Below are 1,073,504 nucleotides of genomic sequence, written 5' to 3'. Positions count from 1 at the left end.
CAAATAAAAGATAAATATAAGTGTAACCGTATTTGTTTAATGCTTGTAGTTTTAAATGTTTTTATTACAATATATGACAAATTGTGCAAACATTTTATGAGATAATTAAAAGGGTTGGTATATAAAATTGTATAAAAAATATAAAAATAATAAATATGCGTGATAATTTAATATTTTTGAAAAAATATGTATTTTTTTATTATTATTATTTTTTTTGTTAAAATCACACACTCAGTTATTAATGATATTTTATATGTTTTAATTAAATTTTGCGTGTATATTACATATTATATATTGATAATTTATTTTAAAATTTGTATTAGAGTAAAACATTAATAAACAATACATTTTGGGATTGAATTCTAATAATAATAATAATAATAATAAATTTGAAAAGCCAGGTATAATTAATTTTATAAGCATTCTTATCACAATCTATAAATTAGATTTAACTGTATTCAATCAAACACGATCTAACATATTATAGCAAAATTAATTATATTTTTCTTTTAATAAATTTGCTTATTTTTATGCGTTTATTTAAGATGGTTTATTATTATTTTTTAAAATAAAAAAAAAAAAATCTTACACTTTATATAATATTTACAAAAAATGTATTACGAATTCAACTATAACTTATAAGTATATTTTTTACTATAAAATGTATCAAGTGTTCTATATTAATGTAATACAAATGCTAATACAATATAGTACAGTATATAATTGAATTCAATACAATACAACTATATGCTATTATTTAGCACATAGTAATATATTGTATTAAAAAAAAAAAAAAACCAACTATATTGAATTTATGCTTCATATGGTAAATGAAAAAAATTCATACAATGTTAATTTTTCATTCAGCATTGTAAGCGGACCAAAATCATATATATATTTCTTTCGTTATCTAAAATTATGTTCATTTGATCGAACATGAGTTTTAAAAAAAATAGATAATTTTTTTTTCTTTTATAGTAAAATAAAACTAAAAAAAATGAGATTTTTTTATTGTTTTTTTATAATAATAATAATAATAATAATAAAATAAATAAATAAATAAAAAGTGGATAAAAATTTGGATGAAAAAGAGTATAATACAAGGACATCTATATATCCAATCTAACAAGAATATTTATTTTATTGAAATTTTTATATAGCAAACTTATCTCATATTTAAAACATCTATTTATACCACCATATAAATATCACATTATCTATCTTTCACCGAACCAAACAGATACAAAATAATAATAATAATAATAATAACACTCCAAACAAAACCCATAAAAACCTTTTTTCCAAGTCAAACTTACAAATTAATTTCTTCGTAATCTTGTAATATTATCCAAAGTACCAAAATATTTCTTTCATATTTCAACATTTATATATATAAAGTAAAGTAAACTAAAATAAAAATAAAAATATGAACTTTAGTAGAAAAGCAATATTAAATAATTAGTTGTGTAGAACAACATATCCCTCGGAATTTCACTCTATAAATACCCAAACAATGGCGCGTGCTCTCCACACTCACATTCCTACTTACCAACACTAAATGGCTTCCCACCAACAAAACTCCGACCTCAAATTAACAGTGCCGGCGGCGGCGGCGCCGGAATCCGGCAAGCAATATGACTACTCCAAGCGTTCCCAGTGGCTGCGCGCCGCCGTCCTCGGCGCCAATGACGGCCTCGTCTCGACAGCATCGCTACTCATGGGCATCGGCTCAGTCAAAACCGATGTCAAAGCGATGATCTTGACCGGCTTTGCCGGCCTCGTCGCCGGAGCCTGCTCGATGGCGATCGGAGAATTCGTCTCCGTCTATTCGCAGCTCGACATCGAAGTGGCCCAGCTGCGTCGGGACAAGAAGGCTGCGGCAGCCGCCGGAGAAATCGACGACGGCAGCAGCAAGGAGGATCTCCCGAATCCCGTCCAGGCTGCCGCCGCGTCAGCCCTGACTTTTTCCGTCGGAGCGATGGTCCCGCTCCTCGCCGCCTCATTCATCACCGACTACCGGGCCAGGATCGCGTCGATCGTGGCTTCCGCCACCGCCGCCCTGCTGGCATTCGGGTGGCTCGGCGCTGCGCTCGGGAAGGCCCCCGTCGTCAGGTCGTCCGCCCGGGTTTTAATCGGGGGGTGGATGGCGATGGGGATTACCTTCGGGTTGACGAAGCTGATCGGATCGAAAAGCCTGTAAGAAAGAAATATAACCGTGCATATATAGCACGGATACTATGCTAGTATATATATATAAAAAATTAGCGATGCTCGGTTCATCTGGACCGTTCGTTGAATGTATATCATCCAACGGCTGTGATTACTATAGACAAAGTTTCAATTGCATCTATGGATTGAACATATATGATCAAACATTGCTGATGTCTTTTCATATTATTACCAATTCATTTAGTTGCAACGGACTTCCAAATTCGAATCGATCGAATCTTTACAATGCTTGTTTTTACTTCTTCCCTTCGGCCTCGTACAATGCTTTGATCTCCTCGACGTCGTCGAAGCTGCCGAGGAATATTGGGGACCGTTCGTGGATCTTCGTCGGGACCAAATCGAGCGCCTGATGCAGTACGAAATGGGTTACGCAATATACCGTCAATTTAATCGCGATTTCGAAATTAAAACGAGGGAAAATCGGAGGGTAACTTACCCGTTGATTCCCGGTGAATGCTTGTCCTCCGGCTTGCTCCATCAAGAACGACATCGGGAACACTTCGTAGAGAACCCTGATGGTCGAATCGATCGGAATTTTATCAATACATATGTTTGCGTGGAGTAATCGAGACTCGTTTCGACTTAAATTACCTCAGCTTCCCGTTCGGGCTTTTCTTATCGGCTGGGTACAAAAAGATGCCGCCGTAGAGAAATGTGCGATGAACATCGGCAACCATGCTGAAGAAATACGAATGATGACGACGTTTCTTCGATAACAAATCGAAATGATGAAGTCGCGGGTTTTCTTTCTTACCTTCCGACATATCGAAGAGACTTCGCCGGCGACCCGTCTTTTGGGAACTTGCAATTTTCGACATACCTGGGGAATCGATCGAAACAATAATACGAGGTGGATGATAAACGTGCAAGATTAATGTGCATACATACTTAGTTGTCGGCCCATCCCAATTCTTGGCATTCCCTTCGTTAACCGAATAGATATTCCCTTTCTTTGGTACCTATTCGAACAAAATTCGACACCGATAAATTACGTAAAAGGATGTATCGAAAGAACCTTTTACGATAATGTAGTAAAAAGAATTAAGAACAATATTAAAGATTCGACCTTGATGTCCGGATGAGTCAGGATGAATTCGCCGAGTGAGGGATCGAGTGTGAACCCGTTAACCCCACCTCCGGTGCTCAAAACAAGCTGTCAACATATTGGACAAACGGAAACTAAGAATTTTACCATGAATAAATGTAAGAAACAAATTTCGAACGCACCATGCAAGAGCTTCCGTACATACAATACCCCGCAGCTACCATATCTTTCCCGGGCTGCAACACGTCTTCGAGTTTTGGATCGTTCGCGTGTTTTATGTAATAGATCCCAAAGATCTAGACACAAAGCCAATTTCATTACAACATCGGAGATGCGCATAATTCAAGAACTATTTATACCAATCTAGACACGTACTGTCCCGATAGAGACACCACAATCGATGTTAGACGATCCATCCAGCGGGTCGAACACAACACAATACCTACATATCGACAAGATCTACATTCCAAAACTGACTATAATACAAAAGGCATTCGATAGAGTAAGGATCATACTTTCCCCGGAGAGGAGGCTCCACGATCGTCGCCTCTTCATCTTCTTCGGACACAAGAATGCACTGTCAGTGATTAACAATTTCATAGTTAATAACCGAATTATCGTCCAATCTCCATGTTTGAAATGAAAAAACATTTAACAGCATACGGTTCGGCCGCTGCTGACCAACGCCTTGATGAAAACCTCATTCGACAACACATCTAGCTTCTTCTGCTCCTCACCCTTCCACGAAAAAATTGCCGAAAAAATAATTGTTCTAACATCATTACAACATCAAAGCATAGAAGATTACCAATGGCTTGTACGCATAAGAATGCTAATGAGGATTTACCTGCACATTGGTCTCTCCAGCAAGACCGATGAGTTTGGCTAAACCAGCCTGCAAATTACAGAGTTCAATCGCCATGGAGAAACAAACGTTCGCGTGTTCAACCAAGGAAGAAGATGAACATAACCAGATAATACTAAGAACTGTAAAGATTGAAATTCCACTGAATTATGGAACAATTTGCAACAATCCCGCTTAAAACGAAGACATGCGTTCAATATGTTCTGTTCTTAATTTGTACAACTCGATCGATTTGGCGAAGAATCAATCCATCGGATCAAAAAACGTAATCGAAGAATGCAATTCCATGTTTCTCGCAGTTAATTTGAGCGAAACGTGCAAATCCCCAAATTACACCTCTTAAACCCTAGAACAGTTTCTCGAATCCAATAAAACATCAAATTAAACCCTAGCCATACCTTGTTAACCGCAGAGCAAACGAACTTGCAGCCGAGGACGATGTGATTGAGCAGGATGGTGAAATCCCCGCGCGATTCCGGATGCTTCGATTGTTCATTCAGCACGTACCTCGTTATGGTCATCAAATCCGTCCGGTGCGCGTCCGCCGCGTGATCCATTTCCTTAAACCGAAATTCAGAAATTCAACACGAATTGTATGTTATCTTCCAAAGTGGAAGAAAGCTTTAAGCGCACGGTCCAATACTCATTTATGGGGGACGACTCCGCAAAATTACAGACAGAGTGAGCTGACTTTATCGTCAGGTTTGTTGAACGTGATTCGAGGAAGACATTGCTGACCCAGAACTTAGGCTGATAGAGATGGGGATTAGGTTGTAGTGGAGGGGAAAAGGGCCTATCTCCATGACTTATCCTTTGGGCTGAGCCGACACGTGGAGGGCGGCCATGGCCTGAAAAGCTCAAACTCATCGGAAAAAAAATAAAATTGATTCCATCCCAGAAAAAAATAAAAAAATAAATTATTAATTATAGTTACAATAAATATATATATATATATATATATAAACTAATCAATTTAAGATTCACAGGATAGCATCTATACTATAAATCTTCAACGAAGCCTGAAAATTTTTTTACAATATATATTTATTTTTACATTATCGTATGATGTTTGTCCCTATATATTTATTTTTATATATTGTGTTGTATATACCTGCATCATATCTTATGATTGTATTATATTAATATAATTCATTACTCGCATAGTATTTGTACTTTTAAGAAATGATTATAGTGTCGAATTTGGATAATCAGCACCTTGCTGATTTTTTAAATTAATACTCGTAAAATATCGATATTATATATATTGCTTATTAGCAGTTCAACTCTACGTTCAGCACTCTGAAATGATTATAGTGTCGAATTTGGATAATCAGCACCTTGCTGATTTTTTAAATCAATACTCGTAAAATATCGATATTATATATATTGCTTAATTTTTTAAATCAATACTCGTAAAATATCGATATTATATATATTGCTTATTAGCTGTTCAACTCTACGTTCAGCACTCTAGTCGCTGCCGTATTGATATTATATGTTGTTTAGATTATACTAAATTTGGTATATATTTTAATAAATAGTTAATTAATTACTTAAAAACGCTGGCCCAGCCCAGGTATTGTATTTAATGGGCCACCAAATCGGGTCATTATATCAAATTTTGGATCCGATCCATTTTAGTACTGATAAGCCCATTAAATTAGTTTCCATTTAATGGGCTGAATTTTGACTTTTACTATTTTTTGAATTCAAATATAATATAAACAGCTGATCTATTTATATTTTAATTATTAATTATATAAATATTGTATTCAATATTCACTTATATACACTGATTGTTATACAAATTTATATTTATTTTTCTCTTTATAATGTTATAAAAAATATTTTATTTATTTACAATAAAATATCATACTACTGTTTACCTTGTTTCTATTACAAAAGAAGAAAAAAAAAAATGCATACATTAAAATACATGTTCAAAGTATGAACACATAATTGAATAACGAAAACAGTATAAATATTATATTCAATAACTAACTATCTTCATAAAATAAAATAAAATAAAAAAAGAACCCAAATAAACAAATACTTCAAGACTTAAAATATTAATATATCCAATATTTAAATTAAAAAAATGCCTCATAAATAATAAAATGTTAGAAATAAAAATACATATATTTTATTTTTATGTCTTGCGATGTATTTAAAATGAATTGGTAATTATAAGTTGAATTAGAAAAATAAAAAATAAAAAATCCAAAGAAAAATAATGGGACGTTGTTGTTAAATATATAGAAATGTCACAGTCCATAATAAATGTATTTAAATGGCGTAATAGACTTGTTACACTTATATGTATAATATATGTATATTTATATATATATATATATTTAATCATGTATAACCGCATGTGATGGTCAGAATCTTTACATTCACAAATTCTCCCAAAGTGGGCTCTCAAAATAAATAAATAATGTGACAATAATAAATTCCCTTTACGACTTTTATTTTTTTTTATTAGTTAAAGTAATTAATTATAAGTTGAATAATCCAGACTAGTAGTTAGATAGATTCTAAAAGTAATAAAAACCAAAAATTTATTACCTTTTTTCCCCCCTATTATGGATTATTGACATTTTTCTATAAACACATACTTATTAATTTGTACTATAATATAATATATTATTCATTCTATTATATTAACTTCAATAGATATTATGCATTAAGCTTTCAATAAACTTACTACAATACATGTTATATTTATTTATTTATTTATTTCTAAAAAAAAAAACAATTATGAATAAAAATAAATTTTTTAACATAAATAGTAGATGTAAGATTTTCATTTAGATACATAGAGGAAAGAATTTTCTTTGTAAGGATATATTCTAATTTACCACGTGCGAGTGCACGTGATTTGTGTCTGTGACTGTATGCACATGGCCACCATGTTCGATTTAATTCTTTCTGTACAAGTAAATTTTGTACACACACTATTATAAAAATATTACATCTAAATAAATAATCTTATCTATATAATTAATTAATTAATTTGCATGGCTTTCATAATCAGCAGCCAAAAACTATACATATATAGAAAAGAGATTATTTCATAATGTGCACACGTGTAAAGTAATTAAATACTCCATCCGTCCCAAATACCATGTCCACGTTGCCGTTTCTGTCCGTCTCACATACCATATCACTTTCATTTTTTTTTTGAAAAATAATTGCACACTTTAATCTCTTTTTAAATTTTTAAATTTTATTCTTTTTATTTTAATTAAACTAATTACTTATCTTAATCTTAATTTATAATTATTTATATTATAGGATAATTATTTTTACTAATACATTCTTAATTATTTACTAATTACACCCCTCCTAAAATACCGTGTCTACAGTGTAGCAGACACGGGGAAGGAGCGAATATTAAATAGATATATAATTACATAGCCCTATTTTTTATTTATTTTTTATTTATGTGGATGTAATAGTTAAATAATATATATATATATATATATATACTTTGTGGGAATATTTATGGAATTTTGAAAAGGAAAGGTCCCTTTTTTAAAAGACTATGTCATATGCCTATTTGGGAAAAATATATACCTACCACAAATTTCCACAAATTATTAAATTTCTACATTCTATTCATACCACAATAGTTACTGTGTTGATTAAAATTAATTAGTATTATATCAATTAGTGTTAATCAACAAATGAAAAATAATATATACATTATATATTATAAATAATTGATTTCAGTATAAAAATATATATATCAATATTATATAATACAGACAATATATGATAATAGTTTACACAATATATATAATGATTAATTTTAAGCACCAACCATATGTTAACACATCATATTGGTTATTCTAAATTAAATATAAATATAATTTAATATTTGTGTGATAACTATATTTATTAAATTAAAAGATAAATAAAATAAGTATATATATAGTTGATAATAGAAATACCACTGATTAATATAGTTAAATTGATCGATATGGAATAATAAACTATTAGAGCCCTCAAATTTTACATTAATATTAGAACATCCCAAGCCAACATATATTATTATAATATTTGCACGATATTATGATTGCATTAATTTGAAAATTTTCGAATAGGCTATATATATATATATAGTTAATATGTAGAATTAAAAATTTAGTACAATTGTAATAGAATAATATATTACATAAATAATGGTTTGCCACGCAAAAAAATTATCAAAAATTTTAGTACAATTGTAATAGAATAATATATTACATAAATAATGGTTTGCCACGCAAAAAAATTATCAATAATGGTGGGCCGATTCTGAAAGATTTTAATCGATGGGATCAAATGACTTTGGCCGACGCAATATAATTTTGTTAACATCAAGTTCAAGCATTCAATCGGGTCTATCAATGGTAGATAATATTAGCGGTGACTCAAAAAAATTATCTTATTTTCTTTATATATATATATATATATATTTTTTTTGTGTGTTTTTTCTTCTTTTATTTTTAAAAAGTAATTTTGAATCGATCTCGAATCAATGCAATTCGTTTCCACCGTCTTTCTTCAATTATTCTTGTGTTATTTGTTCTTAAATTATCACATACTACCAAGAATTCGCATCGAATTTTCCGAAAATCAACCAATGCTTTCGACGAAAAATTTAAGTCAAAAGTATTTTTCAGGCCAACAATAACATATAGTATAACAAAATTCTCTTACACACTTCTACTGATCAATAAAATATTATTATTTTTTAATTTATTTCAAAATTCTAAAAAACCTCTTAAATTATATATATATATATATATATATAAACACCCTACATATTTTTTTTTTATCATTTTCTTTTAATCATGAATTTGTGGTTAGTAATTAGTGATTTCTAGGTTTGTTTTATTCTGTGTCTTATCCCTTCAAGTCCCTACTACATTAACATACACACGTGTATGTATTTTTATGTATGTATATATACCTATACGTATATGTGTACATATATTAATTATAAGGATATTTGTATTTGTATATATAGTGGAAAAAGCATCTGTAACAGCTAGACAAGCCCACAGCCAGCGAAATAAAACAAGTACAGCAAAGTTTCAACAAAAATAAATAAATAAAAATAAAGGCTTTAAATTTATTTCTATTCACGAATTGTTACGTACAAAAAATAATAATAATGATAATGGTAGCAGGATCTTAAAGAAGATCGGACGAAGGAAGATGAGACGAACGATACGGAGGTTGGACCAAATGAGGTCGGTCGAAAGAGGAAGTCGGGCGAAGAAAGACGTCTGATACGGAGGTTGGACCAAATGAGGTCGGGTGAAGAAGATTGAGACTACCAATACGGAGGTCGGGCCAAATGAGGTTGGGCGAAGAACGATAAGACGACCGATACGGAGGTCGGGCCAAATGAGGTCGGACAAAGACGGATGAGACGGCCGATACGGAGGTCGGACCAAATGAGGTCGGACAAAGAAGGATAAGACAGCCCATATGGAGGTCGGGCCAAATTAGGTCGGGTTAAGGCGGTTAAGACACTTGTCAATGGAAGAGGATTTAATGGGCGGTTGATAGCGGTTACTGTAATCGAACAGGCGACGGTTCCGAATCGTTTCTTTAGGGAATATTTAAATAGGGAATTCGCAAGATCTTCGATCTTCAATCGACATCAAATTCACTGGAATTTTTTTTGGAGATCAACATTTACTTTTTCTGTTTGTTGTAGTAGTTATTTTTCCTATTCTATTTATGTATTGTACGGTGTCTAGGATTCTTAATCTCATACATTTATTTTATGAAATTCGAAGATAATCTCTATTTTCGAATTTTACTTTGTTTTGTTGAAAATTTACATCAACCCTAATATTTTATTTTATTTTTTAAAATATCATATCAAATATATATTTAATAAAACATTGTAAAATATAAAAATAGCATACTTCCACATATGTGATATATCTTAATTATTTAAGCAAATAATATAAAGATACAACACGTTATTAATAAAAAATAATAATAATAATAATAATAAAATTATAGTGTTACAATAGCTGAAATAACAAATAAAAATTTTTAAAAATATATAATAAAAATACAATATTTAACGTAAAAGAATTTAATAAGTTAATAACGGTAAATTATTATATTATTTTATTATTTTTATATTAATAGCATTGTTGATATTTTTAAAATAATTAACATACGTTAGTAAAAGAAATTTTAAATATATATTTAAATATTTTAAAAATTACTTTCAATAATATGAATATTATTTTATAAACAATAAATTTATATAATACAAACAAATAAATAAATATATATTTATTTATGATTAATATAAACTAATTTTATAAAAAATGAAGAATTTTAAATATAGATAAAAATATTTATTTATTAAATAAAAATATTTTGAATGGATACTATGTACAAGATGTTAGGAATTTAAGTTAATTAATTTGTATTTGTTGATTATGTTTCAAATTGATAAATTTATTAAAAATATAAACATGTCAATTTGTTATAAAATAAATTAAAATAAAAAATATATAAATTGTTATATGATATATTTTTGGGACGGGAAAATATAAAATAGAATCCCTGAACTTAAAAGTTGTAGTCCCTCGTTCTACCATATTTTTAGTTCATTTGGGCTTGATAATTAAAAAAATTAAATATTTTATCGAAAAGACAAAAAGATAAGTTTGAGATATTTTTAAAAATTTAATTAGTAATTAAAAAGAACGAAAAGATAATATAATAAAGTTGGTTGTATTTACTGTAAATAATTGTTGAAAGAAAATGTAATAATTAAATATTAACCTTTCGACTTTTCAGAATAAATTTGGCGGATGAAAGAAGTATTATATATAAAACAATGAGTTTCAAATTTGTTTGTTTAAAAAGTTTGAATTTAAATTAAAATTTAAAAATAGTAAAATTTTGAATTTAAATACTACCTCCGTCCCACATTAGTTGTTTAGTCACTGTAGACACGAGAATTTATGATAAATATAATTAGTAAATAATTAAGAATGTATTAGTAAAAATAATTAATCTATAATATAAATCATTATAAATTAAGATTAAAATAACTAATTAGTTTAATTAAAATTATAAAAAAAATTAGAAAATTTAAAATAAGATTAAAGATGGGTAATCATTTTTCAAAAAAAGAAAGTGACATGAGACGTGGGACGGACAGAAAACAACAACATAGACATGGTAAATAGGACGGAGGGAGTAATATTTTATACGATTTTTTTAATAGAATTTATTTATCTATATATCACATAAAAATAAGTATTCAGTTGAATAATTCTAAAATAATTAAAAAATAAAATCGATGAATTGTATTAGTTACCCGCTATTTTACTCAATAATCACGAGTTCACCTTTACATCATCAGTACATCAATTACGGACAAGCCAACCTTATTTTCGATCGATCGATTGATCGGGTTGATCCACACCACCGATTGTATCAAGTCCAAAAACGAACGGTGGCGATTGATCGTGTGTTTGAGATCATATATAGATCCCTACTTGTAGACAAAGCGTCCATTGTGTGCACCCTTGATGTTTACCTTACTTGTCCGCCCCTCAATTCACCTGTGAATTTACCATTAAGCCCTTGGCAACTTTTTCCTTTGTCTAAATTGTGCACGCAATGACAACAGTCTCAATGCGGTTTCATTCATGCATATAATGTGTGATGATTTCTTTATCGTACGGGTTTGTTTAAATAGATAATATATATTTTTAATTAATATAATATTATGTAAAAAAATGCTTCAATGTGAAATGAAATGTGCACAAATGAGCGATAATTAGAGTACTGAATAATATTATATATTCAATATTATAGTAATAATATACTTAAGACTGTATTTACTAAGTAAAATTATAGTGGATAATATTATTTTATTTTATTTAATATTATATTTAATTTAATGGATTCAAACCCAGTATAATAAAAGATGTGATACAATAATACTAATTTGTAAGAATATTACAATCTAACCCTAATAAAATACATTAACTATTTATTATATATTGCATGTATATATTATTAGCATTATTTATATTGAAATACATATCACATTTAACATAACATATATACAATACACCATTAATATTAATATAATATAATGCAAGATATTATGTGACAGTACATACAATAATTCACACAACACAGCATCACTATTAATATTTCAAATATTAAGTGTATATTTCAAATATTAATACACTACAATGTATAATATATAAATTGATAGTCCATACTAATGATACATAATATTTCACAGTCTCAATTCAAAATATTATTTTACTATTTTTATATATCTCACTTCAAAGTTTATTTTTTTTAAAAAAAAAAATTATATACTAATATCACTGTTAACTTTTATTTAATTGCAAAGATATTAATCATTATATATAAAATTACTTGATACTTAAAGTTAAAATCAAAGACAAAAATATTAAAAATTCTTTACACTTTCACTCACTAAATAATAAAATATTATTATTTCTTAATCTATTGCAAACCCCAAAACCAGTTTGATTAGAAATAGAGGAAGTATATGTTGCCCCAACTAACAATAATGTATTATATATCATTACAATATACTAATTTGAGCTAGTTTCAATCATCACTATAATCAACTCATAATTATAAATGCACAAACAACAATATCATTCAAAAACATAAATGTAATATATTCCATAATTTTTTAATTGCATATTATTAATAATAAAATTAAATAAATATATACATATAAACGTAATATTATTAAATAAAATCAAATAATAACAATATTGAGCAGTTTAAATAACAGAAACTTAATATAAATTATAAATCAAAATATCTCAAATATATTTAAAATATCTCAAAAATAAAACATACTAATATTACCCAAAAAAAAAAAAAAAAAAAAAAGAGAAATAAATAAATTGTGATGCAAAGATGAATGAGTGGTAGGTTGGGAGGTAACAGAAATTGGGTACAGTTCACTTCAATTCAATAAATGAATTTTGCCCACATCACCACACACTCACAAATATTTATTTATTAAATAAATCCAAAAAATTGATGATGAAATACTATGGATCCCACCTTTTAAAAAAATATTACTAATTAAATAATTTATCAGGAAAATATATTTGTTGTAAAATATGTATTTATCTTTAAAATAAATAAATTCCTGATCTAAAATAATGGCATCCACCACTCCACGTGGCGCAACAGGCGCCGTAGATCTCTCGGCCATGATTAACCTTATGCAATCCAGTTTAGACAAGGAAATCGCCGATCATGATTTTAATGATTTGATCTATATTTAGAAAAAGGTCAATGGATTTACATGTTAGGGGCACTTTGGTAATTTCAATTCCTAAAGGCTCTGCAAAAATGACCTACATCCTGCATGGGCCTTTCTTTTTAAACTATATTTAGCTGTCCAGACAAAACAAACTTTCACAAAAATAATTAAGAAAAAATTATATGTATTTTAATATAAATATACATATATACAACAATGGATAAAAATTTTATATCCTATAAAGTTTCTGGTGGGCTATAGGAATTTTGGGCATATTATTTTGGCTTGTTACCCTATACTCTGCAATATTTTATAGTTTGGTATATATTATATATTTTGTAATAATTTTTTTAATAAAAAATAAGTCTACTATATTTTATCTCATCTAATCACTAAAATAAAATATAAATATACATTTTCACAATTAAAAATATATTAGTGAAAATAATAATAATTTAATAAAATTAATTATAAATTAAAATTAAAATAACTAAATAATTTAATTGAAATTTAAAACAAATGTAAATAAATTTTAAAATGTGATTAAAGTGTATACTTATACTTTTTTTAAAAATAAATAAATTAAGACGAAAATAGAAAGATGACACAAATTGAGTGGGACGGAGGGAGTAAAATAAATAATTTAATAATAATTTTACATTTTCTAATAATTGATGCTAATTAAGAAATCCTAATATTTACCTAAAGTATTTCAGGTATATTTTAATATATGTTTTCTATACAATTATATAAATGTTTTTTTTAAGCGAAACTAGGGCCCAAACGACCAAAATTTCTAACAAATACTTCCTCCACCTCCGAGCAATATATATATATTTTTTTTTACGAAAAGATTAAAGAATAATAATATTTAAATAATAATTGATGATACTTTAGGTAAAGACTTTTGTATCATTTGTGTTTTAATTGAAAGTAATAATATTATTATCTACATACATAAATGTTACTTATAAAAGTATTTATAATATAAAATATTTTTAAATTTACTAAAAATTTAAAAGGGCAAATAAAAATGATAAAATGTATAGTAGGGACGAAAAGGAGTATTATTTCTTAAAAACACTTTATCATGTTTATCAAATAATAATATCATCCTAGCCGATCAAATAATAATAATAATAATAATAATAATATCATCCCCACGTTTATTTATAATTATTGATACTCAAGACAATTTAATTAATTAGTTAAACTTTGTTTTCCTTGACTTAACATTCAACGCAATTATTCACAAAACCAATATTATTGCTGATATATAATTTTTAGTGTTTAGAAATGAACTAGTAACATAATTCGACATTTAATAAAAAAATTTTTTTATACATCTATTATATAATAACAAATGTAGTACAGCAAATAACATTATACTTATATTATTGCCATTTATTGTAATCACAATTAGATTCAAATTTAATTACCAGGAACCCTAATCACAATTAGGTTTACAAATGTGGGAAGCAAAAGAAATTGCAAAAAGATTCCTTTGTGGGATAGGAACAATTTTAAAAATATTAAAATAAATAAATAAATAAAAAGGAAAGGGAAATATAACTCCCCTTCAGCAGGCGATCCCACCGAATTAAATTAAATAAAATATAAATAAATTTCACCACAACCCCTATCTGTCTATCATCATCAAAAACCCATTTATTCATATTTCACCAACAAATATATATATAAATATATATATACATATATTTTATTTCAGCTGGTAATTAGTGTGACCCTCAGGAAAACCTGTAATTACAGATGCTAGGGGTATCAGCAGAAGTGATGGCCGCCGCCGGCGACGGCGACGGAGACGGCGGAGGCGGTGGCAGCAGCAGCGCTGAAATTGGTGGCCCTAGCTCCGGTCCCGGCGGCGGCGGCGGGAGAGGAAATCGGTGGCCGAGGGACGAAACATTGGCTTTGATCAAAATTAGGTCTGAAATGGATTCTGCTTTTAGAGACTCGACTCTTAAAGGCCCATTGTGGGAAGAAGTTTCCAGGTGAGAGATTAATTATTGATTTGATTTGATTTCATTTAATTTAATTTCTTTGATTTTGCGTGGATAAATATGTTCAACTTGAAATTGAATTTCTTGAATTTCATCTGTAAAGTTTGGATCTTGATCATGATTTAGTTTATTGAATTTTTTGGAGGTTTAATTTTCGATGAAAAAAGGGTTTTCATTTCATTAATTTCCGCGAGAATTCCGCAGCTTTCGTGGAAATTAATGTAATTATTTTCCGGGTTTTCGCACATCTGCTAATCTGATTCTGTTTCATAATACAAGAAAATGAAATTATTGAAATCTTAATTGAATCGAAAATGTTTCTGGGACTTTAGGGATTAAAGTTCTTGTTTTTATCTCTTTGTATGGTTCTTACAATCAATAACTGCTGTCAATTAATTTTTTAACCTGAATCATAATTTTATGCTTGGAATAATTTCATTAAATTTTTGTTCCAGGAAATTATCGAGTTTGGGATTCCAAAGAAGTGCAAAGAAATGCAAGGAGAAATTCGAGAACGTTTACAAATACCACAAGCGAACCAAAGGCGGCCGCGTCGCCAAATCCGACGGCAAAACCTACCGATTTTTCGATCAATTGGCGGCGCTGGAGAACCCGCCGCCGCCGCACTCCGCCGCGGCTGATGCTACTGTTTCATCAATTAGTCCAACTCCTTTGAGTGTAATCCACCCCAACACCACCACCGCCACCGCCGCCGCCGCAGCCACCGCTGCGATTCCGCCGGAGATACTACAATCAGATTCAAACTCCTCCTCCTCCTCCTCCTCGACGTCTTCCGACGAGGACATTCAGCGGCGGCGCAAGCGGCGGAAATGGGCGGACTACATCGGGCGGTTCATCAAGGAGGCGGCGGAGAAACAGGAGGCGCTGCACCGGAAGTTTCTAGAAACCCTGGAAAACCGGGAGCGCGATCGGACGGTCAGGGAAGAAGCGCGGCGCGCGCAGGAGACGGCCAGGATTAATCGGGAGCACGAGCTCCTGGTCCGGGACCGATCCATCGCTGCCGCCAAAGACGCCGCCCTGATTTCCTTCCTACAAAAGGCCACCGCCGCCGCCGATCCGCCACCGCCACCGCCGCCGCCGCCGCCGCAGCAGCAAAAACCGGTTCCAGAACCTTCCAAAACCGACAATGGCGACAACAACAACAACCATTCATCATTACCCTCTACATCGACTCCGGCATCGTCAAGATGGCCGAAAGCGGAGGTCCAGGCCCTGATAGACCTCCGGAAGAGCCTGGATCTAAAATACCAGTCGGACCAGGGTGCAAAGGGCCCGTTGTGGGAGGAGATGTCGGCAGCCATGGCCAAACTTGGGTACACCAGGAGTGCCAAGAGGTGCAAAGAGAAGTGGGAAAACATCAACAAATACTACAAAAAGGTGAAGGAGGCCAACAAGAAGAGGTCCCAAGACTCCAAGACCTGCCCCTACTTCCACCAGCTGGAGGCCCTGTACAACCAGCGGGCCGGGCTTTCTCCAATTACCCCTTCGGCCCAGCCCGAGCAGCCATGGCCGCACCAGCAGCAGCAGATAAGAAATGAGGAGGAAGAAGAAGAAGTAGAAGAAGAAGATGGTGGGGAATTCGAATTAATTCCAAACAAGGAAGCATCCATGGCAGAATAATTAATAAATTGGATTGGCAGAGGAGAAGAATATGGAGAGGAGACATGGAATGATCATAATCGATGTTCAAGAATAGGTAGAGCTGTTTGTTTGTTGTACTATAATTTAATTTATCTAAGTTTTTTCTTTTTTCCCCAAACATTATGATTTATTTATTAATTGGTTTGGAAAATAAAAAATAAAGGGGTGTATTTTTATTTAGTTCCTGAATATTTACTATGTATTTATTTAGAAAATAAATAATTTTTTATAAATATTTATATATTGTTTTGTATCGTATCATTTTGTAGTGAAACCGTTGTAAAATATTTATTTTGATTAATGTAGGGAAAATTATAAAATATTATTTTATAAAATTATATAGGACAATTGGGTGTAATAAAAGCAAGGGGCGTTAGATCCAATGAAATGAAATTAAAAAAGGGTTTATGTATGTATTGATATTGTTTTGTGTGTGTTACTGTTAATTTATTTGTTTATAAATATATATTTTTAAAATTCAAATAGAGGGTTAAATATAATAAATAATAATAATGTCATTATTGTAAAAAGATTGCATTCATTTAGCACTTATTAAAAATGAGATGTATTATTATCATCATTGTAAATATTTACTTATAAAATGGTAAATAAAAAAAAATAATAATGAACACATCATTATACATAAAATTAATTATTGCCTCTAACTATCTGAAATTTTATTTTCTTCAAAGTTTCAATTATATAATCTAAAAATATACTATTTTATCCTACAAAATATGAAATATAAACCTAATTATTTAAGCTAAAAATTAGTAAAGTAGACACATCCTTTAATTAATTATTTTATATGTATGTATATATTTTCTATCTTACAAATTCATCTGACACTACCTCAGAAAAACACTATGCTATATTTAATAAAATTGCATGTAATATTAATACTATGTCAATTGCAATAAATATTTTTAAACTAGTACTACAATTTTTGCCCATGTGAAGTGTCTGAAATGAATTCCGTACGCACTCAGATCCATTTTATTCAATTTTTATTAGTTACCGTGGCATATAATTTATCTCTATTTTTTATTTTCGTCTCTTTCATCTAATTTGTTCTTTCTGTTTTTTAAAATATAATTATACATTTTAATCATATTTCAAATTTTAAATATTATAATTCTTTTAATTTTAATTAAACTATTTAGTTATATTAATCTTAATTTATAATTATTTTTAATATATAATAATTATTTTTACAGATGTATTTCTTAATTACTTACTAATTATACTTTACCTAAATTAGCGTGTCTACGGTAACACGCACATATTAAGATTAGAAAATAGAAAGGCTAAAAATAAGAGCAAATTTTATTTGTAACTTTTTTAATTGAATAATTGCACATGAAGTAGGGATTGGAAATGGGGTCGAATTCAATTAATTAAAATCGATTTAAATTATTCATGCATTATTTATAATAAAATGGCCTACAAATTAGTGATAATACAAAATCAATATACTCAAATAATAATAATTTAGTCTAATAGAAATAATAAATAATAATAACTTAATTTAACTAACAACATATAATTTAAACTATAAATTAAATGTTTCAAGTATTAATTATTTAGTTACTTAGTATTCAATAAATTATATATACATTTTTTCGACTATGGAATACAAATATTTATTTGTAGTTGAATAAATTAATTTATATATAAAATATTCTTTATTTATATCTCATTTATAATTATACAAATATATGAAATATTTATGTTATAATAAAAATGATGGGTATATTTCTTTTAATAAGATGTCTCAACTATTATTATTTGAATTCTTTGTTTTTTTAAGAAAATATAAAAAAGTCTCTCATAAATTCAACATAATATTGATATCGTGTGGAATATGAATTAACCAATTTAGTACTACCTACGTCTGGTTCTAAGGGTTTTATTTATTTTTTGTGTGTTGATCTTTAAATATTAATTATTATATCAAAACGTGTATAAATTAAGAAAATTTTCAAAAATGCTTCAATTAGTATCTTGTAATACTAATAGAAGGATATTTGTACAAAAAAAATCATATAAATATAAAAATATTTTGAATATTAAGTGTAATGACGCAAAAGTTAAATGTGACCTTTAAAAGGCAGTATAAATTAATAAGATAGCATAAAAACAAAATATCAAAAATATATTTCAGATAATATGATGGTCCACTAATTGTGTGGTCTAAATATTTGATTAATATATGAAATTTAAAATATATATATGTGTAATATCACGTACTTTCTCCATCCTTCAAATTTATTATCATTTTTTTTAGTTCGTTTACTAAATTTATCTCATTACTAATTTTGACAAAATCAACAAATCAATATCTAATTATTACTCTCCATTCAACACTTATTTACAATAAATACGACTAACTTTATTACATTCTATTTCTTCATTTACTTTACTTTTTAATTAAATTTCCAAAAATATCCTCAATTACTTATCACTTTTTTAATCAAATATTTATTTATTTTTTTTAATTTCTGTACCGTGTCTAAATAGATTAATTTTAAACTTGTAATAGGGAAGGTAGATATATATAATTTAAAAAGTGTGTGAGTGTGTTGGGAAAAAAATGTCGTGTCACTATCATAACATTTGCCATATTTGGTCCACTTGTGGTGGGAATAGTCAAATTATAATTTTAGCATATTCCTACGTTTATTTAGTACTACTAATTTACTCCCTCTGTTCCAAATACCGTGTTACACTGTAGACACAGTATTTTAGGAGGGGTGCAACTAGTAGATAATTAAGAACGTATTAGTGAAAATAATTATTTTATAATATTATTAATTATAAATTAAGATAACTAATTAGTTTAATTAAAATTTAAAAATTCAAAATGAGATTAAATTGTATAATCATTTTAAAAAAGAAAAAATAACATATTATATAGGAGGGACACAAACGGCAACGTGGACATGATAGTATTAAATTTTCAATTATGGTTATTTATTGACTGACATAGTAAAAATGAATACTATTTATTTATGTAACGGTTTCTAATCAGGTAGTGCACTTGCAGGCAGCATTGGAAAGTGTACTAGGATGATTTTTATTTCTTTAATAATAATACTCCCTATGTCCATTAAATACGTATTTAATTAGTTATTTTTTGCACTTAGATATTTTAATAATATAATATATGTATATATATATATACAATTTAAAAAAATAAAATAAAATCAAATCAAAACTATAAATTATATACGATATGATATGTGTTGTTTATTCAATAAATTGGGTCCTATAGGCTATACGTATATTTTTGGATATGAAGAGGCCCAATAAGGCCCATTTGTATTTTTTAAAAAAAATAGAACTAGAATATATTGGGTATGAATTTGTTTAGGAGATGCCTCACAACTTATTTATTTTTATGGATATGAAGAGGCCCAATAAGGCCCATTTGTCATTTTATTAGTTCAAAAATAAAGTGTAGATATTTTTAAATTCGTACTTATTTAAATAAAATTAAAATACAATGATAAAAAAATCTTTATTTACAAATAATATATACCACAACTGCTATTTGAATACCACTATTATTTATTAATTTCTACACAGAAATCGAATATATACTTATATGACATTTTGTAAAAAATATACTATATGAGTTTGTTTGGTTGCCATTGAATTTGAATTTTTATTTTGTCTTTTATTTTAAATAATATTTTAATATAATATATTTGTCTACCTTTGTATATAAATTTCAAAATATTAATATTTTATATGTATATAGTAACATAGATTACTGAATGGACAATTGTACATTAATAACATTGTTGTAATAATATGTAAAATATAAAATTTATTAATTAATGTAAAAAAAAATATACAATTACTAAAAATAAAAACAAATAAATTTATTTTGAACAAATTAAATAAATCAATTTTGAACAGAAGGAATATTGTTATTACAAATATATATATATATTGTGGAAGGTGGTGCCATGCAATTGCTCGCGTGACATATTAATTAATAATTATATAATTGAGATAATAAGATAAACTAAAAAAATAAATAGAATAAAGGTTGAAAATTCGGTCAGGTTGATCTGACGGGTAGAATGGAATCACTTAATTTGGACGGTGGATCTGAAAGATGCAGCCCCTACCGTTAAATAGGCATGTGCGGTAAGAATGAGCACAAGGCTAGATGATAAAAGATAAAATTTAATTCATTAAAAATATAGTATATATATATATATATGTCGGCCTGCAATATGGAGTATATCCTTAAATTACACACAGTTTTTATATTTAATTAATTAAATATAATTATATGCTTTTTGCTTAGTATATTTGTGCTAATACTGTTTTTTAAAAAAAAAAAAAATAGTAAAAGGGTTAACGAATAGAATAAAAATGGATTCGTGACTAGAAATGTCAGGACAATAAACTAATCAAGATTGTCCCTTACGTGGCTGTCGAGGCCATTTTGTAGAAGGTGCAGGGAGTTCAGGACCAAAGGATATATAGTTCAAATTTCAAGCTTACTCATGGGCGTCTTTGGTTAGTAATTTAATTATTGTCGATAATGTAAAAAATATATTTTTTTCGTCTAATAATTACATATCTGTTTGTTTTTTTTACAAAATTTTAAAAATATTAATATTATATTGAAATGTAGTATGAATAAAGTAGAAATGACTAAAATAATCTTATTAGTATTGTGTGAGATAAAAGTAATGTCATTTGTGTAATATATTGTAAGTTAGAAGAATATTTGTAATGTTAGATAGATAGTACAGTTACTAAAAAAAGAAGTTGATACTTTATTATGGAACAGACTAAAATGAAAAAATGAATACTTTGTTATGGGACGGAGAGAGTATATATCTTTTTATGACATTAACTTCTTATAAAAGAATGTAATATATACTCCTATTATATATATATATATATATTGAGAATTGTATCAAATAAAATTTTGATTGAACAAATAAATTTTATATATCTTAAAGTTGTCACATTTTTTTTTTAATAGTATATAAATTTTTTCTAAAGTGATTAGACTTTACAGGAGATTTCGAATTAAACAATGCCCTGATATTTATATATTCCCACCCTATAATTATACTAGTAATTTAAGGCATAAATCATTATAGGTGGAATCCATTCTTTTTTCTTTCTCAGTGGTGATGATGATAATATATACCTCCTCTCTATATATACAAATTCAAATTCAGATACACATGCATATATATATATATATATATATACATATTGTTGGCCAAATTAAATAAAATCAATTAGAATGAATGATAAGGGATCATCATCTTCATCTTCATCATTTTGTTGTGTGTTGAGAATGGGGATAATGAAAAAGCACATGCCCCTTACTGCAATGGTGGTTTGCCAGCTCATATTCACGGCCATGTTTCTCCTCTCGAAAGCGGCCATTTCCTCCGGGATGAAGCCCTCCATCTTTGTCGCCTATCGACAGGCTGTCGCCACTCTCTTCTTGGCTCCTTTCGCCTACTTCTCTCATAGGTTCATTTATATTACGATCAATCATGACACATGTTATTATCATATGAACTATTATCCTATGTTGCTAGTTTATACTTCATATGTTAATTTATAAATGCCGTCATGTGTGTATATATATATACACACGGTGTAGGAAGACGTCTCCTCGACTTACACTCCCTTTGCTTTGCAAGATTTTCATTGTTTCCTCTTGTGGGTAAGTTTCCTAATAATTCGATGCTCTAAATTCTCTTTGTTTTTCAAAAAAAATAAATAAATATTTTTTTTCACTGGGAAATTTTCTTAAAAGAAACATACCCTCAGTTTCTTTGCTACTTACTATGCATACATATAGATATAAGCATTGTGGTGACACGTGTACGGCAGGATGGGGCTATCGCTGAATCTACAATACGCCGGGTTGAAGTACGTCTCCCCCACTTTCACTACAGTTGCCAACAATACAGTTCCTGGAATGGTCTTCATCATTGCTCTCTGCTTAAGGTATATATATTAATTAATATATATAAATAACTATATATATATACATATATTTATATTAATATTATTATTATTATTATTATTATCTTAATTATATATATTGTAGAATGGAGAGAGTGTCGATGAGTGAGAAACAAGGGCTGGCCAAACTGATGGGATCCATTCTGTGCCTATCGGGAGCTATGATTTTCACTCTCTACAAAGGCCCTGAATTGTACACACCAAATGCAAATGCAAATGCAAATTCACATTCAAATGCATATGCAAATGAAGATCCCTCATTCTCACTTTCATACACTAAACAACAGTCCATTATAGGCTCTGTCCTGGTGCTTTGTGCTTTCTTCATTTGGGCAGTTTGGCTCATCATTCAGGTCTGTTTCATTCTTCTTGTCCGTACACAAACATCCATCTTCATTTCAATTTAATTTAATATTTTAATTTAATTTGTGTGATTAATTAATTTCGTTAAATTTGTCGTGTAGTAGACTCCGATTTTGAAAGAATATCCGGCCGCCCTGCGCCTGACCACTCTGCAATGCGGCTTCAGCTGCGTCACCTCCGCCGCCTACGCCGCCGCCGTGGAGAGGCACGCGCCGTCGTGGAAGCTCGCCTGGAACCTCAATCTGTTCACCCTCATCTACTGTGTACGTTAACTAAATTTGCGTTTTTCATACATTGAAGTAATAAAGAATTAAGTAATTAATTGTTAATTAAAAATTGAAATAGGGAATTCTTGTGACGGGAGTGACGTATTCATTACAAGTGTGGGTGGTGGAGACGCGTGGCCCTGTCTTTACAGCCATCTTCAGCCCTCTCTCACTCATCTTGACTGCCATTTTCTCTGCCCTCATCTTCCATGAATCTCTTCACTGGGGAAGGTCTGCATATATATATATATTTTGTATATATATCTATATTGGGAAATCACTAAATTAATTTATTATATATGGTGCAGTGTATTGGGAGGTATGCTGTTGGTTTGTGGGCTGTACGGTTTCCTTTGGGGGAAATACAGAGAGGGACAAACTGAGGTGGCACCATCGACGGATGGGGTTCGTTTGGAGTCCGTCGTGGTTACATCTCAGCCGTCGGATCATATTCTCCACCAGAAGAACGCTTCCAGGGCTTGATGGGCTTAATAATAATAAGTTATTCTTTAATTAAAATTTGTAGTGGTGAGTTGGCCTATGTAAACCAGACCAATTTGGGCCGAATCTGCCTTGGCATGGATTGAAAATTTATTGGGCCAGGCCGATATGGAAGAAATTATACCGGCCCAAAATTGTCACTCTTGCTATAAAATTTGATAGTTTCCTCAAATGAGTGGCCTAGCTCAACTTTAGAGAGAACTGGGCCTGGGCCCAAAGTTTCACAAGTAACACGGCCCATGAGTGGCACTTACTCAAAATTCTAACTTAAAGTTATATCAATATTATGAATTAAATGTGATTATTTTATTTCAAGTAAAATAAGATTAACGCTTTGGAATCCATCGCTGCTTCCCAGCCGTCCGATGATAATCGGCGGCAATGGGAGGTGAGGGATGCTCTCAATATTTCATAATTAATTAAAAGTATTATTAGATGTATAAATTATACATTTATTTTTTTCGCGTTAATCTTTAAATATTAATTATTATATCAAAATATACTATAAATTAAAAAAATATTTTAATTAGTATTTTATAATATTAATAGAAATATATATATATAAAAAATTATGCAAATATAAAAATATTTTTAATATTAAATATAATAACGCAAAACGTAAATATATCCTTAAAGGCAAACAGATAAAGTAATAATTATTAAATGAATAAATATAGTATAAATTAAAAAAAATATAAAAATATTTTAATTAGTATTTTATAATATTAATAAAAATATATATATATAAAATTATACAAATATAAAAATATTTTTAATATTAAATATAATATCGCAAAAAGTAAATAAGCAAACAGATAAAGTAATTATTATTATTATATACTTTATGGACATTAAATAAAATTTCTCCCTTAAGACTCTACAATAAATTAAGTAATATTTACTGACCTTTCAATCTCAGTTTCACCTAATCCATTTATACAGTACTTAAATTGAGAAATTTATTGCGTATAAATAAATAATAATAACAACAAAAAAATTCTATACATTTTGGGGTTAAATTAGTTCACTTGTACATATATAGTTTGCTTCCAATTTTTATTATTTAGTTTACTATTATTATTATTTAAAAAATATAATTGATAAATATTTTTATTTCAAACAATATATAGATATTTATCCAAATATATGTATAATTTTTATATATTTTTTAATTGATTTTGTTCCTAATAAATTAAATTGTTATTTTAACATTAAATCATTTTAGTTATAGTACATATTTTATTTCAAATTTTAATATTAAATTATTTTGGTTATATTGCATATTTTATTCCAAATATATAATGTAAATCATAATTTATATTACATATTTCTTTTCGAAAAAGTTTGTGTTCGAACTGTCGTGGCTTATGTGGGTATTTGCATGGGTGGACTGATGCCGGCTCTATTTGAGTTTGGCGAGAATTAGTGGATGATGGTAGATGATGATGATGTTTTTAGTTCGAACTTACAGAAAATCCGGCGGCACAGATGATGTATTAAAATTGTTGTTATGAGTAAAGAAGATTTTGTTTGTTTTTCCTTTTGTTTTTTAAGCAGTAGAATGAAAAATTTATTTTGTAGAGTATTGTTGAATTATATATTTTTATTTCTTAATTTATTGTATGATATTTAGTGGAAATAGAACGGTTGTGTAGATTCTTGATATATTTTTTATTAATTAATATTTAATATATTTGTATTTAAAATTATAAAATAAATTTAAAATAAATGCATAGTACTATTCAAAAATAAATGCATTTATTTTACTAATTTTTTAAATAATTATATAAACACATATATATGTTTAAAAAAAAACATAGACTTAGGTTATAAATTTATTCTAGAATTACAATGTATATATTGATAAATAATTTTTATTTGTAATTACAATTATAAAGAAAATATAAAAAGTAATACTATTATATTATAATTTTATATTTAATTAAAAAATAAAAATAAAATACTATAAAATTTAATATTTATGGAGATAATATAATTTATTAATATTATTTTATTTTTTTATATTGATTAAAAATATATATATAATATATATATAAAGAAATTATTGTTAAATAAAAAATATATAATTATAATTTTTTTCGTTGATCTCACTGTCCATAGCACTGGTATTCCGCTGGTTGATTTAAATAAAAGAATTAAGGCAGCATGTTCCACCCTGAATTGTACTCAATCTACAAGTCAAATGTAGTCTGAATTTAGGGCCGTAGGCACAGTGCATAACAGTTATTGCCTTTAATTGATTGTATACATATTTCAATTATTATTATAAAAAAATGTCACAAAAGTCTAATCCAAATTAAATATTAAATTCAAATTAGAGGTCACTTTCTCAAACAACCTGGAAATTTTTGTCCATTAAATTAAGTGGCCAGCAAATTTCACAAAATTTCATCAGAATTATTTAAATTATTATTTTTATACTGAGATCTTTGTTGTGAATAAATTTAAATTCAAATTAAATTTAAATATGATGATTAGGCAAGTGGATCCTAATTTAAGTTTTCATTTTATTATTTTTATGTATTGTTAAATAGGATAAATGACATTTGTCCTCATTGTGATCTCATACCCTCTCTCATAGTATCCTTTTTATTTTATTTTATATTTTTAAATTTATTGGACTTAGGGAAATAAAATAAAATTTCTAGCTTACCTAACAAGCAAAATATTGTCTGTTTACTTCTTTTGTATTCTTATAAAATTTTATTGCAATTAATTTCATTGTTTATATGTGGGATTAAATTAATTTCGAAATCCGAGAGCCTAGCAAGACAAGCAGCAAGTTCAAAAAGTACAACATGACATTTTTGGGACAATATATTTTAATTTATATTTGTGTGTGTTTTTTAGACGATGAGATATTTTAAATATTCAGTTTTAGATTTAGTAGATTTATATTTAGATTTGATTTTATTCATAGATTAGATTACTTATATTTGAGTCTATCGAGTCTATTTTGTATTGCCTATATATATAGCTCTTTATTATCAATAAGACAATTTTATTATTGTTGATGTAATTTTTCAACAAAAATAAAGTAAAATTCAAAGATATTAAAAATATCCTTAAACTTGAGTAATTAGTGCCTGAGATTAGGAATCTCACTGTAACGTACAGAAAATAAACTGGAAAATAAAATACTGAAATTTAAAGTGGTGATCCCCAAATCTGACTTTGCTTTGTTGAAGTTGATTGAAGATACCTTGCCAAATGATGATCCAAATCCTTAAATATTCCCTGGGAAACCGTACTGAAAACCGTCACCCGAACGGTTACAACGTCTCCTTCTCAACCGTCTTCCCACCTTTCTCATGCTGACACGTGTCCCCAGCAGACCAAAATTCCCTATATTTCACTCCTTGAGCCGACCACAGACCTTCCGCTCTTTTGGCCCGACTTCGTCCTTCGTCCGACCTACTTCTTCGCCCGACCCCACTTGGGCCGACCTCCATATCAACCGCCCCCTGTCTTTGATCAAAGGCCTCCGCGTTTGTCCGACTCCTCCTTCTATCCGACCTACAGTTTACCCGACCTGCGGATATCCCATCTCGACGACTTTTCGTCTCGAGGACCTCCCGACTTGAAAACCTTCCGACTCATCGTCTTTCCGTCTTGCGGACCTCCCGCCCTGAAGACCTTCCGACTTGAGGTCTTTCCGTCTTGCGGACCTCCCGACCTGAAGACCTTCCGACTTGAGGTCTTTCCATCTTGCGGACCTCCCGACCTGAAGACCTTCCGACTTGAAGTCTTTCCGTCTTGCGGACCTCCCGACCTGAAGACCTTCCGACTTGAGGTCTTTCCGTCTTGCGGACCTTCCGACCTGAAGACCTTCCGACTTGAAGACCTTCCGACTTGAGGTCTTTCCATCTTGCGGACCTCCCGACCTGAAGACCTTCCGACCTGTATTTTCCTTAGAAATAAATAAATAAATTTATTTTCCTTGATTTCCTCACGGTGTCCTTCAGCCAGTTCAATCAACCCTATTGCCAGGCCCATTCTTCTTTTTACCTTGGGCTTTTAACCTAATTCTAAATTTCGTACGTAACAACTTGCCCGCCGCCAAGGGACTTTCAAACGCCATTTAACAATCAATGTTTGGAAGTTCATAAAGCACTACCTCCTTAGCAACTACACCAGTTACTGCAACACTCCTGGTTAACTTCCTTCTTCGCAATACAAGCCTGTGTGAATCACAATCCCAAAACATTCTAACTATGGCGAATCAATACATTCCTGCCCTTCCTTTCGACGGAACCCTTCCAGAAGGTCCATTTTTAGCCTCGAAAGTACTAACTCCGACGATCCGTCCATATTGCACTACTCCTGAAGATTCAAATCGGATGAGAGAAGTTTTGGAATCTCGCAACTCCTTGGCTATCAACAATCCCAACTACCAAGCAGTTCGCATCCGAGACAGCATCAAGACCCATCTCACAGACCCAAAAGATCTGTATCGTGCTTGGTATCGACGAGTAGCAGAACACTTCCAGACCCAATGGCGATCCCAAAAGATCGACCAAGCAATACTACTGTCCACCATGCCTATCAACCTGCATGAGAAGGTGCTGTTGGCCATGTCCGCCTTCTGGAATGCGGAAAATGGGACTTTCCTTTTGCCATCGGCCCCCTTTGGCCCAACTCTTATGGACGTGGCCATGATCGCACATCTCCCAGTCGTGGGTGAAGACCCTGTAATGGGAGCCCTAGATGGGCAGGAGCCATCAGAAGACCATCCGGGATGGTCTTTACAAGGTGTGAAGGAATGGGGTTGGACAAAGTTCGCAACCGACCAGCAAGGGGCTCCAGGGACTCCTGTAACCGACCGGGAGCATACTGCCTTTATCCTGTTCTGGCTTTGTAGGTACGTCATTGTTTCCCCTTCCAAAAGTGTTCTCCTTCTCACCTCGACCTGGCCATTCATATTGCGTCAGGTCGGTTCTTCTCCCTTGGTACTCTATTTTTAGCCAATCTGTTTGAAGGACTCACCAGGGTTAGCCTTCGTTTAACAGATAACGATAATAGGAAATTAGACACTGCCGCGTCGGGTCCTTTTTGGTTTTTAGAACTTTGGTTCCGTCTTTACTTCCCCAACGCGTTTAACTTAGGATCTCCGCCCCCTATGCCAACATCTGAAAAACATTTAGGATTAGTCCTCAACCGACTCTGCTCAGGACGCAATAAACTCCAATCTTCCGATCCCATAATAACCGCCATTTTAACAGATACCCGCAGTAACTCTCGATTTTCTATGTATAAAAAGTATGCGGGTTATGCTCCCGACCATTTTTGGCCCTTTCCAGTACCAAACCCGCTTCCGACTCCTGAGCCTTGTCCTCATCCCACCTATCCTTTCGCCTGGGACGTCGCCCTCAAACCCAGGTCTCTTTTTAGTAGCAAGAAACTTGATAAAAAAGGGCAGAAAACTTTTTACACTTTTAACTATGAACCTCAATTCATGGCGCGCCAGTTCGGCTGTTGCCAAGGTATCCCTGGACCCGTCGCGTGTCCCCAAATAATTTTTCAAAGTCCCGACCGACGAGTCCTTCCTAATTCAATCCCTTCTTATATCTCCCAGCTCACCACGTATATAATTTCCAATTCTTATATTCCTTTCCGCTCCAACCCTGAGATCGTAGATACTTTCAATGAATGGTGGTCGGTTGTATGGTCCCTGATATCCCCTGATGAGGGTCGGTTGCTGAACATACTCCTTCCCCCCCAAGGATTGGTTCTAGGGGCGGCGAGACATACTAGCACCCAACAACAAACAACCGCCCCGGGAATCGGATCTGGTGGTCCCACGCGCAAAAGAAAAACTTCCCAGCTGCAAACACCCCCGACCTCGGAGACCGACCAGCAAACACTAGCAGACCTTGGAATAAATAGGACGTCAGCAAGGACCCGACCCCGAATTGGTAATGTTTCTTAACACCGTGAACCAATTCACTATATCGTAACTTTGATTTTACTCATTTCATTCCCCAGAACCGACCTTGGTGACATCGACCATGCAACCGACGCCAGCACCAACCGACCATTCAATCGGGCCTTTGGTCCAGACCAATTTGCCAATGAGCAGTCGGGCGGAGGACCCGACGCGGAGGCAAACTCTTCCTCCCGTACCGAGGAGTGGTCGGGCCAGGCCCCCGACCAGGAGACAATCTTTACCAGCAGTGCCTATAGAACCAGTAAGTTCCTTTATCAGCAAGACTTAGGATTCGGATGATCAACCTTAATATATTTAACAACAAACATCTTCATGATTTTTCCACAGACACCTTCACCCATCCCATCAGCAGCAGGGGTCTCTTCTGACAGCGAGGGGACTACTTCCCAGATGGGTCGGCCGCCATACATGGCATCAGACTCATCTATGTCAAAGGAAGAACCAGCCGCCCTCGCCGAAGCTGACCCTCAAAACGACATCCCTGATGCTGCTGATCCCGAAATCGAAGGTGCCCCAGAGATCCTGGCTGCAGTGGCTCTAGAGGTAGCCGTCCAACCTGCAGCCGCCCTACCAGCAGCGGCGCTCCCTCTAGCCATCGAATGGCAGGCAGAAGAACCACCTGTGGCAGCCCAACCTCCAGAAATGGAAGAAATGTCTTCATCCGATTCGGAGACTTCTGTGAATTTGGTAAGATTAGACCAATCCATGCCATAACTTTTCTTTCGAAAAACACTAACTGTTTCAAATACTACTTTCCATAGGGACCCAGGTCGGCACCTCAGCGACCATTCGCAGCAGCCGACGAGTCGGCTGCTGTTATACCAGCTGTCTGCCCAACTCGACCGACCTCATTGCTGCCCCCCTCACTGACAGCAGTCCGCCCAGAGGTACCACATATTTTCTCCGAACAAATTTGCAACTCCCTTGGAATATTTATTGACATTGTAGGACTTGCAGGGGCCTTCGGACTTAGCTGTCCTATCGACTGTTCCGGTTCCAGCGGAGGCCCAGACTGTGTTCACTGAGGCCATTAACCGTCCCCTGTCCGAATTAAGGTCCGACTTATTGGACAAGCTCATTCAGACGGTTGGTGGCCTTCTTTATTACACTCCAACGGAATCACCAGCCGTCCCCATTCTGCATCGGCTGATGGAAAGACTTACAGAGCTCAAGACTGAAGTATTAGTCATTGGACTCCTGTCAGCCGAAACCCCCCAGCCCGACTTCGATCAAACAGCGCTGGAGAATTCTTTGGCTAAGACCCGAGAATCCCTCCAGCAGACTACTGGAAGGCTGGGTGGTCTCCTTAACACGAAAGCTCAAGTTGATGAAGCTATTCAGAAAAAGGAGGCAGAATTGCGGGAGCTGAGGAAAGAACAGTCTACCCTGGATAAGCAAATTATCAATGAGCAGCGTCTGATTGAGCAGTACACCAAGAATGAAGCTGAATTGGATCAAGAGCTGAAAACCCAAGCCCGATCCCAATTCATCATAAGATATCAGACGGCTGCCAATACCAGAAGGCTATCCAGGGATGAAATCAAATGGACCCATATAAAAACTGCCCTAGGGGCACTGTTGTAATACTTCCCCCTTTGTAACAACAATTGACTTAGTAATCCATTTTTTCTTTCTTCTCTCAAAACAAGGATCACCTTTCAATTCCCAGCTTTATAAGAAACGAAACAAACTCCTTCTTTAAAAGAACACTGTTTCTCACATTTTAAGAAACACATTCTAAGGCATATTCGAAAAATCAAAACACCTGACGTATTAACAAACATGGCGAGTGACCGACCTCATGTTCCATCAAGCAACTGGGAAGGTGTTCTCCAACCCTTCTTTGTGGGTAATCACCCTATTGGAGGCCATGCAGAAGACTTGTTATATATACTCAAGCAACTAGACTTCAAATTCCGATTCTCCCAACGAGGTAGAAGAACTATTCATCGCGTCATCCGCCTGATGGAAAAAATCATTGAGGGATATGAACCTCTTCGTGACATCCTCAGCCGCATTCCTGATCTCCATCATCACATGGAAATGATAGAAAATCACGCAGCAACTATACTTCCAGATCTTGGTTGGGATAACATCTTTTCCAATCAACGAAAAGTCTTCTCAAGATTACGGACCATTGTTGATCGTGAACATCAAGCCATAACAGACATGCAAGCACGTACCCATCAAGATTTAGATGAAATGCAAAGCCAATGGGAAAGGTACCGACCAGATTTGGAAGATCTTATTGAAGAAGAACCAGAGCTAATATCCACTCACTGGGATGAAAAGTCTGATTCAGAGGCAGAAAATTTCTCACAACTACACGATGACTAACAGAAATGAACCTTTCCGTAGGTTCGAACCCCATAAATGGGTTCTGAATAATATTTTGTTTCAGGCAGTCTTGTTATCTGAAAAGGCAGGATAATACCTCTTCAGATATTTAGCATTAATACAATCATGTACTCTTCTACCTTCATGATTTACAATAATGAACGCGCCATTTCCAATATCTTTTTGAACAATGTATGGTCCTTCCCAATTCGGTGACCACTTTCCCAATTGATCAGTTTTCTTATATGTAGGAAGAATGGTCTTCCAGACTAGGTCTCCTTTTTGGAATGTCCTGTGAAGAACTTTCTTTCCGTAACTCCTTGCTCTGATTTCACTCTGTTTCACACTTCGATCTATTGCATGGAGACGGTTAACATCCAAATCTTCTAACTGCTGCAACATAAGTTGTTGGTATTCCTTTGTAAGATCACTATCAGTAAATTCTGTTCGGCCAGATGATACTCGAATTTCGGCTGGTAAAACAGCATCTTGGCCAAACGTAAGTTGGTAAGGTGAGAACCCTGTGGCCGTATTTCTGGTATTTCTATGTGCCCATAAAGCCTGAGACAATAACAAATGCCACTTTCTTGGGTTCCCTTCAATCATCTTCTTTATAATCCCAATGATAATCTTATTTGCTGCTTCCGCCTGTCCATTGGCTTGGGGATAATAAGGTGAAGAATGATGTAACCGAACACCGAATTCTGCCAAGAAATTAGAGAACTTTTCCCCTGTAAAGACCAAGCCTTGGTCGGTTGTTATAGACTGAGGAATACCATATCTGTAAATAATTTGGTTCAAAACGAAGTCTATCACTTCTTTCTGATCCACATTTTTCAAAGCAACTGCTTCCACCCATTTGGTAAAGTAATCAGTCGCGACCAATATGAAACAATGATGTTTCGATGAAGCAGGATGTATCTTACCAATAATATCCATAGCCCACGATTTAAAAGGCCATGGTTTTGCCAAAAATTGCAATTCGGTTACTGGCAAATGGTTTAAGTTTCCATGTCTTTGACATTCCTGACAGCCCTTGGCAAATTGTATGCAATCTTCAAAAATCTTTGGCCAGAAAAACCCCAAACGATGAATGGCCCATCTCATATTCAGACCTGCTCGATGAGCTCCACATATCCCACCATGTACTTCTGTCATCACTTCTAGAGCTTCTTTAGATCCCAAGCATTTCAAAAGTAAACCTTCAAATGATCTCTTGTACAAAATTCCATTTATCAATTGAAAACGTAAAGCCTTCAATCGTGTCGCAATTGAAACACTCGCACCAGGATTCTGTAAATACAGGATAAGCTCTGTTCTCCAATCGGGCACTGTTTCGCCATCGGACTTCTGTCCGATAATAACTTCGCAATCGGGCTCCTGACCGACCGTCTCCTGCCCGACAGGCTCGCAGTCGGGCTCCTGTCCGACACTCTCCTGCCCGATCATAACTTCACAATCGGGCTCCTGACCGACAGCCTCTTGCTCGACCGTAACTTCGCAGTCGGGCTCCTGTCCAATATCCTCTTGCCCGATCGTAACTTCGCAGTCGGGCTCCTGTCCAATATCCTCTTGCCCGACCGTAACCTCGCAGTCGGACTCCTGACCGATATCCTCTTGCCCGACCGTAACTTCGCAGTCGGACTCCTGACCGATATCCTCTTGCCCGACCGTAACTTCGCAGTCGGGGTCCTGTCCGATAGTCTCCTGCCCGACCGTAACTTCGCAGTCGGACTCCAGACCGATATCCTCTTGCCCGACCGTAACTTCGCAGTCGGGGTCCTGTCCGATAGTCTCCTGCCCGACCGTAACTTCGCAGTCGGACTCCAGACCGATATCCTCTTGCCCGACCGTAACTTCGCAGTCGGGGTCATGTCCGATAGTCTCCTGCCCGACCATAACTTCGCAGATCGGGTCTGTCTTTCCTTCTATGCCCGACTTGACCTCCGACCACATATCCTCCAGAATTCCTTTACATGCCCTTTGAGCCAATTCATCAGCACGTTGGTTTTCTTTCCTCGGAATGAACTCAATTATTACTTCTGAGATTTTTGTCAGTAACCGACTCACAATGTCCCTGTATCTGCGAAGATGAGGGTAATTGCAAACATATTGATTGTTTACCTGGTTGACTACTAATTGAGAATCCCCCCTTATGATTACAGACTGGACCTTCCTGGCAATTAAAGCCTCCAAACCCAAAATTAAAGCTTCATATTCTGCCGAATTATGGGTCATGGATTCCAATCGTAGTTGTAAGTTGATCTTTTGACCATCAGGTCCTTGCAAAAAGACCCCTGCCCCGATTTGTTTCCAGAGGTAGAACCATCAAAGAACATCAACCATGTTCTGGTACTTATATAAGGCACACATCCGACCTGTAGATTATCCAGATATGATGAACAACTAAATGGTCGGACACTATCACAAAGAGAATACCCGACTTGTGAGAATTCTGCCAAGAAGTCGGCTACTGCTTGTCCCTTAATTGCCCTCAGCGGGGAATGTTGAAGATCGAAAGGAGCCAATTTGATGGCCCATTTCATGAGTCTGCCCTTCATAGTAGGTCTCTGTAAAATCAATTTGATGAGATCCACCTTTGATATGACCTCAACTCTTCTGGGCAGCAAATAATGCTCGAGTTTAGTGCAAGCGAAGACCAATGAATAACACATTTTTTCTGGCATAGTGTAATTCAGTTCTGGTCCTGTAAGGGTTTTACTGAGATAGTAAATTGCCCTTTCCTTCCCGTCATCACCATCCTGCGCCAATAAACAACTAACCACTTCATATGTATTTGCCAAATAAAGTTTGAGTGGCCGACCTTGTTTAGGAGGCATCAAGACTGGAGGGTGAACCAATGCCTGCTTGATAGCATCTAAAGCCGTTTGTTGGTCGGGACCCCATTCAAAGGCAATTTTTCCAGCTTTCAACAATTTAGTAATGGGTCTGACCTTGCCAGCAGCATTAGAAATGAAACGCCTCAAATAATTCACCTTACCCAACAGACTTTGGATTTCTTTAACCGTCTTGGGTGGCCGACTATCAAGAATGGCTTTAGCCTTATTGGCATCAATTTCAATTCCTCTCTCATGAACTAAGAATCCTAGAAAGCTCCCGGCTGATATTCCAAAAGCACATTTGGTTGGATTCATCTTCAACTTGTACTTCTTCATTCTTTCAAATGCCTCTTCAAGATCTCTCAAATGTTCGTCAAAACTGGCAGATTTAACTATAACATCATCAATATACACTTCCATAGATCTGCCAATTAAATCATGAAAGATTGAATTCATGGCTCTTTGGTAAGTTGCCCCTGCATTCTTTAACCCGAATGGCATGACTGTCCATTCATAAATACCCAAAGCCCCTGGGCATCTGAATGCTGTCTTAGGAATGTCTTCTTCTGCCAAGAATATTTGGTTATAACCTGCATAGCCATCCATCAGACTAAGGATTTTATGCCCTGCTGCTGCATCTATCAGCATGTCGGCCATAGGCATCACATATTCGTCCTTAGGGGTAGCTAGATTCAAATCCCTGAAGTCGATGCATATCCTTATCTTACCATTTTTCTTGACCACTGGCACAATATTAGCCAGCCACTCCGCATAACGGCAAGGTTGAATGAAACCCACTTTGAGAAGTTTTTGGATTTCTTCCTTGATTTGAGGCATCAGATCTGGACTCATTCGCCTTGGAGGTTGTTTGTAAGGTTTACAACCTTCTTTGATGGGCAATCGATGCTCTATTAGACTTCTTGTCAAACCAGGCATCTCTGAATAATCCCACGCTAAACAATCAATGTTGTTTCTAATAACTTCAAGCATCATTGTTTGTTGCTCTTTAGACAAATAACCACTTAACCTGATCACTTTTGGAACCAATTCGGTTCCTAAATTAAACTCCAATAACGGGTCTTGTGATGAAGCTGTTGGTTCTGTTTTTTCTAATAAGTCGGGCCAACGAAATTGTTCATCTTCTTGGAGGTGAACATCCAGAATCTCTTTATTATTTTCTACTTTATGTAATAACTGTTTTAAATAGAACTTATTAATAAGAGAACTACATACTTCTAAAGTTGTATCTTCCATAACAAACAACTTATACGGAAATGGGTGTGGCTTTATCATGAGCCATACAATAAAGGTGTTCTTTTAATAGAACATCGAGTTCTGGCCAGTGACTTTATAACCCTTGTTTGGGTATTCCCTGGCCATATACAACTGAGACATCGGAGCCAAATGACTAGAATAAAACACTGACTCTTCCACTTGTTCTGTTACGTCGAATGGGTTGTCATTCGCTTCCATTTTAAAGACCTGATTTCCTTCCCAGAACATTAACTGTTGATGCAAGGTTGATGGCACACATTGAGAGGCATGAATCCAATCTCGTCCCAGCAAAAGAGAGTATGTAGTATCTGCGTCCACAATAAAGAAAACAGTGGAAATTTTCTTTGGTCCGACCTCAATTGTGGCAACCATCATACCTTCAGGCTTGGTCGGCTGCCCTGTAAAACTTGTCATTTCGAATTCCACAGGGGACAGATCATGAATTCCTTTCCCTAGCTTCTTGAGAGTCTTCAATGGCATAACATTAAAGACTGCTCCATTATCCACGAAAACCTTTGTGATTGGTTTCCCACAAATGTGAGCATTAACATACAGAGGTTTCAAATGGGAGTTCGCACCCTCTGGAATAGGAGGAAACACAATTGAAGGTGCTTCCGACTGAGGCTCAGAATCTGTAATCTTTGCCCACTCTGTTTCCTCTAATTCGTCATCTGCCAAGAATGCCCATAAAGGTTCGTCCATAGTATCATCTACCAGACTCGCCCACGTCGGTTCATCACTCATCTGGTTAATCTCTGTCATTCGACAAGGGATTCGTGGTCCCAGACGAGATTTAACAGATCTTGAATTTTCCTCTGTAGGTACCACTTCTTCCTTTGTCTTATCCCGAGATCGAGATTGAACCGTCAAAGATTCGATACGGAATTCTTCAAGAGATGGATTGATGTTGATTCGTTCACAATGTTGGCATCTAAAACCTTTAATTATTTCATCTGCCACACCTTTACCTTTCCCCAGTCCCGACGAACTTCTTTTGGTATGGTCGGAAGCGCCTAATCCGTCATTCGGTTGCTTTCCTGACCAGACCCGACTGGACCGACCAACTGGAGACTGAATGGTTACTCCCTGCTCGTTGGTCGTTTGTTCTGTAAAGATCCGAATGGACTGATCTCCTGCCAAGTGGTCGGCTGCTTTTTGTTCGTCGGTTAGTTGTTTTGCTGAAGGACCTCTTTTCCCATACTTTGCAGCATACCTGCGTTTGGCATTGCGAATCTGTGTACGATTCATACCCGGGAAACGAGGGTCTATATCAACTGGTAAAGGCTTTTTATTTCGAGCCCAATTGCTCCCGACCGACCCTGTTTTTCTGGTCGGGTGATCACGTATCAAAACCTTTTCTTTCACCTCCACATTAAAAGAACCATCTGGATGGTCCCACTTTTCAGCAACTGGCTTCTCACAAATTTTGAGTCGTTCTTCCGGTCGGCTGCTGTTTGGCCGACTTCCTTTTTTTGTTTCGGGGCTTGGCTGGTTTCGTTCCCCTTTTTGTCCATCGTTGGCCGAACTTTTCCTTGTTTCCGAACTTGGTTGGATGTCAACCATTGCCGTTGTTACATTCGGAAACAGTTGCTGGTCTACACCTAGAGTGATGTATTTGAGCCGACCTGTCTTGATGGCCTTTTGAATTTCCTTCCTAAAATGAGTACACTGACTCGTAGTGTGTGTGAAAGAATTATGCCACTTACAATATGGTCTCCCTTTGATTTCTTCTTTAGTGGCAAGTCTTTGGCCCTTTGGAATACGGATCTGCCCATCAGTCAGTAGGATATCAATGATTTCATCAGCTTTCGAACTATCAAAGGTCGGTTGCTCTTTTCCTTCAGATCCTGGTACTGGCTTCAATTTAGGACATACATACGGTTTTCCAGAAAGGATTTCGGCTGCCATCTCTTCTGACTGATTAAAATCAAAGTCGCATGTTTCTGTTCCCATACTCGCCATATGTTGGCCTCTATTACGCCTGTTATGCTGATCTTCCTCTCTGAACAAAGACTCTAGACGTCCTGCCTTGGATGCAAGACTTGCCAAATCCTCAACATCCAGGGCAGTGAGTGCCTTTCTTAAACGATTATGCATATTCCGGACCACTAAATTGGTCATCTCTTTCTCACTGATTACCGTAGGACATCGTCCCTTCATCAATCGCACCCTTTCTATAAACTGTGAAGCAGTTTCTTCTGGATACTGTCTCAATTCAAGTAAATCAGTTAAAGAAACAACTGGTAAAAGATTAAAGAATCTAGCGTGAAATGCCATCTCCAGTCCTTCCCATGTCTGAATTTGTCCTGGAGGCAAACTTACAAACCACGAAAACGCCGTTCTAGTAAGAGATAAACCAAACAGCTGTAACTTATAAAAAGGGTTATTGCCAACTTCTCCTAATTGTGCTGTGAACCGACCAACATGTTCTATGGTGGAAGATCCGTCCTCCCCTGAGAATGCATGAAAGTCGGGTGGTCGAAAATTCCTTGGGAAAGGGTGTTCATTAATGATCCTTTCTGGGAAAGGTCTCTGATATGCAGGGCGGTTAGCCATCTGAGGAGTTAATCCATACTGATCCCTTAATATATGTGCAATCTCGTCAGGATCTACATGAAAGCGTTGATGATCAGGAACTTGGAACGGATCCTGCACAGGAATATGAATAGGATCATGTATATATCCTTCAGGCCTGTCCTCCCTTGTATTGCTCGGCTGCGGATTGGTAACCCTTGGTCCCAGTGGAACATTGTTGGGAAAAGTCAAAGGAGATTTTCCCCTATCCATTCGGTTGGGATTTGTGGCACTTGGGAATGTACTATCCACGAATGATGGCCCTGCGAAATTTGCCTGTGGTCTGGACGGTGACACTCCTGGTGGCGTTTGAGTGGGTTGAAGACTAACCCTTGACAGTGCTTGATCTATCATGTTCTGCAACTGACTCTGTTGCTCACGCAACATGTTCGTTTGTTGCTCATGCAACATATTCTGCATAACCAAGGTATGCTGGTTGTTCATTTGTTGAACATAAGACCACCAATCAGTTGGTGGTTGTGGGATTTCCCCGGCATTTGGCACAATGGGTGGTGGAACGGATTCTCCCACCGGTGTCGAAGATGATTGCGGTTGTGAACCTGCCATAACCCTTCCGATGATTCGGCCGGATCTAAGACGTATGAAATTATCGCCGGAATTGGAATGAGCAATTTTGTCTTGCTCCCACTGTGGTCGCCAATTTGTTGATGTAATTTTTCAACAAAAATAAAGTAAAATTCAAAGATATTAAAAATATCCTTAAACTTGAGTAATTAGTGCCTGAGATTAGGAATCTCTAAACACTGTAACGTACAGAAAATAAACTGGAAAATAAAAGACTGAAATTTAAAGTGGTGATCCCCAAATCTGACTTTGCTTTGTTGAAGTTGATTGAAGATACCTTGCCAAATGATGATCCAAATCCTTAAATATTCCCTGGGAAACCGTACTGAAAACCGTCACCCGAACGGTTACAACGTCTCCTTCTCAACCGTCTTCCCACCTTTCTCATGCTGACACGTGTCCCCAGCAGACCAAAATTCCCTATATTTCACTCCTTGAGCCGACCACAAACCTTCCGCTCTTTTGGCCCGACTTCGTCCTTCGTCCGACCTACTTCTTCGCCCGACCCCACTTGGGCCGACCTCCATATCAACCGCCCCCTGTCTTTGATCAAAGGCCTCCGCGTTTGTCCGACTCCTCCTTCTATCCGACCTACAGTTTACCCGACCTGCGGATATCCCATCTCGACGACTTTTCGTCTCGAGGACCTCCCGACTTGAAAACCTTCCGACTCATCGTCTTTCCGTCTTGCGGACCTCCCGCCCTGAAGACCTTCCGACTTGAGGTCTTTCCGTCTTGCGGACCTCCCGACCTGAAGACCTTCCGACTTGAGGTCTTTCCATCTTGCGGACCTCCCGACCTGAAGACCTTCCGACTTGAAGTCTTTCCGTCTTGCGGACCTCCCGACCTGAAGACCTTCCGACTTGAGGTCTTTCCGTCTTGCGGACCTCCCGACCTGAAGACCTTCCGACTTGAAGACCTTCCGACTTGAGGTCTTTCCATCTTGCGGACCTCCCGACCTGAAGACCTTCCGACCTGTATTTTCCTTAGAAATAAATAAATAAATTTATTTTTCCTTGATTTCCTCACGGTGTCCTTCAGCCAGTTCAATCAACCCTATTGCCAGGCACATTCTTCTTTTTACCTTGGGCTTTTAACCTAATTCTAAATTTCGTACGTAACAATTATTATTCCCCCAAAATCTCTAACAATAAGTTGTTTTCAGATATTAATAATACCTAATTTTCAATTTGGATCAATTAATTTATATAAAATATTTATTTCATCAGTTAAAATAATATTACTATATATTTAGTTATTGTCCGTTAAACTTATGGATGATTCATTATAGTAGAAAAAATTATGATCACAAAATTTTATTACAATTACTTTAACAAATAATAATTAATTTATCTTTATATTTACCTATCTTTGTTTAATATTAAAATATTATTGTTTTTAATCTCCATATTTAAATAAAATTTACATAGTTTTAATGAACCGAAGATGTATAGATAAATTAATTTGTTTACTTTTACAAATACCACAAAATCATAGTTGGAAATAGTAAAATTATCATTGGCCTTTTTTTTTAATATATATAATTTTATTGCAAATTTAAACATGTATGATCATATAAATTTTTATACACTAAATTATAATTTGCCTTTTGCACCCAATAAAATTCCATAAGATTATCAATAGTTGATATGATAACACAACTATTAAATATAAATAAAATTACATTAATATCTCCATTTCCTAATTATTAAAAAATTTAAAATATTGTAAATAAAATACAATTATTTATGCCCTTTTGTGGTTATTAATGTATGAGTATCGTTAATTGTATAAAAATAATAGACACGTGGAATAAGATGTAGTAATGGATGTTCCTATCATTAGGTGAGTTAGATATATCCTTTTACTTTAAGAAAAATGGTAATAATATTATATAATTCCACAATAATCAAACATTTGTGTGTTACGAGACAATATATATATATATATTTACAAAATATCATAAAAAAAAAATCACTCAAATAAAAATATAAAAATTAAACTAAAATGCATAATCTTATATATATATATATATATATTCATATTTTGAAGTGTGTGTTTTTTATATATAGTTTTGATTTTTGTAGGTAGGAATGTTAAATGTAATAGTTTGATATAAAAACTGATTACATGTAATATTTTTGGAAAAAGGGAAAATAGTGAATAAAAAAAAAATGTTTTTAACTATATATTAAATAAATATTTTTATCTTAAAAAATATAAAAATTAACAATACAAAGTGAGAATAAAAATATAAGTGATCAGTTAAAAAAATCATCTCAGTCTCTCTCCCTCTTTTTAAACATATATAGATCAAAATTAATTATTCATTCGAAATTAATTATTTAAAAATATAAAAATATTATATATTAATTTAATTTTTTTCATTATTTTTAATGATAATTTCAATTTCTTAACCCTGATTTTTTTGACATGATTTTCAATAAATATTAATAAAAATTTAATAAGAGTTTATAAATACATTTACATAATATAAATAATTAATAAATTATATTCTCTTAAAAAATAATACTTTAAAATATTATATTATTTTTTATATTATCAAAAAAATTCTTTATATCTTATATAAAAAATATTTAAAATTAAAAGACTAAACAAGCATATTTTCAAAATTTATCTACATTGAAGTTTGAAAGTAAACCATGAATAGCAATTATTATTATTATTTTTTTGATATTTAAATATAGTGTTTAATTTTATATTTTTTATATAAAAAATAGTTTACTTTTATATCACAATAAAAGAAAAAAAAAAAGAAAAAGCTAAAACTGCCCCGTTAACTCAAAAAACAAAATAAATAAATTAAAATGATCTTCTAAGTTGTAGTCCGTTGACTTGAGATTTGGCCCTTAAAGAGCCCAAAAAAATACTTAAATTAATTAATAATTTCCTCTTACGCATCCATCAGGATTGAACTGTGATCTTATTTTCAAGCGAGGGATATCACATCGCTTGATTTATAAGGGTTTGACATTTGTTTGTTTTAATGTCTCATTTGTATGTTTGATTTTAAGTAAATTAAAAAATAATAATACTAATATTTTATTAATTATTAAAAATGTTTATAATCTTAAATGAAATAAATATTTGTAAAAGAATTAATAATATTTTAATATTAATATATAGTTATTTTTTTATAATTTAAAATTAATACTTTTAAATTAAAAGAATAAAATATATTTAATTGAGATAAATAAAATATTTTTTCTTCAAAGTATTATTTTTATTCGTTCTACTCAAGAATATTCATTTAATATTTTAGTAAAATTAATTATATACTATTACTAATATATTATCATATGTACTATTACTTTATAACTGTATATATAACTAAAAAAAAAAAATCAATAATTTTAATATATTTTTACTAATTAATAAAATAGCAGTATTATTTTTAAATTTATTACAAAAATTTCAAATAAAATTTTAAATATGAGTGATAAAGTATTACAAAATACAAAAGACATTTTGAATTTGGATTCCGATAAATAAAGTTATACTACATCAAACCAGATTACGGCATTTATTACACTGGGAGAAAAGGTAATAAAATAAGGAAAAAAAAAAAGAAAAAAGAAAAATTACACTGTAAGCATAAATAAATAGGTCAGTACGGATAACAATAACATCAAAATTAATAATTATAGCGAACGAGGGCGGCGTGCAGCGAAGCGGATTCCGACCGAACCCCAACGGCGGACTTCTAGAGAGAGAGAGAGAGAGACACAGAGCGAGAGAGAGAGAGAGGGGAGGCAAAGATCCAGAAAATCGAAGGAAGGAAGAGCCGTCAGACCGACCTGCAAGGCAACGGTCGCCATCGTTGTCCGTCGACGCGAACTCCGAGGTGAGACACAAACCGCCTCCGCCTTTTCCTACTTTTGTTAATTGCTTCGTTCTTGCATCCTGGGTGTTCGATTGTAGCTACGTTCCCTGTTTTAGGATGTTCTTACGGTGGCTTGTTTGCAATTGCGTGTTCGGTGGAATAATGTGAGGTGTTGATTTCGATTTTTTTATTTTTTTTTCCCCTTTTTTTTCACTGTTCATCTGAAAATTTTCGAGTCTGTGCAGTAGGTTTGAGATTGGCTCGATTTGTTGGTTGTTCAATTATTACCGAGCGATTCTGCGATGGATCTCCCGATTTTTCTTAGGTTTGAAATTATTACATTATTAATAACAGATGCGGAATTCATGGTTTTAGAATAATTGAACATATCTGATTGTAAGCGGGAAACTGGTAGAGTATTTTATTAAAGTATGTCGTTTTGATTTGCTTTGTGTGCTCCATGTGGGGAGGGAAGTCTTCTTTTGGAGGAATCTTCTTTTCTTCTTTGCTGCTTTTCCTTTGCTCTTAAGGTATTTAAAAGTGTTCTTTCTGCTGAACACCACTTGTGATCCATGGATTCAAAACTTGATTTCAATTTAGTACATCATTGTTCCTCCATGTAATAACAATAACATTAACAATAATAATAGTTTGTTGTGGATGTGCAGACAAGCTCCATTGTTTGTGAGGACCTTGTAAGGAATCACTGGATACATATATACATATATATAATTTGAGCTAGCTAGATGTCGTTCCGGAGCCTCGCTCGGGATTTGAGGGATAGTATTGGAAGTTTGTCGAGACGGCGCGGCGGAAAGTCTCACGGCGCTGTTCATGAGTCGCACGATCGTCCCGAAGTCGTTCAGAGCAGCTGTTGGGCGGGTCTTCCGCCAGAGTTGCTTCGGGATGTGATTAAGAGGTTGGAGGAGAGTGAAACTACGTGGCCTGCACGAAAGAATGTTGTTGCCTGCGCAGGCGTTTGCCGGTCGTGGCGAGAGATGTGTAAGGAAATTGTACAGTCTCCGGAGTCTTCCGGAAAGTTGACGTTCCCGATATCGCTCAAGCAGGTTGGATTTGATTGTCTGAAGTTAGCCTATGATTGTGTATTGAAGTTTTTTTGCTCACTAATGTCTTAAACTTGTCGAACTGCAGCCGGGATTTCGAGACGGAACCGTTCAGTGCTTCATTAAGAGAGACAAGTCGAAATTGAAGTACCAGTTGTTTCTTTGTCTGAGCCCAGGCAAGTTCTTATTCCCGTCTTTTTATCAATTAATGTATTGTGTAGGTTTATTGCAGTAGTTGTCAGATACTCTCGATGATTTGTTGTTTCTATTTTGGCTGTCGATTTCTCATTTGCGAATGCTGATGTCTGCGGTGTTCTTGCAGCCCTGTTAGTTGAGAACGGTAAATTTCTTCTTTCTGCAAAAAGACGACGCCGTACAACCTGTACTGAGTATGTAATATCGATGGGCGCTGACAAGATTTCGAAATCGAGCGGCACTTACATCGGAAAAGTGAGGTTAGTGTATATATATACACGTGTATATATCTATCTTACGAAAGCTCATTCAGTTACGCGACTTTTATCGAACTTTTTGAGATTCCGATAACTAATCCTCGATTTGTCAAAAACAAGGTCAAACTTCCTCGGAACTAAGTTCGTCATATACGACACTCAACCTCCTTACAATATTTCGGCCCTCGGCAATGCCAGCCAACGTTTCACGTCAAAAAAGGTCTCTCCGAGAGTCCCGACCGGATGTTATAACATCGCACAGGTTGCTTACGAGCTTAATGTGCTTGGAACGCGGGGCCCGCGTAGGATGCGGTGTGTCATGCACTCGATCCCGACGTCGTCCGTCGAACCGGGCGGCACAGTCCCGGGACAACCCGAGCTCCTTCCCCGCTCCCTTGAGGATTCGTTCCGGAGCATTTCCTTTTCCAAATCGATCGACGGCTTGTCTGAGTTCAGCAGCGCCAGATTTTCAGACATCGCGGGTCCTCGGGATAGCGAGGATGGTCTGAAAGACGGGCCTTTGGTCCTGAAAAACAAGGCCCCGAGATGGCACGAGCAGCTCCAGTGTTGGTGCCTAAATTTCCGAGGACGAGTGACGGTCGCCTCCGTTAAAAACTTCCAGCTCATCGCCGCGGGTAGTACGACTCCGGCGCCGGCGCCGCAACCGTCGAGCCAGTCGGATCAGGACAAGATCATCTTGCAGTTTGGTAAGGTCGGTAAGGACATGTTCACCATGGATTATCGGTATCCCTTGTCTGCGTTTCAGGCGTTCGCCATTTGTCTGAGCAGCTTCGACACGAAGCTGGCGTGCGAATAGCAGAACGGGAACGGCGACAAAGACGAACTGGGTTTCTTTCGAGACAGAAAAATGTCGATTCGATTTCGATTTCTGGTATGGTGTGTCTGTTTAAATTCGAACAATGTGTTGTTTTTGGTGTTTTTGTCTGAGCTTCTGATCTTGAGTCGAATCGAATGAAACAATCTGCTGTTAAGTTGTTGTATGGTTGTGGTTACAAAACAATGCCTTGGTGGTTTTATTTTCATTACATTCTTGAAGGGATTTTTCATAAATTTGAATTTTTATTTTTTATTTTTTTTTATATTGTTCATATGGAAAATAGATTGACGGCTACTTAGTTTATATGTTTGTTCTTTTGGGACCATAATTTTTGAGTTTCTGATTATATATTTTGTGTTGTATTGATTGATTCCTTTGGGACCATGTTAGATGTGTTGGTGCTGACACGGCTGCTTCATCAACAAAAAAAAAGAAGTTTCTTTAGTTGAATTAAAGCACAATTTTGACTATATTTATTTTAATATAATACTAATAATTGACATATTCTATTAAATCAAATATTTGTTAGTATATCTATTTTATATAGGCTGAATTAGAGATTTTTCTCATCCTCAGTCACTACTTTAACCATCATTTTCTTTTAAGTTTGATTTTGATATAAGTGTGTATTAAAGCTCCGTAACAAATTATTCATTTTTCTATTTTAATCCGTTTCATAACAAAATATTAATTTTATTTTTTAAGTAACTGTACTATCTATTTAACATTACAACTACTTTTACAATTTACAATGTATTACACAAATGTCATTACCTTTATATCACACGTATTAATAAGGTTATTTTAATCATTTTTACTTTATTCTTATTATATCCCAATATAATACTAAAATTACGTGCAAAAAGCAAATAAATATTTACTTATGGGACGGAGAGAGTATTTATAAACTACACATTTATCTCCTACACAAGATTATTTATACCTTATATGAAAAAAATTCTTAATATTTTTACAAAACAAACACACCTTAAGGCGTGTATTATGGAATTGGTGAATTAAATATTTATTTATTTTTTAAAAATAAAAATATTTTAACTGTAATGTAAAGACTATTATGTCATTACCCCTTAATATCTATATCTATCATATTGGAGTAACATACTGATAAATATGTAAAGAAAATAAACATGTTTGTGTTGAATGGTGGGTTCTATATATTAAAAATATATCTATTTTATATATAAATAAAAATATCTATCTTATTATAAAATAGTCGAAAATGGAAAAATATATATTGCTATAGAGGAATATATTATATAATTTTTTTTTAATAAAAATATTATATTATATATTTATTTATATTAAGTAATTTCAATTATTTATTTAACTTATTTTCAAACTAAAGTTTTGAATCCATTGGTTCGCTTTACTAATTTCTTTTTCTTTTTCAAATATTTTGGACTCATTTAAAACATGATAGTTTTATTTCATTTATCATTAGACAAATATTTTATAAAATAATATTTTATGCTAAATATAAATATTTTAATAAAAATAAAATGTAAATTGTATCAGAAAAAAAAAATATTTTAGTGAACAAAATCAGTATTTTAAATTTACTACAGTCATACATATAAGTATAATATAAATTAAATATCATTAAAAAAATCTCAGATCATTTCCGTTTCTAGTTAAACACAGTTCCAATCACAATTACAAAGCCTAGGAGAGTGTTTGGTTGATATTTTTCATTTTTAATTTAAATTTTTATCTAAATGTAATTTTTTGTAAAGAAAAAAAAATATATTCTTGAAAAAAAGGAAAAATTTAATAAAAATTATCCAAAGCAAACTCATGTTTCTTGATTCTTTAACCAATGTGGGGTAATTAGATTTTATTTTGGATTCTTGGAACTTGAGAAGGTATGGCCTATCTATTGTCGATATTATACATAAACAATCTATTTAACTATACATTATTCCAAATATTCCTATAATATCTTATTTTGATTTTATTTATTATTATATTTTTTTATTTATTTCATATTATATCAAAATTTTTATTTTATATTTATTGAAATATAACATAAATACCTTTTTTTATATATATATTATACCACCAAACATTTCAATTCAAAATTTTACTATTCTAAAAATCTACAACAAACACACCCTCTATGATATTGAAATTATTCAACAACATGAAAATATAACTTCCCCTCTTAATTTAAAAAGTGTAGCAATGCAATGGGTATATCTTAATTGGCTAAAAGAAACAATACAAAAAAAAAAAAAAAAAAAACCCTAAAGAAATGGCTATTTTTTTTTTATATATATTTTTAACTTTAGAAATGGCTATTTCTTACATTTATTATGTTTAATTTTTGGCTTCATTTTTAACAAGGAGCATATACTAAACTTCCCTCAATGATTCTATATAGCCTTTTGATCATCATACATCTTGGAATAGACAACTTACAAAATCATGTTTATTCTTAAATTAATCCCCAAATGTCATCAAGAAGAAAAGAAAACTGATAAGCACAGCCAAACCCTAATTCTAAAAGTGAAGCTTCCATTGCCAACAAAAAAAAAGGCTTATATATATATATATAGCCTTAGGAACTTTTATACATCAAGAAATTCAACTGAGAGTATCCAGAGATAGAGATAGAGAGAGAGAGAGAGAAAGAAAAAAAAAAAAAAGAAGCAAAAAACCTACCAGAGAAGACAACCTCAGCATCCTCGAAAACAAAGTTCATTTCAACAGCCGCAGAAGAATTATATATAGATATAGATATAGATATAGATATGTATATATATATATGATTCTCCAAAGAAAATTAAGCTTCATGGAAGATCTCCATGGAAATATATATATATATATATAATTATGACAGATAGTGACGAGTGAGCACAGTGGTACCGACAAGAAACCCCAATTCTCCTACGACTAAACAACCACCAGATACATACATATACATATATACATACATATATATATCTAATGATTCAGCAGCAGCAGCACATTATCCCTCCATCTCTGTCACAAAAACAAAACCAAACCCTAAAAATTAATATATAAACAAAAAAAAAAAAGAAAAAAAAAAGAAAAGAAAACCCTAAGAATGGTGAAGTGATTGGGACAAGCAATAGAGCTAGTGACTGCACACACACACATATATATATATATATATAAGTCACCTTTAAGTTTTTTCCTAGTTGTCCTGAAGCTGGTTGGCCAATTGTCATCCCAATAATAAAAAAACAACAAATGGGAACAACAAGAACACCACATCATCAATTTATAATAATAATAATATGTATTTATGTATAATCATCATATCACTGGAATCTCATCGATGAACAATATATATATATATGTATGTATATCTTCCTTTTGCTTTATTGGGATTTGATATCTTTCTCACTCCTCACTTATGATTATTATTATTATTAGGTGAGTGTTCTTTAATTTTCATTTATAGTGCAGTAACATGGCAGCCTGCACACTACTTTAATTTTAATCAATGAACAAGTTTTTATTTTGGTTGGAGAATTGAAGGAGAAAGCTACCTATGCACCTTTAATTAAATTAATAATTCAAGAACCTATTCAATTATTAATTTTTTTTGGAATTTATACATACAATACATATATATATATGTGTATATAGGTGTTTGAAAATTTGGGGGGAGCTCAACCCACCCACCCACCCTCATTCATTCAATTCTGTACCCACTTAAATTAATGATCAAACTTCACTTTCTTGATTTTCTGAATTTAAGAATAATATAAATTTTGTGTATATATTTGATAGAATTTTCTTTCCATGAATAGTGTTAAAAGTTTTAAAACTTATATGCGACTAAGTAACATTAATAAATGTGACATTGTAGGTCATTTTCATGTACGAGTTCAAACTTATAAGCATTGTCGATCCCGCTTAAATTTAATATTTGAATCGAATTTTTGATCATGTAATAAATATTGCATTACATTATAATGTCTTGGAAAATTTAAGGGCCCTATTGTTGAAATCTTGCAAATCATGCTTTAATAATGATACATCTTTGTTTGTTCAAAAAGCTAGTAAAACAAATATTCTTTTGAGGAGATAAGAATTTTTTAAGAAATTATTCAATTTATAGGGGTTTGTTTGAATAGCTTTGAAAGATGTGGCTATGGTGAATAATTTTAAGACTTTTGAGGACTTTTTAGCAATATTTTCAGACGCTTTTTCCCTTTTTACTTTTTTTTTTTAAAAAAATAAATAAATAATAGAATTAATTATATCTCATTCTCTCTGCTAAAACTCAATTATTATAATCCCAGAGTGAGAATCAGTAGGGGAAAAGGGGGTAAAAAAAACTTCAATTTGGTCTCAAACTGAGGGCTGAGATCGAATTTTCAATTGGAGTGTTTGAAGGTAATCTTGATTCTTGGTTTTCTTGCGGCGGGATTTGTTTGTCGTTTGATATTTCGAGTTGGGAACTAATGCTGAAAACCTAAAGCTGTTGGAAAACCTACAATTCGTTCTTGTAGTCTTCAATTCCTTTTTGCTTATGGAGCGTAGGTGAAGAATGAGGTTTTTTCTGATGCATTTTTGTGTTGTTATAGTTTTCTGTATCTCTGGGACATTTGAAATTTTACTTGCAATGGGTGAGGGTAATAAATTGAGGTATTTAGGGTTTGCCGTTTATGCCGCTCTGATGAACACAGATGTGGTAAACTATTCATGCGTAAGTTTGTTTTATTATTTTTACTTGTGTTGGGTGAGTAAACTTAGGTTTGAGGTTGTGAGGAATTATCTATTCGATTGCCCTATTAGAGAATTGGGTGCTGGTTAGGGATATGTGTAACTCATGCAATATTCGTTTGAAGTTTTCTAGTTGCGGACTTATTGATACTGAGTCATTTCCATGGATGGAAGTCTCAAGAAATACAGAGACAAGTATAGAGGAAGGGGGGAGAGGGGCGGGGGGGGGGGGGGGGGGGGGCGGGGGTTGGATTAATTTAACGTATTGTTCTTATAACAATATGCAATGTGTTCTAAATTTGATGACTAATATTGTAGTTGTATCCAAGTATCCATTTAAGTGAAGATGCCTTTATGTGCTGAGTGATGCTGATATCTTGCGAATCAACTTGATGCAATTCATTTATGTGAGTTACATCTCACAAATGGTGAAGTGAACATCTCGCTCGTTCTAGTTAGATATAGAAGAAAGTACTCTTTCTGGATATTACGATCAAATTAACTGAATGTATTTTTCCTAACTGGTATTGAACTCAGCTATGATGCCCACCTTTTAAAATGTTGATTTCGCCTCTGTGGTTTGTAAGACGCCTATTCACTGTCCACCGTCAAGGCGTCTTTGTAAGATACACTGTTATGCATGATTTATCTTGGAAACATATATGTGTACCCAACTGAATCTTATACATACATATATATATATATATATTTAATAATAAGCAGTTCAAAAAAGCCCAGGTTTTAACAAACAAAAACTATGATTAGCAGTTAGATGAACGGAGAAATTGATGTAAGCAAAGTTGTCCTGTTGGTTCCTTAAATAGTGAATACAACAATGGATGGCCAACAACATAATGCGACCTATGACTTCAGTGCACCTGTCCAACCTGTAGCTGTGGCATCATGGAGGTATTATGAACTTTCCCACTGTGTAGCTTTGGTTATATATTTACTGAGGATGTTCTTTTTCTCCAAGCAATTTGGATCTACTGTCACGGCATTATACCTGATTTAGCTTGGCTAACGGCTTTTTGTTAATGGAGCAGGGGGGCGTTTAATATCCCTAATAAGAATGTGGATATAAGTGTAGTTGCTCATGTGTCGAACAAAGCATGCATGAAAGTGCTGGAGGTAGCTAATATAATGCCTGAGTCATTACGCCTGGAAATGGTTTCACGTCTTGATGTATGGCCAGCATTATTTAGGAGCTCACCACCGACTGAACATAGCATGGCGCTCTTCTTCTTTCCGGACGGAAGGTGGGGAAAGCAAAATTGAATATAAGTCTTGTTATCATTCATTCATTTATTATTGTTAACTGCAAAGTACTTTCACAGGGATGGAGAACTTCTTGATAGTGTTATCGCTGAGGCAGTCTATTCAGACTTTGCCTTTCGAGCAATGATTGGGGAAACTGAACTCTTGATATTTACATCTGTCCAACTGCCAAAGAAGCTACACAGTGAGTCCTAGTATCATAATTATACACAGAAGCATTGTCATATGCTTTTTTGTTTTCAGTGAAGTGATTTGCCTTGTGAATTCATAGGACTCCTTGGAAAACATTATCTGTGGGGAGTTTTCAGGGGACAACCAGCTGCTCCTTCGCATCAATCTGATTACCATGTTCATATTCAAAATCCTAGAATGAAGCAGGAAACATATATGAATTCTGGCAACCACCGGAGCTTTGAGGGATGCAGTCCAGTAAATTTTTCTATTGAGCAGAGTCCGTGTAAGTGATCATCGTTCTTCCTATAAACCCCTTGTTTCTGATAATCTTCTTGGCTTTTCTTGATTTTAAAGGAATTATAAGTATCGCCTTGTCATTTCAGCTCTTGTTTGTATATCTTCTCCACGAGCATTTTACATTACGAAAATTTGACTGATATTTCTCCTTAAGAACGATGAAAGAAGACTTTATTTTGTTTGTCATTATTATGCTACTTTTGTTTTTTAGTTTCTCAGATATCTGTAGTAACCTATTATGATGTTGATGCACTTGAGTGGCTGCCAGACAGTTTGACACCCTTTCTCTGTGCTTTTTCTCCTTTATTTTTACTTTTGGAAAATTAGCAAGTTATGCTGCTAAATCTGATAAAAGAGGGAGACATTTGGATGATGCTTGGATACATGCCAAACCATTGGATGAGTTAAGACAGAAGTCGGAGTGCAGGTATTGTGGTTTTGTTTCTTCACATGGGGGAATATCACGACTTAAGGCACATTTGGGTGGTGGTATTGCTACTATTCATTTACCTGGCTGCCATAAGGTGTCACCAGAAATAAAAAGAGTTATGGCTGACTGGTTCAATGAATGGGTGAAAACCACAAAAGCTGTTTGGGCAAAGGGCCTTAGAGGTATGCTCTATTTGACGTGATAGGGTGATGCAATAAGAAAGTCTTCTTACTTTGGTGTAGAGGCTAACATTCCCCATTAAAATTATATTATGCTGTTTTTCTCTGTGAGCTTGAATCTGCATAATTTTAATAGTGTTCACTGACGTCGTATGGCACCCTATCTACACTGGTTTGCATGGGCGATATCTGATAGAAGACATAAAATAAATGCATTAACAGTATATAAATGCACGTCGGTCGTGCTTTGCAGCTACTAGATTCTGAACTTACTAGTTCCCACCAAGGTTATGTGAAAATTTGACAAATCACTTGTAATATACCACCCATACTCCCTATGTTAATTAGTTCTTACTATGGATGTCAAAATTATGGATCATATGTCTTTTAATGTTCAAGAAAGCCTCAATCGTATTGTGTTTTGCTTTTCCTTTTATGCCATTGTTCTTGGATTGATCGTGGGCATTGACTGCAGCTGAATCGTCAGCACATGATGATAGAAGGGAAAATCTGCATGGTTTTACTTGGGAACAACACGCCAAGCCAGTAGAATTAGCCGGGAAAAATAGGACAGAAAGCAAGTATTTTGGCTTCGTTTCTTTTGATGGTGGAGTTTCACATTATAAGTTAAACTTGGGTGTAAGAGACCAAAAGATGCACATGGATACTTGGCCTAATGCATCTCCTGAAGTAAAAGGCAATCTACCTCAGAAGGTAAAAAAGTCCAAGGCTTCTAAGCCACGCGAAATGAAAGGCTTAATGTCAGAATGGGTGAATGACATGGATAATTCCAAAACAAAGAAGCCAGAAGGTATACAAAGGTTTTACCGTCTCGATCCTTTTGTTTGATTTTGAATTGCACAGTTGACTTTTGTTTGTTTGTTGCGCACTCCCTATTAATTTTCAATAAAGGAAAAGAAAACTGAGAATATTAATTGTTATTTCCTGATTGAGAAAATGCTTCTTGTTATTTTAAATTTAACATTTTTTAATTTTGGGATTGGAAATGTTTGTTTGCTGCAGCTGATTCACAGGTTGAAAGGAGAGGAAGGCCATTAGATGATGCCTGGAAACATGCGAAGGCATTAGATGCAGCCCGACAAAAAACACAATGCAAACACTGTGGTTTTGTTTCTTCATACGGTGGAATCTCTCGCCTAAAGGCACATCTTGGTGGTGGATGTCCTCAAATGCAATTGCAGGGTTGCTCTCAGGTGCCACCAGAAGTTAAACAAGTTATGGAACAGTGGTTCACCGAATGGTCAAAAACCTCATCTGCTGCTTGGACCAAGAACTCTGGTAAGCCTTTGATTTCGTAAAAACTTAGTGATTCATCTCTTCCTAAATTTTAAACTACTATTCGATGGCAGCTCCGGCTAAATCATGTAAGAGAGGAAACCCGGCAGATGAAGATATGTGGGAACATGCTATACCACTGGATGAACTGGGACAGACCACAAGATGCAAGTATTGTGGTTTTGTTTCGAAATGTGGAGGAATTGATCGATTGAAAGCGCACTTGTGTGGTGGCGATCCTGCAATGCAGTTGGAAGGGTGCCCAAATGTGCCTACCACACTCCTCCGAGCTTTCATGACAGAAAAAAACAAGAAACACAAAAAAAAATCGAAGGGTGTATCCATGGAACAACCTGTAAGTGACGTATTTCAAGGTACGCCCTTGAAGCTGCGCTATTCTTAAATTCTTAATCAAAAGAAACAAACTCCTAATGCTCCGCTCTGCTGTTCATTTTCTGATCACAGTAAACGAGAGGGCAGCGGGCAACAGCCAGTGGTACGAAAAGCGCCACCATGTTCTTCAAGAAACAATGGATGAGATCACGAATTCGAGCCTCAAGGGGAGTCTCCAGAAGCTAATATACAATAAAAACGCCAAGGTACAAAGAATGCACTTCGAACTTCAATCGTTGGAGAATCACTTAGCTTCGATCCCTTAGAAAAATTTGATGTCAAAAGGCAGTAGAACTTGTGGCTAATCTTACTATTAATATGCCGGAGGCAGTCGAGGCTCGACTACGACCACCACCAGTGTCCGGTCGTCGTCGTCGAATTCGCCTCGAGCTGCTGCTTGGCCTGAGCATTTGGTACTCAGTTGCATTATGTCAAATATTCTAAAACCAGTTTCTTTTGGAATGTTTTGTGAATGTAGCTCTTGAAAATATATTTAATTTATTAAATTGGGCTGGGCCAGGTACGGCCTGATCTTATTGGGCTTGAGAATGGCCCAGTTCGCTTGCGTGCTGGCCAGACATGGCTTAAAAATTTTTTGGATTTTTTTAAGAGTTCAAGCACAGTTTGTTTTTTTCGTGTCGGGTTCGCAACGAATTTCCCGACTCTGTATTTTTGTCTGACTTGAATTCATTTGAAATTTGTTATTATTGGTATATAGGCTCAATCAAGTTCGAACTCGGCTCCTAAGGTAAGTTTGTTTTAAATTTTACAGGTACTCTATATGTTAATAGATAAATTAAATACAAAAAATTTTATAAAAATTTATGCACGCCCTATTAATATATAAAATAAAATAAATATATATTTCACGAGCAGTTGATTAAAGCTATCCACAAGCCAACGTTTATACTTTTAAATGGACCGAGTGGGCCGGACCAGTTAGGTAACAAAATAATTGTGCTGACTTCTGTGCCGACCGTTTTATGTGGCCCATAAGAACTTACAGACTTCAGTATAGGCACTCCGCCGCACGTTCTTGCAACTATCATTCAAATTTTCAAATTTTACTGATTTGGTATAATTATTGTTTTAAAATTATACAATTAATCATATATGACAAATTATAAAATTTTGACTTTGGTAGGATATTTTTCTATGTTGGCCTTTAGAACACAACTGTGAGAAAATCATTTGATCTTTTTTTGACTATCTACAAAATTTTGCAATTGGATAAAGTCTTTTGACTTTGCTTGTAAGTCGGGTTTTCCATTCTCTGTTACATATATATACTCACACATATATATAAAATATTCAATACTTTAAATATTTGACTATTAGAAAGAAATGAGTTAAATATAATTAATGTCACAACTTACGTAGCTAAACAAACCATTATAAGGATTTAGACAGCCGTCGGTTGATTTATTTATTTGTATTAAAAATTAATTATCAATAGTAATGACAACTACACGTCTCCGTGTATTAGGTGGACGGGTGCATATAATATATATATATATATATATAGGCATATATGCTTTTTATTTATTTATTTATTTATCATGGGAGCAATTTTTAAAAGAGGAATTGATGTTCAACAATATTAACAATTCAAATCTACTTTCGTACCACTAAACTATCTCTTGACACTCCATAAATATCAAAATAAATCTTATGTACAAAAATAATATATATAAAAAATATATATATAATAAGTCCCTATTTGTATTGGATCACGAGCGGCCCTTTTATCCGAGTCCAAAACCGGTCTGTATATACTATTATTGATCTCAACACAAAAGGTTTATAGGTTAATACACCGGATTTGTAAAATACAAAACGACAACATATTATAATAATTTATACAATATATATATATATTGTATTAATTCAAATTATGTCCGGACAGATTATATATTTTTTGTTTGTTGTTAGTATAATGATGATCGGATTGTTGAATACTATAATGATCAAATGAATTAATATGGGGCAGATTTGAACCTATATTAATAATTCATTAGTAGGTCTTTACTTTTATTAATAATAATAATAATAATAATATTTAAACTTAGAAAAAGGGCTTAAAATTGTTGGGATTGAGGATACAAAAACTTCATCGTATATTATAACATATAATATTAAATTGATTAATGGTTCTATCCATCTATGATAGTTGAGTTTCATGGCATCATAAATTTAAAATTTGACGTTTGTCACAATTTGATCAATTCAATTTTTAAAGTTGCAGTCGGATTTATTATATTGAATTATATATTATTGAGTATAAAAGTGAGACTATATAAAATTAAAACCTATGTTTAGATTAATTTAAAAAGTGAAATAAACATCTTAACTGCATGGTTCATGTACTGACTTTTATTAGTCTTATCAATTCAAATGACCTAATCCAAATAAATAAATAGATTAAGAATAGTAAATTGTGAATTATGATTAATATGAAGTTTAAAGTAACCTAATTAATTAATCTAATAAACTCGTATACACATAGTTGACAATAATTCAATCCAATATATATATATATATAATTTATACATAATTCTTTTTATAGAGGGATTAGGCTACCAAGAAAATAAAGACAAGACACAAAACCCTAATTTGGAATAGTGATAAGAAAAAAAAACAAAACCCTAATCCCATGATTGCAAGTTTGACTGAGTAAAAAACACTGCAGGCTGAAAATTATATGATGAACATGAATTAATTTAATTAATAATTTTTTTAAATGATTATAACAAAGCCAAAAAGACAGATCTTTGAGCCAAAAACAATGTATGTATATATATTTGTGTGTCTATATATATATATGATCTATTTATCTTTAATGGCCCCCACAAAATTAAATTTTCAACTGCAAAACTAATAAAGCAGAAACAAAAAGAAAAGGAGAAAACTAATTGAATTGAATACACCTACTGAGTGGAGGCTTCGTGCCTTCGTCTTCCTTGAGACACAGTCCATTTGAATTTCCAATTCTGCCCCTCAATTCCCATTTCGATTCCTCTCCATTGATGAAGAAGATGATGATGAATCAGCACTGCTGTATAAGAACAAATTATTTAATCTGTTGTTGTTTTGGGGGCGGGTTTGAATTTAATCCGATCCCTCTGCCTGATTTTCTACAAGTCAAATAAGCTATGGAAAAGATCTATGGTGTTTGGAGAAGGCATGTTGATGTTCGGCAATGGAGAAATAAATGCTGTCGGGGATGGACTCGGCAGCAAGAAATTGGCGGTGTCTGTGAAATTAATCCGGCTGCTGTTCTGAACCGGGCTCAAATCTGGAAAATAGCTCAGAGGATTAATGTTCTCCGATGGCGGGGAGAAGAATTTCGGCGGAATCGGCGGCAGAGAATTAGGGTTTGGGGAAAGGATTCCGGGGAATTGGCCGGTACGGTGGACGTCGCCGGCGAATTCGATTCCTTCTGGAAACCCTAGATTTTGGGGGTCAGGCAGGAGAGGTTTATTTCGACCGCCCGGGGACCGGGTTTTTTCAATGGAGGCGAACCGGGCCGCCGGGGAGACCGACCCGCCGGCGTCGTGGAAGGCGGCGGCGGAGGCGGCGGAGGAGGAGGTGGAGGAGGAGGCGGAGTTGGGGCCGGTGAGGCGTTGGACCAGCGACATGAATTCGTTAGGGTTTGCATGAATGATTTTGGGGGAGACGGTGTATATGATGACCGGTGGCCGCGGCGGCGCGTGGGGCGGCGGTTGTAGATGGCCGGCCGTCGGCGGCGCTACCGGTGGCTTTCTGATTTTGTGGGAATCTTTCCGGACTTTGAGCGGCGTGGGGCGAGGTCCCTGGAGCTCCCTCCTCGGCGACCGGCCTGATGAGAACTCCGGCAAGTCCATGGCGGCGGCGGTTGTGTGGAAGCGGTGGGGTTTGGATGATGTGTATGTATATTTTTGTGGTATGTGTGATTATGTAATACAAAATTCAAAATTGGGTGTTCAATAGGGGTACAAATATTTGTGCAATATATAATATATATGGTCAATTGAGTGTGAGTTTATGCCTATATATGTGTGTATATATATATATATATGTATGTATGTATTTGTGTGTACATTGGCTAGTGGGGTGGGGTGGGGGGGTTGAGGTATATTGCTTATGCAGGTTACGTATGAGGATTGGGACAGTTTTCTTGATGTAATGAATGTTTGAAATTGTCAAAAATGTATTTTGGGATGAATAGGTTTTTGTTAAAAAAAAAAAGTAAAAATAAAATATTGAATTGTTAGTATATACCTAGCTCTGTCTTGTAATTAAAATAATAGTTAATAAAAGAAAATTATGAATCTAAGTAGCAGCCTACATATTATTTGTAACATATAAAAGTAGTCACTATTATGCAATGATCATAATTATTTGAAGACCTTAATTAATTAATTCATTAATAAAACTTGCTTTACTTGCTATTAGTTTTTGGTAACATTTTCACTCCAATTCTTTGTTGAGACAAACGTGTTGTTCTTTTAATTTTAAAATGGTTTTGTATAAATGAAAATAAGTAGTAAAAATTAAAAAAAAAAAAAAAAAAATGAATGAAGAAGAAGTGAGTTAATGTTAAATATGTATATATATAGAATTAGGAAAGATCAAGAACGGTTTTTTATTTCAAGTAATATCATTTGCAATACAAAGAGTTTTTATCCTTATAAAAGTTTTAGAAAATAATATAAATAAAAAAATATACTCCCTCCGTCGCAAGAAGGTGGCGTTTGCTTTTTGCACGTAGATTTTTTAATATTAGTATTATATTGGATTGTAGTAAAAAAGATAAAAATACTCCTATTAGTATGGTGTAATATAAAAGTAATGCCATTTGTGTAATATATCGTAAGTTGAAAGGATATTTATTACGTGAAGTAGGTAGTATAATTACTAAATTAGGAAATGGTAACCTTGTTTTCGGACGGACGAAAATGGAAAATGGTAACCTTTCAATGGGATGGAGGGAGTATTAATAATTTTTAATAAGTAACAAAAAAAAAATCGTAAACAATGTAAAAAGACTATATACTAAATCATATTCGAACATAAAAGGGAGTGGATAGTAATACATTATTTAATTTGTGATTTTTTTTTTCTGAATGACGTGGGAACCCGCAATTGCTACCCGAAAGTGCGTACTGGATACCGAACCTAATACCTTGCAAACCAGGCCCGACGGAAAAGTCACACTAAGTATTTGTAGTTATTTTATTAGCATTCAATCTGCTGTATGGTCTTTGTCCAAATGTACGTGTGATCTAATACTTATTTAGAAACTACTACTAATGTGTTTTGTTTGGTTCGTTTACTTTTGATACGGTTTTTCAGATGGTATCATATTACTATTATTTTATATATATTTTCTATACTAAAATATTGTTTTGTTTATACGAAGTATCTAATAAAAATATATTATTTCATATAATAGAATATTACAATTTTTTTTTTCATTTCAAGTATTCTTTTTATTTATTTCATTCAAAAATATATTTTTTTAGCTTTATTTAAATTATAAAATATTATTACACATACAATTAATTTATATACAAAATTAAAATGTCAAAATATCAAAAACCTCTTATATACTTTTTATTTATCAATAAAGTACTGTAACTTTTTTAATTTATTATAAATGATACTTTAGAGAATGACAGAAGAGATATTATATTAAAATACTACTTAAATCAAAACCGAGCAACTATTCCTCTATTCTTCTTTATTATTATACAAAGATAAAAATTTCAATACTTTTAATTTTTACGAGTGAAGGGTTTGAGAGTGTACGTATTTCCTTCGTCCTATTTATAATTTTTATTAAATTAATTAGTTATTGTAATCTTAATATATAATTATTTATATTGTATTATAATTAATTTTAATAATACATTTTTATTATTTAATAATTATATTTCTCATAAATTTCCTTATAAACAACAACACACATTATATAGAGAAGGAGAGAATATTATTTATGATCTATGTGCTAAATTTGATTGTTAAGCTGGTCATATTTTTTAGTGATCATAATATTTGTGTTATTCAAATTATATAATAAATCTTGGATCAGTTGATTTATTTTTTATAAGAATTTACTTTTTTTAAAGTTTTAAGCAATTTTCTGTTATTTAAATTTATTTATTTATTTATGTAATCGCTATGTTATCTAAATATTACTTTCTAATTACAATTCTTAAAAATAATATAAACTCTGTTATTGAAACATTCTTTCTTTTAAGTATTTTCATTTTCTTTCTTTGTAATGCCCAAATCACCCTAAAGGTCCAAACTCCAACAAAACAATTTTCCATTTTTTTTTAATTTTTTATTTTACTATTTTGACCCATTTTGGTTTAATTCAATTTTTTGTCCATTTGGCAATTAGTATATTATATTATTACATTAATGAAAAATAAAATATGTTTTATTCAGTGCAAGTTTATTTTGACACGATGTTCTAGACAAATTTTAATAATTTTTCTTATACCAGTGTTTTATATATTTTTAGAAAATGCAAATAAATAAAAATGTGGTAAATATTTTAGAATAAGAAAGAGAAATTTTCCAATTTAATTAATTTTGCAATATCAATTTGGGTGTCTTAAAATATAGTTATAACTTTTTTAATTAAAACATATACTATTTTGTATGTTATGTTTTAATTTTATTCTTTTAAAAGGTATTTGATCAAATATTTTGAATCTTCATCATTTATACTTCATCTTCTCTCACTCTCTCTCTCTTTTGAAATGATTTTATCTATTACATTTATAAAGATAAAAAAATATATTTATATTTATATAAATATTTGAAAAAAATTCAAATTAAAAATAATACTAAAACATATTAGTACCGAGTTAGTATTAGCAAGTTCCTGAAATGTGGGTATGAAGCTTAGTTGCCGGGGTTGACCCATGACCCTCAACTGGGTCAAACCCCGACCCAATCAGATTGACGGGATCTATTCGGGTTGGCCCATATCATAGTAGTAGTATAAATAATAAAATAATAAATAGCGGATAAAGCGATATAGGTTAATAAGTCAAGTGAAGTTCCGGTCAAGGTCCTCTGCATTGAATTGATGGTCGAAACGTTACCAGACCAAGTCATTTGGGAATTAGGCCGTGTTTGGATTCAATTTTTTAATTTTTTTTACTAATCATTAATTACTACTCCCCGTCCCACGTAATTTGTCCATATTTTCTATTTTCGTCCGTTTCACATAACTTGTCATTTTTATTTTTAGAAATATAATTATGCAACTTTAATCGTATTTTAAATTTTAAATTTTATAATTTTCTTAATTTTAATTAAACTATTTACTTGTCTTAATCTTAATCTATATAAAAATAATTATTATTTTTACTAATACACTTCTTAGTTACTTACTAATTATACTTTACCTACGTTCTCGTGTTTACAGTAATACACTCATGTTACATGGGACAGAGAGGGAGTAGTATTTTTAAAAATTTTATTAAAATTAAATATTTTTTTATATATTATGTTATATTAAAAAGTGATTTTATATTTTACATTAACAATTATCTATATTGTATTAAATAACTATTTAAAATACAAATTCTAAAAAGTTGCTATTATTATTATATGAAATTGCAGTTAAGATTATGTTAGAATTTCCCTGAAGACAAAATGATTTCTTATTAAATAAGACCCGTAGGAATTTAGATATTAGAATATTCCCACATTTTCGTCGAGGTTAATTTCAAGGTGTTTAAAAATGATTTATTAATAGTATATAGTATTTTGTTAAGAATTTAGATTGGGTTTTTGACTATTTAATTATTCAATTGGTCAAGACTCAAGACATCCAATTCAGCATTAATTTTGACTTTGATTAAATTGACCTCTATTTCACTTTGTCAAACATTTAATTGATATTTAATTGGTTTTAATATATGTATATATAAGGCCACATTTAATGATTAACTATTATATTAATTTAAAATAATTAATATTTTATTATAAAACATATAACTTGTGTTATATAAAAATATACGGTTGTAACAAAATAGGGATCGCTGTATAAAACACAATTTCATCTATTTCACGTCACAACCAAACAATTTCTTTATGATTATAAGAAGTTACTATATTATAATAATATATTTAATTTTATAGTAAATTTTTAATTTTTTAAAATGATTCAAAAGTTAAATGATGATTATTGTATAGAAGGTATAAATCCCTTTAAGAGGACCCAAATCTTTTGTTTATTTTTAAGGCCCAAGTATAAACAGGCCCAAACGTTTAGATGCAAAGCCCAATAGAAAATAAATATAAATAAAAATTATTGCGGTGAGCGTGGATCGAACACGCGACCTTCAGATCTTCAGTCTGACGCTCTCCCAACTGAGCTATCCCCGCATTTGTTAACTAATTTAATATTACTAAATATATTCTTTATTTTAGTTTAGATTTTAATTATTTAATTTTTTTTGAGTGAGGTGCTCACACAATAAATGAGTTTCAAATTACTTTAATTGCTATAATTATATATATTCTATTTAAATTTCATGTCAGGCAACTTAGTAAATATATGTGTGTGTGGATTCATATTAAATAAATATATATTTTTAAATGAGACTCGATTTATGTTGGTGCACGTTAATGTAAATTCACAATATGCCTAACAAATATATAATTTTTATGACAATATATGTTTAATGTACTACTCAAATTAATTAGTGTAATTCAACATTCTATACTATTCAAATAATATCAAATGATATATACCAAGATTAATTGTATTCTTACCATAAAGAAAGTGTAAACATTTATCTCAAACAAATGACATTCAATATCTTGTGATTTTTTTATTGTTTAACTCAAATATAATATTTTATAAAAAAATATAATCAAAGTTGACAGAGCGTTAACATATAACAAAAATAAAATAAAATAAATAAAACGATGCATGTATATCGTCATATATAGAGAAAATGACAAGGTGGGAGTCGACGCGAGCAAGTTTCTTTCGAACAGCATGACGACGACATCGACATCGACGGGTGTTGACGTGGACAAGGGCTTGCAAGCCAAATTTAGACAAGCAAAAGAACATGAGATGCAAGAAAGGTCACATTCCTTAGCTAAGCACGAATGGATATACATATATGATATATATATATATACATATATATATATAAATAAATAAATAAATAACACACATTGAACATGCATTGCATGCACATATACATATATATATATGGGTCTAATTAATAAAAATCTAAAATGTAAATAAAATAAAATAGAATGGGGTATAGGGAATGTGACATGATGTAAGAAAAATAGGTAATTGTTTGAGTCGTGGAAGGTATTAATTAATTTATTGTAGAGATCAGAGTGAGTGTGATATTGATATATATATATATATATATATATTATACTAGCGTGTAAACCCGTGCGATACGCGATTTGTATAAATTATTGAAATAATATTAAATAAATAATAAATTATACTGACAAATATTTTGTAAAATGATACAAATATTTTTAAAACTAATCAATAATTAATACTAAATTTACTATGTAACGAATTTTTTTATTATGCCCATCAAAATATAATTAATATAATATGGTTAATTAATTAATTAATTGATTTTGATTTAAGACATGATAGATAAGGACCCAAAACACCCACATGACTTTGTGTTCCTTCAATTCTCTTGCCTCCTACAATCCAAGAATTATATAAGTCTCCGTTTATACAAAAGTTTATTAATTGTACTTTTTGAAAATAAATAAATAAATATAATAATAAAGTGATAAAATGTTGAATATTTAATGTCATATTCTATAAAAATAAATAGATATTTGATATTATATTTTAAAAAAAAATATATATATATATATAATATTAGAATTATCAGCACAAAATTAAAGAAAGATTAATCACTAGTTTATCTTCAATGCTACAGAGTTGATCTTTTATATTCCTTTCATTCACCTCTAAAGGTTACATTTATTTTTTGTGTCATTGTACTTAACATTAAAAATATCATTATATTTGCATAATTTTTCTTGTATAAATGTCCTTCTATTAATATTATAAAACAATAATGAAAATATTTTTGTAATTTTTTTTTAATTTGTACTACGTTTTATATAATAATTAATATTCAAATATCATCATACAAAAAGTAACGAGACCTTAGACACCCGAATGGAGGTAGTATATTTTATTAAAATGATCACATTTGATCTCGAATTAAAAATATTAATTAGCTAGACTAAAGATATTGTTACATTCTTTTCTAATTTTAATTTTAATTTCAATTTTTTACTATACAACTACTACACATTTTTTATAAAAAATTATATACTTTTATAAAATATTACATATAAATTATTATTCAAATTAAAAATAAAAAATAAACAAAGTCAAAACTAATATTGAGAAAAATACCTCCTAAATAGTCCCCTTTTTTTTTTCTTTCTTTCTTTCTTGTTCTTACATGCAATGGAAATATGGAATATATCACATTATATATAATATTATTTTATATTTAAAATATTTTATTAGATATATATCTATCACATCAAAAAATTACTTTTTTATCTTTTACAAATTTCAAAACACCTAGAGTGTGTTTGTTTTTTATTTTAAACAAAAATCAATACTATTTAAGTACTACGATTTTTGATAAAAATATATTTCCATTTTTTTTCATAATATATTATATTAAAATATTTTTTAAATCAAAATTCAAATAAAAATTCAACCTGAAATCAAAACTAAACAAACCCCAACAAATCACAAGACAAAACTCATGTTTTGTTATCTCTTAACTAATCATATAAAGGTAATTGATACATTAGTTATTATATAGTTTTCAAGTCATTTGAATACAACTTTTAACTGATCATTTGATGTATATATATACATACATATATATATATATATCAACAATGTAGAGAGATCATAGCAAGTTAATTCAAAATGATTTTTATCAAGAAAAGAATAATTGCAATAAAATGGTGACAATATAAAAATCTAAAAATAAAAATAAGTAAAAACATGTTGCTATATGAATTGTGATGGTGTAAGAGAAAAATGAATAAAAAAATAATTGCGTGTAAGAAATGGTAGGTTTAGGATAATCGATATTAGATTTGGGTGTTGAATTTTTTGAATTTTAAATTGCAACAATTGTTTGATACGATACTATAATATATATTCTCTCTGTCCCACATAATTTTTTATTTTCTTTTAATTTTGGAAATACGATTACATATTTTAAATTTTATAATTTTTTTAATCTTAATTAAATTATTTAGTTATTTTAATCTTAATTTATAATTATTTTTACTAATATCCATCGTAATTACTTACTAATTATATTTTACTTAAATTCTCGTATCTACGGTAATATGCCCAAAATATATGGGACGAGTATTTGTTAGATTTTTTGAGTGTAAACCTTAATTCTTAGAGTATTATAAATAAATGAAAAAATAAATATTTAAATTTATATTTTTTAGTAAAAAAAATCATGAATAATAAATTGAACTAAAATATATAAATAAACACGAAGGGAGTGTTTGAATATATTTAATGGTATAATTTTTATAAATAAGAAATTTAAATATAAAATAAAATAAAATATAATATAAATAGATAGTGGATGCAATGGATATTTAATGTAAAAAATAAATTATATTTTTAATAAAAATAAATATTGAATTACAAAATAATCTAAGAAATAGTATCAAAATTAAATTAAAAACATATGAAACCAGAACCTTAATTAATTGTAAAAGTGTAGTGTGGATGTGGTGGTGTTTAGTGGGCTAAGTGTTTATGTCACATATCTTGAACTATTATATATCAAATCCTAAGCACCCCACCCTACTCTAAACTAATATTATTTTCACATTCTTTTTTTTAATAATATTATTATTTTCACATTCTAATAATATTCATAATAATAATAATAATAATAATACTCTTGCGTTGTTAGGTTTGCATAAATTATTTAAATAATATTAAATAAATAATTGATTATATTAGTAAATATCTTATAAAAATATACAAATATTTTTAAGATTAATCAACAATTAATATCTTATATATTTTAGGCAAATATATAAGCACAATCAAAATGTCAAAATAAATGGGTGTATTTGGTTTTGATTTGATATTTGATTTAAATAGTATTTTGATTTAATATTTTTATAATATAAAATAATACATTTTTAATGAAAATCATTCAAATTAAATAATGTAGATTTTATTTTGAAATTTTAAACAAATAAACCCAATGCTAATAGTATGTTTACTTTTGGTTTGAGTTTACATTATTTTATTTGAGATTTGATTAAATAATAATACATTAACGTAATGTTATGTAATATATATATATATATATAAATTTACTAATAGTAATTTTGTTTTTGAAATAAAATTAAACACACCAATGTAGTCGAAGGTTCATACGAGAAATTGACCCATAAATAAGGGAGGCAAATTAGCAAGTGTGCATTGGGCTTTGACTATTTATAATATTGTATTTTTCGAATGAATAGGTTGACTTTTACAGAGAATATTTATATATATATAATAAAATTTTAATCGGGAATGACGTGTAATGGCGACAACCAATCGGAGAAATAACAAGTGACAGATATCTCATTAACAAGTTAATTAATGTAATTAAATAGCAATTAAGAAAATCAGGTCCCATAAAGTCCCGCCACGTGGACCGCACCGTACATCGTCCGACGTTCACAAATTTTTGGTTCCCAATAAAATAAAATCGAAATTAAAAAACCAAAAAATAAACAGATCGCAGAGTGAATAAAATAAGTGATAGAAAAAAAAAAAATAAAAAAATTAATTTCGAAAAATGGAGAATGGGGACGCGGAGGGATGTGATTGGTTGGCATCAATCACGCTTACAGGCGCCCAATTAAGAAACGCCACATTAGCCGAAACGTAAACGCTTTTGCTGTAATTATGAAACTTGAAAACGCGATTTTGCAGCACATGCATGCGCTTCTTCCTTTGTCCTGACGCCTCGCTAACGCAACCGCCCACGGTGTGGGCAGTGTGAATTCCCTATTTGGCCCCCGCCACTACCAACAACCCTCCTGTATATATATATTACTCACGTTGGTACTGACTACTGTATCTATAAATTCCAGTCCTCTCTCTCTCTCTCTCTCTCTCTCTCTCTACTCTCTCTCTCTCTCTCTCTCTCTATATATATATATATATATGTCTCGACTGTAAATCGATTTGAATTTTGTGTTTCTGAGAGATTTGAATTTTTAATTTGAGGAATTAGGTACTCGATAATGGAGTGTCCGATGGTGATGGAGAGGTCGACGGGGAAATGGCGGTGCAGCAACGTGGAATCGGCGCCGAATTGTCCGAGGTGCGCTTCTTCGAACACGAAATTCTGCTACTACAACAACTACAGCCTGTCTCAGCCGCGGTACTTCTGCAAGGGCTGCCGGAGGTACTGGACCAAAGGCGGATCCCTGCGGAACGTACCAGTCGGAGGCGGTTGCCGGAAGAGCCGCCGCGCCAGGGGCGGCGCGAGGCAAGGCGGATCTTCGAACTATCCGTCTCACGGCCAGGGATGCGCCGGCGAGTCAGGCGGCGGCGGCGCCGCCGCCGACATCGACCTGGCGGCGGTGTTCGCCAGGTATGTCAGCCAGAACATTAGGGAAAATGAGGAGTCTAGTAGTCCCGGCGGAAGCAGCGGCTCATCGGAAAATATTCCGGCGGGGATGCCGGAATGCTTGGACGATGTGACGACGTGTCAGTATCAGAAGCCGTTGGATTTGACCAACGGCGGAGATGATCGGGATGAGTTGCGGCAGGTTATGGCTGACATCTCCTCCATTGATGGGGAAATCAACGGCCAGGATTTCATCTACCAGGGCTACAATGGGTATGATCTGCAGGAGCAGTGTGTTCTTGGTGATGATTTGGGGTTATTGTGGTCAAATGAAAGCACAAATTTGCCTAATTTTGAATGGCAGCTGGAAGAATTGGAGAATTTTTCACAAGATGATCAGTTCAGAGTGTCTGAAAATCTGTCACTTGAGAATTGGGGATTATTCGAATTATCTGCCCACGACTATTTTTCAAGACCTTGATAAATTTAGGACATGGGTTTTATTTTATTTTTGCCTTGGGGGAAATTGTTGGGATTCATCTGTCACAGGGGTTCTTGTCATGAACACTGTGGCGAGACATAATTATATTTATACGTGTATTTATACATGAGGAAATAATAACAAATCTAATAAGATTAGTGAAATTTTGTATGTTGTGTTGTGTCAAATTTTCGTATCCAGATCCAAACGTGGCCTGATTTAAAAAATTAACCAATATTAAAAACAGAACACACACACACTAAAACTTAAATTACACATACACTAAGGTGTGTTTGTTTTGGGGATTGAATTTCCAATCTATTGTTAGTTCCAATTTTTTTTTTCTAAAAAATATCAAATCAAATATCTATTTTTTATTTTTTATATTATACTAAAAATTAATATTACATTCAAAATATCGAATCAACGCCTATTTATATCACTCCCGAACAAACCCACTTGATCATAACTCATACATCAATTAAAGTACACATTCTTGATTAAGTTGGTCACTATTTAATGCATATACTGTGTTGCCATCTAATTATTACATCACTAGGGAGTAGGGAGTTATTCTATGCCTTAGGATGAGCCGTCCTATACTCCTAAGTTACATAAATGTACTGTAATAATATAGGCAAAGACAGGCATATATACACATGACATACAGATACATATAGTTCTATATATCACATATTAAAATAAAAAAATAAAAAATAGTAGTAGTAAAGTTACCAACTTATCATGTAAATTGTATACTACCTCTTGTTTTTATTACAAATTCACAAAATATTTGGCATTTTATTTATTGTATAAAATTCTTGTATGTTAAATAAAAGTATTCTATTTGCCTAAAATTGATATTGGTAACGCCTTATTATGCAAATGTTACACACATTAAAAAAATAAACTAGTATTTTAAATAGTCTTTTTGAAATGAAATAATCGAATAAAAAAAATATATAATTAATTAACCTTTTATTCCATGGGTTTTTGTAAAAATTAAATCATCACTCATCTGAAAAACTATAATGAAGTTTGATCATTTATTTATTTTATTAAAAAGAAAACTATTTAAAACACTTTATCCATCTATTTATATAAACTTACATAATTACTTACATGTGTACGATCAACATCTACTTTGGATGAAAAATGTGATTTATGCCAACTTTAATTTAATTAGAGCCGACAAAGAGTCGATTTGTGTCGGATTCGTGTCGGGTTGAATATTTTAAACGGGTTAAATTACTCAACCCTAACCCGACCCTTTTATTGTCGTGTAGGTTCGTGTTGACCCGTTTATTATCGTGTCGGGTTCGGATTGACTCGTGTTGACCCGTATACATAATTAAGTCTAATTTCTTGATTCAAATTAAATAATTTGAGCCTAAATTATGTTAATTATTTAAAATTGCACTTAGTTTAAATTATTTTATGAGAAAATTACTAAATCATAATTATTTTACATATATAATAAATATATTAATCAATATTAATATATTATAATCGGGTTGTCGTGTCGGGTTCGAGTTGAGAGCCTCAACCCTAACCCGACCCGTTTATTATCGTGTCGGATTTGTATCAACCCATATACATAATCAAGTTGAAATCTTTGACCCAAACTCAATTATTTCGTATCGGATTGTCGTTCCGGGTCAGTTTCTACCAGCTCTAAATTTAATACAAATGAATTGAGTATTTTTTGCATTTATAATCAAACAAAAGGGGATCTGATGCAATTTAGCCTAACTTATCATACACCTATTTTGTTTTCATATCTTGTTTTCACATAGCACAATTATATAATAGTATCAAATAAATACTTGAAATTTGAAATTTATACTTGATATTTATATATTTACAGAGCAAATAAATATCTTTTCCAAGAGAAGGGTGAGCTCAGTAAGTCAAATAATATAAAAACAGCCAGCCTATGAATTCATTTATTCATCATAATTAGCTGCTAGAAATGGCAGTAGTTTCTACAACCTATACCTAAGCATGCAGAACAAATTTGTTGGAGAAGATGGCAAGAATATGGAATGTTTTTGGAGTAAAGGTACTGTGCAAGAACCAATCAAGGACCACAAAATACAGTTCATAATTACTGTTTCCTTAATAGTAAAACACATAGGGTGGGTGGGTGGGGGTGATCAATTGGATAATTGCATCCATTATCAATGAAATTCTCATGCAACTTGCTGCTGTAGGCTACTGAGGTATAAGTGTAATTAAATTGACACCAAACCCTAAATCAAATTGATCTTCAGTAAGGCTTAAATGATGAGTAAATTAAATGGCAGAGTAGGATGAAGTGAACTTACCTCATAAGAAAGGGTTCATACAGTGGAGTGGTGGCAATGGATGATGGTTTTGATCTGGCCTTAAGGATGCCACTTGATGCTGCATCCCACGCTATCAACGTAACATGGAAAAGATGGTTTTAGATTTGTGTATGATCTTGGATGAAAGGCGATGTAGATGGGAATACCTGGGCTTTTGAATCGATGAAACTGGTTGTCCACTCAAAACACGGTCGATGGCCAAACTCAAATCCCTGATAAGTATCAGAAATGTGAAATAGAAGGTCACAAATATGAGTAGATTATAAGTAATATGATTGTTTAAGCTAAAAAAAAAACAACCTTCCTGTGATGGGTACATTGCTACTTGGGCGCGAATCATCAAATTGTCCGTGATAGACTAACTCGAATGGCCTACGGCCATCCTGGACCGACACATTCACATCAAGAAATAGAATATATAACAATAAATTGAATTAAATGGCTACATGAACTAAAATATCATCTCAAGTGAATGCAGCATGAACAAGCAAGATATGTTTGAAAGATTTCATACCCTTTTAAACAAAAAAAACTCTGGTGTGCAAACAGCTCCAAAGCTTCTAGCAACATCTTGGGTCTGCGCGAACATTCATGTATTTTCGATTAATAAAGCATCTTAGAGGACATCATAGATGAAATTATGACATACTTCAACATCAACAGCCAAAATTCTTGATGCGGAAGTAGAAAGTGGAAAGCAATGAAACTTACTGAACTAGCATTGTGCTAATATACATGCCATTAGAGCCATAATTGGCAACATTACGAAAATGAAAGGTGAGTAGGAACTAAGTAGTTGCTGAAAGAAATGAATGCTTGCCTCATCATATAGATATGGAAAGGGAAACTTAAAAGTCTTAGCTTCCTCTGCCATGAACTCAGGTCCATCCTGTGAGGAATACATTAATGGTGGACGGATGATTCAATAGCCTCAACATTGGTCAAAATTGAAGATTTAGGAGGGTCAGCCGAAACCTGTGGATGAGTGGTTACAGAGTTTGAAGAAATTGCTATCACTCCGAGCCCTTTCTGCCACAGATAATTAATTCCCACATGAACATTTGAAGTCATATAATCCGACTGGGGGCGGCATAAGTGACAACAAAAATGACTGAAAATGAACAAGATATTAGCCTACCTTCATGTAGAAATTTGAAAGCTTAACTAAATCTTTTCTCAAATGTTTCACAAATGGGCAATGATTGCAGATGAACATTACCTGTGCCACAACAATGTTCAGATTAATAATCAGCCATCGTTAATAATGAGAAATGACAGTCGGGACGAACATAGTTTCTAGCATGAATGCAACCTTCATCCTTTTTCTATTATGACATTTTATTCAACTATAGAATGAAAATATGTTTCAACTTATCATTTCTCAAGTGCTTAAACTCTTATCAGATGAATTTTGGAAATGAACAGAATAGAAAGTAATGTGATAATTAAAATACAGGCTGGATTGAAGGTCTCTCAACATTATATGTTCAAGTATCTCTTACAAATCATATATGTCCAACATTAACATTATCCTTAACAAAAACAGACATAGTTAATTTGAGCTCAATGTTACCCTTTGAGTGATGCACAATACACACAAAATACTCAGTTTCGTACTGATTTTAGAGCATAAGATTACCAGCAACGCTGGGTAAGCTTCGAAGTCGTCCAGTTTCCAAACTTTTCCAGTGAGAGGTTCCGGAAGCTGAAAGCTAAAAATTCAAAAATGAGAAACAATGCCTTCCACCATCCATTTCCATCAATTAAGTCACCAGCACATAAAATTACGCAGAATACACCAACAAACCTCGAAATCAGGTGCTCTGGAGCCAAGAGAGGCCCCTTTGGACTCGGTTCTGGCGGCTCGAATCACGAGCTTTCTCGAACGCAGCACAGTTGTCCTGCGCTGCAGAGGATTCCAACTCATGCTCGAGTAGCACCTACACGATGAGAGAGAAGTCCAAAACGATTTAGCCACCGACGCTGAGCTCGGTAGCTCGAGCACACGACCACAAACGCCGGCGACCGTTGCAACAACCGCCATCCCGGAAGGAATCGATCCTCACGTCAACAGGTCCGCCATGGCCATTCTCAGCTTATCCCAAAGTAAGGGCATTGTTGTCATTTCACTTCACTAAATGGGCTTCATCTGAATTTGGCCCACATTTTAGCCATCTAATTTTTTTTTATCCAAATAAGAGCCCAATTATAAATTACATTTAAGTAATTTTTTTATTACGTGTCATGGGAATCTAACGCATTCACACCTGGGGTATTTAATAGTTATTTTATTATATTCAGTAATTATTTTATTATAAAATATTAATTTAAAAACTGAAAAACCTCAAATAATAATAATAATAATAAATAAATAAAAGCCTCTTGATTTCACTTATATTAGATATTAATCTAATATATATATATATGTGTAATTTTGCAATAATTATAAATTTCTTGTATCAAATTTAGACAATATCATATTGATAAGATACGTGTTTATCTATATTTTGAAACCTTTTAATAAAAAATGAATGCTGATTCAATATTTCAAATTAAAATTGAGTATTGAGTAATGTTATGATTGTTAGAAAAATAAAATAAATAAATTATATATATATATATAACGTATCCTAATTAGTTGAGTATTTGCGTCATGCATGACATACTTATTGATATAAAAATTAGTTAATAATAATAATAATAATTAATTATGAAGTATTTTAATTAATTTAAATTTGCAATTTGATGATAGAGTAATTTTGGGCATATGATGCAATCTAATATTCCTTCTTCATTGATTGAAGAAAATGATGATAATATTTTTAAATGCGGATAAATTGAAATTGCAAGTTTAATGTATATATTAATTATTTAATTTCTAATTGAGTTAAATGATAAGACTAATTATATAGCTTATATTCTTTGGACATCATTAAGAAAAAATAATTTCAACGATAATGTCTTCATCAGACTTATCGAATATTTTCTTACATAAACATAGCCGCGTTGTTTGGATTTTAAGACCAACAAAGTCAAGCTGCGTTGACAAATAAATTTAGTGTAAATAAAAAAATACAATAATATGGTTGTATTTTGGTATTTTTGTAATAATAATTTCTAGTTGAAATATGTTTTAATACAATATAAATATCCAATCAAATGTATTATATATATATATATATTGAAAATTAATAATATTTTATTAGTTTGTTTGAATATTTAATTTTTTTAAATATTTTTGTAATTTATATTTTTATATATAAATTAATTAAATGTGTAACAATATATTTATGATTTATATAAAAAATTAAAAAATAATAGATGCATCTCAATTGTTTCACATTTTTTTTTTTACATTCTCATAACGATTATAAAATTTATAAGAATACATATTAATATATCTCTTATGACTACTAGTGACCAAAATAATAATAATTATTATTATTAGCATATTTTTATATATTTGGGGCTATATATATATATATATATTGAAATTCTCTTTTTATATCAATATACAATTTTTATTTGTCACAAATATTTAAATAATAATAATAATTATTTTATTATTATTATTATAATCTATGGATACTTGCGCTGCAAAAAAATAATATATTTGTAACGGAATTTCGTCCCTAAAGTTCACGTAGCTAAAGTAATTTCTTTCTTAATTCCGTCTCTAATGTTATTAATAACGGAAAAAATAGATTTAGAGACAAAAACATTTTATTACAAAAATAATTTTTTCTTATAATGTTATAAATTTAAATATATTTCAGTAGCATTTGTTTCTTCCTTCAATTTAAATATTTCCAATGGCTTTTCGTCTAAAATCATTTTAAGGGTGTGTTTGTTTTGCATTTTAAATCCAACCCTATACTATTTAGTTTTTATGATTCTTAATAAAAATATTATTATTTTTATATAATATTACATAAAAATAATATTTAAATCAAGATATAAATAGTAAAATCTAATTTCAAACTCAAACCAAAAAAATTCAATTGTTTCTTTTTTAGTATTTTATAATTTATGGGAATTTATTTTAATTATTAAGAATTATAAAAATATTTTGAAAAATTATGATATTGTTTAAACAACAAGATAATAAAAATAACTTAAATATTTTATTAGTAAAAATAATACTATATCTTATTAAAAATATATAAGTAAAAATATATATATTGAAAGTAATACACAAATAAAATAATAAATACTATTAATTAGGTGTGGATATATTGAAGATTCCGTCAACTTGGAGAATGTTTTGTGGTTATGATTTTTGAATTAATCTGCAGGCGTGACTTGTGACAACATATACATATGTATATATATGCATCATAATAACAAATTATTTATTATTAATATTATTATCCAATTACAGGCCCTAATTACATATTTAATTTTTAAAAGTTTTGATACTATTATCGGTACTATATTTTTTTCTTACACAATTTCACAAGAAGATATTTAAAATATTTACCATTTTATTATGTCTGCAATTTTATTATGTCTGCTACACTGTAGACGGTATTTTAGGAGGGATGTAATTAGTAGATAATTAAGAATGTATTAGTGAAAATAATTATCCAATAATATAAATAATTATAAATTAAGATTAAGATAACTAATTAGTTTAATTAAAATTTTTTTAAAAAAATAAAATTAAAAAGTTTAGAATGAGATTAAAGTGCGTAATTATTTTCCAAGAAAAAGAAAAGTGACAAGGTATATGGGACGGACAAAAACGGCAACGTGGACATGATATGTGAGACGGAGTGAGTATTATTTAAATGGAATCTAAATTTATTATAACAAGTCTAAAAAATATGAGAAGATAATTAAGATGTATTTGGAAGATCATTGGGTGAGTTTCACTTTGTGTATATAATCAAGTTAGCTGCCACATCAAAAGAAACGTTTACGTTAACAATTTCTATTAATTTTTTAATGATAAGACCAAAATTGATTGAAATTATTTATAATGAGACTAAAATTGATAAATTTTTGTTATACTGAGATCAAAATTAATTAAATTTTTTTCTATTTTTTAATGTTAAGTTTACATGTAATATAAAAATAAAATATTTTGTGTGAATTATTAATTTTTATTTATAAAATATGTATTCTATATTATGTTAATATATATGTATATTGTTATTTTATAATATTTGTAGAAAATCATGTCATACAAAAAATAAAAAATAAAAATATTGAGCAATAAAACCCGATTCATGTTCAAATAATAATTTAAATCAAAACAAAAGATGAGAGAAGACAAACTAACAAATTTTTTAATTTAAATATATACGATTTTAAAAACAATTCAAAATAACAAAATTCATTAAAAGGTACAGCTAAGCAAATTAAACCCAAATTTGTTATTAGCACTTGACTCCTTAGATTCTCTTAAAATTTAAATCTGGTAACATGTCGGCAGTCGACTGTCGTATAAATTTGTGTAGGAATTAAAAAATGAAACATATATAGACATAGTCGTCTACAATCTACATATTTAAATTAATTAATTAATACCATCCCCAAGAGGATAACAATGTCACAATCGAACTATAATTAATAAAACATACAAGCAACCAATAAATTAAAATTATTAGAGCTTAATTAGCTGTTGTCGTGACAAACATAGAAGAAATTGAGACCGCAGTTGTTTAGACAGAGGTTTTTGAAATTTTGAAAATTTTTAAAAAATAAAATAAAATAAAAAATTAGTATTTGATTTGATATTTTATAAGAAAAAAAAATCTATTCTCTCCATCCCTTACTATTTATCTATTTTTTTTGTCCGTGTCATAACAAAATATCAATTTATATTATATACTTAAAATTACAAATATCATTTCAATTTACAATATATTATACAAATGTCATTATTTTTGTATCATACAATACTAATAATAAAGCTAATTTAATTTTTTAACATTTATTTATACTATATCCTATAATAATACTAATATTCTAAAAACTCCCCAAAAAGTAAAACTATTTGATGTGAATGATTGAAAGTGTATTGGATAAATAAACACAAATTTTAAACTAATTTAAAAAAATAATCTAATCCCCAATTTATATAATAATTAAATAAAAATAAAATAAAATAATTCAATTCAATTGCACTTGTGACAGTGACAGATAATAAGACCATACATTACACACATATATATATATGTATATGTATATATACATATGTCTGTGTCTTAATTCAGACCATATATGCGGTGAGAATTCAAACACAAAATTAGTTTAACTATGAAGCGGCAGAGATCAGAGGCGGCGGCGGAGATGGCGGCGACGTCGGAGATCAGGTCGGCGATTGAAGAACTGTCTCTGATGGCGGTTAATTGCGGCGGCGATGTTCAAAAACAGACAAGCGGTCGTGTTCCTCTCAAGCCTTTTCTGTCGATCTGCAATTTGCTCATACAAGTTTTAGGTTAGTTGATCGATTTGATTTTTTATGTTACCTGCGATCAAAATTGTAGTAATTAATTCTCTGTTTATATATATATATTTGAATGGATTAATGATTTCGATGATTATATATATTTATGTTTATGTATGTGGTGTGGTGTGGTGTGTGTGCAGATAAGATAGGGCCGACGATGGCTGTGCTGCGACAAGACATGCATCAAAACATCGAGGTAATTAATTAATTATTAATTAAGATTGTGAAAAATTCAGTCGAATCAATGGTAGACGTTAAAATGCAGAGTTTGTTAGTTTGTGAATGAATGAGGAAGACGTAGGTGTGCTTGTTTGGGGATTAGATTCGATTTATACGATTCATCCAATTTTTTTTCCCAAAAAATATCAAATTAAATACCTATTTTTTATTTTTTATATTATACTAAAAATCAATCTTACATTCAAAACATCACATCAACACCTATCACGTTATACAACTATTCAAATTCAAGATTTTTACTATTTAAATCCAAATTCAAAATTCAAATCCCCGAACAATCCCACCCTAAGAAGCAGACAACCTGCCTGCCTGTCTTGTTGACTTCCATGTCAATTCACCATTTTGCCCTTCCCGCCTTTTCCATCTTCTTTTGAAAGGGCACTGCTAATTACTCTCTTTTTATAAAATACTCCGTACTCAATTCTTTTGGCATGAGAATTCAGTCAATTTTTTTTAATATTCATTTTATCTTTGAAAAAGAAAAAAATAAAATAAAATGATAAATTATGATTTGAATAAATTAAAATGACAAATAAAAAATTTACTAACAAATAAAGTATTATTTTTATACTTTTAACAATGATAGAATTGAGATTTTATAGAATTGTTAATAGAACTTTTAAATTAAAATAGAATTAGTGTAAAAAATAGATAGGATCATCAATGATAATAATTGTACAAATGGCAAAAACATTGGATAAAAATTTAATAAGAACAATATTTTTTAGTATAAACATATTTTATGTAGACAAATTAAAACGATAAAATAAATGCACTTTTATTCCTAATTTAATTTTGGCTCAATTTACTAAGGGTGTGTTTGTTCGGGGGATTGGATTAAATTTCCACTATTTATTCTATTTTTTCTCCTAAAAAATATCAAATCAAACACCTATTTATCATTTTTTATATTATACTAAAAATAAATTTTACATTCAAAACATCACATCAACACCTATTTATATCACATCATACAACTATTCAAATTCAAAATTTTTACTATTCAAATTCCAACTTAAAATCCAAACCCCCAAACAAACACACCCTAAGAAATGTAATTTTGATGTAATTTTGATGGTTGTTTGATCATTTTAGTCTTCTTTTTTTGTTTAAAATAATTTCACAAATTTTATTAGAAATGGAAAAAAAAATAAAAATTGTAAACACTTCAGGACATCCTAAATAAAAAATAATAAGAAAATATATATTTGAGATCAAGATAATAACTTTTTTGTTCAGGAAAGTATATATGCATGCCTTATTTTAAAAATTGGTTCAAATATCTTAGTCACTATTATATTATATTTTCTATTCGAATAATTTGAGATTTAATTCATTACTATAATAAACAAGTTAAGTTCAACTCGAAATCTAACAAATATTTTGTACCATAATAGTTGAATAAATTAATCTATTAACTAGGAATCTCCTCCAAATATGAGAGCTCCCTGGAGTCCAACACCCGAATAATCTCCGCGGGTAGGTCCATCATCCATGCTTGTGAGATGATTCCGGCGTAAGCACACCAGGGAGCTCCCAACAATAACTGCTTTGTCATAACCAATAGCGCGCGGATAAGCTCATAGAAAAAGTCAAAAAATCAAATCAGAGGGGCATTCTTGACAATTCACCAATATTTTTAAACTCAGGGTGATAAATGTTGTGAATTCTTGCGTTATTTTAAAAAGAAAAAATTAGTACCAATAATTTATTCATTATTAATTAATTTTCCTTCTCCGAAATAATTATAGGACTTTTTACTAATTATTTTATTTTATTCTTTTATGAACTTTAGAGATTAGAGAGGTTCCATGATTCAGATCCTTCAGCGTACTGCGACGTGGTGGAGATTTTGAAGAAAGAGGTTAGTGAAGGCAGAGCCAAAAAGGGCCCAACTTGCAGTAAATCCTTCGTTTGGCTCACTAGGTAATAATAATAATAATAATAATAATAATAATAATAAGAAATACCCATTATTAATAATGATATTTGCATTGGAGGTCCCTGGACTTCAGCCTGAGTTTGGTCCAGCTGCTGCTGGTGGATTTGGGAAGAAACATGGACGAAGCTGTGGAGGAATCTTACACAGCCACTTTAAAGCCATGGCATGGATGGATATCTTCTGCTGCATATAAAGTTCTTACAACCATTTTAAACACACATTTATATTATCTCTATTCTATTCGGTTCTAGGGGTTAATATATATAATATAAAATAAATATATATATATATGTTTCTAGCTTTGGTCAAACGGCGTTGACTTCCTCCTTCTTGTTTTGTTTGTCAGGTGGCGCTGAAACTCCTGCCGGACAGTCAAACGCTGGTCAACATACTGAAAGTCAAAGACCAAGACCATGAGAAGCTGAAGGAAGAAATGCAGAGCCTCATCGCTTTACTCACACCCGTTTTGGAACAGAACAAAGAGATCCTGGTCAGCCTCGTTTATTTATTTATTTAATTTCTTTTAAAATTTTATAATACAAGAAAATTGAAATTAAATTCAATGATGGAATTGTGCAGAAAATTTATGGTTTAGACAAGCTCAAGTCAACCTGAAGATCAAAGAAGAAGACAACTCAAAAATTAGAAAAAAGCGATAGTCTGAGTGTGTTGTACAGAGAGATTTGGTGGGCACGGGATCACTGGCCCCCTCCTCCTCGCCTCCATTGTTATATATATATATACACTCTGTATTAGAGATGACTGAAGGAGCTACGCCGAGAGGGGGCCGATGATCCCATGCTGATTTAGTGTTGCTATTTTCTTTTTCTAATACGACTTCTTTTATACATATATAAAAAGATATTAGTAGATAATTAAAAATATATTAGTGAAAATAATTATCTTATAAAATAAATAATTATAAATTAAGATTAAGATAACTCATTAGTTTAATTAAAATTAAAAAAAATAAAATTTAAAAATTTAAAATGAGATTAAATTAAAAAATTTAAAAGGAAAGTAACATGGTACGTGAGACGGACAGAAACGGCAATGTGGACATGCTATTTGAGACGGAGGAGTAGTATTTAAACAATGAGGGACAACTTTCCACTTTCATTAGTTAATTATTTAAATAATTTACCTAATTCCTTATAATTAAATTTCATTTTCTATTTAAATCAATTTCTTCAACAAATGCATTGTAGTTTTAGCAAATTTCTATGCCTTGGAATATATAATAGTGACAATAAGATTGTCACTATATTCTATTCGATCACAATGAAATAATTAGTTTTGAAAAAGATAAAATTACAAGAAGACTAATATTATCACCTCAAGTGCACATTTTGGTACAATCCCATTTTATCTATCCCTAATGTAGCACCGTCATCCGAATCCGATGAGTTTTTCGCCGCCGGCGGATCGTGGAGCGCGACGAGCGCCGAGACCAAGCCGGCGTTGCTCGAGATGCTCGGCTGTGTGAACCATGGCCGGTTCCGATCATCTAAGAACACATCATTTTTGTCTGGCCCTCCCACCATTGCTCCCACCAAATCATTCGGATTTTTATATTTTGAATTTAAGTATTGACCACCTTCTGAGCACGAGCGCTTTTTTTCGTCCCACGGTATTGATGCACCCCGATGGTGCGCGAAGCCCGGATAACGGTCGCCGTATCCGACTAAATAACTCATCTTCTTAGGATTGTCTCCGAGAATGTAGTTCACCTGACCACATAGTATAATGCACTTAAAGATAAAACATACAAGCTTACGATTCAACTAGTTTTGTGTTATATTAATATAAATTGTGTGTTATTTGTCCTCATATTGTGTGTACTGTGTATTGTCTAATGTTATACTCCATGTTCATTATGTAAATTTTTTTTTCATTTGATAGAACAATTTTAAAAAAGTGGATAAAAAAAAAAGAATTATAATAATAAAAAAAAAAAGAAGAAAGAAAAATGGTACTCCCGTCCAACATTTTTCATCAACTATATTTAAAAAATATAATTATATATTTTAACTATATTTTAAATTTCATAACTCATAATCGTTTTAATTTAATTATATTATTTAGTTATCTTAATATATGATTAATTTTATTACACACTAATTAATTTTATTAATACATTTCTTAATTTTTTAAAAATTATATCTCATATCTACAGTAAATCGGACACAAGATGAGACAGGCGGACCAAGTTTTTTTTTTTGCTATAAAGGAAATAAAAAATATCTTTGACAAAAAAAAAAATAAAAAAAAAATTGAATGACAAATGAGGATCTCATTACAAAGCCATACTTTCTTCATTAATTTTCTGGAATCCTTAATTTAGTGAAACTTCTAGAAACATAGAATACCTGCGAGAGGGAGAAGTCTTGCAACATTTGGACAGAAAACACAGAACCTCCACAACTACCACTTGTCCTCTTCAAGAGCTGAATATAGTCTCCGTACAATTTGCTAAGGAATGCAGCCGTGGCTGCATACTGCAGCGGCGCGCCGCCGCCGTCCGGAGTCAGGACAATCAATCCACCTAAGCATCGACAACCATGAGAAACAACCTCGGAAAAAACAATGCTGCTCGAATCATACAAAACAAACGCTTCCTACCGTTGGTCGCTCCGCGCTTTCGATTCAACGAAAGATACGAGCACACGAGCAAGTCAGTCCTGTTCGTCGACAAAGCATCCTCGTACGGATACCCGAGATCGATGAAGTATCGGATCCTCGTCATCAGAAGCTGCAAGAAAATGGAAAACTTTGTAACAACAGGGTGTGTTGGTTTGTGGGTTTAAACTTTTAATAGTAAAAAATTAAATTTGAATAGTTATTTCATATCATAATTTTAGAGAAAAAAAAAAAAATTGAATAGTAAAAACTACCCTACAACCCACGTAATAACCCAAATCTAAAACTATTGTCCTAATACGCACTGCGTTCGCCGTAAGTTTGTTGTTCCAATAGAATATCCCTTCTTCCGACGGCAGCTCCTCTTCCTCGGCGAAAACAAAGTTATCTGTGGCGTATTTAAGATAATCGGTTTTCCCCGTCGCAAAGAACAGCCACGTCGCTCCCCAAACCAATTCGTCGATATAACCAGTCGAGTTGTAATAAGCGCGAGCTCTGCCTCCACAGGCTTCGTTTTCGGTGTACTTTCCGAGCTTTTTGTCGGGGCTAATTACCAAACCGAAGAACGCCTCAGCGGCGTCGATCAATCGACGAGCATAGGTTTTGTCTCCCGCGAAAACTAACGAAGCCGCCGACATTGCGGCGACGATTTCCCCGGCCAAATCTGCCGCAGTTTCGTCGCACACCGAAACCGGCCTCGGATACTTCATGTCCTCCGGTCTTTGCCAACATGTCGCGTCGTTTTCGCGATCGCTCCTATTTCCGTCGCCAACCTTAAACACCCAGAAACAAGAAATCGACAGTTATTACATATGTGAAATGATCGTATCACCTAAAGGCTTAAGTTATTACGAAAATATCACCTGAGAGTACAAAATCACCGACGAATCCGAGGCCGGATTCGAAGGAGGAACGAAAAGCTTGAGCAAGTAATCGCTCCCCCATTTTATGACATCCTTAACGTGGTCGAGCTCACCGACATCCTCGTACTTCCGGTGATATTCGACGACTGTCCAGCTCAGAAGCGTTACCGTATAAGCTGTCGTGAAGCTGAACTTAATGTTGTTCCCCGAGTCGTAAAATCCTCCGACAAGATCGGCATTCATGTCCCCGTCTTTCCCGTCGTCCAGTCCCGAATCCCCGCGAAACCGGATCGGAAAATTCTCCGGGAGATCTCCGGCTGCCGGAGACCAAATGAAAACAATCAGACAAAAACAACATAAATATGTATTAATTAGACCATCATAGGTGTAACTTGAAAGAATTGCGCCAATGGAACAGTACACTTTTGTGCATCAAAGAAGAGCAGAGCTTGTCGCAAAGCCAATGTAAGATCCTTAGAGGCTGCACCATTCTGCTGCTTATGATTCAAGAAATGCAGCAGGAGAATCGACGCGACGACGACGAAAACGAGAATTATCGCAACGTAAATGAACCGTTTGAAGCCGTGTTTATCTGCGATTGAGAGATGGAAGTCGACGGACTTGGGGAATCTCGAAGGCAAGGAGTCGAGACCGTCAAATGCCGAGAGGCCGAAATCGAGTTCGGTTGAAGTCCAACGGGAGCGGAGGAGACGGCTTGAGTCGGACGCAGTTTGGACAAGCCGGATTTCAGAATCGGAGGTTTCCGACATGGCGAGAATAGAGAAACGAAGAGAAATGAATGTATTTGTTACGTGCGAAGTTTATGGAACTAATCAGAATTCGAAATGAATGATTTAACGAACAATCTTTGGTCATGATTTTGCAATGATAAGAAAGTGTAGTTTTTGCTTCTGCCAACGTTGTAAGGTCCGTTAATTATTGCCAGTTTTTATCATTATGAGCTGCCATTGTAGTAATCTGAAGACAATGATCACAACGGTCATTTCGAGGTAAACCATAATTTATTAACTTGTGTTGCAATAACGTCAGAATCCTTTCTAACCAGTGTTCTTAAGAACCGGGCAAGAGCTTCTGGAAACGTCGACGTCGACACCGCCGTCGATCTTGTCGCCCTTCACGAGAGCTCCGAGCAGCTCGCCGCGATCATAGAAGAATTCCACCTTCACGACCTTCGAATTCTCGTCCAACTGCATCGGCAGCCAATTTCGCAAACCATAACTACCAAGATCATAACAGAAACGAGGTTGTCGTTGGGACAAGGTTAGGTAGAGATTACCTCGAATACAGACATCCCGAAAAACTCGACCATTTCTCCGGTAGGCGGGTGTCCCTTGAAGCTGCCCTCCATGAAACCCCAGTGCCGGAACTTGTAAACAATCACCGGCGGCCCTGAGTAGACACGAATAACCTCGAGCGCAAACCCTCTCGGAAATGCGGTCGTGAAAGCACGGTGGGACGAATCGACGGTCTCTTCGTCGGGATCGAAGCACCTGAATTTCTCAGGTAAGGATGTCTGAAGCAAAGAATTGTATCCTCCCCCGAGCTTCCTTTTCTCGACAAGCGACAGCGCTTCTCTCCCTGAGGATATCAATTCGGAAGTAATTTGATGTAATAACTACACATCAAGAGAATTTGTCCGAATACAAAACAAGAATACCATTTAGGCTGAATCTATACTTGTCGGGATCAACTACTTTGTAGTCTTCGGGGTTCACTTTGTGGAACATCTCCATTTCCCATGTCTTCACGATGTTCTCGACCTTCTCTTCCAGCGAACCCGGCGGCCATACCTGCAAGAAAAACACAACCCAAATCCAAATCCGACAATACTATTGAAGCAAATTACAAAATGGTAATGAAGAAGTAATACGGACATGAGTTCTTCCTTCTTCGAAGAGCTTGTCGACAGCTTCATAGTTGGGACGGGAACCAAATCGCCATTCTATGTTCTTTTCCTCATCATCTTCAATCATGTAAGTTCTGTATTTCCCTGCAATGTTTTCTCGAGAAGCCATTTTCAAGGCAGTGATGGAATGAACATGGATGTCTTATTTCAAGAACTTAATAATTCTAACAGCAGCCTAACCTGAATAATCTTGCAATAATTCAGAAATTTTTGTCCAGTCATATAATGTAAGGACGAAGTGATAAGAAAATTACACAGACAATTCCAAACCAAAAGATACAAATAGATATCATTATCATGATGCTGACTATTCAAATTAATAGAGGGAAAAAAAAAAAAAAAACCCAAGAACTGGTCCCGGCATTGAAGTTCAAGCCATGAAAGGGCAGCCCGGCACGGAAGTTTCAGTCGATGCCCCTCCCTTGACGAGTCCAGCGAGCAATTCTCCACGGTCGTGGAAGAACTCAATTTTCACAATCTTAGAATTCCCATCCAACTGCTCCACAACAAATCAAACCAATTACAATGAATTGATATCGATGCCACATATTTAAAGGCGTGTATTTTGTACCTCAAAAATGGCGGTGCCGAACATTTCGACCAACTCCCCTGTAGGTGGATGTCCTTTGAAAGGCCCCTCCATGTAGCCCCAATGCCTATACTTGTATGCAATCACGGGAGGTCCTGAAAAAACCTGTAGAATTTCGACGGCAAATCCGCGGGGAAAAATCTTGGTGAATGCAGTTTGGGATGAGGTGTAGGATTCTTCATCAGGGTTGTATAGCCTCAAAGGCGCCGGTAAGGAAGTTTGGAGGAATAGGTTGTAGCTTCCGCCGATGTTTCTTATGTCCTCCAAGGTGAAGAACTTTTTGCCTGAGGTTTTCACATTTCACAAAATGTATTCACTTCAACAGATTATCATGTTGTCCTAATAACCATTAAAATAAGAACTTAATCACAGGCATAATTACATATATACCATTGATGCCAATAACCAATTTTTTTGAATCAACTGTTTTGTGCTCATTTGGATCAGCCTTGTGGACGATCTCCATCTCCCATGTCTTGACAAGGTTCTGCACCTTCTCTTCGAGCGATCCAGCCGGCCATATCTGCCACACAGAAAACATTAAATCCTGTCTCAATTATTATGGTAAAAAACACTGCATACATTGGTTCTGCCTTCTTCAAACAGCTTGTTAACAACATCATAATTAGGAGGGCCATTATTCCATTTTGTAGTTTTAAGCTCTTCTGCACTCAAGTAAGATCTATACTTGTCTCCATCTACACCAGAAGTTGCCATTTCTTTGCCCAAACTACTTTTCTGTTTAATGACAAATAGGTATTCCTCTGCAGATTCTTTATATAGAGATCAGATCATCTGCCCCTACTGTTAAATTGCAAAAACTGTCCAATTAACGAACAAATTTTCATACAACCACCATAGAAGAATCCAAATTTGTGTAATATTTTGACATAGTAAAAGATTCTTCAGCCACAGATTCAATGAATGACTTGTCCTTGGATCAGAAACTCAATAAATTAACTAGCAAACAAGCATCAATATCATTTCACTAAATTAATAATATCCAGCAGTCATCAATAGAGAAAAGCATGTGGCTGCTCAGAATAAATATGAGCAACAAATACTTGGGATGATCAAACACGGCAACAGTATAATATACATATTCCAGCAGCCATTTCTTCCAGTAGATGCCACACTTTGATCGAAATATTCAACAAAGTTTCAGTATTTTATTTAACATAATCAATTAACATTTATATAGAGTCCCATCACCGGTGGGACCAAATAAAAAATATCTTTTGCATACCAATTTTATAGAAAATGATCGATCATCTCCACCTCCATATTTATTGAAAGTGTCAATTAGGTGTTAAATCCCATCAAAGTGAAATTAGATAAATTAATCAAGATTCTACTACAAAATTTTCCGCAATCACTCTTCTTCCAATTCCTCCACACAAAATTGAAGCAATATATCAAAGCACAGTCTCCTCGCCATTTTATCTAAAATCCAGTTTCTTGTTTTGACAATCCAATGCATTAAAAACCAATGCGCAAATAATCTTGAAAAGAGTAACCATCAGAGACCAAAGTGTATCCCCATAAGCATTAAGCTATTGTACGGTCCGCATCATGGTTTGAACTTTCTTCTAAAAGAAAATTCACATCACTTGGCTCCTCTCACCAAGATCAATTAACAAATAAAATAAAATAAAATAAAAAATCAACAAATAATTAAGGAAATCCGGAAACAAATCTGCAACAAGAAAACAATGGGGCTCAGAAAATTTATGGGTAAAGAATCTTTCATCACACGATTAAGATCAGCGTGGTGCATGACTTTCAAATGATTCTCATCACCGCCCTTCTCGACATAACCAAATCACGATATCACAACAAAAATGCACAAATCCAATAAACACTAATTACAAATGGGGGAAATATGAACGCCGTTGAATATATATATCTACAGACTGGGAAGATGAAAGACGGAAAGAGGACTACTATAAACCCTAATTTATTATAAAATTACATTTTTAACCCTTAAGATAGACCTATTATTACGGCCCAATTATCATTATGTCAAATGGAGACCCAATTAAAATCGGCCCATTAATGGGGTTTCCTTCTTACACTTTTAACCATAAGTTAGGCCTTCTATTACGGCCCAATTATCATTATGTCAATTGGCGACGGCCCAATTAAAATCGGCCCATTATTGGGATTGCCTTCTTACAATCAATGTTTATTTTTCGTATATACTCATTGCCTAATTAACCCATTTACCCTACTACGAAACTGCACTGACCAACAGCTGGCCGCAGAGTCAAATTCTCTCTTCAGAGGTTTGCTTGCAAAACCTAGCTTCTCTTCGCCGAGTCATTAGTTGCCGGCGCGGATACAGAGGTTAGTCTTTTGTTGAAATCATTTTATTTCTGCAGGTCTTTAATTTTCCGAGCATGCTTCTTGAATTGAGGGACGTTTGGGAATTAATTATAAGTTCGAAGGGTTTTTAGTGTCCTGGAATTTGCGCTAGGGTTTTAAAGCAGTTGGTGGTGGAAAGACTGATGTTTTTTTTTTTTTTGTTTCCTTTTGTGCCTTTTTGTGTTATTGATTGCGCACTTGTTTATTCTTAAAATCTGCCTTCTGTATACTCTTTGTGAATGAGTGTCAAATATAATATTTAGGTAATCTTTGAATAACAAGGTGTGACGAATTTATATTGTAGATCTAACTATTAGTAGTGAAACCTACTAGATGTATGGTGTATTAAGTAATCGTAACCCTAAAAATGCCACTTTTTATGGCGGACGTTTCTATGTGCTGAGGGTTTTAGTTGGAATTCGGACCTCAGCATGAAGTTGTGATTAGAAATTAAATATATGATAGAGCTAATGTCTCACAATCTGTAAATGTTTCTGTGAATCATCTTAAATAGTAAGGGCTAGCTGTAAGCATTGAAGCTCAAGGGTTTGGGGACTTGGTTAAGAATATTCTTTAGTACACCAAATACTGTAACCATAAAATTTTTACACATTCCTTTTGACCCTGAAGTAACTATGTGAAGCTTGATGCTGAGTTATGGTAAAATGAAGACATCCATGAGTAGAAATTTCTACTTGCTGAAATGTAATATTGTTTCTAGTATGGATTGGAGTTACATGTTTGCAATTATCTTTTTCTGGTTAGTGGTTACACTTAAACTTGCATATTATATATGAGACACTATAATTAGTTCTTATGTGGTAGATAATTTTATAATTTTGTTCTACTAGCAAGTGGTAATAAACTCAAGCCTATGCATTTATTTAGGAGGAATTGGTGTGCTACTACGCGGGTGCTTGCACATAAGTATTAACTTAATGCTTGCTGTATGGATCTTGTAAATAGATGCAGGAATGTTTCATAGATTTTATATCAACTCATTTGTAGCTGGGGTAGTCTTTTGATCCAGATTTCTTGTCTTTTTACCCATGTAGATGGCTGCTTCATCAGAAACATGTCGCTCAAATGTTGCCATGTTATCTACAAACTACAAACAAAATATTGGTCCAATTACCATAAACCTCTTTTATGATTGGCTTGTCAAGTTGACATGGAAAGCTTGGTGCTAGCGCCCACATGTTTAAGCCTGAATTTATATATAGAAGCGGCATGAGCATTTAAAGATTGGACTTTGGTATATAAGAAAAGAATTCTATCTGTTCCTATGGTCAGTTGCTCATTCTTCTATATGATCAGCAGCCAATAAAAACTGGCTGATTGACTCCTACCTTGGCCCCATTCATCATGCACTGACTAGTGATCTATACCACTCTGCATTGTTGCTTGGTTGGGCGTGATGTGGTACAAAAATGCAAGTACTTGACTTCGTTATGCAATAAAGCGTGCCAGATCCCAGGAAATCATATTTTTCTTAATGATTTTCAGCAGTACAAGCACCCTTAAAAGTAGCAAATTAGTCTCTGGTATGCACTTATTTGGATGAAGTACGTCAACTCGAGCAACTTAAGCATGTTATGTTAAAGTATTGTTGCAGGAGATAGGACTAATTATCAACCCTCTGGCATAGATTATAGTCTGGTCAAATGTGAAGAATGAAGTTATTGCAGAAACAGTATCCTCACTGGAGACATTGACTGTCATATGTACTTTTGAACTCAACTGCAAGTAAAGTGAGGTATGCTGAGCATAGTGTATACGATCGACACAGATAACCTGAATAAGCAGTCTCATCCGCCTGGTTGGAGTGAGAACAACTGGATAAGTGTGTGATAGTGAGTATGTTAGCTTCAGGCCAACTTCAGGATTCAAATCAAGAGTGAGAGACCCAATATAACTAGTTTCTTAACTAATTTCTTCCACTTAGATATTTTTCTTGTGTAGTGGCAGGAATGGGTAAGACAAGCATTAAACTTTTGCTCTACAGCCAATTTTTCCTAAGTAAGAGCAGTGTAAGATTTGGGGTATAATTCATGTTGAGCCCCTGATCTTTATCTCCATACCTCATGATCGATCTGAAGAACTGAAACATTCGTTGGGGTTTGGATCAATGGATTGCCAGAGTGTGCTGCATAACTGCGAGTCAAAGTGACTATATTTTAGATAATCTCAGCTGGATGCAATCAATAAACTTTGTTGGGAGATCCTCCTTTCTATAACCCAAAACATTATCTTAGCAGCTGCATGTCTAGAGTGAAAATTATTTTTTCTACTCAGTTTTTTGGAGATGGAACGGTTGTTATTGGTGAAGATAATGAGCTTAATGGGTGTGGTGGTGTTACTGGGAAAATAGAATCAGAAGCCACAATTACAAACTTCTTACCTAAGCACACTGTTTTGGCTGGAAAGCAGCATCGCTATGTTTGGGAAGTAGGAAAAAGTGATGTCTGACAATATATATATATATATATATTGCTGGGAAGTGGTACAATGAGAAGAGAGACTAGTTATGAAAGAATTTTGGCTCAAAATGTTATGTGAAATAATCAACTCTTTTACAAGCATTGTTATGAAAATTTCTCAAATTTCAATAAATCTATAATATTTAATTCCTCCTAGAAAATTATTGAATGAGGTGATTTTATGTTCTGCATACATAGAACATTTACCCTGTTCTAATTTATCCATCTTCATTTGCTAATGGAATTCCCCAAATGAAAATTAAATGTTTATCAGTTAGATATGTTTTGAGCTATTAACTGAATACATATGATTGTTAGTTGTTTGCTTCAAAGTCATTTCATCACAGTGTTTCTTTTTATATGAGATAGCTGCATTGAACAAATAATATACGAGTAAAATGACCGTGACTCTGTTTTCATTAATTTTGGCAGGTTATTGTTTCATGAAAAGGATAAATATTGCTAGTACTCACTAGCCAAAGCTCTCCATGGGTGAAAGAAGAAAACGCAAGTCACTGTGGGATCTTGAAGAAGAGACCAGGCATTTGTCTGGAGGTAGTGGACATAATTCTTGGATGGAGAAGGATCGCCATTCTAGTCATGATGGTGGGCGCTATCAAGAGTTTTCTGATTCTAGAATCCCTATTGCACGGAAATCAAGGGATCGTTCTGGATATCCATCTTGGGAATCAATTGAAGAAGATGATATTTCACTGATGAATGGCAGCTTCAAAAACACTCATGATGAAAAGGAAATAGGTTCAGGGAATAGATATTACAGGGACATGCCTCCAGATTATGATGACAGGGACATGCATGGTTATATCCATTCTCACGACTATGATCAAACCCATTTACAAAGGTTTGTGATTCATAAGTTTGCCCATAATAAATGTGGTCTTGTAACACCATTATCCTGCAAAGTTACATCTGAATATTGTGAGCAATTGCAATACCTTTTACTTGCAATTGTTCTTTTGTAACCAAAACATGGTTTTATAAAATTCCACCAACTTTGAATCTACAATGGTCTCTTATTTCATTCCCATTTCTTTAAAAAATTTGAATCTTATGCATTGTTGTCTTTTAATTCACTTAACTAACTCTTTGTTCTTTCACTGCAGGTACTCGGGAAGGGGCAGAAGTAGGAGTCGCAGTAGAAGCAAGACTAGGGGCAGGAGTCCAACCAAGAGTTACAGCAGAGGCGGTGGTCGAGAAAGGGGAAGGGGTTTTAGTAGGAGCAGGAGTAGAAGTTATGACGATGCAAGGGGTTACTCAAGAAGTCGTAGTCCCATGGGAAATTATAGGCGCCAGGCTTATGGGTGGAGTGACAAAAGAGATAGCTCAGAAAAACCACCTCAGATTTGTAGAGAATTTACTTCAGGAGGCTGTAGGAGAGGCAGCCAGTGCAGATTTTTCCATCCTGATGGTACAAGCCGTAGGGATGGGGACCCAATAGAACATGACAGGGCTGAAGATTGGAGAAGTAGAGAGGATCTTAGCCGCATTCCGAAACATTCTCACAGAAGAGGTTCTGGAATTGAATCATTGAATGACATATCTGATCCTTATCATGGTGAGGACCAGAGATTGCCAAACAAAAACAGTACTGTTGTTTGCAAGGACTTTGTGAGAGGTAATTGTCGTTGGGGTGACACGTGCAGATTTTCTCACCATTCTGCTTCTGATGGTAGTTTTGGCCAAGGTACTAGAAATGCATCCTTTGACAAATATGGTGAACGACCTCTCTGTAAGTTTTTTGCAGCTGGGAAGTGTGACAGAAAGAATTGCAGATTTTCTCATGAGAATCCAAATCTGAATGATCAAGAAACCCAGCCTGGTGATATCACTGCTAATGCCAGTTCTTCTGAGATGAGTAAGAGTAAATGGTGGAATGGTAAAACTTGGGATGATTCAAAGAGATTCTCTAATCCTCAGAAGTCCATTGGATGGGGTGATGCTGGTACAAGCTCAGCTGGTACAGGTGATGCTAATGGTGAACAGAATATACAAGGCCAGAATTTGGAGAACAATGAGAAAATTTTGGGAAAATCGGAACATACAAGCAGTCCTGTTAACAAGGAACAACAGCTTCCTCTTACTGATAAAAGCAGCCATTATGTTGGAGGCTCATACCCAACTGAGTCTGTATCTAAACAGAATAAAGCTAACAATCAAGAAACTCAGAGTCCATGGTTGCAAAGTCAAGTGGGTGTTACAGATATTAGTGGACATGGTGGATTGCAGGAAAGCCAGAATATCTTTAGTGAACCTCCGAAACAAAATCTCTATCCAGCTACTCAAGAGCAGCTTTGCAGAACAACAGAAACCAAGGTAATGAGTTCAGCTGGTTCCGATGGTCTTCGAGATATGAAAGAAACTAGTTATCTCAGCAACCAACAGCTTTTCTCCAGACAGAGTTTAGATCTAAACAGTGGTAGCATGTTTCAAGGGAATTCATCAACCTCTAACCAAATTGATGGACTGCAGAATACTCTTTTTCCTAATCCATCAATTGGATTCAGCACTGATTTGAATGTTGCACCAGAGGCGCAGGTGCACACAGTTGATCATTTGAATATGCAGACACACAACAATCAGAAAACTGTTACCTCACAGGAGCTTTTGGAAGCAAACGTCCCACGCATTTTGACCGATCTGTTAACCAGCAAGCACTCAGCCCAACTGATCAACTCTCTAGTTAATACTGAAAGACAGTTTTCTCCGGTTAAAAATCCAATTTCTTTGCCTCAGCCAAATGCAAGCTTGGATGTTTCAAGTTCCAGGAGGATGGTACCTCCTTTCTCTGATAACTCCGGGTGTGCTAACCTTGGGAACACAAGCAATGCTCAAGGGTATCCAGGTGCTGTTTCTCTTGATCTGCTTAGTTCCATGGGAATTGGAAAACACGGTGCTGAGCAAGTAAATACTGAGTTTGGCAATCAATATTCAGCACAGGCAATGGTACAGAACATGGAACTGGAGCACTCACATCCGATACCTGTTTTTGATATGGAGGTTGAAAAAAGCCCAATGCCAACACAAGTAGGACTTACAAACTCAGAATTAGCTGAAGGCAGTAAAGTGATCGATGAAGGAATCAAGGATGCGCAGGAAGATAAGCAAGCTGGATTGCTGGATGGTCATACTAAAGTTCAAGAAGGGGGGAGTGGAAATAAAGATGACAAAGGTGCACGATTGTTCAAAAATTCTCTTGTGGAATTTGTAAAGGAGATTCTGAAGCCAAAATGGAAGGAAGGTAAAATGAGCAGAGAGGTTCACAAAGAAGTTGTGAAGAAAGTGGTCGATAAAATTTCCAGTTCAATCCAACCAGAGCACGTCCCAAAGACTCACGATAAAGTTGATCAGTACTTGTCACATTCCAAACCTAAAATTACCAAACTTGTTCAGGTATTTTCGGTGTTTTTTACACGCTCGTTGTCACACACATCACTGTTCTATCACTGACACTTTCCTCCATTCGCAGGCGTATGTTGATCGTTGTCAAAAGGCAGAATCTTGATCGCGACATGGAATCTATGCATGCCAGCACCAAAAGTTCATTTCTTTTCTAAGCATAAACGCAGGAAGATTGTGCATGTGCTTTTTTGACAAGAATATTACATGAAACTATTGTTGCTGGACTGTATTTCTCTTTAGATGACAGCAGATCATTACTTTCTTTTACCTTCTTCACTTCCCCAAAGCTGAAGGAGGCGACTCTGTTCTTGACCTCATTTGCTGTAATGTACCATCCTTTCATTACCTATGCTTTCCCTCATCTCTCTGTCTATTCTATCCTGTGGTTGAAGGGATTTTATTACAGGAAAATATCATATAACCCTCTAATTTTCTATCTTTTGTAGATACGATCGACTCTGGTATCATATGGATTAGAAAAAAAACATTACATACATGTATCACTGTTTGGGCAGTGCCAAAAAATGGCCATTGCTACAACTTTTCTTCCTTGAGTCTAGAGCTGTTAAACGAATCGAGTTGTTCGTGAATTCAGCTCGGTTAAAGTTCATTTGCGAACGTTAACGAGTCGAGCCGAACAATATAAAAAAACTCGTTTCGTTAATGAATGAGCTCAAACTTCGTTGGGAGCTCCGGGAGTAGAAGTCCCGGACTTCCCAAGAATCACTCTTTTATTACAGACAACTGGTGATGAGATATAATAGTGAAATAATATTATTAGCCGACATTAGTTAAAGTCTCCCACTAAAGGATCATCTTCTCCAAGTAGCTCAGATTTCATTCTCCAACTAACCTATCTCTGTATCACCAGAATGTTTTCATTTTTTCACCTTCTTCTTCCTCACCATTCTCAACCTGATTTCTTCACTGCAGATGTTTATCGGGCTTTGTTCATCTGCATCAGATGAATAACAACTGTAAGTTTTTTTTTACTTCCCTTTCAAAATATAGTTAGCAGAAACTAAAGTTCTTTTCTTGATGATGGCAGCTAGGGTTTGTACGAGGAAGGTGATTGCAGTGATGGGTAGATCAACCAGAGGTTTCGAGGACCATTTGAAGGCTGGCCCCAAGAAAGCTCTCAGATTTGGCACTGGAAACTATGTCAGAATTTCGACTTTACATTTCTTCACTGCATTATTCATTATTGGTTCATTGCTCTGTTTTTTCATCATAGTAGGCTGCAGCTATACTTACATTTCTCCATTTTCTGAAACGTTAATTGTGAATAACCTCGTTAGGGCTAATAGGAATAGCCACAATATTAGGGCTACTGATTCTTTGAGCAATGGATGTAATATGTTTGATGGGAGATGGGTTAAGGATGAAAGGAACCCTTTGTACAATGCATCACAGTGTCCATTCTTGGAGCCCGGGTTCGATTGTTTGGCCAATGGTAGGAAGGATGAGGAGTATCTCAAATGGCGATGGAAGCCAAGGGACTGTCAGGTCCCTAGATTTGATGTTCTTGCAGTGTTGGAGTTCCTCCGGGGCAAGAGGGTTGTTTTTGTCGGAGACTCTTTGGGTAGAACTCAGTGGGAGTCGATGGTTTGCATGCTGATGAGCGGTGTTAAGGATAAAAATAGTGTGTATGAAGTCAATGGGAATGCGATCACCAAGCAGATTAGGCATTTGGTGGTTCGATTTAGTGGCTTCAACCTTTCTCTTGAGTTTTATCGCTTGGTTTTTCTAGTACGGCCTGGTGTGAGTCCCAAGCTTTCACCGAAGAGAGTGAAGAAGGTTGTAAAGCTAGACAGGATGGATGGGATTAGTCGGGAATGGATCGATTCTGATATTCTTGTTTTCAATTCAGGACATTGGTGGACGCCGACTAAACTCTTTGATATGTAAGTCGTTACATTTATGATTTATTTGTGAGATGCAACAATTCGATATTCTTGGCATTGTGCGTATGGATTGATTTGGTTGATTCGAGCTTTCTTTAGGTCTAATATGGATTTTTAGACAGGGGTAGGTACTTTGAGTTCGCAGGAAAGATAAAGCTTGGAATGACCATAGACGATGCATTCAAGATTGCGTTATCGACCTGGCAATTGTGGATAGAGAAGGCCGTGAATCCCAACAGGACACGGATCTTCTTCCGGACATTTGAGTCCACTCATTGGAGGTGTGTAACGATATCCGGTAATTTGCTGGCTTGGCATTCTCTACTATTTCTCCAATTTGTCGGAAACTCGATCTTATTTCTTCCTTGATTTCATCAGCACGGGATCCCGTCAGAACTGTAAAGTGACGAGGCTCCCCTCGCCCGAACTCAAAGACAAAAAGAGCAGTGCGATATCGGATGCTATAATCCACACTGTTTATAACACATCGATTCCTATACAACTCTTGCACGTCACACCGATGGGCGCATTCAGAAGCGATGCCCATGTCGGTTCTTGGAGCGACAATCCGTCTGTTCCCGACTGCAGCCATTGGTGCTTGCCAGGAGTCCCCGACATGTGGAACGAGCTCCTCTTCTCGTTTCTGCTCTCCTGACTTCCTAACATGTGAGTTCTTTCCTCCTTCGCCGACTTTTAACCGATTTTTGTTTTCCCTTTTTACCCTCTTGAAGTAGATACTGTTTTTAGAATTGCTGATTTTGATCTGTGGAAACCTTTAGGTTAGTTTAGTTTAGTTTAATGTGGAAAGAGTGTATTCAACTGCAAGAGAAGATGTATTATGTACACCAACACATTTCTTAACATTAGAGTTCAAGTCTTGGTATTCTTACAAGACATTGCAATATATATTCTTTCATGTTAGAAAATACTTACATATATACATGTATGTATATATAAAGGGACAGGACAGGACATTCCTCATTAGATACTTGACCTAATTCTAACCTTTAGTCATTTATCACGATGGACTCTTTGCCATATTTCCCATCCCCTGAAAACCCCACTAGCCACCACCCATTTCCGCCGCCTCCGACGGTGTCTCCACCTCCTCCATTCCACCCAATTCACCCGCCGTCTCCGTCTCCGCCGCCTCCATTCCACCCAATTCACCCGCCGCCGTCTCCCTTCCACCCTATTCCTCCGCCACCATCTGCTCCCGACAACGGCCCGACTGTCATAATAGTGGTGGTCGTTTCGTTCGGGTGTGTTCTCTTCCTCGCCTTGTGTTTCTTTGCTTTATGGTGTGTGATAAAGAGGAGGAAGGAGTGTGTTGAGGAAACGGATGTTATACGGACTGATAAACATGTCCGGGTTAAGGAGGAGATTGTCGAGGGTCCGTGTGGACCGGAGGTGGTCGTGCTCTCCGTGGAAAAGGATGAGCACACCGAAGAAGAGATCGTGAGGAGCAACAAAGTTAAAGTTGGGGGAAAACATTTGCATGAAAAACCCGATCTTGAGACCGGACAATCTTCTACTCCGGTGGCCTCTGAGGACACCTTCGACTGTAAATACTGATAAATTGAAATCAAAATAAGTGATTTGAAGGTGTACATGACTTGTACAGTGGCAGTTTGGTGTACTGATTAAACCAAAATTGAGCTGTAATAACAGCAGTATGAATAACTGGCGATTCATTTCCAGAAAGTGTGAGTACGAGAATCACCAATTCTTTAACATTTATGCTGCTTTGTACATTATAATGATAATTATTGTGCACGTTTCATATAATGCATAATAGCAATGCTCTCTAGAATTCAACCATATTGTGATTGGAGTACAAGAAATATTCTACATTAGGGATACATACATATACATATTATATACTTCCTTTCGGCCCACTTAAATAAAGTTCAAAATAAATTTGTAGTAAATTAATGACTTTACATTATATTGCTCAACTAATCTGTACCGGACGATGATATCAAGTACCCAGGTCAAAAGTGTGTAATGTAAATAGATGATAGAGGTAAACTTTTTTGGTGGCATATCAGATAAAGGGATTCTACAATATTTGTATATTTTATTTGTCTCAATTATAGTCAAATAAGAAGCCATTCAACCAAAGAGAAGTTCAGGACTACAGACAATGAAATATATATATAACTGGAGTTCGCTCAACAGGGGGAGGGGAAAATCCAAATAACTTGCATCTATATTATGCAGCAGCAATTCATTTGTACAAAAACCATGTATCATTCATACAAAAACAAAAAAGCTACCTGCGACAACATACATATAGATATCTGCACATCAGAAAACAAGATTTCAACAAGAAAAAATTACACATACCGACAACATATATATATCAAAACTGACATGCAATTGCAGACAAATAAAACAATATTATTTGAAACAACTAAAATTACGATCTCAATGATTTAAAACACTGCAGTTTCGTCATACAAAATTATCCATCTTTCTAAGCAAGCAGAGGTTCAGGTCACAGGAGGGGAGAGGTGAGACAATGATACGCCAACCTAGTGTACATATCAATCGACAACAAACCCTATTTAAATGCGCAGGACGACTTTATAACTACCTTAGTCAGGCTTATAAATATACAAACTATATTGGTACGTAAAGTAGGCAGCAGTGTTATCGATTCAAAAAAAAAAATAGCCACCAGGCCCCCTTATTCACTTCTCCGCTCCAATGATTCAAGCACACATTACAAATTAAATGGAATGGTACAGGGCTTTACCTTCAATTCCTTGGCTTGGCAACGAGACTAATCCGAAGTATATATGTGGAGAGGAGAGGCCTTGTAAGTTCTTACTGGTGCTTCGAAGGTTACTCCACCAACTGTTATAGAAAAACTGCAACTTATGATGCTTTTATGCGGAAAGATTGCGCCCAGAGGGGATTGATTAAAGGGACAGTGGTCACGTCATGTTTGAACCAGCTTCGCCAATATGTTCATATCCAAGATTTTGACATCTAGTGTGTCATCAATTTTCACAATGCCATCTGTACCGTCAACACCTATGAGTTTCCCAGTAGCACCACGGTGACCCCCACCCATGATCTTAATTTTATCTGTCTTCCTCGGAACCACCACCTCAACTTCACCGGGAAGAGCGGTGACAATTTCACCATTCCCGCTCGATCCAAGAGCAACCTTACATGTGCCATCCTAAAAGATAACAGCACGGATAGTCAGTAGCTCTTCCTATTGACATGGTATACATGCATAATTGGGCCAACAAAAACAAAGTACTGTTCCCATAAAAAGATGATGCCTAGCAAATATAAGAAATTTCTATCATGGTTGATAAGTTAAAGAGAGCAGAAAGTTTTTAACAATATATATTTTAATTATTGGAAGATGCAAGCCATTTTTATAGATTTAAAAAGAAAAGTGTAATCCTCAGAAAATTTACCCATATCAATCAATTTAATATATGACATGAATAGGCCAGCTTCCTGAAGATCCTAATAATGTTTACTCATTTTTAAAGTACTATAAAAGGAGCAGATGTATCAAAAAGATACATACCGGAAGGACTTCTCTTACTACTCCCACAGAATCTTCACCAGGCTTATGCAGATTGACCAATACATCGGGGAGTAACCAAGGTCCTTCATTGTCTGAACCTCCAAAAAAAAAAAAGGCAGCCGTCAGATAACACCATGTTAAAACAACTTTGTGCATATACTCAAATGTAGAGAATCATTGACAGGCATGAAACAAAAAACATTATGCACAAACAGTATGACTGACCGACAACAGGTGACATCATATCCAAACCGCCACTTCCAGGTGTCATAGGTTGCCCACCAGGTGTACCAGGTAAATAAGCTGAACTTGGAGTCATCGGTGGCTGTCCACCAGGTGTGGATGGCAGATAAGGGCTCGGGGCATTTGCTGACAAGGGCGGAAAATGAAAGAGAAGGTTCTATGTTAGAACCGCAATATATAAGCAAAGGTGTGCTCTGATTAGACAACACAAATATAAAATCCAATCACCATAGGTTGCATTATTCTCCCTTGGCGTGCCTGCCTCATTATAATTGCCACTCGGAGTATTTGTCCAACCAGAACCAGGTGTAGGTGCTTCATATGCTCTTGATGGAGGACTTCCTGGCTGGAAAATAACAAGATTTATTGGCAAGAAAAAAATAGGACAGCATCGTATTGAAAACCTAGACCACTCAAAATTACCTGATATTGGGGACTAGTTCCCCACGAACCAGGATTGCCATCCTCCCAGTTGTCCCTGGCATTCACAATAGGACAGTATTCCAAATAAGCATAAAAGAGTACCAAATGAGAACCTTGAAATCCAGAGCAATGATTTATAAGGTAAAATGACGATGGCATTGCCAAGGGTACTTTGGATTTGGACATCAGACAAATTTTGGATCAGATACAGAACTTTAAAAGAAAAATGCTTCCGATGCAAAAGCTAATAATTACCTTGGGGGGCTCATTGGTGTGTATGGATTCCATGCTCGGTCTCGCATGGGCGTCCTCATGCCATCATGAATAGGTGTTGCTGTATAATAGTTATTAGAAGTGCGTGACGCATGATTGGAATGCATACAAAAATTGGCTTGCAACAAGGTAATACATTATTGAAGGTGATAACATACTTGCAGAATCTCTCATAGGAGTCATATACGGATGAAGTGGAGTCCGAGAGGGATGCATTGGGGTTTCACTTCCCATTCCATATCTAGATGTTTCCCTGGCATGATGATATCAGGTTAGAAGCTTTGAAAGAAACTAAAAGATTTAGTAGATAAAAGAAGAAAAACTTAAATACTGACCTAAATGGTGTAGAAACATTGACATTGTCTGAAATATGACTTCGATCAACTGCACAAAAAGCATATGCTGAAATATTAAACTAGAAAACAATAAAATAAAAAAGACTTCACACTATCAGAGAAAGAGGCCTTGCCTGTAACCACCTTCATTTGTGATTCCAACTCAACTCGAACCATGTTACCCTTAACACCTACTACACGGCCCTTGCATCCCTTGTAATGCCCCATGCGAATCTTAACAGAAGCCCTATTTAAAGAATCGTGGCCTCTTCCACCACCATGCCTGCCTCCATTTCTTCCACCGACTGAAAATCCATGTTAATAAATAAGCAAGTCCGAAATAAATACAATCATCCTGAGCTAACATCTAAAATTAATCAATAAAGAACAATTCAAAGCATGATACAGATGACCAGAAAATGCTTTCCCGGGTATGCCAACCCATAAATGAGAAAATTAACTAGAACCTAGTCAGATGACTTACAATTCATAGAGCCACCTCTGTGTGACCTCATGGGAGACTGGGGTATGCGTGGAGAAGTTTTAAGATGAGCAAAGCTCGAGGTCAGTGCATTACCCTGCAGAAATAAAATTAGATGCATGCACTGAAGCAAATTTGGTAAGGAAATTGCACAGGAACATTGAACTCAATTCATACATTTCTATCACCATTTGCTAGCGACCCACCAACCATCAAGCAACTCTCAGCTTTTACACATATAAAACCAGCATGTTCAAGGTGATGACGATCATAAATGAACAGAACTCCTTTGTAGATATGCTCAACAGGTCCTTGCTTTCCCTGTTTAGTGGCACATTCTTAAATATATCAGCAACTGTAACAGACCAGAAACTCATGCTATATCTCAAAACTTCAACAATTAAATTCTAGAGTCAAAATTTGAGACGTAGAACCACACCTTACAAGGACCCTCAACAACTTTTACAATATCTTTCACTGACAAGACGTTCTTGTGTTGATCCTTCGCAGCAATCCTCTTCTCAATCTTGTATTTTATCTCCCTCAACCTTACAAGGGCAACATCAGGTCTCTCAGGAACCCCTTTCAAGACCTGATATCCAATGAAACAGTTTCAGAAGGGCAAGCCAAACAAAAGAGCTAATAAATTCGAATGCTCACCTGGAAAGCTTCGCTCTCCACTCGAATGATCACACCAAAACTATTATCACTGCACATAGATAATTGTATCTTTATTATGATAACATGGAGTAAGAATAAGAAAACTGAAGGTTGAAAACCAAAATAAGAATAAACAAACTTACTCAAGTTGCACAAGATCATGGAGCTCATAATCACCAATACGAGTAATTCCTGATGTCACTTCAGAGCTTTCCACAACATTGTCAGCAAAAACTCGAAGCTGAATTTATCAAATATAGCAACAAAATCAACAGTAGCTCAGTCACATGCACTTCCAAAGTAATTAAGGCAATTGACATACAAGTTCCTTTGTCGTGTCTGAAACTATGTTCACCACATGACCTTCAACAGAAACAACCATTCCAGTTGCACCTTCAGTAGCACCAGACACAACCTTTACATGGTTTCCAGGTTCAAAGTATTTGCAGAGTTCTTTGTCACTGATTGCAAGTGTTTTCTGGCAATTAACAAGTGAAATAAGTTAACTCAGGTTGTCTATTCAGTCAGAAATTCAAATATCATTGTTACTCACAGGAAGGCCTTTTTCACTTGGCTTAATATGCACAGTATCTTCCTCAACCTTTTCCACCCATCCCTTCAAGTTTCTAAGATCACCCTTCACAACTATAACACGATCTCCCTTCATGAAATGGCCTTTCTTTCTGTTTGCAAAAAGTGTAGATAAACTTGACATGTCACCATCCCCTGTTTCACCAGGATGTCTAAACTTTTCAAGTTCATCAAAAGTTGGTTGCACATTCTGTGTAGTGAGTGACTTCAATGAAACATTTTTGAACAAGAAACCATCCTTGAACATCATGCCCTCAATTTTTTCATAATAATCTCCAGTGGCTGGATCTCGCCTGCGCTCTACTCGAATGTGCAGCTCTCTGGATTAAATAAAAGAATGGAGATCACATCACCAAGTGAATCAACATAAGTTTGCAAGAAAAGAAAAAAGGTAACCAGCCACATTACCTAGCCTCATCAATATTCATAAACCGTGCAGGGGGTGTAAATGCCTTCTTCTTTGGAACTTCTCTTCCTTCCTATAACAAAGCCAATGCAACTTGTCACAATAAAAGTCGCATCTTAAAATCATGTGTTATTAACAGTCAGTTTTGTAGTGTACAATTATTCGCTGAAGGATTTCGAGCAACATCAAAACAAAAGTTTTAAGAGCTCCTTAACAGAAATTCAATTTTCTGTTGATTGTTTTCGAGCAAGGAGAAATTCATAAAAGAAGAGAAAATGTTTAGTAGAATCCCAGGAAGGTTATAGATACAAACCAACTTGTTAGCCAGCGCCTGCAAGTCGATCCTTGGAATTAATTTCACAGTTGCTCGCTGTCGCACATTATCAACATCAACGACCTTGCATTGACAAAAAATAACAGGTTAATATGCAGAGAGCTAAATTCCAAAATAAAGGATGAGAGATGAAAATCCTTAGGTACCTTAGCAAGATCTCCTTTATATGTACCAATCTTCATTCTAACCCAGGTATCCCTAGAAATATCAATTGCTTTGCTTTCAACAGAAAGAACATCTGTCATCTCCTTGATTGGAACAAGCATTACTTTGGCTGAAAATATGTTGCGCATGCCCTTAATAGCCTGCAGATAAACCAAAACACACACATTTATTACAAATGAATGGGATAAATTGATTTACATAAAACCTAAAACCTTACAGGAACTAAAGGAGAAAAGCAAAAAAACAAGTAATCAACGCATACCTCTCTAACATGGGCTTCTCTATCTGCTTCGATGTAGACATATCCCTTGAGATGATCGAGGGTAACGACAGAATAAATGTGGATAAGCCCTTTATCAAGGTACTTTTGCATGAGGCAAACTGCAACTTCCCTTTCACGGCCAATCTAAGAATCATAACCACCAAGTCATAATAAGTTTGAATTAGAACTTATAGCATAGGCCCCTTAAATTTTTTTCATACAAGTTCCATGTACTCAAGCATACCGGACATTTCACCATCCACAATTTGGGATCCCGAACAGATGGCAAAAGTGCTTGCTGTTCAACATCTGTTGCCTCATCATCATACTCAAAATTATTGCTCCTCGCTGAATATCTCTCCTGAATCCTTCTCTGCAACTCATCAACATCTTCTTGCTCATCCTCACGAGGAAGTAATGGACGGCGATGAATTCGTCTATCATCCTCATCAGGTATATCAGCCCCAGTGTCAATGAAATCTATATTGATCCAAATAGGACCAGTAGGTTATATTTCAGATACATATACAAACTCAAAACTGCCATAGGGATTGCGCACTGGTAAAACAAAATTGTGCAAAACAAACAAGAACGCAGAAGTAACATTCACTACATGACCTGCTTAATTGCTGCTATTTATGACTTTTAGAATTCTAAAAACTACTAATAAACATTTTGGATACATAATTCTTCTCATAGCCACGCAAGACAACCCCTTACTCAGGACCCAACAATTTACTATTGAATCATGGTTTTTTGTTTTTTTTTTCTGTAATACACAACTGGCATGCAACATATACAAGTTAATTCATTACTAAAACCTACAGCCACATACATTCCATATCAAAACACGAAAAACAGTGAATATAAATGCAGGTAAATGGTATAAAAGAGAGACATAAATTTTACATAAATTGCAAAATGTAATTGATGACATACAATAAAGCCATCCATGTGAACAGAAATTTAATACTAGTAACTTCTCAAAAGGTTACGCATCTCCCTATCTTCTATCAACTTCAACCGTATAATATAAGCCCTCGCCTATCTTAATTTAAAGTTTCCAAAAACAAGATATGAAATCCTAGCACAAAGTTCCTGAAACTCTAGTCATCTGAAAAGAATTATCCATTGGTAAGTTCTTAAAATCTATGAAATGAGTAAGAGCAGAGGCCGAACACCCTGTATGCTCAAGATAACTTCTCTCCTAAGAAAGTAACGCGTACCCTTCTTCCCATCTTCCAGATTTGCGATAACAGTAAGCCGAATAATCTCGAGACTCGAAACCACATAAATCACATAGCGATCATAATTATTAAGTTCAATAAAGAAAATCCCAAAGAAAGCGAACAAATACGACAAAATTATCGCTACGCAAGAGAAAGATCGATAGAACCCTAACCGTCTTCGCCTTCCTCTTCTTCCTCCTCTTCATCGCTATCCACAGCTGCCTCCTCATCAAAGAATTCCGAGGCGGCCTTCCTATGCCGTTTCCCTGTGGCGCGCCCGCCTCCACCCCCACCTCCGTACTCCTCATCATCGTCATCCTCCTCTTCATCATCTTCCTCTGCATAATCATCTATAAAATCCGATCTACTCCTCTTGCGCTTGGTCTTTCCCCCGTCGTCATAGTCATCCTCATCCTCCTCATCGACGCCGTCGTACTCCTCATCCTGGTCCAAGTCGTCCTCCTCGTAGTCACCCCCCCGCCGCGGCATCGCGATTCAGACAGAATTGCTAGGTTTTACTCCCCAAGCGGCGCCCTCCAATCCAAATGCCTCAAGAATTCGCTTGGGAGACCTGCGATTGTGAGAGTGCCGATTGCACTGTTGGTAACAATGAAAGCCCTAGCGGAGGATTTGAGAACGAAAGGGAAATGAACGATATTGAAGAGAGATCGAGGTTTTAACGGCGTTATCGGTGACGGTGACGGGCGACATTCGGCGATATGAGATTGGGCCATGGGCCTAATAATTGGGCCTTAACATTTAACAGAGCCGAATAATTGGGCCTGACGGTCCATTTGCCATTATGCCTAAAAGACGACGTCATTTCGTCCTTCTTCCCTACCGCCCAACTACCGGCGAGATGAGATTGGGCCGTGGGCCTAATAATTGGACCTTAACATTTAACAGAGCCGAATAATTGGACCTGAGGGTCAATTTCTCGTTATGCCTAGAAAAAAAACGATGTCGTTTCGGCCTTCTTCCCTCCCGCCCAACAAGCGGGGAAATGAGGTTGGGCCATGGGCCTAATAATTGGGCCTTAACATTTAACAGAGCCGACTAATTGGGCCTGAGGCTCAATTTTGCCATTATGCCTCGATAAACGACGTCGTTTGGTGGCCCTCCTTCCCACCCGCCCAACTACCGGCGAGATGAGATTTGGTCATGGGCCTAAAAAGTGGACATAATATTTAACGAAACCAATAATTGGGCCTGAGGCCTAATTTCCAGTAGGTCTCGATAAAACGACGCCGTTGTGCCAACCTTTCCTCCTGCCCAAGTACCGGCGAGATGAGATTTGGTCATGGGCCTAATAATAATATTTTTAAAAAGCGAATAATTGGGCCTCAGGCCCAATTAACCATTGTGCTTAATACGACGTCGTTGCGTCTTCCTTCCATCCCGCCCAAGTACCGGCGAGCGTCGCTTCTCACTGGGGCTTTCCACGGTTACCGACGGCGAGCATGAACTCCGGCGGAAAAAGCACTAGATATTTCTCCGCGCATCACCAGAACAACGCCACCTGCACCCGTACACACCAGATCATTGCCCTCGCGTTAATCGTCGTCACTTTCTTTCTCACCAGATTATTTGATCACTCCGTCAGCCCGTGCTCTTCATCCTACCGCAATTCTTTCTCCGATTCGGAGCAATTCAATGGAGCCGGTGGCATTGTTCGTTTTGGGGGCTCCGGCGGGTATGGAACCGAGCTGAGCTTGAAGATCTACGTATATGATAAGGATGAGATTCCGGATTTGAAGCTGCTGATGTACGGACGTGAGGGGAAGATCACTGCAGAGGCTTGCGTGAAAGGCCAGTGGGGAACTCAGGTATTTTTCTTTTTCAACTTCATAAGCTGGGGAGTACTGTGGAATGAAACTGTGGTGGGCTGGTGGCAAGTTGCTTGGTGGTTTGGAATGTAGGAGAAAGTGATATCACATTGAGATTATGATTGTCTGCAAATCGTACTGAAGCTTAAATTGCAAAATGAGTGTACTCGTATAGGAAGACATTTTATATATTTTCCTAATTCAGGTATGGTTTGGAACCCAACTGAACGAATATGCTGGTAGTAAAAGAGGGCAATTTTGAGTTGGGGAAGAAGAAATTAGTGATGAGATGATAACAGCTTGCTATGAGTATCGGTTTAGAACTAACGAGTTTCTTATAATCAAATTGCTAAGGAGTTGCAATCCATGAAACTTGAATTTTAAAGCAGATTTTTGGAAACCAGGAAAAGTGTCTTGTTGAACTGTTTATTGGCTTAGCACAATGTAATGCAAAATTTAAATGGCGAATATGCCTACAAAAATGTTCATGCTGTTGCATATAATAATGGTAATGGCTTGTGTGCCACCTGAATTTCATATGGAGAGTGCCTCCACACACACACCCAGCTCCAACTTTATGAAGAGAGAATATTACATGGTGATTGAGATATAGAATTGGGTTTGTGAAGCATCATCTATTGTTGTGATGAAGAGTCAAGAGACACCGTAATTTCTTTTGAACTGAAAAAGTGGAAGTAATTTAGATCTCTTGGACCTTAGAAACATTCTTAAGAATGTATTGGAAAATTGTGCTCTATAACCTTATAATATACAGGCGTTGTTAGATATCCAATGACAGATGGACCCTGAGTATAGTCTATTGGTCAACGTATCCATTACCTTTTTAGAGGTTGAACTTTCAATCTTGATAATGCATAGTGTTCTGTAACTCAGAACAGTGGTATCAAGCGACAGTTGTACGCTTTTCATTTCATTTTACAACCTGGTATATTTTGTTTGTTACCTGAGGTACCTCATTTTTCGTCCCATGTAGGTTAAAATTCATCAGTTGCTCTTACAATCAACATTTCGAACTCAAAAGAAAGAAGAAGCAGACCTTTTTTTTGTGCCATCTTATGTCAAATGTGTGCGAATGATGGGTGGATTGAATGATAAAGAAATCAACCAAACTTATGTCAAGGTAGTGTATTTTTTATTCAATTTGTGTTTATGGAAGTGGTTTTATCAATACAGTTTCAATTTAAATTAGCACTGTATGGTTTCAGGTTCTGAGTCAAATGCCATATTTTCGATTATCTGGTGGCCGAAACCATATTTTTGTCTTTCCAAGGTATGATGATCTGGATTAGGTTCTTGTCCGTTCCTTGTAGAATACAGTTTGAAAGTGGTTCGCATCACTTAATGGCACTAGCACCATCTTCCAGGCTTAATAATGCATTCATATCATTTATTCACCTTTTTCACTTGGAAACATAAAAACTCTGGTGAACAAGTTCTTTGTTATATAACTTTCTCCGTATCCTGGAACATAATAAGACTGAAAGCTCAAGGCTCTAAACCCTAAAAGAAAATACAACTTATTACTTGCTAGGTTTCTGATTCATATCATCAGTGTGATAAACCAAGGTGAAATCAATTACTTATCTTGGACTAGTGCATTGCAGTGGTGCTGGAGCACATTTGTTCAAGTCATGGGCAACATTTATAAATCGTTCTATAATACTGACTCCTGAGGTATGTTTTCTTCAAAGATGGTTTTGCATTTGATTCTGATGTATAGCAGCACTCAAGCTTTGGGCTTTATTTCTCTATGTTTTGTTCTAGTACATATACATTACAAATCATTAGATTACAGGCTTATGCCTGTTTAAATGCTACATTGCTAAAGCCATACTGCTGATCATGTTAATTCATTCCCGACTGTAAGGATTTCCTGTTATTTATGGCAGTCACGACATTCCACTAGGATTTGATTTGTTTTTTAGCATTTTCAATAATCGTGTGCTCTGTCACCAAACCCAATACTTTCACTTTGTTGTCATCTCAACTACACATTTTCCTGATAATGTTTTTATGTGAACAATATCTGGGTTTGTTTACTACTGTCTTGTTTTTTCATGGAAAATAAGTGTTATGATGTGTGATTTTTTTCTTAAGAAATGCAGAATTGAATAGTATAAATGGGAAAAAATCACAGTAAACAAACCTTATGTTTTTTAATAACAAAATGTAGGGGGACCGGACGGATAAACGAGACACCAGTGCCTTTAATACATGGAAAGACATCATCATACCCGGCCATGTTGATGATGGGATGACCATGCACAAGCCTAGCTTTGTTGATCCTTTGCCTTTATCAAGGAGGAAACATTTGGCTAATTATCTGGGTCGAGCGCAAGGAAAAGCTGGCCGGCTGCAACTGATAGATCTCGCCAAAAAATTCCCGGATAAGGTACATCGTTCGTTTCTCAATAGCAATATGCATTTTAGGTTCAAAACTTTCAAAGAGGATAATAGCTTGAAATTTTAGTATTTTATTTTAACAGGAGGGACGAAAATTCCTTCCATAAGGAAATTAGTTGCAGATACAATATTATATTGAATTTCACAATCCGCGGAAACCAGAACCTCAAAAGAATTGTGAAGAACAAAATTCAGTTTGTTTAGTATCAAACTTCGAATATAGTTGACTAAGCATCGGCACACTTACCTTAATTGGCCTGCATTTCTGATTTAGAATTTTAGTGATCAGTGGACAATCCCATGTATCATCTTACTTGTGAAAATGGGAAGAAGGCAGTTTTGTTACCTCCAAATCTTTCATAATTTCAGATTGTGATTGTAATCCGTCAGGCTCTGTTATTAGAATGATGCGTGCCAACAACATGAGTACGGAACCATATGTACATGCAATTTTATATAGTTGGCATAACCAATTTCTGTGTTCTTGGCCTATGTAACAATCTCCTCCAAAAGATGTGCATGTTGATTCTGTTTACAGTTGGAATGTCCAGAGTTGAAATTCAGTGGCTCTGAGAAACTTGGGAGGAAAGAATATTTTCAGCATCTTCGCAATGCTAAATTCTGCCTGGCACCACGCGGGGAGTCCTCATGGACACTTCGCTTTTATGAAGCATTCTTTGTGGTCTGTTTGTTTCCTGTAGCTCTGTTGTTTATATGATCTTTTGAAAATAAAATGAAAAATGCAACTACAATCCACTGATCAATTCACTTTTGTTTCCCTTTGCTGAGCAGGAATGTGTTCCGGTTGTTTTGTCGGATCAAGTGGAGTTGCCATTTCAGGATGTTGTCGACTACACCCAAGTTTCAATCAAATGGCCATCCTCTCGGATAGGCACACAACTTCTAGATTACTTAGAATCCATTCCAGGTCATACGAGCTGACTCGTTCATCCAAATCTTTTCTTCATTATCATGGTCAAGGGTTGAACAATTTTTGCCTTTTCTCACAGATAAATCCATAGAGGAGATGATCGCCAAGGGTAGGCAAGTGAGGTGCTTGTGGGTGTACTCTCCCGAGTCTGAACCCTGCTCTGCTTTCCGAGGAATTTTGTGGGAACTTCAGAAGAAAGTGAGGCGATTCCATCAATCAGCGGAGACATTCTGGCTGCATAATGGATCAATTGTGAACCGTGATTTGATAGAGTTCAGCAAATGGAAACCACCCATGCCTCTACCTTAGCATCGCCTGGCCACATTACCTCCGGTTCGTGTTTCCTCTTCTTTACACATTACTAACATTCGTTTTCCATTTTGCAATTTTCGAGTTCTCATTGAGCTTTATGTCATACTTATTTTATTGAAAAAAAAAAATGATAGAGAAGTGAAATGACCTCTAAAACTGTATGCTTTTGTATATATAGTAAATCAAAATGTTCAATTCCTCTTCTGCTTTTTTTATCAAATTCTGCTTCATATATAATGTGTATATGTAAATGGTGATGCTATTATTTGTCGTCTCATATTTCTTACTTCTTTCTTACACTCAACTCCAATTAAACAAATAAGATTATGGGATCTATCTTACACTAGTGTAAAATATTGTTCTTGCTTCATGTTTCTTATATTCATCATTAAATAACAACAAAAGGCATCAGGCTAACCTTGTCTGCACTCCTTATCGTGACTGCATTAAAGCCGCGTTTGGTTCTTTTTCAACTTTACTGCGCATGATTAATAACTAACATGTTTTGATGCCAAACAGCCCCTTAACACTGATCTTTAATCCAATGAAGGAGCACGCACCTACACATAGAAGCATGACAATGAAACTGCATTGTCATTTTCAATCAACAAGAAAAAAAAAAAAAAAAGAAAAGAAAGAAGAGTGACAGATTGGGCAAAGGCTCTTTACGTGATTAAATATTTGATTGGCTTTGTAGTGAAAATGGTAATTTTGACTCACTTCCCAGTTGGTGTACATTGCTGTTGATCTTGACTGACAATAGCAATCTTCATTCCCCCTTTTCCTAATTCTGCTTAGGTAATCATCATGTTGCTGATAGAGATGTTGTATTTCATTAGAGCCCTTGATGGATTAATCACAAGTTAATAATATCCAATTGCTTAATATGTTGGAACACATCCAACTCGCTGCAGCGGGACGGATACTTTTTGAATCTAATGTTGGCCTCTTATATCCCCACAGCACATTTGATCTAACATGATTTGCACATTAGAAAAACTTCCTAAATGGCCACACATCCTAAAATCGATATTGAACAAATACACTTGACCTAAAACTTGCTATTTAAAACTTACATGTGTGTGTGTGCACGCGCACTTTTCGTTGGGTACCAATCTATTGAATCTCTTCGAGAAGGTAGAACCTCATGATCTAAAGGATTGTAGAATAGTAGATAGCTATTGAGTAAAGGACTTGGAGATTAGATTGTAGAATACGGTAATATAGGCTCTCCTTAGATAAGACTTCAGAGTTTTAGAAATAGTAAAATGTTGAGTATATGATGTGATATAAATACGTATTGGATATGATATTTTCTTGATAGAAAATAGATTATTTAATATAATATTTGAAATCAAAATACGTATTTGAGAATCAAAGTTTCTAAAAGTGTGTGTAAATAGAACCATGATATTTATGAGGCTGGGGAGTATCTTGAGGAAAGTTAGGATATATAATCTTCGATACTTCAGATAAACTTGAACTAAATAGTATTATGAATAGACACCTAAATCATTGTAAGATGTTACGCAGTAGAATGTATGTGTGTGTATATGCATGTGGTGAGAAATGAGTATGTGTTAAAGATGATGTTGGATGAAAATGCAGTGCACATTGAGAGGGATTAGTGAAAGCCCCTTTCGTTTTCAAAATCTGAAAACTGCACTTAATGTGGGAAAAGGGTAGGAGAGTTGGGGAGGGGGGGTGGGGGGGTTCCCCAATAGTAGAGGGTTGGGTTGGGTTGGGTGGCTTTCTTGTTCCATTTTAGGACAAGTTCAAGGCATGCCATGGCTGCTCTCTATCCTCTGCCTCACATTTCTAAGCTCTCCTTGCGACAACACTGAAAAGGGTGATAGGATCACATATACGTATTTGTTTATATTTGTATATAATTATGATGCACCAAATTTTGTCTAATTCTTAGCTACTGTTGTTGTTGTGGTGCATGTACTTGTTTTGTAATAATACACTCCAGTGCAACTAATGGTTTGGAAGCCATTGTCTTTTCTTTTCTTTTTTCTTTTTCCTTTTTTTTTTATAATAGCATGGGAATTCGCAGCCCCTACCCGAAAGTGCGCACCGGATAAACTCCGGCCAAACCTAATACCCTGCAAATCGACTGGAAAGTAACACTAGACGAACTATGTGTGGTAGGTGACTGCGAAAGAATATTCTTTGCTTGAAAAGAGATAATATTCTTGTTAGATGTTGTAATGTTTTTTGTGATTGTGAGTTAATGTTTTTATTTGGATAAAGAATATAGATTTTAGATTTGGGTTACGGGCAACGAGGCACAATCGACTTATAGCTGGACAAGGGTGACAACTGCTTAGGATTTATAACTAAAAAAAACTATATTTTAGAATATTAGTATATTATTATTATATTTTATTTTTAGTTTATTTTTTTTTTTCATAATTATCTAATTTTAAAATTAAATTTTAAATTTTAATCATATATTTTTCTTATTTCTTCTTTTTAATTATGTTACACTCTATCTTTTTAAATTCAACCGATCCTACACTTCCTCCCTTGGTGCCTTGTCGCCTACATACTCACCCACCTAGACCATCGTCCACATTTCATCTTTTTCTTTTAAATCGATACCATAAAATCGTTGTCTTCAATTTCTTATTCAGTCGACACCAATGTTGTGATATTATTTTTAAAATACATTTTTATAGGATCTACAATTTATTTTTGTTCATGGCTTCGAAAAAATTCGAAATGACCCTGTTAAGAGGAATAGTATGTCAGAATGAACAATTGTTAAATCCAGTAAAATCAGCACGATGCTTATCCTAATTAAAACTATTTTTATTTATTATGCTACGTTTAATCTTGTGTTTAAGTATTAGTATAGTATGTATTTTTATCATGTGCTAATTAGGGAATGTTATTTTGGGTATATTATTCGCATGCAATGAAATTATTATGTAAAAAATATATTTTATGCCTATTTTTAACTATTCAAAAAATGGTCTAGAATATTTAGAATATAACATATTATATAGACGTATTTATAAATATGTTTTATCGTTACTTGTAGACTTTGTCGTTACTTTTTGTATAAGAAGCACTATAAAAATATATTTTGAATATATTATTGATATTTTATTGTTATTATGGTTACATATCATAAAGGTGTCATTGAGTTTGTTTGATTAATTTTAAATAAAGTGTTTGTTTGAATTTATATTTAAATATATCTTCTCATAATACTTTATAAAAAATATATATATATATATTGAAAATCAATTTGAAAAATTTAAGAATAAATAAATAAATGGAGATCATTATTAAATTTGGTGAATTTAAGGTCCAACCTATGCAATTAATTTCCCTACAATAATATAGGCTTTGCTTTCAGTTAAACATTCAATACTTATACCGTCCTCAATTTTTAAATGAAAATGCTTCCTTATTCGCAATTATTCAATTAATTTATATATTCTAATTGCATACATTTTGTTATTTTATGTCTTTAAAATATATCGCATCATGTTACTTCATTCTATTATTTTTATTTATTTAATTTTAAATTATATATATTCATTTATTTTTATTTTTTGAATTTTTAATCATTTGGTAAAATGCCACTACTGTGTCGTCTCGCCACAGAGGATAAGTCGCAAAGACGGAACTGGGCCGGTGCAGTAACAAAAAGCGACTTTAAAACAAAATCGCTAACAGCCAACAGCGACTTTGCATGTAATTGTATCGGGAGAAGTTCCCCGCCATAGTACCTGAGCCAAGAGTAACTTCTCTAAGCAGACCCCTCCTCGGACTCCAACTCCAAACAAATCAAAACCGTCTATTTCAAGGGGCCCACTTCATCAACGGCACAAATTCATCTGCCCCAAGCCAGCCGGGACCCACTCCCACAAACGCATTCATTACACACCAGCAAGCAGAACGTCATCCTGAGATTTTAACCCACAGACAATTAAACCCAATACTTACATATACATACATACATAAATATATATATATATATAGAGAGAGAGAGAGAGAGAGAGGAAAGGACACAGTTTTCATTACCCATGAAGCTGATGAAGATAAGGACGTAATCTGCTTCATTGATTACCGAATAAATGTATACATACATTACATATATCTATATATATAAATAATTTATTTTTATGTATTTTATTTTTATTTTTGGAGGGTTCTTTATAAAGCAGGCATCACCAACACCGCTTTCTCATCTTCATCTTCTTCTTCCTCATTTTCTGTAATTTATTGCTGTTGCAGATTAGGGTTTTCTTCAATACCTCAGGCAGCCATGAGTAAAGGAAGGATCTTGCACATAGTTTTCGGAGTTTTTGGTGTGTATACTTTTAATTAATTAATTAATCAATTCTACAGCTTCTTCTTCTTCTCCTTCTTCTTCTTCTTCTTCATCAATCAATTCTTCATTTTTCTGCAGGCAATGCTACTGGTCTGTTCCTCTTCCTCTCTCCAGCGTAAGCTCTTCAAACCCTTAATTATAATTCCTAGAGAGAGAGAGTGTGTGTGTGTGTGTGTGAGGAGAGAGAAACTAACATCTTTTTGGATAATAGGGTGACATTCAAGAGAATCCTCAGCAAAAAATCGACTGAGCAATTCTCAGGGATACCCTACGTGATGACTTTGCTCAACTGCCTCCTCTCCACCTGGTAGAAAAAAAAATCATGAATAAAAATCGAATCTTTAATTTTAAGTTACTTTAATGGCGACATATATGTATATGTATGTATAGGTATGGTCTGCCATTCATATCGCCAAACAACTACCTGGTTTCGATTATCAATGGAATAGGGTCTGGGATCGAAGCAGTTTATGTAATGATATTTCTGATTTACGCCCCGAAGAAGGAGAAGGCGAAGATCTTCGCCCTTCTGGTTCTGATCCTCACCATATTCAGCGCCATAGCTTTGATCTCAATGCTCGTCTTCCATGGCAGCCCTAAGAAGAAGCAGTCCATTTGTGGCTACGCCGCCATGATCTTCTCCATTTTGATGTACGCCTCTCCTCTCTCCATCATGGTAAGAAATATTTAAGAAGAATCAATCGATTTCGGATTATCGAAAGAATCGAAATTTGTCAAAAAAATTGAAATCTGAGTTGCAGAGAATGGTGATAAAGACGAAGAGTGTGGAGTACATGCCATTTCTGCTGTCACTGTTCGTGTTCCTCTGTGGAACTTCTTGGTTCATCTATGGCCTCATTGGCATGGACAAGTTCCTCTACGTACGACGTCGTTTTAGTCTCTTTCTTACCCCTTTTTCTCACTCTAGATTTGACTGTGAATTAATTTATTGATAACTGATTCTCAGATCAACAATGGATTCGGGTGTTTTCTGGGGATGATGCAGCTCATTCTCTACGCAATTTACTGCAAGAAAGATGGCGATGATTTTAAGAAAAAAGGTGTGGAGGTAGAAGACGACGACGTTAATGGCGATGGAGATGGGTCTGCAACCGCCATGGAAATGGGCACTGCAACTAAGCCCATTCACAGTAACATAAAGTAGATTGGCTTTTTTTATTTTTATTTTTATTTTTATTTTTTTAATGGAAATTTTCTACTGTTGATTCTTGCTATTGCAATTTGCAAGTGTAAATTAAATTATCAGGGCCCATCTTTTACAGTTTCCTTAAATAATTCTGATGATGGGCCTTAGGCCCAAATTATTGCTTTTCTTAGCACCCAACTTGTGGAAGTAAATCCGATCCGATTCCGCCCCGTTTGATTTTAAGTTAAATAGATAATCGTTATGTTGTAGTAGATTGGATCGGATCGAATCGGCTAGGCCCGGATCAATTATATTCGAAGTTGTCTCGATAGGCTTTTGGCCCGCTATTGTGGTGGGCCAATGGCTATGTTATATTTTTTCATTTTCGATCGAAATTTTTGAAATTTTTATTTTTATTTTTAAATAAATAAGATATTTTTATAAAAAAATAAATATTTAATTTAATATTTTTTTTAAATGACGAATAATATCAAAAAATTGAAAAATATTAAATATACCCAAACTGCATGTGATTGGATATTTATATATGTGTGTAAACATATATTCGCAATGAATTGTGATTATTATGTAATAAATATATACTTTCAAGTTGTGTCACGCCTAACAAATATATATATATATATATATATTCATAAATGGTTTTAGAAGACGTTTTCAACAACTATTAATTAAATATAAGAATATATTTATATATTTTTTATTTAAATAATTAAAATGATAAATAATACTCCCTCTGTCCCACATAATTTGTCCCTATTTTCTATTTTCGTCCGTCCCACATAACTTGTCCTTTCTATTTTTTGAAAATATAATTATGTATTTAATCGCATTTTAAATTTTAAATTTTATAATTTTCTTAATTTTAATTAAACTATTTACTTATCTTAATCTTAATCTATAATTATTTTTATTAATACACATTTTAATTACTTACTAATTATATTTTACATAAATTCTCGTGTCTACAGTAATACACCTATATTACATGGGACGGAGGGAGTATCACATACAAGACTAAATATATATTCATTCATAAATGGTTTTAGAAGTTATCATACTTATTTTATTTTATTTTTGTAAAAAAAGGCATTATAATGATAGAATCTAGACGATGGCTTGTGTTAATTGTGTGTACATATATTATCATTACTAATCCCGAATTATCTATTGAATGTATCCTTTTATGATTCTATTTTATTTTATTTTTCTATTCAAATATCCATTTAAAACTAATCAAATTTAATAAATACTCCCTCCATTTTCTAATTACCGGACATAAAAATTTAAGATAAATATAATTAGTAAATAATTAAAAATATTAGAAAAATTTTTTATTGTCTAATACAAATAATTATAAAATTAAAATTAAGATAACTAAATAATTCTATTAAAATTAAAAATTATGAATTATGAAATTTTAAATATGACTAAAGTATATAATTATTTTTAAAAAATAGACAAATAATATGAAACCGGCGAAAAAAAATATATTTTATATAAAATCGACGAAAATAAATAAAAAATAAATAAATATTTTATGTAAAACGAACAGAAGTATATTCATACATAATACTCCTTCCGTCCCACCTACCATGTCCACATTGTCATTTATGTCCGTCCCTCGTCCCATGTTATTTTCTTTTTTTAAAAATGATTATACACTTTAATCTCATTTTAAATTTTTTAATTTTAATCAAACTAATTAATTATTTTAACCTTAATATATAATTATTTATATTATAAGATAATTATTTTTACTAATACATACATTCTTAATTATTTATTAATTATATTTGTCATAAATTCTCGTATCTATAGTGACTCAGACATCCAACGTGGGACGGAGGAAATATTACATTTGACGACCACGTGCTAAATACTTTAAAATAAATTGTAACAAAAGTGAATATACCTTATTAAAAATATACCTATCGTCAAGATTTGTCTCACCGCTGCAATAAATTTATATAACAACTTTTTATAATATAATATACTCAGATAATAATAATAGTTGTAGTAGTATTTTAATTTTAATTATTACCTGGTGCTCATGGCACTTCACTGTCTTATCAAACGCACATCACCTTAACCTTATCGTGTATTAATATTAACTTTGCAATTGGCAGTGATTAAAATATTATACTTGTTCCGTCCGATGATCCTTTTGTTAGGGAGACAGTATTTTAAATAGTGTAGGTTATTAAGTTATTAATAATAAGTTACGATAATATTTTATTATTTTTTATATGTGTAGTGTTATTTGTATTTTAAATATTTTTAAAATTATATTTCAATAAAATATATGCAATATAGATATCATTTTGTAGACAATAAAATTTTATATAATACAAATGAATAAATATATATATATATATATTTATTATTACCATAATTAGTTTTATAAAAAATGAGGAATTTTAAAGGTAGATAAAAATATTTGAATGGGTCCTACGTGTAAGATGTTAGAAGTTTAATTAAATTGATTTATATTTTTTAAGTATGTTTAAAATTGATAAATTTACCAAGAATAAAAAGGGATCATCTTTTGTGGGACATACCAAAAAGAAAATAGGGTCATCTGTGGCGGAACGGATGAAGTATTATATTGATATCTATTTATTTGTGCATGTATATAATTTAATAATTTTATACATATATATATATATTTAAAAAGATCATATTTAATATTTGTTTTTATTTAAAACACCATATTTAATTATTATTTCATTTCAAAACTAATAAAATCAAATAAATAAAGAATAAATAAAACAAGCTTGAGTAAACAAAGTAACAAACCCTAGCTAAATTATCAAAAGCATGCCATGCATGCACATGACTTTACACGTGATATCAACCTAATCTATTACACATCACTTCTCAGACTTAGTACGCAAATTATTAAATTTGACCAAAAATTTATTCAAAATACATTCGAAAAGTAGCAATTATGAATTTTCATATTATCAATATATATTTTTTCATATCAGATGGTCGTGCTAATTGCAATAATACTATCAAAATAACATGTTATATCATATCTCGAATAATCATCTTCGCCCAAGTAAAAAAATGGTAAGAAAACTAAAGCGCAATAAATGCGCGCGCCGTAGAACCCTTGTCATGAGGGCAATGCAATGCATGCAAGTTTGACACTCACTCGGCCGAAGCTACCTTCAATGCTTCTATTAATTCCTTTGTTCTTTCTCGATTGCGATTGCACACACAATTGTGTATATATATATATATATATATATTACTATATTTTCATGCTTGAGAGATCGTTGAAGTTGTAGCGACGAATATTATGCAATCGACAAGTTGGTTACGTATATTTCAATGCTTGGTTGAAATTTTGTTTTCAATAAATTCGAAAACATGCGGTGGATAATAATTATATCTTTTGACTAATTAAATTGATTACTTATAAGAAAGGACTCCTAGTACTCGCTCGACTTCTAGGTTTTGCGCGATTTTTGGACCCGAATAATAATAGTAATAATGATCATATGATTGAAACAAAGCAATAAAGATAGATAATAATTTCTAAAATTAATCAAATGCAAAATGAACCATTCTTGGATGGCTACAAATATTTTAAATTATGGGAAAGTTTAATTTGGTAAATTAATAATCAATGAAAGTAGCCATATCTTAATATATATATATATATATATTCCAACATGGGACAATTTTTATTTTTTGCATAATATTATAACTTCTTTAAAAAAATTTTTAAAAAAAACCTACAATATAAAATAATTACGTAAATTACATCTTTGTTCAAGGAAAATATTTTAAATTTTTATTTTATATATTTAAGTTAAAACGCAAGGGTGCAAAACCATGTGGGGATTTGTGGCAGATGCTCCCAACCCCAAATTTTTATTTATTTATTTTTTATAGTAAAATTAAAATTTTATGTAATTATATTTAATTGTCCCCGTTCTCAACTTTTTTTTTTTTTTTTTTTTTATGTAAACTTAATAAATATATGTACATATATAGTTATTACTCTCTCCGTCTCACCTACTATGTCTACATTTCCGTTTCAGTCCGTCCCATGTCCTATGTAACTTTCATTTTCTGAAAAAATTGATTATATACTTTAATGTCATTTTAAATTTTCTAATGTAATTTTTTTTTATTTTAATTAAACTAATTAGTTATCTTAATTTTAATTTATAATTATTTATATTATAAGATAGTTATTTTCACTAATACATTCTTAATTATCTACTAATTATACTTATCCTAAATTCTTGTGTCTACAGTGACCCAGACATCCAACGTGGGATGGAGGGAGTATTTATTATCTCAACCTCTACCTCTACCTCTATTCCTTTCCTTCTCCTTCACGGCTTGCATTGTGTCAAAGTCGAATAGAATAAAATAGTGTCGAATCAATAAAAGTAAACTAACATTTTGTCCCAAAGAGTCTAAAAGTTGGTTCCATATCTGAACATTAAGAATGTATAAGAATTAAAAACGATCAAGTAAACTAAATCTATGTTTGGTAAGTTAATTTATCAACCATCGCTTCGATTTAGCTAAAATTGATACTTAAATTATTTAGATTTGCTATATAATATAGATATCCTTCCAACAGAATATAATAATACAATAAACAACTTATATTATGACGGTACGTGATAATATAATACTATATTACAATATATTCTTAATTATCAGCAAAATAAATATAATATATATGCAATACAATACAATAAAATAAATTATACAACAAGTGTTTCGATGTAGTACAATATATAAAATCATACATTAATCTTTTATTTAAATTACAAATATATAATTACTTGATACATAAAATCAAAAAAACAAAAATATCAAAAATTCTTACACACTTTCATTAACTAATAAAATATTATTATTTTTTAATTTACTATAAAACTGAAAATGCTGCTTTGATTTGGAACGGAAGAAATATATAATAGTTTGGCATTCATCGAAAAAAATGCATTCAATTCTATCAAACTATTTTGGGTATGTTTACTTTAATAATTATAACACGACAATTAATTCATTCATGGAAACAAACATATTATTTCTACATTACAATTACATGTTTTTTTTTTTTTTTTTTACTTAATGATGGTGTCTATTACTTAATTTGTGTTCTTTTTGTCAAAAATATCAAATACATCTCTAAAAAAATTAAGGCATTACATATATTTATTATTTCTATATGATTTATAATTTTTTTATAATTCACATAAAAAAAAAAATCTTTCAAATAAATACACAAATAAGCATAAGCTAGTGTTAAATCCTAATTAATTATATTAGATTCAACATTATAAGTCTCGTAAGGAATGACCGAGTGGTGTCGGAGTTAAATTTGTGACCGTGAGATCATAAAAAAAAAAAAAACAGTAAAGATTAGAGTATAACATATGTATGTTTATAAGATTTGAGTTTTGATTTAAATTATCAATAATAAGTGTGTGCCTAAATCATTACTATTCATCCGCATTGCTCTAATAAAAATATATATTTTTTATTCAATTAAAAAGTATATAGTTATTTTTCTTCATTATACTTAATATTAAAAATATTTTTATAATTTATTATATTTGTATTATAAGATGCTACTAAAGATATTTTGTCATTTTTTTTATTTATTTGTATTATATTTTGATATAATATTCAAATATCAACATTAAAAAAATAACCATGTACTTTTTGGCCGAACAAAATAAGTAGTAGTCACTCTGTCCCTTAACAATTTATTAATTTTTTTATTTTGGTTTGTCCCATAATAAAATACTATTTATCTAACGTTACAAATAGTCTTTTATTTTACAATATATTATACAAATATTATTACTTTTATATTATACAATAATAGTAAGGTTAATCTAGTCTTTTTACATTTATTTTTATACCAAGTCTTGATATAATATTAATATTTCTAAAATTTCGTCCAAAAAATAAATGAATACATAGATTTGTAAGGGATGGAGTATTATTTTATCTTACAATGTCATATCAAATTATCATTTAAATTAAATTCAAACCAAACCAAACCAAACAAACTCAACAAAATTTTAAAATTATAATAATTGTGTGATAAAAATTTTAAAATTATAATAATTGTGTGGTTGTATATTCTAATGTCATTGCTACCGAAAACAATTGAACTTAGATACATATATCTACAAAACAAAATTTACCATTTGCTTGTCAATAACTCAAACCTCAACCAGAATGTAATGAACAAAACAACAATAAATAAATGCACATGGAAGGAGGACTCGAGAGATCAATTTAAATTCGAATTTTTTTTTTTTTTTTTTAATGACAGAAGAAGATATGATGATGGAAGCAATCAGAGCCTTTACTGCAGTAAAAAAGAAATTACCTTTACGTCTCTTTCCTCGTAAACAAACTTCCCTCTCTCTCTCATTCTCTCTCTATATATGTAGCACATAGTGCAGGCACAAACCATTGTTAAAACAGAAGAATCGTGAAGAAAAGGAAGAAGGGGGAAAATATAGAAGTTTTGGAATTCCTCCTTTATTCTGATTTAGGGTTTTTTTTAGTTTTGTTTTCTTGAAGTCGATTTTAACTGCTGCTGTGTTTTTGAGGAAATGGAGAATACTCTACACTTCGTCTTCGGAATTTTTGGTGAGCTTTATTTTATTCTCTTTTGTTATTTTAAAAAATTATCGTCTGGTTTCTTGCTTCATTGTTTACATTCTGTTGTTGTTTACAGGAAATGTTTCTGCTCTGTTTCTTTTCTTGGCGCCAGTGTAAGTTCTTCTATTTATTTTCAAGAAATGCTATTATATATATATATATTTGGAAATTTGATGATGAATGATGGCTATGGCTGTATTGAGAAAGAAGACGACATTCCTTTTCTTCCATGTGGCTTTGAACATTCTTGAAAAGGAATGGATCAAATCAAATCGATCTTTTCTTGAAATTAACCATTTTCTTGGTTTGTTTTTAATTGAAATTGAAATTGAATTGATTGTAGGATTACTTTCAAAAGAATTGTGATGAACAGATCGACAGAACAGTTCTCTGGAATCCCATATGTCATGACTTTGCTCAACTGCTTGTTGTCTGCTTGGTCAGTGATTCATTGATCTGTTCTTCCAATTTTGTAATACATCTCTCTTCTTGTTCTTGTTCTTGTCTGATTTTATGTTTTTTTTTTTTTTTTTTTCTTTTCCTGTTTGGTTGTAGGTATGGAATGCCTTTTGTGTCACCGAATAATGTCCTTGTGTCGACAATTAATGGGACTGGAGCTGCGATTGAGATCATCTACGTGATGATCTTTCTCGTGTTTGCGCCAAGGAAGGAGAAGGGGAAGATTCTCGGACTGCTAAGTCTTGTTCTTGCTGTTTTCGCCATTGTTGTATTCGTTTCCCTCTTCGCCCTCCATGGAAATGGCCGCAAGTTTTTCTGCGGCCTTGCTGCAACCATCTTCTCCATTGTTATGTACGGCTCGCCTTTGACAATCATTGTGCGTTTACTATCCTTTTCCATGGAAATTAGAGTTGTTTGTGTTTTGGTTTGTTGATTTTGTCTAACATTGTTGAGCGCTTGCAGAGGACGGTGATCAAAACAAAGAGCGTCGAATTCATGCCATTTTTCTTGTCCTTGTTCGTGTTCTTCTGCGGCACGTCGTGGTTTATCTTTGGCCTACTTGGGAAGGACCCTTTTGTTGCCGTAAGTATATGTGTAAAATTGCGATCTTTTTGCTCGATTGGCTATGGATTTAGTAACTCGACATAAGTATAAAATTGAGATCTTTTATGGCTTTTTGCATCTTGATATAAGCACAAATTTGTGATCTTTAGTTTTACGACGCGATGGTTATGACTTTTATAGCTCAATATAAGTATAAAATTTAGATCTTTAGTTTCGTCACGCAATGGCTATGGCTTTAGTAACTCGATATGCGTATAAAAAATTGCGATCTTTTATTTTGCGTGTGACGGATATGGCTTTTGTAAATTGGTATAAATACAAATATGCTATCTTTAGTGTTACGACGCGATGATTATGGCTTTTATAGCTCGATATAAGTATAAAATTGCTATTTTTAGTTTTGTCGCGCAATGGCTATGGTTTTTTGTAACTCAATTTAAGTATAAAAAATTGCGATCTTTTAAATTGCACGCGATGTCTATGGCTTTTGTAACTTGATATAAGTACAAATTTGTGATCTTTAGTATTACGACGCGATGGTTATGACTTTTATAGCTCAATATAAGTATAAAAATGCGATCTTTAGTTTTGCGCAATGGGCTATGGCTTTTGTAACTTGATTTAAATTTCGATGGTTTGTTGAATTAGATTCCAAATGGATTTGGATGCGGATTAGGCACGGTGCAGCTGATACTATACGCGATATACCACAAGAACAAGGGACAAGCGAAGAAATCGTCGCCGGACGAGTCGATGGAGATCGAGGCGAGCAATGGGAAGTCTCATCAAGACAAGCTATCCATGCAAGACGAGCAAGTCTAGTTGAGACAGTGGCGATGACGACGACGGCGGCGACGAGGCTTTGGATATGCTGTCTCTATATAGAGTTCCTACTTATTAGGAATGGTGTCTTGTTTCTTATAATCATCCTTTGTTTTTTTTTTTTTGTTTTCTGTATGTCGATGAATTCTCAATGTATTGGTTTTGGCTTGTCATGAAGATCGTGGCTTGTTTGATCGATGATTATATGGTTTTTTGTTTGTTTGTTTTGTTGCGAAGATGAGGCCAATTTGTGGTGTCGATTAGTGCTGTTGAGGAACTGAATTTGTCGTCGTCGTCTTCCATGGCTGTCGGCTTCTGCCGGCGTCGGAATTAGTGTTTTTCCTGGGAAATTGTGGTCTGCATTTGATATTTTAAATTGTGGAGGGAAATTGAGGGGAAGGGAGAATCTGAAATGGGGATTTGGTGGTGTGGAAGATAGGATTTTTTGAGCGAGTATGAATATCCGTCCGCCATTGTTGGTTGAGCAGAGCTGCTGTTTCATTGGGACGACGTCGTTTCGATGTGGTGAATTGGGGCTGAAACTTTGTCGCCTTCTAGGGTTTGTTATATGTGAAATAACTATTTTAAACTAAAATTAATATTCTTTTTTTTATTTGGAATTATTGTCTTCTTTTTATTTTTATACATAAAATTTACTCTTTTATCCATACTTTATTTATTTTTTATTTTTTATACACAAGATTAAGGACAAATTTCTTATTTTATAACAAAAATTCTAATTATCTAAAAATACGTGTAAATATCAAATAGGACATTAAAAAATGAACGAGAAAAGTATTTTTTAATTTTTACAAACAAAAAGTCTCGTTCTAATTATTTATATAGTGTATTTTTATATTAATATTCTTACGATTGTTATTACTTGTTAGTTATTATACTGAAAGATGTGTAAGTTGAATAAACATTCAATTGGGCTGGGCCATATTTATGTGTATAAATAATTAGGGTCTTTTAGGGTTTTTTTTTTTTTTTTTTTTTTTTTTTTTAAAAAAATTTCATTTATATATATATTTTTATTTTTTCATATGAAAAATAGATGGATATACTTTTATTTTATTTTATTTTTTTAAGAAAATACTATTTGTTGCTGAAATTTTAATTAGAGTCACTAACAAGGATATATAGTATAAGATAAATAATCAAGAATATACAGAATTGAAAGTAGAAATATCAAAATTTGAAACTGTTGGTTATTCCTTCTATTAACAAAATACATATATATGCATACATACATTACACATTATATTCCTCTGTTGTAATAAAATCCCATGCATATGTTTTTATATGGTTAGGTTCTGGCCAATTTTAGCCAAACACTAGAACCAATATTATGTCAAATCCCGGTTTTGCCCCTCATATTCGAAACACATTCATCGTATATTAAAAAAATTAATACATAAAATATATGAATAATACAAATATATATTTGATATATATCATACCACACAATATGCTTTTTCCAATGTTTAATATATTATTTAACATTTTATATTTTAATTTTGATGTATTTCAAATAAAATAATTTTAAGATATAATATTTCATATAAAAAAAAAAAAAGTTTAATAGGACTCTCTATAAAGGAAATAATAATAAAAAAAATAATATCATTAAAGATTAATAAAGTTTCGAACAAAAATAAGCTGGTTGAGAATCGAACCCCAACCTAACGGTCAAGGTATTGGGGGCGTTGCTATTAAATTACACTCCCATCCCCTAATCATGAATAAAATTGAAATTAAGTACATTTTTTTTTCTTTATATCATAATTGTTAAGTATTTAGTAAATTAAAAATATGAAATTTTATACAAAAAGTTATATTCTTTCGTCTATCTGATAAATATATATTTTGTCATTTTTAATTGTCCAAATACAAATTATTATTTTTTCACTATATATTATAAATACATTTATATATATTTATATCAATATTTTTACATTAATTTTAGGCTTAATATAGATACGATAGTTTTACATATCAAATTATCCATAATTATTATTAAAATATAATATTATTTAGATTCATTTGTAGAAAATAAATATATACTTTTAACGGGATGAAAGGTGTATAATAAATATGTCTATATTGAAATGGGCCAAAATTAGTATTTAAACAAATGACAGTGGCATTTGAGTAATTAAACGCGTTTTCATAAAAACAATACATACATACATACATGCGCATCCATCCACAACTCATGACCAGACATCATGGTGCATATACATACACACAAATGTATCTATCCATCGTAATCATAAAGACAAGAAGCGAAGAAGAAGATTTGACTTCGACTAGAGAGAGAAAGAGAGAAAAAAAGTTGAAGAGAGAGAAGAATGGACGCGAACAAGAGAGAGAGAGGCGGACAGAAAGACAAACAATGAGCGGATTCAATCCGATCTAATGCAAATTTGACGTCCGCAATAAAAACCCTCCAGAGTGTACCCGCATTCTATCTCTCCCCCCCCCCCCCTCTCTACTCCCTGCTCATCTTTCTCCCTCTAAAAAGGTCGTGCGCCTTCGATTCCGAGGTGACTTTTCCCGCATCCACTGATACTTACACACTCGACCGTGCCTGTATCTGTACTTGCCTGTTAAATTTTGGGGGAAGGGTTTTGTAATTTTGTTGGGTAGGAAGTTATTTCGATTAATTGATGGTCGAAGAGGAGGAAGGGATAGTGGAGATTGAAGTGGCTTTTAACTTCAGTATCGCGGGTTTGACGGATTTCGTTGTCGAAATCCTACTCAGGTAGGTTTCGAGGTGTTATGTTTGAATGTGAGTTTCCAAATTTCGATTTTGTTTTTGAAGTTCTTTCTTTTTATTTTTCCTTTTTCCTTTCCCTTTAGCCCTCGCAATCACATGTTTCCAGCGTGTGATTCAGTGCTCCCTTCTGTAACTGAAGATTTAGGTAGCAACGATTGAAATTTTCGACTCTGGATCGAGTAATTTACTTCGTTTCTTGCTACAAGATTTAGGGTTCGATCCTTTTCTAACTAATTACACGTCAAGTCTCCACTTCACTAATTTTTCGCGTCTGATAGATTACTTTCTTGAACTGAAAAAGAGTCTTTTGTGGTTATAATCTTGTCCCTTAAGCTAGTGTCTTTTTGCCCTTAATTCTTCTTGTTTTTACTTGGATTGTCTCTCGTTATCAGATTTGTTCGTTTACTTGATTTCTTGGAATGAAGATTAGAAATCTAACTTGAATTGACTGATTGGTGCAGGGATTGATAGGACAGGGTGTGAAAGATTTTGACTTGGATAGACGAATACCTCGTTGGATGTTGAGAGAAAAAAGTTAGTTAATCTGATACGATAAATTCTTATTTTCTCAACTTGATGCCATACTCACCCATCACATGTTACATTTGACCTTTTAAGGATCCTAAGATTCGATGATTGTGTGTATAATTTTATTAGCAGACTTATCAGTTTACTTTTGAGTTTGTAGGGTTTGTGTACACTTTTCAGGTGAGTTTTTCAGTTTTCCCTTTAGGTATTGCATCCCATGGTGTACTAGGTGTCTTGTAATATAGAGTGTGTTGATTTCAGAAAAGATGGTTGCGCAAGGGCCTCCTACACCGCACGGTGGAGGCCACTCTGTTCCGCCTTCTTTATTGAGGTCAAATTCGGGTCTGTTGGGTGGTCAAGGGGTTGGAATGCCTTCACAGAATTCGTTTCCTTCTTTGGTGTCTCCTCGCAATCAGTTTAGTAATATGAACATGCTCAGCAATGTGCCGAATGTTTCATCCCTGCTTCATCAGTCATATGGTAATGGGGGCTCGGGTTCTGGAACCTCCCAGCGAGGGATTAATGATGGTGGGGCGGAACAAGATCCACTCTCTGGCGTTGGAACTGGTATGGGGTTTAATCATCCTTCGTCCTCTTTCATGTCTTCCCCAGTGACAGCCAATCCACATTCATCCGGTGAAGTTCAAGGGCAGCAGCAATTCTCGAACACTTCTGCCAACCATATGTTGACAAACCAGCAGCAATCTCAGCAACTTGATCCTCAGAATTTTGAACACAATCAGCAGCAGTTGCAGCAGTTTTCGGTCCCGAGCAATCCCCAGCAACAGCAACAATCACAACAGCAGCAGTTTCAAGCGATGCAGTCTGGACTGGGAGGTGTCGGTCAAATTAAGTTGGAGTCTGGAACTAATGAGCAAGCAACACAGCAGCTGCAATCTTTGCGGAATCTTGGTTCGATGAAATTGGAGCCTCAGCAGCTGCAAAGCATACGAAACTTGGGCTCGGTGAAAATGGAACCCCAACATTCGGACTCTTCTTTGTTCTTGCATCAACAGCAACAGCAGCAGCAGCAACAGCTCCTTCTCTCACGGCAGTCACCTCAAGCTGCTGCTGCCGCACAGATTTTTCATCAACAGAGGCTAATGCAATTTCAACAACAGCAGCAACTCTTGAAATCTATGCCTCAACAAAGGTCTTCACTGCAACCACAGTTCCAACAACAGAATTTGCCTCTGAGGTCTCCTGTAAAACCAATTTACGAGCCTGGAATGTGTGCCAGAAGGCTGACACATTATATGTATCAGCAGCAACATAGACCTGAAGTAAGATATAATGCAAAAGCAGCTTAGTTATTTGTACTGACTGAAGTTTTTAGTATGCAGCGGTGTCCTAATGAATGTGGCTTGCATTCATTTTTTTTATTTTGTAGGACAATAACATTGAGTTTTGGAGAAAATTTGTTGCTGAGTACTTTGCTCCTAATGCCAAGAAGAAGTGGTGTGTCTCGATGTATGGAAGTGGTCGCCAAACTACTGGTGTATTCCCTCAGGTCTGTTGTATTACAAATTAAATAATCGATGCACTTCTGCCTGGCTGCCCTGGCTTACATTGTGTTGTATTTGTATTTTGTCGTTTACGCTTGATTTTAGGCTACCAAAATCTGTTTGTGGGCTAAAGATTCTATGCTAATATGTACAAAATTTGTTGCGTGTTTATTTCCAGTTTGCTATGCGACAGTTACAATATTGTTGAACATCTGATGCAGCATTTATATTTCGCAACTAATTTGGAAGTTTCGTACATTTACGTCAGAGCATGTATTGTTTCATTTATATAATCTGAATATCTTTTATGGGACCGTGTAATATTTGGGAATTTATATTCAGGTTTATGTGGTATATGTTTTTCACACTTTAGATTCCTTTCTTGTATGGAAAGTTTGACCATTTTTGTTATATATGCAGGATGTGTGGCACTGTGAAATCTGCAACCGCAGGCCTGGTCGTGGATTTGGTGTGTATGCTTTTAAGCTTTGCATCACTATTTTTGTCGATATCTTGTTGCCTGCAGTCTATGTAGTGACACGTTTCTCTTTTATTGTTCAGTTTCTTTTCCTTTTTTGTTTCCCTGCGTCATTACTCTGGGTTCAGGGATAAAATATGGGGTAGTAACCACTCAACAAATGAGGGGTTTCTTTTGATTTTTAGGAAGATAAAATATGGAATCTTGGCCTAGTTGATTTTATGGGTTCATTTGTCTTTGAAGTCATTATTAGAATTGCATACACAGATGATCTTTAAACCAGATTATCTTTTCTCTTATATAATACATTTTAATACATACAGTATTTTTGTGTTTCCATGCCAAAGTTTAGAAGGTGAAAAATGATTATTAAATATTTGTATATAAAATTATAAACAAATAGTAAACACACCCTAAGGTTTTTAAGTTGTTAATTATGACCTTTTTGTAGAATGTCCACAATGATAATGAGAAAGATTTCTCCATATGGTACTCACGTTGGTTATTCTTTCTTTAGTGTTTCTTCTATAGTGCGCCTTTAAATGCCAGATCTCACTGACCTGCTGAAATCTGACATCAATTGTATGCTTTTTTCAGAGGCAACTGCTGAGGTTCTTCCCAGACTGTTCAAAATAAAATATGAAAGTGGTACTTTGGAAGAATTGCTCTATGTTGATATGCCTCGTGAGTATCAGAATTCTTCTGGTCAAATAGTTCTGGATTATGCAAAAGCCATACAGGAGAGCGTTTTTGAGCAACTTCGTGTAGTTCGTGATGGCCAGCTTCGAATTGTCTTCTCTCCGGACCTTAAGGTTGTGCAAAAGCTTACAATATTTGATGTACTCTTATGGCATCTGCTTACTCGGTTTTCTCTGATTAAATGATCAGATCTGTTCTTGGGAGTTTTGTGCTCGACGCCATGAAGAGCTTATTCCTAGGAGATTGCTGATACCCCAGGTTAGTTGCTGAAAGTTAAATATATAAAATGTCACCCTTTGTTATGTTTTTTAGTTGAGGCAAGTGTTTTTAGGACACAAACTTTTTTGGTTGGCTGCTTACGGCATATTCTGTTAAAGAGAATGTGAATTGGTGACTGAATTTAGTTGATTATGAATTGTAGGTTAGCCAACTTGGTAATGCTGCCCAAAAATGTCAGACTTCAACCCAGAATGCATCGACAAATATCACTGCTTCCGAGCTACAAAGTAACTGCAATATGTGAGTGACAGCTCCTTGCTTAGTAAATGAATTTTGATAATATTTTATTTTTATTTTTGTTTTTTTAACTTATGTAGTCCAATGTATCGATCACCATGTGGTCATTTGGTCCTGCATTTTCTTTTGTTTGTAAGTTCTATACAAATACGATGGCCCTGCAGTTTATTCAGTTGGAGTTTTCTATAGGATATGATTGAATCAAAGAGTTTGAGGGGGAAGATAAAATTTTGCTAGGGAGAAACTTGAATTGTTTTGGTTCTAGTTATAAACAAAATTTTCAAGGAATGAAAAAATATAAAACAATTGCTCTAATATTAAGTAGAAAATGAAAAAGAAACTAGTTTGGGTCTCTCAATTGAACTTTCACATTTGAGTTATTCATCTTAATTGTGTGTTTTTTCTTGTTAACATCATTAACCAGGATATGAGATTCTTGATGTATATGATCTGCATTTGTTGAAGCATTTTATTAATTAAATTTATAACCAAATGTAAGACAATTAATTCAATGAAAAGCTATGTAATATTGATTTTTATGTCAAGATTGCTAAATTTTAGCTAGTAGTTACTTATTTTTCGTAGCTAGGTTAAGTGTAATAAATAGCATAAACATTAACTTTGTCAATAACACATCATGAATGTGTTGTTTAAAGTTAATTTGATGGGGTCATTATACACATGCTTAAATAATAATATACAGGAGCATAAAAGCGAACATGGTATAAACCTGTGATTGAAGCTATATGTTGTCACCCCTTTTGTGTCGTCAATCTTGGTTCATTTGTCCCATCACTACTAATAAAAACATGGACCTCTGAGTCTTATATTATGAATGTAGCCAGATAACTAACTACACATTTTGAAATAAGTAACGAGCAGAACAATAATGAATTTTGAAAATCATGCAATGATGTGGTGTTATTGTAAATTGTTTCCTTTTTGAACGGTCTTTCATACTGTGAATACTGTTTTTTTAATAGGGCTTCTCTATATCATTATAAATATTTCCATAGCTCACACTTCAAAGAAAATCAGATGAAGTATTTTGGGTACATATGGAAATTTATCCTTAAGCTTCAACTTAGTGCTGCACTTAACATACAGTTTCTAAAAGAGGAAGTAAAATTAATCCTTGTTTATGCGTTGGTTCTTAGTATGAAATGGGCTGCGTCAAATATGTTTATTACTTCGGCCCAAAATACGAACTGCATAGCCTTGCTTATACACACCAAACTAGTTCTACTTTATATGCAAGTCATAAAAACCCTATTCTCATCCCCCAAATCTTACAATTGTATCTACATTCAAAGTCTAAAGAGCACAAAAAATCTATGGTTCTTAAGAAATCCACACTAGCCATTCAAAATAATATACTTGGTTATCATGTAGTAGACACAATAATCTGTTCGCTGAATACAGGGTAGTGTGTGTGAATGCCTGGACAAAAGAAACAGATTCTATTCTCAAGTTGAAGCCCCACAAATATCATAACAAACCCATTATGACATCATAAATTACTTTATCTTAAATATCACACTCATCATAAATGTCACACATACTATGTTTATGGTGTAACATACATGTGAACGTAATAATATTCGTATCATAATGTTATTTCCTTTTCAACCTTCCTTTTTATGCGCACGTGTATGTGTAGTTGTATATGGCCTTTATATGATGCATGCCAAATGCAAAATTGGATAATTGACTTCTTAAATAATGTTATGACATGAAGAACCTCAGATCAAAAGCCTAGGTTTTGATAGAGACACAACAGAACATTGTACTTTTTAGATGATGCATATCACTATTGGGAGGCCATGGGCATTAGTGATGACTAGAAGACTCTCAAGTTCTTGATAAAATATCTGCACTAAGGAATATTTCTTGATCCCTTGATGTATAACATTATCCTAGATATTACCAAAACTCTTAAATTGCATTAATTTACATGGAATACAGGAGTGTGTTTATTTCATATGATTGATTAATATTCCTAGGGTTAATTAATATATAACAATTATATAATCATGTGAAGCAAACACACTAAGAAATTATATCAAACTCCTAGTTTGGATGGAAGGAAAACCTAAGAAAAGAAATTACTTGATATATACATATATATTATATTTTCTTGTTTGGGTACTTACATTATGTTGGAAAAGAAAGAAATGAACGGATTTAGTTTTTCAGGTTTTTCTGAAAGTTTTCCGTTCACTTATGGGCAGTAAGTGAAGGAAAATGTGTATATAACTTGAATGTCTCGAGATTAAACTAAATTCCGTTTACTTATTTGTGTTATTTTTAAGCAAATTAATTCTATTTATTGTCTACTTCTTCTTGAACACAACTGGAAAATATATCTTTATCTTTCTTGCTCCTCTTCTTTTCTTATATGAAAACAAACAAATTCCTATTATTTATACCCAAGTTCTTTAAACAATAATAAAAATTAAGCAACTTCTATCGTAATTATTACTTCAAAATTTAAACCTTTAGAACTTTACTTTCTATCTATATTCAATGATAGCAGCGAAGCTGTCCAATCTTATGAAAGACATTGCATTCAATGAGATGATTATATCAGCATGTGTTTTATATGATTCCATCTCATTCGTCTAAGCTATCTATGCGTATTACAACTCGATAGAAGTATGACAGATTATAAGTAAAGAGACAATTAAATGGCTGAATTTGTAACATTTACTGGTTATCTTTGGATGAGAATGGTGTTGTTTTTGAACTTGTGTTTTTTTGAATATCTTAAAACCCCTATGTACGTGGATGGAATGCTACCAGTTCTAACTTGACCAAACTGATTTTGGTGTATGCTTTTTGTCCTTTTCTTTGGTTTATGCCTTTTTCGGTTGTTGTTATGCATTTATACATAATTATGAAGTAGCTGGGGGGAAATTATATATATGTTGTAATTCATTCATTCATTCGGTATTATCAAGAACTGATTTTCTGCAAATAACTCTAAAATATTCAACATATAAAATTTGACAACTCATATTCAAATTCCTTTTAACAATTTACAATTGTATTGGGTATTTCGAAGTTGACTTCTTTGCGAACTAGTTAGTTTCATGCTGACAATGACGTGGTAACTAAATTTGATACATGATTCACACATTTCTAAATACACAATAAATATAAATAGGCCTTCTCATATAAATATACAAACAATTATCTTTTTTAAAAGAAGTTATTTTGTTATGACCTCATTGTTGGGATTGTGAATATAGATTTACCTATTTCATATCTTTTGCCTTTTCAGGTTTGTATCTTCAGCTCGTCAACTGGCGAAGGCATTGGAAGTTCCGTTGGTAAATGATTTGGGCTATACAAAGAGATATGTGCGGTGCCTTCAGGTAATTTTCCCTTTTACACCTTTTCTTGAAACCCAAGATTGAGCTATTCCATCTGTGATCTTGACCTGGAGTGTTAGTATTGAAACGCATCTGAAGCTACTGATTTTTATGCACAATGAAATTGAAGATTCACCTTTTTTTCTTCCTAGTTTTAAATTTTTGTTTCTTTTTTGGTTGAGGAAATGAGGTTTCGTCATTGAAGTGCATTTATTCAGCATTCAATTGTTTGCATTCTTACCTTAATATTTACTGTTAAATTACACGAGGTGAAACCAACAAAAACAAAAAAAATGTAACTGATTCTGGGATTTTGTTCCGTATGTCAACTCTTTTGAGTCTGTTCTTCCAGAATATGATTACAATATATAGTTTATATCCTGCCCGTTTATGCTGTGCTGTTGTGTAAGATTCTGTTTACGGATGTGATTGAGGACAATTTTATATCATTCAATCTTGTGGCTTTTAAAACATAATCGATTTCCTTCGCCTAAAAGTAGTCCTCTCTCGTGATACCTATTAATGCATAGACAATTCCCTAATGGTTTGCATCGTGCTGTTCAACTTGCAGATATCAGAAGTTGTTAATAGCATGAAAGATCTTATCGATTATAGTCGTGAAACTGGAAAAGGCCCTATGGGTAAGCATATCTCTCTTTAAGGCTAACATAGCCTCATTAACATCATTCTGTGTAATTATTTTCGGGTTATTCATGTCTTTTGCAGAGAGCCTAACCAAATTTCCTCGAAGAACTGCCTCGCCCGCATCCCGAGTTCAATCTCAACAACCCGAGAGTCAGGTCCAGCATCAGTCACAATCAATGGGTCAAAGTCAGGTCCCGAACCAGCAGCAGCCGCAATCGATGGGTCAAAGTCAGGTCCCGAATCAGCCGCAGGCGCAGTCGATGGGACAAAACGGTCAGAACTCGAAACTCAATAACCCGATCCAGCCTGCCTCTATGCAACCCTCGAGTAATGGTCCCTCGAGCGGCGGTAGCAACGTGAACGTGGCTACGACGTCGTCTGCTGCTACCATTCCTGTGATGCTACATCAAAATTCGATGAAATCCCGGCAGCAAAACCCTTCGCCGGCGAATACTCGTTACGGAAATGCCGTTCAGATGCCCCCCTCAAGCCCCCTGCCACAGACTCAACCGACTCCGCCCCCTATGCAGTCCCCGAACCCGACACCAGCTAATATCCGGCCGCCGTCGCACGGAAATCTGCCGGGAACTCATGCGGCTTCACCAAATGTTGCGATGCAGCAACAGTCTCTGTCCGGTGACGCTGACGCAAACGACTCTCAGAGCTCGGTCCAGAAAATCTTACATGACATGATGTCCTCGCACCTCAACCGCGGCGGGCTGATGGGGAGCAACGTGAAGAACGTGAACGGGAACGTTCTCGTCGGAAACGGAGTGGCGAATATCAATCCGAGCTCAAACTTTGGAACTGTCCCGAACGGATTTGGCCATGCCGCTGGGGTTAATGGGTCTAATTTGGATCACGGCAACGACTCGTCCATTAATGGCCGAGTTGGAATGCCGATCAATCAGCAGCAGGATTCGAGCAATCAGCTACTCAGCAGCCTCGGAGCCGTGAACGGGTTCGATGACCTTCAGTTCGACTGGAAGGCGTCGCCATAATCGTTCGCCTGTTTTTTTTTCTATTTTTCTTAATTCCGGTGTCGTCCGTTTATTTAGATCTTATATCGTTTCCGGTGACTTATGGAAGTGCGTATACTTGAGACATGTAAGTAGTGCATTGCTTGCTTCCAGTTGTGGTAAAAATCGAAGGGAATCGAAAGCTGTGGTTTACATCTTTGTGGCGCCCCGAAAGCTCGTCGCAAAGGAGCCTTCCGGAACCTTCTAGAAGACGGCGGACGAGCTGGGGCGACCTTCGGCGAGCATGTAAACTACTCTTGCTTTCTATAGTTGATAGTTGTCGTCTATTTCCTCCTTAGCCTGCGAGTGTATAGTCGGGTTTTAATCGTTGCGAGATTTGATTGATTGTTACTCTCTAGATTCCTATACTCATCTTTTGTCGCAGAAATGTGCCAATTTTATGCTGAGTTCAATCATAGAATTTTGTCAAAGGTACACGAAGTAATGAACAAACTCGATTCGCAATCAGAAAGAATAGTCTTTCAAGTCGGATTTGGTGTCGCCAAGCTCCAAATCGGCCAAGCATTCGTCAGCGGTGAGCGGCGGGAGTTGCCGGGTCTTTCTTCGAAGGTTGTGCTTGTGCCAATCGCTCTTGAAGTGCTCTCGGTACTGTTTCGCGTCGCCGAAAAATGCATCGCAAGTGCTGCACTTTTGCTGCTTCCTGTCTCCCTGTGAGCTTCCGGCTCTGGACGAAATGTCTTGACTCTGCAGCTTCTCACTCAGGTGGGATACGTTGTCGGGAAAATCTTTCTGTACGGGCTCGGGCTCGTTTTCCATATCATCGTAATTGTCGACGTGGGTGTCGGTGTCTAAATGCACATTCACTGCCAGGATATCGAGTCGTCCCTGCAGATTTCGCACCAGAGCATCGCAGTCGCGGAATAGGCTTGGCTCCAATTCACAGACCTGCAGTTTAAACGGCAAAATATAATCGACGGGGCAAATTCTAGTTATATATATCGTAGTGTTGTTATATTGTTGTTTTTGCTTGACTTACAATGGAGAACTGATTTCCCGATTCATCTCTTGAGGCGACGGTGGAATTCCAGGAATCGATCTTTTCCATGAGAGAGGATTTATTCGGCTGAGGGATAGTCAGTCGCAATCTCATGGGAGCACGTTTGATGGGAAAATGCTTTTGAAGCTCGCGAATCACTTCTAGTGCCTAAAAGAACATTTCTTACCATTTTCAGCAATCGAACAAGTAACATCAAATATAGAATATAAAGAAACATATCAAAATTGGATGGAAAAGTATTCTATAAGACATAGAGCAGATCCATTTTTCCAAAAACAAAATTATTCAATACATGCCGGGAATTAACGAAGTAAAGTTTGAAAGACATCAACCTGTTTCTTAGAGCTGCTGCCTGGATCGACGGCAAAATGTATCTCATGCATTAGTCGCTCAATCATGCTGATCGTATAAGGTCGCTGAGTTTCAGGATTAACAGTCTTTTGCATAACAATAGTAGCAATATCCCTAAATTGGCTCGATAATTGCGACTCTCTTTCCTTCCCAGCAACTTGAAGTTCTCCTTTTTCCAAAATCTGCCTTAGAAAAGCATGTCGTGAATCCTTAACCCAATGGAGTAATTAACTGTAACTTAAAGTCCCTTTCAGAACTGAATATCATTAGTGAACAAAATAACAATAAAATGGACGAAACCAGATTTCTACCATACTTACGAATGGATCAAGCTATGCCAACTTTCTGATTTTTCAAGAGTAGTTCCACATAAAAATTTACGAAGCAGATAGGAATAGGCGTAAAAAAACAGGAGTGATCGACACATTCAAAGATCAACTTGGCCAAAATAACAATAACTAGCTACAATGTTTAAATAGATTCAAGAATCAAGATCTTTAAATACAGCTCCATTTCATCCTATTCTGTCAGATTCGAAAAATCTAAGTTGATCACATATTTCATTAGACTTCTATGCCTCTTAGTATCCTATCCTATCCTATCCTATTTAATCCCTTTGAATTACATAATCCGCATTCAAAGAACAAAACCAAAACAATTTAACACAATATAAGCCATGAACACACCTCTTTGCAATTTGGTATGATAAATAGTGCACATTTGTATAAAATTTAATCATCTAGGCAGTAGCACACAAAACAATAATGCAAATGAACAGCAGAATCTACAAACCTCCAAACATATATCAGTTTGATTGTCTGTCCCAAACGCTGCCACTAAATCTTTTGACTTAGCAAGAACACCTTTCGAAACATTTGAATAAACAGTATGAGATTGCAACACTTCGTCCAAATCTTTCTCTCTGCAGTCAAAGAACTATGAATGATCAATCTTAATTTTGAAACATAAATCCAAATCAGAAACATCTTCATAGCCTTCTCCAATGACATAGCTAATCATACTGTTCACCTTAACACCTCAATTGTGTAAAAGCATAAACAAATAAAATCATAGCATCATCAGCATCTCTCAAGGCCTATTATATTCAGTCAACAACCAAACTATTACAAAAAAACCAAAAAACTTACACGCGAGAGCGCCAAGACAGGACTTTGTTCTTGTAGCACGCGATTTCGAATCGGCTGCCGTGTTTCTTGAGGCGAACCACTGCTACGTTCGTCAGCCTCTTCTGACCTACTGGTTGCACCAGTGTCTTCGACATGTCTTCGCCTCGACGCGGCGGCGGCGGCTATCGATGTTCGCGGCGGCGGCGGCTATCGATGTTCGCGGCGGCGAAATGGTTCTAGAACAACCAGACCGTCCGTTGAGAAAATTTACAATTTATAAATCTATCGTGAATCCGCTAGAAGATCATAATTTGGGCCTTTATTCTGATTGGGTAGGCCCAATTATGATGACCCATTTACTTCAACGAAAAAATAATGTACAGAAGAACATTGATCAACAAATCGCAAACCCTAGAATTCTAGATTGACGTACAATATACAATATTTGGGAGATGAAAGTTTGGGATTTTGCAAGAAATCGGACGGACTTGCGTAAGAAGCACGAGCTCTATTGATTTTATTGTGTTAAGGATGAGTTCTGTTGGTGATGAAATTGAAGCGCCCGATGAAGAGAATTCTAACGCCAGCGCCAATGCGAAGCCCTTCTTTGATGTTTACGGTCCCGAGGTTTGGTTCTTAATTATTTCAACGTCTTTTCTTCATTGTTCTTCGACATTTTTAAACTGTATGTTTATTGTGCTGTGATTCTTTCTACTACTTCAAAAATATTACAGCAGGGAATTAATTGTTGGGAGGATCTTTGTTTTTATTTATGCATTTTTTTTGGCATATGTTTTTCATAGGTTTTTTAGACTGCTAATTTCCTATGTTGGCTTCCAAAACATTACATACATATTCTTGATTATGTTTGAGCTTCTTGTTGTATGTCTCTGTGTAACAGCCGATGAAATTCAAATATTGGGTATTTTGTTGCAGGCAACAGCTGATATTGAGTTTAAGCAGCCAGAAGCAAATTCAACCTTGAATCTTCACGTATGTGTTGAATTTTTGCTCTTATAAATTCTTGTTAAAATCGGCAGAGTTCTTGGAAATCATGTGTCGATGTTATAGGATGTTCAAGGACTAGCAACTTGGGTGCTTGCTGACGGGTTCATGCCGTCATGGGTTTTTATTAAGGTAAAAGTTCATTTATACTAACTTAATTGTGTCGAATAAGCATACATGCACAATGAACTTTGCTTGTAGTTATTTAGTCATGATTTTAACTCTATTTTGATTGTTATGTTTATGTGCAGAACAAGCCTCTAATTCCCAAAGTTGTCATGCTTTATGTTCCCGGGCTTGATGCGTCGCTTTATTTGTCACAGTCTAAATTGTTAAAAGGTTTTAAAGAATGCTGTGGAAATCCCCGGGCGGTTTTAGCTCTCAGGTAGTTAGGGTACTGCTGTATTGAAGACTTTTGTTATCGTAATTTTTTCAAGGACTAATTTGACAATTGTGGTTCCTTTTCTTGCTTTACGCTAGCTGTGTATCAGATGGATTGCAGACTGTGGATGCACTCCTTACATGTAAAGTTAAACGAAAAAGGGATGAAGTCGAAAATATTCAAAAGAAAGCAGTCCGGACATCTTATCAAGGTCTGACGGTCTTCTATAAAGTAACACTCCTGTTAATTAATCGTTTTCTGCTGGATGTATTTGTGCTTCTCTTTGTTCTCTTTATTCGAATGTTTAGTCAGTATTGAACATTTTTAGAATAATCTATGCAGAAAACAGAATTAAGGAAGAAAGGTTTCTTGATCTTGATTTTCCGCATTCTATATAACATGGATTTATGCTAGCTGATTGAAATTATTTTGTGGATCATATCTGAAGACTATTGCCAAGTATAAATTTAGAAATTCTGGATCTTTCAGGTAATCATGCATCTGGTACTGACTTAACAAAAAACTTGCCATTCCCAATTACCCACTACACATTATCCGCCAAGGAACTGGATGACAATGGATATATTTGTAAAAATCAAGGTAATTCCGTGACCTCTTATATAAAGGGGTTTTCTTGTTCTCCTTTTATTTTTATATTTTTGAAATAGCTGTCTTCATATAGTTATGTACCTGTTTGACTTCCAGAATTTATTTCAACGAGTCCTGCACCTTCTGGAACTCCGTTGCATGAAATGCTGGCAATTGACTGTGAGATGGTATGCTTATTCTTTGTTGGCTACTTTTCACAAATTATCATTGTGTTATACACGAACAAGCTTCATAAAATCTAGAATACTATAGCTTCATGGTGTATACTGATAGTAAAGAGTTACGCTAATAATAATGATGTTGTACACTTTTGCTGACGCCATGTTTTAGCCTTGATTGACTTGCTATTGTTACATTGTGTTAAATGTGACGAAATACAATTTATTTGGTACTGCATATTGAATTTTCTTTTATTGTGTGCTGTTAAATATGCTTTGCCAGTGTATTACAAGCCAGGGTTTTGAGCTTACAAGAGTCACGGTGGTTGATATTGCAGGAAAGGTACACTTTTAGCATTGATATCATATTTATTTTTTCGATTAATGGCTATGGCTTTTGATTTCTTTAGGTATTGTGTATGTATAGGTATTGTTAGATAAACTGGTCAAACCAGCAAATGCCATCACTGATTACAACACAAGGTAGCTTTTCTTTGAACTTTTGGGACCTGGGTAAATGTGCTTGAATGATTCATTACCATACATCAACTTGTCAAATACTTCGGCAAATTGTTTATTTGAATTGGAATAGAGAGTAGTATCCTAATTAATACGAAATCGAGCTCAGTTCATCGTTGAACAAGAATCTTGCCTACAGTTGTATATGTGAATAATATATATTTTCAACTAGAATTCGACCTCTACATTGTCCTCCAGGAATTGTTCGGTGATCTATTAAAGAACTCATGGTTCATGGTACTTATAATATTGCAGATACAGTGGAATTACAAAGGAGATGTTGGAAGAAGTAACAACAACCCTCGAAGACGTTCAGGTATATTCTGTTTCATTATAACTTATTTTCGAAAATGGTATCGATTATGGCATACCATTTTGCTGTTAGCCTCATTTAAGTGTTTCTTTCATTCATTCCAATTGTCGGTTCTTTTTTCAGGAAAATATTCTTCAGCTGGTTCACAAAGAGACCATCCTTGTTGGGCATTCGTTAGAAAATGATTTGTTAGCTTTGAAGATTCATCATGAACTGGTGATTGATACAGCCATCTTGTATAAACACCCTCGCGGCGGATCTTACAAAACAGCTTTACGAGTGTTGACTAGGAAATTCCTTTCCAGGGAGATACAGGATTCCGGAAAGGGTCATGACAGCGTCGAAGATGCAAGAGCTACAATGGAGCTTGCACTGCTAAAAATTAAAAACGGTATTTACCTTGAATTGACACATTATTCGCCTCTATACTCATCTATGTTTTAGTTTTTTTCATTAATCTAAGCTTATTTCATAAACAGGTCCTAGTTTTGGGATGCCCTCATCGCTCATACGGAAGAAACTCCTCACCGTGTTAAGTGAGTCTGGGAAAACCTCATCCTTGATCGATCATGTTGCTGTAGTAAAAAGATACGCCTCCGAGGCATCTAATTCCATCCCGGTGTCCTCTGATGATGAAGCCCTTACAAAAGCCAAGAAAGAGGTAACCTCTTAAAGTTTCGGTTAAGAATGCTCGCAAATTTCACGGCCCTACGACTAATGTTTCATTTAATTATCAGGTCAAAAATAAAAAAGTTCAATTTATTTGGACCCAGTTTTCCGAATTATTCTCCTATTTCAAAAAACAAGCAGATTGCGACGAGAATCTGAATGCAAAGATAGCGGAGATGATTTCGCTGGTTACGTGCAGCAAGTCCGGTAAGAAACAGAGTGTTTGCAAAGTGACTACAGAATTGAAGGAGATTCTCAGACGGGTCGATGACAAAGTCAGAAGCCTGTACTCATGTTTGCCCCGCAATGCCATGCTCATTGTTTGCACCGGCCATGGAAATACAGCTATTGTACAAAAGTAAGTCATTAAAATCGAATAATTTACCGTGCAGTTACTTTCAACTCCCGTAGCTTGTTGAGTCAGTAAACTGAGTTGTTTTTTATGAAGATTACGTAAACTGCTTACGGAGCAGACAGAAACTTCAATATCCCGGGAAAAGATTGTGGAAGTGCTGAAAGAGCTTCAAGCGCAAGCCGAAGTTGGCCTGTGTTTTCTCGGCATTAAACACTGATACAAGAATGGTGCGACTGAGATCATTTATGTAGTAATTAGTTCATATTTCGGAAAATTTTGATGTGGAAACGCCCAGTCGAGAATTGTGGTTATAATTGCTGTACTATTCGAGCATCATAGCTAGTTGAAAAGATCATCTTCCTATCCGAAATGGAGGGCTCGGTTTCTTCTTTGATCCTGTATCGATTCGAGCAAGTCTTTTACGATTTCCTGGATTTGATTCCCGACATATTTTTGGCTAACAGGGCAGGGCTGGAAATCTGCCATGGTCATTCTTGCTCTCCATTTCCCGACTACTATGTAGCGTTCGATTCTGTCCTCGTCCACGCCGTGTTAGTGTTCATCCTGTTCGACATGCTCCTGCCCGGCAATGATCGACGGCGGGATTGTCCTAACCGGATGTGTGGATGATTTCCGGCGAGCCGGGCGAGCGATCGATCTGCCCTGATTGAGAAATCGACAGCCGGCCAGATTTACGATTCGAAAATTCGATCCCAACCTGTTTGAGCAACAATTACTCAAAAAAAATACACCATTTATAAAATATCATTGGTGATTTCTTTAGCAACCTCAATATATATATATATATATTTTATATCATTCAAGTATTAAAATTATTTTGTAGGATTTATGTTATTTTATTCTTTTTAATTTAATTTTACTAAAAGAAACTGAGCGAGAGATTCAACCAAAAAAGATGTTGGCATAATTCAATATACGGATAAGCAATGTATGTCTGTATACGTTGATTATTCTTGTTTGCAATTAAGTGAGTTATTATTAGTATTAAATTTGACAAAAGTCTATTTGGAATTTATTGTGGTAGGTAAGATGTACGAAGCCAATTCTTTAACTTCCATTTTATTTTTTATTTTTATTTTTTTTTTAAATTTCCAATATATATTAATTATTTATCATGATAATGTATAATTAATTCTCCGGCAGCCTATTAGCATTAACCAACTAACAACTTTTGATTTGATATTGCAATTATTATGTATTATGACCACTCTATTCTTTTGATTTTTTATTTATTTTTATTTTTTTATGTATTTATTAAATTCAACAATTTATATACTTATATTATTATTTCAGTATTTCCTATATATGTATTCTATGTATTGCATGATTGTGATAATAATTATATAATAACAATATATTAATTAGTATTAAAAAACAGTATATAAATATATCAATTTACATATAACATACATGCAAAAGTAATATGAACAATTACCCATTAATAGTTCCTTTTTTTAAAAAAATTTATTGAAATAATTAATTTTATATAATCTAACATACAAATAGATTTTGAATCAATCTTTCACACACACACATATATATATATCTTATAACAATATTGTGATAGTCTTGAATCGAAACTAGTGTTACGTTATTATTATTATTTTCTACAAAACAAGTTTCATCTCAAATGAATTTATACAAATTTTATTCTTATTATTATTGTGTTTTTTGAAATACATATTAAGATACATATTATGGGTAAAAATTTTCATCGAATTTAATAGATGTCGGAGATTTGAATTCATGATCTCATAGTCACAAATTTATTTTATGCTATCAGACCATTTCTTATAGGATATATATATATATATATATTTTCAATAAATTGAGTGTGTAAATAGTTAATATATTTATAAATAAATGTAATATTGAAGAGTATAAATTAAAGAATGTGTAATATTTTGTTTTTTTATTATTTTATTTTTTGTTATAAATGAGAAATCCATATTTATTGTAAATAGTTGATATGTTTGTAATATCCATTAAATTTGTAGGAATTAATTTGAGATTGGACTAATTTCGAGCTGACCAACCTATCTAAGCAGAAATATATAACATATAACCACTACAAAAAAAAATAATATATTTGTAACGGAATTCCGTCCCTGAAGTTCACGTAGCTAACGTAATTCCATTCCTAATTCCGTCTCTAATGTCATTAGTAACGGAAAAAGTAAATTTAGAGACAAAAAAGTTTTATTACAAAATTGATTTTTTCTTGTATCGACTCTTATAGTGTAATAACAATTATTTTCAAATTAAAACCATCGATTTAAGTAAGATGTCTAAATTATTTTATTTTTAACATAATATTATTATGTTGTTATCATGAATAAGGAGTAATATTCAAAATATATATAAAGTTAGCTAATCAGTCACTCTCCAATTACACACACACACATATATATATATATATATGTTCATAATAAGATTATAATAATTTTATTATTTAAAACTAATGGTTTAGTATATACGATTAATTCATTTCAAAATTCAAATCCTCATTTATCTTCTTAATTTATTTTCATCAATTTCTTATAATTAATTATAATTCCAATTCATACCTCACAATGTGATGGAATTTACACATAAAATATTAATATACTTAATTTTTTAAATAAAATATTATTTTACATGAAAAAAAAAAAATCTGAATATTTCGGATAATAAATTAAATAGTTAAAAGAAAAATTTCGTACTACATACTCTTATAATATTACATAAGGTGAATAGAAAATGAGTTGCAATCTCATGAAATGATAGACAAAAAAATGCCAACTAACATATAATTAATTAATTAGGGTTTGGCAGTAACAAAATTAGTGCAAGAAATGTCTAATCCACACAAATTAAAACCACATTCTTATGGCACACTTCAACACTCATATTTTATTCTATTTTAAATAAATAAATAAATAAATCTTCGTACTTACGTGTGAATTAATTTAATTAAATTAGACAAATGAATTAAACACATTGGTTTATGTGGAATTGATCAACAATGTACTTGTTGATTTTTTTTTATTATTATTTTTTTATTTTTCTATAGTAAATTCAGTAAATATAAAATTAATAAAATAATAAAAAGTTAAATAATTTAATTTCATTTAGAGGGTTGGGAGGGTATGTGTTTGTTGAGAGTTCATCAATCACGTACTGTTCTTTCTTAATTGTATTACTTGAAATAAAGCATATATGAGGTACGTGCAAAATAGGGATTAATTTGTTTACTTGTATATGTCATTTATTATTTATTTTTAATAGATATATTTTTAAAAAGATACAATAAACATTCATTTTTATTTACAAATACTATTAAAATATACGTATAAATAAAAAAGAACAAATCAAGACATTTTTTTTAAAAAAAAACTTTATAGAGAGAAATATAGATAATCAATATAAATATATTTGTAAATTAAGTTTATAATTAATTAATTAATAATAATAAGGGAATTGATTAATATAAATTAAGAAAATTACAAAATATCAAATTAAAATACTATTTAATCAAAAAATTCAAACCAATACTACATTTCAATATTATTATTATTGTTGTTTTTTAAGTTTTAGTTCGAGTAGTATTTTGATGCAATATTTTTTTATAGAAATAGAAAACAAATATTCTTATTAAAAATTGTAAGAATTTTAATAATAAAAAAAATTACATTAAACTATATATTATTTAAATATGAATTACAAATCGAAAGCACCATTTGGGTTTGTGTGATTTAAATTGGGACTTGTGATGTTAATGGATAAACAAATATATATATATTTATTTATTTATTAATATATAAAATTTCCAGAATATAATTAATACAAGTTTTAAACATATATATATATATATAAAATAATGTGTCACTAATTTCGTGGGGTATGAGAAAAATGAGTCAGTTAAGAAATCAATTTTATTGTTATTATTGTTGTTATCATTATTATTAGTGCATATTGTTTTTGACTTGCTATCTTCATGAAAGTGCATGCATTGAACCACCACTAATTAATTAATTAATTAATTATATATATATAAAATCACTTTTCTCTAATTAATTAATTAATTATTCACTGCCTTAAATAGGGTATCATAAAATTTACTAAATATATAAAATGACCACATGTTTTTATTTATTTTTACATAAATTCCAACTATATATATATTTCTAAATTTTATTAACTTGGCTCGATTTATATTTATACTATGTCATACCTAAAATGAAACTAAATCCAGCCATTAAATGAAAATTGGCAGTTAGATCTTGACAACTATTGATTTTTATTTTTACTATATAAATATATCTTAAAGTAGAAAATAAAGTGTGTTAGGGTTTCTTTGCCCATATTTATATATATTATTGATATAATATATATTTTATCATTTAAAAAAAAAAGAGAGAGTCAATATTCAACAAAGAAATATTATTTTTTATATACTGATATCATTTTCTATATTTTAAATAAAAAACTATTCAAATCAAAATACTAAACAAATAGATACAATATTCAGTATTAATTGAAATTAAATCATGTGTTGTCGTAGACTATATAATATACTTGTGTTATATTAGCATTTATTTTGTGATATTTATGTTATATTAATATTTAGTTTGTGCTATGCGAATTATTATTATGTGATATTATTTCATATGTTGTATTTTTTTATATTAAGATATACTATATTGTATTTTCAATTTATTATATGGAGTATTAAATCAATAGTAACATATATATTGTATGGAATATTAATATGCACATAATGTTATATATATTATATCAACATTTATTATGTAATTTTATATTAAAAGCAATTATGATATACATCGTGTATACTTTTACCGTATAATGTCGCGTGATGCTTATTCGTAACCGACGCCAAAATTATGATGCAAAATTGTTATATGATAATTTAATTTATACTAGGATGTATGTTGTTTACCAAAAACCAAAATAGATTAAAATTTATTGGATCTTCTTACATCAAAGAACTTGGAAATTAATGAATTATTTGCTTATTGATCATCAAATTATATAAATTTACTTAAAAATAAAAACATGTTCAAAGAAACATATATATATATATATACATGCATATAAATATATAATCGGAAATTTAAATATTTTCTTGTTAGTATGTGTATTAATATATATATCTCTTAAAATAATCGGTTCTATTTTGAGATTAAATATAATAATTGTATATATATATATATTTATCCCTCTAATAGTTTAGCTTTGTAAGATCACTAATGAAGTTTTGTGGGTAGTCATAAATGACATAATGAAATTATACAACTTAAATGATCAAATGAAATAAAAAGATAAAAATGATAATTACAATTATAGTAACAGTAGAAAATTAAATTTTAATTTCAATAATTTCTTGTTACATGCTCAAATCCGAATAATCCAATAATATTAAAAAAAAAAAAATCACATTTATATATATATATGTATATGATGGTGAGAAGATGGAAAGGTCACCAACCAAATCAAATAATTGAATAAGAAGCTTTTTATTCCATATTTGAGCTTCCAACCTTAGATCATCATCTTTTAAAACCTCCCAATTATATATTTAATCTCTTCAATAAAATCTCTCAATTAATCTTTATAAAACCACTTCATCCTCGATATCGATATCGATCTCAACTCTTCGTCTGGGTTTTGTTACCCTCTTCTTTCCAGGTAAGAATTATTTGATTCTGTATACCATTTTTTTGAGAATTAATTCATATAACTTTGCTATTTCAGAATTTATTTATTATTTTTTTTTAAAGTGAAATCTGATTTCTGCAATTTTTTTTTTTTGTAAAGCATTATAACGATATAATCTTCTTATTTGTTCCGCATAGATTTGGTTGTTAATTTTATTATATCACTATAAGAAAAAATAATTTTTGTAACAAAACTTTTTTGTCTCTAAATCTACTTTTTCCGTTACTAATGACATTAGGAACGGAATTCCAATGCAAATATATATATTTTTTTTTTGTAGTGTATCACTTCAATGTTTGATCATATATAATTTAAATTATGATAGTTTTACAGTTTTAATTTTGTAACTTATTATACGAGCTTTCGAATAATCCGAAATTAAACTGATATATCTAGTTGATGAAAAGAAGAAAAAAAAAAGAAAAAAAAAAAGAATTCGAATGTGTTTAAATTCAATAAACTTAATTCTTAAATTTATTAACAAAAAATAAAAAAATCTGTTGATGATAGATATAGTTTGTCCAGGTGGTTGAAAAATTGCATATCTGATCTACTTAGATGATGATACGTCAATTATCGGGACATTTAATTGGACTGTCTGTCTCTGTCTCCATTGTGTTAATTAATTAATCAATTTTTATTGCAACAATAATAACTATTATAATGTATTTATTTAATTAGAGCATGTGTCAATCATCTTGTTTACCAGTTACTTTCCCAATAGGCCAACAGTAAATACTCCAATAATTACAGGTAGCTAATTTTGACAAGTACACCAAAATTCTATAATACACAACACTATTTTCAAATGACCATTTAATTTAAGTATTGCTTTTAATCTTCTCTACTTTGTTAAAGGAAAAAAAAAAAAAAAAAAAAAAAAAAAGGTCTATTTTGTGGTGCAAAACCATTTGATTTTCTTGTTCATTCATCTCATCATTGTGTTAAGGACTTTTAAATTTTCAATTTTTTTTACCATAGTCATGAATCATGATCAATATAATTCAGATAATTAAAAAGATCTATCTATATATGTATGTATAGAATTTAATTAAATAGATAATTTGGAAACAGAGAATTTATTCTGTGAAAATGGACGAAAGCTCAGCTTGTGAAGGTTCAGGCGACATGGATCAAAGAACATGTCCAAGAGGGCACTGGAGGCCAGCAGAGGACGAAAAACTTCGTCGTCTTGTCGAGCAATCCGGGCCCCAAAACTGGAATTCCATAGCTGAAAAGCTTCAAGGGAGATCAGGTGAGTTCATCTCAATTCAATTCATGTATATTCATCGGGTTTCAAAATTAGGGTTTCTCAAATTAGGGTTTTTTAAATTAGTGTTTATTCAAATTCTGATCTTTTATCCCCAAAATTTAATCAAAACATAATCAAATTCCAGATTGATTTTTACCCAAGAACACCTAATTAAAAATAATGATTAAAATTTTTTGAGTTGATTATCATGAAGGGAAGAGTTGCAGGCTGAGATGGTTCAACCAGCTCGATCCAAGGATCAATCGAAGGCCATTTTCAGAGGAGGAAGAAGAAAGGCTTCTTGCAGCTCACAGAATCCATGGCAATAAATGGGCCCTAATTTCCAGGCTGTTCCCAGGAAGAACTGATAATGCTGTGAAGAATCATTGGCATGTCATCATGGCAAGAAGGAAAAGGGAAAGATCTAAGCTATCAGGAAAAAGAACAAGCCAAGAACTTGATAATGTCATCGCCGAATCTCCTGGTAACTACATTTTCCATCGATCCAAGAACCCAACAATCCAGGAAGATTTCGCTTCGAGAATCAGCTTTGATAAGAATACTAGTGTTTTCTTCGATCACCATGGCCAAAACAAAGAAAATTATTGGAATGCATCTTTGTGGCCTAATCGAAGTTTCTTCGCAAGAAAAACTCGGCCGTGCAGTACAGCATCGATTACGGGTTTGAATAGTTATAGTAGAAATTTTTCGGTCTTTAGTGGCTACGGTGGTGGTCGTGAGGCATTTGCAGCCTTCGACATTTTAAGTAGCAAAGGTAGCGTATCGAAACCCTTGAGAAGTTATTTTGAATACGGGATGGGGATGGGGATGGCGAATGCGGATTCGGACAATAGAAAGGGCAAAAAAAATAGTTTGTCTTTTGGCAAGACAAGGATAATTAGCACTGAGAAAGAGGTAGAAGATCATAAACCAACTCACAAGAATGATGTCCCCTTTATAGATTTTCTTGGGGTGGGATTGTCCTCTTGATCATGGTTAATTATATATATATATATATATTGGTCTGGTTAGCTTAAAAAAATAGTAATAATTACACAATATATTTCATAATTAATTTCAGCATACAAAGTGCATGTTAACATAACAGAAATATACGAAACAAACTGACGAGGTATGATAGTAGTTCATATGGCACCAGGTGCATTTTAACGTAGTACAAATGCGTATAAACTCCTTTATGTGTGTATATATATCCTTTATGTTTTTTTTACTCCTAAACATTATTGTTGTTGTTGTCTTAGGGTGTGTTTGAAACACTTTTGTTGGTTCGATGATGTGTGTGTGTTTTTTTTTTGTCAAAACAATCAAACATATTTTTATTTTTATTTTTTTAAATAATATATTATATATACTTATTATTTATGAAATTTATAGGTTTATTTTTCTTGTAAGTTAAATATGATAGAATAGAGTTCTTAGATTAGTTTGGGTGAAAGATTTAGGGGTTTGTTTCGGATGTGCTTAAATGTTTGTGTTTTTAATTTTTTTATTTTTTTCTCTCTAAAAAATACTATTCTTTTTGTTCCAAAACTATAGTCTGTTGTATTCGACACGAGATTTAAGAAATATTGATATTACATAGCTAAAAAGTATAGGTAAAAGACTTTTTTGCCGTTATTAGTGTATTAATGTAACAATTGTGTAATAATAAAAAAAAAAAAAAAAAAGTAAAGGTAGTTTTATAGTGATATGGTCATTTATGAAAATAAGACTATTATTTTGGGATGGACAAAAATAGTAAACAGACTATTGTATTGGGACGGAAAATATTACATTCAACAAAATATTTTATATTTTAGAATTTGATTTCCATGACCCCAAAATACAAAATATAAAACTTTTTCTTTCTCAAAAAGGATTCTATCAACTTGCATGTTTATATACACATACATATATATGTATGTGTGTATAAATTGTTAGGAACAGTGTGATTTTAGCTACGGATGTAACTTTACTTATTATTTCTTTGAAATCTATTGAAAATTTATTTTGCTGTTAGTTTGATTTTCTTATTTTAATTTTCTGATACTATGTAAGGTTACTTAAGTTGCATAATACTATGTTACCACTAAAAAAAAAAAAAAAAAAATCTATGTCGGCAAGCCACGAATGTTCTTGTAATGTTGTACCATTTGACAAGATGTGAAGTTTGATAAGAAATTCAAAATATTGAACAAAATTTATCTTGTCTATGCCATCCGAATAGATATGTTTAGGACGATTGCAGACCTCAAAATTTCGATCATATTTTTGTTTGATTGTAATTTAAAATTAATTTAGAATGAATAATATTTTGATTTGAATTTTATTTCAATAATATTTTGCACTTTAATAATTATGTATTTAAACATCACAATTCAAACATTAAGGGTATGTTTCTTTAGCAATATTTTCCCAAATTTTATTATTTGAGCTCTGCGTTTCTCGAAAAAAAAATTATATTTTTTTCTCTCACAAAATATTCCATCAAACATTATTTCGTATCAAATTCAAATCAATTTTTTTCCAAACTCATCAACTATTATATATTGGTTTGTACCACTTCTATTGCACTTAATTTGTTAAATAAGTAGGAAGTTATTTCTCGATTTTCTTTTTATCTATAAATTAAATTAAATTTTGAGATAGATGAAGATAAAATAAAAAAAAGTAAAAAATTCTAGGATGTACCTTGCCGGCCGTTTGTCGATGATTCCTAGGTAAAATTAACACCAACGTTATTTTTAACGAAACATAATCAATTAATTAATCAAACCTTAATTAATCATGTCCAAATTAAATGATCGATCAAATTACCCAATTGCAAATTGAATTCAAATCAAACGATGATGATCATGGACAGAGATGAACAAGAGCTCAAATCCATGGGTCTTTTAGGAATCTACAAAGAATCTTACAGACTAATCTTCAGATTCCCAAAAATCTTCACCCAAATAACCCTAACCCTCATCCTCCCACTCTCCATCATCTTCCTCTCCCACAATCAAGTCTCCAACATCCTCCACCGTCGGATCATCCACGTCAGCACCACGGCCGACGACGTCGTTTCATCCCCGCTGACGGTGTACATACTCATCAAGGCAACTTACTTCACATTCCTCCTCGTCTTCTCCCTCCTCGCCACGTCAGCAGTCGTCTACACCGTCGCCTGCATCTACACCTCCGGCGACGTCGCCGCCGTAGCTTTCAGAGCCGTCGTGACGGCCGTCGTCCCGACTGTCTGGAAGAGGCTAATAATCACATTTCTCTGCACTTTCTTCGTCTTCTGCACCTACAATTTCGTCTTCCTCGTAACCCTGTTCTCAGTTTTCTTATTCTTCGCGACCTTCTCCGACAACTTCCTCGTCGGACAGGCCGTGGTCTACCTCGTACTGGCGGCGTACGGATTCGGTTTCGTGTACATGAGCGTCGTCTGGCAAGTCGCCGGCGTCGTGACGGTGCTGGAGGAATCGTACGGATTCGCGGCGATGGTTAGGAGCAAGGGACTGATTAACGCCGGCGGGATGACGGCGAGTTTGACCGTTATATTTCTGACATTGAATGCGCCGTTGGCCGTTATCGGCGGTTTTTTTAAAGAGTTCGTGGAGGACGAGGATTATTATTATTTCGGTGTCGTGACGAGAATTGGGATTGGGGCTCTGTGTTTGGTGGCGTTGATGAAGGTGATTCTTTTGGGGCTGGTCGTTCAGACCGTCGTGTACTTTGTCTGTAAGGCGAAGGCGGCGGCGGCCGGTCATAATGGCGGCGGCGCCGCCTTCGGTAATTTGGATTTGGCGGATCGGTTGGAGGGATATTTGGGGGAGTACTATGTTCCTCTCAAGGCCAAAGATGTTGTCTTGGAGGAGTTTCGTGTTTGATATATTAATGTTGTTTTGTTTTGTGTTATATTTTTTTTTTATATATAACGTAATAATTTGCAGGCTCTGAGCTTCGGTAACTTCTTTTCTATCTTTGATTGATGAGAAATAGAAACTATATGAAAATTTTTTTATATGACCCTCTATCTCACGGACCCCACTCTAATTTTTTGATAATATGGAAAGTATAATTGTAATTATAATTATACCTTTATTAGTATTATTAATTTATCACGTTGATAACTGCACTTTCATTCAATAATAAAAATTCATATAATTAGATTATTTATGTTGGATAGACATATTTGATCTCAAATTCAACAATGATGTTTAAACTCATGACTCCACCCCACATCATCAAATCATTTCTTACGGAACTTAGATATATTAATATTGTTCTAAATCGTTGTCGTCGTTCTAATTTTATTGTTCCCTTTTATGGAAACCTTTGTAATAGAATTATTCCCGTATCCAAGTATCAAACTCCTCCCGCTTCAAGTTTATTTTCTTTTTCTTTTTTTTTAAAAAAAAATTTAATCAAATATGAAACAGTCAATCTTAATTATATTATTAGCACAATAATCATAGTCATCTTCAAAAATATGAATTTAATCAAATATGAAACAGTCAATCTTAATTATCCTAAACAATGCTGACGTGTCGCCATTAAAAGAATTAATTAAGCCGTCTAATTTTCTACGGCGGCTAAAGTAATTAACCCGATCAAAATTATTAAATAAATTACATATAGGAATTAGAATAAGCACATTTGCTTCGTGTCTAAAAAATATTACCATAACAATAATAATAATAATAATAATAATAATAATCCAACAAAATCCTTAGCCTCCAAGAACACGACTTGAATTAAATTGAATTTAATTTAATTTAACTAATTCATTCTTAATCTTAATTTCAACGTTGAATTGCTCAACCCTAATTTTTGTTGTGTGTACGCTAAGCTTGGTTGAAAGTACCAAGAACTTTCCAACTCCCTTGTTACAATCTTCCATTGTTTGTTCCTTTATATATACACATGCAAGAATATAGTATGTTCGAATTTCATTTATTTCTTTAGTTATGTCATCGAAAGCACGATTCATAATGTCATCGTTTGCAAGATTAACGAGACACCCGTTCAATCCGGTTCGCGCCCTTCCGTTGAGTAGGGCTCAAGAGTTGAGACACCGGAGAATTTATACACCTACACGTGGATTCGAACATCGTGGCTACTCGCAAAATTATAACAATATTGGTATAAGGTTAGACATGTATATATATATATATATATTAATGTATATTATATATGATCGAATGTTGTCCTTATATATAATTCATTAAAACTATGTGTGTTTGATATTTTTAGAAGCTTTTATGTGTACGGCTCAACTCCAGGGACTTCATTGCCTTCTGTACCTCCATCTTCGTCTCCATTGTAAGTAATTTCTTTTAAAAAATTTATTATGTATATATATATATTTTTTATATTATACAATTTTACGATTCATTATAAAAATACAATATATATTCATATACAATATAATATCAAACTAGTATTTTAAATACAAATCAAACAGACACTTTGTCTTTATTATTACAAATATATATATATATATATATTTTTGAATTAAATAAATCCCTAATATGCATAGAATTTAACTTACGGGATTTATGGAACATAAATATTCTTGCAGCAGAAATTGGATTCTTGGAATAATTTTGTCAATAATTCTACCCTTCTTTGGCATCAAAATGGGACCGTTACTACAATTCAAAAGTAAGTACTCTACCATACATATCTCTTCACAATAAATTAATTATTTTTTTAATTTAAATTCAAATTCAAATTCAAATTAATCTAAATTATCGGTATCTATATATATATATAGGGGAAGTTGATACAGCGGTGAAGACGGTAGAAGAAGTAGTAGAGGTGGTTGAAAAGGTGGCGGAGGTGGTTGACAAGGTGGCAGAGGATGTCTCCGACCACCTTCCGGAAGGTGGAAAGCTTAAGAAAGTGGCGGAGGCCGTCGAGGTGGCGGCGGAGGAAACAGCCAAGGATGCTTATGTTGTCGGAAATGCCATTGACAAGGTCAATTTTATTTTTTATTTTAAGTTATATTTAGGGTGACGGGTGTGTTTCTTTAGCCATTAAATTTCTATTATTTGAATTTTATATTTTTTAAAAAAAATATATATAATAATTAATAATACATTTCATCAATATAAAATTTAAACCAAAATTTTCAAACTAAATCAAAATAAACGTACCCTTAAATTCAATGACAAGGTAATTAATATATATATATATATAGATATACACGACGTATATACTTGACTAAATTAAATCCAAGTATTAATATCAGTTGTATTAATTAAATTGTTGCATTACATGTTTTATGTTATTCAATACTAAAATTTCGTTTTCAACATAGAACTTTTACATTGCCAAGATCAAGACTTTGCTTAGATAAAAGATTTAGAAATCTTGAATTTTTTTGATAATTCCGAGAATAATAAGATAAAACATTGACTATTTAATTCGATGTTTTGCTTTAAAAATATATAATTATTTGATATAATAATTTTTTATTTTTTTTTAATTACTGTCAATAAATAGTATAAAAAAAATTAATATATATATATATATATATATATATATATAATCAGATCTAGTCTAAATCATTTATAAGATAGATTTTAATTTAATGTTTCAGTTCCAAGAAGTGGAAGAGAAGGTCGAAAACTTGGTCGGAACCATGGAGGATCATCAAGACAAAGTATCTCAAAATTCCCAAAGAACAAATGATAGTCTTCAACACTAAAGGATCAAACATGTATTTGGATCGTTACTTAGTTCCAGCAAGATGTAATAATTATGTATAAATCACAAATTAAATGAATACATAATCCTAACCACATAGTTAGTTAGTTACTGATTATTCTTTCATTATATAAACTTAAATGTGTATTATGTGCCATTTTTTAAGGACAGTTTGTTGTAATTAGAAACAAATTTTTTGCAACATATTATTGCCTATAAAATATACAGTTTATATATACAATTTTTTTAAAGTGCAGCACTATTCATAAGTAATACATAGGTAATGGGTCGGGTTCAGCTGGACCCGGACCCGACCCGACAAAGTACATATTGTTGGACTCGAAACTCGCCTTGGATTAGATTATACCGGGCCAGTCTTAATTATATTCAATAAGATACGATAGATCCGACATATTTGAAATACTTCCATAATTTTTAAATATTTAACTTAAAATTAAATTCAAATTCGGACATGGACTCAGATCCGCCGTATATTAAATTTATGTTTTTTATTAAAAAATTTATAATAAATAAATAAATAAAATTAAAAAATATTTTTAACATAATTATATTGCTAGAAATTATTATTATTTTTTTCATATACACGTTTGAAGGATTTTGGTGGATTTCCACTATTCATCCAATTTTTTTTCCCCAAAAACATCAAATCAAACACCTATTTTTCATTTTTTATATTATACAAAAAATCAATTTTACATTCAAAACATCACATCAAACCCTATTTATATCACATCATACAACTATTCAAATTCAAAATTTTTACTATTTAAATCCCAACTCAAAATCCAAACCCCCAAACAAACACACCCTATTGGTATATCGTTAATATATTAGCCAGATTTGAGTCCCATTAGAGTACACAATATTTGACGTATATTCAGTCTGGTACTTGAATAATTAGACATGATCTTAAATAAAAGGATTATTGAATTTTTTTAGGTATACTCAAATCTATTGTGATCTAACAAATTATTTTAAATTTTAAATGTGTAATTCTTAAAAAAGTATTTTAATTTTAAGTATATTATTAATTTGAATATAAAAATAATTTTTTCAATATAATATGAAATATAAAATAAAAATTTTTAATTTGATATTTAAAATATATATATGAATAGTAAAAATATGAGAAACGGTCGGAATGCACCCTTGAATCGATTTACAATGAAGCAATTTATTCTCTTGTTCCATGAAGGCAGAGGCAATGATAGACACACACCATAGTACACCATCAATACATGGGTTAGTTTTGAGTTTTGGTTTTGAATTTTTGAAGTTTTGAAATTGTATCGATCGATTCAATTTCGGAACTTCTCCAGCAAGCTTCCGAAGAAAAAGCTCGTCTTTGCCCATCCTCCGCCGCCGTCTGCCGCTGCCGCCTTCGCATCTGTCGCCGTTGCTGTCGGGTCCTTCTTTACGCTCAGCCGCATCCGGTGCCCGATCTCTTTGCGTAATTCTTCAATGATTTTGGAGTCCACCGCTCTCCCCGACGCATCGCTCACGTAGAACACATGCGTCGATTGCTCCCCGACCGTCGTGATTCCCGCTCTCGTCACCGATAACCCGTTCTCCCGGAGGATTCTCGTCACTTCCGATAGAAGACCTACCCGGTCCTTCGCGCATAGCTCCAAGCTCAAACCCTGAACGTGTTCGATTTCGAACTGTTAAATGACCATCTCAACTAAAAGCTTTACGATTGATTATACGTCGAGAACGATTTCGATGTTCGTTACCTCGCTCACTCTTCGCCTGATAGCCGCTTCGATACACTTGATGACCTTCGATTTCTCCTCCTCCGAGTCGAGAGTGCAACCGTCCATATGGCGAATGTAATATTCCTACATTCGGAGTCGAACGACGTAAATATTTCGACATTCGATTAGAATTAGTCGATCGTAAAAGTGCGATACCTGCGAGGCGTAAGGGCCGTCGGAGGAAATCGAGGCGTGGAAAACAACGTACTGCAAATCGGTGAGGGTGCACACAATGTCGAACATGAGCTTCGATCGATCCTTGCACGCGACAGTTACGACCGAGTAATCTTTCTCCTCGCATCTTTCGATCGTGACCTTCGGTTTGATGGGGCAACCCGGCTCGGTCGCGGAGAACGTGCCTTCATAATCTCGATCGGAAAATAGCAGCTGGTGGAGCCGTCGATCGACGTGGGTCGGAGCCATTGCAAAACTAGTGTGAGCCACATTGTCGCCGCACCCGCCGAGGATGTTCTTTAGCTGCTCCTCGATCGCCGAAAGTCGCGACGGATCGTCCGTCGCAGGGTTCATCGTATCGTTGTTGACGTAAAGAACGCACGCGATGCGTCGGTTGTGTGTCCAAACCTCGGCGGCAATGACGTTGATGTGGAGATTGGCAAGAACCGCCGATATTTCAGACAAGAGTCCCGGACGGTCCCTCCCAATGAGCTCGATAGCCGTGTAATCGATCGTCGAGTTGATCCCGACTTTCTCCCGGGAATTCTTCGACACGCCTAAGGTTTGCCCTTTCGGACCCAAAGCCTGTCATTGATCAAAAGATTCGATCACATCAAAACGTCAAAAAATTCAGACAACCTTCGCCAGTCTGAATCAAGACACTACCTTTTCGATGTATTCGATTGTTCTCCGGTCGCTAATTTTCTCCCCTTGCTGATCCGTGACATGAAAAACTGCAGACGACAAACACAAACAAGATCCGTAAACAAACATACGAAGGATCTTTTTCAGACAAAAACGAAAAGGGCGCGCACCATCCATGAACCATCCCCCGTCCGACGAAATATAAGCTTTGGTAATAATAAGGTCGAGGTCTGTAAGAATTTGCACAACCTCGAGCAAAATCCCCGGCTTGTTCATGCTATCGACCTAAACCATACAAAAAAACATCGGTACATCCCATCATTTATCAAAATTAACATATTTAACCACGTTCAAAACATCGCATCGATACCTTAACGAGAGTACAATCCTTGCAACTCGAATTATCCACAGACACCCTACAACAACAACATGATCCAAAACTCTCATTCAGACAATCAAGATTCATCCTATAAACAATTTGATCAATTCAACAGATGCAAGAACATCATAATGTGTTCGAGAAAAGGCGCGAAACCGAACTGCGGCGGGTTAATTCGGATGCTCAAGGTCTCATACTCTGGATCAAAGTATGCCCAAGAACCCATAGCCAATCCCCTGCATCAAACACGATTAAATTAAGCAACGATCGGGGCGACGGCATTCGAGCAATACAGATTAGGCCAAATAAGCAAATTGTGCAATACAATATAATCACTTTTTCTTCAGACAACAGAGCACCAAAACATCACAAAAACATTGCCCTAACAAGGAAAGATGAACAACATAGTTAACTAAAAAGTGCTTGTCCTAGAACAGGCAAGATAAGCAGATTAATGGTGATTGAGATCATCGATTGAATCTAAGCCACAGAATTAATATTCAATCTAATCTAATCCAATCGATAAAGAACATTACAGAAATTATTCCCCTGTCGAGTCGATTACCTTGGATGAGAGAAAAGTTCTTCGACTATTTCTTCAGCCCCTTCAATTCCAAGCCCACCATTCTTGAATTAAAAGGTCTTTACATTGTAATAACAACTTCATATCAGAAACAGAAGATCAAATCAGTATTAGAAAATTAAAAGAGAGAGAGAGAGTTAGAGAGAGAGAGAGAGGAGATGCATTCACCTTCGAGCTTTCGGAGAAGTGAGTGAAGAACTTCGCGGCTTTTTGTAGTTACCAAATTAAATAAAATTTCTCTAAATTTTAATAAATAAATGACGTTTGAATTTGAAGAAAAATAAAATAAATAAATAATGGCGACTTTCGACGTAGGAAGAGCACTACTCTCCACTATTATTGAAGCACAGTGAGTTCTGTTTTAGCGTCCGTACGATTCGGGTAAAGCGAGAGAAGGAAAGCGATTTGGAGGTGAAGACGAAAAGGGTATAATTTTTAAATTTTTAATTTTTATTTATTTAATTTTAAGGTGGCGTGAATGTGCAACGGCCAATTCTCCACTAGGGTGGGGTGGGGGTGGGGTAGGGTGTAAAAAATGTAATGAACGGACAGAGTGCGGCGGCGATGGAAGAACAGTGGAGAAGGTACTGTGGAGAGACAGTGACGCGGCGCGACAGAACAGTGGATTCCTGCCACTGTTCGCCTCACGCTCCTTGAGGCGCGTGCTGTTCACCCTTTGACTTGTTATATTTGCGTTTGACGGCGGGGGGAATTTACACTTTTGACCCCATGTTTTTGGACAACTCGGTTTTTGGACAACTCCAGTTTTGGTCCACATAATTATTCCAAGTCCCCATCACATTTTGTCTCCAACTTTCTTTCTATCACTGTAGGCATTTCTTTTTTAATTTTTTAATTTTTTTTTTATGATAAGAATAAATAAATATATATATATATATATGGTCGATTACGTAAGCAGAAGGAACATAATTAGTGGCAAACCTCAAGTATGGAGAAGCATGATTCATTTGTCCACTGGGCAGAATTAGAATATATAATCAAATTATTATCATTAGCAATTAATTAATCATCCTAATCATTGCCCATTAATCGTGCTTTATTATTATTATTATTATTATTATTAATTAGTTAAAGAAGTTAATTAAATAAAATAAAAAGGGAATCTCATTCCCTAGCTATCCCTCCTTTCTTAATCACCGCCACAACTGAATTCTTGATTTAAGAATTTTTATTTTTTATTTTTTTTAAAAAAAAGGTATTAAAGTTTGGATAGATCGATCTATCAGATGATATATGATCGATTTTGATTCATTCATTGGGAAATATATATATATATATGTATGTATATATTTATGTGCTAAGCCAATTAAATTATATTCTCCACTAACACCCATAATCTATACATACATAATATACACATACAATTATTGATCATGATGTACCTATAAAAAATCTCAGATATATATGCTTCTAAAAAATTTATTTAAAATTATATATATATATAGATTGACTACTATTGATCATTGTGTGAGAAGGGTTTGTCTGGTCCCAGAAATACTAACAGATGATGTTTTAGTGGACACATTTACTGTTGGTTCCTCTGTCTCTTCTTTACTTGATAATCTAATTTGTTTATTTTGGCTTTATAATACTTTAGTTTTGTATAGGTATAGGTATACTATGTCTAAATCACAAGTGAATGTGAGATTTTGTTTTAAAGATTAAAATATATATATTTAATAGTAAAGAAATTGAACAAAAGCAATTTTGTATTTTCTTTTTGTTTCAAATCTTTAAACATAATGTTTTGTGTGAATAATGTTGAATGCAATTTATTTATTTTTTTTCAAAAGAAATTAGAATTTATTCATGAATTTTGAATAAATATATATATGTTAAAATTGTTGAATATTATAGTTGTGTTTTTATATATAACACTATAAGAAAAAATCATTTTTGTAACAAAATTTTATTTTTTTTTTTTGTTTCTAAATCTATTTTTTCCGTTACTAATGACATTAGAGAGATGATGAAATTACGTTAACTAGTGTAAGGATTTGTTTTACTTGAATTATTTCTTTTTCTAGTTTTGTATTATTCAATATTTCAATTTCTCTTCAAAATATATTATATACAGAATTACTTTTCATTCAAAATACAACATAAAAATCCAAAAAAAAAAAAAACTACTAAATCTGAGCAAACATTTTATTAATGAACAGACAATATTACATATAGGTTGCAAGAATTTAAGGTTACCACCATTGATGTTTCTGTATAATTAGAAACAACAAAATGTGGAGTGAATTCCTTAATAGTAAAAGTAATTAATTTCAATTGCTGTAATGTGGTATGAACTGCTCCGTCAGGTGCTGAAAATGATCGTTATCGCCCTCCAGGAACCGCAGCACCTGCATTAATTACTTAATTAATTAATTCTTCGCGATATTCTCTCTGTCATCTAAATTTAACAATATTAAATCAAATGACTCACCTCAGCCATCGATGGCCGCATCTCGGGGCTGGGCTGGACACATAAATACGCTGTCCGAGCCATGTTGTACATTTGATACGTATTGTACGATTCGCCCAGCCGAGGATCCACCAGCTCGTGCAGCGCAAGTGTCTCGATCAGAGGCACCGCCTTAATTACATTAAAAGGAACCGGTTACGGTGCTGACTAAAACAAACCAGCCAGACATGGTATGATATAAACAATTATTTCGGTTACTGCTACATGTTCATATTCAAAATGTGTGTTTTATAGAAGTATGTCATATGTTTTATAAAAATGTGTCGTGTACTCTTAGTTTTTGTGTTGTATATGTATTATATTAACATAAATTGTGTGATTCTTGTAGTAGCATCGCGTGCTATCTCATACCACGATGTCTATTCAGTACAGTGCTGAATTCATCACCTATAAATCGTATCGATTGTGTATATCATTACCATGCGTTGTCTGTATGTTGTCTATCTATGGTCTAACACAATAAGTACAGATCAGTAGTTGATATACAATGTGTCGACTAATGACATATATTATCAGTTCATATGTTATATTTATATTATATTAATATAAAATGTGTTGTTTGTCCATTTGTTAAATGTTGCCTTGCTATGCTATAGTTTAGGTCTTGTCAATCAACATGCTGACTGTAACTTAAAAATATACTATTAAAGTTTTGTAGTTATTAAGAAATAATAGTATTGTAGTAGTTAGCAGAAGTGTGTAAGAATTTTTTGACATTTTGGTCTTTAATATTTAGTGTAATGATATATTTGTAATTTAAGTAAAAATTAATATATAATTACTTTTTCTAAAATTAAAAATAGATACTTTAAAGTGTGATAGATGAAAATAGTAAAAATAATACTTTGAATAGATACTATGGGAATCATATTACATACCCATTGTCTGAGAGACGGTTGTTGGCCACCTTTCGACGAATCCACAGCCTTACGCCCCGATATCAATTGTATCAAAACTATACCGAATGAATACACGTCAGTTAGCACCGAGACAATGCCATTCTCGGCATACTCGGGCGCAAGGTACCTGAACAAGAGCAAAGAGTCTTAAGACAACAACGTACGAGGAGCCGATAAGGACTAGGTTGATAAAACATCAATCGAATCTCACCCGAGCGTGCCTAGGATTCTCGTCTGTACGTCATCCTCGCTCATTTTCCATTTCGCAAGGCCGAAGTCTCCCAACTACATTCGACACACGAGTTAGAAACCAGAACAGAGTAGGCCAGAGTGTCCTTAAGACAAGAGCTGTAAGAAGCAACCATCGGTACAAAGTCGTGTGTCAGCAATATATTGCTCGGCCTCATGTCCCGATGAATGATCGGACTTCCTCGACACTCCTCGTGCAGAAACCGCAGCCCTTTTGCCGTCCCGACAGCAATTGCTTGCCGTCTGTGCCAGTCGAGGACGTGATTGGAATTATCTGTCAAAAAGTATAAACAAGCGAAAGAAGAACAACAATAATCAATTGAACGCCTCGAACAATCCTCCTTCGTGTAATAAACTCACTCACCGAATAAATGCCATTCGAGTGACTTATTGCAGATGTACTCGTACACCAAAATGTTGAGATTTTCCTTGCAGCAATACCCGAGAAGCATCACGATGTTCTTGTGTCGAGCGAAGTTTAGGACATAAACCTCGGATTGGAACTCGGAAAATCCTTGCGTGCTCGCTTCCTTTCGAATTTTCGCAGCGATAAGTTGCCCGTCCTTAAGCTCGCCTTTGTAAACGAAGCCGTAGCCGCCTTCGCCGAGTAAGTTTTCCGACGAGAAATCGTCGGTCGCCATCTGGATTTCGGAATAGCTATATCTTTTCGAGTCGAGCTCCGTCTTCATTCCGCAAGCAATGCAAAGGACTGGTACGTCCGACGAGGATCGACGCTGACTAGACTTTCTTCGCAGCTTCGACGTCTTCGGAGACGGAGCGTAGTACTGAGCTTCTGTTTTCGCATAATTACCTGCGAATGTTGTCCGTGTTAAGACAAAAGGGAGCCCAGAGAAAAATTGCAAAAAATATCGTCATGTATACCCCATTATTACTTTTGTCATGTATTTATCTCGCTAGCAAAATATATCTTATATGCTTGCAAAAGTCGCTATTTCTATCTTTTGGCGGTCAAATGATATAAATAGCGACTTTTGCAAACATATGAGATATATTTTTCCAGCGTACCGAACAAAAGTAATAATAAGGTATAGATGACATTTTTTGCAGTTTTCCCCGGGAGCACATATGTTGTAATATGTAATAACCTTTCTAACCTGAATCTTCTTTCTTGAGATTCCTTGGTAACCCGTTTTGCGAGGGAACGGTGTGGTCCTTGGCTTGGTAGGTGAAGGATGTCGGGAAGTTGCTATCGATGGAAACCATCGGCGCATTGTAGCTGACCGAGATGCTCGATTGTTCCTTGTTCTCGTTGTCGCTGACCGGCTGCGGCGGGACGGATTTGGACAACGAGTAATACACCTTATCTTCGATGTAATCGATTTCCTTGTTTGTATTGGAAGATCGCAGAATCTCGAGCGTGAGGTTGTCGAGGACCAGCGCGACCTTACATCGGATGTGTTTAATGTAGTACCTCAGTTCTCGCCGCAAATGCCTGCCAGTTGTAAGGGAAAATGTTGTGTAAGAAGACAAGAGAAACATTTGATTTTTTACGGACATCATCGATGTCGAAAACAGACTACCTTACCTGTCGAGTATTACCCACGCTGCGCTCGACGAAGCGACTTCTTGCACCACTACCTTCCTCAAAGGCGTCCCGGCCGTGATCTTAACTTCGATGTCGACCTACATTATACAATTGCGGAAAATAAGGTAGTTATAATATAACAAGACATAATCCAATGTAAGTATCTTTTTATAAAAACATTAACGATTGAGTAGTTTGAATATAATAATACCTCTATCCGACTCTAAGGGTTGTATTTACTTTTTGATGTGTTGATCTTTGAATATTAATTATTATATTAAAATGTAGTATAAATCAAAGGAAAATGACAAAAATAGTTATGGTATTAATATAATGACATTTGTAGAAAAAAGAATTATACAAATATAAAAGATATTTTTAATATTAAGTACAATGACGGTAAATGTAATCCATAGAGGCAGACAACGGGAATATTTTGTGAGATGAAATAGTATGCTAACTTAAACGCCACTTTCATACAATCGCTAAAAATAAGGTTGCTATAATATAACAAGACATGATCCAATAGTAGTTTGGATATAATATTTTGTGACATGAAATAGTATATTTTTAAAGAAAATCGCGACGATTGCACAGTAAACAAATTGAAACCAAACTCCAAGTAAACTAAAGAAGTCGAGCAAGTATTTTACCCCGACTTCGTCGCATTCCTCGGCGCTCGACTGGAGCATTTGAAGGTACATATCAACCTTCTTCGACACATCTTCTTCCATGGCACGTATGTGTGTCGTGCCGAGGAAATTCTCCGGCGCCAGCCCCATTTGGTAGCCCACTACAACAACAACATCGAATAAATTAAGAATTCATCCGAGGATCGATGCAATTAGAACAGTAGAAACTAGTAAAATCTTTACTAGGATGTAAGACTTTATGCAGCACTCCTAAGACGACAACAGTGTCGCCGGGATTAAGGATGCCGCCGCGCTTGCGAATATTACTGATAGTATGAACAAACTCATGGTGATTCCTATCCTTAGTTGCATCACAAACAAAGATAATCTGTGCAGGAATCAAAGAACTATCCCTATAGCTATTGCTATTGCTATGATGATGATCGTTAGCGCTGCTTCCCATCCCTAATTCAGACAGAATTGGACAGGATAGGATAATCTACTAAGATGTAAGAAGGTTAGAAACTTAGAATTATAATCTCAAAATGCGAAGGAGCGAGCAGTATATGAAGCAGTTCAAGAAATTGAAATTAGGGCTGAGAGTGAGAGCTCATCCAATCAAAATTAAATCAAAAAAGTGGTTGAAGAAATATGACTGAGCAGTACCGTTAATTCCACCGATGTTTCTGTCTCAACCCTTCCAACTGTTTCTGCGTTTCGAGATCGATTTGGGGAATAATTCTGTAGGATCTTTCGGAAATTCGAGAATATTCGAAGCAGCGAGCATGAGAAAGGGAGATGAATTCGAGGCGTTCCAGGACAAGGTCGAACTCATCCATTTTGGCGTTTGTCTGAAATCCTTCTTCGTCTCGCAGATATAGCCTTCTTGGATTTCTCCGAACCTTCGGGGTTTTGGGCGTCCGTACACCCTGCCCGGTTTGCTCCTCGAGCTTTTCTTTCCCCTTCGGCTATGGCTATCCCACTAATTTGATTTTGGGCTACTTTGAGAAACCCCTTTTCAAAAATTTATGCAATTAATTGGGTAATTGCTGATTAATAATAATTTATGTTTTGTAATGAACCTCGATTCTTGATCTTGAATTCTTGATGATGTTTGAGAATTCCCTTTTGAAATAGGTGCAATAATCCTCACAATAATACTTGTTAATCATTAATGAACTCCAGATATAGACTTTTCATTCACGCTATAAAATATATATATATATATATACTCGAACCAAAATATCCTTATTACACAACAAATCTCCCAAACAACAAATATTTATGTACACAAATGATCATTTCTAAAACACCAAAGCAAGCCACAAACAATCAATCAAACACACGACTTGGTTGTTAAGGTTCCCATAACGTCCGAACTGAAAAGAAAATACTTTCTTACAAAGCATAACAACATTTTAAATCTTCCAAGAAGTTCAAATCTCTCTTGTGAAGATCAAGACAACAGGGTTGTTTGAACAGGGGACGTCCGCCGCGACTTTCGATGGAATCATCGTCCGAACAAGGGAGTCACGGCTGAACAACGAGTGTCTGATGACAACAAACGGGAGAGATGAGACAGACAATCTCGTACAGTTAATGTAATAACTGAAAAGCATTAGATCTTGGTATCGTAACGTAGTTCTGACCTGAAGCAAGGCTGCTCTCGGCACATTGCTAAAATCCGGCTTGAATTGATCCCGCAGGTAGTTTAGATGATTGCTTTTCCCCTCAAGATACGGCAATGCCTAGACAAGCAAGGTTTGCGCGAAAATGCAGAATTAATGTTCAATTAGTACATTCTTGTCCGATACAAATGCACAAAACACACGCAGATGATGAATTACCTCTCCTATGGTCGGGCGCAGAGCAGGTTTACTTTGAACACACGAGTACGCCAATTGGGACATTTGGTACAGCTCGTACGTGCTGTAAGAATCCCCAAGTCGAGGATCAACAAGCTCGTCTAATGCGAGCGTTTGAATTAAAGGCGTGGCCTGAAGTACCAAAACAGACGTCGGGAGATCGATCCTCACTAAACTTCAATGTAAGAAAACCAGAAAACATACCCATTGTCGAATCGATTTGTGGCTGTCGTCGCTCGTTGGATTCGTCGCCTTGCGCCCTGAGATTAATTGTATCAGCACAATCCCAAAGGCAAAGACGTCGGTTTTCGCTGAACAAATGCCATTTTCTGCATACTCAGGCGCGTGATACCTGAAAAAGACAAAGCCCGTTTCGACAAAAATATTTCTTTCGAGCCAATGTAGTAAAACCACGAGGCGCGATTACTCACTCAAGAATTTTCGAGTGTTCGCCGAGCTTGTTTGTCGTCCACGTAGAAAGACCACAGTCTCCCAGCTGCCAAAATTTACTGACATTCAATCGCGTAAAAGGCTCGAAGAAATTCAACGAAGAAAGACCAAGATTTTACCATGGGAACAAATTCATGCGTGAGAAATACATTGCTCGGCCGCAGATCTCGATGCACGATGGGACTTCCCCGACACTCTTCATGCAGAAAACGCAGCCCTTTTGCAATTCCAACAGCAATGGCATGTCTTTGGTGCCATTCAAGAACATCTTCGGTATTATCTGCCGCGCAAAAAAAAGTTCTAAAAGCATACTCACAATTCGCTTCTTCGTCGAGTAAATTTGCTTGCTTACCAAATAAATGCCATTCCAATGTTCTGTTGCAGAGATATTCGTACATCAAGATGCTTCGGTTTCCTTCGAGACAATAGCCGAGAAGCATCACGATATTCTTGTGACACGCCATGCTTAGGACAAGTACTTCAGAAAGAAACTCCGAATCCGCTTGTCTATCTGCTTCCTTCTGCACTTTCGCGACTATCAGCTCCCCGCCCCTAAGCCGACCTTTATACACAGCCCCGTATTCACCTTCTCCTAGCAAATTCTCGCGCGAAAAATTGTCTGTTGCAGACTGAACCTCGGAATAACTACATTGGATCCGAGCAATTCCTGTTTTCATCTCCTCGGGCTCACGATGTTCATCAGAGACCTTATCCAGGCCGCTCGGATTTTGCATTTCTGCGCTCGAATCATCAGGTTCACTTTTAACTTCTCGATCAGCATCTGCACATAATTCGCTCAAAATTTTAAAAACGTCGAAGCGGGTATCAGGATATTTAGGATGACGGCATCCCCTTACCTTGTCTTGGTAAATAATCAGGCATAGCAATCTGTTCGCCGTCATTAATGAAGTCTATCAAATCCCGGACGAAATTCGCCTCAGTAGCAGCAGAATTAACAGATGCATAAGAAGAATTCGGCGCGCTCTGTTCTTTCAAATCTGTAGGAGGAGCAGAGCTACCACAATTAGCTTCGACTTCACCATGGATACCTGTTTAAATAGCCATCATCAAGCGGGGATCGATCGTTACTTCAGACAGTGAAGGTAGCTAAATCGAGACATAATGAAATTGAATTCTAACATGATCGATATTTTATAACCTGCAATCTCCGGCTGAGGATTTCGGTTGGATTCCTCCGGAGGCAATATGTTCTGCTCCATTACAATAGGTGTGAGTGTTGACGTAATGCAGCTTTGTTCAGTATCAGAGCTTTCCTGGGAGCAGATGGATCGCAAGCTCGGAGATACGAGTTGCTGCTCGTTATCCACAGTAAACGGCGAGACAACCTTACATTGTGTGTACAAAACTTTCTGCTCGATGTTTGCAGTCGCCTTGTCAGAATAATAAGACCTCAGAATCTCTAATGAAGAGTTATCGAGAACCATCGCCATTTTACAGGGTATGTGTCCGAGATAGAATCTTAATTCTTTTTTTAAATGCCTGCCGAAGAAAATTGTATTATTATTGACAAAATCGTAAAAGACAGACGAAAGGAAAGAGTTCATACCTATTAAGAACAACCCAAGTTGCATTCGAAGTTACAGCTTCTTGCACGACAACATTCTTTAGCGCCGCTCCGACAACAATCTTAACTTCAATGGCGACCTATGAAAAATGTATATCCACAAACATGATTTAAGGTTAATCTAGAGAAGTAGAATGTAAGAAACTACATACCCCATCGGCATCACATTCTTCAGCGCTATGATGTAGCATCCGTACGAATATGTCAACCATTCTTGCAACTTCTTCTTTTATTGCTTGGAGGCGTGCCCCGATGAAAGATGAAGGTCCTATTTGCATTTGGAAACCCACTTTGTAGAAGAAAACATATATCTATATCAGTAATAGACCGCTACCATAGAATACCATAATTCGATGTGTTTGATCAAGCGAGCCATTTAAACAACTTAATAAGTAAAAATCAAGAATAGTGCCTAGAATTCTTGATTAACTCTGTGTTTCTTTTCGGTCTCTAGGCAATTTTATACTATCTGGACTCTAAGTTGTTTGAAAAGAATATGATCGAGTAGAAATCAAAAAACAACTCGTAAGAGATTCCAACAAACAAGATCATCAATCATCTACAAACATTTCAGGCAAGAAAACAAACAAATCCATACATTCGAAATTAAAACATACCTTGAGATATCCACAACAAACTCTGTCACTAATTCAATATCCTAATCCTAAAAGCGACTTATTCATAGTACATTGCTCAAAAGACTCGAACTATTTCCAGCAATCACACTATATCCCACGAGAAAATCGAACCAAGAAGCCATAGCTAAAGACTGTAATCATAAGTGCACCGAGAAACACAACTAGATCACAAATTCTTACTGGGATGAAGCACTTTATGCAAGACACCGAGCACGGTGATCGTGTCTACTTCCTGAATCATAGCCTTTCGAGCCTTTATTTTTGCGACGATGTCCTTTAATTCGTGAGCATAGTGGCTCTTAGTAGCATCACAAGCAATCACAATGCGCCCTGGCATTAGTAAAGTATTAGTACTCCTGCTGCTGCTGCTGCCGCTCCTTGCACTTGGAGACGCCATTGTTTATGACCTCTACACTTACAAGAACAGGATAATGACTTGAACAAGCAATACCCAAAACCCAATTCAATAAATTAGGGCAACACAGAGGGGAAAAAAGGGGGATTTGAGTTTGGCAATGCACCAGGAAAATACTTTAGTTCTGCTTAATGTAAATTTACAATTTCTATTGCTAACAATCCTAGTAATGTACAATTGTTAATGACGACGAAAGAAAAAGGACAGCAAATTCCAGATTTCTAGAACAAGAAAAAACCTTTCTTTTTCTTTTTTTACCTTCTCTTAGTCCGCCATGGCTTTCTGTCCCTTTGAGGTGATGATAAATGGAATCCTCGAAAAGACCCATTGGCTGTGGCGGAAATAATCGAAACCGTCCATGTGATTAGAGAAGCTTCTCTTGTCCTGGGACAAACCAAACAATTCTTTCTAGGTTTCCCCGAAACCTTGTTTTGAGTCCCAGACTTCTTGGATTCTCAAATTTATATACATAAATAAAAATGTAGAAGAAATAAAGACAAACGTGGAAACGCAATAATCTGTCCATTTATAAAAAACAAATTTACCACAATATATGGTATGGATTAATGATTTATGATCCCTTTTCAATTATTGTTAAATTCTTCATCAGATTTATGTGCATTTGGTGAATCAAGAATCTACAGAGGCACATCAGTAGGGAATTCCTGGGGATGTCTTCTGACAGCATCCCTGACTGCTTTTTCTTGTTCTTGGAGATTTTCGGGAACCTGATCATATACATCAGTGAACAAATCTTCCAGTGATGGTTTCTCCATTTTATCAGCTGTCTGAATTGCTTTCAACACCTATACATTACAAAAAACAAAAAAACAAAGACAATAACGAACAGAACAACACAACACAACTTCTTATTACCATCACAAATTTGCTTTAATGTGTATGTATATAGCAAAAAGAAAACCTGCTTCCTTGTGCTTGCACGAAGCTCAGTCTCCTCATCGTGGCTCCACCAGCCGTTCCTCTCGACGAATTTCCTGAACCGTGTCACCGGGCTGCGACTAGTCCTCCATTGCTCAATCTCGTCTGGTGATCTGTATTTTGTCGAGTCATCCGATGTTGAATGATGTCCAACTCTGTATGTCATAGCCTGAACATGGATCGATCAATGGTTTATGATATGCCAATAAAACAAAAAAAAAAAACTGGTTTTTCGATCCTTAGCTTTAGTTTGATCACCTCTATAAGTATTGGCTTCTGCTCGCGCACCACCATCTCTCGCGCCGCATGAACTGTGGCGTGAACAGCAAGTGCGTCGTTTCCATCTACACGAATGCTGGGAATCCCATACGCCTGTCCCTTAACTACGACACCATCGCCTGGAATAGCCAAAAGAACAGAGGAATCAATGAATCATCTATCTTTACAATATGATAAAAAAAACCCATCCATATTTTGTTGTGTTTTAAAGTGTCGTATGTAGCTAAAGTTTTTACTTCTGAACTGCTCGGACAACGGCGTGCTTATTGCCCATCCGTTGTTTCTGCACACAAACAAAACCGGGGCGTCCATCACTGCCGCAAAATTCAAAGCAGCATGAAAGTCTCCCTGCCAATAATTATCTCAACATTTCAGAATTCATCGAACATAGAAGAACTAAATCAAAGTATATATGCCATTATAGTGATATATATATATATATACTTCGCTCGTCGCTCCATCGCCTACGAAGGCCACGGCGCAAGCATTCTTTCCATCCATCTTCAGAGAGTACGCGACGCCGACTGCCTGAGGCAGCTGAGTCCTGTCACACACGCACATATATATATATAACATATGATATAGTCTCACTTAATATATTCTATAATTAAACATTGTGATATATTGTAAAGTATACTAACGTTAGAGGCGATGAAACGGTGATGTAGTTATGATCCTTGGAGCCATAATGAATCGGCATTTGGCGGCCTTTGCCGGGATCGTTCTTCGTCCCGAAGCACTGGTTAGCGAATTCTTGCAGTGTGTATCCGCGCCACAATAAGATTCCTGCCTCCCGATACTGAGGCAGCACAATGTCGTCCGACGATAGGGCGGCGGCTGTCCCAATGTTGACAGCCTCCTCTCCCCCTGCCGTCATGTAGAACGATATCCTCCCCTGACGCTGCGCTTCGTACAAAATGGTGTCCATTGTTTGCAGAGTCACCATGCTTCTGTACATTCTCACTGCAATCTCTTTGTCCACCTGCAATTCTCAAATTACCTCTTCGAAACCTCCAGGGAGCTAAGAGCTTCGTGAATGTATTTATGTATGTATGAATAAACTTACTTCCTCGTACAGGCCGCCTTCGATTGGATAGCCATCGTCGTCCAGCACGCGGTAGCAGGGAACCCTATCGTTCGAAGATTCTGGAATGAACCTCATCTGAGGAGTAAATGGAACTCTGCCGCCGGGAAATTCGACGCCCTAGATTCAAATCGGAAACTTTTGTTTAGCGCTTTTATAAATCGCGCCAGCTTAGAACACGTAACAGTGTTGGAATGTTTTGTAAATAATGTCACCAAGTCCCTCGGTTCGAGCTACGGTGTCACTTTAGGTGGGGTATAATTATTCTAGTATTTTTATATTAAAATTAATATAAAAATTAATTTAATTAAAATTAGAAAAATATATAAATTTAAAAATTAAAATGAAATTAAAATATACAGTTGTTTTTAAGTGATAGATAAAAATAAAAAATAGAACGTAAGTAAATGGAAGGAAAGGGTAACATTTTATATAATAAATAATAATAATAAAGTGGAATTTTTATTGTTTCAATTAAATGAAATTAGTTGATCCTTGAGCTAATTAATCTTCATTCTCTTATTAATTACTCACGTCGTGAAAATAAATGCTGCCGGGAAAGTAAGGCAACAAAACAAATTAAATTAACTCATAAAATTGTATTTATATAATATGCTATTCGATTAAAAAATAATAATAATAATAATAATAATAATAATAATAATAATAATAATAATTGAATCTCTGTTAGAACTAATAAGTATACAATGTTTTAAATAAAAACATTTTTTTTAATAATAATGATTAATTAAAATTAAATAAAAGGATGAGATGAGATGAGATGAGATGAAACATAACACATGGTTTGCTAACGTTACCTGTCTGTCACTTCCGTCGTCGTCTTCATCGGTCTCCGCCACGATCGGCTGCCCTGCGGCCGCCGATTCAAACCGGCGGGAAGCGAACGGCGGTTCATTACATAATCCGTACGGTTTTCCGGCAAAATCACCGGTCGCCGCCGGCGAGCGCCTGTACCGACGGTAGCGATGAAATTGAAGAGCAGTGAACTGATCAGACAGAGAAACTGTTGCTGTTGTCCTGACCAAATTTGTAATTGCTCGTGATCTCCTCAGCAACGCAGCTGCCATTGCCGTTGAAGGAATTCAGGCAATATATACCTTCTGCAGAATATATATATATATATATGTGTGTGTGTGTGTTGGGAAGAACAGATGAGGAATTGAGAGGATCAGATGGTTGGTTCTAGAAGATCGAATACATATATATGTGTGTGTATGTATAGTTTGGTTTGTAAGAACAAATTTACATCAATGCATAATAGGCTTAGGCAGCCCGACGAGATAAGAGGTGGGACTCATGAAAATCATTAACTAATAAGAGAATTTAATTTTTTTTCTATAACTTGAAAATTTTTGATTCCTACTGGACGGACGAGTGCATTCCGACGTAAATTTTCGATAGAACCTAATACCTTACAAATTAGATCTAGTAAAAAAAATCATATTAGCAACAGATCATCTTTTACCGAACTAATAGAAGACTTTTTTGTATATATATATATATATTGTTTTTATAGAGCAATTTTCATAAATATTATAAAAATATAATATTCCTTATATTAGTGTTTATTTTTTACATTTTTTAATATTAGTATTATATGGAGTTGTAGTGAAAAAATAAAAATACTCTTATTGGTATTGTATAATATAAAAGTAACGATATTTGTGTAATACAATGTAAATTGTAAACGGTATTTATTATATTATATAGGTAATATAAATACTAAATTAAAAAATAGTAACGGAAATACAAAATATTATTCTTTTCACTTATTGTGTACAAAATGTTTTTTTTTTTTTTTTTTTTATTGTAAGCTCTTCGAAAAACATTTACGTACACATATTTACGCACGTGTATTTACTTATCAGGCAACTTATTATTCTAAATAAATCAATCAATCAATCAAATAGAGGTGGAATCTTTTTTTATTATTAATATTATATAATATTATCCCATGTAACGAAAACTTACAAAATTGATTCAACCAAACAAAGGTTGTCCAGCATATCCAAACACTTATTTTTTGATATGTGTAGTGGATAATTTTTCAATTTTATTTTTTGAAGATACATAAATAATATATATATATATATAATTTTTAAGGGATGGGAGGAATTCAAGTTCCGCACGTATTGTTGAATTATTCCAAATAAATTGTCCCAAGAAAGCACCAGTAGTGTCTGAATTCACGACAAGATAACATAAAAACACATGGTCGGAAACCCAAGCGTCTTAACTTATCTGTCACATGGTTCGCCTAACGTGTCTTATCTGTTGAATTTAATTTGTAGGGTATTAGGTTCAATAAAAAATTTACCAGTGCGCACTTTCGGGTAGCAGCTGCGGATTTTCACGTCATAAAAATAAAAATAAAAATAAAAATAAAAATAAAAATAAATATATATTGGCGGAAATTGCTTTAAATAGAAAATCTGATTATTTATAGTTTGGTTTAAATTTAAATAAAGGACATTTGATCTAATAAATAAATAATTATTGTAAAAGAGATAGATGAAATTAATGACGTGGAAATAATTCACTTATTTTTGGAATGATGATTATTAATAAATGAGTTAAAGCTTGTAAGAATTATTGAATGTGTATTTTAATTTGATTTTTCTTTTTATTTTTTTGTTATGTTAATTTCTTATAATAATATGCCATTTTTGTCTTCAAATTATTAAATAAAATATTTATTTTAACATAAAATACAAATATAAATACACAACCAAAGTAAATAAAGTCTAATTGGAAAAAAAAAAAAAAAACTAGAGAAATGATGAAAAAAATGTTGTATTTTATTTATTATTTAAAAAAAAATTACATTTAATATATATTTAGCGTGTTTCACTTTATTTTTACTTATAGTTTTCTAATTAATTATTTTTGTAAAAGCACAATAAGTTTTATATTTAAAAATATCACATTTATTTATTTTTATTTAAAGTATTATATAAAAAAATTAAATTTCTATTTAAAATATTATATTCAATATGTATTTATATTAAATTGATTATTAATTTTATATTCAATTTTTTATTTACAAATCAATTCAAAACTTTAAATTAATACAAAAAAATAAAATAAAAATCTTTTAATATTTGGTCAATTTTCATATTATACGAATATCGTAAAAGTTTTTATAAAAATATATTATTTTTTATCTTAAAATATCAAATTCAAACAAATATTTAAATAATTTTTTTATCTTTTTATTTAGAGTGATAAAGATGATGGGTAGGCAATAAAGAGTTTGGAGAGATGGAAAGATAACGACAAAGAGATAGGGATATACTTGTAGGGTTATGCCTATTATCCCTTAGCCTTGCCACGTGTCCCTCTTATCTTTTGTCCTAACTCAAAACACTCTAATCACACTTTAATGTAGGATATACTTTCGTGTCCGTAAGAATTTATTATTATTTTTATTTTCATTAATTGTTATTATGAAATTTTATCAAAATTTGATTGGTAAGATATAATATAAATGGAGTTTATTACGAATTAAATGTTTGTGGGCTATGTTTTAATTCGAGATCTTTTCTTTGGTAAGTGCATATTCCATTTCACCAATTTTCATTTATATTTTTGTGTACTCTTCAAAAGTTCAGATATAATCGAAAATATATTTTATATAGAATATAAAATACACTACATCCGTCCGACTATAAAGTTTTATTTACTTTTTGTGTATTATATTTGAATATTAATTATTATATTTCATCTGTCTCGGAATTATAGTATTAGTTGTGTTGGACACGAGATTTAAGAAATATTGATATTATATTGATAGTGGGTAAAAAATATATGTAAAAGACATTTTTCTCCTTGTGAGTGTATTAATGTAAAAGATAGTGGCAATTTTGTAATAATAATGAAATAGTAAGAATAGTTATATAGTGATATGGTTATTTATGAAAATAAGACTATTGTTTTGGAACGGACAAAAATAGTAAATAAGACCTTTGTATTGGGATGGAAATAGTATTAAAATATGTTACAAATTAAAAAAGAAAATTATAAAGATATTTCAATTAGTGTATTATAATACTAATAGAAGAATATTTGTACAAAAAAAATAATTATACAAATATAAAAATATTTTTAATATTAAATACAATATCGCAAAATAATAAAAAATAAAAATCAGTACAGTACTACTGTCAGGAAGTGATTATTATGACAAATATTTTTAAAATACAAAAAGAAAAATGAATGTTCTATTATGTTCTTATTAATTTTAAGATTATTACGAAAATATATATGATATATTATTTTTTTCAAAAAAAAAAATCACGTGTTAAAAATAGAACTTACCCTTAGATCCAATGTGAAAATTAAATATACATAAATTAATATTGAATAGTATAGGTTTGGCGCCGAATGTTTAATTTATTGCAAAATTCACTCCAATTCCATTTCCACCATAGGTGTGTTTGTTCCGCGATTTGAATTTTAAGTTGGGATTTGAATGGTAAAAATTTTAAATTTGAATAGTTGTATGATGTGATATAAATAGGTGTTAACGTGATATTTTGAATGTAAAATTGATTTCTAATATAATATAAAAAATAAAAAATAGGTGTTTGATTTGATGTTTTTGGAGAAAAATTTTGAATAAATAATAGAATTTTGTCTAAATCCTACAAACAAACACACCAGCTCATTGCTACCACTACTAGTATAACTAGGTTACAGGTGTAATTAAATTTGGTAATACGAGTATTTTTTATTGGATAAATTTTATTAATTTCTATATCATAATTTATTAGTTGAATCCATTACAATCTCTTCCATCAATTAATCTTTCCATTGTTTCAAGTGTACAATTCGACCAAAATTTGAACATATTTATGAGAAATATTCACTATTAATACACAAAAATCAATAAATTATCCTTTGTCAAAATAAAATAATTTTACCATTATTCAGTCCTCATTTTCCTTCAAATACCACACCAGCTCCGGCCGGCGGTTTTTCCGGCGACATTTTGTTCGCGCATCGCCCGCCGGACCATTTCCGACTCCGTCCACTCTCCGGCGGACGCCATTGCGCGCGAAAACTGAATTAGGGCACCCGAGTTTTCTCCGTCGACCTCCGTAATTCTCTCGGCAACCTTCTTCGATAGCGCGTGGTCGCCGTACTCCGCGCACCCCCGAAGAACCGCGGACCACATGTTTGAATTCGCCCCCGGGGGGACCTCGTCGATCAGCCCGATAGCTTCTTGAAGTCGACCCGCCCTCGCCAAAAGATCGATCATGCACGAGTAGTGTTCTTTCTCCGGATCGATATCGTAGTCGCGCTTCATCCGGAGAAACCACTCCATCCCGTCGTCCACGAGCCCGCAATGATCGCACGCGGATAGAACCGCCGTGAACGTGATTTTCGACGGCGTCGCGCCGTTACGCGTCATTTCACGAAACAGCGCCAAGACGTCGTGTCCGTATCCGTTCGTCGCGTATCCCATCAGCATCGAGTTCCACGAGACCTCGTCCGGGTTCGTCATTTGGTCGAACACTTTTCGAGCGAGCTCGATCGAGCCAATCTTGCAGTAGAAGTCGATGATCGACGTCGCCACGACGCGATTCGTATTCAAGCCAACCGCGATGGACCGGGCGAAAATTTGTTCGCCGAACTCCGGCAACGGGACGCTCGCGCACGCGGCGACGGCGGCGGCGAGGCTGAATTTGTCCATTCTCAAGCCGTTCACGTTCATCTCGTGAAAAAACGTCAACGCTTCCATCGGGTAACCGTTCTGATTCAGAGCGACGATCATAGCATTCCACGAGATCAAGCTTTTTGATTTCATGCCACCGAACACGCGCTTCGCCTCGTTGATTCTGCCACAGTTCGAATAAACCGTGATCATCAAGTTTAGTAGAATCGTATCGAAAGATTTGACGTCGCTGAACAAGACGCAAGCATCGGTTGAACTCCCGCACTTCGCATACGCGTCAATTAACGCGCTCGTGACGCCAATGTCGTTTAAAATCCCGAGCTTATAAGCAAAACTGTGCAGGCGAATGCAGTTTCGAATAACACCGACGTCGCTGCAAGCGTTCAGAACGCTAGAAAACGTCGAGCAATCGCCCACGACTCCTCGACTGTTCATTTCGCCAAATAAAATCAGCGCCTCCGCCGGATCATCGTTAGCGACGTATCCCGAAATTAAACTATTCCATAATCCAACACAAGGATTAGATTTAAGCCCAAAAATTCTCTTAGCATCATCCATTCTGCCGAAGCTCGTGTAGCTCGATATCAACGACGACAGAGAGTAATCATCCGGATCCTCCATCGCGCTCAAAACTCGTGCCGCCGAGTCCAAATCGCCACACTTCCCATACATATTCGTGAGGGCACTTCGCAAAACACAATCAAATTCGACACGATCGATTATCATCCGAGCATGAACTTGCTTCCCGATATCCAATCCTCCCGTATCCGAACAAGCTCCGACAACAGTCGCCAAAATAAACGGATCCCATCCGAAAACTCCGACGCTGCCTCCAAATTCCCACTTCAAAAACTCCTTGAACAACCTTAAAGCCATCCACGACCCACCATTCTTCGCATAACCATGAATCATCGTGTTCCAGGCAATGCAAGTCTTCCTCGGCATTTCATCGAACACCTTCCGTGCACCATCCAAGTCGCCGTCCCTGACCAGGCCAGACACCACTGTGTTCCACGAGACTTCGTCCCTGATCGGCATTGACATAAAAAGGTCCAACAGACCGCCATTACTGCTCCCTGACTTGGCGTAGCCTTCGAGAAGTGCGTTCCAAGTGAAGCAGTTTTTTTGAGGCATTTCGTCGAACAGGTTCCGGGCGTCCCCCATTCTACCACACCTTGCGTACATCTGCACGAGACGATTACCAATCGAAAGCGCAGATAGAACGCCCTTTTTGAGGAGAACTAAGTGGAGCTGCTTCCCTTGCAAAATCGAACCTGGATTTTTCAATGTGTTGAGCCACCGTGCATACGACTGCAAATCTCGGAATTCCATTTCCTGCACTAACTTCCGATCATTTCAACAAAATGTTGACAAAAATTCTACTAGATCAAACATGAATAATTGATTTTTTTTCTGAAAAAATGTATCGACCAAAAATAACGTCTTGGCCATTCAAACATTCTATTCTATTCCATAGGCTAGGGTTTTGTTTGACAAGAGTTTTTATTTATTAATTTATTTATTTTTAAAAATAAAGAGTTTGTTTTATTTTATTTGCCCACACGGCGGCAATAATTAAAAAATCTTTAAATTGTAATAATTAGACTCCCAACTTTCTCGTTATTTTTTTAACCTCATAAAGTTTGAGCCCAATAAATAACATGAAATAAGTCCTATAGAAAAGTAATAATGCAACAGACTAATACAATTCTCCCTATATAAATATTTTTCAAATTTTTGATACTATATCTTCTTTAAATTTACAAAGAGATGGGAAGAAAATTGGTAGATGGAAATATATATTTTTTAAATTCCAACCAAAGGTTTTTTTTTTTTTTTTTTCCATGAAAATTATAGTATTAAACATCCAAATTTTACCATCATTATTTTTTTTAAAAAATAAAAATAAAAAGAATTTATTTGATTTTAATTTTAAGTTCTTATTTTTTATTTTAAATTTGAAATAACTTTTTGGTGATCCAATCAAGATGAACATCTCCTCAAAACCCTTGAACTAAATATTTAAAACTAAAAATTTAAATGGTTAAAAATACGCATATTTATTTATTCACAGATAAGAGTCCACCAACAATAATAAAATATTAATTATTTCAACTTAATAAATTAATTACTTTCGAATTAATGTACTAATAATTTGTACTAATAATTTGAGGTGTGTGTTTGAGGAATGAATTTTCAATTTACTATTCATCCTATTTTTTCTTCTAAAAATATAAAATTAAATATTTATTTTTTATTTTTTATACTTTCTTCGTCCCATACGAAAGTATCCATTTTTCAATTTTAGTCAGTCCCATAACAAAATTCCATAACAAAATATCATTTTTTTCAGTAACTGTACTATCTACATAATATTACAAATATCATTACAACTTACAATATATTACACAAATGTCATTACTTTTATATCACACGTACTAATAAAGTTATTTTAATCATTTCTACTTTTTTTTATACTATATTCCAATATAATACTAATATGTTTAAGTGCAAAAAGTAAATTGATACTTTTTTATGGGACAGAGGAATATTACACTAAAAATCAATTTTTCATTCAAAACATCAGATCAACACCTATTTACATCATATCATACAACCATTCAATTCAAAACTTTTACTATTTAAATCTCAACTCAAAATCCAAAACCACAAATAAACACACCTCCCCGCCGACTTGAAACAAACCATATACAAAACTATTCTTTTTTTTTTTTAAAAGCCTAAATTTCAGGTGATAAATACGGCCCACGACCGCCCATCTATAAACCACTACCCTTTTCTTCCATCCACCGTACCTCAAAAATCAACGGTGCAGATCTATTTTCCGTTGCGCTCCCGGACCTCGCAAAATCGGAAAACTCCCATATTTATTACACTGCCACCACAGCTCCCAAACCTATACCTTCACGGATCCCATTTCCATGGCGCACTTCCAATTTTCCCCAATTCAAGAAACGATGTTCGATTCAATTAACAATTTGGGCAATTGGGAGGATCGAGATTTCCTCCAAATTAGTGCTATAAATTACTCCGGCGAAGAAATTGGCGGCGGCAGCGGCGGCGACAATTCCGGCGAGGTTCCTCCTCCTCTTTGGAAACCCCGCCGGAGCCCATCCCGGCCGCTCCTCCGCCGCATGTCTCCGCCGTCGCCGAATTCCAGGCGGGAGGCCATCGCCAGGGGCCGGTGGGAGCTCATGGAAATGGTGAACAACATGCCGGAATCCTATTACGAGCTGTCGCTGAAAGACATTGTCGAGCGCCGCCCCCCCGCCGCCGCCGTCGATCATCCACGGACGGCGGCCGGAGAAGCGAAATTGGCGGCGGTGAGGAAACAGGAAAGCAAGAAATTAAGTGCCATGAAATTCGATTATAATAAGGATAAGGGTTTTCTACTGAATGTGGGGTTCCAATTTTCGAGTTCGGGGAAGTCGAGGAAGAGAGACAAACGTAATAATAGTTCCGGCGGCAGCGACGGCGGCGCCGACAAATATGGCCGCGGCAGGTAATAAAGCCTTAATTGTTAATTAATTTGAATTTTTCTGAGAAATTAAGGATTTTTTTTGACCGTTGCAGCGGAAAACGGGAGGGGGGGCTGTCAGGGTGCTGGCCGCCATATTTGCAGTGGAGGAAAGTGATGATGAGAAATTAACCAGACCTGTAGAGTAAAGCAAAATATTGGCGCAAGTTTTTACATGAAGCCATGCACTGTGTATCTATATTTGTGTGTACATCTATCTTTGTGGGTATTATATTATGTGAGTGTATTTACTTCCTCGTCTATTCACTCTCTATTTCTCGACGGAACAGTTATTCATAAATATTATTAAAAATATATAAATATACACATAAATTAATATAATATATACATTTATTTATAAAAAATCAACATAAAATATTAATTTTTATATTATCAATACAATTTTTCGTACTGTACGTCGAAAAATTAATTTATCTTAAATATATTGATTGAACAACTAAGTACAACTTATATTTTAATATAATACAATATAATATATAAACTAACGTTACATCTTATGGTCTGATACAACACATATAATAATTGCATATATATATATATATGTATTTATAACTACATGTTTATTACACAAAATATGCTTTGTTTAATAAAGTTGTAGGTTGTTTATATATATTATGGGTGTTAATGAAAAAATTTAACAGCACAGCTGATTTTTAACCGTTACACATTTCAATAGTCTATACAAATTTCCAACACAAAATACACAAAGTATAAAATACATCATTAATTTTCATTTTAATATATATATATATATATTGATAATAACTTAAAACATCCAAAATAATGCTTAACACATGACTCGTGTAGATTGGAATGAATTGTTGCTTATAATTTGTCAAATATGAAAGAATAATAATAATATTATATTTAAACGGTGAACAAATTTATCACGTAAACACATAATAAATTTCATTGAATATTTATTGAAATTCTACATATATCTCGTAAATTTAATTATTTTCTGGCCAGCCCAATAAATGAAATTCATTCCAAATTGTCTTATTATTATAGAAGGTTTAAAATAACTAAAGTGGCATTATGGACTAATCATTTGATCGAATTTAAGAAAATTTCAGAACCAAATCATTCCAATGTAATGATGTATTTATCATCATTGCTTGCAGTTGCATGTGGGGATTTTTATATTGCATTTTCTTTTAACTATATAAAAGTAGAAACAAAAGTAATAAGAACATTAATCAAATAAATAAATAATCGGATCAGATAAGAACTATCAGAATCGTATCTAAATTTGAAATTAATGTATCAGGAATTAATTCATCAAATGTTGAAAAAATAAATGAATAATAAATCGTGCTGGAAAATAAATATAAAAACGTGTAAGTCGTAAAAACGCGCTTTTAGTGTAGAATTTTTGCCCAAGAAATTAAAACGTCAAAACAAAAAAGGACCGTAGGTACAGCTACCGTCAAAACCGGTCAACCGCTTCAGCCAGCAAATCCTATTGGTCTGTCTTTTACGTGTAAGCGTCACCGCCGGTGAGATTAGCAAAGCGAAAAGGAAAAATGCAAGGACGTGTCTGAAGGGGACAGGTTTTGTATTTAGAATTATTGAATTACAGAGGACTTGAAAAGAGGTCATCCAAACAAGGCCTTAAATTAGAAATTCGCAAATCGGAAAAAGGTTGAACCTTGGACGTGGACGTTAAAACCGGAGGAAGATCGCTGAATCTCATTATTCTTCAGTCTTCACGCGCGACCACCATTCCGAATAGTTTCTTCCTTCTACAGAGCAGGGGGATATCATTAGAGCGTCGTCAATTTAGGTTGCTCTCTCCGTGGACTGGAGGAGACTTGGAAGGCATCTGGCGGGTAATTTTATTAATCTTCTTAAGATCCTGATTTTGTAGGCGATTGCGACTCTATTGATTTGATCCGATGTTTTATGATTTGATGTTTCTTTTGCACATCAAGATTGGGCAATTTTAGATTTCTTAAGAACAGCGTGAATTTGTAGGTTTTTCATATCCAGATTGTGCCCATTTTGTTCTTTGGTTGCTGATTGCATTTCAATTAGTTGTCTGGTGTGTTTTGCGCACTGAATTTTAATGATCTTGATTGCTTTCGGGATTGATTCTATATGAATTTAAATGAATTGAATTGGTATGGCATTGGATTTGATTTATATACATTTGGTTGTCTTTATTTGAAGGCTATGAATTCATCACATTTTGTTGCAATGCTATGTTCAATAGATGTTAATTTACTAAGATGATGTTCAATAGACTATGAATTGTATTCGAAGAATCAAATGTAGAGGCTGTGATCTTCGATTTTGTGTTTGCTTAAGTGCTCTGCATTGAATCGATGATGTGATGTGGTGTGGTGTGATTTTTTTTAGTGTTAGGAATTGAGGTCACGGTGAATCTACCGATATGGAAAATGCAGCTACTATTGCCGAGAGGGCTACCAGCGATATGCTGATCGGTCCGGACTGGGCAGCAAACATAGAGCTGTGTGACTTAATAAACATGGATCCCGGGTATTTCATTCTACTTTCAAAGGCGGATTTTGACTTAGAATACCATTTCTGCAGCTGAGGTATAGTTTTACAATGTCATTCATCAATTTCAAATTGCAGGCAAGCAAAGGAGGCACTGAAGATACTCAAGAAAAAACTTGGGAATAAAAACTCGAAAGTACAGATACTTGCACTATTTGTAAGTGTGTTTTCGAATTTGTTCATTTTGTTAATGTCAACATGAGTTCCATTTTGTATATTACTGTGAATCTCATTTCTTAGGTTGCTGGTTTACATCTTTTATATTATTTCACAAAATGAACATATATGAGTGGTGTTCGAGTGAAATTTGCGAATCTTGAACATTTTCCGTAAGCTAACATTTAGTAACACATTAGCCTTGTTTACATACATATGTTCGAGGTGTTGTAGCTCTTGAAATTACAAATGAAAGGCATTTAGTTCGCAATTTAGGACTATGAGTGACCCTTTTTTGTAAAACATATCTTTATTGCTACTAATTAAGATGAATATGATATCTGTTTTAACTCAAATTCCTACAATAAAGTCCTTTTCTAACACTAGCGTGATATCCTTAACCTAACAATCACGAATGCAAGTATTTACATGGAATTGGATCTTAGGGTTCTTGAGGAGCAAGTTCCTCAAACTCGAGATTGCGAGGTTTGGATGTCCTCTCCTCCTTGCAAAGAAAAATATGCATTTTCTAATACAATGTGGTTCAGGTGCTAGAGACTCTTAGCAAAAATTGTGGGGAGAATGTTTTTCAGCAGATTGCGGAGCGGGATATTTTGCATGACATGGTCAAAATCGTCAAGAAAAAGGTAATGATGGTGTACTCCTTTGAATTCCTTTTTATGAAACAGTACAATGTAAGAAATCTATACCTTATCAATGTTTGCATATGCAGCCCGATTTAAGTGTGAAGGAGAAGATTCTTGAGTTGATAGATTCTTGGCAAGAAGCTCTCGGGGGACCTAGGAGAAAGTTTCCGCAATATCATGCTGCTTATAACGAACTAAAGGTGATTAAAATCCCTTTGCTTCTTGATCCAGATGTCGGGAGAATGCTGATCACACTCTCTATATTGCATTCGAAGGACTTTTAGTTGAAAGAGCTCGTTGCTCTTAAGTTTTTATTTGAAATCTGTCTTGTCGCATAATTTATTTGGTTTTTAATTGTATGGATTTGACAGTCAGCTGGGATAGATTTTCCTCCTCGAGTCGAAAACAATGTACCACTGTTCACTCCACCACAAACACATCCGATAGTTCGCCCTGCTTCTCCATATGAGGATGCTGCTGTTCAAGCTTCTCTTGAATCTGACACTTCTGGACTCAGGTTTATGCTCCGTTTCGTATAATATTTGTAGAATTTGCACCATCACGGCACAAATTAACTGATGACTTTCGTTATATGCAGCTTGCCGGAGATTCAAAATGCTGACGGGATTGCAGATGTTCTAATGGAAATGTTGACAGCCTTGGATCCACATAACCCTCAGGTTGAATTTTCACTTCAACTGATGAATGGCGTAACTCGATAGTGTAGCTATAGGATTGCGGAATTTAAATCGATGAACTCGATAGTGTAGCTGTGTGTGATCAAATTTTTTTCGGTATCTGATTTAACAGGGTGTGAAGGATGAAATCATTGTCGATTTGGTCGAACAGTGTCGTTCATACCAAGAGCGCGTCATGAATCTCGTGAATAGCACCTCGTAAGTGTATCTGTTATTTTCGTTATAATTAAACTTCCTCTCGAATAACTGCCGTCTAACTATGGCAGAGACGAGAGCCTTCTGTGCAAGGGGTTGGCGCTAAACGATAATTTGCAGCGTGTCCTTAGCAAGCACGACGACATAGCCAATGGTAAACCAACATCTTCTTCCTCCTCCGTGAATCGAGAACCTCTGCCGGTTGCGCCTCTTATGAATGTGAACCACGAGGACTACGAGTCCGAGGACGATTTTTCTCAGCTAGCGCGCAGGTACTCCGCACGATATTCTTCTCGTATCATCATCTTCCTACGTATCTATTATAATTCTAAGCGTGCTAAAAATGGCGAAAAAACACAGATCTTCGAGGGATACATCACAACGACAATCCCAAACTTCTGCCAAGAGTCCTTTGCCGATAAGCCCGATTCTTCCTCCTCCCCCGTCCTCGAGAAAACCGATCGGCATAGGCTCCAGCAGCATCGATTATCTCAGCGGCGATGTCTACGAGACGGAAAGGTCGTCGAGAACATCGGGTTCGACTACCACTGCCGTCCCGACTAATTCAAGGGACCGAAGCTCCGTTCCTCCAAGGCAGACGGTGTCTTCGTCGTCGGACGACTTCATAAATCCGACAGCGTCAATGTTCGCTCGAAAACCGACACCCGACACTCCAGTAGCTTCGGACACTCCTGCAGCTGGCAATCTACCCCCTCCCCCATCCCGTCACAGTCAGAGACAGCAGTATTTCGAGCAATATCCCGTTACCGGACCCTCTCATTCGGGCATCGAGTCTGGGTCTTCGCTCGACAGCTTAGCTGTGCAGACACAGAATATGTCGATCAAGTCGTCGAAGGAGGAAAAATCCGAAGATGCCCTATTCAGAGACTTGCTCGATTTCGCCAAGGCCAAGTCATCGGCTCCCCACTCTAACAGGTTGTCGTAAATGTTGCATCGATGTCGCCGGAGCTGGATTTCCGGCCACCGGTTTTCGACGTAGGTGTGATCATTCGTTTCTCGTACAAACGCTATTGATATTGTCCTAAAATTAGGATTACATCGATCGATTTGAAGCCGTGTCGTAGCAGATTGGTTACTTTATAATAGAACATAAGTTTTTTTCACTATTTGTCGTTGCTCAGACAACGTAAAACTCTTCGAGCTCTTTATTGCTCTTACATTCTTTTCCGATGATGCGTTGACAGCGCCGGAGTCGGTTCTTCGGAAGCTGTCTAATGTCATCCTCGACGCACCGGGGGCTAAAAACTTGTGCTTCGTCGAATGACTCTTTGAACGGCTGTATTCGTGCTCGAGTTTCTAAAGATGGCCGGCGAGCTTGAATCCCGGCTTATTACATGCTAGAGGGAGATTGCTGCATCTTTCATAGTCGGCCTGTCGACAGACGAATCGGATAAGCAGTTGCAGGTCTGTTCGATGTTACGGTTACCGACCATTCGGATTAGTTCAATGTTAAGACTGTAATAAATCTTACATTAAAAAAAAAAATGATCAATCTCACTTAAAAACTTAAGTTATGCTTCTAACAATTATGTAGATCAGGACAACAAAGATATCATCGAAACAAATCAAACAATCGATAGAGACAATCGAAGAAAAAGAGACACAAACAAACATTCTAAACACAGCCAACACAATCTGATCTTTGTACTAAAGAAAGATCAAAGGAATATGAAGCAATCCAAAGCAATGAGAGGATTGGTAATGTCTTCGACTACGGCATTGCTCGTTCGTTGTCCGAACTTGATCTCTCCGATCGAAGCGCCATCATCGATGTTTGTACTAATCCTTCGTGAAAAGATATGATCTTTTTTCTTCGAAGGATCAAAGTGATAATTTGGACATTCCATAGGTCCATTACCACAATTGGACAGGACATGTCGCCTCCCCGGGCTTTCGTGCGTCGGGACACTTTTGGCGTTGATAAATCTTCGGCTCGGAGAAGGTGACCGGAGGGCTCGACTAGGCATCGAGTGTGTAATAACATTTTGATCTCTTCGAAAGCTCTTTTGCCTCACTATCGTCGGCGAGTTTGCTCGCGACCGTTTCCTAGGCGGCGTGGAAGCCTTCATTTCTTGAAGTTTCGACGCGGTCGAGGTAGCGAAGTACGAGGTGGGATCAAAGGTTTGGGGATGGATTTTGTGTGGTTTTTCAAGCATCATCTTCGAATTGATTGTCGGATTATTGATTTTTCCAATGACGTGAGGATTCTCCTTTGCACACGACCAAAGGAATTCGTTCGAAAACGCCTTATCCTTAACGGACAAGTACGAGGACGAGGATGATGATGACGATGAGCATAAGGATAAAGACGAGGATGTGCATTTGGTGTTGTTCGAAGAAGCTTTCGAAGGGGGTGGGGAAGGAGGTTTTTCAGAGGGTATTTTGGGGATTTCGATCACGAGCTTATCTTGGACGACGACATGCCTATCTTCTTGATGATCATAACCGCGGCCGCCATGGTCGTCTTCTTCCTTGAGCTTCTTCTTCCTCGGCGGCCTGCAACATTTGCTTATGCAAGAACCCATTTTTTTTTATCTGAATTAATTCTTCGAAAGCTTCACAAGAATTTTAATGGATAGACTGAATTAATTCCGTTGGCGATTTGGAAATTGATTGGCCAAGCTAAAGGGCTGAATTAAAAAGGCAATGTGAGAGCTTTTTTTTACCTTTTACTTTTTCAGATTATTTGAATTCTTTTGCCGGGTTTTGACTCGTTGGGGTTTAACGGCTATGCCCTTTTTTTAATTTCTTGGATTAAAAATAATCATTATGATTATTGTTGTGCTAATCAAATTTGGTTAAAGTTAAGACACTTTTTTTTTTTTGCTAAAAAAATTATTAAAAAAGTTGATTGGGAATAAAGTAAATATTTGTCCACATTATTTTAAAAATAAAATTGCTATATGTCATATATAATTAATTACATCGAGTAGAAAATTATCCAAATAGGAATATCATAAGGCTCGTTTGGATTTGGATTGTCCAGTATGATATGGCTAAATTTGGAGGCCCATTGGATCATTCACCAACCAAACAGGCCCTTAAATCAGGTAAAATGCAAAACCCTAATCCCCAATTACTGCAATTCTCAATATGATAAAACAGTGATCGGAAGTTCTTTTAATCCCCCGTTTTTCAAGCTTTTGTGTGTATCGTTAAGTTGGGTTTTCTAACTCGACACGGTTTTTCATTACGAGTTTGGGTTCCAAATCGGCGCTTTGGACTTCGAGGGTTTAAGAGAGGTTCTAGGAGGAGCGCCGCCGGAAACGCCGTCCCTCCGCCGTATCAAGGGCTGAGCTTGGGTAATTTTTTGCTTTTCCTTATGATGCTTGGCCGCTGGTTGGATTGATTTCGATAGTAATGGACCCTATGTTTCGCAGTTGTTTCGTTTGTAAGATTTGTGCAAAATTTTACTATTCATCCAATTTTTTCCCCCAAAAAACATCAAATCAAACACCTATTTTTTATTTTTTATATTATACTAAAAATTAATTTTACGTTCAAAACATCACATCAAATTCAAAATTTTTACTATTCAAATTCCACTTCAAAATCCAAACCCCTAAACAAACACACCCTAATGTTCTTTGGAGTGTAGAGGTAGGTTTTTAACACTCTGTTCAATGGTTTTTTTTTTTTTTTAAAAAAAATGCAGGAATCATGGGGAAGAAGAGTAAATCTTCGAAGAGGAAACAGAGGGAGAGTGAAGTAGCTACAGAGGTTTTTCCTGACAAGAGTAAGTTTAATAATGAATGCTTTGGCACATTGTTTGATTGTGTCTGAATTTCTATAGCTGAGAGTTATCTGTTGTAGAAATAGAATTGGGATTAATTGAAAACCTTCTCTGTAAAATGTGAATGATGTTGGACCTTACAGCGCAGTAATGTTGCTCACAATCAATGGCTGGATTGCTATTTATGGATTTCTTTTTCTTGTTTATTTGTATTGGTGTTGCCTACTTACCTTTCAGTTTTAGGTTTTTGGTTCGATTGGACATATTTTAGGGTATTTGGATTTGTCTACTTTGTGTCAGTGCTTTGTATTTAAACAGTAGTTGAATGTGATGTTTTGTGAGAAGAACTAGTAAATATTCATATGAAATTGGAAAAAAAAAAACTCATCGGAGCTTGGTGTCTTGTGAGTACTGAGTAGTAAAAATTTGAAATGAAGTAAGCTTTTAATATGATGTAAATAGGTATTTGATATAAGTTCTGAATCTAATGTTGTAAATGGGAAATAGGTGTTTGGGGCGATGTTTTTAAGAGAAAAATATGATGACCGGCATGAGACTAGATGCCAAAAGACACATAGTTTACATACTTCGATAACATTTTGTGAAAATTTGTTGTCAACTATTTCAAAATTGTGGACTTTGAAGGTATTGTAGATAAAGATGGAACAGGCGTGGTGGATGACTTGAGTGAACCGACAATGGGTGAAAAACTTGCGACCCTCAAGCTGGAAGAAAGCGAAAAAGCTCCGAATGAAGAAAATGTAGAACCGACACATGATGTGAAGCCCCCAAGTGCAGACTCTGTGCACATCTTACTTAAGCAAGCGCTCCGTGCAGATGACCGTGCGCTTCTTCTTGATTGCATATCTCGGCAAGATGAAAAGGTTCTAAATAGTTGCATTCTTATAGTTAACTTTTTCGTCGCATTTTCTGACAATAACTTGTTCGATATTTATACTTCAGGTGATTGCAAATTCACTGTCGCTGCTGAATCCTTCTGATGTTCTCAAGTTTCTGCAAGCTCTCGTGCCGATAGTCGACTTGAGGTAATTGAAATAAATTCTTGTGAAAAATTTCCCCATTCATGTAATAAAAAATGACCTCAGATAATCTTTATCTGATCTGGAACTATATAATAATTCATTCTATGTTGGCACAACTTCATTCTTAGAAATCAATTTTTTCTGTCTTGACTTCGAATAAGTTCATGAGGTTATGCCCTGTGTTGCATTTCGACCTCTAATTCATGAAGTGTATAATCTATTTTTTTAAAGCTTGTTGAAGCTCTTAATAATCGAGTTCTTGAAATTCACATAATTTCCAGGGGCGCCGTCTTGGCCTGTGCTCTTCCATGGCTTAAAACTTTACTTCTTCAGCACGCAGGCAGTATAATCTCCCAAGAACAATCATTGGCTGCGCTGAATTCACTATATCAGGTTTGAGAAGGATTCGGCAAAAAAGTATTTTTGATAACATTCATAGTGCAATCTAATTAGGCTCGGTTTAGATAGAAGTTTGGGCTTGTTTGGTTTTCGTTTGAAATTGAGTGTTTGATTTGAGTTTTAATTTAAATAGTATTTTGCTATAATGTTTTGTGAGAGAAAATAGTGTATTTTTATTAGCAATTGTACAGATTAAATAGATCCAAACCAAACACAAGTTTTGAAAAAATTCGAAAATAGTAAAAATTGGATTTTGAATAGATCATTTTTTTTTTTGAAAAATTTACTATTGGTGAATAGTGCCAAATTTTCGAAAAGTGTATATAAACAGAGCTTTCGATCTTTGCAGCTCATCGAGGCTAGAGTCTCGACCTTCAGCGATGTTCTTCAATTATCGTGTAGCTTGGATTTGCTCTATGCCGAAGTGAGTACATTGCCGATTTTGTTTCTGTTCTTCCTTTACACTTGGAATGAAATCTAAACTTGGGATTCGCTATGCAGAGCATGGATGATGGAGTGGAGGAGAATGAAACCACGACAGTGCCTTTCATATACGAGGATGACGATGACAGTGACGACGAGGGATCCATGGACTCCATGGAAGTCGAAACTGTCGAAGACGGTGAAGAGCCGCGTAAGTTAGGCGACGACAGCGATGATGAAGACAACGGCGAAATTAGTGACTAAAAATATGGTAAGAACTTGTGCTGTCTGAGATGCTTATAGGAAAAATGGGATCTTAAGTTCCCCGAGCACGACGTATAGATGAATCGAAATCTTCTTTTGTCATCTTTGTAAAAGATTATGTGTTAACAAGAGATGAAATTCTATTCATTTTCTTGATGTTTTGGATTCTGTGTTAGGAAAAAAAAATTTATATTGACTGTTAGAATTCTGTGTTAACAAGAGATGAAATTCTAATTCATAGAATCGGAATAATTGCATGGTAATAAAATTGAAAAAAAAGAAAAGAAAAAAAGAACCCAATTAAAGTCGGCATTGGTTTTAAAATTTTATTAATTTCTAATGCGAAATAAAATTAAAATAGGTTTGTTTGTCCATTTTTATCTTTTTTCTAATTTTTAATGTATATTTTATTTTTTATAATATTCAGCTGTCAATATAAAATATTATTATTTTTTTTTATATTAAATCGGATTAAACAAAAGACTTTAAATCAAAACAATAAATAAATATGAATTTACATATAAGCCAGGCTATTGATTTAATAGTATAAGTTTGGGCCTATGCCTTTTTTGCAGGGTCAGTAATTGGGCCTGAATTAAACGACCGTCGTTTAACAGCCCCAATACAAAAGAAACGGATAAAAGGGTAGTGTCGGCCCAGCGATTCTTACTTTTAAATCGTGTTTAGAAATTCAAAGAATCGTGTGTTTTACTACTACGATTTCTGAGAAGGCATAGGATGGAACTGTAGGATAAGGTACCGCAGACAAGTCTGTCTCTATATATATATATATATACACACATATATGCATCGAAATGAGTAGGAGTTGGTCGGCCATGGAGTTCGAGGTGAGAGTAGTAAGGGGAATTGAGAATTGCTTTGTGTCCCTACCTCTTCAGGTCATCCAAACCCTTCAGAGCGGTTACCTGCCTCCAATTCTTGCGGTGGAGCTCCGGTCAGGCGCTCGTCTCTGGCACGTGGCTTGGTGCGGCTCAGCCTCGTCCTCCCCGTCCTCGATTGAGGTACAGTGCTAAGGTTGCGAAAAATATAACTGGTTTTACTTGGGATATGATGTTTTCGTCGAGTGAAATTTTGGGTTGGATTTTTAGATTGCTCCTCAATATGCTGATTGCATTGGATTGGATGACCATACTTCGGTTATAATCCGGGTCGTTAGCAATTTACCGAAAGCTTCATTGGTGGCGGTCGAGCCGGCTACGGTGGATGATTGGGAGATTCTGGAGCTGAATTCGGAGATTGCTGAAAATGTTATCTTAGCTCAGGTGATGTCTTGAGTTTATACAATGCAATTTTAAGAGACTTAAGAGTGTTAGGTGTTGCTGTTGAGAAGTTCTGAATTGAGTTAGAGAATGTTAATGTTTATATCCAAAGATCACATTAATGTTTGAGGTTTGACTGTGTGCAGGTTGGAATTGCACATGAAGGAATGAGATTTCCATTGTGGTTGCACGGACAAACTGTCGTCACGTTTCTTGTCAAGTCAACTGTTCCCCAGAATCCAGTAGGTAACGGCGGACTTCTGGTTTCAGTATCATCCCTATGTCATCATAATCATTGCAGTTATTCTAATTTAGTCATTGAATACTTGCAACATATCTTCAGCGTACTGGAAATATTTGGTCCATGTTCCCCAAAGATTCTTGATGAATTTAACTTATCTTGTGCTGAATTTATGAGATTTTGATAAAGTTATTTGACCATGGGATTGTTTCCAGTCCAACTTGTGCCAGATACTCAAGTTGCAGTTGCTCCAAAAAGGCGGAACAATCCATCTTCGGAACAGGGTCGTACAATTCCTAAAGCACAGCTACGAGTCCAAGATTTAGACAGTAGATTCATTTATAAATGCCAGGAGAATGGTGTTGATATTGATGTGGTGTTCACTTCTGGTGTTTTCATCCATCCAGAAACAGCTGAAAATTTTTCTTTCAGCACTCACCAGTTTGTGACTATATCTCCAAGATTACTGCCGAAAAAGAGCATGAGAAAGATGCAAACTAAAAATACTGTAACTGATCAAGAAGCCAGCAAAGATGGTCTAAATATTAAGCAGGATGATCGTCATGTTGTTCCTATATTATTGTCCGAATTTGTGGCAAAAGGACACATTATGCTGTCTCAATCTCTTCGTTTCTATTTGGGAGCAAGGCTACACTCTTGTAAGTTGATTCTTGGAAGAGTTTAATGGAAGTCATGTACCGATTAATTTGAGCCATCTTTACTTCTAACATTACTTAATTGATATGTGTTTTTCCTAGTTGCCTTTGGCTGTGTCTATATTTCCTGCTCAAGTTACATTTGCAGTATTCAGTTGCCTGTTGTTTCTTCAGGGGTACATGTGCAAAGTTGCAACGTAACCGTGAAGAAGGACGTTCCTGCAGTGTCAATTTCACCTTACCATTTCAAGATTTATCAAAATGATGAGATGGTTGAGAATGGCCCTGAAGAAGTAAAGAACCAAGAGAATTTTAAAGGACAAGATGCACTTCAAAGAATCAACACAACTTCTGAAATGGGTATTAGCAATTGGTCTCTACATGATAAGCTAGCGGCAGCTCTCTCAAGTAGATCTTCCCCTGATGGGGTTGAAAACATTACTGAGACTGGAGTAAACCAGACTAAGGTTGGGCATCCAAATGGTTTACAATCTCTTTTACATGTGTGGTTTCAAGCTCAGTGTCATATCGATATCTCAAATTCTGCTGAGAACTTGAGTTCATTGGTTGTAGGAAGCAAGACATTGCTTCACTTAAAAGTCAAAATTGACCAATTGCCTAGATATGGGAAGGTTCTAGCATCAAGTAACAAATTGCCCCCAAACAAAAAGCTAGCTGAAAAACCATCAGTTGATGTCATTTATATTTTATCCTTCTCGGAAGAATCAATGCATGTTGAAGACATTGTTGTATACGATCTAGCATTTGAAAAGAGTACCATTGACAATTGTATTTCAGAAGAGTTAAACGAGAGGCTTGGAAAGCTGCAATTGGGTGATCTTTTATTCTCTCATGCAGCCAGTGAATCAATCCATGACAACTTCCTTAGCGCTGGAGTTTCTTCATTGGATTGGATGGGTACAGCACAGTCTGATGTAAATTACAGTAGGTATTTTCTATCTTTTCTTTGTTTTTAAATTCTATGACTGATAAGCCTTTTCTTTTCTTTATAGAGCTAAACATGAAATTTCAGTGATGAGCAACTCCTTGTTGCTGACTGGTGTTCTTAATACCCTATAAGGCTTCAGGGGCGTGCTATCCTTAAAAAAAGATCTTCTCGGAAAAAGTATTTAAGTTAGCACTTGTAGTTAGGATCACTCTAGATTGAAGTATACCAGCTGATGGATATGAAAATTTCCCATTCCAATTTCAGCATTTCAGGACTAACAGTTTATATTTATGTTTTCCATCCTGAGTTCTTGTCAGTATAACACTAGTAAAATATTGCCATTTAGTTAATTTTTCTCCTAAACTGATACTTGGCCTGCAGGATTAACAGCTTTACTGGCCCCTTCTTCTGGAATTTTGTTCAGCAACTACAATCTTCCATTGCCTGGACATATCCTTATCTGTGGACCTTCAGTAAGTCCCGTCTAAACCAGATTATGCATCTGCTATTTAACTTGTCCTTGCCTTTTTTGTGCTACTTGTTGTAGGGAGTTATGAAGAATTTGAGCAATTAGTATATCCTAATCAGTTTGAAGCCTTAGCATATTTTTCGAAAAATGAAATCAAAATGTGATAGCATTATCTGATATTACTATATGAGTATTCTGTTCTGAATAGGGTTCTGGAAAAACGTTATTGGCCAAAGTCTCTGCCAAGTCCATTGAAGGATGTAAAGATATACTGGCTCATATGTAAGATTTTTTTCTTGTTTGAGAATCCCAGTTATAGTTGTATACCATGGCACAACTATGCATGAAATATCACAATTTTTTCTTGTTCATGGCTCCCTTAGTTTGCGAGTGATTACTTAGTTGATGATGCTATCCTCCTGCAGAGTTTTCATATCTTGCTCTAGGCTCACTTTGGAGAAGCCTTCAAGTATCCGTCAAACCCTTTCTGTTCGTATTTCTGAAGCTTTAGATCATGCTCCATCCATTGTTATCTTGGATGATCTTGATAGTCTCATTGCACCATCCTCGGATTTGGAGGGGTCTCAACTTTCATCATCTTCTACTGCACTTGTTGAGTTTCTTGCTGATATTTTAGATGAATATGGGGTAAATTTCTGCCTGTTTTTGTTTCATCTTTGTGAGATTGTGATGGTGATATCTCCTGTGGGACAAACATTTGTCGCTGAATGAATGATTAAAGAAAGCTTAACTGTTTCATTTAACAAATGTTACGAGAAGGTTATTCACTTTTATCCTCTTTGTGTCGATGTTGGATCTGCGTGCGCTTAAATCTATGTCTGATCTTTCCAATCTTTATGAATTTTCAATCTGTTGGCAATTGCTTTCCAGAACATATTCAGTAAATTTTTTGATCACTTTCTCCTTAAGTTCTTTATATACAATTTTTATCTTTTTAACAAGGTGAAATTATTTTTCCATTTTTAAAAAGGGTTTCTTTTATTATGTGTTGGTTCCCACAGGAAAATAGAAGGAATTTGTGTGGAATCGGTCCGATAGCATTCATAGCTACATCACAATCCTTGAATAGTTTTCCCACTACCTTGAGTTCTTCTGGTTAGTATCCCTTCCTCTCTCCATTGAAATGCATCACTTATTGTACTCTGTTTAGATGACCTGACCCTAAACCCTATAACCTATAAATTATATGAATGCAGGAAGATTTGATTTTCATGTGAATCTTCCGGCACCTGCTGCAGCAGAACGTTCTGCCATATTGAGGCAAGAGATTCAGAAGCGATCACTGCAGTGTTCTGATGATCTGCTGTTAGATATAGCATCGAAATGTGATGGTTATGATGCTTATGATCTGGTATGTTAATGAAGCAATTCGGTAGATTGCCTACTAGATTTAACTCATATTTGGCTATTTATGTGTTTTGGGTCTCAATTTGACATCTAATTCGACCTAGTTTGTGTGTGTGCAATCATTCTACCTTAGGAAATACTGACCGACAGATCAGTGCACGCTGCCATTGGTCGCTCATTATCACTGTCTAGCAAGTCTGACTCTGGGGAAAATGAGGATCTAACTTTGGTAAGGGAAGACTTTCTGCAAGCAATGCAGAATTTCCTCCCTGTGGCAATGCGTGACATTACTAAACCAGTTACAGAAGATGGTCGCTCTGGTTGGGAGGATGTTGGAGGTCTTACTGACATTCAAAATTCTATTAAGGAGGTAAGTTTCTTGTACTGGTGGTCCGGAACAGTTCAGTTATGATTTTCTTTGTGAATTTACAGTGCATTAATAGTTAAAGGGTTGTGTTTTTCTGTCATTCATGTTTTTACTTGAAAAAGGTTTAAGGTTTGATCTTGTGTTCTTCTCGTATATTTTGTAAAAAAAAATTTATCATGCCTGTGGAACTTTAACTGGATTAATCTTTTGTCTGATATGTTACACATGAACTGGAGGGAAGAAAAATTGACTTTTTGCATGAATGCTTGCTTGCAAGGGAGTGTTAAGTTGAAGATTTTGCTAACATTATTGGAGTATATGCTGTGTTTTTAGAGAATTAATACTTACAAACCACTGATAAGTTCTGGTGGCTCTGTGCAATTAAATTGGTAATCCGCAGAAAATCATGCTGATGTTGTTCCGTAGTAAAATGAACAGAGTTTATTATTCACCATTTTTAGTTCATACTGGATACTTGCTTTTGGACATTCTGACTAGGTTTTGTTATGTTTAGGCATTAATTTTACATTGAATTTATTGCATATTAATTGTTTTCTGCCGTGACTTTTGGTGGCAGATGATTGAGTTGCCTTCGAAATTTCCTAACATCTTTGCTCAAGCTCCACTGAGATTGCGTTCCAACATTCTCTTATATGGACCCCCTGGTTGTGGAAAAACACATATTGTGGGTGCTGCTGCTGCAGCCTGTTCATTGCGCTTCATCTCTGTGAAAGGCCCTGAGTTACTTAATAAATATATCGGTGCTTCTGAACAAGCTGTAAGATACTATTTACTTGTATAGTTTTCATTCAAATATTTTATGATGCTTTGTTATTTGTTTTTCCTAGTGTTGTACTCTTGTCACTACTACTCACCAAGTGACAAGAAGTTCCCAATTTTTCATTATGGTTTCCAACACAAGCTTAATCGCCCTTGAGGTGTGTGCTCTATTGCATGTGTCCTTTGGACATTGTGAATGTTTAGAAATCATTCTGGGCTCGATACAGGATCCATAAAACTGAACATGGAATATAATACTTCCCTGTACTCAAAGTGAATTGTCTAAGTGCTCTTCTTTCTCTCATTGTCTATCTCGTAATAATTCGATTCTCAATTCAAGCTAGCTCCTACAAGGGAAGTCTGTATACTTATTTTCGTACTGTGGTGAGAATTGTTATCATTAGACGATAGTATATAACAAGCATCTTTTAAACACCTCTGAAATATGACAATTGATTCTGGATTGAGACTTGTCTTATTTCAGTGGTTGGATAGACATCTCTATAAACGTTGTGTATTTATGATTGCCTGCTTACGAGTAGTGGGGAATTGTGCACATCACATTGTATACAGTCAATTATCTTATTTAAATGAGCCAATGCAGGTTCGGGATATTTTCTTGAAAGCTACGGCAGCAGCTCCATGCCTTCTGTTTTTCGATGAATTTGATTCTATTGCTCCAAAGAGAGGGCACGATAATACTGGTGTGACAGATAGAGTTGTCAATCAAGTTAGTTCTTTTCTAAGCTGCTTCTTCCCATAGTGTTCTTATTCTCATCTTCAGTAGCTTTCAGTCTTTATTGCTTACACCTTCATATTTCTACCAGTTTTTGACAGAATTAGACGGTGTTGAAGTCTTAACTGGTGTATTCGTTTTTGCTGCTACAAGGTAGGCTGCTTCTTATATCAGAGTCCGAATTAGAGATATTATTTTCCTTATAAGTTTCTAACACGTGGCCCATTTGAAAATTGAATAGTCGTCCAGATTTGCTTGATGCTGCACTTTTACGGCCTGGTAGGCTGGACAAACTTTTGTTTTGTGATTTTCCATCACAGCAGGAGAGACTGGAGATTCTAAACGTCCTTTCAAGAAAGGTCAGCACCTTAATTTGTTATACACTATAATTTTAATCATCCTTGGACCCGAGTTTTCACAACACAGTTGTTTCCACTTCAGTTGCCAATGGCCAGTGATGTCGACATGGAAGGAATTGCATGTTCAACTGAAGGATTCAGCGGTGCAGATCTTCAAGCTTTACTTTCTGATGCACAGCTTGAAGCTGTCCACCAGCTTTTGGATGGCAAAGACAGCAGCAGCACTGGACAGAAGCCTTTGATCAGCAATGCAGTTTTGGAGACCATTGCTTCCAACGCCAAACCATCAGTTTCAGAAGCTGAGAAGCGAAGATTGTATGATATCTACAACCAATTTCTCGATTCAAAGCGATCTTTGTCGGCTAAGGTCTCCTCTCTCTGCCCACCTCTCTCTATTGACACTTGCACACATTTTTATGTTATATCTTATCATATGTGTTGGCAGCTTGTTTAATATAATATTCTGTATTTGGTGCAGTCGAGAGACGTTAAAGGCAAAAGGGCAACCCTTGCTTAACTACTCATGTCTGATATACATACAGGTGTGCTATCTCAGCCACCATCAGCTACACTCAAACTATCTCTAATTGTTTAAACAAGCAGTGTATCTTCGGGCAATGTAGTTTCAAGCTGATTGTGCATGTTCTATTGCCCCCCAATCTCATATTTAGCTTTTGAAATAGCACGGTGATTCATGAGTTGGAAGCATTTACATACTGAAGTTAATCACATTGTTTCTTTGGTGATGTAGGAACATTGTGATAGTTTTGTAACAGAGGATTCTATGTTGCATAAAGATTATATATTTCCATACAGTATGGCCTCACTTTGTATACCTCACATCTCAACAGTCGTATATCGACACTTTTCATCTCTTACATGTGTTGTCAACTGTGAGCACTTACAGTCAAGTTGCATCATAATTTCATGGCAAGAGGCATTTAATTCATATCATGACAAGAGGAAACCTTCCTTGGATTTTCAATCATAAATTCACTTGTGAAAGATACAGCCATCTTCAAATTCTGTCGGTTGATTGGTTGACTCATATCTCTTCAAAGTCTTTGCAGGAAATTGATGAAATGAGAACCACAATATGATTAGCACATCCATGGACCACATGTAAGAAAGTTGAAGATTACAGAGCTACGAAAAGGAATTCTATATACATTTTTAATTTAATTACCCTGAACTAGGATTAGTATCAAAACCATGTTCTGTATCATCTGTACTCTGATTTAATTTACTATCTTAAGCATATTTTAATGAGATCCATTGCAGGAACAGGGAAGACACTTTTTAGCTGCAATCTATTCAAAGAAAGCACCAGCCTTGCCAGATGTACAGATTCAGAATAATACCGTTGACTTTGTAAGATCAGACAATCATGGAGGACTTTAAAAAGTCTTAATTTATTATTGATTTTTTTATTTCGAAACCATGGGTCAAGTTGCCTGAAGACGCTTTCCATATCTATTCCCTTTCTAAGAAACTCTGTTCTTCATAGAGCCATTGTTTTTAACAGCTTAGCTCATCCGATTTTGCAGGCAGTAACAATGGCGGGAACAGAAGATCCTGTGTCCGTTCGTATTGATGGCATACTTCGTGGCATGCCTTCATCGCCCTTCACACCTTCAATCTTTAGAATTGATGATTACATGAATAGAGTTAATGAGAATATGCATGCCCCGAAATTAGTGTCGATTGGACCTCTTCATCATGGAAAACGCGAACTCCAAAAGATGGAGCAGCACAAATATAGGTACGTTCTAATTATTGTTGGAATTGATGTATTTTCTGTATGTATCTTTTTAAAATTAATTTGGACCATCATTCATTAGTAACCTGTATTGGTTTTCAAAGCAAGGTACCTAAAGTTGTTGCTTGAACGGAAAAATGAGTCTAGCGTTCACAAGTATGTTACCGTGATGCGATCACTACAAGAACAAGCGCGCAGATGCTATGCCGATCCTGTTGATCTTGAATCAGATTCATTTGTGGAAATGCTGCTTCTCGATAGCTTCTTCATCGTGGAGTTGACAAGGAAATACAGATTCCCATGGATAAGGGAAACCGACGATCCCATTTTTAAACATGATTACTATATTGTGGAGCTGATTTGTGATCTTATGCTCATCGAAAATCAGGTCCCTTTCTTCGTTCTCAATCATCTCTTTCACATGACAAAGTCTGACGATCTGGAGGACGATCTTATACCTCAAATCCAACTTCTTTTCGGAGAAAGGTACCTATGGCACCCGGGCGGTGATGTGGTAAGAACACCAGTGAAGAATGTGGATCACCTGCTCGACCTAATGTACAAGACATGGTGTTCTTCATTTTCTGAGATGTTCGTGGGGCCGAGGAATCTTACAGGTCTTGACATAAGATGTGCTACTGAACTACAAGAAGCTGGAATCGAGTTTGAGGAGGGCCAGTCGGGTAAGATTTTGGACATTAAGTTCGACAAAGGGGTCCTTAAAATTCCAAGCTTTATTGTTTCGGATGGCATGGAGCCGGTCCTTAGGAATCTAATTTTGTACGAGCACTTGTTCAATGACAGTGCGCATCCGCAGTATGTCACGGATTATGCCTTCTTCTTACAGTGTCTTATCAATTCCCCAAAGGATGTCGAGATCTTGCGCCTCCGAGGAATTATGACCAATTTGCTCGGAAATGACATGGTGCATCAGATGTTCAGACGTTTGGGCAGGAACACGTTCGTGTCGAAGGTTTTCTGCTATGGCGATGTATTTGAGAAAGTGAATATACATTGTGGGCTTCACCGGAACGTCTTGATGGCGAATTTAAGGCGCAACTATTTCAACAGTCCTTGGGCGTATATATCCTTTGGAGCTGCCGCCGTCTTGCTTATTCTTACCTTCATACAGACCATGTTTTCGGGCCTTTCCTATGCGGTAAGTCGTAAGTGAAGAAACTCGTATTTTTCGGACATCCATTGTTGCGAAGCTTTGTGTGTATGAGTACGAAGTGTGCATATAGAGCTGTTAAATGAATCAGATAGCTTGCAAGCTAAGTTCGATACGGCTCGTTAACCGCTCTGACTCGACGATTATGGAGTTCATGGAGTATTGATCAAAGAGTGTGTACACACTCTGCAAGAAATAATATGGACGAAAATAATTGTTAATCCAGTTCGATTATATGCTAAATTGTTACAAGAGATGATCTAGCAAAATTTCTCAAGGAATCTTTTTCACCATCTTTTGTTCACACGCATGGAGGACCAAGTCATATTTTTAATATGGGCTTGGATAAATAATTTGTATATGGGCTTTCTTTGATTTTGATTCCGGATTTACGAACACAACTCGAGCTTAAAATTGAGCTAAATTTAAACCATCATTTTAGTTTGAATTCCAAATAAATCATGTTAAATCAGTATCAATTCGCAGCCGTTATTCGCAAATCTGCACTGGATAAACCTTCGGCTGAACCTAATAACTTACAAATTAGGCCCGACAAAGTAAATTACATTAGGCGAACCTTAGATCCGACAAGACAAATTACACTAGACGAACCATATGTAGCAGATGAATTTGAATGTGTCCCATAACCTTACTATCACAAGTTCACTATAAGGACCTCGGACGTCAAGCTTGAAGATACTAATATTAAGAATCTACACATTAACCTCTCTTAGCTATTGTACTTAAAAAAAAAAGAGTCAATGCTGACCAACTTGCGTAATTCAGCTGTAATTTCGATGTGGGACTAAATCATCAATCCCTGTTGATTTTTCGGCTTCTAATGAAGAAAAGCACCTTCGTAACATTCTACGAGATAACTTCCAAAAATAAAACTCCCCAAATATATATATATATATATATATACACATGCATACATACATATACATTCAGCACAACTCTATAATCTTGCAATGGACCTAATTGCAAGTACCAAAATTTCCACGTACATATACATATGATCATCATCATTTTCCCAATCTCATATTAATGCATGATATGTTTTCAGTCAGCCCTAACGATCTCCACAGAATGTTCGAGAAACTGGATAAGCGCGGCGACGGCCGGGTGGCCGTCGGGCAGCTCCACGATCTGCTCCGACAGATCGGAATCGACGCGCCGCCCCCGGAGGATATCGAGAGATTTGTCGGCGCATCGACCCTCGACTACTTCGATTTCGTGTTCTTCTACCACGCATTAACATCGGTCGAGTCCGCGACGCGGGAACAAGACGCGCGCGACGACGACGATCTTGTCGAGGCGTTCAAATTGTTCGATTTAAACGGCGACGGATTTATATCGAGCGATGAGCTACAAAACGTGTTGTCGAGATTGGGCCTTTGGGACGCCGCGACCGGACCCGATTGCGGCGACATGATCCGCGCCTACGATCAAAATTCCGATGGGTTTTTGGATTTTTGCGAGTTCGAGAAAATGATGACGATGCCTATCGACCGTTGATCGATCAATTTGTACTGTTTCGGTGGTCTAATTCTGTGCTTATTTTGTATTTACAGAGGGAATCGGCTTAGAATTGGACGAGAGAGGGAGTATTTAGATTATCAATTTTGTCATATTATTTTTTTGTGATTGTATTTTGATCTTGTAAGTTGCAATAATTTGCTATTTTGGTCATATGAATTCACGTGATTCTCACGTGAAATATTATTAATCCGTGGCTAAAATAGGAATTTTTTGTTACTTAGATGAACAAAATACTATTATACATGAAATAATTTAACAAAATTGATAATCAATTATATATAAATTAAAGAAAACTAATTTTACATATATATATATATATATGTGAATGTGAATGTACATTTGTTTGTGTTATGTTAATAGTAGAATTGTTTTTACAATATATTGTTACGACAATTGATGGATTTTTTTACTTTCGTGCAAATATATATATATATTAATGTTACGGAAATTCCAGGAAATCAAAACGAGACAACAAAGACAAAAGAACACAAGAATTTGGTAATCCAGTTCGATCACGATGATCTACGTTTGGGGGCGCTGCCAAGCCAGAAATTTTACTACGCAGGCACATATTAAAGTGAGAATACATGATATTTATATCATAAGCCTTGACAATAATATCCAAATCATATCTCTAAAATCTAAACTATAATATCCAAATCATATCCCTACATTTTAGAATATAATTAGGCTTCATATCCCAACAATTAATAATATGAAATTTTGCGGTCATTATTCGAATAGTGCGTTCTGAGTAAATTTTCGATAGAATCCAATAACTTGCAAATTAGATTTCATAAAACAAGTTAAACTAGGCGAACTGCCGGGATAACAAATATTTAATAGGTTTGAATTATTGTAATAATTTATTTTTAAAATATATTGTTAAATTCCGGAGGATAAAATAGATTTATTGACCTATATATATATTGAATCAATATAGTATTCAGTATATATTATATACAATTATAGCATATTTATGATATAACATATGTTATATTAGCATATAATATTCTTATAGCTGATTACTTTTATATGATAAGCTTACTCGATCAAATCAATATGCTGATTTGATCCGCACCTTATCTGTTATTTTTTAGGATTATATTTTTATATTTTGATTTTGATCTAAACACTAATTAAATATAAAATTTTATGATCTAAAATATTTTTATAAATAATTATATAATATTGATGTAATTAAATTTGAAAAAAATATATAAAATCAAAGAAAACAAACGCCCTATATATAAAAATAATAATAAGTATTGCAACGGAGACTTATATGTATGAATATATGAAAGGTGGCGGGAATGATTCGTTACTTATAGAGGAAAAGTGAGGCAGCCACACGAGAGTCTGTTTATTTAATTATTTTTTTATTAGATTTTCTATTATTAAATTTGTTGATTTTAGTTAGAAAAGGAAAAAAATAAAGTTTAACAGGTACGAGGTGCATTTTCGAGGTAATTTACAAGAGCAGCTATTCTTGAAACTTCTGGACACAGCTTTACAGGTTCTGAATCTTTTTTGGATAATCGTCTTTGTTGTATTAATTGGTTGACCATATTCGGTCCAATAATAAGGTTTCAGGGGTTGTTTAATTTGTGTTTTAGATTAAAATTATTTTTTAATTAAATATTATTTTGTAAAATAAAAATAAAATACTTTGAAAATTATAAAAAAAAAATAATAATACTCTAGTATTATAATGGATTGTATAGTAAAGGACGAAAATACCCCTACTAGTATTGTGTAATATAAAAGTAATGATATTTGTGTAATATAGTGTAAGTTAGAAGGGTATTTATTATGTTAGGTAGGTAGTACAATTACTAAATTAGGAAACGGTAACCTTGTTTTGGGACGGACGAAAATGGAAAATAACAACCTTTCAAATGGAACAGAAAGAGTATTTTAATTGTAGTATATAAATAGAGTATTTTTTAAATAATTATTTTATAATCTACAAACCAAAATAAAAATATTTATAGTTTATGAGCGGACAAATTGAATAATAATAATAATAATAAGTAATTTGAAATCGAAACAAAACAAGTATTATTTTTTAAAAAATTCCTTTTGTTCGTTATAATCATATCAAATTGTGTATTAAATTTATGCACAATTCAACAAGTCTATCCATTTTAACAAATAAAACTAGTTTATCATTATTTTTTTACTTATTGCATTTACATTTATCAATTTTTTAATAATTTTCTTATAATATTTCATACTTGACTTTCTTTATTTTTATATTAAAATATTATTTTTTAAAATTTATGTGCCTAAATAAAATGGCATAATTTAGCCATATGAAAGGAATATATATTAGCACAGTAATATATATTTTTTTCCGTCTAACAAACTTATGTAAGTCTATTCAAACAAACACAAATATTAAAAAATAATAGTATTTTAATACTAAAATAAAATAAGTAAAAAATAAAAATAAAGAATATCATGAAAGAAATTATTAAAAAATTGGCTTATATCATGTACTACTTGTCGTTATATAATACTCCTTCCGTCTCATAACAAAATATCTATTTTTTTCATTTTTGTCCGTCCCATAACAAAGTATCTATTTCATTTTTTTTTAAGTAACTGTACTATCTACCTAACATTATAAATATTTTTACAACTTACAATATATTACACAAATGTCATTACATTTATATCACACACTAATAAAGTTATTTTAGCCATTTCTACTTTATTCCTACTATATTCCAATATAATACTAATGTTTTTAAAACTACGTATAAAAAACAACAAATGAATATCTAGTTATGAGACGGAGGAAGTATATTAAATATTGTTGTTATATAATATATTAAATTCATCAAAGTAACTAGTTATCTTGTGTGGTTTATACTTCTTAAAAATGAAATTTGTTACTTTGTATAACTAACAACCGAAAATGATAAAATAAATTTATCTTTCGAAAAGAGTAAAGAGAGCATAAATAGTGTGAGATTCCTCCTCATGTGAAGTGGATAGAGACAAAGTCGATGAAAGTTCGACGAAATTTCCGAATCCAATATATATATAGTAATAAATAAATAAATAAATAATACTCCTCCGTATGGTATCAATGATCAAACCAAACAAAACATTAATCCCTACCGACCTTCTTGATTGCTTTTATTTATCAAAATTGCATCTCATCTAAAAAAACAACGTACCACTCGACAGACAAATCTTAATGTATAAATTTGCCTTCAGATCTTCCACGAAGCTTCCTGCAGCCTGCGAGCTCGATCGACCATATAATAATGTCGCGAGAGCCAACCCGAAGAGGTAGCTAGCTAGCTTTGAGCTCCAAATGGCAACGGCCAGAGCTCGATCGATAACTTGACGGGATTGGTGTCTGCCACTCACTTTTTTCGTCCTAACAACTTCCGCGACTCACACAAGATATCATATCAAATAACTTTTTACTATTCTCAAATATTTAAAAATTTCACTTCTTTCAAAATTTTTATCTAAACAAAATATAAGTTTGTTTGGTTATTTGAATTTTTTAATTTGAATTTAAATACATTTTAATAGTTTTATATTTTATATAAAAAAACATAATACTCCCACCGTCCCCTACCATGCCCCACCTACATGCCGTTGTCACTTTTTTAAAAATAATTCATACACTTTAATCTTATTTTAAAAATTTTAATTTTTTTTTATTTTAATTAAACTAATTAATAACTTTAATATATAATTATTTATATTATAAAATAATTATTTTCACCGATACATTTTTAATTGACAGAGAAAGTAGTATATTTTTATCAAAAAGTATCGTAACATTCTAACATAAAATATTATTTTTTATATTAGTGACACAATTTTATGTACCCACATAAAAGAAAAATTCAAATCAAAACACTTAACAAACAAAGCCTAACCCTCTATAAATTAAATGCTAGTATTTTTTGTTTGAAACAAACAAACCATATTATTAAAGATATTTTTTTCTAGACCCGTAACTAATGGTATAATGGTGTGGAACTAGACCCGTGATCAAGAGGTCATTTGTTATATTTTTTTTCCTATTCAAATTATTGCATCAAATGTATATTTTCAATTAAAAACATCTATTAGTATACCCAAAATACCAAAATCATGTCATAAAAAAATAAATAAAATACCAAAATCACTTTCCAAACACATACCCACCCACAAATAATGCACTGATATTGTATTGTACACCCAATTATTGCGACATGACGACAACAGATTTCCGTGCTCACATGTCTTCCTCTTAAATGAATCCTTCCCAAAATCACCTTGATGCAGACATATATATATATATATATAAATCACCTTGATGCAGACATATATATATATATATATAAATCACATTCTGTTACATCCTTCTAATTCTAACAGTTCAATATCATGTAAAAAAGCATCATATAATTTCCAAACAATTCTCTTAGATTTGAGCATGCTCTCGTCCTCTATAATCCTAACCAAGAACTTATTAGTGTGTCTATACTTGAGCTTCGATTTGTCGTAAAATGGATGACCTTTAAAGAAATTAACCGAATCGAGCTAGCTCATAACAACCGTAAAAACAACAACATCAAGTCGATTTCCTAGAGAATATTCGAAAAGGATATCTATTTACCCTAAATCATACGTAAACATCCACAAATTGTTGCATACTTAGCAAGTTGGGTGTCAGCATCCTAAACAATGGTACAGTAAATCTTTTTACCACACATTTGAATCTAAGCCATATATGCAAAGCTACTTCAAAATTTTCCACTTACTATAAAACGTCACCTACGAGCATTTCATCCAGAAAAATTAGCACAATATCTAGCAGGGTAAGTTAATTATGAACTAAATCATGTCCTAGCCTCATGTTGACGTAATCCCATAATGCAACAGTGGTCCATTTTAAAGTCGACATGAACCACACACATGATCAACTGGGGAATGGAGACAAAAGTAACAAGTTCACAGAAGCTTCCACCGTCGATGTCAATGATTTAAATGAGTCGATATCAATGATTTAAATGAGCATCACACATATCTATAGAAAGCAATTTTGTGGATGAAATGATTAGCAAGAGCTTACATTGTTTCGCTTCTCTTCCAGGAAGCTTCCTGCAATGTCCACCTGTGTACATCAAGGAGATGTGTCAGCATTCGATTGGATTATAATTTTGTACGTGCAAGTACAATTAAGGAGAAAATCATAGATTAGCAAGAATGTTGGCTGCCTATATATAGGTGCTCGTATGGAAGACTAACCACCAAGAATGATCCATAAGCAACATACTTCGATGGTAGAAACTTCCTTCGGTTTTATGTACCCTTTTTTCCTGTTCCGAAAAAAATGTCTCCCCTCAGCACACTTCACCTGCACGCAATCTTCAACCAGTTAGACAAGAATGGCGATGGCCTCGTGAGCTTGGAAGAGCTCATGTGGCTTCTTGAGAAGATCGGCGTTTGTGCCACTCGAAATGAGCTCAAGCTCTTGATAGGCAAGGATACCCTCGACCCCCTCGACTTCCTGTTCTTCTATCAGACTCTGGTGATTGATGGAAACAATGGCAAATGTGAAATAGAAGAGAAAGATGGAATCTTGGAGGGGGATCTCAGAAAGGCTTTCCGGGTCTTCGACCTCAATGATGATGGATTCATTTCCAGTGAAGAACTCCAAGCGGCACTCTCCAAGTTGGGCCTGTGGGATGAATCCTGTGGGAGGGACTGCAAGAGTATGATTGGCATGTACGATGTCAATTCAGATGGACTGCTTGATTTCGAAGAGTTCAAGAATATGATGTCAGCTTGAACACTTGTTATAACTGCACTATGCTATGTTTTCCTATGTTTGTTGTTTCAGTAATATTCCCATGCAATTAAATAATAACTATGTTTTCAACTACCTTTTCGTCCTATTCTTCAAAATAACTAGCTCTAAGAAGCTTCGCATTCAAAACCAATTATTCGTATAAAGTATCACGTAAAAATACATATTATTAGTTCAAAAACATCACATTCAACACCCATGTTCATCACATCCAACACTTTTTATTAAATTTTTTGCTGCTCACTAAACACTAAATCACTTCTAAAATATATCTAAACATATAAAGTTTATACACAGGTAAGAATCATAATTCAAACTCGTCAAACTTTAGCTGAAACAGATAAAAACACATACTGCAAAACACATATTACTGCATTGAATATCATTCACTTAAAAACACATGTAACTGCAACGGATATCATTTGACTTAGACTACATAAAACTGCATCAAATATCATTAACTTACAAGAAGAGTCTTCTGATTTGGCATCTCTTCCAGAAACATCCTGCAACCTTCATGTGTAGACCTCAACCTCCGATGCCTCCTCTGCATTAGTGTATAATCTGTAAAGATTTGTAAAAGTTAAAAGCAATGACAATCCTCACCTGTGCCTGGTATAAATTCAATACCTGGCAAGAATCATCTATAAGCAAATAACAAGACAGTTCAACCCCCATTCACGCCGTGCTCTCACTGTCCCTTCTTTCCTGTGCCAAAGTGCATGTTACCAAGCCCTGATGATCAATGGGGAAGGACAGGAAATTAATATTTCTGAATGAACAACAATGGATTCGTCTCTTGTGAAGAAATCCAGATTGCCTTGTCCAAATTAGGGTTGTGGGAGAGAATGCAAGAGGATAATTAAACTAATATGAAACTAAAGCACATACTTTTAAGTGCCAGTGAAATTGGAGAGAACTGGCAAACTAAAATGATGCATAGGATCTCAAGCAAATCTTAAGTAATGGAATTATTTCATTCTGATGTTAACCACTTCAACAGCAAGCTTAGTCAGAAACCAGGGAGGCCGATCTTAGTGTACAACCTTAACAACCAACTGATAATGAATATATCCCTCTATCCTGACGGGAGAAGGTATTTAGATAACAGGTCATTTCTCAAGTATCTCAAGTAAACATTTTCCCAGGTAACAGACAAGAGTGCTGCTACAATTCCTCGGCGAAGAACCGATCATACAAAGGGTAAACTCAGTAGCCAAGTAATTTTCATGGTCAGACACCATGGATTAGTTCAATGCACTTTTAAAAGGCAAAGGAGCAGTCTCAAGAACACAAAGTTGCATCAAGCACTTAACCAAGAATCTCTTAAAAGCTGCCTATACTAACAGAGACTCATTCACATCCAAACTAAGATATCTTATTAATAAGACACAAACCCACATGACTCCACCCTTGCATTCCTTGTTCTACGTCTTTGCAACTGGATCCTTACTTGCAGCAGTGTTCACCTGCTTTGCAAGATAAGCTTCATAAATCTCTACCACCACACGAGGATCCTTCTCCACAAGCTCCATGTATTCCTCCCGCTTACTGAGCTTGTCCATGTTGTCCATGATCAATGACAAGGCTGCATCTAGTAAACTTTTCGCACCGTGCTGATGAGCAAATGCGTAGTATGGGAGCGAATTCTCCCAATTCAGTTTAGACATCAGATACTTCTCACAGTAAGTTTTGAGATGCTTCACTTGGTATTTCTCTGCCAAAACTAGAAGATCACAAGCCATGTGCTCGTCTAGGGAGGCCTCTGCAGTATACAAATAGTTGACAAATGCTCTAAGGGCATCATACGATACATCACTGATCTTGATCGTTCCACTGATGCTTTCTTCCATCTCATTTTCGAGCATCGCCCTGAACACCGGGGATCGACTTATCTATTTGTTAATCATGATTAAAAATCTCGGAATTAGCACATTATCAAGAAATCATAAACTACACTTTATATGTCAAATGACTATGATTCGAAAAGGAAATTGCTATTCTAAGAGTGCCATACTTGTAATCGAATTGAAACTAGGGTTTACGATACCAGAACAGCGCGATGTGCTGGGATTGAAGGCGAATTGCACTGCAAATCAGTCAAATCAGAAGAACCAGAAGCCACCAAAACGACGTCAGAAAAGCAAGGCGTGCTCGGCTTGGTAGCGATATTCTGCCCCACGCAAAGCAGTCGAAGAAAGTTGACTTTCGCCTTGAGTTCATCGATCTCCCGTTTGAGCTCCTCCTCCGTCTCCCCTGCCTCCTCGTAGCACTCGCGGCACGTCCCGGCGTCGACGTCGCCGTAATCCTCTTTGCACGACAGACACTTCATTTTCCCACGCCGCCGCCGCGCCGCAGAAGGCTCATCCTCCAGGTCGTCCTCCAAGTCGTCGTCGTCGTCCTCGAAATCCACGTCGGAATCCGACGAGAACCGCCGCCTGTGCTGCTGGCTCCGCCGCATTGTCCCTGTCGGCAGTCTTTATACCCTTCTCTCTCTCTCTCTCTCTCTCTCTCTCTCTCTCTCTCTCTCTCCGGTGCCTTGCGATGCTTTTCGTTAAGTTTTTCCTTTCACGAACACCGCTGACGTAGCACACCCACTCCTTTTTCCTTCTTAAGTGCAACTTTGACGCATAAAGCGTTACTTTCAGTTGAATAATTTTTTGCGACTTCAGTTGAAATTGTAGAGAATATACTTATATACAGTCCCACACCTTGACGCTTTTTATATTACCTCCCACGCGTGCGATATAGAAAAGGTACGGCCTATGCATAATATATTCAATAAAATATTTTAGGTATTGTTTTTTTATTATTTCCAACCAAAATCGATAATATTCATTTAATACCGTTGTGTATAATAAAAATATATAATCTTTTTATTTCGACCCACATATTATTATTTTTTTTTTAAATATATTTAACAAATATAATTAATTTAATAAAATTTTAACATTTTAATTAACAAATATTTTTATTTTTTTAAAATTAATTTACATTATTTATTTTTAAAATTCTTTATTTTTTTAAAATTAATTTACATTAATTAAATAAATATATTTTTTTTATTCATTTGTAGTATATAAAAATATATACATATATTTTACTAAGATATAATTATTAAAATATTTAAAATTCTATCAACATCACTCATATAAAATATTATTAATAATTTATTAATCTATACTAACTAAAATAAAAATATTATGTTCTTAACAAAATGAATCACTATCGGGAGAGAGTATTAATTTGTTTTATAAAATATTATATCATTTTATTATTTAAAATAAAATTTAAACTAAAATCAAATAAATCACTATTAAATGTATATAATTATTAGTAAAAATTATTATTTATTCCGTAAATATATAATATGAAAATATTACTATATTTAAATAAAAATTTAAATTAATATTATATTTCAAATTAATTTCAAATCATTATTATATATTCTTAAATTTCAGACAAAACTTGTATGTAACAACAAATTTTGTTTTAAGAATAATATTCAAATTTTTTATAAAAATTGTGCTTGTTTGATTTCATGGGCAAAATTTTAAAAATTAAGGCATGTAAAAATAAATTGAAAAGAAATATATATATTAAATAATTAATAAAAATATAATACTATGATAAGTATAGGAATAATAAATATATAAATTATAAAATTGTTTATGAATAAAAAGGTTGTTTGTCACAAAAATAATGTATACGAAATTGATTCCCAATAAATATTATAAAAATATATATATATATTTAAAATAATAACAAATTCTACCTAAAATATTATTTTTATATTCACCAAATATTTTTTTTACCTTCTACCATAAAACAATATTTTCTCATACTAAAAACAACTGCAACTAACTAAATAAACACAATTTTGTAAAGGGAAATTTGAATAAAAATTTGGAATAATTTTACATTTTTGTTTGGTCTTAAAAATTAAATATATATATTTTTTTCGCTTCTCTCACAAATATATATACCCTAGAGAATTAAAAATTAAAATTCTATTTATTTTACAATTTCTTTTATTATTATGTTTGTTACTTTAACTATTTAACTTTTTCAAATATATATATATATTATACACATTTTAATCACAACTCAAATAAAATATCAAATCCAAATAAAATAAAATAAAATAAATTCACTAATTAAAAATATCAATACTTATATATTAAACTACTCCAATTCACTATATTCTTTATCAATTATTTTGCTAATACACTGTTTGTTCAAGGGATGTTGACAAAAATTTATTATTCATTCAAAAAATTTTCTTAAAAAATATCATATCAAATACTTATTTTTTTAATTTTTTATATATTAGTATGAAAATCAATTTTATATTCAAAATATTTTATATCACATCATATACAACTTTTATTTTATTCAAATCACGACTCAAAATCCAAACTTCCAAAGAAATACACCCTAAATAGATTCTTCGGACATATATCTACATGAATTTTATGTTTTAGTGATAAGAAAAATCAATTTGTTACCATTTCTCTTTAATTTAATTTTATGAAAATAAAGCATCCCCAAAATTTGTATTATATAAATTTAGTGAAACAATTAAAATAAAAAATGGAATAATAATTACTTATATTAACAGATTAGTATATTTATTGAATTAATACAAACTCATGGTAAAATATCGAATCAATAAGAATCCGCCACGTGTCGTGTCATAAGAAATTCTAAAAATAAAATTAAATAAAGAATAGAAAAGAAGGAAAACCCCTCTCAGTTTTGAAAATTTTCAAAAGCCCCTCTTCTTGCAACCCCCACCGGACTCTCCTCTAACTAGGGTTTCAAATTTGAACAGGTAAGATTCTTTACCAAATTGCTGCAGTTCGTGTATGATTACCTTCAAGTATGTAGTCTTTTTGGTTTTCCTTGAGGAAAGTTTCGGTTCTTAATTTGGTGGACTCTTATTTTTGTATGCATTTGATAATTGGGAGTTAATTTGATAGCTGGATACGTATTGGTGCGATTTTAGGTCGCGGTAGTGGTGTTAAATTCTTCGGTGTGCTGAATTGAAGTATAGGAATGAGCGGGGAAGATAAGGAAACCGATGCTTTTGGCGGTGGAAGTTATGTGAGGAGCGGAGTTGTGATGTCCATCTCTGATGCTGCAAAGGAAAATGGCAATATGGATGTAGAAACTGGTTCCTCGAAGTTCGGAGATTCTATGCTTACATACAAGAGGCGGAAGAATTGTAAGGCTGAGAAAGTTGAGGAAGATGGAATGGTTTCAGATGGTACTGCGACAAAACCTATCAAAAAGGTACGGTGATTTATTGTATGGAAATGCACAGTTTTCAATAATTATTGCTTGTCGATGTCTGTCAAATGGGAAGATGAATTCATCTGCATTGAACAACTCATGTTTAGTTATCAGTTGTTTCTATAGAACTGTAGGTTAGACTAGAGACTGCAGTTTGCAGAACACAGTGATTTTTGTGTTGGGCAAATGAGTTTTTTGATGATTTCTTAACAAAAAGAGAAGAGTTATCTGGAATATATCATAGACTGTCACATACAGAAATTATTGCACATTGGGTAGTGTAGTGGGTGTGTGGGATATTTAAAGTCAAATTTTGTGAGTTCAACCGACGAATGTGCAAACCATTGCATTAGGTTACTTTTCCCTGCTCAAATAAAATGTTACATATCAGAATCTGGTGAAATATAAGGTTACTGCTTGGTAGGCGATCTAAACATATCCGGCAAAAGACCTTTGCTAGCTTTAGTTTGCTAAGGTGGTGGAGAAGTGCTTTGTTTTAATTTTCTTATTGTTTTTTTCCCGTAATTTAAGCAGCAGATAAAAGCATGAACCTCAACAAGACAAAAAATTACTGCCAAGCTCCTGCTGCCTTTGTAAGCAATAGTTTTGAATATATGTATGTCAATATGAGGGGAGAATGATAATACACTGACATATGATTCTATTGTAATTTTACCTTCTTGTGATTGATTTATGTCCCACAGCATGTAATCATGCATACCCTTCTGCCCTATGGTCAATCTTTGAAATCTTAGTTCGTACATTTTATTAAGCTCATGTTTGTACTTTTTTACAATAAGTAGCACTTTGTGGTGTTATTCACACCCTATTAATCAATCTCAACATCCTCAATATGATAATTAAAACCTGAGGTGCCTCTGGTGAAGTTAAAAGGACAATACTTCAATACTTGAAACAGCTATATGATGCATTCATTGTTTGGTATTACGCATTACCCAAAGTTATTTGTGCATATCTTTAGTTTTAGTGATGGGCTGATGGCTATATGAGAAAAGTGGGTAGTGTAGAGGGTGGTTAGATCTTGAACATGAATGACAATCTTTTCTTTCGTGTTGAATTGTAACATTTCTAGGATATAGTGAATGTCTGCAGTTGGTGCCAGATAGTGATGAAATTTTTTGTAGTAAGTTGTATAGCATCACTTTTTTCCCTTTTTTAAACTACAGAACTTTCGAACGTATTCAATTTTAAGCATTGATTTTAAGCTAAAGACTCGAGTATTCAATTTTTTTTGGGTTTTAACATATGTGTCCATAACCTGTTAGATGTGAATTGTAATCACTATTACACTGTTGGCTGTTTCATATTGATTAGTCGTTTATATTCATTTCAAACTTACTTCTTGTTATATTCCTCCATCTCTAGCTATGGTTTCTTGTTATACTCTCTCACTTAAAAGACTTGCTTATTTGACACTGCCTTTAACTAGATCAGTTGTTGTATTTTCTGAGTTCGAAATTTTGGAATCCGAAACTGTTCAGATTCTTTGGTAGGCCAATTTTTATGATGCCATTTCAATCCATGCCTGTTTCTGACTTCCTGTAGATAGTATGTGTCTCACACGATGTTACCTAAAGATCTTGGAAATATTTTTCTGGAATCTGCTTGATTTTATTCGCTTTTTGTTTCTTTTGAGTTTTAAATCTGATTGCCGGTGACTGTATTGACACTGCATTATTTGATTTTGTAGTCAACGAAGAACTCATCTGATCAAGCTAACAAGAAAATGCTACATTGTCATACAAACTCTTCTGATGATTGTTCGCTCAAGAGCCAAAGAAATGTTGTTCTGGAGCAAATATGTCAATCGATTGAAATTGAATGTAGTTTGAAAAAACGGATCCAAGACGCCCTCGCATTTCATCCAGGAAGCAGTAGCGGACCTATTGCCAAAGTATGTATTATAGATCATTTATGAGTAGCATCAACCTTCGCTTTCTTCTTGTCTTGTTCGAGTTAATATCACCATCAATCGTATCTCTGCCTTTCTGCAACCTGCATTATCATTCTGAACTTAGTCGATATTTAAATCAATAATATGGCTTTTCCTACACAGGAATCTGATCTTGCTTGTGAAGCTGGAAGCAAAGGCACCATCGATAACGGGTCTCTATGTAATGGTCTCGAAAATTCCAACAATTGCAGTAGGGGTGTCCATATGAATCACGAGACAATCACAGAACTCTGTCAGGGAACCTTTCTCGAGATTATTATGTCCGAAAATTTTGCCAGATTATGTAGTTTACTTCTTGGAAATGGAATCAAGGCTGATAAGCTACTGGATTTGAGTTGCATTAATTCAAGAATGAAGGAGAAAGCCTACGAAAATTCGCCTATGCAATTTTATTCAGATATGCAAGAGGTACTTTTCTTCTTCGTGCATTTGTTCTTCGGAAGCCATAATTTGTTGAGAGTGTGGTTTACTTCTAATCGATACTCCTTTCACAGATATGGACAAGGCTTCGAGAAGTCGGCACTGATATGATATCCCTCTCAAAATGCCTGTCGGATAAAACGATGTCTTCTTTTCGCGGACAGGTAATGAATTGCCTTAAAAAATACGATTATCTGCGGCTATTGTCTTCTTAAACCTTATTTGCTCGGGTCTATGCAGTTAGAGAGCACGGGACATGTCGTTTTTGAGGATGTTAGAAATGAGGTAACCTTTTTTCCTACTCGGTCGTAACTTTTAACCTGCAATATGATGCGACTATTTCTAATTACAGTGCTATTCGCGAGAATCTGACATTCAGACGGCAGACTTAATCGAGGACAACGAACTCGGCGAAGTTCATACGTGCAGGCAGTGCGGGGAGAAATCAGACGGCGGAAACGGTCTAGTGTGCGATTCCTGCGAGGAGATGTACCATATCTCCTGTATCGAGCCTGCTGTTAAAGAAATCCCGACGAGAAGCTGGTTCTGCGCAAACTGCACTGCAAAGGGAATCGGATCGCCACACGAAAACTGCGTACCTTGCGAGAGATTGAACGCTTCTGAATCCCACCACGACGGCACACGAGAAGACGAACCTATGAACGGCGAAGTCCCAGTAGACGAGAGTTCGAAAGATTTAGCCAATAGCGAAGGCGACGACGAAAGGTTTCAGCATTGCAAGATTTGTCGAACTCTGGTTGGGAACAACGAGGACTACATGATATGCGGCCATTCCTTCTGCCTTCACAAGTTCTACCATGTGAAATGCTTGACGAGTAAAGAGCTGCAATCGCACGCGCATTGCTGGTACTGTCCGTCTTGTCTGTGTAGGACTTGCCTCTACGACAGAGACGACGAGCACATTGTTCTATGCGACGGCTGCGACCATGCCTACCATATCTACTGTATGCAGCCGGCGCAGCTTGAAGTGCCTAAAGGGAAATGGTTTTGCAGGAAATGCGACGCCGCAATCAAGCGCATTAGAAAAGCGAAGCATTCGTATGAGATTATGCAGAATAGGTATAAAAGGAGAGGCGCAGAAGGGAAGGTGAAAACAGACGACGCCCTGGACAAATCTGGCGGCGTCGACATGCTTTTGAATGCGGCGAAAACACTTAATTACGAAGAGAATCTCGCCGCGATGGGAATGAACTAGCGTAAGGGGAGGAAGACTAACCTCGGATTTTTCGGTTTCGGCTTTGATTTTGATTTCGCCATTTCGGCAGAGGAGCCAATTCTGCTTCTGCTGTTAGAGCCCACCTGATCACTTCAAACAGGTAATATTCTGAAAACTGTTAGAATTTGTATGCATATCTTTATATGTTTTTGTTGTAAAATGAGACATTACAGCAAATGCCTGAATTAAGTCAATAGCATTTCTTGTTTTCTAGGAATGGCCAACGTACACTGACCTGTGGTTTTTTGTGTATTATCCTTTCTGTCACTATATTTGGCCAACAAGTTTCTTACCTGTTTATAAATATTTCCACACTGTAGCTAGAAGTAGAAATGTCGACAAACACAGCATCGTCATCGTTAAACATTGAGCTTTTTTTAGCCTTTATTGCCAACGGTAAAACGGCTTTCGTTTGAACTCAAACCTGTCGAGTGCAGCTGTTTTCGCCTCTTCACTAGCTGTACGGCGCTCAGCCGGTCATCCTTCGCCTCCACAGAATCTGGCTGAAAACGACAACGAATAATACGTGATTAATGATGCAAATGTATAAGGCAAACAATGAAAAGTACTTAGTCTAGGGTTGCTGCTACCTACCTTAATGGCTAATGCTTTGTCGAAACTTTCGACTGCAATGTCGGGCTCCCCAAAGTTTAACTGAGCTCTACCAAGCGTAATCCAGGCCTATATATACGTCAGAATCGCACGCAACATATTTGGACAAAGTTGAAAATTTTCAAACACCATACAACAATTTTCTTAGCAATCTATGGACTCCTACTCTGAATTCTACTCGAGGAATTGCAACATATGTGGATTTAAATCAAATACTCGTCGTCAAGCAAGCAAATGATGAAAAGATAACAATGCCTTCATTGCAATTTAGGAAAAGAATACTCCGAAAGGGCAGATTCATACAGCAAGGAAAAACTCTAAACATAAATACCTCAGCCCATGTCGGTTCCAATTCAGTAGCTCCTACGAAGATAGAACACAGAACAAGTTTAACATTTCAAGAAATACAAAAAAGGAATCAATCATGAAATGATAATGTGTAAGAGATGAACTCCAGCAGATTACGAAAACATGATAAAACAATTCTGCGTCTTGTAGGCAATAAAAGAACAGGAAAAGAGGACTCACGAGTCGCAGACTTCAAAGCACTCCAGGCTTCGCCAAGCTCGAGTAAAACCTGGGCTTTTTGTTCGTGCAATACAGCTCGTTCGGGCATCAAAGTGGCCGCGCTCTCCCACTTCCCTAGCGCCTCCCGGTATTTTCCCTCCTTCAGAAAAGAAGATCCAAATGAATAACTAACACAACTAATCTAAACTCCATCACCATACACAAAGGTTCCGTTTACCTACACATTTTTTATACTTCTTACACTATTCATTAGCATTAATTTTTTCAAACAAATATCATATCAAAATACCAGATTACGATTTTGAAAACCCTGAAAAACCTCTACGTAAACTGAGAGGAAATTTCTTGACACATGCATTTATGCAAGCAACAATCAACTCTACTAATTATCTCAACCTACAAAAGATTTTCACCAGAAATTATTCAAGCAATAGATATTTAATACAATCTTCCCTACCAAGTTTGGCAGTGTTTCTTCAAGAAATTCATAAATATGTATGTTTAGTGCAATCTTCCCTAAATGTTTAGCAGAGTAGGATCAAGAAATTGCAGTGTCGAACTGACCCCAAAGATCACTTCCTAACACATTCGATGAATTTCTGTAAATGGAGTAATCTCACTATACATCATCATCATCATCACCAAACCACAGTACAGCAGAAAAACCCTAATCCTTCGCCATAAACACCACCAAGAAGATCGAAAAAGAAAAAAAACAAAAAGAATTAAAAAACGTACCTCAGCGAGGCTATTGCCTTGAGCTTCAAAGTCTAGAGCAAGAGCCTTCATTTCTTCATCGTCAGAAATCATCACCGAGGGTTTCTTCTCGACGTCGTCTTCTCCAAGCGACTCTGCTGCAGCGCTACTACTCGTCTCGGATTTCGAATTCGAAATCGAATTAGGATCTTCGAAGGGAAGGCTAGGATTAAACGCGATGGGGCGTTTCTTCGTCTTGCTTTTGCTGTCGTTAGGGGTCTTCTTCCATGTCATCTTCATCTTGTCAAATTCTTCGAGGATTGCTTCGTTTCGGTTGCGGCTTACACAGAGCTTTCTCCTCTCCTCCCCTCCGATTTTTCCCTACAAATTGCTTCGGAGCTGTAAATATCAAATTTATAGTCAATTATTTTTCCGTAGTCAGTCAAATTGCCTTCGCTAATCACTATTAACACATGAACTGGTCTGGTCTGTGTTGGATCTGTGGCTAAATTAATCAATTTGGGGAAGGCGAAATCGAAGGAAACAGAATACATAGATCGACATAATTAGCTATAGATTCTTTGGATTGGCTATAAGATAATCTTCTTCTTCTTCTTTTTTCTGTGTGTTGTTACTGAATATGAAACTGGTCCAGTAACTAGAAGACAGACATAGTAGCCACGAAAAAGAGAACTCAAGAAAGAGGATAATATATGTACATATGTGAAGAACACGAGGAGCTCAAATCAAATCAAATGATCAATTAGTTTAATTTGTTTGCCTCCTCTCCCCTCCTCATCATAATCATCTTGTTCTAATTGACAGTGACATAAACTAGGGCAATTGGAGGAAGACGTAGACGAAGAATTTCTTCACGAATACATCACAGGTGTAGAGATAGAAATACGTAAATATATACACATAAATATATGTACGTATGTATGTATTGATCCATCAGCGACGCCATTGATGCACGGCAAGTGATCTCAACCTGATGCTCGCCCGAAACATACATATCTCTTTGTTTGTGTTAATCTTCTAATCTCTCCTCGAATTCAATCCATGTTATTTTGCATCTTGAAGCTCTCCTCTCCATCGTAGTTGAATCCGAATCCGACTCGAGGTTTTCCCATGCTGAAATTGAGCACCCTCGCATCCATGTTGTACTTAATCTCTCCTTCATACAATAGCTTCCTTATATAGTGTTCCAAATCCGAACCAATCAGCCGCAGTGTGTACTCCGTGAGCGGTGCACCCTACCAACCAACCAACAAATACAATATGACAATTATCGACACAACACATAAAAATTTAGCTGATTTTCGAACCTCATAATGATCGACGAGTTCTTGGAAACAAGAGAAAACTTTGGTGCAGGTCTCGTCCGTCCACACAAACTCATCCGTCGGGTCGAGGATGAGTGTCAGCTTATCCATCTGCGTCTGGTCGAATTCGCACGTCTCCGGATCAACGTAGGCTGCGAATATCCTCACGTGACGTGTGGTGCTGCTCAGCCACTGCCCGCCGTATTCCCGCTCCATGTTCTTGCTCTTCACATTCGTCTGCTTTTCCACCGGCCTCGGCGTCTTCAGCTGCTGTTCGTTCCGTTTCCTCTTTTCATTCCTGATTTCCTCCTCGATCACTTCCTTCACATCCTCTTCGACTTCCGGCTGCTGCGCAGAAACAAAAAGCACAGTTCTTTTACCCAATCGCTTCTTCTCCGGCGTCCGTACCAGTATCGAGAAGTAGGTTGAAGTTGCAGCAGCAGTAGCCATGGCGGATTACAGATTTTCCCTTCTCTGTAAAGCTTTTCTTCTTTGTAATCAAATAAATGGCTAGAGAATTTCAGGCCTCAAGTTTCTTGTGGATAAGAATTCTTCAGCCCTTATCACATACTAATTAAAATCGTCGAAAAAATAGCAGAAAACTAAGATCAATGGAGAAGAAACAACCCATATAAAAAACTGTTAAATTTCTGCAACTCAAATTGAGTTTTTACAGCTCCTAAAACTAACTATGACCTACCTAACCTAACAACCTACCTACACAGTCAAGGTTCTTAACAATGCACATCGTCAAATAACACAAAAATCGAAGGAATTCTTACCTTCGAAGCGGCAATCTTTGCTACGATAGAACTAACTATCTCTATGCATGATTATGATCTGTTTCCTTAAGTTCTACCGTATGTGCATCGGGATGAGTATTCATTTCATCGTCACTGACTTCTAAGCTAATGTAGTCAGGGAATTTCCCGTCATGCCAAACTATGTCGTTTGTACCTTTGGTGGAGAGCTCTTCAACTGGGGGGAAGCTGCAGTCGCCGACGAGGCCGCCGTCAAAGTATCTGCCGCGCACGACCTTCTGCTCGGGAGTGGGTTTCTTGTCCGGCTTCTTCTTAGGATGGTGAAGCTTGCACGTCGACACTTGGGGGCACATTCCCGTGGCTTCGTATGCAGGACAGACATAGGTGTGCTTCTTCGGACACTGCAAGTTCGGAGATATGATCCATGCACGATAGGTGAGACAACGTGGGGTAGTGTGCGCGTGTGTGAAGTTGGGGGCAAAAGGCGTGGCGTCAAGAAATCAGCTTATAACGGCTGGCCTGTCCTCGATCAGATAACCCCATTATAGATCCAAAAAAATGTGGACAAGACGGTAATAAAGGCGAGACAAGAAATCAATACCTCGTTCCCATCAGTGCAGTAGCCTCTGAGAAAACTTTCGCAAACAGCCGAGTCAGGATTCAGCTTTACATGTCTATAAGGGCAGTTCTCATTCGAGCACAACCCTAGAAAAAATAAAAAGATTAGATGCTCGTTCCGTAGAATCACCAATTAACGTGCTCCCTACCTTTTAGAAAGTAGGAACAATCTTGCATTCTCTCCGGGATAACCTGCAAGATGAATAGGATCTTTGTAACGGCGAATCTTGGATGTTTGGCACCATCAAATACGAATCACCTAATATTATATTATATATATATATATATACCTTGTGAGTCAATTTGCAGTCGGGGGTGGAGCAGGAACTGTTAAGAAATTTAGTGCAGACTGCGATTTTAGAGGGGTCGTGAATGTAGGGGCACTTTCCATCATCCTTATTGCATTTTCCAAATCTTGTGAAAAACTGGCAGTATTTTCTCTTTCTAGCCATGCGCAATCTGGCAGTTCGCAAACTCCATCGAACCTTCTCACTGGCCAGATAACGGGTCAATTTCTTTGGGTCTCTAACCAGCTTATTACCATTTCCGATTCGAACATATCTACACAGTAGCAGGCATTAATAAATGGTCGATATATCCCTTGCTTAAAATTTGACATAGCCACCAACGGAACGTACTCGTCGTTGTCGATGAATAATCTCCTAGGAACATAAGACCTCTTGGCATCTTTTGCAGGTTTTTCCACCACTGACGATGATTCTGTCTCTGCTAGAAACAAGACAATAAAAAGAGGTTCCAACATCAAACTTCTAGATTTGCTGTCAATAACGCCACACAAATACAATTAATTAACAATGCAATGGCTTTTATGGCTCTAAATCATGTTATATCTAGAGAACCATTGCTACAACTACCACTCAGCATCAACAAATGCAACATGCACATTTGTAAGTTGTAGCACAAGATGCAACATGAAAATTTAATGAAATTTAGAAAGCTAAGCAAACCGTCTGTAATTCTGTGAAGAGTTCTCCTTGTTGGGTCCATTCTGTAACGCTCTGAACCAATACGAAATATTCGTTCTCCTGTTCATGTAAAACGAAAATAAAGAATACAAGAAGTTATGTACTAAGAACTGATAGATGGGAAGATACGATATACAAATTAAAAGCTAAAGATCCACATATATTAATAGTATATTGATAGTTTAGATACATATATCGATGAAAAGTTAACTAAACCAAATAAATTTCACAATTAAAACATTCATGAAATGATAGGCTACACCAGGATTGCAGAGCGGCGTACCTGGTCGCAGCTAATCAATAAGTACCAACTTACTAGAAACAATAGTTCGGGTCTTCGATGCAACTGGAGCAGCTTCCTTTTCCTCTTTTTTCCTCTTCTCAGCTGCGGCGACAGCCCGTGTAGCTTCCTGTTGATAACCATGCCACACATATGAATACACATTCAAAATTTCATAAAACAATCCCTCACAAGATTTTCCATAACTATCATTAAGTGCAACGAACAACCTCATTGGTTTTCTTCGAATTTCTCTCCATTGATTTTGACCACTTTAAACTAGCACCACCGACGCTTAAAATTTTGGATATCCTAACTGAATATCCACGTGCTGATCTTTTGTAAATGGCGCCTCTTTTTCTTGACAGCAGCAATTTTGAGCTACACCACAGAAGTCAGAAACAACAGAGCAGATTCTAACCTAGAACCATCACATTCAAGCAACAAACACGAGAAAAATTTATATATATATACAGTAATAATCATACCTGGGTATGGAATATGAACTGCCATTTACTCTTGTCCCTAAAGCATGGATAAAACTTCTCCAGGGTGCAACTTTTTTCCATGTAAACATCTGAGGCCATGCTTTTCGAGGTCCTAACACTTTCTTACGTTTCTCCGAAGATGTGTCATGCAGTTTCCACACAAGTGAAAACTTTGAAGACCTACAATCCTTGGGAATACCAGATTGTCGCCTTCTAGAAGTTCGATTAAGAATGGAGTAAGAATCAGGAATGCTTGGGTTCACATTTGCATCCTTTCTTCTCTCATGATCTTCAGGCGATGCTCTGACAAGCTGATATTTCTTACTCTTGAAGTAGCTATCAGATGGTGGGTGTGCTTGGGGTTTATCTACACCCGACGTGGATGTATCACTAGAACAAGAAGAGGCAATCAATTGATTTGACCTCCTCTTAACATATATTATCCTCTTTCTTGAATTCTCGTCTACATGAGCACTATGGCTGTCCGAGTTGTTCACTGGACCAATTTCATATTCAGTAACAACAGACGTATTTACAGCCTCATCCAAAGACTCTGATGATTTAGGACAGACATAATTAGGACTATGCGAGTTTCTCAAAGGAAAAGACTCTCCAAGGTTACAACCAGTGCTGGTCAATACTTTGCTATCATGACTTGGGGGCAACTCCACGGATGTTCGACACATATTTACTGGTTCTATTCTCAATTGTGTCGGAGCACCAGTATCAACAGTCTTGCTATTGGATACCTCGGTATTCTTTAAATTCACTATACAAGGAGTTAATTTATAAACCGAAGAATTTGAGACAATGCTGCATCCAGGCACAGTGACACGGGATGGAGAAGGCTTCCGCACAAGGCTATTACCCTTTCTGATGTATGAACTCCCTATAGCTCCAGTAGTCTTTGTTCCATGACTGGGAGGAAGAGAACCAGGCTTTACTTTTGGCTCTGTTACTGCAGCATTAGAATTACCTGTACGATGCCATGTCCTTGATTTTGTAACATGCGGAGAATGTAAAATCCTTGATCTCGCAGAACTTATAGGCTGACGACTAGGAAAAAGTTTAGGAGCAGCAGACGTCAGCTGGTTCTTGTTAGAAATCAGTTTCCCACATAAAATATTTGATTTCTCCATCACTTTCACTTCATCGCCCTCAGTAGAGGTTGCTGCATACTGAGAATTAGTCGATAGATTCTCAGAAACAGCCTTTCCTATTGACTTCCCAAGAGAGAAGAATCTGGGAGCAGCAGTCCTAGGACCACAGTTTCTTGAAAATCCTGTGTAAGAAGGCATCCCTTCAGGAGAACTCATGCAGGATCGCATTTCAAAACTAGATTCCAGCAGTTCATTATCTGAATTTGATGCAGAGTGGCCTTTTCTATCAGCACATAAAGATATATTGTTGGCAAAGGTAAACAGATCATCTTTAACCCGCGATTTGTCAGCATCATCAAGAATTTCATCTGAGACTGAAACCTCCGCGGTCCCATTGCCAATTCTGCACTCCACATCCATAGGACCACATTCATTGACGACTTCAGATGCAGATAAAGGGCCTTCATTTGGTGCAGCTCCCTGTTCAGCTAACTTGGTTGACGATTCCTGACCAAGCACAGAATAGTCACTTGCAACGCCATCAGCAATTGTATCATCATCTGAAAGAGATGACAGTTTTGGTCTTGGGGTTGCTAGTTTTATGTTCTTCCAATGGCCATGGAGTGAACCATCAGGACCAAAGTTGATCTCTGGAGTCGAATACTCTATTCTACAAGGCACTTGGTTCAAGCAGGACTCCTCCTTAATGTAGTCTTTCTCACCAACAAGGCAACCTTCCGCAGCAGGAACAGGATTCTTCTTTAAACATCCTTCGACTTCACCACCTATAGGCCCAAAGGTATCAACAACTAAATTAGTTTCCGGCTCAGCAAGACCCATCTGAGCAACAGTGGCTTTCATGTTCCCAAGAATCACAGATGGGCAATTAGGAGATAAACAGGTCATAGCAGCCCATGATTCTTCTCGTGATTCTTCAATGTTATCATCTCCATCAGAAGACAGTTTCTTTCTCTCGCCATCAAGAGAAGAAACAACATATTTGGTTACGTTTGCCTTATCACCGACCAAAGGAGAGTCTAAACTCGGTGAAACATCTATACTAACATTCAAAAAATCTGTACCATCAGTGCCATCCAAACTTCTGATGTCCATCACATTATCCCCCCCAACTTGGAGTGTATTATCCTGTGCTTCCGAAACCTCATTACAATCAGCATCCCCCGAGCTCTCATCCAATATGATAACATTACCAGGCTTTTGAATCAATGAACTGTCTGCTTCAGGAGATGAACTCAATTTATGGCTTACAGGGAAACATTTATCTTCCTGGAGCTCCAGAGTATTGGATTCAGGAGTTTTCGACATGCCATCGCCTTCAATGGAAACTTCAACTTCAGAAGGTCCCGGAGCAAGATAATTTTCAGACATCACCAACCCATCCTCGCACGAATGTACACCTGTATCATCAATCTTATCAGAGCACATTCTAGAATTACAATTGGAATTCTCGGCAGTGCCAGGTGGCACCATTATGGCCTTGCCAATTAGTGCATTCGACTTGAATGAAATAGCAAGGTCCATTACATCCTGCACCTCTTCGGCTTTCTCTTCAATTCCTTTCTGCGTCTGCTCAGATCCTTCTTCGTCCTTCACCTTGACGCTACCGTTGCTCGACTTCCTCTGACCATGTTGCCACTTGTAGCCTCTGCTATGAGAAGTATTCTTGTTCTGCAGTCTCCTCTTCTTAGACCTTATAAATTCTTCTTGACCAACAGTTCTTTCCAACCTGCCGCTAAATCTGCCAAAATGCAAATCATCCTCCAAGCATCCAAGCTGTCGATTTTCTTTTGCAAATGGAGCCCCCTCACTGCCAACATATTTCCATCTACGCTCATCTATGAACCCCTCCCTATACAAGTCGCGACCAGCATTATAATCCCTCCCACTGCACATGGCATGATCTTGATTGATAATATCCCTGTTCCTCATACAATCATCACAAGCCCTCTCGCTGCCCTGCGCATGATCCCAATGACTAGTACCATTATTCCACCTACCTTGATCACCATCCCGATCAAAGATTCTACTGCCCCATCTTCTCTCATCATAACCCCTCTCTCTGCATAAAGAAAGACTCGGATCTCTATTATCACAATCCCATCTCCTGCCCCAATCATCATTTCTATCATCCCCACGCATATTGACATCTTCCCTCTTCTTGATCATCTCACTACTATAGCAATGGCTATCCCGGTACCTCTCATGATTTCCTATATCAAGAACCCTACCACGACGTTCTATCGCATCCCGATAGAAATCTTGACCGCAACTTGGGGGTAAATCTCTCACATGATGATCTCTAGAACCCCCAAATAAAACTTCATTTCTCAAGATTGGGTTTCTTTCGGAATACTCCCCCATAAACCGCGAAGGAGTATCTTCCCACCGCGGAATAGGCGGGGGAGGAGCCAGAGGATAGTCATCGCGATTGAGATAGGGTTCCGGACGAAGACCGAATTCGAAGCGATCGCCCCTTCCAACAATCGGTCTGTACGGTGAAGAAAAATTGACCGGAGGAGAAATAGGCTGCCTCTCAATGTAACCACCCGGCGGCGGCGGCGGTGGAGGCAGTGTTGGCGACGGAGGGAGAGGATAACGGAAAATCGGAGGACAAAACTGTGGAGGCGGAAGGGGGGCGCCTAAGGGTATAGGGGCGAAATCGGGGGGTTGAAGAAGGTTACGGTACCTGAGATGATCGCGGTCCGGGTAATGGAATGGCGGCGGCGGCGGCGGCGGCGGCGGTTGCCACAGATCCATTGCGCGGCGGCGCTTCTTGGAACCCTCTGCGAAAGCGTATTGGAAGAACGATTCCTTGCCTCTTCTCTGGAGAGAATTTTCAACTATGGTCGGCGGAGAATGGAAATTGTTTCGAGTTTTTCCCAGTATAGGTAGGGAAATTGCATCCACGTACCCCAAGCAAAATTATAATAATAAAAATTATATTATTATCAAAATTTATGCTATAAACTAAATTTAAAATATTTTTAAAAATGTATTTGTTTCGTTTTAATTCAAAATATTTATTTTTTAATAAAATTAATTATATATTAATATTTAAATATTTTTAATTTTTATTTAAATTTAAAATATAATATCTATTTAACTTACAAATATAATTATTTTATAAAAAATTTAAGACGAAAATATCAATTTTTTTAAAGAGATATAAAATTAAAAAATAACTATATATTACATATATTAAAAAATAAAAAATAAAAAAGAGTTAGCTCCACCCTAAGGATTGCTACCGTCGGAAAAAATGAAGAAGAAAAAAAAGAAGACAAATCTTCCACTCCACTTGGATAAGACAAAGGCAAAGTTCAAAGAAGATGAAGTCGAAAGTGAAAAAAAAAAACGAAGACAAAATGCACCCAAATATGAAGACGGAGAATAAAAAGTACAATAGAGAAATGAAAAGAAAAAAAATCAACAAGAAAGAAGAATAAGGGAAAAAAAAAAAAAAAAAGATGACAAAAAAAAATATCTGGAAAATAAAAAGAAAAAAAAATCGATGAACAAAAAACGAAAAGAAGAGAAGAAAGAAGAAAAAAAAAAAAGATCGAGAAAGAAAGAAGAATAAAAAAAAGATATAAATAATTAGAATGATGAAAGAAAAAAAAAAAGATCGAGAAAAAAAAGAATAAGAGAAGATATAAAAAATTTGAAAAATGAAAGAAAAAAAAAGAGATCGAGAAAGAAAGAGAACGAGAGAAAGTATAAATAAGAGGAAGAAGAAAGACAATAAGAAGAAAAAAGAAAAAGATCAACAAAGAAAGAAAAATGAGAAAAAATATAAATAAGAGGAAGAAAGAAAGAAAAAAAAGAATGAACAAGAGATAGAGAAAGATAGAAAGAAGAAAGAGAGAAAATATAAACAAGAGGAAGAAAAAAGAGAAGAGAAAAAAAAAGAGACAGAGAAAAAAAAAAGAACAAAAGGAAGGAGAAGAGGAAAAAAACAAAAAGAGATTGAAGAAAACGAAGATGAAAGAAAATTTAAACAAGAGGGAAAAAAAAAAAAAAAAGAGATGGAAAAAAAGCAACAACAAAAATAAAATAAATAGTACGAGAAGAATAATGAGAAATTGGGCTTTGATTTTAAATTGGGATTTGAGTAGTAAAAATTTTGAATTTGAATAGTAATAATGAAAAAATATATATAAATAAGTATTGATATAATGTTTTGAATGTAAAATTTATTTTTAATATAATATAAAAAATAAAAAATAGATATTTGATTTGATTTTTTGGGTGATTTGATTTTTTGGGGGAAAAAAATTGAATGAATAGTGTAAATCCAATCCAATCCCCCAAACCAACACACCCATAGTGTACGTGTATATATATATATATATATATTATATGTGCATGTATATGTTTGCATGTACGGGTGTGCATGTATATATGCACATAAACATACACATATAATATATAGATTTTGTTTTTACTTTTGTGATTATTTATAGAGTATGCTCTATAATCGGGCTTTGATTTTTTTTTTTTTAATAAAATTTTTAGCTTGATTTTAATTTGAAGTAATGAATATCCGCGGGAACAATAGATCATTGGTGAGAAGAGTTAACGATTTAATTTAATTTAAATTTGAGATTGTGCTCGGAAACTGTATTAATTAGGTAAAAAGGTCAATGAATCAATAAATTGTAGTCTTTATTTAAAAATTTAGATCAAGTTGCCGTATCTTGATAATTCGATCATAAAAAAAAACCACATTACTAGAAATTTAAGTAATACAAATTTGTTAAATCAATAATGAATTTAATAAAGTAGTAATTGATACGATAAAGTATCTTAAATCAGTTAAATCGATAATGAATTGATTATTGTATTGACTCCATTTGATACGACAAAGTATCTTAAATTTATAATAAGTGGAGTATAAATAAATAAACAAACAAGTGTTTCTCATCTCCTAAAACAAATACCGCTCCGTCCATTCACAAAATTTATTTGAATTATCAAATTACAAAGTAATCATTTAAAAAATATTCATATTTTATTACAATATCATTACTTTTATATTACTTTTAACTACTTATTATAATTAAAATATTAATATTAGTATTTAAATTAGGTTTCAAAAGTAAATATATATTTTTTAATTTAATAAATGAAGTATATTTTTAAAATGAAAAAACGAAAAATACAACCATGAAGTAAATGTATAGCCAAAGTGACCATTTTCAAAAGTAATACTAGTAATTTTTTAAAACACTCACAATTAATCTTTGAAAATTTTCAAAATATTGTATCCCAAAAATGTCTAAACGACCTAATGAATGGTCGACTCAAATACATGCATAAAAATCATAACAAATTTGGCCAAAATTCTTCCTTTTAACAACCCCCAACAAAATCAAATGTCACACAAGACATAATAACAATTAAAAAATTAAATTAAATTAAACCTGTGATGCAAATGCCACTTTGTTCTTTTTTTCTGCTTTAAATACACTTAGTCGAGTAGCAATAAGGGGAGGGGAGGGCACCAGGCACACCATTGCTGCAAAACAACCTCACATCCAACCCACATATCATTTCTTCTGTAAACTACAAAACAAAAAGACACACAACAAATGCATATAATATAAATGATCGACGAAATTATATTCATATTGTAATCTTGTTACCGATTTCCCATTGCAGAAATGGTTATTTGGTTCAGTCAGTCAGTCAGTCGATGCTGGAGGATCGGCTCCATCGCCCCCGGAGATAGTCTTCCAGCGAAACGCTATGCTCGATGCTGCTTAGAGACATGGAGTCTTCGTCGACCCCGAGCAGTGCGAGGTTGAGGTGGGATTGTAGATTTTGCTGTGGGAATGCTTCGTCGTCCAATGGATCGAGTGTGTTAGCACCTTCTTCCGTCGTCCCCGATGCGTTCACCTGCATTCGTGCCCATTTCACCGCCTCGTCGTTGCCTTGGAGAAGCTTGAGAATCTGAAATGGAGAAATAGTGTGTGATATAATCGGAATTGCATTGAAGTTCATCAAGAAATTCGTTAGGACATACGAGGCTCATATGGGGGCGAGCTCGCGGCGCGCGTCTGATGCAGAGGGAAGCTGCTAGAGCCATACGCTCGACTTGGTCGTGATTTTGGCTGCTGCCCATGTCAGGATCTAGCAGCCGAGAAAACTTGTCCGAATGCAGAATCGGCCTTGCCTAGACGAGCGGAAATATTTCGGTATTTATGTAGTTAAAGGATATATGGCGTCGGTTGAATTACAACTCGAAAACTTACCCACATAATAAGGCTCTCTTCGCCTTTCGGGCAGTTGTTGTTTATCGGCTTTCTGCCCGACAGAAGCTCGAGAAGAACTACCCCGTAGGCATATACGTCGATCTTTTCGTTCACCTTGCCATACATGAAGTATTCGGGAGCCAAGTACCTGATCGAAAATCCAACACTGATCTGTTGATTGCTCGTTTTTTTTTTTAATCCAAGAATGCTTTGGTTAGATGAGATCTACTGACCCAAAAGTCCCGGCAACATCGCTGCAGGTTATGTGAGTTGAAGTAGCCGATGCCCATGTGGCAAGACCGAAGTCAGAAAGCTGTAAAATAGTCGAACAGTATTGTGAATCGACGCTTTATACGAATGAAATGATAAAATGGCATATACATTAAGATTATAGCTCAACCTGTGGCTCAAAATCGTCGGATAGTAGTATGTTTGACGACTTAACATCCCTGTGGATTACGGGTTGGCCTTCTTTGCTATGAAGATAATCCAATGCATCAGCTATGCCGATAGCAATTTTGTATCGCTCGTTCCACCCGATTGGCAGTGCCTCCTTTTTGCTGCCTGTTCATCATATTCGACAATTTATAGCCAACAATAAGATCATTTTTGTAATGTATGAATAGCTAGGAATCGTTTCATACCATGAAGATTCTCTTCGAGGCTTCCTCTCGACACAAAATCGTACACCAAGAGGAGGTGATTGCTCTCAAAACAGAATCCGAACAGCGTGATAATGTTTTTGTGATGTAAAGATGAAAGGATCTCGATTTCAAGGACAAACTCCTTCGCAGCTTGTTCGGATGGATTTAGAATCTTCACGGCAATCTCCGTGCCGTCGGGAAGGCGGCCTCTGTAAACCTGACTGCTGCCTCCTTTGCCTATGATATTCCCTGTATTTCCACAATTTCAACAATCAATTTATCTTTTTGAACCATCAGACGATGTTCGAAACTATTTGATCATGATAATATATACCTGCTGTGAAATTGGAAGTTGCTGATGCAAGTTCCTGGAACTTGAACTCCCGGCAGGAGGCGGAGAACTTTCGATGGAGGCCTTTCAGTTCATCTGGTATGGTTTCGGAGATGCAGTCCGGAGATGATGGAACGGATATGTTATTACCATTTTCATGGTCTCCACCGCAGTCAGATTCGCTGTCATTCTCAATTAAGTCCTCAGCAAGCGTCGAGCATATATATGAACCTATAGGGCTTGGCAAGATTTCTTGACGAAGAAGAGGCCAGCCGAGCTTAATTTTAGACGATTCTTTAGAAATCGAACTAGAAGCATCTTCCAGTTTCTGCGCCGGCACGACAGCCTTTGGATTTTCTTTATTGTCATCGTCAAGATGCTTATCGGAAAATCGAGCACATGAACTATTCAATGGTGCTGAATCAGGTGAACATACTGAACAATTCCATTCTAATTTCTGTGCCACCAAATCTGCTTCCCTGTTCAACAATGGCTTCGATGAATGGCCATCGTTCACCTCTTTATTCTTACTAAAAGAACCCCACAGAGCATTTACTAAACCATTTCGACATTGATGCTCCGTTTCTGCTCAAATAAAAACCGACTATTTTGATATCACAGAATTATAGCATGAGCAAAAGGTAATTGAGAGCAATTTTTACCTGTTGTTCTAATGTGCAGACCTAAAGTGGATTCGCGACAGAACACAATTTTCCCATTGCTAAGAGCTAACACGGAGCAATCCTTGGACAGTTTTCTAGCACAGTATTTGGCAACTGAGGCAGATGAACGAATTTTATGGTGAGTTTGAGAAATTCCTAGGGCGACGACGGTAGCGTGGTTAGATTTGGCTTCGCGGACGAGAACTTTCCGGAGTGATGAACCTTTGCAGAGCTTTAGTTTGAGATCCACCTGCAGCATCAGCCATGAATTTACCATTGAATTGCTTCCAACTTCATTCACCTTATGATTTTGTATAACTAAACGCTGAATTCCTAGATGTTTTCTACGACTCACTAGTGTTCGATGATTTTCCTCGACGGAGATTTAACCACACAATTCATACATTTAGAAATTAGACGCAGAACAGTACAGACGCACAATACAGAACTGAGAATTTTTTACCTGTTTCAGATTGCAGAAACCCTCGTAAACTTCTAGAATTGAATCGAAGGCTTTAACCAGAGAAAACAGAGGCGATTTCCCGTCGCGATCCACATTTTCTGCACAAATTCATCCTCCCTGAATCAATTCACTTTGCAGCAAAAAAATAATCCCCGCACATACACACACAAATATATATATATATACATAAGCTATATACTCACCGTCGTTGAGAACGTGAAGTGCAATGACACGATCACCGCTCCGAGCGACCTTCATGAGAGTCCACGTAAGCAATTCCCGGCTCGGCGAGTCCAGCTTCACTCCTACCACCACCGTCCGTCCTCCAGAGCTCTCCTTCCCATCTCCGGCGACAATATGAGTCATTTCGAAGCCGAATTTTCCAGCAACAGACCTCCTCCAAATCAATTCCTCATCCGCCCGGCCGAAACCGCCGATTTCCGACCAGCTATTCCACCGCAAAACCAGACAACCGGCGATTGAATTCACAGCACCGATCGAGCAGGTTCCTGATTGCTTTCTAGATGCGAGCAGACCTTCAGGTGTCAGAGCAGCGCCTGGTTTCTTCCCCCTCTCTGCCTACCAGCAATTGTAGGTGGAGAATGGCTGCTCCGCCGCTTTGATTTTACTACTTACCGGACGACTCTCGGGACTACCGAACCAGATCGATCTGACGGTCGTTAATGTGGGTTCATAGATTGTGACGGTCTGGATTAATCCGGTTCCGTAGTCCCGGACTTGTTACACAAATACTTGGTCATCACGTCGACTTCGCTATGGTCCTCGGGTACCATTCTGGGCCCCACACATATCACTGCCCTTTTTAATTAAAATTAATTATAATTTTTTTTTATTATAAATTACCATCTATTTCTCGCTAATAAATAAGTGTGTTTAAAAAATAAAAATAAAAATCAATTCTTTAAACTAAATATTAAATGTATGTATGTATGTATGTATGTATATTTATTTTCAAAATTGTACTAGTTTGACTAATACATTTTTTATAATATAGTAATAAAAAAATCAGGACAACAGACAAAATAAATTACTGCAACTAATTTAGTGGATAATTCTTTGTGATTTTTTATTACACGTTTGAAATTAACACTGTTATTATACCTCGTTATCCATATTTTATGGGTAAATAAACTGTGGGAATAATTGTCAGTTCAGTTTTAAAATATATATTTGTAATTTAATTTGATTTAAATTGTGCAATTCACATGCGGTCTTCATGGGCCATATTTTCAATATTTAATTTATAAGTTACATCAATTGTGATTTTTTTTTTAACAAATTATATATATATACATCATTTTATTGTAATGAATAATTCTTTTGTCTAAATGCTTAATTATTTGTAAGAAAAGTAATAAAAATTATTATCATAAATATATATATATATATATATATAAAATTGTATAAGAGTAGTCATTTATAAAGGAAGTAGCTTTAGGCAACCGATTCTATACGTACGGCTCACGTGAGCCAACCAATCAAACAATGACACGTGTTTGAACTAGCAATAGTGTCGGTGACCAATTTTAGTCAATGATGGATTTAATAGAGCGGAAATAAGTGATGCACAAAGTACAACTCTGTAAAGCATAACAATGAATCTTCTAAAAATACCAAAGGATAATTATTCAAAACACATTAATAATTTAAAATAAAATTAATTGTATAGAATAATAATACAAATACATTTACTTATTTAATAACAATTCAATGGAATTAATTCTTGATATTTTTCAATAGTGAATTCTGTAATTTTGGGCCAAGTGTATTAATTGTGTCTTCAAAATGGGTCCACAAAAATGTAATAAAAAGGCCTGTGGCCCACTTATGGGGAGCCCAGTATTTTAATAAAGTATAAATTGGCCCACTAATGTTTTAAATAAAGAACATGGCAAGTTTTGTCCATATATTATTTAATTAAAATGGGACCATAAAAATATATTCTATTCACAACAAATATCTTATATATGTCATGTTCAATAATTAACCACATTATAATTGTGCTTGCAATATGATTAGTGATCATTTCTATTTTCTAAAATATTGAGAAAATGGAGCTTGAAAATCAGTAGCAATTGAAAATTTAAAAGGTGTGACAATATATATATATATATATTATGATGAAATTGTGACAATTTTTTATATTGTCATTATTAATCAGCTTTAGAATGGGCCTTATAATAAATCACACAAAATATTACACTATTGGGCCTAATGATGTGTAATGTAAGTCGGCCCATAAAATTGGGCTTAGCACATAATTTATTTATGGACAAAAGTATTGTATAATCTAACTGAAGAACACAATATATGTTTGTTTGGTTCGTACATTGTTTCTTTATTATTTTTGTTTGGGCTAATTCAAAATATCATTTTCAGAAATTTTTGTACTAAAATTAATTTTTTTTTTATTTCAGAAAAAAATAATTCTACATTAATGCCAAAATATCATTAACTTTTACTTAAAATACAAATGAAATATTACACTAGAATTATTTATACATAAAGTCAAGTGATAAAAATATAAAAAAAATTGATTAATAAAATACTATTATTTTTTAGTATACAAAATTTCCAAAGACCTCTTTAATTTGGAACAAATGAAGTATTTTATTTTTTGTGTGAGATATGAAAATTGTATTGTTAATAAATATATAACGGCATGGATTCCATAAAAATAAATAAATAAAATAATAAATGAATAAATCTCATGTTGTAGCGCTGTCTAGACAGAGATTTAGGAAGACTAGTTGAGCTGTACAAGTGAGATCATTTTATGCAGTGGTGGTAGGGAAAGGGAACTATTTATTATTATTATTATTAACAAGAAGAAGAATCAATCAACCGATCAAAGCAAAAAAAATCTCATTCTTTTTTTAAAAAAAATTTCAACCTTCACTCACTCACTCACTCCTCCAATCTATTTTTATTTTTCTATTGCAATAATACAAAATTCCTAAAGCCAACCCAACATCCAAAAACCAAACTTGGTTATTCTTCTTCCGAAACCCCTTTTTTCCTTTAATCTTTCAATCCTTTATTTCCTCCCTGGTGATCTGCCCTTTTTGTGTTTCTGCAAACCCCTTTAAGGGTTTTTGGCAAGTGCCCACATCAAAAGGGTATCTTTTTTTTTTCTTTTTTTTTTTTTTTAATGTTTTTTAATTTTTATTATTTATTATTATGATGATGATCATGTGCAGCCATGTCTGTATGAACCCTAAATTTTGGGGGATTCACTCTCTTCAATTCCTCTCTGTCATCTGCAGTTTCTTTCTTCTTCCCTTTGGATTTGAGTTTGCAGCAGATCTTTCTCTGGTTGTTGTTCTTATTGATTGCTAATACTGTGTAATAATTTGTGTTGCTTCTGTTCATCATTATTTTTATTATCATTATCTTGTCCGAATTTTCAATTTTGGATTGAATTCCCATGTCTGTTGATGAAATTTCACCCACTTGTTTTAGATCATCTGGGATTTCATTGTCTTGCCTTAATTACATCATTTTGTTCACATTATTCCTACATTTTGATGCCATGTTTCTTATCACAAAATTCTGTGCTCAAGTGAAAGAACTACCACAAAAAAAAACTTGTTTGTTTCATACACATATATTAATTTGTTGTCTTTAGGATTTTCAAAGAAGAACAAGGCTATGATCAATGCTTGATGTTGAGTTCTATGGGTAGTTTTGCAATGGTTTTCTGTTAGTAAATTTACGCGGCGGCGACGTGTCGAGTACAGGTCGAAGGCGCGATCAATAGATGTTGGCGGCGCAATGCAGCTATATCACCACCCGTATTCGATTGACAGCCAAAAAGTGAGGCTCGCGTTAGAAGAGAAGAACATCGACTACACATCGTTCCACGTCAATCCGATAACGGGAAAGAATTTCGATTCCAGCTTCTTCCGGAGGAACCCGAGCGCGAAGCTCCCGGTCTTCCAGAATGGCTCGCATATTCTATTCGATACCGTCGAGATCATCAAGTATGTCTCTATTGCCTTGCATCGATTCTTGGCGTCGAACGAACGATTTCTAAAACCCGGGTTCTTGCAGGTACATCGAGAGGATTGCGATGGTCTCGGCAGGCGGCGACGAATCGAGCCTGAGCGGCGGGGAAGTGATCGAATGGATTCGAAAGATCCAGCAATGGAACCCGAAATACTTCACCCTCGCCCACATCCCTCCGAAGCATCGTCTCGCCGTAACAAAGTTCCTACGGCGCGTGATCATCGCGAGGATGGCGGAATGTCCCGACCTAGCCAGCGCGTACCACCGTAAGCTGAAGGAAGCGTACGATACGGAGGAGAAACTAAGTGACCCGCAAGTCCTGCGACGAAGCGAGGCACATCTTGAGCAAATTCTCGACGAAGCGGAGAACAGATTAAGAGAGACGGCGTACCTTGTCGGTGAAGAGTTCAGCTTAGCCGACATGGCCTTCGTGCCGCTCCTGAGCAGACTGTCGTTGTTGAAGCTGGAGGAGACGTACATCGTCGAGAAGAGACCGAACCTGGCTAAGTACTGGAAGAAGGTGCAGAAGAGGCCAAGCTACAGAAAAGTTATTGGAAGAAACTTCCATGGATGGAGGAGACACAGAATGGTGATGAAAACCTGGTTCTATGTGCAGATCAGGACTTTGCTGAAACACTACTAGTGTGTGTGAATTGATGCATTAAAATTCTTGTTCAATTGTACATCATCTGTCTATTTATGTCCATGTTTCTTTGCATAATCACTAGTAAGGGAAGAAAATAAAGTCTTGTTTACGATTTACTCTCAAAATATCACATCAAAATTATTACATAAAATCGCAAAATCAAATCCCAAGTAAACAAACAAGCTGTCAAGTTAGTGATTTCGAACTAAAGAATCCGACACTTATTTTCTATTTAAAACATCGCATAAAACCAACGGCATAAACAAAACCTAAACATAGGTAAACACAGGTAACATAAAATTCAAGAAACCACAAAATCCCATTTCATAGAACATAAAAGACACCTCTGTAAGTCAAGAAAGCCAAAGTAGTGAAGGCAAGAAAATATGAACACTGTATAACAACATTCGACATGCATTTCAATCAGAATTTATGACTAACATAAGCTAAATCAGGATCAATGTTACTACAACAACTGAGTGAATCTGCCCAACAATCCCCAAATGTAAGATGCACACAAGCTAGAGGAGGATAGTAGAGAATGGTTGGGTACCTGCTATGAGATATAGAATCGTCAGCAGCAGCAGGCGCCGAATATAAAGCTGAAGAAAAAGAATATTCCAATAATCAAGGATGACTGTGCAGTAAAGAATTGTAAAACAATAACAGGAGCATCATTAAGTTTTCTAACAGCTCCTCAGAATTTCCAATAAATTGAAGCCAACTTCTTGTAACAAATGATTATGAATTTAATGTTTTAGAGGTTATCCTCTCCAATTAGTCTCTTGCCAGCTGTATAAATTCCTGATTCCATTTGTTCCATTTCCAAGACCCGCTCCTGAGGAATTATTCAGTGCATTGCTGCCAGCATATCCCCAGTTGTTCCTCATTCGAACCCATGGAGGTGCCATCTTCGAATGATTCCACTTCTGTTGCCTAAAATATTTCCTTCCCAAGCCATTAGAAGTCCCCTGCTGAATATTGGGCTGACCATTTGGAGCCGACGGGTTGTCATCAGGTGGATCCATGGTGTAAGTCCTTGGACGTTTCTGAGCAGCCTGATATTCGACTAAAGCACCATCATGTTGTTGTTCTGGCTTGAAAGGATCACTTACTGATGCACATTTAGCCACTGCAGAGGCGGGACGATCTCTACTGCCACAGGGATGAGGAGGCAATGGAGGGAAGGGAAGGAATGGCACTCCAGGAGCTATTGTGCAACAGTTAGAAGATTCCGATTGCAGTACCTCAAATTGCTGCATCAATGATCTGGATATTCCGTAGGAGACAGGCATACGTGCGTTAAACCTTGGAGGTGGAACACCCAATACAACATTACCAGGATGCTTCCGTTTCTGCATCCTTATTTCTTCTTGATGAACAGCACTCGAAGGTGTATCAGATGGCACCACACGGCCGTTACAAGGAGATGAAAAACCGGGAGGGAGATCGTCATCAATGCTGAGCTGTTTATTACCAGTCAATTTGGGACTAATCCTTGGGGTTTCTGCCGGGTGATCCCATCGACTCTTGCGCTTACGCACTTTTGTACCATTGGCTCCAGAGGCAGAGGGGTCTAGGGTTGAAGTTTCACCTGTACTAGGTGCAGAATGCAGCTGTTTTTCGCCACAGTTTATTGCTTCGGAAGGTTTTCTATCTCTATCACTCCAATTATTGTTTGCTGTCGGCAGCAGATCATGGCTTGAAGGCTGATTAATCTCACTCCTTCCAATATCCATTTCGATGCAGCAACTTTTTCTGAGGGATCTGGGAATCCACCTATCCCGGAAGCTTCGTGCAATTTGATGAACCTGAGAACAGAAAATAAGGCAAAATTCAATATTTAGCATGTGACCATTCGATTCTTGTGAGCTAAGCTTCAATATGGGGGAAAACAGTCATATTTGAAAAATGGAGGCAAATACATTTGTCAGACAAGAGTGCAGTTGCATTAAATGACAGCAATACAAATTTGCATATGATTTTATGAAGTTTGAAACTCTCATGCTGCATCTTTCTGTTAAACTGCCCTCATGTCTACCATTTTTCTCATGAGAGCCGAAACATGATTCTTGTGACAGATGACTCTAAACACCATTAGTGACATAAGCCAAATTGATAACATGAAGCAAATTTACTATGTATTACCTGTTTGTCAGCATGCTCTGCAAGAGTCAATATTGAATCTTTAAAGCTGCAAACAAATATCATAACCAAATTAGCATATGATAGGAAACAGAGAAATGCAAAAATAAATTAGGATGGAATGATGTTGCTCGTTGCAGTGGGTGAATGAAAAAAAAAACAAAACAAAACAAAATTCTGTCTGGATTGACAAGATTTTTTTTTTCACATGAGGCCTGCTGTGTGGTTCAAAGTAAGATAAATAAATTATACGTAAAAATAAATTGATAAATTAGAACTAAGCATAACAAGTAAAAACAAAAAATAACACCAGAAGTGTGGTGCAAAGGTGTTTCAAAGATTCATCAAATTAAATATCTTCATGTGTTTCAAAGATTAAAAAAGTAATCCAAAACACTGTAAATAATTGGCGCAGAATGATATGAAATATATTCACATGATAATCATTACCTCTCCACCCCCGGACGAGGTGGACCTCCAGTTATGTGCTCCAAAGTAAGAATATGCCGCAGTGCCAGATGCTCCAGGACCTATGCAACAATAGCAAGCAAGATTATTCAATAACTGTTGCATATCAATAAAAGATATTTGGTTAACACACCCCTAACATTATCCTACAAAATTCGTCAACTTGAACCAGACCCTATGAATCAAATACATCAGTATGTGTAAGTTCATAATTTCACAATATGTTTCAGATTCAGAAATTTACAAATTTGGCAGGGTGTAAATTCAATTGGGACCTCTCTCAGCAGAGCTTCCCCCAATGTAGAAACCATTTGTTTTCACCAGTGATTGAATGATTGAATTAGTAATCTAACAAATAACCACGGGCTCAACAGTTGCTAGATGCATGAAGATGATTTTATTTAGCAGGTTTTTTGGATTTATTGTTGGTTCAGATAGTCCATATCAGTGCCTAGAAAATTAGAAGCTCTGCAAAGTTGCCTTATATCCTTGGGGATGAAATTGCAACTATCACTAATTTAAACTAGTCTAGCTTCCAGCACGGATGTGAGACTAGGGTATGTAGAATTAATAATGTTCACAAACAAACTCCAGTAAGTACAGAGAAATATAAGAATCTCATTAGGTGGATAGTTTGTATTTTGTACGCGAACAGATGCACTGGACATTAGCCACTTATTTTACACATCTGCAGGTACACAGGCAGACAGACGTGCAGAACATTGTTCGTTAGCATATTGAGGAATAAATCAGATGGATACTAAAAATTATTTGGGTAAAATTTAGTAACTATGAGCAGGTGAAGTTCTAAGCTTGACTCAAACTCAAGGACTCTTTATATGCAATTAAAAGCTACAATGATATGATAAACTGATAAAGTCACCTTAAGAAGTTTGCGCAGAATTGGTGTTTTGATGAATTCTCTTCTATAGCGCTTCAGTATGTTGTGTAACATCTGCAAGCCTATAAAAGAAAATTGGTCAATGGAGGGCAGTAATATTCAATATCAAAACAAATAATCAATAGCACAACAAAACTTCTTTTTGGTAAGGACATGGGGATCACTACCATTCTTATTGATTATATCAACCAGAACACTTCGAGATTTTGTCTTTAAGAGTGCATCCAAAATCATTGAAAGATCCCGATTACTGCAAAAGAGGAGAAAAGAACATCTCTGAGATTTATTATCCAAATGAACTGACAAAATAAATCTCACAAGGTTACAAAAAAGATGCAGCTCCAACAATTTTAATTAATATTATCATTAATATTTAAGAAGAAGAAAGAAAGAAAGAAACCTTTGAATAGCTTCGCCATGCCCATTACTCCCTGAGGCAGCAGTTAGGAAAAGAAGCTTCAAGTAGCCCCTCGATGAATCCTATTCAATCATAGGAATAAGACATGGAAACTAACATTTTATATAGAACAGGAAACAAACAATAACACTGAGTCTCTGAGACTTATAGAAATAAGAAACCAGGACTTCTTGGGGGTGTTTATTTGCTGGGTTGAGTTTGAGTTTTGAATAGTAAAATTTTGAATTAAAATAGTTATTTGATGTAATATAAATATATTTGATAAGATGTTTTAATATAAAATTAAATTTTAATATAATATAATAAATATCACATAAATGTTTGATTTAATATTTTTGAGATAAAAAATTGGAAATAGTAAAACCCACCCAAAACCCCACAAATAAACACACCCCTTGTTTCCCGAACACAAGAAAAGTATAATGGCACAAAAAAGGAACTTACTTTCTTCTTGCTTATTCCCCCATCAAGATCCAGCAGTTCATTCAATTTCGCCTCAACTGCAAGCGGAAAAATTTATTTCAACTAGTAAGTGAAAAAATCAATAAGCCAAAAACCACAGTGTGTAGATGATTCCTAAGTACCTGCTTCAAAATGATTAGTTATTGGAAGTCCTGGTGACTTTTTAGATTTATGTAGTGTGCCAGTCAGCCTATCAGTGTCTGGACTTCCTTTGTCATTCGTAGCACCTGCTTTAGGTTTTCCCTTCTTAACTGAACCAGTTGAACGCTTAGTCTTAGAAATTGAATTGGGTTTTGGCGGTTCATCCTTTCCTCCCATACTAGCATATTTCACCTTCCTTCTAGATACTACAATCGTACTAGTCAATGCTTTGCTAGGTGATACAGTATCAACCAAATCGTGAGCAGAAGTTAGTTCTTTTTCCGGAGTATCACTTTTCTGTAACGAATCAACGAGGTAAGAGGAAAGCATCTGGGGTTGAAGATCCTCAGATTTAGACTTTATATTGGCTAATACAGATTCATCATTGGAATCATCATGATTCTGTTTGGTACTTTCCAATGGCTCCACCAAACCTTCGCCAGAAGAGTTGCAGACTCTGACAGGAGTTCCAGCAGCCTGTGTAATGTTGATACCTTCAACCTTTTCAGTTACAGAATCTGAAGTTTGTGGATCTGGAATGCTCTCGCTAACAGCACCAAGAATATTCTCCACATTATATTCATTTTCAGTAGGTTCATGAGTGATTTCATTTTCTTTGTCATGCAACGAACTAGAAATGATTTCATTCCATTCTTCGTTCATATCTCTTTCTTCGCAGACCATAACAGGCTCAGAAAACTCATCATCTGAATCATCCTGAACAATTACTTCAGAATTTGTTGGATCACCACCAATATACCCCCGGCAGTTTGGTGAACTGCATACACATTTTTTTGCAGCAGCCCCAAATACACGAACATAGTTGTAATCAAACGTAATCTCTTCACCCTGGCATGCAAATTGTTTGAATATTAGGCATGTGTAATGTTCAACAAAAAGGTAAAAGTGCTACCACAAGAGACATGGAAACATTATGTTATAATTATACAGCATTACAGCATGTCAACCCTCGCCCATCCACTTATATATATATATATAGAACAATAAGTAAATAAAAGGAATGCAACTTCACTAACAAGAAAATTATTTGACATATGGTTAGCCAAAGGGAATTTACCTTCTTAATATCCCTTAAAGAAAATAGGCCAATGCAAACTTCTCCATCCACCATCCACTGTAAAGTACACAAAAAAACTTAAAAGATTTAAATTTCTGCATCAAAGTCAAACTTCATTTTCTTTTAGAATACAAAAAATGAGAAAAATGATAGGCAGACACATTGTACACAGATACTTCTATCCAAATCTGATTTATTCAGATAGAAAATTCTGCAACCAATCCAAATCCGATTTATTCAGATAGAAAATTCTGCAACCATGACAACTTATTTGATGAGAAAATGAGCTCTTAAATATGCAGCAATTTATCCATCCAATTATTTGTTGATAATATAGAGATGCAAATAACAAAAGAAAGTAAGCAAGAGATGAAGAGTAAATTCAGACACCCAAAGTATAACATCAACTAAGCAGAAATGTGATTATTCCTGCTGTATTTGCTTCTCCTGATGGTCAAAGGTACCACCAACGTATCAATACAATTTATAGATAATGAAAAATGGAGAGTAGAAAAAAAAAAATCAAGTTGCAGAGCACTACACATGAAGTTTGTATAAGTACAAAGGGTTGAGTTGCGGTAGTACCTTTTCTGTGCGGCAGTTAGGGTCACAACTATGATTTATAAACCGACCCAAATTTCCCTTAGCGCATGCATCAATTACCTGGACAGAGATAAATTGCAATTTGCAACAGAACAAATATATTAACAAGGTAAATGCCATCAAACACAGGAACATAAATACATAGCAATAAGGAATATTTTGATCCTCAGGAGAATGCACATGTTCATATAAGTATAAAACAATTCTAGTTTTTCATATTCACAGTGCAAAAGCTCATGCCCACCCCTATGAAGTTGATGCCATGCATCAGCTTTAAATCTAAGATTAATGAAACCCCCATTCCTTAAACACTAAGCTTAGTGCCATCTATGCACTGAACATTCATCATGGCACAAGAGATGGATTTCTATAATTCATCAGCGAAACATGGCATAAGAGGCAATAAACACGTGAACTATGTAGTTGGTACATCCTTGAAATTGAGTCACCAGAAAAAATATATATATTTATATATATATATATAATCAGGTAAAGTTGAATTACTGCAAACTTAGATACAATATACAAGTATCTAGAGTAATCATGAAACAATTTATGATAACAAACCTCACTGCCATTCAGTGTCATGAAGTAAAAATGTTTATGGCCATTCAAAGCATACTCTGCTTGCCTTGCCTCATAAGCACGCACATCAAGCACCTACAAAAGTCATTAACCACCATAAGTACATAGAAACTTAAGATGCAAGCTCATCCCAAACATTTGGTATCGTCTATGCAAAATAAGTACAACATGATCATTTCATTAGTCTTGTCTCATTGCAAAATTGACACAAAAGCCAAGGCCCCTTCAACACAAAAAACTAGGGCTCTGAAAATACTCTGCAGACAAGTATACAATTAAACTCCTGCGAAGTCTTATTGCTTTATCAAGAGTAAATATAATTCTAAGCATCTTATTAAGGAATGGCTTTGTTGCTATATTCAGAACCAAATATAAGTTAGTTTTGCTCATGAAATGGAGGGCATTCTGAAAGCATGTGGCTTTAACATGTAGATAGTGGAAGAATCCCAAAGGAAGCTGGTACCAAAGCTGATAAACCCTAAGAGAACACTCCCAAGATATTTTCTAGGTAAAACAAGTATGGAAATAATCAACACATGATACTTTCACTTTCCAAAGTGCATCTTATCCTACAATCAAATTTTTCATGATAGATTGAAGAAGATACATCTCAATGAAAAATAGCAAGGTTTTACCGCACAATATCTCAACATCAGTATAGAATTTTTCAAAATGCATAAGCTTTTGGCGTCACTCATCAGTATCAATTTTCAAATAAGCAATGCAAAACCACATCCTCACAATACCAGAAAATGGAGAACAGTCGCCAAACAGTTGTGAGATATGAGAAAGAGAAAGGGTTACCAAAACAGTCGACAAACAGTTGTGTGTCTATATATATTTAACTAGAAAATTGCTCAAAATGTGACAATTCATTCAAGATGCAACTAGTCCCTACTCCAATTAATAGTAAATCTAACAAAACAGAATATACACACACAACTCCACTGTTTTCATGAAATTAATAGCCATACTGAAACTACATCCATGCCCATATTTCCAGTCTAGCTAGAAGATTATTGACAGTCATGATGTAATAAAGGAATACAGTTTACCTCCCCAACATATTCTATAAGGAACTGCCCATTGGAGATATCCTCAAGTGCCTGAAGGCCATAGCCCTTCTTTCCACACTTAAACCATTTCAACTTAGCATAATTACGCTTTTGAAACTGCAATTAGAATGAATATTGTTAGTATTATACGTATTATACGTAACAGGAATGTGAATAATCATCAACTTAGAATGCACAGCAAGAATCTTGCACCTGTTGATTTGAACAAAGTTCACCACATGGACAAGTTCCTTGAACACACTCAATGTTAAGCATCCGGTTCAAACACTCAGCTCCACAACTCATTCCTCCATCCGCTGGAGGTTTGCAATGGCAAACCATTACCTGTTGCAACAAAATAAATATTAATAAATATTGAACATAGTAAGGTGAGCCAACTAAAAAATGAAGATCAGATGCCTTCTTCTGTATACAATCAGAACACAGGGCTCAAATGGAATAGCCTCACAGATATACATGCAAGAAGCAACCAACCAACACAAACTTGCAGCATATGACTTCATGTAGAGCTGCAGTGCAGGTGCACAGAGGATAAAAGCTCAAGTATTATAGCATGGATCTCACAAATGCAACCACTTATAAATCAACCTTCAGACTCACATCACACATTCGTGTGATATGGAAAATCACAAAAAACACATTTTCATCAATGATTCATATATACAAGAATTTCTGGCATGGTTTAATTAACAGTTTTAGATGATGAAAATATGTGTGCTTTATGCAATAGTATAAAAAAAATAAGTTTGCAAATTTATCTCTCTCTCTCTCTCTCTCTCTCTCTCTCTCTCTCTCTCTCTATATATATATATATATATATACAAGTCTTTTGTATAAATATCTATATGATACAATAAATAAAGGTATGAAGTGATTGAAAAATCAATAGAAAAAATTATCATATGTTGAATAAGTCAATCTATGAAGAGCAGATCAGTACTGAAGTTTGTTTTTCCAGGGGTAAAATAATATATTTCAAGGTATAGTACAAGCATTTGTCCTAGCAAATCACTGAAATTTCAAGCAACATAGCATGCACAAAAAGCTTCTATACAACTATGAATCCAGGCATAACACTAAATGTGGTCTAAATAAGCATTTACCTCATCAATGGTCTGTCTTTTTCGGCTTCTATGCAGAAACAAATTTGATTTAATTAATGACCAGGACGACGGTTGAGTAACTATAAATTTAACAATGGTAAAGTTAGATGAATCTAAATGTTAAGGAAGACAAAACAGAGTGCAGCAAGAAATACCCTTTGTTTGGTTTTCAGTCTTCAAAGTACCATCAGGATCTTCCTCAGAAGGTTCAGATATTCCAAGCTCCCGATTGATTTCTTCATCTGTTATCTCTTGAGGAATTGAACAGTCGGCAAAGTTACTATCGGCGTTCTCTTTGCAAGTCCTTAATTCATAAAATAAATTACATTAAGGCAACATCTTCAAAAGAAGGTAGTAATCAACTTCATAATTATTATTATTATTTAACTATTTCGAATAAAAATACATCAACTTCTTAAAGTTGGATACAAAGTATACCAAGACAAGAAAAATCTACTTGAACATCAAAATATGTATCCAGGTTTTCCAGTGTAAACTAAAGGCGGAAGGTGGTTATCATATTGTTAAATCAGGTCATCTTGATGACACAACCAGCCAGGGAACCAAAGTCAGCACCCAAATTACACATCAAAATTGCTTCAGAAACATGAACATTCAATCACAAAAGAGGCAAAATCGTTCAGCATATTATACAGTATTTATTAAGCAGTTAACATTAGACCATGACAAATATCTATACTTCAATGCAAGATGACCTCATAGCAACAATTATTTACCATCTATGGTCAGGTTCAATTTTATTAGCAAGAGCACCAGGTATTCTCCGCCATTTTGCACACTCGTCACAAAGAACCCATCCATACTTTGAATGATTCTGCTGTTCTACCACTCCATCAGATGAAAATTTCATGCTGTTTAATGGAGCATTTGAATCATTACTCTGTTCTTCAATATCTCCGGGAATGGTTCGGTTATGATTTCCTAAGAAATTATTTAGAATAGACAAATTAGTTTCAAAATCAGACACGTATCACATGAGGCAGGGATAAGTCTCAAAAATGAAGTATAATAATGCAATCAGACATATTTAGGATGGGAAATTTAAACATGTGAATGATGTATAAAACATTACACACTTAAGGGTACCTGTTTCAGGGTGACTTTCCACTTTGCTGAGGACAATATCAACACCAACCTTTTCGTGCCTACCACCAGCTTTCTTTTTGTTGTTTTTCCTTTTAGAGGGTTTATTTTTCTTGCGGGAGGATTCAGAGATTTTAGACCTACACTTGCTCCCTCCTTTTGCTCTAGAGCATTTAGAGGATTTTCTTCCACTGCTGCACGGAGTCGTGTCACAGACTTGTGTCTTTTTCTCAGATTCAGCGAGCTCAGGATAAGTAGTAGTTTCAGTACAGTTTAAAATTTGTTTATGGTCCACTTCATGAGTAGTAGGTGCTTCAGTGTCATCCGTTGTCTTGGCGACAATCTGCTTGCTTTTCAGACTACATTCAGCTGTCTCATGGGGCTTATTTTTCTTCTTTACTTTCCTAAGTTCTGTTTGTGGCAGGCGCATAGTTGATACATTTCCTATGCAAAGTTGTTCTTTAGCATTGTTTGAGGACTCTGTACCAGTTAGCTTTTCCAAAGTTTGATCATCTTGCTGATGGAGCTTATCTTTACCTTTGCCTTTACCTTTCCCTTTCTTGGATTTCTTTGGTGATAATATTAAACTTGAGGTATCACTTGGAGATACACATGAATTGGATATGACAGGGCTATTTTGTATATCTTGTAAACCTTTTCCACAAAGTGTAGGATCAGGAACTGTGTTTATAACTTCTGAATCAGGTGAAGTTCCTACATCTGAACAAATGTGATCAGCAGAAACTGCCAGATTATCTCCTTCTTCCGAGCTTATCATGTTATGGATGTCACTTGAAGGACTGAAAGAAGAAATATCAAAAGCAACTTTTACATCACGAGGTTTGCTCAAAGCAGAGGCATAAGAAGAAACCTTCTCCACATTTCTTTCATGCAGTGTTGGTATAGCTCCTGGCACTTTCTCTTCAAACACATTTTCTACTGTACCTACTGAGTCAGTACTGTCTTTCCCTGATGAACTACAATTCTCAGTAGCATTTCCCAAGCTACAGAGTTTGTTGCCAATTTTAATCTTCAAGGAAATTCGCCCAGTTGGAGGGCACTTTTTCCCAATTGATTCTTGGTGGATCTTCACCTTAGAAGGATTTTGTTTCCCTCTACCTTTTCGCACCTTTTTTTCCTTTTTAAGAGAGGCGCTTTCTTTAGAATCAGATATAGCATTCCCAAGATAGCCCCAAACAGATGATCGGGGCCGCTTGGAAAATGTACTTCGAGTTTTCCTCAATATTTGCAAAGAATTTAAATCTACTGTTGTTTTTTTTGGTGCCATCCTTCCACGTTCTCCAGATTTCTCCTGTGACATATTGTTCTGATCTACTTTGAGGCTGTGCCGATGCCTTCGAGAAGATTTGCGTAAAATTTGAGGACAAATCGCGTTACTTGTATTGTTGATCTCAGCAAAAACCACAGCATCAGCAGCCCCTAGAGCAGATGGCTCAACAGCAGTGACCAAGTCAGTAGGACCCAAATTATTAGTATCTTTTCCATCCATATGTTTTTGTCCAGAGGGTTCAGAATGGCCAATGGAATCCGGCACACCAGCATTGAAACTATCTGTCGTGCAACATTCCATTGTCTTGATTGGCTTAGCAATGCTGATCAAATCAAAAGCTGAAAGACGACAATCAGCATCTGGAACATCTGACTTCACCATGCCAGTAGATGAACCATCAGTTTCCCCAAAAGAAGAATCATATGGTGTTGTAGAAACGGATAAATTCCCAACGCCTGAATCAATTACAGATAACTGTTCCTTGATTTCACCCATAATATCTCCAGACATCTCAGCAAGTGCATCCCCAGGTTGACTGAGATCCATCAGCATCAATTATGGATAAAATCAAAGTTCCAAGGTCATGCAACTAATAACATTTGCCTGAGATTCCAGCAGACACACTTAGGCATTACATGGATGCTCAGTAATTAACCAAAACAATATCCACATTTGAAATATCAAATGCACCCGGTTAAAGAAACAAGAATTAAACAAATATAGTCTTCTAAATCCATCCTAGATGAAATGGAAATTTCGTTCATTTAACCAACTGAAACTCTCGGCAAAACAATTCAAAAGAACCTTAAACTATTCCAGCAAGTGTGAAGCGTGGTATAGAATCAACGGTAAATTCAATCCATTTGAATTGAATAAAACGTTTAAAACAATGAAACTAGTCTGGGTAGCATTTATTTTCAACTTCTATCAAAAAACATGAATGGCAAAAATTACCTCAACACCAAATACCCTCAGTGCCACTCATATGCTTACCAAGAATGCACGGACAGGGACAGCGATAAACACCGGCATAAGCAGGTTCAAACAACTTTTCATCTACAATCAACGGCTACAACTATACGCCTAAGGCAATTGTAAGAAGTCTGGTATAAAAGTTAAAAGCTATGCCCGTCCAACGATACCCAATAAAGATAAATAAACAAATAAACGAAACAGAAAGCAGATAACTTTATTTCGCATCAATGCAGGTAGAGAGATTGAGCACGGGCAAACACATCCTCAATCTCAAGAAAACTGGTCAAAAACCCTAATTCCTAACGCAAATAAACAAAACCCTAATTTAAAAAGCCAAATCGTCAATGCCGAACCGCGCAAGCCCGTAAACACGCGCAAATTAGACTGCGCAGAGACGCAAAGCAGGACCGTACCTGGAGAAAAATCAACATACGGGAATTGATTAATCAGCTCAACGAATAGAACCCAAAAATATGCATTCTTGCGGTATTCATCTATGACGAAGGGATTCCAATCGACGCCTCCGCTCGTGTGTTCGCGAGGGAAAAATCAACCCCTCGTCGGTGTCAGCAGGCGGTTTTCAAGGGGCGGGAGAAAATGGGGATTATACAGAAAAAGGGTAGAGAGAGAGAGGGAGGAGGGGCCTCCGAACAACCTCTTTGTGGGGAGCTTTTATTCGCGTACCCCGTTCACACATGGAGAACCTGTACAACCCATGAAGGGTAAAGTACAAGTCATTACAGCACAGTAGCGGGCTTTTGACGCGTGGCAAATTAGGGCATAAAGGGGTTCAATGTCCATTATTGGATAAAATTTTCATTTTATACTTTTCCAACACTTTTTTCTTTTTTATAATTTTTAATAAAAATTAATATAAAATTTTTATATGCCCCACATAAAAATATTTATTTTTTTATTTTTTATATTTTATCTAATTTATTTATTTTTGTTTAAATATTCTCTCGGTCCAATGTTACATTTACTTTTTTGTGTCTTTTTACTTAATATTAAAAATATATAATATTTTTTTTACAAATATTTTTCTATTAGTATTATAAGATAAATATTTTTGTAATTTTTTTATACGATTTTTTGATATAATAATTAATATTTAAATATCAAAAAAAAAATAAATAGAACTCTTAGAGCCGGATGAAGGTAATATAATTTTACACTTTAATTATATTTTAAATTTCATAATTTATAATTTTAAAATTTTAATTAAACTATTTAGTTATTTTAAATTTAATTTTTAATTATATTTATTATATAATAATTATTTTACTAATACACTTATTAATTAATTACTAATTATACTTTATCTAAATTATCACGTTTAAAGTAATTTTTAACACTTTAACTAAGGCACAGAGTATATATATATATTTTTTTTCCATCAAACTTCTATAAGTATTTTTGTTTTATGTACATTCAACTTATATACGTTATATTTGAAATGTTACTCCCTCCGTCCTACTTATAATGTCCATATTGCCGTTTTTGTCCTTCCCACATTTTATATCACTTTTTTTTTTGAAAAATGATTACCTATTTTAATCTTCTTTTGAATTTTTTATTTTTTATTTTTTTAAATTTTAATTAAATTAATTAGTTATTTTAATATTAATTTATAATAATTTATATTATAGATTAATTATTTTTACTGATATATCCTTAATTATCTACTAATTATACTAAAACATCCATTACGGGACGAATGTAGTATTATTTTTATTTTAATATACAAATAACGATTTTACTATTCTAAAATATTTTCAAGTAATCATCCCTTAGGCATGTTGGCAAATAAATAAAAGTATAAATTCTGAGAAATGCTTGATGATAAAAAGCATGGCCAATTGTGAACGGAAAAAGTGTGTTAACTTATACTTACTCAAAAGTGTTCGTATTATCGTAAATACAAAAATTTACTTAAAATATAATTAATAAATAATTAAAAATATATTTATTAATAAAAATAATTATAATTTAAGTTTAATTAATTAAATAGTTTAATTAAAATTATAAAAAAATCAATTATGAAATATAAAATATAATTTAAATATATAATTATTTATAAAAATAAAATAAAATAACAAATATGTGAAATGAACCGGATAATATTTCACTCATAGTTTTACTATTTTAATAGTTTTTTTAAAAAAACATATCAAATAAATCTTACAAATACATGGAGATGTGTTGACTCTATATTTTGAATGAATATATTTTTTTGTATTAAATATAAAAAAAATTGTAACGTTAATATTAAAAAATAATATTTTGTGTTAAATTATTATTTTTTCATAAATAAAAAATATATATTATATTGCATTAAAATAATATTGTCTTATAATAACATTATATAATTATATTGTACTCACTCCGTCCGGGTAAATCGTACGGGTAAAAGACTTTTTTATCCTTGTGATCATATTAGTGTAAAAAGTAGTAGCAATCGTGTAATAATAATGAAAAAATAAGAATAATTTTACAGTAATATAATTATTTATGAAAAATAAACTATCAGACTAAAAATAAACAACAGTTAGTAAATACTCCATTTATTTAAAAAACAAATATATATCTTCAACTACTAATCCAATGTTGTTATAATATAAAGAAATTTAAAAATTCGATTTTTTATCGACACGCATAACTTTACTCCAGATTATCTGCTTATTAATGTTGATAATGCATGTTGATGCGAGATTATTTTTTTTTATTATTATTATTATTTTTTTATTGGTAGTTGTAATTCAAATCAAAAGTTTTCTTATATAGCTGGTAAACTAATCAAATGGAACTGAACTTGTCACCTTTTGAATTCTGATTTTAGGTCATCTCTAATCGAACAATCCAGCGCCATTTGGCGCCAACAGACACCGGAAAAATGGCATTGCTCCATTTTTTCTTTTTTTTTTTAATTTATTTTTTATTTTTCTAATTTTTCAGAAAAATTATTTTAAATTAAAAAATAAAAAATTGTTTAAACTAATAAAAAAAATTAAATATTTAAATTAACAAAATTACTATTTCATAATTTAATAATTGAACTACGTATTTAACATAATAAATATCATTTTAACTTACAATATATTATACAAATATTATTATTTTTATATTACATAATAAATATTTTTTTCTTTTTTTTTACTACAATTCAATATAATACTAATATTAAAAAATCTATATGAAAAAAACGCCAACTTTCCGGACGGAGGGAGTATTTTAAATTGAGAGGGAGTGATTTGACGTGTCAGGCCTTGTATGCAGATGATTAGGTCTAGTACACTGTTCAACCGGAAATTTGGTTTACCCGTTACGGCGATTCCAGCGTTATAAAAGAAAAGAAAAAAAAAAAAAAAAAAATTCGAACATAACACTACTTCATTTATAAAAAATAAAAAATAAAATCACGATTAAAACAAATACACACAATAAAATGAAAATTTACTAATACTACATGTTTATTAATTTATGCAACAGATACTCCTTTGTCAAAGAAGGCAACTTCACAACGAAAATTATGATATGTAAAAAAAAAATGGAGGCTCAGATCTGAAAAAGAAGCAAGGCACAGAAGATGCAGCTCCGCCATGGCTGCAGGCACCGACAGCACAGGATCCGAATCTGATGTGCCGCCCGGGCCGCCACGCCAAGATACGGACTGCGGAACTCCCTGCCGACTAGCTCAGAAAACAAAAGAGACCGAAACGAAGACAGAAAATTTCATCACAGCCTCCTTCCCGCATCAATACCGACACTACAATTTTACGAATACCTTCCTCAAACTCAAACCAAACAAACCCTTAGTTACTCGCAGCAGCACAGAGTTGCGGCAATTGCCTGTATAAATGTATGTGTGTGCGTATGTACGTACGATAACGCTTCTGCTTAAGCTGCGCTTTAATCGAAAGGCTGTTGGCTTCTTCCCCGACGAATCATCGGCCAAGAGAATAGGAGCAACCGCCTTCGAAGAAAACCCTAATCTCGAAGCCTCATCCAATTCCACCTTTCGTTTTCTGAGCTAGCGAGAGAATGAAAACGACGGAGGCGGTATTATATAGTCCTCAGAATTCCCGTTTTACCCATATAAGGATCCGTTATTATTTTTGGGCGATGTGCTGGAGAATTAGGGGTACTATAGTCATTTTGGCCTCGGCCGACTAGCGGGTCAGTGGGACCGGATTGGATGGCCTGGATTGGATCCGGTTTTTGGTCCCGGGAGCTCGCAAGCAAGAGACGGGACCTGCGATTCTGGTAGGTACCAAATCTCAATCTTCACTTCAGAACCACAATGTCCGTAATTGTTCAAAACCCTTGGCACATTGATTACCTAATTTCGGGAATTCCTTACGTTTTCTGAAATAGTTTTTGTTCCCTAATGGGAATCTAAGTCAAGGAGGCGACGGACACTGGGTATCTGAATTTTTTTTGGCGTCGATCGGATGGAATAATTGAGGAACGGTTTTGTGACGACTGCAGCGGAACTGAGAATTTTTCTTTTTTGGTTTCTGTTGAATCTGACTGATGCGAATGCCGTCATTGGGCATGGATTGCGCTCGTTCGTCCTCGTAAATCGGGTGTTACGACAGCTCAGTTGTGATCTGTTGATTATAGGTTGTGTGGCTTTTTCTTGCTGTATATGGAGGTCTTTCATTGATTTTGAGGTTATGTACTCATGCTGTTATCTGCCTCCTTCCATCGGTGAGCAATCCTATCTGTTCATGCACTTATTTATGGTCTTTGTTTCTGTTATATATCTAGATTTTGTTAATAGGGTTGGGTGTTCATTTAAACTCGTTGCATTGTTTTGGTGTGTTTTATACTGCAGTTTCTTTGGAGCAGTTTAATGTGGTTATGGTTTTGATATGCAGATTGATAGGGTAGGGGACTGGTAAACAATATGGCTTGGTCTGAAAGGATAAGAATGAAGTCGAAAATAAAATGGGCTGCACTTGGAGGACTAGTGTTGTCATTTGCTTCCATTGCTGTGCATATGTTTCTTGCGAAGTCGAGTGCAGGACTTGTGCAGTACATGGCAGTCACGGCTTTTTCTGATGATTTAAATATCATCGACAGGTTCAGTGGAAAGGTAAAAACAAGCTATGACATGAACTTTTCATGTAATGATGATAATTTGAATGGTGGAGTACATGATGATTATACAATGTTTTATGAATGCTGCTAAAGGGTGCTGGGTATAGAAGGTTGTGGGCAAAGGTGGACACCTTGGAGCCATTGCAGCCATATGCAAACCCAAGAAGTACGCCATATCCAGGTAACGTGCATTGGGATTCTGTGCATTTTCTACTGTTATTGTGATATAGTTAGGTTTGTAAGATCGCTCATAAGTAGTTGAATGGTGTGCTTTTCTACCCAAGGTTTCCTGTTTTTAAAACTTTTGTCGATGCGTTGATGATGTATCCTTTGGTTTATGAGGTTCATAGATCTATATATAGGTGATGCTCCATAATAGGATGGAGCTTTAGATGTTGATGGTGATTTTGGTCTCAATGGTGCTTACTGCATTTTGAAATGTGTTTAATTGAGGTGTTTTAAATTGTTGACAAAGTGTTGTTAAGATAAAAAATTATCAAACTCTGATTGATACTCTAATAGCCTTGATAAAACAATTAGGAACTAACTACTTTTACTTACATAGCTAGATTTCCCTAATTTGTAATTGAGTTGAATATAGTAGATATTGCCTGAGTTTAGCTGTTCCTCTGATGATTGGAAAAATTATTTAACTTTGTTCATATTGGAATATTTGTTGATATATCCATGATGACCCAAGTTGTAATATCATCTGAGGATTTTCGTCTTCTCAAGCTATAGTTTGTTGATGTGGAGTTGATTCATTAAGTAATGATCTCTTTCTGTGATGTGCACGTCTGTGAATATCACCAATTCACCATTCACCACCCTGACAATGATGAGATCCTTCTTTTCAGTTCCAAATGAACGGAACAATGGGTTCATTTATGCAAAGATTCATGGCGGCTTTGAGAAGATCAGAACCTCGGTACACTCATCTATCTTTTTCTAAAATATGTTCTCTCTCACAATATTTATAACAAGCTTTAAATTTGATAGATCCCTGACCTGGTTGCTGTGGCAAGGCTTCTAAATGCTACCCTTGTTATACCCGAGATTGTTGACAGCACTCAGTCCAAAGGCATAAGGTTTTTGTACCTTCTGTGAGAAAAGCAATGTAAAACTTAAACCACTATTTGGATTTTTCATCGTGATTATATTGAATGAATTGCAGTTCCAGGTTTAGGAGTTTTTCTTATCTATATGATGAGAAACAATTTATGGCAGCTCTAGCAAGTGATGTGATTATTGTAAGGAACCTGCCACCAAATCTGCTTGAGGGAAGAAAAAAGAAATTATATCCTGTTTTCAAACCCAAAAGTTCTTCATCTACCAAATTTTATTTGCAAGAAGTTCTTCCAAAACTGAAGAATGCAAAGGTCATCGGCTTAGTTGTTGCTGATGGAGGGTGCTTGCAGGTATATAAATACGCTTGGTTTTTAACATTAACTTCTTTAATGTGAGATGTTAAAGTACCCAATTTTTCATGAATGATCTACATCAGCTTCTGAATGGTTTGTGCAACTCATTGAGTTTCCAATCTTCAATGCTTGAAAGTAACATCTATTGAGTATTTTGTCAGCTAATTTGGCTGCCTCCTTTTATTTTCTTTATTTTCAGTCAACCCTTCCCTCAACTTTGGTTGAGTACCAGCGGCTAAGGTGCCGAGTTGCATTTCATGCTCTACATTTCCGTGCAGAAATCATTGAACTTGGTCATCGAATAATAGAAAGGCAAGTGATCTAAATGATTTCGGGCATTAATTTTCATAGACATTGATTGGGACATGAGTAGCATTTTGTAGAGCTGGATCATATTTTTCTGTTTAATCTTCATTTAACTTGTCCCAGGTTTTCAGACAAAGATTTATCCAAAACATGAAAGCACCTCAGTATTTATCTGTCTTTGCATGTAGATTAGGTGATGCTCTTACAATTTATTGTCTATTCTATAGGTTGCGTGGCCCTGGTCACCCATATCTTGCTTATAATCCAGGATTAAAAAGAGACACTCTTGCATATCATGGATGTGCAGAACTTTTTCAGGTTTGCTTCTGAACTCATGTTCCCATCCACCGGCCATACTTTGGCCTGGAAAGGTCTCACTGGAGCATGATTTTCACATCACACATTTAAGTTGTTCGTTTATTCAACTGGGAATCGTGTTTTGTACAGATATTTATATCTTCTTTTAGGATTAAGTGGAGCATACCGTCGTTTCATTGAAATTCTCAACTTGTATCGATTAACCTCGTAGCTTTTAGTTATCATGTTAGTTTCCATATCTGTTATATTTGCCTCTATAAATCCCTCAATATTCTTAGTGGGTAAAATTTCAAATGATTGTACAGATGAATCATGAACTTTAAACTTGTCTAGTTCATATAATTGTCAAATTGTGCACTCTAAGCAATTATTTTGCGGAAAAATTACCTGGCATGTGCAACTAGTTCTTATTCGTCATTTATTGCTCACATTCTTAAATCGAGCTAAGGCATAGGTATAGTTGTTGGCAACTCGCTTACCCTTACACCTTACTCCTGCTTGGCATCTGGATCTCCTTCCATTGTTTATTTATATAATGCAGATTTAACCTACAAAGTACAGTAGTGAGTCAGTTTGACTTCTACTGTTGTATGCTAATCCCTTGAAATTAATTAATTTGTATAGGATTTACACACAGAACTCATACAATACCGTCGAGGTCAGATGATCAAACAGGGAATAGTAAAAGATGAACTAAGTGTAGATTCGTATACCCGAAAAAGGAATGGATCATGCCCTCTGATGCCAGAAGAGGTATCTTCAATTCTTATGCTCTCTTTCGGAACTCCTTTTTGCTCAGGTTTGCTTCAGTTTGTCATTTGTAAGTTATAGTTTGGAGTCATGAGCCGTTTATTCTATCATCTCAGCTTTATTGCTTTGTGTATGGAAGTCCATTTATGTCTCTTTTCCCGGGGAAGTTGAGCATTAAGTTGAAACAGCAGTTGTCGGTGTGAAAATGGCCGTGAATATTGAGTTAATACTTGTGACTCCATTGCTTCTGCTTTACACATATCCTGAATTGACGCAATACCACTTTTATTGCGTGTCTAAACATTGTAGGTTGGAATTCTCCTTCGAGCATTGGGTTTCCCTGCAAGAACAAGAATATATGTCGCGGGTTCTGAAACCTTTGGTGGCCAAAGAATTCTGATCCCTTTCCGAGCAATGTACCCTAACTCAGTGGATCGAACTTCTTTATGCAGTAAAGATGAACTGGTCAATATCATCGGTCCGGAAACCACTCTTCCCATTGATGCATTTAAATTCCCACCTCCAAAGAGTGAAAAGCAACAGAAGGAAGAATGGGACAAGGCCGGCCCTCGTCCTAGGCCACTTCCTCCACCTCCTGACCGACCTATTTATCAACACGAGAAAGAAGGTTGGTATGCATGGATTGGTGAAAAGGATTCCGAACCAGATCCTTCACCAATCGAATTCAGGGAACACGCACACCGTATGCTATGGGATGCTGTTGACTATATCGTTTCTTTGGAAGCTGATGCATTCTTTCCCGGATTCGACAATGATGGTAGTGGATGGCCCGATTTTTCCAGCTTAGTAATGGGACATCGGTTGTACAAAGTTGCCTCGAGTAGAACATATCGCCCCGACAGGTGAATTGCTGCAAACTGAAACTCCGAATATTGAATTTCGCTTCTTTCACTATGTGTTTTTTTTTTTTTTTTTTTTTTCGTTCCCTGATAATTTCTCTGCGCTATGATCCACAGGAAATATCTTGTCGAACTGTTCAATACTACGCGAGAACATCTCTACCATCCTCCCCGCAACTGGACTCTCGCAATTCGAGAACATCTCAACAAGAGCATGGCGGAAGCTGGAATCGTGCAAGAGCTTCAACACTCAAAGACAAAGTCATTTCTTTCCCACCCCCTGCCGGAATGTTCCTGTACTCTGAAAATGCCCGATTCCATCAAGAAAGGCAGCAATCTGGAAGCTCTCTACCGGAAACAAGACAAATGCCCGCCCTCTTTTGAACAAAGCCTCAAATCTATCGCCAAATCTCAAGACACCACTGCTACAGAAGATACTGAAACTCAAGAAGACGAAAGTGATGCAGAACTAATAGAATCAGACGAAAACAGTCAGGTCGACGTTCCTTCTGGAGAGCAGGACGACGAAATGGACCCTGACGATTAGCATCACTGTACAGACAGAGACTCAGCAGCAGACAGACTATCTCAGGTTCAGAATTCACATGTACATCGAATCTTTCCTTTGGCTTTATAATCTCGTCTCGTTTGTCAGTTTTGCAGCGCGCCCGACTCTTTCCAACAGGTGCGCTGCAGTTTTTGTAGGCTTGGTTTACCGGAATCAATCATATACTGTTTCTTCAGCCGAGCACTCGGCTCTCTTACAGCAAGGATAATTATAAAGGCGGCTTCTTTCGCGGTGACTGCTTCGATCCAGTTATACTTCAGTTTAGCCAAATTTTCCTATAGCAATTTTTTCATCCCTTCCGTTGAAACAAACAGGAATTGTGAATGCACATATATATATTTTTCTGTTACATTTTGTTGATTTTTTTTGAGCTTCATTAGTGCCATTTTTGCTTAATTAAGGTTTTGTCTATTTCAGTTGCAGAGTATATATTTGAAGGTCTAGTTGAGACAAGCTCGAATGGATATTTTCAATTTTATTATACAAATTTATAATATTAATGGTATGCAGAAAAAAAATAAAAAAATGTAACACTGTTTTCAAATTTAAAACGAAATAGAAAGTGATTAAAGACGGTCTTTAAAATATTTAACTTTTAATTTTTTAAAAAATTCTTATCTAAAAAAAGTATATGAATAAATAGGAAGGGTGGTTTCGCCCAATTAATTTTATCATATGGAATTAATATTATAAAAAAATATATTATATATATTCTTATAAAATAAGTATATATATTTATAAAAATTAATAATTTAATATAAAATATTTATAATATTACTTAAACACTTCTAAATACTAATATTAAGAAAAAATTTAAATTAAAAAGACAAAACAAACACGATATATACTTTTTACTGTAATTTGTTTGGAGGATTGGATTTTAAATTCAGTATTCATCTCAATTTTTTTTTTTTTAAAAACGTCACATCAAACAACTATTTTTTATTTTTTATATTATACTAAAAATCAATTTTATATTCAAAACATCACGTCAACACCTATTTATATCACATCATACATCATAGAACTATTCAAATTCAAAATTTTTACTATTCAAATCCCAACTCAAAATCAAAACCTCAAACAAACACACCCTAAAAGTATTTAAGTGTGTGTTTACTTGTGAAACTTTTGATTTTACTATTTCAATAATTTATTTCTTCTAAAATATCAAATCAAATACCAATTATTCATTTATTATATCTTAAATTTAATTTTACATTCAAAATATCACATCAATATGTATTTCAATTCAAAATTTTATTATTCAAAATTAAAACTCAAAATCAAACGTTTTGCTTACTCAATACACTTTCACTCATTTAATGCTATTATTTTTTCAAAAAAAATCACTCCAAATACACTTATTCTCTCACAAAACATCGAATTAAATACTAAATTTTTACGTGTTCCAAACTTTCAAATTTCCAAAATTTTCCAAAACCTCCTATCTAAACAAACCCAAAAATCTCACAAATAAACACAAAACCTGTACATAATTTTCATTAATGACCAGATTTATATCTCATACTTATTTACTATTGTAATTCAAAATTTACATTAGTAATCCCTATAAAAACCAAAACTGTTAAAAGTACTATTGGGAGTATACTTTTATTATGCAAAATAATGAATAAAAGTAAATTAGGAAATTAATACTTGCCCCTCTTCGTCAACCCCAATCTAGGGTTTTTTTTTTGCAACAAATTTTCCGCTCGGTTTCTTCAAATCCCCAAAGGCTAATTAAATCAATTCGCCGAATAATCTGCTCAATTAATGGTGGAAGGGGGTAGGTGTGGCGGACCCGACGCCGCGGTGGCGGCGGAGGCAGATTCCGGGTCGAAGCCCGCGTCGTCGTTCGAACGTACTGGCGACCGCATGCGGTTAACGGTGGAACTGCGGCCTGACGAGACGACTATTGTTTCGTGGAAGAAGCTCGTGAAGGAAGCCACTTCGAGGAAGGCTAATGTGCCTGACCCATCAGCTTCTTTGCCCAATTTGGAAGTCAATCAACTGCCCGTTTCTCAGCCTCTGCCTTCGCCTCCCGTCGTTGCGACTTCGAAGCAACCGGCAGAGAATGGTCCGAAGAGTTCCGAAGCGCAGCCCGGGTCAAACCGTTTGGCTAGCGTGATTGAGAAAATCGAGAGATTGTATGCGGTATGTTTGTGTTGGGTGCAGTGAGTTTACTGTCAATTTATCGATTTCGTTTTATATTCGTAAGTTCGTGTATGCATCTGTTTAATGATTCTGCTTTTACGAGTATCCAATTGGTCCTGTCCTCGAGTTGGATTTGCAGCAGCATTAATAAAGTCTGTGTACTATGATAATCCTTATTTTCAATCTTGTTTCGGGATATTATGTGGTGCAATATGAGCGATGAGATGACAAGATTGTCAGTTTCACTCCATTATCACTGTTGTCAATGTTGGTTTGATATGTATTGTCATTTATCATGTTGTGGGTTAGTGGATTAGTTAGTGATCACACCTACCCACTTGACAAAATTTTATTAAGCACATAGAAGGGTTTCAAAGACAAATTACTTGCAGATTCGGAATTGGTAGCTGCAGGGTTTAAGAGTTTTGTTTATGTTACTGTGTTGCATTTCAGGGCAATGGAAGCAGCGATGATGAAGATGTTGTTTTAGATGATGTGCCGGATGATGATGAGTACGACACGGAGGATTCGTTCATTGATGATGCTGAGTTGGTGGGCTACACTTTGAGTGCTGCATTGCCTTGTGTCACTTTATTCTTTGTGTTTGTATCTATATATTCATTAGTAGCTATTGAATGATTTTTGACATCTGTGCAGGATGATTATTTCAAGATCGATAAATCAACTTTAAAACATGATGGATTTTTTGTGAATCGCGGAAAGCTGGAGCGTATGTAAGTTCTCTTAATCTAGACCCTATGCTTTTGAATGCTAACTTTCTCCTCTACAAATATGCATCATTATGCTCTCATCCAGTTGCTTTATTTTAGTTTGCCATCAATATCAGTTGTAGAAAATTGACATGGCACTCTTTTATGTTGCTTTTAATCTATTCATACCTGGATGCTTCCTTGAAGTCAATTCTTCACCAATTTTCTTACGTAGTTATTGTACGGAAATGTGAGGTGAAGGCTACTCATTATGCTTTATATTTTTCCTATTTTGCAGCATCTCATGTGATTAGATGAGGTTATGTTGATAATAGATTCAGAGGAAAATGCTATTGATTCCTTATTCTATTTGGATGTGTATTCTATATCACAAGCACTGACAGAAATGTTATACTCTAATACAGTATCAGATGAAAGAATTTGGAACTGCTAACATGCACAGGGGGTGGATCAACCTAAAGAAACAATATGGACTTTTAGAATGTAGAATTACACTGTGTAGCATATATATTATTACTCAATTGGTGCCGAAGAGGAAATTCTTTTGAGTTGTCTCAGCTAACTAGAAACAATGTTTTCACTGTCTCAGGATGTGTTGATTTCATTTTTCTTTATCAGTTAATTTGTTGTTATGTCTGGACAAGGACTGACAAAGACTTCTTGTATAGCGAACCTACCATGTCGACCGACCAGCTACCTAAGAAAAGGAGACGTAAAGATGGAATGGGAGGCCAAGGTGGTGAGGATGGGCATCGCTCAAATAAACTTATGAAAACGGGGAATAAAAGTAGAAAAGCACCATCTTTAATTGAAAGAAACTCAAAAAGTCAGTTGCCTAGTGTGGCTGCATCTAGCGTACACAGTGCCAATCTGCTGTCTGAGAATTATTTAGCAAATGCTGCTGAGGTTTCAGGAAAGAAGAAAACCACAGATACCCAAATTGCTTCTGTTTCTGTAGAACTACCAAATTCTGATGCCATCATGCATGGTAAGGGTGATGACCATCAGAGAAATAAAGTTCTTTCATTGCTGAACCATAACAATAAACAGAAAGAGAGTAGCGAACTTCGAGAGTCTTCAGCTCAGAGGTCAAATGATAGAAACTTACATGGAACCAAATCTCAATCTGGAAAGCAACGAAATAATGCTGATGAGCAGGATCAATCTGTTCAAGGCAAAACAAAAGTTGAACATGCTGGCAGATATGACCTCCATGTGCCTGCTATGAGGGACTCCCAAACTCAGGTATTTTTATTTCATGTTTTTTTTTTTTTTTTTTGTGGTCCTTTGTGACTGTTAGTTGTGTTCTTGGTTACTTTCTTCTACTAGATATTGTGATAATCATGCTTGAGCATAATTTTCATGTATTCTTGTAGCCAGTATTCCTTGAATTGTCACATTGTTGCATAGGCTTCTTTAAACTCTATTCTAAAATATATGTGTTCTCAACCAAACTTGTAATATGTTAGGTTGTTGAGTTATTTATTTGCTTCAGTTTGTGTAATTCATATATTTTGAAGAGTAATGTGCTTTTGTCATCTAGAGACATGGTGAAATGAAGTAGGTTTGAGCACTCTAATCTTCAATGCAGGTTTTCCGGAATTATAATATGATTTGTTATCTTTATTATTTTTATTTTTTGAAATGATTGATGGTGGAGGATACAATGAGGTATAGGTGTTTTGCTAGTAGCATGCTTTTACCTACACAAAGGTTTGTAACTCATCTGCATGCATGTTTTCCAACCTGGTTTATATAAATGTCTGTCATCAGCGGAGTGACTCTTCAATTTGCTCTTAGTATATGTTCTTATTATTTATAATTATTATTGCGCTCTTGCCTTGCATTTTTTCATTGCTATCTACTTGAAGTTATTCTGTGCAGAGTCCTCATCTCTCCAGTGTATTTTCTTTTTCTTTCAGAAGATTATGCCTGTGGTAAGAAAAGAAGGATCTAACGTGAGATCAAGAATTACAATGCTAGAGAAGGCCATTAGAGACTTGGAGAAGATAGTTGCAGAATGTACTGCACTATTCCTGTTATGATTTTCATCTTGTTTCTCCTTTTTCCATGACTTGTCTTTGATTGTTTAAAGTTCTCATGTGTTGCAAAACCAACAGCAAGGCCACCATCAACAGAGGTTCAGGAGAATGATAATTCTTCTCAGGGTGTCAAAAGGAGATTGCCAGCAGATATAAAACAGAAACTAGCTAAAGTTGCTAGACTAGCGGTACTTAAGATCTTATAAATGTTTTTAGTTTGTTGTCATAACCAGTAATGCAGTCCTATGGGCTTTTCAGAAGTTGATATCTTGTCTGTTTGGAATGATGCAGCACGACAGTTATGGAAAAGTATCAAAGGATGTGATCAATCGTCTGATGAGCATTGTTGGCCACTTGATGCAACTTAGGACACTGAAGGTATCTTTTCATTCAGATCAGGAACTGGCATGTGTGGATTTTGACTATTTTGTTTTTCTTAACCTTTTAAATGTTCTACCAATGCTCTCTCCTTTCTTGTTTAACATATCTTTTGATTATGGCTTTTGATGTTTTGTTGTCAATACAGCTTAACTATAACCTGCAATAAAGTTTATGACCCTATCACAACTAATCAATTGTGGTTTTATCAGAGAAATCTTAAAGTCATGGCCAATTTGGGAATGTCAGCTAAACAAGCAAAGGACGACCAACTACATAAGATTAAACAAGAAGTTGCTGAGATGGTCAGGCATCGGATCTCGTATGTTGACTCTAAAGTATGGGTTTTTATCTTTGAACTATTTCATTTACAATGTTGTTACCGGTTCCCTACTCATGTCATGACAGAGAAGAAGAGAAACAGTTTCCACATAAAGTGACCTTATCAGTTCACTCTTTACATAATTAATTTATCCCTTTTTGGCTTTCTCTTGTCTCCCACAACCAATTGAGATGTGTGATTTAAGAGGATCAACTTGTTACCTGATTAGCAAAACCGTTCATTGCAGGTGGAGGAACAAAATACTAATTCAGATGATTTCCAAGAAGCTAGTCCAGAAGATAAAGAAATTTTGAAACGAAAACGCAGAATGGATGATGCATTGGAAAATAAGATCTGTGACTTGTATGACCTTTATGTCGAGGTAGTACATTGGATTTTCCTATTTTCACTGTGAAGTTTTCCCATCAGATGGGATATTATTCTGATATACCTTACTTCCTATATAATTTACATTCCAGAGGCTTGAAGAGCATTCCGGCCCTCCAGTTAAAAGGCTCTATGAAGAGGTAATTTGCACATGATTAGTGTTCCTTATTTATTACTAATGGACACAAATCTACTGAGTAATAGTGTTTTATTGAACTGGATACCCGTACACAATGCATGCTCTCTTATCTTAACTAAGGCGCACACATGTATATATACAAATGTAATTGAAGCTTTCATTAAAATGATTTAATAAGATATAGCTATGTACATCGTATTATTAAAATCGGTAGAGAATTAGAAACAAGGAATCACATTCTCCACTGTCCTTGAAGTCAATATCTCCGAAAAATTCTCAATCTTTCCTAATCCAGCTTGCAGCACTGTGGCCTACTGGAGTCATGGATGTCGAAGGAATAAAACGTGCAATATATAAAGGGAAATTTAGGAGGAAGGCAATATCTACCCGGCGGAAGGTATTTTGTTTGTTTATCTTAGTTGCATTCTACTTTTATATGTTTTTTAATTTCAAAGAGAAACTGAAGGCCTTTACTTAATGTTATCTAAGATAAGGAGGGATGAATCCGGTAAGGGGCTCTGCCCTCTCTGAATGTCGATATATGACTGAAAACCATGGCAATGTTTTTGGTGTCTACAACACTATTATGCTTCCATTTTTTTTTTTTAATGTGCGGTATGGTGGCATCTCAAACTTGAAAGATCAAAAGCATATAATATATCTGTAAAGCCTTTTCAATTGCTGCTGTCATTATGAATATGTCAATGTTGTGAATTCACTGCCTATCTTTCCCTAGCCATTTTCCTTCGTAATCATACTTGCTAAAAGATGGAAACTAACAAACCTATGTTTATAAATTTGAAAACTAGTACCTTACCTTCCAGTTTAACAGTGAATTAACTTTGGCATGCTGTGGAATCATGCTGTTTACTCTTTTACCTTAAATCGCGATTTAGAATTGTAGATTCTTGCTTGACGAATTCGAAGTGTTAATTTATTTATTTATTTTTTTTCAGTATCTCTATGAATTCATATTGCCTCTTTACTTCACACGATCACTTTCTTTTCCCTTTTCCCTTTTAGGATCAAGAGAAGAACAAGAAGAAGCTTTTGGCATCTTCAAAACCCGCGAATAGTGTCCAAGGGGAAGCTATTAATCTTAATCAGTCCTCGCATACTCTTGAAAAAATATCACTGAGTGACAACACATCTCGCAATCCAGCTTCGACTGCTGCTGCTGCTCGTCTCCTCACTCCTACAGGCGACTCAAGCGCAGACAAGCAGAAACAAGAAAGAGTTAGAAGTAGCTCCAACTGCAATCCCTCCGATGCCGAATCAATGGCCAAGAAGAAAGTGAAAAGGAAGCCGAACCCGGAAAAGTTAGAAGCCGAGCCCTGTATGGACAAACCGACGGCTTCACAGTCGGAGGAAAAGCAGAAGAACCATAAGAAACATGCCCCTGCTCCAGCAGCTAAACCAAATCTTAAGCCCAACACCTCCGAAGACCCGAGCTGAACTCGGCGGCTCGATCAGGTTCGAAACTACACATTTTTTTTTTTACAATACAAGTGCAGATCGTCGGGATTATCTCTCCCCTGATCCGAACCTATTGTTGAAGATTAGTAAATTTTTGTAATTATTTTCCCTACCATTAAAGCCTGAAGAAGATCTCTCTAATGCTGAACTGTTTAACAGGGGAGGCAGACATAGAGCGAGTAGTTGTACCTTTTGTTTTACTTGATGTACATTGCAATTTCAGATATTTCAACGTGGGTTTTTGGGGTGGGGTAGGATGGGTTCGTCTGTGTATGTTTTTATCTTTTGAATATTGAACTTGGGTTGGGATTTGAGTATGAATTTATTTTCAAAATATTATAAATAAAATGAATTTATGATTTTTTAAATTAAATTTATTTTGGATTTGAATATTGAGTTAAGAATTTTTCTAACATAAAATGAATGTGAAAAAAGGTTGTCGACGTGGTAGCTGTTAATTGGCGAAGGCTTGGGCCGACAGGCGGCCACGTTTACCTCTTTCACAATTTTTATAATATTATTCTGTTTATATATAATATATATATTCAGTTAAGTGGTTTGGTCAAATATTTTTATAATGGCTGTTAAGGTTAAGTAATTTTGACGTTTTCTAATCAACTTTTACCTTCAGTTATGATAATAATAAAGAAAAACAAGCATTTCTATTTACTCGAGTCAAATGTTTGGAGTAAATATTGTAGATCAGGTGTAATGAATTAATAAATCCTCGTTTCGTTCTAACTAAAATATTTTTTACTACTATTTTTTGTCTCATTAAAAAATATTATTTTTAATATAGTAAAATAATTATATATTATTACTAAAATATATATATATTTTTTAATTTTTTTATATACCGTACCAAGGATGAAAATCAATGATAAAATTATGTTATACACTCGTACTAAATGCTATATTTCTTAATCTACTATAAAATTTTTTTTTTAAAAAAAAAAAATTAAGTTAGACTATTATTTCTTAATTTAATACCAAAAAATCAAAAAGGTATATTGAAGTTGAAGGGACTGAGTAATAAGGATTTCTATACATATATTTTTAAAAGTTTAATATTTCTTAAGTCCCGTCAAATTTAATTTAATTTTTTAGTTCATCTGTTAATTTACCTTATTACTAATTTTACCAACATATATTTTAACAACACGGTGTATCATTTCGCGTAGCATAATATATTATTGGTAAATATATGTATATAGTACACACAAATATAAAACTTCATGATATGCTTCTATAGGATACAATATATAACAAATTGTTCTTTACTTCCACTGTATGCTAATTTAACTTAATCAGCACTTCGACTACATAATTATGTTACATACAGCTTTTATTATCTTTAAAATCTAAAAACTTTAAAATTAAATATATATATATATATTTAAACTGAGCCTAAGTAAACTTGGAAATTGATTGATTGATTAATTAATTAATTTTGATGGACTCTTTAAATTAGCTGAACAACACAGCCTAACGTGTGTCTGGGCATATTTGATAGTATTTGTCTTTGTAATAATTAAATTTGGTTAGTAATTTATTCTAAATATATAAGTTTTATTTAAATATAAATATAAATATATAGAGAGAAGTTGAAAAAGAAAGAAATGTCGGGTTGAGAGTAACAGCACTGAGTCAGCATACATGTGCGTTTAAGTTAAAATAAAATTTCTTGATATTAAAGGAATTGACAAATAAATAAACTCTACTTATTATTTATTAGGATGTTGGATGCATGAATGAATAGTATTAACCAACCATCCAACATTCATGTGCATAATATTACTTTTTTAAAAAAAATTAAAAAAAAATAAAATATATATATATATAATATTTTGTTACACAAATTTTGAGGCTGGCAGATATAATTCAACTCTAAACTGATGGACAATTAGTAATTGCACATATTTTTTATAGCATTATTGTAATTTATTTGATGGAAATTTAATGAAAATCTATTTGAGTGATATATATAAAATTAAACTTCCTTATTTTTTATTTTTTTTGGGATGACGTGGGAATTTGGAGCCGCTACTCGAAAGTGCGTACTGAGTAAACCCCCGGCTGAACCTAATACCCTGCAAATCAAGCCCGACGGGAAAATCACACTAGACGAACTATGTATGACAGGTGACCTGAGGCGTCGGGGGTTTGAACCTATGATCTCACGGTCACATATCCAAAAAATTGTTTGTCCAATTACTATAAATGGAATCTCCGAAGCCATTTGAAATACAATGTACATGAATTTAATGGTCTCGAAAATTCCAAAACCATTTGAAATGCAATGTTCTATTAACATGAGCTTAAATAACCTTGAAATTTCCGAAACTATTTAAAATATATTACAGCTCGTGAGTTTAATGACCTCAGAACTTCTGAGGCCATCAAACACACTAACCCTGCTCGCATCATTCTTTAATTCCGAAATAGGATCGAAAATTATGAAGTTATACTAAACTACTTTGGAATTTCCGAAGCCACATAAATGACAACGAGTTTTTCCCTTCGAGTAATGATCCCGAGACAAATTTCGAAGCCAAAATTAATTTTTCTTGAAACTCTTTTGAATTCCGAGGCAATTTTTTCGGGACCATTTAAAAAAATTATAGTAGTGAAAATTAATACTCCATTCACCTCGAATAATTATGGCATGCTAAATTTATGCATAATTAATGTATAATAAATAATTTATCTATTTATATTTTTATTATTTCTATTTTGAATAAATAATTTCATTTGTCATTACTTTTTTTTCCTTATTCAATCCCATTTTTATTATTTTTAATAAATTTTCTTAAAAAAAAAAAAACTACTTAAACAACATACTTCCTCCATCCCATATACCGTGTCCAGACTGTACACGAGAGAATTTAAGATAAATATAATTAGTAGATAATTAAAAATGTATTAGAAAAAATAATTATTCTATAATATAAATAATTATAGATTAAGATTAAGATAACTAATCAGTCTAATTAAAATTTAGAAAATTATAAAATAAAAAAATTTAAAATGAAATTAAAGTGTATAATCATTTTTTAAAAAAAAGAAAGTAACATCAGATATGAAACAAAAAAAAGTAAAATAAACGGCAATATGGACAAGAGTAGTATAATTATTCCAGATGGAGAATAATATACAATCTCCAATTATATATATAAACTATTATTATTATTATTATTAAGATGATTGGAGTAGAGGTGTAAGATGGTGATAGTTAATTAGTTAAGTTAATTGGAGTGAACGATAATATAAATAAATAAATTAGAATTAAAAAAAAGTGAAGAAGTCAACTAGGCAGAGTGCAGACACGTATGGATGTACCTTTACGTGCATGCTCCCCTCCCCTCCCTGCCAACTACATCATTATTATTAAATACTATTAACTAATTATTCGAAATTTATGGCTAAATAATTGGATCAGTAGAAAGAAAGTACCTGGCCAGTACAAATCAATCAATCAACATATTATTATTATTATTATTATTATTATTATTAATAAAATAGTGTTGATGATTAAATATGTTGTTAATTGGGACAGCAGAATTACCTGTAACAGCAAAATTAATTAGTACCTATCCTATCTTACTCTCATTTTCTGCCAATAAATAAACAAATAAATACTAACTGTAACAGCTCACTTTTATTGGAATATCCATCTATTACATAATTCTTTTATTTTTTGTTTTTTTAAATTTCTCAGCATTATTAATTAGTAGTAGTAAATAACACCTAATCACCTTAAATTTCAAACTATTCACTTAACTTTAATACCTTTTATTTCACATTCATTCCCTCTATTTGGTAAGTATATGTTTCCTCATTTTTTTATTGTCCAAATATTCATTTTTTTTCTTCTTTTTAGTACATATGGACTTCTCTATATATTACAAATACCTTCTTATTTATACTTATTTATTTTAATTTTATATGTTATAAAGATAAATAATCTTTACATATCAATGGAGGGAGGGAGGATTATACTATGTCTACTTGGTGCCATATTCAAAATAATAGATAATGGAACCTCATTTTACTATTATTAATATTATTATATTATGTGAACCTTTGTACGCAAAAATTTAAATTTTTATTATTTGAATTTTGCGTTTTTCAAAAAATATATATATATTTTTTTTCATAAAATATTTTATTGTATATTATTTTAATACCAAATTCAAATTAATTTCTTTTCCAAACCTTATCGAAAGAAACATATCCTATTCATTCCATCCCAATCATATGATCACATCACATTAAGGATGTTTAGCTATAAGTGTTATGTGAATTGAGCCTTAAGTAGACTTTAATCAGAAAAACAAACAAACAAACATCATAATAATTCTCTAAGAGCTCAAAGTCGATAAAAACTTTTAAGTTAAAAGTAAAATTCTCAACTAGATTCTAACATCTCCTTCTTTCTTCTTCTTCTTCTTCTTTTTTTTTTTTTTTTTTTTTAATTGAAAAAAAAAAAAGTTCGTTCCTACAAGCTTGAAGTTTGGAGAATTGGAGATAAGATCATGAAATCATTATGATATAGTAATTTTTTTTACTATGATTTAATATTATAATATTAATTTTAATTTTGAATTTGTTAACTAGATTATTTTAATACACATATGTTATGAGGGGGATTAAATAAGATAATCCCACCGTCCTTTGCATGACTTCCAACGGCTGTCAAACTCATGCCCCTCTAATCAAATTATTCAATATATATATATATATATATAACCATGGTTAAGGTGGTGTGTATTCCAATAACCCCGGTATACAACACAACCATTAACCATAGTTAACCATAGTTAACCAATTAACTCACTACTATAAATAGAGATCACCATCCCCAACACTCCGTACCACTCATCATCATCATCAACAGCACTTAAACCCTCAAAAGCTTCAGAAGCAGAGCATCCATGGCAATTCCAGTCATTGATTTCTCCAAACTCCATGGACCCGAAAGACCCAACACTTTAGCCCTCATCGCCCATTGCTGCCAGCATTGGGGATTCTTTCAGGTAAGTTCTTCATTTTTCGATCAAAATCGCTCGATCGCGATCTAATCGTCGTTTTCTTTTGATTCATCAATGGCAGCTGATCAACCACGGGATAAATAAGGAGCTGCTGGAGAAGGTAAAGAAAGTAGCATCACATTGCTACAAACAGCACCGGGAGCCGGCCTTCTTCCGTGACTCCGCCCCCGTCAAACTCCTCGACGACTTGCTACGCACCAAGAACGACGTCGACCGCATCGACAATGTCGATTGGGAGGACGTTTTCCTCCTCTCCGACGACAATATCCATCAATGGCCGTCCGAAACCCCTGCTTTCGAGTAAGGATCGATCTTCTTCTAAAATCTTTTTCCCCCTAACTATCGGTTCTAATTTCGTAATCTTCGATAAATAAAAAATAAAAAAACGACGATGACAGGGAGACGATGAAGGAGTATCGAGCGGAGCTCAAGAAACTCGCGATCAAAGTCATGGAAGTAATGGACGAGAACCTCGGGCTTCCGCGAGGCTACATCAACAACGCCTTCACCGCCGGGAAGGGCGATGACGGCGCCTTTTTCGGGACTAAGGTCAGCCACTACCCGCCCTGCCCCCGCCCTGACAAGGTCAGCGGGCTCCGCGCCCACACCGACGCCGGCGGCGTCATCCTACTCTTCCAAGACGACGAGGTCAGCGGCCTCCAAATCTTGAAAGACGGGGTGTGGATCGATGTCCAGCCTCTCAAGAACGCTATCGTCGTCAACACCGGCGATCAGATCGAGGTGTTGAGCAACGGGAGGTACAAGAGCGTCTGGCATCGGGTCTTGGCCTCGCCCGACGCCACTAGGAGGTCGATCGCCTCGTTCTACAATCCGTCGTTCGACGCAATGATCGAGCCCGCGCCCATCGTTGTCGCCGAAAAAGAGGAAGAGGAGGAGGAGAATCAGACAAAGTACCCCAAGTTTGTTTTTGGGGATTATATGTCTGTCTATGCTGAGCAAAAATTCCTCCCTAAAGAGCCAAGATTCCAAGCTGTTAAAGCAATGTAATCTTTAAGGTGTTTTTCTACAGCGCTACTCTAAAATGTGTACTATATAGTCATAAAGGTTCGATCTTTATTTTTATTTTTTCCTATTTATTTATTATTGGAGTTTTGGTTTGTTGAATCAATCCCCAAAGCAAAATTGCTTTGTTGGGCTTATGTTTCTCCTAGTCTTCTTCTGTCTATCGAACAACTATTTCACCTAAAAGAAAGTGCGCAACAACCTTAAGATGATCGACTTTTCTAAGGGTATATAAGCTTTTAGTTACGCCGATCATCCGAGAATTTTTAAGGTGGTTCGAAAAGCTATCATGAATGTACAGATTATTATTACAGCTAGTTCTCATGTGAGCAGCTATGTAAACTGTACAGTGATGTGTATATATATATATATGTATGTATGAATGAAGGGGAAGTATACGTATCTCTCGATCAGTGCGTGGCGATTGAGCCAGCGATCAAAGGGCCTTCTGCTCGAGCCTTTCGTTCCAATTCAAGCAACGAACAAGGCTTCGAAACCAGTCGCCGGTTTGATCAGCCTTGTTGACAGTCGGGAGCGGGTGTTGGCTCATGCATATTCGGACAGAGTCTCCCCGCGAGAGCTGCTGCCGCCGCTTCCCGTCAAAGGAGACCCAGGCGTTGCTCCGCGCATCCTCCGGGATCTGCCCGGTCGAATACAATGTCAGAACAATGTACAAGCACACAATGCTGGAAACTTTCGACGGATTCCGAGCAGAACGTATTAGTTACCTTCAATTCGAGACGAGCAGAGTCTGGAAGGATGACAGGCCTAAACGAGAGCGAGTGCGGGCAGATCGGCGTGAAGAGCATACACGGAACATTAGGATGGACCTGCATATGAAAGCAGCTACTTTTTCATAATATTGACTGTTTTTCGATAGGACGAGCTCGGATTAAAGATTGAGCGTGAAGGGCAATCCGAACTTCACACAGACAATCCTATATTATGCTAGCATTGGCCCCGGAAATTTAATGAATACAGAATCTTACCATCGAACCTCCCGCTGCGGTGGAATAGGCTGTACTTCCAGTTGGGGTGGCGACAATAACTCCATCACCTTGAACCTTTCGACAAAAAACGAAACAAAAATTATTCAGGTATAACGAATGTTTAATCGAAAATTTTCGTTGGTGAACCACCGTACCTTGGTTATGAGGCGATCGTGTTCATAGCATTCAATTTTCGAAAGATACGGATTGGAACCACGATCAACTACGATTTCGTTGAGAACATCGAATATCTTGCCGGGCATGGCTTTACCGTTTCTGAATATTTCGCAGTGGAGCCGCATTCTCAAAGTAATGTAGACTCCATCAATGGTGTTGTTCCCGTGGATCACTTGTCGTAAATCGTTCTTGTAATCGTTGAACTGAAAGTAGCAAGACGGGATTCAGGGAGAGATCTTTTCTACAAGCTCGAATAATGATCATCACAGGTTGAGGAAAAAGAACGTACGGTATGCGAAGTGAGGAACCCTAGGGATCCAAGATTAAATGAAACAACAGGAGGAACGGCACCTTTGAATAAATTTGAAGCGTGGAGGATAACGCCGTCTCCTCCCAAGCAAGCTACAAGATCAACCCTCTCATGGAGGTCGCTGCAATACGGATCGAATTAGTACTTCCCTCACCTAAAAAAGCTTCGACAAAGAAATAAAAAACTCAAAAGCCGAAAGCTCGATCACCTCGTATCTTGATTATAGAACGTTTGTACAAATCCAAAACCCGGAATCCTAGCAAAAAGATCATGAACATCAGGCTCAACTAGAACATTCATTTTCTCTTGGTGATGCAAGAACGTCGCAACCTGTGTAACCGTATAAACAACATTCAAAGAGTTTACACATCCAAAAGCACACTCCATTTCGACAACTATTGAGTATTGACCATAAGATAAACACATAATGAACATAAGGGAAAGTTCTAACAAAGTTCTAACATATTTCAAAGAATGGCGCACCTCTTTCGCTTCTTCGATGAGTTCTTTGCCGAGCTTCTTTAACAACAACACAGTCTTTGGCGTCGATTTCCACAGAAGCATCTGCTGCTGAGTGCTGGGATGAGTGAACGCCAGAGACGACTCCCTAACTTTTTCTCTAGTGCACGAAAATCCGTCAGTTCTTACCAAGAACATCTCTGCTTTCTTCCTCGACTGAACTCTCACAACACCAGTTGCCGAAGCACACATATCCCCCTCGATAATGTCCAAGTTCTCATCATCCGAAGAGGTGTACCTCTTGCCATTCTGTCCAGCAGCAGCATTTCGATTCATAGGGCTAAAAAGAATGGAAGGATCCTGATACAATCCATTCGTGCCGATAGGGGCAACCTCGACAATCTTTTCCTCAACATCGGAGACAGATTCTTTCTTCAAGACAGATCTATTATCCTTGTACCGTAAATCGGATAACATGTCCAATCTTTTCCGTTCATAAGTGAAGAATGTCGCGGGCGAAACTTTCTTATTCTTTACAAAATCCGACATTTCCTTTCTGGAGAAAACATCAAGAGGAGGCAGTTGCGAATCCAGGGGCTTCAAATTGTAATCGTAATCAAAATTCGACTCAACTCCTTCATTAGCAGAAGCCATCTTATCATCTTCATCGTCCGCTATGGCATCGCCCCCTTCATCAACACCTCGCGTCGAACTAAACGACTTATCGGATTCTTGGGATACTGATCCATTCACATACTCCGATGATTTACCTTCGTCGAAGTTCTTACTAAAATCAGAATCTCTTCTATCCAACGCCGCGCGCTCCATGTATTGCCTCCACCTAGATATCATCGAAGCAGTCCTCTTTTTTCCTTCTTTGCTGTGTACGTATATCGGCTTTCTCCTCGGATCCGCAACCAATGCAGCAAACTGCACGACCTGCGCCATTGACGGAACCGTCCCAACTTCAATCGGAAGCTTAACTACTTCTATGTTACCGCAAGAAACAGCTTCATTCAAAGCAGTTTCGTAAAAGTTATCCTTCACAGTTTCTGCTCTAAGATCGATCACTGTTCGGAAGCCTTTCGACAGAAGCCACGCCAAGCTTTCCTCCGTCACCTGTCCGCCCTTCCAAAACACAACCTCCATGTTTTCCGGTGGAGCTCCTTCGTAAACGGCGTTCCAATTCGCCAACAGCGTTTGGCAGGGCTGACCTTCGCCGCGAGGAAATCCGGAATCATAACACACATTCTTCAATCTCTGCAGCTTTCTCCAAACGTTCAAGCTTCGATCGTCGCCGGGGAGCAGATAATTCTCGAGTGCAACGTGCAAGCTCTCGCAGTAACTCTTCATCTCGGATCTGAAATTTGCGAGCGGAGGGAGGGAATCATCCATGGCGGATTTATCTAAGTCGCGAAACAAATGCATTATCGAGGAACGCCCTAACAGGATGTCCTCCCGACCTTTGTTGAGAAGGCAAACCATGCAGCCGAGAACGGAGACGATTTTGTCCTCCAGCATAGGTTTATCCTCCGACGGAACATCGTACGTGACGCTGCACTCTCCGGTGACCGGATTGCAGAGCGCATCCATCAACGAATTGTGGAACCGCTCTGCCGCCCGGAATATTCTGCAGTAAGCCTCGAGCTCAGCAATGTCCCCCGGCAGAGGTCCGGCCGACGGCCAATTGGACGTATCGTTGGAATAAACACTCTTCGAATAAACAAACAAGCCAAATTTAGGGCTACGGATTCAATCGAATTTACCAATCCAACTGCAATCGGAAAAATCGACAGAGAAATTGATATTAACCTGAGAATCCAAGCCGATGTTGACCGACAAGGAGCTGGAGAGCTGAGCAGCGACGACAAGCCTGAAACGACGTCGTCCCCGGTTCCCCTTCCATTTCTGCAACAAAAACCCTAAACCATGGCCGGAAACCTCCACGCAACTCAACAGACGACAAAAGGAAGGCGCACAGAGCGCTCGATTCGTCTGAAAGTGACACAAGCAATGATAATTGCTCGAAACACACCGCGCCGCCGCCGCCATGCCGCCGCAGACGCAACCATCAAATTAACCGCCGGCGCCCTGCTCCAACTACTAATCGCCCAAATCCTAATCCACAAACAGAATCCCCAATTTGTTGCATACGGTCAGTTTATATATTCCCCACAAATTAATTTTTTTTTTATAAATAAAATAAAATTCATATCTTCTGGATAAATCGAACCAAGAAATTCATTTGTGTGGACACAATCAAATCGGACAAAACACGATGGGGCAGGGTCGGGATTGACAATTCTTGCAAGAAAATTAAAAACAACTTCTTCATGACTGCATATTTCCATGGACACAATCTTGGTGCTTGTCAAATTTATCCAAAAGTTTTCGAAAATCTTGAAAACCCGATCAATGGAACAGTAATTTTCAATCCCTATCAGAAAACAAGCTGTTACAAGACTCCATGTTCATTACATTATAAGAAAGCGGCAATAGCCGGTCCGGCAACGGCGGGATTTCGGCGATGGTCGGCCGGAGGGCGACCATCACGTGAGCGCAGAGGATCCCCACGTGCACGAAGCGTGCCATGACTGCTTTAGGTCCATCCTCCCTGATCGACTCATGGAAGACATCCTCAACTCTTCCCGACTTGATCAAGCCCCAAACTCGATCCGCGAGCAGAATTTTCGACGGCTCAGATGGCTCGAGAGCTCAACTCCGAAGCTGTACACGTCACTCTTCTCAGTCAGTTGCCCATAAAGAGCATATTCCGGAGCGAGATATCCATGCGTTCCGGCGACGCGCGTCGGTAGGTGCGATAGCCCATCGGCATAATTGTCGATTTGCTTCACCAACCCGAAATCGGCGGCTTTTGCATTCATGTTGGCGTCAAGGAGTATGTTCGTAGCCTTTTTACGTTGCGGTGGTATATTGCCGGCTTGATCCCGTAATGTAGGTAGCTTAGCCCGTTGGCGACGTCGAGGATTATGCTCTTACGCTGCGGCCACGTTAAACGGTGTCCGAAAATGTGTTTGTCGAGGCTGCCGTTCGACATGTAGTCGTAGATGAGGTATCTCCGGCGGCTGTTGGAATTGAGATGATCTCCGCCTCCTTGTTGGCGAAATCGGGGCCGTTCATTTCGAGATGATCTCTGGCGAAATCAGAGCCGTTCGTTTTGGAGATGATCTCCGGTGACGGCGTTTCTCTTCTCCTTACAATGTCTGTAAATTAACAGGAGGATTAGGATTGTTTGAATTGAAGCTAATGAGCTGAAAGTGAGGGAGAAAATGAGGCGGCGTTTGTAGGTGGTGGTGCCGCCGGAGGGTTTGTTGACCACCGGCAGGCCTAATATGCAGGCGGCGGATCGGACGTCTTGTGGGCCGAAATCGTCGGCAATGGCGGCGGCGTAGGATGCCTGGCCGGAGAGGTCGCCATTGCAGGAGGATTTAATTGGGATTGATTTGGGGACGCGGCGGTGACAATCGGTGTGGGAGAGGATTCCGGCGAATTCGGCGGTGTCGTTGAAGCAAGTGGGGAAGACGGCGGCGGCGGGGGTGGAAATCGCGGCGAGCTTGTGGCAGAATCCGGCGAGGCAGGAGGAGGAAGTGGCGGCGTCGGGGAGGTAGAATTGGGAGGTCCGGCGGAGGCGGTCGGCGAGGCCCATGCCGAAGAGGCTGCGGAGAGTCTGGCAGCAGCTGCGCTGCGGCGGCGCGAGGCAGAGGGCGGTGGGCCATGCGAAGGAGGAGACGTAGGCGAAGTCGATCGGACATGGCGGATTGGGATCGGAAAATTCATTTTCGGTGGAACGGTGGAAGAAGAAGAGGAAAATTAGGGTTTTGGAAATGGCCATTTCTGCGACGATCAGAGAAGGATGGGTGAGGGTTGAGGAATTGAATTGGGGACTCCATTGAAGATCAATTTTGGCAGCTCGGAGTGCGCCATTGCCCTTAAGGTTTTGACAGTTTGAAGTAAAATGGGCTGTTTGGGCTCTAGAAATAAATGGGCCGAATGATGGCCTTTTTGTTATTGGGCCTTTAGGGTCTATCTTAAAAGCCCATTTTAAAATGTGGTAAATTATTGGAAACTATTCCACGTCATTTTCAATTAAGGCCATGCTTGTGTAATGTCGCCGGCGAAACCTTCATATTCGACTGTTTCGTTTGTGTTTTTATTTGAAATTTTTTTTATGCGAAGCTATAAAAAATCGTATTTAATTTAAAAATAATATTTTATATTGAATATTAATTTTAAAATATATATGTTCAAAATCGAATTGAAAAAAAAAAAAAAACTTTAGCATACAAACTCAATTTTATAAATGGTAAAAGGTTCGAGAATACACCACTAATTGCATTGTTTTGATAACCATTTATTTTGGATAATGGTTGGAAAATAATAATAAGAATAATCCAAAACAAGGCGCACAATGAGTCATGATATTGGTGGGTCCCGGCGCACAAGGCCGGATATGATCCACACCGTTGGTTAATTTAAGAAACAAAATTGAAAATATTTATTTAATATTATATATTTACATAATTACTATTATTGTTAGTGAATAATCCAAAAATATTCCAAAGAACACAATAAACAAAACATCAGCATTTGACTTAGTTATGGTTTTAATTGACTTAAAATATATATTTATTTAAATTTTTTTTAAAAAATATTTTAATTAATATTTTATGAAAATAATTAATACTGTATATTTTTAAAATAATAATTTTCAGATTTAAAAAAAAAAAAATCCAAGGAACGCACTCCAAGGTTCCAGTCAAAATATCGCCACTCCTTGCTACCTCACTCTCTATAAACCCCAAATTGATTCCACCAAAAAAGCCCCAATTTTTTTTTTTTTTTTTCATCATCTCGTCTATCAGCAGGATGAAATCCATTCAAATTACCTGTTTCATCATCTTCAATTTCCTAATTCCATCGCTTTCACTTTCCGAGGCTGCCGCCGGCGACGGTGGAGCCTCCATAGCCTTCGCCACAGTGGGAAGAACAAGCTACGCCTTCGACATCTACGCTCTCTCTACTTCCGGAAATTCGAAGGAAATCCGCCTCACCGATGGTAAGTCTGTCAATTTCAATGGCTACTTTCCGTCGCCGTCGTCGGTCTCGATGCTTCCTACCCTACCGGACCGATCCGACGCCGCGGCGTACCTTGTCTACGTCACGGAGCGCAACGGAGGATCGGAGATATTCCTTGACGCGCTCTACGGCGCGTTACCTCGCCTCGGGAGGTCGAGGTCTATGCTGGAAGTTGAAACTGGATCAGCTAGGGTTCAGACGCTAATCGCCGGCGACGAAGTCTCCGGCGGCCAGGTATCGATGAAGGATAAGCCGAGTCTGGTTGGGAATCATTTAATTTACGTCTCGACTCACGAGAATTCCGGCAAGCCAAGGACGAGTTGGACTGCGGTATACTCGACTCACCTGCCGACTAGATCGACACGGAGGCTGACGCCGCGAGGGGCGGCGGATTTCAGCCCCGCCGTGTCGCCGTCGGGAGTCTGGACGGCGGTCGCTTCGTACGGGGAGACCGGTTGGACCGGCGACGTGGCGGAACTCGGAACGGATATTTATGTGTTCCTGACTCGGGACGGTTCGAACCGGGTTAAAATAGTCGAGCACGGCGGGTGGCCGAGTTGGGGGGACGATTCCACACTGTATTTCCACAGAAAATGCGACGACGGTTGGTGGAGCGTTTTCCGAGCGACTATAGACACCGGACTCGGTGTCGACTCGGTAGTGACTCAGCGAGTCACTCCGCCGGGTATTCACGCGTTCACACCAGAAGCTTCCGCACTTAATAAGAGCTTCATCGCGGTAGCGACCCGACGACCCGGATCCGAATACCGCCATATTGAATTATACGACGTCGTATCGAAAAGGTTTACTCCACTGACCCAATCTGTTAACCCAAACGCCCACCATTACAACCCGTTTCTCTCACCCGACTCCACCTGGGTCGGGTACCACCGGTGCCGGGGCGCCTCCGGCGACGCGAACGGCAGTAAGTTAGTCTTAGAGAATATCCGTAGTCCGTTGCCGCACACTTCCTTATTCCGGATCGACGGATCGTACCCGTCTTACTCGCCGGACGGCAGCCGGATCGCCTTCGTTAAGTCCCCGGGTCTGTTCGTGATGAACAGTGACGGGTCGGGCGTGCGGGAGATTTTCAGCCAAACCGCCTTCGCCACCGCCTGGGACTGGAAACGAAACGGCGTCGTTTACACAAGCACCGGCCCGACCTTCGCCGCCGAGAGCACGGAGGTCGACGTAATTTCCATCAACGTCGACGACGACCACCCCTCCCCAAAGCAGCTCAGCCGCGGCGGCGCAAACAACGCATTCCCCTCGCCGTCGCCGGACGGCAAGTGTATCGTGTTCCGGTCGGGCCGCTCGGGGCACAAAAACCTCTACATCATGGACGCATTGGAGGGCGAGCCGGCCGGTCTGCACCGGCTCACGAACGGTCCATGGACCGACACAATGTGCAACTGGTCACCGGACGGCGACTGGATCGCATTCGCCTCCGATAGAGAGAACCCCGGCGGCGGGAGCTTCGAATTGTTCAAGATCCACCCGAACGGTACGGGACTCCGGAAGGTGCTCCAGAGCGGGCTAGCTGGTCGGACCAACCACCCGTGGTTCAGCCACGACAGCAAGTACATTGTACTCACATCAGACTACGCCGGGGTATCCGCGGAGCCGATTTCGTACCCGCACCAATACCAGCCGTACGGGGACATATTCGTCATAAAAGCTGACGGGTCGGGTATTCGGAGGCTGACCCATAATTCGTACGAGGATGGGACGCCTAGCTGGAGCCCAAAGTACACAATCCCTGATGACGTGGAGTGGCCTGAGAGAGTGTCCAAATGCTCGTTCGACGATTGCCATTGGCTGCAGATAAGCAACGGTAATAACGAGCATAAACTGGTTCAGTGTGGGCACATACAAAAACACAAACACTAGTTTTATGGCTATGTAATTTGGGCACACACTGCACTTATTATGTTGTCCGTTTATAGAGATGCAATAAATGTGGTCCTTTTGTAAAATCGCAAGAAACGCTGTACATATAAAACTGGTGTTAGGTCTAAATTGAGGGAACCGGACGGTACATGACTGTAGGGGAAACAAGAGTGTGTGTGTCAATGTGCTAAATCAAGAACTAAACAGAGGTGAACTGAGGTTGAAATCTTTCCCCTAAAATGCCTGAGTTTGGGCATGAATCCTTGTTCAATATCGTCGTCGTCGTCATCGGTCTAATCCTTGATGTTGTTATAAAGACATCGAGAAATGGAGGACTAGATGGAAGTGTTATGGAAGTATTCTATCGGTATGGACGCAGGGCAAAACTTCTTTGCCACGAATTTATACTGATGCACGAAAAAAACAAACTAGCGTTAGAGATCAAACTACCTCGGCAGATAACAAACGACACATTATATATTAACATGTCCTGTGCACCTTATGCTGGCTATACTTCTCCCTAATTGCTGGCAAGCTCGATTTGCCGCTACTGCAGCAGAGCCCGTGTAGTGCGAAAACGCACTCGCGGAGATCGCAGGGCTGGTAGAGAGTGTAATGTCTCAGGGTGGAATTCTGCATTAAACAGAGTGTTAATATATGACTAATAAGATGATTCCTAAGTTTCTTGATTGCAAATATATACATACCCAAGGCTTCTTGGAAGGGAGGAGAATAAATTTGGCTAAGAAGATGGAAGAAGCTGCAATTAATGATGGTGCAAAGCAGAGCATGTTATACTCGAGGAGCGAAAGTTCTGCAATATAGTTGGCCAAGCATTCCAATTGCAACATCGGAGCCTGCAAGGAGGAGCGAAATCGATAAGTTTTTTTATTGACAAAGTAAAGAACAAATATCAGTTCAACGTGATGTCGTAGAGACGAGGATGGTACCTCGTTGACGCCTTGCGCAGCACGGAAAAACCTCCTGCAAAAGTAGTTTAAACACAACAGAGATTAAGACACCTTGTATGGAAGAAGAATACCAGCAGAGATAATATGCAGTGAATGGTTGGTTACCTCAGGAAGCATTTAGTTGTAGGAGCAGTCATTTCAAATTTCAGGTAATTTAAAACATCGGATTCCATTTGAAGAACCTGTTGAGTTCAAAGCTTCTTAAAATGTGTTGCGAAAAGCAATTAAAAGTGGTGCAACAATTTCACAAAAAGTTTACCTCTTCCCGAAAGTATGTGTTATCTGTTATGTAGCAAAACTCTTCCACTTGGGGGGCACAAATTTCTTCATATTTTCTGCAAAGACGCATCAAGTCATACAATAATGTATATGGAGCTGCAAGATCATATAAAATGATAGGAATGTAGAGATAGCAAATCTTACGATGCGATCATCATACAGGCCACACCAAGCAACTGCAATCTTTGCCTATCCATGGCATTTCCAGAAAGATATCGATCTATATAGTTAACTGTCAGGTATAATGTGTCAGGTACAAGTCTGTATTCCTCAGCAACCTGTGGATAAAAATTGTTAAGACAGACAATTCTTTATTGACAAATATGTTAAGGGAATTTTTTAGAAATGTGTAAAAATATGCAGTAGTTACCTCAACAAGCCAATCAATGAGAATTGCCCGCATGCTGGAATTTATGTCTGTTTGTATCTTTTCCATAAAATTCGTCGATGGCCTTTTCTTTGCCTGAAGTTACATTGGAAGGGCAGAAATTAGTAAATGATAAATGTCTTTGCAAAACTAATACTAACAGAGAAGTTCTCTTTTTAGAACAAACCTCAGATGCTCTCAAGTGCTTGTAAATGTCACAAGCAATGGTTGCACATAGCTGAGGATTGTCCATATCAGTGTCGACATCTACAGTCTTGTCAGCAGATTCGATTACTGCAAGCACATCTCGCTTGCATGTATTACCTGCAAGAATCATAACTTCGGTTAAACAAGTGAAAGGAGAGTGGCTTCTGTCCGATTGAATGAGTGAGGGGTAACAATGTACAAACCTGGAATTTCCATATTATCTGAAATGTGGAGCAGGTTTGATGCCTTCCGTTCGATTGAATTCACATCTGCAATGTCGTTGCTATCCATGTACTCAACTTCTGGACTCTTCAACGAATCGCAAGTGGACATAGACTCGTCCATGGAAACAGATAATGAGTCTGATTTAACAGGAGAGACATCGACGTTGATGCAGGGGATGGGTGCAGCTATAGTCTTGGGAAGCTTTGCATCACTTTTGGGAAATGATGTAGCTCTACTCGCAAGAGCCGTGCTCTGTTTAACCAAGGAGGTTGGTGGCAGAGTAGGACCTGGGAGGCTTGCATTTGTGGAAGCTGAAGGTCCCTTCTTGATGCTCACGATTTTAGCAGAGCATGGTGCCTGGTGAATTCAATTGAGGCCAACAACATAGCTATAATAACCCAAATAAATGCCATAGAGAAAAGCAATTAAGCATTCCATAATGATTTAGCGAATTTCTGTTTTGGCACAGGCATCATTTGCAGCATATATGTTTCATAGGCTCAAATATTCCGAATAAACCAATCTTCAAACATTTTGTAGTCTACATTTCTTTGAGTCATTAATCACTAGCTGCATTCCATTGCTACATTATAATAATTTAATTCATGCAGTGCTTTTTGTTTTTCCTTTATTAAAGAAAGCAATGCAAAAAGAATGAGTAGTTATATTAAAAACTGGCAGTTTTTAAGGCGGCCAACAAATTCAACATTGCTGGTATCTTTGCCGAAACCAATTATAACGAGAAAAAGTAGAAAGAATCAAAGAACAGGTCTACCTGGAAAAACGAGATAAAGTGCACAATAGTGTTCCATTTCAAAATAACGAATCCGTACATGATTACTTCAATCCAAATGACGGAAACGGAAATGAACTTAATATAGGAAGACCTTCGACAAAAAAACTATATAACATTGATCAAGAAGAACGTAGAACATTTGGTACAACTTCCAACAGGGAGAAGAACAGGTTAAAATTACCAAAAATGGAATACTCAAATCACGAATAGTGTTTCCACAAAACTGGTAATTCCAAAAACGACTTCGCTACTCATAAAACTAATTAAACATTCAGCAGTTGTTTAGATTCCAAATAAGCGTAAACATGCGTGATCCATGGGGTTCCGAAACTAAAAACAAAAAAGCGAAGAGGACAATCGTTCTACACGTACCATTTTCGACGATTCAGGCATAGACGTCCGAACGGAAGTCGCAGAAGCAAATCCATGCCTCTGGTTGGTAATATTAGCAAGCGCCGGGCGCTTCTTCGCCGCGGCGGCCGTCGACGCCGCTTTTCCAAAATTTTCCGACGCAGACGCATGGCGCTTCGCCAAAGACGACGACGTCGCCGCCGCTGCCGACGATCTCCTTGCCCCTGTAGCACTCGCCATTGACGCTAAGCAACGGCAAGAAATTTCAAATTTCGAATCAAGGAAAGATTATACAGAAAAAAATCTTCAGAGAGAATTGAAGAAACTGAGAGAGGCGGAAAAGTGATATTTAATAACGCCTAACGGTAGCTTTCGAAGCGGGCAAAATCGAGCGATGCGGTTTGAATTCCGGATTGATCTGAGCCGTCCGATCTGACATGGATATTCGTTAGGAGCGCTCAGTGCGGGCCCCACAAGGGAGCTGTCCTTTCCACATTCTTTCGCCGAGCGGTGACAGTAACTTATGACACGGACCAATGAATAACAGGCTACGTGGCATGTGATTGGCTGTGAAGATGACGGCTCAGTGAGGTTAGCCCACAGGGTTAATTTTTGAATTCGAATTTGAATTACACCTTGGGAAAGCAGTTTTAAATTTGTCCAAACATGGCCTCCGACTTACTATGCAGCATAAAATCATTTTTAACACTGACCATATCTTATGCGCTTGGGAGTATGGTCTGAACTTAAGGACGTGTTTGGTTACTAATTTCATTTCAAATTTGAAATTTGAATTTCCACTTCACTGTGTCTCTACACAGAAAATTACAAAAATAAAATCGGACACTTATGGTAATTGGACTAAATTATGTTATAAATTTTGGAATATTGTAAAAGATACTTTGGATTCAATACTAAATTGATTCAATGATTTTAATCAATAATTAGGGGTGTGTTTTGTTTGTATGTTTTAGGCTCATTTAGATAGATTTTTTGGAATTTTTGAATTTAAAATTGAGTATTTAATGTGACATTTTAATAATGTCAAATTTTCCAAAAATGTGTATGTAACAAATATAACGTTAACATTTAAATGTTTGTGTTTTTTAAATGTCCTTAGATATATAGGATTAGAAGGATTATTTATGGTATTTAATGGAATTGATTATGGTTTTTTAAAGGATATTTAATATGAAGTTTATTTATTTATTTTTATTTTTTATTTCATATTGAAATCAACATTTTCTTCACCATTTACAATTTCAACAGAAATATATTGGTATTTTATCTCACAAAATATTAAATTAAAATATTTTTTAAACAAAAATTTAAATTAATATTTCATTTCAAATCACAATCAAACAGACCCCAAAGGTTTAGCTTTTTAAATTGAATAGATATGGTAAAATCATAGAGTACTCCTGAAAATCTCGACCAAATAAAAATAAAATTATAGTATGATTCTGTTATTTTTAAAAGTTTTTTCTATTTTATTAAATGCTATTGAAAGTATATATTGTTTTCAAACAAAAATCATTCTGTTGGAAAATTATTTATAATTGAATCAAAATTAATAAATTTTTTTTATTGAAATAAAAAAAAAAAAAACAATTGTTTTGTATTTTAATGGATCCATCTTCTTTTCTTTTTTTTCCATATAAATTCTTAATTATAAGAGAGATACAGATATATACGAGAATTTGATTAATGTGTATAATTAGCAATGTATGAAGAGTGACTAACAAAAATTAAGTAGGTTAAAAAAAATATTCTCTCCATCTCATAACAAAGTATCCATTTTTCTATTTTAGTTTGTCCTATAACAAAGTATCTATTTCTTTTTTAGTAAGTGTACTATATACCTAACATTACAAATACCCTTACAACTTACAATATATTACACAAATGTCGTTACCTTTATATCACACATATTAATAAGGTTATTTTAGTCATTTTTTCTTTATTCCTACTACATTCAAATATAATACTAATATTTCTAAAACTACGTGCAAAAAATAAATGGATATTTAGTTATGGAACGGATGGAGTATTAGATCTTATTTATTTGGAATTCGATTTTAATTTCTTATCATACAAAGAAAATACTATTTGCTTTACAAAAATAATCATTTAAAATATAATTCAAACACTTAGGTTTGTCTGTCACACATGATTTGTTGAATGTAATATGCTTTGCTTAGGCCTAATTTGCAAATTATTAGGTTCGATTAAAAATTTACCTATAATGCATCTATGAGTAGCGGTCGCAAATTCTCACATTATAAAATATATATATATAATTCAAATCAAAATCTAAAGTCAAAAGGTATAAAATAAAATCTCAATGAGCAAACGCTAATTACCAAATCAAATTAAGTAAATGTTATTTAAATCAATCAATACGGAAATGTGCATATTTTTATATAGCATAATATATAGATGTGGTATTTCAAAAATTTTGTACTATGTTACAAATACATCAAATAAAACACATCATAATAAAAACAAGACAATGATTTTAACATATTACATATATTCATACAATATATACATACTTTTATTTAATATTTAATGTGATAATTTTATTTTATAATATAAAAATTCGCAGTAACTATTTAAAAAACGATTTAGTCAAAACAAAATTAAAACTAAGAAAAACAAAATCAAACTAAAAAACACACACATATATATAGAAAGGGTAAGTCATAGAATTTTTTAGCTTTATTATATACTTCGTCATATATATATATATACACACACGAGAATTAAAGTGAAATATAATTTATAAGTAATTAAAAAATACTATTTTCATCCCATCGAAATTGAATTATTTGATTAGAGATACGATTTATTTAAGGTGAAGATGTTTAATTAGTTAATAATAATTAATTATGATATTATTTTTTGTATAATTAATAATATTTATAATTTTAAAGTAAATTTAATATATATAATTAAAAAAAATAAAATATATGTTTAAATATTTAAAAATTATATAACAATTAAAAAAATATATGAATTATGAATATCATTGTAGAGAATAAAATTTTCAAATAAAAAATATTTTTGTTTATTTATAATTAACATAAATCGATTTATAAAAGATGTCTAGTTAATATAGATAAAAATATTTATTATTTTAGGAGAGAGTGGTAGAAATAAAGGTATTTTGATTGAGTTCTACCTACGTCATTTAATAATTTTTACCAAAAATAAAAAGATATCAATTGTTAAGAGACCGACGAAAATAAAAATGGTGTTAATTGTGGTGGAACGAAATGAGTATATTATTAAGAATAATTATAAATTAAAATTAAAATAAATTATAAAAAAAATATGATTAAAATATATATGAGAAATAAAAAATAATGTGAGACAAATTAAAATTAAAGTAAAATATATAAATATTTTATGTGAAAATATCAAGTACAGTAGTTATTTCAAACTACAAGACTCAAAATAATACTAATACCATAGTAAAATTTAGCAAAAGTTATGGGTTGATGCAGTAATAGTACACTCAATTAAGTTCAAACTTAAGGGGTTGTCAATAAATTTCAAAAAATGTGTCCACCGAAAGAAATAGGAGCATACAACAATTTAATTGATTCTTAGGGACTGATTGAAAATAAACCAAAGCGTAAAATCTTCTTCAGTTCCAATCACCAAAAAGCGGGAAAGAAGCCCTTTGCTTGGGGAAGGAAAACCTCGATTCATCCTCGACGATGGCGCCAGTGCCGCCGAGTTCTCAGCCGTGGGTCGAGAAATAGTAACTCCTCCACATCCCTATTCATTGGTAGATCCTCTTCATGTATTTGTTGGTGCAATTTTCATTTGATTGGTTGAATTGGCAGCCGTCCTAAGCAAGTGAAGGACGTTGCTCACCAAGACGAGGTTGTTCGAGTGCTCACCAACACTCTCGAAACTACGAACGTAACGTTCTTTGCTTTATCTTTTTGTTGCCGTTTTGTTTTTCGCTTGGTGTTCTTAATTACTACGTGTTTTCTTCCCCTGTTGAAATCGCAGTGCCCTCACATGCTATTCTATGGGCCTCCTGGCACCGGGAAAACAACTACAGCTCTTGCTATTGCTCATCAGCTCTTTGGGTAATCTTTAGTAATGATTTTTTGTTTTGGAAGTTTGGATTTGTATTGTTGTTTCACTTTGCAACTTGTGATTGATGTCAATCTGTGTTTCACTGTAAATTTAATAGTTGTATTGGGTAAGCTATCAACAGTTAATATTAATTGCAATTATGATGATAGGAGGAGGTTGAAAATTCTAAATTTTAGATTCCACTGATGGAGTTGTGCTTGATGTAATGTTGATTGCCCATTATACAGTGGTTGTTTGGATTATTTATGAAGTTTAGTTTGATTGACTGAAGCAAATTCCTTCTGTAGACCTGAGTTATATAAGTCCAGAGTTCTTGAGCTGAATGCTAGTGATGATCGAGGGATCAATGTTGTTCGCACAAAAATTAAAAACTTCGCTGCTGTTGCTGTTGGTTCGTCTCGGCAGGGGTATACTCTTTTTTTTTTTTTTTTTTTTTTTTTTTTTCTAATAGTATTTTTGTATATATCTTGCTGTGCTGATCCTTTCTCTTTCATGCTTCAAATGAATTCTCTTCCCGAAATGTAGGGGTTATCCTTGCCCACCGTATAAGATCATTATTCTTGATGAGGCTGATTCGATGACAGAAGATGCTCAGGTAAAGTTCCACCTTTCTTTCACCTAGGTTTTATGTTGGTTTCTGCATTAGTTGATTACTTTTTCACATCTTAACAGAATTTAACGTCTATCTTTGCAGAATGCGCTGCGGCGCACCATGGAGACATACTCGAAGGTTACAAGGTTTTTCTTCATTTGTAACTATATAAGCAGGTAGGATTAGACCTCCTCTCACACTATCAAAAGTTTAGTTATTTTAGGGAAATATTCCAGGTTGAGATACTTGGGTCAATATTCACTTTGTAAGATAATATGTTACATGCTATGCAATAACAAATAATCGTAAATATGTTGCCCATGGGTACCAGCCCCTGTTTAGAGGTTAACATTGGAGAAATGCCTATAATTTGAATATCTATATTTTACCGAGTTATTTTACTGGACTTTATTTACTATATATATGAATTTGCATTTCGTAGTTGCATGTATTTTGTAGAGTTTATGCTTATACTTTTCATGAGATTTGACTTTAGGAAACTATCTGTTTGGTGTAGAATCATAGAGCCTCTTGCATCTAGGTGTGCGAAATTCCGATTCAAACCACTCACCGAAGAAATTATGACTAGTCGCATATTGTATATCTGCAAGGAAGAAGGAGTACAATTTGAGTCACAGGTAGAGATTGATATGCTCAGGTTTCATGCTTGTAGAGTATATTTGTTTGTGCATGTGTGAATTCATCTTTGTTCTCTATCGAAGTTAAATTTTTGATATGGCTTCTTTTAACTGTAGGCTCTGTCAACCTTGAGTGCTATTTCTCAAGGTGATCTTCGCCGTGCTATAACATATCTGCAGGTATATATTCATCGCATTCTTTGGTCGATGTAGGGGCTTTGTGCCCCATTTACAATAGCTAGTAGATGCATATTCTAAGTTATACTAATTCATCCTGTGTGTATCACTCTTATATTCCGACTTCAATCCTAAATTATACATTGCCATAAAACTAGAAAATTGGTTAATCGGGTCACCCTACCAAGTGTTTGCATGCATTTAGGATATAATAGATTGTAGTTGGTGTGTCTTATTGCTGCTCAAGCTTGAAGCAATTGAACATCCGTTCTTCTTATTAAACTAAACATTCTCATTTATTTCAGGGTGCTGCTCGCTTATATGGATCTTCAATATCATCGAAGGACTTGATTAATGTGTCTGGTGTAAGTTCTTCCTCTTTAACATTTCTGAAACAAAATCTGATCATCAGATGATTTCATATTCTAAGATCAGAAAGCTCTTACCTTCAAATTTATTCAGGTGTATGTTCATCTGTTGATCATTGTTTTAACATTACTTGTCCCTCACATCACATTATTCCATGTCTTTAATTTGGTTTTTTCCTATATACAAACCCATATTTACAGACCTTGAACATGTCAAACTAATTCGATAGAGATTGTTGTCATTCCCAGGTCATCCCCGATGAGATTGTCCAGGCTCTCTTTTCTGCTTGCAGAAGCGGTAATTTTGACATGACAGACAAAGAAGTGAAAAATGTAGTCGCCGAAGGATACCCGGTTTCTCAGATGCTTTCTCAGGTCCAGTTGATGTTGGTCCTATTATATTTCTTGCTTCCTTTCGACTAAGTGCTGATCCAGCTCCTATTCCAGTTGTATGATATAATTGTTGAATCAGAAGATATATCAGACGAACAGAAAGCAAGAATATGCAAGAAGTTTGCCGAGGTAGATAAGGTAACAATGATGATTACGCACCATATACATTAAAAATGACTGCAGAAGCTACACTACTATCAAATTTCCATTAGATCAGATATTTATCCTCATTGCTGTGGCCTTTGTTTGCAGTGCCTTACTGATGGAGCCGACGAGTATCTGCAACTGTTGGACGCAGCTAGCAACGCGCAGCGTGCGCTGTGTAACATGCCTCAAGAATACTCCTTCGCGAGTTAGGCATCCGCGACGTCCACTCAGCATGCTGTCGAAACATCGGTCAGTATCTTAATCGCTTCTGGAAGATCTAATTAAAGTTTCATGTTTAAGAATGAAATCTTTTGCACGTCTCTTACATTATCTTAAGCATAAAAGTCTTGGAATTTAGCTTAAACTGTTGTCATTTGGTGCCATGGATAGAAATGTCACCATGCCTGATCTTGACATGGTTTTGAATTTCACCCCTCCCCCCACCCACCCCGCCAATAAATAATAGGGTTGAATCATAGTGCCCCACCCCCCCATTGTCTTCTTGCATGACTCTTTATACTCTAACAGAACTTGTCCCCACCAGCTCCCACTTCCCTCGCCTTTAATCAAGCCTAGATGGATAAATAGATAGATATGTAGGTGGATAGACAGATAGATAGATGATTAGATAGATTACTCACCCACCCCATCTGCCAATATATATATATATCTGTTTCTATATATACGTATAGATGCCCTGTCTTTGTGGTGTTCTTTCTTGTCAGTGATATAAACCCACCCTCTTAAGATGCCAGTAGATGAGTCGTATAGGAAACCGGGTGCTGTGCCCTTCAAGTGGGAGATCCGACCCGGTGTCCCGAAGCTCCACGACCCGCTCCCTTCTCTGGACAATTACCAATTTGAATTCAAGCTCCGGAATCACCACCACAAACGGTTGTCTGCAACTGTATCCCCTTCCCCAGAAACTCCATCTAGGCTGAAACCGCCGCCGGCTGGATTATCCATCCGGTCACCTTCTAACCGGGTTGGGCAAGCCCGACCCGACGTGGTTTCCTCTGCTGGGTGTTTCCCATCCCCTGTGGTGAAGCTTAGAGCTTTGAAGACGGGCGGGTCTGGATCCGGATCTGATCCAGGATACTACTCGGATCTTGAGAACGGATCATCCCGCAGGTGGTCGTTTTCCGGTAGGAAGTCTGTGCCGGTTTCGCCGGTGTGTCATTCCTACCGCTGGCCCGGCGGCGATGCAGATTGGGCCGGGTTCGGCTTATTTTAAAAACACACCATATATTAACATATATATATATATATATATATATATAAACGTGTGCATGTACATGTGTGCTGCATAGTGGAAGAAAAAATCCAAAGTAATTGTTTGCCTTTTTAATTAGTTTTGAAAATTTAAATTTAAATTTAAATTAATATGGGAATGGATGTATTTTCAGGGTTTGCTTTAATTATGCTATCACTGTCCACTCCAAGAAATAAAGAAAACCAAGGAAGGAAAAGGTCAATAAAAAGGTTAATTAATAATACAAAATAAACATACAATCGATGAACTGAATTCAGGCCTTAACATGAATCAAGCTGCGGTTGAATAAATGTTTTAGATCATCATGTGAAGATCTTGGCAGAATTGATGCCAAAGCCAAATCAATCCTCTCTAGGTAAAGAAAAATTAGAAAAAAATGTATTTTTTTACTTAAACAAAACGATAATAAATTTAAATGAAAAAAAAAGAGTAAAATAAATTTGAATTATATGATTTATTATAATAAGTAATATAAATACATTCATACAATAAGATATATTAATACAATACAACTAAAATAGAATTATTACTACTAAAAAATGAGTTAACTGTTTCCTTCATAGAGTTAACTTAATTGTGACACATAAAAAACCCTCGACGGCGAAATGTTAGTTAATAAGCTTATTTAGAGATAAATTGAATTTATAGTGACCAAATATTAAGATTAATATATTATTTTTTATTTTAAAAGGTGGCAAGGAAGAGGTTGGGTTGGAAATGAGTGAATAGAGCCTCCGCAGAGGTCAGAGAGGACTGACTACTAAACGGGTAAACAATACGTGAGTGAGTCGCGTGCGGGAGTGTGCTGTGTCTCAGGTGCTTATTTAACGGAACGAAAACGACGTCGTTTCGGTCACGACACTGACGTCTTTAAATTGTTCTTTCCCGAAACGGCGTGTTCCATCCTTTCCACTATTTTCTAATCTTCGATAAATTCCATTTCCATATCACCTGTAAAAATTAATTCATGTATACAAAAATTATTTACGGAATATATGTATTATATATAGAGAGAGAGGGAGTGTTTTCCTGAGGCAGTTAAGGTTACGTTCAGTATCACAGTATAAATAAACCTCAGCTGAGACCGATTATAGACTACAACTCTTACTCTATCCATCGAATCATCATCGACGGCTCTTTGAAATTAATCCAATTTTAATGTTGGACCAAGGCGGCGGCGGTCTTGATAGCGGCCACCGTGTGGTCGCAATGCCGGAGATGACGACGGAAGGCGCCACTTGGCCGGAGAACAAAGAGTTGGATCAGGTAGTGCGTGTGTGTGAATTTTTATGTGAATGAAATAGTCCTGTGTTAGTGTTTATTGAGCTTTGTATTCGGATGTGTACTACACAGAAACCTGGTTGGAAGAAATTTTTAGCGTATGTTGGCCCTGGATTTTTGGTCTCTTTGGCATACCTCGATCCTGGAAACAGTGAGTGATTTTCTAGGTGTTATACTGTGATGAATACGTTTGTTTCCTTGTGTTTCTCGTGTTTGCTATCTATCATCTGTTGAAATTGAAACTGTTGTGGTGGTTTTATTGGAGAAGTATATACTAATGTTTGTAAGTACCTCTGAATTTGAAGTGGAAACTGATCTTCAAGCTGGAGCAAGCTACGGATACGAAGTATGTACATATATAATCGTGAAAACAAATGAAATGCTTATCGATTAGTTTAATTATATGTATTGTACCAATTTGCAGCTGCTGTGGGTAATCCTTATCGGATTAATCTTTGCGCTGATAATCCAATCACTCGCAGCAAATCTCGGAGTCTGCACGGGTATATTGATGAACACACACACGAAAACATATTGTCAGTTGGCCTTTAGACTTGAATCCTATTTGATAAAATTCGATGTATAGGTAAACATTTGGCAGAGGTGTGTAGAGCAGAGTATCCAATACTGGTGAGATACTGCCTCTGGATTCTGGCAGAGGTCGCCGTCATTGCTGCCGACATTCCTGAAGGTAAAAAAGCAGATAGATCATAGATACCTTATTTTGTTACTGAATCACTAGAGATTTTGGAATCAGATCATTTGATGATTACATGTATTGGTCCATTGTATTGTGTATAGTGATAGGGACAGCCTTTGCACTCAACATACTGTTCCATATTCCGGTGTGGGTTGGGGTTCTTTGCACCGGGTTCAGTACTCTCCTCTTGCTCGGCCTCCAGCGCTATGGCGTATGGCACACAATGCAATATACATATATATATATATATATATTCATGCTCTTCATAGATGCTTTCTTTGGTAGTTATTGAAGAATTATTGATTGTTAATTTTGTGCGTGCATAGGTGAGGAAATTGGAGCTGTTGATAGCAGTATTAGTGTTCATAATGGCGGGGTGTTTTTTTGGGGAATTAGGCTTTGTCAGCCCTCCGGCGTCCGATGTCTTGAAAGGAATGTTCATCCCTAAACTGAGTGGCCATGGCGCCACCGGCAGTGCCATCGCCCTCATCGGCGCCCTCGTCATGCCGTAGGACACACAATTCCATCATCTCTTTATGTGTTTCTTCTCAATTCACTGAAAATTTATCTTTCTAACATATACATATATGTATGAAATGTGTATACACAGGCATAACCTTTTTCTTCATTCTGCTCTGGTGCTTTCGAGGAAGACGCCCACTTCAGTCCGTGGTATCAATGTATGAAAATCCCATCCAATCTCCATTAAAGAAACACATTGTGCAATACTACATATATATATATATATATCTTTACACACTGTGCTGATGCCTGATTGGTGTTAATATTACTGTTAGTTTGCGCTACAGATTACTGTCATGCACTGAAAATACATAGGCAACATATGAAATAGAATATAAAATGCTATCACTCATGTCAGTTCTATTATATATATATATATGCTGTCTTAGTAGACTTTTGTGTGTTTGCATTATACAAACGATTATCTTTGTATTGTTACATTTATATATAATGTGTTGTCGGTATATATTAACTGTGCTATTAGTACTCTGTAATTAGTATAATAACAGCCGTCATATATACATATGACTTTGGGAAACTAACGAGTTGGATGAATTTGATCAGAATGCGTGTAAATACTTCTTGATGGAGAGTGGATTTGCATTATTCGTCGCGTTCTTGATAAACGTGGCAATGGTGTCTGTGTCGGGCTCCGTCTGCTCAGCCAAAAATCTGTCTGAAGAAAACGCAGCAAATTGCAACAATTTGACACTCAACTCTGCTTCTTTCCTCCTCAAGGTAACCACTGATAATCAAATACCACATTAATCAAATCTTTCCATTTGCTTAATAAGAGTCTTATTCTGATTGCAGAATGTATTGGGGAAATCAAGTTCTATAGTGTATGCAATAGCACTGCTGGCCTCAGGGCAAAGCTCAGCCATTACTGGCACTTATGCTGGCCAGTTCATCATGCAGGCAACTAACGAATTAATTATCTATCCAACTTATTAACTACTTACTAAATAGGGAGTATAATCATTTCAATTATTAAACTTTTGGTTGGTGTTAATCAGGGCTTTCTTGAGCTGAGGATGAAGAGATGGGTAAGAAATTTGATGACTAGGTGTATTGCCATCACACCAAGTTTGATAGTGTCGATAATTGGAGGCCCTTCTGGAGCTGGCAGACTCATCATCATTGCTTCGGTTCGTCAATACTTCTCTCTCACACACACATCATATATATATATATATAATACTATGTGAACATTTTGTGCTATATTAACAGAAAATTTCAAGTGCATTCATATATTTGTTGGATTAAAAAAGGGTGAATTTTGTTGGTGCAGATGATTCTGTCATTTGAACTTCCATTTGCTCTCCTCCCACTACTCAAATTCAGCAGCAGCTCTCCCAAGATGGGGCCTCACAAAAACTCCATTTCGGTAACTCCCAACACACCCACACTAAATCTTCATCTTACATAAGGCAGCCGTTATTTTACTACAAGGGACAATACTCAATTTACATAGAAGTTTTTTAAATTTTGAAAATAAGAAAAAAAAAAATTACACAGACTTTTGAAACTTTTAACTCTATTTATATTTTTTTATCACAAAATATCATATTAAATACTAACTTTTTAATATTTTCAAAATTTTTCAAAACATTAAATTTCTGTCTAAAGGTAATGTATTGGATATAATATTCAATCAGAGAAAAATAAATATTTGATCTTATATATATATATATTTAAAAAATATATTAATTTTAATGAATAATATAAAAAATTTCAAAAAAGTTTCTATGTAAACAAAACTATCTATCTAACTATGAGAATTAATTAGTCCCTTGTAGTAAACATGCCCCGCCATTGCAAAATAATTGATTGCAAATGGAATATGAATGGCAGATCATAGTGTTCTCATGGATTCTTGGGCTGGGGATCATAGGCATCAATATATACTACCTTGTGACAGCCTTCGTCGATTGGCTGCTTCACAACAGCCTCCCAAAAATAGGGAACATCTTTATAGGGATTGTGGTGTTCCCGCTAATGGCTATGTATGTAATATCTGTCCTATACCTCATGTTCCGAAAAGACAAGGCGAAAACGTTCATCGACACTGCCCCGGCTAAGGACAACGATGATCATCAGCCTTATAGAGAGGACCTCGCCGATATCCCCTTGCCACAGTAGTAGTGTGCTTATAGCCTAACTCTTCTTGAAATCTCACCATCTTTTTGCGGAAAAAAAAAAAAAAAAAAGAAAAAAACTCAATTTTGCAACCATAATTACTACTTTTAAAACAAAAGAAAAAAAAAATTATTATGAACGTGTCTGTGTGTGTGCTTATATTAAGAAAAGGATGGCGTAAGTGATTACTTCAGTTCCGTATTATTGAATAGAAGTAATTAAAAGCTTTGGATAAATTTGTGACCACTTTGATGGAATATATTGGGATGAGAATATGTGTTACATATTTATAGAATTGAACTTAGATTGGCATCAAGAAAAGAAACTGCGAAGAGGAATATGTTCTTTTCCTTGAATATGCGACTGCAAAAACATTAAAAAGAATGGTGGCAAATAGATTTGAGTGTGATTGCTTCCATTTTATTTTATTTTTAATAAATTAGTAACACAATTGAAAACATAAACCAACTTAGCCTTACGCAATTATCTTATTTAATAATAATAGTACAATTATTGAACTACTAAAAACCACATCATTTAAAACTTTTTTTCATAAGTCAATAACCTTATTTAATGTATATGATTAAATATATATTTTTTATATTAATAAACAATTTTCCCTTAGGATGGAAGCTTAAGCTAATTAGATATTGATTTTCACCACAATAAATATATTTATACAGTACACTTCTATATATATATTATATATATATATAAATATGAACGGTACAACATATACTTTTATTTAACATTGCAGTTAGAAATTATCTTATTATTTTCTCTTATAAATAAAATCCAAATGTATTCAAATAAGAATTGTAAATTTACCTTTTTTGAATCTGTAGAATTAGATCACTTCTAGACAATGCTAGGATCTTCTTGTTGATGAAAATCCTAAAAATGGATAAGAATTGTACCGGTTGCATAACTTTTTTAGGTACACAGTGCCTATGGATATGCCGAGAGGATTGCCCATTTCTTCCTCGAACAACACCAACATGTTGCCCCTCGGTTTCAGGAACGACCGAGGTATATGTAACCTACACATTATATAGTTTGTGAGGTTGTCAAAATGCTACATGTTAAAAGTGAATCAACATTCAGATACAAAATAAAAATGAAAAAATAAAAAAAGATCGATCTTACCATGTTTGTGAAGGCATTCCATCAGGTTTGGGAAAGGAAATCCAATATCGGCCAATACCTTGGCCGTTGATCCATACTTGGCCTTTTCTCATAGAGTTAAGATTTATTGCGACAGGATCAGAACCTCCGGGCGCATCAAATATGGCCTGGCAGGGCGTCGAAAAACTCATAACTTTACGATCATAAGCACACATTGATGCAAATGTGGGAACAAAACTATTGGAGAGATTCTAACCTTATACCATGTGAGCTGGTTGGGACTGATGGTGTACTTGCTCCATGGCACCTTGCTCGATCCATTCATCGAGTAAATCTGTACCCTCTCGCCCACTAATCCGACCTTATATGAAGATGGAAAATTGAAATCAAGTTTGTATTTGGCAAGCTCAATAATCAAGAGTGATGACTACGAATAGTTAGTTAGTTAGTTATACCTGATAACCCCACGGATATTTGTCCGTTAAATTTTTGCTACCTTGATTTCCTAGAACGTTTACATTTACCAATCCGGCAGCTCTACTCTCAAGATAAGCACCTGAATCCTAGAGTTTGTAGATCGATTTTTATTAGTATCAAACATTGCAGGGCAGGCAGACAACATGTAATCGGTATTCAAATTTAAAATTAGGGATCGATACATTGTTGAACTCTACATATATATATTAGCAAATCAAGTGTTTTACACCTAAAAGTGGCCTAAAATGAATAATGCGCAATGTCGAATAAAAAAGGAAAAGGCGAAAGAAGGGACAATACCGGCATTCCAACCATAATGCTCAGCAAAGATATGGTGTTCACTCCACGGTGAAACAGAACGGTAGTGTCCAAAGTAAAGCTGAAATTTCTGAAGTAGCCATGGGCGGATCCTACCAAGGTAAAGCACAATCAAGTTAGCATAACACCATGGAAGATTCCTTGTTGCAGAAAACTATTATGAGAAGAAAGATTGAGAAGAATTTTGCATTAATGGAGAAAAACCATATGATTCAAATGAAAAAGGTCACATAAGCTGAGAATTATCATACCTACAAGGCGTCCATTGATGTAGGCACGCAGCACATGTCCACGCGAACCTATCTTGATCTCGGCTTTTGCGTCTGCCGGCACCTCATATCTGCAACAAGTTTGCTCTCATAAACCACAAGTACATTGATCTAATCGAAATGCATCAAATTTTAAAGCGTAGAAACTTACTCAGCAGTGTACCACAGATAATCAGATGTATCTTTGGTAGTGTTCATCTGTTCTAACAATAAATTTGATCTCAATGTCGTACTGTCAAATACTGGTATAACTTCTCGCCATTCTTGCCATAACATTGGAGAATCAAACTTCATAGTTGGTACTCTTATTCTTTCAGTGCATTTGGCAGCAACCTATCGAGGATGAAAAATAATAATAATAAATAACAAAACAAAACCAAAAAGAATAGTTAGACATGTTCCTGCTTTCTGTTTTCATCCTTTTCAAAGACATAAGTTTGAGGTTCATATACAAGATACTGTAAATACCTTGGCTGTGTTAAAGGACACAATATTGCAATCTGGCAAGATGCTAATAGATTCGGCCGGAAGCCTATATGTTCTATTCTGAAATTTGATGTCGGTATTGTTTCGATCAGCATTTACAAGAAAGGCAGCACATTTTCGCTCATCCCCGGAATACACATAGGCCTGGCTTAAGAAGAAAGCCAAACAATCAATAGTATCTTTTGTTAATTCTAATCTATCGAATGCCATGTAGGTGATAAAATTCATATATAAACTTCGACATCCTTACCCTCTGCAGGGGACCCAAAGAATAATTGGTTTGTTGTCCATAAAGTAGCGTATCGGAGCAATTCTGTACCGCTGCATGCAGCTCCCTTAGATGACCCCATAACGGCTCATTGATCAAACCTGCATGTTTTCAGCAGGTTCTTAATAATTTAAATACAATCAAGAAAAAAATAGCCATTGAGATTCAGTTGAATTACCATACTCATCGAGGGGGGCAGGATCATAATAACTGGTTAATGTGAATGCTGAAGTAGTCCTCCCAAAATTGGTCCCTCCATGATACTGTTAAGATAAAAAAATATGCTCCTTTAGTGAAATATACATACATATATATATACATGGGGTGTTGTAGTAAAACTTGGAACTTTTATTCCCGGGAATTCTTTTGGATCGGAAATGGGCTTACCATGTAATAGTTTATGAAACTTCCATTCAACTTGGCTATGAATAGGGCAACCTGGTAAGCAATGTACTCTGGCTTATAGATTCTTGTAGCATTGCCATATAGATCATACCTTCAAAATCGAAAAGCCGAGAGTCACTTAAACAATAAGCATCAAAATGCACGAAAATAGCCACCTAGAGACAACAAACATTGCAAGCCTTCTTTTAGCCAGGGTAGCTTACAGGTGTGTCCAATTTTCTGTCCAAATTGCTGGCTTATTCGGCGAATTCGGTCCTACAAATGTTTCTGCACAGCTCCTCCCATTGCAAGCATTGATCTTCATTCCAAAGCAATACCACATAATTTCAATATAAGCTTATTTGAAGACCTTAAGAATCAAAATTCAAGGAGATAATCAGAAATGGTGCTCTTACCACAGGATCGGGAGCATCATCTTGCTTACACATCACCCATGGCACACCAGTGTTAAGGCCTACAGCCATCTTTGCTGCCCAAAGGACATACCGTGCACCTGCTTCGTTAAAAGCCTTCTCCACATTCTGGTACTCATTCTCAATCTGATCATGTTTACATTAAATCCATTCGATTATGCACGTTATACTTATAGAATAAACATATAACCACAAACACAAACGAACAAATTTGTGTGCATATAACACCAGCAAAAGTAGAATAATAAACTCTCGAACCTGCGATAGTACTATAGGACCTCCCTGTGAAGCAAATAGCTTCTCCGACTTCATCAAATCCACGATTTTCGTCGTGAAATTTTGCATGTAAAACTGTTTCGAAACCAATGCAAATCATTCATGTTCTATACATACTCCATACTGTACTCTATATCAAATCTCGAAAATCAAAATACCTTATACGGTTCATTATCCGTCCGGAAAACAATGCCGGGGACTTCACGGAGCCAGAACGGCAAGCCTCTGCAGCAGCCACAACACAGCTTATTAACCGCTCAGAGATAATCAGAAGTTGCTAATTCGATCGATTGTATTACCCGTAAGTCCACTCGGCCTGAATGAAAGGACCAATCCGAAGGATTGTATAGAGTCCTTGAGCCTGAATTTCCTTGATGAATCTCACTATATCCGCTCTTCCACTGAAATCATACTGCCATTTCCGCTTGCTAATCAGCTCAATTCATCTCCGAAATTCATTAGTGAAGGGAATTGGGGATTAGGGTTCGAGAATGAGAAGAAGAACCTGGCCAGGCTGAGGTTCGTGAACGTTCCAGAAGACATACGTATCAATAGTGTTCAGTCCACCTTCTTTTGCTTTTGCTATCAACGACGTCCACATCTTTTACCCATAATAATATAACAATTTATTTATTTTTAATAAATCACGTAATTTAATTATTTTTAATAAAAATATATTATTTAAATAAAAATTTTAATTTTAATTTTAAATTCAAATCAAAATTAAACAAACCTGTTGTTTCTTTATATAGATATTGATTTTTTCAGTTGAAATATAATGTTAATAAAATAGTAGTTTATTATTGTATGACAAAAAAAAAAAAAGATTAAAATTAATTTTAAAAAACAATTCTTTTATTTTAATAACATCAATTACTTTTATCTACAAAATATCAAATTCAATTGTTATTTTACTTAAATGACAAAAATAATATATATATATATATATATATTATAATACAGGCCAAACATATCCAGTGTAATTTTTCTATCTTCTCCACATATATAAAACATTATATTGAAATTTTCTATTTATATACAAACAATAAAGTTAAGATTTTGTAGATATTTTTAATTAATATAGAAATTTTCCATATAATAAATGTATTCAATGAATAAAGGATTTCATTGTTTATATTAAAATAAATATATTTTAATATATATATTTATTCTAACAATACATAATTAATACTCCCTAGCCTATTTCATGTATCACACTAAAATTGAAATAAATATGGTTATATATACATATATACTTCTACAAGTGTTGATATTATAAGCCATCAATCATTTTTTTAAAATATATATATATATAACATCAATTAAATGCCAAATATTTTACTATTTATAAAATTCTAAACTTCTCCAAGTATCCAGTTGCTACACTAATTTTACTCAAACTATAACTCAATTTTTCATTATTATTCTTTAAATATTCAATTTTTCCTATTATTTTAAATAAATTTTTATTTTTATAATTTAGAATAATTTTAATAATCAAAAAAATCAAAAAAATCAAAAAATAAAAATAATAAAGCAATGCCATTTTTTTATATTGTTACGGTGCAACACCAAAATTAGCTTTGCACACTGTATGAACAAAATCTAAGGCTACATTCGCTTATAGAGTTTTCACTAGATTTTTGCTATTTATAATTTTTATTCTTTTAATATATTACATCAAATATTTATTTATTATTTTTATATTATATTAAAATTTATTTATATATAAAAAATATTATATTAATACATATTTATATTGACATAAACAATTATTTCAATTTAAATTTTTTATATTCGGAACTCATCCCAACACACCCATAACAAAGAATTTGTTTGTGATTATCTAGTTGTCAATGAATGATGATGTCAGTTTCTTGTATATTGAAATAAAACAATTTTAGCTTTTTAAATTTAGTAAATACAAGGCTTTTCTTCACCTCTTTATGCTGTCTAAATTATACTGCATAATAAAATTTCCTTTCTGATAAAAAAATAAATAAATAAATATAATTTTTTATTCAAAATTTTATATAAATATATCATTAGAAAAACAATTATAAGCATGCTAAATTTCTTAATTTAACATGGTTTAAATCAATCAATGTCCTTATAATCTAAATTAATTAAATAATTTTTATTTAATTAAGATTATTAAATGGCCAGAATCAGCACATCATGATCCGAACTCTATCTTCAATCTTTTTTAAGAAAAGAGCAATTATTTCTTTTCCATTTTTTGGCAATCTAATTTTCATGTAAATTAATTAAATTTAGCAAAGATTTAATTTTTTATTTCTCAAATTCAACCATGTTTCCATTGATTTCTTCAAACAAAAATCCAAACTATGCCAACCAAGTGACAAAGAATCAACAAGAAGAAAAATATATAAATAAATAAATGATATAGTAAAAAAGAATTTTTTTTTAATAAAAGCCAAACAAACAAAATTAAGAATAAGTAATTTTGCAAGATCCCTGGATGAAGGCATCGGATTCATCACCGCCGTTAACGCCCAACTCATCAACGGCGAGGATACATCCGGCATTGTACTCCCGGGACCGTTCAAAAGAAAAAATCCTTACATCGGGTGTACTTCTCGGGTAATGTATAGACCCAGAGAACAGCAGTTTCCGGCGGCCGGCGATGATCAGAGACCGGCGGTCGTAGGTCACTCCGCCGTCGCGTCTGACAGCGGAGGAGGCGGCGGCGACGGCTCCTCCGGCCACCGCAATCAGCAGCAGCAGCAGCCACTTCAGGCACATGTTTCTGGAACTATACATAAATTTTAATTTATATTTATGTATGAAAGAAAAAAAAATAAAAAAACATGTTTGGTGTGTCTGAAGAAAAAAGGGATTTATAGATAATCCATTGTTTTCAATTTTTGGTGTAATTTAGAAAGTGTACTCAGTTCAGCCGTAGAAGCAACGATGATGTAAGTGTATTATGTATATATCGATGTAATAAAATTATACTGCAGGGGTATTCTAGGAAATTCACCCAAATATTGAAAATTTTAATATATTACAAGAATTTATCGATAACATAAAATTATAAACAGATAATACATAAAAATAATTCACGTAATATATAAATAATTGATTTTCGATACATTGTAAATTATAAATTAACATGCTAAAAATCTTTATATTGTCTAAATTATTAGCTTTATATCTATATATATTGAGCTCTGTATTTTAGGTTTTTTAAGTGGATAAATATGATATTTTATAAAAATAAAAAATATATTTTTTATATAAAATCATGGTATTTAAAAAAAATAAAAATAAAAGTGGACAAATAGACTTTATTTATATAAAACTATCATATTTAATGTTTTTTTTTTTTATATACAAATCTTTATATTTAATATTTATTTTTAATAGTACAAAATAAAAACAATAATAGTGAAGAATATAACCTTTATGCACATGTGTCTGTATATTTGTGAATAATTAATTAGAAGGAAAAACATTGTTATATAAGGGAAATTTTTACAAATGCTCTTGTTTAGACAAGAATATTGAGTAATTTATTTGTGAAATTTTAGTTTTTTATTTTGATTTTAAATATTAAAATTTTGAATTGAAATATTTATTTGATTTGATATTTTGAACATAAAAATAAATTTTAATATAATATGATAAATACAAATTAAGTATTTGATTTGATAATTTATTTTAGAGAAAAAAAAAGTATAAAATGGTAAAAAATGTAATGAAAATCACACAAGTAAACGCATGTTTTTCCAATTTAATATTTATTGTCTTTTAAAATTTTATTAACTTCAAATATATATATATATATATAATAAAGAAGCAATAAAAGTCTTCTAAATTATTTTAATTTTAAATATGGGCCCCAATTAATTTCCAACGTGTAATTTAATTTCAATGCAATATTTCTAAATCATATAAAACATGGTACGTTTCATTTTGTATTAATGGGTAGATGTGAAATTAAGGAATTATTTATTTGAAATTTAATTCTTATTTTTATTTTTTTGATTTTTGATTGTAAATTGTAATTTGGATGCAATATTTTACTAGAAAAATATGATAAAAACATTTAAACCAAATTAACATAAGATAAATAGAGTCGAAAATTCTCTATATTTTTGGTTATATATAATTACAAATAAAATAACTTTTATTACCAATTTACAAATTTACTAAAAAGTAAGGCAATCTTTTAAATTGGGGGCAATATTTCTTTCCAAAAACATATACTGTAAAATTTATTATAACTCTTTAATACTCATGAACGAAAATTAATGTATTATATTATTTTTGACTACATTTAATGATTTATTTTAATTAAACAAAGGGGATATTTTATTATTAATAGCCACAAACTAAATAAGGCTGATATTTAAAAGGTCAAGTATAATTCTCAAATTAAAAAATAAGGCAAATGAAAAAATATAGGCAGTTATATAATTTTTATTTCCAATTTTACAACAAAATGAATTAGGCGTTTTGTGCATGCGTTACTTACCGCAGGGAAATGCCATTTATGCTGTAATAATAAACTACAACATATATATATATATATATGAATAAATTAAAAATAATACAGTATTTAGACAGATTTTAGAAATTATTTTGACATATTAAAAAATTGTAAAAATAATAAATAAATATAATATAGATTTATAATTAATATTTTATATAAAAATAATAATATTTTAATTTACATACTTTAAAAAAAAATGCTTAGTGGGTGGTCTGTTTAAACAGATTTTTTTAAAAAAAAAATTGAAAAACAATAAAAATTCATATTTTCATATAATATTTAATAAAAAAAAATATATTTAATATATTAATTTTATAAAAAATGAATAATATCAAAAAGACCAAAAATATTGTGTAAATAGAGTTTTAGGGCCAAAATAATTTGAAATGATAAGCAAACAAAGTCCAATTGAATTTGGTACGCATGTTGGGCTGGAAATTAACCCGATCCAAATAACCAAACCCGGACAAATCCGGGTTGCTTGATTCGAATTGTCCCCTCCTTCAAGAAAGAAGTCATGAAAATTGAAAACTAAAATGGCTCCAACCTCTCTCTCGCTGATGCGAAGGCACGCAGCTGCAGAAGCTTTGGTATTCGTCTGATTACTCAACCAGTAGAGTTTTTTCAGTCGGAATGTCGGTGAGTATTATTGAGCTCGTATGAAGTTCTTGTTTCCGCACGTTTATCGTTAATATTTTGCATTTCGTGTGCTTTTTTTGCTGAATTCATTGTGGGAATCAAACTTACAGATCTTTGAGTATAATGGAAGTGCACTGGTGGCAATGGTGGGGAAGAATTGCTTCGCGATCGCGAGCGACCGGCGGCTTGGCGTGCAGCTGCAGACCATCGCCACTGACTTTCAGAAGATTTACAGGATACACGATAAGCTCTTCATCGGTCTAGCTGGCCTCGCCACCGACGCACAGACTCTGTAACATAAATTTTCTCTTTGTTGTTTTCGATAGTGCTCTTGCTTGGAGAGTGGAAAGGATTTAGAATTTTCTTAAATTTAATCTCCTTAACGTGGTGGTGCTTACTCATTTTCATGCTCTGATTATGCTTAAATTGTACCTGGAAACATGTGAATCTTGAAAGTTGAAATTACAGGTAGCTTGTGTCTTTCAATTCAATTTGTATAGATGCATTGGATGGAGTTGAGAGCATGATCCAATTAGCTTTTACATAGATTGGCTTCATTTGTTTGGCTATGTTTGTTTAACTGTTCCTTAAGTTACTAATTTCGAGGCTTAGTTTTGGTTCGATTCAATTTGTGTCGATGCATCGAAAGGAAACACAGCATGATCCAGTTCATTTGTTTGGTTAATTGTGTTCATCTGTTCACTTTTTAATAATTTCGAAGTTCATTCTTTTAGTGGTTTTGGTTTAAATCGGCAATAGGTATCAAAGGCTAGTTTTCCGACACAAACTGTATCATCTAAGGGAAGAAAGAGATATGAAACCCGAAACTTTTGGCAGCCTTGTATCTGCTGTTCTCTACGAGAAAAGGTCGGTAAAACTATTTACAATGTATGTATATTTGTGAACTTATGCTTATGTGGTTGAAACTATTCACTTCGTTACTAATTTTTTTTCTCGTTTTCGTGCTTCATCGTAGTTTCTCTCTTTATTGTTTAGGTTCGGTCCATATTTCTGCCAACCCGTCATTGCCGGATTGGGTGATGAAGATAAACCATTCATTTGCACTATGGACTCTATCGGGGCAAAGTACGTCTTGCTCATACATGTTATCATTTCTTTCTGTCTAAATGAATCATTGGAAAAGAAAAGAAATCGCCTAACGAAACATTTTGGTTTCGACTTGTTCTGTATTAGCAATTATTCGATTTCAATGCTGCAAATATTCTACTTTTGCCTTGTTGTTGATCCTTTATCTATAATTCAATTTAGCTAAGAACGAAGGTGTGATTAGTATACTTGTTATTATGTCCTATTGGTCATACATTAGATTCTTTTTTGGTCATTAATGCAGTCTCGGTATCTTCATTTGTATAATTCATTTGTATTATACGAATGCATAAATTGATTTGAACCCGATTATACTGTGCCATATTAAGTAAAGCCAGTTCTTGTAATTTCTCTACTGAGCTGTCGAGTCTTTTGCTTTACGAAGTAACTTTTTTCATGGTGTGAATGTAGGGAACTTGCCAAAGATTTCGTCGTTGCTGGAACTGCATCGGAATCCCTCTACGGTGCCTGTGAATCGATGTTCAAGCCTGACATGGTTCGTGATTCTACTCAACATTGCCTTTTATCTTTTTCAAAAAACAGCAAGATCTTTAAACAACACTGCCCTTTTATGACATTGCTTTTACATCTATTTTCGCAATGTCCCTGCATCTTCGTTTAATTAACAAACTTTTCATACCAAATATTCAGGAACCTGAGGAGTTGTTTGAGACTATCTCACAGGCACTGCTATCATCAGTCGACCGAGATTGTTTAAGTGGTTGGGGAGGACATGTTTACGTCGTGTAAGTGGTTTTCCAATTCCTTCGATTCTTTTTCCGAGTTCCTTCCTCTTTGCCAAAATGTGCATTATTCTTCGGCTAATGTTGCAGCACACCTACTGAAGTGACGGAGAGAATCCTGAAGGGAAGGATGGATTGATCGATCGGGCGCTAACAAGAACTCGACGACGGTCTCGTTGTCGACATTGAGCTGCGCTGGGAGTTGCCATTCCTTGAACTTCCCCCATTGCAGCTGTATTTAGTAATCCAAGCTTTGCAGCATTGCTCAAAAAAGTTATGTTTGATTGTGTTGTTAAATTTGCCTCAGATAATTTGGTATGGAATAGATAAAAGCTGTTTGAACTTTCCCTTTTATATGGGTGGGAGGTAGGAATGGCAATGGATCCCGGATCAGAGCCATTTATTTGGGTCGGATCCAATTACTTAGACCCTATTTGGGCCGGGCCGGGTCTAAGTTTAATAATAGACCCTATTAGACCCGAGTCCAACTATTCTCAGTTGAGATATAGTTTGATATTATTATTAGGGTCGTTGATGGTGTCAGTATAATTGAAAATTTGTATTTATTATATTTATTTAATTTTTTTATAAAATAAATAGATATTCTTTTAGACAGTAAGGAAGGTTCAGATACATTTGAAGGTCCAGTAACATATATTTGGATAGGGTATAGGGTCCGAATTATATCCTATCTATACTCTATCCATTATCGTCCCTCATTTGCAAGTTAGATTTAGAATTGACATTATTTTTTAAATTTTATTTTATTTTATTTTTTAATCTCTAATTTATTTTTTTTTTAAAAGATGTGATTTAATTTAATTTTTTTTATTTCTCTTTTAAATAATAGTAAAATATATTTATATACAGTTTCTGGGTGTTACAACGGGAACCGCTTGTTCGAATTTTGATTTTTGGTGCAAAATTACCTTTCGAATTTCAGTCGGGTTTTTATTTAATTAGGATTAGGGGGGGCTAAAATAGGAAAAAAATCCAAACGGTACGATCTTTTTTCTTACTTAATCTTTTAATATAACAGTTATATTTCTTCCCGCCCATTCTTCCTTCACGTGTTCCGTTTCTTCCCCGAAAAGTGAGCGTTGGTCGGAACATTTCTCCTCTTCAACTCAAAATCGTTTTTGATTTCGGGTATTTGATCATCTTGTGTGTACGATGTGCAACTGGCGTGCGGAAATCGGCGACAGAAGCTAGACAGCGACGTTGACGGGATCGACAATGAGGAGAATCCGTAATCGTTCAGCGTCCATTACTTTTTCATCAGGTTTGTTACTTCGATTGCGTTCATTAGCGGTGGTTAGGTTTGTAGGTGTTTTCCGGGGAAGATATTACGGTTTGATTTTGTTGGCAGAATTTGAATAAGTTTTTTTTTGTGTTGGGTAGAATGCATGGAAATTTGAGTCTGAAAATGCATTTTCGTGAGTTTTTTAATCATTTCGGATAAATGATCTTGAACAGAGCTCTGATTTGTTTTTAAATTAGCAGTTTCGCGAATTCTACCAAATTTGCTTCTATTCCGACGGTTTTACTTCGGTGAATTTTAGCCTTGAAAGCCAATCGACATATTGTCTCATCAGAAGCATAAGACAGTACAGTGAAGACGAAAAGAGTTTGCAGTAATCCATTTCAACGTATAATAGCTACCGTTGGAACTAGAGTTAATTGGCGCTTCGATTTCAGGATTTTTCTGACTCCTAAGCCCTCAAGCCACCTGCTGTTGAAGAACACCTCAGTAAGATCTATCATAGCCTTAAAGCACTTGAACTGTAACGAACTGAGATGTTAATATTTTTTTGTTATATTGTGCTTATACTGAATAAGAAGAATAGGAAAGCTCATCTGCAGTTGTATCTTCTCATGAATAATTTGGACTCTGTTCTTAATTAAATCTATGTGCGTACCTTTATTGATTGCAGAAAGTTACTAAAAATTTATTAGCCTTCATCAATGGGGAATGTAGTTAGTTCTGTTTCCTCTGGATTTGGTCAACTCATCGACAAGATCCTCGGTCATCCTCTTGATTTCCTATCTGGAAAAAATTGCAAGTAAATATTCTCATCTTTTGAAATATATATATATATGTTTTATATTGTCTATGTTGTAGTGCTGATCCATATTGGGAAAAACTTCAAAAAACATTGCCCAATTTCGATAACTAATTAGTTAATGTCCACCAATTCTGCAGATCTGTATGTGCTCCAACATGGGATTTTATATGTTATGTCGAGAACTTCTGCGTTTCTCAATTGCTCAAGCTCATCATGGTTGCATCACTGGTTTACTTCTGTGAGTGAATGTCTGCACACTTCAATCTCTTTGTTGGCCATGTTTGGTTGAAATGATTTTAAGCTAAACTATAAATTCCTCAAATTTATTATTGCTGTTTGGGTTTTTCATAACATTTCACATCATGTATTTCACACAACATTCTGCAAGTCTTATTTTGATGGTTTAAACTTACATTCATTCACATGTATTTCAAGACTTTCTTCAACTTCAATATGATCCAAACGATGGATTTCAAATTCAACATACTTCAAAGTTACTAATATTAGAATTCATATTCAAATCCAAATACTTCAATGTTATAGTTAATGATGTTTTCATTTGACAACATTTGCAGTGCTCTTATTCTTATTTCTGTTGTACAAATTGGGCGTCTGCCAATGCATTTGCCACATTATCTGTGGAACCATTTGGGGCTGTTTTGCCACTTGCTTCTCATCATTAGAATTCTGCTGCACCTATTGTTGCTCCAAGCTTCAAAATGTCAAAAGAAATAACAGACGACGAAGAAGAAGAAGAGACATCGAGGAGTTTACTCCACCTATCATCACAAGTGAAGAAGAAGAAGAACACAACTTGGGATCCCGAAAACATAAGAGATCCCACGAGAGGCGAAGCCACATACACGAGCATCTAAGGAGATCCTTGAGGCCTGTGAATCATGTCACACACTTGGAACTCTCCAGCAGATCGATTGATCATCCACGCAGGAAATTGGTTCTAGACGATGCAGGGGATCCCGCGAGCCATGTTCATCACCATGTTCGCATCGCTAGAAGTTCGAGGTTCTCGCATAAGGGATCGAGCCATAGGACAAGAAAGCATCACCCAAGAAGGTAAGATTTCTTACAATACCATGCCATTTTATATAGTTTGCTTTCATCTAATGAAATTGCTGCATGATGAAAAGGTGTGTGAATAGTGTCATTGTTTTTTACACATTTTGATTTGAATTTGGAATCCTAAATTGTTCTTATTATAAAAAATCCCTTTATAGTGTAGAGCCGAGCTCAAGCTTGAAATCGAGCCTAATATGCCGAACTAGCTCAAATTTTAAATAAGTTTGAGTCGAGCATGTCCTAATAACATATATACTCAAGTTCTAAATCGATTCGTTTAATATCTCTATATACAAAGTTGACTTAGATTTCACGTATGTTTAGACTCTTGAGTAGATGTAGAATTTACAAGAACATACACACATAATCATGCTAATCTATTGCTGAGCTCACACTAAAGTAGAATTTGTTTAGTGGGTGGAACTAATTATTACAATTTACAGGCACTACCGACAATGCTAAAGTAATGATTAGTTACTTTTAAATTAAACAATCTAATTGGCGGTGACATGATCTTCACCTAGACAACATAATTGCTCTTAATATTAACTGTTTGAATCGCCTGATAAATATATTTTTATAACTGTGTAATTATATAAGACCTTGTATTCTATACTTTTTGAACTATTTAATCATAATAAAAATATATTAATTATTTATACTATAAATTTGTTAAATATTTATAATTTTATTTATTTATTTATAATATGTACCTTTTAGGCCCACTGTCTAGATGCTTTATTCAGTATACCACAGTAGTGTTTGCCTACCCACATTGTCATAAATTGCTGCCATAGATTATACTACTAGGATTAGTGGTGGAATTGTTTATTACTACATATCATTTGATTCGATGACATTCTTAAAGTCAATACTTTGTCAACCCTTAATCAATCAATATTAATGGTTGAATTTATTTATTTATTTAATTAGGACACTCTTACTAGGAACACTTGTTTAACCAGTGGCTGCAATTTTACATTCCTTAAGTGGAATTAAGTCCTTTCCTGGTGTTCTTATTATAGTAAAAAAAAAGTCTTCCCTGGCGTTTCTTTGTGAATGTTTCTCTTCCTGTTTAGTTAATCATATTTGGACCAGAGTTTTATACGAAAGTAGGTCAATTATTATTTATTACAGTATTTTTTAAAATAAATAAATAAATAAATAAATCTATAATTGCATATTTCGTAGTCTAATTAAATTAAAATTATATACAATAGAGAGTCCTTTCTAACGTATAGGTATAGTACATAGGTTTTTCCAGGCGATGGAGACCTTTCATATTTTAAATGATGGCCAAATTTTAGAAGTTAGTGTGTGTCCAGAAATTCTGCATGTATGTACAGCTATTTAAAAAATAAATTATAAATTATTTAATCAATTTATTCGTAAATAAGGAGATACTTTTAAGTAAAATTGTAGAGGTATTATTATTATTATTATTATTTTTTTATGACATAGGAATTCGCAGCTCACTACTTGAAAATACGCACATAGTAAAAATAAATAAATATTTTTATTTTTAATTATTATTTTTAATTTATTTTTGATCAAATGAGCACGGACTTAGACAATATATTTAATTGTTCCATAGGCAATGTCATCGCTTATTAATAATACTATGTATAGATATGTGTATAATATATATATACACACAACATGCTAACGTGGCCAGCCCATCTCAGCAGTGGGTGTTCTTGGTTGTCTTTACGCACGTGGCCCATCCAAAAAAGACAAAGACACGCACGTGACAAACGTCTGCGTAACATAGGTGTGTCCGAGATGCGTCTATAAATACAATTTTCAATTGTAAGTATAATTATAATATATCTTAGGAGCTTATTTTTATTTATTTGCTTATATTGAATTGACATTAGTAAACTTTAATCGGAAATAATAATTATAAAAATAATAATAATAATAATAGATTGGGACATATCAAATCACAAAGGCGGCTGCAATTGGAATTTGGTCGGCTCGGAATTAAATTAAATATTAAATAATGACCTATGGAATTTTACCATTTAACAATAGGAATATTCTAATAGTTGTTGGTATTTAAAACTAATATTATACTGTTAAATAGGAAGTATATGAAATAAAATTTTAATCATAAAGTGGAATAGAAAGTTTGTTGGCCCACAGTTTGGCTACTTTTGTCTTTTTCTGTCTCTGTACTATAAATGAAAATTTAATTAATTAATTTATTTATTTTTTAAAATAAATCAATTAACCGATCGTCCTTATCTGCACCGATTAGTAATTAGTTTTCTTCTATAATGTAAATTCTCTTTTACTTAGAAATTGTTTTGTTATTAATAGTATGTTCATCCAACGTTTTTATAAGATTTTCAAATGAATATTATAAAAAATATAATATGCTAAACTTATGTAATTTACATTCGGTAGAAAAAATAATTTTTTTTAATATTTAAGTAAAGTAGATAAATAAAATAATATTAAAATATTATTTTAAAAAGATTAAATAATTAATAGAAATTTGAAGAAATTGTAGGAAAAATATAAAAACATTATTATTATAATTAAAGTATAAATAATAAAATTATGAATAAGTAAAATATACTATAAATAATTTGTACATAAATTTAGTGGATAGAAAAAAAAAATAATAACATAATTTAAAATAAAAAGAAAATATATCTGATAATAAAAATGAGCAAGTCCCAAGAATCATTTCCTAAAGTATATTTTCAATTCGTAGTACATTACAAATAGAAAGGCATATAAATTGGGTATGTTTGTTTCTTAAGATTGTTGGAAAGAATTTTTTTTATACGGGATAAATGTGCAGTGAATATAAAAATAATAAATACGCGAAGTTGTGTAAAATAAATAAATAAATAAATAACAAAGCAAAAAATACAGGGTGTGTTTATTTTGTAATTTGAATTATAAGATGTTTTTTTTTTTATGTTAAATATGAAAATAGTATAAATACTAATACTTTATTTTGAATAATTGATTATTTGAAATGATAGAGTGTATATATTACTAGTCTCACTTAATTTGTCTGATTTTTCTATACGTAATTTGTGATTTTTTAAAAATATAATTATATACTTTAATTACATTTTAAAATTTAAAATTTAAAATTTTTATTTAAATTAAATTATTTATTAATTTTAATCTTAATATATAATTATTTTTATTAAGTTATATTTATTTCATTAGGGCACTTTTTATTTACTTATTTACTAATTACACAGTATCTAAAATTTCGTGTCTAAACTAAATTGAATAGTTTAACTGGACGGGCAGAGTATAAATTTTGCGTAAATACATATATATTGTATGTTTAATAACCATTGTTATGTAAAAAAAAAGTTGATTAGGTGAATAAATTTATAAATACTGTATTAAAAATATATATATTCACCACTTTGTGATGTACTCTATCTATTACAGAAAAGAAATATATATATATATATTTTGTCATAAAAAATATATTTGTCATTTTTAGTAAAAAAAAATATGTTTAATAATATATTATTAGTCAGTAAAAGTATATAAGATAATTTTATTTTTTTTTTAAATTTTATGTGTAATGATATATTTGTAATTTACATACAAGTGAAAATATATAAAATAATTTTAATTTTTTTTAATTTTATGTGTAATGATATATTTGTAATTTACATACAAATTAAATGATATTTTAATACTTTGTATAATTACCTATGAGTGAAACATACCAGAATTATAAAAATAGTAATTTTAATTGGAATAGAGAGAGTGAGTATCATTTTTTTACTCTTGTATACTATTTTTTTTTATATAAAAAAATATTATTTCATTTGTATGTACTCTTTTGAGATTTTAATAGTATATTAGAAAACAATATTATTATATTATATAATAGAATTGTGAAAAAATTTTGATATTTTTGCCGTTTGACTTTATGTATAAAATAATTGTATATATAATGATATATTTAAAATTTTAAGTAAAAATTAAAAATATTTTAATATTAATATATAATTATTAAGATACGATAGAAATAATTTTAACTTAAAACTATACAAATGAAATTTAAAATTGCGACGTAAAGAATGTAAAATAATAAAAATATACAATAACAAGTTTAAAAAATAAATGAGTCTATCTTTTTTTAATGACGAAGTATTATAATATTTTTATTAAATTCCGAGTCCACCGTTTGCATGTTGATCCTACGTGTCAACGACGGCTGCTATACAATGTCCACGTCCGCATCCCTCCAAAACCGCTGACGTAAGCAATGACAGTATGCTCGTCCGCGCTCCTCCTTCAGCCACGTGTCACTCAACAAACACCTTATCGCCCACGTGTCTTCTAGAAGGTCCTATATATACCCCATCTTCCCCTGCGGTTTAACTTTCACAAAACCCTCACTCCTCTCCCCCGATACCACCGACCTTCACTCACTCACTTCTCCCCAACCCTACCATGGCCGCCGCCGGAGATCTCCATCTGCCGCCGGGATTTCGCTTCCACCCTACCGACGAGGAGCTCGTCATGCACTACCTCTGCCGGAAATGCTCTGCGCAGTCGATTGCCGTTCCGATTGTGGCCGAAATCGACCTCTACAAGTACGATCCGTGGGAACTTCCAGGTACGTACGGATTAGCGATTGCCTCTGTTTCAGATGCGATTAGGTTAGTTGGAAACTGAATTTTGGTTAATCGTGATTGCGTTTGTGATCGATTTCAGGTTTGGCTTTGTACGGCGAGAAAGAGTGGTATTTCTTCTCTCCGAGAGACCGGAAGTACCCTAACGGTTCGAGACCTAACCGCGCCGCCGGTAGCGGTTACTGGAAGGCCACCGGAGCTGATAAACCGATCGGACATCCGAAGCCTGTTGGTATTAAGAAAGCTTTGGTGTTTTACTCCGGCAAGGCGCCGAAAGGCGAAAAGACGAATTGGATTATGCACGAGTATCGCCTCGCCGACGTCGACCGCTCCGCCCGCCGGAAGGACCGCAGCCTCAGGGTTGGTAACGCTAATTTTCGCCGGTTTTCTGTTGTTGTGGTTGAATCGTTGAAATTGCAGGGAAATTAGGGTTTTGTTGATTTGAGTGATAAAATCAATTTGGGGGAAATGATGAGTAATGCTTTCTGATTGATGAAATTAGGTTTCCGATCAATCTAACGGCTGTGGTTAATCTGTGTGTATATATATAGCTGGATGAGTGGGTGCTTTGCCGGATATACAACAAGAAGGGATCAATCGAGAAGCCGCCGGCGACGGCGCCGCCGCAGAGGGAAGCGACGCCGGCGGAGGAAACAAAGCCAGCCGTGATGAAGACGGTGGCCGACGCGTCGCCGATGGTGTACGACGAGTTTATGTATCTTGACCCGTCGGAATCCATGGGGTCCGAGCACGTGCTGTCGCCGGAGGTGGAGAGCACGCCGAAGCTGACGGAGTGGGAGAAATCCACCCTCGGCTATCCATTCAACTACCTCGGCGGCGGGCCGCCATTGTCGGCGGCGGCGGCGGCGGCGCAGTTTCAGGGTGGTAACTTTCCGGTGGAGGCGGCAATGCCGGATTTGTTAGCCTTTATTACAAAGCAGTGCTGAGGTGAACCAATGAGGGGCGTCCACGTGGCATAGGAGACTTGCAGAATGACGAGTCTATGAGAGTGCCGCCGCCGGAGGAATATGAATGAAAGATTTGTGGATTTGTAATTTGTAGTTTAAAATATATATATATATATATTATATTAATTATAATTATTATGACAATTAGTTTTAGAAATTTGTAGTATAAGGATATGTGGCGCCGCCATAAGTTTGATAGTGTAGATACATTATTTATATTTAATTATTATTAATTAATGATTAATTTTTTTAATGCGGTAGTTTGTGGTCATTAATTAATTAGTAGTGTAGTGAATGATATGTCCGTCCGTCAGTCGGTCCTTTTCAGCCAACTATAAAGGTTGGGTTGGAAAGCGCGCACACAGCGATAAATCTTTTCTTATTTGTATTTATTATTTTCTCCCTCTCATATAAATTCATATTTATATAAATTGTTCATATATTTTTTATGTCACATATAATTTGATTTTTTTAAAAAAAAATAAATATATAGTATACATTTTTTATTATATTTTCAATTTTATAATTTATTATTTTTTTAAAAAAATTAATTATATTATTTAATTATTTTAATTTTAATTTATAATTATTTTTATTAATATACATCTTAATTATACATTAATTATATTTTACTTAAATTATAGTAGATAATTTATGTGAGACTGAAAAGAATATATTTATCAGATAAAATTAGAGAAAATATTTTTAAAATTTCATATTATTTTAAGATCATAAATGAATTTTATAAAAAATTATCCTACAATTAATTAATTTATGCATAAATGGTTTTTTGTCACTATTTATTTCTACATAAATGATTCTCGTCATTAGAGTTGGAATCGACACGTTCTTGATAATGAGGTTCGTTGGTGCTTATTTAGTATTGACGTGTCTAATTTATTAGTTCGCTGGTGATGATGATGTTCGCTGGTGCTGATTTAGCATTGACGTGTCTAATTTATTAGCTCGTTGGTGTTGGTTTGGCGTTGATGTGTTTAATTTATTAGCTCATTTGTGTTGATTTGACGTCGATGTGTTTAATTTGTTAGCTCTTGGTGTTGTTTGGCGTTGATGAGTTTAATTTACTAGCATCATGTGGGTGATATATGCACTTTTTTATTTTTTAAAAAATTTATTATTAATTTTTAATGTAAAAAAATAAAAAAAATCACTTGTTCTTATTTTTAAAAGTTTATTGTTAATTTTTTATGTAAAAAAATATTAAAAATCACTTGCCCACAGCGCCAAATTAGCACCGGCAAATCATATTATCGACCACCTATTAATTCGATTTTTATTTTATACATTATAGTACTTTAAAAAAATAAATACATAATCTCTATCTTGTTTTATAGGACCTCTTTTAAGAAAAGTAACAAACCCACTCTAATCAGAATAATTTTGTAATTTAAATTTTATTGTTCTAGGTTTAAAATTTTGTAGCTTAATTAAGTGATACAACAGGAGAGCAAACGTAACATAGTCAACGAACAGATGTAGCCAACGTACTTTGAAAATTTCCTCTTAAATTAAAACAGAAACACATTTTATTAAAAGAAGAAGTAAGAATAGTTCAAAATCTATATTAAGTATAAATAATGTGAACCATAATTGACATTTTCACCTACTTGGGCCACCAGCTTTATTAAGGCTTTGTATACTTTAGCTTTGGGATGTGAAATATGGCAAAATAAAGACAATAATATTTGGCCCATCCTGTGGCAAGAAATCTCACTAAAATATCTATTTATTACGAACCTTCTTCAAATGTTGAAAAGTTTTTCTAAGGAAAACAAACATGCAGTAGTTGTAGTTTTAGGAGATCTTACAGTCCGAAAATGGCACGAAGAATGCGAATTATGTTGCCGCTCAATATAGCTTTGAGAAGGTTGAGCTTCCGAGTGGTGTATGGTGGATATCTAGCCGATATGTCGCCTTTGAAACTCCGTACCAAAACTGCCTTTTTGTGGCTGAAAGCGTCAAACGAGAACTTCCCGTGGTATGCTCCCATCCCACTTTCGCCTACACCTCCAAATGGCAATCCATGCTCCGCAAGCTGCACCAAAATCTTTGCTTAGTTAGTTAACTCCGACTAATTATGTATATGTATATATATATATATAGACATACAACACACAATATCATTACAGATAACACATAAATTATTAAATATTAATAAAATTAAAATGATACTATTGATTACATTCGGGGCATCGGTAAGTATCAACTGACAATACATGTTTTTATTTAATACAGTATAGACTGTGTTAAATAATTGTATTGCTAGGTTATGATTAAATAAGTTGCAAGGGATTCTAGAGCTATTATCCGTGCTTCCTCTTAATGTCTAGTAGCTCGGGGAGAAAAGGCTTACGTGCAGAGTTGTGTCGTTGATGGTCATGCCTCCAGCCGAGACGCCTGTAATGAATTTCTCCTCGAGCTTTTTGTCACTCGAGAATAAATATGCAGCGAGAGGCTTTTCTTTGGCGTTGATAAAAGGGATACTATCCTCGACTTTGTTGACCTTTCACATTTGTAAGAACAAAAGGTTATTAAGTCGAAACAATTAGAAGAAAGGAAATGTGTCTTGCATCAAATATGCCATCCAAGAACTGTGTTCGAAAGTTTATTGAATTGTACCGTGATAATGGGGAGCAAAGGTCCGAAAATCTCTTCGCCCATGACTAGAGAGTCTCCCGGGGCATCCAATATAATCGTGGGAGAAATCTTGCTGCAAGAAAAAGACACATAATATGCATATATCCGGACTGTTAATTCAGCCGAAAAGGCGAATACCAAGTTCAGGAACTCACAGATTGGTTTTATCTCGTTGGCCTCCGAACACAATCTTATCAGAAATCTTCTCATCGTCCAATAAGTTAGCAACGCGCTGAAAGTGGCGAGCGTTGATGATTCTTGCCAAATCATTCGATTGCAAGGGATCTTTTCCGTAGAATTTCTCAACTTCAGATGAAATAGCATTTATCTGCGTAGTTTATTATCAAGCAACGATGAGATCAAATGCATTTTTATCGATAAGCATAATTCAGTACATACCAATTTTGGCGCAAACTCATTTGAAGTCAAGACATAGTCGGGCGAAACACAGGTTTGCCCACTGTTGCAAAACTTGCCTGCAGCTAGTCGTCTGGCTGCAACCTTTTAACAACAGAAACAAAAGTTACATGGGATAATCAATCGAACAAGAAAGAAAGCACGGCAATTTAACACATTGGATTCGAAGAAAGGGTTGCCCAGATTGGGATATATAAAAAGGCTTACTTTTAGGTCGACATTCGAATCAACCACAGCCGGACATTTCCCACCAAGCTCCAAAACCACAGGCGTAAGATGCTTTGCGGCAGCAGTCATTACAATGCGGCCAATCTTGCTATTCCCTGTAAGATCGCTTTGTTATTACAACAAGAACGGCATAAATCAAGATGATTGGTTTTGTTATTACCTGTGTAGAATATTTTATCCCAATTTTGCTCCAGCAAGGTAGTAGTTTCAGGCACACCTCCTTCGACAACTTTCACAGCAGATGTATCCATATATTGTCCAAGAAGCTTTGCAAGTGCCGAAGATGTAGCCGGGGCAATTTCTGATGGCTTCAACACGACAGCATTACCAGCTGCAATAGCTCCAATAACTGGGTCTAGAGACAACACTGTTTGGGGATACAAGATCAGAATCGGACAAGAAGAAGACAACACACACAAGCAGTAATCTAGTAAAATATAGCATCAAGTAAGGAATCATCGATAAAATAATACAGTTTACATCAATTAAACAAAGTATGCACTTGAAGAATAAAATTAACTTACAGACGGGATAGTTCCACGCTGATATTATCAATACAGCACCTAAAGGTTCCGACACAATTTCGCCTGATGATGGGAAAGTGGTCATTGATGTTTTCACCTGCAATGAAAAACGGCAGCCCGTGAAAATTGTATCCATAAATAAATACCAAACCATAACATTTGCATTGGTCTTGAATTTACCTTTTCTGGCTTCATCCATCGACGCAATTCCTTCAACGCAAACTTACAAGCCTTTGCCACTCCCGCAATCTATATGATTTACAAAAAATGTCGGCAACGTTAATGAAAATAATTTGTTAGTTCAGCTGGAGCACATGAAATGAATTCACACATAGAAGAATTACAGAGGAATTCATTGTACATCATAGGATTCTATTGATCCTCCCATGTGCACACAGAGATAAAATTATTTTACTCAAGTTCATCAACTCTGCCTATCGAAGAATTTCAAATACCACATCCTTCTGTAGTTTCATCCAAAATCATTTTAGAACATAAATTAAACAAATACTGATACTGGCATCTCTCTGTTTCCCTTGATTGTTTTCAGAAATACCACAAAATTGTGCCATGGTTTTCCATATAATTTGATTCAAGAAGATCTCACACCGTATCCAAAGTCGCAGCACGTCTCACATACGATATCTTAATATCAAAATCAAAATCAAAATCAAAACCAGAACAAGAACAACTCCAGTTCTAATGATCTTCAGAAAGAGTACCAAACAGCCATGGATCTTCTATCATGACAAGTTCACCTACCACATAAACCAAACGTGTTGTAATCCAATCGATAGATTTTTCTGGAGGTAATTTCAAGCCTCATACATGTTCATTTAAGAAATTCATCAAAACTCGATGCACAATAGAAGTATGTAACAATTGCTACATCAACCACAAAAGACCAGTAGAGAAAAGGTGAAGCAGCTGTCAATTTCCCCCTCTTTAGGCTAGAATCAGAATTTAATTTTAGCCTTTTTGCAGCGACGTAGGTGGAATCAAACAATATCATTCCATCATCAGCTATGGTATTCGATTTTTGTCATGTGTCGCAAGTCAAACTAACTCAAAGGATGAACCCTAGAATCTCCACCATTAATACCTCCACCCCCAACGCCATAAATGCTACTCAGAAAACGACAAAAAAAGAAAAGGAAAAAGAAATCCTGAGCATCCATTCAATTCAAGGAATTATAAACAAAACACCTATGAACAGCCAACACACAATCCCGATGCGCGCAGGAATTCCAGAACAAAATTTCCACCAGTCCCCCAAAAAACTCGCACGAACGGAATCCAATCCAACAAGTCAGACGCATGCAATCGCGAGTCAAATCACACAGGAAAACTCACCTCGAACACGAACGCTTCATGCTCCGGCTTCCTGAGGTCGGAATACAGAGCTTCCGCCAACTCCTTGTCATGGCAGGTCGCTACCTTCTCAAGCGCCTTCAACTGCGACGCTCGCCACTCGTAACTCCTCGTCTTCCCCGTTGAGAACACCGCCCTCAAATCCTCCGCCACCGTCGCCACGCCAACCGCCATGCCGCAGAGAATATTATTCTTAGAAACCCCCAAAACTCCGGTATTGCTAACGTAACCGTGCTGTGACCTCTGGCCTCACTCACTGCCCTACATACACATATATATCTATATATATGTATGTGGCGGTGTTGTTATCTTCGTGACAGACGGTGAGCTTAGCAGATATCAGCCACCGCTGCGAATTGCGATTGAAAGGCCGTTGAGGTTCCAATTTTGGGAGAGCTTAGTTATATCCGTCACGTATAATATTATTATTATTTTTTTTTTGTTACCATTAAAAATAAATATAAATAATCGAATATTATTGCGTGTGAATCCATTTATTAATTAAATATTTGCATTAGATTTCTTATTTTCTAAAATGGAAAAAGTCTTACAACAATGTATTATCTAACATTTCTTTTGGATTTATAATATTGTATATATTCAATGTATTAAAAGTTGTTATTATATAATTTATTATTATTTAAAATAAAATAATTATTCAAGAGCGACCTTAATTAATGGGATTATAAGTCTAAATTATGATACAATTAAAAGGAGAATTTATGGTGCGTTTATTTTTATTGTTATTATTATTTTCGTCCCCATAACTTTTTATTATTTTAGTTTCTTCAACTTCATAATATTTATTTGTAAAAATAATTATACACTAATATCAAAATAATTTTAATATAACATTTTATTAGAAAATTAATGTTTTTCTTTTTGAACAATATAAATAATTAATAAAAAGAAAAGTTCGCAAGTATTAGATTCGGCCGGGGGTTTATCCAATACGCATTTTCGATATATATATATATATATTTTATTCATACACAGTAACTAATAATTTTATAAAATATTATTATTTTTATATTCTCGATATAATTAAAAAATAATAATAATAAAATCATATCAATTAAAAATGATATTTGTAAATTACTCCACTTAAAATAATGATACTCCACTTTTAATTGGTTTTAAGTTACTCATAAGTAGCTTACCAAATAAGTTGTTTCTTTGACCAGCTTTGGAGAAAAATTATATGATACTAATATATTTAAATGGTAACATTTTAATTGAGCAATAAAGTACATTTAAAAAATATATAGAATAATAACACTCCAATCTCATTAAATTTTGATATATTATTCATTTAAAAATTGTTCTAGTTATAATATTTTAATTACTGTATGTTTGATTTTTATTTATATTTATATTTTTTAAAAAAATGATTTAACATAACATTATATATATAATATGAACTTTATAGAAATTTCTTTTAAAAAATATTAATAAAGAAGAAAAGATAGAAGGAACCAATACGTTAGACTTTAATTGTGTATTTGGTATAGATAAATGCAGAAAAACATTGATTAATTGTGTATTTCTTTTATTTAATTTTTTTTTTTTTTTAAAGTTACATATATTTGATTAATTATACATAATAATTAATTTGTTATTTACATTATTTAATAAAACCGATTCGAGTAAGACATATTTGATTAATTATAGTATTTGGTTTCATTGAAACTAAATTAACAATTTTTATTACAGAAAAATCAATGAATATAATTTAGGTAAAAAGAGACAACTTATACCGGCCGCACGATATGTCAAGATTCAACAATATCGAACTTTCCAAAATTAGAGGGTCCCACAAAAGGACAAATTTTTATGTCTCAAACTTATCACTAAATTAAAATATAAATAAAATAAAATAAAATAAATTTATTCTTATCTACACCGAATAGCGTGTCTCACTTTTTTTGGAGTCTGGATTTTAAGTTAAAATTTAAATAATAAAAATTATAAATTTGAATAGTCGTACGATGTGATGTGATGTGATGTTTTTAATGTAAAATTGATTTTTAATATAATATAAAAAATAAAAAATAATTGTTTGATTTGATATTTTTGGAAAAAAAATTTTGAATTAAAGTGAGATTTTGTCAAAATCATTGAAACGAACATTAATAGAAAGTGAATTCATTAATTAATTTTAAGGATTCAATTATTCCGACCAATAAATCAGAAGGAGATTTTCTTATTCAATCAACTGATGTTTCTTAGACCCGGGACTTCAGTAGCGGATCAATCCACGCCATTCAGAGGTGAAAGCGGACGGTCCGGATCCGTCGGGTGCCGGAGTCCCTGGAATGGGCAAGAATTACAACCAAGAAGTTTGTTGAATTAGGCCATCTTATTATTGTTATTACTATATAAAATTTTTAAAAAAATTAATAAATTAAAAATGCAAATTTCGATCCGACCAACTTTTAGTTGGAAAAAAAATTCAAAAGGGTTTTCTTATTCGTAGTATGACAATAGATTTCGTGTTGGAAACTGCAATGAAATGAGATATGTGCTTGTTGTATACTTCTTGGCAAGAAATTATTTCACAATCATATGACTCAATTTGTGGATTTGCCAATTTTGTAGAACAAAATCAGTATATTTTACGTTAGGACAAGTACGAGGGCATTTTGGTCATAAATTTGTTGGGAATTCCTAGAGCTTATAGGATTCATCATCGATTCGCAGTCATTAATCTTATATCTGCAAACATAAGTTTCCAAATGCGACTCTAATACCATTTTGAATACTTAATGATCGTCTCATCTAAAAGCTCGAATTGTTAAGCAAACGCAGCCATTAATCATATATCTATAAACGGGAGTCCCCAATATCACGAAACCTGGTGTCACAAAATTGTGACAAATATTTTTATATTTTTAAAATTGCATTAGATTTTTCATTGCATTTTGTGTCTAATTTTTTTCGATCGTTCCTTATTTAACAGTTAGATCTGTATGTACATAAGTTGCGAATAAATTTCTAAATTTTTAGAATTACAAATTATGAAATTTATTCGTAATTTGAGCACAACAGATAAACACTATTAAATGATAGCACAAAGAGCAAACACTTTTAAATAACCATAATCAAGAAATGAATTTGAACTAAAAATTTTGAATAATAAATTAGTGTTTATTATAATATAAAAAATAAATATTTAATTTAATGTATTTAAAAAAATACATTAAGATAATCAAAATCTCATATCCAAAACACATGTTTGCTTGATTGTAGGTGTTGAAATGAATAGTAAAATTTTAAAATAAACTAATTTTTTTGATGTAATAGAAATAAATAAAAAGTAACAAAAAGAAGTATATCATATTAAAATGCATATAAAAGATATTTAACCAAATTTTTTATAACGAAAAAAGTAATATATATTCAGGTCGTATGTTGGTCCTGTAGGTTCAATATTTAAAAAATGAGTAAAAACTGAGTCCATTTAAGTTGGGCCATCTAATTGGCCCATTTAAGGCCCATAAGGAATTTATTATTTAAAGCCCATAATAAGTTGAGCCGAATATTTTCACGACCATATATAATATAAATATATATCAAAATTAAAATACAGCCCAATCCGTTTTCCAGTTTAACTCATTTCTGCCCGAACCGACCTACGGTACTGCGGTTTCCAGCTCCTGTCGTCGTCGGCAAGAAATCGCTGGAGATTGGCGTTGTTGATCTGCGAAACGGTTTGTTTTTTGCTTCTTTATTCTTTGCGTTCGGGTAAATTATTTGTGTAAAGCGTGGGTAGTTCGGATCCGGATCTTTTCAGAGGGTTCCCCGCCGTTGATTGTGCTAGATCGGAGGAGATTTTACGGTTTTTTGGAGCATCGTTAGATTTTTAGCTCAAGCTGATTGTGATTGGAAAATCTTTGTTATAATTTTTTATGATGTTAAGAAAGAAATGATGATGTAATTTTTGCGAGATAAATGTGAGTGTGGAGAATATGTGTGTGGATGTGCTTGTACTAGGGGATAATAATTTGTATGTGGATATAGATTTAAGTTAGATATCCACATTGCTTGGATTCTTAGTTTAGTAATTCAACTTTTTATGCAATACATCAATTCTTTAAAAGATTGAATTTAAATCGTTGAAAGCTCTAGTACTCATCTACTTGATGTGTCCATTGTTTATAGATGTTTGTTATTATATGTATATGTTGAATAGGTTTTATTCATGTTAATGCATCAATGAATGTATATGTTTACATAGGATTGATGGTACCTACTAGGAGAATCAACTACATCTCTGTTTCGATCCTGTTCAAGTGATCTCATAATGATCTTTTTCCCCTACATCTTTGCTATTATTTATGCAGATATTTCCTAATTTTTGAAGAAATGTATGATAATCTTGGTGCACAACCTGGAATACCCAGACAAGCACCTAATGCACAGCCAAATCCTTTTGGCAATGCATTTTATGGTGCGAGTTCCGGTTTCATTAAAGGTGGGCTGGGTGCCTATGGGGAGAAAATCTTAGGTTCTAGCTCTGAATATGTGCAAAGCAATGTAAGTTGTTTGTATGTCCTGTGAACAGATTTACTTCAATTTAGTCCATACTTGACCAGGTCATTTAGATTGTTGATACAACACTTTTTTATAGCTTATATTTTTTGTTTTTACCTTGGATTTGCAAGCAGATCAGCAGGTACTTTTCCGACCCTCAATACTATTTCCAAGTAAACGACCATTATGTGAAGAATAAGTTAAAGGTCGTCCTTTTCCCCTTTTTGCACAGGGTAAGATTTAGTATATATCAATTCCAAATCATCTTCCATGCTTCTATTTTTGTTGTCTTGCTGTAATTTTATCACTTCTAGAGAACCGTTTTCAGTTATTTTATTCTGTTTCAGGGCCATTGGACAAGAATCACAGAACCCGTTGGCGGGAGGCTCTCTTACAAGCCCCCTATCTACGACATAAATGCTCCAGACTTGTACATTCCCTTCATGGCATTCGGCACCTACATAGTTCTTGCTGGCTTATCATTAGGTCTTCATGGAAAGTAAGTTTATAAAGTGTTCTTTTCTACTTCTTTTGTCTGTTTTATTAGTTTCTAGGCATGCTTTAGTATGAATTATCTGTGTCCCTCGATTAAATTACCCAAATACAATTACCCTAAAATACATTTATATAAAAATCATTATCCAAAACATTTTATTTAGGTTGATAATCCCATCCAACAAAATAAACATTGCCCCCTCCTTGTGTTGCTAGGTTTAGCCCCGAGGCTCTCAACTGGCTCTTTGTCAAGGGAGTTGTCGGCTGGACCTTCCAAGTGGCTCTGTTGAAGATGACATTGTTCTCGTTGGGCAGTGGTGAGGCTCCTCTACTCGACATTGTGTCATACGCCGGATATACCTTCACGGGATTATCTTTAGCTGTTCTGGGGAAATTAGTATGGGGTTATTCGTACTATTTTCTTCTGCCGTGGACGTGCCTATGCATGGGAATATTCCTCGTGAAGACTATGAAAAGAGTTCTGTTCGCAGAAGTGAGGAGCTACGACTCCAGCAGGCATCATTACCTTCTCCTCTTCATCGCATTGGCTCAGTTCCCGTTGCTCATCTGGCTCGGCAACGTCAGCCTGAATTGGCTGTTTTAAACTCGCGGCATTTCGATGAGAAGTGAAGGTCAGTGTTAATATGAGCAAATTTAACAGTATGTTTTGTGGCCAGTCAGGGCTTTGTTTCTTGTTGTTGGTTTGGTGTATTGATATTTTCTTCATATATTATTACATCTTCTTTCTTAGCTCCACTAATGTTGAATAGATTTGTGATTTTGTCAGATTTATGTATCCAAACAGAGCCCAAGGTCCCCCCCCCCCCTCCCCCCCCGTCCCCTTGCATAAGAAGTCAGTGATTCACAGCCTTGTTTTATTTGTCAATCAGTTATGCAATTTTATGGAAAATATAGATTTTGATTTGAAATTCTAGTTTAAATAGTATTTTGATGAGATGTATTGTAAAAGAAATTTAAATAGTTTTTTGATGAGATGTATTGTAAAATAAAATATTGTATTTTATCAGGAATTGAGCAATGGTTTATTTTGTATTTTGGTTTGAAGAGATATGTATATATATATATATTTTAAGTTGAGGTATAAAAATAATTAATATGTATAATATATTATATTTTTAAGGAAATTTGTAAGAATTTTCACAAAAAGAACTTTGGGTTTTTGAAATTTTTAAAGAAAGGTGGGCTTGTTTCGGTTTTTATTTGAATTTGAATTTATATATTATTTTTATGTTATATTTTATTAATAATGGTATTGTTTATTTGAAATAAAAACAAATTCTGATATAATATTTTGAATAAATAAAATATATTTGATGTTATATATTATTTTTATGTTATATTTTATTAATAATGGTATTGTTTATTTGAAATAAAAACAAATTCTGATATAATATTTTAAATAAATAAAATATATTTGATGTGATATGCTTTAAAAGTTACTGTTAGTAAATTATAATAAAAAAATTAAAAATATTTGTGTAAAGTGAGCATATTCAAAATATTTTGTTTTTCAAAAAATTAAATTAAAAATAAAAAATAAAAATACACTAATATAATTGGTCCAATGGGTCAAAACAAAAGGCCAATAACAATTCGGACTCTTCACAATATGCATTAAAAAAGATTCCATTCAAACATAATCCAAACGCGTTTTACCTATAAAAAGCAAAGAATTGGAGGAAACCGAACCGTAGACATTCGGCCCAGGTGACGAGCCTCCACGCGCACACCACAATCCCAACAAAAAGCAACGACATTTCATGGCGGATCTTTTGACAAATACTGCAGTACCAATGACCGCCGCCGCCGCCTCCCGCCTCCTCCCGGCAATCGGTGCATCGGCTTCCAGATTGTCCTTTCGCACTTCTCTCTCCGTCACCTCTCTCCGATCGCCTGCTTTCGGTTCTCGCTTAGTACTTCCGCCGCAGGTATCTTACGCATTTGTTCGTGAATTTGTGCACTGTTCTCAGTTCTTACCTAACTTTGTATAATGCTCTTTGTTAATAATCTAGAAGTGCTGTGCGCGACGAATTTTGTGCGAGAGAGTCGGTTATTCGACGGCGTCGTCGCCGAAAGGCGTAGCATCGGACGCCGGGCAGCTGAAGAGTGCTCGTGAAGATATAAAAGACCTTCTGAAGACGAAGTTCTGTAACCCTATCCTGGTATACTCTGCTGCTTCTGGAATATTACTATATATATATATATTTGTAACATAGCCACCCAGGGGATTTGATTTTGAGGATTCTATGTAGTTTATAAGCTTAATATGCAGGTGCTCTGAAATTGCTGGAGTCGTTAGATCTTGTTGAGAAATGATAATTTAATGGAACTGCGTATTAATTTATAGCCTTTTAGGTAGCTTTGAACGTTTTTAGCTTCTATTCAATTTACGCCTAGTTGGTGACTTGGTGGTTTGTTTAAGTGAATTCTGCCTGTCTAATACAATGTTAGCTGAGTGTTATCCTGTTGTCATTAAATCATTTAAAAAATTACTAACTGAACATCACATCCCTTCATGTGTTGTTATTCATGTGAGAAATGAATGAACACACATAGGTAAGTTTACTCACGTTTGATTTGTTTGATTTGTTTGAGTGTTTTGAGTTGGTTTTTATTTGATTTATTTATTATTTTATACTTGATCGTAATTATTGGATATGATATTTTGAATGAAGCATAGGTTTTAGATATGATGTTTTTAAATAGAAAATAGGGCTTTAGATATAATATTTTGAATGAGAAATAGACATTGGATGTGATGTCTTTACACAATAAAATCAATTTAATGGTGGATTACCTTGTGCAAAAATTACACAAAACACAAGGGTTTGGCTTGAAATTGGGGGTTTGATTTGAATTTTGGTTTATATAGTATTTGATGTGATATTTTGTGAGAATAAATAGTTTATTTTTATTGGAAATCGTGTGGATTAAAATTATTGTTCAAATAGAACCAAACACACTCAAGTGAACACATTCATCATGTTGTTTGATTCCTTTTTGTTGTGATCTTTGTTATTTTCATGATTCATGTTCCTACAGACACCGTTGCTTCACATACTCTGTTATCATAAGTTTTGTTACTATTTAGGTTCGGTTGGGTTGGCATGACGCTGGTACATATAACAAGAACATTGAGGAGTGGCCGAAAAGGGGTGGTGCTAATGGAAGTTTAAGATTCGAAATTGAACTAAAACATGGAGCAAATGCTGGTTAGCTTTGATTATTTAATCATGTTTACTTATAGATGGTTATGTTGTTTATCAATATGTATGGGCTGTACAGGGCTTGTCAACGCACTCAAACTTCTGCAACCCATTAAGGATAAGTACTCTAGTGTGACATATGCAGACTTATTCCAATTGGCTAGTGCCACTGCCATAGAGGTCATTCTGAATTGCATTTGTCGATGGAATTGAGACAATTTGGTTCGTACTGATTTCGCAAGCTTGATTGATCTGTTATAGGAAGCTGGGGGACCCAAAATTCCCATGAAGTATGGAAGAGTAGATGTGTCTGGACCGGAACAATGTCCAGAGGAAGGAAGGCTTCCTGGTAAAGTAACTGCAGTACTTACAAAACTGTTTATAGTTTTGATAGAAGTGTTTTAAGACATTAACAATATGAAGATTTGGTGATTGAAATGCCTTTTAGAAGCTCTATCCCATGAAACATAACCGAGTAATTTATTAGATTATTTCTCTGCATCTGTTCGATACACTTCTTGGAGTAGCTGATATATAGATATTAAGGATTGTAAAATGAAAAATATGAATGAATTGCTACATAGAGCTTGAAGCACAAATGACAATCGTCTTAACTCTTTTATAGCAGCAGAAATAGTTGGATGGTTTTACGATGACACAAAACACTAATTGTTATGTAGAGCTGGAAGCATAAAAAAAAAACATTTGCAACGATTTATGCTGGAGTAGATACAAGCTCTAAAATATATAAATACATAAAATTTGGGTAGTCAAAAGTAACAATTCAATTTCATCATTCATAAGAGCAGGCTTCTGTTATGCTGCGTCATTCAAATGTGTTCCCATATGTTTTCCTGAGTCCCGCTCTAAATATTATTTGTTGTAATTAGATGCTGGCCCCCCTTCCCCGGCTGATCATTTACGCGAGGTCTTCTACAGGATGGGGCTTAATGATAAGGTACTTTGCCCCTCAGATTTTTGTTTATTATAGTTTATTATAGTATCCAATTAGGTTACACTTAATGACAGATGTGCTTCCTAATGGCCAGGAAATAGTTGCTCTCTCTGGTGCACACACTCTTGGACGGTCGAGGCCAGATCGCAGTGGATGGGGCAAACCAGAAACCAAATACACGGTACCATAAAACTCTCTTTGCTTCTACAGCAGCACAGAATATATATACATATATATATATATATGATCATCTGTGAATGAAGAATGAGGGATTTGATGACTATATGATACGGGCTCGCAAAATATGACCTTTATAATTTGAACATATATAACACTTAAGAATACATTTTTCTGTGATAATGAATTCGCATTCTTGGTTGTGTTTCTTCACGTGGCAGAAAGAAGGACCTGGAGCGCCTGGAGGACAATCATGGACTACACAATGGCTAAAATTCGACAATTCCTACTTCAAGGTGATATATATATAATATATAATGGTTTTCGCATCTCACAGTACAAGTTTTCACGTCCAAAAAGTAACTCAAACTCTGTGATCTTTACTATCCAAATTTCAGGATATCAAAGAAAGAAGGGACGAGGAGCTCCTAGTTCTACCTACAGATGCTGTTCTATTCGACGATCCTTCTTTCAAGGTGAAATAACCAATTCCCTATTCTCAAAACGCTTTCCTATATGCTATAAAATCGCTTCTAAGAACTTACGAGGAGTGGTTACACACATATGTATGTATAGGTTTACGCCGAGAAGTATGCTGAAGATGAGGATGCATTTTTTAAAGACTATGCTGAAGCTCATGCCAAGCTTAGCAATCTTGGAGCCAAATTCGACCCTCCTGAGGTATTAATATATATATATATATATATACATACTCCTATCATTCAAATTTATTTTCAATTTTCTTTTTAGTAAAAAATTTATTTTTTTTTACTTTTTCTTTATTATAAAAAAATTAAAATTATATTTTTTTATCTATTTATTTGTGGCTCAAAACTTTTTCATTCCTGAAATGTCATGCAATAAAATGGCATCAAATTGTTTCTTCAAATAATAATAATAATAATAATAATAATAATAATAATGTGTATTGTTGTTCTCAGGGCTTCTCGTTAGATTGAAGTGGCGCTTTTGGTTTAGTGATGAAAGAAGAGGGAGAAATAACGCCAACTTATTATTTCTTGCTGGTTTGAACTGCAGAGAGCGAACTTATTCGATTTGTCTCTTTATTAGCGTTTCATATTTTTGATGCACCTATGTTTGAATTACTAATAACGATCAGAGAGTAGTTTGGGATTTGTAAAAGTATGAAAAAGAAAAGAAAAGAAAAAATTATATAAAGATTGTTCTAATGAAGTTATTTGAGCTTGCCTGTAACACCCTGGTCTGGTAAGCGTGAACTTAGGAAATTAAATTTAAGTAATTGATTGAATTATTCGTGTAAATAGTTAAGAATATCCACATTTATTTTTTTGGAGCCCACAAAAAACTCATTAGATATTAATATTAATTTTTTCCTAAGGAAAATTTGCGAAATTATCTGCGCAATTATTTACCTACGGGAGTCCTAACTAAAACTGCTAGGGGCAAAATCGTAACTGTATAACGAGCTATAAAAAGCAGCCAGCGAGGGCTTTTCTACCCCGGTCATTTGGTCGGTGGGCGATATCGGGTTTGAAGATATTTCTGAGGACTGGGATTTAGGGAAGTGATCAATGGCGCTATACGAGGTTTTGACTTGCGTATTCCTCACTGTCTTTGTGGCTTTTGAATCGATCTCCGGCAATGTTTTGGCGGCGGCGGAAGAGTCGGAATCGAAGGAATTTGTCGTGACTTTAGATCAGTCAAATTTCACTGAGTTCGTTGCGAAGCACAAGTTCATAGTCGTTGAATTTTACGCACCTTGGTGATTCTTATGCTCTTTGCTGTCTGGTATTTGTTTCATATTTTAAACCATGGATCGGACTTGGCTCCCTTTTTCTAATAACTTGCGATGTCAATGAACGTTTCGGGTTGATTTTTGGTTAGAGATACGTGCTCATTGTTGTTAAATAGTTAACATTTTCGTTCTCACGACGTGAATTATCGGGTAAATGCTACGGAGTGTGTTTACTTGTTGCCGTGTGGTCATTGTGCTTCTTTGTTAGATCTGATTGTTGAGAAATTTTGGATTATCATTCAAGGATTCGAACTTTGAAGTGTCGAAATGGATGTCTGTATTCATAATATAACAAATCTTGAATTGGTTTATGTCTTCAACTGAAATATTGCTATCTTGTGACAGGTGTGGTCACTGCAAGAAACTTGCTCCAGAGGTATTAATTTCTTGCTAATTTGATTGACCTGAAGCAATTTGCTTGTACTACAAAATGTTCGATGTGTGCATTTGTTCTAAGTTGTTTCACTTGCATTTGCAGTATGAGAAGGCTGCTTCCATTCTAAGTACAAGTGATCCTCCAGTTGTTTTAGCAAAGATTGATGCTAATGAAGAGAAAAATAAAGCTCTTGCCCGTGAGTACGAGATTAGCGGATTTCCCACACTTAAAATACTGAGGTATGGAGGTAGTTTTGTTCAGGATTACAAAGGACCCAGAGAGGCTGATGGTATTGTCGAGTATTTGATGAAACAAAGTGGACCTGCATCCATTGAAATTAAATCTGCTGAGGACGCTAGTTCTATAGTTGACAGCAATAAGATTCTTGTTGTGAGTTCTCTTTGTCCGGGCACTCTTGTGTGTTTGCTAAACTATTTTAGTGTCATATAATTTGGTAATTTTAGGAATATTTACTTATATTTTAATTTCATAGGTTGGGGTATTCCCAGAATTTTCTGGGGATAAGTTTGAGAATTTCACAACTTTGGCTGAGAGACTGCGGGCTGACTATGAGTTTGGTCATACTTTGGATGCCAAACTTCTTCCTCGCGGCGACTCATCTGTTTCAGGGCCTCTTGTTAGGTTGCTTAAACCTTTTGATGAACTCTTTGCTGATTTCCAGGTATACTGCAATGGCTTACCAACCATGGTATTTGTGTCTTTCCTAGAACAAGACTCTTGTGCAGTGTATCTACTAACTTGTAATATATTTGCAGGAATTTAATGTGGAAGCTCTAGTGAAGTTTGTTGAAGAAACAAGCACCCCTATTGTGACGGTGTTTGACAAGGATCCAAAACATCATCCTTTTGTTATTAAATTTTTTAACAGCCCCAGTGCCAAGGTCTGCCAATATTCCTTTGTTACTCTCAGCAAACCTGTTTTGATATCTATCTAATAAATGGAAAAGTAAAACTCTTGTATAAATACGTATGCATTCTTCAACTAAACATGTCGTTTAATTTATTTGGGTCACTCTTGGTGTTGTACTTGTCATTCTTAGTTGCTGCAAATAAGTTTGTTAATAGGTCAGGAAAGTACTTCTTTGGATGGTCTCATACTTGGTGTTATTTTTGAAGTTTCTATGCCGCAGTTGGAAAATCATGATGTTAATTGTCTCGTGATTTCTTTGCCACTCTTTGCTAGTTTAGTACAGCTCTCACTTTAAGCTGCATCTGCTTCTTTTCTTGATTTCAATTGTTGGTACATTTGATTCTCAGATAGTAGTGGATATATATCGCAGTTTAGAGCTTGACTGCTCATGTTGAAAATGATGTAATTCTTGATATCATAGTGCTCTGTTAGCTTGTTTCTTTCCATTTTAAGGTGTTTATCTGTCTTTTGCAGGCAATGTTGTTTGTGAACTTTGGTAGCGAGCAGTTTGATACGTTGAAATCAAAGTATCACGAGGTTTCTCTGCTTTACAAGGGCAAAGACCTGATTTTTCTGATTGGTGATGTTGAAGCCAGTCAAGGTGCCTTTCAGGTTCACATCTAACTGCACACTGTACTTCAGCTTTCACTAATGCAATGACATAACAAACCTGATTATCAACGCTGTTGCTTTTCAGTATTTCGGGCTAAAGGAAGAGCAAGTCCCTCTAATTATTATCCAGACCAATGATGGGGAGAAATATCTCAAGCCAAACGTTGAGCCCGATCAGATTGAATCCTGGGTGAAGGAATTTAAGGTGACGGTTACTCAAATTTTGGTTTTGGTCATTTGAGTCAACAAATAGTATTTTCAACTAATGGCTTGATAATGTTCATTTGAAGGATGGGAATGTAAAACCTTTCAAGAAATCCGAGCCCATCCCTAAAGAAAACAATGAACCAGTAAAGGTGGTGGTGGCGGACAATCTGCAGGATATGGTTTTTAAATCTAACAAAAATGGTCCGTAGATATATTTTCTTTCTCTTTCTCTTTCTCTCTCTTTCTTTTCCCATTGTTCCCATGTTCCATCCATTTACTTCGTTTTTCCCCCTTTCAATGTTAAATTTTTTTTCTTGATTTAGATTTAAGCTTCTCTCAGTTACACTCTCTTTGTGTTGTGGTTATAATATACCTGTTACTATTCCTAATTTGAACTTCGAAACCACTCTGAATTTCACCTCGAATGTTACTATTACTTTCCGTGCAGTACTATTGGAATTCTATGCACCGTGGTGTGGGCACTGCAAAAAGTTGGCACCAATTTTGGATGAAGTAGCCGACTCATTCAAAAACGATGCTGATGTGTTAATTGCAAAAATTGTAAGCCCTAAATTCAGTTTCATTAATGCATTTCAGTCGACCATAATTCTTCCACTTGTGTACTAGTGCATCTCGAATTTTCTTGGATGTTGGCCTTCTGTTTCGTTAACCATTTTTGTAATCCACACATTATCTTTATTACTGATCTGCCCCATTTTTTCTTTGTTCGGTTCCGCCTTGCAGGACTCGACTGCGAATGATATCCCACAGGACACTTTCGATGTGAAAGGCTACCCAACTTTATATTTCAGGTCTTCAACCGGAAACCTGTTGAAATACGACGGGGACAGGACCAAGGAAAGCATAATCGACTTCATTAACAAAAACCGATCCACAGTCGAAAACCAGGCACCCGGACACGATGAACTCTAGAGAAGAAGGTAATAATTACACACACTCACAGTGTACGAACATAGGTTGTCTTAATGAAATGGCTTATCAATCTGATGATGAGATTTTTGGATAATTTGCTCTATTGTTTAGCTTTTTTAAAGACAGTGTTTTCGACTTTTGGAAATATATATATATATATATATGTTAGACTGTATTGCTGAAGTTAATTTTTAGCCCATGAATTGGAAATCTATAGAACTGCCATTGATAGTATGTAAATTTTAAGATTATATGCTCTGTTCAATGCCATGGAAGTGATTGATATCTCAGAATTTTATTTATGTTCATATAATAGTTTGTTTTAAATAAATAGTTATGTTTGGCTTTGTGTTTGAAGTTTGTTTTTTAAATAATAAGATTTAAATGAAAATAGGGTTTTATAGTAATTTTTTAGAATTGAATAGCCAAATTTTTGCTGCTAAAATAAATAAACCGACATACCCCTTGGCGGCCGCGCATATTCAATTTCGCTGATAGTCAAATTTATACCCATTTATTTTTTAAGAATTATCGTTAAGAAAAATATATATATTCATGTGTCTTTTTTAATAAAAAAAATACTATAAAAAAGTTATTATTATTACCTACTCTTATTAAAATTTATATCCAATTATAGGTATCTTTTTCGATGAAGGATGCAGTATTATTTAGTATTTTAGTGACAAGACATAAATCAGGATATGTCAATTATATATAAAAAAAAAATGCTATTTCAACAACTGCGGTTAATAGCCAGACAAGATCAGACATTAATTATGAAATATGTTGTTGATTTAATTTATTAATAAATCTATAATATTTTTTTTTTAAAAAAAAGAATTTAATGTGTTTAATGGTGCTTAATGGAATAGCAGTTTTAATTAAGATCATCTAAATATTTATAAATATAAAAAATGTAATATACTCTCGTTTGATTCAATGTGTCCTTTAAATATTAATAGTGTCATGTCCCAACGGGATTAAAAAAACTGTGGTCAAATTTGCTGGGCAGAAAGACCAAACCTAACTACCCCAACCACGACTTCCCTGCAGTTCCTGCCTCTACAGTTCAATACAATTACACCTAAAGTCGCCAACGCGCACTCCTTTAGAAAAAGAAAACCGGGTTTAATTAGTTTGTTGGAATCTATCGAATCATCTTCAACGCTTATCTTCTCTTCCCATCCTTCCTTGTCTGCAGATTTTCGCATCATAAATCCCACCCAAATCCGACCCCCAGCCCCTTCCTCTGCTCTTCAGATTGTCCAACGCGCGGTGAGTACTTCGCTGTCAGAGAATCTTTAATTTATTTTTTTTCTCGTTGTATGCTGAATTTCTGATGAATTGTTGGCAATAATCGCGTTAAACCATGTCATGAGTAATTTGATCTTGTTTTTCGCCATTTTTTCCTTCTGAAACTTAATGTGCTCGATGTTTCGATTGTATCCTCTGTGGAAGCTTATAATCGAGTTTTCTGTGTTTTAATTAGCTGTCTTGAATTTTGCAGTACATTGTTATATTAGGAAGCTGTTATGGCTTCGTTGATGCTCAATTCAGTGAATTGTAATGCTGGTAGAGCTCTTAAATTCGAGTACGTGGGTCTTAGGCCAGTGAAAGTGCATCACAACATTGTTGGTGCAAACCTGAATTCGATTAAAATCGCGCCTCTAAAGCTCACAATAAGAGCTGCGGACGATGGTGCGCGTAAGAAGATTGGATTAAGTGATGAGGAATGTGAGGCTGCAGTGGTTGCTGGTAATGTTCCGGAGGCGCCTCTGGTGCCTCCAAAACCTCTTGCACCGGCCGGAACACCTGTTGTTTCTCCCCTTGTAAGAAAAGTTTTCCAGACATCAAATTAATGTAGACTAAGAATAGGCTTAGATGTCTTCCATGGCTTGATAATATGAGACAGTGCTTGTTTTATCGATCATCTTGCTTTTTCAGTATGTTGAAATTACTGAAAAGTTACATATATATGTAAAGGTTTTCGTTTATTTTTAGCTTAATCTTTTTTTAAAAATGGCACTCAATTACGGCTAGGAAAATGAATTGTGCAATGCAAGGCTCTATTCTGTAATGTTGAGCTTTCCGTGAGGCTAGCTACTATCTTTATTTCTTGCTCATTATCTTACTGCTTCTGCTCGTATAACTTTGAAATAGGAACTTGCTGTTGTAGGATGTGATTAGATTCGGTGTGGTATCTGCTTGTGGCATTGATTTGTAGTGTTTTTTACAGCCACTTAAGAGGAGACCGCGTCGAAACCGTAGGACGCCTGCATTGAGAGGGGCGTTCCAAGAAACGAATATAAGCCCTGCAAACTTGGTTTATCCACTTTTCATTCATGAAGGTGAGCGCAACTTCAAAAGTTTTTCATAACCAATATTTATTTGATTTGATGTTTTGTGAGACTTCTAGAATTTTGGAAAATGTAAAATATTAATGTTTTGGTTTGATGTTTTGTGAGACTTCTAGAATTTTGGAAAATGTAAAATATTAATGTTTTGATTTGATCTTTTGTGAGAGAAAAAGTGTTCGTATGATGTTTTTCTAGTGTCAAATAAGTGAAAATTAGTTATGTGAAGGAGCCCTTATCTTGCAAGATGTGCAGGTGAAGAGGATACTCCAATAGGAGCAATGCCCGGATGCTATAGGCTCGGGTGGAGACATGGACTTGTGGAAGAGGTAGTCACCTCCTTGCTGTCTTTTACGATTGAAACCATGCTGTGGGATGTGTGAGGAGTTAATTATATGTGTTCATGCTTAGTTAATCTCCGTAAAATATGTTTGTCAGAGATGTGTTTCGACTTAATACATGTAAATGGTGTAAACAACTTCCTGAAAAGCTTTGGGCCGGCTTTTGAGTATGTTTGTGAAATGCAGGTTGCTAGGGCTCGGGATGTTGGTGTTAACAGCATCGTGCTATTTCCAAAAGTTCCTGATGCTTTAAAGGTACATTATTCATTGAGATATTTGTAGGCTACTAAACAAAAACGAACCGAGTAGCTTGTGAGCCATGTTCGACTCGACTTGTCTATAGAAATAAACAAACCAAGTTCGAGATCAAGAATTATTATTTTTGTAAATGAGTTTGAGCTCAAGCTCGGCTCGCAGACAACTTGATTGAATTCGTTAGTAATAATATCTTTATATTATTCTATATGTTAATATAGTTTATATAAAAAAATTTTATGTCAATTTACTTTTATTAATAAAATTGAAATATTCTTTAATTGAAATTTGAGTCGAGCTCGAGCTCGACCCACTATTTTAGCTCGAATTCTAAACCAGTCAAGTCGAGCTTGAAGCTTATAACAAAAATGAGTGCTAGTTGGTTACTGTAGAATACTTCAATTCTTCTGTGTTATAGGCTAATGTATTTGTTTCCTACTCTAGACTTCTACTGGAGATGAAGCTTATAACAAAAATGGATTAGTGCCTCGAGCCATACGGCTTCTTAAAGACAAGTATCCTGATCTGGTATGGCAATATTCCCATCAGTCCAATTTTGTTGCTCCGAGCAAACACAATTTTATCAATCTATCTAGTAAATTGTATTATATTTACCATTTGTGGCATTTTCCGATCAACGCAGATCATTTACACGGATGTTGCCTTGGATCCTTATTCCAGCGACGGCCATGATGGCATTGTCAGAGAAGACGGTGAGAACATCAGAGATTAGTGTACAAGTAAAAACACTTCGATAATTTTTCTATCCTAAAATTTCCGAAATGTTCACAGGTGTTATAATGAATGATGAAACCGTGCATCAGTTGTGCAAACAGGCTGTAGCCCAGGTGATTTTGCATTAAGTATCATTGCTCTCGATTACACTGCTACGGAAAATTAATGTACAAAGAACTAAAATTCGAAAATGGATTTTGATTCCGGCTGACATTTCATTTGTAGGCTCAAGCAGGAGCAGACGTCGTTAGTCCCAGTGATATGATGGATGGCCGTGTAGGGGCTATCCGAGCTGCCCTTGATGCTGAAGGCTTCGAGCATGTCTCCATTATGTCTTACACTGCCAAGTAACTTCTTTTTTTCTTGTTTCTATTATCTTCGGTCGACTTATAATGTTCCTATTTGTGATCTTTTGGTTGATTTTTAAATTGGATTGAAAACACTTCAGGTATGCTAGTTCATTCTATGGTCCTTTCCGGGAGGCATTAGACTCGAATCCACGTTTTGGCGACAAGAAAACGTATCTCTCGATCAACCTAATCTTAAGCTCGTTCTATATGAATATTATTGAACGTCATTTAAGCATGGATATACTACAAATAGGTATCAGATGAACCCTGCAAATTATCGGGAGGCTCTGATTGAAACCCGTGAGGACGAGGCAGAAGGCGCCGATATTCTTCTGGTCGGTATATATATATATATATTCCTATTCGATGATCACTTCTTCCTGGCGTCAACTGAAACCTTGATTTTCTTGATGTGATCTTTTGTTCGAATATTAGGTGAAACCGGGATTACCTTACTTGGACGTAATAAGGCTTCTCCGGGATAGCTCCCCGTTGCCCATCGCTGCATATCAGGTCGGTACATTACATTAAGAATGTTATAAAATCATTAATATCGTGCTTATTATGTGGTCTATGATACATCGTTGTATAGGTATCGGGTGAATACTCGATGATTAAAGCCGGAGGCGTTCTTAAAATGATCGATGAAGAGAGGGTCATGATGGAGTCCTTGATGTGTCTCCGACGAGCTGGCGCAGACATCATCCTCACATATTTCGCCTTGCAGGCTGGTCGAGTCTTATGCGGCGAGAAAAGGTAAAAACTTGATTTGTAGAATTTTCAATTGGTCTTACATATTCCGTCTGTCGACTTTAATCGATTATCGTCGCGTTTCGATGAATTATATGGTGATTATGAGAGTAGGGGAGATTCCATGTAGAAACAAATGAATAGTAGAATACTTACATTGAAGCTACAGTATGGCTTTCGACTCGAAAACTACCGATTTTCGTGGTCTATTATGTATATCAACATGAACCCCCCCGGCCCCAAAAAGAACAAAAAAATCGAGCTTCCGATGTTTCTAATGCCGGCTCAGAAAGGGGATAGAACTTGTAACCCTCTTTTCTGATTACCTGTTTTACTATGTTTCGTGAAAATTCAGCTGTGCATTGTTTCAGTCTTGACGAATTGTGTCGAGTGGCGTAGATAATTGGCGCTCGTGTAGATATCTCTCGGCAATCGCAGCATGTGTTGCAGCGCCTGCAGGGAGGGCGTCTTCGTCGATGGTGAAGTGAGGAGAATGAGGTGAGTGAACGGACCCGAGCTTTTCGTTCTTGATTCCTATGAAGAAGAACGTTGACGGGATCACTTCTGAGTAGAACGAGAAGTCCTCCGATCCCATCAACGGTTGGATCACCTCAAAATTCGCGTCGCCTCCCAAATCGACGACAGCCTTCTTCATGTGTTGGTAAGCCCCGGCGTCGTTCACTGTTGGCGGATATATCGTGTCCTTATCTCTAAAGGAGTCGACGGTTGCCGAGCATTTGTATACCTTAGCTTGCGCGACGATCACCTGTTTCCCGGCGCGAAAGGTTCAGTTTCTCAACAAGGTATGAATGTTTGTTGTGTATCTATATATATGAGTCGAATAACGAGTGACTAACCTCTTCGATTCGGTTGAGGAGTTGGTAGAAGCTCGAGCTCGAGAAAGCCCTCAACGTGCCACCGAATTCGACCCTCCTCGGCGTCGAATCCAGACCATCTTCGCTGTTCAAGAAAGTTACCGAAAGTACCTGAGAGTCCAAAGGATTGGACTCCCGCGATACGATTCCCTGTAAACTGATCACTGCTGCCGAGGCAGCCAAAACGGGGTCACCGCGCTGAGTGTTCCCGGAGAGTTCGCCGGTAATTACAGCTTTGAAGAAGCCACATCCCGCGAGCAAAGGACCGGGCCTCGATCCAATCACGCCGGTAGGAAGTAAGTGCGAAACGTGCACTGCGTATATAGCTTCGACGTCTTGAATCGCCCCGTCTTCGATCATCCGCTTCGCGCCATTCCCGGCTTCCTCGGCGGGCTGGAAAAGAAGCACTACTGTACCCTGTAATTAAGTTCAATGTCACCATCAGAGGTTAAAAAAAAGAAAACCAAAAGGGAGAGGATAAAACAAGAAATCGACATAAGTTGTTCGATCACATGGGGATTGGTACACACAAGTTGGGCAGACAAGGTAATTATCTAAAGCTTTCTGTAGATTGTGAAACCAACGATTCTCCTGTCACTACTAAAAAAGAAAACTACGGATTCTCCATTGATGACAAAAAAGGAGGTCCAGTCCATCTCGTACCTTAAAGTCACCAAAAAATGAAACGTAGGAAATTCTTCCCCAGTCACAATCAACAATGGAGGTATCTATATCATATCACCACATATCATCTCTATTCTCTCTAACCAGTATGTATTCAATTCAATTCTATTCATATACGGTGCAGCAGGTAAACAAACACCTTTTCGAATTGAGGGAGGACGTGAAAGTGAAATCCTAAATGTCCCAGCTAAGCTAACCATGATGTTTTTAAAGGGTCCCTACCAGGTTGTTGCTTGTCCTTGTCTACAAGTTTAAAATGCATATACAGGTTTGGGGAATTGGATTTTACCCAACACCCACCCCTAGAACAAATCACAAGTACACTATATCATTATTATTATTATTATTATTTGGATCTCATCTGTCAGGATAGGATAATGTTTCTAATTGATCATGCTTACTGTTACAGGGAGCTCTTTTGAATCTTAAGACTTAAGCCATGGGTATTAATTGGAAGAGACAAGATGTAAAGGGGGGGAAAAAACGTGGATCAGCTATACCTAAAATCCCCAATTGAATTAATGTCTTTTAGGTCAAGGAACAGGGAAGATGGTAGTAAATGCTCTGTTTGTTGGTATCTAAATTATTCTTTGAATAAATTAAATACTCCATTAATGGAGTCTAGAATCGTGGTGTAGTGAGGTGAAATCGATTAGGAACAGTGCGGATTTGTGAATCTAGATTCGGAAAACAAGCACATGCCATTATTGGTTTTGACTGACCTTCAAATGGTGTTCTCGGGCTTTCAGGATCTGTGCGGCGCCGAGGAGCATAGCCACATGGGCGTCGTGCCCGCAGGCGTGCATCTTCCCGGTGTTCCTGCTCTTGTGCTCCCATTCCACCGCTTCCTGCAACCAATTAGGTCATTTCGTCAGATTTTTTTGGAGCGAGCTTCAGACTTGGGAGAAAAGCAATGTCAAATCTGATTCAGGACCACTTAATTGGAGAGAGAGTGAGAGAGAGAACGGTTACAGCCTTACAGGCTATGAACAATAGGTGACCACAGCGTCGAAAGCGTGATACGCAAAAATTCATAACGGTCCCTCGCGCACATGATTTGCAGTCTACGAACGTGCAGGAACTCATGGAGGAGGAAATCGGAATGGAAATCGGAAGTAGTGAATGAGGTGAAGAAGAAGAAGGAGAGAGGACCTGAATCGGAAGAGCGTCCATATCGGCTCTAATGGCGACGAACGGAGGTTTTCCGGTACCGATCGTCGCTCTGATTCCGGTCGTCGCGAGCGGGAAGAGATAATTGACGTCAAGCTCGTCCAATTTCCGGCGGATAATCCTGCTCGTCTCGTGCTCCTCGAACGCCAGCTCCGGATTCTCGTGTATCCGCCGCCGGACGGATTTTATCCACCGCACGTTCTCCGGTTCCGTCGCGATCTTCCAGATTTCCTCAGCTTGATCTCTGCTCCATCCGCCGGCGCCGGAATCAGCTTCCTGCAGACCGGAGGACACCAGATGATTCGTGGAGCGGTTGCTTGACCTCATCGCCGGCGCGATCAGCGCAGAAAACGCCGATCTCAGGTACGAAAAATAATCATCGTCGGTGGATTCCTGGAAAACCTCCGGCTGAGTAGTGGTGGTGATGATGCAGGTAACCGTAAACAAAATGGATATGATCAGCTGGAATAATGGTGAGTTCTTATTGTTGATTATCTTCACCATGTTTGATTTCTGGTTAGGGTTTCTGCTGAGAACTCACTCCTTCTGGTTACCGTTTTAGTTCTGAGGAATTTATCGAAGAGGCCGGAGAGAGAGAGAGTGGGGGTGGGGGTGGGGGTGGGGTGGGTGGAATATCAACACGTGGGGATAAAGAGGGTAAGAGAATTGAATACATAAATAGATCACGTGCAAAAAATTCGTGCATTGATTTCACTAAGAATCTGTGGGGCCTACCGCCCGGGCGGGACCACATTGTTACTCCCAAATTGGTAATTTTTTATTTAATATTTTAAAAAAAAATTGAAAAAAACAAACATGAAATGCGTATTATTCCCTTCTATCACCTGCTATGTCCACTTTAATTAATTTTTTTATACGTCTTATCTCATTTTATTTTTTATTTGCAAACTATTTACACATTTTAATTTCATTTAAATATTTTTTATTTTATTTAATTATTTTAATTTATAATTATATATATCCTAAATTATTGTGTCAGGTCCTAAATCAAAGAAATTAATATTTAGAAAATAGCTGATTTAAGACCTTTTACATTATTTAATACTCCCTCCGTCCCAGATAATTTGTCCTATTTTCTATTTTTCGTATGTCTCACATAACTTGTCCTTTTTGTTTTTGAAAATATAATTATACACTTTAATCGCATTTTAAAATTTAAATTTTATAATTTTTTTAATTTTAATTAAACTATTTACTTATCTTAATTTTAATCTATAATTATTTTTATTAATACACTTTTTAATTACTTACTAATTATACTTTACCTAAGTTTCCGTGTCTACGATAATACACTCATATTACATGGGACAGAGGGAGAAGGAGTAACTTTCAAACAGCTAATCTAGAATTATTTGAAAATTCTATATCTAATATGTCGGACTTTCCTTTTAATTTTAAATTAATTTTTACTATTAATTTTTTTCATAAAAAATGATATTTTAATTTCTTTTTTATGTACAAATATTATATTAAATAATTAATTTTATCTTAAAGGTAGAAATAAAAACACAGTCTGAAATATGTTTTATACAAAATATTGATGAATTTAACCTATATTTCATTTTTTAAAAAATCGATTTTAGTCCAAAATTATATTATTTTTTATTGTAAAAATTATTATAAATTATTTTTATTAAATTTTGTACTCAAATTTTTAACATAATTTTAAATAAGAGTAAGTATCAAGTAACCGAACTTCATATATTTTTAATTTGTCATTTTCTTATAAGTTTAATTTTCTAAATCAGATTACATAAAATATATTTATAATATATATATATTAAATATAATTCAATAGTTGCCTTTTATTTAAATATTATTAGTAGAATTTAGGAATTTTCTCTGTACTTTTGCTCTTTTAAGTATATATATATATATATATTTTTTATTATTATTATAAAATTTTATTATTTTTATACAAAGTTGATAATAAGACAAACACATTAATTACTGCCACCCTACTTACTATACTCAAACATCTTCTTTTCCCTAAAAAGGTTGCAATTATTTATTTCCCACGGGTCTCAAACCAATAATCCAATATTATCATTATTTTTTAATTTAAAAATTGTACTACATAATTAAGATAATAAATATATTATACAAATTTTATTATTTTTATATTATGCATATTTTTATTTTTTTACTAAATTTAATATAATATTAACATTAAAAAATTTATGTACAAAAAATAAATGACAATATTTATATGAAACGGAGAGAGAATATATTAATTTGTTTTTATTTTAAATTTTTATAATTTGAATTTCATAGTACTTTAATCATCCAATATTATTTTTATTTTTTTAAAAAGAAAAAACAAGTAATTTATTTCCTTATAACACAATCTCAGTTCATACACAATTTTCACTAAGCATTTGCAATCTGATTCCTAATCATCCAAATTTTATTTTATGTTTTTTATAGTTAAAAGTAAATATATCTTGTCATATTTATACTTTTTTTAAATATAAAAACTATTAGTTTTAGTTACTGAAATTGAAATATGTGTCTAAAATTATAAATATATTTCTTATTAAAAAAAAATAGATTTTTTATTACTATTACAGAAATCATACTACTAAATTATACTCCCTCTGTCCCAAATACCGTGTCTGTTACACTGTAGACACGGTATTTTACGAGGGAGATAATTAGTAGATAATTAAGAATGTATCAGTGAAAATAATTATTCTATAATATAAATAATTATAAATTAAGATAAATAATTAGTTTAATTAAAATAAAAAAAAATTAAAATGAGATTAAAGTGTGTAATCATTTTTCAAAAAAGAAAAGTGACATGGTATGTGGAACGGACAAAAACGGCAACGTGAACATGGTATCTAGGACGGAGAAAGTATAAATTATTCAAATATCAAATTCAATCCAAACCTCTTAGATTAGCATACATATTTTTGTAATTATTACTATTTATCAATAATATTTTTTAAAATATTATATTAAATATATTTTTTAAGTTAAATACTAAAGAAAATTGAAAAGAAAAAAAATATATAGAAAGAGAGACTGTATTGTATTATGCGGGTCCGTTTGGTTGTGATTTTAATTTAAAATTATAATTATTTACTTTATACAACTCATAATAAAATAAGTATATTATTTTTCTTTATAACATATTGTATCAAATATTATTTAACAAAAATTAAAATTAATATTATATTTTAAATTAATTTTAAATCACATTTAAGCAAATCTATATCTTGTTTTTCTCACATGATGTTTTATTTTTCGAATATATATTTAAAAAAATATGTTTAGAAAACACAAGAATAAACAACTATTATGATTTGCTCTTTTGTGATTTTAAATTGAAATTAAATTATTTATTCTGTATAATTTTTAATAAAAATATAATATTTTTTCACAAATCATCATATTATAATCATATTTGAATAAAAATTCAAATCAACATTACATTTCAAATCAATTTTTTTAAAAAAATATATAAATAAATAAAACTCTAATAGTTGGTTTTGTGTGTGCATAAGATAAATAAATTAGTTGAATTTCCAAACAAGGTTCAAATTAAATTATTGTGTTAGATATTTAAATATTTATTATTTTGTAAAAAATTTAAATTATTCAAAATTCATGAATTTATTGGGTTTGTATCTATATATATATATTAATTTTAATTCACTATATTATTTTTATTGATAATTATACAAATTCAAAAAAAAAAAAGAGTTTAAAGAGCCAAACAAAAAACAGCCGTAATATATTTAAATAGAAACATATAGTGGCGGTGGGCAGAGTCGGCAAAATTAATGGGCTTTGGCATATAAAATTTATTATTGCACGTGTAACGAAGACTACAAAATCAATGCAAAAAATATTAAATGTAGACAACATTACAATCTGATCACATTATGTAATATATTAATCTGATGGTAATTAATTTATGTAATACACATATATTACACTGAATTTAGATAAAATATAATTAATAAATAATTAAAAAGTATATAAATAAAAATAATTATATAATTTAATTAAAATTAAAAAAATTATAAATAAAAAATTTAAAATGTGAATAATTACATTTCTAAAATTAGAATGATAAATAACAGAGAATTGACAAAAATAAAAAATAAAGACGAATTATGTGTTTCTTTTACATTAAATTTTTTAAATTTTATTATGCAAAGGTGTTATTTTTTGTTAATAACAAAATAATTTATTTTTTTTTAACAATCTAAAAGAAAAAATAAACATAAATTTAATTGTGGAAAGTAATAAGCAAACAAAGCCCTTTGCCATGCTTGTTTTCAAGTATTTTAGTTTTGATCAACTAGTCTTGAAAATTTTGATAATTGATTAGGGTATTTTTAGTTTGAAATTCGAATATATATATATATATATATTAATGTAATAACTACATATGTTTACAAAAATATAGTACTCCTTATGTCCACACACAAAATAAATATTTACTTTTGCCCTTACTTTTGTGTAAAAGTAACGATGTGATGTAAAGTAATAGTACTTGTAAAAAAAAAAAAGTGAGATATTTAATAAAATATTTACTTTATAATTGAATATCCCAGAATATAAATATATATATTTTATAGCGGGATTGAGAGAGGCTTATTGTATATAATGTAACATAAAATGACATCCAAATTACTGTCAAAACTACAACACCATTAAAACTAAAATAAACTCCAGATAAATGATTTTATGATACAATTTAGCACAAATTTTATGGTTTGACATTTTTTTTCCTCATAAATCGACAAATTTGCAATAGTAAATTTCAATATTATTATTATTATTTAAATTCTAATTTCAAAACACAAATTCATAGTAAAAAGACATTGTATTTTCTAATAAAATAAAACTCAAAATTAAATAAAATTTTTAACTCAAACTAAAAACAAACAAATCATATACTCCCCTCCGGCGAGAAGAGCACCATTTATTTTTTGCACATAAATTTTTTAATATTAGTATTATATTAGTTTGTAATAAAAAAAATCAGTATGGTGTGTTATAAAAATGATGACATTTGTGTAATATATTAAAAATTATAAAGCCTTTATTATATTAGATATGTAGTATAGTTACTAAATTAAAAAATAGTATCATTGTTTTGGGACATAAAAAATATAATATTATCAATTTTAATTACATTTTAAATTATAAAATTTACCAATAAATAAATTTAAAAAAAAAACACATTAAAATATAATAGTAGTATAATTCATAATTACTCGAAATTAGAGATGTCATAAATGCATCACGTGCTTCGAGCGTGCCCATGCTTGCCGTCGTAATTAGACAGTACAAGTGTCGACGAAACGAAATTGCTTAAAACGGCGTCGTTTCTTTGTTTAATACTCCTTCAGTCCAATGTAATATGGGTGTATTACCGTAGACACGAGAATTTAGGTAAAATATAATTAATAAGTAATTAAAAAAATGTATTAGTAAAAATAATTATAAATTAAGATTAAAATAACTAAATATTTTAATTAAGATTAAAAAAAATTAAATTTAAAATTTTAAAATATAATTAAAGTGTATAATTAATTTTTTAAAAAATAAAAAGACAAATTATGTGGGACAGACAAATAATAAAAAATAAGAATAAATTATGTGGGACGGAGGGAGTACCGTACAGATTTAATTCACCATTTCATTATCGCGACCGTATTATGAAGCCTCAATTAATTTATTCTGTCCTTTTCTGTTCACATTTGACAATTTTTCAATGCTATCATTATCTATAAGATCATGTCTTTTCTCAATTTAATTGTTTTCCTTAATTACTTAGACATATACATTTTTATTTCTTTATTTTTAGAAATATTTATCAATAATAACTTTGCATATTTGTTCATTTTTCATTAATATTTTTTATTCTAATTTTTTAAAAATGAACTATTTGCATATTATGTTCTTAACACAGGTCATTATTAAATAAAACTTACTTAAAATGATGCGTGTCATCTAAATTGAATTCAATAATAATAATAAGATTTTATTTATTTGAAATTTAATATAAATTATGTAAAAAATACATTATTTATTGTAATAAAGTATCTTATAAAAGTATTATTAATTCAAAATTTAAAAACAGCTTTCAAGTAAACAAATTATATGCATCATTTTAGAGCTTGTTTGGATTTAATTTAAAACTTATTTTTTTTATTTGAGTTATGATTCAAATGATATTTTGATATGATACTTAACTAAATAAAATAATAATTTTTTTTACCGAGAACGTATAAATTGATTTGTGTTTATTTGTAAATTGAGAGAAAAATAAAATAAAATAAAATAAAACATCTCATTTTTGTATATTAGAATTAAATTATTATCCACTCCCCGGGTAATATTATTTGGAGTATTTTTAAAATTTAGATAATAATTGAAGAGAATAAAAAGGTAAAATATTAATAAACGTCCATATAAAAAATATATTTATAGTATTAATTTTTAATACAAAGATAAAGTAAAATTTTATTTTAATAATATTTTGTGGTATTTTTTATATGTAAATAATATTTTTACACACAAAAAATATTTTTGATTTGATTATTTTTTAAAAAACAAATTGCGTATACTGAAAAATAATAAAATCACCCAAATAGTTAGATTAAAAAATATAATTAAATACACTTCTTCTTTCTTGTATAATTATATCCTATATTTATTTATTATTATTATTTGTTAAACTTACTCATAATATATTTATAATATATAATTTTATTAGATAATTTTATTTTTATTTTAACAAATAATAATTAATTTTTCATTGTCCTCTCTACTCATCACATCATATTTTGATTAATTTTTTATAATTTTTATTTAATACTTTCATTTATATAATATCATTATTTTCTAATATATGTGCGTAGACTTTTTAAACAAATTGAGTAGCTCACGAGCTAAGATCCATCCGACTCGTTAATAGTATTGACTCGACCTATTTATAAAGATAAATAAATTGAACTTAAGCTCGAAAATCATTTTTTTTTATATAAAATTGAGTTCAATTCGCAAGTAAGTCAATTCAAATTCGTTGGTGATAATATATTAATATTATTTATAATTTAATATAATGTATATATAATTTTTTAAATCAAAATCCATATTTTAATAAAATTCAAATATTTTATTATAATAAATTATGAATAAAATTAAATATATTTAATTTATATATTAAAAATAATATACTCCCTCCGTCCCTAATCTATCTATCTATTTGTTTTTTATACGAAATTTTAGAAATATTAGTATTATATTGAGATAAAGTAGAAATAAAGGTAAAATGACTAAATTAACCATATTAGTATTGTATGATATAAAAGTAATGACATTTGTGTAATATATTATAAATTAAAAGGGTATTTGTAATGTTAGGTAGATAGTACAATTACTAAAAAAAAAAGAAACGGATACTTTGTTATAGGACGGACCAAAATGAAAAAATGGATAGATTGTTAAGGGACGGATAGAGTAATATTTATAAAATTTAATTTGTACTCAAACTCAAGTTGGACTTTGATTTTACAAGCCGAACTCAAATTTGAATTTGATCTTTTCGAAACGAGCTCGAGCCATTATTTTGACTCGAAATCTAATTAACAAGTAAAATCTAAATTTATACCATTAACAAATTCGAGTCGATCTCGAACAACGATATCCAAACTCGCTCAATTCATTTACAACTCTAAACATACCAGTGGAATAACACAATTTGTCCCGAATTAAAAAAAAATATATATTTTTTATATATTATCTCCGTCCCACATACCGTGTCCGTTACACTGTAGACAATGTATTTTAGGAGGGGTATAATTAGTAGATAATTAAGAATATATTAATGAAAACAATTATCCTATAACATAAATAATTATAAATTAAGATTAAGATAACTAATTAGTTTAATTAAAATTAAAAAAATAAAATTAAAAATTTTAAAATGAGATTAAAGTGTATAATTATTTTTTTTTAAAAAAATGACATGATATGTGAGATGAACAGAAATGGCAACGTAGACATGATATGTGAGACTGAGTGAATATAAAAAAAAACTATATATATACATTTAACGACATAAATAGTACATTTGATGGTAAAAATTGATGGAATTTGTGGTCACATTTGATGATTGAAAATAAGCGACGTCTCTATCTATCTATCTATAGGTATAGTTAATTAAATTACTCCAAACCACTAAAAATCGACACGTATACATTTCTGCATGCTTTGAATAAGACAGGTGGCAGAATTGCCAAAACGGAGATTATCACAACACTACGTCCATGACACACTATTGGCATCAACTCCTCTCTATCCAATTTTCTATATTCCTTCTGTTCCCTCCAATGAAATAGAACCACAGAGAGAAAATAATAATAAAATTTATGTATTTTTTTTAACTATAATTTTTTCTTCAAAAAAAAAAATATTTTTAATAAAATTTTATTCATTATTTTTGTATCTTAATTTTTATTATATTTGTATTTTACCATAAACATATATTACTATATTTTAAAAATATAATATTCAAATACTATTTAAACACAATTTTATAATAATTTTTTATACTAAATTTTATAAAAATATATTAAAATTTATGATTTAGACATTTTTTTAAAAAAATAATTATTATTTAAACATAAAATATTATTTCCAAAATAAAAATCAATACCAAATTTAAATAATTTTTTTAAAATATTATGTAAATATTTAATCTAAATAGTAAGTGATACCTTGAGAGAAATAATAATTTTTACAAAAAAATAATATAATAAAAATTGAGATTGAATATAAATTTTATTTTATTTTAAAAAATTAGGAAGTAAATAAAACAATAACAAAAAAACATAGATAACTTCTCTATCTCTCACTACATGTGGAACTTTTTATTGGATGGAGCAGAGAGAATATGGAAAATGAGAATAAAGAATTTGATGCTCACACTATTATACCTATTTATTTATTTATTTTATTATTTGGATGACTATGAAATTATTATTACTATTATTTTATTGTTATTTTACGTGAAAATCCGTAACAGCTTATCTTAGGTAAAAACTCTTTCGGTCGAATTTAATAATTTATAAATTAGATTGGTAATTAAGACATTAGTCACGTCGGCAAATAATATTTAAATACGTTGAAAATTTTAGTTTATAATTTGACTGTCTTTATTTAATAATGATGAAAATAAATATTTAATATAATATTATATTAAAAAAATAGATAGTAAAAATAAGTTACAAGTATGCAAATTATAAAGCTGATGTTACAGTGTTAGACGCAATATTTAAAATGCACACACAACCTATATATCATAAGCGAGTAGTACTCCCTTCTTCCCATGTAATATGGGTGTATTACCGTAGACACGGAAATTTATGTAAAGTATAATTAGTAAATAATTAAAAAGTATATTAGTAAAAATAATTATTATTTAGTAAAAATAATTATAGATTAATATTAAGATAAGTAAATAGTTTAATTAAAATTAAGAAAATTATAAAATTTAAAATTTAAAATGTGATTAAAATGCATAATTATATTTCCAAAATTAGAAATGACAAGTTATGTGGGACGGACGAAAATAAAAAATAGAGATAAATTATATGGGACGGACGGAGTATAATATAAATACTAGAAATAAACTATCAGTATGTAATATTATTGATTTAACCAAATAAAATATGTTACTACAATATAACTGTTAGCATGTGATTTTTATTAAAATAATATATATTGTGTTAGTTTAAAGATGTATATAGATTAAATTAATTATTATGAAATCGGAGAGATTTTACATATTTGGTTTTAAATTTATTTACGTAGCTTTGTTTAATCATATAGGTTTTATTTATTTGTGGGGTTTTAATTAAAATTTTACTATTTATTAAAAAATCAAATCAAAATTTTATATATAAGTATTTTTTATTTATGTATATATAAGATATTATGTATCTTTCTATTTTTCAATACATAATTATTATAGTATATAATATGTTGAGAGCAAAGAACCATTAAGGGTGTATTGTTTTTTATTTAAAATAAAATATATAAATTATTTAGTTTATACAATTTTTTATATAGACATAGTATTATTATTTTTTCTTTTTTATAAATATTTATTAAAATATTATATAAATTCAAATTATATCAAACAAATGAAAAGAATACAAGTGGGCAAGCCCATAGAACACTTGATTTTTTATTTTTATTTTTTTATTATACAATCATTTGTTACTAATAATGTGTATATATATAATATTAAATAACTATTTTATATATGAAAAATAATAAGAATCACAAAATCCATAAATAGGAAAATAATACTACAATGGTGTAATATATATTGCATTCATTATCTTATTAATATAAATATTTAATAAAATATTAAATTGTCCATTGGATAGAAAATTTGAAAATATTGTTCTTTTTGTTTGTTTCATAAAATTCAAATCTCCAATCTTTCTTACATTAAGATAAGGAAGAAAAGAGACATCCAAACTCCCTAGTCACTACTGAATATATTTAATAATTTAAATATTTAATACAGACAGGTGACATTTAATAATTAAAGGTGTCTTTGTTTATATTTACTTTATTTTTTTGTTGGGATTATTTTTTGTATGTTACTATTATAATATATATTTTTTTTATTTTTTAGATTTCAATTACATATTTCTTCAAATCACATTTTTTGGATTATTATCAATATCATTTAAAAATATATTAAATTAAATATTATTTTTATCTGTTTAGTTTTGATTTTTGTAAATTCAAAAATAATTATTAGAGTCAATATTTTATATAAGTGTTAAACATTGAAAGTAAAATGTTATTATTATTTTTTTATTATTATTATAAATCATATAGATATACTTGTAATAGAGCCCAAAACATTTAATACAGAACACTGTAGAAACAAAGCACATGGACATCTACTGCTGACACGTCACTAATAAGACCTTTCATTTAATGTTTTGTTTTTTCTTTTTAATTTTATAAGGAAAGTCGCAGTCATTATCCAAAAGTATATTCTGGATAAATTTATACTCTGAATAAATTTTTGATCGAATCTTTCATTTAATATTTTGAAAACATGGATGCTGATTGAATTATTTTTTAATATTTACTGAAATAAATTTTAATATTTTAAGAAAAGAATAATAATTTGATTTAACATTGATATTGAATTGTGTTTCTATCATGTGATTGAATAAAGTTAAAAATATACAAAATTTACACTAAAAAATAAATAAATTAATAACTTATAAAATAAATTTAATACATGCGCGAATACTAACAAATACTATAACCCCATGTAAATAATTTATATAAAATTTATTATGCTAATCTAAATTCACGTGCAAGAAAAACAAGGGCGTGTTTGTTTGAGGGTTTGGATTTTGAATTGGGATTTGAATAGTAAAAATTTTGAATTTGAATAGTTGTATGATGTGATATAAATAGGTGTTGATGTGATGTTTTGAATGTAAAGTTGATTTTTAGTATAATATAAAAAATGAAAAATAGGTGTTTGATTTGATGTTTTTGGGAGGAAAAAATAGGAAGAATAGTGGAAATCCAAACAACTCTCTCAAACAAACACACCCCAAATTCATTATATCGACTTAAATTCTATGTTTGTAGTTTCTAATCAAGATTTTTACTGTTAATAGATTTTTATAAAAATATCAAATCAAATAATTATTATTTTATTTTTATACTATAATATAAGATAATTTTATATTAAAAAATATGTTAAAATTATTTATATCTGTTGATGCAATTTTTTAACAATAAAAAGTAAAATTCGAAAATAGAAAATTATCTTCGAATTAGATATAATTAGTGTTTGAGATTAGGAATCTTTAAACACAGTAGGATACATAAATAAAATAGGAAAATAAAACTACAAACTGGAAAATAAAGTGGTGATCCCCAAAGACAATTCTTTCGAATTTTATGTCGATTGAAGATGATTTTTCAAAACATACCCGAATTCTTAAATAACACTTTAAGAAACGGTTTGAACCGTCGTCTGGTCGGTTACAGCAACTGCTGTCAACCACCCACTAGGTCCTCATTTGATGACACGTGTGTTAACCGACTCATCAACCGCTCGCGCGCCAGTTACAGCACTCAAATGGCTCGGCCGACCGTCTCTGAAAACTTCACGGCCTTAAATGGGCGGCTGGTCCCGACCGACTACTCAACCGCCCAACAATAACCTCTGGCTTCTTAGACGGACCGTAGACCAACCGACTGAACCTACCGAATAACCCAACGATTGACCAACCGGCCAATTGAAAGACTAACTGGTCGCTAAACCAAACGACTCATCGGCCGCCCCATCAAGCAACCACCATCTGATTTCTCCAATCGGCTGAACAATGAATCGACGATTCAATTGTCGCCCCAACCAAGCGACTGAACTACTGTTTACTTAAGTAGGCGACCAATTAACAGACCTTTTTTCGACCGACCTCCGTATCAGCCGTCCTTCTTCGCCCGACTTCCTTTTTCGACCAACCTCCGTATCAGCCGTCCTTCTTCGCCCGACTTCCTCTTTCGACTGACTTCCGTATCGGCCATCCTTCTTCGCCCGACTTCCTTTTTTGACCGACCTTCGTATCAGCCGTCCTTCTTCGCCCGACTTTTTCTTTCAACCGACCTCCGTGTCTGATCTTATCTTGTCCGACCTCTGAGCCCGACCTGATCACGTCCGACCTCAGTGCCCGACATTATCAGGTCCGACTTCCGTGTCCGATCTTATCACGTCCAATCTCCGTGCCCGACCTTATTTTGTCTGATCTCCGTGCCCGACCTTAACATGTCCGACCTCAGTGCCCGACCTTATCATGTCCGACCTCAGAGCCCGACTTTATCTCACCGACCTGAGTACGTATTGCTTTTCCTTTATTTGTCCTGACCGACTTCCGCGTCTGCCATCTCATCTTTCTTCGCCCGACTTTAGTCTTGACCGACCTCATCTTGCCCGACATTCGTATCGGCCGTCACCTTTCCTTGTCCGACTTTCATTTGCCCGACTTCTTGGCCGTTTGAGTTATATTCAGAACCATCCAAAATCCTCCATTATTTTTTAGTATTAGCTCAACAATATGATATAATTATTTCAATTTAAAATTTAAATACAAAACTCAAATTCCACAAACAATCCAACCATGGTTATTCACATAATTTTTTAGTGTGGTTTCTTGTTTTGATATTTTTGAATAAATTAATTATTAAATGTAATATATTTTATATAAAAAATTGATGTTAGATGGAATATACATTCAAAAATAAAAATCAATTAAATCGACATTGAAAAGTAAGAGATAATACAGGAAACCAAATTAAATTTAAAAATAATAGTAATAATAAAATATTCAATGCTGTATTTTTAGAATAAAATTCATAACGATGCATGCATCCACCCTAGCTACCATCCAATAATATATATATGTTAAACAATATATAACAATTTCGTTTCATTTTTATTTTTTTTATCTTTCTTAAAAATGAGATTAAAATTGCGAGGAGCCGAAAAAGTATAATAGTATTATATATATTTATTTATATATGTATAAAAATATATAATATTAAAAATATTTTTAAATTTGTATAATTTATTTCACAATTATATTTGTATTATAATAGATTAATATAAATATTTTTATCATTTTTATTAATAGAATTATATTTTAATATAATAATTTATATTCAAATATTAATATAAACAAACAACGTTATATACTGTTGTTGGACGGAAATAATATTATATATTTTATTTTAGTAAGGGTTTTTACCCTTCAATTCTATTTATAATTTTACATTTATGTATATAATTATTAAGATTTTATTTGGATTGACGTTTTAGAGAAACTTATGGCTTATATTTAAACAAATATATTTTTTTCGTCTTATGAAAATAAAATCATTTATTTTTCAATGTTGATTTTAATATATTAATATTTTATAAGTAATAATATAATAAAAAATAAAAAAATAATTTTGTCTGTAAAATTATTTACTTTTTAATAGTTTTTTTTTTTTTTTTGTATTACTAGATAAATTGTAGAGATATTTTTTATTAAATTTAAAAGTATTTTTACTAAAATATTTTATTGCGATATAATTTATTAAATATTAAAATACATACTTTAATTTTTTTAGTTATATATATGAAAATTATCAATATTATTAATTATATAAAATAATATAATAATTTACTATTATTAACTATTTAATAATTATTTTCTTAAATATTATATCACTGCAAAAAATCATCAATTATGAAAAAAGTTTATAATAATAAGGATTTGTTTATTTAATTTCAAACTTTAAATTTTTACTATTTCGATTCTGTATTTTTTTAAAAAATATATTTTTAATATAACAAAATATCTTATTATACATTAAAAAAAAATTAAAATTATATCAAAAAAAAAAAAAAAACCCTAAATTTGATTCATAAATTTGAAAATTAAAATAATTACAATATCCGATTTTATATAAATTGCAAAATTCCTTAGATATGCCTATATGTGTAAATTGCAATAATATCTAAAAGGAAATATACGGACAGTGTCACTGTAGACTTAACGTGTGATGTGACCTACCATGTGCTATTTCTGATTCCCCCTAGATTTTTATTCATTTAATCTAAAAGAATAAATAATTAAATTAAATTAAATTCTCGCTTATTGGTCACGTATATATCTTTGTCTTTGTTTTTTTTTTTAAATATATTAATAAAATAATTAAATAATTTAATTAAAATAAAATTTTAAAAAATAAAAAAAATAGACAAATTAAATGAAATACTAAATTTTTCCATATATCTGTTTTTTCTAATAAAAATTATTTCGCTCGAACTTATCTCGGGAGTGGAAATATATATATATATGTATAGCATTCATAACTTTTATTAATTACAATGAAATGCATATATGCATGGTGGTAGAACAAGAATAAAAATTGGATAAAATGAGGGTTAATTCTAAAAATAAATTATACATAAAAAGGATATATATCTTTGAGTTGTCATAGTTTTATTGTTGAGTTAATATGTTTAAAAATAATATTTGTTAAATAATTATTTCATAGAAAAACTTAAATTTAAAAAAGATAGGTAAGATTTATTTATTTGTTACAAAATCAACTAATAACATAAGTACTACAAAATAGCGAACTACAAGGACATAAACTATATATTATTTGAATATTCAACTTTTTTATATTTAAAATCGATTAATACTACAATTTTTCATTAGATAAATAATTTTATTCTTAAAAAAGCCATTTGAAAATTTTAGCATTTTTTTTTCAATTATTTTTTTAGGATAAACTGTCTTTTTAGTCCAGTAACTCGACTCCCTTATCATTTTTAGGGTAAACCGGCTAAAACAGCAAAAAATTTTCACTTGTGGAACTAGTTTGCGACAGGCTCCACTTTGGGACTTAAATGATAAGGGGTCCAGTTACGAGACTAAAAAAAACAGTTTACCCTATTTTTTATAATACTTATTCCTTAACAAAATTAGATAGTCATTTATTTTTTGCATTTAAAATCTTAAATATTAATATTATATTATATATAGTATAAATTAATAAAAAAAAATTCAAATACATCTATTACTATTGTTTAAGATAAAGATAACAATATTGTATAATATATTTATATTATAAATTTTTTTATAATATTAAATAAATAATACAATTACCAAATAAAAAAATAATAATTTTATTTTGATTAAAAAAAAAAGAATAATTTATTTTTTTAATGTAATAAAGAGAGTATATATATATATATTTATTTAAAATTGAGTGGCCAAGGACAGATGGAAGAAGGAGCCCACCCTTGTCACCGAGCTACGTCACTGTATGAATATGTTTTTGTTTATTTATATTTTATACTCCCTCCGTCACAGATACATGTCCACGTTGCCGTTTCTGTCCGTCCCACATACCATGTCATTTTTCTTTTTTGAAAAATGATTACACACTTTAATCTTATTTTAAATTTTTAATTTTTTTAATTTTAATTAAACTAATTAGTTATCTTAATCTTAATTTATAATTATTTATATTATAGGATAATTATTTTCACTAATACATTCTTAATTATCTACTAATTATACCCCTCCTAAAATACCTTGTCTACAGTGCAGCAGACACGGTATCTGGGATGAAGGGAGTATTGAATTATTTATTTATTCTAAATTTAAAATCTATATAAATTATATATATATATATTGTATTTATAAAAAAAAAAATCATTTATTTTAAAATTAAGAGCAACTCCAACCTGTCTCTATTTTTGGAGCAATTTTTGTTAAACCGTTGCTATGTCCATTTATGTGTTTTTATTTGTATATTTTACTTTATAAGTAGTGGAAACAAATAAATAATGACAATTACAGAAAATAAAATTCATATAAACAACATCAATTCCAAAACAAATAAAATGTACCATTATTATTACTACATCATCGATCTCTCCTATATATCATGTTATACATTCCATTTTCGTATACATATAATGTCATTTTATTTTTTAAAAAAGTATTTTATAGTTAATAATTTTTTAATTTTTTTATTAAGTTATTAATTATTTTTATATTATATTATAATTAATTTTACTAATATATTTTAAAATATTTATTCATTATATCATCCTAAATTCATCTGTACACATTATTTGTGACACAATGTTAGAGACAGAAAGAAAATTATTATTATTATTATTATTATTATTATTATTACTACTACGACGACGAGGAGATGTTGGACCTCTTGTATTGTTTACCTATTTAGATAGAATATTTTAAATGTAATAGTAATTATTATACTTATCTCCGTTTCATAACAAAATATTTATTTATTTTTTTTAATTCGTTCCATAACAAAGTATCTATTTCATTTTTTTAGTAACTGTACTATCTACCTAACATTACAAATACCCTTATAACTTACAATATATTACACAAATGTCATTATTTTTATATCACACATACTAATAAGGTTATTTTAGTAATTTACACTTTATTCCTACTATATCTCAATATAATACTAATATTTCTAAAATTACGTGCAAAAAGTAAATGGATATTTAATTCCGGGACAGAGGGAGTATTATCATATATCAAATTTACGAATTAAAAATTGAAACTCAGTAGATAATTTAAAATAGAAATGTACGTAAATCATTTATTTATAGATCTATTTAAAGATATTATACGGAATAATTAAAAACAAAAATAATTACGTCCACGAGGAGGAAGGGGGCTGATTAATTAGGACCATCTAAATTAGGACCATTGAGCGAGAGTGTAGTAATTCAATTTTAACAATATTAGTTGATGTATGAGTGTCACGTTTTATTGCACTAAGTTGACCGACAATTATTGTTGTTGTTGTTATTATTATTATTATTATTATTATTGTCTGAACACACAGCAATAGCCAATAGGCCGTAGAAGTACAATTTCAGAATGTATTGTTGTTGCCGCATATATTTTGTCAGTATCTGCCCCATTTTCTTTAAAGAAAAATAAATCAATCAATAAATGGCTAGCTTTTAGAGTTTGATTTTTCTTTTTATTACATAAGTATCGTGTTTGTTTATAATTGTTTTTTTTATTGAATTATTATATTATTATTCATATAAAAAAGTGAAATCAAGTTTAGAAAAAATAAATAAATAAAAAAACACCTATATTTTTCTAGGTTTTATATTTTATATTTTGTTGTTTTTAAAGTAAGAATGATTAAAATGTTGAATTGGAGTTGATAAACCCATGCTTATTACTTTGTTCAGTATATGAAAGGATAACGTATAATATATATATATATATATTTTTTTTTATTTAATAAGATCAATTTTAATATATATGATGTGTGAATTATTCTAATTTATTTTCGAATTATTTATTGTATTTGTATTATATGAACATAAATTTTTGTGTTGTCAATACATTATGTATTGTTAGTATAGATTATGAGTATATTTACTCTGTAAAATTGAATTATAATTTATAATATTATTTTAATTGATTATATAATTACGAGACCAATTAATCTTATATTTATCTATTTAGATAGAATGAATTATTTTCGAATAATGTATTACATTTGATTTTAATTAATATTGTATTTTAATATGTTAAATTAAATAAGTAATTAAACCATATAAAAATAATACTCCTATTATTTATTCTAAAAACTTAAAGTAGTCACATTTTATATGTACCTTTAGCTCTGTATATATTGAGTATTATATAGTTATCAATATTTCTTACATTAGTTCAATATCTGTTTACTTTTTTTTTTTTTTTTTCTTGTTCTTAATGTGTAGTTTATACTTATTTTAAAATAAATATTTTTTTCTGAAAAAAAAATACTAAATTCAAATAATGAGCTAAAGAAAAACTTAAAAGAATAATATGTTACAAAATTTATTTTAATATATATATTTTATTTTCAGGAAAAAAAAATAAAAAAAATCATTGGGACAGCGGCGCAAGCAAGCATAGTTTGTGGATAACAATAAACGTCTAAACTGGCAAGGGCAATTTCGTAATTTTGTGGACTGGCATGTGTCGCAGTGCAATGTCAATCAAGCAGTTATATTTCATCTTTTTATATATGGATTAGGTTGATGTTATATGATACTCACTCAAAAATGAAATTTAAAATTACTATTATTAAATTATTTTGATTATAATGTCGTGTCTTCATTCAGACACTAAAAAAGCGGCTTTATTATTATTATTATTATTATTATTATTATTATTATTATTTTATTACTACAGTTATTAATAATTTAATTCAATAATTAGTATATTTAGTTCAACCATATGGCAACAACGGCGCACGCTTCATATAATAAGACGGTGTGTTTGGCGTTTGGCGAGTCCCTGGACCACCGCACCCAATACCATGTCTATCAACGAGTTGAAATAGGGTTTAGAGTAGACTCGAGTACTTTATAGGATTCGTTTGTTTGGAGAATTTTTAAAGACTTTAATTATTCATTTAATTTTTTTCTTTTAAAAATGTCAAATGAAATATTTATTTTTTATTTTTATATTATATTAAAAATTAATTTTACATTCAAAATATTGTATCAATACTTTTATATAACATCATACATAATTATTTCAATTCAAATTTTTACTATTCAAATTTCAACTCAAAATTCAAATCCTCAAACAAACACATATTTATTTTTAATTATTGAGCTCAATATAATATTCAAAATTCAAATGTTTGACTCAAATTTGATGTAATTATTATTGTTTTTTAAAATCAAATTTATCTCATCTGGGTGGCGGGACCTGAGCTCCCTGGCCCGCTGGACATCAGGAGAATGACGCGACGACGACGTTTCGGCGTCTGAACAAACAGTCCTTCAAATTCCAGTTGGATCAGATCAGACCATCTCTGGCACGGAAGCTGAGCTGATTTTAATTTATTTTAAATCTTAAAGTTTTTTATTTTTAAATATGTATATACTTTTTATTTATTTATTTGAAATTAAATCTAAAAAAATAATTGAGTTTGGAACATTGGAAGGCTGCAGCTACACGTAATTTAATAATCTCACCCACTTTTTGGCACACATTTATTATGCTCATTTATTTAGTCAAAAATAAATTCAGCCCTAAATATTTTAGAGATTTTGTTAGCACCTAATGTCAATGCTAAACTTATAAATTTATTTCTTTTAAGACGCATGCGTTTTCTTTTTATTTTATTCTTATATTATATTTTGTCAACTAATACCCAATTTAAAAATGAATTAGGTCAAAATAGTATAATTTATAATGTAATATAAATGGTACAATATTTCCAATACTACTATTTATTTTATGAATTTTATTTTTTATTGTGGAGTGCATTTAAAGGATCAATTAATCAGATTAAGTTAAACTAAGGCTATTAGATTGGACCAGAGTTTATTTAGTATCCACTCGAAAAGTAATAATGCAAATTTTCATGTATAAAAATATAAATAATAAAAAATATTGTTAGAATTAGAGAGCTCTTCTTGACTTCTAAAACATTCTAATAATTATTATTATTATTATTATTCTATTTTAATTAAAGAAACCCATAAGTACACTAATAAATTTATAGAACTATTCTTCGTTGACTATTTATAAGATATTTATTTCCCGATTACACATCAATGTTTTGAATTGAATTGACGTGTGATGATCATAAACGTGACAGTCACTAATTAATTCGAATTAGTATATCATATAATTAAAGAGCAATGACCCTGTTTAGATAGAGATTTGTAAAAGACTTTCGAAATTTTTAATTTTTTTAAAAAAATTAATATATTAATATTGATTTGATATTTTGTAAAAAAAATATACAATTGATATGAATTTTTTTTTTTTTTTAAATATTACCAAATTAATAAAAGTTGATTATATAAATAAATGGAGCCAAAACCGAAGGTTTCTTGCAACGTCATTTATTTTTTTTATTCTACATCAACAAAAAATAAAAGCACTATGTAAATAATACTACCGACATACTGTGTCTGCTATACTGTAAACACGGTATTCTAAGGAGTATAATTAGTAGATAATTAAGAATGTATTAGCGAAAATAATTATTCTATAATATAAATAATTTTAAATTAAGATTAAGATAACTAATTAGTTTAATTAAAATTTAAAAAAAAAAAAAATTAAAAAATTTTAAATGAAATTAAAGTGTATAATCATTTTCCAAAAAAGAAAAGTGACATGATATGTGGGACGGACAGAAACGGCAACGTGGACATGGTATGTGAGACGGAGGGAGTAGTAAAATTTTATATAATAAAAAAAATCTAAAATAAATATAATAAGTAATAATTATATTAAAAAAATGAATTGTTCCTGAGTTTCTCTCTACGAAGAAACTAGGGGTGTGTTTGTTTGAAGGATTTTGAAGGATTTCTACTATTCATCCAATTTTTTTTCCCCAAAAACATCACATCAAACACCTATTTTCCATTTTTTATATTATACTAAAAATCAATTTTACATTCAAAACATCACATCAAACCCTATTTATATCACATCATACAACTATTCAAATTCAAAATTTTTACTATTCAAATCCCAATCCAAAATCCAAACTCCCAAACAAACACACCCTAGGAGTACTTTAACTTTCTCTAGATATAAATATATAAAAAACATTTTTACGTAAAGTATATTATTATATAATTTATATTTATTTTGGCAAATAATATGTACAAATTGTCATTATTATATAGTAAAGATTTTGTTTACCAAAACTTTATATATTTTTATTTTGTGTTCAAATAATAATTGTACATGATATTGTGAGGGGTTTTATTAAAAAATGGTAACAATTGTAGAATAAAAAATTTAATAAAATTCAAATGAATAGAACCACAGATATTTTATGCATTAATTTTATTAGAACTTGTACAACTTATTCAATAAATATTAACAATAACTTTCACATTTCTATATTAAAATACATGTCTCGTAAACTTAAATAAATATATATAAATAAATGTATGACAAAAATAGAACATATATAAAGAAAAAAAAAAAAAAAAGGGAAAATAATTTTATTATATTTTAAATATTTACTACGGCTGCAGAATTGACCCAACATGGTTACGTTTGGACAAAGATTGTCAGTATGTCGCCATTAATTTGCAATATTTACCAACGTGACTAAAATAAATACCTTCTCCAAAAATAGAATAAATTTATCATTTCCAAATATACGCATAAATAAATATCACTACTATATATATATATATATGTCTTTGAATTAATAATTTTCTTTAATTTTCGAATATCGAAATAAGACATTTCAAATATATATTATTCATATCTGTAAGAAATAGCCGAATTGATTTAAGGTCACTTATTTGAAACTTATCGGCATGGCTATAAATACTTATCGTATTTTGAGGGGACATGAAAATAAAATTTAATTTAATTTCCAATATATAAAGCAAATGTGACATGAAATGTGTACTGTTTTTGGTAATAAAGTCAACAAATAAGTCCAAATTCAATTTTAATTGGCGTTTTTCTCGAAAGGATAGGATTTGAACCATGTGACTAAAAACGTCTTTTCAAAATATAGTCGTGACAACCAGAAACACGCTATTGGTTTTGGGTCAGTCAATTGTCCAGAAACACGACTCTAACTAAAGTCGTGATTTCACAATATAGCGTTTCTAGAAGAAAAGCGATACCAAATATTTCATAAGCACGTTTTTAAATTTAATTCCGGCAGAAGTTTAAGGATTTTTTTGGATCACTTTATTATTATTATTATTATTATTATTATTTGTTTGATTAATTTAAGAATTAAAATGATTTGAATTGGCACTAAGTTGCTGCTCTCAGTGCTCCACTTAATAAAATTTGTATGGCTAAGAGTTGAATTTCATATTCCCACTCGACAAAAATTAGTCTAAAGAATCCATTGAGTATTTTTTTTAATAATGTCCATACATTTTATTTCCCTTTTTTTTTTATATTATTTTAATTTATATTTATTATTTCAAGCTTTATCTTCTCTAATTAAATTTCACATACACTATATTATATTCACTGTACTGAAATGGGCTACGGCCCAAATTGTTGGGTTTGGCCCAATTCATATGCCTTTATTCGGGTCGAAGAAATTGTGGGCCGTATTCGCATGTGTTTATAAAATTGACAATAGAATACTAACAAAAACAATAGCTCGATAAAATTTTAATATTTTTGATAAAACATTCATCTTATTATTCAATATATATATATATACTTTTATTTTATTAATCAAGACACCAATTAGATTTTAATGTGTGATAACGAACCAAATAAAGCAAAAGGCAACAATTTAGTGATCATGAGACATTTGTTTTCTTAAAAACATTATATTTAATAAATATATTATATTTTTAAAAAAATAACACATTCAACAAATCAGATATGCTTACTTATGTATTTTTTTATATCGAATTTTATTATTAAAATTATCATTCTTTTCTAAAATGCATCAAAAGGAGGCATTTGGTGTAATTGTTTGTGATATTTATAAATATATATTATTTTTTATTAAAATATATATCATATTCAAATATTGTTGAATAAAAGAATACAAAAACAAAATGTATATTTATTTATTATTTATGTATTGTGAAGTATATGAAATTGTAGAAATATTATATTAAACAGTATTTTGTGTTTTTTTTTTTATATTTATATATTGTATTTTTTTTTTTAAATAATAATTTTGAAAAATTATACATGTATAAAACAAAAGTGAATATAGTGAAAAGTAAACAAAGTCTGCAATTGGAAGACCTTATCCCCAACAACAATTAGTGAGTCAGTCAGCACACTACCATACCATTCTAATTGTTGCAACTCTTCCTTTCACAATCCTACTCACAATGTGCATTCAATCATGTTATGATTCAATGCGAGCGAATTAATTAATTAATTAATTAATAATAATAATAATAATAATAATAATAATAATAATCAAGTTTAAAAGATGTAGTATTGAATGTCATTGTTTAAGTTTTTGAATTACTTCTCATATTATTTACCATCAACACATATTTTAAAGTATTATAATTCAAATATATTTGTATTAAAAATATTATATAAAAAAATTTAATTTAAAATATCATATTTAACTTTTATTTATATTAGATTCAATTTTTATTATTATCAAATTTTGATTATTTCAAAAATGCTTTGGCACCCGGGCTTTGTTTATATAACATTTCTGGAATTTTTCTACTATTCATTTTTTATTTTTTAAAATCACATTAAATATATATTTTTTGTAACATAATATTATATTATAAAATACCAACTATTTACTATTATCAAAATTTTAGAATTTTTTTTAAATCTTTGAAATTTTAAAATTCCAAAAATTTATTGTTTAAACGGAGCCTATAGTATATTGGAAGAATGGCCAATAATGGTGGAATAAGGGGAGGGATTGTTGAAAGACCAATAATGGTGAATGCACTAAAAAATAGCCACTGAATAAATAAATCCACTACTATTTTATTCTTCCCTTCACATAGAGTTTGTTTGGTTTGTGTGTAATAAATTTTGAGTGTTGTTATTTTTTTTATAGAATAATATTTAAATGTTGTTCATAAATTAATATATTTTTATTAAAATGTATAGTAATTAGTAAGATAAGGAATTCTTCTCTTACAAGAATACACTCTCATCAACCCAACTGGTTAATGGGTCAAACAACAACTGACAATGTCTATCTTTCTAAATAAATATTTTTTTTTTTTATGGTGAATTAACTGAAGTAAGTGGCGATAAGTCAAGATTTCTATATATATATCTGTGTTTATATATGTATTTAGAATGTGTAACAAATTCAAAGTGGGCATCTCTGTAAGAAATGCTTGTGTTGCACATTATATACGCATATACAACAAATTCAAAGTGGGCATATCTTTTCATAGGTTTGAAAAAATTTTTGTTTGATTTAAAAAAAAATATATTCTTTTAAAATATTATTTTAGTTATTTCTACCTCATTCCTACTACAAAAATACAAAATATCTCGATGAATATCCAGATTATTTATTAATCACTACAAAAATAGAACATAGAAAATAAAAATAATCTGGCCGAACAAATCAATATTATGCTAAATTTAGGAAACTTGTCACATACTCATTAATATAATTTACGTATTGTATAAATCTATTTTCTTGTGATATTTTTCATTTTAGGTACATTGCTCTACTTCTTGGAATGTATAAATACAGACAAAAGGAGCAAGTAGATGAACAAATTTAACGCCGACTGCCGACAACGGAGGACAAACCAATCATATAACAGACACAGTACCGGATCCGACGACCCTACCCGAATCCGACCATGTCCGCCATTGCTGCTGCTCTTCTAGCTCCTGCTTCTCTGTCGCGTTCCAAAAACATAACTCAGAAAAGGGTATTTTCTTTAACTATATATGTCTTTCAACGTCGGGATTTGCCTACATTGGTGTCCTAATTAATACATACATGCATATGCATGGATGTAAGAATAAGTATCGAATAATCGTCTCCAGGTCCGCGAAGGGTTACGGGTCGTCGCAATAGTCGGGGAAGAAGGGCAGCCTAAAGCCCCTTTGGAGGGGCGACGGAACAAATGTCCCGATTGGAATCGAATTTTGGAGATCACGCGATCTGACGTTCAGTATTGCATTAAGAAAGCTCGACAAGATGTTCTTACAATCGCGCTTATCCACAATAAGGTTGCCCGTTTCCTCCCTTACCATTTCCCGGCTATCCGGGATTCTCAAATCGAACATTCATTGCACGCAGGTCGTGGAAGTGGTGAGCCCCCGATTGAAGTCGAACTGGGCAGCCAGGAAAGATCCCGAAGGCTTACAGGTATGTAAGAATCTCGAACTATGTCCGAATCTTACATGGATTTCCGCAGCGCTAACTAACGATAAAATACTACAACACAAGAATGCGGCGAAAGCTAACCTGTCGCTCCCCGTTACAACGGACTCCGAGAGAAAGATCGAGACATTGCGCAAGGGGCTCAATGTGTCCGGTCCCGTTCAGCCTTACGACGCCTGTCTGAAGAATTTCTGGTACCCTGTAGCTTTCTCTGCAGACCTCAAGGATAACACCATGGTTAGCGAGCCTATCTATATATGTCCGTACCCTTACCTTCTCCGGCGGCTGTAATAACTCAATTTTGATCCTCAGGTCCCCATAGATTGCTTCGAAGAATCTTGGGTTCTCTTCCGCGGAGATGACGGGAGGCCCGGGTGCATACACAACACTTGCGCTCACAGGGCGTGCCCGTTGGAGCTCGGCTCGGTTCGAGGGGGTCGGGTACAGTGTCCTTACCATGGTAAAGTTACGAGAACCTTGCCGGGGTTGTTTAAACTAATCAAGAAGAATCACTGATTATCTTCCGATCAAATCTGGACCGCAGGATGGGAATATTCTACAGACGGTAAATGCACGAAAATGCCGTCAACGAGACTACTACTTAATGTAAAGATCAGGGCTTTACCGTGCTCGGAGAAAGACGGTATGATCTGGATTTGGCCCGGCAGCGATCCTCCGTCGCTGAATCTTCCTTCATTGTCGCCGCCGTCGGAGTTTCAAATCCATGCTGAGGTAACCATAAGCTATTTCAGTTAAAAACGAGAAAAGAAGATTGATTGTACCGATGATTTCTGATGTTTTTCGTTAGAGCAGATGGTCATGGAAGTCCCCGTCGAGCACGGCTTGCTTCTGGACAACCTTTTGGATCTTGCGCACGCGCCGTTCACCCATACCTCGACTTTTGCTAAGGGGTGGAGCGTTCCCAGGTTTGTCGAAGGCATCAGACGCTTCATTACAACTTAGTCTCGAATGAAATGGCATCTGTATCTCTAACGCTTGTCGTTGTCTTAATCTCAGCTTGGTGAAGTTCTTAACACCAGTCTCGGGGCTGCAAGGATACTGGGAACCGTACCCTATCGACCTGGAATTCCGACCTCCTTGTATGGCGCTGTCGACCATCGGAATCTCAAAGTCCGGGAAACTACAAGGGCAGAGCACGAAGGATTGCGCGACACATCTACACCAGCTCCATGTCTGCTTGCCATCTTCTCGACAGACGACGAGGTTGATGTACAGATTGTCGCTCGACTTCGCTCCTATACTCAAGCACATCCCGTTTATCCAACACCTGTGGAGACATTTCGCGGAAAAGGTTAAGAGTCCTAATTCTTAGCTGTATTAAGTTTCTATGTTCTGCTTCTAACCATTCAAAGTTTGTCTGCAAACTGCAAACAGGTATTGAATGAGGATCTACGGCTTGTGATCGGACAACAGAAACGGATGCTAAACGGTGCCAATGTATGGAACTCGCCAGTGCCATACGACAAGCTGGGAATACGGTATCGGCTGTGGAGAGATTCAATCGAGCGAAGAACATAACGCAAGTTCCTAAGCAGATGATAGAGCTTAGTATGAACTATAGTGTTAGAACAGATTGATCAAAGTCAGTGACAGATAATAACAGAGAAATTCTGTCATATTTCATCAAATGTAGAAAGAAAATGCAGGTTAGGATTATCCTTTTTACAGTTGAAAGCGTCAATAGCTAAGATCTTAGGTGTGATTCATGAACAATAGTAAAAAGTAAAAGTTGTCCTCACGGCTTATATATAAAGGCAGACTGATGCGTCGTCATCCATTTAGACTTTAGAGGAGAGGATAGGGCAAAGCAACAATGGCGGATGGGAAGAATAAAATAGTGTGGAATGAAAAGGACAGGAAATTCGAGACGGAGGACAAGGAAGCGTACCTGGAGTACGAGATGAGAGGCGACGGCGGCAAAGTCATGGACATAACACACACCTACGTGCCTCCGAGCAAGCGCGGCCTCGGCCTCGCCGCGCATCTCTGCGTCGCCGCCTTTACGCACGCTCGGAATCACTCCTGCTCCGTCGTCCCCACTTGCTCCTACGTCTCCGTGAGTTTTCCTGCCCTAATTTTTCATCTCCTTCAATTCTCCACGAGGAACACGAAAGAGGAATTAGGGCTTTTTTTTCTAAAAATAAAAATTAAAAAATTCAGCATCAGAATATATCAATTCCCTCCACGAATTCTCTGCAGGACACATTTCTTCCACGGAATCCAGATTGGAACTCCATTGTGCACAAGGAAGACGGTGGATCATCATCCACCATTTGAATGTATTCCAAGAAAGGCCATGTTTGGCTGCCTGTAATTTTTCATACTGCACTCTATTACCTGCTGTCTTTGAATATCAAATGTTTCCTTAATATAACAAAGACCTGTTTCCGACTATCCAAACATGACTCATCCATGAACACAACAAACAACAAGCAGCTTTTATTCCATAGTCACATTCAAGCAAAGCAGAACGGTCACATAAACAAGCAATACACAACAAGCTATGTTTTGTATATACAGAGACAGCTGGGAAGGAGGATCTCAACCGGTGACGAAGTAATCCATCTTGTCTACGGGCAGATTCAGCACCGATGTTTCGACCTGTAACAATGCGTTGAGGATCATTATTTGCTCGTAGTACGATCGATGGGAGGAAGGGAATAAATGTGTGGGTACCTCATCGAACTGGACGAAGACGAAGGGTGTCAAACCTCTCTTGTGGGAGATTGCAGGGACGTCGGGGTTATGTGTTTCATCTTCTTGCCAGCCTTCGACTACGCCAAGAATGTCGTCGGCGGGACCACTGGCCTCGGCATCGTTCACGCCGCTTGTAACGAGGGAGATGAGATCCATTCTATTGTTGGCGCCGGGCATCGTCCCTCTCAACCTATCAATAACAAACATTACAACTATTATGTATAACTTAGGTAAATTTTCTAACTATTGAATATTTGGGGCGTTATCGTTGAATTATACAAAATGAGGTCTCTTGGTAATACCTCAATCGAAGTCTCAACACAGTTGGGCGCAAGCCGGGATACAGGAGAGCACCTTCAACCTGAAAGAGGTATGATCGAATCGTATCACATTTTTCCAGTCTTAAAGATCGTTTGCGAAAAATAAGATTGGAAAAAAAGACCATGGGGGTAATGTTAGAATCCAACCTTATCTTCAGAGAGAGTGTATTGCCCGGCGAAGACACAATCAGTTTTTGCGGATCGGAAGTTCAGAAATTTCACCACGTCTTTAACCTTTTGGGATGAATTCTGCCACAGTGAAATTGTAGCATTAAAACATCCTCCGGATATACGGTTTCAAATGCTACATGTTAGAAAAACTAGTCGACAATTATTACCTTGTACAGAAATCTACCGGAAGGAAAAAACCGCAAGTACCGGAAATAGCAAACCTGCAGCACAAAAGAAGTACATTACAAGAGCCAGAGCGTTTATCCTAATTTGCATTTTTATTTCAGCCTAACAGAACACATACAAGATTGTAAATTTCATTTTTCGGACGTAGCTTAAGTATATTCGATAACATTGTATTCACAGAAAGCTATAGTGTGCATATGAATTAAGACAAAGTACGCACAATATGAACAGGGTTGGTAATCTTCCATTCTGCCACTCCGGCGCGAATATAGGTGTTCCGGCTCACATAAAGGCCTAGAAATTAAAAGCACAAGTTTAGCATCCGAACAACACCGGCAATCTCAAACAGAAGATACAAGGTATATTGTAATTAATTTTACACTTCACGGAGCTCAAACAAAATGGCAATAATACTAGGAGAAAGATCTTATTGAATTATCGCAAACTGCAACCCAGTAACCATTAACACAGCCGAGAAGAAAACTACAAAGAAAGTACTAGTACTAAATAATTCCCCCGGAGCTGTAAAAGAACATTCTGAACGAAGGCACAAATTTTCGACTCAGGTGTGTTTGTTTGGGGGATTTTGGAGAATTTTTACTATTCCTCCAAAATTTCCCCCCCAAAACATATCATATCAAACACCTGTTAATTTTTCATTAAAAATGTTACATTACCACTTATTTACATTGCATCAAACAATTATTCTAATTCAAAATTTTATTATTCAAAACACAAACTCAAAATCCAAACCCCCAAACAAAGAACTAACTATCAAATGCCGGGAGTAAACAATCAAGCAACAGGTAATATGATGCAAACAAGCAAGAACAATCTTACCATCAGTTCGAATTCGCGGCCTTAAAAGCCACATTTTTCTCCACGACCCGTCATATATTGATTGCAAGATCTTATAATTTTCTGCCACGCCGTTTATCTACAGGGAAGCCTTTAAATTTCAGAAAAGAAACTGCACACAGAAACAATAGAGAGGCATTATAGTGTCGACCTGCCAAGCCCTTAGGCAAGCATTGCGCCAAAACACCGGATTACGAATAGTGTATCTCCATTTCCGACAAACACAAGCTGCCCTCCCCAGAGTGTATGGAGACATTTTCGAGAATATCTACAAAAACCTAAATCAGAACAACAATTTCCACATTCATGCCAACAAGAAATGATACATACACTAACATACGGTACCTCGAAAAGTAACTCATCTGGCAAGCAACGATGTATAAGAGCAGTGTCGACAAGCTGCTTGCTGCGCAAACTACTGAAGGGAGCAACAGGCCTCACATTAACCCCGTAAAGATCTGGATAAAATGCAACAGAAAAGCATATTACAGAATTAAGGTGTAACTTGAATTGTGAATTGTAAGATGAACTGATAACAATTAATTACCAAGCCATGGCCTCTGCGTCACAAAATATTGAGTAGCTCTCAGCCGCGAAGCTGATTCAAGCTCCGCTGCAATATTCAATCCATAATCTGACAATCATGAACAACCAAGCCAACCTAAACTTAGCTATATCCGTAAAGCAAAATTAATTCTAGGGCAACTTCGAACATTAGACAAAATCTATAAACACGTATATATACGCACAATTCAGCATTGGTCCATGATAAATTGGGTTAAATTTCCAGATTTCTCAGTAAATCCCCAAAAAATTACATAAAACTAAGGCGGTTATGTATCTCTTCTGTTCAGCGATACATCTACCTCTTTACTTACAAAACCACTCAAAATTAACACAAATGATAAGAATCTTCACGCAAAGCGAATCGAAAAAACTGCGTGATTGAAAGAAGTGACGATGCGTAATTTTTCGATTATCTCAAATCAAGGTCATTCCTATTTCTTCGCAAAGAAGCCGAATCATACAAAAATGAGGGTTCATTCCTATTTCTTCGCAAAGAAGCTGAATCATACAAAAATGAGGGGAAATTCTTCTCACCTGACGTCATCCAAGAAGGTCTACAGGATTTCCGCTTCCGTATCCTCAGGTACAACAGAGCCGCGAATTCGTCGGAGATTGGTAAAAGGACAGACAAAAAAGGAGGCGGCGATGAATCGATCTTCCTGCGGTCTGAAAATCCGCTGGGAAACGTAGACCGATGAGATGATTAGAATGGGTTGGGGCCCACTTTGTAGCCCGATCCATTTTCAACGGGTCATCCGTTTCTTTAAAAGGGTAACCCGCATAGTCCACGGGCCATGGCTCCCGCTCACCCCGCTTCCTCTCCGGTTATCAACCCTGCAGTTCGCCTTTTTAATGCTGTAAAGAATTCGGCTCTGAAACGCTTTTAGGTCAAAAGTTTCACCAGACACTACGCAAAAATGGAAGCTAAAGTTGAAATGATGGATGCATGTTAAAATTGCTCATTTGGGGATTTGAAAATTATTTGCATCGAAAACTTGGACTGCACGAGGGAGAAATGTACATTTACAAGTTCAAAATTGTGCCATCGAATAAAGAAAGCTGTAAAATCGGACCGATTGAAGGTAATTGAAAATTCGAGTGAAAGAAGTTGAAAAAAGGACCGATTGAACGGAAAATGGAAAACGAAAACCCTAGAAGATGATTAGGAACAGGAACATACTTCTAATGGCGGCCGACGGGGTAGACGAAACAGAATATCTTCTTCCCTCTTCTCTCTCGTCGGCTCTCTCTCCTCTTCTCTTCTCTCCATCTCTGGCTCTGTCTCCCTTTCTTTCATTCTTTCTTTTCGTCCAATCCAATTATCCATCAAGCTATGTATACAACGGAGAGATGAGTCGGTGATCAGATTTTAAATCTAAAACTGTTTGTGACCGTTAAACATAGTTTGTATCTACGAAATCAAATTGTGCTTAGATCCTTTAAAATACCGTTAAGCATATAGTATATGATTTGTATTTATTTTTTAGAATGAGTTTAAATTTCTTATAATTAGAAATATTAATATTTATAATATTATAATACTAACAAATGTATTAAAAAAAAATTGTTATTATCAAAAATATTATTTAGAAAAATATATAATAATTCTTATATTGGGATTTAAAGTACTTCTTTGATTTTTTATTTTTTTATTTTGTAATAGATTAAAAGGTATTAGTATTTTATTAATTTGTATAAAATAATTGTGAGAATTTTACTCTCACAAGTATAGAAGACAATTAATACTATTGTAAAATTTAAAAATATTCTGATATTTAAGTATAAATAAAATAAAAATTAGGGACTCTTCCACCTACATGTTTGATAAATATATGTTAGATTGATCAAATCACCACCCTAATCGAAATAAAATTAATAATACTATTTTTGTCCAACCCTAATAATCTCATTTACTTTCTTGCAAGTTGATATTTGAATATTAATTATTATATTAAAATATAGTACAAATTAAAAAATATTGCAAAAATACAAAAGGTAAATGTGACAAAATGTAGTACACATTATTATATCGAAATATTAGTATTTGTAATACTAATATAAAGATATTTGTAAAAAAAATAAAAATAAAATTATACAAATATAAAAATATTTTTAATGTTAAACGATAAATGTGACCTAAAAAATAACTAATAAATATAGTAGTTTTTATCAATAGATTTTATATTATTTTTATCATTTTTTTGTCCGTCCACGTAACTTAGCACTTTAATCACATTTTAAATTTTATATATATATTTTAATTTTAATTAAACTATTTATTTATCTTTATCTTAATCTATAATTATTTTTATTAAATAATAATTATTTTTACTAATATACTTTTTAATTACTTATTAATTATATTTTACCTAAATTATTTGGAACAAAGGAATATTATATATATATATATATATATACCGAAAATTATATAGATAAAAAATTTGTAGTAATAATAACAAAGCATGAATAGCAGCAAGGCACTGAATCAGTTAGCTAAAGATCAGATATAATCATCAAGGGGCAGAACAAAGGAAGAACACCATTGCAGGTTAGGTTACCGAAGAAAAGGCAAATGTAAGAAAATCTTGAAGAAAAACCTACGAGAAAGACAGCCAAGAGTGCGAGTATTCAGCAATGATGTTATTCCCACAAATATACATACTGTTGTATAGAAAGAATCCACAGATCATTCAGCAATCCCTTCTCAGCTGCTGCTCGAATCCGGTCTTCGATCCTCCCCATCCTCAGGGTTCGGCGCTGCGCCTCCAGAGAACATTCCCATCATCGACCTAAAAGCTCCCGACAACTCCTGAGGCAGATCGTTGACGTTGAGGTTTATGTTGGCGCCAAATGGGCTGCCCCCGGGATCGCTGGGTTCATTTGGTTCTCCTGATCCATTTTGAAATGGCTGCTGTCCGTGGAAGGCGTTGCCGGACATGTTCGCCAGAAAGCTGCTGATATCGGGAGAAAGTGCGTTGATGTTGAAAGGGAGGGTGTTGAGCGGGGGAGGTGCTGCAAAAGTGCCGCCTCCAAATTGGTGGTTGAATTGACCGTGACTGGTGGATGTCGAACTCTGGTAATGCAAGAACCAAAACAGTGTAAGAGTCTGGTTAAAGAAATGGCGACGAAATTAGAGCACTGTCGAGCTGCGATGTTCAAAGAGTTAATGATGATAAGAACAACCAAAAATCCTCATCTTGCTGTAAAATGGAAAAATACTCAGCAAATTTAGTTTCAAATTTTGACGGTGAATGGAAACGGTTATTATGTCGTAAGAGATAGTAAAGATTACCTGACCGGTTGCTTCCCTTTGTTGCTCTTCTCTCAGTTTCTGTTCAGCCACCTGAGGAGTACCAAAAGATAGTTACGTATAAATTCCAAATAGCACCGGTAAGACTTTCAAAGATTAAGATTGATAGAGGAACCTGTATATTTTCTTTCACTGATGCATTATTAGGGTCCAGCTGCAAGGCTGTAAAAAATACAATAAATTTACTAATTACAATGATTAGTGATGCTAACAGATTCAGCTTTCATTTGTTAGCTCAAGTGATATAATATTCATATTTTTTTATGAACATAGCGGCATGAATGAAAACGAACCAACAATTTCCTAACTATTTAGGGTTTAGTAGTAGTTCAAATTTCTGATTCTCTACACACAGGATACGACAGCTGACATTGTTGTTAGCCCAAGATCAGATGTCAGAAAAATCTCAATGGAGTTATTGTCACATTGCCTAATAAATACTTATGTTGCGGCACCAACTTGACATGAATCATGAATCCTCGTCAGGAAAATGCAAAAAACACCAACCTTTTATAAATCCTTTATCGATTGCATCCCTGTACCTCCCTTGTGCATAGTAAGCAAATCCCAAGCGACTATATGCCTTGCTGTAATTTGGATTGATCTCTATGGATTTGAGGCAATCTTTAATTGCTTCATCATATTGGTGAATTTGCGTGTATGCAGCTGCTCTGTCAAATTCAAGCAAAATGTAAAATATACCAACTCGAATATATATTATATATATATGGTGAAATTTCATGTATTCTTTCTTGGCTTTGTCCTGAGGACATATGCCATAAAAACTGAACAAACTTTTAATAAGGATTTCATGAAGAGTTTTAAGGTATTGAAATATAAAATGACAAACACCATAAAATAGTATCAACATGTTGCAGACCTGTTGCAATAGTAGACAGCATTGTGCTCGGATAAAGCAATGGCAAATGTGTACAGCTCAATTGCCTCTAGATAGTGTTTAGATTGCATGGCCTTGTTACCTGCCAAAAGAATGAAGATGAAGCATGGATTTAGGAAAGTTTCAAAGTACTGGAGATTTCAAAATTAACAATCTATGATCATATTTCTATATAAGAATTAAAAAAAAAAAGAAGAGGGTTGGAGGGAAACTTTCTTGTGCTCAACAAATTACACATAAACCAAAGAAATAAGGCACAGCTTCAAGTTAGAAAAAGATACCTTGTGATTTGAAGTTCTCTGCCAGGGTTTTCGGGTCGAATGTTTGACAACCTGACATTTGCATTTCCTGTTACCATTGTTTTACAGTTCATAAATACGAAAACATAAAAACACAATTTGTATATAAGTAAAACAAACAATATCCAATCTGGTAAAATAAAAAAGTCAATAGTTATGCTTCACCACTGAATATTAATATCCAGCAAATATCCCCTTTTACTTCAGATAAGAAATCCATCACAATTATTGGATAAAGAAACAGGGGCAAATCATATTTACTTTAGTGGATGAGGTTGAATTATTTTAGTTCAGATTTATGTAACAAGAAATTACACAAGATATATGTGCAAGTTACCCATGCTCATTAGAAAGATATGCTTCGTACCTCAACAGCTTTATGAAACAAAGATGATGCTCTATCAAGTTGGGTTTGATCATCAGATCCATCAGGCATTCTTCTGAAATAATGAATCCTTTCAAGACCACCAAAAAAATTCCCAAAAAGTTCATCTTCCCCTGTTAATGTACGAGTTAAGACAATGTTAAACCTTTCAACAATAAGATACATAACACAGAATATTAATGGGTTGCTATTATTAGCCTTTTCAAATACTCGTTGAGCCAAGATCTAATCAGCTGAAAAATATAATAGGAAACTCATGTGAAAAAAGACAATTTCCATTACTCTCACCGCCCCCCAACCTTTCATAAAAACCAGCAAGTCATGGTTGAATTGGTAAGGTTTTGAGTATTGAAGACGAAAGTTTCTCTTAGCTTTCAGTTTCAGACTCGATAAATATTATGTTTCTAATTTGGCTAGTCATTTGCTCTATAATGGTTAGAATTGATATATGATATTCAGCATGTTTCCCATCTCCTCTGGAAAAACAAGTGGGCTATTTCTTCGCAAAAGTATGCTCAATTTGCAAAACTGTGCTCAATTTCATATGTGGCAATTTTGCTAAGATCTTTTCATTACTCCAAAGGAATGAATTTGAAAAAATCGATTTATTAGTTTATATATATAATAACAAGGTTAATATTCAGCTTTCCAGGAAACTTCCCCAAGTCCAGGAATTATACTTTTCTTTGATAATGTTTTCAACTGGATAAGTTTGGCTATTCAATACTGCTATAAAAGATGGAGGCGGTAATTCAGGACCAAGTTATAGACTAACTGCAAAGAAATGCTGCTGAAAGAAGCAAGGAATATATCCAATATATTATAGAGAAGTGTTCTTTAAAGTAAAGATCTGCAGATAGATTCATAGTTACTACAGTGGAGGAACTAATAAAGCATAATAATTCTTTGCAAATAAGAACAATAAGAGAAGGGCTCAAATCCCTTTCAATGAACCCAAACAAGAACACGTCGGAAAAGTTTATATCCTCACCTGGCAAATGAAGCTCTCTCTTCCTGTCCTTGCCCTGATACAGATCAGTATAATGTACTTAATCCCATCAACGGGCAAGAATACACAACAACAACATAGAAACCCCTCAAATCATTCCAGCCACGCGTCAGTCAGAAGGGAAGAAATATATATTTAAATAATAATGCCTTAAAACCATAATAACGCCTCTTCTGCTATATTCTTTTGGAGTTTGGTTTCGGTTTTTTTACTTTGATGTCCCCACACTCCTCCATAAAAACACATTATTCCAATCTTACAAAACATTATATCCAAACTACTATTCAAGTCAAAAACCGAAAACCAGACTCCAAAAAGAAATACAGACCAGTCAAAAGGTTTAAAATTACCAATAATATGGGAAACAAGGAAAGATAATCAACTTGGGATACCTCCATAACTTGGGATAATCAACAAGAAATAATGGTAAGAGCAATAAGGGGCGGAAGAAAAGGGGATACCTCCATAACTTGGGGATTCTTTCCAGAAGATGAACTCGGTGCATCCAAACCTCCCTCATTACCACTCGAAATTGCCTCACGAGAGGTAAACATATCAACTAACGATTCACAATTCGACTGACTACCAATTGAAGAACGATCAACCTTAAAAACCTCTGCCAAACATTCCTTGGCAACCTCAAGCGCTTCACTATCAACGCCAGCGGAAGGTTCGACTGCACGCAGACAATATAAAAAATAAAAATCATTCAATCAATCTTCCTGCAGGTATAATGCGTCACAACACCGCAAGAATTAATCAAATTTGCCAGTGAATTTGAAAACCCTAAGTATCGCCCATAGTGCTTTTTTACCAATGCGGCAGTGAGTAGGGGATTCGATTGAAAAGCAGAACAAGTATAAACAGAGGATCGGAAAGAAAGATTACCGGAATCGAGGAATTGGAGGAAAGAAGTGGCGATGCGGCGGGAGAGAGGGGAGTCTGTTCTGAGATTGGCCATGGATAGGATTTGCTGCTAACTGCTCTACTGCTGGAGTCGGAGTCAAATGACTTGTGTTGAGTGCAGCCTGCAAATTCCCCTAATATACACATGTTTCTTGTATTACTGGAAAATTGAAGTACGGACTATATGTATATTAATAAAATAATTTTTTATATTTTTATATTATTAATACGAATTTGGAAAAAACATATATTTCAAACCATACAAAATCCTACTTTTATATTGTCTATAAGCCCAACTTTAGAATTGGGCTTGTTAGGAGTATAATACATGAAGCCCAATATCTTAATATTGGGCCCATAAAGGACCACATATAGTCAGCCCACAGCCCGCACTATACATAGTCGCCGCCGCCCGCTGGTTGTCGATTTAGGTGTTAGGGTTTCATTTCCTTCGTGCACTTTGCCTCCGCTCCGCTGTTCGGCATCCGCGGCGATAGTGAGGTAGGTTTTCTCTTTTACGTTTTTTTTTAATCGATTTGTGATGTGAATTGCAGAATCGTTTTTTTTTTTATTTATTTATTTACGCTCTAGATTTCTCTTCTATGAATTTTGATGAAAGTTTGTCCATTCGGATTGGAATTTTAGGCTTTTAGGTCCGGCTCGGTAGGGTATGCTTTCTTTCTATCTGAAAGTTATTGTTTTTATTGATTGGGTGCAGATTTGATCTTCGGGAGGCTGTAGAGTTCTTTGACGTATCGGAAACAATGGCATCGAGATTCTGGACTCAGGTTAGTTTGAAGTCTGGTCGTCCAGATTCACACAACGTTCTAAAAAGAGCTAATGAGATTATGAATTATTCGTAGTAGTTCTCCGACAATCGAATGGATTATGTATTGTACTGGTTACGCGAAATTGTTTATTTTGTTAGAATCTGGTTTGTGAAGTTTTCTGCTCATTCATACAATATATGGTAACACAATTGCAGCCTGTGTTAATAGTGTAAAAACGTTGTCGTTATGATTGTTATTTTTGCACTTGAGTTTGATTTTGTGTTTTGAGTTTTGGTTTAAACATTATTTTGATTTAATGTTTTGAAAGGATGTATTGTCTTGTTATTAACACCGGTGGTAAAAGAATTGAAATGAAGTGCATAGAGAATTTTGACTGAAATCTTATAGAAGCTAAGCTATGCATTAGGCTTTCTCTTCACAGTCTTAACACTTCATCCTACAAATGGATTCATGGAGTAAAAGGCATTTTTTGTTTGCTTCTACTGCCGTAAAGCTATATATTGTATTTTACTTGTAACTAAGGAAAAATTGATTGTGGCAGGGTGACAGTGATACCGAGGAGGAAGAGAGTGATTATGGCGAGGAGGAGGAAGAGAGCGTTCAGGTTGAAACAGCTGCAGCCACTGCTGCTAGCAGATACTATTCTGCAAATGCGAGCGACAGTGATGACTCTGACGGGCAGAAGCGTGTCGTCCGTCGCATCAAGGACAAACGGTTTGATGAGATGGCTGCTACTGTTGATCAGATGAAAAATGCAATGAAAATCAATGACTGGGTCAGTTTGCAGGAGAATTTTGAAAAGATTAACAAGCAGTTGGGAAAGGTCATGAGGGTTACAGAATCCGATAAACCTCCAAATCTTTACATAAAGGCTCTCGTGATGTTGGAAGATTTCTTGAACCAGGCCTTGGCCAATAAGGAGGCCAAAAAGAAAATGAGTAGTAGCAATGCGAAAGCACTGAACTCGATGAAGCAGAAAGTAAAGAAGAACAATAAAGAGTATGAGGAAATGATTAACCAGTGCAGGGAGAAGCCCGAGCTCTTCGAAGAGAAGGCAGAAGATGAGGATGAAGCTGAGGATGATGATGAGGAAGAAGATGAGGATGATGATTTTGATGAGGATCCCGAAACTCTCGAATCTGAGGGAAGCGAGGATGAGGAAGAGGCAGGGAATGATGCTGCTGAGAGTGGCGGACCTGGCTGGGAGAAGATGTTGAGCAAGAAAGACAAGATGATGGATAAGCAGTTCAAGGATCCTAGCCAAATCACTTGGGATACCGTCAACAAGAAGTTTAGGGAAATTGTTGCTGCTAGAGGCAGGAAGGGGACGGGCAGAATGGAATTAGTCGAGCAGCTGACTTTCTTGACGAGGGTTGCCAAGACTCCTGCTCAGAGGCTGGAGATTCTTTTCAGCGTCGTCTCAGCCCAGTTTGATGTTAATACAAGTCTGAGCGGTCACATGCCGATCAACGTGTGGAAGCAATGCGTGCAGAATTTGCTCACGATCCTCGACATATTAACACAATACTCAAATATCGTGGTTGATGACAGTGGGGAGGTTGAAGAGAACGAAACCCAAAAAGGGGCCGACTACACTGGTACCATTCGGATTTGGGGAAATTTAGGCGCATTTGTCGAACGAGTGGACGTTGAGTTCTTCAAGAGCCTTCAGGTTATCGATCCCCACACCCGTGAGTACGTCGAGCGGCTTAGAGACGAGCCCATGCTTTCAGTTCTCTCACAGAATGTCCAGGAATATTTGGACAAGATGGGCGATAACAGGGGCTCTGCAAAGGTTGCTCTTAGACGGGTCGAGCTCATTTATTACAAGCCTCAAGAGGTATATGATGCAATGAAGAAATTAGCCGAGCAGGAAGCAGAATCTGGGGAAGAAGCAGAAGTTAAAGCGCCAGCGGCATTTGTGTCGGTCCCTGAACTGGTGCCCCGGAAACCTTCTTTCCCGGAGAGCAGCCGAGCATTGATGGACACCCTGGTTTCCCACATTTACAAGAACGGCGACGAAAGGACAAAGGCTCGAGCAATGCTTTGCGACATATACCATCACGCTATTCTCGACCAGTTTTCGACGTCCCGCGATTTGTTGCTCATGAGTCGTCTCCAGGACAATATTCACCACATGGATATTTCTACTCAGATTCTTTTCAACCGAGCTATGGCGCAACTTGGCCTGTGCGCATTCCGGTCGGGACATGTCCCCGAAAGCCATGGTTGCCTTTCTGAACTCTACACTGCTGGCCGAGTGAAAGAACTGCTGGCGCAGGGCGTCTCCCAAAGTCGATATCACGACAAGACACCCGAACAGGTCGCTGTTTAACTTAATTAGAGTTTCTATTGGTCATCGGTTCTAACGGGCTTTTAAATTATTCGAATTTTTTGCAGGAACGCCTCGAGAGACGGCGGCAGATGCCCTACCACATGCACATAAATCTCGAGCTTCTCGAGGCTGTACATCTGATCTGCGCCATGCTGCTAGAGGTCCCGAACATGGCAGCCAACGTCCACGACGCTAGACGAAAGGTCATTAGCAAAAATTTCCGGAGGCTTCTGGAAGCCAGCGAACGACAGACGTTCATCGGCCCTCCCGAAAATGTCCGCGACCATGTGATGGCCGCCACTCGAGCCCTCCGGCAGGGCGACCACGAGAAAGCATTTGCCGTCGTCAACTCCCTCGACGTATGGCGCCTTCTTCGCAACAAAGACAGCGTTCTCGGAATGGTGAGAGCTAAAATCAAGGAAGAGGCTTTAAGAACCTACCTTTTCACGTATTCGTCGTCGTACGAATCCGTGAGCCTCGACCACCTGTCGAAAATGTTTGACCTCTCCGACGGCCAGACCCACAGCATCGTCAGCCGTATGATGATCAACGAGGAGCTCGACGCCAGCTGGGACCAGCCGACCCAATGCATCGTCTTCCACGATGTCGCGCATACCCGGCTCCAGGCTCTTGCATTCCAGCTGGCGGATAAAGTGTCGATCCTCGCCGAATCTAACGAAAGAGCTATAGAAGCGCGGATTGGCGGTGGTGGCCTCGACGGCCTCCCGCTCAGGCGGAAAGACGGGCAGGATTATGCGGCTGCCGCCGCTTCTGGCGGCGGCGGCAGGTGGCAGGACTTCTCCGGTCAGGGTCGACAAGGCAGCAGCGGTGGTAGGGGTGGATATGGCGGCGGCGGAAGGGCGTCGGGATTCAACAGGGACCGGTCAGGGCAGTCGGGAGGTTATCGTGCCTTTCCGACGGGATCGTCGGGCCGGGGCGGGCAGGCGGATGGGTCGACCCGGATGGTCAGCCTCAACCGGGGAATTCGTGGTTAGTCAAAATTTTTTTATTTTCAGTTGAATGAATACTTGTGAACTTTTTTGGTTGGTACTGAATTATTGTTGAAAGTTTTGACAGCATGATTCTGTTGTTCTTTCTGAACTTCATTTTGATTTTATCTTATTTCTGAACTTAATCGATGTGATTTTTTTTATTTATTTGAGATTTATTATTATTATTATTATTATTATTATTTTAACTATACAATTCTAATACACTATATCTTGTTGTAAAATGTCACATTCAATTCATCATTTAAGCAAAAATTAAAAATTTATGAAGATGGATAAATGGAAAAGGAAGATGAATAGTAATTTTGGAACACATAGATACATTGATTGCTTAAAGGCGATGCCATACAAAAAGCAGCTTGCTTCAACAATGCCAAAATGCAAGCTTTCTTGCATCAACAAAAGTTTATACTTGAAAAACCAAAGCAAAATACATACAAGAACAATGAAGGGAAAACCCGACACCTTAAGCTCGGAAAATTTGCATTTTCACAGCAAGGCAAAAAACCAAAAAAATAGGAGAAAATTTAGACAGATTTGATCCCTCTATTGTTCTGCTCAACTCTCTCCAAGATTTTCGATTCTAGCAGCAAACGGGCGTACTCCCGCTGCGCTCCTTTTACTTCTTCTGTTAGTCGTGTTACCTGGACGAACATGAGAAACAATTATAATTAACATGGGATACAAAATCAGATGTTGTCGACGGACTCCTACTGTTATTGAATGTCATCACAGCCCCTTCCCCGGCAATTTTCACATGTAATGTAAATTGCTGAGAGCCGAGGGAAAGGACTTGAAATACCTTCTGATTGAGCTCTTCGTCTTGTTTCTCGTACTCTTCGCATCTGAATAAAAATATAATAGAATTCAAATATCTTTGGTTGTGTTTTTTGGAATAGTAGAAGTTTTGAATTAAAAATGTGCTTGACGTTGTAGATGTTTTGAATGAAAACTAAATTTTGGGTGTAATATATTAAATAAAAAATACATAGTATATCATGAGATGATCGAATGCAATGGAAAAGAGAGGTGATGAAGTAAGACTTACTGAGCCTTGAGCCTTTTGTTTTCTTGAATTATGGCAGCCGCGTCTTGATTTACAGTACCAACCACCTGCTCCATCAAAGGGGGAATATCAGTAATGGGAGTGCATCGAAGAATCCATCAATGAATGGTCGAATTCCAAAAAGAACAAAACGAAGAAAATATTGAAATTAGAACAGCAGTTTTCTTGTATAATCAATCACCTCTACAACTCCACCATCAGAATTATTGGCTGGAGTCGCCGTAGTTTCAGTCCTTCTAATTTTCTTGGGTTCAGCACTCTGGGCATGCGCTTTTCGCTTTGAAGGTGGCCCTGCAAGAAGAAATGCAAAAGGAAATCTATAAGTTTTAAGGATTTGAAAGCTCAAGGAAGATTTTGAAAGTGTATACCGTCTGCACGGTTCCCAATAAAAAAAATGTTATTTTCTCTAATAAAACATCGCGTCAAAATACTATTTAAATTAAAATTGATATGAATAGGATCAAATTCATATCAAAACCAAACAAAATCCTAATCGCTTTAAGTACTTATCACCTCAACAGAGACTGAGGTTTAATCCCGCATTATTACGGACAAGTGTTGTAATTGAAACAAAAATCAATTTCTTACCCTCTAAAAATTGTTCAATAAGTGCCCCCATTGGGTTACTGTATTCTTTGGTGGCCTGATTTGATCGTACTTGATGTCGACTGGAACTGACTGCAGAAGGTGCTTTAGCACCAACAACATGGTCGGACGGATTTTTAGTCAGCACAACAGGCTTGAATATACTATTTGGCTGCTTGGATGGGGCCGGAATTTGAGCATTTGATTGCCTGGATGGGGCCGGAATTTGAGCATTTGGTTGCCTGGATGGAGCCGGAATTTGAGCATAAGAGGTTGTGTTCGGTCGAGGATTTTTTGTAACCTGATAACCAATAAGTCCACAATGGTAATCCCTGCCAAATTTATGAATCAGTTTTCAAAATGACATCAATTCCTCGGCACAAACAACCAGAATTCACTGTAAATATACATTTGCTACAAATTATTGAGAAGTATTTGGTTTGATCTATATTTGTCGAGGAATCACAAACCAGTATTCGAGTGTCATTTCTTTGAGCCGGGCTGCAAGCTTCAGAAAAACTGGAGTTTTTTCGAAATCTTGCTTGTTATGTGTTGGCTGAATAAAATTAGCTTCTAAAACCCCTGCGCAACAATGGCCCACGACTTATATAAATCAGGGAAAAGATACATAGATTATTGGAGATACACCAGAAACTGAAAATCTTACCCACAACGCCTCTACCTCGGTTTGTTGAGTAGGCTACGACGTGCCAAAATGGCTGCAGAAAGAAGAGAGGACAGACATGGTTGTATGATAAAGATCAGTAACGAGATAAAAGGGAAGTAACACATTTTATCCTTACTCTTCAAGGTGTACGTAATTATCTTAATATAAAAAGATATCTTTTGCCATTAGGACCAAACTAAAATAGAATGTCCGTACGTTGCTGGCAAGATAATGATAATCTTCTAACTAATTCGTACTTAGTATTACAAACCCATACATCGGAACATGTGAATATGGCTTTCCCAATCCCAATAGGTGGTTCTGATAATTTTGAAATTAGTTAAGAGAAATGTTACAGTTATCAAGAGCTTAAGTGACTTTTGAACACAACTATACACTTTGGTATCAAATCTACCATCAAAATCACTTGCATAAATACGTAATCCGCCAACAATAACTTCAGTTAAGATAATTCTGACATAATATAAGAAAATCAAAAGTGCAAAAATTTCAGTGAATGAAAATCTTTGTCCAGTATCCAAATTCATTTATAATTTTCACACAAAAATTTTCTAATCCACACCCAAAATCTAGCCATTGCTCATTTACTCTATCGCATCATACAATTGACACATTTTGTATACAAGAAATTACAAAAGAAAAATCAATTCCAGTTATTACCATTCAATCTCACCACATTCGCATACTATTTATCATGACTAATCCAAACAAAACCGTAACAATTTAAAACAATGAATAATATAGATGCATATAGATGAAGTAGAAGTACTCACCAGTATTAATCTATTCTTGTGGTAGACATTAAAACCATGCACGTTGACATCTGGAGCTTCCTTAACAAACCCAATGGTTGTGAGTATTTGACCCTGCAATCAACAAAGGGAGTAGCAAAATAAATGTCCAAGAGAATGGTCCGACAAGCAACTGAAAACCATAAGAGAAGATCTTTATAGTAAGAACACATATAGATTTATAATCATATATTCACTAAATTTAGAGCAGATTCACAAAGTATACAAAGATGTGAATTTAAGTCATCTATCCGCCGGACCAATGCAAATTGAAGTATTAAGACTAATTTTTGAGGTTTGAATTTATTCAAAAACAGTTTATTCCTGTGAGAACAGTATATCATTAGGTGCGCTTTCTCAATTACTACATTCAATATCAATCCACTTGAGCAATATTTATGCATGCATTTAAGTATGCGCATCAGCATTTGACATGTGTTTTTATCTATCTATTGTGTGTTTGTAGGAATTTGAATAAACAAATCCTCACCTCGGCATTATGTGGCCGGTACAAAATGAATTCAGGGAATTTGAGATCATTAGCTATGCTATGAAACTCAACAACTTGTCCACGCAATATTATGCAGAAGTTGTCCTCAATTTTCAAGTAAAGAATAGACAAATATGCCTGCACAAATGTGAAGACTAGACATTACTATGATATATAGCAGAATGATTTTTATCCAATGATTTAACATATATGGCACAAACTTACACGAAGTGAATAGTGAATGCGGAAAGCAAGATGTTCAGTTGTTTCCTTCTTGGAAGAAACTTTCTGATTATTGTTTCCCTTGGATATACAGATATCCTGATACAAAATTTTATATGCGGATGCTAGTCAGATCTCTACCTAGGAAAAAATAAATCATTGCAGTGAAAATCAGTGGTCGTGGATATAATAAACAAATCCATACCCCAGGATCTGATTCGAAATCAAGTTCCAACTTTCCTACATCATCATGCCATAAATTATAGATGATTATCCTTGTACCATGATCACGGGTTTCATCACACTGCATTATCAAACATAAAGGATAAATTAAGTATGAAAGCTGACATTATCAGTTGTAAGAAAAAAAAAAATGCAATTATTGGCCCGGAAGTTATACACACTTGTTTCAGAAGTTCAGCAGTTGTAGCAAATGGAGACCATTGTAACAAGATGGACAGATTGCTATTGTGTTGTTCTTCACTGTGTATTGGAGTCCATTTGCCACTGTGTGAATCAAACTGGTAATCAACCTGTGTAAACACAAAGTAAAAATCTTTCAAGGAAAGCTCAGCATATACCAAAATTGAATTCACGAATACCAACATGCACTGCATCACAACAAAGTTAATTGGTCATGAGAAGAGAGTTCAAAGAAACAGAGAGAGCACTCATACATCAGATCAGTAAGTATAAAAATTAGGCAAAATGTCACTGTCTACAATAAGAAAATCCTGAAAATACAAATGAGGGAATTCTTAAGCATTAATAAAACATTAATATGTAGATGCATGTTCCATTCACCTTTGAGGCTAAAGAACACAATATGATAACCCTCGTAGACTTCTCTACTTAGCGCTTTCATATGAAAATCAAGAAGCTGAAGTCAGAGATCCACAAGAATCTCATAATAGTTTATGGCAATGATGTCTTTGAAGAACAATAGTCATTAATGGATAGTGTTTTAGCATTGCAACAACAATTAGAACCAAGAAAATGAAGTTCCTCGGTGACATAGAGTTCGCAATTTTCATTTTTTTACAACAAGCCACACTCATTTAATCACCTTATCCCTTCAATTGGATATAAAATTAGACCAGAACAAGAAACTGACCATTGGAACCAATATTCTATCCTGTCTTGTTTGCATTAAAAATGTATAAGATAGTAGACCGACACTTTGGGTCGACTTCCTGATTAAGAGAAAAAAGAATAGTAAAACATGTTAGAAAGGTGAGATAATGTGGTTTCAATTTTTTTATCACTACATCCAAAAACAAAATGCACAAAAAGGGGCCAACTCATATCATCAAACCGACCTTATTCAATATATAACGAGCACCTTGACTAGAGTGATAATAAGGAAGATATTTGTTACAATTTTATAATATTCTGACTGAATATTCTAGTCATTTTAGCCATGGTAATATCAAGTATGTATTATTGACACTCCCATCAAGTTACCATAGAGATAAGCAATGTAACAAAGATGTAAGCTTGCATCTACAAATTTAATGCCCCAAAAATGCAACTCTTCATTAATCTCACTTAATTGGATAAAAGACTGGACACATAACAAATTAATGGATATAAGTAGGGAAACATCAGTTACGATATCATCAAATTATTATCATCAATGAGATAACTATCTAGGGATCTATCAAGCCCTGATTCTTCGAACAAATGAATAAGGCATATGATAGGAAAAAAAAAATAAAAAAATGAGTACACTAAAATGTGTGCAAAAGGTATTCCAGGTTCTTCTACCATATTTTTCTTTACAATCCTTAACTATTATCTACAATGTTGATATAACTTCTAATCAATAATCTGCCCAAAGAACATTCATGAGCAGAAGGCAAAAAGGAGCACAAAGCATACAGATCACCAAAGCTTCGGAAGAAGGTATACATTAACAACTCTCCTTTTTCTGGCAGCACAGTTACTTAAACTAAACAATGCCTATGCTCTTTCTTGAGCAAAAAGCATAAGACAGATTACATCTAGATACAAATAATGAATAAAATAAAAATAGTTGAAATAAAAAGATTTTCAGTTACATTAAATACAAAGGATTTTTTTTTCCTGAGTGAGGGATTAAGGGGCACCCAAAATGTATCCAAACATGGCCACCGTGTTTCAAGAGAAGAGTGTTTCCTCAGTCATTAAAGGAGTTTGTGTTTCAATTTTAGGTTTTTAGAGAAACGTAAATGCAACAATATATAAAATGTGTTAGGCAAGGAAGCAAATCGTAACACAATCTACCCAAAAATAACAACCAAACTTAAGAGGGTAGCCGAGTAGACTTCCACAAACAAAGAAAGTAAGGTAACCTGTTCCTCTTGCTACGGCTGAAGACAATGACATCAGCCCCAAGTCTCATAGAGCTGGTCTTGAAGCCATTTCCATCTGAAATGCAGCAAGTTAGAAATACAAAGTTTCCTATAACAAAACATTACCCTTGTTTGTTAATGTTTTCTTACTTACATTGCCCTATTGCATTTTTTGACTTCTTATCAGAAAACCCGAAACTAAGGCAGCACCGCATAGCTTCAGGAGTCATTCCACCACCATCATCTTATAGAAGACAGTAAAGAGAACACTTATAAACTTTCGAGTGTATGAAGGATAAAAGCCAAGAAATTTATACTTGTCATTGTAAGCCAAAAAAAGTTAAATACCTTGAATTAACAGAGCAGTATTTCCATCCCTGGGATTTGCAGTTTTATCTACATTAACAAAGGTGGCAGCTCCATTTCGTATCTACTAATTAAATAGATATTAAATACAAATATAATGAACTACTCATTTATGGATCTAAAGTGCACACTTTCTGTATTTTCATTTACAATAATTTGCGCATAATCGTAAAACTTTTGCTAAAATAGAAGAAGATCATAAGAGGAAAGAAAAACATGCACCAAAGCTATTGGTACCTTGTCTGATTTGAAAACAGATAATACTTGTTGAAAGGAAATACGAAAATGAATCACATTGTACTATTGTAGTATATGATGTAACCAGTTAAAAATGAGAGATTAAAGTAACTCCAAGGCCAGGGTCAAAACTTTACATACTCAGCACAAGCAACCAATAAAAAATATAAATAAACAAAAAAAACAAAAAAAAAAAAAACCAAGCATAATAAGAAGCTGTCTAGTTGTTGATGGCATCATGATCAAAATATGAACTAACAAAAATGAGAAATTGATTGCAAGAACAATTACCTCATCAACAGCATTATCAACCAGTTCTGCTATGGCTGCAACAACAGTGAGGAGATGTGAGATGAGAATGCATTAAGTACCGGCATCTAATACAATATACCCAAGTTGAAACATGAAACTCCATTCAACATCACATACCGCCGAAGGCCCATTTATGTGAAGTGGCATTGGAATGAAGAAATTTGGGATGGATATGAACATGACCTGTGCCATCTGCCAATCAAACAGGCAAACATTAAGAATCAAATCAGATAAATCTGGCACTGAAAACATGGAGCAACAGATGTAAGCAAATAAACTCTTCCATAACATGAAACTTGATTTTTCAGAAAGTTTAGATAATGTCTTAACGAGATAGTCTTTGACTATCAGAGAGCATTACTTAGGCTGGGTGGCTTAGAAATGAGCCTGTCATTGTAATTCCCAGCTTTCCAAAACTGACGACAAATGGGGGCAGGAGATATTGATGATGTAGAACAAAGGGTAGAATTATCAACTGAAGGCCCGCCTCGATTTGCAACACTTGCACCAATGTTTGGCACATTTAAAGAGGCAGACATATTTTCCTCAATGCAATGCCCCCTAGAAAGGGATTTGGATTCTTCAGACCTAGAAAAATAGATTTGGGGGTACACATTTTGTTGTGATCCTCTGACGAAATGTTGCTCCAACTTTACAGCCTTTGTACCAAGCTCTTGAAGACCATGGTTGCTACTTAAGTTGTTAAAACTCATCTTAACGACTGGAAAAGTAGAACATAAGATATTAGCCACTAAATAAATAATGAGAACTGTAATCTCACTTTGAATAGACAAAACAGGGTTCAGACACAAAATAGAAAAGCAAACCATAAAACTTCTAATATGGTATGAAACTTAATTTCTATCAGTAAACGAAATAAGTCAACGAACTAAAGTGGTAACCTTGTCCCAAGCTGAAAGCCAAAATAGAAACTGTTTTCTAGATATGAGAATGAAATTCTGACAAGTATTAATAAATAATGATAACTTACCTTAAAGGACTACTACCAAGCATGGAAACCTAACTCCAAAGATATCTTTAGCCATTTAGAATATTACAAATCTTCGACTTTTTTCTCCTAGTAATGTGCTTCATAACAACTTACAAGGCCAAAATGAGGAATTAAAGCAGCTAAGTTGGTCATCCCCATCCAATGTTGTTACCTCCTTGTCAACAGACCCATGTTCTAATGAATCAAATGTATTGTCCTCCACATCCTAAGGTTCTCTATCCAAAGGGCAAGCCTTCAACCATTAATATTGAACATAAATTTTTGTTCAGACACTCATGAAGGGGGTGGTAGGGTTATCTAGCTATAGAACACAATACTTACGGCAGCAAGACATATGAAGAAGATAAATGATCACCTAATAAGATGAAAATCATAAAAAGAAAAAAAAAAAAAAGAAAAGAAAAAGATGGCAATGAATGACAGAAGCAAGGCAGCAACACATGATATCTAACTAATTAATTTAACTTTCTAACCTAACACTACTATTTTACCCTTGAAAAAATGTAGTTGTAGCGGGAAAGGCGAACAGGGAAGATGCTTGTGTGGGGGTGATTCAGCTTTCAACCGTTCAACAAACCTATCACAATAAATTAGGGCCACCAGGCTGCTTCGCCCCACCCCACTACACCTAAAAGAAAGGTAGGGATATCCAATTTTCATCACATTATAAATTCCTAAGTGGGTTGGCCTAAGTCCAAACATATAGGCTCTATTTACTTACGTACTTTTGTAGATTTTAACACTATTCATCAACAGTAGCTTTTTCAAAAAACATAACATCACATATCTATTTCATCTGCATAACCTCACATCAAATATCGAATTTTTTACAATTTCTAAATTTTTTTAAAACTCTAAAAACTTCTATTTAAACAGAGCTATAAATTCTAATTTAATAAAACCACATCCAATTCTCTTCTTGTAAAATGCTACTTCTTCTTTAGCTTCAACTCGGGTTCTTTGACTTTGACTTCATCTTTTATTGACTAGACGTTGACCAAAAAGTTACAAATATAAAGGGTTTTTTTGTTTTGTGTTTCGCTTTGAAGGGTAAATTTTTTATATGAAATATAGGAAATTGTGTAGATAATATAAAAATAATGAGTGTGTAATATAATAATTTTTTGGGAACACGAAAAGGAACACACCCAAAATTATTCGTTTATTTTGCTAATAGTTAAACTCTTTTGTTTCTTATGTCTAAGCATAACTCTCTCATTCTTCTTTGGTAGTCTAGTCATTAAAAATCGACACCTTTTGAGTTGTATATATTACAATTTTTAAAGTCCACAACTTCAACATTTGTTACTACATGTTAGACTATTAATTTGACCTATAGAACATATTGGTTAATATCTAAAAGTAAGATAATGATAATTTCAATAATTTTTGTATATAGAACCAAAAAAAAAAAAAAAAAAAAAAAAAAAAAAAAGCCTGAAACCAACATATGTTAGCCTACTCAAACCCATAAATGGTGGGATGTGAGCTAACTTGGCACATTGGTTAACTTTGATGGCTCTTTTAACTTCTACATGGTCATTTCTTAGATGTATACGTCATCCATTGATAGCCATCAAAACGACCTTATGGTCATTGACCTAGATGATGAAGAAGTTTGTGATTTGATACTATATGTTAGATTTTAAGGCAACTATTGGTTCTTCTATATGTGTATATATATATATATATTACGATGCTTGATTTTTTTCCCGTCATTAAACGATGTGTCAACTACTAATATGGGTTTATTATTTACTATAATCTTAAGAATTATTTTATCCCATATATTAGATTGGATATGGTAACATAGTTAAGTATATTATGAACCAAATATATTATTATAATAGAGAAAATGCCTCTATCAACCATTGGTTTGGATTTCAAATCCAAATCAACACTATTCAACTAGCACGGTTTCTAATAAAAATATACTAATTTTTTCACAAAGCTATCATACCAAGATATTTAAACTAACATTTTCAAATCAAAATCCCAAACTCAAATCAAAACCAAACAAGCCCCATAATCTCTCGTTCTAAACACCCTTCAAAATGTGTTACATTGATGGCATATACATGGTTTGTTTACTTGTATATTTCCTATGATGTTTTTCTATTCAATATTCTGATTTTTCTCTAAAAATATCATACTCCTCTTGTCTTCTAAAATTATGCTTAGTTCTTTTTGTCCATTTTCTAAAAATGTTTTTATTTTCTTATTTAATAAACAATTATACAAACTTTTTGTACTTTCTATGTTCCACAAACGTATCGTATCCACGTTTCCGTTTCTGCACGTTCTACATTTAATGTCACATTTCTTTTTAAAAAAAAAATTACAAACTTTAATCACATTTTAAATTTTCTAATTTATAATTTTAATTAAACTAATTAGTTATCTTAATTTTAATCTATTATTTATATTGTATTTTAATTACTTTTACTAATACATTTTTAATTATTTACTAGTTATAACTCTCATTAATTTTCGTGTCTACAATAACCATGATACCATATCTAAGACAAAAAGAGTACTTTTGCTATAAAAAACAAAAAATAACTGAAAGTACACACTCACACTAAAACCCATAATAAAAAGTATGAGCATATTTTTCAAGTCGGAAAGAGTATTTAATATCAAGTTTCTATTCAAACTATCACATCCCCTAGTTATTCTAACACAAAATTAACCCCTACATCAAATTTAAGGAAAAAATAAAAAATCAACCCCAAAACACAAAAACTAAGGGGGTATTGTGTTTTGTAATTAAACATAATATGAATGTGATGTTTTATAAATAAATAAATAAAAATTAAAAAAATATCTTAGTTATATGGAACTCTAGAAATTGCATAGTAAAATTTTTTTGGAAAATATAATAAGTATTGAAGATAACAAAGCCTAAGCCGTAAGGTGTGTTTACTTGGCATGTTTTCATTTTTTTTTTTTACAACAACACTTGTGTTTTAATAAAATGCACAAAAAAACTTGTATTTTATTTATTGTGTGAAACCCATTGTGTTAAATTAAAGTGTGCACAAAACACCTTTTTTCGTCCAAAACTGATGAATGTAAATACAAAGTTAATTATGCAAATTTTATAAAGATAAAAGAGGTAAATATATTAAATAGTCTTTTTCTAATAAAATAAATAAATAAATAATTGATTAATCTTTCATTTTATAATTTTTTTTAGATAAACTGTTATCTCGATTTTGCAAAAACTATAAAAATAAGGGATCAATCAATTTTTTATTTATTTATTTAATTAAAAAAAAAAGGACTATTTAAGATATTTTACCTCTTTTATTTGTATAAAACTTGCATAATTAGATTTGATTTTACACTCAAACATCAACTTTGGACGAAAAGGGTTTTTTGTGCAAAATTTAAAACACAAGGGGATTTCACGCAATAAATAAATACGAGGTGTTTTGTGTATTTTTACTAAAACACAAGAAAGTGTTGTATAATTTACCCTTCAATATATTTGAATATGATATCCATATCCAATAACTATTTTACATTTTAAAAATGAATAAACAAACCATACATTCATGTCAAGTAAATTCCCCTTGAATCACATCATACATTCACTTATTATTAAAATACATCCAACTAATTTGAAATTCAAAACACCTAAAGAATGTGTTGGATGTGGTGTAAGAAGTTAAGCACTAAAACTTTTGAGTTATATATAACATGTACTTTGCCCACACACAATAATTAACAATTCAACACAAAATATCATTTTTTATATCATCTACGTGTTTCCTCAAACTTAACACCAAAAACTAAAAACAATTATGATTTGAAATAAAGTTTTGATTTGAGTTTTTATTTAAATAGTATTTTGTGAATAGTATTGATTTTGGATTGAAATGGTAAAAGAACATATATGTTTGTTTAGGGTTTTGGTTTTGTATTGAATTTTGGATAGTAAATTTTATTTTTGAATAATTGTTTCATGCGATATAAATACATATCGGTGTGTTGTTTTTAATATAATAGTGATTAGTAAGGTAATATAAAAAAATAAAAATATATATTAGATTTAATATATTTAGGGAAAAAATAATGAATAGTAAAAAATTTTCAAAAAAATCCTAACGGACCAAACTAAGAACACCCTAAAAGTGTTTATTGTAACACTCTCTCCATTCGGAATAATTATACCAGTTTTTCTTTTTTATTGTCTACTATGAACTTATGCATAATCAATTTATAGTACAAAGTTAAATCTACTCACCGTTTTATCAACCCTATTTTAACAAATAATAACAATTTTGTCACTATTTTTTCTATTCACCTCACTATTTTTTTAACAAATTCTTAGTAAATTTTCAATAATACGGGACTTCACTTTTTACCACTTTATTTTTATATTAGAATATATCCAATAAAAATGGGATAAGTATCCCGTACATAAGGGCATTAAAAAATTAGTAAGATTGGAGTCAAAAACACTTTTTCTTACATCCCATGTAAAAAAAGACGGGGGGTATTAGAAAATAGTAATGTTGGGAGTAAAAAACACCCCATACAACATCCCATGTAAAAAAAGAAACTCGTCCCTGTCCCGTAAGGGATGGACTGATGTTGTGGGAATGGACTTGTGATCGAGAGGTCATGGATTCAAACTACAACGCCTTCACATCTTGTCTGTCACGTATAATTTGGTTAGTATGACTGGCCTTGCCGGGCCTAGTTTGCAGGTTAATAAGTTCGGCCAAAATTATTAATGACATGTGGGGCGAACTCATAGCTAAAAAATAGTGAGGTTGGAGTCAAAAACACCCCTACAACATCCCATGTACAAACGAAACCATAGCGTGAATCCACAACCATAAAGTCATGGATTGAAATTCCGGAAGATTGTCAGCTAATTCACCTTATCAAATCAAACAATTATTCTAAGATCTAAAGCATTTAAACAAAATCAAATCACAAGAAAACCAACACATAAATGTTCAGATCTAAAGCATTTAAACCAACAAAAACACAAGATAACCAAACACATAACTTTTATTTTCTTTCTCTTTTTTCCAAAAGTAACTTTCTCTCTCCTACACATTACTTTCTCTCTCCTACAGATCAAATATTACCAAACTAAGACTAGAAGAAGATCCCACTTATCTTGTGAATAAACAACTAAACTAAAGTAAAAAGATAACTATGAAAAGCTATCAAAATAGAAATAAATGAACAAAACAATCTCAACCTCAAATAAATACACAATGTGTCCACCTTACTATCTTTGAATCTGCTCAACACAGAACTGCTGTTCTGTTCATAACAAAAAACCATAAAAATAAAAAAGAAAGACACAATATATATATATCTTTTCTTCTTTAAATTCTGGTTTCTGAAATTCAAGCAAACACAAACCCTAACCCAGCAACCCATGCGCTAAGCTTCAACCATACCTGTGTATTGATCTTCGCAAATTCAGTGAGCGGTAGGCTTCCAATAATCCAATTTCTTCTCCAACTGAAACCCTAAAACTGTTCATAGGTTTTGGCTTTGGAAATTGATAGTGATGGAAAACTGAGCATTAAATAGGATGAATTAAAAATTTTGATAAAAGATAAATTTTTGATAAGTGAAAATACAAATGTAACCTTAATAATAAAAATAATCATAAATCTACACCATTCAACTAAGGATAAAAGAGGGAGGAAAAGATCAGTGGGCCCAGAATAATTGATTCTGTGGAAGACAGCTGTACAGAAACTCTAGAATTTATAAAAAGTAGTTGGGATGAGCTTGATTTTTTATTTTAAATTCAAATTATTATTCAAGATTATATATGCTCTATATAAAGAATTATATTGATAATATAAAAAATAATACTATCTTCATTCTATAATAAAATATTTATTTTTTATTTTAATTTGTCTCATAATAAAGTATTTATTTTATTTTTTAATAATTGTATTATCTGCCTAACATTACAAATACCCTTATAATTTACAATATATTATACAAATGTCATTACATTTATATCACACGTGCCAATAAAGTTATTTTAGTCATTTCTATTTTATTCATACTATATTTCAATATAATACTAATATTTCTAAAATTACGTGCAATAAACAAATATATTTACTTATGAAACGGGAGGAGTATTTTATATTAAATTATTATTTTTTTAGTAGATAAAGTGTAATACTTTTTTCGTTTCGTCACAGATGATCCTATTCTTTTATTGGTACAAAGATGATTTTTTTTAATTTTTGGTAAATTTATCAATTTTAAATATATTTAACAAATATAAATCAATTTAATTAAACTTCTAATATTTTACATGTAGGACCACTTAAAATCCCTTTATTTCTATCTCTCTTCTCAATTAACAAATATTTTTATTTATCTTTAAAACTTCTCATTTTTTATAAAATTAATTTATGGTAAGAATAAATAAATATATATTTTTTTTATTCATTTGTATTATATAAAATTTTATTGTCTACAAAATGATAACCGTATTGCATATATTTTATTGAAATATAATTCTAAAAATATTGAAAATACCAACAATACTACACATATAAAAAGTAATAAATATTATCAAAATTAAAATATTTATACATATATATATATATATTGTACAAAATTTCTCTTTCTATAAATTCTTACAATTTTAAAATATATGTATATCTTATTATCAATGTATATAAAAGTGTCATGTTTAATATATATACAAAAATATATATCTATTGTTCATGTTTATGATTTGACAATAGCATATTTATTTTACTTTTTGTATTGTACCTACTTTTTTTCTTTAATACATTTATTAATCTTATACTTATATTTACTAACTATGTTTTTTCAATTTTCAAATTTATAGTATTTGTAACATCAACAAAGGAAATAATAAACTTGTATATTAAATAAAAATTTGTTATTATTGAAATTATTTTAAAATATATAATTTAATAATTGAACGAAAGATAATTTAAAATTTTATCTTTTATGAGATTTGTGAGTCATTGGCCATGTAAAAATGTGTCAATATCCATGATTTAACGCACATACAATGATAATAGATCAAAAAAGTTTTGTTACACACGTGTATTCAACGTGTTTCACCTCATTCAATCCTATTTTTACTCCATTTGATGAATCATCCACAATGGGTCATCTCATTTATCTTTTATCAAACTTTTTTTTTCCAATCAGATTGCAGTGATGGAGCTTGAATAATAGTTTAAAAATAATTAAATGCAAAACCGAGTGATGAGAAACGTCAATAGCTATTTATTACATAGCAAAATTGCTCGATTGAATGCCGATATTGATGGTTGGTGGAGAGCAAAGTGAAGTGGTTTTTCATTATAAATCTGCATAAATTATTTTTTGAAAAATGTCGATTTAGAAAGAAAGCAAAGAAAGAGTGAAATCCTTTTGGTAAGTGCAAACAATGTCGATCCAAATGAGTTTATGGAGGTTGAGAGATAAGAGGTTGAGATAAGGAATAAATAAGAATAAAAAGTGATTTGATGCGGCATCTTTTGCACCAAGGCTTTTCCAAGTTGAATCAAAATATTAGCATACACTACAAAAAAATAATATATTTGTAACGGAATTTCGTTCCTAAAGTTCACGTAGCTAACGTAATTCCATCTCAAATTTCGTCTCTAATATCATTAGTAACGGAAAAAATAGATTTAACAACGAAAAAATCTTGTTACAAAATGAATATTTTTTTGTAGTGATAGAAGCGCAGGGAATATGGTATAGATACCGGGGGAAGTCGGCTAAACAAAAACCGATGTAGCTACTCTTATGTACGGTATAAACTTCGAAAGGGTTGGAACTCTTGATTACTCACAAATTTATTTCAACATCAACAGGTCAATTTATAGGACTTACAATTATGGTGTATTTGTTTGGGAGTTTGAATTTTAAGTTGAAACTTGAATAGTAAAAATTTTGAATTAAAATGGTTGTATAATGTGATATAAATAGGTGTTGATTTGATATTGTGAATGTAAAATTAATTTTTAGTATAACATAAATGTATGTATTTTATTTGATATTTTTTTGAAAAAAAAAATACTCCCTCCGTCCCAAAAGTATAGTCTTATTGTGTTGTACACATGATTTAAGGAATATTGATATTATATTGGTAGTCGGTAAAAAGTATGGACAAATGACTTTTTTGCCATTGTGAGTATATTACTGTAAAAAGTAGTGACAATTTTGTAATAATAATAAAAAAATAGGGATAGTTTTATGGTGATATGATTATTTATGAAAATGAGACTATTGTTTTTTTACGGACAAAAATGATAAATAAGACTATTGTATTGGAATGAAGAGACTAATAAATAATAGAAATCCTAATAAATCTGTCAAACAAACGTACTATTAGCATATCATCTTATGAAATAAATATGTGATAAATTTTTTCCATTGCCCCTCTTATTATCTTATGATTATAATTGTATTACGCTCAACTCAATCAATGTATATTTATAAAGAAAATAATATATATTTCCTCTGACTTTTAACAATTTATTCATTTTTTTTATTTTCGTCTGTTCCATAACAAAGTATTCATTTTTTTTAGTAACTGTACTATCTACTTAATATTACAAATACTCTTCCAATTTACAATATATTACATGAATGTCATTACCTTTATATCATACAATACTAATAAGGGTAATTTAGTCTTTTTACATTTACTTATACTACATTCCAATATAATACTAATAATCCTAAAATTCCGTGCATAAAGTAAATTGATATATAGATATGAGACGGAGAGGGTATAATATATTTTAATAGTACATTATAGAATTACATATAGTAATATTATGACTATATCACAATATATTATGATTTCAACGTAACAAATCAATTATACTAACACAATAGAATATATCAGTCACACAATAAATGTTAATATGATATATTATATCCGTCCCAAAAGAGTTTTTTTGTTTTCTATTTTCGTATATCTCAAAACAATTGTCATATTTCTTTATTTAGTAATCATAATCTCCACTGTACAACAAAACTATCTTTGTTTTTATACAATATTTACACAAATATCAATATGATTACCACTTTAATCTAATATTTACACAAATATCAATATGATTACCACTTTAACCTATTTTTTCAACTCTTCGTAAAGTAAAAGCATTTTGGTCATTTACATTCTATTTTATAATAAATTTCAATTTAATATTCTCTTCGTCCCTTAACAATCTATTTATTTTTTCATTTTCGCCAGTCCCATAACAAAGTATCTATTTCCTTTTTTTAGTAATTGTACCATCTACCTAACATTACAAATACCCTTCCAATTTACAATATATTACACAAATGTCATTACCTTTATATCATACAATAATAATATGGGTAATTTAGTCTTTTTATCTTTATTTCTAATGTATCTCAATATAATACTAATAATTCTAAAATTCTATGTAAAAAAAAAAAGATATATAAATATGAGACGAATGGAGTACTATTATTACTTAAATTCGTGTCTACTCCCAATAAGACATATCTTTTAGGACAGAGAAAATATAATATAATACATTATATAATTCAATGTAAAACAATATATTAATTTCAGTCAAATATATAACTCACATAACATATATTTCTATATAACTCAATAAATGAAAAAATACTAATTGCTTCACGTGCTAAATTGACAATATGTTATATATTTTATAATAAAGTGCTAATTGCTTCAAATTAGAGTGCTAATTTGATAAAATCAACATAGTGTTGATTCGACCCCATCTGCATTTTAACCGCCATCTGCTGCTCGCCTCGAATCTTATATGAAAACTGTCCCTCGCATAAAAGGTCCTTCGGCACCGAATTCGACATATTGTGCAAATATCGCGCACACCTACTGACACTTTATTTTATATTTTCCGTCCCATTGAAAGGTTATAATTTTTCATTTTCGTCAATCCCAAACAAAGTTATAATTTTCTAATTTAATAATTGTACTACCTACCTAATAGAATAAATACCCTTTACAACTTATACTATATTACAGAAATACCATTACTTTTATATTACACAATACTAATAGGGATATTTTCGTCCTTTTCACTATAACTTACTATAATACTAAAATTTAAAAATCTATATGAAAAAGTAAAAAAAGTAAATGACAACTTTGCACCTGAGCGGAGGGAGTATTATTATTATTAACAATTAAAATTCTACTTATTAAAATATTTACTTATTTTAATTATAAGTTATAATTATTTTAATTATATAATAATAATTTTTATTTATTAATTATATTTTAACCAAATACTCGTATTCATATTAATGCACTCAAATTATCTAAAAGTTAAGTAAAATTTCTTATTTGGACCAAAAGTCAAAATCATACAAACCCACCTCCTCCAACTCCTTTTAAACGTACGCGCCTGAGGTCGGTCGTCGCGTGGCAAGGCGCGGTGCGAGGAAATGAGCCACAATTGACTGTCTGGTTTTTTTTTTTTTCGCCCAATTTCGTAATTGTTTTGCAGTTTGAATGATGTGGATTCTCCATTTCTTTCTTAGGGTTTCGAGACGAGAAGGCGAGGAATGAGTTTTTACCGATAGGATAGGATAGGATAGAGCAGTTTTTGAAGGCTGATGGATCTAAGTCAGAAGAGAATGTGATGAAGACGGATTGGCGCCGGATCGGAGCAGATGATGACCTCTATCGGCGCCGCCTGCATTAAGAAGACGAACAAGGATTATTTTGACTTTTGGTCAAAATATTGTGAAATACATAGTCTAATTTTAATTCTAAAATAATAATTGCTTTATCTCAATTTAAAGATTTTTTTTTGAAATTTTATACTAAATTAAAAAGTAATATTATTTTATTAATTGTGTAAAATAATTGCCTATCTTTGATTTTTGTAATACTCCTACTATATTTTATTGATGGAGCAATTTTTAGACAAAAGTTTTTGAAAATTTTTATAATTTTGAAAATTTGAAATAAAAAACAAACAAAAAAATTGATTTGAGATTTTATGAAAAGAAAATATAAATATATATATATATATATGTGAAATGAGTGAAATTTAGTTGTTTATACAAATCATAGAAAGTTGATTAAAAAATAACTAGATCCCTAACACCAATTGTTTCGAACAAATTTTATTGAGGTATCGGAATATTTGTCCACCCAAACTAAATCGAATCGCCAATTTTATTTTATTTTTTTTTAATAGTGAATGAATGCCATTGCCAAGCAATATAGTGCACCAAATGAAACTAAGTGAGGTAAGATTGTTTACCGGTATTTACCTCAAGCAGAGTACATGAATAAGCTGTTTCGAGCAGCGCCGGCAATCAGATTGGTTGTCGGATGCCAGGCAAGGTGCAGCAGCTTGGAATTGAGATCACAGGAGAGTTCATTACCACCGGGGCTGTGATTGTCACGTCCTGAAGCTACAAATGGAGCCGAGGACGGGAAGTCAATCACATGAAGAGAAACAATGAGGGAAGTCGAAAATACGACAACCTTGTCTGTAAAATCCCCTAGCCAGATTGCTCAAAGATGACCGTCGTGATCTTGGTGTCAGCTGGCTATGTTGCTTCCTAGAATCGAATGTTGGCAACAACAGGAAGTAGAGAGTAAGTAGAAGCCGAGATAGTATGCGGAAGTTACTGTGCCGGGATATAAAATTCAGCACAATAATTGCAACACACAATGTAACAACATATAATACACGATAAAGAGACATAGAATTATACATTAGGCAGCATATAAACTGTCAACATATACGCTCACAGTTTGTTTGAAGGATTTTGGTGGATTTCCACTATTCATCCAATTTTTTCCCCCCAAAAACATCAAATCAAACACCTATTTTTTATTTTTTATATTATACTAAAAATCAATTTTACATTCAAAACATCACATCAAACCTTATTTATATCACATCATACAACTATTCAAATTTAAAATTTTTACTATTCAAATTCCAACTCAAAATCCAAACCCCCAAACAAACACACCCATAATATACGCTCACAAGTACATACTACAATTGATATCAACACAATTATATGTTTTTTTTTTTTTTTTCTTTTTGATGTAGGAACCCGCAGTCGTTACCCGAAAGTGCGCATTGGGTAAACCTCCAGTCAAATCTAATACCCTGCAAACTAGGCCCGACAGACAAGTCACACTACGCGAACCATGTGTGGCAGGTAACCTGAGGCGTCGGGGGTTTGAACCGGTGACCTCACGGTCACACGTCCAATCCACAATTATATGTTTTTATTTGACAGCATGTGCTTTGTAATGTGTTGGAAAAAATTGCAAAAAATATCTCACATATATATCAATTATCACTTTTGTCATGTATTTATTTTATTGACAAAATATATCCAACATGTTTGCAAATGTCGTTATTTTTATCATTTGGCCGTCGCATGATCGTGCGTGGTGTGAAAGTCATGGCCAAATGACAGAAATAGCGATTTTTGCAAACATATAAAATATACTTTGACAGAAATAAATACAGGACAAAAGTGATAATACGGTATACCGTGAGAATAATTTTTGCAATTTTTTTGTTGAACTATTTTATAGTATGATATATTAACTAAAAGTTAGTGCATAAGTAAGATGATCTTTCGAACTAAAAAGGAAAAACATAAGCACTTGTAGGCGACCATTTGATCAAATAGCAGACTATACATGTACAAGGACTTATAGACAATTGAAGTTAATAAAATTAATGGTTACCTGTTTGAATTTCCGCAGGCTTCGATGGTTACTGGATCTTCACTCCCACTTCCATAAGAAAATACAGTGAAGAGATTGCTGATGGAAGAAGCATAGGATAACTAATTAAGTGTGACAGGAAGACAAAAGGCGTGAACAAATAATTCCACTGATGCGACTAACTTGTAAGAGCCTGTTGCAAAACTAAGGCGATCTTTGGCAAGGCAGCATTCAAACTTGTCAAATATTGCATCGTTGTTGTACAAATCACACAACTGGTGCAGTATAAAGTAGGGTGTTAGCCATGTGTATTGTATTGTTGTGATAATAATGCTGGTCTGAATCTTGTGGCAATCGGCATTCTCACCTTAGGCCGTAGATTTTCATGAATCCTAAAAGTTGCAACAGGATGTGAATCCATATGCATATCCCAAAGCTGAGAAACAAAAGAATACAATTCAATAAAATATAGATCGATGACAAATGTTGGGATATATATGCAACCCGAATAAAAATAACAAGTTAGGTAGCGACGTGAAAGCTACAATTTAAGCATTTCAACTTGATCAAGTGAGTCAATACTAAATATTGAAAGGCAGAGTGTTGGAAAATTAGGCTTCTGATGAGAAAAGGAGGAACTTATGTATAAGTGTGAAACAGAATTGCCCTTAGTGTTCAATCTAGACTACGAGGAATGAGGCAAAAGAAGCCAATATGCATAATCAAAGGCCCGACTGAGGAACATACTTATTTGAAATGATAAAAGAGTGGCTGATAGACCTTCAAATTCATATAATCACGGCTTAATATATGTCTTCCATCATTTGCAAACTTCATATCAGTTATTGACGAAATGATCTCAGAGAAGAATGATTTTGGTCCATGTGATCCCTCATCTTTTAATCTGTATATTAAATCTTACTGATGTCATGAAAATGGACGTGTAAACATGAGAAAAGAGAGGAATTTAAAATTAAGGTGGAAAAAAGAGCTAACATACATCCTTGCATTGTGATCACACAAAGCTGATTGCCTCATGTCCACGAGCCGAATATATCCCATTGAACTGCTGTAGCCCAGCAAGTTACAATTAAATGGATGAAATTCTGCGGCTGTAATCACTTCTGAACAAATTTCATAGACTTTCAGTCATTTATTTTATTTTCATTGGGAAAATGATGGCAGAATGCTAGGGTAATATTACTACATATGACTCCTCCCAGTGCATTTTTCACAAGTACTTTAGTTATGGTGTCTGTGTGTGTTAGAGAAAGGAAGCAATTTCCGACCCATAGTCATTGCAACAAGTACTGAATACTGGTGCAGAATGTGAATTTATTTGGCATGACAATGAACTTGCACATAAAAAATATGCAAAAGAAAATACCTATAAGATCTTCCATATTTTCAGGCTTCATGTCAATGATATTAAAACATTGATCACTGACTTCAAGATTCCACAAATTTATTCTTAGGTCATCTCCAGAAAGAAATGTCTCACAGTCACTGCAAACAAATTCTATAAAATCTAAGATAAATAGTTTAAATGCATTTAATTATCGAGTTCCTCAATGAAACTTTGTAACAAAATTTGATTGATGAAAATCTGGGAAAAAGAGCTATTATGTGTACATCAGAATGCTAATGTCACTAGTTCTTATAAGATTTTATAAAAGTTCAGGATTTAACGAGAGAACACTCCAATCGCATCAATAAAACCAGCTTCAACTTATATATAAGTACTCAATTCAACTAATGATAGAACCAGGAGAAAAGCCCCCAACACTGCACCTGTTAATTGAGATGGAATTGATAGTGAAATCATGAGCACGTGCATAGATCCTTCGACATTTTGCAGAAGTAGAATCTTCAAAATCCGTCATCTGGAAAAAATGAAAAGAAAAAAAAAAAAAAGGGAATATTTAATTAAATGCACAGGCAATTGAGGTGCATGCCTCCTTGCTAAAGATTTAAGATGGTAAAAACTTCATATACCGTGTTGTGTCTTCCCCTATAGTATGATACTCCATTTTCGAACGAATGACCATTGGCAGTATATAATCCTTGCCCACCAACAAAACTCCTTTCCCCTAATAAAGAATTCTCTGAAAATACCAACTGGCCTATAGCCATTTCCACGACTTTCTTAACTTTATGGTCCTTAATCTGCAATCATCGCTTGTTACTATTATGGTGTAGAACAATACAAGTACTGCAGTTTAACCATAACTCTAGACCTAACTATCAAGAGAAATCAAATTTGAAACATAGGAATTATATATATAAACATTCAAAAGTTAATCACTTATCACAAGTCCACATATACAAAATATAATGAAAATAGCAGACAAAATCTACAATCTCTTTCATCACTGTGTATCAAAACAAAAAATATGCTAACAGTTCTTTTACCTTCCACAATTTCACAGTCCTATCATTTGCTGAGAGAATGAGCAATGACCCGTTTGGTTTAGCACACCATCTGATTTTATTCACCTTCTCTCCAATTTCAATGCTCTTCAGATAATCAAACTGTGAAAATTTGGGGGGAAATGAAGAAATGCACTATCAACACTCTAATACTACAACAATTTCTTGATAAGATCCTCCACATGTATCAATACTTTCAAATATATATATGAAAAAGCTACAAACTAGAGAGCATACCTCAGGCTCATGGCTTTGGAACTCAGTTTTGTATCGAAACTTCGGATGCTTCGAAACAACACTATCAAGTCTCTCCAACTCACTTCGGGACACGAAATCATCCAAGTCCTACAAAAGATGCTTATGAACTAATTATCATCAATCAACACAACCAACAATAAAATCCCCTAAAAGCAACCAAATTAAACTCCACAACTATACAGTTCGTTAGCATTAACCACCAATTCACTGATAGAAATTCAAACGAGAAATAATAAATAAATAAATAAAGGAAAGACGCAATTCCGCACATCTTTACCACCATCGCTCGAGAAAATGACGACGCGGCCACCTCTATCGCCTACAGCCAAATGATCGCCAGTCTTATCGAATTCTATTGCGGAAATAATGTCAACTGCATGCACGAAAAAGGCCATATAAAATTCAATCAGTGTCGATCCTAAACTGCACCACTTTAGCTAAGATAAAACAAAATTACCGTCCTGAACATCTTCTCCGGGGAGCTTATCGCCGAAGACTTGCGAGAATTGCCACTCCATGGCGGCGGAAGAAGCGGAAAGTCTGAAGGCAAGGCTCGAAAACGACGTGGTTGGGCGTCAGAGGAAGTTTGTTTGCTTAGTTGTGTGGTTTCTTTTTCTCATGTCCGGTGGCTTTCCGTTATCCACTTATACTTCCGCTCGCCCTTTTCGTCTATACTAAAACTATTATAATTATATGTGAAATTATATTAAAAATATATGTTTTTGGAGTCCACAATTTAGTTTATATTTATATGTGAAATAATATATATGTATATATAAAATCATTATTTTTAATATTTTTATAATATTTTCAAAATTTTTTTAAATAATAATATAAATGATATCACCAGAATAATTATAAATTTTGTCTTTATTTAAATTTAGCAAAATATAAATATTAATTTTAAAAATCGGATCAGGCCAGGCCGACGAACTGGCGCAAAACGGGCCTGACCTTTATGAGTCCATACGACAGTTCATTAGCATACTGGGCCAATTACGGCCCAAAAATTTTGAAACATAGTTTTAGAGACCCAAAGATTTTTGGACCCAAATGTTTCGTCGTGGAAGAATTAGATGATAAGTAAAGTTCACACATGTAATCCAATCCTATTCCAAGATCAATGAGCACAAAAACAAAATTCCTTCTTACATGATTTTATAACCATTCAAAGAACAAAGACAAATTCCAACAAATCTACCCCCAAAACATGACAAGAACAGACATTACAATCCCTTTTCAACATTTAAGTTATCTCAGGCATGTAGTTCCTACAGCCGGCGATATCATAAATATTCGATTCGATCTACTTACAATTAGTCGAGACAAGACGACGGGGCGCACGGCCGTCGAAACGGAAACTACGATTGGAGAACCGGAACCTCATTAGCAGCTGCTGATTTCGCTTTCTGAAAAATGCACAACTGCAAACAATTAACCTCGCCGAAAAAATAACAATAATCATTAATAAATAAATAAATATTACCGATTGGCTTCTTATCTCCTTACATTAGATTTTTCGATCCACAAATCAAGTGTCTTGAGAGCTTTGCCCGACTGATGAATGGCGCGGGCAAGATTCACTCCCTCGGCAAGTTTGCTTACACGGCCGCTGACCAAAAGGGCGGCTGCTGCATTCAGCACCTAAGGTGGAATAATGCATTTTATCCAATAATGTAATGAACTCGTCTCTTTTCTTAGGATAATCAAAATTTTACGCATCCTAAGATGAAGGTAGCGAATCGAAGTTTTGGTTCGAAAGAAATGCAGATTAATTACCAAGGAATCAGCAATTGACCCCTTTTCTCCAGCCAGTACACGTCTAAGTGCATCCGCATTGTGCTTTGGATCTCCGCCGCACAAATCCTCAACAGTGCACCGAGGGATCCCAAAGTCCACTGCAAAAAGAAGCAATAAATAGAAATGAAAGAAGCTTATTCGACAAATATATATACATACATATATATATTGTTAAGGTAGTAGAAAGCTGCTTACGCGGATCAAATGCGAACTTTTCTATCTTATCTGGAGTGACATCGAGGACTAATCCAGGCCCTGTTTAAGTGATTGAAAGTTTTGATTAAAATTCGATGGAATGAATAGGATATGCAAGAAAAAGTGAGATTTGATGCGATATAATACTAATTTCTGCTCGTAAAATGTAAGATGCACCTTACCAAGAGGACTCATCTCGTCCAATCCCTCGGAATGGACAATCAATGCTCTTTTCATGCCGAACCTTTGAAGAGCACTCGCCATTTTATGCACCTAGCAAAAGTTACAATTGTTACAAATTATATTGGGTAACTTCTTCGACAAACTTATCAGAAAGTGTCCAATCTTTCTCGCAGTTAACATTCAAAAGTAGAAGCAGGGCTTAAGAAAACATAAACATTGGCAGTCGACGTACCAGCTCCTCATGGTATACTCCAACAACAGCGAAAGGAACTCGTGCCGGATTCAGCATGGGGCCCAAGATATTGAACACGGTCTTTATTTTAAGCTTTTTCCTAACTGGCCTAACAATTTGCATTGCTGGATGATAAATTGGAGACAGCATGAAGCCAATTCCCACTTCGTTTATGCACTCTGCAATCCCCTATGCAATAATAATCGTTAAAATTTAGTTAGTGATGCGAATATATAAATACATATATATACCCACAAAAGTTAATCGTCGTCATGGGCCAAAGCATACACATAGATTTTATATAACTGGCTGTCACAGTTTTCTGAAGAATAGAACTTTAGAAAGAGAAGGGAAAGAAATCCTCGAAAGATTCTACGAAAGGACAGGGATTGTGGTAGAAGCAATCACCTCTCGAACAAACAAAAGGCATATGGGAAGTAAACAGCATGAGAGAAAACAACTAAAGCTAAAAATAGATCTATAATCCATCTCTCTCAAAATCAAGCATTATTCCGAATATACACATTCTTAATTTCTACAGTATGATCATGAATGTCAATGTTTAAGTGATCCATGTTACGGGTTACTAATTAATTAGCAACTCACTCTTTACTTCAATTTGTATTCAGAGTATCTATAAGTGCCTGGCTATGGCTTTAATCAGCAGAAAACTATTCATCGAAGGGGATTGCAGAGAATATGTACATCAAATTCGATAGAACAAAACAAAGATACCATTAACTGCTCATACCTCTGGTCCCAAGTTAATTTCAACTCCCAATTGTTCGAGAACATCAGCACTACCACAAGCAGATGAACTCGACCGATTCCCTTGCTGTATAGCAATCGTCAATTTGAAAATCAGTTTAAACAAACAGTGAAAACCTAATGAATTGGAAAGAAAATTACCATCTGAAAAGTATGAATAACAGCTCACCTTAGCAACTTTTGCCCCACAAGCTGCTGCTAGAATTGAAGCCCCTGTAGAAATGTTCACTGTATTTGCACCATCCCCACCTGTCCCGACAATATCGACTGCATCAGTCACTCCCTCGACTTTCCTGCAGTGCAGTAGCATTGCTCTTGCCAGCCCAGCTACCTATTTAATATTCAGCAGCATTTATTCCACTTGTTTCTAACAATTATGAGCCTCAGTACCTCACCAATTCTGAATAAATACACCAATTTCACTGTCTTCCAACAATTTGAATTCAAATTCGAATTTGAATTCCATTTTTCATTTTGATTTATCTAATTTTGGGTGAGTGCCATACTGATTGATTTTCCAACAATTATGAGCCTCACTCCTCACCAATTTCACTTTCTTCGAATTCCATTTTTTTTTTGATTTTCCTAATTTTTTGATAGTGCCATACTGATTGATTACATGGATGAAAACGACAACAAGATAATCGCCAAAGCAATATCAAATGCTACCATATGAGTTGTGTAAATGCTCTCAGATGGTAGGTAGAATTCAAACTACCAAATTTAGGAAAACACGTACAGAATAAAATATTTGCACATTTTCTATTCTTCGTTATATGTAAATTCACTTACTTCTTCATCAGTTTCTCCTTTAGCTCTCAAAAGCACCAAAAAAGCGCTGATCAAAGCCTCATCAGCGCCATCCAACAAGAAATCGAGAGAAGCCTCAGCTTCAGCTTCCGATAAATTTTTCCCGCTTATCAAAGCCTCAAGCAACTGCAACTCATCAAAAAACAGAAAACAAAAATCTTAGCACAATCAAACCTCGAAGACGAATTGATTTATCTGAATATAAAAAATAATAATAAAATAAAAAATAAATCATGAAAATAAACCTGCACATCATTTATTTCACCTGATTAAAAGAAGACGTAGAGAATCCGTCGCCGCTCGAATTCGGCAAAGCGAACGGCAGCAAATTCGAAACCTTGACTTCGACAGATGCGTGAAATTTTCCATTCTTCGTCGCGCATCTCGGCAGCAAATTTCTGAATTGATTTCCGCCAAGCGACGAATACCGAGACCGCGGCGGAGGAACGTAGAGCGGATTGTGGTGAATAATCGACATTTCTGCAACAAATTCCAGAGCGGAAGCGAAGAATCGGACGAACCAATGCACAGTCCCTCAGCCAAATGTGCGTGCGAACCGACTCTCGATTGACTTTTATCGCTAAGTAGGAGATCATGACGTAATTAGAAATATAATCCTTAATTATTACATAGGGTGTGTTCGTTGCGTTTGGTCGGGGTTTTGATAGTCAAATTTTAAATTCAAATAATTGTTAATAAATAGTCATTAATGTAACATTTTTAATATAAAATAATTCTTTTTATATAATATATATACTTTTAACTTAAACTTAAATTTTATTATTTGTATTTTATTCTTTATACATAGGCAGTAGTTAATATTAACATAGAAGGATAAAAAGACAATTTTATCTTCAAATCCATCTACTTTTTAATAGCATTGTTTCTAAATATTATGTAAAATACAGGAATTTTTTTCAAAAATATTTTATTTTACTATCACATTATTATTTTTATAAAAAAAATAATAACAAAATTATCTTAACATCTATTATTTCTTAGATTATGCCAAAAGTAAACATATATTTTCAAATTGTACATAAATGTATTGTATTGATTGATTGATTGTAGTAAAAATAAAATATCTTAAAAGATTTTTATTTTTTATTTTTTGATAGAAATTGAATGCAAAAGTGATTCTCCCATTTGTAAATAAATATATAGTGGGTTTGTTTGAAATTTTGGTTTTGAGTTTTCATTTGAATAGTTGTCATTAATATTTTGTTTTGAATTTGATATTCAAATATAATATAAAAAATAAAAAAATAAATTTTTAATTTGATATTTTTTAAAAAAAATTAATTATAAATTATAAAAATTAAATAAAATTGTCAAAACAAACACACTCCGTAATATTAAAAGGTACATGCTAAAAATATGTATTAATTTTTTTTTGTTATAAATAGAAATAAATTATTTTATATTAAAAAATAAAAATAATACTTATATATTTGATCGAAGAAAATATTACTTAATTAGTTTATTTGTCTTATGGTAAGTGTTCTCCACACTGGGGAATAATAATTATGTTAGGAAAGTAATTAATTTAAATAACGTGGGTATTTATTACATCATTAATTAGATCTGACTTAAATGATTGGCTATAAATGTAACAACGTAAATGATAAAAATTACTTCAAATTGTATTGTTGGTTTTCATCACGTGATGCATTTTGAGCGTGGGCTTGCTTTGTTTGTACTCGATAGTAAAGGTTTTTATTTAATTTTAGATTTAAATAATATTTAAATAATACCCCTTCTATCCCAAACGTGTGCTAACATTTATTTTTGCTAAAGTATTAAATATAATAATTTATAAATTAAATGATATAATAATATTAAAATTATAAAAAAATAAATAAAAAAATTTCAAATGAGATTAAAATGTGTAATTATTTTCTAAATTATTTTTTATTTGAAAATTATGATAAAATAAAATATAAAATAAGAATTAAATATATTTCTAATTATTTTTTATTTTAAAAATATTACCGAATAATTAAAATAGATAAAAAAATATATTATTTTTTATATTTCTTCATTTCTATTAATAAACACAAATATTAATTTTACTGGAGGGGCAACTTCACCTTCTTTATAATAGTAATCACAAACATACATATATATATATATATATACCAAATCACAATATACCTGCTGCAATGAAGAATAACATCACTTTTCTGAATAATAGTGATCACACATGCTCACAGACATTACATTACTTTTTGTCTCCGAGTCCTCCGGGCCACCTGAAAAAAGAAAAACATTTGCATGAATACAGCCAACAAAAGAACTCAATACATTGCAGTAAATTTTGTAATTTAAAAGTTTTCTACACTTCAATACACTCTTACACGATCGTCACTGAGATTAGTGACGGCCGATGTGGGTGTGTCGATAGCAGCAACATCTTCCCCTCCCTTTGTCCTCATCCTCTTCTTTGCTGCTCCGAGAAAAAAATAAATAAATAAACTCTTTAAATATAGGTAATGAAGCTTATAACTTTTACCAGCTTGAGTGTTCTTTCTGACGCCGGTGGTTCTTTGCACTTGAACTTCTTCCTTGGAACTACTTGAAACAGTTTCTTGTTGATATAATGATGGTGGTATTGTTCCATTTTCATCATCTACTTTGGGTCCATTTTCAGCAGAAGAGTTTTCATGAAGTACAACTGAACCAAAGTTCGATGATTTCGCCTCATTACGTTGTCTGCTAACATCACTCACACTGATGGAAGGATCTAGCTGCTCCATTTCTTTTGCATGGAGATCATCAGTCCGATTCTTAGTTTTGTTCTTTGATGAATCATTTTTATTTGTATGGCCCGATTTTGATTTTGATCTGGCATGCCTTGTGCCACTTGTTCGTAACGAATTTTCAACACATTGTTGGCCGAGTTCAATGCCAGTGCCATTAATCTGAAGGACAAAAAATAAAATTTACTATACCAAAATATTGAATAGGCATCTTGAAAAAAGAAGTAACGCAAACACACACCCTTGAAACTTCAGCTTTGAGCTGAGATACCAAGTTCTTAAGAAAGTTTGCATCTTCTATACAAGCATTAGCCTGTAAAAGAAATAACAGCGATTACCATGTCGGAGAGATGGAACAAATGACATTGTGCAGTAAAAGATTGTAGCAGAGAAGGAACTTGCCTTTTTCATTTCAGAAGCAATACTTTTATAGAGCGACGATGGGAGCAGAATTACCCCGGGAGTATGTGAGACTCCAGTTTTGATGGTATTTAGAGAATCTAAAATTGAAATCCCAACTTCGGCCAAAAAGTGTAGCTTCTACAATTTTAGTAACAAGAGAAAATATAGGAGGTTAGGTAGCATAAAATAGATTTGGTGCTAATGTCTCTAAGAATCTCTAATATAAAAGTATTGGCATCTTTAATTTAAATCTTACTGGAGTCATCTGAGAATCAACAGCATCCTCTGCCTTTTTTATAGCATTGAATATGCATCGCAAGTAAGCAGAAGAATTAGATATTTGACTTGAATTTGCATCAACTAAACTTTTGTTTACTAATGTCTGCACCATGACAAAAAGTGGACTGCACAGAGAATAAGAACTGGGAATTAGAAGGAAAGAAGTATAAAGATTGTCACAAATAAATGAAGATGGTCAACTTGGTGAAAATATGAGTTATGAGGACCGGAAGTTACTATATAACCAATAAAGGAAATAATACCTCAGAAACTGAGCAAACAGCTTTTCATCTCGACTATCAAGAGCAGGAAAATTTTGGTCATGTGCAAGAACATGGATCAAGAACACAGTTATATATACAGGGTGATTTGTTGGTCCTTGTATAATCATGGTTTCCTGTGTTTGAGCTCCTCTGTCATATTCTCGAATGAAGTCCTCCAAGTATTTCAGTGCCTGAAAGTTTTTGTTCAGAAACCAAATACTTAGTGCTGCAGAAAATTAGAATACGGAAAAATGATAGTAATAAAAATAAAGAAATAAACCTACATCAATCCGCTGATCTTTGATAGAATCTAGAGCAGCAAATGCAAATGCACATGCATATCTACTGGGCAAGGTGTAATTACGCAACAACTTGTGTATTTTCCTGGCAAATGATTTACGAACCTCAGGAGAATGATCCTGGAAAAATCAAAGATATGAAAGTTTATTATGTAAAACCTGTATACATAATCCCTTGCAAATCAACAAACTATCCCCATAATGGATCTTGATAACTGCTTAAATTCAACCTTACTAGTGCTTGCTAAGAGTCTATAGCACAGCCAGGTGTGTGATATGGATACAGACAAGGATGCATGTATAACCAACTATAATTCTTCTTCCAGATAAACGGAAGAGCCTCTGAGAAAGTTCATGGACACCATCCCAAAGATGGGGAAAGTGATCTCATTAATATCCTATATTAATAGGTGTTCCAATTTGGGCTCATACTGCAATAAAAACTGGTGAAAACTATCACTCACCATAACCCAGAATTAATCTACTAACCCTCCTATGGATATATTATCAAGTAAAAATCAATCATTAATGTATACAATATACACTAATAACAATCTGCCAGTGCAGGCTTTCATCATAAAACATAATCAAGTAAACCCAACCTTTGCAGTTAAGATTGTTAAGCGGAATATCTCTGGAGAAATATGCAAATCCCATTTTCTTGAAACCCTTAGGATGGACTTAGCTGCAGCTAATCGAATGAATGCATCATCTTCACTGAAAAAAGAAAAGCAAATGACATATTTAGCGTACTTAAGTACTTAACAAAGAACTTGAACGTGAAATTTTATTTAAAAATTGGTTGCATCACGTTTCACGTATTCAGTCCAAATAGCCAGAGATATTATATATATTGTATAATTTGTAGAAAATTTTTCATGGTACAAATATCCTAACAAAATAATGTGACCTATCAACTGCAGGATCCAGAAGCAAAGAGATGCTGATGGCTCTCAAGGTAATTCCCTTACAGTGACCAATAATAATTCCCAATAGGAGAAAAAGAAATGACTGGCCTATTACCTATAGCTCTCTATCCCATGTATATGGTAAATGATAGTTAATCAAATTTAATAGCAAACATATTATTGAAGAATGAGAAATATAAGATTTAACGAAGAATCTGCTTGTTTAAAAAATAAAGGTGGATTCAAACGGGTAACACTTAATAGTTTCACCTTTTCAAATTTCAGGCATCTAATGGAAAGGAAAATACAAATGTTGTATCTATGTGTTAATAATGCTTTATAAAAGGACAGCACAAAAAGATGCTGAGGAGGTAAAAAAGCTTGAGTGTAGTGATGGTTGTTACAAAGTTGCTTATAGGCCAATGTAATTAAACCCATCCCCAAATATCTAATGCTCAAGAAGGAACCAACTTGTCAAAAAATTTACAGCCTGAGCAATATAATAAAGCAATTTGCTAAAGCACCTAGATAAATTCCTAAGCAATTAGAATCTCCTTACCATTGCCTGTTACCAGAAGAAAACACATGATGTTGTAGCATCTGATGAACAATATCCAGCAGAAACTTAATTGGATGACTGAGAGGTCGCTGTTTATGTGGCAAGAAGCTTCTGACTAGAGCTTTAAGTGCAAATATCTGCACAGAATTATTGAACAAAATGAATTCTATTGTGGCAAAAGTCAGAAGAGAGCAAAACAATGAGATTAAGAGAAAATTTCATTAAATTAATGTGAAAAGGTATTTTAGTGATTTTCAAGCTACATAATGAGTTATCCTTGAGAAGAGAGAACATGATCCTTACCAGAAACAACCACACCATACACAACATCATTTGTGAAGGAGTTTAACCATGGAAAGTAGCTAGTTCGACACCAATTAATTTATGATGGCAGAATAAGGGCTAATTCAATATAACCAATCATGGTCAAATTCTTCCAATAACTTCTGTAGATGAACTCTTGAAAAACATTCTAACCTTTAGTTTACAGGAAGAGCAACAGTCAGAAGCCTCATCAGACAAATCAAAATCCCTTGAAGCAGGAACCTAGTCACAAAACCTCCACGAGTTAAGAACTTGAAGAACCAAATAAAATCAACAGGGTTCCATGATAAGTTTAGGGTAAAGTGAGAAGGGATAAAAGATGGTAGAAAATCACATCATTTTGATGAATCATTTCCTCAACAATGTAATCTCTAATTGCTTTTTCTTGGGCTTCAAATGCAGGAATGGAGTGCTGTGCCATACAGCCTATGGACTGCAACACAGTTGGAATATTGCATCCATTGTGTAGAGATTCCATCAGTGCCTAGTTAAACAAGCATGAAATTGAAAGATGAATATTCATTCAAGAGATAAGAGGCGAATTAAGCATAACAAAAAGTGAGTGGTCCAGAGAACTCCACTAAATACATTGTGATGAGTAAATTACCAACTAAAATCAAGATTGAATGAAGGAGAAAAATAAGTGGAGCTGAATTCTGTCTAGGGTTTTATCTTTATCATGGACTAACCCTATGAGCTGCTCCTTATATTAGTTGGTTAAGGATTATTAGGTTTCTCATGCTTTTGCAGAATATTTTGAGCATTAGGCAGTTGGCAGGATATCCTGTTATTCCTTTTCCCTTTCCTATCTTCTTCTTTTTCTCATTTTTTCTTTTTTCTTTTTTAAGTAATATGTCCCCACAAAGGGTTAGTTTCGTCAATCATTAGAGCCAAGTTCAGTCAGTAACAAGACAATCTAAAATTTAACCCTATAAATATAAAATCTAAATATTTGTAACAAATCCATTTCAGTCAACATAAATCTTTGGAATGAAAAGTAGTGCTTCACAGCATACATGCACACAAATACACATAGTAAGTAAATAACCTCACAAAGCTGTGGAAAAACGAGCTGCTCAGAGGTATCAGCTAATGAAGCAATTGCAGAGATAGCAATTTTTGACTGCACACGAGTTCCTTCCAAACATATTTTCTCCAGGAATGAGTAAACATCACTGCACATAAAAGATTAGACAGTAATAACTTAGCACATTGACGGACAGAGAATAAAATAGAAGTTTTAATCAATCTACATCCTTAAAAGACACTATGATACCAGGTTAATATTACATGCAATAGTTTCTGTCTCATATATTTTTCTCATAATTCAAGTTTCCTATTGAATCTTTAATAGCCATTAACCCATTCAAAGATGTAAAAAGTAGGTGATGCCCAATGATCACTTTCCAAACATGAAGTTTACTTCATCTGTTCACCTGAGTTTAATAGCCATATTCCGTCCCTCCCGAGCTAAAATCTCAATCAACGGCTCATTAATAGGAATCTTCCTTTCAAATAACAAAAGCTGGAACTTCTTCTCTGAGCCTCTAAGGAGCGAGGGAAAGATACTAATAATAGTCTGAAGGAGACAAATAATTAAACAGAAACATTATGAATGAAAAAGAAAAGATACAGAGGAGGTGTCTTAAATAGATTCATACATAGCTATACAAGAGATGAACAAAGAATAAGAATGATTTGGCAAATTTAACCTTTAGAGACGCATCTCTTACCAGAAAAAGTTGCACTTGATAATCTTTCAGGTGCTGTTCTGAAGCTTCATCACTAGAAAGACGACCAAGAATATATTGGACGTGCTCAGAGCCAAATATATTAAAAGAGCATTTTCCAGAAAGTTGCTCGAGGAAATGAAGAAGTAATCTATGATCACCAAGTTCTCTTTTACACAGATCCTGATCAAAGGAAGCAACAGAGAGTTAGTAAATTGACCCTGCATAAACTTAAAGATAATGGAAAGTCAAAGAGATGGTCACTTCAAAATTTAATATATCCGAGTAGAAAGTAATCCCCTGCTTTGAATAAATCATCACAAGAAGTCACAATTTACACAGTAAGCACATATTATCGGTACATGTTTACATGAACTAGGATAGCTCAAGACTTTGTTAATTGATCTGTTATTTGCATATTGGCATGTGAATTTAAAATTCAATACATTGTGGTGAAAATATATATACTTCTCATATGCCTATATGCAAGGACCCAGGATATATAGAAGATCAGATGGAGTTATTTACATGATAATATATTAACTCATTACAGAATATGTGGTAACATTAACATAATTAAGGTGATTGAAACTTTAAAACTTACCTTAATGGTCTCATAATCAAGTTCTATCTCTTCACTTAAGTTCCTCTGTAGAAGTCTCACTATTTCACTATCTTTTACTTCATTTAATCTCTGAAAGCAATCTTTCGCTTTAGCGGGATCGGGAAAGCATAAAGACATTTTACCAATTAATGCTGACAATTCTGTTTCTCCTTCTCTATATCCATTTGTCTGCAACAGAAGGAAAGAAACATAGACCTATCACCATCATATATTGCAGGCAAGCTCCACTATTATTGCTCCTTTGAAAGAATAGCATCTCCATCATAACATTGAGGCAAATTATTATTGAGTAATGCAGAATAGTTTAGGGTGTGATTCATAGATTGCTGGAAGCATTTTCGCAATTCTTTGATATGCAAAGCATGTATACTTCTTAACAAAGCACAGTTGCATGATACATGATAAAGATAACTTCCATTGAAATTGTTCTGGTGAATAAAAGAAAACACACAAATGTAAATACTGCAAACTAGTTTATATAGAAAAACATATGACCTCTAGATAAGAACAAAGAGCACCATCCTATTATTTCAGTAAAACAAATACATATCTACACGCCATCAACATAAAAGAATAGCTGAGTGTAAGCACTCCACAGTAATCCCATGTGTTTGGTGGCTTGCTGAAAAAATCACTAGAAACAGCGTTCCAAATGATTCTGGAATCAGCACATCCCAAACCACAAAAACCAGATGATGTTCAATGTTTTGAGGGCAAATATTTAAACTCAGCCAAAGTGCTCTATTCACAAAGCTATACAAATTACCAACATGTCTCAAATAACAAAAGCATCATTTCTAAAACAAAAGAAGGGAAAAGACCGAAAAAGGACTGTTGTCTCAGCCATACATGCACTCTAGTGAGGAGATCCAAGTATTCTTTAAGCCCGTCTCGCAGCCTGCAACCAAACCAAACAGTTCAAACAGATATTGACTAAAGTAAAGCGATAAACAGTTCAACAAGCTAACCTCCTTTTTTGAAACAAAATAGTTTTCAGTGCCTTAATATGAGGTGGTTTGAAAAGAGAAAACATAAATTCCCAGTGCTTCATCCTTTCTTCAATTGATAGAACAGCAGGGAATAAATCAGCTAGGACAAGCTCCAAGCTCTGAGGCCTGGAAATCAAATGAAATCACCATATTATATTGCATGCAAATGCGACACTCAATTGATGAAACTTTTTTTTTTTTCTTTTTTTGAGTTGCCAAAAATATACCTAAACTCTGGACAGTCCTTCTCATAACAAAGCATCAAAACTTTGCATGGGATCTCCTCAACACTATCATTGTGCAAAGTGATGTCTGCTGCACACCTTGTACAGTAGTCATGGTATAGGTCTAACAACTTTTTTAAGGCTTTTGAACGGACTGAAGCCTGAAATTTTGATGTAAATGACATGAGGCTTGGAAGGGCAAACGAAAATTGTAGAGCTCAATGAGATAGAAATAATGAACCTTCTTATCACGGAGCCTTTCAGCTGCTAGAGTAACTAAATCAGAGGATTCAACATTTAAGTTAGTCTTTGATAAATCACAAACCGCATTAACTGCTTCAACTCTTACTTTATCATCGTGGTCTAACAGTCGGCCCTGAATGGCAGCTGGAAGCTCACAAATCACATACAAAATATAAGAACATGGATGAGAGAACGCCAATGTTGGAGAAACTAACAGAACTAAGCAATGGTTCAGATACATATGAACACTATTAACAGCTTACAGAGGATCACATGTGATTCTTGCCCTGATGGATTAGTCATGTAGAGAGTTTTAGCACAAGAAAGAACAACAAGTCTCACTTCAGCAGACTTGTCTGAGAATCTATTGAGCAACTCGACAAATATGAGCGTATATTCTCGTACAACATGCAGGCCTCGCAATGCTATCAGCTTTTTAATTAAATTAAGAGCTTTAATTCGGACATCAACCTGATCAGTCTGCAAGTTCCATAAAACTTCAAATTACCCCAAGAAGCCAGAATAAAAATAACAAGACAACCTAAACATGAAAGATGGATATAGCATTATAGAACAGAAACAATAGTTATCTTTGAAAAGAAGTATCAAGATTAATCTCCAAAGTTGGAATTACAGAGCAGGATTACATAAGCAAGGTAAGAATGTATAGCAAGGAGATTACAAACCAGTAGCTCATTGATCAAATTAGGTATGGCGGAAAGAAGCATTTGAGGAGCTATTTCAAATAATTTATGTATAATTTCATGGTAAGATTCTTTGATTGCACTCTCAACAGAATCTCTATTCAAAATACAAGATGTCAGGAACTGGCTTATACGGTGCTCCAGATTAACACCACAATTTTTTATGACCGAAACAGCTACTTTGGAAGAAGCATTGCCTACACCCTGGAAAGCATAAGAGTAGAAAAACAGTTAGTGCAGAAGATTCAATTTTATCGGAAGATAACTAGTCCTAAAAATGTTAGTCAATTATTATGTTGATGTTTATAAGCAAAGATTTTAGTTACAAAAGAAGCTACTTCTTGTTTTTCATAACACAAATTAAATCTGGAACTTTCCAGTACACCACCTCTCTCTCGTTAATAAGATTCTGGAATATCAAATCTAAAAGCGGCTGGGAAGTACTCTGCTCCAGTATGCTTGCTATTATTGATGCAATAGAATTAGTTAAACACTGAGGATGATCATCCCTACAAATGAAAAAACATTCAAGTCAAACCAGCTTCTTTGTGAGACCTAAAAATAAATGTCAGCAAAAGAAAAGTTCTTGCAACAAAATGTAACTAAACAATGCACTATACATCTTATGTACCCATAAATTAGTTATAAAAATGCTCTAACATTTAATCAAATTTGGATCTTCCAAAAAGGTTACCTCATGGGATATAAATCAGTACATGAAGTGCTGATTGGTCAAAGATATAATAGTTAAAACTTCATGGAATGTTGTGTATCATTTCTATAAAGCTAGAAGCCTATGGCAGATTCTGAGTTGCCTCTGGAAGCAATAACTGGGTGTGTTATTTAAAATACCACAAGTGACTGGGGAGAGCTGATAGTGAGACGGAAATTTTATTAGTAACTATGCACCATAGTCAAGCTACATTATCACTTTCGGCAGTTCTTAAGCAAATAGCAAGAACCAGAACTATGGTAACTCATACATCATACTTCAGATAAAATTTCTTTTTCAGGATATATGTTGCATTTGTTAGTTTCTATGCATGTATCGCACTATAACTTGTTTTTTAAATTATCACTAAAGGAGCAATTAAGAACAGGAAAGGAGTTCATGAAAGAGAAAGTAAGAAAACTTATATAGGCTGAGACATAAGAAAATCTAAAGAGAGTAAACCTTGCAACATTGAAGAAGATTTTGAACATTTTGAGAACCAAATCATGTCCAATGTCTAGCATAACCACACAAAAATTCAGTCTAGCAATAGTCTCCAACAGTTTGACCTTCCTCGAGAAGTATGGGTTTGCAGTGTCATCTAGCTCCCCAACAATACTTAAAAGAAATTTAAAAATGCCCTGTACAAAAGTAGTATTAACTTAACATAGAGAGTGCCAGAAGGCTGTATCTGTAAAATGCCAACATTATTGACAAAAACAATAGCTAAACAGAGCTGATAAACAAAGCAATTTACCTTTAATTCTGAATTTCTGAAATCAGGATTTGATGCCAGGATCCTTATCAATTCGCAGAGACAGGAACCAACCAAGATCCTCACGTCTTTATCTTTATGATCAAGTAAGCCATGCCTAAAAAGAGAATTTCTCAACGGCTTGACTGAAGCTTTTAGTTCTTCCGACTGATCTAAAACTGGGAGAGCATTCGTAGCTTGCTGCGCAGTATATTAGAATTATAACCCAAAATTCGAATATGTCGATACAAGCATTAAGAACGGATGAAAGAAAGCATAGAACTAAAATAAATCAATAAGCCAACACTAAGCACGAAATTGAATAAAAAATTAGGTTATGAATCGGCGAAGCTTGAAGTAAAATCAAACAGATCTTGTTTTCTTGTTTACCTTGAGTAATTTAATTAGAGTGTCTTTGTTTGGGCAAGTTTTGAAAGCGGATAACTCTTTGCCGATTTGTGCAACCGTTCGCTCGGCCTCCTCCTCCTCCGGCTGCTTCTTCCTGGATTCCGCCATGTCCACTACTTTCTTTTCCCTTTGCTACTACTACCCACACAGTCTCATGTGTTTTTCCTCTGGGAGAAAATTGCGTGAGTTCGTTCGTCTGTCTGAGAGGCATTAAAGGGAAGAGAGTGAGGATTGTATGATATTCCAAGAAGGCGTATTCCCGCCTGCAAGATTTTGCCAGAGGCGGTTGGACGAAAAGATGAAGGGTACATTGGTAACTTCGCATCAACAATAGTTATTTTGGATTTTAATGACCTGTACGGGATTTAGATTTTGAGTTGTAAAATTTTTGAATTTAAATTGTTGTATGATTAGATATAAATATGTTGATGTGATGTTTTAAATGTAAAATTAATTTTTAGTATAATATAAAAAGATATATATATTTTATTTAATTTTTTTGAAAAAAAATTAAATGAATAATGTATTTAAGAAAAAATCTCCAAACAAACACACCCTTTGTATATAGATATGGGCATATCGGGAATCATGTAACAATATAGGCTATGTTTTTTTTTTTTTATGAATTAAAAATTTTAGTTTTGAGTTGATATTAAAATAATATATAATAATAATATTTTGTGAAAAAAAATTTTTAATGTGAATTCAAAGCAAAAGAAACAAACCTTATCTCTTTGCTCTAATTAGAGAAAGTAATATATTTATTTATTTATAATTAATCTAAATTAATTTTATCAAATAAATATAATTTTAAATATATAAAAAGTTTTGAATGAATTTTAATCTATACCGTAATATGTTATGTATAATTAATAAATTAATTTATATATTTTAAATATATATTAATTTAGCAATTTTGACGGATAAAAAAATATGTCAATTAAAATGCGAAGAAATGAATATTTTTTATTGAAAAAAAATGATATACTTTATTTGAAATATAAATTATATTGTGTTTGTTTGGGTTTTATTCTTAAGATTTCTACCAATAATCCGTTTAAATTGGCTTTTACCAAAACTTTTGGCTCTTGTCAAGAAGAAAAGTAGGGATGTGTTTGTTTGGGGGGATTCTATTAGATTTTCACTATTCATCCCTTTTTTTTTTTTCAAAAATATCAAATCAAACATCTATTTTTTATTTTTTATATTATACTAAAAATTAATTTTATATTCAAAACATCATAACAACACTTATTTATATCACATCATACAACTATTCAAATTCAAAATTTTTACTGTTCAAATCCAAACTCAAAATCCAAATCCCCAAACAAACACATCATAGTTTCTTTATATAAGTAAAATAAATAAATAAATAATATTACTCCCTATGTTCCGATTATTATTTATAAAAGAATAATTAATAAATTATATATAAAAATAAATAAATAATTAATTTAATATAAATTATAAATTATAAAATTTAAAATATAATTAAAATATAAAATATTTTTAAAAATTAAAAGATGACGTAAAATATGTGACATCGACGAAAATGGAAATAGAAGCTCATGAGTATCTTTGATTCGTTGGAAAAAAATGAAAACTGCGGTTCAAGGTATGGCGGTTCCGGTTTGCAACCAGCGAACCGGTTGGGCGATCGTCGTGTCCTTTCACACAAAATCCACAGTAAAAAAATTCCACAGCAGAGAAAGGGAAGGGAAGGGCAGTTGCATTGGGAAATCGGAGGAAATGGAACAAGTCATCGGCGCGCTGAACCGAGTGGCGAACAGCAACGCCGTCCTCAACACGCTGCTAATCGGGGCGTTCGGAGCCCTCGCGGCGAGGTCGCTGGTGCAGGAGCATACAATCAAGGCGCTGGAAGTGGAGAAAGACTCGCTGCTCAAAACAAACAAGGGTCTTAAACGAACCATTTGGGAATCCAAGCAGACGCTCTACGCAGAGGCGGAAGCCAATCCGCAGGAAGCACTTGTTCCCCTTGCCAACCTCAGGTCTATTTACGGCGAAGTTGCCGCTGCTACAGCTAAACCGCCTTCTGTTTCCGGTAATTTCGCTTCTTTTTTGTGTGTGAATTAAAGAAGTCAATTGAGGAGACCGACCGAAGCAATTTGTTTTTATATGGACTTTGCAGTAGGACTCAAATATTAAGAAACCATTGGTATCTGCAGATATGTATGTATAGTGGCGAATACATGATTTTGAAATCTGGATTGTAGTTGGGAACCTTTCCATTGCTAATTTCATGTCGCTAGGTATGTTCATGTAATGATGACCACCCAAATCAAATGTCTTTATTTTACAACGTAGTCTACATCAAAGTGGTGGGAAACCTTTATTAGGATTTGGTGTTTGAAGAATTGAATCAGTCTTTCAAAATTGTGTGGCTCTGCTGAATATTTCTTATTTTTATCACATTTAGTTTCCAATGTCATTTACTACGGAAATGGTGATACTGCGTTCCTATCTGATCAAGTGAGCATATGACAATGCCTTAGCTCTGTGTAAATCCATACAAATGTAATTTTCTTAAGGTTTTTTTCTTGTATTTCTTTTCTGTAGCGATTTACTTCCCTTTTGTTGTCACCTGGGTAAGCATTAGTATCTGAATCTCTGTGCTGTTTCAATATTGGTTATTTAACCTACCTGTTAAGCCCTTCTAAGGTCTATTATTATTTTCTACACATTTAAAATGAGAGAGGCATAGACTTACATCCTTTGTTTGTTGCTGTTGTATTTACACTTCCAAATTCTTATCTTTGAGCTGTTAAACCAAAGCTGGTAGGAAACTCCTACGTCCTGCATTATGTTAACCTTAATCCCACAAGCTTTGTGATTATGCATTTTTTTTTATGACAGTTTGCAGTGTACAGTGTAACCTAAATGTTAAACACATCACATATTCGTTTGGATTGTATAGTTGGATTCTCAGGAGCTCTTCTTAAGGGCTTCGTCAGCTTGCAAGATGGAGGCATATAAAAATAAAAAGAACTCATAATCTTGTTACTTAGGTTGCATCTTGTACTCCAAAAATATTATGTGAACAGCTACTTATTAGTTTATCTTGCCAGTATTGACGGACCGGTTGCCTTTTTATGCTGCTCCCAATGTTTACAAACACGCATATATTCAATATTTCTATTGCTATTCATGATGTAGCTCTGGAGCTGACCATGTTATTAAAAGTTGTGATTGAATACTTGTCTACTCACCTGTTTAAGATGAGGGCAATGCCGTTTAACAAACTAGATAAGTTGCCTTGTGCATATCCTTTCAAGATGATTTTCTTTTGACCAAAAAAAAGGTACATCTTCATAGGCTATTTGAAGCCTTATGTTTCCAACTTACCGCTAAAACTTTTATTTTGTGCTGCAGGCAACGATGCTAAGCAAGATGGGAAACCGCTCGTGATCCTGTGATCCACAAAACAGTTCATTCCTGGCTTCCCAAGTATTCAACTAAAATATCACAATTGGCTTCAAACTTGGGAGAAAGCGTCACAAAAGCGAGTAGGCCCTTCTATCCTCTTACCATATATGCGAAACAATTAGCATAATTCATCTTCTTTTGAATAGTTGTCCAGACTCATTGCTGCTGGCTGTTACCTCTTGCCTTCTTAGGTCCTTACATATTTTTAAATGCTGACTATCCTTCACAATAACAATGGTGAACAATAATATTAAGGACAAATGTGCACCTAATCCTATGGGAATCTTAGGCATTACTTTGGTTAATATGAAGGTAATCTTTCAATTCTAAATACGTACTGTAGACATGTTTTTTCTTTTCTTTTTTTTTTCTGATAATAAATAGATAGATCTGAACAAGCTCATTACTTTGGTTAATATGAAGGTAATATTTCAATTCTAAATACGTACTGTAGACATGTTTTTTCTTTTTCTTTTTTCTGATAATAAATAGATAGATCTGAACAAGCTTGGCTGGTCCATGTATTTGGCAACATGTGCCTTTTAACCCCACAGTATTTGCTGATTCTTTTCCGGTTGCTTCACCTTGACTCCAATAATATCTTTTACATACTTGACCAAACTGCAATTTGCAGACTAAACTAAGTCGTGTTTCCCGAAGTGCGATTTATTCAAAGTCGCGTACCCTGCAAGTTTATTGGTTGGGGATTGAATTTTAAATTCAATGTTCTATCTCATTTTTTTCCCAAAAAATATCAAATCAAATACTTATTTTTTATTTTTTATATTATAATAACAATCAATTTTACATTCAAAATATCACATCAACATCTATTTATATTGTGGTCATACAACTATTCAAATTCAAACTTTTTACTATTTAGATCCGAATTCAAAATCCAAACTTCAAAATGAACACACAAATTTACTTCAATAATTCAGAGTTATGAAGACGTTTGCCAGCTTGATCCATAGTTGTTTAAATTAAATGTACATAATTCATTCAACTTTATAATATGTTGTATTATTGTGATTCCACAGTTCATTACTGGTGATTGAACTACTAGCCCAGACAAAAAATCGATTATATATATATATATAATATATATATATAATATATATTTATTTATTTATTTTTAATAGGGCTGATAGATAATCCCTTGTACAGGTATCATCTGTAGCACGTAACCATGTGGCCCGGCCACTTTGCTTAGAGGATTATCTAGGGCAAAAGGACTTTGAAATTTTCAATGGCATCTTTCAGGAATATATTACGCGTGATCTAAATTACAGGTATTGCCATTTTAATTTAAATAATTGCTTCATTTTCAGTGATGATTTTGGGCACCAGAGTTATTTTTGGCTTTAAGAAAAAAATAAAAATAAAATAGTGATATTAAATTTAATATATATATATATATATATAGAATGTACAATTGCTATTTGTCAATGTCTTGTGTCACTGTATAAAACAAATTATTGCCATTTGGTTAAGTGGCAAATACTTTAATGCTTTGTATGTGCAAACAAATTTTTATTTATTTAGCATTATTCATTTTTTTTAAAATATTACATCAAATATTTTTTTTTTTTACAAAATATTAAATTAAATATTAGTTTTTTATTTTTATTTTTTCATATTTTCATAATGCCAAAAATCGCAAAAAAAAAAAAAAAAAAAACTCTGGTATAAACGAGCCTAAATTGATAAGTTTTATTTTGTACAACAAATATAATAAAAACAGTAAAAAGATAAATAGAGTTTGGGGACCGAGTCTGCAAAATATTAATGTTGATTTGAATTAAAATTGGTAACTGTCTGTGCATTAATTTTGACCTAAAAGAATCTGACGAATATTGACCCTTTATATGCAAATTCTTCCTATAGGGCCCACAGTCGTATTTTCCAAAATTGATATTTTAGACCTTAGATAAAAATTTGATACTATTATTTAATTTTTGTCAGTAAGTAATTGTCACATCCAATTTTTTAGCAAAAAGAATCATAAGAAAATAAAATCAGAAAAATGCAATGCAATACCAATTTCGACACAAAAAATTGCCGATTACTTTTTTATATGGTAACATGTCTATTTCATTGTTAAAATACTTCAACCCAGCAATAAATATAATTTCCACTTTATTAATAATAATTTCAAACTGTAATAAATTTATAATTGGAATTATGATTTAATTATGGCAAAGTAGATAAACCACACGACAATAGCCCCTCATTTATTTACTTTTAAAAATCAAATAAAGCCCTGTCCTAAAATCCAAAATACGTAGTACGCGATGTAATGGAAACAACTTATACGTATTTTTATACGCGTATAATAATACGTAATACCTACCCCAAACCAACCAGGCGTACTGTATGTGTGTGTGTGTATATATATATGTATATCTACTTTCATAGCTCATGTATTGCATTTGAGACCTAAATTGCAGGAATTCGAATCGAAAGAAAACAAAAGAGACAGAAAGCTCCTGCCTTTTTCATTTCCGATAATAAATTAAAAATCAGCTCGAAGCGCATATGGGGGAATTCTGACAGACAGCACAGGCTATCCACACCCTGCCTCGCCGCGGCGCCATAGCTGGTGGAATTTCTCGGCGGTGCCTTTTCTTTTTCGCCCTAGATTGTTTGTTTTAGGGTTGGATTCGGGTGCTCTGTTTCGCGGCAAGTTTGGGGATTTTGATTTTAATACTTGTGTTGTTAATTTTGGTTGATCTATGGAGGAGAGTTTTTTGTGCCAGTGGAGTACAATTCGATCTGTGCTGGCTATAATCCAGTGGTGGGGTTTCAATGTCACTGTTATCATCATGAACAAATGGATCTTTCAGGTTGGGATTGTTGTGCTCAGAAATGTATATTTTAGATGGAATTGGCGTTTCTGAGAGTGTTCTTCCTGTTTTATTGATTTGTTTTTGTTTTTGGAGTGTTCCTTGTAGGGCTTTTCGATATTGAATTGTGTTCGATGTTGATTTTTGCTTTGAATTTTGTTTTATTTGATTGTGGATAATGATGCTAATTTCTGTATTTGGAAAATCTAGGGTTTATGGCGATTGATTTAGTGCTGTTTGCCCTTTTTTGTGCTTTGCTTCAAAGTGTTCTTCAACATTTCTGTGCTCAGATAATTTGATTATCAATTATCATTGCCACTTTGAATCCTAATAATAATAATAAGAATCAAACTGGTTCTTGTTGTGTGCTTAATTGTTCTTGAATTTTCAGATTTCTTTTTTTCTTACAGGACTTATAGATTAGTTTTTCATATGTATACTTCTGTATATATAAGCCCCCTGTTATCATTCTAAGTTCTGTAGATCTTGTTGCATTATTAGACTGTAGTTGTTTTTGAACATTCGAGTTCATCAAACGATACTGCCATTTCAATGGTGCTTTGGTTCCGTAGAAAATTTTTCTAGGGAATTTGATTATTGCTCACGTTTAGCTGATTTTCCCTTGGCAGAAACTGGATTTCAAGTTCCCGCTATCAGTTTCTTGTATTCATTTCATTTCGTCGTCCATTGGTGCTTATTTAGCGATTAAGGTGCTGAAAGTGAAGCCTCTTATTCACGTCGATCCTGAAGATCGCTGGCGCCGGATTTTCCCCATGTCGTTTATATTCTGTTTGAACATAGTTTTGGGAAATGTTAGCCTCCGGTACATTCCTGTTTCCTTTATGCAAACCATTAAGTCTTTCACCCCTGCGACGACTGGTGAGTTTCTTGCCTTAATTTTTTCAGTTTATGAATAAGATCCTATCGAAGAAAATGTGACACTGAACCTCTTGTGTTTGCTCTCGGAAAAAAGTTTTCTTGCAGTGGCTGATCTGGAAAAAGTATTTCGACTGGCGAATTTGGGCTTCTCTGGTGCCAATTGTTGGCGGCATTCTGCTCACGTCCGTCACGGAGCTTAGTTTCAACCTGCTCGGGTTCTGCGCTGCCTTGTTTGGCTGTCTTGCAACTTCGACTAAAACCATTTTAGCCGAGTCTTTGTTGCACGGTTACAAATTCGACAGGTAATGCTGTCCTTACTTGTTATGTTTGTTTATTGTGAGATCGAACATCAGTTAAACATGATCGATAGCCCTTTTAGATTTGCAAGAATTCATTGATGATAAGTTACAATTAATTTTGATGTGTTGCAGCATAAACACGGTGTTCTACATGGCGCCGTTTGCGACGATGATTTTGGCAGTACCGGCGTTGCTGCTCGAGGGGCCGGGAGTCGTGGCGTGGATTTACACATGCCCGTCGCTTTTTTCGTCCCTCGTAATCATCTTCGGGTCGGGGGTGCTCGCCTTTTGTCTCAACTTCTCTATCTTCTACGTCATCCACTCCACAACAGCGGTGACCTTCAATGTCGCAGGAAATCTCAAGGTTTGAACTTGACATTCTATTCTTAAAATCTACGAACTCTTAATGTAAATCGCTAATTGTCCGAACTCTTTTATCGCGCCTCAGGTTGCAGTCGCGGTGACGTGCTCGTGGCTCATCTTCCGCAACCCGATCTCGATAATGAATGCGTTCGGATGCTCGGTAACCCTCGTAGGGTGCACGTTCTACGGATACATCCGGCACATGCTGTCGAATCAAATGCCGGGCACACCACGAACCCCTCGTGGCGTGACGATGGAGTCAATCCCGCTGGTGAACGATAAACTCGACGACAAAGTCTAGCCAAAGCCAAAAAGTCGTGTAAATCATTACAAAGACAAAAATTTCTTCTAGCCTTTGTCTCTCTCGAATGCAATATTATTACTGCAATGAATCTCTATTCTATTCTTCCTAGTGTATGAAAATATGAGAAAAAGTGTAGGAACATATATGAGTAAAAATCCAATTGGGAAATGGCAAACATGTTTTGGGGCTTCTGCCCATATATATATATATATATATATATCTTTTCAAAGTTTGATTCTTTTGCTGAACTGATTTATGTTGTTGAGTTATGACAGTGAAGAAATAGGCACTTACTACTACTACTACTTAGGAAGATCTGAAGTATCATTACAAGATATGAATTTGGATTTTATTAAAATAAAGACAGGAGAGAGAGAGAGATTAGGCCAAGAGCCAGAAGTTCTTGTGCCATCTGGTAGTGATGAGATAGCCACCAACACCATTGCTCTGTTTTCTCACCCCAATGGTCAAACAACACTCCAGGCTGCTAATACACTCATCTACAAGTTCTTCACTGCTGCCTTTCACACACAGGCTGATAGAGAGAGAGAGAGAGAGAGAGAGAGAGAGAGAGAGAGAGAGAGAGAGAGAGATTTAATGGAAATTAAATTAAATTAATAATAGGGTTGTTGAATTTTAGTAGTATTATGTATGTGGATATACTGACCAGAAGTTGTTGAGGAATGGGGAGGGCTTCTTCTGACCTAAAACTAAGACAGAGACCTCAAGCTTCTTCACCTGGCTCATCACTGTCGCCATTTTAGGACCTTGAATCACCAGTGCTTCCACTTCAACCTGACCCACAATCCCATCAACAACAATAATCAATAATTTAATTAAAGGAAGGTCAACAAGTGAATTAGTTAGAACATCTTGGCAATGGCGGCTGCAGATCTGTTTGTGAAGAAGAAGAAGAAGAGAGAGAGAGATTTAATATATATACATACGTGTATATAATATTGTATACCTCAGGCTTGCAGGCTTTGCAGAGAGAGGCAAGTGAGGAAGCAAGGCAAGAAGAAGAATCTTGAGAGTGAGAGTTAGAGTGAGAAGGGAGGATGTGGAGGAGGGTTAGGATATCCCCTTTGTTGGTGACATGAGTGAGAGCCCACATCATGGCATGTTTAGAGTGAGAGGATTGATCCACAACCACCATTACCCTCTTCTTCATCACAAACATTCCTCCATTGCCATTCATCATCATCCCCTCCATTTGCTGCTTCAAGCTGCTGCTGCTGCTGCCATTGTTGCCCATACCCCATCTTCTTGATGCTGATTTCCATCCTTCTTTGCTGCTCAGCTGCCTCAGAAATGACTCTGATGATAATGATGATGAAGATGAACCTGCCATTGCCAATGCTGTTTATTTCTCCACTGGAGATTGGAGAAGGAAGATTGAAGATGCCCCCTCTTTGAGTTCTTGATGTAGAATATTATTTTCTCTCTCATACACACACTACTCTGTTTCTCTCTCTCTCTCTCCTTTTATTTTGTGTATGACGACATTTAGTTGCAGTGTTGTGCATTTAAGCGATTCACACTATCTCTGTGTGAGAGAGAGAGAAATTATTGTTATTGTGGGAAAGGACAAAACTTGAATGGTGGAATACAGATTTTAAAATATATATATATATGTAAATTACAATGCAGTATATATATATAAATAAATATATCTCTACAATATGGAATATATTCATCCATTTTTCAAAAGGTCACAAGAAAGAAATCAAGAACATTTATATATAATAAAAAATTCAATGTTATGAGTCAGATCAGATTTGCTTTGCCACTCTCTTTTGATTCTTAGATTGTACATTCATACACCCATAGCCCCTCTCTCTCTTCTCTCTCTCTAAACTTATTTATTTGTACTGACTGGCATGGGATGATGATTGATGGTGGGCAGAATTGTTTGTTCATGATTATTAATCTCAAATTTAAATTTTATTAAAAAGCCTCTGATAATATGTCACGGAATGGATCACCAGATTCTGTTGAATATATATATATACACATAGGTATGTATGTATACTGCAGAAGTTGCAGAAGAAGAGTTCACAAGATAAAGATGGGATGGGATAGGACAAGGGGCCACTGTTATTGTTACATTTTTTATTTCACCAATAATTATTGTCATTCCTCATCAGAATCATTCATTCATATTTTTGGCAACAATTTATTTATTTATTCATTTATTAAAATTAAATACTTTACACGAAATAGACAGTGAGAGGGAAGTGAAAGAGTGGAGCTACAGAGGGTAAAAATGAAGAGGCAGGCAATGAAGGAGGGGTAGTATTGTATTTTCGGATGGCTACAGAAATTGATGATGGTGAAGAGTGAAGGAAAGGGCAAAAATGTCAGGAATCAGAAAAAGGGCGTCGGAAGTTGGGCCGCTCATTTTGGAATTTTGTAGTCAGACTGAAAACGGTGCGGTCATCCGAATTATTGCTCCCGTTTAATTCGCTGAATCTGAGCCCTTTCTTAAATTACACTTTTGCCCCTGCCGCTCCAAATTTTAATTTAATGTTTAAATGTATCGATCCTTCCTATGTTTTTATACGAATAATTTCACTTGTCCTCTAAATTTAAATCACTTATTTTTATTTATAATGCTATATTTCGTATTTAATTGACAATATATGTTTATCTCCTGTTTTTGTTTATTTAAATATTGTAACACATTTTAATCTTGATTCCACTAAATCAAAGGCCACTTATGTGTTTGTTTGCTAATTTATTAATTTACATTATTCACATTTTTTTTTCAAAAAACATTAAATAAATATTTTTACTGTCTAAATACAAATTATTTATTTGTTTAGTTTGGATAAATCTCACCACATATTTGAATTCATCCAATATCTATTAAATTACATACATAAAATAAATAATAATTTTTTAAATAAGCAAAGATAATATTCATTTTTATTTTTTTTATTATATTATAAATTAATTTTAAATTTAAAATATCACATTAATTTTTACTTATATTTCATCCGACAACTATTTAAAAAACATTTTATAAAATAGTAACCTAAGTTGACAATAGTAACGACGAAATAATATTTAGTGCTAAGCACCACTTGGCATATAACTCAGTTACAATCAGATAAATACAGAAATAGGTTATATATGTGCCTTTGGAAATTGAGAATGGATCAACATAAGGTTTTTTTTCGTTCTATTTATTAAATATTTTTAATTATATTTTTTATTTTAAAATTATATATCTCCTTATCTAACTACTCTTTTTTAATTTAAAAAATATGATTAGAAAAAAAAAAAAAAAAAAAAAAAAAACTATGCACTTACATTACAGCCAAAAAAACACAAACAAAAACAAAAATTTGATGCATAGCGCGCACACACACACAACATAATGCTACCATTTCTATTATAGAACACACTTGTAACTTACCATTGACCCGTCTCAAAGAAAATCTCCGGGCTATCTGCTGTGCCGAAAAATCGGATCGAATCGAATAAAAAAGGGACGAGCAAGTTCCCCGAAATGCCTTAGAAGTAATAGTAATCCGAGGGCGAGGTAGAGTTCTGCGATTCCCAGAGGCACCGGCATTCCGGCAAAGGGTTCAAATATATCGAGCCTTTTCGGGTCGACTTCTTCACTCTCGGCACCATTATACTTTTCCGGTCGCTTTCAATCAGCATCGACTCCATCTCATCCTTGAACGAACTCCAACTGCACAACAACAATGTGAAATCATGTGTCGTAATTGTTTAGAGAAAATACAGTTCGACCAAAATAATAACAACTTAATTTAATAGATATGCGGTTCGATTACCTTATGTTTTTATCGTGCAACAACACTACAAGCTTGGTTTTGTCGGGGATGATGGTCTTGGCGTGCCCGTTGTATAGAAATCTTCGATGTCCCATAAGAAAGTGAGGGAAGTTCCCGCCTTGTGTCGTCACGAATACTTCGCTATACAAGCACACCATGTAGTCCAAGGCAGCTTGTCTCGACGAAAATCCCTGTAAATCGAAAGGATATGCGGAAACAACATCCGATCAGTTACGAATTGTAGCTGTATTTTTGTAATGTAGAGTATACCTGGATCGGAGCAAGTTCATCCTCGGTAGCGAGCGATTCCTTGGTATATAAAAACGGGAACATCTTCTGAAGAGGCTCTAAGTATCGTTCCTCCTTGTAAATCTTGCCCGACGCCAAATAAATGGCCGTGTCGTTGGAGAATCCCATACCTCTTAGCATCATACCAACCTATGCTGACAGAGAAGTATCAAGACAGAAACGAAGCGTTACTGCCTGCAAAACGGCTACGAGCATTTTTTTTTTTTTTTTTCAAACATCGATGGATTTTAACAGAAATATGAAATCGAATTGCAGAGTGTTGTTGGATGGCAGCTCAGAAAACTAACCTCCACAGGGGTCATTGGACATCTCCCGTTTACTCGATTAAGTCCAGCAGCAGTGACGCGACTTTTGTGAGTGAACTTCTTTCCCCAACCCTTTAGGCGCATTTCGTTCATTTCTGATGTTTCCGTCTTGTCTCCATCGTATACACAGCAAGAGAATGCCACCATATCCTGCAGAGGAAGACATAACCGAGCTGTGAAAAGTAAGTAATAACATGATGCATACATTAATGGTACTCGGGGAAAATATTTACCTCTTCAAATCGAAGATGAACTGCAATGTACTTCCCACCAGAATTCAAGCTCTTACGAACCATTCGGCTGACGATCATTTTCGCAAGATTCATTATTGGTGAAGAGAACTTGAGTGCTTTATAGTTGGCTAGACATCTTAAAAATTGAATGTGTGGAGGAATGCTCGTCGCCAATCTATTTGCAAAGGGAGACACACGAATAACCCTATACGAAAATGTAAAGACAATAAGAGGTTCAGGTTATGGTAAGAATGATAACTGAAAGAGAAATAGGTCGTTACCGTGTACCTTGTTTCTTGCAAAATCGGATAAACCTCGTCCAGGTAATAACGAGCAGAGGCCCAAGCATGGATTCTAATGCTGGGAATGTTGCTGATGCTATGATTATAGCTCTCCATCAATTCATTAGGCAGGTCATGGACCACCGTAACATAATCTTTAAGGGAGGATATAAAATGATCCTCGTCGTATATATCAGCAAACTCGCTGCAAGGTACCACATGAGGTGTAAGTTAAACAATAAATTCAGAAGTAACCTGAAATCTGGACTTTTAATCTAATATTTGAGCATAATCGAATAGCCCCAGCCCATAGAAGAAACAAGTTTACCGATGCATTATGCTCCGAGTAAAATAATTATGCATAAAAAATGAATTCATCAAGTTCTCTTGTTTCCTTGCAGTTGTATATGATGGATGCCATAGAAGTAACCAAGTGGCATAAAGTCGATACGATAGTGATTTACTCATTTAGCAGCTCTATGATTTTTAACTATTTACAAAAAGTGGACTGATGAATACGGAGCTTGCCTTGGGTCCTTCCAAACGTTGTGAAGATCAAATCGAGGGATGACGAGGGTAGCATTCAACAGGCCAGCCACAGCCACAGCGTTGCATATCTGCACGTGCAGTAACACTGAATAAATCAGGCTGGTAGAAATCTTCAGTAACTCCACAGACTCCAATGATTCAGAACAAAACTGATGCTATGGCTTGGGAATAATGTTTATCCTTTTCGAAAATTCCAATTTCAACTAATGAAGGTTCATGTTTAGAATGAACATGCTCTAGATAATCTAATCATGCATATCAACAATCATAATTAGGAGCTGATTAGATCAAGTCTGAATTGCATACCGAGGATCGTTGTTGGTTTAGACCGCCATTAGCCTCTACAATTAGGTAGCGCTGAAACCTTTGGGAGACTGAAAATGTAAAGACAAAAGTTGAGACAGCTCAATTACATGAACACATAAGGAATTATGGTTCAGGCAACACAACAGACCAAGCATACGAAACAAAATGCTCGTACCGGGTTGCAGATAAGCATTAGCATTCAAACAAGAACGTATCTCTTTCAGCTTTCTTCTGTATCTCCAGACATTACCCAACTACAGCACAGAGTTTTCCATTATTAAAGCAATTTTATACCAATAATACAAGAATGATTCTACAAAGAATGATTATGACACAACATTAAATATTAAAGTTGAGAATTGAGGATGTCAGGCTATCAATGTTCTCAAATTATTATCCCAAGTCCTAACAATGTGCATCTCAGCTGATTCTCTACTGCCAAATTTGAAAAAACTAAAGCAAAGATAGCAGATCTTGAGAAGAAACTCCTATGGATCAAGCTTTTAGAATTGATCAAGCAGAAACTGCAAGACTGTCACCAACAAAGTGAAAAGTGAAAACAATTCAAGGGAAATCAAAGAAAACAAATCTTGACCAAGTTAAAAAAATCAGAACATTAAATTCCTAGAAGTTTCAAGAGAAGAAAACCCAAGTGGAAACCTCAGCAGTGGAAGCATTATCCGCCTGAATTTCAGGCCACAGCTCCACAAACACCTCCTGGCTGCGGTAGAATGATCCCGGCGGCGGCGGAGGCGGCGGGTGCAGGATGGTCAACAAGGGTCCTGCACAGGTGATCAAGCCCCCAATATAGAGGACAGTCAAGAAAAAAAGGTACCTCTTCTGTAGTACACCAGTAAATAAATAGATGACCCCACGCCGCCGGTGCTTGCAATGGAGGTGAAGCCTCCGCCGTAGAGTGGCGGCGGTGGGGGTCGGCTCAGTGGCGTACGTCATGACCATGCAAGATTAACTCAGTCCCAGCAACTGTGATCCCAAAGACTGAATTTTTCTCAAGGAATGCAGCAATGTGGCTATCTCTCTGCCTGATCTTTTGGAGAAAAAGGGTTGGGTTGAGATGTTAGAGATGATTCGGTGTCGTTTGGGAATTGGGGAGAGGAAACAGGGCAGGCCTGGTGCGACCTCCAGGAGCCAAGAAGCAGTACAGAGATGGAAGGAGGAAAGTGGGGAACAATGATATTTCTTTAGATTTTCTGATTTTTCATTTTCTTGTCCTTTTTTAGGATAGGAAAGAGATATTTAGGCATATGATATCAAATGCACATTGGAGGGAGCACAGTAATTGAAGGTTACCACTACTTGCACTTTTATACCTCAGCACTGATGACAAAGAAACTATAAAGTCTCACTCTTGGGAGCTCCCTGGACTTCAACTCGCTGAAACTGGAAATTATTTGGCACATAATAAAGGTTTATTCTTTCCATGTGGGGGCTTCCACTTAGTGGCGGAATCCACGGCGGGAGGGAGAGTTAGATCTTACCTGTCACAAAGCAGCAGAGAAAGCACCTCATATCAGCAAATATTTAAACCTTTGTATCAAAATTTAGCTACTCCACGACATGTTGTCTTTTAGCTTAACATTATTCTATTTCTATAGGAGATGTTCCATGGTTTGACTGCCTCTTTTTTTAAATGGAGACCCTAAAAAAGCCAAAGCCAGCTGCTAGAAGAAAGTGATCACAATTAATTTCTCATCAACCCTTTTAAAAGTAACGAGTCCCCACATACTGTAAGAAAACTAAATCAAAACACTCAGCTCCACATTCTGAGAATTAATAAATAAATAAGGATACTTAGTCCCACGTCTTTGGTGCCCTTTGGAACCACTGTGCAAGTGATTAAAAGATCTTTAGGGTGTTTGGTGTGTATTTATGTATATATACATATATGATGTTTCCACTTTTTGGTATTCAATGGGGACTGGACCATTGTAACCAATCATTAATTCATATATTACACAAGAGGTCTGTGAATGTGTTCGTGTGATTTTTGTGTGCTGCAACTAAGTTGTGTTACAAAAATAAGCTAATATAAAAACACCTTGCAATTTTCTATACTAAAACTGTGGTTTTCCACGGCCAAGTTGTAATCCATTCAATATTGATATAGTATATTCAAAGAACAATACCTTCAAGCTACCTTAACTATATCCAAGCAATGGCAAAACACGTGGTGCAGAAATGAGATCTAGAAGCTGTAAAAAGCATTGAAGTGCTGAGATAAGAAGGCAGAGAGAGATTTAAATCTGAAAGCAACTGTCATACCTTATTGATACCAACCGACACGTAGTGGTTGTGGAGCCTAGAGAGTGGACCTTCACCTCACTGATCATCTTTCAATGGCTTTAAATAAGCTATTCGTTGGGGTTTTAAACACCCCACAAACTTTGTCCCATGCTCCATCCTCCAAGAACCCTTCTCAACTGGACACATAAAAGATCCTACCATAGCCTGTTTGGCACCATAGTTCTTAGTATAATAGTGCCATACATAGAATACTCCCTTAAAGCCACACGGCGCATGGCGCTAACTAAGTTTGGATTTAAGTTATCCTGTAGATAACATAGGAATGATCGACGCTAGACCTGAATAGAGCAGTGGCGAACATCACAGACAACACTAGTGACTGAATGATTTTCTTCCAGCAAGATCATATGGAAAAATGGCTTTAGCAAACACTATATGACAAAATGGGAAAAAATCAAGCTCCTGGAGAATACATAGTACAACACATGCAAGGAGGCAGCCTACATAAATGTCCATAACTTAAATAATAATGTGGCCAGTGGCTAAACAGAAAATTTAAGTTTCTAATCAGTTAAGGAAAAGTCCAAGCAAGGAAATCTCAAACCACAAGTTCATCCACACACCACAAATTTAGATTAATACCACAGTAGTACAGAAGACACTAAATAGAGGTTTGTCAGTTGAGTTGATGCATCAGAGGCTTTCACTTCTGCTGAGGTCAATTCAGTTTGGATTAACTTTAGGGAACCAACAGATATGCAAATATGAAGAGATTGCAAATGGAGAAGATACACAGTTAAAAAAGAAATAAGAATAATAAAATTAAGACAACAGTTCAAGTTCTTGCATTGAAAATGAGTCAAGAACTTTCATCTTTACTAATCAAAGATAAATTCACTACAACAGCATTTCTTGCTATTTATTTTCAGATAAAGTTTATCACAGAGCCATCAGGTCGCAGAACTAATCCAAGGTTTTTTTAGCATATTGCATATGTAGGTGGGGAAATCCATCTATGAATCTGATATTAGGTTGACATCGAAGCACCAACTCTGTCCCGAGGAATCAAGCGCAGTTCTGAACCATGTTTAAGAAAGACATTCCCTGAAAACCATTAAATTCATTCATGTTAAATCTGAAATCGGACAGGCATAATAATCAAAATGAACAAAGGACGTTGCATTTCAGCTTCTAAAGGAATGGAAGTGCATTAACATTTGAAAACAATGCACCATATAACAGGACCACTTATTAAATAATAAACATGCCCAATAGTTTTTTTTTTTTATCTCAGCTTAAACATCCAAATATTCGAAAACTGTTAATAGGATACAAAGCAAGGAAATTCCTCATTTCAGAGTACTTGCATATGTAGAAAAACAAACCCAACCTTAATCCAGAAAACAAAAAATAGCTAGCTAGTTTAGATTCAAAATAGGTAAAATTACAACCTACAGGGTCAATATTGATAGCTAGCAGATCTGAATTGATCATGTTCGGTAGGTTGAGCTTTATTGGTTTTAAAAAGGGATAGTGGGGGGCGCAATCAAGAATGGAAGAGTAGAAATTCCTGTAGCAATTGCTTATACTTACACCCATGTGATCAATGGCAAAACAGGAGGTGAAAAAGCATCATGGAAGCAAACAAAGTAGACCTAGAGCCGTAAATGGTATGAAATTGTCTTCATTTGAATCGTGAAAAAGGAAAAAAAGAAGTTTGTTTCTCACAAAGGGGGAAAAATGGTATCTAGGAAAGGACAACGAAGAAAAGGTGAAGTATTAACACTACAATCAGCATCGATCTTAATATAATTTTAAGATGAAATAAAACCCTCAAAAGACTTCTCCCACATCAACAGAGAGCAAAACAATTCAGCAAGAAATAAGAAAAGAAATTCAAAGAGCAATTAAGTACGTAGAATTAAGATACCTGCACTCTGCTGCGGATTAATTCCTACTCCATCTGCATAAACAGATGATCGAACTCGAGTCAAATAAAGTAAATATTTACACTTCATAGAATTCAAAGAAGCAAGACAAAACCCTAAACGAGTATATTTGATACAAAACACATATTAGTGATCCTAATTACAATCTGGTTAATATGCTTCAACAAAATAAAGAATTAAAAAAAAAAAAGAAAAAAAGAAAAAAGAAAAAAGAAAGGTGTACACATTTAACAAATATCAAGTTTCAAACTTAAAAGGGCATTGATCGCAAATAGTAACTCTATCTGCGGGGAAAAAAGCTTCCGTGAATTTGACAATAGCCAAAACGAAAACCTACCGTTCGTGATGATGGCACTGGTTTGGGGAGGCACTTTGAATTCCTCCGCTGCAAATTTCAGAACTGCGGTGAACGGGGCTGCCTCTGGAACGCTAAATCTGTTTTCCAATCATCACCAACAATAAGCATATATAAATCAAACCACTCTTCACCGGACACAGACAGACGAATAGTTCAGAAAATCCGTACACTTTGAAAGGAAGTTTTGGATCGGAAGTAAGCGTGACTTTGAACGACACCTTTCCACCACCGCCGCCGCCGCCGCCGCCGCTCGCCATTGCAGTCCGATACAATTTTTACCAGCTTTATTTTTCCTTTTATTCAGTATTTCATTTTATTAATAGAAACAAAAATCCGGCAGATTTCGTATATGAACACGAAATAGCGTAATCAGTACGCACGCCTCCCTAGCCAATTATATTTGGCCACGTGTAATGAACGTTCAGGGGTAATTTTGTAATAAAAATTTGCGATTTTAAAATGACAAAATTACTCCTAGTCCGATTGTTTGAAAATTTAAAAACTATTTTAAAAAGATGTAGCACATAATAATTTTTAAGTTTTTCTATGCAATAATTTTGAAAATACCAAAAAATCTTAGCCCTATTTATATTTTTCTAAAACAACTGTACAATATTTTTGAAATTCAAAAAAAATCTCATACAGTTTTCACAAAGATAAATAACAAATTTTGCCTAAAAAACAACAAATTTGTTTAGCTTTTTATGTTCAATCTACTAATTTATTATTTACTGTCTGTAATATTAGGGAAAAAATAAATTATTTCACTAAATTTTAGTGAACTACATTACTATTTTCGTGAGGATCATTCGCTACCATGCTTCTCCAAAGAATTGAAAACCAAACTTTGCAAAATATGGAAAAATATCACAAGAACACTACAGCTTCCAAATTGTCGAAAAACAACACATCAAATATTACAAAAGGGAGACATAAACCGATGAACGCAACAAACCTGTTGCACAAACAATATCAGCTCAGAGGCCTTTCTGCGGTAGAGTTTCGAACGCCGACACAGTATTCTCAAACTTGATCCGATGCAATGGCGCGCCGCTCTGCTTTATAGCGCAGGCCTGCTTGTCCTCCAAGGGGCACCGTGCTTTCAGCATCGAGAAGACGTGGTTGTTCAGCCTCCGGGCTTTCTTCATGGCCTCCAGCAGGATTTCCGAGCCCTGTGTGTTCGATCACTGGTTTAGAAATGGGAAGGAAGAGTAATGGAGCTGCAAGGAATTTTGTTTGTTCGATATTTTATTTCACCTGAGATAATTGGGAATTCCGGTGGGCTGATGAGTTTGCGGCAGCTTCAACCTCCGCAATGTTGAGGACCTGATGGGAGAAGTCGAACAGTTCGAAATGCAATTGCTGGCCGAGTAAATATATGATTGTGCAGGCGCCCCAAGCAATGGAGTCTCCCGGTGCGCCGTGGTGGCTTGCCTGTGACTGAACCGATTCCTGTAGATATTCCTGCAGTTGAAGAAACAAAAATGAAATCGGAATGAAAGCCGGTAGAAAGATAAATGAAGTGTACTTTTCGGATATGTAGAGCTGTTACTCAGCCAAGACAAACTTTCCACTTTGAAACTCGACTTGAATCTTTATCAAGCCAAGCTTGAGTTCAACTTGATAAACAAATCATTTGCTCGATCCAAATTTCTATATCAAATGAGGTTAAACAAAAAACCTTCAATCAAATAAGGTTTCACAAGTTGCTCAGTTAGTTTCACTATGATAAATTAACAACCGAGTTTTTCAAGATTAGGTTGACTTGTTTAATGTAATTAATAAGCAATTCAACTCGATCTGTTTCCATAAAGGGTATTATAGAGAGATCAAGCAAAGAAACCTGATTCAGCTGCTCTTGAAAAATGAATAATAATAATAATAATAATAATAATAATAATCAGTTACTTACGATTTGGAGGCCACTATATATCCTGTAGAAATCCTTGGAGGTTGTGATGTCGACAAACCCTGTCTTGGGAATCACGCTCCATTTGCTACAATATTTATCCATCGCAGCACTTGTGAAGGCTAGTGAGTATTCGAGGACGCTTCCAGCATTGATGTTTGACTTGTACAGCAGATCTGAAAACAAAATTGGCACAAAAATGTAGAATAAAGTGAAAATGTAGGAATTGGGAGACCAGATGAGGTGTAGCATAGTCCACCCATAGATATTTTTGGGCAAATTCTCTTCACAGCAGGTAACAGTTGATGATGACAAAGAAATAAATACCAGCAGCTTCTGCCTGCCTTGACAAGACGCGGAATGATAATGGATTTGAGATGCCTGGATTTGATGCAATGGCGGCAGCTACAGATTTGAATAGACTGATGATGGGGCTGTCTTCCCCGTCCTGGTATTGCACAATTTGTCCGTCGCCACCGGGAATTAGGCCTAGCCAAGGGGCAGTTTGCATGAATTGGCTAGTGTCGACTTCTCTCTGCCAATCGAAAGTTCATATATATGACAATCAACATTGATAAATTCATCCTAACCACCAAAAAGAACAATATAAACCAAGATTGACTTTCTCTACTGTTTCATCTTTCAATCTTCAAAAACATATTTCAGCAAACTTGAAAGTAAAAATCGGCAAAATCATGCTTCAGTAACATAATTCTGCTTGGTCATTAAACAAGGAGGGAGATCAGGATTTCGCTTCAGCTCCTCAAATTTCCAAAACTAGTTGTGCTTTGGTTTGATTTGTTTTTAGAATTGTTAAATTTTGAATAAAAATAGTTATTTAATATGATATTCTGACTGGCCATAATATTTTATATGTAACATTTTAAATGAAAATGAGGTGTTTGATGTGATGTTTTTTTAGTATGGTTAAAAATAAGTTACTGATGAATATATATTATGATTCCAGTTCAGTGTTGTGGTCTACTAAAATCATGGAAAGATATCATAATTTTGCTTCAGCTCCTCAAATCCAAAAAGACTAAAATTAAAAATCCCGAAGAGCTTTAGATCTTGGACATATACTATATCTAGAGGCCAATGTGCAAGAGTATGAGAACAAGACATCATTTTATGCCTTAACATATTTGATTTTCATGAGTTACTACACCCATCAGCTTGTACTTGCTCTTCCTAATTTCTTAAAACTATCTACCATGTTTGATAAAGCAAGAACGAAAGTTCGACACTCACCAAAACAATATCAAGCAAACTCATCCAGTATAGAATGCTTCCAATTTCCTTTATTCCTCGGAGAGCCTCAATTTTCACGTCCAATTTTGACTGCCAGCAGTTAAGATGTTCCTGGACGACCCTTACACAACCTATGCACATGAAAATTTAAAATAATAGGTCATAAATGATTTATTGTTTTAAAGAACAAATAAAAAAGAAAAGAAAAGAAAAGTCTGTTCTTCCAGAAACCTAAATATGTAATGAATGCACTTAGAAGGAAACTTTCACACTGACTAGTTGGACATCAGTACCTGACACGCCTCCATCGAAAGGAAGCAATCCAATAGATTTGGGTAAAGCCTCTTGCAGTGCTGTGATCAATGGTTCAAGGGTTGTAATCTGAAACAGTGATAGGAAGATATGAAACATGCAATTATGAAACAGCAGAAAACTGTAACATAAATCCCATGATGCAGACTTCAAAATCTAGCATAAAATCAATACAGTTAACTATAATCATATGATACAGGTAAGCTAATGCAGCAGCACTAACTTTGTAAAAAGGCTACCATGAATAATCCTAATTTATGTTGCATTGGCATTTTACTAAGAAAAAGTGACAAAATAAAAATACATACTGCAAATGAGAACAAAAAGGTAAAGATCTTCTATCAACCTTGTGTACGTATGAACGGGAATAATGAATGCTTATAACCTATTTATGTCTAGAAAACAAACATAGATGAAAAATATACCTTGTTTGATAAATGATCTAATAGAGCTCGAATGAGCCATGGCAATGATCTGGAACCCAGAAGTCTCACAATGGAGTACATGTGAGGAATACCAAAAAATGCACTGTGTAATCTGGCGAAGCTCTGGTATGCAGAATTCAGTTCCTACATTCATAGGCAGTCGAGGAAGTGGAAATTAAGTGGTTGAAACATAAAGGAATATATAGCTTCAGTCATTTATCAAATTCTCAATTCATTTAAGATATAAATTGATCATAACATCCAGGAAAATATATATAAATCTTCAATAGATGATATAAAACCAAGAAAATATTAAAATTTACTATTGCATGTCAAGATACAAAAATAGTTCATATCCCACTTGATATTTTATTGACTTCAGTTTGCTAGTCCTCTTCTTGTTATTCAGCCTATCCTAGGGCCTTCAATAGTAACTAAGAATCCTCCTGTGCTTATGTTACCATAGCTTAGAAGGCAAGGTGCTGGCATTTGACTGAATATTATCAGTTACAACATTGTATGACACATTCAAGCTTCTTAACTCTCATCAGTTCGAGGAAACAACTGAATAAATAAGTCAAGATAAAACTACAGAACCAATTCTGTTGGCTGATATTGTATGACTCTACAGTATATTAATGCCGACCACCCTAGTATGTATGAAAAATCACACAGTTATGCTGATATGAAAATTTACGCTAGTGTGTACAAGCAATTCTCTAAGTTTGACTGAATTCCATCATAACTATATGTGACATTGGTTGAGGGTGGTTATAAATTAGGTGTTCCAATTGGTTGGCATAGAACGAGGTGATTCTTACTTGGGTACCACAATAGAAGTTTGGCTTTGCATGTGGAACTGATGGCTTCTGAAGAGGTACAGGAGGCACTCTTGATGATCTAACAAATCGCTGAGTTGTATTACACAGGATAAAATTAGGCAAAAAGTCATTTTGCATCTCTGTCCAAATCTGCAAAATTTAAGATTAAGAACTTAATCAAACACTGGGCAGACAGCTTCAAGAGATATTGTGTATTAATATGTAAAGGAAAAGAATCAATAACCCAGAAATCACACTGTAAACAATGATGCATTAACATAAATTCTAAGCTGCATATAGGTACACTTGTAGAGATTGTAGTATTCTTGTACATCTTAATTTTTGCTTCCATTGCCTCCCTGATCTATAATTGTACAGCAAAAAAATTAAGTTACCTGAGAAGCAAGTCTGCTAGAATATGAAACAAGTGACACATTCTCTTGCATTTCACTCAACATGAGGCTAAATGAATCAAGGTTCAACTCTTTGGATAGTAATTCATGCGCAAGCCGCAGAATTTCAAGAAGCTTTTCTAGTTCCTGAAATTAAATTTGTTATTAGGAAAGGAAGAACTGAGATAAGACAACTGTAAACTGCTGCAAAGTAACTTACCACAATAGAACATAGATCCTGAGATTCAAATCGATCAAACAAAAATTCAATGTTCTCCCGGCATACTTTATTTATCCTCTCAGATATCAAACTTCTCAAGTTGATAGACCGCCCAAGTAACTACAGGCCAAAAACTGTTCATTAGATTTCCAATGAAATTTTGATAAAGATGACCGAACAGGATTATCTAAGGGGAATACACATATTATAACAATGGAAAGACTAATTGCATAAGAATTTTTTACATGGATACGCACATATATGTATCTTATATCTTAACTTTTAATTTGTGTTTCACCAAACAACTTATACAACAAAAAGTATTACACAAGTCAACATGTGGAACAAAAAATACTCAATTCATGATTTTACATCCAAATTACTTGTGCATCCTCTTCTAGAAGTTGCAAGATATCTGTTAATGTAAAACAGATTATTAACAACTAAGCATGGAGAACCATCTACCTTATATACATATGGGCCATCTGCATGCCAATTGTAGAAAGGTGGGTCTTTGGAAAAGTACACTCTAGAAAAAAGTCATCTGGTGGGAATGATTATACATGTTCATATAAAAATTTTTACCGCATGCATATGCACATGATCATTTCCTTAGGTATGTCCTAGCCCTATATTACTATCACTTTTAATTGAACTTTTATAATTAAATTGCCCTTAATTTCTATTTTTAGCAAACTCTAGATGCATAGAATTGACTGATTACGGACTTGATAATATTACGCAAACTTATTTAAATTAGTAGAATTAAAAATATTATCACTCTTGGGAATTAAATCACTAATGTTTGTATGCATAAACAGAAAAAGGTTCCTTTGAAGGAAACAAAGACCACACTGATGGATCGTTAAAAAGAAAAAGGGGTTACATAATAACGAAGAAAATGGAAAGTTCTTACCTTCACTCTTGTCAGCTTAAATAGTGTAGTGAATCTCTTTGGTTTGACCGAAAACTTCTCGCCAATGTCTAAGGCAAAGAGGAACGATGGATCCAATAATTCACTGAGGAGTTGGACAAGTTGAGAATACATTTAAGAATTTCTCAAAGTGGATTATTCAGAATGATGTTGGAATTAAGTATAAAAACACTTTTAAGGAGCATACCTTGCTGCCCAGCTCTTGTAGTATGTGAAAATAGTATCACATAATTTTGATATAAATATGTCAAAACAATTGTCTGCCTGAAACAGATACACATATATTCTTCTTTAGCATAAATATTAAGAGAACAAACAAGTACTATGATCTAAAAGGAGTTGAAATGGCATCTCCAAGTTGCTATTAGCATCTCTAGGCAGCATCAAATAACTTTAAAATAGATACTTGGGGACTTCACACAGTCACCACAGTACGTCTGTGTAGAAATATTTGCAATGGCAATTTTATAGGTTAGAGACTAATTACCTCTGCTTCAACTTCATCATAAAGGAATCGCTGCTTATACACCACCAGGGCCTGTTGAGCAGCATCGTTATAGATGTCAAAGGGCATCAAGACACTCTCAAGAAGGCCTGCATTTTGAGATTCTAACACATGGTCCACTAGAATCCACGGAAGTGAGCACTCAATAGGAAACTGTAGGCAAGGAGAGACAAGGATGCTGTTAACATTAGAGAGGGTAGGAAACAAGGGAGCCATAGAAAATATAATAATGATGATGAAGTAATTTGAGACAAAATTCTGTAGTTTCTACACAAACCAGATGATAAAGATACTCATTCTAATGGGGCATATCATACTTCAAGCTTGATGCGAAGACAACATATAGGCATTTATCAAACTTCCTCAAGATGACTAGCATTATGTCAATACCTGTATTACTCGAGAAGATTCCAAGTAAAACTCTCTGAACCATAAGAAACCAAGATCTGTCAAATTCGCAACTGTGGCTGCACAAAGTATAATGGCACGGTAATATCAACTACAGAAAAGTTGCATTAGGTAGACACATACTATACATGTATATCTTTCAAAAGGCCAGAATAGGATGGTTTGTAAACTGGAGTATTAGTACTAAAAAAATTATTTATAAACTGACCAGGTTGATTGTGTCATGTGCCTTAAACTCCCTCCAAAGTAAATAGCAATAATTTTAGCTACATATTCCTGATTATATTAGCATAGTCTTGTTTATGATTTGAATAAAAAAGTAATACAAGAATGAACTCTTCCAATACAATTTGAATTGACATAGAGGCTTGTTTACTTGTCTATTGTTCAATCTACCAATACTCTCCAGAAACATCAAATTCAACACCTATTTTCCATTCAACATATCACATATAATGACTATTTCACCTTTAAAAGAAAAGGACAAAAAAAAACAGAAACAAAAGTAAACAAACCCTAGGCCTCTGATGTTATGTAAATAGGTTTGTGAGGTGTTGGATGAAAAAAAAAAAATGTAAGAATGAAAAATAGGTGTTTGATGTGAGGGTATTAGGGGAAGAAATATGATGCATAGTGCGAAGAAACCCATTGAGGCTCCAAACAAATAAACCCATATTCTTATATGGAGAAGCTCAGAAAGCAGTTAAAGGAAATCTTTGTCAAACCTGTATAATCCAGTACATTTAAGAAAAATCCAAGCTTGTAGAAGAAGATTTCCAGCTGTTTCAAATCATTGACTGGAATGTCAGATCCAGTATTGCCAAAAAGGCCACCAGGCTTCCTCATGTTGCCTCCAGAAACCACCTCATAAATCAAAAATTGCAGGCAATGGACCTAAGCAAAAAAGCAGTTAGGTTCAAATGAGAAAAGTTTTATGTGTGGCACTGTTTCCAATTAATAAAGCTAAAGCTGGCATTCAGAAGGTATAGATTGCTAGGAAATGCAAAGCAACTTAAGCCCGTGGAATAAGACCAGCTACAGGGGTTTGGCTGTATGGGTTAACAACCTTAGTTTTATGCATGGAACTAAATTCACCTTTCTCATTTATTTCCTCTAACACAAACATTTTGTCTGGTGCAATCTAGGGTACAATTTTCAAAAACTACAATTTAAATTGTTAAACAATAAATGTTTTTCCAGTCTTTTATATCAGATGGAGAACACTTAACACCAGCAAGGTCACTAAGCAAGTGTGTGAATCATTTAAGAGGAACTTCTCCTCATTTATTTAAAATACATGAGTAGAGTATTACACAATTTTCATGAGAACAGTGGGTTACAAGGGAAAAGGTAGATGGGTGCCAACATGAACAAGAAAATAGTTGATAGAAGTAGTAGTATTTGGTATTGAAGGGACCAAAAAAGAAAGCTTGAGATAAGCAGATAAAACTGACAAGATTTCTGCAAACAAATAATCACAAGAGAGTGAGAGACTAACCTGAGCGGCTGTTGGAGCTACTGCTCTTGGATAAAAGAAGTTCCCTCTATTTTCTTCACCTCCTTGCGGAAATGACTGCATTTCAGAATCAGGCCTGCTTGTATTTGCCATCCAATCTGCTGAAAGTGTCCGCATATCAGACAGAATCCTGCAAATAGCAAATTGATGGGCTCAACAAACAATGAAAGTTGCTTTGGGGATAATAAAACCAGGGTTTATGGTATACGGAAAATTATAAAATGAAATAAACAATTTCATCAAAGTAAAAGTGAATTGCAGCAAACTTAATACAGGAGAGCTGAGACTAAAAGTAGAGCAAATACTGGGTGGTTTGGCCTATTGGTTTATTTGATATGATTGCAGCATTTAGCAATACCTGGTCATCTCTAAAACCTATTTTTTAGCTTGCTTTGTATCAGATTATTGTGTAAAATCACTGTTCACATGGTCAGCTCTACATCCAAGCATCAGTTAAGTTCTTACGAAGTCATAAATAGAGCTTTCAAAAACTCATTAGTTAATCGGATAAAAAAATGTACTATGCACCACAGCACCAGGTGACCATTGTTTTAACAGGCTATTGCTGAATCTAAGAAAATCACAAGTGAAGAATATCAGGCCAAGACAGTCACATATAATGAATCAAAACTTTAGTCAAACATCAAGTAAGATACTGGGATTCTGAATTTTATATAATGTGTGCACAACTAAACATTATTATCTACCTCGAAAGGTCTTTCTTCTTTCGGAAGGTTGTTCTCAGCATAGTAGCCAGTATATTTTGTACAAAATCTTGGACCTCCGCATGAACAGTCTCCCACAAGGCATCTGCCACCAATGTATCTGATTTTTGCATTAAAGTTCCGATTCCTTTGATGTAGCTTACAAGTTCTACCAAGGCTTTTCTTTCCTCAGCACTGTAATTATATCGTACCACCTGCAGCATAATTTAGAGGTTCTATAATAGCTCATTATCAGATAATAGAGAAGAATTACGTTCCACCCAGAATTCTGCAAACAAGAAATATAAGTCTATATATGGTAAATCCAGAAGATTCATAGCATCAGGTATCTGCAAAAGCTATGAACTAGGATGTATGCAGATAACTAGACACTGGCATCATCCAGATAAATAATGAAAATAAAAAGTTAACAAGACCTTCTCATAGTCTGAGTATGTCGCTGTTGTTTCAGTTGACTCTGTAGAAATGGGATCTTTGCATGGGCGTGAAAATTTCCATGCACATTGCTCCCATACACGTGTAGTCCATCTACTTAAAAGCTGCAAGCCCTCAACAACCATATCATAGACGTTTCCTTTGACTTCCTTTGCCCACTCCAAATCTGCACTTTCCATTGACCTCAATAGTCCAAGCTGAAAAAAAATATTAAATAGTAGTTGTCTCAGCAAGTCAACAAACCACAAATAAAATTAACTATTGATGTCAGGGACAGACCACTGTAAACACTAAATAAATAAGCATGGCAATTACACTCCCTCTGTATTCTCACATCAGAATAAATTAAATTAATAGCGTAGAATAGACTGCCAGTAAGTTGCTATAGCTTGTCAAAATACAAGCATATGAACATAGACAACAGGACGAAATCATGAAGAGTGTGCTTAGAGATAGGGAGAGAGGGAATACCTGATTCATGGCAGAAGCAAAGCGAATTGAGAAGTCATCATGTTCAGCACGAATTGCCCCAATGTGATTGACAATCAAATAATGACGCTGATAAGTAAACAAAATCAAGGTAACAAATGATAATAGTTTAGTGCATTTACTTTCTCTAAGTAGGTTAAAAATATGAATGAATGTTAATCAACGTTTTATATGAATTCATCCATCAATGCATCCTGAATGTAAGGCTGAATGAAAAGATCTCATAGATGAAAATAAAATAGACCAATATTGAATAGATAACTGAAAAAAGAAACAATCATATATGAATGTAAACAATTCAAGGATATTCTTGTGCCTCCCGAGGTGGCAACTCATGTGGTGAAGGAAGACCAAGTAGACGAGTTTGTGCAGAAAATTTTGGAAAGTATGATGATAGCTCTTTCAGTATTGCCGCAGGAGAAAGGTGAAGGTCTGGAAATGCAGGGATGACAGGATCATTCTGCACAGGTACAATTAAATCACTATAAGTTACATTAAATATACAAAGGAACTAGGAACCTTGTTTGGAGGATCCCACATTTACAGACTCAATAGGCACCTGTAATGTACCTTAAATATATTAATCAATCTGTGAATTTTTACTCGCTTGTACAGCGATTCGCTATCTTTCTCTGATGAAGCTGCCAAGACAACAAGAACAGGCAAAACACGAAGAAGAATGTGGCGCTCGGAGAAGAGAAGAGCAAAATTTAACTCCAGGGACTCAACAGCAAACACTATGAGAACTTGGAGAATGTCTTCAACACTTTTGAATGTTAAGGAGTTTAAATGCTATATCATATAGAATCAATATATAATAAATGAACAAAAAAATATAGAAGTAAAGTTTTATTGAGTGTTGACAGGCACTAGATAATAAATTAACATTTAATACTATTTCATATACAGTAGAAGTTTAAATCAAGATGGTTAAGCTTTTGAACAAAGAAACAGCAAAATCTTCATTTCCTCATCTTCATTTATATACGCGTTTTCGAAAAGATAATATAATACTTATTAAATATGAAGATTCAAATTTTTTTAGAATATCAAATGGAAAAATGAAGAAAATTGTGACAATAGAACTGTATATAGAGCTGCAAACATCTATTCCCCTTTTCTCCATTTTAGAGATGATTTTGAAATAGAATAAGGCACTAATTGACCAATTCATTCATGATGTTTTCGTATTTGTTTCAATGATACTTTACATTAAATTTAGTTGTAACCCATGTCAAAACCTTAGATACTAGATAAACTAGAAAAAGTACTTCCTTATACCACATGAATTCAAGAATCTGTATGAAGGTTTACTGCTGATTCTTGTATATTATCTTTAAATGGAAAAAAGAGTCTACTTTAATCCCCTAATCGCAATTTTCAGTGCCCTCAAAGACCATACTGTCACATACATACTGAAACAGAGTTTAAGCTAGACAATAATAATGATAAGTTTAAGGTAATGAGCAGTATGCTTATAGAAACACCATTCGGCATGAAGGATACTTGTTGAACCGAAACATTTCCACATGCAAATTCAACAAAATAGCCCACCTTGTGCTCAAAAAGATCTGTCAAGATGGACAACGATGTAACATTCAAGTGAAATAGAAAATTTTTAACTGAAAGCGGTCATCCACAGATATTCCACAATCGATATAATGATTCAGAAGATAGATATATATATATATATATATAAAGAGTGCCTTTTGACCTGCAAATCATCTAGTTCTTCTCTCATTGAATCAGTATCTTGCCACTGAACACTGACTTGTGTAAATGTCCTGGTTATTACATAATTTACAGGTTAAGATGCTACTGAGTCTTATGAAAGATTTGAAGCTATAGATAAGCACATGAAAAGAGCTATGACAAGTGAGTGATAGAACATTATGAAAGAACTTCATATAAGATAAAGTGAGAGTCAAAGCTAAAGCTATCATCAGAAATGTAGTACATATTACATTTGATCCTCAGTAGAGCCATATAAGATCCATCTCTCCCCCCCCCCCCACCCCCCATCTTTTTGGGGAGGGGCATCACCTCAGGTTGTATTATATTATGATAACTAAATTGGCTCCAAGACAGATGATAAAGATCTCTGATGCACATAGAACTATCTGATAACAGAATGAGATGCATATCACAAACAAGTTGTATAAGGTACTGCATCTAAAAGTTGATGTACAAAGTTGCATCCTAATCACCTTTGCAGCCATTGTTTTAACTTACAAGAACTACATGATAATTGCAACAAAATGATGTGCTTAAAAGTCTCTGCAATCATTACATGATAAAACTTGAGTTATAATCACATCTTAACTTAATTATCATTAGCTAGAGTACTGCAAGAGAATCTAATTCATGAGTCAGACAGGATAAGACCCCTCATTGTCATTAGCATAGGTTGCACCAAGACAAGAAACAAAACAGAACATCAACAAATCATTACAGCAATTTTACAAGCAGTTCATTATAATGAGTACCATACATACCGTTTGTACCAAGAAAAATCATTAGGAATGCTAGCCTTGGCATTTTTTAGATGATCAAGCTGTACTAATACATCTAGCAACTTCAACATGGACCTGAAATAAATTGTGCAAAGCATAACCTTTTCAGATAAGAGCTTAACTATCATTCACATTTTAACAGTTGAAAAGCTAAATTTTAATTCTGTAACAGATCTACAGTAGCCTTCAACTTTACTACAACCATATAGTAAACCAAGCTCAAAACTTAAGAACAAAGAGAAGGTGATAGCAGTAGACCATAGATGTGTTATAGTAGGACCATTGATGCGCCGCTCTGGCCTCGAAAACCGCTGCATATCAGCTGCTAGCTGTACTAGGTAATCATCCCCCTGGTCAGAACAGAACTGGATAATATATATAGTTAAAAAAATGAGGAGGCAACTCATACTTTCGATGCAGCTGATGCTTGCCACCGCTGGATTTCCCGCAAGCGACTCATCTCTAGGTCTAAAACTTGGTAAGTTTCTAGATACAAGTCTGCCTGACTTTGTTTCATAGAATCTGGAAGCTGCAGTGAGACAGGCATTGCGATTTCATTTAAACAACTAACTAAAACATATGCACTTTTTGTTTCTCCAAGAGGAAATGAACCCATTCTCTAACACCTGAGGAAGTGCTTTAACGCAACTCCTATATGTGTAGAGCACTGAACCCATTTCCTTGCCCTCTCGTATAAGCAGATTCTGCAACAACATTTGAATATTTCCTATCAGTATGTCCACTTGTATTCATTCAAAATGAACAGAAAAATGAGACCAGATCAAAATGAGGAACTATAGAAAAAATAAATTAAAAAAATTGTGGATTAATACTTTTAAGTGATGGGATTATACCAGTTGATTTATGGATTTTGTGTCCTCGGACAAAGATAATCGGTAGGCAGCCACATCACTATACTCTGCAATAACAAAAAAAAAAAAAGAAACCAATGAAACAGAAATTTGATTGACAAATGTTCAAAGCTCTGTATAAATTGCAGAAGCATGAGAAGACCTGATACTGCAAAAAACATTGTTTTATAAGAGAACTCAAAGCCTTTGTTGAAGCACACAATTATTGAAATATCCCTCTGGGCTCTACTTTTTAACGTATATGAACATATTTCTGCTTTTGATAGCATTATACCCATTAAAAGGCCAAAAAATACCTTAAAACTTAATCACAAAAAATAAAATAAAATAAAATAAAATAAAAAAACAGTTAAGCAAAACCCCCCAAGCATAAGTTGTTATGTATGGAATTTTGTTATGATTACAATAAGAAAAAACAATAAGGAAAAATGCAATATACCCAAACTAATTATTATTCACAGTGTAGACTGTCTAAATGAATTATAATTTTATTTCTCGACACCGTACATCAAATGTTCCATTGAGCATCCTTTTGCTGGATTCTTACAGATTCATCAATTAATGACTCCATTCTTAGTTCTTACTTGCTGTATGGCTCCTGTGGAACTCCGAAGCGAACTCGTATTTCTTTGGAACTTAAAATAGGAAATAAACTCAAAGATTTCACTGAATCCACAATTATTTGGAGCTCAAACCAAAAGATTTAATCAATTCTGAAATTATGTGGAACTTCAGCCAATAACATAAATTAATGATATATTTCAAAACCCGTAAGAAGTTCTTAAAATTCTACCAACACCAGAGTAGAAATGGAAGTCGAAATGAATGCAACTCCATGGAAGAAAAAAAAACCTCAGACTAATTGAATGTGCATAAAGATCATAAATAAAATTTAACGATTGAAAACACTTGCCGATGGGGCTCGTCGTCGCGCCTCTTTCAGCTGAAACCCAAAACCCTGGCCCCTGAATTTCTGGTTGATCATCCTAAAAAACCATTCCATGTCAATATCGCCTTACATCTCACTGAATTAAGTCAAGATTAATTGAACTGAACTCTTATAAACCAATTGCGCAAAATCACCTCCAACGAAAATGTGGACAGCGCCGCAATGGCTTCCTCCACTGGAACGGCCATGGAAGATCTGAATTCGCGCACCTAAACCACCGCTCCGAATATGAGGCCAGCAATTCGGCTTCAACTTCAACTTTCACCTCTCACCACCATTGGCCAGACGACGCCGGAGATCTTAAAAAAACGCGTGTTTTAACGGCGAGGGTGCTGCGCCGCTGAATTTCTCCGGTTACCACCAGTCCGTACAGCAGTATAGTCGCAATAGCGATTTTTTAGCGAGGAGTAAAACACGTTTTTAGACTTCGCTGAGACGACAAGCCGTTATTATTAGCCCGCCACCACCATTATCGTTTGTCTTGATTTCAAAGCAATTCTAATAGTGACACAAATTTCTTAATTATAACATACTTTTTGGAATTGTTTGATTTATATTTAAAATTGAATTTTTTTTTTATTTTATTTTTTTGCTCTATTTACATAAAAAAAAAAGATAAAATAAAATAAAAGTTTTATATTATTTATTTATTAATAATTTTTTTAAAAAAATATTACATAACATATTAACTTTTCTCACAAAATATAATATTAAATTCTAAATTTTTATGTGTTGGTTCAATAAAATTGTTTTTTATTAAAAAATAAAAACAAACAAAAGTAATCTTTTATTTTTCAAAATAAAAAATGTCCTAAATATTTCTCAGCATACAATATAAATAAATAAAATTATACAAATATAATCTATTTTATACTCTCTCCCTCCCACATCTAGTGTCCACCTTTTCATTTCTGAATTATAAAATTTAAAAAAGAATTATATAAAATTATATACTTTGATCTTATTTTAAAAAAATTAGTTTATAAAATTTTTTATTTTAATTATACTAATAAATTATCTTAACTTAATCTTAATCTATAATTATTTTTATTATACAATAATTATTTTCACTAATATATTTTTAATTATTTACTAATTATATCTCTCCTAAATTCTCGTGTCTACGGTGAAGCGGACAAAATATTCGGGACGGAGTGAATAGTAAAAAATAAATTGCATAAAACATATTTATTTTTAATACAAATATATAGAATATCTTGCAGCTTATTTATTTATTATTATCAAAAAAAATTGTGTTACATTTAAATATGCATAAAACAAGTTTTTCCTTCTAAATTAACGTTAAGATGGTAAATACATACTTACTTAATTCTGCTTGTAAGTATTATACAAATAAAATATTTAAAATATCTTAAATATTTTTATTTAAATAAAATAAATAAATAAATTGTATTTTATATATATATATTTTTTAAATTAAGTATACTTCATAAAAAAAAACTATTATAACAAATAAGTATTATATATTTTATTTGATAATAAATATCAAATATTAATAATGAAATTATTAAGCATTATATAAATATATGTTTTGGAGGACTATTAAAGGTCTGGTTAATGGGCCATCTTGGCTCAGCCCATTGAAACTAACGCTATAATAATTTTGGGCTCGGATTGAGCTCCATTAATTATTTATGTATTTATTTATTCGTGGTTCTTTAAATACTCATTTGTTGAGGTTCCAAGAATGCACTATTGTTGTCCCATAAGGGACGGGACAATGACAGTAAGGTTATGGATTCAAATTTTGGACGCCTCAGGTGATGGGTTCAAACCTCGATGGCTTGGGTCACCTGCTCTATATGATTCACCTACAGGGCATTTGAAGCAGTCAACAGATAAAAGAAGAATATGAAAATGAAGGTGATTGGAATTGTTGAGAATAATTATGAATAATATCTTATCCAAACATGATTCAAAATAAACAAATAAATAGAGCATATCGAATAGAAATTTAACTCCAATTTAATTTTCAGCTTCGTTCTTGTTTATTTTACCTTCTTTTTTCATCAATTTTTCGGTTATCGCGAGATAGCTCGTATCCTTTCTTGAAGAGGCCGGGGAATCCTACAATTAAATCAATTCCAATAGGCTTTTTCGATTAAGCCGTCGGTGGCGATTTTTTTACAACAACACAGTATATTATAAAAAAGATTAATTAAGTCGAAAAATATTACAATATATTTATATATAATGATGATGCTAGCTAGCAAAAGAATATTTCAATTTACAAATGGTAAGTGTGAACCAATTTATGGATAAACAAATTATTATAACTACTCTACAATGAAAGTTAAAATGTTGGAAATATATATATATATATATATATATATATTATTAAAACAATAAAATAATTACTCATATTTAGGTTTGTCTATAGATTCAACCATATTTTGCTTAGGTTTATTAGCTATAGACTCAACCACGTCTTCCACATTTTCCACATCTTCCTGAACCTGCATTATAAAAATAAAATTTTATTATAATTATTTCAGTAATGATTAATGCATTAAAAAAATAAAAAAATAATAATACATAGGCTCTATATAATTTATCAATTATTAATTGAATGTAGCCAATAGCTAAAAGTCAAGCTGTACATGGTTGAGTAAATTAATTTTAATTAATTATTTAATAAGTATCCATGAAGCTTCAAGGATGATCACATGCATGCCTACCAACTTGCATAAGTTTATACACATAATTATTTATTTATTTAGCTATATGATTTCACACAGTTAGGCCATTTGTATTATTTTTTCAAGCAATTGTATTTTTATTTTATTTTTTATAACTAGTCTCTTTTTTTTTTTTTTTTTTTAAAGTACATAATTCTTGTGATATTCAATAAAAAATGATAATTTTTTTTTCTTTGATAAACATGCTATAAAATTTCAAGAAAAAAAAAAATTGAAATAGAAGATTGTTAAGAAATTAAATTAATACCTTATCGATGACATTGTCGAGGCAATCGGCAGTCTTTGCCGTTTTCTCGGCCACATGTTCGACCATCTCGACAAGATCTCTCAGCTTGCCCTGTGGGAGATCTTCGGCGATATCTTCTGCAATCTTGTCGACTTCTTCCGCCACTTTTTCGACCGCCTCTACAATATTTTCGACAGTTTGAACTGCATTTTCGATCCTATCTGCAAAAATGTTATTGAATAAATAATCAATCAATTAATTAATTAATTAGGCTAATTTAATTTTAATTAAATGGAGAGATAGCTAGGGTTCTTGATTTCTTGAATTAGGGTTTGATGTCTTACTTTTGACAACCCACAGTGGACCCCATTTGTTGGTGAAAAATGGGAGGATGATTGACACCACAAATCCAAGAACCCAACTCCTATAACACAAAATTAAAAATGATTAGAATTTTTAGTAAGATCGATTAAATAATAATCGATTTATTTAAAAGTTTAAAGTGCGAAAAAAAATATATATATATACTCACATGGGATTATTACAAGAAGGTGGTCCAGAAGGCATCGGAGGCGCCGGCACTGGAGCTCCGGGAACAACATTAGCGTTTACGACGAACAAGTTTCTGAATTAACAAGACAAGAAATATTGTCATCATTCTTCATGCATATTATCGAATCACAATTTAATTTTTTCCACTTTATTCTACAATTCAATTAATTTATTTTTCTATAAAAGTATATTAACTTTCCTTATATTGAAACCAAAAACTAAAATTAAAAAGAAAATCACCTAACTAAACAACCCAAAAATTTTATTTTCTCTAAAAAAAATTATCGAATTCATTTACTTTCAGAAATTTCAAAATATATCCAAAACCCGAACATACATCTATATATATATATATATATATAGAGAGAGAGAGAGAGAGAGGGGGGGGTGTATGTATGCATATATAGAGAGATACATATTAGGGCTATATACATACCTTTTTAGGGTTTTGGGATGAGTATGAACCCTAATTTTGGAATTACTACTGTTCCAATTACTTCCAATTACATTGATGCTCTGGTTTGATCTGCCGAGACTTGCAATAGGGTTCCAATTCAGAGGCTCAGATCTCCTGGTCGCGTGAATCAGACCTGAGCTTTGCAGAGCAACAATGGAGTTTTCCATTGATCAGAGAGATAGAGAATGAAGAATTTTTATTTGATTTGATGATATCTGTTTATACAAGTACATATATAGCTATATATATATGTATATCTGCAGTGTATGTATTGATTTAGATTGTCCAGTTGGGAATTATTTAAAGTAAAAAAAGAGTTTTCGTAGGAAAGTTAGCAGACGCGCAGTCGGATTGTCAAAGATAGGTTAAAGGAAGAAGATGGAGTTGTTATATTTATTTAATCACAATTAAATAATAAAAATAATACGGGAGCAATTGTATCACGTGACTTGCAGAGATCAACGGTCAATTCAATTTATTACTATTATCTGTTTGTAATATTGAATTAAAAAATAACAGTAATATTTTATTAATTAATAAAAATATATAAAATATTTTTGTTTTTATAGGTACAAAGAAAAATAGTAATATTAATTTAAAATTAAAATTGTTATTTATATATATATATACACGTCAAATTTGTTAAATTATTGATAAAAAGTGGTGGAATGGATAGAAATATCAGTGATAAATTGATTATCTTTTGGAAAAATATAAATAATAAAATTGTTTATTTCAAATAAATTATAAATAATTTGACACAAAAGTAAATAATAATAATAAAATAATTTTGACCAAATATAGAGAATATTATTTTTTAAAGATTTGTTAAAAATATATAAATACACATAATACAAATAGTATATTTGTGCGTGACACATGAGATGGAGCTGTAAATTTATAATTGAACAATATATGTTCCATACTTCATTATTCTATTAATTTGCACGACAAATATAAATTAGTTACAGCCCACACTGCAATTTGCAATATTTTTATTTATTTATTTTACTATATTTTTGCAAGATTGGATCAGTCAAAGAAATTTATTGTCTAAATTTCAAGTCAGCCGCCGTGACGAACATTTTAACGTACAGTAAAAAATATATATATATACATATAAAAATATTTAGGTACACCTAATCTCTAGCATTTTAAAATAATTAAAATAAAACAAAAAGAAAATTAATATTATCTATCGATCGTCAATTCATGTTACATATGAGCGTTATATGATTTTATTTCACTCAATCAATCAGCATATATATATAATTAAATTAAGCATATTATGTTATAAATACATTATATTGTGTATATATATATATATATATTTGTTTCATTTGGTTGCTCAAATTTATATTGACTTATAAATAATTCAAATTGAAGTAAATGAAAATTATCTCAATACAAAAACTAAAAAGATGTGTTTATTTAAGCGCATTTTGATATATTAAGTAATCCAAATTCAAACGAAAGAGTTATGAAAAAAAATAGCAGTCAAATGTCTGTTGTGTACACAAAATATTTTTTAAAAATATCATAGCGATTTTAACTCGACTTTTGAATATAAAATTTCACTTTTTCATTTATATTTTACCTTCATTTCATCCTCCAAATATCCGTGTAAAACCCTAGCCGCAACTCATCCCCTCCTACTCAAGTTTGAGGTGATTTTGAAGTAAGTTTTCATATAATTCTTTTTTTTTTTTTTCTTGAAATTCGATTTCATAACTTGTATACATTATCTTAAGCTATTTCGGTTATTTAAATCATTGAATTACTGTTTTTAAAGCATATTTTGATTGGATTTTATACGATTTTCTAAAATTAGACACTCTCTTTCTCGATAGAAAAATACTACAGTGTAATCGATACATTTTTTTGTAATATTTGGGTGTATTCATTGGTCCAGTTCGCCAAAAACAACTATTACATCTACAAATTATGATGGATTAATACATTAATGACACAAAATATATTGATTTAAAATCAACAATAATTCGATATTAACCATAACTAATTAATTGGGTTTATAATAGAGAAAGCAATTAATTAAAGATCTACTGGGGAATTTTGTTGAGCTTGCAATAAGCATAGTCCTCAAATTTCTTGGTCTTATACTTGGCCGGATTGTCGTTGCCGACGAGCTTCGGGTGTGGGCCCACTTCGAGCTCCGGCGGCGGCTCCATGAACACCGGCCACGATATTCTTGTCTTTTCGCTATTCACAACTGACCTATGCAAAACTGCTTTGTACTCACCGTTGCTCACTATCTGATCGAAAGTTAACATATCAGTTAAACGATCAAATTTTGAATAGCTAAAAATATTCACCAAATATAGAATATATATTACTTATTATTTTAAATAATTGAATAATCATGATCTGGTGTGTTTACTTGTAAAATTTTTATATTTTGTTTTGATTTTGAATAGTAAAATTTTGAATTGAAATAATTGTTTGATGTGAATTTTGAATATAAAATTACATTTTAGGTAAAATAATAAATAAAAAAATGAGTGTTTGATATGAATCTTTTGAAGAAAAAAAAAATTAAAATAGTAAAATCAGGTAAAAAATTGTATTTATGGTTACTATTATTAAGGCATAAATGTTAAAGCTTTATTTACACAAATAATTTTGAAAATTTTGATGATATTCATTTATAGTAATCTAATATATATATATACACTTTATCACAAAGCAAAATTTTTCGAAATTTCAAAAGTTAATGTCTAAAGGGCCTAATTAAATTTTAACACAATTAGTTCATTAACATTAATTATATCAAAATTAAATATATAATAAAAATAAATAAGATTATACAGATTAATTAATAATACCTCAATTTGATCACCGATGTGGATGATCAAGGCATCGGGAACGTAGGCCACGTCGTACCAGTAATCCTCTTTATGGACCTGGAGGCCCTGGACCTCGTTGGGGACGAGAATTGTAAGGGCGGAGAGATCGGTGTGGGCCGGGACCCCGAGGACCAGGTCCGGCTGAGGACACGGCGGATAGTAATTGATCTTAAGATTGTACACGAGGTCCTCGCCGCCGACCGCCGCCTTCAGGTCGCCGTCCGGCAGGCCGAGCCCCGCCGAGAGGAGCGCCAGCAACTTGCTCTCCACCACATGCAGCTGCTTCCCGTACGCCTCCGTCACTTCCCGGTAGTCCGACGGAGTTTTCGGCCAGAAGCGGTGGTCGACCACCGCCGGCGGCCAGATCTTGTTGAAGAGGTGGTCGACCCACCCGTTTCGCAGGCGGGACCCGTACCCGTCGAGGCTCTTGCTATTCGGATCCTTCGCATAGGCTTTCTTCTCCTCCGCCGGCAGGTTGAAGAATTCCCGGCCGACGCGCTGCAGATCGGAGATTGCGACGGCCGGAATTCCGTGGTTAACCACCTGTTTTTATTATATTTTAACAGAATTTCTAAAATAATAATAAATAAATAATAAATATAGGTAAATATATAATGAGGACCTGGAAGATTCCCCAGGCGGCGGCGGCGTCGTGAACGGCTTTTACGAGATCGGCGTTGGTCGTCGCCGCCATGTCGATGACCGGAACCTCGGCGGCGCCGCCCTTGAATGTGGTGTAGCGCGGCTGCTCGTTTTCCGGCCTGATGAATTCCGGCGGGAGTTCCGGGAGGTCGGAGGCTGCCATTGCTGCTACGGAATTCATCCTATTTCTGTTTTATATATATATATTTATTTATTTTTTTAATTTTTTAATATTGTTGTGAAAAACTGTAGAATGGCGAAAGTGCTTTATTTAACTATTTGTGGCGTTCAAGGCAAGAACGAGCGTACACGTGGCAGGGTTTGTTCTGCCACACAATTCATGGTGACCAAAATCGACGAGTAACTGACCAACAACCTGCATAAAGACTACTATATTTTTTTATTATTCTATCTATCCTGCATTCTCAAACTTTATTTTATTTTTTTTTACAGTTTTTATATTTGAGTGACTATCATAGTTGGGAAACTATTTTTTCGTCTTTTTTATGCGTTAGTGACTATACACAGATTTTAAATTTATGTAATTTTTAATTTTGTTAGATAAATTTATATAAGTTACATTTTCTTTTACTTTTATATATCAAAGTGAAAACAAAAATAAATATGCGGTTTTATCAATATGTATAAATTATTTTTGTTGCCTGTTTTTTAGGGATGTTTTTCTATGGTACGAAAATAATATTTGATTGGATGTGAGAGAAAAATATATATATATATATTTTAAAAAAATTGTAAAGTTCAAATAATAAAATTTGAAAAAATATATATATATACCCTTAATCTAAGGATAAACAGTTTTTCAAACAATATTTCTCTTTTTTTTTTAAATTATTTTTTCAATAATATTTTTTTATTTCTTTTTTATTTGTTTCCTATTTTAAGTAATAGTTATTTTTAATATAATAAAAAATACATACTTTAAAAGAAAAGGAACTTGATTCTATACCCCTTTGTCAAAAATAGTAAAATGAATATATGAGTTGACAGAGGAAAGAAAAATAATATCATAATGTAAGATCATCAATTTATTAAATTATATTTTCTTAGATACGTATCATTGACCAAATACATTAATTGTTTCGAATGAAAATATTAATTTTTCCAAATATATATTAGAAAACACCAATCAAATTAAGGAACAAACAATCCATGAGGCAAAATTTTCATGAATTGGCATACGTACACGCACAACCAAATTTAATTAACTCCCAACTTTGTTCCAACAAATACATATACATACATATATATATATACATACCTTTCCTTAATTCATTCACATATATAAAAATAAAATAAAATAAAATAAAAAGAAGAAATCGTCGGCGATGCATCACAGAGTATTACTGGCGGCGCTCCTCCTCCTTATGGCGGAGATTATTGCAATGCCGCCACTGGCACCACCTCCGGTGGCCGGGAATTGGGCCAAATATTGCTCGGAAAATTGCAACCGGCGGTGCGCCAAAGCAAGAAAGCACGAACGATGCTTAGAATATTGCGGCCTATGCTGTGACAAGTGCCATTGTGTGCCACCCGGGACTTACGATAATTGGAATACCTGTCCGTGCTATCGAGATCTAAAGACATCGAAGGGTGGGCATAAGTGTCCGTAATTTTTTATTTATTTTTAAATGTCATCTCAATGCACTTTGTAATATACAAGACTGAATAATATTAATTATGCAGAATGATTATTTTACCTAAAAGCTCGAACCGTTAGAAATGCAACACTAATGAAACACTTTTTATCATTTTTTATTTTATTTTTAGATAAGATACAAATTTAATTCATCTGTTGTGATGTTGATTTGATTTTAATCTTATATTCAACTTGTTGATCCAAATTTCTGAGTTTTTATTTTTCTTAAAAAAAAAAATGCTAATTTTTTTATTATTATTATTATTATTTTTACTTCAAACTCAAACTCAAATCAATATTATTATTATTTTACTAAGGTATTTACCATTAAACTATATTGTAATTGTGATATTTATTTAAAATATTAATATGTATGTATATATATATATAATTTTTTTAAAATTTAAATATTAATTTAAAAAATTGGGCCGGGCACACTCTGATCTTCATGAGTTTGGACACAGCCCAATTCATTAGCGTGTCGGGACAGACACTGTCTGAAAATTATGGTAAGCGATTTCGCTTCATCGGAGGATATTCGTCTGAAAATCATCAGACATATTTTTTAGACCCAAATACAATTTTTTTGTGTTGCGGTCGAACTGGACGTTTGGACAATATATATTTTGTTTTACTAATTTTTTAAAAATTCAAAATTACTCATCACGCTCATATCCAACACATCCTAATTAATGTGTAACAACTCACATACAGTTGTAACAATAACGTTGTTACCCATTATATGATCGTGCCCAAAACCTTACACACTATATATATATATATATATATATACACACCTATACAATATAAAGACACACCTATACATATAATAGAAGATGCATAAACAGGCAGCGGCGGCGGCGGCGGCAGTGGTGTGTCTCCTCCTCACGGCGGCGGCGGCAGTGGATGAGTTTGACGAGTGGGAGGCTATGACTATGGCTCCGGCGCAACCGCCGGTGATGGATTGGTCGAAATATTGTGTCGAGAATTGTGATCGGCGATGCAGCAATGCCGGATATCGGGAGCGGTGCCTTCAGTATTGCGGGATCTGTTGCGACAAGTGTCATTGCGTGCCGCCGGGGACCTTCGGGAATAAGGATGCTTGCCCTTGTTATCGGGATTTCAAGAACTCGAAGGGCGGCCCTAAATGCCCTTAGAAATTATTAAGGAGTCGAGATTTTGGATTTATTTTTTATTTATTAGTTGGTGATTATTATTTGATTTTGTTCTATTGATTCATTTATTAGGATCTATATATGGAGGTTATATTCACGATACTAGTTGTGTTTTATTTATTACGTGAAAATATTATTTTATAAATTAAAATATGCACAAAATATTTTATTTATCTAAAATTAATCTTTCATTGTAACACATTTAATAATACACATTTTATACAAAAATAATAATAATAAATAAAATATCTTTGAATAGAATAAATAAATATTTTAATTTGTTTTTTTTTAAAAAAAATATGTAGTAGCTAGTCTAAAAAACTATTAAATTGGTAAATTATTTATTTATTTATTTTATTAAAAAATACTATTTAATATATTTTTATCATTTTTATTTGTATGAAATTTGGGATATGCATACTTTTAATTTAATAAAATAAAGTATTTTGTACATTATTATTATTAAAACAAAAAAGAGTATTATACTACTCTCTTCATCTCAAAATTATAGTTTGTGTTGCGTTTAACACTAGATTGAAGAAATATTGATATTATATTTGTAGTAGATAAAAGGTACTGGTAAAAGATTTTTTGCCCTTGTAAATGTATTAGTGTAAAAAACAGTGACAATTGTGTAATAATAATAAAAAAGTAAAATAGTTTCACAGTGATATGATTATATGATTATTTATGAAAACGATACTATTGTTTTGAGACGGACAAAAATGATACACAAGACTATTGTATTGGGACTGAGGGAATATATTTTATCCATATTTATTTGAGATTACAATTTTTAATCTTGTTTGATTTGTGGTTTTAAAATAAATAAGAGCAAGTAACTATAATCCAAATTTATCATATTCCAAATTAATAGGAATAATTAGCTAATCTAAACTATACAAACAAATCCAATCCACAATACTTACCCTAAAGTTAAACACTCAAAGGCTGCTGCCAGAAAAATATTAATGTCATGCCACACATACTTTGCCTAGTGCGACTTGTTTTATCAACCTAATTTGTAGATTACTAGGTTCGGCTGAAAGTTTACCCAATACGCACTCAACGACCGCCAAAAAGATATTAATGTCATGCCACACATAGTTTGCCTAATTTGACTTATTTTATCGTACCTAATTTGTAGATTATTAGGTTCGATTGAAAGTTTATCTAATACCAATAACAGCAGCAAAAAAATATATATATATAATTATACATTAAAGTTACAAATTTAAATTTTCAATACCTTCAGATGTTTCAACGCTACACGAGGCTCTGCAGAGTGGGCAACGATTATTGAGTATGAGCCATCGTATTATGCAATCGACATGGTACGCGTGTCCGCAGCCAAGCTCTCCAATCTCCAAAGTCTCGTCTTTTTTCCAAAGAACATCTCGACACACAACGCATATTTGGACTTGTTCATTCTCGATTTCCGGCAAGAAACCTCTTGTATTTACATATAACTTTATAGTTTCATCGGACAAACCAACATCATTGTGGCCGCCAAGATAGGCCACTATATTTATTTCGGATGCTACATTCGCATTCCGGAGAAGAGGGAGCTGGCGATCCAATTGTTGCATGACTACGGCGATGTTGAATCCGTCGGTTTCGATCAACGACGACGATCGATTTGTCAAAGAATTTGGAGGAGCATCCATGATATATTGTGTTATGCTTTGTATATATTTATATATATATTGATCAAAGCTATACAAAAACTTCAAGAAAAATATGTAGAATATATATATAGAGAGAGAGAGAGAGAGAAAAAGAGAGGTTTGGGTTGGGCGGGAGAAAGCGATGTTTAAGTTTTGCAAGGAAATAAATTTTGTTTAATTAATTATTTTTAGATTATTAAATCTCAATGTCAAAACAGAATATCTTATACTCTATATGACAAGTGGGTTTTATAATTTTTTAGCCCTAGATTTAAGGGATATTTAATATTATATTATTAGTGGGTATACAATATTGGTTAGACGATTTTATTTTATTATTATTATTTTTTTTTTTGTTATGGCAAAAGTATTTTAATTTAAATATAAAAAATAGTATTATTTGTGTAATAATAATAATAATAGAAATATTTATACAATGATATTATTACTTATGGTAATAATATTATTAGGTTTATTTGGTTGTGAAAATTGCCTTTTGTGTCTGATTTAAATAAAAAATGTCAATAAAAATATAGTATATTATTTTTATAAAAATATTATAGTAAAATACTATGTATTTAAAAATTCAAAAAAAAAAAGTCACTTAAAATTCTTTTAAGGCCATGATAGTGGTATAATATTGAATATGATATTTTTAGAAAAAATAAAATAAAAAATAAAAAAATGAAAAAGCTACGGTTAAATCTTAAAAATGAATTTAATTAATGCGATATTCTTTATATATAAACTATATATATGGTGACAAAATCAATAAATTAGAATTAAGTCATAGCATAAATGCACTTGCTAACATTATATATATAGCCCACAATGATTATTATTGCTATATAAAAAATAAAATAAATGTTCTCTAAAATTTTTAAAGAAATTTTTTATTTTAAGTGTGTTACTTGTCAGATTTTACACTTGATTTTACTATTCTGTTCAAAAATATCAAATCAAATGCCTAATTTTTATTTATTTTATTACACCAAAATTTAATTTTACATTCAAAACATCACATCAACACATATTTATATCACATCAAACAATTATTTTAATTCAAAATTTTACTATTTAAAATCAAAACCCAAAACTAAAACCTCAGGAGTAAACACTTCTATTATGATGGGTTTTTTTAAATAATTTGGTAAACTATACACTTATAAAGGTAACAAAAGAAAATTCATATATAAATAAATAAAACTACAATTATTTCTTTTAAGAAAATTCCAAATTAGAACTAAATGCAAATTTTGGATGAAGATATTATTTCTCTATAAATATACAAACACTACACGCCAATACATACAAGATTCATACATACGTATATAGTACGAAGAAATAAACAGAGTACGATGAAGACGTCGGTTGTCATAATGTGTCTCGGATTGGTGGCGCTTTTGGTGGTAGTGCTGGCGGCGGCGGAAGAAGATTGGGGCCAATTTTGCTCGGAGAATTGCGACAGTCGATGCTCGTTAGCACGGGAGCACCAAACTTGCCTAGAATTGTGTAATAAGTGTTGTGCTAAGTGCCACTGTGTCCCGCCGGGGACTTACGGGAACAAAGATTCTTGCCCGTGTTATAGGGATTGGAAGACTGAGGAGGGCGGCCCTAAATGTCCATAGTTCTGAATCGGTTTTTGAGTTAATGAAAATAACTGATTGATTATTATGTTTTATGACATCTTTAACCTGCATATTTCGTTTATCTTTTTATAAATATGTAGTGTAATAAAATAATATAATCTCTATTTTATTTTTGAAAAATAGTGTGAAAAGTAAAAATAAAAGTATTTTGATATTTAATTAATTTGATGCTATTTTTACTTTAAAAAAAAAAAAGAAATTTTGATTTGAAACGACTAAAATGAACAAATAAAAAATCTATTATTGAATAATAAAAAATACATTATTTTGAATAATTTTTATATTTTTAATATATATCCAACTGTTGATATTAATTACATACTTATTATTGTGGCTTAATAATAAACTTATCATATAAATAAATAAATATTTATTATTCCATAAGATTTTAAAGTTAAAAACAATAACATAATATTAATTTGTATATAATGTTAATTTAAAAGACATATTATAAACCTAGTCGAATCTAATATAGCCTGTAAATTAATTAGGACCGACAAAGCAAGTCAAACTATTTGACCGGGAAGCATGGGAGTGTGAATTCATGATCTTACGGTCACAAGCTCATCTCCACATCATTAAACCATCCTTTACAGAACTATAATGAATTATTTTTTAGTCGCGTAGATAATCTCTTTATGTGTCTAAATGGATCTTATATAGAAATGATCCTCCGACTTTGCTCTTTTCACACAAATGGTCTTCTGTCATCATATTTGTTGATGCAGCTGACATGTTAACGTCAACTCAGCATTAGTTAGCCAGCGTGGCGAATCCCGTGACAGATGACCATTTGTATGAAAGAAATTTAGTTGGAGAATCATTTTCATATAGAATTTATTTAAAATTTTAAAATGATAATGTATTAACTGTGAGAGTAAATAAACAATTTACTCTAAAAGATTTATATTGTTTAATATATAATGTATTTCTTGTATATATTTGATATGTTATCAAACTTATTATTATAATACAATAGCCGATTATATATAACTAAATAAAATTACAAAAATGATATATACACAAATAACATTACAAATATTTTGAAACAATACTCCCATCTAAAATTAAAGACAACATATGAGATATAAACGTATTATTTATCTATAAATATACGAACACTACACCACAAATACATATAATATTCATACATACAAATATAGTACGAGGATTCTATAAATATATATATATATATATATATAGTACGAGGAATTAAACAGAATATGATGAAGACGTCGTTCGTGGTAATGTGTCTTAGATTGGCAGTGATGCCGGCGGCAGCACAAGATTGAGGCAAATTCTGCCCGGAAAATTGAACCCGTCGATGGTTGAAGGCTCGGGAATACCAAACTTGCTAAGAGTTATGCAATATGTGTTGTAACAAATGCCATTGAGTGCCGCTGGAGACTTTCGGGGGCAGAGACACTTGCCCGTGTTACCGGGACCGGAAGACTAAGGAGGGTGGCTCTAAATGTCTTTAATTTCAAGTTGATTTTCGTGTTGATGATAATTATTGATTGATTGTTACTATATTTTGAATTTCATTGATTTGATGTCTTATGTATCAAAATGAAATCGAGGAAATAAAATAATATATGTTAAATTGCTGGGATGACCAACTCAATACTAGTTCAGCATAAATTTGTTTTTTTAAGTTTAAATAAAAATTCATTTGGAACTTATAAGGTGTCCAACTTTCCAAAAGTAGGACTGAGTTTGCACTCCAACATAAATTTTGTTTGTTTTAAGAAAAAAGAAAATAGTTTAATTTTATAAAAAATTATCAAAAATTTTAAAGAATTTTTTTTTTTTAAAAAAAACACTTGATTTTGAAAAAGGCTTAGTTTTGTGAATAAAAATAATTACATAAAATAATTAATTTTTTACAATTATAAATTATATAATTTAAAATATAACTAAATATATACTAATAATTTATTTAATAAAATAGAACCTGAAATAAAAATACGAACAGTTTAGGTGCTACGGAAATGGTATATTTGTTGTTTAAATATTTACACGAACGCGCCAAAGCCCTAATTTTGAAGTCGGTCCGCGGTCGAAGCTCCGGAACTATGGCGGCAACGATCGGATGGTACGGACCTCTAATTGATCTCTGCAGAGCATCTTCTCACATTGGAGATTACGTGCAGCTTCTCGTCTTCGTCCATAGATCCACTCCCGTACAGGTTTTTGGTCAATTTTCTCCCTGCCTTCAAATTATTGAATCTAATCAGTCGATTACTCGCGGTCAGTGATGGTTCATTTGTTCAAAGCTACTTAAATGATTGGTGCAGTATAAAATATTCAAAAATGGAGGAGAGGTTGTGAGAATGGACATTATGGTGGGGGATGAAACGCGGTCGTACTTTCCGGTGACCATTTGGGAGAAGCAAATGAGTACCCAAGTTTTGGCCGGCCATGTTTTTCTCCTCCAGAGTATGCTGCTTGTATCTTTTGTTGATGTGTGTCTGTGCGTGTTTCTCAATTACTATCTTTGTTGCTATAATGATCATTATCAAAGCATTGTGAGTGTTCTTCTGCTATTTCTCCGTGGGTTGTTCTCACACAAATGGTTTATCATCATAAGCAGATCTTAAGATTTCGAGATTTGGAGATGTGGTTGAGGCCAGGGCTCTCCATTGTTCATCTTTTCAATGTTTACTTCATCCAAATGACTTTGTTTCCTCCAAGGGTAACCTCTCTGTCCCTCCACCAACACTCAAATTGAATGATGCAGTTCACAAACGCCACATATTTTATGATTTTATTCTTATTGGACGTTCTGGAGTTTTGAGATAGTAAAAGTGTGAGAAAGAACAGCTTATTGTTATTTCTGTATTGTTTTTCCTTCTTCATCTAGTGAAATCCACTATTGAGTCTTGGCCTCTTCCCAGTTGGGTGTGTTTGGTTGTATTTGGATTTGGGAGTTGAAACTTTTTGGAAGAAAAATAAGTTTTCGACATTTTTATTGAAAATAGATTTTGCATCTACATTTTGAATTGAAAATAGCTATTGGATTTGATATTTTAAATGGGGTAAAATATTTTGATGTAGATTGTATAATGCAAAATAAGTTTGAAATCACAAAGACCCCTGTGAGTTTGTTTTCCTTTACTGTTTCATTTGTTTTCATTATCAATTTAATGTTGTGCAAACTTTATTGGTTGAGCTTTCAATTCTTTATTCTTAAGGGCTAAGTTCATCCTGATAATCTTTGAATTCCCACAACATATGACTTATAGCTACGGTTGGAGCCTCATTTCAGTTTTACTTCCTATTTAGGTCTAGATGACTCTATTGGGAAGTGTCGCTTGGGGACTGCAGCAAGGGAGAAGCTTCAGAAAGTTGTGGGATGGTTGAATCGAGCTAGACTTGCTCACTGTGGCAGTGTATTGAATTACTATGAAGTAAGCTTTCCATCACATTTTCTATTGTATGAAGACTACTTGCCATTGCCAATAGTTATTATCTTTGTGTACAATATTTGTTGCAACTGATTTAATACATTTCCCTCAGCACATGAGCCAAGTACAAGTTAATTGGAGAATGCCTGAGGAGATTCTTACTCAAGATTGCTCCTCACTGTCCGATGTAAGCGAATGTAGGAACTCTTGCAAGGCAACCTTTCATGCTTCCATTGGTGAAATCTTTCTACCAATCACTTGGACGAATCTTCGGGAGGCTGAGAATGAAAGAATGTTTATCAGCAGGAGGCTACATATGCAAGGTGGGAATAGTCTGATTGATGATTTCATCACCACCGGTTGTCGGATATGTGGCACTCCTGTGAATGCTGGACTTGGGTAGGGATAAGAATTCAGTCTTGTCCTGCTTTACCTTGTTGATTCCTAAAGCTTGTTCGACAACAATCCTTATCCTTGCAGGTCTAGCATGGAGAAAAACTCAATCCCTTTGTACTGTGAGAAAAGCTCAAACCGCCTCCACGCAGTTGGATCCATATACCGGCCCTTCTTGGTAAAAAAATTACTCTCTACATAAGTTTTATCCATCTCACCTTCGACTTTAAGTTGTTTGATTATATATTCTGTGTAGCTATACGTGTGGGATGACATGAAATATGTCCCAGTATTGGTCGACAACAATGCTGCCGAAGTGTTGTTTGGAAATGTATCTGCTGAGAAGGTGTATTCCTCGTACAAAATCCAGAAGAATCATGGTCCCTTGTCGAGCATTGACGGCAAGAATCTCGGAATTATGGACAAAAGGAGAGGAAGTAGTGAGCCGAATTATTACATAATTTGGTTGATTCTGTTGAAATTGTTGTTTAAGCATGGAAAGAACAGCCCCTTGAAATTTAAAGTATGGGTTGATGCACGTAGAGATTGGGAATGTGGGAGGCTGCAAATGCTGTCTGTCTCATTCCCTGCATTCAGACGAATTGCATGAGAGATCTTTGTTAGTATATCTTCCTTTTAAGCATCAAGAATTGGAATATGTATTGCATCGTGTAGACTTGCAAAATCGATCAACAGGAGTGGACCAGATGGTAATTTAAAGTGGGTTTTTAATTTTATTTGTGGGTTTGTAATAATTGAGGGAAAAGCGTTGGCTTTGGTTATGCGACTTTAAAAAGCGCTGTATCTGCTGCGAAGACGACGGACGCTGAAGAAGAAAGATACGAGTATATGGCGGATACGGTGTACAATTTCGATTTTTGAATACTTAGCCCGGTAAAGATGATGAGGGGAGTTGGGGGGCCGTTGCTGTGCATCAGCGATTTGCTAAGCGACGTCGGAGAAGACAATAATGGTGTGGGTGATGATCGCGGGCTGCCTCCAGGAGCTGCTGGAGTTTCCGATTTGCCGGCGAGTGAATTGCCCCGGCTATTCCAGGTAACTTATCTTAAACAATGGATTTTCCCGACGCTGATCGATAATTGATTGCTGAATATTCTGTTTGTAGGATTTTATTCTGGATTTTGAATGTTAGTTTTCGATCTAGGGTTCTGAGTGAAATGCTGAATTGGTCGATTCAATTTACCTGCTTGGTGAAGACAGTTTATTGTTTCAGACTTTGATGATTGAATTTGTTGTGTTTCTTGTTCAATCTTTGTTCAATCTTTGGGAGACATCATTAGATTGTGATCGATGATCTTTGGAAACAACTGCCTAGTTTTGAATTCTCTTTCACTAATGAAATTCATCAATGTTAATTCTGTGGCTCAGTTATCTACTGAATTTGTTGTCTCTGTGTCTAATTTCTCATTCTGTTTTGTATTCCAATTCATTACACTTATTGCTGCTTGCATGTTTTAGCAAAACTTTGATGAACTGAAAAGGGCACTCGACGGCGCAGATCCCTGTTGGACAGCTCTTACACTTAAAGTAAGTTGATGTATATATGTATTTGCTCTTTTTTGGCTATTGTGTTTTTGTTATTGTTCATGAGCTTTGAGGATCAGTTGAGTTGTTGAACATAGAGAATATCTTCACTAATCATCTCTGAATTGGACAGCAGATTAAACTGATGATGCTTTTGATGATGCAATGTACCCCAGCTTTGTTCAGCGCTGGAAACTGCGAACAAATTGGTCGACTCAGCCAATTCCCGAGCAGCCTCTTTGTCCGAGCAGGTTCAGGAGCTTGACAAAGTCGTTGACAGGAGAGTTACCGCGGTTGCAGCTGTGGAAGAAGCCATCCAAGGTTCCTTTTAATTTTAAGATGCATTTGTAGCTTTGATGATAAGAGTTTACTTTCTTCTGGATTGTGAATTTTTAATATGAAAAATAGGTTTGGAGCTTGATGATAGATAAAATGGTTTTGAATGAACATTAAGATGAATTTATATTAGATTATATGGTTTTATAACGAGGATGATAGCACGACCGAATGCACCAATATGATGTCTTACGGTTTCTGAAATTAATGAAATTTATTATCGTTTGAACAACTTTGTGACAATTGGATGTTTTTTGGTTTGTGGATTTGTTATATATATATATTAGAATATTAACTATAGGTTGGTTCACTGTGTTTTTTAGTGGATGGATTTTCTACGTTATGTATGAAAATTTGTGTTTGTGTTGGTATTATAAAAAGTTAATATTATATGTTAGAATTATTTATTTTGTGTGTAAATTTTATTTTTTCTAATAATATTCATAAGGAATCATTGCAGCAAAAAATGTTAAAAGTGAACAAACCCGGGCATGTATTTTTGATAAATTCTAGTATTTAAAATTATACTCCTTTCGTCTCCATACAATAGTTTTGTTTACCAGTTTTGTCTGTTCCAAAACAATAGTCTTATTTTCATAAATAATGGGAGTATTATTTATAAGATTGACATATATATTGTATATATTTTATTAAATTAAAATTATATAATAATCAAATATTCTCTGTGTCCTAGTTAAAATGTTTTTTTTTAATTTAAGCACAGAATTTTATGTATTGTGTAATTAGTAATTAATTAAAATTATATTAAATAAAAATAATTATATATTAAAATTAAAATGAATAAATAGTTTACCTACAATTAAAATAATTATAAAAGAAAGAAATGGTTAAAATGCAGCATGCAGCTTAGGTCGGCAGAAGGGGTTTGGTAAGAAATTACTGTGTACAGTAACTGTACAGTAATTTTCGCCAATTAAAGTCATCATAATTACGGAGCAATGGGCGGCCCAATTAGTCAAGAACATATTTCAACCGTCGGATCAAACTTAACAAAATCAACGGCCAAATCGTATGTCAATTTCCGTTCACACCATTCTCAAGATTCCACATTCCCCGACCTACTTTCGTCCCCAAATCAATTCCCATCCAAATAGACTCGTGCCCTAATTTCGACAAATTATGCTCCGGCCCACCATTAATGCCCAATGCACCTGGACGTCATCGCCATCAACTGAAACGCTCGCTCCAACTTACGTCCCCAAATCCCTGAGATTCATTCGAGCCATTTCCGAAAGTAGCTACGGAAGATTTGGCAGTGTTACTGGAATCAGCACTAGGTTTTCATCGACCATGGCCTCATCTCCTGCGTCCAGCGCCTTGGAGACTCAGCGTCAGTCTGTTCCGGCTAAGGACGAGGCATCTCAGAATAGCTCCGCTCCTCCACCTGTTCAGGTATGCCCTGTGGTTTTTACTGGATTCAGCTGAATTAATTTTACATTTCATCTTCCTTTTTTTTAAACTTTGGATTCTGTTGTATTGATGAAAAACAAAAATCGTTGGAATGGTGTTTTGGTGGTAACGAGATCGAAACCGATTGATTTGTGTAACTGTTTTAACGTTCGGGATAATTGGAGGAGTCTTCATTTTCGAATCCATTAGTTGGGAAGTTTAATTTTGGGAGGATTCAACTAACGCATCTGAAATTACACCAAACAGCTTTTCTACTATGAATTATTTATGCAAGAACATGTACTCATTGCTGGATCTATTGCAAACTATCTCCATTGATCTTGAACGTTCTCTATATTGATTGATTAGAGACTGCTGTTTTTGAGCTATCGATTAAAAGTTCAACATCCATTTTCAGGTTGCAAAGAGGTTGGAGAAGTTCAAAACTACAATATTCACACAAATGAGCAGCCTTGCTATCAAGCATGGAGCAATTAACCTCGGCCAGGGCTTTCCGAACTTCGATGGACCAGAGTTCGTCAAAGAAGCTGCGATCAAAGGCATCAAAGAAGGTAAAAATCAGTATGCTCGTGGATACGGAGTTCCTGACCTGAACACAGCTGTGGCTGATCGATTCAAGAAAGACACTGGTCTTGTGGTTGATCCCGAAAAGGAAGTCACAGTCACTTCTGGCTGCACTGAAGCAATTGCTGCAACAATGTTAGGGCTAATAAACCCGGGTGACGAAGTAGTTGTCTTCGCCCCATTCTACGACTCCTACGAAGCTACACTTTCCATGGCCGGGGCTAAAATAAGGTCTGTCACATTGCGCCCCCCAGATTTCGCCATTCCCATAGATGAACTGAAACCAATTGTCTCTGACAACACGCGGGCGATCCTAATGAACACTCCACACAATCCAACGGGGAAGATGTTCACCCGGGAAGAACTTGAAGCCATAGCGGAGCTATGCATCAAGCACGACGTACTGGTATTCTCTGACGAAGTCTATGACAAATTATCTTTTGAAATGGATCACATCTCCATTGCTTCACTCCCCGGCATGTATGATCGGACAGTGACCATGAATTCTCTCGGGAAGACATTCTCCCTGACGGGGTGGAAGATCGGGTGGGCTATAGCTCCCCCACACTTGACATGGGGTGTCAGGCAGGCGCACTCATTCCTCACCTTCGCCACATCCACTCCAATGCAGTATGCAGCTGCAACAGCTCTTAATGCGCCAGATTCTTACTACGACGAGCTTAGAAAGGATTATGCCGCGAAGAAGAGTATACTGGTGGAGGGTTTGAAGTCTGTGGGATTCACAGTGTTTCCGTCAAGCGGGACTTACTTCGTGGTTGTCGATCACACCCCTTTCGGGCAGCCAAACGATGTCGCCTTCTGCGAGTATTTGATCAAGGAAGTCGGGGTCGTGGCGATCCCGACGAGCGTGTTCTATTTGAACCCTGAAGATGGTAAGAATCTTGTGAGGTTTACATTTTGTAAAGATGAAGGGACTCTGAGAAGTGCAGTTGAAAGGATGAAGAAGCAGCTGTTGAAGAAGTGAAGAGAGGTTTATTCTTCTGTGTTATTGGGCCGGCCCATTTATAAAAATGCTTATATTAAAATTGGGCTCCCAGTGGACTTTGCCTGAGCCCATATTATTTTTCTATCAATTTAATAAATTAATGGGCAGTGAAATTACATTGGCGATGGGCGGTTTTATTTGTAATTTATTTATTGTGCTGCTAATTGTGGAAAAGAGCGTTACATTAAAGAATGTAGGCAGAAATGAGAAGACCTATTTTATAAATGCTTTAGGGCTGATAATCTCTTTTCTTAGCTGGGGTGTGGGCAATAAATTGGTCTTAATTATTTTATATTAAGGGTACTACTAAAATCTGTTTTTTTTTTTTATTATTTTTATTTTATTAGTGGTAAATATAATTAAATTTTGATTTGTTATTTATTGATGTGGTTTCTGTTCAAAATAACGGTTTCTGAAACAGGGGAGATATTTGTCAGATCGGACGACCGTACTTTTCCGTCAACGGCCGCATCCGACGGACGAGAAGAGCGGAGCGGTGTGGATCGTGGGATGAGAGATGGACGGTGGAGATGAAGTGGAGGTGGTCCCGAGACGGTGGGCTTTTCCAACATATAAATTGCAGAGCAGTTCTCTTCCCCACAACAAACTCGCTCCACTCTCAACAATTCTGAAACTGTTTCTCTCTCTCCTTTCCTTCTTTCTCTTTCTCTCTCTGTCTTTCTCTCTCACACAGACGCACACACTCATTTGCTTTTTTGTCCTCGTAATTCTGGAATTCAATTCAAACCTGGGCGCTTGGTTGATTGGTTGGTTTGTTGACGCGAGCGTCGCTGCCGGAGATGAAACCAGCGTCGGAGCACATGATAAGGCTCTCTAGGTATAGAAATTTGGGGCGGTGCTGCTGCTGTTGCGGGTGCTAGCCGGAGGGGGGGTGGGGGTGGGGGAAGGATTGAAGACAGCGTTGCGTTGGTTGGAATTGGAGAGGCTGAGTGTTGGAGATGGACGGTCAGAAAAGCCAGGGGAAGCTAACAAGGACGCAATCGTCGCTCCTCCGTTCTTCGCCCACCATTCGCTCGTCGATTCATAGTTTGTCTTCCGTCAGCGAGATCGCGCCTGATCACGAAGCGGCAAGCGATATCGAGGAGCAGAAGCCGCATAGGCGGCGCGTTCCCGAGCCGGTTAGATCCCGTTCGTCGCGTTTGGCGCCGGTTATTGCAATCCTGCTGCTCTCGGTGTACACGCTCTTTGCCTTTTTCAACAGGGACGATGTATCCACCTCGGAGAATTTCCTTTTAGTTCTAATTTTCGTAGCGGTTTTGCTTTTCTTCGTATCCAAAAACAAGGCGTTAGTGAATCGCAATTTCTACCTGTGTAAGCAAGTGTGTGATGTGTACGCGAAGAAATTAGGCCTTCTTTGTTTGAACTCCAAAACTCATTCAAAGCCTGTGGAATGGTTCATTGGGGAGTCCAATTTAGACAAAACAGATAGAAAAGACCATACCGGGAAGGAATGCAGAGCTAAAAAGATCATAAGGGAGGGTGTGGAGTTTTACAGCAATGGCGATTTCTACGAAGGTGAGTTTCACAAGGGGAGGTGCAATGGCAGTGGAGTGTACAATTACTTTGGGAATGGAAGGTATGAAGGGGATTGGATTGATGGGAGATATGATGGTTATGGGATTGAGAGTTGGGCTAGAGGGAGCAGATATAGAGGGCAGTATAGGCAGGGCTTGAGGCATGGGTATGGAGTTTACAAGTTTTATACAGGGGATACTTATGCTGGAGAGTGGTGTAATGGGCAAAGTCATGGCATAGGAGTGCAGACCTGCGCTGATGGAAGCTGTTGCATTGGAGAGTTCAAATGTGGAGTCAAACATGGCCTTGGATGCTACCATTTCAGGTGAGTGATGAATTGATTTTTAGTGAACTTCTAAGAATTTGATGCTAATTTTGAGTATGAGTTTGGTCTGTTGGAGAATCATTTAGTACTTGAGTCTGAATCTGAATCTGTGGGTTTATTATACAGATTATGTGAGAGTTTCAAACTAGTTTAGATCTGAACAATCAAATGCTATTTTTATTCATGATTTGGTGTGGTTCTTGATTTGTTGATTGTTGACTAGTAAAATATCTGGATTTTGAAAACGATTCCAAAAAGTGTAATCTTTTGTAATTGCTCTTTCGTGTGTTGAATTATGGAGTTGAATGTATGCAGTCACTCTTACCTGCCACCTAATTCACTATTATCTGCCCATTAAGTCATTTTTGCAATGCTGATGCAATTCTGTGGCGTAAATAGGAATGGAGACAGATACGCCGGTGAGTATTTTGGAGATAAAATCCATGGTTTTGGTGTCTACCACTTCGCCAACGGCCATTACTACGAAGGGTCTTGGCACGAGGGGCGCAGGCAAGGCTGTGGCATGTACACTTTCCGTAATGGCGAGACCAGATGTGGCGAATGGGACGGTGGAAGCCTCAAGACCCGCCTCCTGCCTAATTCTGATGCAGTCCTTCAAGCTGTGCAGGTAATTAACTCAAAACATCACATATATATATATATATATATTGATTCAAATCTTACCAAAATGCTCACCTTATTCAGGCAGCTCGGAAAACAGCTGAAAAAGCGATCAACCTTTCGCGGGTAGATGAACAAGTGAACAAGGCAGTGGCTGCCGCCAACAGGGCTGCCACTGCAGCCAGAGTCGCGGCTGTCAAAGCTGTTCAGAATCGAATTGATGGCAAATTTTGCGATACTAACAGTTAAGCTAACATCCATTGCTGGTAATTGTAAATTTTTTTACTTAGCCCTGACCCCAATGAACAAAAAGGGGAAAGGGACTTGTGGGAGTGCTCGGGCACTCCCGACAAGATCATGTTATTTTAGCAGAGTAAGCTGAGAGGTTATAAACCAGAGATAGAAGTAAGCTGTACATACACTGCTAGCTAGCTCTATGTATGTATTATGAAATCAGTTGAGAGAAATTCAATTTTCAGCAAAGGCTAAATAGATAGAGAGAAGATCAAATCAACCCTTCTCTTTTCTTTTCTTAATTGGCTCCATTAATTAATTATTGATTTCGATTTGATTTGCTTATCTGCTACCAATGAATGATCCATCGATTCTTTTACTTGTCTTTATTTAATTTATTTATTTATTGTACTGATGAATGAATGAATGCTAATTAGCTTCAAGAAGCAGCAAAAATGATTATGATCTGAAGCCTATGGTGCTATTGTTTGTTTGCCCTTTTTTGTAATTAGTGTGTTAGATTTGTCTATGCTTTTCAAATTTGGGGAAAATACACATTTTGCCAATTTCATAATATGTCCCAAATTCAACCCATTTTATTATATATCTCTTTCTCATGCACATCAAATTAAATTCCTCTTTTGGGTATTGAAGGCAGTTGAATACATATCAAAATATTGTAATTTTGACAAAGACATTTTAATGAGCAAGAAAGAGTTTGGTAATATATCATTATTAATCTTGAATTCTCAATTGTTGGATCAGGTATTATATATCTGGATGGCATCCCATGCAATTGATTCAATTTATCAGGATCAGGTAGTGCATCATCATGCCTTTTCAATTTCATCCCCAAGTGGGGTGATATGTATATATATAGAGAGAGAGAGAGAGATTGATAATGGTAATGATCAAAATGTTCAATAATATTGCAATAGAAACACAGTGCACATGCAGTGGTTGTGTGGTGGGGTTTTCTTACAAAAAATTTCCCCAACTTTTTCAGCATTGTTCATTGCATGCTTCATCCACAATCTCTCTCTCTCTCTCTGCAATCACACTAATTTAATTTGTTATGTTTTTTTAAGGGTTTTTATATATGTAATTAGTGAAGGACTTATAAAATGGCAAATTATTAATTTTATATTCAAAGCCTGTCTAGATTGTCTTGTTCTTTTCTTACACTAGAATTGCTTTTTATCCAAAAACCCTAGATTCAATTAAGCTGCTAAATTATATTTTATTTCATACAGATCACAAATCTCACATGCATGATGCTCATACTAATGCATGCACACACCTAAAGCACTGTTCACTAATATTATTTTACTGTATATTTTAATATATATATATATATATTTATTTATTTAAGTTAACCTTTTTAATTTTTTTGGATTATTTATTCTGCATGTTTTGACCATTGATCGCTGATTCAAAAGTATGGCAGTGAGTGAATTATATAACATATTGGCACTCTTTTTATTATTATTAATTTTTATTAAAGAAACCATTTATTAAGGTTTTTTTTTTTTTTTTTTTTCTTCCCTAAATGCAATTAATAGAATTGCTATTAAGGAAAGTTGGTGAAGAACTTTTCTATATGTATATAAATGTCATTGTAATTAAAACTCATAAATTGATGGTATCTATCACAAACTTTTCTATTAAATTTTCACACATTGTATTAATATTACATTTGTCCTTTTAACATAAAAATTGAATTTATTCAAGGGTATGTTATATATGTGTACTATTTTTGTAATAAAAAAAAAAAAATTTAAGTTCGAACTTATTTACTTAATCAATCACATTAAAGGATCCCAACTCAATTATACATCGATCGAGTTAAATAATAATGATAAAAAAATATATATAAATTTGATTTGGATAACAACTCTAGCTGAAATCTTTGCATGCATCAATAATTGATGTTTTGTAGTTAAGGGAAGAAATATATATATACATATATATTATATCAAATATATAAAAATATAATATGATGAAAACCCTAGCTAATAAGACATCCTATAGACAAAAGGCATATTAAACAACAGTGTATATTATGTGTATTGTTTTTGTGTGTAGTGTAGTGTATGTCGTGTAGCACGTCTCATTATAATGTTCGAACAATATTTTATTTAATAATTAATTAATTTTATGATGTTTTAAAAAATAATAAAATGCAAAAGTGATAAATATATATATATATATCATCAAGATCTCAAAAGTCACACTATGCCTCTAGATAAGATTTTCAAATATTTTTGAAATTATAATTTTTAATCATTCTAATTAAAATGACCATACATTTTCCACTTATTTCAATTCAAACTGTTTTAGTAGTCAATTTTCGACATATTCCAATTATGGGTTTTTTTTTTTTTTTCCTTCTAAAATTAAAAAAATAAAAATAAAATCTAGACCTCAAAATTCAAGAGTTGAATAATTAATCTGCATCAATTAATATAATGTACATATATAATATTTAGGCAATTTTTATTTTTATTTTTTCAATATATGTGGAGACACATTAATTAAATTCATTTCTAATTCCGAGGTACCCAATATATTTGTGACTAATTAAAAAAATTAATTTAATGCATCTCCAACTTAGAGTTTCAGTACATACTTATAATATATAATTATAATTGTTAATATATTTTTGATATTATATATATTTAAAAATCTTTTTGGATTTTTGTATTCAGCACCATATGAAATAATAATTAAACATATCATCATTGGCCGTTTAATATATATATATGTATGTTATATTTAATATTTAGTGTATCAAATTAAATTAAATTAAATTAAATTAAATGTGACAGTAGTTCCCACAATCAACGCTGTCCCTACATTACCTATGTCCTCGATTGGAATATTTAATTTAATTTAAAGTTTATTTTATTTTATTTATGAATTTCAAGTTGGTCTACTAAGATCACTTTTGAAGAGGTCATCAGTGATGACATCTTTTTTCGATTGTTTCTTTAGCCAACAAAATGATTTCTGTACTTCTGTTTTGTAAATGTCAAACTAAGATTTATAGCATTCTTTATTTATTTATTTAATATTTCTTTGAATTGCCCATATGTGTTATTTCACTTTCATAAGAAGAAGCCGCCAAGAAAATTACAATTATTATTATTATTATTATTATTATTATTATTATTATTATTGTCTTGAATAAATATCATTAATAATTTAATTTAATCGAATTATGATGATAAAATAAAGATAGAATAAAAGTTATGAACAAACATCATATGCTTGATAAAGATTGCAAATTTCCAGAAAACATTGAAAAAATATTCATTGATTGATTTTATTATTTTATTTTTTTTCATTAAATTGAAACTATAAGTGTTATGGGCCACTTTAATTTATCTTAATATGATATGTTTATAAGTGTAGTTATTATTATATCTAGAAACACTAAATAATTAAATAATATATTATATGTGGTGGTATTTATCCCTTTTGGGTATGTAATTCCCTTACAAAAATCATATTCACCACACACACACACACATATATATTATATATTAAAAAAAAAAACTAAATAAAAAGTTAGAAGAAATCTCTCTGTATATATGTGTTACAAAGTCAAAACTACCAAGACTCACATTCGACCAATGTTTTTTTTTTTTTTTAAGTTTTTAAATATTTTTAAAATATTTAAAAAAACAGTTATTTGATTTAGTAATTGGTAAGAAAATAAGTATTTAATTTCATATATATATATATATATATTTAAAAAAAGTGATAATTGAATTGGGTCAAAATTATATTGTATTATTAAATAATGTACTAAAATTTCAAACTTTGGTATTGCACCTGTGCCCACAATAATGAATTGATTCAAACTACTAAATTGACTTTCATACTTCATTAAACACAAGACAGGCCAAAATCTTAAGACTGTGACTGAATCTTAACTATAAATTAATTATTTCAATAAATAAATATTTGATAATTTAGAGCTAGTATAAATCAATAATCACATATCATTGTCACAATTAAATTAGCTAGTTATGAATTATGGACTTATTCTAAGCCCACCCCACACTTCTCCCTATTTTGAAATATTTATTATTTAGTTTGTTGGGAATAATTCAAATTTCCTCATTTCTTCCCACCTAAAATTAGACCCAAATTTGACTCTGTCTCTTCTATTAATTATACACCTCTTTATTTATTTTTATTATTCCATCATTATCATTGACTTCTATAGAATTATTTAACCCTTGATTTTAATTTATTCGATTTTTGTTAATTGGCCCGAACAAATCAGTGTTAGGAAATGCCCATTAAGGGCCCAAATTTTAACTTTTAGAAATCTCTTCTAGAAGAATGCTAAAACATGGGCTGGCCTTAAAGACCCACAAAATTAAAATATGGGCCTATGGGCTTTTCCTAAAATACTCTTTATGAACTATTTTATTAATTCGTGGCCCAATTTATTTATTTATTTATTATTATTATTATTATGGGGTGCCACGTGCAAGGACCATAGGATTCCATGAACAACAAAAGATGCACACATGACATGTCTGAAAATTCGTCAAGAATTTTTTGTAGAAATATAAATGATGCTTAATATCACATGCAAATATGCCATCATTTGTAAATTATTATTTTAATAATATATATATATATACATATGTGTATATTTACATCTACAAACTAATATATATTGTGTTCATGTACATATTATGAACATATTACGTACATTGAGATATATATATATATATATTTCGTAGATTATTATCATATACCATTATTTTATACATATTTATATTGTATCATGACATCTATCATGTATTAAATAGATTATTACAATACATGATAAATATTTAAAACTTTGGACAAATCATATGACTAAAAAAGTCAAATAAAACACTCTTTATTTCTACAATTTTTAAACAATTTTATCATGGAAAAATACTCAAAAAAATGATAATTAGACCAACAAAGAATATAAATATAAATAGATAATAACTTAGGTTTGTAAATATCGATATTAAAATTCACTAAATTTTAATTTTAATTTTGTGTTTAGGTTAGATTTTATATGACATGCCGTTCAACAAGCTTTTTATATCACTTAATAAAATAATTTTCTTGAATTAAAGTACACCAATATTATTTCACTCACTAATTTAATATTATCAAAATTAGTTCATTAAATATAAAATCGAACAAAGAAACATGTAATAAAATTAGTACTATTATTCTTTGTAATTTCTATATGTCTATCTTCTAGAAACAATACAGAGGAATAATTAGAAAATGAAGATCACTATCCCCACCAATTAATCCTCCAATGAATTTAAAAAATAATGAAATAAATAACAGAAACACAGAGACGACGGCCATGGCGGATTCCGGCAATCAGCAGAAGCTCCACAAACGAATATCACTCTCTTCGCAGCCGCAATCTTCCACCACATTGTAATTATAATAAGAATCAAACACCATGCTGTCGTTGTACTTCGGGGAGTCGAAGTTGTACCACGCGGCGGCGCAGATCCCGGCCGCCTCATCCGCCGCCGGCGCCAACGAAAACCCATAATCGCCGCCATCGGACGACGACGACGAAGAAGAACAGCTGGAATCAATAATCCCCAAATCACGATTAGGGTTTCCAATTTTGAAATCATCTGAACCAGAATCATCGCCATTGCAATTATCTCCAGCAGCAGCTGCAGCTTCAGCTGCAATTCTTTGGATTAATTTAGGGGACATGATTTGGGAATTAGGGTTTGGTGCTGATTTTGAAGAAATTGGAAAATTGGGAATGGCGGATGAGCCTTTCAGACAGTACAGGGCGGCGTCGTACGCCCTGGCGGCGGCCTCCGCCGTGGAATAGGAGCCCAGCCAGATTCTCGTCTTCTGATTGGGAGCTCTGATTTCCGACACCCATGATCCCCACCTCCTCATTCGAACGCCCTTGAACTTCCTCGCCGGCGACGGCGATGCTATGTTCTTACAGGTTTGCCGGCGACCTGTATTGTTCTTCACCATGGCTAAGAAATAAATAATTATTAAATTGAAACAATGGAAGGGACGATGATAATATGATGTCCGATTATTTGTCTGGTCAGGTTTTGATGAATTTGAGTGTGGATGGAGACGAGACTACTTATAGATTAAGTATTTGTGTATGTATAGTGTATGTATATGGGAGACAGATGTTTTCCAGAATTTTCTTGACCTTTATTTTATATATATATATAACAAGTTAATTAATTGCTTCACATGACATAACTTTTTTATTTTTCATAAATATTCTCTTCACATTATATAATAATTGTTATTATTATTATTTGGCTCTTTTTTAGACAAAGAGAGTTTCTTTAAAATTTTTTTTAAAAAAAATTGAGAATAGAAAAAAAAAATTATATTTAATATGAAAATTTTGAAATGATTACTAAATAGAAGTAGAAGTTTAAAAAATATCAATATAAATGGAGCCTTTATATATATAAAATATTACAAATATATCAATGTAAAATAAAAAAGAATACAAGTAAATTGGACACTTATAAGTCAAGTTTGATTTGATTGTGTGTTTTTTTCTTATGCAAATTTTACAATTTATTATTATTTTTTTAATAAAAGTATATAATTTTGTTTTACAAAAACATTATATTTAAACTATTATTCTATTAATTGATATATTATTAAAATAAAATGATAAATACAAAAAATTAAATTAGAGAAACTTCATATGTTGCTTCTGACCTGCAAACTAACAACAAACATATATATATATATATATATACACACAAGTTTCAAAACTCCAGCAAGAATTGTGTATCTATATATTCTTGGTCAGAGAAACCCCAAATAAGGGCTTAAAAGAAAATAGTACAAATTAATTAATTAATTAATTATTGTTGACTAAAATGAATTCAAACTATGTAATTAATTAAAGGTCAAATTATTTATTGAAATTATATACATACAGCAATGGAAGAAGTAAAAGTATAGTATTAATTAATTAATTAATTAATATATAACCCTAACTGCAGCATCTATCGAGTGACTAATTAGGGCATGCACATGGCAGGAGCTTCCAGGGGTTCTTCTGAATATTTATTAATTTATAATATATATGCTTATCGGTTACATATAAATTAAATACACTGACAGTACTGATGTCTATATTCAAATTATTAATTCTGGCCAATTTTCAAATTTTAAAACCAAAAGTTAATTACTAGTAACATAAATATATATATATATATATATATGTATGTGTACGTATATATATAAACCAGCTGGTTTTTCTCTGTCATGCATGAAAACCCTAAAAACGCGTTTCTCTCTCTATCCAAAAAAATTTGTACAAAGATGGCTTTAGAATAATGATTCTTCCTTGTCACATTCAAAAATTGGTCCAAATTTGAAAAAAAAAAAAAAAAAAAAATGGCATCTCAATCTGTTGCTGTAACAATTGTGTTAAGTTAATAATATTTTAAATAAAAATATTTATTCAATCTATATAATATGTTTAAATATTAAAAATAAAGTCGGAAAATCATAGAAACACGCTTTTGGGAAAATTAATTAAAGTGATAAGATATATATATATATATATTATAAAATAAAGATGAAAAGGTGGTAGCGCCATGCATGATATGAGCCGACGTAAGCCTTTAAATAATTAATGCTGTACTGTGCTGTGCATGCGACTTTTTTCAACGTGCATGGCTTTCAGACCACGCCTTTCTATCCATGTTCATTTTCTCTCCTGTTGTTGTCATTTGCCCTCAATTGTTTATTTTTTCGATATTTTTTTAGGTTGTGAGCACATGTATTTTTTTTCCTGTCTTTCTTTTAATAATAAACAAAGATACCTACAAATATTTAAAATTCTCTATATTTTATAAATTAATTTATTTTAATTTTGTTTATAAATATATATTTTGTCCATTTCAAAACATCACTACTTATATAAATAAATGAATATTGATGTGATATTTTGAATGTAAAAAGAAAAAAATTGTGTTAATGGTGCCGAAAATGGTGTCGTGTCGCCGATTCGTAGTTTATAATTTATTAATTTAATGAGAAGATGATATGACTGTTCCTTGTTCTAATAGATTTGAATTTATTTAATTAATTAACTAAATATATAATTTCTCTTTGAACTTTGGGGCCAATTGGCCCAATATTTATAGGCCCAATTTCGTAATAAGCCCAAATCATGTCTACGAGTAGGCGCGTGAAGTCAATACAATGGTCGTTCAAGATGGGCAAAAAGTCAACGAATCAAAGAGATCTGATTGGCCGGAGGAAACAAAACCTGCGTGGCGCCACGAAGACTGCGTTACAAAGCCCACGCGCATCCTGCACGCGCCTTCACGCAGCTTGTTCTGGTCCGTGGTCCAATTATAGAGCGCGTGGTAGCCACGTCCCGTAGTTACCAATTCCCATGCTGCAGTAAAACAATTCATCGCCATAACTCCGTCTCCCAACTTCCAACTTGATGCTGAAACCAAATTGTCGATCGATTATCGGCATGAAGCTTGCGGAGGCGCGTTTGTGGTGGACTGTGGTGGTAGTGATCGCATTAGGGGTGATTCCTGCGGCGCGGGGGTTGTGGATTGACTTGCCGAGTTCGGGGACGAAGTGTGTGTCGAACGAACTGCGCGACAACGTCGTGGTTTTGGCGGATTACTACGCCTTTATCGGCGATGATTACGACGCCAACAGTACTGTAGCTCCGGCAATTTCCGCTAAGGTGAAGGATCTGTTTCTACTTTTTAAAGTTTAAATTTCTATTGATTTGATGAGTATTGATTGGGAAATTGTTACCGTGGAACTGTTAGTTACATTTAGGGAGAACTTAATATAATGTGCTGTGTTTTGATCAATTTAATCACTTGTATCCAATTGAATTTTGTAATTGTCGGCTCAAGTAATTTGTGATTGAACTTCTATGCTGATGGAGTTCAATTTTGTTGTTTTATGTTATGATGAATGCACTTTTTTTCTGCATTTGAAATTTTGGCCTATAGGTGAGGGTTTACAATTTTCATCTCTTGCACAAACTATGTGTTGTTTTTCATTCATGTGATTGATATGATGAATCAGATTTGGATATGAATCTCAGTATTAGGTTTAGGTGTGTAAATTTTGAGTCTGATTTCCAATGCAGATTTTGCATTAGATAAATTATGGTGACACTAAAGAAGACACAGCACAGAGTTCCTGTAACATTTTTGGCTTTCCTGCAAGAAAATTTATATGGACCCTTTTAAATCTTGACTACTTTCATGTCTTACTAGCAATGAAGTAGCAAAACTTTTAGGTAAATGGCCATGATTTGACGTCGTCAGTACACCTTGTCGAATGTTGCATGTGTGCAAATGCATTTTGAACACTTAGCTAGTTAGCTATCATCTCATGTTGGTATGTGAGAGGGCCATTTTTGAAGGAGATTGTATGGTTTTTTGTCGGTCTTAGGTTACATCACCATTTGGAAACACTCTCCATCATCAAGAAAAAGTGTCGCATGGTCAGTTTTCATTCACTACAACCGAAAGTGGGAGTTACTTGGCATGCTTTACAGGGGCTGACGATCATAATGTTGGTAAAAGGGTGGTTGTTGGTATTGACTGGAAAATAGGAATAGCAACAAAAGACTGGGATTCGATTGCTAAGAAGGAGAAGATTGAGGTAACTAATTGATGCCCTCAGTGACATTATAGTTCAATTTTCACTCAACCTTATGTATTTTGCCTGTATCCACTGTAGGGACTCGAACTTGAGCTGAGAAGGCTTGAAGACACGGTGGAAGCTATCCACAAGAACCTGTATTCTCTGATACAATGGTTAAAACCAGAGCCAATCATCTTGTGAACATATTTTCTTACTTTTTCCATGAATGGATTTCACAAAATATTTTTTTTTCTTTTATTGTCGCAGGGAAGAGGAGATGAGGGGCGTAAGTGAAAAAACAAATGCCAGAGTGGCACGATGTAGTATCATATCCCTAACCATCTGCATTGTGGTCTCTGTTCTTCAAGTTTTGTTTCTGAGACGATACTTCCGGCAGAGGAAACTTATCTAGGCCTTTGCACAGGTTAGCCTTAATTACTCGTTATCTATTGTAACCAGTTATTAATACCATGAAAAATTATTGAACTAAATAAGCTTCTTACGCTTCCTTATTGCATCAAATTCAACTCTATGAAATGTATGTACAAATATTGCTTACTTCTTTACCCTATAGGATGAGAGAATAAATGCTATGATGATATATATGTTATTTTGATTAATATTTGGTCACAATTGCTCTTCACATCTTTGATGCTCTATGAAATCAAATCATTTGTGGGGGTTATGATGTTGTGAGGATAAATAGATTGTGGGTAGCAAATTAACAGGTGTAGTCCCATTTGTTTATTTACTTTATTTCTTTTAGGAAATGGAAAATAATGGGGGAAACAAGAAGAAGTTGATTTGGAAGAAAATAAGTATATATGCTTGGTCTGATGAATGACATGCTTGTCTGTTTCAGTGACTCATTTCCATCATATAGAATTTTGAGTGCTGTCCAAATAGCTCCCAACTTTAGCCTCAATTATTATTAGATAGTTCAGGATTCCTCGATAGATTGATTATCTATAATGATAGCTATAACATGTGTTAAGTTTTTGGAGAAGTAGTCCATGATTGGGAGTAACATGCTGGTCCAAATTTCTGCTTGTTAATAGGTTGTTTTCAGTTTATTTGATTTTATGTTGGATATGTCTAATAATAATAATAATAAGTTTGGATTCTTCACATGGTTGTTTTTAGTTGGTTCTTTTTAAAATAATAATAATAATAATGTGAAATTGATATTCCTTTGGTATGTGTTTCCTTTTGATTTTTCAGGATTAATATTACTTTTCTGCTTAAAATTTACCTAAGGAATGTATTAATTCTAATACATTATTGATTTAGCACTTTTTTTTTCTTGATTTTGAAATACGAAAAAGAGAGCAAATTTTCATTGGACATACTAATTGTGGGAGAAATTTGTTTGTTTAATTATTTTTTTGTTTCATAAATCAATGTAGTAGAGAGTTTGTTACCCTATGAGGTATAGTTGTTTCATTTTGGGACAAATGCTACAAAAATTGTAATGAAAGTCAAAAAGTGATCTTTACTCATTACTTTTTGACTTATTTATAATATGTGCTATACATTTGATGATCTATATATATTAGAACTTATTAAAAGTGAATAAGATACAAGGGTATAAATTCTATTTTGATTGTTATTTTGTTTATATCTTGATAAACATATTCTATCCATTAATTAGCTAAAAATTAAAATTAAAATTAAAATTAATCTATAAGTGATTAGAAGGCAGATATTTAGCAGTGTAAATGAATCCTTTATCATTTTGATTGGTTGTTTAGATAGTCTTATGCAGAGATTATGAACTTTCTATGTTCATTTTTCATATGGAAAATAACGTATCATTATTTGTGTTGGAAAGTGATGGATCAACAATACACCTTCGAACACTTCAAATATGGTCAATTCACCAATAAAATGCAGATATCAAAACAACAAATAAGACAAGGTATATGTTGACCCGATTTGATTATAATTGAGTTTATATCTGGGGAATTCCAATCCAGCAGAGGTTCAACTAATTAGTGTTGACTACAGAACAATAAACAATCACAACTCCTTCAACTCAAACTCCTATCATGTCCTACTTTGAAAAATACCTCAACAGGTTTTTGTTGTCACAAGCGCGCGTACCGACAACGACCATATAGCGGAGCTGTTCATAGCCTGATCATCTTCTCCAGTTAGAACTCCTTCAACTTTGATCTTCGACGAACTCTCCTGCGGATTTTAGTGCTAAACAATAATTCAAACTGCAGATTTTAATGTTAAACAATCATTTAAACTTAGGAGAATCAAGATGAATCTCACAATATTTCTCTCGGTAAAACACACTCTCAAACTCACTTACAACTATTTTGCAGTATGTCCAGTTCTATATACAACTACTGTAGTTTTGGTTTGTAAAATCCCTCATAAATTATCTTTTTACTAAAATGGAGTGAAGTGAGTATCTATGCATTTGATATATTTTAACCTTCTATAAACATCTATTTTGTCTCTCGTGAGGGTTTGGTAGGATAGACAAACCCACACACCGGTCTGCTTTACGATTGCAGTAGCTGACTCTCTATAACATATGTTTGCTCGAAATAAAAATAACTTGCTACAGCATGAAGAAAGTAAATATTGTTTATATGCCAAAGTAAAGAAAGATTTTTATTTTTATTTTTTTTCATTCACAATTTCCATAAAAATACAAATAAAAAAATATAGAAAAGTTACATTGAAGAGTTGTTTTTTGGTCTAATCTAATTATTAAGTTATAATAATTCAATAATCTTTAGTTATTGAAAATCAAATGCTAAGATAAACGTCAAGAAAGTATTGACTTAATTATACCGATTCGACAATATAAAGAAAGAATATTACACGCACATATATGCAATACTCTAATTATTATGAAAAAAAAAAAAAACAACAGCAGAATCAAATAAAATAAAATATTAAATAGTCACTGAGACAGACATTCATAGAAACTAACCCTTAATAGGCAATTTCACAAATAACAAAAATAGAATAATAAAAATATCCAAAATATATATATATATCAGCATTGCAGAATATAATGAATGCAAATTAAAGCATATATTCGAGAAATGTGTAGCACACATCGTCAGCATGTGGATCGTGTGTATGAAGCATCATAATATATTATATTTTGGGAACTAAGAGAGAATATATGTATATATATATATTATGGTATCTACATAAAGAAAAAGAATTAATTCATCATATATTCATCTATTTAATTTAATATTTTTTATCCCCAAATGTAAGGGATAATGTTATGTCCAAATCAGGTTTCCATTAATTAAGAATGAGAACATTATATTCATATATATATATATATATTTGTATTTGTATTTGTATGTGTGGTGATTAATTACTTAGCCACTAATTAATTGTTGTCAGTTAAAGCAATTGCAATTGCAATTGCACGTAATTAATTAGAAATTCAGAATGATCAGCCTTTTATTTATTTATTTTCATTGTGGATGCCACACCAGCCATTTGAACCCCTCAAGTTAAATTCTCCATTATTTTTAAAATTGTTAATACTCTTTTATTGATTATGACATTTTATTGTCCATCTATTTTTAATAAAATAATATAAATCAATTGAATAACATATACATTATATAATAACCCATTATTAATTCTATCTATTTCCTCCATTATAACTTCCAATTTTTTATACTATTAACTTATGTTTAACATTAAAAAAAAAATAAAAAAAAAATAGTAAATTAAAAAGTAATATCATGATCTATTGTATTGTAATTAACTCATTAAATTCTATTATCTTCAATATTATGTCAAAAATTAGAAACTAAGCACGTTGATTGTGCGAGAACAGATGGATATTATTTAAATTCTATTAAGATTTATAAATATTTCACAATTAAAATTGATAACTATGTTTATTTACTATTAGTACTTATCTTATATCACAAAATATCATCTCAAACTATTATTTAAACCAAAAAATAATAATAATAATAATAATTAGAAACCAAATACTAGTATTTTGTTAGTGTAATGAAATACTAGTATAATAATTAAGAGGGAAGTGCACTATGTTTTGTATCCCTCTAGCTATAGTCAATTCAATAATTTCATTATATATTAACTGACGTATGCATTGTATTCGTACGGACATCAGCTAAGTATATATAATATTTAATTATTTATGTGGGGAAAATACAATTTGATGACTTTTATATATCAAAGACATACGTATGAGTAGTTGTACGAATGCCTAGATGGTATGACTTTTATACCTTTTTTTCATTTATTTATTGTTTAGCTTTGTTGTGTTGGGTTGTAAAAATGCAAGTGTTCGAAGTCTTAGAGTGTCATTTTGCTTATATTTTGTACTTTTGGTTATTGATATCGGATGTTTTTTAGAGTTGTGTTTTTTTAATTTCATTTGCTATTTTGTAGTAATTTACTTTTACAAAATATATTGATATGGATATCATTTTGTAGATCGTAATATTTTCTCTAATACAATAACTTAGTTACAATATATATAAAAAAATGCATTTGAAACTAATGCAGGGGTTTTTGAATTTGTTGGGCACGCAAAACAAAAAAAAATTGTCTGACTGGACGGCTGATCTTACAGAAATAGAAGACATCTGATTTTCGGCAGTCTCAAATGGTAACCGACCAATTCCCTCAAATTCAAAATATAATTAAAAAATCATTAAAAAAATTTAATATTTTTTAAAAAATTCCTTGTTGCACAGAAATAAAAATATATATTTATATAATTTATTATATTTATTTCTCATTTTTTTATCCCAACCGACAATCTAGTATACGGTTCTCCTCCTTCTCATTTGACCAATTCAGTATATATATTATTTTGTAGAAAATAATTTTTTAATAAATAAAAAAAAATTATCCAAAGAACCCAACTGGGGACCTTACCTCCTTAAATGGACTTAACGAATAATCCAACGATTGACCTACCGACCAATCCAGATACTAACTGGTCGTTAAACCAAACGACTAATCAGTCCCCCACTCGAGCGACCACCATTCGGCCCCTTCAAACGGCCAAACAACCATTCGTCTAGACGATTCATCGATCGCCCAATCAAGCAACCAAATGACCGCCCAATCAAGCGACCCCCATCCAGTCCCTTCAAACGGCTGAAGACCCGTCCATCCAAACGACCGACCTGTCAGTCGACCAAACGATTCATTTAATCGCCCCATCAACCGACCAACCGACCGATCTTTCAAACGACTGCAACGCCGTCTGACCAAACGACCGACCATTCACTCAAATGATTAACAGCTCGCCTAATCAGGCGACCGATTCAATGGTCGCCCCAACCAAGCGACTGAACTATTGTTTACTTAAGTAGGCGACCAATTAACAGATCTTTTTTCGACCGACCTCCGTATCAGTCGTTGTTCTTCGCCCGACTTCCTATTTCGACCGACCTCAGTATCAGTCGTTGTTCTTCGCCCGACTTCCTATTTCGACCGACCTCCGTATCAGCCATCATTCTTCGCCCGACCTCCTTTTTCGACCGACCTCTGTATCAGCCGTCCTTCTTCGTCCGACCTCCTTCTTCGACCGACCTCTGTATCAGCCGTCCTTCTTCGTCCGACCTCCTTTTTCGACCAACCTCTGTATCAGCCGTCCTTCTTCGACCGACCTCCGTATCAGTCGTCCTTCTTCGCCTGACTCCTCTGTCAACCGACCTCCGTGTCTGATCTTATGTTGTCCGACCTTCGAGCCCGACCTCATCACGTCCGACCTCAGTGCCCGACCTTATCAGGTCCGACTTCCGTACCCGACCTTATCACGTCCGATCTCCGTGCTCGACCTTATCTTATCTGATCTCCGTGCCCGACCTTATCTCACCGACCTGAGTACGTATTGTTTTTCCCTTCTTCGTCCTGACCGACCTCCGCGTCTGTCATCTCATATTTCTTCGCCCGACTTTAGTTGTGACCGACCTCATCTTGCCCGACCTTCGTATTGGCCGTCACCTTTCCTTGTCTGACTTTCTTTTGTCCGATTTCTGGGCCGTTTGGCTTATATTCAAATCCATCCAGAATCCTACTGCCATTATTTATTATTATTATTATTTTTTATACGTAACAATAGTATAATTGTTTGTACTATGTTAGAGATCTATAATGTAACATCATGTGTTTAATATGAAGTGATTGAGGACTGCAGATGCCTTCAACAATTGTTTTTCAAATATTGTAGATTTATCTTGCCGGCAATGGAAAGCTTGAACTCATTTCTTCACAATCCTCAACCTGTTTTACACAGTCGTGTAGCGACGCGAAGAGCACTAGTGTATATATATATATATATAAATGTTGTGTAGCACTATTACTACCATAATAATAATAATAATAATAATATTCGAAATGCTTACAGTAATGTGAAATCAATTAGTGCACTATGAAACGAAAGATTACTATTAAGAATGGATGACGATGCACTGATTCACTCACCATATACATGTTATATATATAGAGAGAGAGATAGATAGCCCTGCCTTTAAATATACCATATAATCTAAATCTTATATTAATTAAATGATTATTTTAATCATATAATTTTACCGTTACAAATTCACCGGTTATATGATCTATCTTGTTTGTATATATGTTTTTTATTAAATAATCTTGAATGTTCAAATTGCCATTTTCTATATATATATATATATATAATAATTCCAATGTATATTATCACTGCAGAAATACAAGATTATTTTTATACATAGTTCACTTTTAAAAAGATAGAATTATTTTTATAAAAATACTAATTATAGAACCAAATATTCATAATTCTGGTGGCCAATTTAATTCATTGTTGTTTGTGTGTGCAATAATCCCACCACATATACGAGTGTGTAGGTGGGAATCCACCATTATATATATATATATATATATATCTCAAGGCAACATTGGAGTCTTAGCATGAAAGCACTCATCATCCCACCAACTTTTATATATATACATACATAATTTTCTTATTTATTCATTTATGTTCAATAAGAAAAATAATAAAATAGTTTGTGTGGTTTTTTACTATTTAATCGTTTATGTTTTCTCTAAAAACAGATTACATTCAGCAACTATATTCATATAAAAAACATCTATGGTATATGAGTTATAAATAAATAAAACAAGAATATACTTGTGTATGTTTCATTTGTGAAGTCAGCCAGCCACTTTATTTTCATCTTGTTGGGGAGATTAATGTGTACACAATAAAAATAAATCATATTCACAGAATCTTGCAGGCGCCTTATAGTGCAGAATATTCCATACCCTAAATTTATTCAGACACAAATATATATATATATATATAAATACAAATATACATGCCCATATTAAAAGGTTGAAAAGGGACAATTTTACAGAGGAACTAACCAAAATTTTCTCATGCAATGAGTCACAATTGTCATTTTATTTGTCTATGAAAAATGCATAAATAAATTCAAATTAATAAGTTTTATTATCATTTTCGAATATTTTTTTTTCACCTTCGCAATTTAAAATACTATGTGTACTCCAGACATTATTTTTGCTCGGCACCGAAAAAACGCACTTGACCATCACGTGCGCCTTCGTGGCATAGCAGGGGGCATACGTGGACGCCGCCGTTACTATGTTGTCATCCGCGTAGTTGTCGGACAGATGACGTGGAATTATTGTTCTTTCACTTTCGCAATTTAGGACATTATGTGTACATTGGGTATTATTTTTTTCATTCAATGCCGAAAAAATAATTTGTTCTAAGTTTTTTATTTCAATTTGGTCCAATTGATTATTTGCAATTTAGTCCAATCGGGTCAAATTAAAATTTTTAAAAGATATATTTTTTAAAATAATAATAATAATAATTCCACATTACCTATCCAATAACCTTAGAACAAATTATTTTTTCGGCACCGGAAGACAAAAATAATAGCCGATATATACATAATGTTCTAAATTGCGAAAGTGAAAGAACAATAATTCCGTGTCACCTGTCCGACGACCACGCGGACGACAACATAGCAATGACGGCGTCCACGTATACTGACGGTCACGTGCGTTTTTCCAGCACCAGAGGGCATAAATGTCCGAAATACACGTAATGTCCTAAATTGCAAAAATATATATATATTCGAAAATGATAATTGGATATACGTAAATGTATTTTTTGCAATTTTCCCTAATATATTCACTTATTTCTCTAATTAAAAATTCTTTTCACAAAAAAAAGGTAACTCAAAAGCAATGCTAATTAGACATTCAATTTCTTCCACGCAAGGCAAATTTAAAGTACGACTTTTATTCCTTCTTAACATCTCTCATTTCTACACTTTGTCAATCAATTCAATGAAAGTGTTGCTCATTAGGTGTGTTTGTTTGGAGGTTTGGATTTTGATTAGAGATTTAAATAGTAAAAAATTTTGAATTGTGATGTTTTGAATGTAAAATTGATTTTTAGTATAATATAAAAAATAAAAAATAGGTGTTTAATTTGATGTTTTTGAGGAAAAAATATTTTAGATCCCACAAAATTTCTGAAATTTAAAAAATAATTGTGTAAGCTATAGATTCCAAAATCCTTATAAAAAATCAATATACATGAATTAATTAGCCAACCACATGATTCATGATTGTACGTAAAAACAAACAACTTTATTTTATTAAGGCAATTCCAGAATGAACACACTGCAAATCTGCAATATGCTAATAATAACAATAATTTATCTTGCATCACTTTAATTATGCATAAATGAGAAGAATATAATATTTGAGATATTTCTTAATAGCCCTGATAAAATAATTGAAAAATCAAATAAATAATAAAGAAAATAGACGTCACATACACTAACACAAGTAGTGATCCTATGAATGATCAACAAGCAAATCATTCAAAAAGTTGAATAGCTAGCTAGGCTTAAAATGATCCAACTACCCGATTCTCATACAATTTATAAAACTCATCAATTATATATAATGTGATAGTCATCAATATTATAACTAAAACTCATCAATTATATATAATGTGATAGTCATCAATATTATAACTGCAATCTCTAAAGGACGGAGACCCAAAAGTTCACTAAAACAAAATCTAGTTTCTTTTTGTCAATTGCATAAACGAAGCTATTGTTTTGCTTGCTAATAGCTGAGAATATTATATACATAAAGAGAATGTGGCAAAAAAATATAAATCAATCAACCAATTGATAGAAAGAAATCTGAACATGTATCAAGCTCTCATTTCATTTTATTGAATCAAAAATGAGAGCTTGAATTTTGCTAATAGCCGGAATATTATATACATTCTTATGAAACTAATATGCAATAGAGAGAATATTATGTAACAAGTTTTTTTCATGTTAACAAAACATTCACTACCAAAAATAAATGAATAAATTCATAGATAGAAATCTGAACATATAGCTTACGATATGAATGCAAAAGAATAAAAGCCCTAATTAAACTAAAATGCAATGCCAAATTAGTACACCTCTACCCACCCCCAAAATATTTAGGCTAATTATGCAACCCATTATTTTGCCATTAAAGTGTCCACTCATCCTCCACACTTGAAAGAAACCAAAGAAGCCCTACAATACATAATCAGACACCACTTAGCCATAATAGCACTTGTTGGTCAAAAAATATCAACCCCACATTCCTAATAATACACCATATTCAAATATATAGTAAAATAATAATAATAATAATAATAATAATAATAATAATAATAATAATAATAATAATAATTACAAGAAATGAAATAAAGGAAATCAGATCAGATCCATGGAAACTCCTTGGTGCAATCCTTTTCACTAAATAGGCAAAGATTCTTAACATGCAGACAGTATTTTCAGCAGTTGGATAGGGAATCATATTATAAAGGACAATTTAAAGCTCATGCATCAGTTTAGTGACAAACATATAGATGTTGCATTAATAATATTCAAGAATATTTTACATCATCATATACATACATCATACACTCACTCCGCATAAGCTTCATTGCCTTCTCTTTTTTTTTTTAAAAAAAAAAAAACATTAACCCCATTATATTATTCTTACATGCAATGCAAGCAAGATTCTCTTTCTGTTACTTTATGGGTGTTATAAAAAGGGCGCAAACCCTTTGTTTATGCCGTGCCATAGATTGGGTTAATATCAGCATCATATAAGGGAAGATCTAGAGAGAGAGAGAGAAAGAGACTAGCAGTAGTAATAGTAGAAGGAAGATGGGTAGCAGTGTGGTTATGGAATTGTTCCATAAATTGAAGCCTTATTTGGCTATGTTGGCCCTGCAGTTTGGTTATGCAGGGATGTACATAATAAGCCTTGTCTCCATGAGGCGTGGTTTCAGTAACTGGGTTTTGGTTTGCTACCGCCATGTCACTGCTACCATTGCTATTGCTCCCTTTGCTTATTTTCTTGAAAAGTAATTCACTAATATAACCCTAACTGCTCTCGCACACAAACACACCCCTCTCTATATATATATATTTGCATGTGCGTGCTTCTTATGCATTTGGGTCTGGTTTGCAGGAAAATAAGGCCAAAGATGACGAAAAAGCTGTTTCTGAAGCTACTTGTGCTGGGTTTCCTAGAGTAATGTCCTTGAACCCAACATTATTAATTCTTGTGCGTGCTAACTGCTGATAGTTACTTCTGTTCTAGCATGAGGATTTCTTGGACACATGGACACACACGGCTATCTAGTTTAAGTGGCTAAAAGAACCTTACTTCACATCCTAGGTAGTTAAGAGCGGTCATGATTATAGCTTCATTTTGATTAATAAATTATATTATGGTCTCATAAATCTCACTCATGCATCAGGGCCACACGCTATATATTATTTGAAAATCTGAGTAACATGTAAGTTTAATGATATTTATTAATTACAAAGAAGTACTCATTACTAAACACTAGATCAAAAAAGTAAGGCTAAACCACTATATGCATGCACTGAGTATGTTATATTATTAACCACAATCGTTCATTTTCAAAAGTGTAGCTATGTTATTCAATGCAACATAATGTGATGTAATTTATAACCAAAGAACCATGCATTATTCTTATGCCAATTACTCCTAGATTTATAATTCATTTACTTGGGGCCAGCTTTGCATGATTATTAATCACATAAACCTTTATCCAATAACATTACTAACTAAACTAATAATTTCATTACGTAATGTTATAAATAAATCAGGCCAGTCGTAGATCAGAACTTGTACTACCTGGGCATGAAGTACACATCAGCAACATTTGCATCCGCCACTGTGAACATGTTGCCTGCAGTCACCTTCATCATGGCTGTCATCTTCAGGTAAAATAGATCACGAACTAAACTAATTCATCCATTTTCCATGTCTCTGTAACAAAATAAATAAATAAAGGCCCTGTTCTAATCTTTTAATTATAATCATAATCCTCAGGTTGGAGAGGTTAAACCTAAGGAAAGCACCCAGCTTGGCCAAGGTGATTGGCACAGGAATAACAGTGACCGGAGCCATGCTCATGACACTCTACAGAGGCCCTGCGATCAACATTATCCCATACTCCCATGGCATCAGCCACCATGACGCCGCCAGCACAGCCACAGATCAGCACTGGGTCATGGGCACGATCTTGTTGCTCAGCTGTATTGTTAGCTGGGCTGGCTTCTTCATCCTGCAAGTAAATATACATATTTTCTTCACTTCAGTCAATATTTTATCTAATAAGTGTACTTCTCAGAACTCAGGATTATAACTTATTAATTTGGGTGACAGAACAAAGTATTGGATGAGTACCCAGCAGAGATGTCACTAGCAGCTCTAATATGCATAATTGGGACTGTAGAGACTGGGATTGTTGCACTGATAATGGAGCATGACTTGAGTGCATGGGCTATTGGTTTTGATTCAAGGCTTTTGGCTGCTACCTATTCTGTAAGTATAATTAATTAATAAACTCGATACAAAGAACAGGGAATAGATTTGCACGGATAAAAAAATATTTGTTTTGGATTCACAGGGGATAGTGTGCTCTGGAATTGCATATTACATCCAAAGTGTGGTGAACAGGATTAAAGGGCCAGTGTTTGTGACAGCATTTAGCCCACTAAGCATGATCATCACTGCAGTATTGGGGACAATAATTTTGGCAGAGCAAATTCATCTTGGAAGGTAACTCATTGGCATGTATGAAAGTGATTTATTAAAACATGACAACACAATGAAGCTAATCAAGAGTATTCTTTGTGGAAAATGCAGCTTGATCGGAGCAGTGGTTATTGTGTTTGGGCTGTACTCTGTGGTTTGGGGCAAAAGCAAAGACAAGAAGGTTCCAGACAAACTTACATTTGATGAGGGAGCACCGCATGAACTGCCCGTGGTGGACAAGAAAGCATCAGGGGTGGTGGATGTCAGCAATGGCACCGCAGAATGGAATGCCCCTGAGAAGAAACTTGGTTACCAAGCAGAGCCATGAGAACCTATGCAGACGCATAAGGCCATCAATCGATGTCATATTTTGGAAAAAATGAAAAGAGTACCTGTGTAAGATGTTGATATTTTGGTCTTACATTGTAATCTCCAGCAACTATTAAGGGAATTAATCGCAATATTACCTCATTTTCTAATCCAAGAATCTTGTCTTCTTGTTTTCTATTTGTGCAAGTCAAAATTTAGATCTAGTGGATGAAGCATATATGTTGTCCACAAGACTTCAATCATCCTCAAAAGTAGTTTCCAATCCCCGAAGAAGTAGCTAACTGCAACAAAGTAGTCAGGTAGCTGAAAGCAAATAGGAAGGCTTCTTTTAGAATTTTGAAATCATAGCACCTGCATTCTCTAATTAGAATTGTCCCAGTTAGATGACAGCATTAATCTTCCGAAACTAGATCACTACAGTTTAGATGCACAAATAGAGTTATCTCTAGAAAGCAACGCAGCATAAACATGGCCAAGCCATGGGCAAAAGAGGTTGCTTCACAATAGCTGCAAATACCCAACAAATCATTCTTTATACAAGATAAGAATCTCAAGTTTCAGAACTATTTACACGTACACTCGGAAACCAAATTGCAAAAATCAGAATAACAATTTTTCTAGATTTCGAACAACACATAGATGGTTGGAGAAGCAACCATAAATTACAGAGACAAGTGGCCAGTTGCAATGCAATAGATGCATAATGGAAGTTGGCATGATAGGGCAATAGCTCATAGAGCTTTCAGAGCCAGTTTGCTTGAGTGATGGACCCCTTGTGCTGCCAGTTTCAGAATTGAGCGACCTTGGTACAAACTGCAAGGAAACACAAGACTATTGAACAAACGTGTGCAAGCATTATTCATCCCACAAAAGAAAAAACAAATGAGATGAAGAAGTTCAAAAGGGAAGGTGAAGCAAGCCATATTTTTCAGACCGTAGTCCTAAAATTTTAACCATAATAAATCTGGAGATTAGAAAAAAAGTCTCTAATAAAGTGATGTTTGCAGTTTGCATTACGATAAGAGTTCTGTTTATTTAGGAAAAAAGTTGTTTGAAAAAATCATGTTGCAATATTAAAGTGCTATCAGTCGACCACTGCTCATAAATTCTAATTGAACGAAATATAATCAATAGTTCAGACACTCAGTCATGACAGAAATATTTCAAGGCAAACCAATCATCACCAACAACCCTTTTTCTTCATTAGTTTTTTCTTCTTTTTTTCCCCCTCTCTAAGACAACTTTTATAGTACTCAGAGCTTACGTTGCTAGAGCAAGCCCCCATGTGGCCAGCGTATAGAATAACATTCCAGCATGCCAAATGTTTAGCATTTTCTCTACTTTATTCATTCCTTCCAGTGCTTTCCCCAACGCTGCAAGGTTGAATCATGCATGAACTATTTAAAATTGCAAAACATGCAATCATATCGAAATCTACAAGAATCTGTCAAGGCTGGCTCTGGTGTGAAGATGTATCGTCAATACAGGGCTATTGTTACTGTCTCCTTTTGTCTGCACAATTGCGACTTCAATTGCCAGCATGCCAGAAGTGTTTTACAACACCACAGGATAAAATAAAAAGTGCAGAGGAAAAAATTGCAGACATACCTTTCTGGAGCTCCACAGGAGTCAACTTCTGCATTGCCAGCATAATAACATTGAGTGATTGCACCCATAAACAAATTAAGATTTAAGAACCTAACATAACTAAAATGCATCATTAGGTCATGTACCTTTGCATTTGGGTTTGCTAAAACACATCTAGCCATAAAGAAAGCAACGCCATCGACCACATCTTTCTCACTTATAACAATATAATTCTCACTGTCGATTTCACTCTTCTCCTCGATTTTACCATGGGCCATTTCCCTTGGGACCCACACCCACCAACTAGGCTCCTCGTGGCCTATGTCAACCAAGTCACCAGTTTTCTCCAAATCTGTGCCTGATTATCATAAGAGAATTTAGAAAGTAAATGGAATTTATAATAGCGTATATTCCTGTTAACTTGCAGACTACAGACCAATCTTGTTGTTTCCACCTTGAATTACTACAATGTTGGCGCATGAAAATGCTGAAACGAGTAGCTAGCTTGCGTGTGTGAGATGCACTAATTGGGGAAGGTTACAGTTATAACATAAGTTCTTGAAAGAAAAAGGCACAAGATCATCACACTGCCTCCGAGGTAATCAATCACTCATTTCAGCAAGAACACAAAATAAAGCAGCAATGATTGACAGAAAATCTTAGATATCACAAAGCTAACGCGGATTTTATTCACAGAACAATGACCGAAAGATAAAGCAGCAAAGAATAAAACACATATTAAAAATATGAGAAAAACCCGATGGCTCGTCGAACGGAGTTTCGCTGGTAGATTTTCTACGGAGAGACTCCAATTCGTTCAGAAAGCTTTCGGAATTCACGGATTCGACAAGACGGTCGTGGAGCTGCAACGGATTAAAAATAACCATAACTTTCTAATCTCAAAATTGAAAGCCATAATCAAAAGCTAATCGCATACATCAGGCGGACAATTCTGTAGAACGGTAGGCGAACTCAAAATCTGCTGAAGGAGCGTCATATTTTTCTCCAGAAGTTGGCGGAGGCGTTCATTTTCAGAACTTAGGGTTCCGACATCGGACTCTCCTATTCCCCGAGGCGGTGGCTTCGCTTCGTCGTGGTAGTGGTGGTGGCAGCACTCGACGGCAGTCCACGCGACGTCGGCCACCTCCAACACCGTCTTCGCCGCCTCGAGACCCATCGCCGACGATTGTAGAATGTTTAGAGCTTATCGGAATAATAATAAGGATGACGACGATAATAAATAAATAAATAAAATAATTTTGAATCCGTACGTAAAATCGCTGTTTAGGTTGCAGCTGTTAATTCCAAAAATCTGGTATTAGCGCAGTTGCTGAAACACGATTTTAGTAAGTGGGCCTTTGTGGATAAAGATTTGGAAATCGGCCTTTTAGGGTGAGTTTGTTCGGCGTTTTGGATTTTTGAGATGATTTGAATAGTAAAAATTTTAATTTAATAGTTGTGTTTCATTTACATGAGTAAAATATTTGAAGTTATTAAATATTTTTATATTATAAAAATAATGTCTTGATAATAATGGTGTGTTTCTTTTGATGAGTTTACAAAAAAATTGATTTAGGTTTGGTATGAAAATAATATTTGATGAGATGTTCTGTGAGAAAAAAAAAATGTATTTTTTTGGAGAAACGCAAATCCAAATAATAAAATTTGAGAAATTTGACTAAAAAAACATACCCGAGTTGGATATGTGACCATGAAGTTATAGATTCAAACTCTAATGTGCATTTTTTGGTACGAATTCTCATGTCGTCAAAAATATATATATATTATTCAATCATATCGAAATTTTTCAATGTATTGTTTTTTTTTTATTATCAAAAATACTCAATACTTTTACTATATTTGTCGTGAATGATTCAAAATTTTACTATCACATTTTCACACCATCATGACATTCTTAGAAAATGACATTTTTGTTTCAATTGATAGTATAAGAGTGAGATTAATCTTTACATGATACATTTTTGTAATTTTCTTATTTAAATAGTAGTTACATAGTAAGATTATGAATTTAAATTTAATGAATAATGTTCTTTAAAAAAAAAAAGTGTTGTATATATATATATATATACTATTTCAATTTTTCATCATTGTTGGTCTTTTTCTTATAAAAAAAAAAAAAAAAAAAAAATCTCATTACATAAATTTTTTATTTTTACAATATATATATTATATCAAATACTCAAAAAATTTGTTCTTAAAAAATAGTAGAGCTTCTATAACTTAGATATAATTTGTTTGGGGATTGATTTTAAATACACTATTCATCTCATTTTGTTTTTCTAAAAAGCAATCAAATCAACTACCTATTTTTTATTTTTTATATTATACTAAAAATTAATTTTACATTCAAAACATCGCATCAACACCTATTTATATCACATCATATAACTATTTAAATTCAAATTTTTTACTATTCAAATTCCAACTCAAAATCCAAAACCCCCGAACAAACACACCTACTAATGTATCTCCCAAGTCAAATTACTATTGGAATATAACATTAAAATTTTAAAAATTGTAATGATTTATTAAATATAACCTCTTTTAAATAAACAAAATGTTATAGAAAAAATTGTATTAAATATGTTGTTACTAAATATACCTCTTTTAAATAGACAAAGTGTTCTAAAAAATTGTAATAAACTTGTTTTTACTAAAGATAACCTATTTTAAATAGACAAAATTGACATTTTATCTTGGACATTTACATGTATTAACTAGAATAATGTAAATATTTCAAATTGAATTCAATGAACTCTAGACAATTATGGTTTTATACTTAATTTTGTAGTTCTCTGAACATATTTTCAAAATAGATAATTGAAAAGATAATCATTAATTATTATTAGAATTATAAATAACAAATTTATTATAAATAGCTTGAGATCATTTACCGAGTAGTTATTATTGACAATAAAATAACGATACACATCAACGACTAGAAATTCGATCGAGTTATTATGCAATAACTTTCTTCTATCACACTACTTTCAAAATTTAATAGTAAATGTTTGACGAGTTTTTGAAGGTGTAATATAATTAGTACTTGCACGTGCAATTTGACTTCTGTGCTAATATAATTAGTATAGTCTTATTATGTTGGGCACGAAATTTTAAGAAAATTGATATTATATTGGTACTTGGTAAAAAGTAAGGATAAATGATTTTTTTGTCTTTGTGAATATATTAGTGTAAAAAATATTGTGTAATAATAATGAAAAAGTAAAAATAGTTTTATGGTGATATATTTATTTATAGAAATGAGACTATTGTTTTGAGACAAACAAAAATGATAAATAAGACTATTGTATTGGGACGGAGGGAGTATTTAATATGTACAGACAATACATTGTATTATAATAGAAATACAATGAATGAACGTTTAATACATAAAAATAATCTATATGATATACTCCCTATGTCACTTTAACAATCTATCTATTTTTCTATTTTGGCCCGTCTCATAACAAAATATCAATTTTTTATTTTTTAAGTAATTGTATCATCTACTTAACATCAGAAATACCCTTCTAATTTACAATATATTACACAAATGTCATTACCTTTATATAATACAATATTAAGAGGGTTAGTTTAATTTTTTTACCTTTATTTCTACTTTATCCTAATATAATACTAATATTTTTAAAATTTAATGAAAAAAACAAATGAATATATAGATATGGACAGAGTGAATACATTAGATTCGCTTTTATTATATAGGATACAACAATGCAATATGAGTATAAAATATAACTCTCCATTGTAATGAAATATATGATGATAGCCTATATTCTATGTGTTGATTAAAACTAAACAACCTTAACCTCTTATATATATATATTTAAAAAATAACTTACTAATTTTATCTTATCTATATAATATTACATAAATTATTTTTATTCAAATAAGAAAACAAAATACACACACTCTAAGGGGTGTTTGGTTAAAAAAAAATATATAATTGAGAAATGAAAATAGATAATGAAATTGAAGAGGAGATTAATTGTGTTTGGTAAAATATAATTTAGTTGAAAAAAAAATTGTGGATCTAACAAAATAAATGATTTAAGGGACAAAAGAGAATTTTAACGAATGAAAAATCATAAAAAAAAATATTTTTAGTGATTTTTAAAAAAAATTATAAATTATATGCGATATTTTGCAAAATCATATTTCAGTACAATTTTTTAAAAATTCATACAAATTAAATAGTTGAATAATAAATCAAATATAATTTTTAAAAATTATAAAAATTAAATAGTATAAAGAAATATATATATATATATTGGACCATTATTTCTCACAATTTATCTAAATATAAAATAAAAATAAAAATAATTTATTTATCAAATTTAATTTATTTTGAATAAATAAAATTTTTATTTATCTACTGTCAATTTCCTATACCAAAAGGCACTTAAATGTCAAATAAAGTACCATGTATAAATTTGATTAATTTAAATTTGAATCTATTAAAGGTGTGTTTGTTTGAGGTATTGGATTTTAAATAAATTATTCATCTTATTTTTTTCCTCAAAACATCAAATCAAACACTTATTTTTTATTTTTTTATATTATATTAATAATCAATTTTAGTATTATTCAAATTCCAATTCAAAATTTAAAGCCCCAAACAAACGTACCCTAATTTTATATAAATATTTGAAAATTAGTAAAATCCGAATGGGACTACATTAATTCACTTTCCTAAACCCTACAGCCTTTTGTTCGTCTGGGATTACAAATTTAATACAATTGTTACCTTATAAAAGAAAATTATTAAATGTGATTTTGAATTGATGTGCATTTTTATTTTTGAAAAAATAAAACAAACTAATGTCACAACAATACAGGAATTAATTCATCAATGCAATTTGATGTTATTATTTGATATGTAGTTTGAAAAAAAAAATAAAATGGAAAAAAAAAAAAGAATCTAAAAATAAATTGAAAAGAAAAGAAAAGGATAGTTGAAACGAGTCAACGGGTGTATCAGAAAAGAAATAAATAATAAAAAAGTTTTTATTTAAATGTTGAAAAATAATAAGAATGGAGGGAAATAATCCGGTAACCTTTTACGGTACGGAAACAGAAAATTACATTGTAGTCCCTTAGGAATCTAAAAATTGAAAAGAAAACCACATTAAATATAAAGCCCTCTCCCCCAAATCACACAAAATCAAAACCCTGTGTCTTCTCTGTCCTCTCTCTTCTCTCTCTCCTTTTCTCCAAACTCGATTTGCAGAAGTTATTGAATTTAGATTGAGTTTATCTGGGCGGATTGAATCGGGACGGGTTTATTGCTTTATTCCTGCTGCGCCATTGGTATTTGCTTCTACATATACGACGTTTTTAATTGTGTTTGCGGTCAATTGGATGGCTTTGTTTTGACAGTATGCATGATTGTCTAATTTTTTGTTCGGATTTTATGAATCAGGGTTATCGGCAGGATTGATTGTGTATTCCGTTCAAGATGAGATTGCGGAGCGGGCTAGACGCGATTGATCTGAAAGAGGATTCTGTTGGAACGAAAAGGACGAAAATTGAAAAGAAACCGGCCAGAAACTGGAATGTGGGGTCTGATGATCCGCCTAAAAGTGGTAGGGTTTTGAGGTCGAGGACGGTAGCTATGAGCGATGGTGAGAAGAAGGAGATAACCTTGGAGATTGGAAATATTGACGAGGATATTGATGTAAGTGAGACGTCTGTGTTGGAAAACACCGATGATGCAGAGGCGCCTGCTGTACTGGAAGAGGAAAAGCCGATTCTCAAGCGTGGGAGGGGAAGGCCTCCAAAATCTGCTGGTAAACGTGAGGCTACTGCTCCTATGATTAAGAGGAAGAAAGGCAAGCGGGGGAGGCCGCCAAAATTGGGAGGTCAATTTAAGGTGAAAGTTAATATTGAGGTTTCCGCTTCAAGTATTCCGAAGCGTGGGCGCGGAAGGCCTCCGAAGGTGAAAGTTGATAGTGAAGTTTCCTCTTTGAGCATTCCGAAGCGTGGGCGCGGAAGGCTTCCCAAAACAGAAGTTAAAAGTGGTATTCCCTCATTGCCTTCTAAAAAGGAAGATGATGGTGAGGTAACCGGGCAGAATGTTTCCATGAGTGGTATTGGTAATGATCAAGATCAAGGAGGTAAAGAGCACAAAAGGAAGAGGGGATGGCAGAAGGGAAGGCCACGCAAGGTGGTTAGTGAAAGCATTGGATTGGTCACCGAGAATAACAGTGCTCCAAGCAATACTGATAGTGGGAAATCTGAACATGAAGTTTCAGCCAAGAGGTTGAAGGTAGGGGAAGATGCTCCAGGGGATTGTGTTAAGGAGCAGATACAACCTGCAGCAGAGGATGCTGCTGGAAAGACCATGGGACTTAGGGAGCAGAAGCAGTTAGTGAGGGATCAGATAGTTGCCATGCTTAAGAAGGCTGGGTGGACTATCGAATATAGGCAAAGACAATCAAGAGATTACCAAGACGCTGTTTACGTTGACAGGGATGGGAAAACTCACTGGTCAGTGACTTTGGCATACCAAAAGCTTAAGAATAAAATTGACAATGGAAATGGGGATGATATAGATGTGTGTGCATTTACTCCAATACCAGAGGAAACGCTCAGTGTGCTATTCAAGATCTCTAAGAAAGACGAGAATGGAGGTCAAAACAAGAAACTTCCTGGAAAGAGAATGAAAAAGGAATCTAAAAGTAAACCATCTGATGAAAGGGGTAGAAAAAGGCGAACCTTGTTGGCTCGTAGACCAAGGGATCCGTCTAACAGTGATGGTTATCAATTGTATGAGGGGAAGCGCACTTTGCTCTCATGGATGATTGATTTGGGAACTGTTTCTCTTGGCTGGAAGGTGAAATATAAGAAGGGGAAGTGTAAGAAGATACTACTTGAGGGGATGATTTTTAAGGAAGGGATCTGTTGCGACTGCTGCAATATAGTGTATACAGTTCAAGGTTTTGATTCTCATGCAAAAAGTACGTGTGGGAAACCATACGAGAATATATACCTTGATTCTGGGAAATCTCTTTCACAGTGCCTGGTAGATACCTGGGGAAAACACATGGAGTTGGATAACATTCAATATGCTTTGGTGGATGTGGAAGGTGATGATCCCAATGATGACACATGCAACGTATGCGGTGATGGCGGCGATTTGATCTGTTGTGATAGCTGCCCGTCAACTTCACATCATGGCTGTTTACATATTGAAGTATAAATGCTGATCCCTTTATCACTTTCATTATGAATTTTCTTTTTCTTTCTCCCTTTCCGTACAAGTATATTGATCACAATAAATATGTCAAAACATCTTTAATTGCGTGCTTCTATAATTTCCGTTCTTACACGTGTGCGTCTCTGACACATACCTAAAGTTACTCATTCATACACGTGTGCGTCTTTGATGCATACCTAAAGTTACTCATTCATACACATACGCTCAGACGCGCACACACATATATTTATTTCATTCATTATGGAAACATAAACTGCCCACAGTAATTTTGGCCTGAAGATGCAATATGAGTACTCACATACTTTTTTACATTTATGAAAATGCAACTTAGTATCTGGCTTTCTGATTCTCTAGGAATTTGAAAATCCCCACACATTCTGTATTATTCGTTATGTGCTCATAATTTCTCTTGTTGCAGGTTCCTACTGGAGATTGGCACTGTGAGTACTGTTCCTGCAAATTCTGTGGAATGGCATGTGGAATTACCGCAACCGCTGATGACTGCAATGCACTGTCTGAGTTGTACATATGCAGTTTATGTGAGGAGAAATGTAATGCTCAAGTTTTCACTTTTATGCATTTCTGGTGTTAGATGATCCTAACATATGTTTATAAATCGCATGCACTATTGGGCCAATCACTGACAATTTTTAGCTTTCTGCAGTTCATATACATTGCACTGAAGTGACAAGTGGCAGTGGTATTGACGATGAAAATCCATCCTTTTGTGGGGAAGAATGCTCAAAGGTATCACTGTCCATTATAAAATGCAAGTGTTTCTTCTTCCGTTATATATATATATATATATATATTCATATAACCCTGTTGAACATCCTTGTACTAGTATCAATGTGCCAATAGACCAGTGTATTGATCTGGATTTGCTTTGGCATTTGATCAGCCAACTTGATTGGCAACGAGCTTCATGATGTAAAAATCTTTCTCTTGTAGTCATATCTTGATTTGGAAACTTAGCAAACATTGTTAGAGCCTATGGACCTGTTTGTGAAATAGAAAAAAATTTCATGGGCTTATTGGGCTATTTCATATTCTCTCTCTAATTTGATTAGTATCGTATTATTTTGCCTTAGCAGATTATTGAGATTTGATTTGTCCTGATCCTGCAATACTGTGCTTGGTAATGTGTATAACTTTCTGATCCTGTCTTGCTCAAAGCTTGGCATTCTTCCTCTTAACCAGGATATCTTTTCTGTAGATACAATTATCAAGATATTTGTACTTAATAGAGGACAAGTTGTACTTATTGTTGTATTCTCCTGAGATTCAGTATTCATAATGGATTGAAGTCTCATCTACATGCTTGTTCTTCTTGACATTCTTTATTAATTTTGCTTCTGATATGTTCGCTACCTTTGGCCCACAGATTTTTCAGCAATTACAGGTTCTTATTGGGGTTAGACATGAACTAGAAGAAGGGTTTTCCTATACTATTCTCCGTCATCATCCTGTTAACAGAGATGCTTCTGCCGATGGGAACTCCTTTTTGGTAGAAAACAATTCAAAGTTAGCCATTGCTTTCAATATTATGGATGAATGCTTTGAGCCTATCATAGATGAGCGAAGTGGAATCAATTTGATTCACAATGTTGTCTACAGCTGTGGGTTAGTATTTTCACCTTAACTCTGTTATATATCATGGTCTACTCCATAGTCTATAAAATGTGACGACACACATTGCCGATAAGATGATAGTAATTAAAAATTCTTTTGAAGAAGATTTCATCACTTTTCAGCTTGCTTTGTGCTCACTTGAATGTAAAAGGATTAACACAATATGGTGCTACAAGTTTGTATCTAAACCTTAATATGCCATATTTGTGTACTATGTAAATAGGCTGTTGACAACCTTGGTTGGAATATGTATTCATTTTCTACGACGCAAATGATATTTACCCATTTTAAAAGTTGAAAATAGTGTAATGTTCATTGAGAGCTTTCCTTGTTTTATTCCGTATTCTTGTTCCCAGGTCAAATATCAAGCGGTTGAACTATGATGGATTCTATACCTTTGTCCTAGAGAAGGGTGACGAGCTTTTGGCTGTGGCGTCAATAAGGTTGTCTACCATTAATTTCTCTCACCACTTTTAAATCTGCTTATCTATCCTTGCCTCAAGTTTGTTGACTTTTTCTTTGCTTCCATATATAACTGATTAAATGTCATTTTTCGGGATGCCAAAAGCTTAACTCTGTACAATTACGTGGTGGTAGTTTGAGTTAATTGTTATAAATGAGTAGTTAAACATTAAATATTTCTTATAGTTCAATTCCTTCCGTTTCCGGTTTGTTGCATAATGGTTTCTTAATGCATGATGTTATCATTTAACATTTTTCTCCATTTTAGTTCCAACCCTGGATTAGTTAAAATCTGATCTAGCAAAATTTTCCTAAATATTTGTATAATATATATCACTACAATCTATATCCAGCAATGAATACTTGTATATATAACTCTAATTTCAATACTACTAAGAGCTCATGAATTTTTCTTTACCTAAAGAAGCATGCAATTCTAATTTGTGTTTCTTCACTTGTCATGCATTTGTGCAATTTGACGTATTTCTGTTACATCTCTGTGAAATAGAATCCATGGAACTCCCTTAGCAGAGATGCCTTTCATTGGAACGCGATTTATTTACCGTCGGCAAGGGTTGTGCAGACGCCTTTTAACTGCAATTGAATCGGTATGTATGCTATCTTTAAATATATTATAAGTTGCCAAGTTAATCTCCTCATTTGAGAAACAAAGTTTAATATAACAAATTGGTGGAAGGGTTGCATGTTATGGGAAGCATTTTCGAAAAGTTTCAGAATTTTGAGATTGTTACGTTGACAGGTTCTCCAGTCACTCGGCGTTGAGAAACTAGTTATACCCGCAATATCTGAGCTCAACGAAACGTGGACAAAAGTGTTCAATTTTGCGCCTCTCGAAGAATCTACAAGGCTAGAAATGAAGCATATGAGCCTTGTTGTATTCCCTGGCGTAGCCATGCTGCAGAAACCCCTCTCTAACCCACAAATCAATTCTGCAGGTATTCTTCATCCTTCATCCCATCTTCAAAATTAATGAATCACCATTGTTGATATACTCATCCTCTATCCGTACCTACAGCACACGCCAACAAAGTTGGCAACGATCATCAAAATCCTCCATCGGATTCAAAATCAGGAGAAGCTCATTGTGAGAAAGACAGCACCCAAGCGAACCTAAGCAATGACAGTGAAGATCTTTCTGCCCCGAGTTCTGAATCCGGTGACGGGATTCCTTTAAAAGGCGACGGAGGATCCCATGTCGGGGAAAGTAAGTAATTAAGGATATGTAAAATATGATGGGAAGGGGAAGATTGAAGAACAGAAGTGGTGCTGCTTGGGGAAATATATGTGCCATCTGCAGACTTCTTTAAAACCCCATCAATTTAATGGTAACAGTTATTATGATTAAATAGAAAAATACTATAATACACAGAGAATGGTAGAATTTCCTTTTTTGAGATTAGATGTCTATAAACTATAATTAGCTTGTAAAGGAAAATTCAATCTGGCCAGAGATTTGTTGCCGATTGCCCTTTTGTTTATCAAATTTTCTATACAACGGCCATTGGAAGCACTGTGATGTTAAGTTTATTATTTTAGAACTTTAGATGGACCATATTTGTAAATATATATTTTTTTTTAGCTAAAATGGTTCTCCAGCGTTGAATTCGTTATGTTGATCCGTCGTTGCTGACAAGGCTGATATATCATCGCTACGTAGATCATCAACTGACACGTGACTATTTTAAGACTCATATATCCGATTCGTTAAAATGTCCTTCACGTGTCATTAATGTCTGCCACATCAGCAACAACAGACTAATGGCAAATATTTTTTTAATTATGGAACTATTTATAAATAGTTTACCCTTTGTTTATTTTTTAATTTTTACGTTCAATTTTTATTTTTAATATATATTTGTTATTAAGATTTCATATTATCATTTTTTTTTAAGTAAAATCTTTTGTACTTTTGAAAAAAAATACTAATAAAATAAAAAGTACATATTCTTGTTAAAATGTGTGCTATGATGGATTTCTTTGTCTTTATTTAACTCATAAATTATTAATTTATTTCATTAATTTATGTTGTGGGCCTAAATAGAATAAATGCCCAATTAATAGATGTATGGGCATTGTAGCGGCCCAATGGGTTCATAATGGGCGGGGGCGATGTTTTACAATTTAATTGCGCGGGAAAATATAAAAGCTCACGAGGATGGTCACGTGGGATGACCCGCCACCGGTTTATACGGTCACCGAAAAGCAAGCTCTCGCGGGGATAAGAAAACATTTTATTTATATTATTAAATAAGAATTATATATAATAAGTCTGCGATTGGGAGGGAGGAGCTGGGAATCCATCCTGCTGCAAAACCCTCTCCTTTCTCAAATTCCCCGTCAAGATCAAATTCAAAACCCTAATTCAATTTAGCCATGGAGGGAAAGGATGCCAAGAGGCGATTCGTTCAGTCGACACTGTTTCCCCACAAGGCGGTTTCTGCCAAGGAGGGTGAGAATTCCGATGCCGGAGGAGTGGGCGACAGCGGACAAATGCGGATGAAGATGGCCAATTCGAAGTCAAAATCTGCGCCGAGAGCTTCTTGTAAAAAGGTAGACGCCATATTTTCGTTATATTTTATTTTATTTGTGGTTTTCATTGTGAATATTGTACTTCTTTTTTTCTTTTTTTTTTGGGGGGGTTTGGGGGACTGGTAATGCAATTGGGTTTAGAGTGAAATCTGTACTTTCTGGAGCTTTCTTTTTTGGGCGGTAACGTTTGTGGGTAAGTTTGAAATTGCAAAATTTTAGTGCAATTTCGAAATAAATATTGGGATTGCTTTTGTTTTCTGTTAGATGGCACTCTTGCTATGCTACTCGACCGCTCTATTCTCAATGCTAGCGTTTAGATGAATGAGTCTGATTGATCCAAATGTGAATCATACTTATTTTGAGCTAATGAATGGATGTTATCAAGACTGAAGCTTTTTGTGAGTTTGCTTTAATGCTCTGAAGGAACAGCTTCCACTCCCTGGGTATGATGGAACTGATAATGGAGCAGGGTGGGCACGCCATTGATTGTGTGTGTGCATGCTAAAATGTGTATAGCTTTGATTTTTCAGGTTAAGGTAACTGATAGAAAACGGAAGCAACATGATGAGACGGATGCATCAGTTCCTGCAGGTGAGAGAATATTTTGCAATATTTCTTTGAGCGCATTATACCTCAATGACTAAGACTCATTGTTAGTGTAGTGATCATAAGTGCTAATTTTGAATTAAAATATTTTTGACATATGAAGCTCTCATTATGTTCTTTCAGAGTCCAATTTACTTTTGAAGGCTTCTCAGAGGGTGCAGGAGAAAGGGCAGGAAACCCCACCGGCTGCAATTGATTTCTCTGATGGAACTGATGAAATCTGCACACCTCCAAGCCCTACTGCAAGTATGCTTTTCTTTTTCAAAAATATTCTAATAATTGTGTTTGGTTTCCGATTGGGTTTTAAGTTGGAAGTTTGATGGAGAGGATTAATTTAATTAATATTTGATTTATAATGTAATATATATAGGATTAAAAATTCAAAATATGTATTTTAATATTTTAAATTATATTTAAATAATATATATACAATATGGATATTATTATGTAGAGAACAACACTGTTTTTTTTTTTGCAAAAAACAACACACATGTTTTCCCAAAAAAATTAATATATTGCATACATTCATTATTTTTATATTACCTACGCAATTTACTATATCTCACATAAAAAAATATCCCTTAAAACTATTTCACAAAACAAATACACCCAAAATTTTACATAATACAAATAAATAAAATATATATATGATTATATAAAATAATTTTATAGTAAAAAAAGTGGAAGTTTTGAATGTATATAAATGTTTATTGAGGGAAATATAAATAGGAGGATTTTGAGTAGGTCACACATGATGTAATATTTGCAAAAAAAATTGAGAGTACAGTGCCAATTTAAATCTAAATAGCAACCAAACACGCAGACACATCACTCATTCCCATTGCAATAGTATTGTGATGGCTAATTTAATATTTAATTGATACTAGTGAGCGAATTTAATACTTATTTGATAGTAGTGAGAATGGACGAATATGTAGATTATATATTAAAATTTTTCTTTCCTAAATCCTGATTAAATGTATTCATTAGATAGTAGAAACACTCATAGAAAGAGCACTCCTAGAAAGATGAAACTCCGTGCAAGAACAACTCCAAGGAAGGAAAGACGGAATTCAGCACCAAATAGAAATACAACAAATGGCAATCGAGAATTGGTTTGCGGTCAAATTCCATTTGAAGCTGCAGTGGATGGGCAGCCATTGCTAAAACGGACTGATTTAAGAAGGGAAGCAAAGTTGGCAGCTGAGGTTTGTTGTTTGAAGTCCAATCTTATTCTAGAGTCCCTCAACCTTGGGGGTGGGGGTGGTGTTAATTCTCTCCTAGAGAATTGCACCAGCCAAAACTGTAATTATTCTAAGATTTCTCCAATAAGATATGTTCTTGTTTTTGGTAGGAAAACGCACGAATGTTTTCTGGGCGGCCAATCCATCCATTTTTCATGTCACGGAAAGGAAGGAAAATTGACCAAGATATAGCTGATTCGGAAATCAAGGGGTGGTCTTCTGAGATAAAGCGAATAGGCACCACTTTCAATCCCATCCATGTATATGAAAATTATGAGGTAGGTGTTGATGAACATCAAATCATGTGATCTTTTTATTTTTCCACTTACACATACTCCAGAATAGATTGGTAAAAGTTAGCATCTGCATCCTCAGGATGATCAAACAAGCTTTGATTGGGAACAATGGATATTCTGTGAAAGAAGCACTGGTGGTGAGCGAGATTGTGGATATCAACCAGTCTATGAAGGATCTATTGACTCCTTGGATTTTGGTAACTATCTAAACTGTTCTCGTTCCAAAAGATTATCAATACATGGAAATTGTCGTCGGGGTTCTACACCGCCAAGAGAGGTTTCCAAGGAGCTCCCTTGCAAAACAGAGTGTTCTGTTCCAATTATATCCTTAGTGTTGGGTGATGAGAGAGTGGCACAGACTGGACCAGAGAAGGATCCAGGTTATTGGTCCCAAAATGATGAAGCTATACAGGCTGGAACTCCATTGGAAGTAAGATTTTATTTACTCTTAAAATTGTTATATTTGATATATGTTAAGGCATTTTCTAGGAGTGATGATGAATGGAATTATAAAATATTGATAATAAAGACACATCGATGTTTTTTTCATGTTTCATTTGAATGAGCATGGCAGGTGACATTTTCAACATTGACAGGACAATAAAACTGAAAGAAATGGCCATTTTACTGGGACAGCTTGTGGTGGAAGCATTGATTCTGAGCTTCAGGATGAACTCCTTCGAGAAAGGTGAAATTGTACTATGATAACTGCAGTTTAGAAGCATGAAATATTTTACTCGCAATTTTCTGAGGCACCATTTTATTTATTAATATTAAAAATATTAGTGTTATTATTCAGTTTATTTAATATCTCAATTAAAAAGGATGAGCTTCTTATTTTGGAAGGAGAGATGCCGATGCCTTTTATTTCATTTTTTGTGCACAAGCAGTATTATCTGAAACCTTTTCCTTTTTGATTTTTTTCGATCAGGACTGTTTCTCATCAGCATGCATGTCCAAGTCGGCCTGTGAATTGTCTATGGACAGACAAGTATCAACCTCAGAATGCCAAGCAGGTTATTTATTATCAGAAATTTCAAGATTAAATCAAATTCTGGAGATTAGTTTCTGTATTGTTAATTTTAGAAGTTGCATCGTAATAAGCATCGTGGGGCTTAAACTCACTCCACAGTTTCTGCCTTTTAGTTTCTCAAGCATAGGTTCCTCGTTAATATTTATGTTATTTAGCTTGACTGTCTCTTTGAATGTGGCCAACACATCCATCTATGTGTAATGTTCTGACGAGGAGCATTTGAGTTTAATCAGTTTCGTGCTTTGATTTATTTCCTCAGCAGTCTGAATATCACAACAATAGACCCATGTTGTTACCAGAAAATAACATGACTTTAAGGTCCTTGATTATGTAATATGATCACTTTGCAGCAACCAAATTTTTTTTTTGAATTTTCTTCTACATGCTAATAACAAACAATTAATCATCTACTCTTGTCTATCTTTTCGTCTTCTTTGATCTTTTCTTGGTAGGTATGTGGCAATGGGGAATCTGTAAAACTCTTAAGCGAGTGGCTTCTTCTATGGCACAAAAGGGGCTCTCAAGCCAGTAAAAGTTGCATGAGTGAAGGAAATATAATAATGCAAGTTAATGATCATGATTATCAACTAAGTGACTCTGACTATGATACCAATACTGATGAAGACGACTTGAAGAATGTTCTCTTAATTACTGGACCTGTTGGGGTATGCATTTCTCTCCTTTTGGCACTCCTTTGACAAAATCTTATATCTTATTTTATGCTTCGAAAGAGCTTGAATGTACAAGGGTTTTTTCTTTTTGGTGATTGTGCTGCCATTACTTGGATGGGCATAAAGTGATGTGTTTTAGGTTCTGATAGTCTTTCTTTTAAACTTTTTAATCTTAGTGGTTACTTTTTTGAAGTGAATAAACACAATAATGTGCAATGTGGCCTTTAATTTTATTTGTAATTGTTTGGTGATGAGAAAGCCATACAACCCATGCTGGCTGATGGTGATTGCTTTTTGTTGCAGAGCGGGAAATCTGCTGCCATCTATGCTTGTGCAAGAGATCAAGGATTTCAGATTATCGAGGTATTGCAACTTCTAGCACTGTATCCCGCTCCCGTTAATGTATTCTTTCCGTTGCTCAGTTGAATAATTGTTTTCTGGCCAATGTTACTGCAAACCATCTTTTTGTTTATAAATGGGTAAAAAATCTCTTTTTTTGACCTTAATGTCCCTTTCTGTTCACTAATTTTATATTTCCTTTTAAATTAAAAGATCTTGGCAACCAAATCCTGGGAAATGTTCCAAAAGTTGAAATGATTATTGCATTGTGCATGATGCATTGGGGGACAATTTATTAGACAGACTTTTGATTGTCTGTTTGACTTTAACTACTGCTTCAGTTAATTGCACATGGATTTCTTTGTTATGACTTTATTGTGCGATAATAAAAAACCTTCTATTCTACAAGGTATACATATGTACACATAAATAAGCCCAATAAGATTAGCCCATATACTACTCTCTAACAGTTATGAAGATTGAATCTCCCCGATTCAATGATTCTTGCATGCTTTATATTTTTGTTCTTGTTTATGAGCCATCATATAACCTGTCAATAGTTAGCAGTATCGGCTTGAACACTAATATGTGATTTTAGCAATAGATGCAGTCTAGAATTGTCCAAGTAAATTACTAAATCGATCCACTAGCCAATTAAGTTATGGTGGAACATTGCCTTTTTGGCATGGCATCTAACTGTAAAGACCACGTAAAAAATAAAAAATTCTTACAATTTTGTTATTAGCTCTCACCTGTCTCATTTGTTTAATGTTCTGTACCAGATAAATGCATCAGATTGGCGCAATGGAGCCCTAGTAAAGCAAAAGTTTGGAGAGGCTGTGGAATCTCATTGGCTTCAGCGGTTTGTCTGAAACTAATTACTGGTTTTACATATAAATGCTATTGTGCAAAGTCATGCCGTTTATTTTACCCTCATTATTGTGTGAACATGAGTAAATTATGACTAGGATATCAAGAATGTAGTCAAGAAAATATGATATCAGAAATTTCCCATAAATAGAACAAGGAACTGAAATTAAAGATGGATAAAGCTGGGGGTATGCTACTCAGTCTACAGAATGATTCACCTGGCAACGGCCTCTTGACCATACGTGCAAAATAGATAATACAAGTGAAGAAAATAATTCTATGAAATTGGCCATATTCACTTAAAAGGAGAAAGTTGTTATATCCAAATTAATTTTATGCCCTTTTTGTTAGATACATAAACAAAATATTTATTATTTATCTAATAATTATAATTCTGGATAGATATATTCCTGTGACAAAATCATCCTATTGCATTCACCAAGTTCATTGGAGCAATATTGAATAATAGGATAGGATGGGGCTTCCAAGTTTGATAAAGAACATGTCATTATTTGGTTTATCCATATGAAAATGAAGAAGTTAGGAAGCCTGTTCATCTCGTTTTCGTCATGGAATGTGTCCTTTGAAATGACAGACAAGTTTGAACTTTATCTTGACAATTACTCACTAAGTCAGCTACTATTTAAACCAGCTGTTGAATACAGTGTGGAAACACATCCGTTTATATTCTCATTAGGTTCTCTGTTCCTTTTCTGTTTATATGCTCCATGCTATATTTTTGTAGTGATTTGATGATAGATCACTGGTATGAACATGAGAATCAGTTTAAAGGAATTTTGCTCCTTATTTTTTACTTCCTGATCCTGGATTGTGATTTTTTTGGGAGCCAAATGAACTTGCCAAGAACCGTTTAAATATGTAGCTACTGCATTTTATGCTGAAAAATGTATGACTAAGGGAAGTGCTTCATGATGTGTAAGCTTCACTCAGATGTTGTTTGTTAAAAATTACTGGCATGAGAAGAATGATTGACTATTAATCTTCTCTAGGAATGCATATTGAATTTGTTAGTACCTCTGTTTCAAAACTCCAATATGAAAGCTTCCTGATGCAAATCATACAGTGATTATATTATTATATGCTAAATGCACCTTTATTTTTAAAGCACTCTGTGACCCATATTTTAGTCATGAAGTTACTAAATAGTTGCATATTTTTGTTTCAGTACAGCTGAAAATATGACAGGTTTGGACAGAAAATCTCAACCAGAGCTGTTTAAGGTTGTTAATGAAGCTACACATTGCTCAGGCAATCAAGTAATTGAACTATTAGATGATGATTCTCAAGAAGCTGGTGCCTGGTCTAATCTTTTAGTCTCTGAAAAAAACAGAACTTCTAAGCAGCAAACTGATATTAAAACATTGATCCTTTTTGAGGATGTTGATGCTACATTATGTGAAGATCATGGTTTTCTGACAGCCATACAACAACTAGCAGAGACTGCAAAAAGGCCCATGATATTGACCAGCAATAGTAAGAAGTTATAATGATTACTTTATTACATTTTTGTAACTATTCAGTAACCTTTGTAATTAACTTTTAGGTTATAATCCCATGCTCCCAAAGAACTTGGACAGGTCTGAGTTAAGGTTTTCTGAACCATCTCGGGAAGAGTTAATTGGCCTTGTTAATATGGTGTGTGTTTCCATTCGATTCTTTGTTAAATTTCATGCTAAGTTGTATGCCTAAAAGCATTATTGTAATACCTCGCAATGCCTTACACTGAGATTTTATATTTCCCTAGATTTGTGCCTCAGAACAAGCTAAAATTCATCCCAACTTGGTTGAAATATTTGTCAATCATTGTGAAAGAGACATACGCAAAACCATCATGCTTCTCCAGTTTTGGTGCCAGGGTCAACGTCTTGGAAAAGGTAATTTTATTATGTACTAGTCTCTACTTTCTTGTTTGTGTTACCAGCTGGATATTTATTTATTTATTTATTTTTGTGTCAAGATGAGGAAATGTAACATGATAATACTTAACCTGCCCAAGTAAATGCTATATAAGACTTATCTTATGTCTCTCGCTACAAGTCTACTGCATTTTTAATCTATATAAGCTTCTAAAAAAATCTATTCTAAGATCGTTTTAATATTCCTGGTCTAGATCTCTCAATTGATTGTTTCCCTCATATGATTAAAAATTTTCCCTTTTACACTCTAATATGCAAAATGAATAGCAGACTTCATATGTTTCTACCTTTGAAAGCATATGTGCTAGGTGAGGATATGGCTTTTCATGTGGCTTTACTTTCATAAGTATACTGCAAAAAGCATGCCAAAAATTTAATCCTCTGATCTGCTGTTCAAGGAATCATTGAGGTTGAACTGAAACACTTTTTCTTAAACATATTATGGATTTAAGATACTCGGATTAATGTAAATGTAATATAGTGTATGCCTTATCCTGTTGCTTGATTTAGATCATGTTAGGTTTTGTTGACCTTGACTCACATGTGCATTATATAATCTTTTCTGTTTGGTGCATCATTTGTAGATTATCCAAGGAATGAATTTCATGCAACAAATTCGCCAGTCCTATTTGATCTTGATGCTGCGCATCACATCATACCAAAAGTTATGTGCTGGGATAACCCATCAAAACTCTCTGAGCTTGTGGCTGAGGAGGTTGTTAAATCTTCTATTTTAATGGAAGAAACATGCAGTATGATGAACAAGAATAGGGTAGAGGACCAATATGACTGTAACATGGATATACTCACACGCGATTGTGAACCAGATCCTCTTGAGGTGAAAAAGAAGGCAATGTTAAGATTGCATTGCTCTCGAGATGAAGTTGAGTGTGCACAGTTTGAGGTCAAGAGTGAGCTCTTTGATTTCTCTTGCTCCCCAGTTGCACCAACCCGGAAAAAGGGCAGGAGAAAAGTCAATACCGTACTTTCTTCTGACTCTGAAGATGGAATCTCAGGATGCGGCATTTCCCAAAATTCAGGCGAAGTAAATGTTTATGCTGGAGTACTTGACACAAAGAACTTTCCAATTTCTGACCATTTATATACTCAAATTAATGATTGTTCAACTAGGCTGACCTATCTTTCTGAAATAGATAATTCAGAAGATCTCAGTACTCACATTGATGGCTATTCGACAAGGCCAACCCTTCATTCTGAACTAAACAACTTGGGACATGATGTTGTTCTTGGTACTGAGGACTATATGTGCAGATCACTTGATGTCTCACTTGTACCAGAATCATCATATGTACCTGAGACTGAACTTATCAATGAAGAAGATCTACATTCTGTAACAGTGTCCTATGGCCATTTCATCAGTGAAAGAGGGAAAACTTTGGTTTTTGAGGACCAAGATTCCTTACCGATCCTCGAACTTGGCTTTAATTCGAGCTCGAGTAAATTATTGCCTATCCAGGAAACAATTAGAGTTGATTCAGACCCTAGTACAGCATGGGTTTGTCAAGAGGAGGTTGGGGATTCTCTTTCAAAAGCTGAGGCAGTTGTTCCAAGAGGCTTTCACTTGCTGGATGAATGTAGTCGTGTAGATTTCATGAAGGGATTGAAGTCACTGAATAATACTAAGGCTGATCAGGCAGCTGATTTTGTAAAAGAAGCATGGAAAAAGCTGTATGACAGAAGCAATGATTTAAAGAAGCATGTCACTGCAGAAGAGAAAATTGCTCTCCAAGGTTTAAAATTGGCTTGCAGGATGAGTAATTTAATATCTGAGTCGGATCTGCTACTCAAAGATTGCCCAGCTCCTGTATCTGTAAGTACTCTTGTCAATCTGAACTGTGCATTTGTTTATGACATTGTGATGTTCATAATGATGAGATCTTGCTTCGTTGTGTTTCAGGACTCTCCTGAATTATTTAATATTCCCGGTGATAAAATCCATTCGTGTTGTTATCATGAAAATCAAGTAGAGATGTCTTCAACCCTTGCTCAGCATGGAATATGCCTCTATACAAAGGAAATTGCTTCTCTGGGATCATGTAAGGGGTCCATGAGCACCTTTGATTTGGCTGCAGAAATGTTGTCACTTTCTGCAAACTCAGTTGCATTGGGAAAACTTGCTAGTCAGGACCAAGCAAACATTGCTCGATTGGATACAAAAACAACAAAAGATTTTGATCTTTCGACAAGGTATGAATTTTACCTGCTTCGTGTTTGATTTTGGCGCAAAAAGTGAATTACTTGAAAGCGTAGGCCTTCACTATTCTCTGTCTTAAATGTGCTTTTGGGCACAAAGTAAAAAAAATAGTGTATAAAAATTAAAGAATTCCATTTTATTTTTTTTTAACTAAATATGTTATGAGAATATTTTTGATAGATATACTAAAATAGCAAATTGAGCACACTTTGGTACAGATAGAGTAGCATATTGAGTGATATATTGACTGGTTGAGGTTATTTCTTACGGTTTCTCTATATCTGACACCACTGCAGTTCTTCGATAAAACTAATCTCTACCCTTTTCTTTTCCCATTCTGAGAAACAGCAAATCAGACTCATGTCTCTGCAACATACTCAAGACACTAGTCCCTCCCAAGTCACACCTAGCTGCAAAGGGTTATGCATTCCATGAATACGCCTCGACACTGAGCCAGATTTCAAGGTTTGACACCTCCCGTCTATCAGGATGCTCTGACAACAGAATGCAACGAAGGTACGCCATTCTTGTTCCCTCCATTCTTGCAAAGTTTCCATGTTGGATTGATTAGATGGTGAGAATAGCATCTGCTTGCCTCGCCACAGAGCACGTGCTCCACGGCATTATCTGAGTTCTGGTTCATTATCATTGGCATCGGAAGAAATATCGGTGCTGGGCCGATACAGCAGCTTCACCCCCTGCCTCCACCAAGAATAGCAAAGCTAAGCTGAGAGCAGCCATTCAAGGTATGCATCATTACAATTTCATCTTACAAAAATGTTCATCCTTCATGGCCTTGTATGGGGTGAGAAAAAGACACTTTCAACAAATTTTTGTCTTAGGGAGGATTCTTTTCATATAAAATTCAATTCTTTATTGAAAATTTGTTCATTTTCAAATATGATTATTTAAATTATAACACAAAAAGTTAAACTAATTAATCCAATTGTCTTTGTTGTTCTTTGTACAAAATTCAGGGAATGCGCTTATTGCAATATCTCACAGTACCAATATTTCATTGAAGGGCGGATGCACATTCAGTAATCTATTAATATATCTAGAGGATTGTATACACATAATATCATATCATTGCACATTCAGAGGATTCTTTTCATATAAATTTCTATTCTTAAGAACTCATTTACTTTAAATATTTAAATTATAACACAAAACATTATTTAATATTAATAATAATAAATATTATACAATGTTTCCAATTTCCCATATTCCATTTACTCGAGGAATGCTCTGGCCGCAAAACGCTGGTGGGGTCTAGTGGGTTTTAATAATGATATGGGCTATAATTTTAATTTGGGCTTTTATTACAAAATAAAAGGGGCCCAATTTTAATGGGCCGCCCACAAATTGGCCCAATTATATATTCTAAAAAACAAACATATAACCTTAATGCTGAGCGGCGCCAACAAGCCATTTCAAAATCCGTCTCGTCTCTCTCTCTCCTTCCTCTCTCTTTCGCTTTCTCTCTCACACAGACACACACCGTGCACGGGCTCTTCGATGGGAGACTCTGGATGATCCTTTCCGAGCAGTACTGGGAAATCGGAAATGCGCGAGGGTTTAATCGATGGAAAGGGAGCCTGACCCGCCGGCCCCGCCACCGGAATCGAAATTCTTCAAGCCCAGTCCCGGCGTTCCGATCAACGTCAACCCGGACTACATAAATCTGAGCCGTTCCTTCAACACCTTCTCCACTTGCTCCTCCACGACGTCGTCTTCCTCGTCTTCACCTCCGGACTTGGTCCGCCACATTCAAGCTGCTTTCAAACGGCACCGTCCTCTAGGTATTCGCCACATTTTGTTTATCTTCTTGCTAAGTTACGGCAGCCATTGGGAGGGGTTTGGGGTTTTTGAGCAGAATATTTCACTGTTCTTTGTTTTATGGTTGCTAAGAGAAATATGTGTTGCGCTTTGCTTTGTTATCGTGCCGACATTTTCTTCAGTTGTGTTTGTTGCTTTCATTTTTCGATTATTTTGTAGATGTAATGCTCTGCAAAGGAACTGAAGTTTTTCAGTAATCTTCAAAGTTTAGTTTCAGAAAAATCGAAGCTACATATTTGGGGATTTTGCATACATTACCATGTACTTGCTTCAGTTAAGCGTTTTAATGTTCTTTGAGTTTTAAATATATAAAGTAAAAGTAGAGATCTTCTCGCCTGATGAGTTTTGTTTATGCGTAATGTAAAAATTTGGCTTTCTAAGTATGACTTAGGTTCTGTTGCAAGGGACTTTTAGCAAAGGATTCAACAAATTTAAATTCGTGTTGTTGTGTGGAAGCTCATAATTGAAAGTTACTCTTAATGGTTATGGCAGAGATATGCTTTCTGTTGAATATATTTGTGGACTAGGTGAATTCAACTTGTTTTCATGTTCTCTTTATTCTATGATGGACGTTTTAGGGATGATGCAGTCTAACGGTATTAAGCCAAGGAGAGCTGTGGTTCCTCAGCGAGGAACACCAAAAGGATCGAATCATGTACCAACCAATGACCAGAGTAAAGAGGATGCTCCCCCAGGTGACAGATTGAGAGTCTCTGAACAGCAGTCGAAGACTGCTGCCCCGGCCACCGGGTACAATCAGGAGGACGCCTCAATTACCCCACCCTCTGAATGGGGCTCCACTGTTAATGCACAAAATAAGAGTATCGCTCAGAGAGATCAATCCAGACTTCATATTACATCTGGAGTTAATGATGCAGTTACTTCTTTGGGTGCCGAACCCAGAGCTGCAGTGGCTGAAGTTCAGAGGAAAGTTCATTTTTCCTCAGAAAAGCTCGCCACGCCATGTGGTAATTGGATTTCTCTCCCTCTCTCTCTCTCTCTCTCTGGTGATACCTCTGTTAGAATTTGTGAACATGATTAACTGTGAAGAAACTAGATTATACATCAGCTGATAATCATGGTGGTAGTAGTTATTGCATCCAAGTTTATATAGCAGATAATCAAGATTCTCTGTGCAGGGGCTGATTACGAAATGGCCACTGGATCACATGATTTGTTGTCTCATATGAATTCACTTGCATTGGCAGACATGGAGCAGGATGTTGGCAATCAAGTGGATACTTCTGCTGCTGGGAATGAAGACTGGCAGCATCATAATTCACAAAACATGGAAATAGATAATGGGCATAAGACGGAGGCTGGGGTTTCATCCATGGCAGCTAGAGGAACAATTTCAGGACAGGAGAAACTCCACCAGTTAGAAAACTTTTTTCAGAATGATTTGAACAATGGAATGACTCAATCATCAGTGGTCGGATCTTCTTGTGTTACTTCAACACTAATGCACATTTCTTCAGCTCCTATGACTGGTTCCACCACTTATTCCTCGCAACCGCAGATGGGTAGTAGTCATTTGGTTTTAGAATCTGCTCGGGGGGCTGTGGCACAGCAATCAGAACCTTCATCGAAAATTTCTTGTGGTGCATATTCTCATCAGTCGGCTGTGACTTCACATGTTACTAATTCGAATCTTATACATGCAGCAGAAGTTGTTGATAAATCTTCTGCTCCATCTATGGAGGTACAGAACAGTGTGCCAGACAATCGTAAAGTAGCTGCAGATTCTTCTTATAAAGACAACAATTCAGTCAAAGGAAACACCGGTGGTGATTCGAGGCCTCAACCAGCAGCCTCAGAAGGGGCAGTAACCTATGAGAAGTTGGAACATTCTAAGTCAGAGAAGCCAGAAAGTGGAGCTGGTGGTAAAGCAGCATCATCTCGTAAAAAAGGCTATGATCCTGATTTGTTCTTCAAAGTTAATGGAAAGCTATATCAAAGACTCGGCAAGATTGGAAGCGGTGGAAGTAGTGAGGTCCACAAGGTCATATCATCGGACTGCATGATCTACGCCTTGAAGAAGATAAAGCTTAAAGGACGTGACTATGGGACAGCGTATGGATTCTGTCAAGAAATCGAATACTTAAACAGATTGAAGGGAAAGAGCAACATTATTCAACTCGTTGATTATGAGGTACAGTGTCTTTAACAGATGCATAACACCCTTTTCCTGAAAACTATTTTCTTTGTGCTAAGGTTTATATATTACTGTGGGATCGTTGCTGATGTAGGAATTAACATATGAAATCCTTCATAGGTGACAGATAAAACATTGCTTCAGGATGTGATGAATGGTTCTGTTTCGAACAAGGATAGCAGGGTCAAGGGTGATGGATACATATATATGGTTCTCGAATATGGCGAAAATGATTTAGCACATATGCTTGCTCAGAAATGGAGGGAATTGGATAGTTCTAACGCCATCATGGATGAGAACTGGCTTCGATTCTATTGGCAGGTTATGTTCCTTTCTTCGTGGCATCTATTTGCTCAATAAACATGTCATTATAATTCAAATGATACCGAAGATTATCAAATGCTCGAACCATTCAATTGTCTAACATCCTTACTCTGCTAAACTCGTTGCAGCAAATACTGCTGGCAGTAAACACAATTCATGAAGAGCGCATTGTACACTCGGATCTCAAGCCTGCAAATTTTCTTCTCGTGAGAGGTTCGCTTAAGCTAATCGATTTTGGGATTGCCAAGGCTATTATGAGTGATACTACCAATATTCAGCGCGATTCTCAGGTACATTTGGATTAGATCGAGCAGTTTTCTTGAAATATATAAGACAACAATCTATACACTAACATGAAGTAATAAATGCAGGTTGGAACACTAAGCTACATGTCCCCTGAAGCATTCATGTGTAACGAGAAAGATGCAGAAGGTAACACTATAAAGTGCGGTCGATCATCAGACATCTGGTCTCTCGGCTGCATCCTTTACCAAATGGTTTATGGGAGAACGCCTTTTTCGGAGTACAAAACCTTCTGGGCTAAATTCAAAGTAATAACGGATCCGAACCATAAGATCGAATACGAACCCCTTCCGAATCCTTGGTTACTTGATCTCATGAAGAAGTGCCTTGTTTGGGACCGCAACAAGCGATGGAGAATTCCTCAACTACTTCAACACCCGTTTCTGGTTCCTCCCGTCCCGCCATTGGCATCAGACAATCATGCTCCTACAACATCGACATTGTTTCAACTGATTGCTGAATCGAGTGCCAACGACGAGAAAACTTTGGCTCTATGCTCCCAACTCGAAAGCATGGCTATGGAACCTGACAGCAACTCAGGTATGTCAAGAGAGCAACTGCGTAGGAAGGTTTCGACACTTTGTTTTCAGCTTGGGGAACGGTTAGCGAACTTGTGAAGAATTGAGTCGTAAAATGTTTTTGTTGATATTTGGATAAGACTATAGTGTGTATTATGTATTTGTAGAATTTTGGCAATAAATTTCAATTTCTTCTGTCTTGCAATATGAGAACATAAACATAGGTGAGTTCTTGGACAAGAATGTGCATTTTGTTGTACTATTATAAGGTAGAAGGGAGGACCATTTTGTCTCCTGGCCTACTATGACTAATGATCCTTTCCTCCACAGCTTGTAAGATATTTGAAATAGAATCCAAACGCATTCTTCCTTGTACTATTATTTTTGCGACGCGTAGTTTCTTGCCTGGCGAGCAGTCGAACACTTAGTGTCCCACAAAAGAAGCATCCTGGCTTAGATAATTTGCAAGAAAACTCTTTTCTATAATTGTCCGGGCATTCGACATCCGGGAGGATGGTGGGGATCATTAATGAACCAAAGATCCAACAGCATAGCCATAGGACAACAACAAAAACAACACCAATCTGGGCTGTGGTCAAAGATCCCTATCAGATCATTACAAACATTAAACTATGCAAACAAACAACAATGATAATAATATTGTAGTGATTGAAATGAAACTTAAAAATCCCGCCTTTTTAACTCAATAATCTTTATTTTCACATGGGTTTGATCTTAGGAACAGATAGACAGACAGACAAGTTTCAAAGGGGTTTGCTTAATCAATCAAATCCCCTTTCTATTCCTTTTGTTTTGTATCCCTTACAGACATATGAATATGGAAATCACCATGACTCACATGGCCACAACTCTTTTGTGGACCATCTCATCTCATCTCACAAAGAAAAACATTCACTTGTTCAACAAATTCATTCCATCAACTATTTCTCTATTTGGAAATCACATCCCTTTATTAGGCTTTCAGCTTTTCCCCACCCAATTCATTCATTTTATTAGCTCAACAAAGATTGAATTTTTATTTTTATCCCTAACTTATTCTTCAATCCACCCTCTCCTCCCTTTCCAGCTTGTCCTAAATTTAGAATTTATTTCACCTCTTTACCTAATCACTACTATCCCCCCAACGCTCCCTCCCCCCTGATTGTATCCATTTTTTAAATATTAAAAATTGAATCTTTTTCTTTTTTTAATTAATAAAAAATAAACTAAGTCCCTCCATTTTCTGGAACCCGAAATTTAAGAGTCTATCGTTCTCCCGGAAACTTCTCCTTTTCCGTAAATCAATATCTATCTCTTATCCAATTTTTAATTTTTATTTGTAGTAATACATACATACATTTACTCAAATCATGAACATGAACTGAATATGCATATATTTTCGTGATGCTGTTCGGTTACGTTTTTACGGTTCCATCCACTTAATTCGGGATTCAATTTTTTTTTTTTTTTTTTTTGAAATATCAATAAATGTAGAAAAATGGGTCGAGATTGGATCTGCAGTTTATGCTGATGATCCTACGATGCATTCTCTCTGCTGCGCCTCTTCCGTCAAGAATCATTATTCCGACATGGCGGCGCCGCCGCCCTCCGATCAGATTCTTTACGCCGACGCGGCGTCGCGGAGTTCGTCGGCGAGGGATTATTTACGCAACTCCGGGAGTATCAACCACAGCCGCGACCTCCAAATCAACGACATCGTCGGAGAAGGAATCTCCGGCATTCTCTACAAATGGGTGAACTACGGCCGCGGGTGGCGCCGCCGCTGGTTCGTCCTCCACGACGGCGTCCTCAGTTATTACAAGATCCATGGACCCGACAAGATCATCCTCTCCCCCGAAATCGAGCGTGGATCGCGCGTCATCGGCGACGAATCGATGCGGCGGATTCGACGCCAGCACAGCTCCAACCACCACCGCAACGGCGGCGCCTCCCCCTGCCGGAAAGCCATTGGCGAAGTCCATTTAAAGGTCCCCTCACTACATCATTTCCCCATTACCAAAAAAAACAAAAATAAAAAATAAAAAATCTAAATTTCTACCGATCAAAATTCCCCAGGTTTCTTCGATCCGAGAAAGCCGATCGGACGACAAAAAATTCTCAATTTTCACAGGGACGAAGACGCTGCACTTACGCGCAGAGAGCAGAGACGATCGAATTAAATGGATGGAGGCATTCCATGCTGTTAAGGACATGTTTCCGAGGATGTCCAACACCGAGCTCATGGCCCCCGTCGACAACCTCTCCCTCTCCACCGACAAGCTCCGGCGGCGCCTCCACGACGAGGGCGTCAGCGAAGCCGCCATTAAAGAGTCCGAGAACATCATGAAGACAGAATTCGCTTCTCTGCAAAATCAGCTCAGGCTCTTGAAGCAGAAGCATTGGCTCCTCGTCGACACTCTTCGCCAATTAGAGGTATTCGATTTTGTTGACAATAACAACATTCGATGATATACAAATACAATTATGCCAGAACGTAGACAAGAACATTTGTTATTGAATATGTAGACAGAAAAAGTCGATTTAGAGAACACAGTTGTAGACGAAAGCCAGAGGCAGATGAAGGAGGTCGGGGCGTCGTCGTCGACAAGATCGAAGCAAGACAAGTCGAGCGGTGAGGACAACTTGTGATCATGTCTGAGTACTTGTAGTTAGAGGCCTAATTCGGATAATGTATGTAACAGAAAGTCCGAGCGAGTCTGAGGACGACAACGAAAGAGCAGACGCCGGCGAGGAAGACACAGAGGACGAAGATGACACATTCTTCGACACCCGAGACTTTCTTTCTTCGAACTCTTTTCGAAGCAACGGATCCGAATGTAGGACATCCTCGTTTTCATCCGACGACAATGACGACGAGCATAAAGCTTTCAACTTCGACGACGGGACGCATACTGACATCGTATCTGCCGGAACGAACTTCCCACGAATCAAGCGCAGGCGAAAACTCCCGGACCCTGTCGAGAAAGAGAGAGGCGTGAGCTTATGGTCGATGATCAAGGACAACATCGGGAAGGATCTCACGAAAGTTTGTCTCCCGGTGTACTTCAACGAGCCTCTTTCATCGTTGCAGAAATGCTGCGAAGACGTCGAGTACTCATATCTTCTAGATCGCGCATTCGAATGGGGGAAGAATGGAAATGGCCTTATGCGGATATTGAATGTAGCTGCATTTGCGGTGTCGGGATATGCGTCGACGGAGGGAAGAACTTGTAAGCCGTTCAATCCGTTGCTCGGGGAGACTTACGAAGCTGATTTTCCCGACAAGGGCATTCGATTCGTCTCCGAGAAGGTATCGATCGATTCGTATTCGAAGAAGAACATTTGGTTTGTGTGAATTCGTATGATGTTTCGGGTTTTCGATCGATTAGGTGAGCCATCATCCGATGATCGTTGCCTGCCACTGCGACGGAAATGGCTGGAAGTTTTACGGCGACAGCAATCTGAAGAGCAGGTTTTGGGGTCGATCGATCCAGCTCGATCCGGCGGGGACCTTAACGGTTGAATTCGACGACGGCGAAGTCTTGCAGTGGAGTAAGGTATCGTCTTCCTTACAACTCATTGGGAACTTCTTTCGAGTTTCTTGCGATGAGCATTTCCTTGTAATAACAGGTGACTACGTCGATATACAACCTTATACTCGGCAAACTGTATTGCGATCACTACGGAATGATGCGAATACAAGGAAACGAGAGCTATTCGTGTAAGCTGAAGTTCAAAGAGCAATCGATCGTCGACAGGAATCCTCATCAGGTACTGTGACTTCAGTTTGTTAAAAATATCGATCCAAACGGAGCCTAAAGACATCGCTCCCGTACGCTGTTTTTTAAGGTTCACGGAGTTGTCCAAGACAAGACCGGGAAGACGGTGGCAACGTTGTTCGGTAAATGGGACGAGAGCATGCATTATGTCCTCGGAAACTGCTCGAAAGGAAAAGCCCGCGACTCGCCCCAGCGACGTTTGCTCTGGAAGCGTAGCAAGCCCGCTAAGTTCGCGACACGATACAACTTCACACGGTTTGCGATCACATTAAACGAGCTCACCCCGGGGCTTAAGGTAAAAATATGTTACTGAGCATTCTCGTACTCGGAATATGTCTATATATGGATTGTATTGATTGTCTCAAATTAACATCATGCTGATTTTTTTTCTGTCAGCACGCCGTGTGCTGTTCAGTTTATTATTACATTACATTACGTATTGTTTGTTGTTATATATAATATGTTGTCAGCACAGTAACACGCATCTTTTTCAGGAAAAGTTACCCCCGACGGACTCAAGGCTGCGGCCGGATCAAAGATGTTTGGAAAACGGAGAGCACGACAAGGCTAATGCTGAGAAGGTGCGGCTCGAGCAGCGACAACGGCAGGTAACTAACTCTCGATTGATCTTATAACATCCTCGACGATACAAATTCGAAGGAAATGAATCTTAATCAAACGGATATGATATGATCGAAACAGGCGAGGGCGATGCAAGAAAAAGGGTGGAAGCCGCGGTGGTTTGCCAAGGACGAGAAGTCGGGGACATATTGTTACATTGGCGGATATTGGGAAGCTCGGGAACGCGCCGAATGGGGGGCTTGTCCAGACATCTTCGGCCGCCAGGATGTTTCGGACAATGCCTGAGCCTGATTATCTAGAATAGAGTGTTAAATATAATATTGAGAGTTTTCTCTTATAGGTTATAAGGGTGAAGGACAATTCCTTCTAGATCCCTTTCATTTTAGGATGGATAGATAGATAGATCGATGGATGTATATGTATACAACAAATTGGTTTAGGCTGTCTTTGTAATTGTTTAGAAAGGGAATGACAACAATTTTCATACAATAATTTACGACTTCTTCGTCCGGATGTGATTGTTATGTTTATTTCTTAACATAATATTTTTTTTTATTTTAGGTGGTATAATTTTTTTTAATATGATTTTATTATCATTGTTTTGTTTGAAGTAATTTTATGAATTATATTTATAAAAATAAAAGAAGGGAATTGAATTAAAAACAATAAAAAAAAAAAAAAACTGCAAATATTTTAAAATAAATTGAGTATAAATAAAGAAACATTTATAAAATTATGTAATTAATGGAGTTTTAATAATTTGATGAGAAGGAGGAGAAAAAAACATAAATCCAAATATGTTGAGAGTGGGATTCGAACCCACGCCCTTTCGGACCAGAACCTTAATCTGGCGCCTTAGACCAACTCGGCCATCTCAACTTGTTGACAATGTAATGAATAAAGTTTATAAAACTAAAACTGATATAAGGATTATGGGGGAATATATATAATTATGGATGTATGTATGTAATTGCAATAGTACTATAAGACATTAATAAAAATATTTTTATTATTTTTTAATTTTTATTATATTTTATAATAATTAATATTTAAATATTCTATGTGAAAAACAATACACGACTCCTTTAGAGAAAGTATATATATATATATAGAGAGAGAGAGAGAGAGAGATGATGGGAATATGGGATGAAGCAGCAGGTAGCAATACAGTCATATATACTGACTGACATACATTTGTGGAATCTGATATAGATATATGTGTATCATGAGATTTAATTTGACAAGAAAGCCTAATCGAAGAAGAAGAAGAAGATCCTATGTCTATATATATACATCATAAATGTACGTTTGAGGTTTTGGTGTTTTTATTCAATTAATTAATAATTCAATTTAGTTTCTTGCATTGTTGCTGGGTGATGGACGTATGCATGCACGTACTTTCTTTCTTTCTTGTTTTAGATACGACAATAATTTTTTTATTTTTTATTTTTCTTAGATATATAGATAGATATGACATTTGATGACAGACGACGGACAGATGGATCGATCGAACACACACGTCTTAATAAATTAGTAGTATTTGTGTAATTGGGTGTGCACGTGTCTCATACATATAATTTTCACTATGTATGTAAATCACCTGTATTATAATAATAATAATAATAATAATAATATGATGTGCAGAATAGATGAAAAGAATGAGAAAAACAGCAGATAGGGTCAGCTGTCAATTGTCAATCATGCTTCCAATATGTATATATATATATACATATATTTGTATTTTATAAAATATTATTTTAATACTAAAATTTCAAATAAAAAGTTCTCAAAACAAACCCAACGCACGTCATCTTCATTCTATATATATATATATATAGAGAGAGAGAGAGAGAGAGAGAGGTTAGGATCACCCAAACCCACCCAACACACCTCCCTGTCTAGCAAGTGGCCACTAAGCCCTAAGGTTACATTTTAGTTTGCCTTATTAGAATTAATAATAATAATATTATTATTATCAATGTAATTATTCCACTAAACAAATTAAATTAAATAGAGATTATTATTGATTGTGGGAATTAGGAATATGGAGGGTTAGTTAGACTTAGCCAATATCTTGAAACAGTTGGAGATGAGATACACATGTGTTATATATATATATATATATATATATTTTGCCCTGAGAAAATTAAACCCTACCACCCAATAATGCATCATGTGCTATTGTGCTCCTCTGAATTATTTGTTTATATATATTTCTGTAATTATAATAACGGTGGCTGCAACTATCACCATCAAACTACATGCACCACAAACACACAAATTTTATGCTATATAGATATGGATTCAATATCCTAATTAAATATATATATATATATATATTTGAGATAGAGATAGAGATAGAGATAGAGATAGAGATAACAAGTGTTGTTGCTGCTGAAAATGATTCTATTACATAAGTATATTTCAAAATAATAAAAACTCTACCTTGAACATATTACATTTAATTAACCCCGTCACAATTAATTAATAAGCTTGATTTGATTAAATATATATATATATAGATAATAGCACCAATATATTAATTAATTATATATGCCGCAGGAATTTAATAATGTTTAATTATTTCTGAGATAGGGTCACATATACAAATTTGTATCGTAATATTAGAATTACGAATACACATGACATGTTGTCGCCAAGTTATTTATATATTATTTATTTGAATTTTTTGTTGAATAGATAATATTTAAAAATAGTAATTTATTTTTAATTGAATCGATGACATTCAACCATTTGTTTACTAGTAAGTTAATAGATTGTGGGAGAGAGAGTATATTAATTTTATATTAAAAAAAATATATACAAAATTGTAATAACAACTTAGAGGAATAAATGGTGTGTTTGTTTACAATATTATAATATTTCTCCACACAAAAATATCTAAAAATGGCAAAGATAAATATTTTTATAATAATATCTTTACAAATTTCAATATAATTAACAACAAAAACTCAAAATATTTATAAACACACACAAAAAAAAAAAATGTTAAACAAATTGTAGTAAACTAGTACATAATGCTATAAAAATTGATTAATTAATATATAGATTGTATTTTCGATCATGAAATAATTATATTATTATGTATTTTCAGGTGCATGACCCGCCACCCTAGCGATGACTCCTTGGGCCTTCACATGCATTATAAAAATAAATAAAAATTATACATATATTTATGGATCGAACTAACTACATATATAAATTTTTCTTTATATGGTTCAAAATAATAAGCAATAGAATATAGTGGGGCTGATTTTTTGTGGTTGCAAGCATTTCTTGCACAATATGTAGATGATATATATATATATGATATTATTATATTATAGACAAATGTGTTGAAATATATTTTCAATTATAAGTATTTAATTTAAATTATCTAGATGTTCAATAATTATATATGTTATCCTACCCAATATTAGGACCAAAATAATAGTATTCCATCCGTCATAAAAACAAATATATATTTATTTGATCGAATTTTTAAAAAATAAATAAATAAAAATATAAAATTTTATTTTTAGAGCAACCAAAGAAAAACAAATATAATATTGTTTCCTGGAAAAGTCTCTCTCTTTTTTTTTTATTGGTGTTATTATTATTATTATTATTATTTAATTCGGTACTACAAATCTACTTTAATATTCCAACCACCTAATTAATAATAGTATTACTTTATTAGATTGTATATCGATTAATATCAACCAGACCAACAGTACACGTCCCAATTAAATTAAATTAAATTAAATTAATTAAAACTTTTAATGTACAGTATTTCGTATTTATCACAATAACTTGTTTTCTCTATTTAGAAACAAGCTGACATATACTTTCTTACATTAACTATAAAAAAATTGTCCCAAAATAACATAAAAAGAAATCGCACTTTTTAAAAATTCCTTGTGTCACTTCCTATCTTATCATCAATTTTCTTTTTATCGATATTTTTATTTAATTAGATAAACACTATTTGAATTTTAGAGTTTGAAACTGCTTTGGAATTTGCATGTGTTGATTTGGCCAAAATTAACTAATAATTTGGAGGCGCTGACCAAATTAGAAGCCAATCCACAATTTGGGCACGTAACAATAGTTGTCTTCAGAAAAATAAATAAATAAATAAAAATTAATGAAATGTGTAAGTGAAATTACAAGAACAATAATGCTGAATTATATATATATATATATTTTTAAAAAAATATGATCTTCAAGACAAAATTTCAAAATTTTTATGTGGTCAAAAATTGCACGCAACAATATTTGTGGGATGAAATGTGTTAACCTCAAACAAAGAATTAAGACAGCTTTGTTTGAATAAAAATTGTGAAGTTTTTTTTTTTTTTAAAAAAAATAATAATAAAATAAATAAAATTGTAAAAAGTAAAAACTTAAGTCTCCGTTTAGAAAGGATTTTGGAGTTAAAAATAAAAAATGACAAATTCATAAGATATTTTTGAATAAATTTATAGTTGATGAATAATATCAAAAGTATAAATATAAATAGAATCAAACAAACCATACATAGAACATTTAAGATGTATTTGTTTGATTTTGATTTTATATTGATATTTTAAATAGTAAAATAGTATTAAATATTAATAATTATTTAATAGGATATATATTTTAAATAGTAAAATAGTATTAAATATTAATAATTATTTAATAGGATATAAATATATATTTCTAATTATGTGTAGGGGTGAATTCTAGGTGACGTGGCAGCATGCTATTGGTTTGACTAGAAACTAGAAAGTTCGATTAGTTAATAGGAATGAATGAAATTGTTGGTTTTGATTTTATTTATTGATATATAATTTGTTTTGGTGGATTTGGAATTTATGTAGAAAGAGTTGAGAAAAAGATTTGATTTTTATGATGTAAGAACAGCACACACTAGTCTCTAAATTTGCTTCTAGTAACATGTCCGTTCGTTCCACCACAAATACAAACCTTGTCTATGACTCTGAACTTTCACTTTCTATATTTAGCAGGCCCATTTCCATTTCCATTTCTATTTACATAGACGTGGTCAAAATTGGGTCAATGTTTAGAGGAGGGAATTAAGGAACATAATCGAGGGTGTTTATGTAAATTTACATGAGGGCAATTGGTGGTGATTAGTGAATGAAAACGACAATTAATAAAATTACAGCCGCCTAATGTCCGAAAAGCACCAATCATGGGACTCAGCCACTTGGTAAGCTCTGGGCCAAGTTCTGACCATGGTTAATCCGGGCCTCCGGGTCCTGATTGGTTACCCACATGCCACATAGTGATTAGGGTGTTTGAGTCCCGGGACGCCCCCTAGAATCTCCTCCTAGATCAGTTCATATGCAACATATACAATTATTTTGGAAACTGAAAAAAAAAAAAAAAAAAAAGAGTAGTAGGATTTAGCATAAACTTTTTAAATTAAATAATTTGTTAATTAATTAGATAGTTTAAAACTGAAATTGATTTTAACCCATGAGTAGGGGGTGGGGGGGTGGGAGTTTTATGTTCATTGCAACTAATAAAGAGTATATTAAGATTCTGCATTTATTGTTCATTAAGTGGACAGCGCATAATCTACCCCAAAATTCAATAAATGGATTCTAAATTAAAAATAAAATTGAAATTCAAAGGGAATGGTAGTTTTGTAATTAAGTCGAAAAGAAAGTGCAGTTTGGTTGTCCCGAAATGACGTGGACTGCCCTTCTTTCACTGCATAGGCAAACGCCGTCACGTCACGACGATAGTATAATTAACCTTGTTCGCTGGGGAGGGGTAAATTCGTCATTTCACGAAACATGTCCGCTTCAGACGATTATGTATGTATGTATGTATGTATCTGTATAGGGCTTTGCGAGAGACAGCAGCGGCGTACCCAATGTAAGTTCAAACAAGGTAAAATCTTCGCCAGATGCCAACGCCGGCTCAATCAAAGCTGTATCTTTTTTTTTTGTTTGTTTTTAGGTTGTGAGAAGGGATTTTGATTTTATTATTTTACTTTGCTTCGGTTTCTTCTTTTTGTTTATATTTATTGGTTCTGTTTTTTTTATGATTATTATTTTTTCTCTATCTATCCACAAGGCTTCGCTCTGTCTGTCAGATTCCAATTAAACTGTTCTTCCTCCGAAATACTCTCAAGCACGACGACGACGGAGACGGGAATTGAAGTCGACAGAGAAAAATGCGGCCGGCGCTGAGGTTTCCAGCTGTCCGCCGATGTTTTTAGGCATATCCCGGCAAACTCCAGTCGAAATCGAAGCCCCTTGTCCGAAGAAGAAGGGGTATCGAGAATGTCGGAGCCACAGGATTTAGAAAACCCTGAGAAAGAAACAGAGAAATCCATCTCTCTGGACATAGCATCGACGCCGAGATCGGTGATCATCATCCCGCGCAGCAGATCGCAGGCGGCGGCGTGCCGGCGCGTGACGCCGGCGTCGATTTCGGACAGCAACGCGCGGGAGAAGCGTCTGCCGAACGGGGATCTGTACACAGGAACTTTCTCGAACAACACCCCCCACGGATCAGGCAAGTATTTATGGAAAGACGGGTGTATGTACGAGGGGGAGTGGAAGAAGGGGAAGGCGAGCGGGAAGGGGCGGTTCTCGTGGCCGTCGGGGGCCACTTTCGAAGGCGAGTTCAAGTCGGGTCGGATGGAGGGTTCGGGCACGTTTATCGGGTCGGACGGGGATATGTACAGAGGTTCCTGGTCGGGGGATCGTAAGCACGGCTACGGCGTGAAGCATTACAGCAATGGGGATTATTACCAGGGGCAGTGGCGGCGGAACTTGCAGGAGGGGCAGGGCCGGTATCTATGGCGGAACGGGAACGAGTACGTCGGGGAATGGAAGGGGGGGATGATTCACGGCCGGGGGGTTCTCGTCTGGAAGAACGGGAACCGTTACGACGGGAATTGGGAGAACGGCGTTCCCAAGGGGAACGGGGTTTTCACCTGGCCGGACGGGAGTTGTTACATCGGAGCCTGGTCGAATGATTCCAACAGCGCCGCCGCCGTCCTCAACGGAACCTTTTACCCTAACCCCCGACACGACAGCAGCAACGAGGAAGCTGTTTCGAAAGGCTATTTCGCGCACAAGCTGTCGGCTCCATTCGTGGTGATGGACGAGGAGAGTATGAGCGTTGTGATCGGCGGGAAGAAGAACAGTCGCAGAGGTGGGGGTGTGGTAATGGAGAGAGCTTGTCCGAAAATCTGCATCTGGGATTCCGACGGCGAAGCCGGCGATATTACCTGCGACATTGTCGATAACCTCGAGATGTATCGCGACGGGATTCGGCAGTTTCGGAGGAATCCCTGTTGTTTTATTGGGGGAGAAGCGAAGAAGCCCGGGCAGACGATTTCGAAAGGCCATAAGAACTACGAATTGATGCTCAATCTTCAGTTGGGGATAAGGTAAGAAATCGAAACAAAGATTTTCATTACAATTAAAATGTCTGAATTCATCTATCCATCTTCTTCTGCAGGCATTCGGTAGGGAAGCATGCTTCCACACCTCGTGAACTCAGGCTGGCCGATTTTGATCCTAAGGAGAAGTTTTGGACAAGGTTTCCTTCCGAAGGATCGAAGATTACACCTCCCCATCAATCGATGGAGTTCAGGTGGAAGGATTACTGTCCTGTCGTGTTCAGGTAATCAGTCTAGCTTTAATGAATTGTTCATATAACAAGTTTGATTCTTAATTAATTTACTCGAAATATGATAAGTTCGAATTGCATTGTCTGAATCTAAATTTACTCGAAGCTGTTGGTAGTTTTCGGACAATGATCCTAATTGTAATAGGCTGTGCAATGTTCTAAAATGGTTAAACATTCTTTACTGGGTAATCAGGCATTTGAGGGATCTGTTTCAAGTGGATCCCGCGGATTATATGTTAGCCATTTGTGGGAATGATGCTTTACGGGAACTTTCTTCTCCGGGGAAGAGCGGAAGCTTCTTTTACTTGACGCAAGACGATAGGTTTATGATCAAAACTGTGAAGAAATCCGAAGTCAAGGTTGGCTGCCTAACGCTATTTTTTTACTTGCCAAAGATAGAAAAGTAGAGATGTATTCAGACATGTGGAATTTCTTGCACGTCGAATCTGATCGTTGGTATGAAGTTATTAACATTTAATTTGTTGGCTGGTTGTCTCAGGTGCTTATAAAGATGCTTCCTAGTTATTACCAGCACGTTTGTTGTTACGAGAATTCGCTCGTGACGAAATTCTACGGCGTGCATTGTGTTAAACCTGTTGGTGGGGTTAAGGTGCGTAATTATTACATGAGTTACAGTCTACCGTTGCTGTGATTGCATGACTAACAAAATTGTCGTGTTGTAATAAATCAGACACGCTTTATTGTGATGGGGAACTTGTTCTGCTCGGACTATCGGATCCATCGAAGGTTTGACCTTAAAGGGTCGTCGTACGGTCGCACTACCGACAAATCAAGACCAGACATCGACGAAACCACAACTCTTAAAGACCTCGACCTGAACTACGTGTTTCGTTTGCAAACCCATTGGTATCAAGAATTGATCAAGTGAGCGTCATAATCTCTACTTAACCGATATATTTGCAACGATCATTTTAGCTTTACCATTTTACTAATTTTTGTAGTCAATTTTCAGACAGATCGAGTGCGATTGTGAGTTCCTCGAGAAAGAACGGATAATGGATTACAGTCTTTTAGTTGGTCTCCATTTCCGCGAAGTTAGCACCGGCGACAAATTCGGGCTGTCCCCATTTCTGTTACATAGAGGTAATAATGCACCACTATTAGGACACTTTTTCTTCGATCGTTTGGGTGTCTTTGGGATTGAGGTTTGTTGGATAATTATTCTCAGGGAAGAGCAATTCATATCAAAACGATAAATTCATCCGCGGCTATCGATTTCTCGAGGCGGAACTTCAAGACATGGATCGGGTCTTAGCCGGGAGGTACAGATTCCGCAATTTTCTTACAATTTTTGCAAGAAGATTTGTTTCTTAAATCGTTTTTGTTTGTATATCGATCAGGAAGCCATTAATACGGCTCGGGGCAAACATGCCAGCTCGAGCCGAGCGGGTGGTTCGAAGGAGCGATTTTGACCAGTACAATCGAAGCGGCGGGTTGGGGAATGCGGCGCCTCCAGCGAGCGGGGAAGTATACGAGGTTGTCCTCTATTTCGGGATCATCGACATCCTGCAAGATTACGACATAAGCAAGAAGATCGAGCACGCGTACAAGTCCCTCCAGGTGGATTCGACGTCGATCTCCGCGGTAGATCCGAAGCTTTATTCTAGAAGGTTCCGGGACTTTGTGGGTAGGATATTCAGCGAAGACTGCTGAAAGTCTATAGGAAGCACCAATTTTTGCATAGAAAGAAAACATGCGGAGGAGAAGGAAGAGGCGGTAATGAATGAAGATTATCGTTGTTGTATATGTAAGGAGGGAGGGAGAATAATAAATAGTGTACAGATCATTACAATGTAAGAAAGAATGGATGATTCAAAAGGGAAAAAGAGGGCTGTGGATTTAATCAAGACTGGGATTTTTTTCTTTTTTTCACATGGAATGGAATGGAATTGAATTGGAGAGAGAAAATACAAAGGGTAAAATGGTAAATTTGGTGCCCAGTTCGTACTTGAATGAGAATAAGAATTAAGAAAGGAATAGAATAGAATAGAGGGCAGGGCAGGGCAGGGCAGGGGCAGGGTGGTCAAAGCTTGTGGATAGTGCTATTTTGTATTAGTAGTAGTTCTGTAGTGTGCTGTGCTGTCCTTTCCTCCTAGTCCTGCTCTAGTCTAGTAGAGGATGTAGCTGTTACTCTTAGGGGGGGTGGGGTGGGGGGACCATTTGTATCTATCTATATATATGTATGTATGTATGTATGTAATTGTCTTCTCTTTTTGACCTTCCTTCCTTGCTTCTCTCTTCATTTCCCAGGTTCTCTATTTTTATATTACTACTATTATATTATAAATTAAGCCTTGTGAATTAATTAATTAAGTTGCTTACGTACTAGTTTACTACTAATAATTAAACAAGTAGGCATACACATATATAATAATTTGTCCAAATCTTATTTGATCTTCTTTCTTATGTATATATATTAAGTCTGTTGCTGTAATATTGTTATGTTAATAATCCGGATGAATCAAATCATCCATCTTAAACAAAATATATATATATATATCGATCACAATTAATCAACACAAAGAATTAATTAATTAATTGGGTTTTTAGTATTATTGTAATTTACATTTTTAGTATAATATAATACTACTATATATGTATATGGTGGGTGTTGCTGTCCAAATAATTAGATTATGGTTGCCATGTGGATATTATCGTTAGCTAGCTAGTGTGTGTGTGTGTGTATGTATTGCTGCCCATTTCATTTCATGTCACAATTATTTGACTCTTTTGTCATATTTTCTTATGTACATCATACATATCATATTCACTTATTAACTTCAATTTTTTGTGCCAAGAAAGGATCACACTAATGATGTAAATATCTATTTATGAATTGATTAATTCAACGATTAAAATGCAATCTAGAATGTGAATTGTTAACTTTTCAACAAACCAACAAATTTGTAATTATATTGATGTTACATCATGATATAATCGAATAAGGTTCCAAGTTCTAAAAAATTGAGTTCAATATGATTAAATAAACACTGGAATGCATTACTTGGAATATTTTTGGTGGATGTCATTTTCTTACAACTAATCTCGTCAAACTATTATTATTATTTACATTTTTTTTTATACTAACTAATGAATATTCAATTAAATAATACAGCTGCATGCATAAATAGATTATACACTAATTACACGTTCAGAAACGTGTCGACCACTTTCTTATGTACTATGTAATAAATAATAATAAAAGGAAATCAAGTTTATTTAATTTAAATTTTTTGACTCACGGTTAAACTATAATATTTTCTGTGCATGTAATATATGTGTACCCAATCATCATATTTATTTTAACTTTATTTATCTATTTGTCGTTTTTTTTTTTTTTTTTTTAATGGTTTAGATATGTTTGGACAAGCTATGACTCACGTGCTGAGTATTTAGCACTGTCTCGTGAAAAAGAAAAAACATAAAAAGGGTATTTTTTCTAGTTGCTTTTTAATTTCCATATTTAAACTGTTTTTATTTTATGAGAATATGACAAATAAAAAAATAATATATATTAGGGAGCGTATTGAATTTAATATTATTATTTTTAATGTTCAAAATTGGGGGTGGATATATCTTAGAGAATCCCGGGCTTACAGATCCGATTAAATCTGGGCCGTCCACAATGCGGACCCGTCTTAATGAGCGGTGTAAATCGGCTCAGGACTTTATAGCACAGTTGACAGAAGGAGAACACACTTACATGCCAAAACAGGTAATTTTATATTTCCATGCTTAAAAAGTATCCAAAAAAATAAAAATAAATAACGCCCTTTTTTACAAAGATTGCAAGTATGGTACGAAAGATCTTGATTTGATTTGACAATTAAATGCATGCACAAAATGAAATAGAATAGAATAGAAAAGTATAGTATCTAATAAATTAGTGAAGTGAGATTACACAAGGTAAGTCATGGTACAATCTCATTTCACTTTTCCATAAATAACAGAACCCACATTTAATAATATTATAGAATAAGAAAATATTGTTGGGATTGGAATTACTTAATTGGTATTAGCATTGGATGTCCAACCCCAACCCCAACCCCATAGTGATGGTTCATGTGTTGGTTTCCTCAATTAGGGTTTCAGATTCCTTTGCCCTTTTGACATTCACATTGGAATCTTAAAATGTAATAATTGATGCCCATGTAAAGATGTTTTTCTGGTAAGAAATTTGGCAACCCTTTTTTTGATTTGATTGAATTAAAACAACATTCTTTGTGGTTGTTGGCTTACTTTGGAAGCTATGGGAAGAAAATAAACCACCCCTTTGATTCTTGTGGGTGAATCCACACCGTTGGATTTGATTGATTGGGAGTTCAGCTCCTAGGTCCCTCCAAGAACATGAGTAACTTTTGATCTAGTGTGTGTGTGCTTTTTAAAGACAAATTTTGATTTGTTTGTATTGTAAATTGTAGTAAAGATTATTAGAGATTAGGACAATTCATGTACAATATGCCTAATTGTTGGAGTTCTTTCACATCAAATATTTATTTTCTGATTCTAAGTCTAGGAATAATTAATTGATACAAATAATGTGAAAAGTGTATAAACAAAAATGAATAACCCAAGTAAAATATCATAATTAATGTTAATTTATTCCCTAAACAAAATATATAGATATCCATAGATATGTGAGTATGGAGTTGCAATACTTATTTCATAAATATAATTCTTCAAGAACTTCTTATTTACTATGACTAATAAAATCCATTGCTATATTGAGATGTATTGTTACAATTCTACAACAAAAGAATTCCAATAGTAAATACATATATAAACATGTATCTAAATAAGCTTCTAATATAAGAAAGGAAACATTATCTAACAAAATATAAATTTTCAAAGTCCAAGTAAACACACACACACACACACAAATATATATATATATATATATAGTTATCTATCTTTTTCTAGATGAAAATGTACACATAAAGAGCATCCAACACAATTAAATAAATGTTGGAATGAGTAATAGGCAATTCCAACACAAGGCTTGTACAAAAGCAGACAGGGTTGCCCTCAAAACATAAACACACACACTCACACTCACACTCACACTAATATATAATAATATTTACTATTTATTTCACTCCAATAATTGTTACCTTGTGCCCAATTAAAGTCAATTCATTTCATTAAACTAATTATTCTATATTTTATTTTAAACATCATATATAGATATTTTTGTAAAGACAACTTCCCAATTTCCAATGTGTTGAAGATAAAGTCCTCATAATGGTGTTTCCCTATACACACTATAATGTGTGCCCAAAAAAATTTGGTGGGCATGGCTTGGTTTGGCTTTTTTATTTTAATTTTATTTATAATTATGTGTAATGATTTAGGTGGGGTGGACTATTGAGGGTGGACCACTTGAAACCCTCTGAAAAAAATTTGATGTCAATTTCCAAGATATATGCATAGCCACATACATAAATAAAGATAGAGATAGATCAAGAAATTCATTCAAAAGTGTAGTAAAAAAATGGCAACACATGATGATGATGTCATTATGACAAATGATGTTTCAAACAATTCTATAAAAAGGGTTTCTTCAATGTTTCCATTCCCTTGTAATGTCTCTTTCATGCTATTGCTATTTCCATATAAAGGGTACCCTAAATTTCAATTTAAATAAACCAAATACTCTATATATTGAATTTACCATAACCAACCAATTTATTGATAAAATGACCAGCATAATTTGTATATTCAACAGGTAAAACACGAGGTTCCAATAAAGGGGGACAAGAGACAATCTCCAGCCCTTTTTGCTTATTAAATTTCTTACATTGCCCTATTCTTGATTATTGACATTTTATTTTATATTTAATGGTATTAATTTGAGAAAGAAGCAAAATAATTAAAGACTTTTATGAGGCATAATTCCACAACTACCAGCCGAAGGTTTGACACCAAAGCATGACAATGATGCTGTCTCTACTTCTTCACTATTAATTATTAATGACAATAATAGCCATCATCCTCATATCTTCAATATTTTTCCAAGTAACAATAATAAGACAGTCCATTTATTGATGTAACATTGATGGGTTTTGTAATAAGGCCCAATGGGCTTAATCTAATGAATACAAAAGCCCAATGAACCTCGCCATGTTGGGCCAAACATTAACAACAAGTTTGCAAGAATTTGTTATGCAAGCCCGATGGTTATTCCTTTCTGTTTTAGCTATTCCACGTGTATGTCTTTCTTCTCTCTCTGCACATATATAAAGAGAGGGAAGAAGAAGAAGACGACAAATAAAGAGAAGGTGTGAGAGCAGTGATGTGTTTTCCTTAAAAGAATTTTCTTGGGTTGGGTTGGGTTGTTGTTGTTGTTGAGGATCATCTATTTGTCCTCGTCTTCTTCGCATAAAAGCTTAAAGAGGGAACTACACACAGATTGCAGACACCCAATACCCAATATTACCTTACGTATGTAATGCATATATAACATAACCTGTCTGTTTGTCTGTACTCTCTTTCTGGGTCAAACCTTACTTGCCCTTGGCCTGAGCCATGGATGATACATATATATTTCATGGCAGCAGTCACCAGAGCAGCTCTCTTTAAATCACAAATGGGGCAAGCTTTAAATGCCTTGTGACCATTACAGAACGAAATAAGACCAAGTTTTTCTTCAACCTTGCCAACATTGCTACTCTTCTCTACATTCCTCTTCTTCAACTTGATCATAATCCAATCAAATCAAAATATGTGTATTCCTCCTCGAAAAAATGAAATTTCAAAAGGTGTACAGACCAGTGATGAGTATGTAGTGTAGTGTAGGGTAGCTAAGCTTAGCTAATTATTATGGCAGGAGCAGCAGCCAAATTTTCTACATAGAGATTATACATATATCCATTTTGTTTTCTATCTGTCAATCATTCCTTTCTTGGGGATGATGGATTGGGATTACTATAGCCTTGTTTAAGGCTAATCAGTTGGTTTTTATTTTTGTCTTTTTCTTCAACAATGAGTTTTCAGATTTTCATCATGATTTAAGCCATATGTAAAAGAAAGCTGCTGGACTTACATATATATATATATAATATTTTATTATATGTGTGATATTCTGTCTGCCTGCCGCCGTCGAAGATTTCTTGTTTTTATCTGATTCCTATGTATCGGGCTTTTTATTATTTTGTGGGTTCTTTAAAAGTGCTATCGATTTTCCAAATTCATGTTTTCTTCCATATTGCAGGCTCTCTCTCATCGTCCTAAGTTAACCTAAATCAATTCTTCTGCAGCCATTTGATTTCCTCTCCTATTCCTCGATCAAATGTGTGCCTATCTCTCAAAACCACTCCTCAGCCCTAATGCGCCGGAGTATTGGCCGCTTTATCCTCAACTGCATCCCGCCGCCGCCGCGCCGCCGCAGATAGGTTTCCCCCTTGAGAGCTACCCCTTTTATTACCCGCCTGGTTTCGACACTTACGGCGGCGCGTGCTCTCCCCACGAACTGTTAACCTACCATCCTCCTCCCAACGACGGCGTAGTCCCTTGCCCGGCCACTCACTTCTGCTGGACGGTTAGGGTTCCGATGACCGTACATGAACCTAAGATATCATGGACCGGCGGCGACGATAAGATCGACAGGCTGAAGAAAGGCAGAAAGAAGATTTTGCCGCCGAGGCTTCGGAGGGCCGAACGCACTTTTCCGGCGGCGAGAAAGCAAGAATGGAGGCCTAGAAAAACAGACAATTTCAAGGATTCCGGCGGCGGCGACGCCAATTCCCCGCCGCCGCCGACTGCAGATGAGAATTCATGTTCTTCAAAGACTACCGTAATGCTGAGAAACATTCCCAACCGATTGAGGTACGTACGGACACTGTTGGCCTTAAAAGATTTCTTGTTTTTTATTAGGGTTTTGCGTTTGACCTCTACTGCTTTTCCTCTGCTCTATACGTCTTTATTTTTAATTAAAGAAAAAAAAAAGTATGAATTATCTTCTCAGTAGCTTCTGAATCTTTCACACAATTTGATTTCCTCATGGGATGTTATTGTTTCTTTCCACTATCTGGAATCTGAATGTCACTTTCTACGGAGGAAGAAAAGTCTATTGTTTCTTTCCACTATCTGGAATCTGAATCTGTCACTTTCTACTGAGGAAGAAAAGTCTGTCAATGAACTATTTGTATTTTGGAATATGTATATATAAATGCAAACCCTAACCCTGAAACATCAATATGGTAGAGAAGAATTGCTCCATTGTTTTGTCTCTCTTGTCTTGGAATGGAAAATTTGTCTGTTTCCTGATTGTGTGATAAAGGGTTGTCCCCTTGGTAGTCTCTTTTTTGTGCATGCTGACAGATCACCATAAAAGGGAAAACTTTTTCTAAAAGTCCCTTGTCAGATGCATTAGTGGTAAGAAACAGAAAACCTTTCAGTTTCCCACAGCAAACAGACATATAAGCCAATTCAATGCATTTGTTAGCAACAAATGCCAATGATTTATTTCATTAATGTTGTGTATGCATTCAATTGTATACACGAACTGCTACTTGAGCATTCATTAGTGATTATTGATCGATTTTGTGCATTTATTTTTATTTATTGGCCATTGATGAGCTTCCTTTATTTTGACCTGTACATGTGTTTCTGAACCAGGAGGGATTTCATGCTTCAGTTTTTAGACTACCACTGCAAAGCTCACACCTTGGAGTATGATTTTCTGTATCTTCCCATGGATTTTAGGTGAAATTCTTTTAGCATTTTCATATATATATATATATGTTTTGGGTGTGTATATATTTTTGTTGCTTGTGCTTTTTGATTTGAATCTCCTGATCAAATAGGAAGGAAGGAAATTTAGGCTATGCATTTGTTAACTTCACAAGTGCTGCTGATGCACTTAGATTCAAGAAAGTACTGGATAACTATAAATGGCAGAAAGTTTACACTTCTAATGGTCCCATAATCTCGAGCAAAGTTTGTGAGGTCACCTGGGCAAGAATTCAGGTGAATACATACCCATATCTGATCTCTCCCCTACCTAATGAACAATTTATATTGTGTGTTATATATTATGTAGAAGAATCAATCAATCCATCTCATGATTAATTATTGTCTTTTTCTTGAAGGGTAAAGAAGCTTTGGTCAGAAGATTTGAGAATTCCAACTTCTACTGTGACAACACGGAGTTCTTGCCTGTCCTGCTCGACCCGCCCCGTAATGGTTTGGATTCGGATCCTGCCCCACCCGTGGCTATTGGCAATCTTTGCACTGTGTAAAGATTTGCTGATATGTTAGATTTGTGTCTACATCAGACTGTGTAGTAGTGTTTGATTGGTTTGTTGTAGTAAAGAACTGAACTAAGAAGTGGGTATTGTGTAATGATGGGCTGTGCTTTCATTATCTCCCTGGATTGGTGTGTATCCAACTGGGGTGAAATGGAAGCATGGTTTTGGGTTTTTTTTTTTTAGGGTTTGATTTGCCATTGATGGGCAAGCAAGCAATCAATGCTTGCAATCATATCAAATCCCATCATGATGGAACCCTCACTGTGCTTGTTTCTATGATTGCTAGTTGTTTAAATAGTTTCTCTTGGATTTAGTAGTTTTAATTGGCTGTTGTAATGATGATATCTCTCAGTCCAGGAAATCTCGTTCGTACCAATTCTATTTAGTAATGATTACTTGAATTTAGGCTGTCAGGAATTGGAAGATGGAACAAGCAAATAATGAACAGCCAAAGAATTAATTTAAACTACAGCTTCCAGAATCCATCAATGGTTGGTTTCACATAACAAGATTGATCTCTAAAATGTGATGTTTAACTCTAATATCATTATCACATGCAGCTTGGGAAACACCCATGAATCCTCTTCTTCCCCGAACTTTCTCAAATGTAAAATTAACAAGAATCATAACCAACAACTCAATATGGTTAGGAATCATTTCAGAAGTAGATAAATGAATGCCCCATGGTTGCACAAAAATTACCCAAATACAAAAGTTTAACCTAGCACAAAATTGTAGTATAAACCTATATATATATATATATCATACAGGAATAATCCATACGATGCCAGAAATCTGAAAATATGTACGGCAGAAGCACGAAATCAAATTCTATTTATCAGTATACTAACGAGAACACCATATGAACAAGTAAAATTCGATAGCAATAAGAGGAATCAATCAAATACTAAATGATATAAAAGCAGAAGAAACCTGAAGATGTTGCCGAATAAATTATACCGAAACACTAATCCACCTATTGAACATCGCCAGTGCGGTGGACCGGCAGCTCCGGCTTCCAATCTTACCATGACACCGGCGCCGGCTTAACCTCGCCGTCGTTTTACTAATCCGTGCGTGCGTCTGTTACTGAAACTGGAATTCTATTTAGTAATGATTACTTGAATTTAGGCTGTCAGGAATTGGAAGATGGAACAAGCAAATAATGAACAGCCAAAGAATTAATTTAAACTACAGCTTCCAGAATCCATCAATGGTTGGTTTCACATAACAAGATTGATCTCTAAAATGTGATGTTTAACTCTAATATCATTATCACATGCAGCTTGGGAAACACCCATGAATCCTCTTCTTCCCCGAACTTTCTCAAATGTAAAATTAACAAGAATCATAACCAACAACTCAATATGGTTAGGAATCATTTCAGAAGTAGATAAATGAATGCCCCATGGTTGCACAAAAATTACCCAAATACAAAAGTTTAACCTAGCACAAAATTGTAGTATAAACCTATATATATATATATATATCATACAGGAATAATCCATACGATGCCAGAAATCTGAAAATATGTACGGCAGAAGCACGAAATCAAATTCTATTTATCAGTATACTAACGAGAACACCATATGAACAAGTAAAATTCGATAGCAATAAGAGGAATCAATCAAATACTAAATGATATAAAAGCAGAAGAAACCTGAAGATGTTGCCGAATAAATTATACCGAAACACTAATCCACCTATTGAACATCGCCAGTGCGGTGGACCGGCAGCTCCGGCTTCCAATCTTACCATGACACCGGCGCCGGCTTAACCTCGCCGTCGTTTTACTAATCCGTGCGTGCGTCTGTTACTGAAACTGAAGTCATACCAAATGTCAAAAACTGGGCTTTTGGGCTAATTTATTTTAAATTGGGCTTTATTTCAAAAGCTCAAATTAACAATTTGACTTATTATAATGGAAAGTAATCCTAAATTATATATTCAAATAATATCATATCATATTGTAGATGATATATATAAACATATTTCTTATATTGAAATTAATGTAACATGTGTCATGTAACCTGTCAATTTTGAAAAATACAGCAAATAGTGTAACAAATCCTCCTACTTTAAGTTATTAGGGGTCAAGGGAAGGGCCCAAGGCAACTGAGGTGTGGAGAACAGGTTCGAATGACCTTTTGAAGACACCAACATGCAATAAAGCTTTTGTCTTCTTCTGATTTTGATAGTATTATTTATTACGCTTTTTCTTTTTTCTTTTTTTTTTTTACAAAGATTCATCAACACTAATATCTATGACTACATATATGTGCAAATTAATTGCAATACGTAAAATTTATTTGATTTTATATTTATCAAAGCTTTCGTACGAACAACCTTATCTCATGCATGCATGCATAGTGGTCCACTTACGTGCCTTTATAAATCACATTAATGATTTAATTTAATAGAAAAAAAAAAACGCAATATGTTACATGAATAGATACGATTATAATTTATATATGTACAAATAAAAACCAATATAAATATTATGTGGACCTAATTTAAATATTTAAAAAACCAATAACGACCCTTGAATGTCGTACCCCATCTTCTCCAAATTAGGGTTCACAGCGAACTGCAACATCGGCGGCGGCCCGCAGGCGAGCGCCAGGGCAGTTTCCGGCGACGCACACGCCGGAATATGCTCTCTCAGCACATTCTCCGTTATAAATCCCAAGCTATACTTCCATTCTTCTTCCTTCACACTCTTCTCGATCACATACCAAACTTTAACCCTCGCCGGAAAATTCGCCGCCCAATCGTCCAGCTCCTCCCTGAGGAGAATGTCCTCCTCCGTCCGATTCGCATAAACGACGTACATCTCGGTTTCGTCCTCCGGATCCTTCAGAACCGCCTGCATCACCTGGTAGATCGGCGTGATGCCGGTGCCGCCGGCGATCATCGCAAGCTTTTTTGCGAATTTGTGCTTGCCGCCGTCGACGGTGAAATTTCCCTTTCCGGAATACTCGATGTGGCCGAGGGGACCTTTCACGTCGAGATACGATCCGATTTCCATGGAATCGAGGTGCTGAGACATCAATCCGCCGTTGGGGAATTTGGGATGGACGCCTTTGAAGTAGACTTTAATTACGAGCTCGAAGTAGCCGACGCAGTCGGCGCCGGTCGTCGGCGTGTACGCTCGCATACAGAGCTTGTCGCCGATAATGGCGGATAAGAATATGTGTTTTCCGACGGGTAACCCGAGGACCTGATCGTCGCTCGGAAGCGCGAATCGGAGCAACCTGACATCGTGTGAGAGCGAGGTTTTGCCGACGAGCTTGCAAGGAATTTTCCGGCGAGAAACAAGCGCGACGCTCCTCGCCGGCGCCGGCGGAGTCTCTTTGATCGGCGCCAGAATTTGGAGAACACTCGAACGGCCGTGGACGGAATTATTCGGCGACGAATCCGACGAGGCGTAGCCGGTTTTGATCAGCTCTCCGATCCGGTAATCCTCGAGCATCCTCTTCGCCTTGTCGGAATGTATGGCGTCGAATTCCTCCGTGCAGTCGGTGCCGGCGTTGATGAGAATGCTGTCGCTGCCGCCGGGGTGATCCTTGAGGAAGCGCGTGCAGTCGTAGACATGGCCGTGGACGATAATCCAGGCGGAATCCGGCGAATTGTGGCGCCTGATTTCCGACATGGAGAACATTTTGTCGGCGGTGGTGTTGATGAAGGGCGAGGAGACGCTCTTCTTCAAGGTGGCGTCGCCGTCGCCGGCGGCGGAGCGCTCCTTGGCCATCCACCCGCCGGGTTCGTTTCCCGGCTGCGTAGGATGTTCGAATATGATTCCGATCTCCCCCTTTTGTGGCCTGCACACATTCATTTTCACTCTAAACCAACAATTGTTCATCATTCCCTGCAATCAAATTTATCAATTAATCAATCGAGATCCAGAAATGGCTGTTAGTAAAGGAAAGCAGATCCAGGGACCAGAAGACCACCATGAGATTCCAGAGGAGCTTCTCCGGCTGGGTGTTGAGGGTTTCATCCCAAGCACGGACGGCAATCTCCTTGGAGGCGAGGAGGTCCAGGACCTCAACATCGAGGGACCAGAAGCACCAGCACCAGTATTTGCCGTACTTATTGGGCTTCTCCGGGTGGTCCAGGGTGCACACCTGCCACGTGTTCCCGCCGTCCATCGTCACCTCCACTCTCGTCACCTTCTTCCCGCCGCCTTTAAAAAAGTTGCAGAATCTTAATTATATTAATATTAGATACTCCCACTAACCAACCTAAGATGTAGGAATGAATATTTTATAATTTAATATAAATAAATGTAAAGTGACCTGAATAGGCGTAGCCGCGCATAGTGTAAGGCGACTGAGTTGTGGCCGAGTTAATCGGCAAGATCTCGTCATGAAAAGGCGTCGTAACGACCGAGTTAATGTTCAACTCGTTAACTATGAACTCAGGCTTGTACCACCAACCTTCAGCATTCGCCAATTCGGCGTCGACGTGAGAAGGAAGAACCTTATTATCCCTAAAATGGTAATAATTATCCGATTCCTCCGTCGTCACCACAATCCTCTCCAACCACTTCACCATCCTCCCGCCAATGAACCCCGGAATCACCATCCTCGCCGGAAAACCGTGGTCCGGCGCTAACCTCTCACCGTTCTGCATATACGCAATAATAATATCCCTCGATGGATCCATCGCCACCTCCTTCCGCAAGCTCGTCCCGTACTTCGATCCCCATCCGGCGCCGGCGCCAGGGAGGTCCTCCGCCCCCTCGAAGCACACGTTTAAAGCTCCCCGCCGCGAGCTCATAATCCCGCACCTCTTCAGCACGTCGCGCAGTCGGACCCCCCGCCACACCGACGTCGAGACGCCGGCGGCGCCCCAGTTGAATCCGATCGTCTTTTTGACCAAGTTCTGCTCTTTCCGGCGGTTGCCGCAGCAGACGAGGGTTACGGGGAGTTCCCTGGGCTTGAAATCGGCTACGAGCTGGTCCATGGTGAACCGGGCCGGGTGTCTTACAAGACCGGTTACCTCGACGGTCCAGTCCTCCCAGGCCGCGGTCGGGACCGGTCCGTGGTTACGGACGTAGTGGAGGGGAACCGGCGTGATGAATCCGTGGTGCATAAGCCGCCGGAGCGGCGCCTCCGCGTTGAAGGGGTGTTTTCCGGTGAGGCGGACCATGGAAGGGTTGCGCGCCACCCAATTGTCGGCGGTGTGCTCGTCACGTGAGTCTTGGACCGACGGTTCGAGCTCGGCGCTGGCCTTCCTCGCCGCGGATAAGTAATCAGTTATTCCGCCGCCGTCGTCGTCGTCGTCGCTGGAAGAGTAATCTCCGGCGACGGCATTGGCGCCGATCGAAGCATCGATTGGGGTTTTGTTTGCGTCGGCAGATTGGGGGAAACTGTTGGCTCGAGCTGGGGCATCGGAGCGGCCGCCGGCGGGCGGACCAGGCTTGATTGGGCGGGGGATGCCGGAGTGGTCGAGGCGGCGGAATTGGCGGTTTCCGACGGACGCCGCCATTGTAGGGTTTTCTGTGCGCGGGGAATGGGAATCAGAGACGGTTTATTTAAGGCTGTATATAGAGAAGATTTTGTAAGTCATTTATGTTATAATTTATTTATTTTTTCTATTTTAAAATTTAATAATAAAAAATAATAGTAATAGGTAAAATTGAACATTTCAATTCCACACATGGGTCTATATTTTAAAATACCATTTACATATAGTAGCATTTAAATTCACGATTCAACATTAATAGTATGATATTTTCATTTTTTTATTCTTTTCCTTATTTCTTTTAGGAATAATAAAAATGACATATTTAAAAGACTGCTTTACATTTCGCATAAATTAGTAATATGATTTTGGGGGCGTTCACAATATAATTGAAATAAATCTCCTCCTAATAATAATTTGCAGGTATAAAATCATGAAAACCACTGTGCTTAATTTATTATTATTATTATTTAGAATTAATTTACACCAAAGTAAATAGGAGAAGGCAAAACCAAATTGGCTTCCATAAATAATTTAATTAAGTAAATCAATTATGGGTTTGAAGCATAATGATTCATTGTTGGTTGGACCTAAATATTGTATGGGTTCGTAAAAATAAAAAAAAAGGAACAGCACAAAGGGTCACCGTACGATTTTCTGCAGTGAGAAGTGGCGCATGGGAGTTCCAACGGTGCGTACGTGAGGGTTATTTTGGTCATTTCATTCTTAATGCTTCTCATATAATTACTTGAAGTCGAAAAGGAATACTATATACTACTAGTATATATTTGTATAAACTTATGTATAATTGAATATATGAATTAATCAATTTCATAAGATTTTATAATTTATTCATCTTAATTAATTTCTAAAGGTAATTAAATATACAATTAATAAAGATAAATTGTCTACATATGCTCAAACTCAAATTTTGAAGCGGATTTAATTCATTTAATTTATCAATTAAATTAAAAAATTGTAAAACATTATAATGATATTAGCATAAATACATATATATCACATTGAAATTTACCATCTTTATGTAAAAAAATTTACAAAATCTTGTACTCATGTAAGGCCTAAGGGTGAAATGCATTCATGTGTAAAATTCCATAATTCACATGAAAGAAATATTTATACTCATAATTCTATATATAATTTTTTTAAACTAATAAAAATATGAAATAAATGATGCTAAAATTACACCATATGTATTGTAGGGGGGAAATTATTATTCTTCATTTATATTGAAATGCAAATATTTATGTATATAGCTAAAATTTGATGATATAAATGGTAAGTGAAAATAAGAGAGGAGTGACAAAAATAGAAAGGGTCAAATTTTATTTTGAGTGAGGGGCATGGGCATCTCTATGAAAGGGTTACGAGGCATTGGCCTTTTGGTGAAACTTGGGGTCATCTTATCTTCTTTATTTGTTTTATTTTATTTTATTTAAATTAATTGTATGTGGATTTTATTCTTATTTGAGATTAATTTGGATTGGGAAATGAATATTAATGTACAATAAAAAAAAGAATTATATTTGAAACCTTTTTTACACCAAATATTAATTGGGTACAGCTAAGCTAAGATAATGATAATTAAACTTACTACAATTGACTGTCTTTATTTAGCAGTATCAATAATGTAATGAACACTGTATTTGATACCATATTTTAAACACAAATATTTGTAAAATGGAATAATTACACCCCCTCGATTTAAGACATGGACAATTTTATTTTATTTTTATTGTCGAATTATATGAAATGCAAGTGAAAATGGTGTCCATGGAATAATAGGCAGGAAGTTGCCCAATATTTTCCTTTCTGACAATTGATATTGGAATTTATTGTGATAATATTTAGAAAATATTAACAAAAAATAATTTGTCTGTGTATGCCTTTCTGGTCACTTTAAAAAAAATTATACTCGACATTAAAAAAAATAAATAATAGTATCAAAGATTTTATTAAAAATAACAGCTATGAGGAGTGTAGTCGTCACAGCTTGCATGTGGCACCCGCACCAATTGGCCAGTTGGCACAAATATCTCATATGTATTGATGGGCCATAATAAAATTCCAAAGTAAAATAAACTAATTGCATCCATGGACATAAATATTATAATTTCTGTTTCTATTTTTCTTTTTAAATAAAAGACTATAGGGTTAAGGATTAAGCAAAGATTATTTGGAAATAATACCAAAATACACAATCAAAACCAGATACATATAATATTACTACACTACACAATAATAATGATGATAACAATACAAGTGTAATATATACAATTTAAATGGGGTTTGATCTATACAATCCCCTACTACTTAAAATACATAGATACACTATCAAAACCACAGCTTGCCGCCTGGGAAGGCAAATTCCCAAACAGCAAATCAAGAAAACAAACAAGCAGGATACGTGGAGAAAACTAATCCCACACAAAGCCAAAAAAATAAAAACAAAATGACTCACTCCAATGTGAAGATTGGAGGGCTGCAGGCGAAAAAGAACCCTGGCGAGGTGCAGATGGGGCGGGGCGGCCTCCTGCATTGGAAGGTAATGTCAGATCATAAAGTGCATTCTATGGTATTGGTATGTTCGATTATGTTGTTTTGGGCATACCTGAAGATGTGTAAATGATTCATATTCGCCTGGCAAAATAGCGAGGGGAGTTGTAGGCAGAGGAGGGGAGGGGTTGCTTCACAAAGGGATGATCCAAGAGCTGTTCGGCTGATGGCCGTAATCTTGGGTCAACTTGCAAGCATTTAAGGATGAAATCGCGAGCTTCGCTGGAGAGAGAATTGGGAACAGGTGGTCTCTCACCCTGTCCGATCTTGAATAATGCCGGCATCTGTTGCATCAAAGGGAAACAAATTTTAAATCCAATTCCCTATCGAATAAGGAACTTGAATTCCAACAATTAACCAAACATTCAATTATGAGTATATGAGATCCAATGAGGCTTGAATAGTTTCTTTGTGTAGCATTAATGAATAGCACTCGAGTTTACTATTTGAGCAAGTTTACTTACGCATTCCAAGTTGTGGTACGGAAATTGTCGGGTTAGCATCTCCAGAACAGTGCATCCAAGGCTCCATATATCAGCAGCAAGCCCATAGCCCATACTCCTAACAACCTGCGACAACGTGGATGGACAATCAGTATAATCTCATGCCAGAACTGTTTTGGTCAGAATCTTCGCTGATAGAAATGATAATAAGTGCAGAGAACATCAACATAGATGCCTTTATCAAATGCAACCTGGTGATACAAAGTGCACAAACTTATAGATGTTGGTTGGTCGATTACTAAGTAGATGGAGGAGACCTTCATTAAATAGAATAACAGGTAGAATGCTTGAATCGTGTGAGAGAAAAAAAGATATATACATTTGAGAGAAAATTGAGGAAACAAGTGAAGAGTTTCGTGATCGTGCTAAAGAAGCTTCAAAACATCTTTCAACTCTTAGGTTTTTAAATTTCAGCTTAACTTGAAAGATTGTTCTCTAAATATTCTGTCCTTTGTACAAAACATGAAATAGAAAGTTAGTAGCTCCCAATTTTCTGCTTAAGGTTGATCGTGGATATGTGCTTGAATATACATTGATAAAAAATTGTTATAATCAAAACTAAAATATGTTACTTTCAACAAGGGTTGAAGGAGCTAACCTCAGGAGCCATCCAGAATGCTGTTCCCTTGCATGAATTTACATCATTCAATTTGGTGGTCTGCAAAATTATCCAATCGATAAAGTATGGTTTGAAGCACAATGAAAAGTATAGGCAGAAAAGAAGGAAGAAGGGAATATCACGATCTGAACCTTAGCAAGGCCAAAATCTGCAAGCTTCACTAAACCATTAGTGTGAACCAATATGTTTGCACATTTGATATCTCTGCATCGATTACACAAAGATAAAGAGACTTCAGCCCAGTATAGCATATGAATCACTTTGCACGGGAAGCAATTGAAAATTCTGAATCTGAATCTAATTGAATCAGGAACAAAATTAATCGTTGTGTTTTCAAAAGATATCATTATCGTACCTTTATTTAACATTTAATATGTTCCATTCAAATTTTTTAAGTAAAACCATCAAATCAAACCGTAATTTTAATTCAAAATTTTACTATTCCCAAAGAGCAACAAAACAAAACCAAACACTTACCTAGAGAAAATATTTTACAGTAATATTTAAAAAGACAACAACAACAAATGCAATCCTGAATATATTGCAAAAACAAGTTCAAAATTTTTACTTAGGAAAAGTACACAAGATTGGTGAAACACCATGAAGCCTAAAAAGGAAAGGCTGAATTACCTGTGCACGACGTTTCTGTCATGTAGATATTTCAAACCATGTAGAATCTGTCTTGTATAAGCAGAGACTTGTGAATCTCTAAGAATATACTTTTGGTAAAGCCTTAGAAGGGATCCTTTCGTTACGAGCTCCAGAAAAATATAGAGATGTGATTCATCCTACACGTAAGTAAGAAGTTAAGTAAAGCTTTAACTGTAAGAACACCGAGAACAAAAGGAACATGAACAATCCAATTGGAAATTGGATTTATCTAATACAAAAGTAGAACCTACAAAGTTCAAGTACAAAACAAAATGGAAGCAATCTCTCGCACTAGGAGAGCTGTGTAAGGAAAAGCTTGGGTGGAAGTGATCACTCAATATTATCGTAGTGTCTAAACATCACCTCAGATAACAGTTGAGCTGATAAACAGTACAAACATTAGAGTGCATACCCTTTTTGTGCCGTAATATTGGACGATATTCTCGTGTTTAAATTGACTCAGTAGAGCAATTTCCTGGAAAGAATGAAAGTAAATATAGGGTCAGATGATACAAGTAACCTCATTAGCTGTCAATCCACACAACCAGAAACTAACTGATTGTTATTAACAAATCTTATTTGCACAACACTGCCAATAACCTGTTCAAGTTGAATAATCCGTTGCTTCCCTGCATCCCCTTGATCAAGCAAGGACACTTCCTTTACCGCAAAAAAGAATCCACCACTGAATTTTTAAAGAACGAGTTCAGTTCACATAATTATAATTGATATGATAAAATTCACGATCAGGTCAATCTTACATGGCTCTATTCAGAACAAAAAAATTCTTCGTGATCATATATAGATGTCAAAGGTTTAATCTTCATCAAGCAATTACCCACTAATTCTATGTTACATACAACAGGAACCTAAACTGAACAAGTTTAACAGTGCTACCAGATAATTCACATTCGAAATCACAAGGCAGTAATTCACTAAAAACAAAGTAATAGAGAGCTTACTCAGCAATTCCTTCGAAGACTGACCCAAAGGAACCGCGGCCCAACAGCTCACCCTTCTGCCATTCCAAAATAATTCGCCTATATCCACCATCAGGAGAAATACTTGACAATGGATCAGTCATGATGCTCGAAGAATCATCGTCAATGGAAGTTGTGGTAAAAGAACAAGATCCCGAGAGCAAGCAGTTCTCATCCCGTGCCATTCCTCTTTCCCTCCTATCCTCTTCCGGATCCTGATCCTCACTCCTTTTCTGACAACCTGCCTCATCAAAGCAAAATCCATACTCAAGCCTAGAGATACATAGTTCGCTAGCCGGCACAGATGCCCCAAACAGATTCCAAGTTGAGCGTTCTTGATCAATCTCAGGAAACGATGTTGGAGATGGTGGTGCAAGGACCGGAGGCCGAACACCCTTAATACCATTTCCATGGACCTCAACAACTGTCCCGACAAGATTATCACTCAACATTGAATCACTTGGCACTCTCCTATCCACGATTTTGCTACCTAAATTATTAGCTCCATTTCTACCTATATAACCTGAATCAGAGCCTTCCTTACATTTACTGATCATATCATCACTAATTTCTGCTAATCGAAGATACATTCCATTGCCTTCAATTTCAAAACTAACCGCATCGACAACATCAATACAATCCACTTCACTTGACAAACCACTTTCTTCATCAAAATCAGCATCCAGTTTCCGATCTAATAAACCATCAATTTTCCGACTAAATCCAATCGGCGTTGAACAGGATTTCACCTTCATAGCCTCGTACTCCTCAACGGGTATTGCAAAATCATCAATTCCCGAAAACCCCAACCTTTTGCAAAGAATTTCGATCTCGCCACCGCTCGCATCTACGCGGAAGCTCGTCTTGCCGCAATACAAATCTATCGAACTCGTGGGCGGGGAATCCTCCGACGAGTAGTACGAAGACGACGAAGAAGCCGAAGCTGAAGACGGAAAGAACTCGTAATTGAAATTCTTCTTGGCGTTGAGCCGCTCCAACCTCGGCTTCCGCTTCCCTGATAGGGGATTCGAGCCCGAATTACCCCCACCCTTGCGCCGATTGGAACTATGAGCGAAGAATTTCGGTATGCGATGCATTGTAGCGGGTTGAAGCCAAATCCATTAATCGAACAACGCACGCAAACTCTTGATTCCTCTGCGCAGCTCGAATACTTCAATGTAATTCTTGGATTGGCGGATCTTGATTAGGGTTTTGCAGGGGTGCGGTGGTTGGGGCGGCGGAATTGGGAAAGGGAAAGATGCCGGAGAAAGGAAAGGCAATGAAACGCGGTCGCGACGAAATTGGACAAGGTAGACTCAGAAGTCAAATTCCAATTACTACTGCCATTTCATTGTCTTTCAAAGGAAATTATACCCTGGAAAATAGAGAAACTATCCTTAAAATATTCGAAATTATTACTTATATTTTATTGATAAAGAATAATGAATTTTCTCACTTTCTAATATTAATGAAAATATTTTTTTTTATTTATATATAAATATTACTTTACTTATATAAAAACTAATAACTGTGTTTTATATTAAATTAAATTTTTTTTTTCAAAATAAATACTTTTTTATCGTCAAAATATGTTTATTAGATGCAAAAAATACAAATAAAAAAATTAAATAAAAAAAGTTAAAAAAGTTGGCATTATTCTATAATTATATTTCAAATCAGAAATATTATCTTTATCATATATTCTTAAAAATATTCATTTTATATTAATAGTAAAAATAATTATATATTAATATTATTTAATTTTATATAAATTTCAAATATACTATTAGTATTACATATATAATACATAAAATACCAAAATTATTTTATTTTATTATTAATAATATTACTCACCCCGTCCATTAAAATTAATTCACTCTATTAAAATTAGTTTATTTGTATCAGACATAAAAATTAAAAAATAATTATTTTATTAATTAAAATAATTTATTTATAAATTAAAGTAAATAAAGAGAAGATATAATAAAATTAGTAATATTCCTTGTATATAATAATGAAAAATAAATTTTAAATTTTAAATACTTAAAAAGTTAAGATAAATACTAAATCTGCTTATAATTAAGTATATTAAAAAATACAATTATTTTTATTCTATTCGACCTGAAAGTTAATTCAAATCCAAAAAAGTATTTATTTTTTTTAATTTATCATATTTCTTCCGTCTCAATTCATTTATCATTTTTGTCCGTCCCAAAATAAGTTTTATTTCCGTAAATAACTATATTATCGTAAAACTATTCTTTCTTTTATCACTACTTTATCAATGCCAAAAAAATATTTTATCCATACTTTTTATCAATTATTCAAACAAGGGTATGTTTGGCAATTACGTGATAGTTGTTAGCTGTTAACTGATTCGATTAGCTGGTTTGACTAGTTGATTCGATTAAGCCGTTTGTATTAAAGTGTTTGGTAAAATAGCGGTTTGATATTGGCTGTTCATACGTAAAATAACAATTAAATACAGTTTATATTTTATTTTCAAAATATTTAGTTGAGTTTTTTCGGTTGATAAACTTTTTTATAATTTTATTATTAATTTTAAAAATTAGAAAAATTTTAGTATAATATTTGTTTTTATTATTTTAAAAATATTTTGTAAAGAATTAATACTAGCTTATTGAAAAATATATTTTTTTTTCATTAAAAATAGTATAAATATAAAAGAATAAAAATTATTAGCATATGTATTTTTATTAGATTAATTTTTAATTAATATATATTTACATTAAATTTATAATTTAAATAAATATATTCATTTTTAATAAAAATATTATGTGATAAAAAATACTATATAATTGATTCAATAATATTAATATTTTTATATTATTTTTATTAAAAAATAAAAAAATTATAAATAAGATAATTAATATATATAAAAGTAATTATTTTAAATTTATAAATATGAATTTATAAATTATTAGAAGAAAATATATCTATATTATTAATAAATCGTGTAATAAAAAAATATAGAAATATATGTAAAATAATTAATTAATTTTAAGGACAAATAAAGTATAAAAAAATTAAAATAAAAAAATTAATTTGAAACAACGGTATATATTAATAAATCTAAAAGCTCTTCAAAAAATTGTTTACCAAACACCTTAAAATCAAATTACGTATAATAATAAATCTAAATACGTATATAGAAATGATAAATAAGTAGTAATAATAATAATAAAAATATATTAATTAAAAAAATAGCAGTAGAATACAATATAATACAAAACGAAGAAAAATGAAGGCAGGCAGGCAGGAAGAGGGGGACGCCCTAGAAATAGAGAATTAGATGGCTCGCTGCTCTGCATTCACATTTCAATCCACACACTGCATATAATAAGAAAATTCCTCTCTTCAATTTCGCCGCCTGCATTTTGCTTCTTGCTTGCGATTCGTCAACTGCATCCGCATTGAATTGGATTGAATTGCGATTACGAAGGATTTCGCCGTTTCGATATACGGAGGGGGGGTGTTGGTACTTGTCTCTGGAGGAGTGACGGTTATCGGGAGGTTAGGGTTTAATTTGATCCGTTTCTCACTGTGCTAGGATTGCTTCCGCTTTCGATTCCTGTGTTTTTTTCGTGTGCCGATTTCGGTGTGCCTGGATTCAGTTGTCGTTTTGTTTTTTCTGAGTATGTGTGTGTTCGGGAAACCACATGGTTGGAGAATTTTAGTTTGAGGGTTTGCTTTTCGTTTTGTTGGAAGGCCCACATTCTCTTGTGGGTTATTAGTTTGTCGTTTTGTGGTACCCGAGGGGAGGAGGTATTGGTGAATTTTGTTAAATTTCGTGGCCGTTGGGCGCGATTGTGGTTAAAGAGGATGAGGGTTTGGTAAGTTGAAGTGAAGTAGGAAGAAACTCGTCTTTTTTGGGCTCATCAGTGTTGAAGGATTGTGGATAAATCAATCACCACAATTGAATTAGGTGTGGAATGCTGCTAAGAGTTAACTCAGCTTTGTTCTAAAGATTGATTTGTGGGGGTAGTGAAAAGTGGGTTTGTTCTATACCCCCATTTGCAGCAAGGAAACCTTTGGTTTTCATCTTTAGTAGAGGTCAATCTAGAAAGAAACTGTTAGAGATAACTGAGTTGCTTAGGTTTAGATGATGTCTGGTGCTGATGGAAAGAACTGAACCCGCGTTTGTTCCAGAATGGTTGAGATGTACAGGAAATGTTGCTGGAAGTGGCGGCTCCTCAATCCACCACTCAGGTATAATTTCTTCTTAACTCATTGAGGATGACAGTAACTTTCCGTGTTACTATTATTACATTTGCTGTTTTTTGTGCTATTCTGACAATGGCCATAACTTTCGATATTTTCTTTGTTTCTGTTAGATGTTTCTTCCCCCTCACACAACATGCGCAATAGATCTTTTGGTGGCAACAAGGATACAGATAGTCCGCGTTATCTGGATAGAAGTTCTTCATCCAATGCTAGGCGTAGTTTAAGTAGTGATGGCCCAGGAAAACATCCATACAGTAGTTTCTCAAGGAGCCACCGGGATAAACACCGTGATAGAGTGAAAGAGAAGTCTCCTTTGGAGGACATCTGGAATAATGGCTCTGCTGATCCCTTAGAAAGTATATTGACTAGCAGAGTGGAGAGGAGGTCCCTGAGTCGTTCCCAGTCACAGGTTTCTAGAAAACCTGGTGAAAAGTTGCCTCAAAGAATAGAGAACTCGCAAGTTAGTGGGAATGGTGCACTTTCTGGTGGCAGAAATTCTAATACAATTCAGAAGGCAGTTTTGGAAAAGGAATTTCCATCACTTAGAACTGAAGAGAAGCAAGATTTGACAGGAATCAAGCGAGTCTTATCTCCTCGCCTGACTTCTGCTGTTCAAAGCTCGGCCATTGGCAACTCAGGGTTTCTCTGTGGTGAGAAATGGACTTCTGCTTTGGCAGAGGTGCCTGCTATTCCTACAAATAATGGCACTACCAGCACTCTTCCACCCAGTGTTGCTATGGTTTCAAATTTATCATCTACTGCTTCTAGTCCAGGAGGTCTTAACATGGCCGAGGCATTGTCACAGCCTGCAGCAAGAGTTCGCACTCCCACTCAGGTGAAGGATTGCCTAATATAAGCGTGTTTTCAATAGTTTTGATCTGCGGGAAAGCAGGTATAGTTTATGTATTTATTTTGATACATATTGCAGCTCTCTGATAAGAACCAGAGGCTTGAAGAATTGGCTATCAAGCAATCCAGGCAATTAATTCCTGTGACACCTTCAATGCCCAAACCCTTGGTAAAGCGAGTTGCTTTGATTTGTAGAATTCTTAATGCATTTTGAATTCTACTTTATTTTGAGTTTCAGTAGCCACATGAACGTTGATTGATGCTTTTACTCGTTCTTTATCTCTGCTGTTTGCTAGAATACATCTCCAACTAATGGACTAAGGCAAAATGTGTGCTCCTAGAAATACTGATAGTAAAAGAATTGAAATATTTGTAGCATTAACTCTCCATTATTAAATTAATAAAACAGCTGCATACCCCTTTAATGATAAGCACGTAATTACTTGATAAATAGAGGCAATGCCACCTTTTCTGAGGACAGAGCTGAGAGCACCAACTAGATTGACAGGCAAACCCTTTTGAAAATTTTGACTCTATTTTGTTAAGAAATGAAAGAAACCTTCAACCATGTTTGGGAGTTGTAAAATAGTCCCTTAGCTGCTGAGATTATATATTCTTGAAATGGTGATCTACTTTATCTGACCTGTTACTAATGGTATTTCCAGTATGCATTAATGCCTTTTGACTGTGAGCATTGCTTAGAGGTATAAGAAAAGCAGCAATAATGCTAGTTATGCCCCTAAGTTTAATTATTTTTGCCAAAGTGAGTTATCAGAGCTGCAAAGGAAAGTTCAGTAAATACCTGACTACTGTTTCTCTTCAACTTATTCTTTAGCTCCTTTGGATTCTGCTATTTCTTTGTCTCAAGTTTTAACTATGGATTGTCAATTATTCTTTTATTATCTTGTTACATTGGAACAAAATTGAACTGATCTTTTGGTTAAGCCTTCCCTGTTATGAAGTGAGGTATGTGTTGTTTGAATGAACACATTACGTATACAATTGTTTAATTGGTGTGTGAATTTTGTAATCCTCAGGTTTCTAGCTCCGTGGATAAAACAAAACAGTCAAAGGCTGCTGCCAGAACTAATGAGACAAGCATGGTTTCCAGGGGTGTCCATCAACAGCCCCATTCAGCTCATCTTGCTAATCCATCCCGTGTTATACAAACCAAACCTGATTCCGCAAGTGCCTCTCATTCTGGAAAGTTTCTTGTTCTCAAGCCTGGGCGTGAGAATATCGCACTTGGAGCAAAGGATGCTTTGAGTGGAGGTAGTGATGCTGATGGAAAAGTAGCTAACGGCCAGCACATTATGTCTCCAGCTACTCCAATTGTGTCGACAAGTCCAAGTACCTCTGTGGTTTCTGCACTTGAAAACAGGGCTGGTGCCTTAACACTGAGTTCCAAATCTACTGTGGACAAGAGATCTTCTCAATCACTTGCACAAAGCAGAAGTGAATTTTTCAATCTTATGAGGAGAAAAAAATCATCAAGTGCTACAAACAACCATTCAGACTCGAGTTTGACTGTTCCATCTTCTGGTGCACAGACATTTGGAGAAAAGTTTCAAGGAAGCCATGGCGCAAGTTCTCATATTCCAGGAAATGGCATCTGCAATGGCAATAGCTATGACAGTAACGAGAAGATCAAAAGTCTTTCTGATCCTGGAGAGGATGGCTTTTCTGCTAATGGATCAGTCTATCCTGATGAAGAAGAAGCTGCTTTTCTTCGTTCCCTTGGTTGGGAGGAAAATGGTGGTGAAGATGAAGGCTTGACAGAGGAAGAGATTAATGCCTTTTATCAGGAGGTGAGTGTAACTTTTGTGTTAGTTTTGGGCATTTCTGCATTTATCTTCACGTGGTGGCCTTTTACATACGAGATGGTCGTATGGACAGATCGTCCTAGAGTATAATATCAAGTTTTATGTCAGTTTGTCACGTCTTCTGCTTCAACAAATTTATGATTCTTGCAGTTAGATATGATATCCGTTTATTTGACCTTTGTAAAATTTCCCTTGCAGTACATGAATAGAAGGCCATTATTGGAAGCTCGCCAAAATTCTCAGCCCAAAGTCTCAACACCGACAAAATTACCCAATGCCTCGGGAGATGCAAGCTCGGACTCAAGCTCCTCTGAATCTGAATCTGAAGGTTGAGCAGGAATCATTCTGAAAGTACTGTTGGAAAGTTTATGTTTGATCGACTTACTTCCACTACATCCATTTTGCCTTAACAAGAGTGAGGTTTGCTGCAAATGCTTGGATGAGTAGGTGTCTTGGATGTCTGCACTAGGGAAAATGGTAAAATAAATTATTTGCTTCTGAAAATAGGGTCTGGCAGAAATCGAGATTTGTTCACTTGTCTTTGTCTGGGAGATGGGATAGAGATGGACAGGGCTTCAAAATTAATGTTTTGCAATGGCAGCATTCATTAGATTGTCTTTTTGGCGTACTCGTTGTCTTTGTTCTTTTTGTTTCTCTTTTTAGTTCTTTTGAGATGTTGCTCTTGAGTTGGAAAACGGGTTTACAGTATTTTTCCTGGATTTTCATGGCACGAGCGAGAAAAGAAATGGGAAGTTACTACTACTACTACTACTACTACTACAGTTGTTGCATATTCATGTTTGTTTAGTGTAGCTTTAGCTGCTTATCGTTATGTGTTTCCTTGTGCGATAATGGTGAGTATAATAATGGTTTTGGTGTGGTGTGTAGAGCAAAATCTGAAGATGCAGTTTTTTGACCTTAGTCATCTGAATTTATGATTGATGTACAAGTAATCAATCTAGCATATGAGTTCTTGATGTATAAGTAATCAAACTAGCATATGAATTCTTGTTTGTTTTTGTTCGATAGAGATGGTCCATTCAATTTGGTTTGGTTTGGTTGGTTAGTTTGTTCTGATTCTACTTCTTAGTTTTGACTGATCAATATGTTAGTAGTTGCTGGTGGTTTGTTTGTTCCAGCCTTTTCTTGGATTCACTTTGGTTATGGTACTAATGATCTTTATTATCTGTGTGAAGGAAAAGATTTGCTAATGGTAAATGCCCATAAAGTGCTGAGACAACCCTTGTTTGATCAATAAATTGGCAATGCATCTAGCTTAGAAAAAATGATTTCATTTACTGGAATATGCACAGCTTTTGAACCCATAAAATGCAATGCAGTTAAAGTACTTATTACTGAAAGGCTGAAACATATTAACACAATAACTTTACACCAACCTGAATTGCATGCATCCTCAAGTTGATCAAACAACCCCAACACAAAAGATCGACATCATTTGCATCATAAAAATAACCACACTAAACCATCATTAGACTCTCTCTTTCTCTTTCTCTCTCTCTTTATGTGCACAGGCCTGCCAGGTTATTCTGAATGAGATATCCAGTAAATGAGACCACTGCAAAGACAATTTCAAATTACTTAACCTAATGATTTAAAAGAAACCAAAAATAATAATAATAAACTGACACTAGATAAATTATCTTAAATTTTTGACATGTTTTTATACCTGATAAGAACAAATACACATTGAAGAACACCTGCAACTCCAGTCCATGCAGAAGGACCGGTGTCCACCACAGCATCTTGTACCAATAGGCCAACGGCTGCAGCCAACGACACAAAGGATACAACATATGCGATGAATAGCCAAAGTTTCAACCTGAAAATTCATAAGATCAAAACGTTGGTGAAAACTTATATGTGAAACTGAATTTAGTGAAGATTCGAGCACAATAAGAAAAAACAGTTGGAAAAAGTTCATAGCAGTCTTCATTCCTTCCAATAAGACAAATTGAAGAGTCAAAACAAGATGAAAGCTTCAAAGGAATATGTAATATGTATATCATCTCAAAATGAGGAACTGTGTATCTATCAACCACATCCTAAGGGCCAGGTCCTTCCCTAACACTGTCTACTAGGTACAGACAAGGTAAGGTAGTCATACATTCATATTTTGAGCTATCAAGATATATCCTTTCCTACTAAGTTGTAGCACAAATGCACCCAATTTTGCAAAGACAAGGCGATCTTACACACAGATATTCATGAGGTAACTCATAATACAACACCACTAAGCCAATTCTTCAGGACGCATCTCACCTTAACCGATTATTTTCAAACTCATACTGCAAGTAAAATCACATAGTCTAAAACAGCATGTATGAATCCTCAAACCGGCCTAAAGCAAAATTGCAATAACAAATCCAAACAAAGAAACCCTAAAGAGAATGAGATCACCAAGACTTGATCCTGCTAACAAATATTGACAGCATGATTTAGCCAGTAGGGAAAGTTACTGCCTTTAACACCTTCAGCTATACAACAATATATAAACGTTCAAACAGTTTTAAACTCCATCAACATGTCAATGTAGGAATAACAGGCTTTTGGCACACTTTAATCTGACAATCAATTTAGTTGATCACCTTTTGCGACTGCAATTATATTATCTTTTGTAAACGAATTCCGAAATTTGAGTTTACAATTATGAAATATCAGAAACCCTAGCAACTAGAATAAGATAATCCTCTCATATACTCTATTAAACGAGCGACTAACCTCCATTCACCCTCGTCATAGGGCGAGTAATCAATATCATCTTTTCTCACGCAGTTAAACATCAACGCAGCCAAAGTTGCAAAAATCCCTACCAAAAAACAAAAAACAAAAGAGCAATAAAACCAAATAATCAAGTAGGCAAATCCAGACGACGGATAATTCACACAAGAATACCTGGAAGGTAATGCACAAAGGCAATATTTACGGAGCTGCAAACCACGGCGTCTACCCAAAACCACCAACCAGCGCCGAACACTGCGCCGGCAACGCCAGGTCCAAAAATTGCCAGTAACTCTCCAAACTCCATAATCAGCCGGTTCAATCACTAAGAAATTCGGATAATACGGAATTCAGCCTCCGGATCGGTACGCAACAATCAGGATGCGATTTTGATCGATCGAATATCGATCTTCCTTCGTCGCACCAACAATCAATCGTTCGAATCGAAGACGTCGCTTTTCTTCTCTCTCCACCCACTCTCAATGTTATTTCATTATGGGCCACATTTGCAGCCCAATATATACAATTTTTTCATGGGCCTAATAAAGTCCATTAATGAATAGATTTTGCCTACGGGCCCAAATACCACAATGAAAACTCGCTGTACTGAAATGAACACTAGTAACCATCGAAAATAGTATGACAAATAAATGCAATTAAATCCGATCAAAAAAAAAAATATATCCGGGGAATTCAAGGTTTGAATATTGAATGGTCACTAGAATATGTATTTACACTAAATTTACAGATCCCAAACGCTCCAGGCTTTTTATACAATTACAAATGCAATTCATTGCCATTGCCATTAAAACTGCCTTTCCTAACTCTGAAATTGTGGTTATGGAATACATATATATCTAGAGAGAGAAGAAGAATAAGGCTAAACAAATTAGGCCCATGAAATACATGCAATGGGGACTGAACTTGCATATACACACATCTATGCTCCAAAGCTCAGCATCTCGGGTCGTTCAGTATCGACGATGATGCCGGTTTCATTCGGTTGGTTCCTTAGATCGTTCGTCGGGGCTCGGCTTGTCCTTGTCTTTGGATAGGTTTCGAACAGGAACATACACGAATCCTTTAGGCAGCCGTTGGTTCTTCATTGACGCTTGGTCTGAAGTCATTAGGAGCTCTTTTTCAAATGTTTCCGGCGGCTGCAACAGTGATCGATTAGTTTTGAAGTTAACTAATTTAGAGGACAATAATAACAAAAGATGTGAATGAACAGCTGTATTCACCTGAATGTAACACTTACTTTCCTATATTTCGAATTCTTTTCTACATTGTCTGAAGGGCTTGGCGATGGCACGTGTCTTTTGGGAATATGCTTCCCGGCGAAGGATACTCTTTCCGTGGGTTTTAGTGTGTAAAGGGTTTGGGATGTAGAACTGTCTTCAGTTTTTTGGTCCATGTCCCCAGGAATGGGAAATTTGATTCGTCTTTTACCTGTAACTGTACTGTCCACCGTTATATCATCTGATCTTTGCACTAATTCGCTGCCTGATTTGTAGTCGTCGGTGTAGCCTTTAATGGAGGTTGTAGCTGATTCGGAACTACATTCGGGTTGGTAATAGGGATGCTGGGCCAGAGCAGATAGAACAGAGTCTCGACTTGTGGCAAGAATTGAATGAGAGCAAAGGACCAATTCACGCTGCGAAGCACAAAACATATGATCATAACGACGTTTGCAGTAGCCATGAAAGGGTAAGGTAATGTAAGATTTTTCAGCAGCAGGAGAACAAAATTTATTTAATCAAAGTATAGAAGAGAGCAAGTATGGTGCAGGGGAGTTTGGGAATCATAAACTTACCTTTAGTTTCTCCCTTTTGACTATTCTTTCACATAGAAGTCGCAATCTCTCCAATTCAACCTGTATAAATTGATGCAAGTAAAAATTTCAGCTTTTGTAAAATTATGAAAGGAATGAATGTAATTCTAATATAATAATCTTCAAATTTGCTTTTCCTGACTCAGTTACTGGAGAGAATTTAGAAAAAAAAAAAGGAGCAAATTCATATTCCTTGAGTTGCTGACTAGGAATTTAAGTGCATGATCATTTCGGAAATTTGCATCGATGAATCTCTACGCCATGCATACATAGCGAAGCATCAAAATCAATCAAGGTTTTCAATTAGATGAAGATACTACAGAATCTACACATTGTTATTATACTGCCAACACTATCACCACACGAAGGTAATAATAACATGTTGAACTGCTGTTCAAGAAATTGTTTGCTTAAAACAATAAAAAGAACCACAAAGTGCGGGTGGGGAGGAACTACGAAGGGTGAGTGGGTTAAGGCATCAATCTGGATATTAATAAGAAAGTTATCAAGTAGAAAAAACTTCCACCAAGAGAGCTCAGTAAAGCTGGTCAGGGGACAAATCAAAAAATTGAAAATCCTAACGATCATTTAACTTCAAGTCAATCTAATCTAATCAAGTACATAAAATGATAAGTAGCTTGTAGAATCTTTATTAAAATATTAAAATAAGGGGATCTTAAAATATATACATATATGTATAATGAAATGTACTAACACTCAGATATCATGATCGGCACCAAAATGATGTAGCAGTGGTATTTTTGTTGTATTGATAATGATGGAATAAAACAAACAGAAGAAACCAGGCAAATAAACAACCACGATCACTTACCCTGACTTGCTTAAGGCTTTTTAACTCATCAACCCCATGCCTTTGAGTTTCAGCCTGAAGAAATATAAAAAGAAAACATCAATTGTGAATCACTGGTTAAGTATCAGAGATAAAAGCTATTGCATGAAAGAAAAAGAACCTTTGCTCTTTGTTCTCCACTGTGCTTTTCACAGTAAGCCTTATGCTGTAATTTGCCACCATTAGTCCTCACACTCATGTAATAACCAGCACTTTTAGCACAGGTAGGATGAAACATGGTCTGACAGTGACCATAACTACACTGTAGATGGACAAAAGATTATGATTGAATGAAAATGCAAGTTCTAAATAGAATGCGTCACAAATCAATGCTGTGAGCGTACCTTCAGGCAGACACCATGTATCCGGTGGCATACGGTGCATGTATCAACCCCCTTGCCAACACGATCCTGAAAGTGTAACCTAGTTAAGTTAAAACTGAAACGGCAAGAACAATCACAGAAAGGTAAAGGCTTTTTTTTTTTTTCGTAAATGTAATGCACTAACCATCCCATCAACAGGATTAAGCTGCCCCCTTCTGTATGTTGACTCTGACACCCACTGCATATTAGGATGAAAATGAAATCCATGATATATAAGAAAAGAATCCTAAAATTCAGTTATGATAGACAAGAGTATAATTTACTTCAGCACAAAAGGCATGAATCCATTGACCATCTGTTGACTTCCTGAAAGCACCCGCAGTACCACCACACAAACTACACTCAGCAACAAAGTAAGGTTTCTCGGAGGAATTCGCTACCACAGCCTCTGAACCTTGGGAAGAAAACAATTCTTCACACAATTCACAAAGCCATGGCCCTGAAGTGCTTCGAACACTGCGGTAGCAATCCAAGTGAACTGCAACCTGGGAATAAGGAGAATCACAAAAAATAACAAAGTTACCTTTAAATATGCAAGCACTCAGGTAATATTTTAAGTTTGGGTTATTTATAAGAGCAACCTTGCATCTTGCACAGATTAAAATTGGATTTAGAACTGTTTCAGTGCGCCTGCATATGTCACAGGTACTAGGCTGATCATTGGAAGCTAATCGACTGGATTCAGAATTAGCTTCAAACGTGGATCTGGGCCTAGAAATGGCTTCTTTCTTCAGCTGAGAGAGTAAAGAACAAAAACCATATCAGATACATTTATCTGACAATGAGTATAAGGATAGTCTAACTATAGAAACAAAAAAATTGAGCAGAAACATTACAGGAAACTGAATAGTAATAAAATTTCTTAGCAAAAATATCACCTCAGGCCTCGAAGAATCTTCAAGGTTATCTTTCCTTACTGAAGACACCCTTGATGAAGCTGCAGCTGCAGCAGTTGCAGCAGCTAACACGGCTTGAGCTTCCTTATGCCGGCGCTCTTTTCTGCCCTGCTTTTTTGCTTCCCGAAGCTCATGAATATACTGGCTAACCAATACATCATCCCACTTCCTTCTCCTTGTAGCATCCATCTCCTGTGTAAGGCTCCTAACAACCTTCAAAATCAACTCATCTGGCCAATAGTAACAGATGGAAAATAGATTTAGCACACAAAGAAGTATATTTAAAATCCAACAACAATGTGTACTCAAACATAAAACACAGGAAAGCCAATAATCAGAATACAGGAGCAGCACAAGAGACAAGCATAGATACCACTTATGCGTTTTCTTGTAAGAGCGTTGTTGAGGAGTCTTTGTTGATAATATATAAGCTCTCCTTCAACTTCATCCACAGGAGACAGTTCTTGCAAACCAAGACTTCTTGCCTCGGCTGCTTCATCACCATTCACTCCATCACATCTACCATCATTATCTCCATATGTTTCTTGCAGGTTGCGATTAGAGAGAGACGATGCTGAAGTAGAAGATGCTTCCAATTGTGAAGCTTCGTGATCCCTCGAAACTGCTAATCAAGTAATTAACATCCTGAACTTAACAAACAAAAGAAAGAAAAATCAGACAAGAAATACCTGCAAAATGGTAGGATGAAGTTTTCTCATGTGCATCATTCTTGATTTGCATCAATTTTCTGTGGATGATTGGGTGTATGTATGAAGCATGTTTAACTTCCCCACTTCTATAGAACAAATGCAAAATCAGTCAGAAGACGGACACCACATATGTTACCAGCAAACTAGAAAAATATGGCATATAGAACTAGGTAAGACCACCAAGCACAGTGCAGAAGCCTTCAAACAATGTACAAATGCAATATAAATTACAGTAGACAGTACTTACTCTAAGAGAGAGGAATTAGCTATTTCATGGCATTTTCCAGCCTCCCCAAGTAGACCATCTTCACTGAGACACCGTAACAGGGCTATCAGCTCATCTGCCATTACAAAAAAATGCAATAACTTTAGGAAATGAACACACATGAAGGCAATGCTTGTAGGAGTTTAGTATCGTGCCAAATTTTCCAACTTCACTAAGCCACGAATGCAGAAAGTTAAAATTAGCAGCGTCCAAATGCAGCTAGATTTTCATGTAGTTCCAATTCAAAGTTATGAAACATATCTGACCCTGACAGAAAACGACAAGTTAAGTGATCAATAGATAGTAAATAATATAGACATAATATCCTTGCTTAGTATAGCTAGAGTGACATTTCCCAAAACAATTTTTGCAAGCATTTTTTAAAATATACTCATTAATCGACCAGCTAATAAGTAATAACCAGTCAACAAATTACAGCATGTTTTCATAAACATGAAAAGCAAAGTCACAGAAACCCTAGCATGTATTTGTTAAGGATGTTTGGTCCGACTCAAAAACCCGTTTCAGACATGATTAGTCACAGCACCTTCAATTTTCATAGACTTGGCAGCTGAATTATCTTGGTGCTGACCAGGATCAACAAAACTCTGCACAAAGAAGAGTGTGAATTAAAGAAATTCTTAAGTCTTGAGCAATGGAAAATCAAAAAATAATAATTCATTTAAAAATAATGGGTATGGTTCCCAAATAAACGACTATGCCTTCTCTAGAAAGTGTCCTATAGCAATAAGATGCAAAATAAAATAGAAACCCTTATGTGTGAATAAGTATTATATCATAAAACAATGACCACTGCCACATGGAACATATTATATCTATGTGTGTAGAGACGTATGTTGTCACAAATCCAAGGTTGTCACGGCGCCCTTTTGTGGCACGGCGCCTGTGGACTGCCATACCGCCACGGCGACATGGCGCCCGCCATGGCGACAATATGGCGATCACGGCGCACATGTATAAAGCTTATATATACATATTATATCTTATATAAAATTAATGTTTATAATTAATTTTATAGTAACAAGTTAAAAAAATACAAAATAACTAACAAATAAAATTAATAAATGATTTAAAAATTAAAAATAATAACTGTAAAATAAATAATAGATAATAATGTAATGCACTAAATAATAATACTATAATAGTATTAAAAAAATAAAAATAACCCTAAGCAGATAACAAAATAGAGTAAAGTAGGGCGCCATGGGATGAAGCGGTTGTACACAATGGACAACCATGGCTAGGACAGGAGAGAGTAGAGGAGAGCGGGGGGAGAGAGAGGATGACAAGTTAGATTCAATCGGGTTCAAGGTTTACAGGTTGAGGTCGATGCGGTTTGGGGGCTAGGCTGGAGCTAGCCTGCCTAGTGCCATGGCATTGCCGTGGCGTTGTTGAGGCATTGACACTGCGTCGCTAAGGCCGACCCAAGCCACTTTGTTTAATATGGCGAGGCGAGGCAAGGAGTCTCGGCGCTCCCCAAAAAGCGCCAGGATGCCATGGCGCCCGCCATGGCGACGCCATGACAACAGTGACAAATCAATCATTCATGTGAATCAATCAATAAATAGAGGTTGACATTGGATCAACCACCATATGCTACCATGCATGAGAGGAAGGTTGGAGTCAATTGCACAAATCATAAAATACACCAGAAAATGATGAACCAAAGAAGACATAATAGATCTACAACATAGGAATTGTTTTTGTCCGAGACGAATATGCATGAAATTGAATTTAATTATTGAATAAAAACTCCAAAATGAAGCCATGGCAATCATAACGGTACCTCCTGTGCATCATCTGGTAAAGATTCTTCAGATGGATCATTTGAATCTTCTCCATCGGGCTCTTCTGCCTTGTCATCTCTCACCGGTCTTATGTTGCTTTTAGTTCGTCTGCGAAGTGGAACAGATTTAACTGGAACGGAATCGGAAATACTAGATTCCTCTACTGAAACAGCACCCACACCTTCAACAGCATCTGCCACAGCATTGGGCACCATAGGTGCTCCAATTTTCACTTTCAGTTGCTGTAAGTTTCCAATATGAGATTGGTTTTTCAACCATCCCAGTAGCTTACATCGTAACTCAGGAACTATGTGATTGTCCTGTACAACAAGAATGTGACCAAACAACGTGAGGGAATAGGAAAGAGATAATAAGTACAAGGATCGGGATCCACCATAAACTTACTACAAAAAGGAAAATATTCAGGTATTATAGCATTGAAACTCAATCGTCACAAAAGTAGAAATGTACAAAGGAACAATTGGAATGATCAAAAGCATTACTGTGAGTATTGTGATCGGTGAATCGGGCAAAACACCAATCTCTGAGGCTAGATCTTCAACATTAATTTTCCCAAGATCAAGCAACTGCAAAAAGAATATGTATTAACTAACTGGTCGAAGCAAAGGAGAATCTTCAGTTATACTTGATTACAATACAACCTTCTTCAGTATCATCTTAAAATTAAGGACAGCACAAGCATGGAATTCGCTGTAATTACAATCCACTGAACACTCAGGAAAATGATGTGATGCATCTCCATTTCGAGGATCAGTCTCAAACTTGGGTGTATGGTCAAGCAACTCCTCTCCATCCAATGCAACCTCATTATGCTTGCTAAGATCCTGATCAGCTGCTTCAATGTGAATAAGAAATTGTCACCATTCTTTAGCCAATTCAACTATGTAATTACCATATATTGTTATTGTCATCTGCTGTTGCATGATGACATGGGAAACAGAATTACCTGTTGGTGAAATATCTTGAGTATCTTGGCTTCCATGATCATGTTCCACTTCAGAATGCTTAGAACAAAACGCACGTAATTCAACCTAGAAGATAACATTTATATCTTATGAAACAAAAAGTAAAAATGAAAGAAGATGGTCATTACATAAACAGCATACTTCATGCCATGAATATAAATAATAATAATAATAATAATAATAATAATAATAATAATAATAATAATAATAATAATAAGCAAAACAATTTCAAATGGAATAACATTACAGTTGGTCAATAAGAAGTCCACAGAAGTTTATAATAGTAACAGAACTGTCGGGTTAACTAGGCATAGAGTCAACACACCTCATCAGTTCCAAGGTTTCCCCATATTTCCATTCTATGTCTTGCCTCCCTAGCACAAATTGGATGGAACGAAGTTCTACAAGAGCCTGAAAACACCTATACAGTTAGCGTGGATCAATAGAATTGGCAGAAGGGGGAGAAGTACTCTTATGCATGAAAGGACAAACATCAAGAAAAAACAGAGGGAGATCAGATTTCATTAATTGTTCCATCAAAATTTAACCACATATATATCAGCACAAAGTTGCATAGTTACCATATACATTTACAAATCTTGTTCATGCCTTCCAACCATTATCTTATAAATATAAAAAATAATACAATATTATAAAAGTATGGTGATGTCGCCCTACAGATTAAAAAAGTGAACCATGCATCAAAGAATATCAAAGTGAAAATTTTCTAAAAAGAAAATAATACACACATGATGAGCTATGGTGAAGTGTTTATGCCATAATGCAAGCACTCACAGAAGAGATGAATAACATTAAACATGGACGGCTGGACCATCAAGTTGTATTGTCTTATTGAGCTCTACTGTTACAGAGTAGCTGAAATTTGAAATTGTTTTTTCCAACAGATAAATTAAAAGGCTGAACTGATCATAGCATGATATGTTGCTGATCCTTGACCAATAAAAGAATGCCTCGGTTCTCATAGATCCCAAATAATAACATTCTTTTGGTCCACCATCCAACTTAGTAATGTAGTGTACATAAACAGAAGAAAACAGTAAAACATACCATTACTGCACCTGACACAGGCGCCATACTTAACCTTGCACAAATAACAAAGTAACTTCCTTCTTGCATCCGTCAATTCATCAATGTTCATGATTGGCTCCATTGTCCTGGTGTTCTCCAGATATAACTCAGGCATCCACTGGCAACAAAACAAATGAGCAAACTCCTTCTTAGACTCATCACTCCCGCATCCGCTTTTTCTGACAGGCTTCAGCGCACCACCTTGCTTGGGACAAACCAAACACGGTGTCTCGGTATTCAAATCTACAATCTTTTCCCATTTACACCACGAACACACCCAAGAAGCATCTGCATCTTCCTGAACTCCATAGCACCTCTGATGGACTACAACACAACAAGAACTACACTTAATCAAGCAATTCAAGGGGTCACCTGTTTCACCATAATTACAGTAATGACAAACAGCTTCTAGCCCTTCAACTGGGCGTGCCACATGGAGCTTCTCCAACCCTGCACCTCTCCCCAAAAGCTTCCGTTTCTTAGAGGGCCGTTCTGTTGCCAAATAAATCTTACTCCTAGATCCTAATAGCCATTCTACACCACTAAAAGGCAAAGAATCTTTACTATTACTTGGTCTTTTATCACCGCTGCTTTCTTCTCTTGCTTCCAACGTTTTAGATTCCTCCTCGTGACCATCAATATCCATGGAACGACGCCCATTTTCTTCCTGCACCATCGATCCATTACCATTTGCCTCAACTCCATTTTCCCGCCCCAAAGAATTCTTCTCAGAAAGCATCCCAGAAGCAGAAGACATGTCAAGTCGATCACAAGAATTTCCATCATTACTAAATGATGGAATCAAGAAACATTTATCGTCACTATACAACCCGATTCTTGGAAGCTTTTCGAGCTTCTCTATATCCTCAACAGTCAATCCCCGAAAATAATCTTCTGTCTCAATCCAAACTCTGCCACCCCGATTCCCACCACTAGTGGAGGACTTCTTTTCCGTGCTCGAATGCAACCTCTTCTGTCGTTTCCTGCTATCCGAATGCCTGCTCAACAGATGCGACACGCCAGACGGCAGAATGTTCGCTGTAGATGCAAATCCTGAGGAAGCCTGGGAGTCCTCGGAATCGAAGGGGGGACGAAATGAGAGAGCTTTGCAAGCCTGCGTATACAAATCCAACTGAACAGTTGAAGTCGGGGGCACTTTCCTAATTCTTGGAGAACCCAAGGGCTTTTCTGTAATTTCGGGCTTCAAATTAGGGATATTGTTTTTACTACCGCTTTTCTTCGATTCGGCGGCGCCCCTACCACCGGCCATGGACTTCCTCCTCCTCTGGCATCGGCCCCTGCCGGTCATCGTCTCCAACGCCCAATTCCAATTACACTACCACCAACCACGCAGCATCCCATATCCTCCTCCCCCTCCAAACCAAACCCTAATATCCCAACTATCCAAGAAAACAAAATCAGATCCAATTCCTGCTCTAAAGATTCGGGAACGGGGACAAGAAATACGCGCAGACAAATAAATCGATTATCCGAGCCTGCGTTCGTGGGGGGTTTGCGGCTAGGGTTAGGGTTCCTTTTTTTCGGTTTTGGGGATGACAAAAAAATATTTGGGGCTACTTTTTAATTATTTTGGGTCCGTTCGTCGTTTTGATGCGTTTTGGCATTCTTCGCTTTCTTTCTAGTTCTAGTTAGTTGAGTGAGAAAGTAAGAGTCGCGTTTTCTCAAAGCAGGACACAGTACACAGCCTGGCGGCAATAGCGATTCTACAAATACATAAACGCGACTTTTGCGTGGCGTGTCCGACGTGGATGTCCTAAAAAACATGGTGACGTGGATGTATCCTACTGGTGGGTGGCTTCAGTAATAGAGTGAAGTATTGCAATTTGAACCTCGTAAAATTGTTACTTGCAAATAGATCCAATTGATTTTAACTACTAGGTATTATTTGCAATATTAATAATTGATTTCCAAGTAAATATTTCTCGAATGTGTTACGTAACCATGCATCTAAAACCACAGCCAAAGGCTATACTAGAGTAAATTTGTTGGTATTTTTTTATCAAGTTTCAAATCTAGAGCTGAAACCATCAGTCAGAACAACAGATCGGGTTTTTTTGGACATCAAAGGTCACTGTCGATTAAGTTTCACCAAGAACATACATAAAAGCACAAACAATTACAATGTCACACAACAGCCAAAACCATTTAAAAGGCAAAGAAAGCTTTAGAAGTTCAGACCACATATCGGTAAGTGACATATCGCCCTGCAGTCTCGCTTGGTCGTATGATTTTAACAACTTGTCCTCGCTTCAGCCCGTAATATCTAGCAATTGGATCGGTTATCTGGATGCGAGGCAACTGCAACAAATCCATCAACGAAAAGGGTTGAAGATAGTTACAGGTAAGTAATCCAGAGCTCGAAGCATATGGTTTAATTTCATGTGCAGAAAATTTAAAGCAGTAATTCAAGAACGTCAACACTATTCGAACAAATGATTTCAATGCATTAACAGCAGAGTGAATGATTAGAAGCTAAACATTATGTTCAATCCAACAAATACATATAAAGTTTTTAAACAAAAGTGAAGGATTATATATATATATGCATATATTTGCGACGCCATATCTTTATACCAACACATCTCACAATCAAAACCACAAAAACACGTATGGAATATATAATGTTAAGCATATAATTGGCAATGAAAACAACAGAGGCATCCATACTTATGTAATTGAACCTCCCATGCAACTAAACTCTCCACTGCAAATCATCTGTGATAATACTCGCTAACCTGTGTTTCTTTCACAGTGTATCTTTCAAGCAAAGTCTTCTTTTCTTCAGGAGTCAGAAGCTGGTGCTCGGGTACAAGAACATGGTCTTTTATATTGACTAACAGTTCAGCCTCCTGTTCAATTAAAGCAGCAGACATCGAAATGTATGAATAAATCAGGAATACACTGTATGCATATAGCGTCAGTTATATGAAAACAACAATCGAAGCACCTGGAAAACTTCAAGGTGAAATTTAGTAGATATTTCACTGACACATGAACGAGCAAATGGAGTTAAATTCTGCTGAACCACTAAAATAGCCCGATGAACACTCTCTTCTTTCATGCGATTGGTATAGGTCTTCATAGTCTTGACACCGACTTTCTGTTCCTCAGGAAAGAACACATATATCTGACAATAAACCAGCGAAGTTAACTTAATGATATAGCTTAAGTAACTTATCGTTAGGAGATGTTGAAGACTTTTTGAATAAATAGAGTGACAAAATTATACACATATGCATACAGTATAACGCCAAAATAAGACATAATGACCGAGAACCTGATCATTGGGATCACTGCGCAAGCCTTTATGAATTATGAGGTCTTCTCTTTTCATATTTTCACCCAACTTCTGAATAAGCTGATACTTTGTCATCTCAATCTCAAAGTCACCCACCATATAGCCTCTATCCTTCAGCATCTGCATCACTGTCTTCCGAATTCTGTAAAGCCGTGTGATTTCCTCATCTTGCATAACCATCTTTGCTCTGTTGCCAATGGAGATAATAAATATATAAAAATGAAACTGAACAAACCACCATATATCTGCTAAATCAATTTAGTGTCTCATTATATACTTCCAATTTAAACTTGATCATATATAATGGAACTGCATTGGATTGTGTGTGGAATTAGGGATGTCAAATGGGGCGGGTTAGCTCCGGACCCGTCCCGGACCCGGTTTTAATGGGCGGGTTCGGGTCTAATTGGTTCGGGACGGGTTGTGGATTTTGAGTTTTAAATCCGACCGAGTTCGGGGCGGGTTATGGATTTTACTATAAACACGCCCACCCCGGACCCGAACCCAAATCCGGATATTTTAATAATTATTATAATTTATTTTTATTTTTATTTTTATAGAATATAAAGTATAAAGTAGAAGGTAAAAGAATAAAATAGCTTTACTTTTTGAATGATTTTAAAAAGTATATTAGAATAATAATTATTGATAATTGAAAATGTATGAATAATTTTGTTATAATGTGGGACAATCAAAAATAAAAAACAAGACAACTCTACTGGGAGAGGGAGTATTATTTATTTATTTAAAAAATTTTAATATAAAATAAAACATTAATTATAAATCAAATTTATGTTCACAAGTCAGATTACTGCTGATCGCCATCAATATTTAATTGTTCTTATTTTTAGAACTATAATTTTTTGATAATTTGCCTATTTTATTCTTTTCTTAAAAAAAAAAAAAAAAAAAAAAAAAAAAAACACGGGTTTGTCTGGGCGGAGGGTCTTAGGTGCTAATATTTTCTAGGGGGCCGTGGAACCCACCCCATTGACATCCCCAGTGAAACAACCTATTTGCTCAATACCCCCATAATCACATTGTTTCCTTCAAGACCTTGATTAAAAATTTTCATGTAATATTCAAAATTATAATAGCATTGAAACACGGCAAAAATTTTCCTTCCAATAAAATAGTATCTATTATCTTGTTGGCGTGAGATTGAGATTAAGGATAGTACACAGGGGGCCAAGCCCCAACAAATTACCTACGAAATCTAATTGAAATCAGCCTTGGCCTTTCTCCTCTCTTATACATAAAGCAATAGGATCGAATTGAAATAACAAAAATAGCTGTAAATGATTAAACATTTCTCACACTTGTTTCCTTTAGCCTACAAAAGAAATTGAAAGTAAGAGAGAGCTCACAATTTTGCTGTAGCTTGTTGCTGGTAGGAAGACGACACCGACCAACGGAATCGCGAGGACTGGAAGAGAAGAAGAGAGACCAAATTAGGGAAAAGGGGTTGAACAGTATATATTGTTAGGGTCGATTCGGTTTTTAAACCGAACTTCTAACGGTTCGGTCGGTATGACATACAGGTTTTGGGCTTTTTAGATTGGGCCCTAGACGAATTGGGTTATTCATCAAACCCATGACCCATATTTTTTGGTCTTTGTGTTTGGGCCTTAAACGGACCGGGTTATCCATCAAATCGATGACCTGCCCGGACCCGAAACCTATCTTCCTTCTTCTCTGCCTCGCGCGATTCACTTCGTTCGTGACGTCGTCTTCTACAAGCTACGAGTGCATCCTGTAAGTTCAGTCCTTCCCTTCCTTACGAACTTTTATGCCTTAAAGGAGCAGTTTTGAGAATATGTCAAGCATTTACGGTAATTGTGATTTTTAGCGTGTTTTGTTATTTGATTTCGATCTTGTTGTTGAATGGATGAGGAAGTGTGAGAATCTTTTAAGGATTTGCGTCAATTTGGAGGTTTTAATGTACTCTGATTTCAATTCCATCTCATGGCGGTTCCGAACCCTCGTCAAACGCCGACCCGGCCGTGTTTTGGGCGGGCGGGACGGGAATGGCAAAACTCAGGCTCGTATAATCGATTCCTTTCTATAGCCCAAATTCATGGAAACATAATCTCGAAGATCATTAATTTTCCCACAAATTTAAAATCTTGGGGTCAGTTCATGACCTTCGCCTTTCTTGAAGTTCTGCTTCTCCAATTCTTTTGTTTCAAATCTGGAATTAGGTCATTCCTTATTTACTGATTTTTTATGCGTTTCTCCTCTTTTCGAATTACTGTGTGATGTGTTTGTTTCTGCTGCACGAACTGGGCCATTTATGCGTAGATCAAATCCTAAGGTGGAATCAAGCAGGTTTTTACTCTAACAGAGCCCATTACATGAGTAATTTACTTATGGGAACATAAATTTCCAAAATTTGATGAATAAGGCGGTGCTGATTGTTAGTGTATCATTGATGTGTTGTGATTGTATGTGTGTTGATTTGAAGACAATAAACTTAATGATGCATAGGATGGAGGCAGTATTGAAATGGATGGATAAAACATATCAGCTATACTGTGAGAAAATTCAGAAATGGAAATGCAAAACAGGCAGGTGGTTCTTTGAAATTTCAAAGAAAATGTCCTCTTTGTAGATTTTATTTGGTTTCTGGTGGCTGGAATCTTGCTTCTTTATATCTGAAGTTCAACCCTAATTCTTAACTGCCTCCACAGCAGATGTTATGTGCTTATACTTCTGTTGCTCGCTTCGTTTTCTGCTACATGTTTGAGACTTGTTCCTACTTGAATCGGAAATTTAATCTGCCTGTCATGATTAGATGAAATACTTCTCGCTTTAGAACTCTGCATTGCTGAATGGAAATATGCCCGTTCATCAATAAGGCCTGTGATCTATTTAATTGTTCTTCCAGTGATGTTTACTTCCGGAAATTTAACAATATGTGTGTGTGTGTGTTTTCTCCTTTTGGGGAGTAAAGTTTTCTCTCTTGATAAGTCTCTGCATTTTGGTTTCGATTATGTTCTGAACAATATAGCAGTATGTTGAAGCAAGTATAAAATATCTTCTTGAATGTTTATACTAAAAGACAAAAAGATATTGAATTAGGATTTGTAAAGTTTGCATTTACATCATCATCAATCATATTGTGAGGTATTAATGTTGTAATAGCGAGTTTGCCTTTGCTATTTTAGGTATTCGGTTTATGAAATAGATAAAGATGGGCAGAAAAGCCGGAACCTTGTACATCAATCCAAAGAAATTTGGGAATCTTCAAAAACCTTGTGTAAGAGAGATGGTTTCATTTCTCCAGTGTTTGACTCTTAGCCAAAACAGCGACGCGAGATGCAGCCGGCAAAAGTCACTTCTGAGTGCCTGCATGGATGCTCAGGTATTTTCTACTCGATTAAAATTACGGCCCGTAACTCTATTAGGACACCGCAACCTTCTTACATCACTCTCTCGTCTTGCTGCAGACTGGCAACAAACGAAAGCCTTGGGGCAGCATCAACTATCATCTTCAGAGGCTTAATCGCGGAGGCAAGTAATGCCCTAATCCTTACTTTTATCGAACTTGTGCCTATTCGAGAATTTATGATGATTTTTTGAAGAGGATTTCCTGAGATCATTGCAATGTAGAGACAAACTACTTCATTAAACACAAGAGATGTCTGGATTTGAGCTTGTTTTCTCTTAGTTATTGTTCTTTTAAGTTCTTGTGTTTGATGCAATAATAGTTATCGAATCATGCACTGAATTCAATTCAGAATTTTGTCTTCAATTTATTATTGCTTATGTACTGATAAATTATTGAATTGTGTATTTATAGATTTGTAAAATTACACCAGAAATATATTATAATGATGAATTACTGTTTGAAAAGTTCATTTCAACCCCAATTTCCAATCACGTTTGTCTTATTGATTTGATTGAAGACTTGACTTTGAGTCCACATCCAAATTATTATTACTACTTCGGATACATTTGTTTAAAATAGCAATATCTCAAGACATAGTAATTGCACATGTATTTTACTATTTATTTTTAAAATTTTAAAAAAGAAATATGTAAACAATTTTGGGTTTGTTTATTTGTGTTTTGATTTTGTATTTTTTGTTTAAATGATCATTTGATTTGTTATTTTGTAAGAATATAAATATCATAAGTAAACAAAGTCACGCTCTCTCTACATATATTATTCTCATCCAATACAAATTCCTAATGATTGTATGTCCTCAAAATTTTCGACAATAAATTGCTATTTTAATTTTCAAATTTGATAACAATTTATTTTCAATAAAAATATAGTACTTTCTTTTCTAAAATATCATGTCAAAATTAAAAAGTTTTCAATACTTAGCATTATTTATATATGTAAGAAAATTGTTGCAATGCTAACTTACTTTGATCGAATTTTTAGGCCACTCAAACACAAATAATCCTGTTTCTTCCATAAAATCCATTGGAAAGGAGACAACTAAGCCTGCATTATCACCATCAAAATTGATGTACTCAAATTATCAAATAATATAAAGAAAGAAAGAATACAATAATACTTAGAAAAAAAAAAAAAAAAGTTTCAAATTTGAAATTATTAGGTGGTGTGAAATTTATAATATGTATAATAAAAAATACATACAACCAAAAAAAAAACACCATCATATCCTATTATCAGATCATGCTATGCTATGCTATGCTATGCTATGCTGTTGTTGGTGATGTCTGAAATCGAAATCCGCCATTGTTGCCACCAATTTTGATCTCTTCAATTCTCAGTCTCTGAATCTCCACCCCATTAATCTGACTCTTCCCCCTTCTTTCCCAAAGACTCACTTCCGCCGCTGCCGCCGCCGCCCTCTTCACCACCGGCAGCGGCGGATCCATTTCTCCGACATCCACAACCTTAAAACCGCCGCCGCAACTAACAACATTATTATTATTATTATTATTATTATCTTTAAGGATTGTTCTTACTGATCTTGGCGGTACGGAAGGGCGGCAGGTCCGGGATCCCGACAAGGCCGTGTTTGGGAGGAGGGTTTTAGCGGAAAATGGTTTCCGGTGCTTGTGGTGGCCGGCGGCGGGGAATCCGACGACGCGGGAGTTGCGCTTGACCTGGCCGATGCAGCTGACTCGGGGCGAGCCGGGGTCGCCGGCGCCGGCGATCGGAGTTTTGTAGGGGTGAGGGGCAGGGGGCTTGATGTCGTTGAGAGAAAGGCGGCAGAACATTGGGAGGAAAGTATTTGTGGCCTTATTGCTGTTGTTGCAGTGCTGCTGATCGTCTTCTCCACCGCCTCCATTGCCCATTTTCATTTTTGCTGTAATAATATATATACGTATGTTTGTATATATTCAGACAAGAATCTCTCTGCGCGTGTCAGATGGAAAGAACATATGAGGAAAGGTCGATGAGAGGAGATGAGAGAGAGGAAAAGAGGGAGATAACAGTTCGTGTTTATAATTATATATATATATATATATATAGAGAGAGAGAGAGAGAGAGAGAGAGAGAGAGAATTGGAAGAAAGTCGTGTGATAAGGGCATGGAAGTGAAGAATGCACAATGCAGTATAAATCTCGAAGTCTTAACAGTTGACCTGCCATGTTAGAATATTGAACCATATGACTAATATATATATATAAATAAAATAAATTCAAACTCTACAGAAAATGTAAAAAAAAAAAAAAAAAAAAGACTCTAATACTTAAGCAAACTCAATTTTTATAATAGTTAAAATTATAGTATGACTTATTTTACTAGCATAATTTAGAGGCTTTCGAGAATTTATTTAGTGTGCAATATTAATAAAGTAACCATTGAAATGTTGCTTAAGTTTCCCTAATTAATTAAGTAAGCTTAGATTTTATGTGATTATGTAATAGTAAGAAACAACAATTTCACTTGCCCTAGACACTTCAAGGCGTGCTTTTGTTATTTATTTATTTATTTTTTTAATGAGTGCATAGTATATGATTAAAAAATATATATAGAAAATATTTGGATGTCATCTTTAAATAGGAAATAAAAATACAAAATTATATGTGATTTTTTAAATATATATATATTATAGTGTAAAACCTGATACACAAAATACAAACATACAATTATTTTGGAGGAAAAAAAAAAACAGAGGGAACTTGAACATTATTTTCGAGGAGTTAACATCTCTACCTGTCTTATTAGCAGACTTTTTCTATCAATCAAGACTTAGTTAATATTCAAGTTCATTACATATTTAAGAGAAATTCCCTCATAGTTAACTTTCATTACAAAATTTAAATAAATTTTACATATTTACATATACTTTGAAAGTGTTTGGAATTTGAATTTGATTCAAATAGTAAAAAAATAATTTATAAAATTAAATATTTGAAATAACATAAACAAATGTCATTGCATATGATGTTTTGGTGATTGTAAGAAAAAAAAAAAAAGTAAAGAAAATAGAGCCGTTTGAATTATTGAGATTTCTTGTGATGCAGTGTCTTTTATATTTTCAAACTTATTTATTTACTATGTAACAAAATATTGATTCAATATAATATATATATATATATACATTTAATAGTGTTTATAATTATATCTTGTTTTTTATTATCAAAAAATCTAAAGAAACGTCTGTTGGATGACAACATCAACTTTCCTTTGTGGCAATGTTGCAATTACAACCTATGCACCAATATTAATTGCACCTATATATATGGCTATAATTTCTTCGAACCAAATTTACATTAGACCCTTTTTATTTTGGAGTAACTTTAAAGTTTGCACAATCTTCATTTTTACTTTTTTACACCTACAACAATTACAAATTTACAATTTAGGCCGGCGTTTGTTTGGTCGAATTTGATTATAACCAAATTTAAATTTAATTACGGTCCAAATTGTTGTAAGTACTTTTAATATTTGTTTAATTTGAATTTCAATAATGCTTCAGATGACATTTTTTGTGAGATGATATAACAAAATATTATTGTACATGAAAAAATTTTTTAAATCAAACTATAAAATTATGGACTTTTTATTTAAACACATATACTTTTAAGTATATATATTACTATTTTTAAAACTCAAAAAATGTTCGTGTAACCTACAATAATAATAATAATAATAATAATAATAATAATAATAATAATAATAAATATTACAAATCTAGGTGAGGGGCTAAGGCTAAATATTTATACAATCTTTTTAGCTATTTTATATTAAGTGTATGTGAAGATTTCCAAACCCTACATTATAGTGTTTTTACTATTGTAATAAATAAATATATATATATATATATATAATAGCTTCCCATGTCTCCATTTTGGGCCCATGCATGATCATACCACCTTTTTGCTCTTTATCATTATTATTTTTTAAATCTATTATCCCAAAAATTGGTTATATTTATATACATATATTTTAGCATCAACAAAATGAATTTATTTCAATAATTCATAATATATATGTGTGTGTGGTGTAAGAATTGGTCCCAGTTTTAGTTAAGTCTAAAAAATGGTCCTAACTGCAAAAGTCCTTTTTAGACAATAGTAAAGTCAGCTGATTAGGCTAATTGCCACTTTATTTTGTTTCTAGGTTTTTTAAATACCTATGCCTCCAAATATTAATTATATTGATTTTATTTTATTGTAGTTATTATTAGTGGGGTTCTTAAATTTTAATTTGTGGGAAGTTAATTACAATTATTTTATTTTTTAAAAATAATTGTGTATTAGTGATTGATTAATTAAGGTTATGAGCAAATACTTAGGACAAAAAGCGGTACTTAGTGTGGCCGACCATAGGCATTTCTCCGCATGTGCAGGGCACGTGATAAAGTCCACGTGGGCCCCACCTTTTTTGGGCCTTTTTGCATCTTTTTATTCTACATACAATGCTCCTTTTATTTGTTTTTATATTTAAATAAATGAGTAAATTAAATAAAATTGAATCCACGGCGTTTTTTTTTTTTTTTAAAAAAAAAAAATCAAATTTCAATAAGATGAAAGTTTATGAAAGTTCATTTTATTTACTTATTATAATATTTAAAACAAAAATTAGTTGTGTGAATACTTTCAATTAGGGCTGGATTTTTGTCTTGACATTTTTTTTAAAATCAATATATATTATATATATATATATATATTATATATTAGTGATGATAATCAAATGTGCCATGGAAAACCCATAATTAAAGTGTCATCATTTGGCAAGATTTCATAATGTTTAATTTTGGGGTTTGTTTCTTTTTCTTTGGTCAAAATTGGAAAATTTCATGATTAGGGTTATTTTCTTTTAATATTATGAAATTGGACACATGGAATATAAGTGTGGCCTAACAATATATATAAAGTTATTTTGATTTATGTTACATATTTACTGTTTTATTTAAAATTATATTGCATTAATTATAGACTTGTTCGATGGTAGATTATTTATTATTTTTAAAAGGCTTAAATATGAGCACAAAAATATACATACTGATATATGTAATGTTTGGTCCACTTAGGCCATGTATATTTTTGAAAATCATGTCAATTTTAAAAAATTGTCACAAGAGTAAAAAACATTATGTATTCGGATTTTTATTTTTTATTTTTGAAACTTCAAAGTTAATTTTAAATATTATAAAATATCACGTCAAATATTTAATTTTATACTATTTTCAAAGATTTATATATCATCAAAATTAAATCCACGCAAATCTCTATATAAACTAAGACTTTTTTAGATTAAATAAAATAAAATACGCTATTTCATTTAGTAGAACATCACATCAAAATCAAATGATTGTTTAACAATATATATATATATTTAAGTAAATTATACCGAATTAATTGATACATAAATATACTTTAAATATTAGCCTCTTATGTGGACTAACCCTTATAGTTTAGAATTTAATTTATAAAACACATAGATGAAGACAACCATTGATAGTATACACTTTCAATTTATCAATTAGTAATAATAAAAAGAATAAAGTAATTTAAGAAAATATAAATAAATTATGTATAAAAAATAAGCTCATCGACCAAATTCAAAACAACAAAATATGCCAGATAATAATCATAAATAAAAGAAAATCCCAAAATAATAATAAACATAAATACAAATCTTTTTTCAAAAAAAAAATAAAATATTTCGTTCATCTTTATCGAATATTTCCAACATTTAAGAAATATCGCAACAAATTTCTATTATTATTATTATTATAACAAAAAGGCTAATATTATATTATTAATAATGTAAGGCCTTTATCCGGTAAGTGGATTGGGTCGTGTTTGGGAAGCAGCAAAATCCCAGATTAGTTATTCGCATTTGGAGGTATCCTTTGTTGCCAAATAATCAAATGAATAAACGGACAACCAAACGTGGCACAAAAATAATATTATTCTACGCACTACACGAATGGAGGTATTTCCCGTTTTTCTTTAAAAAACAATATATGATTAAGTTGGGTCGGGCCTTGATATATGGGCCGGCCCAATAAAGATTCTAGAAGGTGTCGCCAATATATATTGATTTTGAATTAATTTAATTGAGACTGAAGGGGGTTGTGTTAGACTTAGAGTGGGCTTTGTGTCCGTATTGTTTGATTTAAATTCTGTTATCTGAATTGGACAGTTTTGCCCTTTTCTATTTCGGAAGCATTCGCAAGAAGAGGGAAAACCCGCGAATAACGGAGTTTTTTTCAATCAAAAATTTTATCGGAGTCTGTTTCAGTGCACTCGCCGCCGATGGCCGGGGAGGAGCCGTCCGCCGTCGCTTCTGGCGTCGACAGGGATATCTGGAGGGCGATCGCAGGATCATCGGTGGAAATTCCGCCGATCGGTTCGTTGGTTTACTACTTCCCGCAGGGACACATGGAACAGCATGGAGTAGGCGATTCGAAGCGTAACTGCTTCGATGAAGTCGGTCGGAGTTACTTCTGTTGCCGAGTCCTGTCGGTTCGTTTGTGTGCGCATCATTCTTACGATTCGGCGTTTGTTAAGTTTGTGCTCCAGCCGGAGGAGGAGTCGGAGGGAGCGGGGACGTGTGTTGGTGAGGATGGCGGGGAGAGTGACGTGGTTGTTTTGGGGAAGGTTCTGACACTTTCTGACGCTAACAATGGCGGAGGTTTTTCGGTTCCGAGGATGTGCGCCGACTCCGTTCTTCCACGGCTCGATTTTCAGGTGGATCCGCCGGTACAAACATTGGCCATGAAGGATGCGCACGGCAAAGTTTGGGAATTTCGGCATATCTACCGAGGCACGCCGCGGCGCCATTTGCTTACAACTGGCTGGAGCAAGTTCGTTAATGAGAAGCGTCTCATTGCCGGAGATTCAGTTATTTTTATCAGGAAAATCTCGACGAATGAACTCTTCATCGGAGTTAGGAAATCCAGGAGAAGCGGTGGATTCACGGGTTGGGATTGCCAAGATGACTTTTCCACTGGCGACGCCTCCGAGCCGTTGGAAGCAATTCAAAACGCGGTTAATGGAAAGGCGTTTGAGGTTGTGTATAACCCGAGAATTGGATCGCCTGATTTTGTGGTGAGAGTGGAGAAGGTCAAGAATGCGTTGCAGAAGAGCTGGGGCACGGGGACACGAATCAAAATTTCTGTGGAGACGGAGGATTCAGCTCAGGTGTCATGGTTTCAGGGAACGGTGACCTCAGCCGCGATTCCAGACTCTGGGCCGTGGAAAGGTTCTCCATGGCGCTCGCTTGAGGTAACATATGATATTGACATCATAGCGGGGTTATGTAATTAATCTGGTAGAGTGTTGGAATTAATTTTGAAGTTATAAGATTATCCTAATACGAGTGAATGGCTGAATGTAGCATATACGATGTTTCATTTGATTAATTGTGGTTGCTTGCTAAGTTCTCATTACATTATGTTGCTTTGCAATTCTTGTCAATTGGTTCCGCTGATTATGTTCTCTGATATCTTATTGTAACTTACCACGCCTTTGCTTTCACATTTTGCTTTATTTTGTTGATTGCTTTGTTGTGAATAAGTGTCGATCTCTGGTTTGTTTGGAACATACCTTTTTTTGTGGGTTATGCATGCCAATGATAATTGTGCTTTTCTTTCTTGGAGCATGACAAACATCTCATTAAGCTGTATCTGTATATTTGATTAACTGTGTTTGATTGCTAAGTTGTCATTACATAGTCATGGTATGCAATTCTTGTCAATTAACTTCACTGATTATGCTTTCCGGAGATTCACATTGTAACTTGCTACATTTTGAAGTCCAGATTTTGCTTCACGTTGTTACATGGTTTGTTACGGAGGAAGGAATCAAACAATAGTTTGTTTGGAGAGCCATATACTTGTTTCCAGGGTTAGGCACCTGATTTGTATGATTGGTACTATCCAGAAATCTTATTTTTGTATTACTTACAAGTCCGAAGAGATGACATCTTATATGATATTTCATATGGTTAGTTGTGTTTGATTGCAAATTTTTGTTACATTGTTCCCTATGGAATTCTTGCCAATGGGCTCTGCTGATTATGCTCTCTGAGGATTATTCGTAATGTAACTTGCCATGCTTCAGATTCCGCATTTATCTTGTTTTTGCCACTGTCTTTGTCTTAGAGAGTGTTGAATTCTGGTTTGGCATTATATGTCACAAATCTACATATTTGTTTATTCTTGGTTTATTTACTCCAATTATAGTTATGTATTATTGGGAGTGTTGTTATACACTTGATTTGATTATATCGCCGTTATCTTGTTTTATATTTTGGAAGATATAACAACTGTCACTGCAAGGATGAGTTCTGTATTGCTTGTATCTCTGATGACATTAATAGTCGTCATCATGTTTCACTTTGATTTGAATATAGACATGTCAAAGTAGCAGTCTTCTATATTTTATTATGTTCTCGTCTGTTTATATCTGCAGGTGATTTGGAATGAAGCTGAACCTCCATTGAAGGACCTGAGCAAAGTGAACCCTTGGGATGTTGTACAAGTTCAGTCCATGCAACTGCGTGCTTCCACATCCCCTCCTTCGAAGAGGATCAAAACTGTGCAAAACTCAGCAATTCTAACTGATGGAACAAGAGTGCAAGAATCTACCACTGCACCAATGGCGGGTTCTATCAATTTATCTAAGCACAATTCTATTTCTTCTCCTTCTGACATGCAGGGAGCCAGGCAAGATAAGATCTACAGATCCTGTGTATCTAGCTACCAGAATGAAACATTCACTCCACCCCATAGGAATGACACAGAGCATGGACTAGGAACAGTCTCAACGGTGGGAAGTAGTGTGAGTATGCTTTCAGGCAGTTTGTCGCTTGGTCATCAGAATGGTGATCATTTCAGCTGTGAAGATAGTAGCAACCAGAAAGGACATAAATCTCCCATTACAAAACCTAATACAATACAGCTATTTGGAAAGATCATTATCTTCAACTCTGATAAAGATTCTCCAGAAAATAATGTTGGCAAAACAAATGATCAGGCAAGGAAGTGAACATCAAGGGAAATGGTATAAACATATTCTTTCTTAGGATAGTCAGTGCAGCGATCAAAAGACAAGTCTAATAGCAGTAGTGGTAGCATTGGTAGAATCCCTTTCTTGCAGACCTGGGGGCTCTTTCCAATGCAAGTAATCCAAGAAAATTTTCTTACCAGCTAATATATGTGCACACAATTTATCCATGCAATTAGTCTTATTATGTTATTGTGCCTTTTTCAAATGGTTTCTGCTGTACAATACTTGATAGATATTCCTCTGAGATTTGTATGTCAGATAGTGGCCCCGCTTTATTCCCAAGCTGTATCAATTCAGTTGTCTTTTTCAGCCCATGTATCAAGTCATGATTTATTTCACAGTGGGCGATAAATAACATAATCTTCGTGGATTATCTTAAATCATTGTGCTCTTCAAAAGTTATTTTATTAGAAACTAATGCTGCATTTTGTTTAACATTGATTTGGCTAGAAGTGATATTGATGGCCTGCACTGTTTCTGCAGGTGCCTAATGCTTCTGGTATGGTCTTCCACTTCTGGCACACTACAACCAGCTTGTTCACTCTTCTGCGGTTTTTCCTCGGTAAATTTAGAGATACTAAGGAAACATCTTCAAGACTTGGTATTTTTTCACTCATCTTCCTTTAGACTTGGTACCGGCTCTTGTGCTGTTGCTTTCTGCTGACTGTTTGATTCTATTACATTTTGGTACATCCTCATGGTTTTTCAAGTCTTGACATTTTTGAAAAGTTCTTATAATTGAACGGATAAAGCACTAGAATTGTATTGCTGTCCGAGATCCATCTACTCCTAAATATAGTCCAAGACATGGCTTAGGGAAGCCTTGATGCTTTCTAGTTTTATTTGAAAATATCAATGTGTAAAATTCTAGTTGGCATCAAATATGATAATTGACTTACTCATCACCAGGCACATGCATCCCCCCTTTTTAATCCTTATTTGGTTTCACATATTATGGATTTTTTAATCACTACTTTGATGTCTTAACACTCAATTTCTTGCATTCCCTGTTTAGTCTGACTTTGACTCTTACTAGAGCTAAAAAAGACAAAGTAGAAACTACCTATGCTATTATGTGTGACAGTACCTCTTGTATTATCCATCCCTAAATAGTAGTTTTAAAAGAATTAGTCAATACCCCTAGAAAAAGGACCTTCAACCAAGATTACTGGAACAGAAATATGTTGTCAAAACCACCAGCACTAAGCATTATTTGCAGTTTTGTGCTGTGTTGACCATTTTTCTAATCTCATCATTATCCTATTTTTTGGTCATTTTATTAGGTAATATTTTATTTATTAAATTACAGACACCCTTTAGGCATGCATTGCATGAATTTCTGGCAAGAGACAAAAGGCATGAGATCTGTTTAGCAGGTGAAGATAGGGACATAAGATCTTTAAAATATTACTGTTACTGACTGACTGTGCTACCCTTGAGAGTCTTCCCAAAAAGGGGAGATCAAAATGGAGACAAGGAATTAAAACCCGTCTTGGAATTGGTGTATTGTCTGTGTGCTGCAAAGGGAATCATACAGCAGATAGACACCTACAGTGACTCTCAAGTAGAGATTAAACTTAGTTCAATAAAATAATTCCTTAGATAGATAAGAAGGAATTAATCAATGGTTTTGACCTTTTGTCTCCCAACACATTTAGAGAAGTTTCCATTCTTTTGCTTTTTTTGGAAAACAGAAAACACAGGACGGAGGGGTTTCACTTTTTTGCTTGGCTGAAATATGTTTTTATTCTTACATTACAGCTTGTTTGTTGTTGTCCTGTCCTGTCCTGTTTTTTTTTTTTTTTTCACTATTTATTTATTACTTTGCTTTTTATCTTTATGGTGGCTGACTGACTGCGGCCATTGGATTCTCATGCTTGATTGCCTGAAAACCATGCTTTATGCTCAATTGTTTCTTTGCTTTTGAAGAACTTCCCACTTTGGGTTTATCCTTAGATGATTAAAGGGGCATCTCCTGCAAATCTCCAAATTTAGCTACTGCTATGGAAACAACCATGACTCTGTTCTTGGGGGGCTCCTGGGAACCCAACTCCCAAATGCATCTACACCATGCATTGTGTGGATCCCACACCATTCATGGTGTAAATGCATCTACATGGACCTCCCAAGAATCACCCAAAACTTGAAAAATCTACAATAGGAGAGGGAAATGGCACAAAAGATAGACAACAAAGGATAGAAAGTTACAGACAAGCAGCTACTGATTTACCCTACACTTGTATTTTTTTCCTTTTTCTTTTTTTTTTTTTTTTTTATAAAATTCCCAATTCTTGATTTGGAAAACCCCCCCTGCTTCCTCTCTTACTTACCTGTGACTGCAGAAGTCCAAGAGCTTCTTCCTTCCTTCAACAATTTCATCCAAAAAATCATCAAGCTGCCCAATTATATTCTCAGTCCCAGCCCTCAAAATCCCCAAACACCCCTTCAAGCTTTCCACTCTTTCCCTAATCCCAACTTCTGATTCCCGCTCCACAATCCCTCCCTGTGACTGTGAGCATCTTCTCTCTAACTCCCCCCTCAGCTCTTCCATGGCAGCCTTTGATCTCCTGAACTCATGTAGGAGAATTCCAGGCCTCCCTGTGAGCTGGGTGATTTCAGATGCCACCCTCTGATGCAGCCTGGCTGTTGAAATCATGAAGGGTGATCCGTACAACAAGCACCCTTCATATCCATTTCTTGGGGAATTTGGCTCTGGCCAGCAGTGGACTAGGCCATAGATCAGGATCATTAGCAATTGGGAACTCACATTTCTCATTGCATAGAGCACTGCCCTGAACCCATTGAATCCATTCAGCCTTGATTCAACAGACACCTTCTCATCTAACTTCAGGGATAGGGGTTCAATTCTTGTCTCCATTAATGACCTGTTTTCCTCCTCCAGCCCCACTGCCTCCCTCCTGCACCCTGATATTGCCCTGATCACCTGTTTTCATCATCAACAAGAACAACAAATTCACAAAAAGCCCAACATTAAATCTTGATTTATATACTTATAAGGATGGATGCCCTTGCTCCTCCTACCTACCTGTCTGGAAAGCTGTGGGCTCAAATGGCTATGGACATCCAGAGAAGAAACTATGTTGTGACCTGCAAAGTAGTAATTCTCCATTCCTGACAGACCTGTTTTGAGGATCTGACAGACTTCCCACAGCTTGGAACTCTCATCCATGTACTCATCCAGCCATTTTTCCCCAACAGGCAAGTGGAGTTTCTGAACGAGGAGAGTCAACTGGTTGTGGAAGGATCTCAAGAGGGATAAAACCCTCTGCAGGAAATGAACTGACATGAAGTTGCTGTTCAAGAAAAGTCCTTCAAGATCATCTATCTCTCTGGTCAGATAATTGTAGAAACCATTTACAGAGTTTGTGGAGGAAGGATCCATCATAGGAAGAAAGTGAAACTAGAAGAGTGAGAAGTTTTATTAATTTAGTGTGATGGGATAGGATGGGGTGGGGGTGAGGTGGATAGGGGAGAGGGAGGGAGGATGGATTGCCGCAAAGAATGTGGTATTTAAATTGCAAAGTGGGAATGTTGAACTTAGAAGCTCAGGTTTCCAAGGATGAAAGGGATTGTTGGCTGCAATGATGGGTGTTTCCTATAGAGGGGAAAGGATGATTGGTAATCTGCCATTTTCATAGTTTAATGGGGAGAAAGAGAGGAGAAAAGGAGAAAAAGGGGGAAAAACAAAACACCCTTTTTTCCCCCTTAGAAACAAAGAGTGGTGAAATGAAACTATGGGAGAAAAATAATTAAAGAAAGGGTTGGTGCATCATTGTGTATCCAACAAAAAGGAAATATATTCATACATACTATTGTTATTGTGGAGGTTGATAAAAAATACTAATAAATATCTTGTATGGCTTTTTTGGGGTGTTGGGGCAATGGTCTTAATGATGTGAGATTGAGTTCATTGGGTTGTCATGTGTTTGACCACCTAAAAAACTATGTCCAATTTTGACCCATCTTTGTCTTTAATTCTATCCATCTCTTAGTCATTTAATCCATTTGGGTTTTGGATTGTGGTGCCACCCCCCTCCCCTTGGTCTCTTCTTTCCTAGTTTTCTTCCTCGAGCAATGAATTTGCACCTTTAATTCCCCTCTATTTCTCATTGAAATTTGTGGGTTTTTGTTTCCTCCTAGATCCATATTAATACAATATCTATTATCTCTATATCTCCCTTTGGTTTTGTTCTTGTGTTGTGTTAAAGGGGAGCTTCGAATGATGAGATTCTTTGTATTTGCATTGTGTTTGTGTTTGTGTGCTCTCCTCTCAAATTTAAAGTCTTTTTAAGCCACCCTTTCCCATTATTTCCCCTTTTCAAGATTCTTTTAATATCTATATCTATATATGTATATGTATATTTTTCCTTTTCAAATTCTTACAGCCTTATAGTCCTGAAGTATGTACAATGCATGATGCTTCCCCTACACCTTACAATCAACAAACCCACATGATATTTTGTAGCATTCCATTTCCATTAGTGGCCCTTTTGGACCCATCACTCAATCATCTTATGTGGGATGAACAATAATTTCTCTTAATCTTCGTAACATATACATTATATATTATTTTATTTCATCTCTACTGTGTATGTGCATTTAGGGTTTGCATTTATTTATTTTTTATTAAAGCCATGTTTATTGTTGTCGATATTATTATTAATATTAATAATTAATAATTAATAAAGAAAAGTGGACGTGGGTTTTTGGGGAATGGGACAATTGAGAGGATGTTTGTTGGTCCTTTGAGATCTCATTGGAAAGTGAATTAGGGACTATGGTCCATTATTTAAGGCTATTGATTTGGGTGCCCCTTTTTCCCTTGCTGCCCATATCACCTGCACCTAATTATTGGATCATTTTCCCCTCTAATTTATTCTTTAATTATATTAAAAAAGAAAAAAAAATACATCTTTTTGCTTGAATTTTCTTGGTGGGTGTTGGATTTTATAGCATACTCTTTTTGGGTCTTTATTTACACTCTTACAATTAGAAAAGTCTTTAGTGTTATTATTTGCATGAAGAATCTAATGCTTGGAACAAGGGGTAATTCCGTCACTTAAATAACATGCTTTAAGGTGAACTTTATTTTCTTAATTCCACTTCTAATATAGTTTCAAATTTGGGTGGATGAGGGTGTTACAACATAATCTTGAATTAGTGTACTATGATCGTACACTAGTCTTGACTTTGTACGGTATGCTACAATATTCTTGGATTATGCTTTACAATTTTCTGTACTTTTATGAAGTTGCTATATATAATCTATTAATATTATTGATTATGAGCTCTATTTTTATTTTTATTTTTTATTTTCAATGTAATTGGATAATTCACAAACTAATCCATTTGCATATATATATATATATATATCATTTTCCAACCCATGCTATTTGACTTGTTTCAACAAGAATGTTTCCCTTTCCTCTTAATGAACTTTTGGTGGATCCAACTGTATGGTCCATGTATATATATACACGTATACACATATAAATACCTACATAAGTATACAGTATATAATTTTCGTATTTTATTGATTTTTTTTTTTAAAAAAATAACTATTGGACTTGAACTAAGAATTAACACTCCTTGATATTGATTTTCTTTTAGTATATAAATTAACATTGTATACTTATATTTTCTGACATGTCTTTCCACTATATATATCTCTAAAAAATATCACAATTAAAACCTATATTTCATTTAAAATGTTTCATCATAAACTTATTAAGCTTAGTATATATTCATTTGGATTTACAAAAGAAATATTAGTAACCCTACTATTTTGTTGCACAAGTAGGGACTTTAATAACATCTGTATATTGTATTCTATTTCTACTTATTATTATATTTGTTATACTTCTTTTAAGAAAAAAAATCTCATTAGAAAATGTTTTTAATATTCATTTTTTTTTTCCAATAAAAGAATAACAAGAGATGATTGGTCGAGAAATTGAAATCAATGTATCCACTCATTCATGTGTGTATTAATTAATATTTTTCAATAGGGGACCATTTTAAGTACACTTCATTTTATAATCCATCTAATTATAACAATCACGATTATATAATTTAATACAATTGACCAAAACCCATTTTGGTCTTATTGTTAATATTTTTATTATTATTATGAAAATCCTGCAATCATATATATATATATATTTATAATAAAAGAATTCCATGATAAATTACAGGCACTACAGCTGTTGTTTCATCATAGGCGTTGTCTCATTTTGGGCATGCAATTACATTAATAATTAGCAAAACAAATCTACCCTCAAATCATGTTTCTTTTAATAAGAAAAATAAACAAATAAATTTAATATACAGTTACATAATTAATTCAGAAAAAAAAAAAAAAAGGAATTCTCAATTATTGTCTGACTGAACACATGTTGTGTTATAAATCAATGATCATTATATATAATTCTTGTATGTCTGTGTACTTTACTTTTGTGTGTTGTGTGTATTGCTCCTTTCCACTTACTATATATACAATTTTTTTTAAAGATAATTAAATTGATAATAATAATAATAATAATAATAATAATAATATATTTGAGCAAGCATTTATGTGTGCTAGTGAATATAGTACCACAAGTAGGTGTGGACTTTAATATATTTATAGAGACACCAATATATGCCATTTCCATTGTTATCTTTCTTTCTTTTTTTTGGTTATAAAAAATTGTAATATTATTCTGTTGTAACAATATTGATTTTATTATAAATTTGGTAATAGAAATGACCGTGGAACCAAATAAAGTAATACGTGGAATAGTAGAAATACTAATTAATGTGTTGTATCAACAAGAATAGCAATTTTCTACCTTAGCTTCAATTGTAGTGGAACTTTGTTTGTTGAAGTATTATTTCCACTAATTGTTGTAAAACAATTATTGATTTGTGATTAAAAAAGAATAAAGAATATTATATTCAAGAATCATTTGAATTTAATTGGGTGGAAGAATCATCTTACAAGAACTGAATCTTGACAAGTTTTGGATCTAATTTCAAAGTTTCTTGTAAGAAATATATATATAGGTCTTGAATGCATTGAATTAATGTTGCATGTACTACTACAACAAAGCAAGTGGATATGGTTTAAGAGACATATTTCATGGCCAATCTCATCTCTTCTACATCCCCACCCCTCATCAATAATGCAAATGAAATCTTGCAATAGGCCCTTCACATTTAATTCATTTTTTCTCACCTATATGTATATATATATATATATATAAAATAAATTCACAAATACATGTCTATCTTAATCATACAAATCCAATATTGGAAGAATGTGAGAACACACGTGTGCATTGAATGGTTTTGTTGCCAATACTTTGTCTTTGTATTGATCACATCAAACAAACACTACACCCCACAATTCATATGTTTCTGTGTTCTTGTTACACTTATATTTTACAAAATAATATATATATATATATATCAATTGTAATTGAAATCCTTCAAGACAAACTATACTGGTTAAAATATTGAAAAGGGGTGGATAATATCAAAACTATTGTCCCATTGGTTATCAAATCAAGCCATTTAATTTTCATCGAAATGGTAACTTGAACTTGCATAATAAAACACCAATGTTTCTACATCAAATATGTTCATATATGTGTGTATATATATATATATATATACATGTAAATAGAATAATTGTGAATTAGTGGTCCCAAAAAATAAGTAACATTTTTATTTTCTAAGTTGGAACCAAATATTTGGACCTACTCAAATAAATACATGAAGATAAATATATGGCTTAGGGTTGGTTATAACTTATGGGCATTTCATTCTCAAGTACAATATGGACCATTTGACAGAAAATCAATAGGACCCTTTTTAGGTACATGAATTATTTCCAATATTTAAAGCCCATGTCATTTTATTATTGCATTTTGTTTTACTAGAATAATAAGTAAACTAAACTTGTCAAATTGGTTACTTAAGGAATCATATGTAAATGGGCTTATGCTTTTCCAAAGGCCCATGAAGAATAAAATGGCTAATAACCATGCCCAATATACAAGTCTCGGCCCACTTGGCCCAATTTATAAATCAACATCAATTAATAATGATAATACTTATAAATCAAAGTAAAAAAAATTAAGATATTTCAAGTGTAATAAATTAAAACTATTGATGAACAAGAAATGAAACATGCATTCTGAGCCACAAAATCTTACCAATTGCTTATGTCATCTTTGTTGAAGTGCATATTTAAATGATTAAGTTTTCTAAAATAATAAAATAATTGTTGCCCTTTTTTCGAATAAAAAAAATTAAGCCAATAATTTTAGAATTGAAGTTAAGGAGAAGTAGTCACTGGCCATTTGGCCGCTCCCGGGACTTCTACCGGCCGATAAATCTTAGCCGTCCATAGCGTGGGGCCGACATATTGAAGGGTGTAGATCTGTCCGGCGTTGAAAATGGAGAGGTTTGATAGAATGTCAGCTATCAGCCCATAATGACCGGTCAACTAAAATAAAAAAATTGCGTAGTTGCTTTAGATTCCAACAAAGCCTATAATTAAATTAAATTAAAAATAAAAATGTCTTTTTATTAAAAAAAAAGGAAAATACATCTACTAGAAAATTGTGGAAACGGTAAGAAGAGTCATAAGAAAGATTCTCACACATCTTTTATTTTTTAAAATAATATATTCGTATAATTTAATAATTATATATTATACTTGGATAATTTTTTATTCATTGTGTATTTTGCATTAAAAATTACTATATATTTATTTAATTGGTGGATAATTTGATGTGTTTTTGGGGATGGCCAATAGTATGACGAGAAGTCGCTAATGTGGGGTGTGTGGCGCTTTTTGTGGGGCCAAAAACACGCCTTTTCTTCTTATTCGCTTTCTAAATAATCAAATTCAATAATTATATAAATAGGGAGCATAAATGGAAAATATCAGAATACGATAATGAGAATCGATAAAAATCTACTGTATAAAAAAATCTCGATATAAATCATTTATTACAAGCGTGTGAAAGCGAACCCACAGAGACCAGTTGTTCTTACAATAATAATCCACAAATCACTTTAATAATGTAAGGTTTTTTCACCCAAACCAAAAATTGACTTTTTTTTTTTAAGAAAAAAAGAAGGAAAAAAAATAATCTTTATTTGTTTGAAATGGTGTTATGGTGATGGTGATGATGGATCGGAGAGCATTTAAGCGCACCCAAATGGGCAATGGGCATTGTGGCGGTCGCCTCAAGAATGCTTGCCAGAATTGAATTTCATATTTTTGGATGAGCGGTGGTGAAGGCTGTGTCTTTGGTGGGGCCCAGTTTGGGACAAAAATTTCTTGCTTGCTTTTCAATGTTTTCATTCCTTACTTTCCTTTCCTCCAAACTTTCTTGAATTCTGTCATTACTTCTTTGGTGAAGCACAGCACCTCTTTTCTCTGACTTGGTTGGGGTTCTTGAATGAGCACGATTTCCAATTCTTTTGTAGTTCAAGGAAGGGACATAATCTGGGCTCTCAAGATTGGTTATGCTAGTACTGATTTCTGGAGGAGGTGTTTGAGGTGAGGGTTTACTTGCTTGCTTGATTTCTGGATCTGCTTTTTTTCGAGTAAGCTTTGCAGATTCTAGTTTAGTTTTTTTCTGAATTTTTCTTGGCCTGTTGTGTGTATTCTTTTTTGAAGGATCCGTAAAGCGATCGTGATCTTTTTCGATTTTGGCTGAATTGGACGGTGTGATTTTTGTTGACTTGGGAAGTCAACAGATCAGCTGCTCATGAATTATATAGCCCATTTGGGTAGTTGATTCTTTTCATCTTCTGCAGATTTCATTGTTTTGACTGGTCGAAGCATTTGTTTGATTTGGAAGTGGTTCTGATGAATCATATGATTCTTTGAATTATTCATAGTGGAACCGAATTTGGAAGTGTTTTTTCCTATATGTATATGGAAATATTTGCTTTGATACCACCGATGCTATTTGGGATACGAACAAGAATCGTGGGATAGGTTGGAAGGGATGAAATTAGTAGTGGAGGTTAGGTCTATGTAGAACTTTGTTTTTTCTTCTTTGGAATTTTGATTGCAAATGAGGGCTTCAATAGTATTTGTAATACTAACCACATCATAGTGGTTGATTTGATCTTAAGATTATAATTGATTATTGAGAAGGGTTTTGATTAGAATTTATATATTTATTTAACTGATAGGATTTGTAATACTAACCAAAGGGTGTCACATTTGCCACTCTCTTACTTACATGATTTCTTGTAAAGTTTCGAACTTTTCTTGTACAAGATTCATCGAGCTTAGTGTTGATTCATTTAGCACCAACACCACTTACCTTGTTGTCCTAGGGTTGATCCACAAACTCCTTAGTTTCGTTCTGTTCTTTTCTATCATTTATCCATTCGTTGTTTGGCTTAACAGCTAATTCAGGGTTATCCATTTCTACGATCTCAGGATTGCATGTTTTATGTACTCAAGTCATATGGTTATGCCATCTTTGTGGTTATTTTGGTTGGGATCATGATCCATAATGAGTATTCTTTCAGGATCATATTGTATGTCATGGTTTCTGTTTCCAATTTCTTCTGTTAGTTTTTTACTTTATGTTTTCCAGGATTCTTTCTCACTCTGATTTCTCCATATTGATTTTGGAGGATCATTTTTGTTTCACACTCTGCTCAAGTGCACTGAATTGCCAAGTTTGAAAATTTGAATCTTTAGGCTGGAAGGGGAGTGGATTTAATATTCGATAATTGTTGAGTTATTCGGCATGGTTTGTGGCGCAGGGAACAAAGACACTGTAGATCAAGAGGGCTCCGGTTCTTCTGCCATGCCATCAATCAGCCCTGTTCCCTCATTTGGAAGCAGTGAAAGCACAATCTCAAACTGCAGTATTCTCAATTCACTTATCTCGATCTGTTTTTCATTCTATTTGAGCATGTTTTCATTTTTGCATATCTTTTGTTGCTTTATCTTCCAGGTGACGTCTCAGTGGATGCCAATTTTTACGACCGGTACATATTTTGTTTCATTTGTTCAATTTTGTTTCCATGCTTTCGTCATTGAGCTTATATGTTGTTTTTCCACTCACAGGAGATATGTTGAAGACAGCGGCACCGACAGTAGCCAGGAGGATTCTGGTTCTACAGCAAAGAGGAATCAGAATGGTGCAAACTCACCAGTTAATCTAAATGGATTTCATCAAACTGATGATACATCAAAACACGACTCTAGAGAAGTTGGTCGTGTCAATAGTTTGGCATCTGATAGGGATGTAGAAATTGCTGAAGATAAGGGAGAATTGGAAAGAGGCAGCGAAAGATTGAGTTCATCTAATGACGAGGCGTGCGGATCATCTCTTTTGAATGATGATGTAGATGCTGAATTCTGGCTTCCTCCCGATGCAGTAGACCAAGAGGATGATGTATTTGGAAGTATAACAAGTTATGATGACGATGACGATGAATTTGGCGATGGTGAGACCTGGGGGAAGCCTAGTTCTTTAAGCAGCTTCGGAGAAGAAGACAGTGGGAGTTACAAGTTCAAAGAGGAGAAGATTAAAGCAATGAGTGATATTAAAAATGGGAAATTTAAAGCCCTTGTTAGCCAACTATTGAAGTCCGTTGGCGTTGATTTATTGGACAATGGCGGTGAGAATTGGGTTGATATAGTGACTGCACTATCATGGGAAGCCGCTGCTTTTGTGAAGCCTGATGCACAGGAGGGTAAGGCTATGGATCCCGATGGATATGTGAAGATTAAATGCATTGGTACTGGATTGCGCTCCCAAAGGTATTTTTTTTTTAATGGAACCTTTTACTGTTATTGCATAGACAGTGGAAACATTTTAGCAGATTCATCGTTTAGTGTGGTCAGTTCTGTGTATTTGAAGTGTTGGTTTATAATTGGGTTGACCTTTTCGCTTTTTTGGTTCTAAATTTGTAGTCGATTAGTCAAAGGTTTGGTGTTCAAAAAGAATGCTGCTCACAAGCATATGGCGACTAACTACAAAAATCCGAGGTTGTTGTTGATACATGGCTCGCTCGATCTTTCTTCTGGTGGTTTGTCCTCATTTGAATCGATGAAGCAGGTGAAAGGAATGACTCCGTTGTGTAAATATGATATGTTCATGTTCTATTTGTCTTCTCTAATGTTATATTCCGTTGACAGGAAAAGGAGAACGTAAAATCTATAGTTGATATGATCGACAAGCACCATCCCAATGTTATTTTAGTTGAGAAATCAGTTTCTCGGGGCATACAAGAGTCGATTCTTGCGAAAGGAATAACATTAGTCATTGATATGAAGCTGCACCGTTTGGAGAGAGTTGCTCGTTGTATTGGGTCGCCTATCTTGGCACAGGAAGTTTCTATAGGTCAAAAACTTAGACAGTGTGATTCTTTCCACATCGAGAAATTCGTAGAAGAGCTCTGTGTTTCCACTGAAGGTGGGAAAAAGCCGAGGAAGACTTTGATGTTCCTCGAGGGTGCTCCTTCGCGCCAGGGATGTACGGTACGTTTTTCTTCGTCATTTCCATTATTATGCCAGGCAGGCTTACCTATATGGATTGATGGTTTTTGATGAGATTTTTTTAAACTTAAGCTATGTTGACAGTTTGGAAACAGATAAAAGAATATCAACGAACATGCATACAATGTCCTTGAATTAGTGCGAAATAGGAAGTGAATGCATTTTATTATTGTTTCGTGAGCTTAATTATTAAACGATTCCATTCACAGATCCTGCTAATGGGAGCCAACAGTGATGAACTGAAACGGGTTAAATGTGTAGTGCGGTGCGCAGTTGTGATGGCGTATCATTTGATGCTCGAGACTTCCTTCCTTCTTGATCAGACTGCGATGTTCTCCACATTATCACCTAACGATGCAGTGGATTTAGCTCTTACTAACGAACAGTCTGCATCTGATGACGTTCAGATTCCTAATGGATCCCGGAAAGTTGAATCAAATGAACTAATCTTGTCATCAGAAGGCGATCCTTCGTTCTCATTTGGGGCTTGCAGTCCAGCAACATTTCCGGGATTATCTATTTCAACATCTATTCAGAAAGTTATGAATGATAGTTTTCCACTTCTCTCCGACTTGTCTCATAAATTACCAAATTTCGACAGAAGAAATGAGAACAGCCAAGGCGAACAAGATGTCAAAATTTCTCTTGATACTGTAGATCACAATGGAGATCAGCCTGAGGTTCGATATAAGGAAGAGAACCCCATCAATGAAGAGAAGCCTTCACTCCCGGAAGCTTCAGAGACAAACAAGTGCAGTGATGGTAATGGAGACCACTTGCAGAACAAAGATGATATCAACTCAGTCTTGGACTCTGAGAGCATCTTGATTTTGATGTCCAGCCGAAATGCTTCACGCGGGACTATTTGTGAGCAAAGCCATTTCTCACATATTAAGTTCTACCGGAGCTTCGATGTTCCACTGGGAAAATTTTTGCAGGATAGGTTACTCAATCAGGTTTCGAAAGTCATCCCCCTTGTGGTTGTTTAAGCACAGGCAGGCTTATACATTAGAACTCACTTTTAATTTTCCACTATGCAGAGACTCCAGTGCAAGACCTGCGACGAACCCCTCGAGGCGCACTCCTTCTACTATGCACATCATAATAAGCAGCTTACAGTCCAACTTAGACGACTTCCCAGAAGTAAAGCTCTGCCAGGGGAAACTGAAGGAAGGCTTTGGATGTGGAGCCGTTGTGGTCGATGTAAATTTCAGGATGGGAGCTCTAAGTCTACAAAAAGGGTATTGATATCCAATGCAGCTCGTGGCTTGTCATTTGGGAAGTTTTTGGAACTTGGTTTTTCGAATTACTCTTCATTCAATAGGCCATCTAGCTGTGGCCATTTTTTCGACAAGGATTTCCTCTACTTCTTCGGGTAAGTCATACTTTGGAAGTTCAATCCACTGTCCCATATTTTCTTTTCGGCAAGGCAAGTAATTACAAGACTGCGATTATGTATAGGCTGGGCACCATGGTTGCTATGTTCAAATACTCACGGGTCGTCACATATTCAGTAGCACTGCCGCCTCAGAAAATTGAGTTCAGCTCTTCAGTCAAAGCAGAGTTTCTTAGGAAAGATTCTGAAAATGTATGCACAGCTATGAATGTGTTATTTGATCTTAGCTGTTGAACTTGTTGTTTGGCTAAGTTTATGACTAGCTATTCATTGTTCGACTGATTTTTTGGTTTCTTGTCTTCCAGATCTACTCAAAAGGAATCTCAATGTTCCTTGAGATTGAGAAATCATTGATGGACCTCCGTAATCGATATGATGGTGTAACTCTGAACATCCAGGGCTCAAGCAAGGAGTTCTCAGATGTTCTGGAGATGCTGAATCAGGAAAAATCCGAATTCGAGGTATTTTATATGTTCTTCTTTTCGAACATAAATTAGGAAGTGAAAGAGACAATGTGAAATTTGTATAATCTCATCTTGCTCGGCTGTCTGATGAAATTTTAGGCTGCGGTTCACAATGCCATGAAGAATGAAACTGAAGATGACGCCGTTTGTAAACTTCTGAGCTTAAATAGAGTTCGAATGGAGCTTTTGTTGGAATCATGTATCTGGGATCAAAGACTACATGCACTGCTGTCGTCGCATCTCAAGCTAATAAATTCTGATTCAGTTGATGCGCAAGTGCAAGAACATCGGCAATTGAAAGAGAATGGAACCGTACAACTCCTCGGTGTGGCAGAAGTCGATGTCGGAAAATACGACAGTGCTATAGAAATTACTTCTGAATCTGAAATAAAGCTGGATGCATCTACAAACAGCAGTGATCTTATTATCAAAGAAATTCCAATCGAAGGATCCGGGGAAGGTAAATTTGTCTCTGGAACTATTGTTTCTGATGATGTTGTGAATCCGGAAATGAGTAAGTCGAAGGAAAATGGATCAGCATTTAACGAATACACGGCGAGACCTGCTTCAGAAGATAATATGGGTTCCGTTGAGGGCGATACTGAAGCGGCAGTGCCTGATACGAACCATTTGGTAAACGGTAAGCACAACGTGTCGATGCTATCGGATTTAGAAGAGGATAAAGGTTGGATATGGGCTCCGATTTCTGACATTTTTCATGAATACATGGAGGATCTCAAGAGAGGGTACTTACCCAAATTCGAGTCTTGTAATAGTTATTCCGGCGAATCTGTGGCGCAGAAACTGATTTTGGATGAGAGCTCAAGGCTGCATATACCTCTTGGTCCCAACGACTGTGTTGTCTGTGACTACGAAGATGAATTCTCGAGCATAATAGCTTGCGCTCTAACCTTACTAATGGATGTGCCTATCGGATCAGATGTGGATTTAACAGAATACGGCCAACGAGAAAAGGAAAGCCTTCCGAGAATGTATTCGCTGACGGCACCTCGTTGGTCTTCGAACGGATCCTTAGATTCTGATGGCATCCACACTCCGCCTCTCAAATCCTTGGAAGATTTGCATTCTTCCAGCTTCGATGGTTTAGATTTGTTGAATTCGTTGGTTTCTTACGGCGCTAATCACCCCGAAGTCTCTATGGGTTTGGGGAAGCATCCGGGATCGCGTAAATACTCTGTCGTGTGCGTGTACGCTAATGAGTTCCGTCAATTACGAGATCGTTGCTGTCCTTCGGAAGTCAGCTACATTGCTTCCCTTAGCCGTTGTCGGAATTGGGATGCCAAAGGTGGAAAGAGTAAATCCTTTTTCGCCAAAACGCTCGATGATCGGTTTATTATCAAAGAAATAAAGAGGACGGAGTTCGATTCGTTTATGAAGTTTGCGCCTAACTACTTCGAGTACATGAATCAGTGCTATGAGCTGGGAAACCAGACCTGTCTCGCTAAAATCCTTGGCATCTACCAGGTTCCCTCGTCGTTCTTACCAATTTCTTGTGTGTTATAGGTCTGTTAATTTTTTAAACGATCCGCATATTTTGTAGGTTGTCATAAGAGTGACTGCGAACGGGAAGGAGGCGAGGCATGATCTTCTGGTGATGGAGAATCTTTCGTTTGGCCGACAAATGGCCAGACAGTATGATCTCAAAGGCGCGCTGCATGCGCGATTTAACTCGTCCGGCAACGGTGCCGGGGATGTTCTATTGGATCAAAATTTTGTAAACGATATGAACGTTTCTCCGCTTTATGTCAGCAGGAAATCGAAGCGCCATCTGCAGCGAGCGGTGTACAACGACACAAATTTCCTCAACGTAAGTGACGCCTAAAATTCGATTCGGTACCCTATGTATCGATATCCTACGTCGATTTTGACTGCGTGCGATTTTTTTTTTTTTTATCTTTTTCAGTCGGTAAATGTGATGGACTATTCTCTACTCGTCGGAGTCGACACTCATCGCCGTGAACTGGTTTGCGGCATCATCGATTATCTCCGGCAATATACTTGGGACAAGCAGCTCGAGAACTGGGTAAAATCTTCGCTCGTTGTTCCTAAGAACCAGTTGCCGACTATCATCTCTCCAAAGGAATACAAAAAGAGATTTAGGAAGTTCATCGACACCCATTTCTTGAGTGTCCCCGATCACTGGTGTTCCCGAAGATCTTCCAACCCTTGCAGACTCTGTGGCCCTGCCGAGACTGCCGATTCATCGCAAACGAAGGCGTCTGTGAAGCAAAGAAGCCATGGCGACGAATCATCTTGCACGACATCTCCGGTGCAAGGTAAAAATGGAGTGAGTTTTTCGAAATCTCCACATTCTGGGGAGGAAAATGGATTCTTTACATGAGTTATGTCTATCTCCTCTGTTGTCTGTTGAAGTCTTCTTATATTATCGTAAACTTAATGTCTTATTGTATATATATTGTCATAAAATGCCGTTGGTCTGTCCCCTCTTCTGCTATATTTTTTACAGCTTAGTTCTGGGGGTACTTCGATATTTATAGGTCAGCATAGCCTATTTACATACATACATACATTTAAATATATATATATATATATATTTGTTGTATCTATGCATGAATGATGTTTTTGGTAATTGTAAAAACAAAAGGGAAAGGTATTGAGAGGCTTGTACTGATGTTTCATGAAATGAAAATATATTATTGCATGTTTTTGGTTAGCTGCAGAATGCAGATGGATGTAAATTTGTATTTTTTTCCAGGATTGTATGAAGAATCATAAGATATTATATGGCAATCACAGTATATGCTGAATAATTATGCAGAATTTAAACTGTGTTCTTACCTGAATTCTTGTAAAAATCCCCAAAGATCATCCTCTTCTCTGCTTCACTTTGGACTTCATCCTTTCTTGATGTAATATAACAGAGTACCATATTATGACATCTATGGTGAGAAAATTCATTCACAGATCACAGATTTCTTGTTGAGTGTAGCTTGTCAAGTCTGACTGGTATTTCTTACATGTGAACCAGAGAAAGTATTTTAACCCAAATGGATGATCATGTTAAAATCTTACCCAAAAGTTACCACAACTAACGTTTCTCACAATTCAGAAGACAACTTGAACACCATCAATTGTATATATGTTGAACAAAAACCAGACTGTAAGAAAACTAATAGAATCAAGACATCGTAAAAATTCGAGTTCGAATGCAACCGGATTTTAAATACAGTGGCAGCGGAGAGGAACCGTAGCTCCGGCCGGTTTTCGTTTCTCCCGTGTAACAGCTTCTTTTATGATCGGAATTTTCTGATGCACTTTTCTCCAAATGTGGTTCACTGCGCCATCGGAGGGAACCGGGCCAACCCCACCGGGATAACCGTTGTCGTACTGAAAAATCGGTTGAGCCTCTGCCATATTTCGACGAAATTGATCCTTTTGTTCGGTAGAAAAGCTCTTGAGATGATTGACCAGCCAATTTGGCCGCAGCGCGTCGCTAACGGCGACGAAAACAGAGAATTCTGAATAGTCGACGATCCCTTCGAACGGGAGCTCGATGTTGTCGCTGACGATGACGGGTATGCAGAGGCTTTGAATGGCATCGAAAAGTCTACACGATGTCGGAGTGTCACCTGCCGGATGTAAGCAGAATTCCGACGACCTCATTCCCTTTATCGACTGTTCTTTTCCGGTGGCGTTGGGGAAACCTTCTTCGATTATTATGCCGGGCACGTTTATTAGTATGTCCCATAGTTTTTCTCGAACAAGCCCGCCCTGCAAACACTTAAAGCTTTACGACATGCCGGAAACTTAGTACCAAGATCGACAAAACGTGTTATTACAAACCCGATGGCGGTGTTTGGCTCCTTTGAAGTAAAGTAGCTGGTGGCGCTTTCGATCATTCGATATGTCCAGGCGGGGGAGTAAATGAGTATACGGGACGATAACATCTTTCAATAACGACACTTGTGTGTGATGGATCATTTCGTTGTCGGATGAGCCGTTGGATGTTTTCGCGTCGAGATGTTGCCAGCCGCCGAAATCGACGAGGAGGAGGATTGCCGGAGCTATCTCATCTTTGAGATGATACATTGAAACAGGGTCTGCCAAAGAATGCTTCAAGTTTTAACACAACCTGGCAATCGAGAAATTAAAACTATTACAGGAATTACACCTATCCCATGGTTTCCAATCGGATAAATCCAACATCAAGAGCACATTTCATGAATGGGGGCAACAGCAATGCACCATTATTGATTACGTTACAGGTTTTGAAATTAGGGTTCATACTTAATACAAGTTCTTTCAGGACAATCACAAAATTCAGGAAATTGATGAACATTCGAAGACGATGGATCAATTATGAAGAATTTAATTACCTGTAAGAACAAAAACATGGTCTCTGCCACCAGACCTCTGCCAGGCTTCCGATTTCTTCACCAAATCCACCACCATCTTCTGCCTCACATAATCCTCGTTTTCCTCGACCCTTTTCCTGAAAACGCTTTTGTTAATGATCAGCTGCAGCTCCGCACTCATCGTCGCGAAGAACGGGACGAAGATCACATCCGCCTGTTTGTAATCCGAAACCCTAATTGCATAAGATTCGCCCTTGGAGCCGTCGGGGGTGAGCAGATCCCCTAAGATCCAGTACTCAGCACTGTACTGTTTAATAATAGGGTTTTCAGGGAATGGCTGAGGATTCCCCGAACCTTTGCCCGTTAAGGATTTCCTGATTTCATTGTCTACTTCGCTCCCGATCCTCGTATCCGACGTCAGAGCCCAGTATTTGTCCAGGAGGCCATAGTTGAGGGACCTTGGCAGGGGCGCAATGAAGACTCTGAGGGAACTCTGCGCTATTGAGAGGGTAGATGATTTGGGATTTGGTGAAGACGAAGGGGAGATGGAATGCAGGTAGAAGAAGGTGATTGAGAGGAGAGAGAGGAGAGTGAGAACGAAGCACAGAGGCGGTGATTTGGCAGCCATTGGATCGAATCCTCTCGATTCAAGCCTCTACAAATTAACTACCTTAATTTATCATAGTATCGGTATACAACGAAAATTTTACGATTTTAGCCATCTGTGTTTCCCTTAAAAAAGGTCTGATTTAAAGATTCTACAAATGTTTCGAAACAATGTTGTATGTATAGGATTTTCATTTGGTTTTAAGATAAAGTTTCGATCTTGGAACTTTCTAAAACAGAAATTTGAATTGAATTTAAATTTACTCAGATCGATCCAAAGAAGTAACGACAACGATCGAATATCCAACGGCTACACAACGTTACAAACACAAAGATCGGATTTTTGAAATTTCTAGCTACATAAAAGCTTCGAGACAGAAACATGGCGATGTTAAGCTTCCATCTTGTAGGCTAACTATGGCATCGATGCATCGTCGGGACTAACGTTCCAAACGCACTTCGTCGAAATTCCAGTCTCTAACAATGTCCCGTCTGACTGCATGGCTCCGGACGAGTCTTGGAGCGCCAGTTGGAGTAGGAGGTTGAGGCATCACTTTAGATGATGCAAATCCGTGGTTGGATCGAGGATGCGGGAGCGAAGCCCTGGCCAAACAATTGGCGATCGATGAGCATCTTCCTTCGCTGTCTGAACTTGACACAGAGCAGCTCCGGAAGGAATGTGATGGGCTTTCTCCATGGCACACGAGGCATGCCAGGCTCATGTCGTCCTAACAACACTTTTTAGCAAGACGTTATCCTTAGCAGCGCTGCATTCGACAACTAGAATGCTTTACATGATTGAAGTTTCTTACCATAGCCTACTTTTCAATGAAACTCAAATGATTCGGCGAGCAAAACCAACAAGAAAAATGGGAAATCGCAAACAAGACCAAACATAACTTTGTCCAACGGCCGGCTGGCGAGCCTTAAACAATCAAATACTGCATTCCATGCTCAAGCATGATCGACAAGTAAATTCACAACATTTTGAAGAAAGATGCAATTTGCTATTCACAGTTCATCCTTACAAAACATCGGATGACCGAATTCGACATTTAGGATTAGGATTAGGATTCCATAGTTAAAAAAGATTACTAAAAACACCTTCCATTGATTTCTCATTTGCTTAGATTTTCAGAAACTTCAAATGCTCATTAACAAATACATTGTAGCAGCAAGAAGAGTCTTCAATTAAAACACTACCAAGCCAATGAAGCATATGGGAAATGCAGACAAATCAAAACAGCAAAGAAAGAAGCATTCAGGCAATCATTCATATTATCCTCTTCATTATCTGCATCTCTTTCTGACACCAACACAACCATTTCAAATCAACACTAATTTCCCCCAATCAATAAATCAATCAAAAAACTCACCCACGAAAGCCAATCAACTACAAGCCGATTCCATACCCAAATCACAAATCAAGACGACGATGGCAAATTGGTAACAATAGCATTGCAAATAAGCAATTGACAAAAAATAAAATTCAGAAAAAGCCTATCCAGATTAAAATCTGAGAATCATCACAAAATGATGGGATCTGCAAAACAAACCTGGAGTGGAGCAGTTGAATAACTTCCGATTCCTCGAAGAATTACAGTGTGACGAGTGACGACGACAGGAGGTTATTATTCCTGAATGCGTTGAATCTCAAAAAAGAACATTTTTCTACAACTTCGACGGTATATTTGAGTACGTATATAATTCAAAGGTAAAAATTGGGATCGGAGTCGCCAACCGACGCGCCCCAAAAACAGTAGGGTTTTTTTATTTTTCTTCAATGCTTTCTTCCTCTTAATCCCAGCCCATCATTTTCCATGTTACAAGAGATTCTTGTTGCAAATGTGGTGGATTTGTTCGGCACTATTTTTCGATTCATACGAAATAAATAAAATAATACGAAAAAGTAAAATACAATAATAATTTGTTTGTATTTTTAGTAAGTTTAATCAATAGGTAATAAGTAAATACTTTGTTGATGTATGCACGAACCATTTGGGTCAAGATTAATTTAAAAATACTATGGGCCGTAGGCCCAATAATAAATGCATTCAAAAAGTAAAAAAGAAAAAGAAGTCTTGAAGACTCACATCACATGCGTTTACCCAATCAACACGATTAGAAAATATAGGGTTTGACTTCAAAGCATACAGCTAGAACGGTCCTTTCACGAGTTATTTATTATTAATAATTTATTATTTAAAAAAAAACACAATTTCATTAAAAACAAAACAAAGAAATAATTGTGCCCCAGTAAATAAGATGGGAAGATAATTCGTTCTTGAAGACTCCAGGACTACAGCTCCTGAATGTTTGTAACAACGATCCAATTTCGAATTGCCCAGGGAATCCGGGACCAATGAAGAATGAAGGTAAATCACCGTACAGTCGTCACCAACAACAGTCAGTTGCGCATTTCATCTCTGCTCTGTCTGTGTATTCAAAATCAAAAGTCAAAAAGTCTGTTCCGGCGACGGACAACCTTTGAGAAGACAATAATTTTACAGTATAATTCTCCAGATGTTTTGCTTAGCTTCGCATCTTCTTCTACCTGTGTCTGTTGCGCCTCTGTTTCTTCGCTAAAGCTCCGATCTTTACTGTGTAGTAAAATGAGGCTCCCGCTCCTCGTCTTCCTCCACCTCATCGCCGCCGCCGCCGCCGCCGACATCCCCCTGGGCTCCACCCTCTACGCCTCCGACCCCAATTCGAGGTGGACCTCGTCCAACCGAACCTACGCCGTTAGTTTCGTCACAGCATCCGACGGAACCCTCGTCGCCGCCGTCTCATACAATAACATAACCATCTGGCAAGTCGGCGCCGCCGCGAAACTCGCACCCTCCGCCGTCCTCCGCCTCCTACCTTCCGGTGACCTCCAGCTCCTCCCCAATTCCACCGCCGCTACTCCGCTCTGGTCCTCCGGCACCACCAACATCGGCGTCTCCGCCGCGTCCGTCGAAGAATCCGGCAATTTCGTGCTGAAGAACTCCTCCGGCGCCGCCCTCTGGTCCACCTTCGGACATCCGACGGACGCCATTGTCCCCACGCAGCGATTGACCGTCAATCACACCCTCGTATCTGGTAATTACTCTTTCAAGATTCAGCCGAACGGGAACTTGACCCTTTTCTGGAACAACACCGTCGTCTACTACAATTCCGGCCTGAATTCCACCGCCAATTTCAACCTCACAAACCCAATTCTCGACATTCAGCCCTTAGGCATTATTACCCTCTCCGATCCCACTCTTACAAGCCCTCTAGACTTAGCCTACAGCAGCGATTACGCCGACGAGGGGGACATCCTCAGATTCCTCAAACTAGACAGCGACGGCAATTTAAGGATTTACAGCTCCGCCAGAGGCAGTGGCAGAGTCGACGTGAGGTGGGCAGCCGTTACCGATCAGTGCCAGGTCTTTGGCTTCTGCGGAAACATGGGAGTTTGTAGTTACAACGATTCTTACCCTGTCTGCGGATGTCCTTCCCTCAACTTCGAACCAATCGATCCAAACGATACGAGGAAAGGCTGCAAGAGAAAAGTGGAGATCAGTGACTGCCCTGGGAATGCTTCAATGCTGCAGCTTGATCACACCATGTTCTTGACATACCCGCCGGAGTTATCAACGGAGGTTTACTTCATGGGGATATCGCCGTGCCGATTGAATTGTCTCGTCGGATCGAATTGCGTCTCGTCGACTGCATTGGCGGACGGCTCGGGGCTCTGTTATTTAAAGACGAGCGCTTTCGTCGGCGGCTATCACTCGCCGGCGATTCCCAGCACGTCGTTTGTTAAAGTCTGCTCGCCGCTACTGCCTAATCCGTCGCTGGATTCGGCTGTTAGCCGGACGACGAAATGGCGTCTGACGGCGTGGTTGGTTGCGGTGGTGGTGGTGGCGACGCTGGCTGGATTGCTGTTCGTCGAAGGTGGTTTGTGGTGGTGGTGCCTCAGGAACAGCGCAAAGTTTGGACGGCTATCGTCGCAATACGCGCTGCTCGAGTACGCATCCGGCGCGCCGGTGCAGTTCTCGTACAAGGAGCTTCATAAGGCGACAAAAGGGTTCAAGGAGAAGCTCGGAGCCGGAGGGTTCGGGGCGGTGTACAAGGGCGTTCTCGCGAACAAGACGACTGCGGCGGTGAAGCAGCTGGAGGGGATTGAGCAAGGGGAGAAGCAGTTCCGGATGGAGGTCGCGACGATCAGCACGACACACCATTTGAATCTTGTGAGGCTCATCGGATTCTGCTCCGAAGGGCGGCACCGGCTGCTGGTGTACGAGTTTATTACGAAGAGTTCGCTCGACAGCTTCCTCTTTGATCCCGCGCCGCAATCGCAATCGGGGAAGCAGTTGGGTTGGGAATATCGATACGGCATCGCGCTGGGGACGGCGAGAGGGATAACGTATCTGCACGAGGAATGCCGCGACTGCATCGTGCATTGCGATATCAAGCCGGAGAACATCCTCATTGACGAGAACTACTGTGCGAAAGTGTCGGATTTCGGCCTGGCGAAGCTCGTGAATCCGAAAGATCATCGGTACCGAACGCTGACGAGCGTGCGGGGGACGAGGGGCTACTTGGCTCCCGAATGGCTTGCGAACCTCCCGATAACTTCGAAATCGGATGTGTACAGCTACGGAATGGTACTACTAGAGATTGTGAGCGGGAAGCGGAATTTCGAAGTGTCAGAGGAGACGAGTAACAAGAAGTTTTCGGTGTGGGCTTACGACGAGTTCGAAAAGGGCAACGTCGAGGCAATTATCGATAGAAGGCTTGACCGGAGCGACGTGAATATCGAGCAGGCAATGAGGGCGATTCAAGTAAGTTTTTGGTGCATCCAAGAGCAGCCCTCGTTAAGGCCTATGATGGGAAAAGTTGTTCAAATGCTGGAAGGAGTGATCGAAATCGACAGGCCACCGGCTCCTAAGGCTGCCGGCGAGGGGTCCATCGGCGGCACGAGTATGACGACGAGTAGCACAAGTGCTCTCTCTACATTCGCGGCTTCAATGCCGATGCCATCGTCGTCGTCGTCGTTCCGCATTGTCGGAGGTGTTCAATCGGAAAGCACGGCGAGTGCGCGCCTTCGACACAACGTTCCGGGATGAAATGAGGCTGGATTTAATGCTTAAGCTGCCTCCAAGAATCGAAAAATGACTTGTAATGATATTGCATTTTTTCTTTGTTGTATAATACAAGTTTGCATTTCATACAAACGTTTTGTGAATTCAGCCTGTCATCACTAACAGAGGTTGTATGGAGATCAGTAAATGTTTTTATTACAGAATACACTTTGCCTTGCAGTTGGGAGAAGAAAAATTTTCCTCAAGAAAGAATTGGTCACATTTATTTGACCAAGAACATCAGAGAAGAAACCTCACCAAGCCAGGGAGAACTATTCAAATCTTCCATAGAAACACAGAAAAAGTCTTAGATCATCTCTCTGAACTTTTCCATGAAGTTAGTTTGAACATGAACATTTCTAAAGGGAATGTAATATATATAAATCCCTTAAGATATGAAGCAATAATCAAAACTCAAAAACTCCCTTGCTCTTCATCAAAACATGAATCAAGAACTCTTAGCAAATCTACCTTCAGATATCGTCATTGATGTTCTCTCAAGACTTCCAATTCGAGCGATCATAAGTTGCAAATGCGTGTGCAAGTCATGGCTCAATCTACTCAACACTGCAGAGTTTATCAACTATCATCATTCTAAATCAACCCCGGGGATAGCCGTGCTTCAATACCAAATGCGCGGGGATTTTCTCACGCTATTTGAAATCAAAGATGAGTTAGAACCTGATGAACATCATGAGCTTCACTACATACCTATCACACAATTATACATCGACGATGTAGTAAAAATCTCCTACAGTATAACACTGGAGGGTTCAACTAATGGTTTGCTTCTCTTGCGAGAAATCAGCAACAAACCTGATTCTCTCTACATATGCAATCCAATCACTCGCGAGTATACCAAAATTTCAAGCCCGGAAAACACAAAAAGAAGCTATCCTACTGTAGTTACATATGGTTTTGGAGTAAGCTCAGTAACAGGCCATCATAAGGTAGTTTGGATTTCCCATGACTGTATACGTGATCGTGAAACACATAAATTGCTTAGCATTCCGAGAATCGAGTGTTGTGTATACACACTCGAGACAGGATCATGGAGAAGCATTTCACCAGGGGAGCCAATGGAATACACTTTTCTTACCAATGGGGGGCTTCTGAATGGTCGTTTTCATTGCCTTGTGAGAGATTTGAAGGGCTCTTTCTTCATTTCCTGTCTGGATCTTGAAACAGAAGTTTTTACAACCTTTTCTTCTCCATGTCCTCTTCCCGGAAGTCGAACCAATCTAGTGGGACTTGCTGTTCTGGAAAGCTGCCTCTGCCTGTGTGATAATACATCAAACAATGAAATAGTGATTTGGATTATGAAGGAGTATGGAGTGGAGAAATCATGGAGGAAAGAATTTGTGATCAGCAAGATTCCTAATCATATTGGTGAAACTTATGAAGCTGTTCATCCAATCAAGATTTTCAAAGATGGTGACATCCTGATGTGCTGGTGGGACTTTCACATGTTGTACTACTGTAATAAGACTAAAGTCACTCAGTCGATATCGGTGTTTACGCCGCAGTCGGAGGAATGTTTGGATGGAATGCTCTACTCTCCATCGTTTCTTTCACTAAAGAGTCGACTAAAAGAGGATGCAGTTGTGAGCACATACTGATATGCATTTTAGAGTATCAATCATGGTGAATCAATATGTTTTTCAGTATGGTTTTTGTCTTCCCATGTTTTTATTTTAGTAGCATCAATATCGATCTTGTCCCCATGTAAGGGTTCTTTCAATTATACTGAATTGCTTTAGGTAACCATAAAAGCAAATCAGCATATATCTTCTAACAGAACATATTTTGCCTTGCATTTAGGCAAAGAAAAATTTCGTCCACCAAAAAGACCAACCCTCAAAGACTGAGTCTTCGACAAAAAGACCAAGTCTTGGATCATCTCTTAACTTATCCACCAAGTAATTATAAACTTGAGCATTTCCCTTAAGATATGAAGCAATCACCATAACTCAAAAAGTCCCTTTTCAATCAGCAAAAAATGAATCGAGGATTCTTAGCAAATCTACCTTCTGAAATCATCATCAATATACTCGCGAAACTTACTGTTAGAACCATTATAAACTGCAAATGTGTGTGCAAATCATGGCTCAATCTACTCAACACTGCAGACTTTATCAACTATCATAGTTCTAAATCGACCCCGGGGATAGCCATGCTTATAGAGGAAAGCCGTGGGAATTTGCTCACGATATTAGAATTTGAAGATGGGTTAGAGCCTGAAAATCATGAGCTTCACTTCATACCTGTCCTTGAGTTTGACTTCCAGGATTACATGAAGCTCTTCCAGTTTGTAAGGATACAGGGCTCAGCCAATGGATTGCTTCTCTTGCGGGAAATCAGCAATGAAGCTGATGAACCTGATTCTCTTTACATATGCAATCCAATCACCCGTGAGTAATGCCAATTTTTCAAGCCCTGAAAAGATTGAAAGAAAGTATCCTACTGTAGTTACATATGGCTTTGGAGTGAGCTCACTAACAGGCCAATATAAGAAAGTATCCTCTGAAACACAGGATTTGCTTGCCATTCCAAGAACTGAGTGTCATATCTACACTCTTGAGACAGGATCCTGGAGAAGCATTCCACCAGGGGAACCAATGAAATACGATTGTCGATCCAATGCGGTGCTGCTGAATGGTAGTCTCCACTGGTTTGTGAGAGATTTGAAAGGGTCTTCTTTCATTTCCTGTTTGGATCTTGAAAGAGAAGTTTTCACCACTTTTTCTTCTCCATTTCGTCGGAAATCTGTAATGGGACTGGGGGCTTTGGAGGACAGCCTGTGCCTGTGTGATAATTCATCAGAAAATGAAATTGTTATTTGGATCATGAAGGAGTATGGAGTGGAGAATTCATGGAGTAAAGAATTTGTGATCAGCAAGATCCTATTCATGTAGGTGAAACTTATGAAGCTGTTTATCCCATCAAGATTTTCAAAGACGGCGATATCCTGATGTGTTGGGGGGACTTCTTCCTGTTCTACTCCTGCAACAAAACTAAAGCTACTCGACCAACATCCATGATAGGCCACCGATTAGAAGCAATCTTCCACTCCCCGACCTTTCTTTCACTCAAGAGTCTTGTAAAAGAGAATGTGATTGTGAGATCATTCTGATATGCACTTCAGAGTGTCAATCATAAGCGTGTTTCTCAGTATTATTGTTATACCTTCACTTTCTGATACCTAAATTCAAAGTTAACAAATGCTCAGACACGGGTCATACTCCCCATGAGAAAAGTCCTTATCAAGTTGTGGGTTATAATGAAAAGAAGTTGTTGATGGTAGAGTATGAAGAAATCAGTCAAGAACACAACTACCTCAGTCTACAGAGTACTGCCATTTCCAACGTATCTTTTTCCAAAAATCTTTTTCGTAAGAGGGAGCCTTGGGGTACAATTTGTGTTTCTGTGACTGCAGCAAGGATGAGGAACTCATACACAGTCAAAGCAAATCAGCATATATTTCATTACATCCGCATAATTGTCATGCTTGAAGGAGAAGCAAAAATATCCTCCAGAAAGGCAAAAACAACATCCAGGACCACAATTGACCACATTATTTGACCAAGAATTCAGAGAAGAAGCTTCACTTTGCCAGGACCAAGGAACTATTCAAGTCTTTCATTAAAGCACAAAGAAAAAGTCTTGTACTTTTCCACCAAGTGATTGAATTTGAACATTCTCTAAAGGGCATGAAATTTATAGTTTATAAACCCCTTAAGATATGAAGCAATTAAAATAACTTCGAAACCCCCAATCCCATTCTTTGGCTCGACATGAACAGAGGAGGACTCTTAGCAAATCTACCTTCAGAAATCATCATCGATATTATATCAAGACTTCCTGTTCGAAGCATTATACGCTGCAAACGTGTGTGCAAGTCATGGCTCAACCTGCTGAATACTCCAGAGTTTATCGAGTCCCATCATTCTAAATCAACTCCAGGGCTAGCCGTCCTTCAATACCAACTGCCCGAGATTTTTCTCATGCTATTTGAAGTTGAAGATGAGATAGAACCTGAACATCATGAGCTTCATTATATACCTATCACTGAATTTGACGTCCAGGCTTTCATGAGGCTCTTCCACAGTATAGTGATACAGGGCTCGGCCAAAGGATTGCTTCTCTTGCGTGAAATCAGCCAAGAACCTGATTCTCTTTACATATGCAATCCGATCACCCGTGAGTATACAAAAATTTCAAGCCTGGAAACCAAAAAAAGATACTATCCTACTGTAGTTACATATGGTTTTGGAGTAAGTTCACTAACAGGCCAATATAAGGTGATTAGGATTTCCCATGATCGTGTCCTTGATCCTGACACGCAAGAATTGCTTAGCATTCCAAGAAATGAGTGTCACATATATGCTCTTCAGACAGGATCCTGGAGAAGCATTCGATCAGGAGAACCAATGGAATACAATTGTCGATCCAATGGGGTGCTGCTGAACGGTAGTCTCCACTGGTTTGTGAAAGATTTGAAAGGCTCTTTTTTAATTTCCTGTCTGGATCTCGAACGAGAAGTCTTTACCACATTTTCCTCGCCATTTCATCTTCCTGAAAGTCAGAAATCTCTAGTGGAATTGGCAGCTCTGGAGGGCTCCCTGTGCCTGTGTGATAATTCATCAGAAAATGAAATTGTTATTTGGATCATGAAGGAGTATGGAGTGGAGAAATCATGGAGCAAAGAATTTGTGATTAGCAAGTTCCCTAATCACGTTGGTGAAACTTATGAAACTGTTCATCCCATCAAGATTTTCAAGGACGGCGACATCCTGATGTGTTGGGGGGACTTATACCTGTTCTACTACTGCCACAAAACTAAAGCTATTCAACCAACATCCATGACAGGCCACAGTTTAGAAGCAATCTTCCACTCCCCGACCTTTCTTTCACTCAAGAATCTTAACGAGAATGTGATTGTGAGCACATTCTGATATGCATTTTATAGTATCAAATTATCATCAATCAGTGTTTCCCAGTATTGTTTACCCTGCCATGTAAGAGTTCTTTCAATGAATATTCCAACATTTTTTATACCGAAATGCATTATAACCAATGGTCAGATACTGAAAAGCTCCCTCAACAAGAATTAGGCTAGGGGATCTCATCAAACATTTTATGCAATCTTCAAAGCCCTAACAATGGTTCCTCCTTCACATCGGCTATTAAAGAGATGGGGGTCACGATCTCTTTTCATTCATATGTACATAGGACACTATTTACGAGTCTTTTATATGAGATATAATTGGACTAGTGATACTACTTGATACTAACCACTAACATAGTTTTGGCTTAATAAAGGTTAAGAGAAAATCTCATTTCTTAACATACATAATGATTTCTTGTTTGGTTTTCCAAGATCCTCCTGTCATAGCTCTTAGTTAACATAAAAGTGTTATTTCATCAAATACGCTTAAAAATTCAGAGGGCCTTGCATTCAGAATTTCAGATGCAACACTCAAAACTCCTACCAAAACTCATCCTGATATCAAATTCAGTCAGTGAACCATTCATAAATCAGCCATTTTCAAACTATGATTCACCCACCATATGAAAAGCTCCTTCAATAAATATCACTCATTTTTAACACTGTGACAGTTACCCAATCAATATTCACCCACCTCCACCAAGAATTACTGAAATAGACTGGACATTTATTAAAACACCTTTTGTGCCTTCATGGAGAAGAAACTACCTGTCAGTGGTTCTTTAGATGCCTTGCAAAACTGCTTTTCCCCTCCTTTTCCTTTCCAAAGGGATCAAGAAGTGGGGACTCAAAGCAACATACGTGCCCAAATCTTTTTCTTCCACTTTTCAGGGATTATTAATACGTGCGGATATCAAACACTTACCTGTCATTATCTTTATTGCTATTAGACATCAAATCAAAACTAATATTATATCAATATTATGAATGAGTTTAAGTGCGGGGTGGAGGAAGCAGGAAGCAATGGAGCTCCTGACTCCATATGTAATCTGCTCTCCTTTAAGGCACCATTTTTAACAAATATGTCGGTCTCAACAGCATAGGTTAAATACACTTACTTCAGAATTTACACAACTCTTCTTTTCCCTTGTTCCTCAATCTCCCTGACGTGGGAGCTACCATGGAAAGGCACTTGTCCTCCTGTAAACTTGACGTGGACGAAACAGAGAAGGCTCCGGGCCTCCTCAATTCACTCAACAGAAACCTGTTTGCGTCATTCATGCTCTTGTTCTTTCTCGTCTGTTCCTAGACGATCACCCACCGCATACATGATGCATCCAAGATCAGACGCGTCAAGAAGTAATTGGACATACTTGATTTGGAAGAATCATGTGTCAAATCGAACAGGTCCAGCCGAAAGTTGGAGTCTTTCACGGGAAGCAAAACATCGCTGATATTGGCTGTGGCGTCCACTGTCCACGAAATCCGAAAGAAATCAAACATATTTTTACGTTAGTCCATGAATTAAAAGGTATTAAAAAGTGAACAGAATATATTATTTCAAAATGACAACGAATGCAGTCAAATCGATGTAGGGAGCAAATTAGAAAGAATAGCAATTCTACCCCACAAATTTTCACTATTTACCGGGTCGCCCACCATTATATTTCAAGATTTCCGATGTCAATGCACTCTCAACGTTTAGAGAGAAATGGGCTTCACCGTACCACCTGCGAAGAAAGCAAACACAGCCTTAACTACTCCGAACACTGCCAACAATGATGGGTTCTTGATGGACCTTCCCTCCCAAATCATTCTCGAAATCCTGACAAGGCTTCCCGTCGGGACCATCATCAACTGCAAATCCGTCTGCAAGCAATGGCACGCTCTCATCACCCACCCTTACTTTTCTTCCCTGCACTTCTCCAGGGCCCGGCGGGGCCTCGTCGTCCGCCACTCCGAAATATTCAAAAAGTTCTTCCAAATAATCGACCTCGACGACGGTCACAACGCCGCCGGCGATCATCTTCCCCACAGCACTATGCTGCAATTCAACGTGGCTAATATCAGCGCCTTCTCCGACGCCGACGTCGTCGTCGACGGGTCGGCCGACGGGCTACTGTTCCTCCGGGACATCAACTACAAGCACGAGACGCTGTACGTATGCAATCCGGTCACGCGCCAGTACGCGACGCTCCCGCCGCCGCGCCGCACCGTCAGATACCCGAGCGTCGTAACCCACGGATTCGGGGCCACGGCGGCCGGAGAATACAAAGTCGTCAGGGTGTTCCACGAGCGCATCCTGGATCCCGACACCCGGGCCTGCCTGGCCGTGCCCTTCTCCGAATGCCAGGTGTACACTGTCGGAACAGGGGCCTGGAGGACCGTTGTCGCCGCCACCCCTTTCGCCTACGACAGCTGCTGCGTCGGCCTGTTTCTCCGCGGCAACATTCACTGGCTTATCAAGGATTTATCAGGGCTCGAGCTCATCTCATGTTTCGATCTGGAAAGAGAGACGTTTACGCCTTTTCCGCCTCCATTTCCGGCGAGGCGGATCCTCGGCAGCTTGGGGGTTCTCCGAGGTTGTCTGTGCCTGTGCGACAATAGTTCCCATTCGGACATCGAGATTTGGGTAATGAAGGAGTACGGAGTGGAGAAATCATGGAGCAAGGAGATTGTGATCAAGAAAATCGACAAGCTCACCGGGCCGTCTTTCCATGTAGTTCGTGTTCTTCGCGCATTCGGCGACGGGCAGCTGCTGCTGATGTGGGGGGACTTCTTCATGTTCTATTACTGCACCAAGACTAAGGTTGTAAGAGGAGTTGATGTTCATCAACCCGTTGGTCCTAACAGCATCGAAGCCATGGATTATGCTCCTACTTTTCTCAGCCTTCAGAAGTTCGTTAAAGAGAATGTAAATGTGTTCTAATCCATTTCGAACTATTTGAAAATGATGTATTCGTCTAACAATCGAAATGTAGTAATTCAAACTATAATCTCATCCATCGATGTAAAAATACTCAAACAATACATATCTATTTCATTTCTAGCAAAAAAGCCGAGAATTACAAATACAGCACACCACTTGGGAGCACAGTCGAGCCAACCGACTGGCTATCGGTAACATGTAACAATATATATATGCAGCCCGGATGTAAGAAGAATAATGTTCAATATCGGAAACAGCAGCAAACATGAGACTGGTCGAAAGAATTTATGAGTATCTGCAGCAGGAAATTTACACCAACTATCGCCGTATTGCTCGTGCAAAAAGAACAAACTGGAAGACCTACTGAAATTACTTAAAATGATCTTGCCGGATAATTGCAATGAATTCTGAATGTAATTCGTCATCGTTCTCATTTTGTTTCCATATCTCACCGTTCCCACGGACAATCCACGATATTTGGGGAGTAATCGCAGTATAGTCTGCAATGTTTTCGGACAGATCGGTCAGTTCAAGTTTGGTAATGAAAATATAAACTCCATAGATGCAGAATTTTACCAGCAGGTGGAAGTTTCTCGGGATCTCTGGTGCCGTGCAAAACCATTGTACCGGAGAGGACTGTAATAAATCCACAGAGAACTGAGACGATGTTGCTGGCGCTCTGGCCGGACCAATCCTGGGGGCAGTAAGGGTAAAAGAGATTCCGATTTTTTTTACAAAAATTGCTGCATTACAAATGAAGATAGGAAGGAATGTTTTTTGAATACCTTGAACATTATGGCGCTGGCAAAAATCGTGAGTGACGTGAACATGGCATAATATATCGGCGAAACTACAGCCGTGTTAAAGGTGTCCAGAGCCTGGGAAAAGGAATGGCTGTCCGTACAATTAGAATTAAATCAAAAGAAAACGGCGTGTACACAAATGCCGAGACTATTCATCTGAGAATGACGCTCGATCAAATCTAAAGAACCGGTGGATTAGTCTAGCCAGAAAGAAAATGCAAACCTACCTTGTTTAAGTAATTCAATTGTGTTATAATACAAGATCCCGCCACCATTGCGAATACCCACGACTGGAAATGAGAGACCTGACTGTAACCGATCAACGTGAGTTTTATGGCGATTCCCACTGCTTTTATGCTCATAACCTAAAACAAAGGTGCAAATAACATTAACATAATTCATTTTATTCATCATCGATAATGCAAAGATGTTGATTACCACAAAGGAGTATGAATGACGGAAAAAATAAGACTTACTGTTATGGATCCAATTATTGAACATACACCTAGATAAACCATTATGTTCGTCTGCCCAAAGCGAGGTTCGCAATACAAAATAAGGACCAAGACGAATGCCACTGCTGAAGCCGTGTACAATAGAAAAGCTATAAAAAGAAAAAAATTAGATTAATAATCAGAAACAATTTCATCTTCTCCGGATGCTAAGAGGTAGAGAAAATTATCATCTTGGAGTACCTGGCTGTGTTGCTAATGCCCATATTTCTTCTACCGAGCTAATGTCATGCTCAGCAGGCGCATGAAGCACGATGACAGTAGAACCCACTACGCATAAAACACAGCCCAATACTCCTAATTTCCGTAGTTTCTCCTTCAACAAGAAATGAGCTAGAATTGCACTGTCGACGGAAACCAGAAATGTTTCATTATCACAATCATGTTTGCCACTTGTACAGGTAATAGATAATAATTTGAAAGACTGAAATTAGCAAAATGAAGGAAATGCAACATTACCTTACAATTATACTTAATGCCCCAAGCGGTGTCACAAGGACAGCAGGAGCATACATATAAGCTACAAAATTGGCAAACTCCCCTACTACCACTGCGAATATTTACCAAACACTCAAGTTGTGTATGACAAGTCGAAGTGGCAGCGAAACAAAGAATTCAGAGATAAACAAAGCATAAGGAAATGACTTACTAGCAACCATGCCAACCCACCAAAGTGGCTCCAGCAGATATCCATAACCTCCCGAATCTTCATTCAACAAATTCAGAATCATCAAAAAACATTTCTACTTGTATTTAAATCGATTGGCATATGAACAAGCCATCAAACCTATGTATAACTGTCGTCTCATTCATTCCTATCTACGATTACATCTAAGCAATATTACATTTCCAATGACTCCAACTCATCTTGCAAATTCCATTATAGAAACTACAATCACTTCAAATGCTGACAAAACAATCATACACTAAAAAGATGAAATCAAGAAGGCATCAAAGTCAGCAGTAACTTCAAGAGTTGCAGCATTTTGCACAATTACTTAACATAAAAGACAGAGACTCAATCGCTTCACCATGACCAATTCAAGATTCAGTTTTCACAGTCCAATTCAATACAAGGAAATCAAAGAACAAGAAAAAACTCACTGGCACGTGCGCCGGAGGCTCCTGCCCTTCGCAAGCCCTTCTTCTTGATGATGAAGCTCGATCCAATAAACGCGCTCGAGCCCACGGCCAGCCCGAACCCGATTAAATTGGTCCTATACATGACCCAATCCGGTCCAACTCTCGCGACGTTGCTTCACCCTCGATGTGCTCACGGATTTTATTACCATCGGTCGCCCCCAAATGTGGCGGGATTGCAACAGGGAAATCGAGAATATGAGGGGAGGGAGGTTAGACAAATGATGAGGTTTGAGTGTGATTTTGGAAACCCTATGTTCAGATGGGGGAATGTGTAGGGGTTGTCTGCTTTTGCTGCACCCCTCAAGCTGTCAGTCTAAAGGGATTGACAATTTCTTGCGATTATCTTACTTTTAAAATCGACAGCCCTTGAAAAGGGCCATTTTGCTTCACACTGTAGCAACCAAGAAATCAGAAGGGTTTGGAATCAACCACACTTTTTTGACCCAAGATTTTTCATATATAGAAATTAGAAACCCAATATCAAGCCAACTTTTTTTATCAAATGATTTTGAATAACTAACAACACATTTCATGCAAACCCAGTTTGAATCTTTTCTTATCTTGGCAAATCAAGGTCAATATCAAAATCAAAATGAATCGAAGAAACGTGCAAAAGACAGCAAGAACTCCGCCACGCATTTCGCGTTTTAGGGATTACATGAGGCCCATTTTGAAATTTTAGGTCTTTCAACAGGTCAGGCCGATACTTGAGCCCCATTTTGGCCTTATAATAATACCAACACAAACATAATTTAAAGAAACTTAAAGCAAGAGGACCCACACTGATTTAGGGATGATGCTGTGCCTTCAAATGCTTATTCTCCATTAGAGGGATGTTCTTCTTTAATTGAAGTTCGTGTCCTTATTTATTACAAGATTCGGTTAGAGTGACAAAGCTATGATATTTTGGATATGAACCGTTCATATAAATAGGGCATTACCAATCATTTACAGCCATCGTAAGATACATCTCCCAGCCATCAAGCATATACATATATATATATACACATATTTGTTCTATCCTAATTCTTTGAGCATAATGGAACCCTTTTCCTTAGCACTTTCAATTGTGAGAATGTTTCTTGTTGGCAATCTATAAGCACATAAACAGTGACCTATATTTGATGGCTAATGAAAACCATACAAGTTTTATTTTTTAGTGTTCATGAAGAGAAGAAGCATATGTTCCACCCTACACCTAACCCCCAGTGAGGGTCCTTTTCCAAAATATTCAATGCAAAGCAAAATTTCACAATAGATGACAATGGTTCTAGTCAGATGAACAAAAGAACAATACTCAACCCTTACTTATCCACACAAACAATAAATTCCAAAATTTCGGGCTTCCTAATTGTAATCCCACTTTCTTGGCAGTTTATGAAGAAGATCAAAGGCGCCACTGTTCAGTTACTCATTCATTCTTCTGTGAAGTTACTACACACCAAACATACATAGGTCTTTTGTTGTCTCTGTATATTACCATCTTTCTCCCAACCCTATTTCTCTGTCTGAAAATTGTTTTCTTGCTTTATTTCTTTTTACTCTCATGTGTCCTTTCCAGCTGCAGAAACCCCATAAAAGCTCATGTCACGGTCGCCGCCATTACTAAAAGTTGACGCCTTTTTTTTGATCTTTATAAAATCCCCCTCTTTTGGCCTGCTGAAGCTAACCCAGCAAATAGCCCTGAAGATTAGTAATAATAAAAAACATTATTTACTACTGTCAAGATTCTTGTCCACACTGCACACAGAACAATGCTACGCTGCTTTGATGTCATCACTAAGACATTAAGTGAGAATCTTGAAAGCCAAGAGGGTTTATGAACCATCTTCAGCTTCTTGAGCTTCTCATTTTCTTGCCCCACATATGTTCATCTGTTCACAAACTTCTCTATTCATCTTCTATCTAAGGTGTTCTTGATCCGTTCAATTCATTTTCTGCTCGCCACATACCATATTAGGAAGACAAGAAAGCTGTTTCTCCAAACTTGCAAGAATGGCTGAAAAGGGCCCTGATTTCTACTCCCACAGAGTTCCTTCCAAGCCACAGGTAATTAAATCCTTATCAAAACCAGTGTTGTCCATTTGTTGATATATCTCTTACAGTGTCCACTTTTATTGGATTCAAACAATCTTCTTGCGAAGGTGGTTGCTGAGATGAAGGAGCTGTGGGCAATGACACTTCCCATAACAGCAATGAACTTTCTTGTCTATGTTCGAGCTGTTGTTTCAGTCTTGTTCTTGGGCAGGCTTGGCAGCTTAGAATTAGCCGGCGGCGCCCTCTCCATCGGCTTCACAAACATAACCGGCTATTCAGTTCTTGTTGGGCTTGCATCAGGGCTGGAGCCGGTGTGCAGCCGGGCCTACGGCTGCAACGATCTCGACCTCCTGTCGGCGTCTCTCCACAGGATGATCATCATCCTTTTAATGGCTATCATCCCCATTGGTGTCCTGTGGATCAATCTTGAGTCGATCATGGTGTTCATGGGGCAGGACAGGGAGATCACCTCCATAGCTGCAACCTATTGCATTTACTCAATTCCTGATCTCCTGACCAACACTCTGCTGCAGCCATTGAGGGTTTATTTGAGGTCACAGAGAGTGACCAAGCCCCAAATGTGGTGCACTTTGCTGGCAGTGGTCTTCCACATCCCCCTCAACTATGTTCTTGTGATGGGGTTGGGGTGGGGGGTACCTGGTGTGGCTATGGCTTCTGTTCTCACAAATCTGCATATGATGGTCCTGATGATGGTATATGTCTGTTATTGTGGGAGATGGGAGTGGAAATGGAAAGCTGTTGGAGATGGAACATGGAAAGAGATCTTCCATCTGCTAAAGCTTGCTGTTCCTAGCTGTGCTGGGATATGTCTTGAGTGGTGGTGGTACGAGATTGTCACCGTGCTCGCCGGATACTTGCCCGATCCTAAGCTTGCCGTGGCGGCCACTGGGATCATGATTCAGACCACTAGTCTTATGTATACAATCCCTATGGCCTTGGCTGGATGTGTCTCAGCTAGGGTAAGACTTTTTTCAAATATCCCCTAATGTTCTTATGAATTACTATGATTTATGATCATTCTTGATGAATTCTTGCAGGTGGGGAATGAATTGGGCGCAGGCAGACCATACAAAGCCAAATTGGCTGCAATAGTGGCATTAGCTAGTGCATTTGCAATAGGGCTGATCAATGTGGTTTGGACAGTAGTGTTTAGGACAAAATGGGGTGGAATTTTCACAAAGGATGAGATGCTGAGATCCCTTGTAGCATCAGTTCTGCCAATAATAGGGCTGTGTGAGCTCGGGAATTGCCCGCAGACCACCGGCTGCGGCATCCTGAGGGGCACAGCCAGGCCGGCTGTTGGCGCCCGGATCAATCTTGGCTCATTTTACTTTGTGGGCACTCCTGTGGCTGTCGGATTAGCTTTCTATCTCGGCGTCGGGTTCCCCGGGCTGTGGCTAGGCCTGCTGTCGGCGCAGGCAGCATGTGCTGTTTCGATTCTTTATGCAGTGCATTGCACTGATTGGGAAGGTGAAGCCATGAAAGGAACCAGCTTGGAAATGGGAGGTAAGTGTGAACCTGATGAAGAGACAAAAGGGCTGTTGGTTGTAGAAGATCAGAGATGAAGGGAGCTTGGTATGTGTGGCTTTCCGTACGATTCTTGGAGATCACATTGTCCTCTTATTGCATCAAATCATGAATGATGAAAAGGGTTCAAGATTTTGGGAATTTTGAGACGTGGGGTTATGTAAACGTGTTATCAGTAATATTATGATTCATAGTTGGCCTAAATCAATGTGATCGATCTATATTCGAACCTGAATTCAAATAAAAATGGTGTATGATTTTTGAACCTTGTTCAATGGTGGCAATCCAAATACAATAATGTGGATATGGATTGAAGAGTGGTTGTCTATGAAGCAAAGGTGTCGGATGCATAGTGGCTAGTTTGTTTTTTAGTGAATCAGTGGGATTTTTTCTTAGGACAAGTGCCAAGTCTAGGAAAGGGCAGTGTAGTAACTTGGTGGGGCTCATAACTGTGACACATCTCGAAAGGGGGCTTTAAAGATTTGATTTTAAAGGATAGTGCTCTTAATTCTGATACACCAAAGTTTTGTCTTGTTCGGAAGATTTGCAGTTGTTACCTGAATTTGATGACCCTACTTGGATGGAAAGCCTTCACTATTAGCCATTCCTTTTTTGCAAGTTTTGGAATATTGGATTTAATTCATGTCATCACCCTTTTTTCTTTAGGTCTTGTTTTGTTGTTTGGGATTGTATTTGCTTTGAATTTATATAAACTTTACTAATAATATGTGGAATATTTATATTATAAAATTAATTAAACATTTTATAAAAATTTTAAAGTTAGTAAGGGTGTGTTTGTTTGGGGGATTTTGTGGGATTTCTACTCTTCCCACAAAATTTTCCCTCCAAAAATATCAAATCAAACATTTATTTTTTATTTTTTATATTATACTAAAAATCAAATCACATCAATTCTTATCTATATCATATCGTACAACCCAAAATCCAAACCCTCGAACAAACACACCATGTATATGATCACTAAAAAGAAAAAAAAAAAAAACAACCTCTATTACTGTTGAAAGTTACTGTGAGGGTCTTGCTTGCACCAAACGTCAAGTCACACGGTTCGCCGTAGTCGTGTCCGCTGCCGGCGTCTCGTCTTCGCGGTGGCCTTCGGCGTCGCCGTCGTCTTCCCTCCGTCTCCACGGTTTAGTTTTGGAATTTGAATATTGATGTGAACCGGGTCGGCATTTTTTCAGGCCGGTGACTTCGACGGTCCTGTCTACCCAGACGGCGGTTGGGGCCGGTCCGTGGTGTTCATCCCGTCGTCTTCGCCATTGCCGTGTCCTTTAAATCTCAGAGACTCCAATTTCTGGTAATCTCTCTTTTCCATTCCCGCTGACTCAAGTCGTATTATTTGTGATCAATGAATTTGTTTTCTTGATTGATTGTGCGTAATTTATTGAGTCCAATTGCTTGTCACATGTTTCAATCAAGCAACAGTGAATTACAATAAGAAGTAAGAACAGCTACATTGATATCTTGCCATGTATGTTAATTAGCTCAGCCCCCAGCAATTCAGCAAAGTAATTAGGGAATCAAGGAATAATGTTGTTCCACATGTTGCTGAAGATGGATCAGAGATACAGTTAAGCTATTTAGAGGGGCTAAACAACTCGGTTTTGTAAATCTTGATCAATATGTGGTTAATTTTTGATATGTTTATAATAATCATACTGCACTTATATTGCAGGTTGACTTAGAAAAATCTTCGAGGTGTCTTTTTCTTGCATCTTATGGGCCCAAAAATGAGCAGGTGAGCCGAAGTTATATTCTTACATTTATTATATATGAGATGGAAGTATGATTTCCTAAAGAATTCCTCAAAGCTCAGCAGATATGACAGTTTTAAGTTTTTCTGTTCACCAGGATATGCAAATTTATCAATTTATGATTTATCAATCGATTTCAAATTTAAATGAAAATTATGAATTTGGTAATTCAGTATTTGAATATATGCTAAATTCAATCTTTTGTACACCCTGTGCTACAGCCTACTGGTTTTGGCATGTTTTCTCGTGTCTATTTGATGTTGTTATTTAATAGTACTGAAAAGAATACTAAGAAATCACATTTTGACCGTGCTCGCACGTACGTCTTGGGGTTAAGGGTTGGTAGGATTCGGCCGGTAGGGTGATGCATTGCAGGCAGATCTAGAGTTAGGGTTGGTGGTAGAGTTGGGTTGACCTTCAGCCAAACCAAACCAAACAGAGCCTAATGTAATAATAATGCTTGGTTTATCTATTGATATGGCCTTCTGAAATCTGTTTCTCTCTGCTCTGGGTTTATTATTATTATTGTTATTGTTTTTGCAGCAAAGCAACTAACTCAAGGTTCCATTGCCATTTGCCACAGATTTGTTAAGATAAGAAATGATGCTACAGAAACACCATTGCTTTGTTGTCATTGTGATCACACTCACCCAATTGCTTGTTGCTAACTGTGTGCGCAATCTTGGAATAGAATCCTCCTTCTATAAAATGAAATTGCTATTACAGACATCTGATCTGATCTGATGGAGTTTTGGTAATGCAGATAGTCTTCCAACTCCGAGCAGAGGATGAGGAGGATGGAGGTAGAGAGTTTGGATGCAAATGCATCAGTTTCAACCTGGAACAACCAATAACAAATGCTTCATTAATCATGCGGTGTTGGCAAGTCAGGCAACTAACCATCTACCGACCTTTGTGCACTTGATCTAACATATGCAGCGATTTATTTTATGCAATGCGATGCGACTGCTTTTGCAGGGAGAAGAGCCGCCGCCTGATTCGGCTTTGAACACCACCCAGTGTCCTGAATGGCCAGATGATGGAGTTGTAGCATTAATGATTAATGCTCGTTCTTATCGTCTTAGTGATACTGAACCATTGATTGTGCATATAAGGTCTGCTTTCAAAATGTGATTGATTTACTATATATAACTATCCTAGAAATAGATTTTTTAGTTGACAGACTTGCGTTGTGTTCCTCTTCTCTTGCAGTGCTGGTGTTGGTAGAACTGGAACAGTTATCCTCCGTTGTGTTGTCGTCCCTGTCGGAGTCGGGGATATGTCCAATTTGGACCAAACATTGGTAACAAATAAATTTTTTGTTATGATATATTTAGTATATACTGTAAGAGTAATTAAAGAATATGCTTCAATAAGATCAGACTGACTACTTATTTTGTGTGTTCACAAATTTTACTGCAAAATAAGTTATGAGTTAGTATTGTTTTAAACACCACACCAGGCAATCTTCTTCACTCTTTGGCTTGCTTGCTTGCTGTCTCTGCAGGAACTCGACCTCTCTCGCTGCACAGAAAGACCTCGATGACCTGTTGGCCAATGGGACACAATGATTCTTGTTGTTCGATTGGCCAAGACATCACCTCTCATCTGATCTGAATAAATCTTAAGCTAAATTCACAGATAATTTAGCAATGGTTGTCATTCCCGTTTGGGATTTATACTCTGTATGCTGTGAACAAAAAACATTGGTGGCTCTTTCTTGGTGAAACAATCTAATATAATCAAATCAATCCTAGGTTGTATGAATGAATCAATCTAAAGATTGGTGGCCCTTTCCTCCTGGTTTTAATTTATACCACTGTGAGATAATTCCATGGCTGAGTTTGCTGCAGGCTGATGGTGATGATGAAAATGAAATACAATAAATGATGATACTGTTCTGTCTGCACAATCTTCCAACAAAGGTAATTTCATTTCATTTCATTTCAATGTAATATGACTATGATGATGCATAATATTTCATTGCATACTGAATCCTGATTTCATTTCTGGACCATCTTCAAAATCCTGTGTCCTTGTTAGCATCTGCTGTCACGTCACCTCCAATGTCCTTTTTCTGTGAAATTACCAAAATGGGCACCTGTTTTGTGTCAGAAACTGGCTCTCTCACCAGCATATATGTCCTTTTGTGCCCACTTCTCTCTGCCATACATACATACATGTCTTCATTTGTAGCCCTCATGGATACCAATTGCCACCTCAGTTTTTATTTTTTTTCTATATTTTATTTTACAATTCTTGGTTTCTATTTATTTTATTTCATTATCGGTTAAATGTAATAATTATTTATTTATTGATAAAGCACGTTTTCCCATAGTAAGAGTGATGGGGTACCTAAATTAGTCAGATGTCAGGCTAGTCTCAAGTAAATGCTTGCCTGCACCTTTTTTAACCACTCTATAATTATTTTATTCAGTTTTTGTTTTTGAAGTGCTCAAATTCTACATTATCCATTCTCATTTCCCATTTTATTTATTTATTTATTTTTATTAGCAGTAGATTCACACATTATTAAAAAAATAAAATAAAATAGTAACTATTATCGTTATACAGTCCATTTATTTTTTTTCTTCCTTTGTTGGTCACATACGAACTCTCTAAAATTTATTCCATTGAAAATATTTTAAATTGTGAATCCAACTTTGTATTTATTCCGGCGTAAGCACTCACGTCTCTACCTAAATATAATTTATTCCAATTTGCAATTTATAGCAAGAGTCGTGACGAAAACTAATTAGTTATTTTTAGAAATTTTAAAATTCATGTCACACACACTGCACACACACTATTATTATTTGTAAATAGATATATATATATATATACCTTGATTTTAGTTTATCACGTTTTTATATAATTATATTATTTTATTTTATTAATGGGATTGGCTATATTTTGTTATATTAACACAATGCAATTCGAATTTAAAAAATTGATAGATCAGTTGTAATAATTGTACACATGGAATAGGCTTGTGGATAGAATTATTCCAATATCCAAAATGTAATAATTAATTAAAGAAAAATAAATAAATATAAAGAAATAGCGTGTCGGTTGCTTAGATAACACAGAATTTTTTGTCGCTTTTTTATCACAAAAACACAAAATGCTGATTCGAATTAAATATCAACCACTCTTTAAATTATTTTAATAATATTTTTTTAAATTAGGTGATATATTAACAGTAGTTTTTATTCTTCCAGTTATTTCCTTTCGGCATATGATAATGTTACAAATATACTATATAGTTACGAATTATATTAAATAATTATCAATTATTGTAGACATTAATCTTTGGTGCATTTTGGAATTTACAAGAGAACCTTGTGACATGATTGTGCCCAATAAATATATATTCTTCCACTTTAATATATACCCACCTTTTGAAAATCGAGTAAAAATCTTCAAGACAAAACTGCTTGGTGGATCCCAAAAGGGTATAGTTGTAAATTCAGTTATGGAGTGGAGATTGAGGGGTTAAATCAAAATGTGAATAAGCTATATATATATATATATTAGTGAAAAATCGAATTTATTCAATAATTTTTGGATGGTGTGACATGATAATTAAATTATTATTTTAATATGTGGGGATTTGTAACTTGGATTATATAACACTCGCTTTTGACTTGGGTGTTGGTAAAGTAGGAATTTAATATTCTATTTATATATTATTACAAAATGAGACTGATGTGCAGTTGCATTTATTACTCGTGTAAATTTCAATATAACGTGAGTTCTTGATCAATTTTTTTTTTTTAAATAATAACAATACAACAATTTATTATAATAATAATTAAAAAAAGAAACCCATACTAATTTACATGTAGTCAGCAAGAGTTGAAAGAGAGGAGAAAATGGCGTCGTTAGAGCGGCAGTGGCGCGGCAGAAACGGCGCCGTTTGTTCCGCAGAGAGAAGATGAAATTAGAACAGAACAGAAGAGGCCAAAAGGGACGCTAACTGCCCACCACCATCCATTAATTTTTACTTCAGGAAACGAAAAAGCTGCCTTGAGGGTTGAATTACGAGTCCAAGAATTGATTTTTCTAACGCCAAATCGGCATATGGATAAGCACCCCACCCCACCCCACCCCCACCCCCCGACCACCACCCCACCCAGCTGGTTCGATATTATTCCCCGCCAAAACCATTATAAATACAGCAGGATCCCGACCCTCTTTCCGCATTCCTACCACTGTCCCAACCCACCCCCTGCACCTGCACCTGCACTTACACCTGCACGATTGTATACATACACCCATTGTACGTATAGGCCACGCCGACGGAAACAAACTGTGCCCAGACAAGGGACAAAGAGAGCTTAGCTTGCCTGCTTGCTTGATTAACTAACTGTTTGATGGAGACGACGGCTGGAGGAGAGGTGAAACCCAACGCTGATGCATCTTCTTTCCAGGTGCAGCACCAGCCACCGCCGGCGGCGGAGCCGATGAGGAAGATTGTCCTCGTGGCGTCCATCGCCGCCGGCATCCAGTTCGGGTGGGCTCTGCAGCTCTCCCTGCTCACTCCATACGTTCAGCTGCTCGGAATACCCCACACCTGGGCGGCATTCATTTGGCTCTGTGGACCAGTCTCCGGCTTGCTTGTCCAGCCCATCGTCGGATACTACAGCGACAATTGTAAATCTCGGTTCGGGCGTCGCCGGCCGTTCATCGCCGCCGGAGCCGGGCTCGTTGCCATGGCCGTGTTTCTAATCGGCTTCGCCGCCGATATGGGCCATGCCGCCGGAGATTCTCTCCAGAAACGAGCAAAGCCTAGGGCTATTGCCGTTTTTGTTGTCGGGTTTTGGATTCTTGATGTTGCCAACAATATGTTGCAGGTACGATTTGAATTTTTGTTTTTGTTTTTGTTTATAAATTTTAATTGGGATTTGATGAAATAGGGTTGGTAATAAATCGAATTGATGTTTTCAGGGGCCCTGTAGGGCACTGCTGGCCGATTTGTCGTGCGGCAGCGCCAAGAAGATGGGTACTGCAAATGCTCTGTTCTCGTTTTTCATGGCGGTGGGGAATGTTCTTGGCTACGCCGCCGGTTCCTACACCCATCTTTACAGGATCTTCCCTTTCTCCAAGACCACAGCCTGCGACATCTACTGCGCGAATTTGAAGAGCTGCTTTTTCATCTCCATAGCTCTTCTGATCACCCTCACCACCTTAGCTCTCGCCATTGTCGGCGAGACCACCCCGCCGGCGGAGATCCCGGAGACGCCTGAAAAGGGGGGGATTCCGGTGTTCGGCGAGCTCTTCGGCGCGCTCAGGGATCTTCCAAGGCCGATGTGGATTCTTCTTCTGGTCACCTGCCTTAATTGGATTGCCTGGTTCCCTTTCCTGCTGTTCGACACCGATTGGATGGGGAAGGAGGTGTACGGCGGGGAGGTCGGGGTGGGGAAGCTCTACGACCAGGGCGTACGCGCCGGCGCGTTGGGTCTGATGCTCAATTCGGTGGTGCTGGGATTGGCTTCGCTGGGGATTCAATTCGGGGCTCGTGGGCTAGGTGGGGTGAAGAAACTTTGGGGGATTGTGAATTTTGTGTTGGCGGCATCTTTAGCCATGACTGTCGTCATAACCAAGATCGCCGAGCACTCACGGCGGCACGCCGCCGACGGGACGCTGCTGCCGCCGGTGGCGGGCGTCAAGGTGGGGGCCCTGGTGCTTTTTTCAGTCCTCGGGATCCCTTTAGCTGTAAGTATATTGATTCTTAATTCAATCTTTGTTTGTTTTTTATGTTCATTACAATTGATGATTTCATACATCGAACAGTACTCACATGTGACACAAACCGCTGCATATTTTATGTTTTTATGTCGATTTCCACCAGATTTTCATAGGAATCTTTCTTTAAAACTTCTTGATTAATTATTAAATGTGAACTGAATATATTTACATGTCCCTATCAGAGTGATAGTGAAAGTTTCATCTCAGAAGCAGCCATGGGATAATAATATAAAACACAAATCTCTTTTTACAAGATTATGGTCTGATTTGGGATTAATCTGCAGTTAATGCTTAGGATTAGATTAGGGTTTCTTTTGGATGTTTCCAAAAATTGTCTAGCCACCCATATCTGCAATTAGGTTTACTGCTTACTCAAAAGTTCCCCTAATTAATTCCCTTGGGTATAAAGTATTAGCAAAGGGTATTTTCCAAGAATCTGGAACAGGAAAAAGTTCATTCATTTCTTTAATTAGTTTATTCATTTCTTGAGCGGGTATAATGTTTAAAAGAATAGTTTTTGTTCTTTCCAAATAAAAAGGCAGTGGCCATGTTAGGTGTATATATCTATCTATCTGTATTCATGCATGTATGATTAAAATCCCCGGATTCGTTGTTGAAATCATGATGGTCTTGTCTAAGCAGCAGCCATATCTGATCTACAGCAGTTAGGCACCTTTGAATGTCTCTTGTTGTAATGATTTCTTGAAGTGGGCACTTGTCAAGATTTAATTTTTGCAAAATATTTAACCGAAAAGGAAAAGAAGAGAAGATCACAGTTTGCAATTTGCAATTTGCTTTGCTTGTTATTTTAGTGGCAGGTAAGTTGGTTTCTTGAAGTTTAAAAAGAATCAGTATAGAAAACGAACACCATATTGTGTGGGACAACCACTTACTAGAAGTCTTGACTTTTATAAAAAACCATGATTAAAGCCATTCTTCCTTTGCTTTTTTTGTTCTCAAAATGGGTTGTTGGAGTGGCATCTTAACTGTTGTAGGGTTCTTTCTGTCACAACACAATTTGGCACAAACATTCTCACAGTGATTTGACTCCTTGACAAAAACATTACATCAGCCCTCATAATCTTTTCCTTAATTCTTTTTTTTTACTTTTCAGGTAACTTACAGCATCCCATTTGCCTTGGCCTCTATTTTCTCAAGTAATGCAAATTCAAAAGCTGGACAAGGTAACTTCAAGAAAACACACATAGATTCCAAGTGTATACTTGAATTTTTCTTCTGAATCTTGTTTGTGACAAGTAGGATTATAATTCTATCATTATTGTGTTATTATTCCTACAGGATTGTCTCTGGGAGTGCTGAATCTTGCAATAGTTATCCCACAGGTAATATTTTATTGGCTCACTGCCATAGTGGAGTTTTAATTTATTTTTCCAGTTGACTTTTGTCTCTCCATTTCTTTCAATAATTATATAAAGGGCCTTACTTTTACTTCCATGGATGCCATGATATACATCACAACATGGCATAAAGTTCAACTGGAATATATAGAAATCTCCATACATAGAATGGACCTGCATTCTTGATCTTTATTCTTCTACCTACCTGTCTATCTGTAGATGGTGGTGTCTGTGGCCAGTGGGCCATGGGACGACTTATTCGGAGGCGGCAACCTCCCGGCATTCGTCTTGGGAGCGGTGGCAGCCGCCGCCAGCGGCATCTTAGCCATCGTATTGTTGCCAGCACCACCTGCTGATGCAGCGGCAGCTACCAAGGCCATGTCAGCAGGAGGATTCCATTAAAGAAGAACAACAAAAAAATAAAATGTTTGGGAATGAAGCAATCCTTCCTCAAGGTTTCTCTTCCAGCCTAGTTTTGTGTTTTATAATGGGGCTTGTAATTTTTGTGATCATATATATATCCATATATATATATATATATATATACAGCTGCTGGTGCTGTCGTAAAGACCATGGCCATAGCCCATAGATGTTTGCTGTGCTAAGTGTGTGTGTGTTTGTGAAGAATCTTATGTAATGATATGTTGGCAAAGATCATATATATGCCCCAACGTGGCTTCTGATCTTTAACAGTCGATTATGAAAAGGTTCTTGAAATTGCTGTGGACATTTTTTTTTAGCGACTTCAGTTCGAATTGTAAAGCACCGGACACAAGGAACCGCACCGTACCATATAACGGCAATATATATATATATATATCCATATATGTAGAAAACCCAATCAAATCGTCTTCCTCGCGATTGAACCTCGAAATGATGGCGATTGTTTTGAAAGTAGTTCTGGTTCCGCCCAGGTCGATGGTTGCAGTACTTGTTGCGTTCTGTTTCTCGTTCAATTTATCGGAGTTTCGTGTGAGGGACACGTATTCGTTGGTGACGTATATTCCAATTTCCAATCGAAGCTGGGAGTAGAGTTCAAGTGGAGCACGGCGGCTGGATTCATGGAAGGTAAAGCCACTAAACATCTCATCGCAATTATTATTTGGATATGGAATCGAGACTAGCGTTTGAAATAATTGTAGGCTGTACAGCGATTTGAATTGATAAGCATCAGGATTGGGAATAACTATATCTAAGATAATGGCAATGGCGCACGCTTTGCTGAAATCATTTATCATTACCATACAGAGCTCCAATCGTAATCAGGAAATGGAGATGAACATTGAACTTGCAAATTTATAACCAAAGCATGAAATATGGTAGAAGGATTCTTTGACTCTGGTTCTTCTTTATTTAGACTATGGAACCATTGTTAGACATGTGCAAATATATATATATGCAGTTAAGCAGGAACTCTGCTGGTAGAGTTTGGACAATGCTACTTGTTATGCAGTTAAGCATGATTAATTATTAGTTATGAAATTTGGTCTCATTTTCCACTCTTTTTCTTCTTGCTATTATATACGAGTTTCACCTTTTGTTCTTGTCCCCTTAGCTTATTTGAACACTAGTGTTGAAATAACATTCAGTAGCAAAATGTGGGCATATTGGATTGGATGGATGATTTCCTACCACTTGAAAGTATTGCAGAGATTTAGAAACTTGTCAAAAATGAGATGGAAGTCATTTTAGTTCAATTAATACATAGTGGAGAAAATTTAATGGTGGCTTCGCTGGCTGGCTGGCTGGCTGTTGGGTTCAGATTTGTGAAAGTGATGGTTAGCATAATTGGTTGTTTGTTTGTCTAGGTTGGCTGCTTGGGTTGCTTCACAAATTAATAATTCTTGATTGGCTAATGTGACTTAAGATTATTCGAAGCTAAGGCAGCATTAGTGAATGAGACCATCTGCAAAATTAAATTAGTAAAATAATGTGGATATATATTATATGTAGAAAATATGTAAATAATATTTTAAATATAAAGTTAAGAGCTGTATTTTCACTTTAGAATTAAATTTATTTGGACAACAACTGTATTTTATTATAGTACTGTAATAAATATTTATTAGTAAAAAATAATATGATAAATTTAATATATAGCTGCCACGGTGCCACCACACCAATAGTTTTATGATCAAATGAAAAATCGAAGATTCACTTCAGATAACGAAGGAACCGAAACTGAACCGTGTAGATATGCAAGAATGCATTTGTTTTGGAATAATAAGATGGATAGGAAACATGGGCTTATGGGCTGTGGTAATAAATGGACCTTGAATGTCCATAATATTATGATATGGGCCTCCTAATATGCCAATGCCCAATTGTCAGAAGATGAAAAAATGTTGATTAAGCTAAATACACATTAATTATATACATTAAGAAAAGCCTTTACAGTTTACAGAGAAATTCAAACGCTGCTTTTATGGCGCAGCTTCGCATCAATTTATGATGGTCCTTGAAACGTTTGCATAATTAGTTGGCAGATCAGTCAAAATCCCGCTCCCCAATTCGGAGGCCATATTTCATTCCTTAATTGTGGGTTTCGCTGCAAATCTTGTTTCAAGGTAATTCCTTTCTAATTCTTTGTATTCCGGGAGTGCGAGTGGTTGATTCACTTGATTTTGGTATTTTTCTTGCTTCCCTTTGATCTGCTGTTTACAATTGTCCTTTTCCCGTCATGGTTTTCTCTGTGAATTTTGTTTCAAGATCGTAGTCCTTGTTTTTGGGGGGTTTTAGGGGATGGTGAAAGGTTTGATCTTATTTTTGCAGTTTCTGTATTTGGGCTTTTTCTGAAGTTTTAGTTTTCATGTTGGAGAATTATATCACGTATACATACACACATGTATGTATATGTTTCAATTTCTTCGCTAGAAGTTATTCAAGTGCGAATGTGGTTAACTTCTGGTTGCTGAAAGTAGTTTTGTGTTGAAGTTCAGTATTACAGATAACTGTAAGCTCTTTATCTATGAAATTGGCTAATCCATGGTTTAGTGCTATTTGGTTGACGCATTAAATACTTTTTTGCGGAAAAAAAGATGAGAAAAATCCAGGAAGTTGTTGTAATATAGACTTCTTGCAAAAATAAAACAAAATCTGCTTCTACAAACCTTAATGTTCTTGCGTTTTCTGGCCATGATTTTTAATCCCTTTTGTCGGTTGCTTGCATCACTTTTGGGGAAACAGTGAAGAATCTTACGGTTAAGAATGTTCTTTCCCAAGTTGTCATCTCCTCACTTATAACTGGACATTCTGGTCTAGCTTGTGGCAATAAATTAGCTGTGATCTTCTTTGGAATGTCCGCCACATTCATGTTGCTGTTGGATTCTTTGTAGGTTATGGCGTCTTCCAAACCCACAAACACAGATTTGAGTTTATATCAAGTAAGCAATGGCTCGAAGAAACCACACATTCTCCTTGCAGCCAGTGGAAGTGTGGCTGCGATAAAATTCGCTAATCTTTGCCATTGTTTTTCTGAGTGGGCTGAAGTCAAAGCAGTTGTGACCAAGGCATCACTCCATTTTGTAGACAGGGCGGCGCTACCCAAGGATGTGATTCTCTACACGGATGAGGATGAATGGACGAGTTGGAATAAAGTAGGCGATACAGTGCTCCACATTGAGCTACGAAAATGGGCTGATATTATGATCATTGCGCCGTTGTCGGCCAACACTCTTGGCAAGGTATCGATATCTTGGGTTGAGGTTTTTGTGTGTTCTAATTTTTGGGAATTTTGACTCATGCCCATTTCTTCGTGTTAATAGATAGCTGGAGGTTTGTGCGATAACTTGCTGACTTGTATTGTTCGGGCATGGGACTACAGCAAACCTATATTTGTGGCGCCGGCAATGAACACATTTATGTGGAACAACCCTTTCACCGAGCGCCATCTCATGGTTATCGATGATCTCGGGATTTCTCTTATCCCACCGGTGATGAAGAGGTTAGCCTGCGGTGACTATGGAAATGGCGCCATGGCCGAGCCTTCTCTGATATACTCAACGGTGAGACTGTTCCATGAGAATCGCGAAAAGGCAGGCGCAAGTGATGCTTAGTGTTTGTTTATCTTTTAGGTGAAAACTGGAACTTGTGTCATCCCGACTTTGTCGACTGTCTAGATGATGAACTTAAATTCAAGCTTGATTATGAATGTGTTGTTTTTAACTTATGGACGTATTAGAGAAGTCAAAAGTTTGCTTTATGCCACATGTCGTGTTTATATAGCTGTAGTTAAGAGTTTTTCGAGTCGATCTACTTGAAAGATCGTCTTGAAGTTTGTTCGAGTTCAGTTAATTGTAATAATAAATCAAGCTCAAATTTGAGCTTGAGCCGAGTTTGAAGATGAGATACTCGACTCGATTGAACTAAACAGGATGTAATAATAGGATTTAAGAATACTACTTTGAAGCTCATATGGTAGAAACAAAACAATTTAGAAACAAAGACAGCCATAAAATCGATCTCTATTGCAAGGAACTGATATCCAAAAATATTAATTCTATTGCTTACAAGTTAAATTTCATCTCTACAGTGCCAAATCCAGTAAAAATAATTCCCCCTTTGTCAAAATAACACACCTTTTATAACTGTAACAACATTCGGCAGCTGTTACCAAATGTAAATATGTCCGTCCATCGCCCGGCGACGCTCAGTTCGAACCAACATCAACGCCTTTCTCCTTGAGGAATTCCTTTGCTTCAACGATATCCTACGCAGCAAATACATACTTTCCATAAACATTCAGAATCAGAATCAATGCAACCAAACAACAGCCAAAAAAATGGCAATTCTTTCCCGATCTTCAAATTTTACAGAGGCTTCATTCGAAAAAAATACCAAACAAAGAGTTGCAAATAAGGATTGATAAAAAGATTGAGCAACCTGTTGTAACAAAATGGCTTCTTGAGGGCAAACAGGAAAGTGCATCAAACCAACTCCAACCATTAACAGACCATAGCATCCGAGCGATACGACGAAGTAGATGGGCAGCTGCCTAGAAGCAGAGACAAGAAAGCACTGTGAATGATCATTCACCAAGAATGAAGATTCAGATTGCAGAATGCAAATTAATCAAGTCATAAAACCTATACAGAAAAGGCAGAAATGGTTACCATGTATAGCTCTTTGGAAGTATAGATGCTTGCAAAAGGCTAATCCAAACAGCCGACATGGCCACCAACAATGACATAATCTTCACAATGTGCTTCATTGGCTCTTCTATCTTAGAGGCAGCCTTTAAGAACATGTGCACAACATGTTTGATTAAATTTCTAGTGGAACAACTAATGGACGAAAAACTGCAAAAAATTTGACCATTCCAGCACTTAAGGTATCATTTCAAGCAAAAAGAGGTATGGATGGATACATGAAAACATATAAACCGTATTCGATCACAGCGCACATACTGTAAATTTCAATGTCTTATTCAGCTAAAAGAAACTAATTCGGAAGGAAATTCAAAGCCCTAGAGCATATACTCCGTCCACCGGATCGGCCGAGTCATTACAGGAATCAATTATTTCGAGCAAAGTTCGATTGAATTCACAGATGCTAATATTATTGAACAGAAAGCATCAAACATCATACCCTAGAAAAAAGCTAAATCCAATTTGAAGAAGACGATTGCACCTTAAGAGAAAGAGCTGACTGACGACTATTTGAAGAAGTGGAAGACGACGGCCGAGCGGAGAGGAGAATGGCAGAAAGCCATCGCCATTCGCCATAGCCGGCTGGATTTCGATCATCTTATTGGGCTGGACTTTTGCATAGTAATGGGCCTCGCCTGGGCCTCTATATTTTAAAGTTATTTACGTTTTTACATGACTTGAGGATGTAAAAGTATATGTATATATATGTTTTTTAAGTTTGAAGGTTTCGATTTTTTATTAAAATAATTTAAATATAATTATTTTTTAAAAAAAAGTATATATATATTCTTTTCGCAAATTTAACCTTAGTTTTTGTATTTTTCTTTTTAAACCATAGAACTCTTTGTTTCCAAAAAAAATAAAACTATCATATCATATTTTATTTTAATATCAAATTCAAAATCAAAATTTTTATAAGCCAATAAAAAGAAATATACCCTAAATTTGCCAAACTAAAAGAGCACATATATAAGCACTATAAATATATCTATGGGCTTGATCACTACTGTGAAGGTGAAGGAACAAACTGATGTCCAAGAACAAAACATGTCTGCAGCTAAACTTAAAACGACAAGAACCATCGACTTAAATAAAACGATGTCCAAAAAATCGTCCTCTTACTCTCAACTCAAATCTAACCATTAGTTACTCGGAGGGAAGCCGCCGCCGCCGCCGCCGCCCTCCGACAACATGAAGGAGAAGCTACCACCGTCGTCTTCATCGAAGTCGCGAAAATAAGGGAAGTCAGGCAATAAATAATCCGGAGAATCCTCCAAAGCTCCTCTTTCAACCTCCATAACATTTCCAGTAGCAGCTACACTCGGATCTACTACATTACCCAGTTCGCCGCGCTTTTCTTGATCGGATAATGTTCCGGCAGGTGGCTTAATTTCGTCGACAGGAATGGCGGGAGCATGGCCTTGAAAAAGAGCGACGTGCCCGAAAAGCTTATCCTTTCTCGAGAAGGTCGTGCCGCAGGAGCAGAGCCATTTATCTTTGCCGCAGTGCTTCTCGTGCGTCTTCAAATCAGCAACGACCGAAAACTTCTTCACGTTGCATCGATTACAAGTGTACTTCTTGTCGCAGTGCGTCCGCTTGTAGTGATTCTTCACGCAGAGGATCGTTTTCAGAGGCCGGAACTTCTTATGATCCTTGTTGCGTTTGCAGCCGACGTACGGGCACGAATATCTCTTGGCAAGACCTGTCGCTGTCCCCGAATCGGATCCCCGATTCGGCTTCGAAAGCGCAGCGATAGTTTTGTACTCGTCGCCGTGGCCTCTCATGTGCATCCGCAAGTTTGCGTCGCGTTTGAACCCTTTTCCACATACCGAGCAGAAATGCGTGTGCAGCGCGAGGATTTCTTCCTTCTCAAGTTGGAGGATTTCGTATGATCCCGGAGGTAGGTGCTCGCCTTCAGCTTCGTCGTCACTTTTCATGTCATGATCTTCGACCAGAGAGTTCTGTTTCGCCCCAAAAGAACTCGGGAAACCAGTTTGAGACAGATTGTTGACTTTGCTCGAATTTCCACCTGACTGATTCGTAATATCCATACGAGCTTCCTCCGGACGGGCGATGGTGTGGTTCACAGACGGTAAAAGACTTCCAGCTGTAGATATTAGTTGAACTATAATCGAAGTGAGCTCTGCATTCACCATAAGCTGTTGCTGAGCCAAAATGGCGTTACCTTGGCCAGGAACTTGCGTGCCTACCGCCTCTACCACATTGCGAAGCTCGCCGATCTTTTTCTCCAAGATCAACAGATTGTTCTGAGTTTGATGCGGATCCCATTTTTGCACTGTATTCAATCCGTTCAGCTTTTCTTTAGGATCGCACGTTTGCTCCTCGTTGTTCATGTTAGAAATGGACGTCCAAATTATTTGCTCGACGATCACACCCTGCAACACAAACGTTAACGGAATTATGATGTGTTTGAAGATGATGTTAAAAGCTAGTGTAAATCGAGTAGCGAAAATGTATAGATTCATTAAATGAACGGAGACAAGAAGATCACAGTCTCAATCAAGAGAGAAACCTAAGATATGTGTATATCAAAACACATTATAAATGTAGATGTTCGCGCGCGACAAAAGCCCCAGTTATCTTTCCATTTGTCGTCAACAGTTAGACTACAGCAAGAGAAAGAAAGCGCAATACAACGAAACATGGGGAATGCCAAAAGAAGATCGGAATCTTCAACATATATAGAAACTTAATAAATGTGCATTATCTAATGTTGTTTAGCTGCAGCCATTACTTATCGGAACGGGCATGGAGCCACGTCGCCACACCTTCATAGTTTCGCAAACAAGACGACAAAATCAGCTTGGAGTTCAACAACAACTTCCAATATCCGCAGTTAAGGAAGAAAGAAAGAGCCAAAATAGCACCATAACTATTATCATCAAAGATCAATAATAACTACAATTCAAGCTTTTCAAGATCCTAATTCAACAAATCATACATCAGTTCCTCAACCAGCAAATACCATGAATCTCCTCTCATTTACAGGACTAGGAACAGCAGCATAATCAAAAGCCAAAATAATAAATAAAACAGATAAGGAAAATAGAAAGATTTCATTTTTATGGTATTCCTGATTAAAATCCCTAAAATTCCCCCACATTTCCAGTCAATGCACAATTTACAGATCATTCCTTCTCTATATAAAATCCTTGTTGAAAATAATCAATAGGCTAGCTTTGGGCAAACCACAGTCAAGATTATAACTACACTTCACTTAATTGAACACATAAATCACACAAGAGCTACTCAAAACTATAATCTAGAGAGAATCACATCGCCAAAATAGATCTTCCCTAGCTGAAAAAACAGAGGAGGAATTGCAGAAGAACATATATTCAAGATACATCAGAAGAACAAGAACAGAAATCAGAAGAAACCCACCAAAGAAACGACCCAGATGATGATGCTATCCCCCTGGTGTGATTGCGAGCCGATGAATGAATGAGAGCTTTCAACAAGAAGAATGGTGTCAAATTCAACACAGATTATATATATATAGCTCCAGCTCAGCCTCTATTAATTTATTATATTATATTTTATTCCTCTTTTGTTCCTCTATGGATAGTCAGCACATAACCATAATTTTCTTTCATAATTACAATCACATAGACGCTTTCCAAATCCACCGTGGGACCCTTTTCTATTCCAACCCTGGTCATTGAACCTCATTAATTAGTGGGATCCACAGGCATTTATGGGTTTGTTAACTTTAAATTATTCTGAGATTTATTGGGGGTAGGTGGGAGGGTGGGTGGGGGTGCCCACCACACTGGATGCTCCCCAAGCGCCCAAGCAGATATCCTTGAAGGAACACTGCTGAATGTGACTAAAATTCAATCTTGAAATCAAACTCAAGGGCTGTACTTGTTTGTATGTATGTATGTATACACAGTAAAATTTCTTTTCATTAATCAAGAATCTAGCAAAAGGAGCAAATTCACAGAGTGTGACTAAAATTCAATCTTGAAATCAAACTCAAGGGCTGTACTTGTTTGTATGTATGTATGTATACACAGTAAAATTTCTTTTCATTAATCAAGAATCTAGCAAAAGGAGCAAATTCACAGAGTGTGAAATATGGAAAGTGTTGTTGAATCAATGGTGAAGGGACAAGAAATACTAAACATTAAGCTTATGGCAAGGCCAATACGGTTCTATATTTCTTCTTTGGCGGCTGCTGCCACAACAAGTTCAAGGAACTTCACCGCTGCAAATGTGAGAGATGTAAGAATGAAAATATGATGAACCTTAATTCTTGTTGTGAGAAAAGAATGTAAAGACTTACCTCAATTCCTTTTTCAGAGATCTTAAGTTATTTGTGCACTGCAACTTGATAAGAACAAAGATTATTTCAAAAAACATATATGAAAGCGGGATTTCCATTTTTCAGACAGCTGCTCGGCTTCACATAGTCAATGGTGTTTAACCTTGTTGCAACTGAAGTTCATTAGTCCCAGGTTTGTCGCAAGAACCCATCTTAGTTTTGTAAGGAAACACAAACTCATCTAAACTGGGCGGCTCAATGCATCTGTATATGGGAAAAGCACAACAGAAGAAAACATGTTTATACTTAGTGAATAGGGCTAATAAAAGATTTCTAAAATCTCCAGTAATGGAATGAGCTCAAGAAATAAAACATCAGCTTCAGTATTTTAGCACAAGTCTATGATGTTTAACAAAACCTCAATGTTATACTCTATATCCAAATTATGTCTGCTCCCTTTGGCTAAAAGGGTTATAGGGAACAGCAGAAAATATTTGTGCTTCAAACAGCAAAGTATTACCTTACCTTCTGAATGAGAACTATAGGCATTTGAGATCCTGAGCTTTACTCAAAAGGTCCATAAAATTGGATAGAATTACTGAATCATTCCTCCCATCTCTTCTAGCTAGCCACTGCTCCTCAATCTGCACATTAACATCCCTGAAAGATGCAATCCACACCAAGAACGAATGTTACCAGGTAATTGGTCAGTGAGGAAGGCAAGAGAATAATGCTAAAGCATGAAATACATTTTTTTCACTTAAGGTGATTACCTCTTCAATGAAAGAACATCATAATTTCTTCGCAGAAAATCAGCATGTTTTGTTAGGGCATCCTGTGCATATTGTCTACCAACAGTTCTCACGCTGACAGCACTAAGTAAGTTTTCCAAAGACCCATGCTTCTTCAAGAGCTTCAAAGCAGTCTTTCGACCAAAACCAGGGGCAAGATGCTGGATGCCGGGGACACCATCTATTTCATCACCTAAAAGGCATCCTGACAACCAGGAGCATGTTCAGATACTAACACCAACAATGCATTTATTTATCTATGTATATCATCACCTAGGTATTTCTTTAATTTGTTATGATACTACTGTTTCAGCTAAATCTCTGGCTCATGGTTGTTTGTAACACAACGTATTGAAAAGAATACATATCTAGCAGTCAATTTTATAAAAATTAGATCTACAGATCATGAATAATTTTATGCATGCCATTTGAAATATATCCCAAATTCAGTTTATTTATATTGATTTTCAGGGAAAAAGATATGACCCTAGTTGTAGCTACTTTTGAGAGTCATAAAATTATTGATTGTAGCAGCGTCAAATGGTGCTCGGATTCTAACCCCTCATACTTCATGGCATTTCATTCAAGCTTATGATGAATAATCCTAATACAATGCGCTTAAACCTGCAACGAGGTAGTGCAAAACACTTACTTAAGCTCAAATCACACTCGGGGTCACAGTTGTACTGAGCTATGTAGTGTTTTAGGGTGTAAAAGGACCACCTATCCAGCTCCTGAACAGGTATAACCATCTGAACATCTTCTGATATCAGCTGCTTGAAATCCTTGTCAGGGGAAGCGATTACAGCTCGATACCCCTTTACCAGAACTTGCTGAACAAGTGACGCAACAACATCATCTGCTTCATGCTCATCAACCTTCACAACCTGCAAGAAGCAAGATTGATAATTCAAGTAGTCAATAAGCTAGTTGTAAGTTCTAAGGTAGGATATTAAACTTCATGATGGTTACTTTTGCTGTTAGAACATTGACGAATAATGAAACTTGCATGGAGAGAACATTGACAAATAATGAAACTTGCATGGAGGAACTAAGACCAAATACACAGAGAAATTCATCCTTTACGTCAAGTCTGATACTGATAGTATAACACAGGTTCTTATTTCGAGGTCACTTTCCCATGATGACTAGGAGCAGGCAAACAAAAAATCCACATTGAATTTCTGATATCAACATCGAGTTTCTCATGGAGTTTTATGATTAGTATAGGAAATGAACAGAATGAAGCCATGTCTACGCCTTGCTTGGTCCCCCAGTACGGTGAAGGTTGGGCAGCATGTCCTGAGTGCCAGGCTACGGGATGATTGAGCAACTCAAGTAAAGCCAATAAGAGCTGGTCAAAAGTGAATGCTTCAAATAAACTGGCTACAGTAATTTACACCATATTGTCTTCTAATAGATATGAATCCTGAAGTGTCAGACATGCCACCAAAAACACTTAGATGTTCTAGTTTCATAATGTAGAACTTAATCAATCAACCAGTGTACTTAAGCTTTTATTTGATCTTCTGTCATGTACTTGATTTCTTAGCACAGACCATATCTTCGGAAAACAACTTAATCTCCGATAATATCATGTGCACTTTGGTGACGAAACTTCTAGCAATGGCTCTCGGAAAAACTACCATAACTTAAAAGTCTAGTCCAGACCTAAAATTAGCCTAATTCATCTCAAGTTTTATAATTTTACAAAATAGAGTCATACTTTACGTTTTGGATGCGCATTGTTTGTATGTTAAAAATGGTAAACGTAGCATGAGATGCATGTTGTCTGAAGCAGATAAAGAATATTCATAAGTATAGACAAGTTATGGTCCCTTCCACACTGCAAACAATGTTTAGTAACACCATTAGATTGCATATAGAAATAGGCAAAAACTTACAAACAATCATACGGTATAAAGATATCGGGTGCATCATTGTTCAATTAGAAAATACTGAAACTTCTAACTGCTATCACCCCTCCACAAATACTGTCAATAACCTCACTGCAATTCTCAGCCTCAAATGTTTGTAGAACTACAAGTCTACAACTTTGAATAGATAATCAATAGATTTGAGGTTCGTCGCAACTCACCGGAACATTGCATTTGTGGAGAAAATCCAAGACATGTTTATGGTGCCCTCTCCTTGGAATACTTTCAGCAGCATGTAACCTTCGCTTGGTTTTCCTTCTGTTCATTTTATACGATGGTAATAATTGCCTTCGATAGTCGTTGCCTCTTTCCCCATCAAGAACCTATTAATAGAATCATTTATCAGTCATTCACGATAAAGATGTAAAATAGAACCGTCGTGCAGATGATGATCAAAATGCAAACATTTCGTCACCATTTTCATAGAATTGGCCACATCCATTCTCTTACAGACAAGGCACTTACAGCTATGACAGGTTCGTTGAGGCTGACTCGGGAAAAGAAAAGGGAAATCCAATGAGCGAAAGAGCGCAGGCTAGGAGTGCTCCCTTTATAGCACAACGGATTAACGTCCAAGAAAAACACTCTTTCCTTTCTTGGTATGTTCCCATGGGGATTGCTACAACTATTAGAGCCCAAAGTTTCTCTGTTTTGTGGTGGAGGCCAATGGGTGTCATCATTCAGAGGTGATTGACTACAAGACGATGGAAATGGGGATTTCATGAGTTTCCATGGTTTTTCCATTAGGGTTCTTGAATTTGGAAGTGAAATGAGAAGGGGTAGGCTGTGAGATGTGGGGAGCTTCGAATAAACCCATGCAAATTCAAAGCTAGAAGCTCGACCTACTTGTTGGTAGGAAGCCATGGAAATACAGTCACAGATAACTCGAGCTCCAACTCCGATCGAATTTGAAAACCCTTTCTTTCTTGTGGGTAATATTTTTGTTTTTTTATGTTTTCTAATAAGTACTGAAGTAGAAAGGTTAATTACATTATAAAAGGACTCTGTAATAATAAGGCAAATGGGGGCGGGCATATACACTCACTTGTAAAGGTCTCGACTTTCTTGATAATTTCGCCATCGCCGTAGATTTGGGTCGAGTCTTGGAAGCTCCGCCTGCATTCGATGAATTCGAGGATCCCATTCCCTTTTCTTCACTCTTGATTCAGAGACGCCATTGCCAAAGTACTATTTCATCCATCCTTTGCTTCTTCTTTCTCCTTCAAGCCATGTCGCATTCTCATCTCCTCCACACTTCCTTCGTCCCCACCGCTCCCCCGTCGCTCCGCCGCCGGGCAGGATGCGCAATTCCTCTTCCCCGGAGAGCCCACGTGATCCAATCGAAGATCCGGGAGATATTCATGCCGGCCCTCAGCTCCACGATGACGGAGGGAAAGATCGTCAGCTGGGTCAAATCGGAGGGCGATAAGCTCGCCAAGGGGGAGTCGGTCGTGGTGGTTGAGTCCGACAAGGCGGATATGGACGTGGAGTCGTTCTACGACGGGTATTTGGCCGCCATTATTGTCGACGAGGGCCTCTCTGCCGCCGTCGGTTCCACGATTGCTCTGCTCGCCGAGACCGAGGAGGAAATCGCCCTCGCGAAATCCAAGAAAACGTCCTCTCCCGGCGGCGCATCGCCGGCTGTCGCAGAAGAAAATAATGCCCCGACAGAGCTCGAAGAAATGCCGAGCCCCGCCCCCGCCCCCATCGCCGCCGCTACTCCATCAGCGAAAACTAGCCTGCCCGCCGGACCTGCATTGGGATCCGCCGTGCACCCGGCGTCGGACGGCGGCAAGAGAGTGGTGGCTTCGCCGTATGCCAAGAAACTGGCGAAGGATTTGGGTGTGGATTTGAGGGGGATAGTTGGGAGTGGTCCGAACGGTCGGGTGGTGGCTAAGGACGTTGAGGCTGCTGCTATGGCTGCTGCAGCAGCATCTGGCGGCGGTGCTACTACTGCCGCGGAAATAGCTCTCAGAGATATTGTGACGCCTAGTGGCGTCGAGCTAGGCTCGGTGGTGCCATTCACTACAATGCAGAACGCTGTGAGCAGGAACATGGTGGAGAGTTTGGCAGTGCCAACATTCAGAGTGGGCTACACCATTACTACAGACGCTTTAGATGCTCTGTACAAGAAGGTAATGGTTTATACTGCCTTGTCGATGATTTCATTACATTTTCGACTTGTGCCGACTTGAATTATGTGGTTAGAATAGCAATCAGGGCTCAAGGTAGATTATTTGTTATAAAGTCATGCAAAGATTCATAATCTCCAATCTTGATTTGTGTGTTCGTAAATATTCATTGCTAGTTGCTTTGTTACTTACTGTCCATTTGGAACTTACGATGATAAAAGACTAACAAAGTACTTTACGAAGAAATGTATAGTATCTACATATGTTTTCTGGAGAAACATGCACTGTTTTAGATTCTATGGCTTCCTTGGAATACAGGGAAATTGGAAAATGGCTTTTGTATCAATTAGTTTGCATCTAGAAAATGGTTCTTTTCCTATTTTTTCCTCGCGGGATTGTTTAGTAAGTTGTATTTTGTGAATGATTTTCAGATCAAGTCTAAGGGAGTTACGATGACGGCACTTCTTGCCAAGGCAACAGCACTTGCATTAGTTCAGCATCCTGTAGTAAACTCTAGTTGCAGAGATGGTAAGAGCTTTACATACAATTCTCATATCAACATTGCCGTGGCAGTAGCCATTGATGGTGGTCTGATCACTCCAGTTCTTCAAGATGCTGACAAGGTGACTTTGCAATTTCTAAATTAAACTTGTATGAGCTTATGAATTTTATCATCCTTCTCAAATGGCCTCATGCATTGTAATTCTTCTTCATTTGTTTTAGATTGACTTATATTCGTTATCAAGAAAATGGAAAGAGCTTGTTGATAAGGCACGAGCAAAACAGCTCCAACCACAAGAATACACTACAGGTAGCTTTGTTGATTCGTTTCTTGCTGTTGCTTTCAGCTTACGCGAGTTAGTTCAGCTCCATTGCATCCCAACCACACCTTACAATGTTAATGTTTTCAGGCACTTTTACTCTATCCAACCTTGGAATGTTTGGTGTGGACCGATTTGATGCAATATTGCCACCAGGGACTGTAAGAATCTTTTAATTTGTTTTGAAGGTAGTCCTGCCCAAGAATGAGTAGTTTTTGCAACTAAAATGTAATCGATTGTAGGGGGCGATAATGGCTGTTGGAGCATCTCAACCTACTCTTGTCGGCACCAAGGATGGACGAATTGGCTTGAAAACACAGATGCAGGTGAATCGATTATACTTATTCACCTAAACTTGTATAACTTAAGAGTTCTAACTTTTATGTTCTTTTATTACATCTTGTCATTCTAATTTGCTTACAATTCGGACAACATTTTCAGGTAAATGTCACCGCAGATCACCGAGTGATTTACGGCGCTGATCTGGCAGCTTTCTTGCAAACCTTGGCCAAGATAATAGAGGATCCTAAAGATCTGACTCTTTAAAACAATCTTCCTCATCATGGGAAGTTTATGCTTTCAAATTATCGTCTTGTTGATCACCATGTTACAAACCTTCGAAAGGCCTAAAAAATTGTATACACGGGAGTTCGCCATCAACAGCCAAGACTCATCAGAGCAGTAAAATAAACTCGGCGCGCCGTATGTGCTTGCATGGTGACAAATCCTTTAGTTTTCCCAAAGCTTAGATTGCTTCATAGACAACCCTCAGTGGTTTCCTAGTTTTGAAACCTTTGTATTGTTCACAAGTATATTGTTCGGGTTTTTGAGATTATTACGCTTTGATGAGGCTGTCTTTATGTCTAATGTTCAATTTAAGTCTAATGTTCAATTTAAGGACATCATTTTTCCTGACCAAGTTCAGCTGTGTCTTTCCATCTTCATTTCTTCCATTGAGAGCCATTTTAGATAGCACTGTGATACATGGAAACCTATAAAGAAGCTCAGGAAGGGCAACAAAAACTTGAGAAAATGATGGAGGGTGTTTTTGGAGGGGGCTAGTTTAAGACCAAATGAATTCTATTTCTACTACATTAGCAGCAATGTCTTAATGAAATTGGGAGATTGGTGGGGTCCAATAGTGTCCCTAAATCCCAGACAAGTTATATAAACAAGTCATGGTGACACTAGTAGTTGTTGTTGAACTAAACCTTCACAGATATACAACCACCATACCTTCCACCCCAACCACTGCCATGCCATTCCCACCTCTTTATTACCAAGGCAAGGAAAGCAACCCCATGGCTACTACTGCAGAGGAAGACTTCACCTTCCCTGCAGCAGCAACCGACTCGCCACCTTGTTTCATAGAGTCACCACCTCTCTGGAGGTGCTTGCCTTCTGGTGAAAAGCCAGAAAAGCTTAAGGGCAAAGAAGTAGAAGATGAAGGTAGATTTGGTTTGTATGCAGCTCAGGATTTCAAAGCCGGCAGTAGTAACAGCAGAACTTTGAAGGGCTTGTCTGAGGAAGAAGATGAGGAAGAGAAAATGGACATGTTGTGGGAGGATTTGAATGATGAATTCTCTGGGAAAAGAGGTGTGGGCAATATAGATGTTGCATCGCCTGGTAGGGATGCTCGAATCAGCTGTGTTCGAGCATTGAAGCTGTCTAAAACAAATGGGCAGATGCTTTCTGGGAAGAAACTAAGAATTTTGGTGATCATCAAAATCTTGAAGAAGGCATTCCTAATGCATAGTTCTCACAGGACAATCAACAAGCACACATGGTAACTTTGTACATCACAACAAAAATACACACATTATATATACTTTATGAATTTGAGGTTTTGGTTGGTTTTCAGAATTTTCACAGATCAATGTTCATATGGTTTGTTTGGTTTTATTTTTTATGGTCATGGAGATACACACTCCTTTTTGTTTAATTATGTAATCTTATCTTCTCTCTCCCTCTGTATTATCATCAGTGAGAGGGATTCACTAAAACAGAAAGCAAGAAATGCAATGTACATGATGAGGCAAAGAGATGTATTTCCATAAGGTCAATAGTATATGATGACATACTGAATCTTCATTCATTCATTCTAATTGCTTTGTGTATAAATTATGGTAAAAGACATTTTCAAAGTTTCATTGAGTTTGGTTGAATGTTCTTTTCATGGGCTTGGTTAGATTTGTCTTTTATGCACTCAGCTTACTTATGTTATCCAATGACCTATCAATTAAATGCAATTTATTCAAGCTGTAATGCACTGACGAGGGAGTTTCATCTCTGCAAATTAGCATTTATTGGAAGTTATTGCAGTGGTTGGTATATCACTACTACAAGTCTTTTTCTTTATATTTTATCAACAAGGAGAAAGATTAAGTATATATATAGTTAGTTTTATCATCATTTGATTAATCAGACAAGCTATCATATCATGACAAACAAAGTTGACATATAATTTGAAAGCAAAAACAATCCCAACTCCACATAAATTTTGAAAGCCTGAGTTCAAATTCGACAAGTCTGATGAGTTTCATCAGCTAAAGGCGAGGCGTAAAGCTCAACTTAGTCTAATTCCAAAACATATACACTCAAATAATTATAAAATCACATATTTGACCTGAAAACAGATTAGTATCCTATCGAACTGTTGGGTATGCCTGAGCTATCAACATCAATAGGTTGATCGATGAATTGTCACCTCCAATGAGTAACCTAATCAGAGTGCCACGGCTGATTGATAATCTTATATAAAAAGCCCAAAGATAACATACCAAAAAAATGATTGCAAAAAGGTCTATAGCTAATGGCATGAATAAATATACTTATGATCAAATCTTCCAACCGATTGAACTCAACCACATGAAAAAACAATCATGTCATATATTACATAGGCAGCAACGGAGAAAGACTATATAAAACATATGAATAGTCCAAAACTTTTATCAACTAAAGAATGACAATGATGTATTACTGTGTAGCAACAACAGCAGCAGGTGATCAACATCAAATGAATACTGCCACGCCGACACCAGTTGCATTAATTTGACATTGACATTGATCGTTTAATGCATGAAATGAAATAATAAATGGAATCAACCTTCTAGAAACCAGCGCCCATGTCTTTTTTGCACCAATCAAGGATTTCGAGGAGTCAGAGAAACTGACCTTGCATGGCTACACCATGCCAACTGAGGCATGTGCTTGCAATTCTTCGGAAAAGCTAGCAAACGTACCACTCAAACGTGTATGACGGAAAAGAATAACCATTTCATCCAGAAAACTACTACATACAATGAGATTACTCGGTCTCATGCCCCAGGTCTGTCCGCTTCTCCTCAGACCTGTGGTGGAACAGTTTAGCCATCTTGCGCCTCTCACAATCCTGACAGGCAAATAAATTGGGTTTCAGCAACTAAAAATGAACCAGAACAACTAATTTATACAAACTTCAAAGGTCGTTCTTATTCATTAAATCATAAAAAGTGCACCTTGAACATATTGAGTCTAAAGGTTTTTTCGGGATTTTTCCTTCTCAGCTTGTAATACGTATAGGCGAAACTTAGCTGGTCACGAGGAGTAAACCGTTCAACCTCATTAAACCAAAGGCAAGAAAACAAATTTGACATGGGTGTATGAGCCCTGACAATGAAAGAGCCTTCAGGTACATCTGTCAAAACAAAAGAGCATTGTATGTTGGCTAATGATACCATGATAAACCAAATAATTGAAGTTTGAAAGGGAGAAAAGTTTACTGCTGGGTAGAAGCTGGTCAGGGTCTGATGCATTGTATCTTTTCATCCCATCTGCTTCATAGAATGCAAATTGTTCATCTATGACACTATGGTTATACTTATTGAGCTTCTTATTCTGGGCAACCTCTTCCCACAAACAATGACGAGCATAGTGATTAGAAATAGCATATTCATATTCTTTTCTCCATAGGAAATACTCCAGGATAAGCATTGGATCAAGCTGCAGGCGAAGCTTGCTGTCTAACCAAATTGAGTACCTGAAGTACATTGAAATAGAACACACAATTCTAACTAAGTAAGATAAGCAAACTATGGGAAACATTAATCTTGAGTATGTGAGAACAAAACACATGAAAGTTGACTTTAAATTGAACGGTAGGAAGAAAGGAATAAAAATTTGCCAACCCTCTTATTCTGAAAGACGATTTAAGAAAATCACTCTGCAGTACATCCAAATTTCTGTAATTTATCACTACACATCCATGCAATTACATAATTATTTCATAACAAAACTTAATACTATCACTCCAATCCCACCAGAAAAATGGTAGCACGAAAGTGATCGTTAATGTTATCAATTTCTAATTGAGCAGCTTACAAACTCGTGGTAAATATAGAACAATCTTTCACCATAGTGTAAGTAAATTCATATAAAGGGAAACTATGATAGTCTCATTTGATATAAGAAGTTGTCTAAATTTCTGCATAAACAAGACTAATAACAATGAAACTGATCTTCAGTGTAGAACAACACCTGTCATGCAAGGTCCATTATAGACTTGAGATCTTTTCCAATGAGTAGAAACTATACAATGGCTTTGGAATGGAGTAAGGTTACCGTATAGCTCCAGAAATCATACAAATAATAGGCAACAAATAATTCACCACTTAGCAGGTTTATAATTGCACATAATAGAAATCCAAATCAATCTCAGAACAGCATCGCAAATTAACCACTATGTTGACTTCACAGCAATTACAAAATGGATTATAGAAAATAGCTGCAGAACAAATCACATTACAAAAAAATAAAACAAATACTATTCCACAATTTTTACCTGGCTTTAGGGAAAAGTCGGTGAGCCAAAAATTTTGGTATCTTCCCAACTCTCCGCATGTCACTATATGGAAGATTTTTCACTACCACAAGCTTCCATAATCCAACATAACCCATCACATCAGGCATTTGGCCTTCCGATGAAAGAGTTCGCAAAGTTATATCATCCACAAACATGACAAAGCATACATTTTTCCTTGATAGGCGAGAGACCTGGGTTTAAAAGTAGTTGGATCAGAAGTATCCGAAAATGATGCATACTAAACTTTGGCAGAAGCTTTACAGTAAATCAAGCACCGCTACAAGGTGAGCATACCGCAGACGTTTTGACAATTGACATTCTAACTGATATAAGTGTAAAAGAAAAAAAAAAGGTAAAAACACAGATCTCAGGTCATTGGATGATATCAAGCATAAATAGTTACGAAATAATATTGTATTGTCCACAGATCCCAACCCTAGCTCATAAAAGCTATTCTGACATGGTTGAAATGAACTATCTGCAGTAAGGACCAGAGTGTAAACTGCCTGCAAAAAATCATACCGTTTTGCCAAATGGTGATCGCAAACGATCAGAATTACCAAAAATGCACGAAGCAACAGCAATGTGGCAACTGCTAATGTACTTTGCATCATCTTCAGCTAAGTCAAACCCTGTGCTGGGTGACCCTTTAGGGCCTTTCACAAAGCCACAATTAATTTTTTGATCACGAGCAACGAAAGATTCTTCCCTTTCTATGAGACTCTGATGTCCTGCAAATCTAGGTTCCCAATATTCATCTCCATTGGGTGCTTCTTCTGTTTCCGTAAACTGTAAGGAAAATCTTGCAAACTTTCGACTCTCCAAGGGTTCCACCAATAGCTCTGTTGAATTCAAAACTTTCATCTCACAAGAACCTGAAATTTGGAACTCTCAGCATCTAATCCACGCAAATAACAGGAAGGATTAAAAGGTACTTGAACAATATTTTCATCAAGAACTCTAAGGAATTTCTTTTGGTCATACTTTTAGTTGAGAGTAAACAATATGCAAAAACATGTCTATTAAATTGAGCAGAGAGTCTGGACCATATATACTATTAACTGGATTGAACTGATCTCATTACAAAATTGGATTGTTGCTTGTAGTGATGTATTTCAGTGGAGGTGCATGATTGAAGGAACCAGCTGCAACGTGAGGTACAGATAAAGCTACGTGACAGTAGTTACTAATAAACATGTAAATCTTTTCACCAAGGTAATGTTAAGACTTCATGAAAATACTCCATGTCCACATACCAATATGAATTCTAGATATCCATCCTCATGCTATATAGGAGAATAAATCATTGTTTGATTTATGCAAAAATAAAACAATCCAAATCATTTTAGTAATGCAAATAGTGAGACAGATAATGAACTTGGGCAGAGGAGAAAATCACCAGAACTTTTTCTGCGTTTAGGCTTCTTTTTTGAAACAGATCGTTTTTTGGGATTCATCCGTCGATTGGATAGACTTTCAATTGAACTAGCATGCCCAGAATTTTGATCAATTTCTGTTTGATGTGTGTCTGACAAAGATTCCTTGCCATGCAAACCACTTGTTTCTTTATCAGCCTCCTCATTGACATTTTGTTTCTTATCTCTAGCATGATGCACATGAAGAGTCTCCCCAGAATCTACAGCATGGGATTTAGTAGCATCAGACCGATCCTTGTCATTGCGCCAAACATCATCATCTTCTTCTATTTGATCATCCTGCAAGTACATGCCATCATCATATTCATCAAAATCATCCAGTATCCTATGCTCTCTCCCGTTGGCACTGCTAGATTCCTGGTTTTGATTGCTAACATTTTTCGTATTTCCAGACCCTTGTAAAGACGCCTCATATTCAGCTTCATACATTTTCAATTCATTTCGTCCAGCTTCGTTGTATAAGCCATGTCCTCGATGATCCAAGAAATTACGAGATTGAGTAGAATAAGATTTTTTCTCCGTGTCTTTCCCTAGATTATCAAACTTATCCACAGAACCAACATGGGTTTTCTCTAGTTCTTCCTCGCTATACCCTTCATCTCTCCTTCTATCATCTTTTTCCCAGTACCGTGAATCCCCACCATGGGACACTGATCCACGGCCAAATTTGAGCTCATTGGATTGTTGAATTCGTGTCACATCCTTGAGAAAATCCATATCATTGACTGTGCCATCCTCTTGAACTTGGAATCTATTTACCTCCCCACCTATCACAAAGAATCAGTAGACTTACAATATCAAACACATGCAGGCTACTGAATCACATAAGATTTAGGACTTGAGAAACAGAAATGGAGCAGTTCTACCGGAATTAAAATGTTTCCTTTAAATTTAAATTAATTTTAACTACAAAGCCACACAGCTCAGTTCACTAATGCAGGTACACAATCTGAAAAGTTGAGACTGACCACACTCTGATTAACAGCCTTCTCAATAGTATGGTCTTGAAAAAGTGGAATTAGATCCTATAATATTATCTCAAATATGACATGATGTTCATTTCTGGAAACAAATTATTTCAAAAGATAATAGACTCCACAGTGTCAAATGAGTCTAGATATCTAGATCAGCCAAAAAATTAGGTCCCCCAAACCACATCCTATATAAACAGTTCTGCACTATTAGTAACCACAAGCATCAAATCAAGATTTTCAAACCTAAAGGATGTAACTTTATTTGAACAATATTATCTTAATTGGAAAATTAAACCGCACATTGAATTTTTCTGCAGTCTAGTCACAGTCTTTAACTAAAATAATCAATGAATTGTCAAATTTTCTACTAAGAAGCAACATAATAATTAAGAAAAAGAAAAACACAAGCTCTATCAAAAAACCCTCAAAGGGCTCAATCAATACAGATATTGACTTTCCCCCACCTTGCAGCGAGAAATAGAAAAACGCAGAGATCAGTAAAATAGCAGCCAGTGTCGAAACGAAGAATCCAAGCGAGATCTTATAAGCCGGCGACCCCTTCGACCGCCTGTGGTGGAAGTTTTTCGAACCACCGCGCGACGCGTGATCCGAAGGAACACCGATTCGCACCGCATTTCCGCCGCCTGACTGCCTGTACAGAGGCATACGGGCATTATGGTATACAGATACACACAATTGCGCCCACAGTATATCGGATTCCGTCAATGTTTCAAACTCGGAACCAAATCACTTATCGGAGCGGAGCTCAATGAGATATGTAGGATTCCGACGCACCGCCGGAGTTATTCAAGTACACTCGCCGGAGATTTCCGCCAAGAGAATCTGCGAGCGCTAGCGTGAAAGCCAAAGAGGGGTAGCGGCAGTTCGTCTTAATTACAATTTATTCTTTATATACAAATTTGACGTTTAGCAATAATGTGATTATATGTAAATTTGGGAAAATAATTACCAGAAAAATTCCCCAAGTTTGACTTATTCGTTGACTATTTTTTATTTGCATCTGCAATTGTCACTCTGCAACGATACTAAATATAGTAGAAAAGAAAAACAAAAATCATCCTATAATAGAAAATTGCTAAGAATAAGATATCAACTATATTTATTTTTATAAATTTGTGTTATTTGTCATTTGAAAAATATTTAACTAGATATTTTTCAAAACATAATTAATTTAAATTATTTAGTAATTCAATTTTATTTATGTAGATCCATTTTATTAATTTATTATTGTTGTATACCTACGTGTGATGTGCATGACAAGATAAGTTGGATATAAATTATGTCATTCATCGTACAAGAGAATCAAATGAAACATTCTTACAATCAAACTTCATATAGAATTTCAATGTAATTCTATTTTATTATTTGTAATTTTGAACTATCAATACATTTTTATTTGATGCAGCTAAATGTAAACATATGTTCTTTGACACTTGAAAACAATTTTAGATCTCCTCCAAGTCCCGACAATATGGTCTGACATTATTATGTATATAGATTTGTGTCGAAATCTCTGGTCGGGTCGGGTAGATAAATTGTCAAGGACATTTAAATTTATTGTGACGAGTTCTTAAGCGAGCATAGCAGGGACACATATGTTTATTGCCGAAAGTTCCAGGAGGCACACACCGACATCGAATGCAACAACTATTGCATGACCGGTGACATAAGTTTTTCCTCGACGACTTGCCGCATCTTCTCGAACATTCACGACCACAATCTGAATCCATACATCTTAGTTAAGTTAACTAAGAAAACATTTACTTCATGTATTATAATATATATATAGTATTATTTTAATAAATTATATAATTCTATAATAAAATACTTTTATGTTTACTTTAATTCATTATTGTATAAAAGTAGAAAAAAGATTAATTTTAGTTAAATATAAAATATTTATCAATCTTGTTCAAATATAAATATTTTTATTATATGATAGTAATAGATAAAAATTGATGGCTGATCAATTAAAGAGACTGGATATAAGTTTTTAACAGCAATAGATATATGCAAACTGAGGGATTGGGAAACCATTACTGATTCGTTTAAAGTGTGGTTTTTTAGCAAGACTCCCTTCGTCCCCTCCTACGACAAAAGTGGATGGGTATGGAATTGGATCATCGGACGAGAATTTCTCGACCATAGACGAATCATGAGAAGGTTCGGCCTGGTCGGAATCCTGCAGGAAATGTTGAAGAAATTAACTTAAACTGATCTTTTTTAAGGGCGATCGCTGAAACGATTACCTGTAGCAGTAAAAGGGCGACCAGCAAAACTGATAAGAGCTTGATCATGATTAATTATGGGAAATGCAAGAAGTTTTGGACTTGGGTTTGGACGTTGGAAGAGAGAAGCTATTTATAGACACAGATATCAGTGCTGTTGGGAGCTGTAAGTGCAGAGAAAAATGGAGTCTGCAACTGCAATGAAGCTAAGCTCACACACTTTATGCTGCCATGGCCATGGGGAAGGAATGCTCCAAGCTTTCTGTCGCTTTTCAGCCTGGATTGTTGTATGGATTGGAAAGGATTCTTCTGCTTAGTAAAAAAAAGCATGGAGGAGCAGAATAAAGGAATTCATTGGTCCCCATTTCTCCAGAACCGGAGCTGGTGATGGAAGAACAATGGCATCTGGGAACCGGGCCGGGTTTGGCTCCGGGTCTGGTGAAATTGGGCTTTTTAATTGGGCCCAATGGCGGTGGATGCTATAACCCGATCCATATTGGAATTGGATCGGGTTGATCCAGAAGATGGGAATCCCCGGAGAAGCGGTGGTAGAAAATCCAAACTATCGATCGACCTTGGCCGGAGTTTCGAATTGAGATTCGTATCGATGGGAGGAAGTTCGAGGAAATCACGGGATCGGAAGGCCTCTCCGGAAGATTCGACCTCGGCGTACTCCTCCGCCGAGACGACTTCATCGGACGACGAGCTTGAGTCGTCGTCGAAACGCCGCAAGCGGCGGCGCGAGAGGGAGGAGAGGAGGACGAGTAAGAAATCTCGGAGGGATAGCGAGAAGAGTAAGAGGAAGAAGCGACACAGTAGAAGGGATAAAGAGAAGCATAAACGGAGGGAAAGGAGGAAGAAGAAGTACGACGAGTCCGAGGAAGAGAGCGGGTCCGGGTCGGATTCCCCGCCGGAGAATCCCGAGGATGTCGTCAAGTACATACTGCAGGAGTTTCCTGCAGTTGCAGGGGATTTAGAGCAGGTAAACTTCGAGCCAATTTCTCACTTTGTTGATATTGCTTTTGGCTTCAAATGCACAGTTGATTGATGGCTACATTTTGAGGTATAAGAACTTCCATCTCTTTGAATTCAGTGTGACAAATTCTTTAGGTTGTATGATATGTGAGCTTGAACTTTTACATTTGGTTAAAATCTGATGATTTGAAATATTGAAAGCTTATAAATCTGCTCTATGCCATGGTGATTATAATGATTGTGGAGTATTGATTTATGATGATTTCTGTACCAAGTTTTAGGTTTAAGTCATTGATTTTGATTCATCAATATCCAACTTTTGGGGAATAATATGATGATATGTGTGTTGAAGTTTCCTGTGATAATATGCTTATTGTAAGTGGTGGTTTATTTAGCTTTTGCGAATGATTGACGATGGACAAGCTGTTGATATAAGGGGGCTATCTGAAAGGTCGTTGGTGAAGCATCTTCGAAGGCTGTTCATGGGGTTGAACCTCAAAGAAAATGGTGAAAATGTATTCCTACGGCCGAATGAAGTGAGTCCTACACTGGATGTTGTTGGTCCAATTATCCGCTCTCATGCTGTACCTGTAAAGGAGCTTGATAATCTAGAGGCACAGAAAGATGAACAGTCAAAGCCTCCCGATTCAGAACTCGGACATGAGGCTGAAAATTTGGGTGATAAGAAGGAAGATTCTTTGGGCCCGAGAAGAAGGTAGCTAATTCTATCCATTTAGTACTAGAACTCATCTGATGTTCAACCATAATTTGGTTGCATCAAGATGAATAAATACATGGTCAATGGTTTATGGAAAATAAGTGATGGAAACAGCTCAAATAATTTTTTGTTTGTTATGATAATGAGAAACAATTATCAATATAAGATTGCATGGGTTCAATTATTGTTTGTTCATCTTTTCTTTCTTTTCTTGTTTCATTGTTGTCTTGTTTGTTGTGCATCTATGGCAGAGTCATCGGTCCTGAAATGCCATCTGCTGAGTTACTCGCAGCAGCAGCCAAACTAACAGAAGCAGAAGCTGAATTAAGGTATACCTAACTGTGTTTTTTATTTGTCTTTTATTTTTACTAAAAGCTCAAGTAGTATTTTAATTTAGTTTATACTTCTTGTACCCTTACCAAGTCGGATGATAAAATATAAGTACATCCTATTTATAATTCATCTATTGAACTGAAAATTGTTTACAGAGAAGCTGAGGTAGATGGTGATGATGAATTGTTCATAGGACCGCCACCACCTGCTGTGGTAAAAGAAGCCGAGTCTTCCAATGAAGCAGAGCGCTTTGAGGAGGTTCTCTCGATTGTATTTGTTTTTTATAGTTGATAATCTATGGCACAGCAGTTTCTCAAAAACTTCTAATATATTAAATGATTAATTGTTATTGCATTGTTCCTCATTTTGCTGCTATATTTTCAGATTACAAGAATAATGGGGGCTGAGGAAGGTAGTCCATATGATATTCTTGGGGTTAACAACAAAATGTCGGTTGAAAACATGAAAAAAAGGTATACAAATGGAGTGATGGTGGAAGTTAGGATTTCTCAGCTTTTTGCTCGTACTCAGGGTTTCTCGTTCGAATAATCCGCATTAATATTCTCTTTGGTCTTATCTTGCTTCTCCTCGTCTCTTCCTGCTTTTTTGGTGTGTGCATACAAAACTGAACATTTGATCCAACAGGTATTGGAAGCTCTCGTTGATGGTTCATCCAGACAAATGCTCGCACCCTCAGGCTCACCAAGCATTTGTTAAATTGAACAAAGCATTTAAGGATTTACAGGATCCCGATAAGGTGAGTGTTATTCCTGTTTATCTTAAGTTAATAGTAGCCTGGTACAACTCAGATCTTTTATGAAATTTAGGACTTTGTTCCATATCTTAATCTTTCTTCTTTCGGTAGAAAAAAGCTCTGGATGATAAGATAAAGCTCAAAGAAGAACAAGAAGCATTTCAGGTACCAGTGTCTCCCTCAATACAGTTATTATTGGACTCCATGAAGATTTTGTTCATGTCTCATGTTTAATATATGCAGGTAGAGCTGAAAGCAATGCGGGAGGCTGCTCAATGGCGTCGCCTTCAAGGTTTGACTAAATCTGCTTTTTTCTGCCATATTCTTCCATGTATTTTGGAGCATAGTAAAAACATTATGCTAAGATAAATATCATCCCTTTGTTTAGTTTTAAAAAGATAAAAATTAGACAACAGCCATGCCAGGACAGGTATATCCTGAAGTTAGGCTTTTGATCGTCCGAGCAAATCATGTATACATATTAAGTTTTTGTCCCTTTTCAGTCTTAATTTATCTAGCTTGCATATGTACGCCTACCTTTTTATCATATAGAATGTCGACCATGAATTTCTACTGCTTTTGGAGGACTCTGTAGTTTATTCTGGTTGATACGTGTCAGTTATGATCTGATCATGGCTCCATATGAGTATTATGTTTTGTTGCTCTCTCTTGCCCCTTCTCTCTCAACCAGCGCGTTTGACCTTCAGCTTTACGGGGCATCTCTCCATGCTGTATAAGCCAAATTCCACTGAATCGATTGGGAAAGCTAACAAAAATAAAATGTGAATCAGAGAGTTCTTGATAGAAATTATAAATATGCTATTGTTCACTGGCAGGTATATCCATGGAAGGCGATGATATCCTCCTGGCGGAGTTGGACGCGAAAGCTGCACCAAAGAGAGATGAATGGATGACAACATTACCACCGGAAAGAAAAGTATTTGTCCCATCTGTCATATCTTTTTTCGGTTCTTTAGTTTCATCATTTCATATAAGAATCCCTCTAGCATCCATATCAACAACGACCAGTTTTTATCTGTTAAGAGTTTTTATTGGCTTATATGTATATATTCTATGTTTTGGGTAAAATCATTTGGGAATTGTGTAGAAATAAAATACTTAAGTAAACACACTCTTGATTTATTTTTTTAACTTTTGCTATGACTCCTGATACTGATTCCTCTTCTATAGCCTGGCATGAGCATGCATTCGACGACAAGTTTTAGTAAAACTTCTAAAGCAGGACGAGGCGATACAAGCGCCTGGACAGACACACCTTCCGAAAGAGCTCAAAAGGCCAAAATGAAGTAATGTCTTCTCTGTTGTAAATTTTGTAATATCTAGGTGTTATTTATTTTTTTGGTCTTATTGTGAAATGTCGACCGCAGTTACTTGGAAGCTTACAACGAGGCTACAGCACTCGCTTCAAACGAACAAGAAAAGAAAAACACAGCCCGTGAGGCCGAGCTGGTGGATCAGTACAACAAAGCCAAACGCTCCAAAACATTGGTCGAAAAGCATCAGGAGCTGTCCAAGAGTAGCCGGAAGAAAAAATCCAAGCAGGAACCGGCAGCAGCGAAAGAGGAATGGGAAGGAAACCATCCATGGAAGCCTTGGGACCGCGAGAAGGACTTGTCCGCTGGTAGACAGAGCGTCAAACTTGATACGGATAACATGGCTCAGGGCCTGACTTCCCGGTTTTCTTCCGGATCTTTCCAAAGAAACTTCCTTTGAACAGGGATTCGCTTCGCGGTGTTTAGCAACCATATGGTGTTCCCATTTTCCCGTCATACTAACACTTGTTTCAAATTGAATTTAATCGAATCGAATATAATATAATCAGCGTTACAGTGATATATAATGTCTCCATTTAACATGTAGCAATGAGAGCTTTGAATCTACATAAATTATTTACATTATTTGTTCTTTTCATTATTTTTTCGATATCGTGAGAATCTGCGCTGTTATTTTTCGGTTAAACTCCGGCGGAACCTAATGTTTTATTATTTGATCTCATATTGCGCCATATCATTTGTAATGTTTTGTAGGATCTTGATTTGGGAAAAAAAAAACATTGGCAAGTTGATTAGTGGATTTATATATATGAAGTAAAGCAATCACATTTCGGCTCTTTCAATTAATATATATATATATATATGTGACAATCATGGCCTGTATTGTCCCACTTACAATCCAAGTAACGACCAATAGCAATTAAAAGAAACCAAATTAAATAAATTTATAAAAGCATCAAGAACTCAGATATATAAATATAATATGCAAAGAGTGGATTACATTTCATATGCTGGGATTGGAGGGCACACTAAAACATGGGAACCAGTTGATTTTGATTAAATTTAATTTTGGTTTATATATGTGTGTGTAATTAATTAACAGAAGATGAATTTGTAATTGATGTAGCAATGATCAACCTATGCATATGTGTCTAATTCTGAGCAGAGGCTATTGTGATATATTATATATATATACACTATGAATTGTAAAAAAAAAGTAAATAAAAAAAATAGATTGATGTAATAGTATTATGTTAGGGGTGGGTTTAGTGTCATTATCAGTCTAGGTTAAAGTTTTGCTACTCTCACTCTCTCTAGAAGCTTCAGTTAAGTCATTTTCAAGTTTAGTTAAAACCCAACCCCACCCCACCCCACCCCACCTCCCCAATATACATATATATATTATTCAGTGCTTCATACATGGACACACACATATATATAAAATATGTATGTATGTATAGGTGACATTTGATGAAAGGTTTGAAAATATTTCAACTTCGTTAGTCCCACACAAACCGCCCAAAAATATCATCCTCAATTGCTTCGTTTATACTGTTACTTCTTGCCTAAAGTAATATATACATTCTCTAGCTATATATATATATATATATATATATATAGAGAGAGAGAGAGAGAGAGAGAGAGAGAGAGAGAGTGGGGGTTGCAAATAAAGCCAAGTCTTATAAATTAATTAGTTATAGTGGATTTTATTTATGAGATAAACTTGAGAGATATGATATAAGATTAATTAATTAAGATTAAACCCTAATTAAATTATGTTTCAAGAATATATTTTTCAGATGAAACTTTAACCATGCACCCCACAGAGCTCCCATTTGAAAATATTCAATGAATACATGGTTATATGTTCAGATTAATAATAAATAATTTAATTTACCAACAAAATTTATTCAATGCTTCTTAAATATGTTTTGTGTTTATTTTTCCTATGTTACGTTACTTGAAACAAATTAATTAAGATTACATATCGTTCCTGTCTTATTTTGGTATATAATTACTCCTATTAATTAAGGTTGTCACTGTATGTTAGAGAACTAAAGAGAGTATATATATATAGCCTTTGAGAACAGGAAGGGACCAAAGATACATACATACATATATATATATATATGTATATATTGCTCAACAATACACAAATTAAAGGTCCCACACACACATACACACGTGTGTGTGCGTGTTTTTGTTTTGCTCCCATTATATTATTAAGTTATAAACAAACAAACCCTAAATTGGCAGAAGCAAAATCACAATCAGAAAATTGAACAGCTGGAAAGAAAATGATTCCATAAATGAACTAATTCCAAAGTCATTCGGAAATGGAATCGAAGAAGAAAAAGATCCATTCAAAAAAATCGATGCTCCGTTTACATAGATAGTTTTGAAACTTTTGATATTGTATATCTACTGTATTTTTTAAAAACTATCACGTCAAATATATTTTTTTCTTACAAAATATCGTATTAAATATTAACTTTTTATAATCCTTAAATTTTTTCAAATCCCGCTTCTTGGACTAAACTTAAACGGCTCCGTTCACCAATATTATTTTTCAATTGCGAATTCCAAAATATAATAAGAAACACAATATTTTATACGAAACACGAATTTGTTTTTGAATATTCTTCAAAAATATCTCGTACTAGTGGAGTTCACCTAGACTTATAAAATATGTAATTTTCTTCAGAACTTGAGTTTGCACTCCCAACCGTACCAAAAAAGAGTTATTAACCATCTTTAGACAAACACTTTTTAACCTCAATGAGAGATTACTAATATTAATTAGGGTTTTTGATTTTATCTGAAAGTGGTTATGATGTAATAAATTGAGGTCCACTAAAATGTACGTAATAACCACACTAACTACTTGGCATTAATTACTTTTTATTACATAAATTATATATATATATATATATAGCATTAAACATTCAAAGTAGACTAGAGTCTAGAAAGTTTCTTTTTGGGTTGGTAATTAGTAATTTTTAATTGCAATTAGAATGGGTCATAATTGCGGGTTAGCATTGTTTTGTATAAACTGTCCTTTTCAGTTCACAGATGAAAAACCATACATTTATTTATTTGTTAATCATAGAGAATGAGGAAAAGGAAGATCACATAAGATTTGGAATTATTTCCTCAGATTGTAAACATTCATTGTTTTTATGTCATAATTATTATTATTATATTGGTCATGTCACACAAATTAAATTCTTTAAATCAATTAAATTGGTACCATCGCACATTATAAGTTCAATATGCATATGCAACTAATAATCATAATAATAATAGTATGTTCCGTGGCAATGTAGATATTTGATAATTGAATTAAATGAAGATAGATGGATCGATGTGACATTTTGTCCAAAAATAAATAAGATAATGATTTAATTGGGAGGTAAATTAAAGGTAACTTTCCGACCAAACTCGCAATGAAAATAATTGTTAAATTGAATATAATAATAATAATAATTTGAAGAAGAATGGAATGCCATTGGAACGTAACAACCCACTTTGTGTAGTGACACTTTGTCAATTAGTATTTCATTATTAACATTAATCAACAAACAAAAATGAAAATAATAATAATAATAATATTTATAATAATAATAATAATAATTGGTCCCATTTTGAATTACTCTGTAATAATTGTGATACTGATAAACATATCTGCATCACTTAATGGACCATAATTCCATTATTACCACCACATTTTTTTTGTCCCTCTCTCAGTCCTAATAATAATAATAATAATAATAATAATAATAATAATAATAATAATAATAATGACCCTAATTTAATTTATTTTTTCATGCAAATGAGTTATTATTATTATGTCTCATCAACCGTGACAAGCAAGTAGCCGCAAAGTTTTCTTTGTCCTCTGTAACCAAAGGAATTTAAAGTACATAAATTTGATTGTATATTATGAAAAATCAAAAATAAAAATTGACTATAAAAATGTATATGTGATGATAAATAATCACTTACCGTACTATACTTGAGCCACTGAATTTAATACAAGTGAACGAACTTAATCTAATTATATGTTTGATGGATTTTCATCGACATTAATTAGAATTATAAATCTTTTTAGTTTCAATAAATTACTTATCGCATGAAGCTTTATATTTATAATAAACATAATAATTATTTTGTTATTGGATGGATTTCATCTTTATTTTCAGTAGTTGGCATGATTTTTTTTTTGTACAAGAATTACCCAATTAAGCTATTCTTCTAGCAAACTTGACAATTAAGAATATGTTATTTTCAAGTACGAGGTATAAATAAATTGTAAAAGATGTCTCTTGAACTCTTTCTTTAATAGGAAATTTTTAATATGGTTAGAAGTATATAATAGTATTTCATTCCTCTCTCTCTCTCTCTCTCTCTCTCTCTCTCTCTCTCTCTATATATATATATATATATATATATCTATATATATTATATATTTATAACTATGTGCAGGTGTATCTATAGAGTGTGCTCTTCTCTTGCAACATACTCAATGTTTATTTTTATTTATATATTTGAGATAACAAATAATGCTACTACTTTTGTACTGAAAAAGTATTCTACACCCAAAAAGCACATTTTCTTTTTTTAAAAAAATGACTGGTTTTTGTGTATTTTTTTTATTTATTTTTAGTAGCACATCTGTCTTTTACTGATTCAATTTTATTATTTTTGGATTGAAATATGCAATAGAAGAACTTGCATGTCTTTTTTGGCACCACATTGTCTGATTCTGCTTTGAATATTATATATCAGACATCCTTAAAGGCATTTTTTTGTTTTCATCATCTTTTTATTAAAAAATAAAAGGGGTTGAATTAAATATTCATATTCTTTCATTTCAATATAATAAATTTAATATATTAGATTGATTTAATAATTCTAAATACACGCAATAACAGGTCTACCGTCGATTACGTCGTGTCCCACCCATCGACGGTCCATGTCATCTGAGGACTCCAAGTCCCGGACCTGCAGAGAATTCGACCCGTACCAAACCTCATAATCATTCAGAAAAAAAGACTGTGATGACTCATGATTAGAAATTCACCAAATCGGAAGGTTGTGGTTCGTCCACGTGTCAATCTCTCACAGTCCCCGCTACCGTGCGCACCGGCCAGAGGGACCGCCATAGCTATGGAGCACTAGAAGATGAAGCGCAGCAGCATCCACTCCGAGGACGATGGGGGTGACGAACGACGTCTGCAATCAGGTTAATTGGGGAATTAATGTGAGTGAGAAATGACGACATCTGCTTTAATCAATTACGAAACCCTAGCTAATCGAGTGCATACCTGAGAATGCGCCATTTATCGGTGGTCGTGGCGGCGGCGGTGGCGGCGGCGTGAAAATAAGGCGTCCACGCCGTCCAAACAGGGCAAGGATGGATATGGATGTATATACACAACGCAGCCCCACGCGCAATCAATAACGAAGCCTACCTTTAAAATTGACAATTAGTTACTTTCACTGCTCAAAATGGCAATAGAGGAGAGGACGATGAGGATACATCATATAATAATATTAATATAGCTACCTCATTCTCACTCCCTCCTGCTGCTCCTGCTTATATGTTTTATATTTTATTTTATTTATTTATTTATTTATTTTTTGTAGGTTGAGTCCCAAGTTCTTTAATTTACTGTTTTCATCTGCTCATCCTGTGAAAATATCTATATCTATATCTATATAAATATATTTGTATGTATGTATGTATCCATCCCTCTCATCACCAACATTAGCCTATATTTTATTATTGCAGAATACTGTTTCTACTTTTCTTTTTCTTGTTTGGCTGTTCATTTCACCTATATATATATATATATGTATTGATATTGATATTGATATCTATATGTATTCCTATATAAGCATAGCTACTTACCATCCATAGATGTGCTGACCAATCCTCTCTCTCTTTCTCTCTATTTCCTCTCAAGCTTTCTTTCTTGCTTGCATTCTGGAGGTGAATTTTGGGCAACGCAGAGCTGTAGGAAGCACGTTGTGGTTAGTATTTATTCTCTCTGTTGAATTTATACATTTATTTAAGTCTGATCAATAGGTAGCATGAGATTCTGTACATATATATGCATGAAGCTATTATTATAGCTTGTGCATTAGTTTCATGTCTATTGTATCTGTGTCTGTGAAAGCAGTTATCCCTTTAGCATGGGGTTGAGGTTTTGTTTTCATATATAGCTTCTTACCTTGAAAACATGATAGATTCAGTTATTCTCTCTCTTGAATATATGTAGGAGGCCTTGTGCTGCATATAAGAGAGGAATATTGATTAGCATGTTGGATTAATGAAATTAATGATGTGTGGGAATTAATTGAACTTGTAAATTATATATGCAGCAAGAGTGACTAGCTAGGGTGGGTGGTCTGAAACCACCACTTGGGCAATGAGGAGTGGAATGCACTCAAAGAAATATGAACATGCCAATATCCCATATGCCCTTTAGGAAATAAAAAGTCAATTTTTACGCTCACTCTCTATAATTTAACCATAATATATATATATATATATATATAGAGAGAGAGAGAGAGAGAGAGAGAGAGTTCTTGGCATTATAATTCCTATGCATATGCAGCTAATTATGAGTGTGCATTTTTCCTAGCTATATATATGTTTCAGTGGTGTACCACAATTGGTCTGCCACAGAAACTACTACCACAGCCTCAAACACATGCATCAAAACCTTGTTGGGACCATCCATCATTCTATTGTGCTCACGAATGGATGAAATCATCATTGAAAAAATAAAAAAAGATCATGACACATATGGTTTCACTTACATCATAGGAGAAGGAGAGAGTTGTGTGAGTTTTACTCTCTTTCTCATCACCAAGGTGTCTCCCAAAAAGTGGCTTTATCTTAGAAAGAACCTGTGTTGGACAAATAGATCTTTCTGGTTGGAGTTGCTTTGGGATCCACCAGGCATCATACCCCGCGGTTTTAGTGGTGCCCATCGACCTCAAAGTCAGTGTAGTGTGCATATACATACGTTGTTGATTGATCTGTGGACACATGGTTTGATTTCCTGCAGGATCAAGAAGTAGAGACATCAGAAATGGAAATGGAGTCATGTGTACCCCCCGGGTTTCGGTTTCACCCCACTGAAGAAGAACTTGTAGGCTACTATCTCAACAGGAAGGTTAACTGTCTCAAGATTGATCTCGAGGTGATCACTGATATTGATCTCTACAGAATGGAGCCATGGGATATTGAAGGTATGCAGTCATCTATTCCCTTGCATTGGTTGGTCCTAACTGCATAATCCTACTATTTATAAGGTTTAGTAGTTTCTGAGGATGTGTGTATTTGTTGTGTTCCATATTTCAGACAGGTGTAAATTTGGATATGAAGAGCAAAATGAGTGGTACTTCTTCAGTCACAAGGACAGGAAGTATCCAACAGGGACTAGGACCAACAGAGCAACGAGTGCTGGTTTCTGGAAGGCGACAGGAAGGGACAAGGCTGTGCTTTCAAAAGATAAGATCATAGGGATGAGGAAAACTTTGGTGTTCTACAAAGGAAGAGCACCGAATGGAAGGAAAACAGATTGGATCATGCACGAGTATCGTCTCCAGACATCTGAACATGCACCTCCTCAGGTAACCCCTATTGGCAATGATAAAAGATGAAAATTCAATTAGCAGTGCATATCTGAGTAGATCAATGCAACAGGAAGAAGGATGGGTAGTGTGCCGAGCATTCAAGAAACCAAATCCAGGTAATAAGCCTGGGTTTGAAGGATGGAACAACACTTACTACCTCAGAGACAGCAGCAACTACAGGCCTCCATCATATCCCAGCACCTCAACTCTGTTGCCTTTTGATCCATCTGGCCTCAATCAGGGAACGAATGCTCTTCAACCTCCATTTCTAGCAGAAAATCTCAAACCCAGTCTCAGCCCTTACGAAAGCCAAATGGTGGATCTTCCAAATCTTGACAGCCCCTCCATCTCAACAAGCTTCGCCACAACTGATACTAACTTCGACCACAGTGCTTTGGCTAATGAGGAAGCTGAAGATGGAAAGAGCCAATTTAGCAATCAATTCAGTGAGTGGCAGAGCTTTGATAAACTAATTGCATCATCATCATATGCATACACAACAAACATGCCTTTCGCCTCTCAAAATGATGAGCTAGATACTCAAAATCAATTAAGTCATGTTCTTGAGTGCTTTCCTGACTTGTAGGGATTCTAGAACGAATGCATATCCATGTAGAATTTTATTTAAACATTGTAAAAATAACAGACCCCTGTCCCCTGAAAATCCCATCAAAGGGCAGTCTCTTTTTTATTACAAAAGTTGCCTAAGATGCTTCCCTGCGGACATAGGCTAAGTGTTGGCTCTGATTCTTGACCGTTCTTGTGAACATTTGTAAGTTTCTTCCATATATGTATATGGCTTTCTTAGCCTGCTTCAAGAGAAATCTCTCTCTCTATTTTCTTTTTTTTTTTTTTTGATGGGAGTATTATGCTTTTTCATGTTTTTATAGCAACTCCACACATAACATTGGTAAAAATTTGTTCTACTATCTGTTTGTTATTAACTTAGTCAATATATCATCAATAGGACAACCTCAAGGATAAGATAAATTATTAAAGGACTATAAACTTAATTGAAATACCACAGTTTGTCATGACTCAAAGCGCTTCACCTACAGTACAAAAACTTTGCAAATTCAGCCCCCCAGATATGCTTTAATTTGTCTTTTTATAGCCCTCTCAAACTGCCAAAAAAGCAGGCAGATATGCAACTTTTATCAAGCCCTTTAAATGTTATATATCTATATATATAATCAATGCTCCAACTTCTTAAGGCACAAAACTTCCATTATCATCCATTCAAAAGTTATAGCTGCTTAGAAAGAAGCATGGAAGCATACTTACCATATGTTCTTCCTCTTGTACTTCTTCCTGTCTCGCTCTATGTTATCTCATGTATACGCCGAAAGGATTCTACCAAGTTAACAAATGCACCTCCTGGCTCGAAAGGTTGGCCAATGCTGGGGGAAAATATGGAGTTTGCTCTGTTAGGCCCTCAAAAATTTGTGAAGGATAGGATGGACAAGTACTCACCTGAGGTATTCCAAACCTCCTTGCTTGGAGAGAAAATGGCAATATTCTGCGGAGCACAAGGGAACAAGTTTCTTTTCATGAATGAGAATAAACTGCTCACTTCATGGTGGCCACAGTCGATGAAGAAGGCCTTGCTGTTTCCTGAATTTGTGGAAAGTAACCTGAAGGAAGTATCAGCACTGAAACGTAGCTTTCACCATGATATTCTCAAGCCTGAAGCATTGAAACAGTACATACCTGTGATGGATGCTCTGGCTCGCGAGCATTTAGATCACGACTGGACGCCTAATTCAGTTGTCAAAGTTGTCCCCTTGTCCAAGAAGTATACCTTTGAGCTGGCATGTAGATTGTTTCTGAGTGTGGTTGAGCCAGACCATATTCAGAGGTTGTCTGATCCCTTCACTCTGGTGACTAACGGCATGTTCTCTGTGCCTATAGATCTTCCAGGAACTGCTTACAATAGGGCTATCAAAGGAGGTAAAATGGTGAGGGAAGAGCTGATGAAGATTATCAAGGAGCGGAGGAAGGAGATGACTGAGAACAAAGAGACTGAGGGTCGAGACCTGCTGTCCAAGATGCTGCTTGTGACTGATGAAGAGGGGCAGCTCTTGAGTGAAATGGAGATCTCAAACAATATAATCGGTTTGCTGGTGGCTAGCTTCGAGACCACGAGCTCTGCTGTCACAGCTGTCATGAATTATCTTGCGGAACTTCCCCACATATACAAAGAAGTTTTGAAAGGTGAGTCATTCCCTAAATCATAGATTACAGTTTATCACTGTGATATTACAGCATTTAGAAATTAAAAGAATTACTGTCTGGGATGTTACAGAACAAATGGATATTGCAAAATCAAAAGGCCCTGATGAGTTACTGACCTGGCAAGATATTGAAAAGATGAAGTATTCCTGGAATGTGGCACGGGAATCTCTCCGGCTGACGCCCCCAGCTCAAGGAGCATTCAGAGAAACCACAACTGAGTTCACCTATGCAGGTTTCACCATCCCTAAAGGATGGAAGGTATGCACACAACCAAAACTCGTGCTGTCTTTTAAACACACATACTTAATCAACACCTGCTTAGTTCTGAATCTCCACTCTGAATCTTCACTTGCAGACATTCTGGACTGTCCATTCATCACACAAGAATCCAAAGTATTTCCCTGAGCCTGAAAAGTTTGATCCATCAAGGTTTGAAGGAAGTGGACCGGCTCCTTACACATTTGTTCCCTTTGGTGGGGGACCCCGCATGTGTCCTGGAAAAGAGTATGCCAGGCTGGAAGTGTTGGTCTTCATGCACAATGTGGTGAGAAGGTTCCGGCTCCAGAAGGCTATCCCTAATGAGAAGATAGTGTTCCATGCTTCTCCAACTCCAGTCCACGGGCTCCCGGTTCACCTCCATCCTCATGAGAAATGAGGGCTACAGAAAATGATGTATCCTGTTCTTGTTTTATCTGTATAATAATAATCTGTGACAACAAAGCTATGAATGTATTGTTTTTTTCAGACTGTCCTCATGCCTCAGTGTTCATAGATAAAGCTAATAATTCTGCCGAAATATACTTCTACATTAATAGCTGTATTTGATTACTAAGATTCAAAGTTGTGGCCAGAATCCACAAGAAGGATTCATAGCCAAGAAGTAACAGCATTGCAGACCAAAGTTGTATGCAGTCTAAATGGCAATCCAAAATTTCAAAATACCACTAGAACTAATGGTGCATAATATCTTTCAAAAGGAATGATGCAGCGCAGTGGAATTGGGACGAACAAACTCTTGAACTATCAGAGAACCTTGATCTGGTCAATAATCATGGAATTTACACAAGGGTGGGTAAAAGAATGTGATTCTTGTTATCCAGTGATGCTTCTTAACCATATAATAGCTGTATTTAACTCAAAGAAATGAATTTGTCAGCTGTGCTATCGAACATGGGAAAAATTCTTTAACTTAATCTGAAAATAGTCCACACAAACCTATCTGAGATTTTCAGCATGCTCTAATCTGTTATATCTGTCCCCGTCCATTATCCCGTAGATAGTTCCTTTTGTATTGATTACCTTCATATCTAGTGTCTGCAACAAAAAGAATAAATGAGTTTACAACACCCACTTTAAAAAATTAGCCAATAGAACTCCTCTTGTTCTTCAACTGTGATCGGGATTTTGTCATTTAACACAAAGTGTTCCAAGGTATGGCTCGTTTTCGTTCCCGCTAATAACACTTTATGCAGGGTAGTCTGTATGGAATGAATTTTTCACAGAACAATAAATCAAAGAGGCTTCTCATTTAGCACTTTCTTGCAATAACACCTTATTTATAGAGAGGGTTCCCGGAAGCCATAACAATTAGCCATATCAGCAGAATAAATCTGTTGCGGAATAAGTAGCAGTTCAATTTTTACAAAGGCTTCAAGAAGTATGTTAATAATATCATTGGCTGATGTAATCATGTGGATAAAACAGAAGAATCCTGTGTCCTTAATACACATCTGCAAAGGAACTTATCTTGAATTTCCTTTCATGACACCAATCATATAATGAACAGTGAGTGTATGGGAAGAACAGATCCAAAAGTTACACGTCAAGAAACACACAAAGAGGCAGAGATTTTACTCTCCCACATTGTTTTTCCCTTGAAAGGCATCTGCCAAATTGAAGTTTAGATTCCCTCTCATGGATCTTGAAACACCAAGACCTGGGTTGCCCTTCATCATTGTAGCAAATTCCCCATAGTCTATGCGCCCATCCTGAAGTGGACATATCCATTATCAGGAGGTCATGATTTCCTGGCAAATTAACCTAACAAGAAATAGATGTGATGTAACTTACATTGTCCATGTCGATTTCTTTAATGATTTCATCAAGCTGGGCATCTATCAGTCCAAACTCTTTGGCGGCCTGCTGCAGCTCGTCCATGGTTATGTAGCCACTGCCATCCTTGTCGAAGAAAGAGAAGGCAGCTAACAGATTTTCTTCCCTTTCCATCTTGTTCAGGTGTAAGGTTGCAGCTAGGAATTCACCATAGTCAATGGCTCCATTGCTGTCTACATCTGCCTGTAGGAAAATGGAAGAAGTCATGAGCTTCAGGGTTCCATGACTCCATCATGATGGAAAGATGAATGTACGTACTGCATCCATTAGTGCCTTGATCTCTGATTCCATTATGTTGGAACCTACTCGTTTCAAACCTTGTTTGAGTTCGTCAAATGTTATTGTTCCACTGTTGTCTGTATCGATCATTTTGAACAGCTCTTTGAGTCCACCTATTTCTTCTTCAGACAGTCTTTCTGCAATAACCTGAATACGTCGAAATACATTTTCCATGAACACAAGATGGTCCATAATTTCATCAAATGAATTCTAAACCCAACGCTATGTAGTTTGAAACACAATCGATGGTATGGCAACATCAATATGGAAACCTACACGCAGAGCCATCTTCTTCAGTTTGTTCATGGCAGAGAACTGCTTTAACCGAGACAGAACAGCAGATCCTAATGGCTTGTCTGGGGCAACTGTGTCGTCCCCAATCCAAGGATGGCCTATTAGAATTATATATTGAATAAGTAAAATGATAATGAGAAAATACTCAAACCATTCACACTATTATTCTTCTTCAAATACTGTATCACTCACATAAAACTTCATGAGCAGAAATTCTGCTTTTGGGGTCTTTTTCGAGCATCTTCCTTACTAGGTCCTTGGCACTGTCTGAAATGTGAGGCCATGGCTCAGATTGAAAATCTACCTTTCCCTCTAAGATTTGTTTGAAGATCCCATTATCCGTTTCTGTAAACATTCAAATACATGAATTCTCTAGAAGAGGAAGACCCTTCATTGAATTTTCCAAAGGAAGAATTTAAAATGCTTACCTGCCCAAAAAGGTGGAGCCCCAGACAATAAAATGTAGAGAATGACACCGGCACTCCACACATCAGCTTCTGGCCCATAACACTTACGCAGCACTTCAGGCGCAACGTAGTAAGGACTTCCGACAACATCAGAAAGATATTGGCCTGGAAAGAAAGGATGCTAAGAGTCAAGTAAACATCAAGTTCACAATTGATCAATAAAATCAATTAACATAAATGGCTTTTGAAGCGTTCAAAGTTATGCATTTCATTTGAGTATGAGGATGAATCTGAATGAAATTAAAAAATGGCTTGGTATGTCCACAAAAGAATGATCTGCATTAAGCATTTTCTAAACAACGCCTACCTGGCTTATAGAAAACAGATAAACCAAAATCTGTTGCCTTAAGCTTTGCATCCTCGTGAGGTGAATCAAAAAGGAAATTCTCAGGTTTGAGGTCTCTATGCATGACACCTAGAGAATGGCAAGACTCCACCACTCCGACAATGGTTTTCATGAGGCGAGCAGCCTCTCTTTCACTATAATGTCCTTTCCGAATGATTCTGTCGAAAAGTTCTCCCCCACTGCATAACTCCATGACCAAATGTACAAACATGGTGTCCTCATAAGTCCCTTTGATTCTAACCACAGATGGGTGCTCAGACAAATGGTGCATTATTTGAATCTCTCTCCAAACATCATCACAATCTTCCTTGCATAGAAGCTTGCGTTTTGGAATGGATTTGCATGCATATTCAATATCTGTGGCTTTTTCCACACAACGGAACGTTATGCCAAACTGTCCCTGCCCCAATTTCTTCCCTATATTGTAATGGTCTCTAAGCCTTGGCGTTTTATGTGGAAGAATTGTTGGCGAGGGCCTGGAGGACGATCCTAAAGACCGTCTCTTCATTTTTTGACAATGTTCCTTTGTTGATTCCTCCTTGTTTATTTTTCTGTTGTGAGGAGCTTTTCTTTTAATTTTTGAATTTGGATTAAAGAAGAAACTGATGGAAGGCAGAAGAATTGTGGTCGGCTATTCTTTGCCTCTGAAGAATTTTGAGTTGCTATTCACCTTTCTTTTCCTTTGAGAAATTGCAGAGAATTTATGCACACCATCCATCTAAATTTAGATACCATATCAATTATAGAAGACTGAATAAAAAAGTAACGATTATAAATTCATCTACCTAATTCCAGCACAAAATTGCTTTGACTGGTGTTCCATACTGCCAGTTGGTGGACCTTATGAATGCATACCATGACTGAAAATAAGAAAACCAAAAGTTTTGATCCAAGCAATAAGCTTCTCATTGTAAAAACTAAATGAAATTGAAGTTAAAACACAAATATTTAAACATGAAACACACTCAATTGTCTTGGATTAAATCCATAACTCTAAAGCCTGAAAATTTCCTGTAAATAACATGCTATAGATATGCAAACACAGGTGCAGAATATGCTCCCCTAGCTGTGTACCACGTCAATGATTGGTTAGCAATTGCAAACTAAAATTTAAAAACAAAATTTCACCTAAACCCGAACCCCTACCAAAACCATCATAACTTTCATGAGGCCTTTCATAACTACATTTCTGATGGTTTTTAATCAATTGACTTCATAATGGAAAGGTATGTCAGTACATATCATACGTAAGTAGCAACATGCCCTGTTTCTGTTACCATACCTTCTGCTAACAAGCATTGTCCAGGTCTCAAATTGCAGTCATTGCAAATAGAAATATAATGGTATAAGGAGTATTCTAAATGGTACAAAGAATCAACTGTAATGAAAAGATACACATCAAAATTAGAGCATCAGCAACTTAAAAACGATACCCTTTTTCTCTACCATAGCTTTCGACTTGCTTCAAGCCTTCAATGAGCTCCAAGCAATTACAACTCTAATATAAATTCATACCAACTCACAACTCACCTAATTTCCACCAAGGGAAGTTTGCACGCCCGACTGCCGTTGTCAAAGCAATACGTAATTGTCCTATCTTCTCGACACCTATTAAGAAAAACCGAGCAGCTAACCGCAAATGAATCAGTTAACCAGTAGATCTTTACCCGAAACGAGAAAAAAATTCTTAGGATTGAAAAATACCAAACAACACGAAACAGAAATCATCACTCAAGTATTTCAGTGGAGCTACTCACAGTAAAAAAAATTACTACTCACAATAGACAAGATTGACAAGAAGACTCAATCATCTTCCTAAAGATGCCCCCAAATGCCGTTGCCTGCTGATTAAAAATGTTAACTTCAATTTCAACAGCAGCAAGAAATTTCAATGTTAACTTCAATTTCTTAGGATTGAAAAATACCAACCAACACGAAACAGAAATCATCACTCAAGTATTTCAGTGGAGCTACTCACAGTAAAAAAAATTACTACTCACAATAGACAAGATTGACAAGAAGACTCAATCATCTTCCTAAAGATGCCCCCAAATGCCGTTGCCTGCTGATTAAAAATGTTAACTTCAATTTCAACAGCAGCAAGAAACTGCACGAACAAGCCAAACCAGAGAGTGGAACAATCCATCTCAGTAAATGCAGATGAGACTTCAAATTGAACAGCAGCGACTCGACCGCGCTATTCTCCACTACGGTGTTCGTTCAAACATGCGTATTTATACAGAGAGACGCACGTGGACGGCACGCTTAATTGGGCCTTCTTTTCTTCGGGCTAACAAATTGGGCCACATTATATTTGGGCTAAAAATTTTGGGCCTTTAGGGGTTTGACTTTATAATTTTAATTGGGCCCAAACAGCTTATTATAATAAAGGCCCAGCCCATCTATCAGTTTCATCTGACGAACAAATACCCGAGAACAATACTCGTCGAAGTCGAACGGGAGTTTCTCCGCTCTCTCTGTATCGCCTGCAACCCTGACTTCGCTTCAGTTGTTTACTTGACATCTTTATCAGCAGAATTGGTGATTTTCATCGGAAGGTATGTGTGTGTTTGTTTATGTTATTAAGTGTTTTTTTGCGAGGAAAGTTCATTCTAATAGTTTATTGATTTTGTTGTTTGATATTTTGGGCACCTCTGTTTTCTCTTTTCGGTCTCTTTTGTGTTTTGCCACAGTTTTATGTGCTGAATTTCATTCTTTTGTTTATGGATGTATTGTAGAATTCCATGCCGTATTGCGTGTATTCAGTTTAGTGTTTGCTGTTCGTGGAAGTGCGTATTTGATTACTTTAATTGCTTTATTGTTTTTAGTTTATATGTTGTTGGCATTGTTTTGCACTGTGATTCAGGGAGTTGTTGTTGAGTTATTTGTTGTTCCTCTGTATTAGGGTAATCTGACATTTGTTGCCAAATGCTTCATTGTATGTGTGATGAAAGGTTATCTGGGGAGAAGAGCAGTGGCTGAGGTAGATACGGGTCGGTGTTTAATTTAGTTAGTAATGATGTATTAATGCTTGTCATGATACTGTTTCATATCTTGGGGCTCTGCATTATTTCTTTATTCAGTTGCTTTCGCTTTTGTAGGCCTGATCATTGTAGCCAATGGGAAGAGACTAGTTGCTTCCAATGTATCCTAAACGATCTGTTGAAGGGGATGGCCCTGATTCAAGGCCAGTGCGAACAAGTGATAGGCTCAGGAGCAGGCCAAAGTTTTATAATCGCCCATACTTATATTATACACCTGGTACCATTATGAGGTCTAAGAGGAAGAAGACCAAAACAAGGACTGCTGCTGCACAAATAGCTAAGATGTTTCGGCAAAAGAGATCATCAAAAGCTAATGTATGGTCACCAGAGTATTTTTCTTTTGTCCTTCCTTTTTCTTTTGAAAAGAAAACGACAAAAAGTTATGGTTTATGTCTCATTTGTCTTACTTTGATTATTTTTTACGATCTTATTGTTGATTTTATCTATAATGACGTCTTTTTCAACAGTAGATATAATGTTGTCTTTTTCAACAGTAGATATTAATTGAGTATTGTACGGTAGTTATTAATTTCAGAAGATATTGGTGATATGTTTCTGCCACTTGTTGCAGTCGGTTCCCACATCCAATCTTAGGCGCTCCACCAGGACGAGAAGGGTTCCCATTAATCTTGAAGAATACACAGATAGCTCTGGCACAGAGGATAATGACTTAATGGTGAGTGTTTTTATTCGCAACTTATCATGCAATTTTGGCAGAATGCTGTATGATATAGGTGGATTTAAGCTGTAATTAATAGTGCAAATGCTGAGAAGTTAAGTTAGGCAAAAGTGTTATGATTATATCATTTCGTATCACATGGAATTGTAACGTCAATAGGTTTATGTTCTAGTATAATTAAAAAGGGTGTTTAATTTATCTCATTTATATCTCTCTATATCTCTTTGTGTATATGTGTGTGTGCACATGTGCACCAACATATACTTATATAAGATAATATATATATGTTATCTTTTAAATTCTCTTGAGGTTCAATATGAATGCAAATCAGCAGATTCCTAGATTCCGAAGGTCTAGAGGCAGAATAAATAATAACAGTGCAAGCCAAGATGAGTTGGCACCTCGTCGTGAAGGATTGAGACCTCGAAGGGAAGGACTTAGACCTCGACGTTCAAGGGCAGGTCCTAGAGAAAGGTTAAGTGTAGAATCTGATGAGGCACAAAGTTCATCAGATGAAAAGGGGGGAAATGATGAGTCAGAGAATGCAAAGGACATGGAGGACAATGATGCTAATGATGTAGAGGTTGAAGATGAGGTTGCTGGTGAAGAAGGAGAGGAGGATGGTGATGATGTTGAGGATGATGGTGATGATGAAGAAGGTGAAGAACAAGATGGTAGGAGGAGGTATGACCTCCGAAATCGTGCAGATGTCCGGAGGCTCTCTCTTGAGCAGAGTAAGCAAATGCCTAGATCTCCTAGAAGAGTACTTCATCAAGGAATGGGAACCAAAGTTGGCAGGGATGGGAGGAGGGGTGGATCGCGGGTTCACAAACGGCGTATGACCAGAACAGAAGACTCTGATGATTCACTTCTTGTCGATGAACTTGATCAGGGCCCTCCAATGCCTTGGGGAAGAGGCAGCAGCAGATCTGGGCCACCTTGGCTTCTTGGTGGCCTGGACATGCAAGGGACAACAGCATGGGGTTTACATGCAGCTGCATCAGGTTGGTCTCATCAGAATGATGTACTTTCTCATTTGACATCTGGCATTCAAACTGCTGGTCCAAGCTCCAAAGGAGGAGCTGATATTCAGCCTGTTCAAATTGATGAAACTGTAAGTTTTGACGATATAGGCGGCCTATCTGAATATATTGACGCTTTGAAGGAAATGGTGTTTTTCCCTCTGTTATATCCAGAATTTTTTGCAAGCTATAACATTACCCCACCAAGAGGTGTCTTATTATGCGGTCCCCCAGGCACAGGGAAAACGTTAATTGCAAGAGCCTTGGCATGTGCTGCATCCAAGGCTGGTGAGAAAGTCAGCTTTTACATGCGCAAGGGTGCTGATGTGCTGAGCAAATGGGTCGGGGAAGCTGAAAGACAATTGAAACTATTGTTTGAAGAAGCTCAAAAAAATCAGCCTTCCATCATTTTCTTCGATGAAATAGACGGTCTTGCCCCTGTTAGGTCTAGCAAACAAGAACAAATACATAATTCAATTGTCTCAACTTTGCTGGCCTTAATGGATGGCCTTGATTCACGTGGACAAGTAGTATTAATCGGTGCCACCAACAGAGTTGATGCCATTGATGGAGCTTTGAGGCGCCCCGGAAGATTTGATCGTGAGTTCACTTTTCCCTTGCCTGGCTGTGAGGCACGAGCTGAAATTCTAGATATACATACTCGCAAGTGGAAACAACCTCCTTCGAAAGAGCTCAAATTGGAACTGGCAGCAACCTGTGTGGGATATTGCGGTGCTGATTTGAAGGCTTTATGTACGGAAGCTGCAATTCGTGCTTTTCGTGAAAAATATCCTCAAGTTTACACGAGTGATGACAAATTTATTATAGATGTCGATTCTGTAAAAGTGGAAAAATATCACTTTGTAGGGGCTATGTCAACCATCACACCAGCAGCTCACAGAGGCACCATTGTCAATTCTAGGCCGTTATCACCTATTGTTTCTCCATGTCTGCAGAGACAGCTACAGAGTGCAATGGATATTATATCTCACATCTTCCCTGCTCTATCAGTTTTATCAGAGTCCACCAAGCTTTCGCTTCTCTCATATGGATCTGTTATTTCTCTTGTTTATCGCCCAAGGTTATTGCTGCAAGGTGGTGATGATGTTGGTCTGGTAATTGTTCTATCATTTTGTTGTATCAAACCTCTACAATTTTCAAACTTGATAAAGTGCACTTACTTGTTTTATTTCTGTAGGACCACATAGGACCTGCAGTTTTACATGAGCTGGAGAGATTTCCTGTACACTCCCTTGCATTACCATCATTACTTTCTGATCCTGGAGCTAAAACACCGGAGGAGGCTTTAGTGCATGTCTTTGGTGAAGCCAGGAGAACTACCCCTTCAATACTTTATTTGCCTCAATTCCACCTTTGGTGGGAAAATGTGAGTGCATGTGTATGTTGTGCTCTTCCAATTATTTGGATCAGTTCTATTGTAGTAATATAAATGGGAAAAAAATAAAATCATTTCCATTTTGTTCAAAATAATAATGTGGAAATGTTTTATCCTCAAGGCTCATGATCAACTTAGGGCTGTATTGCGAACTCTGCTGGAAGAATTACCATCTGACATGCCCATATTACTATTGGGAACATCCGCTGTCCAACTTGAGGAGATATGTGATAATCCATCATCAATATTCTCAGAGCGCAATGTGTATGTGTCTTCAATTTCTATGTTACTCTCCTCAGATTTGCCTTGAATTTTGATGATGCTTTATGAGATAATTTTGCTCCCAGATTGACTTATATTTTGACTGCCTGTGAGATCAGTTGTTATCTAACTCAACAAATCGAAAAACTGTTGGTGTGGCAATCAATGCCTTCATGTTTTCTTTCACAAATACAAGTTCAGCTCAGTCATGCATAATTCTGTGATAAATAAATATGCTTGGTTGCTTCTTTTGATTTTGTCCTTCAGCTCATCTGTAAGCCTTGTTGACTAGTATCTACTCCATATTGTTTCATCTTATTATAGTTTTGTTCATTTTTTCCGCTTTTTGATATCATATCTTTCTTTTGCTTTGGATACTGAAGTCAATGCTTAGAAGATGATACGACAAATTCCCATGAATCTAATGTAAAACAAGATAAAAACAATTTTTATATATACTCAGAAATTCATTTTTGTATTACTTCATATATTTGTGATTTGTGATTTGTGATTTATTATTTATTCTTTATTTTTCTTTCTTGCAGTTTTAAGTTGAGCTTCCCATCAACTGAAGATAGAAGTCTGTTTTTTGATTATCTGATAGAATCAGCCTTATCAGTACAATCTGATAATCTTGTGAAGAGTTCTTCTAGATCTGAGGGCGTCGGTGTTCCAGAACTTCCAAAAGCACCAAAAGTGGCCACAGCACCAAAGGCCTCTGAGCTGAGGGCCAAAGCTGATGGTCAGGGCCATGCTCTTCGCAAGCTGCGCATGTGCCTTCGAGATGTTTGCAATAGGTGAGACAGATCTTCTCTCTTTTATTTTAGTTTATTTTTTTCTTTGTCATACGCATGCTTAGACTGCGAAGGATGGATCCATCATCTGTTATGACTATATGACTATTTTGGATACTATAATTACTTCATTTAATTTACTTATTTAATCCCAAATCCAAACTCTCATGCCTATGCCGGAACTTTTTATTGAAGATATGTTAATTTTATAGCATCTGAACTACATGTGTGCTTGAGCAATTTGTGAATCATGTGAGATCTAATTCAACTGTATGATTATGCTCTTAAACACCGTCATGGATACTTGGAGTAGGTTCTGTTTTTCCATGTTGTATGAGTTATATGGATTGATTGTTAATGCTTGCTCAGTTTACTTTCTGGGGATTATTGAGTAGCTCAACTCAGAAATGCTACTTGAATCTTTGTTGGCCATTTTTCTCCTTCCCCATTCATCTACTGCATCTGAAAAGTAAGGGAGAGGAACAAGGTTGACTTGTTAATTATTAGAGCAAAATATCTTCCCTTTGAATGTCCTGTATCTTACACATCATGATCTCATGTTCTCTTTAAATTTCTCAATTCATCTCATTTTTCTTCTTTGCTGCAGAATTTTCTATGACAAACGTTTTAGTGCCTTTCACTATCCTGTAACGGATGAAGATGCACCAAATTATCACACAATAATTCAGAACCCTATGGACATGGCCACATTGCTGCAGCGAGTTGATAGTGGAAAGTATATCACATGCAAATCATTCTTGGAGGATTTTGACCTAATTTTAACAAATGCCAAGGTTCATTTTCAATTAATTTTGTTAGTAAAACTACAAATATACAAAAGAAGAATCTAAAAATAGCTTTGCCCTTGGCTGGCTGAATGATTTATAGATACCATTCTACTATTTGTGGTGTGACCTCTTTTGTTCTTTATAGAAATACAATGGGGATGACTACAATGGAGCCAGGATTGTTAGTAGAGCTTATGAACTTAGAGATTCTGTAAGTTCTTCTCCCATCACAGGCTTTACTTTTCTAGCTGGAACTCTTACTGCCTTTACTATATATTTAAGGAGTATTTGTCCTTTTCAGGTTCATGGTATGCTGTCCCAGATCGACCCCTCTTTGATTGCATTTTGTGACAAGATTGCAGAGGAAGGAGGCCCAGTGTCTTTACCTATGGATATGAGCGATTCTACGCTACCTCAAACTCCAGTTGTCCAAATGATGACTCGGGCTAGTGCTCGTCTACGAAATGTCCAACCTGAAGTTAATCGAGACCAAACCTATGAAGCAAACAAGAGGCCTAAGAAACCTGCTGATGCGTCTCAAGCAGGTAAGATTTCAAAAATGTGTTGCGGTAACTATTTAAGGATGAAAAAACTAAATCAATGATACATTGCACATACTATAAGCCCTTTAAATTTAACTAAAAACAGAAATGGAAAATGGAATTCCAACAATAAAATTTAAAAGGAAGAGAGCTGGTAAAGAAGATGAGAGACTTTGAACAGAACATATTCAACTTGAAATGAAGCTTGCCTGATAAAAAGCTTACGTGAAAGCTTCTTGGTAAGGCCTTAAATGGCCAAGTCTGCACTAGTTCAGTTATACTACATTGCACTATTAGTATTTATTCCAATGTGATACACTCTTTTATCCTATTAATAATCTGTGTATAACGATTCTTGTATTCCACCGGAACTTTCATCTTTTGGCTTTGGTTTTTGTGGCAGAAGGAGCGGAGTCAGATTCATTTCCAGGAAAGCCGTTGGATGATGATGCTGAAACAAATGGCACAGATGGGCAAGAACCTGAAATTTTAGTTCCTTCAAGTGCAAACACTACATCTGGGGGGAAATCAACGAGCCCATCACAAGATGTTACCATGTCGGATGCAGATATCTCTGATCAAGTCAATTCTCTCAAGCAACAGCTTCTTAAGCATACAAAAGATTATGGAATCCCGCAGCTTGAGAGACTCTATATGCGCATTCTTAAAGGCGTGTTTGAGACCAGGAATAGGGCAAACAATGAAGATATTAAAGCTTCAATTATGGGCTTTTTGTTTGAATATGCTTGTAATCCATCCTGGTTCTAATGGTTGATGTCACAATATTGAAATTTGACACAAGTTATCTAAAGTTTTATCAATCATGATTGTTTTTATTCTTCTCTAATTAGGTTTTTATGAGTCGTATGTTTTTATTTTCCACAAGTCTTAGGCATATATCATCATAACCTGGTTTACATTAATGCTGTGCAAGAGGAAATCCAGGGATGAGTAAGGGGTAAAATTTACTTCATTGGAATTTGGAATTGATTGGCTTGCCAGTTGGTGCAAAGCCATACAGGAAGTTTTTCTTACAATTCTCTACTCTTGCTTGGTTGTTCAAATTGATACTTCTCTCCTAATTCGTTCATACAGTTGGCTCCTGCTCATCAGGAGCATACACTGCTCTGTTTTCTGTCTCTTCCAGGTTTCACATCATAGCAGATTTGTAGCAGCATTGGAGGCATTTTCAGCTTTCACTGTCTCCTCCCTCAAGCTCGAATTCGGCGCAGTGCCATATACGCCATCAGTCGGTATCCTACAAACATGATAAGTAATGCCACTACACTTGTTGCTGGATGGATCTGACCACTAATGTCTTGATCAATGAATTTGCAGGTGACATGATCATGGCCCAGAGTTGGGCAACCAAACAGGGATGTGATGTTTTTCCCTTCTCCGTATTGGACATTTATGAGAAGCCTGTAGCTGTAGAATGTGGTGGAGACATACTTTATCCATGACATGAATGGCGGCACCTTGTGCACATAGTAACCTCCTGTCAACACGAAGGCCAGCATCGTGACAGTGACCACAGTTGATGCCTGCTTGGCGTCCATGATCAGGGCACCCAGGGCAAGCCCGAGTCCTTGGGACACGAGCACATAACCGAGCAAGATGATCAATGTCAACACAAAGGAAGATACTTCAGGTTTGAGTCCTGTCATCCAATATGTTATGGACAGGAACAAAGTAGGCAGGATGAGTTCCATTGGAAGGTCTCCAGTGATCCTCGCCATGAAGTAAGATGACAATGTGTACATGCCTGAAGCCCTCTCTTTGATGAAAATTGCACGTTCCTGAGGGAAGGCGAAGACAGCGTTGAAAGAGGGGAACACTCCCCAGAAGATGGATATAAAGAACAGAAGCCCCAGGCGGTCCTGAACGTCCCTGTAATCCGAATGCCACCACATGAAACCTGCCAGCAATGAGGCTGCGATCACCTGAAATACCCTCAGGGAGTTGAATGTCTCGTGCTTTCTCTCCTTGAGGTTCCTCTGGAGCAAAATGCTGAACTGATTAAACCACGAGGTAAGATGATCAGAACACCTTCTGTATTTACTCGTATTTCCATCATTTGTAGCTTCTCTTCTAACCGTAGCCTGTGCATCCATGCATGCCACTTTCACCTTAGGTGCTAACAAAGTGTTGTAGGAAGAGACCAGTGCCTGCCTCACATTAGGCTTCTCTCTTTCACTAGAGCCATCTTGCTGACACACCCCTGCATTAGCCAATATCATACATTCATTACATCATCCTGATCCAAATCACACAACAAGATATGGGATATCTATCTGCTTAGTTAGTGAAAACCATGTACTAGAATGCCAATTCGATTGTTCTATGTTACTATGTTTGTAATGCAATGTCAGTGCTTATGCATGAATGCACGTATAAAGGGATAGTGGTAGTAGGAAATTAATTTAGTGAGATATTTGAATGAGAGGTAGCTAGCTAGCTAATAAGAGGGGTGGAATGTTGGTTGTGAGGTGGGAGTCCCACTGAACAACATAATGGTGCTAATGGATTCTTGCCACAATTGTTTTTTCATCTTCCACCTCCTTCATTCAAATTCCATTAATTTAATCACACTAAAGTTTTTCTCCCTTTTTTTTTTTTTCGTTTTCTTTTTCTTTATTAGGTGGGAATTGAAGGCGAGGTTGATTTCATCTGATGGCATAGAAACCCCAACACGTGGAATTCTTGCACCCATTTTGGCATTTCAGGTACACAGAATTTCATTTATACTATTAGAAAAAAGGTTTGGGGCGGGGGGGACACACACACACTCACTTTCCAGATCATAGTTGAAAGTGGTCCTTTTTCCTCACAGGATAACAATGACACTGACCCAAAAGAACCCTTCTTTTCTTTTCTCATTATATAATAGCTGAAAAAACTTTTATTTGAATTGAAATATCATCAAGAATGGTGGTTTAAAGTGTAATCAATCTCTTTGGTACAGTGTTAGAATTCTTGGCAGCTCCATGGACCCTGGGGACCTGATAGGTGGATCCATCTTTCAGGTGCTGGGGTCCCTGGATCTCCCAAGAACCTCTCTCTCACATGGCTCCATTATCCTTGTATCCTTGTGGTTTCTAACGCAAGCGATGCTGTCATATTTTTCTCACTACCATCATTGCATCCAACTAGAAATCAAAGGGCCAAATCCCACTTCATTTTTATTCTTCTTTTTTCAATTCTACTCCATCCCACATCAGACAGTCTAAAAATCCAATTAGAATTTGTACAACTTTTTTGTGTCTAAAGACAACACCTTTCTCTTTTATATTTTATTTAATATTGTTCTCTCTTAGCTCTAGTTTTCTAGCCCTGTAAGTAATGCTCTGAACAGAATATCTTAAACAAATGTAAGAGAGTCAAAATGGTGATGCCTCATGCACTGTCCTTGATTATTCCATACTCACTAAACTAGGATTAGTGACAGACATTGTCCCCACCATTTCTATTCAGGGATACCTAACAATCCCTAAAATGGGACATCATTCCAACAAAACATTTTTACACAAAACCCCTTAAGTTTGCTTTCATCTCAAACTCAAAGATTCATCCCATCTTTATGACCTAACTTGTCATTGATACCCAAAAGTTTTGACCATTTCAGGTTATGTTCTTAGAATTAAAGACAGCATTTTTCACTTACCTAATCATGTCTACACACACAAAATTCTATTCTCTACAACAGACAAATGTCTTTGCGGACTGATATCACTCTTGAGAGTGTATAATGCCAAGTAGATGAAGAAGAGAAGAATGGGGCATAGGTAGAATTAAAAGGGTCATGGAGATAGATCATGGAAAAGGGTGGACACACACCTAGTGATGCTACTCCACTCCAAGAATTTATTACAACACATAAGACATATATCCCATGTCAAGAAAGGTCAATGATCTTCTCAAGATCAAGAGCCATAACATGTCGCTTTCGACTATGAGAAGTCAATTACAAATCTTAGCTTCATGTTTGATTTCCGTAGTCAAATAATTCAATACCATACCATATTTCTACAATTCACTAAATTCAACATATATAATATATATATATGTAAGAAGTTGAATTAATTAAAAGTAGAACTGTTGGTCTTTTATAGGTGAACGAATTGAATTGTTTTTTCAAGAATCTATAGAAAAGTCTATTTTACAAAGAGGGATCCTTGTTGTAAAGTAGATAAGGTAGGCTTAGACGACATTTGTTGTCATATCCTTGTATTGATGCCATGTTACCAAAGTAGTACTATTAATTAAATTTAGATCCCAATTAATGTTTCTTTTTGTAATAATAGATGCTATAACTTTTCTAGTGACACCATTTCCTACCTCACCAAACACTTGGTAGCATATTAGTATAATCCCTGCCTCACGATCCCTCCTACTTTTATTTTCTTGGGAAAATTCTTTAAAGGGGTCTCTAGAGAGACAGCTAGTGATGCTCCAATAGTAGATATGATGTTCCAAGTAGAAAACATCTCCATTCCCAAAGAATATTTATACACTAAAGTGGGAAAATCATGAGATGTGCAACAGGGAAAAAAAGAAAAAAGTAGTAGTAAAAAGCCAAAGTATAGGACACGTGGTGCCATCCTATTTTATTTTATTTTATTTTTTTAATTTTAATAATAAAATTTTCCTTTCACTGTTTAAGAAGAAGAAGTAGGAGGAAAAGAATAGTCACCCCCACCCCAACCCAACCCCATGTTTAGCTATTCAATCCTTCCCACTATGATCTCTCATTGATATGTGCAGTAGCTCATAACAGAGAGGAGATCAGTGAATTGATCATCATCAATCTAACTAGTCAATTCAGAAACTTTTCCTTTTCTTTTTTATATATTTTGGGGTTTTTTTTGGCCAGTTGATGTGGGACTAGAGAAGATCATCAGTATCCACTGTCTGAACTTCGGACAGCCATGGCTGTCGGGTACCAATTAATAGCTGAACCCCACTTCTCAAATTATAGACACTACTTGCACATACATTTCCTGTCCTCTTAGCTAGATAAGTCAACAACTGATATATCTCTTCAGCAGCCTGTGTCGCAACTTGTCTCGACTTCTTCACTTCCAAAATCCAACCTTCAATCAGGCCCCATCCCAATGGTGACAGTGACAATGTACACAACCTACCCTCAGTACAGAAATTAAGGATCAAGATAGAAATTCATGTTTGTCACTTGTCACCTACGTGAAGTATAATACTTCTGTGTAATTAACACAAAAATATCCTCTCGATACCCTATTCACCGTCGGATTCTTGGCCGGCTAATCCACACCGTCCATTTGAATGTTCTTTTGAAGTCTTAACCCTAAGTGAAACCCTAATTTGATTTATTGAATAACCCATGTTAATTTGGTGCATTAATTAATTAGTTAAATAAAAAAAAAAAAAAAAAAGGTTATACGACGTCGTACGTAGAAATATTGGAAAGTATACGGTTACGAAAAGACAGGAGGATGGGTATAGAGAAAGTACCGTTGGCGAGATCCAGCAAGAAATCTGCTGGATTCATGGCGAAGCCCGGCGTGAAGCCGACGGAGGCGAGGTAGGCCATGGCGGCGCTGCCTTTTCCGAAGTAGATGCACCTCCCCTCCGACAGGACCAGCAGATCGTCGAACGTCTGGAAGACACGGCTCGACGGCTGGTGCACCGACGTCACCACCGTCTTCCCCTTCGCCGCCAGGCCACGCAGGGTCGCCACCACCCTGTAGGCCGCCGTAGCGTCGAGGCCAGACGTCGGCTCGTCGAGGATCAGGAGGCTGGGGTCCACCAGGAGCTCGTGTGCTATGCTCACGCGCTTCCGCTCCCCGCCGGAGACGCCTCGGATGAAGCTGTTGCCGATGATGGTGTGCTCGCATTTCGACAGGCCGAGCTCGGCGATCACCGATTCGGCGACGGCGATCTTGTCGTCGCGGGACACGGTGTTTGGGAGGCGGAGCAGGGAGCAGAAGACCAGGGTTTCGCGGACCGTTAGGTGAGGGTACAGAACGTCGTCCTGCGCCACGAACCCGGTCCGCTTCTGGACCGGTTTCGTGATTTTCCGGTTGTTGAACAGGACCGCGCCGGCGAGTCCGTGGCCGTGGTGGAGCCGGCCGGCGAGGGCGTTCAGAAGCGTCGATTTTCCGCTGCCGGAAGGGCCGAGGATCGCTAGGACCTGCCCCGGCGAGGCCATCCCAGTGATGCCGTTGAGAATCGTTCGTTCGTCGTGGCGGTGGTGAACCGCCGCCGCCGGGTTCTCCACGTCGGTTGGAGGCGCCGCCGCCGCCGCCGCCGCCCCTCCGCCGCCGAAGATGGTCCTTATCTTGCTTGATTTATGGCCGCCGTCGTGGAGCTTGACTCGGTAAGATACGTCCATAAACTGTTGGCCAGATCGAAATCGTATGAAAATCATATCCTGAATCCGAAATTGGAGTCGAAATTAATTTAAGCAGAGATTATATATATATATACCTTGAGCGTGATCGGCGCCGGCGTCGCCCGGAAATGAAGATTCCGGCGAGTGGAATTCCCTCCGCCGTCGGAAGAAGGTTCTGCTGCATTATCACCTGAGGCCTGCGGCATTGTTTGTTTGGATTTGTTTGTTTTAATTTGTCTCTCAAATTGGAGCAGAAGATAAGCTCAAAACCCAGAAGGGGACTGCAGGCAGCGAAGAAGCTGGGAGATATTAATATTATGCAAATTGAAATGAGAGAAGTAAAGGGAACTGACATGAAGAGAAAAAGAGAGAAGAGAGGAATAGAAGAAATGATGAGAAATGAAAATAGAAGAAATGATGAGAAATGAAGGTGTTGTTTGCAGCAAGGTCTATTTATTTATCATGGGTGAGTGAGAGGAGGCCTCAATGGAAGCCACGTCATCAATGTTATACGTGGCATAATGGCGGCGAATCCACCTGTCCCTCCGATGATTCTTGGGACATGAACAAAAGAGAGAAAAAAATAACTTTACTTCATTTTGCTATATATATGTCTACATAATTAATGAATGGATTAATTAACAAAGATAATATTAACTGATCGATCAGGTAGCTGTAATTATAAACATGCATGCATATATATATATATATATATTCTGATCAGGTTGGGTAGCAGAAACAGAAGTTGATTAATTAGCTTCCTTCCTATGCAATTAATTAATCAATTGGGGTTTTTACATTGTCTGTCATAATATATATATATATATATATATGATATCGGTTTGGCAGATTGCGTAACAGATTGAGTGAAAATGGCAGCGGGTTTTAAGGTTCTTTAGCGAGGAAATTCATGGCCATGGCGGCTATATATAGGGTAATGCAATGTAGTGTGTAGCATCAAATTCAGTGATCATGCAGCAGTGCACCTTCCTTCATCACCTTTAATTTGCTTCTTCATATCCATCCCACTTGCTATTTCTGTCATTCCCATTTCAACTTTTCTTTCATTTCCCATTTTTAGTACACTCACTCAGTTATAGATATTTCCACATCAAATATCTTCTTGCATTCTAAATATTTTATTTATTTATTAGGTAATTGGGTTTATATACGTTAGTTTACTGTTTTATTTTATATTTATATAAATTATAGTAAGTGTTGAAATTATATATTTAGTGTGTTGTTTTGTGTAAAGAATGATTAAGACGAAATAAATATTTTTTATGAACAAGAAAAAATAAAAATAAACAGAAGCTTAAGTGTATAAAAAAAATATATTTCACATACATCTATAAAATTATAATTAAAAAAGAAAACAGCAGATATTTATATCCAAACAAGGATGTAGTGTTGCGTTACTTTCGTCAAATTGTGCGCTGAAATTATAAAACTCTACATAAATAAAAGTAACAAGTTAATATCCACGTGTCTTGTCGGATGCAAATTTCAATTTCAAATACAATGTGCGTGATCGGTTTTCTAATAACATGCATATTAGTTTTTATTTTTATTTTTTAAAAGTAAATTTATATTAATATTTCTATCAATATCAACAAGATATTACGTTACCAACTTTACCCAAACTCTGTTAATAATTTCTTTATATGTCTGTTGTTACAATTATTTTTCCACAGAATTTGAGTTATATATACTTTCATCTAAAAAATTACTGACACAAAAATATAGCTCTATGTACATTTTTGGTGTTTGAGTTATACATTACCGTTATTTTCGAGATTCTTTCCTCATGTTTATTTCTTCATTAACTACTTCCTAAATCTTAATCACATATATATATATATATTTATATGGTACTACCATAATTTAACTTGTAGTGTCAACTTTTATCAATATTAATATTATATGGGGATATATGTATTTTATATTTTGAATTTATTCTTGATTTCAAGCACAATTCTTTTATTATTCTATTTACATCATTTTTTATTATAAAAATGCATTACCTTTTCTTTTACAAGATACCATATGATAATACTATCTAAATTATTTTTTTTTTAAAAAAAATATATTCAAACTCAAATTAAACCAAATAATATGTTCTATAACATTTTTTCTTTAGAGACAAATCTGAATTAAATGAAAATGATCTTTATTTTGAATAAAGATCAAACTTTGAATGTAATACTACCTTTGTCCGGCTATAAAGGTTCATTTACTTTTTTTCGTGTTGATTTTTTTAATATTAATTATTATATCAAAAGGTAGTATAAATTAAGAAATAATTACAAAAATACTTCCATTAGTGTCTTATAATACTAATAGAAGGATTTTTGTAAAAAAAATAAAATACAAATATAAGAATATTTTTAATGTTAAGTACAATAACCCAAAAGATAAATGTAAATTTAAAAACGGAGCGATGGAGTAATTTAGAGGAAAAACAAAAAATATATTTATAAAAGGAAAAGGTAATATTATAAATTATAGTCTTACCCGAAAAATAAATAAATAAATAAATAACTCACCCTATGATAATTTTGAAAAAAATAAAATATATTTATCATTTAAAATTTTATCATATATATTTATTAAAAAAAAAAAAAAGGTATAAGGAAGAGGAAAAAGTGGAAAGGCAAGACGCGTGGCGCGCAATCGAGGGTGACAGCGTGAGGAAAGCACTAAATATGGAGGGCAGCAGAATCGTATGGCACTTTAATTTGTTACATCTTTCGGTCCGTTACCATTTCCCTCTAAAGCAACGCCCACTCGCACTTCCAGCATTTCTTCTGTTTTCGCCCTTCTATAAACACACACGTCTTTGCACTATTAATAATTAATTAATTAATTAATTAATAAACACTATTAATCAACACCCGTTGACCCTATCTGAATTCCTAGGATTTTGTGGCTACTAAAATTATCTCGTCGAATGATATTTTGTCTTTTTGTAGAAACACATTATTATTAATTGGCAAAAGTTAGGTTGAATTACAATTAAAATTACATTTACATTTACATTTACAACTATAATTACATCAAACTTGGAGGCGCCATGGCTTTCTTGTGATCCAATAGTATCTAGACACGTGTCGTCACAATGGACGATCGAAATTCTCCCTACCATAGATGGGATGATAACTTTTTTTTTTAATTTTTATATATATATATATATATATACATGTATTTAACGATTATGAAATTGGTCGTTTGGTATTTGTCGAAATTTTAGAAATCAATCATTTTTTTTTTATTAATTTTTTGTAAATAATAATTATTACTATTATTATAATGTTTTCGTTTAGCATTTAAACTTGGCATTAAATATATAGTAATATTAATTCAATAATCACATTAAATAGATATATGAATCAGAATAATCTACCATATTTAGTGCTTGTAAATATTATAATTAATTGTTGGGTAAACCATAATTTAAGACTGTTCTAATTGAGAGTTTTCTTAACTTTTTAGTTTACAACTCTAGCTCAACAAAAGTATATCAATTTTTTTTTTTTAATAAAATAGCAAATTAAACAACTATTTCCATGCAAAATTTAACTAAACACAACTATGTTCAATAATATTTGGTAAAATCCATTGGGCTGCATTACAAGTTCATTTGGGCTAACTAGGCTTTTTTATGTAGGCCCAATTACCTTAATGGGCCTTTTACAGATCACGTTTATAAATTAGCTTCAATTTAGTTTCATTTTGGACTAATTATATTCATTGAACATGTATTTATTTGGGTTAGTCCATTTTATACTATTTTTATTTTTCTATATTATGAAATTTTTTCAATTTTCATCAAGTATATGCATATATTTACAAAATATCTTATTTAATATTTAAATCTAAATAAAAAGGGCAAAGTGACACACTTGTATTTTTGTCATTTCTATTTTATAGTATGCAACGTATAATAGAAATACTTTTTAATCTAATATTTATTATGCATTTTAAAATTAACAATACTCTCTCCATCCACTTTTAATCTATCAAATTTTTATGTTTTTCACTCAAATTTTAGAATTTAGTATTTTATAAGTAAGTAGTACTATAAAATGATAAGAAAAGAAAAAAGAAAAACCCTCTACACTTATTTATTTTTTAATGATATATTTTTTTGTTGTAATATTATGTAAAAATGTATTAGTTTTTATTGAAAATTGCAGCTAATTAATATGAAGTATAGATAATGCAATTCTGGCAGGGGATAAATAATGTAATAAATTACTGGCCACAAAGAAATATACACAATACATTATTTAATTTGAACATATGTGCGAGGAATAAGTGTCATGATGATGAAATTTGAGAAAAAGAGGCATTTTTATAATTAAGACAACAGAAACAAATGATAATGTTAAGCCACATGGCCACTAATGTGCGACGTCTGTCTTCACTCAATTCATCCTTCTTGGCTCTGCTCTATCTGTCCATTTTATTTAATTATTCTTGAACTGGATTGGATTATATATAATAATTTGTTTTAAAAAAATACTCTTATTAGCAGCACTTCATAGTATGCTTCTTTTTTATTAATCTATAACTTTATAAAATATCAGTTATTAGTGGGTTTTGATTAATAATTAAAGTCAAATAAGAATATATATTATGGTAATTTAAATAATTAAGGGCAAAGTTGAATGAGTGGTTAGTGCATGGGGTGTCCCATTGCATGTCCTTATATTGCCTCACAACCACTCCCGCTATTTATTTATTATTTATTTATTATTATTATTGTTTCAGCATTTGTTCCATAATTAATGAAATTTACACTTGATACCCGCTTCAACTATTTATTTCCCATTTTGTCCCTTCTTTATCACAACCTTTTCTTTTCCGCAGCATACTTTGTCGTACTGATGTCATTTTCACTGTTTCTTTCTTATTTCACCTTTAAAAAAACATAAAAGGCTGACTAGTCTTTTCTTTTCATATAAATATTTTTTTATTTTTTTATATTTTAAGTATTAAATTTAATACTACTATATAATATTTCTTCATTAATATTTAACATTTACGTCCCAAGTCCCATATATATATATATATGTATATATACGAAAGAAGAAATTAAGTTTAGAGTTCATGGTCGTAGGTGTAATGGCCAGTCCAATTCTCCGACGATCTTCCCCAAATAATGGCGATCTGCAAAACCCTAATCCCCAAATTCCGACGGCGCCTCTCAGATTCAGAGGAATTCCATTTTCCTGGGAGCAAATCCCTGGAATCCCTAAGCACCAAACCCTAATTAGCTCCCACAAGAACAAAACCCGATACTCCGGCGCCGGCGACGGCCATCTCCTCCCACTGCTGCCGCCGCCGGCGGGAAGCTCCATCACCAAGAAAACTCTCCGGCAGGAAGAGAAGCTCGCCGGCAGCAGGGTTCAGACAGACCCCTTTCTCGCAGCCCTGGTGGCGTGCTCCAACGACGACCGCCGCGATCCCGGCGGCGGCGGATCGAATTCGAAGATCACGAGGAGCTTGAGCGACAGGCTGGTGTTCAAGAACATGTCCGCCGCCGTTTCTTGCAAGAGCAACTGCGCCGTCGCAGAATCTGTTGTTTATCTTCCAAGACATCCAACCCCACATTATCTTCTCCATCGTCGTCCTCGATGAATCAATTAGTGATCCAGAAAAAATTACCTCGAATAAATCGGTACGATGATTCATCATTCATGCCAGATAAGTGTTTTTAATCTTTCTGCATATATATGTTCTGCGTCGTTAGAAATTGAATTTCGATTTGTCTGAATCTGGACCGTCCATCCTCTGCGCACTGTAAATTATATCAACGGTGTAGATTTCCCGGGACTCCCCAGGAATTGTAGTGTCGTCATGGAGAACAAAAACAACCTGTCATTAATCAATCATGCAGTGGTAAATATAAAATTTAGATTTCTGTTCGAATATAATTGCAGTACTAATAGGTACAAAAAGGTTGTGTTTTTATTAATTTTTTAATGAAGTTTTGAGAGATTTAAAATTGCAAGATCTGTCTTTCGTGTATGTATGTGTAATATATGTAAGAATTGTGTTCTTGGAACTACACTCTTGTGTGCATTTAGGACATGTGAGTGTATTTGGAAGTATATGGGCAACATGATTCTTGGGAGCTCCTTGGACCTGAGCACCGAGAGATACTTCCACCCGTTCCACGACTTCCGTGGCTGGTCTTGTATGGAGTTGATTGTTCTGGTGTTGGGCTCCTGGACCTTTTACTAGTCACGCCGAGTTAATTTATTTTATTATTAATTAATAGTTTATATAATGTGACTGGTAATCCTGCGTGTATGTTTGTGTGGGAATATTAGGTATAAATTATTACGGATCTTATGGTGAACAGGTCTATCTTAATAATTTTGGTTCTATTGATTCTATTCTTTATGTGTAATTATTAAATAAAATTTATATTGTTCGATTATTTATAATCAATTCGTGAAATTACATTATCAGTATAATGTTGGGATTTACTGATTTTATTTTTTCAAATTATCAATTACAATATCGTATACAATATGATGTGATTTCATATATATATTCCAATTAATTAATTTCGATTATTTGATTAATTATTGTATTCTATATGTAAATTATTTCTGAAATTTCTGGTTGTATTTATTACATACATACATATATATATATATATATATTGAATTATTGAATTGATGAGGTAGGCTCCCAAATCAAATCCAATCCAATCAAATCAAATAAATAATAGTGAATGAATGTTGTATTGGAATCATAATGCTGGAATTAAACTAAGTAATAATTTAGAGGACCATTTTTCATTATTATGAGGCTGACAAAAACAGCTAAAATTTTATAAATTCACACACACATACAGAATATTTTGAAGTGGGCACCTTAAATATAAAAATCAAAATTTCATCGATTAAGGAAGATTTTCATAATTGATGTGCAATATATATATATATATATATATGGTTGTTATTTAATTTAGAGGTCTTAAAGTTTTACCCCTTTAATTTACAATATATATAGATATGATTGTTACATGTTAATTAAATTTATGTTTGCCGACATAATTCATTCATGCAAGAAGAACATATATAATTTGTGAATTGTGGAAATTATATATTATTTATTACAGCGACGTGCATGCATGCAAAAATGTTGTTTTCTGTCAGGACCATAATTTCTTGGAGTGGTTAGGACTTAGGGTTTTTTATTTATTCAATTTTATTATTCTATCTCAGTTTCACACAATAAAGTTATATATATATCTCAATGTGTGTGTGTTTAATTGTGAAAAGATATACATATTTAATTTGTTAGAAAGATGTTGCATGAGGTAATTAATTAAATATTTAAATGCATATGTAGGTGTATATGTCGAATCATGACTTTATTAGCAATTAATCCAAGATTTTACATTTCACCAACTATTCGTATACATGTAATAAATGTTTCTCCTAACTGCAAGGTGTATATGGCCAAATATATATAAGAAATTATTGAATCTAGTTAATATATATATATATATATACACTATTTCCTCATTCACCAATTTCATATATATTTTCACCATATATGCAACTTTTGCAATTTCAGTTGAAATATAATACTTTATTTTAACTCATAAAATATTATATTCAAATAAATAAATTAATAAAACAAAACTCTAAGAAAAATATATTCCCATTATATATAACGCTAATTAAATCATTTTATCATTTTTATTTTTTTAAACATAGCATGCCAAAGTATTAAGTTTCTATGGTTCTTATGGATGCCTACGTAGTAGAGAGTAGAGTCTATTTATCTTGGAAACCTGAATTTGTTTGGTTTGAATTTTGACCGTTTTATTTGATTTTTTTTATATAAATAATAAAGTATTTACGACGACTATATAACAACAATATAGAAAAAAATAATCAGTAAGAATGTGTTTAGTTTTTATTTGAAATCAAAATTAATATAAATATTTTGCTCGTATAGTTTCTAATAAAATAGTACATTATTATTCTCACAAAATAGTATATGTTATTATTTAACCCAAACAAAAATAATGAGAGTTTAAATTCAATATATATATATATATATACTAATATAAATAAATCACTAATAATAATAATGATGATTATAGACTTTAGCGACAGTGCCAACATTATAGCATGTGTCCAATTTCATTTTCTCCAACACAAGTTATTAAATAAATTGACTTTAACTAGCATTAACTATACACTTTGCAGCAGGTGTTTGTTTCTTTTGGGATATATATTTTGGGTTTGAATTTTGAATTTTGAATTTTGGTTTAAATAATAATTTATTTTGGTATTTTATGAAAAAAATATGTTTTTATTGAAAAATTGAATAGTAACATAAAAATCAATATGTATTATAAAAGTGTGTCGGTGCTGTGTATCGTAGCTATGTATAAAATTTATGACTTCTCTTTGGCAAGAAATGAATACTAGAATAATCACGAACAAAGTAATAAATGAGGGCTTGAAAAGCCAAACATCAAACATATATTTATTATTTAATTTGGTATAATAAACTAGAATATTATAATTTCAATAAAAATTTATGGATTCCTTTACTTGTTATATTCTTTCTTATAATATTGACACTATATTGGTAGTCGGTAAAAAGTAAGGATAAATGATTTGTTTGCTCTTGTGTCTAATATTGTCCCACATTACTTAATGTGTGGGAACTTTCCTAATATACAAGGGTGAAGGCCACTCCACCTAAAACCCAATTGGTTTTAAATTGGAACCCCGGATCCCCGTCTTAACATGGTATAAGAGCTATGGTGCCCATATTGAGTTTGAATTCTGTATGAATTTTCGAGATTATCATCTCGATGGGGGAGTGTTGAATATTGTTCCACATTGCTAAATGTGTGGGAACTCCCCTAATATATAAGGGTGAAGAGTCACTCCACCTATCACCGATTGGTTTTAGGTTAGATGCTCGAATCCCTTCTTAACACCTTGTGAGTATATTAGTTGTAAAAAATAATGACAATTGTATAATAATAATAAAAAATTAGAAATAGTTTTAAACAATTAGTAATTGTGATGTATAAGACTATATAGCATCTGCTGTATATCCTTTTAAAAATTATGGTTTCATACGATGTTTTAAACGAAAAATACATAATAATAATTTTGAAAAAAAAAAAATGGATACCAAAACCATAATAATAATTAAGTAAAGACTTAACAAAAGCTAACTAACTCAAATAAACGCTGAATTTGTAGAGAAAAAAAAATAAAATAAAATTCTAACAGTATTATTTGTCTGCATTAAATACTTCAACAATCTTATTTATATCTTGCGAAGAAATTTTGCATTCTGCAATTGACCACCTAGTACAATGTAATGAATGCTATCATTTCAATATTTCCTTATGATTGGTTCAGATTTGGGCTTCATGTTAGGCCCAACAAATAGGCTTCCATTTTCTCAAGGCCCAAACTAACATATCTGGGTTTACCCATATTAACTATTTGGAGCCCAATAAGAACCTAATAGGCCCAATTGATGAATGTTAATTTTGCATCCATGAGTCTTAAAAAGATGGCATTTTTGCTAGTGTGTGTTTATTTTGCATTTTTAAAAGTGTTTAATAGTTTATTTTATTTTATTTTTTAAACAATATCATATTAACAATTAATTTACTTAAAAAGGTCTCTTACTTATTAACCGTTGAAGTAATAAGAGTTGTTTTTGGTCTTTAAAAATCTCTACTAATGTAGTGGTGGTATCTATCTTCTCCATTGTTATATAAGTAAGTGAAATTTTATTTTTGGAATTATTATTGACCGACATATATTAAAAAGAGACAATTTTATTTATAAAAAAATGATGGCCCATAATATTAAAAAAATGGGTTTCTTCTCCATATAAAAAACCAACCCACAAGACACTCTATATGATAAATGCCAATTGTAATATGTATGGATTAGGCCACCCACTTCAGATTTATTTTTACTATAGAATATTCAAAACTGCAATTATTTTATTTTATTTTATTTTAAATTACCAGCCAAACGATTGAAATAATGTCACATCAACTAGCAATCATGTGATTTTAAAATAATCCTTCGTGATTGAATGGAAGATAAAAATTTGAGCATATTCCCAAATTTCTTTCAAACCCATTATTAAAAAACTTTTGTCAAAGAAATAAGTTTAATGTTTTATATTTATAATTTCTATCCAAATAGATTCCTTCAACGTTATCGCATAATACCCACAAAAAACAAAAAAATAAAAAAAATAATTAAAGAAGGAGCTGGAGTGCCATAAATGGCAAAATAACTTTGGATTGCTCCAAATTTCTTGAGCCTCTCAGAAACCGATAAAGAATTACCAAAGATTAAGGGCAGTAATCGAAAAGACCTAGAAAGGACCATCACAGGATCAGAGCCCAGCATGGAAGCTGATGTTTCGATTATTTTCTAGATGATTATTTGCCAAAATTTGTGTGAGGGTTGTTTCTTTGAAGGAAAAGCGAGAAGGGTGGGGGGAAGAGGGAAAAGGGTTTCTTTCGAGATCCGCGAAAAAAGTTGGGATATTTTATGATTTTTCGCTTTTGTTGTTTTAATTTTTGTTTGATGGTTGATTGAGATGTGGATTCTCTGGGTATTTCTCTTTTGGTTTTACTGTTTAAAGGGTGATTTCACAGCTTTGGGCAATGTGGTTTTGATGGCCAGAAATACTACTTTATCGTTCGAAGCTATCGAAGCTACTTTTGGTGAGTTGAATAAATCCTAATCTAAGGCCCCCTTCCCCTCCCCCTCCGATCCTTCTCTCTTCTCGAGTTTAATTGGGATATATTTCTTTTGAATTAGGGTTTTGTGGATTTTTCCTTGATTCAATCATTACTTGTGGCTATTCTTGTCTAAGCATTTGGATTAGAAGTTTTCCTTACCTTTTCTTGAATTTTGATTTTCTGCTTTCATGATTTCTCTGTTTTTAGTTAATTGAACAGACAATTTAATTCGAATGATGTTTTTTCTTTTAAGATTTCTGTTTGGTTAAGTATTTTGGTGGATAGGTTAAATCTTTATCTGCTACTGAAATGAAATGTCTTTGTTCATACATTCTTGTGGATGATTGAGCCTAATTATCAGTTTAGAATTGGACTGTGATTTGCTGTTCTAAACATGAGTAATTCTTTACCTTTTGTTTATCTGTGGCCATGATTGAGAAATGTTTATTGTTGTTGGTGTTGTAATGTTTGAAATGTTGGAAGAGTTTAGCTTTCTTCTTAGGATTAGTAGGCAATCGAATGTGGTGTATTTTCATAGCAAGTTTAGGATGTGATTCTGTTGCTGACCATTTTCAGCTCCATCGATTAAACCGGCTGGGATCCATGGGATATTATACGTTGCGAAGCCTTTGAATGCATGCTCGCCGCTAACGAACACAGTTGTTCCAAGACTGAACGACTCGAGGTCTCCTTTTGCGCTGATTATTAGGGGTGGTTGTAGCTTTGAAAATAAAATCAGACAAGCTCAGTCTGCGGGATTTGAAGCAGCCATTGTGTATGACAATGAGTACGGGGATTTGGTGGCAAGTATGTCTTTTCTTTATCATTGTATATGTAAACGTGCTTGTGTAGCGCAGCTAGGTTATTGTAATGAATGATGATCCTTCTTTTTTGGTAATAATGCAGTGGCTGGAAATTCTCCGGGTATAAAGATAAGTGCGCTGTTTGTTTCCAAGACTTCTGGCGAAACGTTGGCGAAATATGCCGGTGCTGATGATATGGCGGTTTGGATATACCCGAGCAGTGAAAACACAGCGTGGTCTATCATGGCGATTTCGTTCATTTCATTGTTGGCAATGTCTGCGGTTCTGGCGACATGTTTCTTTGTCCGAAGGCATCGGATTAGAAGAGATCAGCCTCAAGCTCCACGTGTTCGTGAATTCCATGGGATGGGCAGTCGGCTGGTGAAAGCAATGCCGAGCCTCATTTTCACTAAAGTTCTCGACGAGAGGTGCACTTCGACGACCTGCGCTATCTGCCTTGAAGATTATATTATCGGCGACAAACTTAGAATGCTACCTTGTTGCCACAGTAAGCGCTCCCGATCTCTTCATTTTCAGTGATATCGTTCTACGGTTTTGAGTATTTTATGCTGTGTTCGTCCAGGATTTCATGCCGTTTGCGTCGATGCCTGGCTGACGACGTGGCGAACATTCTGTCCTGTCTGCAAGCGCGATGCGCGAACCAGCAACGGCGAACCGCCGGCGTCAGAATCCACACCGTTGCTCTCATCGAACCCATCGTCCGTCACGTCCTCTTCAATTCTAGCATCTTTCCGATCCTCTCCGTCGACGTCATCCGCGATGCAGATCGGGCCTCCTCACTCTGGGCATAGCCAACATTCTCTCCATTATCCGCAGCCTGCCAGCCGGAGCTCTCTCAGTCTTCTCAATGGGTCGTCGCAAATGTCTCATTTCGTTTCTCCGCACTCGCTCGGGTACCCTTCGCTGTCGCCGCTCAATTCAAGATACTTGTCGCCGTACATTCCGAGCCCAAGCAATGCCTCGTCGGGCTACCTCGGATCTTCAAGCCGCCAGGCGAATGCGCTCCATTACAGCGAATCTGCTGCAAGCCTTCGAACAGCCCACGGGATGCTGCATTACAGTGAATCCGCCGCAAGCCTTCGCCATGTCAACGGGATGCATTACAGCGAGTCGGCTGCAAGTCTCCGGCAGGCGAACATGCTGCATAATAGCGAATCGGCCGCAAGCTTTTCGCCGTATGCCTCTGGACATTCTCTTCCAGGTTGTTAGTTAAGAAGCTATAGCTTGTTCTGCCTCTATATATACATATTTGTCTGTTTTAGCTTTTACTCCGTTGTGATGACTGGAAATTTTGTTTGATTGATTTACTACTAATTGGATTTTCTTCTTGATGTTTTCCAATGACCTGTGAACCCCAAAAAAGACAGCAGCAAGAACTGATTTTGTATATGTACCAAAGAGACAATAAATTCCTCCTTCATAAGAATTATTAGTAAGGAAGCATAGGACAATCTAAATATCATAAAAGAAAGATGATATGATGACACAATAGATTAGTGTAACTACATAATAGACATACTAGAGCGTGCTATGGAATGTTTCTTTGGCTGTGCATTAGCCCAGATGATGAACTTAAATTAAATCATGAAATTAATCCTCCTTCAAAGCATCCCGACGGGTTTCCGATGAGCTGGAGGGGCTCGTCTCATCACCGGGTTCGCGACTGCCGACAGTAAGAGGCTCCTCTTTGGATATTGACATGATCAGCATTATCACCAACACGACAAAGAAGAAAATAAGACCAATCTGTACTCCAATCTGTGATTTTATAAAATCCATAAGTGATGGACCGGAGATTCGTTTCTTTATCACGTTTCCAGATCTATAGCCTTCAAGGAATCTTGAGATCTGGTTGCCGATATCAGTAGAGTTCATGCTTTCCGAGCCGATAACCTGCTCAAAATGCATCATTGGCGAGCAAATACATAATGTGTCATTTATCAAGACATAACAAGTATTATTACTTACAGTGTAATACTCCTCGGCGCCATTCCATACAACCATCATCGGAAGTGGGGTTTTCTTATTTACTGCAAACGACTCAACAAAATCTTCCCATTGCTTCAACCCGGCGTAACCAAATATTAAGTCACGATTCGCAGAAGCAGCAGATTTCAAAGTTTTTATTAATTCCTTGGAGTTCTCCTCTGCTTCATCGCTCAAGATTGTCACCACGACTTTTCTATCGTCATCTTTGACCAGCTTCAGTGAATCTTCAGTTATGGGCAACACCAATGGAAGCAGACTCTGTTTTATGTAATCTTCAAGAAACTTCTCTGCAATTCACAGCAACAAAAGTAATGCTAGGAAGTAACACACACACACATACATATGCAGAGGACAAGCACTTAAAGATCAAATCTACACTAACAGAAAGATATTATGAGGAAAAACAACTAACCTTCAAATGGCCCGTAAAAAATACTCTGTTCATGGTACACGGGATGAGTGGCAACCAAAGCAGGCTCCTTATCGAAATCATAGAAGGACATCATATTGTCTGAGAAATCCTTAGCAACCGAAAACCATGCCTTTTTCTTATACTTGGCAGCCAAATTTGATATCACTGACTCATTTAAGCCAAAGCCTATAAATATAGGAAAATCTGACCCTGACTCTTCGACAAAGTTTTTAATAGCAGCATCAGAATCAAGAATAGCAACATCAGGGGCAACGATTTTTGCCAAGGAGCGAACAAGTAAATCAGCTTTCCTCGGTCCATAATATTCTGTAGCCACTCCATGCATGAAAATCTTTAGGGTAGGGTATCCACTGCATCAAATTGTGCATATGTTGTAAGTACCTTTCCATGATTTATTATGTCAATAACTTTCCTTGTCTGAAAGACTGAAACAATAACCAAACTTCAGACATCAGACAGCTAAGACCGCTATTAATACAGGGATGAGGTAACATACTCAATTTCATGCTTTGAAGCAAGCTTTTTATACTTGTCGGCATTCACCTTCGCTACAACTATAGGCTGCTTCAATCCCGCTAGTACAGGGGCAGCTTTATCTAACTGCAACAAGAAATTTAAAATTGTTGGTCTAATGGAATCAAGAAATTAAGACATGAAACTCCTGAACATGCTCAAACCCTGGGCATTTCTAGAAGATGGAATCCAGCAAAGTATATAGTTTTTAAAGACTTTCAAGAGAATAATTGTAACCATTACATTGAATCAATTGCCGTGATTATCAGGTCTGATGATAAGTATATACTTTGTAACCAAAAATCTAAGCTTCCAAGAAACAAACTACAGTTGTTTGATCCTAGCATATTCAAACTGATTAAAACACTTTCTCCATTTGTATAAATTGCCCCAACATCACAGTCAATTCCTAATCTTGCAACAACGATGCTCATACCAACTTAGATCTAATCAACCATGCCAAGCATAGATCTTTAGCAGCATTAGAGACTTGGAATGCTATAAAAAACAAGTATAGAATCAAACCATCTATTTCCCTTATTTACAAAGTCAAATTCCAACTTTCACAGTTAATAAAACTATGACTTTCACATCAAATCTTTTCCACGGACTACAAGAAATCACCAGAAACGCGTGCAGTTTCAAAACAGAAACAAATAACCATCACTAAGGAAGATTTAACAAAACCTCAGGCGCGAGACGCTTGCAGTGACCGCACCAAGGAGCGTAAAAATCGACGAAAAGATAATCAAATTTCGAAATTGCGGTGTCGAAATTGGAATCGTCGAGTTCCAATACGCTTCCATCCAACTTGAACTGGTTTTCCGATCCCGAGATCCGTGGAGAAAGTAACACCAGCGGCAACAACAAAACTAAAATCTGGGGCATAACTATCGACCGGAAGCACGAAGAAACGGCCATAATATCAATCCCAGCAATGAATTTTTCCTCTGTCCGGGCTTTATACATCGCCACTCAGTTTTTTGACGAGCCTCTGTTCTAAATTCCAAATTTCAAATATATACATACCTACATATGCATATATCAGTCTTCATACTTCCTATTTTATTCTATTTTCTAATTAACAATGGGGTAAACTGTTTTTTTCGGTATTAGTCCATAAGCGAAATTTTTTAGTTATTTTAGTTATCCGGTGCCGGAGGCGTAGCGTGGCTCGCCAGGTCAACGAAAGGTGGATTTTATTTTTAATTTTTATATATTTTTTTTTAATTTTATTTGATTTTTTTTAAATTTTTTTATTTGATCTAATTAAAAATAAATTTTTTAAAAAATATAAAATTCACATGTTCGTCAAATATGGCTGATCTGGCTGGACATGTGACTTCCGGTAAGCCACGGGGCGGTACTAGTTTACGACAGGCCACTTACTGTACTAAAATATAAGGGGATTAAAAAATAGTTTAAATTAATAATATTGATAAATAAAATTATACTTGATTTTAAAAAAAAAATAAGCATTTGGTGGAAAAAAAAAAACCTAAATTTATCACCAACTTTTGTATTCTCCTATGTATGTCCTCTTATTTTTATAAGTAAAATTCATTCTAGAAGAGTATTTAATTTTTATTTGGAACCATATAAAGTATAAACATTAGGTAAGTCTTGTTGCAAATAAAGTGCAGAATTAATGTTAGGTTATTGTTAGACAAAGTTAGATGTCAAAGTTAAAGAGATGACATGAAGTAGGGGCAAAAATGTAGATAAATGTTCAATATAAAAGTACATCTGTAATAATGTCTTGTTTATGGCAACTTTACAAAACATCATACAGAAGTTGCCAAGTAAGGAGGACTCTGGTGTAGTTTCCATCCACTTCATATAATAACCAAAGCACCATTCTGTGGTAAATCATTGAGATTAGGTTAGTTAAAATTTCTGTAATTAATTCCAGGAAAGATTGGAAGGAGCTGGAAGTTACATCATGTACTGTGAAATTGTCTGAGAACTTCAGTGGTGGCAGCAGCCATTCTGTCGAAAAGGCAGGTCGATTATGGCGCCGGCCTTCAGTATCTGAGGAACAAGGGAAAGGGTGTTTGTTAGATATCATCATATGCCTTCTGGAATGGAATGAAACAAGAAGGGTAGTTAAAAAAGTGTTCTTTGGTTCGAGTCGATTCGATTCAATTCAGTTCTGTTCATACCTGAAGGGCTGAGAAGAATTCTGTGCGAAACAAAGGACTGCATTGGCACAACAATTTCTCGGGTTTATTGAATTCGAAGAAGCTATTTCATAAAATTCTGCTCAACTGAGAGAAGATTTTAATACCTGCCATACAGATGGCATGTATTCGCGATGAACTCTGGAATCCAGCACCCTGTCGTCAGATCTTCTTCCCGAATTTCTGCGAGAACGAGTAACATTCAGATATATACATAAGACAGCAATTGCATCCAGCAACGAAGAACAAACACCAACTATGTTCATCCACCTTGTAAGATTATTCAAGAAGTGTTGGTGGCTGATGTATGTGCACAAAATATGTGAGAAAGGGGCAATAGCAGTGTTAACCTAATCGCCTTATTGGCTTGTTAAGGGGTGATCATGTTCATTCATGATGCTAGATTATTGTCGTGATGAAGATAGGTAATCTCTGTCACCAACCTCATCACTTCTGTTGCTGATTGTTTATCGTTGAATGCGACTGATTTGGTAGCTACAACGAGCAAGGGATGCACCAACATAATCTTCTGAATCTCCTGTACTACGCTTTCTGCCACAGTCTGAAGAGAAAGGCTCTTCCTGTTGATTAACTGGATAAGTTTCATGGAGATCTTCATTCTTGAAAGTCACCATACCCAAAAATAGTTCAAGAACAAGAAAGTCCCATTATCACCTGTCGGAGTTCCCTGTTGATGAATACGGTACAGCACGATCCATCCAGTAGAAGGCTCCAATGCTGTCATCGAAAGATTGCAAGCATTACCCAGATAAAGAATCAAGAATATCGAAACAAGAACGCTTTTTGGGTGTTGCTTATGATTCAGGTCATTTATGTTTCTTCAATGCATGTATATATCAAAGGATTCCCTTGCTACGTTCATTTCTCTTGTTTAGAATTCAATAATTATCCATTCATGCTGCACCTGCTCCGAATTCTACCCCAGAACAACATTTTTTCAGATTCAAACCAGAATATGGCATCGAATGAGTGTTATGAACATATCGTGTTCTTGAAACTACATACCTGTCTATCATAAGCATGTAAACAGCACCACTACCTTGCTTGTCCTTGTCCTGAAGCTGATTAGGTAATGTCTGCAACGACAGGAATGACACAGAATGGATGATGACTCATGAAATAAAAGGGAAACAGATTATTGATAGAGATCATCCAACCTTAAGAGTCGAAAGGAATTCATAGCTACTGTAACATCTTGTGTACAGAAAACGATTCATACATGCTGCAAACAAATCCTTGTCAAATTCATATTCAGGTTTCTCCAACCTGCTCTTCGTTCCTGACAGATAATCATTAATGGCAGTTGCAGAACATAATCACCAGATTAAGTAAAGCGAAAAATTGTACCAGTTGTCTCAGCAATCCGCCTCTCCAGTGCTCGTGAAAGACTGAAAACATCGAACCGACAGTCCAAATCAACAAACAGCACCGCGCGCTCCAGCCCTCCGTATTGCACACCTTTCCACTCTTTAGGCAGTATGCAGTTTATCGCCGCCTATAACGACGCAATTACTACATACATTAATCAATTTCTAACAGGAGAGAGTTTAAACAATGGTGATTAGCGTGTGCTAGCTAGTCGATTGTCCAATTTTCACCTGGATGAGAATTAGGGTTTTGGCAGAAGGAGAAGGGCCAACAATTTCGACTACGTTACCGACTCGGACGGGTAACCGGTGGATCGGCGGGGGCAAGACGACGAATGGCCGCTCCGTGAGAATTCTGACGAGTGCTTGTTGAGCTGTTTCATCGATTTTGATCCATGAAAATGCTGCCGCCATCCCTCCTTCCAATACAGATGCCCTTTTCAACTCTCAAATCATGAAGCTTCAGAAATGCTATATGAGAGATTATCCATCCAGATAATGCATATAATTGGGAGCTATTTTCAGAATTAAATGACCTACATCACTACACTGACTTGTTTGGGATCAAAGCCTACAAGAATCTCAGTTGCTTTCAAGCTACAAGCTTGCAGGTGATGTTATAGAAGTTGGGCAAATTCTTCCCAAAAGAAATTTGCAGTCAATAGAAGCAGATACAATGAGGAGCTTTTTTTTCAAGTATGCTTACACTTCAATGGCTCCTTCATAACAAGAAGAGGCTTTTCTAAGTTAATTGAAATGAGTTTGCAACATTTATTAGAGAACATATCTTGATTCTTGAAGTGTTTGCTAACTTTTACATATCTGTGAACTCCACAGCCAAACATTGATCACTGAATAGTGAAAACCGAAGAACATTTGTGCTCGTTTCCAGGCTGTTCAACAGAAATCAAACAAGGAAGAAGAAGAGCAAACAAGGAAAGCTACACTTGACTTTGTTATTCTTGCTTTGAACGGTTTGAGCTATGGCCGCCCTGCGTCATGCTGGCCTTTGCATCGGCAACAAACTTGGGATCCGGTTCGTGTTTGCCTGAAGGCTCCTTCAGGGCCATATAGATGTAGAATGCTATGACTACATTCACAGAAATGACGGCCACAATTCCGCTCCATAGTGTCCTCGCCTCAGCGGATAAGTCAGCAGAACCTGTTCAGTAGTACCAGAGAAGATCAACTATGCTGCTACCTATACTTCTCAAATGGTTAACAGACGAAAATGGCTTTGGGTTCAATGGATCATACTTACCTGGCAATAGTTTATGCTTGAATCCGTACAAAACAGCAAAAGGAGCTGCAAGCATGCACACGGATGCGATGAAAAACTTGTTTACAATGTCTGCCATAGCACCTCCAATCTACCTGTAGTTTACAACAAATCCCACAGAAGTTAAGCAGTTGCTGGTAAATGTAATGAATTTATTGGCGTTTCAGGCTAAGTTTTGCATTCATGGTTATCTTGCATACATATCCCTAGGGTGTTCTGTAATCATCAGCCTATACTATGCAACTTTTTTTTCTACTGTAAATATACTATTTTTTCCTCAGCTACAGCTTTAGTTCTTCAAAGCCGGAGTTCGAGAATGTCGATGAAGTTTGCAACATTAGGAAATGGAGCTGAAAGAAAGTTCGATCACCAAACTTCAGATGCTATCAGGTTGCAAATCATGGTACACAGGTTCATCAGCAATGGCATTCTTCTATAGGAAAATAAACAAACAGATAGTGTGCAACCCAACCAGAGAGATCATCTTCAAACATCATAGCCAAAGACCACATTTTTCCCTCATAAATCATGTTTAACAAAACATTCAACAGTTGTTTACCCGATCGAGATGCGAAAAACTTACTTGGTACCGAATGAGCACAGAATTTTCGCCCTTTCCTATGATCTCTCTCTTGGGTGAGTTTGCTGAAAAGGTATGAACCAGGAAATGCGACATATAAATCGCTATTGGGTATTCAAGAATCGCATTTTCATGCTGCGGGTCAGTAAGTTGACCAAAGATAAAAAATGAAATGGAAAAAGAAGCCCGAAACTACCGCCGGCTACGGACTGGCTTCGCCGCTGACCTAAAACCTTCTTTCTTTTGCACGAACCTCGAATTCTCCGGTTGAAATTGATTGTTTGCAGTGTTTTAGATCGATGAGATCGGATCGGATCGAATAAAACCCTTGAAGAAATCTAGGGCTTTAGACTCGAAGGGATCGGCCGATTTCTCGCGTTCGGTTTGTGATTTTGATTTATTCCCTAAGTTCTCGATTGATCTGTGTATTGCAGTCACTTTTCAATTCCTTGATCCCGAAATCTAAGTCGGGAATGGAGGCAAAGATTAAGAAGTTGAAGAGTCAAGTTAAAGAAGAGGAAAGTGATGATCTTGATAGGTTGAGCAGTCTGCCGGACAGCGTCCTGATTTATATACTGTCTTTTCTCGACACAGAGACTTCCATTAGAACATCGGTGCTGTCCAAGCGCTACAAACTTCTATGGACTTTGTCACAGAGTCTTGATTTCAAGCTGCCTTTATTTCGCTCCGATACTTTCGAGGCGTACGATGGCTATGCTTTTCCTCGAGTCAGTAATTGCCGCGCAGCATTCGAGGCATATGTAAACCGTGTTTTGCAGCTCAGGGAGCACAGCAATCTCGTAAGTTTCAGGCTTTCATTGCACAAGGATGTCAGCTTGGAATTCCTTCAGAATTGCATCGATTATGCTGCCCATCACAAGGTGCAGCATCTCAGGGTCCGAGGTTATGCCAAAAGGAAGCCTGTTACACTGCCAAATATGCTCTTGATGTCGACTTCCTTGGTAACTTTGAGCTTGAACAATGCTATCAATTATTGCATAGACCTGCCCAAGTCAATTTCCTTGCCCAACTTAAAGTTGTTGCGTCTCAAGAAGTTTGAATTCGCGGATGGAAATTATAATGGTGAATTGTTTACAGGGTGTCCCAAACTTGAGACATTGGTATTGAGCAAGTGTTGTATTAAGCCAAGGAATGAAATGAAAATATTGGAATTGAATTGTCTGAATCTCAAGAGTTTAGAGATTTGCTATTGGAGAAGCCCTTGGAGATGCTTTCACGAGCATCAGATCAATGTGAGAGCTCCCCAGCTTAATTACTTTTTCTACAAAGGACATCTTGCGAGGATGAATTTCAAGTATGGTTTGCTTTGTTTGGACAAAGCTTGTATTGATCTGTGTTACCCCACAGCATGTATTGCTGCAAATGCAATTGACAGAAAGCAAAGAACATCTGAAGTGTTTTTTGGCATGCTTCGTGATATAAACAATGTCAAGACCCTCTCCCTATCATCGAAGACAATTGAGGTATTCTTTGAAAAGTGATAGTTACTTTTCTTTTGGTTGCTGTTTCCACTATTACACATGCTCCAATGTTCTACATTCACAGGTTTTGTATGCTATTCCTGATTTACAAGAACGATTTCATACAATTTTTGAGAATTTGAGGCTCTTAAAGTTCACTGTGGAGCACAAGTATAGGGAGATGACTATGCCTATGGGGACTGTGGCAAGATCGTTGAAGAAGATTGTTTCTGACATGTTGGTATTCCATGGCTCGAAGGTATGGCTATATTTCAAACAAGTCTAACTAGTTTCAATAGTTTTCCTATCCCTAGGCACTAGTTTAAAATATGTCATATTATTATGTTATATGGTCCTTAAATATATATATATATATATATCATGTTCAGGAAGTTCTCAGTTCCATCAAATCCCACTTGGTTTTGACAAAAGATCATTACATGTACAACACTTTTATGGGATGGATGTTTATCCAACATAGCTTGTCACAGCCTATATTGCAAACTTGTGTTGTTGATGTTGTGATGTCCTGGTTTTAGTTTTTGGTGTGTAATAGTTATCTTTTAGGAAATATAAGTTGCTTAGAACCTTCAGGATGAGGATATGGTATGATATCTACCTGGAGCTCGATTAATGTTTGCTACTTCACACAAAATGAGAAAAGAAGACACAGAACCGAAAACTTCAATCTATCTTTGTATTGATTAATTTTTGCTATTTGCAGGAATTGAAACTTTCACCTGCTTGTTCCAATGTTAACTGCAAGAGCAGAGATCCCAGGCATATTACAATACCAAAAGATGTAATGGAGCTTTTGCTAGAAAGCTGCCCATCAGCCAAATTATTGAGCGTTGAATTACCCAAGGTAGATTTTCTTCAAGTGATAAAAACATATCTTTAGAAAGTAAATACTCAGTGACTGACACAAGTGATCATTCTTGTATTTTTAGGAATAACCTGTCCAAGAATGAGGCTAAGAAAAGGCATCATAAAACGAGTTGTGTTATCAATCAATGGTGGATGGCAAACAATTTAATAATTAATGTTTGGCACTGTTCATATAGTTTTTAGTATTGGTGCTTAGCATTTTAGATATTTGTCATTTATTTTTACATTCTATTCTCAGATCAATGTGTGTAGTTGTAACCATGTTCTACTTATGCCTTAGATTATGTGGCTGTTATAATGTGGATATATAAAATACTCTTCAAATATCGTGTAACATGAATCCTCCTCTCTTGCTCGCCGTGCTCCATTGCCTCTCTCCCTCCCCTTCTCTGTGAATACATTTGTACATATTCCAATAATTACAGGTTCGAAGTTCGAACAATTAGACAACATCATAGTTCTGGCTTTAATCTCGAGGACATACGTCTCGGAGCCATGGAGGGTCTCCTGAAGCAACTTTCTGATCTGCTCGATGGGATTACTTAACCATCAATACGCGTCTCCTGCGTCCAATCCAGGAGCTCATCCATGGTGGATCTACTGACACAACTCTGTAACCTGCATTTGAGTAAAGTTTTTGGGCACCATGGTCATCTTCATAAGCTCTAAGGGCGAGGTACTGAAAACCCCATATGGTAGAGAGCACATCACATGCTTTCAGTAATGTGGTGGCCGCTTTCTGTCTCCTGCAAGTTATTTAATTTTGCTTAGTTAGCTACTACATGATTTTACCTTTTTGTTTGTGGATATGATCAAATTCTGTTTTGAGGACTGAACCTGTATTTGGTTGAAACAGAAATTCCCGATACGTAGAGATACTCTTCTGCCCCTGGAAGGTGATGGAGAACAGAATCCTCCCTCTGGACTGTAACATCAACTACTCCAATAAGTTCTTTCTCTGATCCCTGAGGAGCATTTCTTGGTTCTGCCACCAAACAAGCATACCTGTCAGGGGGTGAGTTCCTTAACCTGTATATAAGCCCTGAAAGAACTTCAGCCTGCATGATGGTATTAATGAGCCGATGATTAGAGGCAGCAGTCATGTGGATTGTTCTATATTGTTTAAAAGAGCAAACAGAAACAGTAGCAGTAAAGACATGGCATTGTTTTGCAAGTGAATGTGAAGTGGGTTCAGGGAGCATTACAGCGGCAATTTTTCTGGTAATTGATTTTACCTTAAAGAATTGGAAGAACAAATCATCGAACAGGAACGCGGGCTCATAGAATGCCTCAGCTTGGACATCTGCCACTCTCCTCATTTCATCCAGCGTCTCCATCATCCTCCTCACTTGCCAATTTGCATCGCTGATCAGGTAACCAAACTGCAACTTCTTGTTTTCATACCATGTTCCATTCTGTTCTATATCTTTGTCAGCCCATCCGACTGTCTGATTGGAAGATGTTGATGTAGGAGAGCTGCAGCGATGCATGAGCCTTTTATTCCTTGGAAAACCTTTCCTTCGATCATTGAAGCACACATTGGAGGTCGTAATTCCCGAAGAACCAATGTAAGATTCTTTTACTCTCTCTAGCCCTTTAACAATTATGGAGTGGCCGCAATGAAAAAGGGCCATTACCACCTCAAGAAACACAACTTGATCGCATATGTTTTGATTCCCGAATCACAAGTAATGGGAATCCAATCATCATCAGTCTCGCATGCCTAGTTTTTCATATTATATGTGTTAATTTCATAAGCCACTCATCATTCATAGAGTATAGTTTCTTATTCGTGATGCAAATTGAGTCGAGATTTAGAGCCATTCATTTCCATATGTACGAATGTAGGATCTTTACTACACGGCAAGATTGTCTGTAATCTTCTCACTGGTGGCCTGTGTTTGTGGACTTGTTTTATCCACACGCGGATAAGGTTATATCGAGTAGTGTCTGTTTCTTCTCCCATAATTTAGGGGACCATCTCTGAGATTTCCAGCCCTAGATCTTGTTGTCAGGACCGACACGTGGCACCACTTTAGATCCACACGTGTCTTGTAAAAGGTAATAGTTAGCAGGTCGTCGCTTCTATCTTTTGGGCCATCAGCCTGAATCCATATTAAAAGACTCCATAACTGTTGAGCCCAGTCTTGATATATGTGGATCAGTGATTATTGTAATAGCCCTGCAACGATTCTTATCGGTCAATTCATCATGTTGGAGTCAGTGTTGTTGCTTCTGACGGAACCTCTTCAATTTCCTTCAACAGACAAGTGAAATTATGTCACGGTCAAGAAGGTACTCCCCCAATCCAGACTTCTCTAGAATCCAATACACTCTTCTGTACGTATCCTATAAACCTCTCTTGCTTCTAAACCCCCCGTGCCCATTCTTCCAGAACAGAGTTCATTCGATCGTGTGATCATGGCTACTGCAGCGCAGCTTCACTGCCCATTCCAGCAGTCAGGAAACAGAACCCCTTTTCTGGGACTAAAGAGGATCAAGCAGAACCCTCTTATATCTATTAATTTTCACAGAAAATGTAATAGGCGATATAGGCCTTTCCGAGTAGTGAATGAGAAGGTGGTCGGAATCGATCTGGGCACCACCAATTCGGCCGTGGCGGCCATGGAAGGCGGCCAGCCGACCATCGTGACCAACGTCGAGGGGCAGCGGACCACGCCGTCTGTGGTGGCGTACACGAAGTCCGGCGACAGGCTCGTCGGCCAGATCGCAAAGAGACAGGCTGTCGTGAACCCTGAGAACACCTTCTTCTCCGTGAAGAGGTTCATCGGGAGAAAGATGAACGAGGTCGACGAGGAGTCCAAGCAGGTTTCTTACAAAGTGGTGAGGGACGAGATTGGGAATGTCAAGCTGGAGTGTCCTGCTACAGGGAAGTTGTTTGCCCCTGAGGAGATCTCTGCTCAGGTATGCTCTCTTCTCCATCATTTACCCTTCTTTTGTTTCTGTAATTTTCTGTAGATGTATATATGTGTATGTCTGTGTGTTCAGGTGTTGAGGAAGCTTGTGGACGATGCGTCCAAGTTTCTAAATGATAAGGTGACCAAAGCCGTGATTACAGTACCGGCCTATTTTAATGACTCCCAGAGAACTGCTACAAAAGATGCTGGACGTATAGCTGGTTTGGATGTTCTTCGAATTATCAATGAGCCAACAGCTGCTTCTTTGGCTTATGGGTTTGAAAAGAAGAATAATGAAACCATCCTAGTTTTTGATCTAGGAGGGGGCACATTCGACGTATCAGGTACATTGGCTGAACCATTATTGATGATATGTTATGAATCTCTAATCTCTGTTGTGGATGTTGTGCTTGGTGGAGGTTTAAGCCTTTGGCAAGAATGAGTTTGTGATGGTTGTGTATTTCTTAGCTTAGTTAAGATGTGATGGTGTTTCTGAATGCTTGCAGTTCTTGAGGTTGGGGATGGAGTTTTTGAGGTGCTTTCCACCTCCGGGGATACACATCTTGGGGGTGATGATTTTGACAAGGTAGGAAGCTATCTTTATAAGGCTTCTTGCTTGATCATCTTTACCATAGTGATGCTTATAATAGCGTTTTGGACAACAGAGGATCGTGGATTGGCTTGCAGACACCTTCAAGAAAGATGAAGGTATTGATCTTCTTAAAGACAAGCAGGCTCTCCAACGGCTCACTGAGGCTGCTGAGAAGGCGAAGATTGAATTGTCGTCTCTGTCCCAAACTAGCATAAGGTGTGTTGTCTGAAATTCGAAGTGGTTTATTTGTTTACAAATTGATTATGATTTCACTGTTTTATGTTTTGCTTGCAGTTTACCCTTCATAACTGCTACTTCTGATGGTCCAAAACATATCGACACAACGTTGACAAGGGCTAGATTTGAAGATCTATGCTTTGATCTATTAGACAGGTACATTTGTTGATCCTCATATTTGCAGTTCCTTATACATCAGCTGAACTCTTCCCTTTTTCACAGGCTTAAAACACCTGTAGAAACTGCTTTAAAAGATGCAAATCTTTCCATCAAGGAAATAGATGAAGTAATTTTGGTTGGGGGTTCAACCCGCATACCTGCTGTCCAAGAGCTTGTCCGGAAGATGACTGGGAAAGACCCTAATGTCACCGTTAATCCGGATGAGGTTGTTGCACTTGGGGCTGCAGTTCAGGTATGATACACTTCCGATAATTCGCTTCAAGTTGGATTATCTTCCTGCTTATATTCGATTGAGAAGTTTGAGTTATTACATTATACTTTAGGCGGGTGTTCTGGCCGGTGATGTTAGTGACATTGTGCTCTTGGACGTTACACCGTTGTCGCTCGGTTTGGAAACTCTGGGTGGCGTGATGACAAAAATCATACCAAGGAATACAACATTACCAACTTCTAAGTCGGAGGTCTTCTCAACAGCAGCCGATGGCCAGACAAGTGTGGAGATCAATGTATTGCAAGGAGAAAGAGAATTCGTGAAAGACAACAAGTCCCTGGGAAGTTTCCGTCTGGACGGCATCCCACCAGCTCCCCGAGGTGTGCCCCAGATTGAGGTGAAGTTTGACATTGACGCCAATGGGATCCTTTCTGTGACAGCTGTCGACAAAGGAACTGGAAAGAAGCAAGACATCACCATAACCGGTGCCAGCACATTGCCCTCAGATGAGGTACATAGATGCATTTCAACTCATCTCACTTAGGCATTTGCTACTTCTCAATGCACTGATACCATCAACTGTGGTTGAAACAAAAATGTTCAGGTGGATAGGATGGTTAAAGATGCTGAAAGATATGCGAAGGAGGACAAGGAGAAAAGGGATGCGATCGACACTAAGAACCAAGCGGAGTCAGTCATATATCAGACTGAGAAACAATTGAAAGAGCTGGGAGACAAAGTTCCTGCTGCTGTGAAGGACAAGGTGGATAGTAAATTGAAGGAGCTTAAAGATACCGTTTCAGGTGGAACTACTCAAGCCATCAAGGATGCCATTGCCGCGCTTAACCAAGAAGTCATGCAGCTTGGACAATCACTATACAGCCAACCTGGAGCTACAGGTACTGATCCTGCCAGTGATGCCTCTTCGGAATCGAGTTCCACTGGTAAAACGTCATCGGATGGTGATGGAGAAGTTATTGATGCAGACTTCAGCGAAAGCAACTGAATATCCAAGTAGATGTGTACAGAAGTAAACCCTTTTGACTTTAAGGAGAAGTGATCTTTGTTTTGATAGATAAGCAGTCGACAGTACAGGAGTTGAGGAGAGTTGTGTCGACTAAGTACCGACTAATGTAATAAAATCTTATTTCTATGAAGTTTTGTGATTCACAAATGACGATTTGGTTCCATAAAGTGATGTTTCTACCCTGCTTTGCAATCTATTCTCATGTTAGTTGCAATCTACTTCAACAGGTATCCTTTTTGGTTTTTGCATTGTATTATAACTCCTTAATTGTTATTCATATCTATGATATGCAGCAGGTGGATTGTATATGAAGTTCTTGAAGCAACAGAAGCCATACATTCAGAAAAATAGTAAGGACAGAATAAGATGATGGTTAAAAAGGTCGATCGATTTACAGTCCAAATACGCGCATGAAAGCCTTAAAGAACTTGCCTTTCTTCTTCAGATACCTGTTCTCAGTAGGGAATTTGGGATCATCATCATCCATCTGCCTGTGGATTCTGGAATAGCCTTGAGACACAGAAGATGATCTTTTGATGGGCAATGACTTCTCTTGTTCAGGTGTCACCTTCTGCTCAAGACGAGCAGGTGGATCAGAACATGGAGAGTAAACCGAACATTTTTGGCTGAGGATGATCCCAAAAACCTCGCCAGTGCCATCCTCCGGTATCGAGCTATGCTGAGCAGCAATCTTTGCTGCATTAAACTTGGAGTTGGAGAGGAACTTCGAGGTTTGATGCTGGAAAGTGAGATCAGCAAAGTCCACAGATTTGGATCTTGCAGTGCTATGCTTTGTGATTCTTGTGTATCCATTCATCCTGGTTCTGGAGAACGGCGAACGGATCTGGTCTAGAGGTGGAAGAAGGGCTGAAAATTCTTGGAAGAGCAAAGGCGAGCTCGTCTCAATGACAAAGGAGTTGGTGATGCTAATAGGAGGGAAAGACATGGTGCTGTACCCTCTAAGAGGGGTAATAGGAGAGTGAGACACTACTTGTGGTATGGAGCAAGACCAGAGTTACTTGTACGATGGGGCATCGATCTCTACGATAAATATATGCATCAACAGGGCGCGGCACAGGACAGAACAGGGTGAAGAAGTAAAGCAGGGGGGAATAAGCTGTAAGAAGTTTTGGAAGATTGTGGTGTAATGTCATGGCTGTGGTGGTGATGGCCACATTGTCCGGCATGTGGTGTGTTTTTTCTGGGATGATTGGGGAAAAACATGGGGTGTTCCTGTAAGGGGTTAAGGCATATTTGTTTAGATTGGTAGCATCAGATGTGACATGAGCTCTGACTCATTGAAAACACCTTGGTTTAGATCACCTTTTTTCTGTTATCTCTTGTCTTTGTCTTTGTCTTTGTCCTTTGGCTGCCATGAAAAGATTTATTGGAATCTTTTTTCATGTTGCTACAACAGCAAGCATTAACAACAGGTAATGACTGCTGTCTTAGTTTAGATTAGTTTATGTAATAAATAAGGTTCAGCTGTGTTATCATCGCAAGATTTGTCCTATCTTGCAAGAAAGTTTTTAACCTAGTCTCTTTATAAACAGGTTTGGGAGAATTGAAACAAGGCACCATGCATTGCAGTAGCTTGGGAGGACTGATGATGCGCAGAAGAGTAAGAAGATCGAGGCAAACCGGAGCCGAGCGGCGGTGGCGAATGCTAATTGAATTTCTTCAGATGGAATATGCTGCAAGGCAGGGTAGAACAGGACATGAAGCTGTCTCAACACAGCTAGAAATTGGGGATGTAAGTCAGATGACGAGGCTTTCGCAAGATTTGCTCTCGGAGATTTTGGTCCGGGTGCCGGGCGAGACCCTTTTCCAGGTGCAGTTTTCTTGCAAGAAATGGTATGGTTTGATCAACAGCTCTGTTTTCGTAAGATGTCAAGCCCAGCAATGCGACAAGGTTCTGCTATCTCAAAACGTAACTCTCTTAGAACCTATCTCGAATCCTCTTTATAACGATGATGATGGTGGTGAGTGTAAGTCTTTCTTCCATTATTTGGATTTGGGTGATGGGACTGATGGTTTTATGGAGTCGGGCGTGGTCGAAGTGGGGGATGTCAAAGCAAGCTGCGATGGTTTGGTTCTTGCCACGATGGGCAAGGGCGAGGGCTTGATACTCATGAACCCTGTGACTAGAAAGCATACGGTGCTGCCATTAGGTACAGATGCCGTATTTCATGGCTACGGTATTGCATTCTGTAAAGAGGCAAAAACGTACAAGGTGGCTCACTTGTTTCATGAAAAAACGGGGCACCGTGGATGTGAGATACTTAGCATGTCTACAAGAAAATGGACTAGAATAGATGTACCCCATGGGCTATTGATGTACACCAGACATATGGTATCTATTGAAGGGTCATTGTATTGGACACCTAGGAAGTACAGTAGTGACTTCTTTGTTGTGATGAATATGGAGGATGAGAAGTTTGATACCAAGAAACTTCCGGTTGTTTGTGTTTTCAAAGATCGACTAATTGAGATTGGTGGGAGACTTGGATTTGTATCCGGGACAAGGCTTGGTGTACTGCAAGTTTGGATTATGGCCGAGGAAGGAGGAATGAATGAGCTGTGGAGACATTGTTATAGCATCAATGTGAGTAGTGTCGGGCATCCTTTGCCTCTTTGTAGCACGAAAAATGGGAAAGAGATAGTTTTGGAAAGTACAACCCGCTGTCTGTATCTTACAAACTTGGACACAGGCGAGATCAAGCAGGTTCGATCAAGAACTGTGAACCCCGAATGGTCGGGAGATATGGACAGTAACTATATTCCTCACAGGAACACCCTAGCATCGTGGGATGATCATATCGGAAACTACAGGTATCAGGAAACCATTTCTGTTGATTTAGTAGAATCCGGAGATCAGCAATCGGAGACTTCGCGGACTCATCGACCTCAGAAGCTCCAAAGAAACATATAGGTTCTTATAGACACTGCAAACAGCCTAATTCAATTGTATTTGGGGGCCTATTGCTAAGCTGCAGCTACATTGTTGTTCTTGCTTTCTCACCATCATGATATTGTACAATAATAATGTTTATCTACTTTCCACTCTAAAGTACTATATCATCAAATTAACTCTCTTCTTTTTCAAATGATCAAGAACACTAAATTTCGTGCCAGTAAAGAAAGTGATCCAACTTAAGGGTATTCCTAAGATATCATTAGTTTCAAGTTTCGCTTACAAAGAACCCTAAATAGTAAAGAGAACTAAAAAGATTAAACATCAAGTAAAGCCAAAGCATTACAAAATATTATCAATATCCATTACTCACAAATGTATTGTGTGCTGACTCTCCCTATGATCATAAATGTAATTCCGCGAGATAATTAAGGTATATCAAGATAAGATACCGGGCTTTGAGTTCTTAGTAGCGATGGCTATTCAGTTGCCAAGATTTCTTCTTCCAACATCTGCTGGCAATGCATTTCAGGTATTAGCATGTGTGTAACAAAATCTAATTTTTTTTCCTGCACCAAGAGATATCGTTCTAACACAAAATTCAAGGCACCTGACCCAAACTATTTACTTCAACCACCAATAAATAAGCTTACATCTATGGTCATGTATTCTCTAACGGTATCAAATCTGCTCCAATGCCATCTTAATTAAGTCAAGTAATCAGAATTATGTCCAATTCTTTGCCATATGCTCATAATCAGAAAATGCCTACAACTAGTAATTTCATTCAATCATATGAACTCAAAGATTTTCAAATGTATTAAGAGTATAGCTCAAAGATTGTCAAGAATGCAAGATACAATTTCAAAGCAACAGGTGAACAAACATCAAGCCAAATTCCCAATTTCTGTACATCTTATAGTCGGGTTAACAACACATCTGGTGAGACCTCATAGAAGACAATCAGGTAAAGTTTTATCATTCTTGTTTTTCTATTCTGTTTTTTATGATGTTGTGGAAGAGGACGTTGGTAACATTCACCTCTCTTAAAGTATCTTCTCTAAAAAATTTCTGATATTTCTAAGTTACTCAGCAAATGTCAACTGTGATCAGGGAAGCTAAATAGGAAAGCCACAGATTGAAGTTAGTCATCTCACAAATGAAAGATTAACCAGCGCAAGAACTTCCACTGAAACTCGTAATTCATGGAAAACAGAATACCATAATAGTGCTTTATGAACTCAATAGCTACAAAATGATACATATATACAAAAACCTACAATTTTGCAACTTGGTGCAATCAATATATGGGGAACTTCAAGCAAGTTACAAATCAAGAAAAGAGAGAGACACAGAGAGAGAGATAAGTCCTAGAAATTCTCTCCCTAACAGATTCAAGATTTCATCATCTGCAAATTTTTGTTACCGGAACTCGAAATCCAACGATTTAACCCCAAGACAAATGAAAGAGAAAAGTGCGTGCGTGAGCGTGTGTTCATGTGCGTAAACCCTAGAAATCATTCACAATCGTTCACGAACGACTGTGTTGAATGAATCAATCAACGATTCATCCTCTATGTCAACAATTTCCATGATTTTCATGGTTGTGTTCCCTCGCATCACCATTATCTCTCTCATCATTACCGTGATCGTGATCGTGATGGCAATCGCCCTCCTCATCGGAGTCGTCCTCGTCAAAAGGCTTCTCCTTGTGATAAATACAGCATTTCTTCGAGCTCTTCTTATTCATAAACTCGTTGTCCACGGTGCCTTTCTTCCAAGTCACCTTCTTCTTCGGAGGCTTCAATTTCAACACCAGCGAATCCCTAATCTGCGGCGTCTGTTGCTCCGACGTCGATGCCGCCTCAACCGTTATCGTAGTCGTCGTCGTAGAAGAAGACGGAATCGCCGGTCTGGTTGATGTCGGTCTCGCCATCTTCGTCAATTAGAGAGGAATTTGACGCGCTCCTATTTATAGGGCCCAAAAAAAAAAAGGAATTGTCGTTTTACGCCTATTTCTCTGCGTTTTGGCCTGCACAGTACCAATACAATTCTTTATAACAAATAAACCATATCTTCCCTACAGAGCATCCTCATCATCGTCTTCTCTGGAAACTTGAAGCTGCTGCAAGCAAGGCTCTGCATCGATCAACATCTTCACCACTTCCTTCATATTAGGCCTCAGATTCGGAAGCTTCGACGAGCAAAGCATGGCAATTCTCAACACCTTCACCATATCATCTTGAACTGCTTCACAAACAATCTCAGGATCAAGAACTTTTACTACATTCTCCCTGTTATCTAAATGAGTCGAAACCCAATACACAATGTCCTTCCCTTCCCCATAATCCTCCTCGATCGATCTCCTTCCCGTCACCAGCTCCAGCAGCACCACCCCGAAGCTGTACACGTCGCATTTCTCTGTTATCTTGATCGAATAGGCCATCTCTGCATTGATCATGGACAAAAATGAATCCACTTCAGTAATGTAAACACACATTGCATGTTCTTAAATCAAATTTAAGATATTCAGTATTAACCAGGTGCTATATATCCATAAGTTCCGGCGAAACAGCTCATCTCCGACGCCGAACACGACACTTCATCGGCGACTTTAGCCACGCCAAAGTCGGCGACTTTAGCCTCATAATCGTCATCCAGCAATATGTTTGTCGACTTGATGTCTCTGTGGATGATCGTCGGGCTGCAGTCGTTGTGCAAGTAGGCGATTCCTTTTGCAGCACCGACGGCAATGTTGTACCTTCGATGCCAGTCGAGCTCTATCCGGCCATCCTTGATGTGTCTATCGAGTGCCTCCCGGAGATTACCGTTTGCCATGTGCTCAAACACCAAAAAATTCGATCCTTCTTTGTGTAGACAAGCATAAAGTTTCAGAATATTTCTGTGTCTAATCTTGCCAAGAATCTCCATTTCTGCTGTCATGAGCTTCCCTCCATTCCCCTTCCATAGCTGCTTCACTGCAACGGTCCCGGCGCCCATCTTCGAGTCTAGTCGATACACTTTCCCGGTGCTTCCACTTCCGATCAAGTTGGCCTCAGCAAGATGACAAATTTCATCCACATTGAACTCAACTTTTTGGAAGCTTTCGAGCTTCCAGTTCGAGGTTATAAATTTAGCTTTCCTACTACGTGCGTTCGCTTCTTGGTTTTGCTTGAAGCTCCGGTAGCTGATGAAAAGTAAGCCGCACAAGATCACCACGAGCGCGACTAGAATGACGCAGAACATAGCTAGTTTGCTTTTGAGGAAATTCTTGTGGCTGTTTCTTCCATCACATATTGGCAGCCCTGAGTTCCCATACTTTCTACTGCTTTCGCCGTCGATGCAGAGGCCTTTGTTTCCTGAAAATGCTCTATCGGCAGCCCATGTTAGAAGATATGGCGGAATGCTCCCGGACAGCTCGTTATCAGACAGATCAACTGATGATAGCTTCAGCCTGTCGAAACTTCTTGGAACTGGTCCTCTGAGCATGTTTCTTGACAGGTTCAGGGAATTCAATGAGGCCATCTTGGAGAAGCTGCTGGGAATGGTTCCAGTCAGGGAATTCGACGCAAGATTTAAGTCGGCCAGGCGAGGACAGCTCGCCAATTCAGAAGGTATCGATCCAGTAAACGCGTTCGCCTCCAAATGCAAGGACCATATCTGCTTTAAACCTCCAAGTTCTGATGGAATTCTTCCTGAGAATCTGTTGTTATCCAAGTAAATCCTCTCCAGCTGTTCAAGCTTCCCAATTTCCTTCGGCAATGCCCCCGAAAACCTGTTGTTTGACAGCATGATCTCGCTCAAATGAAGCGAAGCTCCAATGCCTGGAGGCACTCCTCCGGCGAAATCATTGTCTCTGAAATCCATCACCTGAATGTTTGGAAGTGCCCAAACTCCATCCGGGACCGTACCCCCAAGCCGGTTCTGGTTGATCCTCAACCTCTGCAGAGGATAGCATTCACCATAAGTGTCCGGAAACTCCCCTGAGAAGTTGTTATCCAAGGCAAGTAATTTCTGTAAGTTCCCATTCTGGCACAGGTACTTCGGAAATGCACCGGTGAATTTGTTCTCCGATATGTCAATGCTATTCAACAGCGAAAATCTGCCAAGATTCTGTGGGAATTCTCCGGTGAAGCTGTTCCGGTAGATGGAGAAGCCGATGAGATGCTCCATTTCCTCAAAGGCTGCCGGGATTTCCCCCGAAAAGTTGTTGCTGAACAAATGAAACACAGTTAGTCTCTTCAAGCTTCCCATCTCAGGAGGGATTGTTCCGTGCATTCGGTTGTTGGATACATCGAATTCTTGCAGAAGTGTCAGCCTGGAAAGCTCTGGAGGAAGCTCACCAGTCAGATTGTTCTTATAAAGTTCAATCTTGAACAAGCTCTTCATCTTGCTTATCGAAGCCGGGAAGTTTCCAGAGATCCTGTTATTGCACATATCCAAAGTTCCAAGCTCCTCCAGTTCAAAGATCGATTCGGGGATTGCGCCGTGCAAGTTTGAGCCAGAAAGGTAAAGCCATTGCAGCTTCTTTAACCTGCCAATGCTGTCGGGGATTTCGCCCACGTCAAAGTTGTTGTTGCCAAGGCCTAACGAGATCAGGCCTGTCAAATCCCCAATCCATCCAGGGAATGCCCCGGAAAAGAAGTTGTCTGATAAATCAAGAATCTCCAAGTCGGACAACGTGGACAGATCAGGAATGGTTCCATTCAATTGGTTACCAGACAGATTCAGGACTTTGAGGTTCTTACACTGAATCAAGTCCCCTGGAAGGAATCCCGACAGCTGGTTTGCTGGCAACGCTAAGGAAGTGAGATCTTCCAGCGCAGAAAGTGATGGAGATATCACACCTGACAGGGACTTGTTGTCCAGTGAAATTTCAGTCACCAAACCTGTGTGTTGATCGCAGGTGACTCCATAGAATTGGCAGGGGGGATTCGACCCATTCCAGGATTCCAAGATGTTGGTTGGATCAATAAGGTGTGTCTTGAATTCCAGCAAGGCTTCTGTCTCCTGTGGTGAGCAATTGGATAATTGGGAAAACGATGACAAAATCAAGAAAATGGTCGTGATTTGGAGGGAGATGGATTCCAACTGTTTGACCATTCTTGCAAGGGTATGTAAATGTAAGAAAAGGGCAAAAGGGTCGTCTCTCTGTCTGTCTGTCTATTCACTGGAGAAGACAAACATTCAATCCATTCAGAATCTCCATTTTCACCATTGTTGCTCCAATCCCAAACTTAGCCACTAATTAAATATTTGCTTTGAATTGATCCTAGTGTGTATGTGCAAACCAACATGAACATACTTAGGATCTTTATCTTAACAGGACATTAGGAATGAATGCCTACAACTTTCAGCAGATCAAAAACACACACACATATGCATATATAATCAAAACAACTTACAAGTATAGGAGCAGAAAATCAAAAACCCTCAATTTGAGTCTGGTCTCAGTGTCAATATACCTCTAAGTAGGAGGCAGAAAGCTTTCTTTATTACCTCTTACAACCTGTGACATGTACAGTTTCAGACAAGTCCATTGAAGGGTCTTAAAGCAACGAATAAATCACAAGCTTCTCAGTGTAGGAAAAGGATGACAGCGATTTATGAAAATCAAATAACATAAAAGGGATTGGATAAGAGGGTCTTCCTCAGCCTCTCCTCTCATGCATTTTTAATTTTCTTTTGGCAAATGATGTTTGTTATAGTTGCACATATTATATAAATAGGAAATACAGTGTGTGTGTGTCTGAGATCATCTTTCAGTTAATGGGTTGAGAAAAATGACAAAAATAATCAAACAAACTATGGTCTTTTAATCCATTGTCAAGAATTGCACACCAAACTGCCAAAAAGCACTGTTAAAATAATCAAACAAACTATGGTCTTTTAATCCATTGTCAAGAATTGCACACCAAACTGCCAAAAAGCACTTAAACAGCAGGTGATGGATAATTAAATTAAGGTCCCACACTCCTTTCCCCTCTTCATTGCTAATGCATCCAATGATTTGATTCATTATGAATGATTTTATTATTATTATTTTTTCCTTTCATTTATTTATATTATTTTCAATTAAATGCAAAGTTTAACTTAAAATTTATTTAGTGCATGGGAGGTGGGCCCACCTACGACAGAAATGGCACCGCCATGGGACCGTAGCAGTGGACCGTGGGTCAACTCCCAATAATTTGTGCTGCGCAAATCAACGCCGTCCGATCACTTGCCACCACCACATCCAATAGAAATGTGACACGCGTCTGCTTATGAAAAAATTATATTTTAAGTTTAATACAGTATTTTTTAAAAAGTAAATACTATTACTCAAAATCTCCAAAAGTATTTAAAAGTAAGTCACAAAATAACACATGGTAACAAGCAAATTATGGAAATAATACAAAATTGCAATTGCGTCCCCGAGCTTCTGAATATTAGCATATTTTCGCTGCCGTGTAGATTGAAATCTCCGCCGTTCATTTGTCCTTGAACAGAGATTAAGGGCGTTTTCGTCATTTTAACTAACGGCGGCGATCTACCCGACTCCGACCCATTTCCCTCACGCACTCGAAACACGTTACTGAGTTTTGGTTTGGGAGCAAGGGCTGGCTGGCCTTTCTCAAATTAGGGCAAATAGCCATAACGAAACTGAATCATTAATAATCTCTTGCTATGGTTCTGCTTCAGATTAGCCCTAATAAGTTGTAGGTTTTACATTTTCGCCTCTGCCTGGGCTCGTATTTGTAGTCAATTTTGTGTTCGATTGGTCTCTGTTTATACACATGGTTGTATGTCTGTCTATACATAGTGTTTCGCATCTGTATAATTGACCTTTCAGATCCCACGTATTTGAAGTATCCATCTTTTGAAGAGGTAAATTGCTTTCCCCAATTCGCTCTTTTATAGTCCGGCCCAAATAGATTGCCAACTGAAATTCGTTCAGCTGTTTATAAATAATTCAATGTGCAAACTTATTTGCATTGTGGTTTCACTAAAATTGTATGTGTGCATTGATGAAATGGACGCTCTTTTGAATGTTGAGCTGTTTTTTAGCCGATTCCGAGTTACATTATTGCTTGTCATTTGATTGAATTTTTGGAAATCTAATTGGAATTCCTGGCCTGTTTTGAAGACCTTTTAGTGCAATTTTTTCGGTTTGATGGTGAAATATTTGGAAGTTTGGTTATTGCAGGATTTGCAAAATTTGGAGTTTTTGGATGCAGTTTGGAAATATTGGGATTTGGGTCGGTGGAAGATTCTGATGAAATATGGAATTTGAAAGAAGTGCCACTGGTTTTAAATTGGGATGCTGGTTTACATGAATGACACAAATGGCTGGCCAAGGTTTTTCTGCTGTATCCGATGCTCATGCAATTGTTGCATTGACTAGCGACATTGCTGAAAATGCACTTACACCAGTCTCTAGCACGAATGCAGTTGATTCTTTGGCTAACCACACTCTAGCAATTGGACAAGAGTTTCCAGATGTTGATACTTGTAGGAGGACGCTCAAGGATATAGCTATAGCTTTGCATTTTGAGCTTCGGATAGTGAAATCTGATAGGAGTAGATTTATAGCTAAATGTTCTAAAGAAGGCTGCCCATGGCGAGTCCATGTTGCGAAATGCCCGGGAGTTCCCACATTTACTATTAGAACGCTACATGGAGACCACACTTGTGAAGGTGTCCAGAGTCTTCATCATCAACAGGCATCTGTTGGTTGGGTTGCACGATCTGTGGAAGCACGTGTGAGGGATAATCCACGTTATAAGCCCAAGGAAATTTTGCAAGATATTCAAGATAAACATGGGGTTGTTGTATCTTATATGCAGGCTTGGCGGGGGAAGGAGCGTAGCATGGCTGCTTTACACGGAACTTACGAGGAAGGTTTTAAGCTTCTCCCTGCATACTGTGAACAGATTAAGAAGACAAATCCAGGAAGCATTTCAAATGTGGTGGCCACAGGGCAGGAAAATTCATTTCAAAGATTATTTGTTTCATATGGTGCTGCAATTTATGGATTCATAAAAGCTTGCCGGCCGCTTCTAGAACTGGATAGGGTTCATCTCAAAGGGAAGTACCTAGGAACAATGTTTTGTGCTGCTGCTGTTGATGCTGATGATGCCCTGTTTCCATTGGCAATAGCTGTTGTTGATGTTGAGAGCGATGAGAACTGGATGTGGTTCATTTCAGAACTCCGGAAGCTTCTTGGAGTAAACACTGACAATGTGCCCCAGCTAACGGTACTTTCTGAGAGAACAGAGGGTATGGTGCAAGCAGTTGAAACTCATTTTCCCACTGCGTTTCATGGATTTTGCTTGCGTTATGTCAGTGAAAATTTCCGTGATACATTTAGGAACTCAAAGTTGGTGAATATTTTCTGGAATGCTGTTTATGCCCTCACGACAGCTGAATTTGAAAGTAAAATCTCCGAGATGGTGCAGATAGACCGGGATGTCTTACCTTGGTTTCACCATTTCAATCCGCAGCTATGGGCTGTGGCATACTTTGAAGGGGTACGGTATGGTCATTTCACATTGACCGTTGCAGAACTGCTGTATAATTGGGCACTGGAGTGTCATGAGCTTCCTATTGTACAGATGATGGAGCATATACGCCACCAGTTAACAATTTGGTTCAATGATCGCAGAAGTATAGGCACTCAATTAACCTCAATTCTCGTTCCATCTGCTGAGAAGCAGATTGGGGAAGCTATTGCTGATGCTCGCTGCTACAAGGTACTACGCGCAAATGAAGTTGAGTTTGAAATTGTGTCAACAGAACGGACAAACATTGTAGACATAAGGACTCGAATCTGCTCATGTCGCCGCTGGCAAATCTATGGTCTGCCGTGTGCACATGCTGCTGCTGCACTTATATCTTGTGGGCAAAATGCTCATTTGTTCGCAGACCCTTGCTTCACTGTTCACAGCTACCGCGAAACCTACTCACAGATGATATACCCCATACCTGACAAAAGCCTCTGGAAGGAAACAGGCGAAGGAACAGAGGATGGAAGTACTAGAATTGATATCACTATCCGCCCCCCTAAAACTCGCAGGCCTCCCGGGAGGCCCAAAAAGAAGCTTCTCCGTATAGAGAGTTTAAAACGGCCTAAAAGAATTGTTCAATGTGGTCGATGCCATATGCTTGGGCATTCTCAAAAGAAATGCTCACTGCCAATGTGACCAATATTAAGTTCTTGTATGCTGCTTCTGTTGCCATGAAGTTTTTCTCGTCGCTTGTGTATTTTTGTTAGCTTCTTGAACATTTTGGGTTAGAATTCTTGACTGTAGAGGCATAGTCCAAACTGCCCTCATGTTGTTGTCTTTGTATTTATAGAATTTGTACAAGTTAGTCGAATTTTTAAACCTTTGCCCATTATTTGTTATCTTTTGGTTCACAGCATTATCTGTTTGTTGGTGAGCAATAACTTGATTAGCTGCTAAAAGCAAAAGCTTGTGTGTATAAATTGAATTTGTCAAGTCTTCTTCTACATCTGCTCTTGACAATACATAATAGGATGCAAAATTGACTAGTGAAGATGTACCCATTACAAGCCATCATTAAAAATCTCCAAGTTGTTACAAAGCTTCTGCATTTCTCCCATTTCTTCTGCTCACAGCTGCACAAAGCCGGCACGGCAAAGTATCCAGGCTCTCTGCACGAGTTTTCTTGTAGTTTCCCAGGACGCCACATCTCCTCCAAGCATGGTATTCGGCATAAGCAATGGGGTTATTAGCTAGGGACTTGACGTAAGAAGCTAGTTGACTGATCGAGCTGAACTGTGTTCCATCTATGATTGAATGAGGAGGTACAAAGTCCCAAACGTTCGGAGCGCCAAAGTATATAGGAACCGCTCCAGAATCCAGGGCGTAGAACACTTTCTCAGTCACATAGCTCTCAGTCATCGTGTTTTCAATTGCAAGGGCAAATTTATAATGTGACATGGCACAATGCAGATGATCCCACCATTTGGGCGTTTCTTTAGCATCCTTTATGCACTCGGGATACAGGGAAAGCGCCCGGTCCAGTCCACCAACATTGTTCATACACTTGCCAAATGAGTGGTGTGGCAACAAACTAAGTATCTTTTTTGCTAGTTGGTTTCTTTGAGGTAGACATCGGGATGAAGACCAATAAACAAGCGTGTCCTTGAATGAAGAAAATAAGATATATTTCAACACCCGATTAGATTAGCTTTAAGCATACCAATTTTTAATTAACTTACGCTATCTAAATAAGTAATGAAAAGGGACCAACATGAGCAAAGCTGGAAAGAGCACTTACATTGTTCTTTACAGGAGATATATGATAATTACGGTTGTTATGAAAAAGAGCACCAGCATAAGTGCAGTGGACATCATCTTTAGAATTGTAACTTATGAAAAGGTCCTCATAGCCTGATTTCTTCCTCCCGGCCTCAAGATCCATATATACACGAAGGGGATTGCCTTTCAATCTCTGTCAAAACACAAAGACAGAATCTTCTGTGATTAAGTGAATTGAAAAAGCTAACAGAGAGGATACAATTAGTGTGATGCCACCATACATACTTATTCACCAACAAAGAACAATTGAAAAACTCATCCGACAACAATCTTGTGATAAGTCCACTAATCAAACCCACAACTAAAATTCACACAAATGCAGAAAATCAAGATTCTGAGTTATCCTTGCAAATCATCAACTCATGGCTCCCACAAACAAAAACCTATGACAGACGGCAGAAGGCAGTTTTCCTTAAGGTCATAGATTACACTAAAATCTTAAGACAAGCCCATGACTTTTTTCAATTCACAACAATATTGGTCAAGTAATGCTCATTCCATCAAACTTGATACTGTAAATAGACTACACCAATGTGAATTGAAAGATGCGACATTGTTACATCAAGGAATGTGGCAGGAGTAACCGATTACCTTCAATGGAGGCGTCGTGGTTTCAAACAACAGGGCATCTGGCTTATCGGCAAGAACTGAAGATTTGGTCCATAAACAGGACAGGCCACAACTACAGCTATACATATTATCCATGTTATCAGGAATCCAAGTCCAACCTTTGACCAGAACACTGACATGGTCCATCTGCAGCTCGCCGCACCGGATTCCGTCCTCAGCATTCGGGAGAAATGAGGTGTTCGACCCGCTCGATGACAAACCTTTGTGCTTCTCCCGAAATTGGGCACATCCGACTTGAGCATCCCATTTTTTGTAAGCTTCGAATAAATCTTCGAAGGGCTCCGGCTCGGACGACTCCGACAGGGTCACGAATAGGCCATCCTGCGCCGTGTCTGCGGACGGGAATTCGAGAAAACTCGTCGTTAAGAAGAGAATGATTAGCGCAAACCCTAGCATGAGAGTGATTACGAATATGTTGATGGATTTCAGTTGCATAATGGTGAGGAAACCCAATTCCCGGCAAGAACCCTCAAACTCCCGTCCTCCTCCTCCTCATGAGAAGCTACTAGAGAAATCAGAGCTCCAAACTGCCGGTTGTTGGATCGGATCATTAGGAAGGGCCGTAGGGGGCATGTGGTACTGCTACTGCTGCGTAATGTACAACACCAAAGCGGCGAAATGTCAATTGTCGTCGGCTCGGAAAATGGAATAGCCCTAACGAACTTCAATTCAATAATTAGAGAAGACTGAAACAACATTAATTAATTAATTTAAATTTAATTGATTTTAGAATTTAGAGTTGTCAAATTTTAGACCAATTCTACTACCTGCGCACTACAAATTCAAGTTGAACACAAACATTTTCAGCAGAAAAACAAATGCATTCATTCAGCTTCTTATTGGTTATTGATGAAAGTTGTTTTTTTATGAGGACACGCTTTTCATGCATCCAAAAACACGATTTTAAATATATATCTTTCTTTATGAGTTAATTATCTTGAGAAACCTGTCTATAGAATATAGGATAGGAGCACAGAAGAGATGAGAGCTTAAAGAAAAGGACAAAAACACTGCATGCAATGCAATGCAATGCAATGATTGGGGAGAGAATGAATGAATGGATGATGCACAAATGCATTGCATTGGAGGGCGGAGAGAGAGAGAGAGAGAGAGAGAGAGAGAGAGGAATATGTAAATTAATTAGAGAAGAAGAGGTGAGAGTGACAGTGAGAGGGGGAGGGGGAATGGAGGCAGCCGTAGGGGAGGGTAGTGTGGTGGTGCAGAGGCAGAGAGTGGGTGATGAGTAAGTTTGATTCAAAGTATGATCGCCATGCCCATGTGCCTGCATGCAGCCTACCTATTATATCCATGGATATGATCCTGATCTTTCTAGTTGCCTCTATCCAGTTACAAATTAATACTTCAACAGCGTATGTACACAAAACACACACGTATCCATCTATCTATCTATGGCATCTTCCAGTCCGATCCGGGGTGCTGGGAGAGAGTTATTGCTAACTGGCTACCTATATATATCTATATGTGTAGTGGTAGTGGTGGGGTACAAGTGTAACCAACCCTATGTTGGCCTCTCGTCGATCTTCAATTCTCTGAGCTATATACCTATATATAAATATAAATATATATATGAATAAACTTGTGGATTGGATTGCATGCAATTTTAATTTTAATTTTGGGGATTGGAGTATGGCAGTCCGGCAAATACAAGTCTACCCACTGAATGCATGCCATGAGTGAGGCTGCTGCAGCAAATCTAGAAGCTCACTCACTCACTGACTGGCTGACACCATGTGCTGCACACACACACAAATAGTCAACCTCAATATCCATATATCTATCTAGAAGAACATGGTTTGAATGATGGCTTTCTTTCTATCTTTTAATTTCTTGTCGCCACTCATTCACTCGCATAATCCAAAATTGGATATGATATGATGCGAGTGAGAGTGAGTGTGAGTGTGAGTGTATATAAATGTCCGCAAAAGTGCTGCTGCTGCTGCTGCTGCTGTCCTTCATTTTTAGCTTGTAGCCAGCCAGCCATTCTTGTATGTCCATATAATGATGGCGAAGAAGAGAGCAGCTGCAGCAGGAGCAGGGGATGATGAAAATAATAAAGTAGCTCCCAGGGGGCATTTTGTGGTGTACGTGCACAATGAGATGAACAACCCCCCCTTGAAGAGACACATAGTGCCTACATCTTTGCTGAAGAATCCATTGTTTCAGCAGCTTCTGGACAAGGCTGCAGAGGAGTACGGCTTTGGCGACACCAGGATCATTCTTCCCTGCGATCACTCTACGTTTCTTACCATTCTTGCATCCATCCCCTCCAACTAGAAGAATAATATATATCCAGTTCTTCCTCTTCTTCTTCTTGCAATTTGTAACTATGTATGTATGTATGTATGTATGTATGTCGTCTCAGACAGACAATCTAGATACTAGATACTATATTCTAAATTAATTGTCTCATAATAATAATTACTACAATATACACATACATACATGGATGGATGGATTCTTGATTATCTATCCATATAATGGGGATCATCGGATCGGATGATGATGCCACTAATTTCTCCAAATCCCATTTCTAATTTAATTTTTCCCACTTACGTCATTACATGCATCTCAACCTCAATTAATTATATATATATTTTTCTGTAGAGTGCCCAGTCGTGACGGCAAATATATTCAGCAGGATGGCAATGTCTATCCTATATATGTCGCATTTATATCACACACAGCAGCACTTGTTTAATAAATTGATATATAGTAATTAAATTAATCAACTAATTAATACACGGTTCTAGGTAGCTATTACTTATCAATATCAATAAACACACACACCTTGACCTTGTCAACAAGTTGTTTGATTCATACGCTACATTAATTTGTTTTCAACAATATATACATACATATGGAATAATAATAATAATAATAATAATAATAATAAAACCTATTTTTGGGACATTCGAAACGAATAATACTGGTACTATAATATTGAATAGTTTTGTTTTGTCCACTTGGGCGACGTAATTATTATTATTATTATTATTATTATTATTATTATGCCGTCCCTTACATGGATTTTGCTGAGGTGGCATTACCGGCCGCTCCGGTAACCGCCCATTTTGAAATCCCACTATTTACGGATACTGTCTACATAGACAGATAACAATTGGGTTTAATAAAAAAAATGCACTAATTAAATTATTATTTCATCCAATATTTTATCAAAGATATATATGGATGGGTCTATTATATATATATTTAAAATAACATATTTATTGAATATTATAGTAATTTTTACAAGAATTGTTAATTTTATAATAGAACACTGAAACCAAGTACAAATCAAACAACTACTATTATAAGAATTATATATAGTTATTTGTTTTGTTACGTTAAAAGTTTTGGAAATGCTTCGTAAATTAGAACGTTCAATGAAATTGTTTGTTTCAATAACATTGTGAAATGTTTTATTCCATTTAATATAAGTTTTTGAATAACCAAATCAATTTAATTTAATGTGAGTAAATATGAATGGATGTATCATACAAAGATTACTAGGGTTTGTTTACCTATAAATACAATTCCAATGACAATACTATCTAACATCAACTATTCAGATCCCGGGATCTGTGATCCAACGTCCACTTACACCGTTGATATTTTTTTCTGGCTCTTTCCGGTGCGGAGGTCCCGTGTCTCATCTTGATTTTTTCACAGGAGGATTTTCTCATTTATTAACTGACGGTCGATATGCAGTGACCTCCATTTACTCTCTTTCTCTCTCACACAGACACTTCTTTGGTTGGTTGGTTGGTTGGTTGATTTTCTCAGAGAGTTTTTATAAATTGAGGCTCCGCCAGTGGGTAAGGTTTTTCCCTCTCTTCTCCATTTTTGTGACCATTTTCCTGTCTGTCTTGTTTACCGTCCGGCAATCTTGCCGTGTCCGCCCCAGCCGCTGGAACATTCTGCTATCAGTCCTCTCTCTCACTGGTTTACATCTCCAAGGTTAGTGTTTTCGCTCCCTTTCTCTGGTAGATGATTTGTGATGGAAGATTTTAGATCTGCTTTGTCTTAGGCTGATTGGAGCTTTTATACGTGGACCCACCCCTTTGAATCGTGATTCTTCCAATAGATTTTACGCTTACCATTTCAAATTTAGTGGTTTGCTTTGCCCCCTTTTCCCGCGGATCTTGACAAAACCTCACTGCTTTCTTCTAGGCTCCGTTTTGTTCTTTAATTTACGCAATGTGGCTCATTTGTTGTTTATTGAACTTTGGCCTGTAATAGGATTGCGCTCGATTCTTCCAATATTATGTGCCCTTTTAAAGATTGTTTTTTTTTTTTTTTTTTAGTTCTAAGAGCTTGATGTTCATAGTTTGAATGGTTGAGGAGGATTTTTTGATGGATGTCTTCAAGTGTAAAGCTTTTTGATTTGCTAAAGAAGACTGTAGAAAGTTTGTTCAACCAAACATAGTCAATGCTAAGCTTCTGTAGTTCGAAGTTTTCCTTGTGGAAAGATTATCGCATAGGGATAGCTCAGGTTGCCTCTCTGTATTTATTAATGGTTTTCTTGTATGTAAAGGGGTGTGGAATTTAAGGCAAGGTTGGACCTTTTGCTCTAGCTTCTTTTGGGAAGTCAGCTTTAGTATGCATTTTATACTGTATTTTATTTTGCCAAAGTTTCTTAAATACCTATTTCTATATTTGGTAACTTTTTCTTATGAAGATGAACACGGCGATACAATCAGCTACTAGCCTACTACTACTTGATTTTGTTGAGTTTTCATGGACTTAAGTTAGCATTTAAGCATGCCGAGTGTACTGTAGTAAGAGTGTTCATATTTCTTGTATTTTGTCTTTCAATGCATGCTCGTATCTGATGGTCTAATAGTGACTGTTTCTAGGTGACACGGACAATACGTGTTTTGGAAGTAGGATCCTAGTATGGACAATCTTAAGGTTATTATTGATGGTATGAAGGGGGGAATGGACATTACAAAAGAGGTTGGACTAAACAATGTAAATTCCCAATGTTCAATATCGGATATGGATGATTACGACCTCTCGAAGCTACTTGACAGGCCCAGATTGAATATCGAAAGGCAGAGATCGTTTGATGAGAGATCTCTTAGTGAGTTGTCAATTGGGTTGACGAGAGGTTTGGATAATTATGAGAGTGCATACTCGCCTGGACGGTCAATATTAGACACCCCTGCTTCGTCTGCTAGGAATTCTTTCGAGCCACATCCCATTGTTGCAGATGCTTGGGAAGCCCTCCGACGATCGTTGGTTCACTTTAGGGGCCAACCAGTTGGCACAATTGCTGCTTATGATCATGCTTCGGAAGAAGTCTTGAATTATGATCAGGTAAACTAATTGAAGCTGTTTTCGATTAATTTAATGTTTCAGTTTCCTTTGATACCTTGTTCATACCAATTGCAGGTTTTTGTTCGAGATTTTGTACCAAGTGCACTTGCCTTTCTAATGAATGGTGAGCCAGAAATAGTTAAAAATTTCCTTTTGAAGACCCTTCAACTTCAAGGATGGGAAAAGAGAATAGATAGATTCAAGCTTGGTGAAGGTGCTATGCCGGCTAGTTTCAAAGTACTTCATGATCCAGTTCGCAAGAGTGATACAATTATAGCTGATTTTGGTGAAAGTGCAATTGGAAGAGTTGCTCCAGTTGATTCTGGTTTCTGGTGGATAATTCTTCTCCGAGCATATACAAAGTCTACGGGAGACTTGTCTCTGTCTGAAACGCCTGAATGCCAAAAGGGGATGAGACTTATTCTGACTTTGTGTCTGTCTGAAGGCTTTGACACTTTTCCAACATTGCTGTGTGCTGATGGTTGCTCAATGATTGATCGCAGAATGGTAAGTACCCTTCTACTGAATCATGAAAAAAGATGATACTCATGGCTCTTCCAGATATTAAATTCTTCCGTCAATAAGACTAAGTTATACCTAAATGGTAGAAAGCACCTAGCTTTCTTTAATCGATAGGCAGAAAGTGACAATGTGGCTGCTTTTATTACAGTTTTGTTTGTGCTGTTGTTGGATAGTGTTAGTGTTTTTATGTTTATTTCAAGTCAACCCTTAAGAAATGAGGGGATCGTTGCTTTTGTCATCCCAGTGTTTTAGATCAACTGCAGTATACTAAAACTAAGTGAACAATGGTGCAGTAGATTGTTTCTTCTGGGATAAACTGACCATTTTCTATGAAATATAATATGACAGCCGGTGGGGGCTTAGTTTGAGAGAATTGAGAATCATAACATAGAAATCATAAAATTCTTTGAAAACCTTTTTTTCATCAAACACCAATCTGATTAAAAATACAAAATGGGATCATTTTATGAGCAGCTTTTATGGCTTTAGTATATAATGTACAACTATGTTCTTCGGGTTTCTTGGCAGTAGTTATTGACAATTGATTTGTTAGTGAGTTCATGAATAAATTTAGAAAATCTGATGCATACCTACTTGGAAGCTAGTTGAATCTGTACGGTTGCTTATCAAATTTCCATCAAACACATTGTTTTTGATCGACAGGGAATATATGGGTATCCAATTGAGATTCAGGCTCTATTCTTTATGGCTTTAAGATCAGCTCTGGTGATGTTGAAACACGATGCAGAAGGGAAAGAGTTCATCGAGAGGATTGTGAAGCGTTTGCATGCATTAAGTTATCATATGAGGAGCTATTTTTGGCTAGACTTTCAACAACTAAATGATATATACCGCTACAAGACTGAAGAATACTCTCATACTGCTGTGAACAAGTTTAACGTAATTCCTGATTCAATCCCCGATTGGGTGTTTGATTTTATGCCAATGCGTGGTGGCTATTTCATTGGAAATGTTAGTCCCGCGAGAATGGATTTCAGATGGTTTGCGTTGGGTAATTGTGTCGCCATATTGTCCTCTCTTGCCACTCCAGAGCAAGCTTCCGCAATTATGGATCTTTTTGAAGAACGGTGGGAGGAGCTCGTAGGCGAAATGCCTCTGAAAATATGTTATCCAGCAATCGAAAGCCACGAATGGCGAATTGTAACTGGATGTGATCCGAAGAACACAAGATGGAGCTATCACAATGGAGGATCTTGGCCAGGTTCATCCTTCGATCTCTCTTAGTTTTTCCCATGGAATGAAAGCAACTAACACGTATCATTCTCTAACTTTTCTTTATTTGCAGTCCTCCTATGGCTACTAACAGCGGCCTGCATCAAAACCGGTCGCCCACAGATTGCAAGACGAGCAATTGATCTTGCAGAGAGCAGATTGCTCAAAGACAGCTGGCCGGAATACTATGATGGGAAGTTAGGAAGATACATAGGCAAGCAAGCTAGGAAATACCAGACATGGTCGATTGCTGGATACCTCGTAGCAAAAATGATGCTGGAGGATCCTTCTCATTTGGGGATGATCTCACACGAAGAGGACAAGCAAATGAAGCCCGTCATCAAGAGATCCTCCTCATGGACCTGCTGACAAGACAGACAGTCCGTAAGCTATAGCAAGAAACAAAACCGAAGAAGGGAAATAAGAATGACGACGAAAACAACAAGAAGGTGAGACCGCCATTTTGTTTCGCGAAAACACAGCTATTTAATTTGGTGATTTCTGTTGTTTTCGGAGATGTTTTGATGAGTGAGCTCCGGTTTTGTGTAAATTAGTGTTTACTATGAATCTTCTGCGCGCTTCTTCTGAAAAATATAACAAAGACGCATCGATCATTATTCATTACCATGTTTAACTTACCTATCTGCTGCTGCTACTTACAGCTCTAACAAAGAACCATTTTCTGAAAAAAAGATCAACTTTGTGAATTCTTGTGGCTGTTGTGTGTATGTATGTGGGATATTTGAAAGGTGTGGTGCACCTGAGCTGAGTAGAGCTGTCCAAAAATATGGACTCATTTGCTGAACAGTACTTGTTTTTATCATTTGTCCTCTTTCAGCCTTCACATGTGTTCTTCAGTTGTACCTCTGTGCTGCTGCTTTCACGCCCCTCTTAATCTGTTATTACATTCTTAATCAAAAAGATCATTAATATGTAATGTAATAATAGAAGAATAACTCTGTTCTTCCATTTTTTTTTTTCAGTGGTTTGATATTTTAGTAATTATCATTATTATTATTGTTTGGTTTTCCATTTTCAGAGAGAAATGCTTCAAAATGAATGCTTTGATGCTAATTCGGACTCGGCAGTTTATCCACAAATATGGAGTCAATGGGAAATTCCTTTCTGTATCCAACATTTCTTGAATCTGAAACGAACCAGCGATGGGCCCTTTCAAAATCATCTACTGCTTTTGTTGATTTTTCTGGCTTTCATTTGGTCCATGTAATCAATCGTCGTTTGGAGCAATTTTCTTCTTCTGCCATTGATATTTTAAAAAGACAAACAAAGATGTCAAATATCAAATCAAGAGGATATATGAAAGTGGGAATTATTTTCCCAGAAAACAAAGAGCAACGTGTGTGGCTGTGAGAGCAAAACTGTTTGAGCTCATTCTTAGAGACTCCCGGGAGCGCAGATCCAGGTTGAATCCACACTGCACGCCATGCCATGAGTGGTGTGGATTCACTGCAGGATTTGAAGTCCTGGAACTTCCCCCAAAAATTAACCAATTTGTTTGAAGACAGCTAAACTGCACTGTACTCATTCCTTACAAGAAAGAAGAGACCCCACGAGTGGCCCTTCAGTTTCTGCTCTCTCACACACACACATGTGTGTGTCTGTGTATATATTTTCTGCTTTCTGACAGGTCCCCACATACCACCACCACTTGCCCCCCCCCCCCCCCCCCCTTCCCCTTTCTCTTATTTCTTCACCAATCCTGGGACCTGTTAGGATTCAGACAATATCAGACACAGCCAAGGGTGGATATCCATTTGGACTTGAACTCCAGGGACCTTCCAAGAATCTACTATAATGGCCCCCTCCCAGCTAATCTATACACACACAGTGACACACTACACTGACTCCCTTTAGTACTAAACCCTTTTGATTTCTCTCTCTACAAAGACACCAGTCAACCAAGAGAGCGAGAATGAATAGAGGGAAAATTCAAGAACCCCACCAATTAATTACTCCCACTTAAAGAGTTTTCCAACAAAACAACTTGATCTCTAACCTTTTTCCCATTTTTCTTTTCCCCTCATTTGGTGTTTTTCCACTTACTGCTTAGTACTCCTCCTCCTCCTCAATGTTCATCGTCATCATCAGAAACTAGAAAATAAACCAAACAATTCCATGGAATTCATGGACCAAAACCCTAAAAACCAGGGAGGTGCTGCCACCAGCGCCACCTCCTCGGACCGCCACCATGAACCGCCGCCGTCCTCGCTACAGCTGATCTCTCCGCCCCACCACCACCACCACCAAAGTCAAACGGAACCCGGTTCTGGGTCCGGTCCAACCCCACCCCATCCCCATGCCCTTGGCCCCTTCATGGGCTCCATATCCATTAATCCCCAATCAAGAAACTTAGCTCACTCCTCTTCCTCCTCCTCCTCCACCACCACCGCCGCCGCCGCCGCCAATAACAACGATACACATAATTCTTCCGCCACCAAAACGGTGGCCAAGAAACCTTCCAAGGACCGCCACACGAAGGTTGATGGCCGCGGGAGGCGCATACGCATGCCGGCCTTGTGTGCCGCCAGGGTTTTCCAGCTCACCAGAGAATTGGGCCACAAATCCGACGGCGAAACAATCGAGTGGCTCCTCCACCAGGCGGAGCCCGCCATTATTGCCGCCACCGGCACCGGAACCCTTCCGGCCAATTTCTCCACTCTCAACGTCTCCCTCCGCAGCAGCAGCACTACAATCTCAGCCCCGCCGTCCAAATCCGCGCCGCTCTTCCTCGGCAGCGGGGCCGCCGCAGGCATGCTGGGGTTCCACCCCCAGCTCGCCGCCACCGCCACCGCCGCCCCTTTCGGCCAGGATCCAGATGAGAACAATTACCTGAAAAAACGCTTCAGAGAAGACGCAAGCGGGTCGACATCCCCGAAACCAGATCAAGAGCCCGGATCCGACCCGAAACCCGGATCCTCCCAACCTTCCAATTACATCCCAGCGCACGCCATGTGGGCCGTCGCCCCAGCTGCCGCCAACGTCGGGAACGCCTTCTGGATGCTTCCTGTAACAGGAGGAGCCGCGGCGGCGACGGCGGGGCCCCAAGAATGGCCGTACAAGGCATCTTCAATGCAGAGAATCGGAGGATTCGAATTCTCCAGCGCCAGCCGGTTCAACCCGGTTCAATTAGGATCAATGGTGCTTCAGCAGCAGCAGCAGCAGCAGCAGCAGGCGATGGGATTAGGAGTTACAGAAACAAATATGGGAATGTTAGCCTCAATCAACGCATACAACAGCAGTAATAACAGCAGAATTGATTTGGGGATGAATTTGGAGCACCATCACCATCACCACCACCACCACCACGACGGCCAAAGTCAGCCGCAGCACAGCGGCAGCGGCGAGGAAGAAAACCCTAAAGATTCGCCATAATTTCTTGCACGAAAAGGTGTTTAACTTTTTCTTTTTTAATTTATTTTTGGTTCAATTTGTTCGATCTCAAGTAGGTTAAAATTTTCAGAGTGCATGTGTGGATACATATAATATTTTTAATTTGTTACCGTAGTAGTAATTATTGTTTTGGAATCGTTTGGCAGGGTTGGTCTGGATGTTTCTTGAATTTCAGGCGTTAGGGTTTTCTAGGATCAAACAATTCTGGAAATCCAAGCAAAAAAATTTGGTTTTTTCTTTTAATAATTAATGAGATGATTGATGAGGAATGTCCCTATTGGGGCACTCACTCGCTGTAAAATCCAATTCTTGATAAGTGTGAAGTTGTTGTCAAGTGGTCACTGTGTTCATTCAATTCCAATTGAAAAAACAGATGAAAAGCTGATCTGATCATCAAAGATTTAGATTTTGATTTTGATTGAGATTGAGTGAGTAATCAAATTAAAGGCACTGCTCTAATTGATTGAGATTGAGATTGAGATTGAGATTGAGATTTAGATTTAGATCCTCTACCCTCCACCACAACATCACATTTAATTACATTACATTACATTGCTTCCTCTGCACTGCTCTAATTCTTTGACTTTTATAATTACGTGCATTCTCATATATGGTTGGATTTTTGCATTTTTTATTTACATGTTTGTGTGTGTAATCAAGTAGCTTTATCTGGGAATAGGGGACTTGTGGATGTCATTCATGACCCCACACAATTACACACATGTATATGTAATTAATTAGGGTTTCTTTGCTTTGATGGTATTTAGGCAACTGGGTAAGAAAATCTTGGGGAGATTTAGCTAGGTGTTTATTTCACTGAAATTATTGATATTTCCTTGAATTTATCAAATGGGTGTATTTTTATTTTATTTTTTTAAAAAAAAGGTGTAGAGAAGGGAAAATTTGACAGGTACATGTATATGTGTATATATGTATGCCAGAGGGTCAAATCTACCCAATAATTTGAGAGCCTTTGTTTGCTTATTTCCAGCATGAAACACATTTTCACCACATAAAACCAAATGGGTACTGTCATTTATAACCATTTCCTGGATTACTTGTCCCATGTGTTTATTACAGAGTGGCCCCCTCTAAGGCTGGACTCAATCATTAAACAAGCTGTCTCCATAATTGCCATGCATGCAAAATAATTAACTATATATACACATTTGATATATTATCATTTGCCAGAGCATGTATTTAATTCCATTTCATGAGAAGCATAGAACTTATTAAATCTTAAGAATTGAACAAAATAGCAAGGAGTTGTACACTCATAGGTAAGACATTATGGATATGAATTATCAAGGAGGGGGAATCAGGCCACCTTTGTTTTTTGTCTGTCTTTCTCAAACCCTAATTCCAGAAAAGTGTCCCAGTGCTTTCTTTACCCCCCATCTTTGATTCTCTTTACTGAAATGACCAATCTCCATTTTCATTGGATCCCTCTTTGCCTTTTTTTCTTCATTGGCTATGGCTTCAATTAGCCAACAAGAATTTAAAAGGGATTAGCTTTTAATTTAATTTGGGTGATGACATATAACACTTATGTAATTGGATAATTGAATAAACTAAATTATCCATATAGCTGTGGGCCATGTATGATCCATACATTCCCAATAACTACATCTTCTTTCTTTAACTTTCAACTACACTGACCAGATAGAGAAGCTACCCCATTTTATTTTCTTAAATAGTACCTGTAAAGGAATCTGGTTGAAAAAGGGTTTCTCATGTGATTTGATTTAATTTAAGCAATTTTCCACAGCTAGCAAGAGTTGAACATGAAGACACCTCTTGACTGTGTGTAGAGCCAACAAGATGCTAAAAGAATATATATATCATCATGATTTCAGGAAGAAGAACAAACACAGCTAGACGAGATATATATATATATATATATTGCAAGTACAAACAGTATTGAAGCTTTATTATATATTGCTCATGTGACTTGGATTTCATTTAAGCAATTTCCAACTGTTGAACATGAAGAGACCCCTTAATCGTGTGTGGAGTCAACAACTTTGCTAAACAATTTCATAATTTCACAAAGAATAACACATAAAGAAAGAGCATATTGTTGCAGTAGTACAACAGTATTCAAGCTTTATGGTTCACATATATATATATATATATTTGCTAAAGTGGTCAATAGATCTGTGTAGTACACGAGTCAAGAAATTCATGTCAAAATTTCGAAGGTTAATTCATAGTCGTAATGTCATAGTCATACACCAGGGAGAGTGGGTGGGGTGGGGTGGGTTGCTTGTATGAAACAGCCGTAGCTTAAAGGGCCACATGGTTCACAAGTTTGGTCTACTTTAGGATAGGGATGAATCTACATTAATTGATTTAATATATGTTATGTGGAGAGTGGATGATGGTGAATGTGTAGACAATGTCTGTAAAGAAAAGTGAATGCCACCAAATCTGTATATAAATTGTTATCACGCATGCAACTTGCAAAGAGGACAATAAATAGTAAAGATTAAAAAAATTCAATCATGATGGCATTTTATGTTACTAAATTTGAAAAGCAAATCACAAGAATTCAAGATCCAAACATTCTTATCAGCAATATTTCATGCAAAACATAGAGGTGATATATGCAAGATTAAGTTCCCCAGCCTACAAAGACACCCATAGAATTATCAAACAAAAGTTAAAGATAAATGTAAAAGAACATTGCCTGATAGTATGTGGGCAAAAATAGTTAGAAGAATGTATCTCAGACATCTTATTGATAGAACAGGGAGAGAAACAGGAAGTTTCAGATTAAAAAAGCAAGAAGCAAACGGCAACAGTGAACTTACTTCACTGTAGAACTAACCAGTTTGGTTGCAAAAATGAATTCATGGATTTCGTCTTCACAATTTATTTCAGTCTCTATTTTACACCATCAAATTATGCTGAAGCGGTCTTCTTCTGCTGAAAGACGACTGCAAATATGGGTACGCCAACACCAATGCTGAATGCAGTGAACACACCAAGGGACATTTTTAGCTTCTGATTTGTCATCCTGTCCAAGTTGTACATGTGTTTTGCGTGAAGGTAGTAGGGCTCGTCATGTCCATGCCCGCCTCCCATCTTCTTTATACTAGTTGAATGAATCCCCCGTGTCACTGCAAGAGAAATCGCCACTAGGTGCGAAAATTAGAAAATGCATACGCCTAATCTTATTCTTATTTTAAATAATACAGCTCGTTTACTCTTGTACTCCTTTATATCAATATAATGCGACTAAAAATGCATTGAAGAAGTTAAGTTATTGGCTATTGTTCAACAGGATATGACCGTATGAAATATCTCCGGTTCTGAATTTGCAGTTCAATCTTGTATTTTCTTACAAGTCAATACATATTAGACACAATGCGAAGTCACAAAGAAGATGTATTTGAAGCCATTAGTAGTTTAAGCTTAAATGGTTCGTAAGTCGAACAATCCTTGTGTCAGATAACAAGGGCTCCTCAATAAAAGTTCTTCTATTGAAAGCAATCTGGCTCTCCAATTATCTAAGCCACAATGTTTAGATATTTGTTAAACAACACTCCATTGAATATAACATAGAACAATTCAGAATTTTCAAGAAGTTGGACCATTATTCTAAATACAACATATGCAAAATAGCATCGATAACTCCATTGATGATGATGAAGAGTGTGGCCGTTTGGGATTTTCAGTAATCACATATACCACAATTTGAATATTATGTGAGGCTGAAAGTCAACACATTTCGATCTATGGATTATTGCCTCACAAAGTTAAATAATACCCACAACAATACATGTAGCAAGGTTTAAAATTTCTGCTCACGATGTTAATTCTCAGAATATAAAAACGAAAACGAATCAATTCGATCCAAAGCATCGGTACCGCGGAAGAAAGGAAACGGAGAAAAATAAAAAAGAAATCGAGCAAAAAGAACAAAGAAATACCAGATTTGGATGCGATTGACGGCGAAGAGTTCAATATCTTGGAAGCGCATGACACCATTCCTCTGTTCATCGCCATTTCACAGGCCAAACACTGAATCAACCCACAGACGAAACGATCGAATACTGAATCTGAAGAACCGAAGAAGAACCTGAAATCAAGGGTTTGCGAGCCACCGATTCCTCAGCTGATCAAGTTAATGGGCCCTTGGGCTTTTTTCAATGGGGCGGCCCAAATACAATTGACCCTTAAAATTTCTATTACATCTTCAGTTCATCAATGGGCTCCGTATCTCATACGATATATCTGCCCCATTCGATCCCTACGAAACACCTACGAAGATGCATTTTTGTCATCACTCAAACGGGTTTCTTGAACAATGACAGGATCAAGAATGTCCATCATAGAATCTGACAGGGGCACTGGCAAGTGGCAACAAGAATATGAAGATTGGAGTGGTTCTTGAATGCTCCAATGGTTGTTCTCTTATAATGGTGAACATCTCCAGTAGAAGAATCTCGAAACTATTTGCATCCCATTCTGTCGAAACCATCTACCCCATGCCATATTCTGAGGAAATAGAAAGTAGAACTCGAGTGCAGATGGAATGTGATGGGTATGTTTAGGTTCTGGATCATGGAAAGTTTCTTCTTTCTTCATTGTGATCATTTTGATTGTGATACCATTCCCCCAGACTGCCATTGGACTTGTTTTCACACAGTGCGGCCATAAAAACTGATTGAAAGGAAAAGAAAAAGGCACAACGACAAGATAGCGTGGAAGGAAAAGTGCACTTGATTTTTGGCCATTAGAACTTAATTATTATCAAAATTGTAGCCAACTCTTTTTGCTCCAACAAATTTTTGTTGCAGTTCTATATGTAAAAATAGTTTGTGCATTAAAATGCAGAGTTTTTGACACTCAGTCAATAGAATGAGAGAGTTGAGTCACCAATGAGGGACTCTTCCCAGTCAATTTGGTACTGCAGTCGGTGTTAGAAGCAACACACCTGGCATGCAATGCCAGTGATACAATAATCATAATGCCGTGTGGATAATGGAAATGGGACACGACATGTTTTGATTATTAAAGTTAATTCATGACCAACAATACCAGATGGAAACAAATATGGTGTTGATAAGGGTATAAGGGCATTAATTCTTTGTCTTGTTTAGTCTTTTGTATTTTAAGTGCAATCAGCATTTTTCATTGTCATTCTATTTCTTGAAAGCTTCTTTGTGTTTCATCTATTGCTAAAGATTGCCCAAAATCATGATCATCCACTTTCTGTATCTACAACAGACTGTATTTACAATCACACCCTATTCAACTAACAGCTTGAGTGAAACACAAAATGCAGCTCTTACATTGTCCATAATTTTAACATGAAAAACTATCTGAACATTTTAAAGTTCACCTCATCCTTTCAGCAAGATATCCACTCCTTATTTGGCTAAGCTCAGTTACAACATTTGTCATTGCCAATCGATCCCTTGGAGACTTATTAGAACATGCTACTCCAATTTCCAGCATGTAAAGCATAGTCTCCTTAGCCTTGTGATCATCACCCATTCGGATTTCTTGAACAATGACAGGATCAAGAATGTCCATCATAGAGTCTGGCAAGGCACTGGAAACAAAACTACTAAGATTGGAGTGGTCGTTGAAAGCTCCATCAGTTGGCCTTATCTTGGTGAACATCTCCAGTAGAAGAATGCCAAAACTGTATACATCCCCTTGTGTTGAAACCATCTCCCCCATGCCGTATTCTGCGGAAATAGCAGGTTAGTTCAGAAATTCAAGAAACAAAACAAATGTCTAGATGGGTTAAGAAGTTCTACCCGGTGCAATGTACCCAATAGTTCCCTTGATTACACTTGAATTGCTTTCCTTAGTCAGAAGCTCTTTTGAAATGCTCAGAACAACTGTGGCTAATCCAAAGTCTCCAACACAGGCCGTCATGTCATCATCCAAAAGAATGTTACTCGGTTTCAGATCACCATGAATAACAACTGAATCAGTACCAAAATGTAGGTACTCAAGTGCACATGCAATGTCGATTGCTATATTCAGTCTCTGAATCATTGTAAGGCCTCTGTCCTCTTCTCCTTGATCAATTGGATTGTGATGCAGCCATTCCTCAAGACTCCCGTTGGACTTATACTCATACACCAACGCCTTGAAGTCCTGGCCTTGAAAATCTAGGCTTAGACAAACACTTATTATCTTGACAAGATTCCTGTGCCTCATCCATCTTAGCGCATTGCATTCCGCCACGAATGTCTTTGTAGCTCCTCTGACATCAAGATCAAGAACTTTTACTGCAACCATTGCCATTCCATCGTCTAAAGCTCCTTTGTAAACCGAGCCAAATCTGCCAACACCAATCAAATTGTTCCGGGAGAATCCACTCGTGGCTTTCAGCAGGTCTGCATAAGAAAGCCTGGCAAACTGTCCTTCCATTGATGGCACTGATGTCAGACTTTGTCCCTTAGATTTTCTTCTGTACATCAATACACAGAAAAGAACCAAAAGTATCGAACATATGACTCCCAGGACTCCTAGAGGAACTGCTATTTTCAGCACTTTATTAGGTAACTTCCTGTGTTTGGAGTTCATTCTTGAGCATGGTTGTAATCTGAGATCTGCAACACCACCACATAGATCAAAGTTTCCATCAAGAAAAATTGCACTGGTATTTAGGAACACTCCAGATGTTGGGACTTTGCCTTGCAACTCATTAGAAGACAGGTTCAAATTGATCAATAGACGAAGCTCGCAAAGAGAATTTGGAATTGATCCGTACAAGCGATTTCGAGAAAGATCCAAGTCTTGTAACCCCCTTAAATCACCGAGTGCTCTTGGTATTTCTCCTTCAAACAAGTTACCCTCCAAGTGAAGGCGTTCCAAACTCATGCAGCTGCTCATAACATTAGGAATTGACCCAGATAACCTGTTGTTGGACAAATCCAAGTATCCAAGATTTTTTAGATGCCCAACCTCTGGCGGAATAACTCCTGTTAATTCATTGTAGGCTAGGATGAAGGAAATGGAGATGAAGGAAAGGCTGAAAATTTCTCTAGGAATTGTACCATTCAGATTGTTATGCGAAAGATTGAATGTTAGCAAGTTGCTATTGTTGCCTAAAGTTGGAGGTATACAACCGGAAAGATGATTGTTCCCCATATATAAATCAGTCAATAAGGTAAGGTTACCTAAAGAAGGGGGAATATCACCTGTGAATCTGTTCCCTTCAAGAATGAGTACTTGCAGGCTACCAAGATTGCCAATGGAGAGGGGAATAGGACCAGAAAGGTAATTATTACCCAGAATCATGAAAGTGAGATCAAGAAGATTTTCAATCCCAGACGGAAGTCTTCCATGCATTTTATTATTATCCAGGGACAAGAAAACGAGCATTCTGGAAAGATTGGCAATGGAATCAGGCAATGAACCATTTAGAAGATTCCCTCCTACAATAAGAGCTTTCAATCTGGTGCAGTTTGTTAGAGACGAAATGAAGCTAACTTCGCCATGGATACTATTGTTTCCTATATTTAGGTAGCTAAGATTAGGAAGGCTTTCAAAGTTCCTCAGCATTGGCCCAGTAAATTTGTTTGATACCAAATTGATTTTTTCTACAGATGAAGCGTTCAGCAGAGACACAGGAATTTCTCCACTGAGATTATTGAGACCCAACTGAAGGGCGCGAATATTAGGAAGTGTATGACCAGCATCAGAGGGAATTGTTCCTTGAAGCTGATTAGTTCCCAAGGATAACACTGCAATTGAGCTATTGAAAAGTTGTGATGGGATGCTGCCGGTTAATCTGTTTTCATCTAATTCAAGGAGTTGCAGGTTTTGAAGGTGGGCGAGTGACTCTGGAATTTGGCCTTCAAGACCACAATGGAGCAGTGATAGCAAAGATAAGGATGTCAAGTTCCCAATCCATGGAGGGATAGTTCCTGAGAGGCTGTTGAATGGCAAGACAAAAACTTGAAGCTTTGTTAGGGATCCTATCTCAGGTATTCTCCCTGTTAGGAGGTTGTTGTACAAAAAAAGCACGCGAAGATCGTTGCATTGGGACAGGTTTCGTGGAATCTCACCACTCAATGAATTGTTTCTCAGCTCAAGCACCTGGAGGCTCCTCAACGAACCAATCTCTTCTGGAATTTGGCCTTCAAGACCACAATTTGCCATCGACAGTCGGACCAGTGATGTTAAGTTTCCAATCCAGGGAGGTATAGTTCCCGGGAACCTGTTTAATGTCAAACCTAAACCTTGAAGCTTAACAAGGGAACCTATCTCAGGAATTATTCTCCCTGTCAGATTGTTGTTGATCAGGGTAAGGAAATGCAGATTTCTACAGTGAGTTATGTTTCTTGGAATCTCCCCACTAAATGAATTGTTGCTGAGATCTATATTCTCAAGGCGTCTCAAACGACCAACTTCTCCAGGAATTTGGCCACTAAACCAATTGTTCGTAATAATGATGCTTCTGAGGAATGATAGATTACCTATAAAAGGCGAGAGGGATCCCACCAGGTCCTGGTACATGAGCTTTATGGAGACAACTCGATCACTGTGGCTACGACTGCAAGTGACACCATTCCACGTGCAAAAATTAGCTCCTGCATTCCATGAGGTGAGAGCATGGTGTGGATCAGAAACTATGGCAGCCTTGAATGCAAGTAGGGCCTCCAAGTCCGTTGCATTGTTTCCACATGAAATTTGTTGAAAGGAAAAGAACAAGCTCAGAAAGTGCAGGGTAGTAAGAAAGGGAAAGGGCATGGTGTTTTTGGCTATATGAACTCTGATATTTTGGAATTTATGGTGAACTTGCCTGCTCTGGATGTACAAAACAGGTCTTGCAGTGCTTTATATAGGAATATATTTTGCATTTCAGGTCCTTTGGATTGCCAAAACATAATACTATCACAGTTTGCATGCAATGCCAATGATGGAATAATCAGAATGCCGTGTGGACACTGGAGAGGAGATGGGACATCTCTGAAGAACTTGGAAAAATCAGGATGCCGGGTGGATACTGGAAAAGGCATGGGACATGTCTGAAAGACTTGGACCTATTGAGGTTAAGTCCCCAGAAAAGGACACAACACAGAAAATTAGTAGAGGTAAGGAATCAAAGGGCATCAATGGTTGGTCTTGTTTAGTATATTTGCTTTCAGCTACATGATAGATTTCACTTCCGACCAATTTTAAAATTTGAAGTTATATGCCTATTCAAAGTTCAATTTGCCATATATATTCCAAGTTACTCTTATGTTTTCTTCTTAGTGATTTAAATATTAAGTTATCCTTCAAGCAACATATGCACTCCTTGTTTTACTAAGTCATAACATGAGCCGTATTGCCATTCAAAACTTGGACAACTTTTCAAACCTAGTTGGCATGTCGTTCATGTCTCACTAGCCATTCATTCGATAGCTATGTTCAATGTTTGAATCGTGTTATGGCTTCTTGCTGCTTTATCTTGTTCATCTGGCGCTGGATGCAGCCATTCCTTCAAAATGCCGTTGGACTTCGTACACACATTCAATATTTTGACAAGGCTCATGTCTTATTCCTCTTACTACAAGTTGCTCACATTTTTTCACATAGTGCTGGCATAAAAACTGATTGAAAAGAAATGAAAAGGCACAAGGACAAGATAGTGCGGAAGGAAAATTGCACTTGGTTTTTGGCCGTAAGAACTTAATTATTATTGAAATTTAGCAAATGTTTTTGCTCCAATGAATTGTTGTTGCAGTTCTATATGTAGACATAGTTTGTGCATTAAAATGCAGAGTTTTTGACACTCGGTCAATAGAATGAGTGTTGACTCACTATGATGGACTCTTCCCAAGTCAATTCGGTACTGCAGTTGATGTTAAAATCAACACCCCTGCCATGTAATGCCAGCATTAAGATAATCACAATGCCATTCGGATAATGGAAAGGGGACAGGGCTTGTTTTGATTATTGAAGTTAATTCATGACCAACAAGACCAGATGGAAACAAACGGATGTTGATAAGGAATGTAAGGGCGTTAATGCTTTGTCTTGTTTAGTCTTTTGTTTTCAGTAATGTACAATATCTCTCATTTATCAAAATTATTTTAAATGCAACCCGCATTTTTCATTGTCATTCTATCCCTTGAAAACTTCCTCTAATATATCTTTTGCCTACAATATATCTATTTGCACAGGGATTAGCTTTTCTGTAACAGTAAGATATGGCTTTCTGTTTCTGCTATTCCTGGAGATTGCCCAATTCATGATCAGCAGCTTTCTGTTTCTAAGGCCTGAAATCATTACAGTATATTTCCATATAGCAGACTGAATTTACAACCGCACCTATTCAACTAACTGTGTAAGTGAAACACAAAATGCTGCCCTTACATTTAACTCATCCTTTCAGCAAGATATCCGCTCCTTATTTGCCTCAGCTCAGCTGCAACATTTGTCATTGCTAATCGATCCCTTGGAGACTTATTAGAACATGCTACTCCAATTTCCAGTATGTAAAGCAAAGTCTCCTTAGCCATGTGAACATCACTCACTCGGATTTTTTCTTGAACACTAACAGGATCAAGAATGTCCATCATAGAGTCTGGTAAAGCACTGGAAACAAAACTACTAAGACTGGAGTGGCCGTTGAAAGCTCCATCAGTTGGTCTTATCTTGGTGAACATCTCCAGTAGAAGAATGCCAAAACTGTATACATCCCCTTGTGTTGAAACCATCTCTCCCATGCCGTATTCTGCGGAAGTAGCAGGTCAGCTGAGCATGAAAACAAGTCTAGCAGAGCTAAGAAGTTCTACCTGGTGCGATGTACCCAATAGTTCCCTTGATGACACTTGAATTGCTTTCCATAGTCAGAAGCTCTTTTGATATGCTCAGAACAACTGTGGCTAATCCAAAGTCTCCAACACAGGCAGTCATGTCATCATCCAAAAGAATGTTACTCGGTTTCAGATCACCATGAATGACAACTGAATCAGTGCCAAAATGTAGGTACTCAAGTGCACATGCAATGTCGATGGCAATATTCAGTCTCTGAATCATGGTAAGGCCTCTGTCCTCTTCTCTTTGTTCAATTGGATCGTGATGCAGCCATTCCTCAAGACTCCCATTGGACTTATACTCATACACCAACGCCTTGAAGTCCTGGCCTTGAAAATCTAGGCTTAGACAAACACTTATTATCTTGACAAGATTCCTGTGCCTCATCCATCTTAGCGCATTGCATTCCGCCACGAATGTCTTTGTAGCTCCTCTGACATCAAGATCAAGAACTTTTACTGCAACCATTGCCATTCCATCCTCTAAAGATCCTTTGTAAACCGATCCAAATCTGCCAACACCAATCAAATTGTTCCTGGAGAATCCACTTGTGGCTTTCAGCAGGTCTGCATAAGAAAGCCTGGCAAACTGTCCTTCCATTGATGGCACTGATGTCAGACTTTGTCCCTTTGATTTTCTTCTGGACATCAATGCACAGAAAAGAACCAAAAATATCGAACATAAGACTCCCAGGACACCTAGAGGAACTGCTATTTTTAGCACTTTATTAGGTAACTTCCTGTTTTTGGGGTTCACTCCTGAGCAAGGTTGTAACTTGAGATCAGCAACACCACCACATAGATCAACGTTTCCATCAAGAAAAATTGCACTGGTATTTAGGGAACACTGCAGATGTTGGGACTTTGCCTTGCAACTCATTAGAAGACAGGTTCAAATTGATCAATAGACGAAGCTGGCAAAGAGAATTTGGAATTGATCCGGACAAGCGATTTCGAGAAAGATCCAAGTCTTGTAACCCCCTTAAATCACCGAGTGCTCTGGGTATTTCTCCTTCAAACAAGTTACCCTCCAAGTGAAGGCGTTCCAAACTCATGCAGCTGCTCATAACATTAGGAATTGACCCAGATAATCTGTTGTTGGACAAATCCAAGTATCCAAGATTTTTTAGATGCCCAACCTCTGGCGGAATAACTCCTGTTAATTCATTGTAGGCTAGGATGAAGGAAATGGAGATGAAGGAAAGGCTGAAAATTTCTCTAGGAATTGTACCATTCAGATTGTTATGCGAAAGATTGAATGTTAGCAAGTTGCTATTGTTGCCTAAAGTTGGAGGTATACAACCGGAAAGATGATTGTTCCCCATATAAAAATAAGTCAATAAGGTAAGGTTACCTAAAGAAGGGGGAATATCGCCTGTGAATCTTTTCCCTTAGAGAATGAGTACTTGCAGGCTACCAAGATTGCCAATGGAGAGGGGAATAGGACCAGAACGGTAGTTATTACCCAGGATCATGAAAGTGAGATCAAGAAGATTTTCAATCCCAGACGGAAGTCTTCCATGTATTTTATTATTATCCAGGGACAAGAAAATAAGCATTCTGGAAAGATTGGCAATGGAATCAGGCAATGAACCATTTAGAAGATTCCCTCCTATAATAAGAGCTTTCAATCTGGTGCAGTTTGTTAGAGACGAAAATGAAGCTAACGTCACCATGGACACTATTGTTTGCTACGTTTAGGTAGAAAAGATTAGGAAGGCTTTCAAAGTTCCTCAGCATTGGCCCATTAAATTTGTTTTCTACCAAACCGATTCTTTCTAGGGATGAAGCGTTCAGCAGAGACACAGGAATTTCTCCACTGAGATTATTGACACCCAAGTCAAGGAAATGAATATTACGAAGTGTCTGACCAGCATCAGAGGGAATTGTTCCTTGAAGCTGATTACGTGCCAAGGACAACACTTCAATTGAGCTATTGAAAAGCTGTGAAGGGATGCTGCCGGTTAATCTGTTTTCATCTAAATCAAGGAGTTGCAGGTTTTGAAGGTGGACAAGCGATTCTGGAATTTGGCCTTCAAAGGCCACAATGGCGCATTGATAGCTGAGATAATGATGTCAAGTTCCCAATCCATGGAGGGATAGTTCCTGAGAGGCTGTTGAATCGCAAGAAAAAAACTTGAAGCCTTGTAAGGGATCCTATTTCTGGTATTCTCCCTGTTAGGTGGTTGTTGGACAAGATAAGCACCCGAAGATTGTTGCATTGGGACAGGTTTCGTGGAATCTCACCACTCAATGAATTATTTGTCAACTCAAGCACCTGGAGGCTCCTCAACCGACCAATCTCTTCTGGAATTTGGCCGTCAAGAGCACAATTTTCCATCGACAGACGGAATAGTGATGTTATGTTTCCAATCCAGGGAGGCATAGTTCCCGAGAACCTGGTTAATGTCAAACCTAAAGTTTGAAGCTTGAGAAGAGAACCTATCTCACGAATTATTTTCCCTGTCAGACTGTTGTTGATCAAGACAAGGGAAAGCAGATTTCTACAGTGGGTTATGTGTCTTGGAATCTCCCCACTAAATGAATTGTTGCTGAGATCTATATTCTCAAGGCGTCTCAAACGACCAATTTCTCCTGGAATTTGGCCACTAAACCAATTGTTCATAAGAATGATGCTTCTGAGGAAAGATAGATTACCTATAAAAGGCGAAAGGGATCCCACCAGGTCCTGGTACATGAGCTTTATGGAGACAACTCGATCACTGTGGCTATGACTGCAAGTGACACCTGCAAAAATCAACAGCTGCACTCCATGAGCTGAGAGCATGGTGTGGATCAGAAGCTATGGCAGCCTTGAATGCAAGTAAGGCCTCCAAGTCCGTTGCATTGTTTCCACATGAAGTTTCTTGAAAGGAAAAGAACAAGCTCAGAAAGTGCTGGATAGTAAGAAAGGGAAAGGGCATGGTGTTTTCGCCTATATGAACTCTGTTATTTTGGAATTTATGGTGAACTTGCCTGCTGTGGATGCACGAAACCGTTCTTGCAGTGCTTTATATAGGAGAATATTTTGCATTTCAGGTCCTTTGGACGGCCAAAACATAGTAGTATCACCATTTGCATGCACTGCCAATGATGGAATAATCAGAATGCCGTGTGGACAATGGAGAGGAGATGGGACATCTCTGAAAGACTTGGAAACATTAGAATGCCGGGTGGATACTGGAAAAGGCTTTGGGCTTGTCTGAAAGACTTGGACCTATCGAGGTTAAGTCCCCAGAAAAGGACACAACATAGATAGTTAGTAGAGATAAGGAATCAAAGGGCATCAATGCTTTGTCTTGTTTAGTATATTTGCTTTCAGATACATGCTATACTTCACTTCCTACCAATTTTAAAATTTGAAGTTATATGCCTATTCAAAGTTCAATTTGCCATATATATTCTAAGTTACTCTTATGTTTTCTGCTTAGTGATTTAAATATTAAATGATCCTTCAAGCAAGACATGCACTCCTCGTTTTACTAAGTCATAACATGAACCGTATTGCCATTCGAAATATGGACAACTTTTCAAACTTAGTTGACATGTCACTCACGGCTCACTGGCCATGACTGTCATGTTATTATCGCATTTGATTGTTGGGGCTAGCATTTTGAAGGGTGACGACAATAATGGCTGAATAGTTCTTCGAATAATATTGAGCGCACTTTCCAAATATGATTATTCCAAAATATATCTCGACATTGTTATCAGGAAATTAGTATATAGGATAACATGAAGAATAACTCGGTAGTTTTGTCAAATTTTAATTTAAACTTTAATAATCATAATGATAAGTAAAAGACACTTTTTCCAGAATGTTTCATCTTTCTACACAAATTTTCTTGAATTGGTACTTTGCCTTAAGCATGGGTTCAAACTATTTCCATAATAGGTACTCTAATTTTGGCGTGGACACCCACTATTTCTAGGATTGTCTCTTCTTTTATTATATTGTTTTTTAAGCTACAATGGTGATACTAGCTTCATAAGTACGTACTCTACGCATCCCATTTCAGTATTTAGCTTAATATCCACGTCTCTTGGCTTTGAATAAACCCAATTACCAACATATTAGGTTATATGGTAAAAAGAATGAGTTGATGTTCTAATGATATTGCCTAGGTTTTTTGAATATATGACAATGTCAAAAACCCAACCTTTCAGCCACATAAGCATTTCTTATTTTGTTCAGCTCAGTCACAATATCTGGCATCGCCATTCGATCCTTAGGAAGCTCATTTGAACATGCAACTCCAATTTTCAGTACACAAAGCATACATTCCTTAGTCTTGTAGCCACCAGTTACTTCGATTTCTTGAACAATGAAAGCATCAAGAATGTCCATTATAGCTTCTGGTAAGGCACAGCTGACAAAACTGTGAAGATTTGAATGCTCCATATATCCTTCATTGGTTGGTCTCACCTTTGTGAGCATCTCCAGTAGAAGAATTCCAAAACTGTATGCATCTCCCTACCGAAACTGCATCACCCATGCAGTATTCTGGGGAAATACAAGGTCATGTCAAGAGTTTATTAACCATGTGTCTTAGCTAGAAACAGTCCAAAGAGATTTAAGTTAACAATGATGGCTATTTATTTAAGTCTTCGGGTAGCACCACAAGATCTTCAACTGTGCAATATAATCTATGGTTCCCTTGATAGCAACTGAACTGCTTTCATTGGATGGAAGTAATTTTGATGAGACACTCTCAACTTTGGCTAAACCAAAATCATCAACATAGACAGTAAGATTTAGCTTTCAGTTTCTGCTATTCCTAAAGATTGCCCAAATTCATGATCATCAGCTTTCTGTTTCTAAGGCCTGAAATCATTACAGTATACTTCCATATAGCAGACTGAATTTACAACCACACCTAATCAACTAACTGTGTAAGTGAAACATAAAATGCTGCCCTTACATTTAACTCATCCTTTCAGCAAGATATCCGCTCATTATTTGCCTCAGCTCAGCTACAACATTTGTCATTGCTAATCGATCCCTTGGAGACTTATTAGAGCATGCTAATCCAATTTCCAGTACGTAAAGCATAGTCTCCTTAGCCTTGTAATCATCACTGACCCGGATTTCTTGAACAATGACAGGATCAAGAATGTCCATCATAGAGTCTGGCAAGGCACTGGAAACAAAACTACTAAGATTGGAGTGGTCGTTGAAAGCTCCATCAGTTGGTCTTATCTTGGTGAACATCTCCAGTAGAAGAATGCCAAAACTGTATACATCCCCTTGTGTTGAAACCATCCCCCCCATGCCGTATTCTGCGGAAGTAGCAGGTCAGTTGAGCATAAAAACAAGTCTAGCAGAGCTAAGAAGTTCTACCTGGTGCGATGTACCCAATAGTTCCCTTGATGACACTTGAATTGCTTTCCTTAGTCAGAAGCTCTTTTGATATGCTCAGAACAACTTTGGCTAATCCAAAGTCTCCAACACAGGCAGTCATGTTATCATCCAAAAGAATGTTACTCGGTTTCAGATCACCATGAATGACAACTGAATCAGTGCCAAAATGTAGGTACTCAAGTGCACATGCAATGTCGATGGCAATATTCAGTCTCTGAATCATGGTAAGACCTCTGTCCTCTTCTCTTTGTTCAACTGGATTGTGATGCAGCCATTCCTCTAGACTCCCATTGGACTTGTACTCATACACCAATGCCTTGAAGTCCTGGCCTTGAAAATCTAGGCTTAGACAAACACTTATTATCTTGACAAGATTCCTGTGCCTCATCCATCTTAGCGCATTGCATTCTGCCATGAATGTCTTTGTAGCTCCTCTGACATCAAGATCAAGAACTTTTACTGCAACCATTGCCATTCCATCGTCTAAAGATCCTTTGTAAACCGATCCAAATCTGCCAACACCAATCAAATTGTTCCTGGAGAATCCACTCGTGGCTTTCAGCAGGTCTGCATAAGAAAGCCTGGCAAACTGTCCTTCCATTGATGGCACTGATGTCAGACTTTGTCCCTTAGATTTTCTTCTGTACATCAATGCACAGAAAAGAACCAAAAGTATCGAACATATGACTCCCAGGACTCCTAGAGGAACTGCTATTTTCAGCACTTTATTTGGTAACTTCCTATGTTTGGAGTTCATTCTTGAGCAAGGTTGTAATCTGAGATCAGCAACACCACCACATAGATCAACGTTTCCATCAAGAAAAATTGCACTGGTATTTAGGAACACCCCAGATGTTGGGACTTTGCCTTCCAACTCATTAGAAGACAGGTTCAAATTGATCAAGAGACGAAGCTCGCAAAGAGAATTTGGAATTGATCCGGACAAGCGATTTCGAGAAAGATCCAAGTCTTGTAACCCCCTTAAATCACCGAGTGCTCTGGGTATTTCTCCTTCAAACAAGTTACCCTCCAAGTGAAGGAGTTCCAAACTCATGCAGCTGCTCATAACATTAGGAATTGACCCAGATAATCTGTTGTTGGACAAATCCAAGTATCCAAGATTTCTTAGATGCCCAACCTCTGGCGGAATAACTCCAGTTAATTCATTGTAGGCTAGGATGAAGGAAATGGAGATGAAGGAAAGGCTGAAAATTTCTCTAGGCATTGTACCATTCAGATTGTTATGAGAAAGACTGAATGTTAGCAAGTTGCTATTGTTGCCTAAAGTTGGAGGTATACAACCGGAAAGATGATTGTTCCCCATATATAAATCAGTCAATAAGGTAAGGTTACCTAAAGAAGGGGGAATATCACCTGTGAATCTGTTCCCTTCAAGAATGAGTACTTGCAAGCTACCAAGTTCGCCGATGGAGAGGGGAATAGGACCCGAAAGGTAGTTATTACCCAGAATCATGAAAGTGAGATCAAGAAGATTTTTAATCCCAGACGGAAGTGTTCCATGTATGTTATTATTATCCAGGGACAACATAACAAGCATTCTGGAAAGATTGGCAATGGAATCGGGCAACGAACCATTTAGGAGATTCCCTCCTACAATAAGAGCTTTCAATCTGGTGCAGTTTGTTAGAGACGAAATGAAGCTAACGTCACCATGGACACTATTATCCGCTACGTTTAGGTAGAAAAGATTAGGAAGGCTTTCAAAGTTCCTCAGCATAGGCCCATTAAATTTGTTTTCTACCAACATGATAAATTCTAGGGATGAAGCGTTCAGCAGAGACACAGGAATTTCTCCACTGAGCTTATTGGCACCCAAGTTAAGTCGATGAATATTACGAAGTGTATGACCAGCATCAGAGGGAATTGTTCCTTGAAGCTGATTAGCTTCCAAGCTTAACACTTCAATTGAGCTATTGAAAAGCTGGGAAGGAATGCTGCCGGTTAATCTATTTTCACCTAATTCAATATATCGCAGGTTATGAAGGTGGACAAGCGATTCTGGAATTTGGCCTTCAAGGCCACAATGGTACATTGATAGGTGAGATAAGGATGTCAAGTTCCCAATCCATGGTGGGATAGTTCCCGAGAACCTGTTTGATTCCAAACCCAAACCTTGAAGCTTGAGAAGAGAACCTATCTCAGGAATTATTCTCCCTGTCAGATTGTTGTGGATCAAGACAAGGGAATTGAGATCTCTACAGTGGGTTATGTTTCTTGGAATCTCCCCACTAAAAGAATTGTTGCTGAGATTAATATACTCAAGGCGTCTCAAGCGACCAATTTCTCCAGGAATTTGGCCACTAAACCAATTATTCCGAAGAAAAATGCTTCTGAGGAAAGATAGATTACCTATAAAAGGCGAAAGGGATCCCGCCAGGTCTTGGTACCGGAGGTTTATGGAGACAACTCGATCCCTGTGGCTATGACTGCAAGTGACACCATTCCACGTGCAAAAATCAACAGCTGCATTCCATGAGCTGAGAGCATTGTGTGGATCAGAAACTATGGCAGCCTTGAATGCAAGTAAGGCCTCCAAGTCCGTTGCATTGTTTCCACATGAAATTTGTTGAAAGGAAAAGAACAAGCTCAGAAACTGCAGGATAGTAAGAAAGGGAAAAGGCATTGTGTTTTTGGCTATATGAGCTCTGAGATTTTGGAATTAATGGTGAACTTGCCTGCTCTGGATGTATGAAACGGATACTTTTTCTTTCAGGTCCTCTGGACTGCCAAAACATTTTATTATCACCATTTGCATGCAATGCCAATGATGGAATAATCAGAATGCCGTGTGGACAATGGAGAGGAGATGGGACATCTGGAAAGGACTTGGAAAAATCAGAATGCCGGGTGGATACTCAAAAAGACTTTGGACATGTCTGAAAGACTTGGATCTATTGAGGGTATCTCCCTAGAAAAGGACACGAGACAGGAAATTAGTAGAGATAAGGAATCAAAGGGCATTAATGCTTTGTCTTGTTTAGTATATTTACTTTCAGCTACATGCTATATTTCACTTCCGACTAATTTTAAAATTTTGAAGTTATATGCCTATTCAAAGTTCAATTTGCCATATATATTTCAAGTTACTCTTATGTTTTCTTCTTAGGTGATTTAAATGTTAGTGATACTTCAAGCAAGATATGCACTCCCTGTTTTAATGAGTCATAATATGCGCTGTATTGCCATTTGAAACTTGAACAACTTTTCAAACTTAGTTGGCATGTCATTCACTTCTCACTAGCCATGATTGTCACGTTATTATCATATTTGATTGTTGAGGGTAGTATTTTATATACAAGATAAAACGAAAAATAACTTGGTTTTTGGCAATAGAAACGAGTTTTCTCGAAGCTTAAGAAACTCAAGTATGTATAGATATACAAATCCTGTAGGAATTCTGATTCTCCTTTTCTTGTAAATAAAGCCAAGAACTCCTACATATATAGTGCATTTCGAGTTTGAATTTAAATTTCAAAGTCAAACACTATTTGGTAGAAGGAATGTATCTTTTCACTCTTAATTTCAAATTTGAATATAAAGTTAAATAATCACAATGTTTAGACAAAAGACACTTTTCCCCAAAGGTGTCATCTTTCTACATAAAGTTTCCAAAATAGGTACTCTGCCTTAACCGTGGACACGCACTATTTCCATAATAGGTACTATACTTTAGGTATGGGCACACACTATTTCTAAGATTGTCTCTCCTTTTTTTTTTTTTTTGTATTGATCGGAGAAGATTGTCTCTCCTTTTATTATATGTTTTTTAACCTTCAATGGTCATACTAGCTTCATAAGTGCGCATAAGCACGAGTAAAAAGAAAAAAAAAAAACCCAATTACCAACATATTGGGTTATATGGTAAAAAGAATGAGTTGATGTTCTAATGATATTGCCTAGGTTTTTTGAATATATGAAAATTCCAAAAACACAACCTTTCAGCCACATAAGCCTTCCTTTTTTAGTTCAGCTCAGTCACAACATCTGCCATGACTTTCGATCCTTAGGAAGCTCATTTGAACATGCAACTCCAATTTTCAGTACACAAAGGATACCTTCCTTAGTCTTGTCGCCACCAGTTACTTCGATCTCTTGAACAATGAAAGGATCGAGAATGTCCACTATAGCTTCTGGTAAGGCAAAGCTGACAAAAGTGTGAAGATTTGAATGCTCCATAAACCCTTCATTGGTTGGCCTTATCTTCGTGAACATCTCCAATAGAAGACTTCCAAAACTGTATACATCTCCCTGTGCCAAAACTGCATCTCCCATGCCATATTCTGAGGAAATACAAGGTCATGTCAAGAGTTATTAACCATGTGTATTAGCTAGAAACAGTCCAAAGAGGTTTAAGTTAAGAATTCTTACCGGGTGCAATATACCCTATGGTTCCATTGATTGCGGCTGAACTGCTTTCATTGGTTGGAAGTACTTTTGATGATGCACTCACAACTTTGGCTAAACCAAAATCACCAACATAGGCAGTCATTTCTTTGTCCAAAAGGATATTACTCGGCTTTAGGTCGCCATGGATAATGGTTGGATTCATCCCACAGTGTAGATAATCGAGCGTAGTAGCAATGTCAATGGCTATATTCAGCCTCTGAATCATGGTAAGGTCTTCTCTTTTTCTGCTTTGTTTATTTGCATCTTCATGCAGCCATTCCTCCAAACTCCCATTGGACTTATACTCGTATACCAATGCCTTAAAGTCCTGACTCCTGATCTTGGAAATCTGTGCTAATGCAGACAGACAAGATCTTGACAAGGTTTCTATGCCTCGCTTCTATTAGAGCATTGCATTCTGCCATGAAGGTTTTAGAAGCTCCCCTAACATCAAGATTGAGAACTTTCACTGCCACCAGTGTTGTCCAGCTGTCTAAACTCCTTTGTAGACAGAACCAAATTGTCCAGCTCCAATTAGATTATCATTACCTGTGGCTTTCAGAAGATCTGCATAGGAAAGCCTTCTAATTTTGTTGTCAAAGAACAATGTGGGTGTCTTCCTATTACACTGTAACTTTACTTTGTGCTTAAATAACGACTTCAGACTTTATTCTGTCAATGTTTATTGCATTGAGTTGCAAATCGTTTGACTGACTCTTATGCCCTTATGTGTGTTGTTGGAGGGTTCCTTTCCCAGCTGGTTTGCTTATATAAAGAGGTAAGCTGTTTCTGTAGTATGATTCTAGGAATATCCTCATTGCTCATCTTATAATAAATTTCCAAAATCTTTCATGCAGGCAATATATAATAATAGTCATAGGAAAAATAATAAATTGAATAGTACGAAAATAAGTTTAAAAACATGATTAAACAATCTGTTTCCATCATTTTGGAATGATACTACTGCCCTGTCATTTTTAAGTAATGTCAACTCATTCTTTCATCAGCAACATATGCACTTCTTATTTTGCTTAGCTCAGTCACAACATCAGTCATCGCCATTCGATCCCTAGGAAGCTCGTTCGAACATGCAACTCCTATTTTCAGAATTGAAACCATGCTTTTCTCAGCCTTTTGGGAATTTATGATTTCTTGGGCAATAAAAGGATCTAGAATGTCCATTGTATCGTCTGGTAAGGCATTGCATACGAAAGTGTGAAGGTTCGAACGTTCATTGAATGCTTCGTTGGTTGGTCTGATATTCGTGAACATCTCCAGCAGTAGAATCCCAAAGCTATATACATCCCCTTGTATCGACACCATGTCTCCAAGGCCATATTCTGAGGAAATTAAATACCAGGTTTAATTGCTGTTAAAAATGTCTATTAGCTGTAAGAAGTTTAGAGAGACAAGATTTGTGTACCTGGAGCAATGTAGCCTATGGTTCCCTTAATTCCCATTGAACCACTTTCAGACATAACTGCAGGAAACTCCTCTGTTATCTTCGAAATAACTTTGGCTAATCCGAAATCACCAACATTTGCAACCATGTTATCATCCAAGAGAATGTTACTCGGCTTGAGGTCGCCATGGATGATAGTTGTATCATTGCCAAAATGCAAGTACTCAAGCGCAGATGCAATGTCGATAGCTATGTTCAATCTTTGGATCATGTTAAGGCTTCTTGCTGCTGTATCTTGTTCATCCGGTGCCGGATGCAGCCATTCCTCCAAACTGCCGTTGGACTTGAATTCGTACACTAATCCCATAAAGTCCTGACCTCGGAGATCTGTGCTAAGACACACACTCAATATCTTGACAAGGTTTCGATGCCTTGTCCCTCTTAGTGCATTGCATTCTGCTACAAACGTCTTCGAAGCTCCACGGACATTAAGATCTAGAACCTTCACTGCAACCATTGTCTCCCCGCCAGCTAATTTTCCTTTATAAACAGATCCAAATCTACCAGAACCGATCAAGTTAGCCTTGGAGAATCCATCTGTAGCTTTCACCAAGTCAGCATAAGATAGCCTCATGATTTTGCCGTCCAACGATGGCATCAAAGGCTTGCTTCTTCTCTGTACTTTAACTTTGTGAATGAACAGACCAAGAAGGACCATAAGTATAGATGACATAACTCCAACTGGGAGAACTATTTTCAGCACCTTTGCAACGTTTCTTTTGTTTGGATTCGACGTTGAGCAAGGCTGTAATCTCAGTTCAACAATGCCGCCACATAGAGCATCGTTTCCCTGTACTGAAATCGCGCTCGTGTTTTGGAACACTCCGGTAGTCGGGAGCCTCCCTTTAAACTCATTGAAAGATAGATTCAACTTCAAAAGAGGAATCTCACCTAAGAAACTTGGAATTGGTCCTGAAAAGCGATTCCTCGAAAGATCCAAATCTTCTAGACCCCTTAAAGCTCTTAGTCCTGAAGGTATTTCTCCTCCGAAGGAATTTCCCTCGAGGTGAAGGCGTTGCAGCGCCACACAACTGCTTAATGCAGAAGGGATAGGTCCTGACAACCTGTTGTTCGACAAATCCAGGTTTCCTAGATTTCTCAGAACCCCGACTTCCGAAGGAATGTGTCCTGTAAGCTCATTAGACGCCAGGCTGAAGGAAATGAAACCGGACGAAAGGTTTAACAGCGCTGGTGGTATTTCGCCATTCAAGTTGTTATGAGAAAGATCCAACCTCATCAAATCACGAAAGTTGCTGAAACTCTGAGGAATAGCACCAGAAAAATTGTTGTATCCGAGAAACAAATCGTTCATCAAGCTCAAGCTTCCCAACGAATGAGGTATATCGCCCGTCAGTTTATTGACTTCAAGATAGAGAGTTTGCAGCTTGACAAGGTTGCCAATGGATGAAGGGATGGTGCCAGAAAGTGAATTGTTCCTGAGGCTTACGAAATTGAGGTTAACAAGATTTTCAATGCCTGAAGGAATTCCTCCATACATTCCATTGCCGGCCAAGGATAAGTATGTTAGCTGCCGGGAAAGATTGGCAATCGAATCAGGCAATGTACCATTGAGAAGATTTACACTGACTGCAAGAACTTTCAGTTTGGTGCAGTTTGTCAGTGAAGAGATAAACTCAAAATCACCATAAAGCTTATTGGCTGAGAAGAAGAGGTACTCGAGGTTTGAAAGCCTTTCGAAGCTTTTCAGCATTGGCCCTGAAAATTTGTTGGAAGACAGATTGATTGCAGACAGGGACGAAGAAGAAGCATTCGACAGCGAACCTGGAATTTCTCCGCTCAAATTGTTTTCCCCCAAATTAAGATTCCTGATATCAGTTAGTGTATAACCAATATCAGGGGGAATGGTTCCCTCCAGACGATTAGATCTCAACGAAATCTCAAGGATCGAGCTGTTGAAAATCCCTGGAGGGATGCTGCCTGTCAACCTGTTTTGAGAAAGCTGGAGCAATTTCAGGTATCGAAGACGGCCAAATGATTCAGGGATTTGTCCCTCCAGGCCACATTCTGCCATGGATAGTCGACCCAGGAACGTCAGGTTTCCAATCCAGGAAGGAATAGTCCCCGACAGCCTGTTCTTGGACAAGCCAAAAGCTTGAAGCCTGACTAGAGAAGCCAGCTCAGGCCTTATCCTCCCTGTCAGCGAATTCCCGATCAAATTAAGGTAGTAAACATTCCTGCATTCCGACAGGTTCCCTGGAATCTCACCGGTGAATGAATTATTGCTGAACTCTATATATTCGAGTCGCCTGAGGCGGCCGATCTCGTCAGGGATTTGGCCCTGGAAGGTGTTGTTTTGGAGAATGATAGCCCTGAGGAATGTAAGATTTCCGAGATGGGGCGGAAGGGTTCCGACAAGGCCTTGAGATCTGAGGTTTATAGAGACAACCTTGTCGCGGTGGCGCGGACTGCAGGCGACACCTTTCCAGGTGCAGTGGTGCACTGTTTCATTCCATGAGGTTAGAGACCCCATCTGGTCGGAAATGATTGCAGCCTTGAAAGCTAGCAGCGCCTGAGCGTCGTCGGAACGCACTGGCGCAGTGAAACAGTAGAAGAACAAGAAGAAGAAGAGGGCAGTTTTAGTTATGGAAAAATGCAGCATAAAGTTCCCTTCCATGGCTGATCTGTACATCATTTTGTGTCTGAAGTTACTGTGTAATGCAATGCATGGAATCTTATAGGGTGCTCTTTTGATTTATGTGGTATTTATGGGCAAATTAATTAAAAAATTAATGGTTACCTTACGCTGTATTGTTGACAACGAGGGGGACTTTTCCAGGTCAAATAAGTGGGTCATTAAAATATTATATCTATAGTTGTGGGTGTGTGAGTGTGAACGAGTTAGGATAATTCTTTACCATGTGTGTTTTCAGACCATGTTAGACTTCTTGAAGGCATATTGACAAATGACAACTCCGTTTCATCATACGGTTAGTTACCTCTCTCAACTGCTAATAGAAAAAGATTATTTAATGTAATTCTTTTAAAAAAATAAATAATGTGACAAAATATAGTAAGCATAAACAAAAGCCGTTACTTTTTGGTTATTAAAAAAAAAGCCGTAACTTTAATTATATATCAAGTTGCCTTCTACGTGTTAGTTATATTGACGTGTTAGAATTTGAATAGTTTCTTTCATAGGCGTAGGATTTTTTATTTATTTATTTATTTTTGTGCATAAGTATTTTTAAATATTTTTTATACTACTCTTTTAAATAAAAGTACATCAAATATTTGTTTTTCTTACAAAATATCATTCTAATATTCAAGTTTTACTTATTTTTTAAAATAATCAAAATAAAAAATAAATAAATCGGGAACCAATAATGTTCGCTTGTTTTTGACTTTTTCTCGCCCTCTAGCTTTATGGGTTGAGTCAAAAGGTGTGGGACTGAGCCGAGTGGGTAGACCATCAAGTTGGGTTGGATTGGGCTTGAGCATGAAAGAGAAATTATTGGGCCATACTACGATGGGCCTTCTTTGGTTATTGGAGTTTAGATTAGATTTTATTAAAATCTTGGACTAAAAAATTTCTGGACTGATCGGAGGCATGATCCATCTATCGAGTCCAATTCTTCTTGTGTGCCAAGCCAACACGTTCGGTATTTACAAAAATATGTTAAATTAATTTCTTAATTATTTTTTTAGTGAATGAAATATATCAAAAAAAAAAAAAAAAAGAATAAAAAAAGGGGCTCTCTAAAGTTTGCCGCTCTTTTCTTCTCCAAGGTTTCTGCTACTGGTATGCTATTTGCATCTTTTCTTGGAAGAAACCCTTACTAAGGTCGCATAGAAATCCTCCACCCAACGTCAAAGAAGACTCTTTTATGGGCTCCAGCTCCTCTCCCCTGCACATTATGGACGATGATGACGTAGGTTCCGTTTCGTGATTGATTGCTTATGCTATTGCATCTTTCTTTTACTTGATACGATTTTCTACATTTGAATCTACCCAGATATATGCGGGTTTCGGTTATCGTTTCGTCGTTTTTGTTGTGGTGTGTTTTAGGAATTCGATTGGGCGGCAGCTGTGCAAGAAATCGATGTGGCATGTCAGGCGACTAATGCCGAAGGCCCCTCCACTTCTAATTCTGATTTTAGTTTGAAGCGTGACTCGGGAAAGGTCATGAATTCAGTTCAAGAAATGCAGCAAAAGGGTGATTTTCGTGCCCACTGCAGTTCGGTTTCTTTAGCTCGGCAATCCACGTTAGATAGATTCATTGGGGTTGCTCCTGGCAATTCTAAAAAATCAGTAGGCAAGGCAGAGTGTTCTTATCAAGTACGGGGAAACAATGGTGATGGTAATGTGTTTGGTGATAATAATGCTAATGGTTCTGGGTACGGAGACATTGAGATGATTAATGGAGTTGTTAGGATTGATCCTGAAGCAGCTAAGACTTGGATTTATCCAGGTTCTTTTAAACCCTTATCTAGTTATCTGTGTAATATTCGTAAATCTTGGCTTGAGTTACATGCCTCAGGAATATGGTTTTGTTATGAGCTTTGCAACATGTTAGATTTATTATTCTGTTTTCTATGTATTTCAGCAAATGTTCCCCACCGTGATTATCAGTTCTCTATCACCCGGACTGCACTGTTTTCCAACACTTTAGTTGTACTGCCAACAGGACTAGGGAAGACTCTTATTGCTGCTGTTGTGATGTATAATTATTTCCGATGGTTTCCCGAAGGTAATGTGATGCTTTACTGTTCCAAGTTATGTTCTCTCCTGCTCTAATGCTTTTTTTGTTTTGTTTTGTTTTGTTTTTTTGTTTGCCTATCACTGTATCACATGATGATCATTGTATCTAGTGTTTTCCAGATTCAGTTTCGAGCATCTCATTTGTTTGGAAATTTTAACAGCTGCTTATTTCTCTAGGAAAAATTGTTTTTGCTGCTCCTTCTCGACCACTTGTCATGCAACAAATAGAAGCTTGTCATAATATTGTTGGAATTCCACAAGTATGGCAAATAAACTTCTACTTGCTTATGTTTGTTGTTGAGAGTTTGCATTACTTGGCTTCTTACTTGATTGCAGGAGTGGACCATTGATTTAACAGGCCAAACAAGTCCCAGTAAAAGAGCAGAATTTTGGAAAACCAAACGAGTCTTTTTTGTTACTCCGCAAGTGTTGGAAAGGGATATACATTCTGGTTTGATTCTGATATTATCCATGCTTAAATGAATTCCATTGATTATGCGTGTTTCTTTGGGGGGTTTTGATTTGAATAGTATAATTTTGAATTTGAATAGTTGTTTGATGCAATATAAATAGGAATTGATGTGATGTCTTGAATGTAAAATTATCTTTAGTGTAATATAAAAATAATAATTATAAAAAAAAGATAGGTTCATATGAATTTTTTGGGGGAAATAATTTGTTAATAGTAGGAAATTAAATCAAATCACTCAAAACAACACATTATTTTCTTCAGAAGATTAGTTATTGAGTTCCATTAATTTTGTAGATCTTAACATGTAAAAAGCACTGTTATAGGGGAAGTGGTATTCACTGATGATGCTCATTAATTTTCTTTCTGAGGGAATTTTGTCCTACTATCCGTAAAATGTGTCTGCGCATCCTTATTTTGAATTTTCGTTTGGATTAATGGTTAATGAATTTGAATTTCTTGAAAAATTTATATGCTTTTCGTTTCATTAATTTGGAATTTTTACATTTAATTTATGTTGTAGGCTCATGTTTGGTGAAGCATCTGATATGCCTGGTGATTGATGAGGCACATCGTGCCATGGGAAACTATTCCTATTGTGTAGCTGTCCGTGAGGTTAGTCACCTCATTCATTTATGTTTCATGCCTTGAATTTACATAGTTAAGCTGTGTGTTCCATCTAAAAGATATTAACCATATATAACTTGGTGTCACCCATCGAACAGATTTATACATCTTTGTCCCAATATATCCTGGGAATTTGTACCCCTTGATATTTATACACTTCATTCACACCTGTTCCTTGTAAAACTTTACAAGCTAATGAATTTTCTAGAACCATGTGTAGTCCAGCACATAAATGAGTACATTTCCAGGCTAAACATAGGTTTTTCACTTGAGGAGAGCTAGCAGTTTTCAATGCTTGCCCTCTGCTTCATATAGTTAGCTAATACAATTGATTTTGCAGTTAATGGATGCTCCTGTTCAGCTAAGAATATTAGCATTGACTGCAACACCCGGATGTAAGTATTCTGCAGATCCACTTGAAAGGTGCAGTGCATTTGATGTTCTCATTTCATTTACTTTATCTTTCCTTAATTCAGGTAAACAACAGACAATCCAGCACATAATTAATAACCTTCAAATATCTACTCTTGAATACCGAAGCGACAGCGATCCTGATGTGCTGCCGCATGTGCATGATAGAAAGATAGAAATGATAGAGGTACTTCACTTGTACAGTCTTTGCAAAACATTCTACAAGTACATATGGGAACATCACCCTTTCTGTTAGGTCCCAATGGGAAAAGAAGCTGTTGAAATAAATAATTTGCTCTTGGAGGTGGCACATCCATTTGTTAGTCGGCTTGGTGCATTTGGAGTGCTTCAAAAGAGAGATTTTCAGACGGTATGTTCTTGTTTCCCTTTTTTGAACTGTCCGCTGAATCCATGGGCGGGCAAACCCCTACTGGGGGTCGAAATAGAGCAAGAAACCATATATTTAAAAGTTAAAATATGACATTTGACATCCCATTTCTCTTCTTCTACTTTCTATCTTCTAATAACCTTGCAGTATGGATTTGTTTTCTAAGGTTTTGTACAATTTCCTGCTCTGCATAATTGACCAATATCTGACATATTCAATGAGCACACTTTTCATCTATCCATTAATTCTTGTACTTACGACTTGACAGCTAGCATTCAATTGTATTTTAATTGTAGAGCTAATCAGTCGAAAAAGTCCATCCCCAAATTAACCATTGAATATGGAATGCAGAAGAAGCAGGACTACTGCCTCAAAACTACAGGCCATGCACAATTATGGTTGCATTTCTTACACCATGTTTAACATTAATTTAATTAATTAAAAGTCCTGGTACATGTACTTAATGCGCATCAGAGAGTGGATGCAAAACTAAACAGGGAGAACTTACGGAATCTTGGCAAAAATTCTTCATACTCAGTATATGTATAGGTGAATTTTAATTTGGAGAACTTACAGGAGCAATTTTAAGCACAATTGCATGTTAAGAGTTGTCAAATCTTCACTAGTGTATTGTATAATTTGCAGTTATTTCTTGGTGTTTACTCTTTGTTTATAATTTAGAGTGCAACCATGATCAAGACCTAGGGCAGATGCTGTAATTCAAATACTAGCATGTGATGTAGTTTTTTATTTTTATTTTTTCTTCTGAAACATGTATTGGTCTTTTACAGTTTAGCCCATGTGATCTTCTTAATTCAAGGGATAGATTTCGCCAAGAACCACCTGTAGGCCTTCCTCATACAAAATATGGAGAAATTGAAGGTTGTTTTGGAGTTCTTATAACGCTGTACCATGTGAGGAAGTTGCTATCTAGTCATGGAATAAGGCCAGCATATGAGATGCTTGATGAAAAAATGAAGCAAGGGTATGCCCCCGTCGGTCATTATTGCATATTTATATTTGTATGAAAGTTTCAAAATGTTATTCAGATGTTGATTGGATAGGGGTTAAGTTTGAAATCTGATGATAGTTTTTGGAAATTCTTAGTTTTATGGAAATTCTTGTATCTGTTTTATGCTACAGAACTTCAATTCTCATTCCTATGATTTTTGTTGTTTCAGCTTCTGAATTACTTGAGTTAATAATACTCTGTTTATTTATGCTGCTTTCTATTTTAAGCTTCAGTTAGCTTGTTTTTGCAGGTCTTTTGCGCGGATGATGTGTAGAAATGAAGTTATTTTGAAAGCAAAACTTCTAATGCAACAAACTGTTAATCATGGTGCTCCCAGTCCGAAATTGGCAAAAATGCTGGAAGTACTGATAGACCATTTCAGTATGTCTAATCGCATAATAAATTTCATTCAACATGTTTTCATTTCCATGGCATGATTTCACATTCCGCAAATTATGTTGCAGAGGTGAAAGATCCAAAAACATCCAGGGTGATCATCTTTTCAAATTTTAGGGGTAGTGTCAGGTGAAAGTTGATTTCTATTTTTTTATCGTCATATGTTAACAGTGTATAAAATATAATATGATATTTATCCTACCTCACAATAATGTTCCAATACCAGGGACATACTTAAGGCTCTGGTAAACATTGGGGACGTAGTTAAAGCTACAGAATTTATTGGACAAAGTTCTGGTATGCAGCTTAATTCTTCTTTTCCTTCATTGTACTTACCTAAGTTTGTGCATTACTTTTTTTTCATCGGGACTTCGAAAACTATGTATCATTCATGTGTCCGTACATATAAATAGACTGCAGAGTATATTAATGAAACCTAGAGTATATGCACTTGGATATAAGTGGATTATGCTAGCACTGTAAATCATTGATACTGTCGCTGATACTTTTTTAACACGATTATTATTGCTGCAGGAAAAACCTTAAAGGGACAATCTCAAAAAGTTCAACAAGCAGTTTTACAGGTTATTATTTTTTCAATTTGAAGTTTTTCATCCTTGGTGGGTTTTTTGACTTGTTTCTGTAGAAATTTCGCACAGGCGGGTACAATGTCATTGTTGCAACATCAATTGGTGAAGAAGGTCTGGATATCATGGAAGTTGACCTTGTCATATGCTTTGATGCTAATGTTTCGCCTTTGAGAATGATTCAGCGCATGGGAAGGACCGGAAGAAAACATGAAGGACGAGTTGATATCCTTTTTCCAATTAGTGCTGTTTCTGCTGGTCATTTGTACACTGAGTATTGTACATCTTTTATTGTTTTCACAATTGGAAATGCAATCTCACTGAAATTGTATCCTCTCTAGAGTTGTTACCTTGACAAGCTTTACTAGTTTTAGCATGTGAAGGATCAGAGTTGAAGGGTTATATGCGAAAGCAAGCCAATAGCAAGTCTATCAAGAAACATATGAGAAACAATGGACTGAATAGCTTTGATTTCCATCCTAGTCCAAGGATGGTATGCTTCTTATTTTGTAGACTATATTTTAATTTGTCTCAGAAACAAAAGGATTAACATTTGAAATTGTGATGCAGCTTAGATCTTGGTTGATACACTTTGCGAATGTGTGCAGGTTCCCCATGTTTTCAAACCAGAAGTACAGCTTCTTGAGATGTCGATTGAAGAATTTGTTCCGCGGGGAAAGAAAATGAAAGATGATAACGCTGTCCCAGTTCCTGCATACAAGACCCGTTTAACTGATGCTGAGACAGAATTACTAGCCAAGTATTTTTCCTCCGCTGAAGAAACTACTTGGAGACCGTCTCTTATTGCCTTTCCTCACTTCCAGGCTTTCCCATCTCCAGTAAACAAAGTGATACATTCTTCTAGAACCAGGATGCTCATAGATATGATGCAATCGTTGCAAGGGTTGACATTTTCTAATGACAGCAAAATCCTCTCGGAGGTATGTTAAATTTTCAATGGACTACTTTTTTACTGTACATTCTATCATTTACATTTATTTGTGACAGGAGGAAGAAGATACTTTAAATGATTGCTTGAGATTTGAAGTAGTGAAGCCTCATGACAAAGTAATAGAAGGTAATAACCTAGTGATATGAGGCTTTGCTTCCCCACCCCACCCTTGTTACATTTATTCTGACATTTACCTAAAAGATAGTAAAGAAAAGTATGCCCACCTTCCACCTTTAGATTACTCAAGGATGAAATTTTGATGTATTGAACTTGCATTCATCTACATAGATTTTTTAAAAATGATTTCTCAATTCAGCATGGAAATTTAATTTTCTAATTTTTGTGTTCAGACAAGTTCAGTGATCCAACTGGAGAGAATTTGAATACTGAAATGGTGGAAGCTCATACAGACGTTGAGGACATTGCTGAAGTGGTGCAAACTGAAGACACACACAAACAAGGACCTTGCAGACATAGTCTCTTGTTTGGTTCAGAATTTGTATCAGTTGATGATGATGGTAACGTCCTGATTATGTCATTACCAAAGCTGTCTCTGGAATCTGACTCCCATGTCGAAAGCAGCATTATACCTCCTCCATACTATTTGATTGATGATCCTGAAGATAACAAAGAGAATATTTTGCAAGTAAACCATAGTTCTACGCATCTAAGATCCCCACAATGTGAGAAGTTGCTTCAATCCAGTCCTTGCAGACTTGGAGTTGCTCTGAAATGGAAAAAGTCTGAGGCAGATGAAATTCTTCCCACCCAAATTTCCAGCAGAATACTAAAGGAAGTGGACACCTGTGATGAGAATCATAATGATGTGCGTGCTACTACAGTCATACCATTGCCAGATTCACCATTGCCAGATGAATCGTGCAATGATCTTAGTCCAAGGCTGACTAACTTCATCAAAAGTGGAGTTGTTCCAGAATCTCCTGTAAATGCTTTTGGTTCGTAGATTTATTATGTTTTTATGGTCATTCCATTTCTTTTGTGCAACTACATATTGATGCTTATTTTTTGTGTTCTAGCAACATCTAATGGTGACAGAAGCAACTTCACAAGTTCTGCTCTTATTTCCTCCCCAAATCTGGGAGTTGAATCCCTCCACTCTTGGGAACATGATGAGAAGGCAGTTCAAGATGGTGCTTTGTGTAAAATGGACGATCTATGTTTGAATGATAACAACATTCCACCTATGCGAACATCTGCATCACCTGTTGCAATTGATGAAGAAGTGGAAACCCCTATGCCCAAACCAACAGAAACAAACAGCAGCAAAGACTTACTTTTTGATTCTGGAGTAAAGGCAGGAACAGTTGAGCAGCGATGCAAGCTCAAAAGGCTACGCAAGCATGCAGACCTCCACAAGATACCGAAGCTTAAGGAACAAACTGATCTTTGTGGAAAACAAAGAAATTTTAAAGGAACTGCTTGTGCCTCAACAACGAACCTTCATAAAGGTTAACTGATGCAATACTTCAAACTGATTTTTCTGTTGCATTTGAATGGCCTACGGGGATATGTTATACTTAGTTGTCAATGGGTAACCTTGAAAAGCTAACTCTTTTGAATGTTGCTCAGGTGGCAGGAAGCAAGCAAAAAGTATCGCTGCTTTTATTGAAGAGGAAGCAGAGTAAGTCCATTCCCATAGCATAATCAAAGCTTTGCTAGACTTCATTTGGATCCATTCCAGAGGATTACCTTATTCTTTCCCATTTTTGAAAGTTTCAATTGTTATATTAGCACCTTTTTACTGCATTCCACACGCAGTTTATCTGAATGTGCGTTTGTTTCTCGTATTTAATCTTGTGTATACAGGATATCATCAGAAGCTGTGGCATCTGACGATGAGGAAGATGATGAGGAAGGAAGTTCGTATGAGGATAGCTTCATAGATGATGGTGCGAATACTACATCAGCTGCTACACCAGCTGGTGATGGTGGTACCGACATGATGGCTATATACAGGTTTCAGTAACGTTCCACTATCTTCCCCTTTGTTTGTTTCATATAATACATTTTGGTGAATTGGGTAACTTAAGAGGCACAAAGAAGCTTTCAAATTTGCTCCCTTATTTCACAGAATCAGAAAACATCAACCTATGAGTTCATTCCTTGAACTTTTACATATGGTGATCTGCTGTATTCTCACCTCAGTTCTAACTTTGCATCAACTGGCAGGCGATCATTGCTGAGCCAATCACCATTCCAAAGATTGCCGGACTTCGCCAAAAACTTCAGCCCTGACTCTGTGGCTCAAAGCAGCAGGATGGATGAAGACAGCGGGCGTGCATCAGGAACTCAACATGATCATACTCCTCAACCTGGCCTGGAGTCGACTGCAAAGAGCTCTCAACATGCAGGCCATGGCAGTCTTACAGGAATAGGCGAGAGTAAGCTGGAGAGCCGCAAAAGAAAATTGGGATATTACCAAGCTCAATCTGTACCTGCAGTAAATTTAGACCAGATGTTCTCATTACTACATCAGGAAGACGTTGCAAATTCTACTGTTGAAACGAATGCAGGGAGGATGGAGGAAAACAGGGCCATATTCGATGACGACGAATTTTACCAAGGAATTGATCTTGATGCCGTGGAAGAGGAAGCTGCCAGACTACTCAGATACAAATCAGAATGTTCAACACAGAAAACAGCAACAGTGTCTGAACCTGTTCAACAAGATGTTGGATTTATGGATTCTCCCTCCTTTGATCTTGGGATTTGAGTTTCTCTTTAGTGGTACATAAGTTAACAGGATCAAAATATCATGAAGTAAATGCAATTGTATTTATCACAGAAAGATGAAAATAAAAAAGAACATTTGATTCAGGCAATGTGATTAGGAGAGGATGTAAATCTATAATCCATACCTTTTAAGCATGCATACAGAGCAATAGTATCATATAGTTTATTGCCGCTGCCTCGAAATATTTAAAACATTGCTCCAACATAACATTGAAGATTAAATTTGGATACATAAGCACAAGACGTAGTCAATTCACTACAGAACCCAAACAAACTGTTAACATTTTTTTACAGAGGTTGCAAGAAAGAAATCACTCCTAGAAATCTAAAAAGGTGCAAGCAACAAACACACCTACACAGGTTAGCATCTTTTTACACAAACAAACTAAGCTGTGCACATCATTAGGTCAGAAGCTATTGCTACTGTTGTTGAGACACAGACGACATTGCCCGTTTGAAATCCAGTGAATTCAGGATGGAACCTGGCAGCCGTGGTCCCCCGGGCAACCAGACATCACCCTGATGAGGCAGCAATACCTGGGGCTGATTGCTCTTTGCATCATTTGTAGGGACTTCCTTTTTGTTCTTTACAAATTCAAAGAACTCAGCAACTTGTCGGGCATACCTTCACGTGCATCACCATTTTTCAATGAACGACAATAAAATTTGAATCCCCATCATATATGGACGGACCCAACTTAAATCATTATTACACTAGTGGCGACACTTTATAAAAAGTATGTATAATTTATTGAAGAGGTAGGTTGCTTACTCGCGCTTGGCCTCTATATCTCTGCTAAAATCAATGTCGGGCTCACAGTCAAGAACCAAAGCAGGAACCTGCTTGTTGCAAGAACAAATCTAGGTTATAATTCCAGGAGAAATTCCTGCTTGATAATATAAGATATGACGTAAAGAACAATACCTTTTGGATGCTTGAGTGCATGTGATCACCGTCCAAATAAACCACACGATCCCTTATATTGGGATGTAGAGTCCAGTCGATTTCTTTGGGTAGCTTACTAACTGACAGCACTCCATGATTTCCACTCTCGAAAGGGAAAAGCCAGCTTTCATGCTTTTCATGCAAGTCGTGTAGGTATTTGAGTGTGACTCCACCTTCCTCTGATCTCTTTCGCAGCATCATTCGCTTGTGGCAGGTATCAGGGCTAGCTCTGAGGTAGATAAAACCATCAGGAACAAGGCCCGGCAAACTTGAAACAACTGGATCAAACCATGAATCATAAATGCTGATCTCCATTTCATTCATCCACTTTGCCTCATGGACAGCTCTCACAAAGACCTTCATACAATAAAAGCAACAAGCACATCAACACATCATTAAAAGAAGCAAAAATTACACTAACAGGGCAGCCTCAAACGAATGGAAATACTCACCATTCTATCACTGAAAACACTACGCTCCATCAGCCTGAGGGGTTTAAGACCACCTGACGACTCCCTCTCCTGCATGACTCTAGTAACAAACACATAGTTTTGGAAGGTATAAGCATACCTCTCAGGCTCAGCATAAAATGCATCTAATATATTAAAATGGTCGGGACCAATATTCTGCCACTTGTCAATTGGTTCGGGAACTATCTCCACAAGATCTCTAAGCTCAAGGGTTTCATTAGCTATCCTCTGCAAGAATGTGGTCTTTCCAACACTAATGTTTCCTTCAACACAAAGTGTGATCCGCTTCTTTGGAGCTGACTGCGAATCATGTTCCTTCAACTCTTCATCCACACTCTCCTTGATATAGGTGGTGATACTCTCAGCATGGTTTTTGTGTATAATCCCAACAGAACTCTGTAAGAACTCCACCATTTTCTCACTGGATTTACCAAAGAACTGCAGCATAAAAACATGTTCTTACAACAGTAGAACCAGCAATGCATAAACCTAGAGTGGCAAATTCCTTGCTAATACAATCACACGACTACTGAATCTTTTTCCATTAAATTATTCCAATTGCGGCAACATTTTCAAAGGAAACTTCACAAAAGACAAATATCCAAAAAAGTAGGAAAAAATAGACACTAGATTATTGGGACTGACAGTAACTACAGAGTGCCGAAACACACTAAACCTTAGAGAATCAGATCACTGCCAGCAAAGATCATAAACACAGGCTACTCCAATGGAAGAACATCGACTTTCCAGAAACAATAGGAGAATGCACTAACTACAGTCCTGTCTCGAAAAGATTTATGCTTCTTCATACCTTGTCCTTATAAAGCTGTTTGAGCTGCGCAACGGCCTCAAACCCTTTCTCCACAAGCTTCTTGAAATTCCTAGGCCCCACTCCAGGTATTGTCAGTAGATCGGGGCTCCCATCCGCCATGGCTCCGCCGCCAGTTCTCGGCCTCCTCTGCACCCTCGCCGCCTTTACATTTCCCGCGTTATTCGCTCCCTCGTCCTTGTCCGCCTCCAACACACACTCACCACCGTCATTCTCCGAAACACAATCACCAGCATGCGTGCAAAACGAAGCTCTCCCAATCGCACTCAACCCGCTAAAACCACCCTCTTTGGAAACCACCGAAGACCTGGATAGCAGCGCAGCAGCGCCGCTGTCAACGGAGCAACCGCAGGGACGGTAACTGGATGGGAGGAGTTTGGCAAGCCTGATGGTATTAGCGGAGGTAATCGAGGGAAAGGTACGGCTCAAGAGGTGGTGGCTGGAGTGAGTGCGGGGGTGAGCAACGGCGGAAGAGGCCATGGTCGCCTTGGCGGCGGAAGGAAGAAGAGGGAAACTGAGGAGAGGCAGAGGGGTTTCAAGGGAGAAAAGAGAAGTAGTAGGGGGGCCAGAGGCAGAGGCGGAGAAAGTGGAGGTTCTGCGCAACAGATACTGCATATTCGCGGCGCATCTCACGGATTGCAATGGCGGTCTGGTATATATATAGTTTACCCCGTATGTACTATAAGAGGAAACGGAAAAGGATTAAATTTAGTACAGAATGTAATGGAGAGGAAGGGGAGAAGAGGGTTTGTGGAGGGTTGGTTAATTGCTGGCGCAGAAGCAGTAGGGTTTATGGAAAGAAATGAAATGAAGAAGACGACACAGTCAGAGACATACCCGTAACCCATTATTGTTTGTATTCACCAGACGTCAGAACAGCAAACAGCTGTGGCGGGTGGGCGGGGATTTGTAGAGACAACCCGACCCGACCCATAGTTGGACTTGGATTTGGACCTGGACCTGGACCTCGTTTAATTGGGCTTGCTTGTATATTGGACCAGTGATCACTGTAATGAATTGGTGCCCCGGTCGGGCGATCAAATTCTTATCTAAAAATAAGTGTTTAATATTTGTTTGGTTTGTATTTTAAATTAATTTGAATTACGTTTTATTAGTTTTAATATGAAAAGATAATTATACTTTTATGATTAAAAAATATAAATGTAACACATCTATTGATTGACCACTTAAATTAGCACTTATGACTCTCACCTATACTACCTCTCATTTTCGACACAGCGAAGAAAAAACTTTTGATGACTTTTCTTTTATTTTTTCAAATATATGTTTGTATTATATTTTAGGAAAAAAATCAATTTTGGTCTCAATATAATCAAAATTTATCAATTTTTGTCTCAATATAAAAAATTCATCAATTTTAGTATCAATATAAACAATTTCAATCAATTTTAGTCCCATTATAAACAATTTTTATCAATTTTGGTCTCATCGTTAAAAAACTAACGGAAATTGCTGACGTGGACATGATGGAGGTGAAGTGTCAGTTGAATGGAAAATACACGGCCATGTACAATTATACACGGCCATGTTGTTACATGATAATGTATATTTCAGTGTATAATTATACACGGCTATATTGTTACACGGTCATGTACAGTTATACACAGTCATTTACATTTGTATTTTAGTTTAAAATTTTATTGTTTTGTTATATATTTTTTTTAAAAAAAATATTTTGAACTTAAAATAGTTGATATAGTTAAAATGGATAAAATCAATAGTAATTATAATATAATTAAAATTTATCAATTTTAATTCAAATATAAAAATTTATAAGATATAGTCTTTTGAAAGGTTTTGTCTAAAATTTTATTATTCATAAAAAAAAAAATTCTCTTACAAACATCCAATTACACAACTATTTTTTAATTTTGTATATTATAGTAGTATTAAAAATTAATTTATTATTTCAATACATTAATTGGATGTTTGTAAGAGAAATTTTTTTGCTAAATAGTAGAATTTTAGACAAAATTTTCCAAAAGAACATACTCGATAAATACTTATATTTGAACTAAAATTGATATATTTTAATTATATTATGATTATTATTGTTTTTTTTTTTCATTTTAACTATATCAACTATTCTAAATTATAAAAAAAAAATTAAAATATAACAAAAAATTAAAATTTTAGACCGAAATAGAAAGATATACGGCCGTGTAAAATTATACACGGCCGTGTAACAACATGGTCATGTATAATTATACACTGAAATATACATGATCATATAACAAAATTGCCGTGTATAATTGTACATGGTCGTGTAACAACATGATCATGTATAATTATACACTGAAATATACATGACCATGTAATAACAAGTCAACTGTCACGTCACCTCTGTCATATCCACGTCAGCAATTTGTGAAAATTGTTTATAATGGGACCAAATTGATTGAAATTGTTTATATTGGTACTAAAATTGATGAATTTTTTATATTGAGACCAAAATTAATTAATTTTAATTATATTAAGATCAAAATTATTTTTTTTTTCTATATTTTATCTAGAGTATTATATAAAAGTATATATCATTTGCTCGATCATGACATTTTCAATATATATTTTTATTTAAAACGTTACAATATAAACCATGCAATTTCTTTAATGCATAATGAAGCTCAGCTCCCATTAATTTGGAGGATATGATAAACTAATTACGTTACGTGTCCAATGCATGCATGCAGAGACTGAGATCTGTGTTTAGATTTAATTTGGTTTGACCTTTTGCCTGTACGTATTTATAATTTTTTCTGCAAAATGATTTAAAGCATACTAACTTCGTGTAACACGCTATTTTAGGATGGTATAATTAGTAGATAATTAAAAATGTATTAATGAAAATAATTATTTTATAATATAAATAATTATAAATTAAATTTAAGCTAACTAATTAGTTTAATTAAAATTAAAAAAAAATAATTAAAAAATTTAAAATGAGATTAAAGTGTGTAATTATTTTTAAAAAATAAAAAGTGACATGAAATGTAGGACGGACAGAAACGGCAACGTGAATATAGTATGTGGGACGGAAGGAGTACTTAAAAACGTAGTATTTTATTCAATTCAAAGCCACTTAAAATTAGGTCCAAGGTTAGGTACGTATGGTATGGTGTATGTATATTGATATTTAGTTTTGACCTCTATATAATAATTATTTCATATTTCTTACATGGATATATATATGTTATTTTCATTTAAAAAAATATACGTGAATCAATTTTCCAATTTGTGAAAATGATCCTTGCCTTTCATTTTATGGACCCCAAAAACACAAATGGGTTTTCTGATTTGCTTTATGAAAAATGTACCTGTCGCCTGTACTGTGGTTGCTTTTGCCACTAAAGTATTACCAAAGCAACTTTTTAAAAAATTCTGAGAATAGTTTTTATATAAAAATATTAAAAATATATTTTTTTTGTGATTTTAAACTAAATATAATATTATTTATTATGTAAATATTAAACCTTTTTGTAACCGTAGCTTAAGAATTTTCTAATTTTATTATTATATATATTTTTTAAATTTATGATGTTTTGAATGTTTTGCTATGTATATATATATATTTCATTATTCTATTATCACTCAGAACGTTAATTGTAACAAAACAAAAACTAACCCTAAAAGTTTAAGATTTAGAAAATTAACCCTGAGGTTTAATACTCTATCTGTCATGAATTATTTGTTAGTTTTTTTTTTTTTTTTTAAATATAACATCAAAACACACACTTAAATATTGGGGCTGAGTGTAATTAACAAATTACAAATTATGCGAATTGAAAAAAGTAATTACATTAGGCAAGCGTTTGTAGATAGGTTCAGCAGGAAAAGGATTCAATTCAAAAGTGACGCTTTATCTTAAATGATGAAGACAGTGACGACCCGACCCGACCCGACCCTACCCTATCCAACCAAAACTCCTCCTTTTGTTATCACTTATCAGCTCAGCTCTGTCACCACTTAACATAACATAACATGACATGACAAAAACATGCATTAGCCAGCCAGCCTTTTACTTTACCCGTGAACCACGACGACTTGACTTGACTTTAATTTTATTTGCCTCCATCCCTTCTGGCAACACTATTGTACGTACATACGAGGCACACAAACAAACAATCCATTGTCGATCAGCATTGCATTCATGATATACATATATATGTTAGCTCTTGCCATCGATCGAGTTCTTTTAATACTATAATTTACCCAACACACACACAGAGAGCTAGTACCTTGGATGGGGAGGCTTATTGATCATGAGCACTTCCAATGGCTGCTGCTGCTGCTGCTGCAAACCCTAATTATTGCAGTTGCAGGTGCAGCTGCATCAGAAAAGAGTATACGTACTGATCAGGTCGAGCCCGTAATGGCAAAGCCCGGTTGCTTGGATCGCTGTGGCAAACTTGCGATCCCATACCCATTCGGCACTACCGAGGAGTGCTACAAGAGCGAACCTTTCTGGGTCCGGTGCGACCACAGTACCAGTAATGATCATCATCATCCAAAGTTGTACTGGCAAAATACCGCCATGGAAATCAACAACATATCCCTCCTTGGCCAGATGACAGCCATGCAATTTGTGTCCGATAGCTGTTATGTTTCTCCTCAACTGAAAACCAACACTGTCACCAATTTGAGATTATCTGTATTATTCTCAGTTAACAATACAGCCAATAAGTTCACCGTTGTGGGCTGCGATTCTTTTGGTTCCATTTCCGGGGAGCGGCGGAGCAAAGGGAAAGGGGATTACTTTACTGGTTGCATCTCCTCGTGTAGCTCCATAAATGATCCAGAGGAGGGTTCTTGTGAAGGTTCAGGCTGCTGCCAGACTTCGATTCCTAACGATGTTTGGAATGTGACACTCACTGTCAAGACGGGTTTCCGCAAGTCTTCTACGGCGCAGAGCATCACCAACTGCTCCTATGGCTTTCTTGTGGAGGAGGGCGAATTCAGGTTTCATCCCCAGAATCTTACCAATTTGGACAAGGTTGAAAAGCTTCCCTTGGTGCTCGATTGGGCTATTGGGACTGGGAATTGTGAGGACGCTCGGAAGAACTCTTCAACCTATGCTTGTAAGAGCGGAAATTCCCATTGCCACCACCCCGAAAATGGCTACGGATACCGCTGTTATTGCGACCCTGGCTACCAGGGAAACCCTTATCTCATCAATGGCTGCAAAGGTATAAATATACATATATATATATATGTGTGATCAATTTGCTTATATAAATAACTCAATTGTGTTGCAGACATTGACGAGTGTAACCCAGATCGCAAGAACAAGTCGTGCCATTACAAATGCCATAATACACCAGGGAGTTTCAACTGTACTTGTCCTAAAGGGTTCCATGGAGATGGCAAAGTAGAAGGAAAGGGTTGCAGTCCTGAAAAATCCCATGTATTAGAGATCGCGGCAGGTGAGATACAAGATTCATTACATGTAGTATTAATTATATTGTAGTATTAATTAATTATTCAAAAAAAACCAGGGTCAACTCTTGGGATCATCTTCCTGCTCCTGATAGCTTGCCTGGCATACATGGAGTACAACAGAAGGCAGTCGAAAAAGACGAAGCGCAAGTGGTTCGTTCTCAACGGCGGCGAGTTGCTGCTCAACAAACTCCTCAAGAAAGATGGATCCGATCAGGACATGTTGAAAATCTTCACTTCATCGGAGCTGAAAAAGGCCACCAACGACTTCCACAAGAGCAACGTCATCGGCCAGGGAGGATTCGGCATAGTTTACAGAGGACTGTTGTCATCCGAAACGACAGTGGCAATCAAGAAGTCCAAAATAGTCGATCCTGATCAGATCGAGCAGTTCGTTCATGAGGTGATTGTTCTTTCCCAAATAAACCACCCCAACGCTGTCAAACTCTTGGGGTGCTGTTTGGAGACAGAAGTGCCCCTTCTGGTGTACGAATTCATCAGCAATGGCACCCTCTTGGGACACCTCCGGGATCAAGCCAAAGCAAGATTTCTTGATTGGCCGAAGCGTTTGAGGATCGCGGCGGGGACGGCGGAGGTCCTGTCGTATCTGCACTCGGAGCCTTCGAACCCGATCATCCACAGAGATGTGAAATCGGACAACATTCTTCTGGACAACAATTTCACGGCCAAAGTGGCTGATTTCGGGGCATCGAGATTGATTCCGCTGGGGCAGATGCAGATTTCCACGGTTGTGCAGGGGACGACGGGGTACCTGGATCCTGAATATTTGCAGACACATCAATTGACAGCGAAGAGCGATGTTTACAGCTTCGGGGTGGTGTTGTTGGAGCTGGTGACTCGGAGGAGAGCGGTTCGGTTCGCCGGGCCGGAGGAGGAGAGGAGCTTGGCGTGTTACTGCGCGTGGATGATGAAGGAGGGGAGATTTGCAGAGGTGATTGATGAGCACATTAGGGGAGAGGTGGGATGCTTGGAGGAGATAATGGAGGTGGGTCGGCTTGCGGAGTGGTGCGTGAAGATGAAGGGCGAAGAGAGGCCGAGTATGCAGGTGGTGGCGGCGAGTTTGAGATCAGTGGAAAGGATTCAGGCCGGGAACAATGGCGGAGATCAGGCGGAGGAGGTGGTGGAAGGGTTGTTTGGGTCTGAAGGCGTCGTGGGTGACGACGGTGAGAGTGGTGGTGGTGGTGATAGCTCCGCCGAGCAGGTCGTCCCTCCGCCGGTGATCGGAGGGCGTTGAGGAGTGGAAATCGAATGGAATGAAATGATCAGTGTTGTTGTTTGCTTAATTAATTATTGGTGACATATATATATGAATTAATTAATTAATTAGTATAAGAAGCATGTGTTACGTTGCTAGATATGCATTTTGCTTTTATTTATGTACTAAATGCCAAATTTGAACACGTTTATTTGTAACCATGTAGTTTTATCTTTACTTTTATACTACCATTAAGTGAATATATTTGCCTTATGCAAAAAATGTTAAGCTAAAAGCTTATTTATCTTGAAATAAGTTATGATATAAAAATGCATTTATTTATTTGTACTTGTATATTTAATTTAATATTTATAACAATATAGTATTATAAGTAGCTTAGAATACAAGCAAACTTTGATCTTATGTTAAATTGTACTTATAAATATTAAATTTGGTGGAATTGGTTCAATCAACAGCACACACACAGAGCTCAATCTTGAATAAATTTATATGATGATCACGTGAGGAGACACCAATCAAACACTGCCACCTGTCCCCATCCATCATCAGCACCAATTCAAATAACATTTGGGCCTAACCTGCGTATATGCAATTTCATAGGCCCATTTTGTTTAGCATGCCCTCCAAAAGCATTATTCATTTTTTATTTATTTAAAAATTATTGTAATATCTACTCTTCTTTGGGAGAGAAAAATAGTTACAGAAATAAAATATTGTGACTGCCAATGCCATGCATGTTAACTTTAATTAATTATTGATTTATTTTTGGCTTTTCCTTTTTGGCAGTAAATAAAAGTAATGTTCCTAATTCTTCCACTAACTAAATTAGTCAATTTCTAGTTGATAGGACAGCTTTTTAAATATGTTTGGCTCTATTAATCAATGATTCTGTCAAATGTCACACACCGAGACCGAGACCGAGGCCCAGATATTCACTCTTTAACTTACTATTATTCATTTATAATAATAATAATAACAACCCAAAATAAATCTATATATATATATATATATACACACAATAGCAAAGTAGTATTTCATAATTATACACATTAGTGTTTGGTTGGCCTAAAATCCTTGGCCACATCACATGCCCTCCAATCTGTTCCATCCCACCGGCCTTTAACTAACATAAACTATTTTTTTTCACAAAATTGGTTACCTAATATCTAAACATGTCACATGCCCAATTTTTAAATAAATATGAAGATATGGATTTATTAATTAAATTACAATTGCTATTAATTATATGGGTTGATTGAACATTCTTGATTAATTTAGGTCAATTTAATTTATTTATTGATACCCAAAATCTCACAAATAAGATAACGATCTCTTATTACAATATAAATTTCTTATAATGTTTTGCCAAAATTTACACACACACAAAATGAAAGCTATTTTAGATTATAGTACTGCTATTATTATTTTTTTACCAGATTGAATTCAAATTACGTTGACTCGACAGAGACTTATTAAAATATTAGTATATTGGTGTGTGTAGCAATGAATTGTGAAAAGGACAAGTAACTAATAATAATAATAATTAAAAAGAGGTATATCCCCACCTAATTTTATTTTCTTAAATACAACATTTAAATTTTTAGTAGATTATATATTTTAATCTTTGAAGTCACATCTTGACAAATGTGTCGTTCGTAACATTTAACCAATTCTTCTCAAATGATAGATATATAATTGATGTCAATTTCGCTGGAATTCATAATAAGAATTCACGTGTCATTGAAAATTCATAATAATCTTTGTTACTTAGAAACAAGAAACTCTATATAATTGGCATTTTATCAATTCAAAATTTGAAGTAATAAAAATTAAAAATGTTAGTGTGTGGTGACAAAATAATAGTAATTGGTATTCATTGTTGTTATCTCAACTAAATATTAGTTAATTGTTTAATAGCACATGACATTGGTAGGTAGATTACGTATGTATATTATTTATTTGAATGTTGGAGAATTCATAATCAATGCATTTTTAAAATTGTATTGCGACCGACCATTATTAATCAAATATCAAAATTCATGATTATTGCGTACGGCAACCAAACTCATGTTACTTGAAATTATCTTCTTCATAATATCATAATAATAATAGTAACTCAGTTAAGTTTTGTAAGTTTATGGCTACAATTACAATTGGAAGAAACAATGGTTTCAAATTCAAATTTAACTCAAAATGGTTGTATTAATTAAAACATATGATATGATTACAGTAAAAGATGCATTAATTAATTAATTCCAATCTGATCGAACCAAATTTAAAAATTTCTATGGCTACACAACTGAACCTTCGGACTGCCAATTGCCAACACGACCAAATGGCTCCCGGCGGCGGCGCTGCGCCGTCGACGGCGACGGAGAGAAGAGTTCGAAGAATGGTTTAGACTCATCGGAAGACCCCAGACTAAAGGAGACGCCATGTGTATACTTGGACTGAGAAGGCAGACCTATGGAGAGCTCCAAGTCAAGTGAAAGTGCGGCGGAGGCGGCGGCAGCCTCCTCCTTCGGCGGCGCGTAGGAGTCTTGGGTTGTGCTGCTGCTGCATTTGGCATCGTCGGCCGATGATGAGTTATCCGTTGCGGGAATGGGGAAGTTGGTGGTGGGTGGGTGGTTCAGTGGTGAGGCTTCTTTTGAATGTCTGAAGTCCAGGGTAGTCTTGGCGGCGGCGGTGGCGTTGAGCGGGCGGTGGGTTTGAGGGTCGATGCCGCGGCTGACAAGCTTGCGCTTGATGTGCGTGTTCCAGTAGTTCTTGATTTCATTGTCGGTTCTTCCGGGCAATCTTCCGGCAATCAAAGACCATCTGTAAAAGGACAAGAACACGAACAAGAATTAATTGAAAATAACATTTTAGAAAGTTTTGGGCAATGTTAGATAGAAAATTGCAAACATAACATACTTGTTTCCAAGCAGGCTGTGAAGCTTGATGATGATTTCATCTTCTTCTTCAGAGAAATTGCCTCTTTTGAGATCAGGTCTCAGATAATTTATCCACCTCAATCTGCAGCTCTTTCCGCACCTGAGCAATCCTAAAGGACGACGATATATCGATCAGGAGAAGGAAGGTACAAATTATGAATTGTAGATCTAATCGAGATCCAGTTGGAGTTGTACCTGCGGCTTTGGGGAGGGAACGCCAGCAGCCTTCGCCATGGGCGCGGATGTAATCGATGAGGCGTTGGTCTTCTTCCTTAGTCCAGGCGCCTTTGTTGGTGTGGGCTTTTTCACAGCAAGGAGACCTTCCCATGTCGTCGTCGTCTTCTTCTCCTTCTTCTTCTAACTCAATTAATAAGAAAACACCACCAGACCCTTCTTCTTTTTCTTCTTCTTCCTCTCCTCTTTTACTATATATGTGTATATAGAGAGAGAAAGAAAGAAAGAGAGAGGGTGGGGAGCGAGAAGAAAAGGAAAGGGAGGAGAAAGCAAGTGGTTAGGTATATTGAGAGAAATAGAAAAGAAAGGTGGAGGGATAATTAATGGATCATAGATAGATATATGGAAGAAGGATCGATTAACGACGATGGTGAAAGAAATATAAGTTATGGAGGGAGGGGAGGGGTATGCATAATAGACCCGTATGTGATGTAATAATAAAATTGAAGGCAGTAGTTTAGTTCGGAAGGTAGGGTAGGGTAGGGTAGGGTAGGGTATGTGGCAAACAGTGAAGAAGGAACAAGAATGCAAGCTTTCGTTTTGACCTCTAGTTAGTTTGTTGGAGAGAGAGAGAGAGAGAGGAGGGGCCAGGACAGTGATGATGATGATGATGATGCATTTTTAAAAAGTGTATCTACCTACCAACCAAATCCAATAACCCCCTCCCTCCCATACATTAACTGCTGTTTTTTCTTTCTCTTTCACTCTCTCTCTCTAGGATAGATACACAGCTGTACTGTGTATTCTTTCTTTCTTTCTGTTACATGACAAAGGAGGGAGGGAAGGGGGTTTGTGTTTTTAATGCATTGAAAAGGGGCACATGGGGTTTGGTACATCTGCCTGAATAAATGGGGTGGGGTGGGGTGGGGTGGGGAACTATATTAAACTATCTACCAAACCCTGTTCGGATTGGATTCTTTTTCAAGGCTTTCTTCGATTTCCATGGCTTGTTCTTTAAGGATATCCATCCATATATGTTTCCGGCAAAACCCCCCACCTTTTCTTTTGCTCATTAACTGTATGTATGTGTACAACTCAACTTAACTTAGATGGATAACCAAGATATTATCCAACACTCCATATGAAGCAGTTTCACACCATTTTTCACTTTGAATTAATTAACTAACTTGGCCTTGGCTTGGCTTGTGTCATAGACAGGACAGGATAACACTAAAATTTTATCAAATCAATGTACTCTTTCTTGGTTGTCATTAGCTAGCTGCCATTGTCATCTCAATGTGGGGTAACATGGCCAAATCACCTGTAATTATTAGGATATTTGTCCCTTGTAAGATGGAAAGCCAAAAGTACAGCCTGTACATCAAGCTTTTGTAACATACTACAATAAAAACACCACCCACCTAGCTTAGATCTTGAATTCTTGTTGATGAACAGCGACAGAGTGTACAAAACATTCAAACTAAATTTGTGTATTGCTTACATTTAAAAAACAAACAAACAAACCTAACTCTACAAAGAATGTTCTTTCAAGCAGTGCACTGCAAAAACATGATGATCACAGCAAAGAACAGACTTGGAAAAAACTACACATAATTGAATGAATGGTAAGATACAAAATGTTACCTATATAGCAACAGCAAAAGAATTTCAATGCAATTAAGAATGAAATAAGTTCAGGGGCCTTACTGTTCCATGAAATTAGCTAGGCAGTTCTCGTTGCATTCCCGCCATATCCAATTCGGGCATCGGATTTCTTGCACATGCAATCTGGCATAGGATACATGTAGAGGGAGTTGTTTGGCTTCCTCGTCTCGCTCCCCTTCACATCATTGTGGTGAAGCATATCCTGGAGTTGTCGTTTAAAGTCTAGCCATCTGCAATGGATCGTGTATATACACATGAATGAATGTAAATTAAAGTTGGAAGGAACTTGATTCTGAGTAGGAGGCAGTTTGCAGATTACCTGATACTCGGCCTGTCAAATAATTGTGCTAACTTCCTCTTGTCTGGCTTTATCGTCTTGGCATGTCCTTCGTTGAAGTAGCGTCTGTGACCGACCAGGAAATGGGGGAAATTTCCGCCTTGGGTTGTTACAAAGACTTCGCTGTGAAGGCAAACTGTGTAGTCTAGCGCTGCCAGCCTCGACGAATGGCCCTGGCATCGCGGCAATTGCAATTCACTGCAGCATTCAAAATAAAGAATAGCAGCTCTGTAAGCCGACTAATGAGGTTTATAAATTACCATAAATGGCGCAAGTTCGTCTTGGGAGGCAAGCGTGTCCTTAGTTTCTAGAAGTGGAAACATCTGTTTTAGGGGAGCCATATACTTCTCCGCTTTGTATATTTTTCCTGCAGCGACGTAGAGAGATGTGTTGTTGTCGAATCCCATACCCCTTAGCATCATCCCCACCTGTATACACCAGCGAGATGATATTTTGGATGCACAATGACAAAAATCAGAAAATGAAGTCGAAAGTAGGTGTTGTTCTCCAGGGTTATACCTCAAGGGGAGTTAGAGGGCACTTTCCATCTACACGGTTGGAACCCGGTCTAATTACCCGACCTTTCCTACGGAATTTCCCTCTCCAACTTCTTTCACGAACAGCATCCATTTCACGTCTTTCTTCTTCACCACCATCATATATGCAGCATGAAAATGCAACCATATCCTTTATTGGAAGATGAAGGGTTGTGATAGTTAAAGCAGATGTAGCAAAGCTGAAAATACAACGTCGACGAATATTTTTATGATAATAAAGACATGGTAGTACCTCTTCAAATCGAAGATGCACCGATACATATTTTCCCCCACTTTTGGAACTCTTTTTAACCATTCGATCAACCATCTTTGCAGCTAGCATTCGTATGGGCTCTGAAAATCTAAGCGCTTCAAAATTGCATAAACATCGAAGCCCTTGGGTAACCGGAGGAGCTGTATGAGCCAACCTGTTAGAGAATGGCGCAACGCGCACAGCCCTGACAAGAAATCGTTATAAACATCTATCACGGTGATATATATACATGATTTTAATAGCAACGAAGAATATGTAGCAATTTTGTACATACTTCAACTCAAGCAGCTTTGGTAGAACCTTTTCAAGATAGTGAGTCGGACTCGACCACGCTTTTATCCTCAAATTCACTATGCTGCTAATGTTGTGATCAAATTGCTGGAGTATATCTTCCGGAAGTTCTCTGATCACATTAACGTGTTTTCTGAGGGCATACATGAAGAAATGCTCATCGAAGATATCACCAAACTTGCTGCAGCAAGAAAAATATGGCAATTCATGTCGATGAAAATTAATACATCAACGACAGTAAATCATATAATCCTAACAGAAGCTATCCTCACCTGGAATCTTTCCAGACACTGTTCAAATGAAATATGGGAATAACAAGCGTTGCATTCAGTAAGCCAGCCACTGCAACGGCATCGCATATCTGTATTTCAAAAGCAAAAGTTAGCAGCAGCAGATTCTTTGGCATAAAAGTATCTCTGTTTTCTTCTTATAATATTCAACCATTTTTACGTATGCTTGTATACAAAGTATCAATATTTCTGAGGTAAACATACCGATATACGCTGCTGATTCAGCCCACCGTTTGCTTCAATGATAAGGTAACCGTTTGACTTGGGTAACTCAGACAAGCCTTTCAAGCACAAAGGTAAGAGGATCAGATTAGCAAAACTACACCCAATAAGTACCTGAGAATGTTCGATATACTATAAATTCCCTCATCACACACCCGAGGAAGGAAAAGCTTGTGTGATACATGGCTTCCAACCTTGCCGCCGCTTCGGGTTCCAAACATTCATTAACTGCATAAAATTAGCCATACACATATTGATAAACTTCAGGAATAGTTATGAATGCATATCAGAAACATCCTCCCACAAATTGACAGGAAATGGATGTCAACAAAGTTATCATTCTTGATCAAATCCGGAATCTAAGCCAATCCTAAAATTGAAAAGTTTCATTGGAACAGCTATAACATATCCATTGTCCAACAACATTCAAAACTCAATGGTTTCATTGAATGCATATTGAAGTGATCAAATTCAATAGAGCATAGGCTACGCCTCAGTTTAATAACCAATCTCTAAGTTGCTAAGCACATCTAATGCAACAGTTGCAATCAAATTGCAGCAAACTACACAAGTGCAAACAAATAAACATTCACAGCCTTCACTCTCAACTTCAATGGAACAGTAATACATCAACCAAAAACCAGAGCTTACCAAATTAGAGGTCCTGTTGCTTTCAGCCTCCATAAATGGCCAAAGCTTCTCAAAAACCTCAGGGCTCCGGTAGACGGAACCCGGGCCGACATTATCACCTCCACCACTACTAAAATTATTCACAACATCCAACCCTATTATACCCAAATACATAAGCATCACAGAGATGTACAGCAAGGGAGCAACTAAAAGCACCCCTCTTCTCCTATACATTGCTGAAATTAAAAAATACCCAAATCTCTCCACTACATTCTTCAATTGCACCCTCCCACCGCCGGGGCCGCCACCGCTGCGGAAACTCCCCCCGCCGGCGCTGGAATTGATGGCGGAGCTGGAGCTTTTTCTACCGCGGTGGCGGGGAGACGATGGAGGAGATAAAGAGCTCGCCTCGTTGCCCAGGCGGCTAAGCCCATGCATAATTCTAGAATTTCCGAGCTCAACTCACGAATTAAGGACGAATTACTCGTCTATCCTAGCTATAGAGTTCAAACATCAAGATAAAAGCTCAGATCTTTGGCATCAATGGGATAAGAATCGAACCCTTTTTTCCTCGGCCGATTAATTAATAGTACGTGCTACTAGGATGAAGAAGAATTCCAAGTCTTGCTGCTACTGTGGCGAGATTCTTGAAGCGTGTGGGGTGCGAGGAACACGGGGTCATGTGAAAATGGCAAGGAAAGAAAGTGGGATCGTGGGTAAGCTTTCAAAGACGCTGCAGATGGAATTAAAACAAGACCCAAATTGCTCAATTCAATGCACAGTAAGTAAATATGGTATTTATTGATAGCAGTTATAAGTTGTAGCCTAGTCTAAGAAGTTAAGGAAGATGCTATAACTTCAGAACATGTTCTTCCTAAATCCTTATCCTTAGCTGCCATATAGGATTTCTATTACCAGATTACGAAATCCTGTTCGAATGAGAATTCAAGAATCAGATGCTGTGAAAAGCCTAAAAAGTGAGTAATAAATGAAACTTAAATATGGGTTTGTGCTTTTGTATTTAGTAAGTGTTTTTTTTAGGTAAAAACAAACGGGCTTAAATGCAAAAATATCTTTATTAAAATAGACAAATAACACTACTATTTATTTGTTAATTTCATTGAGCACGGAACAAAGCCAAATAAATTGGTTAAATTTTGATGTAATAAATGGGGGAAAAAATGGGAACTGATCGATCCCTTGTGTACTTGAAAAAAAACACACAAAAGCCCTAAATTGGTGTAGCGTAAACAATGTTGAAATTTAAATGATGTATTGCTTCTACTTCACAACTGCCAATTTCTATTTCAAAACTGTCTGCCTATCATTTTCAGTAGTAGGACATAAAATTAGTAGTGGCAATGACATCGACAAGCAATGCCATTACCAAAAACAAGTAAAATACAGGAGAAAAATCTTGCATGTGTTGTGGGTTTTGGCTAGTGAGAATTGCAGACACATCTTATCTATGCCTGAGCAGAATCATTGACTGAACCTTTGCTAGAACTGGCATCATTATTCTTCATAGAAGAGCTGTTTGATTGATGATCAAGATCCCTGCTTTTGTTTCTACGATGTTTTGGTTGCTGGTGCATGTGCATTTGCTGTTGTTTCTGTAGATAATGCAGGCTTTGCAACCTTGCAATTTCTCTCTCTAGCATACCTTGCTCCCCTAAAAAACAATTTTCGAGAAAGCATTGTCAGTGGATTGCAAGAACCCTTTTAACAGTGTTGATGTATCTGTGCAATAAAGCATTCAGATGAAACTATAGAAGCAATAAACTTTATAGAACCAGTAACATACATTGTTTGATGATCTGCTCCTGTGAGACACTCTCTAGGCGCTGTCTCAATGCCCTGTTTTCCATGGTTAAGATCATATTCTGCTGCTCAAGGAACTCAAGTTCAGCAGAAATTCCAGTTCCCTCTACCTGTTACATGATGCAAGAAAAAAATTGAGTACTGCAAATATTCATGTACCAATGAGCCAATGATGTTCTTATTTTGTACTTTTTTTCTTCTTCAAAGATATCTTACCTTTAACATGTCAACAGTCTTTTCAAGATGAGCTATGTACTGTAGTTTCCTTACCCTTGACCGGTGAGCATTATGCCTGCACATCAGATTCTCAGTATTTAAAGCATACTTCAATGATTGTATCATTAACTTCACCTTGTGGAGCTATTGTAATGGAATAGAAAGTCATAATACAATTGCTAGAGTAGGGATCCAATGAAATTCAGAAATAATGTGATAACAGAACAATAATTTAATGCCAGCATTTGGAGAGTATGAGCAATATTCTTACTGTTTTCGTTTCGAATCCAACTTTGGTCCTGCAGGCCTAGCTTGAGAACCAGCATCTTTATCCGCAGAGCCCTCGAGGTTTTGTGGACTAGATTCAGCTCTGCTATGATCTACTTCTTCTGGCTCCTGAAAGAAGGGTATAATTCCACTTGTTATTGTCTGAGACTCCGACTGCATCTTTCTTGTATTTAGCTAGTTTATGATATCCCAAAATGTTTTTATTGCTCCAAAACCTGGCTAATTTTCTCAAAAAATGGTGTCGCCTTGCTCTCGGTGGAAAGGTTGCATGCATCTTTATACTTGAGTAAATTGTTTGATACTGCTGGGGCCCTAAAATCTGCAAATCTATATTTGGATTCCTCACACTCATTAAATGTTTCAGCTGCTTCTTCCAGGTATGCAAAAGAATCGCTTGCTGAGCGCCTATGATGGACTCTCAGGGAAGGACTTTCTGGATCCTTTAAAAGCTCATCAAGCCATGGCGGCTGTTCGTCGAATAGAAAGCTCTCTGAGGAGCAACGCTGGTGGTAATTTGTGTATTCTCCATACTGGAAATCTTCTGTGGATTCAATAGATGAAGAATCTCGGGAGAAGGAAAAAGGGTGAAATGAGGCGCATAACGCGGGGCTTTTCAACAATCCATTTGTGCTTTCCATTGCCTGTTAAAAGACATGGGAATGATTTATGTGCTTGCTAATAATGCATTTCAAGAACAATCCATAAAATCCATGCACAAGAATAGAGAAGAAATAGGATTACTGATGTAAATCAGAATTATGGATGGATGGATGATGAAGATCTATTATATATAGCTTTGTCATGAACAAAGGAAAGCAGCAGAATGCAATGCAATGTTCCCCAGAGTCCAAAATTCCAGAAATTGAAGGTCTTCTGGATATCTGGAGTAGGGGAGGAGAAGATGAACACAGGAAAACTTGCAATCAATGTATGTATATTTTTGTTACTTGATGTATGTGTATGTACGTGTGTGTGTGTGTATATTTCATGTGTTCTTTTTTTATGTGAAGAAGAAACAATCAAAGGGAGGGAGGGAGGGATGAAAGTGAGAGAAGGAGCGCAATTCACGTGCCATTCTTGTTTTCAGAGGTGAGAAGGGCCACCAACCTTAGCCATGCACTTTTCCTTTTTAAGTCATTTAAAATGGAAAAATATTCGACATAATATTGAGATTCTTGTCTCTCCACTTATACAAGATTTATTCTATATATTATATATTATGTATTTGAGATCAATTCTAATTCCTCAATTTTGATATTTTTTAATTTTTTGATTTTTTTTGTTTTACAGTTTTTTATCGTTATAGTAAGATATTTAAAAAATATATAATTTTTACAGTTCTTTTACAGTGTTAGTAGATATATATACACTTTTTAAATTTTATAAATTTAATTTTAATTATTTTTTTAAAAAAACTTATATTCTCATTTCTTTTGTATATTTCTCAACAAATTTTACTTTTATATTAATTTTAATTTTAAAATAAAATAAAGATAGAGAATGATTGAAGATTCACAGTTTTTGAATTTTTTTTTCAAATTTAAAAAAAAAATCATTAATTTTATAGATTATATTTTATAACTATTTTTTTTCTATTTTTTTTTTTAATTATATATTTTTTCCGTAGTTTATAAAATAACTTTTACTTAAATGCTATGATTTATATTATATACGATTCCATCTATAATATTTTATTTACTTTTATTTATATAGTATAAAAATAATTTTATTATATATATTTATTTTATAAATTATAAATAAATCATATATGTAAAATTTATCAAATATATAAATATATAATTATACAATATTACATTAAACATATTTTAATTATATATACACCGGTGTAAATGCTAGTATATATATATATATATAGACATTGTAAATTCCACAAGAAAATCTTTATTGTATAATTTATTAGCTGTAGACTGAAATATAGGGAAGGGAACATCATGTACTGAAAGAAAGAAGTGCATGTTTTACAGAACAAATGGGAATTCAACCTGTACAAAGACAAACTAGAGTATTTTCATTACATTCATTTAGCTAGCTACCACTCGTCGTATTGTTGGCTGTAAGAGCAGATGATGGATCAAATAATTATTTATGCGGGCTCGCCAGCCAACACAAGTCTCGTAACCAGAAGTAGGGCAGCGGTGGTGATGAAAGGGCGAATGCACAAAAAACATAGCCGGTCCAGATCAGAGCCTGGGTGGGGGCTTAATCTTTCTTGCCACTCTTCAGAACTCTGCTCAAATTGAAGGCTTCACCCTGGTCGCCATTAACGGCCCTCTTTTCCAAAAAACAAACAGTGATTTGCCTTACAATCTTGTCGAGGCATGAGTGCAAGCAAGCACTGGGGTCTGTTACTTTGGGATTTGTTGATAATATCATTGCATTCACAAGATCAGCAACAAGCTCCCGTTGAGAATCTCCAAGGAGGTAACCGACAGATGATTTGCTCGGTTGCTCATATGCTATTAAAGCAGCACAATCCTAGAATGAGAAGAGAGTATCATCATGAATTACAGCCACCCCACTTGTACAAAATAATATCACAATTTCCAATAGTGCGTTGATATCTGTGTGTGTAGATATCCAAGGAGGAAAAATCATAATCTAGTGATACAGTGCATGCGATGTGAAGAGCAAGTTCAAGAATGTTTCAAAGACTGAAAATATGCACTGAAATGAAGACCCCTTTGAACCCACCTTGATTAGGTCATCATTTACTGCACACTTCCTAAACCTGTCGAATTCTCTTCTACCATACATTACAGCTTCCTCTACTTTGTTTTCCTGCGATGAAGAGCAGATTGAATTGGGCAATTCCTACCAAGAATGATGCATCATCAACTAAGAACGCAAAATAGTACTGTATCCCTCAATCCAATATCAGATAAAATAATTGAAGGAGTAATAGCAGTGTAGCACAAATCAATTAAGTCGGCACAAATAATAAACAAAAAAATGATTGCAGGCTTCAGCCAAAGTACAATCTATGTATATTAAAAAACATGATACACATACTGCATAGACCTGGGAATGTTGAAGTTAGCATCCTAATGACTAAATAATACCTTGTGTGAAACTTTCTACAATTGAATGACTTGAAACATTTGATACTCCCCTTCACAAGCAATCAAAAACATTTTTTGAACTTCCAGCCTTGCATAAAACTTTTAAGTGAACAAGAGGCAGTGATGGGAATATATTGATGAGGCCTATAACCGGCACATTAGGGTCTTACAAACATAAATACTTTACTGACCAGCCATTGCTCCTCTCTCCTTTTTCATTTTGTTCTAAATTTAAATGCTATTCACTAAAACCAGTTCTGCTAGAGATAACTGATTTAACTTTTTGGAGCAGATTGAGACAAGTTATACAGCACACAATTCCTAATTCCTAACAGCAGTTAATAGAAGGCATACTAAGCCTAATGTTCATGCTTTCAGTATCATATAATTTTCTAGCCACCATCTTAATGTGTGCTCTAATAAAAAACACAAAAATTTAATTACCCGGACAAGCTCGATAAATTTTTGGCAGCGTAGCAAAAGGAATATAATCGATGTCTGATCCTGTAAAAAGAAGATCAACTGTTACGAAAGCAGATATATAAGTAGTGCAGGGGAAAAACTCACCAACAATCTGAGACAAATGTCATATAGAAAGAACTTATATGATAAGAACATCTTGATTATGCAATACAGAAATGGCATGACATAATTCACATAGGTACAAGGCTACAATAGTACTGGACAGTCAAGCATGCTAGAAGGGGGAGGAGAATAGAGTCCTTTCCACAAGCACATTTAGGAAAGAAAAGCCAGAAAAATGCTGTAATAGTTGGCACCGATTCCATGGAAGAATAAAGCAAGAACATCTACCTGAACAAGTTGAGGATACCAATGGTTGAGAGTAGAAAATGTCTCATCAATCTGACCAGATTTTATTAGCTACATCACCAACAAGCAAAAACAATCAATCAGAACTTCAATACAATGGGTTAATCCAGAATCCAATTCCCATACTGGAAAACATGTATAACTCAAAAGTTTTTAGTCAAAAAGTGGAAAGAAAACTAATTCCTAAGTACAATTGTGAAAAGTTCATCGAGGACATGCATGGTAACTTTCTCAGTTTTTAGGGCCTAGTAAATCATGCTGATCATTTTCAGCACACAAGCTTGAAAAAGAATTTGAGAAAATAAATAATAAATAATGAAATTCTAGCACCTATAATTGATATTTGATTTTGGAGCTAATTCAACAAGAATTTACTGAAAGAACACAAATTCGAGACAAAGAAATCTTCAATCAAACAACAGAAAAGTATGTTGACAATGGCCATTAAAGGAGATACGGGAAAATGAGAACCTGCACAAGGCATCTACAAAAACATGATTGTTGTAATACCTGACGTATAATCTTCCTCTGATTTAAGGCATACGTTTGGGCCTCCTCATTTAAAATGCTTCCTGAAGACAGAGTTATAGGAGGCACAGTACTTTTCCCAGCAACATCAAACAATCTCAGAGTATCTTCATATCCATAATGTTGTAAATATGATCGAACTATTCTGGAAAAGAAGGTGCCAATGTAAATAAGAAAGAAAAAATAATTTAAGGCATTGCATAAAAAAATTACTAATAGTTGAGGACTTCAAAAGTGCACTGATCAGGTAAGAATGGATCAGAGCACCTCATATATTATGTTATGATTCAAGCTGTTGAGATGTCAGCCTTGAAGACAGGACCTTAATTTTAAGATGTCAACAAAGCAACCTTAGTTTTGAAAGTGGAATTAATATCCTAAGACTATGCTTATACAGGAGATTTTATAATCTGTCATCATTCTGTCCAGTAATAAATATCTACTCTTTACCAGGTCATAACCTCGCTTTTCGTAGGTTTGGTAAATACTAAATGCAATTAGACCAAACCTCAAACTGTTCCTTCTTGTACTAACGACAGATCCCTGACTTCCTTACTGTAAAACTCATGAACATACCCATAACTGGTCTCCTGTGATATTGAGATGGAGTCAACTCTCATCTGTTGTTTAGTTCTCTCTTCTGCTTCATATGCCTATTAAGTGAACCAATACCACCAAATATCAGTAGAATGAATATAGAAGTATAGCACAATGCTCAATGCTTCTATTTAATTCCTTTCTTTCAAATAAATATGATGACATTTAGGAAAAGAGAGCATTTAAACAACCAAAATTTCTATTGTGTCCTTTATTCAAAGAGGGATATTTTATTTTATTTTTGCATGAACTTAAATTACATTTATCGTTTCTCAGAAAACTATTATTTTAACTGAAGATAAGTCCCTGAAACTTCAGAAAACTATAATTTTAACTGAAGACAAGTCCCTGAAACTAACACGAGGATGTGGACATGCTGCATGTTAACTCAATTTACATTTACCGATTCTCAGAAAACTATAATTTTAACTGAAGATAGTCCCCGAAACTTCAGAAAACTATAATTTTAACTGAAGATAAGTGAAATAAACTCTAGAGTGTAGTAGCTTACTTTAATATCAAAGACAAATGGGTCCTTTCCGAAGTTAACAATCACCCTGCCACAGCAAGATCAACATTCTATCAGCACGAGCCACTATCTCATTATTAAATACTTGAATGCAGTAAATACAGCCTCGGAACAGGTGTGGCCAAAATAGACCACTAGAAATATGTACAAGGTGTGCTATCGAATGAGATAATGAACGATAAGATATTTACTCCTCATTTTGACTGTGAACAGCAACTGTAGGATATACCGGACCTCTAACATCCTTAATCACAGATCCTACTACGGCCCCATTTTTCCTGGTAAGGTAGAAGGAAAATAAAATTTGGTGTAAGTGAGAACACTGGATGACAATAACTACTATACAATAACCAAACAGCAGGCATACAATAACAGAAACTAGAATGCCAGTTGAACTTCATTCAACATATTTGGTGCCTTTTAATCTCAACATTCAAGACCCCAATTACATCAGTCTGAGAAGTTTTAACTCCATAGATGAATCTAAAATGCATAACTATCATACGTGAAAAAGAATTCTTGTGCTTCATAATTGACACCACCACCAACAGTATCACCAGTTGTATATGTTGGGCCAAAAGTTTCTCCCTTTCCATGTCCACAATATAACAGTCCATCATCACCATGATATCCACAACTGTTTGCTTCCCATCTGTAGGATACAGAAACATCAATAAGGACTTGAGAATAATACCAGTTTATAAGCATGTACTAACAATTGAAAACTGAATCAAATATCTCCAAACAGATAGAAAATGAAACAAGACCAGACCTTATACACTAAGAGTAAAACCGATACTACAGAACTCTTTAATACCAGGTTATGTAACACTATATTGAATTTGATCTTATATTTAGAATTAATCAAGAAGAAGTCACATTTTTCATTAACTTTAAGACTCAAGGTGCTTAAAGAATTGCGAAGCAGTCAGAAGTACTAAAAGTTCTGATTTTAATAATACACAAATTGATCTGAGAAACAATGATATAATAATAAATGCACATGAATTTCCAATTTCCGACTGATAAAGACCCAAGAAAAGAAACGGTAAACATAAGGAACATAGCGCTGAAAGAAACTGACTAGAACAAAATTTCTGCTTACTTTAAAATCAAAAGACTGTGCAGAGCAGTTAAATACCTAGCATCATCATTCATGTAGCACAAGCAGTTATTCTTGAAACTTGAATTATTAGTCCATCTCTCAACTACAAGAACCATCTTTCAGTAGACTATAGAATCAACAATGACAAAATCCAAAAAAAACTATCGAGCCTCAACTATACGTTCCGTCGCTGAAACATCTAAATAAACTCAATACAACAAGAAAAGCAAATCAACTTAATTATATAGACGCCGCGAGAGGACAAGACGTGAAACATACCCCGGTTGGCGACGGACTTTAAAGCCAGCAGTAGTAAATCCGATGGCAATCTGCCCCTTCTGCCCAGCGTTCTTTACAAAAATCTCAAAATAATAAAGAAGTCGCTTCGTAGGGGCGGGGCGATTCGCCTGAACCACTCCGACATCGTGACCATGCATGTGAGCATTCGGATACAAAAGCGAGAGCTTATCATGGCCCACCAGTGAGAATCCGCCGGAGCTGTTCACCGTGTCCAGTGCCGTCGGAGGTTCTTCGTCCTGCTCGAATTCAGAGTCTGTTTCGGGTTTAACCGCTAGGGTTCTTGAAGTGTGTCTCCAGAGATCGAGGAAGTAGGAGCCGATTACGTCGTTCTCCGGCGGATTGCTCTGCGACGTTGCTTCTGACATTGTTCTTCCTTCCGGCGAAATCGCCGATTCAAGATTGCAATTGAGAGAAGAGAAAAAGAGGATTTGGAAAATGGATTGATCAAGAGATTTCTTGAGATCGAGGCAATTGGGAAATTTGACGGAATGGGCTTTCACTGCTCCCTTATTGTTTATATAAACCACTGATTACTGCGGTGCTATTTTTACATTCCTATCTCCACTCGCAGACGATTAATCAAAACGTCAGCCGGAAGACGAAATTCAGGCTTTGGGCATTTTAATTGGGCCTGGCCCAAATATCTCGCCCATCACATGGCGGATTGACCAATGGATCAAGCCCAATGAACTTTGTCAAACTCTTTATTGTATGTATACTAAAATAATGCAATCATAATATTTGCATGAACTAAGAATTCTATTTAATTTATATTATAAATATGTAATATGAATATTTGAATACAAAATTGTGAATGTCAGTAATATATATAAAAAATTTTAAAAAAAAACTCATAATTTATTAGGAAAGGATGCAATAAGATATACGCTAATTCATTTTTATTATTATTTTTATTTTTGGGTTTGTTTGATTTTTTTTTTTTTTTAATTTTAGTTTTTCAGTAATAATTTTATTTAATATTATGTGAGAAAAAAAAATACTCATCTTTATATAAATGTAGATTGAAGGGTAAAAAATAAATTATTTGAAATCAAAACAAAAACAAATACTCCCTCTGTCCCCAATCTATCTATCTATTTTATTTATGCACGGGATTTTAGGAATATTAGTATTATATTGGCATAAAGCCGAAATAAAGGTAAGAGGACTAAATTAACCATAATATTAGTATTGTATGATATAAAAGTAATGTCATTTGTGTAATATATTGTAAATTAGAAGGGTATTTGTAACGTCAACTAGATAGTACTTTTATAAAAAAAAAAAAAAAAAAAAAAAAACAGATATTTTGTTATGAGACGGACCAAAGTAAAAAAATGATAAATTGTTAAAAGATTGAGGGAGTATCTTCTACCCTCTAAAAATATAATATTAATATGTTACATATGTGCTTTATATAAAAATTTAACCTTAAAAAAAAAATATGTATCACTCTAAAATTTATAAATATATATTTAAAATCAATATTATTCTTTAACATTCTTAAATATGAATTTTTTTAAAAAAATTTACTCAAGTCAAAAGTAAGAACAAACTCAATGAGAATAAGTAATGTTCAATGTTGCTATAGTTGAAAATATTTCAATATTGGTAACTTCAAAACTGAGTTCAACAAATCAAAAGTTGAAATTTGTAAATACAAGACATAGTATATATATATATATTGAGACAACAGTAGAGCCAGAGGTGGTAAGGCATTAAGACAAGGGTGCCATTGATGGATGAGTGAAGACTGAAGAGTGATCAGATAACAAAGATAATGCTGCTGTTATAACACCAAACCAATCCCAGATGCAATAACTATTAAAAGGTGTGGTTATACTTATATATGCATGTTTATTACTTCATTAGCAATCTTTTTTCTTGTTTCTTGTTCATCTCTCCCCACGCTGTTCTGGTGTCAGCCCTCCTTTCCCACAAACAGGACAGCTTTTGAACCCAAATCCTTGGCACTCAAAGCACCTTCACAAATAATTTTCAGAACATAACAAACACTCCAATGTAAGATAGCACTTTCTTGATCATGATCATCGATTAGAATCATTAGATAGAGGTAGATAGATAACTCACTTCCATCTCTCAAAGATGTTCCCATTTTTCTTGTTCTTTCCTGTCCCCTGAAATGCATCCATCCATCTCACTTCAGACAAAGAATCATTAACAAACAGTTGAGGAGATCGAATGAGGAAATAAAGACCTTACAACCAGGGCATTCTATTGCACCTTGCCCCTTACATGTTCCACACCTCTTCGCCATCTGCACACCACAGAACAGCAGGTTTGTATTAACAGAAATATGTCTGTAACTCTGTATGGTAATAGAAAATAAGGGAGGGAGGATAAGGGCATCTCTCGATTCGATCGATCCTGTCCTGTCTGCCTCTCAAGATATTGTTATATGCAAGAAATGAGAATGAGTGGCAGGGCAGTTTTGAGCACTACGTACAGAAGACTTGAATGGAAGTCCCCCAGAGCCAGATTTTGCAGCATGGAGTGTCAAGTTCCTCCTACCTTTTTCTTGCTTCTCTGGCGTCCGAGGATGGATCAGTGGCGCTGGGGAGGTGATGCTGTTGACGAACATGTGCAGTGTCTGCATTCTGGATTGCTGTCTGTATGTCTGACTGACTGACTTGTTGAGTTCTGAGGTTTGTTTTGGAATGGATAATGAGAGTGTGGCGTCGATAACGTTAACATTGTAGACACGCTTTTAGTTTAAAAATGAAGAAGGAAAAAGTTAACCACGCTTTTTAGTCTAAAAAGGCAGAGAAGAATCGCAAGGGTCTGATTGATTCAAATGAAAGGAGGCGAAGATATAGGAGAGAGTACTAAAATTGTATCAAGATCGAAAATTTATCCAAGCTACTCTACTCTGTCTAACCAACAGCTGTATAAATGTTTATTATCTTTCTTCTTGTTTTAAATCACAAGTTACCATTTTTGCGTATCAGCCTCCCCTATTTCCCTTCCTCCCCTTGTTAACTCTCACACCCAAATTCTCCCTCCACCCAAAATCGACCGACCGACCGCCGCTGACGCCACCGCCGAACGCAGCCACCGCAGACCCAGTTCCTGCGGCATGGCGAAATCGGAGAGCCAGAAATCCAATTCAGGGAATCTTCCTCCGACTTACGGATCAAATTCTTCCAAAATTCACCCTGCGAACGACCCGGAGATTCCACCTGATGCCAAGTCATACTCCTTGGAGAAATTCCGACTCTACGAAACCCGTGCGGTTGGATTACTTTTATCTTTTTATGTGCAAGGAAGTTAATTTAATCCGGGTGTTTCTTCTTTGAAATTAGAGTTGATTAATTATCATTTTATTTTCTTGCTATGATCGCTCACTCCTACTCGATCAGATCCTTTCTTTAAGCGCATGGCAGCGAAAGGGTTCTCTTTGATAATATCATTACTGATGAATTTTCAATTTAGTTTGATCAGCAAACCTTGATAGGATAATGGGCTACAAATTATCTTTTTCCAGTTATGTAGTTATGTTTCTTCCCATCACTGAAAGTGATGGAAGAAACATCTAATAGGAAGATATATGAAGAGTTATAAACATACTTTTTTCTTATTCCTGCGGAAATACTAAACAACCATTCAGTGTTATCTTGGGATAGTGTTGTTAATCTTATAGTCCCAATGGTTTTGACTTTATCAAATTGGTGTATTTGGCTAAAATTAACGTCTATTGAAACACAGCACAGTAGGGCTTTTTTTGGTTTAGCTCCAATTGATAATTCAAATGTTACTTATCTATCATGATTAGGTTTGTTCTTCTGTTTCCATGTTACCCTTATTCTGGTGACAGAGATATGAGCAAGAAGTTTGTGTATTTGATAGTATGAAACCCATTAAGTTTCAATCTGATATTTTTGGAGAAACCTTACTATAAGCCTATTCATCTTTCAGAGGTATTACTTGATTGGAAGTGATAGGAACAAGCAATTCTTCCGAGTGTTGAAGATTGACAGAATGGAGCCTTCTGATTTGAATATCAGTGAAGACCCTGTGGTTTATCCACCACAGGAAGTCAAGAGCTTGCTCCAGCGGATTGCTGAGGGCAATCGTGCCACTGGAGGGTTAAATTTTGTTGCCAAGGTATATGGAATCGCTGGTGAGTCTAGATACTAACCACTAATATGCATTGACCTGCAATTGATGGGATATTTTTTCTTTGTTAGATTTAAAACACCAATTCAATTGCTATATGAGTTGTTTTTCATTTCTTTGTTACATTATAGGCTGCATTAAATTCCTGGAATCATACTATCTGATACTGGTGACAAAGCGACGACAAATTGGTTCCATATGCGGTCATGCTATATATTGTATAGATGAGAGTCAAATAATTACCATTCCGCATGTCTCTGTTCAAACCGATGTTGCTCATTCTAAAAATGAGCTTCGGTAAGTCAGTAGCTTCGCTTGTTTCTTGTTTCCATCATCGCCATTTATCTTCTTTCTGTAAGCAAGTTCACTATATATGGAGCACTGATGCCTTCTGATTCCCTCAGTGATGAACATGGCCTATGTTGATTTTTTTTTTGGCCATTGAAGCCCCTATAGAAATCAACAATAATGTGAAAAACTCTAGGAACTCATGTATATTGAGCTACTTCAAAGTTGTAGAGCATCAAATAAAATTAGTCATTCAAGAGAGAACTATAATTAAATCTCTTTGTGCAGCACCTTTTGTGTGATTGAATGTAGGTTTACTCAAGAGTACTTTGTTACTCTGTCAGAACTTTAATATTTGGAGGAAGCAAGGTTTGATCCCTCTGTATGCTGCATATAGATGCATTGATCAACTAATAGTTTTATGATACAACAAGCTATTTTTGCCACTTTTCTGCCTTTTTGGTCATTTTAGGTGAATGTTATGTGTTCACAATCAGTACATCAACAATTTGTTTTATGAAAAAACTTGCATGTGAAGTGATATTTGTCACTCATGTTCATAATTGGTAAAATGCTTCATTGGCAGGTACAAGAAGCTTTTATCAAGTGTTGATTTGACAAAAGACTTCTTTTATAGCTATACATATCCAATAATGCAAAGTTTACAGAAAAATGTGCTATCATCTGGTGAAGAGGGTATGCCATATGATAATATATTTGTTTGGAATGCTTTTCTAACGGAAGCAATTCGAGCAACATGCAAGGACACCATTTGGACAGTAGCTCTGGTTCATGGGAATTTCAAACAGGTTCGTGACTTTAGTTAAGTTCTAAATGTCACCTAGATTATGCATTCTTCTCTCTTCCTATAAGTTTTCAAAATCTAGAAATGGTTTGGATGGATTTTCATGCTGATCTAATTCATACCCCTCTCGCTGTAAACAATATTCATTACCATAGGAATATTAAAGATTCCTGATTACGAGGTTACTGCTGAATTTGTATATCCAGACAGCATATCATTCTACGAAGATCAACATCTGTTTAATACTCCAATATTATCTTTCATGTTATCTTACATGTGGACTTGTAACCTTCAACGGTTTCCTGATTCTTACCTATGTGATTTTCTGTTTATTTACTTGACATTCCTCCTTTCATATACTTTCTAATATATTAGATTGACCGCAGGTTAGGCTGTCTGTTTTTGGAAGAGATTTTAGTGTTTCTTTGGTTTCAAGACGGTCTCGCCATTTTGCTGGAACACGGTAAAACTTGTTTCATTCTTCTAAACCTATTTTAACAGTTACTTCAGTTTACAGTTATCCTTTAATTCTGTAAAATTACCAAACTGTTCTAAACAAATGATATGAGGAGTTCATTGTATTTGCTGTTTCTTTCTTGTGTTGTGTGTCTATAAGAATACGAAATTGCCTCTGGCTGTTGGCTAGTGTTTCTGCTTCATTTCATATAATCTGCTTGTCCTACAAATTGTTTCACCTTTTTTATTCCTAGTTTTGAAGTTATGTTTATAGCTTGCTCATGGCATGGCGTTGGTGTTGAAAACCCTTGCTTAAACTAGAACTATTATCGGCCTAGAGAAACATTGAACAGAGTCCGTCCAAGAATGAGCAGTTGGTAATGGCGAACATACCATTTTACTTCGAAACACTTAATTGTTCTGGGCCTAATGGACATAGTGCATGTTATGTAAATGGATTCACATGTTTTGTGAGCTTCCTTGCATGTGGCAAAATATATTCTAGATATTATTATCCATATTGACCCTATATATTATGATGCTTGGCTTTACACTTTCTTGTATGCTATGAAAAATAATCCATGCCCCCAAATAGGGAGTTGTATGTTTGTTTTCTGTATGGTCTCGTTCACAAGACGAAAATCCAATCTCTTATTTGGCTTGGTGCAGTTATCTCAAACGTGGAGTTAATGATCATGGAAGGGTAGCTAACGATGTTGAAACAGAGCAGATTGTTCTTGATGAAGAAGCTGGGTCATGCAAAGGAAAAATGAGTTCTGTCGTGCAAATGAGGGGTTCCATTCCGCTTTTCTGGTCGCAGGAAGCCTCAAGATTCAGTCCCAAACCTGATATTATATGTGAGGAAAATGATTCTGTTATCATTTTTTTGTTCTACATATAGATCTCTATACTGTTTATTGACTTATAGATTTATTTGATTACCTTAAAGTGCAAAGGTATGATCCTACATATGAGGCCACCAAACTGCATTTTGAAGATCTGGAAAAAAGATACGGAAACCCAATCATTGTTCTTAATCTGATTAAGGTTTGTACTTTGTTTATTATTTTGGTATGAGCAATTCCCAAAAATAATCAATGCTACAATCTAGTTTTGTATGGTCTAAGTGTAACTTCCTCTCTTTTTCTTTTCCTCCCTTACATATACTTGTTTTATTCCAGACAGTTGAAAAAAGGCCACGGGAAATGATGTTGAGACGTGAATTTGCTAATGCTGTGGGGTATCTAAACCAGATCCTTCCAGAAGAAAAACAACTTAAATTTATCCATTGGGACTTTCACAAGTTTGCAAAGAGGTATGAAAGTGTTTCTGATGGTATGCTATCGTCCTTCCTATTCTTAACTAACTATTTACTATGTTCTTCCAGTAAGTCAGCCAATGTCTTGGCAGTTTTGGGTGGAGTTGCAACACAAGCACTTGATTTAACTGGATTTTATTACAGTGGAAAACCTTCTGTTGTGAAAACAAGGGCTATTCAACTTGCTCGATCTAGCACAGGAAGGTATTAATTCAGTCCTTTTGAACCTTTTACTCGTGAGTAATGGAGGGGGAGGGGGCTGAAAGAGGAAGTGCAAACTTGTTTAAATTAAGGAACATTTCTATCTACAGGGATTCTTCTCTAAGGGATTTGAGAGCTAATTCTGCAGAGCTTTCAAGAGTTAGTGGTTCCACTGATACCTTGATCAAGCATGACAAGGAACCTGAAAGCAATCAACTGAGTAAGAAAGATATCGGTAGAAACTCAGAACCTCAGTTTCAAAGTGGAGTTCTGCGGACCAACTGCATCGACTGCTTGGATAGAACAAATGTTGCTCAATATGCATATGGTTTAGCATCTCTAGGTCGCCAACTTCATGTATTGGGTTTGACAGACAATCCAAAAGTGGATGCTGACAGCAGCATTGCTGCTGCTCTTATGGATATGTACCAGAGCATGGGTGATGCCTTGGCACAGCAGTATGGAGGTTCAGCAGCACATAATACTGTATACCCTGTTCTGGATTCCAAAGTTTTGTTCAGTATTATTTTTTATACATACATTTTCTGTGTGAGAGATTTATGCATCACATGTTTTTCTTGCGAAATTAGGTGTTCCCGGAGAGACAAGGAAAATGGAAAGCCACAACACAGTCTAGGGAATTCTTGAAGTCTATAAAGAGATATTACAGCAATGCTTATACAGATGGTGAAAAGCAAGATGCAATAAACTTGTGAGTCTTGATTTTCTTATATCCACAGTCCGCCTTAAAGAATTGTTTTAACTAGTGACTTATACTCAAATAACAAATCTTGGAGATTCTGTTGATTTAGCATTAATTTATGTATATTGTTTTACCTCCAAATGATGAAGAACAAGTGCAATAAATTATGAGCTTTGATTTCCTTCTATCCATCAACTGCCTAAAATAATTGTGTTAACTAGTGACTTGTATAACATCTGTTGATTGAGCTTTTACATATTTATTTATTTCGATCAAAATTGATTTTCTAGGGAAACTTTTTTGATCTTGGATTCTATGTTTACGAGTCTTTTCTGTAATTCCCCAACAGATTTTTGGGATATTTCCAACCCCAAGAAGGAAAACCTGCGCTGTGGGATTTAGATTCTGATTATTATCTTCATGTATTAGGGAACAGGTATGTCAATTCTGTTATTGAAGCATCATTGCTGGCATTAGGGCTAACTTTTTCACCTTGTTTTTTTATCTATAGTATTTGTTGCACTGTGTCAATGTTTATCTCGTCCATAGTTGCATATGGAGCATATAAAAAGGTACATTCTGATTTTGTTTAGTGACTACTGTGTTATAATTTAACAATCTATAAGGGAAAAATGAGATACGTATTAGCTTAAATTTCTCAGCTAGTCAACTAGTTTGTTAAAATTAACACAATTAATATTTCAATTGGAAGACTGGCTTCATTTTGGGTTATAAGCATCTCTAACTTTTTGTATGTTCAGAGTCGACACCTTCCTGTTAAATATGCATCTTGTTTCTAATTCTTATGGTACATTGATATTGGGAGGATTGCCTGTTGGATAAGTTTCAAGGTGTTGCTGATACTATTCAAATTCAATTCAATCAAATGAACATGTGCATTGTATTCTGATGATTTGAGGCTGTGATAAAAAAAAAAAAAGGAAAAATGTTTGTCATTTGAATCACATGTTGTAGTGCAATGTAATTTGGTATGTAGGGACTAGGGAGCAGCAATTTTTTCATTATTAGTAATAATGGAACTCGGTTTTCTTGTGCTAGTTGATTCATGCAATCCTTTTTCCTTTTTCCTTTGCTGTTATTGAGTGACAGCCCTTCGGATGATTCTAAGCCTTCGGTAGCAGGAACTCCTTTGAAACCAATTCCTGCTTGTCGGGAGGACTTCTTGCGTATGAAGTTGACATCTTTTGATAAACTAATAGAAAGAACATGTAGTTTTATAAAGAATGTACGGCTTTGCAGCGAGCTCGATCAAAAAACAGGAAACTTTGGTGTAGCACCTGATGCAGCGTAAGTGGTTTCTTGCACTTTTTTTTTTTTTTAAAGTTATCAGGATAATTTAGTGACATTGAGATTAAATATTTTAGACCAGGCTAGTGAATTCCAAGTAAGCAACTTTAGTTCCTTTTGTTTGTGTTCAACTGCATTTAACTTCATATCTTGTAGAAAAGATACTTCATCTTCTTGATCCCAGTCATTGCTCTAGTTTTAGTCATTTTGGTGTGGATTTTAGAAGTTGGGCTTATTTATATATTATTTAGCTCACATATAAATTAGGAGATGGTCCGAGTAGATTGATAACACGAATCGATTGCTTGAGAATATTTGAGAGACTTCTGTTAGATGCATGTTTAGTTTTCTTCAGTAACATAGATTAATACTGCGGACCGATGATCTTACTGGTTCTATTTATCCTTTTTTTGTATCATGAATACTATCTTCAATGAATATTTTATAGTTTGTAAACTATTCGAACATGGGTGTTGGGATCACTGGAGAGAACAAATTTTGCTTAGTGTCAAATTTAAAACTTTTGAAATATTCGTTTCTTACATCATCAATGGGGTGCAATAGTTCCCATTTAGTTAGAAAATCAAGGACTAACGTTTGAGTTATATCTCTTGCAGAGAAATACAACTCAAGAGTCCTAATTGGCTTTTTGGCCAAAGAAAGTATGAGGATGATAATTCCACGTCTAAGTTAACTTCCAATGGGCTTGCAAATGGGAAAGCTCATGATGAGAAAAAGATTGATGCCCTATGCAACCACAATTTGTTGTCTCCAATGGTTGAGAGCAATGAAGAAGACGTCTATCAACAGTAGTTTCCTAGCTGTTTCTTTTCCTTCACGGTTTTGGTTTTTGAGCTACATGTTTTTTTTCTAAGGATGTGTTTGTTTTAGAGATTTTCTCCAGATTTTACTATTCATCAAATTTTTTCCCTCAGAAAACATCAAATCAAATATCTAATTTTCATTTTATACTAAAAAAAAATAATTTTACATTCAAAATATCACATCAACACCTATCACATCATACAATTATTCCAATTCAAGTTTTTTATTGTTCAAATTCCAACTCAAAATCTAAACCCTCAAACAAACACACCCTAAAAAAAAAAAAAAAATCTTGAAAAGGCTGGAACATTTTAGCTAGTATTTTGTTGATTTTTTAATTTCTGTGAGAGCTTCATTTTGCCTTTAGATCTGGGTTTTGGTGCCAAATTTGTTCAAGGTTATGATTTTGTATGTCTTGAATGCAAGTGTTAAAATTTCGATATGCCAGTTTATAAGTTAAGTTCCTTCTATATGTAGGTACCTGGCAATGACAACTGTAGATGAGGCTAACGGTTGGTATGGGGGTACTTTGCTGGGTGATCAAGATGAAAACAGTGAGGTTTATCAACATTATGCTGAACTTATTCAGGTATGGAAGACACTACACTCAATCAGAAACATCTTTATTGTCGGTTACTCACTGTGTGTTGACATAAAACTAAAAGGGGGTTGCTATTGACATTGGGCGTCAATAGCTGCTGCTTTGGGTAAAGTGATGTGTCTGGAAACTAGTTATATGAAATACATGAGAAACAATAATGTTGCCGGTCAGGTTTGACAAAGGGACTATGTACATATGTAAATACCATTTTACCTCGTAGTTCAAAACTAAAAATTCTTTCTGTCACACTGTTCAAATCTTCACCCTGTAGTGGCCAATGGCCAACACTAGCATCATAGGCTTCTGTATGCATCTTAGTCCGAACTGTGGTATGACCAGGTGTTACTTATCTTTTTGGTGTGCACTGCATTGTAGTATTTGTATTAACATTGAGACTTGCAGGGCCCTGCAATGGAACCTTTTGAAAATGATCTTGAGAAAGAAAAATATTATGCCGATCTCTTAAGTCTGAACATGGTTGACTGCATGGACCACACCGCTAGCGAGGCAAGTATGATGGCTGCTCTAAGGGAGTATGACCGTGTTGGTTTAGATCTGGGGATTTTCCCCAAGTCCTGCAGCGCTCGAGTTCTAGATCCAAGCCAGCTAACACAATGGATCCTTGGAGAAAATCAACTGCAAAAGCTTTAACCCTTGTGCTTGCAACTGTACAAAATATATGTATGTAAAGAGATTTACTTAACACAAATTTTTTACCCTCAAGTTGGGGGAAATTTGTACCCTGCGTTGGTTTTAAACTTGTCAAAACTTGGAAGTGATGAAGTGTAGCAGTAACAATTTCTTGAGCACTGATTACAAATTTTTCTTTGATATGGTTGTATATATGCTATGTTGTTGTGTCCATTTTTTTATGGAAATAATGCTTGCTTCTGAGATTGCTTAGTTCCTCGGGATATCTAACTGTACCTTACCATATCTTTTAAAGTAGTAAGCATTTTTGAGTTCATGTATTGCTGAAAATTCATATAAAGAACTCGAGCACAAGACAAGCCTATTAGTTTTTAATTTTAAGATTATACTATACTTTGAATGATCATTTAAATAAAAATGTAGATTTGGGCTTTAATTGTTGCGTAAATGGGCTGGTGCTAAACTTGGGCCTGAGAGGTAACGGCCCATTTAAACGCTAAGAGTATACTTTATAGCTACAGAGAAGAAAACGGAAGGTGACGCAGGCTCTGGACCCGATCCCGTAAAAATGGAAGACATAGAAGATCTCTTGGTGGATGGCGGCGGAGGAGCCCCGCCGGGATTCCGGCTTCCGATGTCAGAGTCCGTGTGGGTTAAGCCGAGGACTAGAAGGAAGAGTAATGCTTTACAAAATTCTGTCAGGAATTACGCCACTGCCAAGATTCCTGGCACACAGGTGCTTCCTGTCTCGAATTTGTTTGTGCATGATTCTGCATAGAGATTGGAGTTTCTTATGGTCACTTTTCAGTTCTTATATTGACTTGATTTCTGAGGTTTTGTGTTCTATTGTTGCAACGCTTTTGCAGACGATATATTTGAAGACTTTTGGGTGTTCGCATAATCAGGTGAAGTTCCTGTACTAATTAAAGGACATGAAAGATTTCATTTTTATTAATCTATTTTTTTGGTTACTAATTGAAAGTTATGCTCAGACGCTGGTCCGAATTCAGAGCTTAATTAGTTGCTTTATGCGGATAAAATTTAGGAATGAGTGCTGGCTTCGTTTATGTATGCAACTGCAATAAAGCAATTAGTATATTAAATTAGATCATACATAGCATAAAAATCTTGCGAGGTAGAGTGGATGATAGGGTTTAAAGCTGTGATATTTTTTTCTCTAATTTCTTTGAATTGGAAGATGCAAACGAGGCATTTATCATTTTGGCAGAAGAGCGGGATTATAGCACTAATAGGTAGTTTGGATTGGAATACATACTTCTCTTAAGAGCTGAATCTATATATCTTCTTTATTTTGATTATGGATAAGCCTATTTAGAGATTTCTTTTCTAAATGCAATCTTAGGCTATATCATGCATGCAGATGTGAAACAAATTGTTCCTTCTTATAGCCTGGCTTAGCTTTTTCCATATCCGAGTATTTAAAGTATATCCTCGGTTGCAGATGAATCTCTTTTTACACCTAACAATGAAATTGCTTACATATAATTTTTTTCAGAGCGACAGTGAATATATGGCTGGACAGCTTTCTGCATATGGATATAATTTGACTGAAAACCAGGATGAAGCAGACCTGTGGCTGATAAACACGTAAGATCCCTTCTTTGGTGATATAATTTCTGCTAGATGATATTTGGTTGGTTGGAAGATTGCTTGTGTAGTTGCACGGGGCATTTCTCACATTCAAATAATGATTTCTCGGTTACCCTTTCTTGCATAACTATATATGACTTTAAATTTGCAGTTGTACTGTAAAATCTCCTAGTCAGTCTGCGATGGAAACACTCATAGCTAAATGCAGAACTGCAAAAAAGCCTCTAGTAGTCGCTGGATGTGTTCCTCAAGGAAGTCGTGGTATGAAAGAGCTTGAAGGGGTAAGTATAGTTGGGGTCCAGCAAATTGACCGGGTGGTTGAAGTTGTTGAAGAGACCTTGAAAGGCCACGAGGTTCGCCTTCTAACTAGAAAGACATTACCAGCACTTGACCTTCCAAAGGTGAGGAATATATTATGTTGTACCTGTAATGTTGACATGGCATCTTCATAAATCAATGCATGACCAGCTTAGATATTTTGTTTATGTACTTTGATTTACATATTACTTGTGGAGCGAAGGTTTAACTGCTCTAAAGTTTAAACACATTTCTTGTATGTTTTTTCAATCAGGTAAGAAAAAATAAGTTTGTTGAGATTCTTCCAATAAATGTTGGCTGTTTAGGTGCTTGCACTTATTGCAAAACTAAGCATGCCCGTGGTCATCTAGGAAGCTACACTGTTGACAGCCTTGTAAGTCCATTCTTGCAGAATTGCGCAGAACTTTAGACTTCTAGTTGTTTGATGAAGGATATTCAACTTTATCATGTTTAATATTGTAGGTTGGTCGCGTGAGAAATGTTGTGGCTGATGGAGTTAAGGAGATCTGGTTAAGCAGTGAAGACACTGGAGCTTATGGTGTGAATATCTATCTTGTTATTAACTTGCATAACCTAGAGATATGAATATATGCTGAATGAAATGCAATGGCTATATGGAATCGCTTTAGCACTAACTGAATTTGTTCCTGTTGAAATTAGTTGTGGATGGAAAGCTATGTTGTTCCTACATAGTTTCTTATAACACATGAAGAAAGGAGGAAAATGATCTGAATCATACTATGTCACCTCCCTTATGGTGTTTACTTTTGTGATTCAGGTCGTGACATCGGAGTTAATCTCCCACTTCTGTTGAAGTCTTTAGTAGCAGAGCTTCCGCCTGATGGAAGCACAATGCTGCGAATTGGAATGACTAACCCTCCTTATATTCTAGAGCACTTGAAAGAAATAGCTGAAGTTTTAAACCACCCATGTGTGTATTCTTTCCTTCATGTACCTGTTCAGTCAGGAAGTGATGCCATTTTGAGTGTAAGTATTTGTAGCTCATGTTCATTCCATATGAAGCAAACATGTCTGTCGACTCTATCCTATAGAACTCATACTATAATACTTACAACATCTTGCAGCTTTATGAATTTTTTATTGTCTTTTATCTTTTTAAATCTCCCAAAATACATTGAAGTTATGGTGGGGTAATTTTTACTTAATCATTCATATTCAGGCAATGAACAGGGAATATACTGTTAGCGAGTTCAGGAAAGTAGTTGATACATTGATTGAGCTGGTTCCTGGAATGCAGATAGCCACAGATATTATATGTGGATTTCCTGGTAATGTTCGATTTATCTACTCTATATCTTCTTTAAGGCTTTTATGTCATTCTATATTGTCTATGCTCAGAAGCTATTGATGAATTTGCCAATTTTAGTTATGTGGTTGCTAATTGATAATTAGGCAACGTTTCTAATTTTTAAATGCATGAAGTTCTGGTGCTATACCAATGATTTGACAGGAGAGCAATTCCACTCTTTAGTATATTAGAAAGGGTATTAGAGTTTACATGTGTCACTTTTTTCTGCAAGGAAGATTTAAACTGTAAGTTGGATACTTTGGAAAATAGCTTTATGTCTCAATGATCTTAAATCATGTTATTACTAGTAGTTTCCTTCTGCTGGTCATTAATGGAACTTGGTTTTTATTGTTCTGATAATTATGTGCAAGTTACTTATTAATATTGTGCCTCCTAAAACAACCTTTATTATTAAGTGAACCATCATGCAAGGATACATCTCTTTTTTCTCAGGTGAAACTGACGAAGACTTTGAGCAGACTGTCAACCTCATCAAGGAATACAAACTTTCCCAAGTTCACATATCACAATTCTATCCTCGGCCTGGTTAGTGGTTCTGAGAGTTTATTACGAACCAAGAGCTTCTATACCCTTTTTAGCGATCATCATACCTTGTGGTTTCTGTTTAGCTCATACCTTGCTTGATCATATGGCAAGCATGAAGCAAATCCCTATCAATCTATTTATTAAGTTTTCATTGCCTGTATCGATTGTTTAAATATTATAAAACAGGAACACCTGCTGCAAGGATGAAAAAGGTTCCCAGTAATGTAGTGAAGCAGCGGAGCCGTGAGCTGACAAAAATTTTTGAATCCTTTACACCGTACGATGGAATGGAAGGCAAGATTGAGAGGATCTGGATTACAGATATTGCCACAGATGGAAGCCACTTGGTAAGATCATCCTGTGATGTGCTCATGGCTTATGAATTTTCTTTACCCATTTTGCTCTATGTTATGTTTTAATATATTGATTTGAACTTCCATCCTCTTTAGTATGTATATATATAATTACATATTTTCCAATTTAATTATCTCTGTTGTTGTAGGTGGGTCATACAAAGGGATACATCCAGGTGCTTGTAGTTGGTCCCCAGAGCTTGTTGGGAACTTCAGCTATGGTGAAAATAACATCTATTGGTAGATGGTCTGTTTTTGGTGAGGTGATCGAAATTCTTACCAGAAACGTTGAGAATCATGTTGACAAATTCTCATGCTCCAGTCAAAATGAAACCTGTTGTTCGCAACAGTTGGAAACCTGTGCTTGTGGTCTTACAAGTAGTCCTTGTGGACAAACCCAAGAGGAAACTGTCACTGTTTCAAAGGAAGTCCAAAAAGTACGCGAACACAGAAGCCAAGACCTGATAGGTTGGTTTCTCAGGAAGCGGAAAAACAATTCGCGTAAAATGATAAAGACTGAGATAGTTGATGAACAGCAGGGAACTGCAACTCAGGTCAATGACTGGACTCTTGTTGATAGAGCTCTCCTTGTTGGAATGTTCGTCAGCTTATTGACAATTATTGCCATTTGTTATAGCTGGATCTAGCAAGTTATTTGTCTGAATTGTGAATTAGTGATTGATGAGGTTAAAGAAAACTACCCTAGCCTGTAGCTGCTGTCTGCGTTTTAGACAGGTTGAATTTTGAAGTGAGCCATTTGCCCGGAAACTTCACCTTGCTGATTCTTTATGTATCAATGTGGCAGTTGGAAGTACAAATTATTGCAATGAATGAAACCACTTATTGCGACCTAAAGGTTGAAATGATATAAGCAAGCATATGATTCTGCTGTGTGAATGGATTTTCATAAAAAACATACAGAAGTGTGTGCTCGTAATCCTCATATGCCTATTATCAAGAAATAGAATGTCATATATACAGAAACTACAAGTCTTTCGACTCACAGCCTACTTGGAGGATTAACAGTAACAGTCTTTGAGATTTGTTTAAAAGTGTTGCACGATGAATTTGTACTAACTAGCATTCATGAATAGAGTCTAGCAGCAAAAAGGCAGGATGAGTTAAATTAGCAGGAATTAATGAAGTAGTCAACATCTTTAAGTCACGTGTTTGTAGCCAAGCTGGTAATGTCTGAATCCTCCTTCCGGCTCCTTCCTCTTCATTGATGGATCACACCAAGTCTCCTGATTCGTGGCAATATAACCCAACTGTCTCGCCTCATCCATTTTGATTCTGCCGGTTGATACAATGTCATCGCTTCTCGCATCAAGACTTGGGAAAGTAGCTGCAATAGTGCCTGGACCCTGCTCATGAACAATCTGCACAAGATGAGGAGCACAGAAAGATGCATGAACCGAGCCGGGGTGTAATAATCCAGGATAAATGGCGTGTTCGTGGGAATATCTAGCATAAGGGACACCCCCAGAAACACGAATGCTTGATGGCAGTGGCCCAGCAGAGATAAAATGCTGCGGAACATTGGAAGGGTAACTTGCAAGGTTTACAGTTGGTGGTCCAAAAGGTAACTTAGGCTGCTGCAATGGAGGAGCTCTCTGCAAAAGTTCCACTGGTTGGAGAATACTTGGGACAGCCACTGGAATGTGAGGATTGGCGAAATATTCTTGGCCAATCAAGTTGATATAGCGCGCTCTTGGATTAGCAGAATCAGATGTATTGTTTCCCAGAGAATGGTGATCCACATTTGGCCAGTGAAGAATGTTGGATCTGTCTCCGGTTGAGGTGTTACCATTCATGTTCAAGTCTATTGAGGGAGGATTTGCTGACTCAGGCTGAAGAGAAGGCTGAGTAAACTCATCAGCAGCATCATAGAGGTGATTGAGATCAATTAAGCCCCGGTTCTTGGATTCATTCAAACCAAGTTCCACTGGCATTTCACTAGCAGAGTTCTCTTCTACAGCAGCGATGTTGAGGTCAATACCTGTGAAGCCCTGTGGATCCTTTGCCTCTTTGTTTTCAGGGTACAACTTTGTTTCCAAAATCCTAGACCGACCTGGAGGACGACGAAAAGCACTGGTTTCAGCAGAGCCCTGCCAACCCAGCCTGCCTTCGAAGAGCAAAGGAATCTCTGGCAATCCGCTAGGCTTCCCAGCTTTCGCTACCACTTGTATCACACGTTGGGCAGAAGATACAGTTGCAGCAGGTTGATGATCACAATCATCACTTCCATGTGTATTAATGTCTTCATTTAGATCAAATTCAGCAACATGTGTATTCTGAGTTTCCCTAACTACCTTGGTAGGTTTTGTCAGCGAGAACTCCGAAGCTTCTTTTGCCCAAGACTCTGCCTTGATTTTGTCATTTACTTCAGCCTTGCTTTTCACAGTCAATGCACCCTTTGTTTCCCCTGATATCTGCCTTTCTGCTACACGAGAAACATCGAGATTGCCGCTGCGCTCCTGGCATGCACCGGATTCAGAACTGGCAGTCAACGGCTCTTCCAGTTTGCAGCCGAAGCCTTGAGCATTAGAACTATCTGTGGAAACCACACAATTCCTGAACGAGCACATTTCCTTAGAGGTCTCCTGAAAGCTGTGGTTTGATAAAGAAACTGGAGGGATGGTTGATAAGGAGTTCGAACATGATGATTCAGTCCTTTGTTGCATGTCCTGGCCTTGCACATTTAGTCTATCCTCAGCAGCATTTAGGCCATGGGCCTTCCCGGGATCCATTTCAAAACTTCTCTCTGTGCTAATATCACTTTTCAAAGGCGTAGGCTGCGCAGAAGCAATGCCATCCAATGACTGCACATCTGCTGCTTCATGTTCTGTGTCAACAGAAAATAACTCCGAATCCAGAGATTTCATGTTATTTTCTTCTTCTCCAGGCACACAACGTTTGATCTCATTGCTAGCTTCACAAGCGTCGTCTTTTCGATCAGCCATATACAAAGATGGACAGCAAAAGAGTATCAACAATGGGAGGACATTAATGTCTCCCTTTAGCCTCTTAGCAATCCCTCACTCAAAGCAAGGACCGAAAAGCTTTTCCTACTTGAGAGATCTTATGCATACATCAGAAGCTCCACTCCTACAAAAGAAACATCTACTTTTATGTTAGCAAAGCATTATCATAATTTGCGATAAGGATGTTACAGTGCAGGAGAATGCAGCAAGCCAAAAAAGTATATACCCACTACAATAAAGCAGCAAAAAACACACAACAGAATTCTGAAGTGGAGTATGAGTCAAGTTAGCTAAAGCAATATTGCCTGGTGACTGAAAAATTAAACATTAAGAAATACAGATCAAAGATGCTGCTGAAATGAAATATGAAAACAAGTCAACTGAAAGAAGAAGAAGAAGAAGAACAAACTGATGAGCTGTTGATAAATATATATGTGTGCATATGTGTGTGTAAGAACAAGAAAAAAAAAAAAATACAGATGATCTCACCTCCTTTCCACTTTATGTAAAGTGAGTGGAAGAAGAGATCAGACATCCTAGAGGATGTGCCAAATAAATGCGAAAACAACATGGATCTGCAAGACCAGGACGAAAACATTTCATGACCATAGCTGGAAGAACTGAAAACCATTCTGAGTAAACGTTTCAAAGAAAATGGCTAAAACTAACCCCGAAAGAGAAATTCTTGAATCTATCAAACCAGTCGTGCAGGCACCAACTGATGCAATTCACAAGCTCCTTACCAGTGAGTTATAAACTCAGGTTTCAGAAAACCCATTTGAAACATGTTCCAATATTGTAATGCAATTGCAATAACATTCATTATTAAGGTTGGAAACAAACCTGAAAATCCCTGGCTTCTGGGAATCTTGAAAGGTCTCAGCTTTTTCTCCCGACGGAAAAGAGGAAAAAAAGGGAGAGAGAGAGAGAGAGAGAGATGAAAGTCAAGACTGTGGAGGAGGAAACTCGAATAACAAGGAGACAAAGGTCTTTCACTAGCTGCACTCCTTTTTCATTCAAACAACCTGTTCTTTTCTGTTCTGGTCTGTTCTGTTCGTCTCTCTCCCCACTGTGAAAAGTCCAACCAACCAACCAAACTTAAGACTCCCAGCTTTTCCTCTCCATAAAACGACAACCGAGATGAACCAATGCTAATATGCAATCAATAGATACACGCACATACTAATATGCTCCTAATAGCAAAGGAGCGCTGCATTTAGTCTTCAAGATGCACAGAGAAATTTGGTAAAGAAAGATCCGAGAGTCAGCAAATGGGGTGGTTTTAGTGAGGATAGAAAGGGATGGCCAGCCGACGACAGTCGACAGTCGGTCTGTGGCGTGTCTGCTGTGCTGTGTGCGTCAGAATCAAGGAGTGGAGTGGGGTGGGGCCCATTCAGACTGCGGCTCCTTTGTTTTTGTCTGACAGAATTTCGGGACCCACAAAAGGGTTTCAGAGCATGACAGGGGGATCCCACAGAACAAGGTCATATTCCCAACTTTGGAATCATCATCTCCTGCAGCAATGAATACGAATGAATGAATCAATGAATTCAGATCAGATATGATGATGATTTTATATGTATGTATGTATGACAAATTGACAAGACAATTTTGTGGTCTTCGCTGAGGTACCCCCTTTACAGGTGACCTACCTTTTTTCTTGGCTTTGGTCATTACCAATAAACAGCCTGTTCAATAAAAGATTTGCAAGCAGTAAGATCACATCTAATGGGATCATATAAAATATCAGACAAAACTAGTAGATAAAGACACTTGCAAACAGAAGTGTGTTGTTATTTCTTACTTCATAATAATATATATATATATATATATATAGTAATATAAAATACGTACGAAACTGGATAAGACTGCTTGCACAAAAACATGGTGGTGCCTATGTCTATCCTGCCTATGTCACCAGGCATTAAGGTAGAGACATAAATGCTAAATTAAAAATACACTCAACAGTAAATGCATACGAATGCTGCCTAAATTGACAAGATAACCTCCAGCTATGTGCAATAATGCAAGAAATTGAACCAAAAGCTACCAAACATGGCCACGAGACATTGAGCAATAGTGAACTTGGACAGTGACTGTAGGAGCATCTAATCGATTAATGTGATAATAATATATGGAAAGATGTCAACCTGAACCACCCACTCCCTTTCAAATCCATTCCTTCAGCTGATAGCTACCCATTACTACTATTAATATTGACCACTATGCTCTTCTATCTGCACCCATCAAATTGTGTCTACAGAAGGATCTTGATATCTAATATTGATAATTAAAAACTTAAGAAATGAATTACAGATGCTTACGAGGTCCGGAGCTGAAAGAGCATTGCAATGCTGAAGCTTGGACAAGAAACGACAAATCACTATTCCAATGGATACTCCCGGATGATGAACCTCAGAACATTCAAACAGCTAATACATTTCTGATTGTCTCTCACTATCTTCCTAATAGCATAGTCCCGAAAGCAAATAATCAGTCACTAAGTAGCTACTATCAAGACACCAACTTTAATGAGTAAAAAAGTTTCAATTTGGATTGCCTCAGTGCAACAGCAACAAACATGCAAGAGACCAAGTATGTGGTTGCAGAAACACTGCAATTCAGCAAGTTAAGTCAGCTGCACAAAGATCTTTAGCAAATGTACAAGCTGCCAGAGTTTATCTAGACAAAACATGTAAAGACCAATGTGTTAGTCGTATGCAGGCATATAAAATGCATAAAGTTGGGAACATCCACATCGGGAACAAACAAAGGTTCCACATTCATTATTGCTCAGATACCAGAAATTCCAAAACATAGTGATGTCCTAAATGTTTCATATTACAACACATACTCTTAAATCAAATGGACAGTCACCAACAAATGGTTACCTCTATAGTAGCTAAAAATCCTAATACCTCGTGAAGCATTCAGGAAAAGTACAAATATTTGCGGTAAAATTATTGATGAAAAAAATAAAAGGAGCTAGCCAATGCAATATTCAGATTTAGTGGAAACCCTGAGACATGATACTTGCTTATTTATCAAGCACACAGTGAGAATCCACAGGGTTGTTAACCATTGCAATGAGCTATCTCAACCATCATCCTCAAATTTTGTCACCATAATAATAAGCTGTCCCAACCATTACTGCAACGGTAGCACCTTGCACGACAACACGTGCTCTCATCAGTTTTTGACCCAACCGAGAATTTCCCTGTTTGAAGCTAATTAGCCCCGCCGTAAGCACACCTGCTGTCATAAGTGCACCTACCATAGAAAAGCCAGTCCAATGCATTAGAAGTTAAACACAAATATAAAACAGCTGATGCAAGGGAGGAGACGATGAAAAGGCATTACACTCAACATTATTCTAAAGAGAAGCACTTGTAACATTATTAATTACTATATAAAAATAGTGGCTCTTCAACCAAAAGAAATGGAAACATATACTGTAAGGCTCTATATAGAGGCAGACTGAGAAATTTACCAATGGGAACAAGAGGATTCCTCACACGCTTTTTCCCCTCTATCAAACTGTCTAGTTCTGAATTGATAGTCCCCATCTGATCATTGACAAATAGTTCAAAAAATAAAAATATGGCATAATTTTTACTGTAGTATACCACATATATAAACAAGATTGTTTGTACTATCTGACTAGACGAAACTTCAAGTTTGTGGTGCATTGTTTAAATTGTCATCAATCAACCAAAACTTAAAGTCATCCATTTCGTTAAAGGAATTCGCTTCGCATCAACACGAAATTACAACTGTAATCAAATTTTACAAAACCAATAACGGAGTTGCAGCCCTTTCCAATTCCATTCCACCCGTCTGCAAACTCTACTGAATTCAAATAACTTCCACATTGAAATTTTCAATCCCGAGAGATGACATACACATCAGAATCACAAGCAATCTACGATCAAGATCATGGATCAAACCGGAATACCTATTTCGTCGAAATGGTAACAATAAAGCATGCTTTTCAGACTGAATGCTAATATTAGGATGAATGATAAACATACCTCGAAATAAAAGTATAGGAAAATTCAGCTGGAACAAAAGACACAATGATTTGCAACGAAATCCAGAGGAGAATGATCAAAGTTCAGATTTTTGTTCCGTCCGCGCGACTCCACGTTCCACACTTCCACACCGCTTCTGATTCCAAACATGTAAGTAGAGAAAGCCCATTAATTCTTATTGGGCTTCACTTGTCACTATCGTCTTCGATGCAATTAAGGGCTTTGTTTGTCGGATTTTACTATTCAAAAGCCCAACTTACAAATCTTAAAAATTTGTTAAGTCACAATTTTTTAATAATATTTAAATATCAATTAATTTAAACTATTACATCAATATATTATTTTTGCTTATCAGAATATAGGGATATTTTCAAATATAATCATTACAAATACAAAAATTACCAAAACACCAGGGTCATATTGGGTGTATACAACATATTTTTTTTAGTAATATTTAAAAACACAAAGTTTGAAAAATTGATTTAAGATAAATCTGTCAGACATGCAAGTATCATTCTTAAGTATTAAATGAAATCAAAGAGTACTTTCAGGCAAAAAAAAAAAAAAAAAAAAGCATTTAGATTATTAAGACAAGAGAATGATCAATTATGCAGTTTTTGCTTAGATTGGAGAGTTTTAGAAGAAGGATAAAGCTGTTGAGTGGGTTCATATATCATATCATATATATAAATGTAATAATAGAGGCGCATCGTAGTAAAAATCCTGTGTAGCAAAACTTACAGACTACAGAGAATCCGATGCAAAATCTTTCAGGGTAGTTGCAAAATGGTAGTGTAATGTATGAAAACATTTTAATGCTTCTAGTTAACATTCAAAGATTCGAGCCAACATCAATCGATTCATTTCCCCCATGGACAGGATAGGATATCTGAGGAAGACAACTAAGACGACGACGATGATGATGATGTGCTCCGCCAAAGATTAATCAGTCACACTTGATGTTTTGGTAAATCCTTCTAACAAAAAGATTGGAGCCAAGATAGCCAACAGCACCTGAAATGAGCGCAAATTAGCACAACAGGAAGCAGAAAATTGCCGGGATAGGAAGGAGGAAGGAAATTTACCGCAGAGTATTCCCAAACCGAGGCAGAACATCAAAGTGTATCCGAAATAAAAGCAGGTCTGGAAGAATCCAGACATCTTGGTCTTGGCATGATAGTAGTATATAGAATAGAGGTAGACGTAGAGAGCAGTGGAGGCAGCCGAGAAGAATGAGGTCCATTGCCAATGATAGTTCTCAGCATTCAGCAGGAAGTAGGTTCCGACGATGGTCACACACACAGTGACAATGATCAGAATCACAAACACGAGCAACATGAAGCCGTATACATAGTATACCTGTCAACAATAGGAATCATATAAGATACGATGGAAATGGGAAGTAATAAATGGGAACAGAGGGACTGGGTGAATCACCTTGTAATTCCAGAAGGAGGAGAATACAAAATACATTTCAATGAAAATGCTGCCGAAAGGAAGGAGGCCTCCCATGAGAGAGATGATTGATGGTGTTAGATACCATTTCTTCTCAGGAATAGGACGGGGGATTGTCTTTACTCTGCAGGGATTGTTTGGTCGGCCGCTCCAGTTTCTTCCAATGACAGTGCCAAGAAGTGCCAACGGGAAAGAAATAAAGGCCCAAATGATAAAGACGACCACCATTGTACCAAAGGGGATGGCAGCCAGAGAACCATAGAAGATGGCGATTGTGTTCAAGACAAAACCAATACCAAAGCACATGAAAGGGAAGAGTGAAGCAGTCAAGATCATTGACTTTATCCAGTTCTTACCTGACAAAGAGACAACAGAGAAAATGAATCTGTCATACACATAGGCTAGATCCAAATTAAACTGCAAACAAGGAGACAATACAGTTATTAAAGCCTCGGGAAGTTGAAGTGTTAGCGCACCTCCATTGCGGGAATACATGCCACCGCTCACATATCCAGCAATGAATGAAGTAAAAGCATAACATACAATGAAGGTCGTGACAATTGCTCCTCGCCTGAGCAACAAAAGTTTTGCAGCACAGATCATTAAAATAATGGAGAAAAGTATGTACTGTAAAAAAATATGAACAGCTGAAACTTCAGAGCAACACAACATGACATGATATCATGCAAGAATGAATGTTCAAGTGAAAAGCTGAACCAAATAGTACATCAAAGGAACTACAATCAAATGGCAAGCTTGAACAGAAAATGCAGAGCTTCCGCTAATTTTCCATTAGCTAAAAAGGAAAAGAAAAACTTGTCTATGCATTGAACTGAAACAACAAAATAGAATCTATGCAATAGATAGAAAAGCATGCAATTCATTTGTTCAGTGGTAAAAAATCAATCTCATTATGCATTAAACTGGTGAAGGCCTGGGGAAGGGTATTTAAAGGCAAAGACCATGAGAGGATGACACAAATCAGCGGGTCAAATAAACTATAGATGTACATTTTTTTAGGCCACAGTGATAAACTAGGCAAAAGACTGCAATTGGAATCTACAGAAAACTTGCTTAGCCAGGATATAATCCCAAAAGTTAAGGATTTTGGTTATTAATGGCCTGTAAAAATTAAAATAAAACCATTCTGTTACATATTGGTAAAATGGCATGAAATCCAAACGGTCACAAACATACCCAATGTATAACATTCCAACAATAGCTAAAATGATGACAAGTAGAGCAAGTGTTGCAAGCTGAGCACCAGTGCCAACAACTGCTGAAATTAGAGCAAGATTCTGGGGAGGCCGAAACACATCCCCATGGACAAGCTTCCAACCAGATTCCTCGCTAACATCCCTTTCCTAAACATCAGAAGTTTAATATTATCAAATTAGAAGACAACTGATTAAAGAGTTTCTATTATACAAATTCCATGGAAATGGGCTGAAAAGCAGAAGGAAAGTGAGACAGTGTTGTTTACATTTAATGAAAAATATTTAGAATATATTACCAGAGTTTCCAGATCATCATCTTCTCGAGCATACTTAGCATAGTCATTGCGAAGGGTCCGCATCAATATCATGGACACCAAACCAGTAAGGAAGATTACCATCATGAAAGAATTAAACACAGAGAACCAGTGAATCTGCAAAAAGAAAGCACTTTGAAAATCCAAGAATTGGAATCAATAGTAGCAAAACAAATATTCTGCCAACTACAATACGACAGTACAATAGTTCATACTCTGAGAAAAAACTGAATATGTTAGCCAAATGTACCTGATGCTCGAAAAAAGGGTAATCGAGATAAACATCAAAGCGACGTGCAAATGTAATGTTAGTCTCAATCCATTTAACAGAGTAAGTCATATCTAACGATCGCCCCTCTTCTACTGGCTTGGGGATTTCTTGTGTAAGATTAACATGGATAATCTGCGAGTAAAAATTTCATATATAGATGAACAATATGCTATATTTTTCACTGGAATAAAATACTTTCAGAAGACGTCTACTCAAAAGCCCACCTGGTTTCCATTGTACTTAATGACAAGATTCTTGTGAGTCCAAAGCACATGCTTTTTATCACTCGATTTATCAGGAATTGTCTCACCAATAAAACCTTCACAAATAAATTGTCAACTCAATAAAACTTCAAAATTTTCTGACAATATATCATATTAAATCATGCGCAATACATACCCCACAATGGCAAATCATCTGATTGCAGGACACAAAAACATGCACAAAAAAGACAAGAGTTAAGAAGGAATTGATATATTTACAACTGTATAGATAGTTTTTGCAGTAATAATCTAAGGGCATAAGTTATGAAACATACCCATAAAAAATTCAAACCAGTAGGAGTTTTCAATTGCATCCTTAAACTGCTTAACCTTATCTGCTTCTAGTTCAATTTCACATACCTTGGTCTTCTCCACATCTCCTGCCATAAGAGATCATTCATGCGTCATTGTCTAAGTTGTAAGCAATTGAAAATGTGCGGCAAAAAGAATTGTAGTTAGATGAGATTACTTTTAAATTTTATTTCAATTTGGCTGTCAATAAGCTCATTTCCTCCAAGCACCTCACCAAGCCCACCCCACTTGTGAGCTGCATTACCGCCTGGATGGCAAAATGGGAGGCTGTAATAGTTGTACGTTTCTTGTGGATTATTGTATGGCCCAACCTTGTTTACCCACAGAGTGACAGTCTCACCATCTTGATACTGCAGATTACTTAGAGATGTGTCAGAAAACTAGCAAAAGAAAGAAGGAAAACGATAACACATATGCATTAGGATACACAAATTTTCTTGATTCGTTGGTAACCACCAAAAGCAAAGATCTTGTACTAGCTGGTTATCAAAATTGTAAGAAGCATTTCAAATTCTGGGGCAAACACCCTTTCATACTCCAACTAGCAAAACAATGGAAGAAAATGGAGCAACATTATTGGATCATCCTTCTCCATTTTACCAAGCCCATACACAATTCAAAGGTCAATACAATCTCAAATAATATTCTACACTATTTATCGCATAAAAAGCTATAACACACGAGCATACCTTGTCCAGCTAGGATCGTTACAAATTACACAGAAATCACACAACAAGAATATTCCAGATATGATTTACCAAAATGTGCATCGAAAGGGCTCAAGTGAAATCAAATCAAAGCACAAAGTCTAAAATAAAATTCAGATTACAACAAGATCAACACCACGCACTAAATGTATAAACGACCCCCAAAAGTTGAATGAGGTAAAAACTGATAAATTACCTTGGCCAGCGCGTCGGGGATGAGAAGTGAGAAAACAACAACGAAGAAGCAGAAAAATCGTACGGCGGACCACATCGCCTCTGGATGTGAAAAAAATTTTTCGGATCTGAATCAAGAAACCCCACAAGATCGAAAATTTGACGGAGAATGACAAATCCGCGTTTGATCTGGTTCGATCGTTGTCGCGGCAGTTCCGATCTCAAGAGACACGGAGTCCCCAAGCAGTCGCGCACCTTGGTGATCTCGGTCGCGATTCAATCTCCGTTGCTGTTTTTCAAGAAATCTCAAGAAATTGCGAGGAATGAAGAGCGCACATGTTGATGATAATGGCTCGTTCATACACACAGTGACTCAGTCAGTCGGCGCGGGTTACTACTGCCAAGGCCAACTTATTAATTATATATACACACATATAATTGATTAATTGCTAATCCCTTGAAATTTTGGGCGTTACATTATTACATCACATGGAAAAATCTTTTGAGGTTAAATTACATTTCATTTCATTTTTGTGAACCAACGCACGCACTATTTATTTTTTGACTCCTTTCTGCTTCACTTGCTAAATTAAAAATTGAAAAAGAAATTAGCAGAAGCGGCGTCGTACTATCAAACTATTCCACAACCTTCAGCTTGAGTATCGTTGCAGCAGGCCTGTATCGAAATGGGCTTATGAGGCTTTATTGGTCTTTGACCCAAACAGCTATTATTCAGTTGTCCGTCCAGCCCATAGGTCAATCGGGCTCTCCCATAGGGAAACAAAAAGTTGGACCATACGGTGTCGTTAGATGTGTGTTCAGTAAATTGAGAACTGAACTGCACTGCGCCGCACGACCGATTATTTATTGTTCCAATTACTTCCATCCGATCAGGGTTTATTTCGCGGTTTGTATGGTTACTTTCAGAAGCGGGTGGGTGGGGGGAGTAATGGTGACGTGATTGGAAGGAAAGGAAGGGCTGCAAATATCCAGCCAAGATTCCATCTTGATATTATTGGTTTGATCCAGCCACCAATTATTTATTACTGTCCAATTCACCGGAGAAGACGTTATTTGCTTGCAGTAAAAAAATGGACGGAATCCAACTAACCAGAGAGGTAGGTGTAAGGAAAGCCGCCACGCAACACAAACATGACACAGTACAGTGCAGACAATGCCAAAGGGGGTTTGGTTTGGTCATTCTGAGGATGAGCGAACGAAAAGGAGCTACACTCTCATAGTCTCTTACAGCGCCCCGGACGGACTACCCATGGCCATCGCTACGCCCTCCATTTCAGATGCGGAAGCTCCTCTGCTCGACCAAATCGTCGAGGGATCGGTTGACTTCAAAGGCCGCCCTGTTTCCCGATCAAAATCCGGTGGCTGGAGATCCGCTGTTTTCATCATAGGTAGGTCTACTTCCCCGCAATTGCACTTCAAATACCTCTTTCTTGTCGCTGTGAAATTTCGTTTCTTGGTGTTCGATTAGGCGTCGAGGTTGCGGAGAGGTTCTCTTACTATGGAATAAGTTCGAATCTGATTAACTATTTGACGGGGCCTTTGGGGCAGTCGACGGCCAAGGCGGCGGAGAACGTGAATGTGTGGTCGGGAACGGCATCGCTCTTGCCACTGTTGGGCGGGTTTTTGGCGGACTCATTTGTGGGTCGCTATAGGATGATTGTCGTCGCCTCCTTTCTCTACATGCTGGTCAGTGATGAATAAATCAATCAAGGATTTTCCTGCCCTAATTAATTTAGACATTCAATTTGAGTTTGTCTATCTTTCTATGTATCGATTGCAGGGACTGGGATTGTTATCTCTATCAGCTGTTATGTATTCTCCCGATTGCCAAACCGGCAGTGGCACGTCCTGTTCTCCACCTAGTGCTCAGGTCATTCTGTTCTTCTTCTCTCTGTACCTGGTCGCGTTGGCTCAGGGTGGGCACAAGCCTTGCGTCCAGGCCTTCGGAGCTGATCAGTTCGACGAGCAAGATCCAAAGGAATGCAAGGCCAAGAGCTCTTTCTTTAACTGGTGGTACTTTTCATTCACCGGCGGCGTCCTGGTGGCTCTACTTGTTTTGAGCTACATTCAAGACAATTTGAGTTGGGGCCTCGGCTTCGGCATTCCATGCATCGTCATGTGCCTCGCATTGATCCTGTTTTTGCTTGGATCCTTTACTTATCGATTCCGGTTGCCCACTGGTGAGAAGAGCCCTTTTGTTCGGATCGGTCTCGTGTTCGTCAGAGCAGCTGGAAATTGGCAGGCCGACACTTTTGCTGCGTCCTCAGAAGCTGAGGCTCAGGGAATGATCACTTCCAAAAGCTTTGAACAATATAAGTGAGATGGCTTACTATTGCCTTGTGCTTTCTATTTGTTGTTATTAAAGTGTTTTGGGGATTGACATTCAGTTCTTGATGATGATGATGTTTGTAGATTTCTTAACAAAGCGTTGCTTGCGCCGCCTAATGGATCAAAGCAAGAATCGTCCCAAGTTTGCAGCAGCATAAGCGATGTTGAAGAAGCCAAGGCGGTTCTGAGGCTTGTCCCGATATGGACAACATGTTTGGTCTACGCCATAGTGTTTGCGCAGGCGAGCACTTTCTTCAACAAGCAAAGTGTCACAATGGATCGGCGCATCACTCCAAATTTTCAAGTCCCGGCTGCTGCACTCCAAACTATCATAAGCATATCCATCATCATCTTCGTGCCCATCTACGACCGTGTCATTATCCCAATAGCACGGTCCTTAACCGGGACATCATCAGGGATATCAATGCTGCAAAGAATTGGTGCAGGGATGTTTCTGTCAATGATTTCCATGGTGATTGCAGCCATAGTTGAAATGAAGCGCCTCGCAATAGCTGCTGAATACGGGCTCGTGGACAAGCCGAATGAGACGGTGCCAATGAGCATGTGGTGGATACTGCCTTCTTACGTGCTGTTTGGGGTGTCGGATTCGCTGACCATGGTGGGTCTGCAGGAGTTCTTCTACGACCAGGTCCCGACCGAGTTGAGAAGCGTGGGGCTTGCTCTGTACCTGAGCATATTCGGGATCGGGAGTTTTCTGAGCAGCGCCCTGATTGCCGTGATCGAGAGCGCCACCCGCGGGCACAGCTGGTTCGACAACAACTTGAACCGGGCACATCTCGATTACTTCTACTGGCTGCTGGCGGGGATGAGCGCGGTGGCGCTGGCTGCCTACCTGTATTTCGCAGGGACTTATATCTATAAGAAGAAGGTTAGTGTCTGATGAACAACCTTGTATTGTATTGTACTGTACTGTACTGTATTATGTCACTGCAATGGAAACCAACCATCTTTGCTTCAATTCATAGATCACAATGGCTAATGGAATGAATGAATGAATGTGTCTCCAACTTCATTGACTACTAAAAAAGCCAAAACTGAGATACAAAGTTGCAGCTTATATGAAACTCCTGTTGAACTTACTTAACTCCCACATTATGGAATTGAAACTTTTGTACTCCTATTGAACTCAATTATAACTCAAATTTTGATGACTCTTTCATTTTTCAAAAAAAATTCACATGTTTTGTAAATTTATATAAAATTATGTGGAAGTAAATATAATTGATTTGATTTTGAAATTATAAAAGAATAAACACTTAATAAATAATAGGAAAAAGTGTTTTTAGGGTTTGCTTGCGTTGCATAAAAAAATATGAGTGTTGTTTATTTCTTCATTTAAATAAAAAATTTCACTATTTATTCTATCTATCCTTTTAGTCAAAATATATTATTTTATTTTAATAAATTATAATCAAAATTATCAATAATTGAACAATACTATGAGAACAAAGAAAAATCAAAAGTAATGGGCCAACAGATTAGAGTATTGAATGGTACGTTTCAGTTCCACTTGTGCCCACTGTTGAGGTAGACAGAAATGGCACCTGCCAACTTTTCATTCCTTCCCTCCCATTTCCACCATCCCCGTCCAATCCGATCTTATTTACCATTTTTCTTTTAATCTTTACACTTTTTTGTGGTGACATACATTGGAAAACATGCCCCTGCTTCAATTATGGCAGATCAAGTTGTTACCCAGTATAATAATAATAATAAAGTATCGATGGAATAAACAAGTGTTTATTCAACAGAGACATACAATACGGGCAATAGCTGCAGCAGGAGTAGTAATTGAAATAGCTTCTGATAACTTCATTCACTGTTTATTCAATTTTTTATTTTGTTATACTATATTTACAATTTAATTTTAGGTAGAATTGGATTTAAATCCCTGCCAAAAATTATTTACATTCAGTCCCTGTTTCATAAAACTTGAGCTGCACTCCCTCCTTTTTTATATTATTTATTTTTCCCTCCATTTTCAATCTCTTCTCCGCCCAACGAAAAAGAAACCTCTGCAATTATTTTTCGATCGCAAAATCCACGAAGAAACACCGGCAACTACAAAATTGAACCCGCCGTGCTGATCGCTCACACTCGTTTCATCTTCATCACTTATTCATTCGCCGGTTGTCAATCTCGAACACCCATTGCTCCGCATTCAAATCGACAAACCTCAATTTTTTTTTAGGTTAGTAACTATATATCGATTAGGGGTAAAATCAGGGTATTTTGTGAGAAATTATAATGCCCTGCTCGATGATACTTACTCACATTTAACAAACTTTCAAACATATCCATCTGTAAATATATTCAAAATATATTTGTGAATATTTGATTTTTCAAGCAATTGTTCTGCTGAGAAGATGTTCGACGAAATGTCTGAACGAGATATAATAACACGGAACGCTATGATCTACAGGCTTGCAATGTTGCAGGAAAAAAAGGATGTCAATTTGTTTTCGAGGATGGAGGACTCGGGAATTCATCTCGATCAGGTGACGTTTACTTTTTCTCTCGTGGCATGTGTTTATTTGGATATGACGATTAAAGGATTGGATTTGGTGAGGACTTTGCGAAATGTGTATGGCGTCGTGCCCAGGATCGAGCATTTTGGATGCATTGTCAATTTTTTAAAGCCGGGTGGGGCTTGTCGGATAGGGAAAAAAATTGATTCAAATGATGCCATTGAGGTCGGAAAAGGCGGGGAGTTGGAGGGCATTGATGAGCGGGTGTTGTGGCGACAGGGAGGTGGTGGTGGAGCGGGTGTTGTGACATTGGAATGGAATAATGAACGTATGTGTTATCTTCCTAATGTTTATGCAGCGGTGGGGAGACACAGCTAGGCGCAGAGGTTTGAAAGGCGATGAGTTGGCAGAATGTTGAGAAGACATCGAGATGTAGCTCGATAGAATTATCCATGATTTTGTTTCCAAGGAAAAGACATATTGTAATGTGAATTGAAAAAATGATGCTATGACTCACAGCAAATAAAATAGTCACGAAAATGTGGACGTTGTGGTCGTCTCGGGCACGACAAAAGAAATTGTAAAGCTGCGGTACCGTAGGCCTTTTGAAGTGTAATTTTCGTTTTTGTTTAAAATGTCCTTTTTGGTGTGTAATTACATTTAACATAATTGATAAAAATGTAATGTGGAAGGTAAATATACAATAGCAAGAATAGAACTGTTGTTGTAATTTTGATATTCTGATGGTATATGAACATGAACAACGGGTATGTGACAGTTCTCCTTTGTGTATGATAATTCAATGACACAAGGTTTCAAATAAATGAACAGAGACACATGAATTATCTGAAGGAGTATTTAGTTGATCTATCGAAGCACATCTGGTGGTAGCGTATTACTGTCCCAACAATATCAGTGTGGTCTTGATAATTAATAATCGCAGTTACATAAAGTACACAAACATACTGTGTTGATCATGTCACATCCGTTAGAAACATACAAATGAGGATTAAGTCTTAATCTGTTTCGGAATCTATAAAGGTTATATGCTAAATCCTTACAGGCATTAAATGGAGCCATGAAAGTACACAATTCGAAAACCTTGCCATAAGATTACGTTGTTCAGTTACACGTTAGACTACAGAATGTACACAATTACTAGGATTTTGTACACCATGCGAGTTTGGGGGTATGGAAGGCCCGCTCTGGAACATTTGCCTATCTAGTTGAGTCATGCGCTATGCAAGTATGTTCCTCACCCAATGCTGTTGTGTATAAAACAATGTGGATTAATCATAATAAGTCTAATGAATTTCAATTTATGACATCAGTCATTTATACTAACAACCAACATAATTTAATTTACTTACTCATGACTTGTTTAGTCATTTACAAGTGAAGGTTGGAATATTATCATACAAATTAACTAATTATTTATGATTTGCTTAACCATTAATAGTAAATATGTATTGTTTATCTTTCTATACACTTTGGGGTGTTACGAGAAATACTACCATGGTTGAATTCATTCATGGTTACTATCATTTAGTGAATATTTTAAGCAAAAATGCATGTTCTCCCGCTATAGGTTACCAGAGCATATATAATCGTAACTGAAGTATATTTGATTGTTATTGTAGGTACGTAATATCTTATATAGGGTATCTACATTTATGATTCTGGTATGTAATCATGTGAGCCGAGTATAAACCTCAATATAAGAGATATAAATAATGATATCATAGGCTTTAGATTTATAGTACCAGGTATCTTCAAATGTAGTTTATTTTAGTCAATCCCATGCAGAGGGTCCAATGCGCGAACTCGGTGAGAGTACTTCCTCTCTCTACTTTTATAGACCAAAGATTGTTTTGTGTGCTACGGTGTGTATTACTAGGTAATAGGTCTAAATAACCAATCAATCCATAGGAACAGTGATATATGAGTAACAATCAACATAACTTACCCTAGTCACTTATTACTTGTTTAACAATCTATAGTAAATATGTGTTGATTACCGTTTCATACACTTTGGGCATTCATTTAAAATATGTAGGTACACAATTACCCACCTATGTCATAATGTTATATTTTTTATTTACATGAAAGCAGAGCCCGGGTACATAATTTGATAAGAATTGGTACTGGTACATTAAAATCAATAGGGGGTACATCGGAGCCATGCTGAAGTACTTACCAGCTAAACTAAGTTATACTTCTTTGAAATGTTTCTGGCTAATTGATATTGAGTTTATAAGTGTGCAGTAGTTTGGATTATTATGTCATGGGTCAAAATATTTTAGACAAGATGTGTTTGTCCTATTACGCAAAAAACACTTGAAGTCCTAATAGTAGATTACGAATAGCGTGTTCACTTGAATATTGTTGTGTTCTACGATGTAGATTGCTATGTAATGAGTCTAAAGATTTTCAATTCGTGACATAAATTATGTATTCTAACAACCAATATAGTTTAACTTAGTCATTTATAACTTGTTTAGCCATCTACAAGTGGAGGTTAGAGTATAATTCTACATACATCATACAATATAATTAAGTCATTTTTTACTTGTTTAGTCATCTATAGTAAATATGTTGTTTATCTCTTTATATAATTCAGAGTGTTATAGAAATACTATTACAATGAATTCATCCCTGATTACCAACAATAAGTGAATATTTTGAACCGAAAATGGTTGGTTACCTAAGCACAAGTTACCAGGGTATATATACCCGATATTGAAGCATGTGATACCAACTTTATCGGTACGTAAGATCTGCGCTAGGGCATATCGGTATTTGATGCAGGTATGTTAGTATGTGCTCCGGGTACAAACACCGATATTTAAGGTATAAATAATGGTTTCTTAGGTATTATCTGTGTAGTAGCAAGTATCCATGAATGTGTTTGATTGCAGTTGATCCTTTTATGGAAGGGCCAATTCACGAACTCGGTGTGAGTACTTCTTCTCCCAACCCCAATGGAAAAATTTGGGCATAGTACATTTACATTCGACAACACATGCCCACACTTTTCAATGGCAAGATAATAAAGCATGTACAAGTAACAACCAACATAGTTTAACTAAGTCCTTTATGACTTGTTCAGTCATCTACGGTAAATATGTATTGTTTATTCATTACGTAGATTTCTGGGATTCACGGGAATACTATAATGATACATTCATCCCTGATTACCGACAATAATTGAATGTTTCAAACAAAGAACGGTCGGTTTCTGAAACACAAGTTACCAGGGCATATATACTTGGTGGAAAGGTTTGGGCATGATACATTTACATTCAACAACTTATCCCATATTTTTCAATAGCGTGATTACAAAGCATGTAACGTTATTCAATGGGTGTAATATAATTACTTTATGCGTCAATAGGATATAACCGGTTGGATCTGCTGGTATATTTTATTGTAGTAAGTGGTATGTAACTCTATTACACAAGTATATAATGAAATAGTAGAGGTTTATAAATATATTCTGCAGGTATATTAATAATATACTGAGGTATGTGATAATGCAACTCTGTAAGGACGAATGATAAATATAATATCATGTTATTTCCATGGTATTTGAATTTTATTATTGAGTAATCATTTGGAATTCTAATAGCTGATTAAAACCCGTTGTTGTTGCTAAGTACAACCATTACCTATATAGCACAACTAAACACCAAATTTCCACATCCCATACAACTACATTGCTATTATAAAGTTATATACGTTAATATTACATGTATATATATGTATTCTGCAAGCATGTTGGTAATGGAATGAGCTATCTGGTGATGCTAACATGTGGGAACAAATGGTAAAAATAATATCATGTTGTTTCCATAATGTCAGCTCCGATGTTGAATGACGTGGGCTCCGGGCTAAAGTTATTAATCAAGGCAAGCAGGCGGTGCCACTACAACCTTATCTTTGGGCAGTCCAGAAAATGGCCGAATTGAGTCATTTTAATGGCTCTAATATGTTCATCCAATATGCATTTATTCATTTTCTCCACCTCGTTATGAAAACATGGTACTGCAAATCGGATGATAACCTATTTGTATTCTTTCCCCGGTTTGTAAATAAATACCACCAGTTCACATTACTCGAACAATAAAAAAAAACTAAAATATGCAACTTCGGATAACTAAACAAAATGTATATCTACAAAATTAACAAAAATCACAAATTAAATAAATAAAATAATCCAAAATCGGTGCCAAAATAAAACACTCAACTTGGTATGTCTGGGCAAATATACGAACGATTTCAAATCCGATTAACAAATAAAACTACACCGATCACTTAGGGCTTCTCAACACCAAACCAATGCATACAAATACGGGACCAAGACTTACACCTCAAATAATCGAACGAACTACGGTATAATATCAAGGTCAACAAATCAAAACTTAAAAAAGGTCCAACCTGGCACTTACTTCTTCGAGCTTATCTTGGGATGGGAGCGGTCGGCTGTTTTCTTCACATTTTTTCACCGAATCGGTTGTTACTTAATTGTCGGAGGTTCAAGAGCATCGGTTTGCCTAGAGATTGAAGAAAAAGGGTTTAAAATCGGTGTGAGGGGAGTTATGAGAGGTTTTCTGCCTTTACCCTTATTAAATCGTGAATTAATTGTTTTTTTAAATTCACAAAATGAAAAGGTATGCGATTTCTAACTAGAAGTATATAAGGTTACAATAGAGGTAGAGCGGGAAGTAATATAGGTATATATTACAAAATTTGAAGTATTGATCAACTTATTTCGAGTACATGTTGCGTATATAACGGTGATTGAGGGAGCTATAACAAACCTAATTCATAAAGTAGGGACTGCAAACTAACTAATTTCTAATAAAAACTGAATTGGGAGTATATTTGTCTGACAGAAATTTTGATCCAACTTTCCCTAAATTTTAATATTATATCAAATTTTATTTATATGAATATTTAGATTTTAATATCATCGAATCCTGTGCAAAACCGAAACAGCTAAGTGACTAGTTTTGTGTGCCCGCCAACTTACTACTGCTATACTATTGTTTTGATTGGTTGATCAGATCCAACTGAATATCCATCCTATAAATAGCAAAACAACTATTTTCTCTTCAACGGCTGCGATCACCCATTAACTGATCGGCCCATCCGTGACCGTAGGTCTGCTGCATACGCGCAAATTGATGTTTCATCACCAGCAGCAAAGGAGGAACAGTTGCAATTTTTTCCCCCACAGTCAAAATCAAGTATAATTAATTAGGGCTACGTTATCGAGTTCCAAGGATGCAATGCAATGTTTCCCCACTTTAATACTAAAATAAAATAATGGAATAAAAAAAGAAAATACTGTTTAGTATGTCATGGTTTTGGACGGCTGGGTAATCGAGTACAATAAGTAATAGTATAAAGAAATACAAAGACTATTTGATGGGTGTGTATACACGTTTGTTTTACTCTTCTTTCTCTAGGTTTGCTTTTTATAATTAAGTAGACTTAAATAAATTAATCAGGTCAAAAATTGGTAAGTCCCTAAGGATAACTTTCACGTCTTAAATTCATTGAATTTAAACTTCTACATTATTTAAAAATCCACTTTATTTTTATATATAATACTAAAATATTTAGGTGACCAGCAGGATGGGGTGGGGGAGGGTGGGGTGCAGCCGCCAATAAATTGCCATGCCATCTACGACAGAAAATAATCAGTCGAGTGGCGAAATAACAAAGAAAACACAAGTGTCGATATTGAGACGGAAAGCAACGGAACAGAGAGAGTAGCTATATGACTATCTATGAAGTCGCCGGAACCGGAGAGGCGGAGGCGCCGCTTCTCGATTGCCACGACGTCGTTTCGGGATCTGTGGACTATAAGGGCCGGCCTTCCGTCCGCTCCAAGTCCGGGTGCTGGAAGTCGTCTCCTTTCGTTATAGGTATGAATTCGAATTCGATCGTTTGGATCGGGTGATTAGATATTGATTCTGGATTCAATTAATCGCGCGTGTGTTTGGATGGTTTGTTCGTAGGAGTTGGAGTGGCGGAGAGATTTTCCTACTTCGGAGTGAGTGGGAATCTGGTGAGCTATTTGACGGGGAAGTTGGGGCAGCCGACGGCGACGGCGGCGGCCATGATGAACGCGTGGTTCGGAGTGTCGTCGCTTTTGCCGGTCGTCGGAGCACTGTTGGCCGACTCCTTCACCGGCCGCTTCCGGATGATTATTGCTTCGTGTGTGCTTTACGTTTCGGTAAGTTTGATTTTTTATTTTTTACTACATGTTATTGCAGATATCGATATTATCGCATGGAGTATTTTTTTTGTATCTCGCTTTAGACACGTATACGGTATATCTATCTTTGATCTGGCTGCAGTAATTGTTTACCAAATAGTTAATGGACAGATGGCTCTTTTACCCTTTTCTAAAGGAGAGATGCGAATATGATAAAGTAAGGTCGGTTAAGCAGGAATAAAAAAATTGACACAATAGCCAACACACGATATTGTAATAGTCGTGTTTTAGTAGCTACAAGTTTATTGTTCCAAGAACAATGTCAATTGTCAATTGACTTATTAAACACATATGGGATTGATCGATCTGATCTGATCTGATCTGATTGCAGGGGCTTACGCTGTTGGTGGTGTCGGCTTCGCTCAACACATACGATCCCTCAAAATGCCAACCTGTGGGAGTCCTCACTAGTGCATGCCATCCAGACCAGGTGGTGCTCATCTTCTTCTTCTCCTCGCTATACTTGGTCTCGTTGGCGCAAGGAGGATTCACGCCCTGCGTGCAAGCATTCGGGGCCGATCAATTCGACGACGCCGACGAATACGAGGGCACCGCAAAAAGTTCCTACTTCAACTGGTGGTACTGCGCCCTCGTCGGCGGCATTTTGGTGCCTCTCACCATTGTCAACTACATTCAGGACAATGTCAGTTGGGTGCTCGGCTTCGCCATCTCCGCCGTCGTCATGTGCTTTGCCCTCGCCCTCTTCTTCTTCGGAATCCCCACTTATCGATTCCAATCAGCCAAGAACACCACTAATCCCTTTCTCCGAATCCATCGGGTTTTCGTCCAGGCAGTCAAAAACTGGAAGGCTTCCCCTGCCCCTTCCCCTGCTTCTGTTGAAGAAGATGGACTGCCAATTCTGCCTCGCCAAGGTTCTCAATTCAAGTGAGTGCATGCTGGTTTACTCATTGCCTTGAAATTCTCTGTTGCTCGTTTTGTGATCATGCTGTCTGTCTGTCAGGTTTCTTGACAAGGCTTTGCTGGCGCCGGACCAGGACGAAAAGCACGGCGCCGTCAGTGTCGACGATGTAGAGGATGCTAAGGGTATTCTCCGGCTGATTCCGGTCTGGTTTGCCTGTTTGGGATACTCCATTGTCTACGCTCAGCCTTCGACTCTCTTCACCAAGCAAGCCACCACGTTGGACCGCGTCATCTTCTCGTCGTTGCAGCTGCCGGCAGCGTCGCTGCAGAATTGCTTCACGGGTCTCTCCATTGCCATAATGCTCCCAATCTACGACCGCGTGTTCGTCCCGATGGCCAGGGCGATCACAAAGAAGCCATCAGGCATCACGACGCTGCAGCGGATCGGGGTCGGGCTGACTCTATCTCTAATCTCTATGGTGTTTGCCGCGGTGGTGGAGAGGCGGCGGCTGGCGGTGGCCCGGGAGCACGGAATGGCGGACATGCCGGATGCGGTGGTGCCGATGGGGTTCTGGTGGCTGGCGCCGCAGTACGTGGTGTCGGGGGTGGCGGACGTGTTTGCAATGGTGGGGCTGCAGGAGTTCTTCTACGAGGAAGTGCCGGCGGAGCTGAAGAGCATCGGGCTGGCGCTGTACGCGAGCATACTGGGCGTGGGGAGCCTGCTGAGCAGCGCCATGGTGTCGACCATACAGAATGCGACGCGGTGGAACGGCGAGGGTGGGTGGTTCTCCGACAACCTTAACAGGGCTCATCTGGATTACTTCTATTGGGTGCTGACGGCCATTTGCGCCGCTGGATTTGTCCTCTTCCTTTTCTACGCCAAGTACTTTTATGTTTACAGGCGCAAAGGGAAGGAAACACAGTGACTAATTCTTGATCAATCCATTAAACAGGATTGGTTGATTTATACTACTCTACTGTTATCATCATCATCATCTTCTTCTTCTTCTAATTAAGGTGGCAGCCATGGTTTTTTGGTTGGTGCTGACCTCCCTGGATTCTACAATTGTGGAGTAATATGTTAGGACCAGATACTTTTACGTTTTCTTATAGGACATTGAAGTTTGATTGTAAGTGCCGATCTTTTGTGGCACTGGAACTTGAATTTTTATAGTTGCTTGGGTGTGCTTGTTTGTACATATTTTTATGTGATATAAATTATAGTATTATTTTTTATTGGCTATTAAAAAAAATATGATTATGTTAAACACAACGTACCTAGTAGATTTGGAGAATCTTACACGGTAAGGGTTTATGTGGACTTGCCAAAACCTACCTGGATATTTATGTCAACTACTTTGGTTACCTATGATAATATTATATTAATAACAACTGCTCCGATTCTTTGGACCACAGCGAGTGCCTCTTGTATCACTCTCTTTTATCCATCCATAATGTCATTTCAAACTTGCAAATATTTGAAGAGACTCTTTTCTTTTCAACTCGGACCTTCTCGAATCTGAATCTTGTTTGTCCTTCCGGGAAAATTGGATTGTAGGCAGGCATACTTGATTGTCATACCAAATCAAATCAAATCAAACTTGGTATTGCTACACTATGATATAACAATTATGTTTGCTTGAAAACGGTAACAACAAGTCTAGAGTGCCTATCCCTTGCCGAATATGCATCACTAAACTAAATCTATGCAACAAGATTTACAACAAAATATTAATAAATAATGACCACAAAAAGCATTTATCATCATTTTTTTGTGGATATATTATTATTAATTTCACAAAACAAAAATGTTAGATATGTTGACGTTGACAACAAGTGAGGGTGAAAAAGAGCAAGAAAGATGCTTATTTATCACAAGTAAATTGGTTTTTAATATATAGTTAGTGCGCCAAATCAAATAAAATCTTATGATGATGAAATTTGGCCCAAAATAAGTAAATAATAAGAACAATAGAACTTGAACATGAACATGAACTTGAACAGTAGTGCTGGTGTAGCGTCAGCACCTGATAATGTTATATATGCAATCTGCGCGTCGCTATTGTGAATGCCAAAACCGTTCGGTCCTATCATCTCAACAGAGCCACGGCACCGGCACCGGCACCGGCACCGCAGATCTAAGACCCGACATGCCTCCCAACCGACATCATATCAACGAAGCTGAAATGCCGCTGCTCGACGCTGATGTCGTTCCAGCCTCCCTCGACTTCAAAGGCCGCCCCTCCGTCCGCTCCAAATCCGGTTGCTGGAGAGCGGCTTTCTTCATCTTAGGTACACTCATGAAATTTATGAGCGTCAATTAATTGCAATTGCAATTCCAATTCCAATTACGTTACTGTGAATTTTTGCAGTGGTTGAAATGGCTGAGAGAACTGCTTACTACGGAATAAGTTCCAACATGCTGAGCTATTTAACGGGGGAGTTAGGGCAAACCACCGCCGCAGCGGCGGCGAATTTGAATGCGTGGTATGGAACGGCTTCTCTTACGCCTATTCTCGGTGGTTTCCTCGCCGACTCATTTCTCGGCCGGTACTGGACAACTGTCTGGTCATCTCTGCTTTATATATTGGTTAGTTGTGCCAGTAATTATTGAATCAATGTTTCTGCCTTTTTTCCATTTGCAGTCACATCACTAACTGAAAACGTTTCTCATTGAAAACAGGGGCTTGGTTTCCTGACAGTGTCAGCTGCACTTACTTCTTCATCGGACTCATTTGCGTGCACTCATCTGTCCCTGTCGTGTTCTCAGCCTTCGTTTCGGACAGTATTCTTCTTCGTGTCTTTGTATTTGGTTGCCTTTGCTCAAGGTGGTCTTAAGCCTAGCATAACTGCTCTCGGGGCCGACCAGTTCGACAAAGAGGATGAAAAGGAGTTGCAAGCACAAAGCTCTTTCTTCAACTGGCTCTACTGGTTCACTTGTCTGGGCATTCTGTTGGTGCTTTTGGTTGTCAATTCCATTCAAGAGTATCTAAGCTGGGAAGTCGGTTTCGGAATCCCTACTTTATCCATGTGTATTGCGCTCATTGTTTTCTTGCTCGGAACTATGACTTACCGATTCATTACAAAGCCCACAATTGCAATTGCAGCAGCATCTGATGAGCTCGAAGCTCAGCAATTTGTGCCTCAGGAACAAGTTGAATTCGAGTAAATGTCTCGCCGCCTAGTGTAATGCTCATGTTCTATTAATATATGCATGCATTGCCCTATCTCACTTTTTTGTTCTTATTAATTAGGTCTTTGAGGAAAGGATTACTCCTGTGCCGCCATGATGATACAGCAAAGGTATTTGGCAAGGTTATGGAACGAGCCAAGGCAGTTTTTAAGCTCATCCCTATATGGTGCACATGTTTAGGATACTCCATCGTGTTTGCGCAGCCGTCAACGCTCTTCACTAAGCAAGGAGCTACATTAGACCGGCGCATCGGATCCAATTACGAGCTACCGGCTGCGTCCCTTCAGCTTTGGATCATCACCCCGATGATGGTATTTATCCCAATCTACGATCGCATTCTTGCTCCCATTGCCAAAGCCGTAACCAAAAGGCCATCCGGTCTGCCGATGCTCCAAAGAATAGGAATTGGACTCTGCCTCTCCTTCATATCCATAGTGATCGCAGCAGTTGTAGAGAGGAAGCGCCTTGCTACGGCACGCGAACACGGGCTTATGGACAGGCCTGATGCGGTGATCCCGATGAGCGTGTGGTGGCTGGCGCCGCAATACATGCTGTCGGGACTGGGTGATGTTTTCACGATGGTTGGACTGGAGCAATTCTTCTACGATCAAGTCCCCAGTGAAATGAAGAGTATAGGTGTTGCACTGGACATGAGCATTATGGGGGTAGGAAGCTTACTGAGCAGCCTCCTGGTGTATGTTGTGGATAAGGTGAGCAGGGGGGTCAGTAATGGTGGTGAAGGGGGGTGGTTCTCGGACAACCTGAACAGGGCACATCTTGATTACTTTTACTGGGTGTTGTCTGCACTCAGTGCATTTTCATTTGCTTTCTACATTTACTTTGCTAAGTCGTATTCAAGAACGACCTAGCACCCCTCTCTACCTGTCTCCTGTCTGTCTCACAATAATCGTTTCTTGCTGTTGCTTGCAAGATATTGCTGTAAGATTTTGGTGATACCGCATAATGATATATTTTATTTATATGTTACTTTCTAAAACCTTGAATATTATTTCTAACTTTGAAAAATTAATATAGAACAATTCAAAATCGGGACCTCGGCCCACAAAAATGGACCATGAATGTATTGGCGCAAAATAAATGACGAGTTGGATCTATCAGCATCAGGTATAGGCAGCGGAGTATTATTTTAGTCGATTAGATTTGATTGTGTGATCGAGTTACGTCTTTTCCTAAATTGAAGCCATCCAATCCACATACATGTTTTGACTTTAGCGTCACGCAGCGCCTTGAATCGGTAGTTGTCACTGGTCCACTTTCGAGCATCATCGACCACCGAGGGAGGGAATGGCAGTCTCCGGCGACGGCGAAGTGGACGCTGAAACTCCGTTCCTGGACGACGTCGTGCGGGGCTGTGTTAACTTCAATGGCCTCCCATCTGAACGGTCAAAGTCCGGCAGCTGGAAATCCGCTTCTTTTATCATAGGTACTGTACTGCTAATGTGATTGCATTGCTGCTTGCTTGTGTTGCAAGTCGCGATTCAATTCGGTTTGTGATTTTGTAGGCGTTGAAGTGGCTGAGAGATTTGCTTATTACGGAATAAGTATGAATTTGATAAGCTACTTGACGGGGCCGTTGGGGCAGTCGATGGCCACCGCGGCGGAGAACGTCAATGTGTGGAACGGAGCATCGACGCTTCTGCCGCTGCTCGGCGCTTTCGTCGCCGACTCTTTTCTAGGGCGATACCGTACCATCATCATTGCCTCTCTGCTCTACGTCTTGGTGAGTAAGGGTGCGTGGGATTGTTTCTTTGGGCAAGGGTAATTTGACTTCTGTTCAATTCTTGAAATGGATTCATGAATTTGCAGGGTCTTGGTTGCTTGACTCTGTCAGCTGCATTTCATTCATCAAATACTTCCCGTTGCAATGGCGTTGACTCAGAATGTTCCCCTCCTTTTCCAGAAGTCTTCGTCTTCTTTTCCTCTTTGTATCTGGTTGCCTTTGCACAGGGAGGGCATAAGCCTTGTGTACAAGCCTTTGGTGCTGATCAGTTTGATGAGAATGACAGAATTGAGTGTAAGGCCAAGAGCTCATTCTTCAATTGGTGGTATTTTTCGATGAATGGAGGTATATTAGCAGCTACGTTGATTTTGATTTACATTCAAGAAAACCTCAGTTGGGAGCTTGGCTTTGGGATCCCCTGCATTTTCATGTGTTTTGCATTGTTTACCTTCCTACTTGGCTCCAAGAGTTACCGCTTTCGTATCAATAATGATGAAAGGAATCCGTTTGTTAGAATTGGTTCGGTGTTTGTGAAAGCTGCAAGAAATTGGAAGGCTCCAAGTCAACCTCATGTAGGGACCAAATTCGAGTAAGTTCTTCCAAGCGCCTGGATTTATGTTTAGTAGGGAAGCTGTTTCATGTATTGTCGAATGTGTTTATAACAGGTTTCTGGACAAAGCATTGGTTGCACCTGATGGCTCCTACAAAGAAACAAATGAATGTAGCATACAAGACGTTGAGGATGCTAAGGTTCTTCTTAGATTTGTTCCAATATGGCTGTGTTGCTTAGGATACGCCCTTGTCTACTCCCAAGGTTCGACTCTGTTCACCAAACAAGGTTCTACAATGGAACGATACATCACCCCTGGGTTTCAAATCCCTGCAGCTTCACTGCAGGCCTTTATTTGCTTATCCATTGTCATCCTCGCTCCCATATACGACCTTGTTTTGGTCCCAATTGCTCGAGCTGTAACCAAGAAAGCTGCAGGCATATCGATGCTCCAGCGAATCGGAACAGGCATATTTTTTGGCTTTCTTTCAATGGTAGCTGCAGCGCTTATTGAGAAGCGGCGCCTTGCAACGGCGGTGAAATATGGGATTGTGGACGAACCAATGGAAACAGTGCCGATGAGCATATGGTGGTTGGTGCCCCAGTACGTGCTCATGGGCATTGCTGATTTATTCACAATGGTTGGTCTCCAGGAGTTCTTCTATGATCAAATTCCCAATGAGCTGAAAAGCATTGGCCTTGCTTTGTATCTTAGTATATTTGGCGCAGGCAGCTTCTTGAGCAGCTTTCTGATATCTGTGATCGAGAAGGCGACCGGTGGAGATGGGCGAGACAGCTGGTTTTCCGACAATTTGAATCGGGCACATCTTGACTACTTTTATTGGCTACTGGCTGGCCTTAGCGCTCCTACAATGGCTGCTTTTGCATACTTTGCAAGCACCTACGTTTACAACAAGAAAGAGATTGTTGGGTAACTGTAAATTAATGCCTCGAATTCGATTAAAACATTTATTCCGATTGTATACATCCATTCATGCGTATATGCATCATCTTTCATGTAAGCACTTCTTTGCTTGTTTAATAGTACTATATGAAGAATCTTCACCAAAATGGTGGATTATCCAATGCCTTTGATATCATGAGATTGAACTCAGTCCGTCAGCAAATCATTTGTAGAATCTTTTCTCAACCATTTTATCCACTAATATTTGGATTGATGAACGCAGTTGTTGGATCTATTTTGAAAAGAATATTAGTTTATTGCCTGTCACTCTTCCTTCATGCTGCTATCATACTTTAGGGTTTCGGAGGTATGGGTCTTGCGGTGGTGACAAAGTGGCAAGTGCGATGTCTGTCTCGGAGGGTGAGATCTCGGTCGCTGTCGCCGAGGCTCTACTGCCGAACTATGTTGTCAGACTGCGTGTTGACTTCCATGGTCGACCCTCGGTCCGTTCAAGCTCAGGCGGCTGGAAATCTGCCTTCTTTATCATAGGTATCATCCACGTTCATGAAGAGAATCCAGTGCCGTGCATTTGTTCCTTTTTTAATTCGTTTTTTTCTGATATTTTAGGTGTTGAGATCGCGGATAGGTTAAATTATTACGGCGTAAGCTCGAACCTTGTGAACTATTTGACGGGGCCGTTGTGCCAATCCACCGCCACGGCGGCGTTTTTGCCCCTTGTAGGGGCTTTCGTCGCTGATTCGTATTTGGGCAGATACAGAGTGATAGTCCTTTCGTCTCTGCTCTTCATCTTGGTTAGTGTTTTAACCAGGAATTTCCGTTGAAGCTCTATCCATGGCTATCGATCCATCCAGTGATTGGCGTTGGCGTTGCTCAAATCAACTGGTTCTGGATTTGTATGATAAATGTAGTGTGATGCTGATGGATGATGTTCCTTATCTTCCTTCATTTGTACGACGTTGGATGGCAGGCACTAGGATTCTTGTCCCTATCAGCAACACTCTGATCAAGACAAGATGTTGTGCCCCTCAGTTTCATGTAATCGTCTTCTATGTCTCCCTGTATATGCTTGCATTAGCCCAAGGAGGACATAAGCCATTATCCATGCTTTTGGTGCTGACCAGTTTGATGAGGAAGATGGAAAGGAGAGCAAAGCAAAAAGCTGGTTCTTCAACTGGTGCCATTTTGGCATCAGTGCAAGCATATTGGTTGGCACTACATTCAGGACAACCTGAGTTGGAGACTCAGTTATGGAATCTCTTGCATCACTATGTGTCTTGCTCTACTTGGTGTTTTTGCTTTGTTCCAGGACCTATCGATTTACCATCCAAGTCGATGAAATCAACCCCTTTGTGAGCATTGGCAGGGTTTTCGTCATTGCAACTAGAAATAGGAGAGACTGAAATCCGTTGGTGCAGAAGATCTCAAGGTAACGTTGAGTCAATAATAGTAGTAATAATCATCATCATCGTCGTCTTCTTGTTCTTGTTCTTGTTCTTGTTCTTGTTTCTGGGGTTGGGATTGATTGCCTGAAAGTGATTTAATTGCTCGTAAGATTAGGAAACGTCCACATGTCGTTTTTTATATGTTGTAGTATATCTTTCCTGGATGGACTTTGGTATAATTAAAATAATAATAATAATAATAATAATGAGATGATAAATTGGCCAACGGTTCGGACAGAGTGACATGTCTTGTAACGTTATAAGAAGAAGAGTACGTTAGTCGCTTGTCCTACCCAACACGACACCTCACTCGCCTTGAAATTAAATTAATGGTGTGTTTTTCTTATTATTAATATATAAATATCAATTCTGTTTAGTTAAATTAAAATTCAAAATTTTATAAAGGCGACAAACCCAAGGTTTTATAGTATAGTATTCAAATTAAAGTGTTAACTCAATAATTAAGTAATTTAAATTAAGGTGGTGATTGATTATAAATTTATAATGAGGGGTTACAGCGGGTGAATCGAATGGAATGTTGTTTTGATGATTGATTCATTACAGAGAGAATGAATGTCTGGAATTTAAAATTTCTATTAATTCAATGTGCATTTATTTATTTATTTGCTTTGCCGGCTTTATTTTCATATCCTTGGACAACCTTAGCTTTTGATTTGATTATTATTATTATTAGTGTAGTATTGTTGGTATGACCTGAGCTGTCCCCATGTGTTTGATTATCATCATTAGGAGGCCAATTTCATGTATATAATATAATAAATATATTAGTATATATACACTAGTATTAATTCTGTAAATCCCCATGGTTTAAATATCTTATTTGATTAATAGTGGGATGATGATGATGATGTAATCACCAGCCAGCCAATGTCATAAAAGTAAATAAATGAGATTGCGTATTAGAAGAGAAGAGGTGATGAATATTTTTTTGGTAAATAAACAATTCACAAGGTCCAAATTCATATCTCATTTCTATCTTGGTGAATCGATACAGTGACAGCGACAATATTAGTGTGTTCACTTCTTTTTTATGCAAAACTAATGAAAAAGGATAAGAAACGACATTAGTACCTTCGACCTTATCTAAATCTGACATATTCAATCAAAATTAACTCCTATGTATTTTCAACATGCCCTTTTTCTAGAAACAATCAAATCAATATTGGTATAAACTTCAAATATACCAATATTACTACTGTTACTGTTAGAAAAGAACAAATTTTACTTTTACTGCCTTCCTCTTTTTTATTTTCCACGCATTTTAATTGTTACCAAAAATATTTAATTTCAGCAAGAATATTATATTATAATTACCCCATTCGAGTCGGTCAAAAGTCAATTAATTAAAATTTGATAATTCATCAGAGAAGGAAAAAACAATACCAACGTTATGGCCGTTGGATTTGAAGGGAGGGAGGAGGAGAGGTAGGCCCCAGTGGACACAGCTGGCAAATTTCATAGACGTTGACAGACTGTTCCTATTCACGCACACCCCACAGATATATGTGTTCTCTTCCCTCTTCATTCACTCATTCATATTATACAGACAGCCAGACTCCGCTGCTTGTGATGATGATGATGATGACCGTGAATGAATCTTGATTGATGATTCAAACACAAACCAGATACAGATAGATACAAACCCGTTATTTCTTCTCTTCTATACACTCACAGAAATTGATTGTTTGTGTTTGTTGAATCGCTCTGATATTCTTTTGTGCCATGGCGGAGGAGACGACGAAGACGGCCCCCGAGGCGGTGGTGGAGAAGGAAACGACTGCGGTCGTCGACAAGGTTGAGAAGCCGGAGGCTGAAGAGAAGGCGGAGAAGGGGAAAGACGAAGAACCCCAAGGGGAAGGCGAAGGCGAAGGCGAAGGCGAGAAGAAGGTGGAAGAAGAGTCTGCACCGGTTAAGGAGGAGAGCAACAAGGTTGAGGATCTCGTAGATCCGGAGAAGAAGGCTTTGGATGAATTCAAAGAGCTGATTCGTGAGGCACTCAACAAGCATGAATTCACTGCTCCGCCGGCCCCTGCCAAGGTTGTCGAAGAACCAAAGCCTGAGGCTGAGGAGAAGAAGAAAGAAGACGAAGCAGCAGCCAAACAGGAAGAAAAAGAAAAAGAAGCAGAAAAAGAAGAGCCAAAGCCTGAGGAGACAAAGGAGGGCGATCAGCCAAAGACAGAGGAGAAAAAGGAAACCGAAACGGTGGAGGTTGAGGTTGAGGAAAAAGCAATCCCTGCAGCAGCAGAATCGTCTGAAACAACGGCAGAGAAAGCTAAAGAAAAGGCGGAGCCTGTGGAAGAGGTCAAAGAAACTATTGTTCACCAAGTCCAACCGCCAAGTGAGGCCACCGTGGAGGTGGAGGTGGAGGTGAAGGAGGAAACACCTCCGTCGTCGCCGGAGGAGGTTTCAATCTGGGGAGTCCCTCTCCTTGCAGATGAAAGGAGCGACGTGATTCTCCTCAAGTTCTTGCGCGCCAGGGATTTCAAGGTGAAGGATGCTTTTGCCATGCTCAAAAACGTGGTGGCCTGGAGAAAACAGTTCAAGATTGATGAGCTGTTGGAAGAGGAAGGTATCATCGAGGGCCTCGAGAAGGTTGTGTATATCCATGGAGTGGACAAAGAGGGGCACCCTGTCTCTTACAATGCCTTGGGTGAGTTCCAGGACAGGGAGCTGTACAGCAGAGCTTTTGCTGATGCTGAGAAGAGAGGCAAGTTTTTGAGATGGTATATCCAGTTCTTAGAGAGGAACATCAGGAAGCTGGACTTCACCCCCGATGGTGTGTGCACCATTGTTCAGGTCGTCGACCTCAAGGATTCACCAGGCCTCATCTTGTTCAAGAAAGACTTCCGCCAGGCCACCAATCAGGCCTTCCAACTGCTTCAGGATAACTATCCTGAATTCGTCGCCAAAGAGGTAATTCATTCAGGAGGGATTCTCATGGATTGCTTGCAGATCATCGATTCATTATTGATTGTTGTTTGTGGTGTTAACTATGAAGGTGTTCATCAATGTCCCATGGTGGTATGTGGCATACAATAGGATGATCAGTCCATTCTTGACGCAGAGAACCAAGAGCAAGTTTGTGTTTGCAGGCCCTACCAAGACCACTGAAGCACTCTTCAAGTCTGTATCTGCTCAAATCGTTTTCCTTTCTTTGGTTGCACTAAGTTGGATGTTTCTAACATGAAATTCTATTTGTATCAGATACATTGCACCCGAGCATGTGCCAGTTCGATATGGTGGCCTTAGCAAAGAGGGCGACCAAGAATTCACCCCTGCTGATAGTGCCACATTACAAGTTATCAAGCCGACCAGCAAACACATCATTGAATTGCCAATTACTGAGGTTTCCCTCCCTTGTTCTTCCAAAATCTATTTTGATGATTAGTCGTTGTAATAAACTGCATTGATGTATTGGTTATGCCATTTTTGCAGGCCTGCACATTGGTATGGGAGGTGAGAGTGATAGGCTGGGACATTACATATGGGGCTGAGTTCATCCCAAGCGCTGAGGGCGCGTACACTTTGGTTGTGCAGAAGTCCCGGAAGATTGGTCCAGCTGACGAGCAAGTGATCAGCTGCAGCTTCCCGGTTGGCGAAACTGGCAAGGTGGTTCTCACATTCGACAACCAAACTACTAAGAAGAAGCAACTTCTGTCCAGGTCCAAGACCAAGCTCTCTGGACCAAAGTAAAGACACAAATGACAACCACCAAGAAGACAGACACTCCTTTGTTCATTCACAACATTATTCTTATTTTCTCAATTTGCGCCGTCTTTATTTATTCTATATATATGATGTATATCTGTTGTGTTTTATTGAATTGAAGTTTTGCTGTTGTAAGAAAATGGGCGCATACACATGCTTATGATAAGCACCTGTTTATTTATGTTATTATGTATACAAGGGATTGATTGGTTTGGTAGTGTGTGAAATTCAAACATATAAATGTCAGCTGTTCCTCTCTTCTTGTTATACATACTGCAGATGAGTATAAATTAACATATGTGCTACTTGAATTGCTGCTATTTTTATTGAAGCCACAAAATCAACAGTTACCTGATATTGGGAAATTCAGGATTATGGCAATAAACTGGCCTGGCAAATTTATTTCAATGTGGAAAGCATATCTTGGGTATAATATCTGAAGGGATTCAGCAGAGCACTTTACAGGAAAGCAGTTGACAAACAGTATTTTTTTAAACATCATTGCCAGATGTGTGAATCTTTGATCTCTTCATATCATGGCAAGATTCTTAAGAGGGCCTTTACATGTACACAAAGCTAGCTTGTCCTAAAGTTAGTTAGCTAGCTAGGCTGTGTCCTCTAATCATGATATGATATTCTTCCCAACCCACCCAACTAATTAAATGGCACTTTCCATCATCATCAATCAACGGCTGGAGTTGCTGCCCACATCACGAAAGGAATCCCAGAAACAATTAGACCCCACCAATAATGCATGCATGCACCTTACAATCTGAACCTGTTATCAAACTTCTCAACGGGGTTGGTTCCTTTTTGTTTATGCACAAGGATGGATATATGATTGAGTTGACGAAATTGCTCACTAAGTGCTTATATTCCCCACGATGGTTGCTTCAATTATTATTACAAGCAAGATGACAAAAGCATGAGATAGGTTGGAATGGAAGAAATTTGGAATGACTGACTGACTGGTCATCTATCTGTATGTTGTGAAAATTGGACATTGGATTATACATGTTTGTTGCCTAGTCTAGAATGGAAAAATTGAAGGATGTTCTGTCTGCTCAAGGCTTATCCTCTTCTTTCCTAAAACATCATCATCAGTCATCACCATCAGACACACTATAGCTTCCCTGAAGCAGGGCCCAATAACCTCACTTTCATCAGCATTCAGTTTTGAAAAAACAGCACCCAGTGGAAGGTGCAACAACAGACACTGATTACTGAAAGCTCTAACTACTTAGTTCCGAATGTCAACCAGCAATCATCACCAAAGGTCATGTCTCAGATGTTACATTTAAGTTATACAGTATATTGAAAAGATTTATACCAACAACAAGAAGGTTCTGACACATAAATAGATGAAGAAGAACAAACTGCTGTCTGATCCAACATGTTTCTTTGATCAAAATAAAAGCTTATTATAGGTGGGATTAAGGCAGCACCTTGAATCGATAGAGTAGCTTCTTCTTCTTCGCAGTGGAGTTGTCGATGGTGAGTAGTACCTTGCCCAGTTCGGTGATGGTGAAACTTCCTGTTACAACAGGCTCATCCGCTGCAAATATCTTTCGAGTCTTTTGTATGAGTACAGTGTAGCCGTGTTCTGTATTTGGCACGTATTCGGCGCTGTAGCTCACTTCCCAGCCCACTACTCTGAGCTCCCAAACAAGTGTGCATCTCTGCATTTGATCAAATATTCAGTCACCGTGTGGGAAATATGTCACTAACAAGAAATTAGATGCAAAGCTAGATTACAACCAACTTGACATTGAACGCTAATGCTTGCAACACAAACCTCATTTACTATAATTTCAACAGTTTGCTTAGTAGCAGGTTTTATGGTTATCTCCGTGGCAGGATCATCTACAGTGAACTCTGGGTTGCAGTTGCAGAAATCTACATTCAGACCGCCATACTGAGTTGGCACTTGTTCTGGTGATATGTATCTGTACTTAAGCAAGAAGTGAACCCAGAGTTACGATGAGAACTGAACGTCTTAAAATCTACGAAAGATTGAATCTAACTATAAAGCAATATAAACATGTACAAACTTGAAAAGGGTTTCAGCAGTTCTTGTAGGGCCAGCAAATACAAATTTGCTTTTCGTGCGTTGAGTCAAGAAGGGGCTCATCATCGTGTAGAAAGCTAAATACCACCATGGAACATTGATGAAAACCTAAAAGCAACAAAAAGATTAACCATTACACAACAGTTAAGGTGTAGTACATCAAAATTAAGCCCCTCCGGCCAAAACATAGCAAATTAAAGCAATCAGAAGCTCCTAGAGGCTACATTAGAAAACAGCTCCCATCCAACTGTGTATAAGGCGCTTCCAAAACACATAGCAATGGAGTTTTATACCTTAATTGCATCCAAAACAAAGTGTGTCTGAATCTAAGATTAAACTCTTTAAGTGGTCTAGCATTATCTCACTTCGCAGCATCAAGACTACACTATGACATCTCTAAAATATGCAAGCTCCAAACTTTATTACAGACTAACCTGCTTGGCAACGAATTCGGGATAATTATCCTGAAGAACATGCAAGGCCTGTTTGGTAGCAATTCGCAGATCCCTTTTCCCAGGTCCAGGAGAATTCTTCAGATCACTAACCTGAAAGATAGTATTAACACCACCGGGGCTAAAATCCAGCTTCCTTATGCTTTTCTCCAAAAACTGAATTCTCCACCTTAAAAACCTCCTCCTTTTCTCCTCATCAGAAAATGTCTCGGCATACAATTTCTTGTTCTGAAACTCGCCGTAAACATTGTAACACACAGGGTGCCCCTCCTTGTCGTGCCCCTGCATAAAGACAACCTTTTCAAGATCATCCCCCAAATCCTCCTTCAGCAACTCATCAACATTGAATTCCCTTCTCCATTTGATTGTGTTCTTAAGCATGTCGAATGAATCCTTAACTTTGAAATCACGAGCTCGTAGAAACTTGAGCAGAATCACATCGCTCCTTTCGTCTTTCAACAAAGGCACGCCCCATATTGATACTTCTTCTTCAGCTACACTTGCGGTGTCTGAAGGCGAGGCCGAGGCCGCCGTGAAGATCCCTTCATCAACTGCTTCTCGAACCAAATGTTTGAACTCTTCCAATGCTTTCAGCTCAACCTTTGAGAGATCTGAAAGTTTATTGCTTTCCTCCTTAAATGAAGCATATGATTCCGGCGCCTTTTTCTTTTCCGCCGATTTCTCGCCCGCTTGTTCTATCACTTCCTTCGATTCAGTTTTTGGTGATTCAGATTCTTGAGGCACCGCCAATGCAGCAGCCAGCGGCCGCGACGCTGGCGGTGCGGCGTCCTTTTCCGTGCTGCCGGTGGTGACTGTAACGTGATCTTCTGCCAGCGGTTCTTCCGGTGGCTGTGGGCCCAACGGCGCTTCTTTCTCCACAACAGTAACTGCCTCTTTCAGCTTGTCTTCATCTGCTGATGGGGGAGGTGCCTCTTTCTGAAGTTCAAGCGCCACCGACGCAAGCGGCGGCTCAGAAACAGACTCCGGTAGTTCTTCCACGGCGGACGGCGGTGTAAGAGTGTGAAGGGTTTCGTCTGCCATGTTTAGTGTTTGCTGAAGGACTGTGCACTGCTTTACGAGAAGGAACGATAAATAACAAACGTAGCGTTGGCTTTTCAACACTTAAAAGCTGCATTTGGAATTAAAAAATAAGAAAAACCTTAAAAAAGACAAGTATTATACTACAAATTAAGAAAGCGTATTATGGCGTGGGATGGATGGGTATCCGATGTCTCTTCAATCCAGTTCCAGTACAACAGAGAATGATACAGATTTGTATAGTTTGTTGCACACGTGGAGAGCGTTCAGGTCAGCACGTGTGTGCGCCGACGGTGAAGTTTCTCGCAGCCACATAACATTGTGGGCTGGAATTTCTTTCGGTCCAAGTTAAATCATAAAGGCCCAGTTAACTCCAATTATTTAATTGGGACCACAATTACGGCCCAACGTAGATCGTACGGAGAAGGTAAGTATCAAATGGCCAGAGAGAAAGAGAAAGAGAAATAAGATTTTTTTTATTCAAAGCACTACCTTCAATAATTTTTTTCCTATGAAATATAGTACTCCTATATTATTTATTTATTTTCTATTTGAAATAATATTATTATAAATAAATGAAAGTACTCAAGAATTTATTTAATTAAATGTATATTCAATTATTTTGTTTAAACAACACGACAGCCCATTTGGAGCCCAAAACTGTGTTCAATAATAGTAACTCCTCTTAATTAGCACGTGGGCCGAAGCCCAAATAAACAATCATTTAGGTTTTGGTAGCTATATATTGCCAATTGGATCTAGGGTTTTCACCCCTCTGTAGACATCACGTACCAACGAAACTCAGCAGCTCTCATGGCGCCGAAGCAGAGAACTCGCAACCCGGAGCTAATCCCTGGCATTCGAAAGGTCTCCCGTTCTGCCATGTACCACAAGCGTGGTCTATGGGCAATCAAAGCGAAGAACGGTGGCAAATTCCCCCAGCACGAGAAGGCCGCCGCGGCGGCTCCTGCTGTAGAGAAAGCCCCAAAATTTTACCCGGCGGACGATGTTAAGAAGCCGCTGTCGAATACGAGGAAGCCTAAACCCACCAAACTCAGGTTTTTATTTATTAAATTTCATTGCAGGATTTTAGTTTCTCTGTTATTGTTCTGATTTACTATTACACTATCGTTTTTTGGCAGGGCGAGCATCTCTCCTGGGACTGTGCTGATAATATTAACCGGAAGGTTTAAAGGAAAGAGGGTCGTCTTCTTGAAGCAGCTTTCTTCTGGACTGCTTCTTGTCACCGGTGAGATGGTTTTCTTTGATCTGACTAGTTTAATTTGTTCTTTAATAATGTTTTTGTGGCAAATGTGGTTGGTGTCGCCTTTTCTTTTTATCTTTTGTAATCCTTTCATAAAAGTTGAATTGGCGATGGATCATGGATGCTACAGAAATTTGTTTGATTGGTACGACTGTGAGATTAAGATGCAGTTGTGGTTAGCTTAGGCATTATATTTAGTCATAATGATTGGAATTGGTAATGCGTGCCAGATTATCCATTTTTATTTATTTATTTTTATCCTAGTCTTAATGCTTAATTGCGAATTGTTCTCCCTACATAAATTTAATGTCTTGCAGTTCTGGTCTTTGTATGTTTGAGAACAAATAGCTTTTGCTTATGAATTATAATTTCCTTCACTTTTATGTTTTGCTTCTGCTTGCATCTCCCTTTAGAACCTGACTCTGGCCTAGGATTCCTTCTCTGCTTTGGCGGCTCTATTGTTGAATGGGAATATATATCTAGTTCTTGCGTGACCAAATGATTGCATTTCATAAAAAATTAAACACTTTTTGCAATGTTGTGAGCTAACATCCTATTAGGTCAACTCTAAGTTGTTTGCTATAGTTGTGTGACCCATGGTGTTGGTGTTGGCCATGGGAATGTGATTTCTGTTTAGCACTTCCATGACCTTTTATTTGCTGCCTGTTAAATGGCGGCTTTAGGTTTACTTAATAATATTCATGTTATTTTTGTTCTTATTGTAAATTATAGCATAAATATTAATCAATTACAAGCCAAACAGAGGCCTGTATGTTGTACTTTCATGTGTTATTATTGTATAAAAAAATTTTCTACCATGCTCCACAGGTCCTTACAAAGTCAATGGTGTTCCTCTAAGAAGAGTTAACCAATCATATGTGATTGGAACTTCTACAAAGGTCGATATTTCCGGTGTGAACGTGGATAAAATTGATGATAAGTACTTTGCTAAGAAAGCTGAGAAGAAGAAGAAGAAGGGCGAAAATGAATTCTTTGAAGCCGAGAAACAGGTTAGTATTTCTTTAAATGAGTATTCTCTGTCATCCCATGGTTATACATATGTTTTTCTCCCCTCATGATATTTGTTTTGCATTTAGGAGAAGAATACACTGCCTGCAGAGAAGAAAGAAGATCAGAAAGCTGTTGATGCACCACTGCTCAAAGCCCTTGAATCTGTCCCAGACTTGAAGGCTTACTTGGGTGCCAGATTTTCACTCAAGGCTGGCATGAAACCTCATGAGCTCGTGTTTTAGAGGACTTGTTTTAAATTTTGAGATCTGATTTTGAACTTAAATTTGCACTCCCATCTTTTTATAAAACCCCTTATATAAGCTGTTGCATTAAGTACTCATTTCCCTAAATATAGATTCAAGTTTTGCTGTGAACACTCATGGTTTGGGTGATCTCTTCACAATGAATTCAATTTATAATTTATGCTGCAACATATTTGCGTAGTCCCTGCCAAAATTTTGAGGTTGTTAAATGTTGCCCGAAATTGTTGGAGTTCTTCTTGCTGCTAGTGGAGTTTTTATCAAATTGCATATTTGAGTTGTGGTAAACAAATGCTCAGTGAAGAAAAATTAAAGTAAACAAATGCTCTCTATTAAATTTGCTATATGCACACCCTGCTTAAAAAACCCAGTAGAATTAGTTGGAGTCTAGATTTTGTAGCATACGTTTACAAAACATGATGTAGTGGTTGATGAAGTAAACTAGCCCATCTTCTTGTTCTTCTATGAGATCAACAGTTTCTTGCTCTTGGCAATTTCAAGGTTTCCACGGCATCCTCAAGCTTGGTTTCTATTGGCTCGCCCTGTCCGGAAACAGCAAAACCAACATCATATTCTATACACAGATCTAAGGAAAATTGAAGGAACACTAGTATTTATTCTTTTCCGTACTGCTCATTGTTTTAGAAAAGTTTACTAGGATGTGCAAGTAAACCGTGTAAGTTTAAGAGCCTGCACCTCCAAGTATCACACCTAATGGTTACACACCTCCAGACCAGGGCACTTGGTGTTGAATTTCACATAATCACACGAGCATGAATTTTCACACCTTAAAGTGTCCCAAGAGATTGAATAGCAAGCTTGGCAGCTACAACGGCGATATTTTTTCTAGCTAGATTGACTGATTTCTCCAATCTTTCTAGCGTATCTGAGATCTCCATTACTATCAATTTCTCTCTCTGTAATGCAAACATTTCAGCAGGGTTTGCACCTGCCAATGCCGTTTGAAAGAGCAATTAGGATTATATATTAGGAGCATTTGCCTAATGAAGGTCTATTCAGATCAATTGTAAATTTGAAGATGCCAGAATCTTATGAAACCAAAATGATTCCTTCTCAGCAACCATGAGGAAATTTCTGTTTCAGCTCTGTGCTCGACCAAATATATTAGACACAATTTCATGCTTCCAAATTTATACCTCAGTCACAGCACAGGAAATAGGATACACTTGCCTTGATAAGAGGCAAACACAAAACAGAGAAGTTACGCTGTATGTGCTGCCAAAGAAACCCTCATTTTACCTGAAATAGGTTGAAGTGCTGCAAAAGAAACTCTTTCGGCCAAAGGTGGAATGAAAGAGGGGGCATGATCACAATCCAAAGACAGTTGCCTTTCAGCCCAAACAAGAGAACTCATAGTTTGTGTTTGCAACATTGCTTCCCCTGGGGCCTGTTATGCTTTCACAAGAACAATTCAGTTGCACGAAAGAATTTATTTGCCACCAAGCACCGACACAAAGAAGGGCATGTCTCCCAAATGCAATATCTATTGTGGTTAAATTGACTGCGCAAATAAACAGACAAATTTGATTGAGATTTCTACCAATTGTCTAGGTAGTTTATGAAGAACCTGAAAATAAAACACTATTCATAATTTAAGCTTTTCACTGAGCAGTTATATGGTTAAATGAAAGAAAATAAGTTGATTATTTTGGTTAATCTCATGCCTTTCTAAGCACAGATCTCATGCCACAATAATGTCAGATTTCTATATCCAACCACCGTGGTTGCAAAAGACATTCTGACAAAAACTTGAAAGGAAACTGAATTTTGGGACAGCAGGTTGCCTCATGAATATCAATTGAATATCACCCTTAGTCAATATTAAGCTCTCTTTTTCTCATGAAAACTATAATATGATAAAAAAAAAAAAAAAAAAAAAGCATTTGCCGCCAATTAGAGCAATTTATCAATTGACATGTTTAGAAAGCAAGTTCCCTATTATTCACGGTTAAACAACTCAAACAAGTACATTCAGTGTGTAAAAGTGAAATAAGAATGGTTGTCTGCTCTTAGCAAACGTGGTAAATTTTGCTGCGAAAACAAAGTTCATAGGATTTTAAAATAGTGGTCCAACCATAAAGTGGAAATAACATGGGATATATCTGACATCATAACAATTTGGACTATTCAAAGTAAACAGATCTATGCTACAGAAGATTCCAGTCCATGAAAAGCATTTAACTCAATCTACATCCTCCAGGCTGTCACCTAAAAACATGTAAGAAAACAATTGAATGCCTGAATTACCCTTGCAAGCATGCATGTAGAGAGAGAGAGAGAGTACCTTCAACTTTATCTCCAAGCTATTCAAACTGCAAAGAACTTTCTTCAATTCACTAACTTTGGAGTTTAGATCTGCCATTTTGTTATAAACATTATCTTGAAGTGGTATAACTAGACCTGTCATGTAAGGTAGTGCCTGAAATCACATTTAGATGTAAGCAATAGAACCAATCCAAATCTTTCTTTCTGACATAGTACTTCCTTACTTTTACACACAAAATTTGAGACTAACAGAAAGATCAATTGCCTATGAAATATGCAGCATCTTGCCATTCCAGCAATATCCATGTACATTTTTGTTTGGAATATGTTCATATTAGTTATTACATATGCCGGCATGTTTGGCACTTAACCATTTCATGACATCGCTCAATCTTGAATGCGAGGCATTGCATTATCAACGTAAATGTAAAAAGAGATAAGGTTATCTGGAATTGAAACTTTATAACAATAGTACATTATTTATAAACAACCTGAAAAACATGATAAGATGAGAGAAACAAAACAGACATGAAAGAAGAATTGAAAAGACAATGTTAAAATCTATTATTCCCCTCAAATTAGAGCATACTTACCATAAGCTCCAAGTTTGCGACATACATATCCCACTAGTAGCCGTAAACACCTGGAGACCTTGAAGTTTTTCACACACAAAGTGACAATCCATCCCGATGAGTTTAATTCTTTCGTGAAAGAATGGACTAGAGGCAATATGTAAGGCATGAATCAGTTCCATGTGAGATGTATGCTGATAATCAATTTCTATAAGAATTTTTACCATATAAGTTTACGAGTTGCCTATGTTAAGACTATACTTTGATTCTATGCTAGAATAGGCAAACAACATCTACTTTTAGCTTTCCAAGATTTAAGATGTCCGCCAAGAAACATGCAATAACCTGAAGTTGAGTTTTGATCGTATGATCCTACTCAATCTGCATTTGCATATCCTGAAGTTGGCTTGACGATCAAGTACATTTCTAAACCCAATGAATTGTTCAAGTTAATGTAATAAATTCACTAACTACACTAGTAGCAAAAATATCCGAGTGACACAATTTATTTTGCCAACAAGCCTTCGAGGCCTTTTCAAATCTTTAAGCATTCACCCTTTTTCTGCATCGAATTTAACATTTGGTCCCGCAAAACTATGTATTAGTTATCCCCCTAATAGCCTTATAAGAAAATTCTTATCTTTGATTGTGTGTAACTTCAATACCAAAAATTGTACGAGGGATAAAAATTCCATCGTTTCAAGCTTGGTATGACGAAAGGACTTCAATAATTGGATCCAACAATGTATCACCAATAATTACAATATCATTGATGTAGACAAATAAAAGAATTTTCCGAGCATTAGTGCAAAGGTAGAAAACTGAATAATCAACAAGACATTGTTGCAACCCAAATTCAATGATTGTGTTGAACCCTCCAAAGTATATTTGTGGTGATTGCAACCACATAGAGTTATTTTCAACTAACACACAAAATGGAGCAAGAAAATCCAATGGTGCTCCATACAAGAAACTTCGAGCAAGTCACTACGGAGAACAAATTGTATCATACAAATGTATTTCATTTTGCTGCATTTATCTTATTCAATCACATAATCAAGAAACATCCATACTCATCCATTCATCTTAAGGAAATTGCTGTCATACGGCACATGGCGCAAGGTGTGAAGTATTGATGTTAAATAATATAATAAATTAAATAACATTTAGATCCCATATAGTGTAATATATATACATATCTTTTTATAGGAAAAGTTGAAATGCACTCTGCGAGTATTTTAATATAAAATTATATAGCTTTTGATTAAGCAATATACTGTGAGAATGATAAGACATTAAGGTTTGCTTGCTTGCCTTTTTGGGGGTGTTTTGGAATATTAAAATTATTTGAATGAAAAATGGAACTTTGATATGATCTTTTTAATATAATATATATTAAATATGAAATTTTGAATAGTTAATAACTTCTAAATGTAATACTCTAAATGAAAGAATGATGTTGGATCTAATAATTTTAAGGGAAAAAATATAGAGTGCCATTTAACATGGTATCAACGCGACAGATCCCGTGTTCGAGTCCCACTGCCGCCACCAGATAGTTGGACTAGCTTGAGCACAATGTCTAATTGAAATACATTTCACGCCTATATTATTTTTGGGATATGCACTATTCCAATTTTGTGCCTCACTTTTGAAAAAGGTACGAAGGCTTTTGTTTAAGGAGCATATCTTCAAAAGGTCCTAGACCACGAATCTAAAGAACTATGTTTCTATAATCAACATTCAACACTTTGTGCCAAAACACATTATTGAACAACCGTGGAGATAGTATTGAAGAATTTAGATTGTAATCTAAAACTGAAATATTCTACAATTTCCTTCTTCAAATAGTACAATTTGAGTCTAATTAGGGAAGATAACTAAATAAAAAACAAATTTGTTCCGAAATCTTTGCATCATGACATTCTTTACATGAATCATCAGTATATGTCAAATCCTAAACCATCATGTATAGGTATGCAGACATGACTCAGCTTTCAGCAAACCAATACCACCGGATATCCAGTGTTATCATTTGAGATCATCGTGGCCACCTATTTTCATCCTATCTCAGCACATTGGTACCACAAAAATCTTAGCCATCAGAAGAGCCTTCTACCCCCCATTTGCATTAAAAATGACTTTAAATATGCTCTTCGTTGGATCCTCAAGTCTAACCCCCCTTCAACGTAAAATTTAAAGATCAATAAACATCTTATACTAGATGCCCTTCTAATTCCTTTGAGCTCATGCCTCAATGTGCGAACAAAACACCGGACCTTTTTGGCAAAATGTGGTGCTCAAGAGCATGCCAATCTTATAGTTTAGTTGTGATGTGTTTTGTTAATCACCCTAATTCCATGTATCTTTTAAATTTCTTCCTTATATTCTTCTATTTTCTCGTATCTATAGAACTTCTTTTTCTTTCAATAATAATTGTAATAATACTAATTATAGACCAAAACTTCCAATTCTTTCCGACCTCCATATATATTATTTTAAAAAATGAAAATCTTTGGCTGTGTTTCGTTTAAGCATTTTACCATTTTCAATAAAATATCTTACGCACATTTTGTAATAAAAACATATTCCCTCCATCCCATTTATTTTGTCTCATTTAGCTTAAGCACGAAGTTTTAGGTATTGTGTAATTAATAAGTAATTAAGAAATGTATTAGTAAGAATAATTATAGTTTAATAAAAATAATTATAGATTAAGATGACTAAATAGTTTAATTAAAATAAAAAATATAATAAATTATGAATTTTAAAATGTGATTAAAATCTATAATTGCATTTCTAAAAAAAGAAAAGACAAATTATATGGAACGGACGAAAATAGAAAAAATAACGGAAATAAAAAAAAAATAGACAAATTAAGTGGGACGGAGGAAGTATTATTTTCTCTTACAAAACATCCCTCTGACCACTATTACACAAAACTCAAACCACTTACACAAATCTAAACCATTTATTATATCGCAACACATAAAAATTTTCGCAAGACTTCCAATCTCATTTTCTTCCATTTTTGTTACCTTGGTTTCATAAAATGTATCATTTTCAAAATGGAAATCTTTATCATAATAAACTTCATCTTGTGGTGCATAAAAATTATAAGTTTGTTTGGTTTTGGTTTGAATTTTTTTTTTTTTTTGAATATTAGTTTGAATAATACTCTTATATGATACTTTGTGAAAATAAATAATGTATTTTTATCGAGAACTATGCGCATTGAATAGCGTTAAATTTACATTCAGCATTACATTTACTGTGTTCTTTCCTCTAGTTGTTACTATTCAGTTTTGAATTTTCTCTAAAAATATATCATATTCAAGGCTCATTTTACATACAACTACATCCAACAACTATTTTTACCCCAAGAAACAACAAAACCATAAAATGGAGGAAAAAAACAATCACAAAGGAAATAAACCATGAAAAATTCTAATAACTAAAATTTTGAATTAGAAATGTGCCTTTATAATGTATACCATATTCTAATCTATTTGTAAGCTCATATGAAATATATATATATATATAATAGATAAAATTGAGCAACACTTGACACAATTTTGAATATAAAAAATATATGTTTAAGTTAGTAACATATGATATTAAAATATAAAAAAGAAAAGAAGAAAGAAGAAAAATAATGCATATAAGAGAATGAGATAAGTATCACGAGTTCAAATATTTGTATCTATAAAATTCAAAAACAAAGACTTACCCAGTAATAACTTAAACGAACAACGGGCTCTAAAGTGAATCTTCAAATGGGTTGCTTTCCCTTTCCATGACAAGGGTAGTTGTTGTGCTCTTGTGCACTTAAAACCCTATTTGAAGAAGAGGATTCGATACTGGCAATCCTCCGATCAACCAGTCTAATCTTCTTCTCCAATACACTGAGCATTTCACGTAATGCACTTGAATTGCTCAAATTCACCTCTTCTTTGGCTATAGACTCAGATATGAATAGCTCCTTCTCTAAAGACTCAACTTTTTTAACCTCTTTGTCCAAATTTTTGGATATCCTAGACAAATTTTGCCTAAGAAACCCAGTCTGATCTACTGTGTTGTTAGACTGGGAAGAAGACAAATTGTTGAACTTTTCAACTATTCGGTATGCCTCTTGAGGTGAAGGCCAAACATCTGATTGAGTTCCATCTCCATTAATGACTATCCCACAGACTTCGACATTGCAGAGTGTTTGCAGCTCATCCAATTTTTTGAATAGACCCGACTTCCTCTTTCTGAAGGTCTCTCGTCTTGTACGTTCATCAGCAATTAACTCATATCGGATTTTTGCCCGAACCATGGTAAAAATTAATAAAGCTACAAAAGGCAATCAAAGTTCAAGCTTACGTAATTTACCATAAGTTCAAGGAAAGAATAAACACAGCAGGCAAGATAATATATATGCGATGAACATTTATGCTAGTACTACCTACATTGAATGTTAGAGTTTACTATCATTATTGACCAACTTTTACAAACCCCAATCCTAGTTGCATTAATGCATAGACAAAGCCCAGTTGAGTGGTTTTTTACAATGCAAGGTGTATTTATCTAGCATGCATCATTATTGGAAGTAGGTTCAATAATGATCCACTAAACAATGTGGCCAAAATAACTCTATATACAAACAAATTCCATTACCTTAATAAATAATTTTATGAGCCCTAAGAATAATACTTGAAACAAAGAATGTGAATTTTTGTTGCATTTACCCTTCACAAGCCTCAATCTAACAAATATTTCACAATAATTGAAAGAGAGGATTTAAAGATGCCAAAGGTTGTACCCCAATCCAACCATTCTACCGCCTCAAATTCTGATTTTGCTCCAAGTGTTGTTACATAATATTTCTATATCATGCAAGAGATGCATAACACGAGTCTAACAAGATTCAACATATATCACGTAGAAACATATCTATAATCTGATACTTTAGGTAACAAGTCATAAACACCCGTGCCAATTAGAAATAAGAACTCAAAAAAAGCAAGGTGAATTTTAGGTATACAACACTTATTGTTGTTTCCATCTGTGTGTTTGCAATCCCTTTAATTCTCGAGACAACCGCCTTAATCAAATAACTACTTTCGAACCACCATGTGCTTTAACATAGACCAAAACCCAAAATTATCTCATGTCAACAAAGAATGTAACCCAACACAGTAATGCATTTCCAATATTCCTATGAATTTAAGTAGATGTTTTTAATATTCCCACTTTTAGTTCACTACCAAAAAAATATGAGAAATCCTATTATATTGCCACAATAAGTAACTTCTAAAAATATAAGCTAAGGTCCACACAAATATTTGAAGAGGAAATGAGCAGGATAACGAACAAGAATTATTTAAAGAACAGCAATGTTCATGATCACTCACCTGACAAATATGTAATATTTTTACTCGTCCTACACCCCTTAAGGAGATTAATGCTCCAACATCTCGATGTTCAACCTGCATGCACATGATATATTAGGGAATTTTATAACCTAATTATGACAAAGAAGTTACAGAACAGAATCTCACTTTCTCTATTATGGCCAAACAACCATAGTTAGCAACAAATGATGCTTCCACTGATGTACTTCTAAAATCAATTTGATCCAACACAAAATGCACCAGCAACTTGTCCTTTTTAAGTAACAGCTGCATTAAAAAAAAACAAAAGAAAAATTAAATCCATCATTCCCTCATATCTTATACAAGCAAAGTCTGCAGTAGGCCAGATTTAATGTAGAACCATCTCTAAATTATCCAAAAGCAAGGTATGTACTATTTAGCCCCTGTAACTCTCATTATTTAAATGGAAAGACTGACTGCAAATAAATTGAAACTTGGACTATCTTTAAAGGGCACTGTGACATCACTATTCATTATAACCATTGACCAGAACTTCAATCACATCTTTCCATACCTCCTCCAGCAATGCTATATACCTTGCTTCATATAGATGAAGAGTTTTAGCCTCGGATGGAATAAGCACCTAAACAACAAACAACACATAATATTAAATAACCAGGAAATGAGGCAATTTATGATCCGAAGAAAAGGTATCCGCTTCTACATTCCATAGGAATGTGTCCCAAGGGCAAGGTTAAATTAAGCTACGTTAATTTACAGCCTGGTATACGTGAATCCAAGAGTGCCCTACTTTTGAAATTGGCATCAAGCGTGAGATAGAGCAAGATGTTTCTCGAGTGACAAAACTCTAGCATGAAGACAAGCTTTTTATGCTCCTTTATCCTTGTTAATCGATATATACCCAACAAACCCATCCGATTTCTGATGGTCATATTACATCTAATTCCATGCCGTTTTCATTTGTATTCATTCAAAAAGCCCCTACAATCCATGTGGTTAAACACCATAATAAAGATATAAATAACACCTGATATTTTCGACCAACACAAACACAGGTCATTAACCACAAAATGGAGGGTATCAACACTTCGTCGAAATAAAACTTTTCAGATTTAGAATCCATAACCCAAACAATAAGAAATAAATAAATAGGAGAAGAAACAGACGCAAAAGCAAATCACCTGATGGATTGAGACGGGAAGAAGCGGGACAACTAAAGAAGATGACGCCTGAAAACGGAAACAGCGGCGTCTAGAGGGCGAGGGCAATGTGAACGGTAACGAGGAAGTGATAGGCGGAGAAAATGAGAAGGTTGGTGGATGGGCAATACATAATGAAGGGGTTACTAAAGAATTTAATGTCGATGGCATGGGGATTTGAGTAATCATTAAGGCAGGTAGTATCAATAATCTCACCGGGAGTCTTTGCCTTGTTACAGTGGCCAACTATTCATCTTCATAAATGTATCCCATGCCATGCCGCTCGCTCCTGAGCCTGAGTCTGAGTCTGAGCCCGCGCCAGTCACCCTCACCCTCACCCTCACCCTCACCCAGCCTACTACAGTTTAACGATGCCGTGCGACTCTTCAACTTCCTTCCTCTTAACGAATTTGCAATGTGGCCCTTCTATGTGTAGTTATTTTCCGCAAACTCCACCATATATATCTAAATGGTGCTACACACCCCCCCTGAAATTCATTAAATTGTCTCGCTAAGCCCCAAGGCGTTGGCAGCGCATCCAATTCCAAACCTTGTCGAGTATGTAACTCGAGGGGCGAGGGTCGGAACCCAAAATCCCAGCCCCTAGTTATAATGGTACAGTAGCAGTTGATCCGTTGAGAAACGGAAAATAAGCGAAATTCACTGGGTTCTTGATTGGGAGAAAATGGATGGGCCACCGGAGATTGATGTCTGTTCCATATGCCATAACAATTTTCGAATTCCATGCCAAGCTAATTGCAGCCATTGGTTCTGCGGTACGTACTCACGCTATGATCATTCGGGTGGCGGAATTCTGTGTGCTGTGCATTTGAAATCAGTGACCTTTTTCTGAAAGATGATTTATGATTGTAGATTCTTAATGGTGATTTACTTGCATGAGACTAGAGATATTGGAAAGATTGTGGTTCTTCTGTTGGTTTTGGTTTGTATATTTTTTCATTTATTGCCATTGGGTTGCCCAGAGTTCTTCACTTGTTGGATATCCTTGGTGTTCTCATCTTGCAAGTTATACGAACGAAATGTATTTTTTGGTATAAATTATGGTCTTTGGTTGTTAAGATTAATATAGCATTCATCTTGCAGATAATGGCGCTAGGCATTGAGTTTACATTTGCTATCTTGTTCAAGAACTTGGTGCCATTACAAGTAAAAATGCTTTCTTGATTAAGGAATCAGGGCTGAGTTTTTGCCCCTTCAATTATTTCCTTCTAAGATGTGAAATCATATAGCACGGAAATCTTCTTATTTAGCTCTAGGGTAGTTCTGTAATACGCGATATGCTGTTCGTTTCAGGTAGCTGTATGCTACAACTTTGGGATCATGGGGATGCTCTTCACCCTTGTAAATGCCCCTTGTGCAGAAGGGAGATTAGCTTACTGGTTCCTAGTGGAGCATCATCAAGGCAGCACCATTCGGCTGATGTTGCTGATATTTTGGAGAGAATAGAGAGATATAACCGTCTGTATAGTGGCTTCCCAAGTGGTCTCATGCAGGTTACTAAGTTATAATCACTCTGATTCGCTCCTTAATGGTTGTATAGGCTGTGTGCCATTTGCTAGAGCACTATGTCTGCATTTTCATCTTTCCTTTTGAACATCTTTATCTAACAAAATTAGAATTACCATCCATAAGTAGAAAAGTTAAGTCTCTGTTATAATGCTTCTTTTCAAGTGTGGACTCTTACTGAGGAAATCATAGGGCGCCAGGTAACTATTGGTAATGTGCCGCTAAGTATGAAAGCATGTTTCTTCTTTGGTAATGTGCTTGTTCTTTATGGTTTCCGTATCTGAGAAAGTTTGCTCTTAACAATTACATCATAAATCTTCTTGTTTACAGAGAATGCAAGAGCTTCCATTTCTGCTTAAGCGGTTGTTGCGAGACATAATGGATTCCCGCAGATCACTTCCACTTGCCATCAGGGCACGAGTTTATTTGGCAGTTAAGTTTTCATTCCCTTCACATATTCATCAAAGCATCATACCCTTTCTTGTCATATTTGTCCACCCTGCTCGCTGTATTAGTTGAGGACACTCTAGGGCCATGATCACTTATTCTTCTTAGCTTAATTGTGATGACATTTAGTTTTTTCCGGCACGTCCTACTACTATGTATTCAACTATTTCATTGCAAAGTAACCCATAAATGACTACAGTCCTATTTAGGAACATAAATATGGGAAGTACCAAGCTGATTATTTGATTTTGTGTTCCAACAACAATGCAGGTGTTTGCTACTGCAGCATATTTCCTTTATCCACTGGATATAATTCCCGATGGTGCTGTCTAGATTCTAATATTCTTTCTTCTATACTCTTCTTTGTCTGTAGATTTCAACCAACGCTTAGCACAATTTCTCCATGTGCAGGGCTGCTAGGAATATTTGGTTTTATGGATGATATGTTTGTCTTGTTTATAAGCTTCATGCATATTGCTGCTATATATAGAGCAGTTTTACTGGATCGGCAGGGAGGTGCTCAACATTGACAGGATTCTTTGCAGAGCATTCGTTGTAAAGTTGAGATTCACAAGGGGGGTCTTGAGGACAAGAATTCATTCCCATTCGAGCATTTGTAAATTGTAAGTGTAGTATGACAGATGCATGTGATCGAAAAATACATTGTACAGTCGTTCCCCACACCCTGTGAGTTGTTTTTTGTGTAAATAAAGCAATCTTCTTTGTTCTTTTGTTACAAGAGCGTGGAGAGTAGCTGAAGTGGGGGGCATTCGGCAGTTGTTTTCTTTTAATCATCTTTTGTAGGCAGATAGATAGCCACCAAAGATTTTACTGATGTCCTAGGAACCAAATGAGGCCAAACGGAAGTGCCAGAAAGATATGTGAAAGATAGAACTGCCAAATAAAATAAATACTTAGATTACCCCAATTTCTGTATATTGTACGGCCAAGTGCATAAGGATATTATACATCCTAACTACAGCAAATAATTCACCGGAAATCTTCATAGAAGAGGTGTGCAATGCTGCTGGTTAGCTAGGGAATTTGAGCTATTTCAAGCAAAATTTTATGTAATGACTGAGGCTTTGAGAAGAAAGGGCAATGGTCACTGCCTTTTATCTTGAAGACTCCTTCCGGTGGGTTTTCCCTCACAAGCTTTTCTTGGACATCTGGCGACAGCGCATGGTCATCAAGCGTCTGAATGTAGAATCGCCTGCCAGATCCGTGTTTTTCTTCAGATAGCGACAGTTTCTCCATCATTGGAGCGAGAGGGAAAGGTCTCATAGAGACCGCTGCTAAAGCAACATCCTGGAATTGAAGTACCAATGCATCAGCAGCAACAACATTACCATAAAATTAGCAGGCTGTGAATAATACAAAGAAGGGCGATGGTGCTCCCTATATGAAGATTGACGGGAAGGACATCTGCAAGCTGTAGAAATCAATGCACATTTTAGTTTAGTTTCTCAGGGTACCTTAGTCGGAGATTGATTGAAGTATAATCCATGCAGATGCTGCTTCTCAAACATGAATCCTGTTGGGGGGTTGTCCTTCCCATTGCCGTAGACCAGAAATTTAGAATCAGATGAGAAAAGTTCTGCAGAACCAAGCTGCAACAAGAGACTAATATTGTCACATAAAAACAAGAGAGGTTATATGTGCTCCCATTTGGGTAGACCCGATGGATGTGTATAGGCTTTAAAAGAGGACAACCTTCCTTACATATGCAGACAGGTCAGATTGGAGTCATTTCTCAGAATAGATACCAATAATTCTCTAGCAACTCTCATGTGGTCGAATGTAAACAGTTTCTTAGTCTATTGATCAAAGATATGCTTGGCATGGCCATAAGATCTATTCTTTCTAAAGAGAAGAAATATCTGAATAGTACACGCACCTCTTGGTCAAAAACATCAAAGGGCTTCTGCCCATCAGTTATCATAGTAGCACAGAGGTAAACAGCCTTTGAGATCTTTTGAGGGAGTTGCTCCAAAGCATAGGAAATGCAAGCTCCTCCGCTACTATGACCAACCAAGATTACCTGGAGAGACAAGGATCAGACAGATAAACACGAAAGATAGTTTACACAAATGCCAACCATTTCCTTACCTTGTCATCCTCGGGTAATTTCTGCAGATAATCAATCAATGGTTTCGAATACTCTGCCAATGTTGTGATATTTTTCGTATCTGTTAGGTCAATGCCAGATCCAGCTAGATCCAAGGCAACTGGATGTAATCCTGATTCTTCAAGTAGAGCAATACTTTTATACCAACACCAAGCCCCAAATCCTTCGCCGTGAACCAACACAAATTTCTTTGTTTTGATGCTCTCCAGAAATTCTGGCAACTATAAAACAGGAATGCTTCATTAACAGAAGAGACAGCTTAACAGTAATTGCATAAATTTAAAAGCAAAGAAACAGATCCTCCATCGTAATCAATACTCTCATCCAAGTGTGCTTCTTACTGAATTCAGCTTTGAGGTGAACTTTCAACATATTCATCATGTGTCGAATCGAATTGTTGGATTCTCTATGTTTCGTTGCTTACAGAAATCCTTTTCAGCCTGCTAAGTCCAAGAGATTGTGAATCGTATGTGTGTGGTGGTGTGGTGGTGTGTAGGATTATCTCTTTGTGCTTCATCTTCTTTGACTTCACACGAAAGCCAATACAAAATCCAACCATCTCTGCACAAAGGCTCATTTCGTTGCTTGCATAAAATGGACCCCTCACTGTCTCTGAAAAAGAGCTTCTTTTCACTTTCCTTCAGAAAAAAGCCCTAAACAACTTTGTTTATTCCTCACCTTTTCACCAGCATCATGAAGCTCAATTACACTTTTCATCAAGTCGCAGCACTATCTAAAACACTAATGAACAAACAGCAATCCTACCTTTCCCCACCCCACCCCACACACACACATACAGAGCAAAAAAAAATTATAATTAACCACCACAACCTTTTCGTCTGTAGATCCAATTCTGCAATCCCAACAGAAGCACCAAGTTGAAAACAAAAACCGATGAAGCCATCTCCACAAGAATTAAAGGCACCACCACCAACATCAGAAAGGGAAATCGATTTAAAAAACAATAAATAAATAAATAAGTAAAGTGTGAAAACTCCACCTGTTTGGTGTTATCACCGGTACTATGCAAAGGGTCTAATAAACCAGTGTTGCGGCGGCGGGAGGAGGTGGATCCAATCCTCCGAGACATGGAACCGTTGTCAAATCTCTGGGAAAGCTGATGCTGCTGAATTGCCATAGCCAGTGCTTGTTTGTGCAGAAGCTCTTCTTCCAGGGAAGTCCTCCTCCTTGACATTGAACCGCCCCTTTTACTCCTTGATCCAATCCCACCATTCTTGGTATCCTTCTTAGTCATGCAGATGAACTTATTCCCCATCTTTACTTCACCCACAAAAGACTCGATTTTCAGTCGCAAATCAGATTTGGGGGGTGTAGGAGAGAGAGGCGGTGGTGGTGGAGAAGGGGTGGGTGGTTACAGACAGAGGATGTGAATAAATTTATTAATCGTGGGCACGAAAATATGGAGAAAAAGGAGGAAGGCTGTGTGGGAACAAACACCACTCACAATACAACAAAACCAGCTCAACTGCAAATGTAAGCAACCAATTTAATGCGCTGCTTTTCAACGTATATATTTTTATACCCTTCAGCTATTAACCTCAAATGGAAGAAGCACTGAAGACACACGCAGAGCAGGAAAAGAGGGAGAGAGGGAGAGGCGACATATACTCACTCATGGATTCCACCTCTGATTTGACGAAATGTTTTCTCTCTCTGCTGCTCATCTCATCTTATCCTCCTCCTCCTCCAACAGGATCGAATTAATTTTTTATGGAACCAGCCCTTCCCTTGTGTCTTCTATTTTCAACCCTGCCAGCCAGCCAGCCAGCCAGCCAGGCCAGCGAGCCTCCCCTCCCTCTGGTTTGTTAGAGCTAGCTTAGCTACAGTGCTCGATATCTGTATTGGTATTGGTGAGTGTATGAATATGATTGATGGGATTCTCGGTCAAAGGGTAATTAATTTCCAATAAGCAAGCTGTACTGTACTGTACTGTACTGATGAGCCTTCCCTCCCATGCCCTTAATCATAATCCTAATCCCAACCCCAACTACCACTCAGGCCTGGTCTGGTCTGGTCTGTGCAGGTACTATTTCGAATTTATTTACTTGCTCCACTAATCATCACCATGTTAGTACTCCATTATTATTATTAATAAAATATAAAATCGTAATTTGGGCGTGAGGGTGACGTGACGTTTGATGAAATCTCCTCCTCCTCCCCCTCCTCCTCCTGACACAGGTAGATAGACAGATATAGATTAAACGGGTCAGCATATAAAAGCTACACATCTTCGTCCAGTCGTGGCGCATTTCCCAAAATTGATATTTGGGGCACCAAAATCTGCTGCTATATAAACATAATTGAATTCTGCAAATATTCTTTTGAAAGTCGAAACATATCGTATCATATCTTCATCTAAACAACCAAATAAATAAATACTAGTAGTAGTAAATTCCAAAATGGAATGGTAGGAAACAATTTAATTAATCTGCTGCTGCCAAAAACATCTGTTGTTGTTCCTCCTCTTTCTCTTTTTCTTGTTCTTTCTCCTGGGCAAGAATATCCGCTTGCACCCTTTGGATGAACCCAAGCATGCTCTCCAACCCCTTCTCGTCTGGACAGCACACAACACAGGACAGGCAAACAAACAACATCCAATTGATTAATTAATTTCCATAATTCCATGCCACATGATATATTGATAATGAATGATGATGATGATGATGATGCAAGAAAGTGGAAGTAGCAGGCAGGTAATGGATCAATATCACGTACCAAATCGCGGGATTGTATGGCCCTTGGGATGCCGAATGACGAGGGGATCCACAAAAGATTCTAGGAGTTGTGTGCCATACTGCTTCAAGAAGTCTTGATCTCCTGTTTGTTATTTTGTTTGTAATTGTATGTATGTATCAGGTCTCACAGATAAAATGATGTTTATATATAAATATAGCATTGTTACTGCTACCCATGCTATGCTATGCTATGCTATGCTGTGCCACACTTGTCTTGTCTGTCACACCACACATGACCGACTTGAGTCCCCCCAAAGCTTAATGAACCGAGAGACATTCATTTATTTATAGAATTTGTTTGGTTTCAAATAAAATCTGAAGCTGCAACTAGGTCAGTTAATCAATCAATCCCCTACACAAGGACTAGGACTAGGACTAGGACACCCAATGAAATTAAATGACAAGCAGCAGCAGCAGCACCACCCAAGACCAAGAGTTATTATTACCAGTAGTTAATAGTACTAGCATTTGGCAGGCAGGCATTCAACACAGGAAATATTGTGACAAGTAGTAAACGGACAGCAAGAAAGTAGCATTGCATTGGGATTATCACCTACCTAAGAAGTGCACAGAAGCGCATCGAATTGGCGACGAATATGCCTTCTCAACCACAGAGGGCGCCCTGAATTTTGCTCCCCCGATTATCACCAACACTTTTATCTTTGGTACCTTAGTTAGAGCCACTCCCTGCAGTGCACCACCACCAAGTCCAATCATCATCCATCTCATGTCAAATCATACTATAATATTGCAGGCAACAATCAACAACAACAACAGCAGCAATCAAGGATACTATAATTTCAGCGCCACTTACATTCGCTTGTAATCCAGCAATCCCAGCTGATAAAATTGCCCCCTTCACTCAAAATCATATACAAATCCCAAATCAGATCATTACATTAAATTTAGTTTATGAATGAAAAATGGATCAGCCAGCTAATGAATAAATGACCTGTGATGTGAAGGGGAAGAAGAGGTAGGTATATATTGGAAGTAGCTAGCGATTAAATTGATTTAAAAATACAGCAACATGCTATGAAAACACAGACTTGAAAATTTAATCAATCAAACAATCTGGACTAGCAGAAAAGGTACTAGCATCCTAAATCTGATCATTAATTCATGAGAGGATAAATCCAACCTGTGAAAAGCCAAGAAGACCATCAAATGGGCCGTTCTTTATCATGCAATCTTCTATGTAAGCCAAACACTGATCAAGATTCTGGTATTCAGTGAATTCCTGAACAGAGAACCAAAAACACATGCATAAGCGCATAAGCAAGAAGAAGAAGGTCTCAATCAAATTAAACCTACCTTGTTGAATTGGAACCACTCGTAATAGGGAGGATCGAATATTCCCTCAACATCGGATTTCCCCTGGGACGGAAAGGGGGCGTCCACAAAAACAAGATCTAGTTTCTGAAGCACGGAGTCGGGCCATTTTCCGGTGACCTGTTTCTTGATGATTTCGCCGCTGGTTCGGAAGCCATGGAGGCACAACAGCCTGAGCTTCCTCTCCCCGCCCCCGGTGATCTGGCTCCCCCTCCCCATTGGACGGCGTGCGGGAGATATATGTATGTATATATGCGTTGCGTTGTTGGACTTGGGCATCTCCTTCTACGTTGCTTTCCATTTATTTATACGCACTCACGGCACGGCACGAGCGCTCAGGTCAACACACGGACGGAATCGTTGAATGATAGCTAGGCTACACTACACTGCTGAATTTGCAATTTACACGTGCATATACGCTGCTTATTGTGTCAGTGCGTACCATAATCATGGAATCACGCACGTGGTAGACCCTCCCTTGCGTACTACTACTACTACTACTAATAATAATAACATTAATCTCAAGAATATTTCTATAGCATTTCATTATTAGCTATACATCAAGGTTGCAGATCGAATTTATAATTAAGAAATTTGCGTGAATTTCCGTCTCGGCTTTCTTCTTCATTGAATTTGGGATTTGACGAAGAATTGGTGGGGCTTTTTTTTTCTTTCTCCCGAGGATCTTTTAATTAACAATTTCGAGACTTGGTGGAATCGAAGGCAGGGCTTCTTGTTATTAAATGGGATTTCTTTTAATAAAATACCTTGATTTACACGCAATTTGTAAAATAAAGACAATGCGCAGACATATAGGGCTATAGTATATTATAACGTTCGGCCAAATAAACATAGCGCACTTAATTTTCTCTTGATAAAGATTGCATATTACTCCCTTCCCTCTGTCCCGTATAATATCTGCTTGTTAGGATAAATACGATAATTTAAATAAAATGTAATTAATGAATAATTATAAAGTACATTAATAAAAATAATTATTTTATACTTTAATTAAAATTTTAAAATTATAAAATTTAAAATTAAATTAAAATATATAATTATATTTCAAAAAAACGAAAAAAAATAAATTATATAGAAAAGACAAAAATAAATGAACAATTAGACAGAGGGAGTAATTAATAGTAATTTATTCATACCAAACGCACAGTAAGCCCAATTTAATTAATACTCCTATGGTTGTGGCTAGGCCTAGGCTAGCTACATTATTGTGTTAGATCACATCATTTTGATTGAAATCACGGTACGATGTAGCTAGATTTGACAGTATATATATATATATATATATTTTTAAAAAAAAGTACAAGTACGTTAAATTTTGAATGATATATTTTTGTCATTTTTAACAAAATATCACTAAATTAAGATAAGGACTCCACGAGAAAACAATATGTCATTATATATTAATCAGTACCCTACCACTGTTACATTTATAAACATATATATTAGACATTGAATTTATGTTATTAACCAATATAAAGATTATTGGACAAATCATCAACTTATAATTAATTAAGATGAGTCTGGTTATAAATTAAGTAAGCTAAGGCTGTTACTAGCACAAATAAATTAATTGATATAATTACCACTATGATATGTTATATCACTCCCCCTCCTCCACAGTAGTAAAATATAGGTTGATGATTCCAATCAATATATATATATATATACATATAGCTGTAGCTAGAATTATTGGCATTGGGTTTTGAGCTTGAGGGATTGATTCCTTTCATAGCATCATCATCATCATCATCATCATATCAACTCGTCACCTGGCTGAGTTTTTTCTTGTTGTCTATCAATCAATCAATCAATCAAATCCACATATCGTCTATGTATAGCTAATTACGTACGAATGGATGTGTGTGTGTGTGTGTTGTGATCCAAATTGGGTATGCAGAATTGAAAAAATTAGATGAAGGCATGCAGAATAGAGAAAATAATACTCCAGAATATGTATAGTTAATGTATATAAAACATAAACGACAGCGTGCATGGATTTGGGGTCCCTTGAGAAGCCAGCCACAGTAATTAGTAAGTAATGCTAGGAATTAAGGGAATTGTTAAACAAACACTAATATGTATCGTCTAGCTATATATGTATCTGTAGATCATAATAGTTGAGATAATTAATTAGGATGTTCATATATTATCTTTAGTTACCAAGCTATATAGCAGACATAGATAGATAGATAGATAGATAGGTCGTCTTTAATTTCTCTGGGACGGCGGGCGCGCGGCAAACTGATTATCTGCAACAGTTATATATTGATATCGATCACGGTGAACAGAGAGAGAGAGAGAGAGAGAGAGAAACCTATCTATCACCAGGACGGACATCGATCATTAACTAATTAGCATGCATGCAGGTAGGTAGGTGTAGAGAGCTAAAGATGACATACCCAAGATGGAGTGCGTGGTGCTGCTGCTGCTGCTTCTTGTCGTGAGAAACAGCGTAGGGATCTTCTTCCTGATGATGATGATGATGGTGGTGGTGGTGGTGCTGTTCTACTTCTACGGCGGCGGCGGCGGCTGCCTGATCGTGGTCCATCATGTTGAGTTGGAGCATGTTGCGGGCCAAATAAGCCTGAAATGCAAAGTCCTGCCCCCCTCCTGCACCCGGCATCATGCTCAGCTGCTGCAGCTTCTCGCTTTCCTGTATCTGACATTCCCATCCATCGGGATTGCACACATCATATATACGTACAATTATTAATTATTAATCATCTTATAACTCTATCAAGTAAGTAATTACCTTTGCTCGGAGGCAGGCGTTTTCCTGCTCCAGCTGAATTTCCTGTCCGACCATATGATTACATACATACATACGTATTATTTGCAACTTATATTCATGCCCAACTAATCAATGAAACCAGTTTAATCATTAAGAATATCACCCTCTTCTGCATGTTCTCAGTCTCCGCAAGTATCATTTCATGCTGTCAGTAGGACGAAACACAAACAATGAATTAAAAGAAAAGATACCATGATCGATCATGGATATGGTGGACTAAATTGGAATTCCTTAGAGACATACACACACACACATACCTTCTTGCCCCGGATTCTTGCGATCCCTCTCTCGAGCCTCGTCTCCAGCTGCTTCAGCTCCTTCACAGTTAGAGAGCTCAACCCCTCACCTATCAGATGCCTGCATTGTAATATACTACATATAATATAATACAATACAATACAAACCTGACCACACTAATTACTTATTTATTGATACCATACTTATAGATTTTCCTCCCAACAAACACAAGCACGTCGTCACTACATCCATCCATCTCTTCATTTCATTTCAATGAACTAATTAATGAATGATATTCTTTCTTAACTTCAATTGGTATACATATCATATGACCTAGCTAGCTAATTAAGAATATAGTAATTAATTAATATTGACTACCTGTTGGAGTTCTGGAGCATCTGAATCTGCTGACGCAGCTTCTTTGACTCTTGCTGATAAAACTACATTCAATATATCCCACCATTAATTAATTATTTGAAAACGAAGGATATATAGCTTGTTTATGCAATGTGCTTAAGTAGTGTTCTTGCCAACTTCTTTATTAATTCTATATATGTATGTATATATAACAATCAATAGGGTGCCATGCCCATGCAATGTGTTTAATTACATAATTATTACCTGAGCGTTGATCTCTTGGGTAGTGTATGCGTTGGAACTTTCTGCTGTAGCCTTTTTGTACCTGTCTATGGTTGTTCTAATGCTGCACAATATCCATAAATAAAACTAAATAATCATAAATTCAGCTCTATAGATACATACATGCAAATCACATCCGGAAAAGAAACCCTAAATTTACACCCTCAACACACACGAACACACGACATATATATATATATATATGTATGTAAACAGCAGTTTCAAGTTTTATCTCAATTTTTTTTTTTTTTTTTTCCTAAAGAAAAGTTCGCATTTTGCTTGATATTTTTATACAGTCCTTTTGTACCTTTGGCATCCTATTTATATAGAATTGGAAATAGAAAGAATCCAAGACACAAATGAATGTTTAACAAATTTAACTCTCGTCTTGAAAAAAGGCCACAGGGGGGGCAGCAGGGTAGCGTAGGGTGGGGAAGGAAGGACTGTCTGTTTGAAATCATGAACTGAAGATTGAGAAGCATTATATAATGCAGAATAGGATAACATTGGAAACCCGCACATCAAAGCCAACTGCAAGTCTCAAGCAACAAATTTGTGAAAGAATCAGAGTCTGCTGATCTTTTCACTGCTGTTCTAAATAACTGTGTCCATTCTAACATCATATGGTGTGGCTGCAACAGGTCCTTTAATTTACTATATATGTTGTATGTGTGTGGCACTTTTCGTACTGTTAGCATATACTACATTTTTCTAAACATTTAATATGTTACACACAAATGGCATGTATAAATAAATACACACATGCTCGCATATATGCATGTATCCTTAAACATTGTAATTTGTCAGTACTAGCTCTTAAAATTCTCTAAACAATGAATCAAGATCAAGATTAACCTAGGTAGCCCACTAAGAAATTAGGTTTTGCAGTAATCAGTATTAATTCATATATGTATGCACAGATGGATAATACACACACAGAGGCCAAGAGCAAGCTTTACTAGCCACTTAGATATTCAATGAAACTTCACTATATATATCTTTTAGTTTTCTCTCATAAACATGTTCTGCAGATCCTACCAATCTAGCTTGACATTACATATATAATACTAATATCCACAGCTATGAATAATGAGATTATTATGCTAGCTTATATATCTATATCTATATATAAGACATCCAGAAGAATTAAACTTAATTAATTTGAATGAAATTAGGATCAGTAATGAGGTGGAGAAGATTTACTTGTTGTTGGCATATTCATAGACACGGCCTCGGCTGGAGAAGACAATGAGTGCAACTTCTGCATCACACAGAACTGAGAGCTCATAGGCCTTCTTCAACAGCCCATTTCTTCTCTTGCAAAACGTTACCTGTCGATTTGTGTTGTTCTCGATCCGCTTGATCTCGATTTTCCCTCTTCCCATCTTGGCAGTTCCAAACCCTATCTTCCTGGCTTATATAGCGTAGTCCTTCAAAACGAAATTTTTTGGTGGTTAGAAATATATATGTTTGGTGTCATATCTGGCATAACTTCGACGCCAACAAATAATCTAATTAATAATTGCTCAGATCTTAGCTTGTCGTCTTTAAATGAGAAAATATGGGAAAACCAACTGCTGAAAACCATTCTTTGCACATACATGGGAAGAAGAAAAAAGAAGTTCCCACCGCGTTTGGAAGTTGCAGACACTTATAAATAATTAATAGGGCTGGACAATTCTGCATAAGAGAAACGAATTTCTGTACTTGTCAAACACAAAACTGAAAGTACATGAAGAAGGCTGTGAGATTGTCTACAAAATGAAGGAGGAGAAGAAGGAAAAGAAGATTTCTAATTGATAAGAAACTGAAAACAAGATGAAATTTATTGAGAGGAGAAGAAACAAGGGTTTGAAAACATCAGTGGGAAGAAAAGAGTAAAATTTGGGAGACCGTCGTTGAAAACCAAATAATCCATCACAGAAAAAAGATGAACTGCGGTAGCTCTGAAAGAATCCATGAGCTTCTTCTATCGAACAAGAACAAGTTCAGCTGTAATTATTATTATAATAATTGTTTTCAGTATGGTGAGCTCTTCATATTGAAGAAAGGATTTGAACTTTGAAGCATTTTATCGGGAAGAGACACCTTCCTGTCAGAGAAGGACAAAAACTAGGAAACAGAAAAATTAATCAAGCGAAAATGAGAAATTTCTGAGATCAAAGTTCAAAAACAAGATTTGATTTTATGAGAGAGACGCAAATAGCAGCAGATCCAAGCGGGATGAATATAGGAAAATTAGCTAAAAATTGAAAACATTAAGAGATTAGAGATGGAACTGCGCCCAAATGCATGGGGGGGAGAAGAAAACAAAAATTAAAATTGGAAAATCAAATCAAATCAAATTAAAGCAAGGCAAATTAAGCTCTATAATAAATAGGCGACGTTTCCAAAATGAATTGATTAATTTGAGTGGATCGGGCGCTCAGTATGACACACGAACCTGGCTTCTTCGGAAAAGATTGCTATTTTCCGGCGAGTAGAAACCCTTTCCCGGAAAGCAACACGAATTCCCAAGAAACCCTTCAAAGGTTGGGGTTTGCCTTTATAATAATAATACTTCAACTCATCAGCCAGCCACAGGCACCTCACCTCACCTCACCTCTCTCATATATTCAATCAACCATATCATGTTATACACACACAGCCATATAGATATAGATATAGATGTAGATGTAGATGTATGTGTATATTTTATGCCGTAGCTAGCTAGCTAGCTAGCTGCCCTCTCTCATATATTACATGTACGTCTTTCTTTCTTTGTACATTAATTAATGAATTAATTAATCCCAGCCAGCATATAGTGCATTGGAGTATAGACTTGGCATATACGTGTGTCTATGCATACATACATACACCCATACATACATGTACGTATTGAGAGAGAGAGAGAGAGAGAGAGAGAGAGCTGTAAGAAAATGACATGTTTACCAGATTTAAACCAAGCGTGAGCTTTTGGGATAGTGATTATTAGGAGCACTGCTGTGACACTCTGCTTCCCATAAACAGCAATGCCCCTAACTAGCTAGCTAGCTAGCTAACCTTTTATTCATTATATATATATATATATATATCAAATTTTACTAGACTAAAATTTCATTTTAATTTGTTCAGGGATAATGTTACCACACCCAGACATCGATGTATGTGTGTATGTGTATATATATATATATATTCCAGTTACTGTATGCACAGTAATGACGATATCATATAAATTAGGGGTGAAGTGAAGTATTTTTCATTGTTTTGACCACAATTGCATATGATTAGGGTTTGGTGCACTTCATGAGAGGAGGGTGAGGAGACCCTTAGCTTTAGCTCTCTCTCTCTCTCTCCCATTACTTGTTGAAATGCCTGTTAATTATTTGTTTGAAATATGACTATACAAAGGGATTGCTTCAGTTACCCTATCCAATGAATGAATTGTGTTCCTTGTGGATGAATGTACATATATATATATATATGTCACCGTATAGGATATAATTACATGCCAAACAATACATTAAATATAAATTTACAGTATACATATACAATAGAATATGTATTGTTTATTATATTATTTATAGCATTTTATATAATGATGAGAACAATTAGCATAAAGTCTCAGCATCCTAATGAAAGGAATGTGTGTGTATAATGTAATTTGTTGAGATAAAATATGTTTTATGTAGTGGATGGGTGTGTGTTTTTCTTTCCCTTTTTTAAATGTAACCGAATAAAGCAACTTCATCACTACTGATGATGAGATATTGTTTTTCTTACTTGTAATTAATTAATATTTACTTGAGAAATTCATCTTCTTGTTTTTCTAACTTGCAATTAATATTTAATTAACTAGCATATGGACTATAAAATTAGAATCGTAATTTCTATAAACTAAAATTAATCTTCTTTTTTCTAATAATGATATTTTATACATATATTAGAGGCTAAAGTGTTTCCATGATATCTCTTCTTACACTTAATAAACAATTTATTTTAATTTCATCCACAGACACTTTATAGCACTTGCTTGGACTGCTTAAATCTTAATTTGGAATCATTTATCATACCCACAACATATCACCCATCCCTTATGCACTGGGTAAACCGCGGCCAAATCTAATACCCTGCAAACCAGGTGCGATAGAAAAGTCACAAGTCCAACGCCTACATCACCACCAGACTATCCCTTACGAACAAGAAATATATATATATATTTATATATACCAGAACAGGCTTGAAGAGCCGATGAAATTAATTAACTATATGTAATTAGGGTTTGGACGTTAATTAATTGAGAGTTTTCCATTGTGAAAAGGAAAGCAACAATTGATCCCATATTATGCATATATATATATATATATATCCATACACCCATGTATTCATTTTCAGCAAAATGTTAGGGTAAATTAAAATATCAAAATAATAATATGGTACAAATTGTAGTTTTGCGATGCTCTAAATAGTTGAAACCAGTAAATATATATATATATATATATGTCTAATTTTCCACCACAGAAAGTTAGGGCTATCGTTCCCAAGAAAAAAGCTAAAAAAATTATAATGGCCCACTTAGGATTCCTTGGTCAAAAGATAAAAAAACATAATCAGGTAGATGAAAATGCAAACAATTTGATTATGTCACAATCATTTATGCAGTTTGATGAAGGGGTCATTTTTAGGTCCACAATTCCGAGTAAACTCACTTCATATATATATATATATGATCAACCAGAGAAGAGACTCGATCCGTCTGTAACAAACTAATATAATTGAGTACAAGTGGAATTAAGTTATTGAAATGTACGACACACGTTTTATGAAGTTTTAGAAAAAGGACAACACTAGATCGAGAATACATACATACATATATATGTATGTATATATTGGTTGTGCATGCGCCCTGGATTAAAAGAAAAAACAAAGAAAGAAAGAAAGAAATAGCAAGATATATTTTGATTTCAAGTGAGTATGTATGTATGTATGTAGGATGATAAAAATATGTATATAAATATGCATATTCCCTTGAAGTTGCTGGAGTGGAGGGTCATGTTATATAATAATAATATCATAGATTTATATATGATGATGCTTTGAGAGTTAAGAGACACTTCATTTTAATTTGTAAGGACTGCCTGCCACTTCAAAAACAGAAATATATATATAATTATAATAAGATATGTCTGTCTTAGCTTGTCAATAATTATATATATAGCTACCTAGGCTAGGCTAGGCTAGGCTAGGCTAGGCTGGGCTAGCAGCACAATGATTACGATTGTCCATCCAATTCCAAACATGAACTAATCCAATGGTAATGTAAATGTGCATACATACATGGGTACATTGCATGTATAAGAAAAATTAAAGAAATCTTGAGCGAGCCTTGAGATTCATTAATTCATTGTACGTACTGATCATTTGATTCGGAGAAATCGACAATATATATGTGTTTCTACGCTCATATTTAAAACGAAATTCAGCTGTTGAATTTAGATATACTACCGACTCTACTTGTTAAATTATTGCATAAATAAATAATTCATTAATTTTGTGGAATTATATATAATTAATTCATGTACAAGTTGAATTGTAGATATATATTTAGGCAGACAGACAGACAGAGACGATGGCCTCTAAAATTTCAGGAATCTAAAACTTGTCTTTTCTTCGTGGCCAATGGATCATATATAAGTAAAGTGATCTCAATCGCGCGATTATATTCGATGATGAAGTAGAAGTAGAAGTAGGTGATGGATGGATGGATGGTGATATATTCAACACCAGAGGTTGAGAATGAATGAGATATGGTTGTTTTAATATTCAAAAGGTGAGGTGACCCACCCGTATGCCTATGCCGGATCGGAACACGAACTAGGGTTTGGAAATGTGAAAACGAACAAGTAATTTGATTAATTGGTCTCAGATCTCAACCTCAACCTCTGCTTTAATTATAATAATAATAATTATTATAAATAAATGGATATGATGGTAATAATAATTCATAGTATTATTATTCCAACTAGGCAAGGAATTACTTGCATCACTGTAATTTCCTATAAATGGGAGCCGAGAGCGACATCTGTACAGATGTATTTATGTATGTATGTGTGTGTGTTGTGGTCCTCCTCTCTCTCTCTCTCTCTCTCTCTCTCTCTCTACTGCACTGCTGAATCCAGACATAGCTTTCAAAACTTCACTTTCAATAACTGCACTGCTCTTCTGCACCTCTCTCTCTTTCCTTTCTCTCTCAGCCCAATACGATACGATACGATACGATACAATACAATACAATACAATACTATTATTCCTTCTCTTCTCTGTGCTTTACTTATTTACCTTAGCTTCTTCATAAGTATATATGCCATGCCCGTTGCCCATTGCCCACCAAGCAAGCATCACTCTTCCGCCTGCCTCATATATACAAACATACATAATTATTACATTTAAATGTTGCAGCTGCTCTGCTCAAGACTCAAGTAGCTAGATCGAGAGTGAGAGTAAATCAATTAATTAACAAGACACTACTCTACTCTTGTACGTACTAACTACAACCAAAGAACGAAGGAACATTAATCACTGTATTGTATTGTATTGTATTTGTATAGGTTACACTACATATGTGATGCAGAAAGGGCATTTAGACGACAGACAATATAGAAATTATCAATTTAATTTGTTACCAAAACATCAAAGCTTTGAATGCGCTCTCTATGTATCTATGGTAAATTGGTAATGGCTCGCGATTTTGGAGGTGGAGGTGGAGGTGCAAAGCCAATATTTCTTCTTGGTACAATTTCAACAAACCCTCTCTTCTATCCTGCCATGCCATGCCATCTGGAGAGAAAGGTTATTTGGTTTTGTAATTTAATTAGATACACATTTTGTAGGTATATATCAATTATATAACTCCATTTTTAGAGGGTTCACTGCTAAGAGTGAGCTAGAAGAATAACCTAAGAAAGAAAACCTTTCCATGTAGATTTTGAACAACTAATTTTATTGCCCCCCGGAAGATTAACCTTGATTGAACAGCACCACTGAATGATGATCTAATTACATTATTCCATTGCGGAGTGAATTATATGATATATAGAGTGTTGTGCTTATTAAAAAATATTGCTTGAGATTCATTCGAGAATGAAGCGTTTAAGTGGCTAAAAACACGGGGCTGAGGTCTTGAGTTAGTCACCGTATAGTGTATAGGTATAGATTGATTTAGAATCCACCAAATTTTTTTTATAAGTGATCAAACAATGATAAGCATGAATTGAGTAAGTGTAAATTTATTTTGACATGAATGAAATTTTTGGGATAGCCTATAGAATGAGAAAGGAGAAATCAACGTTGCCAACTGCTGGGAAATATATTAGTTTGTTTAAACATTGTTTTTTTTTGTCTAATACTATTTGAATAATTTTAAAAATATTTTTATATTAATATATATATATATATATTTTTACAAAACATTATATTAAATAATAAATTTATTGTCTAAACAAAACCTATTTTTACCCCTCCTCTACTCTAGTGCCCCATTTCCTCTTATTAATTCCTCCTCCTATACTGCTTTGGATACAGGATTTGATTCTGGGCTGGGCTGGGCTGGGCTGGGCTGAGTGAATCCAAAACATTTGGAAGGCAACAATCATAATGAAGAAATTCTTTCTATAATTTTTTTCTTTAAAAAATAAATTAATACATTATAAATATTTATTATTTTATCATTCTTTTATAATATGTTTCACTATAATTTTTTCTTCCAACAATTTCAGGAAATAAACCCACCTTCTTCTTTATATTGTTCATTGATTTTTTTACCTATTTTTCGGTTTTCTAATTTGTTAAATTTTGAAGGAGATTCTATCCTTTTCTTTCTCTCTCCATTTGATGGGTGCACCAAATATTTTGAAATCGAGTAAAAAGAATAAAATAAATCATATATTTTTGCTAATGGAATCCCTCAAATGCCCTTGAGATGGATCTGCCATATTCTCTACCCACGACAACGGTACCCCTAAACTTTATGTACTATAAATAATAAACCATCATCCCACGAAGAAACCCTAAAAAAATCTTCACTCTCACTTGGGGTCGGCGTGTTCTCTTGCTTCAGATTCAGCTTCGCACAGGTTTGCTAAATCCTCGTAATCCTCTTCGGCATCCATTCGATCTGCATTTTTCACGTTGATTGAAGATTACCTTTTTTTTGTTATTGAGTTTTTCAGGTCTCTTAGAGATTTAAAGATTTCGATAAGCCATGGCTCTGGTGAGTAAACTTTTTTCAGATTTATATGATGCTCATTTCAGAGTAGACAATAGGAACTTAATTGTTAAGTTTTCTCTAATTGGGTTTTTGTAAGGAATGGAATCAATGTTCTTCTTCTGTTGTGATCTGTATACAAGATTCAAAGTAATCTTTGTTTCGTTTGTCATGCCACAGATATATTCGCTTGCTATCGAAATAAAAATTGATTTGGGTGTGTTTGTTTTGTGTCTTGATATTTTTTTAGACGTGAGATATGGAGAATTTATGGAGAATTGTGTAGAATATAAGAATAAAGTGTGTGTAATATATTTTTGGGAAATATGTTGAAAATTTTTGTTCAAAGAACAAAGCCGGCCGATCGGTTGGCATTATTCCTTTTTGTCACTTTAAATTAGTTTGGATTTGTATGGCTTAATATGGAAACCTTTAATTGATCTGTAAGAATGGGACTGCTATGTTTGTGTACAATGGGTCACATTGATATTATTGATCTTATCTGATCTATGGTATTCAGGTTTTGCATAGCACTCCAAACAAAAATGCTTTCAAGGCTCTTGTTACAGCAGAATACAGCGGTGTAAAAGTGGAGTTGGTGAAAAATTTTGAGATGGGTGTGTCAAACAAGACTCCTGGATTCATCAAGATGAATCCTCTTGGAAAGGTTTTATTTATAAATAACATAGTATTTCTATTGTAAAATTGATCTTGTCCATGCACACTAACTTTGGGTTTGTATGTAGGTTCCTGTGCTTGAAACACCGGATGGTCCAATATTTGAAAGCAATGCCATTGCTCGTTACGGTAAAGCATCTGTATATGTTTGTGTCCTGATGCTTTGCAATGCCATTCTTCTAATATGATTTATGTATTTGTGTAGTGGCTCGGAGAAATCCTGATAGTTCCATTTATGGCTCTTCTTTGATTGATTATGTAAGGAACTATTAAGCTTCTAGTAACTAAATTCATGTTTTAGTGTTTCAATATAATGGCTAAAGTTTGTGAGTATTGAGCTTATATTTGGATGTTTGGATGTTGCGTTTCTTTGTCAGGCTCACATTGAGCAATGGCTGGATTTTTCTGCAACTGAGATTGATGCCAATATTGGTGGTTGGTTGTATCCACGACTAGGTTTTCGTGTGTATGTGCCTCAGGTATATTAAATGCGGTGTGTTTGTGGGTGTCTTTGTGTGCTATTGTCCTAGTTAGCTACTTAAATGATCTCTCGTTATATGTGTAGAGTGAGGAAGTTGCAATTTCTTCGCTGAAGAGAGCTCTTGGAGCTCTGAACCTCCATCTTGCTTCCAGCACCTACTTGGTGGGACACGGTGTCACACTTGCTGACATTGTTATGGTTTGTAATTTGGCTTATGGAATCAAGTCAATCTTGACAAAGAGCTTCACCTCAGAGTTCCCGAATGTTGAGAGGTACTTCTGGACTATAATTAATCAGCCCAATTTTAAGAAGATATGGGGTGATGTTATACAAGCAGAGTCTGTTCCACCTGTTGCGTCAAAGAAACCTGCACAGGTGAAGGAGCCTGCTACTAAATCTAAACCAAAGGAAGAAAAGAAAAAAGAGGCTAAGAAAGAAGAGGCTAAGCCCAAAGAAGTAATAGAGGAAGAAGAAGCACCTAAACCCAAGGCAAAGAATCCTTTGGATCTTTTACCCCCTAGCAAGATGATTCTTGATGAATGGAAGAGGCTTTACTCTAACACCAAGACCAACTTCCGTGAGGTTGCCATCAAAGGTACTTGTATTCTGTTATTTATGTTATGGTCATGATTGATATTCATTAAACTACCTGTTTACTTGATGACTTGCTGAGAGATCCTTTGTTCTTATGGGGGGTGGGGAGGGGGTTATGGATTTCATAGGAGAATTATTGGATCGAATGTTGGCTGAGTTACCACATTAGTAAAACAAATAATCAAGAAATTATTCTTGCGTATTTTAGTTATGTTTGCAAGATGCAATTGTTTCGTTATGATCAAAGGCTAAAGCATTTTGTGATATGCAGGATTCTGGGACATGTATGATCCCGAAGGATACTCTCTTTGGTTCTGTGAGTATAAATACAACGATGAGAACACAGTTTCTTTTGTCACCTTAAACAAGGTGAGTGGTTTTCTCCAGCGAATGGACTTGGCACGCAAGTATGCATTTGGAAAGATGCTGATTATTGGTTCCGAGCCTCCATTTAAGGTGAAGGGCTTGTGGCTCTTTCGGGGTGCAGAGATACCTCAGTTTGTGCTTGATGAATGCTATGACATGGAGCTGTATGAATGGTCAAAGGTTGATATCAGCGATGAAGCTCAAAAGGAGCGTGTAAATCAGATGATTGAAGATGCTGAGCCTTTTGAGGGTGCTCCTTTGTTGGATGCCAAGTGCTTCAAGTGAATAGATCGAAATGGGTCTTTTTGTGATCAACTTAGCTAGACCCGCTGCACTGATTCTATCATTTATATATTATTATTACTATTATCCTTCCTGAACAGGATCGTCATATTATTTTGTAGCATGTTTTAATTTTTATATTGAGATTTTGCATTGTGAACCAAAAATGTAGAAACCTGGCCAACTGGTTTTTGACCTATTTTTGAATGGCATCTTCTACAACATATTATATGCTTGGCATTAAATGGCATGTGGTGTTCTGATGAATGAATGGAAGATTTGCATGAGAAAGAAGGCAATGATGCAAGCTGGTTACTACCATCCTTTATTATTATTAGATGGATAAAAGTAAGTGTGAAGTGTGGAGTACATCTGCCACTTACCGCACCATTAAATGTCTGAAAATCAAACTCCACCTGTTAATTCTCGAAAATTCCACAGTAGATATTAGAGCGTTGTTAGCTGCTGTATGTTAATCGGGTACGCATATGATTTGGACGTGGAACTGTATGCTCTCCTTGCAAGCAGAATGTTGGCGAATTCGGTCGGATGAAATGCATCCCAGAATATGTATTTGTTGCGGTTCTCGCAGGGCATTTGGAGGGGGAGGCACGTTATCTGCCCGTTGTTTCGCCCTACACCACAGCATCCCCTATCCGCCACTTCAAATCCTGTCCACCACACAGCAGTACTGAGGACACAAATTCAATCTATTACCATTTGCTACTATGTTTTACATACCATAACTTCTTGCATTGTTGACAAGATCTTGGCTGCTCTTGAACGAATCCAGGTACACAAACTTTGCCCCCGGAAGCTCCCCCCTGTTGAATCTGACGACCAATCTTTTGAGGCCTGTGTTGAAGAGAGTAATAGCAGCGTTGATCTCCTCGTTGCACCTGCTGCCATTACCACTGTATCGTGCCAGCTCATACGGTATGCACCCTATTTGTCCAACTGCTGTCACAACTACTTTTCTGGCTCCCAAGTTGTACAGCTCCTGGATAATGAATTGCAATTGTAGGATCATTCATGCGTGCAAGAACTTAATGAGTTGTGATAGAAATCAGTTCACCGTAAGCTGTCTGGAATAATCTTGGAGGAGGGAAGCAGCGTAAGCTTGAGGAGTATACTGAGAACTGGTTGAGTAGTAATCGCGCATGAAGTAATTGTTGAGGTAGTCGTTGCTCCCTAATCCTGAGTAGAATATGCACTTGCTTAGATAGTTGCCCAGGCCATTAGTCTCTCCTCTAAAGTACCTACGCAGCTGCTGCACCGTCCTGGCAAAGCTTTCAACCTGTTGGTTCATCGACGTATGGGCTCCCTAACAAGAAAATTACAGACATGAATAAGCATGGCTATCAGACATATATATGTATGTATGTATGTATGTATGTAAATGGATACCAAATTGTTCCCAGTCTCGTCGCGGATTCCAGAAGCTCCTGATGCATAATTGGCTCCCTGAAGTAATGCTCGGCCCTGAACCCTGGCATAGGGTGGAATGTAGTTGGGAAAGCCTAATAACTGAGCTGAAAAGAAACAAGAGGATAAACATGGAGTTAAAGCATGTTAAAGTGCATTAGAGTGGAACACAGACATCAGTAGGATAGGAGTGGAGTGATTGAAAGAAACCTAAAATGTCGACAAAGGTACGGCCATTGGTGAAACGTCCGGTGGCCCCTTCTGGGAAGTCGATGCCGTAAGGTCTGTAGTTAGCCCTGGCAAGGGTGAGGATGTTGTTGTTGTTGCCATTATCGACTAGTGAATCTCCGAATATGAAAAAGCAGGGGACTTGGGGCCTCTGGATCTGATCGGTGGGAGGCGGGCAATCCCTCTTGGCCATGCTGCTACCGCAGCCTATCAAAATCAAACAAAAGAGAAGGAAGGCACTGCTACTCCTTCCCATTCTCAAGTCAGCACAGGGTACCATTAGGATAGGATAGCAAGGTTGCCTTGGAGAGGAGGTGCTTTATAGGATTCAAAATGTGCTTGTGCTTTGAATAAATGAGTTCAATAGGTAAGGAGAGGGAAGGGAAGGGAAGGAAGGGGTTCATGTGATGAAAATTAAGGGAGATGGTTGGAATACTCTTTTTAGTTGTGCTATCTATCTATCTATCTATCTATGCTGTTATTGCCTATTTGGGGGTTCAGTTAGTTAATCAGCAGCGGTGGGGAGAAGACACCTGCTGCTGCTTGTATCTCGTGAGTGAGAGAGAGCTGGCTTGGCTACCTCCCTCCCTCCCTCTGTATCCATTATTCAATACATATCTTATAACACACTCCCCTGAAGAGTAAAGACAAAAAAGAGGAGCTCATTCATTCACTTGGTATGGTAGTAGGGAGACTGGGGGTGGGTCATTAAGGCCACCGATCTGCTGGATCTGGAACTGGTGGTGGTAACTACGTAATGAAATGTATATCATACATGCATAGTCTTCTTGTTTGTACTTTTGGAATACCCTCTGATCCAATCCACTTTTTCACATGACAATGACAACGCCGTCTCTTTAGGCCGGCACCAATCCACAAGAACAGAGCATTTAATGGCGCTTTCCCCTCCACCACTTTTAGGAAACCCAATCCAAGTGAAGAAGAAGATCAAGGCAGGCAATTCAAGACTACATTGTTGTCAGTCCAAGATTGATCCATGCCCAGTCCAGACAATCTAAATAACTGACTATTTGAAATTTCAAGAGCCCGCCAAGCAACACTCGCGTGGGAGTAAGATGAAGATGGAGCAAAGCAGCATCTACTCCTGTATTGCATTGCATTGCATTGGATTGTATTTGATTCCCATTTAACAACCACTTGTACACTCCTTCCATTCATCCCTTCCTTCTCCTTGGAGGAGTGCATCTCCCTCATCCTAATTAATCCATGGGATGGCACAACAGAGATTTTGGATCCGAACCAGTCCATGTCGATCTCTCTCTCTCTCTCATCTTCAATTTCTTTTTTTTTTTTTTAACTTTCTTCAGGCTCACTCCCCCAACCACAACACTATAATTTGGTCCTACACATCCTGTTGCTCTCCATGCTTGTTATTTTGGTCATGACCAACTAAATATACATATCTCCGTTTGTATGCTTCTTGTTCACTACATGAAATAAAAGCTTGATATCTTTACACCCATCTATAACATCATAATTTTGTACAGCAGGAGTGAATTCTGAGAGCCAGGAAACACTAGCATTTCTAGACACATCTCAACGCTTAAATCAAACTTGAAAATGACAGTCAGTAGCTCTTTTCAGAATATGGAATAATAAACGAGGCAAATAGCATAGATTGGATGCTCACTGAAGACCACAACAGCATCCCAATCTTTGGCATTCTACACTGTTTATTCAGAACTGTCAGGCTTAATTTTTTTATTTTTTTGGGTAGAAAGTAAAGGTCCATGAAGAGCTCCTTCATAGGAAACAAAATGGTTTTCATGCAACACTACAAAAACACGTTTACTGATGATTAAGTTTGTGCAAACTTGCAAAGCTGAAATTTCATTGAAATAGTAGTCAAGCTACTCCCTGAAAGCCACAGCTATTTACCATCATAAGGAAATAATCATCTCAGAGAAAATGTTCATGCACTGGAAAAGCCAAAGTCACCTAAAGTGAAGTGACTATTCCCGTTCCAGGGCTTTCTCAACATTATCAGGAACATAACATTGCATAGTTTTGGACTTCAGGTATCATGAAAAGCCTATCATAATCACAAAAGGTATGGGTGTGCAAGCAGGACACACTAACAGCAATCATAATGATCGCTAAGTTCTTTTTTAAGGAAAACAGTTCACATCACCTCCAGATCAACCAAAAATTAGCGGACATTCCGGACTTTGTCTTCCTGACCCAGTCCAAGAGATTTTTGCGCAGCAGCTATACCTTCCGGATCTGCCCAGAAACCCAACAAAGTCAAACAATTTCCTTCACTTTCTTGTTTAAATTTAGTCCATTGGTGGGATTTTTAAGGAGAATGAATACAGAGGGTGTACACATGTAAGGGTTCTAACTTACCAAAGAACTGTGTGAAGATCCTTGTGAAAAAGGTCAAATTCCGGGAAACATTGTATGCCATTGCAGGTGGAAGAGGCTTGACAATGGTATCGATGCTAAATACACGTTGAAGGAACTGCAACAACATCAAAAGAACTGCATCCTCAGCCTCATATCACACACACACACACACACATCTAACATAATCCATAGCCAAGACAATCCATAAGTATGGATACACAGCCAATTGTAAGCAGGGCCAGATTTTGTTTCTTTTATTCACCCAGAGAAACCAGAAGAGCTGCAATTCAAGTGGAACATTTCATCCCAAATTATTCGTAACAGAAAACATCTAACATTGTTCCAAACTGAAGATGGAGCAACAATTTATCGCTCAAACCTCTATCAAGAGCACGGCGCAGCTTTCGTCTTAAGACTGACAAGTGAAAATCACCGGGGACACAAATAGTAACGACTTTCGACCGAGCGATTATTAAATTATGTCGATAATTTAGGACAGATAAAAACAGAAAGGAAATCAACAAAAAGCATGCCACTAAGGAATTCCCCAGAACCGATGTACCTGGAAATTACGCTGAAAGCTGTAACGCAGCTCCGGGTCGATTTCAGTGAGGGAATCTTCTTCTCCAACGTTAGCATTGTTGGAGTTAAACTTCTTCTTTCCAGGGACGTGCATTGTGGGTGTTGAACCTGGCTGTGACGTCACCTTCAGCCGTGCGTCTTTGAATTTCTCATCCCTTTCTTGAGGGTCGGCTCTCCATGGCGCTGATGCCAGAAGCTCTTTCTTCGTTTTCACCATGGCTGGGAATTGGGATTGGTTCGAGGTTCCTTTGTTCGGAGGGTTGAAGATAAAATGAAGTAAAAAGACGGGAGCTTGGGCTCGTGGATTAGATCACATTGGACTATTGGAATCGGATGTGCGTTACGACGTCGTAGGGCTTTCTTTCTTTTGCAAATAGGACCCCTCATTCCGTTTAAATTATTAGAATACCCCCAGCTATATGTATATATATAATCGCCTCGTCGTCTTCCTCGAAGGAAACTAAACCATTTGCAGTATTAATTTTGCAGGAGGATTAGAGACTTGAGAAGGGATAATTCGGAAACCAAGAAAATTCAAAATCCAAATAGAATAAGAATTGTTTTCCTCACTGACTCACCACCTGTTGTTTATTACAAAGACAAAATCAAGAACCAACACCAAAGCCAACGCCAACGCCAACACCTGCCTAATAAGAAAAGAATATGAGAGAGTCCCAGCACAGAACTGCACGGCAGCAGATGAAGATGACCGTCTGTCTGTCTGTAAACTCAATAATGAATATAGATAGAGCATTAATTAATCAATATCTCTCTCTTTCTCTCTGTGTGTCTGTTTAATTGATCTACTAGTACTACAGTATTATTCATTGTGGGGGGCAGAATGGCTTGCCGGAACGAGCTCTGTGACTCGGGATTGTAAAATGCCGAATCCTGCCTTCCTGCTGGGTGAGGTAGCCTTGACACAGCAATTCCCTGGAGAACCTGTCCTCCACCGCCCTGTCGACGTCGTGCACGAACACATCCGTCTCGCCGCTCTCCCTATTCCTGGCCATCAAGCCGGCCGTGTATATGGCGCTCATCCGTCCCGGGGCGCCGTCAAAGTAGCCGGTGGGGGCGTCCACCATGATCACGTCCCATTCCACATCGTACACCTCGTTAGGCAGGCCCTTGAGTGCAAGCCGGCACTTGGAGAACCTGGGATCGACCACGGACTGGCACGCCGCCTCGTCGCTCATTTCCAGGAGGAGCTGGTCGGCTTGCGTGACCTTGGTGTCGTAGACGACGTGGTAGGATTCCAAGGAGGGGACCTGGCTCTGGATTTGCTGAATCCAGGACTCGTCCTCCTCGAGGAAGACGGTGCGGCCGCCGTGGTTGAGGGAGGTCCACATGAGGCTGTCGCGGCCCAACCCGAAGACCAAGAAGTTGCAGGGGGACTTTGCGAGGAGGACGTTGAGGGAGACGGAGATTTCATTGAGGGTCTGTTGAGGGGTGATGTTGGAGGTCGCATAGTGAACGAGGGCGTGCGCCAAGGAAGGTGGGATTTTGGTGCACGTGGGCAGCGGCGTCGTTGGGCAGTCCGATGCCGATGCTGAGCTGGAACTGGAAGTGGAAGCGAGCATGGTGGTAGTAGGTGCCTGGGGATGGGGATGGGGAGGGGGGTAATAGGAGAAAGTGGATCTGAGTATCAGAAACACGAGGAACAGAAGCAAGGAACAGATGGGGATGGCCTTGAGACTGAAGGGGGGGTATTGAAGTTTAGCTCTCATGTTTATTTTCTTGGGATGGGATGGGATGAACCAAGTGAGTTTCAAAATTGAAAAGGGGAAAAGGGAATGCAGAAGAAGAAGGAATGGGAGGCCGGAGCATTAATAATATCAATGTTTGTGGAGGAGGAGGCTGTATTGGGTCGGAGTAGTGGGGAAGGTAAGGAGGAAGACGAAGGAGGAGATGGTGGTGGTGGTGATGGTGATAGTGATAGTGTTTGTTTGATGGGGCCCATCAGTCGTGCAGTGCAGGAGGGGATTGGAAGGAAGGAAGGAGTAACATTTGGCTTGAATTTGTCTGTCCGAGTAAAAAACAGTTGCTAGGTGGGAGTGGGTGGTGTAAGTATGACACAATTGCTAGGTGGGAGTGGGTGGTGTAAGTATGACACAAGCTACAATAATAATAATAATAATAATAATAATACAAATACAATTAGGTGCCAAACCCAACAAACAAGATGAGTTGGATGGAGACTGGAGGCAAGATTATTAAGATTGTTGTTGTTGAGTTGTTAGAGAGAGGGGGAGGTGTGTGCTGAACTCTTTTTAGAATACTGCTACGAGGTTGGGTAATAATGGGATGAACGTGGGTGTCACTCACATATCGCACACAGACAGAGATAACCAATTGGGTGGGCGAGCGAGCAAGCCTAAGCCCTAAAGGAAGCAAACAAGGTTGTTGGAGAATCATGTCGTGTCAGTGAATATCAATGATAGGGCAAAGACATGCTCCTCCTCAACTCAACTCAATATCAATGATTGATTGGCTTAGGCCAGAAGAGAAGTAGGAACAACTATGAAGCAAGCATTTACCCACCTAACCAATCGAGCCAGCAATCCAATACTAACTAACTATAACTAACTCTTCTCTCTCAACCAGGAAAGGAAGGATTATTGGGATGGCCCGTCCGGAACGCTGCTTTGTATAACCCACCGGCGCCACTCTCAGGCCTTGTGTGCAACAAACATTGGGATCACTGTTATTATAACAATTCCCATCTCAATGATCAATCTCTCTCCCTCTCTCTCTCTCTCTCTCTCCCAAATGGGTATTATTAGGTAATAGGGTTAGGGATAGGGATAGATTAGATAGATGAAAACTGTCACGGTAGATACCATCACTGCACAACACAAGAACAACGACCATTGCAATATCAAATTATCCCTTACATAATATAGTACACAAAATTACGCAGGCAGAGTACAGTGGTATGTCATGTAACGTATGATTCAAAAGACACAACAACCAAGTTGAAAACGCAAATGCAACAAAAAAAAGGAGGTGATGGTGATGAATGGATATCATTTTATCTACATGGGCGTTCTTATCTCTCTTTCTCTCTCAATCCTCTACTACATACTGATGGCGCTATTATAAAAAGATTTCAAGCTCAATAAACTGTTCGGCCCGCCACAACAAGACAATACAAGAATCATTGCAAGAATCAATCAGCAAAATTATCCATCCATCTCTACCCTCTAAAACCTATAGCCCGACCCAGATGATGATGATGATGGAGGAGCAGGTGGCAAACGAGTAGGAGTGCGCCGGCTGCCAGTGTTTGCCCCAGAGCTTATGTCACCATTCTGGGTAGGATCACTGTTCTGGCGGCTGTGACCATTCGAGCGAGACCGCCTAAAAGAATCACTAGGGCCATTAGCAGCAGCATCAAATGCAGATCTCCAGTCATCACCAGATGAACCAGCAGCTGTTGGACTACTTTCTGCTCAATTAACCAAGGGAACCAACAAACAAACAAACAAACCATTACGTAGGGATGAAAGGTAAGAGCCATAATTAATTGATTGATTGCATCCAAATAACAGAATTTAAGCTCGCTCAAGGGTGAAGCAACCATCATCATCCAAGACAAGAAAATAGAGCCCAAGGAGTGGTAGCAGTTCTTAACACACACACACACACAAAATAGCACCTTAGATTGCAAAATAATCACTACCTGCGCCGCCACCATTTGAGAATCCAGAGGCAGCAGCAGCTGCCCGGTTGTCATGAATGCTCAGCACTCGTGTAAGCTTGGAAAGAATAGAGGACTGTTTCTGATAACGCTCTCTCCTGCGCTTTACATTCTGGTCCTCTTGGAGTAGCTCTTCTATTCGAGCCATGCTTTGTGCGCTATCATTCCAGAGTTAACATGTACACAAAAAGGGAAATTAGAACAAAATAATATTCTGCTTGGAATAGGGTAGTGATCATATCTATATAACTAAAAAAGGAACTAACTACACGAAGGAAAACCAGGCCCATGCTATCGCCATATATGAACCAAACAAAGCTAACCTGATAGAACTGTATAGTTTATTAAGCATATCTTCTTTTGCCTTCTCCACTTGGCAAAGAACAACTGCCTGTAATATGGAACATCCAGATGAAAAAGATAGCTTAAATTTAAAAAAGTCAAAAAACTGTTTCAATTGAATTTGACCTTTGGGACATTGGCAGCAAGACTATTAAGAACAGCTTCAACATAACCACGCACTTCCTGCGCCATCCATCTAAGTTCTTCTTCTGGATCAACTGGTCGTCTGGCCATTGTATCCTGTACAGCTATATAAAGTGAGAAGCATCCATGCAAGTCTTTATTTGCAAAAAGAAAGAAATACCCATCGGTTAGGCGTATCAGAGCAACATGGCACTACAAACCAACAAACAATTTGCAAGATGCTACATAATGTGTTATCACTTTCATAAATTAATGACTTTGGCATTTGAACTTAGCAAATATAATAGAAATCCAAAGGGCTACATTGCAAATGATAGAAGAGCTGAACACATGAAGTTGTAAATGAATTATATGCAGAGTGAGTAGGAAAGAAGTTCGTGAATTTACAAGAGATCCATCTGAGAGACTTTGCCGCACTGGGGGAACAGATTCACCCTTCACTTGCCCACCCTTAGAACTGATGACAGTTCGCAATTTATTCAACCACTCTGTCTTATCTGCCGCACTCTCAGCCTTCAAAACAACAGCACTATTGGCTGCAGGAATCAGGAAATATTACTTTAGGTTGGTCTTCAAATTAAAATTCAAATCATTTTCATCTAGCAAGGGAATGAGCAAGCATCTACCCTTAAGAACAGTCTTATAGGGGACCCTGCTTGTTATCTTGAACACAAGACTAGGTCCTTTGGCTGCATCTGGACCGTTAGCTTTTTTATCTTTAGAACTCTTTGGAGGAGGAGGAGCTTCATCATCCTCTGGAACCTCCTCCAGATTACATTCCTGATAAGCAAAAGCAAGTTAAGAGACTAGTTGGACTAAAAAGTGCAACTTTAGACATACAAAGAATGCTATACTAATATCAACAGAAATAAAATCAACCAACAAAGCACCAAAGATGCTTTGAATTTGGTTTGCATCAGACATAGGGTAGTGATCATATCATTGACTTCTTATACAACCATGGCCACACCCCCCATGTGCAAGATAAAGTCATAACATACAAATATTTAGTATGTGAATAAAGAGCTAACTATGAAATGAAGAGACAGAAGAAATATCCATCAAATAAGTAAGGGCAACTAAACAGTCTCCATGCATGAAGGCTTTAACACTATGCTGACAATATACCTCCAAAGTGATGACACCACGAAAATGCCTCTCTTCTTGCTTCTTTGTGTATCCAAGCTGCAGTAGCCATAATATTTCAGGCCAAATTAGCAACAAACAGAGAAAACATAGAACAAAATTACTTTTCTTTTTATCATATATGAGTGATTTCAGGAAATTCAATTTCTTTTTGCCGGCATGTTAATTCCTATGTCATTAATAAATAAGAGACTATCTACAGTGTACAAGAGTAAACAAAAGCTGAAGTGCAAACTTGCTGAAATAAAAAACACACATACAAATATATATATATAAATATGTGTGTGTGTGTGCGCGCGCGCGCATGTGTCCATGTAGTTCCACTCTAGCAAAGAAAGCACTTTGATGCCACTTACTTTTCCTGTTTTCTCATTTAAGACAAACCATCTTTTGCTCCAACCATCTTTTTTGGCACTTCTCTTCAATAAGAAACCTTCACACACAAAGTTAAGTATAAAAACAATATCAATCTATGCAGGTAAAATATACAGAGTATCATATGTATTCCTTCTCTGAGTCAAATAGAATCATATCTAAAAGAAATTGTCAGGAAGTTGGATGAAATTACTTCTCCCCCTACTAACAGCATATATCAGAAATGCAATTCACAATATTTAGCATTAAAAGTCAGGATTTGGGGAGCATGTAGGACATAGGCTAGCAACCAAGCACCAGTGAGTAGCAATCAGCAAACATTATAACCAAATGCATTCTGACGATGGTTTAGATCCACAGCAAAAAAAGTAAAGTTTGTGGGTAGAAGAACCCAAAACCTATGGTTTTAATAACTGAAGTATAGACTTCAACTTCTTCTTACATGCAACCAAACCCAGTAGATAATGAAGCAAACACATACACCAGGTGACAAAAAGATCTGTGACCAGATCTACTGTGCCAAGCAAGAACACATTTACTTAGCACTACCTACAACACATGTAACAACACAGTTAGGTACAAACCTGCAGTAATTTCCCCTTCTGGACCAGCAGTCTTCAGTGATGATCCTTCCTGCGCCTCTTTATCCTTATCTTTGTCTTTGTCCTTATCTGTATCTTGCTGATTTGATTTGTTTTCCCTTAGTGATTTTAGGCTCCATCCACTCGGTTGGCTTCCAGTTTGTGGACTGGATGCCTGCATGAAGGAACAAAACAGTGATTGAAAACAGTATAATTACAAAAAGGAAAAAATGTCACTACATGCATGCATGCGTGAAAAAGCAGACACACCTGCAAGGAGTAGTGGAAGCAAACTGTGATGTTACTCAAGTGCACAAAGTGCAGGTTCATAGTAAATAACATCATTAAATGAACATTATCCCACTTAGTAATATGTTCTCCATGCATGATAAAAACATAAATAGATTCCGCAGTCAAATAAAGGATAACTTTGATAAGTCAAGGCTAATTCCATGTTCCATCAATACATAAAAGCCAGATCAAATTTAACCAACTAAATGATATTCCATACCCGGTTCAACATGGACTGCTCTGCATCAGAAGCTTTTTTCGAAGATCTACCTTTCAGTTCCTCCTCACGCCTCTGTCTATCCATCCTAGAGAAAGACCCGAAAATTATAACTTAAATGGATATACAAAATATACCAGCAAAAACTGTTTAGTTTACTCAAATTACAAAACAAAGTGAACAAGTGAAATTTTCCCATGAAAATACCTCGAATTTCAATAGCAACCCATGAAAATTTTTTAGATCAACTGTGGAAAAAATGGCAGTTCATGACTTCATGTAAAACAAGATCAATTATTTAATATACCTTCTCTGCACCAAACGTATAAAATGTTGCGGAGGCACAAAAGCGCGCTCCATGTCCACCAGTGCAACCACCATATTCCGAGCTTCATTCTTGAATCCCTCCAAGGCAGTGGTAGCAATAGCTATAACCTAAGTAAATTATATGTAAAATACTCCATGAAGATCCTCAGGAAGGAAAAGATATAAACAGAGAAAACAAGGCTCCAAAAGTTGAACCCAAAGCCATATTGATTTTTACTTCTCTCTTAAAAGGAGGATATCTTCCAAGGCCTGGTGTAGCATTAGCAGCACCAGAGACAATATCAACAAGCACCCGGTGCACCTGCCAAAGAAATGTTGAAATAGTTAATCAGAAATACTAACAAGAAGAAAGACGCAATATACATCATCGCCAATAACACAAGATTACCTCATCAACACAAAGACGTGACGGTTCTTTCGCCAACTCTAAAACACCCTTAATCAATGATCTCAACCCTTTTTCAGGAGAAATAAGATAAGGTTGATAACCATCTGCTTCAAGCACAATCTGGAAACAAACTCAAAGGCATGAACATGTATAGAGAATAACATTTAGATTTTAAGAAGTATAGATACCATAATCTAGAGATCACCTACCCTTTTAACATTATTGATGTCAAAATGTCTATCCAAAGGAAGTTGCTTAATTCGATTAGGAAAATTGCCTTCAAAACTAGCAACCACTTTCCATCCACTACCCTGGAAAAGAACAATAGCCAAGAAAAACAAAGTTCAATAAAAGATAAAAAGTACACCAACCACCAACATAATACAAGAAAGCATATCCATTTGACATATCCATTTGAAACTAATATCAAGGAATTGGGTGTTAACAGTGACATACAAACGAAAGAATTAAGAAATTTGGGGAAAACCATTTCTTCAACAATAAAAAGATCTCCAGAAGAGAACCATTGAGTATCATAGGAAGAGCATATGGACCACAATAATTGCAGCTAAAGCATTAAAAATATAATAAATCATGAGGATAAAACAAGAGATTCCTTGCAACCAACAGGAAGGAAAAATCATAAAAAATGATATTATAGAGTAAGAAACATATTAGTGTATTTATTTGAAATGACACATGTGGCAAAAAAACATGAATTGTAGCTCCTCAGGCACACCCTAAACATCACCAGACCATACAGAGATGACAAACTTCTGTTATAGGGTTCGTTTGTTTTTTATATCAAACACAATTTTATACTATTCAAAACACGGTTCCCAATAAAAATACACTATTTCCTCTCACACAACATCACACCAAAATACTATTTAAACCAAATCTAAAACTCAAATCAAAACTCAAATCAAATCCAAACACACCCTCATACTTTTTTACTGAAAAAATCGTCACACGAAAGAAATCTCTAGTCTCAAAGTCCTTTGTTTCTTTCCTCTCCATGCAATTTCCTTTGTCTTGCAATGGGCAATGTTGGTTTCTCTCTCAATAATTTTTTCTCCTGAATTTCTACTTCCTTACTTTCTGTCATTTCACGTTTCAATAATTATTCTGAAAAACTTATTTCTAGATTCCTTTAGTTTGCAATGGGACATTGAATAAATAAACATCAATAAAAATGATAATAGTCTGTATGATGTCACTCCGTATGTTCAGAAAATCACCTCTCCTGTTGTGATATGCTGGAGGAACTTGTCCTCAAATTCACGACAAAGTTCCAACGCCAAAGCTCTTGTACCTTCAGAACTCTGGACCATTTGCTCACCAAGCCTGAAAAGTTCATCTTGGACGACTTGGGACTTGCCTTGAAGCCTTCACATGTTCCAGAGACAGCATATCAACGACTAACAGAAGTACTGATTATAGAAGCAAACTGATAAATATAACCACCCAAAGCAGTATGGCCACATATTGTTGTTCACTTACAGGAAGAGGGAGCCCAATAAAATATTAAAGATGCAAACATGAATTGCAGTAGCAGACAGCACTTTGCAAACTATTTATGCACGATGCAATTTTCCCAGAGGCTGGTTATCCAGTGACACCAAAATAAATTTAGGAAAAAACAAAAATAAATTTCTCTTCACCAAGATGAAGTTATTCATCTTTACAATTCCAGTAATTTATTAGCAAAAGTTCAGGCAGATTACATCCATATCCAGGTTGGTTTTTATAGCAGTGTCAGAAATCAACGTACAGAAAAAAATATAAAAATAAAAAATAAAAAGAAGAGACAAACAACATAAAGGAAATAAATATCCAGTTAGGAAAAAATCCTTCCATATAGTTGTCGAAAGCTAAATAAATCGATGATTAAGGGAGTAGCATACCCTGATAGGAGATTTGGCAACCTCACTTTCATGCGATTCCGGATCTGCTGAGCAAGGGTCTCCACCAAAGCTAGTCTCCCAAGCTTACTTTGAGGAGCACCAGTCAGTATTGATTTCAGGCTTTCACTTTCTGCTCGCCATGCAGTTTCTAAAGAATTTTCAGCTCCAACACTTCCTGATTGAGCAGATGCTATAGACACAGATTGGCCAATCAAAGCAACCCATGGAATGTCAGCGGTACTTCGAGGCCCTTGATTCAATAAAAGAGCCTGCACTGCAGCGAGGGTTTTTGGTTCGGAGGATACTTGATCTATCTTGCTAATTACTCCAACAGTTCTTGTACCTAGGTAACAACATATCCAAATTAGTTGAAACAAATAAAAGTCTGCAGCAATCCATTTTTGTTCAGAAACCATAAATTGACAATTAAATTATATTGAAAACCCACATTCTCCATCAAGCTCCTTAGCAATTCTGATAGCTTTGGCTGAAGCCACTTCCGGTGCCTGGGTGGCAGGTATGACAACCAGTAATATTGCATCACTACGTTCAGCATACTGACTCTGTAATGGAGATAAACATTAGCACACTGCAGAGAATTAAATATATGTTTTGCCATGAATGCCAAAAAAAATAAGCACTATTATTAGATTATGGTCAATATAACAACATGATAGCAAGCAAAGATGGACCATCGAACAAGCTAATAAAAAGAAATATTTTTACATATATATATTTTAAGATTTAGTTTCATTTTCCCTCGATCATTCAGTCACAAAAAAACCTTTTCAGCATGAATTTAGTTAAAACTGAGTTTGAAGCAAGTTCTATAATTCTCCAAACCAAGCCAAACCATGCACCTTTTAAATTTTTAAAACTAGTTCCCTGTAGCCTATTATGTGCAACTTTCAGATACATTATTTATATCATTATACATTAGTTGTAAACATTTTCACAGAGGCTGTATAGAAGCCACTCACCAATGAATCATCAATACTGCCTTTATCCACTCCAGGTAAATCAATCAATTTCAATGGAGGAGCTGCAGAATAACGACATAAAATATGAATAAAAAATTCCAAGAAATTACACAGATGTAAATTAACCAAATAAAGCTTCTTTTTTTTTAGGATGAAATAACCAAATGATTTAGGGTACACAAAGGATTAAAATGCCATAGTCCTCAATGCTAAACAACAAATGGGATAATTTGTTTGGAAGCTTGGTATAGCCAAAAGATACTGATTACATCTCTAAGTACCCTATCCAATTCTAAGAACACAAAAGCACAAGCCCAAATCTACTTGAAAGATGAATACAATTTGAACACATAGGCATAGTGAAACAGATTTATGAAATTACAATACAATCAACCCAAAATTTATACATCATACTACATAAAAGAAAACCCCCCACTTTCTTAGAGAAGCTTCCAAGAATCTTGGTTTGTCAGGTAATGAGAAAATAGAAAATAGTGTATATTAGATGGGGAATATGGGGACTGAATAGTAAAAAACCTGTAAAGACCCAAAACAAACAGACCCTTAAAGCCCATATGCTGTCAACAAATTACAAATATCACAACAAGTTTTAAGCAGATATACCTGTACTTGTACGAAGCTTCAAATATATTTCATCACGACTCTTGGCCAATATTTTGCTCAATCTATCTTGTAATGAATGTCGAAGTGCACCTATGAAACTCACACACATGCATGAATCAGAAAGCCTGCATTGGTTCCTATAGTTTCTGTAAGGATTTAAGTTCAGTTAAAGTCCTCACTTGCAGAAACCGGTTGTGATTTACTATCGATTTGCAGCATAATGGATTTGCTGCTTAACGAACCATCCCTTATTAAATCAACACATATTGGAGCACGTGTTGCACCACCTTCACCAGTTGGCTGCAAATTAAAGGGAAAACTCACCGATGTTGTTTACTTAAGAAAAATTGTCAGACCAAAATAACCGAAACTGTGTTATAAAGTGGCATGCTTACCAATGCTGGATGGCCAATTAGACTATTCAATACTGCAGACTTACCAGCACCCTGAAGAAAAAGAAATCAATAAGAATGACCAATCCATATTCCATACAAGATGATTATTAAGAGATTATTAAATGCATGCTCACAAAAAATAACTCAAAATATGCATACTATCACTATTGAATAATCTAGTATAACAGAGATATACGCTACGGTTACTAAAACTCCCCATTGAGAAGCTACTGGAAAAAAGAAAGACCATAGAAAATGCCAAATCTCCAATAAGAAGGCTACATCAGAAAAAGCAGCAGCCACAGCACATCATACTTGTCTTCACTGAAAACCAACATGTATGACATGTTTTGGGTGCTGCAAATAAATGCATCACACCAGGACAATATGCAAAAGTAACCGACAACAAAATTTTGATACTGCTATATCTTAAGACAGTGAGGATGAAAGAGTCTATAAGGGAAACAACAAATTTCCAAACTGCAGCATAACATTGTAAGAATCGAAGGAAGGAACAGAATCAATGCCTCAAGATGCCTACAGCTAATGTGCAGAAGTTGCAAAGATGTAACAATCCAAAAGAATTCATATAAATAGCATGCTAAGACTCAATCAAGCCTGCAATCACTAAACTCTGCCAACAAATATAATATAATGGCTCTCTGGGTTAGAATTTTATGACCCTGGGTGCCTATTTTTGTGTGAAGAAGATTAATCCAAATATGTTTAAAATATGAGAGTGAAAATTTTAACACGTAGCATACAAGTTCATAAAGTAGCACAAACTATGGAATTTAGAAAAAGTATTCAGCGCACTTTGAGAGCTACAATGCACACCTACCGTTGGTGGATGAAATTACTGGAAAATTCACTGAGCAGCTGGGAGAACAGTGAATAATAAATTACATGGAAATAAAAAGTTCATATTGCTATTTTATTGCACTGCTCACAATCACTATGAAAGCTAGGACTTCTTAGCCAAATATGATCTAAGCTCATTGTATTTTATTCAGCTATCTATTCTAAAGAAGCAAATCATAAAGCCCACATAAACTATATTGTGAATCAGCTCTACTTGACGAAAACCAGAAATCAAGCTAGAGAATGATGAAATGTCATGATCTATGTCGGTGTTTATAATCGAGTACAGGCAAGGGTAAATGCGGAGGGAATTGTCCCAAAAAAAAGAATAATCTACAAACAAATCACACGGAGATCAAATCGATAGTCATTTCAAAATGATCGGACAATCCAGATCCAGAAATGAGCCGGAAGCGGGATTTAGAGCCCAGAAACTGGAAATTGGGGAAAAGAGAAAACAAGAAAGTTAAGGCGAGGGTGAGAAGGATGAAACTGACTGTGTTCCCGAGAGCAACGACATTGAGGAAGGTGGAGGAGCGCTTGGAGGGCGTGGTGTCGTCGACATCCTCATCTGCAAGCACCGCCGACGCCTGAAGCATCGCATCGGAGAGCTGAGACAAATCCTCGATAGCATCCATGATCTGGAGGAGTCTTGAAGTCCCCTGAAAGGAGAGGGCGGGAGGTGTATATATAGGGAAACCCACTGGATCGAAGCACGAAGAAGCGCAGATCCAATCGGCGGGCACGAGATCGAGTGGAGAGGGATTATAGGGTTGGAGGGGATGGGCAGAGGATCAATGAATCGGGAAGAGAAATGGAAGATTTGAGGAGGGGTGGAGGAAGGGGAAAGGGAGAGCCGAGAGGGAGGAGAGGCCGTCGCGTCGGGGAAGGATTTTGATTTTTCAATTGTGTTTTTGTTTTGTTTATCAAGGGAAGAAATAAAGGAAGGAGTTGTCCGTGCACCGAACCCAACCGGACCGAACCGACCCACCCGACCCTTGCCTTGCCGCTCTGCACCTGCTGCTGCTGTCGTATGTATGTGTGCGAGCGTGCGGCGTGATGGGAAAAGGTGACAAGTAATTAAAAATAAAAAATAAAAAACAGAAAAAAAAAGTAGCAATAAGTACAAATGAATTTGAATTTGAGTTTAAATTATTGTTGGGAGTGTAAATAAAACGGTGAGGGGTTGAGGATGAAGGCCGGGTTTGGTATCGGAGCCCGCTCAACTCAACTCGGTCATTCCATCCCACTCTTTTCTTCTTCTTCTTCCTTTCTGTGGTTAATTTTTACTACAAAACAATTTCTGTTTGATGGGTCGAATCAAGAATTACAATTACAAACATACAATGGTCAATCGATAATCACCTTACTCTTCTTATTAACAATTCCATATAATTTTCTTCAAGGAGGTGCGTCATCAGTCATACGTTGGCTTTCATTGATTATTCTTATTACTACTACATATTAAACGCGGCAATTAATTGAAACATATATACATATAGTATTATGGTGCAATGATGCATACATGCATGCACATGTAACAAGTGTCTCTATGTATATGACCATTTGACTTTTATGACAAGCTAGCTAGCTAGCTAGCTAATTTATCAATGTCGGTTCCTTTGACACTGTCAAAAGCTTTGAATACTACTACTACTAATGATCATCTGGAAGTCCCTCCTACCGCTACTACATTTGAATGATTCATCCACGTTTGCCCAACTCAACTGCCTCGATGCCCCCAAGAAGATGAAGACGAAGACGAAGCTGAAGAGCCCGCTACCTATATACAACAAACATTGCAATGTTGTGGCTACCTGCCTGACTACGTGGATGTCGCAGTTGCAGCAGCAACAGCATATGTCTGGAACAAGTATGATAGGATTTTCTTGTAACCCCCCTCCCCGCCAATGCCCATGCCTGTGTTAGGATCCACAAGGTAAGGCACCTGCCCACCATTTCACTTGCACCTTCAAATTCTCCTCCAGATACATGAATTTAAATTAGTATTAGTAATGAAAGAATACTTCACCTCTTCAGATCCAGACAACTCATACAGCAACTCTGCTCGTTTTGACCCCCTGCCCACACTCTCAAGAATGTAAGCAAGTTCCAGTTCACAAAGGGCTTCGCGAACAATCCGAGCATACTGCACTCAGAGCAATTACATCTTCATACAATTCATGAATTCATCCATGGACTTCTTAGCCTAAGGCTTGTTATCATTCCGCCATGCAAAATTCTAAATGTCGCTATGCTAATGTGATTTTGATCCCACTAATGCTTCAAAAGTACTCAAGGACACCTCTTAACTCCTCCTATGTCTCTAATCACTAGGAAAGATATTATTAAACCTTCAAATTCACCTAGCACAACTTTGTGCTAATTAGTGTGAAAAATAAAAATAAAATAAAACTGTGCTAATGCAAGTCAGAAAGGGCAAATACAAGAAACAATAACTCTGAAGCAAGAAAGTGAAACCCCATGGATAGCTTCTTCTGTACTTACAGGATTGTTTTCGTAGGAGAAAAGTTCCAGTTTGTGGGGAGGTGGTTCTTTAATGGAATTCTTCCATAATGTCATGCCTCTGCCTGCTCGAAGAAGTGTTGGTACCCATCCAGTGAGGGGCGTGCTGCAGAACAGGCATGATGGTCCAAAAGTTGAAATATGTAATCCACATACTTTCTAATCTAATAAAGCTGTTAATACTTACTGGAAGATCTAAATAATAATAATAATAATAAAGCACACCATGACATCATATGGGCTGAAGAACCAAAGCTGACAAAGAACTGGAATACCCTTTCCTGATTTCAAAAGCTTGCTGTCCAATTAGCATGTATTTTCATGGATGAAAACAATTTTTAAGGATGCCAAAATGCAAATCTTACAACAGAAATTTTAAGTGTGTTTGTTTGTGGGTTTTAGTTTTTGGGTTTGATTTTTGAATAGTAAAAAATTGAATTTGAATAGTTGTTTGATGTGATGTTTTGAATATAAAATAAATTTGTAATATAATATAAAATAATAAAATAAAAAATAATTGTTTGATGCGATATTTTTTAAGAGAAAAAATATCTGAATAGTAAAAACCTATGGTAAAATTACAAAAGAACACAAGGGTTTAAACAAATTAATTAAGACAATGAGATCCAGCTAAGTGCATCAACGTGGCATAACGAATAACCCATGCTCTAAAGCAAATCTAAAAAGCAGAAATTACTATGTAATTACCTCTCCAACAATCCAAATGAGGGGTTCTTGTTTCCACCATACTGCTGAAATAAGTACTTTACAATGTCACCTAATCAACAATAAAATAGAAAACCCAAAAGTTGAAAGCCTGGGCAAGATAAAAGTCAAAAGAGGCTGTTAAGAAAATCATGTCCACAATCTGAATTTACCGTAAAATCTGTTAAAAATCATGAGGAAAACTACAGATCTTTCATAGGCATTGTAAAAATATGACACATTTGAAAACAAATAGAGATTTTAGTAAGTGGTAGTACCACTACAAGCAGGAGCTAAGACATGTCGCAACAATATAACAATCCAATATTTCACTAACTTGTGAAGGGGCTATGGGATATCTTAATATGGACGCAAGTACAACACAAATCATTTCATATGTGAAGATATATTTGTCTGAAAGCCTTACTGCTTTCATACATCACAGTTCCAGTATTGGGGTCAACAAGGAAAGGGAACCTGCAAAAGGATAAATTTAGTAAGTAATAATCCAATGAAGCCATCCAGCCATAAAAAATTTGAGGATCCTTTTAAATATAGAAACAAGGTGAATGTATTCAGAGTTTAAAGACTATTATCCTCATCATCACCACAACCCCCTATGCGCTTATTCCACTATGTCTGGTCCATGAGTCATTGACACAAGTATTTATTCTTTGCAAAGTGAGGCAGAAAGATCATTGACTGTTTGAGAGACTTCGAATTCACTATAATGCATTTACATAATCATAAATCACACTAATTTAAATACAAAAACTTGAACCTTAAATTCCAGGATTGCTAACATTGAAAACAGATAATCAAAGAACACTTGCAATCAACTTTTCGGGTGTGTGACCTATTCGGATTATCATTAATATGAGCAAACAGGATGCCTTCAACCATTAGAAATTCTCATTAGTAGGATGAACACCATCCTTTCAATCGTCATCTTAACTAACAGTTCACTGGTACTGCATATGGTTCCAACAGCAACTGTCATAACTGATAAAATAAAAACGAAATGATTGTTTCCTTGCAGAGAAATAGGATGTAGCTTCAATGATATGTGAAGTATAATAGCATACTGTTCCCTGCCACCAAGTGTTTTAAGCATTGGCCTGTGTCTTATTGACCCTTTTGGACATGGAAATATCTGCACAAACAAAGGGTTGTTTTCAAGAATCAATTACAACTGCCCTAAAAAATTCTGTAAGAGGCAGAAAATTTAGTTGAAAGTGCAGTATGATTGCTAGTCTGAGAGGACATTGATAAATTAAATTTATTAACTTAGGGGCACCCTAAGTAAATTATGCACTTCAAAAATTTCTCTTGAGCACCTCCACAGATAAATCAAGCTCAGTTATAGCCTCTCGAACCCGACGGCAGAAGGGGCATGCCTCTGTTTACAAGTTCAATACTTGTCAGTTAGTCTGAGGTCAGATAATTTACTGCATGTATTGCAAAAGAGTGATAACATACTTCTTCCATGTATCGTGAACTGGAAGAACTTACCAAATTCAAAAAGCTGGAGACGTAGGGGAGGCCCTGTTTCCTGCTGGTTGTTTAAATCATCAGATATCGATCTAGACCCCCAAGGGAACCTTGCTATGCTAGACAAGGAAGAGGTAGCCTCCTAGCAGAATTTAAAAAGAAAGAAAAATGAGATCAAATATGCAAAGACATGCATAAACACAAACACGGATAAATAGAGAAATGCCCAAAGAACGTGGAATGGAGAGAAGATTATCCCATCCGCATTCGACAATATAACAGCATTATGGAGTATTGTATATAACCTCCTACTAACAACATAGAATAGAAGAGAAGAAGAAGCGTTCAAAACCTCGAGCACATAGTTTCTTTCTCCAGAGGGATCTCCAGCCTGCGAGACAGTCGAAGCATGAGAAGCGCAGCATGCTTACATATTACTCAAGCCCTAAGTCATTTAATTACTCAAAACACAACCGAGAAGCAATCGGAGCAACAGGATTACGCACGGAGACTAGTTTAAGCAAGGGACAGAGGAAAGACAGGAAACTTGTGGATGGAGCAACGGTGGTTCCGTCGACAGCATCTTCTTCTTCTTTCTCTGTGGAATTAATAATCTTTTCTTGATTCAGAGAATTTCTGGAATAGGAGCGGTTTCTCTTGCACAGGGGGTGAGTTGAGAGGTTGATGGTGAGGGGGATCCGAGAGATTGCACGACAAGTAGAAGTGAGAGTATTAGAATTGCAATTGCAATTGCAGTTGCAGGCGGAGGATGGAAAGAATATGGAAGATGGGATTGACATTGAGGAAGAAAATGAAGAGTAGCGTTACAGCTGCACAGTGATTAGCGCTTGCTTGCTAGCAGCAGTCAAGAATGGCAGCGGTGGATAGATAGATCGATAGCTAGCTAGCTAGCTACCGGGTTAGATATTATTGTTAATTAATGACGACGATAATAATAATAATTATAATTGTAATTGCAATTGTAACGGTGAATCACTGAAGAAAAGCAGTAGGTTTAGGTCAGGTCCAGGACTCAGTAGAGAGCTAGCTTTAAGCGGCGTAATATAGCGTGTCCACCCCTGGCCCAACTAAACTGCACCGCTCTCCCTCTCCAAGCACGGAGCGTATCGACGACTGACTGTCATCTACTCATTTATCTATCTTCCCCCTCGTTTCCCTTATCATTAAATCGAAAATGACGCAGCATTTCAGCATATTCTCCCTCTCTCCCTTCGGCCCTTTTGCAACTCACCTCACCTGCCTTTCCCTTCCTCGAGTCATCATTAAATCACCCTTCTTTAGGTAAATTGGGGAACAGGAGGAACATTCTCTCTCTCTCTCTCTAGATATATTTATATATATTTTTACTTTGGAGGGGAGTTTGATCGATGGATCTATGGTGCCTGCATGCCGAAAGCAATGGATTTCTCCTCGGAAATTCGTTTTCTGATAGGCCCCTTTACTGGAACTTGAGAAATAATCAATCAATTGGATGGCAAGTTAGGTTGTCGAGGAAGGAATCTTCTCTTGGCTATCGTCGGCATCGATCGGTTTCGCTCAGGGCTACGGGTAAAAAAAACAATGGAAATTCTAGTTCGGACTCCTACTCTGCCAATTCTGGTGAATATTCCTTCCACCCTTCCTTTTTTTCTTGTCTTCACCCGAAAAGAAGAATCTTCTGTGAACTTGTTGATTTGTGATGCCTAGGTGGTATAGGGATAGGGATAGGGAGACCGAGTAGCCTGTTAGCCCATTGCTTGCTGAAAGAAATTTCCCAAACTTTGGACGTGTTTTGTTTTGTACAGAACCTTACACACACCTAGTAGGTGAACATTTTATAGTAGTGTGATATTTCTTATGATGTTCACGATGATCGTTGTTGTATGACGTCCTATGCCTAAATGATCAAAGGTTGGAGCTTTTGATGGTTCTGTCTGTGTGCCCTTTCGTGTATAGCAGCTTGGTGAAAATCATGAAAGGAAATTTCAGACACATTATGAGGTTTAACCTGGATATATAAGAAGGGTATAGCATATGACTGTTGGAGGTCAGAATGCTAATGCATCTATCTAATTTGTTCTCATAAACTTATGTCCAAGAATAGTTAAGCCCAGTGACCTCAGAGTCTACTTGCATTCGAATGTCTTTTGAGAGTTTTGGTAACGTTGATGGTGATGTTAAATGTAGGAGGGGGCGTCCAGCCATGACATTTGAATTGGGGCTTGAGGCTTGAAATTCATTTTGTGTGGATGTTTTTGCATTTGCAGGAGACCACGATGATTTGAAAGCTAGAGGAGATGGAGTTAAGCGAAGCAATGATCCTCCCGGAAGTGATATGTCTGGCGATGCCGCCGGTGTGCAGAAGTCTAATTATAAACCTTTGAACTGGAGAGAGTTTAGAGCATTGCTCTACCTGCAGGAGCAGGTATTTCTTTCTTGAAGGCATTTGCTATTGAGGTTTATGGATTGATATTCATGCTGATACCCTCACTACTGAAACATCCTTCTCTCTCCACGAACTAGATTCTGATTTGGCATGCTTGAATTTACTGTTACATTTGGTTGCTTTGTTGCAAGTGTAAAAAACACAATGGTTGAACTATCAAAATAGTGCAAAGAAAGTGTAGGATCTGTGCTAAAATTTTGTCACAGGCTGAAACTGCAGATGCTGCTGACAATCAAGATAGAACTTCGCCTGGGTCAAAGTCGCTTCCCCTCAAGTGGGCACACCCCATTTCAGCGCCTGAGAATGGTTGCCTCCTTGTGGCTACGGAAAAGCTTGATGGAGTTCGCACCTTTGAGAGGACTGTAGTCCTACTCCTGCGATCTGGAACAAGGAATCCATATGAGGGTCCATTTGGGGTTGTAATCAATCGCCCACTGCACAAAAGAATGAGACACATGAGTCCTGCTAATGCAGAGCTGGCAACTACATTTGCTGATTGTTCTTTGCATTTTGGCGGACCTCTTGATGCAAGCATGTTCTTGTTGAGAGCTGGAGATAACGGAGGCCTTGCCGGATTTGAAGAGGTGATTCCTGGTATATATTTTGGCTCCCGAAATACTCTGGATGAAGCCTCAGCATTGATAAAGAAGGGGCAGCTTAGGCCTCAGGATTTCAAATTCTTCATGGGATATGCTGGGTGGCAGCTGGACCAACTGTTGGACGAGGTGGAGTCCAACTATTGGTATGTTGCCGCCTGCAGCGCAAACTTGTTATCTGGGGTTTCTGCACAAAATTCTTCGTCCTCCTCCTCTGAAGGTTTGTGGGGAGAGATTCTGCAACTAATGGGGGGTCACTATTCTGATCTGAGCCGCAAGCCTAAGCAAGATCTTTAGTTCTGGCTCAAATGTACAGTGTTGAAACTCTTCAGTTTAGAGGTAGCAGTTTTGCTGCTGCTGCTCCTCCTTTGATGTAGCATCTCTCTCTCTCTCTCTCTCACTACATATATATATATATATATGTGATAAATGATTCTATTCTATATAACATCCGCTGTTTTATGCATGTATGGTGTGGTGTGGGTGTAATTACATTGAGGTGTACTATTCGATACATTTACAAATTTCCTCATCTACTTAAAATTATCACTAGGTCAAGAATATAATCTTCAATATATGGTTGAACCCAAGCTTCCTAAGGAGTACTAGGTCCTGCTGTTACCTATGTGTGCGTTGCGTTTGAGAAAGAACGAGGCATATTATGTTTGTATATTTTCTGTTAGGATAGGGTATGATAGGATAGTTTCTAAATTTGGGAACAGTGTGTACACAAATCAATTTCAATAATACCCCCTCCCCCCGAAAGTGTTCCTGTCCATTACTTGCCAAGCAAATTTACAACTTACATATGCTTCCCTTCCCTTCTCACACAAACAGCACAACATGATTGATATGATATGATATAATCAGTAGCAGCCTTGGCACTTTCCTTCTCTATCCATCTTGTTGTTGCTGTGGTGTTTGTGTTTTAAGGTTTTGCTGCTGCATCCTGGTGAGATAGACAGATAATGTTTGAAATGAAAGAATGAAGCAATCCTAACAGGATCTTCTATTCTGGCCTTGGTTTACCCATCCGTGTCTTGCGCACTGCCTCTTGGATCTGTCTCTCATGCTCTTTCAGCATGTCTTCCATGTTGCCCCCCGGTGGCATCAGTGGCCCGGAGAAGTGTATCCTGCTTCTCTTTGGTGCATACCCCCCCTGTAACATAAATGGAACAGTTTGCAGACTAATTAATATAATAGTAGCAAATGATAGTAAAGGGACAAATGGAAATGCAGCTAGTTTGAACAACATACCATCAAGTTATTGGACGAAGACAAGGCAGAGGTGTCCTTGGAGTGATAATCTGATGGGTCTTGTAGTGATGGAAGCACTTGAAAGCCATTTCCATGTTGGGAAGAACTCAAGGTACGCGCTGAGACTAAACCCGGATCACCATTGATCTTGTTACCACCCCAAGAATATCCTCCCACAATAGTAGGGTGGATCATTGAGCTTGAGTGATTAAGGCCGGCTTTCAGATCTCCAATTGGGCGCCTTTGCCTTTCCTCCTCCTGTTGATTGAACACGTAAGTGGATCCCCTGTTTAGTTGCTCCTGTTGCAAAATTCCTCAATCTTAGTTGTAATGAAGAAAGATTGATTGATGGTATGCACAGTAGAAGGGATGATCATAATTCATAAATGGGAAGTATCTTTGAAAGTACTTGTGGAAGGGGCTTCTGCACTGTGGAGTTGTTCTTGGCATATTCAGCTTCACAGCCTTTTGCACTCTCATCCATTCCCATTCCCATTTCCATTTCCCTCTGCCTTTTCCTGGACATCCAATTACATAGACCATGTATATATATAAGTAACGAAGTATTTTAGAACTAAGATACATTCATCATTTCCTTCTGGATGCAGCTCAAGGTTACCTTCTTGCTTCTTCTCTGAGCCTGGCATCAAATTCTTTGCTGGGAGGATATTTAGGTAGGCTGGATGGATCGCAGGGGAGAGGGTTTGTCACGAAGAACTGGCAGGAACAGACAAGAATATGATAATGGATTGGAAACAAACAGCATTTCATTACTACTCTACCTCTGTCTCTGTCATAGAGCAGCCAGCAATTAGCAGTACAGTAGCATCAAATCAAATCAAATCAAAACCCAAAAGAGCCAGGCAGCCAATATATACATATACATACACATACACATCCACATAAGCGAGCAAGCAAGCATGCATGCATACCTGGCTTTTGAGTGCAGAAGCAGCAGTCCCCCTTCCCTCGGGATCTATGGACAAGAGTACTTCCAGCAGAGCCAAGGCCGACGGAGGGAATTCTCTGAATACATCAGACAGGCGTCGCTTGTAAGCGCGCTGTGATTTAAAACTACTAGCATGAGGGAATTTTGCTTTGGTCCAATACTCCTCTGTAGGAGAACCACATAGCTTGAAGATCTTGTGCATTTGCTCCACCTATCACAGCATTCATAGATAGACACATAGATAGATCATTGATGTGGTATACATAAAGATGAGCTCAACACCAACAAAACGCCTCATTTATAAACGAAAGAGAAAAAAAAAAGGAGCAAGTAACAACAACATTCTAGAAACTCAGCAGCAGTAGCAATTACCTCTGTTCTCCCGGGCATGATAGGCTTCCCAATAAACAATTCAGCCAGAATACAGCCAACGCTCCATAAATCAATCGCCGGTCCGTACTCTTTCGCTCCTAGCAACAGCTCAGGTGCTCTATACCACAAAGTAACCACGCGGCTTGTCAATGGTTGCTTCTGGAAGTTGGCCAACCCGAAGTCTCCAATCTTCAGATTTCCCTTACTGTCAACTAGCAGATTTGCACCTTTGATGTCTCGATGAAGGATGCCGCAGCTATGGCAGTGTTCTAACCCACATAAAATTTGCTTCATGAAACATTTGATCTGCAGCCACATCGCATACATGATTAAAAAACCAAAGCATTATGCGAAGGGTGGGCTGGGCTCCAAATACGCAAACAATGCCAGCCAGCCATTAATTAGTCATTGTATTACTACTTCAAATCATAGACCAGAGCAGACAAGACCAGACCAGACCAAATCGATTATACATTTTGAAAGAAGAGAGAATGGCGTGCACCTGTGGTTCAGTAAATTTGGGCACATCCGGCGATGCTAAAAGTCCAGCAAGATCGTGTTCCATGTAATCGAAAACGAGATAGAAGCTTCCCGATACCCTTGATAGGACCAGGGCATCAAGCTTCATGACATTGGGGTGGTGGTCTAATCTGCGTAGGATACAAACCTCTCTTGCCATGAAGCGGACGCTCTCTGGGTCCATATTAACAAATCTTACCTTTTTCATCGCCACAGTTTTGTTGTTGGTTAGATCACGGGCCATGTAAACACTGCTATACGTTCCCTGCCCAATCTGAAACACATACACCATACATTACATTACATTACACTTTATTATAATTACTACTATTAAAGTTGTCTTGTGTTGCAGAGAAGTAACCAAGTAAATGCACCAAACTAACTCATTGACTCATCAGTGCATTGCATGGAAGATAAACTAAATTAAATCAAATTCAACTGACTTTGCTCAGTTTCTCATACGAGTCTGTCCTCCGAGGAGTCCAACCTTTAACAGCCTCCCCAGCCACTGAGGTTAGCCATGGCGGCCACCCGGCAGCAACCTGTTCAGCTTTCGCTCCATGCGGCATGCTGGCCATCCTCTGCGTTCCTTGATGAGCTCTGCTTAATTCCATGGAACAACCGCGCCTTTCCACGATTTTGGTGCTGGCATTGATGTTGTCACCGGCATTTGGAATTGGTGCATTCTTGTGGTGTTGACGAGAAGAGGCTTCATTCTTTGAATCATCCTGCTGGCCTTTGACGTCTTCTTTGGAGGGAGCAACCATAAACATCATCTGCACTGAATATTTTGTTCCATGATCCTCCTTTCCCTTGTTGCAACTTTGGCCATCATAATCATTTCCATTTGATTCTCTTGAACAGAGGCTGCCCATCCTTTCATATATATATATATATATGTATGTATATATTCTCCCCCACCAACGTGCACAATCAGCCCTTCTGGTATGAAGCTTTACGACATTTCATGGCTGGCCCGAATCAGACCAAAAGGAAAGAATCCTATTCTCATGCGAGTGGTTCCTCTCCCCCTCCCCACCAAAAAAAAATTAAAAAACAAAAAAATAAATAAAGAATTGCCCCTTGAAGGATGGTTATTGGAAAATCTTGAATTCAAAGGCACAGGGAGGGATCAACGGGAATTGAATCCAATGGCTCTCCGAATCCCCAAACCAAAGGCATGAATGATACTGAGCAAACGATCAAAGCAGCATCTAGTATATAATGTTAAGATACAGGGAAGAAAGAAGATCAATGATCCGGTAATATAGATAGAGATTCAATTGAAACAAGCTTAAACACGCACACACACGAAATTGATTGATGGGGAAGAAAAGGAGACGAGTGTGAAAAACCCAGACCAGAATGTAGCAGTGCTCATGTACGAATGATGATGATGAATCAGGGGAGGCGTAGAAAAAGACGACGTATATGCGTCATTATTATTATTATTATCCTCATTGTGAGGATCGGAAGAATGCAGATGAATAATAGTATGAAGTGATATGATATTATGATTATGCAGAGGGTTTCTGGTCCAAGGTGAGGGTGGGGGGCTGCAGAGCCTGCCTGCCTAATGCCTAACGGGAGGGAGGGAGGGAGATTTTGGGTGGGTTCCAGAATCGAATTATGCCTCTTCTTATTCTCCTGTCTTGAAATTCTGGGCTGTTGGGAATTACAAATTAACCAAGTAGATGTATATATTATATGATACTATTAATTTCTGTAAAAATATATAATAATATATATATGTATGTATATGTACGTAGTAATTATGTATGTTGCCCTGCCCTCCTCCCTCCTCCCTTGTTCCTACTCCTCCTCTCATTCACATTGAATGAATGAAAATGGTGATAAAGGAAAGAAAGCTAAAAAGAAAGCGAGCGAGCAACAGCTGATGATGTAATAGTAATAGTAATTTGATTGTATTCACATATTGTATCAGCTGCCATCCATCCCAAACACAATGCATGCATGCTCTCTGTCTCTCTCTGTTCTTTCGTTCTCTCTCTCTCTCTCTCTCTCTCTCTCGGGTGGTGGTTGTGGGAGGGACTGGGAAGTCAAGATGCGTACAATACAAGAGAAGCGAAGAGATGGGAATAGATCGATCATATTCATATTCATGGATGATAGATAGATTGATAGATAGATAGATAGATAGATAGATGGTGGCATGGAACCAACTGACTGATAGAAGCCAGCTTGTTTGTAGTGGCAGCAGTTTCATTGATTGATTGAGAGAGAGAGAGAGAGATGGATGGTTGGATCGTTGGAGGGCTGCCTGACCGACCGACTGACTCACTGGCTGACATACTTTGGAGTCTACATTAACATTAACTGATTAACATTGCACCTCTGCCTGTCTGTCTGTCTGTCTGTCTGTCTCTCACGTTCACGTAGAGGAGAGAGAGGGGGCGTGCCTCCCACTATGGCTACGTCACCCCCCCACGACGCCACGTGGCTGCGCAATCTTGCGATCCGTGTTCCTATCTACCGTCTGACTTGCCTTGCTGACTAACTTTTACCAATAATAATAATAGTAATAAATAATAATAATAATAATAATAATAATAATAATAATGTCAATGAATCAGGAAGGAAGGAAGGGGTTAGGTTGTAATGTTCGTTTTAATTGTAGGGCAGGGCGGCAACCCAAACCCAAACCCAAACCCAAACCCAAACGGCTTAAATTAGCTCAGTAGCTTCTGTCGTCTCGTCGCCCAGTGAGAGCAGCCCACACACATATACACAGCGTGCGTCTCCTCTCCTCTGCACATCAACACGTGGTTGCCTCTCTCCATGCATCATCATCCTCATCCTCCTCCCACCTTCGCCTTCGTCTTTATACCATCCTCCCCCTCCTCAATATCCTCACCCACGCTAGTCCCCCAACCCCAAAATTAATTAACTAACTGATACACTACTACCAGTACTAGTACTATATTCCGAGCCGATCAATCATGGATCTCATCAACGCCCTCCTCAACCTCTTTGTGCCGCCGTCTTGCCTACTCATCCTCGCCTTCGCCTGGCCCTCCCTCTGTTTCATCACCCTCTGCGACTGGCTTTACACCACTCTTTTCGCCGCCGAGGACATGCACCATAAGGTGGTCGTCATCACCGGCGCTTCCTCTGGTATTGGAGAGGTAGGTCGCTATTACAAACAATCACACGAACTAAACTACCTCGCTACCTCAATTTTATTTATACAAACAGAGATATGTGTGCTGCAGCAAATTGCTTATCAATATGCGAAGAGAGGGGCAAACCTCGTGTTGGTGGCACGAAGGGAACAGAGGCTGTTTGGAATTAGGGAGAATGCAATAAGGTTGGGTGCGCCGAGTGTGGTGATAATTGCTGCCGATGTTGTCAAGAAGGATGATTGCCACAGGTTTATCAATCAAACAATCAGCTACTACGGACGCGGTAGGTAAATTAATTAAGTACGCTCATCATTGCTTGCTTGATTGATTTATTTACCCTGCTGTTACGTTGATCAAACCACCCTTGCACTCCCCTCGTACAAATGCATGTGTGTGTTAACCGCAAAGAGGTTGTTGGTTCAAGCAATCAATCTACGATAAGAACATTATAAGCTAGATAGAGGCACACACAACCATACATACCTAAATGCATATATTGTGTGTGTGTTGGTTTCCCTCTTGCAGTGGATCATCTGGTGAATACAGTCAGCTTGGGCCACACTTTCTACTTTGAAGAAGCTACGGACACGAACGTGTTTCCCATTTTAATGGTACGCACTTACTATCTGGTCTGGTCTGGTCCGGTCCGGTGTTGTGTGAACGAAAGAGTAAATACTTTATGGTTGCTCTTTTGGAGATTAAGAATGCGTATAGTATATTTGATTGACTATGTTTGTTTGTTTGGTTGATTGATTGATTGATCAGGACATAAACTTTTGGGGCAATGTATATCCAACGCATGTGGCGCTTCCTTATCTGCGGGAAAGCAACGGCCGCATTGTGGTGAATGCCTCGGTTGAGAATTGGCTTCCTTTGCCGAGGATGAGCTTGTACTCTGTAAGTAGTAGAACGACTGACCGACTGACTGACTACTTGTAAAATGCAGGAGCTGATGAGCTGTACACACATTAATTGATAATGTGCATATATCGTATCAGCAGATCATTAGTGGTCTGTCAGTGTCAGCACAGGAGGTTAATTGGGATGCGGTTGTGTTTGTGATTGTGTAGGCTGCGAAATCCGCACTGATAAACTTCTACGAGACACTGAGATTTGAGGTGAAGAGTGAGGTTGGGATAACTGTTGCGACACATGGTTGGATAGGAGCAGAGATGAGCAGAGGGAAGTTTATGATGGAGGAGGGCACTGAGATGCAGTGGAAGGAGGAAAGGGAAGTAAGTTAGTTAGTTAGTTGCAGATTGCAGAATGCCTTAACAAGCAAGTAGCTAGCTAGCCAGGCAACTAGCTAGTGTGATGTGTGATGAATTGATGATGATGATGATGCAGGTGGATGCGAGCGGGGGGCAGGTGGAGGAGTTTGCGAAGGCGGTGGTATCAGGGGCGTGCAGAGGGGATCCGTATGTGAAGTATCCAAGCTGGTATGACATATTCTTCTTGTACAGGGTATTTGCACCTAAAGTCCTCTACTGGACATTCCGACTCCTCCTGGCCAACGGCGGCGGGGCAATGGGGAGAAGAAGGAGAACATCTTTAGTGGGCACAGGGAGGCCCCTTGTGGAGGAGCCCATGCCCATGGCCGCATCCACATTAAGGGTAGTCCCAGTCCCAGTGGATGAAGAAGAATCATCCACCACCACCATGTCTCCATCTCCCACTTCCTCTCCTGGGGCAGCAGGCAGCAGTATTAGTAGTAGAAGTGATAGGCTTCTTGGCAGCCCTGCTGGGTCATCCTTGACCTTTCATCACGCACTCAAAAATGAGTGAGTGATGGGATCGATGTTGTTTACTGTGTTTAGGGTGTGTGTGTTGAGGAGCAGGAGGATACGACCATGGCAATGGCAGTAGAGAGAGGGAGAGAGAGAGAATTGTTGTTGTTGATGATGATGTTGAGATGCAATGAGCAGGAGAACTGAATGAATAAGATAAGCAGAATCAGGCAGTAGCGCACTGCACCCCCTTGTGTTGCATTGCAATGCAATGCAGCAGCTTGTTTCCTCTCCTCTCGTCTCCTCTCCGCAATTATTATAACTGAATCATCCCCAGCCCAGCAGCATTGCATCGTTGTGGTGGAGTGGGGAATAGATGGTATTATTATTGGTTGGACTTTGGACTTTGGACTAGTAGTAAGTAGTCTTGGTAGCAGCAGCAGCAGTAGTACGAAAGCAAACAGAGAGACAGGTAGGTATGTAGGATGGATGGATGAATGGAGGATAGAGTCCTCCTCCTCCAACGGAACGGACCCAAGCCTACAATACCAATACAAAAGACAATACAATACAATACACAATACATGGCCTGCCCCCTTGCATTGACACCCAATTAATTCCTCCTCCCCCCCCCCTCGCTCTTATTATTGTTATTGTTATTCTCTACGCGTCCGTGTTCGTTTTGATTGTGTAGTCATTCATTCATTCTGCCGTGTAGACCTGACTAGACCAGACCAGACTAGAGTGGGAGATAATCTTCCACAGAAATGCTGAGGAATTCTCGTCCTCCTCCTCTATGATGGTGAATGTGATTGGCGCTCCTCTTCGATTGCCCCCCTCCTCCCCCACACTTTGATTTATTGCCTTCATCAGCAGCAGCATTGTCGTCGTCGTCGTCTTCTTCTTCATCATCGTCCTCTGGTCTCTTATTATTGCCATCATCCACTAGCGGGTCCCTGGAATCCAAGTATTGGGCGTCAATGGCGAGTCCGGCGTCGGAGGCGGCCCGCTGCACAGAGTGGGGCGACATAGCTCCGGCGGGCAGGTGCAGGGGCAGGGGCAGGGGTCGGGTGGCTGCTGTTATGGTGGGGAAATTGAGGGTGCGGGGGGAGGAGTCCGGACGGAGGCAGTAGAGAGCGACGTCGTGGGCGACGGCGGCGGCCTCCGGGGTAGTGTAGGATCCTAACCAGAGGCGCTGGGAGGAGCCCGGGACTCTGATTTCTGAGACCCACTTGCCCCACTTGCGGCGCCGGACGCCTTTATACCTCCTGCTGCTGCTGCTCATGCTCATACTCGGACTCGTAATTTCATGTATGTTGGTCGTCCCTTGAGTTGAGTTGAGGAGGAGGAGGAGGAAGGGGCCTTATATAAGTTGAATAACGGGCAAGTCAGAGCCAAAACTTTTTAATTAATTAATTAATTCATTCAAAGGTCAAACTCTAGCCAAACAACAAGAGCGGTGCCTTTTTCCTTTTTTAAATAAGATATTACTAATATCTATGTACACGATAAATGTGTTTCCCATTCCGGCTCTCTGTCTGGGTGAAGTCAGTCAACAAATATAAATAAAATGATAGGGAAAATTCCAAAACTAGAAAGGGTCAAAAATCATCGTTCATACGGACGGAAGGAAGGACAGACACAGATGACATAACACACACCATCACGATGATGATGATGGAAGAGCAGCGGACCACCGACCTACATATAATGCCCTTACGTTGAGCATTATTATATAATAAAGTACTTCCCCAGTTTGTGAGTATAAAATTAAAGTATGTAATAAATAAAATAGTATCAAGTGTATATAAATATTTAACGTGAGATTGTTGTGAGTGAAAGAGAAGGAGAGAGGCGGTCAAGGGATGACCGGGTCTCCGCCCCCACCGACTGCTTTTTTGAATTTGGATTGCTGAATAAATAAATAGAGGATTTATAGATCCAGCACGTGCTTTGCTAAATGGCATGTGTCAGTGTGGACACCGTTGACACCCAGCACCTTTAAGGCATTATCATAGTAGGAGTAAGTGGTGAGGGGAGGGCTGAGCAGCGACCAATAATCCTCTGTGATCACGATCACGATCACGATCACGATCACAATCACAATCACAACGGGTCATAGGTCAAAAGGCAACATTATAACTATCCATTCATACATCTTCAATATTTGAAGGGACCAAACCCAAACCACCACCGATTTGGGATTCCAATTGGAATTTGAGTTCAAAGATCGCCACGGCCAACGTCACTCCACCCTTTTCCTCACTCTATTCAATTCTATTATATTATACTAAGTATATTCTATACTATACTATAATACTATACTACACTATTCTATTCTATTCTATTGTGTGTCCCTCCCTCCCTCCCTGCCTTTCTTTTTCTCCAAGAAGTGAGAACGGATCTTCCATTACAATTTACAACAATACATTCATTCTTGCCAATGCTGCCATCCTCCCTCCCTCCCTCCCTCCCTCTTCTGCTTAATTCCCTATAACTAACTAACTAGCCTCTCTCGATCATGCCATGCCATGCAAAATGCCATGCTTCACTTCAACCACATAAATTAACAACAAGCAAGCACATGTCCATGTCCGAGGATAATAAACAACAAATATGCACTTCTTACATTTGATCTAATCAGTTCAGAGCATTCCCAACTGAATATATGAAGTCCAAGAAACCTGTTCCCTTCAGCAGCCCTTTCCCAGTCAACAGCTCAAAATCCAGAAGCAACAGGAACCCAATCATGGCTGCCCTCCCGTTTATCACTTCATTCTTCCCTGTGAATCCGAACCCTCCCTGTTCTTCATCCACAATCATCCGCACCTGTACACCCATATATATTTCATTCATTATATAGAACATGATATAATCATTCATTCATTCACTCTTTCTTCGGGCAAGTCAAGGAACTATATACGCCCTGTGCACGCCAATACCTCGTCCACGTTGACATCTGTAGCCGTTACACCAGGCTGAGCCTTCCCACTGAACACAATCTCTGTAGATGCATCATCCACTTCCGCATCTCTTCTTATGCTTATGTAGATATTCTCACCATCAACTTTTACAGGATACACAAACAGAGATCTAAGTGGTGGAGTGAGCACTCTCAGCACTGGATTCTTTGGATACCACTCTCTAATCTCCCCAGTTTTCAGGTCAAATGTGCTATCCGTGGTAGGGCACACAATACATCCATCCTGCACCACTCAACTATCAAGTGCATGGGAAATGAAACCTTGAGACCATTTAAAGAAAATTCAACCTCCTCATGTCTCATCGACAAATGAGATGGATGACGGCAAGTTCTTTTAGCTAGCAAGCAAGCAAGCACAGAACAAAGAAAGTTCTTGACTCGTGCACGTGTTGTTTCACATTCAGTCTGGTTGTGGACGCAAAAACTTTAAAATCCAATCTCCAGCTTCATATCTTGCCCCCAAGAAGCAATTAAGTTAAGTTATCAGAGTATTATTTAACTCAGAAATGATTCACTGGCTCCAGTGTTGAAAAACAGCAGGCTGATGCCCATTGGGAATAATATAATCCAACTAGGCTCAAATTGCATGCAGAGCAATCTAACTACGTGTTATGGGTAGACTATATAGATATTACTCACACCCCAAACATCCGAGCCAACATTACATTTCAATATCCTAGGACCAACCCAAGGACTAATTTCCATATAGCGAAAAACAAAGAAAATCGTGGTTCCAACTTACAAGATTTCAGACTCAAATGTTCTGTTGAGAAACTACAATTATGTTGCTTGTTACTGTCTAGCTTTCAGTGCAGAAGGTTTATTTTTCAAACACCTGTGATGTGAGTTATTCGACTTGATTCCCACTGTGTGAAATAGAATTTTACGGAGAATTAATTCTCTTCGACACAAAAAACTTAACAAACAATCCAATCCATCTACTACCTCTAAGCGGGCACGAAGATCAAATCATGTGACAAATCATTCCAGGATTCATTGACCATGCCTAGAGATTCAGTCATATAGTAACTATAACGTAAGGATTTCATAACCGTGCAGCCAGCCAGCCAGTAAAATGAAACAGAGAGAGAGCGAGAGAGAGAGATGCATGGATGCATTGCATTGCATTGCGAAGTAGTACCTGAGTGAGCTTAGCATTGAGCAAGCCTTCGCTGTACGCACCCTCAGCAGGAGACCTGTTCTCAATTGCAAAGACGTCCTGTTTATACCACAGCAGCAGTATAGTCTCTCCATCCTGTATGATGACGCGCCTCTCGCCCTTGGGGAGCGCCGCCAGAGGCACCACCGGAACCCAATTCTTCCCATCTTCTTCAGCCGCTACAGGCGAGGAGGATGGGGGTGATACATCCGTGGCCTTGCATTTGATTACCCTCCTAGAGCGAGGGCGAGGGCGAGGGCGGTGAGAGATAATTACACTACTAGTAGTGTTAGGTGAGGGAAAGCGCAAGAGCAAGGGCGGGGGGTTGTTGGGCGGTGGTTTGTTGCAGCGGAGGGAGCGCGATGAGAGATGAAGAGAGGCGGGCGCAGCTGCGACGGCCATGAGCCGGCTAGCCAGGTTACGCAATTAGCTTAGGGGGGGTTGAGCGGCTGTTGCTGTGGCCGAGGAAGAGAGAGAGATGACGGCACGGCACGGCAGGAAGAAGGAATTCCATGTCCACAGAAAAAAACCAAAAAAAGAAAAAAGGAATAGATAATTTATTGATTAATAATAATAGTAATAATTTATTTATTCTCCACCGTTTGAATTGAATTAATAGAAAAGAATATAATAGAAAAATAGTGTAGGATTATAGTTTTGATAATACTCCGTTCATTTTCTTGTATTATTTTTATTTTTATTTTTATATGAAGAAAAAAACATGTAATGTAATTTCTTGAGACAACCAAAATAAAATAAGCATAAATGTAGCTGTAGCCGTAGCCTGCCTGCCTGCCTGTACTCTTCTAGTCCTTCACTCAACTACCCCACTGGCTCTTCTCTACTGGATCACACACACACACACACACACACACTGACACACAGTCGTTTGTTCGTTCGTTCGTGTACTAGTCTTTCACATCTTCCAAAACTCCTCCTCTCCCCATCTAATTTTACACCCTCCAATTCATGGCTTGAGTTATAGTTGAGATTGACTACATATGTATGTATGCATGCATAAATAAACTTCCAAAATTCCACTGCTACAGAACAATCATCCCCACAACACTCTATATCATCACCGCACACAGAACAAAAATAATAATCATAACACATCCATCCATCACGAGTCAGAAGTAGCAGCGGCAGCAGCACAACACACCTACTACCTTGTGCAATATTCTACGGTGTGAAGCCGCCGGACATCCCTGCTTTCCTTGTGCAGGTGAAAGATGCAACCGATTATCAGGTCCATCAGATTCAGAACCCTTGGAATGAGAATGATAAGATTCTGAAGAGCCCGTCTGGGTTGTCCGCATGGACCTGGTGAAACAGCATCACAAACAAACAATCATCAAGCCTCAGTCTTTAAGAGTTGGTAGCAAACTCACTATGCTCTATGCCAAGTAGTCAAGCTCAATCCATCAACCAACCAACTACTACTACTACTACTATGTCAAAAATGTTTGTTTACATTTACATACCCAGTGGCCTGCATCTTCCAGGACATGCATCTCAACTCCACCTCCCTCTTCGACAGCTTGCTCCTCAGCAATGTGGATTCTCTCAATGTCCTCTACTGCCCATCTATGCAAACTCCTCTCTGCTTTCAGAAAATCAATATGAACTCCTCGAGGAACATCTTCCACGACCTTCCTGCATGCACCACAATTGTAACTTCTTCACTCCCCCCCACCTCAAATGCCAAACAATATGCCATGCCAACTCCAGACAAAACGAACGACTCAGACCTCTTTACTTTTTTTATAAGTTTTAAGGAGGCTCCTTTTGTTCTTGCAAACCATTTGTTTCCACCTCAGGAGAGAGATGTGGCGAAAAAGGTTCCCAGGAAATCTTAGAAATGTTACAATTTGTTTACTTACCACATATTTGTTTCCTCATATGACTGGTACATATCTGAAATACCATTGAGATCAAACACCCAATGTAAACTTGATGACGACGCACCATTAACCTCAATCTGCCGAAGATTAGTGACCACCCACTACATGAATGACAATAACAGCACCACCACCATTAACACTTAGAAGAACTCATCCAGTTTAAAATATGTAACCAAGTAGGAAAAGTCAAAACTGCAAGGTAAGATTTTGAAAAAAAATTTGTATATGCCCATAAATCAATGTGATACAGTACTTTCTAGTTTAAAACTTACTTGTGCCACATCCTTCGAAAACCCATGTTGAATAAGAGCTTCCATGACATCCCGTTTTGAAGAAATCTTCATAGAAGACAAACTTTGAGCACAATGATAATGGGAAAAAAAAAAAGTAAAAGAAAAAAGAGAAAAAGAAGCATCAAGCAGTTGCCAAACATTATAGCATACCTCTTTTGGGAATGTACTTAAGAATGATATAAGCTCAGCAGGATGGTCATCTCCATCTGCTCCAGCCCGAACATTTCCAGGGGTAGCATCTAAAACCCAGACCTTAAATGCCAATCGGTGAAGAACAAGCATATTCAAGATAGGAACTGATCTTTATTATTGATATCAAATCAAATATTTGTTTGGGTTCGGAGATGTTCGAAAATTAGGATATGCCAAACATCTCGACAGAAATTCTATGACTAGAGTAAACTATTTTTTCATTTGATCATAATGACATACAGGTTCATTTGCTCACTCAAAATTACAGTAATGGATCACAAAATTCTGCAACCTTTGTTTGCTTTCTCAATCTTTCGCCGTTGAATGGCTTTCAACAAAAAAGTTGATAATAATTTTCCACTCATCAGCACATTAGTTTTATATCATACTTTGAACATGAAGTATATAGCTAGCTTTTCTTTAAAGACCTAGAATGTAGTAAAACAAATATTCAGCATCTGAACACATTTTCAATTCCTTCTTGTTCTATCATTCATTAGATTTCAATATGCTGACCAAGTACAATCAACTGTCATAAACTACTGCCATATTTTTCATCTAAAAAATATAACTAATACTCTCTCCATCTCATATAAAGTGTCCAATATTTTCATTTCGGTTCGTCCACATAGTTTGTCCTTTTTTAAAAAAAAATGATTACATTTTAATCACATTGTAAATTTCATAACCCATAATTTTTTTAATCTTAATTAAATTATTCAATTATTTAATCTTAACCTACAATTATTCATATTATACCATTATTATTTTTACAATACACATTAATTATAATCTTTCTAATTTTGTGTATCTACGGTAAGTAATCTGGACACTTTATCGGGATGGAGGGATCATGAACTAATACCGGAAGAATTTCACACTTACTCTAACAGGTCGAGCAAGGGGCTTTGCAACTTGATCCACCATGCTCAAGGCAACTACAAGGAAAATTAAAGTGATATAGGAAAACTGATAAAAAATAAATGTCCCTATGATAATTATTCATAGCCAAAAAAACAGAAACTGAATCTACGAAAAAATCAATGACTAAGTTACCTTTACCACCAAAGCTGTGACCAATTACCACACGAGGGGTTAACTTCAGCACGCCAAGCTAGTCAAGGAAGATAAATGTATTGTTAGATAAAAGAATAACAAGCAACACAAGACCATTGCATTATCACCCTGCAAATATAGATACTGAATCTAGTATAGGCCAGACAACCGAGGAAAGTTAAACCACATATGATTGAGCATGCATACTAATTAGGTACATGCTGCATTTTGTAATGAAGTTTAATTAAGTGGATGTGGTGCATGCGGGGGGGTAAATTGCTGAATGCTGCAGACACACAAGCAGCACAAGAGGATTAGCAGCTGGAAGGAGGTCACATGTGGTTCAAACCACTGTGGATGGAAGATTATGTAATGCCTAGTTGAGTGAGGGAACCAACACAAGCATAGGGTGTGGCCGAAACTATTTTTAAGGGAAAAAAAATGGAGAACAGGCAAAAATAATAGATTTCGCTGTTCTTGTAGTCCCCACCACTCACAAAGGAGTGGATATCCTTGATCATTACAAACTTAGCATGGCTATCTGAGCAGCAAACAATCTGAAGACATAAAGCAGCACCCGATTTATATTGAAAATTCCAATCTCAACTGCGAAGAAAAGTAGAAGTGGTAGGAGAAAAAAATGCCGGAAGACAAGAATAGCTGTATGCCAAACAAAAAGGAGAGGGAGGAAACACATACTAGCTTTAAAACATCAAGAGCAGCTGATGCAACAGTATGAGGCCCTTTCCTTCTTAGAGACGCTGAATCACCATGGCACCGCAGGTCTACAAGGAGAAACTATGTCAACGAAGAAAGAGTAAGCTTCAGTTCAACATTGCTAATAAAGTGCATGTTATTAAGTAAAATGACATGCATATTCAGAATAAGTGCAGTGACATCAAATATAGTTGATGTAATAAGAGTGTATTGAATGTAAACATAGTTTTGAAACCTTCGAAAGAAACAATAGAGTAAAAGTACTGTTTGGGGTTTAATTTACTTTTAAGAAAACTAAAATAATAGAAACAAGTCCTTCATTGATTTACCTGCCATTTAGGAAACTCTTTGGCCAATCTCCTGGCAAAAGTTCCTGTTAAAAAAAATAAAAAACTCATAATTACTACCAGTTCAAGAAGCTAAATGTATTATACATAAAAAAGCCAAGTTCACATCACTTTTCAACAATTTTCATAAAAATAAGAAAAAGAGAATCAGTATGATAAGTTTAGTAAATAATTATTTGTCTACTCACCCCAATTTTTTCGGCTACCTAGAATACCATGTAAAAGAACTGCAGTTGGGGGCTGGGGTGCGGTTTTGTCCAAGATGTAACTCCAGGTCACCTGTGATTAAAATTGAAGGACAAAGTTATGTATATATTTGACACAACATTAAAATAACCATGATATTCATGCACCTAGTTTCAAAAAATTGATCCAGGATTTTGTTTTTACATTTTAATGATTGAAGGTATAGATATCCATCAGGAGAAAACATCTTTCTTGCAGTCTGGTGGGCAAGTTAAACTTATGTCGCATAACAGGCAGGAGGTTAACTTAGGCACATACCATGAAGGAAAGACTAACCAACTGAGAGATTGTATTAGGCAGCCAATTTGTTCTTAGTTTAAATCTCAAGTACAAATAAAATGTGAATGAAAGACCCCACTGAACTGAATCGGGTCCATGAGTCACCTAGTCTCCGTACTATCAATAGAATCAATTATAACAAATCACACACTCGTGTTCTGGAAATAATCCACAAATTTGCAGAAAATTTACATTTTCTGAAACATTAGCAAAGAAGGTAGCACATGCATTCTAGTAAACTGCTAACCATAGTTTTATTGCAGGGCACACGACAATTCCTCTGATGAGTTTTAAAAACGGCGTGTGCTTGTGCACAGTCACGGTAAATAGTCATATTTTCTCTTTAGAGGCAGAATACACCCTTCATGGCATGCATCAAACTTCATAAATAACAGCCCATCAAGATTTGAAAGAAAGAAAACCTCTTCATTTATTGATGAAGCAGACACTTACAAAGGGTGAGCTTTAATGAGTTACCACATTTAAATGTATATGTCTCAAATTAAGAGGAAAGTGAATTATGAGAATGAGTACAGCATAATAACAGAATCTCTAAAGGATGAATGACAACAATGTACTCACATCTGCTCCTTGAACAAGATCATATGCCTGCATTGCATAGAGACGTAATGTTATCAATAAACTGCATCTGAAACAAATAAGCAGAGATTAAACCATATCATGGCATATATTAAACGATTCTGTAAATAACGGACCAAAATATCAGCAGGGTTCACCACAATGCTCCTATCTGCTATCCTCTCATCTAGCATTGTCATGGAGGTACCCCGACGGATGGATACCCTTCGCAAGCGACTCAAAGCAACCTGGTAGATGGGTTGCATGAAAAAAATCAGCACAAGCACATTTATATTATCATCCAATCCATGTTGCAAAAGAGGAAGTTGTCCGAGCAATGTAACACAAATTTTATTTTATTTTTTTAAATGTTTTGATTGCATTTGTTGTTTCCTTTCCAAATACAAGAGACTAAAAGCAACAGCCAAACTGTCTGGTGAAAGGATATATAAATTTCATTAAATTTTCACGAAAGCGTTGATGAAAACGATGATTTAAAGAGGTCTGAATGAAGGACTGCATGCAAGAAAAAACAAAAATTGATTTGGTTCTTAATACAAACAGTATGTATGTGTATCTATATGAAGAAGAAAATTTAGAGGAAAAAACCAAAAAAAAAAAAAAAGGAAGAGAAAAGAGAACGATTGGCGGTGGTGAAAAGAAAGAGGAATTACGTGGGCAGAAGAAGGCCGGGAAGTGTTGAGTTTGAGGGGGCAGGGGCAGGGGCAGGGGCAGGGGCAGGGGCAGGGGCGGGGGCGGTGATTAATGGAGGAGGTGAAAGAGAAAGGAAGATCGGAATGGCGGTGGGAGAAAGTGGAAAGAACCGACATTTGTCAAGAATTGGGCGGCGGAGGAAGGAAAGAGGGAGAAACATCAAGGGTAAAGGCAAGAAAAGAAGGAAGAATGAATGAGCAGCGAGGGGAGGAGGAGGAGGAGGAGGAGGAGGGGAGGGGAGGAGAGCTCTCTCTCCCTCTCTCTCTGTCTGTCTTTTTCAGCCTCGGCGTCTCCGCCAGACAAACCAACCCAACCCTCTCTCCCTCTCTCTCTCGCTCGCTCGCTTTTTTTATTTTGGAAAATTATTATTATAATAATTATACACTTGCCTTGGCGTTGACCTTGCCCGAAGTGGACCGAGCCTTGTCTCAGAGGAAGGAGGAGGAGCTAAATTAAATTAGCATTAAATCACGAAGGAACCAACGGACGAACTCTCCTCTCCTCTCCTCTCCACTCCTCTCCTCTCCTCTCCTAAATAAATCACCGGAAGGGAAGGGAAGAGATCTGGTGGGGGCACGGGATTCATACATAATACATATGACCTGAGTACTTGGGACATGGACATGGACATGGACATGGTGATTGGTGGGGATGGCCTGTGCTGTGCGTGCCCTAAATCACAACAGAAATAAAAAAATGCAGTCTTCTTTACTTGTGTGCTGGTTTTGATTTTGGTTTTGGTTTTCCTTCCGGGAGGAAAGAAGGAACTCCTCCACCCCGTATATGATAGGATTCCAGTTCCCAGTTCCCAGTTCCTATATGCATTCTTCGCTACAAGGGACGAAAGAGGCCAAACATAAATGTGTGTATATACCAATCATCATCTATAATAATATATAGCTTAGCTTAGCAGTAGTAGCCAATACAAATGTCATAGTGCTAAAGTTGGGTGGGACTTTGAATGTGTGTGTTCCCTGTGTGCTTGCACATTCGATGGAGCAAATGTAAGTGCGAGTGCAAGAGCCAGCAGTCATCATCGATCAGATTCATCAACCAGCCAGGGAAGGAAATTTCTGCAGCAGCCAAGTCACGGCTCTGATAGCCACCTGCAGCCAACCCAAATGGGGATGGATGGATGGATGGAGATCATATCATGTCATACAAATACAAATACAAGTACCTACATATACATATACACTTACCAAAGCTGCCTCTCCGGGCTTGATGGCTGGTTCCACACAATCTCTTCCGTACCTGTGTCCCGCCATCATCAATGTTAAAGTCAAACCCCACTTTATAACCAACTCACTCTACTCAATGCAACATCCAACATTTCAAACTATAACTTACCCCATTCTTCTAGTTATATTATTATTGTACTCAATGACTACTCTACTCTACTCTACTCTCTGTCTTCTTCCTCATCCACCAAATCAACAACCCTCTTTCATGTTCAAACAGCACATAGACACTTCACTTCACTTCTACAAAGAAGAAGAAATAAACTATTCCCTTCTACTCCTTCAACAAGACAAGAAGAGCTCTCAACTCACCACTCTTGCCCAGTCCTTTGACAAATAACAACTTCCGTATCCTTTTTGTTATGCATTTCATTTTAGAAACAAATATAAATACAAAAGCAAGCAAGACTCACTCACTCACTCTCCTGACTCCTGCAACTCAAGTGCAACCAAACCAACAACAAGAACCACTCACACTATTTGCTTCTGCCCGTCCACCATTTCCAACCGATAAAAACTGCATCCTTTGCTGAAAGGAAAAGGCTTTCCTCTCCATTCTGCAACACAGAATTAATTCATTGTTCTTGATGATGAGATGAGCAACTGTCAAAAACTATAACAAGAGGCAGGCAGTTGAGACACAATCAATCATATAGCATAGCCAAGCCAACCTAAGTGCCAGGTTACTCCAACCGCAGAGCTATCCTCCTCCTCAGACGATATGTCATCAATAGAAAACTGCAGATCTGCGTTGATGGAATCCATAAACTGCTTGAAGAACATTAAGATAGCCTGCAGGAGTAGCGATCCACACATAATTAGAAAAACAACAAAAAGCACAAACAAGAAGGAGAAGCACATGTCCAATCAAAAAAAAAAAAAAAAAGAAAGAAAGAGAAGCACATGAGTGAATATGCATGCATGCTTGCTTGCATTAGAATGATATGATGACCTGAATCTGTAGCCAAGATGGTTCCGGTGAGATTATTTCTCTCCATCGGTGCTTCAAATCAATTGAAGATAGTACAACTAGATATTAATAATGCATTTCTACATGGACATTTGGGGGAAGAGATTTTCATGACACCACCACTGGGATATCAACATCATTAAGGAAAAGTTTGTAAGCTATTGAAGTCTTTGTATGGGCTTAAGCAAGCTCTCAGACATAAGTTAAAGGAATTTCACTCCAAGATGGTTCAGTTTGGATTTAAAGAGTATGATCACGGTTTATTCATATACTCCTCTGATTTTATCTTCACAGCTTTGGTATTGTATGTTGATGACATATTGATTGCAGACAATAATCATCCGCATATTGACTCTCTGAAGGGGTTCTTACACCACGAGTTTATAATTAAGGTTTTTGAAGACATTGATTTGCTCCTTGGCTTGCAAATTGAAAATACTGCAAAGGGTCTCTCATTTCTCAACAGCATTACTTGTGTGACATAATTAAGGAAGAAAATATTATTGAGTCTAAAGGATGTGCTACTCTCTTTCCTCCTTATCTAACCCGGATCATTACAGACGGTTGGTGGGCAGACTTTTATATTTCACAATGTCCAGACCTGACATAATGTTTGCAGTGCAGAAGCTCTCTCAGTTCAAGTCTAAACCAACCAACACTGTTCATTTGAAATTGGCTCAAAGGTTGCTCAAATACCATAATGGTACAAAATCATTTAAGTTGTTCTATCCTCACGGTTCGGCTCAGAAGTTAACAGTATTCTTAGATACAGATTGGGGCAGCTGTCTCCGACCAAGAAATCTATCTTTGGTTACAGCATGTATTTCGGTGAATGTCTGATCGCATACAAGTCCAAGAAACATACCACAGAGTGGCTAAATCCTCAGCAGTAGCAGAGTACAGAGCACTAGTTCATACAACTACTGTGATATTGTGGATTTTCTATTTACTTCAAGATTTCCATATCAATATACATGATACTATTCCTATATTATGTGATAATTTGGCAGCCATCCAATTGGCACAGAATCCAATTCATCATGAACGTACCATACATGTGGATGTGGATTGTCATTTCATCAGACTGCAAGTTGATTATCATCATGTCCAGTTTGACGGGGTATGAAGAGTATGCAGAAGGAGATGAAGCTTACGGAATTGAAGCAGAGTGCTTGTGCTTGGTGTCAAGATTCTCAAAATTGTGTTATAGAATATTCTAGTTGCTGTTATGATCAAAGGGTGGTGATTTTGTGATGTGTATTGTGATAGAGGGTGTAGACTGAATCTCGAATTAAGCTGGCTCAATTTTTGCTGCTGCAATTGTATAAAAAAGGCTCTCTATTCTATTGGTTTTAATAAGAACATGCAGACAAAAGTTCCGCTCATGTCTCTTCTTGTTCTTAGATTATGTTTTCTCAATTATCCCACAAAGACAAAGACGATAAGATAAAGATAACCAACCAGTGCACTAGTAACAACATTACTATTATTATTATTATTATTATTATTATGATAAGAGAGCAGTAAGACTCGTCGCTTACTCCGATCGAATTAAGATTTAAGAGCACTTATTTATAGAAATAAAGCGTAGTCTCACCTGGCGACCGACGAAGGGTCGGGGGAAGACAAGGTCCTCGTAGACGCAATTGAGGGCAATGAGATCCTCCAAGGCGGCGAAATCACGGCGGTTGATGGCGTCATAGAATTTGCTGACGATTTGAGATGATTGGTCGGGCGTGGCGGAGGAACTATGATTGGTGAGCGACATCGACAGGCGGAGGCGGTGGCAGCGGTTGACATTTGGCCCACACCCCGGTGGAAATGGAATGAGGAGGCAGAAGCGGGTCTGAGTGGAAGAGTAATTCAGGGAGGGGGGGCTAGCAGTAATGGCGGGAGGGGGAGGGGGTGGGGGATTTGTATGGAGCTGGGCCTGGGCCTGGGCAGCAGTGTGCGTGTGGCAGGGATGAAACCACCGCCACCCTGGCCCCAATTTGGGATTGGAGGAGGAGCAAGCACCGTTAACGATGATCGTCGTCGCCGTCATCAGTAGGTGTTAGCAGCAGTCTGTCCCTTCCCTTTCCTACCCTCCCTTTCAATGGGTGTTGGTGTTGTTTTTAGTGCTATGAATGCCTCCTCCTCCTGGACCATCTACTTGAAATTTTATTTTGCGAATAGATAAGACATTCATTCAAGTATACGGCCCTCACCCCTCTCCCAGCGCCTCCCTCCCTGCCTGCTATATATGCAGCAGCAGCAGCAGCAGCATAGGTTGAGTGAGACATCCCTCCACGCTGCTATGCAACTACTACTACTTCTTACCACTCACAATGTTGGCCAGCACGACGTCGACTTTTGTCCCAGGAGATATTTACGCAGTGCACACAACTAACTGGCCACTGAAACTGCACTTGTATTATGTACATGTTAAGCTCCACCAAACCATGAATGCCGACTTTTATTTAATAACCAAGCCATGAAAGTGAACAAACTTATGGTATTGGTAACTGGGGTATGTATCACAAAAATGAACCAAGTCCATCATCATGAAAATTAGAAAGAGAATGAATAAAAGGGATATATGTGCGACCAACAGGGCACTTGACTCTTCAACGGTTGGCTTTTGCCACCCTCTCAATCTCGTCCTTCTTCTTGATAGCATAGCTGCATATTCAGGGACCACACAACAACAAGAAAGCCTCTATTTAGATTTAGAATTAGACCAGACCAATCAGATAGACATCAAACTCAAGTAAAACAGTACCCATACATGCAGCAGTTAGTTATTACTGTACAACGGATGATTACCTGTTGGATGAACCTTTTGCTGCATTTATGAGTTCATCCGCAAGACATTCAGCTATGCTTTTGATATTCCTGAAAGCACTCTCCCTCGCGCCAGTTGTCAGGAGATACAGCGCCTGATTTACTCGACGGAGAGGTGAGATATCAACAGCTTGACGCCTCACAACACCTGCAGAACCAATCCTAGTTGCATCTTCTCTTGGCCCACTGAACAAACAACAGAAGATTTTGTTAAACCAAGTGCAATACAATTATAATGTACTCAATTATACTTCAAGAAAAATATCAAATATAAACTAAAACAAACATCATCACCCCCCACCAACCAATTTCTCTCAAATGTCACAGAAATTAAACAAACTAAGGTCCCGTACAAGTTCAATCAGATAACTATCAGATCATTCCACTGATAGGAATTACTAGTGTTGCATCCGAGATTTTAAGATAAGAGGTAAAACTCAGTAAAAACATCAAGGGTAACAGGATCAGCCATAGAGAATCTTTATGTACTCCAAATTCAATGAAGGCATTTCAAAAGCAGAAAAGTTGCATATACCTGTTGATCACAGCATCCACTATAACTTGAATTGGGTTTTGATCAGTCAACAAGTGGATTATTTCCATAGCATGCTTGACAATGCGCACAGCCATCAACTTTTTTCCATTGTTGCGGCCATGCATCATGAGTGAGTTGGTCAGCCTTTCAACAATGTGGCACTGAGCCTTCCTGAATCGCTTTGCTTGGTACCTACCAGCAGTATGGGGCATGTAGACAGGGCGTTTTGCAGCAGTTGCAGTAATGTAGTCCTCAACAGAAATGTCACTCACCTATCAGGAGAAAGCAAGAATTATATATATATATATGATACTATTCATAAAAAAATTTCCCCTTACAAACATCACCTCAAATGACTATTTACATCAATTTCAACACCTTTTTTTTTTTTCAAAACCCAAAAATAGTTCCAAAAACAAATCTAAGCAAAGGCTTTTTCCTTATTTTTTTTTTCCTCAATGATTAAAATCCACTCATCATGGTGTCATTCATTATACAGTCATGCCGTCTAGGGTTAGGGTCTAAGTAACTCCCATAGGGTAAGGTGCTTAAGATTGAAATTTCGACATTGTTCACATCACTAGCCAGAAGGTTAATAATGCACTTACTTCAACTGACGTACTGAAAATGGAGGGATTAAACTGGCATAAAATTTTGTATAAAACCCCTTAACAGCTTTGGGTACAAGTTGCATGAGTAGAGGAAAAGGACATTACGGGAGGAAAATGCTTTGTTCCAAATTCTAAAGAAGGTTTCTATTTACTTGGATATTTAAGATTGAATTAACATTATTCATTAAAATTGTTCAGCCTAAAATATATCACATCCATCTAGCATCTGTATTCCATTAATCCATCCATCAAAAACCTGCTCTCTGTCTTCCAAAGCATCAAACCGCCAACTATTATACCCCACCATAGACCTATATCTCATCAAACACTTGTAGGATTTTCCATTAAAACTTTTTCCATTCCCAAATCAACCAAAATCACCGAAAGTATTCCAAAAATATGTGTAAGCACGCCCAATTTGAAGGTCTATACGATAACATCGCCGGTGACAGTAAAATAGCGCAGGGAAAAGGGAGAGAGAGGAGGAAGGGGAGGGAGCAACCTCAACGCCGTCGTAGGACCAACGGTTGAAGAGCATGACATCGCTGTGGATCTTATTATCTTCCTCAGTAAGTGAAGCCATTTGTGATCTGGTGATACTCCTCCGGGCTTCCAAATGGGCGGGGTTACTTCGCGGCCGTGGGGGCGGACGATCGCTGAAGAAGGAAACGAGTGAATAGAAATAAATAATTAATTATTCGGTAAACGGTAATATACTACTCGACTACTTGCGCTATTTAAGCACGCAGCAAAATAGCGAGGAAGGAAGGAAGGCAAAACCCTAGCCTAAGCAGGGAAGGGCTGGGCTGAGCTGGGTCAATTGAATATTACTTGTGGATGTGTGGGCTTCAAAGAAATGGGCCGAAGGAATTACAGCTCTTTTACCACGCACATTTCTGTGGCTGTGAAGCAAGTCCGGGCCTCTCATTGCTCCGTCGGCTGGCTGAGAGATACAGTCACAGACACAGATATAGAGAGAGAGAGAGAGAGAGAGAGATGGGTGACTACACAGAATAACAATAATAACCGGCAAATCACAGTTTGGAAAGTGAAAGGAAAGCGAAGTAGTAAAGGAGGGTAAGACGCGTCTCCTCCAAATGCAAATCCAAATCCAAATCCAATCCAATGCATAAGCGAAGTCGCGTGCATGCATGTATCATCAATATCATCTATATCTATATGTTGGAACCAAATAGAATATATAGTAGTATTATATTACACCCACCCACCCACCCACCAACTCAACCCAACCCAACTCTAATATATGTATTGTTGTCGTCAACCACAACTAATAGAATAGCAGGAGTCATACTCATACAGACGGTGGTGGTCCACCTTAATTGAAAACTGAAAATGATGAGCAGGCAGGCAAACTAACAGAGGTGGAGTGTGTGAATGGAGAGATAGATAGTCAGCGAGTGAATCACATAAACATAAGACGCATCCAGCTGTTCCTCACGTCCTGCCCTGCTGGAGACATATCCATCCATAATATACCATACCATACCATACTATACTAGCACTCACGCATGCATACACACATACCCTACAAGGCTACAACTACAATATTGATGCTTATGATAGGATGAGTACTGAAACAGATTTTGGAATTTTGATTGCTGCGAATTCAGGATGAATCCGATCAACTCTGTTTGCAGCAACACTACTATCACAACAATCATACATATCACAAAAGAAAAAAAAAAAAAAAAACAATCATACATATAAATGACGCATATACTGCTAGCACCACCACTCCTATACAAATACAATACAACAGAAATCTCCATCTATTAAACCAAACCAAACCAAAAATGTTTGTATACTGAATAACAGTGAAATACTGCTATACTACAGCATGACGGATTCATTCAGGTGGAGCACCCATCCCACACACATACATGCATACAAAACCAGGCACAACTACTACTAACCAGGGATCGATTGCTATATAGAGAGAATCAAGTTCAAAATCAGTTTCATTCATGCAACTATGAGGAAGCTTCACCCAACAACACCCATTTCTACTGCTTATGTGCCCTGCTTTTTTACTAGCTCCGATCACACACTCCTCCTCCCACGACCTATAAATACCAGCCATTCTCTTTGCCCATACAACTCACTAACTAACTAACTAACTCATCCGAGCTCCTCTATCTAGTCTAACCATGAGAAGACAGGGTAGCAATGAAAGCACCCCCTCCCCCTACATAGGAGTCAGGAAAAGAAAATGGGGAAGGTGGGTGTCAGAAATCCGTGAGCCAGGCACAAAGAATCGGATTTGGCTGGGGAGCTTCGATACACCTGAGATGGCTGCTGTGGCCTATGATGCAGCTGCATGGTACCTCAAAGGCTCCCATGCACGCGTCAACTTCCCAGAATTGGTAAACACTCATCCCATGCCACCCACCAATAATGCTGATGACATCCGTCAAGCTGCTCAACAAGCAGCTATGCAGCTGAGGGGCAGGGGGGAGCAGTCAGAAGACGTTGGTGCAGGCTCCAGTGCTGGCAACCTCCCAGCAAGAGTGGTGCTGTCGCCTGGCCACATTCAAGCTATATATGAATCGCCACTTGACACACCCGAAATGTGGATGGATATGGGAGGACCATCAGTGGCAGGAGAATCTTTCAATTTTGATGACTCTCAAATGGATGAGTGGGATGAAACAGACTTTAGTCCATTTGGGATTGACCGAGGTATGTCACCCTAGCATGACTCTTAAATTACTAATGGGTCACATCTATTTCTATCTAGTGATAATTCTTAGCATGAAGAAACTCTCCTTGTTACTGAAAATGGAAGAGTTTGCAACCTGACCACTCCATATCTATGAAATCCATATTACTATACAATTCAGTATTTGTTTCTATGGCAACTTTTAGGCCAATGCTAAAGCTTTGAATGTCTTGTATTGCTATGACTTCAAAAATTAATCATCAGGTTGTTTTACATATGCTGGACAAAGATCATGCATGACCCTACATGTAAATTGTAATTCATCCATTGCACTTCCTATTAAGAATATTTGAAAAAGTAGCAACCACCAAATAGCAATTTCAAAGCTCCATGGTTTCAGGGAAGCACAACCAGGTAATCTTTCTAACATTTAATTTCTTCAAAGCACACTACCGAAACAGAAAATGGTAAATTCAATAATCTGGAATAAATATGTAACAACAAGGGTAAATATAAGTTGGAACAAGCAAAAATTGGGAAACATATGAGTGCAAGTTTAGATTCGCTGACTAGTATAATAACATATGAGTGCAAGTTTAGATTCACTGACAAGTATAATAATGGCAAGCAAGAGGATTAAGATAGCCATTGTCATCCCCAATTTGCAGTGCAACTACATCTCCACCCTTAGCTAACAAAATAAAATAGGTAAAAAAAATCATTAATTTTGAAATACTGGCCTATCATTTTCTATGTTTGCATAGTTTTTAGAGTTTCATAAGCATTATACTATATAATTCAAGTGAAGAAGCAGTTCAAAGTCATAGCATTCAATGTCACAGGTATCAGCACCTTTCAGTACTTAGATATAAAGTTCCAAAGCGTTAAGTTAATCAAGTTTAAATCTGTTCATATATTATTCCCATGTCTTCCAAAAATGCAATGTCAAACAAAGATCACTGATCAACACACTTCATATTTCCTGAATTTAAATAGGCAGAATTAAAATGCTAAACTAGATACATTAACTATAAGAGTAAAAGTAAAATTTTACCTGTTTCAGCAATCAACTCAGCAATGATATGCACATCATTAGATTACAACTTGGAGTACATACTTTCCAACTCCCCTGCTAAATCTTCCATTCCAATTCCTCTAACTTGTCTCGCAATTTTCATGTAAATTTTAAAATCTGGCTTAAGACCCTTCTCCATCATTTCAATAAGAGTATTCCGGGCACTCATGATATCACCTTTTTTCCAATAAAGCTTTGCCATTAAGCTGTACATAAAATTTCTTGAAGTGTTCTTAGATTCAGTACATAAATCAACAGCATACTTGTGGGCCGCTTCATATTTTTCTGCAGCAAAATACGCCTTGACAATGAGAGCAAGTGTTTCTAGCCGAGGTTCAATTCCCTGAGACTTCATCCGATCAAGAAGCTGGAGCACAAAATCCATCTTGCCTGATTTGCATCCATGATTTATCAGAATCTCATAAGTTATTGCATCTGGAAGGATACCATCTTCCTCCATTTCCTTAAGCAGTGCAGAAGGTTCGCCCATCCCACCACCTGTCTTCCACAGACTACCAAGGAGGTAGTTATACGCTCTTTGGTTATCGAGACAGTTGTCATTTCTCATCTCTCTGATTAAATCATAAGCATCTTGTATTAGACCTCTTCTGCACCTGTCACGAATCAAAAGACAATAATACGACCCTTTGCTCTTTGTGATTTTGATGACATACCTTGCCATTTCAAACAAGTTGGCTTTAGAAAACATCTCCAGCATTGCAGGGACACCAGAATTTTGAGAAGATCCCCCAACTTGATTGAGTAGATTCACCACTCTTGCAGTGGATGATTCTCTGCTGGAGGAATTGGTGGAGGCCAAAAATGTGAAGGCCTCAAAAGTAAGATAAATATTTTCAGATGTGAACTTGCGTAACCACAGATGCATTGTCTCATAATCATGTAACCTTCCTACATTGTCAATAAGCAAACTACAAAGTAGAGGATTCCTGCGCAGCTGACGATCTGTATTCCATATCCACTCAAAGAGCCTTGATCCCGATAAGGTCAGAGAATTCAAAGCCTTGAAAACATGGGTTATTGAGCAGACAGAGAAGTTTGAAGCGAGCAGACTTAAGCGAGACTCCATGTCATCTCCATCCTTGGTAACGATATCAACGATTTCAAAGACAAAATTACGCAAAGAAGGGGGCTGCTGCTCTAGCCCCCGTTGATGAGAACATAACTTGGGAATAAATGTGTGAATGGAGGAGGAGGAGAGGGAAGTGGTGAATGATCCAAGTGCGTTTCCAGAATGATGGGATGAATTGGGACAGCCGCAGAAGCGGCCACGCAGAGGAATAGGAATAGGAAAAGAAGAGTGGGTCGTGTGTAGAAGAAATATGCGGAACCAAGATAAACGAGGGTGGAAGGGAAAACGATGGTTGGCCATAGGCAATTGTAAGTGCAACTGCAAAAAGGGAGTGGAGAAGCAGAGAAACAGATGTGCCTGCCTGCCGTCGTCGGCGAAATGATAAAACAACAACAACAACAACAATAATAATAATAATAATAGCTAGCACCTGAACTCAACTGAAGCCGACGGCGAGGAGCGACCGACGACGATCTTTGATAGACCCTCCTCCCTCCCTCCCTCCCTCTTTCGTGTAACCCTCTGGGCTGGACAGGATAAATGAATATTTTATTTTATTGATAAAATTATAAAGATAGTCGAAGAAAATAAGAGTGACCTGTAATAATGACAATATGTGCTCCTAAATAATGGTAATAATAATAATAATTAAATACTAATAATAATAAGTATTATTATTATTATTCTTTTAGTCAAACTAAGTATGAAAGACTATTTATACTTTTGAGAAAATAAATTCAACGAGTAGTGATAAATTGGACCTGCCGGTGCTACATAATAGTAGCAAGACTAATAATTCTAGTACTAGATACTCCACAATCCACATAACAACAAACAAACAAGCACACACATGCGGGTCGAGTCAAATCAAGTCGGGGCAGGAAGAAAGAAAGATAGGAAAAGTGCGGTCGTAGAGGATGACCAGATAGAACTCGTAACCCTGAAATTATAAATTTGAACATTTTGTACAACATATAATTTACCTAATCAACTTGTTTTATCAAATTTAGTTTGAAAAACTATTAGAAAATTTACCCAAACACAGTCACCAAATAGCAACTGCGAATCTGTAAGGGACAAAGACAGCGACCCGCCGACTTGACCGACTGATAAGGAGGAAGAGGAGAAAGTTGCCATTTATTTTGTTTATACTTTGTACTTGCTCTGCTTTGGTTGCTGCTTGTAGAGTAGAATGGGCCAAAGCAGCAGCTGCTGCTGCTGCTGCAGAGCAAGCAACAATGAATGAGGAAGGAACGCATTTATTTATTTATATTCATAGAGCAGGACCGGTAGGGGTGGGTTCAGGGTTGGATTCAGGGATGTGTATAGACTGTGATGAGTGAGGATTGGATTCAGGCCTAGTCTACCCTTGCCTTGCCTGGCCCCACTACGTCTGGTCTGAAATCTCTCTATCTCTCTGGGCTGGCTGCTGCTTAGGGAGTGAGTGACTGGGTGGGGCAATGAACACTGTAACCCCTTCCACAGGGGAACGACGACGAAGAGCAATTAACAGTAAACAAATTATATATCATCTCTCCATGGTCTCACTCACTCTCTCTCTCTCGAATTCATCCTCCACAACTAATTTACACCAACTTAACCCCACCATCCCCCACTACCAAACCAAATCTGCTGCAACCTCCTCTTATTCCATTCCATAAAGACACCAGTTAGCAAGTTTACATCACCATCATATAACAAACACCTGTTGCTTGTTCTGTAGGGTGGATACACCACTTCTACGCGCACGCACAAACAGGCACTTGTCCTTTATTTCCCATCTCTCAAGCTTCCGTTGAAGTTGGGGGGCGTCGAATTCCTACTGGGATCTGCAACAAATAAATCAACCATCAATCTATGTTGCTTGCCTACCTTTCCCTAAACCCATCAAGGCAGACTCAAAAATTCAAGGACGGACAGGCACCACCTACACAATCAAACCCTTGCACCACTCCCAAGTAATGAAACCCCACCCCACCCCATGCATGCCATTGGATAAATATATACACATCTTGCTTATTTCTTAGGGGGAGTTGAATTTTCTCTGCATTGCAAAGATCTAAAAATGTACGAGCTAGGGAATCACCACCATGGTTCGATTAATTTGTCGTAAGAGTGTTAACACAAAAGGCAAGAATTTGATTGGTATTAGCATTAAATGAAACGCAGAATGCCACCTCTATTCCATGAGGGCCTATTCTGTTGCGTGATATGAAGTTCAGGATCAGATCGGCAAATTCATCCGGTGCATCCTCCTGTAAGGTTCAAGTCAACAGCTGTTCAGCTTACAACAATATCAGTCAAACCACAGAAGGTTTGGGCAATCTAAAACAGACCTGTATGGCATGTCCTGTATGGCGAACAACCACCATTTGGAACTTTCCTTGCATTTGACCTATAGTCAGAGTTCTGTGGCAGTGCAAAGATTTTTTTTTAAAAAAAAGAAAGAAAGAAAGAAAAGGCCTATGTAATCAACGACAAAGAATGATCAAATAGCACAAAACCTATGCTTGCATAATTTGAGCTTTTAACATTCGGACTCATAAAGTAATCTTTTAAGCCACATAATAAATTTGAGCTTTTAACATTCGGACTCATAAAGTAATCTTTTAAGACACATAATAAATATTTTTGTGAAACAGGTCCGTAGGTCCTGTAAAGCAAACCACATTACCCCGGTGCAACAGATGAGTAGAAAAATAAGACTGGACAGGGACACTTATGATCTCTCCAAGCCTATCATCCTCAATATGTATCAAGAACTCAATATCATTATAAGTTACTACAATAGCTTGCTCTCCAATCACATGAACAGCAGAACATTCAATAGTTACATAAAAAAGACACTGATTCTGTGTGTGGCATATAATCATATAAGAATGTAAGACCTTATGGCTATGGTCAGTCTTTATAACTTTGTACATGTGGAGTTAGAACATGAGAACAACTATTGTACTGGGAACTTCAACTAAAGGTATCTCATAGTTGCAATTCATAGATCAGTGCGACTGAAGTCAGGCATAGAAAACCAAAAAACAATGCACAATGTTGGCAACTATAAAGAAGAAACATTCTACATGTCTATAATAAATAAGGCAACAGATATATACACAACATTAAGAATTATATTATATTGTGAAGCTGTATTAACTTGTTCGCATAAATTTCAAGGAATAACCTGTCCAGTCGATCAGTCCCTGCCAAAAGCAAAAGCTTTGGTACAGGAGATGACAAAAAATTTTCCGAAAGGCCTTCATACCTGAAACAGATAATTTCTTAGTTAAGGTCTCTTATAAAGATACTGACAGGAAGTTTCTTATATGTGAATCCCATAAAAAGGTTCAAAAGGAAGTTCGACATATTGCAATTCAGAGAAGGTACTAAGTTAGCCCTAGTGTAAATGGAAAAAAGATATGTACCATCCTCTCCAATACTGTTCAGTTTCTTCCAATCTAGCACGATGTGTATAACTGAAGATCCACCCATATGTAGCAAAAGTTAGGTGAAATTAGAAGTTAACATAAATACGTTAGATATATTGCTGGTTCAATAGGCTTCTCGTAATGATTTGAATCCACAAATCAAGTTGATAAACCAACCAGCATTTAAGAATAAAAAACAAATTAAAGATAGCAACTACTGCTACAATACTCACCACTTCCTTGAATCATCATATATTAATGTGCTGGGAATAGAGACACGAGCTGATTCAATGTTTCTCAGAGAGCCTCCTCTAACACTCCATTCAATCTATCAAACAATTATACATGCATCACTTTCACTTAATCCAAAACTTGAGTAACTCACAAGTTGACAGTATAGATATGGCCAGGACTACATAGATATAGGTAAACTAAATTTTTGCATGCAATAAGAAACTTATCTCCAGTATCTTCTGTGTATCATAAAGAATTCAGCATTCAAAACAAATCATTCTTACAAAAATCTCAGCCAGCTAGAGTTAGTTCAACATATTAAGGCTCCTAAATAGGAAAGACATTCTACAGCGCTATTCATAAAACACTACACCAAGATCAGTATGGTCTTGCCGAAAATTTCTCTTCTCATGGATGTTCCTTCCAATCATACATGCATACATACACATTATAAATTGGAAGGTTGATAGTATCAGTTTCTGCACAGTGCACACCATTACACCTATGCTTCTCGGTGACAAAAGTTATTATTTTTGCACGGGGTAAGGCTCCCTAAATGCAGTAGATGAATTTTCCACTCAAGCAAGATAATTTTGGTGTAAACCATGGACTTATTTTCAACAATGAGGAGTGTTACCAGTGTGGCTACGTAAATGTTATAAGCACAATCAACACGTTATCAAAATATGAGCTACATTTTTTGCTAAGCTGAATGTTTAAAATTACCTTTTTTTTTTTATTGTATTATTTATTCAAGGAGAAGGGAATATCAAGGCATCAACCTTGCAGCACCACAATCACTCCAAGTTATAGTAGAAAAATACAACCATGGACCATTTCACGAACGTGAAAGGTATTGGAGGCTTGTTGGAAAGTTAAAATTTATTTAACAGTAATAGTATATTATCATTGCTTTTGAAAGTTTTTAAGGGGTTCGAAGGTGGGGATTGTTTTATGGTAAATATGGCCACTCTAAAGTAGCATGCTACTATTGATTTTGAGGGAGATTACAAAATCACACAATGTGCGGTTTTGTTTGTTGGTATAGATATGATAGCTCCTATAACATGTTGACTGCGCACTAGATCTCCCAGAAAAAGTTCTCATGTAGTCATGTGATAATTAAGATGCTCTCCATATTGTGTCTAATTATCTGTAAATTTGTTGAGGTTCAATGGAAACTTCGCAAGACATTTCTACACACAAAATCTAAAGATCAACATTAAGTGAGACACATACTAATAAAGGTGGGTATGTGTCAATTATACCTGTAGCAAGTTAGAAATCAGGAATATATGTTGCAGGTTTGAGGGTATCTTGCCTATGTAATTAGCATAAGTTGTTGATTGTCATAATAATAGGCACAGGAATGCTATGTGGTTATGATTAATTGGTGGACAATGCATAGTAGTATTAGCGGCACATGGTCCCAAAAACCTTAAAATTCAGACTTGTAGGTAAGCACTGCAATTTAAATTAGTCAACATTTATTTATTTATCAGATATAGGATGTCATCCCTTAATCATAGTTTAATTTTTCACATACCTTTCACAAGCAATCTATATGTTGATCTCTTTTTTGTCACAGAGTGATAATGAAGAATCAAACATCGACCCAGTATCATAATTCGTTCTCCATAATATTTATATTAAGTATAAAACCTAAATTTCAGTTATACGCATAATTCTTTCAATATTTAGGTTTACAGCATCAAAGAAACCACAGTAACCCAGCAAATGGAGAGTATGGATCAGCTATGTGCATGCAGAAATATTACCGCTTTCTCAACAGTTGAAAAATGCTGCATTCTGTTTGATAAAATCTTCTGCATATGAATCAATGAAGCCATTGCTGTTCCCTGAAATTCTACAAAGCTATCAATAGAAATAAACAAGCATTGGTCACCATATTGCATCAAGATTTTCTTATCACAAATGAAAAAAGGATTCCATTTATCAAAGCAAACCTCTACAACATCCACAACAACCAGCCCCGCCAAACTAGGAAGCAGCTTCTTTGCAGCAATATGAACAGCAACTGAGCCTCCCATACTGCATTACAAAGATAAAAAAATCATGCAATTCCTATAGTAACTGCTAAATAATAAAAAGATTTATTTAAACATTTCATGGAAGATTACTGTGCTTTGAAATCCACCAAGATTTGGCAGAAAACTGGTAAAATATAAAGTTAGCATAAGAAAAACCTTTCATATGAATGCATAAAGGTATAAACCTGACAAAAAACTCATTAGATGAAAACCAATCAACTAACAGGAACTAAAATATTGATCTTCTATCAAACTTTAAAATGCCAAGCTCATTAGTATAAGTATAAAAATTCAATGCTTTAAGATGGAAAGGGTACTAGAATTTGCAAAGATTAGTCATCACTATCAGATTCATATAATTTCAGTAGAATAAAAGGCTAGGTCCATTAGTTTATGTAGTCAGTATTGCTTTATTAAGACACAAACCTGTGGCCAATGATCACAATTGCTGGAGGAGAATCCCCATACATTGCCTTAATGACAGCAACCACATCATTGCATAGTGTCTGAAATTATTGTCGAGGCGTCAATAACGACCATGTGCAGCAGCAAATACATTAATGATCACACAAAAGACAACTAACAGATTCAGAAAACAAAAACTTCCAGTCTTTTGTAATCTTTCAGACACATACCTCAATTGATAGATCTAGATCTTTCTCAGTAGTAGACTTTCCATGTCCCCTAAAATCCAAGGCTACTATCCGAGCCTTTTCTTTTATTTTACTTGCTGACAAAGCAAATGAGAGCCTGGAAAAAGTAATCAATTATAATCTGCAGATACACAACCAAAGATTCTTCAACAAAGGGTATGTTTTCCAAGGTTCAGCTTCAAAAAAGATGAATTATAAACCTATTAATTTCACCGACTTTTCATTTATGAATTAAAGACATATTATTTGTGTCCAAGCATTGCTTATCACAATGTACATGGCTAATATTTGTTCAACACTTCAACTGTGAATTAAGGAGTTCAAACAACATGAAAGTTTGATATCACATAAAAGAGAAAACTTTAGGTATTCTAGAAAATTAATCAAAAATCTTTAGGACCATATATTCATATCAATCCTGTGGAAACAGAAGAATCAAAGTTTTAAGGTAAGTTAATTGGATGATATCTTAGCTAAACTCCTTTCTCTCAATTAAGATTTGCAAGGACTTTTGACTGCAGCGTTTGTGGTAATGTATAACAATCAGTGGATCCAATTGATAAATAGTTCCAGCCGATAAATACGTAAACTAGAACTTAAAGCTACATCATGCCGTATAGTTTGAAACACATTGTCCATGGTCAGAGGCTAGAATCATGTAGGAAAATATATGATGTAGTCTTGTAGGCAGAAGTCAGCCTACCCCGAATATCCCCCACCATGGAGACAGAAAACAACTGGACCATCAGTCCCAGCTTTATAAATGTGAAAAACCTGAATTTCGGACCAAAGACAAAGTAAGTGTAGGCTTTGCAGTATAGGAGTGAGAGATGTATTGAAAAGATTTGGTCATTTACATCGTCTGAGCCTGGGATGTGAACGTCATCTTCCTGGTCAAAGTAGCCCGACCAATCTAAAGGTGCATATTTTTGTGATGAAATCCTAAGCGAATAACAAATAAAGATCAATACAGCAGGTACTAGTAGGAGACAGTTTGTTGGTAATAACAATTAAAAAAGAAAGAAACATATAATAAGGAGAATGAGATTGAATTGAAAAAGTAAATAAATACTTGGAAAAAAAAAAAACACACACACACACAAAATACACAGGCAGTTTGAGGTAAATTGGTGATAAAAGATAGCTAAATAGGTTACGCCACTTTCAGTTTCATCCATCCATTTGGAACAAACAACTGATCGATCACACATGAGTAATTTGTAGCGCTGTGGCATGAACAAGAATGTGCAGTGCAGAGCAGAGCAGAGCAGAGATACATATTGAATCATAAATAATTAATAATTTAGAGGGGCTTAAATATACTGCGCTGGAGGACGATGAGGTCTAGACGCGAAAGCCGATTGGGTGGAATCATCATCTTCGTATTGGTGTTCAGGAACGGAGTTTAGGTTGGACAGGTTCTGCTCCATTAGCTTGCCTCTGTTTCTGCTTCTGCTACTGCTTTTGATCTTGATCTCGGTGTGAAAGGAACGCGAGCGAACGTGTGAATGAATCCGGAGGAGGAAGGAAAGGAAGGAGATGGATCATGGGTTGGGTTTTTGATATAATGGGTTGGGCCCGATCCTATTTTAGCTGATGTTGAATACACACATTTGTACTTCGCACTGGATTCGACCTAAGATCAAGAAGAGCATGGGAGGAGTTTAAGGCATAATAAATACTCTCGTCCCCTTTAAAAATATTCCTTTCTTATTTACAAAAAAATAATTATATATTAATATTAAAATATTTTTAATTTTTATAAAAATTATACATATAATTAATTTATATATCAAAATATTTTACACAGACCAATACATCTTTATTTTTTTTCAATTTATTACAAAATTGTAGAGGATCCTTTAGAATGGAACCAATGGAGTAGTTATTACCCTCTAGTAGTTCAATGTATATATTTTTTTAATAGAAAATTATTACATACTTTATAAAATATTATTCACTCTAATTGAACTCATGGCCGATCAAATAATTATTATGTATTCATTACCTTATATAAAAATATATAGACATAAATTGTGGGTAGTATTTTATAATAAGGTTGTAGGTTGAAAATAATTTACTATAATGAGTCGTAAATAAAATAATTTAAAAATTGTGATAAATATAACGTGGATGAGAAAGATAAATAAATAAATTAATGGAATAGCATTAATAACTATAACAGATGCTCTAATATATTTAAATTTAAAAAATACTTAAGCTTTTACGCTATTATATCTATTCACATGCAAAAAATAAATATAAATTTTAAAAATTATAACAAACAAATGCAGTTTAACAAAATAGTAGTCAACATTCAACATTTAGTGGGAATGAAGTTGTAGTCCTCACTTAACCTTCGGCCTACGCCTTTAGGTTGGGAGTTCAGATTCAAGATTTAGGTTGGTCCCATCCTGCCTATTTCACATTTCACATTTCCATGCATGTATATATGTACATTATAATCATGGGCATAACCCTAGTTACATTTTCATGCATGTGTATATGTACACTATAATAATGTGCATAACACTAACTAGGGGAGTGATGTATTATGTATTTATTTGTATTATATTAACATATAATACAAATAAACAAAGATAGAAAAACAGACAGACAGACAGACAGTCCGTCCATCACCACATCGAAATAATTGGTAGTGATGATGATGATGATGGCAAACAACGATGGAAAGAAAGGGAACAAACAACGATTAAGAGATTGCGGGAGGGAGAGAGAGAGAGAGAGAGAGATTGCCTCGTCTCAACACATGATTCTCATCTCATCTCATCTCACTCCGGATGACAATCAGGTTAGGACACACAGAACACCAAACATCAAAACCACCGGCAAGCAAGCAAGCAAGCAAACTAGCTTTCATCTCTACAAGCACACTCCCGCTTATTCACCATAATAATAATAATAGTAATAATCCATACACATCCACGTCAAAACTACTAACCCCAGACACTACTAGTCTCAATCCCTGAATGCAGCAGAGCAGAATCAGATCTCCAGGAGACCCACCCACATATCACACACAACTGCCCAACTCTTGCTTGCTTACTCTGACGGATCAATCAATGCAGACCACGTAAAATTCCATGCAAGTACCCACCGCTCATGACCAGCGACACCAGCGACACGACACCAGCTGGAAATATCTTCCCCGACCTCTTGAACCGAGACCCCATCACCCCAACAAGTGTAGCGGACAAAGCAAGACCGATAGATGATGCCACTGCGGCGTGGGAGGGAAGTAGGGTAAAGACGCAATACAGCAGACACGCCGACCCTCCACCAGCAATCAGCGACTTGCGGCTTCCACCCTTCAGATACCCCATCACTCCACCCACTCCAACCAAGGCTGCATACGCCAATGTCACTTTCTGGGACATCAGCATGCCCGGCTGCTTCTTATGACTCCCATTCTGATCTCCATCCCCCCCCATTCCCTCTTCATTGTCATTGTCATTGTGATTACCACCGTCACCGCCTCCGCCTCCACCTCCTCCACCCGCCCCACCTAAATTGTCATCAGATCCCCCGGAGTCTGGCAGAACATCAATGCCCTCCCCAGCTGAATCAACAGTAAAGGTAGTAGGCACCTTTGAGTCTGAAACAACACCTGCTCTAGTCTTCCAGTAGCATTCCTTTTGACCGGTAAAAGAGGGAAAGGGCATCCGGGATGCTGAAAAAGAACACAAAGTTGAAGCCATGGAAAATGATGATTGGCTACGACTGATTGCAAGATGTCTCTGCCTTGAAATGCGATGTTGAGGCTGAGAGAGCATCAACAATGAGCATTGCAAAAAAGTCGAGATTTCTCCCATGCTTTGGATCTAAATTACTGAGGCAGGAAGAAACTTTCTCCACTCTAAACTCTCTTCCCAGGTGTAATGCTCTCTACAAATTCCACAAAAATCAGCCTCCCTTGCACTATCTGCAGCTTTAATCAAGTATAAGAATTAGATATGTCTATATAAATATCAACATAACTATTGCATTTATATATTATAAAAAAGAAAAACAAGGTCATAAAAATAATGAACAAGTGCAAAAAATGGTGCTTTCCATCACAATCCCTACAGTATTATCAACAATGTAGCATGCAAAACCGCATCTCTGCAACATTCACTACAATAGCATTGCACCAACAATATTTGCCTCTTTGCTAATATGCCCAGTAATGCATTGCGTTAGTTGTTCCAGTAGTCTCTACACTATTGACACCTCATTCTACAAAATTAGATCACCCCAAAACACTGCAATGTCATACTGTGTAAGCTTTCACCATTCTCACTGGAAAATAAAATACGTATTTCAGACCACCATCTACTCCACCAATGCTATAATTAGGCAGGCATCAATGTCAACTGCATCATAGTGGTGTACCCCATAAAACCAAAGTCACTCAAAACCATAGTTATCAGTCTGTACTCAAGACAAAATTATGAAAAGCATTTGGCCCTGAACTGATGTCCTCTGTTGTTTGCTCTTGTACTCATCAGAAAGGATTGTAAATGACAGTTGCAACAGATACAACAAGAAGAAGGCAATCGGATGAAGATAAGCATGGCGGAGATTGGTGCCTCTATGTTGCCAGCAGTAAAGGCTGCCTCAGCCTTGAATCACACATTGCCAAAGGCTGTCATGGGTTGCCTGGCAATTAGAACATCACAGCACAGAATATCCCAAGATTGAATAAAATAGCCCCCAAATATTATAAGAGTGATATAACTGTAGATTGGAGAAATTTAAGAAATGGGTTTGGGATGGGTGACAAGGAGCACAAAAAAGAGGTCAAGCTTGATTGTGATGGTGCTAGGAACGCATCCAAAACTTCCTGAATATACCACTTTGTGATACCGTCAACATTTAAGTAACCCAATATGAAATCAGAAATCATAGCGAGTAATACAAAATGTGGTAACAGAGTCAAAAAGAAACAAGCAAACCTGCATCCATAAAACCATACACAACGAAACCACTGTCAAATGCTAAAGCATGCAAGTAGAATCTATAAAGCATAGGTTCTGCATAACAGTAGAAAGCTTTTAAATATAAATAAGTTCATACTCGTAATGAATGGAGCATCCAAACTAATAAAATATAGTACAGCCTACGTCAGCCCAAGGGAATCCACACAAATAACAGTGCAAAGCAGGTGCTACCTTGCCATTCATAGCCTTCAATGCATTCTGAGCATCTACCTCGGATGAAAACTTCACAAAGGCAAAACCCTTAGGCCTTCGAGTTTCAGAATCTTTGATTAGCCTCACTGCAACAGTTGAGGATATGGAATACGTAAGGAACGATGGGACGTAGCTTGATGGAACAAGAGAACGATCCACAAATGATAAATTGCACCTTGTTCGACCAAACCAAATGGAGAGAATAACCTCTTCAACTCTCCAGTAGTGATGTAGAATGATAACCCTAATACCGGAATCGGAGAGACGGAATGAGAAGGATAAGAACAGAAGTCAAAAGCAACGGAAAGTGGAGTGCAGTGCAAAAGTTAGCGATGAAGCGTAGTGCGTGAATTACATAAATAAACCCAAAACCTTAAGAATAAAATGAGAGTGGAGCAAGAGTACATAACATACTGCTTACGAACAGCTCAGAAGCAGCTCTAGTTGCCATCCGAGTACGTAGTAGCCATAGCAGCGCTGACGAGAGGGCGTTTGAGCGGCTAGGGTTTTGATTTTAACAGGAGGGGCCGGTGATCATAGCATTTATTGATTTGTGGCAACAATGAAGACAGAAAGCAAAAGTGTAAGTGAAATGGGCTTTTGGGCCGGCCGGCCCACTTCTATACTGCTTGTATTCATTCAGTCAGTTGACAAACCCAATCCAATGGAAGTTATTTTGATGATTATTATTGTTAAGAAGTCCAAGAATGATTGCTACAGATTCCCACCACCGCTGCACCATCCATCCATCAGTCATCAGCGTTGGAAAATACCATAATCTGTTTATTTATTGATTTTATTACTCCCTCTCCCACGTGTCATATTGTCACTTTTTTTTTTAAAAAAAATAATTACACTTTAATCTCATTTTTTTAACGTTGCACGGTTATATGGACGGAGGTAGTATCATTTATTCTCTTCCAAGTTGAGGGGACAGTTGGGACAAATCTTGATAGAAACAACGCTCAATTGACATGTCTCCAATGAAAGAGAGTGAGAGAGGGAGAGCGAGAGCGACAGAGCACGCAACACCCAGCAACAGCTTCGGCGCCGGCGAGGGTGGTCTTTTTAACTACCAAATAATCCAAACAGCACAATTATGATCGTCCTTACAAAGTCGTCTCTTGGTACAGAGTCACAGTAATCAGAGCGAGGGGGAGAGAGAGCTCAACAACCGCAAGATGCAACCGCTATAAACTAGCTATATATGTATAATATATAATAGCTCTACTATTATAATGGAAAGGATGGTTTAAGATCAGCGGTGTCCACCACCGTAAACCTGACTAGAATCATACTGGGGGTATGCCGTAGCTGCTGCTGCAACAGGAGGTTGAGGCGATGCACTTTTACCATAGCCAGTGGGCGCCGCACCGCCACCTGGTACAGTTCCATAACTAGCTGCCTGCTGTTCATAAGTAGGCTGCTGCTGGGTCTGAGATGACTGGGCGTAACCGCCCTGACCAGGAGCAGCGGAAGGATAAGCAGCAGCAGCAGCTGCAGCCTGGGCAGTGCCATAAGCTGGGTCTGTTTGATAACCGTATCCTGCATTGTCGGCAGTAGTAGGTTGCTCAGCATAACCAGGCTGGGTCGGTGGATATGATCCATAACCTCCTGTCTGGGGATACAAAGGGGGCTGTTGTGTTGCCGACTGCCCATACCCGACAACAGGCTGCCCACCTTGGGGACCATAACCAGGAGCTGCTGCTGCTGCTGTGTGGCCACCATATGCTTCTGTACCCAGAGCAGTACCATAAGAGGGATAACTCTGCTGCTGCTGCTGCTGCATCACACCACTTGAAGCATAGGGCGGATAAGGCTGTTGAGATGCCATGTTTCGACCATATACCTGAGCTGATGAACCTTGACCCTGATAAGGCATTTCTCCTGGCTGATTAGGCCTAGGCTGACCATAGGGTTGATGATGAGGTGCTTGAACCTGCGGCTGCGGCGGCATGCCATACAGGGGTGGTTTATTACCGTACGGGTCCTGTGGACCATAATGTGGGGCCCCGTGAGCATATGGTGCTGGCTGTGATCCCATGGGGCCAAAATGCTGTGACGACGGATGGTGATCATATTTCACCTCATAGCTATGACCATAGGGTTGTGCGGAAGCTTGAGAATAAGGGGGTGGTGGATGGCCATATTCTGGACCATGTTGCTGTCCATAGTTATAATTACCCTGCTGAAGAAAGGCGCCAATGATTATATTTGTCTATCCATACAACCATTCTAACCAAATGTAGCCAGTAACACACTAATAACCAAACCAACCTGAGGTGAGGGTCCATGATATGATGGGGGAGGCCTTTGCTCCCAACTTGGACCAAAATTGCTCCTTTGACCTTGTGATGGAGGATAATTACCATACGGCAGAGGTGGGTATTGTGAATTTGGTGAAGGAAATGGACCTCTTTGTGGATAATCATAACCAGAGAATTGTGCATGATGAGGACCACGAGGTCCCCATTGTGGACCTGAAGGTCCGCGTGGACGATAACTCTGCTGGTTGTATCCTCCAGAAAGCGGTGACGGCCTTGCAGTCTAAAATTAGAAAGTAGGTGAGAGTAAATAAAAGAATGCTAAATAAGAGAGCATAAAATGATTTAAAGGGCTATATCGAAGCATATGAGGACGTAGCCAACAATTACGACATCTACTGAAGTATAGAGAATCATATCATTGACTGAGGTAGAATCGCATGGCTTCAAACAGGCACTCTATCAACATCATATATAATCAAGCATTGACACAGAGCTTGAAATTGCAGACGCTCAAAACTGGTCATGGAATGTCATAATTTCCCACTCAAACGACAAACTGCTAAGAATTAAAACAAGATGATTAATGTGTTCCAGTACACATATACAAGTATCGATATCACAATTCAGGAAATATGCAAAGAATAGAAAATGTTTAGGTACACAATCAATTAAGGATAAGCAAGATATACAGTAAATTCAGAACTGTACACCATTAGTAGAAGAAATGCAATCATAGACGCAATGGGAGCATTACTTAATAGTCATTTCTCATCGCATAGATATTAAGTAGAAATCCTCTGCATTTCTCTAAGAGTGCTATTAGAACTCTGACCTTCCAGCATACAACCTCAAGGCTTAATCCATACCAGAGGAAAGATTATTCAGACAGATAAAGGGTATGCACATGCAAAGGGCAACAATTGAACTTCACCATGAATTATTAGAGGAACATTAAGCATGCAATCACCTCTTGAAAGAATGCTCAATAATTTAAAAAATCAGGTATGTAATTCAGTATAAAGTTATTGATTTGATTACTAGAAAATGTGAGCGTGAATAGTTCAAAAGTTATTGGATAATTTAAAGTAACCAGTCACCAGATGCATATGTCAAAATAAGAGCTAACATATTGTCCAACCTACCAACTAGAATTGAGTTGACTAATTCATCAAAAGTCTACTTCATGAAGATGATTTGACCACGCAAGGAACCTTTTTCCAATACGCCTCAAAATATGATCAGGCATGCCACATAGCCTCATTAGTAGTATCACTATCAGTTTCTAAGTCTCAAGCAATCTTACCAACTATCAACATCCTGCAATGTCGAGGTTTAATGCTTGATACCTCTCTTCACGTGGTGCAAGGGAATAGTGGTTGTCTATTGATACACCAAGAAGGCAATGCGAACTGGAAAAGAAAGGAAAAGCCAAATCTGCATTTTTAAAGTTAACCAATTCGAAATTGGCACCTTCAAGACAGATAAATCATCGCAACCAAAATCTTATTTGAGTATAAGATTTTCCTAGCAGCATTCAAGATATCTTGCTAAGCATGCTTAATCGACTGTATTTAGGAGCATGCACCTCACAATTTCAGGTGGAATCAGAACTACATATCCTCAACATATAGATTCCCTCAGTTGAGTATACACATGGAAGCAATCCTCACAAGCAAACTACATGAGGATCAAGTAAACCAAGTGATGGTGCCTTCATGATCAATTAATAATGCTATGTAACATCAATACAAGAGAAATATTATAATCCTAATCTAAAGATCTAGTTAAAAGTTCTTTTGGCATCAAATTCAAAACCAAATGCATAACATCAGATATTGGTATATCCTAGATAATTCTTCTAAGCTCCATATTGTATACATGGGTAACTGACAAATGCACGACATTGCCAACATACCAGAACAGAAGTTTTACATGATAGCCACAGTAGCATAATCTGAAATTCTGAATTATAATACGAAAATTAAATATAACTTGCTTCAAATATACCCCATAACATATGTAAGCTTATATACACTAGTAAGCCTTTAAGAACAGAAACATCTGACTAACTCAGGATGCAGTAAACAGAATGTAGACAGCTCAAGACCAACATGGTTCTTAGATCAGCATGCTATTAAGAAACAAAATTGGATGGAATCAAAATAAAGGATACTAAGCGAACAAGCATAGCGACATACAAAAATGCTGCAACAAAAATCTCAGAGACGAATAACGAGAAAGTGCACTCAATATTATGACAATAAAGATGTAAGCCACTCAATTAAGAAGCAAAACAGAAAAAACAAACACCTGCACCTGCCCATTCAAATATTCAATAATCAAAACCTTGATATATTTGTATAGGACATGCACTACAGGCCAAATTTTAAATCAAGGTACGGGATCAACTAACAAACCTGATTCATAACATCTTGAATCATTTCTCTAGCAGCCTCAATCTGTGCGCCAATACCAGTCACTCTGACAGTCCTCTCCCTAGTTTGTTCACCATCAGCAGCTGGATTTTGTTGGATCAACTATGGAACGAAAAAAAATAATAATAATAATATATGCATCAGATACTACAGAATATCCACCTATATAACAGTAATTTAAAATGAGAAAATCAAACCTGAATGCGTGCCCCTGATCTTGTCTGCAAGTTTCTGATTGTTTCTCCACCCTTGCCAATAATCAAACCAACCTAAAGTAATTGACAAATTAACAACAAAACTCATTAACTTGCTTAAAGCACCATGAAGCAATATGTGAAGAAAATGAACAAACCTTTTCTATTGGGACCTTTAGCTCAAGTTGTTCACCACCACTGGCAGCCTGGACGGTGCTGAATCCCCGAGCAACAAGCGAAGGAGAACCTCCAGCATCAGCCTACCAACAAACCAACAATTTCAGTTGGATCATTAAGACCATGGTGAAGCAGCAGTACACCACAATAACAGTAACAACAAACAACAAAAACAATAATAATAATAATAATAATAATAATAATAATAAGAATAACAACGAAGTGGCCATTAGAAGAATAAAGACATAACAAACACCCTGCCTCAGCAATTACATCCTTTATCAACTTCTCAGCCTTGTTTATACTTTCCAAGGTTCCAACTAGTTCCAAAGGCCTGGTGGCTGACCGCGGATCAGCATCAGCATCCCTCATAATCTGAATTTTGGCACCTGAGTTGTCCTGTAGAGAACGGATAGTATCTCCTGCCTTTCCAATAAGGACACCAACCTACATGAGCAAATCACATTTTAAAATTAATCCTGATGTGTAATAAATTCACATAAAGCCATATAAATATTAATAGTTAAAACTCTCTACTCATTATGCTATCCTTTTCCTCAATCCATCATGTACAAGCATATGCGAACCTAGGTTCCTACAAAAAAATAATTAAGATGGAATTCCCTAAATAACAGTAGTGCATCCAGATTCATGACAAAGTAATCAATTGAAGGATATCAAGTTTCAAATTAATTCCAACCACTGTAAAGCCCTTTGAGAATTGAGATAAAGGGGACAATAGGACCACTTTTTTCAAAGTCATTCAACAGAAAGAAAACATTAAATAATAACAATAATAAAAAATAAAAACAAGATCAACCATCCAAGTACTTTCAAAACCAAGGTTAACAATTCTGCAGTTAGTTTACCTTATCATTGGGAACCTCAATCTTGCGTGACAGTAGTTGGGTGCCTGAACCTGTGTGCCTTTCAATAGATGGAACTGGAACATCTCCCTCTCTAGGAATCTCTTCCGAAGGCTTCTCAACTGCTTCATTTGGTTTACAAGGTTCAACACCACTGCCAATCCCCACATTATAATTCTCATCAGATGCAAGTTCTTTATTAGAAACCTCCACACCTTCTTTCAAGGTTTCTTGAACTTCCACAGACTTTGCATTGTCATCAGCAGGTCTGGGCTGCTCTGCTTCGTCTGGTTTTGGATTATCTTCTTTCTCATCATCCTGGTGTCCATTTCTTTGAACTGCAAATGAAGTTAAACAGTAATCATAAGAAAATGTATCCCTCTGTCTCATTTTTAAAACACTGCATTGGGTGAGTGAAGCCGATACAATTGGCTTACAAAGGAACAGGTTTGCACAAGAAAATAAAACAACAGGTATTCTTACGAATATGTTATATTTCATACATGGAACGAAAAAGGGTATTTATGTGGCATTCAACTTAAGAGAATTACTGATGGCAAGATTGCTATCCAGGTCGCATGACATATAGTAGGAGCGGGAATAAGACCAGCTAAGGGCGCCGCAAAAATTTTGGACATCAGTAGTATCACCATCAAAAATCGAAATGCTAAGTTGCTTAAAATTTTCAATATATGTCCTGCCCCGGGCAGGTATAATCCAGTATACCACCAATAAGTAGAAGGAGAACGCCGAAAGATCTATAGAAAAAACATGCGACGAAACGCAAGGGGAAATGAGTAAATTACCGGGCTCGTTTTCGCTACCGTTATCGCCATTGGTCTCGCGCCGCTGGCGTTTAGCATCAGATTCATCTGTACATTCATTCCCTTCCTTTTCCTCCTCTTTGTCTTCGTGCGGCTGTTGCTGCTGCGCCCCATTAATCTCGGAGAGTAGATCGGAAACATGGTGAGGAGGAGGTTCGGATGCGTTGTTGAGCTCCAAGTCGTCAAGCTTTCTCTTGTGAGTGTCAAGGGGAGCAGAGGTGGGTTCCGGCGACGCAGCGACTTGCTCGTCCGCCATAGCTTGCGGAACCGTGGGGATTGGGTGAGGTTGAAGAGGAACCTAGGGTTTGTGATGGTGGTACGGGTGTAAAATGGAAGTGAGCAGCAGCAGCAGCAATCTGAATCTGGATCTGGATCTGGATATGAAGGATGGATTTGGCATTGGGCGATGATTAATCGATTAATTAGTTAGTTAGGCTGGGCTTTGGAAACTGGGCTGACTCAAGAAAGCCAAGTCCCGGCCCAGCCCTGCCCTGCCCAACGACACGAGGACGAGGACGAGGACGAGGACTGAGTTTGAACCGAATCAGTCGAGAAGAATTAATTGGCATTGATGGATTGGATGACATTGCCATCCTTTTAAATACAACGATTGAACTGAATAATAATTGATCCGAAGCCACAAAAAAATAGCTAGCGGGAATGGGAAAATAATTATAATGGCCGGATAAGGAACAAGTCAATTATGACTTCACTTGTCTAATAAATAGCTAGTTACAATCAACGGAACCAACACCTTACCTACAATGCGAACACGCTATAATATAGTTGGGGTTTTGAATTTAGATTTGATTAGTACAATTAATATAAAAAAATATTTGATTTGTTATTTTGGGAATGTTTAACATGACGTTTTTTATAATAACTTTGACTATGAATTCGATGACATCTTGAAGATTCTTTCCAATATGACTTTTTTTATTGAATAATATAAATTTACCAAATATTTCAAACAAACACATTATAGTATCGCTCTACAAGTATTGATTACTAGCTGCTGATATAATAATTACTATACACACACGTGTGTATGTATATATATTATGTGTATAGAGGATTTACTTTTTGGATAGATGATATATATATATAGTTGAATGGTCGTCTCAATGTAAACGAAATAAATTTGTAGTCTGAAATTATTCATAAATCATGAGTGCAACAATCATTATATCCATAGCCTAACGGAGTAACGTACCAACTAATTATTATTCACTATGTGTGTAATATATATTTGATCATTTCGCTTAGTTTGCAGCAAATGTGTGTGTGTGTATATATATATATATATATGCGTAATTAATTAATTAATTAATTAATTTTTTCTTGCAGGCGGAATTTATATATGCAGCTAGCCCGCACGTATATAAAAATACGCATGTATGTATGAAGTTAAGAGACAGCTAGCCAGGAAAATTATATTGTTGAATCACACTAGAAATCAAGAAATTAATTTCCACACATCAATTACAAACATGCATGCACGCACGCACGCGCACACACTGATGTACAAACTCTCTCTCTCTCTCTCTCTCTCTCTCTCAGCATGTATATATAGAGTGGAGGGTACGTACATACATACATACATAGAGGCTACAAGCAGCTAGCGCAGCAGACGACGAAGAGGAAACTAATGATACATATAATTAATGCACGCATCGCAGGGCGGGGAGATAAAATGATTAATTTACAAATTAATAAAGAGCAGATACGATGGATGGATGGCAGCTAGAGGAAGGCGGAGGTGTCGCGGACATGGAAGATGTTGGGGTTCTTGACGACGATGTCGTACATGTAGATGGAGCTGAACCTGGAGAAGTCCCTGGGGAGGGAGATGAGGTCGATGGTGGAGTGCTTGTGGAACTGGAACAGCTCCGGGTCGCCGCCGTAGTAGCGCTCCCACCCCAGCCCCCGCAGCACCTGCTCCAGGAACGAGTACGACGACACCACCTGCTCCGTCGGCAGGTGCACCAGCACCTTCCGCGACCGCGACGACGACGACGGCGACACCATCTGCCCCTGCCCCGACGGCGGCTCGTTCTCCATTAGCTGCATCACTCCATTGTTCTTGAATACCCAGACGCCCGACATGGTCGACCCACCCCACTTGATTAATTAATTAATTGATTGATGAGATTCGGTGGATGGAGATATTATTGCTCAATGCCGTCGTCTGTTGAAATGGTAATAGTAGTAGTAGTAGTAGTAAGCTGTAATTGGCTGGCTATCTGGCTAGAGTATGATGGATGGATGGTGGAGATAGTAGGCGGAATTAGGAGATCTAGAGGGAGAAGTGACGAGGGTATTGATCGATCAATCGATTGGTAACTGCTGGGAGTTGGGTTTTCGGATTGAAGGCGACGACGATGATGATGAAGTAGTTAGTACTGGGTTGGGGAGAGTGAGGAGGTTTTATAGCAGTGGATCATGGAAGGATGAGAGAGAGAGAGAGAGAGAGAGAGAGATGAAAGTTAAAAGGCGGGCAGGGTGAGGGCGGGATTGACTCATGACACACATCAGAGTCATTCAACTGACAACTATTACTACTGCTACTGCTACTGATACATGCATGCATACATTAATTACATATGCCGCATCTATGTATGTATGCATGTAGGGACTAGGGACGATCTAATCTGGTCAGCTGATTGATCTGTTGCAGAATCTCAGCCCAGCAGCAGTAGTATCTGTTGTCGACCTCGTGAACCTATGCACCAAACCAACATTTATTCTTACCTTGTGCCCACTTAATCACGTGCGCGCCCCCACACAACCTCAGTTACATATATATATATATATAGTGTGTGTGTGTGTGTACGCGCGCGCATTCGAGAGAGAGAGAGAGAGAGAGGTACGGGCACTGGGTCGGCATATCTGAATTGAAATGAGAGGGATAAGAATCACCCCCACCCACAAGTAGAGAATCAAGATACATGTGTGTGTGCGAGTACAGTTCAGATCCACCCAACTACACAAGTGTGGGCATGTTAGAGTCAAAGAATATAATATAGGATGACCACAGGCAGTTTGTTTGTTTGTTTGATTGATTGATTTGACTGTATACGGCAATGGCAATGGCAATGGCAACGGAGGCACAGCAGCAGGAGAAGAGAAGAGGAGTGAGTGCAAGTGCAAGTGATGCTCTCTCTCTCTCTCTCACACACACATGTCCATCACATGGACAATGGGTGGCCTCATGGTCCTTCCCCTCATCCATTGAATTCTATTCTATTCTATTCCATTTTATTCTCTCTCTCTCTCTCTCTCTCTCTCTCTCTCACCATCCAATCCGATCCAATCCATTCCATTCCCATTCCCGTTGTTGATTGTACGTGATCATCTGCATTCCCAACATGATCAACACAACAACTAATTAGTAGCTTAATTAATTAATTAATTAGCTGCCTGGTGGAGGAAGAGGAAGAGGAAGAGGAAGAGGAAGGCGGGGAGTGGGAATGAGAGCCAGCCAGCCAGCCTGGGGACCTCTGCGCGCGGTCCAACGTCCTCAACACAGCAAGCTAATTAGCTAAGCACCATTTGTATATAAATATATTTATGTTATGTAGTACCAACACCCACCCACCCACCCACACAGAGACAGAGAGAGAGAGATTGATAGATGTATGTGCATGCATATCCTCCTCATTCTCCACCTCACTCATCAAAAAGGAGGAGATTCCCTGAATCAGGTGTCATCAGGTCCAAAATCCATATCTCCCCAACCCAACACATCCTCCCATTCGGATAACTCTCTCTCTCTCTCTCTCTCTCTCTCTCTCTAGGTCGGCTTGCCTTGCCTCTTTCCTTTCCTTTCCTTCAAATATATTTTGTGAGTATAGTATAGTATCACATTATATGTATCCCCATCCTATCCTATCCTATCCTTTTCACAATACCTTTCTCCTATCCCCTTCATCCCCCATCCCATTAATCACAATCACAAACGCCCCCACCACACCACATTCATCCTTTCTAATAATCCTAAGACCTTCTTCCTTCACAAACCACAAACATCTAGAAGATACATGCTAATATGCATGCATATTCATCAATGAACTCAACTCATGCTCAATTAGCACCAACGACATCACAGCACCACACATTCCTCTCATCTTTAATAGCATAACTGCTAGAGTATACAGCTCAATCAAGTTTACAACCATTCACGCCCAAATGATTCACCATCGAATATTATTACATTGCATGCCACTACACTAATAAGATTAATTAATTTTAGTCGGACCCACTTGTGCATGACAACCCTACAACGTATGGCATTGGACTCTTCAGCTGATCTCGCTCAAGTAAATGCTCAATGTAAAGAAAGTGATTTGTCACTTGGATTTTCAACCCCGTTAAGTTTCCAAGCAAGAATTCATCTTGCAGCCAGAGTGATTTTCACAGCTCTGGTTGTCTTATTTATCTTATTGGTTTCTATTTGGGAGCATTCACTATGTAGCCAATTCATCCAGGGAACTTAAAACCAACACAACAAAATCAATCCAATATACTAGTATATACTCTAAGCAAGAATCTACCCAGTAACCAACTGGAATCGATACATGAGCATCACCTGGAACAAAAGAAAGTTCTTTGATCAATAGATCCAATGGCTACAGATGTAAAGGCTGAAGAAGATCATTCTGTCAGGAAAGAATTTCAACCAAAATAGCGAGACTCCCATCTAGTTGAAGTTGGCTTATCGCCTTTACGGAAGTTATGAAATTCTGTAACAACGAATCGAGTTGATGGGGAGGTGAAAATGGCAAGCATCCACATGACTTCCACTGCATATATCTTGATCCATTCCTCCCATCCTCTCCTCTTCATCTCATCACTCAGAGAAGCATCAAGCTTCACGAATCCGTGTGAAATTGGGAGGAGCAGCCTCAACAGCATTCATTGTGGAACTCGCAACGTAATGCATCTTACAAGGAGCAGAGAGAGAGAGAGATGTCAGACATTAATCAACTTCCAGCTACAAGAATCTTGCCATGAGAGCGGGGCCAAAACACACACTCTTGATTACTTATGAAGCATACATCCCCTCCCTCTGCTTAGACACATCATAAGCAAGTTTATATGGTACAATCAATAAAATATGAAGAAAAAAAATAATAAAAAATAAGAAGGAAGAGGAAATCTGGAGCAGAGTCTGACTGCCTGAGTGATGGACTAAATTAATAGAGCAATTCCCCCATCCCTACGCCAATCACAGCTTCACTCTAGCCACTAAAACAAACTTCAAACAGATATATATATATACATAGAATGATGTCTAGCATAAAAAATAAACAAATAAAACCAAACACAAAACACATAAATCTCATTTCCTCTACAAATAAGTGGAGTAGTCATTTACTCATACATTTAAAAGAGGTATAAGATATCCAATCCAAAAAAAAAGGGTATAAGATAATCTAAAACAATTATCTGCCTTATCTCTTACTACCGTACAAAATTTCAAGGCATAATTGCAACTTGCAAGCAAAGCCATACAAAGGCTAATCTAAATTCATTCATTTACAACAAGTTATAAAGTAAGGATTTCATTATGTAGAAAAGGTATATTTAGGTGGTCAAAATAAAACGGCTGTAAGTTAGAGTCATTATTTAGTATTAATTTAGGTTTAATTCATGTTTTAATTAGTTTTCATTTCTATTTTATAGCTAGTTAATTTTCTGTAATTTAGCTAATTAATTCCTATAATTTAGCTAACTAATTGTTGTATCTGTATGGTTCCAAAATAATATACAAGTGAGAATTGTGTTATTTGAAACTACACCTTACTCAAGACTGTCTTTGACTATTTCTCTTACACTCTTAATCACACTAGCTCATACGCTTGCTTTTCTAACTCGCTAACTCTGGCTCAGTTGGTTACAAGTGTGATATAATGTAGATTAGAAGTTTCTAGATCATATACAATTATTATCCTAGTCTTCTTCATGTCTTTAGAGTTTTCATCTTCTAAAATTCTTCTTTTTTTCATGGTTTTTCACCTTCTTGCATTTTCTAGGTTCTTAGAAGAAGATTTTCTACTAATTAAGTTTAATGTCCAACAATCATAAACTAGTGGAAAGTGTAAAATCAACCCCCCTCCCCCTTCTTTTATGAATGTTAATTAAGACCAAAGGAAAATGTGAAAAAGAAAACCGCCCTTCACCACTCAAAAAGTTCAAGGTTTGGGAAGAGAGCTAGTTTAAATTACAATAATGAAAAAACCATTCTAACTTGAGTCCTTTGAATTGAAACTAGCATAGAATTATAGAATCGTAAAGACGATCTTATCAAGTGAGAGCTACGGAATATGTAAAATAATTCGATACCAATTCAGAGGCCTTCTTAAGAGTTGCATTTGCTAGAGGGATAACGCAGAACCTGAAAAGGACGGAAATATTAGAGAATTGGCAAAGGTTCACAAGTACGCCGCAATAGAAAGTTTAGCCGTGAAAAAAAAGAGAGAGAGAGAGAGAGAGTCGAATTTCAAATATCTGTAAGCTGTTATTGCTTCAAACAGTCGAGCAGACAAGAATATGAAAAAGAGCAAAAAACATTGTATATACATTCCGCGGCCGCCGGATAAGGCTTCTTGGGATGGTTCTTTCCATTCATCCAGGCTGCAATCAAACCCAAGGCACTGATCAATAGTGGTGTCAATACATACATGAATCGATTGGTGAGTAAGAAGCGGAAAGAGCTTACACCCAACCATATCGACGGTCGAATAGGAGGAGGCGCTTGGAAGGAGTGGATGGAGATGCCATTGTAATTCGCCTGCCGGAGCCTGATGAGCCAATAATTCTTCTTTCTTTCTGCAATAATAGATTATAGATAGATCCTTCAGAATAAAGTCGCTGCCAATTGCCAGTGGCACCAAACCAAAGTCGCTAGTCTAACTAACCGCTTTTTAAAGGTTTAACCCACCCCCTTTTCTCTTTTTATTTAAGGTAAATTATATACTAGTAAAAAATACACAAAATACCGTGCTAATCTTCCATTGCATGCATTATTATAATGCTATCTGTAAACCCAATTCCCGTCTTTTCAGAAGCGAAGCGGACGGGGGAGCAGTCGCAGGGCAGGGACGGTCGATCTTCTCCTTCTTCTTCTTCTTCCTCCTCCTCCTCCTCCTCTATATATACAAGTACAACCTCACCTCACGGTCCTCACCGTGACTGCCTCTAGATAGCTCCATTCTGTAAACAATCACGCAGCTCTTTTCAGCCAGCATGAACTCTGCACGTCATTGCAGAGAGACAACACCTTCCATTTCATCAACTACAGGTGCTTGCTTTTTACTCTTACTATAATCATAATAATCAACTCACACACACACACACACACACATATATATATATATATCTGATTTTGTTTCAATACCTTCTTCAACTTAAGATTTCATAATTACATCCAATTACGCTTGTTTCAAGTCTATGCAGATCTTCTTTTCACGTTGCTATATTCCATCATACCGCCTGTTAAAACATATGTTTCTATCAACAACACGACTCTGGAACAGGTAACAATGGAGTTTGTATTATGAGCACAGCATGGAAAGATGATCAGCATCCATCCTTCATCAGCTTCATCTCTACTTTCCTCCATGCAAATTCCTATAGACTGAACTTCGTGCCAATTGCTCCAGTATTTACCGTTCCCAGCCAGTTTTCAAATTCAGTGTGCCTTTTGCATGCCTTTTAAATACTAGAATTTTGGTCTTAATGAACTCTTTTTGATTTGATAAGGTAAACTCGTTGCAGGATTTCATCTTTAACTGTGGAGGTCTGTCTGTAGCTTTCATATTTGTGACCAACTGGTATACCAAGGACTGTGCATCCTTCTTCAGCAAGTAATTGATACTGCTTTGACCAATAAAGCTCGATCTCCCAACATTTATCATTTGTTCCTTCCGACTTACGTTTCTTCACTTGATGTAGAACTCAACGGTTGAAGGGACAGTTTGCACATTTCTACGTGGTTGTTACTCTCCCAACCAAGGATCAAAATGATGATTTCATACGTTCTTATTTCAAGTTAATTATTCTCTGTTTACTTTTTTGTTTCAAACTTTTATGTTTTTGCTAATATCCATCAAAATTTCTTCCAATCATATCTACACGTAGCCGTTTTATGGACCACTGCACGCTTTAGCTAACACGTGATTTATTGAAGACATGGCATAGATCTAGGGCGACCAACTTTCATTCCTGTACAAGATTTGGAGATGGGATTTGAGAAGATTGTAAAGGTTGCACATGCTCATGGAGGTAAGGCTTTCTCTTTCGTCTGATTATGCAGAGTTATCGTTTGGAATTAACCCCCCTACTCCTGCGCTGCAGTTTGTAAGAGGCAGGATGCAATAGCAAAATTGAGAGTTGAGGTTTGTCTACCGAGCGTTTTGATTGTTCAAGATCTCGTTACTTCATAAAGTACTGCAGGCAGGTCACAACTATCTGTTGGTATGCACCCAGAGAGAAAAGTCGGTGCAATCCATGGACGTCTATATCAAAGTGATTACATCCATGCCCGGCATTGATAGCCACGACACAAATGCGGTAGGTACTCATAACCATTGCTGCACACCAATTTGGAAAATTTATATCATTGCCAGCCCACATGAAAAATACCTTGGAAGCCTGATTCTGCCTCCTGCCTGAATGCAGCTCAATCAAGCAGTTGGTTCCATTGAAGCAGTAGCCAAAGCCTCAAAGGAGTACATCTTGGAGACTACTGATCTTTCAAGCGAGAAAGCCGAGACCATAAAGCGACTTTTCAGAGACCGAAAGTATTACCTCGGCCCCAGGATCTAACATATGAACACTTTCATAACATTGTAACTGTTTTGAATGACTTTCAGGAATAAATACCAGGAAAAATATCTCGAGAATGCACAAAGAGGTGGTTTATGCTTAGTAAATATCTCCCCCAAACCCAATTTCCGATGCAATCCATAAATCTGGTTGCACAGTTTTCTTACCATTGGCAAGTGGCAAAAACAAAAACAACACAACACAGACTACCCCGGACGGACATCAACAACAGAATGTGGCTGCATGTCAGACTTACCAATTACAATATCCGACTAAATCATCTAAAACTGCAAAACTGCAAACATGAATAACCCAATTATTACCATAAACTAATGGGTGAGCTGGGAAGCAGCAGTTTAGGATGGTGCACCAAGATATGATGCAAGCCGCAATATGTCGCTGAATACTCCCCCGGCAGTGACCTCTGCCCCGGCGCCTGGACCACGGACAATCAAGGGCTGCTTCTCGTACCTCTGGGTTGAGAATGCTATTATATTATCTGATCCTGAAAGTTGGGCAAAAGGATGCTCTTTTCTATATCTGCGCAGTTCCACTGTTCCTTTCTGGTTCACAACATCCACCACCCCAACGTATCTCAACACCTTCATATATAAGATTTAACAACCCATTAGTTCATGAAATTAGCTTGGTGCTTTTTCATTATGTCAAGCACATGATTACTATGAGGGATGGGATGGGTTGGTCAAGCACAAACATTCCACCTCATATCCTAGGATCTACCCGCTACTACTATATATCCTACATTTCCCCTGGAAAAACACCAACATTAGATCACCTGCCTGTCTACATATCTAAGATATATTTTGGGCCTCAGGCTTTCTCTTGGCGCAGGCCTAATTTTATTGTCAGTTGTAAATAGCACCCAAATTAGGCTATATTAATCATCTCAGTTTGTTAGATTTGCTTACTTCACCAGCAGCTTCAGCCTGGTGCCTTTGTTTTGCCAAGTCTTCATCATACTGAGGGAGCTGCAGCAGGAACTCCTCAGCAGAGGGGCAATCCTGTCCAAGTATCAGATAATGACTCAAGAGAAACATGATGCATGATTCCAAGTGGACGATTGCCACATTAATAGGGACTCTGTTGTTACCTTTAATTGGTCTGGCACTAGACTTTTGACAGGAATATCTGACAATTCTAGCTTCAACCCACACTCTCTAGCAAGTATTATCACCTGCACCATGCAATGCAAAAAGATAGACAATAGTTATTTTATGGCGGAAGAGATACACACCATTTGGTACCTCCCAAGATAGAAATCAAACAAAGAAATATTATATACATATACCGGAAAAACACTTCGACTACAACCTATAGCATTCGACAGAATAATGTTTGGATTTATAAGGTTGCAAGAGGACAGATATGGAGCATGCTAATTTGATTGAAAAATCTCGGAGCATGGTTCTGAGAGCAACTTGATGGGGCACTTTGACCTGCTTGTGTGGCTTTCAAGCAGTCTAAATGTAAAGCCTTACACATACAGCATTAACAACAAAGCATAATTAATAAAAGCTTAACAGATGATACCTTCCTAGCAACATCCATTCCAGATAGATCATCTCTGGGATCTGGCTCAGTGAAACCTGCCTCTTTTGCCTCCTTCACCACTTTACTAAAAGTCTGGCCACCCACAAAGTTGTTAAATATGTAGCTTAAGGTCCCACTGCAGAACACAGTTACGAGAAATCAATGAATAGAAACCTTACAAGTTATAGGTGTTTTACATAAAAATATACCAACCTAAATACCCCTTCGATTTGCAATATTTTATCCCCAGTTTCAAGGAGGCCTTGCAAAGTTTTAACAATTGGTAAACCAGCTCCAACCGTTGCTTCATAAAAGTAATGTGTATAGGACTGCCGCTGAAGAGTTCTCAACTTCAAATACTACATCAAGGAGAAATAAACAATAAGCAGACATATTGGTTAAAAGAAAAGACATCAATTGACGAGCATAGAATATTGTTAGTAATGCAATTGAAGGCACATAACTAAAATTAATGCCAATATATGAAAGCCAAAGCCCAAAGGAAATGCATCTATGAGGGTATAAAGAGAATAACATCATCTTCTTAGCAAGAATAAAAAAGTTCATTTATTTTATTGTAATGAGATTCAACTAGTTACTAGTTCAGAGTTGAGTTGAGTATTACCTGCTCAAGGGGTCCTGAATTTGCTTTCTTATTTGGTGTAATCACGTGGATCCCTCTGCGCAACCAGTCATAGTAATGGCTTGCAATAGAGGCGTCGGCTGTGCAATCTACAATTGCTGTGTTGGGGATAAAATGATTCCCATGCACGTGTTGAACAAACTTCTGCAGATCTGCCACTTTTCCGTTTTCCTTTAGGAGATCTCTCCACAGTGACAAGTCAATTCCTCTTGAAGAATCAAGTGGAAGAATTAAGTTTGTCAAACACAACACTATGCATGTCCAGCCAGATACATGAAGCTAAATACTATTATAGGAAAATTTGGAAGCTCAAACATTCAGATTATTCAAGCTTCTGGATACCAAACCACTTGAATTTCATTTTAGTAGAGATAAGCGTGATTCCCAAGAGATACTACGATGCAGCTACTATCATATTTTGATTTCATGAACTTTTTCAAAACTACTATCTCATAAAGAATACAATAATACTAGAATCTAGCTGCATGCTGGTAGAAGCAGCTTGCGCAAGAAGTGCCTATCAATCACAAGACTAAATCACTGAACCATTTATGCACTATGATTGTATGCAACACATTCCTTGAATCAGAATACTTACGTATCACTCAACACCATGGTTTTTGATCCAGTAATACCCAGCACACGCAAATCAATGTTGAAGTTTTCCTTGAGGACAGCTGCCTGAACAGTTTTTTAACATGTAACAGGATATAAGTAAGCTTATGATGAAGTATGGCTTTCATCAATCTGTAAGAGTTGCTAACAAGCACTCAAAACCAAAATGCAGACAAAAGAACTTAGAGCACAAGATAAACACCTTTAAATAAAAAGCCATTGTAATAAAAGCTGTGATGAGCAAAACTCAACAAAAGAATTAAACATACAGTTAGAGAATTCCAGAATAATGGAAATCTGTACCTGAACCACATAAAGATAAGTTTATAAATACAAATCACTTGCCCTCTTTTCCCTAACAGTTACATAATCTCACATAAATTGATAGAGTGACTCTTGTCATAAATTAATATTGATGAAGAATTCTTCATGTTTTGAGCAGCTGCTGTGTAGCTTCTACTTGGCCTAACTAACAAAGTTGACTAATATTATTTGCATTCATGTGTTAAAAAATGTGAGGCAACATAAATTTAAGAAAGCTGTGATGAGCAAAACTCAACAAAAGAATTAAACATACAGTTACAGAATTCCAGAATAATGGAAATCTGTATCTGAACCACATACAGACAAGTTTATGAATTTGAATCACTTGCCCTCTTTTCCCCTAACAGTTACATAATCTCACATAAATTGGTAGAATGACTCTTGGCATAAACTAATATTGATTAAAAAAACTCCTGTTTTGAGCAGCTGCTGGTAGCTTCTACTTGGACTAAGTAACAAAGTTGACTATATTATTTGCATTCATGTGTTAAAAAATGGGAGGCAACATTAATTTAAGAAAGCAAACCACGCCACTCATCCCTATTACATCATCTTCCAAACCATACACTCACCAAGTTAAATCCGGCAAGAATCAAGCATAAAAGAATATTTGTACTTTTCAGATGATAAATTTATCATAAACAGAAGAAAGAAAATGGTTCAGAAGCGATCTACCACCCCCCCCCCCCCCCCCCCCCCCCACACACACACACACACACACATTTTGTTTGCAGAATTCCCAAAATTGAAGATTATTCAAGCGAAGGGACACTGCAATTCCTGGCTGAAATGTGAATGCTCCATTTACCAACTCAGTGGCAAGTGTTATTGCCAAGTGAGATATTGTTACATCACTAAAATGAAAATAGCAGTATCCCAGGGGCATTAAGCAAAATAATTGAAAATATCATTTAAACAGTACCTGGTCCCTGAGTTGGTCCAGCAATGTACTGCCTATCAGTCCTGGCCCAATTATACCCATTGCTATTGTAGTTCTTGACAGATAAAATCTTGAGTGCACAGCTCGTAATGCTTTTACACAATCTTCTCGTTTGAGAACAACAGTGATATTATATTCAGAGCAGCCTTGAGCTATAGCACGTATATTTATGTTAGCCTGTACAAGGACATTTATAAGAATCTACATATTTGATTTATGAATAAGATATTCAGTATAACAAGCAACAATAGATTTGTTTGCTTTGAGGCTTATGAGAGGCGATTTTCTTAAACCACATCACTGAGACTTGGAATATCTATGACTGAATCCTTCTCCAAAATAATAAATTTTGAACATCTGCAAGATTCCCAACCTTGGCAAGTGCATCAAAAAGTGTAGCACTGACTCCGGGAGTGCTCGCCATTTTCTGGCCAACTGCAGCCAAGATGCTACAGTTGGGAATAACTGCGATCTAGAGAGATAAAAAAGAAACTATATAATTATTAATGCATTGCAACTCATAAAAGAAATTTATCCACCAATTCAGTTTAGCAATGGAGAAGGCAGTTAATTAAACACATTCATCAGCTTGAAGATGCAGTACCAAAAAAACCTTAGAAAATGAAAATAAAAAATTGATAGTTCTCTATCAAAACAAAATATAAGTCGATCATCCAGAAATTTTAAATACGATCAACTATTGAACAATCACATCTGATTGTAGCAATGAATATGAAGTGAAACCGATTGATGCACATTTAAAGTTTCTTATGAAAACATCGAATAAAGAATGGAACATCAGCTATCTTCTAAGCCAAGACTTAGAGTCCAAGACTTCATACTTAAAACATAATTTATTTGGGCCACATGGAAACTCTTCCAAATATTTAGATGTTTGGATGGGGGCTTGGGGTTCGGAAATAGTAGAATTTTGAATTGAAATAGGTTTTTGATGTGATGTAGATAAGTGTTTGATGTTATGCATTGAATTGAAAATAAATTTTTGATATAATATTTTAAATGAAAATTAAGAATTTGATTGAAGGTTTTAAAGGGGAAAAAAAGTAATGCATCTCTGAATGATTCAAGGTTTCAGAAATCTTAAACAAACAACAGCCATGTCAAACACTTGCACATGCATTTATATATTTATTTATTTGTTTTTGAAAAAAAAAAAAAAAAAAAAAACTGAACTACCTGAGAAAGACGACCTGCATCCAAGGCCTGACGAAATCTAGACTCTAAGGCTGCAGCTACAAATTTTACTTCCTTCTCAGGTACAGCAAAACATACAGAATGCTCGCTGCTAGCCTGTGTTAGAGTAAATCCATAAGGTTCAGTATGAACTATGAACTGTCAAATTAATCATTGATTGGATAGAAAATAAACATACCTGGGATATCATAATTACATTAGCTCCGACATCCTTTACAGCACCAAAAATAGCACTAGCAGTTCCAGGAACACCTGCCATTCCAGTTCTGCAAAAAAATCAGAATTTAGTGCTCAATCATGGTAAAGGAAAAATGATAAAACATAAGCAGGCGTCATCATGCTAGGAATTAGAACCCCACCCTTCAACATTTACAAGGGCCAAATTATCAATTGTTGCGAATCCTTTGACAGGTGCATCCACTCTCTGGGCATCTTCATTTTCAAAACCAGTAGATCGGCAGATTGTTGTCCCCGGTGCAGATAGATTGAAAATATTTCTTATAACAATCGGAATGTCATATTTCATGACAGGGATAATTGTTCTAGGATGTAAGACATTGGCCCCAAAATATGACTGCACAGACACACAAGTGACTGGTGACTTTAGTACTACAGGTACTGATAACAAAGCCTATAATTAGTTTTTAAAAGTAAAAGCAAGTTACCATTTCCCATGCCTCCTGATACGACAATTTCTTTAATATCACAGCCTCACTAACTGCCAAAGATAATTAGAAATGAAAATATATGACATACCCACCATTTACCAGCTGACAATGTACTATTGCCATGACATTAGAGAGAAATATTGCAATATATTAGGCTACTGCACAAGAATGAGAAGAACAAACCTTTCCTAGGATCTGCACTGTACACACCATTGACATCAGTCCAGATTGTAACTTGACGAGCTTTGAACAAAGCACCCATAATTGCAGCTGAAAAGTCACTTCCATCTCTCTTCAAAGTCGTCGGAATATTCTGAGGTGTACTAGCAATAAACCCAGTTGCCACAACTGTGTCGCATGAATTTTCTGAGTACCACTTCTCAAGTCTTCGCCCCGACTCCAAATAATCTGGGTCAACTTGATTAGAACTTGTAGGATTCACAATAAGAACATCTCTGGTATCCATGCACGCACATTTGACCCCACTCTGCAAATAGCAGGATAAGAATTTTAATAATAACCTTCACACATGTAGCTTGAACCTATAGAATAAAAGGCCTCCTGATATCTGAACACCTTTCTGACAACAGCCGAGAGCAATTGAGCAGACCATAATTCCCCATGTCCAACCACAAAGTCAGAAAAGGACTCAGTCACATGGCCAGCTGCAGCAAACAGGTATGAAATTCAGTGATTCAAGTTCATGAATAAAGTCAAGCACAAAATTCATATTTAAGCATGTTCTACAAAGTTTAGGGGAACAAGCTTCCAAAGGATGGAGCAAGTCCAAATGCCAGGAAAATAATACCACCAGGAGATAATAACGAAACTAAACAATTATTGTGAATGACCCAGTGCATGCACGTACCAATGAATATTGCGCGTAACATTGCCTTAAGATTATTAATGTCCTCCTGCAATCTCTCTAAGAAACTAGAGAGATCATCCCCAGCTATTAGGTCATGTGCCGTTGCTTTGTGCTTTTCGAAAACAGCATCTAATGCTTCTATGTAAGAATCATCCCGGGCTTGTGCCTTGTGTACAAGATCATACATCATATCGGTCACCTTTGACATTGCTGACACAACCACTAGCTTTCTCTCTGACTCGTCCTTGACTACAATGTTGGCAACGTTGCGTATCCTTTCAGAAGTCCCAACACAGGTGCCGCCAAACTTATGAATGGACCAAGAGTCCCCCTTGGGGAGCTGAGCTCCCTGAACAGCTTCATCTAGTGAGCTATCTGCAGATTGATGGATAATAGCCCGCAGGTGATATAACCAACCAGAAGATGTAGGCAGCGGAGAGTACTTACACAATTACTAACTAAGTAGCAAATGAAAACAGACCTGCGCTAGTAACTGAAGAAAAAAGATTAGACTTGAAGGAATCCCTCTCTTGATGCAATAAACTCCAACCTAATCTGCGATTGAGAGAAAGAGGGGTGGATGAATTGATATATGAATATATTCAGACCGAGTGTACAAGAGATGGGGAAAGAGGAAAAGGCAAACAACACAGAACAATTTTGGAGAGTGGGTGGTCACACAATAATATTAATATAAATAACAACAATGCAGAGGAGAAGGAATGAAGGAAGGAAGCATATATAGTAGTTAGTTAGTTAGTTGAGAAGAGAAGCAAATAATTGCAGTGCTATCAATGCTATATATGACAGACAAACCTGGAGATGGGAAGGTGTAGTAGGGGAAGCGGAAAGGAAGGACGCATCTTGATGAATGTGGAGGGGAGTTTGTGTTTGTAGTTGCAGATGCTGGGCCTGGGGGATTTGGAAAGGAGGGAGGAATAGGAAGGGGATATGGAAGACGAAAAGGCCATCGCCGCCGGCAGCATCGAGAAGAAGAAGAAGAAGAGTAGATTGTTTTGTGCTGCGCTGGAGTGGGAATGGTAAGCGGAAGTGGAAGTGGAGCGGAGTGGCGGCGAGCTCGCGGTCGGTGATGGGCTGACCTGCCTCTGTCTCTCTCTCTCGCCCCCTCAGCGCCTGCCTGACGGACTGTGATTAATATTGCTAATAATAATATTATACTATTACAGTCATCAATAATAAAATAAAATTAGTTTAGTTTGTAGTGTTGTGTAGCGTACATATGTGATTGATAGCTAGTGGTGGTGATGACTGTGAACGGGCTTCGATCTGGGCCAAGTCCGCCCGATTACTACTGGATGGGCCGGCCCTTCCCCACTCAATTTACAATTAGATGACGCCGAATCGACGATTCCCTTCTCTCGCTAATTCCTACAAGCCTACTCCCATTTCAAAATACTTAATACTTTACTGTATATTCAAATATTTAAGTATGAATTTTGATAAAAATACATAATAATTATTACCTTGTCAAGAACGTAAACCACACATGGAGTGGAGTCCACGGGGATGTTTTTCAATCTCGCCTATAAATAGGTCATTGTATGTCCATTAATTCATTGAGGAGAAATTCATCACAATTCATTAGTCATCTCTCTCGTAAAATACAACCATATTTATATTATAAATATTACATACTGCTATATAACATTTATATGGTAATATACTATATAACAGTCCTTCTTTTTATATAGTACAAGAAGTAATATATTTGGTAAAAATTGAAAGTAAGGCAAAATAAGATAAATGGCGTAAATTTAAAAGGAACAAAACACTGAAATACAAGAAATGTTGAAAAATAAACTAACGACAAAAATAAGATGAAGGACGATAGAGTTTTTTGTGCTGTGAAAGACTCCTCCTTCCTTCTTGATTTCTCCTTTTATTTTTCCCCTTTTTATGTCACATTCTTTATCGATTCCTAACTTCACCAATCATTGCTTTTTAACTGCTTTCTAATTTTATGTAACCTCAAATCATTAAAAAAATCTCACTTGCAATTCTTTCTCATCAAACTTTCATCAATCCTTATCATAAAACCTCATCAAACCCTCCCTTAATAGCAGCTTCACCTAGACAATTTTTTTTTTTAAAGATTCTTTATGGGTTTTTGGTAATTGACTGTGTCCCCATTCCAAATTTGATATTTAACCAAAAAAATAGAAAAAACTTCTTGGCCATTTCCTCAGAATGATCCCAAGCAACATCCTTTCCGGACCATTTCATGATCTTTTGGACTCAGGAAAATAAAAAATAAAAAATTCCTACAAAATAGTATTCTACTGCAGTTAATATATATACTTAACACAATTTATTAATTACATGATGGAACATATGCTATTAAGCATGTGGAGTAATTTTTATCTAGAATGAATCAAACTAATTTCACGCAAATTGGAATAAATAAATAATAATACTGATAGATGCAAATGGTCTTGTAAAAATCAATCAATCGATGGCCATCCATCCAATTCCACGGTGGTACCTGTACTGTACGTGTACGCTGCCGGGGTTTTTCTAAAAAAAATGCCTCAGTCAAACATTGCTTTAAAAATATAAGTATTTGAAAGAAATTTTGAAAATTCCTATATTTATAAAATGTAAAGGTTTTCAAAACTCTTAAATATAAAAATATAAGAATTTTGAAAACACTTAAAATATTAAAGATATGAGTTTTTAAAATATATCATACTGGAATTATACTTTTTTGTTTAAAATAATTTTAAAAACTCTTGTATTTTTAATTATAGGAATTTTGAGAACTCCTACACTTTTAATTTCAATTTCATCTTACTTAAATTTTATAACACTCTCTTGTCTCTTGTGTTTTTTCTAGTAAAAATGCACAAAACACTTTATATTTTATTTATTGGATGATATCTCTTTGTCTTAATTTAAAATTTGTACAAAACACCCTCAAGCTGATGTTAGTTGTAAATAAATACTTAAATTATGCAAGTTTTACACGAATAAAATACCTAAAATAATTTAAATATTTTTTTTGAATAAAATAAATAAATAGATAAATAATTGATCAATTATTTATTTTTATAATCTTGTAAAAATTTGTCTCAAAAAACTATAAAATGAAGGATGAATAAATTATTTATATATTTATTTTATTCAAAAAAATATTTAAGATATTTTATCGTTTTTATTTGTATAAAACTTACATTATTAAGTTCATATTTATAATCAAATATCAATTTTGGACGAAAATTGTGTTTCGTGCAAATTGTACATTAATAGATAAAACACTTCCGGGGTGTTTTATGATTTACCCTTTAAACTTTCATAAATAATTTTGTTGTATTTCAAATATTTATATGTGGCATGTCTTTCATTTTTTAAGTGGATTTTTTTTTAAAAAAATCATACATCAGGATATTACTTTTTGGACTAAATTATTTTATAATCTTTATACAATATTTTTGTTTTGTATTGTTAGTAAGCTATTTTGTTTGATTAAAATATTATTTTTATTTGATATTTATTTTGGCTTTAGTTTTAATAAGTTAGTTGTTTAGTATTTGTATATTGTATTGTAATATCTTATTGTTTATTTTGCTATAATTTCTAAGTTTATATTTATTGTATTATTTAAATGTATAATGCATTTATGTGAATTTTTTATAATATTATTTTTTTATATTGCTTATTTTGGTATTAATTATTTATTTTATATACAATATAAAACAAAATATTGTATAAAAATTACAAAATAATTTAATAAAAAAAATAATATTTGGAAATTGGATATTTGAAGAGAAAATTTGCTTAAAAATGAACACGTGATACACAAAATTTGGAATAAGGTAGTTTAAAAGTTAAAACAAAAAATATAGAAGTAATCAAAATTCCTATAATAAAAATATATAAGGTTCTCATAAGTAATTTATATGAAATTTTTTTCAAAACTCCTAAATTACCAATTATAGGAGTTTTGAGAAAATAATTCTCATATATTGATGACATTCAACACGGTACGGCGCAATTGGAAGAGAAAATAAAATTTTCAAAAATCTTTAGTATTTTGGGTGTTTTCAAAACTTCTATTATTTTACATATAATAGTTTTGAAAACTCTTATAATTTATAAATATAGTAATTTTAAAAACTGTTCCGAGTGTTAAGATTTCTAAATCATTCTTTGACCGATGACTGAGGCCAATGCACATAACATAGGGTGGCAGGTTGGCAGGGGTAGAAACAGACGTGAGGTCCAGGCCCACCCACAGACACAATAGACAGGAGTAGGGCTGGCAAACGGATCATGTCGGGTCGGGTTCAGGTTCGAGTCAGCTTAAACTGATTACAAAACTCTTGACCTGAACCTGATTCATTTAATTAAATAGGTTGATATTTGCAACATGATCTTTTATTAATTGGGTCCACCTGACTTATGTAACCCGTTTAAAGCTGAAATTTTTAAATTTTAATTTAAAATTACAATTTATACTAACAAAATTTTTAAATGCATAATATATATATTAAAAAAAATTATTTATTCATATCATGAAACCGATATCTAAGAATTGAATTAACAAATGCTACATAACAGTACACAACACAATCCTTTATTTTTTATTGTTTATTTTTATAAAATTGGCCATAACTATTGAATTGTATTAATAAAAATTTAAAAATATATTTAAATTTAAAATAATATTAATTAATCAGGTTAGACCGGTTATTTTCATGACGAAAATATAGAACTTAAGCTGACCTATTTAATTGAATAAGTTAAACGGGTTTTGACCCAATTATTAATTGAGTAAAAAATCTCAATACAAATCCAACTATTTTAGGTCAGGTTCGAATCGGGTTATCAGATTGGATTAATTTTGCCAAACCCTAGACAGTAGTGCAATATAATGCCATACATGATATGATAGTGTATAAACGGGCTACACACACCCACACCCATGTACAGAGATACATGGACGTGTATCTATATAAAGTGCATAAATATGGGTGTGTGATGGGGCACATTGGAGCTGGGAGGGGTTGGGGCCGAGGATCCCTTCCCGTGCGTAAACATAGAATGGGAAGATACTAGTGCAGTGGAGGCTAAGAAGAGAGGCAGTGGACTGGACTTTGAACTGGGGCTGAGGGAGCGAGGGTGGACTGGACTGACTGGTGGTGGAGGAGGATGAGGACTGTTTAGTGACTTCTCCTTCGCTCAATACTCAGTTTCAAACGCCTGGTTAATTATCATGTAAATAAATAAATGTTAAACAAACAAAGGGGCATCTCCCGTTCCCTGCCCTTGCCTTCCATCTCCTCCCCTCAAATCATTATCACACATTTTCTTTCCTTCTCTTTGTCAGTTCTTTCTTTGTTTGTTTGTTCTATTCTTCTTTCCTTTTTCAAAGGTTTCCTCTTCCATCCATAGATTCCTCCTCCCCCTCGCTCCCTTCGCTCCTCCTCCTTCATAAACCCACCCCCCCCACCCCCCCCATATGGATGATATCGCCGACCCGTCCAACGACTTCCAAGATTGGGAGCTCCTCCTGCCCCTACCCCAGTCGCCCCTGGCCCCCGTCAGCAGCAGCCCTCCCGCACCCAATACCTCCTTCCATGAAATAATCGATTCTGCTGAGGGTGCTTTACTCGAGCCCAATTATTTCTCGCTAGACTCTCGCAAGCGTTTCGCTGCTGCTGGGGATCCTGATGACGATAAATCCGCCGCTTCGGACAATCCAAGCTGGATTGATCCCGGGTTGGATGACAACCCTACCCGCTACCTTCACAAGGACCCCGGAGGATTTTGGTCCGATTCCAGCAGCGAACGTTCCCAAGATCGAAATTCTGCGGATCTGGTTGGGAGGAATGGATTGGATGTTTTTGAAAATGACGCAGCGCGTCCCCGGGGGAATGGGAAAATCCCAGAGGAAAAAACAGATAACGGTGAGGGCTTGAGTCTTTTCCCATTGGATTCCACTGGATTCGGTGAAGTTGATGATGCCTCTGTGGAGAACAATTCTCGTGCGGATAGACCGTCGCAGGTTCTTGGTGAAGAGAAGGATGAAACCCTCGACTCAGCCGGCGGAGGCAAGTTTGCTGACGGCGCTGGAAACAAGATAAACGGTGATCTTGGGAAGAGGAGCGTCATCTGGTGGAGGATGCCAAGCGAGATTCTCAAATACTGTGCCTTCAAAATGAGTCCTGTGTGGGCCGTCTCTGTGGCTGCTGCTGTCATGGGGTTCGTGATTTTGGGCCGCAAGTTGTACAGGATGAAGAAGAAGAAGACTAGGGCGCTGGAGATCAAGTTGATTGTTGGTGATAAGGTCAGTGATCTCTCATCCGTGATTTATTGCCTTGCCTTCCTTTAATATCATTGGGTTGGATTTCAAAAGATTTTGGCCAACACCCACTCCGAGTTATGTTAGTACAGCAGTAACTATTTCCCCCATTGCAGGGAGAAATGCCTTGTGTATGTGAGAATTGTGTAAATCTGTGAAGTTTTAGCCTATATTCCTCTAGGGACATCTGATACCTGAAGTAAACAAGAACTATATTTTTCATGCCACCTAGTTCACACTAGAAACTCCACCTTGCACCCCCTCTCCCATCTAAGCAGATCCTTCAAGCTCTAGACGGATTCTTTTATTCTTTATGCAACAGACAGTGAGTTTGAAACTTGATTCAGACTTGTGAGGGTGGTTAGAGAGTTAATTGTGTAGTGTATCAACATTGAGTGCATCTGAGACAATCATTGTTGATGATGCACCCTTGACCTATGATGGCAGTATTCTGATGGAATGTGGGTAGGTGTTGGTAATTTTCTGATTAACCGTTTCAGTTGCAACTGTGGGAATGGGTTGGTATAGTTGGTATGATAGCTGAATGAGTTGATTCTAATTTGGGAGGATATGATAATTCCATTTAGTTGGTTGAATCAAAGCTGGTGTTCAAGGCATTTTGACATATGCCAGGAAAAGTCCATCCTCTTGTATAGTTGTATCTGTCCCTGGAACTGTTTTGGTCTTTTTGGAAGATATGTTCGATATGCCATACAATTTATAGTAGCTTTAGAAGACCTTACATTTTGGTTTGGCCTGTCTGAAACTTCAACGCACATTAAAGACCTGTTCTACTTTCATTGACTTTGAATATATATATCTGCATTTGTTAAGATAATCAACTATTGTCTAGAAGAATCACATTGCAGAATATTGCAAGAGTTGATTGCTTTCTGAGCTTATTCATGAATTTATTACCTTAATTCAGGCAAATGGCCGTGGGTATATCTGTATTGCAGTGGAGTTTACATGGTTCTTCTACTCTTATCTTATTTTGAAGATCTAAACAAACTCTTGAAATATGATGCAGTGTTACATCTTAAGCACAGAATCTGAATAGGTCCTTTGTGGATTTCCTTTTTTTGTGGCTTCACTTTACAACTCCTTTTTATCAGTTGGTCCTCATTTACAAGCTATGATTTTGCAGAACATAACTCAGGTGATGAACCATGCAAGTCGACTTAATGATGCTTTCTCAATCGTGAGAAGGGTCCCTGTGATCCGGCCTTCACTGCCTGCCGTTGGCACATCTGCTACGTGGCCTATCGCGAGCTTGAGATAGGCGCGACAATGGTTATGCATGGCGGGCCGCGGGGGTGGGGTTTACAAGACTGTGTGTTGACTCTTCTTATATACATATATACCTCTGTGATAAGGTTATAGTTTACCTTAGGATTTGTCTTTACAGTTAAATTAGTAAGTTTTTCTTCATTGGTTGGATGTGATGAATGCTTACTTGTATATGCCCCTTGGACCACCTATTTTCAAGTTGGATGTGGGTGTGGTGTTTCATTCTACTCTTCTTTGTATAATTAACTATGTTGATGAAAAAGACATATTCATATGGTCTTTCTTACGCCCGTTCATTTTAGTTGTGATGATGGGTGGGTGGGTGGGTGGATGGATGGATGGATCTTTCTTTTATTAGTGGGCATATTTTTGGTTAGCAGCATATGAAACCAGGCTGTTGTGGTTGATGGATGTAACTGTGCATCTGAACGGGGAATCCATTCATAATTACTGATGTAAGTTAGTTGGAAACAATCCGTCCCTCCCTTCAACAAGCAAGAAACCCGCAGTACAGTTATCATCATCTCTATCTGTCTGTCTTGTCTGGTCTGGGCCGGATGCATCAATCAATCCGAGTCCGAATCAGCCAGCAATGCGGGACTTATTTCTCGTCTTTATTTATATATTCATATATAGATAGTGCAGTGCAGAGCAGTCCAGTCCAGTCCAGCCGCTCGACCATAGCCTAGTCCGCCCCCGACTATTGCTACATACATTTTGGCAACGGAGGGCCACACAGGCAATCATTCCCGGCGAATGCACTGCTTGGAAATCTCGTTGGGGGCAGCTGCCCGCACAGATGATTGTAGCTGACATTCAGCTTTGCCAGTCCTGGAGCCGAAGCCGCCCCGGGCACCTTTCCGAACACCAAGTTGTGCGACAAATCCAGCTCCTTCAAGCTCTTGGGGAATCGCCTCATGCTCTCAAAGTCGAACCTCAGCTTGTTCTTGGATGCGTAGAACCCCACTAGATACTCCGTTCTGTTGACCAGCTGCACCGGGCTCCCTGTGATCTCGTTCTCCGACAGATCGATGTAGTCGTAGAAGTAGGTCTCGGCAGGCTTCCACTCCTCCAGCCTCATCTTGATTCCGCATCCGGCCAACTTCAGAGAGTAGATGATCGGGGAGGCTGTGACCCACCGGGGGATGCTCCCCAGGTGGAACCGGTTGTGCGACAGATCCAGTGATTCGATGCCCCTGACGTACATCTGCGGGAAGGGGTCCACCAGCTGGTTGTGAGACAGATCCAGGTTGAAGATCTTGGTGAGGTTGGCAAAGCTTTTGGGGACGGCTCCCGAGAGGCGGTTCCACGACAGCTCCAGCGTGTCCAGGGCGCGGAATTTCCCCAGAAATTCTGGGATCTGGCCCGTCAGGGAGTTGTGCCCCATCTCCAGATAGCTCAGCGTCGAGGCTAGTGCTGAGATGCTGGGCGGGATGCTGCCCGTGAGCCTGTTGTGGGACAGGTTGATCCATCCCAGCTGGGTTAGGTGGGCAAAGAAATCCGGTACCGGCCCCGACAGCTGGTTGCGCTCCAACCGCAGCTGGTTGAGGTTCCTGAGCTGTTGAATGGTGGCGGGGATGGCGCCGGTGAGGCGGTTGCCCCCGAGTTGGAGGCGGGTCAAGTTAGCCATCCGACGACCGACGGAAGCGGGTATCGGGCCGGAGAAGTGGTTGGCCTCCAGGCTAAGCACGTCCAGTCGGGCGAGCTTGTCGCCGATGTCTGGGGGCAAGGGGCCAGAGAGGTTGTTGTTGTTGATGTAGACGTACTGCAGCGCAGGCAGGGCAAAGAGGAGGGTGGGGAAGGGGCCGGAGAGATGGATGAGATCCAGGAGATAGAGGCCGCCGAGGTGGGAGAGCTTGGAGAGGGAGGGCGAGATGGTGCCGGACAAGGCGGTGGTGCGGTTGTTGGGCTGGCCGGAGAGGTAGAGGGCGGTGACGCGGGTACCGGAGAGGCAAGTGATGCCCAACCATTTGCAGCAGTCGGAGCCCTTTTTCCAAGAGGACAGCATGCCGGAGGGGTCGGACAGGATGCCCGACTTGAAGCCCAGTAAACCGGCTTCGTCGTCGGGATGGCATTGTGCCGCCGCCGCCGAGGAAGAGGCAAGGAGGATGGGGATGATGATGAGGAGGGGATGCATGATTATGATTGTGCTTTTAAGTTGCTGCTGCTGCTGGTGGTGGTTAGATCGCCATTATTCATTCCATTATTATTTGTCGAGTGCAAAAGTTGATCGATCGAGCGATCAAGTGCATACATAATAATAATAAATAGGTGCCCAGTCCACTCACTCACTCGCTCATCCGCTCACTCACGCGCTTTCTTTGACCGTCAAATTTGATTGCACTGTATTGACTTTCTTTCCTGCAAGTTCATTCCATCCCTTCTCTTGGAATTGGACTGGACCCTCCCCTCCCATCCTCCAACAAATCAGTTAATAATAATAATAATAATACATCTTTCAGACTTTGTAGTCGTTGTAGATGCATTTGCGTTTACCGATGGGCATCGGCCCGGCCCGGCCTAAAACAGAACTGACCAGCCCAACCCAACCCAACCCAAAAGTAACGAATTCTCTCCCGACGTGCCGTTTGTTTGAATTTAACTAACGATTTTTAGACTGACAGAAATTTCTATTAATTTACTGCCAGAGAGAGAGAGAGAGAATAAGGTGCGGGATCTCCATCTCCTCCGATCATCTCTGAATTCAATTCCCCATTCTCCTCCCACCGCCGCCCGCCGGCACCCTCCCCACCTGCTCCGAGATCCATTCCCATATAAACCATGTCCCTCAACATGAAAACCTTGTCACAGGCCTTCGCCAAGGCATCGGCCGTCATCGAGAAGACCGTCCAGACTACCGTCCAAGAAGTCACCGGCCTTCCTCGCCACATGCAAGACTATGACCTCATCGATCAGATCGGCTCCGCCGGCCCCGGTCTCGCCTGGAAATTGTACTCTGCCAAGTCCCGCGATGCCCATGTCTACCCCACCGTCTGCGTTTGGGTCTTGGATAAGAAAGCATTGTCCGAGGTAAGGCAGCGCGCCGGCCTCTCCAAGGCAGCCGAAGATGCTTTCTTGGATGTGATTCGAGCTGACGCCTCCCGACTTGTCAGGCTGAGGCACCCCGGCGTGGTCCACGTGGTCCAAGCGCTAGACGAGAGTAAGAACGCCATGGCAATGGTCACCGAGCCACTCTTTGCCTCGGTGGCAAATGCGCTGGGTAACGTAGAGAACATTCCGAGGGTGCCTAAGGAGCTCAAGGGAATGGTATGCCTCCATCTTCCAATTTCAATTTAGGTTTTCTCTTAATTTATTGGTGTCGGCAGTAAATTGTGGGCTTTCGATTGATTTCAAGTTCAATAATAAATGTTTGCTGGACTATCCATATAAAAGTGATGAATATTGGCGGGCGGGTGTCGTTCAGTGGAGCGGAGGGAAGACAATTGAGACTTTCTTTGTATAAACTTTTGTGTGACTTGGGGAAGGAATGGGATTATTGACACAGTGACATTGCTATATAAGGACCTAGTGGTTGAACTAAATCAAATAGTGAATGGAAGGATAAAGTTACTGCGTTGTAATTTGGAGATTAGAAGCACCACAATTACCATTTGTGTTTCATATGCTAAATTTCAACTTTATTTGGGTGGGCGGCTTTGCTTTTCTTTTCTTTGCTTTCCTTTTTTTCTTTTTAAATTCTTTTTTCTATGTCATATTTTTATTATCCCAGAAAGTTCTGAGCTGCTGACTATATGATGCTGCAGGAAATGGGGTTGTTGGAGGTGAAGCATGGTCTGCTTCAGATTGCAGAGACATTGGACTTTATTCATAATAATGCCCGCCTTATTCATAGGGCTATATCGCCAGAGGTTATATACCTAGAGTGATGTCCCTATATGAAAATCTCTCTGCATTCTCTGTATTGTTTTCCATTCAGCTTTTGAGTGCACGTTTTTTTTTCTGATTGACCCTATCTTCATCTTTGCTGCGGCAGACTGTTCTAATTACATCTAATGGAGCTTGGAAGCTTGGTGGTTTTGGTTTTGCTACATCAACGGATCAGTCCTCAGATGGTTCTGCCAGCATGCAGGCCTTCCATTATGCCGTGAGTAATAAAATTATTGATTTTGGTAAACACTTCTGTATAGTTTACTAGTGTTTCCGTCCTAGTTTTCTGTTCTTATTGATAAGTGAAACAATCTGTATTGAAGCAAATATGACTTATATATAAGAATAGATTCGACATGGCTTTTCTTGATAGGATTATGATGTAGAAGATTCAATCATGCCTTTGCAACCATCAATAAACTACACTGCTCCTGAATTGGTTCGGAGTAAAACATCCTCGGTTGGGTCTGCTGCTGATGTTTTCAGTATGGGATGCCTTGCGTATCACTTGGTAGCACGTAAACCTTTGTTTGATTGCCACAACAATGCAAAGATGGTAATTTTTTTTCTTTTTCATTTTCCTTGAGCTTTCTATTTTGGGGGTGATTTTTTGCCTTGTGGGTGTGTTATTAACATACTCCCTCTGTCCTGTAAATTTAGAACATTTGAGTTAAACACGGAGATTAAGAAAAATGCATGATAAAAGTAAAAAAGTAGTTTGGGGTATTTTTGAAAATTTAGCTAGAAAATTAAAGAAAATGAAGAGAGAGAAAGTAATAAAAGCAGTGACATTTGTTGTAAATAAGTGTTGAATGGAGGACAATAGTTAAATTTAGCGGACATTCTAAAAAGGAAAGTGATAGTAATTTGGCGGATGGAGGGAGTGTATTCTAATTTTTATCTAGCTTTTTTCTTTGGATTTTAGCGAGACAGGGAAAGCCATATGGATTTTTAGACTTCTAGTATAGCTTGGGATTGGGCATATATTGTGTGTTTGGTTGTTGGTTGGAAGTTGGGTTGGATGAAATGTTCTATTAATGTTTGATTTACGATGTATAATATATTTGATTATAATAAATTTAAAATATGTGTTTTGAATGTCTATAAATATATTTGTTTATTTAGCAGAGATAAATATAGAAGATTATAAGTAGGTCTCATTTTAAAAAAAATTGGAAATATTTGAGACTTGGATTGGGAATGCAACCAAACAGAGTCCACAGTTTGTAAGAGTCTATTGGTATGGTTTATAAAATTAATATTATGTTATCATCCATACTCTCTGGTCTTGTTGTGTAATGTTAGAAAAACATCTTTTGAACCATTCATGTATTATCTCACTCGACCAGATATTGTAGTTCCCCTTTAAGCCAATCTTTTGAACTTTTATATCTCTGTTGTGATATTGATATGTGTCAACAATATTATCAAGAATTGTCCAAGTTGTTGAAAAATTCATCCAATAGATTTCTTCACCCAATATATATTTCAGTTTCCATGCAGAGAAAATGTCTTTCTTCAGCCACTTTTTTGTCACAGTTCTATTTGATAGAATCCAGCACAATATTGATGCAGAAATTTGTGTCTTCCATTGATGAGCCGTAAAATGAATTCAATTTACAATTAGTTTCTCAAGAGATGGTATTATAAACACCAGATGAAACACAAAATGAATTCTATTTGATAGGGACATGATGAAACACAAAATGTGAGCTACTGAGATGCTCCTCACAAACTCGAGCAGTGGCTGACTTGTAGTTGTATCACTATCACTGGTGAATTCTATTATATCCGTGAAGCTGCTATCTTTAGTATAAGATATAGTCTAGTTTTGTTTGTTACCTTTGACTTTGACCTCTTCATCTTTTTGGCTGAATGCTTGAAGAGAGATAGTCCAGAGTTTTGGTTATATTGCATGAAAGCTTTTATAGTTTGGGTGTCCTTAACCAACTTACATATCAGGCTGACTCCCACCTTATTATCCAATAATGCTACAGACATCGTAAAGTTCTTCTCGTACGTGCACTGTGTCAGTTTCAATTTATTTGATTATCAAGTAACTGCCCTAGGTAATTGAGAGACAAGTTAGACAGTTTGCTGTTTGTTTCACACTTACATGTGTGCACAATACCTGAAGTGTAGATGTGTTAGAACTCTTGTATTGGGTACTCTTCATAGGTGAGGTGTTGCGGTTGGAGGGTGATTGAATGCCCAAAACTTGAAGCTGCCATAGATTTAAATGTAATATAGTGTATAACTTGTAGATCTCATTTTTATCTATTAAGTGCTCAGTAACATGATCTGATGTTGAAATTTATCCCTTAATTGTTCATCGTAAGACTATTTAAGCTCACATCACACTAACTCTAAGCAGGGCTTATGAGGCTTAAGCTTTTGAATTCTAATATGTTTGTTGTTCTACAATATCATGGGCATATTCCTATATAAATAATAAGACTATCTGTTTTTCCAAAACATTTCACTGGTCTTTTTCCAAGTTTGAGATTTTCAGGGATCTAGTTTAACAATAAGTTTTACCCCTTTTGTTCTTTCGTTTTCAGAAGTTTCTACTGACACTTGTAAACACTACAGTATGGCACTTAAGGTTAGAGGGTAAAGTCTGAAGCTAAAAACCTCAAGAAGCATACAAACCGTCACCCTTTGTTTTTTTTTGGGCAGTATATGAATAGTCTGACTTACCTTACAAGTGGGGCATTTTCCACCATTCCAAGTGAACTAGTTCCAGATTTGCAAAGGATGATCTCTGCTAATGAGGGTTTGAGGCCAACAGCAATAGAGTTCACAGGTCGGAATTGTTCTTTTTGTTTGTAGCCCTTATTAATCTTGTTTGCAGTCACTGGACGTGTAAATTTTCTTTTATGAACGCCTATCAGATATGCAGAATTACATGTGAAAGCATTATCTTAGTTTCTGTTACCAAATTTCAGGGTCATCATTTTTCCGGGCTGACACTAGGTTGCGTGCTCTTCGCTTCTTGGATCATATGCTTGTATGCATATCATCTCTTGGCTCAGTTTTGAATAGTTATTCAGTCTCACAGAACACAATTCTATGAAGTTTAAATCTGATCATGCTGATTTCCTACAGGAGAGAGATAACATGCAAAAATCTGAATTTCTGAAAGCATTGTCAGACATGTGGAAAGATTTTGACTCTCGCGTTTTGCGGTATAAGGTTTGGATTTCTGGATTACAAATAATGCATTTCTAGTTTTAATTTTGTATCATCATTTTGTGGAAATTACATTCATGAGTTTTCATTATACCACTGTGATTAAATTATTGATTACCCTTTAAAAGTTTATGTAAAATGAACTGTTAATTTGACATGCTGCATGCAGGTTCTCCCCCCACTTTGTGCTGAGCTCAGGAATTTGGTGATGCAACCTTTAATATTACCTATGGTTCTGACAATAGCAGAATCCCAGGTATCAATCAGTTCAGCACTGTCTCCTGTTTCCCTTTTATGTTAATACATACTATTGCAAAAAAGTGAGTTTTTGTTTTTGTTTTGATGATCTTTTGAAAAACATACCATGGTGGCCTGGTGGGTTATGTGACAAATATGTGTTAACATATTCACTTCATCAAAAAGTATTTGTTTGCTACATCAGGGTGCTTCTTGGTGCCTTTGCATTTCCAGTTGATGTTATATTAGAAAATGAAGTCAATTGAAGATATTGCTGCTTTCTTTAGTACATGAGATGGTCAACCACTAAAAGTCTCAGGACAAAATAGCACCTGATGGAACGCAACCTTTTCTTTCTATAATCCATGCTTGTTAATTCACATTAAATATCAGCTCCTTGGGTTAATTGCAGTTTTATGGTCTTCAGGACAAAAATGATTTTGAACTGTCAACACTACCAGCTCTAGTTCCTGTCTTCAATTCAGCTGCTGGAGAGACATTATTACTACTATTGAAACATGCTGAACTTATTATCAGCAAGGTAATTGGATTTTCTGTTAGTGTTAGGTATTATTGTTTTTCTGGTAAATTTATCTATGGGCAAGACATCCTTAGGTTGTGTTGGTTTATGGGGTTTTAACTTTGGATTTGAGTTTTGAATAGTAAAATTTTGAATTGATTTGATGTTTTTTAGGAGAAAAAAATTTGAAATAGTAAAATCCAACCCAAAAACCCCAGAAACAAACACACCCTTTGGGTTTGTTTACTTAGAAATTTTCTTTTTAATAGTTTTTTACTATTCAATCTCTTAATTTCCTTCCAAAAACATTACTTACAACGCCCATTTTTCATACAAAACTTCACATTCAACAATTATTTGACCTCACCAAATTAAAACAAAAACACAAAAGCGAAAAAAATAAGAATGAACACAATGACATGGGACTAGTTGTACAGCAGTTGGCTGGATGGCTTTCCATGTGGTAGGTGATTAAGATGTAGTTTTTTTTGGTGGGGGTGGGGTGGGGATGCAAACAAATTGGGGATGGGAGGATGTCATGGCAATGATGGTTTGGTAATTTAGTAGAGAACATGGTGGAACAGAAGGTGCAGAATCGGATGTGCTGAGATGCAGTGGACTTGGGGTTGGGAGAGCAGCTCTGTGGAATACCTTGAAAAACGAAGAAGCAATATGATGTTGGGGAGGTGCCAGGGTGAAAGCTGAATAATGCACCAGTTGAAAGGATGATTGAGATGCTAACATTTTTCCTTGTAGGTGGGTAAGATGTAGTTTTTTTTTAGTGGGGGGTGGAGTGGGGATGCAGACAAATTGGGGATGAGAGGATGTCATGGCAACGATGGTTTGGTAAATTAGTAGAGAACATGGTGGAACAGAAGGTGCAGAATCGGATGTGCTGAGATGCATTGGACGTGGGGTTGGGAGAGCAGCTCTGTGGAATACCTTGAAAACCGAAGCAGCAATATGATGCTGGGGAGGTGCCAGGGTGAAAGCTGAATAATGCACCAGTTGAAAGGATGATTGAGATGCTAACATTTTTCCTTGTACACGTGTTCATAGATGTGAAATGGTCTTCACAGAAATAGATGCTAGGATGACAATGCAACTTTTCAATTAACCTTTTTGATGACATGATTTCCTTCTTCCTTTTGCAGGCTAGTCAGGATCACCTTATTTTGCATGTTCTTCCCATGATTGTTCGCGCTTATGATGATACTGATGCTCGCTTACAAGAGGAAGTTCTCAAAAAGACCATTATTCTTGCAAAGCAGTTGGATGTTCAGGTGATTGTTACTTGCATTCTGGTGGACTAAATTTGCATATTGTTCACTTAGAGGTTCTTATGTGTCTTTTCCATTTGATCATGTGTGTGAATGGTGCATCATGCTGTCCATGTGGCAAAAACATTCAAAAAGTCATTCTGCACGGCATGGGGTGACTTAATGAAGCCAAATGTCATTTTATGAAAAACTCACAGTATGTGCATTAAACAGCCATGTCTCTACTTCTTGGATTCCATCTGATTGTCGCTGAATAATCAATGTATTTATTTCTTCCTTAATAGCACTGATTGCTTATTTCTTGCAAGGATGTATTTTAGTTATTTAATGGATTTGTAGGAAACTGGAATTTCATTGGAGATATATGTACCTTCACTCCTTTACTGTCAACCTACAACTGCAAGATTATCCAAGATATCTGTCCCCTTCCTTTGAGATTTTGGCAAAAGCATATTTGTTTTCTACTTTGTATATCTTATCTTGGCTCAAAGTCAATATTTTGTCCTCCATATATGTTTTTCTTATTTCCTCCTTGCAGTTAGTCAAGCAGACTGTTTTGCCTCGTGTTCATGGATTGGCCCTTAAAACAACTGTTGCTGCGGTATGTTATCTTGCAGTTTTTTGTCTGAACCAACAATGGTATAGTTTTTAATAGCCTGTGACACTGTATTGACAGGCCATTAGTGTATATTACTTTTTTTCCTTCCTATTAAATTGGTATGTACCTGCAAGATTTGTGAAGAATAGGTGGTGAATGTGGTTTATATGAGTATTGTGGATGTTTACACCATCCTATCCATTCCTCTCCTCTTCTTTCTCTGGATACACTTAAATGCCAGGATCTTCTTTGTTTGGCAGGTCAGAGTGAATGCTCTCTTATGCTTGGGAGACTTGGTTCACATATTGGATAAGACTGCTGTTTTAGATATATTGAAAACTATCCAACGATGTACTGCTGTAGATCATTCTGCCCCAACTCTCATGTGTACCCTTGGGGTTGCGACCTCAATTTTGAAGCAGGTGTTCAATTTTTAATGTTGGCAAATCCATGCTTTAGTTATCAAAGCCGCTGTCAGCTCACCATGGTTGTTTCTGTATCTTTTATCAGTATGGCATTGAATTTGTGGCAGAGCATGTTCTTCCGCTACTCATACCACTTCTCATCACCCAACAATTAAATGTTCAGCAGTTCGCAAAGTATATGCTATTTGTCAAGGATGTTTTAAGGTAGGAATGCCATACATTTCTTGTTCTCTTCTCCTATTCTTATTTGACATATTTTGCCAGACTTGTATTTTTGCCTAGTACGTTCATGCAGCCGGCACTTGATAATATTGCTTTTTCTACTCACTTCAAGGAAAATTGAAGAAAAGAGGGGGGTAACTTTGTCAGATTCCGGGTTTTCTGAGATGAAATCACCTCCCCTTGAGGGCGACATGTCAGGACAGGCAAATAAGGCTGTGTCAGCTGTTCCATCCGTTCCCAAACGAAGCTCGTCATGGGATGATGATTGGGTACCTTCAAGGATTGCACCGACAAAACTCCAGTCTTCAACTGCAGCATCGACCTCTCAGCCTGCAGTACCAAGTCAGGCTAGTCAAGGCGGCACCCCTGTATTCTCCATGTCAGTAACATCATCTGCGTCGTCTTCTCAACAGATGCCTTCCTCATGTCCTCCAGTTGACATTGAGTGGCCTCCCCGATCTGTATCTGGTGGTGCGGCAACTCAATTTGATGACTTGAAAACCCTAAATGGAAACAAGGGGACATTAGATTTGGGGTTGAATGATATCGATCCTTTTGCTAACTGGCCACCACGGCCTAGTGTTTCCAGCTCCTCTGCCAACAATGGCACTGGAGTTGTTCCATCAGTTAACAAATTCGGCCCCAGTAGCGCTGCAACTGCCTCCAATGGATCAACCTTTCAATCCACATCATGGCCCATGAGCATGCAAACTTCCAGCGAATCCAAGAGCCAGGGGTCATCCTTAAATGCTGGTGGCATCGGTTCACAGAATGCTCTTGGTTATTTGAAGCAGCAGCAGCAGCAGCCTTACTCAGGCATTTCATCAACTCTCGGCTATTCCTCCCAGAAGGCAGCGGCAGCGGCAGCGGCAGCACCATCAAATTTAGGATCAATCTTTGCCCCTGGTCCCAACAAGAGCGAGCAAATAGCAGCTGCTGCACCCAGGCTCGCACCACCTCCAACAACTGCTGTTGGTAGGCCGGCTAGGGGGCGGGGGAGGGGGGGTAGTGCTGGCAGTCAAGGGGAGCTGCACTCCAAAAACATGAAACCCCAAAGAGAGCGAGAGCAGCCTTCCTCTCTACTGCCTGATTTGCTGTAGAGTGACAGTTTGGCTGTGCGCGTGCGTGCAGTGCAGAATGTGTTGTTGTTGGCCGTATGTAAGTTCATTTCTATTGGTTGCTGTTAGTTTTGTTTGTTAATATATTATATTATGGAGTACATAATACGCTGGTGACAGCAAATTTTGTGTTGTGGAATGAGTTATAATTTGAGTTGAGCTGCGAGGGAGGGAAAGGGAAAGGGAAAGAGAGAGAGAAAGAGAAAGGGGTTGCTGGTGGTGGTCGCGGGGCCATGTTGGGTTGATTGTCTGTCCGTCTTGCGGGTACGCTTCTGATGCTTATCGGATGCTATGACGATGCTTTTGCTTTGGTTAAAACTTAAGTTGCTTCTGGATGAATGAATTGCTGCTGCTGCTGTTATCTTATCTTCAATGTTTTAGGAACATTCTTTCTCTTTTGTTGTATTATGTACCGTGTGCATGCACTCCGGGGAACAATGTAGCACATAGATAGAACACACAAGGCGGACAATGGCTCTCATTTTCAATTGCATAGGCGATGCATCTTTATGCATAAACTCTCAATGGTTGGTTAAACTGTCAATCTGGTATGGTATCTTGAACTGTATCACCACCTGCTCGCTTCATCACTGGGGGACCGGTCACCCTCATTCATTGGCTCACCAGTTCTATCAGCCAATATATATGTATATATATATATATATATATATCTCTCTCTCCTCCTGGCTCGTAACCGGATCCGTAGTGTCCGAAATCTATAAAACAATAAGGATCCTCAATGTCTTCCTCAAATACCCAAAACTCATTTCCGAGATGGCTCTCTTCAACCTTATGTATCATAAATTGAGCAGGTATAAAATTCAAATCGATAGCCTAGCGCTCAACAAATATGCTAAAAAGATAACATAATTCCTTATTTGAGACTATCCATGTGCTTTCACCACATCGAGTAAGTGAATGAGTCAATATATGGTATATATATTTTAGTGGAAAGTACCAAAAGTAGATGCCTTGGAATGTTTAGAATTTTACCACCTCTTTATACTTATCCTCGGCCAAGACAAGACATATGAAATAGGAATAAAAATAGGTTAAGTTTTAGAAGTCATCAGAATCTACAGACTCACGATTGTAAATCCAATAGTACTGATTAATCGGCAGTGCTATTTAAAACATCCTTCTCCATAATATATACGTGATAGTTCATCCAGTTGTAGGAGAGAGTTGACAAATAAAAAACTCAACGTTCCTATTGAAACCAGCGTCTCCACATCTTCATTTATCCCAAGAACAGACAGAACACCCTAGCATATACCTTTTGAGAATTGTCGATTCTTCAAATTTTCATATCATTCTACATAATTTAATTCACTAAAATTTACAACTTCAGCTCAAACCAAGAAATAGGTGCCGATGAACTTGCATTTGCATCAATTCGGGTTCTCTTAACCTTACATTTCTTCTTTAATGTCATTCCCTTAAATTAAGAACAAAAACTAAATTTATAAAGCATATCCATGCAAGTGGAGAAAAATAAAGAGGAGGCATATTTGGTCTAGGTGGGTGGAAGCAACATGATTAGATTAGAAAGAAAAGATTAAAAAAATGTATAATTAAAATTTAAAATTCAAGTTAAAAAAATTATAATTTAATTTTAAATTTTAAAAATAATAATGGAATAATATTTTTAAATTATGACAGGTCCTGAGCCAGCCGTACTAACTCTGCTCCGGCTAAGAACAGTCTATGCGTGACTTGTGACATCGTAGAATACGTCTTTTGATTGTGTATCTAACCCTATTATCTTTTGTAATATATTCTTGAAATACGGTCATATTTCACTGTTGTTAATTTGAGAATTTTTAACAAATTTAAATAAGACCATGTTTATCGAATGTATGGCCATATAATTCTTGGAAAGTTCAAAGTTTTTTAATACAGACGCATATTTCTCTGAAAGTTTGATAAATTTAAACACAGGTCAAAATACAACTCAGTGTTCAATTTTTCTTTTTGTGCGAATGAAATGACAATAAAAGCAACCAAAATTGAGTCAATATATAATTTCTAACATGTTATATCCAACACAATCTTTTTCCATAGGAAAAAATAATGTAAGTATATGTCCAACTAACACTAGTTTGGCCAGAGGTTTACCCAGTGCGTATTTTCAGGTAGCGACGATGGGTTTCTACGTCATAAAAAAATGCTAAAAGTTGAACGTATTATCTTAGGGTATAATTTCTTTTTTTCTCGTCTATTTCATAAAAAATCATATTTTACTCAAAAATATTTTTTTATATAAAGATCAATTATAATAAATAGATATCGTTAACTTTGATATGAGCACCTAATGAAAATTTTTGTGCTCGAAATATTACTTATTTGAGATAATTCTTCAATTGTTGTGGCAATAAAATTTGAATTATATAAACAAGTCTCACCAATAACTACATTATTTGCAATTTTCATTTTTACAAGTAATATATTTTATTTACGTACAAAAAATAGCATAACATATCGGATCAATTAATAATATGCTTTTTACAACTTATACATGTTTTATATATATTTATTTTCAAAAGAAGTAAAATAATTAAACATATATAATACAAGATATAAACAAAAAGATATACTTAAAAAATAAAAGATTATAAGCAATGTAAAATTAAAAAAGAGTCTAAAAATTCTAAATTGTAAAAATATTTATTATAGTAAGTGACTAATACTAAAACCCTATCGTATATACTGCATGCCTAAAATATCAATTGTATTTTTTTACTTGTTTGAACTAGATCATGTGTGTTGTATTTGTTATATCAAAATTAATGAAGATTATATTTACTAAAATTGAAATTAATAATTTTTTATTGGGAAAAAAATATTTTTAATCCAAATATAATCAAAATTCATCAATTTTAGTTCAAATATAAAAATTTTATCAATTTCGGTCTCAATATAACCAAAACTCATCATTTTTTTTTGTCCCAATATAATTTTTTATTTTATTTTATTAATTTTAGTCTCAATATAACCAAAACTCATCATTTTTTTTCCAATATAATCAAACCTTATTTTTTTGGTCTTACCGTCAACAAACCGACGGAAAATGTTGATGCGAAAAGAAATCAAACATTATATTTATATTCGAAGAAATTGCACAATCTTGCAAGTCCACGTCAGCCTTTTCTATCTGTTTGTTGATGGTGAGAAAAAAAAAAGTTTGATTATATTGGAAAAAAAAATGATGAGTTTTGATTATATTTGGACTAAAATTGATAAAAGTTTTATATTGAAATCAAGAATAATGAGTTTTGATTATATCGAGACAAAAATGATGAATTTTTGGTATATTAAGACCAAAATTGATAAAATTTTTATATTAAAACCAAAATTGATAAATTTGATTATATTAAGATAAAAATGAAAACTTTTTCCTTTTTTATTTTAAAACAGAATTTGATAATTTTTCATATTTCAATAGTATTATTTATTATTATTATTTATTTTTTTGCCAAAGTACACACTTAGGTATTCTTTCTATCCCACTTACAAAACACTCGAACTAAATCCCACCCACCCCTATTGTCTCCCTCCTCCTAAGCTAAATTATTATTATTATTATTAAAAATAAAAGCAAGCCCTAAAGCCACCGGCGTCTACGCGTCTTCATCAGCCGGCGTAAGTATCGGCAGGGAAATTCGTAAGTTCAGTCCTTCCCTTCTTTAATGGCTATGACGAACAGCAAGTGTAACATTCATTCAAGCATTTGCAGCGTGTTTTCATATTTGTTAGTCGTATAAAAAGACATCGCTGAGTGTTTGCTGTTTCAGCAGTTTCTCGGTGTAAATCGTTTAATATCGGATAGCTATTATATTGATTCGGATGCAGGCATTTCACATCGCCCATTCAGAGGTCGGAAAAGATGAGGCCGATATTGATGAAAGGGCATGAGAGGCCGCTTACGTTTCTCAAATACAATCGAGACGGGGATCTGCTCTTTTCATGCGCCAAAGACCATAATCCCACTGTCTGGTTCGCAGACAACGGAGAGCGTCTCGGCACATACCGTGGCCATAACGGCGCTGTTTGGTCCTGCGATATTTCAAGTAAGAGCTCCCCTCCCCTTTTGGTTTTTATAAGTATTGTCTCCGCCGGACTGGACATTTATAACATGAAGGAGGATCGATATTTAGTTTTGTTTTGTTTTGTTGGAATACAAATACAATTCAATTGGACTTTGTAGGGGATTCCACGAGGCTTATAACAGGAAGCGCGGATCAGACTGCAAAGATATGGGACGTCAAAACCGGAACCCCTCTTTATACATTTAATTTTGATTCTCCAGCGAGGTCTGTTGACTTTGCAGTTGGTGATAAGCTTGCTGTTATAACCACAGACCCTTTCATGGGTTTGCCTTCTGCTATTCACATCAAACATATTGCCCGAGATGTGGATGACCGTAAGTAATTCATAGCTATCTGTGTACGCATGCTACTTTGTGCAGTGACTGTTTTTTCCTTTGAGCACTATGCCTATTTTTACTACGTACATAATGCTAAGTTTATTTATGTGGAAAAACTGTGAACGATATAGGAAATATGCCATGGAAGTTAACCACTGCTATATGATGGGTACTAGTGTCTCATATCATGAAACATTAAGATAGAACTTTAGCAAATTGCATATTGAACCAAGGTGACATTATGACAGGTAGTCAATGTCATTCAGAATTTATTATCCATGGTAAGTTTGGGTTCGAGAGTGTGTTTGCTTTGTGGTTAAGACATGTTCTTCTTTTTAATTTAATCAAAGTTTAAATTGATGTTTCCACGTTATATTTAACACAACTTCATATCTTGATTGACAAACTCTTATGGTGGTTGAGTGTGTCGTAGGGTATCGAATGAGGCATCTAGAATGTAGATGCTCATGGTGCAAGTATATCAGTTGCACTTTGATGCTGTTGTTGGAAATGAACTTTGATATTTTTCATTTTGGTGTTGGTGTATTGTATCAAAATTACTCTGCTTTTTTAGATAGTCTGTGAATCCAATTTTTACTTCCATTGCTGAGCTTTTTTGTATGGTAATTCCAGAGAGTGGTGAGTCTGTTCTAAATATCAAGGGGCCACAAGGAAGAATTAACAGGGCAGTATGGGGGCCTCTAAACAAGACTGTTATTAGTGCGGGTGAAGACTCAGTGATTCGAATATGGGATACTGAGGCTAGTACCTTTTTGAGTTGGTGCTTACTGCATTGAGTAGCTTTTTTCTATTGATTTGTGAGGCTTGGAAAGGATTTTTCTGAAGATATCAGTGGCAATTGAAATAGCATTTTGTTTTTGTGATGACCTAGTTGCTGTATGCTTGATATTTTATCTTTCTAACTTCAAACTGCAGACCGGTAAATTACTCAAAGAATCTGTAAAGGAAGATGGTCATAAAAAGCCGATCACATCACTGGCGAAATCATCAGATTGTTCACATTTTCTCACTGGTTCTTTGGACAAATCTGCAAAGGTAGTTTTTTGTTCTATCTAATATCCGAGTGTTTCTATTTTTTAAGGAGTGAATATCAATTTATCAAGACGAATGTGACATTATCGAATGATCTCTCATAATGTCATCAGCTCTGGGACACAAGGACACTGAAACTTATCAAGACGTATGTGACAGAACGACCAGTAAATGCGGTTGCAATGTCTCCTCTTCTTGACCATGTATGTGCCAAACAATTACTATACTGCATTTATCTTCAGCTTTATTGCCAGTTATGTTTTGTCTGGTTATTGAGTTGCATTTGTCTATTATATTTTTATTGCTAGCTCTCATGGTTTTATTATGTTTGTAGGTGGTTCTTGGAGGTGGTCAGGATGCATCAGCTGTTACCACAACTGATCATCGTGCTGGAAAATTCGAAGCTAAATTCTATGACAAGGTAGATATGTGCACAAGTTAAATCAAGATACTATGATGCTTCTTTGATATAAGAAATTGATTATCATTGTTCTATTATGTCATTTCGTGTATAGATTCTTACAGAGGAAATAGGAGGTGTAAAAGGACACTTCGGACCAATAAATGCCTTGGCATTTAATCCTGATGGGAAAAGGTGAGATTGATTCCTATGTGCATTTTGATTATACTAGCTTGTAAATTCTCATCGATTTCATGCAAGGACTTGGTTTGCCTTGAATAGTGTTAAATGTTCATGTTGGAAGATCATTGAAAAGCCCTTGAATTTCACATATAGCACGCAATGAATCTCCTATATATACAGGACTATGAAGTCCCAAAGAAAGGAAAGAATATAGTAATATGCTTAAATTAACTTCTAAAATTATTCTAACACCCCCTCAAATTCATTGTGGGATGCTAGAAGTTAGCTTGAGGTTGCTTACGAGATTCCAGAAGCATTTGAAAGATGGCCATCCTAGTGTACTCTTCTGCATGTTGCCATTTTATTCAATGTCGCTTCATATGTTGTTTTTGAGCGAATTGTGTCTCTATGTGATGGGTTTGTGATGGATATGATGGCTTATCTTGGTGTGTGCTATTTATTGTTGGTAGTTTCTCGAGTGGAGGTGAAGATGGATACGTGAGGCTGCATCATTTTGATGCTGATTACTTCAACATCAAGGTTTGAGCATGGAACATGTGGGTGAGAGATGATGGAAGTAAGATGGAAGGCTGGAACATGAATGAATGTGTCTTGTGGAGCTGAACTGTGCTCCTCTCTATTATATACTATCCTGTTTTGATTGCGCTGAGAAAGAGTATAAGTTTTGTGCGATTTCTTTACTATGGTAAAATGATGTGATTTCTTTATAATGCAATTTAACAGAGTGGTGTTTTATATAATATAATACTGATGACGAGGAGTTTGGAGGCGTCCAGCCCATGCCTCATATCAGATGATGGCCTGATATTTTTTTACATTAACTGGAAATTCAATTACAAAAAGAAATTCGCGTTCTATTAATTTATTTGGCTCTAATTTTCTTTTTCTTCTTTTCTAGAAAAAAAAAAGGGAAGAAGATAACAGATGAATGAATTGCATATAATTTATTTATTTGCACATGCTCTATTAAATAACTAATTATATGGTTCGATCAACAGTACGTGTAAAAATTTATGCAAGATTAAACATAATTACTAGTTGATAGATCCTGTGTAGATTCTGGAAACTTCTTGTTCCCGGGGAACTTAGGCTCTATTTAAGACCAAATGTACTTGAAAATTTTGGTAATAGGAACAAATGACTTGAGTAGTCGTCTTTTTTTTTTTTTTTTCGTTTAAATTTATAATTATGTATTTTTTTATTTTTCTTGTTATCTAAAAATATATTTTCATTTTTTTTTAAGTAAAAAACTCACTTTTATATTTTCTTTGTTTACTATAAAAGAAAAAAATAATTATTTTTACTCATCTTTATTAAGACTTTTATCCAATCATATGGGTATAATTTTTTATGAAAAAAGTATTTAGTGATATTTTATGAAAGTAAAAATATATTTAATGTAATATTTTTTAAAAAATTAAATAGTGTCAAAATTTTAAAAATATTATGGAAACAAAAGCCGCATTATGATTGCACATGCAGTAAGCCAATTTTTTTTTTTACATCGATCTGTTGCCATCATGCAATAGAGTACAATTAAAATATGAGAGAACAGCAATAAGAAAAAATAAAGCTTGACAAGGTTTTGCTTTGACCAACCTTGCAAAATACACGCAACTAATAGCACCAGAAATAGATGGCTATGAACTTGGATTGATCACTGCCAAGTGCCTAAGCACATTGATCCAGTGTCAATTTATTCGTTATCACAGGAACACCTAAACCTGTTGGATATTTCCTGGGAAAAAAATAAAATAATAAATAAATAAATGATATGAGAGAAGGAGAAGATGGATAACCTTGAACTTGAATTGTGATTCATGAACTGGTATTCTAGTTCTTTACTATTATTCAGAAAAGGATATTTGACAATTAAGCATGAAAGCAAAATGATAATTTCTTTTGACTCATAGCAAAAGAAGTGGCAAACTCACTTTAAATCTCATAATCTGTGTCGGAAGAGATTGCATATATTCATATTCTCCAGCTTTGTCAGATAAGGCAGCGTGGAGTTCCTCTTCTAAGTTCAGATCATCGATATCACGAAGTTCTGGCTGCAACTGTTACAATCTTTTGTTAATAGACATAAGTTAGTGATGGAAGCATAAACAGCTAGCATCCTTTTTTTGCTTCATCTTTCGGCTAGCATGTAAAAAATAAACAGCTGATTTCATGCATGGAGGTAGCAAATAATTGGCTACAAAAACCATGAGTTTTGTCAGAAAAAATAATTGCGGTGCATATAAAATAGAAGGCATAGATAAGTAACAGTTACAAGTCACCTTGATGCCACTCATTTTAGTCTTTACTTGCTCAATGCACTGCCTCAGCTGTAAATCAAAATATTTATATAAATGACAACGCAACAAGTATTTTTTATAGTTCTAGAATGAATGACAATAAAAATGCTTCAGTTAGTAATCAGTATTCATTTTCTGCTATGGATCTTAGAATGCATTTTGTACATAAATAAAATTGCATAGAAATGATAATAGAAAATAAAATTAAAAAGAAAAAGAATTAGTTTGTAGAAATGTTTTCGTTTCTAGTAAAAAAAATACAATTTTTTATATATTTTTACTATAAATGGTAAAAAAGTAACGAAAAGTATCAATCAAAATTCTACAAATTAAAACTCATGCCGAAAAATTTTGAGCACCTTTTTGTGAGCCAGAGAGAGCATTATTTATTTGTGTATGCATACATAGAACCCTTCAATGACGGCGAAGGAGATGGAGAAAAAAATTTGTGCGAAGAAGTAATTAAAATGGTTTTCTTATGCTGAACGAATACACGAATAGGATTTGAGACAAATTGTACTTTCTCCGTTCCGCCATAGATCACATTTTTTCCTTTTTTTCGTCTCTCTCACAAAAGATGACCTATTTCTATGGTAAATCTATCAATCTTTAACATATATAACAAATATAAATCAATTTAATTAAATTTATAATCTATAACAAGTAAGACCCACTCAAAACATTTTTATTTCTATCTATATTTTCAATTAACAAATTTTTTATCTACCTTTTAAAACTTTCCATTTTTTTAATAAAACTAATTGATAGTAATGATAAATAAATAAATATTTTTTTATTCATTTGTATTTTATAAAATTTTATTCTCTATACAAAACGATATCCATATTATATATATTTTATTGAGATATAATGGTAAAAATATTTAAAATACTAATAATACTACTCATATAAAAAATAGTATCATATCTTATTATTAATAACACATTAATCTACACCACCTAAAATTATCGTATCCCTAACCAAAAGGATCATCTGACCCGGGATGGAAGGAGTATTTTTTTATCCCATAAATTCAATTTTCTCTATTTCTCCATATATAAAATAGAAGAGAATTGAAAATAGAGAATGCAAAAATAAATTATTTCTCAATTTTCAATTCCAGTTTGCAAACAAACAAGGGAAATAACTTCATTTTTATTTTTCTACCACATTTTCCTATACCAAGTATCCCTTCTGAAAAAGTAATTTGGAATCTGTAAATGAAAATAAAGATTGCTGAAGGTAATAGACAAACCTTCGCATTCTCCATGACAAAATTTGATTTCAATTGTTCTGTCTTATCAAATTTTCCCTGAACAGCTTGAATATCCCTCATCATATCATTACTTACATTGCCATGAAAGTCTGGAAATTCCCAAGGATAGCAAATTAGAAATATTCCATATGCACAAGATAGTGTTCACCCATATGGGTTGCATAATTTTCCGTATATCTCCAGAAGTTCTTTGCAGATGTTGTCAGTGGGTTAAATTCACAGTATGAAAAGTAGTGCTTTGCTACATCGACAACTTTTTAATAGACATATCCCAAGATTTGGGAAATGATCTATTAAGGTTTCTCTATCGCTTCTTCTGTGAGCTAATTCAAGTTAGACAACTTGGAGGCAGCTCAATTGAACAATTAAGGTTTGCCTATAGCTTCTTCTGTGAGCTAATTCAAGTTAGACACCTTGAAGGCAGCTCAACTGAACAATTAAGGTTTGCCTATCACTTCTTCTGTGAGCTAATTCAAGTTATACACCTTGGAGACAGCCCAGCTATATGTTTTAGGTCTACCTTATTCTTTCCAAAGCATATCATCGAGTGGAAGGGGAGATGTGCTCTGAGGTTGTGCCAACAGATCATATAAACATGAATTTGTCTTCCTAGTTCCTATATAATTCAGTTTATTAGAAGTCAGCGGGAGGGAAAGCACATCTCATCTCTGAGAATTTTTAGTAATCCACCTAAACTATCAAATTCTAAGTGAAACTAATGGCTTTAATGTGTAAGTATATATTCAGTGTCAAACAAGTAATATCGTATTGGTCGGTTAGTCTCACAAAAAGCCATGTACAAGGGAAAAAAAAAAAGATTTTACATACTGGAAATGACAATGATAGTGTAACTTCTAACCTTTTATTTCACCCGTTTTCTCACTTACCTGCATGGTTAATCAAATATAGATTGAAAATGCACCAAGCTTATGGAAGACAAAATGACAGGATAATAGAAATTGGTAATCCTAGTCTTGCATATCTTCTAAATGAAATCTTGAATTTAGGATGCCAAAGTATTCTAGATAATTGTTTTGTTTCGGAAGAGACTAATTCAAGATAAAGGTAACATGCATGTTATAACAATCAAACAGACACATGTATACTTAATTAACTACGCTATAAAGTCTGTTCCAACATACTTACACCTAATTATTTTGTGTAGATTCAAGCAAGAAGCTGAAGAACAAAAGTGAAAGCCGATGTGGAAAGTAGGGCCTAAAAATGAATACCTCACTTCAAAGTTTTGGTTCAAGAGTGATGTATCAAGTAGTAATAGAGTCCATACTTTCTTCTTTTTTTTTTCTTTTCTTTTTTTTTTTGAATTTATCTCAAGTATGATCTTTTACTAGCTTTTCTTGTTAAACATGGAAAGCAATTAGTGTTTTCTTTACATGCAAAGAACATTATTGCAGTTTAAATAGTGATATTATTTTAGATGCAACAGATGAACACTTCGTTTTTTGTGATGCATTATAAAAGGAACACTAACATCTTTATTATGAACTCATAAAAATGTTTGTTGCAGACATACCTGGTTCTCTCTGATATTGGAATCAAAATTGTGAGTTTTGATCCACTCCTGCATCGTTTAATTTCAATTATATTAGTAGTGATAGTGCATTCACAATTGGAATGGTTGTAAAACAGAGTTCACACCTGATGTTGTTTAAGTTGTTCATTGATGTCCTCATCTACTTTCTTATAGTATGCACTGGCACAAAAATGAAATAGGCTGTTAGATAATATTGCTTGGCTTCAATATGTTATCCACCATTACCTTTGATCCACAAGTTTTTGTGCTAGGGTTAGGCTTTCTTGTTGCACAAGTTCCAGTATCTGCATTTCAGGAGAAAATAAAACGAGAATAGAACACTGCCAGCTAAAGAATTCAAGACCCAACCATACTCTCAGGCATGTCTGGAAGATTTCTTTCATTGCTCTAGAATTAGCATAAATTTAATACATGATATTGTCCTAGAGTAGTTCCCACCATGGTTTTGACACAACTACCTGCTGGAGAAATAATGCAAAAAGCAACCATGTTCAATGGAAACCCCATTATTGACACCATGTCCTCATTTGGAGCAAAATATAGAATATGATACAAGCAGAAAGTTAACTTGGAATAAATAGATGCTGAACCCAGTTCAGACATAGAACGCATGTAAAGAACAAGAGGTTAGACCACCCTGCTTTGGACTCTTTCACACCAAAGCTTTTTTAACATTCTGCTTCTCGTTGGTATGTCCAGCAGTCCAACATAAAATGTGGGCAATGTAAACCAAAAACAGTTTCTTGGCAAATCAATTAATTTTTTAATACAAGCTAGTTCCTTCTAACATAAGAGAATACTGGTCCAAATCTGTCAAAGTATGAGATAAAACGAGGCAAAATCTCTAACCTGACTTCGGGTGAAAGAATCAGATTCCAAAGAAGTGAATTTCCTCTGTTTTTCCAGAATCTGAGAACAAATCTGCTCCTTTGCTTTGAACATCTTCACAGTTTCCTCTTTGACTTGCTGAGTTTCTTTATTCACTGCACTCATGTTAAGTAAGAAGATGCATTCATGGGATGCACTAAATTTCAGCCATCACAAGTCCCTGTCTGAGAAAAGAACTTCAAAGCCAGATGCAATACTATCCATGAACTATCTTAGCTATTTCTAGACTGTAGATACATTAAGGGCATAATTAAGAAACTGAAGTAAAAGAGTGCAATAGTAATGTACAACACTAGCATAAACAAAAATGGCGGTCTTGATAGAATTAGAATAAGAAAACAAGTTAATGAAAACGTTATTCTTATAACCTAAATCAATATCCTTCTGAAGAGTTCGAATAGTGGTGGACTGCATGTGCTCTTCAACAGATATCTTTGCTGCTTGATCAGCCACATCTGCAATTCAGACAAGCGTGGTTTAAAAGTTTTTCAAATTTGTATTCAGCGGAAACTCGGGCCACATCACATCTCCTTGTACTCATAAAACTCAAGGATTGGCGAGAAGAGCCTATTGATCACGATTCAATAAGAAAAGCTTTATCATAAACGATTTTAGAATTTGGTTCACAGACACACCGTTGATCTGAGAGCGGAGTGTCTTCATGTACTGAAATAACTCCTCCATTGGCAAAGGTTGCAATACGAACCTAGAGTTAGAGGAGTATGGCACCCAATTGAAAGAAATATCAGAGAGATGAAACCGACCTAATGCACAATGAATCAATGTTGAATGTTTGATTGATTGAAGATACCGAGCGTAGCGTGAGCGATGACGGGCAGGGAGAGGGAGAGTATGGAACTGATATGGTCCTGAATATATATATATATATATAATATTTTTTATCATAATAAAATATAAATAAGAAAAAATATTTTTTTAATAAAATTTAACAAATGCCATATAAATTTTTGCCTGGCCAAAAATATAGATAAAAAATAATATTTTTATTTAAAAAAAATATAAAAATGAATTTCAAAATCTTAATAATTTTGCTTAATAATAATAATAATTTTATCTAATCTTTATTATCTTTTTATTGCCAAAAAATAATTAAAATAAAAAAGATTTTTAAATATATAAAAAATTTATTTCGATTTTTTTTTACGAATATAAATTATTAAATAAAATAATTTTTTTTCTAAAATTTTTACATAAAATATTATTAACAATTTTACAACAAAAATTAAGAATACGTATAATATAATTAAATAATGACCCAATTTAAATTGGGTCTGGCGGGCGCCCTTCGGCCACGGGCCTAGGGACGGCGGTGTGTGTGTGTGAGAGAGAGAGATTGATTTTTATATGGCCCGCCCAGCCCCAGTCCTAGAGGCGGAGTGAGCATGGAGGAGGATGAACTGAAAATTCCCATTCATTCTGTCATTCACTTGTTCGTTCTCTCGCTAGCTAGCTAGCTGCATCGTACAGTCCTTGCCTGCACTGCATTATTATAGCTGTGTACAAGGCATACAGGCATCACTAGAGTATGGTAGTAGTATAAATGTAACTACTACATGTATCGTTTCCTTTAGGGGCAATTTTGTAAATAAATAGTCTACAGTAAACTCGATGACGGTTCCACTATAGCTGGAGCCTGGAGCCAGCTAGCCACCATCCACCATCCACCTATCAGACGGCTCAGACTAACCATGCCTGTTGGGTGTTGGCCCTAACCCGCCCCCGCCCGCCACCGGTGATCTCCAATTGAAAGATCCATCCAACAGCCAGCCAGCCAACCAGCAATGGCAACGGTGATATCCAATTGGGATCGGCACCACCGGCGCCTCCGCCTCCAAAGGCGTAGCTTCTCCTTCTCCTTCTCCAGGAGAAGACTTTTGCGCTTCCTTCTTATTGCTCTCGCAACTATTGCCATCCTTCCTCCTCTTTTCTTCCACTTGAGCCTTCGTCGCTTCCATCAGGTCCGCCTATCTCTTCCCTATTTCTCCTTTCAAATCCCACCCCACCCCGCTCAAGCATGTGTGTGCTGCAGGCAGTTTGTACCTATGCTCTTAGTATTGTATATTTGCATCATCCTGACAAGTCTTGTTCTTGATTTACTATGATTTTTCACGACTATTATAGTCTATATGATGCGTGCCTAGTTTATGGCTTCGTTTTCTGCCATCTTTCTGCAGATTCAATCAAAAAAGTGCGATTGGATGCAGAGGCCTCCTCTTGTGTGCGCCCATGGGGGTGACTCAACCAAGGCCCTCCCAAATACAGTAGGTATCTTATATGTAGCTGCCTAATACATTTATTTCCCCCATATCCTGTCCAGAATTCATGCCATCACTCTGATGCAAATTGAAACGACTCAGAAGTTCAAAATGTATCTTTGAGGATTGGGGTTTGTCCATGGGTGCGTGGTTGGGTCCTGCTAGTATGCATGAGTTGGCCTTCCTTCTTGGTCAAACCTCTTGATTCATTTCCTAAGACAGAAATTGATTCATTGCATACCTGTAAATTGATGTGTCAGTATAGCTGTGTATACCCATTATATTTATCAAGTAGCATTGATATTCCTATATATCTCTTGCTTCGTTTTCTGCCATAAGAACTACATAAAAAATAAGGAAGCACAAGGTGGGGGGAGATTGGTTAGGGGAGAACCCAAAAGTGCAGCAGAATTACTGGCCTCGACTGCTTCTATTAACTTCATCTCCAATTCCTTTTTTCTTGTGACAGATGGATGCATTTAATATTGCTTTGAGTTCTCAAGTAGATTGCATTGAGATTGACGTATCTCGTTCCTCAGATGGGGTTTTGTTTGCTCTTCATGACAGGTATCACTAAACATTCATTTGAGTTGATAATGGTATTCACTGGCTTCTTGCTTAACTACTCTCTTATCGAAATTTGATTTCTTCTATTGTAAAAATTAATTCTGAAACTAGCACGCTCTTGACCATCCAATGGACCTCTATTTTACTCAGTTTCTTGTCTATTAATAGCACATGCAACCTTTGTAATGATAGTGCAAAATGTTCTGTAGGACTGTTTAGTCTATCAGATCCATTTGACCATTATCTATATGGTGGAATATATATTATTGAAGCTTAAAGAGAAAAGACAGCGTAAACACTTAAAAAAGGTGGTATCTAGCTAGGTGGCTGTAGTAGAGTCCTATCTGAAAATGGATACAGGGTGATACAGTAATACGATGCTCAAGATTAAAATAGCCATTGAAATCTGCTTTGTCTAATTTAGAAGCGACCAATGGAAGAGCACTAAGGACTATTAAATGAGCTCATTGCAAATTGGTTCAAAGCCTTCATCAATGATATTGCTGGACATAAAACATGGTGATGATTAACTTGATTATGTGAGGCATAGTCATATTGATTCATCCCCACTTGAATTTCTAAGTTTTTTAATGCATATTGCAAGATGAAAGGATGGGAGGTTTATTTCTCACTTTGTGGAGTTCCATTGATCATGTTGTGAATTGCTGTAGAAATTTCCTGGAATGTTGATTCTCACACATTGCAGCCAGGGATCTACAACGAATTTCTGGGAATAGTTCTTCTAAAGTTGGTTATTTAAGCATGAAAGAGGTTGGTTGAATTGTATTAAGTTTGCATCTGTCAATATATTTGGAAACTGATTGAAACCTTGGATGTTGGCGCTGTAGATCGCATATCTGACTCATGCTATAAATATTCTAACAATTGAAGATGCAGTAAAGGTATGCTTCCTCCCTTTGATTCTCTTGGTTGCTTTCTTTTTATGCAAAGCCATTAATATGTTTCAGAATCAATAAGTAACATTATGGGTTTGTTTGTTTGGGTGTTTTTGATTATGAGTTTTGATTGAATTGTTGTTTGATGTTACATAAATAGGAATTGATATGATTTTTTAATGTAAAATTGATTTTCAGTGTAATATAAAAAATAAAAAATAAATATTTGATTTGATATTATTAAAGGGATTCTTTTTTTTTTAATAGTAAGAATTAAATCAAAACTCCCAAACGAACGCACCCTATGTTTTTCATTTTACAATGAGACAATAACAGGTGGTTTTAGATCCTGATGGAGTCAATCTTAGGTTACAGCTATATTAAAATAATTTACAGTAATTATGATGGGTTGAAGTTCGAATTTTTTTTTTTTTATCATGTATGGAATTTACACAAGCCGAATACCATGGGAATATATGGTTGCATATATTCTAAAGTTTTCTTTATTGTAACAGTTTTTTTCCTTTTTTTTTTTTTTTTTTTTTTTTTTTTTTTTTACTGACACTTGATTTACAAAGGCTTGACTCTTTATTGTGTTACAGTTGGTAGCAGGTTCTGTTAGGCAGGTGATTCTTGATGCTAAAGTTGGCCCTCCACTATATGAGAAAGGATTTGCCAAGGATATTCTCTCTCTGGTAGGTTTATTTATTTGTTGCTGAAGAGCTTTTGTCCTTTTCTTCTACTACTAATTTTGCTCTTGAATTTTGGTTTGAATATGCCGTTGTATTATTAGAGAATAGAGAGTTAACTTATTTTAGAACTTTTAATCCATTTACATATATAGTGTTCAAGTAAATGGTTGAGAAATTACTTTCGTTTGCTTCTACATTTCAATTGGTGGTTTGCTTGGCTCAATATGATAGTTATGGTTCTTAGAGAGATGGAAAAGCCATGGCCTTAATGATGCCAAACCCTGTTGGAATGGCAATCTCTTACTGCTGGATCAAGGGGTTTCATTTTCATTATGTTATTCCATTAAACAATGGAAGCTTTTAATTTCACCCACTTTTCGGTAGATGGATATCTATGTTAATGTTTTAATATTGGCACAAATTTGTCAGAGTCTAAAATTTAGGAAATTTCATTTTATTATCTACTGAGTAGTGAGATTGAATATAATGTCCTCATTTTTCTGGGGCATATTACATAATCTTTTGAAACTCTATATTTTATTTTTTGTTGTCTGTCCTTTCTTTTCACCATATTTCCCAGTATCCTCTTGAACGTACACATAGTTTATTATTTTTCCATAATCCATATAAAATCTTGGTTCCATAAACCATATTCTATTTATTTTTTCGTTTCTACTAGTTTAGTATAACTGTGATATTAGTTAATTGTCTTAGTATTCCAATTTTATGTTTTTTTTTTTTTATTGCGTTGTATTTAATAAATAATATTGCTTAACTATATAGGTCAATGAGAATATCAGAAATACACACACACATAAATATATATATATATATATATATATGCAGAATAAAGGTGGTCTGTAGCCAAGTTCTAGTGTTGTAAAATGTTCTTTGAGCCTATTATTCGGCTCACATTTTCACATCCCAGGAGGATTGTTTTTGGTCTCTTACATATATATATATATGTGTATGTATATATATATAAGTAAAGCAGTAAGGGATGGCTTATATTTTTTTATGTGTTTTCAGTTTCTTTGCCTATCTTAGCACCTACAAAATGTTCCAAACTAGCCCTCTTACATGCATCAAGTGGTGCTCAGAGAAAGAACTCTTATATAGCCGTAAGTGTAAATTATCAGAAGATAGTACAAGCAGACCCTGATGAGCCTCCCAGAAAGTGTGAGTTTGGCATCGAGTGATTGCCTCGAACCCACTAGAAACCCTACAGAACTGCTCCCTCTTTCCTTCCTTCCTTCACCTTCTGAATTAAAGCCTTACTTCATATGTTCATATCTAATCTATTTTAAATAACCTGTAGAACTCCAAAATTTCAAATGCTTCCTACTCCACTTGAGATCACTGGAGAAGTGGGATATCCTTGGAAATGCGGTTGAGGACTTAATCTTTGCTTTTGCCCTGGTGAAGAACTAGACCAACTAAGGCACTTTGTATATTTTCAGTCATTGCTACCTTTTCTTCCGTTCCTTATTATATGAAAAGCAGCATCTAATCTCTGACTGAAAGTTGATCGGTCATAAATCAAGAAGGATCCAAAAGAGCATAAGCTTTAGGCAAAGTGCCAGGAAAGCCCCCTTTGGTTATCAGGAACCTTCTGTTTGCGTGTTTTTATCTAAATGATAAAGTGAGTTTTTTTTCCTGTTGACGCCGAGTGACAGAAGGTCCAATTAGGGCTGCATGCTTATGACCTTGATTTTATCAATCATTCTCCAATTAAAACAAGTATCATCTGATTGTAATTGAAAAAGAAAATTGACACTTAAGAATCAAGTTTTGCCAGACTTTCTAATGGGCGGGCTACAGTAAATGGGAATGAATCCCATGCTTATCCTATTCTCAAACACTGATACCACCATGTAAACATAAGTTCTATATATCATTATGGTAGTTATGTTTTATTGTATGTAAATATGAAGTCATATTAAGCTCATTACCAAACTTTGGCAGGTTGAAAGGACAAGTTGTAAGAATTGCCTTATATGGGCAAAAAGTGACAGTCTAGCAAGGGATGCAATTAAATTATCCACCCATACAACGGTAAATTCCATTTCTAGTGTCTCTCTCTCTCTCTCTCTCAAGTTTTTTGGAGGGTGAGCAGCTAAGTGCTTCAGGCTGTAAGTGGTGCTTGTTAAAAGAGAGACTTCATTATTTCTCCAATTTCTTTGCTGCAGCTTGATTATATTCCATCATGATCAGTTGGAAACTTCTTGTGTCTCATTCAGCGGTACATAACTATAGCTAATTTCATTCCTGTTGATGACACTGATATATGAAGGTGGGGTACATAGTAATGATGGATCCTTCAACTGGAACTAGGAGCAAACTATTGAGGATGAGAGGTGCTGATGTGGTTGGTGTGTACTATCCTTTGATTGACGAACAACTGGTGACAATCCTCCACAGGTATGGTGGCACCACACTCGGAATTTCCGTCAGTGTCTTGATTGCATTACAATTGTTGCTAGTGTGTGCACTGTGATGACAGGAGGAATAAGAAGGTATATGCATGGACGGTTGATGAGGAGGCTGACATGCAGAAAATGCTGTTGGAGCGTGTGGATGGCGTGGTCACAGGCAATCCTACACTGCTACAGCGTGTTATGGAAGATGCGAGGACGCAATGCTTTGAAGGAGGTTATTTGCTGCCTTCATGACTGACAGACAGACACAGACAATACGAATGCATGGACCGACCATCTTCTTCTTGTGGGAAATCCATCGTCTGGACTGGCTTATACAGAAATAATAACAATAATATCCAGTATGGAATGTCTTTCAGTTGAGAAAAAGGGCCAAGACCAAGTGCCTGCCGCTGTCTGGGAATTGTTGGTTGATGTTTCTAGCTGTTCGTTTGTTGGTTTGTTTGTGCATGGCAGGTGAGGGAAAAACATAAATCTGTTATGCCTAAATACAACACCAGGTGACTCGTCCTTTCCTTGAAGAAAGAGGAAGAAAGAATTGAGAACAATTGAGAGGAGGAGCTGGAGGAGGAGGAGGAGTTATATAAAATTGAGTCATATATGGTAAAATGGTTGAAAATAAAAAAAGTATTTCTTGAATTGCGAATTGCAAACTATATTGTGAGGTAACCGCGCATTGCTGTTTTGGACAGGCGCAACTAAAATTTGATAAAAGTGAAGAAACGAACGTGTAAAATGATGATTTATAAATTCGTGGGTGGAGGGGAATGAATGTCTGATGGGTTTATTAGGCCAAATCATTCCACCACCACCAGCAGCAGGGAGGCGAACCCAAACGAAACACTGACCTTTAGTATTTAATAATAATAATAATAATATAATAATAATATAAAGGAGAGATAAAAGTGGAAAGCAGTGGTACGAAAAACCGGGATAGGCAGGCAGGGCGACGGCGGTGTCATGTGCCCGTGAAGGAGGAGGAGAGCAGGTAGGTGGCTGACTAAGGATCAGGAGCAATAACAACCAGGTCTGGATCACACGACTCAATCCTCATTGATTTCACCACCAGCCTCCACGCATCCCGACATAATTTCTAGGTTCGACGAAATCTTCGCGATCCCTTGTTGTTCTTAACGATTCAGTACCCTTTTTTCCTCCAGTACCACCGTCACAAAGACAAGTGCATTCAAATTCCAAGATTCAGGTTTGCCTCGTCCTTTTCCAATCCCCATGCTCGAACGCTTCGGATTCGCGCTGGCCTCGTGGTGGCGCATCAAGTTCGTCGACCCTCTTCTGCAAATCCTCCGCCGGTTAGTTTCACTCTCTATCTTATCGCGTTTATTTTTTGGACGTCACTGCCACGATTTTGGCCGTAGTAATGTACTGAAAGTTTTTAAAGCGATTCATCAGGGGAACTGAGCCGAAGAAGTTGGCGTTCTCCGCTGCGCTGGGGATCACCTTAGGAATTTTCCCCGTCTGTGGTATATGCTAATTTAGCATTCTGTCGTTTCGATATAATAGTAATCAGAGAGTCATTTCCAACAACTATTTGCTACTGTAATTTATAATTGCTAGGTCATGGGATGGGATGTACGTGTCCCTGTTGAAACCACAATCGTTTGAATTATCTGACCAACAATCTTCTTATTTTTGGAGTTTATAATGTTGTTGACTAGGTGTTACCGTGTTTCTATGCGGGATCGCTATTGCCGTACTTGGACCCGTCTGTCATGCTCCGACTGTAATGCTGGCTAATTTTGTTGCTACTCCCATTGAACTAAGGTAATTCCTTCCCCCGCACAAGGCAACTAACTCTTTTTTCACCCACTGTGCAATGAATTTCCTTAGACAGCTCACATGTTGATGAAAGCTCACATACTTGGTCACTACAATCCTTAACTTCATTGGCTTTGCCTAACCAAATGCGAGTGCAATTCTTGTGAAGACTTGGCTTTTGGGTACACACAAGATTTAGCATATCAATGAATGGTTCTATATGTTCTGGAAACCAGGTTCACCTCCCCAGCATATAACCAATTGTCTGTTTTGTAAAATTTTCCTTTGATTAGTCTGAATTATTGGGTTGGTGTTCCATTCGGGTGATGTTAAGTTGCGTGATTGTTGGTTCAAGCATCCGAGATAGCTGTTATGTTCCAATACAGTTGATTTTATTAACATCAGAATCCTGATCTTATTATTTTTTTTTTTTTGGGTTCTTCAATGTGTAGTTTGATGGTTCCATTTCTACGATTTGGTGAATTTGTCACTGGTTGGCCTCATTTTGCTTTAACTTCTGATGCTTTTAAGAAGGTCTTGACTGGTCAAGCTTCACAGGGAGTCTTGCAGAGCATCCTCTGTGCGGTATGTTACCAATTTGCAATATCTTGTGCTATTGTATTGAAACTTTTAACGACAAACAATATCTTCCTGATTTGAATGCCAATGCGCCATGCAAACATCAGAATATTTTTTAAGCATGCATGTGATGTGGTGAGATGTCTTGATTGAAGTCTCAGTTACCTGAAGCATTTCTTTCTCCGTGCAAATTGAAAGTTGTTTACGACAATTGCTCGAGATGGTAGCAGTCCATCATATGTGGAATATAGTAATTAGGTGGAGTGAAAATTCATATTACAAATATTGGCAAAATCACTGATCAGAAACACCGGATTTTCTTATAAATACTTTACATGAACTTAATGTTGGTGGGTCGGGTATGTATGTATGTTGAAGCAAGATTGATTAATTGCACGTGTAAATACTAGATACTGTGATACAGTATAGCAATATTAGAATTAACAGTTGTTCCTATACTTTTGTGAGGCTGGGTGTCTTGTTGTGTTTGTGATCCTTGAGAAGTCCCTTATTATTTGGTGGAAGTCCAGCTTGCCTTAATGAGTTGTGTTGGTATGCTTGCAGTTGTTGGGATGGGTGGTCGCAGCGCCCCTAATCTTAGGAGCTCTCTATCTGTTGACTTTACCATGTTTCAAGATTCTAGTTCTTAAATTTGGTGCAGTTGCGTCAAGCCCAAAGAAGACGGTACCCAACTCCATCTCGAGCCCTAGAAAACCAGGGAATTCTCCTTCTGAGGTAAGGCTAAAAGTCAGGGATGTGTGACAGAACAGGCCCACACTCTACACTCCAATTATATATATATATATATATAGTGTAAATATCTTGTCGGACGAGTGCATGTAATTGTGAGTGAAGCACGTTGTTGAAACTGTATTGGAATTAGCAGTTACGTTGTGGCCTGTGGGAACAAGCCAAACTATAGCAAATTCCTGATATTAATTTATACTATACTACTGCTTCTTGTATACATATGCGTGTGGCTCTGTGGATATTTTTAAAAAAATACTGAATCCAACGTCTTTGATACATAAAAAGAGGTATTTTAGAGGCAATTGATTCATCTTTATACTCAATTTCTTTCCTGTTCCCTCTGGCACTGGCTCCACTCCCTTACGAGGGAAGACAAATATGAATGGACAGCCGCTGGATTCTGCTTGCTACGTCTGCCTGCTGGCATCGCTGGGATTCTTTTACTCCAAAGGAGTGTGAGGGGGGAACAAAGAGTGTGCGTGCGTCCAAACTCGTCAGGTTAATGATCGCTCGCTCGCTCTTCTTCATCCGGCCTGCCTGTACAGTGAACACCCAGAAGGCCACCGAACAGAAGGAAAATGCTGAGGACAACAAATCAACCAACCAACAGCACAGCACGACACGACACGACACGGCCTGGCCCGCCCCCTCATGGGCTGCTGTGAATTTAGTTGTGCCTCCTCCCTCCTCACTCACTTTTATTTTTATTATTATTATTATTGGGTGGCGTGGTGTCAGGTGTGGTGTGTCTCCCCAGTCCAAAACCAAGCCAAGCCAAACCTAACCTCCTGCGCCCCAACTCCAGCGTGGTAAATTTTCTGGATCTCAGATGTCTGCTTGGTGTCTCAAGACCAAACCCATTTTTACACTCCCTCTTCAGAGCTTCCGTTTCGGCTCCCTTCCATACCAACCAATTCTTGTTTTAGATCCATCCGTTCAGGTTCAGCTAAAAAAAAGATTGGGAAAAAAAATAATAATAAAAAATCCACTATTGCTTTGCGATTCATTGATTCATTCATTCCTCCTCTCAATTCCAAATCCGGATTGATTGATGTGATCTATTCGTGGGATCCTACACTTAAAAAACCACCTTGTGCTTCTGATGTCTTACAGCGTCAAAAGCAGCATTTCAGACCAAGAAACAGCCAATAATGGTTCCAGTTCTGCTGCCAGCTGCTGCTCCAGAGCTTCATCCGAGTTGAAACTGTACCAAGCCTTCATCTTTTCCGTGCCAATTTTCTTCACTTTCATTCTTCTCTTCTTGTTTTACTTGTTCTATCTCCGTCGGCGAAGGGTAGATTGGTCTTCCCTCAGAATGAGGACTGCCACCTCCATTCCCACTTCTGAGAGCGGCAACGATGATGATGTATCCAGGGTGGGTATGGTATGGTATATTTTGTTTGCTATTCTATTCTTCCCTCTATATCCACAAACCGATTTACGCCGAGTACCTTGCTCGCTCATGCACCCGTGCACCTTACTATTTATTTATGTATTTTGTCCCTGGATTTATTTATAGTGTGAATTGGGCGTGAAGAAGGAGCTGCGGGAGATGCTGCCTATTATAGTATTCAAGGAGAGTTTCTCTGTCAGAGACGCACAGTAAGTTTCTCGTTTCGTTTTAATTTCCCCAAACCCCCCTTCTCGCATGGGCACGGCGTCTCAGTCCTCCCTTCAATCATTTTACAATGTCTCACAAATTAGGTTGGGGGGTGGGTTTGAGTTCCTTAGATATGCATACAGTACCAGATTTCACCTGGAAAGTCGGTACCACGCATTTGATCAAGTCTAGAACTGGGTGGCCAAATTAACTAGTTCAGTTTAGTCTCCTGGGGTTACTGATGTATATTCTGACTACCAGACACCCCTATTTTCTATAAAATGCAACTTTCGTAGTTTTCTATAAAAAATAAAAATAAATAAATAAATTCAGGCATGCCCTACATACCCAAATGTTGGTGATTGGATGTGAATGCGAACAAAATTGTAGCATATATGAAATTTGAGTGTTGAGATGGATGTGCACGTTGCAGCAGAGTAGATTAAGTAGTGAAGAATGCGTATGTTGTTGAGTAGAGGCAGGATCAGTAGATGATAAATGCCCAATATGTGGTTAAGATATATGTTTAAAATGGTTTGGTCATGTATAGAAAGAAAACCTCCAGAAGTCAGTCATGTAACCACAAACATAAAATAGATCCTATTTTGTTCATATTAAAGGGTGGAAAGGTAATGTTTTAGGAAGAATTTGGAAAGATACTACAAGAGTGCAAGCAATATTTAAATGTCTTATAGAACACTTTTTTCTTGATCTGATGCAATATCAATCATGATTAACATATCCAATATCCAACTCACATGCTGTTATAAAGACTTTAATGATGATGAAGATTTTTCAAACTCAGTGGTAGTAAAGATGTAGTCACCTCGAGGTAAGGGAAATGAAGGCTGAGAGGTTAACTAACTAGTTTTTAGTGAAGAGGCAGGTTTTGGATTCTGGATGCGATTGATTATTTATCAAGAAAGATGGCGAGGGGGTTTCCTAAAAAACTGATTGTAGCAGCTTTAACCATGATCACTTGAACATGTGTGCCCCCTCCTCTCCCCTAGCTGGATTAGATAGTGAACGCCATGTCTTTTATGTGAGTTTTATCCAGAGTTAGGCTGTGTAGGAAAGGAAAAACACTGCACGCCCCTCATGCGGTAGGATCTTGCTTACTACTACTACTACTACTAATAATAATAATATAACGAGGCTGCACTGTGCGCATAACTTTTTTGCATGCTTGTGGTTTAGCTTCTTCCAACACTTTGGCTTGGGTGAGGAAATGAGGTTACTAAGAAATGGGCTTGGGGAGTATTAATTGGGTTATGGTTAGCAAATTGAGGCTTGTCTCTGTCTGTCGTTTCCCCTCTTTACAAGAATTGATGATGATAGAACTTGAGGTCACGTTAGACAGAGAAGGAAGGCATTATTAAAACTAACCCCGTTTTCCTTTTTGCCTTGATTGAGGTTAGATGCTCTGTGTGTCTTGGTGATTACCAAGCGGAGGATAGGCTTCAGCAGATACCAGCGTGCAGGCATACATTCCACATGGATTGCATCGACCTCTGGCTAGCTGCACACACAACTTGTCCGATTTGCCGCCAGTCACTCCTTCCCTCTACTAAAGCTCCTCCGTGTGCCGAAGATGGTCAGGTTGAAGCCAGTATCATCAGATCCTCTGGTGGCGAAGAGGAGGGAGCTTTGCAGTCTCATGATCAACATGGTTACGGTACCGACGAGGTCCCTCAAACAAGTCAACAGGCTGCTGCTGTCTCCAACTCTCAGGAGAGAGAGTAGTTGTTGATGGATGGACCGGACCAACCATAAGTACTATACCTGCGATGGAGATGGAGATGGAGATGGTGGGTATGGCGGAGTTGGAAAAAAGATTGGTGCATGGGAGGGAGAATGCATGCATGCAGGATGAATGTCCGACCTGTTGCATAAACACACACATATATATATATATATAAATGTATTTTATAGGTTGGCTAGGTTTTGATTAATGTAGCAGTAGGTTCTTCTGCTCCTGTAGTATCGACCATCATCAATATGACAAGTGCACTTTATTATGCGCTTACACAGTATGTCTTAGTTGTGCTGTGCGAACACCAGCAGAGCTCCCCCCCATGCTTAAAGATCAAGCCTAAGCCAAGAGGAGCTGATGATTATCAGAGTCGGGTATATAATGCCATCCATCCACACTACACCGATAGGACAATCCTCACCCATTTTTGGGTCACATTACGTGTGTGTGTGTGTGTATATATATATATATACACATATATCAGTATATCACTCAACTAATATAGTAATATATATATATATATATATAGAACTTGTTGGCCATTTCAACAAAAGCCTGCGGATTGATGCTCGAAGAGAGAGAGAGAGAGTGTGTAAAATGAGGTGAGCGGGTAAATTGAAGTGGCTTGGTCCATGCCCATGACGGTTGTTTTCAGCCCACCCACGCACCCAATTAATGTCAAGGGCAGGGGGAATGCAAACGCAACGCTGGATGCAATGGTCAAACGCTCCTCCTCTCCCTGGTGAACGGATTACTTGAACCGGTGGGCCGGCCTGAGGCGGTGCACCCTTTCCTCTTTACTTGTGAGGAAATAAACCCTCTGTGGTAACTAACCTTTTTGCGTTTGCGGAAAGAAGCCCATCTGATCTGATCTGACTCTATGAAATTGTTCGTTGGGCCTTGAACTGGCAAAGGTTGATGACGATTGCTTAGAATAGAGAAGAAACTTTCTGCGTTTCGGAATTGGTTTTGACGGACGGACGGATGACCTCTGTGGGTTGGGCTCTTGTTTTCCATGGACGCTTGACTCTCTGAAAACTACTCTTATTGGCTACTGCTGTGCATGGAATTGGAAGGATGCTCGGCTGTTGTACACGTCTAACCAGGGAGAGCTGCACTCTGCTTGGAGATGAGAGAACTTGATGGATGGTGGATGGATGGGCACGTGTATTTTGCGACAGTTGATCAGAGTATCGGCTCTGGGGGTGGGGGAGTCCTAAGCTTTCTTGAGAACCTGAGGGGTCGGGTTGTCGGTGAAATGGGTCGTGGCACTAGCGGGCTCAATTGGCACGAAAAATCCCAATGCTTGGTGGTGGCTTCATCGGAGGGTGTTGAATGACCCCTGCCCAGAATAGCAACGCCAATGGCTTCAACAGATGTATGATACACAAACAGATGTATGATACACAAACATGCCTATATATATAAATATAGAGAGAGAGAGACAGAGAAGCTGCAGGCAGGCATTCTTGACACCAGGTAACATTCATTCACTCACAAGAAGCAAAGCAGTCACCGTTAAGAAGCCGCTCTGATCAACTAAAAGCGAAATAAGCTTCCTCGCAAGATAAAAAAGTTACAAACCATAGGACCAATAAAAAAACAAGTATTTCCTAGGGTTCCCATACATTGAGCATAAAACAGTTATGAGAGAGAGAGAGAGAGACAGAGGGCCATGGATGGCAGCAAAGGTGATGACGGCCAGCCAGCACCTGAGCCCTAACCATGGTTGGCACGTCTGTACGGCTGTTACAAGGAGAGTAGCCAGTAGGACAAATAAAATCAAATCCAAAGTATACTTACTGTGCACGTGAATTCCACAACCCATTTGATGGAACTTCTTAATTGAAATTAAAAGGGAGTGAGAGAGAGAGATCAAAGACCTATACCGAGGAGTTCCCTTATGTTATGTCAAACCGCTATCTAGCTAGGGCACCAACTCCAAAAGTTCTGCCCCACCTTGATTCAACGAAGAAAGAACTAAAACATAAACCATTTAAAAACTACGTCTCACCTCCCCTTTCCCAAGAAGAGGCGATCCACCCAAATGCCAGTTTTTAAACTTGGCATTTGGAATATATATATATATATATATATAAAAACAAAGAAAAACCCCAGTCGCAGTTTCTAAAATCCTGAGACCAAGTTCATCAGGTACATCCTCTGTCCTGATTTTCCCTAATCATCTACTACCATTAGCTAAAAGCTTCTACCATCGAAAGGATATCAGCCACTAGCATATCCAATGTGTTTTTCCTTGTTTGCTGCACCGAGAAGACCGATGTGATTTTACCATGCAAGTAGAAATGATATCATGACAAGAAAGAACTGTCTATTCTTTCATGGCCTTGGAGGACCAGGCGACATCTGTAGCCTCTTGCTTTTAGTAGCAGCCTTTCCTCGGCTGAAGGGAGACAAAAAGCAAGGCCAACTAGTCCCAGCTTTTTCCTGAGCGGGGATTGAGATGCTCATGCAAATGCAATTCTCTTGTAGGAACCATTCGTACAGAGAGAATCATCTAAGGTGTAGGTATATGTGGTTGGACGGCGTAGTCCTCTCCTTTTGGGAGGGGGCCCTGGGATGTACGGCCAAATGCTAGAGGCATGGCCTGCAGAAAAGTGAGAAATAGAAAGATGAACTCCATGGTAAGGCCATACGCACATATGCCGGCGAGTGCGTATCAATCAACTTCGCACCACTGGTATTCTCTCTCAACGTTGGGTGATTGGCGTATGCAGAGCCATGGTCACGCCTGCGTCACAGCAAAGCAAACTGTCAAGGATATTAGTGCTCAGGTCCCGTCTACATCAATATATTTATATATATATATATATATGTATGTATACACGTATTGTACCAGATAGTATAGGAAGAAACCTATGTAATCATATAATTTTGTATTCAGGGATTAAACTAGCTAATTATGCAGGCAGACATCTAGGAAACAATAAATCACCTGCGGGTTGGAGTGGTGTTGAGGGAGCAAGTGAGAGAGGGGTAGCAGCACCAGCATAATGCGGAGAGTAAATGGGAGCTGAGGTAATAGGAGAATAGTGGAAGAGGCCATGGTTGGGATACTGAACACCATAGCCCTGCTGCTGCTGCTGCTGCTGCTGATGGCTGCCAGTGTACCCAGTTGAGTTTGTCCCCTCATTCAAATTTACGTAAGAAAAGTAACCACCACTGCTGCTGCTTCCACACCCGTACAATGGATACGGTGCGCACCCTCCTCCGTACACACCGTAGTAGCTCTACACAAATGCCGTGCAAATACACATGCACATATACATATGTCACACTGATAAGTTCTATATGCATAAACTGATTCATTATTAGACACGGGATTGACGTGCAATCCAACAAACCATTACGTATCATTACTTGAAATTTCAAAGCCAAGAGATAGTGTCCCTATCAAAGATGTTAACTCTCCATTTTTAAGTTCCCTGTGATTTCATTAGAGCTACAACGCAGTTTCCACCTTGACCTGGGAATATATAATTTTGAATAAATATTTCTTAAATGAACAGCTCCGTTTTTTCTTTCTTTCTTTTTTTTCAGATCCTTGAAACGAGCAAAAGAGTGCTTTGTTAAAAGTTTCAAAAATGAATTTGAATAAAAATGTGCAGTTGTTTTAAGCAATGTGACAGGGGAGGCACATTCCAGTATCATGAACTCTATGTGCAGATAGAAGCTACTTAACAAGGGCCATTCATTGTCACACTTCATGGTAGGTTAAAAGCTCAATGGTAAACAAATCATTGAAATATTTAATGCAAAAATATACATACACATTGAGTACCACGAACATTTGTTTATGTATGTACTTTGTGATTTTTAAATGGATCAAACTGGAAATATATATGATAGTGTAATCAAGAGGTCAGTGTACTAACCGCAGGGAAAGCATATTCAGTGGAGTACGGAGGATACCTGAGATTTTTCAAAGCAAAAAAAGTCAGTATCAAGAGTTCAATCAAGAAAAACAAACGATAACACCAAAAACACAAATTTTGTGGGTGTGTATTCATGTACACCAAAGTTGAAGATAAACTCAACACCCCACTTCTGCTAACGAATTATATCATCTTACTATGAAGACCTAACTAATCAAATTGCCTTTGTCCACGATATTCATCAATGATTACCACAGATTTGACTGATAAGTTTATTTTGTTGTTCAGAAATTAAACAAGAGAGAATAGAATTCTAAAAGGAAGAACTATAGAGATTCAATAAAGTTGGTCAAGGATATGGCCACCACAAAACCGTAAATATAATGCAGCTGCAAGCTGCGGTACAACTGCATATCCGGGCAAGTGCACATTTTTATCTGAAATTGGAAGAATGCAAAATGATGCAAGGCATTGGTACTCCACAAGATGGGTGTTAATCGCTGGCTGTATTATTAATTGCCAACTGTGCGTGTGTGTGTGAGAGAGAGAGAGAGAGTGTGTGTGAGTTCAAAAGTAAGTATGTGGACTTCAAATAAGAAGCTTGTTAAATATATTATATATATATATATATACACACTAAAACTAAAGTGTGAACATGAAGCATGCTTGCCAGGCCTTTCAATGGCGCGCCTGGAGTTTTAAAAGAAAAAGGCAGTGCACCCGGTCAGAAGCAATTCCACAATAAAGCGCAACAATACATACCCATAAAGATTGTAAGGTATGCCTTGCTGAATGGAATAATGAGGGAAGGCTGCTGCCGAAGCGAATGCTGCTGCTGCTGCAGCAGCTGCCTGAAATCCTCCCTGGTGCAAGCCTCCGCCTATCACCCTTATGTTCCTTCCTCCTCCTGATCATTGTCATGCCATTTTAAACCATCATCTTCAGGTCAGCTTGTAGTGCCTCGGTTAGGTGTGTATGCATACGATCAGTGTTATTTAATGTTAAACAGGATCAATTAGTGGTCTCTTGTTAATCATGTCATTGACGATCTCAACAAGGAAAGTTATAACAAATTAAAGTAACACAAAAGAAAAGCCTGAAATCTACCACGCAGCATAAAAGCAGATAAGTGTACGTCCTGCACAGGAGAAATGAGCTGTCATGCTTGCTTTTTCCAAAAATATATCCAGCGCCGTGGTGTGGCCAACCACACCCTTCTTGTGGTTGTAAAGGGGACTCAACCCAGTTTTATTCATTCAAACCTAGCTTTATATATAAAGAAGCCAAGCGAGGAACTTTCTCATTTTCAATATTTTGAATTAATGTTACGATAATTATTGGGTGGCAAAGCTAATTAGCTGATAGCTTATATATAACGAAGCCAAGGGAGGGCCTCCGTTTGTTTTATCATGTACTGTCAGGATGTTATTTATTCGGGGTATTGTGCATAAGATATAACCATGAACTTGCTGAGACTAGTTATATATAGTGCAATCAGCTAGTGGAAATAAAAACCAACGAGTATCGTAAAATTAGCTAATATGCAAATACATAATTCAGAAAGCATATGTACCATGCTTGGGGGTAGAAGGCTTAGATCTTTGAACACCCAAAGAAGCAAGATTGCAATTAGCCCTCCTTCCATCAATTACAGGAGCGGCATCAACACAGGCTCTCATGGCCGCATCTGGGTCCCGAAAGGTTACCTGCATGTTTTTGCAGGCGAGAGATCGTTCTAGTTAGTTTTTAACCTAATTTTATCACACTACTTTTATGCAAAACCAAAATTGGTAGCTCCCGCGATCCGCCACACTTAAGCCTATAATTGTGAAACATATATAAATGTATGGACTTCATCTCGTCGGATCTTTTACTCATTACGGTGAGAAACTACATAAACATAGCCGTACACGATTATATTTCTTTCTCTGCGGAGAAACACACATCAGATCGGCAGTGTGCAAATGTATATGTGCGTTGTGTGTGAGCGCGCGCGTGTTGAGGTAGATACCCGTTCATTTGATAGTAAATGAAACAATGTACTAAATATAATAGGAGGGGGGAGTAAAAATGAAGGAAATGGTTGTACAGAAACATACAAATCCATAGCCTTTTGATCTTCCAGTAATCTTGTCGGTGATGACCACTGCCTCCAGTATTTCACCAAATTGTTCAAAATACTTCCTCATGGTGTCCTTCTGAGTCTCCCACGCTAGACCACCAACAAATACCTTTGTGTAAGTCGTGTCTCCGAACTGTCCTGCGACTTTTGCCGGTGTCATCTTTGGAGACCTTATCTGAAGACTACAGAGTCGTATATACATATGTGTGTGCGCGTGTTCAGATAGTGCTATAGATTAGCCTTTTAAGAATCGATCCAAAGCAGATCCAGACGATGAGGTGTTTGAAGAATACAGAACTCACCAGATTTGTAGCGATCTTTAGTTGATCGGAGGGGCAGTGCCGGGGCGGGAGAGGAGATCGTGGAAGGTGAGGTGGGGGAAGGGCAGAAGGGTGTGGGTGGTGTTTGGATGCCGAGACAATTAGGTCAGAGGTTGCAGGGAGGGGAAAAGGGTGAAAAAAAAAATATATATATATATATATAGTATTTAAAAATAAAATAAAATAAAACATTAGAAAAAATAATAATAATAATAATAAAAGAGGATGGAAGGAAGAGAAAACAAGACACAGGAGTAGCAGAAGGCAACCCAATACATGATAGCATTTTATTATATATATATGTGTGTGTGGTCCCCATAATAATACATTGGCATCGGACTCGACACTTCGGCAGCCACCCCACTACCCTGGCAGCGTGTGTGAGCGCAAATTGGGTATCAATCTGTAACTTTGGGTGCTTTGAAATTGGTTTTGGATTAGAAAAGTTGCTTGATTGTTTTTTCTGTAAAAATATATATAATTTTTCAAAAATATATTATTTTAAAAAACAATATACTATAAAAATATTTATTATTATTAAATTATATATTCCAGATTTTATATTTTATTTAAGAAAAAATATATTTTTTAATTATTTCATAGATAAATTCTACAAAATTGAATAAAAATAGTATAATATTTTACAAATTTTATTATATTATATTAATAGAAAAAAATTATTTGTAGTCCCAATGTAATCAAAATTCATCAATTTTGTAAAAATCTTATCAATTTTAATTCCAATATAACCAAAACTCATTATTTTTTTGTCATAATATAACCAAAACTCATCATTTTTTGTCACAATATAAAATTTTTTATCAATTTTAGTCTCAATATAACAAAAACTCATCATTTTTTGTCATAATATAATCAAACCTTATTTTTTTATCTCACCGTCAACAAACTGACGAAAAATGCTGACGTGAAAAGAAATCAAACCTTATATTTATATTTGAAGAAATTGTACAATCTTGCAAGTCCACGTCAGTATTTTTCGTCGGTTTGTTGACGGTGGGATAAAAAAAAGATAAAATTTGATTATTTTAGAACAAAATATGATGAGTTTTTGTTATATTGAGACTAAAATTGATAAAAATTTTATATTATGACCAAGAATGATGAGTTTTGGTTATATTCAGATCAAAATTGCTAAAATTTTTATATTGAGACTAAAATCGATGAATTTTGGTTATATTGGGACCAAAATTTTTTTCTCATATTAATATTATAAGAATTAATAAAAATGTTTTTGTTATTTATATGTTTTTAATATAATAATTATTAAAAATAAATCTGGTAGAGCCTTATTTGATTTCTATAAATATATTTGATTATATTTTAAATAAGAATGTATATATAAAAATTTAAATAAAAATAATAATTAACTTACAAGAATAAATTGGTGAATAATACAATTATGCTTGATTATGTTATAAAATATAACAAATATATATAATTATAGTTTGATAAAATATATATATATATGGTGTGTAAAATATATGATATGTAATATATATATAGTATATGTATAGATGTATAAATATATGTAAAAATGTATATTTATTTTAGAGAGAGAAATAGAGAAATGGTGAGATTGAATTTAGAGAGAGAGAGTAGAGCATTAGAGAGAGAGAGTAAAGCATTAGTTCAATTTGCAAATGTCTTTAAATAGGCTTTAAGAAATGTGATTACTCATCACATTTTTAACCACTTGGCATTATGACATAAAATGTATACAATTTTTACATTAAGGGTGTGTTTGTTTGGGGGTTTGGATTTTGGATTGGGATTTGAATAGTATAAACTTTAAATTTGAATAGTTGTATGATGTGATATAAATAGGGTTTGATGTGATGTTTTGAATGTAAAATTGATTTTTAGTATAATATAAAAATAAAAAATAGGTGTTTGATTTGATGTTTTTGGAGGAAAAAATTAGATGAATAGTAGAAATCCTCCAAAATCCTTCAAACAAACACACCCTAATAAAATAACACCTAATAAATGAATAAATCAGATTAATAATTGTTATTACATTTTCAATATTATCAATAAACATATATTTTTTTCTATCTATAAATTCTTTTTAACGAAGGATATAGATTTAAGGTAACAATATTTAATTAGGTAATAATAATAAATTATAATATTATTTTATTAATAATTAATAATTTTTTTAAAATAAATTTAATATATATAATTAAAAAATGAGAATATATTTTTTAAATATTTTAAAAATTAGAATACAATAAAAAATATATATATGCAATATGAATATTTTGTAGATAAAGAAATTTAAATAAAAATACTATTTATAATTAATATGAACTAATTTTTATAAAAGATGTATAATTTTAAATATTGATTAAAATATTTACTCCGTCTCATATTTATATATCACGAAGTTTTAGAAATATTAATATTATATTAGGATAAAGTATAAATAAAGGTAAAAAAACTAAATTAACCTTATTAGTTATTTATTTTTAGTAATATATTATTAATTATCTACTAATTATATTTATCATAAATTTTGGTGTCTACATTAATCAAGACATCCAATTTGGGACGGAGGGTATATTATTTTAATAATTATTTAAATTTCAAAATATTAATTTATGCATAAACTATTAAGTACACAAAAATTAATAAATTCTTCTAACCTTATTAATGATATATCATATTAACGCTTCAAATCGACTATTCTTATTTTTAGCATTTGTTTAATCAATTCACCCAAATTATCATTATATTTTTTTCTTCTTAAAAGTTTAATATTTCCTTTGTCTTATTTCAATTTATCTTTTTGAAGTTTTGCTGTAAATTAAAAAATAATAATATTTTATTATTTAAAAAAATATAATATTTTTTAATTTTATGTATAAAATTATTATATATATAATTGTATATGTGTAAAAGATTAATGAATATTTTTTAGTGAGATAAAAGAAAATAATAAAAAAATATTTTAAATTAAGAGAGAGTATTATGTTTGTATACAATCAGTAAAGGGGCAAAATATCTCTTTTTTATTTTTTTTTGTTGCCTCGATTGATTTTTGTTCTTTAGAATTAAGTTTGATGGATTAGAAATATTTTAATCTAATTTAAAAATAGTAAAAATTATCTAAAATCAAATAAAATATTAAATAGACAAATGATTTGAAAAATAAATTTTCAAATAGGTTATTTAATTAAATTTGACGGACTAGAAATATTTTAATCTAATCCAACAACCGTAAAAATTACTTAAAACCAAATAAAATATTAAATAGGCAAATGATTTGAAAAATAAAATTTCAAATAAGTTATTTATTTTGTACTTGTATACTTTTTAACCAAAATATAAAATAGAAAAATTAAAATGTTATTAAAAAGAGCAAAGTTGTAATTTTTTTTAAGATATTCATTGTTTTTAAATAGTTATTTTTGTTAGAATATAACGGTAATTTGAATGAATTGATTAAATAAATATTAATTTTAATGAATTAATTAAATAGATGATATTTTTATTTATTTATTTATTTTTATCATATATGACTATATGATTAATAACTACAATCATAATCATTATTAAAGTTCATTGGTTTGTTTAAAGAAACTTTTGGTACTTTATGCTTAATATTAAATAGATATAATATACATATATTTAAATAAAATATATATCAATATGTTTATTATATTTTTTTTCGTTTATTAACAAATCATTTATTTTTCTATTTTTGTCTGACTTAAGTATTTATTTATTTTTACTAAATGTATTGTTCACTTAACGTTATAAATAAACTTACAATATATTATACAAGTATCATTACATTTATATTATACAATACTAATAAAATTATTTTTGTCTTTTAAACTTTATTCTTACTATATATTAATATAATACTAATATTCATAAAATTTGAAAAAATATTCGGATATTTATTTATGGGATGGTGAGAATATCTAACATAAAAAATATCTCAAATAATATATAAAACAAATGCACCTTGGTAAAGTGGATAATTTCAAAATTTCACAACTAATTGTGAATTCCCAATCCATCACCTTTTAATGTTTATTTATTTTTGTTTCAATCCAAAAATACTATTATTTCCGAACTGAGTTTCAATAAAAAATAATACATTGTTTTCTATTTATCATATATTATATGAAAAAAATATTTTAATCAAACTAAAACAAGAAAACTCAAATTCAAACCAAAACTAAATAAACCCTTAATATTTTAAATATTCTATATGATATTTTATACTCTTTATTTCGTGGAATTAATCAACTTTCTTTTTGGTGCAAAATTTAAGAAATGTCGTATTAGTAAGAAATATTGTGTTATTGTGAAATTACAATAGATATTTTTGTGAGTGTATTATATATATATATATAATATGTGTGTGCATATGCATTTGTGATTCTTCACATTTTTATACGATTTGATATACATAAATATATTTTTTTATACATTTGAATTATAGCATACTTTATTGATTTTTTTCGGTTGATATAATTCAATTATCTTCAGTTAAGATTTACTAATTTTTTAGTCTAATTTGAACGAAATTCAGGCCAACATGATTGATTTTGAGCAAAGCGACACAGACATGTACTTTGAATTCCGCTTAAGCCTAAGTCTTAGAGGTTAGTGAATTTCTACCGCTGCAGCGAGACCAAAACAAAATTCTTATTTGTTTGAGCAAAGTAGATCTCACAACAGTACAATCATTCATATTCCGACAGACAAAGAAAGTCAACTCTGTTTGAGTGACGTCGATACCTCCTTCCGTTAGAGCGAGCGAGGAGGAAGATTTGTGCGCAAAATTACTAGATGCGGTGAAGTGATTGAGCTGAGGGTTATGATAGTTCCAACAGATTGTAACAATTTAACTGCATAACTGTCCAACAATTGCAAAAAAACTCGTAACATCTCAACTGCTTTCAATTGTTCAATTGTTATCTCTGATTTCTCTATAAATAGAGTCAAATATCTCATACTGAATATGATAAATACATTAACCTCATAGTGTTTAGTGGATTGCTGTTATTCTATTTTTAGAATTTCAAATTGATACCATCTGTAACGTGTCAAAAGCTGATATGCCTGGGGCCTAGTCCAAAAAACTCAAGCCAGCCGTCCCTTATGCGCAACAAACCTATGTATACCATATAATGAGGTAAGAAGTTCTCTTTAGTTTAGTATAGAATAAAAAATCAGTGAAGTTTTTTCCACAATGTATCAGCCTTTATAGACAATTTTATTGCTTTTGTTTTATATTTTCTATACTGCTTCAATAATGTAGAATTATAGTTTTCAAGTAGATTATTGAAATATTACTTTCTTCTTAACTTCTATATTCACTTAAAAAATTTATGTTTGTATTTGATTATTTAAGTCTTAATTTTGATAAAATCGAAGAAGGCCGAGAGAATGATCAACCAATTAAACCTATATCGCATCGCAATAATAGAAAGTAGATAGTTCATAGAAATTAAGTATTCGAGAGCCTTGTTGACTTAATTAATTATGATTTGAATTTAATCCGATTAAAGAGGTATCATAAAGGTAGAACTACTATCGAAATAGTACAAGTAATAATTTATTAGACATAAACACTTGCTTATCAAGTCAAAAAAATGTCCAGTAATAATAACTTTTCTTTTAACTAATGTTATTAACGACGTTAAAGACTTATTATAAATTCCCCAAGATCATAAAAAATTTGATTTAAATGAATAAGTATGATCATACACTTTATTCCTATCGTATTCGTAGTATATATATATTACTATTCCATTAATTCACCATCGTCTCATTAGCTCATTTCATTCAAAAATTATCTAACCATTTAGGAATATACAATTTACTTACAAAGCATATCATTTTACCCTACCATCACATATACTACCGCTCTACTCATCTTCGCTCAACATCCATCACCCGTTCATTTTTTTCATTTATACATATACCGCTCACTCATAGCTACTTCGCTTCGCTCACTCTCATTCTCACCCCACTCACCTCCCGGAAACCACCGTTTTGCGCACTTTATTGTTTTGTTTAGATAACTATTTTTATTGTTTTCTCGCTCAAGCAAGCTCTTACTTCATTCTTCGTTCAGCTAGAATCACATGTGAGTATTCTTCTAATTTCATATCATGATTTAAAGTTCTTGAGTTTGATATGAAAAATCACAAGTAATAAGTATAAATGTTAAATTTCGTCCATATTTTTGTCGATAATAACAACAAAAATTTATGCCTTCACCAAAAGAGATGTGTGAAGGATTTGCGGTCAATTCCGTGGCTTTTATTGACATAATTATTCTGTATTACCACTCTATCTCAAATACTGACGAAAACCTTTAAAGGAGTGCAAAACTTTATCGCGATGGATTTGATCTATCCGTACATTCCGTTGCTAAAGTCCAATACAAAACGTATGTGATAGACACGTGCACGTGACCTCCTCCCTGCTGCAGAGACCTTGTTAGAACTGCATTGTCGCACGACATGGATTGTTGGCGGCACGGCGTGAAAATTCATTTTTTCTTAATTTCAGTGTATTATTTGCAATTAATACGAAATACATCCAATTTATACCTAACTCAATCCCAACTCATCTAAATCATACTCCAGCCGTTCGATTTAAGCCTATGCACGCTCTTCCTATCCCACCTCAAATTCAATGATCTTCGACCTCAAAAGATCCCCAAAGTTGTTGTTTGCCTACCCTGGGAAGACAATGAAAAATTGTGCCCTGAAATTTATTAATGGATGATGATGATTGCTAAGGGGTATATATATGTATGTGTATATATGTATCTGTCTATGTTGATGTAAGCATTGACTTAAATTGAATAGAGTATGTTTTAGGTGAGTTCAGATCCATTTAGGTCTGAATTCAATGTTAATTGCGAATAACAAATTGAAATTAAAAAAATTATATATATATTTTTTTAAAAAAATAAATTTTCACCGTCAAGCCATTGACAAATGACAAACCCTGGCAATGTCCAAGGCCACGTAGGTACACATACCTATCACATGCGTTTTGAGGCCAGAGAACTAAAATAAAACCTTGAGTTGATAAATTGTTCTAGATTGCAAATTTCCACATCAACAGCCGGAGGGGAGGCGAGGCCATGTCGTATACCGCATTGGTTCAGGAGAGCTCACGCAAATGTCCAGAGAGTTCACCCAAATGTCGGTTAGATCATAAGCGCGTGATTTTTTCGGTGTTGAGGACAATTTTAAAATTTCGGAATGACTTATTGTTTTTTATTGAAAAAATGCAAACAAAATGTCAAAAAAAGGAAAAAAAAAAATAATGAAACTTACAAGATATTTTTTTTCAATTTTTCTCTGTTAACTAGACTCTTTGAATTATGAATAATTAATGTTGTTTTTGCTTGAATATAAATCTCTCGGGATTCGGCAGACATGTATAATTCAGCACAATAATTTTGCAGTAATCAATTCCGACAGTGGAGGAAGAATGATGTATAGGTCGAGTGCATGAAAATGACCCATTCTGAAGAGAGTATTTGCAGCGGAAGGGAGTGAAAGTAGGTTAGCAATTGCAGCCGGAGAACATTTTTCAACAAGTCGATGATCACAAGTACAGAAGGAAGAAATTAAAATGAAAAGTGGGAGTGATGAGGGAGTGGTAATTGAAATTTGATGCTCCACTGCCCGGGCAATAATATTGGCCGTGCCCCACAACAACATAAAAAATATATATATATGCATGTATATGTGAAACTACATTATCAGTGGTGCTCTTTTTAACATGCTATCAGAGTGTATTCATCCTGTATGGAGTTTTGAGATATATTGAATATTGATATGCCGTGGAACTCCCTTGGTTTACAAGATTGAAAACTGGTTTACCTATAACCAATTGATTTAAGACTCAAAATTTCACTTCTTAAACACAGGCCGAGCACTATTGATAATCGATGCTCAGCTTGATGGGTGGTGTTTGCACCAGGTGCTGCAATTGGGGGACAGTGACAAGTGTTGCATGGTGGTTCCTCAGACAACGCAATGCAGCTTTGTGGTGCTTGGACTTTAATTTGGATCTCGACCTGCAGCGAGCTAGGTACATGCTATAAGCAGCTAGCTAGCTCGATCACAGGAATTGATATATATATTATATATATGATGCATACTACACGATATGAAGGACTGATTGAATAGCAAACATACATATATTCCCATAATTAATTAATACGGTAAATACAAATACGTTCTTGGTGATGAATGATGATCATCATATCGTGGCGGGCCTCCCTGAGACCAATCGAGTACTTTGATGAATATTGTGGTAGATGGGCCAGCCAGTCCACTACAGCAAAGTCAACTCGATCGGGTGAGTGAACAAGTAAGTGGAAGATGGGCGAATAGATGGAAATTATTAATCAATTAATTAAGCAAAGAGGATTTTATAAATACCCAGCCAGCCAAAATCGTGTGTCTCAGGAAAGACTCAATCAGTGGCTTTATGAAGAAAACGGGAAAGAGCTGCTCGATCTTATCTGTAGCTTGCTAGGTTAGTATTTTTGATTCTTGAACTTTAGTTTCTAACCTTCCTGCCTGCCTGCATATATAATAATAATAATAATAATAATAATGATAAGGAATTAGGATACCCGTATGTACGCGCGTGCAGCGCAGCAGGTTTGGGTTAGTTTGACATTTGAATCTATGCAACTGAAGATCATTAATAATTGAGTTTTAATCTGTTGCAGAGTGTAGGTATAACATGGAAAGCACAGATGCAAGGGAAGATCAAAGGGGATCAGAATCCGATGGTCACATGTCCGTGGATTGGAGAGGGAAGTCATGCAGGCCTAGTAAACATGGGGGAATGACTGCTGCTGGTTTTATTTTAGGTCTCTTATACAAGTTACAACACCTCTAATCATCAATCTCCTCTTCCACCATATCTTTCCATCAATTCTTCTTATTCACACGTAGCCTGGGATTCTCCAATGACACGCACTTTATAGAGTCCTTTCTCGCACACACACATATAAGATATCATATGCATACAGCCCGACATATAATTATATCTGCACGCTAAGTTAATTATTAATTATGACTTTAGTTGCTTCACTCATGCATTTGACTCACTGTATTTTGATCGGCGGATAGGGCCGTGTCAGAAACATATTCAATTTCGACACATATATATTATCTACAATTATCTATATCTCGATCGTGGAATCGAATTAATTAAACACGCGTGCGTGCAGCTACACATCTCTCCCGTTTTACATGATCTGTGGGTCTGCTGTGTATATGATAAATTAATTTGTGTTAACACATGAAGAGCTGCAGAGAATTTTAGTGCAGCCGGAGTAGTCTAGTTACTTACAGTCGAGAGCAGGATCGGCGGTTATACATATATACATATACACATATATATCTCATGATATGAACTTGTCAGTGCTCGATCATTGCATTTCAAATCCATCCATAGTATGTGTGTGTGTGTGGGTGGGTATTATTTAGTAACTATTAGGTCACCTTTGTTTTTTTTTTTTTAATCTTTTCAAATTCCCAAGGTGTGATTTATAAAGTAAAATGTTATTGCTGTGGTTGGCTGGTGAAATGATGGCAGGACTTCAAGCTTTTGAAATGATGGCAATTGCGGCTGTTGGGAATAACCTGATAACCTATGTGTTGAACGAGATGCACTTCTCTCTGCCAAAGTCAGCAAACACAGTCACAAATTTTGTTGGGACTGTTTTCTTGCTATCCCTACTTGGTGGGTTCCTATCCGATTCGTATCTGGGGAGCTTCTGGACCATGCTTATATTCGGTTTCGTGGAGCTTTCTGTACGTTTCTGATATATCGTGAACTAACTAAATTTAATTATAATCACACGCCACCGAGACATGATCATTAGTTTTATTGCATTGCGTTACAGTGGCCTTCCGACCGGCTGTGTTGGGGATCAAAATCCTAATTAATTCCATCATGAGAGGAATTCGATGAGCTATTCATACATACATATACATATGTGCTACCTAGGAATACATCTAAATTCTAATGACTATGGCCTGTGGGCGTGCATGCAGGGATTCATACTGCTGTCAGTTCAAGCTCATGTTGGGGAACTGCGGCCAGCAAAGTGCAGAGATGGTGGTAGCACTAAGTGTGAGGAAGCGAGCGGGTACAAGGCCTGGATATTCTATGGGGCGCTCTACCTGGTGGCCTTGGGGAGTGGGTGCTTAAAGCCCAACATTATTGCCCATGGAGCAGATCAGTTTCCCAAGCAGTCGACCAAGCTCTCCACTTTCTTCAACTTCGCATATTTCGCCTTCTGCTCCGGTGAGCTCGTCGCCCTCACCCTTTTCGTGTGGATTCAAACCCATTCCGGGATGGATATTGGCTTTGGAGTTTCTGCTGCTGCTATGGCCGTCGGATTGATTAGTCTCATTTCTGGATCCTTGGTTTACAGAAACAGCCCACCCCATGGAAGCATATTCACGCCCATTGCCCAGGTTTAAGTTATTACATGATCGGTTTCCATTTTCAATCCAGCGAGCTAGCTAGGTAGCTTGTTTCCTGCTTATTCCACCCGTTGTCTCAGCTCATCAAAACTCACTCTCCAATCCAACTTAATTTATTCATAAACTAACTAGCTAACTATGTGTATATATATATATATATACATATAATTATAAATTAGATAGTGCTGCCGCTGTTGTGATTCTATTTTTCATTTTTGGTGGTTTCTTGAAAAGGTTTTCGTGGCAGCCATATCAAAGAGAAAGCAAATCTGCCCGTCCAATGCAGAGATGCTGCACCAAAGCGATGTCCTTATTCCACATCGAAGGTCAGGTGCTACCCCGGGTGGGACGCCTTCTTCCACCAATGTCACACTCATTCACACGAACAAGTTCAGGTTGGATATATGTATATGTATATGTATATATATATGTATATATATGATGGCTGAACATGAACAATACCCCCACACACATATATATATATATATATATGTATGCCTGTGTGTCTCTGTGTGGATTTAATATATATGCCAGCCAATGAGTGGCTGCCTGCCAAGAACGACTACTATTGATAGAGAACTTAATTTAATTTACTTAACCAATCAGTCAAAATCACATTGATGACGCTCCATCAATCGATCAGGTTCCTTGACAAAGCCTGCATAAAAGTCGAAAACAACGGCGGCAATGGAATGGGGGAAAGCCCATGGAAGCTGTGCAGCGTCTCACAAGTGGAGCAAGTGAAGATACTCCTGTCAGTAGTCCCCATTTTTGCTTGCACCATCATATTCAACACCATCTTGGCTCAGCTCCAGACGTTCTCCGTCCAGCAGGGCACTTGTATGAACACTCGTCTCACCCCCAACTTCCGCATCCCTCCCGCGTCTCTCCAGTCAATTCCCTACATGATGCTCGTTCTTGTAGTCCCCCTTTACGAGACTGTCTTCGTTCCTCTTGCACGGCGAGTCACACGTAAGGACTCTGGAATCTCTCCTCTCCAGAGAGTCGGGATTGGCCTCTTCATCGCCACATTCTCCATGGTCTCGGCTGCAGTTATCGAGCACAGGAGAAGACAAGCTGCCTTGAAATTTAACAAAACGCTTTCCATTCTCTGGATAGCTCCCCAGTTTCTAATCTTTGGCCTGTCGGAGATGTTCACAGCGGTAGGACTCATCGAATTTTTTTATAAGCAATCCATACAAGGGATGCAATCCTTCTTGACCGCCATGACGTACTGTTCCTACTCCTTCGGGTTTTATCTGAGCTCCCTTCTAGTGTCTCTGGTGAACAGAGTAACTTGGACCACCGCTGGAGGGGGAGGAGGAGGAGGTTGGCTCAGCCAGAACGACCTCAACAGAGATAGGTTAGACCTGTTTTACTGGTTGCTAGCTTCACTCAGCTTCATCAACTTCTTCAACTATCTCTTTTGGTCGAGATGGTATTCTTACAACCCATCTGTATCACCAACTAGTACTCCTCCACCTCCATCTCGTAAACTACAACTACGGGTAGATCAAGACCTAGAGAAACAAAATTCCGATGGTACTAGCTAGCTAACTAGTTTAGATATACATACAGCTAGCTTGCAGAATATGGTATAATTATACTCCCTATAGAATTCCCGACGAACAACTACCTAGTCTTCTAGTATTAATTAAGGAGTGAGGATGAACACCACATTTGTAATTGGGTGCATGTACGGATGGTACAATTATCCTATTTGACATTAGAGCAATTACAGTATAAAAAAAAAAAAAAAAAAAAAAAGCTTATTTTTAGATTTTTTTACTTCAACTCATTAAAATTTTGAAAGTCCTCTTATGTTCATGACACGCAATGACTCGTCCAGGTTCCAAGCTCATAAAAAATCTTCTGTCATTCTGTGGCCAGTTTAAATAATTTTTACATCATTCTCCGCTTGCATCCAAACAAAAGAACGATTATAGTCGGCCAGATGATGGCTTCAAATATCGACGCTTTCAGCTCTAAGCTATTATACATGATTTGTCTAATATAATTTACTTTGATAAGCTTAGTTTGCAGAATATTGAATTTGATTAAACAAAAAAATCGATTATAGTCAACCGTATGATGGGTTCAAATATCAATGCCTTTACGTCTAACATATTACACATGTTTCGTCTGATGTGACTTACCTTGATAAACTTAGTTTACAAAATATTGAATTCGACCTAAAGTTTACTAGTAAACTTTCGCGGATTCTCGTCTTACCAAAAAAATTATCAAGACAAAAATTATAACTTCAAAGCACACATACGTACTATGATAAAAAAAAAACGTAAAAATAATAAAATTACGAATATATAAAATATTATTCACTGTTAATAATTGTGCATAAATTTAACATAAAAAATAATAGTTATATAATTTTGACGGACAAAATGAATATTTCTTTTTATTTGGCTAATTATATTATTTTTTATTGTTAACTAAATTTATATATTGAATTTGTTGTTTAGGGTATGTTTCTTTTGCCCAAAATTTCAAGTTTTTACTATTTAGATTATGCGTTTATCGAAAAAATACATTTTTTTCTCTCATAAAACATCTTATCATAAATTATTTTAATATCAAACTAAAACCAATTTTTTTTCAAAAGAAACATTTAATTTTTTGAGTGAGTAGTATTTTCATAAAAATCATTTAGAAAATTTAATGTGTATACATTAATACAATATATAATTTATCAACTCATAAATCAATAATTTAATACAAAATATTATTTTTTATATTATCAATCAAATTTTCTATATCTAATATAAAAATCCCATCATTTTAAATAAAAATTACAATTATTCACCCTGTATTTTTTTTATCTATAAAAATATAATTGAAGCCTTTGATACCTAGACTACCTAGGCTTGTCTGGTCTGTTTTGTTTGACTTGAACTGTATAGCTTGTATCAGCAGAACTACGTATGGCTTGATCCCATTTGGGTACGTAGGCAACCCATTTTGGGTGCAGCCATTGCTATATAGTTTTTACCAAAAAAAAACTCCTAAACCCTAAACTCTAAACCCTAAACCTTAAACCATTCATCGACTTCCCAGCCATCGGAAACCCTAACTCCGACCTTGCCACTACTATTCCACCACTTCGCTATTTTCTGATCAAAATCGCCATTAAGCTACCCGTTGATCTAGTCATTTTCCGGCCACCGCACAACTGCCATTATCTTCATTAGTCCGAAAAACTTCCAACCTGGTTACTCGCACCGCCGTATCGCCGCCGGAGGCGCTAGAAATACCCTCGATTAAAATCCGTCTAAAACTATATCGCCGGAAAACTGTCCATCTGGCGGGGTTTAGGGTTAAGAATTTAAGGTTTATAGATGCAATTTGATTATTAATTCATATATATAGGGAAGGGAACCGTGTTACGGATGCTTTAGCGACTCTGGCGGTTTCTCCTTCGATTGAGATGACACTTCTCCCGATAAATATCCATTCGTAAATCAAAAGTCTTAGTCGAGCGGATGCAGATGGTCCCCCGACTTTTCATTTCAGGTAGCATGCTTCACCCTCTTACTTGTTTCTTAGGATACTTAGCGTTGATATTACTTAGACTTGATAGGCTTAGTATTGCTTGGTTTTTGTTGATGCCTTAGGCATGTTGCCTTAGGCATGTTGCCTTTGACCTTTGATACTTAGACTACCTAGGCTTTTTTGGTCTGTTTTGTTTGACTTGGACTGTATAGCTTGTATCAACAGAACTACGTATGGCTTGATCCCGTTTGGGTACGTAGGCAACCCACTTTGGGTGCAGCCATTGCTACATAGTTTTGACAAAAAAGCCCCTAAACCCTAAACCTTAAACCATCCACCGACTTCCCAGCAACCGGAAACCCTAACCCCGATCTCGCCACTACTGTTCCACCACTTTGCTATTTTCCGATCAAAACTGCCATTAAGCTACCAGTTGATCTAGCCATTTTCCGGCCACCGCACTACCGCTATTGTCTTCATAAGCCCGAAAAACCCCAAACCTAATTACTTGTACCGCCGTATCACCGCCGGAGGCGCCAGAAATACCGCCGATCAAAATCTGTCCAAAACTGCATCACCAGAAAACTGCTCATCTGGTGGAGTTTAGGGTTTAGGGTTTAGGGTTTAGAAATGCAATTTGGTAGATATTTCATATATATAGGGAAGAGAATCGTGTCACGGATGCCTTAGCGGCTCTGGCGGTTTCTCTTTCGATTAAGATGACACTTCTCCCGACAGATATCCCTTCGTCGATCAAAAGTCTTATTCGAGCGGATGCAGATGGTCTCCCGACTTTCAATTTCAGGTAGCATGCTTTACCCTTTTACTTGTTTTTTGTGATACTTAGTGTTGATATTACTTAGACTTGATAGACTTAGAATTGGTTTGTTGGTGTTGATGCCTTAGGCATGTTGCCTTTGGCCTTTAATACTTAGACTACCTAGGCTTGTTTGGTTTGTTTTGTTTGACTTGAAATGTATAGCCTGTATCAACAGAACTACATATAGCTTGATCTCGTGTGGGTACATAGGCAACTCATTTTGGATGCAACCATTACTATTTAGTTTTTACCAAAGAAAGCCCTAAACCTGAAACCCTAAACCATCGATCGAGTTCTCAGCCATCGGAAACCCTAACCCATACCTGGCCACTTATGTTCCACCACTTCGCCATTTTCTAATCAAAATCCCCATTAAGTTACTTGTTGATCCAACAATTTTCTGGGCACAACACTACAACCATTGTTTTCATCAGCCCAAAAAACCTTCAATCTAGTTACTCGTAACACCGTATCACTGCCGGAGGTGCTGGAAATACCCCCAATCAAAATCCGTCCACAACTGCATTGCCGGAAAACTGCTCATCTGACCGGGTTTAGGGTTTAGAGATACGACTTGGCAGATATCTCATATATATAGGGAAAAAAACTGTGCTGCGGATGCCTTCGCATCTTTGGTGGTTTCTTTTTCGATTGAGCGGAAATTTCTCCCGACAAATATCCCTTCATCGATCAAACATCTCCTTCGAGCAGATACAGATGGTCTCCCGACTTTCCGTTTCAGGTAGAAGGCTTCACCCTCTTACTAGTTTTTTGGAACACTTAGTGTTAATATTACTTACACTTGATAGATTTAGTATTGGTTGGTTGGTGCTGATGCCTTAGGCATGTTGCCTTTGGCATTTGATACTTAGACTACCTAGGTATGTCTGGTCTGTTTCGTTTGACTTGGCCTGTATAGCTTGTATCAGCAGAACTACGTATGGCTTGATCCCGTTTGGGTATGTAGGCAACCCACTTTAGGTGCAGCCATTGCTATATAGTTATTACAAAAATCCCATAAACCCTAAACCTTAAACCATCCACCCACATCCAAGCCACCGAAAACCCTAACCCCAACCTCGCCATTACTGTTCCACAACATCGCCATTTTCCGATCAAAACTTCCATTAAGCTACTCATTGATCCAACCATTTTCCGGCCACCACACCATCTCCATTGTCTTTGTTAGCCTAAAAAACCCCTAACTTGTTTACTCGCACCGCTGTATCGCGGCTGGATGCTCCTGATATACCCCCGATCAAAATCCGTCCAAAATTGCATTGCAGGAAAATTGCCCCTCTAGCCGGGTTTAGGGTTTACGGTTTACGGTTTTGGATTTAGGGTTTAGAGATGCGACTTGGCAGATATCTCATATATATAGGGAAGAAAACCGTGTTGCGGATGAGTAGCGACTCTAGCGGTTTCTCTTTTGATTGAGCAGAGTTTTCTCCCAACAAATATACCTTCGTCAATCAAAAGTCTCATTCAAGCGGATGCAGATGGTCTCTTGACTTTCCGTTTCAGGTAGCAGACTTCACCATTTTACCTTTTTTTTGGCACACATAGTATTGATATTACATATACTTGATAGGCTTAGTATTGGTTGGTTGATGGTGATGCCTTAGGCATGTTGCCTTTGGCCTTTGATACTTAGACTAACTAGGCTTGTATGGTCTGTTTTGTTTTACTTGGACTGTGTAGGCTGTATCAACATAACTACGTATGGCTTGATCCCGTTTGGGTACATAGACAACCCATTATGGGTGCAGCCATTATTATATAGTTTTTAGCAAAAAACCCCTAAACCCTAAACCTTAAACCATCCACCCATATCCCAGCCACCGAAACCCTAACCTCGACCTCACCACTGTTGTTCCCCACTTTGCCATTTTCCAATCAAAACTTCCATTAAGCTACCCATTGATCCAACCACTTTCCGGCCACCACACTATCGCCATTGTCTTCATCAGTCCGAAAAACCCCTAACTAGATTACTCGCACCACTGTATTGCCGCCGGATGCGGTAGATATACCCCCGATCAAAATCCGTCCAAAACTACAACGCAGGAAAACCGTCCCTCTAGCGGGGTTTAGGGTTTAGGGTTTAGGGTTTTGGATTTAGGGTTTAGAGATGCGACTTGGCAGATATCTCATATATATAGAGAAGAAAATCGTGTTTTGGATGCCTTAGCGACTCTGGCGGTTTCTCTTTTGATTGAGCGGGTTTAGGGTTTAGGGTTAGGGTTAGGGTTTAGGGTTTAGGTTTTAGGGTTTTTTTTTTGGCTGGGCTCAAGGAGCTGCCTACGTACTCAATCGAGATCAAGCCATACGTAGTTCTGCAAAGTTTGGTACAAGGCTAGAGAAGTAACAAAGCGGTGAAATAAAATTAAAACTAATAAAAGCTAACGGAAGTGAAAGCACGGAAGGCCCGCTGCGTCAGCATGGATGAAGCCACGAGCCCTCGTCGGGATGTCCGCAGGCTCCAGAATCCGCGTATGAGGAAGGGCAATTGATGTGTTCGCCAGGTTGTCCGCCACTTTATTGCCTTCGCGGTAAATATGAGAGATCTTCCACTCGATGCTACGAAGCTATAGGTGCAGGTGGTGGAGACAAGGCTGGAGAGTCCAATGTCCCGTCGAGGAGGAGATGAGAGAGATACTGCTGGCAGAGTCCGTCTCGATCCAGAGAGGGAGGAGGCCGCGTGCTATCGCCAAGTCCACGCCGGATCGAATCGCCTGCAATTTAGCCAAAGTGTTTGTCGTATCCAAAATAGGAACTTGGAATGCCACGATGGGAGCGCCGGTGGCTTCCCGAATGACGCCCGCAGCTCCAGCGGCGCCTGGATTCCCGAGTGATGTCCCATCAGTATTGGGTTTAGGGTTTAGGGTTTAGGGTTTAGGGGTTTAGGGTTTAGGGTTTTTTTTTTTTTTTGGCTGGGCTCAAAGAGCTGCCTACGTACCCAAACGGGATCAAGCCATACGTAGTTCTGCAAAGTTCGGTACAAGTGCTGGAAATTAAAAAGAAATATAAAGTAAAGCTAACGGAAGCGAAAGCACGGGAGGCCCGCCGCGTCAGCATGGATGAGGCCACGAGTCCTCGCAGGGATGTCCGCCGGCTCAAAGATCCGCGTGAGAGGAAGGGCAACAGAGGTGTTCGCCAAGTTGTCCGCCACTTTATTTCCCTCGCGGAAAATATGAGAGATCCTCCACTCGATGCTGCGAAGCTGTAGGCGCAGGTGGTGGAGACAAGGCTGGAGAGTCCAGTGTCCCGTCGAGGAGGAGATGAGAGAGATACTGCTGGCCGAGTCCGTCTCGATCCAGAGAGGGAGGAGGCCGCGTGCAACCGCCAGGTCCACTCTAGATCGAATCGCTTGCAGTTCGGCCAAAGTGTTCGTCGTATTCAAAAGGGGAACTTGGAATGCCACAAGTGGGGCGCCGGTGGCATCCCGAATGACGCCCGCGGCTCCAGCGGCGCTTGGATTCCCGAGCGATGCCCCATCAGTATTGAGTTTGAACCAGCCTGGAGACGGGGCTTCCCAACGCACCATGACCGGCGGCCGAAGAACCGGAGGCGGGAGGCGAAGGCCGAGAGTAGAGGCTAAGTGCACCTCCCCAGGCCAGTGCTGACGCTGAAGGAGGCCAGCACGGCCTAACACCTACAAATGAGAGTGAATACGCCAAATAATCCGGTCAGATGAAATCTGGATACCTCGGTGTTTGGCGTCATTCCGTGCCGTCCAGAGAAACCAGAAGGCCAGAAGTGGGATATAAGTACGGATGGTTTAGGGTTTAGGGTTTTAGGGTTTAGGGTTTTTTTTTTTTTTTTTTGGCTGGGCTCAAAGAGCTGCCTACGTACCCCAACGGGATCAAGCCATACGTAGTTCTGCAAATTTCGGTACAAATGCTGGGAATGTAAATAGAAATTGTAAGCAAATAAAAGCTAACGGAAGCGAAAGCACGGGAGGCCCGCCGCGTCAGCATGGATGAGGCCACGGGTTCTCGCAGGGATGTCCGCCGGCTCAAGGATCCGCGTGTGAGGAAGGGCAACAGAGGTGTTCGCTAGGTTGTCCGCCACTTTATTGCCCTCGCGGAAAATATGAGAGATCCTCCACTCGATGCTGCGAAGCTGTAGGCGCAGGTGGTGGAGACAAGGCTGGAGAGTCCAGTGTCCCGTCGAGGAGGAGATGAGAGAGATACTGCTGGCCGAGTCCGTCTCGATCCAGAGAGGGAGGAGGCCGCGTGCAACCGCCAGGTCCACTCCAGATCGAATCGCTTGCAGTTCAGCCAAAGTGTTCGTCGTATCCAAAAGGGGAACTTGGAATGCCACAAGTGGGGCGCCGGTGGCATCCCGAATGACGCCCGCGGCTCCAGCGGCGTCTGGATTCCCGAGCAATGCCCCATCGGTATTGAGTTTGAACCATCCTGGAGACGGAGCTTCCCAACGCACCATGACCGGCGGCCGAAGAACCGGAGGTGGGAGGCGAAGGCCGAGACTAGAGGCTAAGTGCACCTCCCCAGGCCAGTGTTGACGCTGAAGGAGGCCAGCACGGCCCAAGACCTGCAAATGAGAGTGAATACGCCAAATAATCCGGTCAGATGAAATCTGGATACCTCGGTGTTTGGCGTCATTCCGTGCCGTCCAAAGAAACCAGAAGGCCAGAAGTGGGATATAAGTACGGATACTCCGCGCATGAGGGGAGGACAGACGCCAAGCAGAGACCATGAGGTGGGGCGCGTGTGTCCGCGGAAGTTGGATGCGAAATTTGTCGGCGAGATGGCGCCACACGCGCTGGGCAACCGCCGATGAGAAGAATAAGTGCTCGATCGTCTCAGACTCCCGACAGCACTGACAGCAAGAGACAATAGGGAGGCCCATCTTCCGTAAGGCCTCATCGACGGGTATCCGACGGCGAAATAAACGCCATAGGAATACCGACACTGTAGGAGTAAGAAGCGGCGACCACAAGCTGCAAGAGAGCCAACTCCATGCTCCAACTGTTCGGCTCATCTCCCATGCTGAAGTTGTAGAGAATGTACCTGTGGTCGAGGCCTTCCAAATCGGTTGATCCGCAATCTGGGGATCATAAGGAATCGCCGAGACCTGCTGAACAAGGGTTTCTGGAAGATAAGCTCGAAGGCGCGTCAAGTCCCACGTCCCATTTACCCACATTTCTTTCACCCGTATCGGCGGAGGGCAGTCCTGGCGGTCAGTGCATAGAGGACGATCTCCACACCAAGTATCATACCAAAAGAAGCAGTCCCCACGCCCCAAATTCCAAGTGATCTGAGTCTGTGCCTCGTCTCGAACCTGGCAGAGGCGCTTCCAAACCGGGCTGTCGTAGCTTCGGCAGGGTGCAAGTCCTGGAAAGGAATTACGAAAATATTTCTGTTGAAGCGCGCGAGCCCAAAGGGAGGAGCCATCTCTGAGTCGCCACCACAGTTTAAAAGAGAAAGCCCGGACCATATCGGCAAGGCGGCGAATGCCAAGTCCACCCTCCTCCTGAGGCCGTGCAATATCCACCCAGGAGATCCAATGGCGGCGACGGTGCCCGTGATAAGAGCCCCAGAAAAAACGAGCAAATAGTTGCTCCACAGAGTGAAGTACCGTCTGGGGGGGGCAAAGTACCTGCAAGAGATAGAGGGGGAGCGAGAACAAGGTGCTCCTGATCAACTGTAATCGACCCCCGTGAGATAGAACCGATCGATCCCAACGCTGCAGATAGCGGCGGAGTTTTCCAAGGAGTTCCTCATAAAGGATATTGCGCCGATTGCCCACATAGAGGGGCGCGCCAAGATACGTGAGGGGAAGTTCAGCCGCGCCAAAACCAGTCACCGATTGGAGCAGCCGTTGTACACTCTCCGGGCACTGACGGCTGAAAACAAGCTGACTCTTCTGACAATTCACCATCTGACCAGTAATCCGTGCGTAAGTCGTCAGAAAGTCGGTCAGAAGGCTGATGCGATTGCCACAGGTATTAGCGAATATGAGGACATCATCCGCGTAGGCAAGGTGCGTCAGCCGGAACCGACCACGACACCGATAGTACAGATCCGGAAAACGGCTGTAGAGGCGCTCCAAGCCTCGTGATAAGAGATCTGCAGCCAAGACAAAAAGGGTCGGGGACAAGGGGTCTCCCTGCCTAAGGCCTCGCGAGGAGGGGAAGAAGCCACCCAAGTCCCCATTCACAAGGATCGAGTACCAAGCATGCTCAACACAGTTCATAATCAAGGTGATGAAATGAGCCGGGAAACCGAACCTGGAAAGGGCGTGCCGCAAGAACCGCCATGACACCCGATCATACGCCTTGTTAAGGTCCAATTTCAGCAATAAGTTTTGGCGCAGCTGAACTCCAATCGACAGCTCCAATCGGTGACTGGTTTTGGCGCAGCTGAACTCCCTCTTACATATCTTGGCGCGCCCCTCTATGTGGGCAATCGGCGCAATATTCTTTATGAGGAACTCCTTGGAAAACTCCGTCGTTATCTGCAGCGTTGGGATCGATCGGTTCTATCTCACGGGGGTCGATTACAGTTAATCAGGAGCACTTTGTTCTCGCTCCCCCTCTATCTGCTGCAGGTACTTTGCCCCCCCCAGGCGGTACTTCACTCTGTGGAGCAACTTTTTGCTCGTTTTTTCTGGGGTTCTTATCACGGGCACCGCCGCCGCCATTGGATCTCCTGGGCGGATATTGCACGGCCACAGGAGGAGGGTGGGCTTGGCATTCGTCGCCTGGCCGATACGGTTCGGGCCTTCTCGTTTAAACTGTGGTGGCGACTCAGAGATGGCTCCTCCCTTTGGGCTCGCGCGCTTCAACAGAAATATTTTCGGAATTCCTTTCCAGGACTTGCACCCTGCAGGAGCTACGACAGCCCGGTTTGGAAGCGCCTCTGCCAGGTTCGAGACGAGGCACAGACCCAGATCACTTGGAATTTGGGGCGTGGGGACTGCTTCTTCTGGTATGATACTTGGTGTGGAGATCGTCCGCTATGCGCTGACCGCCAGGACCGCCCTCCGCCGATACGGGTGAAAGAGATGTGGGTTAACGGGACGTGGGACTTGACGCGCCTCCGAGCTTACCTCCCTGAAACCCTTGTTCAGCAGGTCTCGGCGATTCCTTCTGATCTCCAGATTGCGGATCAGCCGATTTGGAAGGCCTCGACCACAGGTACTTTCTCTACAACCTCAGCATGGGAGATGAGCCGAACAGCTGGAGCACGGAGCTGGCTCTCTTGCAGCTTGTGGTCGCCGCTTCTTACTCCTACAATGTCGGTATTCCTATGGCGTTTATTTCGCCGTCGGATACCCGTCGATGAGGCCTTACGGAAGATGGGCCTCCCTATTGTCTCTTGCTGCCAGTGATGTCGGGAGTCTGAGACGATCGAGCACTTATTCTTCTCGTCGGCGGTTGCCCAGCGCGTGTGGCGCCATCTTGCCGATCTATTTCATATCCAAATCCCGCGGACACATGCGCCCCACCTGATGGTTTCCGCTTGGCGTCTGTCCTCCCCACATGCGCGGAGTATCCGTACTTATATACCGCTTCTGGCCTTCTGGTTTCTTTGGACGGCACGGAATGACGCCTCTGCTTCTCCGCCCGACTCCGCTGCCCGACCACCTTTCTGGTACCATCACTGTGTTCCCCGACCCCGACATACCCCCTAGTCGGTGCCCCCCGACGCCAGAACATTTCCCGACCGAGGCCCAGGGGTCGCGACTGTTGTTTCTCCCGACGGTTGACCTCCCGACACGACGTTTCTGCCTCTCCTCCCGACTCCGCCGCCCGACCACCGTTCTGGTGCTACCACTGTGTCCCCCGACCCAGACAACCTCCCAGTCGGTGCCCCTCTGACGCCAGAACAGTTCCCGACCGGGACCCAGGGATTGCGGCTGTCACTGGTCCTGACGATTGACTTCCCGACTAGACGCCTCTGCCTCTCCGGCCGACCCCACTGCCCGACCACCTTTCTGGTGTCACCACTGTTTGTCCCGACCCCGACCATCCCCAGTCGGTGCCCCGACGCCAGAACATTTCCCGACCAGGGCCCAGGTGTCGCGGCTATCACTGGCCCCGACGTTTGACCTCCCGACTAGACGCCTCCGCCACTCCGCCCGACCCTGACGTCCGACCACCCTTCTGGAACAGTGCCCGAACGGTGCCCAGGCTTCACGGCTGTCCCTGGCCCTCGTCGTCGTCGTTTCCCTGCTGCTCTGGTACTCTGAGGCCGATCGGCGGTCCAACGCCGGTGTTGAGAGATACCGGCGCTGAAAGTATCACCGAAACGGCAATGGCGGACAGCGGTGCTGCGGCGGTTTCCGGCGGTGGTTTGGTGGGGACGGGGGTTATGGAGGATGGCGACCACGATGGTGATGAGGCGCCGGGCTGAAAACGCCGGCAGCGGCGAGTTCGCCGGTGACGTCGTTTCGGGGCGGACGAGAGCGGCGGCTAGGGGCGGTTTCCGGCGACGGGGCTCGGTGTAGGGGGAGTTTTCGGGGATGGCGAGTCGAGTGACGGTGGCAGATTGGCCGTCCGGCGTCTGGATCCGCCGGAACAGCGATGGCAGTGGCGGGCGGCGTGAAATCGCCAAGGGGCTGGAGAGAATTTGGCTGGGCGCGAATGGTTTTTTTTTTTTTTTTTTTTTTAGGGTTCAGGGTTCAGGGTTCAGGGTTCAGGGTTTAGGGTTTAGGGTTTAGGGTTTAGGGTTTAGGGTTTAGGGTTTAGGGTTTAGGGTTTAGGGTTTAGGGTTTAGGGTTTAGGGTTTAGGGTTTTTTTTTTTTTTTTTGGCTGGGCTCAAGGAGCTGCCTACGTACCCCAACGGGATCAAGCCATACATAGTTCTGCAAAGTTCGGTACAAGTGCTGCAAATGTAAATAAAGATTGTAAGCAAATAAAAGCTAACGGAAGCGAAAGCACGGGAGGCCCGCCGCGTCAGCATGGATGAGGCCACGGGTTCTCGCAGGGATGTCCGCCGGCTCAAGGATCCGCGTGTGAGGAAGGGCAACAGAGGTGTTCGCTAGGTTGTCCGCCACTTTATTGCCCTCGCGGAAAATATGAGAGATCCTCCACTCGATGCTGCGAAGCTGTAGGCGCAGGTGGTGGAGACAAGGCTGGAGAGTCCAGTGTCCCGTCGAGGAGGAGATGAGAGAGATACTGCTGGCCGAGTCCGTCTCGATCCAGAGAGGGAGGAGGCCGCGGGCAATCGCCAGGTCCACTCCAGATCGAATCGCCTGCAGTTCGGCCAAAGTGTTCGTCGTATTCAAAAGGGGAGCTTGGAATGCCACAATTGGGGCGCCGGTGGCATCCCGAATGACGCCCGCGGCTCCAGCGGCGCCTGGATTCCCGAGCGATGCCCCATCAGTGTTGAGTTTGAACCAGCCTGGAGACGGGGCTTCCCAGCATACCATGACCGGCGGCCGAAGAACCGGAGGTGGGAGGCGAAGGCCGAGACTAGAGGCTAGGTGCACCTCCCCAGGCCAGTGCTGACGCTGAAGGAGGCCAGCACGGCCTAAGACCTGCAAATGAGAGTGAATACGCCAAATAATCCGGTCAGATGAAATTTGGATACCTCGGTGTTTGGCGTCATTCCGTGCCGTCCAAAGAAACCAGAAGGCCAGGAGCGGTATATAAGTACGGATACTCCGCGCATGTGGGGAGGACAGACGCCAAGCGGAAACCATCAGGTGGGGCGCATGTGTCCGCGGGATTTGGATATGAAATAGATCAGCAAGATGGCGCCACACGCGCTGGGCAACCGCCGACGAGAAGAATAAGTGCTCGATCGTCTCAGACTCCCGACAGCACTGGCAGCAAGAGACAATAGGGAGGCCCATCTTCCGTAAGGCCTCATCGACGGGTATCCGACGGCGAAATAAACGCCATAGGAAAACCGACATTGTAGGAGTAAGAAGCGGCGACCACAAGCTGCAAGAGAGCCAGCTCCGTGCTCCAGCTGTGCGGCTCATCTCCCATGCTGAGGATGTAGAGAAAGTACCTGTGGTCGAGGCCTTCCAGATCGGCTGATCCACAATCTGGAGATCAGAAGGAATCGCCGAGACCTGCTGAACAAGGGTTTCAGGGAGGTAAGCTCGGAGGCACGGCAAGTCCCACGTCCCGTTAACCCACATCTCTTTCACCCGTATCGGCGGAGGGCGGTCCTGGCGGTCAGCGCATAGCGGACGATCTCCACACCAAGTATCATACCAGAAGAAGCAGTCCCCACGCCCCAAATTCCAAGTGATCTGAGTCTGTGCCTCGTCTCGAACCTGGCAGAGGCGTTTCCAAACCGGGCTGTCGTAGCTCCTGCAGGGTGCAAGTCCTGGAAAGGAATTCCGAAAATATTTCTGTTGAAGCGCGCGAGCCCAAAGGGAGGAGCCATCTCTGAGTCGCCACCACAGTTTAAACGAGAAGGCCCGAACCGTATCTGCCAGGCGACGAATGCCAAGTCCACCCTCCTCCTGTGGCCGTGCAATATCCGCCCAGGAGATCCAATGGCGGCGGCGTTGCCCGTGATAAGAACCCCAGAAAAAACGAGCAAAAAGTTGCTCCACAGAGTGAAGTACCGCCTGGGGGGGGCAAAGTACCTGCAGCAGATATAGGGGAAGCGAGAACAAAGTGCCCCTGATTAACTGTAATCGACCCCCGTGAGATAGAACCGACCGATCCCAACGCTGCAGATAACGACGGAGTTTTCCAAGGAGTTCCTCATAAAGAATGTTGCGCCGATTGCCCACATAGAGGGGCGCGCCAAGATATGTAAGAGGGAGTTCAGCTGCGCCAAAACCAGTCACCGATTGGAGCTGTCGTTGAACACTCTCCGGGCACTGGCGGCTGAAAACAAGCTGGCTTTTCTGACAGTTCACCTTCTGGCCAGTAATCCGTGCGTAAGTCGTCAGAAAGTCGGTCAGAAGGCTGATGCGATTGCCACAGGTATTAGCGAATATGAGGACATCATCCGCATAAGCAAGGTGCGTCAGCCGGAACCGACCACGACACCGATAGTACAGATCCGGAAAACGGCTGTAGAGGCGCTCCAAGCCTCGTGATAAGAGATCTGCAGCCAAGACAAAAAGGGTCGGGGACAAGGGGTCTCCCTGCCTAAGGCCTCGCGAGGAGGGGAAGAAGCCACCCAAGTCCCCATTCACAAGGATCGAGTACCAAGCATGCTCAACACAGTTCATAATCAAAGTGATGAAGTGAGCCGGGAAACCGAACCTGGAAAGGGCGTGCCGCAAGAACCGCCATGACACCCGATCGTACGCCTTGTTAAGGTCCAATTTCAGCAATAAATTGTGCGAGTCCCCTCTCAGATTAAGATCATGGACCATCTCCGATGCTAACAGGATATTTTCCGCAATCGCGCGGCCTTTGACAAAGCCGCTCTGATGCGGCGATAGAAGCTGCGGCAGTAGAGGGCTAAGGCGCATGGTGAGTAGCTTTGTGAAGATCTTACTGCTGACATTACAGAGGCTGATAGGCCGATAATCAGCCCATGCAAGTGGCCCCTCCTTCTTGGGGATAAGTACAAGAGTCGTCGCTGTATAAAACTTCAGGAGGGGGGCTCCCGAAAAGAAATCCAGTACAGCATCAAACACATCCTCCCGGATGATCTCCCAACATTTCTGGTAGAAGGCGGCAGAGAAGCCATCGGGGCCAGCCGCACTATCTTGATCAATCGAGAAGACCACAGCACGAATCTCCGCAAGTGTAGGCGGGTCGAGCAACCGAGTGCACTCGGCCGGCGGAACCTGGGGCGGTGGGTCTGCCAAGGCATCCATTTCCGATGTGTCAGCATCATCAGGCTGTCCCAACATCCCAGAGAAATAGGAAATGGCTGACTGCTTAATATCTGAGTGATCAGTGAGGGTACGAGCACCGTTAGCCATCGAGAAGATTGTTGCCCGACGGCGTCGTTCCTTCACCATGGAATGGAACAAACGGGAGTTCCATTCTCCCTCGACCGCCCACCGACAGGCTGCTTTTTGTTTCCAGAAAGCCTCCTCCAGTGCAATCGCATGCGTCAAAGCCGCAGCGCTACGCTGACGGCGGAGGAGGTTGGCGTCAGAGGGATCCCGATCGAAATCCGCTTCACACTCCTCTGCGTCTTTTTCTGCTGCTGCCAAAACCTGAAAAACATTTCCAAATACCTGTTTGTTCCACCACTTCAGAGCCTGCTTGAGTCGTCCAAGTTTCAGTCGCAGGTTGAGGAGACCGGTGGTGCCCGTCGGGACAACCCAACTCTGGCGGACGTGGTCCTGAAAAGTGTGGTGTCTGGTCCACATGTTCTGAAACCGGAATGCAGAGGCAAGGCGGTGTCGTTCATGCGAGAACCGGACCAAGAGCGGGGCGTGGTCCGAATGCATCCGCGGGAGGTGTCTGACACGAGTCGTCTCAGCGAAATCCTCCCAGGCAGTGTTGTATAGAATGCGGTCGAGGCGCTCCCAAACTCGCCGATTTGTCCATGTATGGGGGGAGCCTTCAAATCCAGCATCAATAAGATTCGCATCAAGGATAGCCGCTGAGAAGTCCTGAATAGAGCGCAACTTAGGGCGACCTGGGCCCTTCCGTTCAGATATGTCGGCGATGGCATTAAAGTCGCCACCGATCAGCCAAGGAGACCCCAATGACGAGGCCGCTGTGTCCTGTAGGAAAGACCAGAGGGCACGGCGCTGGGTGACAGAACATCGCGCATAGATCCCAGATAGGAAAAAGGGGCGGCGGTGCTGCGGAGACGAAACCTGCACATGAAGACACTGATCGATCTCCGAAATAGGCTCCAATTTATAGGAGTCATCAGCAAGAATCCAGATAGAATTGACCGCGTTGGTAAGCATCTGGGAGAAGCCAAAACGCCGGCAAAAGAAAGCAACATCCGCAAAAACCATAGGCTCCAGAAGAATAAGAATGCGGATACGGTGCTGCTTGCAGAGCCAATGTACCTCTCGTTGAGCTCGGGGGTTGCCAACTCCTCGCACATTCCAAACCAAGAGGGAGGTGTCTGTCATCGGGAACTGGCAGAAGGGCGACGAGAGGAACTTACTTGCTGACGAGAGATGCTGCGGGTAATCGGTCGAGAGAAGGTCGGTGGCAGAGCCTGTGGCCGGTCATCTGACACTGTCTCCAAAGATCCGCTGAGAGACGGAGGTTCAGCAGCCTGGTTCAAAACGCACACCCCCCTGCTCGGATGCGACTCCGTCGACAGAGCGACAACAGGGAGCGGTTCCGATGAAGTCCGCAGGAGGGGTGGGTTCGGACCAGATTCAAGGAGGAGCTCTGTCCCTGTAGTTGCATCAGCAGGTAGATCACCAGAGTGAAAATCAGTGGTACCTCTCGGGGAAAGAGATAGTGAATCGAGGAGGGGCGGTTGGCCATCCTTAATAAGGGGCGAGTCACCATCCGAGTCCTCGGCGAAAGTGGCTTGTAGTGCAGAGTCCTCCTCCCGCTGGGTGTCCGAGGAAGGAGAACCAGTAGCCGATAGACATGTGTCCACTGAAAGATCACGTCGATCGCGGATAGGGGATGCAGGAGGTTCAGAGAGCAGCACTGCCTTCCCCTTATCCAGGCCATGACCAGAGGGGAGTCCCCAAATTGCCAAAGATTGAGCAGGAGGAAGCGACACAGGCTCCGGAGGCACCTGCATATCATCAGCAAGCAGTGGCAAAGGCGACGAGGGTACCTGAGTGGCCAATATGGGTTGCGGAAGGAGACCAAGGGCTGAGGCGGTGACAGGAGTCGCTG

At 36.4% G+C, this 1,073,504-nt stretch overlaps 209 protein-coding genes, 3 long non-coding RNA genes, 3 other non-coding genes and 3 pseudogenes across 348 annotated transcripts; 106 read left to right on the top strand and 112 right to left on the bottom strand.

The window, feature by feature from the left end:
• Positions 1-1,413: 1,413 nt before the first annotated feature.
• Positions 1,414-4,910, bottom strand: LOC127257108 (fructose-1,6-bisphosphatase, cytosolic). Of its 4 annotated transcripts, none has more exons than XR_007839936.1 (13): positions 4,538-4,904; positions 4,122-4,169; positions 3,938-4,012; positions 3,790-3,851; positions 3,650-3,716; positions 3,457-3,570; positions 3,296-3,382; positions 3,118-3,188; positions 2,984-3,049; positions 2,821-2,907; positions 2,666-2,741; positions 2,402-2,575; positions 1,414-2,240 (listed from the first exon to the last, which is right to left on the bottom strand). XR_007839936.1 is itself a non-coding variant. In XM_051283419.1 (13 exons), exons 2-13 carry the CDS (start codon positions 4,694-4,696, stop codon positions 2,465-2,467), a joined length of 1,023 nt encoding a protein of 340 aa, XP_051139376.1. In that variant the 5' UTR covers positions 4,697-4,699; positions 4,783-4,910; the 3' UTR covers positions 1,414-2,464. The 4 variants fall into 4 exon arrangements, 2 of the variants coding, with proteins under 2 accessions (XP_051139376.1, XP_051139375.1); XR_007839937.1 differs by having other exon boundaries at positions 1,414-2,235; XM_051283419.1 differs by having other exon boundaries at positions 1,414-2,575; positions 4,538-4,699; positions 4,783-4,910.
• LOC127257205 (vacuolar iron transporter homolog 2-like) lies at positions 1,559-2,200 on the top strand. Its single transcript, XM_051283585.1, has one exon. It carries the CDS (start codon positions 1,559-1,561, stop codon positions 2,198-2,200), a length of 642 nt encoding a protein of 213 aa, XP_051139542.1.
• Positions 4,911-15,116: 10,206 nt separating the features above from the next.
• LOC127257398 (trihelix transcription factor DF1-like) lies at positions 15,117-17,538 on the top strand. Its single transcript, XM_051283796.1, has 2 exons — positions 15,117-15,455; positions 15,920-17,538. The coding sequence occupies exons 1-2, from the start codon at positions 15,217-15,219 to the stop codon at positions 17,103-17,105; spliced, it is 1,425 nt and encodes a 474-aa protein (XP_051139753.1). The 5' UTR covers positions 15,117-15,216; the 3' UTR covers positions 17,106-17,538.
• A 4,897-nt stretch (positions 17,539-22,435) lies between these two features.
• On the top strand, positions 22,436-24,383 carry LOC127257426 (WAT1-related protein At1g43650-like). Its single transcript, XM_051283846.1, has 7 exons — positions 22,436-22,643; positions 22,777-22,839; positions 23,010-23,126; positions 23,230-23,497; positions 23,612-23,770; positions 23,853-24,004; positions 24,082-24,383. The coding sequence occupies exons 1-7, from the start codon at positions 22,462-22,464 to the stop codon at positions 24,254-24,256; spliced, it is 1,116 nt and encodes a 371-aa protein (XP_051139803.1). The 5' UTR covers positions 22,436-22,461; the 3' UTR covers positions 24,257-24,383.
• Positions 24,384-43,496: 19,113 nt separating this feature from the next.
• On the top strand, positions 43,497-46,284 carry LOC127257406 (tubby-like F-box protein 8). 2 transcript variants are annotated; one of them, XM_051283803.1, is made up of 5 exons: positions 43,497-43,718; positions 44,366-44,764; positions 44,850-44,937; positions 45,084-45,216; positions 45,334-46,284. In XM_051283803.1, the coding sequence occupies exons 2-5, from the start codon at positions 44,444-44,446 to the stop codon at positions 46,028-46,030; spliced, it is 1,239 nt and encodes a 412-aa protein (XP_051139760.1). In that variant the 5' UTR covers positions 43,497-43,718; positions 44,366-44,443; the 3' UTR covers positions 46,031-46,284. The 2 variants fall into 2 exon arrangements, with proteins under 2 accessions (XP_051139760.1, XP_051139761.1); XM_051283804.1 differs by having other exon boundaries at positions 44,348-44,764.
• Positions 46,285-50,326: 4,042 nt separating this feature from the next.
• Positions 50,327-55,307, top strand: LOC127257174 (uncharacterized). 8 transcript variants are annotated; one of them, XM_051283539.1, is made up of 11 exons: positions 50,348-50,440; positions 51,308-51,391; positions 51,494-51,679; positions 51,817-52,029; positions 52,108-52,232; positions 52,320-52,505; positions 52,847-53,131; positions 53,604-53,939; positions 54,152-54,427; positions 54,499-54,798; positions 54,890-55,307. In XM_051283539.1, exons 3-11 carry the CDS (start codon positions 51,606-51,608, stop codon positions 55,081-55,083), a joined length of 1,989 nt encoding a protein of 662 aa, XP_051139496.1. In that variant the 5' UTR covers positions 50,348-50,440; positions 51,308-51,391; positions 51,494-51,605; the 3' UTR covers positions 55,084-55,307. The 8 variants fall into 8 exon arrangements, with proteins under 8 accessions (XP_051139491.1, XP_051139493.1, XP_051139495.1 ...); XM_051283534.1 differs by lacking the exon at positions 51,308-51,391 and having other exon boundaries at positions 50,327-50,440; positions 51,539-51,679; XM_051283536.1 differs by lacking the exon at positions 51,308-51,391 and having other exon boundaries at positions 50,327-50,440.
• Positions 55,308-57,465: 2,158 nt separating this feature from the next.
• Positions 57,466-58,806, bottom strand: LOC127257248 (protein MKS1). The gene has a single exon (XM_051283633.1). The coding sequence runs from the start codon at positions 58,678-58,680 to the stop codon at positions 57,952-57,954; it is 729 nt and encodes a 242-aa protein (XP_051139590.1). The 5' UTR covers positions 58,681-58,806; the 3' UTR covers positions 57,466-57,951.
• Positions 58,807-63,135: 4,329 nt separating this feature from the next.
• Positions 63,136-63,208, bottom strand: TRNAF-GAA (transfer RNA phenylalanine (anticodon GAA)). Its single transcript has one exon. It is a non-coding gene; the product is annotated as a tRNA-Phe (tRNA).
• Positions 63,209-67,986: 4,778 nt separating this feature from the next.
• Positions 67,987-69,125, top strand: LOC127257316 (dof zinc finger protein DOF1.2). Its single transcript, XM_051283691.1, has one exon. The coding sequence runs from the start codon at positions 68,141-68,143 to the stop codon at positions 68,948-68,950; it is 810 nt and encodes a 269-aa protein (XP_051139648.1). The 5' UTR covers positions 67,987-68,140; the 3' UTR covers positions 68,951-69,125.
• Positions 69,126-70,862: 1,737 nt separating this feature from the next.
• On the bottom strand, positions 70,863-73,387 carry LOC127256839 (uncharacterized). 3 transcript variants are annotated; one of them, XR_007839906.1, is made up of 10 exons: positions 73,106-73,387; positions 72,938-73,003; positions 72,437-72,517; positions 72,274-72,327; positions 72,119-72,187; positions 71,813-71,875; positions 71,599-71,681; positions 71,445-71,510; positions 71,278-71,368; positions 70,863-71,202 (listed from the first exon to the last, which is right to left on the bottom strand). XR_007839906.1 is itself a non-coding variant. In XM_051283055.1 (9 exons), exons 1-9 carry the CDS (start codon positions 73,340-73,342, stop codon positions 71,338-71,340), a joined length of 750 nt encoding a protein of 249 aa, XP_051139012.1. In that variant the 5' UTR covers positions 73,343-73,387; the 3' UTR covers positions 71,204-71,337. The 3 variants fall into 3 exon arrangements, 2 of the variants coding, with proteins under 2 accessions (XP_051139012.1, XP_051139013.1); XM_051283055.1 differs by lacking the exon at positions 70,863-71,202 and having other exon boundaries at positions 71,204-71,368; XM_051283056.1 differs by lacking the exon at positions 70,863-71,202 and having other exon boundaries at positions 71,204-71,368; positions 72,938-73,010; positions 73,106-73,252.
• A 4,128-nt stretch (positions 73,388-77,515) lies between these two features.
• LOC127257318 (glycolipid transfer protein 3-like) lies at positions 77,516-80,796 on the top strand. The gene is made up of 6 exons (XM_051283692.1): positions 77,516-77,743; positions 77,896-77,951; positions 79,791-79,921; positions 79,996-80,131; positions 80,284-80,427; positions 80,517-80,796. The coding sequence occupies exons 1-6, from the start codon at positions 77,563-77,565 to the stop codon at positions 80,550-80,552; spliced, it is 684 nt and encodes a 227-aa protein (XP_051139649.1). The 5' UTR covers positions 77,516-77,562; the 3' UTR covers positions 80,553-80,796.
• A 375-nt stretch (positions 80,797-81,171) lies between these two features.
• Positions 81,172-84,219, bottom strand: LOC127257168 (endoglucanase 25-like). The gene is made up of 6 exons (XM_051283527.1): positions 83,862-84,219; positions 83,441-83,757; positions 82,883-83,350; positions 82,560-82,689; positions 82,307-82,482; positions 81,172-81,667 (listed from the first exon to the last, which is right to left on the bottom strand). Exons 1-6 carry the CDS (start codon positions 84,208-84,210, stop codon positions 81,269-81,271), a joined length of 1,839 nt encoding a protein of 612 aa, XP_051139484.1. The 5' UTR covers positions 84,211-84,219; the 3' UTR covers positions 81,172-81,268.
• Positions 84,220-84,368: 149 nt separating this feature from the next.
• On the bottom strand, positions 84,369-85,636 carry LOC127257169 (pathogen-related protein-like). The gene is made up of 4 exons (XM_051283528.1): positions 85,336-85,636; positions 85,119-85,251; positions 84,738-85,039; positions 84,369-84,648 (listed from the first exon to the last, which is right to left on the bottom strand). Exons 1-4 carry the CDS (start codon positions 85,474-85,476, stop codon positions 84,499-84,501), a joined length of 726 nt encoding a protein of 241 aa, XP_051139485.1. The 5' UTR covers positions 85,477-85,636; the 3' UTR covers positions 84,369-84,498.
• Positions 85,630-87,815, bottom strand: LOC127257170 (pathogen-related protein-like). The gene is made up of 4 exons (XM_051283529.1): positions 86,539-87,815; positions 86,347-86,479; positions 85,939-86,240; positions 85,630-85,863 (listed from the first exon to the last, which is right to left on the bottom strand). The coding sequence occupies exons 1-4, from the start codon at positions 86,671-86,673 to the stop codon at positions 85,738-85,740; spliced, it is 696 nt and encodes a 231-aa protein (XP_051139486.1). The 5' UTR covers positions 86,674-87,815; the 3' UTR covers positions 85,630-85,737.
• Positions 87,672-87,761, bottom strand: LOC127257564 (small nucleolar RNA Z221/R21b). Its single transcript, XR_007840013.1, has one exon. It is a non-coding gene; the product is annotated as a small nucleolar RNA Z221/R21b (small nucleolar RNA).
• Positions 87,816-88,186: 371 nt separating the features above from the next.
• Positions 88,187-94,565, top strand: LOC127257144 (zinc finger CCCH domain-containing protein 55-like). 4 transcript variants are annotated; one of them, XM_051283477.1, is made up of 5 exons: positions 88,187-88,302; positions 89,376-89,864; positions 91,233-91,662; positions 91,925-94,211; positions 94,288-94,565. In XM_051283477.1, the coding sequence occupies exons 3-5, from the start codon at positions 91,289-91,291 to the stop codon at positions 94,321-94,323; spliced, it is 2,697 nt and encodes an 898-aa protein (XP_051139434.1). In that variant the 5' UTR covers positions 88,187-88,302; positions 89,376-89,864; positions 91,233-91,288; the 3' UTR covers positions 94,324-94,565. The 4 variants fall into 4 exon arrangements, with proteins under 4 accessions (XP_051139434.1, XP_051139433.1, XP_051139432.1 ...); XM_051283476.1 differs by having other exon boundaries at positions 89,376-90,076; XM_051283475.1 differs by lacking the exon at positions 89,376-89,864.
• Positions 94,566-94,711: 146 nt separating this feature from the next.
• LOC127257145 (protein trichome berefringence-like 7) lies at positions 94,712-97,109 on the top strand. 3 transcript variants are annotated; one of them, XM_051283482.1, is made up of 5 exons: positions 94,712-95,197; positions 95,269-95,381; positions 95,634-96,124; positions 96,247-96,405; positions 96,503-97,109. In XM_051283482.1, the coding sequence occupies exons 1-5, from the start codon at positions 95,185-95,187 to the stop codon at positions 96,777-96,779; spliced, it is 1,053 nt and encodes a 350-aa protein (XP_051139439.1). In that variant the 5' UTR covers positions 94,712-95,184; the 3' UTR covers positions 96,780-97,109. The 3 variants fall into 3 exon arrangements, with proteins under 3 accessions (XP_051139439.1, XP_051139438.1, XP_051139436.1); XM_051283479.1 differs by having other exon boundaries at positions 95,028-95,045; positions 95,154-95,197; positions 95,269-96,124; XM_051283481.1 differs by having other exon boundaries at positions 95,269-96,124; positions 96,247-96,422; positions 96,503-96,649.
• Positions 97,110-97,129: 20 nt separating this feature from the next.
• LOC127257146 (protein TRACHEARY ELEMENT DIFFERENTIATION-RELATED 7A-like) lies at positions 97,130-98,466 on the top strand. The gene has a single exon (XM_051283483.1). It carries the CDS (start codon positions 97,148-97,150, stop codon positions 97,697-97,699), a length of 552 nt encoding a protein of 183 aa, XP_051139440.1. The 5' UTR covers positions 97,130-97,147; the 3' UTR covers positions 97,700-98,466.
• A 40-nt stretch (positions 98,467-98,506) lies between these two features.
• LOC127257143 (putative transcription elongation factor SPT5 homolog 1) lies at positions 98,507-105,742 on the bottom strand. Its single transcript, XM_051283474.1, has 22 exons — positions 105,256-105,742; positions 104,098-104,333; positions 103,854-103,997; positions 103,573-103,731; positions 103,406-103,489; positions 103,095-103,165; positions 102,649-103,006; positions 102,418-102,573; positions 102,239-102,336; positions 102,096-102,144; positions 101,875-102,027; positions 101,613-101,756; positions 101,439-101,532; positions 101,089-101,259; positions 100,955-101,003; positions 100,778-100,872; positions 100,602-100,680; positions 100,347-100,401; positions 100,152-100,269; positions 99,906-100,049; positions 99,681-99,772; positions 98,507-99,317 (listed from the first exon to the last, which is right to left on the bottom strand). The coding sequence occupies exons 1-22, from the start codon at positions 105,569-105,571 to the stop codon at positions 99,072-99,074; spliced, it is 3,111 nt and encodes a 1,036-aa protein (XP_051139431.1). The 5' UTR covers positions 105,572-105,742; the 3' UTR covers positions 98,507-99,071.
• A 741-nt stretch (positions 105,743-106,483) lies between these two features.
• LOC127257531 (probable glucuronosyltransferase Os02g0520750) lies at positions 106,484-111,215 on the top strand. The gene is made up of 8 exons (XM_051283992.1): positions 106,484-106,908; positions 107,903-108,049; positions 108,135-108,199; positions 108,534-108,603; positions 109,103-109,321; positions 109,871-110,014; positions 110,125-110,260; positions 110,343-111,215. The coding sequence occupies exons 1-8, from the start codon at positions 106,543-106,545 to the stop codon at positions 110,570-110,572; spliced, it is 1,377 nt and encodes a 458-aa protein (XP_051139949.1). The 5' UTR covers positions 106,484-106,542; the 3' UTR covers positions 110,573-111,215.
• Positions 111,216-114,719: 3,504 nt separating this feature from the next.
• Positions 114,720-116,091, top strand: LOC127257204 (bidirectional sugar transporter SWEET1-like). The gene is made up of 6 exons (XM_051283584.1): positions 114,720-114,903; positions 115,005-115,041; positions 115,138-115,233; positions 115,317-115,602; positions 115,688-115,807; positions 115,894-116,091. The coding sequence occupies exons 1-6, from the start codon at positions 114,861-114,863 to the stop codon at positions 116,089-116,091; spliced, it is 780 nt and encodes a 259-aa protein (XP_051139541.1). The 5' UTR covers positions 114,720-114,860.
• Positions 116,092-122,576: 6,485 nt separating this feature from the next.
• LOC127257435 (bidirectional sugar transporter SWEET1-like) lies at positions 122,577-124,794 on the top strand. The gene is made up of 6 exons (XM_051283855.1): positions 122,577-122,739; positions 122,828-122,864; positions 123,095-123,190; positions 123,307-123,586; positions 123,673-123,792; positions 124,423-124,794. The coding sequence occupies exons 1-6, from the start codon at positions 122,703-122,705 to the stop codon at positions 124,594-124,596; spliced, it is 744 nt and encodes a 247-aa protein (XP_051139812.1). The 5' UTR covers positions 122,577-122,702; the 3' UTR covers positions 124,597-124,794.
• Positions 124,795-126,904: 2,110 nt separating this feature from the next.
• LOC127257486 (transcriptional corepressor SEUSS) lies at positions 126,905-136,530 on the top strand. 4 transcript variants are annotated; one of them, XM_051283936.1, is made up of 11 exons: positions 126,905-127,145; positions 127,840-127,912; positions 128,168-129,189; positions 129,297-129,416; positions 129,832-129,880; positions 130,487-130,701; positions 130,778-130,846; positions 131,010-131,107; positions 134,388-134,481; positions 135,050-135,119; positions 135,205-136,530. In XM_051283936.1, the coding sequence occupies exons 2-11, from the start codon at positions 127,897-127,899 to the stop codon at positions 136,122-136,124; spliced, it is 2,673 nt and encodes an 890-aa protein (XP_051139893.1). In that variant the 5' UTR covers positions 126,905-127,145; positions 127,840-127,896; the 3' UTR covers positions 136,125-136,530. The 4 variants fall into 4 exon arrangements, with proteins under 4 accessions (XP_051139893.1, XP_051139892.1, XP_051139894.1 ...); XM_051283935.1 differs by having other exon boundaries at positions 126,905-127,363; XM_051283937.1 differs by having other exon boundaries at positions 126,905-127,363; positions 127,840-128,086.
• Positions 136,531-138,902, bottom strand: LOC127257489 (uncharacterized). Its single transcript, XM_051283940.1, has 5 exons — positions 138,660-138,902; positions 138,304-138,433; positions 137,493-137,693; positions 137,140-137,307; positions 136,531-137,048 (listed from the first exon to the last, which is right to left on the bottom strand). Exons 1-5 carry the CDS (start codon positions 138,791-138,793, stop codon positions 136,608-136,610), a joined length of 1,074 nt encoding a protein of 357 aa, XP_051139897.1. The 5' UTR covers positions 138,794-138,902; the 3' UTR covers positions 136,531-136,607.
• Positions 138,903-139,024: 122 nt separating this feature from the next.
• Positions 139,025-143,042, top strand: LOC127257488 (small RNA degrading nuclease 5). The gene is made up of 14 exons (XM_051283939.1): positions 139,025-139,265; positions 139,575-139,631; positions 139,710-139,775; positions 139,895-140,028; positions 140,124-140,236; positions 140,515-140,625; positions 140,731-140,801; positions 141,076-141,135; positions 141,220-141,275; positions 141,567-141,627; positions 141,748-142,015; positions 142,104-142,285; positions 142,362-142,651; positions 142,742-143,042. The coding sequence occupies exons 1-14, from the start codon at positions 139,170-139,172 to the stop codon at positions 142,863-142,865; spliced, it is 1,689 nt and encodes a 562-aa protein (XP_051139896.1). The 5' UTR covers positions 139,025-139,169; the 3' UTR covers positions 142,866-143,042.
• Positions 143,043-148,175: 5,133 nt separating this feature from the next.
• LOC127257421 (transcription factor MYB25-like) lies at positions 148,176-150,629 on the top strand. 2 transcript variants are annotated; one of them, XM_051283829.1, is made up of 3 exons: positions 148,176-148,357; positions 149,496-149,642; positions 149,854-150,629. In XM_051283829.1, exons 2-3 carry the CDS (start codon positions 149,516-149,518, stop codon positions 150,627-150,629), a joined length of 903 nt encoding a protein of 300 aa, XP_051139786.1. In that variant the 5' UTR covers positions 148,176-148,357; positions 149,496-149,515. The 2 variants fall into 2 exon arrangements, with proteins under 2 accessions (XP_051139786.1, XP_051139785.1); XM_051283828.1 differs by having other exon boundaries at positions 149,462-149,642.
• A 1,856-nt stretch (positions 150,630-152,485) lies between these two features.
• On the top strand, positions 152,486-153,517 carry LOC127257203 (uncharacterized). The gene has a single exon (XM_051283583.1). The coding sequence runs from the start codon at positions 152,486-152,488 to the stop codon at positions 153,515-153,517; it is 1,032 nt and encodes a 343-aa protein (XP_051139540.1).
• Positions 153,518-154,595: 1,078 nt separating this feature from the next.
• LOC127257462 (uncharacterized) lies at positions 154,596-156,377 on the top strand. Of its 2 annotated transcripts, none has more exons than XM_051283894.1 (5): positions 154,596-154,779; positions 154,884-154,952; positions 155,215-155,294; positions 155,407-155,609; positions 156,235-156,377. In XM_051283894.1, exons 1-5 carry the CDS (start codon positions 154,598-154,600, stop codon positions 156,340-156,342), a joined length of 642 nt encoding a protein of 213 aa, XP_051139851.1. In that variant the 5' UTR covers positions 154,596-154,597; the 3' UTR covers positions 156,343-156,377. The 2 variants fall into 2 exon arrangements, with proteins under 2 accessions (XP_051139851.1, XP_051139850.1); XM_051283893.1 differs by having other exon boundaries at positions 155,212-155,294.
• A 1,109-nt stretch (positions 156,378-157,486) lies between these two features.
• LOC127256823 (ACT domain-containing protein ACR3) lies at positions 157,487-160,190 on the bottom strand. Of its 2 annotated transcripts, XM_051283028.1 has the most exons (9): positions 160,066-160,190; positions 159,880-159,975; positions 159,476-159,550; positions 159,306-159,351; positions 159,106-159,220; positions 158,957-159,024; positions 158,273-158,875; positions 158,096-158,200; positions 157,487-158,002 (listed from the first exon to the last, which is right to left on the bottom strand). In XM_051283028.1, exons 3-9 carry the CDS (start codon positions 159,538-159,540, stop codon positions 157,661-157,663), a joined length of 1,344 nt encoding a protein of 447 aa, XP_051138985.1. In that variant the 5' UTR covers positions 159,541-159,550; positions 159,880-159,975; positions 160,066-160,190; the 3' UTR covers positions 157,487-157,660. The 2 variants fall into 2 exon arrangements, with proteins under 2 accessions (XP_051138985.1, XP_051138986.1); XM_051283029.1 differs by lacking the exon at positions 160,066-160,190 and having other exon boundaries at positions 159,880-160,054.
• A 1,855-nt stretch (positions 160,191-162,045) lies between these two features.
• LOC127256861 (serine/threonine-protein kinase CDG1-like) lies at positions 162,046-166,861 on the bottom strand. Of its 2 annotated transcripts, none has more exons than XM_051283084.1 (10): positions 166,384-166,861; positions 165,739-165,878; positions 165,086-165,183; positions 164,655-164,992; positions 163,904-164,350; positions 163,653-163,813; positions 163,502-163,575; positions 163,270-163,417; positions 162,353-162,502; positions 162,046-162,269 (listed from the first exon to the last, which is right to left on the bottom strand). In XM_051283084.1, the coding sequence occupies exons 2-10, from the start codon at positions 165,865-165,867 to the stop codon at positions 162,192-162,194; spliced, it is 1,623 nt and encodes a 540-aa protein (XP_051139041.1). In that variant the 5' UTR covers positions 165,868-165,878; positions 166,384-166,861; the 3' UTR covers positions 162,046-162,191. The 2 variants fall into 2 exon arrangements, with proteins under 2 accessions (XP_051139041.1, XP_051139040.1); XM_051283083.1 differs by lacking the exon at positions 166,384-166,861 and adding an exon at positions 165,961-166,315.
• Positions 166,862-166,900: 39 nt separating this feature from the next.
• LOC127256860 (inactive protein kinase SELMODRAFT_444075-like) lies at positions 166,901-171,077 on the bottom strand. Of its 4 annotated transcripts, none has more exons than XM_051283082.1 (13): positions 170,929-171,077; positions 170,436-170,664; positions 169,770-169,906; positions 169,600-169,697; positions 169,192-169,532; positions 168,890-169,081; positions 168,385-168,813; positions 168,152-168,312; positions 168,014-168,078; positions 167,787-167,934; positions 167,565-167,714; positions 167,367-167,465; positions 166,902-167,268 (listed from the first exon to the last, which is right to left on the bottom strand). In XM_051283082.1, the coding sequence occupies exons 2-13, from the start codon at positions 170,650-170,652 to the stop codon at positions 167,248-167,250; spliced, it is 2,058 nt and encodes a 685-aa protein (XP_051139039.1). In that variant the 5' UTR covers positions 170,653-170,664; positions 170,929-171,077; the 3' UTR covers positions 166,902-167,247. The 4 variants fall into 4 exon arrangements, with proteins under 4 accessions (XP_051139036.1, XP_051139035.1, XP_051139039.1 ...); XM_051283081.1 differs by having other exon boundaries at positions 170,436-170,585; positions 170,929-171,055; XM_051283079.1 differs by having other exon boundaries at positions 166,901-167,268; positions 168,152-168,813.
• Positions 171,078-171,175: 98 nt separating this feature from the next.
• Positions 171,176-174,290, bottom strand: LOC127256862 (2-oxoisovalerate dehydrogenase subunit alpha 1, mitochondrial). Its single transcript, XM_051283085.1, has 8 exons — positions 173,791-174,290; positions 172,955-173,092; positions 172,530-172,870; positions 172,333-172,432; positions 172,125-172,236; positions 171,868-172,007; positions 171,593-171,778; positions 171,176-171,476 (listed from the first exon to the last, which is right to left on the bottom strand). The coding sequence occupies exons 1-8, from the start codon at positions 174,058-174,060 to the stop codon at positions 171,309-171,311; spliced, it is 1,455 nt and encodes a 484-aa protein (XP_051139042.1). The 5' UTR covers positions 174,061-174,290; the 3' UTR covers positions 171,176-171,308.
• Positions 174,291-177,772: 3,482 nt separating this feature from the next.
• Positions 177,773-180,155, bottom strand: LOC127256819 (putative pentatricopeptide repeat-containing protein At1g77010, mitochondrial). The gene has a single exon (XM_051283025.1). The coding sequence runs from the start codon at positions 180,000-180,002 to the stop codon at positions 177,939-177,941; it is 2,064 nt and encodes a 687-aa protein (XP_051138982.1). The 5' UTR covers positions 180,003-180,155; the 3' UTR covers positions 177,773-177,938.
• Positions 180,156-181,453: 1,298 nt separating this feature from the next.
• LOC127257363 (uncharacterized) lies at positions 181,454-182,471 on the top strand. Its single transcript, XM_051283748.1, has 2 exons — positions 181,454-182,193; positions 182,265-182,471. The coding sequence occupies exons 1-2, from the start codon at positions 181,613-181,615 to the stop codon at positions 182,338-182,340; spliced, it is 657 nt and encodes a 218-aa protein (XP_051139705.1). The 5' UTR covers positions 181,454-181,612; the 3' UTR covers positions 182,341-182,471.
• Positions 182,472-183,846: 1,375 nt separating this feature from the next.
• Positions 183,847-187,575, top strand: LOC127257529 (TOM1-like protein 4). The gene is made up of 10 exons (XM_051283989.1): positions 183,847-184,061; positions 184,591-184,731; positions 184,831-184,909; positions 185,457-185,555; positions 185,642-185,755; positions 185,927-186,072; positions 186,154-186,235; positions 186,366-186,451; positions 186,520-186,720; positions 186,809-187,575. Exons 2-10 carry the CDS (start codon positions 184,625-184,627, stop codon positions 187,392-187,394), a joined length of 1,500 nt encoding a protein of 499 aa, XP_051139946.1. The 5' UTR covers positions 183,847-184,061; positions 184,591-184,624; the 3' UTR covers positions 187,395-187,575.
• Positions 187,576-187,970: 395 nt separating this feature from the next.
• Positions 187,971-189,093, bottom strand: LOC127257383 (uncharacterized). The gene has a single exon (XM_051283775.1). It carries the CDS (start codon positions 188,992-188,994, stop codon positions 188,128-188,130), a length of 867 nt encoding a protein of 288 aa, XP_051139732.1. The 5' UTR covers positions 188,995-189,093; the 3' UTR covers positions 187,971-188,127.
• A 452-nt stretch (positions 189,094-189,545) lies between these two features.
• Positions 189,546-192,487, top strand: LOC127256842 (uncharacterized). Its single transcript, XM_051283059.1, has 7 exons — positions 189,546-189,771; positions 190,125-190,205; positions 190,848-191,086; positions 191,166-191,248; positions 191,527-191,638; positions 191,994-192,068; positions 192,146-192,487. Exons 2-7 carry the CDS (start codon positions 190,130-190,132, stop codon positions 192,329-192,331), a joined length of 771 nt encoding a protein of 256 aa, XP_051139016.1. The 5' UTR covers positions 189,546-189,771; positions 190,125-190,129; the 3' UTR covers positions 192,332-192,487.
• A 659-nt stretch (positions 192,488-193,146) lies between these two features.
• Positions 193,147-200,908, top strand: LOC127257004 (peroxisome biogenesis protein 1). Of its 4 annotated transcripts, none has more exons than XR_007839927.1 (19): positions 193,147-193,353; positions 193,441-193,614; positions 193,758-193,857; positions 194,068-194,511; positions 194,683-195,453; positions 195,839-195,930; positions 196,135-196,208; positions 196,352-196,574; positions 196,949-197,042; positions 197,144-197,298; positions 197,428-197,664; positions 198,239-198,439; positions 199,046-199,171; positions 199,269-199,330; positions 199,419-199,536; positions 199,619-199,903; positions 200,015-200,078; positions 200,598-200,658; positions 200,818-200,908. XR_007839927.1 is itself a non-coding variant. In XM_051283258.1 (17 exons), exons 1-17 carry the CDS (start codon positions 193,147-193,149, stop codon positions 200,051-200,053), a joined length of 3,402 nt encoding a protein of 1,133 aa, XP_051139215.1. In that variant the 3' UTR covers positions 200,054-200,349. The 4 variants fall into 4 exon arrangements, 2 of the variants coding, with proteins under 2 accessions (XP_051139215.1, XP_051139216.1); XR_007839928.1 differs by having other exon boundaries at positions 200,607-200,658; positions 200,818-200,902; XM_051283258.1 differs by lacking the exons at positions 200,598-200,658; positions 200,818-200,908 and having other exon boundaries at positions 200,015-200,349.
• LOC127257005 (UPF0481 protein At3g47200-like) lies at positions 200,825-203,834 on the top strand. Of its 2 annotated transcripts, XM_051283260.1 has the most exons (4): positions 200,825-200,907; positions 201,084-201,298; positions 201,404-202,454; positions 203,533-203,834. In XM_051283260.1, exons 2-4 carry the CDS (start codon positions 201,093-201,095, stop codon positions 203,722-203,724), a joined length of 1,449 nt encoding a protein of 482 aa, XP_051139217.1. In that variant the 5' UTR covers positions 200,825-200,907; positions 201,084-201,092; the 3' UTR covers positions 203,725-203,834. The 2 variants fall into 2 exon arrangements, with proteins under 2 accessions (XP_051139217.1, XP_051139218.1); XM_051283261.1 differs by lacking the exon at positions 200,825-200,907 and having other exon boundaries at positions 201,110-201,298; positions 201,400-202,454.
• A 5,427-nt stretch (positions 203,835-209,261) lies between these two features.
• LOC127257000 (probable calcium-binding protein CML44) lies at positions 209,262-209,910 on the top strand. The gene has a single exon (XM_051283250.1). It carries the CDS (start codon positions 209,359-209,361, stop codon positions 209,815-209,817), a length of 459 nt encoding a protein of 152 aa, XP_051139207.1. The 5' UTR covers positions 209,262-209,358; the 3' UTR covers positions 209,818-209,910.
• A 984-nt stretch (positions 209,911-210,894) lies between these two features.
• Positions 210,895-212,434, bottom strand: LOC127256997 (BTB/POZ domain-containing protein At4g08455). The gene is made up of 2 exons (XM_051283247.1): positions 211,886-212,434; positions 210,895-211,730 (listed from the first exon to the last, which is right to left on the bottom strand). Exons 1-2 carry the CDS (start codon positions 212,294-212,296, stop codon positions 211,263-211,265), a joined length of 879 nt encoding a protein of 292 aa, XP_051139204.1. The 5' UTR covers positions 212,297-212,434; the 3' UTR covers positions 210,895-211,262.
• Positions 212,435-214,589: 2,155 nt separating this feature from the next.
• Positions 214,590-218,971, top strand: LOC127256996 (PHD finger protein EHD3). 3 transcript variants are annotated; one of them, XM_051283245.1, is made up of 7 exons: positions 214,590-214,669; positions 214,892-215,130; positions 216,842-217,045; positions 217,208-217,513; positions 217,600-217,689; positions 217,766-217,810; positions 217,878-218,971. In XM_051283245.1, the coding sequence occupies exons 2-7, from the start codon at positions 214,894-214,896 to the stop codon at positions 218,739-218,741; spliced, it is 1,746 nt and encodes a 581-aa protein (XP_051139202.1). In that variant the 5' UTR covers positions 214,590-214,669; positions 214,892-214,893; the 3' UTR covers positions 218,742-218,971. The 3 variants fall into 3 exon arrangements, with proteins under 3 accessions (XP_051139202.1, XP_051139201.1, XP_051139203.1); XM_051283244.1 differs by having other exon boundaries at positions 214,844-215,130; XM_051283246.1 differs by lacking the exon at positions 214,590-214,669 and having other exon boundaries at positions 214,845-215,130; positions 217,905-218,971.
• Positions 218,887-221,067, bottom strand: LOC127256999 (uncharacterized). The gene is made up of 5 exons (XM_051283249.1): positions 220,641-221,067; positions 219,903-220,041; positions 219,706-219,737; positions 219,357-219,443; positions 218,887-219,265 (listed from the first exon to the last, which is right to left on the bottom strand). The coding sequence occupies exons 1-5, from the start codon at positions 220,896-220,898 to the stop codon at positions 219,140-219,142; spliced, it is 642 nt and encodes a 213-aa protein (XP_051139206.1). The 5' UTR covers positions 220,899-221,067; the 3' UTR covers positions 218,887-219,139.
• A 203-nt stretch (positions 221,068-221,270) lies between these two features.
• LOC127256998 (NAD(P)H-quinone oxidoreductase subunit M, chloroplastic) lies at positions 221,271-222,497 on the bottom strand. The gene is made up of 2 exons (XM_051283248.1): positions 221,927-222,497; positions 221,271-221,854 (listed from the first exon to the last, which is right to left on the bottom strand). The coding sequence occupies exons 1-2, from the start codon at positions 222,371-222,373 to the stop codon at positions 221,654-221,656; spliced, it is 648 nt and encodes a 215-aa protein (XP_051139205.1). The 5' UTR covers positions 222,374-222,497; the 3' UTR covers positions 221,271-221,653.
• A 56-nt stretch (positions 222,498-222,553) lies between these two features.
• Positions 222,554-229,085, bottom strand: LOC127256995 (uncharacterized). The gene is made up of 9 exons (XM_051283243.1): positions 225,057-229,085; positions 224,799-224,949; positions 224,605-224,698; positions 224,271-224,348; positions 223,941-224,031; positions 223,593-223,863; positions 223,452-223,494; positions 223,286-223,389; positions 222,554-223,085 (listed from the first exon to the last, which is right to left on the bottom strand). The coding sequence occupies exons 1-9, from the start codon at positions 228,932-228,934 to the stop codon at positions 222,747-222,749; spliced, it is 5,049 nt and encodes a 1,682-aa protein (XP_051139200.1). The 5' UTR covers positions 228,935-229,085; the 3' UTR covers positions 222,554-222,746.
• Positions 229,086-231,576: 2,491 nt separating this feature from the next.
• Positions 231,577-235,137, bottom strand: LOC127257419 (protein kinase STUNTED). 2 transcript variants are annotated; one of them, XM_051283826.1, is made up of 11 exons: positions 234,735-235,137; positions 234,532-234,629; positions 234,069-234,318; positions 233,410-233,991; positions 233,076-233,324; positions 232,832-232,995; positions 232,665-232,744; positions 232,432-232,579; positions 232,203-232,352; positions 231,823-232,129; positions 231,577-231,742 (listed from the first exon to the last, which is right to left on the bottom strand). In XM_051283826.1, exons 1-10 carry the CDS (start codon positions 234,895-234,897, stop codon positions 231,866-231,868), a joined length of 2,148 nt encoding a protein of 715 aa, XP_051139783.1. In that variant the 5' UTR covers positions 234,898-235,137; the 3' UTR covers positions 231,577-231,742; positions 231,823-231,865. The 2 variants fall into 2 exon arrangements, with proteins under 2 accessions (XP_051139783.1, XP_051139782.1); XM_051283825.1 differs by having other exon boundaries at positions 231,577-232,129.
• Positions 235,138-237,372: 2,235 nt separating this feature from the next.
• On the top strand, positions 237,373-239,322 carry LOC127256968 (glutathione S-transferase TCHQD). Of its 4 annotated transcripts, none has more exons than XM_051283206.1 (3): positions 237,373-237,671; positions 238,181-238,535; positions 238,606-239,322. In XM_051283206.1, the coding sequence occupies exons 2-3, from the start codon at positions 238,327-238,329 to the stop codon at positions 239,201-239,203; spliced, it is 807 nt and encodes a 268-aa protein (XP_051139163.1). In that variant the 5' UTR covers positions 237,373-237,671; positions 238,181-238,326; the 3' UTR covers positions 239,204-239,322. The 4 variants fall into 4 exon arrangements, with proteins under 4 accessions (XP_051139163.1, XP_051139161.1, XP_051139164.1 ...); XM_051283204.1 differs by having other exon boundaries at positions 237,374-237,671; positions 238,293-238,535; XM_051283207.1 differs by lacking the exon at positions 237,373-237,671 and adding an exon at positions 237,692-237,867 and having other exon boundaries at positions 238,293-238,535.
• A 326-nt stretch (positions 239,323-239,648) lies between these two features.
• LOC127256967 (histone-lysine N-methyltransferase ASHH2) lies at positions 239,649-252,219 on the bottom strand. Of its 2 annotated transcripts, none has more exons than XM_051283202.1 (18): positions 251,970-252,219; positions 249,294-251,184; positions 248,924-249,128; positions 248,342-248,490; positions 248,187-248,266; positions 247,276-247,407; positions 247,063-247,179; positions 245,990-246,082; positions 245,405-245,482; positions 244,820-244,876; positions 243,723-244,590; positions 243,583-243,638; positions 243,121-243,200; positions 242,888-242,970; positions 242,703-242,782; positions 241,802-241,881; positions 241,355-241,400; positions 239,649-241,017 (listed from the first exon to the last, which is right to left on the bottom strand). In XM_051283202.1, exons 2-18 carry the CDS (start codon positions 251,131-251,133, stop codon positions 239,971-239,973), a joined length of 5,091 nt encoding a protein of 1,696 aa, XP_051139159.1. In that variant the 5' UTR covers positions 251,134-251,184; positions 251,970-252,219; the 3' UTR covers positions 239,649-239,970. The 2 variants fall into 2 exon arrangements, with proteins under 2 accessions (XP_051139159.1, XP_051139160.1); XM_051283203.1 differs by having other exon boundaries at positions 249,294-251,116.
• Positions 252,220-254,957: 2,738 nt separating this feature from the next.
• Positions 254,958-261,261, top strand: LOC127257152 (protein EMBRYO SAC DEVELOPMENT ARREST 30). The gene is made up of 12 exons (XM_051283497.1): positions 254,958-255,819; positions 255,931-256,266; positions 256,437-256,654; positions 256,753-256,840; positions 257,517-257,587; positions 257,659-257,747; positions 257,834-258,077; positions 258,280-258,392; positions 258,614-258,704; positions 259,329-259,457; positions 259,764-260,317; positions 260,432-261,261. Exons 3-12 carry the CDS (start codon positions 256,466-256,468, stop codon positions 260,859-260,861), a joined length of 1,998 nt encoding a protein of 665 aa, XP_051139454.1. The 5' UTR covers positions 254,958-255,819; positions 255,931-256,266; positions 256,437-256,465; the 3' UTR covers positions 260,862-261,261.
• A 1,279-nt stretch (positions 261,262-262,540) lies between these two features.
• Positions 262,541-268,825, top strand: LOC127257361 (ubinuclein-2-like). Of its 2 annotated transcripts, none has more exons than XM_051283746.1 (12): positions 262,541-263,039; positions 263,493-263,591; positions 263,697-263,773; positions 264,439-265,015; positions 265,696-265,792; positions 265,891-266,000; positions 266,104-266,190; positions 266,403-266,528; positions 266,760-266,894; positions 266,992-267,039; positions 267,334-267,435; positions 268,062-268,825. In XM_051283746.1, the coding sequence occupies exons 1-12, from the start codon at positions 262,659-262,661 to the stop codon at positions 268,491-268,493; spliced, it is 2,271 nt and encodes a 756-aa protein (XP_051139703.1). In that variant the 5' UTR covers positions 262,541-262,658; the 3' UTR covers positions 268,494-268,825. The 2 variants fall into 2 exon arrangements, with proteins under 2 accessions (XP_051139703.1, XP_051139702.1); XM_051283745.1 differs by having other exon boundaries at positions 262,542-263,039; positions 265,693-265,792.
• Positions 268,826-273,434: 4,609 nt separating this feature from the next.
• LOC127257028 (1-aminocyclopropane-1-carboxylate oxidase 5) lies at positions 273,435-274,573 on the top strand. Its single transcript, XM_051283291.1, has 3 exons — positions 273,435-273,550; positions 273,627-273,865; positions 273,964-274,573. Exons 1-3 carry the CDS (start codon positions 273,449-273,451, stop codon positions 274,571-274,573), a joined length of 951 nt encoding a protein of 316 aa, XP_051139248.1. The 5' UTR covers positions 273,435-273,448.
• Positions 274,574-274,843: 270 nt separating this feature from the next.
• LOC127257027 (NAD kinase 2, chloroplastic-like) lies at positions 274,844-278,685 on the bottom strand. The gene is made up of 8 exons (XM_051283290.1): positions 278,336-278,685; positions 276,548-278,236; positions 276,273-276,394; positions 276,044-276,185; positions 275,733-275,957; positions 275,578-275,652; positions 275,317-275,418; positions 274,844-275,228 (listed from the first exon to the last, which is right to left on the bottom strand). The coding sequence occupies exons 1-8, from the start codon at positions 278,573-278,575 to the stop codon at positions 275,025-275,027; spliced, it is 2,799 nt and encodes a 932-aa protein (XP_051139247.1). The 5' UTR covers positions 278,576-278,685; the 3' UTR covers positions 274,844-275,024.
• A 113-nt stretch (positions 278,686-278,798) lies between these two features.
• Positions 278,799-279,599, bottom strand: LOC127257030 (probable receptor-like protein kinase At1g11050; annotated as a pseudogene).
• An 87-nt stretch (positions 279,600-279,686) lies between these two features.
• Positions 279,687-280,376, bottom strand: LOC127257029 (probable receptor-like protein kinase At1g11050). The gene has a single exon (XM_051283292.1). It carries the CDS (start codon positions 280,374-280,376, stop codon positions 279,687-279,689), a length of 690 nt encoding a protein of 229 aa, XP_051139249.1.
• Positions 280,377-281,371: 995 nt separating this feature from the next.
• On the top strand, positions 281,372-283,596 carry LOC127257080 (uncharacterized). Its single transcript, XM_051283370.1, has one exon. It carries the CDS (start codon positions 281,411-281,413, stop codon positions 283,508-283,510), a length of 2,100 nt encoding a protein of 699 aa, XP_051139327.1. The 5' UTR covers positions 281,372-281,410; the 3' UTR covers positions 283,511-283,596.
• On the bottom strand, positions 283,545-287,005 carry LOC127257081 (cyclin-A1-1-like). Its single transcript, XM_051283371.1, has 11 exons — positions 286,728-287,005; positions 285,538-285,916; positions 285,315-285,451; positions 285,131-285,223; positions 284,905-285,038; positions 284,741-284,816; positions 284,587-284,663; positions 284,461-284,494; positions 284,218-284,367; positions 284,009-284,143; positions 283,545-283,917 (listed from the first exon to the last, which is right to left on the bottom strand). Exons 1-11 carry the CDS (start codon positions 286,944-286,946, stop codon positions 283,846-283,848), a joined length of 1,506 nt encoding a protein of 501 aa, XP_051139328.1. The 5' UTR covers positions 286,947-287,005; the 3' UTR covers positions 283,545-283,845.
• Positions 287,006-290,340: 3,335 nt separating this feature from the next.
• On the top strand, positions 290,341-295,230 carry LOC127257020 (replication factor C subunit 2). Of its 2 annotated transcripts, XM_051283282.1 has the most exons (13): positions 290,341-290,475; positions 290,561-290,639; positions 290,733-290,812; positions 291,110-291,229; positions 291,348-291,417; positions 291,517-291,590; positions 291,932-292,052; positions 292,170-292,232; positions 292,535-292,594; positions 292,847-292,972; positions 293,045-293,128; positions 293,243-293,386; positions 295,102-295,230. In XM_051283282.1, exons 1-12 carry the CDS (start codon positions 290,432-290,434, stop codon positions 293,345-293,347), a joined length of 1,026 nt encoding a protein of 341 aa, XP_051139239.1. In that variant the 5' UTR covers positions 290,341-290,431; the 3' UTR covers positions 293,348-293,386; positions 295,102-295,230. The 2 variants fall into 2 exon arrangements, with proteins under 2 accessions (XP_051139239.1, XP_051139238.1); XM_051283281.1 differs by lacking the exon at positions 295,102-295,230 and having other exon boundaries at positions 293,243-293,538.
• LOC127257021 (uncharacterized) lies at positions 293,714-294,566 on the top strand. The gene has a single exon (XM_051283283.1). It carries the CDS (start codon positions 293,886-293,888, stop codon positions 294,369-294,371), a length of 486 nt encoding a protein of 161 aa, XP_051139240.1. The 5' UTR covers positions 293,714-293,885; the 3' UTR covers positions 294,372-294,566.
• Positions 295,231-295,551: 321 nt separating the features above from the next.
• Positions 295,552-299,055, top strand: LOC127257019 (metal transporter Nramp5-like). Its single transcript, XM_051283280.1, has 13 exons — positions 295,552-295,676; positions 295,764-295,842; positions 295,997-296,037; positions 296,116-296,194; positions 296,278-296,382; positions 296,493-296,602; positions 296,718-296,899; positions 297,002-297,071; positions 297,478-297,651; positions 297,727-297,831; positions 297,930-298,061; positions 298,205-298,300; positions 298,768-299,055. The coding sequence occupies exons 1-13, from the start codon at positions 295,569-295,571 to the stop codon at positions 299,053-299,055; spliced, it is 1,569 nt and encodes a 522-aa protein (XP_051139237.1). The 5' UTR covers positions 295,552-295,568.
• Positions 298,951-305,909, bottom strand: LOC127257018 (beta-galactosidase 16-like). 2 transcript variants are annotated; one of them, XM_051283279.1, is made up of 19 exons: positions 305,676-305,909; positions 303,595-303,690; positions 303,389-303,501; positions 303,248-303,314; positions 303,072-303,164; positions 302,796-302,939; positions 302,604-302,698; positions 302,383-302,491; positions 302,174-302,258; positions 301,978-302,096; positions 301,710-301,871; positions 301,393-301,574; positions 301,224-301,312; positions 300,955-301,064; positions 300,633-300,740; positions 300,434-300,538; positions 300,199-300,344; positions 299,881-300,092; positions 298,951-299,095 (listed from the first exon to the last, which is right to left on the bottom strand). In XM_051283279.1, exons 1-18 carry the CDS (start codon positions 305,871-305,873, stop codon positions 299,921-299,923), a joined length of 2,193 nt encoding a protein of 730 aa, XP_051139236.1. In that variant the 5' UTR covers positions 305,874-305,909; the 3' UTR covers positions 298,951-299,095; positions 299,881-299,920. The 2 variants fall into 2 exon arrangements, with proteins under 2 accessions (XP_051139236.1, XP_051139234.1); XM_051283277.1 differs by lacking the exon at positions 298,951-299,095 and having other exon boundaries at positions 299,687-300,092; positions 305,676-305,908.
• A 2,223-nt stretch (positions 305,910-308,132) lies between these two features.
• Positions 308,133-310,441, top strand: LOC127257285 (proteasome subunit beta type-3-A-like). Its single transcript, XM_051283663.1, has 7 exons — positions 308,133-308,247; positions 308,358-308,539; positions 309,007-309,114; positions 309,244-309,333; positions 309,766-309,850; positions 310,006-310,100; positions 310,188-310,441. The coding sequence occupies exons 1-7, from the start codon at positions 308,242-308,244 to the stop codon at positions 310,234-310,236; spliced, it is 615 nt and encodes a 204-aa protein (XP_051139620.1). The 5' UTR covers positions 308,133-308,241; the 3' UTR covers positions 310,237-310,441.
• An 863-nt stretch (positions 310,442-311,304) lies between these two features.
• Positions 311,305-313,241, top strand: LOC127257202 (uncharacterized). The gene is made up of 5 exons (XM_051283581.1): positions 311,305-311,379; positions 311,601-311,847; positions 312,032-312,160; positions 312,301-312,401; positions 312,739-313,241. The coding sequence occupies exons 3-5, from the start codon at positions 312,063-312,065 to the stop codon at positions 313,239-313,241; spliced, it is 702 nt and encodes a 233-aa protein (XP_051139538.1). The 5' UTR covers positions 311,305-311,379; positions 311,601-311,847; positions 312,032-312,062.
• Positions 313,242-317,608: 4,367 nt separating this feature from the next.
• On the top strand, positions 317,609-319,096 carry LOC127257460 (NAC domain-containing protein 2-like). The gene is made up of 3 exons (XM_051283891.1): positions 317,609-317,852; positions 317,951-318,228; positions 318,420-319,096. Exons 1-3 carry the CDS (start codon positions 317,687-317,689, stop codon positions 318,813-318,815), a joined length of 840 nt encoding a protein of 279 aa, XP_051139848.1. The 5' UTR covers positions 317,609-317,686; the 3' UTR covers positions 318,816-319,096.
• Positions 319,097-320,567: 1,471 nt separating this feature from the next.
• LOC127257148 (aldehyde dehydrogenase-like) lies at positions 320,568-324,430 on the bottom strand. Its single transcript, XM_051283488.1, has 10 exons — positions 324,017-324,430; positions 322,844-322,912; positions 322,664-322,760; positions 322,300-322,506; positions 322,119-322,234; positions 321,894-321,995; positions 321,650-321,822; positions 321,477-321,567; positions 321,211-321,360; positions 320,568-320,892 (listed from the first exon to the last, which is right to left on the bottom strand). The coding sequence occupies exons 1-10, from the start codon at positions 324,206-324,208 to the stop codon at positions 320,662-320,664; spliced, it is 1,428 nt and encodes a 475-aa protein (XP_051139445.1). The 5' UTR covers positions 324,209-324,430; the 3' UTR covers positions 320,568-320,661.
• A 3,197-nt stretch (positions 324,431-327,627) lies between these two features.
• On the top strand, positions 327,628-329,848 carry LOC127257557 (uncharacterized). Of its 2 annotated transcripts, none has more exons than XM_051284028.1 (5): positions 327,628-327,744; positions 328,378-328,570; positions 328,702-328,800; positions 328,915-329,066; positions 329,279-329,848. In XM_051284028.1, exons 2-5 carry the CDS (start codon positions 328,400-328,402, stop codon positions 329,664-329,666), a joined length of 810 nt encoding a protein of 269 aa, XP_051139985.1. In that variant the 5' UTR covers positions 327,628-327,744; positions 328,378-328,399; the 3' UTR covers positions 329,667-329,848. The 2 variants fall into 2 exon arrangements, with proteins under 2 accessions (XP_051139985.1, XP_051139984.1); XM_051284027.1 differs by having other exon boundaries at positions 328,699-328,800.
• A 916-nt stretch (positions 329,849-330,764) lies between these two features.
• On the top strand, positions 330,765-334,691 carry LOC127257077 (probable L-ascorbate peroxidase 6, chloroplastic/mitochondrial). Of its 2 annotated transcripts, none has more exons than XM_051283366.1 (11): positions 330,765-331,011; positions 331,099-331,245; positions 332,175-332,295; positions 332,369-332,469; positions 332,551-332,638; positions 333,180-333,247; positions 333,339-333,425; positions 333,643-333,717; positions 333,820-333,897; positions 333,998-334,102; positions 334,363-334,691. In XM_051283366.1, exons 1-11 carry the CDS (start codon positions 330,844-330,846, stop codon positions 334,378-334,380), a joined length of 1,056 nt encoding a protein of 351 aa, XP_051139323.1. In that variant the 5' UTR covers positions 330,765-330,843; the 3' UTR covers positions 334,381-334,691. The 2 variants fall into 2 exon arrangements, with proteins under 2 accessions (XP_051139323.1, XP_051139322.1); XM_051283365.1 differs by having other exon boundaries at positions 330,766-331,011; positions 331,096-331,245.
• A 198-nt stretch (positions 334,692-334,889) lies between these two features.
• On the top strand, positions 334,890-338,508 carry LOC127257076 (protein disulfide-isomerase). Its single transcript, XM_051283364.1, has 10 exons — positions 334,890-335,165; positions 335,544-335,574; positions 335,677-335,964; positions 336,068-336,256; positions 336,351-336,476; positions 336,980-337,117; positions 337,203-337,322; positions 337,408-337,525; positions 337,773-337,885; positions 338,069-338,508. The coding sequence occupies exons 1-10, from the start codon at positions 334,975-334,977 to the stop codon at positions 338,255-338,257; spliced, it is 1,503 nt and encodes a 500-aa protein (XP_051139321.1). The 5' UTR covers positions 334,890-334,974; the 3' UTR covers positions 338,258-338,508.
• An 875-nt stretch (positions 338,509-339,383) lies between these two features.
• On the top strand, positions 339,384-344,644 carry LOC127256970 (delta-aminolevulinic acid dehydratase, chloroplastic-like). 2 transcript variants are annotated; one of them, XM_051283209.1, is made up of 15 exons: positions 339,384-339,532; positions 339,765-340,086; positions 340,494-340,605; positions 340,867-340,940; positions 341,139-341,207; positions 341,652-341,735; positions 341,851-341,920; positions 342,000-342,055; positions 342,168-342,289; positions 342,391-342,462; positions 342,546-342,627; positions 342,728-342,805; positions 342,885-343,048; positions 343,414-343,845; positions 343,921-344,644. In XM_051283209.1, the coding sequence occupies exons 2-14, from the start codon at positions 339,790-339,792 to the stop codon at positions 343,439-343,441; spliced, it is 1,308 nt and encodes a 435-aa protein (XP_051139166.1). In that variant the 5' UTR covers positions 339,384-339,532; positions 339,765-339,789; the 3' UTR covers positions 343,442-343,845; positions 343,921-344,644. The 2 variants fall into 2 exon arrangements, with proteins under 2 accessions (XP_051139166.1, XP_051139167.1); XM_051283210.1 differs by lacking the exon at positions 343,921-344,644 and having other exon boundaries at positions 342,885-343,419.
• On the bottom strand, positions 343,170-346,377 carry LOC127256969 (IAA-amino acid hydrolase ILR1-like 6). The gene is made up of 4 exons (XM_051283208.1): positions 345,754-346,377; positions 345,324-345,449; positions 343,900-344,334; positions 343,170-343,808 (listed from the first exon to the last, which is right to left on the bottom strand). Exons 1-4 carry the CDS (start codon positions 346,273-346,275, stop codon positions 343,410-343,412), a joined length of 1,482 nt encoding a protein of 493 aa, XP_051139165.1. The 5' UTR covers positions 346,276-346,377; the 3' UTR covers positions 343,170-343,409.
• A 24,260-nt stretch (positions 346,378-370,637) lies between these two features.
• On the top strand, positions 370,638-372,792 carry LOC127257065 (chlorophyllide a oxygenase, chloroplastic-like). 2 transcript variants are annotated; one of them, XM_051283347.1, is made up of 9 exons: positions 370,638-370,795; positions 370,914-371,099; positions 371,170-371,238; positions 371,320-371,490; positions 371,566-371,713; positions 371,798-371,985; positions 372,067-372,179; positions 372,271-372,565; positions 372,649-372,792. In XM_051283347.1, exons 1-9 carry the CDS (start codon positions 370,724-370,726, stop codon positions 372,790-372,792), a joined length of 1,386 nt encoding a protein of 461 aa, XP_051139304.1. In that variant the 5' UTR covers positions 370,638-370,723. The 2 variants fall into 2 exon arrangements, with proteins under 2 accessions (XP_051139304.1, XP_051139303.1); XM_051283346.1 differs by having other exon boundaries at positions 371,170-371,490.
• A 295-nt stretch (positions 372,793-373,087) lies between these two features.
• LOC127257067 (acetyltransferase At1g77540-like) lies at positions 373,088-373,668 on the top strand. The gene is made up of 2 exons (XM_051283352.1): positions 373,088-373,330; positions 373,474-373,668. Exons 1-2 carry the CDS (start codon positions 373,088-373,090, stop codon positions 373,549-373,551), a joined length of 321 nt encoding a protein of 106 aa, XP_051139309.1. The 3' UTR covers positions 373,552-373,668.
• A 19-nt stretch (positions 373,669-373,687) lies between these two features.
• On the bottom strand, positions 373,688-377,355 carry LOC127257066 (F-box protein 7). 3 transcript variants are annotated; one of them, XM_051283350.1, is made up of 12 exons: positions 377,254-377,355; positions 376,608-376,907; positions 376,054-376,140; positions 375,852-375,964; positions 375,658-375,774; positions 375,489-375,585; positions 374,869-374,942; positions 374,630-374,683; positions 374,439-374,540; positions 374,274-374,332; positions 373,951-374,161; positions 373,688-373,875 (listed from the first exon to the last, which is right to left on the bottom strand). In XM_051283350.1, the coding sequence occupies exons 2-12, from the start codon at positions 376,615-376,617 to the stop codon at positions 373,816-373,818; spliced, it is 984 nt and encodes a 327-aa protein (XP_051139307.1). In that variant the 5' UTR covers positions 376,618-376,907; positions 377,254-377,355; the 3' UTR covers positions 373,688-373,815. The 3 variants fall into 3 exon arrangements, with proteins under 3 accessions (XP_051139307.1, XP_051139308.1, XP_051139306.1); XM_051283351.1 differs by lacking the exon at positions 377,254-377,355 and having other exon boundaries at positions 376,054-376,119; positions 376,608-376,922; XM_051283349.1 differs by lacking the exon at positions 377,254-377,355 and having other exon boundaries at positions 376,608-376,920.
• Positions 377,356-378,554: 1,199 nt separating this feature from the next.
• Positions 378,555-383,017, bottom strand: LOC127257446 (uncharacterized). The gene is made up of 10 exons (XM_051283877.1): positions 382,863-383,017; positions 382,436-382,650; positions 381,957-381,990; positions 380,948-381,078; positions 380,563-380,629; positions 380,264-380,363; positions 379,891-380,054; positions 379,499-379,545; positions 379,366-379,416; positions 378,555-379,146 (listed from the first exon to the last, which is right to left on the bottom strand). The coding sequence occupies exons 1-10, from the start codon at positions 382,933-382,935 to the stop codon at positions 378,778-378,780; spliced, it is 1,251 nt and encodes a 416-aa protein (XP_051139834.1). The 5' UTR covers positions 382,936-383,017; the 3' UTR covers positions 378,555-378,777.
• A 273-nt stretch (positions 383,018-383,290) lies between these two features.
• LOC127257026 (eukaryotic translation initiation factor 3 subunit C) lies at positions 383,291-387,145 on the top strand. Its single transcript, XM_051283289.1, has 4 exons — positions 383,291-383,381; positions 383,599-383,668; positions 384,213-385,994; positions 386,072-387,145. The coding sequence occupies exons 2-4, from the start codon at positions 383,645-383,647 to the stop codon at positions 386,999-387,001; spliced, it is 2,736 nt and encodes a 911-aa protein (XP_051139246.1). The 5' UTR covers positions 383,291-383,381; positions 383,599-383,644; the 3' UTR covers positions 387,002-387,145.
• A 151-nt stretch (positions 387,146-387,296) lies between these two features.
• LOC127257176 (protein MICRORCHIDIA 6) lies at positions 387,297-400,651 on the bottom strand. Its single transcript, XM_051283543.1, has 20 exons — positions 400,548-400,651; positions 394,468-394,827; positions 394,224-394,298; positions 394,086-394,120; positions 393,540-393,621; positions 393,346-393,435; positions 393,192-393,267; positions 391,973-392,051; positions 391,263-391,391; positions 391,064-391,162; positions 390,862-390,957; positions 390,637-390,774; positions 390,129-390,221; positions 389,335-389,386; positions 389,138-389,249; positions 388,671-388,999; positions 388,264-388,373; positions 388,065-388,129; positions 387,819-387,861; positions 387,297-387,660 (listed from the first exon to the last, which is right to left on the bottom strand). Exons 2-20 carry the CDS (start codon positions 394,817-394,819, stop codon positions 387,544-387,546), a joined length of 2,172 nt encoding a protein of 723 aa, XP_051139500.1. The 5' UTR covers positions 394,820-394,827; positions 400,548-400,651; the 3' UTR covers positions 387,297-387,543.
• A 4,640-nt stretch (positions 400,652-405,291) lies between these two features.
• On the bottom strand, positions 405,292-426,956 carry LOC127257201 (sister chromatid cohesion protein PDS5 homolog B-like). Its single transcript, XM_051283580.1, has 52 exons — positions 426,689-426,956; positions 426,302-426,499; positions 426,007-426,185; positions 425,221-425,341; positions 424,815-425,036; positions 424,392-424,608; positions 424,127-424,272; positions 423,889-424,046; positions 423,641-423,787; positions 423,522-423,570; positions 422,652-422,840; positions 422,051-422,230; positions 421,754-421,896; positions 421,366-421,492; positions 420,652-420,801; positions 420,471-420,539; positions 419,994-420,130; positions 419,129-419,243; positions 418,512-418,646; positions 418,228-418,418; positions 417,942-418,089; positions 417,686-417,823; positions 417,525-417,596; positions 417,037-417,445; positions 416,874-416,970; positions 416,750-416,776; positions 416,679-416,707; positions 414,790-415,004; positions 414,507-414,650; positions 413,884-414,045; positions 413,698-413,781; positions 412,947-413,135; positions 412,714-412,804; positions 412,532-412,591; positions 412,316-412,434; positions 412,046-412,180; positions 411,902-411,960; positions 410,994-411,112; positions 410,806-410,909; positions 410,516-410,623; positions 410,261-410,380; positions 409,844-410,014; positions 409,640-409,731; positions 409,236-409,354; positions 408,849-408,972; positions 408,629-408,752; positions 408,216-408,284; positions 408,032-408,123; positions 407,870-407,947; positions 406,637-406,713; positions 406,420-406,563; positions 405,292-405,833 (listed from the first exon to the last, which is right to left on the bottom strand). The coding sequence occupies exons 1-51, from the start codon at positions 426,812-426,814 to the stop codon at positions 406,421-406,423; spliced, it is 6,717 nt and encodes a 2,238-aa protein (XP_051139537.1). The 5' UTR covers positions 426,815-426,956; the 3' UTR covers positions 405,292-405,833; position 406,420.
• Positions 411,621-416,776, bottom strand: LOC127256954 (anthranilate phosphoribosyltransferase, chloroplastic-like). Of its 3 annotated transcripts, none has more exons than XM_051283192.1 (11): positions 416,679-416,776; positions 414,790-415,104; positions 414,507-414,650; positions 413,884-414,045; positions 413,698-413,781; positions 412,947-413,135; positions 412,714-412,804; positions 412,532-412,591; positions 412,316-412,434; positions 412,023-412,180; positions 411,621-411,945 (listed from the first exon to the last, which is right to left on the bottom strand). In XM_051283192.1, the coding sequence occupies exons 2-10, from the start codon at positions 415,000-415,002 to the stop codon at positions 412,034-412,036; spliced, it is 1,209 nt and encodes a 402-aa protein (XP_051139149.1). In that variant the 5' UTR covers positions 415,003-415,104; positions 416,679-416,776; the 3' UTR covers positions 411,621-411,945; positions 412,023-412,033. The 3 variants fall into 3 exon arrangements, with proteins under 3 accessions (XP_051139149.1, XP_051139147.1, XP_051139148.1); XM_051283190.1 differs by having other exon boundaries at positions 411,621-411,960; positions 412,046-412,180; XM_051283191.1 differs by having other exon boundaries at positions 412,046-412,180.
• A 1,349-nt stretch (positions 426,957-428,305) lies between the features above and the next one.
• Positions 428,306-430,298, top strand: LOC127257515 (uncharacterized). The gene is made up of 2 exons (XM_051283974.1): positions 428,306-428,771; positions 430,100-430,298. The coding sequence occupies exons 1-2, from the start codon at positions 428,306-428,308 to the stop codon at positions 430,141-430,143; spliced, it is 510 nt and encodes a 169-aa protein (XP_051139931.1). The 3' UTR covers positions 430,144-430,298.
• A 1,045-nt stretch (positions 430,299-431,343) lies between these two features.
• Positions 431,344-434,946, top strand: LOC127257513 (UDP-galactose transporter 1-like). The gene is made up of 6 exons (XM_051283971.1): positions 431,344-431,445; positions 432,604-432,999; positions 433,629-433,878; positions 433,973-434,180; positions 434,310-434,541; positions 434,626-434,946. Exons 2-6 carry the CDS (start codon positions 432,889-432,891, stop codon positions 434,839-434,841), a joined length of 1,017 nt encoding a protein of 338 aa, XP_051139928.1. The 5' UTR covers positions 431,344-431,445; positions 432,604-432,888; the 3' UTR covers positions 434,842-434,946.
• Positions 434,947-435,171: 225 nt separating this feature from the next.
• On the bottom strand, positions 435,172-436,232 carry LOC127257514 (uncharacterized). Its single transcript, XM_051283973.1, has 3 exons — positions 435,812-436,232; positions 435,512-435,639; positions 435,172-435,379 (listed from the first exon to the last, which is right to left on the bottom strand). The coding sequence occupies exons 1-3, from the start codon at positions 436,193-436,195 to the stop codon at positions 435,226-435,228; spliced, it is 666 nt and encodes a 221-aa protein (XP_051139930.1). The 5' UTR covers positions 436,196-436,232; the 3' UTR covers positions 435,172-435,225.
• Positions 436,233-436,274: 42 nt separating this feature from the next.
• On the bottom strand, positions 436,275-443,560 carry LOC127257512 (O-fucosyltransferase 10-like). Of its 2 annotated transcripts, XR_007839989.1 has the most exons (12): positions 442,917-443,560; positions 441,294-442,132; positions 440,809-440,887; positions 440,634-440,701; positions 440,307-440,395; positions 439,786-439,983; positions 439,498-439,702; positions 439,247-439,414; positions 438,921-439,088; positions 438,651-438,841; positions 438,266-438,547; positions 436,275-436,390 (listed from the first exon to the last, which is right to left on the bottom strand). XR_007839989.1 is itself a non-coding variant. In XM_051283970.1 (11 exons), exons 2-11 carry the CDS (start codon positions 441,591-441,593, stop codon positions 438,364-438,366), a joined length of 1,650 nt encoding a protein of 549 aa, XP_051139927.1. In that variant the 5' UTR covers positions 441,594-442,132; positions 442,917-443,560; the 3' UTR covers positions 438,138-438,363. The 2 variants fall into 2 exon arrangements, 1 of the variants encoding a protein (XP_051139927.1); XM_051283970.1 differs by lacking the exon at positions 436,275-436,390 and having other exon boundaries at positions 438,138-438,547.
• A 134-nt stretch (positions 443,561-443,694) lies between these two features.
• LOC127257516 (ubiquitin-fold modifier 1) lies at positions 443,695-445,534 on the bottom strand. Its single transcript, XM_051283975.1, has 4 exons — positions 445,374-445,534; positions 445,185-445,282; positions 444,829-444,861; positions 443,695-444,002 (listed from the first exon to the last, which is right to left on the bottom strand). The coding sequence occupies exons 1-4, from the start codon at positions 445,460-445,462 to the stop codon at positions 443,926-443,928; spliced, it is 297 nt and encodes a 98-aa protein (XP_051139932.1). The 5' UTR covers positions 445,463-445,534; the 3' UTR covers positions 443,695-443,925.
• Positions 445,535-446,035: 501 nt separating this feature from the next.
• LOC127257137 (protein PIR) lies at positions 446,036-460,328 on the bottom strand. Its single transcript, XM_051283467.1, has 30 exons — positions 460,016-460,328; positions 459,846-459,918; positions 458,915-458,979; positions 458,687-458,764; positions 458,470-458,589; positions 458,319-458,389; positions 458,043-458,135; positions 457,262-457,331; positions 457,054-457,118; positions 456,118-456,313; positions 455,856-456,007; positions 455,530-455,623; positions 455,040-455,255; positions 454,606-454,817; positions 453,881-454,028; positions 453,108-453,276; positions 452,365-452,441; positions 451,957-452,127; positions 451,657-451,733; positions 451,452-451,554; positions 450,536-450,655; positions 450,319-450,462; positions 449,924-450,073; positions 449,103-449,246; positions 448,659-448,746; positions 448,366-448,496; positions 447,442-447,649; positions 447,118-447,290; positions 446,463-446,669; positions 446,036-446,377 (listed from the first exon to the last, which is right to left on the bottom strand). The coding sequence occupies exons 1-30, from the start codon at positions 460,067-460,069 to the stop codon at positions 446,183-446,185; spliced, it is 3,864 nt and encodes a 1,287-aa protein (XP_051139424.1). The 5' UTR covers positions 460,070-460,328; the 3' UTR covers positions 446,036-446,182.
• A 1,105-nt stretch (positions 460,329-461,433) lies between these two features.
• On the bottom strand, positions 461,434-464,072 carry LOC127257362 (uncharacterized). The gene is made up of 5 exons (XM_051283747.1): positions 463,816-464,072; positions 463,360-463,452; positions 463,172-463,251; positions 462,849-463,048; positions 461,434-462,358 (listed from the first exon to the last, which is right to left on the bottom strand). The coding sequence occupies exons 1-5, from the start codon at positions 464,001-464,003 to the stop codon at positions 462,257-462,259; spliced, it is 663 nt and encodes a 220-aa protein (XP_051139704.1). The 5' UTR covers positions 464,004-464,072; the 3' UTR covers positions 461,434-462,256.
• A 1,631-nt stretch (positions 464,073-465,703) lies between these two features.
• On the bottom strand, positions 465,704-467,556 carry LOC127257191 (flavonol synthase/flavanone 3-hydroxylase-like). Its single transcript, XM_051283567.1, has 3 exons — positions 467,323-467,556; positions 466,680-467,243; positions 465,704-466,109 (listed from the first exon to the last, which is right to left on the bottom strand). The coding sequence occupies exons 1-3, from the start codon at positions 467,521-467,523 to the stop codon at positions 465,897-465,899; spliced, it is 978 nt and encodes a 325-aa protein (XP_051139524.1). The 5' UTR covers positions 467,524-467,556; the 3' UTR covers positions 465,704-465,896.
• A 2,279-nt stretch (positions 467,557-469,835) lies between these two features.
• On the top strand, positions 469,836-470,156 carry LOC127257200 (peamaclein-like). The gene has a single exon (XM_051283579.1). It carries the CDS (start codon positions 469,836-469,838, stop codon positions 470,154-470,156), a length of 321 nt encoding a protein of 106 aa, XP_051139536.1.
• Positions 470,157-475,536: 5,380 nt separating this feature from the next.
• On the top strand, positions 475,537-477,931 carry LOC127256856 (uncharacterized). 2 transcript variants are annotated; one of them, XM_051283070.1, is made up of 7 exons: positions 475,537-475,679; positions 475,788-475,929; positions 476,084-476,185; positions 476,776-476,900; positions 477,010-477,296; positions 477,378-477,468; positions 477,547-477,931. In XM_051283070.1, the coding sequence occupies exons 1-7, from the start codon at positions 475,566-475,568 to the stop codon at positions 477,898-477,900; spliced, it is 1,215 nt and encodes a 404-aa protein (XP_051139027.1). In that variant the 5' UTR covers positions 475,537-475,565; the 3' UTR covers positions 477,901-477,931. The 2 variants fall into 2 exon arrangements, with proteins under 2 accessions (XP_051139027.1, XP_051139028.1); XM_051283071.1 differs by lacking the exon at positions 476,084-476,185.
• A 204-nt stretch (positions 477,932-478,135) lies between these two features.
• On the top strand, positions 478,136-479,330 carry LOC127256857 (uncharacterized). 3 transcript variants are annotated; one of them, XM_051283072.1, is made up of 3 exons: positions 478,136-478,346; positions 478,770-478,838; positions 479,012-479,330. In XM_051283072.1, the coding sequence occupies exons 1-3, from the start codon at positions 478,191-478,193 to the stop codon at positions 479,165-479,167; spliced, it is 381 nt and encodes a 126-aa protein (XP_051139029.1). In that variant the 5' UTR covers positions 478,136-478,190; the 3' UTR covers positions 479,168-479,330. The 3 variants fall into 3 exon arrangements, with proteins under 3 accessions (XP_051139029.1, XP_051139031.1, XP_051139030.1); XM_051283074.1 differs by having other exon boundaries at positions 478,972-479,253; XM_051283073.1 differs by having other exon boundaries at positions 478,969-479,253.
• A 783-nt stretch (positions 479,331-480,113) lies between these two features.
• LOC127257133 (uncharacterized) lies at positions 480,114-482,464 on the top strand. Its single transcript, XM_051283459.1, has 2 exons — positions 480,114-480,584; positions 481,000-482,464. Exons 1-2 carry the CDS (start codon positions 480,312-480,314, stop codon positions 482,149-482,151), a joined length of 1,425 nt encoding a protein of 474 aa, XP_051139416.1. The 5' UTR covers positions 480,114-480,311; the 3' UTR covers positions 482,152-482,464.
• A 182-nt stretch (positions 482,465-482,646) lies between these two features.
• Positions 482,647-485,880, top strand: LOC127257134 (uncharacterized). Its single transcript, XM_051283461.1, has 4 exons — positions 482,647-484,033; positions 484,433-484,661; positions 484,739-484,898; positions 485,654-485,880. The coding sequence occupies exons 1-4, from the start codon at positions 483,132-483,134 to the stop codon at positions 485,686-485,688; spliced, it is 1,326 nt and encodes a 441-aa protein (XP_051139418.1). The 5' UTR covers positions 482,647-483,131; the 3' UTR covers positions 485,689-485,880.
• Positions 485,881-490,074: 4,194 nt separating this feature from the next.
• Positions 490,075-491,006, bottom strand: LOC127257527 (ethylene-responsive transcription factor ERF014-like). Its single transcript, XM_051283987.1, has one exon. It carries the CDS (start codon positions 490,913-490,915, stop codon positions 490,283-490,285), a length of 633 nt encoding a protein of 210 aa, XP_051139944.1. The 5' UTR covers positions 490,916-491,006; the 3' UTR covers positions 490,075-490,282.
• Positions 491,007-493,333: 2,327 nt separating this feature from the next.
• Positions 493,334-495,180, top strand: LOC127257526 (transmembrane emp24 domain-containing protein p24delta3-like). Its single transcript, XM_051283986.1, has 4 exons — positions 493,334-493,640; positions 494,366-494,578; positions 494,657-494,733; positions 494,828-495,180. Exons 1-4 carry the CDS (start codon positions 493,386-493,388, stop codon positions 494,970-494,972), a joined length of 690 nt encoding a protein of 229 aa, XP_051139943.1. The 5' UTR covers positions 493,334-493,385; the 3' UTR covers positions 494,973-495,180.
• A 7,295-nt stretch (positions 495,181-502,475) lies between these two features.
• LOC127257157 (uncharacterized) lies at positions 502,476-506,483 on the bottom strand. The gene is made up of 3 exons (XR_007839947.1): positions 506,348-506,483; positions 506,007-506,225; positions 502,476-505,927 (listed from the first exon to the last, which is right to left on the bottom strand). It is a non-coding gene; the product is annotated as an uncharacterized LOC127257157 (long non-coding RNA).
• On the top strand, positions 504,790-507,185 carry LOC127257155 (WAT1-related protein At4g08300-like). The gene is made up of 7 exons (XM_051283503.1): positions 504,790-504,989; positions 505,097-505,159; positions 505,765-505,881; positions 505,991-506,231; positions 506,327-506,485; positions 506,571-506,722; positions 506,810-507,185. The coding sequence occupies exons 1-7, from the start codon at positions 504,790-504,792 to the stop codon at positions 507,024-507,026; spliced, it is 1,149 nt and encodes a 382-aa protein (XP_051139460.1). The 3' UTR covers positions 507,027-507,185.
• Positions 507,186-507,542: 357 nt separating this feature from the next.
• On the bottom strand, positions 507,543-509,843 carry LOC127257156 (uncharacterized). 3 transcript variants are annotated; one of them, XM_051283504.1, is made up of 6 exons: positions 509,553-509,842; positions 509,373-509,478; positions 508,762-508,973; positions 508,637-508,664; positions 508,293-508,401; positions 507,543-507,841 (listed from the first exon to the last, which is right to left on the bottom strand). In XM_051283504.1, the coding sequence occupies exons 1-6, from the start codon at positions 509,790-509,792 to the stop codon at positions 507,760-507,762; spliced, it is 777 nt and encodes a 258-aa protein (XP_051139461.1). In that variant the 5' UTR covers positions 509,793-509,842; the 3' UTR covers positions 507,543-507,759. The 3 variants fall into 3 exon arrangements, with proteins under 3 accessions (XP_051139461.1, XP_051139463.1, XP_051139462.1); XM_051283506.1 differs by lacking the exons at positions 507,543-507,841; positions 508,293-508,401 and adding an exon at positions 508,404-508,540 and having other exon boundaries at positions 509,553-509,843; XM_051283505.1 differs by lacking the exons at positions 507,543-507,841; positions 508,293-508,401 and adding an exon at positions 508,412-508,554 and having other exon boundaries at positions 509,553-509,843.
• Positions 509,844-513,830: 3,987 nt separating this feature from the next.
• Positions 513,831-519,581, top strand: LOC127257432 (increased DNA methylation 1-like). Its single transcript, XM_051283851.1, has 9 exons — positions 513,831-513,964; positions 514,077-515,849; positions 516,292-516,424; positions 516,538-516,620; positions 517,258-517,496; positions 517,862-517,948; positions 518,476-518,575; positions 518,728-518,923; positions 519,004-519,581. Exons 2-9 carry the CDS (start codon positions 514,113-514,115, stop codon positions 519,198-519,200), a joined length of 2,772 nt encoding a protein of 923 aa, XP_051139808.1. The 5' UTR covers positions 513,831-513,964; positions 514,077-514,112; the 3' UTR covers positions 519,201-519,581.
• Positions 519,582-520,240: 659 nt separating this feature from the next.
• LOC127257195 (uncharacterized) lies at positions 520,241-530,887 on the top strand. 3 transcript variants are annotated; one of them, XM_051283572.1, is made up of 19 exons: positions 520,241-520,538; positions 521,048-521,108; positions 521,247-521,369; positions 522,114-522,331; positions 522,478-522,645; positions 522,743-523,093; positions 523,260-523,351; positions 523,595-523,679; positions 524,149-524,361; positions 524,671-524,730; positions 525,489-525,568; positions 526,763-527,070; positions 527,141-527,232; positions 527,342-527,471; positions 528,098-529,344; positions 529,432-529,721; positions 530,077-530,244; positions 530,390-530,474; positions 530,706-530,887. In XM_051283572.1, the coding sequence occupies exons 1-18, from the start codon at positions 520,362-520,364 to the stop codon at positions 530,457-530,459; spliced, it is 3,933 nt and encodes a 1,310-aa protein (XP_051139529.1). In that variant the 5' UTR covers positions 520,241-520,361; the 3' UTR covers positions 530,460-530,474; positions 530,706-530,887. The 3 variants fall into 3 exon arrangements, with proteins under 3 accessions (XP_051139529.1, XP_051139528.1, XP_051139530.1); XM_051283571.1 differs by having other exon boundaries at positions 530,334-530,474; positions 530,706-530,885; XM_051283573.1 differs by having other exon boundaries at positions 520,410-520,538; positions 521,034-521,108; positions 530,334-530,474; positions 530,706-530,886.
• Positions 530,888-531,137: 250 nt separating this feature from the next.
• LOC127256866 (serine/threonine-protein kinase MPS1) lies at positions 531,138-535,211 on the top strand. 2 transcript variants are annotated; one of them, XM_051283087.1, is made up of 6 exons: positions 531,138-531,530; positions 532,146-532,535; positions 532,707-533,719; positions 533,843-534,043; positions 534,175-534,336; positions 534,418-535,211. In XM_051283087.1, the coding sequence occupies exons 1-6, from the start codon at positions 531,314-531,316 to the stop codon at positions 534,964-534,966; spliced, it is 2,532 nt and encodes an 843-aa protein (XP_051139044.1). In that variant the 5' UTR covers positions 531,138-531,313; the 3' UTR covers positions 534,967-535,211. The 2 variants fall into 2 exon arrangements, with proteins under 2 accessions (XP_051139044.1, XP_051139045.1); XM_051283088.1 differs by having other exon boundaries at positions 532,776-533,719; positions 534,418-535,210.
• Positions 535,212-536,172: 961 nt separating this feature from the next.
• Positions 536,173-539,734, top strand: LOC127256867 (oxysterol-binding protein-related protein 1C-like). The gene is made up of 9 exons (XM_051283089.1): positions 536,173-536,855; positions 536,944-537,300; positions 537,394-537,499; positions 537,570-538,177; positions 538,257-538,424; positions 538,498-538,638; positions 538,717-538,941; positions 539,141-539,254; positions 539,349-539,734. The coding sequence occupies exons 1-9, from the start codon at positions 536,409-536,411 to the stop codon at positions 539,511-539,513; spliced, it is 2,331 nt and encodes a 776-aa protein (XP_051139046.1). The 5' UTR covers positions 536,173-536,408; the 3' UTR covers positions 539,514-539,734.
• A 292-nt stretch (positions 539,735-540,026) lies between these two features.
• Positions 540,027-540,107, bottom strand: TRNAL-AAG (transfer RNA leucine (anticodon AAG)). Its single transcript has one exon. It is a non-coding gene; the product is annotated as a tRNA-Leu (tRNA).
• Positions 540,108-545,029: 4,922 nt separating this feature from the next.
• On the top strand, positions 545,030-548,848 carry LOC127257151 (phosphatidylinositol 4-phosphate 5-kinase 2-like). Of its 2 annotated transcripts, none has more exons than XM_051283496.1 (9): positions 545,030-545,132; positions 545,338-546,645; positions 546,717-546,881; positions 547,081-547,246; positions 547,387-547,497; positions 547,579-547,772; positions 547,861-547,991; positions 548,077-548,170; positions 548,249-548,848. In XM_051283496.1, exons 2-9 carry the CDS (start codon positions 545,528-545,530, stop codon positions 548,559-548,561), a joined length of 2,292 nt encoding a protein of 763 aa, XP_051139453.1. In that variant the 5' UTR covers positions 545,030-545,132; positions 545,338-545,527; the 3' UTR covers positions 548,562-548,848. The 2 variants fall into 2 exon arrangements, with proteins under 2 accessions (XP_051139453.1, XP_051139452.1); XM_051283495.1 differs by having other exon boundaries at positions 545,085-545,132; positions 545,319-546,645.
• A 5,348-nt stretch (positions 548,849-554,196) lies between these two features.
• Positions 554,197-556,193, top strand: LOC127257199 (protein terminal ear1). Its single transcript, XM_051283578.1, has 4 exons — positions 554,197-554,732; positions 555,525-555,611; positions 555,713-555,875; positions 555,998-556,193. Exons 1-4 carry the CDS (start codon positions 554,197-554,199, stop codon positions 556,145-556,147), a joined length of 936 nt encoding a protein of 311 aa, XP_051139535.1. The 3' UTR covers positions 556,148-556,193.
• Positions 556,194-558,609: 2,416 nt separating this feature from the next.
• LOC127257112 (nitrate reductase [NADH] 2-like) lies at positions 558,610-561,694 on the bottom strand. The gene is made up of 3 exons (XM_051283425.1): positions 560,455-561,694; positions 560,110-560,342; positions 558,610-560,024 (listed from the first exon to the last, which is right to left on the bottom strand). Exons 1-3 carry the CDS (start codon positions 561,647-561,649, stop codon positions 558,678-558,680), a joined length of 2,775 nt encoding a protein of 924 aa, XP_051139382.1. The 5' UTR covers positions 561,650-561,694; the 3' UTR covers positions 558,610-558,677.
• Positions 561,695-563,839: 2,145 nt separating this feature from the next.
• Positions 563,840-568,301, bottom strand: LOC127257113 (mitogen-activated protein kinase kinase kinase 1-like). Its single transcript, XM_051283427.1, has 9 exons — positions 566,935-568,301; positions 566,573-566,657; positions 566,385-566,447; positions 565,952-566,109; positions 565,453-565,525; positions 565,301-565,360; positions 564,664-564,768; positions 564,255-564,483; positions 563,840-564,176 (listed from the first exon to the last, which is right to left on the bottom strand). Exons 1-8 carry the CDS (start codon positions 568,047-568,049, stop codon positions 564,274-564,276), a joined length of 1,869 nt encoding a protein of 622 aa, XP_051139384.1. The 5' UTR covers positions 568,050-568,301; the 3' UTR covers positions 563,840-564,176; positions 564,255-564,273.
• A 1,913-nt stretch (positions 568,302-570,214) lies between these two features.
• LOC127257078 (uncharacterized) lies at positions 570,215-574,643 on the top strand. The gene is made up of 5 exons (XM_051283367.1): positions 570,215-571,182; positions 571,308-572,032; positions 572,126-572,215; positions 573,084-573,854; positions 574,068-574,643. The coding sequence occupies exons 1-5, from the start codon at positions 571,092-571,094 to the stop codon at positions 574,200-574,202; spliced, it is 1,812 nt and encodes a 603-aa protein (XP_051139324.1). The 5' UTR covers positions 570,215-571,091; the 3' UTR covers positions 574,203-574,643.
• A 498-nt stretch (positions 574,644-575,141) lies between these two features.
• On the bottom strand, positions 575,142-577,094 carry LOC127257079 (uncharacterized). The gene is made up of 4 exons (XM_051283368.1): positions 576,783-577,094; positions 576,609-576,696; positions 575,557-575,709; positions 575,142-575,445 (listed from the first exon to the last, which is right to left on the bottom strand). Exons 1-4 carry the CDS (start codon positions 576,913-576,915, stop codon positions 575,412-575,414), a joined length of 408 nt encoding a protein of 135 aa, XP_051139325.1. The 5' UTR covers positions 576,916-577,094; the 3' UTR covers positions 575,142-575,411.
• A 206-nt stretch (positions 577,095-577,300) lies between these two features.
• On the bottom strand, positions 577,301-587,042 carry LOC127256880 (uncharacterized). 4 transcript variants are annotated; one of them, XM_051283102.1, is made up of 20 exons: positions 585,406-587,041; positions 584,663-584,748; positions 584,319-584,403; positions 584,014-584,207; positions 583,855-583,938; positions 583,351-583,671; positions 582,091-582,151; positions 581,526-581,619; positions 581,258-581,364; positions 580,942-581,193; positions 580,551-580,798; positions 580,254-580,406; positions 579,936-580,157; positions 579,797-579,850; positions 579,634-579,699; positions 579,411-579,551; positions 579,272-579,325; positions 578,422-578,481; positions 577,867-578,262; positions 577,301-577,765 (listed from the first exon to the last, which is right to left on the bottom strand). In XM_051283102.1, the coding sequence occupies exons 1-20, from the start codon at positions 586,733-586,735 to the stop codon at positions 577,604-577,606; spliced, it is 4,170 nt and encodes a 1,389-aa protein (XP_051139059.1). In that variant the 5' UTR covers positions 586,736-587,041; the 3' UTR covers positions 577,301-577,603. The 4 variants fall into 4 exon arrangements, with proteins under 4 accessions (XP_051139059.1, XP_051139060.1, XP_051139061.1 ...); XM_051283103.1 differs by having other exon boundaries at positions 580,942-581,190; XM_051283104.1 differs by having other exon boundaries at positions 584,014-584,204.
• A 374-nt stretch (positions 587,043-587,416) lies between these two features.
• Positions 587,417-591,036, bottom strand: LOC127257198 (DNA-directed RNA polymerases II and IV subunit 5A-like). Its single transcript, XM_051283577.1, has 6 exons — positions 590,998-591,036; positions 590,113-590,258; positions 588,725-588,932; positions 588,395-588,574; positions 588,183-588,296; positions 587,417-587,745 (listed from the first exon to the last, which is right to left on the bottom strand). Exons 1-6 carry the CDS (start codon positions 591,034-591,036, stop codon positions 587,620-587,622), a joined length of 813 nt encoding a protein of 270 aa, XP_051139534.1. The 3' UTR covers positions 587,417-587,619.
• Positions 590,396-592,430, top strand: LOC127256874 (uncharacterized). 2 transcript variants are annotated; one of them, XM_051283096.1, is made up of 3 exons: positions 590,396-590,500; positions 591,913-592,109; positions 592,195-592,430. In XM_051283096.1, the coding sequence occupies exons 2-3, from the start codon at positions 591,939-591,941 to the stop codon at positions 592,264-592,266; spliced, it is 243 nt and encodes an 80-aa protein (XP_051139053.1). In that variant the 5' UTR covers positions 590,396-590,500; positions 591,913-591,938; the 3' UTR covers positions 592,267-592,430. The 2 variants fall into 2 exon arrangements, with proteins under 2 accessions (XP_051139053.1, XP_051139054.1); XM_051283097.1 differs by having other exon boundaries at positions 590,480-590,577.
• A 949-nt stretch (positions 592,431-593,379) lies between these two features.
• LOC127257342 (uncharacterized) lies at positions 593,380-594,140 on the bottom strand. Its single transcript, XM_051283720.1, has one exon. It carries the CDS (start codon positions 594,029-594,031, stop codon positions 593,420-593,422), a length of 612 nt encoding a protein of 203 aa, XP_051139677.1. The 5' UTR covers positions 594,032-594,140; the 3' UTR covers positions 593,380-593,419.
• Positions 594,141-598,344: 4,204 nt separating this feature from the next.
• Positions 598,345-601,779, top strand: LOC127257500 (auxin response factor 17-like). 2 transcript variants are annotated; one of them, XR_007839988.1, is made up of 3 exons: positions 598,345-599,416; positions 600,605-601,315; positions 601,685-601,764. XR_007839988.1 is itself a non-coding variant. In XM_051283955.1 (3 exons), exons 1-2 carry the CDS (start codon positions 598,445-598,447, stop codon positions 601,178-601,180), a joined length of 1,548 nt encoding a protein of 515 aa, XP_051139912.1. In that variant the 5' UTR covers positions 598,345-598,444; the 3' UTR covers positions 601,181-601,195; positions 601,685-601,779. The 2 variants fall into 2 exon arrangements, 1 of the variants encoding a protein (XP_051139912.1); XM_051283955.1 differs by having other exon boundaries at positions 600,605-601,195; positions 601,685-601,779.
• A 1,212-nt stretch (positions 601,780-602,991) lies between these two features.
• On the bottom strand, positions 602,992-604,867 carry LOC127257501 (uncharacterized). 2 transcript variants are annotated; one of them, XM_051283956.1, is made up of 3 exons: positions 604,248-604,867; positions 603,532-604,145; positions 602,992-603,176 (listed from the first exon to the last, which is right to left on the bottom strand). In XM_051283956.1, the coding sequence occupies exons 1-3, from the start codon at positions 604,605-604,607 to the stop codon at positions 603,107-603,109; spliced, it is 1,044 nt and encodes a 347-aa protein (XP_051139913.1). In that variant the 5' UTR covers positions 604,608-604,867; the 3' UTR covers positions 602,992-603,106. The 2 variants fall into 2 exon arrangements, with proteins under 2 accessions (XP_051139913.1, XP_051139914.1); XM_051283957.1 differs by lacking the exon at positions 602,992-603,176 and having other exon boundaries at positions 603,427-604,145; positions 604,248-604,864.
• A 5,546-nt stretch (positions 604,868-610,413) lies between these two features.
• On the top strand, positions 610,414-618,152 carry LOC127257554 (putative 1-phosphatidylinositol-3-phosphate 5-kinase FAB1D). 2 transcript variants are annotated; one of them, XM_051284021.1, is made up of 14 exons: positions 610,414-610,778; positions 610,899-611,011; positions 612,008-612,112; positions 612,202-612,235; positions 612,315-613,013; positions 613,167-613,311; positions 613,392-613,733; positions 613,961-614,707; positions 614,792-615,126; positions 615,213-615,339; positions 615,453-615,608; positions 615,711-617,096; positions 617,173-617,439; positions 617,536-618,152. In XM_051284021.1, the coding sequence occupies exons 2-14, from the start codon at positions 610,990-610,992 to the stop codon at positions 617,971-617,973; spliced, it is 4,803 nt and encodes a 1,600-aa protein (XP_051139978.1). In that variant the 5' UTR covers positions 610,414-610,778; positions 610,899-610,989; the 3' UTR covers positions 617,974-618,152. The 2 variants fall into 2 exon arrangements, with proteins under 2 accessions (XP_051139978.1, XP_051139979.1); XM_051284022.1 differs by lacking the exon at positions 610,899-611,011.
• On the bottom strand, positions 618,008-620,646 carry LOC127257555 (probable arabinosyltransferase ARAD1). The gene is made up of 3 exons (XM_051284023.1): positions 619,970-620,646; positions 619,437-619,693; positions 618,008-619,364 (listed from the first exon to the last, which is right to left on the bottom strand). Exons 1-3 carry the CDS (start codon positions 620,574-620,576, stop codon positions 618,813-618,815), a joined length of 1,416 nt encoding a protein of 471 aa, XP_051139980.1. The 5' UTR covers positions 620,577-620,646; the 3' UTR covers positions 618,008-618,812.
• Positions 620,647-620,767: 121 nt separating this feature from the next.
• On the bottom strand, positions 620,768-622,420 carry LOC127257556 (uncharacterized). Of its 3 annotated transcripts, none has more exons than XM_051284026.1 (2): positions 622,111-622,420; positions 620,768-621,291 (listed from the first exon to the last, which is right to left on the bottom strand). In XM_051284026.1, exon 2 carries the CDS (start codon positions 621,274-621,276, stop codon positions 620,995-620,997), a length of 282 nt encoding a protein of 93 aa, XP_051139983.1. In that variant the 5' UTR covers positions 621,277-621,291; positions 622,111-622,420; the 3' UTR covers positions 620,768-620,994. The 3 variants fall into 3 exon arrangements, with proteins under 3 accessions (XP_051139983.1, XP_051139982.1, XP_051139981.1); XM_051284025.1 differs by having other exon boundaries at positions 620,769-621,334; positions 622,111-622,419; XM_051284024.1 differs by having other exon boundaries at positions 620,773-621,321; positions 622,111-622,417.
• Positions 622,421-622,908: 488 nt separating this feature from the next.
• LOC127256957 (G-type lectin S-receptor-like serine/threonine-protein kinase At1g34300) lies at positions 622,909-625,769 on the top strand. The gene has a single exon (XM_051283193.1). It carries the CDS (start codon positions 622,924-622,926, stop codon positions 625,648-625,650), a length of 2,727 nt encoding a protein of 908 aa, XP_051139150.1. The 5' UTR covers positions 622,909-622,923; the 3' UTR covers positions 625,651-625,769.
• An 88-nt stretch (positions 625,770-625,857) lies between these two features.
• LOC127257197 (F-box protein At3g07870-like) lies at positions 625,858-627,611 on the top strand. The gene has a single exon (XM_051283576.1). It carries the CDS (start codon positions 626,109-626,111, stop codon positions 627,282-627,284), a length of 1,176 nt encoding a protein of 391 aa, XP_051139533.1. The 5' UTR covers positions 625,858-626,108; the 3' UTR covers positions 627,285-627,611.
• Positions 627,612-627,664: 53 nt separating this feature from the next.
• LOC127257196 (F-box protein At3g07870-like) lies at positions 627,665-628,747 on the top strand. Its single transcript, XM_051283574.1, has 2 exons — positions 627,665-628,076; positions 628,168-628,747. Exons 1-2 carry the CDS (start codon positions 627,665-627,667, stop codon positions 628,578-628,580), a joined length of 825 nt encoding a protein of 274 aa, XP_051139531.1. The 3' UTR covers positions 628,581-628,747.
• Positions 628,748-629,416: 669 nt separating this feature from the next.
• On the top strand, positions 629,417-630,825 carry LOC127256960 (F-box protein At3g07870-like). The gene has a single exon (XM_051283195.1). It carries the CDS (start codon positions 629,460-629,462, stop codon positions 630,618-630,620), a length of 1,161 nt encoding a protein of 386 aa, XP_051139152.1. The 5' UTR covers positions 629,417-629,459; the 3' UTR covers positions 630,621-630,825.
• A 780-nt stretch (positions 630,826-631,605) lies between these two features.
• Positions 631,606-633,542, top strand: LOC127256958 (F-box protein At3g07870-like). Its single transcript, XM_051283194.1, has one exon. The coding sequence runs from the start codon at positions 632,325-632,327 to the stop codon at positions 633,540-633,542; it is 1,218 nt and encodes a 405-aa protein (XP_051139151.1). The 5' UTR covers positions 631,606-632,324.
• A 79-nt stretch (positions 633,543-633,621) lies between these two features.
• On the bottom strand, positions 633,622-636,393 carry LOC127256961 (probable magnesium transporter NIPA6). 2 transcript variants are annotated; one of them, XM_051283196.1, is made up of 9 exons: positions 635,962-636,372; positions 635,507-635,563; positions 635,317-635,407; positions 635,041-635,201; positions 634,822-634,949; positions 634,573-634,710; positions 634,328-634,420; positions 634,119-634,236; positions 633,622-634,042 (listed from the first exon to the last, which is right to left on the bottom strand). In XM_051283196.1, the coding sequence occupies exons 1-9, from the start codon at positions 636,080-636,082 to the stop codon at positions 633,912-633,914; spliced, it is 1,038 nt and encodes a 345-aa protein (XP_051139153.1). In that variant the 5' UTR covers positions 636,083-636,372; the 3' UTR covers positions 633,622-633,911. The 2 variants fall into 2 exon arrangements, 1 of the variants encoding a protein (XP_051139153.1); XR_007839925.1 differs by lacking the exon at positions 633,622-634,042 and having other exon boundaries at positions 634,328-634,436; positions 635,962-636,393.
• A 1,520-nt stretch (positions 636,394-637,913) lies between these two features.
• Positions 637,914-640,220, top strand: LOC127256878 (protein DETOXIFICATION 54-like). The gene is made up of 3 exons (XM_051283101.1): positions 637,914-638,049; positions 638,145-639,017; positions 639,096-640,220. Exons 1-3 carry the CDS (start codon positions 637,996-637,998, stop codon positions 639,621-639,623), a joined length of 1,455 nt encoding a protein of 484 aa, XP_051139058.1. The 5' UTR covers positions 637,914-637,995; the 3' UTR covers positions 639,624-640,220.
• A 369-nt stretch (positions 640,221-640,589) lies between these two features.
• LOC127257407 (protein-tyrosine-phosphatase PTP1-like) lies at positions 640,590-643,146 on the top strand. 6 transcript variants are annotated; one of them, XM_051283805.1, is made up of 7 exons: positions 640,590-640,903; positions 641,282-641,344; positions 641,904-642,032; positions 642,124-642,246; positions 642,339-642,475; positions 642,573-642,663; positions 642,868-643,146. In XM_051283805.1, the coding sequence occupies exons 3-7, from the start codon at positions 641,961-641,963 to the stop codon at positions 642,904-642,906; spliced, it is 462 nt and encodes a 153-aa protein (XP_051139762.1). In that variant the 5' UTR covers positions 640,590-640,903; positions 641,282-641,344; positions 641,904-641,960; the 3' UTR covers positions 642,907-643,146. The 6 variants fall into 6 exon arrangements, with proteins under 6 accessions (XP_051139762.1, XP_051139766.1, XP_051139767.1 ...); XM_051283809.1 differs by lacking the exon at positions 641,904-642,032 and adding an exon at positions 641,096-641,176; XM_051283810.1 differs by lacking the exon at positions 641,904-642,032 and adding an exon at positions 641,026-641,176.
• Positions 643,147-645,555: 2,409 nt separating this feature from the next.
• On the top strand, positions 645,556-649,196 carry LOC127257278 (sucrose transport protein-like). Its single transcript, XM_051283658.1, has 5 exons — positions 645,556-646,216; positions 646,311-647,078; positions 648,226-648,295; positions 648,411-648,454; positions 648,689-649,196. Exons 1-5 carry the CDS (start codon positions 645,737-645,739, stop codon positions 648,869-648,871), a joined length of 1,545 nt encoding a protein of 514 aa, XP_051139615.1. The 5' UTR covers positions 645,556-645,736; the 3' UTR covers positions 648,872-649,196.
• A 1,657-nt stretch (positions 649,197-650,853) lies between these two features.
• On the top strand, positions 650,854-652,814 carry LOC127257443 (probable phosphopantothenoylcysteine decarboxylase). The gene is made up of 3 exons (XM_051283871.1): positions 650,854-651,036; positions 651,805-652,152; positions 652,234-652,814. Exons 2-3 carry the CDS (start codon positions 651,808-651,810, stop codon positions 652,522-652,524), a joined length of 636 nt encoding a protein of 211 aa, XP_051139828.1. The 5' UTR covers positions 650,854-651,036; positions 651,805-651,807; the 3' UTR covers positions 652,525-652,814.
• Positions 652,815-652,916: 102 nt separating this feature from the next.
• Positions 652,917-654,232, bottom strand: LOC127257444 (dolichol-phosphate mannose synthase subunit 3). 4 transcript variants are annotated; one of them, XM_051283875.1, is made up of 4 exons: positions 654,098-654,232; positions 653,581-653,702; positions 653,351-653,462; positions 652,917-653,177 (listed from the first exon to the last, which is right to left on the bottom strand). In XM_051283875.1, the coding sequence occupies exons 2-4, from the start codon at positions 653,676-653,678 to the stop codon at positions 653,118-653,120; spliced, it is 270 nt and encodes an 89-aa protein (XP_051139832.1). In that variant the 5' UTR covers positions 653,679-653,702; positions 654,098-654,232; the 3' UTR covers positions 652,917-653,117. The 4 variants fall into 4 exon arrangements, with proteins under 4 accessions (XP_051139832.1, XP_051139830.1, XP_051139831.1 ...); XM_051283873.1 differs by having other exon boundaries at positions 653,581-653,766; positions 654,098-654,198; XM_051283874.1 differs by having other exon boundaries at positions 654,056-654,193.
• A 354-nt stretch (positions 654,233-654,586) lies between these two features.
• On the bottom strand, positions 654,587-657,505 carry LOC127256977 (protein SENSITIVE TO PROTON RHIZOTOXICITY 1-like). 2 transcript variants are annotated; one of them, XM_051283218.1, is made up of 3 exons: positions 657,022-657,505; positions 655,802-656,012; positions 654,587-655,723 (listed from the first exon to the last, which is right to left on the bottom strand). In XM_051283218.1, exons 2-3 carry the CDS (start codon positions 655,968-655,970, stop codon positions 654,759-654,761), a joined length of 1,134 nt encoding a protein of 377 aa, XP_051139175.1. In that variant the 5' UTR covers positions 655,971-656,012; positions 657,022-657,505; the 3' UTR covers positions 654,587-654,758. The 2 variants fall into 2 exon arrangements, with proteins under 2 accessions (XP_051139175.1, XP_051139174.1); XM_051283217.1 differs by having other exon boundaries at positions 654,587-656,012.
• A 144-nt stretch (positions 657,506-657,649) lies between these two features.
• LOC127256978 (uncharacterized) lies at positions 657,650-661,584 on the bottom strand. Of its 2 annotated transcripts, none has more exons than XM_051283221.1 (7): positions 661,098-661,584; positions 660,794-660,955; positions 659,348-659,582; positions 658,678-658,900; positions 658,425-658,564; positions 657,926-658,168; positions 657,650-657,847 (listed from the first exon to the last, which is right to left on the bottom strand). In XM_051283221.1, the coding sequence occupies exons 1-5, from the start codon at positions 661,494-661,496 to the stop codon at positions 658,444-658,446; spliced, it is 1,140 nt and encodes a 379-aa protein (XP_051139178.1). In that variant the 5' UTR covers positions 661,497-661,584; the 3' UTR covers positions 657,650-657,847; positions 657,926-658,168; positions 658,425-658,443. The 2 variants fall into 2 exon arrangements, with proteins under 2 accessions (XP_051139178.1, XP_051139176.1); XM_051283219.1 differs by having other exon boundaries at positions 658,430-658,564; positions 661,098-661,583.
• A 55-nt stretch (positions 661,585-661,639) lies between these two features.
• LOC127256975 (dihydrolipoyllysine-residue acetyltransferase component 5 of pyruvate dehydrogenase complex, chloroplastic) lies at positions 661,640-664,452 on the top strand. Its single transcript, XM_051283216.1, has 6 exons — positions 661,640-662,767; positions 663,196-663,387; positions 663,488-663,575; positions 663,676-663,746; positions 663,828-663,911; positions 664,027-664,452. The coding sequence occupies exons 1-6, from the start codon at positions 661,862-661,864 to the stop codon at positions 664,129-664,131; spliced, it is 1,446 nt and encodes a 481-aa protein (XP_051139173.1). The 5' UTR covers positions 661,640-661,861; the 3' UTR covers positions 664,132-664,452.
• A 1,946-nt stretch (positions 664,453-666,398) lies between these two features.
• LOC127257162 (uncharacterized) lies at positions 666,399-671,762 on the bottom strand. The gene is made up of 7 exons (XM_051283516.1): positions 671,300-671,762; positions 669,825-670,628; positions 668,948-669,300; positions 668,405-668,616; positions 667,347-667,603; positions 667,083-667,261; positions 666,399-666,976 (listed from the first exon to the last, which is right to left on the bottom strand). The coding sequence occupies exons 1-7, from the start codon at positions 671,499-671,501 to the stop codon at positions 666,893-666,895; spliced, it is 2,091 nt and encodes a 696-aa protein (XP_051139473.1). The 5' UTR covers positions 671,502-671,762; the 3' UTR covers positions 666,399-666,892.
• Positions 671,763-672,122: 360 nt separating this feature from the next.
• On the bottom strand, positions 672,123-673,263 carry LOC127257163 (gibberellin-regulated protein 3-like). Its single transcript, XM_051283517.1, has 3 exons — positions 673,106-673,263; positions 672,897-673,038; positions 672,123-672,576 (listed from the first exon to the last, which is right to left on the bottom strand). Exons 1-3 carry the CDS (start codon positions 673,151-673,153, stop codon positions 672,395-672,397), a joined length of 372 nt encoding a protein of 123 aa, XP_051139474.1. The 5' UTR covers positions 673,154-673,263; the 3' UTR covers positions 672,123-672,394.
• Positions 673,264-673,603: 340 nt separating this feature from the next.
• Positions 673,604-677,796, top strand: LOC127257431 (uncharacterized). Its single transcript, XM_051283850.1, has 11 exons — positions 673,604-674,066; positions 674,455-674,774; positions 675,029-675,106; positions 675,266-675,368; positions 675,495-675,583; positions 675,756-675,867; positions 675,976-676,029; positions 676,108-676,156; positions 676,701-676,801; positions 677,056-677,171; positions 677,253-677,796. The coding sequence occupies exons 1-11, from the start codon at positions 673,692-673,694 to the stop codon at positions 677,596-677,598; spliced, it is 1,743 nt and encodes a 580-aa protein (XP_051139807.1). The 5' UTR covers positions 673,604-673,691; the 3' UTR covers positions 677,599-677,796.
• A 4,460-nt stretch (positions 677,797-682,256) lies between these two features.
• LOC127257506 (uncharacterized) lies at positions 682,257-684,278 on the bottom strand. Its single transcript, XM_051283964.1, has 5 exons — positions 683,988-684,278; positions 683,396-683,454; positions 683,074-683,176; positions 682,487-682,629; positions 682,257-682,394 (listed from the first exon to the last, which is right to left on the bottom strand). Exons 1-5 carry the CDS (start codon positions 684,276-684,278, stop codon positions 682,337-682,339), a joined length of 654 nt encoding a protein of 217 aa, XP_051139921.1. The 3' UTR covers positions 682,257-682,336.
• On the top strand, positions 684,263-685,633 carry LOC127257505 (NAC domain-containing protein 30). Its single transcript, XM_051283963.1, has 3 exons — positions 684,263-684,422; positions 684,535-684,806; positions 684,880-685,633. The coding sequence occupies exons 1-3, from the start codon at positions 684,263-684,265 to the stop codon at positions 685,393-685,395; spliced, it is 948 nt and encodes a 315-aa protein (XP_051139920.1). The 3' UTR covers positions 685,396-685,633.
• Positions 685,634-685,684: 51 nt separating this feature from the next.
• On the top strand, positions 685,685-687,793 carry LOC127257504 (beta-amyrin 6-beta-monooxygenase-like). The gene is made up of 3 exons (XM_051283962.1): positions 685,685-687,023; positions 687,115-687,302; positions 687,400-687,793. Exons 1-3 carry the CDS (start codon positions 686,006-686,008, stop codon positions 687,697-687,699), a joined length of 1,506 nt encoding a protein of 501 aa, XP_051139919.1. The 5' UTR covers positions 685,685-686,005; the 3' UTR covers positions 687,700-687,793.
• An 872-nt stretch (positions 687,794-688,665) lies between these two features.
• LOC127257154 (calcium-dependent protein kinase 11) lies at positions 688,666-692,715 on the bottom strand. Its single transcript, XM_051283502.1, has 11 exons — positions 692,543-692,715; positions 692,322-692,386; positions 692,073-692,171; positions 691,328-691,402; positions 690,504-691,260; positions 690,158-690,301; positions 689,922-690,074; positions 689,712-689,827; positions 689,415-689,582; positions 689,115-689,339; positions 688,666-689,032 (listed from the first exon to the last, which is right to left on the bottom strand). Exons 5-11 carry the CDS (start codon positions 691,048-691,050, stop codon positions 688,895-688,897), a joined length of 1,491 nt encoding a protein of 496 aa, XP_051139459.1. The 5' UTR covers positions 691,051-691,260; positions 691,328-691,402; positions 692,073-692,171; positions 692,322-692,386; positions 692,543-692,715; the 3' UTR covers positions 688,666-688,894.
• Positions 692,716-692,978: 263 nt separating this feature from the next.
• Positions 692,979-699,915, top strand: LOC127256827 (ATPase family AAA domain-containing protein At1g05910). 8 transcript variants are annotated; one of them, XM_051283037.1, is made up of 12 exons: positions 692,979-693,100; positions 693,448-693,525; positions 693,644-693,901; positions 694,158-694,262; positions 694,597-696,402; positions 696,486-696,674; positions 696,805-696,947; positions 697,490-697,741; positions 698,346-698,532; positions 698,672-698,737; positions 698,828-699,071; positions 699,472-699,915. In XM_051283037.1, the coding sequence occupies exons 3-12, from the start codon at positions 693,686-693,688 to the stop codon at positions 699,834-699,836; spliced, it is 3,573 nt and encodes a 1,190-aa protein (XP_051138994.1). In that variant the 5' UTR covers positions 692,979-693,100; positions 693,448-693,525; positions 693,644-693,685; the 3' UTR covers positions 699,837-699,915. The 8 variants fall into 8 exon arrangements, with proteins under 8 accessions (XP_051138994.1, XP_051138998.1, XP_051138999.1 ...); XM_051283041.1 differs by having other exon boundaries at positions 693,448-693,535; positions 694,600-696,402; XM_051283042.1 differs by having other exon boundaries at positions 693,448-693,535; positions 699,475-699,915.
• A 109-nt stretch (positions 699,916-700,024) lies between these two features.
• Positions 700,025-705,844, bottom strand: LOC127256828 (ABC transporter G family member 25). The gene is made up of 3 exons (XM_051283043.1): positions 705,534-705,844; positions 704,559-705,441; positions 700,025-701,289 (listed from the first exon to the last, which is right to left on the bottom strand). The coding sequence occupies exons 1-3, from the start codon at positions 705,642-705,644 to the stop codon at positions 700,280-700,282; spliced, it is 2,004 nt and encodes a 667-aa protein (XP_051139000.1). The 5' UTR covers positions 705,645-705,844; the 3' UTR covers positions 700,025-700,279.
• A 4,657-nt stretch (positions 705,845-710,501) lies between these two features.
• Positions 710,502-711,862, top strand: LOC127257292 (uncharacterized). The gene is made up of 2 exons (XM_051283670.1): positions 710,502-711,121; positions 711,531-711,862. The coding sequence occupies exon 1, from the start codon at positions 710,551-710,553 to the stop codon at positions 711,079-711,081; it is 531 nt and encodes a 176-aa protein (XP_051139627.1). The 5' UTR covers positions 710,502-710,550; the 3' UTR covers positions 711,082-711,121; positions 711,531-711,862.
• A 3,832-nt stretch (positions 711,863-715,694) lies between these two features.
• On the top strand, positions 715,695-718,359 carry LOC127256945 (receptor homology region, transmembrane domain- and RING domain-containing protein 2-like). Its single transcript, XM_051283180.1, has 4 exons — positions 715,695-716,194; positions 716,789-717,019; positions 717,119-717,523; positions 717,599-718,359. Exons 1-4 carry the CDS (start codon positions 716,068-716,070, stop codon positions 718,243-718,245), a joined length of 1,410 nt encoding a protein of 469 aa, XP_051139137.1. The 5' UTR covers positions 715,695-716,067; the 3' UTR covers positions 718,246-718,359.
• Positions 718,360-718,479: 120 nt separating this feature from the next.
• Positions 718,480-720,999, bottom strand: LOC127256947 (protein disulfide isomerase-like 5-2). Its single transcript, XM_051283182.1, has 5 exons — positions 720,659-720,999; positions 719,955-720,058; positions 719,438-719,808; positions 719,005-719,312; positions 718,480-718,929 (listed from the first exon to the last, which is right to left on the bottom strand). Exons 1-5 carry the CDS (start codon positions 720,938-720,940, stop codon positions 718,627-718,629), a joined length of 1,368 nt encoding a protein of 455 aa, XP_051139139.1. The 5' UTR covers positions 720,941-720,999; the 3' UTR covers positions 718,480-718,626.
• A 651-nt stretch (positions 721,000-721,650) lies between these two features.
• LOC127256949 (DNA repair protein XRCC2 homolog) lies at positions 721,651-724,078 on the bottom strand. Of its 2 annotated transcripts, none has more exons than XM_051283184.1 (10): positions 723,771-724,078; positions 723,520-723,667; positions 723,330-723,451; positions 723,178-723,248; positions 722,827-722,889; positions 722,595-722,732; positions 722,259-722,334; positions 722,134-722,170; positions 721,911-722,002; positions 721,651-721,830 (listed from the first exon to the last, which is right to left on the bottom strand). In XM_051283184.1, the coding sequence occupies exons 1-10, from the start codon at positions 723,951-723,953 to the stop codon at positions 721,807-721,809; spliced, it is 954 nt and encodes a 317-aa protein (XP_051139141.1). In that variant the 5' UTR covers positions 723,954-724,078; the 3' UTR covers positions 721,651-721,806. The 2 variants fall into 2 exon arrangements, with proteins under 2 accessions (XP_051139141.1, XP_051139142.1); XM_051283185.1 differs by having other exon boundaries at positions 723,330-723,394.
• A 231-nt stretch (positions 724,079-724,309) lies between these two features.
• On the bottom strand, positions 724,310-725,735 carry LOC127256953 (uncharacterized). The gene is made up of 4 exons (XM_051283189.1): positions 725,595-725,735; positions 725,402-725,463; positions 724,801-724,913; positions 724,310-724,701 (listed from the first exon to the last, which is right to left on the bottom strand). The coding sequence occupies exons 3-4, from the start codon at positions 724,895-724,897 to the stop codon at positions 724,496-724,498; spliced, it is 303 nt and encodes a 100-aa protein (XP_051139146.1). The 5' UTR covers positions 724,898-724,913; positions 725,402-725,463; positions 725,595-725,735; the 3' UTR covers positions 724,310-724,495.
• Positions 725,736-725,871: 136 nt separating this feature from the next.
• LOC127256948 (F-box/LRR-repeat protein At1g55660-like) lies at positions 725,872-728,103 on the top strand. The gene is made up of 4 exons (XM_051283183.1): positions 725,872-726,882; positions 726,965-727,138; positions 727,604-727,744; positions 727,830-728,103. The coding sequence occupies exons 1-4, from the start codon at positions 725,872-725,874 to the stop codon at positions 727,833-727,835; spliced, it is 1,332 nt and encodes a 443-aa protein (XP_051139140.1). The 3' UTR covers positions 727,836-728,103.
• On the bottom strand, positions 728,058-729,401 carry LOC127256950 (uncharacterized). The gene is made up of 3 exons (XM_051283186.1): positions 729,003-729,401; positions 728,605-728,825; positions 728,058-728,513 (listed from the first exon to the last, which is right to left on the bottom strand). Exons 1-3 carry the CDS (start codon positions 729,399-729,401, stop codon positions 728,306-728,308), a joined length of 828 nt encoding a protein of 275 aa, XP_051139143.1. The 3' UTR covers positions 728,058-728,305.
• Positions 729,402-729,680: 279 nt separating this feature from the next.
• On the top strand, positions 729,681-733,082 carry LOC127256944 (stromal 70 kDa heat shock-related protein, chloroplastic-like). Of its 2 annotated transcripts, XM_051283179.1 has the most exons (9): positions 729,681-730,062; positions 730,163-730,692; positions 730,777-731,029; positions 731,192-731,271; positions 731,351-731,493; positions 731,572-731,670; positions 731,737-731,926; positions 732,018-732,416; positions 732,510-733,082. In XM_051283179.1, the coding sequence occupies exons 2-9, from the start codon at positions 730,189-730,191 to the stop codon at positions 732,909-732,911; spliced, it is 2,070 nt and encodes a 689-aa protein (XP_051139136.1). In that variant the 5' UTR covers positions 729,681-730,062; positions 730,163-730,188; the 3' UTR covers positions 732,912-733,082. The 2 variants fall into 2 exon arrangements, with proteins under 2 accessions (XP_051139136.1, XP_051139135.1); XM_051283178.1 differs by having other exon boundaries at positions 729,681-730,692.
• A 1,050-nt stretch (positions 733,083-734,132) lies between these two features.
• LOC127256946 (probable F-box protein At5g47300) lies at positions 734,133-736,076 on the top strand. Its single transcript, XM_051283181.1, has 2 exons — positions 734,133-734,365; positions 734,486-736,076. Exons 1-2 carry the CDS (start codon positions 734,335-734,337, stop codon positions 735,862-735,864), a joined length of 1,410 nt encoding a protein of 469 aa, XP_051139138.1. The 5' UTR covers positions 734,133-734,334; the 3' UTR covers positions 735,865-736,076.
• A 94-nt stretch (positions 736,077-736,170) lies between these two features.
• LOC127256951 (protein phosphatase 1 regulatory subunit INH3-like) lies at positions 736,171-737,790 on the bottom strand. Of its 2 annotated transcripts, none has more exons than XM_051283187.1 (2): positions 737,491-737,790; positions 736,171-736,361 (listed from the first exon to the last, which is right to left on the bottom strand). In XM_051283187.1, exons 1-2 carry the CDS (start codon positions 737,780-737,782, stop codon positions 736,330-736,332), a joined length of 324 nt encoding a protein of 107 aa, XP_051139144.1. In that variant the 5' UTR covers positions 737,783-737,790; the 3' UTR covers positions 736,171-736,329. The 2 variants fall into 2 exon arrangements, with proteins under 2 accessions (XP_051139144.1, XP_051139145.1); XM_051283188.1 differs by having other exon boundaries at positions 736,171-736,358.
• A 129-nt stretch (positions 737,791-737,919) lies between these two features.
• LOC127256943 (receptor protein-tyrosine kinase CEPR2-like) lies at positions 737,920-741,556 on the bottom strand. The gene is made up of 3 exons (XM_051283176.1): positions 741,252-741,556; positions 738,387-741,016; positions 737,920-738,294 (listed from the first exon to the last, which is right to left on the bottom strand). The coding sequence occupies exons 2-3, from the start codon at positions 740,947-740,949 to the stop codon at positions 737,927-737,929; spliced, it is 2,931 nt and encodes a 976-aa protein (XP_051139133.1). The 5' UTR covers positions 740,950-741,016; positions 741,252-741,556; the 3' UTR covers positions 737,920-737,926.
• An 830-nt stretch (positions 741,557-742,386) lies between these two features.
• On the top strand, positions 742,387-745,222 carry LOC127257179 (uncharacterized). The gene is made up of 2 exons (XM_051283548.1): positions 742,387-742,716; positions 743,036-745,222. Exon 2 carries the CDS (start codon positions 743,166-743,168, stop codon positions 745,029-745,031), a length of 1,866 nt encoding a protein of 621 aa, XP_051139505.1. The 5' UTR covers positions 742,387-742,716; positions 743,036-743,165; the 3' UTR covers positions 745,032-745,222.
• A 59-nt stretch (positions 745,223-745,281) lies between these two features.
• LOC127257182 (alpha-(1,4)-fucosyltransferase) lies at positions 745,282-747,468 on the bottom strand. Its single transcript, XM_051283554.1, has 3 exons — positions 746,766-747,468; positions 746,134-746,307; positions 745,282-745,997 (listed from the first exon to the last, which is right to left on the bottom strand). Exons 1-3 carry the CDS (start codon positions 747,237-747,239, stop codon positions 745,428-745,430), a joined length of 1,218 nt encoding a protein of 405 aa, XP_051139511.1. The 5' UTR covers positions 747,240-747,468; the 3' UTR covers positions 745,282-745,427.
• A 3,055-nt stretch (positions 747,469-750,523) lies between these two features.
• On the top strand, positions 750,524-754,449 carry LOC127257180 (probable alkaline/neutral invertase D). 2 transcript variants are annotated; one of them, XM_051283551.1, is made up of 5 exons: positions 750,524-750,782; positions 751,669-752,144; positions 752,220-752,651; positions 753,330-753,888; positions 753,973-754,449. In XM_051283551.1, the coding sequence occupies exons 2-5, from the start codon at positions 751,722-751,724 to the stop codon at positions 754,266-754,268; spliced, it is 1,710 nt and encodes a 569-aa protein (XP_051139508.1). In that variant the 5' UTR covers positions 750,524-750,782; positions 751,669-751,721; the 3' UTR covers positions 754,269-754,449. The 2 variants fall into 2 exon arrangements, with proteins under 2 accessions (XP_051139508.1, XP_051139506.1); XM_051283549.1 differs by having other exon boundaries at positions 750,525-750,782; positions 751,682-752,144.
• On the bottom strand, positions 754,395-755,590 carry LOC127257184 (uncharacterized). The gene is made up of 2 exons (XR_007839948.1): positions 754,660-755,590; positions 754,395-754,483 (listed from the first exon to the last, which is right to left on the bottom strand). It is a non-coding gene; the product is annotated as an uncharacterized LOC127257184 (long non-coding RNA).
• Positions 755,591-755,747: 157 nt separating this feature from the next.
• Positions 755,748-759,095, top strand: LOC127257181 (transcription factor TCP23-like). Of its 2 annotated transcripts, none has more exons than XM_051283553.1 (2): positions 755,748-757,308; positions 759,079-759,095. In XM_051283553.1, the coding sequence occupies exon 1, from the start codon at positions 756,036-756,038 to the stop codon at positions 757,290-757,292; it is 1,257 nt and encodes a 418-aa protein (XP_051139510.1). In that variant the 5' UTR covers positions 755,748-756,035; the 3' UTR covers positions 757,293-757,308; positions 759,079-759,095. The 2 variants fall into 2 exon arrangements, with proteins under 2 accessions (XP_051139510.1, XP_051139509.1); XM_051283552.1 differs by lacking the exon at positions 759,079-759,095 and adding an exon at positions 757,457-757,732.
• Positions 759,096-760,023: 928 nt separating this feature from the next.
• Positions 760,024-761,413, bottom strand: LOC127257183 (uncharacterized). The gene is made up of 2 exons (XM_051283555.1): positions 761,246-761,413; positions 760,024-760,432 (listed from the first exon to the last, which is right to left on the bottom strand). Exons 1-2 carry the CDS (start codon positions 761,319-761,321, stop codon positions 760,215-760,217), a joined length of 294 nt encoding a protein of 97 aa, XP_051139512.1. The 5' UTR covers positions 761,322-761,413; the 3' UTR covers positions 760,024-760,214.
• Positions 761,414-762,464: 1,051 nt separating this feature from the next.
• LOC127256962 (probable LRR receptor-like serine/threonine-protein kinase At3g47570) lies at positions 762,465-766,034 on the bottom strand. The gene is made up of 2 exons (XM_051283197.1): positions 763,085-766,034; positions 762,465-763,012 (listed from the first exon to the last, which is right to left on the bottom strand). The coding sequence occupies exons 1-2, from the start codon at positions 766,032-766,034 to the stop codon at positions 762,657-762,659; spliced, it is 3,306 nt and encodes a 1,101-aa protein (XP_051139154.1). The 3' UTR covers positions 762,465-762,656.
• A 1,257-nt stretch (positions 766,035-767,291) lies between these two features.
• LOC127256964 (probable LRR receptor-like serine/threonine-protein kinase At3g47570) lies at positions 767,292-769,101 on the bottom strand. The gene is made up of 2 exons (XM_051283200.1): positions 768,068-769,101; positions 767,292-768,006 (listed from the first exon to the last, which is right to left on the bottom strand). Exons 1-2 carry the CDS (start codon positions 768,966-768,968, stop codon positions 767,648-767,650), a joined length of 1,260 nt encoding a protein of 419 aa, XP_051139157.1. The 5' UTR covers positions 768,969-769,101; the 3' UTR covers positions 767,292-767,647.
• A 732-nt stretch (positions 769,102-769,833) lies between these two features.
• On the bottom strand, positions 769,834-771,452 carry LOC127256965 (LRR receptor-like serine/threonine-protein kinase FLS2; annotated as a pseudogene).
• A 1,430-nt stretch (positions 771,453-772,882) lies between these two features.
• On the bottom strand, positions 772,883-776,288 carry LOC127256963 (probable LRR receptor-like serine/threonine-protein kinase At3g47570). Its single transcript, XM_051283199.1, has 2 exons — positions 773,430-776,288; positions 772,883-773,368 (listed from the first exon to the last, which is right to left on the bottom strand). Exons 1-2 carry the CDS (start codon positions 776,092-776,094, stop codon positions 773,013-773,015), a joined length of 3,021 nt encoding a protein of 1,006 aa, XP_051139156.1. The 5' UTR covers positions 776,095-776,288; the 3' UTR covers positions 772,883-773,012.
• A 1,158-nt stretch (positions 776,289-777,446) lies between these two features.
• Positions 777,447-778,396, bottom strand: LOC127257194 (probable LRR receptor-like serine/threonine-protein kinase At3g47570; annotated as a pseudogene).
• A 299-nt stretch (positions 778,397-778,695) lies between these two features.
• Positions 778,696-781,998, bottom strand: LOC127256848 (probable LRR receptor-like serine/threonine-protein kinase At3g47570). The gene is made up of 2 exons (XM_051283066.1): positions 779,281-781,998; positions 778,696-779,197 (listed from the first exon to the last, which is right to left on the bottom strand). The coding sequence occupies exons 1-2, from the start codon at positions 781,970-781,972 to the stop codon at positions 778,845-778,847; spliced, it is 3,045 nt and encodes a 1,014-aa protein (XP_051139023.1). The 5' UTR covers positions 781,973-781,998; the 3' UTR covers positions 778,696-778,844.
• A 1,073-nt stretch (positions 781,999-783,071) lies between these two features.
• On the top strand, positions 783,072-791,801 carry LOC127257052 (DEAD-box ATP-dependent RNA helicase FANCM). The gene is made up of 23 exons (XM_051283326.1): positions 783,072-783,209; positions 783,347-783,749; positions 783,885-784,028; positions 784,217-784,299; positions 784,376-784,490; positions 785,032-785,123; positions 785,476-785,530; positions 785,612-785,733; positions 785,803-785,916; positions 786,726-786,919; positions 787,197-787,327; positions 787,411-787,471; positions 787,569-787,639; positions 787,877-787,926; positions 787,989-788,154; positions 788,295-788,422; positions 788,538-788,870; positions 788,938-789,007; positions 789,232-789,837; positions 789,919-790,350; positions 790,472-790,523; positions 790,709-790,858; positions 791,072-791,801. The coding sequence occupies exons 1-23, from the start codon at positions 783,165-783,167 to the stop codon at positions 791,613-791,615; spliced, it is 4,161 nt and encodes a 1,386-aa protein (XP_051139283.1). The 5' UTR covers positions 783,072-783,164; the 3' UTR covers positions 791,616-791,801.
• LOC127257055 (uncharacterized) lies at positions 790,947-791,585 on the bottom strand. The gene is made up of 2 exons (XR_007839933.1): positions 791,463-791,585; positions 790,947-791,337 (listed from the first exon to the last, which is right to left on the bottom strand). It is a non-coding gene; the product is annotated as an uncharacterized LOC127257055 (long non-coding RNA).
• Positions 791,802-791,869: 68 nt separating the features above from the next.
• LOC127257054 (uncharacterized) lies at positions 791,870-794,715 on the bottom strand. The gene is made up of 5 exons (XM_051283328.1): positions 793,863-794,715; positions 793,034-793,489; positions 792,561-792,938; positions 792,408-792,475; positions 791,870-792,260 (listed from the first exon to the last, which is right to left on the bottom strand). The coding sequence occupies exons 1-5, from the start codon at positions 794,493-794,495 to the stop codon at positions 792,056-792,058; spliced, it is 1,740 nt and encodes a 579-aa protein (XP_051139285.1). The 5' UTR covers positions 794,496-794,715; the 3' UTR covers positions 791,870-792,055.
• A 3,186-nt stretch (positions 794,716-797,901) lies between these two features.
• Positions 797,902-800,847, top strand: LOC127257053 (putative wall-associated receptor kinase-like 16). The gene is made up of 3 exons (XM_051283327.1): positions 797,902-799,084; positions 799,154-799,321; positions 799,394-800,847. Exons 1-3 carry the CDS (start codon positions 798,142-798,144, stop codon positions 800,587-800,589), a joined length of 2,307 nt encoding a protein of 768 aa, XP_051139284.1. The 5' UTR covers positions 797,902-798,141; the 3' UTR covers positions 800,590-800,847.
• A 1,863-nt stretch (positions 800,848-802,710) lies between these two features.
• LOC127257118 (myb-related protein 330-like) lies at positions 802,711-805,493 on the bottom strand. Its single transcript, XM_051283432.1, has 4 exons — positions 805,386-805,493; positions 803,700-803,929; positions 803,485-803,614; positions 802,711-803,388 (listed from the first exon to the last, which is right to left on the bottom strand). The coding sequence occupies exons 1-4, from the start codon at positions 805,391-805,393 to the stop codon at positions 802,863-802,865; spliced, it is 894 nt and encodes a 297-aa protein (XP_051139389.1). The 5' UTR covers positions 805,394-805,493; the 3' UTR covers positions 802,711-802,862.
• LOC127257117 (O-fucosyltransferase 9) lies at positions 805,084-808,784 on the bottom strand. Its single transcript, XM_051283431.1, has 10 exons — positions 807,945-808,784; positions 807,449-807,521; positions 807,276-807,352; positions 807,054-807,142; positions 806,765-806,962; positions 806,470-806,674; positions 806,200-806,367; positions 805,941-806,108; positions 805,663-805,853; positions 805,084-805,573 (listed from the first exon to the last, which is right to left on the bottom strand). Exons 1-10 carry the CDS (start codon positions 808,359-808,361, stop codon positions 805,402-805,404), a joined length of 1,758 nt encoding a protein of 585 aa, XP_051139388.1. The 5' UTR covers positions 808,362-808,784; the 3' UTR covers positions 805,084-805,401.
• A 532-nt stretch (positions 808,785-809,316) lies between these two features.
• LOC127257193 (uncharacterized protein At4g06598-like) lies at positions 809,317-810,886 on the bottom strand. The gene is made up of 5 exons (XM_051283570.1): positions 810,464-810,886; positions 810,232-810,356; positions 809,961-810,036; positions 809,728-809,854; positions 809,317-809,595 (listed from the first exon to the last, which is right to left on the bottom strand). The coding sequence occupies exons 1-5, from the start codon at positions 810,884-810,886 to the stop codon at positions 809,390-809,392; spliced, it is 957 nt and encodes a 318-aa protein (XP_051139527.1). The 3' UTR covers positions 809,317-809,389.
• A 1,298-nt stretch (positions 810,887-812,184) lies between these two features.
• LOC127257247 (ran-binding protein M homolog) lies at positions 812,185-817,736 on the bottom strand. Its single transcript, XM_051283632.1, has 10 exons — positions 817,198-817,736; positions 816,319-816,465; positions 816,005-816,091; positions 815,796-815,841; positions 815,264-815,340; positions 814,670-814,832; positions 814,142-814,210; positions 813,773-813,832; positions 812,961-813,047; positions 812,185-812,744 (listed from the first exon to the last, which is right to left on the bottom strand). The coding sequence occupies exons 1-10, from the start codon at positions 817,581-817,583 to the stop codon at positions 812,469-812,471; spliced, it is 1,398 nt and encodes a 465-aa protein (XP_051139589.1). The 5' UTR covers positions 817,584-817,736; the 3' UTR covers positions 812,185-812,468.
• A 1,245-nt stretch (positions 817,737-818,981) lies between these two features.
• On the bottom strand, positions 818,982-819,890 carry LOC127257378 (protein PHOTOSYSTEM I ASSEMBLY 2, chloroplastic). Its single transcript, XM_051283768.1, has 4 exons — positions 819,686-819,890; positions 819,437-819,496; positions 819,310-819,356; positions 818,982-819,201 (listed from the first exon to the last, which is right to left on the bottom strand). The coding sequence occupies exons 1-4, from the start codon at positions 819,833-819,835 to the stop codon at positions 819,114-819,116; spliced, it is 345 nt and encodes a 114-aa protein (XP_051139725.1). The 5' UTR covers positions 819,836-819,890; the 3' UTR covers positions 818,982-819,113.
• Positions 819,891-820,059: 169 nt separating this feature from the next.
• LOC127257224 (phosphatidylinositol-3-phosphatase SAC1) lies at positions 820,060-828,751 on the top strand. Of its 2 annotated transcripts, none has more exons than XM_051283607.1 (16): positions 820,060-820,471; positions 821,155-821,359; positions 821,487-821,652; positions 822,230-822,452; positions 822,835-822,911; positions 823,574-823,761; positions 823,854-823,951; positions 824,086-824,219; positions 824,292-824,426; positions 824,534-824,909; positions 825,014-825,135; positions 825,476-825,558; positions 826,212-826,434; positions 827,052-827,243; positions 827,737-827,848; positions 828,263-828,751. In XM_051283607.1, the coding sequence occupies exons 1-16, from the start codon at positions 820,316-820,318 to the stop codon at positions 828,509-828,511; spliced, it is 2,739 nt and encodes a 912-aa protein (XP_051139564.1). In that variant the 5' UTR covers positions 820,060-820,315; the 3' UTR covers positions 828,512-828,751. The 2 variants fall into 2 exon arrangements, with proteins under 2 accessions (XP_051139564.1, XP_051139563.1); XM_051283606.1 differs by having other exon boundaries at positions 825,476-825,562; positions 826,237-826,434.
• Positions 828,752-829,029: 278 nt separating this feature from the next.
• LOC127257225 (uncharacterized) lies at positions 829,030-833,445 on the top strand. Its single transcript, XM_051283608.1, has 11 exons — positions 829,030-829,247; positions 829,378-829,416; positions 830,028-830,119; positions 830,274-830,523; positions 830,694-830,813; positions 830,903-830,978; positions 831,219-831,427; positions 831,621-831,729; positions 832,203-832,295; positions 832,482-832,642; positions 832,798-833,445. Exons 1-11 carry the CDS (start codon positions 829,080-829,082, stop codon positions 833,293-833,295), a joined length of 1,815 nt encoding a protein of 604 aa, XP_051139565.1. The 5' UTR covers positions 829,030-829,079; the 3' UTR covers positions 833,296-833,445.
• Positions 833,446-833,576: 131 nt separating this feature from the next.
• On the bottom strand, positions 833,577-838,276 carry LOC127257226 (uncharacterized). Of its 6 annotated transcripts, XM_051283610.1 has the most exons (6): positions 837,783-838,276; positions 837,285-837,320; positions 836,476-837,146; positions 836,302-836,370; positions 836,122-836,207; positions 833,577-835,756 (listed from the first exon to the last, which is right to left on the bottom strand). In XM_051283610.1, the coding sequence occupies exon 6, from the start codon at positions 835,609-835,611 to the stop codon at positions 833,806-833,808; it is 1,806 nt and encodes a 601-aa protein (XP_051139567.1). In that variant the 5' UTR covers positions 835,612-835,756; positions 836,122-836,207; positions 836,302-836,370; positions 836,476-837,146; positions 837,285-837,320; positions 837,783-838,276; the 3' UTR covers positions 833,577-833,805. The 6 variants fall into 6 exon arrangements, with proteins under 6 accessions (XP_051139567.1, XP_051139568.1, XP_051139566.1 ...); XM_051283611.1 differs by having other exon boundaries at positions 836,476-837,869; positions 837,957-838,276; XM_051283609.1 differs by having other exon boundaries at positions 836,302-836,350; positions 836,476-838,276.
• Positions 838,277-838,390: 114 nt separating this feature from the next.
• LOC127257228 (RING-H2 finger protein ATL48-like) lies at positions 838,391-839,198 on the bottom strand. Its single transcript, XM_051283615.1, has 2 exons — positions 839,123-839,198; positions 838,391-838,902 (listed from the first exon to the last, which is right to left on the bottom strand). The coding sequence occupies exons 1-2, from the start codon at positions 839,196-839,198 to the stop codon at positions 838,742-838,744; spliced, it is 237 nt and encodes a 78-aa protein (XP_051139572.1). The 3' UTR covers positions 838,391-838,741.
• A 1,177-nt stretch (positions 839,199-840,375) lies between these two features.
• Positions 840,376-844,786, bottom strand: LOC127257141 (transmembrane 9 superfamily member 1-like). Its single transcript, XM_051283470.1, has 12 exons — positions 844,399-844,786; positions 843,653-843,845; positions 843,459-843,563; positions 843,320-843,337; positions 843,145-843,239; positions 842,900-843,052; positions 842,632-842,766; positions 842,316-842,482; positions 841,595-841,689; positions 841,101-841,474; positions 840,749-841,022; positions 840,376-840,677 (listed from the first exon to the last, which is right to left on the bottom strand). Exons 1-12 carry the CDS (start codon positions 844,471-844,473, stop codon positions 840,610-840,612), a joined length of 1,752 nt encoding a protein of 583 aa, XP_051139427.1. The 5' UTR covers positions 844,474-844,786; the 3' UTR covers positions 840,376-840,609.
• A 606-nt stretch (positions 844,787-845,392) lies between these two features.
• Positions 845,393-847,704, top strand: LOC127256984 (protein NRT1/ PTR FAMILY 5.10-like). Its single transcript, XM_051283228.1, has 4 exons — positions 845,393-845,785; positions 845,866-846,083; positions 846,178-846,713; positions 846,810-847,704. The coding sequence occupies exons 1-4, from the start codon at positions 845,551-845,553 to the stop codon at positions 847,624-847,626; spliced, it is 1,806 nt and encodes a 601-aa protein (XP_051139185.1). The 5' UTR covers positions 845,393-845,550; the 3' UTR covers positions 847,627-847,704.
• A 7,184-nt stretch (positions 847,705-854,888) lies between these two features.
• LOC127256985 (protein NRT1/ PTR FAMILY 5.10-like) lies at positions 854,889-857,595 on the top strand. The gene is made up of 4 exons (XM_051283229.1): positions 854,889-855,147; positions 855,241-855,458; positions 855,832-856,385; positions 856,462-857,595. Exons 1-4 carry the CDS (start codon positions 855,000-855,002, stop codon positions 857,285-857,287), a joined length of 1,746 nt encoding a protein of 581 aa, XP_051139186.1. The 5' UTR covers positions 854,889-854,999; the 3' UTR covers positions 857,288-857,595.
• A 781-nt stretch (positions 857,596-858,376) lies between these two features.
• Positions 858,377-864,524, top strand: LOC127257351 (protein NRT1/ PTR FAMILY 5.10-like). 2 transcript variants are annotated; one of them, XM_051283735.1, is made up of 10 exons: positions 858,377-858,653; positions 858,734-858,951; positions 859,045-859,526; positions 859,616-860,364; positions 860,885-860,998; positions 861,078-861,295; positions 861,382-861,884; positions 861,961-862,776; positions 863,107-863,298; positions 863,377-864,524. In XM_051283735.1, exons 1-9 carry the CDS (start codon positions 858,395-858,397, stop codon positions 863,135-863,137), a joined length of 3,390 nt encoding a protein of 1,129 aa, XP_051139692.1. In that variant the 5' UTR covers positions 858,377-858,394; the 3' UTR covers positions 863,138-863,298; positions 863,377-864,524. The 2 variants fall into 2 exon arrangements, with proteins under 2 accessions (XP_051139692.1, XP_051139691.1); XM_051283734.1 differs by lacking the exons at positions 858,377-858,653; positions 858,734-858,951; positions 859,045-859,526; positions 859,616-860,364 and adding an exon at positions 860,607-860,679 and having other exon boundaries at positions 860,798-860,998; positions 863,377-864,486.
• Positions 864,525-865,706: 1,182 nt separating this feature from the next.
• On the top strand, positions 865,707-868,210 carry LOC127257350 (patellin-3-like). The gene is made up of 4 exons (XM_051283733.1): positions 865,707-867,146; positions 867,232-867,356; positions 867,438-867,579; positions 867,669-868,210. Exons 1-4 carry the CDS (start codon positions 865,956-865,958, stop codon positions 867,924-867,926), a joined length of 1,716 nt encoding a protein of 571 aa, XP_051139690.1. The 5' UTR covers positions 865,707-865,955; the 3' UTR covers positions 867,927-868,210.
• A 951-nt stretch (positions 868,211-869,161) lies between these two features.
• On the bottom strand, positions 869,162-871,673 carry LOC127257353 (patellin-3). The gene is made up of 4 exons (XM_051283736.1): positions 870,444-871,673; positions 869,993-870,117; positions 869,737-869,887; positions 869,162-869,620 (listed from the first exon to the last, which is right to left on the bottom strand). Exons 1-4 carry the CDS (start codon positions 871,500-871,502, stop codon positions 869,375-869,377), a joined length of 1,581 nt encoding a protein of 526 aa, XP_051139693.1. The 5' UTR covers positions 871,503-871,673; the 3' UTR covers positions 869,162-869,374.
• Positions 871,674-872,261: 588 nt separating this feature from the next.
• Positions 872,262-874,207, top strand: LOC127257126 (60S ribosomal protein L6-like). The gene is made up of 4 exons (XM_051283449.1): positions 872,262-872,557; positions 872,642-872,748; positions 873,592-873,773; positions 873,861-874,207. Exons 1-4 carry the CDS (start codon positions 872,313-872,315, stop codon positions 874,014-874,016), a joined length of 690 nt encoding a protein of 229 aa, XP_051139406.1. The 5' UTR covers positions 872,262-872,312; the 3' UTR covers positions 874,017-874,207.
• A 155-nt stretch (positions 874,208-874,362) lies between these two features.
• LOC127257123 (uncharacterized) lies at positions 874,363-883,818 on the bottom strand. Of its 7 annotated transcripts, none has more exons than XM_051283443.1 (9): positions 883,452-883,817; positions 882,824-882,892; positions 882,436-882,555; positions 882,289-882,363; positions 876,914-876,971; positions 876,340-876,455; positions 875,295-875,442; positions 874,822-874,983; positions 874,363-874,576 (listed from the first exon to the last, which is right to left on the bottom strand). In XM_051283443.1, exons 1-8 carry the CDS (start codon positions 883,656-883,658, stop codon positions 874,823-874,825), a joined length of 954 nt encoding a protein of 317 aa, XP_051139400.1. In that variant the 5' UTR covers positions 883,659-883,817; the 3' UTR covers positions 874,363-874,576; position 874,822. The 7 variants fall into 7 exon arrangements, with proteins under 7 accessions (XP_051139400.1, XP_051139398.1, XP_051139396.1 ...); XM_051283441.1 differs by having other exon boundaries at positions 874,665-874,983; positions 883,452-883,816; XM_051283439.1 differs by having other exon boundaries at positions 874,731-874,983; positions 883,452-883,816.
• Position 883,819: 1 nt separating this feature from the next.
• LOC127257127 (uncharacterized) lies at positions 883,820-886,174 on the top strand. Of its 2 annotated transcripts, XM_051283451.1 has the most exons (6): positions 883,820-884,245; positions 884,574-884,636; positions 884,784-884,983; positions 885,327-885,428; positions 885,714-885,765; positions 885,855-886,174. In XM_051283451.1, exons 3-6 carry the CDS (start codon positions 884,792-884,794, stop codon positions 885,971-885,973), a joined length of 465 nt encoding a protein of 154 aa, XP_051139408.1. In that variant the 5' UTR covers positions 883,820-884,245; positions 884,574-884,636; positions 884,784-884,791; the 3' UTR covers positions 885,974-886,174. The 2 variants fall into 2 exon arrangements, with proteins under 2 accessions (XP_051139408.1, XP_051139407.1); XM_051283450.1 differs by lacking the exon at positions 884,574-884,636.
• Positions 886,175-886,338: 164 nt separating this feature from the next.
• LOC127257122 (putative methylesterase 12, chloroplastic) lies at positions 886,339-889,681 on the bottom strand. The gene is made up of 5 exons (XM_051283438.1): positions 888,572-889,681; positions 887,553-887,792; positions 887,341-887,484; positions 886,919-887,053; positions 886,339-886,751 (listed from the first exon to the last, which is right to left on the bottom strand). The coding sequence occupies exons 1-5, from the start codon at positions 888,845-888,847 to the stop codon at positions 886,479-886,481; spliced, it is 1,068 nt and encodes a 355-aa protein (XP_051139395.1). The 5' UTR covers positions 888,848-889,681; the 3' UTR covers positions 886,339-886,478.
• Positions 889,682-889,825: 144 nt separating this feature from the next.
• LOC127257125 (uncharacterized) lies at positions 889,826-891,950 on the bottom strand. 2 transcript variants are annotated; one of them, XM_051283446.1, is made up of 6 exons: positions 891,642-891,948; positions 891,469-891,567; positions 891,142-891,183; positions 890,885-891,014; positions 890,308-890,409; positions 889,826-890,146 (listed from the first exon to the last, which is right to left on the bottom strand). In XM_051283446.1, the coding sequence occupies exons 1-6, from the start codon at positions 891,936-891,938 to the stop codon at positions 890,016-890,018; spliced, it is 801 nt and encodes a 266-aa protein (XP_051139403.1). In that variant the 5' UTR covers positions 891,939-891,948; the 3' UTR covers positions 889,826-890,015. The 2 variants fall into 2 exon arrangements, with proteins under 2 accessions (XP_051139403.1, XP_051139404.1); XM_051283447.1 differs by lacking the exon at positions 891,142-891,183 and having other exon boundaries at positions 891,642-891,950.
• Positions 891,951-893,719: 1,769 nt separating this feature from the next.
• LOC127257375 (agamous-like MADS-box protein AGL11) lies at positions 893,720-897,896 on the bottom strand. Its single transcript, XM_051283765.1, has 9 exons — positions 897,791-897,896; positions 896,551-896,777; positions 895,330-895,411; positions 895,087-895,148; positions 894,729-894,828; positions 894,575-894,616; positions 894,433-894,474; positions 894,080-894,339; positions 893,720-893,929 (listed from the first exon to the last, which is right to left on the bottom strand). The coding sequence occupies exons 2-9, from the start codon at positions 896,730-896,732 to the stop codon at positions 893,926-893,928; spliced, it is 774 nt and encodes a 257-aa protein (XP_051139722.1). The 5' UTR covers positions 896,733-896,777; positions 897,791-897,896; the 3' UTR covers positions 893,720-893,925.
• Positions 897,897-903,338: 5,442 nt separating this feature from the next.
• On the top strand, positions 903,339-906,235 carry LOC127257306 (elongation factor 1-gamma 2-like). Of its 2 annotated transcripts, none has more exons than XM_051283682.1 (8): positions 903,339-903,458; positions 903,555-903,595; positions 904,110-904,256; positions 904,336-904,396; positions 904,473-904,525; positions 904,645-904,746; positions 904,833-905,343; positions 905,614-906,235. In XM_051283682.1, exons 2-8 carry the CDS (start codon positions 903,587-903,589, stop codon positions 905,991-905,993), a joined length of 1,263 nt encoding a protein of 420 aa, XP_051139639.1. In that variant the 5' UTR covers positions 903,339-903,458; positions 903,555-903,586; the 3' UTR covers positions 905,994-906,235. The 2 variants fall into 2 exon arrangements, with proteins under 2 accessions (XP_051139639.1, XP_051139640.1); XM_051283683.1 differs by having other exon boundaries at positions 903,394-903,458; positions 903,547-903,595.
• Positions 906,236-906,299: 64 nt separating this feature from the next.
• LOC127257307 (GDSL esterase/lipase At1g33811) lies at positions 906,300-909,354 on the bottom strand. The gene is made up of 5 exons (XM_051283684.1): positions 907,626-909,354; positions 907,398-907,522; positions 907,066-907,314; positions 906,732-906,990; positions 906,300-906,661 (listed from the first exon to the last, which is right to left on the bottom strand). Exons 1-5 carry the CDS (start codon positions 907,921-907,923, stop codon positions 906,438-906,440), a joined length of 1,155 nt encoding a protein of 384 aa, XP_051139641.1. The 5' UTR covers positions 907,924-909,354; the 3' UTR covers positions 906,300-906,437.
• A 249-nt stretch (positions 909,355-909,603) lies between these two features.
• LOC127257310 (uncharacterized) lies at positions 909,604-910,905 on the bottom strand. The gene is made up of 3 exons (XM_051283686.1): positions 910,573-910,905; positions 910,011-910,125; positions 909,604-909,887 (listed from the first exon to the last, which is right to left on the bottom strand). Exons 1-3 carry the CDS (start codon positions 910,807-910,809, stop codon positions 909,814-909,816), a joined length of 426 nt encoding a protein of 141 aa, XP_051139643.1. The 5' UTR covers positions 910,810-910,905; the 3' UTR covers positions 909,604-909,813.
• Positions 910,906-910,996: 91 nt separating this feature from the next.
• On the bottom strand, positions 910,997-913,022 carry LOC127257308 (glucuronoxylan 4-O-methyltransferase 3-like). The gene has a single exon (XM_051283685.1). It carries the CDS (start codon positions 912,317-912,319, stop codon positions 911,417-911,419), a length of 903 nt encoding a protein of 300 aa, XP_051139642.1. The 5' UTR covers positions 912,320-913,022; the 3' UTR covers positions 910,997-911,416.
• A 542-nt stretch (positions 913,023-913,564) lies between these two features.
• LOC127257305 (dynamin-2A-like) lies at positions 913,565-923,797 on the bottom strand. Its single transcript, XM_051283681.1, has 22 exons — positions 923,368-923,797; positions 922,010-922,060; positions 921,794-921,914; positions 921,615-921,704; positions 920,991-921,052; positions 920,459-920,573; positions 920,011-920,353; positions 919,345-919,492; positions 918,313-918,414; positions 918,104-918,223; positions 917,933-918,016; positions 917,696-917,823; positions 917,392-917,476; positions 916,884-917,055; positions 916,281-916,357; positions 915,907-915,963; positions 915,405-915,558; positions 915,166-915,314; positions 914,761-914,874; positions 914,616-914,683; positions 914,275-914,450; positions 913,565-914,040 (listed from the first exon to the last, which is right to left on the bottom strand). The coding sequence occupies exons 1-22, from the start codon at positions 923,506-923,508 to the stop codon at positions 913,796-913,798; spliced, it is 2,802 nt and encodes a 933-aa protein (XP_051139638.1). The 5' UTR covers positions 923,509-923,797; the 3' UTR covers positions 913,565-913,795.
• Positions 923,798-924,406: 609 nt separating this feature from the next.
• On the bottom strand, positions 924,407-928,498 carry LOC127257092 (uncharacterized). Of its 2 annotated transcripts, none has more exons than XM_051283397.1 (10): positions 928,099-928,498; positions 927,945-927,983; positions 927,614-927,734; positions 927,439-927,500; positions 927,187-927,254; positions 926,529-926,578; positions 926,105-926,174; positions 925,379-925,502; positions 924,903-925,019; positions 924,407-924,790 (listed from the first exon to the last, which is right to left on the bottom strand). In XM_051283397.1, exons 1-10 carry the CDS (start codon positions 928,390-928,392, stop codon positions 924,650-924,652), a joined length of 1,086 nt encoding a protein of 361 aa, XP_051139354.1. In that variant the 5' UTR covers positions 928,393-928,498; the 3' UTR covers positions 924,407-924,649. The 2 variants fall into 2 exon arrangements, with proteins under 2 accessions (XP_051139354.1, XP_051139355.1); XM_051283398.1 differs by having other exon boundaries at positions 924,407-924,818; positions 928,099-928,493.
• Positions 928,499-928,761: 263 nt separating this feature from the next.
• LOC127257093 (uncharacterized) lies at positions 928,762-931,100 on the top strand. Its single transcript, XM_051283399.1, has 3 exons — positions 928,762-929,212; positions 929,860-930,017; positions 930,245-931,100. Exons 1-3 carry the CDS (start codon positions 928,981-928,983, stop codon positions 930,929-930,931), a joined length of 1,077 nt encoding a protein of 358 aa, XP_051139356.1. The 5' UTR covers positions 928,762-928,980; the 3' UTR covers positions 930,932-931,100.
• Positions 931,101-931,326: 226 nt separating this feature from the next.
• Positions 931,327-936,277, bottom strand: LOC127257087 (probable serine/threonine-protein kinase At1g09600). 2 transcript variants are annotated; one of them, XM_051283384.1, is made up of 8 exons: positions 934,175-936,277; positions 933,715-934,005; positions 933,213-933,518; positions 932,824-933,051; positions 932,511-932,608; positions 932,301-932,409; positions 931,892-932,191; positions 931,327-931,793 (listed from the first exon to the last, which is right to left on the bottom strand). In XM_051283384.1, the coding sequence occupies exons 1-8, from the start codon at positions 934,604-934,606 to the stop codon at positions 931,644-931,646; spliced, it is 1,914 nt and encodes a 637-aa protein (XP_051139341.1). In that variant the 5' UTR covers positions 934,607-936,277; the 3' UTR covers positions 931,327-931,643. The 2 variants fall into 2 exon arrangements, with proteins under 2 accessions (XP_051139341.1, XP_051139342.1); XM_051283385.1 differs by having other exon boundaries at positions 934,219-934,322.
• A 238-nt stretch (positions 936,278-936,515) lies between these two features.
• Positions 936,516-938,837, top strand: LOC127257090 (11-beta-hydroxysteroid dehydrogenase B). The gene is made up of 6 exons (XM_051283392.1): positions 936,516-936,877; positions 936,965-937,157; positions 937,400-937,485; positions 937,640-937,771; positions 937,945-938,109; positions 938,222-938,837. Exons 1-6 carry the CDS (start codon positions 936,692-936,694, stop codon positions 938,657-938,659), a joined length of 1,200 nt encoding a protein of 399 aa, XP_051139349.1. The 5' UTR covers positions 936,516-936,691; the 3' UTR covers positions 938,660-938,837.
• Positions 938,838-938,962: 125 nt separating this feature from the next.
• Positions 938,963-940,016, bottom strand: LOC127257099 (ethylene-responsive transcription factor ERF013). The gene has a single exon (XM_051283407.1). It carries the CDS (start codon positions 939,890-939,892, stop codon positions 939,341-939,343), a length of 552 nt encoding a protein of 183 aa, XP_051139364.1. The 5' UTR covers positions 939,893-940,016; the 3' UTR covers positions 938,963-939,340.
• A 1,117-nt stretch (positions 940,017-941,133) lies between these two features.
• On the bottom strand, positions 941,134-943,275 carry LOC127257095 (uncharacterized). Its single transcript, XM_051283401.1, has 3 exons — positions 942,726-943,275; positions 941,544-941,807; positions 941,134-941,430 (listed from the first exon to the last, which is right to left on the bottom strand). Exons 1-3 carry the CDS (start codon positions 943,143-943,145, stop codon positions 941,242-941,244), a joined length of 873 nt encoding a protein of 290 aa, XP_051139358.1. The 5' UTR covers positions 943,146-943,275; the 3' UTR covers positions 941,134-941,241.
• A 490-nt stretch (positions 943,276-943,765) lies between these two features.
• LOC127257091 (uncharacterized) lies at positions 943,766-949,753 on the bottom strand. Of its 3 annotated transcripts, none has more exons than XM_051283394.1 (13): positions 949,460-949,753; positions 948,494-948,604; positions 948,360-948,386; positions 947,441-947,531; positions 947,235-947,278; positions 946,888-946,986; positions 946,189-946,246; positions 946,018-946,070; positions 945,091-945,192; positions 944,920-944,985; positions 944,627-944,748; positions 944,228-944,399; positions 943,766-944,066 (listed from the first exon to the last, which is right to left on the bottom strand). In XM_051283394.1, exons 2-13 carry the CDS (start codon positions 948,554-948,556, stop codon positions 944,004-944,006), a joined length of 960 nt encoding a protein of 319 aa, XP_051139351.1. In that variant the 5' UTR covers positions 948,557-948,604; positions 949,460-949,753; the 3' UTR covers positions 943,766-944,003. The 3 variants fall into 3 exon arrangements, with proteins under 3 accessions (XP_051139351.1, XP_051139350.1, XP_051139352.1); XM_051283393.1 differs by lacking the exon at positions 949,460-949,753 and adding an exon at positions 949,031-949,415; XM_051283395.1 differs by lacking the exon at positions 949,460-949,753 and having other exon boundaries at positions 948,360-948,426; positions 948,494-948,608.
• Positions 949,754-949,907: 154 nt separating this feature from the next.
• LOC127257096 (uncharacterized) lies at positions 949,908-953,603 on the bottom strand. Its single transcript, XM_051283402.1, has 5 exons — positions 952,879-953,603; positions 950,983-951,103; positions 950,787-950,868; positions 950,273-950,324; positions 949,908-950,176 (listed from the first exon to the last, which is right to left on the bottom strand). The coding sequence occupies exons 1-5, from the start codon at positions 953,323-953,325 to the stop codon at positions 950,120-950,122; spliced, it is 759 nt and encodes a 252-aa protein (XP_051139359.1). The 5' UTR covers positions 953,326-953,603; the 3' UTR covers positions 949,908-950,119.
• Positions 953,604-953,711: 108 nt separating this feature from the next.
• On the bottom strand, positions 953,712-961,260 carry LOC127257088 (40S ribosomal protein S5-like). 6 transcript variants are annotated; one of them, XM_051283391.1, is made up of 5 exons: positions 958,985-960,573; positions 955,753-955,906; positions 954,640-954,911; positions 954,087-954,290; positions 953,712-953,942 (listed from the first exon to the last, which is right to left on the bottom strand). In XM_051283391.1, exons 2-5 carry the CDS (start codon positions 955,831-955,833, stop codon positions 953,888-953,890), a joined length of 612 nt encoding a protein of 203 aa, XP_051139348.1. In that variant the 5' UTR covers positions 955,834-955,906; positions 958,985-960,573; the 3' UTR covers positions 953,712-953,887. The 6 variants fall into 6 exon arrangements, with proteins under 6 accessions (XP_051139348.1, XP_051139347.1, XP_051139344.1 ...); XM_051283390.1 differs by lacking the exon at positions 958,985-960,573 and adding an exon at positions 956,082-956,193; XM_051283389.1 differs by lacking the exons at positions 953,712-953,942; positions 954,087-954,290; positions 954,640-954,911; positions 955,753-955,906 and adding exons at positions 957,701-957,791; positions 961,131-961,260 and having other exon boundaries at positions 958,985-959,577; positions 959,680-960,622.
• LOC127257008 (ethylene-responsive transcription factor ERF021) lies at positions 957,419-958,070 on the top strand. Its single transcript, XM_051283263.1, has 2 exons — positions 957,419-957,950; positions 958,009-958,070. Exons 1-2 carry the CDS (start codon positions 957,419-957,421, stop codon positions 958,068-958,070), a joined length of 594 nt encoding a protein of 197 aa, XP_051139220.1.
• Positions 961,261-961,600: 340 nt separating the features above from the next.
• Positions 961,601-968,007, bottom strand: LOC127257094 (uncharacterized). The gene is made up of 13 exons (XM_051283400.1): positions 967,779-968,007; positions 967,313-967,397; positions 967,159-967,229; positions 966,438-966,552; positions 966,229-966,308; positions 965,719-965,803; positions 965,530-965,610; positions 963,751-963,845; positions 963,515-963,565; positions 963,274-963,354; positions 962,432-962,504; positions 962,273-962,350; positions 961,601-961,924 (listed from the first exon to the last, which is right to left on the bottom strand). Exons 1-13 carry the CDS (start codon positions 967,883-967,885, stop codon positions 961,880-961,882), a joined length of 1,047 nt encoding a protein of 348 aa, XP_051139357.1. The 5' UTR covers positions 967,886-968,007; the 3' UTR covers positions 961,601-961,879.
• A 1,138-nt stretch (positions 968,008-969,145) lies between these two features.
• LOC127257097 (uncharacterized) lies at positions 969,146-972,210 on the bottom strand. 4 transcript variants are annotated; one of them, XM_051283405.1, is made up of 4 exons: positions 972,065-972,210; positions 971,826-971,894; positions 971,630-971,736; positions 970,194-970,404 (listed from the first exon to the last, which is right to left on the bottom strand). In XM_051283405.1, the coding sequence occupies exons 1-4, from the start codon at positions 972,099-972,101 to the stop codon at positions 970,333-970,335; spliced, it is 285 nt and encodes a 94-aa protein (XP_051139362.1). In that variant the 5' UTR covers positions 972,102-972,210; the 3' UTR covers positions 970,194-970,332. The 4 variants fall into 4 exon arrangements, with proteins under 4 accessions (XP_051139361.1, XP_051139360.1, XP_051139362.1 ...); XM_051283406.1 differs by having other exon boundaries at positions 970,194-970,398; XM_051283404.1 differs by having other exon boundaries at positions 969,146-970,404; positions 971,630-971,894; positions 972,065-972,158.
• A 459-nt stretch (positions 972,211-972,669) lies between these two features.
• LOC127257086 (uncharacterized) lies at positions 972,670-978,793 on the bottom strand. Of its 4 annotated transcripts, XM_051283383.1 has the most exons (9): positions 978,396-978,793; positions 977,805-977,927; positions 977,593-977,711; positions 976,985-977,170; positions 976,705-976,806; positions 976,550-976,621; positions 976,335-976,454; positions 973,928-974,197; positions 972,670-973,838 (listed from the first exon to the last, which is right to left on the bottom strand). In XM_051283383.1, exons 1-9 carry the CDS (start codon positions 978,667-978,669, stop codon positions 972,909-972,911), a joined length of 2,196 nt encoding a protein of 731 aa, XP_051139340.1. In that variant the 5' UTR covers positions 978,670-978,793; the 3' UTR covers positions 972,670-972,908. The 4 variants fall into 4 exon arrangements, with proteins under 4 accessions (XP_051139340.1, XP_051139336.1, XP_051139338.1 ...); XM_051283379.1 differs by having other exon boundaries at positions 977,593-977,927; XM_051283381.1 differs by having other exon boundaries at positions 976,997-977,170; positions 977,593-977,927.
• A 1,093-nt stretch (positions 978,794-979,886) lies between these two features.
• LOC127256973 (flowering-promoting factor 1-like) lies at positions 979,887-981,924 on the bottom strand. The gene has a single exon (XM_051283213.1). The coding sequence runs from the start codon at positions 980,517-980,519 to the stop codon at positions 980,157-980,159; it is 363 nt and encodes a 120-aa protein (XP_051139170.1). The 5' UTR covers positions 980,520-981,924; the 3' UTR covers positions 979,887-980,156.
• Positions 981,925-982,913: 989 nt separating this feature from the next.
• Positions 982,914-985,450, bottom strand: LOC127256974 (uncharacterized). 3 transcript variants are annotated; one of them, XR_007839926.1, is made up of 6 exons: positions 985,415-985,450; positions 985,135-985,244; positions 984,996-985,049; positions 984,759-984,810; positions 983,589-983,670; positions 982,914-983,481 (listed from the first exon to the last, which is right to left on the bottom strand). XR_007839926.1 is itself a non-coding variant. In XM_051283215.1 (5 exons), exons 1-5 carry the CDS (start codon positions 985,433-985,435, stop codon positions 983,641-983,643), a joined length of 267 nt encoding a protein of 88 aa, XP_051139172.1. In that variant the 5' UTR covers positions 985,436-985,450; the 3' UTR covers positions 982,914-983,640. The 3 variants fall into 3 exon arrangements, 2 of the variants coding, with proteins under 2 accessions (XP_051139172.1, XP_051139171.1); XM_051283215.1 differs by having other exon boundaries at positions 982,914-983,670; XM_051283214.1 differs by lacking the exon at positions 983,589-983,670 and having other exon boundaries at positions 982,914-983,355.
• Positions 985,216-987,350, top strand: LOC127256972 (protein PARTING DANCERS homolog). The gene is made up of 9 exons (XM_051283212.1): positions 985,216-985,345; positions 985,481-985,716; positions 985,863-986,076; positions 986,193-986,281; positions 986,370-986,465; positions 986,605-986,699; positions 986,772-986,812; positions 986,904-986,987; positions 987,096-987,350. Exons 3-9 carry the CDS (start codon positions 985,972-985,974, stop codon positions 987,240-987,242), a joined length of 657 nt encoding a protein of 218 aa, XP_051139169.1. The 5' UTR covers positions 985,216-985,345; positions 985,481-985,716; positions 985,863-985,971; the 3' UTR covers positions 987,243-987,350.
• LOC127256971 (bifunctional aspartokinase/homoserine dehydrogenase 1, chloroplastic-like) lies at positions 987,320-995,227 on the bottom strand. The gene is made up of 18 exons (XM_051283211.1): positions 994,883-995,227; positions 994,548-994,621; positions 994,067-994,441; positions 993,775-993,863; positions 993,382-993,685; positions 993,196-993,248; positions 992,890-993,104; positions 992,709-992,796; positions 992,513-992,626; positions 991,689-991,787; positions 991,298-991,492; positions 990,035-990,117; positions 989,419-989,644; positions 989,007-989,152; positions 988,794-988,929; positions 988,354-988,437; positions 988,172-988,264; positions 987,320-987,844 (listed from the first exon to the last, which is right to left on the bottom strand). Exons 1-18 carry the CDS (start codon positions 995,050-995,052, stop codon positions 987,599-987,601), a joined length of 2,790 nt encoding a protein of 929 aa, XP_051139168.1. The 5' UTR covers positions 995,053-995,227; the 3' UTR covers positions 987,320-987,598.
• A 3,942-nt stretch (positions 995,228-999,169) lies between these two features.
• On the top strand, positions 999,170-1,001,957 carry LOC127257288 (uncharacterized). Its single transcript, XM_051283667.1, has 2 exons — positions 999,170-1,000,373; positions 1,001,536-1,001,957. Exons 1-2 carry the CDS (start codon positions 999,546-999,548, stop codon positions 1,001,668-1,001,670), a joined length of 963 nt encoding a protein of 320 aa, XP_051139624.1. The 5' UTR covers positions 999,170-999,545; the 3' UTR covers positions 1,001,671-1,001,957.
• Positions 1,001,958-1,002,091: 134 nt separating this feature from the next.
• On the bottom strand, positions 1,002,092-1,004,054 carry LOC127257287 (DNA damage-repair/toleration protein DRT100-like). The gene has a single exon (XM_051283666.1). It carries the CDS (start codon positions 1,003,813-1,003,815, stop codon positions 1,002,385-1,002,387), a length of 1,431 nt encoding a protein of 476 aa, XP_051139623.1. The 5' UTR covers positions 1,003,816-1,004,054; the 3' UTR covers positions 1,002,092-1,002,384.
• A 241-nt stretch (positions 1,004,055-1,004,295) lies between these two features.
• Positions 1,004,296-1,013,524, top strand: LOC127257286 (SCY1-like protein 2 A). 2 transcript variants are annotated; one of them, XM_051283664.1, is made up of 14 exons: positions 1,004,296-1,004,945; positions 1,005,443-1,005,547; positions 1,005,673-1,005,783; positions 1,005,940-1,006,122; positions 1,008,246-1,008,372; positions 1,008,515-1,008,576; positions 1,008,675-1,008,761; positions 1,008,928-1,009,014; positions 1,009,408-1,009,536; positions 1,010,670-1,010,798; positions 1,011,334-1,011,396; positions 1,011,654-1,011,815; positions 1,011,904-1,012,022; positions 1,012,153-1,013,524. In XM_051283664.1, exons 1-14 carry the CDS (start codon positions 1,004,460-1,004,462, stop codon positions 1,013,138-1,013,140), a joined length of 2,838 nt encoding a protein of 945 aa, XP_051139621.1. In that variant the 5' UTR covers positions 1,004,296-1,004,459; the 3' UTR covers positions 1,013,141-1,013,524. The 2 variants fall into 2 exon arrangements, with proteins under 2 accessions (XP_051139621.1, XP_051139622.1); XM_051283665.1 differs by having other exon boundaries at positions 1,004,297-1,004,945; positions 1,009,423-1,009,536.
• A 3,134-nt stretch (positions 1,013,525-1,016,658) lies between these two features.
• On the top strand, positions 1,016,659-1,020,087 carry LOC127257047 (eukaryotic translation initiation factor 3 subunit I-like). The gene is made up of 9 exons (XM_051283318.1): positions 1,016,659-1,016,822; positions 1,017,011-1,017,228; positions 1,017,366-1,017,581; positions 1,018,218-1,018,340; positions 1,018,516-1,018,640; positions 1,018,751-1,018,840; positions 1,018,972-1,019,058; positions 1,019,153-1,019,232; positions 1,019,691-1,020,087. Exons 2-9 carry the CDS (start codon positions 1,017,045-1,017,047, stop codon positions 1,019,764-1,019,766), a joined length of 981 nt encoding a protein of 326 aa, XP_051139275.1. The 5' UTR covers positions 1,016,659-1,016,822; positions 1,017,011-1,017,044; the 3' UTR covers positions 1,019,767-1,020,087.
• Positions 1,020,088-1,020,706: 619 nt separating this feature from the next.
• LOC127257046 (uncharacterized) lies at positions 1,020,707-1,026,100 on the bottom strand. Of its 4 annotated transcripts, none has more exons than XM_051283317.1 (12): positions 1,026,025-1,026,100; positions 1,025,896-1,025,938; positions 1,025,629-1,025,715; positions 1,025,222-1,025,355; positions 1,024,598-1,024,656; positions 1,024,477-1,024,552; positions 1,024,352-1,024,399; positions 1,023,677-1,023,704; positions 1,022,797-1,022,906; positions 1,021,524-1,021,571; positions 1,021,176-1,021,301; positions 1,020,707-1,020,979 (listed from the first exon to the last, which is right to left on the bottom strand). In XM_051283317.1, exons 2-12 carry the CDS (start codon positions 1,025,921-1,025,923, stop codon positions 1,020,938-1,020,940), a joined length of 786 nt encoding a protein of 261 aa, XP_051139274.1. In that variant the 5' UTR covers positions 1,025,924-1,025,938; positions 1,026,025-1,026,100; the 3' UTR covers positions 1,020,707-1,020,937. The 4 variants fall into 4 exon arrangements, with proteins under 4 accessions (XP_051139274.1, XP_051139272.1, XP_051139273.1 ...); XM_051283315.1 differs by having other exon boundaries at positions 1,024,477-1,024,531; positions 1,025,896-1,025,966; positions 1,026,072-1,026,094; XM_051283316.1 differs by having other exon boundaries at positions 1,025,896-1,025,926; positions 1,026,025-1,026,093.
• Positions 1,026,101-1,026,741: 641 nt separating this feature from the next.
• Positions 1,026,742-1,032,551, top strand: LOC127257042 (glycerophosphodiester phosphodiesterase GDPD4). The gene is made up of 9 exons (XM_051283306.1): positions 1,026,742-1,027,239; positions 1,027,456-1,027,542; positions 1,028,006-1,028,103; positions 1,028,814-1,028,874; positions 1,028,952-1,029,005; positions 1,029,602-1,029,694; positions 1,031,657-1,031,746; positions 1,031,985-1,032,112; positions 1,032,195-1,032,551. The coding sequence occupies exons 1-9, from the start codon at positions 1,027,063-1,027,065 to the stop codon at positions 1,032,361-1,032,363; spliced, it is 957 nt and encodes a 318-aa protein (XP_051139263.1). The 5' UTR covers positions 1,026,742-1,027,062; the 3' UTR covers positions 1,032,364-1,032,551.
• Positions 1,032,552-1,032,889: 338 nt separating this feature from the next.
• Positions 1,032,890-1,035,437, top strand: LOC127257045 (uncharacterized). 3 transcript variants are annotated; one of them, XM_051283313.1, is made up of 6 exons: positions 1,032,890-1,033,226; positions 1,033,334-1,033,439; positions 1,033,540-1,033,610; positions 1,033,806-1,033,911; positions 1,034,358-1,034,490; positions 1,035,049-1,035,437. In XM_051283313.1, the coding sequence occupies exons 2-6, from the start codon at positions 1,033,360-1,033,362 to the stop codon at positions 1,035,244-1,035,246; spliced, it is 588 nt and encodes a 195-aa protein (XP_051139270.1). In that variant the 5' UTR covers positions 1,032,890-1,033,226; positions 1,033,334-1,033,359; the 3' UTR covers positions 1,035,247-1,035,437. The 3 variants fall into 3 exon arrangements, with proteins under 3 accessions (XP_051139270.1, XP_051139269.1, XP_051139268.1); XM_051283312.1 differs by having other exon boundaries at positions 1,032,894-1,033,226; positions 1,033,290-1,033,439; XM_051283311.1 differs by having other exon boundaries at positions 1,032,899-1,033,156; positions 1,033,290-1,033,439.
• A 310-nt stretch (positions 1,035,438-1,035,747) lies between these two features.
• Positions 1,035,748-1,038,860, top strand: LOC127257044 (RING-H2 finger protein ATL7-like). 2 transcript variants are annotated; one of them, XM_051283310.1, is made up of 3 exons: positions 1,035,748-1,036,609; positions 1,036,754-1,036,836; positions 1,038,253-1,038,860. In XM_051283310.1, exons 1-3 carry the CDS (start codon positions 1,036,337-1,036,339, stop codon positions 1,038,575-1,038,577), a joined length of 681 nt encoding a protein of 226 aa, XP_051139267.1. In that variant the 5' UTR covers positions 1,035,748-1,036,336; the 3' UTR covers positions 1,038,578-1,038,860. The 2 variants fall into 2 exon arrangements, with proteins under 2 accessions (XP_051139267.1, XP_051139266.1); XM_051283309.1 differs by having other exon boundaries at positions 1,035,748-1,036,618.
• A 1,170-nt stretch (positions 1,038,861-1,040,030) lies between these two features.
• LOC127257043 (uncharacterized) lies at positions 1,040,031-1,045,068 on the bottom strand. 2 transcript variants are annotated; one of them, XM_051283308.1, is made up of 7 exons: positions 1,044,908-1,045,068; positions 1,044,583-1,044,787; positions 1,044,057-1,044,189; positions 1,043,246-1,043,390; positions 1,042,484-1,042,520; positions 1,041,544-1,041,838; positions 1,040,031-1,041,359 (listed from the first exon to the last, which is right to left on the bottom strand). In XM_051283308.1, the coding sequence occupies exons 2-7, from the start codon at positions 1,044,763-1,044,765 to the stop codon at positions 1,041,334-1,041,336; spliced, it is 819 nt and encodes a 272-aa protein (XP_051139265.1). In that variant the 5' UTR covers positions 1,044,766-1,044,787; positions 1,044,908-1,045,068; the 3' UTR covers positions 1,040,031-1,041,333. The 2 variants fall into 2 exon arrangements, with proteins under 2 accessions (XP_051139265.1, XP_051139264.1); XM_051283307.1 differs by having other exon boundaries at positions 1,040,031-1,041,339.
• Positions 1,045,069-1,053,363: 8,295 nt separating this feature from the next.
• On the top strand, positions 1,053,364-1,057,299 carry LOC127257041 (protein NRT1/ PTR FAMILY 4.4). Its single transcript, XM_051283305.1, has 6 exons — positions 1,053,364-1,053,475; positions 1,053,675-1,053,818; positions 1,054,550-1,054,767; positions 1,055,011-1,055,436; positions 1,055,680-1,055,840; positions 1,056,089-1,057,299. The coding sequence occupies exons 2-6, from the start codon at positions 1,053,689-1,053,691 to the stop codon at positions 1,056,996-1,056,998; spliced, it is 1,845 nt and encodes a 614-aa protein (XP_051139262.1). The 5' UTR covers positions 1,053,364-1,053,475; positions 1,053,675-1,053,688; the 3' UTR covers positions 1,056,999-1,057,299.
• The last annotated feature ends 16,205 nt before the right edge of the window (positions 1,057,300-1,073,504 follow it).

The sequence above is a fragment of the Andrographis paniculata genome, unplaced genomic scaffold, assembly GCF_009805555.1.
Source record: "Andrographis paniculata isolate CXL003 unplaced genomic scaffold, ASM980555v1 Contig57END, whole genome shotgun sequence".
In the NCBI taxonomy this organism is placed as follows: domain Eukaryota; kingdom Viridiplantae; phylum Streptophyta; class Magnoliopsida; order Lamiales; family Acanthaceae; genus Andrographis; species Andrographis paniculata.
This window is presented reverse-complemented; position numbering and strand designations above follow the sequence as displayed.

Bases quoted from the DNA above. Each gene is read 5' to 3' on its own strand.
- LOC127257108 (XM_051283419.1), bottom strand. From the start codon at position 4,696: ATGGATCACGCGGCGGACGCGCACCGGACGGATTTGATGACCATAACG. The intron at 4,013-4,121 runs GTAAATCCTCAT...TTTTCGTGGAAG, and splicing joins CTGGAGAGACCAATGTGCAG to GGTGAGGAGCAGAAGAAGCT. The intron at 2,908-2,983 runs GTAAGAAAGAAA...GTATTTCTTCAG, and splicing joins TCTCTTCGATATGTCGGAAG to CATGGTTGCCGATGTTCATC.
- LOC127257094 (XM_051283400.1), bottom strand. From the start codon at position 967,885: ATGGAGCAGAACCTGTCCAACCTAAACTCCGTTCCTGAACACCAATAC. The intron at 966,553-967,158 runs GTAGGCTGACTT...TACTTTTTCCAG, and splicing joins CATGGTGGGGGATATTCGGG to GCTCTCATTTGCTTTGTCAG. The intron at 965,611-965,718 runs GTTTGCTTTGAT...GTAGAATTTCAG, and splicing joins TTGTTGTGGATGTTGTAGAG to GGAACAGCAATGGCTTCATT.
- LOC127256977 (XM_051283217.1), bottom strand. From the start codon at position 655,970: ATGAACAACGAGGAGCAAACGTGCGATCCTAAAGAAAAGCTGAACGGA.
- LOC127257351 (XM_051283735.1), top strand. From the start codon at position 858,395: ATGTTATATATGCAATCTGCGCGTCGCTATTGTGAATGCCAAAACCGT. The intron at 859,527-859,615 runs GTAAATGTCTCG...CTTATTAATTAG, and splicing joins CAGGAACAAGTTGAATTCGA to GTCTTTGAGGAAAGGATTAC. The intron at 862,777-863,106 runs GTAACTGTAAAT...ATCATACTTTAG, and splicing joins AACAAGAAAGAGATTGTTGG to GGTTTCGGAGGTATGGGTCT.
- LOC127256995 (XM_051283243.1), bottom strand. From the start codon at position 228,934: ATGGATCTGTGGCAACCGCCGCCGCCGCCGCCGCCGCCGCCATTCCAT. The intron at 224,699-224,798 runs GTTGTTCGTTGC...GGTTATCAACAG, and splicing joins ATTCGAAGAAAACCAATGAG to GAAGCTACACGGGCTGTCGC. The intron at 223,864-223,940 runs GTACGTTCCGTT...GCTACTGTGTAG, and splicing joins TTATTCATCGACAACGACGA to ATATGTTCGAATCGGAAATG.
- LOC127257044 (XM_051283309.1), top strand. From the start codon at position 1,036,337: ATGTCTTACAGCGTCAAAAGCAGCATTTCAGACCAAGAAACAGCCAAT. The intron at 1,036,619-1,036,753 runs GTATGGTATATT...ATTTATTTATAG, and splicing joins ATGTATCCAGGGTGGGTATG to TGTGAATTGGGCGTGAAGAA. The intron at 1,036,837-1,038,252 runs GTAAGTTTCTCG...GATTGAGGTTAG, and splicing joins TTCTCTGTCAGAGACGCACA to ATGCTCTGTGTGTCTTGGTG.
- LOC127257067 (XM_051283352.1), top strand. From the start codon at position 373,088: ATGGCGGATGGGAAGAATAAAATAGTGTGGAATGAAAAGGACAGGAAA. The intron at 373,331-373,473 runs GTGAGTTTTCCT...AATTCTCTGCAG, and splicing joins CCACTTGCTCCTACGTCTCC to GACACATTTCTTCCACGGAA.
- LOC127257004 (XM_051283258.1), top strand. From the start codon at position 193,147: ATGAGTAGGAGTTGGTCGGCCATGGAGTTCGAGGTGAGAGTAGTAAGG. The intron at 197,043-197,143 runs GTTAGTATCCCT...ATATGAATGCAG, and splicing joins CACTACCTTGAGTTCTTCTG to GAAGATTTGATTTTCATGTG. The intron at 197,665-198,238 runs GTAAGTTTCTTG...TTTTGGTGGCAG, and splicing joins TTCAAAATTCTATTAAGGAG to ATGATTGAGTTGCCTTCGAA.
- LOC127256948 (XM_051283183.1), top strand. From the start codon at position 725,872: ATGGAGGCAAAGATTAAGAAGTTGAAGAGTCAAGTTAAAGAAGAGGAA. The intron at 726,883-726,964 runs GTATTCTTTGAA...CTACATTCACAG, and splicing joins TATCATCGAAGACAATTGAG to GTTTTGTATGCTATTCCTGA. The intron at 727,139-727,603 runs GTATGGCTATAT...TGCTATTTGCAG, and splicing joins TGGTATTCCATGGCTCGAAG to GAATTGAAACTTTCACCTGC.
- LOC127257460 (XM_051283891.1), top strand. From the start codon at position 317,687: ATGGCCGCCGCCGGAGATCTCCATCTGCCGCCGGGATTTCGCTTCCAC. The intron at 317,853-317,950 runs GTACGTACGGAT...GATCGATTTCAG, and splicing joins CGATCCGTGGGAACTTCCAG to GTTTGGCTTTGTACGGCGAG. The intron at 318,229-318,419 runs GTTGGTAACGCT...GTATATATATAG, and splicing joins GGAAGGACCGCAGCCTCAGG to CTGGATGAGTGGGTGCTTTG.
- LOC127257065 (XM_051283346.1), top strand. From the start codon at position 370,724: ATGTCCGCCATTGCTGCTGCTCTTCTAGCTCCTGCTTCTCTGTCGCGT. The intron at 372,180-372,270 runs GTTTGTCGAAGG...TCTTAATCTCAG, and splicing joins AAGGGGTGGAGCGTTCCCAG to CTTGGTGAAGTTCTTAACAC. The intron at 372,566-372,648 runs GTTAAGAGTCCT...AACTGCAAACAG, and splicing joins GGAGACATTTCGCGGAAAAG to GTATTGAATGAGGATCTACG.
- LOC127257286 (XM_051283664.1), top strand. From the start codon at position 1,004,460: ATGTCCCTCAACATGAAAACCTTGTCACAGGCCTTCGCCAAGGCATCG. The intron at 1,004,946-1,005,442 runs GTATGCCTCCAT...ATGATGCTGCAG, and splicing joins CTAAGGAGCTCAAGGGAATG to GAAATGGGGTTGTTGGAGGT. The intron at 1,011,397-1,011,653 runs GTATGTTATCTT...TTTGTTTGGCAG, and splicing joins TTAAAACAACTGTTGCTGCG to GTCAGAGTGAATGCTCTCTT.
- LOC127257514 (XM_051283973.1), bottom strand. From the start codon at position 436,195: ATGGCAGGTTCATCTTCATCATCATTATCATCAGAGTCATTTCTGAGG. The intron at 435,640-435,811 runs GTATACAATATT...ATTGTGGGTCAG, and splicing joins GCAAAGCCTGCAAGCCTGAG to GTTGAAGTGGAAGCACTGGT. The intron at 435,380-435,511 runs GTCAGTATATCC...TCTCTCTATCAG, and splicing joins CCATTCCTCAACAACTTCTG to CCTGTGTGTGAAAGGCAGCA.
- LOC127257028 (XM_051283291.1), top strand. From the start codon at position 273,449: ATGGCAATTCCAGTCATTGATTTCTCCAAACTCCATGGACCCGAAAGA. The intron at 273,551-273,626 runs GTAAGTTCTTCA...CATCAATGGCAG, and splicing joins AGCATTGGGGATTCTTTCAG to CTGATCAACCACGGGATAAA. The intron at 273,866-273,963 runs GTAAGGATCGAT...CGACGATGACAG, and splicing joins TCCGAAACCCCTGCTTTCGA to GGAGACGATGAAGGAGTATC.
- LOC127257362 (XM_051283747.1), bottom strand. From the start codon at position 464,003: ATGGAAAACTCCATTGTTGCTCTGCAAAGCTCAGGTCTGATTCACGCG. The intron at 463,453-463,815 runs GTATGTATATAG...TTGTTAATTCAG, and splicing joins CATCCCAAAACCCTAAAAAG to AAACTTGTTCGTCGTAAACG. The intron at 462,359-462,848 runs GTATTAATTTAA...TTTATAATGCAG, and splicing joins TCGACAATGTCATCGATAAG to GTTCAGGAAGATGTGGAAAA.
- LOC127256964 (XM_051283200.1), bottom strand. From the start codon at position 768,968: ATGAGTTGCAAGGCAAAGTCCCAACATCTGCAGTGTTCCCTAAATACC. The intron at 768,007-768,067 runs GTAGAACTTCTT...CTACTTCCGCAG, and splicing joins TATTGGGTACATCGCACCAG to AATACGGCATGGGAGAGATG.
- LOC127257145 (XM_051283479.1), top strand. The intron at 96,125-96,246 runs GTAAGTCGTTAC...ATTTTTAGACAG, and splicing joins CCGACTAAACTCTTTGATAT to GGGTAGGTACTTTGAGTTCG. The intron at 96,406-96,502 runs GTGTGTAACGAT...TGATTTCATCAG, and splicing joins TTTGAGTCCACTCATTGGAG to CACGGGATCCCGTCAGAACT.
- LOC127257118 (XM_051283432.1), bottom strand. The intron at 803,615-803,699 runs GTACAACTCCAA...GTCGTCCTTTAG, and splicing joins TTCCCTCCCCAAAGCCGCAG to GATTGCTCAGGTGCGGAAAG. The intron at 803,389-803,484 runs GTATGTTATGTT...GTCCTTTTACAG, and splicing joins CACAGCCTGCTTGGAAACAA to ATGGTCTTTGATTGCCGGAA.
- LOC127257278 (XM_051283658.1), top strand. From the start codon at position 645,737: ATGGAGACGACGGCTGGAGGAGAGGTGAAACCCAACGCTGATGCATCT. The intron at 646,217-646,310 runs GTACGATTTGAA...TGATGTTTTCAG, and splicing joins TTGCCAACAATATGTTGCAG to GGGCCCTGTAGGGCACTGCT. The intron at 647,079-648,225 runs GTAAGTATATTG...TTTACTTTTCAG, and splicing joins TCCTCGGGATCCCTTTAGCT to GTAACTTACAGCATCCCATT.
- LOC127257419 (XM_051283825.1), bottom strand. From the start codon at position 234,897: ATGACTCATATTGTCGCCGGAGATGGGAAGGAGAGCTCTGGAGGACGG. The intron at 233,325-233,409 runs GTATATATTATC...GTGGAAATACAG, and splicing joins AACTTCCAATTTCACAGCAG to GGAATATCATAGGCAAAGGA. The intron at 232,580-232,664 runs GTCAGTAGATCT...ATTTTCGATCAG, and splicing joins GATGTTGCCGGGACTTTTGG to GTACTTGGCTCCCGAATACT.
- LOC127256958 (XM_051283194.1), top strand. From the start codon at position 632,325: ATGGGCTTCACCGTACCACCTGCGAAGAAAGCAAACACAGCCTTAACT.
- LOC127256972 (XM_051283212.1), top strand. From the start codon at position 985,972: ATGAGCACAGCATGGAAAGATGATCAGCATCCATCCTTCATCAGCTTC. The intron at 986,077-986,192 runs GTATTTACCGTT...AACTCGTTGCAG, and splicing joins ACTTCGTGCCAATTGCTCCA to GATTTCATCTTTAACTGTGG. The intron at 986,466-986,604 runs GTTAATTATTCT...GATTTATTGAAG, and splicing joins TTCATACGTTCTTATTTCAA to ACATGGCATAGATCTAGGGC.
- LOC127256973 (XM_051283213.1), bottom strand. From the start codon at position 980,519: ATGTCGGGCGTCTGGGTATTCAAGAACAATGGAGTGATGCAGCTAATG.
- LOC127257198 (XM_051283577.1), bottom strand. From the start codon at position 591,036: ATGGCCCAGTTCGTGCAGCAGAAACAAACACATCACACA. The intron at 588,933-590,112 runs GTGAGCTCTCTC...CATTGGCAACAG, and splicing joins CAACAAGCTACAGCAAAATT to AGCAAAGATGGTTATGCAAG. The intron at 587,746-588,182 runs GTTAGCGAGTAT...GATTTGTTGCAG, and splicing joins ACACTGTGAAAGAAACACAG to TTGCCTCGCATCCAGATAAC.
- LOC127256978 (XM_051283221.1), bottom strand. From the start codon at position 661,496: ATGGCTTCCTACCAACAAGTAGGTCGAGCTTCTAGCTTTGAATTTGCA. The intron at 660,956-661,097 runs GTAAGTGCCTTG...TTCTATTAATAG, and splicing joins TCAACGAACCTGTCATAGCT to GTTCTTGATGGGGAAAGAGG. The intron at 658,565-658,677 runs GTAATCACCTTA...TGCATCTTTCAG, and splicing joins GATGTTCTTTCATTGAAGAG to GGATGTTAATGTGCAGATTG.
- LOC127257043 (XM_051283307.1), bottom strand. From the start codon at position 1,044,765: ATGACACCGGCAAAAGTCGCAGGACAGTTCGGAGACACGACTTACACA. The intron at 1,043,391-1,044,056 runs GTACATATGCTT...GACAATGATCAG, and splicing joins GCCTTCTACCCCCAAGCATG to GAGGAGGAAGGAACATAAGG. The intron at 1,042,521-1,043,245 runs GTATGTATTGTT...GAAAAATCTCAG, and splicing joins ATACCTTACAATCTTTATGG to GTATCCTCCGTACTCCACTG.
- LOC127256985 (XM_051283229.1), top strand. From the start codon at position 855,000: ATGACTATCTATGAAGTCGCCGGAACCGGAGAGGCGGAGGCGCCGCTT. The intron at 855,148-855,240 runs GTATGAATTCGA...GTTTGTTCGTAG, and splicing joins GTCGTCTCCTTTCGTTATAG to GAGTTGGAGTGGCGGAGAGA. The intron at 856,386-856,461 runs GTGAGTGCATGC...TCTGTCTGTCAG, and splicing joins CGCCAAGGTTCTCAATTCAA to GTTTCTTGACAAGGCTTTGC.
- LOC127256878 (XM_051283101.1), top strand. From the start codon at position 637,996: ATGGCTGAAAAGGGCCCTGATTTCTACTCCCACAGAGTTCCTTCCAAG. The intron at 638,050-638,144 runs GTAATTAAATCC...CTTCTTGCGAAG, and splicing joins GAGTTCCTTCCAAGCCACAG to GTGGTTGCTGAGATGAAGGA. The intron at 639,018-639,095 runs GTAAGACTTTTT...GAATTCTTGCAG, and splicing joins CTGGATGTGTCTCAGCTAGG to GTGGGGAATGAATTGGGCGC.
- LOC127257195 (XM_051283571.1), top strand. From the start codon at position 520,362: ATGGAGGGAAAGGATGCCAAGAGGCGATTCGTTCAGTCGACACTGTTT. The intron at 529,345-529,431 runs GTAAGTACTCTT...GTTGTGTTTCAG, and splicing joins ATTGCCCAGCTCCTGTATCT to GACTCTCCTGAATTATTTAA. The intron at 529,722-530,076 runs GTATGAATTTTA...TCTGAGAAACAG, and splicing joins GATTTTGATCTTTCGACAAG to CAAATCAGACTCATGTCTCT.
- LOC127256946 (XM_051283181.1), top strand. From the start codon at position 734,335: ATGTTGCTACAACAGCAAGCATTAACAACAG. The intron at 734,366-734,485 runs GTAATGACTGCT...CTTTATAAACAG, and splicing joins ACAGCAAGCATTAACAACAG to GTTTGGGAGAATTGAAACAA.
- LOC127257080 (XM_051283370.1), top strand. From the start codon at position 281,411: ATGAAATCCATTCAAATTACCTGTTTCATCATCTTCAATTTCCTAATT.
- LOC127257378 (XM_051283768.1), bottom strand. From the start codon at position 819,835: ATGCAGACACTGCACATGTTCGTCAACAGCATCACCTCCCCAGCGCCA. The intron at 819,357-819,436 runs GTCTTTATTTCC...GATGCATTTCAG, and splicing joins TAGAATGCCCTGGTTGTAAG to GGGACAGGAAAGAACAAGAA. The intron at 819,202-819,309 runs GTGAGTTATCTA...TTATTTGTGAAG, and splicing joins AACATCTTTGAGAGATGGAA to GTGCTTTGAGTGCCAAGGAT.
- LOC127257247 (XM_051283632.1), bottom strand. From the start codon at position 817,583: ATGTCAGAAGCAACGTCGCAGAGCAATCCGCCGGAGAACGACGTAATC. The intron at 814,211-814,669 runs GTATTACAACAA...TTGGTGATGTAG, and splicing joins AGAGGAAGATTATACGTCAG to CTAATAAAATCTGGTCAGAT. The intron at 813,833-814,141 runs GTAGATGTTCTT...TTCTTTTTACAG, and splicing joins GGTATCCTCAACTTGTTCAG to GATCAGACATCGATTATATT.
- LOC127256819 (XM_051283025.1), bottom strand. From the start codon at position 180,002: ATGGAATTCCGAGATTTGCAGTCGTATGCACGGTGGCTCAACACATTG.
- LOC127257053 (XM_051283327.1), top strand. From the start codon at position 798,142: ATGGGGAGGCTTATTGATCATGAGCACTTCCAATGGCTGCTGCTGCTG. The intron at 799,085-799,153 runs GTATAAATATAC...ATTGTGTTGCAG, and splicing joins TCTCATCAATGGCTGCAAAG to ACATTGACGAGTGTAACCCA. The intron at 799,322-799,393 runs GTGAGATACAAG...AAAAAAAACCAG, and splicing joins TGTATTAGAGATCGCGGCAG to GGTCAACTCTTGGGATCATC.
- LOC127257225 (XM_051283608.1), top strand. From the start codon at position 829,080: ATGGAAGACATAGAAGATCTCTTGGTGGATGGCGGCGGAGGAGCCCCG. The intron at 830,979-831,218 runs GTGTGAATATCT...TTTGTGATTCAG, and splicing joins TGAAGACACTGGAGCTTATG to GTCGTGACATCGGAGTTAAT. The intron at 831,428-831,620 runs GTAAGTATTTGT...ATTCATATTCAG, and splicing joins GAAGTGATGCCATTTTGAGT to GCAATGAACAGGGAATATAC.
- LOC127257446 (XM_051283877.1), bottom strand. From the start codon at position 382,935: ATGGCCAATCTCAGAACAGACTCCCCTCTCTCCCGCCGCATCGCCACT. The intron at 381,079-381,956 runs GTGAGGATATAA...GTACATTAACAG, and splicing joins GAGAGAGCTTCATTTGCCAG to GGGAAGATGAACTTTTTGGG. The intron at 380,055-380,263 runs GTCTGCAACATG...TGAATTTGACAG, and splicing joins GCTGTCTACTATTGCAACAG to AGCAGCTGCATACACGCAAA.
- LOC127257148 (XM_051283488.1), bottom strand. From the start codon at position 324,208: ATGGCGGTTGGCGTGGCGACGGTGGCGGAGGATTTGAGGGCGGTGTTC. The intron at 322,235-322,299 runs GTAATAACAAAA...GCGATCTTACAG, and splicing joins GGATAAAATATTCTACACAG to GGAATAGCAAGATTGGCCGC. The intron at 321,996-322,118 runs GTAAGCCTTTTT...TGTTGTTAAAAG, and splicing joins ATTCGAATGTCGACCTAAAA to GTTGCAGCCAGACGACTAGC.
- LOC127257318 (XM_051283692.1), top strand. From the start codon at position 77,563: ATGAAGCGGCAGAGATCAGAGGCGGCGGCGGAGATGGCGGCGACGTCG. The intron at 79,922-79,995 runs GTAATAATAATA...TTTGCATTGGAG, and splicing joins TCCTTCGTTTGGCTCACTAG to GTCCCTGGACTTCAGCCTGA. The intron at 80,132-80,283 runs GTTCTTACAACC...TTTGTTTGTCAG, and splicing joins TATCTTCTGCTGCATATAAA to GTGGCGCTGAAACTCCTGCC.
- LOC127257462 (XM_051283893.1), top strand. From the start codon at position 154,598: ATGTCATCGAAAGCACGATTCATAATGTCATCGTTTGCAAGATTAACG. The intron at 154,780-154,883 runs GTTAGACATGTA...TGATATTTTTAG, and splicing joins TATAACAATATTGGTATAAG to AAGCTTTTATGTGTACGGCT. The intron at 154,953-155,211 runs GTAAGTAATTTC...ATATTCTTGCAG, and splicing joins CCTCCATCTTCGTCTCCATT to CAGAAATTGGATTCTTGGAA.
- LOC127257505 (XM_051283963.1), top strand. From the start codon at position 684,263: ATGGAAATGGAGTCATGTGTACCCCCCGGGTTTCGGTTTCACCCCACT. The intron at 684,423-684,534 runs GTATGCAGTCAT...TCCATATTTCAG, and splicing joins GGAGCCATGGGATATTGAAG to ACAGGTGTAAATTTGGATAT. The intron at 684,807-684,879 runs GTAACCCCTATT...TCAATGCAACAG, and splicing joins CTGAACATGCACCTCCTCAG to GAAGAAGGATGGGTAGTGTG.
- LOC127257096 (XM_051283402.1), bottom strand. From the start codon at position 953,325: ATGACGGCGACGACGATCATCGTTAACGGTGCTTGCTCCTCCTCCAAT. The intron at 950,325-950,786 runs GTGAGTGGTTCT...GGCGGGACACAG, and splicing joins GACGGGCAGAAGCAAATAGT to GTACGGAAGAGATTGTGTGG. The intron at 950,177-950,272 runs GTAAGTGTATAT...GGTTGGCTGCAG, and splicing joins AGCCCGGAGAGGCAGCTTTG to GTGGCTATCAGAGCCGTGAC.
- LOC127257018 (XM_051283279.1), bottom strand. From the start codon at position 305,873: ATGTATAGTTCCAGAAACATGTGCCTGAAGTGGCTGCTGCTGCTGCTG. The intron at 303,165-303,247 runs GTATTTTGATTT...GTTTCGAAACAG, and splicing joins CGGATAATGAACCGTATAAG to TTTTACATGCAAAATTTCAC. The intron at 301,872-301,977 runs GTAAGGATGTCG...TTCTTAAGCCAG, and splicing joins CTTTGGGTCCCCTGCAGAGG to GCCTATGTGTATTCCGGGGA.
- LOC127257183 (XM_051283555.1), bottom strand. From the start codon at position 761,321: ATGGCGATGAACAGAGGAATGGTGTCATGCGCTTCCAAGATATTGAAC. The intron at 760,433-761,245 runs GTATTTCTTTGT...TTTCTCTTGCAG, and splicing joins GTCAATCGCATCCAAATCTG to TGACACGGGGGATTCATTCA.
- LOC127257444 (XM_051283873.1), bottom strand. From the start codon at position 654,192: ATGGCGAATGGCGATGGCTTTCTGCCATTCTCCTCTCCGCTCGGCCGT. The intron at 653,767-654,097 runs GTGCAATCGTCT...AATTTTTTGCAG, and splicing joins AGTCAGCTCTTTCTCTTAAG to TTTTTCGTCCATTAGTTGTT. The intron at 653,463-653,580 runs GTAACCATTTCT...CTCTGCTTCTAG, and splicing joins CTTCCAAAGAGCTATACATG to GCAGCTGCCCATCTACTTCG.
- LOC127257026 (XM_051283289.1), top strand. From the start codon at position 383,645: ATGGCATCGAGATTCTGGACTCAG. The intron at 383,669-384,212 runs GTTAGTTTGAAG...TGATTGTGGCAG, and splicing joins CATCGAGATTCTGGACTCAG to GGTGACAGTGATACCGAGGA. The intron at 385,995-386,071 runs GTCGCTGTTTAA...AATTTTTTGCAG, and splicing joins ACGACAAGACACCCGAACAG to GAACGCCTCGAGAGACGGCG.
- LOC127256944 (XM_051283179.1), top strand. From the start codon at position 730,189: ATGGCTACTGCAGCGCAGCTTCACTGCCCATTCCAGCAGTCAGGAAAC. The intron at 731,927-732,017 runs GTATGATACACT...ATTATACTTTAG, and splicing joins CACTTGGGGCTGCAGTTCAG to GCGGGTGTTCTGGCCGGTGA. The intron at 732,417-732,509 runs GTACATAGATGC...AAAAATGTTCAG, and splicing joins GCACATTGCCCTCAGATGAG to GTGGATAGGATGGTTAAAGA.
- LOC127256961 (XM_051283196.1), bottom strand. From the start codon at position 636,082: ATGTATAGGACCAATTTAATCGGGTTCGGGCTGGCCGTGGGCTCGAGC. The intron at 634,711-634,821 runs GTAAGTCTTATT...CCTTTGTTTTAG, and splicing joins CAATAATTGGATCCATAACA to GTTATGAGCATAAAAGCAGT. The intron at 634,043-634,118 runs GTAAAATTCTGC...AAAACATTGCAG, and splicing joins CGAGAAACTTCCACCTGCTG to ACTATACTGCGATTACTCCC.
- LOC127257310 (XM_051283686.1), bottom strand. From the start codon at position 910,809: ATGGTGAAAACGAAGAAAGAGCTTCTGGCATCAGCGCCATGGAGAGCC. The intron at 910,126-910,572 runs GTACATCGGTTC...ATGTTGTTGCAG, and splicing joins GCTTTCAGCGTAATTTCCAG to TTCCTTCAACGTGTATTTAG. The intron at 909,888-910,010 runs GTAAGTTAGAAC...GTTTCTGGGCAG, and splicing joins GATCTTCACACAGTTCTTTG to ATCCGGAAGGTATAGCTGCT.
- LOC127257087 (XM_051283384.1), bottom strand. From the start codon at position 934,606: ATGGGCAGCCTCTGTTCAAGAGAATCAAATGGAAATGATTATGATGGC. The intron at 933,052-933,212 runs GTAATTGCTACT...ATGCTGTGATAG, and splicing joins TCATGCCCGGGAGAACAGAG to GTGGAGCAAATGCACAAGAT. The intron at 932,192-932,300 runs GTACTTTCAAAG...ATTTTGCAACAG, and splicing joins TGCAGAAGCCCCTTCCACAA to GAGCAACTAAACAGGGGATC.
- LOC127257202 (XM_051283581.1), top strand. From the start codon at position 312,063: ATGGGGAATGTAGTTAGTTCTGTTTCCTCTGGATTTGGTCAACTCATC. The intron at 312,161-312,300 runs GTAAATATTCTC...CCAATTCTGCAG, and splicing joins CTATCTGGAAAAAATTGCAA to ATCTGTATGTGCTCCAACAT. The intron at 312,402-312,738 runs GTGAGTGAATGT...CAACATTTGCAG, and splicing joins TGCATCACTGGTTTACTTCT to TGCTCTTATTCTTATTTCTG.
- LOC127257078 (XM_051283367.1), top strand. From the start codon at position 571,092: ATGGAAAGAACTGAACCCGCGTTTGTTCCAGAATGGTTGAGATGTACA. The intron at 571,183-571,307 runs GTATAATTTCTT...TGTTTCTGTTAG, and splicing joins CTCCTCAATCCACCACTCAG to ATGTTTCTTCCCCCTCACAC. The intron at 572,216-573,083 runs GTAAAGCGAGTT...TGTAATCCTCAG, and splicing joins CTTCAATGCCCAAACCCTTG to GTTTCTAGCTCCGTGGATAA.
- LOC127257170 (XM_051283529.1), bottom strand. From the start codon at position 86,673: ATGGCAACTTCTGGTGTAGATGGAGACAAGTATAGATCTTACTTGAGT. The intron at 86,241-86,346 runs GTATATATGTAA...TGAAAACCTCAG, and splicing joins ATTGGTTATTGGCATCAATG to GCAAAAAGTTCTTCACCTTG. The intron at 85,864-85,938 runs GTACAAAATACA...GTTGTGGAGCAG, and splicing joins TCGGCACCGCCATTTTTGAG to TTGGATGGGAATTCTAAGAT.
- LOC127257045 (XM_051283313.1), top strand. From the start codon at position 1,033,360: ATGCTCGAACGCTTCGGATTCGCGCTGGCCTCGTGGTGGCGCATCAAG. The intron at 1,033,611-1,033,805 runs GTATATGCTAAT...GTTGTTGACTAG, and splicing joins AGGAATTTTCCCCGTCTGTG to GTGTTACCGTGTTTCTATGC. The intron at 1,033,912-1,034,357 runs GTAATTCCTTCC...TTCAATGTGTAG, and splicing joins GCTACTCCCATTGAACTAAG to TTTGATGGTTCCATTTCTAC.
- LOC127257432 (XM_051283851.1), top strand. From the start codon at position 514,113: ATGAGATTGCGGAGCGGGCTAGACGCGATTGATCTGAAAGAGGATTCT. The intron at 516,425-516,537 runs GTAATGCTCAAG...AGCTTTCTGCAG, and splicing joins CAGTTTATGTGAGGAGAAAT to TTCATATACATTGCACTGAA. The intron at 518,924-519,003 runs GTATTCTTCATC...CCGTACCTACAG, and splicing joins CCCACAAATCAATTCTGCAG to CACACGCCAACAAAGTTGGC.
- LOC127257144 (XM_051283475.1), top strand. From the start codon at position 91,289: ATGGGTGAAAGAAGAAAACGCAAGTCACTGTGGGATCTTGAAGAAGAG. The intron at 91,663-91,924 runs GTTTGTGATTCA...CTTTCACTGCAG, and splicing joins GATCAAACCCATTTACAAAG to GTACTCGGGAAGGGGCAGAA. The intron at 94,212-94,287 runs GTATTTTCGGTG...CTCCATTCGCAG, and splicing joins AAATTACCAAACTTGTTCAG to GCGTATGTTGATCGTTGTCA.
- LOC127257093 (XM_051283399.1), top strand. From the start codon at position 928,981: ATGGATCTATGGTGCCTGCATGCCGAAAGCAATGGATTTCTCCTCGGA. The intron at 929,213-929,859 runs GTGAATATTCCT...TTGCATTTGCAG, and splicing joins CTCCTACTCTGCCAATTCTG to GAGACCACGATGATTTGAAA. The intron at 930,018-930,244 runs GTATTTCTTTCT...ATTTTGTCACAG, and splicing joins TGCTCTACCTGCAGGAGCAG to GCTGAAACTGCAGATGCTGC.
- LOC127257203 (XM_051283583.1), top strand. From the start codon at position 152,486: ATGATGATCATGGACAGAGATGAACAAGAGCTCAAATCCATGGGTCTT.
- LOC127257489 (XM_051283940.1), bottom strand. From the start codon at position 138,793: ATGTCGAAGACACTGGTGCAACCAGTAGGTCAGAAGAGGCTGACGAAC. The intron at 137,308-137,492 runs GTTGATGTCTTT...ATGTTCTTTTAG, and splicing joins GCAGCAGCTCTAAGAAACAG to GCACTAGAAGTGATTCGCGA. The intron at 137,049-137,139 runs GTAAGTCAAGCA...TTTAAACTGCAG, and splicing joins CGGGAAATCAGTTCTCCATT to GTCTGTGAATTGGAGCCAAG.
- LOC127256974 (XM_051283214.1), bottom strand. From the start codon at position 985,435: ATGCAATGGAAGATTAGCACG. The intron at 985,245-985,414 runs GTATTTTGTGTA...CTATTATTGCAG, and splicing joins TGCAATGGAAGATTAGCACG to AAAGAAAGAAGAATTATTGG. The intron at 983,356-984,758 runs GTATCGAATTAT...GCTCCTTGTAAG, and splicing joins TTAAGAAGGCCTCTGAATTG to ATGCATTACGTTGCGAGTTC.
- LOC127257488 (XM_051283939.1), top strand. From the start codon at position 139,170: ATGAGTTCTGTTGGTGATGAAATTGAAGCGCCCGATGAAGAGAATTCT. The intron at 139,776-139,894 runs GTAAAAGTTCAT...GTTTATGTGCAG, and splicing joins CGTCATGGGTTTTTATTAAG to AACAAGCCTCTAATTCCCAA. The intron at 142,286-142,361 runs GTAACCTCTTAA...TTTAATTATCAG, and splicing joins TTACAAAAGCCAAGAAAGAG to GTCAAAAATAAAAAAGTTCA.
- LOC127257000 (XM_051283250.1), top strand. From the start codon at position 209,359: ATGTCTCCCCTCAGCACACTTCACCTGCACGCAATCTTCAACCAGTTA.
- LOC127257287 (XM_051283666.1), bottom strand. From the start codon at position 1,003,815: ATGCATCCCCTCCTCATCATCATCCCCATCCTCCTTGCCTCTTCCTCG.
- LOC127257086 (XM_051283379.1), bottom strand. From the start codon at position 978,669: ATGGCGGACGAGCAAGTCGCTGCGTCGCCGGAACCCACCTCTGCTCCC. The intron at 977,928-978,395 runs GTAATTTACTCA...CTTCATTTGCAG, and splicing joins CGGTAGCGAAAACGAGCCCG to TTCAAAGAAATGGACACCAG. The intron at 976,622-976,704 runs GTTTGTTCATTT...CAATTACTTTAG, and splicing joins TAAAGGTCCCAATAGAAAAG to GTTGGTTTGATTATTGGCAA.
- LOC127257531 (XM_051283992.1), top strand. From the start codon at position 106,543: ATGAACTCCGGCGGAAAAAGCACTAGATATTTCTCCGCGCATCACCAG. The intron at 109,322-109,870 runs GTACATCGTTCG...TTCTGTTTACAG, and splicing joins CCAAAAAATTCCCGGATAAG to TTGGAATGTCCAGAGTTGAA. The intron at 110,015-110,124 runs GTCTGTTTGTTT...TTTGCTGAGCAG, and splicing joins TTTATGAAGCATTCTTTGTG to GAATGTGTTCCGGTTGTTTT.
- LOC127257288 (XM_051283667.1), top strand. From the start codon at position 999,546: ATGGATGATATCGCCGACCCGTCCAACGACTTCCAAGATTGGGAGCTC. The intron at 1,000,374-1,001,535 runs GTCAGTGATCTC...ATGATTTTGCAG, and splicing joins AGTTGATTGTTGGTGATAAG to AACATAACTCAGGTGATGAA.
- LOC127257556 (XM_051284026.1), bottom strand. From the start codon at position 621,276: ATGAGCCTGGCATGCCTCGTGTGCCATGGAGAAAGCCCATCACATTCC.
- LOC127257179 (XM_051283548.1), top strand. From the start codon at position 743,166: ATGACACAAATGGCTGGCCAAGGTTTTTCTGCTGTATCCGATGCTCAT.
- LOC127257248 (XM_051283633.1), bottom strand. From the start codon at position 58,680: ATGGACTTGCCGGAGTTCTCATCAGGCCGGTCGCCGAGGAGGGAGCTC.
- LOC127257127 (XM_051283450.1), top strand. From the start codon at position 884,155: ATGGATGGGCCACCGGAGATTGATGTCTGTTCCATATGCCATAACAAT. The intron at 884,984-885,326 runs GTTACTAAGTTA...TCTTGTTTACAG, and splicing joins TCCCAAGTGGTCTCATGCAG to AGAATGCAAGAGCTTCCATT. The intron at 885,766-885,854 runs GTGCTGTCTAGA...CTCCATGTGCAG, and splicing joins ACTGGATATAATTCCCGATG to GGCTGCTAGGAATATTTGGT.
- LOC127257199 (XM_051283578.1), top strand. From the start codon at position 554,197: ATGTGTGCCTATCTCTCAAAACCACTCCTCAGCCCTAATGCGCCGGAG. The intron at 555,612-555,712 runs GTGAAATTCTTT...CTGATCAAATAG, and splicing joins TATCTTCCCATGGATTTTAG to GAAGGAAGGAAATTTAGGCT. The intron at 555,876-555,997 runs GTGAATACATAC...TTTTTCTTGAAG, and splicing joins TCACCTGGGCAAGAATTCAG to GGTAAAGAAGCTTTGGTCAG.
- LOC127256842 (XM_051283059.1), top strand. From the start codon at position 190,130: ATGGGGAAGAAGAGTAAATCTTCGAAGAGGAAACAGAGGGAGAGTGAA. The intron at 191,087-191,165 runs GTTCTAAATAGT...TTTATACTTCAG, and splicing joins TATCTCGGCAAGATGAAAAG to GTGATTGCAAATTCACTGTC. The intron at 191,249-191,526 runs GTAATTGAAATA...CATAATTTCCAG, and splicing joins GTGCCGATAGTCGACTTGAG to GGGCGCCGTCTTGGCCTGTG.
- LOC127257285 (XM_051283663.1), top strand. The intron at 308,540-309,006 runs GTAACATAAATT...AATCGGCAATAG, and splicing joins GCCACCGACGCACAGACTCT to GTATCAAAGGCTAGTTTTCC. The intron at 309,334-309,765 runs GTACGTCTTGCT...GTGTGAATGTAG, and splicing joins ATGGACTCTATCGGGGCAAA to GGAACTTGCCAAAGATTTCG.
- LOC127256969 (XM_051283208.1), bottom strand. From the start codon at position 346,275: ATGGTGAAGATAATCAACAATAAGAACTCACCATTATTCCAGCTGATC. The intron at 345,450-345,753 runs GTCCTCTCTCCT...AATTGGTTGCAG, and splicing joins TGGACGCTCTTCCGATTCAG to GAAGCGGTGGAATGGGAGCA. The intron at 344,335-345,323 runs GTCAGTCAAAAC...ACTTAATTACAG, and splicing joins CCCGAGAACACCATTTGAAG to GGTACAGTAGTGCTTCTTTT.
- LOC127257197 (XM_051283576.1), top strand. From the start codon at position 626,109: ATGAATCAAGAACTCTTAGCAAATCTACCTTCAGATATCGTCATTGAT.
- LOC127257113 (XM_051283427.1), bottom strand. From the start codon at position 568,049: ATGCATCGCATACCGAAATTCTTCGCTCATAGTTCCAATCGGCGCAAG. The intron at 565,526-565,951 runs GTAATTCAGCCT...TAATCGATGCAG, and splicing joins GACAGAAACGTCGTGCACAG to AGATATCAAATGTGCAAACA. The intron at 564,769-565,300 runs GTTAGCTCCTTC...ACGTTGTCGCAG, and splicing joins CATTCTGGATGGCTCCTGAG to GTTGTTAGGAGTATGGGCTA.
- LOC127257091 (XM_051283393.1), bottom strand. From the start codon at position 949,186: ATGTCGGTTCTTTCCACTTTCTCCCACCGCCATTCCGATCTTCCTTTC. The intron at 946,987-947,234 runs GTAAATCAATGA...TCGTTGACATAG, and splicing joins AAGAGTTTCCTAAATGGCAG to TTTCTCCTTGTAGACCTGCG. The intron at 946,071-946,188 runs GTAACTTAGTCA...TTTTCCTTGTAG, and splicing joins TCACAGCTTTGGTGGTAAAG to TTGCCTTGAGCATGGTGGAT.
- LOC127257123 (XM_051283443.1), bottom strand. From the start codon at position 883,658: ATGATTACTCAAATCCCCATGCCATCGACATTAAATTCTTTAGTAACC. The intron at 882,893-883,451 runs GTGATTTGCTTT...TTTGTTGTTTAG, and splicing joins TTCCCGTCTCAATCCATCAG to GTGCTTATTCCATCCGAGGC. The intron at 882,556-882,823 runs GTATGGAAAGAT...TTTTTAATGCAG, and splicing joins ATATAGCATTGCTGGAGGAG to CTGTTACTTAAAAAGGACAA.
- LOC127257155 (XM_051283503.1), top strand. From the start codon at position 504,790: ATGGGTAGCAGTGTGGTTATGGAATTGTTCCATAAATTGAAGCCTTAT. The intron at 505,882-505,990 runs GTAAAATAGATC...CATAATCCTCAG, and splicing joins ATCATGGCTGTCATCTTCAG to GTTGGAGAGGTTAAACCTAA. The intron at 506,723-506,809 runs GTAACTCATTGG...TGGAAAATGCAG, and splicing joins GAGCAAATTCATCTTGGAAG to CTTGATCGGAGCAGTGGTTA.
- LOC127257137 (XM_051283467.1), bottom strand. From the start codon at position 460,069: ATGGCCGTTCCAGTGGAGGAAGCCATTGCGGCGCTGTCCACATTTTCG. The intron at 451,734-451,956 runs GTAATTAGTCTC...TATCTGTTTCAG, and splicing joins ATGATGAAGTTGAAGCAGAG to GCAGACAATTGTTTTGACAT. The intron at 450,463-450,535 runs GTAAGTTACTTT...ATTTAATTTCAG, and splicing joins AGGATCTATGTTCTATTGTG to GAACTAGAAAAGCTTCTTGA.
- LOC127256967 (XM_051283202.1), bottom strand. From the start codon at position 251,133: ATGCTGATGGATCTCAGTCAACCTGGGGATGCACTTGCTGAGATGTCT. The intron at 244,591-244,819 runs GTAAATTCCCTT...TTTGCATGCCAG, and splicing joins CTTTAAGGGATATTAAGAAG to GGTGAAGAGATTACGTTTGA. The intron at 243,201-243,582 runs GTAAGTTCCTTT...ATGATTGAATAG, and splicing joins GGGGAATAAGCAAGAAGAAA to GATTCATCGAGGGGCTACTT.
- LOC127257383 (XM_051283775.1), bottom strand. From the start codon at position 188,994: ATGGGTTCTTGCATAAGCAAATGTTGCAGGCCGCCGAGGAAGAAGAAG.
- LOC127257204 (XM_051283584.1), top strand. From the start codon at position 114,861: ATGAGTAAAGGAAGGATCTTGCACATAGTTTTCGGAGTTTTTG. The intron at 114,904-115,004 runs GTGTGTATACTT...ATTTTTCTGCAG, and splicing joins CATAGTTTTCGGAGTTTTTG to GCAATGCTACTGGTCTGTTC. The intron at 115,234-115,316 runs GTAGAAAAAAAA...ATGTATGTATAG, and splicing joins AACTGCCTCCTCTCCACCTG to GTATGGTCTGCCATTCATAT.
- LOC127257092 (XM_051283397.1), bottom strand. From the start codon at position 928,392: ATGTCAATCCCATCTTCCATATTCTTTCCATCCTCCGCCTGCAACTGC. The intron at 927,501-927,613 runs GTAAGTTCTTCC...ACTTGTAAACAG, and splicing joins TCTCCAGCTTTTTGAATTTG to AGGCATGCCCCTTCTGCCGT. The intron at 927,255-927,438 runs GTGCTCAAGAGA...TTGTTTGTGCAG, and splicing joins AGCTTGATTTATCTGTGGAG to ATATTTCCATGTCCAAAAGG.
- LOC127257361 (XM_051283745.1), top strand. From the start codon at position 262,659: ATGGTGGAAGGGGGTAGGTGTGGCGGACCCGACGCCGCGGTGGCGGCG. The intron at 263,592-263,696 runs GTGGGCTACACT...ACATCTGTGCAG, and splicing joins TCATTGATGATGCTGAGTTG to GATGATTATTTCAAGATCGA. The intron at 267,040-267,333 runs GTAATTTGCACA...TTCCTAATCCAG, and splicing joins TTAAAAGGCTCTATGAAGAG to CTTGCAGCACTGTGGCCTAC.
- LOC127256975 (XM_051283216.1), top strand. From the start codon at position 661,862: ATGTCGCATTCTCATCTCCTCCACACTTCCTTCGTCCCCACCGCTCCC. The intron at 663,388-663,487 runs GTGACTTTGCAA...CATTTGTTTTAG, and splicing joins TTCTTCAAGATGCTGACAAG to ATTGACTTATATTCGTTATC. The intron at 663,912-664,026 runs GTGAATCGATTA...CAACATTTTCAG, and splicing joins GCTTGAAAACACAGATGCAG to GTAAATGTCACCGCAGATCA.
- LOC127257526 (XM_051283986.1), top strand. From the start codon at position 493,386: ATGCTGAAACCAAATTGTCGATCGATTATCGGCATGAAGCTTGCGGAG. The intron at 493,641-494,365 runs GTGAAGGATCTG...TGTCGGTCTTAG, and splicing joins CTCCGGCAATTTCCGCTAAG to GTTACATCACCATTTGGAAA. The intron at 494,734-494,827 runs GTTAAAACCAGA...TTATTGTCGCAG, and splicing joins CTGTATTCTCTGATACAATG to GGAAGAGGAGATGAGGGGCG.
- LOC127257152 (XM_051283497.1), top strand. From the start codon at position 256,466: ATGGCTTGGTCTGAAAGGATAAGAATGAAGTCGAAAATAAAATGGGCT. The intron at 256,655-256,752 runs GTAAAAACAAGC...ATGCTGCTAAAG, and splicing joins TCGACAGGTTCAGTGGAAAG to GGTGCTGGGTATAGAAGGTT. The intron at 258,393-258,613 runs GCAAGTGATCTA...TCTATTCTATAG, and splicing joins GGTCATCGAATAATAGAAAG to GTTGCGTGGCCCTGGTCACC.
- LOC127256828 (XM_051283043.1), bottom strand. From the start codon at position 705,644: ATGCCGCAGGCCTCAGGTGATAATGCAGCAGAACCTTCTTCCGACGGC. The intron at 705,442-705,533 runs GTATATATATAT...TCTGGCCAACAG, and splicing joins CGGCGCCGATCACGCTCAAG to TTTATGGACGTATCTTACCG. The intron at 701,290-704,558 runs GTACTTTCTCTA...TGGCTAATGCAG, and splicing joins CTTGCTGGATCTCGCCAACG to GGGTGTGTCAGCAAGATGGC.
- LOC127257515 (XM_051283974.1), top strand. From the start codon at position 428,306: ATGAAAACTGCGGTTCAAGGTATGGCGGTTCCGGTTTGCAACCAGCGA. The intron at 428,772-430,099 runs GTAATTTCGCTT...TTTGTGCTGCAG, and splicing joins TAAACCGCCTTCTGTTTCCG to GCAACGATGCTAAGCAAGAT.
- LOC127257431 (XM_051283850.1), top strand. From the start codon at position 673,692: ATGGGAGGAAGTTCGAGGAAATCACGGGATCGGAAGGCCTCTCCGGAA. The intron at 675,868-675,975 runs GTGAGTGTTATT...TTCTTTCGGTAG, and splicing joins ATTTACAGGATCCCGATAAG to AAAAAAGCTCTGGATGATAA. The intron at 676,030-676,107 runs GTACCAGTGTCT...TAATATATGCAG, and splicing joins AAGAACAAGAAGCATTTCAG to GTAGAGCTGAAAGCAATGCG.
- LOC127256954 (XM_051283190.1), bottom strand. From the start codon at position 415,002: ATGTCGATTATTCACCACAATCCGCTCTACGTTCCTCCGCCGCGGTCT. The intron at 413,782-413,883 runs GTGAGCTGTTAT...ATTGCTATACAG, and splicing joins GTGGGGCAAAAGTTGCTAAG to CAAGGGAATCGGTCGAGTTC. The intron at 411,961-412,045 runs GTAAGGAGATAA...AATTGTTTGCAG, and splicing joins TGTGGATCGAAAAATCTAAT to TTGTGCATTTTTCAGAAAGC.
- LOC127257141 (XM_051283470.1), bottom strand. From the start codon at position 844,473: ATGTGGTCCGCCGTACGATTTTTCTGCTTCTTCGTTGTTGTTTTCTCA. The intron at 841,475-841,594 runs GTGCGCTAACAC...TCTCTTTGTCAG, and splicing joins CATGTATTCCCGCAATGGAG to GTAAGAACTGGATAAAGTCA. The intron at 841,023-841,100 runs GTGATTCACCCA...TATTGTTGACAG, and splicing joins CCTCCTTCTGGAATTACAAG to GTATACTATGTATACGGCTT.
- LOC127257398 (XM_051283796.1), top strand. From the start codon at position 15,217: ATGCTAGGGGTATCAGCAGAAGTGATGGCCGCCGCCGGCGACGGCGAC. The intron at 15,456-15,919 runs GTGAGAGATTAA...TTTTTGTTCCAG, and splicing joins TTGTGGGAAGAAGTTTCCAG to GAAATTATCGAGTTTGGGAT.
- LOC127257501 (XM_051283956.1), bottom strand. From the start codon at position 604,607: ATGATGGATCCTTCCTCCACAAACTCTGTAAATGGTTTCTACAATTAT. The intron at 604,146-604,247 runs GTAGGTAGGAGG...TGATGAAAACAG, and splicing joins GCCCACAGCTTTCCAGACAG to GTGATCAGGGCAATATCAGG. The intron at 603,177-603,531 runs GTAAGTAAGAGA...GGAGATTTGCAG, and splicing joins TTGGACTTCTGCAGTCACAG to GAGATGCCCCTTTAATCATC.
- LOC127257181 (XM_051283553.1), top strand. From the start codon at position 756,036: ATGGAATTCATGGACCAAAACCCTAAAAACCAGGGAGGTGCTGCCACC.
- LOC127256860 (XM_051283078.1), bottom strand. From the start codon at position 170,998: ATGGGTCTTTTCGAGGATTCCATTTATCATCACCTCAAAGGGACAGAA. The intron at 170,586-170,928 runs GTAAAAAAAGAA...TACTAATGCCAG, and splicing joins CCATGGCGGACTAAGAGAAG to GGCGCATTGTGATTGCTTGT. The intron at 169,698-169,769 runs GTATGTAGTTTC...CATTTTTCATAG, and splicing joins AAGAATGTGATGCCGATGGG to GTCGCCATTGAAGTTAAGAT.
- LOC127257117 (XM_051283431.1), bottom strand. From the start codon at position 808,361: ATGCATGGGCTTAGCCGCCTGGGCAACGAGGCGAGCTCTTTATCTCCT. The intron at 807,143-807,275 runs GTATGTTTACCT...TTTGAAATACAG, and splicing joins TGAATCAGCAGCGTATATCG to ATATGCGATGCCGTTGCAGT. The intron at 806,109-806,199 runs GTATAACCCTGG...TGGTGTATACAG, and splicing joins GCCCTCTAACTCCCCTTGAG to GTGGGGATGATGCTAAGGGG.
- LOC127257041 (XM_051283305.1), top strand. From the start codon at position 1,053,689: ATGGAAAGCACAGATGCAAGGGAAGATCAAAGGGGATCAGAATCCGAT. The intron at 1,055,437-1,055,679 runs GTTTAAGTTATT...TTTCTTGAAAAG, and splicing joins TATTCACGCCCATTGCCCAG to GTTTTCGTGGCAGCCATATC. The intron at 1,055,841-1,056,088 runs GTTGGATATATG...TCAATCGATCAG, and splicing joins ATTCACACGAACAAGTTCAG to GTTCCTTGACAAAGCCTGCA.
- LOC127256848 (XM_051283066.1), bottom strand. From the start codon at position 781,972: ATGATGTACAGATCAGCCATGGAAGGGAACTTTATGCTGCATTTTTCC. The intron at 779,198-779,280 runs GTACACAAATCT...TAATTTCCTCAG, and splicing joins CATAGGCTACATTGCTCCAG to AATATGGCCTTGGAGACATG.
- LOC127257088 (XM_051283387.1), bottom strand. From the start codon at position 960,395: ATGGCCAACCATCGTTTTCCCTTCCACCCTCGTTTATCTTGGTTCCGC.
- LOC127257047 (XM_051283318.1), top strand. From the start codon at position 1,017,045: ATGAGGCCGATATTGATGAAAGGGCATGAGAGGCCGCTTACGTTTCTC. The intron at 1,017,229-1,017,365 runs GTAAGAGCTCCC...TGGACTTTGTAG, and splicing joins TTGGTCCTGCGATATTTCAA to GGGATTCCACGAGGCTTATA. The intron at 1,019,059-1,019,152 runs GTAGATATGTGC...TTTCGTGTATAG, and splicing joins AAGCTAAATTCTATGACAAG to ATTCTTACAGAGGAAATAGG.
- LOC127257306 (XM_051283682.1), top strand. The intron at 904,526-904,644 runs GTAAGGAACTAT...TTTCTTTGTCAG, and splicing joins GCTCTTCTTTGATTGATTAT to GCTCACATTGAGCAATGGCT. The intron at 904,747-904,832 runs GTATATTAAATG...TTATATGTGTAG, and splicing joins TTCGTGTGTATGTGCCTCAG to AGTGAGGAAGTTGCAATTTC.
- LOC127257077 (XM_051283365.1), top strand. From the start codon at position 330,844: ATGGCGGATCTTTTGACAAATACTGCAGTACCAATGACCGCCGCCGCC. The intron at 332,639-333,179 runs GTAAAGTAACTG...TGTTGTAATTAG, and splicing joins AGAGGAAGGAAGGCTTCCTG to ATGCTGGCCCCCCTTCCCCG. The intron at 333,718-333,819 runs GTGATATATATA...TCCAAATTTCAG, and splicing joins TCGACAATTCCTACTTCAAG to GATATCAAAGAAAGAAGGGA.
- LOC127257353 (XM_051283736.1), bottom strand. From the start codon at position 871,502: ATGGCAGACGAAACCCTTCACACTCTTACACCGCCGTCCGCCGTGGAA. The intron at 870,118-870,443 runs GTTAGTCTGTAA...TGTTGCTTTTAG, and splicing joins CCGAATTCGTTGCCAAGCAG to GTTTTCATCAATGTTCCATG. The intron at 869,621-869,736 runs GTTTGTGTTGCA...GATCAAATGCAG, and splicing joins TTGAAATTATAGTAAATGAG to AGATGCACACTTGTTTGGGA.
- LOC127257027 (XM_051283290.1), bottom strand. From the start codon at position 278,575: ATGGCGGCGGCGGCGCGGTGTGTTTCGAGCAATTATCATTGCTTGTGT. The intron at 275,958-276,043 runs GTACGTTCTTTT...TGCTACTTTCAG, and splicing joins GGTTCCTCACTTCGCATACC to TTCAACGATTACAAGAACGA. The intron at 275,419-275,577 runs GTAAGATTCTGT...TTTCATATGCAG, and splicing joins CCGCAGCGGGAGGTTCGATG to GTCCATCCTAATGTTCCGTG.
- LOC127257516 (XM_051283975.1), bottom strand. From the start codon at position 445,462: ATGGCGAGCGGCGGCGGCGGCGGCGGCGGTGGTGGAAAGGTGTCGTTC. The intron at 445,283-445,373 runs GTACGGATTTTC...ATTGGAAAACAG, and splicing joins CCAAAACTTCCTTTCAAAGT to ATTTAGCGTTCCAGAGGCAG. The intron at 444,003-444,828 runs GTATCTTAATTC...AATGGTTTTCAG, and splicing joins TAATCCGCAGCAGAGTGCAG to GGAATGTCTTTCTTAAACAT.
- LOC127257375 (XM_051283765.1), bottom strand. From the start codon at position 896,732: ATGGGAAGAGGGAAAATCGAGATCAAGCGGATCGAGAACAACACAAAT. The intron at 894,829-895,086 runs GTAGTCAATATT...ATTACAATGCAG, and splicing joins ATGCTCCAGAACTCCAACAG to GCATCTGATAGGTGAGGGGT. The intron at 894,340-894,432 runs GTAATTACTTAC...TGGGAATGTCAG, and splicing joins ACGCCTGCCTCCGAGCAAAG to ATACAGGAAAGCGAGAAGCT.
- LOC127257154 (XM_051283502.1), bottom strand. From the start codon at position 691,050: ATGAAGAGACGGTCTTTAGGATCGTCCTCCAGGCCCTCGCCAACAATT. The intron at 690,302-690,503 runs GTAGGCGTTGTT...CTTTCTTTCCAG, and splicing joins ATCTGTTTTCTATAAGCCAG to GCCAATATCTTTCTGATGTT. The intron at 689,828-689,921 runs GTGAGTGATACA...TAATTCTAATAG, and splicing joins TTCTGCTCATGAAGTTTTAT to GCCATCCTTGGATTGGGGAC.
- LOC127257143 (XM_051283474.1), bottom strand. From the start codon at position 105,571: ATGCCGCGGCGGGGGGGTGACTACGAGGAGGACGACTTGGACCAGGAT. The intron at 101,533-101,612 runs GTATGAATTGAG...TTATTTCTGCAG, and splicing joins TAGCAAATGGTGATAGAAAT to GGTAATGCACTGACCTCGAG. The intron at 100,270-100,346 runs GTAATTTTGAGT...GTTATTTTCCAG, and splicing joins GAACTAGTCCCCAATATCAG to CCAGGAAGTCCTCCATCAAG.
- LOC127256862 (XM_051283085.1), bottom strand. From the start codon at position 174,060: ATGGCAGCTGCGTTGCTGAGGAGATCACGAGCAATTACAAATTTGGTC. The intron at 172,008-172,124 runs GTAAAAACTTTA...TGGCTATTCCAG, and splicing joins GTTGTCCGAGCAGTTCAGAA to GCGATGGTGTCGTAGTTAAG. The intron at 171,477-171,592 runs GTTTTCTTTTTG...TGTAATGTATAG, and splicing joins GTGCAAGCACAAGGAAGCAG to GTGTTGAAAGCAATTCAGAC.
- LOC127256950 (XM_051283186.1), bottom strand. From the start codon at position 729,401: ATGGCCCTTTTTCATTGCGGCCACTCCATAATTGTTAAAGGGCTAGAG. The intron at 728,826-729,002 runs GTAAAATCAATT...ACCATCATGCAG, and splicing joins TGTTCTTCCAATTCTTTAAG to GCTGAAGTTCTTTCAGGGCT. The intron at 728,514-728,604 runs GTTCAGTCCTCA...AATAACTTGCAG, and splicing joins TCTGTTTCAACCAAATACAG to GAGACAGAAAGCGGCCACCA.
- LOC127256970 (XM_051283209.1), top strand. From the start codon at position 339,790: ATGGCTTCGTTGATGCTCAATTCAGTGAATTGTAATGCTGGTAGAGCT. The intron at 342,628-342,727 runs GTCGGTATATAT...TTCGAATATTAG, and splicing joins AAGGCGCCGATATTCTTCTG to GTGAAACCGGGATTACCTTA. The intron at 343,049-343,413 runs GTAAAAACTTGA...GCATTGTTTCAG, and splicing joins GTCTTATGCGGCGAGAAAAG to TCTTGACGAATTGTGTCGAG.
- LOC127257005 (XM_051283260.1), top strand. From the start codon at position 201,093: ATGGCGGGAACAGAAGATCCTGTGTCCGTTCGTATTGATGGCATACTT. The intron at 201,299-201,403 runs GTACGTTCTAAT...TTTCAAAGCAAG, and splicing joins ATGGAGCAGCACAAATATAG to GTACCTAAAGTTGTTGCTTG. The intron at 202,455-203,532 runs GTAAGTCGTAAG...ATATGTTTTCAG, and splicing joins TTTCGGGCCTTTCCTATGCG to TCAGCCCTAACGATCTCCAC.
- LOC127257205 (XM_051283585.1), top strand. From the start codon at position 1,559: ATGGCTTCCCACCAACAAAACTCCGACCTCAAATTAACAGTGCCGGCG.
- LOC127256827 (XM_051283036.1), top strand. From the start codon at position 693,686: ATGTATCCTAAACGATCTGTTGAAGGGGATGGCCCTGATTCAAGGCCA. The intron at 696,403-696,485 runs GTAATTGTTCTA...TTATTTCTGTAG, and splicing joins GTGGTGATGATGTTGGTCTG to GACCACATAGGACCTGCAGT. The intron at 696,675-696,804 runs GTGAGTGCATGT...TTTATCCTCAAG, and splicing joins TCCACCTTTGGTGGGAAAAT to GCTCATGATCAACTTAGGGC.
- LOC127257042 (XM_051283306.1), top strand. From the start codon at position 1,027,063: ATGGCAACGGTGATATCCAATTGGGATCGGCACCACCGGCGCCTCCGC. The intron at 1,028,104-1,028,813 runs GTATCACTAAAC...CATTGCAGCCAG, and splicing joins TTGTTTGCTCTTCATGACAG to GGATCTACAACGAATTTCTG. The intron at 1,031,747-1,031,984 runs GTAAATTCCATT...TGATATATGAAG, and splicing joins AATTATCCACCCATACAACG to GTGGGGTACATAGTAATGAT.
- LOC127256963 (XM_051283199.1), bottom strand. From the start codon at position 776,094: ATGCCTTTTCCCTTTCTTACTATCCTGCAGTTTCTGAGCTTGTTCTTT. The intron at 773,369-773,429 runs GTAGAACTTCTT...CTACTTCCGCAG, and splicing joins TATTGGGTACATCGCACCAG to AATACGGCATGGGGGGGATG.
- LOC127257046 (XM_051283314.1), bottom strand. From the start codon at position 1,025,944: ATGGAGGAGTTATTTCAGTACATGAAGACACTCCGCTCTCAGATCAAC. The intron at 1,024,553-1,024,597 runs GTAATGGTGGAT...ATTATCTAACAG, and splicing joins CAAAAACTTGTGGATCAAAG to CCTATTTCATTTTTGTGCCA. The intron at 1,023,705-1,024,351 runs GTATGTCTGCAA...TTAACCATGCAG, and splicing joins CCAATATCAGAGAGAACCAG to GTAAGTGAGAAAACGGGTGA.
- LOC127257125 (XM_051283446.1), bottom strand. From the start codon at position 891,938: ATGCCCAAGTCCAACAACGCAACGCATATATACATACATATATCTCCC. The intron at 891,568-891,641 runs GTAGGTTTAATT...TTCTCTGTTCAG, and splicing joins AGTGGTTCCAATTCAACAAG to GAATTCACTGAATACCAGAA. The intron at 890,147-890,307 runs GTACGTGATATT...TGTGCTGTCCAG, and splicing joins CCATACAATCCCGCGATTTG to ACGAGAAGGGGTTGGAGAGC.
- LOC127257529 (XM_051283989.1), top strand. From the start codon at position 184,625: ATGGAAAATGCAGCTACTATTGCCGAGAGGGCTACCAGCGATATGCTG. The intron at 185,556-185,641 runs GTAATGATGGTG...TTGCATATGCAG, and splicing joins TCAAAATCGTCAAGAAAAAG to CCCGATTTAAGTGTGAAGGA. The intron at 186,073-186,153 runs GTTTATGCTCCG...CGTTATATGCAG, and splicing joins TCTGACACTTCTGGACTCAG to CTTGCCGGAGATTCAAAATG.
- LOC127256943 (XM_051283176.1), bottom strand. From the start codon at position 740,949: ATGGTCAAACAGTTGGAATCCATCTCCCTCCAAATCACGACCATTTTC. The intron at 738,295-738,386 runs GTTAATACTGAA...TGATCAATGCAG, and splicing joins TTATGGATATATAGCACCTG to AGATGGCCTATTCGATCAAG.
- LOC127257228 (XM_051283615.1), bottom strand. From the start codon at position 839,198: ATGGGGACTATCAATTCAGAACTAGACAGTTTGATAGAGGGGAAAAAG. The intron at 838,903-839,122 runs GTAAATTTCTCA...TTTCTATGGTAG, and splicing joins GAATCCTCTTGTTCCCATTG to GTGCACTTATGACAGCAGGT.
- LOC127257174 (XM_051283534.1), top strand. From the start codon at position 51,606: ATGGATGGCCAACAACATAATGCGACCTATGACTTCAGTGCACCTGTC. The intron at 52,506-52,846 runs GTAAGTGATCAT...TTGGAAAATTAG, and splicing joins TTCTATTGAGCAGAGTCCGT to CAAGTTATGCTGCTAAATCT. The intron at 54,428-54,498 runs GTAAGCCTTTGA...ATTCGATGGCAG, and splicing joins TGCTTGGACCAAGAACTCTG to CTCCGGCTAAATCATGTAAG.
- LOC127257506 (XM_051283964.1), bottom strand. From the start codon at position 684,278: ATGACTCCATTTCCATTTCTGATGTCTCTACTTCTTGATCCTGCAGGA. The intron at 682,630-683,073 runs GTAAGTAGCTAT...TTTTAAAGGTAG, and splicing joins GGTCAGCACATCTATGGATG to GCTTCGTTATTGATTGCGCG. The intron at 682,395-682,486 runs GTATGCACTCGA...ACCTGATTGCAG, and splicing joins GATAAATGGCGCATTCTCAG to ACGTCGTTCGTCACCCCCAT.
- LOC127257512 (XM_051283970.1), bottom strand. From the start codon at position 441,593: ATGGTCATGACGTACGCCACTGAGCCGACCCCCACCGCCGCCACTCTA. The intron at 439,089-439,246 runs GTTAGTTTTCTG...CTGTCAGCATAG, and splicing joins GTCCAATGACCCCTGTGGAG to GTTGGTATGATGCTAAGAGG. The intron at 438,548-438,650 runs GTAATCGAACCG...GTTGTTGTGCAG, and splicing joins TTGCACGATAAAAACATAAG to TTGGAGTTCGTTCAAGGATG.
- LOC127257350 (XM_051283733.1), top strand. From the start codon at position 865,956: ATGGCGGAGGAGACGACGAAGACGGCCCCCGAGGCGGTGGTGGAGAAG. The intron at 867,147-867,231 runs GTAATTCATTCA...TTAACTATGAAG, and splicing joins CTGAATTCGTCGCCAAAGAG to GTGTTCATCAATGTCCCATG. The intron at 867,357-867,437 runs GTCTGTATCTGC...TATTTGTATCAG, and splicing joins ACCACTGAAGCACTCTTCAA to ATACATTGCACCCGAGCATG.
- LOC127257054 (XM_051283328.1), bottom strand. From the start codon at position 794,495: ATGCAGTATCTGTTGCGCAGAACCTCCACTTTCTCCGCCTCTGCCTCT. The intron at 792,476-792,560 runs GTATTGTTCTTT...TGCAACAAGCAG, and splicing joins TGCACTCAAGCATCCAAAAG to GTTCCTGCTTTGGTTCTTGA. The intron at 792,261-792,407 runs GTAAGCAACCTA...ATGCACGTGAAG, and splicing joins GATATAGAGGCCAAGCGCGA to GTATGCCCGACAAGTTGCTG.
- LOC127257443 (XM_051283871.1), top strand. From the start codon at position 651,808: ATGGCGTCTTCCAAACCCACAAACACAGATTTGAGTTTATATCAAGTA. The intron at 652,153-652,233 runs GTATCGATATCT...TCGTGTTAATAG, and splicing joins CGGCCAACACTCTTGGCAAG to ATAGCTGGAGGTTTGTGCGA.
- LOC127257169 (XM_051283528.1), bottom strand. From the start codon at position 85,476: ATGGCTTCTCGAGAAAACATTGCAGGGAAATACAGAACTTACATGATT. The intron at 85,252-85,335 runs GTCCGTATTACT...TTTTTCTTGCAG, and splicing joins TCGAAGAAGGAAGAACTCAT to GTATGGCCGCCGGGTTCGCT. The intron at 84,649-84,737 runs GTAATCTCTACC...CTGCCGATGCAG, and splicing joins TCGGGATGTCTGTATTCGAG to TTGGACGAGAATTCGAAGGT.
- LOC127256957 (XM_051283193.1), top strand. From the start codon at position 622,924: ATGAAGGTAAATCACCGTACAGTCGTCACCAACAACAGTCAGTTGCGC.
- LOC127257191 (XM_051283567.1), bottom strand. From the start codon at position 467,523: ATGAATTCCGTAGCAGCAATGGCAGCCTCCGACCTCCCGGAACTCCCG. The intron at 467,244-467,322 runs GTCCTCATTATA...TAATAAAAACAG, and splicing joins CCGCCTGGGGAATCTTCCAG to GTGGTTAACCACGGAATTCC. The intron at 466,110-466,679 runs GTATTATTAATT...ACTTTCGATCAG, and splicing joins ACATCGGTGATCAAATTGAG to ATAGTGAGCAACGGTGAGTA.
- LOC127257021 (XM_051283283.1), top strand. From the start codon at position 293,886: ATGCCAGTAGATGAGTCGTATAGGAAACCGGGTGCTGTGCCCTTCAAG.
- LOC127256960 (XM_051283195.1), top strand. From the start codon at position 629,460: ATGAACAGAGGAGGACTCTTAGCAAATCTACCTTCAGAAATCATCATC.
- LOC127256968 (XM_051283206.1), top strand. From the start codon at position 238,327: ATGCAGCTATATCACCACCCGTATTCGATTGACAGCCAAAAAGTGAGG. The intron at 238,536-238,605 runs GTATGTCTCTAT...GGGTTCTTGCAG, and splicing joins GATACCGTCGAGATCATCAA to GTACATCGAGAGGATTGCGA.
- LOC127257099 (XM_051283407.1), bottom strand. From the start codon at position 939,892: ATGAGCATGAGCAGCAGCAGCAGGAGGTATAAAGGCGTCCGGCGCCGC.
- LOC127257079 (XM_051283368.1), bottom strand. From the start codon at position 576,915: ATGGAGTTTGGAGAGTTACTGGCAATTTTTGGACCTGGCGTTGCCGGC. The intron at 576,697-576,782 runs GTATTCTTGTGT...GTTTTTTGGTAG, and splicing joins CTTTGTGCATTACCTTCCAG to GGATTTTTGCAACTTTGGCT. The intron at 575,710-576,608 runs GTTAGTCGCTCG...ATGAATTTTCAG, and splicing joins TATGACGAGGGTGAATGGAG to GTTGAAACTTTGGCTATTCA.
- LOC127257316 (XM_051283691.1), top strand. From the start codon at position 68,141: ATGGAGTGTCCGATGGTGATGGAGAGGTCGACGGGGAAATGGCGGTGC.
- LOC127257305 (XM_051283681.1), bottom strand. From the start codon at position 923,508: ATGGATGCTATCGAGGATTTGTCTCAGCTCTCCGATGCGATGCTTCAG. The intron at 920,574-920,990 runs GTGAGTGGCTTC...TCTCCATTACAG, and splicing joins GCAGTATTGATGATTCATTG to AGTCAGTATGCTGAACGTAG. The intron at 919,493-920,010 runs GTATGCTACTCC...GAACATGTGAAG, and splicing joins TTGCCAAATCTCCTATCAGG to GCTTCAAGGCAAGTCCCAAG.
- LOC127257182 (XM_051283554.1), bottom strand. From the start codon at position 747,239: ATGCAACTGAAATCCATCAACATATTCGTAATCACTCTCATGCTAGGG. The intron at 746,308-746,765 runs GTAATCGGTTAC...GTGTTTTGACAG, and splicing joins CCACGACGCCTCCATTGAAG to AGATTGAAAGGCAATCCCCT. The intron at 745,998-746,133 runs GTAAGTGCTCTT...TCTTCATTCAAG, and splicing joins TATCTCCTGTAAAGAACAAT to GACACGCTTGTTTATTGGTC.
- LOC127257008 (XM_051283263.1), top strand. From the start codon at position 957,419: ATGAGAAGACAGGGTAGCAATGAAAGCACCCCCTCCCCCTACATAGGA. The intron at 957,951-958,008 runs GTATGTCACCCT...ATTTCTATCTAG, and splicing joins TCCATTTGGGATTGACCGAG to TGATAATTCTTAGCATGAAG.
- LOC127256998 (XM_051283248.1), bottom strand. From the start codon at position 222,373: ATGGCTACTGCTGCTGCAACTTCAACCTACTTCTCGATACTGGTACGG. The intron at 221,855-221,926 runs GTTCGAAAATCA...GTTGGTTGGTAG, and splicing joins AACTCGTCGATCATTATGAG to GGTGCACCGCTCACGGAGTA.
- LOC127256874 (XM_051283096.1), top strand. From the start codon at position 591,939: ATGGGCAGAAAAGCCGGAACCTTGTACATCAATCCAAAGAAATTTGGG. The intron at 592,110-592,194 runs GTATTTTCTACT...GTCTTGCTGCAG, and splicing joins GTGCCTGCATGGATGCTCAG to ACTGGCAACAAACGAAAGCC.
- LOC127257527 (XM_051283987.1), bottom strand. From the start codon at position 490,915: ATGGTGAAGAACAATACAGGTCGCCGGCAAACCTGTAAGAACATAGCA.
- LOC127257554 (XM_051284021.1), top strand. From the start codon at position 610,990: ATGAATTATATAGCCCATTTGG. The intron at 613,014-613,166 runs GTATTTTTTTTT...CTAAATTTGTAG, and splicing joins ACTGGATTGCGCTCCCAAAG to TCGATTAGTCAAAGGTTTGG. The intron at 615,609-615,710 runs GTATTTTATATG...ATGAAATTTTAG, and splicing joins AGGAAAAATCCGAATTCGAG to GCTGCGGTTCACAATGCCAT.
- LOC127257180 (XM_051283551.1), top strand. From the start codon at position 751,722: ATGGACAATCTTAAGGTTATTATTGATGGTATGAAGGGGGGAATGGAC. The intron at 752,652-753,329 runs GTAAGTACCCTT...TTTGATCGACAG, and splicing joins CAATGATTGATCGCAGAATG to GGAATATATGGGTATCCAAT. The intron at 753,889-753,972 runs GTTCATCCTTCG...CTTTATTTGCAG, and splicing joins CAATGGAGGATCTTGGCCAG to TCCTCCTATGGCTACTAACA.
- LOC127257019 (XM_051283280.1), top strand. From the start codon at position 295,569: ATGTTGGACCAAGGCGGCGGCGGTCTTGATAGCGGCCACCGTGTGGTC. The intron at 296,038-296,115 runs GTATGTACATAT...ACCAATTTGCAG, and splicing joins GAGCAAGCTACGGATACGAA to CTGCTGTGGGTAATCCTTAT. The intron at 298,301-298,767 runs GTAACTCCCAAC...TATGAATGGCAG, and splicing joins CTCACAAAAACTCCATTTCG to ATCATAGTGTTCTCATGGAT.
- LOC127257146 (XM_051283483.1), top strand. From the start codon at position 97,148: ATGGACTCTTTGCCATATTTCCCATCCCCTGAAAACCCCACTAGCCAC.
- LOC127257020 (XM_051283282.1), top strand. From the start codon at position 290,432: ATGGCGCCAGTGCCGCCGAGTTCTCAGCCGTGGGTCGAGAAATA. The intron at 292,233-292,534 runs GTATATATTCAT...CATTTATTTCAG, and splicing joins GTGCTATAACATATCTGCAG to GGTGCTGCTCGCTTATATGG. The intron at 293,129-293,242 runs GTAACAATGATG...CTTTGTTTGCAG, and splicing joins AGTTTGCCGAGGTAGATAAG to TGCCTTACTGATGGAGCCGA.
- LOC127257555 (XM_051284023.1), bottom strand. From the start codon at position 620,576: ATGGCTGCCAAATCACCGCCTCTGTGCTTCGTTCTCACTCTCCTCTCT. The intron at 619,694-619,969 runs GTAATTAAATTC...ATTCTTTGGCAG, and splicing joins CCATGTTTTTGTTCTTACAG to ACCCTGTTTCAATGTATCAT. The intron at 619,365-619,436 runs GTTTGTAATAAC...AAGTGTTTGCAG, and splicing joins GAGCCAAACACCGCCATCGG to GGCGGGCTTGTTCGAGAAAA.
- LOC127257134 (XM_051283461.1), top strand. From the start codon at position 483,132: ATGGACGGTCAGAAAAGCCAGGGGAAGCTAACAAGGACGCAATCGTCG. The intron at 484,034-484,432 runs GTGAGTGATGAA...TGGCGTAAATAG, and splicing joins CTTGGATGCTACCATTTCAG to GAATGGAGACAGATACGCCG. The intron at 484,899-485,653 runs GTTAAGCTAACA...TTGTTGGATCAG, and splicing joins CAAATTTTGCGATACTAACA to GTATTATATATCTGGATGGC.
- LOC127257307 (XM_051283684.1), bottom strand. From the start codon at position 907,923: ATGGTACCCTGTGCTGACTTGAGAATGGGAAGGAGTAGCAGTGCCTTC. The intron at 907,523-907,625 runs GTTTCTTTCAAT...GTTTCTTTTCAG, and splicing joins TACCTTTGTCGACATTTTAG to CTCAGTTATTAGGCTTTCCC. The intron at 906,662-906,731 runs GTATGTAAAACA...TGTGGTGGACAG, and splicing joins CAACAATGCAAGAAGTTATG to GATTTGAAGTGGCGGATAGG.
- LOC127257200 (XM_051283579.1), top strand. From the start codon at position 469,836: ATGCATAAACAGGCAGCGGCGGCGGCGGCGGCAGTGGTGTGTCTCCTC.
- LOC127257066 (XM_051283350.1), bottom strand. The intron at 374,162-374,273 runs GTATTACCAAGA...TGTTATTGATAG, and splicing joins GTGTTGAGACTTCGATTGAG to GTTGAGAGGGACGATGCCCG. The intron at 373,876-373,950 runs GTACCCACACAT...GCATTGTTACAG, and splicing joins TCTTCGTCCAGTTCGATGAG to GTCGAAACATCGGTGCTGAA.
- LOC127257095 (XM_051283401.1), bottom strand. From the start codon at position 943,145: ATGGCCGTCGCAGCTGCGCCCGCCTCTCTTCATCTCTCATCGCGCTCC. The intron at 941,808-942,725 runs GTACTACTTCGC...TGAGTGGTGCAG, and splicing joins TCAATGCTAAGCTCACTCAG to GATGGATGTATTGTGTGCCC. The intron at 941,431-941,543 runs GTATTGGCGTGC...ATGGGTGTACAG, and splicing joins CAGATGTCAACGTGGACGAG to GTGCGGATGATTGTGGATGA.
- LOC127256945 (XM_051283180.1), top strand. From the start codon at position 716,068: ATGTGGATTCTCTGGGTATTTCTCTTTTGGTTTTACTGTTTAAAGGGT. The intron at 716,195-716,788 runs GTGAGTTGAATA...GACCATTTTCAG, and splicing joins AGCTATCGAAGCTACTTTTG to CTCCATCGATTAAACCGGCT. The intron at 717,020-717,118 runs GTATGTCTTTTC...GTAATAATGCAG, and splicing joins GTACGGGGATTTGGTGGCAA to TGGCTGGAAATTCTCCGGGT.
- LOC127256971 (XM_051283211.1), bottom strand. From the start codon at position 995,052: ATGCTGCCGGCGGCGATGGCCTTTTCGTCTTCCATATCCCCTTCCTAT. The intron at 991,788-992,512 runs GTAGTTCAGTTT...TTATCTCTCTAG, and splicing joins ATGCAGGTCGTCTTTCTCAG to ATCGCAGTTATTCCCAACTG. The intron at 988,265-988,353 runs GTAACAACAGAG...ATACTTGGACAG, and splicing joins TAGTGCCAGACCAATTAAAG to GATTGCCCCTCTGCTGAGGA.
- LOC127257426 (XM_051283846.1), top strand. From the start codon at position 22,462: ATGGGGATAATGAAAAAGCACATGCCCCTTACTGCAATGGTGGTTTGC. The intron at 22,644-22,776 runs GTTCATTTATAT...CACACGGTGTAG, and splicing joins TTCGCCTACTTCTCTCATAG to GAAGACGTCTCCTCGACTTA. The intron at 22,840-23,009 runs GTAAGTTTCCTA...CGTGTACGGCAG, and splicing joins TTCATTGTTTCCTCTTGTGG to GATGGGGCTATCGCTGAATC.
- LOC127256823 (XM_051283028.1), bottom strand. From the start codon at position 159,540: ATGGGTTCTTGGGCATACTTTGATCCAGAGTATGAGACCTTGAGCATC. The intron at 159,221-159,305 runs GTATCGATGCGA...TGTATGGTTTAG, and splicing joins AGGATTGTACTCTCGTTAAG to GTCGATAGCATGAACAAGCC. The intron at 158,003-158,095 runs GTAACGAACATC...GAACACGTTCAG, and splicing joins TCAGGCGAAGAGTGAGCGAG to GGTTTGAGCTTGGAGCTATG.
- LOC127257076 (XM_051283364.1), top strand. From the start codon at position 334,975: ATGGCGCTATACGAGGTTTTGACTTGCGTATTCCTCACTGTCTTTGTG. The intron at 335,965-336,067 runs GTGAGTTCTCTT...TTAATTTCATAG, and splicing joins ACAGCAATAAGATTCTTGTT to GTTGGGGTATTCCCAGAATT. The intron at 337,526-337,772 runs GTCCGTAGATAT...CTTTCCGTGCAG, and splicing joins TTTTAAATCTAACAAAAATG to TACTATTGGAATTCTATGCA.
- LOC127257407 (XM_051283805.1), top strand. From the start codon at position 641,961: ATGATGCTACAGAAACACCATTGCTTTGTTGTCATTGTGATCACACTC. The intron at 642,247-642,338 runs GTCAGGCAACTA...CTGCTTTTGCAG, and splicing joins TAATCATGCGGTGTTGGCAA to GGAGAAGAGCCGCCGCCTGA. The intron at 642,476-642,572 runs GTCTGCTTTCAA...CTTCTCTTGCAG, and splicing joins CCATTGATTGTGCATATAAG to TGCTGGTGTTGGTAGAACTG.
- LOC127257090 (XM_051283392.1), top strand. From the start codon at position 936,692: ATGGATCTCATCAACGCCCTCCTCAACCTCTTTGTGCCGCCGTCTTGC. The intron at 936,878-936,964 runs GTAGGTCGCTAT...TGTGTGCTGCAG, and splicing joins CTTCCTCTGGTATTGGAGAG to CAAATTGCTTATCAATATGC. The intron at 938,110-938,221 runs GTAAGTTAGTTA...ATGATGATGCAG, and splicing joins AGTGGAAGGAGGAAAGGGAA to GTGGATGCGAGCGGGGGGCA.
- LOC127256962 (XM_051283197.1), bottom strand. From the start codon at position 766,034: ATGCCCTTTCCCTTTCTTACTACCCTGCACTTTCTGAGCTTGTTCTTT. The intron at 763,013-763,084 runs GTAGAACTTCTT...CTATTTCCGCAG, and splicing joins TATTGGGTACATTGCACCGG to AATACGGCATGGGGGAGATG.
- LOC127257201 (XM_051283580.1), bottom strand. From the start codon at position 426,814: ATGGCGGAATCCAGGAAGAAGCAGCCGGAGGAGGAGGAGGCCGAGCGA. The intron at 426,500-426,688 runs GTAAACAAGAAA...TATACTGCGCAG, and splicing joins CTCTAATTAAATTACTCAAG to CAAGCTACGAATGCTCTCCC. The intron at 408,124-408,215 runs GTGAGAATGCCG...ATACTGCACCAG, and splicing joins ATGAAAATCTACGGCCTAAG to TTGTGTGATTTGTACAACAA.
- LOC127256857 (XM_051283072.1), top strand. From the start codon at position 478,191: ATGATGAGGGGAGTTGGGGGGCCGTTGCTGTGCATCAGCGATTTGCTA. The intron at 478,347-478,769 runs GTAACTTATCTT...TGCATGTTTTAG, and splicing joins AATTGCCCCGGCTATTCCAG to CAAAACTTTGATGAACTGAA. The intron at 478,839-479,011 runs GTAAGTTGATGT...AATGTACCCCAG, and splicing joins GGACAGCTCTTACACTTAAA to CTTTGTTCAGCGCTGGAAAC.
- LOC127257308 (XM_051283685.1), bottom strand. From the start codon at position 912,319: ATGAGAGCTAAACTTCAATACCCCCCCTTCAGTCTCAAGGCCATCCCC.
- LOC127257156 (XM_051283504.1), bottom strand. From the start codon at position 509,792: ATGGGTCTCGAGGCGGCGAAGACGGTGTTGGAGGTGGCCGACGTCGCG. The intron at 508,974-509,372 runs GTTTTTCTCATA...TATGATAATCAG, and splicing joins TCCGTTCGACGAGCCATCGG to GCACAGATTTGGAGAAAACT. The intron at 507,842-508,292 runs GTAAGCTCTGAG...GTTTCCTTGCAG, and splicing joins TGGGGGCTTGCTCTAGCAAC to TTTGTACCAAGGTCGCTCAA.
- LOC127256866 (XM_051283087.1), top strand. From the start codon at position 531,314: ATGGAAAGGGAGCCTGACCCGCCGGCCCCGCCACCGGAATCGAAATTC. The intron at 531,531-532,145 runs GTATTCGCCACA...TGGACGTTTTAG, and splicing joins CAAACGGCACCGTCCTCTAG to GGATGATGCAGTCTAACGGT. The intron at 533,720-533,842 runs GTACAGTGTCTT...AATCCTTCATAG, and splicing joins TTCAACTCGTTGATTATGAG to GTGACAGATAAAACATTGCT.
- LOC127257557 (XM_051284027.1), top strand. From the start codon at position 328,400: ATGTATGATAATCTTGGTGCACAACCTGGAATACCCAGACAAGCACCT. The intron at 328,571-328,698 runs GTAAGTTGTTTG...TGGATTTGCAAG, and splicing joins CTGAATATGTGCAAAGCAAT to CAGATCAGCAGGTACTTTTC. The intron at 328,801-328,914 runs GTAAGATTTAGT...ATTCTGTTTCAG, and splicing joins TTTTCCCCTTTTTGCACAGG to GGCCATTGGACAAGAATCAC.
- LOC127256997 (XM_051283247.1), bottom strand. From the start codon at position 212,296: ATGCGGCGGAGCCAGCAGCACAGGCGGCGGTTCTCGTCGGATTCCGAC. The intron at 211,731-211,885 runs GTATCGTAAACC...ATTAACAAATAG, and splicing joins CAGCACATCGCGCTGTTCTG to ATAAGTCGATCCCCGGTGTT.
- LOC127257500 (XM_051283955.1), top strand. From the start codon at position 598,445: ATGGCCGGGGAGGAGCCGTCCGCCGTCGCTTCTGGCGTCGACAGGGAT. The intron at 599,417-600,604 runs GTAACATATGAT...TTATATCTGCAG, and splicing joins CTCCATGGCGCTCGCTTGAG to GTGATTTGGAATGAAGCTGA.
- LOC127257052 (XM_051283326.1), top strand. From the start codon at position 783,165: ATGGGCTCCAGCTCCTCTCCCCTGCACATTATGGACGATGATGAC. The intron at 783,750-783,884 runs GTTCTTTTAAAC...TATGTATTTCAG, and splicing joins TAAGACTTGGATTTATCCAG to CAAATGTTCCCCACCGTGAT. The intron at 787,472-787,568 runs GTGAAAGTTGAT...TTCCAATACCAG, and splicing joins AATTTTAGGGGTAGTGTCAG to GGACATACTTAAGGCTCTGG.
- LOC127257193 (XM_051283570.1), bottom strand. From the start codon at position 810,886: ATGGAAAGCACAAATGGATTGTTGAAAAGCCCCGCGTTATGCGCCTCA. The intron at 810,037-810,231 runs GTAAGAATATTG...TCTGATGTGCAG, and splicing joins TTGGATTCGAAACGAAAACA to GCATAATGCTCACCGGTCAA. The intron at 809,596-809,727 runs GTATGTTACTGG...ATTGTTTTTTAG, and splicing joins GGAGCAGATCATCAAACAAT to GGGAGCAAGGTATGCTAGAG.
- LOC127256999 (XM_051283249.1), bottom strand. From the start codon at position 220,898: ATGAAGATGACATGGAAGAAGACCCCTAACGACAGCAAAAGCAAGACG. The intron at 219,444-219,705 runs GTATTTATGTTT...ACGTATATATAG, and splicing joins TGGAACCGACATGGGCTGAG to GCCTGGATTACGCTTGGTAG. The intron at 219,266-219,356 runs GTAGGTAGCAGC...TGTCGTTTTCAG, and splicing joins ACAAAGCATTAGCCATTAAG to CCAGATTCTGTGGAGGCGAA.
- LOC127257226 (XM_051283609.1), bottom strand. From the start codon at position 835,611: ATGGCTGATCGAAAAGACGACGCTTGTGAAGCTAGCAATGAGATCAAA.
- LOC127257081 (XM_051283371.1), bottom strand. From the start codon at position 286,946: ATGGCGAGTGCTACAGGGGCAAGGAGATCGTCGGCAGCGGCGGCGACG. The intron at 284,664-284,740 runs GTAAACTTTTTG...TGAACTCAACAG, and splicing joins ACACATACTTTCGGGAAGAG to GTTCTTCAAATGGAATCCGA. The intron at 283,918-284,008 runs GTGCACAGGACA...TTCGTGCATCAG, and splicing joins AGAAGTATAGCCAGCATAAG to TATAAATTCGTGGCAAAGAA.
- LOC127257363 (XM_051283748.1), top strand. From the start codon at position 181,613: ATGGCGCACTTCCAATTTTCCCCAATTCAAGAAACGATGTTCGATTCA. The intron at 182,194-182,264 runs GTAATAAAGCCT...TGACCGTTGCAG, and splicing joins GACAAATATGGCCGCGGCAG to CGGAAAACGGGAGGGGGGGC.
- LOC127257163 (XM_051283517.1), bottom strand. From the start codon at position 673,153: ATGATCAAGCTCTTATCAGTTTTGCTGGTCGCCCTTTTACTGCTACAG. The intron at 673,039-673,105 runs GTAATCGTTTCA...CATTTCCTGCAG, and splicing joins TCGCCCTTTTACTGCTACAG to GATTCCGACCAGGCCGAACC. The intron at 672,577-672,896 runs GTAATGGTTTCC...GTATGGATTCAG, and splicing joins ACCACACTTTAAACGAATCA to ATTGTGGTCGTGAATGTTCG.
- LOC127257486 (XM_051283936.1), top strand. The intron at 129,417-129,831 runs GTCTGTTGTATT...TTATATATGCAG, and splicing joins CTACTGGTGTATTCCCTCAG to GATGTGTGGCACTGTGAAAT. The intron at 131,108-134,387 runs GTGAGTGACAGC...TTGCCTTTTCAG, and splicing joins CTACAAAGTAACTGCAATAT to GTTTGTATCTTCAGCTCGTC.
- LOC127256947 (XM_051283182.1), bottom strand. From the start codon at position 720,940: ATGTATAAAGCCCGGACAGAGGAAAAATTCATTGCTGGGATTGATATT. The intron at 719,809-719,954 runs GTATGTTACCTC...AATTTGATGCAG, and splicing joins GCTTCAAAGCATGAAATTGA to TGGATACCCTACCCTAAAGA. The intron at 718,930-719,004 runs GTAAGTAATAAT...CATTTTGAGCAG, and splicing joins GCGCCGAGGAGTATTACACT to GTTATCGGCTCGGAAAGCAT.
- LOC127257112 (XM_051283425.1), bottom strand. From the start codon at position 561,649: ATGGCGGCGTCCGTCGGAAACCGCCAATTCCGCCGCCTCGACCACTCC. The intron at 560,343-560,454 runs GTCACTTTACAT...ACTTTTTTAAAG, and splicing joins GCGCGGCTACGCCTATTCAG to GCGGCGGGAAGAAGGTGACG. The intron at 560,025-560,109 runs GTGGTCTTCTGG...ATTTGATTGCAG, and splicing joins AGCTCCTCTGGAATCTCATG to GGAATGATGAACAATTGTTG.
- LOC127257421 (XM_051283828.1), top strand. From the start codon at position 149,480: ATGGACGAAAGCTCAGCTTGTGAAGGTTCAGGCGACATGGATCAAAGA. The intron at 149,643-149,853 runs GTGAGTTCATCT...ATTATCATGAAG, and splicing joins AAAGCTTCAAGGGAGATCAG to GGAAGAGTTGCAGGCTGAGA.
- LOC127257406 (XM_051283803.1), top strand. From the start codon at position 44,444: ATGTCGTTCCGGAGCCTCGCTCGGGATTTGAGGGATAGTATTGGAAGT. The intron at 44,938-45,083 runs GCAAGTTCTTAT...GTGTTCTTGCAG, and splicing joins GTTTCTTTGTCTGAGCCCAG to CCCTGTTAGTTGAGAACGGT. The intron at 45,217-45,333 runs GTTAGTGTATAT...GTCAAAAACAAG, and splicing joins ACTTACATCGGAAAAGTGAG to GTCAAACTTCCTCGGAACTA.
- LOC127257292 (XM_051283670.1), top strand. From the start codon at position 710,551: ATGGTCGTAGGTGTAATGGCCAGTCCAATTCTCCGACGATCTTCCCCA.
- LOC127257224 (XM_051283607.1), top strand. From the start codon at position 820,316: ATGGCGAAATCGGAGAGCCAGAAATCCAATTCAGGGAATCTTCCTCCG. The intron at 825,559-826,211 runs ACAGGTATGTCA...CCTTTTTCCTTT, and splicing joins TTATCTTCATGTATTAGGGA to TTCCTTTGCTGTTATTGAGT. The intron at 826,435-827,051 runs GTAAGTGGTTTC...TATCTCTTGCAG, and splicing joins GGTGTAGCACCTGATGCAGC to AGAAATACAACTCAAGAGTC.
- LOC127256951 (XM_051283187.1), bottom strand. From the start codon at position 737,782: ATGGCGAGACCGACATCAACCAGACCGGCGATTCCGTCTTCTTCTACG. The intron at 736,362-737,490 runs GTAATGATGAGA...ATGCATTGCCAG, and splicing joins CCATCACGATCACGATCACG to CAGATGTTGGAAGAAGAAAT.
- LOC127257342 (XM_051283720.1), bottom strand. From the start codon at position 594,031: ATGAAAATGGGCAATGGAGGCGGTGGAGAAGACGATCAGCAGCACTGC.
- LOC127256953 (XM_051283189.1), bottom strand. From the start codon at position 724,897: ATGGCAGACATTGTAAACAAGTTTTTCATCGCATCCGTGTGCATGCTT. The intron at 724,702-724,800 runs GTAAGTATGATC...ACTACTGAACAG, and splicing joins CAAGCATAAACTATTGCCAG to GTTCTGCTGACTTATCCGCT.
- LOC127256856 (XM_051283070.1), top strand. From the start codon at position 475,566: ATGGCGGCAACGATCGGATGGTACGGACCTCTAATTGATCTCTGCAGA. The intron at 475,930-476,083 runs GTATGCTGCTTG...CATCATAAGCAG, and splicing joins CCATGTTTTTCTCCTCCAGA to ATCTTAAGATTTCGAGATTT. The intron at 477,297-477,377 runs GTAGGGATAAGA...TTATCCTTGCAG, and splicing joins CCTGTGAATGCTGGACTTGG to GTCTAGCATGGAGAAAAACT.
- LOC127256949 (XM_051283184.1), bottom strand. From the start codon at position 723,953: ATGGCGGCAGCATTTTCATGGATCAAAATCGATGAAACAGCTCAACAA. The intron at 723,249-723,329 runs GTTGGATGATCT...CTGTCGTTGCAG, and splicing joins AATTCCTTTCGACTCTTAAG to ACATTACCTAATCAGCTTCA. The intron at 722,890-723,177 runs GTATGTAGTTTC...TTTCGATGACAG, and splicing joins TACATGCTTATGATAGACAG to CATTGGAGCCTTCTACTGGA.
- LOC127257162 (XM_051283516.1), bottom strand. From the start codon at position 671,501: ATGCCTCTGTACAGGCAGTCAGGCGGCGGAAATGCGGTGCGAATCGGT. The intron at 667,262-667,346 runs GTAAACTTTTCT...TTGTTTTGACAG, and splicing joins TGACCAGCTTCTACCCAGCA to ATGTACCTGAAGGCTCTTTC. The intron at 666,977-667,082 runs GTGCACTTTTTA...TTTGCCTGTCAG, and splicing joins TTAGACTCAATATGTTCAAG to GATTGTGAGAGGCGCAAGAT.
- LOC127257513 (XM_051283971.1), top strand. From the start codon at position 432,889: ATGGAGGAGAGTTTTTTGTGCCAGTGGAGTACAATTCGATCTGTGCTG. The intron at 433,879-433,972 runs GTGAGTTTCTTG...CTCGGAAAAAAG, and splicing joins TTTCACCCCTGCGACGACTG to TTTTCTTGCAGTGGCTGATC. The intron at 434,542-434,625 runs GTTTGAACTTGA...ATCGCGCCTCAG, and splicing joins ATGTCGCAGGAAATCTCAAG to GTTGCAGTCGCGGTGACGTG.
- LOC127257097 (XM_051283404.1), bottom strand. From the start codon at position 970,288: ATGGGAGAAATCTCGACTTTTTTGCAATGCTCATTGTTGATGCTCTCT.
- LOC127257196 (XM_051283574.1), top strand. From the start codon at position 627,665: ATGAATCGAGGATTCTTAGCAAATCTACCTTCTGAAATCATCATCAAT. The intron at 628,077-628,167 runs GTGAGTAATGCC...GCTCACTAACAG, and splicing joins CATATGCAATCCAATCACCC to GCCAATATAAGAAAGTATCC.
- LOC127257126 (XM_051283449.1), top strand. From the start codon at position 872,313: ATGGCGCCGAAGCAGAGAACTCGCAACCCGGAGCTAATCCCTGGCATT. The intron at 872,558-872,641 runs GTTTTTATTTAT...GTTTTTTGGCAG, and splicing joins CCTAAACCCACCAAACTCAG to GGCGAGCATCTCTCCTGGGA. The intron at 873,774-873,860 runs GTTAGTATTTCT...TTTTGCATTTAG, and splicing joins TCTTTGAAGCCGAGAAACAG to GAGAAGAATACACTGCCTGC.
- LOC127257133 (XM_051283459.1), top strand. From the start codon at position 480,312: ATGCTCCGGCCCACCATTAATGCCCAATGCACCTGGACGTCATCGCCA. The intron at 480,585-480,999 runs GTATGCCCTGTG...ATCCATTTTCAG, and splicing joins CCGCTCCTCCACCTGTTCAG to GTTGCAAAGAGGTTGGAGAA.
- LOC127257435 (XM_051283855.1), top strand. From the start codon at position 122,703: ATGGAGAATACTCTACACTTCGTCTTCGGAATTTTTG. The intron at 122,740-122,827 runs GTGAGCTTTATT...TGTTGTTTACAG, and splicing joins CTTCGTCTTCGGAATTTTTG to GAAATGTTTCTGCTCTGTTT. The intron at 123,587-123,672 runs GTGCGTTTACTA...GAGCGCTTGCAG, and splicing joins GCTCGCCTTTGACAATCATT to AGGACGGTGATCAAAACAAA.
- LOC127256996 (XM_051283245.1), top strand. From the start codon at position 214,894: ATGAGCGGGGAAGATAAGGAAACCGATGCTTTTGGCGGTGGAAGTTAT. The intron at 217,514-217,599 runs GTACTTTTCTTC...CTCCTTTCACAG, and splicing joins TTTATTCAGATATGCAAGAG to ATATGGACAAGGCTTCGAGA. The intron at 217,690-217,765 runs GTAATGAATTGC...GGGTCTATGCAG, and splicing joins TGTCTTCTTTTCGCGGACAG to TTAGAGAGCACGGGACATGT.
- LOC127257151 (XM_051283496.1), top strand. From the start codon at position 545,528: ATGTCGGAGCCACAGGATTTAGAAAACCCTGAGAAAGAAACAGAGAAA. The intron at 546,646-546,716 runs GTAAGAAATCGA...CTTCTTCTGCAG, and splicing joins AATCTTCAGTTGGGGATAAG to GCATTCGGTAGGGAAGCATG. The intron at 546,882-547,080 runs GTAATCAGTCTA...CTGGGTAATCAG, and splicing joins TACTGTCCTGTCGTGTTCAG to GCATTTGAGGGATCTGTTTC.
- LOC127256880 (XM_051283102.1), bottom strand. From the start codon at position 586,735: ATGACCGGCAGGGGCCGATGCCAGAGGAGGAGGAAGTCCATGGCCGGT. The intron at 583,672-583,854 runs GTAATGCTTTTG...CTTGTTGTACAG, and splicing joins CACCGATCACAATACTCACA to GACAATCACATAGTTCCTGA. The intron at 579,552-579,633 runs GTACGCTCACAG...GTCCATCTACAG, and splicing joins TACATGGTGTCTGCCTGAAG to TGTAGTTATGGTCACTGTCA.
- LOC127257176 (XM_051283543.1), bottom strand. From the start codon at position 394,819: ATGAGTTTTAACAACTTAAGTAGCAACCATGGTCTTCAAGAGCTTGGT. The intron at 393,622-394,085 runs GTAATTGTTCTT...TTTAATTAGTAG, and splicing joins TTGATAATGCTGTTGATGAG to ATACGAAATGGAGCTGCCAC. The intron at 390,775-390,861 runs GTAAGTTTGTGC...ACATTTGTGCAG, and splicing joins GCATTCACTATTCACTTCGT to GCATATTTGTCTATTCTTTA.
- LOC127256984 (XM_051283228.1), top strand. From the start codon at position 845,551: ATGCCAAAGGGGGTTTGGTTTGGTCATTCTGAGGATGAGCGAACGAAA. The intron at 846,084-846,177 runs GTCAGTGATGAA...TATCGATTGCAG, and splicing joins CCTCCTTTCTCTACATGCTG to GGACTGGGATTGTTATCTCT. The intron at 846,714-846,809 runs GTGAGATGGCTT...TGATGTTTGTAG, and splicing joins AAAAGCTTTGAACAATATAA to ATTTCTTAACAAAGCGTTGC.
- LOC127257029 (XM_051283292.1), bottom strand. From the start codon at position 280,376: ATGGCCATTTCCAAAACCCTAATTTTCCTCTTCTTCTTCCACCGTTCC.
- LOC127257168 (XM_051283527.1), bottom strand. From the start codon at position 84,210: ATGTCGGAAACCTCCGATTCTGAAATCCGGCTTGTCCAAACTGCGTCC. The intron at 83,758-83,861 runs GTACTGTTCCAT...GGTCTCCGGCAG, and splicing joins CTTCTTTGATGCACAAAAGT to CCGGAGATCTCCCGGAGAAT. The intron at 82,483-82,559 runs GTAGGAAGCGTT...GTCGATGCTTAG, and splicing joins AAAGCGCGGAGCGACCAACG to GTGGATTGATTGTCCTGACT.
- LOC127256839 (XM_051283055.1), bottom strand. From the start codon at position 73,342: ATGGCGGTTGTTGCAACGGTCGCCGGCGTTTGTGGTCGTGTGCTCGAG. The intron at 71,682-71,812 runs GTATGAAATCTT...GTGTCGGTCCAG, and splicing joins AGTTTTTTTTGTTTAAAAGG to GATGGCCGTAGGCCATTCGA. The intron at 71,511-71,598 runs GTTGTTTTTTTT...GATACTTATCAG, and splicing joins AATGTACCCATCACAGGAAG to GGATTTGAGTTTGGCCATCG.
- LOC127256861 (XM_051283083.1), bottom strand. From the start codon at position 166,180: ATGGGAAGCAGCGCTAACGATCATCATCATAGCAATAGCAATAGCTAT. The intron at 164,351-164,654 runs GTTAGAAAGGTT...CAACATTCGCAG, and splicing joins TCTCAAGAAAGAAGATTCAG to GTAATTATGCGAAAACAGAA. The intron at 163,814-163,903 runs GTGAGTGAGTTT...ACTTTTTGACAG, and splicing joins ACTCGAATGGCATTTATTCG to ATAATTCCAATCACGTCCTC.
- LOC127257122 (XM_051283438.1), bottom strand. From the start codon at position 888,847: ATGGGGAATAAGTTCATCTGCATGACTAAGAAGGATACCAAGAATGGT. The intron at 887,793-888,571 runs GTGGAGTTTTCA...CCTGTTTTATAG, and splicing joins CCGGTGATAACACCAAACAG to TTGCCAGAATTTCTGGAGAG. The intron at 887,054-887,340 runs GTGCGTGTACTA...CTCTTGTTGCAG, and splicing joins TTGATGTTTTTGACCAAGAG to CTTGGTTCTGCAGAACTTTT.
- LOC127257504 (XM_051283962.1), top strand. From the start codon at position 686,006: ATGCTCCAACTTCTTAAGGCACAAAACTTCCATTATCATCCATTCAAA. The intron at 687,024-687,114 runs GTGAGTCATTCC...GGGATGTTACAG, and splicing joins ATACAAAGAAGTTTTGAAAG to AACAAATGGATATTGCAAAA. The intron at 687,303-687,399 runs GTATGCACACAA...CTTCACTTGCAG, and splicing joins CCATCCCTAAAGGATGGAAG to ACATTCTGGACTGTCCATTC.
- LOC127256867 (XM_051283089.1), top strand. From the start codon at position 536,409: ATGCATTCTCTCTGCTGCGCCTCTTCCGTCAAGAATCATTATTCCGAC. The intron at 537,500-537,569 runs GTGAGGACAACT...TGTATGTAACAG, and splicing joins GAAGCAAGACAAGTCGAGCG to AAAGTCCGAGCGAGTCTGAG. The intron at 538,425-538,497 runs GTATCGTCTTCC...TTGTAATAACAG, and splicing joins AAGTCTTGCAGTGGAGTAAG to GTGACTACGTCGATATACAA.